Source organism: Mastigoproctus giganteus, chromosome 4 (genome assembly GCF_048544385.1).
Source record: "Mastigoproctus giganteus isolate SK-2022 chromosome 4, ASM4854438v1, whole genome shotgun sequence".
NCBI lineage: Eukaryota > Metazoa > Arthropoda > Arachnida > Uropygi > Thelyphonidae > Mastigoproctus > Mastigoproctus giganteus.
The window spans coordinates 153,176,003-154,329,435 of NC_143578.1; the positions used below are offsets into that span (position 1 = coordinate 153,176,003).

The 1,153,433-nt window shown below is 38.2% G+C and overlaps 1 protein-coding gene across 3 annotated transcripts; it reads right to left on the minus strand.

The window, feature by feature from the left end:
• Nucleotides 1-93,542: 93,542 nt before the first annotated feature.
• Nucleotides 93,543-862,648, minus strand: LOC150087125 (dual specificity calcium/calmodulin-dependent 3',5'-cyclic nucleotide phosphodiesterase 1A-like). Of its 3 annotated transcripts, none has more exons than XM_090371825.1 (17): nt 862,092-862,648; nt 369,875-369,949; nt 363,038-363,188; nt 346,165-346,293; nt 323,404-323,517; nt 316,594-316,776; nt 282,630-282,696; nt 255,740-255,856; nt 238,535-238,675; nt 232,261-232,361; nt 224,693-224,818; nt 192,010-192,114; nt 162,817-162,937; nt 146,133-146,214; nt 134,518-134,658; nt 122,726-122,950; nt 93,543-93,815 (listed from the first exon to the last, which is right to left on the minus strand). In XM_090371825.1, exons 1-17 carry the CDS (start codon nt 862,171-862,173, stop codon nt 93,694-93,696), a joined length of 2,082 nt encoding a protein of 693 aa, XP_090227951.1. In that variant the 5' UTR covers nt 862,174-862,648; the 3' UTR covers nt 93,543-93,693. The 3 variants fall into 3 exon arrangements, with proteins under 3 accessions (XP_090227951.1, XP_090227952.1, XP_090227950.1); XM_090371826.1 differs by lacking the exon at nt 862,092-862,648 and adding an exon at nt 595,064-595,135; XM_090371824.1 differs by lacking the exon at nt 862,092-862,648 and adding an exon at nt 501,483-501,967.
• Between the last annotated feature and the right edge of the window lie 290,785 nt (nt 862,649-1,153,433).

Genomic DNA, 1,153,433 nt, shown 5'->3' on the forward strand with positions numbered 1-1,153,433 from the left:
TGTGGACTAATGTTATTAGTGGAGTCCCTCAGGATTCAGTGTTGGGTCCATTGTTGTTTTCTGTATTTATAAATGATATTGATGATGGATTATCAAGCTTAATGTCCAAGTTTGCAGACGATACGAAGGTTGACAGAGTTGTTAAGGGCACTAATGACATTATGCTGCTGCAACGGGATCTGGAAAAGTTGAGCAGATGGACTGATAGGTGGCAAATGAAGTTTAACATTGACAAATGTAAAGTACTACATATGGGAAGCAGTAACCCCAGAGTGACGTATCAACTCTGTCTTACTATACTGACAGTGGTAGAAAGCGAAAAGGACCTGGGGGTAATCGTGCAGGCAGATATGAAGTTTTCTGAGCAGTGCAGACAGTCTGCAAAAGTAGCTCATAGTGTCTTGTCAATGATATACAGGAATTTTTCTAGCAGGGATATTTGGGGTTTTTTTTTTTTTTTTTAGGAGCATTAGCAACTAAGGCCATATTGCTCCGGGATATGCGGTGGTCATTCCCTTGACCTTTCCGCATCCTCCGTATTTGGTGGTGACGGGCTCGAACCCCGGTCTAATCAAGAAGCGTGTGCTACGCACTGCTGCTCCTTCCCACCCGGCTACGGAGGCGCCAGCAGGGATATGGAGGTGATTATCCCCTTGTATAAGGCAATGGTCAGGCCACACCTTGAGTACTGTATACTCATCGTTCTTAAAATGAGGTCTGGAGGCCTCATTTTAAGAACACTGTAGGGCTGTTGGAACGAGGTACAGAGAAGGACAACAAGATTAGTGAATAGAACAAAGGGTTGCTCTTACGAAGAAAGGCTTAAGTTTTGCAAATTACAGTGTCTGGAGACTAGGTACCTGCGAAGTGATCTGATTGAAGTGTATAAAGCCTTGAATGGTTTGAGCATGCTCAATGCTGATGGGACTCTTCCTCTTGCTCAGAATAATCACCTGAGAAGGCATAAATTCAAATTGAGGAAAGACAGTTGTAGGATAGATGTGCGGAAGTTTGCCTTGAGCCAGCGGGTAGTTGGTTTGTGGAACAGACTTCCATCCTTTGTTGTGGAAGTTGATAGCCTAAATAAATTTAAGGCTGAGCTGGACAGGTATTTGGAACGAATGGAGTAGTGAAATGGGAGTGTTTTTTTTTTTTTTTTCTGATGCTGCATAAGCTTGCTTTCTTGCATCATATGCCTGTGCTAATGCTAATATGGTGATATAGAATATATAAGATAGAACAGACATGAGAGTGTAAGGGATTTTTCTTTCCCCAAGGTGGTTATAATGAGCTGAGACATTTTTGATCTCTTTTAAGTGGGATCACTGATGTTAAAAAAATAAAATCTGCAAATCTGTTCAGAGAGGTAATCATGGAGACTACTTAAGTGTTTTACTCCAACTAAGAGATGATGCTCAAGATTTAGACCAAAATAAATGTCAGATGAACTGATAAGCTTAGTGATAAAGTATAAAAGTTCATGAGATGATTATAGTGTGTAATCAAGTTACTCAGGGGGTTAAACAAGCCAAGCCAAGGTAAGGTTTGCGAAGAAAATCACTTTGGTCCACTTATGCCATTCTGAAAACACATGGCATAAATGTTGATTCTCTACAGATTGCAAACAAACTGAATAAATATTCTGCATCTACATTCTCACATAAGTTTTTAGAGCTGGCATTAGCAGTAGCCTGTCTAATACTGATGAGGACTTTAATGATTTTAAAATCCCAAAACAGTAAGGCAAAGAGAAATTTCTACAGCTAAAAGTGAACAAAGCACCTGGGACTAATCTATCCAATTATCAAAAGAAGATGCTAAACAGGTAGTTAAAACCTTTAGCCATAATAATGAGGGCATCCTTAGGTTCAAGAAGAAGTTTGTGGATTGTAGATGTGCAAATGTATTGCCTATTCACAAGGATAGTTCAAAGGGTGAAGTAGGTAATAACTACAGACCTGTAAGTTTAACTTCTATAGTAGTTACATAATGGAATCAGTAGTTAAAGATGTAATGTAAGGTCATCTTTATATGATCAGGCCATAAGGAAATCACTGCATGGGGACATTAACGCTGCAGTGGTGGCACCCAGAAAGTAACCTGTCACATCAAAGGGAGGATAGGAGAAAAGTAATAGGGTATATAGTGAGATAAAGAATCTTTTTGTAGAGTACATGCTGATTCTTCAGAACTCAACGGGTGCCAGACTTTCTCTTTAATTTCTAGAAAAATGTTTTGGGTTTTTGCATTCTTCTGGAGTACTAATACTTAATCTTTTCTTAATGGGTTGCAGTACTTATTTTATGCAACTTTTTAGTTTTTAATAAAAAAATAAATGAATGTGTAGCTCTTTTCATTTATTTTATACATGAACAAAAATGATAATGGTAAAATTTGTTATGGAATGGAAGACCTGTAATTTTATAAGTGCTTAAGGCCACAGGAAAGTATGGATGAGGAGAGTTAAAGAATATTGGTTGGAAATTTTGGTTCAATGAAATGCTGCAGAAGATACCAAGAGGGGAATGGGTTATTGTGGGGGGGGGATAAATGGACATGCATGGAACGATTTAGTAGAGTACATGGTGAGCTGAAATATAGGAATTAGAATGAAGAGACAAGATGAAACAAAATGAGGAACTTTTGACCATTGTAAACACATTCTGACACAAAGAAGACAAGCATAAAATAACATTCAAATGCAGTTTAGGGTGTGTCACAAATAGACTATTTGCTATTTAGGAGGGAGGAATTAAGGGATTGCAAAAATTGTAAGGTAATATCAGAAGAGTGCTTAACTGTACAGTACAGTACAGATTGTTGATTTTGGATGCACATCAAAGGGAGGACAGGAGAAAATGAATAGGGTATATAGTGAGATAAAGTGGTGGAAATTGTATGCTGAAAGGAAGAAAGGTAACTTTTTTGGGAATGGTATTACAGAAAGCAGTTGGGAATTGCAGTGGCCAGTGTCAGTGAGATATGGGAACAAGATGACTGACGTAATAAGGCTCTGATATTACCTGTCTGAGACTTAGTAATTTGGAATCTCTTGTTTTCAGTCTTTTCTGGCTTAACTCTTACCCCCATTCTGATAAATTCATCTGTTAGCTCTATCAGTCTTCCAATTCCACTAAACACTTGATCTCTTTGACTTCTTCCCTTTGAAGGTTAACTTTCTCCAGTCAAACTTTCCCAACAGCGAGATAATTTTCCTTGACGATTTTAATGCTCATAACTCCAGCTGCTTTCCATTTTCTAGTTACACAGACTCAGCCCATCAAGATACTGAGGTTTTTGCAATTACTAATGAACTTGCACAAATTGTTCATTTACCTACCAGAATACCAGACACTCCTAACCACAGAGCCAATAGTCTTAAACTTTTTCTCACAAACAACCATTCCAACTATATAGACAAGGTGAGTAGACTGCTAGGCACCTCAGATCACAACTTGGTGATGGTCTCTTCAGCAGTAGAGATTTTTTCAGCCTTGTTGTTTGGCATTACAAGAATGCAAAATGGGATCATCTGTGAGATTTCTATTTTCCTTGGTTGGATGAATGTTTGCTCAGATCGTGTCAGTGAAATTGTTCTTGTAGTGATGTCCTTTATTCCACACTCCTTCCTAAATCATCCTTTACCTAAACTTTGATTTTCCTATAATAAGGTGGTCCAAGGTAAGAATGGTGCCTCCGTAGCCAGGTGGGAAGGAGCAGCAGTGCGTAACACACGCTTCTTGATTAGACTGGGGTTCGAGCCCGTCACCACCAAATACGGAGGATGCGGAAAGGTCATTCAGGGAATAACCACCGCATATCCCGGAGCAATATGGCCTTAGTTGCTAATGCTCCTAAAAACCAAATAACAAACATAACAAACAAGGTAAGAATGTTACATATTGCAATTGGCTTGCATCCAAATCTCTAAGTTCATTTTTTACCTATACCAAAGTTTGCTACAATTGTAAAGCAGTTATTAATCAGTCCAAACTAGATTTTGAACAGGCTAAGAGTAGAAAACATGTTCTTGTCCAAATGGTAGTTGAGCATTCTGGTGTCTTGCCATAGCTATTGGCTGACTTTTTCCTATCTGTACTCTGTTAAAAGCTGATGGCTCTGTTGCCACCTCAACAGAAGATAAAGCTTCAGTAAGGCTTGTGTAAGACAATGGTCAGGCCACGCCGTTGAGTACTGTGTACAGGTCTAGAGGCCTCATTTTAGGAATGAGTACAGAGAAGGACAACACGATTAGTGAGTGGAACAAAGGGTTGGTGTTACCAAGAAAGGCTTAAGTTCTGTAAATTGCAGCTTCTGGAGACTAGGCACCTGTGAGGTGATCTAATTGAGGCGTATAAGGCCTTGAATGGATTGAGCAAGCTCAATGCTAATGGGATTCTTCCTCTTGCTCGGATTACTCACCTGAGGGGCATAAATTCAAATCGAGGAAAGACAATTGTAGAATAGATGTGTGGAAATTTGTGTTTACACAGCGGGTGGTTGATATTTGGAACAAACTTCCATCGTAGTGGAGGTTCAGCAACTTAAATGAGTTCAAGGCAGAACTAGACAAACATTTGGAGTGAGTGGATAGGTGAAATGGGAAGGGTTTTTTTTTGGCTGATGCTATATAAGCTTGCTTTCTTGCATCATATGCCTCTACTAATGCTAAAGCTGACCTTGCATTCTACTTTTCTAATAACTCTTGTATGATGATCTTGGTAAACCACCTCTTACCATTCCCTGTACACTCCACTCAATGCCTCCTGTGCTCTTCTGTCAAAAGGATGTCATTAGAATTTTGAACAGCCTTGATGACAAGAAAGCTCCAGGTCCTGATGTTACCTTTCCACTTTTTCTCAAAACTTGTGTTCCTGAGCCTATTCTTGTTCTGCGTGTCGCCTTTTTACACTTTCTTATTGAACTGGTGTCTTTTCCTTCTGCTCTGAAATTTGCTCATATCAAGCTAGTTCCTGTTGCAGTTACTTCTACTCTTTCTAAAGTAATGTAGAAAGCCATTAACTGAAAACTCTTAAACTATCTAGAAACCTGCCATGTGATCAATTATCACCAAAATGGATCCCGTCAGTGTCGATATACTGGCTTATGTTACTTATCTATGGACAAATTCAATGGAAAAGTTTGGTGTAACTCAAGCAGATGATCTTGACATTTCAAAAGCTTTTGATCATGTTTGGCATAAAGGTCTTCTAAATAAGTGTACATCTTATGGATTGCTAACTGTTTTCTATATTTGGATATCTAGTTTCTCGAGAGTAGATAGCACTCTGTCGTCTAACTTCCAATAATAAATTGAAGTTAGATTGGGGAACACCAGAAAACTGGTGTTCCCCAAGGTTCAGTTCTTTCTCTTACTCATTTTCTCTTGTATATTAATGACCTTCTTCCATTGACTGGAAATCCTATCCATATTGAACAATTAGACTTTACACAAGCCGGTATTCAAATAAATAAATTCCAATCTTGCAACTAAAACACTTTATTTACAATAAAATAAAATAAAACTGATGTGATTTAATTTACAATAAAATACAAAAATGTAAAATATGATGATAAAAGCGATAAAAACAATTAATAAATTACCGTAACAACTGTAGCTTTCGGAGATAGCGATCTCCTTTCTCAACAGCATATTTCTGCTGTGTGGCACATCCTTAAATAGCAGATCCACGGCACTCGTCACATGGTTCCTCGGGAGTAAGGCCGGAATTTCCCATTTATGAACCGGAAATGGCTCGGGAGCGCGCTAGCTGAAACCGTTCATCTCGCCCAAGAACCACGGTTTCCAAGAGGGGATGTAAATGTACACCCTTGTCTCTATTAATGGAATTGCTAACTGCCCCAATACATAAACTCTCAAGCCATTTACGGTCCCAGAACCCCTGTGCATGATCGTATTTTATTTTATTTTATTTTATTGTAAATAAAGTTTTTTAGTTGCAGGATTGGAATTTGTTTATTAGAATACCGGCTGGTGTAAAGTCTAATTGTTCAATATGAATTGTCCCAGCCTTGTAGGCCTATTTAGAGAAATCCTATCCATAATTTTGCCAATATATTGGCTAGATCAGCAGTTTTCAAACTTTCTGAGTCCATGCCACCCTTGACCTGTAAAATTTTCCCAGCAGCACCCTTGAAGTAAAATATCTATAATTGTGCAATTTCTTATTTTTAATATGTTAATACAATAATTATTAATACATGAAATAATAATACGGTCAGGGAACACAATGCGCTCTCTTTGTCAAAAATACCCCAAATATTTTCTGTAATTATTTACATTAATAATACAGATATCTAATAGTAAAAAAATCAATCTTAATACATATTTAATATTTGCCATGAAAATCTTACATAAACTATTACAATATCCGTGATGTCCCTGGTAAATCATGGCATCTCCCCAGGGTGTTGCGATGCACAGTTTGAGAACCTCTGTGCTAGATGATAACAATTAAAATTCTACCTTCCAGTTTGAGAAACCTTGCAGTGCACAGACAGCTTAAATTTCTCGAATATCCAATGTCAGTTCCTTAACTACTGATCTCCAGGTAAAGGTCCAATGGGGCAAAGATAACTTAGTTAACTTCAATCTCTCTAAAACTTAGTCCTGTCATATTTTGAAAAAAAAGGATTATTCTGCTTCTATGCTTATCTTCGATGACACTCAGATTTCTAGACAAGATCATATATGTCTGATTGGGATTAACCTAACATGTAATCTCTCTTAGCATAAGCATATCATAAATATTGGTTCCTCTGCATCAAAAGAACTGGGTTTTTTCTTTTGTTCTCATCATTACTTTTCTTCTAAACAGCTACTCACTCTGTACAAATTTCAAATCCACCCTACCATGGAATATTGTTCCCACATCTGGGCCTGTATCCTATAACCTCTTTTAGGCTTCTAGGCTTCATTCATAAGAGGGCAGTTAGGTTAGTTAATGACCAAACAATATTCAGGCATTCTGGCTCTTGCCAAAGCTATTGGCTCCAACTATTGCCCATCTGTATTCCCACCTCTAATAAAACCTAACGGTTTTATTGCCACCTCAGCTAAAGATAAAGCTGACCTGCTAGCATTGTACTTTTCTTCTAACTCTTGTATTGATGAACTTGGTAAACAACCTCTTAACATTCCCAGTACACTCCACTTACCACCTGTTGTGTCAAAAGAATTTTGAACAATCTTGTGCCGAAAACTCCAGGTCTCCCAGTGGTATTTCTCTGCTTTTTTCTCAAAACCTGTGCTCCTGATCTTAATAATCATGTTCTGTGTTGGTTGCCTTTTTGCACTTTCTCATTCCATTGGTGTTATTTTTTTCTGTTTAGAAATTTGCTCATATCCAGTCAGTTCTTCAAAAAGGGTGACAAATCCCTCCCATCCACTTATTGTTCCATTGCACTTCTACTCTTTCTAAAATAATGGAAGAATCCATTAACTACTAACTGCAAAAATATCTTGAAATACTCCATCTGATCAGTGATCACCAGTAAGAATTCTGTCAGCGTCAATCCACTAGTGATATATTGGCTCATGTTACATTTATGAACAAATTCAATGGAAAAGTTTGGTGAAACTCAAGCAATTGCTCTTGACATTGGAATAAAGGTGTTCTAAATAACTTTTCATCTTATGGATTGCTAACTATTGTTTGTAATTGGGTATCCAGTTTTATCTCTGATAACTCATTTGGGTGATGGTAGAAGGCTTTCTGCTTCTAACTTTTCCATTAATGCAGGTGTTACCTGTCTTTTCTATAGTTACTTCCAAGAGCACTTGTTCTTCTGAAATGGCTTGATATTTCTTCCCATTCTCTTCTAAACCACTCCAAATGCATGCTGCAACCAGTCAGCATCCAACTAGAGGAAATAGAGTGGGCCAGTAAATCAGAGAGTCTTATAATGGGGATTTTAATTTCCCAGATATTGACTGGAATTTGTGGGTTGGTCACTCGCACACTAGCAAGGCTTTTGTGGATTTATTGGATGATTGTTTTCTACATCAGCATGTTCGTGAGGCAACAAGAGGGAGCAATACTCTTGATCTGATTATCAGTAGTGATTCTTCATGCATTAAGAATCTGCAGGTAAATGAACCACTAGGTGGCAGTGATCACAGTGTGTTGAAGTGGGATTTACTCAAGGAGGTAACTACCATCAGAGGTAAAGGGAAGGGTTTTTATTTTCGTAAAGGCGACTATGATGGTCTGAGACAGTATTTAAATTCTATACAGTGGGACCAACTGATGATGTTACCAACAGCAAACTTAAAATGGGAGGCATTCAAGGAACTAATCTTGGAGGCTACCAGGCTTTACATACCAACTAAGAAATATTGTTGAAGGTTTAGGCCTAAATGGTTGTCAGATGAACTAATGAGACATGTGGCAGAGAAGAAAAATGCATGGGATACATACAAATTAATGGGTGACATGGAAGCCTATGATAGATATAAGTTGGTCTGTAACCAAGTCACAAAGGAGATTAGGCAGGCAAAGGCAGACTACGAAAAATCCTTGGCAAAGGATGCAAAGAAAAACAGAAAAGAGTTCTTTACCTATATAAACTCTAGAAGGAAAGGGATGAATCAGATTGGTCCACTGGTTATTGATGGTTCAACAGTTGAGGATCCTGCTCAGGTGGCTAACAATTTAAACGAGTATTTTGCATCTACATTCACGCATGAGGAGTTATTCAGGAAGGAGAATGATGTAGGTAAAGTAAACATTGGCAGTGAGCTGGATGATTTTGTAATAACTGAGAGGAAAGTGGAGGAGAGATTGTTGAGGATAAACATAAAAAAGGCACCTGGGGTGGATGGGATCTATCCAGTTATATTAAAGGAGGCAGCAAAGGAAGTAAGCAAGCCCTAGCCATAATTATGAGAGCTTCTTTGGACTCAGGGGAGGTACCCATAGACTGGAGATGTGCAAATGTAACCCCAATTCACAAAGGAGGATCAAAGGCTGACACAAGTAATTATAGACCTGTTAGTTTAACTTCTGTTCCAGGTAAATTAATGGAGGCACTGGTTAAAGAAGCACTGCAGGATCATCTAGACAAGAATTCAGTTATAGCTCAGACGCAGCATGGTTTTGTTAAGGGCAGGTCTTGCCTGACCAATTTGATTGGATACTATGATGTAGTCACAAAAGAACTGGATGCAGGGAATAACTTTGATATTATATATTTGGATCTTAGGAAGGCTTTTGATACTGTTGCACATGGAAGACTGCTGCACAAATTGGAGCAGTGTGGCATTGGAGGCAAATTGCTGCTATGGATAAGGGGATGGTTGAGTGGCAGAAGACAGAGAGTGGTAATCAATGGACACTGCTCAACGTGGACTAATGTTATTAGTGGAGTTCCTCAGGGTTCAGTGTTGGGTCCGTTGTTGTTTTCGGTGTTTATGAATGATATTGATGATGGGATATCAAGTTTAATGTCCAAGTTTGCAGATGATACAAAGGTTGGCAGGGTTGTTAAGGACACTACTGACGCTATGCTGCTGCAACAGGATCTGGAAAGGTTGAACAGATGGGCTGAGAGGTGGCAAATGAAGTTTAACATTGACAAATGTAAAGTACTACATATGAGAAACAGTAACCCCAGAGCAACGTATCAACTCTGCGGTACTACACTGACAGTGGTGGAGAATGAAAAGGACCTGGGGATAATTGTGCAGGCAGATATGAAGTTCTCTGAGCAGTGCAGACGAGCTGCAAGAGTAGCTCATGGTGTCTTGTCAATGATAAAGAGGAATTTTTCTAGCAGGGATAAGGAGGTGATTATTCCCTTGTATAAGGCAATGGTTAGGCCACATCTTGAGTACTGTATACAGGTCTGGAGGCCTCATTTCAGGAAGGATGTGGAGCTGCTGGAACGGGTACAGAGAAGGGCAACAAGATTAGTGAATGGAACAAAGGGTTGCTGTTACGAAGAAAGGCTTAAGTTTTGCAAATTACAGAGTCTGGAGACTAGGCACCGGAGAGGTGATCTGATAGAGGTGTATAAGGCTTTGAATGGTTTGAGCATGCTCAATGCCAATGAGATTCTTCATCTTGCTCAGAATAATCAGCTCAGAGGGCATAAATTCAAATTGAGGAAGGACGGATGTCGGATAGATGTGCGGAAATTTGCCTTTGGCCAGCGGGTGGTTGGTTGGTGGAACCGACTTCCATCACTTGTTGTTGAAGTTGATAGCCTAAACAAATTTAAAGCTCAACTGGACAGGTATTTCGAACGAACGGAGGGGTGAAATGGGAGTGGTGTGTGTTTTTTTTTTTTTTTTTTTTTTTTTTTGGCTGATGCTGAATAAGCTTGCTTTCTTGCATCATATGCCTCTGCTAATGCTAATGCTAATGCTAACTCCAAACTCACAGAACTAACTTTTCTTATTCTTCATTTATCTTATGTTTTGTGGAACAATCTCCCATAACATGTGTTTCATGAAAATTACAGTCTACAGTAATTTGTATCAAAAATAATTTATATTGAGGGCATCAGTACCTTGCATTAGCATAAAAATTATTCAAGGGTTTTATTTTTTTTTGTGAAAACTCCAAACAGGAAAGGGATTAGAACCTTTAGCACACAATATCATGCCAGGTTAAGACGTGGAAGACAGAAGACACAGGATGATATTAGATTTCAATTTCTGTAAATTGCAAGTTTTGGGAAATACGTGAGAGGAAACTGTTGTTCCAGAAATTAGAAGTAGAAAGAATAAGTGAGGAAGAGGAAAACTTGGTTCCATGAGTTTGGACTTGGACGTTGACTGGTTGCAGCATGCATTTGGACTGTTTATGAAGAGGGTGGGGAGAAATAAGATGCCATTTCAAACGAATAGTACCCATGGAAGTAACTATAGAAAAGGCATGTAGCAGAACCTGATTGTCTGTGGGATGGAGTGGAGAGACTTTGTAAGAGATGGATCATTAATTTACCTGACTGTCCTTTTTGAATGGAGTTTAGAAGATTGAGAGAAGTTTTGAGGCAGCTGCCTAATGTGAAGAGCAAAAATTAAAACAGACATTTTTTTGATTCAGTGAAGTAATATTTTTGACACGCTTATGCCAAGAGATTAGAAGTCAGGATAATCGAAAATAGAGGTATAAGAACTTGTTTAGAAATCTGATTGTTGTTGAAGATGAGCATAGGAGCAGCAAATGAGGAATTAGTGGTGGATATTCTAGAAGTTCAAGCTGTTTGTGCTGGACAAGGTTTCTCAAATTGTAAAGGTAGAATGAAAGGCAATCTATAGTTTTTCTGATGATGTACTATATTCTTCCAGTCAGTGGAAGAAGTCATGAATATATAAGAAGAAAAGAATGGAAGAAAGAACTGAACCTTGGGAAACATCACATTAGTGAAAAAGTTAGCAGATAGAGAAGTATCCACCGTCACCTGCAGAGTGGTCACAGAGGAAACTGGATACCAGTTGCAAAAAATTGTTCACAATCTGTAAGATGGCATCTTATTTATGAGACCTTTATGCAAAACACAGTCAAGAGCATCTACTTGATTTTCATTAAACATTTCCATCGAATTTGCCCAAAGATGAATAACATAAGATCCAGTAGATCGACACTGTTGGAATAAATATAATCAAACATTGAATTGCATTATACAGTGGAATTATGACCTTATTTCTACAAGAATATGCAGAATTAATCATTGATAGGACACTGGGCCTTCCTGCCTGTGCTGCTTTAAGAAACTTCATACCCGCATCATAATTCCCAAATCTCTTTCATCCTCAAGTGTTTTTAGTTCAGTTGTGTCAAGCATATAAGTTATTTTGTAGTTGCTATTCCCCAAATGTAGGACTGCATTTTACTGCCTTAAAACATAGTTGACACTTTTTTGACCTTCTCTGAAATCCATCTAAGTTGTCCTGCAGAAGTTCCGCTTGGTGCTGATCATTAGCTACTCTTCTGATCTTTATGTCATCTGCAAATTTTGACATAGCTTCTATCCCTTCATCAATACCATTTAAGAAAATCAAAACAAGAGTGGTTCCAGAAATTGATCCTTGGGGAACCCCACTTCTTACCTTAGCCTAATCTGAAGAATAACTATTATTCACATCCCTCTGCCTCTTGTTCTGTAACCATCTTGTGTGCATCTAAGAATTTTCTCTTCCTGATTCTAGCAGGTTGAAGCTTGTACAGTAAACTTTTCATGAGGAGCTGAGTCAAATGCGTTTGTCAAATTCAAGTAAACAATGTTGAAATTATTTCCTGCATCATGTTCACGAGTGAATCTGTTAAAATAGCTAACCATGTTATTTAAACATGATGTTCCCTTGACAAAATTCTGTGTTTCATTTGAAATTCTATTCTGTGTTTCATTTGAAAATTCTGTTTCTATCTAAATGAACCTGTATTGCACACTAGGTCATGAGTTCAGACTGACTGGTCATTTGTTTTCCACTTCACTGGAATGAGAACCCCTTTTTTCCCTTCACCAATCTCATTGCCCCTCTCTGCATTCATTCCAGCAGCTCCACATCCTTCCTAAAATGAGGCCTCCGGACCTGTATGCTGTACTCAAGATGTGGCCTGACCATTGCCTTATACAATGGGATAATCACTTCCTTATCCCTGCTAGCAGAATTTCTGTATATCATAGACAAATGATATACCTTATGAGCTGCTTGTCTGCATTGCTCAGAGAAATTCATATGACTGTATAATTACCCCCAGGTCTTTTTCATTTAAGCCTCTTCAACGATTCATGTTGAAGGATTTGACCATATAAGCTGCCACGCTGGTCCAGTGCGGGTTGCAGATCAACCGTATTTAGCAGTCATGGGCTTGAATCCGGTCTGCTCAAAGAGCATATGCTATAGCACTCCCACTCTTGGCCACTCAGTTACAGAGGCAAGTGTTGGTACATTACGCTGGGATTACTGCTACCTATATGCAGTACTTTGAATTTATTGATGTTAAACTTCAAATACCATTTCTCAGCACATCTGCCTAACTTTTCTAGATCCTGTTGCAGTAGCATACTGCAAATACTTTCATTAACCATCCTGCCAACCATTCTATCATCTGCAAACTTGACATTAAGCCTGATACACCTTCATCAGTATCATTGATAAATATAGAAAAAAAACAAAAATGGGCAGAACACCAAAAACAACCCTGGGGGACTCCGCTAATAACATTAATCCATGTGGAGCAATGTCGACTGATCACCATTCTGTCTTCTCGTACTCAACCATCCCTTTATTGATAGTAGTAATTTAATGCCATGCTGCTCCAATTTGTACAGCAGTCTTATGTGCAACAGTATCAAAAGCTTTCCTGAAATCCAAGTATATGATATCAAAATTATTTTTTGCATCCAGTTCCTTTGTAACCATATTGTAGAAACCAATCAAATTGGTCAAACAAGACCTCCCCTTAACGAACCTATTCTGCATTTGAAGTACAATTATGGCCTTGCCTAGATGATCTTGCATTGCTTCTTTTACCAATGAATCCATTATTTTCCCTGGAACAGAAGTTAAACTAACAAGTCTATAATCACTCATGTCACCCTTTAATCTGTTGTTGTTAATTGGGGATACATTTGCACATATCCAGTCTGCTGGGAAATTCCCTGAACCCAAGGATGCTCACATAATTATGGCTATGGGGTTTGTTTATTTCCTTTACTGCCTCATTTATTATAACTGGATAGATCCCATCCATCCCAGGTGCATTTCTTAATGTTTAATTTCAACAATTTCTCTTATACTTATACTTCAGTAATTTCTCTTTTATAATAACTGTCAGTTATTATAAAATCATTTAGCTCCTGTTACAGCTTGATAAACTTCTGGCATTATATTCTACAAAGAATTCCTCATGTGTGAATGTAGATGCAGAATATTCATTCACTTTGTCAGCAACTTGATCACAGTATACTGATGTGGGATTTACTCAAAGATGTAACTACCATCAAGGGGTAAAGGGAAGGGTTTTTGCAACGTAAAGGTGACTACAGTGGTCTCAGATAGTTTTTAAATTCTATACAGTGGGACCAACATAATGTTACTGACAGCAAATTCTAAATGGGAAGTATTCAAGAAATTAATTTTGGAAGCTGTTAGGCTTTTCATACATACTAGGAAATACTGTTCAATACTGCCTAAATGAATGTCAGATGAACTAATGAGACTCGTAGCAGAGAAGAAAAATTCATGGGATGCATATAAATTATCAGGCAACACAGAAGCCTATGGTAGATATAAGCTAGTCGGTAATCAAGTCACAAAAATGGTTAAGCAAGTGATGGCATATTACAAGAAATCTTTGGCAAAGGATACAAAGAAAAACCACAAAGACTTCTTTACTTGTGTAAATTCTAGTAGGAAGGGGATGAATCAGATTGGTCTACTTGATATTGATGGTTCGACTGTTGCTGATCCTACTTAGATATTGGACAAACTGAATGAGTATTTTGCATCTACATTCACTCATGAGGAATTCTGTGGGGAAGTAGAGGCCATAAGTTTATTAAACTCTAACAGGGAGCTAAATGATTTTGTTATAACTGAGAGTAACCTGGAGAGAAATTGTTGAAGTTAAACATAAGAAACTCAACTAGTGTGGATGGGATCTATCCATTTATATTATAGGAGGCAGGAAAGGAAGTAAACAAACCATTAGCCATAATTATGAGAACATCCTTGGACTCAGGGAAGGTCCCCTTGGACTAGAGATGTGCAATGTATTCCCAATTGACAAAGGGGATCTAAGGGTGACACGAGTAATTACTGACCTGTTAGTTTAACTTCTATTCCTGGGAAAATAATGGAGTCACTGGTTAAAGAAGTATTGCAGGATCATCTAGATAGAACTGCAGTTAAAGTTCAGACACAGCATAGGTTTGTTAGGGGGAAGTCTTGTCTGACGAATTTGATTGGATACTATGATGCAGTTACAAAGGAACTGGGTGCAGAAAATAATTTTGTTATCACATACATAGATTTCAGGAAAGCTTTTGGTACTGTTGCACATGGAAGACTGCTGTAAAAATTGGAGCAGTATGGCATTAAGGGCAAGTTGCTGCTGTGGGTAAAAGGATGGTTGAGTGGGAGAAGACAGAGAGTATTAATTAATGGACACTGTTCTTCATCAACTAATGTTATTAGTGGAGTCCAACAGTGTTCGGTTGGGCCCATTGTTGTTTTCTATATTTATCAATGATATTGATGAAGATATACCATGCTTAATGTCCGAGTTTGCAGATGATAAGAAGGTTGGCAGGGTTCTTAATGACAGTACACTACTGCAACAGGATCCAGAAAAGTTGCAGTAGTGTACATTATCCATCAAGATTAAGTTTGCAAAGTACTGCATATGGGTAGCAGTAACCTCAGATTAACATACCAACCGTGCAGTACCACATTCAGAGTAGTGGAGAGTGAAAAATACCTGGAGGTAATTGTGCAGTCAGATATGAAGTTTTTTGAGCAGAACAGACAGTCTGCTAGAGTAGCTCATGATGTCTTGTCAGTGATGTACATGGATTTTGCTAGCAGGGAAAAGGAGGTGATTATTCCTTTGTGGAAGGCAATGGTCAGGCCACACCTAGGAAGGATGTAGAGCTGCTGGAAGAAGTACAGAGAAGGGCAGTGAAATTGGTGAGGGGGGGAACAAAGGGTTACCCTTACCAAGAAATGCTTATGTTCTGCAAATTGCAGCATCTGGAGACTAGGCACCTGCTAGGTGATCTTATTGAGATGTATATGTGCTAGGTGATCTTATTGAATGGTTTGTTTACTTCCTTTGCTTTAACCTTTCAGGAAGCTCAATGCTCATGGGATCCTTCTTGCTCAGATTGCACACCCGAGTGGACATAAATTCAAATTGAGACAGTTGTAGAATAGATATGCAGAAATTTGCCTATATTAGTGGGTGTTTGATTGTGGGAACAAACTTCCATTTGTCGTGGAAGTTTGATAGCTTAAGAAGCTGCTTTTCTTGCATCTTGTGCCTCTACTGATGCTAATTCTATAACCAAAAATTGCATTAATTCATACATGTCAACTCTCTGTATATTTATTCTTATATTGATCTACTGAATGTAACATGAATAGTCAAACTAATAGAACAAACTTATCTAAAAACGATCGAAGTTCCCAATAACTAATTTATTTCACAAATATGTGCGGTCTAAGTATTAATCTGAATGATGTCCATTTTTAGCTAATCACTCTGCTTGCATTTTCTGATATAGTTCCAGTTAAACTGTTCAACGAAATGAAACTTTTTTTTTCTTTGGTCATAGATGTAAATACATTTCTCCAAACCAGTTTTGTACACTGATTTCAGAATATGTTTTCATTTTATTATTATTTTTTTCACAGAAAGTTTTCATAATATCAACTCCTGATAATATCAGTATCATCACAATCATGATCTTTTGGTTCTCTCATGTCATAGGTATAGCAAATGGCATTGACTTTTTCCCTTTGTTTCACAAGTCATGTAACCCATTTGAACAAGTGGTACAAATAACATCTGGTATGTATGCCATATTCTGGTCAGCGAGAAGACTGCCAAATTATAACTGGTAAATTTTGCAAATATGCATCATAACTGCTTGTGATTTTGTTATGAAAAGAGCCCCTCCCCCATACACATACACAGTAAAATTTGTTGGGATGATTTTTACCTTCAGAGCATGATGATGAATATGTTTCAATAATTCACCAGATCTTACCTGAAACAATTTGTAATTAAATTATGAAATAACAAGTATGTAGGTATATCCAAACAGTTACATAGATATGAATATACAAACAATATGTTTATACATATTGTTTGCATATATTGTTCTACCATGTACAATTCACAGGATGGACTTGTTAAGGGGAGCACTTGTCTGTTGAACCTGATGAGCTGCTGTGAGGTAGTCAAAGGATTTGGATGCAAAAAAAACAAAAAAAACCAAAAATTTGATACTTAGATTTCAGTAATGCTTTTGTTCCTGTTTTAAATGAAGAGCTGCTGTACAAAGTAGAGAAGTGTGGCATTAGGAGTAAGATATTGCTATGGATAAAGCGATGCTTGGGTGACAGGAGACAAAGGTGATTAACAGCCATTGCTCTTCATTTACTAATATTATTATAATGGATTCCCTAAGTGTTCAGTGTTATGCATCTTATTGTTTATTTACAGGATTTATTAATGAAATTAATGGAAGAATGTCTAATTTTTCTGATGATACAGAGGTTGAATTAGTGGTTAAAGTAATCAGGCTGTGTAAATGTAACAACAACTTATATAGATTAGATAGATGGGCTGAAAAGTGGGATTTGAGTTTTAATTATTGTAAATGTTAGGTGTTACATTTGGGTGGCAGTAATCCCAGTATTATATATCAACCAGATATAACTGATATGTAATTGATAGCGCCACAGCCAAGATAGCAGAGAATGAAAAATAACTAGTGAGTAATTGTACAGTCCAATTCAAAGTTCTCTTAGCAGTGCAGACAGGTTGCTTAAACAGGTCATAGAGGAAATGTCCATGCAGAATTTTCCCAGCAGGGACAAAGGTGAATATCCTGTTGTATAAGGCAATGGTTAGGCTGCATCTTAAGTACAACCTACTGATTTGGAAGCCTTATTTTACGAAGGATGTAACCAGTTAGAATGGTTAGAGAAAGCAATGAGATTTGTCAAGGGCACAAAAGACCCAGAAAGACTTATTTTGTAATTTTTGTAAATTCCAGCATTTTAGAAATTAGGTACCTGTGAGGAGATTTGATTGAAGTGTTTAATGTCATTCATTAAGGCTCTAAATGGGTTTAATGAACTAAATGCTGATACCATTCTAATTATTTTTTGGATGACCACACCTAAGGGAACATACACAGTGTGCCAATTAAATAATGAGACTGCATGCGCTCTGCATTTAGTAGTAACATAAGAAGCCAAAATAGTACATGATTAGATCTGCTAGAGTGTGCTCTTTACAGCAAGTGCGAGTTGAAACTTGTCCAGTTAGTAGTTCATGATTTATGGTAAAAAGAGTAATAATAGTTTTGTGCATGTCGTCAGAAAATTGAAAATCTAGCAAAGAGCAGTTATCAAATTTTATTGTAAATTAGGAAAAAGTGCTACAGAAACGTTTGACAATTTAAAAAAAGTTTATGCTGATGAATGTTTGTCTCAACCAAGAGTGTTTGAATGGTTTTCTCGTATTTGTAAAGGATATGAGTCGTTAGAGGACGATCCCTGACCTGACTGACCAATATCTGATAACACCGGAGATTGTCACAAAGGTTAGAAAAATTGTGACTGAAGACAGATCAATTTCAATGAGGTTGCTTGCTGAGATGATCGGTAGCAATAAGGAATCTGTACAAGAAATTCTAAAAGAAGATCTGAGTAAGAGAAATTCTAAAAGATCTAAGTAAGAGAAAAATTTGTTCCCATTTTGTACCACATTCGTTGAGTTTCGAGCAATGAGAAAAGAGAGTAGAGCGTTGTATTGATTTAATGGCGCATGTTGACAACAACCCAACATTTTAGCGTAGAATCATTATCGGTGATGAGAGTTGGGTATTTCAATATGATCCTGAGACAAAACGTCAGAGTTCAGAATGGCATTCACCGTCCTCTCCCCGTCAGAAAAATCGTGTGTGAAAACCATGTTGATCATCTTCTTCAATATCAAAGGCATTATCCATCAAGAATTTGTGCCTCAAGGGACAACAGTCATGAAAATGTTCTATGAGGACGTGTTGAAGAGGTTGTAGGATCAAATTCATCGGGTGAGACTCGAAATGTTCAACCAAAAAATTGGTTGTTGTTGCATGACAATGCATGCACACTTTTTGCCATCAACATCAAGCAATTTTTGAAAAAAAAAATCGATTCCAGTCATCGAACACCCCCATATTCTTTGGATTTGGCTCCTACAGATTACTTTTTGTTCCCCAAAATCAAAACAGCCACAAAAGGAATGTGATGCGGGATGATAAAGGACATCCAGGCTGCAGTGACCGACTGACCAGCTGAAAGTGGTACCAGAAGTGTTTTCAAAACTTGTATAAAAGATGTAAACAGTTGTACGCATCGGAGGTGATTACTTCAAAAATATACAATCTTACTTTGCCATTAGTGTTATTCTGTTTTTTTTTTTTTTTTTTTTTTTTTTTTGTAGTAGCATTAGTCTCGTTATTTAATTGGCACACTGTGTAAATTTAAATTGAAAAAGTTTGGTGATTGTTAAAATTTGCTTTCTGGCAGAGAATAATTGATTGTTGGTATAGACTTCCATCTGGTGTTTTGGAAGTGGGTAGTTTGAATAAGTTTAAATCAGGATTGTTTTAAAATTATAATTAAAAATTATAATTAAAAATGATAATGAAAGTTAAATTACTACTACTCATATAAATTACTATACTTATATAATCATGCTAGCTCATATAAACCATCTGACCAATTTACTGGCATGGCAGCAGTCATAATTATGAGGGTGGTTCAATAAAGAATCGCCCTCACCTATTTCCACATATCGCAGAGTCATGATATTTTGTGTGTAGCATCATACATATCTCTGTACTAAAGGTGTAAAATTTCAGCCCTGTGTCTTAATTTGTTTTTAGAATCTGAGCCCATTCCAGGTCGTCCCCATTCAGCCATTGAGGACAGCATGATCAGGAAAGTGGAGTCGTTAATCATGGAAGATCGCCGGATATCTGTGTGTGAATTGTCCCAGGAGGTGAAGATTAGTGTGGGCTCTGTTGAAACAGTCCTTCATGACCAACTCCATTTATGGAAATTGAGTGAAAGATGGATTTTCCGATTATTGACTGGTTTCCAGAAGGCTGATCGACAACAGAAATCACGAGTTGTTAGCCCTCTGCCAAAAAAATGAGGAAGACTTTTTCTCTTGTCTAATCACTCAGGATGAAAGTTGGATACACCATTGCAACCCTGAAAGTAAAAAACAGTCCATGGAATGGCGACATCATGGTTCCCCACTCCCTCCAAGAAAGCAAGGGTCCAAGCATCAGCAGGAAAGTTCTTGCTGACAATGTTTTGGGATGAGAAAGGTGTAATGATGACTGATTACCTGTCGAAAGATAGAACAATTACAGGTGCCTATTATGCTAACTTACTCACAAAATTACGGAAGAAAATCAAAACATATAGGTGTGGCATGCTGTCCAAAGGTGTGAGAATGCTTCAAGACAGTGCCCCAGTTCACACTTATGAAATTGCAAAAACATAAGCGGCCACTTGTGGTTATGAAATACTGCCCCATCCAGCCTGATCTTGCACCATCGGACTTCTTCTCTCCTTTCCCCAAATCATTTCTTTGGGGGACCCACTTCCCTGATGACAAGACACTCATTTCTGCAGCAGAGTCATGGTTCAAAGACCAACCTAACCACTTCTACAAAAATGGTATCCATAGCCTCATCCATCAATGGTAAAAATGCGTAAATATGCATGGTAACTATGTAGAAAAGGATTAAGACCTGTGCCAAGAATCAACAGGCTAGCACCTCTGCAGCTAGGTCAGGGCAATTCTTTGTTGAATAACTCTCGTATTTTATTTAATTTTTAGGTTTTCACAACTCTATGTTAATGTTGGATAAATGGCAAATTTATATATTAAAGGATCATTTTGATATTAAATAATAAATTTATAAATGTTAATGAAAGTTATTTTTGATAAGATTAGGATTAAATGTATATATAAAGCCTTTCTAACCGAGTGGTCAGTAGTGAGAGTGCAACTTTTCGAGTAGACCAGGGTTCAAGCTTCTGACTGCTAAATATGGTCAACCTGCCAACCCACACCAGACTAGCATGGCAAATTATTAGCATTAGCATTAGTAGAGGCATATGATGCAAGAAAGCAAGCTTATGCAGCATCAGCCAAAAAAAAAAAAAAAAACCCACTCCCATTTCACCCCTCCGTTCATTCGAAATACCTGTCCAGCTGAGCCTTAAATTTATTTAGGCTATCAACTTCTGCAACAAGGGATGAAAGTCTGTTCCACCAACCAACTACCCGCTGGTTAAAGGCAAATTTCCGCACATCTGTCTTTCCTCAATTTGAATTTATGCCCCCTCAGGTGATTATTCTGAGCAAGAGGAAGAATCCCATCGGCATTGAGCATGCTCAAACCATTCAAGGCTTTATACATCTCAATCAGATCACCTCACAGGTGCCTAGTCTCCAGACACTGTAATTTGCAAAATTTAAGCCTTTCTTCGTAAAATCAACCTTTTGTTCCATTCATTAATCTTGTTTCCCTTCTCTGTACTTGTTCCAGTAGCTCTACATCCTTCTTGAAATGAGGCCTCCAGATTACAGTACACAAGGTGTGGCCTGACCATAGGATAAGGAGGTGATTATTCCCTTATACAAGGGAATAATCACCTCCTTATCCCTGCTAGAAAAATTCCTGTATATCATTGACAAGACACCATGAGCCAAGACTCTCTCAGCCTGTCTGCACTGCTCAGAAAACTTCATATTTGCCTGCACAATTACCCCCAGGTCCTTTTTATTCTCAACCACTGTCAGTGTAGTACCACAGAGTTGATACGTTGCTCTGGGGTCACTGTTTCCCATATGTAGTATTTTACATTTCTCAATGTTAAACTTCATTTGCCACCTCTCAACCCATCTGCTCAACCTTCCAGATCCTGTTGCAGCAGCATAGCATCAGTAGTGGCCTTAACAACCCTGCCAACCTTTGTATTGTCTGCAAACTTGAACATTAAGCTTGATATACCATCATCAGTATCATTTATAAATACAGAAAACAACAATGGACCCAATACTGAACCCTGAGGGACTCCATTATGGTCCATTTCCCTCAACATGACTTGTTGAGAAGGCCTCCAACTTGTAATGGATTGGAATAGTGGCTGCAGATTTATTTATTTTATATATATATATATATATATATATATGCTTTTTTTTTTTTTTTTGCATTTTCCATATATAGCCTCCTTTTTTGAGAATTTTAAATTCAAGAATTTCAAAATTTGAAGAATACAAAAAAAAACTTCAATAATATATTATACTTGATAAACTGTTAGAAAGATTACCCAGTGAAATAAATGTACTACGAGATATCGCTACTCCAGTATGTCAAACACATATGTGCATTACCATAATTACAGTATTCAAAACATGTGTTTAACAGAGCCGTCAGTTTATGCAGAAACCTAAGCTAAACACTGCCAGGATTTTAATTAAATTAACTGATAATTATAAATTACACACTATGCAATCCCTGGTAATATTAAATTTAAATTAGAAGACAGGCAGATGTTAAATGTCAGAATCCTCCATAGAATTTTCTGTCATCTGGAAATTAAGCAAAGTTCAGTTATACTTGTGACCAATCAGGAGTGAGCTCTTCTGAGTGTTTTCTCCAGGTTACAACTACTGTTACTACTAATCTTCCATGTGTGATTCAATTATGAAAATTAAGAATGAAGAATTTTCTAAGAAAAAAATTGTTTCTTTTATCATTTCATGCATAGTTATTTTCTTACCTTTTTTTATTTTTAGTTTTTTATGCATGGTTTTTCCAGTGTTTTAAAATTTGCTATATCCAAAATTCATTTTAAAATATGTAATGTGATTTTAGTAGTGTTTTGTTTTCTTAATCCTTTCCTATAACTGTACTTTTTTAATATATATATATATTTTTTAATTTTAATATAACTTTCTTATAACTGATTTTTTAATCCTTTCATATATAACTGTACAACTATAGAAATTAATTCCTTAATTTAAAGGAACACTGCTAGTTATTAGAAGGATGTAATCATTTTCACATTTAAGTAGTGGAGTGGAATACTCTCTCTCTCTCACACACACACACACACACACACACACACACCTTTTTTGCCAAGTTGTGTTCTGATAACTCTGGTTTAGAACTGAAAGCTAAATGTACAGGAACTATAAGTTATTATAGAATTCTGTAATTAATGTGTTTGTTTATGATTCTTATTAAATGGGATGCCATTTAAGGAGATATTATTTAAGTAGGCCTCTGTAGCCGAAGAGCATGTACATGTCCGGTCTACTTAAAGAACATGTGCAGTAGCACACGGTCTTTGAGTAGACCAGGATTCAAGCTGCTGACTGCTAAAATACAGTCGATCTGCCAAATTTTTTACTTTTTTTTTTTACTTAAGTAATGTCACTTGTAAATTTATATGTCAAAATATTAATCTTTTTGCTGTCATATAATTAATTTTATATTCTATCTAATCTTCAAAATTTTGAAGCTCTGTGGAGAAAATATCTATTAGGTCACTCAAGTTTTTTTGTATGTCTTTTTGTGATATGTATCAAGGGTTCAGAAAAGTTCAGTATTTTCATATCACCTCTACCATATAAATTTGCCTGCCATTTTATTTTTTTGTCATTTTAGCATAATCATGTTTTTGTAGCAGAAGTGAACTCAAAACAAAAATGAAATAATACAATTCACCTTTTCCCTTTTTATTTTATAAAGTTCATTTTTTTTATTATAGAATTTACTTTCATTTGGTATATAATTAATTAAATTATATTTTATATTTCTATATATTATTAATATTTTCTTTGTTTATTTATTTGTTTAGAATATAGGGATATATATATTATCTGTAATAGGTATGGTTGCCTGCTTTGGATTGGCTGGTATAAAGTACTACTTAAGTGTGAAATACTTTTGTGAGCCACTACTTCTGGATGGTATGTTTAGTTTTGCATAGTAATAATTAAATTCATCATATTGAGTTGACTGAACTAAAGTTATATTAGAGAAAAATTAGTTTAAGAATTCTATCAATAGCCACTGAAACTGTTACACTTCTTAAAGTATGTTTATTAAATTGCAGGTTTTCAAGGGGATAATTAATTCAAAAAAGTAAAGTAACACAAAATAGTAGACCCATCATATTAGAGCCTGCATTCAGGCCAAAGATGGCTCTGCAATACTCATGAACCTACTTTATACCATTTTCTGGTAGAGCTTATTAAAAAATTCACCTTCATTTCTCCAGCAAAGTAGCTGTCAGAGTTAGTTTGAAAGAAGACCGTATTGACCACAGTTTCATTAGCATTAGCAAAGGCACATGATGCAAGAAAGCAAGCTTATATAGCATCAGCCAGAAAAAAAAAAAAAAAAAAAACCCTTATTTCACCCATCCACTCGCTCCAAATGTTTGTCAAGTTTAAGCTATCAACTTCTACAACAGCAGATGGAAGTTTGTTCCAGCAATCAACTATTTGCTGGCTAAAGGCAAACTTCCGCACATCTGTCCTACCACCGTCTTTTCTCAATTTGAATTTATGCCCTCTCAGGCGATTATTCTGACCAAGAGGAAGCTTCCCATCTGCACTGAGCATGCCCAAACCATTCAAGGCTTTATACACCTCAATCAGATCACCTCGTAGGTGCCTAGTCTCCAGACACTGTAATTTGCAAAACTTAAGCCTTTCTTTGTAAGAGCAACCCTTTGTTCCATTCACTAATCTTGTTGCCCTTCTCTGTACTCGTTCCAACAGCTCTACATCCTTCTTAAAATCAGGCCTCCAGACCTGTATACAGTACTCAAGGTGTGGCCTGACCATTGCCTTATACAAGGGGATAATCACCTCCTTATCCCTGCTAGAAAAATTCCTGTATATTATTGACAAGACACCATGAGCTACTCTTGCAGTCCATCTGCACCGTTCAGAAAACTTCGTATCTGCCTGCACAATTACCCCCAAGTCCATTTCATTCTCTACCACTGTCAGAGTAATGTATCAACTCTGTGGTACCACAGAGTTGATACATTACTCTGGGATTACTGCTTCCCATATGTAGTACTTTACATTTGTCAATGTTAAACTTCATTTGCCACCTCTCAGCCCATCTGCTCAACTTTTCTAGATCCTCTTGCAGCAGTGTACCGTCATTAACAACCCTGCCAACCTTCGTATCGTCTGAAAACTTGGACATTAACCCAGACATACCATCATCAATATCATTTATAAATACAGAAAACAACAATGGACCCAACGCTGAACCCTGAGGGACTCCACAAATAACATTAGTCCATGAAGAGCAGTGTCCATTGATTACCACTCTGTCTTCTCTCACTCAACCATCCCTTTATCCATAGCAGCAATTTGTCTCCAGTGCCACACTGCTCCAATTTGTGCAGCAGTCTTCCGTGTGCAACAGTATCAAATTCTTTTCTAAGATCCAAATATATGATCTCAAAGTTATTCTTTGCATCCAGTTCCTTTGTGACTACATCGTAATATCCAATCAAATCAGTCAGACAAGACTTCCCCTTAACAAACCCATGCTGTGTCTGAGCTATAACTTAAGTCTTGTCTAGATGATCCTGCAGTGCTTCTTTAGCTGAACGGGCTAGCCGGGTGGGTAAAGTGCCTGCCTAGCAACCCAAAGGTCGCGGGTTCGAATCCCGGCTCGGGCTTGGATCAAAGTACTGCAAAAACCTTGGGAGGTGCATTATGGCCACAGAAGCCAATGCGCCAAACTACCAAAAAAAAAAAAAAAAAAAGTGCTTCTTTAACCAGTACCTCCATTAATTTCCCTGGAACAGAAGTTAAACTAACAGGTCTGTAATTGCCTGTGTCTCCCTTTGATCTTTCTTTCTGGATTGGGACCACATTTGCACATCTCCAGTCCATGGGTACCCCCTGAGTCCAGGGAAGCTCTCATAATTATGGCTAAGGGTTTGCTTACTTCCTTTGCTGCCTCCTTTAATATAACTGGATAGATTCCATCCACCCCAAGTGCCTTTCTTGTGTTTATCTTCAACAATTTCTCCTCCACTTTACTCTGAGTTATTACAGGATTATATAGCTTACTACCAGAGTTTAATATACCTGTGGCATTCCCCTCCCTGAATAACTGCTCATGTGTGAATATCGATGCAAAATATTCATTTAGTTTGTTAGCTATCTGAGTAGAATCATCAACAGTTGAACCATTGATATCAAATGGACCAATCTGATTCATCCTCTTCCTTTTAGAGTTTACATAAATAAATAACTCTTTGCTGTTTTTCTTTGCATCCTTTGCCAAAGATTTCTCGTAATCAGCCTTCGCCTGCCTAACCTCCTTTGTAGCTTGGTTACAGATCAGCTTATATCTATCATAGGCTTCTGTGTCACATGTTAATTTGTATACCATCCATTTTTCTTCTCTGACATATGTTAATTTATATGTATCCCATGCATTTTCTTCTCTGTCACATGTATAATTAGTGCATTTGACATCAATTTAGGCCTAAATCTTGAACAGTATTTCTTTGTTGGTATGAAAAGCCTAGTAGCTTCCAAGATTAATTCTTTTAATGCTTCCCATTTTGAATTTGCTGTTGGTAACACATCAGTTGGTTCCACCGAATAGAATTTAAATACTGTCTCAGACCACCATAGTCACCTTTACGAAAGCAAAAATCCTTCCCTTTTCCCCTGATGGTAGTTACTTCTTTGAGTAAATCCCACTTCAGCACACTGTGATCACTGCCACCTTTATCTGCAGATTCTTGTGGTTCCTTTATCTGCAGATTCTTCATGCATCAAGAATCACTACTGATAATCAGATCAAGAGTATTACCCCCTCTAGTTGCCATTCGAACATGCTGCTGTAGAAAACAATCAACCAATAAATCCACAAAAGCCATGCTAGTGTGTGAGTGACCAACCCACAAATTGTAGTCAATATCCAGGAAATTAAAATCCCCCATAATAAGACACTCTAATTTACTGACCCTCTCTATTTCTCTGCACAATTGCTCATTATACTCATCAGGTTCATCAGGCCTATAACACACACCTACTCTAATTTTCCTTTCCCAGTGCTTATGTCACACCAAACAGACTCAACATTGCATTGTCCACCAACATTAACTGGATGCACTTCATTAGATTTTATGTGTTTCTTAACTAACAGCGTAACCCCTCCTCTCTTCCTGTCCTGTCTATCCTTTCTGTACACATTGTACTCCCCAAATTCCAGTTCTGCACTGCTTATGTCTGTGTTACACCATATCTATGATATCCCTGATATATCTGACAGCGGCAACCCCCAAGGCAGAATGCACTGGTCCCACAGGAACTAGTAGTTGTTGATGACTCTATTGTCAGGAAAACGGGGAACATGCTTTGTAAAAAGGATAGGTGGAACAGGACCAGGGTATGTGCTCACCAGGGGCTAAGGTTGATGACGTTGTAGAGCGGATGTCATCTTTTAAGGGCAGAAAAGGTGATATAGTTGGTGACACGTTGGCACTAATGATATCAAGAGTAGGAGACCGGCAGAATTACTTAACAAGTACAGGTGTCACTGTTGAAAAAAAGCCCTGAATTATGGTTGAATTTGAAAGTGTCTGCAATTCTGCCCAGACACGATAGGAGGGAGTATATGATGAGAGCCTTGTCGATCAATTTGGCCCTGGAAAGATTGTGCAAGGCTCAAGGGGTAGAATTTTTTTTCAGCCTAGACTGTATTTGTTAACAGGAGAGACTGCTTCTACAGGGATGGGATACACTTAAATAGAAAGGGTGCAAGAATAATTGCTGATGCTATCGAGGCAGTATTAGGTGGGTCAGAACACTGCTAGCTTGGGGGGGATACAAAGACTAATAGATTAGCAGTAGCCACGCAGAGGTGAAAGTGATTCTTGCACTGCTTCTATTGGAATGAGCAGAAACCTGAAAAACAAGATGCAGGATATTTCAGAGACTGCTGGGAGTCATTGCTGTGCAAGTAAACACATGGGTTGTGTTAGGTAGCTAAGAATAGAAACAGGTGCATGTATACTTGCGTGCACACCAGTGCTAGGAGTTTAGTAAATAAATTTCATGAATTTGAAGTATTGCTCAAAACATCAAAGGCAGATATTGTTGGGATATCAGAGAAGTGGTGTCACACAGATATAAGGGATGCAGAACTTGAATTTGGGGAGTACAACGTCTACAGAAAGGATATAGAGGATAGGAAGGGAGGAGGGGTTATGCTATTAGTTAAGAAACACATAAACTCCAAGGAAGTGAAGCCAGTCGACATCGCTGGACAGTGCAGTGTCGTCAGTTTGTTGTGACGTAAGCATTGAGAGATCAAAATTGAGAGTAGGATAGTGCTATAGGCCTAATGACTCTGATGAGTTGTTGTTGTTATTTGGTTTTTTTTAGGAGCATTAGCAACTAAGGCCATATTGCTCCGGGATATGCGGTGGTCATTTCCTGACCTTTCCGCATCCTCCGTATTTGGTGGTGACGGGCTCGAACCCCGGTCTAATCAAGAAACATGTGCTACGCACTGCTGCTCCTTCCCACCTGGCTACGGAGGCACCACTCTGATGAGTATAGTAAGAAACTGTACAGGAAAATAGAGTGGGCCAGTACATCAGAGAGTCTTATAATGGGGGATTTTAATTTCCCAGATATTGACTGGAATTTGGGGGCTGGTCACTCACACACTAGCAAGGCTTTTGTGGATTTATTGGATGATTGTTTTCTACATCAGCATGTAAGGGAGGCAACTAGAGGGAGTAATACTCTAGATTTGATTATCAGTAGTGATTCTTCATGCATTTAGAATCTGCAGATAAAGGAACCACTAGGTGGCAGTGATCACAGTGTGCTGAAGGGGGATTTACTCAAAGAGGTAACTACCATTTGGGGGTAAAGGGAAGGGTTATTTCTTTCGTAAAGGCTACTATGATGGACTGAGACAGTATTTAAATTCTATACAGTGGGACCAACTGATGACGTTACCAACAGCAAATTCAAAATGGGAAGCATTCAAAGAACTTATCTTGGAAGCTACTAGGCTTTACATACCAACTAAGAAATATTGTTCAAGGTTTAGGCTTAAATGGATGTCAGATGAATTAATGAGACATATGACAGAGAAGTAAAATGCATGGAATACATACAAATTAACACGTGCCACTAAAGCCTATGATTGATACAAGTTGATCTGTACCCAAGTTACAAAGGAGGTTAGGCAGGCGAAGGCAGATTACGAGAAATCCTTGGCAAGGGATGCAAAGAAAAACAGCAAAGAGTTCTTTACTTATGTAAACTCTAGAAGGAAGGGGATGAATCAGATTGTTCCACTTGATATCGATGGGTCAACTGTTGATAATCCTGCTCAGGTAGCTAACAAACTAAATGAATATTTTGCATCGACATTCACACATGAGCAGTTATTCAGCGATGGGAATGCCAGAGGTGTATTCAACTTTGAGAGTAAAGTGGAGGAGAAATTGTTGAAGATAAACACAAGAAAGGCACCTGGAGTGGATGGGATCTATCCAGTTATATTAAAGGAGGCAGCAAAGGAAGTAAGCAAACCCTTAGCCATATGAGAGATTCCTTGAACTCAGAGGAGGTACCCACAGACTGTAGATGTGCAAGTGTGACCCCAATTCACAAAGGAGGATCAAAGGCTGACACAAGTAATTATAGACCTGTGAGTTTACCTTCTGTTCCAGAAAATTAATGGAGGCACTGGTTAAAGAAGCACTGCAGGATTATCTAGACAAGACTTCAGTTATAGCTTGGACACAGCATGGTTCTGTTAAGGGGAAGTCTTGCCTGACCAATTTGATTGGATACTATGATGCAGTCACAAAAGAATTTGATGCAGGGAATAACTTCGATATTATATACTTGGATTTTAGAAAGGCTTTTGATACTGTTGCACATGGAAGACTGCTGCACAAATTGGAGCAGTGTGGCTTTGGAGGCAAATTGCTGCTATGGATAAAGGGGTTGTTAAAGGGGAGAAGACAGAGAGTGGTAATCAGTGGACACTGCTCATCATGGACTAATGTTATTAGTGGAGTCCCTCAGGGTTCAGTGTTGGGTCCATTATTGTTTTCTGTATTTATAAATGATATTGATGATGGTATATCAAGCTTAATGTCCAAGTTTGCAGATGATTCGAAGGTTGGCAGGGTTGTCAAGGACACTACTGACACTATGCTGCTCCAACAGGATCTGGATAGGTTGAGCAGATGGACTGATAGGTGGCAAATGAAGTTTAACATTGACAAATGTAAATTACTACATATGGGAAACAGCAACCCCAGAGCAACGTATCAACTCTGTGGTACTACAGTGATATTGGTAGAGAATGAAAGGGACCTAGGGGGTGATTGTGCAGGCAGATATGCAGTTCTCTGAGCAGTTCAGATGGGCTGCAAGAGTAGCTCATGGTGTATTGTCAGTGATATCTAGGAATTTTTCTAGCAGGGATAAGGAGGTTATTATTCCCTTGTATAAGAGCTGCTGGAACGAGTACAGAGAAGGGCAACAAAATTAGTGAATGAAACAAAGGGGTGCTCTTATGAAGAAAGGCTTAAGTTTTGCTAATGACAGTGTCTGGAGACTAGGCACCAGCGACATTTCCCCCCCCCCCTAGTTATTGGTGCATTGGCTTCTGTGGCTATAATGCACCTCTCAAGGTTTTTGCAGTACTTTGGTCCAAGCCTGAGGCGGCATCCGAACCCGTGCCTTTAGGTTGCCAGGTAGGCACTTTGCCCACCCGGCTTGCCCGTTCGGCACCAGCGAGGTGATCTGGTAGAGTTGTATAAAGTTTTGAATGGTTTGAGCATGCTCAATGCTTATGGGATTCTTCCTCTTGCTCAGAATAATCACCTGAGAGGGCATAAATTCCAATTGAGGAAAGACAGATTTAGGATAGATGTGCAGAAATTTGCCTTTAGTCAGTGGGTGGTTGGTTGGTGGGACAGACTTCCATCCCTTGTCGTTCAAGTTGATAGCCTAAATAAGTTTAAGGTTCAGCTGGACAGGTATTTCGAACAAAACAGAGGGGGGAATTGGAAGTGGGGTTTTTTTTTTTTTTTTTGGCTGATGCTGCATAAGCTTGCTTTCTTGCATCAAATGGCTCTACTAATGCTAATCCTAATCCCAACAATATCTGCCTTTGATGTCTTGACTAGCACTTCAAGCTCATCGAATTTATTAACTATACTCCTAGCATTGGTGTACATGCAAGTATACATGCACCTGTTTCTACTGTTAGTTACCCTAACACAGCCCATGTATTTACTTGTTCCACTATGACTCCTACCGTCCTGGAAATTCCCATTGCCTTGCTTTCCAGGCTGCCGCTCAATTGCATTTCAATAGAAGTAGTGTAAATCCAGCACACTGATTTGTTCCACAGATGTTCAGTAGAGTTAAGGCCCATGCTCTGAGCTACCTGTCCATTTTTGTCATCATTGCTCATAAACCTGTAAACATCAGAAAGAATATGCTACTAGTAGCTATAGTAGACTCTTGCTACTAGTTTTTAGGCACATTAGCAGCTTAGGCAATATTGCCATTGTGAATTATTTCCATACAAGGGTGTGTTCATTGGCTAATTTACATATTTTGCATGAGTTAGTGCAGGTGAAAAACCTGCACTAACTCATGATTGAAAACCTATCCCTCTACCTCCAGTCATGGCTAACTACAGCCATGAATAAAGAGTTATTTTAGAAATTGCTCATTTATGACAGTACTTGACCCCAGACCTTCCTAACGAGTGACAAGTGGTGAATTCACTATACTATCACAGAGATGACTCCTATTGTGTGAGATGGAAAGTTGTTGTTGCTGCTGCTGTGATACCGACAGGGCCCATTTTTGTCACCACATAGGTGACAAAAATGTTTCAATGATGATTAGTTAGCAGAGTTGAGCATAATCAAGAGGTTTTAAATCATTTCGTTTGATTTTGAGTAGTAATTAGATTACTATGTCAACATTTTTGTTAGTAATGATTATTCTCTTGGTGTGAATATTCTGAATGAATGTTAAGTGTTTGTTACTCTTGCATAGCTGCCAACACTGTATTTATGACAGTGAATCTGTCTTTTTATTACTCAGTTTGATCGTTCTCCAGCTTGCTATTGTAATATAGTTGGTGACAAAGAGTTTCTCTTGTCTTATTTTGCAAAAACTCAGTTTTTCTACAACCTTTTTTTTCCCCACAAATTAATAATAATGCTACATTAAAATTTGAAAATACAGTCAGATTTCTATATAAAAAAATTGATCGTTCACTTGAAAAAATTCATTAAACAGAACTTTCATTATTAAGAAATATGACCTTATCAAAATTGAAAAATACTGCAATTCAACATTCAGAAATATAGTGAAAGATGGGAAATAAATCAGAAAGAAAAGTGGGAATGAATAAATTTTCTAACATTTCAAGTTAAAATAACTATTAATTAAAATAAGCATGTATTCAACTCTCATATCATGTCAAGGGAATCGGACAGAATCACGGAAAGACAGCGGCCACCAACCTCCAAAAACCAACCAACACCACAAGCCATCATGAGAATTGAAAAACAAGTTTAACTTTCGTGTGAATTAATTTATTAGTGTGATCGTTTTTAGAATTTTGCAACAATTGTTTTTCAATTCTCATGATGGCTTGTGGTGTTGGTTGGTTTTTGGAGGTTGGTGGATGCCGTCTTTCCGTGATTCTTTCCGATTCCCTTGACGTGATGTGAGAGTTGAATGCATGATTATTTTAATTAATAGTAATTTTAACTTGATTCATTTATGACAATACACGGGGGGGGGGGGGTAAATTCATATTATAATCATTCGCAATTGAGTGTTGAGAGATTAACAGTCCTACTCAAAGGTATGAGGTTTTCACCTATAATTTAAGATTATTATAATAATAATAGGACTTATTGGGCTTCATAGTCCCGTTTGATTTGAACATGGTAAGAATGTACCCAGATCCTTGGCATAATGCGGCCTCAACAATGTCCCCTGCATATACACTACTCGGACTCCCTCCAGTCACTATCTGGTAGAGTAAAGGCAGCAGAATTATACACCAGATGATCCAGAAGCCTCCTACAGAGTTACCAATAGGTTCAGTCCCATGTACCTAGCGCCCAGCCTGTGAACACCGTTTTAGAGCTGTACCCTTGAAATGTAAGGAAGGTTGGATTTCGCCATGATGTCCATCATAACCTCAAAAGACATCAATCATATTGCATGATGGAAGAGATGGGGAGGGTTTACTAGAGCTTTGCTCTGGAGACTAAACATGGGTTCCACCACTTCAAGCTGCCAATAAGCAAAGTAGTGACATTGCACTGGTTGACAAGCGTTATCTATTACCTAGTATTGCCTGGTAACACAGAGGGGCAGCATTCCTCCGTGTGGTGTGGGTGCCCCCACCTCGACCTTTGTTTACATTGGATTGCACCTGGATAGTCACCCACAGTGTGTTAGGTGCTGTGTTTCAGGACTTGCACATGGGGTTTATACTCAGGGTTACTAACAAGTCAAGCAAAGGATTTGGCTGTCACAGACCGACCGGACTTCACTGAAATTAGGTCCACTTGATTTGAATGTCACCCGAATATCAGTTCCATCAGCATTTTAGACTTCCGGGTAGCAAGCACAGCTTGGCGTATCTGAGAGAATATCTGTGACAGTCTCAAGGATGAAGTCTCTATGTTGAAGCCATCGAACTTCCCTTACACCTACCCATAGAGATTATTCCAGTAAACTATTCAGTGAAACTCAAAGGATAACTTAAATCACCTACCTTGCAATCTGTTTTTCTCTCTAAAATGGGAAAATCTTTACACAACCTACCCATCAGTCAAACCATCAACAGGGATATGCTTTCAATCTACACTTACTGGTTGGCAACTTAGACGTTCATGAGTTACAACCTTCTGTCCCTTGTACAATACATTACTGGATGTATTGTACAAGGGACAATACATTACTGGATGTACCACATTCTGCTGTGCCACTTATCACTCTTAGTGGATAAAAAATTCCCAGTCCAACATAGCATATTACAGTTGCATACATCACTGACTGCACAGTTCACTTCTGTGAACAGGTTGATACAAAACTGACAGACATGATGCAGCTACAGTCCCCCCCCCAAATCACCATAGACATTGGGGGAAACCGCAGCTGCATCACCAACAACGCTTTAAACATCACATGGTACGCTAGACTGCCACACTGCTCACTGGCATATACATAGACTCAGTTAAGGCTTTCGTGTTATACAGTAGAGGACAAAGAATGAAAATTTATTACTTACAGAGATCTGGAATATTCCAATCAAATTAAATGAAAATACGCAAAAGAATCGCCCTCTCCGGGATCCCTGGTCATAGTAGTATCCCAGGAAATGAGTGTGGAGATTTATTATTGTTTTAAATCTTCTGATATCAGTGTTTGTTCAGATCATGTCAGTGAAATTATTCTTGTAGGGATGAAATTCTTTATTCCATACTCCACTTTAAAGTTTCATCTTTATCTAAACCTTGATTTTCCAACAAATACATTAAGCTTTTCAAGATAAGAATGTTGCTTATGGCAGTTGGCTTGCATCCAAATCTCCAGTCAGTAAAGGGAAGGGTTTTTGCTTTCACAAAGGTGACTACAGAGAAAAATTCAGAAAATTTTTTATATTCTATACAGTGGGACCAACCAATTATGTTACCAACAGCAAATTCTAAATGGGAAGCATTCAAGGAATTAATCTTGGGAGCTACTAGGCTTTTCATACCAACTAAGAAATACTGTTCAAGGTTTAGGCCTAAATGGATGTCAGATAACCTAATGAGACTCATGGCAGGGAAGAAAAATGCATGGGACACATAAATTATCATGAGACACAGATGCCTATGGTAGATATAAGATAGTCTGTAATCAAGTCACAAAGGACATTAGGCAAGCAAAGGCATGTTACAAGAAATCTTTGGCAAACAATGCAAAGAAAAACAGTAAAGACTTCTTTACTTATGTAAACTCTAGAAGGGGATAAATCAGATTGGTCCACTTGATATCGATGGTTCGATTGTTGATGAACCTGCTGAGGTTCATCAACAATCTAACCTCAGCTGACAAACTGAATGAGTATTTTGCATCTACATTCACACATGAGGGACGTGGCTAGAAGCTTATCAAACTTTGGCAGGGAGCTAAGTGATTTTGTAATAACTGAGAGCAAAGTAGATAGAAAGTAGATAGATAGAAAGGGTGCAAGAATTTTTGCTGATGCTGTCGAGGCAGTGTTAGGTGGGTCGGAAAACTGCTAGTTGGGGGGGATACAAGGACTAATAGATTAACAGTAGCCACTGGCAGAGGTGGAAGTGATTCTTGCACTGCTTCTATTCAAATGAGCAGAAGTCTGAAAAACAAGATGCAGGATATTTCAGAGACTGCTGGTAGTCATTGCGTTACAAGTAAACACATGGGTTGTGTTAGGGTAGCTAAGAATAGAAACAGGTGCATGTATACCTGCGTGTACACCAATGCTAGGAGTTTGGTAAATAAATTTGATGAATTTGAGGTATTGCTCAAAACATCAAAGGCAGATATTGTTGGGATATCAGAGACGTGGTGTCACACAGATATAAGTAATGCGGAACTGGAATTTGGGGAATACAATGTATATAGAAAGGATAGACAGGACAGGAGGGGAGGAGGGGTTATGCTATTAATTAAGAAACACATAAAGTCAAAGGAAGTGAAGCCAGTTGACATCGATGGACAGGGCAGTGTCGAGTCAGTTTGGTGTGACATAAGCATAGGGAAATCAAAATTGAGAGTAGGAGTGTGCTATAGGCCTAATGACTCTGATGAGTATAATAATATATTGTACAGGGAAATAGAGTGGGCCAGTAAATCAGAGAGTCTTATAATGGGGGATTTTAATTTCCCAGATATTGACTGGAATTTGTGGGTTGGTCACTCGCACACTAGCAAGGCTTTTGTGGATTTATTGGATGATTGTTTTCTACATCAGCATGTTCGTGAGGCAACAAGAGGGAGCAATACTCTTGATCTGATTATCAGTAGTGATTCTTCATGCATTAAGAACCTGCAGATAAATGAACCACTAGGTGGCAGTGATCACAGTGTGTTGAAGTGGGATTTACTCAAGGAGGTAACTACCATCAGAGGTAAAGGGAAGGGTTTTTGTTTTCGTAAAGGCGACTATGATGGTCTGAGACAGTATTTAAATTCTATACAGTGGGACCAACTGATGATGTTACCAACAGCAAACTCAAAATGGGAAGCATTCAAGGAACTAATCTTGGTGGCTACCAGGCTTTACATACCAACTAAGAAATATTGTTCAAGGTTTAGGCCTAAATGGTTGTCAGATGGACTAATGAGACATGTGGCAGAGAAGAAAAATGCATGGGATACATACAAATCAATGGGTGACATGGAAGCCTATGATAGATATAAGTTGGTCTGTAACCAAGTCACAAAGGAGATTAGGCAGGCAAAGGCAGACTACGAAAAATCCTTGGCAAAGGATGCAAAGAAAAACAGAAAGGAGTTCTTTACATACTTGAACTCTAGAAGGAAAGGGATGAATCAGATTGGTCCACTGGATATTGATGGTTCAACAGTTGAGGATCCTGCTCAGGTGGCTAACAATCTAAACGAGTATTTTGCATCTACATTCACGCATGAGGAGTTATTCAGGAAGGAGAATGATGTAGGTAAAGTAAACATTGGCAGTGAGCTGGATGATTTTCTAATAACTGAGAGGAAAGTGGAGGAGAGATTGTTGAGGATAAACATAAAAAAGGCACCTGGGGTGGATGGGATCTATCCAGTTATATTAAAGGAGGCAGCAAAGGAAGTATGCAAACCCCTAGCCATAATTATGAGAGCTTCTTTGGACTCAGGGAAGGTACCCATAGACTGGAGATGTGCAAATGTAACCCCAATTCACAAAGGAGGATCAAAGGCTGACACAAGTAATTATAGACCTGTTAGTTTAACTTCTGTTCCAGGTAAATTAATGGAGGCACTGGTTAAAGAAGCACTGCAGGATCATCTAGACAAGAATTCAGTTATAGCTCAGACGCAGCATGGTTTTGTTAAGGGCAGGTCTTGCCTGACCAATTTGATTGGATACTATGATGTAGTCACAAAAGAACTGGATGCAGGGAATAACTTTGATATTATATATTTGGATCTTAGAAAGGCTTTTGATACTGTTGCACATGGAAGACTGCTGCACAAATTGGAGCAGTGTGGCATTGGAGGCAAATTGCTGCTATGGATAAGGGGATGGTTGAGTGGCAGAAGACAGAGAGTGGTAATCAATGGACACTGCTCAACGTGGACTAATGTTATTAGTGGAGTTCCTCAAGGTTCAGTGTTGGGTCCATTGTTGTTTTCGGTGTTTATGAATGATATTGATGATGGGATATCAAGTTTAATGTCTAAGTTTGCAGATGATACAAAGGTTGACAGGGTCGTTAAGGACACTACTGACGCTATGCTGCTGCAACAGGATCTGGAAAGGTTGAACAGATGGGCTGAGAGGTGGCAAATGAAGTTTAACATTGACAAATGTAAAGTACTACATATGGGTAACAGTAACCCCAGAGCAATGTATCAACTCTGCGGTACTACACTGACAGTGGTGGAGAATGAAAAGGACCTGGGGGTAATTGTGCAGGCAGATATGAAGTTCTCTGAGCAGTGCAGACGAGCTGCAAGAGTAGCTCATGGTGTCTTGTCAATGATATACAGGAATTTTTCTAGCAGGGATAAGGAGGTGATTATTCCCTTGTATAAGGCAATGGTTAGGCCACATCTTGAGTACTGTATACAGGTCTGGAGGCCTCATTTCAAGAGGGATGTAGAGCTGCTGGAACGGGTACAGAGAAGGGCAACAAGATTAGTAAATGGAACAAAGGGTTGCTCTTACGAAGAAAGGCTTAAGTTTTGCAAATTACAGAGTCTGGAGACTAGGCACCGGCGAGGTGATCTGATAGAGGTGTATAAGGCTTTGAATGGTTTGAGCATGCTCAATGCCAATGGGATTCTTCATCTTTCTCAGAATAATCACCTCAGAGGGCATAAATTCAAATTGAGGAAGGACGGATGTCGGATAGATGTGCGGAAATTTGCCTTTGGCCAGCGGGTGGTTGGTTGGTGGAACCGACTTCCATCACTTGTTGTTGAAGTTGATAGCCTAAACAAATTTAAAGCTCAACTGGACAGGTATTTCGAACGAACGGAGGGGTGAAATGGGAGAGGGTTTTTTTTTTTTTTTTTTTTTGGCTGATGCTGAATAAGCTTGCTTTCTTGCATCATATGCCTCTACTAATGCTAATGCTAATGCTAAAAGTGGAGGAGAAATTGTTGAAATTGAACATAAGAAAGGCACCTAGGGTGGATGGGATCTATCCATTTATATTAAAGGAATCAGTAAAGGAAGTAAGGAAACCCTTAGCCAAAATTATGACAGCTTCCATGGACTCAAGGGAGGTCCCCATGGACTGGAGATGTGCAAATGTGTCCCCAGTTCACAAAGGGGGATCAAAGGGTGACACGGATAATTTCAGACATGTTAGGCTGTAATTACCCGTGGGTAATTCCAGGGAAAATAATGGAGGCACTGGTTAAGAAAGCAATGCAGGATCATCTAGACAAGACTGCAGTTATAGTTCAGACACAGCACGGGTTTGTTAAGGTGAAGTCTTGTCTGACTAATTTGATATGATGTGGTCAAAAAGTAACTGGATGCAAAAAATAATTTTGATATCATATACTTGAATTTTAGGAAAGCTTTTGATACTGTGGCACATGGAAGACTACTGTACAAATTGGAGCAGTATGGCATTAACGGCAAGTTGCTACAATGGATAAAAGGATGGTTGAGTGGGAGAAGACAGAGAGTGGTATTCAGTGGACACCACTGTTTGTGGCCTAATCTTATTAGTGGAGTTCCCCCAGGGTTCAGTGTTGGGCCCATTGTTTTTTTCAGTATTTATCAATGATATTGATGAAGGTATATCCAGGTTAAAGTCTAAGTTTGCAAATGACAGGATTATTAATTACAGTAATGATAGTACGCTACTACAACAGGATCTGGAAAAGTTGATCTGGAGGGTTGAGAAGTCACAACTGAAGTTTAACATTGACAAATGTAAAGTACTGTATATGGGTAGCAGTAACCCCAGAGTAACGTAACACCAGAGTAACGTATCAACTGGGTCGTACTACACTCAGGGTAGTGGAGAATGAAAAGGACCCTTGGCCTAATTGTGCAGTCAGATATGAAGTTTTCTGAGCAGTGCAAAAAAGGCTGCAAGAGTAGCTCATGGTATCTTGTGAATGATATACAGGAATTTTTCTAGCAGGGATAAGGGGGTGCTTGTCTCCTTCTATAAGGCAACGGTCAGGCCACACTTTGAGTACTGTATACAGGTCTGGAGGCCTCATTTTAGGAAAGATGTAGAGCAGCTGGAATGAGTACAGAGAAGGGCAACAAGATTAGTGAGTGGAACAAAGGGTTGCTGTTACCAAGAAAGGCTTATGTTTTGCAGATTACAGCTTCTGGAGACTAGGCTCCTGTGAGGTGATCTGATTGAGGTGTATAAAGTCTTGTATGGATTGAGCAAGCTCAATGCTAATGGGATTCTTCCTCTTGCTCAGAGTACTGACTTGGGGAGGACAAATTCAAATTGAGGAAAGACAATTGTAGAATAGATGTGCCGAAATTCGCCTTTTGCGAGCAGGTGGTTGATAGTTGGAACAAACTTTCTTCTGTTATAGTGGAGGTCAGCAACTTAAATAAGTTCAAGGCAACTTATTTACTTATTTACAAGAACTAGACAAATATTTGGAGTGAATGGATGGGTGAAATCGTAAGGTTTTTTTTTTTTTTTTTGGCTTAGCTGATGCTATATAAGCTCGCTCTCTTGTATCATATGCCTCTACTAATGTTAAAACATTAAAGACATACATTGTGGAATAACTCAGCAAAAGGAGTCTTATTCCACCAGGAAAATGTGCCTGTTCACAAGTACGTCATTGCTATGGCTGTACTGCACAAGTGCAGCTTTGAAATTTTAGATCATTACCCCATATTCACAGATCTGACACTATTGGAGTCTCAGCTATTTCCTAATTTGAAAAATTATCTGGATGGAATCCATTTTATCACTGACAGTGACATCATTGCTGCAGCGGATGCATTCCTGAAGGCCAAAGAGAATACTTTCTTCACAGCTGGATTCAACACATTGCAACATTGGTGGAAAAAGAGTATTGACTCTAAAGGGGACTACATTGAAAAGTAACATGTTACCAGACTCCTGAAATAAATCCTTCATGCTGAGGCCACAAACCTTACAAATGCCCCATGTACAAGATTGCTAATTAAAAAAGAAAAGAAAAAAAGTCATTGTGAACACATTTAAAGATAGTTTGCTATTTTAATATAGTATAATTTTAAAAAGGAGGACGTTATTTATAAGATAGTAAAGTAGTTGGAAACCCTATTGTGAAGGACGATATTTTCCCTTGGAGGTACATTGATATAATAAGCAATGTGCTACCAACCTGCTTGTCCATTTATTATTATGTTAAATTATTAAAATTTAACTTGAAAATTACTAATAATTTTTACGATCAGCCTCTGATGGCCGAGAGTGGTAATACTTCCATGTGTGGGTCACACCATGGATTATACATTTTTGTGTGTTGAAATTATTCTTATGCTATATATAATAAAGATTGGCTTTTTTTTTTCTTTCTTTTAGCTGTGAATTCTCTTTTGAGTGGATTCTTTGCTGTGATTTCTGTTGTTTGCCAGCTAGTTTATACATTTAACCCAAATATTTATTACATCGATCCCATATTGAGCATTATACTCTCATTATGTTTAATAGTATATGGATTCAGGTGAGTACCAGCATGGTGCAGTACTTAGTCAATATAGAATCATCAATATTTTGATGGCACTGGAATTATTCATTAAAGTTTAATTATAAATAATTACCTTATAATTATTATTTCTTGATTTTTTTAATGTCACAATGTTGAGCATATCTAAAAGTTTTTTTTACAGTAGATTTGTGATTATCCAGTGTGGTTTGGGAAATAATTTCCTAGATAATCAAAACCCCAGTTTTGATTATCTACAACATTAAAAATGGTTTATAGACAGATCAAGAATATTGATTATGTATGGGGCAGAAAAGGTTGAGAAGCTAAAATTTAGCAGTTTTTCACATTTATTGATGAGCAAGTTTTTGTTAAATAGAAAAAAACAACCATTTTTTTCTTTTAACTTAATGAATGCATGCACAATTGAGAAGGATTACTGAAATATCAAAAGATAGAGAACAGAAGGCAAATAGGGATGAAGGTGCTGAGAAATTCAACAGCATTAGCATTAGTATAGGCATACGATGCAAGAAAGCAAGCTTATGCAGCATCAGCAAAAAAAAAAACCCTCCCATTTCACCCCTCCATTCGTTCCAAATGCCTGTCCAGTTCAGCCTTAAATTTATTTAGGCTATCAACTTCTACAACAATTAACTACCCGCTGGCTAAAGGCAAATTTCTGCACAGCTATTCTACAACTATCTTTCCTCAGTTTGAATCTGTGCCCCCTCAGGTTCTTAATCTGAGCAAGAGGAAGAATCACATCAGCATTCAGCTTGCTCAACCCATTCAAGGCTTTATACACCTAAATCAAATCACCTTGCAGGTGCCTACACTCGAGGCACTGCAATTTGCAGAACTTAAGCCTTTCTTGGTAAGAGCATCCCTTTGTTCCCCTCACCAATCTTGTTGCCCTTCTTTGCACTCGTTCTAGCAACTCTATATCCTTCCTAAAATGAGGCCTCTAAACCTCTAGGTGTGGCCTAACCATTACCTTGTATAACAGAATAATCACCTCCCTGTCCCAGCTAGCAAAATTCCTATATATATCATTGATAAGACTCCATGACCTGCCCTGGCAGCCCCTCTGCACTGCTCAGCAAACTTCATATTTGATTGCACAATTACCCCCAGGTCTTTTTCACTTTCCACTTCCCTGAGTGTAGTACCACACAGTTGGTATGTTTCTCTTCAGTTATTGCTACCCATATGCAGTACTTTGTATTTGTCACTGTTAAACTTCAGTTGCCACTTTTCAGTCCATTTGCCCAACTTATCTATATCCAGTTGGAGTAGCATACTGCCTTTACTGTTGTTAACAACCCTGCAAACCTTTGTACCATCTACAAACTTGGACATTAAATCTGATATACCTTCATCGATATCATTGATATATATATACAAAACAACAATGAACCCAGCACCGAACCCTGAGGGAACTCCACTAATAACATTAGTCCACGTCTCCCACTCAACCTTCCCTTTATCCATTGTAGCAACTTACCCCTAATGCCATATCTCTCCAATTTGTACAGCAGTCTTCCATGTGCAACAGTATAAAAAGCTTTCCTGAAATCCAAGTATATGATATCAAAATTATTTTTGGCATTCAGTTCCTTTGTGACCACATCATAGTATCCAATCAAATTGGTCAGACAAGACTTCCCTTTAACAAACCCATGCTATGTCTTAACTGTTACTGCAGACTTGTATAGATGATCCTGCAATGCTCCTTTAACCAGTGATTCCATTATTTTCCCCAGAAAACAAGTTCAACTAACAGGTCTATAGTTACCTATGTGTGTCACCTTTTGAAACCCCTTTGTGAATTGCTGATACAATCTGCACACCTCCAGTCCATGGGGACCTCCCTGGAGTCCAAGGAAGCTATCATAATTATGGCTAAGGGTTTGCTTTCTTCCTTTGCTGCCTCCTTTACTAGAACTGGAAAGATCCTGTCCATCCCAGGTGCCTTTTTTATGTTTAACTTCAACAATTTCTCCTCCACTTTGCTCTCAGTTATTACAAAAATCACTTAGCTCCCTGTTAGAGTTTGATAAACTTCTGGCACTCCCCTCATTGAATAACTCCTCATGTGTGAATGTTCATGCAAAATACTCATTCGGTTTATCAGCTACCCGAGCACGATCATCAATAGTCAACCCATGTATGTTAAGTGGTCCAATCTGATTCATCCCTTTCCTTCTAGAGTTTACATAAGTAAAGAACTCTGCTGTTTTTATTTGCATCGTTTGCGAAAGATTTCTCGTACTCTGCCTAACCTCCTTTGTGACTTGATTACAGACTAGTTCTACTCATCAGAGTCATTAGGCGTATGAAACAGTCCTACTCTCATTTTTGCTTTCCCAGTACTTATGTGACACCAAACTGATTCAACAGTGCACTGGCTACCCATGTCAACTGGATGCACTGCCTTAGATTTTATGTGCTTCTTAACTAAGAGCATAATCCCTTCCCCTTCCTATCCTGTCTGTACACATTGTACTTCCCACATTCAAATTCTGCATCCCTTATATCTGTGTGACACCATGTCTCTGATATTCCATCAGTGTCTGCATTTGATATCTTGACCAATGCTTCAAATTCATCAAATTTATTTACTATGTTCCTAGCATTGTATACATGCACTTGTTCTTACTCTTAGTTACCCTAACACAGCCTGAATATTTACATATTCCACAATCACTCCCAGCAGTCCTTGAAATCTCTGGCACCTTGCTTTCCAGGCTGCTGCTCATTCCAATAGAAGTAGTGGAAGAATCACATTCATCTCTGCCTGCAGCTATTGTTAATCTATTAGTCTGTATCTCCCCAAGCAAGCAGTTTTCTGATCCATTTAACACTGCCTCAATAGCATCAGCTAATATTCTTGCATCCTATCTATTTAAGCGTATCCCGTCCCCATAGAAGCAGTCTCTCCTGTTAACAAACACAGACACCAAGAAAAATTCTACCACATGAGCCTTGCACAATCTCTCTCTAGGGCCGAAATTAAAAAGAAGAGATTGAGTACTTAATACCAAGCAAGAATATTACAAGATTAGTAGCAAGGGTATTAGTACCCTTGCCACTCTTCTACTACAATAGCTAGATTATGGTAGGTTTTTCAAGAAATCCCATATATTTCAGATTGTTCAGAAAAGATACCAATCTTATATGATGTAAGGTCACTTTCCAGTGCTGCCAATGGGAACAAGCTGGTTTCAGTTTGCTGTTTTTTTATAAATATTACAAATGGTCATCACAATGAAATATAGCTTCTAATCACTTTGATTACTGTTATGTGGGTAGTGGGTAGTTTGTTGGTGGAACAGACTTCCATCCCTTGTCGTGGAAGTTGATAGCCTAAATAAGTTTAAGGCTCAGCTGGACAGGTATTTTGAACGAACAGAGGGGTGAAGTGGAAGTGGTTTTTTTTTTTTTTTTTTTTTTTTGGCTGATGCTGCATAAGCTTGCTTTCTTGCATCAAATGCCTCTACTAATGCTAATGCTAATGTAAAAGCATTAATGTATCTATAGCAGTAAAAATGGGCCATTTTTCAGAGCCATTACTACCCCATCTCTCCCTATCTGTGCAATTCCACTGACAGTGCCTGTTGTTTTTCTTCTTCCATAATTATATTTTTTGGTGTTATCTGTCAGGAAACATTTTTGAACAACATGCCTAAATGATCATCACAACTCAGGGGATGATTATATTTAATGGCAAAAAATGCAAATAAAACATTCAGCACACATGACATCATTGCTGCTGTAAACTGCTACATTTATTTTTGCATTTCTTTCTGTGAACTGTATGTTGTTCCTTGTGCTTACTTCTTTGAAAATGTCTGATTACACTCTGTTTCCCTCTGCTTGAAATTCAAAAATCACATCAATGTACAGATAAGGCAAATGTGTTACCTTTTTCAGATTTTATAGTAATGGAAAATCTGGCATGTATACTTCTGAAATTTTATGTTGTATTTCTTTGGTACCTTGCTGAAAAGTATTGTTAATTAATTTTGTACACAAGTATGCCAAAATGATTGCATATTACAGAGAGAAAGGCCTATTATCACATTTTTCTATTTTTCAGTGTTGACTAGGATGCCTGACAGCCAATTCATTTATGAATATAAGAATAAATTTGCAAATTTTTTAAAATACCTATTTTAATGTATTTTACTATATTTTTTTTGTGAAAATAAAGATGGAGAAAAATTGAATTGTTTCAGAAAGATGTGGGAACTTACACCACCTATATTACAATGTTGAGATGGAGAAGGATTCAAATTGAGCAAAAAAGATAGTTTGTCATAAATCCTGAGAGTTGGCAGCTATGGAGATTGAAGACTAACGTTGTGCTTACAAAAGTTGTAAGGTGTGTGTATATGTGTGCATGTGTGTGTTCAAGCTAAGTTAAATTCAGAAGGAATTAAATAAACTACATTTTAGATATTCATGAATTCAATTTTGGATATCAGAGTGATTTTAGTATTGGCAAAATGATGCATGGAGGCAAGCTTATGTAGCACCAGCCAAAATAAATAAATAAAATAAAAAGTAGTTAAATAAATAAAATTAAATTAAAAAATAAAGTATTCAATGTCAATTTCCCTCCTTTCACTCACCTCTTTCTTTCAAATATTTATCCAGTCTCTCTCCTTAACCATTTTATGACTGATTCCCCAAAATGCACACTTGTGGGTCCATGCAGGTAAGTTCCTGGAACACATGTAAGAATGTGCCAGTGAGTTTGTGAATGAATGTGGGCTACAAGTAGTGTTTTGATGGCATTAGGCTCATGGAGTGAATTTCTTTTTGGCATTTTGAGGCCTTGTAAATTTTATACATAAAATTTTTTATATGTTAATGCCTTCTTATTTTGATTTGATTGTCCAACATTAGAGTGAAATTGTCAAAAATCAAATCAAAATTATTTATTTTTTTTTAAATCACGAAAAAATCCTAAAAAACAAAATAAGCTTGTTGTTACTTTTGCTTTTCATTGCAGTAATATCCTGTGCATCTGTGTATGTATCACCTAATTCAGTTTCAACTTCAGAATTAAAAGATAAACTTTGTCTGCAGTTACTTGGAAACACATATAAGATATGGCAACATCTATTTGAAGATTGACAGTGTCTGTGTAAATGGAACATTATTTGAAATTACTTTGAAATATGTATATAAGTACATACTCCACAGAGCTCATGCATGGAAAAAAAAAGAAGTGTGTGTGTGCATGCATACTTGTGAAAGGGTTAAATTTAGAAATTCACAAGAGTAGGTGTGTTTATTTCAAGAACCAGTCACTCTGACTAAAGGAAAATTTATGGACATTTAGTCCATAAATTTTCTCCATCGAGTATTTTACATGACTAAGCATAAAAATTCCCTCAGAATTTAGTTTACTCTAACCTTTCAAAACCTTTCATGAATTATTTTGGTGAATATTAACTACGAAAGTGACTTAAATTTGAAAATAAAAATATCTAAGTGACATTAATGTGAATTTTAGTTTTCCTTCATTATTGGTTTGACTTTCAATCTTTAAAATTAATTGTTTTGTTATTGTAGAAGTTTGGGCATAAGAAAATGTTTTTTAGTCTTCGCTAAGCCTCTTTTTGTATATTATTATTATTATTATTATTAACTATATGGTGCAAAGAAGCCTGAGGCTTATGCTGCACCAGCCAAAAAAAAATTCCCAAGTTACCCTGAGAGAGAGAGAGAGAGAGAGAGAGAGAGAGAGAGAGAGAGAGAGAGAGAGAGAGAGAGAGAGAGAGAGAAACAAGGGAATCACCAAGAAAGAGAAGAATGATGATATCCAGCTCAGGACCCTGGGTGTGCCAAGCCCATAAAACCTCACCAAATTCCTTAAATGCTGATCTCCAGTGGGGCACAGATAAGTTAGTTGATTTCAATCCTAAAATTCAGTCCTGTGTTTACACCTCGCAAAAAGGATTCTTCTGTTCCTGTGCTTGTCTTCGATAACACTCTGATTTCTAAACAAGATCACATATCTCTGTTGGGAATTACCCTGAATTCTAATCTCTCTTGGCATAAGCACATCACAAATATTGCTTCCTCTGCATCTAAAAAAACTGGGTTTCCTATTTTGCCCTTGCTGTTAATTTTCTTACAAATCACAAATCCGCCCTACCGTGAAATATTGTTCCCACTTTTGTGGCAATTCCCACAGAACCTCTCTCTTAGGTTTCTAGATTCCATTCAAAAGAGAGCAGTTAGGATAATTAATGACTCGATCTGTAACAATGTCTCTCCACCATGTCTCGTAGACATTCTGTTTCTGCTGCATGCCTTTTCTATTAGATAGTATGAATCAGAGCTGTAATACTCAATATGTTCTACGTTGATAATAATATTAGTAAAATAATAAGAGGAGTTTACCTCAATATAGTGTGTAGAACACTTCCGTTCTACGGAAGTGTTCTATGCACTATATTGAGGTAAACTCCTCTTATTATTTTACTAATGCCTTTTCTATAGACACTTCCATGGGCACTGTTCTGAATTGGCTTCTATAATTCCCACTCTCTCCTCCAAACCAGTCCGAACACATGCCACAACCAGTCAGCATTCTTTTACTGTCTAACTTCAAACTCATAGGACCAACTTTTCTTTTTCTTCATTTATTCATTCAACTTCAGTTTTCTGAAACAGTCTTACTTCATATGTATTTTCTGAAATTTACAATCAACAGAAATTCAAGTCAAGTATCTTCTTTTATCTTCTTAGCCTTTAGCCTGTGCATGGTACTAAGTACTATTGGTTCTGATACCTGTCATGTTTGGGGTTTTATTTAAAAAAAAAAAAAGAAAAGAAATCCTTGTTACTGTTGTTCCTTACTCTCTTAGCCAAGTATTTCATAATCTGCCTTAACATGTAATCCCCCCAAACCAATAAACTTTTTACAAACTAATTTATATTTTTTTGTAAAATTCAAAATCTTCTAATAATTTATAAAGATCCAATACATCTTTCTTCTCTGTCATCATGGTCATCAAGTATTTTTTCATCCAGTTTGGTCTGTACTTTGAACAATATCTGGTGAGTATGGGCTTGGCACACCCAGGGTCCCGAGCTGGATATCATCATTCTTCTCTTTCTTGGTGATTCCCTTCTACTCTTCTCTCTCTCTGTCAGGGTAACTCGAGGAATTTTTTTTTTTTTTTTTTTTTTGCCTGGTGCAGCATAAGCCTTGGCTTCCTTGCACCATATAGCCAATAATAATAATATCTTTCTGGTGATATAAAAGTCTTAGAAGCTTCCAAAATAACTTCCTTAAACATTTCGTATTTGAATTTAGTCCTACTGAAAAGAACTTTATGATGTCTCAGGTAGTTTAATCACCTTTTATGAGAAACAAAACTATTCCCATTTCCCTTGAAAATAGTTCTTTAAACAGATCCCACCTCAATACACTGGGTCACTGCTTGATTTTATTTGAAGATTCATAATATATGATTCTTGCTGATAACTAAGTCAAGAATATTTCTGATATGCTTTAATGTGGTTTGTAACTTACAAATATGTTTAATAGCAATATGGGTGTTTTTCAAAATCTATTTGATACAGTTATACCTTTACGAAATGAAAAGCAAGATATACACTTTTTAGATTGGCCATATGTAGCATAAATGGATAGGAAATATAGATTGTACTTTTATGGATTTAATGAGATATGGTAGTGTATATTCCTAAGATGTTTTAATTTATAAGTTAAGTCATAGAACATTTTTAGATATTTAAAAATTTTTATACACTAGTCTCTTTTTGTGAAAGGAGGTAGTCTGTAACATCATTAGCTATAACTGTTTTATTGCAGTCAACATTTCTTAGCATACATTTATATTTTATTTGCTAACTGACCATTAGATTGATAATTGACACTGCAATTGATTTTAAAATTGCAAAAATCTATGCAGGAAATGTTTTGATTAAAATAGCCTTATCCTGCCCTTAACCATGAAGGTTAATATCTATGGTTAGTTCTTGTTTCCAGGTGTGCATTTGGTTTACATAAATAAATTCTTGGTCAACTTTTTTTTTTTTTTTTTTTTTGTTAATTTATTTTAGTCTATCAGTGTTTAATTTTTCATATTCTGAAATTTGTTTTGTTAATTAATAATCTGTATACTTAAAAGTTATTAACTCTGTTTTTGATTAAGGTCACCCACTTCTCTATTTATAAAGGATAGTTCTTAGTATTCTGGTAATAGAATTCCCAGTGATTTTAACAGTCAATTTTTTTTTACATTTTTTATGAAAACCCCAAACATGAGTGGTATTAGAACCAGTAGTACTTAGTACCATGCATGGGTTGGAGGTTGAGAAGATGAAAGAAGATATTTATTGACATTAGTCTTGAACTGTAGACTGTAATTTTCAAGAAATACGTATGAAGGAAGGTTGTTCCAGAAAACAGCAGTTGAATGAGTAAACAAGGAAGATGAAAAGTTGGTTCTGTGAGTTTTAAGTTGGACAGTAAATGGTTGTTGGCTGGTGGCAGCATGTGTTCGGACTGTTTTGAAAGAGAGAGCAGGAATTATAGACGCTAATTCAGAAGAACAGTGCCCATGGAAATATTTGTAGAAAAGGTATGCAGCAGAAACATTACATCTATGAGACAAAGAATGGAGAGATTCTATTAGAGATGAGTCATTAATTAACCTAACTGCCCTCTTTTGAATGGAATCTAGAAGCCTGAGAGAGGTTTTGGGAGCACTGCCCCAAATGTGGGAACAATATTCCATGGTAGGGCAGATTTGCGATTTATACAGAGTGAACAGCTGTTTGGAAGAAAAGTAACACTGAAAGAGAAAACCAAGTTTTTTACATGCAGAGGAAGCAATATTTGTAATGTGCTTGTGCCCAGAGAGAGATTAGAAGTCAGGGTAATCTGAAAAAGAGATATATCATCTTGCCTAGAATGTCACCAAAGATAAGCATAGGAGCAGAAGACTCCTTTTTGCGAGATATAAGACAGAACTGAGTTTTAGAAGGATTGAAATCAACTAAATTGTCTTTGCCCCACTGTAGATCAGCATTTAAGTAATTGGTAGCAGATATTCGAGAAGTGGAAGCTGATTGAGCAAGGCAAGGTTTCTCAAACAGGAAAGTGGAATGCAATGTGCTATCATCAGCAGAATTATCGATAGGATTTCTGGTCAATGGAAGGTCATTAATATACAAGGGGAAAAGAGTAGGGGAAAGAACTGAACCTTGGGGGACACCAGCATTATTGGAAAAGTTAGAAGACAGAGAGTCATCTACCATCACCCTTAATGAGCAGTCAGAGAGAAAACTGGATAACCAATTACAAAAAACAGTTGGCAGACCATAAGATGGAAGCTTGTTTAGAAGACCTGTATGCCAAACACGACTGAAAGCCTTTGAGATGTCAAAAGCAACTGCTTGTGTTTCCCCCAAACTTTTTCATTGAATTTGTCCATAAATGGGTAACATAAGCCAGAATATCACCAGTGGATCGACACCGATGGAATCCATATTGGCAATCGTTGATCAGACAGAAGTTTGCTAGATAGTTTAAGAGTTGGGCAGTTAATTGATTTCTCCATTACTTTAGAAAGAGTAGAAGTAATTGCGATGGGATGATAATTGAATGGGAGGGATTTGTCAATCTTTTTAGGAACTGGCTGGATATGAGCAAATTTCCAAGCAGAAGGAAAAACACCTTTGGAATAAGAAAGTGAAAAAAGGTGGCAAAGAACAGGAGTAAGTTCAGGAGCACAGGTTTTGAGAACAAGTGGAGAAATACTATCGGGACCTGGAGAGCTTTCTTAGCATCAAGATTCGTCAAAATCCTTCTGACATCCTTTTGATGGAAGACCACAGGAGACATTGAATGGAGCATGTTGGGAATGGTGGGAGGTATTTTACCAAGATCATTAATACATGAGTTGGAAGAAAAATGGGTGCTTGCAGGTCAGCTTTATCATCGGCTGAAGTGACAACAGAACCATCTGGTTTTGACAGAGGCGGCCATTAGCTTTGGCAAGAGACAAGAATCCTCGGCTACCGTTAGGGCAAGAAGCAAGTTTTCTACTCTTAGCCTGTTCAAAATCTAGTCTTGACTGATTAATAAATGCTTTTCAATTGTTGTGAGCTTAGGTGTAGGCAGAAAATGAAACTGAAGAATTGGAAACGAACTAATTATGATATTAGCATTAGAATTATTAGAAGCATACAATGCAAGAAAGCCAGCTTATGCAGCATCAGTCAAAAAAAAAAATGCTCTGATTTCACCCCTCCGTTTGTTCCAAATACCTGTCCAGCTCAGCCTTAAATTTATTTAGGCTATCAACTTCCACCACAAAAGATGGAAGTCTTTTCCACCAATCAACTACCCGATGGCTAAAGGCAAACTTCCACACATTCCGCATATGCAACATTCTTCTCTTGAACAGCCTTAGCACATTTATTGGAAAACCAAGTTGTGATCTGAGGTGCCTAAAGGACCACTCACTTCAACCGTGTACTTAGAAGCGTTGTTTGTGAGAAAAAAGATCAGGCGTGTTGGCTGTTTGGTTAGGATTGTCTAGTATTCTGGTAGTTAAATGAACAATTTGTGCAAGGTCATTAGTAATTTAAAAAGCCTCAGCATCTCCCGACCAGATGGGTCTGTGTGACTAGAAAACGGAAGCCAGCTGGAGTTGTGAACATTAAAATCAGAAATGTCAAATCATTAAAATTTGACAGAATGAGGTATAGAGATTTTAAGCCAGAGAAGATCGAAAAGAATAGATTGCAAATTACCAAGTCTCTGACAGGGAATATTGGAATGGACATATGCACAAGTACCACCTTTGAGGCGAAAGGAATCATACAGTGAATAATTTGGGCAACTGAGATGAACAGTGGTTGAATCAACTGATAACTGAGATTCTGTCAGAAAAAGTACAAAAGTTTCATGTTTATAGTAATTGGAGTGAAATAATCTTAATTTAAATTTTCATCTTTAGAGTAATTGCAGTAAAATAATCAAATTTTAAAATTGAAAAATCTTCATAAATTAACATTTTAATGTAGTTTTTGATTTTTAACTAAATAGAATTTTCATACTATTTTATTTCAGGGAAGTTGTTGAACATTCCAGATAATCAGAATATAGCATGATTTTTGGGATATTTTCTGACATTGCACCTGAAGATTTGGGTAAAATTAATAGCCTGTTGTACTGTCAAATTGAATATACTTTGTTTATGTAGCAAGGCAGCTAATGTTTATATTTTTATATGGTAAGGTACCTAATGTTTTTAAGGCACCTAATGTTTGTATTTCATATGAAATTTAATTTGCCATTTCTTTGGTGTTTCAACTACAATATTTTTAAAAATAAATTGTGAATACTTGTGTGATACTCTTTAAAAATCTCACGTAAGGGAACTCTGTAAACTTTAAAGGCTCTTTATTGAGGATGGGAGTAAGATGACATACAAAATTCTTGCAAAGACCTACTGAACAGGGATTGAAACCTGAAAATATCAATCGAAATAGTGTATCTCTGTTTATCCACTCAAGAGTTTGACAATAAATACAGTTTTAAGGGGCGCCTCCGTAGCCAGGTGGGAAGGAGCAGCAGTGCGCAGCACACACTTCTTGATTAGACCGGGGTTCGAGCCCGTCACCACCAAATACGGAGGATGCGGAAAGGTCAGGGAGTGACCACCGCATATCCCGGAGCAATATGGCCTTAGTTGCTAATGCTCCTAAAAACCAAATAACAAACAAACAAACAGTTTTAAGGATATATACATAAATTACTAAAGCAGTGGTTTTTGACCTTAGCATTAGCATTAGTAGAGGCATAATGATGCAAGAAAGCAAGCTTATGCAGCATCAGCCAAAAAAAAAAAAAAAACTTCCAATTCACCCCTCCGTTCGTTCAAAATACCTGTCCAGCTGAGCCTTAAATTTATTTAGGCTATCAACTTCCACAACAAGGGATGGAAGTCCGTTCCACCAACCAACTACCTGCTGGTTAAACGCAAATTTCCGCACATCTATACTACATCTGTCTTTCCTCAATTTGAATTTATGCCCTCTCAGGTGATTATTCTGAGCAAGAGGCAGAATCCCATCAGCATTGAGCATGCTCAAACCATTCAAGGCTTTGTACACCTCTATCAGATAACCTTGCTAGTGCCTAGTCTCCAGACACTGTAATTTACAAAACTTAAGCCTTTCTTCGTAAGAGCACCCCTTTGTTCCATTCACTAATCTTGTTGTCCTTCTCTGTACTCGTTCCAGCAGCTCTACATCCTTCTTGAAATGAGGCCTCCAGACCTGTATATAGTACTCAAGATGTGGCCTGACCATTGCCTTATACAAGGGAATAATCACCTCCTTATCCCTGCTAGAAAAATTCCTGTAAATCATTGATAAGACACCATGAGCTACTCTTGCAGCCCGTCTGCACTGCTCAGTGAACTTAATATCTGCCTGCACAATTACCCCCAGGTCCTTTTCATTCTCTACCACTGTCAGTGTAGTGCCACAGAGTTGATATGTTGCTCTGGGATTGCTGTTTCCCATATGTAGTACTTTACATTTGTCAATGTTAAACTTCGTTTGCCACCTCTCAGCCCATCTGCTCAACCTTTCCAGATCCTGTTGCAGCAGCATAGCGTCAGTAGCATCCTTAACAACCCTGCCAACCTTTGTATCATCTGCAAACTTGGACATTTAGCTTGATATACCATCATCAATATTATTTATAAATACAGAAAACAATAATGGACCTAACGCTGAACCCTGAGGGACTCCACTAATAACATTAGTCCACGATGAGCAGTGTCCATTGATTACCACTCTCTGTCTTCTCCCCCTCAACCACCCCCTCAACCACCTTCCCCCCTCACCTTTATTAATGATGGCACACTTAAGTAATTTATTTTATTTAGTGGTACCCCTACTCAATTTTCTGTCTGTTTTATCTGATTTTCTCTCTGTATATATGTATCTAATATAAAAAAAAGTTATATGATATTTATTATAATAATATAAGTAATAACAAAATTACAATTCAAAATACAAATTATATATACTTATATAATAATTTTATCCTTTATATAGAGGTACATAAATAAACATGGAAGGTATTTAAACACTTGGTTTACATAACTTTTCAAGGAGGTATTTGTGCCTGGTGTGATTTGCAGATCTTTTTGATATTGGGTGGAATATTGCAGAGACATACTCTCATTTCTTCCTCAATTGTTTGTAATCTTTTCCTCTTATAGTGGTAAGTATAGAAAATCCTAACTCACATAGGTAAGATAAGGATGTGCCTTTTTGTAATGAAATAAATATATAAATTTAAAAAAATAATAATAATAAGTTTAAGTAACTTAAACATGGCACTCCGATTGAAAACCACTGTACTAAAGTATAAAAAATGACTGGACAAAATTTCAGAACAAAAAAAAAAAAAAAAAAAACCTGCCCTCAAATGCCAGGGGACAGTATATTTTTCTTTTACCAGCTCAAAGCCATCACAAACTAAAATAGTGAATTTATAGAAATAATAAAAATATCCCACCTAATGACGCTGGTAAAGAAGATATATCAATATATCAACTTACTAGCACTTTTACTCCTACTGTCAATTTTGCTTTCCCAGTGCTTATGTCACACCAAACTGACTCAACATTGCACTATCCACCCATGTCAACTGGATACAGTTCCATAGATTTTATGTTTCTTAACTAACAGCATAACCCCTCCACCTTCCTATGCTGTATGTTCTTTCTGTACACATTGTACTCCCCAAATTCCAATTCTGTATTCCTTATATCTGTGTGACATTGCATCTCAGATATCCCAACAATATCTGCCTTTGATGTTTTGACCAGCACCTCAAATTCATCAAATTAATGTACTAAACTCCTAGCATTGGTGTTCCTATTCTTAGCTACCCTAACACAGCCCATGTATTTACTTGTTCCGTGCTGACTCCCAGCAGTCCCTGAAATCCACAGCATCTTGTTTTCCAGGCCACTCCTTATTCCAATAGAAGCAGCGCAAGAATTACTTTCACCTCTGACAGAAGCTACTGTTAATCTATTCGTCTGTGTATCCCCCCCCCCAAGCTAGCAGTTTTCTGACCCAAGTAACACTGCCTCAATAGCATCAGCAAATATTTTTGCACCCTTTCTATTTGTTTATCCCATTGCTGAAGAAGCAATCTCTGCTGTTAAAAATTCTACCCCACAAGCCTTGTACAATCTCTTCATGGCCGAACTGATTGACAAGGCTCCCATCATATACTCCTTCCTATCGTGTCTGGGTAGAATTGCAGACACTTTCAAATTTAATCCTAACTCGCAGCTTTATTTCAACTTTGACCTGTACTTGTTAAGTAATTCTGCCATTCTCTGACTCATTCTCTATGAATGTATAATATTGACATCCTGAGAACTCAACTAATAGCAGAAACTGGCCCCCTTCCTAGGGGACAAGAACATTTATTCATAATAGAAGAGAAAAACTATAAAGTTTTTACAAATTTTGCACAAAAAAGCATTCTATAAAACCAAGAGCAACTAAGGCTCAATATGTCCTATGTTTAAATCAGATTTTAAAAAAATTTACGTAAGAGTTACCTCAATCTTTATCATAGGATTACTTCTATTTCTCAACTCTCCAATTCTGACATTTTATTATGCACAGTTTAAAATGATTAAAAATATTAAAATTATATATTCTTCATTAAAATATAATTAAATGTGTTCAATTCTCTAAGCCCATGTATGACTAGACACCCCCGGGATTGCAGTTCAAGGCCCCAACCTGCCCCCACCTCTGCTACCACACATTGTATTTTAGTATAGTCATGATATTTTAACTGTGTTTATTTTTAAATTTTGACACAATGTATTCAATCTCTCGAGGTTATGTGGATAGATCTGGGGTCAGGTTAGGGCCGTCAGCTGTATTCCCGGGGGTGTCTGGTCATACATGGGCTTAGAGAATTGAACACATTTAATTGGATTTTAATGAAGAATATATAATTTTAATCTTTTTAGTCATTTTAAACCGTGTGTAATAAAAGGTCGGATTTGCAGAGTTTCGAAGAGAAGTAATCCTATGGATAAAGAATGAGATAACTCTTATGTAAATTTATTAAAACAAAAGAGTATTCGAAATGAGAAGAAATATCTAAAGAAGGTCAATTCAGCTCTACAGCAGCCAAACAATAATAAAAAAAAAAGCTGAAAATTCCCATGTCTCTCACCACGTCCAGAGGATGACATTTTAAACTGACAGGGCAGATGTATTCAGCACCCTGACAGAAAACTGAATGTGACTAAACCGGATTAACTGGGGTTCTCCCCACAAACATGAGTGCCAGCAGGATATTTTGCAAGGTGATGCATGCGGGAATAAATTTTTGTTCACCAAATTTTCGAATACATGAAATATTTTATGTTTCAATAAATTAATGAAAATATTAAAAATTGTGTATTACTTTGAAATCCAAAGGTGGACTTAAAAATCCCTTGCACCATGCTGCTGGTGCCCATGCCCCCAGACATACTCTGCTTTATGCAGGACCTGGACACCCACACACCTGCTATGCAAACATGTGTGGGGGGGATATACAGGCAGCCAGGGAAGCAGCTTAGCTGAAAAACACTAGTAAGCTAGTAGCAAGGGGGTGCAATGTAGAATGAAATAGTGTGAAAAACTGAGTAAATGGGCCGGGTACTGATTGATAGAGTATGAAATAGGAAATGAGTGCTAGCTTTGGTGAATGAGAGTGACCCAGTAAAAGAGAGAGAGAGAGAGAGAATGCGAGTTATGATAAATGGGACTGAGTGAAGGAATTAAAGAAACTGGCTGAATGAACAAATACTTAATAATACATTTTAGCTTGTATATGCTAACAAAAACTCTATTACAACACACACACACACACACACACACACACACACACACACACACACACACACACACACACACACACACACACACACACACACACACACATCTAAGGCCATATTGCTCCGGGGATATGCGGTGGTCATTCCCTGACCTTTCCGCATCCTCCATATTTGGTGGTCATGGGCTCGAACCCTGGTCTAATCAAAAAGTGTATGTGCTACGCACTGCTGCTCCTGCCCACCTGGCTACAGAGGCACCTGCAAAAAATGAATGTTAAACATTCAGAAATACTGCATTTCAATACAATACAGTGTACCTCCGCTCACAATATTAATCCGTTCCAGGGGCACCATCGTATTGTGAAAATATCATAATGGGAACCCAATAATACATTGTTTTTTGGTAATTCATTCCAAGACCTCGGAAGTTGAAATTTTTGCTATATAACTAAGCTATTTATCTCTCTGAAAGGTCATTTTTCTAATGTAAATTGTATTAATTATCAATTCAAATCATTAAAATGGACTACACTTTCATCGCTGTCATGTGTTCGGGTATAAGAATCAGTTTTGAATGCCTTTGTGATATTTTTTTTAAGTACATATCTGAAAGTCACGACCATGCAATTTGCACTTCCAGTTTATTGGGCTTTTCTGTTAGTGCAATCAATTATAAACGGGTAGTAAACTCGATGTTATTGCATTTGCGAAAATATTAATAGCTGGAATTGTGTGGGTTTTTACGTTAATATGGTGAAATGTGTTTCCCCTTCACTGCAATCTTCAATCATATAAAAAACATAAATACATTTTCAGAATTTTCCTCTTATTCCTTTATTCCAATATTGTGAAGTTAAAAATATTCCTTTTCGGGTGATTCTGATTTTAGATAATGCACCTGGCCACCCACCATTTCTTCAACATCAACACCCTAATGTTAAAACAAATTTTTTGCCACCAAATACGACACCACTTTTGCAGCCAATGGACCAGAGCATTATTTAAACGTTTAAAGCGCATTTATCTTTGAAAGACATTTGACATGCTAATTAATGCAACAGATAAGGAGGGAGATCCAACTGTTAAAGAATTTAACATCCAGTTCCTTTGTGGTTACAAAGGAACTGGATGCAAAAAATAATTTTGATATCATATACTTGGATTTCAGGAAAGCTTTTGACACTGTTGTGCATGGAAGACTACTGTACAAATTGGAGCAGAATGGTATTAAGGGTACGTTGCTGCAATGGATAAAAGGATGGTTGAGTGGGAGAAGACAGAGGGTGGTAATAAATGGGTGCTGCTCTTCGTGGACTAATGTTATTAGTGGAGTCCCACAGGATTTGGTGTTGGGTCCACTGTTGTTTTGTATATTTATCAATGATATTGATGAAGGTATATCAGGCTTAGTATCGAAGTTTGCAGATGATACGAAGGTTGGCAGAGTTATTAATGACAGTAATGGCAGTGTGTTACTGCAACAGGATCTAGAAAATTTGGGCAGATGTGCTGAGAAGTGGCAACTGAAGTTTAACATTGAAAAATGCAAAGTACTGCATATGGGTAAAAGTAACCCCAGAGGAACATAGCAACTGTGTGGTACTACACTTAAGGTGGTAGAAAATGAAAAAGACCTGGGAGTAATTGTGCAGTCAGATATGAAGTTTTCTTAGCAATGCAGACAAGCTGCCAGGGCAGGTCATGGGGTGTTGTCAATGATATACAGGAATTTTGCTAGCAGGGAAAAGGAGGTGATTGTCCCTCTGTATAAGGCAATGGTCAGGCCATGCCTTGAGTACTGCGTGCAAGTCTGGAGGCCTCATTTTAGGAAGGATGTAGATTTGCTTGAGCATGTATAGAGAAGGGAAAGAAGATTGGTGAGGGGAATGAAGGAATCCTCTTACCAGGAGAGGCTTAGGCTCTGCAAATTGCAGCAGCTGGAGACTAGGCACCTGCGAGGTGATCTTATTGAGGTGTATAAGGCCTTGAATGGGTTGAGCACGCTGAATTCTGATGGGATTCTTCTACTTGTTCAGATTACAAACCTAAGGGGGTTAAATAAATTGAAACTGGAATAAATTGAAATTGATGAAGGACAGATGTAGAATAGATGTGCAGAAATTTGCCTTTAGCCAGCGGGTGGTTAATTGCTGGAACAAACTTCCATCTGTCGTGGAAGTTGATAGGTTAAATAAATTTAAGGAGCGACTGGACAAATATTTAGAGGGGATTGTTTTATATATATATATATATATTTTTTTTTTTGGCTGATGCTGCATAAGCTCATACACTTGCTTTCTTGCAACCCATGCCACTACTACTAATTTTGGAAAGAATTCCATATTTTAGATGCATTTAAAATAATACAACGAAGCTGGAACAAAATTACAGAGAACTTGAAGGGTGTTTGGAATAAACTGTGTACTCAGTTTACTGATTATTTGAAGGATTTCAAAAACCAGCAGAGATCGTACAAGATGAAACAGAAGCAGATTGCTAACCAATTTCAGCTTGATGTTTCTTTAACTGATGTCACTGATCTGTTTCAACACACAATGGAGAGCTCACAAATGAAGACCGCTTTGAAACAGCAAAATGTGAATAAGCTGAAGAAGATTTAACAGCTGAAACTCCTGTTCGTTCCTTCAATCTCAAGGGGCTAGACAAAGCTTTTCAAAGCATAGAAAAAGCAATTGAGATTTTCGATTCACAACATTCAAATTTGGAGCATACTAGGAAAGTTGCTACCGATTTAAAAAATTCTTATGCATGCTATCGTGAAATTTATAAAGAAAATAGAAGACTATCTTAGAAATAAACGCCTCTTGACACATTTCTGAAGAAGACGACTCCTTGTGCCTCTAACAAATCAACGAGTGCTGAGACAACATACCAACAATGAGAGATCGAGTGTGCATTTAGTCGATGATGATGAATAAATATTCTTTAACATTTGTAAGTGAGAAATAATTTCTTTATTATTATAATTTGCTTGATTTTACAAGCTATGTTTTTATTTCTTTGGATAAATCGATCACTGTTTAAGCATAAACTAATTTGCTAGCTAATTTCATTATTGAGAATTTACTGTATAAATGAGAGCTTACATATGCACAATTTTTCCTATGTTCTATTAATATTTTAAAAATAAACAAGGAGTTACCTTTTATTCAGTCAGTAGGATTTATTCTTTATCAAATCTCCTTATGCAAATAAATTACGAAATGATACGTTGAAACAAAATTACATAGTTTAAAATAATTTAAAACTCATAATGTATTCCTCACTAGTGACACATGGACAGTCCAACACCCCTGGATCACAGCGGTAAATACCAACCCGATCCCAGAAATATTAAACCCCTCATGCAACCTCTAGTGAAAGAAGACATTTTGTCATAAATGCAAATTTGGAATACGAATAAAATACTATTAAAATGAGATAAAACAATGAAATTAAAGAATTCCTCCCTTAAGCAGACTAAATCTTTTCGACTAGCGTCATGTTCACAGGGTGGAATGAAACTAACGAAACATGTGTATGTTCAGAATCTTATAAATAGGAGATTAGTCTTTGGTACACATGCATTCGAATGAGCACGAATCAGATGATTCACGGACTGATGCTTCATGTTGCTTAAACCTCGAGTTTAAAATACATGTGGTAGATCCAATGTAAGAAGAATCACAATCCTTACAAGAAATGTGGTAGACAAGGTTGTGTTTGTTCGGAAGTTGATAGCACCATGTGAATTTTGAGTGTAGCATATAATTTACTGATCGCTTTTGCTACTATTTGCATTTCTGTACCTCTAAAAAGGTTGTTAATTTGTCTATACCAGTGTTCAACATATGGCATTGAAATAAAATATTTTTTATTAATCCTGTCATTATGTTTGTTATTGATTATTTTGTCTTTAGCTTCTAATTTAATGCTATTGATAGAGGTAATCGGGTATCCTCTATTTAGGAACCTATTTGTCAGTTCTTCTATTTCTATCTGTAGGGCAAGTTGTGTGGAAGAGTATTTGAATGCATTTAAGAACTGGTTTAGCATGATTGACCTTTTATATGAGTATGGGTGGTACCTACGATAAATACTGAAATTAATATTTTTGCCCTCCCTAGTTAAGTTTAAAGTTTAAAAAATTTATGGACTTTGTTTCTTCTTGTTCTGTCTCCAGAGTAAATTTTAACCTAATGTGCATATTATTAAAAGTTTGCAAAACTTCATTTGTAGTGTCATTATCCGTTATAATGAGGATGTCGTCGAGGTATCTTCCATAAAATGTGATTTTTGGTAAAAACTATGTTAAATGTATATTTTCTAATCTATCTAAATACAACTCCGATATTAGGCTGCTCAAGTTTAAACCCATAGGCAAACCGAAAATCTGTCTATAAATCTTACTTTCAAAAAAAATATAATTAGCCTCAACCAGTAACTTAATTAGCTCAAATATCTCTTTTTTTGGGCAACTTTGTACTGTTAATGTTAATAGTGTTATTGTTTAATAAATCCCAAATTACATCCAGCACATATATTACATTAACATTAGTGTATAATGAAACTACATCAAGGGAAAATAATTTAACTCCTCCCTAAATTTTACAGTCTTTTAAATTTGTATATAAGGCATAATTCTTTATACTATATTTTAATACCTGCTGAAAAGGTTTTATAATCCAATATAAATGTGTCTTTTATTCAGTCAGTCCTATTGACTGAATAAAAGACACATTACGAGAGCGCAAGGAACGAATTAACTTGTAAAGTCGAGAACCTACCTCTACTGAGCTCTCCCTATCTGTAGCTTTGGCTACCACAGAGTTCACCCCACCAGTGCTTTCATACTCCCTGCTGCCTGTCCCAGCCTGCCTCCTCATGGTGCTGGACTGTAAACTAAAGGTTTATGTGTGAGAACACAAGCCCCTAGGCTAAGAGGTCAGATGAGCAACACAACAGCACACTAACACTTCATGAACACTCATTAACCTACATCTGGCCTTTACAGAGTTTCATCACCTATGGAGTCGGGGAATGGTTTACCCGCACAGCCATAGTCAGAAACAGGAACAAATTAGAGACAATTCAGAGAACAATACTTCTCACTATCATCAAAGCACATTGCACTGTGAGCACACCAGCACTGCAGGTGCTGGCTAGTGCCCTCTCACTTTACTTGGAAGTAGCCAAAAATGGCTTATATTACAGACTTAAAAAGGGCATACCCACAGAATTTCTGGGGATAGCTCTTGATACAGCCAATACTATTAAGGCTGAAAGGAAGAGAATAGCCACAAATCTCTATGAGCTATGGCAAACAAATTGGGAGCAGGAAACCATAGGTCTAGTTATGAAAAGGTTTCTCCCACAGGTGGCAATGATTAGTCCAAAGCCACCAAAGTGGTATGCCCCTGGACTCTTTACTACCTTTATATTGAAAGGTCATGGCTCCCTAAAGGCAAAATTAACCTCCTTAGGGCTGATTGATGACCCAAACTGTACCTGTGGCAAAAGTGAAGGCTGGGCATTCAGAAATATGGATGTATAATTTATGCTTTCCCCAGAACTCAATTAATAGCACAGATTGGCCCCCCTTCCCAGGGGGAGAAGAACATCTATTCATAATGGAAGAAGAAGAAGAAAATTATACAGCATTCACAACTTTAAAAAAGTACTTGAAATGCACAAATCTGTCCAAAGAAGGACAAATCAGCCCCCAGCAGTTAAACAGTAATCAATAGCCAAAAATGCCCATGTCTCCCACCACACCCAGATGATGACTTTAAGAAACTGCCAGGATAGGAACCTGATACAGTAAAAAACCTGATAAGACTAAACTGGATTGAATAGGGTACCCCCAGGACTACCCAGCCATGTGTAAGGACCTGGGGGGCCCCCACACCAAATAAGTAACCATGTATGGGAGGGAGAAGTGCAGGCAGCCAGGGAAGCAGCTAAGCCAAAAAATAGTAAGCTAGTAGCAAGGGAATGCAGTGTAGAATGAATGAGTATGAAAGGCTGAGTGAAAGGGCTGGGCAATGAATGATAGAGTGAAAAAGGCATTACGGTAAAAGGGAACAAATGTTAGTTTTGGTGAAAGAGAGTAACCTAGTATAAGAGCAAGAGAGAGTGAATGAGTGTTATGGTAAATGGAATGAGTGAAGGAGTGAATGTAATAGGCCAAATGAATACATATTTAAAACAACTTGCATTAGTTTATATATACTAACAAAAAAAAAATATATATATCCTAATACATACTAACAACATAAACATACCTACTGCATTCTCCTGTGGCCTGCAAAAAAAGTTGCAGCTGGGCTTGCACCCCAACTGAAGAATAACAGTAAGTTGAGATGCCCAGAGAGTGCAGTGTAGAAAGAAAGAGTTGAATAAACAAAATGAAAACAGAAGAAAAGAATGAACGGGAGTGTAAATGTGTGAGAGAAGAACACAAACCATAAAATATTACAGTTAAGTACACACTATCCCTAGTTTTAAACTTTTACTTATCTAACTCCTAGCCGACCTGGCTAGCCGGGTGGGTAAAGTGCCTGCCTGGCAACCCAAAGGTCGCGGGTTTGAATCCCGCCTCGGGCTTGGATCAAAGTACTGCAAAAAAAAAACCTTGGGAGGTGCATTATGGCCACAGAAGCTGATGTGCCAACAACTACCAAAAAAAAAAAATAAATAAATAAAAATATCTAACTCCAATTAATATGTACTAGTATATTGAAGGAGTTTTGGACTGGTGGGTTTGGGGGATATAATCACTTCAGAATTTAGCTGCTAATGACTGCAGTGCTGCTTGTCTGTGCATGTATCATAGTCTGGTTATGTACGTGTAGTTCTTGTGTGAGCATTCTTGGAGCTCGTAAACTGTGTTCAGTTGTGTGTTATTTGGTTGTCTGTTTTCACCAAAAAGATGCTGGGTAAAGTTTGCAAATAAAGAGTATGCTGTCATCCACTTTGTTTATGGTTTTTGTAACAATAATGAAGAGCTCCTTCTAAGGAATGCCGAGTGTATTGTCTAATTGACAAGTTTTTATTGATACACATAAATATTCATGGGAAACTAGATCATTTGGTGTTGAATCTGAACATTAACCCCAGGGGCTCGCATCTGGTGAGTATGGGCTTGGCACACCCAGGGTCCTGAACTGGATATCATCATTCTTCTTTTTCTTGGTGATTCCCTTCTACTTCTTTCTCTTTCTCTCTCTCTTTCTCTCTCTCTCTCTCTCTCTCTCTCTCTCAGGGTAATTCAGAAACATTTTCTTCGGCTGGTGTAGCATAAACCTCATGCTTCCTTGCACCATATGGCTAATAATAATATTAATCACAAAGTTCAAAATTAAGTGATTCAAGCAGTACTACACAGTGGGGAACAAGTACTTGGTAAATATTTGCACACTTTGGAATTTCTAAAACAGCTATTTGGGAAGTGCTAAGAAAATTTTTTTTACATCCATACCATTTGCAATATATAATAGGATTATGAACCATGAGTGAGCTTTTCTCATTGGGTTACTTACTGATCCTGATGTGTGCAGGTATACTTTATTCACCAATTAAGCAACATTTACTCAAGATGGAGGGAATAATACCCATAATGAGAATATATGGACTGGTGACAATCTTCAAGCAAAGCAATTTCCAATGCTAGTTTCCCAGTAAATGCACGGTGAGAAGAAGTTATTGGGAACTGGCTCATTAGACCACATGTTTAATGATTGTCTCAATGGGAAATGCCTTCTTTTTCCTCCTTTAACTTTTTTTGGAAAATGAGTTGCTGGGTTTTTGTTCTACTCCATTTTTTCTGACAGATTTCCAATTATATGAACTGTCACTATCCCAACTGTTGGATTGGTCGAGAAAGTCTTTATTCTTGGGTAAGTGTCTGGGTCTAGGGTCACATGAAAGTGCTATATGTAAAAGGCTATGGCTAATAATAGAGATTAGCATTAGGAAGGGCACATGATGCAAGAAAGCAAGCTTATATAGCATCAGCCAAAAAAAAAATACCCCCCCCTTCTCATTTCACCCATCCACTTGCTCCAAATGTTTGTCTGGTTCTGCCTTGAATCTGTTTAAGCTATCAACTTCTACAATGACAGATGGAAGTTTGTTCCAGCAATCAACCACCTGCTGGCTAAAGGCAAACCACCGCACATCTATCCTACAACTGTCTTTCCTCAATTTGAATTTATGCCCTCTCAGGCGATTATTCTGAGCACTGCAGTGGGGAATTTTAGATGCGGAAGACTACATTTTAAATGGCCAATCAATGACAGAGAGAACAATGTAAGTGTTATTACAACATACCGAAATGATTCCTAGCAGAAGCAAATATTTGAGTAACTCTTATAAGAGTTTTATTGATATTAAATATTAATTTCTTAACATAATTAATTTTCCATCTTATTATTTAGTTTTAAGATGATTTTAAACCATTTCAAATTTTGTTTGAAATTAGGAAAGAATGTAACAGAAACCCTGAAATGTTAAAAACAACTCTTGGAGAAGGTGCTGTGTCATTTGAAGACTTCCGTCGCTCACAAAGTTTAAAGAGCCATTTGTCTCTTGAAGATAATCCTTGCACTTGCTTCAACTTCAAAAACCAATGATTTGATGGCTTCTGTTTGTCATCTGATCAGGAGTGATTGACAATTTAACTATCCCAGAAGTTGCTAGTGAAATTGGTATTTCTTATGGAACATGTCAATTCACTTTTAACACAAGATTTAGGGATGCGACATGTTTCAGCCTAGTTTGTGCCTTGCATCCTCATTAATGGTCAGAGTTCTTGCTTGTTAGGATATTCATCAGTGTGTTACTGACCAACACTTTGTTTCTTCCATTATTACTGATGAATTCTTAATATATGGCTGTGACTCAGAAACGAAGGCCCCATCCTCTCTACTGAGAGGATGGGGCCTTCTACTGAGAGGATGGGGCCTCCATGTTCTCCAAAACTCAAAGCAAGATAATCTCAGTCAAACATGAAGATCATGCTTATCATATTTTTTGACATACAGGTATTATTGTTCATTATAAATCTGCTCTGCATAGTCAAACAGTGAACCAGGAATATTACAAAACAGTGCTATCATATTTTTGCAATGCTCTTTGGAGAATAACCAGAAAAATGGGCTAAAAGGAACTGGCACTTGCGTTGCGACAATGTCCCTGCACACTTGGTGCTTTCCATTCAGGAATTTCTTGTGAAATGCTTTATCACTGTGGTCTTCCACCTGTATACCACTGGATTTAGCTCCCTATAATATTATTGTTTCCCAGGCTTACTGCTGACAGATTCACGGCTGACAGATTTGCAGTGACTGAAGAAATTATTCAGAATAAGAATTATTCAGAATAAAGAAATTAAAACAATTTTTTAACAAGTGGCAACTGAAGTTTAACATTGACAAATGCAAAGTACTGGATATGGGTAGCAGTAATCCAAGAGAAACGTACCAACTGTGTGGTACAACACAATTTGCCTTTAGCCAGCGGGTAGTTGGTTGGTTGGTGGAACAGACTTCTATCCCTTGTTGTGGAAGTTGATAGCCTAAATAAATTTAAGGCTCAGCTGGGCAGGTATTTCGAACGAATGGAGGGGTGAAATGGAAGTTTTTTTTGGGTTTTTTTTTTGGTTAATGCTGCATAAGCTTGCTTTCTTGCATCATATGCCTCTACTAATGCTAATGCTAACACTCAGGGAGGTGGAGAATGAAAAAGACCTGGGAGTAATTGTGCAGGCAGATATATGTAGTTCTCTGAACAGTGATGACAGGCTGCAAGAGCAGGTCATGGAGTTTTGTCAATGATATACAGGCACTCCTCGACTTATGTAAGTTGGAGAATTTCCACCATGCTTGTGCAGCACTCGCAGCTGTGCTTGCTGAATTGATTGAATCAAAAAAGGAATGTTCGACTAACATGTAAATAAAATTATTTATTCAATTTTTTATCTCATGTACAGGAAAAATTACAAAAGTGTGCAATTTAAAAAAAAATTATAAAATTACAAAAAAAGAGAGGAGACAAGCATGACATCAGTAATCTTATCTCTTGAGCATCATTGCCAGAATCGACATCTTCAGCTGATACGTACGTCACTGCAGAGGTACAGTGAATGATACAGTGAATAATTATGACAACTGAGATGAGCAGTAGTTGAATCAACTGATAATGGAAATTCAGTGAGAAAAAAAAAGTATGTGGGGTTTGGCAGACTAAGTGGAAATGGGTCATCATTGATATTGGAACTGAGGCCATGTGTGTTTGGGAGGATTAGATCTTTTTGCAGATAAGTTTGTTTTATTAGTTTGATTATTCATGATGTATTCAGTAGAAGAAAAGGTAGGGATGACGTGTTGTATGAAGTAATGAAGTGGCAATAATATACCTAGCTCCTTAACATAATGTGGCATCTACAATGCTCCCCACATTCACACTACTTGGACTCCCTCCAAAGTAGAGGCAGTGAGATTATACACTAGCTGATCCAGAAACTTCCTTGAGGGTTACCAATAGATTCAGTCTTGTGGCCAGTCTGCAAACACCGCTTTAGAGCTGTATCTTTGAAATGTAAGGAAGATTGGATCTCACCATGATATCCATCATAACTTCAAGAGACATCAATCATACTGCATTATGGAAGAGATGGGGGCAGAAATTTGCCAGAGCTTTGCCCTGGAGACTAAACATGGGTTCCACCACTTCAAAACCTCCAGTAAGCAAAGTGGTGGTATTGCATCGGTTGATGAGAGTCATCTACTACCTGGTATTTCCTGGTAACACAGACGGGCGGCATTCATCCATGTGGTGTGAATGCCACACCTCGATCCCTACTTATGTTGGTTCGCACCAGGGTGGTCACCTCCAGTGAACTGGGTGCCATATTTTCAAAACTTGCACATGGAGTTATGTCCAGGATTACTTACAGTCCCACCATCATGAAGATGCAAACAGAGTATTTTCTTGTCACAGAATGACCAGACTTTGCCAAAATTTGGTCCACTTGACTTAGGATCACCTGATGTTGTTGTTGCTTAGGTTTTATTGGCGCATTAGCGACTAAGGCTATAATGCACCACAACCAGGTGATATATAAAAATTTTTGTTTCACTGAGCTAATTACTTAGGTCACCATGTCAAAATATAAAATAACAAAGGTATAAAATGCAAAAAGATAAATCGGTAAAGAAATAACAATAACAAGTAAATATTAAATACAAGTAAAAACCTTCATTGATTTATAAAAGCTAAAAATAGCAGATTTTTTTTTTTTTTTTTTTTTTTTTTTTTGATTTGGTAGTTGTTGGCGCATCGGCGTCTGTGGCCATATTGCACCTCCCAAGGTTTTTGTAGTACTTTGATCCAAGCCCGAGGCGGGAATCGAACCCGCGACCTTTGGGTTGCCGGGCAGGTACTTTACCCACTCGGCTAGCCCGGTCGGCAAAAATAGCAGACACATGGTCATTGTCAGATAAAATCTGACTGAGTGTATACAGCTCAGTCAGATGATTAAAAGCGGTAAAACGGATATTACTAAAATCTGGACAATCAATTAAAATGTGTCTGATAGTTAAAATTGTGCCACAGGACTCACACATAGGAGGGTCATCAGCCCTCAGCATAAACGAATGAGTCAAATGACTATGTCCTATGCGGGTCCGGACAAGAACAACTTCCTCCTTACGATTCCTGCGCAGACTAGACTGCCACGGTTCAATTACAGGCTTTATACGATATAATTTATTCACAGTCTGTCTATTCCACAAATCCTGCCATTGGGAGTATATCTTCATGTGTATTATTTGCCTGTAGTCTGTATAGGGGACTAACAGGCAGCGATTATTATTGGGAATTGCTGATTTGGCTGCGGTGTCAGCCAAATCATTTCCCCTAATCCCAATGTGGCTGGGAATCCAGCAGAAGCGGATATCATATTCACGTTCATGGAGAAAGTGAATCTTCTGCTGAACACAAGACAGAACCGGATGAGGATTATATCTCACAGATATTAAAGCCTGTAACACACTGAGGGAGTCGGAATATAAAATGAACCGTTTGTATTGGCATTTACTAATTTGATCCAAGGCTATAGCGTGCAGCTCTGCAGTAAATATGCTGCATTCAGAGGGAATCTGCTCTGATGTAGTGCTGTCTGTAAAGACAGCAGCAGATCCCACATATGATTCCGACTTCGAACCGTCTGTGTAAACTGGCGTGAAGTCAGAATGTTGAGCATGGTGTGCTGAATAAAGCTGCAGGTAGATATATGATGGAGTGTCCAACTTTCCCCAATTTCTAAGGGACAAGTCACATGCCAGGACACGAGCATGCCAGGGTGGAAGGAGTTGCTTCGGTGTTTGGGCAACCTTGTCTACCTTGATATTAAGTTCTATGAGTAGCTCTTGGAGACGAATACCAAAAGGACGATTGGCAGTCGTATGGGCGTTGTACAAATTTTCCCATCGTGGCTCAAAAACGAATGGCCACGTAGGATGGTCTGGCAGGGATTTCAGTTTTAGAGCGTTCTTTAGAGACAACTGCTTACGTCGAAGCAATAATGGTGGTTCGTTTACTTTGACGTATCAACTCTGGACAGGAGATGTTCTATATGCTCCAGTAGCGATACGGAGAGCCTGATGATGGACAGGGACCAGCCATCGAAGGGCACTATCTCTGGCTGAAGAATATACCTGGGACCCATAATCTAATTTGGATCGCACAAGTGCACGGTAAAGCCGTAGAAGGGTGCATCGGTCTGCACCCCAAGATGTAGAGGAGAGCGAGCGGAGAATATTAAGGCCTCTTGAGCACTTTGTGCGGAGTTGACGGATATGATCCAGAAATGTCAGTTTTTTATCGATTATGAATCCCAGGAATTTTGTGTTCGTTGCTACTGGAATAGCATTTTGTCCGAGCCTTAATTCAGGTTCAGGATGAAGATTACGCTTACGACAAAAGTGTATGCAAACGGTCTTTTCCGGCAAGAACCTGAAGCCATTAACAAGTGCCCAGGAGTTGAGGCGATCAATGGCTTTCTGCAGTTGTCTTTCAATAACCCTCATGTTGCATGACTGACAAAATATGCTAAAGTCATCAACGTAGAGGGCACTGTTTACAGTTGGAGGAAGTTGTTCAGTGATGGAATTTATTTTGATGGCGAAAAGCGTGACACTTAATACTGATCCTTGTGGTACTCCCTCCTCTTGGCTGAAGGAACGAGAGAGTGAGGATCCCACACGAACTTGGAAAGATCGATTGGCTAAAAAGTTTTAAATAAAAAAGGGGAGATGCCCTCTAAGGCCTAGGCTATGCAAACCTTTTAAGATGCCAAATCTCCAAGTTGTGTCATACACTTTCTCCATGTCAAAGAACACTGACACCAAGTGTTCACCTTTTAGGAAAGCATCCCGGATGGATGTTTCCAGTCTAATAAGATGGTCCAAAGTGGACCGGTTCCTTCGGAAGCCACACGGGATGTTGGAGAGAAGGTCATTTGATTCTAAGTACCATATTAAACGAGAATTAACCATTCGCTCCAGGATTTTGCACACACAGCTAGTTAGAGCAATAGGACGATAATTGGTAGTGACTTTTGGATCCTTTCCTGGCTTAGTAAAGGCAAGAATGATTGCCTTGCGCCAGGAATCCAGAAACTACAATTCAATAAAGATTCTGTTATATAGAAAGAGCAGATAATCCATAGATTTTGGTGAAAGATGTTTAATCATTTCATAATGGATGCCATCTGGTCCAACGGCACTTGCTTTGGAAAGAGTGAGGGCTGTTTTCAGTTCCTGCATAGTGAATGCCCCGTTGTAGGGATAGACGCTCTGAGTCTTTAAATTAAGTGCCTGTTTTTCGAGTTTATGTTTCAGGACCAATAACTCTGGGGAATACGAAGATGTTGCAGAGATGTTAGAGACAGTTTCCCCAAGAGAATTGGATATTGCAGTTGAATCTGCAATAGCGCATCCATTATAATCTAGGATTGAAGAAGGGTGTGATGTATATTTTCCCTTCATTTTACGGATTTTATCCCAGACTACCTTAGAATTGGTAGCCTGGTTAATAGATGATGTAAAACGGATCCATGATTCCTTTTGACTCTGACGGCGAATGTAGTGGCGAATGTAGCGTGCTTTGGCTCGTGCACGTTTGAAGGCTATTAGATTAACAGTGGTAGGATATCGGCGGAATATCCCCACGCTTTGTTTTGAGCCTTTTTTGCTGCTGTACATTGTGAATTCCACCAAGGTTTGGGAAATGGTGGAAACCGAATAGATGTTTTTGGAACAGCATTCGCAGCTGCTTGGACGATAATTTCTGTGATGTACATTACTGCATCATTGATCGGCTCCTGACTGACCGTACTGAGGTCAAAATTTGCCTGATGTTGAAAGGCAGTCCAGTCAGCCTGATCAATCTTCCACTGTGGTAACCTGAAGGGAAGACATGGTCTCCCACTGTGTAACGAGGTTATCACAGGGAAGTGGTCACTTCCGTATGGATTCTCCTCCACTTTCCAAGTGAGTGAAGGGAGTAGAGCAGGGGAGCAGATAGAGAGATCAATGGCAGAAAAAGTATGGGTAGGCATGTGGAAGAAGGTATTTGTTCCAATATTTAGAAGGGAAAGGTCATTGTCATTTAGCATACGCTCTATGACTCGTCCCCTTCCCTTGATGTTAGCACTACCCCACAGGGTGTTATGTCCATTAAAATCCCCGAGAAGTAAGAAAGGGGAAGGCATCTGTGTTACAAGATCATCAAGGTCTTCCTGGGAGATGTCAGTCCCAGGTGGCAAATAAATAAGAGCACACAGTTAATAAAAATCCCACTGAAAGGTGAATTGCAACAGCCTCTACACTGGTTGTAACTAGCAATTGCTAAACTGGGGTCTGGTTGCCCACAAGGATAGCCACTCCTCCATGAGCAGGACCATCCGCAATTCTATCCTTTCGAAAAATTGTGATGTTATGCCTGGTGGGATCATTATTTGCTTTTAGATAAGTCTCCTGCAAGCAAAAACAAACTGGCTTGTGCTTTTGCAGGAGGGCCTTGATGTCATCAGTATTTCGCCGGAATCCACGACAATTCCATTGTAGGAATTTAGCCATTATTTTGGCTTGGTGAGTCTGTCAGGCGGCTTCCGAGGTGCTGAGGGCTTTATTTTGTCAGTCTTGGATTTATCTTTTTTGGGGAAGAATGGACGCTGTTCGGTGTCCATTTCTTCCTCCTCAAAGAGTTCCAAGACTGATTCATCCCGTACCTCCATGTTCTCTACATCCATTGTTTCTGGTGTCACGGATGACTCTTCTGAAGCTTTTGGCTTTTCTTTACCACTTGGTTTTTGTAGTGGTGGAGCACTAGGAGGTACGGATATAGGAGTGGCAGCTGATTGTGTTTTTTTGGTGGGCTTTTGTGAACTCAATAAATAGCGTGCAATCGAGGTGAATGACTCTCTTGGTGGTATAGTCATCTCAGTTTGTGTACCGATAGTGCACTTAGCAGAAACCTTCTGGGTATATGAAGGTTTCCCACTATTTATTGGTTGGATACGTTTTCTGGCTTCTGGGTAGGAAATATTCAGCTCTGTTTTCAGTTTTTGGATTTCTTTTTCATCCTTCCACCACTGGCATGCTCTAGAGTAGGCGGGGTGCTCTCCTTGGCAGTTGACACAGGTTGGTTTAGGAGCTGAACATTGCTTGCTCTCGTGGTCTTTAACACCACATCGAGCACAGGCAGGGTTACCACGACAAGATGTTTGTGAGTGGCCGTATTTTTGGCATCTAAAACACCGCAGTGGGTTTGGGATATAAATCCTCACTGGGCAGTTTAGATAGCCTGCCTTGATGGAACTTGGAGGCCGTGGGATGTTAAATGTTAGGATGAGAACTCGGGTAGGGACGAGATTCCCATCCTTTCTCATTGATATTCTTTTGACAGCCGTCACTCCTTGTTCTTTCAATTCAGAGCAGATCTCTTCTTCAGAAACATGAAGAAGGTCCCACTCTGAAATAACACCATGTGAAGAGTTCAAAGTTCTGTGGGAGGTTACGATGATAGGTATTCCCCCTATGGATGTAGAGTTCAAGAATTTTTCAGCTTGTTTTGTGCTGGAAGCTTCAACCAAAAGGTCGCCAGAACGCAGTCATTTAACGGATTTTGGTGAACCTGCCAACCCTTCTAATCCTTTCTGGATAAAGAAGTTTGACATCTTTCCAATTGACTGCTCTCAGGTGGAATGGAGAATGAGGAAAAGCGGTGTCATTGATGGTGGTGTTTTATCCTCAGTTCTGGCTCTTTTTGCAGAATTGCTCTCACTCTCATCTGATCGATTAGGTAGGGGCCTTGTTGGGGCCCCCAGAAGAAATTGGATTTAAATTACTCATATGAGTAAAGAGAAAGTGTCTGATGCCTAAGTACCTCACCCACCACGGAGCCCTACGAGGGGATGCCCACTCGTGAACTAGCAGGTACTGCGTACACGAATGGGACGCCGAGTTCGCTTAGGAGCACCATACCCACGTTACCAATAAGTCTTTATCCCATCCCAGGACCATAGGGAGGGAGACTTATTGGAACGCCCGCCGATTGATCCCAGTCGGGCCGGTCCGGGACCTCCCGTCTTGTCGAAGCAGGGGCCAAAGTGGTGTATTAAGGCTGGGCCCCTCAACCACCAGGATCCCCCTTTCCGAAATCCACGGGTTGCGGTGCACGGCTGCACACGCCGGATTCCAATGATGTAACCCTGGAACCAAGGTATGGGCGTTAGATCCCAGTGATGCTAATCTGGAAAACCAGCAGCATCACTGGGAGGTCCCCTCACCACATACAGGTGCCCACGTCGAGGGGAGGATCACCTGAATATCAATTCTAACTGTATTTTAGACTCCCAGGTAGTAAGTCCACCTTGATATATCTGAGAATGTCTGTTATAGCCTCAAGGACCAAATATACCTTGCATTTATCATTCTTAAACCTTATTAGTTGCCATATTTCAGCCCATCTGCCTGAATCTATCCTTGTCGAAGTGGCATACCCTGATTACTATTGTTAACCCTGCCCACCTTTGTATCACAGTAAACTTACTTATTAAAATTGATATACATAATCAATATCATTAATAAATATTAAAAATAGTTAATATTTGTTTATGAATATTGTTGGCCATTAATAATCATTCTGTCTCCTACCACTTAGCCATCCTTTTATCCACAGCAGTTTCTTGCCTGAGTGCTCAACCTATAAAACCCATTTGTGTTCCTTTCATATAATTTAATGAAAAATCTTTATAATTGTTACATGTTCTTTAGAATGTGTTGTTTGAGATGTTATTGTTAATATGTAATATAAACAATAACATCTGTATTTTAGACTCTGTATACCTATTGAAAGTTAAGTGTTTGTTTATTGATGTGAAAGGATTAAAAAAAAAAAAAAATGACAAGCAAAACCACTAGATTTTTATTTTCAAGCCATGCAAATATTTAGCATGTTTTACAGATTTTGAAGTACATTAGAAAAAACAATACACCAACAATAGAGTAACTAAGCTACTTTGAGGAACACCGTTTGTACAAAGATTGGTGGTGGTGTACTTACACAAGACTATTTACATACAGCTGTACATGGTTATTACAAGAGAATGCACATGTCTCATGGTTCTGCTTGATTTCAAAAGGAACCAAAATGGGAGGAATTATTAGTGGTTTAATGAGACATGAACATCTGTCCTTTGTTAAGGATGCTTCTTTCCTATTCAGGATTAACTTGACATGACTCTGTATATTAGGAGTATTAAGTCAAGCCTTTAGTAGTAATTACAGATTGTTCTTATTTATTTTTTTTTTTTTTTTGAGAGACCAAAAGAATATCATTTAAGCAGCTATTTTTGAAATGATTATTAGTCCCGATCAATTTTGGTAGAAATGTGTAAAAGCTATTTTAAGTATTCATTAGTAGTTACACCTCTGTCATCTAATGGCAGAAATCAAGAAAAATATTTAAAAATTCTTGCACAGATTTTATGAACTAAAGCACAGTTGTCTCAGTGAAGTTTTTAGAGAAATTTGTTTTACCAAAAAAAAATCACATACTCAAATTAAATTAAAAATGTGCATGACTGTATATTACAGATATATTCTTGAATCAAAAATTAAACAAATGACTGATTTATAACATGGAATCAAGTTTAAATTGCAACTTTAACCTGAATGCATATTTTCCATTCAGCAGTCAAAAGCTTATGCCAGAATTTTCTGCCTATTCACCACAGAAACATTTTCTGAGTTAAATCGCATCACTGTAATTGGAGTCAATAGAGAGGAACTGGTAATCACATATGATCGTCAGACCAATTGTTACATTAATGATACATAGTAATCTTATAAGCAGTTGGCTGACTTGAGAGTTGATCTTTTTCAAGGTAATAAACCAAGAGGATAAGTGCAATGAAATGGAACAGAACCAGATACTCAATATTCCTATGTATGTATACATGGTTCTGAGGCAACATAAGTAGACTTAATCTTGCAACATTAAGCCTATATTCTGTGTGCTTGTATACTTGCTGTGATAAAGCATCTACTATTAAGATATAAAGTTCATGTAGCCCACCTTGGCATATGAAAAGAATTATGCAATATTTGATTGAAACTCCAAGATTACCTGATTTTATTATATAATACAACTCAGATATATTTCTCAATGGAAATCTGATTTCATATTTGTTTGAGGTAAGCTTTTTTATACATTAAATTGGGGTTATGTGCAAATACAATATGCATTAACTGTTTACTTTGTTTTATTATTAGGAAAAAAAGAAGTTTGTAATTATCTCTAAAATATGACTGTACAGCGCACAAAATGCAATAACCATATATATAGAACATTACTGATATACTGTAAGTACATAGGTTATATCTTATAGTAAAAACAGCAGTATCACATATAATGTTTGTTACATTTTATAGACTATTATTGCATGTGCTGTAAATTCACAATAATTTATTTTCTGTGCATGTTTCTTATGATATGAAATCTGGAAATAATGGAAATATAATGTTATATAAATTTAAGCTCCACATTTTTGATGGATGTTGTAATAAGTCACCAGTCAGGGAAAAAACAATAGTATGGGTGAAAATAAAAAGATATATAAAATTTTGCCATAAATAAAATTAAGGACACAATAGCATTCTTTGTACGTGTGTGTAATTTTGCAAATTTTTTGACCACCAAAAAAGGTTGTGACTTTTTTTTTGTCAATTTTATCTACATTTGTAGATAGCAAGGTCATGAGGCATTCTTTCATCTTCTTCTTCAAGAGGAGTGTTTCTATTTACAATGGGTTTCCCTCAGCCTACAAGTTATTTCTTGTTAGGAATTTTTTCCCGCCATAAATTGCGGTTCTGGGTGTCTTGGTCAGTTAAGCCTCGGGCTGTCATGAACTCCATCCATCCATGTCCTCTAGGTCTTCCTCTTCTCCTTCTTCCAGGAGGTATCCATTCCAGGATAGCCTTTGGATATCTATTTTCTTGCATCCATTTTACATGTCCATACCATATTAGATGCTTTTCTTTGATGGTGTCAATAATAGTCTTTTTCACTTCAATTTTTTCCCTTATGTCTGCATTCCGTTTTCTGTCTCTTCTAGAAGTTCCTGCTGAGCGTCTCCAAAAATCCATTTCTGTGGAGAGCAATTTGTTTTCCACTCGCCTATTCAATGTCCAGGTTTCTGCTCCATACAATAGAAGACTTTGTACAATCGTTTGAAATATAATTTTTTTTTTTTTTTGTTTTATTTAGGATATTTTTGCTCCACAGAACAGAGTTTAACATGCCGATAGCCTTTCTGCCATCCTTTCATTGATCTCTGTTTCGGATGATCCATCACTTTGTAAGATTGATCCCAAATATTTGAATTTATAGACTTGTTTGATTTTAAAACCTGCAATATTTAGAACGTGTCCTGGTTCTGAAGACAACATTTCAGTCTTGCTAAAATTGATTTTTATACCCTATTGTTTATATTCCTCAAACAATTGACGACATGCATACTTTGCATCTTCTAAGTGGCGCCTCTGTAGCCAGGTGGGCAGGAGCAGCAGTGCGTAACACACGCTTCTTGATTAGACCGGGGTTCGAGCCCATGACCACCAAATACGGAGGATGTGGAAAGGTCAGGGAATGACCACCACATATCCCCGGAGCAATATGGCCTTAGTTGCTAATGCTCCTAAAAACCAAATAACAACAACAACATCTTCTAAGTCTTGTGCTATCACCACGTGATCGTCTGCAAAAAGTAAATTGTGAATATAGGTGTTCTTATTAATCAGCAATCCCATTTTATTGCATTTTTTTACCAGGATCTTAGGCAGATGTCAATATAAATTTTGAAAAGTGTTGGTGACATGCAACAACCTTGTAATAAGCCTTTTAGCATTAGCATTTTAGCATTAGTAGAGGCATTTGATGCAAGAAAGCAAGCTTATGCAGCATCAGCCAAAAAAAAAAAAAAAAAAAAAAAAGTAACATAAATAAATAAAAATAACCACTTCCACTTCACCCCTCTGTTCGTTCGAAATACCTGTCCAGCTGAGCCTTAAACTTATTTAGGCTATCAACTTCCACGACAAGGGATGGAAGTCTGTTCCACCCACCAACCACCCGCTGGCTAAAGGCAAACTTTGAAGTGTGGAATTCAGGTGACAAACCTGATCCCACTTTAATTCTGCATCTATTATTCCTGTAAATTCCCTTAATAATGTTAATCAGTTGTCCATCAATATTTGCCTCTTTCAGTGCTTTCCATAAGAGTTTTCTTGGGGCGCCTCTGTAGCCAGATGGGAAGGAGCAGCAGTGCGTAGCACACTCTTCTTGATTAGACCGGGGTTCGAGCCCGTCACCACCAAATACGGAGGATACAGGGCATGACCACTGCATATTCCCGGAGCAATATGGCCTTAGTTGCTAATGCTCCTAAAAAAAAAAAAAAAAAAAACCCAAACCAAAAAAGTTTTCTTGGAACGCTGTCATATGCCTTTTCAAGGTCAATGAAAATTATACAGATTTTTTTCCCTTTTGATTGGCATTTTTCAAGGATCTGTCGTGCTGTTGAGATATGGTCTATACATGACCTCCTGGCTGAAAAACCACTTTGTTCTTCTGATATCTCGATTCAGGCTTCTAAATGGTTCCTGATCCATTTTCCAAGGATCTTTAACAGCGGGTTCAGGACGCATATTTCTCTGTAATTTGAACAGCTTTTCTGATCGCCCTTCTTATAAATTCGTGTAATATATCTTGTTATCATTTCTTTCGGTATTTCTTCCCCTCTCAGTATACTATTTAACAGTTTTTGTATCAGAACAGCCACTCCTCTTCCTTCATATTTCAGAAGTTCCATGTAAACTCCTCCAGGTACATGTGATTTGCCATTCCTTCCTTCCTTTATCAGGAGTTCCATTTCCCTTACAGAAACTTTTAAGCCCAAGTCTTCTATACCAAAATCCTCCATCGTCTTGAACTCTTCCCGGTCTTCTTTTAAAAGACCTTCATAGTACTCCGTTCAGTCTTTCAAAGGTATTAATTGCAAACCAGCATTGTGTTTATTTTGTTTTTCAAGTCTTTAAGGACCTTCCATGATTCCGCTGATTGCTTGAAGCCCAATTTGCTATTAACAGTTGCGCATTTCCTTTCCCATTCTTCATTTTTCGCTTCTGCTACCAACTGATTGGCTATTTTCTTCTTTTCAACATAAATGTTCCTATATGCATCATTCCTATCACCCAGCCATTTCTGATATGCAAGTTTCTTTTCCTCTACAGCAGCTCTTACTTTCTCTGTAATCCAGGTCTTTTTTGGTCCTTGGCTCTTCTTTTTGCCTAGGATTTCATGAACTATTTTTTTAACAGTATTTTTTAAATATTCGTAGATTTATTCAGTATTACCTTTTATCTCTATGTTAATTGCAGCATCCAGTCTGGGTGAAGTTGTTTCTAATGCTGTGGTCTCGGAGTAGGCCAACATTAAATTGATCCACTTGTAGCATTTCTCCTTCCCTGCATTGTTGGTTGTCCACACATATTGTCTTAATCCAGTTCTACCTCAGTGTTGTTTTAACAAGAAAATGGTCAGATCCACATTCGGCTCCTCTATAAACTCTATAAACTGTGTGTATTTTTGTGACATTACTCCACAAGTCATTTTTTTTTTATATATATAAAACTACATCTTATGATTTTGCTGTAGCAGTCATCAAACATAGTTACTTCCATCAATGTTCATTAGAAGTAGCATGCTATTATTGAATTCTTGACATGTGATGAAACTATTGGAAACATCCATAAGTGAATACAGAAGGTGTAGGAAGAAAATGCAAGTTCACTCACATTGTGGTATAGATTTGTTGGATCTGTTTTCTGTGGATATTTATCCATTTGGCCCAATGATCACTTATGAATGTGCTCAATAGACTTTCTTATTACACACTAAGATTTCAATAACAGCATCAATGCATCAGATGGCGCCGACTGGGCTAGCCGGGTGGGTAAAGTGCCTGCCTAGCAACCCAAAGGTCATGGGTTCGATTCCCACCTCGGGCTTGGATACTGCAAAAACTTTGGGAGGTGCATTATGGCCACAGAAGCCTATGCGCCAACAACTACCAAAAAAAAAAAAAAAAAATGCATCAGATGGACACAGCCACATTTGACAACTGCTATATCACAAAATCCCAATACAATGTTTGGCATAATACAGGGAGTTGTCTGTGTGGTGTGCAAGTAACAACATATAAATGCAAATTTGTAAAAAAACTATGAAGCATTACTTTTTTGGAGTGACCTTCATATTTTTATTTTAAGTTTTTTAAATCAGTATTGATACAGTATCTTTCTTTAGCACTAGGGTTCTACTGTACATGATATACAGTAGTGGGCAGAAACAATACAACACCTAACAAAAAAATGTAAGTAAACCATAAGCAATTTCTTTACACTCGGAAGTATGATGACCAGACTAGCTTAGTTGTGATTGCTTTACCAATTTTTTTTAGGCACATTTGCAAAATGTTAGCCTGTTGTCTACACCATGTCATATGTGTAACAACTCTACTCCAAATGGATGGATGGATGTTCATGAAATATGTGGATCTTTTAGAAAGATTTGTTGAGCCTTCCCAAATTTCATTAAAATTGGACCAATAGGAATTCAGAATTTTTTTCCTGTAAGATTTCCAGTTATTTCTATAGGTAAATGGCAGTACGTTGTGGATGTCTGTGAATTACTAATAAGGAAAAGTTTTAATGACACTAAGTTTTCAACAAGAGAGGTTTTAGGTCCAATTTTGATTGAGTCCACTAGAAATACCATTATAAATTTGGAACAGGAGCTCCAATCTTTTTTAGAATTTCAGGACTTGTTTGGAATATCTCAGGAACTGTTATACCAACTTTCGTGTCAATAAGATAATCCATTTCCACCATGTCCATCCCTCTTAAAAAATGCTGTGCAAATTCCACTTGCATGGCTACCCCCCACAATGAACAGCATGCAGTGAAGTTGTGGTAAACAGTACAGTACAGAAATTTATAACTCCTGTGTTACTTTTTGTTTGATAATAGACCATGCCTGAAATGTTATGCACACATCATTTACTTGTTTGTATTTAGATTGGATTTATTGATTCTTTTGCTAGTGATGAATATTGTTGTGTGATGATTTTGCAACAGAAGGATAATTATGTTCCAGATGTCTAATTTATAGCTAATGATACATAAAGATCTCAAATTAATGGGAAGTGAAATAAAGTGACAGTTTTTCTTTATAATGAGGATTATTCCAAAAGTTTAACTGCCTCAAAAATAGTTCAAATAGTTCCATCATTAAGTAAAATCTGTCTTTAAGAGTGTTTCTCTTGAAACATAATCTCCCTCAGCTCAGAAGTGAATGGGAGTGCTAAAATGCTTGACTGTCTTAAGTACTAGTGTTATTTGCTGACAATGGGGTAGTGTGGGGAAAGCATCTTCTGGGAAAGAGGGGGAAAAATTTTCAAGTTGTGATGGGCCAGTCAATTGATCTTGCACAAAACTGATACAGTGTCATCTTCTTAGATGATGAGCTGAATATGAAGTCCATAGCAGTGATAGTCCTGCTATATATCAGATGGTGAAAATCCGAGCAATTTCATAGATTGTCTTCATGAAACAGCAAGTTGCTGTAATAATCATATGGCATGAGGAAACACTTCTAGAAAATGTGTTGAGTAATTACTGTGTGAATGCACATTGACCGTAGCTGCTTATATTTTACATTTGGAGTATTATTTAATTATTACTATAAGGATTCTCTTACATTGAGTGAATTAATTGGCATCTTATTATGAGAAAAAAAAGAAAGCTAAATTGCAAATATTCTATGTTACTTGTTTGTTCTAAGTTAAAGATTATTTAGAATAATATAATGCTTCATGGCTTGCTTATAATCCTATTCTCCATACCATCAAAAGCTGTATGAATGTTATAGAGAAGAAAGTGGTTGAACAGATAGATACATTCCAGGACAAGAAGGGGAACTTTCTAGAGACATTTCATACTTTTAATATCATTTCCAGTTAATCATTTTTTTTTCTCTCTCTAAGGTTAAAACAAGTGAAATAGTGTAAATGAATTGTGCTTTTAGAGCTAAAGGTCAGAATGGAAGTGTGAGAACAAAGAGAAACAAAAATTAGATATGTGTATATGCCTTCAAGCACACAAGCAGCTAAAGAAGAATAGGGGCTCACATCTGGTGAGTATGGGCTTGGCACACCAAGAGTCCTGAGCCAGATATCATCATTCTTCTGTTTCTTGGTGATTCCTTTCTACTTCTGACTCTCTCTCTCTCTCAGGGTAACTTGGGACTTTTTTTTGTTTTGACTGGTGCACCATATGGCTAATAATAATAATATGAGCATTAAAAAGAGATGTGAACTTAGTTAAGTGATATGTTCCATGCACAAGATGTCAGAACTAGACAAAAAATAATAATAAATAAATAAATAAAAACGGTATATAATATAAATAAAAATAATTCATAAAGAGTAGACTCAGTTCAGACCACTTTTAAATGTTCATACATACATACATACATATATAGATATATATATATGTATTAGTAAAATAATAAGAGGAGTTTACCTCAATATACTATCTAATTAAAATATATATATATATATATGTATGCATCTGTTAACTAAAGCATATTTGCATTTTATATTTTTTATATATGCAATTAGAACAAATTCAGGTTTGACTACTGGCCTTTCTTGCACAGTGCAGCAAAGATAGAGCTCGATGTATGTAGATATTCACTTGTATTTATTAATTTGGTCTAAATGTGGATACAGGCAACTGTATGGCAGTTTTGCTAGCAGGAGGCAAAATTAGGTAAGGAATTAGAAAAGAAGGAGACTTTCCTACCATCAGTAAAGTAATAACCCAGAGTGTTGAAATAAATAGTTGATGGAAAATGAAAAGTAAAAATGAAGACTAAAATTTGTACTTGGTTTTCTGCAAGCATAATTTCCCACCTGCGATAGTGATGGCCACAGGTGGGAAATTATGTTTTAAAGCCATACTCGGCTAATCACTAAAATTATATATTACTCCATACGGGCTATTTCAGTACATATTAATGAAATCGTGTGGCATTCTGAAGTGATAATATTTCCCATATATCAGCCAGTTACCTGCAGTTATGATAATCAATATATTTAAATGACATAATTATAATTTTTGCAATTAATCTTAATGGCTGAAATATAGCTTTAAAATATACAACTATTTCTTGATCACCATAATTACAATATCCAATTCTGTCGCTAGTGCAGACAGGCAATTATTTGACATCCAAATAATTTTAAATGATTTAAAGACTTATAAATAAATATTTTAAGTGTTGCAGTTTTTCTGTCAACTACTGTATGGGTCCAAACAAGGGTTGCATGGTTCCAAACAAGGGTTCCATGGTTCCCCTCCTTACCCCAGAAACTTGGCTTTTTCATTCAGCAAAACCGGCACTCTGACCACAGCATATACAAAAGTTACAGTATAATGATACATCATAGCCTTAATTGCTCTTTCACAAAAGGAAAACAATAGCAGCAGACATTTTTGACAGGCTATCTAAACAGATAAATTTTATTAATTTTATTCTTTATTATAATTTAATAATTGAAAAAGATATCCAGTCAGCCATTTCTAAACAAGATTAAAATTTCTGCTTAGAACAACTATAATGGGGTTCAAGCCCGTGACTACTAAATACAATTAACGTTTGTATTTATGATTTATTGTGAACTCCACTGACCTGGTGGTCGTGCTGGAGTATAAACAAAAACATTTAATAAAACTATAGCAAAAAATACTTAAAGCTTAATAAATTAATTTTTATGATGATGATGATTAACTGACAAACAAATTAGATTTTAGTTTTACAACTGTTTAAATTCAAAATAATTTGATTAATGGCATGTTTTGGCGGGGGGGGGGAGCTTTTATTCTAAGCTAATGCTGAACAAAGTTTGACTTGTTGTCCATATGCAAAAAGTGTAACCTGTTAAAATTTTATATATAGTTATTCTTGTTGCTAATTAACACATACTACTTGGTATTGCAATGTAAGTGACTGCTTCTACAGTCATTAGGGCACCATTCTCTTTTTGATGAGCTCATAAAAGAGTCAGTAATAAATGCCATGCTCAAGGCAAAAACTTTTTTTTTTCTTTTAAATCTGGAAGCTAATGATATGATCAAACTAAAACTTATAGAAAAAGTTTTGTTATCCATTATTTTACTGTCTGGAATGGCTCAGATAATTAGCATATGTCCAACTAGATGTGTACACACGCCATGGACTAATTAATAGAACTTAAGACACTTAAGTGCAATCTTAAGTTGTATTATTAACACATTGTTGTCATGTTAAAAGTATGATAATTTATTAATCTAGGTATACACCATGCAGTGTAACATTTAGTACTGTAATATATAAGTACTTTTGTATACTGACATCTAAAACTGCACCACTTTTTCTGTATAGTCAACTTGGAATGGATCACAACTTTTGGTAAGTGAGTTACATGTGTATATGTAATTTACTGTTATAATAAATAAGTAAAATTACAGGATATCATATAGTTAAAATGTAGGCTTAGTTTATATATTTAAGAGTGTATTATTATTTTGTGTAATCTAGACCTAGTTGTTGTTGCAAAGTATAGCTTTCAGATAACCAGCATTGCCTACTCTCCATAGTTTATGAGTAACAAAACCAGTTAGTTACACTGGATATTAAAATATATTATGCCATAGCTCACATAGTGATTTAACTAAGATATATTAGTTAAATTACTATATGCACATGCTAGCATTTAATTTTAAATGTGAATACATGAATAAATATTGTTAAATATAAGAGAAATTCTCATACCTTACTATAGGAATGCTCTTCAACCAACACTCACCCCCAACTTATCCAGTTAATCCATTACGAAAAAAGGTTAAAGTTAGTAATGCGATATTATACTAACTAACTTTAACCTTTTTTCATAATGGATTAACTGGATAAGTTGGGGGTGAGTGTTGGTTGAAGAGCATTCCTATAGTAAGGTATGAGAATTTCTCTTATATTTAACGATATTACTGAAGTAGGAAGGATTGAACTTTATTGTTCTTGCCTTTAGCAAATGAATAAATATAAATTTTTTTTAAAAACTCAGTTTTGAAATGTTATATTTTACAGTAGTGGTTTTAAAACTATATTATGCATAACTACTGGGTTCTATAACAGGAAAGAAAAAAAATAAAAATGCCGAGGCATTTGACAATTTCCAAAAATTTGTGCGGAAAAGAATATTTTCACTTAGCTAATCCATCTAATCCAACTTATCCATCTATTCACATCTGCATGCATGCATTTGCAAATGATATAAAGAAATAATCATAAGAATTTCTTATTTGAAAATTTTCTATTTAAATAGAAAAAAAATATTTTGAAATAAATTAAGGAGGGCTCAAAATTTTGCTCATTGCTGCACCAAAAGATCACCAGTCAACTGGGGACTTTATTCAATTAAATATCCATTTTTGCTTACTGGTTTTTAAGTACATGTTTTTGTTGTTGTTCAATTTCAAGAAAACAAACTTTAAATAAGGATTTTTACAACTGACTATATTTATATACATATATTTTTTAAGGAAATCAATTTCAATTAACTTAGAATGAATCCATTGCTATACATGATTTCATAACTGATATATTGAATTAATGTTTTGCTTGGTAGTGAGAATTGTTTAATGATGCTTAGCTCTGGGTATATTCCTATGATGTGTATCACATCATAACCATGGTTTATGATGGTGTCCCCCATTATAACCATTCTGCTCCCAAAATGTGAAAAGATCAGTGAGTTCTTTTTGTCACCTTTCTCCCAAAATGTGAAATGTCTCTGTTTATTTTGCATTCCTTGCCAGCCACTCATGTTGTTTTGATCATGGCCTTGAATATACCCTTATTGAAATTAAGAGTAGCAAAGCCTCCAGGGAAATAAGTTATCTGTAGTAAATTTATGAAAAACAGTTATCATGTAAATCAAATATTACAGAGAATGCAGTTCAAATATTCAAACTATATTCTCTGTAATATTTGAGTTCTCTGGTTCATCATAGCCTTATTCTCAGTGCATGTCATAAGCAGCACAGATGCACTGGGATTAAAAAACATCTGCTCTGCTTTATGGTTTTAAAAAGTATTCCAGGATTATGTATGTAGGATAACTTGGTAACGACATATAAATGAAGTACAACTACTTTGACACAGATATTTCCACACATCATGAATATCTTTAAAAAGCCTATGCACACATGGATAGTATAAGAATCCTTTGCCTATCATGGGGATGCATTCCTGAAAAGTACTATATTTGAGAAGACTAAGGTCCTGTAGAAAATAGGGTGTTAGGGAAAAAACAATAATTATGCCAATAAAATATAAGAAAAACACAGTGAATTTCACTTTCCATTTATACAACATAGAAAATGATGATGAGGTTGACAATATAATGAGAAAAATAAGAACAAGGTCATGAAACCTATATACATACACGTTCACTCTTTGCATTCATTGAATGTTTAGAGGACATAATAATTGTTAATTTATATTGTTGTGTAATAAACATGATAATTTTCAAAGCATTAAGAAAACAAGTTCAGAAAAATCTGTTAGTTAGAAACACAAAAATCTACAGAGGAAGCAATATGCCCACGTGCAACACTATATATTAGGGGTCACTGGTGATTTGCACCTAAGTGAAAAATTTGTGCAAAAGTAATTATTTTAGTTCTGCATTTTTGTAAGTTCCCTTAATTCAATGTGTAACATTTAAAGAATTAATCATACAGAATACATCTTTCTTTGTGTTCTGTAATAAAAGAAAATGAAAATATATTACCCTAACATCTACTTGTTCTATTAATTTTATGCCAAAGTAGGATCTGGACTGTGATCTTCTGATAATACACACTCAGAGAAAGTTAATTGGTGACCTGTGGTATAAATATGGTACCGATAAGTACATTATTATTTATTATTATTTGGTGTTTTTTTTTTTTTTTTTTAGGAGAATTAGCAACTAAGCCCATATTGCTCCGGGATATGCGGTGGTCATTCCCTGACCTTTCCGCATCTTCCGTATTTGGTGGTGACGGGCTCGAACCCCGGTCTAATCAAGAAGCGTGTGCTACGCACTGCTGCTCCTTCCCACCTGGCTACGGAGGCGCCTCGATAAGTGCATCATTGAGAGTGTGGAATGCAAACAAATCTGCTCCCTTTGAATTGAACACCTAGAAAGGCACATTTACCAAGAATGCAGTGGCAAAGTTGCTCTAAAGTCCCCAAATTGTGGGGGATCCTGGAACAACACAGTTAGTGTTTGTCCAGGATTCCCAAAGTCTTATTTTTAGGCCTCCAGAAATATGTATACTACCAGGGTCCTAGACAAATGATATCTGGCATTGGTCCCTAGATCTGCCCATGTAATCTACAGGAGGCAGCAGCAGTAATGATTGGATTACTTTTTTTAAGGAGACTGGGCTGAACTATGTATATAAATAGTGTGTATTGCAAAATTTTGGTATTCAAACATAAAATCACATTATCTCAAATACATGATTGATTAATTAATTTCCATTAATCAAATGAACATGAGGCCCCAAATAGCTGGCTACTCCTGGTGGTTAGCAATCAGCAAATGACAAGAGTACTTACTTTAGCAATTAAAAGGAAAACTGAAACCTTTTTGTTTTCTCATGATCCTGAACACCTCTGAAGGTAAGTATAGATGTTAAAAATTTTTCCTCTCACATATGGCATATATCATTAAGAAAGTCTGGCTTTGGATATAACCCTCACTTTTTACTCTTATTTCTTATGGGGAGAAAATGGTATTCACTTCATGCAGCATTTTTTAGGAATACATGTATTATCTTACATGAGGAATTCCTGCATTTAAGCTGTTTAATATATCAATTGTCACTAAAATATGAACGTCTACCTAACAGTGTGCTGGGCTTCTCAGGATTCATACTGTTTTACAGACTTTCATCCACCATTTTGTACCAATTATACAAGAGGAAATACTATGGCCTTTCATGATGATTGCAGTAGTGGATTTATAACTTGAACAACTCTTCTGAATTTGTTTGAGTGAGGTAAGCTGTATATCATGAAAACTATCCTGATGATAATAATTTAACTTCAGGGCTCACATCTGGTGAGTGTGGACTTGGCACACCCAGAATCCTCAGCTGGATATCATCATTCTTCTCTTCCTTGGTGATTCCCTTTTACTTTTTCTCTCTCTCTCTCTCTCAAACTAACTCATCTAACTCAGGAATTTTTTTTTTGGCCGGTGCAGCAAAAGCCTCAGGCTTTCTTGCACACCATATGACTAATATAATAATAACCTCTCATTCCGTATTTATAATAAAATGAGGACACTTTGATTCATATAGTTTTCCAATTACATATACAGGGCAGTCATGATTTATGCACGAGTTGTGTTCCTAGAACATGTGCATAAAAGATTTGCACATTATCCCATACATTAAAATTTGTATGGGGGGGGGGTTGTTATTTTGGTGACATCTGCAAACACAGTCACCAACATAACAATTTTTCAGCTTATTTTATGCTGCTAAATTAAAATTAATAGAATTTTTTTATAATTAGCATAAACAAGATAAAAATTTAAATGAAATTTGTAATAAAAATTTGCTTGTACTGATATATATAATACAGTAAAAAAAAACAGATGTAACCTGTAAATTAAGAAATAAGCATGTGAACATAAAAAATTACTGGACTTTATTTTAAAACTAATTTTAAAATATCACTAACTGCAATCTTTCGATTTCTTGAGTTATAAATCAATTTTATAAGCCTTTTTTGAAAACATAATACATTATTTTAATTTTTACACATATATTAAGATTTATTTAGTATTATTACTTATAATACTAAATAAATCTTATTTAGTATTATAAGTAATTATATGAGTGCATTATTTCAAAATCCTGCAAAATAAGACATGTAAATCATGCCCACACTGCACTTGTATCCACAATCTGTTATTCACAGTTGCTGGAATATTCTTTTTTCTCTGATGGCCAGAGAATACATTGTATTAAATATTTAAATCTATAGCATCCATTGCACATGTTACACAGAGAAAAAAAAAAGACCACGCTGTAACAACTTTCCTTGAGCCCTGTGTGCACATTTTTTAGTAATGGTGCACTGTCACTACAAAATGCTATCATTGGAAAACACAACTGTGCCAAGGTAATTCACAGCAATGTTGCATATGTATCAGGTTTCTAGTGATAGGGATTCCCAACAAATCATAACTATGGTATTTTTGGCTTATGTTGCTCTCATACCTCACAAAGTCATTGGGAATATTTTTATTCATATAGTTTTCCAAATACATATTTATACCCTATCACTTTCAGGATGCAAAAGGCTGTGTATTTCATCAGACTTTTCTAATCATCCATGCCTCCCACTAGGCACTCCTGACACCATGTGAGTTGCTTGCTATTTCTGTGTGTTGGGGAAATGGGATTTTTTGTTGGCACCTGTTTTTATTCCCCTATTCCACCAACCAGCAAGGGGTTTGATCCATTATGCCATTGGAACTAGTTCCTTTGCTATCCTGCTGACCAAAATGTTCAGTTTTTTCAACACACACTGATTATGAATGCTGTATGTTTAAAAGTTTTTTCTTTATAGATCTCTATAATGTCTGTAAGAGAAAAAGCATGTTGTTTTGTTGAATATAGCACTTGAAGTCATGCTTGGGACTCAACAAATGTGGTCATAATGGTTGGCATGGCAACTAAACTATACTCTGTTCACTCTAACAAACAAGTACACATTGTTGAGTCATTGACTGGTTGCTAAAAAAATACAGTGGTATTTTCACAACTGACCAACTTTACTCAATATCATAAATTTGTTTATGTTAGAATTAGAGTGATCAGAGTATAGTATTTTACAGGTCGGTCAGTCTGGAGTTTGAAATTGAACTAAGAATCCCTTATGAGATCTGTAATCTATATCTTGTTAAGTATTGACAAAGGTATGGTAAATGTAATTTTAATTTTAGTATTATCAGCATTCTTTTATGGAAATAATCTTACTGAGTGAAGGAATGTAATAAAAAAACAGTAGCCCAACCAAATCATATTCCAGGTTTCATTATGGATAATGTGAACACTAAAGTTAGTTGGAAGAGCATTTGGTAATTAGTTTCTTATTTAAAATCAGTGCACCAAACTTTATCCTTTTTTTATATATATATTTGTTTAGGAAAAAAATAAGTAAATAGTCAAAGATTGTTCACTTATGAAAGCATTATACTGTTTATCTTATAGAGAAGTAATTTATCTGCTCTGGGATAGATATTTTCAGCACATCATATGACTTGAGGAGGATAGTTTTTTGTACTGTTCCCACTCTCCCACACACACCTGATCACCAACTTTTCACTGCTCTACAATAGTGTTAAATTTGACACTATAAATCTCCATTAAATTACAGTACTGCACTTAACACTAGATAATGCTTAATATGTTATGTTTTGTGAAACTAACACAGTCTTTTATTCCAAGTGGCTAGGACATTCTTATTTTGGTGACAAGGGAGCATAAATTATACAAAAATATTAAATATTTTAAAGCCGTAACACCCTTTGCACATGCTGCAATTGAATTTAAATCACAAACGTATAAGGTGTATCCTTGCCTTCCTGGTAATGCATCCAACTTAACACTATTTAAAAACTAACAATTACATCTATCAAATGTAGATAAACAAAATAATCATTTTTTATTTTTGGAAAAATTTCTTGTGTGATAGTTTTTTGAAACACCATCACACATATGGAGATAGAACCAATCCCCAATTTTAAACTTATACTGCAGCCATTTTTCAATATCTTTTATTCATTTTTTTTTTTTTTTTTTTTTTTTTTCACTGATTACCAAAACTGTATGGGCCCCAAAAACAAAATATTATTTTCATATTGTTAGCAGCTTTACTTTTTTTTTTTTTTTTTAAATACAGTTCCTAAGGAATGTAGATTTTTTGGCTATTTTTACAACTCAACTTTAAGATCAAATATTGTGAAAATAAATATTTTTCATTGAATTTTTTCCTGTTAGTAAAGAATAATATAGTCTTTCAGTATATCTGATATCACATTCTTATTTACAGTAATTATTTTTAATATTTTACATATAGTGACATGGCACCATATCAACATCCATCATTCATTTTTACAAAAAAATAAAAAAAATATATAAAGATAATATTCTCATTGAATTATCTAAAATTTCAAGTTCATAAGCTACAATAGTTATTTTTGAAAATGCTTTGTAAAACTTTTATATTTTAATAAAATTAATATGGAATCTTTCAACAGGTGCTTTGTGAAGGACAAGTTGTTATTTAAACAAATGAATAAAAACAGTTTCTAAGCTGTTTACATAAACACTCACTCTGTGTGAGATCATAAAAAGAGAGTAAACAAGAAAGTGGTAAGTCACATTGATGGCTGCCTCCACCAAAGGGCAGTAGTTTAATAGCCAAGCAGTTGTATTGTTGTGCTACGGCACCTGAAAAGTTGCAGGAGTTACAAAATAATGGCTTCTTTCACAGCTACTATGACTAACTAAAAGAGTTTATTGATTATTTTTGATTGTGTTTTGCTGTATAATGACAGCAGATAAAGAGATGCTATTATTACCAAAATAATAAAAATTGAAGGTATCCTTTGGCTCTCAAGAGGCCAGGACTATTCCTTCTTTGTATTCTTTTAAAATGCTTTGAAAACCTTCAGACTTGGCTCCATTCCCACTGCACTCTATGGGGGGGGATTAATATTACCACCACTAAGTTAGATAAGTCTTACTTGTTTTTCATTTCTAATCTTAGGGATGGCTCTCATTTTACTCTAACAGAGAAGTGCACTGATTTTTTTTTTTTTTTTTTTTAATATACAGGGTGTTTCAAAAGTGATGGTCAATAATTTAAAGGTGACCTGTACAGACTACAATATGCAAAAAAAGGTCTAGTAAACATGGGTGAATCGTTTTCGAGATATTGCACATTTCTAGTTAGGATCCACCACTGACTTGTTTGTTTAGGTTAGGTTATGCTCATTCTCTCCATTTCCCCTCTCTCAATGCTCTGAGATGTAGCAAGCATACTAGTACTTGTCAAAGGATAGTCAACATGGAAGGAGGTTACAATAATGAAGAGTATGCAGACATGCACTTCATGTATGGTAAAGCCAACGGCAGTGCACTCGAGGCTGCACGTTTGTACCAAGAAGCATTTCCCCACTGAAGGCAGCCCAACAGACGCACTTCATTAGGTTACATCAACACCTTAGAGAACATGGGCACTTTTTGCATGTGGAGTACGAGCAGGTAGGCCCAGAAGCATAACACCTGATGTTGAGGAAAGGGTGTTAGAAAGAACATCTGTAAAATTCTGTGGTGTTGATACCAAAAATTAAAACTGTATTATCTTATGTTTAATAAAACCACCCTTAGCAAAGGATTCACAGCTTTTTGCTAAACTAGTGCTCCCATAGTCAGTGGCGGATCTTAACAGAAAATGAGCATTATCTCGAAAGCAGTTCATTTGGGGCCTGATGTTCACTGCAACTTTTTTGCTTATTTTAGCTTGTACTTTTCACCTTTAAATTATTGACCATCATTTTTGAAACACCCTGTATAGACATGGCAGAATTAGAAAAGCTTATATGGTATTGTTTCTTTTTGGGTGTGGAGTAGTAGTCCTAAACCAGCTGTGCATATATTAATGTTTAATCTCTCTGTTTCCTGAGAATATATTTCAGTTATAATAACACACCTTGCTACAATGCAAAACCTTTACATCTATGACTTAGTTTATTTCACAAAGTTGAGCGTACTCATTTTCTAATGTTTATTACAATTATTACATCTATCCTATTAAAATCTTTTAAAAATTATGACAATTTCTCTTTTGTATTTAATCTTCACAGTAATAAAAGTATAAATCAGTGATTATTGAAAAATATTTAACTTTTTGTTTTAGTATTCTAAACATCACATCATTATTCTAGAAACATTCAGGGCAGTTTCTGGTATACTTGGTATTTGTTCTGTTGTATTTTAATAGAGAAATATTTAAATCCATCTCTGTGTGTGTGTGTATATATATAATGAGTGCTGATTATAATTATTTGAAATTTTGTTTTTATAAAAAAAGTAATGGCTCAGCTATTAGTAAGGCAGCATTTATAAATTTTTGTTCCCACTTCTAAATATATTTGCTTTTTTAGAAAAAGTAGAGGACTTCAATAAAAGAGAATCCATAGCTAATTAAGCATTGAAATTCCTTCTTTTTACAAGTAGGGTATAAGTGACTATTTGTGTCATGTTCAAAATTAAAAAACATCACTGAATACCACATTATTTTGATATTTAAGCATATAGAAAATGTTGTTAAACAATTTCCTATAAAAGTTCAAGTTATTTTTGGGATATGGAGAGTAAAAGATTTTATCACAACAAAACTGATTAAGCCATTCTATTCTAAAATCAATTTTTCCACGTGTAAGTTGAATCTCAAGTTTTTTACTACCACAATAAAAGAACACTGATATTACAGTGTTATCATCAGAACATTTGCACAATACAGTTACAGAATATTGCTACTGTTCATTGCATTAGTAAAATGAAGTTGGTTTTGATACAATGCATATTTTTTCATTTCTGTACGTTCAGAGTCATAATACCTCGTTAAAATATATTATCTCTTTGAGATGATAATCACAAAAATACACTTCACTTAACACAGGTCATCTTTATCTCTCCTCTCTCTCTCTCTCTATATATATATATATATATATTTTTTTTTTTTTTTTTTTTTAATAATAAGCTGCAATGATATAAAATAAATGACAAGTGAACTTAACTTGAACCATGTCCTCGTAGGTATAACATTATGTTATTGAGGACAAAGTTCCAGTTGCACATATTTTCTACCATATTATCATAATTTTAAGTAGTACAACTTGACTTAGGAGTCAAATCTTGAGAAGGAATGCAACAGATTTGCTGAAACAAGTTGATATTCATGCAACTGAGAGCAACCAATGTCATTATTCATTCCAATTATGAGTTATTGTACAAGAGATATGTGTTTAGGTGTGAAACAGATGTACAATCCAAAGACATTGACATCACAAAAGATAACTGCTGCCAATAATTCAGCGGTTCTGCAACAGGAGTTACTGAAATTCATGGGTAGAATAATCAACCATCATGACAGTGTCATTCTTAATAAGTTGTCAGTTCTTGTAGCATTTATACTGATACTCCATCACTGCTGTCAAAGCTTCCTGGATTGCCATCAGCACTGTTATGAATACCATTATTGGAACTGAAGTCATCATGTGAAACTGATAACTGTGCCCTCAGTTCAGCATCTGCAAAAAATATAAATGAAAGGAAAAAGTACTCCTTGAAAATTGAAAACAGAAAGTAGTTCTACAGGAACAGTTTATGCAAAAAAGATACATGACCTAACAAGAGCTAAAGAGCTTGGTACATTAGAGGAAATACATTAGAGGAAATCTGATTGAGTTCATGCAAAAATGTGGGCTACAGAGCTTCCTAACTAGATGCCTCATGGGACTGACTGAGATCTTTATGACTTTGAGAGGGGGAAAATAAAATAAAGGTAAACTTTTCATGGTATTAAATATGCTTTTACCAGGGAAGGTAAATTAAAAGACCTGTGGTGCTGATTTTTATTTTTTGCTGGGACAGCAAGAGCCTATTACTTTGTACACTGTCAGTCCTCTAGTACTCCAAAAAATTAGCCTGCTTGGAAAAATGTGTTTACTTAATTTTCAGTTTATACGATGAAAACTTTTATTTATCATATGGAAATATTCTGTTACAAAGGTATTTTATTATTATTAAATCCTTTTTTTTATTGAGTATACTCCTGACATTCCCAACTTCCAGTATCAAGGAAGTAGCATCATATTGATAAGTATATTTTCTTATGCTACATTCATCATAAACACATCACTAGCTTACCAATAAGTAACAGAAAGATAGCATATTGCACACACATTGTGGAACAATGGAAACAAAGTCAAACTTGTATTATGTACTAAATGGTAGCGATGGACATAATCGAATGATTAACAGTCTAAATGATTGATTATATGCAAATTAGTTTATTATGAAATCAATAACAAGTGACAAAATGTAACTATATATATACTGGAAGAACGGAACTATTGCCGAAGGAGTAACAGCATTTTAACTTTAGTTTTCATTATGTCGAATCAAATCCAATTTGCATATAATTGATTATTTTATTCTTAAGGTTCTCTGTTATGGTTCTCTTATGTTCTGTTATGGTTCTATGGGTCACTTAAGGTTCTCTGTTATGTTCATCATTACTAAAAGGAGATAATGATAGCATTTCTATCATAAAACAGAGAGAAAATTGATGAAAAAGTAGCTCAACTTCATTTACCTTGGGATATCCTTTGCATTCCAGAAATTTGTGTGTGAGATTATGAAATACAGGTAGTTCTCAACTTTACGAGTTAATTTGTTCCTAGCATGTACTCGTAAAGCGGGAATTTATTTCCCATAGACATAATGTTAAAAATTGGGGTACATTATCAACAATGAAATTAGTTAGCTAATTAGTTTAGGTTTAAACAATGATTGATTTATCCAAAGAAATGAAAATGTAGCCTGTAAAATCAAGCAAATTATAATAATAGAGAAATTATTTATGGCTTACAAATGTTAAAGAATGTTTATTCTTCATCATCATCATTGACTAAATGCACACTCGTTGATCACTCATTATTGGCTCGGCACTCGTTGGTTTGTTGCACAAGGAGTCGTCTGTTTTGTTGTTTGTTTATTATTAGGTTTTTAGGAGCATTAGCAACTAAGGCCATATTGCTCCAGGGACATGTGGTGGTCATTCCCTGACATTTCCGTATTTAGTGGTCATGGGCTTGAACCCCGGTCTAATCAAGAAGCTTTGTTTGTTGTTGTTTGTTATTTGGGTTTTAGGAGCATTAGCAACTAATGCCATATTGCTCCTGGGATATGTGGTGGTCATTCCCTGACCTTTCAGCATCCTCCGTATTTGGTGGTCACGGGCTCGAACCCCGGTCTAATCAAGAAGCGTGTACTACGCACTGCTGCTCCTGCCCACCTGGCTACAGAGGCGCCAGGAGTCATCTTCTTCAGAAATGTTTCAAGAGGCATTTGTTTCCAAGATAATCTTCTCTTTTCTTTATAAATTTCAATAGCATGCATAAGCATTTTTTAACAGAATGCACAAATTGCAACTAATGCGATTTGCGTGGAGTAACAAGTTTAGGATGTTTAAAAAAATAAATGAAGAGAAGATTCTGAAAATTTATTTGTTTTTTATATGACTGAAGATTTCAGTAAAGTGCAAATACATTTCACCACAATAACGTAAAAAACCACAGATTTCCAGCTATCAGTATTTTCACAAGTGCAATGACATTGCATTTACTACCTGTTTATAATTGTTTGCAGTAACAGAAAAGCCCAATAAACTGGAAAGTGCAAATAGTTTTTATTGTTTTATGGTCGTGACCTCCAGAAATGTGCTGTAGAAAAATATCACAAAGCCATTCAGAATTGGTTCTTATAACATATGATAACAATGAAAGTGTAATGCGTTTAATGATTTGAATTGGTAACTAATACAATTTACACTATAAAAATGACCTTTTAGGGACTTTTATAGCGAAAATTTGAACTTCAGAGGTCGTGGAATGAATTACCAAAACACAACGATACGATGGTAACGGATTAATATTGTAAGGCGGAGTACACTGTATTTTATAGCTACGTGCGTGGTTTGGCAGTATTTATGAATGTTTAACATTCATTTTTTGCAATTAATGTCCATATTTTTGATTTTGTTGATACTTTAAAAAAAAAATCATAAATGCGAGAACTGCCTGTATATGCAAATATTTTAGCTCGTAAATGAAATCAACAAGTCTGATGTTGTCAGCCAGAAATTCATTTCAAGTGTGTACACCAAATGATGAGCATGTGAAAAGAGCTAATGTAGTTTCAGAGAATGATAGTGGGATATAATGTGGGGGATTGTGTCCATGTATGTGCTATTGCTCAGGAATTAACATACTCCAAGTCAACAGTTCAAAATAAGTTCACTAAATGGAAGTGCAGAGGTGACACTGAGCCCAAGAAACAACCAAGGTGTCAAATAATATTGACTGATAGGAGCTGACATGCCTTGATATCGATGGTTACATCATCTTGCTATCAACCCTAGGAAACTGAGTTTGGAGCTGCATGCTATAGTAAAACTTTTGAATCTTTCCATAACATGCAGAGAACTGCATATTTCCAAGGTGGGCTTGAACTTGGGCCTGCTGTTGTAACTACTGGGCTATCATGCCCCCATTATTATTAGTATTTATAATAATTTTCTATGTATGTAAATATTATTTTCAATATTTTCAACACATTGCATCCTTAAACAGCCCCAATCCTAAAGGATTTATTTCCTTATTTTTGGTCAACTAGAGTCACAAATTAAAACTATACACTACTGTAGTACCTAATTTAAATGGAGTTTGTACAGTTATTTATATGTGCATTGTTATAAAGAAAACAATTTTTTTTATTTACTTCAAGTAATCTGATTTACATTTGAAAGAGGCCTTCCTTTGTAGCATTTTATTTTAAGTTAAGTGAATTTTCATGGAAGGGCTGCAGCCCACAAGCTTTGATTAATAAAACAAATGCACAACTTCAAATTGGCATGATGCAAGCCTCCAAACCCTGGATTGTTGAACACTGGAAATCAGTACTGTGACGTGACGAGTCATGCCACAGGCTATTCCAGTCTGCTGGACATGTTTGTGTATGAGGATGCCTGAAAAATACTTAATTTTATATAGAATACTGTATATACTTGTGAATTGGGGATATACATTTGCTCATCTCTAGTCCATAGGGACAGTTTAGTATTTGCTACTACCACCAAGATCTGCACCAGTGGTGGCTCCAGGCGGGCTTACGCCCGTCACCTTTCACGCACGCCGCTGCGACCCTCCTACTCACTGTCACTGATAGTAAAGTTATTTGTTGTTAATTGTTATATGAGATATTGTTTCAGATACTCTAAACATTCATATTTCATCTGGGACTTTTAGAAAATTTTGTTCTAATGTGTGTTTCATTTGAATGTAATATTTAAGAGCAAAGGAGTATTCTATGATTTTCTTATGTACTTTTTTTTTTTTTTTTTTTTTTTTGGTAGTTGTTGGCGCATAGGCTTCTTTGGCCATAATGCACCTCCCAAGGTTTTTGCAGTACTTTGATCCAAGCCCGAGGCGGGAATCGAACCCGCGACCTTTGGGTTGCTAAGGTAGGCACTTTACCCACCCGGCTAGCCCGGTCGGCTTTCTTATGTACTGGGAATTCTAAAAAAGAAGTTACAGCATTAATTATTACTTGCATAAAAAAAAAGGTTTTACAGAATAAAACACCATTGCCTTTGTAAATAGGTTCGTTTCTCTTGCGACACAGTACATGTATTTCTATGGGCTGCCCTGATAGGGCACAAATGATGACATTGTTGTACATGTTGGCACTAATGACATTAAGTGCAGGAGACCTGTGGACTTACTTAACAAGTACAGGTTAAAGTTGAAAAAAAAGTCACGAATTAGGGTTTGAAAGTGTCTGCAATTCTACCCAGACACGATAGGAAGCAGTATATGATGACAACCTTGTTAATCAATTCGGCCCTGGAGAGATTGTGCAAGGCTCGTGGGGTAGAATTTTTCTCAGCATGATCTACTCTTGTTAACAGGAGAGACTGCTTCTACAGAGATGGGATGCACTTAAATAGAAAGGGTGCAAGAACATAAGAAGAAATGTTAGGTGGGTCGGAAAACTGCTAGCTTGGGGAGATTTACAGACCAATATATTAACAGTAGCCACAGCGATTCTTGCACTGCTTCTATTGGAATGAGCAGCAGCCTGGAAAGCAAGGTGCTGGGGATTTCAAGGATTGCCATGAGTCATCATGGAACAAGTAAATACACTGAATGGACAGAAATCACAGGATACCTACCTAGTAAGGGTTAGGCCCACCTTTCGCCCGGATAAGGGCAGTCAAAAGGCAAGCCACCGAGTCCACTAGTTCACGAAAGTGTTTCACAGGGATTTCCATCTATGCTTGTTGCAGCGCTGTCCATAATTTCATCGTATTCCTGGGTGGGGGATCCAAAGCTCGAACGGACCTTCCACAGCATCCCAAAGATGCTCCACAGGGTTCACGTCCGATGAACAGAGAAGCCATCCCATGGTGGTAAAATCTGCAGAATGCTCTTCGAACCATGTTCTAGTCACCACGGCTCTGTGGGGAGGCACATTGTCCTACTGGAAGAGTCCAATGATCATCAATTCCAGAAAGAGTCCATTGCCCTGTGGGTGCACAATGACCATGAAAGGATGCAGATGGTCTACAAGCATTGACACATAATCTAGACTGTTCAGAGATGCAACTAGACATACCAGAGGTCCTAACATGCACCAGCTGAACACGTCCCAGACCATTACTGACTGTCCACCTGCTTGAACAGTTTCTTGTTGACATGATGAGTGCATAGCTTCATACAGTTTCCACCAGATGTGCACCCTCCCATCCACTCGAAATAACTGTAAACGAGACTCGTCAGACCAGGAGACCCATCTCCAGTCATCCAAGGTCCAGTGCTGATGTTATTTCACCCAGTTGAGGCATAGCGTCCTGTGTCATGGTTTTAGCAATGGAACTCTGGTGGGCCGACAGCTCCCATTACCTATTGTGGCTAATAATCAAATGATGGTCTTGGTGGAGACATTTCTAGCACCTCCCTCAAAGTCAGCAGTGATTTGTGCCACTGTCATTGTTTGGTTGGCTGAAACAATGCAAGACAGACTTTGACAGCCGTGTTCATCCACCACCTTTCTTCGCCCACAGCGCTGTCCATGATGAGACATTATTCTGGAAATGGTGTATTCCTGATACACTCTTGATACTGTCAAACAGGGATAGTGCCATTTCTATACCAACTCCATGATAGTGATCCATGCCTCGGGCACCCACTATCTTTCAAAGTCGGTTAACTCATGATGTTTATCCATACTGACATCGAATTACCATCTATGTGAATGCAGTGTACCTATATACCTGTAAAGCGGTGGGTTCATCCACTAGTGAGAGGGGTGACAGCATCGCATTGCCCAGGAACTAGTTATCCCACGAATTCTGTCCTTTCAGCGCACATGGGCTGTGTTAGGGTAACTAAGAGTAACAACAGGTGCATGTATACTTACATGTACACTAATGCTAGGAGCTTAGTAAATAAATCTGATAAATTTGAGCTGCTGGTCAAGACATCAAAGGCAGATATTGTTGGAATATCAGAAACATAGTGTCACATAAATATAAGGAATGCAGAATTGGAATTTGGGGAGTACAATGTGTATAGGAAGGGAGGAGGGGTTACGCTGTTAGTTAAGAAACACAAAATCTAAGGTTTACATGGATGGACAGTGCCTGTTGAATCAATTTGGTGTGACAGAAGCACTGGGAAAACAAAATTCAGTGTAGGAGTGTGTTATAGGTCTGATGAGTACAATAACAATTGTACGAAATAAGAGTGGGCCAGTAAATCATATTGTCTTATAATGGGGGATGATTTTAACTTCCCAGATATTGACTGGAACTTGTGGGTTGGTCACTCGCACACTAGAAAGATTTTGTGAATTTATTGGATAATCATATTCTATAGCAGCATGTTCAAGAGGCAATCAGATTGAGTAATACTCATGATTTGATTATCACAGTGATTATTTATGCATTAAGAATACTCATTATTTGATTATCACAGTGATTATTTATTTGTGGCAGTCACTGCCACTAGGTGGCAGTGATTATCACAGTGATCACTGCCACCTAGTGATTACTAGGTGGCAGTGATTACAGTGTACTGATGTGGGATTTACTCAAAGATGTAACTACCATCAGGGGTAAAGGGAAGAGTTTTTGCTTTTGTAAAGGAGACTACAGTGGTCTCGGACAGTTTTTAAATTCTAAACAGTGGGAACAACTCATGTTGTTACCAACAGAAAATTCTAAATAGGATGCATTCAAGGAATTAAACTTGGTAGGTACTAGGCTTTTCATACCAACTAAGAAATACTGTTCAAGGTTTAGGCTTAAATGGATGTCACATGAACTAATCAGATTCGTGGCAGAGAAGAAAAATGCATGTTATGCATATAAATTATCAGGAGATACTGAAGCCTATGGTAGATATAAACTAGTCTGTAATCAAGTCACAAGGGAGGTTAGACAAACTAAGGCTGATTACGAGAAACCTTTGGCAAAGGATTAGCATTAGTAGAGGCATATGATGCAAGAAAGCAAGCTTATGCAGCATCAGCCAAAAAAAAAAAAAAAAACCCTTCCATTTCACCCCTCCGTTCGTTCGAAATACCTGTCCAGCTGAGCCTTAAATTTATTTAGGCTATCAACTTCCACAACAAGGGATGGAAGCCTGTTCCACCAACCAACTACCTGCTGGCTAAAGGCAAATTTCCACACATCTATCCTACATCTGTCCTTCCTCAATTTGAATTTATGCCCCCTCAGGTGATTATTCTGAGCAAGAGGCAGTATCTCATCAGCATTGAGCATGCTCAAACCATTCAAGGCTTTGTACACCTCTATCAGATCATCTCGCCGGTGCCAAGTCTCCAGACTAGGCACTGGCGAGGATGCAAAGGCTTCTTTATTTATGTAAACTCTAGAAGGAAGGGGATGAATCAGATTGGTTCATTCAATGTCGATGATCCTTCTCAGATAGCTGAAAAACTGAATGAGCATTTTTCATCTACATTCACACGAGGAATTCTCTGGGCAAGTGGAGGCCAGATGTTTATGAAACTCTAACAGGGAGCTAATTGATTTTATAACAACTGAGAGTAAAATGGAAGAGAAATTGTTTAAGTTTTTTTTTTTTTTTTTTGATTTGGTAGTTGTTGGCGCATCGGCTTCTGTGGCCATATTGCACCTCCCAAGATTTTTGCAGTACTTTGATCCAAGCCCGAGGCGGGAATCGAACCCGCGACCTTTGGGTTGCCGGGCAGGTACTTTACCCACTCGGCTAGCCCAGTCGGCTGTTTAAGTTAAACATAAGAAAGGAACCTGGGGTGGTTTGGATCTATTCACTTATATTAAAGGAGGCAGAAAAGAAGGAAGTAAACCCTTAGCCATAATTATGAGAGCATTCTTGGACTCGTGGGAGGTCCCCCACATTCTGGAGATGTGCAAATGTATCCCAGTTCACAAAGGTGGATCAAAGGGTGACACGAGTAATTACAGGCCTTTTAAACTTATTCCAGGGGAAATAATGGAGTTACTGGTTAGAGAAGCGTGGCAGGAGTATCTTAACAAGACAAGTTGGGTCTTGTGTGACAAATTTGATTGGATACCATGATGTGGTCACAAAGCAATGCAAAAAATTATTTTGATAATCATATACTTGGATTTTTGGAAGGCTTTTGATACTGTCACACATGGAAGACTACTGTACAAATTGGAGCAGTATGGCATTAAGGGCAAGTTGCTATGGATAAAGGGATGGTTGAGTGGGAAATGACAGAAAATGGTAATCAATGTACAATACTCTTTGTGGACTAATGTTATTAATGGAGTTCCCCAGGGTTCAGTGTTGGGCCCATTGTTGTTTTTTATATATTTATTAGTGATATTGTTGAAGGTACATCAAGCTTAAGGTCCAAGTTTGCAGACAACATGAAGGTTGGCAGAGTTGTTAATGACAGTAACCATGGTATGCGGTTACTGTCATTAACATTAACGGTGGCAACTGAAGTTTAACATTGAAAAATGCAAAATACTGATGGGTAGCAGTAAAACTCAGAGTAATGTACCAACTGCATTACTACACCATGGTAGTGGATAATGAAAAATACTTTTGGTAATTGTGCAGTCAGATATGAAGTTTTCTGAGAAGTGCAGACAGGCTGGAAGAGCAGCTCATGGGCTCTTGTCAATGATATACAGGAATTTTGCTAGCAGGTGTAAGGAGGTGATTATCCCCTTGTACAAGGTAATGGTCTGGCCATACCTGGAGTACTGCATACAGGTCTGGAGGCCTCATTGTAGGAAGGATGTAGAACTGCTGGAATGAGTTCAAAGGAGTGCAACGAGATTGGTAAGGGGAACAGAGGGTTGCTGTTACCAAAAAAGGCTTAAGTTCTGCAAATTGCATTATGTGACTAGGCACCTGCCAGGTGATATGATTGAGGTGTATAAGGCCATGAATGGTTTTAGCAAGCCCACTGCTGATGGGATTCTTCCTCTTGCTCAAATTATGCACTTGAGGAAGCATAAATTCAAATTGAGTTGTAGAATTAATGAGCGGAAATTTTCCTTTAGCCAGCATGTGGTTGATTGCTTAAATAAATTCGAGGCAGAACTAGACAAACTTTTGGACCGAATGGATGGGTTATTTTTATTTATTTTTGTTTTTTGGCTGATGTATAAGCTTGCTTTCTTGCATCATATGCCTCTACTAATGCTAATGGTACTACATATAAATATCACTCACAGAAATATTTATATGCTGTCTCATATAGTTATATGTAATGATACTCTGATAACTTTTTTAGTGGCTATAGAATGCCATAGCCATCTTCTGAGATTACTATGGCATTCTATAGCCCTTAAAAAGTTACCAGGGTATCATCACATACAGCTATATGAGACAGTGTTATTTCCCTGGGTTGTCATAGAGGATGCCATAGCCAGTTTCTGAGATGACTATGCCATCCTATCTGACAACCCAGTGATAGTTTCATAAGTGATAGTTTGTAAGATGAGAGATGCCAAGTGGTGATGCATATTTATAGTAAAATATTGGATAACTCATGGGAATAAAGCCTATTACTCAGTTCAATTCTGCATTGTCTCCATACTATACTTACCACAGTGTAAAGGAAAATAATTTCATTCAAGAATGCAAACTATCTCTTGGAGGGACATTGACACTGAAAACATAATGATTGGTATATTGCTTCATTTACATTACATACTTACAAAATCTAATTACATTATATAACCAATAAATACTTGGATAATATTGTGCAGAATATTGTGACAATAATCTGAAGTCCAGAAATAACAGAGTGTTTTACTGAACCGAGCTTTTGTGTTAGAAAGTCAGAAAGGATAGACTGGATAGGAAGGGAGGAGCGGTTATGCTATTAGTTAAGAAATACATAAAATCCAAGGAAGTGAAGCCAGTGGACATAGCAGGACAGTGCAGTGTCGAGTCAGTTTGGTGTGACATAAGCATTGGGAGATCAAAATTGAGAGTAGGAGTGTGCTATAGGCCTAATGACTCTGATGAGTATAATAAGAAACTGTACAGGGAAATAGAGTGGGCCAGTAAATCAGAGAGTCTTATAATGGGGGATTTTAATTTCCCAGATATTGACTGGAGTTTGGGGGCTGGTCACTCACACACTAGCAAGGCTTTTGTGGATTTATTGGATGATTGTTTTCTACATCAGCATGTTCGGGAGGCAACTAGAGGGAGGAATACTCTTGATTTGATTATCAGCAGTGACTCTTCATGCATTAAGAATCTGCAGATAAAGGAACCACTAGGAGGCAGTGATCACAGTGTGCTGAAGTGGGATTTACTCAAAAAGGTAACTACCATTAGGGGTAAAGGGAAGGGTTATTTCTTTCGTAAAGGCGACTACGATGGACTGAGACAGTATTTAAATTCTATACAGTGGGACCAACTGATGATGTTACCAACAGCAAATGCAAAATGGGAAGCATTCAAAGAACATATCTTGGAAGCTACTAGGCTTTACATACCAACTAAGAAATATTGTTCAAGGTTTAGGCCTAAATGGATGTCAGATGAACTGATGAGGCATATGGCAGAGAAGAAACATGCATGGGATACATACAAATTAACACATGACACAGAAGCGTATGATAGATACAAGTTGATCTGTAACCAAGTTACAAAGGAGGTTAGGCAGGCGAAGGCAGAGTACGAGAAATCTTTGGCAAGGGATGCAAAGAAAAACAGCAAAGAGTTCTTTACTTATATAAACTCTAGAAGGAAGGGGATGAATCAGATTGGTCCACTTGATATCAATGGGTCAACTGTTGATGATCCTGCTCAGGCAGCTAACAAACTAAATGAATATTTTGCATCGACATTCACACATGAGGAGTTATTTAGCGAGGGGAAAGCCAGGGGTGTATTCAACTCTAGCAGTAAGCTAGAGAATCTTGTAATAACTGAGAGTAAAGTGGAGGAGAAACTGTTGAAGATAAACACAAGAAAGGCACCTGGGGTGGATGGGATCTATCCAGTTATATTAAATTAGGCAGCAGAGGAAGTAAGTAAACCCTTAGCCATAATTATGAGAGCTTCCTTGGACTCAGGGGAGGTACCCGCAGACTGGAGATGTGCAAATGTGACCACAATTCACAAAGGAGGATCAAAGGCTGACACAAGCAATTATACACCTGTGAGTTTAACTTCTGTTCCAGGAAAATTAAGGGAGGCACTAGTTAAAGAGGCACTGCAGGATCATTTAGACAAGACTTCAGTTATAGCTCGGACACAGCATGGTTTTGTTAAGGGGAAATCTTGCCTGATCAATTTGATTGGATACTATGATGCAGTCACAAAGGAACTGGATGCAGGGAATAGCTTTGATATTATATACTTGGATCTTAGAAAGGCTTTTGATACTGTTGCACATGGAAGACTGCTTCGCAAATTGGAGCAGTGTGGCATTGGAGGCAAATTGCTGCTATGGATAAAGGGGTGGTTGAGGGGGAGAAGACAGAGTGGTAATCAATGGACACTGCTCATCGTGGACTAATGTTATTAGTGGAGTCCCTCAGGGCTCAGTGTTGGGTACATTATTGTTTTCTGTATTCATAAATGATATTGATGATGGTATATCAAGCTTAATGTCGAAGTTTGCAGACGATACAAATGTAGGCAGGGTTGTCAAGGACACTACTGACACTATGCTGCTGCAACAGGATCTGGAAAGGTTGAGCAGATGGGCTGAGAGGTGGCAAATGAAGTTTAACATTGACAAATGTAAAGTACTACATATGGGAAACAGCAACCCCAGAGCAACGTATCAACTCTGTGGTACTACACTGACAGTGGTAGAGAATGAAAGGGACCTGGGGGTGGTTGTGCAGGCAGATATGAAGTTCTCTGAGCAGTGCAGACGGGCTGCAAGAGTAGCTCATGGTGTATTGTCAATGATATATAGGAATTTTTCTAGCAGGGATAAGGAGGTGATTATTCCCTTGTATAAAGGCAATGGTCAGGTCGCACCTAGAGTACTGTATACAGGTCTGGAGGCCTCATTTCAAGAAGGATGTAGAGCTGCTGGAACGAGTACAGAGAAGGGCAACAAGATTAGTGAATGGAACAAAGGGGGTGATCTTACGAAGAAAGGCTTAAGTTTTGCAAATTACAGTGTCTGGAGACTAGGCACCAGCGAGGTGATCTGATAGAGGTGTATAAAGCATTGAATGGTTTGAGCATGCTCAATGCTGATGGGATTCCTCCTCTCGCTCAGAATAATCACCTGAGAGGGCATAAATTCAAATTGAGGAAAGACAGATGTAGGATAGACGTGTGGAAATTTGCCTTTAGCCAGCGAGTGGTTGGTTGGTGGAAAAGACTTCCATCCCTTGTCGTGGAAGTTGATAGCCTGAATAAGTTTAAGGCTCAGCTGGACAGGTATTTTGAACGAACAGAGGGGTGAAGTGGAAGTGGTTTTTTTTTTTTTTTTTTTGGCTGATGCTGCATAAGCTTGCTTTCTTGCATCAAATGCCTCTACTAATGCTAATGCTAGTATGAGACTATGTGATGAATTTCCTCCGTCTGATGGTGTTTACTGTCAAATACATTATTTTTGATGAGCTAGTATTTTCCTAACAATCAACTTCTAGCTTACTGAAGAGATCAGATGTCAGCAGGGATTTGTCTGGACCTAAAATGATAGTACTCGATAGCCCTTTAGGCTGAATAAGCTTTAGTTGGAATTTCAACTGCCACTATATGGCAAAATTTGAAGCACTTCTATGTCACACAACTGTTATTACAATAAAATACAGTAGCACATGCTCTTTGAGTGAACCATATTTCAAGACTATGTTGATTGCTAAATATGACTGACAGTGGTATTTATGATTTATTGTAAACATCTCGGACCTGGTGGTTGTGCTGAAGTATAAACAAGTTTTTTTTATTTCATAATCGAGCACATTTTCATAACATTCTGGCAACTTTGGTGTGTAAAAGTTATGCATGCACTTCTTTTGAGTTTAACAGACAATCAGCAATTTAGCAATGCCATACCCCTATATAGTCTATTAAATTAAGATTTTACTGTATTCAAATTAGCATTTTAGCATTAGCAAAGGCAGATGATGCAAGAAAGCAAGCTTATATAGCATCAGCCAGAAAAAAAAAAAAAAAAAAAAAAAAAAAACCCTTATTTCACTCATCCCCTGGCTCCAAATGTTTCTCAAGTTCTGCCTTGAATCTATATAAGCTATCAACGTCTGCAACGACAGATGGAAGTTTGTTCCAGCAATCAACCAACCACTGGCTAAAGGCAAATTTCTGTAAATCTATCCTACAACTGTCTTTCCTCAATTTTGAATTTATGCCCTTTCAGGTGATTATTCTGAGCAAGAGGAAGAGTCCCATCAGCATTGAGCATGCTCAAACCATTCAAGGCTTTATACACCTCAATCATATCACCTTGCAGGTGCCTAGTCTCCAGACACTGTAATTTGCAAAACTTAGGCCTTTCTTCATAAGAGCAACCCTTTGTTCTGTTCACTAATCTTGTTGCCCTTCTCTGTACTCGTTCCAACAGCTCTACATTCTTCTTAAAATGAGGCTTCCAGACCTGTATACAGTACTCAAGGTACTGTATACAGGGTCTGGAATTATCCCCTCGTATAAGGCAATGGCCTGACCATTGCCTTATACGAGGGGATAATCACCTCCTTATCCCTGCTAGAAAAATTCCTGTATATCATTGACAAGACACTGAGCTACTCTTGCAGACTATCTGCACTGCTCGGAAAACTTTATATCTGCCTGCACAATTACCTCCCAGGTCCTTTTCGTTCTCTACCACTGTCAGTGTAGTACCACACAGTTGATACTTCACTCTGGGGTTACTGCTTCCCATATGTAGTACTTTATATTTGTCAATGTTAAACTTCATTTGCCACCTCTCAGCCCATCTGCTCAACTTTTCTAGATCCTGTTGCAGCAGCATACTGTAATTAGTGCAATTAACAACCCTGCCAACCTTCGTATCGTCTGCAAACTTAGACATTAAGCTTGATATACCATCATCAGTATCATTTATAAATACAGAAAACGACAATGGACCCAACACTGAACCCTGAGGGACTCCACTAATAACATTAGTCCACGATGAGCAGTTTCCATTGATTACCACTCTCTGTCTTCTCCCACTCAACCATCCCTTTATCCATAGCAACAATTTGCCTCCAAGGCCACACTGCTCCAATTTGTGCAGCAATCTTCCATGTGCAACAGTATCAAAGGCCTTTCTAAGATCCAAATATATGATATCAAAGTTATTCATTGCATTCAGTTCCTTTGTGACTACATCATAGTACCCAATCAAATTAGCAGACAAGACTTCTCCTTAACAAACCCATGCATTGTCCGAACTATAACTGAAGTCTTGTCTAGATGATCCTGCAATGCTTCTTTAACCAGTGCCTGCATTAATTTCCCTAGAACAGAAGTTAAACTAACAGGTCTGTAATTGCCTGTTTCTCCCTTTGATCCTCCTTTGTGGATTGGGGTCACATTTGCACATCTCCAGTCCATGTGTACCTCCCTCGAGTCCAGGGAAGGTACCCATGATTATGGCTAAGGGTTTGCTTACTTCCTTTTCCGCCTCCTTTACTATAACTGGATAGATTCCATCCACCCCCAGGTGCCTTTCTTATGTTTATTTTCTCCTCCACTATCAGTTATTACAACATTATCTAGCTTACTGCCAGAGTTGAATACACCTCTGGCATTCCCCTACCTGAATAACTCCTCATGTGTGAATGTAGATGCAAAATATTCATTGTTTGTTAGCAACCGGAGCAGGATCATCAACAGTTGAGCCATTGATATGAAGTGGATTAATCTGATTCATCCCGTTCTTCCTAGAATTTACATAAGTAAAGAGCTCTTCGCTGTTTTTCTTTGCATCCTTTGCCAAAGATTTCTCATAATCTGCATTCGCCTGCCTAACCTCCTTTGTAACTTGGTTACCGATCAACTTATATCTATCATAAGCTTCTGTGTCACATGTTAATTTGTATGTATCCCATGCATTCTGTGATCTTCAGGCAAAAGGATGTCAGAAGGATTTTGATGAATCTGATGCTAAGAAAGCTCCAGGTACTGATGGTATTTCTCAACTTGTTCTCAAAACCTGTGCCACTGAACTTACTCCTGTTTCGTGTCATCTTGTTTCACTTTCTTATGCCGAAGGTGTTTTTCCTTCTACTTGGAAATTTGCTCATATCCAGCCAGTTCCCAAAAAGGAGTGACAAAATTCCTTCCATCCAATTATCGTTCTATTGCAATTACTTCTACTCTTTCCAAAGTAGTGGAGAAATAAATTAACCGCCAACTCTTGTGGAAATCATTCATCTGATCAATGATCGCCAGTATGAATTCCATCAGTGGCACTCCACTAGTGATATTCTGGCTTATATTACCCATCTATCGACAAATTCAGTGGAAAAGTTTGGTGAAACTCAAGCCATTGCTCTTGACATTTCAACAGCTTTTGATCGTGTTTGGCATAAAGGTCTTCTAAATAAAATTCCATCCTATGGCTTACCAGCTGTTCTTTGTAATTGAGTATCCAGTTTTCTCTCTGACCGCTCACTGAGGATGACGGTAGACGGCTCTCTGGCTTCTAACTTTTCCACTAATGCTGGTATTCCACAAGGTTCAGTTCTTTCCCCCACTCTTTTCGTATTGTATATTAATGACCTTCCATTGACTGTAAATCCTATCCATAGTTTTGCTGACGATAGCACATTGCATTTCACCTTTCAGTTTGAGAAACCTTGCCCTGCTCAAACAATTTCAACTTCTCGAGTATCGACTGCCAAATCCTTAAATGCTGATCTCCAGGTAATTCTCCAGTGGGGCAAAGACAACTTAATTTCAGTCCTGTCTTATATCTTGCAAAAAGGATTCTTCTGCTCCTATGCTTATTTTCGATGACAATTTCTATTCAAGGTCTTGGGCATTACCCTGACTTCTAATCTCTCTTGGCATAAAGCACATTACAAATACTGCTTCCTCTGCATCTAAAAAACTGGGTTTTCTCTTTCACTCTCGGTGTTACTTTTCTTCCAAACTGTTCGTTCACTCTGTAGAAATCACAAATCTGGCCTACCATGGAATATTGTTCCCACATCTGGGGTGTTCCCCCAAAAACCTCTCTCAGGCTTCTAGATTCTATTCAAAAGAGGGCAGTTAGGTTAATTAATATCCCATCTCTAACAGTCTCTCTACTCTCTGTCTCATAGACTTTGTTTCTGTTGCATGCCTTTTTTATAGATATTAGCACGGCCACTTCTTCTGAATTGGCTTCAATAATTCCCATTCTCGCTTTAAAAGCAGTCCAAACATGTGCCACAACCGGTCAACATCCTTTTACTGTTCAAGTTCAGACTCACAGAACTGGCTTTTCTTCTTCATTTATTTATTCAAGTTCTGTTTTCTGGAACAACCTTACTTCATACATATTTCCTGAAAATTACAATCTGCTGAAGTTCAAATCTGTTAACAAGTATCTCTTTCATCTTTTCAACCTTCACACCATGCACATTACTAAGCACTATAGGTTCTAAAAAAAAAAAGTACCTATACATAACAATGATCCTTGAGTATGAAAAATAAAATTAGTATTATTTTACCTTATTGTTTATTATTAGTTATATTTTGTAGTTTACAATCTATGTAAGTTATTATTATATTAACCTATGTAAATCTAACAGATGCCATTACAGAATTTTTAGTGCAAACCCTCTGGAACACTTTCGCGAACCACCGGTTGGGAACCGCTGCCCGAAATGAAGCACTGGATATTATGTTTGTTGCCATGTATTGGTTGGAGGAATGAATAAGCAACATGGCAAATACACAGATATGAAAGTTTCTCGGTTTACACAAAAAAGTCATTGTTTTTTGTTCTTTTTATATATATATATATATATATAACTCACTAATTATTTCTGCTTGCCTATATGTCTGAAAAGGAAGACACTGTGTATATTACAGTTGAAGCTCTTTATAGCAACCATCTTTTTAACGTCCTATGTGATTGGTCCTGGCCAATTTCTCGTTAACCTAATGCTTTTTTACATTCAGTATAATGACCATAAATTTCTATCTCTTAATCTGAATTTTTACTTTTTTATTACAATATTCGAGGTTAAAAATGAAAGAACACTTCAAAATATATTGAAATAATTGCAGCCTGACCATAAGAAATCATTTGTTAAGATGTTCCATGCTTTTTTTTCACAGTGCAGTAATGAAAGGAACATCCATTAAAAGTTCATTTCATTAGTTCGAGTGTAGGTTTATTGGTATGGCTCCAAGAAAGCAGATAACTTTGCCAATCGCAGATAAAATTAGGATTTTGCAAGCTGTAGATAATAGCATGCATTTTAAGGTTGACACCACCAAACAGTTCGCATTCCTAAGAGTACTCTATTCACTGTTCTGATTGGAAAAAGATTGAAAGTTTAGAGAAATCTGCTACACCAGGTAGGATTCGAGCACAAAAGGTGAAGTATCCACATCTGGAAAAGGGAATTTTGGAATGGCTAATGACCATGTGTACAGAAAACATTCCCGTAGATGGTAATCTTTTAAAAGCCAATGCTGAATCATCTGCGCATCAAATGGATATTGAAGAATTTAAAAGTTCAGATGGATGGTTCCATAATTTAAGACTCGTCACAGTTTGTATCCAAAAATTGTGGCAAAAATGCAGCAATGGACATTGACACTACAAACAGATGGAAGGAAAATTGTTTAAGAAAAACTACAGAAGAATGGTATGTCTTAAAAGCAAAAATAAATGCGAAATCGACATCCTGCAGGCAATGTATTTGTTTTTAAGCATAGGATGAATTTGATGAAAAAGTGATTGCCAACTGCTTCAAACATGCTGGATTTATCAGCTTGAATGATGCATTGTGTGAAGTTTTGCATGCTTCTTCCTCTATTAATCATGAATTCAATAATAGGGAAGAAATATTTGAGCATGTGCGTCATCACCTAAACATATAGGAAAACTTAAGCTTCAAAGATTAAGCAGAGATGGATGACATTGAATGTTTCAGGATATGCACGAATGAAGAGGAACTCATTGCAGACATTATGGAATCTTTTGAAATTAAATTTGTAGTAATGAAGATGAGGAACCTACTGTTGTTGAACAAGAAGTTTCAGTGAAAGCTGCTCAACAAGGATTAGAACTTGTACATCGATTTTTTTTCAAGTGCAGCCTAACTGTGAAAGTGAAATAGCTAACTGCTTTTGCACACCTTCAAATTCTCTTTGAATTTGAAAACATGCTCTACCATTGAAACAGCATGTTTTGACAGATTATTTTAAAGTATGAAACAATTCACTTGATAGGTTTTGTAGCCTATGTAGTGAAATTCACAATTTAGTTGTAACCTTACTGTGCTCTACAATCAATACAAAATTTAGAATCATAATTTTCTTGTTTAATACTGTAGTAAATATTATAAGTAAGATTAGACTATTGTATTATTAGCATTTCATTAAATTTTCAAGCTTTTACTTGGTTTTTTGCTGATTTTATGAACGATTGAAACATCATCCTTCTGACTGTTTTTCTCATTCCCCTACGGGGTCGTTATATGGAGTTTCAACTGTTTTTTTTTTTTTTTTTTTTTTGTTGTTGGTGCATCGGCTTCTGTGGCCATAATGCACCTCCCAAAGGTTTTTGCATTTACCCTGATCCAAGCCCGAGGCGGGATTTGAACCTGCGACCTTTGGGTTGCCAGGCAGACACTTTGCCTACCTGGCTAGCCCGGTCGGCGAGTTTCAACTGTACTAGCTTGTTTATAGTATACTGTCACTCTAGGTTTTTGATCTATTGCTTCCTCCCTCCATTATCCTAGCAAATTTTTTTGAAATATTCTGTAAATGGCAGTTCACACTACTGTGGTTTCCATTATATAGTACCCCTAAGCATTAGTTGTTTGGAATATTCACATAGATATCAGTTTTAATCTTTCCACAATGAGAATTAAATCATACAAATATATGTCAGAGGCATGTTACTTAAAACTTAAATTAAAGACGCTTTGCTGTCTATATTAATTACATCAGTTTTGTAAGTCAAGATGACTCACTCATATGTTACCACAGTTAGCACCAATTAAAATTCTATATGAAAACATAGCAAAAAAAAAAAATCAAAATTAGCCACCTGATGGAATTAACAAATTTCTTAAAGATGCAGCATTCAACTTGGCATAAACATAGGATAGTTTATTCCTTAATTTAATGAAGAACAAATTAAAATTATATTTTTCCCATAATAGAATATGTTACCCATATGTATTTTGTAGTGCTGAACATCAATGGGCTTTAAAATTTTGTTATCCTCTCTGGTTTTCAAAGACAAATATTATTATTTTTTTTTAACAAGTATTAACAAATTTAAGAAGCAGTAACAAAATGTGAATTTTTACAAGCTGAAAATGCTCACTACAATATAGTACACTATTAGTAATGGTGTACTATATTGTAGTGTACTGTAATTTTAAATTTATTACTCTTCTGAAATTAATAAAACAATATAAACTGTTAAATCTTTGGGACAGCCTACTGCCATATCTGGAATAAAACCTTGTCAATACTCTCTTTGATTGTAGTGTACTGTATACCATACAGTGTACTGTATACAGAAAATAAAGTGCAACTAAGTAAAGAATGTATCAACAAATAGTTTTTTTTTTTTTTGCTTTCACCTGGCTGTTGTAAAACTAACCATTACTATCATAAAGCTGCAAAAACATTTATATAAATAAATATAAATGTTTATATTTATACAAGTTATAAATGTTATAACATATAAATGTTTATATGTTATATGTATAACAATTTATACAAGAACATCACTGTATTTAGTATTCATGCAGGCTTGAACTATGGTCAGCAGTACTAATATACCCATGTGTTTGACTACTCAGGTACTGCAACTGTTCATTTTATATCTATAGTCAGATGTCAGATGAACTAATGAGACATATGGCAGAGAAGAAAAATGCATGGGATACATATAAATTAACATGTGACACAGAAGCTTATGATAGATATAAGTTGATCGGTAACCAAGTTACAAAGGAGGTTAGGCAGGCGAAGGCAGATTACGAGAAATTTTTGGCAAGGGATGCAAAGAAAAACAGCAAGGAGTTCTTTACTTATGTAAACTCTAAAAGGAAGGGGATGAATCAGATTGGTCTGCTTGATATCGATGGTTCAACTGTTCATGATCCTGCTCAGGTAGCTAACAAACTAAATCAATATTTTGCATCTACATTCACACATGAGGAGTTATTCAGGACGGGGAATGCCACAGATGAAGTAAACACTGGCAGTGAGCTAGATGATCTTGTAATAATTGAGAGTAAAGTGGAGGAGAAATTGTTGAAGATAAATACAAGAAAGGCACCTGTGGTGGATGGGATCTATCCAGTTATATTAAAGGAGGCAGCAAAGGAAGTAAGCAATCCATTAGCCATAATTATGAGAGCTTCCTTGGACTCAGGGGAGGTACCCACAGACTGGAGATGTGCAAATGTAACCCCAATTCACAAAGGAGGATCAAAGGCTGACACAAGTAATTATAGACCTGTGAGTTTAACTTCTGTTGCAGGAAAATTAATGGAAGCACTGGTTAAAGAAGCACTGCAGGATCATCTTGACAAGAATTCAGTTATAGCTCAGACGCAACATGGTTTTGTTAAGGGAAGGTCTTGCCTCACCAATTTGATTGGATACTATGATGTAGTCACAAAAGAATTGGATGCAGGGAATAACTTTGATATTATATATTTGGATCTTAGAAAGGCTTTTGATACTGTTGCACATGGAAGACTGCTGCACAAATCGGAGCAGTGTGGCATTGGTGGCAAATTGTTGCTATGGATAAAGGGATGGTTGACTGGCAGAAGACAGAGAGTAGTAATTAATGGACACTGCTCATCGTGGACTAATGTTATTAGTGGAGTCCCTCAGGGTTCAGTGTTGGGTCCATTGTTGTTTTCTGTATTTATAAATAATATTGATGATGGTATATCAAGCTTAATGTCCAAGTTTGCAGATGATACAAAGGTTGGCAGGGTTGTTAAGGATGCTACTGATGCTATACTGCTGCAACAGGATCTGGAAAGGTTGAGCAGATGGGCTGAGAGGTGGCAAATGAAGTTTAACATTGACAAATGTAAAGTACTACATATGGGAAACAGCAACTCCAGAGCAACGTATCAACTCTGTGGTACTACACTGACAGTGGTAGAGAATGAAAAGGACCTGGGGGTAATTGTGCAGGCAGATATGAAGTTCTCTGAACAGTGCAGACGGGCTGCAAGAGTAGCTCATGGTGTCTTATCAATGATATACAGGAATTTTTCTAGCAGGGATAGGGAGATGATTATTCCCTTGTATAAGGCAATGGTCAGGTCGCACCTTAAGTACTGTATACAGGTCTGGAGGCCTCATTTCAAGAAAAATTCTCATTTCAAGTAGAGCTGCTGGAACGAGTACAGAGAAGGGCAACAAGGTTAGTGAACGGAACAACGGGTTGCTCTTACGAAGAAAGGCTTAAGTTTTGCAAATTAGAGTGTCTGGAGACTAGGCACCGGCGAGGTGATCTGATAGAGGTGTACAAAGCCTTGAATGGTTTGAGCATGCTCAATGCTGATGGGATACTGCCTCTTGCTCAGAATATTCACCTGAGAGGGCATAAATTCAAATTGAGGAAAGACAGATGTAGGATAGATGTTCGGAAATTTGCCTTTAGCCAGCGGGTAGTTGGTTGGTGGAACAGACTTCCATCCCTTGTTGTGGAAGTTGATAGCCTAAATAAATTTAAGGCTGAGCTGGACAGGTATTTCGAACGAATGGGGGGGGGTGTGAAGTGGAAGGGTTTTTTTTTTTTGTGGCTGATGCTGCATAAGCTTGCTTTCTTGCATCATATGCCTCTACTAATGCTAATAGGAAGATGAATACCAGTTCACAAACTGCTTTTTGAGAATCATTATCATCCATCAGCCACCTTACTCAGAGTTTGAAGAGCACTTCAGGCTGAGTAAGCTTTATTCAGGAGTTTCTGCCACCACTATATGATACAGAAAATTCTCAAGTTCTACTCCACACAAAAAAGTGCAGTAAACTGCAGCGTTAGAACAGCTAATAGTACAGCACTCATAATAATGTTCTTTCAACTTTGGAGACAACTCTAAAGGAATACTCCTTTAGAGTTTAGTGGACAAGCTTTACCTAGGTTACAGACAAACCCTGGAACTGACTACTTGTCCCCAAAATGTGACCCACAGGAAGTGCAAATTATTCTGTGCTGGAGATTGGTATTCTGCATGTCATATCATAAGATCTTTTGAAATGGTTAACAATGACATTTTTACTTACCACTGCTCTGGCTGCATTATTGCAAACATCAGTGGCATAACTATGATGTGGGAAATGTGGTCTCTGTCATAGGTCAGGAATGAAGTTAAAGAATTTACTATGAATTTTAATATCTAAAAAAATTGGTCTATAGTTTTTATATAAAAATTAGAGCTTGGATAATAATTATTAAATAAAATAGTTAGGGCTACTAGGCCAAGGCTTCTCAATTAAATTAAGTAAAGGAGGTTAGTCAGGTGAAGGCAGATTATGAGAAATCTTTGGCAAAGGATGCAAAGAAAATTAGCAAAGAGTTCTTTACTTAATGTAAACTCTAGAAGGAAGGTGATGAATCAGATTGGTCAACTTAACATAGATGGTTTGACTATCCATGATCCTGCTCAAGTAGCTGATAAACAGAATGGGTATTTTGCATCTACATTCACACATGAAGAGTTATTCAAGGAGAGGAATGCCAGAAGTTTATCAAACTCTAACAGGGAGCTAAGTGATATCTGAGTGCAAAGTGGAGGAGAAATTGTTGAAGCTAAACATAAAAAAGGCACCTGGGGCAGATGGAATTTATCCAGTTATAATGAAGGAGGCAGCAAGGGAAGTAAGCAAACCCTTAGCCATAATTATGAAAGCATCCTTAGAGTCAGGGGAGGTTCCCATGGACTGGAGATGTGCAAATGTATCCCCAATTCACATAGGGGGTTCAAAGGCTGACACAAATAATTATAGACCTCTTAGTTTAATTTCTGTTCCAGGTAAAATAATGGAGTCACTGATTAAAGAGATGATACAGGATCACCTAGACAAGACTTCAGTTATACTCAGACACAGCATGGGTTTGTTAAGGGGAAGTCTTGTCTGACCAATTTGATTGGATACTACGATGTGGTCACAAAGGAAAAGGAACTGGATGCAAAGAATAATTTTGATATATACTTGGATTTCAGGAAAGCTTTTGATACTGTTGCACATGGAAGACTGCTGTACAATTTGGAGAGGTATGGAAGTAAGGGCAAGTTACTGCAATGGATAAAAGGATGGTTGAGTGGGAGATGGCAGAGAGTGGTAATAAATGGACATTTCTCTACATGGACTAATGTTATTAGTGGAATCCCCCAGGATTCAGTGCTGGGCCCATTGTTATTTTGTGTATTTATCGATGAAGGTATATATCAGGCTTAATGTCCAAGTTTGCAAAGTTATTTGGTTGGTTATTTGGTTGGTTGGTTTTTAGGAGCATTAGCAACTAAGGCCATATTGCTCCGGGATATGCGGTGGTCATTCCTTGACCTTTCCGCATCCTCCGTATTTGGTGGTGACGGGCTCGAACCCCGGTCTAATCAAGAAACGTGTGCTGCACACTGCTGCTCCTTCCCATCTGGCTACGGAGGCGGCGTTCAAGTTTGCATATGACACAAAGGTTGGTAGGGTTGTTAATGACAGTAAAGACAGTATGCTACTACAACAGGATCTATAAAAGTTAGGAAGATGGGCTGAGAAGTGGCAACTGAAGTTTAACATTGACAAATGCAAAGTACTCCATATTGGTAGCAGTAACCCAAGAGAAACGTACCAACTGTGTGGTACTACACTCGGAGGTGGAGAATGAAAAAGACCTGGGGTAATTGCGCAGTCAGATATGAAGTTCTCTGAGCAGTGCAGCCAGGTGGCCAGAGCAGGTCATGGAGTTTTGTCAATGATATATAACAATTTAGCTAGCAGAGACAAGGAGGTGATTATCCCTTTGTATATACCAATGGTCAGGCCACACTTTGAGTACTGTATACAGGTCTGGTTTGTTTGTTATTTGGTTTTTAGGAGCATTAGCAACTAAGGCCATGTTGCTCCGGGGATATGCGGTGGTCATTCCCTGACCTTTCCGCATCCTCTGTATTTGGTGGTCACGGGCTCGAACTCCGGTCTAATCAAGAAGCGTGTGCTACGCACTGCTGTTCCTGCCCACCTGGTTACGGAGGCGCCAGAAACAGGTCTGGAGGCCTCATTTTAGGAAGGATGTAGAGTTGCTAGAATGAGTATAGAGAAAGGCAACAAGATTCGTGAGAGGAACAAAGGGGTGTACTTATGGAGAAAGGCTTAAGTTCTGCGAGTTGCAGCATCTGGAGACTAGGCACCTGTAAGGTGATCTGATCGAGGTGTATAAGGCCTTGAATGGTTTGAGCAGGCTCAATGCTGATGGGATACTTCCTCTTGATCAGATTAAGAACCTGAGGGGTCATAGATGGAAATTGAGGAATGACAGTTGTAGAATTGATGTGCAGGAGTTTGCCTTTAGCCAGCAGGTAGTTGATTGCTGGAACAGACTTCCATCTGTTGTTGTGGAATTTTATAGTTTAAATAAATTTAAAGCTGAACTAGGCAAACATTTGGAGTGACCGGATGGGTGAAATGGGAAGGTTTTTTCTTTTTTTTGGCTGATGCTGTATAAGCTTGCTTTCTTGCATCATATGCCTCAACTAATGCTAAAGGGCAAGTAAACTTGACTGTTTGGCAGGCCAATCATCAGTCAGTGGGGAAAGTGACTCTTCTGTCATCATATCTTTGTAGTTAGGCTCATAGATTGTGCATGAGATTTGCAGGAGGTGTTTCATATTTTTATCAGTGAGTGAACTTCTGCATCTTGACTTGTTGAATGTTAATGAGCTAAAAGCACTTTCACAAATCCAGGTTGATCCATTGTTAGAATTTTTATAGCCCTTGTGATTTCAGGATATTCATAGTTGATGTACAGCTCTATTCAAAATTTTGTGTAGTGAGTAGACTTAAATAATTCAGCAACCCTTGATTTTGTTGTAAATTCACACAATTCCAATTTAAACTGTGCCTCATCTATTTCAAACCATTCTTTTATTATTGATAGAGGGTTGGCAGCAAATCATAGCACACTCTGCCTTCCAGATTTTTGAATCTGTGATCAAATTCACTTTTCAATTTGTTTAAGAATTCTGATATTATATCAGTTTCATACATACTTGTTATTTCATCTTGAAAATTTTTAACAGTAGGGAAGAAAATAAATTCATTATTTCTTACATCTTGAATGAAAAGCTCAAGTTTCGTTTTGAAACTTAAGTTAGACTCATGGAGTTCATGGTTGTTTTTATCTTTTTCCTTAGAGACAAATGTTTAGATCATTAACGTAAGAAAAAATATCATCCAAAAATGCTAGATTGGAAAGATGGTAGGTGTCCCTCAAAATGCAAGCAAAGTATTTAGTTTTATCACTGTAATCTGCTGCTAAAAGCTCAAAATTTCACTTCTTAAACCCCATATCTTTATCACATTGCTGTAAGTAAGCAACCAGGTCAGGAAAATCGGCATCAACATCTTTTAAAAACTGTTTTAGCTGCCTGTGTGACAATACTGATTTTTACTGCAGAAAATTAATCAATTTCGTCATTTCAGTCAGGAGAAAGCAAAAGTTCCCACTCAGTTTTGAACAGCATTACAGTGATAGGAAATGAGGAAATAAGACTGTTTTGTTTCTTTAAGCCTGGCAAAAAAGTCCACTGCTTTCACCTATCGTGGCTGGGGTCCCATCTCTTGTAATGGAAAGCACATCTTCAGTTCTAAGTTCTCTGGAAGTTAATTTTAAAACTCCATTACATATTATTTCTTCTGATGTCTGTCAATGTTGAGCTATTAGTCCCAACAAATACATCACCATTAAAGAAACAAAAAACTGCAAGCCAGGCTGTATCTGCACAATCCAAAGTTTCATCTATGGCTAAAGAAAAGTATTTGCATGCAGACAATTCAGCAAGTAATTGATCTGCTATATTGTTTGCGAGTTCATGAGAGTGTCATGTAGCTGTATCGTTTGATAAAGGAATCTTTTGAAACTTTAACTGTTTCTTCCCCCTCTAATACTTCTACTGTTTTTAATATGCATTGTTTCACCACCTCAGTGCGAGTGAAGTGTAGCATTTTCTTAGATAGAATCCACGATACTTTCAAAGAAGTTTCTGTACATTTTTCCTGTGATACAAACGGTCCACACAATATTATGTTGGCCTACCTGTATGGCACTTTTAGGTTATCTAACTTAATTTTTCTGGATTTCAAGTGTGGAGAAAATTTTACATGAAAATTGTATGCTTGGTCTCATAATGTCTTTTCAGATTACATACTTTAACAACTGACTGGACTTCATTACAGATTATAATTTACATGGGTAAATTATTATTAAGTAGTATGAAACAGAAGTCATTTATCCATTCTGTTTTAAACTGACGGTTTTCATTGTCAACTTTTCATCATTCGGGGAAAGACATTTTCGGCTAAAATTGAATAAAAACAGTAAAAAAGAATAAAAGAGCTATGTAATTAAATTGGGCACCATGTAAAATGCATAAATAAAAAATAAAAAAATTGATACAGTTTGCACTGAACTCAGTCACAGCTTGCTAGAACACAGTCACCATCTGACAATGATAAAAAAATAGGTGTAATTTATTTCGCTTCATTTATAGGAATAATTATTTTTGAAGCATCTACTGTGTAAATGACAGGAATTCAGGAATTCTAAAACAAATTTTCCATTTTTTTTAAGAGCTACTCTAGTGTTGAAAAATTGTTGGATTTCAAACTGAAATATAAAATGGATACTAGCTCTCAGGAAATGATTTTATTCATGACAGAGAGGTGCTACACTCTAGTGGTAATATCAATAATGAAAACAACTTAACTGTTCTCAGTTTGGCAGAAAATTCAAAAAAAAAAAAACTTCCATGAAAATGAATTGATATTTATTAAACTTGTAAAGATTTTTTCTGCAATTTCCATACTTTTCAGCTACTAACTGGCAGTCCAGTTCAAACAACCTTTTGGGCTGGAAGTGGCCTACAGGCCACCATTTGAGAAGCCCAGTACTACCAGGCTCTTATGTTTTTTTTGCAGCTAGCAGGATTTAAACTGCTTAGTTAATGCAATGGTTTTAATATTCACAGATTCACTTGGAATACTTTGTTATACTTGGACAAAGTATTCCAAATGTGGTCTTACAGTTTCCTTAGAGAGTGGGTGTAATTGGCAGATTAAATGTTTGCCAATTTAATGCTGTCTCAGTAAGTTGCACTGGTGTTGAGCTACTTTCAAATAAATGGCTTTCAAAGTACAATGCTACTTTTGTCCCTTTACATATCTCACAAATGGATTGCCCTCATCTTTAGCCCCTTTCAAGAAGTGTGATGTCTTTTTTTTTAGGTGTTGCCTCCATACTTGGACAAAGTATTCCAAGTGTGGTCTTACAGTTTCCTTACAGAGTGGGTGTAATTGGCAGATTAAATGTTTGCCTATTTAATGATATCACCAAAAGGCAGATTAACCTGTTGGCAATGTCCTTTGTTTGAAAATAGTGCAATATCAGGGCAAATCATGAATACAAAGTTTGTTCTACACTGTGAGTATTAACATTACATTAAACTAAACAGTTTAATTCTACTAGCTGCAAAAAAAAAAAAAAAAAAAAAAAAACATGAGAGCACAGGAAAGTTCTAAATGTACAATTTATTAATTATTTTATTTTATACTTATTTCTGTTCACCCTCACTTGCACAGCTTGTCCTCACTATGAATGATCTTTCATTTGTAAAGATCAATGTGTGGTACCCCAAATGGGTTATCTCTTCCACCCATTATGAAAGAGTGTAATCAGTTTTTGTCTTCTTATTTTTCTTTGTTTTCACACATACATGAAAACTCCTTGTCCCTGTTCTTTGCAGAAGTCTGACTTTTCATACTCAACCCTTGAGTCTTTGCCAGTCTAACCTTTTCTGTGGTACTATATTCATGTTGAAGCCATTTTGTCCTTAGATTTTAAGGGGGAAAATGTTAACCTTGGCTTTATTCCTGTATATTTCATTAAATTGAGGTTTCACGGTATAAATTTTCTGCTGTATAATATTGATTAATTTTGTCTCACTGGAGCAGTTGACAGAATATGCTATAAAAATATTTATTATTATGATAGTTTTAATGCAATGGTAGTTAATTTTTTTTTTTTTTTTCCCATTATGTCATGTACCTTGCAAATTTTTTTTATTATTGTGGCTTCTGGTGGAGCCAGAAACAAAACAAAACAAACAAAAGGCTATGTAAATGAATTTTTTATGCTATTTGGTTCAATTAAATAAATATTTATAAAATGAATTTTCTATAGGTCAATAAAAGTGGAATTTAAACTATGTTTATCTTTATTTCTGATTTGTCAAAACAGTTGTCTAATTTTTTATTATATTTTCTATCAGAAGGCATACTGCAGGTTAGCCACCATTGCTCCAATGACATATATATATTCCACATTTATAAACTAAGAGTTGGTTGTAATTCAGTAATTAATTGCCATCTACCATCTATGATGTTAATGCAATATATATTACTGAACTATTGGAAATGAAGAAAACAAAATTTAAAATTACCTTTATGAGCTCTCTGCTGCCAGTTGATTTTATTTTCTTCCAGTAATGGCATCCAAGGTTTTTTAATTAGTGGTTTATTTACAGATGTAGGTTGTGGTGATGGTGGTGCACTATTTGGTCCAGTTGTTTCTGTCAGTGGGACTACTGGTGTTGATTCCACTGGATCACTCCTGGTAATGGGAGATGACCGTAAAGCAGATAGTGACTTTGGTTTAGGCTTTGTTGCTGGGGTAGGGAAAAGTAACAAATCAGTTTTGCTAAGAAATTTGAAACTGAGCTGTTATAATATATATATATGACTAGTAAATGCTAGATTTCAGAGATTACCCTTTTTTACTCTGAGTCATTATGTCATAAATTTTGCAAAATTTAATAAAAAAAGTAATGCATTTAATGAATTCTGCAGTTTACCTGAAAATTCTCTGCAATAAAATTTCAATAATAAATTGAAAGAAAAAAAAAAAAGTGTAAAAATAATGACAACGGAAAAGTGATTGTTTTCAGCAGCCCATGGATAAGAACCATGGAGGAAACAGAACCAAGGAAGAACTAGACAAACATCAAGAAAAGATCATTCTAGTTAAAGAAAACATTTTTTTTTATTAACAGGAATGTTTGCCAGCATTAATAAATGGCATTTATACAGGGTGATTCACTACCAGTGCGACAAACTTGCAGGAGGTGTAGGGGGCACAAAAACGAATTGGAATCACATAGCATTGCAGGGTCGAAAATGCCTTCGTCATGTGGTAGAAGACGTTGAACGGGAGGTCGCGTGAACAGCGATCCCGCTGGAAGTCAGCATTTGCGAACCAGTTCCCAAGGCAGTAGGATGGATGAGTATTCAAACGTTGAACTGGCCGACATTCACCTCACGTATGGAGTTGCGGACTGTAACAGGCGTGCCGCTCTGCGCTTGTACCAGGAATGTTTCCCGCAGGCGTGCTCCTCATCATACGATTTTTGCACGTGTGCACAGAAGGTTACGTGTGACTGGTTGTATCACGAGAGGTACCATGAATCAAGAGCGAATGATGAAGACGCCAGTCAATGAGGAGAATGTCCTACGTCTTGCAGAAAGCAATCGGAGTATGAGTATGAGTACTCGAGCGATAGGCCAACGATTGGGTATTTCCCAATCCACTGTATGGAGGATACTGTCAACAAACCAAATGAGTTCATACCATCTGCAACGTGTCCAATCATTGGAGCCTGCGGATTATCCACTCCAGAGGACTTTTGCTACTTCGTTTCTTCAACAGAAACGGTTCGCAAATGCTGACTTCCAGCGGGATTGCTGTTCACGCGACCTCCCGTTCAACGTCCTCTACCGCATTACGAAGGCATTTCGGACCCTGCAATGCTATGTGATTCCGATTCGTCTTTGTGCCCCCTAAACCTCCTGCAAGTTTGTCGCACTGGTAGTGAATCACCCTGTATATATATATATATATGGAAGAGAATAAACTCCTTGCCGCCTCCATAGCCAGGTGGGAAGGAGCAGCAGTGCGCAGCACACGCTTCTTGATTAGACCGGGGTTCGAGCCCGTCACCACCAAATACGGAGGATGCGGAAAGGTCAAGGAATGACCACCGCATATCCCGGAGCAATGTGGCCTTAGTTGCTAATGTTCCTAAAAACAAACCAAACAAACAAAGCGAATAAACTCCAATTAATGTCAGCTATGTTTATCTTATATTATTTCTCTATAGGCTCCTGGTTATTATAATTATATATGTAGGACACTACACACATCGCTGTCCTTTGGTTGCTTTGCTCACATCAAAAAATATATGGACATCTCTGTTTTCAGACCTTTATGGATAAAAATAAAAAAAATATATAATAATACTCAGACCAGTAAATGAGGAAAGCATGTAAGAGATGAGTTAGTTGTTATTGTCATGGTGTGTAGAACCAAGCTGAGTGACTTTGACACAGGTGTTACTGCCAAATGTCACATTTCTGGCTTGTTGATAGCTTACTCCATCCAAAGTGAATTGTCACTGACATTACCATGTGACCAGAGGTTACATGGTATGATTTCAAACATCCCTGCATAATATTTTCTGAGCAATGCAGACAGACTGCCAGGATAGCTCATGCAGTTTTGTCTATGATATAAAGGAACTTTGCTAGCAGGGACAAGGAAGTGATTATCCCATTGTATAGGGCAGTAGTTAGGCTGCATCTTGAACTGCATACAGATCTGGAGGCCTCATTTTAGGAGATATAGAGAAGGGCAGTGAGATTGGTGATCTTACCAAGACAGTCAAATTGCAATGTCTGGAGATTAGGCACCTGCAAACTGATCTGATTGAGGTTTTTAAGGCTTTGAATGGATCAAGCAAGCTCAGAGCTGATGGCATAAATTCAAATTGAGGAAGGATGGTTGCAGGATAGATGTGACCAAGTTTCCCTTCAGCCAATGGGTGGTTGATTGTTGGAACAAACTTCCATCTGGCATTGTGGAGGTGGGCAGTTTGAATAAACTCAAGGAAGAACTAGACAAATTATTGGAGGGATAAGTGATAAGAGGTTTGTTTTCTTTTTTTTTTTTTTTGCTAATGCTTTATAGGCTTGCTTCCTTGCATCATATGCTACTATTAATAATAATAATAAGGGAAGGGCAAGACCATCCAGCCCGACCAACCAGAAGTGCTTCCTGTGCAACTGTGCTAGTGACCACCCAGAAAGGAAGAAAATGCCAACGCATGAAGTCGTGCATCGAAATGAATGCGAGCATACTACGAAATAACCAAGCTAGAGACTGAGATTAGCATTAGTAGAGGCATTTGATGCAAGAAAGCAAGCTTATGCAGCATCAGCCAAAAAAAAAAAAAACCCACTTCCACTTCACCCCTCTGTTCGTTCAAAATACCTGTCCAGCTGAGCCTTAAACTTATTTAGGCTATCAACCTCCACCACAAGGGATGGAAGTCTGTTCCACCAACCAACCACCCGCTGGCTAAAGAGATGACAATGTACAGGTTGAGACAACATACCACGTTGGAACAATTCCCAGATATTCAGGTTACAGAACAACAAATAGCAGACCACAGAAGGACCATTGTCATGAAGAACCTGACAGCTCCTGCAATCTTGGAAAAAAAAAATCAAGTAGGATGTGAGCAACTAACTACAGAAAACAAAGAATATGGACAACACAGAACCAGAGGAGGAAGAGCAAGAATAGATACAACCCAGAGCAACTGAAATGAAATGGAAAGACAAAGTAATGATATCTACTTGTTTTCTATTGAAGATGAGTGGAAGAAGGCCCTAACAGAATTCGAAGAAATGGACTCCACAAAGACTCACATGATACCGAAACAGAGACCCAGTATAATCCTGTGGAGAGTCAAAGACCACCTCAATCAGCAAATAGCCACATTACCTCAACAATGGTGCAACACTGAAGGCCATCCACACAGCCATATACTGTGCTGCCATAGCAGCCACTAGAATTATTGGAAAAGAAATGAGAGAAATGGAAATTAATCCAGCAGCAGAAGAACCAAAAAAAGAAGGAATGGCCATCTTGGGAAAGAAGACTTCAGAAGAATTAAGAGTCAAGATAGTCCAATTGATCAAGTCCCAACATGGTAATAGAAGTAAGAAATTGATTGGCAAAGTGAAGAGCATCCTCAAGAGAGACAGTATCCACAGCACCAAAAATCAGAGAATAGAAGAATATTTAGACACTAAAGCAGAACCTTCTCTCACATAGCAAGAGACTACAGTGATACAAAGAGAGCTCCCAGAGAAAAATAACTGAATTTTAAATTAAATTTGAAGAGCCTTCTACAGGAGTATCGCAGAAGATGGAAATGGACCACCTGAGCAGAAGACGGTCAAGGAGTTCTAGGGAAACATATGGAGCAGTGAAGTAAGACATAACAGCTGAGCTCCCTGGATAGAACTAGAACGGAAAGAAACCAAAGAAGTACAAGAGATGAGAGAGTGGGAGATTCAGGAGGAAGAAGTACAACAGTCAAATAGGAATAGATAACGTCCACAACTACTAGTACAAGAAACTTGCTTGCGCATACAAGCACCTAGCAGAGCAGTTCAACCGAATGATAAGGCTCCCAGAGTTTCTCACTTAAGGAAACACCTATCTGAAGGCTGAAGACCAAGATATAAGAAACCTGGCAAAATACAGGCCAATCACCAGTCTCCCAACGATGTACAAGATCCTGACCAGCTGCATAACCAAGAAGATATCAGACCATCTGGAGAGCCAGAACATAATGGCTGAACAGCAGAAAGGATGCAAAGAGCAATTAACCATATTTGCCACAGTTATAGAGCAAACCTACAAGAAGTGCTGAAACCTGTACATGGCCTACATCGATTACTGCAAGGCATTCGGCTCAAGGTCTCATAGCTGGCTAACAGAGATGCTGAAGATCTACAAAGTCAATCCAACAGTGACAAAATTCCTAGAAGCAACTGTGGCAAAATGGAGCCACCATCAAGGTCAAGAACATCACAACCAGACCAATCCCCATTAGGAGAGTAATCTTTCAGGGAGATGCTCTGAGCCCACTGTGGTTCTGTCTAGCACTCAACCTGCTATCCACATTGCTCAACAACAGCAAGTATGCAACAAGCAAGAACCTCAAAGAAGGAAGGAAAAACCTGTACACTCTCTCCCATCTGATATACATGGATGACAGCAACTGAGAATCAACTACTCTGGGTCACCAAAGAATTGAGCAATGATATCAGGAAGAAATTTGGTCTAGACAAATGTAAGACCCATGGATTGCATCAGGAGAAAGAAGACCACAAAAGGCATTGAATGGAGTGTACTGGGAATGGTTTGAGGTGATTTACCAAGATCATCAATAAATAATAATAATGTAATAAATTTTCTGTTTATACGCTGGGATGACCACACGGTCATAGGAGTTCATATGGTAGAGAGAATACAAGAAACAGCACTGTATTCAGCAGTCATGGGCTTGAACCTGGGTCACTCAAGGCACGTGTACTTATATGCACCTGCACACCTGACCACTCGGATACAGCAGCCTTTTTGAGTAGGAGAAAAAATAGGATGCTAGTGGGTCAGTTTTATCTTTGGCTGATGTGGCAACAGAACCATCTGGTTTTGACAGAAGTGGGAACAGAGATGGGCAAATATTGCAGCCAATACTTTTGGCAAGAGACCAGAATGGTCAGCTACCATTGGACAAAAAGCAAGTTTTCTACTCTTAGCCTGTTCGAAATCTAGTTTGGACTGATTAATAACTGCTTTACAAAGTATAAATGACACTTAATAATAATTTTTATTATTATGCTATGTCGCTTATGAACATGTAGTACTTGTAGTACTGGAAATATTTTATAATAAAAATTCAGAATTATTATATGATTTCAGAGAATATGGGCTTAGTGGTTCACTTTAAAAATACGTTGAAAGGGGTTTGCTAAAAAAATTTTTACGTTGAAAGGGGTTCACGATAAAAAAATATTATGTTGAAAAGGGTTCGCGGTCAAAAAAGGTTGGGAACTGCTGCTCTAGCCTATTATACACCATCCAACAAAAATTAATTAATTAAAAATAACTATTTTATCCCCTCCTCACATAGGTATCTGTCCAGGTGACTCTTGAATTTTCCCAAGAATATTTTTCTTGCCACTGGTAGAGTGGCCGCGCGGTCTAAGGCACCGGTTTTATGTACCAGTCTCTTCGGAAGCGTGGGTTTGAATCCTACTCCTGCCAATGATAATTTTTTATGAAAAATATTGTAGCAGAGATAAGGAGGTGATTATCCTCTTGTATAAGGCAATGGTCAGGTCACAGTACTGCATACAGATCTGGCCTCATTTTAGGAAGGATGCAGAGCTGCTGGAATGAGTACAGAGAAGGGCAACAAGATTGGTGAGGGAAACAAAAGGTTGCTCTCACCAAGAAGGGCTTAAGTTCTACAAATTGCAGTGTCTTTTTTTTTTTGTGTCTACTAAGTACTATAGGTATTAGAACCTATAGTATTTAGTATCGCACATGGGTTGGAGGAGGTTGAGAAGATGAAAGAAGATATTTGTTGACATTAAGAAGATGTGACTAAGTCTGGAGAATAGGCACCTGTGAACTGATCTGATTGAGGTGTATAAGGCCTTGAATGGTTTGAGCAAGCTGAATGCTGATGGGATTCTTCCTCTTGTTGAGATTACATACCTGAGGTGGCATAAATTCAAATTGAGAAGAGAAAGTTGTAGAATAGATGTGCAAAAATTTGTCTTTAGCCAGTGGGTGGTTGATTGCTGGAACAAATTTCCATCATTCATTGTGGAATTTGATAGTTTAAATAAATTCACTCATAAATTCAAGGACAAACTTTTGGAGCAAATGGATGGGTGAAATGGGAAGTTTTTTTTTTTTTTTTTTTTTTGGCTGATGCTGTATAACTTTGCTTTCTTGCATCATATGCCTCTACTAAGGTAACATTCCAGAGTGATTAACAACTTGCTTAAAAAAACTTCCTGCAATTCAGTTTTAATCTCTTTCCTGGTAATTTGCATTTATGGCCTCTAGTAGCGGGCACCTCCGCAGCCAGGTGGGAAGGAGCAGTAGTGCGTATCACATGCTTCTTGATTAGACCGGGGTTCGAGCCCGTCACCACCAAATACAGAAGATGCAGAAAGGTCAGGGAATGACCACTGCATATCTCGGAGCAATATGGCCTTAGTTGCTAATGCTTCTAAAAACTAAAACAACAACAAAATATGGCTCCTAGTTCTAGAATCATTTATAACAGTGCAAATTTTATCCTCACCTCTCAAAGTATTATACACCTCAATCAAGTTTCCTCTAAGGCATCTAGTTTATAAGCTCTGTAATCCCATATCCAAAGGCTTTCCTCATATAGATGCTCTTTTTTTGATCTCACCAGGTGAGTTGCCCATCTTTGGACCTTTTCAAGAAGCTTGATATCTCTTTTTAAATGCAGTCACCATACTTGAACACAGTATTCCAAAAGTGGTCTTACACCAAAAATGTATCCACCAGTGACGTTAAAATTAGGCTATCAAAGTTACTGGTAGGAATTTAAATTAACAGAACTACTTTAAAAAGCTAAGAATTAAATTTAGAAAATAGTATAGAAATTAATTTAACAAAATTACTGTAAAATTTACTTAATTATTGAAACAAAATTTAAAAATTACAGAAACAAAATTTAAAGAAATTTTAAACAATTTTTTTTTATACCAGACCCCTGATGTTAATCCCCTTCAGTTAGCATGCCAGAACCATTTAAAATGCGCCTTTACTCTCTTCGATTGCCTGCAGTAGAATCTTGTTCGTGTACGTTAGGTGGATTCTTCCTCTTATATATCTGTACTTGCTGGTATTACGCATGGTGGACAGTGGATTGAGTGCTAGACAGAACCACAGTGGGCTCCAGGCATCTCCCTGGAAGATTCCTCTCTTGATGGGGTCAGTTTGGTCATGACATTCCCAATCTTGACGGCGTTCCCTCATTTTGCCATAGTTGCTTCTAGGAAGTTTGTCCTCATCAAGTTGACTTTAGATATTCAGTGTCTGTCACCCAGCTATGGGACTCAGAGCTGAAGGCCTTGTGGTAGTCGACGTAGGACATGTGCAGGTTGCAGTACTTCTTGTAGGCTTGCTCCATAACTGCTGCATCAATGGCCAATTGCCCCTTGCATTCTTTGCTCATCTACTTGCATCCCTTTTATTTTTCAGTCACGATGTTTTGGCTGTCAAAATGGCTTGATATCTTCTTGGCTAGCACGTGGTCAGGGCTTTGTACAGTGTTCGAAGACAGATGATTGGTCTGTATTTTGCCAGAATTTTGTTATCTTTATCATTAGACTTCAGATAGGTGATGCCTTGACACATACTCTGGGATTCTTTTGAGTTGCCTCATCATCTAGGTGAACTGCTCCACCAGGTGCTTCAGTGTTACTGAACTTCTTGTACCAGTAGATGTGGATGTTATCTAATCCTAGGTTTCACCAGTTGTGGGACTTCCTGATTTCAGTTGGGAGATTTGTGAGGAAAATTCTTCCTCATGAATCTCCTATTCTGTCATCACACGAATCTGCCATCTGTTGCGTGTCCTTGCTTTTCTTCTGTTCGAAGTTCTATTCAGAGGGCCCAAGCATTATGATTAACTTCACTGATTCATAGGTTGTTCCAGAACTCCTTGAGTACCTTCAGATCGGGTGGTCCATTACCCTTATCCTCTTGTCCAATGCTCCTGTAAAAGGCTCTTTGGTTTTCATTGAAGATCCAGTTGTTTGTTTTTGAGTGCCCTCTTTGTATCAGTGTAGGCTCTTGCTGAGTGCAAGAAGGTTCTGACTTCAAGTTGTCTAGGTGTTCTTCTATTCTCTGATTCTTGGTCTCATATTTGCTGTGAGTGTTTTCTTTCTTGAAGCTGTTCTTCAACTTTCTGATCAGCTTCTTGTTTCTATTTCCCCGTTGGTACTGGATTAACTGGCCTATTTTCACTCTTAGCTTTTCTATCTACTCCAGAAACCTTCTTTCTGATGCAGGTGGTTCCATATTTTTACACTTCTTGTTCTGCTAGTCTCTGGTTTTCCTTCCATTGTTCCTAGTTGCTGCTACAGCAGTGTGGATGGTGTCCACTGTTACTTTGTTGTTTGAGTTAATGTGGTATTATTCATTGATTGAGGTGGTCTTTGACTTGCCACAGGATTCTGTTGAGACTCTACTTTGGTTTGGTCTTTGTGGGGTCCATTCTTTTGAATTCTGCCAGGGCCTTCTTCCACTCATCTGTTCTGGATATTGAAACCTCTTCTATTTCCACTTTGGTTGCTCTGGGTTTGTACTTCTTTTTATTCCTCTAGTTCTAGTTCAGTGTTTTCTGTATTATTATTATTTTTTTTTTTAGTTGGTCACTACTAGATTTTTTCCAAGATTGCATGAGCTGTCAGGTTCTTTGTGATGATAGTCCATCTCTGGTTGGCTATTTGCTGTTAGGTGACCTTAACTGTTTTGAATTATTCTGACCAGTGGTTTTTTAGTTTGTGTGTTGTACAGTGTCATATCAGTCCCCATCTTGGTTATGTCATATTATGTTTGTTTGATGAGTGTATTTATTTTGATTCTCTATTTCATACATTGGCATTTCTTTTCATTCTGGGTGGTCACTAGTGCAGTTGCACTGGAAGCACTTCCGGTTGGTTGGGCTAAATGGTTTTGCCCTTTCCTTGTGGTATCCATATGGAGGACACACCAGTTGCTTCCCTGTTTTCCCCAGGAGATTGTTGCTGACTTTTCAAACTCTCACCCCTCTGCCTAAGGCTTGAATACAAGTGATTCGATGCAGTATGTACAATGCTTCTATTCAGCATCTTCGTCTTGGCTATGGAAGTGGACTTGTTCAGTTTCGGTTTTATGTCTAGTGGTGCGTGTTAGTTATTATGAGCAGCACCAGATAGTAGCACCACTTCCAGCCTTAGCCATCACTTTGATTTTCAGATCTTCAACCTTGGGGAATAAGTCTGATGAAGTGACTTCTGCAATTCTGTTTCTTTCTGGGTGAGACTTGAACTCAGGCCCACCAGTTGGTGAGACAATGTTATAACCACTGGGCTATCATGACCCCTTATTACTATTATTATTTATAATATATGTAAAAATTTTTTCCCAGTATTTTCATCACATTGCATCCTTCAACAGCTCGAACCTTAAAGAATTTACTTCCTCATTTTCAGTCAACTAGAGTCAGAAATCAAACTGTACCTAATTTAAATGGAATTTATACAGTTATTTTGTGTTTTGTTACGAAGAAAGCAGTTTTTTTTTATTTACTTAAAGCAATCTGATTTACATTTGAAACAGGCCTTTCTTTGTCCTTTCTAAATATTCAAAACATTAACATATTGCCAACTAATTAGGAGCAACACACATTGTTAATTTTGTTAACATAACATTAACAAAAATCCAAATAATCTAGACATTATCCTTCAAGATCAGCCCTTCACTGAGTGTAGGACATATGCAATTTACAATGATTGTTACAACAATTTTAAATTATATACAGGGTGTCTCAAAAATACACCGCATAACTTCAGGAATGAGTTCCTCATATGTAGACAATAAAAATATTTTATATCAACATAGTTCCAGAAATGCTTGGTTCCTGAGTTATTAACTGGAATGTCTTATCTCCCACAGGTGATTTTCTTCATCACAAGGTACTGACAGAATCTGGCGGTTTTCCATTCCGACCATATACTCAAATCAGGAGAAAGCAGATATGCACTTTATGTATGCAGGGTAATCTACTGGTGACAAGGCGTCTACCTGTTGCAGATGGTAAGGATACAGTTGGTGTTCTCGCAACACTCTCCAAATAGTTGAATGTTGAACAGCCAGTTGCATTGCTATTCTGCGTGTGCCGATTCCAGGAGTGGCACGCACAACATCCAAAATCTCCTCCTCTACTTCAGGAGTCTTAGATCTTGGTTGTCCTCTGTCGGCAGCACGAGGTGTAAAGGTCCCATGTTCACAAAGGCGGCGATGGATACCTTCAAACGTTTTCCGCTGGACATCTTCTTTTGGGAACCTTTAGTGGTACAAATGACAAGCCTCCAGAGCAATGCTGTCCACCAAACCGTACATAAAGTGCAGGCGCTTCCATAGCCAGGTGGGCAGGAGTAACAGTGCGTAGCACGTGCTTCTTGATTAGACTGGGGTTCAAGCCCGTGAGCCACCAAATACGGAGGATGTGGAAAGGTCAGGGAATGACCACCGCATATCCCCGGAGCAATATGGCCTTAGTTGCTAATGCTCCTAAAAACCAAATAACAACAACATAAAGTGCATATCCGCTTGCTCCTGATTTGAGTACATGGTCGGAATGGAAAACCACCAGATTCTGTCAGTACTTTGTGATGAAGGAAATCACCTGCGGGAGATAAGACATTCCGGTTAATAACTCAGGAACCAAGCATTTCCGGAACTATGTTGATACAAAATATTTTTATTGTCTACATATGAGGAACTCATTCCTGAAGTTATGCCGTGTATTTTTGAGACACCCTTGTATACCTGGGAATGTTTGGTATGGATTTTCCAAGTTGCATGTTAAACAAACACTGTGATATGATTGGATAGTTTACTGATAAAACTCTGTCTCCTATTGGTTGCTCCTAATCATGACTGACAGTTATTGTCAAACTATATGCCATAAATATGAAAAGCAAGCAGGTTTTTTTTTTTTTTTAACTGAATGCAGCCATAAAATACAGTGAGTTGAGGAAGTTGCTTTGGCAACTTCATTAGGCAAGCATTAGCATATCTTAAATGTGTGCTTGACAGTTATAGCAAATGAGTTATCTGGAAAACTTTCCCCCTAGCTAGAAAGTTTTTAGAGAATTATATTCTAGGTCTTCATAATCCAAAAAAAAGGAAAAAAATCTATTTGTTTTTAAAGTTTATATTATATGTACAGTTTGAATCATAGTAGCCATCAATCATGGTTGGGAGCAACCAATATGAATGCATACATCACAAAGTTTAATTTTATAGGAACATCCAATTATGGCACTATTTCAAAATTTCTCAAAGTCGCAAGTAATTTTTCTACAGTAGTTAATGATCTGTGGACTTTATTTCCAGTAGCTCCATACAGTATGAGATTTCAAAAACCTGGAATTTTCAAACCTGACAAGAGTTTAAGTTCCAATATTGAGAATTTTTGAGGTCTTGTTTTATATATGAATGTTGAAAAGCACATAAGAAAGAGAGAAGAGTATGAAAAATAATTTTTTAATTATGTTTTACCTGGTGTTTTTATGCTGTCTACAGATTCTTCTCGGATCGATTCTCTGATTTGTGGTCGTTTCCCTTGCAAATGGAGTTGTACTTTTTCAAGCATATCCCCACATACTTCTAGACTTGGTGCTACAATAAAATCTATGAAACCTGAAAATAAGAAACCGAATATTAATGTGTTTTCAATAAAAGGTACTGAATTGGTGTAAATAAGTTAGACATACTGCATATTATTTCTAGCTAGACAAATGTAACTGGGTATCATAGTATGTCACTGATTATAGAAAGGGTGCAAGAATATTTGCTGATGCTATCGAGGCAGTGTTGGGTGGGTCGGAAAACTGATAGCTTGGGGGGGATTCAAGGACTAATAGTTTAACAGTAGCCGTAGGCAGAGGTGAAGCTGATTCTTGCACAACTTCTATTAGAATAAGTAGCGACCTGGAGCGTGGGGTGTTGGGGGTTTCAGGGATGGGTGGCGGTCATCGTGGAACGGGTAGGTATATGGGATGTGTTAGGGTAACAAAGATTAGAAGGAGCATGTATGCTTGCATGTATACCAATGCTAGAAGTATAGTAAATAAATTTGAAGTGTTGGTCAAGACATCAAAGGCGGATATTGTTGGGATATCAGAGACGTGGTGTCACACAGATATAAGGAATGCCGAACTGGAATTTGGGGAGTACAATGTGTACAGAAAGGATAGACAGGATAGAAAGGGAAGGAGGTGTTATGCTGTTAATTAAGAAAAATATAAAATCAAAAGAAGTGCATCCAGTTGATATAGATGAACAGTGCACTGTTGAGTCAGTTTGGTGTGACATAAGCACTGCGAAAGCAAAAATAAGAGTAGGAGTGTGTCATAGGCCTAATGACTCGAATGAGTACAATGAACAATTGTACAGAGAAACAGAGTGGGCTAGTAAATCGGAATGTCTTATAATGGGTGATTTCAACTTCCCAGATATTGACTGGAACTTGTGGGTTGGTCACTCACACACTAGTCAGACTTTTGTGGATTTATTGGATGATTGTTTTCTGCAGCAGCATGTTCGAGAGGCAACCAGAGAAAGTAATACTCTTGATCTGGTTATCAGCAGTGATCATTCATGTATTAGGAATTTGCAGATAAAAGAACCACTAGGTGGCAGTGATCACAGTGTACTCACGTAGGATTTACTTAAAGATTTAATTTCCATCAGAGGTAAAGGAAAAGGTTTTTTCTTCCGTAAAGGCGAGTACAGTGGTCTCCGACAGTTTTTAAATTCTGTACAGTGGGATCAACTGATGATGTTACCAACAGTAAATTCTAATTGGGAAGCATTCAAGGAATTAATCGTGGATGCTACTAAAAGTTTCATACCTATTAAGAAATATTGTTCAAGGTTTAGGCCTAAATGGTTGTCAAATGAACTAATGAGACTCGTAACAGAGAAGAAAAATGCATGAGATACATACAAATTAACACGTGACACAGAAGCCTATGATAGCTACAAGTTGATCTGTAACCAAGTTACAAAGGAGGTTAATCAGGCGAAGGCAGATTACGAGAAATCCTTGGCAAAAGATGCTAAGAAAAACAACAAGGATTTCTTTACTTATATAAACTCTAAAAGGAAGAGGATGAATCTGATTGGTCCACTTGATATTGATGGTTCGACTGTTGATGATCCTGCTCAGATAGCAAACAAACTGAATGAGTATTTTGCATCTACATTCACACATGAGGAGTAGCAGGGTGCGTAATGATTTTGTAATAACAAAATGGAGGAGAAATTGTTGAAGTTAAACATAAGAAAGGCACCTGCGGTGGATGGGATCTATCCAGTTATATTAAAGGAGGCGGCAAAGGAAGTAAGAAAACCGTTAGCCATAATTATGAGAGCTTCCTTTGACTCAGGAGAGAACCCTACGGACTGGAGATGTGCAAATGTATCCCCAATTCACAAAGGGGGATCGAAGGGTGACATGAGTAATTACAGACCAGTTAGTTTAACTTCTGTTCCGGGTAAAATAATGGAGTCACTGGTTAAAGATAAATTGCAGGATCATCTAGACAAGAATGCAGCAATAATTCTGACACAGCATGGGTTTGCTAAGGAAAAGTCTTGTCTGACAAATTTGATTGGATATTATGATGTGGTTACAAAGGAACTGGATGCAAAAAATAAATTTGATATCATATACTTGGAAAGCTTTTGACACTGTTGCGCATGAAAGACTACTGTACAAATTGGAACAGAATGGTATTAAGGGTAAGTTGCTACAATGGATTACAATGGATAAAAGGATGATTGAGTGGGAGAAGACAGAGGGTGCTAATCAATGGGCGCTGATCTTCGTGGCCTAATGTTATTAGTGCAGTCCCACAGAGTTTGGTGTTGGGTCTACTGTTGTTTTGCATATTTATCAATGATATTAATGAAGGTATATCAGGCTTAATGTTGAAGTTTGCAGATGATACAAAGGTTGGCAGGGTTGTTAATGACAGTAATGGCAGTGTGTTACTGCAACAGGATCTAGAAAATTTGGGAAGATGGGCTGAGAAGTGGCAACTGAAGTTTAACATTGACAAATGCAAAGTACTGCATATGGGTAAAAGTAACCCCAGAGGAACATAGCAACTGTGTGGTACTACACTTAAGGTGGTAGAAAATGAAAAAGACCTGGGAGTAATTGTGCAGTCAGATATGAAGTTTTCTGAACAATGCAGACAAGCTGCAAGAGCAGGTCATGGGTTTTGTCAATGATATACAGGAATTTTGCTAGCAGGGAAAAGGAGGTGATTGTTCCTTTGTATAAGGTAATGGTCAGGCCACACCTTGAGTATTGTGTACAGGTCTGGGGGCCTCATTTTAGGAAGGAAGTAGATTTGCTTGAGCATGTACAGAGAAGGGCAACAAGATTGGTGAGAGGAACGAAGGTATCCTCTTACCAAGAGAGGCTTAAGTTCTGCAAATTGCAGCAGCTAGAGACTAGGCACCTGCGAGGTGATCTGATTGAGGTGTATAAGGCTTTGAATGGGTTGAGTACGCTGAATTCTGATGAGATTCTTCCACTTGTTCAGATTATGAACCTAAGGGGGCATAAATTCAAATTGAGGAAAGACAGATGTACAATAGATGTGCGTAAATTTGCCTTTAGCCAGTGGGTGGTGAATTGCTGGAACAAACTTCCAACTGTCGTTGTGCAAGTTGATAGGTTAAATAAATTTAAGGAAGAACTGGACAAACATTTAGAGGGAATGGTTGTGTAAATTTTTTTTTTTTTTTTTTTTGGCTGATGCTGCATAAGCTCATACGATTGCTTTCTTGCATCACATGCCACTATTACTACAACTACTGATACTACTATATCATCTTTTAAGGGCACAAAAGGTGATATCGTTGTAAGCGTTGGCACTAATAATATTAAGTGTAGGAAATCTGCGGATTTACTTAACAAGTACAGTTCAATGTTGAAAAAAAGTCACAAGTTAGGGTTAACTTGTGACTTTCTTGTGACTTTACTGCAATCCTGCTCAGACATGATAGGAGGGAGTATATGATGAGAGCCTTGTCAATCAATTCGGCCTTGGAGAGATTGTGCAAGGCTCATGGGATAGAAGTTTACTCAGTGTGGTCTGTGCTTGTTAACGGGAGAAATTCCTTCTACAGGGATGGGATACACTTAAATAGAAAGAGCACAAAAATATTTGCTGATGCTATCGAGGCAATGGTAGGTGGGTCGGAAAAGTGCTTGCTTGGGGGGGGGGGTCACAGACTAATAGATTAACAGTAGCCGCAGGCAGAGGTGGAAGTGATTCTTGCATTGCTATTGGAATGAGCAGCAGCCCGGAAAGCAAGTTGCTGGGGATTTCAGGAAGAGCTGGGAAACATGAAACAAGTAAATACATGGGCTGTGTTAGACTAACTAAGATTAAGAACAGGTGCATGTATACCAATGCTAGGAGTATAGTAAATAAATTTGAAGTGCTGGTCAAGACATCAAAAGCAGATATTGTTGGGATATCAGAGATGTGGTGTCAGACATTAAGGAACAAAGAATTGGAATTTGGGGAGTACAATGTGTACAGAAAGGATACAAAGGGAGGAGGGGTTATGCTGTTAGTTGGGCAACATATACAATCTAAGTGCATCCAGTTGATATAGATGGACAGAGCAGTACTGAGCAGTGTGGTGTGACATAAGCACTGGGAAAGCAAAAATGAGTATAGGAGTTTATTATTATTATTATTGGCCATATGGTGTAAGAAGTCTGAGGCTTATGCTACACCAATCAAAGAAAATTCCTGAGTTACCCTGAGAGAGAGAGAGAGAGAGAGAGAGAGAGAGAGAGAGAGAGAGAGAGAGAGAGAGAGAGAGAGAGAGAGAGAGAGAGGAATCATCAAGAAAGAGAAGAATGATGATATCTAGCTCAGGACCCTGGGTGTGCCAAGACTTTTGTTATAGGTCTAATGACTCTGATGAGTACAATGAAAAATTATACAGAGAAATAGAGTGGACCATTAAATCAGTTTTATAATGGGAGATTTTAACTTCCAGATATTGAGTGAAACTTGTGGGTTGGTCACTTGCATACTAGCAAGGCTTTTATGGATTTACTGGATGATTGTTTTCTACAGCAGCATGTTAGAGAGGCAAGCAAGGGAGTAACACTTTTGATCTGATTATCAGCAGTGATTTTTTTTTTATGTGAACCCCAAACACGAGAGGTATTTAGAACCTATAGTACTTAGCACCATGCTTGGGTTGGAGGTTGAGAAAACGAAAGAAGATATTTGTTGACATTGGACTTGAACTTCTGTAGACTGTAATTTTCAGGAAATACGTATGAAGGAAGGTTGTTCCAGAAAACGGCAGTTGAATGAATAAATGAGGAAGATGAAAAGTTGGTTCTGTGGGTTTGAAATTGGACAGTAAATGGATGTTGGCTGGTGGCGGCACGTGTTCGGACTGTTTTGAAAGAGAGAGCAGGAATTATAGAAGCCAATTCAGAAGAACAGTGCCCATGGAAGTATCTGTAGAAGAGGCATGCAGCAGAAACAGTACGTCTATGAGAAAGTGAGTGGAGAGACTCTGTTAGGGATGAATCTTTAATTAACCTAACTGCCCTCTTCTGAATGGAATCAAGAAACCTGAGTGAGGTTTGGGGGGGGGAACCACCCCAGGGAACAATATTCCATGGCAGGGCGGATTTGCAATTTATACAGAGTGAGCAGCTGTTTGGAAGAAAAGTAACGCCGAGAGCGAAAGAGAAAACCAAGTTTTTTAGATGCAGAGGAAGCAATATTTGTAATGTGCTTGTGCCAAGAGAGATTAGAAGTCAGGGTAATCCCCAAAAGAGATATATCATTTTGCCTAGAAATCGGAGTGTCACTAAAGATAAGCATAGGAGCAGAAGAATCCTTTTTGCGAGATATAAGACAAGACTGAGTTTTAGAAGGGTTGAAATCAACTAAGTTGTCTTTTAAGGAATTTAAGCATTTAAGGAATTTAAGGAATCGGCATTTAAGGAATTGGTAGCAGATTTTCGAGAAGTTGAAGCTGATTGAGCAGGACAAGGTTTCTCAAAATGGAAAGTGGAATGCAATGTGCTATCATCGGCAAAACTATGGATAGGATTTCCAGTCAATGGAAGAAGGTCATTAATATACAAGAGGAAAAGAGTGGGAGAAAGAACTGAACCTTGGGGGACACCGGCATTAGTGGAGAAGTTAGAAGACAGAGAGCCATCTACCATCACCCTCAGTGAGTGATCACAGAAAAAACTGGATAACCAATTACTAAAAACAGTTGGCAAACCATAAGATGGAAGCTTGTTTAGAAGACCTTTATGCCAAATACGATCAAAAGCCTTTGAGATGTCAAGAGCAACTACTTGTGTTTCACCGAACCTTTCCATTGAATTAGTCCATAAATGGGTAGCATAAGCCAGAATATCACCAGTGGATCGACACTGACGGAACCCATACTGGCGATCGTTGATCAGACAGAAGGTTTCTAGGTAGTTTAAGAGTTGGCAGTTAATTGATTTCTCCATTACTCTAGAAGGAGTAGAAGAAATTGCAATGGGATGATAATTGGATGGGAGGGATTTGTCACCCTTTTTAGGAACTGGCTGGATATGAGCAAATTTCCAAGCAGAAGAAAAAACACCTTTGGAATAGGAAAGTGAAAAAAAAGGCAGCAAAGAATAGGAGTAAGTTCAGGAGCACAGGTTTTGAGAACAAGTGGAGAAATACCATCAGTACCTGGAGCTTTCTTTTTTTTTGGTTTTTTTTTTTTTTATGAAAACCCCAAACACGAAGGGTATCAAAACCTATAGTACTTAGTACCATGCATGAATGGAAGGAGAAGTATGGGGGGAGAGGGATGCCGGAAACTTTGCTCTAGAGACTAAACATTGGTTTCACCACTTCAAGCCTCCAATAAGCAAAGTGGTGGTATTTCACCAGTTGATGAAAGTCATCTACCACCTACACTTAGCATCAAGATTCATCAAAATCCTTCTGATATCCTTTTGAAGGAAGACCACAGAAAGCATTGAATGGAGCGTGTTGGGAATGGTGGGAGGTGTTTTACCAAGATCATTAATACATGAACTGGAAGAAAAATGGGATGCTAGCAGGTCAGCTTTATCCTTGGCTGAAGTCACAACAGAATCATCTGGTTTGGACAGAGGTGGGAGCAGAGATGGGCAAAAGTTGGGGCCAATAGCTTTGGCAAGAGACCAGAATGCTCGGCTACCATTAGGGCAAGAAGCAAGTTTTCTACTCTTATCCTGTTCAAACTCTGGTTTGGACTGATTAATAACTGCTTTACAATTGTTGCGATTATTCATGTATTATGAATTTACAGATAGAGGAGCCACTAGGTGGCAGTGATCACAATGTACTGATGTGGGATTTGCTTAAAGATGCAAATTAAGATTTTTCTTTCATACAGTGGTCTCAGAAGTTTTTAAAATTCTATACAATGGGACCAAAAGCAAATTCTAAATGGGAAGCATTCAAGGAAGTAAACTTGGAAGCTACTAGGCTTTTTGTTCCAAATAAGAAATACTGTTCTAGGTTTAGGTCCAAATGGATGTCAGATGAACTAATGAGACTCGTGGCAGAGAAGAAAAATGCATGAGATGCATATAAATTATCAGGTGACACAGAAGCCTATGCTAGTCTGTAATCAAGTCACAAAGGAGGTTAGGCAAGTGAAGCCAGATTATGAGAAATCTTTGGCAAAGGATGCAAAGAAAAACAGCAAAGACTTCTTTACTTATATAAACTCTAAAAGGGAATGAATCATATTGGTCCACTAGATATCAATGACTGTAGATGATCATTCTCAGATAGCTGCCAAACTAAATGAATATTTTGAATCTACATTCACACAAGTAGTTATTCAAGGAGGAGAAGGCCAGATGTTTATCAAAATCTAACAAGGAGTTAAATGATTTTGTAATAACTGAGAGCAAAGTGGAGGAGAAATTGTTGAAGTTAAACATAAGAAAGGCACCACGGATGGATGGGATCTATCCAGTTATATCAAAGGAGGTGGCAACAGAAGTAAGCAAACCCTTAGCCATCATTATGAGTGCATCCTTGGACTCGGGATCAAAGGGTGACACGAGTAATTACAGGCCTGTTAGTTTGACTTCTGTTCCATGAAAAATAATGGAGTCACTGTTAAAGAAGCATTGCAGGATCATCTAGACAAGACTGCCATAATAATTCAGACACAGCATGGGTTTGTTAAGGGGAAGCCTTGTCTAACCAATTTGATTGGATACTATGACGTGGCCACAAAGGAACTGGATGAAAAAAATAATTTTGATATCATATACTTGAATTTCAGGAAAGCTTTAGATACTGTTGCACATGGAAGACTCCTGTACAAATTGGAGCAGTATGGCATTAAGGGCAAGTTGCTACAATGGATAAAAGGATAGTTGAGTGGGGGAAGACAGAGTGGTTCTTTTCTATTATCGTATGATGTGAGCAATACACGAAGGAACCAGTTTTTTCCTGCTTCCTTCATTTATCGTGACCGTGAAATCCAACCAGATAGTGCGGCACCATCATGATAGTCAAGCACGAGGCGGGATTCGAACCCGCAACCTTTGGGTTGCCAGGCAAGCACTTTACCCGCACGGTTAGCCCGGTCAGCGACAGAGTGGTAATCAATGGACACTGCTGTTCATGGACTGACATTATTAGTGGTTTCCTCCAGGATTCAGTTTTGGGCCCATTGTTTTTTTGTATATTTATCAATGATATTGATGAAGGTATATCAAGCTTAATGTCAAAGTTTGCAGATGATAAAAGATTGGCAGGATTGTTAATAACAGTAATGCAATATGTAGCTGCAACAGGATCTGGAAAAGTTGGGCAGAGAAGTGGAAACTGTAGTTTAACGTTGAAAAATGCAAAGTACTGAATATGGGTAGCAGTAACCCCAGATAAATTATTGTTATTATTAGCCATATGGTTCAAGGAAGCCTGAGGCTTATGCTGCACCAGCCAAAAAAAAAAAAAAAAAAAAAAAAAATTTACCCAGGTTACCCCGAGAAGAGAGAGAGAGTCAGAAGTAGAAAGGAATCACAAAGAAAGAGAAGAAAGCTCAGGACCCTGGGTTTGCCAAGCCCATACTCACCAGATATGAGCCCCTGGAGTTGATTTACCAACTGGATGGTGTTATACTCAAGGTAATGGAGAATGAAAGAGATCTGGGGATATTTGTGCAGTTAGATATGAAGTTTTCTGAGCAATGCCAACAGACTGCCATAGTAGTACATGGGGTCTTGTCAAAAATATATATAGTAATTTTGGTAGCAGGGATGCGAAGGTGATTATCCCATTGTATAAGGCAATGGTCAGGCCACGCCTTGAGTACTGCGTACAGATCTGGAATGCTCATTTTAGGAAGGATGTAGAGTTGCTAGAATGAGTACAGAGAAGGGCAACAAGACTGGTGAGGGGAACAAAGGGAAGCACTTACGAAGAAAGGCTTAAGTTTTGCAAATTGCAGCATCTGGAAACTAGGCACCTGCGAGGTGATCTGATTGATTTGCATAAGGCCTTGAATGGATTGAGCAGGCTCAATGCTGATGGGATTCTTCCTCTTGCTCAGATCAGAAACTGGAGGGGGCATAAACTGAAATTTAGGAACAACAGCTACCAAATAGATATCCGGAAATTTGCCTTTAGCTGCTGGGTAGTTGATTGCTGGAACAAACTTCCATCTGTCATCACGGAAGTTGATAGCTTAAATAAATTCAAGGAAGAAGTGGACATACTTTTGGAGGGAATGCATGGGTGAAATGGGAAGTTTTTTGGTTTTTTTTGCTGATGCCGTATAAGCTTTCTTGCATCATATGCCTCTACTGATGCTAATAGTTGCCAAAGAGACATCTTTTAATAATTATCTTCTTATAATTGAGGCTTACTGCCCAAGATAAACTTAAGTTGCACAGTACTGTGAAAAAGGTTTGCATGGTTTTGTACAGCCATTCATTGCTATTTTTATGGCTTTATATGGAAGAGCATTTTTGGTTATATGGTGAAGTGGCCAAGTTTACCATTATGCAAAAACACACAAGTGCATGGGGCCCAGATGACAAGTGGGGATCATGACAGATAAATCCACAGCCTAAAATTGATGTTAGGTAATAGGTGGAGCCACATTGGGCTTCAGGCAATCAAAGTCACTCCTGTTATGTAATGGAAATATAGGAATTTACCGAGTTACATGCAAACAGTGCTGCTTAAAAATACATTTTATTTCACTATGGTCTTTGATTTTTCTTTCCTTGATCAAATGGATGAAAGTGCATAAATATTATTTACAATATAAAAACAGCAGTTAACAGTGACATCCAACAGTTCTCAGCTAGCTGCGTGAAAAGAGATAGTAGTAGTATAGGGAAATGATATAAGAAAGCAAGCTTATATAGCATCAGCCAAAAAAAAAAAAAAAAAAAAAAAACAGTTCACACTCCAAGAATTGGTCTAGTTCAACCCATCCACTTTGACAACAATCTACCCTTCAACCATCCTTTCTCAACTTGAATTTGTGCTCCCTCATATGTGTAGTCTCAGTAAGTGGAAGAATACCATTAACATTCAGCTTAGTCAATCCATTCAAGGCTTTAAATACCTCAATCAGATCTCCCTGAAGATGCCTGGTCTTGAGATGCTGCAATTTGCAGAACTGAAGCCTTTCTAGGTAAGAGCACCTTTGACCAATCTGTTTCTTCTTCTCTGCACCCATTCTGGTAGATCTACATCCTTCCTAAAGTGAGGCCTCAAGACCTGTATACAGTACTCAAGATGCATCCTAACCATGGCCTTATGCAGTGCCCACTGATAACTACTCTCTGTCTTCTTCACTTAACTATCCCTTTATCCATAGCAATAACTTGTCCTTAAAGCCACATTACTCCAGTTTGTACAGCAGTCTTTTATGTGCAGCATATCAAAAGCCTTCCTGAAATCCAAGTATATGATGTTAAAATTATATTTTGCATCCAGTTCCTTGGTCACTGCATCATAGTAACCTATCAGATTGGTTAGACAAGAGCCTGCCTCCTTGACAAATCCATGCTGTGATTGCAGGATAATTGCATACCTGTCCAAATGGTTCAGAATTACTTCTTTAACCTGTGATTCCATTATTTTCTCTGGAATCGACATTAAGCTAATAGGTCTGTAATTATTCATGTCGCCCTTTTGATCCATCTTCATGAATTGGAGATATATTTGCACATCTCCAGTGCATAGGGAACTCTCCTGAATCCAAGGATGCTCTCATAATTATGGCTGTGGGTTTGCCTACCTTCTTTGCTGCCTCCCTTAATATAACTGCAGAGATTCCATCTGCCCCACGTGCCTTATTTATGTTCGTCCTCAATAATTTCTCCTCCACTTTCCTTTCAGTTATCACAAAGTCATTTAGCTCCTCATCAGAGTTTTATAAACTTCCGGCATCACTTTTCTAAAGATTTCCTCACATGTGAATGTAGATGCAAAATACCTATTCATGTCTCCAAATTGAATAGTGAACTATGTTCTGCTAGCAATTATGCCTCAGGGTACTTCTCCTTCTGTATGAAAGGCTAAAAGCAAAACGTTCAATAATAAACTTCAAAGGCACAATGTGCTAAAAAGTTCTGAAGAAATTTTTCCAAGTTACCAAGGAAACCCACAGTATTTAAGATATGTAAGATTCTGGCAAACTATGTCAAAGGCCTTCCCTAGATCAAAGCTTACAACATTTAGATGCTCTTTCCTGATTAATGTATCATGGATGTTGTTCTCCATCTGTGTCATAAAGTTGAACTGCCTGAATAAAATCCACATTGTGATGAGTTTATTCGATTACAGGTATTTAGAAACCAAATCAGTCTGGTGTACTGATAAGTTTTTCTAAGATCTTGCTCAACCAACTTGTGAGCACTATAGGAATGGGTAAGTGGTATGGGTTTTTATGGTATAGTAAATTTCACTGGGGCCAATAGCTTCACATTTTGTACAATTATAATGCCATAAATTTGTATGTTTACAGCATTATAATTAAGAGTGTATTGAATTACTCATTCATTCTGTTACACTGAAATAATCACTCACCTATTTGAGATTCTGCTATTAGTGTGGTGTTCCTGTCACATAAAGGAGAGTAAGGAAGTCCTAATTCCTGCTCTTTATCTCCCTAAAAAAAATAAACTTCACTATAGGCAGACTTTTCAACAAATTTACTAAAACTGTGAGTTTAAAATGTTAATTTAAGTGTAATTCATCATTTTTACCAACCATATTCTTGGGTTGTTCATTGTTCAGTTACAAATATTCATCTCAATGGTTCACAAAGATTAAATAATTTTCAGTTCAAAGTTAAATAAGTAAAGTTATTATAGTAGAAAAAACTGAAAATGAATTAATCTTGCCATTAACAGTGTCAATGATAATAGTAATTGCTTCATTTTGCACTAATAAATAATTTTAAACATAATTTCTTATAAACACCAAATCTTATGGGTGAAAAATAAATTAGCATTAGCATTAGTAGAGGCATATGATGCAAGAAAGCAAGCTTATGCAGCATCAGCAAGAAAAAAAAAAAAAAAACCTTCCACTTCACCCCTCCGTTCGTTCGAAATACCTGTCCAGCTAAGCCTTAAATTTATTTAGGCTATCAGCCTCCAACAACAAGGGATGGAAGTCTGCTCCACCAACCAACTACCCACTGGCTAAAGGCAAATTTCTGCACATCTATCCTACATCTGTCTTTCCTCAATTTGAATTTATGCCCTCTCTGGTGTTTATTCTGATCAAGAGGAAGAATCCCATCAGCATTGAGCATGCTCAAACCATTCAAGGCTTTATACACCTCTATCAGATCACCTCGCTGGTGCCTAGTCTCCAGACACTGTAATTTTCAAAACTTAAGCCTTTCTTTGTACCTTTGTTCCATTCACTAATCTTGTTGCCCTTCTCTGTGCTCGTTCCAGCAGCTCCACATCCTTCTTGAAATGAGGCCTCCAGACCTGTATACAGTACTCAAGGTGTGGCCTGAACATTACCTTATACAAGGAATAATCACCTCCTTATACCTGCTAGAAAAATTCCTGTATATCATTGACAAGACACCATGCGCTACTCTTGCAGCCCGTCTGCACTGCTCAGAGAACTTCATATCTGCCTGCACAATTACCCCAGGTCCTTTTCATTCTCTACCACTGTCAGTGTAGTATTAGAGTTGATACGTTGCTCTGGGGTTGCTGTTTAAATTGCCTTTAAGGCATTAAAAAGAGAATAAATAAGTAGCAGTATTAGTAGTGGCATGTGATGCAAGAAAGCAAGTGTATGAGCTTATGCAGCATCAGCCAAAAAAAAAAAAAAAAAAAAAATCACACCATTCCCTCCAAATGCCTGTCCAGTTCCTCCTTAAATTTATTCAACCTATCAACTTCCACAACGACAGATGGAAGTTTGTTCCAGCAACTAACCACCCGCTGGCTAAAGGCAAATTTCTGCACATCTGTCTTCTTAATTTGAATTTATGCCCCTTTAGGTTCGTAATCTGAACAAGTGGAAGGATCCCATCAGAATTCAGCATGCTCAACCCATTCAAGGCCTTATACACCTCAATCAGATCACCGCACAGGTGCCTAGTCTCCAGCCACTGCAATTTGCAGAACTTAAGCCTCTCTTGGTAAGAGGATTACCTCACCAATCTTGTTGTCCTTCTCTGTACACGCTCAAGCAAGTCGACATCCTTCCTAAAATGAGGCCTCCAGACCTGTACGTAGTACTCAAGGCGTGGCCTGACCATTTCCTTATACAGAGGGACAATCACCTCCTTTTCCCTGCTAGCAAAATTCCTATATATCATTGACAAAACCCCATGTCCAGCCCTGGTAGCCTGTCTGCATTGCTCAGAAAACTTCATATCTGACTGCACAATTACTCTCAGGTCTTTTTCATTTTCTACCACCTTAAGTGTAGTACCACATTGATAATAATTACCAAACTGTATAAAAGTAATGCAGTTTCTTAGTAAATTATTTATAATAATTTATCCATAATTTCATAAGAAACTTAGATATTCACAAATAAATTAATAGTATAAAATTATGATGCTCAAATAAATTAAAGAAGATTGGACAAACAACAGAGAAACACATATCACCAACTTAATAATAAATTATAATGGAAGAATTATCAACAAGAACACAGTTTCATAAGACCTCCAAATAACAAAGCAATTAATGCATTAAGGGCTTATGCCTCAAGCTGTTTTGTCATCATTACATCACTTGGGTCTACACACCGAAGAAAGACCAAATAGCCCTGAAACGGTGCCATCTGGGTGGTGTTATCCACTGAGAATAAGTACCAACAGTCTTCTCCTTCAGGTGAAGTGTTAATTATTCAAAGTACTGCAATGTCATGGCAACTCGTCGTGAAGGTATTCACAATATGAGATGTAACTTAAACGATGCCGCTATTGCAAATTTGCTAATCTATAATTGGCTGTGTATAAATGATACAAGTGCACTAAGATATACAAAGCAATTAATTTATTAGAAATATAAAAATCCACAGAGGGAATACAGTTGACAAACTATCAGCAGTATATACAATCTGGCACAAAATTTAGCAAAATGGCTGGTCAAAACCCTGCTCTTAAAAAATAAGAAAAAAATAATAAATTTGTATAAGTTTACAAGAGTAATTTAACCAGAATGCATAACAAATTCTACTTTATTATCTGGCTTAGATATGATTAGATCTCATTAGTAGGTTAGTTCTAGAATAGGTTACTTTGAGGATAAATTTTATTTACAAAAATCAGGACTCAGTATGGGAAATCTATTATCCCCAATCCAGACATATTTAGGGAAATTTTCAAAATCACAGCTATTTTACATACTCAATTAAAACCATCTCTAGGCTAAGGTTCATGGATGATTCTCTTTTAATTTTTGGAACGTGGGGAAATAGAACTGAGGAATTTTCAACAACTACATGCATGTTTTGTTGTTAGTGATTAACAACATAAGGCCAAAATGGACCTTCCCATGATTCATCTGATAAAGGTTATATGCAATGCAAATTAAATGCAGGCATAGAGATGTATTTCTGAAGGAACAGAAAAAGTTTGCGGAGATGATACTGCCATGGGGGATGTCTTTGTATCTGCGCGATGCAAGGAGTGTGAGGAAATCAGGCGACAACTCAGAGTTGTTATGGGCCTATATGAGAGCTTGAAGGACAGGGTGGATGCCCTCGAAGGATTACAAGTGCGGGGGCCCATCAAGCTCTCAGCTGCCCACACCAATGCCAGAGCTTGCACTTGGTCATCGCGCAACACAGCGGCAACCCCCAAGGCAGAATGCGCTGGTCCCAAAGGAACTAGTAGTTGTTGGTGACTCTACTGTCAGGGAAACGGGAAACATGCTTTGTAAAAAGGATAGGAGGAACAGGACCATGGTATGTCTGCCAGGGACAAAGGTTGATGACGTTGTAGAACGGATATCATCTTTTAAGGGCACCAAAGGTGATATAGTTATACACGTTGCCACTAATGATATTAAGAGTAGGAGACCGGCGGAATTACTTAACAAGTACAGGTCACTGATGAAAAAAAGCCGTGAATTAGGGTTGAATTTGAAAGTGTCTGCAATTCTGTCCAGACACGATACGAGGGAGTATATGATGAGAGCCCTGTCGATCAATTCGGCCCTGGAAAGATTGTGCAGGGCTCAAGGGGTAGAATTTTTTTCAGCCTGGTCTGTACTTGTTAACAGGAGAGACTGTTTCTACAGGGATGGGATACACTTAAATAGAAAGGGTGCAAGAATGCTTGCTGATGCTATCGAGGCAGTGTTAGGTGGGTCGGAAAACTAATAGATTAACAGTAGCCACTGGCAGAGGAGAAAGTGATTCTTGCACTGCTTCTATTGGAATGAGCAGCAGCCTAGAAAATAAGATGCAGGATATTACAGAGACTGCTGGGAATCATGGGGATACAAGTAAACACATGGGTTGTGTTAGGGTGGCTAAGAGGAAGACCAGGTGCATGTATACTTGCGTGTACACCAATGCTAGGAGTTTAGTAAATAAATTTGATGAATTTGAGTTATTGCTCAAAACATAAAAGGCAGATATTGTTGGGATTTCAGAGACGTGGTGTCACATAGATATAAGGAATGCAGAACTGGAATTTGGGGAGTACAATGTCTACAGAAAGGATAAACAGGATAGGAAGGGAGGAGGGGATATGCTATTAGTTAAGAAACACATAAAATCCAAGGAAGTGAAGCCAGTCGACATCACTGGACAGTGCAGTGTCGAGTCAGGTTGGTGTGACATAAGCATTGGGAGATCAAAATTGAGAGTAGGAGTGTGCTATAGGCCTAATGACTCTGATGAGTATAATAAGAAAATGTACAGAGAAATAGTGGGCCAGTAAATCAGAGAGTTGTATAATGGGGGATTTTAATTTCCCAGATATTGACTGGAGTTTGGGGGCTGGTCACTCACACACTAGCAAGGCTTTTGTGGATTTATTGGATGATTGTTTTCTACATCAGCATGTTCGGGAGGCAACTAGAGGGAGGAATACTCTTGATTTGATTATCAGCAGTGACTCTTCATGCATTAAGAATCTGCAGATAAAGGAACCACTAGGTGGCAGTGATCACAGTGTTCTGAAGTGGGAGTTACTCAAAGAGGTAACTACCATTAGGGGTAAAGGGAAGGGGTATTGCTTTCGTAAAGGCGACTACGATGGACTGAGACAATATTTAAATTCTATACAGTGGGATCAACTGATGATGTTACCAACAGCAAATTCAAAATGGGAAGCATTCAAAGAACTTATCTTGCAAGCTATTAGGCTTTACATACCAACTAAGAAATATTGTTCAAGGTTTAGCCTAAATGGATGTCAGATGAACTAATGAGGCATATGGCAGAGAAGAAAAATGCATGGGATACATACAAATTAACACGTGACACAGAAGCCTGTGATAGATACAAGTTGATCTGTAACCAAGTTACAAAGGAGGTTAGGCAGGCGAAGGCAGATTACGAGAGATCCTTGGCAAGGGATGCGAAGAAAAACAGCAAAGAGTTCTTTACTTATGTAAACTCTAGAAGAAAGGGAATGAATCAGATTGGTCCACTTGATATTGATGGGTCAACTGTTGATGACCCTGCTCAGGTAGCTAACAAACTAAATGAATATTTTGCATCGACATTCACATATGAGGAGTTATTCAGTGAGGGGAATGCCAGAGGTGTATTCAACTCTAGCAGTAAGCTAGAGAATCTTGTTATAACTGAGAGTAAAGTGGAGGAGAAATTGTTGAAGATAAACACAAGAAAGGCACCTGGGGTGGATGGGATCTATCCAGTTATATTAAAGGAGGCAGCAAAGGAAGTAAGCAAACCCTTAGCCATAATTATGAGAGCTTCCGGACTCAGGGGAGGTACCCATGGACTGGAGATGTGCAAATGTGACCCCAATTCACAAGGGAGGATCAAAGGCTGACACAAGTAATTATAGACCTGTGAGTTTAACTTCTGTTGCAGGAAAATTAATGGAGGCACTGGTTAAAGAAGCACTGCAGGATCATCTAGACAAGACTTCAGTTATAGCTTGGACACAGCATGGTTTTGTTAAGGGGAAGTCTTGCCTGACCAATTTGATTGGATACTATGATGCAGTCACAAAAGAACTGGATGCAGTGAATAACTTTGATATTATGTACTTGGATCTTAAAAAGGCTTTTGATACTGTTGCACATGGAAGACTGCTTCACAAATTGGAGCAGTGTGGCATTGGAGGCAAATTGCTGCTATGGATAAAGGGGTGGTTGAGGGGGAGAAGACAGAGTGGTAATCAATGGACACTGCTCATCGTGGACTAATGTTATTAGTGGAGTCCCTCAGGGTTCAGTATTGGGTCCTTTATTGTTCTCTGTATTTATAAATGATATTGATGATGGTATATCAAGCTTAATGTCCAAGTTTGCAGACGATACGAAGGTTGGCAGGGTTGTCAAGGACACTACTGACACTATGCTGCTGCAACAGGATCTGGAAAGGTTGAGCAGATGGGCTGAGAGGTGCCAAATGAAGTTTTACATTGACAAATGTAAAGTACTACATATGGGAAACAGCAACCCCAGAGCAACGTATCAACTCTGTGGTACTACACTGACAGTGGTAGAGAATGAAAGGGACCTGGGGGTGGTTGTGCAGGCCGATATGAAGTTCTCTGAGCAGTGCAGATGGGCTGCAAGAGTAGCTCATGGTGTAGTGTCAATGATATATAGGAATTTTTCTAGCAGGGATAAGGAGGTGATTATTCCCTTGTATAAGGCAATGGTCAGGCCACACCTAGAGTACTGTATACAGGCCTGGAGGCCTCATTTCAAGAAGGATGTAGAGCTGCTGGAACGAGTACAGAGAAGAGCAACAAGATTAGTGAATGGAACAAAGGGGTGCTCTTACGAAGAAAGGCTTAAGTTTTGCGAATTACAGTGTCTGGAGACTAGGCACCAGTGAGGTGATCTGATAGAGGTGTACAAAGCCTTGAATGGTTTGAGCATGCTCAATGCTGATGGGATTCCTCCTCTTGCTCAGAATAATCACCTGAGAGGGCATAAGTTCAAATTGAGGAAAGACAGATGTAGGATAGATGTATGGAAATTGGCCTTTAGCCAGCGGGTGGTTGGTAGGTGGAACAGACTTCCATCCCTTGTCGTGGAAGTTGATAGCCTAAATAAGTTTAAGGCTCAGCTGGACAGGTATTTCGAACGAACACGGGTGAAGTGGAAGTGGCTATTTTTTATTTATTTTTTTTACTTTATTTTTTTTTTGGCTGATGCTGCATAAGCTTGCTTTCTTGCATCAAATGCCTCTGCTAATGCTAATGCTAAGTTCATCTAAATGTACTTTGTCTCTGAGAATGTATTCTGATGTTGGAGGGTTCTCTAAGTTCAAAAGAGTTCAGAAGGTGTAAGATCTAACATTTGAATAGTATAGACAATCAATTAAATTGTGCTAAACTGTGTGCTGTGTTTGACAAATAAGTTACCAACAACCATGTTAAAATAACTTCTTCCCATCATGTTCATCCATATCCACATTTGTGGCTCATTTAAATTTGGCAGAGTTTATTTATTTTTTTGCTCCATGTCTATGCCCATTTGAGCTTGCTTACTCCCTGGATTGTGTTCTTATAAAAAAAAAAAAAGGTAAACTGCGGCCATTATCAACCCACTGCAGGATGGAAGCCTCCTCAACAATTCATGTTGAGGAAAATGGACTATAATCTGCCACACTGGTCCAGTGTGGGTTGGCAGATAGACCGCATTTAGCAGTCAGGGGCTTGAACCCCAGTCTACTCAAAGAGCATGTGCTACTGCACTCCCGCTCCTGACCACTCGACTACAGAGGCCTTGTGTTCTTATAATCCATGTAATTAACTAGAGAGTGAATTAGCCTGTTTTGTTGTACTGTCTGCTTGTTCATTTCTTGAAATACCAGAGTAGCCTGGTATCCAGAAAAAAGTTATTTCCATTTTGTATTCTTCATAGTAGTGAAGTTGAGATTGGCTGGTTTTTAATATTGGATGAGAAATGTGGAGATCATTTTGTATAAATGATACTGTACTGAAAAAATGTGTATAGGTTATTGCTGACCATAAAGAGCAATTATGTATTTTAACTAGAGTTAAATAGATTTCATATAGCTCAGTTGTAAGTATGCTGCATTCAAGCGGTAATGATACAGTTTATGAAGGAAGAAAATATAGCTGCTGCATCCACATTATTCAGATTTGGCATTATCTGTGTGTATTTTACAGGTAGTTCTTGATTTTATGAGTTAATTTGTTCCTAGTGCGCACTTGTAAAGCGGGAATATATTTCCCATAGACATAATGTTAAAAATAGGGGTTACATTCTCAATAATGAAATTAGTTAGCTAATTAATTTATGTTTAAACAATGATTGATTCATTGAAATAAATGAAAATGTAGCCTGTAAAATTAAGCAAATTATAATAATAGAGAAATTATTTATGACTTACAAATTCTTCATCATCATCGACTAAATGCACACTTGTTGATCACTCATTATTGGCTCGGCACGCGGTTTGTTGCACAAGGAGTTGTCGTCTTCAGAAATGTTTCAAGAGGCATTTGTTTCCAAGATAATCTCTTTTAATTATAAAAAATTTCACGATTGCATGCATAAGCATTTTTTAACAGCACACACAAATTGCAACTAACACGATTCGCGAGGAGTAACAAGTTTACGAAGCTTAAAAAAAAAAGAATGAAGATAAGATTCTGAAAATTTATTTATGTTTTTTATACGATTGAAGATTTCAGTAAAGGGAAAACACATTCCACCACAATAACGTAAAAACCACACAATTCCAGCTATCGGTATTTTCGCAAATGCAAGAAGATCAAGTTTACTACCCGTTTATAATTGCTTGCAGTAACAGAAAAGCCCAATAAACCAGAAAGTGCAAATTGTTTTTTATTTTTTATGGTCGTGACCTCCAGAAATGTGCTTTAGAAAAATATCACAAACTCGTAATTGATTCTTATAACGGAACATATGATAACGATGAAAGTGTAGTGCACTTTATTGATTTGAATTGATAACTAATACAATTTACAAACCACGCTCACGATACTAACTAATACAATTTACAAACCACGCTCACGATACTAACTAATACAATTTACAAACCATGCTCACGATACTAACTAATACAATTTACAAACCACACTCACAATACTAATTAATACAATTTACAAACAACGCTTTTCTATGGCCTTAAGGTTAAGCTTGTGACCTTAAAAATGACATTTTAGAGAGATAAATAGCTTAGTTATACAGCAAAAATTTTAACTTCTGAGATCGTGAAACAAATAACCAAAAAAACAGTGTGTTATTGGGTTCACATTACGGTATTTTAATGATACTATGGTGTCTCTGGAACTGATTATTATCATAAAGTGGGGTACACTGTATTTTATAGCTACACACGTGGTTTGGAATGCAGTATTTATGAATGGTTAACATTCATTTTTTGCAATTAATGTTCATATTTTCGATTTTGTTGATACTTGGGGAAAAAAACAACTCGTAAAGCGAGAAATGCCTGTATATTTATCTGAGTTCTCGAAAACATGAACATCATGCAGTTGTTGAAATGTATGATGTGGTAATGTATTCCTACCCTATTGTGAGAGATACATCACAGGGAGGAGCCAGGCTCTTCTATGGTGAATCAGATGTATTTAACACAGGTCTTGATGAATTTAACACAGGTTCAAATTCCAGTTGTGTAACAGTTCTTTTAGCCAAAGAATGATCTGTTTCTCTAAGAATATTTTAAGTTCTGAGAGAAACAGGTTGTGCTTCACTAGATTTTGCTTCATAAAAAGTAAACCAATGGGGATCACAGAGATATTTCAAGCAGGAATGTGTGTGTGAAAACATTATATTTTAACTACCTATATACACAAGAGTGTTTGCCTCCTGAGAAACAGCAGAGGTTCGTTTACTTCTGTATATAAACTTTGCACTGGAAAAGTTCTAATGGGTCTAAGGGTTGTCTGAAGAATACTATGCTATATTAAGACACTAATAAAATTTGCCTGGTTGGTGAAAATACTGGGGGGATGGCTGTAATATAGCCACAATCTGATTAATACTTTATATATATATATAAGGATTCTTTGTCTGGACAGATGTAACAGGTGTAACAGATACTGAACGAAGGATGTTTAGTTTCTATGAGCAGTCAGGATTGCATTTGCCTGAAAGTTAAGAGTATTGTCCATTACGCAGTTCTGCATTTTAATCCTTTGAGTGGTGTGCAAATTTACATCTAACTGACAGGTGCACTTTGGGATCAGGCATGCTATTTTATAACTTTAAAAACAGCATGAAACATTTTTAATTGTTCACTTTTTGATTCCACCCTTTATTTTCAATCTGTTATGAACACATTTGTAATAATCTGTTTATATATATATATATATATATATATTTTTTTTTTTTTTTTAAAAGCATACACACTCATAAACCAAAACATTATGCCTACCCCCTGCATCCCACAACACCTAAGTAATATCACTCACCAGTTTAATCTATATAGTGATAACATATTAGTTTGTCAGTACAAAGCCCATGCAATGGGGAAAGGGAAGGACCCGACAGAGTTGAACGGAGAATTATTTAAGGAACTAGGAAGGTGGGGCCAGTATCTCAGCAACCAAAAGCATTGTTGGTCGTTCAAGGGCCGCCACAGTGAAGATATGGCAAGAATGGTCTGAAGAGATACACACAACCACTGGTCAACAATAAAGGTGAACATGGTTGCCACATGCTGCCTGGGACAACAGATGGTTCAAACAGATTTCTACAAATGGACAACAGATGGATTCCTACAACTAGGGCACATATAGAACCATTTCTGAGCACACCATCTAATGAACAATCTGTTCATGTGCCCATGTCGAGTGACTATCACTCAGTGGCATAGCTATGTTTTTTGGGCCCTTAGGCAAGAAATCATTTTGAGCCCCTTATCTATCTAGACATTAAAAAAGTTTTCCTCCTAGTGATATTTATTCAAGCCAATGGGAGAAGAGGGCATGCAGATGTAGGAAACCACCGGTGGTGCCTGAACCAAAATACTATGCCACTACTATGCTGTAGTAGTTTTAAGGCGAGATGTTTTTTCGGCCAGGAAGCAATTTCAAAGATATAGGTCTCGTGATATAGAAGAGGCTAACTATTATAAGGAAATATACAGGTGTAAAAGGAGGGAATATCATAGGGCTATTTATCAGCATAAGTTAAGATCATGGCAGAATTTGGTAAGAACTGCAGGAAACAACTTAGTACTTAGGAGACAACTTATACAGTAGTCCATAAGGTAACCCTTGGGGACTACTGTATAAGTTGACCATTACTAAAAAGATAGAGCAGGATGTATTTCACACAGTAATAGTAGATGGTAAGGAAACATTTAGTTGGGAGACAACTATTAAAGTTGTCATAGACAAACTGTTTCCCGAGGATTGTGTAAGTAACGATACTCTTGAACAGTGTGAGATAAGAGCAGATAATAGAGATTATGTCAACGATGAGAATATCTCTCTTTTTGCAGCAGAGGAGTTACTTGTAGTCAGTAAACAGATAAATGTTGATAAGACTCCGGGGATTTATTTAATTGAGAACAACAGTATCAGTAAATTATTAGCATTAGCATTAGTAGAGGCATTTGATGCAAGAAAGCAAGCTTATGCAGCATCAGCCAAAAAATAAAAAAAATAAAAAATAAAATAAAAATAAATAAATAAATAAAAAATAACCACTTCCACTTCACCCCTCTGTTCGTTCGAAATACCTGTCCAGCTGAGCCTTAAACTTATTTTGGCTATCAACTTCCACGACAAGGGATTGAAGTCTATTCCAGCAACCAACCAACCACCCGCTGGCAAAAGGCAAATTTCCTCACGTCTATCCTACATCTGGCTTTCCTCAATTTGAATTTATGCCCTCTCAGGTGATTATTTTGAGCAAGAGGAAGAATCCCATCAGCATTGAGCATGCTCAAACCATTCAAGGCTTTATACACCTCTATCAGATCACCTCGCCGGTGCTTAGTCTCCAGACACTGTAATTTGCAAAACATAAGCCTTTCTTCGTAAAAGCATCCCTTTGTTCCATTCACTAATCTTGTTGCCCTTCTCTGTACTCGTTCCAGCATCTCTACATCCTTCTTGAAATGAGGCCTCCAGACCTGTATACAGTACTCTAGGTGCGGTCTGACCATTGCCTTATACAAGGGAATAATCACTCCTTATCCCTGCTAGAAAAATTCCTATATATCATTGACAATACACCATGAGCTACTCTTGCAGCCCGTCTGCACTGCTCAGAAAACTTCATATCTGCCTGCACAACCACCCCCAGGTCCCTTTCATTCTCTACCACTGTCAGTGTAGTACCACAGAGTTGATACGTTGCTCTGGGGTTGCTGTTTCCCATATGTAGTACTTTACATTTGTCAATATTAAACTTCATTTGCCACCTCTCAGCCCATCTGCTCAACCTTTCCAGATCCTGTTGCAGTAGCATAGTGTCAGTAGTGTCCTTGACAACCCTGCCAACCTTCGTATCGTCTGCAAACTTGGACATTAAGCTTGATATACCATCATCAATATCATTTATAAATACAGAAAACAATAATGGACCCAATACTGAACCCTGAGGGACTCCACTAATAACATTAGTCCACGATGAGCAGTGTCCATTGATTACCACTCTCTGTCTTCTCCCCCTCAACCACCCCTTTATCCATAGCAGCAATTTGCCTCCAATGACACACTGCTCCAATTTGTGCAGCAGTCTTCCATGTGCAACAGTATCAAAAGCCTTTCTAAGATCCAAGTATATAATATCAAAGTTATTCCCTGCATCCAGTTCTTTTGTGAACTCATAGTATCATAGTGTCCAATCAAATTGGTCAGGCAAGACTTCCCCTTAACAAAACAATGCTGTGTCTGAGCTATAACTGAAGTCTTGTCTAGATGATCCTGCAGTGCTTCTTTAACCAGTGCCTCCACTGATTTTCCAGGAAAAGAAGTTAAACTAACAGGTCTATAATTACTTGTGTCGCCCTTTGATCCTCCTTTGTGAATTGGGGTCACATTTGCACATCTCCAGTCCATGGGTACTTCCCCTGAGTCCAAGGAAGCTCTCATAATTATGGCTAAGGGTTTGCTTACTTCCTTTGCTGCTTCCTTTAATATAACTGGATAGATCCCATCCACCCCAGGTGCCTTTCTTGTATTTATCTTCAACAATTTCTCCTCCACTTTACTCTCAGTTATTACAAGATTCTTTAGCTTACTGCCAGAGTTGAATACACCTCTGGCATTCCCCTCGCTGAATAACTCCTCATGTGTGAATGTCGATGCAAAATATTCATTTAGTTTGTTAGCTACCTGAGCAGGATCATCAACAGTTGACCCATCGATATCAAGTGGACCAATGTGATTCATCCCCTTCCTTCTAGAGTTTACATAAGTAAAGAACTCTTTGTTGTTTTTCTTTGCATCCCTTGCCAAAGATTTCTCGTAATCTGTCTTCACCTGCCTAACCTCCTTTGTAACTTGGTTACAGATCAACTTGTATCTATCATAGGCTTCTGTGTCACGTGTTAATTTGTATGTATCCCATGCATTTTACTTCTCTGCCATATGTCTCATTAGTTCATCTGACATCTACTTAGGCCTAAACCTTGAACTATATTTCTTAGTTGGTATGTAAAGCCTAGTAGCTTCCAAGATAAGTTCTTTGAATGCTTCCCATTTTGAATTTGCTGTTGGTAACATCATCAGTTGGTCCCACTGTATAGAATTTAAATACTGTCTCAGTCCATCGTATTCGCCTTTACGAAAGCAATAACCCTTCCCTTTACCCCTAATGGTAGTTACCTCTTTGAGTAATTCCCACTTCAGCACACTGTAATCACTGCCACCTATTGGTTCATTTACCTGCAGATTCTTAATGCATGAAGAATCACTAGTGATAATCAAATCAAGAGTATTACTCCCTCTAGTTGCCTCCTGAACATGCTGATGTAGAAAACAATCATCCAATAAATCCACAAAAGCCTTGCTAGTGTGTGAGTGACCAGCCCCCCAAATTCCAGTAAATATCTGGGAAATTAAAATCCCCCATTATAAGACTCTCTGATTTACTGGCCCACTCTGTCATAGACAAACTGTTTCCCGAGGATTGTGTAAGTAACGATACTCTTGAACAGTGTGAGATAAGAGCAGATAATAGAGATTATGTCAACAATGAGAATATCTCTCTTTTTGCAGCAGAGGAGTTACTTGTAGTCAGTAAACAGATAAATGTTTATAAGACTCCGGAGATTGATTTAATTGAGAACAACAGTATCAGTAAATTATTAGAGATATACCCTCCAGTTCTGCTTAATATGTATAACAAATGTCTATTGGAAGGCACATTTCCTGTTTTCTGGAAATGTGCTCTTCTGAAATTGTTGCCAAAACCAGGTAAAGAAAAAACAAGCGCCAGGAGCTTTCGATCAATATTGCTGTTACATAACCTAGGCAAGTTGTTTGAGAGATTGATTTTCCAGGATTAAGTGAATTTATGAATTTACACCACATTGAGTTGCCATTTCAGTATGGTTTTAGAAAATCCAAATCTACTGAGGACACGATTAATGATTTAGTGCTTTACGTTAAAAATTCTGAACCAATGGCTTAAATTGAGACAAACAGTTTGCCATAAAATAGCATTTGCAGATGATCTGCTTATGTGCGTGTCTGGTAACTCAAGAAGGGATACTGAAGAGAAGGCTGCAATGGTTCTTCAGAGTCTAACATCATGGGCTACTGTAAATAAATTAACAGTTTCAGAAGAAAAAACAGTTGTGATGTTAGTTAAAGGTCACCTTGATATCAATCGACTACCAAAAGTTTTGTTAAATTGTAAGCAAATTAAATTTGTTACCCAAACTAAGTATCTAGGTGTTTTATTAGATGCTGGGTTAACTTTAGTTCCACATCTGAATTATTTGATGAACAAAATTAAGCGTTTTAGTGCAGCAGTAATACGGATTTCTAGATCAGAGTGGGGGTTACGTAGAACAGTTTTATATCTTTATTATATGGCAGTTTTTCTGCCAGTAGTGACTTATGTATCATCAGTGTTGGTAACTTGTGTGAATAAGGTTAAGTTTAAAGCCAAGTTAAATTCTGTGCAAAGAACAATGCTGTTGGCAATTCAGAGGGCTTGCAGAACAGTGTCAACAAATGTCCTGCAGGTATTAGCGGGCCACATGCCGTTAGATCTTTTTATAATGTATAGAGCTTTCTGTTACCATATTAGGAAGCGTAATAATTTCACATGTTTAAACATTGTATGTGACCTTAACACTGATGCTAAGGTTGAAAAGAAAAGAATATATGCGAAGTTAATGGAAATCTGGCAAGCCAGATGGACGGTTAGTATTACTGGTGCGGTCACCAGACATTTTATTCCAAATGTTTCTTTTTCATGTTTTAAACTGAACAAGTGGTTTTTTCTTAGTATGGAGACTTCTTTTTTGTTAACAGGGCATGGTTCTTTGAATAGTAAATTATATTATTTTGGATTAAAATCAAACCACTACTGTGTATGTGGTGTTGAAGAAACTTGGTGCCATGTATTGTATGATTGTTTGTTGTATGAGAATTACAGAGCTCAGACTTCCTACCCAACTCCATTAAAGAATGTAATTAGTGATTTGAGATATGGAAATGAAAATAACTACTTGTCAGATTATAATAAGTTTGTTGCTTTTCAAAGGTTTGCTATTTCTGTATTTCTAAAAAGAAGACAGTTATCAGCCTGTTGTAAACTAAAAGATGTTTACTGTATAGAATTCCCCCCCCCCTCTCTCCCGCCATCCTATTATCCTGTTTTTTTTTTTTTTTTTTTTGTTTGCTGGAACTGTGGAAGTTAACATAGTGTGGGATAAATTGCCAGGGTGAGATTTAGGTGGGGAGTAGAGGGTTTTTTTTTTTTTTTTTGTTTGTTTGTTGGCACTGTGGAAATTAACATAGTCCGGGAGAAATTGCCATGGTGAGATTTGGGTGGGGGGTAGAGGTTTTTTTTTTTTTTCTTTTTTCTCTCAGGCTTGGGGGTGGGATTGGTGGCGCCCTCTGGTCTAGCACTTCCACCAGAGGGTGCGGGAATTTTGTGCAGTCAGCACAGACAGTACAGTTCACCTTTTGAAGTTGTCTTCTCCACATTCATAAGGACAAGCATCAGGTAGCAGTTATCCTAGGTGATGACTGCTCTCTGGTGGCTAGGTATCCTGTATAAGGATAATAAAATGAAGTATATTAGGTGGATTTGGACAAATGTCTAGGGGCCACCAAAGACAATAATAATAATAAAATAAATAATAATGCTGCAGTGGTACCTAAATGAATTTGGGATGATGGGTTGGTCACTGCAGTCTCATTTTCTGACAACTAAATACTAAATCATCCAGATTTTGTCCATATGACTACTGCATTTGCAGATTCACAAAAGGAAGTTTTCACACCTGTCCTAGCAAGACTTGCACAAGTTTTATTATATAGAACTGCAACTAAGCAGAATTTGGCATTAGTTGATATGACTTTGATATCTGCCATGTTATCAGAAGTTGCAATGAATACTTCTAAAAAAAAAAAAAAAAAAAAAAAAGAACTCAGGTAACTGAGGCAATTGTGTTGTCATTGTCTGTTCAGTTAAAATAAATTCTCATAGTTGTCTACAGAATTATGCTATGCCCCGTGTTGCTTTACTCCTTCTAGAAACTTGAGTAATATTGCCCCTTCAAATGTCAATGCCCCTTACAATTTGTAGTTTGGTGATTGTTTATAGACTATTTATAATTAAAAAAATATAAATATATATATCAATTATTTATGAACCAGTTACCTTGTATAATCCTCTAGTTGGTTTTGACTTTTTAAAATTAACAAGATGATGATGACAGTGCCACACAATAAGGTATCAGTTCTGAGCTAGTTGTTCTCTCTGCCTGAAACAAGCTAATTTTATCAACTTAAAGTCTGTATGACAGAATTTGTCATGGCCATCAAGGTCACAAACTTAGAATTTTAAGGGTGTAAATATCATTGCAAATCTTAACAGAAATCAGTATTAACAGCTTATAAATTACTTACTTGAAGAAAGAACTCCTCCATTAGAAGCAAAGTCCACTTTCGATGTAGAAACCATCTTTTACTAGGATGACTGATATCACAACAGTGAAGAACCAGAGACAAGGCCTTTGCTTTATCAACTCTGAAATTTTATAGAGGAAAAATAATTAGCTAAAGTCTGTCACTTTACATTTATATGAAAATTATTAATTTTATCTGCTGAATGTGTCTTCAAATATTTGTGTTCAAAATGAAAGTTTCTCATCAATTTCCTTCCTACCCAACTCCAGTAAAATGGTATAATTTGAAAAGTTGTTCAGCTAGAATTTTTTTTTCCCTAACTCCTGAAATTTCAATCTCCATCATGAATTTAAAAGTGAATATTGGAAACTTAACCAAAAATAAAAATTCTAATTTAGTTGCATATTCAAATGTAAAGGATGAATCACAAAAATTAAACACAATACAAATATCAATTTTAAGCTAACAAATTGGGATAATATCAACAAGGACTTATTAACATCAGGCTGAACAAATTATTTTTAATTAAAAAAATCTGCTGACCAGTTAAGAGCTTAATATAAAATTATAAAATATTATTGGATTCGCATTAGCATTAGTAGAGGCATATGATGCAAGAAAGCAAGCTTATGCAGCATCAGCCAAAAAAAAAAAAAAAAAAAAAAAAAACAACCCCTTCCACTTCACCCCTCCGTTCGTTCGAAATACCTGTCCAGCTGAGCCTTAAATTTATTTAGGCTATCAACTTCCACAACAAGGGATGGAAGTCTGTTCCACCAAACAACTACCTGCTGGCTAAAGGCAAATTTCCGCACATATATCCTACATCTGTCTTTCCTCAATTTGAATTTATGCCCTCTCAGGTGATTATTCTGAGCAAGAGGCAGTATCTCATCAGCATTGAGCATGCTCAAACCATTCAAGGGTTTGTATGCCTCTATCAGATCCCCTCGCCAGTGCTTAGTCTCCAGACACTGTAATTTGCAAAATTTTAGCCTTTCTTCGTAAGAGCAACTCTTCGTTCCATTCACTAACCTTGTTGCCCTTCTCTGTACTCATTCCAGCAGCTCTACATCCTTCTTGAAATGAGGCCTCCAGACCTGTATACAGTACTCAAGGTGCGGCCTGACCATTGCCTTATACAAGAGAATAATCACCTCCCTATCCCTGCTAGAAAAATTCCTGTATATCATTGATAAGACACCATGAGCTACTCTTGCAGCCCATCTGCACTGCTCAGAGAACTTCATATCTGCCTGCAAAATTACCCCCACGTCCTTTTCATTCTCTACCACTGTCAGTGCAGTACCACAGAGTTGATACGTTACTCTGGGGTTGCTGTTTCCCATATGTAGTAACTTTACATTTGTCAATGTTAAACTTCATTTGCCACCTCTCAGCCCATCTGCTCAACCTTTCCAGATCCTGTTGCAGCAGTATAGCGTCAGTAGCGTCCTTAACAACCCTGCCAACCTTTGTATCATCTGCAAACTTGGACATTAAGCTTGATATACCATCATCAATATTATTTATAAATACAGAAAACAACAATGGACCCAACACTGAACTCTGAGGGACTCCACTAATAACATTAGTCCACGATGAGCAGTGTCTATTAATTACCACTCTCTGTCTTCTGCCAGTCAACCATCCCTTTATCCATAGCAACAATTTGCCACCAATGCCACACTGCTCCAATTTGTGCAGCAGTCTTCCATGTGCAACAGTATCAAAAGCCTTTCTAAGATCCAAATATATAATATCAAAGTTATTCCCTGCATCCAATTCTTTTGTGACTACATCATAGTATCCAATCAAATTGGTGAGGCAAGACCTTCCCTTAACAAAACCATGTGTCTGAGCTATAACTGAATTCTTGTCAAGATGATCCTGCAGTGCTTCTTTAACCAGTGCTTCCATTAATTTTCCTGCAACAGAAGTTAAACTCACAGGTCTATAATTACTTGTGTCAGCCTTTGATCCTCCTTTGTGAATTGGGGTTACATTTGCACATCTCCAGTTTGTGGGTACCTCCCCTGAGTCCAAGGAAGCTCTCATAATTATGGCTAATAGATTGCTTACTTCCTTTGCTGCCTCCTTTAATATAACTGGATAGATCCCATCAACCCCAGGTGCCTTTCTTGTATTTATCTTCAACAATTTCTCCTCCACTTTACTCTCAATTATTACAAGATCATCTAGCTCACTGCCAGTGTTTACTTCATCTATGGCATTCCCCTTCCTGAATAACTCCTCATGTGTGAATGTAGATGTAAAATATTGATTTAGTTTGTTAGCTACCTAAGCAGGATCATGAACAGTTGAACCATCAATATCAAGTGGACCAATCTGATTCATTCCCTTCCTTCTAGAGTTTACATAAGTAAAGAACTCCTTGCTGTTTTTCTTTGCATCCCTTGCCAAAGATTTCACATAATCTGCCTTCGCCTGCCTAACCTCCTTTGTAACTTGGTTACAGATCAAGTTATAACTATCATAGGATTCTGTGTCACATGTTAATTTATATGTATCCCATGCATTTTTCTTCTCTGCCATATGTCTCATTAGTTCATCTGACATCCATTTAGGCTTGAACCCTGAACAATATTTCTTAGTTGGTATGTAAAGCCTAGTAGCGTCCAAGATAAGTTCTTTGAATGCTTCCCATTTTGAGTTTGCTGTTGGTAACATCATCAGTTGGTCCCACTGTATAGAATTTAAATACTGTCTCAGACCATCGTAGTCGCCTTTACGAAAGCAATAACCCTTCCCTTTACCCCTGATGGTAGTTACCTCCTTGAGTAAATCCCACTTCAGCACACTGTGATCACTGCCACCTAGTGATTCCTGTATCTGCAGATTCTTAATGCATGAAGAATCACTACTGATAATCAAATCAAGAGTATTGCTCCCTCTAGTTGCCTCCCAAACATGCTGCTGTAGAAAGCAATCATCCAATAAATCCACAAAACCCTTGCTAGTGTGTGAGTGACCAACCCACAAATTCCAGTCAATATCTGGGAAATTAAAATCCCCCATTATAAGACTCTCTGATTTACTGGCCCACTCTATTTCCCTGTACAGTTTCTTATTATACTCATCAGAGTCATTAGGCCTATAGCACACTCCTACTCTCAATTTTGATCTCCCAATGCTTATTTCACACCAAACTGGCTCGACACTGCACTGTCCAGCGATGTCGACTGGCTTCACTTCCTTGGATTTTATGTGTTTCTTGACTAACAGCATAACCCCTCCTCCCTTCCTATCCTGTCTATCCTTTCTGTAGACGTTGTACTCCCCAAATTCCAGTTCTTCATTACTGATATCTGTGTGACACCACGTCTCTGATATCCCAACAATATCCGCCTTTGGTGCTTTGAGCAATATCTCAAATTCATCAAATTTATTAACCAAACTCCTAGCATTGGTGTACACACAAGTATACATGCACCTGTTCTTTTTCTTAGCTACCCTAACACAACCCATGTGTTTACTTGTACCCCGATGACTCCCAGCAGTCTCTGAAATATCCTGCATCTTATTTTTCAGGCTGCTACTCATTCCAACAGAAGCAGTGCAAGAATCACTTTTACCTCTGCCAGTGGCTACTGTTAATCTATTAGTCCTTGTATCCCCCCAATCTAGCAGTTTTCCGATCCACCTAACACTGCCTCGATAGCATCAGCAAACCTTCTTGCACCCTTTCTATTTAAGTGTATCCCATCCCTGTAGAAGCAGTCTCTCCTGTTAACAAGTACACACCAAGCTGAAAAAATTTCTACCCCTTGAGCCTTGCACAATCTTTCGAGGGCCGAATTGATCGACAGGGCTCTCATCATATACTCCCTCCTATCGTGTCTGGGCAGAATTGCAGACACTGTCAAATTCAACCCTAATTCAGGGCTTTTTTTCAACAGTGACCTGTACTTTTTAAGTAATTCCGCTGGTAATTCCATCCTAAGAAGCAGCAAAATTTGGTATGAAATGATTAGCTGCCAAAATATTTTCTCTCAAAGTTAGTATTAGTAGTGAGAAAATGATGCAATGAAGCAAACTTATATAGCATCAGCCATTAAAACAAAAGAAAAAAAAAATATACCCACACCTCCAATAAATAATTTTTCCAATCCTTTAAATTTATTCATACTACCCACTTCACTAACACAAGGTGGAAATTTATTTTAACAATCAATTATCCTCAGGCTCAAAAAAAAATTTCCAGACTTCTAACCTACAACCATCCCTTTCCTAATTTAAATTTATGTCCACTTCTTTGTATGGTTGGAGAGTACCACTGGTGAGGTCCAAAAGTTTCTTCTTAGAATGGCACACTATAGCTGTCATAGCTGAAGCACCATTAAATTTAAACAACAACAGTTCCTTGTTGGAATCTATTACTCCACCACATTCCATGTTATGGTGATGTGCAGTGAATAGACCAGACGTGACCAAACTGTGCAGCTCTTTGGAACTTGAACTGTATCTCCCAGAGAAATGTAGACTGGAAAATATATACCTCTAAATAACACTTTAACAAATAAAAAAAAAATAAAAAAAAAAACACAAGTAGCAACCAAATATTTAATGATTTCAATACCAATCAGCATCAGTATTTTTTCAAGAAATTTATGCAGAACTAATGTAGATGACTGTATCTTGCCTTAGGAAAATACCAAAAATTCCCATAAACAATTATAATGCCTTTATTTATGGGATGTTTCGCTACTGGAAAAGGCATGTTTTCTTCCCCAGGACATCCATTCCCCTACTTTTTAACCCTGTGTTATTTATGCAAGGTCAATTTGATCTCAAAAATATTTCAGCAATTTGTGGTTCATTTACTCAGTCCACAGCTGAAATTCCTAATAGCTAATTCCTAATTAATCAGAAATTCTCTGTAGAAAATTCCAGAAATGTTTGTTAATTATTGCAAATTTAAGAAAAATTCATGTTAAACCTAATTATATGCACATGCTGATTGGCATATGTCATGATGAGTTATTGATAATAAGTTTGCTTTATTACCATGTGATTTCCTCCAATCAGTAATGCTCTCTGGTTTTGTGACATAGTTGCATTGTCTAGAATCAAGCTGTTTATTGCGCACACTTCACATTTCATGCAGTGAGTGCTCTTGTTACTGACATACTCTGGTCTATTCAAAGTGTATGTTGAAGCTTAGTTTTCAAATTTGCATTTGCTTGTTGACATGTCCAAAGGGAGTTTTAATTTTCAAAAATTAATTTAAAAATATGCTTTTAATATAGAACATGGATTTTTCACAGTTGTGTTCAGAAAAGATTGAATGTATAGGCAGAATCAAAAAAATGAACAATTTTGAATTATATTTTGCTGATTTTTCCAATTTTCATATACACACAGAATAATTTCATATTTTCTTGTGACTGCTGATGGATTAAATAGATCCCAATAGTTTAACGAGAACTATATATGAAAATAACCATAAAAATTTAACTTCTCCCTTCTTTTATGGTGGGTTATAATATGGCAGTATTTTCATAATATGCTACTTTTTAATAAAATAATATTTTAATAATATTATTTCATAAAATTCTACTAAAATAATATTTTCATAATATGAGAAGTCTAGCTTCCTGGGCTTGAAATCCAGATAAAAGGATGTAAGTGCCAAGTGGGCTACTTTTGGTAAGCAGAACTGCTGCTGTGGGATGAACCATCAGGAAAAGGTTTGTAAATGTTAAATGAAACTATTAATCATGATTACAGTCTGAAGAGTAAATTTTTTTAAATAAAATTCATGTATCTGCTTCAAAACCTTGTGGCTCTTAAGTCACTTCAAAATATCGAAGATTACCTTGTGTGACTCAAATCCTTCAAAGGCTATCTTAATAATCCTAAGAGCCATATATGGCTCTTAGGATTATTAAGTTTGGCCATCCCTAGCATAAATTGAAAAGGATCATTATTTTGTATATGTTATTTTTGTGCATTCTCAGTACATGAGTCAGTAGGACTAGTCTTAAGTCCCAGATTTTCTTTAGAGAACTCTGGAGTGCTGTTGACTACTATGATTGCATATTGGAGTTATGAGCAAAAGTAGTGTATGTGTTTCACAATTAGGCCCTTATTATGCATTACATACATCCTATTTTAGGCTCCAAAAGTTATAAAGACCTTTAGATTGCTGGTTTGGAATGTGCACCTTGTATAACTGGCAGCAGTAAAATACCACTCCCAGGAATTTATCAGATTTGGAGGAAGACAAGAACATACCCTGTGAAATACTGCAAGATTTCAGACAGTAAGATTGTGGAAGAAGTTGCACTGGAAGACAGGTAACAAGAAGACATGCCCACTTGTCAGGTATTTTGCAGTTTGAAGTAAGCAGGCTCAGTTTTCATTTAATTTTTGCCAAATTTTTGGTTGCTGTTGGTGTGTGATTCCTGTGTGGAAATTAGAAAACGCCTTTCTGAAGGATTTTTGGAAAAATATATAAAGTAAGTATATATAAGTAAAATATTATCTGAACACTTGTTGCACTCAAGTTTTGCAAGTAAGTTGGGATGAAGTCGTTAGAAAAAATATTTAGAAAAAAATATTTAGAAAAACTTTTAGAAAAAATATTTGGATTTCCACTGATGAAACAACCAACGCTATGGACAAGATAATGACATGGCTCCAGTGACATAATCACCAGAGCCATGTCATTATCTTAAATACGTTTTAAATACTTGAAAAAGCAAATGGCTCAGCACAGTTGTTGCTCACTTGTTTTAAAAAGTCCTTTCTGTGCTTTGCTTGGATGAATTAAGCATGAAAAACATTTTAACATTCCTGATCAATGCAGTTCCTTACATGAAGAAAGCAACAGAAACTTAAAATTCCTTTACCTTAATTACTTCACATGATTAGTTGCAGAGGAAGCATATAGTTTATTTCCAACATATGGAAATAAACTACATGCAGATTTATTGCAAGATGTCCAATAGCAAGACTATTTTGAAAGCTTGATCATGGTGTTCAAGAAACTTGCATTGCCTCCTCAACCTGTTCTTATTAAATAGGAGACATGGATCTCTGCTGCAGTTTACTGTGCAACAAATTTTGACAAGATGAAAGGTACTGCCAACAGTATGGATTTAGAGAATGTGTCTTTAATATGCATCATGAAACAACTGCTGCTGCTGAAGAAGTTAATCCACAATGATTTCCCATTCACTATTGCTCACTTTACAAACTTACCAAATGATGAAGACTTATAGAAAATAAATAACATTGCCAAGATTACTCAATTACATTCTGTTGTAATTGATAGGTATCACTTACTACTGTGATGACTCAGGACCCCCTGAATCAATACTGATAAAAAAAAAAGTTTCTAGGTCTTCAGGACCCAGGTATGCAGTTATGCTATTTTCCTGGAATCACACATTATTATCAAAAAAACTGAAACTGGTGTGTAAAATGTGCAGTGTAATTAATTAAGCCTGGAGACCTGTTCTGATTTAACACTGTATCTGAAATAGTCTTCTTGTGGAACTTTTCCCATGGAGCATGAAGGACTGTTTGAATTAAATGAAGAAAATGTGCATATATTTTGTTTTGTGCTGCAAAAGATATAAAAATTTTGGAAATTGTTTTGGGAAACTGATCTTTAATGCAGTTGGCAACTATGGCATATGATGAGAGCATATGGTATATGATGAGAGCCTTGTCGATCAATTCGGCCCTGGAAAGATTGTGCAAGGCTGAAGGGGTAGAATTTTTTTCAGCCTGGACTGTACTTGTTAACAGGAGAGATTGCTTCTACAGGGATGGGATACACTTAAATAGAAAGGGTGCAAGAATATTTGCTGATGCTATCGAGGCAGTGTTAGGTGGGTCGGAAAACTGCTAGCTTGGGGGGAGACAAAGACTAATGGATTAACAGTAGCCACGGGCAGAGGTGAAAGAGATTCTTGCACTGCTTCTATTGGAATGAGCAGAAGCCTGAAAAACAAGATGCAGGATATTTCAGAGACTGCTGGAAGTCATTGCGGTACAAGTAAACACATGGGTTGTGTTAGGGTAGCTAAGAATAGAAACAGGTGCATGTATACTTGCGTGTACACTAATGCTAGGAGTTTAGTAAATAAATTTGATGAATTTGAGGTATTACTCAAAACATCAAAGGCAGATATTGTTGGGATATCAGAGACGTGGTGTCACACAGATATAAGGAATGCAGAACTGGAATTTGGGGAGTACAACGTCTACAGAAAGGATAGACAGGATAGGAAGGGAGGAGGGGTTATGCTATTAGTTAAAAAACACATAAAATCCAAGGAAGTGAAGCCAGTTGACATCGCTGGACAGTGCAGTGTTGAGTCAGTTTGGTGTGACATAAGCATAGGTAAATCAAAATTGAGAGTAGGAGTGTGCTATAGGCCTAATGACTCTGATGAGTATAATAAGATACTGTACAGGGAAATAGAGTGGGCCAGTAAATCAGAGAGTCTTATAATGGGGGATTTTAATTTCCCAGATATTGACTGGAATTTGTGGGTTGGTCACTCACACACTAGCAAGACTTTTGTGGATTTATTGGATGACTGTTTTCTACACCAGCATGTTCGGGAGGCAACTAGAGGGAGTAATACTCTTGATCTGATTATCAGTAGTGATTCTTCATGCATTAGGAATCTGCAGATAAATGAACCACTGGGTGGCAGTGATCACAGTGTGCTGAAGTGGGATTTACTCAAGGAGGTAACTACCATCAGAGGTAAAGGGAAGGGTTTTTGCTTTCGTAAAGGAGACTATGCTGGTCTGAGACAGTATTTAAATTCTATACAGTGGGACCAACTGATGATGTTACCAACAGCAAATTCAAAATGGGAAGCATTCAAGGAACTAATCTTGGAAGCTACCAGGCTTTACATACCAACCAAGAAATATTGTTCAAGGTTCAGGCCTAAATGGTTGTCAGATGAACTAATGAGACATATGGCAGAGAAGAAAAATGCATGGGATACATACAAATTAATGGGTGACGTGGAAGCCTATGATAGATATAAGTTGGTCTGTAACCAAGTCACAAAGGAGATTAGGCAGGCAAAGGCAGATTATGAGAAATCCTTGGCAAAGGATGCAAAGAAAAACAGAAAAGAGTTCTTTACCTATTTAAACTCAAGAAGGAAAGGGATGAATCAGATTGGTCCACTGGATGTTGATGGTTCAACAGTTGAGGATCCAGCTCAGGTGGCTAACAATCTAAACGAGTATTTTGCATCTACATTCACACATGAGGAGTTATTCAGGAAGGGGAATGTCGTAGGTGAAGTAAACATTGGCAGTGAGCTAGATGATTTTCTAATAACTGAGAGGAAAGTGGAGGAGAAATTGTTGAGGATAAACATAAAAAAGGCACCCGGGGTGGATGGGATCTATCCAGTTATATTAAAGGAGGCAGCAAAGGAAGTAAGCAAACCCCTAGCCATAATTATGAGAGCTTCTTTGGACTCAGGGGAGGTACCCATGGACTGGAGATGTGCAAATGTAACCCCAATTCACAAAGGAGGATCAAAGGCTGACACAAGTAATTATAGACCTGTTAGTTTAACTTCGGTTCCAGGAAAATTAATGGAGGCACTGGTTAAAGAAGCACTGCAGGATCATCGGGACAAGAATTCAGTTATAGCTCAGACACAGCATGGTTTTGTTAAGGGGAAGTCTTGCCTGACCAACTTGATTGGATACTATGATGCAGTCACAAAAGAACTGGATGCAGGGAATAACTTTGATATTATATACTTGGATCTTAGAAAGGCTTTTGATACTGTTGCGCATGGAAGACTGCTGCACAAATTGGAGAAGTGTGGCATTCGAGGCAAATTGCTGCTATGGATAAAGGGATGGTTGAGTGGCAGAAGACAGAGAGTGGTAATCAATGGACACTGCTCAACGTGGACTAATGTTATTAGTGGAGTTCCTCAGGGTTCAGTGTTGGGTCCATTGTTGTTTTCTGTATTTATAAATGATATTGATGATGGTGTATCAGGCTTAATGTCCAAGTTTGCAGACGATACAAAGGTTGGCAGGGTTGTTAAGGACACTACTGATACTATGCTGCTGCAACAGGATCTGGAAAGGTTGAGCAGATGGGCTGAGAGGTGGCAAATGAAGTTTAACATTGACAAATGTAAAGTATTACATATGGGAAACAGTAACCCCAGATCAACGTATCAACTCTGTGGTACTACGCTGACAGTGGTAGAGAATGAAAAGGACCTGGGGGTAATTGTGCAGGCAGATATGAAGTTCTCTGAGCAGTGCAGACGAGCTGCAAGAGTAGCTCATGGTGTCTTGTCAATGATATACAGGAATTTTTCTAGCAGGGACAGGGATGTGATTATTCCCTTGTATAAGGCATTGGTCAGGCCACACCTTGAGTACTGTATACAGGTCTGGAGGCCTCATTTCAAGAAGGATGTAGAGCTGCTGGAACGAGTACAGAGAAGGGCAACAAGATTAGTGAATGGAACAAAGGGTTGCTCTTACGAAGAAAGGCTTAAGTTTTGCAAATTACAGAGCCTGGAGACTAGGCATCGCCGAGGTGATCTGATAGAGGTGTACAAGGCTTTGAATGGCTTGAGCATGCTCAATGCCGATGGAATTCTTCCTCTTGCTCAGAATAATCACCTGAGAGGGCATAAATTCAAATTGAGGAAGGACGGATGTCGGATAGATGTGCGGAAATTCGCCTTTAGCCAGCGGGCAGTTGGTTTGTGGAATAGACTTCCATCGCTTGTTGTTGAAGTTGATAGCCTAAACAAATTTAAGGCTCAGCTAGACAGGTATTTCGAACGAATTGAGGGGTGAAATGGGAGTAGTGGTTGTTTTTTTTTTTTTTTTTTTTCTTTTTTTTTGGCTGATGCTGAATAAGCTTGCTTTCTTGCATCATATGCCTCTACTAATGCTAATGCTAATGCTAATGGCAATTTTTGTATGTCACCTCATTACTACAGTCCTATATCATTATCACCATGTGTGTGAAGATACTTATCTTTCAAAACCTTTTTTTTTTTTCCTTCTGTGTTAAATGTTTGTTTTCCTTGCAAACTCTTGCTGACCCACCAGGAGTTTGTAAGGGAAAACAATGGTCTGGAAAACAGGGTGAGCAGTCAAAATGATTATATAAATACTGGAAGTTACTATAATATTATGATTTCCTTAAGTTTCAACACAAATATACAACACTACTTGAGATTCATAGCTGAAAATATGAAATGAAAGAAGGAAGATGCTGTTTTTCCTATTTGTAATAAAAGTGACGCCAAAATATGCTTTAGGACAATTAGAGTACCCTAGCGTCAATATTCATGTGATAAACAGAAGAATATTGAGAGTTTCCCCAAGAAATGTTTTCAGGAATTAAGCATCTGCCATGTAACAAACAGTTCATTTCCTCAAGGGAAACTGAAGTTTTAAATAACTACAGAGTTATGAAGAACTATGTCAACCTTTCTCTTCCTCTGCCCTGCACACAAACAAACACACACCTGCCATAGTTTCACAGTATCTTTTGAAAATATCTCTTTTTAGTAATATTTGATTTTTCTGTGTTGCTTTCTTATGTTTTAGATAATTTTCTCAATATTTAACAGTATCAGTATTTAAGAGTATTATTGTAGTCATTAATAAAAATACTATTAGTGTATGTAATAATTGTTCAATATTGATATTTAATTATTAAATGAAAAAAAATAACTGTAAATATAAACATTAATAACAATTAAATTCAGTTTTGAAAAATGCACAAAGTAATTTTTTAACTTAATAGATATAACGACTTAGATTTTATAAACATAACGTTATAACTTAACTTGATAGGAGATACGAAATTCATATAACCTAACTTGGTAGGAGATAAAACTCGATATTGAAAAAAAAAAAAATATATATACTGTTATAACCACATTGGGATATAAGTTGTGTTATATTTTTAAATATATTGAAATTGAATCGAAATCATTCCTCAGACAAAAGCAGCAAAGCAAAAGGCTAAAGGTAGTGGGAGAATGAGGGGTAGTGGTTGTCCTCTGAATCAATCCTTTTGAAATGTACTGCTTGTTTGATGTTTGTAGAGATATTTTATTTTATTTTTTTTTGTTTGGTAGTTATTGGTGCATCGGCTTCTGTGGCCATAATGCACCTCCCAAGGTTTTTGCAGTACTTTGATCCAAGCCCGAGGTGGGATTCGAACCCGTGACCTTTGGGTTGCCAGGCAGGCACTTTACTCACCTGGCTAGCCCGGTCGGCATTGTAGAGATATCTGGAATAGGACATGATATTGCCAAGGGTGGGTGCTCGATGTAAGGAGTGTCAGGAAATCATGTGCCGAATCAGTATTGTTATGGGCCTTTATGAGAGCTTGAAGAACAGGGTAGATGCCCTCAAAGGAATGAAAATGGGGGATCCAGCAAGCTCTCAGCTGCCCACATCAATGCCAGAGCTTGCACTTGAACATCAGTCAACACAGCGGCAATCCCAAGGCAGAATGCGCTGGTGTCACAGGAACTAGTTATTGTCAGTGATCTATCATCAGGGAAATGGGGAAATGTATACTGTGCAAAAGGATAGGTGGAACAGGACCAGTGTCTGCCAAAAGTTGATGTTGTAGGGCAGATATCATCTTTTAAGGGCACAAAAGGTGATATTGTTTTACACATTGCCACTAATGATATTAAGTGATGTGTATTACATACACATCACATAACAAGTACAGGTCAATGTTGCAAAAAAGCTGTGAGTTAGGGTTGAATTTGAAAATGTCTGCATTTCTACCCAGACATGATAGGAGGGAGTATATGATGAGAGCCTTGTCAATCAATTTGGCCCTGGGGAGATGGTACAAGGCTCATGGTTAGAATTTTTTTCAGCCTGGTTTGTACTTGTTAACAGGACAGACTGCCTCTACAGGGATGGGATACACTTAAATACAAAGGGTGCAAGAATATTTGCTGATGCTATTGAGACAGTATTAGATAGGTTGGAAAACTGCTAGCTTGGGAGGGGATACACAGACTAATAGATTAAGAGTATCTGCTGGCAGAAGTGCAAGTGATTCTTGCACTACTTCTGTTGGAATGAGCAGCAGCCTGGAAAACAAGGTGCGAGAGATTTCAGAGACTGCTGGGAGTCATCACGGAACAAGTAAATACATGGGCTGTGTTAGGGTAGCTAAGAATAAGAACAGGTACATGTATATTGTGTGTACACCAATGCTAAGAGTTTGGTAAATAAATTTGATGAATTTCAGCTGTTGGCCAAAACATCAAAAGCAGATATTGTTGGGATATCAGAGACATGGTGTCACATAGATATATAAGGAATGCAGAATTGGAATTTGCAGAGTAGAATGTGTACAGAAAAGATAGGAAGGGAGGAACGGTTATGCTATTAGTTAAGAAATACATAAAATCTAAGGTAGTGCAGCCAGTTGATATGGTTCGACAGTGCAGTGTTGAGTCAGTTTGGTGTGACATAAAAAACTGACAAAGCAAAATTGAGAGTAGGAGTGTGTTATAGGCCTAATGATTTGGATGAGTATAATGAAAAATTGTACAGAGAAATGGAGTGGGCCAGTAAATCAGATTGTCTAATAATGGGGGATTTTAATTTCCCAGATATTGACTGGAACTTGCTAGCAAGTTACAGTTAATATCTAGGAAATTAAAACACTCACACGCTAGCAAGGCTTTTGTGGATTTATTGGAAGGTTGTTTTCTACAGCAGCATGACCTGACTATCAGTAGTAATTCTTCATGCATTAAGAATCTGATAAACGTACCACAAGGTGGCAGTGATCACAGTGTGCTGATTTGGGATTTACTCAAAGAGGTAATTACCATCAGGGGTAATTGGGAAGGGTTTTTGCTTTCATCTCTGTGACAGAGAAATGCATGGGATACATACAAATTAACATGTGACACAGAAGCCTATGATAAATATAAGCTGGTCTGTAGTCAAGTCACAAAGGAGGTGAGACAGGCAAAGGCAGATTACGGAAAATCTTTGGAAAAGGATGCAAAGAAAAACAGCAAAGAGTTCTTTACTTATGTAAACACTAAAAGGAAGGGGATGAATCAGATTGGTCCACTTGATATCGATTATTCAACTGTTGATGATCCTGCTCAGGTAGCTAGAAAACTGAATGAGTATTTTGCATCTATATTTACACATGAGGGAGATCCCAGAGGTGTATTAAATTTTGGCAGTGAGTTAAATGATTTTGTAATAACTGAGAGCAAAGTGGAGCAGAAACTATTGAAGATAAACATAAGAAAGGCACCTGAGGTGGATGGAATCTATCCACTTATATTAAATGAGGCAGCAAAGGAAGTAAGCAAACCCTTAGGCATAACTATGAGAGCTTCCTTTGACTCGGGAGGTATCCAGTAGCATAGCTACTCTTTTTCGGGCCCGGAAGCAAAGAACATGTTCGGGCCCCTACTTAATTAATGAAAATTTCAAAAAGGGGAGACAGCCAAAGACGTTGGGCTCGTAAAGGGCCCGGGCCCAGAGGCAATTGCCTTGCCTGCCTACATGATAGCTACACTACTGGAGATACCCATGGACTGGAGGATCAAAGGGGGGACATTGGGAGGATCAAAGGGGGACACAAGTAATTATAGACCTGTTAGTTTAACTTCTGATCCGGGGAAATTAATGGAGGCACTGGTCAATGAAGCACTGCAGAATCATATAGACAAGATTTCAGTTATAGTTCAGACACAGCATGGGTTCGTTAAGGGGAAGTCTTGTGTGACCAATTTGATTGGATACTATGATGTGGTCACAACGAAACTGGATGCAAAGAATAATCTTGATACCATATATTTGGAACTTAGAAAGGCTTTTAATACTGTTGCACATGGAAGACTGCTGTACAAATTGGAGCAATGTGGAACTGGGGGCAAATTGCTGCTATGGGTAAAGCGATGGTTGAGTGGGAGAAGACAGAGTGGTAATTAATTGGACATTGATCTTCATGGACTAATGTTATTAGTGGACTTCTCCAGGGTTCTGTGTTGGGTCTCCATTGTTGTTTTCTGTATTAATGATATTGATGAAGGTATGTCAAGCTTAAGGTCTAAGCTTGTGGATGATATGAAGGTTGGCAGGGTTGTTAATGACAGTACGCTACTGCAACATGATCTAGAAATACTGAGCAGATGGGCAGAGAGGTGGCAACTGAAGTTTAACATTGACAAATGTAAAGTACTGCATATGGGTAGCTGTTTGTTTGTTATTTGGTTTTTAGGAGCATTAGCAACTAAGGCCATATTGCTCCGGGAATATGCGATGGTCATTCACTGACCTTTCCACATCCTCTGTATTTGGTGGTTATGAGTTCAAACCCCGGTCTAATCAAGAAGCGCGTGCTACGCACTGTGATACACACTGCTGCTCCTGCCCACTGGGCTACAGAGGTGCTATATGGGTAGCAGTAACCCAGAGTAACATATTAACTGTGTGGTAGAGAATGAAAACAACTGGGTGTAATTGTGCAGTCAGATATGAAGTTTTTTGAGCAGTGAAGATGGTCTGCAAGAGTAGCTCATGGTGTCTTGTCAATGATATACAAGAATTTTTATAGCAGGGATAAGGAAGTGAGTATCCTCTTGTATAAAGCAATGGTTAGGCCACACCTTGAGTACTGTATACACGTCTGGGGGCATCATTTTAGGAAGGATGTAGAGCTGTTGGAATGAGTACTGAGAAGGGCAACAAGATTAGTGAATGAAACAAAGGGTTGCTCTTACAAAGAAAGGCTTAAGTTTTGCAAATTACATTGTCTGGAGACTAGGCACCGGCAAGGTGATCTGATAGAGGTGTATAAAGCCTTGAATGGTTTGCGCAAGCTCAGTGCTGATGGGATTTTTCCTCTTGGCCAGATTAATTGCCTAAGGGGAAAATTCAAATAGTGGAAAGACAGTTGTAGAATAGATGTGTGGAAATTTCTCTTTAGCCAACGGGTGATTGATTTCTGGAACTGGGACTTGTGAGTTGTTCACTCGCACACTTGCAAAACTTTTTGCGGATTTATTGTATGTTTATCTTCTACAGTAGCATGTTCGAGAGGCACGCAGAGAGTAATACTCTTGATCTGATTATCAGTAGTGATTATTCACACATTAAGAATCTGCAGATAAAAGAACTACTGGAGGTCATCACAGTGTACTGATGCAGGAGATATTTAAAGATGTAACTACCATCAGTGGTAAAGGGAAGGGTTTTTGCTTTTGTAAATGTGACTACAGTGGTCCTCGACAGTTTTTAAATTCTATACAGTGGGACCAACTGATGATGTCACCAAGAGAAAATTCTAAATGGGAAGCATTTAAGGAAGTAATCTTGGAAGTTACTAAGCTTTTCATTCCAACTTTGATATATGGTTCAATGTTTAGGCCTGAATGGATGTCAGATGAACTAATGGAACTTGTAGCAGAGAAGAAAAATGCATGGGATGCATATAAATTATCATGTGACACAGAAGCCTATGGTAGATATAAGCTATCCATAATCAAGTCACAAAGGAGGTTAGGCAAGTAAAGGCAAATTACGAGAAATCTTTAGCAAAGGATGAAAAGAAAAACAGCAAAGGCTTCTTTACTTATTGTAAACACTAGAAGGAAAGGAATGAATCAGATTGGTCCACTTAATATCAATGGTTCAACTGTTGATGCTCCTGCTCAAGTAGCTAATGACTGAACAAGTATTTTGCACCTACATTCACACATGAGGAATTCTGTAGGGAACCGAAGGTTAAAAGCTTATCAAACCGTAACAGAGAGATAAATGATTTTGTAATAACTGACAGAAAAGAAGAGGAGAAATTGTGAAGTTAAACATAACAGAGGCACCTGGGGTGCATGGGATCTATCCAGTTATATTAAAGGAGGCAGCAAAGATACAATATTAGCATTAGCATTAGTAGAGGCATTTGATGCAAGAAAGCAAGCTTATGCAGCATCAGCCAAAAAAAAAAAAAAAACCCACTTCCACTTCACCCCTCTGTTCGTTCAAAATACATGTTCAGCTGAGCCTTAAACTTATTTAGGCTATCAACCTCCACTACAAGGGATGGAAGTCTGTTCCACCAACCAACCACCCGCTGGCTAAAGGCAAATTTCCGCACGTCTATCCTACATCTGTCTTTCCTCAATTTGAATTTATGCCCTCTCAGGTGATTATTCTGAGCTAGAGGAAGAATACCATCAGCATTGAGCATGCTCAAACCATTCAAGGCTTTATACACCTCTTACAAAGGTAGCCTGTCTGGTGCCTAGTCTCCAGACACTGTAATTTGCAAAACTTAAGCCTTTCTTCGTAAGAGCACCCCTTTGTTCCATTCACTAATCTTGTTGCCCTTCTCTGTACTCGTTCCAGCAGCTCTACATCCTTCTTGAAATGAGGCCTCCAGACCTGTATACAGTACTCTAGGTGTGGCCTGACCATTGCCTTATACAAGGGAATAATCACCTCCTTATCCCTGCTGGAAAAATTCCTGTATATCATTGACAATACTCCATGAGCTACTCTTGCAGCCCATCTGCACTGCTCAGAGAACTTCATATCTGCCTGCACAACCACCCCCAAGTCCCTTTCATTCTCTACCACTGTCAGTGTAGTACCACAGAGTTGATACGTTGCTCTGGGGTTGCTGTTTCCCATGTGTAGTACTTTACATTTGTCAATGTTAAACTTCATTTGCCACCTCTCAGCCCATCTGCTCAACCTTTCCAGATCCTGTTGCAGCAGCATAGTGTCAGTAGTGTCCTTGACAACCCTGCCAACCTTTGTATCGTCTGCAAACTTGGACATTAAGCTTGATATACCATCATCAATATCATTTATAAATACAGAAACAACAATGGACCCAGCCCTGAGGGACTCCACTAATAACATTAGTCCACGATGAGCAGTGTCCATTGATTACCACTCTCTGTCTTCTCCCCCTCAACCACCCCTTTATCCATAGCAGTAATTTGCCTCCAATGTCACACTGCTCCAATTTGTGTAGCAGTCTTCCATATGCAACAGTATCAAAAGCCTTTCTAAGATCCAAGTATATAATATCAAAGCTATTCCCTGCATCCAGTTCTTTTGTGACTGCATCATAGTATCCAATCAAATTGGTCAGGCAAGATTTCCCCTTAACAAAACCATGCTGTGTCCGAGCTATAACTGAAGTCTTATAGCTCGGACACAGCATGGTTTTGTTAAGGGGAAGTTAAATATTCCTTACATTTCGAGGGTACAGCTCTAAAACGGTGTTCGCAGGCCGGCCGCTAGTTAGTACACCGGACTGAACCTATTGGTAACTCTCTAGGAAGCTTCCGAATCAGCTAGTGTATAATCTTGCTACCTCTACTCTGCCAGATAGTGACTGGAGGGAGTCCGAGTAGTGTGTATGTGGGGAGCATTGTTGAGGCCACGTTATGTCAAGGATCTGGGTATATTCTTACCACATGTATGCGATATCCAAAAATTTCATTACTTCATACAGCATGTCCCACCTACTTTTTCTTACTATTGAATACACCATGAATTGTCAAACTAATAGAGCAAGCTTATCTGCGAAAAGATCTAAACCTCCCAAGGACTTCCTAATTCATTTCACAAATATACGTGGTCTCAATTCTAATCTCAATGATGTCCATTTCCACTTGCAGTCTGCCAAACCCCATGTACTTTTTCTGACAGAATCTCAGTTATCGGTTAATTCATCTACTGCTCATCTCAGATGCCCAAATTATTCGCTGTATGATTCCTTTCGCCTCAAAGGTGGTACTTGTGCATATGTCCGTTCTGATATTCCCTGTCAGAGACTTGGCAATTTGGAATCTCCTCTCTTTGATCTTCTCTGGCTTAAAATCTCTCTACCTCATTGTGTCAAATTCATCTGTTGTCTCTACCGTTCTCCCAACTCCACTAATCACTTGGAGCTCTTTGACTTCCTCTCTTTGCAACTTGACTTTCTCCAGTCCAACTTTCCTAACAGTGAAGTAATTTTCCTTGGTGATTTTAATGTTCACAACTCCAGCTGCCTTCCGTTTTCTAGTCACACCGACCCAGCAGGTCGAGATGCTGAGGCTTTTGCAATTACTAATGACCTAGCACAGATTGTTCATTTACCTACAAGAATACCGGACAATCCTAATCATACAGCCAATACGCTTGATCTTTTTCTCACAAACAACCCTTCTAAGTACACGGTCGAAGTGAGAGCTCCTTTAGGCACTTCAGATCACAACTTGGTGATTGTCCCTTCTCCAATGGAACCTTTATCTCATGGCTATTCCCAACCACGTGTTGTTTGGCATTACAAGAATGCAAAATGGGATGACCTGCGAGACTTCTTTTCTTCTTTTCCTTGGTCGGATTACTGTTTCAAAACTTCTGATGTCAACGTTTGCTCAGATCGTGTCAGTGAAATTATTCTTGCAGGAATGGAATCCCTTATCCCACACTCCACTTTAAAATCTTGTCCTTTATCTAAACCTTGGTTTTCCAATAAATGTGCTAAGGCTGTCCAAGAGAAGAATGTTGCATATTGTAATTGGCTTGTTTCTAATTCTTCAGTTTCATTTTCTGCCTACACCAAAGCTCGCAACAGTTGTAAAGCAGTTATTAATCAGTCCAAACTAGAGTTTGAACAGGCTAAGAGTAGAAAACTTGCTTCTTGCCCTAATGTTAGCCGAGCATTCTGGTCTCTTGCCAAAGCTATTGGCCGCAAATTTTGCCCATCTTTGCTCCCACCTCTATCCAAATCAGATGGTTCTGTTGCCACTTCAGCCAAGGATAAAGCTGACCTGCTAGCATCCCATTTTTCTTCCAGCTCATGTATTAATGATCTTAGTAAAACACCTCCCACCATTCCCAACACGCTCCATTCAATGCCTACTGTGGTCTTCCGTCAAAAGGATATCAGAAGGATTTTGATGAATCTTGATGCTAAGAAAGCTCCAGGTCCTGATGGTATTTCTCCACTTGTTCTCAAAACCTGTGCTCCTGAACTTACTCCTATTCTTTGTCGCCTTTTTTTCACTTTCTTATTCCAAAGGTGTTTTTCCTTCTGCTTGGAAATTTGCTCATATCCAGCCAGTTCCTAAAAAGGGTGACAAATCCCTCCCATCCAATTATCATCCCATTGCAAATTACTTCTACTCTTTCTAAAGTAATAGAGAAATCAATTAACTGCCAACTCTTAAACTACCTAGTAACCTTCTGTCTGATCAACGATCACCAGTATGGATTCCGTCAATGTCGATCCACTGGAGATATTCTGGCTTATGTTACCCATTTATGGACTAATTCAATGGAAAGGTTCGGTGAAACACAAGTAGTTGCTCTTGACATCTCAAAGGCTTTTGATCGTGTTTGGCATAAAGGTCTTCTAAACAAGCTTCCATCTTATGGTTTACCAACTGTTTTTAGTAATTGGTTATCCAGTTTTCTCTCTGATCGCTCACTGAGGGTGATGGTAGATGGCTCTCTGTCTTCTAACTTCTCCACTAATTAGCATTAGCATTAGTAGAGGCATTTGATGCAAGAAAGCAAGCAAGCTTATGCAGCATCAGCCAAAAAAAAAAAAAAAAAAAAAACCACTTCCACTTCACCCCTCTGTTCATTCAAAATACCTGTCCAGCTGAGTCTTAAACTTATTTAGGCTATCAACTTCCATGACAAGGGATGGAAGTCTGTTCCACCAACCAAACACCCGCTGGCTAAAGGCAAATTTCCGCACGTCTATCCTACATCTGTCTTTCCTCAATTTGAATTTATGCCCTCTCAGGTGATTATTCTGAGCTAGAGGAAGAATCCCATCAGCATTGAGCATGCTGAAGCCATTCAAGGCCTTATACACCTCTATCAGATCACCTCGCTGGTGCCTAGTCTCCAGACACTGTAATTTGCAAAACTTAAGCCTTTCTTCGTAAGAGCACCCCTTTGTTCCATTCACTAATCTTGTTGCCCTTTTCTGTACTCGTTCCAGCAGCTCTACATCCTTCTTGAAATGAGGCCTCCAGACCTGTATACAGTATTCTAGGTGTGGCCTGACCATTGCCTTATACAAGGGAATAATCACCTCCTTATCCCTGCTAGAAAAATTCCTATATATCATTGACAATACACCATGAGCTACTCTTACAGCCCATCTGCACTGCTCAGAGAACTTCATATCTGCCTGCACAACCACCCCCAGGTCCCTTTCATTCTCTACCACTGTCAGTGTAGTACCACAGAGTTGATACGTTGCTCTGGGGTTGGTTGCTGTTTCCCATGTGTAGTACTTTACATTTGTCAATGTTAAACTTCATTTGCCACCTCTCAGCCCATCTGCTCAACCTTTCCAGATCCTGTTGCAGCAGCATAGTGTCAGTAGTGTCCTTGACAATCCTGCCTACCTTTGTATCGTCTGCAAACTTGGACATTAAGCTTGATATACCCTTATCAATATCATTTATGAATACAGAAAACAATAATGGACCCAGCCCTGTGGGACTCCACTAATAACATTAGTCCACGACGAGCAGTGTCCATTGATTAGCACTCTCTGTCTTCTCCCCCTCAACCACCCCTTTATCCACAGCAGCAATTTGCCTCCAATGCCACACTGCTCCAATTTGTGCAGCAGGCTTCCATGTGCAATAGTATCAAAAGCCTTTCTAAGATCCAAGTATATAATATCAAAGTTATTCCCTGCATCCAGTTCCTTTGTGACTGCATCATAGTATCCAATCAAATTGGTCAGGCATGACTTCCCCTTAACAAAACCATGCTGTGTCCGAGCTATAGCTGAAGTCTTGTCTAAATGATCCTGCAGTGCTTCTTTAACCAGCGCCTCCATTAATTTTCCTGGAACAGAAGTTAAACTCACAGGTCTATAATTACTTGTGTCAGCCTTTGATCCTCCCTTGTGAATTGAGGTCACATTTGCACATCTCCAGTCCATGGGTGCCTCCCCTGAGTCCAAGGAAGCTCTCATAATTATGGCTAAGGGTTTGCTTACTTCCTTTGCTGCCTCCTTTAATATAACTGGATAGATCCCATCCACCCCGGGTGCCTTTCTTGTGTTTATCTTCAACAATTTCTCCTCCACTTTACTCTCAGTTATTACAAGATTCTCTAGCTTACTGCTAGAGTTGAATATACCTCTGGCTTTCCCCTCGCTAAATAACTCCTCATGTGTGAATGTCGATGCAAAATATTCATTTAGTTTGTTAGCTACCTGAGCAGGATCATCAACAGTTGACCCATCTATATCAAGTGGACCAATCTGATTCATCCCCTTCCTTCCTTCTAATGCTGGTATCCCCCAAGGTTCAGTTCTTTCCCCCACTCTTCTCCTCTTGTATATCAATGACCTTCTTCCATTGACTGGAAATCCTATCCATAGTTTTGCCAATGATAGCACATTGCATTCAACTTTCCATTTTGAGAAACCTTGTCCTGCTCAATCAGCTTCAACTTCTCGAAAATCTGCTACCAATTCCTTAAATGCCAATCTTCAGGTAATTCTCCAGTGGGGCAAAGAGAACTTAGTTGATTTCAACCCTTCTAAAACTCAGTCTTGTCTGATATCTCGCAAAAAGGATTCTTCTCCTATGCTTATCTTTAGTGACACTCCGATTTCTAGGCAAAATGATATATCTCTTTTGGGGATTACCCTGACTTCTAATCTCTCTTGGCACAAGCACATTACAAATATTGCTTCCTCTGCATCTAAAAAACTTGGTTTTCTCTTTCGCTCTCGGCGTTACTTTTCTTGCAAACAGCTGCTTACTCTGTATAAATTGCAAATTCGCCCTGCCATGGAATATTGTTCCCACATCTGGGGTGGTGCCCCCAAAACCTCTCTCAGGCTTCTTGATTCCATTCCATTCAGAAGGGGCCAGTTAGGTTAATTAATGATTCATCTCTAACAGAGTCTCTGAACTCGCTTTCTCATAGACGCACTGTTTCTGCTGCATGCCTCTTCTACAGATACTTCCATGGGCACTGTTCTTCTGAATTGGCTTCTATAATTCCTGCTCTCTCTTTCAAAACAGTCCGAACATCTGCCGCCACCAGCCAACATCCATTTACTGTCCAACTTCAAACCCACAGAACCAACTTTTCATCTTCCTCATTTATTCATTCAACTGCCGTTTTCTGGAACAACCTTCCTTCATACGTATTTCCTGAAAATTACAATCTACAGAAGTTCAAGTCCAATGTCAACAAATATCTTCTTTCGTCTTCTTAACCTCAAACCCAAGCACGGTACTAAGTACTATAGGTTCCAATACCTCTCGTGTTTGGGGTTCACATAAAAAAAAAAAAAAAAAAAGGAAATGAGAGTCTCTTAGCAAAAATTATGAGAGTATCCTTGAATTCAGGGGAGGTGTTCCCACGGACTAGATGTGCAAATGTATCCCCAATTCACAAAGTGGGATCAAAGGATGACATAAGTAATTACAGACCATTAGTTTAACTTCTGTTCCGGAGAAAAGAATGGAGTCACTTGTTAAAGAAGCATTGCAGGATCATCTAGACACAACTGCAGTTCAGACACAGCATGGATTTGTTAAGTGGAGGTCTTGTCTGACCAATCTGATTAGATACATTGATGAGGTCACAAATGAACTAGATGCATAAAATAATTTTGATATCATATACTTGGATTTCAGGAAAGCTATTGATACTGTTGTGCATGGAAACCTGCTGTACAAATTGGAGTAGCATGGCATTAAGGACAAGTTGCTGCTATGGGTAAAGGGATGGCTCAGTGGGAGAAGACAGAGTGGTAATCAATGGACACTGCTCTTCATGGATGAATGTTATTAGTGGAGTCCTCCACGGTTCAGTGTTGTGCCCATTGTTATTGTCTATATTTATAAATGATATTGATGATGGTATATCATGCTTAATGTCCAAGTTTGCAGATGATATGAAGGTGGGTTGGGTTGTTCATGACAGTACGCTACTGAAACAGGACCTAGAAAATTTGGGCAGATGGACTGAGAGGTGGCAACTGAAGTTTAACATTGGCAAATGCAAAGTGCTGCATGTTGGTAGTAGTAACCCCAAACTGATGTACCATCTGTGCGGTACAGTCAGTTCTGCTATAATGCAGTATGTGTTCCTAAAAATCTCCACGTTTTGGTATTTCGCTCATTAAAAACAACAGGACTTATGGGAAAAATAGGGATCGGGTTTCAAAAAAAAATGTCTGGTAAGTAAAACAGTATAACAAAAAAAAAATTTTTTTATTAAATTAATTTTTGACTTAATTTTTAATTGTGTTAAATTGAATTTTAATTGAGTTCATTTGATTTTTAATTATTGTTAATTGTTTCTTACTGTAATGTAAGATATTTGATTTTTTAATTGTTTTTGTTTTAATTTCTGGAGAGTATCATATGATACTCTCCAGAAATTGAGGTAAACTTCTCTTATTTTTTTACAAATTATTTTATTAATATAATACCTATATAATTATGAAAATAAACATGTGAAACAAAATAAACTGCCAAAATGATACATTTTGAAACTGAATTGAGGTAATCTCTTATATATTTTATAAATAAAATATTACAAGAAAAAACACAAGATATATATAAAAGGCAGAAAGTTTAAAAAAAAAAATTCTTTTTTTCATACTTGAAACTTTTCCAGGACTTTTGTATTTTAACTCTAATGATAAATCATGCTTAATATTTAAGAACTAAGAAAGATAACCTCTCTTCTCCCATTGTGCTTTGATGATAATTTTTAATCAGTTTCAATCTGCTGAAACTTCTTTTAGCTGAAGCAATTGTAACAGGGATTGTTAGAAAAATTTTATATAATATTAATAAATTATTATACACTAGATCCAAATTATTATCCAACATAATTGCAATTATGTGATTTAATTTTATTTCTTCCATTTCAGAATAATCTAAAATAAAAGACTTAAAAGATTTAAATTCGGCAAAACATCATCCGCATTTATTATGTCATTTCTGTAAAAATCAGAAAGCACTGATAGACAATTTATTTCATATCTAAAACATCTTTCAGCAGAAACAACCTGAAATCTTCAAATCTATCAGTAAAATTTTGTATTATTGTGTCCAGAATGACATTATATGTTTCAGTCTTAAATTTTTCAATGGGATCCTTTATTGACTCGTTTTTAGTTTTATCTTCAAAAAAAAAAACCTCTTTTTTGTTCTTACTCTAACTTGCTGAAACTCAAGAGTTATATTGCATGATGCTGCACGTTGTTTTGATTCCTCCAAATTATTTGTGAATTTTTCATCCATATTGATAAGATCGCTCATTGATTTTCAGTAGGAAGATATAAGAGCATCAGCAACTTTTAAATTTATTGATGGAGACTGTAAAAATTTTGATAAAGCATTGGTTGTGTTTAAAACTGATATCCACATTGATAATAATACGTAAAATTCAAATGTATCCACATGTGATAGTATTCCATGTCCCAAAGCCATTGCTTTTACTGGTAAGTCAATTTCTCCATTTACACAATGTGTAACTGTGTTGTAAATTGCCGGCAAATTTTTTTTACTGTGATCAAGCTAGATATCCTGCTAGATCATGGCATTTCTGAAAGTCTTTTCATTGTTAAATAGTGAGACGTGCTATTGCAAAGCTCTTGTTCCTCCTTCAGTATTTTCAAACGAGGCAAGCTGATGTTTATAAAAGTATAAATCGCCTCAATTGTGCCAAAAAAAATTTTTTTTTGCTTCGAAGAAACTTTGTGCAGATTCAGTAACAATTAAATTTAAGTTATGTGTACAACAATGAATATACACAGCCATCAGCTCTATGTTTTTTATCTTTTTTTGAAGATCAATGCTGTCACCTGACATTATTTTTTCTCCATCATATTCTAAGCCTAAATCATTTAATGATTTCAGTACCAAATAAAATACTCAGTATGTGAACTAGCAAGAACATCAAATTTTATAACTCACTCCATAATCAAACCTGTAGGGCCAATATATCTTAATGAAAGAGAAAATTGGACCAATATAGATATATCTACCATGGAGGTTGGCGCCTCCGTAGCCAGGTGGGCAGGAGCAGTAGTGCGTAGCACACGCTTCTTGATTAGACCGGGGTTCGAGCCCATGACCACCAAATACGGAGGATGCGGAAAGGTCAGGGAATGACCACCGCATATCCTCGGAGCAATATGGCCTTAGTTGCTAATGCTCCTTAAAACCAAATAACAACAACAACAACCATGGAGGCTACAATGAAACTGTAATACTTTGCATTTTTGACTTTGGCGATAATCATTGTTAAAGTTTCTTGTCCTAATGAGTAAATGAAATAGTTTGGATTTGGGGGCTTACATTGTTACATGTTTCATTGTGTTTACACTGTTGCAAATGATTTGTGAGATCCTTATCATAATAGCAAGCAAGAAACGTTACTAGTTCTAAGAAATGTCCTTAATTTTCCCCACTTATAGATTTTCCTCCATGTTCATAATGCTCCCGTAACTCAATATGGATATATATATAAAAAAAAAACAAAAAAAAAACACAATTTAAAAGTGAGCATACTATACACCTGTTAGTTGCAATTGGATTTCTTTTTTCCCATTGTAGTAAATTTATAACAGAACTTTGGTTTTTCAGCCTTAATTTGACTACACATTTTTTAAATGCTTCTTTGTGAATCTCTGATTTCTCAAGTTTTTTTTTTTACATCATTTTTCTCATGTTTTAGTTTATCTGTCATTTTTCTAAAATTTGTAAATCCACCATTATTTGTTTCTGACCACGTTTTATCACAGTGTTTATTATTTTTATTGGCATATAATCAGCAACAAAAGCAATAACATCTTTTTTCTCTTGCCGAATAAATTAGCAAAGATCGCATAACACATTTTTTCATAAAGTCATTGTAAAAATAACATTTTCTTGAAAATTTATCAAATTTAAAATATTGATCTTCTTTGATTGATGGCTGGGAGGGTCCATAATCCAAAATGTTCTTTATTAAATTTCAGGTCAAATTACTATTTTTGAAAAGATATGGATCAGTAGGCTACACTTAATCTTCTCTGAATGTATTATTATCAGCAAAATCTAATAAATATTCATCAGTATCAGCATGAATCCTTGCTGTTTCAATACCATCACTGTCTTTCTCTGGCTCAAATTAATTTTTTTTTTTATCGTTTTCTGCTGATTTCACTCGTGGTATAGTTTTTTTAGATCTTTGGTTATCTTTTATTGTCATTGTCTTTTTTCCTCTGTTTCGCATAAATTCTTTTAGTGTTTCCCACGCTAGTTTTCTTCATTCACTTTTGATATGCCTTTTTACAGTACTTTGGTCATCTTGATGTTCTTTGAGTTGTTTGAATTCTTCCTCTTCCTCATTTATGATATTAGATTTTGAAGTAGGTAAATTGAACATGTCCTTTATATTGTGACAGTTTTGACTAGGTTTATCAAGAGCATTTTTCTTTATTTTTTCTCGTTTCCTGACGTTTTCTTCTTTTTAGCTGAGTTCATTTTCAATATACTGTTACCTAAATGACAAAAAAAAAAAAAAAATTGCACTGTATGTATTATTTTGTTTTCATAATAAATAAATTTTTTCTAATTAAAAGAACATAGACAAAAAAAAAGTTTCAATTATTTTCCTAATTTATTTTACATTATGATCTTTTTTTGTCGTAAAATTTTGGTACAGCAGCCCTAAATAATATTGGGATGCCCCTGATTCAAAAACCTTAATCCGTCTCTGAGTCTATTACTTAAAGGAATTAAATTATATACATACTTTTGTAGCATATCCTTTACAATATTGTGACACTATACAAGACATCAAAAAATAAAACACGCCACTGAACATACATTGTGTCATACCATTCTAGTGGCACAACTAGAGCCAACTGGCCCCAATGCAAACACGGATCATGGGGCCCTTCCCTGTTAATCCAACCCCAAAAAGTGACGAGAGAAGAGAGAGAGAAAAAAAAATAATAACTCTACTATTTCTAAAAAAAATACCAGATATATTTTTGTTTTTAATTTTTCCGAACAAAAAGTAAACTACCGGAAGGATAGCAATTCTACTAACAACTAACTACTTACTTTTTGCTTTATGATTATTATTTTTATTACTGGGTATTAAAGAGTGAGAATAAAATATTGAAATATTCATAATAATATATTTAATAACGATCACAGTAATACATTAAACACAAAAGCAAATGATGTTAGTAAGTGTGTTGATGACAATGAATTGTAAAGAACAATGAATTATAGATATAAAAGTTAATATTTTTAAAAACATTGAATAAATGCTTAAATAAGTTGTACAATGTATATTGCAGTTTTACTTTTCTAAAAAAAGCACCACAATACCAGATTTTGGCATCGGGGGTACATACCTGCTGACCATACCCCAGCTACACTACCAGGGTCCTGTCAATGATATACAGGCATTTTGCTAGCAGCAAGGTGATTATCCTTTTGTATGAGGCAATGGTCAAGCCACACCTTGAGTACTGCATACAGATCTGGAGGCCTCATTTTAGGAAGGATGTAGAGCTGCTGGAATGAGTACAGAGAAGGGCAACAAGATTGGTGAGTGGAACAAGGGGTTGCTCTCACCAAGAAAGGCTTAAGTTCTGCAAATTGCAGTGTCTGGAGATTAGACATCTGTGAGGTGATCTGAATGAGGTGTATAAGGCTTTGAATGGTTTTGAGCACGGTCAGTGCTGATGGGATTCTTCCTCGTGCTCAGATTATGCACTTGAGGGGGACATAAATTCAAATTGTGGAAAGACAGTTGCAGAATAGATGTGCAGATATTTGTCTTTAGCCAGTGAGTGGTTGATTGCTGGAACAAACTTCCATCTGTAGTTCTGGAAATTGACAGCTTAAATAAATTCAAGGCAGAACTAGGCAAACTTTTGGAGGGAATGGATGGATGAAATGGAAAGGATTTTTTTTTTTTTTCTGATGCTGTATAAGCTTACTTTCTTACATTATATGCCTATGCTAATGCTCAAGTGGCAGTAAACATGTAAAATAATCTATATCCATAAAAAAAAAAAAGGTAATAATTAATATAAAACAACAGGTTTTGTTTCATGATTATCATATTTAATTCATGTGTCTTAGCCACAGAAGAGAAACATACCCAAAAGATTGATGTCCTAATAATGTCTTCATTGACTTTATTTGTTGAAAATGAGAAGACATGTCAGTTGCCAATACCATTTCAATTAGCAGAGTCCTAAACTCTCTGAAATCAAAAACCGACACAATTAAAACAGTAATCAATAACAAAATAACATGAAGAAGTGATTATTATATCATTGAAATCAATTTTGTAAAGACAAAACAAAAAATTAAAAATATCAGTTATTTAACTCTTCATATTTCAGATTTTGCTGTCAAGAGCATTTAGCTTTGATATCTGTATGAGTGCCAGTGAATACTGAGTCTACATAAAAAGCTTAACATGCTTGAAATATAGTATGCTTTTGAAATATTATGGGTTGGAGTAAGCACTGTCTTTGCTTTTCTAGTGTTGTCTTTAAGTTTTAGTTAAACTGATGTAGTGTAATTTAATTTATTCTGTACTGAGTTCCCCAAACATGTCTAGGCTCCAAAGCTGTGAGGGTCCCACTAGTAGCTGGTTCTGTGGAGCAAGTTTCTTCAAAAAATTTTTAAAATTCATAAAAGTTAAAACTTTATACATAAATACTTTTAAATATTAATTTGTACTTATTCTGACTTGATTGCCAATATTAAGAGTGAAATCAAAATTTAAGATAAAAATCATTACTACTTTTTTTGTTTTAAAACTATCTTCTACACAGAGTGGACAGAAATCATGCTATACCTACCTAGTAATCAGTGGGCCCACCTTTTGCCCAGATAAAGGCAGTCACATGGTGAGGCATTGAGTCCACTAGTTCACGAAAGTGTTCCACAGGTATTTCCATCCATGCTTGCTGCACCGCTGTCCATCCGAAAGATGCTCCATAGGATTCATGTCCAGTGAAAGGGGAGACCATTCCATGGTGGTAAAATCTGTGGAATGCTCTTCAAACCATGTTCTTGTCACCACAGCTCTGTGGGGAGGTGCATCATCCTGCTGGAATAGTCCATTGCCCTGTGGGTGCACAATGACCATGAAGGGATGCAGATGGTCTGCAAGGATGGACACGTAACCTGGACCGTTCAGAGATACTAGACATACCTGAGATCCTAAGATGTGCCAGTTGAACATGCCCCAGACCGTTACCGACTGTCTACCTGCCTGAACAGCTCCTTGTTGACATGATGGGTGCATAGCTTTGTGCGGTTTCTGCCAGATACGTACCCTCCTGTCTGCTCAAAATAACTGGAAATGGGACTCAATGGACCAGGAGACCAGTCTCCAATCATCCAAGGTCCAGTGCCGATGTCCTTTCACCCAGTTGAGGTGTAGAGTCCTGTGTTGTGGTGTTAGCAATGGGACTCTGGTGGGTCGGCGGCTCCTGTGACTAATGATTGTCTGATGGTCTTGGTGGAGACGTTTCTGGCACCTCCCTTGTTGAAGTCAGCGGTAATTTGTGCCACTGTTGCTCTTTGGTTAGCTGAAACAATGCGAGACAGAGATGTTATTCCGGAAATGGTGTATTCCTGATACACTGTTGATACTGTTGAATAGGGATAGTGCAATTTCTGTACCACCTCCGCGATACAGTGACCCATGCATCGGACACCCACTGTCATCCTTCTCTTAAAGTCTGTTAACTCACAACATTTATACATACTGACATTGAATTACTGTCTACGTGAATGCAGTGTACCTATATATCTGCTAAGTGGCAACAATGTTGCCTTGCCCAGGAACCAGGTAACCCACGAATTTTGTCCTTTTCAGTGTACATCTATTTATGGTTCAATTAATTCAATTTCTGGATCTGAATTTCAGAGAATCTTTGCTTTTGTAAGTTTTGTCTTGTATATAACTGGTGACAAACACAACCTTCTTTAATTTTAAAATCTAATTTCGTCCTGTTATCTACTATAAACTTTGTTGAAAATTACTTAGAAACACAGGTCAGATATGGCAGCACTCATTGGAAGATTGAGATAATTTGTACATAAATGGACATATTATTGGAAACCACTTTGAAGAACTTGTGTGCATGCAACACACACGGTAGTGCTCAGAGCTCATACAAGAAAAATGTATTAATGTATGTACTCCAGAAAAGGTAACCCAGCAACACACATACTACACCTCTCAGGTGCAACACAAAAAGAATATGCAAAACGTTTTGGTTCGAGGTTGACTAAAACTTTCTCTACCTTCCTAAATATAGAAAGATTCTATATCAAAAGATTCTATTATCAAAACATTCACAATTTCATTAAAATTAGACAAATAGAAATTTGGAAATTATTTTTGAAGTGAAATTTTTTGTTTTTTTGCAGATTAATTGCACGAAAATACCTGTGAGATGTGATCATTCTTGTAATCTTTCATTTTTTGGTTCATTTGCATAAATATAAACCCCAGTGTCTTCATCTTGTCCATCCAAATATGGCAACACAACTCCCAGTGGACAGATTTTCATGAAATTTTATAATCGGCTTATCAAAACATTCACAATTTCATTAAAATTAGACAAATAGAAATTTGGAAATTATTTTTTTTCCATACATATCATACAAGTTATCCCTATTGTGTAACAAAGCACTGGATATTATGTTTGTTACGCTGTTCTTACTGAACAAATGAATTAGAAATTCGTGGATGTGCAGTGAAGAAAAGTTATCAGTTTAAATTCTGTGCACACGAAACATTTTTTGTTATCAGTTTACTAGATATATATCCCCTGAATAATTGAATTCTTGCTGTTTTATTTATTAATCTTAGTAAAATATGTTATATTCCAATTGTTACTAGAATCCAGGAAGAAACAGTTATAAAGTTCATTACAAAAATGTTGACTGCATATTATAATCTGAAGAGTGTGTTGCTATTAAAATATAAAATAAATTAATAACACAACAGTCATAATCAAGTACATAAAAGTGATATGAAAGGCTAACACATAATTACAAGATTTTAACATTACTGATGCGATCATGTAGTCAATGAGTATATAATGCTGGAATTACATAGTATGTGTGGAAGGTAGGTGACTGCACAAACTTTTGACCTATAAAGTCCAGGTGAAAGGATAGGAAAGATGCAAAATGCTGGTTATTTTAGTTTGGTTGAGATTTTTCATAGAGCAATACGCTCCATTGTTTAGCTGGAGGAGAGCCTCTGCAGAGCATCTGTCTGTTTGCCAGCCAGCAGGTTTGTCTGCATATACAATTGTACATTAGGCTTGGCGATACCAAATGCAACAACGCGATTGGGCTTAGAGATTTGCAGATGAGCATTACTTAAATTCCAAAACAGTATTTACATAATTTCGTCAACAACTTATAGGGGTATAAAAGCCTTCATGAGTGCACACTTCGATATATTTGAATTTTAACATAAATTCCATAGTCATGAGAAATTCGAAATAATTAGGCGATAGGACAGAGCACATGTCAAGTATTAAAAATGAATGTTTACAAGCTTGGCAGACAGAATGGTCTGCTGCCCCTTTGAGGAGCAGACCATTCTGTCTCCTATTTTTATTATTTTATTTAGAAGGTCAATAACATAATTGCCTATTCTACCTGGTATGTTTTTGCATTGCAAATAAAGTAAATAGTGAGCTATTACTTCAAAATGTATAGGAATTCTATGACAAACAACCTGTAACGCAATGGCGGACACCGTCCAGCAATTACAAGAAGTGGCCAAAAGAAAGAATCTTTGCCCTTGCAAGAGATACTTTTTAACTGTCCCCAAGCACCTGCAGAATAGCAGATGGGGAGAAACACACATTTGTAGTATAATTTCATGGTGTTTGATTTAATGCCCCAAACAGATTTACTAATTCTAACGATCTTTTCAGTTAGAACTTTAATTTTATACAGGATATACCTTGCATGTAAAATAAAATTTAACCTGCCATCCAACATGACACCCAGCCACCTGCTTGTTAACAGGAGACACTGCTTCTACAGGGATGGGATACACTTAAAAATAAAGAGTGCAAGAATATTTGCTGATGCTATCGAGGCAGAGTTAGGTTGGTCAGAAAACTGCTTGCTTGGGAGGGGATACATGGACTAATAGATTAACAGTAGCTGATGGCAGAGGTAAAATGATTCTTGCACTGCTTCTATTGAAATACAATTGAGCAGCAGCCTAAGAAGCAAGGCAATGGGGATTTCCAGGACTGCTGGGAACAAGTCATAGTGGAACAAGTAAATACATGGGTTGTGTTAGGGTAACTAAGAGTAGAAACAGGTACATGTACACCAATGCTAGGAGTATAGTTAATAAATTTGATGAGCTTAAAGTGCTAGTTAAGACATCAAAAGCAGATATTGTTGGGATATCAGAGACGTGGTGTCACACAGACATAAGCACTGCAGAATTGGAATTTGGGGAGTACAATGTGTACAGAAAGGATAGACAGGGCAGGAAGGGAGGAGGAGTTATGCTGTTAGATAAGAAACATAAACTCTAAGGAAGTTCATCCAGTTGATGTTGGTGGATAATGCAATGTTGAGTCTGTTTGATGTGACATAAGCACTGGGAAAGGAAAAATGAGAATAGATGTGTGTTATAGGCATAATGAATCTGATGAGTATAATGAGCAATTGTTCAGAGAAATAGAGTGGGCCAATAAACCAGAGTGTCTTATAATGGGGGATTTTAAATTCCCAGAGATTGACTGAAATTTGTGGGCTACTCACACACTAGCAAGACTTGTGGATTTATTTGATGATTGTTTTCTACAGCAGCATGACTGAGAGGCAACTAGAGGGATTAATACTCTTGATCTGATTATCAGTACTGATTCTTCATGCATTAAGAATCTGCAGAAAAAGGAACACTAGGTGGCAGTGATCACAGTGTGCTGAAGTGGGATTTACTCAAAGAGGTAACTACTATCAGGGGTAAAGGGAAGGGTTTTTGCTTTCATAAAGGTGACTACAGTGGTCTGAGACAGTATTTAAATTCTATACGGTGGGACCAACTGATGATGTTACCAACAGCAAATTCAAAATGGGAAGCATTCAAAGAAATAATCTTGGAAGCTACTAGGCTTTTCATACCAACTAAGAAATATTGTTCAAGATTTAGGCCTAAATTGGATGTCAAATTAATAATTAGACATGTGGCAGATAAGAAAAATGCATGGGATACATACAAATTAACAGGTGACACAGAAGACTATGATAGATATAAACTGATCTGTAACCAAGTCACAAAGGAGGTTAGGCAGGAAAAGGCAGATCACGAGAAATCTTTGGCAAAGGATGCAAAGAAAAACAGCAAAGACTTCTTTACTTATGTAAACTCTAGAAAGAAGGGGATGAATCAGATTGGTCCATTTGATATCAATGGTTCAGCTGTTGATGACCCGGCTCAGGTAGCTAACAAACTAAATGAATATTTTGCATCTGTATTCACACATGAGGAGTTATTCAGAGAGGGGAATGCCAGAGGTGTATTAAACTCTGGCAGTAAGCTAGATAATCTTGTAATAACTGAGAGTAAAGTGGAGGAGAAATTATGGAAGTTAAATATAAGAAAGGCACCTGGGGTGAATGGAATCTATCCAGTTATATTAAAGGAGGCAGCAAAGGAAGTAAGCAAACCCTTAGTCATAATTATGAGAGCTTCCTTGGACTCTGGGGAGGTACCCATAGATTGGAAATGTGCAAATGTGACTCCAATCCACAAAGGAGGATCAAAGTCAGAAACAGGTAATTACAGACCTGTTAGTTTAATTTCTGTTCCAGGGAAATTAATGGAGGCACTGGTTGTAGATGACTTTCATCAACCGGTGAAATACCACCACTTTGCTTATTGGAGGCTTGAAGTGGTGAAACCCATGTTTAGTCTCTAGAGCAAAGGTTCCAGCACCCGCCCTCCCCCATACTTCTCCTTCAACCCATGCACGGTACTAAGTACTATAGGTTTTGATACCTTTCGTGTTTGGGGTTTTCATTAAAAATAAAAAAAAAACTAAAAAAAAAAAACTGAAAAAAAAAAAAAAAAAAAACTCGGAGAGCAGTCAGTTGGAAAGATGTCACCCTTCTTTATCCAGAGAGAATTAGAAGAGTTGACAGGATCACCAAAATCTGTTAAATAACTGCATTCTGGCGACCTTTTGGTCGAAGCTTCTAGTGCAAAACAAGCAGCAAAAATCCTGAACTCTACATCAATAGGGGAATACTTATCGGTGTAACCCCCCCCCCACAAAACTCTGAATTGTTCACGAGGTGTTTTATCAGAGTGGGACCTTCTTCATGTCTCTGAAGAAGAGATCTGCTCTGAACTGAAAGACCAAGGAGTGACAGCTGTCAAGAGAATATCGATACAAAAGGATGGAAATCTCGGCCCTACCCTCACATTCAACACCCCACGGCATCCAAGTTCTATCAAGGCTGGCTATCTAAACTGCCCAGTGAGGATTTACATTCCAAACCTACTACAGCATTTTAGATGTCAAAAATATGGCCACTCACAAACAGCTGGTCGTGGTAACCCTGCCTGTGCTCTATGTGGTGCTAAAGACCACGAGAGCAAGGAAGGTTCAGCTTCAAAACTGATCCGTGTCAATTGCCAAGGAAAGCACCCTGTCTACTCTACAGCATGCCAGCGGTGGAACGATAAAAAAAGAAATCCAAATATTAAAAACAGAGCTGAATATTTGCTGCCCAGAGGCCAGAAAATGTATCCAACCAATAAATAGCAGGAAACCTTCATATGCCCAGAAGGTTTCTGCTAAGTGCACTATTGGTACACAAACTGAGATGACCGTACCACCTTGAGAGTCATTCACTCTGATTGCATGCTGTTTATTAAGTTTAGAAAAGCCCATCCAAAAAACACAGTCAGCTGCCCCTCCTATATCCGTACCTCCTAGTGCTCTACTACCAAAACCAAGTGGTAAAGAAAAGCCAAAAAGATCGGAAGAGCCACCCATAATACCAGAAACAATGGATATAGAGAATAAGGAGATACCGGACGAATCAATCTTGGAATTATTCGCAGTTGAAGGAATGGACATGGGACAGCATCCATACTTCCCCAAAAAAGATAAATCCAAGACTGACAAAATAAAGCCCTCAGCACCTTGGAAGCCGCCTGATGGACTCACCAAGCCAAAATAATGGCTAAATTCCTACAATGGAATTGTGGATTCTGGCAAAATACTGATGACCTCCTGCAAAAGCATGAGTCAGTTTGCTTTTGCTTGCAGGAGACTTATCTAAAGGCAAATGATGACCCCACCTTGCATAACATCACAATTTTTCGTAAGGACAGAATTGCAGATGGTCCTGCTCATGGAGGAGTGGCTATCCTTGTGGGCAACCAGACCCCAGTACTTACAACCAGCATAGAGGCTGTTGCAATTTGCCTTACAGTGGGATTTTTATTAACCGTCTGCTCTATTTATTTGCCACCTAGGACTCACATCTCCCAGGAAGACCTTGATCTTGTAATGCAGTTGCCGCCCCCTTTCTTACTTCTCGGGGATTTTAATGGATATAACACCCTGTAGGGTAGTACTAGCAACAATGGAAGGCATCAAGACTCATGCTCTATGACTCATCCTCGGTCTTAGAGGACGAGTCATAGAGCATATGCTAAATGGCAATGACTCTCCCTTCTAAATGTGGGAACTAATACATTCTTCCACATGCCAACTGGTACGTTTTCTGCCATTGTTGAACTTTTTATCTGCTCCCCTTCTCTACTCCCTTCACTGACTTGGGAAGTGGAGGAGAACCCATATGGAAGTGATCACTTCTCTCTGATAACCTGCTTACACAGTGGGAGACAGTGTCTTCCTTTCAGGTTACTACGGTGGAAGACTGGTCCGGCTGACTGGAATGCCTTCCAACATTAAGCAAATTTTGACCTTAATGCAGTCAGTCGGGAGACTATCAATGATGCAGTCATGTACATCACATAAAATATCGTCCATGCAGCTGCCAAATACCATTCTGAAAACATCTGCCCAGTTTCCACCTTTTCCCAAACCATGGTGGAATTCACTATGCACAGCAACAAAAAAGCTCAAAACAAAGCTTGGGGGATATTCCGCCAATATCCTACCACTGTCAATCTAATAGCCTTCAAACATGCATGAGCCAAAGCACGCTACATTCACCGTCAGAGTCAAAAGGAATCATGGATCCATTTTACATCATCTATTACCAAGTCTACCAGCACTAAGGTAGTCTGGGATAAAATCTGAAAAAGAAGGGAAAATATACATCTCACCCTTCACCGATCCTACAATATAATGGATGCACTATTGCAGAGCTATCTGCAATAGCCAATGCTCTTGGGGAAACATTCTCAAACATATCTGGAATATCTTCCTATTCCCCAGAGTTCTTGGTCCTGAAACATAAAAGAGAAAAACAGGCACTAAATTTCACACTGAAAGGCCTTTGTCCCTGCAACGTGCCTTTCACTCTGCAGGAACTAAAAAGAGCTCTCTATCTTTCCAAGGCAAGTGCTGTTGGACCAGATGGCATTCATTATGAAATGCTTAAACATCTCCTACCAACATCTATGGATCACCTGCTAGTTCTGTTTAACAGAATCTATATAAAAGAGAAATTTACGAATTCTGATGCATGGCAATTGTGCTTGCCTTTGCAAAGCCAGGAAAGGATCCTAAATTCCCTACTAATTACCGTCCTATACCTCTGACTAGCTCTCTGTGCAAAATCCTGGTTAATTTTAGGTTAATGTGGTATTTAGAATCGAATGATCTTCTCTCCAGCATCCAGTGCGGCTTCCGAAAAAACAGATCAACTCTTGATCACTTAATTAGACTGGAAACATCCATCCAGGATGCTTTTCTAAAACGAGAACGTTTGGTGTCGGTATTCTTTGACATGGACAAAGCGTATGACACAACTTGGAGATTTGCATCTTTAAAAGATTTGCATAGCCTCGGTCTTAGAGGGCATCCCCCTATTTTTATTAAAAACTTTCTTGCCAACCGGTCTTTCCAAGTTCGTGTGGGATCTTTACTCTCTCTCACTCCTTTTGACAAGAGGAGGGAGTACCACAAGAATCAGTATTAAGTGTCACACTTTTTGCCATCAAAATAAATTCCATCACAGAACAGCTTCTTCCAACTGTAAACAGCACTCTCTTTGTTGATGACTTTAGCATCCTTAATTCCTGGGCACTTGCTAATGGATTCAGGTTCTCGCCACAGAAGACCATTTGCGTACACTTTTGTCGTAAGCGTAATCTTCATCCTGAACCTCATGTCTTAGACAAAATGCTATTCCAATAGTGTCAGACACAAAATTCTTGGAACTCGTGTTTGATAAAAAATTGACCTTTCTAGAACATATTCATCAATTCCGTACAAAGTGCATGAGAGGACTAAATATTCTTCGCTCTCTTTCCTCTATGCACTGGGGAGCAGTCAGCTGCACCTTACTACATATTTATCGCACACTTGTTATGTTATGTTGTTTGTTATTTGGTTTTTAGGAGCATTAGCAACTAAGGCCATATTGCTCCGGGATATGCGGTGGTCATTCCCTGACCTTTCCGCATCCTCCGTATTTGGTGGTGACGGGCTCGAACCTCAGTCTAATCAAGAAGCGTGTGCTACGCACTGCTGCTCCTTCCCACCTGGCTACGGAGGCGCCTCGTGCACTTGTACGATCCAAACTAGATTACGGGTCCCTGGTATACTCCTCAGCCAGAGACAGTGTCCTTTGATGGCTGTACCCTGTTCACCATCAGGCTATCTGTACTGCTACTGGAGCATTTCGAACAACATCTCCTGTCCAGAGCTTATACATTGAAGCAAATGAACCACCGTTATCGCTTCAACATAAGCAGTTGTCTTTAAACTATGCTTTAAAACTGAAATCCCTGCCAGACCATCCTACGTGGACATCTGTTTTTGAACCACGTTGGGAAAATTTGTACAACACCCATCAGAATTCCACCCGACCTTTTGGTATTCGTATCCAAGAGCTACTCAGACAGTTTAACATCACGGTAGAGAAGGTTGCACAAACACCAAAGCAAACTTCCACTGTGGTATGCTCATACCCGATCATGCAACTTTTCCTTAAGAAATGGGTAAAGTCTTAGACTCCATCATCTGTCTACCTGCAGCTCTATTCATCACACCGAGCTGAGCACTCCGACTTCCTGCCAGTTTACACTGATGGCTTGAAGTAGGAATCGTGTGTAGGATTTGCTGTTGTCTTTCCAGACACTATAATATCTCAGCAGATTCTTCCTGAATCCAGCATATACACTGCAGAGCTGCATGCTATAGATTATCCTTGGATCACATTCGAACTTGTCAATGCCAAAGGTCAATAATATATTCTGATTCTTTAAGTGTATTACAGGCTTTATTATCTTTGAGATCCAACTTCCATCCAGATCTCTGTCAGGTTCAGCAGAAGATGAATTCTCTTTATGAACACAAGTTTGATATCCACTTCTGCTGCATTCCTAGCCACATTGGGATAAGGGGAAATGGGAGCTACAGATTTGACTGACACTGGAGCCAAATCAGCAGCTTCCACTAATAATCTTTGTCTGTCAGTCCCCTATACAGACTACAGGCAAATAATACACAACAAGATATATTCCCAATGGCAAGAACTATGGCATAGAGAGAGAGAACAAATAAATTATACCAGATAAAGCCTGTAATAGAAACATAGCAGTCCAGGCTGTGCAGGAATCATAGCGAGGAAGTTGTTCTTTCTCGACTCCACATAGGACACAGTCATCTAACACATTTGTTTCTGCTGAGGGCAGATGATCCTCCTATGTGCGAGTCTTGCAACGCCATTTTATCAAAAAGCATATTTTAATAGATTGCATTAATTTTATCCATGTTTGCAATATATATTTTACCGCTTTTACTCATCCGACTGGGCCTTATACACTCGGTTAGATTTTATCAGACAACGACCACGTGTCAGCAGTTTTTAAGTTTTTACAAGCTATTAATATATACACACATATCTAAATTGGATAATTTACTTTTAAACTTATATTGCTTATATATATATATATATATATATATATATATATATATATATATATATAACAATTTGAACAGTTTGATGAGGTAATCTTTTTAAGGGTTACCAGAATTTATCTTTGTTGATATTTTAATATTTTCTTGGCGCAGTATAACCGCAGTCGTTTTTGCACCAGTAAAATCTAAATCAATCATGTTGTTGGGGATAAACGCAGTTTATGAAGCTTGGTGTTAATGCTTCCATGGCCTGTGAGTATAAAAGCTCCATTCAAGCCAGGTGAAAACCAAAGGCAATTCTTTCTTATCTCCTTGACAGCAGGCATAAAATCCCTCGTTCCCCTACCTAACTCGGATGTTGACCAGTCTTGTTGCCACTTCTCTATAAAAATTGGCGGTAATCTTCTTTTCTCAGCTGTCAAAGGAGCGGCCAAATCCAGTTAGATATCATCTAATGTTGTAGGAATAATCTGCTTAAGGTGGTACTTGAGATAGTGATATCAGATTTCATAATGGATAGGAAGTTTTCCAAGCAATACTTGTAGAGCCACAGAGGAAGTTGTTCTAAGTGTTTGGGACATAATCAGGAGGGCAGCCCTTTGCACTTGCAATAGTTGTTTGATCACTATAACTTTGTTGGCTGTACAGCCCCATGCTCCTGCTCCAGAAGCAACTATTGAAAGAAACACACAGTTATAATAAAGCTGCAAATAACGTACTCGAATCCTCAATCCTGTCTTGTAATCTGCTCCAATCTAGTTAAGAACATTTTAGATTTTTCCATCACATATTTGACGTATGGAAGAAAGCTTAGTGCATCATCTAAATAAATACCTAAGTACTTTGTCACAGGACAATATTTGACAGATAGATCTCTATACTTAATTGGTAGTGGTCTTCCTCTATCCAATCTACCTTTCAATAGCATTCACAATGTTTTAAATATGGATACTTGCAATTTGTTAGTTGAAGTTCAATTTGAGAGTACATTTACTGCATTTGCAGTTTCTTCTAGATTTTTCCTAGATGCACTTTGCACAAGGATAGTCAGATAATCGGCATATGTGACCATGCTAGTATCTGGAAACCTTTACCCTAGTCACCAATTAAACACAAGGTTCCAACACAGGGGCCCAACTATTGACTCCTGTGGACATCCCCTAGTAACTCTTCTAGAACCCTCCTGTAGACCAGATCTAACAGTAAGAGTGCATTCTGAGAAACAACTCCTTAAAAGTTCAAAGGTCTGAGTGGCCACTTCTAACAGAAAAAAATCTGGGACATTTACTGTCACGCATAGTAGAGATGGCCTCAGAAATCTCAAATTCAGTAAATGGATCCTCTTCCCATGAGGATCCATGGGAAGGATCCATAAACCTCATCAATGTATGTTCCCATGAGGATCCATAAACCTCATCAATGTCTGTTCTGTGGATTCTGGAAAGGGATGATCCTGGAGGGTAATTCCAAAATTGCATCCATGGAGTCATTCCACGTAAGAGTCTTTACATTTTCAGTTGTGATTGAGGAAAAAACTTCAGGAGGGTGAAGTCTTTCTATAACAATTTTAATTTTATAAAAGGCCATTCCCCATGGCTCTTTTTTTGCATGATTGTCTGAACCAAATGATCCCATGCCTGTTCCTTCTCATGATATATTTCATTAAAGTAAGATCTCCGAGCTGCCTTGTATAACTCAACAAGGTGAGTAATCTCCTGCCTTTAGTTATTTCTTTTGGCTCATTGCATGTCCCGTCTAGCAGTTTTCATATTATTTCTTAATTCTATTAAATGTTGAGTCTACCAAGAAAGAGAATTTAACCTTTGCTTTATCTTTTGCAAGCTTGCATTGTACATGGCTGTAATCAACCTCAATACCTCATCAGCCTGTTCAGTTGCAGGCATTTCAGCAATACACTGAAGAATTTCTGACAGAACAGCAGCCTTAAGGACTGGTCAAAAGAAACCCTGTCAGCATTAGCAGTTTTGTACTTTTTTTTTTTTTTTACCTGGGAAAGTCATAGACTGGCGCATCCGAACAGTAATGTTGGATAAATACACAACAGCAAAGACGGTTAACATTATGATCACTTGATGACCATGACGTGTATTTGCCAGTTCCTAATGCATTGACTCAGGATAGAATTTGAAAGTCTTAAGTCTATATATGCCTGACAAGTAGAGGAAACGAAAGTTGGAGGATACCCAGCATTATTCCATAATGTTAAATTTTTTGTGATGATAAATTTTCCAAAAGTTGCCCCTTTGGATCCGAAGCCAGATGATTCCAAAGGGGGAGAACACATTTGCATTGGTAATTATGATTAAGGGGAAGCCATGTCTGATCAATTTGATTGGATAATATTATGTGGTCACAAAGGAACTGCATGCAAAAATTAATTTTTAATATTGTATACTTGGATTTCAGGAAAGCTTTTGATACTGTTGCACATGGAAGACTGCTGTACGAACTGGAGCAGTGTGGCATTAGGAGCAAATTGCTGCTATGGATAAAGGGACGGTTGAGTGGGAGAAGACAGAGTGGTAATCAATTGGACACTGCTCTGCATGGTCTAATGTTATTAGTGGTTCTTCAGGGTTCAATGTTGAGTCCATTGTTGTTTTCTGTATTTATAAATGATATTGATGATGGTATATATCAGGCTTAATGTCCAAGTTTGCAGACGATACAAAGGTTGGCAGGGATGTTAATGACACTACTGCAACAGGATCTAGAAAAGTTGAGCAGATGGGTTGAGAGGTGGCAACTGAAGTTTAACATTGACAAATGCAAAGTACTGCACATGGATAGCAGTAACCCCAGAGAAATGTACCAACTGGGTGGTGTTACACTCAGGGTAGTGGTGAATGAAAGAGACCTGGGGGTAATTGTGCAGTCAGATATGAAGTTTTCTGAGCAGTGCAGACAGGCTGCCAGAGTAGGTCATGGGGCTTGTTAATGATATACAGGAATTTTGCTAGCAGGGATAAGGAAGTGTTTATCCCCTTGTATAAGGCAATGGTCAGGCCACACCTTGAGTACTGCGTACAGGCCTGGAAGCCTCATTTTAGGAAGGATGTAGAGTTGTCAGAACGAGTACAGAGAAGGGAACAAAGGGGTGCTCTTACAAAGAAAGGCTTAAGTTCCACAAATTTCAGCATCTGGACACTAGGCACCTGCAAAGGTGATCTGATTGAAGTGTATAAGGCCTTGAATGGATTGAGTAAGCTCAATGCTGATGGGATTCTTCATCTTGCTCAGATTACAAAAAACCTGAGGGGGCATAAAATAAATTGAGGAAAGACAATTGTCGAATAGATGTGCGGAAATTTGCCTTTAGCCAGCAGGTAGTTGATTGCTGGAACAAATTGCCGTCTGTCGTTCTGAAAGTTGATAGCTTAAATAAATTCAAGGAAGAAGTGGACAAACTTTTGGCTGATGCCGAAAAAAAAATGTAAGCTTGCTCTCTTGCATCATATGCCTGTACTAATGCTAATGTGTTTTTCAGATAATTTAAGGAGGACATCCTCAAGGTAGTTTAAAAATGGTTCGATTTGTTGATGTAGGTGATTGCATTCATGTATAGGGAGGGAAATAAAATATATTTGACCAAAAGGCCCTTCAAAACACACACACACACACACACACACACACACACACACACACACACACACACACACACACACACACACACACACACACACACACACACAGCATGGTACAAAGACTAGTAATCCTAGTCACTGTCATGTGTGGGTCTGTCACAACCAAAGCCACCCAAACCCTGATTCCAGGATTACCGCGAGCTCTAACAGTTCTCTGGGTTCAACTGAATTATGCGACAGCTGGAAAGCAGACTCCCTATACAAATAGAGCTCTTGTAGTCCCAAAATCTTATGATGTTATGATCTGTTATGGTTTTTGCAATATCATTTGTCACCGAAATTGATCTCTGAGAATTCAGCTGTAATATTTTGATATTTCCACTGTTCTCATAACTGTTTGTGGTGTGTACTATACATAGTCGGTGCGTAGTTTGATTGTATCCTGAGCTCTTGCCTACTCAGGACACTTTGGATCCCTGTAGGAGTGATCAGAATTTATTTTACGGGACTTGCAATTGGGACATACCATGGGAGAGTCTTTACTGGGCATCCAATTAACTAGTAGCCTAAACCTCTGCAATGACCACAGGTGTTCTCTGTCTGTCAGAAGTTTTTTAAAGAAAACTTCTAATTTAACTTCCTTACTGGTCAGAGATCAGAGTCCGAGTCCTGACTAGCACATATAATAACCACGCGTTTTGGTTCTGCACTTTTAGGTATCATATTAACCCTGTTTTGTTTACTTGCATGGGGTGCAACAACACTTTCATGGGGTGCAACAACACTTGCATAGGTTGGAGCAGAAGATTTAGTAGGCTGAACCTTGCTGTACCAATTGGTAAGGTGCCTTACCAATTTATTTGCTTGAGCATGTATAGAGAAGGGCAACAAGATTGGTGAGGGGAATGAAGGGATCCTCTTACCAAGAGAGGCTTAAGTTCTGCAAATTGCAGTGGCTGGAGACTAGGCACCTGCACGGTGATCTGATTGAGGTGTATAAGGCCTTGAATGGGTTGAGCACGCTGAATTCTGATGGGATCCTTCCACTTGTTCAGATTACAAACCTAAGGGGGCATAAATTCAAATTAAGAAAAGACAGATTTAGAATAATGTGCAGAAATTTGCTTTTAGCCAGCGGGTGGTTAACTGCTGGAACAAACTTCCATCTGTCATTGTGGAAGTTGATAGGTTAAATAAATTTAAGGAGGAACTGGCCAGGCATTTGGAAGGAATGGTGTGATTTTTTTTTTTTTTTTGGCTGATGCTGCATAAGCTCATACACTTGCTTTCTTGCATCCCATTCCACTACAATTTTATTTTAGGTCCTAGCCACTAAAATCCCAGGAAAGTAAGTGGCAGGACCTGCCAGAGTACAATTGACTCAATGGTAACACCCGGCTAGCCTCCACGTGGCGAGGTATGGGCAACGTCTGGTCCCATTAGGGGCCTGGCGGCCAATAAGCCGGATAAACAATGGGCACAACATATAACACTACTCATGACCCACACACTTCTAAATCTCTGGCTTTGACAGGGTACTGTCACCGATACATAGAACATTCGCGGAGATGGGAGAAATCCCAGGAGCCCCTAGACCCTCAATACCTCATACCTCATACCTCCACTACTACTACTACTACTACCTTGCTGTATCAATCTGTTTTTAAGAGTCTCATTCTCACAGCTTATTTTCTAAAACTAATTTTTCTAAAGAGTTGAAGCTCTTACTAACATCCATGATCATAAATGGAGTTACCTTCTCTCCATCTTTCAATACATCTAGCAAATTATTTTTCAAAGTATATACAAGATCAAGAGCACTAGTTTAAATTAACTGTCCAGAAACTCTGGACATAGGTGTAGAGGTAACTGCCCCAGTTTCATCTGTATTTAGAAGAGGGAGCATTTTCCCTAATATGTCAACTATTTTGACATAAGGATTGGATTGGATTTTGATTTTTTTGATGCAAAAGCAACTAAGGCTATGGGATGCCACGACAACATCATAAAATTACATATGAATAAAAAATATATTGTAACCTTCCAGAAAGGTTACAACTCAAAAATGGTAAATACATAAAATCGAGTAAAACACAGTGATTAAAAATAAATGCTCAATACTATATATAACAGTAAATATTAATAGTTTGTAAAAATTTAAAAACATCTGACACAGTCATTGTCTGATAAAATCTGACTGAGTGCATAAGGCTCAGTCAGATGGGTAATGGCGATAAAACGCATATCATTAAAATCTGGGCATTCTATTAAAATATGTTTCATGGATAAAACTGTCACAGGACTCACACATAGGAGGGTCACCAACCCTCAGCAAATGGGAGTGTGTCAGATGACTGTGTCGTATGCAAATCCGTACAAGAACAACTTCCTCTTTTCGATTCCTGCACAAACTAGACTTCCATAGTTCAATTACAGGTTTTATATAATGTAATTTATTTCTAGTCTGTCTATCTTATGAAACCTGCCACTGAGAGTGATTCTTTTGATGTATTATTGCCTGTAGTCTGTGTATAGGGGACTAAGAGACAACAATTATTAGTGGGAATTGCTGATTTGGCAGCAATGTCAGCCAGATCATTCCCCCTAATGCCAATGTGACTGGGAATCCAGCAGATGTAGTATTCATGTTAGCCTTAGCATTATTAGAGGCATATGATGCAAGAAAGCAAGCTTATGCAGCATCGGCCAAAAAAAAAAAAAAAAAAAAACACACTTCTATTTCACTCCTCCGTTCGTTCGAAATACCAGTCCAGCTGAGCCTTAAATTTATTTAGGCTATCAACTTCCACGACAAGGGATGGAAGTCTGTTCCACCAACCAACCAACAACCTGCTGGCTAAAGACAAATTTCCACACATCTATCCTACATCTGTCTTTCCTCAATCTGAATTTATGCCCTCTCAGGTGATTATTCTGAGCAAGAGGAAGAATCCCATCGGCATTGAGCATGCTCAAACCATTCAAGGCTTTATACACCTCTATCATATCACCTTGCCGGTGCCTGGTCTCCATACACTAATTTGCAAAACTTAAACCTTTCTTCATAACAGCAACCCTTTGTTCCATTCACTAATCTTGTTGCCCTTCTCTGTAATCGTTCCAGCAGCTCTACATCCTTCTTGAAATAAAGCCTCCAGACTTGTATACAGTACTCAAATTGTGGCCTGATCATTGCCTTATACAAGGGCATAATCACCTCCTTATCCCTGCTAGAAAATTCCTGTATATCATTGACAAGACACCATGAGCTACTCTTGCAGAATGTCTGCACTGCTCAGAGAACTTCATATCTGCCTGCACAATTACCCCCAGGTCCTTTTCATTCTCTACCATTGTCAGTGTAGTATCACAGAGATGATATGTTGCTCTGGGGTTGCTGTCTCCCATATGTAGTACTTTACATTTGTCAATGTTAAGCTTCATTTGCAACCTCTCAGCCCATCTGCTCAACCTTTCCAGATCCTGTTGCAGCAGCATAGTGTCAGTAGTGTCCTTAACAATCCTGCCAACCTTTGTATCATCTGAAAACTTAGACATTAAGCTTCATATACCATCATCAATATAATTTTTAAATACAGAGAGCAATAATGGACTCAACACTGAACCCTGAGGGACTCCACTAATAACATTAGTCCACAATGAACAGTGTCCATTCATTACAACTCTCTGTCTTCTCTCCCTCAACCTCCCTTTATCTATAGCAGCAATTTGCCTCCAATGCCACACTGCTCCAATTTGTGCAGCAGCCTTCCATGTGCAACAGCATCAAAAGAATTTCTAAGATCCAAATATATAATATCAAAGTTATTCCCTGCATCCAGTTCTTTTGTGACTGCATCATAGTATCCAATCCAATTGGTCAGGCAAGGCTTTCCCTTAACAAAACCATGCTGTGTCCGAGCTATAACTGAAGTCTTGTCTACATGATCCTGCAGTGCTTCTTTAACTAGTGCCTCCATTAATTTTCCTGGAACAGAAGTTAAGCTCATAGGCCTATAATTACTTGTGTCAGCCTTTGATTCTCCTTTGTGAATTGGGGTCACATTTGCACATCTCCAGTCTACGGGTACCTCCCGAGTCCAGAGAAGCTCTCATAATTATGGCTAAGGGTTTGCTTACTTCGTTTGCTGCCTCCTTTAATATAACTGGATAGATCCCATCTACCCCGGGTGCCTTTTTTATGTTTATCCTCAACAATTTCTCCTCTAATTTCCTCTCAGTTATTACAAGATCATCTAGCTCACTGCCAGAGTTTAACTCACCTCTGGCATTCCCCTTCCTGAATAACTCCTCATGTATGAATGTAGATGCAAAATACTCATTTAGTTTGTTAGCCACCTGAGCAGGATCCTCAACTGTTGAACCATCAATACCTAGTGGACCAATCTGATTCATCCCTTTCCTTCTAGAGTTTACATAGGTAAAGAACTCTTTTCTGTTTTTCTTTGCATCCTTTGCTAAGGATTTCTCATAATCTGCCTTTGCCTGCCTAATCTCCTTTGTGACTTGGTTACAGATCAACTTATAACTATCATAGGATTCTGTGTCACATGTTCATTTATATGTATCCCATGCATTTTTCTTCTCTGCCATATGTCTAATTAGTTCATCTGACATCCATTTAGGCCTAAACCTTGAACAATATTTCTTAGTTGGTATGTAAAGCCTAGTAGCTTCCAAGATAAGTTCTTTGAATGCTTCCCATTTTGAATTTGCTGTTGGTAACATCATCAGTTGGTCCCACTGTATAGAATTTAAATACTGTCTCAGACCATCGTAGTTGCCTTCACGAAAGCAAAAACCCTTCCCTTTACCCCTGATGGTAGTTGCCTCTTTGAGTAAATCCCACTTCAGCACACTGTCATCACTGCCACCTAGAGGTTCCTTTATCTGCAGATTCTTAATGCATGATGAATCACTACTGATAATCAGATCAAGAGTATTACTCCCTCTAGTTGCCTCCTGAACATGCTGATGCAGAAAACAATCATCCAATAAATCCACAAAAGCCTTGCTACTGTGTGAGGTGAGTGACCAACCCACAAATTCCAGTCAATATCTGGGAAATTAAAATCCCCCATTATAAGACTCTTTGATTTACTGGCCCACTCTATTTCCCTGTACAGTTTCTTATTATACTCATCAGAGTCATTAGGCCTATAGCACACTCCTACCCTCAATTTTGATCTCCCAACGCTTATGTCACACCAATCTGACTTGACACTGCACTGTCCAGTGATGTCGACTGGCTTCATTCCTTGGATTTCATGTGTTTCTTAACTAATAGCATAACCCCTCCTCCATTCCTATTTTGTCTATCCTTTCTGTAGACGTTGTACGCCCCAAATTCCAGTTCTGCATTCCTTATATCTGTGTGACACCACGTCTCTGATATCCCAACAATATCTGTCTTTGATGTTTTGAGCAATACCTCAAATTCATCAAATTTAACCGTGTGCTCTATTTATTTGCCACCTGGGACTGACATCTCCCAGGAAGACCTTGATGATCTTGTAACGCAGTTGCCTCCCCCTTTCTTACTTCTCGGGGATTTTAATGGACATAACACCCTGTGAGGTAGTGCTAACATCAATGGAAGGGGACTAGTCATAGGGCGTATGCTAAATGACAATGACCTTTCCCTTCTAAATACCTGAACAAACACCTTCTTCCAGATGCCTACCCGTATTTTTTCTGCCATTGATCTCTCTATCTGCTCCCCTTCTCTACTCCCTTCACTCACTTGGGAAGTGGAGGAGAACCCATATGGAAGTAATCACTTCCCTGTGATAATCTCGTTGCACAGTGGGAGATCATGTCTTCCTTTCAGGTTACCAAGGTGGAAGATTGATCAGGCTGACTGACTGCCTTCCAACATCAGGCAAATTTTGACCTCAGTACTGTCAGTCAGGAGCCTATCAATGATGCAGTAACGTACATCACAGAAATTATTGTCCAAGCAGCTGCGAATGCTGTTCCAAAAACATCTGCCCGGTTTCCACCATTTCCCAAACCTTGATGGAATCCACAATGCACAGCAGCAAAAAAGGCTCAAAACAAAGCGTGGGGGATATTCCGCCGATATTCTACCACAACCAACCTTATAGTCTTTAAACGCGCATGAGCCAAAGCACGCTACATCCGCCATCAGAGTCAAAAGGAATTGCGGATCCGTTTTACTTCATCAATTACTCAGTCCACTAGTACTAAGTTGGTCTGGGATAAAATCCGGAAAATGAAGGGAAAATATACATACCACCCTTCTTCAATCCTAGATTATAATGGATGCACTAATGCAGATCCAACTGCAACAGCCAATTCTCTTGGGGAAACATTCTCTAACATCTCTGCAGCATCTTCCTATTCCCCAGAGTTTCTGGTCCTGAAATATAAAATCAAAAAACAGGCACTTAATTTTAAGTCTAAGGGCGTCTATCCCTACAATGGGTCATTCACTATACAGGAACCGAAAAGAGCTCTTATTCTTTTCAAAGCAAGTGCTGTTGGACCAGATGGCATCCATTATGAAATGATTAAGCATCTTTCACTAAAATCTATGGATTATCTGCTCCTTCTATATAACATAATCTTTATTGAAGGGCAGTTTCCAGATTCCTGGCACAAGGCAATCGTTCTTGCCTTTGCTAAGCCAGGAAAGGATCCAAAAGTCCATTACTAATTATCGTCCTATTGCTCTGACTAGCTGTCTGTGCAAAATCCTGGAGAGAATGGTTAATTTTCATTTAATATGGTATTTAGAATAAAATGACATTCTCTCCAACATCCAGTGTGGCTTCCGAAGGAACCGGTCCACTGTGGACCATCTCGTTAGACTGGAAACATCCATCCGGGATGCTTTCCTAAAATGTGAACATTTGGTGTCTGTATTCTTTGACATGGAGAAAGTGTATGACACAACTTGGAGATTTGGCATCTTTAAAAGATTTGCATAGCCTTGGTCTTAGAGAGCATCTCCCCATTTTTATTAAAAACTTTTTAGGCAATAGATCTTTCCAAGTTCACATGGGATCCTCACTCTCTCGTTCCTTCAGCCAAGAGGAGCGGGTACCACAAGGATCAGTATTAAGTGTTACGCTTTTCGCCATCAAAATAAATTCCAGCACAGAACAACTTCCTCAAACTGTAAATAGTGGCGCCTCCGTAGCCAGGTGGGAAGGAGCAGCAGTGCATAGCACATGCTTCTTGATTAGACCGGGGTTCGAGCCCGTCACCACCAAATACAGAGGATGCGGAAAGGTCAGGGAATGACCACCGCATATCCCGGAGCAATATGGCCTTAGTTGCTAATGCTCCTAAAAACCAAATAACAACAACAACTGTAAACAGTGCCCTCTATGTTGATGACTTTAGCATATTTTGTCAGTCATGCAACATGAGGGTTATTGAAAGACAACTGCAAAAATCCACCGATCGCCTTACTTCCTGGGCACTTGCTAATGGATTCAGGTTCTTGCTGGAGAAGACCGTTTGCGTACACTTTTGTCATAAGCGTAATCTTCATCCTGAACCTGAATTAAGGCTCGGACAAAATTCTATTCCAGTAGCAGTGGACACAAAATTCTTGGGACTCTTATTTGATAAAAAGCTGACCTTTCTGGATCGCATCCGTCAACTCCACACAAAGTGCACAAGAGGTCTGAATATTCTGTGCTCTCTCTCTCTCCTCTACGTCTTGGGGTGCGGATTGATGCACCCTAATACGCATTTATTGTGTGCTTGTACAATCCAGACTAGATTACGGGTCAGTGGTATACAAGTTGGCTAGAGACAGTGTACTTCGTTGGCTGGATCCTGTCCATCATCAGGCTCTCCGTATCGCTATTGGAGCATATCGAACATCTCCTGTCCAGAGCTTATACGTTGAAGCAAACGAACCACTGCTATCGCTTTGACATAAGCAGTTGTCTCTAATGTACGCTTTAAAACTGCAATCCCTGCCAGACCATCCTACGTGGCCATTCGTTTTTGAGCCACGATGGGAAAATTTGTACAACACCCGTAAGACTGCCAATCGTCCTTTTGGTATTCGTGTCCAAGAGCTACTCAAAGAACTTAATATCAAGGTAGACAAGGTTGCCCAAACACCAAAGCAACCCCTTCCACCCTGTCATGCTCCTGTTCCAGCATGTGACTTGTCCCCTAGAAATTGGGGAAAGTCGGACACGACATCTGTCTACCTGCAGCTTTATTCAGCACACAGAGCTGAACATTCTGACTTCGCACCAGTTTGCACAGACGGTTAGAAGTTAGAATCATATGTGGGATCTGCTGCTGTCTTTACAGACACCACTACATCGGAGCAGATTCCCTCTGAATTCAGCATATTTACTGCAGAGCCGCATGCTATAGAGTTAGCCTTGGATCACATTAGTAAATGCCAATACCAATAGTTCATTTTATGTTCTGACTCTCTCAGCATGTTGCACGCTTTAGTAACTGTGAGATAATAATCCTCATCTGGTTCTGTCTTGATTTCAGCAGAAGATTCGCTTTCTCCATGAATGTGAATATGATATCCGCTTCTGCTGGATTCCCAGCCACATTGGGATTAGGGGAAATGATTTGGCTGACACCGCAGCCAAATCAGCAATTCCCAATAATAATCACTGCGTGTCAGTCCCCTAAACAGACTACAGGCAAATAATACACCAGAAGATACACTACGAATAAATTATATCGTATAAAGCCAGTAATTGAACAGTGGCAGTCTAGTCTGCGCAGAGCCGCATGCTATAGAGTTAGCCTTGGATCACATTAGTAAATGCCAATACCAATAGTTCATTTTATGTTCTGACTCTCTCAGCATGTTGCACGCTTTAGTAACTGTGAGATAATAATCCTCATCTGGTTCTGTCTTGATTTCAGCAGAAGATTCGCTTTCTCCATGAATGTGAATATGATATCCGCTTCTGCTGGATTCCCAGCCACATTGGGATTAGGGGAAATGATTTGGCTGACACCGCAGCCAAATCAGCAATTCCCAATAATAATCACTGCGTGTCAGTCCCCTAAACAGACTACAGGCAAATAATACACCAGAAGATACACTACGAATAAATTATATCGTATAAAGCCAGTAATTGAACAGTGGCAGTCTAGTCTGCGCAGGAATCGTAAGTTGTTCTTGCCCAGACCTGCATAGGACATAGTCATTTGACTCATTCGTTTTTGCTGAGGGCTGATGATCTTCCATGTGTGAGTCCTGTGGCACAATTTTATCAATCAGACACATTTTAATCGATTGTCCAGATTTTAGCAATATCCGTTTTACCACTTTTAATGATCTGACTGAGCCGTATACACTCAGTCAGATTTTATCCGACAATGACAATGTGTCTGCTGTTTTTAGCTTTTTTAAATTAATAAAGGTGTTTACTTGTATTTAAAATTGTCATGTTATTGTTATTTCTTTATTGATTTATCTTTTCTACATTTTATACCTTTGTTATTTTATATCTTCGCATGGTGACCTAAGTAATTAGGTCAGTCAAAGTTTAAATTTTTTATATATCACCTGATTTTGGCACATTATAGCCTTGGTTGCTAATGCACCAATAAAACCCAACAACCAACCTATCATCAAATTTATTTACCAAACTCCTAGCATCGGTGTACACGCAAGTATACATGCACCTGTTCCTATTCTTAGCTATCCTAACACAACCCAGGTGTTTACTTGTACCGCAATAACTCCCAGCAGTCTCTGAAATATCCTGCATCTTTTTTTCCAGGCTGCTGCTCATTCCAATAGAAGCAGTGCAAGAATCACTTTCACCTCTACCAGTGGCTACTGTTAATCTATTAGTCCTTGTATCCCCCCAAGCTAGCAGTTTTCCGACCCACCTAACACTGCCTTGCTAGCATCAGCAACTATCTGGCAGAGTAGAGGTAGCAAGATTATACACTAGCTGATCCAGAGGCCTCCTAAAGAGTTACCAATATGTTCGGTCCAGTGTACTAACTAGCGGCTGGCCTGCGAACACCATTTTAGAGCTGTGCCCTCAAATGTAAGGAAGATTGGATCTCTACATGATGTCAATCATAACCTCAAAAGTCATCAGGCATACTGCATGATGAAAGAGATGGGGAAGGGTTGACCGGAACTTAGTTCTGGAGACTAAACATGGGTTCCACCACTTCAAGCCTCCAATAAGCAAAGTGGTGGTATTGCACCGGTTGATGAGAGTCATCTACCACCTAGTACTGCCTGGTAATACAGAGGGGGTTGCATTCCTCCATGTGGTTGTTGTTATTTGGTTTTTAGGAGCATTAGCAACTAAGGCCATATTGCTCCGGTGATATGCGGTGGTCATTCCCTGACCTTTCTACATCCTCCGTATTTGGTGGTCACGGGCTCGAACCCCGGCCTAATCAAGAAGTGTGTGTGCTACACATTGCTGCTCCTTCTCACCTGGCTACGGAGGCACCTCCTCCATGTGGTGTGGGCACCACACCTCTACCCCTGCTTACGTTGGTTCATACCTGGATGGTCACCCACATGTGCTTGTGCATGGAGGTTATACCCAGGATTACTAACAGTCCCACCTAACAGTTGGTTCATACCTGGATGGTCACCCACATGTGCTTGTGCATGGAGGTTATACCCAGGATTACTAACAGTCCCGCCATCGTGAAGGTGCAAGTGTGGTATTATCTTCCTCTTCCCCTGGCAAGGGGTGGGAGGAGACAGTTTCTGCAGTCTCTTCCCTCCCCTGCCGCCTCCCCATTCTTCACCTGGTGAGGCATGGGCCTGCCTTACTGACAATCTGGAGATGCCCTCTTTATCCCCACACTTCTGCCTTTCACCCCCCCAGCCTTCAGTCCTCTCCCTCTCTATCTATATGCCAGTACAAGGCCCACACTGTAAAACTCTAACAAAATGTCTAAATTAAACTAAGTACGCAAACTTTTAGACTTTACTGAATCTAGTGTTTACCCCTACGATGCTTTTTTTTAATTTTTTTTATTTTTTTAGTCCCTAGCCACTGAAATCCCAGGAAACTAGGTGGCAGGGCCTGCCAAAGTAAAAAAAAAAAAAAAAATTCAAACTACTGTATACCTGGTCTACCTCCACGTGGCCAAGTGTGGGCAATGTTGGGCCCCAGCTGGGGTCTAGTGGCTAAATGGCCAGGAGAACATAACACTACACTTACAAAATCCATACACTTAAATCTCTGGCCTTTGCGGTGAACTGTTACACCAACAATGAAAGCAGTGCAGTGTGGGGGAAAGTCCTGGTGCTGTCAGACACGAATACACTTTACACTACACTGTTTATTCCGTAAGCGATCTTGGAGAATACGTGGACATCAACATTTCCGATGAAACAAAAAGAAACATGAATTTGTCACCTCGGAGATCCAAAGGACCATTTCCAAGGGATCCTGAACAGAAGTTTTAGTGACGTACTACTATTCTATTTCAGTGTATGGTCCAGTTCCTCATTTGTGGCTGTGCTACTCATGAATTTTGGATGTAGCATATTGCCAACCATGCTGGCTGTTTTCAAATATTAAAAGTCGGTGGTGTTCTGTAATACAAGATTGGAAAAATCTATCTTTTCGGATAAAAACTCAGTGTTTCTCAACATCATATCGAGGCATGTGCTATACATGAAATGTGGCAAAAGAACGCAATGATTGATAAAGATCTTGAAGATCAAGTAAGCTACAGATTCTCATTTTGGAAAATAGTACTAGAACAGTTATTTTGGATAACGCTTATGTTGGCTAAAAATTGTTTGGCATTTTGCAGTCATCAAGAAGGATTTTCAGAAGATTACAAAGGCAATTTTTTATCTCAAGCCCATTTACTTTCTTACTATGATGACATAATAAAACAAATTATTAATAAGCCATCTGGTTACACAATGAATTAGAATGTTTAGGTAACAAAAGAATTAACACTCAAAATTAATTCAGCACCATTCTATTCACTAATTTTAGATACTACTCAAGATCTCACAAAAAAAGATCAATTAAGTGTTATGTGCGACATGTTCACATAATTTGTGACAAAATGAAAAATCCAGAGATTTTGAAATTTGTGAAACATTTTTAGGATTCTATGACATAAATGATCATTCGGCAGAAATGACAACAGATAAAATAAGGAAAATATTACATAAACTAAATATTCCCATATAAAAATGTTATGGTCAGGGATATGATGAGGCTAATGCCATGAGTGGGGTTTACAATGGTGTGCGGTCAATGCATTAAAAGGAACCAATCAAATGCAGAGTACATTCATTGTGCAAGTCACAATTTAAATTTAGTTATTATGATAGCATTAATTGTTGTGATAAAGATTCATCATTTTTCGATATTCTTCAAAATTTATATAATTTTTTTGGAAATAGTACAAAAAGATTAGCATTAGCATTAGTAAAGGCACATGATACAAAAAAGCAAACTTATATAGCAACATCCAGAAAAAAAAAACAAAAAAAAACACACATTTCTCACTTTGAAATCCACTCGCTCCAAATGTTTGTCTAGTTCTGCCTTGAATCTATTTAAGCTATCAACTGCTACGACAGATGGAAGTTTCTTCCAGCTATCAACCACCCGGTGGCTAAAGGCAAATTTCCGCACATCTATCCTACAACTGTCTTTCCTTAATTTGAATTTATGCGCTCTCAGGCGAATATTCTGAGCAAGAGGAAGAATTCCATCAGCATTGAGCATGCTCAAACCATTCAAAGCTTTATACACCTCAATCAGATCACCTCGCAGGTGCCTAGTCTCCAGACAATATAATTTGCAAAACTTAAGCCTTTCTTCGTAAGACAACCCTTTGTTCCATTCACTAATCTTGTTGCCCTTCTCTGTACTTGTTCCAGCAGTTCTACATCCTTCTTAAAATGAGGCCTCCAGACCTGTATACAGTATTCAAGGTGTGGCCTGACCATTGCCTTATACAAGGGGATAATCACCTCCTTATCCCTGCTAAAAAAATTCCTGTATATCATTTACAAGACACCAAGAGCTATTCTTGCAGACCATCTGCACTGCTCAGAAAACTAAACTTCATATCTGCCTGCACAATTACCCCCAGGTCCTTTTTATTCTCTACCACTGTCACAGTACCACTGTACCACAGAGTTGATATGTTATATTGGGATTACTGCTTCCCATATATAGTACTTTACATTTGTCAATGTTAAACTTCATTTGCCACCTCTCAGCCCATCTGCTCAACTTTTCTAGATCCTGTTGCAGCAGTGTACTGTCATTAGTGTCATTAACAACCCTGCCAACCTTTGTATTGTCTGCAAACTTGGACATTAAGTCTGATATACCATCATCAATATCATTTATAAATACAGTCAGTCCTCGTATAACACGTGTTTGCACTACACGAATTCGATCATACACGATTTATAAATAGGGGAATGATATCGTATATAACACAAACCAAATTCACTTATGCACGATTCGCCTTTGTGTTTACAAGACGGCATTCGAACACAGAATCACCCCAACTGAACGCAACACGATAGGAATGAAGAGAAGATTCTGAAAATGTATTTATATTTTTTTATATCAGTAAAGGGGAAACACATTACACCATAATAAGGTAAAAACCCACACAATTCCAGCTATAGGTATTATCGCAAATGCCATTAGATCGAGTTTACTACCCGTTTATAACAGATTCCACTAGCAGAAACGCAACTGGAAATTGTTTTTGTTTTATGGTAGTAACCCCAGAAATGTGCTTTAGTAAAATGTGAGGTGTTAATAGTGTATCTCTGCCTTTACAGTGTTGTTTATTCAGTTGCTACACGCACCCAGCTTTTTTTATGTGTTGATACACATGCATGCCTCCTCATTTTGTAATTGTGCTTTATTCCCTAAAGATGAGTAAAATACTTAAAAGGTGTGAAAAGGAAGCATCCTGGTGAAAACACTGCAGATTCAGAGAGAAAAAGAAAAGCAATATCGATAAACAGAGGCAGACTGGGTCAAAAATTCTTACCCAGGAAAATTTGTAGTGGCCTCATACTATGGTTTATGGCCAAAATCACACCAGCCTCCGGCCTACCAGGGTTTCCCCAGTAAGGCTTATGGCCAGTCTGCCTCTGTCGATAGAGAAAAAATATGAAATTGTGAAACGCTTTGAGCGAAATGAAAGACCATGTGATATTGCACATGCTACAGGCCTAAATGAGGCAATGCCAAGAATTAGAAAGAATGCAGAGAAAATAAAAACAACTTTCATAGCAGCAACAACTCAAAGTGTAATTAAAATTGATTAGATCAAGACACAAAGAATTGGAAGAGATGGAATGGCTGTCATCTGTTTGGATAGAAAATCAAACAAAAAACAAGTCTGCTTACGATAGAAGCAAAAGCATTAGCAATATTTTATTACGTAATAGTTGTAATAAAATACGTAAGTAACGTTTTGGTTACAAATGTGTGTTCAATCTTGGGTGGTTGGCACCTGACCCTATTTTTCCCATAGGGCCTGTTGTTTATATTGCATGATTTTGCATTGCACAAGGGTTTCTAGGAACACAACTATCGTGCTATACAAGGACTGACTGTACAGGACTGATCCAACACTGAACCCTGAGGAATTCCACTAATAACATTAGTCCACGAAGAGCAGTGTCCATCGATTACCACTCTCTGTCTTCTCCCACTCAACCATCCCTTTATCCATAGCAGCAATTTGTCTCCAATGACACATTGCTCCAATTTGTGCAGCAGTCTTCCATGTGCAACAGTATCAAAGGCTTTTCTAATATCCAAATATATGATATCAAAGTTATTCTTTGCATCCAGTTCCTTTGTGACTACATCATAGTATCCAATCAAATTAGTCAGACTAGACTTCCCCTTAACAAACCCATGCTGTGTCCAAGCTATAACAGAAGTCTTGTCTAGAAAGCATTCGAACAATTAATTAATCTTGGAAGCTACTAGGCTTTTCATACCAACTAAGAAATATTATTCAAGGTTTAGGCTTAAATGGATGTCAGATGAACTAATGAGACATGTGGCAGAGAAGAAAAATGCATGGGATACATATAAATTAGCAGGTGACATGGAAGCCTATGATAGATATAAGCTGGTCTGTAACCAAGTCACAAAGGAGGTTAGCTGGCAAAGACAGATTACGATAAATCTTTGGCAAAGGATGCAAAGAAAAACAGCAAAGAGTTCTTTACTTATGTAAACTCTAGAAGGAAGGGGATGAATCATATTGGTCCACTTGATATCGATGGTTCAACTGTTGATGATCCTGCTCAAAGAGCTAACAAACTATGCGTTATTCAATGCTTATCAAGGGAAAACTATTCCGATTGAAATGTATCATTTACTTTTTGTTAAAATTAAAAAAAAAAACAATTTTTTATTGCACTTTGATAGCGCGCTTCTTTGTACTGATTAACTCTCCTTTTGGTGACAAAAAGGTTGTTAAATATTTAATTAATAATTCTATAAGTCATTTATAAATTTTGCGACGAGAAATATTTTTTAACAATTTTCAAAGCTGGAGTTGTCCCGGCAAGGAGATACTCAGACAGGCAGTGTTGAGGCAGTGGTGGTGGGGAGGCACCTACGCAGAGTCTTGCACGGCCCTCACCTGCTAGTCGCTTATCCCCCAAGACTTTTAATCGCTTCTCTCTCCAGGAAGAAGTCGGAGTCGCTTCTCCCATTCTTGTCATTCACAACAACTAGAAAGATTCAAATAGACAACATTTTCGTTAGTTCCTCAGTTTTAGGCCAAGCCTGGATACTAAAAACTTTTTTCAGTTACCATAAAGCTCTCTAGTTGAGATACTACACTAACGACCATTCGTGACTATGGACCCTTCATCCTGAGTGCCCGGCGCTGAGTAGTTGACCAATTTATTTGTTTATTTTACTTATTTTTTTTATATAATTGAATAATAAATTTATGCTTAATAAACTGTGTTAATATACTAAATTTGTTGTTCTTATTCCAAAAAACATTACTACTAAAGTAACAATATCAGGAAAAAAAAAATTTAGAGTACTTTTCATATCCTTTTAAGTTTCAATTTTTCCTGATAGCAAAGAATGAGTACTGGTACCTAATATTTTTTTATGAAAAAAACACTGATTATAACCATAATAATATACATGTTGTATAGCTTTGGAACATGTATAAACTATTGTATAGACAGAACAGAGTATCTGTAAAAAAGTACAGATGCTGTGCACTGTTTTCTTTTAGCTTTACGCTTCCTGTCCTAAATTATTACAGACTATAACTACCTGTACTTTTCTGACATCTCTCATAAGGTGAAAGATGCCAGAAAAGTCACAAGGTCATCAGCTCTTGCACATAGTAGTTAATCTCCTACAAGGAGACAACTATCTTTGAAAGGGTGCCATCTGGGCGATGCCATTCCACTGAGAATAAGTAATGATGTATTTCTCCTGGGGATGGGGGTGTAATTTATTTGAAGTGTAAGACTAGGGGAAACACATTGTGAAGTGACTCACAATCAGTTGTCCTACTCACTGAGATGCAATATAATGATCCTTTAATTATTATAGCATTGTATATAAATGATGCTATGCACTATATGTACAAGAGTTGTAATCAAAAAACACTCAGTTTGTATTCAGATTTTTCACTTTCTGGATATTCCACTGAGAATGCTATTGTCCTTGAAGTTTCCCTGATGATTGATACAGCAAGCATATCAGTCCTGCCACTGCTGGGCATTTCTGGAGTCCCTGTTGTGATCTCCTGGGGCACATCTTATAGTTTTTCCTAGGATTGGAAAGATAATGAAATCTCTGCTCTTTCAATGCAGAGATTTCATTATCAAATATTAGTTTTGAGAACCTGAAATCATTGGGAACAAGGGACCAGAGCCATGTTATTCTTACCAAGAAATTATGATACATTCAGGATGGTATGAGCAGGTCTGCTTAAATACCAAGAACAAGTTGTGTCTTCTGATATTGATGTGATTGCTTATCAAAAATTTGTTCCACTGACCAAAAGTGTCAACTGACATTTTAACAAAGAAGTTCTAACAATCAAATACTAGAAAATGTCTGAAGAATAGTGTGCTGGAGGTGTGCTTCTCCATCAGAAAAATGTTGCACTATTGTCAGTTTGAATGTACAACAATTTCCAAACAAAAATAACATGGCTGTACAATAGTTTCCAAACAAGAATAATGTGGAAGTGGTCCTCACCTTTTCATTTTCAAAAACTAAAACTTTTGCAATGAGACAATGGAGATTTTGCAATATTTCAGAGATCCAAGAAATGCAGGACATAGAGATCATAAGATAGGTGCTATTTAATGAGGTGAGGTCTGCATTCAATTTCCAAGACATCATTTTGAAAATTCACTATAAAGTGAATCTTAAGAATTAAGGGTTATATTTGTATGCTTTTTTGAAAGTTTAATGCAATACTCTAAAATAAAACATTTTTGGACACATTATTATATGATTACTTTTCCCTTAGCATTTTCAGACACATAGTTACTTTTTCTTATTTTGGACCCTAGAATATGACAAATTTTGCTTTCCATATCCTGTAACTTATGGACATTTTGCTTTCCACATCCTGTAAAATGTGATTTCAGTTAGACTATGATTGGCAGTGATTATAATTTTAGTGGAAATGAGATCTAAAGTAAACAAATAACTGCTGTAAAGTAATTTCAGTATTCATTTGAAACCATATTGTTTCAAGATAATATACTGAAATAAACGACTATCAGAGCACCCTAATGTTGCCATGTCACACATAACTGTGGTTTAAATCAGACTGTGAACATACAAGTTGGGGGAGATGAAATTGAAATGTTAATCCCACATACTTTTCTATTTTTGGAAAGTAAACTGAAAACATGATTGTAGGTATACAAAAAATTTGGGCGGGGTTGCCTGTAAAATAACTTTATTTCATGTCTCTATCTCTTGTAATAAAAACTGCTGTAGTTTATATTTATTGCCTTTAAAAAATCTGATTTGAATTTATCCATAAAATTAAAATGAAGTTAGTTAAAATGATAATACTCTACATAACTTGAAAAACCAACCTATATTCTTCTTTACTAAGATGGGCAAGAATGTTACAGTCATCGTCTTTCATCAACCGGAATGCTGCACTGAGGTGATAATTTTCCAGAACTGCTCGGTCATTATATAGAAGTGCTGTATCTGACCTATGTGATGGAGAGAAAGAGAGACAGTTGATGGTCATTAAAATATCAAACCTGTTCTTAGCATTACTAAATATACAACTTTAGGTGATAAATTGAAAAAATAATAATATAGGGTAGTCATAAAGTAACAATGTAAAAAATATGTAAATGTTTTAATGTAAACACATACTTGTAAACTACATACAAGAAAAGATAATAACTGAGTTTTATTGTGGGGTTTCAATTTACATGGCTGGAATTATTGCTCAAAATATTATCCCTCTGAATCAGTAATAGCAATACTGTTCATATTTGAATAATCAAAATGTTGAGCAGTGCAGGAAAGCTGATATAGGACATGGTAGATTATCATTATTCGTATTGCTCTCTCCTTAGTTGTTTAGTATCTCTTAAGCCATGTCTGTAGATGCAGTCTTTTAGATAACACCATGAGCAATGATCAGCAGGGTTCATTTCAAAAGTGCTATGACTGTTTCTTTCACCAAATAGTCTTAATTATGCAGAAACTCTCTAATTAATTATGTATGGTTCCAGGGATCAATATGGAAAATTTTATGAAACAGAACACTCATTTTAATAAAATAAATAAAATATGTGATTTTTAATAATTATTATATATATGTATATGTATATAGACAAATGTATATTATCAGTGTAATTACCATGGAAAAAATTGAGAATGCCTGCAAGGTAAAAGCAGATTACCTGAAATTAAATGAAATTAAGATTAACATAAAAATAATAATTATAACAACAATGGTACCTAAAGCAGTGGGTCCTAGGACTTTAACTACTTCATCACAGGGTCAGCAGCCAAAACCGTAGAAGCCACCACAATAAGCAGGGTCTCTGTTTCTGTTATGATGTATACGTACAACACCATAGCCAACCCAACAGAGACCAAAAGGAAGGAATAAAATTCAGACATAAATAAAAATAAAGTAGAGTTAAAAAGCTAAAATAATGCCAATTAAATCCTTTTAAAGGTAAAATGAATGAAAGTTTGAATTAAAAAAGAAAGCAAAATTCAGTATGAAATTTAAACAAAGTAACTTGGTTAGTTTTAGGCCTAAGTTAGGTTTAGGCCTAAATGGTTGTCAGATGGACTAATGAGACATGTGGCAGAGAAGAAAAATGCATGGGATACATACAAATTAATGGGAGACATGGAAGCCTATGATAGATATAAGTTGGTCTGTAACCAAGTCACAAAGGAGATTAGGCAGGCAAAGGCAGACTACGAAAAATCCTTGGCAAAGGATGCAAAGAAAAACAGAAAGGAGTTCTTTACATACTTGAACTCGAGAAGGAAAGGGATGAATCAGATTGGTCCACTGGACATTGATGGTTCAACAGTTGAGGATCCTGCTCAGGTGGCTAACAATCTAAACGAGTATTTTGCATCTACATTCACGCATGAGGAGTTATTCAGGAAGGAGAATGATGTAGGTAAAGTAAACATTGGCAGTGAGCTGGATGATTTTGTAATAACTGAGAGGAAAGTGGAGGAGAGATTGTTGAGGATAAACATAAAAAAGGCACCTGGGGTGGATGGGATCTATCCAGTTATATTAAAGGAGGCAGCAAAGGAAGTATGCAAACCCCTAGCCATAATTATGAGAGCTTCTTTGGACTCAGGGGAGGTACCCATAGACTGGAGATGTGCAAATGTAACCCCAATTCACAAAGGAGGATCAAAGGCTGACACAAGTAATTATAGACCTGTTAGTTTAACTTCTGTTCCAGGTAAATTAATGGAGGCACTGGTTAAAGAAGCACTGCAGGATCATCTAGACAAGAATTCAGTTATACCTCAGACGCAGCATGGTTTTGTTAAGGGCAGGTCTTGCCTGACCAATTTGATTGGATACTATGATGTAGTCACAAAAGAACTGGATGCAGGGAATAACTTTGATATTATATATTTGGATCTTAGAAAGGCTTTTGATACTGTTGCACATGGAAGACTGCTGCACAAATTGGAGCAGTGTGGCATTGGAGGCAAATTGCTGCTATGGATAAGGGGATGGTTGAGTGGCAGAAGACAGAGAGTGGTAATCAATGGACACTGCTCAACGTGGACTAATGTTATTAGTGGAGTTCCTCAAGGTTCAGTGTTGGGTCCATTGTTGTTTTCGGTGTTTATGAATGATATTGATGATGGGATATCAAGTTTAATGTCTAAGTTTGCAGATGATACAAAGGTTGACAGGGTCGTTAAGGACACTACTGACGCTATGCTGCTGCAACAGGATCTGGAAAGGTTGAACAGATGGGCTGAGAGGTGGCAAATGAAGTTTAACATTGACAAATGTAAAGTACTACATATGGGTAACAGTAACCCCAGAGCAATGTATCAACTCTGCGGTACTACACTGACAGTGGTGGAGAATGAAAAGGACCTGGGGGTAATTGTGCAGGCAGATATGAAGTTCTCTGAGCAGTGCAGACGAGCTGCAAGAGTAGCTCATGGTGTCTTGTCAATGATATACAGGAATTTTTCTAGCAGGGATAAGGAGGTGATTATTCCCTTGTATAAGGCAATGGATAGGCCACATCTTGAGTACTGTATACAGGTCTGGAGGCCTCATTTCAAGAAGGATGTAGAGCTGCTGGAACGGGTACAGAGAAGGGCAACAAGATTAGTAAATGGAACAAAGGGTTGCTCTTACGAAGAAAGGCTTAAGTTTTGCAAATTACAGAGTCTGGAGACTAGGCACCGGCGAGGTGATCTGATAGAGGTGTATAAGGCTTTGAATGGTTTGAGCATGCTCAATGCCAATGGGATTCTTCATCTTTCTCAGAATAATCACCTCAGAGGGCATAAATTCAAATTGAGGAAGGACGGATGTCGGATAGATATGCGGAAATTTGCCTTTGGCCAGCGGGTGGTTGGTTGGTGGAACCGACTTCCATCACTTGTTGTTGAAGTTGATAGCCTAAACAAATTTAAAGCTCAACTGGACAGGTATTTCGAACGAACGGAGGGGTGAAATGGGAGAGGGTTTTTTTTTTTTTTTTTTTTGGCTGATGCTGAATAAGCTTGCTTTCTTGCATCATATGCTTCTACTAATGCTAATGCTAATGCTAATGCTAAATGCTAACTTAAGATAAAGGAACAAAGCCAGGTTTATAACAGCTTACTGTGTGTTTAGACTGGAATCGGTGAAATTAGCTGAGTGTGGTGAATACAGAGCTAAATCGGAGACCAAAGCTGAAAGCCAATAATTAGCTTAGTTGAGGCATATGATGCAAGAAAGCAAGCTTATACAGCATCAGCCAAAAAAAAAAAAAAAAACCCTTCCCATTTCACCCATCTGGTCACTCCAGTTCTCTGTACGGTATATTTATATCACTTTAAATAACTCTGAGTGAGGGGAGGGGGAATGTGTGAAATCGTCACTGTGAACCATACCTGCGTGATGAGGAAGTAAGCAATTAAATAAATGAGGCAAACTGCCAGCAAAGGGAGAATCAATGACTAACAGGATAATGTAGAAAAGACACTAAACTTTGTTTAAGAAGAAAAAAGAAGCGATAGCAGAGGAATAGCATCTCGATATTGCTTTCGACTAGCCTAATCACACATGAGAAATAAGTTGTAGTTGTTAAGGACAGTAGAAAGCAATTGGAAGGAGAATGTAGTTGTGCTCAGGCTGTCCGGGGTTGTGAAACCCGTACCATAGTTGGTCCCTCGACAAATGCCTCATGTGTTTAAATCAGTATTGGTATTGAGGAAATGTAAAAGAAAGAAAAATTGAAATAAAAAAAATAATAATAATAACGTCGACAAAACATAAAGCAGGACATAACAAAATACAATACTAACATGGATAGCCAAGCCATGGGCACAAGCTTTCTACAACGTGAGACACAACAGAGGCTAGGGGGTATATAACTATACATTATGTATAGGCCTGAAAGTAATATGAAATCAAACAGCAAATATGTTGTTTATATCAAAGTTGTAGTTTATAATATTTATTGCTTTTCTGAAACAATGGTAGAGGAAAGCTGCAGGGAAATTAGTCCATAGCAATTTATTATGGAGTAGTTTGATGTTGTCAGAAAACAAACTGTTGCTATTGCATATTGTTACAATTCTGATGCATTGGGAGAGTGTTACGTTAGCATGTACGTTTTTAGAAACGTTTGAATGCCAATGGGTAAAACTGACTACATTAAAGCTAAATCTTTTATTATATGTTGATTGTGGTATGAGGGCTGTTGATATTGATATCTGGGTCTAAGTAATTGGCTGAAAAGCCATTATTATTATTATTATTATTATTATTAGCCAATATGGTGCAAGGAAGCCTGAGGCTTATGCTGCACCAGCCAAAAAAGAATTCCCAAGTTACCCTTGACAGAGAGAGAGAGAGAGAGAGAGAGAGAGAGAGAGAGAGAGACAAAAGTAGAAGGGAATCACCAAGAAAGAGACGAATGATGATATCCAGCTCAGGACCCTGGGTGTGCCAAGCCCATACTCACCAGATGTGAGTTCCCTGGGGGAATATTTGTTTTCTCCAGAGTAAGTTCTGAAGGGTAAATACCAGCAAAGTCCTGTATAAATGTAGGGTAGTTGAATACTAAAAAGTCATCACTATATCTGTAAAGCTTTATGTCTGAGGGTAGAGAGGTCTCAGACCAGTATAGATACAGGTTAGCTAAGACACAGCTAGCAGGACTATCCATAGGGGTACCTTTGGTTTGGTTTTGATGGCAAATCTCTATACTTGCAAACCAAAAGGTATCCCTATGGGTAGCCCACTAGCTGTTAAGTGTATTCTGATTTGGAGCCCCTTGGAAAGATCATGTTGAAGGATCACTCTGTTTCAATGACAACATTTACTAACAATATAGGCATATCTTTTACCAATCATGGGTGCAGTTGCAAAATGCAGTTTAACAAATTCTTCAAAAAACTAGAAAGTCCAGTTATGAAAATAGATGTGAAATTGCACCGTACTGTTATCTTCTCATGATTATTATTATTAGCCATATGGTGCAAGGAAGCCGGAGGCTTATGCTGCACCAGCTAAACAAAATTTCTGAATTACCTTGAGAACAAGAGTCAGAAATAGAAGAATGATGATATCCAGCTCAGGACCCTGGGTGTGTGCCAAGCCCATACTCACCAGATGTGAGCCCCTAGGGTTGGTGATGAATAGGTTGTCTTCAGCCAATACAACAGTAATGTGTATAAAAAGATTAATTGGCTTCCATGGATTGAACTGAGTGAGAACCCTTACTTTCCTTCATTATTGGTTCTTTTTTACAGGCTTTGAGAGTAGCCATACTGTTTTGATAACAGTAGACAAGGGAAATGTAATGCGCCAAAATGAGCATCGCTTTTCTCACTACAAATTTTGCTGTTTTATCTTCCATTCCTTATATGCAAATCACAACGTACAATGTTTACCTTTGGTGAAGTTAATACACATACAAGTTAATATTAACATTAGTTGCATGGTGCAAGGAAGTCACAGGCTTTTGCTGCATCAGTCAAAAATAAGAAAAATAAAAAAAAAGCATATAAAAAAATACAAATTATTCACTTCCCTCTTCATGTAAGTAACTATCCAGTTCACCTTTTAATTTCTTCAAACTGTCAGCTTCAACTACCTGCAGATAGTTGAAGCTGACAAGCCTCTTCCCCTGTAATTTGAATTTATGACTCCTAGTTCTGGAAGTCTTTATAAGAGTGAAAATTCCTCCTCCATTCATTTTGTTAACCCCCTCTCAAAGCCTCATAATCCTTAATTAGGTCCCATTTAAGGTGCCTAGTAGCCAAGCTCTGTAGTCTACAGAATCAAAGTCTTTCCTCATACAGTCACCATTTTGCTGATCTCACCATGCAAGCTGCCTATCTGTGGACCCTTTCAAGAAGAGCTCAATATCTTTTTCAGATGAAGTCTTCACATTTGGTTGGTTGACAAATTCACATTTAATGGTGCATTGGCAGATGAGGCCATAATGCACAAAGTGAAAATAAAGCCAATACAATCATTTTTGGTAGCCTACAAACAGGCTACCATGTCAAGAAAGTAAATATGATATACTTAAGCTACATAAAATGAGCTAAGTTAAATATAAAAATATAAGTTTAAATCTTCATGTGTAAATTAATCGAGTGTAGAAAGTAAAAAATGTTAGACATATTGTCTCTATCACCTAAAATTTGACTAAGTGTAAATGGTTCAGCCAGATTATTAAAAACTTTTAAAAAAATGTGTTGTGCTTCTCTAAAAATAGGACATTCTATAAAAATGTGATGAACGGTTAAAATATTATTGCATACCTCACACATTGATGGGTTATCCACCCTCAACAAAAAAGGAATGTGTTAGATGACTATGACCTGTGTGGAGCTGAGCAAGAACAACTTCCTCTCTTCAGATCTTGCATACTCTGGACTGCTATTGTGTGATTATGGGCTTAAAGTAGTTTATTTGTGAACTGTCTGTGCCAAGAATCTTGCCATTGTAGATATAGTTTGGTGCATATTAATTGCCTGTAGTCTGTACAGGGGACTGATAGGCAATGATTATCCAAGGAAATGGCTGATTTGGCAGCAGCATCAGCTAATTCATTTTTGTGGATCCCAATGTGTCTTGAGATCCAGCAGAAGCAAATGTCAAATTCTGATTCAACAAGAGAAAAAAGCATCTGCTGGATCTGGAACAGGACAGATGAGGGTTATACCTCATCAATAATAGAGTCTGCAACATGATGAGTCACTATATATGGCACCTCCATAGCCAGGTGGGCAGGAGCATCAGTGCGTAGCACGCGCTTCTTGATTAGACTGGCATTCGAGCCGTGACCACCAAATACACAGGATGCTGAAAGGTCAGGGAATGACAACCGCATATACCCAGAGCAATATGGCCTTAGTTGCTAATGCTCCTAAAAACCAACATGTCTCTTTTGTTACAATAAATTCGACCGGGAAAGGTACAGAGTGCGATGTTGGATGATTTCATTGATTTTGAAGCTATTTTACATTTAAACTGTTTTTACATTTTTCTAAAAAATGTGACACGTTAGAACCTTTTTACTGTCATATTCGTAATCAGCACATAAAAATTAACAAAAATTGCTTACTTTCACCCATGTTAGCAAAACCTAGCTGACCAGTGTAATCATTTCCTGTCATATATAATTTATGAAGAAATGATAAATAAATGAATTTTGAGATTTATGACTTCTTTTTTTTCAAGAACTAATTCCCCATTAAGTTTACTAGCATTATTTTACAAATATGCAAGACTGCAACATTATCGTTAATTTTGCAGTCTTTTAATTTTACTTTTTAATTTGCAGTCTTTTAATTTTACTTTTTAATTTGCAGACTCTAATTTTACTTTAACTGCAATTTCTAATAATATATAGATTTTATATCAACCAAGCCAGCCTAAGTAATAAGCGAATTGGCTTACCCTGACATCACATGAAAGTTATTAGTTGTTCCAGTGTGTTCGTAGTCATGGACTATGGCTGCAACAAGGGTAGCGAAGATTTCTAAATCAGATAACCAGTTCTGAAATAAAAAAGGGGAGATGGAAATGAAAGGAGGAAGAGACGGAAATGAAACACAAAATTGATTTGTCCAAAAAAAAAAATGTCTAGAAGAAATTTTTATTGCAATTATAATGTTGAAATGTCTTGCAAAAATTAATAATTTTATATGAAAAATATGAAAAACAGAAAGAAATTAGTGTATAGAAATTATTAACAGAGCATGATACATAAATCCTGCAGTGCCCTTTTTTCTTTTTTTTTTTTTTTTAAATCCAGCCAGCCTATTTTCCTTCTGCCCTTTGAAAAATATTAAAAATATCACATATTCCACATAGAGGCATATACCAACTTTTTGTTCTGGTATTGTGGGTACTGCTTTATGGCCTGAATAAGATTTTAGTATTATAAGTGGCCTCATGTTTCTTAAATTTTGGAAACAACTTTGTAAAATACAATACTTCTTCTTAGTTACTGTTATGAACTGCTAGCTTTCTTGCAGGCATGGTATACTGCTGTAAAAGATACTGAACCCTACTAGGCTCTCATCAGTGCAGTTATTTTCGTTGTAATTTCATTATTTACTATTAATAGTGGAAAATGATGCAAGAAAGTAAGCTTATACATCATTAGCCCAAAAAAAAAAAAAAGAAGAAGAAAACACTTCACATATCACTCTCCATTCCCTCTAATAGTTTTTTCAGTTCTTCCTCGAATTTATTCAAACTACCCACTCCTACAATATAGAAGTTTCATACTCAAACAACAACGCTGGCAATTTTAAGAAAAAAAACCTTTGCACCTCTATCCTTCAACCATCCTTCTTTAACTTGAATTTATGCCTCCTTATGTGTGTAGTCTGAGCAAAAGGAAGGATTCCATCAGCACTGAGCTTATTTAGTCTATTAAAAGCCCTAAGCACCTCAGTCAGATCTACTCATAGGTGCCTAGTCTCCAGACACTGCAATTCACAGAACTGAAGCCTTTCCTTGTGAAAACACTTCCTGTTCCTCTCACTAATCTCATTGCTCTTCCCTGTATTCATTCCAAGAGATCTACAGCCTGCCTAAAATGTCTTCTTCTAGACCTGTACTGATCTAGAAGCAAACAATTTATGTGGCATAATCCAACAGGATGATCACACCTCCTTATTCCTGCTGGCAAAATTCCTGTATATCACTGACAAACTTCATCAGCTATCTGCACTACTCTGAAAACCTCATATCTGACTGCACAATTACCCTCAGGTCTCTTTTTTTCTCCTCCACTATTCTGAGTGTAGTACCATACGGTACATTAATCTGGTATTACTACTATCCATGTGCATTACCTTACATTTGTCAATGTTAAATTTCAATGAATTTTTATAGTATTCATTTCATCTACTATCCACTTACATGAATTGTGCTTTATTCAAACAAATCATCCACTTTTATTAGTATTATCCTACACTTATGCAATTGTCACTAAGTCCTCCGCATTCTTCTCTGGTTGGCTTAATACCATCTCCTCACTCACTTTCCTTAAAGAAATCTATACTGAAATCCATTTTTAAGTGGCAAAATATTCAAATCAAAGTCGTTCTTTCATACTGCTTCAAACTATTAGCTGGCTAACTTCATTATGCATCAACATTTAAAACAGGCTTGGTTTTAGTTTGTTCTTCAAATTACAAAAGTGTAACTCTCACAATTTATGTAATGTAATCTGAAATTTATATGTGCATCTTTACGATTACTAACTATTAACACTTACTTCACACACTACTATTTAAAATGAACAGAGCATGCAACTGTAACACAAGAACACTGAAACTTTTAAGAATGAAATAATAATAATAATAACATGAGGATCAAATACAAAGTAGCGATGATCCCTTCCTATAATGCGCATACAATAGTCAATGTTGAAGTGGCTTCATTACATTAAGATATACAGTTACTTTCCCAGTTATTTGTACTTTTACAATCAGCAGAAAGTTGATCATTGTATGCAAAAGTGAAAATAAACATACTCTTCACCTTGACAAGTAATTTATTGCAATGAGCTATAATGCACTGTTCAAAGGTAAACTTCATGAAATGCGGCCTACTGTTAATCTCTAAGATTTTACATTTATTCCCCCCCACCAGCCTCCAGTTCTCTCACCTAGTGAGAATATAGATCCTTAGTTCATTTTACCAATTTGTACATTTAAAGAATTTCACTTTTGGAATGTACAAATTTCTTGATCCCTTTCATGGCCTTATATACATCAATCAGTCTTTCTAAGTTGTCTAGTTGTCAAGTTTTGCAGTTTTCAAACTCTAAGCCACTCTTCATATGGACATCAATTAGTACTCTCTTCACCAGTTTGGCTGTTAGTTGAACCCTCTCTAGAAAACCTTTCTTTTTTCAGGTTTGGCCTCGCCATCCTCTTATATTAGAAAGAAGGATTTCAATGAAACCTTTCTTCCTAATAGCAAAGGTCCTATAAAACAGTGGATTCACCTTTTTTTTTGTTGACATATCTATCCCTTACAATTTTTTTGATCCCTATTATATTTTTTTCTACAAAATTTAGGTCAATCAGTCTTTCTAAGTTGTCTAGTTGCCAAGATTTGGAGTTTTCACCCTCTAAGCCACTCTTCATATGGACATCAATTAGTACTTTCTTTAACTACTGCTCATCTCAGTTGGCCAAATTATTCACTGAATGATTCACCTTCTCCTCAAACGTAGTACTTGTGCATATGTCCATTCTGATATTCAATGTCAGAGAATTGGTAATTTGGAATCCCCTCTTTTCGATCTTCTCTGGCTTAAAATCTCTTTACTTCGTTGTTTCAAATTCATCTGTTGTCTCTACCATTCTCCCAAATCGACTAATCACTTGAAGCTCTTTGACTTCCTCTTTTTCCAACTTGACTTTCTCCAGTCCAACTTTCCTAACAGTGAGGTAATTTTCCTTGGTGATTTTAATGTTCACAACTCTAGCTGACTTCCATTTTCTAGTCACACTGACCCAGCTTGTCGAGATGCTGAGGCTTTTGCAATTACTAATGACCTTGCACAGATTGTTCATTTACCTACAAGAATACCAGACAATCCCAACCATAGCGCCAACATGCTTGATCTTTTTCTCACAAACAACCCTTCTAAGTACACGGTTGAAGCGAGTGGTCCTTTAGGCACCTCAGATCACAACTTGGTGATTGTCTCTTCTCAAATGGAGCTTTTATCTCATGGCTATTCCCAACCTCGTGTTGTTTGACATTACAAGAATGCAAAATGGGATGACCTGCAAAATTTCTTTTCTTTTCCTTGGTCAGACTACTGTTTCAAAACTTCTGATGTCAATGTTTACTCAGATCGTGTCAGTGAAATTATTCTTGTAGGAATGGAATCCTTTATCCCATACTCCACTTTAAAATCTTGTCCTTTATCTAAACCTTGGTTTTCCAATAAATGTGCTAAGGCCATTCAGGAGAAGAATGTTGCATATCGTGATTGACTTGTGTCCAATTCTTCAATTTCATTTTCTACCAACACCAAAGCTCGCAACAATTGTAAAGCAGTTATTAATCAGTCCAGAGTAGATTTTGAACTGGCTAAGAATACAAAACTTGCTTCTTGCCTAAAGGTAGATGAGCATTCTGGTCTCTTGCCAAAGATATTGCCCTCAACTTTTGCCCATCTCTGCTCCCACCTCTGTCAAAACCAGATGGTTCTGTTGTCACTTTGGCCAAGGATAAAGCTGACCTGCTAGCATCCCATTTTTCTTCCATCTCATGTATGAATGATCTTGGTAAAACACCTCCCACCATTCCCAACATGCTCCATTTAATGCCTCCTGGGGTCTTCCATCAGAAGGATGTCAGAAGAATTTTGATGAATCTTGATGCTAAGAAAGCACCAGGTACTGATGGTATTTCTCCACTTGTTCTCAAAACCTGTGCACCTGAACTTACTCCGGTTTTTTGCCGCCTTTTTTCACTTTCTTATTCCAAAGGTGTTTTTCTTTCTGCTTAGAAATTTGTTCATATCCAGCCAGTTCCTAAAAAGGGTGACAAATCCCTCCCATCCAATTATCATCCCATTGCAATTACTTCTACTCTTTCTAAAGTAATGGAGAAATCAATTAACCGCTAACTCTTAAACTACCTAGAAACCTTCCACCTGATCTATGATCGCCAGCATGGATTCCATCAGTGCCAATCCACTGGTGATATTCTGGCTTATGTTACCCACTTATGGACAAATTCAATGGAAAAGTTCGGTGAAACACAAGTAGTTGCTCTTGACATCTCAAAGGCTTTTTATTGTGTTTGGCATAAAGGTCTTCTAAACAAGATTCCATCTTATGGTTTGCCAAATGTTTTTTGTAATTGGTTATCCAGCTTTCTCTCTGATAGCTCACTGAGGGTGATGGTAGATGGCTCTCTGTCTTCTAACTTCTCCACTAATGCTGGTGTCCCCCAAGGTTCAGTTCTTTCCCCCCACTCTTTTCTTCTTGTACATTAATGACATTCTTCCATTGGATGGAAATCCTATCCATAGTTTTGCCGATGATAGCACATTGCATTCCACTTCCCATTTTCAGAAACCTTGCCCTGCTCAATCAGCTTCAGCTTCTCGAATATCCGTTACCAATTCCTTAAATGCCGATCTCTAGTGGGACAAATACAACTTAGTTGATTTCAATCCTTCTAAAACTCAGTCTTGTCTTATATCTTGCAAAAAGGATTCTTCTGCTCCTTTGCTTATCTTTGGTGACACTCCAATTTCTAGGCAAGTTGATATATCTCTTTTGAGGATTACTCTGACTTCTAATCTCTCTTGGCACAAGCACATTACAAATATTGCTTCCTCTGCATCTAAAAAACTTGGTTTTCTCTTTCGCTCTCAGCATTACTTTCCTTCAAAACAGCTGTTCACTCTGTACTAATCGCAAATCCGCCCTACCATGGAATATTGTTCCCACATCTGGAGCAATGCCTCTAAACCTCTCTCAGGCTTCTAGCTTCCATTCAAAAGAGAGCAGTCAGGTTAATTAATGAGTCATCTCTAACAGAGTCTCTCCACTTGCTGTCTCATAGAGGTACTGTTTCTGCTGCATGCCTTTTCTACAGATACTTCCATGGGCACTGTTCTTCTGAATTGGCTTCTATAATTCCCGTTTTCTTTTTAAAAACAGTCCAAACACGTGCCGCCATCAGCCAACATCCATTTACTGTCCAACTTCCAACTCACAGAACCAACTTTTCATCGTCCTCATTTATTCATTCAACTGCCGTTTTCTGGAACAACATTCCTTCCTTTGTCTTTCCTGAAAATTACAGTCTACTGAAGTTCAAGTCTAATGTCTACAAATATCTTCTCAACCTCCAACCCAAGCACGGTACTAAGTACTATAGGTTCTAATATCTCTTGTGTTTGGGGTTTTCATAAAAAAAAAAAAAAAAAGTTCCCTAAATACATTTGAAATAGTACCTGTTTATAATACTGATGAATTAACCTGAACACTTGATTAACAAAAATAAATTTTCCGTACAAGCATTAAAAATTTGGAGATAATTCAGAATCAAGAGGTTCTGTTTTGTACCCTTAACTACATATTTCAAAATTCAGTCTATAGTTGCTTATCACCTCTTTCATATCTCTTTTGTAAACTGGGGAGATATTAGTACTTCTTCCTCCAAGGGGATTAGTGTAAAAATGGTCTTGTTAATGTTCCGAAAGGGATAATGCACCCTACTCCCCCGAGAATGTTCTTCCTTTGGCCTCAGCAGCTTGCTTGACTCTTCTCCAATAACATTATATCACTTATTTTACAGCAATTTTACTGCTTGTCACAGTTTCTCTCACTTAATGACTAGACTAACTGGATAGATCCTATGCACCCCAAGTGCCTTTCTTATGTTTAACAATTTCTTAACTTAACTTTTCTTAACTTCAATAATTTCTCCTCCACTTTTCTCTGAGTTATTAAAACGTTATTTAGCTCCCTGTTAGTGTTTTTATTACTTAATTCTGTTCCTGCATTTTAAAATTATTTCCCATATTTTAAATTGTTAAATTTTCATTTTTTAATTTCAATTTCATAAATTTTTCATCCCTCTGAATCGTATGGTCAGAACAAACTATTCCAGCTACTTCCCAGTAATTATGCCACTGGTTACTAATATTAAAAAAAAGTTAAGAATCCATTCTTACCGCTAATCCTTCCTGGCAGAGCATATAATGGACGGTCTGTGTGACATCAGCTGCATGGATGTCATTATGGTAAGGATTTTTGTGTTTTCCATAACCTGAAACAATCTGACTCAAAAAGTTTTCAAGCACTGAATTAGATATCTGGAAAAAGAGGAAGTAAAGCAGTTTTAAGTTTTAATGTGAACTAAATATTATTGCAAATAAACAAATAGATATTTTATATAATTTTAATTCGCTACAAATATATTAGAGCCTTATAAATTCAAAATTATTGGAAATCTAGCACTCTTTGAATATTTCACAAAGACTATGTGCCTGAAATGTATATAGGTGCATCACCTTTCATGAGCATTCAATTTTTTTTCTTTATCTGTGATTAGCAGAAATAAAAAATAAATACAGTTAATCCTTGTCAAGTTTATAGAACACTTAATAAAACTAATAATTAAGAGTAATAGGAATAATATTTATTACTCTTATCCCATATACTCTACACAAGCAAGACTACAATCATGAAACAAATAACAATACACACACAATGCATGCATGAACTTTGTAAAGCCAGCAGTACTGCATTAAAATGCCATTTAATCTATTAGTTTATTTTTTTTACATACAAATTGTATGGAAAAAGAAATAATAATTGCCGGATTTCTATTTTACCATTTGCATAATTTTAAAAAAATTTTGGATAGCTCAATAAACCTTTCTAAAAGAAAACAAAATTAAAACTTTAATGAAAAATCATCCAGTGGGAGTCAAGCTGTTGAATGGAAGACCACAGTGAAAACAATAGGCGCTTATGAGCACCACCACTTTGCTAATTGGAGGCTTGAAGTGGTGAAACCCATGTTTAGTCACCAGAGCAAAGTTTCCGACATCTCCTCCCTCCCCATCTCCTTCAACCCATGGATGGTACTAAGTACTATATGTTTTGATATCTCTTGTGTTTGAGGTTTTCATAAAAAAAAAAAAAAAAAAAAACCCACAAATATATATATATATATATATATATACACAGGATGGTCTAAAAATAATTCCTTTTTTTTTTTTTTTTATACTTGAAATGTTTATTTCAAATAACTTTGGCTTTTTTGGCTTTTTTTTTTTTCTGTTCTTATTAATTTTTTTTGTTTTCTAATTTTCTGTTTCACATTTGAAATATAATTTTATTCAAGATTATCATTTACCAAAGGGACAAAGAGTGGCAGCAGTTAAACTTTATTACCAAAACAACAATAATACCAAAACAACTTTACAATTACCAAAACAACAATAAGGAGGTGATTGTTCCATTGTATAGGGCGATGGTCAGGCCACGCCTAGAGTACTGTATACAGGTCTGGAGGCCTCATTTCAAGAAGGATGTAGAGCTGCTGGAACGAGTACAGAGAAGGGCAACAAGATTAGTGAATGGAACAAAGGGGTGCTCTTACGAAGAAAGGCTTAAGTTTTGCAAATTACAGTGTCTGGAGACTAGGCACCAGCGAGGTGATCTGATAGAGGTGTATAAAGCCTTGAATGGTTTAAGCATGCTCAATGCTGATGGGATTCTTCCTCTAGCTCAGAAAAATCACCTGAGAGGGCATAAATTCAAATTGAGGAAAGACAGATGTAGGATAGATGTGCGGAAATTTGCCTTTAGCCAGCGGGTGGTTGGTTGGTGGAACAGACTTCCATCCCTTGTGGTGGAGGTTGATAGCCTAAATAAGTTTAAGGCTCAGCTGGACAGGTATTTTGAACGAACAGAGGGGTGAAGTGGAAGTGGGTTTTTTTTTTTTTGGCTGATGCTGCATAAGCTTGCTTTCTTGCATCAAATGCCTCTACTAATGCTAATGCTAATGCTAATGGATAAAGGGATGGTTGTGTGGGAGATGGCATAGAGTGGTAATCAATGGCCACTGCTCTATGTGGAGTAATATTATTAGTGGAGTACCCCAGGTTTGGTGCTGGGCCCATTGTTGTTTTGTCTATTTATTAATGATGTCGATGAAGGTATATCAGGCTTAATGTCCAAGTTTGGAAATGATACAAAGGATGGCAGGGTTGTTAATGATAGTAAAGACAGTATGCTACTGCAACAGGATCTAGAAAAGTTAGGTAGATGGGCTGAGAAGTGGCAACTGAAGTTTAATATTGACAAATGCAAAGTATTGCTAACCCAAGTAGCAGTAACCCAAGAGAAACTCTTGAGTTTCTCTTGGATTACTATGATATGAGTAGCAGTAACTCATATGCAGTTGGTATGTTTCGTACCAACTGTTGGTACTACACTCGGGGAGGTGGAGAATGAAATATGCCTGGGGTAATTACGTAGTTGGATATGAAGTTTTCTGACAGTGCAGATGGGCTGCCAGAGCAGGTCATGGAATTTTGTCAATCATATATAGGAATTTTGCTAGCAGAGACAAGGAGTTGCTTATACCTTTGTATAAGGCAATGGTCAGGCCACACCTTGAGTACTGTATACAGGTCTGGAGGGCTCATTTTAGGAAGAATGTTTAGTTGCTAGAACAAGTACAGAGAAGGGCAACAAGATTGGTGAGAGGAACAAAGGGGTTCTCTTACCAGGAGATACTTAAATTCTGTCAGTTACATCATCTGGAGACCAGGCACTTGTGAGGTGATCTGATTAAGGTTTACAAGGCCTTGAATGGTTTGAGCAGGCTCAATGCTGATGGGATAGTTCCACTTGCTGAGATTATGAACTTAAGGGGGGGCATAGATTAAAATTGAGGAAAGACTGTTGTAGAATAGATGTGCGGAAGTTTGACTTTAGCCAGCGGGTAGTTGATTGCTGGAACAGACTTCCATCTGTTGTGGAAGTATAGCTTAAATAAATTTAAAGCTGATTTTAGCTGATGTTGTATAAGGTTGCCTTCTTGCATCATATGCCTCAACTAATGCTAATGCTTATAAGGTAAAAAATTAATAAAATAAAAATATTTTTATTAAGTTTGTAGAGTTTTCTGCTAATCGTTAAAAATGAATTACTTAAAAGAATGGAATATTAAGGTCTCAGATAAATTCATGAAGAACTGTGGACTCAAGTATTATTATTATTATTATTATTACTAGCCATATAGTGCAAGGAAGCCTGAGGCTTATGCTGCACCAGCTAAAAAAAAAATTCCCAAGTTACCCAGAGTGTGTGTGAGAGAGAGAGAGAGAGAGAGAGAGAGAGAGAGAGAGAGAGAGAGAGAGAGAGAGAGAGAGATAGAAGTAGAAGGGAATCACCAAGAAGAGAAGAATGATGATATCCAGCTCAGGACCCTGGGTATGCCAAGCCCATACTCACCAGATGTGAGCCCCTGGGGATAAATTTTTGTTAGACTAGTAAACCTCCCGCAGCCTGAAGCGTTCAGCTCTAAACTGTTTTTAGTGTTTGCTGTCGCACACTGCCTGGCATCTTTTATATTGTGGAGTTATACTTCATAACTGGGTTGTCACCCACTGCACCACCAGGGCACCCACCCACCCACCGATGAGAGGCCAACAAGCTTCGAAACCGCTCCATCCGGGTGACAGCATCCGCCAAGAAAAAGCAACATGTCCTCTCCACTGGCGAAGCATTGCTTATTCAAAGTAGTGCAATATCAAGGCAACTCGTGAAGGCAGTCACAATATGAGATGTAACTAACATGATGCTATGCACTAACTTGTTTGGTTTAAAATAAGTTGAATAAACTAAATGCAATGGCATTCTATTTCTCAGACAAGGAGACAAAAATTTAAACTGGAAATGGTTGAGTGAAGGACAGATGAGCAAAAACCTGCCTGCAGCCAAAGAGTAATTGCTTGATGGAACAAACATCCAATGGTGTTGTAAAAGTGGGTAGTTTAAAGGAGTAAAATGTCAAATTATTAGATGGGATTGGCTGATAATGTATAAGCTTGCTTTGCTGCATCATTTTTCAATTACTAATGCTGAATACGCAAGCAAGGCTCAATGAATGCTTTACAGCATAATATTTTAATATTTAGATGGGATCGGCCAATAATGCATAAGCTTGCTTTTTTGCATTATTTTTCAATTACTGATGCTGAATACTCAAGCAAGGCTCAGCGAATGCTTTACAGTTTTTTACAGCATAATATTTTAATAAATATTAAAATATTTTTAATTTACAAAATTAAAATAAATCATTTTTGATAAATTTAAGAATAATAAATAAATTTTAGTGCTGGGTTAATGATTTAGCATGCCGTCAAGAAATTTTTCATTTATTGGCTACATCGCAGCGATAGAAAAAGAGGTTAACAACAGAATGAGCAATAAGATAAAGCTAACCTTAGAGTAGAAGTGGTGCACAGTTTAAATAAATATTATCTAATTTAGCATATAAAGCTAACTTAGCAGAAGAACAGAGGTGTTAAAAAAAATTTAAAACAAAATAAAAGCAGATAAAGGTAATACCACTGTCACATTAAACAGAGCAGATTATATTACTAAATAAAAAACCATATTATACAACAGGGAATATAGGAGAAACATTAAGAAAGACCTGACCAAAGCTAGAAAAGGCAAATAATTAAGAGCGCAACCCACAAGGCCCACTGAAAGTAATAAGTTTGGTCTGGTACAAAATTTTACCAAATTGCTGGCAAAATTTTCATCACCACTGGAGAACACAATAATTAATTCAGAGGAATTCATCAGCCATTAAATAGGAACAAAAAAAAATGGGGATATTTTAGCAACTTTTGATGTGAATTAGCATTAGCATTAGTAGAGACACATGATGCAAGAAAGCAAGATTATGCAGCATCAGCCAAAGGAAAAAAAAAAAAAAACTCTCCCATTTCACCCCTCCATTCTTTCCAAATACCTGTCCAGCCCAGCCTCAAATTTATTTAGGCCATCAACCTCCACAACAAAGGATGGAAGTCCGTTCCACCAACCAACCGGCCAAAGGCAAACCTCCACACATCCGCCCCTCCACAATTTGAATCTATGCCCTCTCAGGTGATCACTCCGAGCAAGAGGAAGAATCTCGTCAGCATTGAGCATTATTCAAAGCTTTATACACCTCAACCAGATCACCTCGCAGGTGCCCAATCTCCAGACACTGCAATTTGCAAAACTCAAGCCCTTCTTCATGAGAGCAACCCCTTGTTCCATTCCAATCCTGTTGCCCCTCTCCGCACTCGCTCCAACAGCTCCACATTCCTCCCAAAATGAGGCCTCCAGACCTGCACACAGCACTCAAGGCGGGGGCCCGACCATTGCCCTATACAAGGGGACAATCACCTCCCCATCCCTGCCAGAAAACCTCCTGTATACCACTGACAAGACACCATGAGGTACTCTTGCAGACCGTCTGCACAATTACCCCCAGGTCCTTCTCATTCTCCACCACTGTCAGTGCAGCACCACAGAGCCGACACGCTACTCTAGGGCCACTGCCTCCCATATGCAGCACTTTACATTTGTCAATGTTATCATTTGCCACCTCTCAGCCCATCTGCTCAACTCCTCCAGACCCTGCTGCAGCAGCACACTGTCATTAGTGTCCTTAACAACCCTGCCAACATTTGTATTATCCGAAAACTTGGACATTAAGCTTGATATACCATCATCAATATCATTCATATACACAGAAAACAACAACAACGGACCCAACACTGAACCCTGAGAGACTCCACCAATAACACCAGTCCATGATGAGCAGTGACCAGAGAGTGGTAATCAATGGTCACTGCTCAACATTAGTCCATGATGAGCAGTGACCATTGATTACCACTCTCTGTCTTCTCCCACTCAACCATCTCTTAATCCATAGCAGCAATTTGTCTCCAATGCCACACTGCTCCAATTTGTTCAGCAGTCTTCCATGTGCAACAGTATCAAAAGCCTTTCTAAGATCCAAATATACAACATCAAAGTTATTCCCTGCATCCAGTTCCTTTGTGACCACATCATAGTATCCAATCAAATTGGTCAAGCAAGACTTTCCCTTAACAAAACTATGCTGTAAACTGGGATGTTATTATGCTTAATAACATCCCAGTAGACCAAACTATCAATATTATAGAAAGAAAAACTGAAGAAACAAATAAAGATATTAACCGATAGTAACCTTGTACATCTCATCAAATTATCATTCAAACCAGATTACTTTATGGTTGAAAATAAAATATACACACAAAAGACAGGCCTTTGCATGGGAAATCCATTATCACCAATTACTGTGGTTCTGTTCATGGAGAACTTTGAGTGGGCAGCAATCTGGCAGGCAGCTTTAAGGCCTTCTCTGCGGGTTAATTTTGTGGATGACGTGTTCATAATTTGGAACACTGGCAGGACAAATCATTTAAATTCAAAAAATATCTAAGAAGCACTCATCATATATGTATATATATGTATACATACTACTAAGTTTAAGCTGGAGAGTGAGGTCAGTAACAGACTGCCTTTCTTGGACATTCCAGTAATTAACAAGAAAGACAGCCTAAGGTGAGAAGTTTACAGGAATCTGATAGAATCAAAGCAATAGACAGATACAAATAGTGTGTGTCTAATCATAGCACAAAAAGCATTAAAATACATATTAACAAAACGTTAACAATTTGGTTGTCTGAAAATTTGGGATTAAAAAAAAAAAAATCATAGATAAAATCAATATTCCAACAACAGTAACACAACGTGGAATACGGATCACAAAAGAGTGGTAGTGATTCCATACATAAAATGCATTGACAAAAAAGCTAAAAAGAATCTGCAAAAGTATGAACCTATGGTGATCTTTAAAGCAATTAAAAAAATGGGGAGTTTACTCAAAGGATCTGACACAAGTTTATAATATTCAAAAATAAGTTTAAATGTGGTAAGGTATACATAGGTGAGAAGGGATGCAATTTGGAACACACAAACAAACACATGACTAAAAGGGGAAAACCAAGAATCTGAATGAGCAGAGCATATACTGGGGGGACCCAGACATAAAGTGATAGGAATTTGTAGTAATGGTGGGGGTAGGGGGGAACAAATAAAAAATAAAAGAAGCATTTCACATCAAGAAATTCATTCAGGTTGCACTAAAGAGAAATCATTAGAAATGTAAGCTACTTTTTTTTTTTTTCGACAATAAAATTTAGTGATTAATGGAGAACTGAGGGCAGGGAACAGAGAACAATAGGCTATGAGAACACACTAGTCACTGGATTAGAGATGCCTTTTATGACAGGACATCAATAGTTTGAGAAATACAAATTTATAATCCTTGTTCTTACTTATTATGAATGTGAACAAGAAACTGGTAAATGGTTTGTGATACGATGCTCATTTACCAAAATTTAGCTTATCATAGTGCATAAACTGTTAGAATGGTTTATTTCTTGACTGCTAAGTATTATTACTTAAAAATAAATGGTTTTTGTTACCTTTTTGTTTAAAATTATAGTGCAGTTATTATTTGTGTTCATCTGATCAAGTAAGTGAAACTATTTCTTATGGCCTTAGAAATGCTAAAAAATGAGTCAGAGGAAGCAGGAGAGAAATCTGCCGCCAGTGTTCAGTGTTTACTACACTGATAAAAGAATGATATAAACACTATTTAATATTAAAATTAATAATAGAATTGTTTTTATTATCTGTAAAGGATAAATTTATAACAAAATGAAAGTGTTTTTATAATGTGATTAAATAACATAATGTAGATTTATAGTGCAGAATATACTATTGTACAACTGGGAATAATGATGTGTAGTGTAATGTTAATATTTTACTTACATAGCTTAGTTTATGGTATTTTGAATTTAAATTTACACTACAATCATACCAAAGACTAGAGTAGCAAAGCAAATAGTTCAAAGGAGTGGGAATGCTTTGGCTTGAGGGAGAACTACTGTGGGCAGTTCTCCTATGAATCAAGGTTCTATAAAGTGCACTACTTGTTGCATATTTGGAATCTAACTGTAGTGGGGCATGATGCACTCAAAGGGATGCCTATGCGTGTTTTTTGTTACAAGAGAATGATTAAGCACAAATTCAGTGTTCTGATAAGAAAATATGAGAGCCTGAAGAACAGGGCTGATGCTCTCAAAAGAATTAAATGACAGATCCATCAAACACTCAACTAACTAGCGGACACTGCTCAACGTGGACCAATGTTATTAGTGGAGCTCCTCAGGGTTCAGTGCTGGGTCCGTTGTTGCTTTCGGCGTTTATGAATGATATTGATGATGGGATATCAAGCTCAACGTCCAAGCTTGCAGATGATACAAAGGTTGGCAGGGTTGTTAAGAACACCACTGATGCTACGCTGCTGCAACAGGATCCAGAAAGGCTGAACACATGGGCTGAGAGGTGGCAAATGAAGTTTAACATTGACAAATGTAAAGCACTACATATGGGAAACAGCAACCCCAGAGCAACGCATCAACTCTGCGGCACCACACCGACAGCAGCGGAGAACGAAAAGGACCTGGGGGCAATTGTGCAGGCAGATATGAAGTTCTCTGAGCAGTGCAGACGAGCTGCAAGAGCAGCTCATGGTGTCCTGTCAACAACATACAGGAACCCTTCTAGCAGGGACAAGGAGGCGACTATTCCCTTGTACAAGGCAATGGTTAGGCCACATCTTGAGCACTGTACACAGGTCTGGAGCCTCATTTCAAGAAGGATGCAGAGCTGCTAGAATGGCACAGAGAAGGGCAACAAGATTAGTGAATGGAACAAAGGGTTGCTCCTACAAAGAAAGGCCCAAGTTTTGCAAATCACAGAGTCTGGAGACCAGGCACCGGCGAGGCGAGGCGATCCGACAGAGGTGTATAAGGCTTTGAATGGTTTGAGCACGCTCAATGCCAATGTGATTCTTCATCCTGCTCAGAACAATCAGCCCAGAGGGCACAAATTCAAATTGAGGAAGGACGGATGCCAGACAGATGTGCGGAAATTCGTCCTTGGCCAGCGGGTGGCTGGTTGGTGGAACAGACCTCCATCACCTGTTGCTGAAGTTGATAGCCCAAACAAATCCAAGGCTCAACTGGACAGGCATTTCGAGCGAACGGAGGGGTGAAATGGGTGTTTTTTTTTTTTTTTTTTTTTTTTTTTGGCTGATGCTGAATAAGCTTGCTTTCTTGCATCATATGCCTCTACTAATGCTAATGCTAATGTAAAGCCTACACTCATGCCCACAACAGATCAGCATTCCCAAAAGCAAAAAAGCACTGGTCCTGCAGAAAGTAGCCACTAGTCTTACATTCATGTTGCATATTGACATGCTTGTAAATAGAATAAACTTTTTAAGTTGGACAACCAAACAGCACCTCTTGCATGTGAAAGAAACTACAACTGCACAACATATAAGAACCAGAGTGTATTTGACTCTATTGTATGGTGCTGAGTGTCACAGCCACCCATTAGGAGAATATATGTGACTGAATTCTGGCTGTTGAAGTGGGCCAACAATAAACACTGTCTCCCCCATCAGTTAAGGCCCGTGCAGCTTGCTGAATGGCTTAAACTACAGCATTCACCAGATGTCATTGCCTGGAAACAATTGTTAACCGCAATAGAGATGATGACTAGTGTGATTTCTTCACCTTGCTTCTGGTAGCTATGTGAGTAGCACATCCCACCATCTGCCTTAAGAGGCATGAAATCCCTGAGGATGATAGGCAACAGACTGAAGATGGCTGACAGGTTCTTACCAGCCAGTGTTGCAGTCAATTCACAGCTTGTCACATATGGGAATTGACTTTGATAAGCTTGTAGAAGATCAGAAGTATAGAGGACAAACCATGGTGTGGTTTGCTGAGGCTACTGTTGCCTAGCAGTCTTGTGTATTTCTGTCAACAACTGTGTGTGCAAATGTGTGTAATTATTTGAACGAGTGTATATCTCGGAGAGGTTGTTTAAGTAGATGTCATGCTAAGCTGAACTTTTTACTACAACTGAAAGGACTCTAGACAGAAATGTAGTGAAGAGACTTTCATTTTATATTTTAGCTATTATGGACTCTTTATTTACTTTTAGCTTCAACAGTTTCTCTTTCACTTTCTTCTCCATTATCGCAAAATAATTTTAGCTATTCTTTTTATGCTAATGCTCTAGCATTTTCTGCCATGAAGGGAATTTGTCTCTTACCAATGTACTACATTTATATTTGGTAGGACAAATACAGATTTTCTTTCTTTCATTTTCAGTGACTCCTATCAGGAAAATGGGATAGTTGGAAAAGGACTGGGGCTGCCTTGTCTGTCACATTTGCATTCTAAGTGGATTGCAGAATGTTGTGTAGGTTGTTTATAAAGGTCAAAAATTAAGGTTTCAGTATAATGGTCAGTGATTAATAACGTTAATTTATTAATCAGTAAATTCCCAGTGATATGCTGTTTTATTTATCTCTCTCACACATCACTTTGTTCAATTTTTCTGACAAAAGAATCAAGTAAATCGTTACAGAAAAAAAAAAATCTGCATCTGGATTTAATCACATATGCCCAAAATAATAAATAAATGCATGAAACTCTTTCATTCATTACACTACTGGTTCCACTGTTATCAATATGCTTATAATATCGTGATTTAGAATTTCAGTTTGTCACTTGCAGAAACCCATCAATTACTTAACTTCATATTTAAAAATGAGCTCATTAGATACTGGTGAATATCATAAATTCATTTCCTGGTTGAAACCTTTTGAATAATATATGATTTGCCTTTGTAGATGCAAAACTTGAGGCTAATATTGTGAACAAATATATATTCAAGCATAGTTTTTGGTTATATTTTATAGATTACAGCTGTCAACATATAAAATGTTACGAAAACGAAAATACTCAATCTTGACAAATTTTATGCTGTTGAACATAAAAATCACATTGAAATTTGTTGAATGGCTCTTGTTTTCAAATTATAGTTGGGGTCTCATATTAGTGAGTTACTCTACATTATCAACTACAGCTCTCGGCAAAATGCATGGCAACGCTGCAGTTTTAGTACCACCATGTTCTTATCATGTTATCGGCAACTGTCGCCTCGCTTTGCATCACGTCATAAGTTGTCACCTCAAATGCATCTACAATTCTGTTGTAGTAATCCTCGAATATGGCTAGGTACTGGGTAATTTGTTCTGTTAGCCATTGTTATCTGTGAGATTCCTACTTTTTGTGAAGTATTTGTGTTGTGTAAGATTAATATGCTCCATAATTGTGTGAATAGGCTGGATGACTTCTGTTGCATATGTAGAGGTCACACTAACTTCAAGAAAGCATCCCTTAACTCGAGGCATAAAAAAGGCTTACTTCTTGTACTTGAGGTGTAAGGTAGACAATCAGAACAAGAACTGGGCTCCACACATGTGCTGCACTACCTGTTCATCAAACTCAATGTGTGGGTGAATTGAAAGGGACATTCTATGTCTTTTGCAGTACCCATGATATGGAGGGGGGGCAAAAAATCATGTCACAGACTGTTACTTCTGTATGGTACCTCATATTAGAAAAGGGATGACAATGGAAAAAAAAAAAAGTGGACAGTGATGTACCCAAATATACTATCTGCAATTAGTCCCATGTCTCACAGTGACGTACTACCTATTCCTGAACCACCCAACAGTTTTTCTGTACACCCTGATGAAGATACTGATGAACATCAACTTGTTATACACAAAGAAGTACAGCAGCCATCTACGTCAAGGAATCCACCATTTTGCCCAAACTTCTGAACCACATAAGATCACAGAAAGTGAGCTTGATGACATCATCAGGGATCTTGAACTGCCAAAGAATAAGGCAGAGCTTTTGGCCTTGAGGCTACAACTGTGGAATCCTCTAGATCATTCTGTGAAAGTGACAACATTTTGTACTCGAAATAAAGACTATGATAAATTCTATCAAACTGAAGGTGAACTCACTGTTTGTAAGGATGTTGATGGGCTAATGGCAGCAATGAACACGAGGCACATTTCTGACGAATGGCAACTATTTATAGATGCTTCTAAAGTTAGCCTTAAGGCTGTGTTATTATACAATGGAAATATGCTGCCTTCAATACCTCTTGAGTATGCCATTGACAAAAAAGAAACGTACGCAAACATCCTCTTGGGTGTACACCAGCAGAAGTATGAGAAGCAGATATGTGGTGATTTAAAGGTAATCATCATTTTATTAGGATTACAAAAGGTTTACATTAAGTATCGCTGCTTTCCCTGCTAGTGGGATTGTCGTGCCAAGGATATGTATGCACTACAAGAAGAGGAGTTGGCCTTAACGAAAATCATTAACACTTGGAATGAAGAACATAGCATATGAACCTCTGGTAGATTCCAATAAAGTTTTACTTCCACCACTCCACATCAAACTGGGGGTTCATTGAAAAATTTCATGAAAGTTTTGGAAGTGAACAGTCCTGCATTCACATACTTGCAAGTTAAATTATCAAGACTTAGTAGAGAGAAGATTAAGGCAGGTGTTTTTATTGGTCCACAAATAAAGCAACTTTTCAATGAACAGTTCGAATGCATCCTTAGTGATAGCGAGAAATCAGCGTGGAAAGCTTTTTGAAATGTTGAAGCTGGCAACTACAGGCAGCTTGTGGAAGATCTCATTACTTCTTACGAAAAACTGGGGTGCAACATGTCAATGAAGATGTATTTGGTGTACTCACACATCGATTTATTCCCGGCAAGCTGTGGTGCTGTCAGTGACGAATGTGGTAAGCACTTCTATCAAGACATCGCAGCGATGGAATAAAGATACAAAAGCAAATGAAGTGCTGCCATGTTAGCTGATTATTGTTGGATGGTTAAATTGGATGCTCCTGAAGCTGAATACAAGCAAAAGGTGAAAAGGTCCTGTGTTTGATACAAGTATGTTCGTAGCTATATCTTACTCCCACATATATGAAAAATACCTTGTATAAATATAAAAGAGTACTTTTTTCAAAAACAAAGAGCCAATCTGCCATTTTATGCAATATTTCTGTTTAGCACCCCAAAATCTATAAAGTAAACTTACTTTCATGCCCATAACAAGGTATGACCCAAAATTTGTTGTTCAGTGTTATGTTATGAATGTATTCTTGGGAAATCCAAATGCTTTGCTGACTTATTTGTCTGCAATGTAGTAAAAATGACATAACAATATAGCACCGGGGCAAAAAGATGGACTTCTCCCAAATAACTTTAGATTTGTTTGGATGCATGAAATCAGTTAAATTACAATAGATGGCATTTGCACTTCCAACTTTTCATTATTTTTAACAATTAGTTGTTAGAAATAATGTTGGGAATGAAACCCTAAAGCAGTGCTTCTCAAACCTTTTTGGATCACCGCCCCCCCTAAATAAAAGCCCTCGCCAGGGCTTTTTTTTTTTAGCCCACCAATATAAAGTGAAGCTAAATAACTGAAATGAATATTTGTCTGTTTGCCTCCAAAAACGTAAATGCTGCCCTGCATGTATGTGTGTGAATTATAAAGAAAACTATTTACTGCACTTTATTCCTTCTTCGTAAAAAATTACAACTACATAAATAAAGTCAGTTATAGTCACTTAAATTAAGTCATAAAAATTAAAGTTAATCACATAAATAAGTCAGGATATTAATGGAAATAGTTAATTATATTTTAATATTTAATGCAATGGATGAGCTTGATAGAGATTTATTAGCTTATCAATATTAGGTTTAATACCTGTAAGTAGAAGTCGTAAATCGCCACGTTTAACAACATCCAGACAATTTATTTGCTTTGTCAGCAATTGAGACACAGCACTGAAACGGGTTTCGACTAGATATGATGTTGGAAAAGAAATAAGTAATTTTTTTACAATTCCCCACAATGCAGGATAATGGTCAGGGATTTTCTTTTGTAACCAAAATTCCTGATATGAATTTTGAAATTTTGGCTTCAGTTCAACTTCATTTTGTAACTCAATCAATTCTTCTACAAAACGTTCACCATCGTCATTATTTAAAAAAGGATTTATAACCCAATCTGGAATTTTCCAATTAAGGAGATCTTCAAACCTTTCCTGCATATCTCTGTGCAACATTTCTAGATGATTACAAAAAGTCAGTAGAGTTTCATCAGCTATTTTTCTTTTTTCTCTATTTCCAACAGATTTGGAAATTGATACAATTCACGTTGTCCTACGTTGTGCATAAAAAGCTTTAATTTTGAAATAAATGCTGAAATTTGAGTTTTCGCCTTAATAAGAGTTACATTTTGTCCTTGTAAATGTAAGTTCATTGAGTTGAATCTAGTAAATAAATCTGCAAGATAAGCAATATCAGTTTTCATTTTCTTGAAGTCATTACTAAGGTTGTTGTTCCTATCTTCAAAGAACTCGACAACAGTATCAAAGAGTTCATAAAATCTGTTGAGACAGTTGCCTTTTGACAGCCACCGAACCTCGGAGTGAAGTAGCAATCATTCAAAATTTTCACTGTTTTGATCACAAAGCTTTCGAAATATATGATCATTCAAAGAATGTGCTTTAATTTTGTTTGTACAGTAATAACAGTTTGTAGAGAATTGTGCAGTTAATCACCAAGTTTTTTCACAACTAAATGCTGACAGTGAATGACACAATGAACAGTAATAATATTTGGCACAGCATTTTTTAAATAAGTCATAAAACCGTTGTAATGGCCAATCATTGATGGTGCTCCATCCGCTCCTTTTCATGACTAACACCCCCATGGATAATTCAAACACCTCCCAGGAGGTGATATTGCCCACTTTGAAAAGCACTGCCCTAAAGCAATGACTATGGTCACACCATTTTTTTTTTTTTTTTGCTACAAACCAGAAATTTCTGTTCACACCAAACTGGACGCTAATCGGGTTAAATCATTTTTACTTTGTAACTTTTTGACATTTCTGCAGAGGTGTATTGCTAAAAAAATAGTACTGGAACGCTCGTCGTAAAAAAAAAAAAAAAAAACAACAGTACCAGAATGCTCATTCTCCAGAAGACTATATGATAACGCCACATCGACTGTACAGTAACTGAATCAGACTTCAGACTCACGGTTCATAGAACAACCAGTTCTAGCATTCAGCTCATGGCAAATCAAAATGCAGAGTTCGCACACATCACAGTATATCTCATTCGTTGGATCTCTTTATCTAACACATTTTACTTTAGTAAGAAACGTTTTTTCATTGCGAAATTTATATTTATTTTTAAATAAATTTTTAAATAAATCTATTAATTTTAAAGATTACTATTAATATACATTTTTAGTAGCAATGGGTAAAATAGATATTTCTCCCTCCCATTGATTATGACATTGTTTCATAATATTAGTTGTATAAATTTAATGATTTTCTATTATGACATTTAGAAAAAAGTACTGGAACATTCCGGTCAGGTCCAAATACACCTGGCTGGCTGTGATCCTGGTGCACTACATGTAGACACTGTGACGCACATTGCGAGTTCGTGTCCATATGTTGCCATATAAAATCCACGGCCTCACTAGTTGGGGAACTCTCTGGACCTTTGGTGGAGTAGAAGTTTTTTTTTTTTTTTTTAACACAAACCAAAAGTAATACTATGGAGAAGTGAACCTAAATCCACACTTAAAAATCACCCATTTATTATAAAGAAAATATAAATGATACAGCAATTAATTTTCCGGTGTAATTTGAGCAGAAGAACAAAATTCATTTGATTTCAGAAACTTTTTTTACAATGCAATATTCTTATTTCGCTTGGTTAATCCACTGTAGCATTCTTTTTATATATTTTGTCAGATTACTATTCTTTTGTCAAAACTACTATTATTCTAAATATGATTTTAATTATTTCGCCTATATTTTTCTAATTATTCATGCCAACCGTTTATGCAATGCAATGCAATACAATACAAAACCGATTAGAAACTGAGCGTGAGCAGGACAGTGTAAACCTCCAACTTGTCGTTGGGCCTAACCATGCCACCATCCATGTATTAGGAACAGGTAAAACAGCAACTCACTAGGAGCAAGGAGACAAAAATATAGTAGATGGGTTCAGCTTCCAGTGGGAAGTTATCATATGATGCCATGATTGAACAACAAAAGGCTCTATCTAGACAGTGCCTTTTATTAACCGATTCAACTGATGTGTTAATCTCTAAATAAGTAACTTGTTCAAAATATTGAAATTAATAATTTACTATAAAAACCTTCTAATTAAGTATCTTGCAAATTCAATAAATATGTAGGGCACAAACATGCAACTAATTTTATGCTGAATTAAATGTTCAATATACTACTCCAATAAATGTATATAAGACCACGTAACCGTATGTGTACATCATATTCCTGCAGACACCCTGCTCTCTTATGGCTGCCCAAGAGTGTCAATAAACAGATTTCAATAATAATAAGTAAAAATAAAGCTGTTTGTGTTACTGCAGCAAAACGGCAATGTCTTAAGATAACTATTGTTATGTAATTGCCAAATGGAAATATAACGGTGCTGCTACAGCCAGGAAACATTCGTGTGCACTGTAGAAACTTACAGAAGGTGCTCAGTAAGGTGTTATATAGGCATGCCCAAGTCTCATCGAATACTGTTAACTAGGAGTAGGGATAACACAAGAATTGATAGTGGCATATCACTATCAATTTCACCTTGGTTCCCAGGTAAAATTCAATTTATTTATTTTTTTATTTTATTTTATTTTTTATTTTATTATTTTTTTTAATGTAACGCGCTCTTTGCCTTTTGAGTGCCTCCTGAGGACTTGGCACTAAGCAAAGCCACATCACAGCCTGATACACCATTGGGAACTGATATTTAGTATCAGAATGATATGTGGGAAAGCTATATGGCATCAAAATATGAAAGAGCTGCAGCTCACAAATCAAAAAACAACAAGCTATGTACAGCATCAACTTTCCTGGTGCACAACCCATTGTAATTTGGTCCCTGAGACATTGTAAGTTGTGTAATGGAGGGACAGCTTGCAGATTTGATTTCCCCTTTCGGATGTACTGGTAAACACATACAAAACAATGCAACTCTGGTGCAATGAAACAGCTGTTTTATACATTGAAGAAGGATAGAAAAAAAAAGAAATAAATAAAGAAAGAAAGCATTCGAGCCAATGTAACAAGTTCTGTTGAATCAGAAACAAAACCACTTGTTCTGATTGTCCTATTAATTTGTTTTTCTGTCACTCATATGTGATTACAAATGAACCAAATAACTGCATTATATTTCACTAAAACTAAGTAAGGCTTAATATTCTTGTTTTCCCTTACCTTGTATTTATGTATAAGTCCATACCGTGTAAGCAGGTCGCAACTCAGGTATCGAAGTCCATGTCCATTGGATGTCTCATTGAGTGCAAAGACATCAAATGACCAGTCATCGATGTTCTGTAAGGTAAAGGTATGTTCATATCATCATCATTATACCAACATTATCAACAATTATATGCACAGTCCTAACTCAGCATACATTTTGGATAATCAGAAATTGTTAGAATTAGAAAGCTAAGAATGCACGATTATTCTGCTATATATATTTTTTTTCATTAATTCCATGAATCTGTAATACTAATTCTTAGATTTTTAAAAGGCAATCCGTTATCCAGTAAATATTTTGCCCAGCAAGAAATCACTTGCACCACCTTGTTCAAGTATATTCCATCTCTGCAAAATATATTGCTTCTATCTACTTGGTATAGGCAGATTTAGCATGAAGCTAATGAAGCTTAAGCTTAGGGCCCCTCACTTGCATGAGCCCCTTCCAAGTCCTGGGAGGGGTCCTAGCAATGTGTTCACACTGTCATATGTTTTTATAAAATTTTCAAAAGCAAGATATTTTAACCACAATCGGTTAAGACCGCTGTCTCTTTCCACTCCGATTCCGACTCATGTCAGGTGTCATTGGAGTCATAGAGGGCATTTTTGGGATCCAACTAAGGGGAAGTTGAGTTGGGGACATATTTTTTAGTTTGGGTTTAATGGGATATATTTATGTGGTTCACAGTCACTTCCATATATAGTTAAGTTATTGCTAGCCATCCCAGTGTAGGAATGGGTTACACAAAAACTCCTGAAGCCAACTGTGCAGATCCAGCATCGTGTCATGAAGGTGCAGAGCCACAGGCAATATGAATGTGTTTTACAGTGCTTGGCACCAGAATTAATCAAAATAATGGGAAAACATATACAAAATGAAGTGGCAAATCAAATAAATAAACCAGACACCAAATACTAATCCATTATTATAGATTCTACACCGGATTTGACAAACACTAAGCAGTTGGGATTATTGTGTGCTACTCTTATAATGGAAAAACCTATAAGCGATTTTTAACATTTTCACCAGCCGAAAACTATCTATCTCTGACTTTATTCAACAAAGTGAAACGGGTTCTGGATGATTGCAACCAGCCGTTGAACAACATTTGTGGTGAGGATAAAGAGATGCAAGATCTCTTTAAAAACATTAATAAGTATGCAGAATATGTGGCGTGTGCAGCTTGTTCCTTGCATCTTGTTGGAGAAAAAGCTGCCTCGACAGTACCTGAAGTTGTTGACCACTTCGGTATTTTGCAACAGTTATAGTAACATATGATACAAGAAAGCAAGCTTATACAGCATCAGCCAAAAAAAAAAAAATAAAATAAAATAAAACCTTTCCATTTCACAAATCCATTCGCTTCAAAAGTTTGTCCACTTCTTTCTTGAATTTATTTAATTCAAGGAAGGTTTGTAATCCAAGCAAAAGGAAGAATTCCATCAATACTGAGCCTACTCAATCCATTCAAGGCCTTATACACCTCAATCAGGTCACCTTGCAGGTGCCTAATCTCCAGACCATGCAATTTGCAGAACTCAAAGCCTTTCTTCGTAAGCGCAACCCTTTGTTCCATTCACTAATCTTGTTGCACTTCTCTGTACCTCGTTCCAACAGCTCTACATCCTTCCTGAAATGAGGCTTCCAGACCTGTACTCAGTATTCAAGATATGGCCTGACCATTACCTTATACAAGGGGATAATCACCTCCTTATCCCTACTAGCAAATTTCCTGCATATCATTGACAAGACCCCAAAACCTGCTCTGGTAGCCTGTCTGCACTGTTCAGAAAACTTCATATCTGACTGCACAATTACCCCCACGTCTTTTTCATTCTCCACTATCCTGAGTGTAGTATCATGCAGTGGGTACATTTCTCTGCATTACTGCTATCCATAAGCAGTACTTTGCATTTGTGAATGTTAAAACTTCAGTTGCCACTTCTCAGATCATCTGCCCAACTTTTCTAGATCCTGTTGCAGTAGCATACTGCTGTTACTGTCATTAACAACCCTGCCAACCTTTGTATCATCTGAAAACTTGGACAATAAGCCTGATATACCTACATAAATATCATTGATAAATAAACAACACAACAATGCTCCCAACACCGAACCCTGGGGAACTCCACTAATAACATTAGTCCAGGAAGAGCAGTGTCCATTAATTACCACTCTCTGTCTTCTCCCACTCAACCACCCTTTTATCCATCGCAGCAACTTGCCCTTAATACCATACTGCTCCAATTTGCACAATAGTCTTTCATGTGCAACAGTATCAAAAGCTTTCCTCAAATTCAAGTATATGATATCAAAATTATTTTTTTGCTTGTAGTTCCCTTGTAACCACATCATAGTATCCAATGAAATTGGTCAGACAAGGCTTCCCCTTAACAAATCCATTGCATGTCTGAATTATTATTGCAGTCTTGTCTAGATGATCATGCAGTGCTTTTTTAATCAGTGACTCAATTATTTTCCCTGGTCTCTAATTACTCATGTCACCCTTTGATCCCCCCTTTGTGAATTGGAGATATATATCCAGTCTGTGGCAGATCCCCCCCTGAGTTCAACGATGCTCTCATAATTATGGCTAAGGGTTTGCTTACTTCCTCTGCCACCTCTTTTAATATAACTGGATAGATACCATCCACCACAATTGCCTTTCTCATGTTTAACTTCAACAATTTCTCCTCCACTTTGGTCTCAGTTATTTCAAAATCATTTAGCTCTCTATTAGAGTTGAATAAGCTTCTGGACTCCACTTCCCTACAGAATTCCTCATGTATGAATGTAGATGCAAAACATTCATTCCGTTTGTCAGCTACTTGAGCAGAATCATCAACAAACGGACCATTGATTTCAAGTGGACCAATCTAATTCATCCCCTTCCTTCTTGAGTTTATATAAGTAAAGGTCTTTGCCTAAGATTTCTCGTAATCTGCCTTCACTTGTCCAACCTCCTTTGTGACTTGCTTATATCTATCACAGCCGCCTGATAATTTATATACATCCCATGCATTTTTATTCTCTGCCACGAGTCTCATTAGTTCACCTGACATCCAATTGGATGTCACGTGAACAAATGAGATTAATTCCAAGATTAATTCTTTGAATACTTCCCATTTAGAATTTCCTGTTAGTAGTATCATCAGTTGGTCCCACTGTATAAAATTTAAAAAATCTCTGAGACTACTATAGTCACCTTTACAAAAGCAAAAACCCTTCACTTTACCCCTTAAAGTTACATCTTTAAGTAAATCCTACATCAGTTCACTGTGACCATTAGCATTAGCATTAGTAGAGGCATTTGATGCAAGAAAGCAAGCTTATGCAGCATCAGCCAAAAAAAAAAAAAAAAAAACTCACTTCCACTTCACCCCTCTGTTCGTTCAAAATACCTGTCCAGCTGAGCCTTAAACTTATTTAGGCTATCAACCTCCACTACAAGGGATGGAAGTCTGTTCCACCAACCAACCACCCGCTGGCTAAAGACAAATTTCCGCACGTCTATCCTATATCTGTCTTTCCTCAATTTGAATTTATGCCCTCTCAGGTGATTATTCTGAGCTAGAGGAAGAATCCCATCAGCATTGAGCATGCTCAAACCATTCAAGGCTTTATACACCTCTTACAAAGGTAGCCTGTCTGGTGCCTAGTCTCCAGACACTGTAATTTGCAAAACTTAAGCCTTTCTTCGTAAGAGCACCCTTTTGTTCCATTCACTAATCTTGTTGCCCTTCTCTGTACTCGTTCCAGCAGCTCTACATCCTTCTTGAAATGAGGCCTCCAGACCTGTATACAGTACTCTAGGTGTGGCCTGACCATTGCCTTATACAAGGGAATAATCACCTCCTTATCCCTGCTAGAAAAATTCCTATATATCATTGACAATACACCATGAGCTACTCTTGCAGCCCGTCTGCACTGCTCAGAGAACTTCATATCTGCCTGCACAACCACCCCCAGGTCCCTTTCATTCTCTACCACTGTCAGTGTAGTACCACAGAGTTGATACGTTGCTCTGGGGTTGCTGTTTCCCATGTGTAGTACTTTACATTTGTCAATGTTAAACTTCATTTGCCACCTCTCAGCCCATCTGCTCAACCTTTCCAGATCCTGTTGCAGCAGCATAGTGTCAGTAGTGTCCTTGACAACCCTGCCAACCTTTGTATCGTCTGCAAACTTGGACATTAAGCTTGATATACCATCATCAATATCATTTATAAATACAGAAAACAATAATGGACCCAACACTGAGCCCTGAGGGACTCCACTAATAACATTAGTCCAAGATGAGCAGTGTCCATTGATTACCACTCTCTGTCTTCTCCCCCTCAACCACCCCTTTATCCATAGCAGCAATTTGCCTCCAATGTCACACTGCTCCAATTTGTGTAGCAGTCTTCCATGTGCAACAGTATCAAAAGCCTTTCTAAGATCCAAGTATATAATATCAAAGCTATTCCCTGCATCCAGTTCTTTTGTGACTGCATCATAATATCCAATCAAATTGGTCAGGCAAGACTTCCCCTTAACAAAACCATGCTGTGTCCGAGCTATAACTGAAGTCTTGTCTAAATGATCCTGCAGTGCTTCTTTAACCAGTGCCTCCATTAATTTTCCTGGAACAGAAGTTAAGCTCACAGGTCTATAATTACTTGTGTCAGCCTTTGATCCTCCTTTGTGAATTGGGGTCACATTTGCACATTTCCAGTCTATGGGTACCTCCCCTGAGTCCAAGGAAGCTCTCATAATTATGGCTAAGGGTTTGCTTACTTCCTTTGCTGCCTCCTTTAATATAACTGGATAGATCCCATCCACCGCGGGTGCCTTTGTTGTGTTTATCTTCAACAGTTTCTCCTCCACTTTGCTCCCAGTTATTTCAAGATTCTGTAGCTTACTGCTAGAGTTGAATACACCTCTGGCATTCCCCTCCCTGAATAACTCCTCATGTGTGAATGTCGATGCAAAATATTCATTTAGTTTGTTAGCTACCTGAGCAGGGTCATCAACAGTTGACCCATCAATATCAAGCGGACCAATCTGATTCATCCCCTTCCTTCTAGAGTTTACATAAGTAAAGAACTCTTTGCTGGTTTTCTTTGCATCCCTTGCCAAGGATTTCTCGTAATCTGCCTTCGCCTGCCTAACCTCCTTTGTAACTTTGTTGCATATCAACTTGTATCTATCATAGGCTTCTGTATCATGTGTTAATTTGTAAGTATCCCATGCATTTTTCTTCTCTGCCATATGTCTCATTAGTTCATCTGACATCCATTTTGGCCTAAACCTTGAACAATATTTCTTAGTTGGCATGTAAAGCCTAGTAGCTTCCAAGATTAATTCTTTGAATGCTTCCCATTTTGAATTTGCTGTTGGTAACATCATCAGTTGGTCCCACCGTATAGAATTTAAATACTGTCTTAGTCCATCGTAGTCGCCTTTATGGAAGCAATAACCCTTCCCTTTACCCCTAATGGTAGTTACCTCTTTGAGTAAATCCCACTTCAGCACACTGTGATCACTGCCACCTAGTGGTTCATTTAACTGTAGATTCTTAATGCATGAAGAATCACTGCTGATAATCAAATCAAGAGTATTACTCCCTCTAGTTGCCTCCCAAACATGCTGATGTAGAAAACAATCATCCAATAAATCCACAAAAGCCCTGCTAGTGTGTGAGTGACCAGCCCCCAAATTCCAGTCAATATCTGGGAAATTAAAATCTCCCATTATAAGACTCTCTGATTTACTGTCACCACTGTCATCTAGTGCTTTCTTTATCTGTAAACTCTTAATGAATGAATAATCTCTGCTGATAATCAGATCAAGAGTATTACTCCCTCTGGTTGCCTCTCGAATATGCTGCTGTAAAAAACAATCACCCAGTAAATCCACTAAAATCTTGCTAGTGTGCGAGTGACCAACCCACAAGTTTCTACCCCATTATAAGACAATCTGATTTACTGGCCCACTCAATTTCTCTGTATTCATTATACTCATCAGAGTCATTTGTTCTGTAACACTCCTACCCTCATTTTTGGTTTCCCAGTGCTTATTTCATACCAGACTGACTCAGCATTGCACTGTCCACCAATGTCAACCTGATGCCTGTCTTAGATTTTATGTATTTTTTAACAGCCTAACTCCTTTCCCTTCCTATCTTGTCTGTCCTTTCGGTACAAATTTTACTCGTCAAATTCCAATTCTGCATTCCTTATATCTGTGTGACACTATGTCTCTGATATCCCAACAATATCCACCTTTGATGTCTTGACCAGCACTTCAAATCCATCAAATTTATTTACTATACTCCTAGCATTGGTGTATCTGCAAGTATACATGCACCTGTTCTTTCTCTTATTTACCCTAACACAGCCCGTGTATTTACTTCTTTCATGATGACTCTCAGCACTTCCTGAAATCCCCAGCAGCTTGCTTTCTGGGCTGCTGCTCATTAAAATGGAATTAGTGCAAGAATTACTTCCATCTTTACTTGCATCTAGCATTAATCCATTAGTCTGTGAATTCCCCCCCCCAAGCTAGCAGTTTTCAGATCCACCTAACATGTCTTGACAGCATCAGCAAATATTCTTGTACCCTTTCTTTTTTTTAAATATATCCCATCCCCATAGAAGCAATCTCTCCTGTTACCAAGCACAGAACATGCCTAGAAAAATTCTACTCTATGAGCCTTGCACAATCTCTTCAAGGCCAAGCTGATTGACTAGGCTCTCATTATATACTCCCTCCTATCGTATCTGGTCAGAATTTCAGACACTTTCAAATGTAACCCTAACTGGAGACTTTTTTTACTCTTGGCAGACATACCCTGGTCCTATTCCATCTATCCTTTTTGCACGACACATTTCCTATTTCCCTGACAATTGAGTTACTGACAATAACTAGCTCCTGTGGGACCAATGCAAAAAGTTGATAAAGCTCGAATATGCTGTTTTAACTGCAACATGGAAAGACGGTTTGGAACGTTTAAATAAAACAAGTCTGAAATTACATACTCTTGATTTGGATGTATAAGAAGGGTACCTTCTTTTATCAATTTTTAATTTATTTATTTAAAAACTGAGAGAAAATTCATATAAAAATTAATGGAATATGAAACAAAAGCATTAAATATGAGCGATGAAATCAAGAGAAATTATTCTGACATTGAGAAGCAAACTGTAACGAAATATTTTTCAGATCATACCAAAAGCGCTAATTCATTAAGAGGAAGAGATAAGTTTCAAATAGAAGTAATGAATGGGCTCTTGGATTGTTTGTTTATCCAATTAAAAAAGAGGTGTGAATCACATGAACACACTACAATAATATTTAAATGTCTTGCTGATTTGACACGAAATACTCATATCGACGAAAATAACATAAAACTCATAATACGCCACTACAACGAAGACCTTGATGAAAAACTGGTTAAAGAGTGTCGTCAATTCAAAGAGTATTTAAGATTAGTCACTTAACAAGAAAACTTTAAATGCCCTGAAATCTGATAGCTCATATATGAAAGAAACTTTTCTAAAGTATCAATAATAAAAAATAAAATTCTGATCAACCATGTTAGAGGAAAGACTAAATAATTTTTCTATTCTCTCTATAGAAAATGATCTTACAAAATCATTGTCATATGAAGAGTATGCAGCCAAAAAATGTAGGAAAAAAAGTATTATAGAGGTGTGTTAATTAATAAAAATATTATGTCATTTTTATGGATTTTGTGATGGTTGTGGTATTTGTTAGCTTTTTTAAATTTATAATTTGTTGTGATTTCTTTTCTCATTCTAAATAAATATTCACTTTCATACAAAATTTATTTATTTTTTCATAAAGAGGGCCCCAAGAAAAATTGTATAATCTTCAGGCCCCACAAAACTTGGATCTGCTCCTGCTACCGCTACTTAGATGGGCCATACTGATAGCAACTACACCCAAAAAAAAAAAAAAAAAAAAAGCTTGCACAGTCCCCTAAGTCTTGAGTTAATACATGAGACTTTCCATACATAGTCCTTCATATAGTGCCTTCAGCAGAATTTCAAGCACAAGTACATTCTAGCCTAATCTTCGGAATGTTTTCAAGAAGTACCTATCAAATTGGTCATCATTTCATTTGCAGTTAACATTCATTTTAGCATGAATAATAATGCTCACTTTACTTTCTTGCACATTAATAACCTGTTGTAAAGATATTAATTTTAGTTCTCAGCAGACACACCCTCGTTTTAGAAAACCGCTTCTTTTTTTTTTTTTTAAAAAAGGAAAAAATATTCCTGATATCTACTATCAGGAATTATTTTTTTATTAGGAAATATATTTTTTTGCAGGCTCTACACCTGCAAAAATTCTAAATATTTCTGGACTTGAGCTGCCTACATTTGACCATTCTCTCCTGAGGCCTGAATCAGGAGTGACCTGGCCATTCGGTAGGTAGACACGTGAATCCCTAATGACTCCCAATTTTATTTCTCTTAATTCTTAATTCTTCATTGAATTAAGTTGATTATTAAGAATTCTTAATTATCAACTTAATTCTTCGGTGACTGGATTTCATCCAGTAATGCATCAAATTCAGTTCACCTGAGACAGAAAAGGATCATAATTTTTGAACTAGGATCTTCTGCAATAATTATACTGGTCAAGCAAATGAAACTTTTTCTTACATCAAAGAGAGAAACACAGTTTACTAAACCACTTCTGCACACGGATTTCAAATATGTTCTCATTTTTTCCCCTACTACATGTTTTCGTAATATGACTGCTTATATAAGAACAAGTTAATTAAGCCAATTTCATTACAAAGCATATGCAACTGGTCTATTACATTTTTAAAGTTCAAAACTCAATACATTTTATACATACAAAGATGTGCACAATTTAAAAATTGTTTGGATGATTTCTGTTGTTTCCCTTTGTCCAGAATATCGCTGTACAACATTCTTCAACAGTAGTCTGCCAAAAGACGCCCATTCTTAGAGACCTTGGCCGCGATTTTCCATTGATGTAATGTTTTGAGAAATTGCTCCCCCCTACATGTGACTCATCAGATCAAGGTTTTTGAAAGAAGTCTAAATGCAAATGCAAGAAATGAAGTTTCAGTGACATATGACACTGAAAATATGACACCCCATTTCTTTATATGCATTGAGAGTTTCTGAACTCTATATTCTTCATACTAACTAAGAAATACTCTTCAAGAAATAGGCCTAAACGGATGTCAGATGAACTGATGCAACTCATAGCAGAGAAGAAAAATGCTCAGGATGCATGTAAATTGTCGAGTGACACAGAAGCTCATGGTAGATATAAACTAGTCTGTAATCAAGTCACAAAGCAGGTCAGACAACCGAAGGAAGAATTTGAGAAACCTTTGGCAAAGGATGCAAAAAAAAACAGCAAAGACTTCTTTACTTATGTAAATACTAGAAGGGTAGGGGATGGATGAAATTGGTCCATTCGATATCAATGGTTTGACTGTTGATGATCCTGCTCAGGTTGCAGACAAACTGAATGAGTATTTTGTATCTTCATTCACAAATGAGGATTTCTTTAGGGAAGGGGATACTGGAAATTTATCAAACTCTAACAGGGAGTTAATTGATTTTATAATAACCGAGAAGTAAGTAGAAGAGAAATGGTTGAAGTTAAATATAAGAAAGGCACTTGGGGTGGATGGGAACTATCCAATTATATTAAGGGAGGCATGAAAGGAAGTAAGCAAACCTTTAGCAATAATGATGAGAGCATCCTTGGATTCAGGGCAGGTCACCACAGACTGGAGATGTGCAAATGTATCCCCATTTCAGAAAGGGAGATCAACGGGTGACATGAGTAATTACAGGCTGATCGGGCTAGCCAGGTGGGTAAAGTGCCTGCCTGGCAACCCAAAGGTCACGGGTTCGAATCCCGCCTCAGGCTTGGATCAGAGTAAAAATGCAAAAACTTTGGGAGGTGCATTATGGCCACAGAAGGCGATGCGCCAACAACTAACAAAAAAAAAAAAAGATAATTACAGACCTGTTAGTTTAACTTCTGTTCCAGGGAAAATAATGGAGTCATCAGTTAACAAAGTAATGCAAGATCATCTAGACAAGACTACACTTATAGTTCAGACACAGCATGGGTTTGTTAAGGGGAAATCTTGTCTGACCAATTTGATTGGGTATACTACAACGTGGTCACAAAGGAACTGGATGCAAAAATTAAATTTTATATCATATACTTGGATTTCAGAAAAAGTTTGATACTGTTGCAAACTGTGCTGTAGTCAGAAATTAACAGAAGGTATATTCTCTGAATGTTATGAAAAGCAGAGAGTATATTGTGCATATCAGGTTTATTAATTGAATTTCAGAGCTGTGTGTGTGTGGGGGCACACACACACACACACACACACACACACACACACACACACACACACACACACACACACACACACACACACACACACACACACAGGGTTCAGTATTGAGCCTGTTGGTTTCCATATTTATTAATGGTATTGATGAAGGCATATCAGACTTAATGTCCAAGTTTGCAGATGATACAAAGGTTGGCAGGGTTATTAATAACAGTACACTACAGCAACAGGATCTAGAAAAGTTAGGCACATAGGCCGAGAAACGGCAATTGAAGTTTAACACTGAAAAATGCAAAATGTTACTCTGTAGTTACTGCATATGGGTAGCAGTAACCACAGAGTAACGTACCAACTGTGCAATACTACACTCTCAGGGTAGTGGAAAATGAAAAAGACCTGAGGATAACCTGGGGATAACTGTGCAGTCATATATGAAGTTCTCTGAGCAATGCAGACAGGCTGTCAGGGCAGCTTATGGGGTTTTGTCAAAGATATACAGGAATTTTTCTAGCAGGGATAAGGAGGTAATTATCCCATTGTAAAAGGCAATGGTCTGGCCACATCTTCAGTACTGTACAGGTCTGGGGGCCTCGTTTTAGGAGGAATGTGGAGCTGTTGGAACAAGTACAGAGAAGGGCAATGGTGGTTGTTATTTAAAAACTATTGGCGCAAGAGCTATAACGTGCCTAGCCTAGGTAGGGGAGTTTCATATATCAGCATTTTTAGAGCCAAAATACTGCTTTATATTTGTGTAGCTTATCTATAAATGGTATAATATTAATTTTATATGTTTTGAAAGTATCCAAATTTCTGCACACCAGTTAACTTAAGGAAGAAGAAAACTTCGGTAATATTTGGGTGGTCATTTAAGCATTAGGTTGTTTTGTGTATTCATTATTGTTTGAAAGGCTCTTTGACGTTCTCTATGAAATTTTTGACAGTTCACCATGAAGTGATGTATAGTCAGCAGAACTTGACAGTTTTGGAATTGAGTGGGGGTCTTCACCTCTGAGTAGGTAAGAGTGAGTCATATGTGTATGCTCAATTCGCAATTGAGCGAGGATCACTTCATCCTATCTATTCAATCGAAAGCTAGTAGACCACGGTCGAAGTGTTTCTTTAATTAGATGAAGTTTGTTGTTAGTCTGATCTAGCCAGTGTTGTTGCTATTGTTTAATACTGCTTTGGTGGATCAAGGACTTGTAATCTATATATGGTATTGTGTGAAAAGCATAATCAGAGGTGGCAGCTTCTTTTGCTGCTTTATCTGCTCTTTTGTTTCCAGTTATTCCTGTGTGCCCTGGGATCTAGCAGAATCTGATATTGTGATTTCTTTGTAATAGCTTTGATACTGAATATTGGATATGTTGTGGACTGTTGTAGTCTTGTGGTATCTGCATTCTGCAAAGCAATAACGGAGCTAAGTGAGTCCGTGAAAATTATGCTGTTCGCTATCTGTTTGTGTTTGATTTGGTTTACAGCCATCAAAATAGCTTGTAATTCGGCAGTTGAAATACTGCATTCTTTTGGGAATTGTTGGATGAGGGGACTATCCTCAAAATGAATCGCAGCTCCTACACAAGTCTCTGTTTTAGACCCATCTGTATATATGCTCGATGTGTGATATGGGTATTGTTCTTTGTATGCTGCATGTAACTGTTGGTAGTTTATTCTTGATAGAGTAGTTTTCCCCCAGCTTTGAAAATACATTAGCATTAGCATTAGTAGAGGCATATGATGCAAGAAAGAAAGCTTATGTAGCATCAGCCAAAAAAAAAAAAACTCACTCCCATTTTACCCCTCCATTCGTTCGAAATACTTGTCCAGCTGAGCCTTAAATTTATTTAGGCTATCAACTTCCACAACAAGGGATGGAAGTCTGTTCCACCAATCAACTACCCGCTGGCTAAAGGCAAATTTCTGCACATCAATCCTACATCTGTCTTTCCTCAATTTGAATTTATACCCTCGGTATAAATTCAAATTGAGGAAATTATTCTGATGATTATTCTGAGCAAGAGGAAGAATCCCATCAGCATTGGGCATGCTCAAACCATTCAAGGCTTTATACACCTCGATCAGATCACCTCGCCAGTGCCTAGTCTCCAAACACTGCAAAACTTAAGCCTTTCTTCGTAAGAGCAACCCTTTGTTCCATTCACTAATCTTGTTGCCCTTCTCTGTACTCGTTCCAGCAGCTCTACATCCTTCTTGAAATTAGGCCTCCAGACCTGTATACAGTACTCAATGTGTGGCCTGACCATTGCCTTATACAAGAGAATAATCACCTCCTTATCCCTGCTAGAAAAGTTCCTGTATATCATTGACAAGACACCATGAGCTACTCTTGCAGCCTGTCTGCACTGTTCAGAAAACTTCACATCTGCCTGCACAATTACCCCCAGGTCCTTTTCATTCTCTACCACTGTCAGTGTAGTACCACAGAGTTGATACGTTGCTCTGGGGTTACTGTTTTCCATATGTAGTACTTTACATTTGTCAATGATGAACTTCATTTGCCACCTCTCGAGCCCATCTGCTCAACCTTTCCAAATCCTGTTGCAGCAGCATACTGTCAGTAGTGTCCTTAACAACCCTGCCAACCTTTGTATCGTCTGCAAACTTGGACATTAAGCTTGATATGCCATCATCAATATCATTTATAAATACAGAAAACAACAATGAACCCTGATGGACTCCACTAATGTCATATATGGGTTGAACTACACACCATGGTGAAATGGTCTGTGCAATCGTAGTAGCTATGGTGTCATAATTAAGCTCTCGGCTTAGTAGTAAATATTTCAGACGTTGGCAGGTTGATTCATTCGTGGATGAGCTTGGGTATATGTTTTCCCAGTTATACAAAAACAGAACCTCTCTATTTGGATGATTGGGGATGGATTTTACCTTTATGGCATAGTGTAATATCAAGTTCTGTTGTCTATGTTGTAGTGAAGGTCCATGAGCTTCTGCATAAAGGCTTTGTATAGGTGAAGTTCGGAAAGCTCCAAGTGCTATATGCAGAGCACTGTGGTGTATGGGGTCTAACCATCTCAGTGCACTTGGTTTCGCTTAGTTGTAAACAGCTGCTCCGTAATCTAGTTTGGAACAAATTATTGCTTGATAAAGATGGAGAAGTGTATATCGATCTGCTCCCCGGGTTGTTGCGGAAAGAACTTTATGTATGTTTAATTTCTTGAGGCACGAAAGTCTGAGTTGTTTAATGTGTTCAAGGAATGTTAGTTTCTTATTTAAGAAAAGTCCTAAGAATCTTATACTTGGTACCACTGGAATAATATGTCCGTTAAGTTTCAATTCAGGATCATGGTGTAGGTTTCGTTTTCTACAGAAGTGTATACATGCTGTTTTTGTGTGGAAATCTGGAACCCATTTGTTTGAGCCCATTTGCTTATTTTCTTTATTGTTCCTTGTAGCTGCCGTTCTATACTTTGCATATTCTGAGAGTGATAGGAAATACTGAAATCATAAACATATAAAGCTGAATTAACGGTTCTGGGAATATGCTCTGTTATGGTATTTAGGAGCATTAGCAACTAAGGCCATACTGCTCCGGAATATGCAGTGGTCATTCCCTTGACCTTTCCGCATCCTCCATATTTGGTGTTGATGGGCTTGAACCCCGGTCTAATCAAGAAGCGTGTGCTGCGCACTGCTGCTCCTTCCCACCTGGCTATGGAGGTGCCGAAAAGGGTAGTGCTAAGCACCAACCCTTGAGGCATGCCTTCTTCTTGGGTGAAAACCTTTGAAAGGGTAGTCTGCAGTCTAACTTGAAATGTCCTGTGTTGCAAGAAATTTTGGATGTATTTAGGAAGATGCCCACGCAATCCAAGGAGGTATAGGTTTTGAAGGATTCTATAATTCCATTCCGTATTGTAAGCTTTTTCTATATCAAAGCAGATCATAACACGATATTCCTTTCAGATGAAGGCATTCCCGTATACTGTTTTCTAATTTTATAAGTAGGTCTAGTGTTGAGCGATTTTTCCTAAAACCATGCTGTGCCGGGTCGAGAAGATTATTACTGTTCAAATACCACATTAAATGAGCATTGATGATTTTTTCCATAACTTTGCCTAGGAAACTTGTTAAAGCAATTGGATGGTAGTTGCATGGATTAGAAAGATCCTTTCCTGGTTTTGGGAAAGCCAAAATTATTGCATGATGCCAACTATCTGGAAACTGGTTTTCTAGGAAGATTTTGTTATACAAATTTGTACAAATCAAGTAATGCCATTTGTGATTGGTCGTCAAGTTCCTTTAACATCATGTAGTGAATTTTGTCTGGTCCTACAGCACTTTGCTTTGTCTGGGATAAAGTAGTTTTCAATTCATGGAAAGATAATGGAAGGTTGTACTGTTTTTTATTTCTTGTGGAAAAATTCAGTTTGTCTTTCTATTCTTGCCTTGTATGTTTGAAAACTGGGAGTATATGAGGTGGTTGCTGATGTTTTGGCAAAGTTTTCGCCCAGTGCATTGGATATTTCTGCAGGCTGTGCGGTGACTTGTCCATTGCAGTTTAGGATTAGAAGTGGATTAATCTGGTATCTGCCATTCATTTTCCTGATTTTTTCCCCAGACATTTTGAGATGGTGTGGGACTTGTTAAAGTGGATGCAAATTTTATCCAGGATGCTTTCCTACTGGCCCTTCTAACATATCTGGCTCTCACTCATGCCTTTTTGAATGATATGAGGTTCTCCGTAGTGGGACATCTTTGAAAAATATTCCAAGTTTTATTTCTTTCTCTTTTAGCTTGTAAACATTCATCATTCCACCATGATTTTGGGTGTGTTGGGAGGTGTGATGATGTTTTTAGAATACTTTGTTCAGCAGCTTTGATTAGTTTATTTGTTACATATTGTACTGCTGCTTCTAATGGATTTTTCTTGATAATATCTGCATCCAGTTTTGCAAAAGATTTATACATTTTCCAATCTGCTTCATTTATTTTCCATCCAGGATTTCTATGTGATGGACATGTGGTTCCTGATGACATGATAATTATTATTGGATAGTGATCACTGCTGAGAGGATCTATGTGTACCGACCAATCAAGTATTGGAAATAATGTTGAGGAGCATATAGATAGGTCGATAGCTGTGCTGTTTCCTGATGGCAGATGTATGTATGTGTTCTGCCGTTCAACATGATAAAGTCATTCTGTTCTATCCACTTTTCAATTTGTCTTCCTCTCCGGTCTATGGTTGTGTTACCCCACAGAGGGTTGTGTCCATTGAGGTCTCCCAATATTTAGGCTATTATGGGGAGAGATCACTATTGGGATCCCACCAAAGGTTCTCATCTGAAGCAGTCTTTCTTCATGTTTTGCATTGGTTGTCTCAACTAAAATGTCACATGATTTCAGTCGCTTGACATTTTTTAGTGTTCCAGCCATTTTTGGATGACAAATGGCGGCAGTTTTCCCAATGGCTCTTCTAATGTTGAATGAAGGACTAGAAAAGTAGGTGCATGAAGTGATGTCGTGTCCTTTTTTTGTCTTTTGGTTACATTTGTCTCATTATCCTCATTTTTCCGACTTAAAGGAGTCGGATCTTTGGGATCTGTGGTTCTGATATTTGGATCATTCATGTTTACTCCTTTTAGCCCTGGGGGTAAGAGCTTTTTCTCCCAGGTTTCTGGCCCCACCATGGGGAGGCAGGAGCGGTATCACTTAGTGACCAAGCGGAAGTTGATTAGTAGTTAGTAGAACTAGAAAATAAATAAAAGAAAGGTGTCTTTCCTTTCTTAGGATCCTTTGTGCTGATACCTTTCAGCAACTGTATATAGAAAATACAGAATTGGATTTAAACTCTATAAATGTGTATCACTATCACTTTAGAAATCGCTTTATAATCGCGGAGAAATCGCCTGATCACTAGAAGTGCTTGGCACTCTAGGCCAAGGGCAATGGCATTGGTAAGGGGAATAAAGGGGTGCTCTTACCAATTAAGGCTTCATTTCTGCAAATTGCAGCATCTGGAGGCTAAGCATCTGCAAGGTGATCTGTGGTGAATATGAATGTAGAAACAACAGCAATAAGCAAGAATTATATTCATGTAGCAATAAGTATAGGTATGTGATAGGCATGTGAGTTTATATAAACATGGTACAAACTTGTAAGCAAAGACATTTTCAACAGTGTTTTCCTCTACACTCCTCACTCAACATACTTGACAGTCTTTGGTGATGCTTCTCAGCAAACATTTCAATGATCAATATATTGAAGATCCAACTGCAATAGCTATGTTAAGATACTACATATGGAAAACAAGTTTTTGGGGACTTTTTCCTTACTCAATTATGAAGAATACCATAAAATTCGTAATCTCTTGATATCACCATTCAGTGTCTCTACAATCAACTATGATCTGCCTTTTCTTCTACAGGATACATGGTCATATTTTAAGATATGCTAAACTCTAGGAATAATAAAAGAGCAGATCATGATCAAATGAAACTGTTTACACAATGATACACTACAGTAAAATGTGACCCCATTGTCAATATATCATCCACTAACACTCCACTCAAGATTTGTTTCCATTTAAAGTAATTGTAAATTTGAAAGTAATAGTCTCTCATTAGTAAATTTGAGAATATACCGAATAATATAAGCAGTGTCATAAACAAAACTGTAAATAAGACTCATAAATATTTCCAACAAACACACTGGAAATATTAATACACTGAAGTACCACATGTACTGCAATGTAACTCCAGGTTCATGAGGTAACTCCATCCGAGTATATACCTAGCACTTTCCTAGCCTATTGTTGTCCACAAACTAATTCTATCATTTTTTTTTGGATTACTATCAATTTATGAAAATGATGATGATTTGTAGAACTATTTGTACAAGAAGTTCGGCTGCACACACACACAGGCATGTAGTGGAGCAATTCTCCCAGATAATAGGATATCCTGACAGTCCCAGTGTCTCTGACTCAAGGAATCACCTATCTGAAACCTAAGTACAAAAACACCACAAACCCGGCGAAGTATGGACCGATCACTTGTCTCTCCAACAATGTACAAGATCCTATACATTGTACAACATACTTGACCAGCTGCTTAACTAAGAAGATATCAGACCACTTGGAGAGCCAAAACATCATGGCACAGAAGCAAAAAGGATGTAAGTAGATGACCAAGGGATGCAAGGAACATTTTACCATTGAAACTGCAGTTATGGAGCCAGCCTACAGGATGCACTGCAACCTGTACGTGGCCTACATTGACTACCATAAGACCTAAAACACTGTGCTCAATAGCTGGCTGATAGAGATACCAAAGATCTACAAAGTCAACCAGACATAGACACTTCCTAGGAGCAACCATGGCAAAATGGAGGACCACCATCAAGGTTGAGAAATATCATCCCCATCAGAAGAGGAATCTTCCAGGGAGATGTCCTGAGTAGTACACTATGGTTCAGTCTAGTAATCAACCCATTGTCCACCATGCTGACGTAGCCCAGTTGTCAGGAGCGAGAGTGCATCGCACGCGTTCCTTGAGTGGACCGGGGTTCAAGCCCGTGACTACTAAATACGATAAATATTTGTATTGACAATTTATTGTAAACTCTACTGACTTGGTTGTCGTGCCAGAGTATAAACAGAAAATTTATTTGTTTATTTATTTATGCTCAATAACAGTAAGTAGGGATATACCCTAAAAGAAGGGAAGAAGAACAGGTACACCCTCTCTCACCTGATGTACATGGATGACATCAAACTCTATACTGCAACTGACAATCAACTTGAACAGCTACTCTGGATCACTGAACAGTTAAGTACTGACATCGGGATGCAAATTGCATCTCGATGTCAGTACTTAACTGCAAGATCCACATTAGATCAAGAAAATCCAGTTGGCTGAAACTACCAACTGAAGACTGGTGAAGAGATTGAAGCCATGACAGATGGTGAGACTTACATATATCTGAGGATGATGCAGGCTCAACAGTTAGAAAACAAGGAGATCAAGGCCTTTCCTTGACTGTGAAATACCATCAGAAACTAAGGAGCCTGCTAAAATCATAGCTAAATGGTGAGAACATGGCCATAAACACTTGTGCAGTCCCAGTACTTGTGTACTCCTTCAGGATCACAGATTGGGTCAACACTGAGCTGGACAAGGATATGAGATCTACCAGGATAATGATGGCCAAGAGCTGTCAACATTATCCAAAGTTAGCCATCAAGAGACTAATCATAGCCGGATAAGAAAGACGGTGGGGATTGACTGAACTAACTGAACAAGAAAAGGGAGGAAATTAAGACCCTGAGGGATTAGCATTAGCATATTAGCATTAGCAAAGGCACATGATGCAAGAAAGCAAGCTTATGTGATGCAAGAAAGCAAGCAAGTGAGGATGAGAGAAGCCTTGTGCAGGCAAAGTTTTTTGCTGCTCCTGGAATAGAGAAGTTTTTTCTGTTTTATTAGCTTTAATTGGCATATTAACTTACTTTCTAGAGTAGCTTTATATTCCTAGTTACGATACTTAGTTTAAAGTTTAACTTAGATAGAGATTTTGTAGGTATTACTTATTATCGGTAAGGGTATCAAATCCACGTGTTACAAGTTGCAGCTCCGCTGAACAAGAAGTTTTTTAGCCATATTTAGCCGCTTTACTGACCAATTGTTATATCAAATTATTTTCTATAAGTAGCTTATAGATCTAGTCAGGATCCTTAGTTTATTCTGAATTGAGACAGCGAGATTTGGAAGTTAATTAATACTTAAGTGTCCGTAGATTTACCATTCGTAACTTGCCGCCATTGTTATACGATACAACGTTATATCCCAAACTACATAGCATTAGCATTAGCATTAGTAGAGGCATATGATGCAAGAAAGCAAGCTTATTCAGCATCAGCCAAAAAAAAAAAAAAAAAACCCTCTCCCATTTCACCCCTCCGTTCGTTCGAAATACCTGTCCAGTTGAGCTTTAAATTTGTTTAGGCTATTAACTTCAACAACAAGTGATGGAAGTCGGTTCCACCAACCAACCACCCGCTGGCCAAAGGCAAATTTCCGCACATCTATCCGACATCCGTCCTTCCTCAATTTGAATTTATGCCCTCTGAGGTGATTATTCTGAGAAAGATGAAGAATCCCATTGGCATTGAGCATGCTCAAACCATTCAAAGCCTTATACACCTCTATCAGATCACCTCGCCGGTGCCTAGTCTCCAGACTCTGTAATTTGCAAAACTTAAGCCTTTCTTCGTAAGAGCAACCCTTTGTTCCATTTACTAATCTTGTTGCCCTTCTCTGTACCCGTTCCAACAGCTCTACATCCTTCTTGAAATGAGGCCTCCAGACCTGTATACAGTACTCAAGATGTGGCCTAACATAGCGGAAGCTTAGTACAGTATAGTATATATAATATAATATTGTCAATCAACCAGTAAAATCTATTAATCTTGTTAAACTTCACTGTCAATTAAATTGTACTTTTTAACTAAATACATATAACAACTTAGATTACAAATGTAACATTAATACATAACTTGATACAGAAGTTATATAAACGGGACTCGTAGATAATACTCAATACTGAAAAATATACATAGCGTTATAACTGTGTTGGGATACAAGTTTAGGGTTATAATTTTGTACTGAAATTGAAGTTTTATTGAAATTAAATCGAAATCATGACTCACACCAGAGCAGCAAAGCAAAAGGCTCAAGCTAATGGTAGTGCAGCGGCTCAGGGGAGAACTGCGCCACAGTTGCCTTCTGAATCACAGCCTTTTAAAATGCACTGCTTGCATGATGTTTGTGGAGCAATCGGGTATGGGACATGATATTGCCATGGGGGATGTAATACTCTTGATCTGATTATCACTAGTGATTCTTCATGCATTAAAAATCTGCAGATAAAGGAACCTCTAGGTGGCAGGGATCACAGTGTGCTGAAGTGGGATTTACTCAAAGAGGTAACTACCATCAGGTGTAAAGGGAAGGGTTTTTGCTTTTGTAAAGCCGACTACGAGGGTATGAGACAGTATTTAAATTTTATACAGTGGAACCAACTGATAATGTTACCAACAGCAAATTCAAAATGGGAAGCATTCAATGAACTTATCTTGGAAGCTACTAGGCTTTACATACCAACTAAGAAATATTGTTCAAGGTTTAGGCCTAAACGGATGTCAGATGAACTAATGAGACATATGGCAGAGAAGAAAAATGTGTGGGATACATATAAATTAATGGGTGACATGGAAGCCTATGATAGATATAAGTTGGTCTGTAACCAAGTCACAAAGGAGATTAGGCAAGCAAAGGCAGATTATGAGAAATCCTTGGCAAAGGATGCAAACAAAAACAGAAAAGAGTTCTTTACCTATGTAAACTCTAGAAGGAAAGGGATGAATCAGATTGGTAAACTGGATATTGTTGGTTCAACAGTTGAGGATCCTGCTCAGGTGGCTAACAAACTAAATGAGTATTTTTGCATCTACATTCACACATGAGGAGTTATCCAGGAAGGGGAATGCCAGAGGTGAAATAAACTCTGGCAGTGAGCTAGATGATTTTGTAATAGCTGAGAGGAAAGTGGAGGAGAAATTGTTGAGAATAAACATAAAAAAGGCACCTTGGGTGGATGGGATCTATCCAGTTACATTAAAGGATGCAGCAAAGGACCCTTAGCCATAATTATGAGAGCTTCTTTGGACTCACGGACTGGAGATGTGCACAAATGTGACCCCAATTCACAAAGGAGGATCAAAGGCCGACACAAGTAATTATAGACCTATGAGTTTAACTTCTGTTCCAGGAAAATTAATGGAGGCAGTGGTTAAAGAAGCACTGCAGGATCATCTAGACAAGACTTCAGTTATAGCTCGGACACAGCATGGTTTTGTTAAGGGAAAGTCTTGCCTGACTAATTTCATTGGATACTACGATGCAGTCACAAAAGAACTGGATGTAATGAATAACTTTGATATTATATATTTGGATCTTAGAAAGGCTTTTGATACTGTTGCACATGGAAGACTGCTGCACAAATTGGAGCAGTATGGCATTGGAGGCAAATTGCTGCTATGGATAAAGGGATGGTTGAGGGGGAGAAGACAGAGAGTGGTAATCAATGGACACTGCTCATCGTGGACTAACGTTATTAGCGGAGTCCCTTAGGGTTCAGTGTTGGGTCCATTATTGTTTTCTGTATTTAAAAATGATATTGATGATGGTATATCAAGCTTAATGTCCAAGTTTGCAGACGATACAAAGGTTGGCAGGGTTGTTAAGGACACTACTGACACTATGCTGCTGCAACAGGATCTGGAAAGTTTGAACAGATGAGCTGAGAGGTGGCAAATGAAGTTCAACATTGACAAATGTAAAGTACTACATATGGGAAACAGCAACCCCAGAGCAATGTATCAACTCTGTGGTACTACACTAACAGTGCTAGAGAATGAAAAGGACCTGGGGGTAATTGTGAAGGCAGATATGAAGTTCTCTGAGCAGTGCAGATGGGCTGCAAGAGTAACTCATGGTGTCTTGTCAATGATATACAGGAATTTTTCTAGCAGGGATAAGGAGGTGATTATTCCCTTGTATAAGGCAATGGTCAGGCCACACCTTGAGTACTGTATACAGGTCTGGAGGCCTCATTTCAAGGAGTATGTAGAGCTGCTGGAATGAGTACAGAGAAGGGCAACAAGATTAGTGAATGGAAGAAAGGGTTGCTCTTACAAAGAAAGGCTTACATTTTGTAAATTACAGTGTCTGGAAACTAGTAAGGCTTTTGATACTGTTGCACATGGAAAGAAAGGCTTTTGATATGAGAGACCAAAGGATTCTTGCTTACCATCCAAAACTAGGTAATTAACACTGTAAACTATGGTATATACATTGCTAAGGAACGTGAAGATATACAACACAAGTCAATGATGTTACCTGGTTCCAGAAACAATCCAGCATATCACTGCAGGATGTAGGTTAGGCATCGGCGAGGTGTATAAAGCCTTGAATGGTTTGGGCATGCTCAATGCCGATGGGATTCTTCCTCTTTCTCAGAATAATCACCTGAGAGGGCATAAATTTAGATTGAGGAAAGACAGATATAGGATAGATGTGTGGAAATTTGCCTTTAGCCAGCAGGTAGTTGGTTGGTGGAACAGACTTCCATCCCTTGTTGTTGAAGTTGATAGCCTATATACTCCCTCTTATCGTGTCTGGGCAGAATTGCATACACTTTCAAATTCAACCCTAACTCACGGCTTTTTTTTTCAGCATTGGGTTGTACATGTTAAGTAATTCTGCCGGTCTCCTACTCTTAATATCGTTAGTGTCAACGTGTACAACAATATCACCCTTTGTGCCCTTAAAAGATGATATCTGCCCTGCAACATCATCATTCCTTTTCTGCTGGCAGACATATCCTGGTCCTGTTCCATCTAACATTTTTGCATAGTATGTTCCCCGTTTCCCTGACAATAGAGTCACCTACAACAACTAGTTCCTTTGGGACCAGCGCATTCTGCCTTGGGGGTTGCCGCTGTGTTGCGTGATGTTCAAGTGCAAGCTCTGGCATTGATGTGGGCAGCTGAGAGCTTGATGGGGGCCCCTCAATTTAAATCCTTTGAGGGCATCCACCCTGTCCTTCAAGCTTTCATATAAGCCCATAACAATGCCGAGATGGCACCTGATTTCCTTGCACTCCTTACATCGTGCACACACAAAGACATTCCCCTTAGCAATATCATGTCCCATTCCTGATTGCTCCACAAACAATATCAAACAAGCAGTGCATTTCAATAGAGTGTGTTTCAGAGGACAACCTCTCCCCTCAGTTCTCCCCTGAGCCACATCACTTCCACTAGTTTGAGCCTTTTGCTTTGCTGTTCTGGGTCAAGATTTCTATTCAAGTTCAATAAAATTCCAATGAAAAATATAACCCTAAATCTATATCACAATGCAAAATATTACCCTAAATCTATATCCCAATGCAGTTATAACACTATATATATATGTATTTTGGAATTGAATATTATCTCCGATTTATGTTATATGACTTTCTTATCCCCTGTGAACTTATATGTATTCATTTATGATGTTACATTTGTAATAATAGGTTGCTATATTTATTTAGTTAAAAAAGTGCAATTCAATTGACAATGAAATTTAATAAGATTAATAAATTTTACTGATTAATCGATACTACTATACTTGCTATCTAGTTTTCCGTTAAACCTTATGCTAGCACACGTTGTAGCTTATAACAATGGCGGCAAGTTACGTACTGTTAATCTACGGACACAATGTATTATTTACTTTCCAAATTGCACTGTCTAAATTCAAATTAAACCATGGAGCTTGACTAAGTCTATAAGCTACTTATAGAAAATAATTTCATCTAACAATTAAGTCAATAAAGCGGCTAAGTATAATTAAAAACTTTTCGTTTGCGGGAGCTGCAAAACCTGTCCACACATAGATTTGATACCCTTACCGATACTAAGTAATAACCTACAAAATCTCTGTCTAAATTCAATTTAAACTAAAGTATTGTTACTAGGAATATAAAGCAACTCTAAAAAATAAATTAATATTCCAATTTAAGTCAATAAAAAAGCAAAAACCTCTCTATTTGCTGGAGCTGTAAAAACTTCGCCAGTTCACATGTACTCTTGCACATAGTGGGTGCGAGAGTACATGTGAAGTCTTCCATTACTTCCAGGAAAACACAGCACCACTCTAACAAGCCATAAAAAAAAAAAAAAAAAACAATAAATGGGACATAACACTTAACCTTAACAAGGCGACCCCCTAACAGAGAAAAGAAACAAAGATGGAAAGATGGGTGAAGAAGGCACTCCACGGCAGAAACTACAATGATCTTCATCAAGACTACACAGATAAATGGCTAATGAATGGGAAGCTCTTCCCTGACCAAAGGATTCATGCTTACCATCCAAAACTAGGTAATTAACACTGTAAACTATGGGATATACATTGCTAAGGAACCTGAAGTGATATACGACACAAGTCAATGATGCTACCTGGCTCCAGAAACAATCCAGCATATCAGTGCAGGATGCAGGTTATCACCCAGATGGAGTACACTCACAGACACGACCTGGTCACCACGATAATACATCAGAAGCTAGTGCAAAATTACCAGTCTATCAAAGAAAGTGTACCATATTACAAGTATGAACTCCAGGTCATACTACAGACCCCCCCCATTCACAAACTATATTGGGACCATGCCATAATAATGAACAAGATGATCCTGCACAACAGACCAGACATAACCCTCATCGACAAGAAGGAAAGGGCTACATATCTGATCGACATAGTAGTGCACAACACCAGCAACCTCCAGAAAACCTGAGGAAAAGATCAGGAAGTACACAGATTTAAGCCAGGAAGTCAAATAAATGTGGCATACAGAACTAGTAATGACCATCCTGATCACCGTCAACCACTGGCATGGTGCCAAAGAGCCTCCATAAGAATCTAGCAGAATTAGGCCTCCCAAAGAATATTTACATGGAACTCCATAAAGCCACAATCCTGAACAGCTGTAGGATAGTAAGAGAGTTCCTCAACTAACAGTAACTGGACACAACTAATCACCCCATTTACTTGGCCCCAGTCACGGGGCAGAAAAAATCCCATAAGGAAGAAAAACTGGGCATTGTTTTTTTTAATAATAATAATTAGCAAATTAGGGAATTAGTTCCAAATTGGGGAATTAATAATAATAATTCCTTAATTTGGAATAACTTTGATCTGATCTGCATCAAATGTGATATTTATTGAAACTAAAAAAAAAAAAAAAATCCTACAAAAACTGCTGTTATAAAAATATTTTGCTTTGCAATGTAATGGTCCAAGTTAAACTTGAATTGCACAGGGAAACGAACAGATTTTTCTAATTGGGTTTTCCTTCTTGGTACATAAATATCTCTGGTTGTGAGGGCACAGCATGATTTAGCACTATGGCCTGGCCTCCCACAGGTCTAATTTGTGTCAGATTAAATGTGTCCATGTAATCTATCTGGTGGAGAACCGGAAGATTAAAGGGAAAAAGAATTAACCCCCAGCTGAAGCATATATCTATCAAATTTCTTCACAAATTAGAATTAGAATCTAAACCAATGCTGATTTCTTCTTGGTATTAATTACAAACAAAAACAGAGAGTAGAAACTGAGTAAATGTTTCCATATTGCACCTTAGGCAATTGGAAATAATAACAGAAGTTTTAATTCCAGTTAGTAAATGAAAATAAATAAAAGAAACATTTTATTATGGGCACTAATATGGTATGATGACAGAAATTAAAATATTTCAGCTATGTGGAAAAAACTAATGTTTAATCAGCAATAGACAGAAACGCAAAAAGTATTTTACTGTTTGATAAACAAATGTATTCATGAAGATTTTGGAGCTGTTAGCTAGAGTAGATATAACTATAGCAAACAAGATTTAAAGCAGAAATTTTGACTAGATTAGTTCAAGAAGAATAATCAACATTACCTTTTGTGAATTAACCAATTTAATATCAACAGTAATCTTTAATCCTATATAAATTTTCAAAAATTTTACTATCAGATTTATAGTAATAGTTATAACGGTACGGTAAACTCGACTTCTTTTTCACCTGAATATCTATCCATTATAATTCTTTGCATGCAATATACTTGCAATATTTTCTTAAATATTTTCTAGGAACTACTTCTTGGTAATAATTTGGAAGCCACCAAAAAAAATTAATTCTTGAATTTCTTTTTTTTCATTCTGTTTTTGCCATAGTCGATTCACTCTTGAGTGAATCGACTATGGAAAAAACAGAATGAAATTTAAGGAAAGTTTTGGATTTGGAATATAAACCTTCCATTCCAGTAGCAAGTAATAGAGCTGTTATCTCAAAACAACTAATAACAGAAATTCCAGCAGGTTCAAATATGTCTCAGTGAAAGAATTAAATATTTAATAAAATATTTAGATATGCTGTTGAAAATGAAATTCCCCTGAAAAGATAAATTGACTGCCTTATCTGGATTTTTCATGTTATTTTATTAATTTATTACCCTGGAAAGGCATGGAGTACTAATGCTCATAGGAATGTTTATCAAGATTCTTAGTGCATTTTTTTGCTTTGAAAAATGTAATTCTGCAAAAACATGGGAAAAATTACATGTAAATATTTTTTCTTATTTTCTTTTCTAAAAGTGCATGGAAATGGAAGCCATATTAAGATATTTAAATATGGAGAGACAGTCATTCTATCTTGCATGCCATCAAGACTGATACATTTGAATTTGGGACAAGTATATATCATCCAAATTCTCTGAACACAAATACTTGTGTAGGATCCTTTAAGTTTAATAAATATAATAAAACCTTCTCTTGATTTTCTCATTAATTTCATTACTGTTCTATCAGTTTACAAATGAATTGCTAAAAACATTTACCTTAAGAAACAAGACTACAGGTGTTGGAATGTAGACAGCTGTCGAACTGGACATCCTTCTGTATATCCTGAAAGAAAACACATAAATAATTCAACTGTGTTTTTCAAGATGAGTTAGGAAACTTTTTTCAACAGAAGTAAAATATAAATTTTTAACTTCGAAGTTGCTTTGGAGAGATTAGCATTGCTATGTATTGGCCACACAGCTCAAAGAAGCCAACAGCTTTTGTTGCAAAAAGGGGGAAAAAATGCATTTTTCTCTTCCTACATCTGCTTAAACTATTTGCTTGAGGCAATTTAATACCAATGATTAACAACTCGCTGGCTAAAGGAAACCTTTTTACAATCAACTGTATCATTCTTCCCCACCTTAATTTAAATTTATGCATCTCTGGTAACAGCATCACTTAATATTGTAAAAATTTCCCCTTCACTCATTTTAATTCTATTCCCCCTCCTTATACATGCCTCAATTAGATCTCTAAAGGGTAGTCCAGTTGATAGTTTGATAAGGTTCAAAGTGAATTTGGACACTTTTTTGGAAATGGAGAAGGTATGAATGACAATTTTTTTTTTTTTTTTGGCAGATGTGGAAAAACCCACTTCCTCGTATCATTTAGCAATCATTAAATATATGTTGTATACATGAAATTATGACCTCCAAATCTCTACAAACAGTTGTTCGATAAATCATTGGTAGGACACAATGGACCACTTCTTCCTGCTTGTCTGCACTTCAAAGAGAATTTTGCATCTGCCTATCTGTCTGTAATTAATCATTTTGATCCCTTAGTCATGGACACCCAAATCTCTTTCTTCTTCTAGGTTTTAATTAAATCCTACCCCTTTGTGGCTGTACTGTGGTTTTGTCACTTATCATTCGTTTCGATTTATGCAGGGTTCAATTTCCCTTCTATGACTCGATGAGTTTCTAAAGTCCTTTTTAATCAAGGCTGTAAGTTAGCAGATCTTAGGCTGTGAACACATATTTCCAAAGGCATAATAACACAAAGTGCAATATGGTCTAAATCTTGATGTGCTAAAAGCACAAATCTTCAGTCCCTCCAGGTGTATTTTATTTTAATTCATTTTAATTTAATGTTTTTAATTTGATCCTTATAAGTAATTTTGGGGTTTTTATTTCCCCAATGTAAAACCTTGCATTTTGCTGCCATTAATACATAGGTGCCACTTCTCTCACTATCAGTGATGTCTATATAAGTAATTTTAAAGGCCTCTTGACCGGACAGGCTGCTTAACATCTTGTAATTAACCACTCTCCAAATCATCATCATCGTCTTCTGCAAATTTTGTCATCATTCTGATCCTTTCATCATATTATTTAAGACACTCAGAAACAAAAGCAGTCCAAGCATTGATCCCATTTATAATCCCTAGCCAAATCTGAAGAGTAACTGTTAATTACAACACTTTTTCTTTTGCCTAATAACCATCTGTAATTCATTTAGAGATCTTACCTATATTCCCAATATGCTTAAACTTATAAAGCAAAGTTGTAGGCAGGAACAACACATTTGTTAAAGTCCAAATAAACAAGGTTTATTTGGATAAACCACCTGCACCTAATTGATGAGTGACACTGTCATATTATCCACCCCTGGCATACCTCCATACCAATATCTGCAGCTACACTGCCATGATTACCTGTTTCAGCAGGATTGACTGGGGATTGAATTGATGTAACTTAGCACTCCTATACAAGTCTATAGTCCTGCCCATCAACTTACAGCACTGAAGTGTGGTTCTCCTAGGAACTCATCTCCTGAAATCTGAAGAAGCTTGAGATCATTGAAAGACGCATCCTCCTTTTAATCACTAGGGCCTGCTGTCTCGTCAACACTCGGAAATCATTCACTGAGGTCTACACTACTACCTCTTCAGAGGAATTCCTGCCACCATATATGACCACATCATCAATATTACCAACAATGTCAAACAGAAGAAAAAGATCCTTTCTGGAAAGTTATCAGAACTCTGGCAGACCAGATGGATGGAAAGCAGTAAAGGACCCATCACTAAGAAGTTCCTTCCAGAAGTTACCCTAAAGTTCCCAAAATTTCCACCATGGTTCTCTCCTGGCCTGTATTCCATGCTATTAATAACTGCACATGGCTCCATCAGACAGAAGCTCACATTATTGGTTATCTCTGATGACTCCATCTGTGGATGTGAACAGGTTGATGACTGGGAACATCTCATCTACACTTGCCCTTCACACGAAGATCTACATCTTAATATCCACCATCCAAAAAGCCAAGAACCTGTTCACCACTAGAAAAACCCTCCTGGCTACTGCAGTCACCTCTGAATGACTTAGCTCTTCCTGACAAGACTTTCATTGACCTACCTGTATCTGCTAACCCTGGCACTGCCAGGGTGGGATTGGCTGGGTTTATAGCATTCTGCCACACACGACACTCTAAGCTGTGTGAATGTAACCCTTCCATCTTCGAGGCGCCTTCCCATCTCTTTGCCTAGTGGAAGTGGAATGGTCACCGCCCCATTTACAAAAGGTGGATGTCTTCATCCGCATCCTCCATTCTAACTTTGCTGCCCCATCTTGAACACTCTTCCCTGCTGCACATTTTTTTTTTTAGGAGCTCTCCCTGGTAAGCTCAGGCAAAGACAGGATTGGTCCAGCCAAAGAACTTAATCTCTACTTCTTGGCCTGGTTCCCTAGTTGGTTGTTGTTGTTCTTGTTATTTGGTTTTTTAGGAGCATTAGCAACTAAGGCCATATTGCTCCGGGGATATGCAGTGGTCATTCCCTGACCTTTCCGCATCCTCTGTATTTGGTGGTCACAGGCTCGAACCCCGGTCTAATCAAGAAGTGTGTGCTACGCACTGCTGCTCCTGGCTACAGAGGTGCCCCCTAGTTGGTATGGCAACTAGGGGCTGGTGATGTTCCAAAGGCTCCTAGGCTGAGGCCAGATGAACAACATGACCCTACATTATACTACACTGCACTACAAAAATCATGTATCACTAACACTATTTGGCCTTTACAGAGTACTGTATCCAACAAGAAAAAGTAACATGGAGTTGTGGGAAACCACTGGTGCTGCTTGACCCAAACCACTATGTATATACACTATGTCATAGTTTGGCCTAATGACTCTCATAATTAAGCAGTTTATGCTAGCTATGGTTAGGAAGGTACCCCAGACAGAGGGAATAATTGGATTTGTTTGTTATTTCCTTATGTTTTTGTTTCTCCAGATTGGGAACCAACTAAACAATGTTTGTTTCCTGTGACGATTGTTCACAGGAAATATGAAGGAAATGAAGCCAAACAAAGTTAATGTATTATAAACACATTAACTTTGTATTTATAAAAATTTATTTAATGATTATTAAGAATTTATAAAATGCAGTGCTGTGAAGTGTTTATGGGTAATTTTTGTTAACACTCTCTTGTCAAGAGGCTGAATAAATGTTTGAATGAATGTTTGAATAAATGTTTGTATTGATACAGATTGGTTTAACCATTACAGGAACTCCCCGACTTACGTAAGGGTTGCGTTCTGTGGAATGCTACGTAAATCGGATAATTTCACCCATTCTTGTGCAGCACTCGCAACTGTGCTTGCTGAATTGATTGAATTAAAAAAGAAATGTTTGACGAACATATAAATAGAATTATTTATTATATTTATTCAATTTTTTATCTCATGCGCAGGAAAAATTACAAAAGCATGCAATTTAAAAAAATTTCAAAATTATAAAATTACAAAAAAAGAGACGAGACAGGCATAACAACATCAATAAGTTTTACCTCTTGAGCATCATTGCCAGAATTCACGTCTTCAGCTGATAAGTACGCCGCTGCGGAGGTTGAGGGCTGTGGCGATTTTGAAGGGGTCGGCCACTCAACCTTACGAAAGAACATATTAATGGATGACAGGACGGTGGCTTTTTTCTTTTCATCATAGATTTCTTTCTAGCAAGCAAACATATCATTCATCCCTCTATTAACTTTTAAGAATCATTTGCTGTCAGGATCCACCTTCTCAAACCTTGCCATTGCCGATGCAATTTCACAAAATGTCAAATGAGCAGCCAAGACGATGAAACGTCTTGGCTGCTCATTTGGTTCATATTGAGCTTCGTCAGCATTTTGTTATTTCACTATTGCTGCCTGCAAGTTAATATGTTATTCGTTAGATAATAACTTCTCTTCTTCCTCGATTAACTCCACCACATCTTTGGCATCAACCTCCAACGGAAGTAGCTCTGCAAACTTTACAATCTTATCTGTAACCTCTTCATATGATTCGTCTTTTTCAAATCCTTCATAGCCTTTTATGTGCTGTGAACATATTTTCTTCCATGCACCATTTAAAAAACTTTTAGTAATTTCTGCCCATGCCTTATTAATGATTCAGATGGCGTGGTAAATATTGTAAGATTTCCAAAAGTTTCTCAACGTAAAATTTTTCTCACCGTCTACTGGAGACAATGCCTGAGCAAATTTTGTGAATAAATAGTATGGTTTTAAATTTGAAATAACACCCTGATCCATAGGTTGCATGAGTGAAGTAGTGTTTGGCGGTAGAAATATGACTTTCATGTTAGATTTGAAATCATCTAGATGCGTAGGATGTCCAGGAACATTATCTGATAGAAGCAAAATGAAAGGAATGTTGCTGTCTTTACAACATTTTTCAACCTTGGGAATAAAGCAGTATTAAAACCAGTCCTCAAAGAGAGATAATGTTATCCATGCTCTCTGGTTTGATCGGAAATGCATGGGTAGGGTGGCTTTATTGTTGCCTTAAATGCACAAGGATTTCCAGAATGGTACACAAGCAGTGGTTTTAATTTGTAATCTCCCGCCGCATAAGCCCCAAGCAAGAGCGTGGCCCAATCTTTTCATACCTTGAAATGTAGCATTGTATTTTCCTCTTTGGCTATGTAGGTTCAACTGGCATTTTTTACCAATACAGAGCAGACTCATCAATGTTAAAAATTTGCTGTGTTGAATCTGCTGCGTCAACGTTAAACATTTGCTGCCTTCATCAATAATTTTTTCCAACACATCACAAAATTTCTCTGCAGCTGCAGAATTGCCACTGGCGACTTCACTGCATACTTTAGAAACCAATGCAATGCTTGAACCTATTAAAACCACCCGTTGCTTGCCACGAACTTGGGTTGGGGCTCGCCGTACTGATCCTTAATATCTTTATAAATACTTGTTGCTTTTGCTTGAATGGTCATTAGACTCAGGGGTACTCTCTTCTGAATCTGATTTTCCATCCATATTATTAACAGCTGTTCCATCTTCGATATAGCACCTGAATGCTGTTTTGTGATCACTGTTGAACTTAAGTACATTGATCCTTTGACATGTTCTTTTATATGCTCACTGTGCTTTAAAATAGTATTCACTGTTGAAGCAGCGAGACCTAATTTCCTTGCAACAGATGACAAACTTTGTCTTGCTTCGTACTTCTTAATCATTTTCATCTTGATTTCTAAATGAATTTTGTTTCATTTGCTGGCACTACCACCACTTGCAGTTTTCGTTGGTTGCTTTCCCTTCGTCATTGTAATATGTAAATAGGAATGAAGAGAAGTTTCTGAAAATTTGTTTTTTATATGATTGAAGATTTCAGTGAAGGGGATCACATTTTGCCTTTATAGCGTAAAAACCCACACAATTGCACTTATCGGTATTATTGCAAATGCAATCAGATCGAGTTTACTACCCATTTATAATTAGATGCACTAACAGAAAAGTCCAATAAACTGGAAAGTGCAAATTGTTTTTCGGTCATGACCTCCAGAAACATGCTTTAGAAAAATATCACAAAGGTATTCAAAATTTATTCTTATAACGGAACATATGATAATGATGAAAGGGTAGTGCAATTTCCATTATAAAAATTACCTTTTTAGAGAGATAAATAGCTTAGTAATATAGTGAAATTTTCAACTTCCAAAGACTTGGAACACATTACAAAAAAAAAAAAAACAGTGTTATTGGGTTCACATTATGATATTTTCATGATACCTCCATTTATTCCTACAGGATGCAGAATACGTTTCCACAAATATTTTACGTTTGCACCGGCCGGCTAAAACTTACGTAAAGCCGAATTTCCGTAAGTTGGAGAGTTCCTGTATATGGTTCAGATTTTTTCATTACTCTGAAACTGTCCAATGCTACCTTTGTTTCTCTAATAAACTAACCTGTTCCTTAACTTTAAAGTTATTCTGTAATTCACACGTATTCACTCTGCTCATGCTGTCTTTCCTCACATGGAGAGTAGGCACCTGCGAGGTGATATGATTGAGCACAAGTACAAGGCCTTGAATGGGTTGAGCAAACTGAATGCTGATGGGATTCCTCCTCTTGCTCAGATTAAGAACCAACTAATAGAGGATATTGTAACAGTTAGACTCCCATAGTCATCTTTATGAAATTAAACCCCCTATCTTAACCTTTAACAATTGAGACCTCTCTCATCATTAGGCATCTTACCATTAATGCTATCAGAATCATAGATAACGATCCGGTCTAAAATATTCTTTCCCCAAATACTTTTCCTAACACAATGTAGATAGTGTTATATTAGGGCCACCTGAGAGCTAACCATCTGCACTGTGTAATATGTTCATAAATTGCGTGTGTTCTCTGGTCGATTTGCATGTTGACATAAATAGCAATAATCTCTTTATTTAAAAATTTTGAATTTCTATAATCATTAGATTGTTGTTATTGGCTTTAAGCTGCATAAGCGACTTAGGTCATACTGCAGAAGTGTGTATTATAGGCTTTTTTCCCCCCACACCATGGTTGAATTATTCAGTATCTATAGGAACGTACGTTCACCGGCCTGTTTGCTTGTTGTGCGAGCTGAAGAACCCAAAAAAAATACCAAGTGGGGGTGGGGGAGGAGATTCTACTACCTCTGTCTGGGATTGGCTAACTACAGCCTTGATTGAAGAGGAATTTAGAAATTCCTCCAGTCATAGAGGAAATCGAACACAGACATTTACAAACGAGAGACACATGGCAAAACCACTATACTGTCACAGAGGACTGAATGCAGAACATGGTTTATTCATAATGGAAACAGAGAAATCAACACAATTAAAATTGCTGAAAACATATTCAGTGACAGAGAATTTCTTCAAAACTATTTAAATTGTGCGGTAAAATATCAGTAATCACTCAGTCACTTACTTTTTACAATATTTAATTTTTCAGTCTCTGAAAAAGTTTAGTTCAGAGACTGAAAAATGTGGACTTGCTTCCAAATTTAAAGAACATGCAGCCTTTTGACTCTTTTTCATGTTGGTTAAAATTTAAACTGTCAGTTTATTTTGTACACATATATTTCACCCTGCAATTGAAATATTACATGAATTAGTTAGTAAATTAGTTTTTTTTCCAGAGTAAGAAAGAAGTTGTCCATCTAAATTCAAGTTTTTTACAGCTCGTGAACAGAAGAAAACAGGTTTAATAACATTTATTGAACTAGGACTGAATAGCTTTGATAAAACTATATTTGAATAGAGTCTTGCTCACTCCCTAACAGACTCTACAAAACTCAGGTAAAGTTGGCCACTTTGTTGTCAAGAAAAGAATTGTCACCTGACTGGTTTTAATGAAAACTGTAAACTATGAATACAACAGTAACTTTTGAGGAAATGCAATAAGGTAATTTTGATTTTTTGCTTGATTAATTTTCATTAATCAAGCAAAAGTAATTTTTCTTGATTAATGAATGAATTAATTAATGAAGATTAATGAATCTGATGAGTATAATGAGCAATTGTGCAGAGAAATAGAGTGGGCCAGTAAACCAGAATGTCTTATAATGGGGGACTTTAACTTTCCAGTTATCAAGTGGAACTTGTCGGTTGGTTACTCGCACACTAGCAAGACTTTTGTGGATTTATTGGATGACTGTTTTCTACAGCAACATGATTGAGAGGCAACCAGAGGGAGTAATACTCTTGATCTGATTATCAGCTGCAATTACTTATGTATTAAGAATTTGCAGATAAAGGAACCACTGAGTGACAGTGTTCACAGTGTACTGATGTAGGAATTACTTAAAGATGTAACTACCAACAAGGCTAAAGGGAAGTGCTATTGCTTTCGTAAAGGTGACTACAGGGGTCTCAGATAGTTTTTAATTCTATACAATGGGATCAACTGATGATGTTACCAACAGTGAATTCTAAATGGGAAGCCTTCAGGGACTTAATTTTGGAGGTTACTAGGCTTATCATTCCAACAAAGATATACTGTTCAAGTTTTAGGCCTAAATGGATGTCAGATGAACTAATGAGGCTCATGGCAGAGAAGAAAAAATGTATGGATGCATATAAAGTATCAGGTGACACAGAAGCCTATGGCAGATATAAACTAGTCTGTAATCATGTCACAAAGGAGGTTATGCAGGCAAAAGCAGATTATGAGAAATTCATGGTAAAGAATGCAAAGTAAATACAGCAAAGAGTTCTTTACTTATGTAAACTCTACAAGGAAAGGGATAAATCAGATTGGACCACTTAACATATATGGGTTGACTATTGATGATCATGCTCAGGTAGCTGATAAACTGAATGAGTATTTTGCATCTACATTCACACATGAGGAGTTATTCAATGAGAGGATTGCCAGAACTTTATCAAGGTCTAAGAGGGAGCTAAGTGATTTTATAATAACTGAGAGCAAAGTGGAGGAGAAATTATTGAAGTTAAACATAAAAAAGGCACTTGAGGTGGATGGGATCTATCCAGTTATATTAAAGGAGGCAGCAAAGGAAGTAAGAAAACCCTTAGGCATAATCATGAGAGCTTCCTTGGACTCAGCGAGGTCTCCATGGACTGGAGGTGTGCAAATATACAATTCACAAAGGAGGTTCAAAAGATGACACACACAAGTAACCATAGACTTGTTAGTTTAACTTATGTTCCAAGGAAAATATTGAAATCACTGGGTAAAAAAGCATTGCAGGATCATCTAGACAAGACTGCAGTAACACTTAACACACAGCATGGGTTTGTTAAAGGGAGGTCTTGTCTGACTAATTTGATTGGATACTATGATGTGGTCAAAAAAGAACTGAATGCCAAAAATAATTTTCATATCATATACTTGGATCATATACTGTTCCACATCGAAGCCTGCTGTACAAATTGGAGAGGTATGGCATTAAGGGTAAGCTGCTCCAATGGATGGTTGAGTGGGAGACAAGTGGGAGTATATGATGAGAGCCCTGTCGATCAATTCGGCCCTGGAAGGATTGTGCAAGGCTCGAGGGGTAGAATTTTTTTCAGCCTGGTCTGTACTTGTTAACAGGAGAGACTGCTTCTACAGGGATGGGATACACTTAAATAGAAAGGGTGCAAGAATGTTTGCTGATGCTATCGAGGCAGTGTTAGGTGGGTCGGAAAACTGCTAGATTGGGGGGATACAAGGACAAATAGATTAACAGTAGCCACTGGCAGAGGTGAAAGTAATTCTTGCACTGCTTCTATTGGAATGAGCCGCAGCTTGGGAAAATAAGATGCAGGATATTTCAGAGACTGCTGGGAATCATTGGGATACAAATAAACACAAAGGTTGTGTTAGGGTAGCTAAGAAAAAGAACAGGTGCATGTATACTTGCGTGTACACCAATGCTAGGAGTTTAGTAAATAAATTTGATGAATTTGAGGTATTGCTCAAAACATCAAAGGCAGATATTGTGGGGATTTCAGAGATGTGGTGTCACACAGATATAAGGAATGCAGAACTGGAATTTGGGGAGTACAATGTCTACAGAAAGGATAGACAGGGTAGGAAGGGAGGAGGGGTTATGCTATTAGTTAAGAAATACATAAAATCCAAGGAAGTGAAGCCAGTCGACATTGCTGGACAGTGCAGTGTCGAGTCAGTTTGGTGTGACATAAGCATTGGAAGTTGGAGTGTGCTATAGGCCTAATGACTCTGATGAGTATAATAAGAAACTGTACGGGGAAATAGAGTGGGCCAGTAAATCAGAGAGTCTTACAATGGGGGATTTTAATTTCCCAGATATTGACTGGAAATTGGGGGCTGGTCACTCACACACTAGCAAGGCTTTTGTGGATTTATTGGATGATTGTTTTCTACATCAGCATGTTCGGGAGGCAACTAGCGGGAGTAATACTCTTGATTTGATTATCAGTAGTGATTCTTCATGCATTAAGAATCTGCAGGTAAATGAACCGCTAGGTGGCAGTGATCACAGTGTGCTGAAGTGGGATTTACTCAAAGAGGTAACTACCATTAGGGGTAAAGGGAAGGGTTATTGCTTTCGTAAAGGCGACTACGATATACTGAGACAGTATTTAAATTCTATACAGTGGGACCAACTGATGATGTTACCAACAGCAAATTCAAAATGGGAAGCATTCAAAGAACTTATCTTGGAAGCTACTAGGCTTTACATACCAACTAAGAAATATTGTTCAAGGTTTAGGCCTAAGTGGATGTCAGATGAACTAATGAGACATATGGCAGAGAAGAAAAATGCATGGGATACATACAAATTAACACGTGACACAGAAGCCTATGATAGATACAAGTTGATCTGTAACCAAGTTACGAAGGAGGTTAGGCAGGCAAAGGCAGATTACGAGAAATCTTTGGCAAGGGATGCAAAGAGTTCTTTAGTTATGTAAACTCTAGAAGGAAGGGGATGAATCAGATTGGTCCACTTGATATCGATGGGTCAGCTGTTGATGATCCTGCTCAGGTAGCGAACAAACTGAATGAATATTTTGCATCGACATTCACACGAGGAGTTATTCAGTGAGGGGAATGCCAGAGGTGTATTCAACTCTGGCAGTAAGCTAGAGATTCTTGTAATAACTGAGAGTAAAGTGGAGCAGAAATCGTTGAAGATAAATACAAGAAAGGCAAATGGGGTGGATGGGATCTATCCAGTTATATTAAAGGAGGCAGCAAATTAAGTAAGCAAACCCTTAGCCATAATTATGAGAGCTTCCTTGGACTCAGGGGAAGTACCCATGGACTGGAGATGTGCAAATATGACCCCAATTCACAAAGGAGGATCAAAGGGCGACACAAGTAATTATAGACCTGTTAGTTTAACTTCTGTTCCTGGAAAATTAATGGAGGCACTGGTTAAAGAAGCACTGCAGGATCATCTAGACAAGACTTCAGTTATAGCTCAGACAGCATGGTTTTGTTAAGGGGAAGTCTTGCCTGACCAATTTGATTGGATACTATGATGCAGTCACAAAAGAACTGGATGCAGGGAATAACTTTGATATTATATACTTGGATCTTAGAAAGGCTTTTGATACTGTTGCACATGGAAGACTGCTGCACAAATTGGAGCAGTGTGGCATTGGAGGCAAATTGCTGCTATGGATAAAGGGGTGGTAGAGGGGGAGAAGAAAGATAGTGGTAATCAATGGACACTGCTCATCGTGGATTAATGTTATTAGCAGAGTCCCTCAGGGTTCAGTGTTGGGTCCATTATTGTTTTCTGTATTTATAAATGATATTGATGATGGTATATCAAGCTTAATGTCCAAGTTTGCAGACGATACAAAGGTTGGCAGGGTTTTCAAGGGCACTACTGACACTATGCTGCTGCAACAGGATATGGTACGGTTGAGCAGATGGGCTGATAGGTGGCAAATGAAGTTTAACATTGACAAATGTAAAGTACTACACATGGGAAACAGCAACCAACCCCAGAGCAACGTATCAACTCTGTGGTACTACACTGACAGTGGTAGAGAATGAAAGGGACCTGGGGGTGGTTGTGCAGGTAGATATGAAGTTCTCTGAGCAGTGCAGACGGGCTGCAAGAGTAGCTCATGGTGTATTGTCAATGATATATAGGAATTTTTCTAGCAGGGATAAGGAGGTGATTATTCCCTTGTATAAGGCAATGGTCAGGCCACACCTAGAGTACTGTATACAGGTCTGGAGGCCTCATTTCAAGAAGGATGTAGAGCTGCTGGAACGAGTACAGAGAAGGGCAACAAGATTAGTGAATGGAACAAAGTTGTGCTCTTACGAAGAAAGGCTTAAGTTTTGCAAATTACAGTGTCTGGAGACTAGGCACCAGCGAGGTGATCTGATAGAGGTGTATAAAGCCTTGAATGGTTTTAGCATGCTCAATGCTGATGGGATTCTTCCTCTTGCTCAGAATAATCACCTGAGAGGGCATAAATTCAAATTGAGGAAAGACAGATGTAGGATAGACGTGCGGAAATTTGCCTTTAGCCAGCGGGTGGTTTGTTGGTGGAACAGACTTCCATCCCTTGTCGTGGAAGTTGATAGCCTAAATAAGTTTAAGGCTGAGCTGGACAGGTATTTCGAACGAACAGAGGGGTGAAGTGGAAGTGGGTTTTTTTTTTTTTTTTTTTGGGTATATTTGGGTATATATTCGATGCAAGAAAGCAAGCTGCATAAGTTTGCTTTCTTGCATCAAATGCCTCTACTAATGCTAATGTTATTAGTGGAGTTCCCCAGGGTTCAGTGTTGGGCCCACTGTTGTTTTGTATATGTATCAATGATATTGATGAAGGTATATCAGGTTAAGTTGGGCAAATGGGCAGAGAAGTGGCAACTGAAGTTTAATATTGACAAGTGCAAAGTACTGTATATGGGTAGCAATAACAGAAGAGAAATGTACAAACTGTGCGGTATTACACTCAGGGAAGTGGAAAGTGTAAAGGACCTGGGGGTAATTGTGCAGTGAAATATGAAGTTCGCTGAACAGTGCAGGCAGGCTGCCAGGGCAGGTCATGGAGTCTTGTCAATGATATTTAGGAATTCTGCTAGCAGTGACAGGGATGTGATTATCCCATTGTACAAGATATTGGTTAGGCCACACCTAGAGTACTGTATTCAGGTCTGGAGGCCTGATTTTATTAAGGATTTAGAGATGCTAGAACGAGTACAAAGATGGGTAACACGATTGGTGAGGGAACCTAAGGAGTGATCTTACGAAGAAAGGCATAAGTTCTGCAATTTGCAGCACCTGGAGAGTAGGCACCTGCGAGGTGATCTGATTGAGCACAAGTACAAGGCCTTGAATGGGTTGAGCAAGCTGATTGCTGATGGGATTCTTCTTCTTGCTCAGATTAAGAACCTGAAGGGCCACAGATTCAAATTGAGGAAAGACAGTTGTAGAATTGATGTGCCGAAATTTGCCTTTAGCCAGTGGGGAGAACAGACTTCCATCTTTTGTTGTGGAAGTTGATAGCCTAAATAAATTTGAGGCTGAGCTCGACAGGCATTTGGAACAAATGGAGGGGTGAAATGGGAGGGGTTTTTTTTGGCTGATGCTGCATAGGCCTGCTTTCTTGCACCTTATGCCTCTACTAATGCCTCTCCTGTTTTGCTTCTTACCTATTGTTTCTCACTGTATTTGTAAGCCAAGCCTGTTTTTGCCTTGGTTGTTTACAACAGATAGATCAAACGGTTTAACAACAAGCCCCAATGAAATTACTCATAAGATCTGTCGTTACCTACTATGTGATCAAAAGCTGGTGCTGAACTGAGAATTACTTATATACGTCCTGTCAATATGTCCTGTCAAGAATGCTCTTTGAACTTAAATAACTCAAAGAAGAAACAAGCTTTTGACTCCATTCCTTTTGTAATAGATTTAATTTAGCAATAAAATTGAGACGAAAGATTTTCAGACCAATTTTCGAAATTTCCGTTATTTTATTTTTTAATTTTTAGAAAACAGAAAATGCCTAGAAAATTCTTCTCAAAGACATTGCCGATAAGCTCAAGAACAAAAGAAGTTATTATAGAGCTCAGCAGAGGGATGAAAAAGCAGCTAAAATAAGAATAAAAGTCTATATTCTATATTGAGTCGAACAAAGTGAGATACGGAGTAAGAAGCAAAAAAATAGGAAAGAAGAGAAGATTCTTACAATTTATTTATGTTTTTTTTTTTTTTATATGACTGAAGATTTCAGTGAAGAGGACACACATTTCACCATAATAACCAGTAGCGTAGCTACCCTTTCTCGGGCCCGGAAGCAAAGAACATGTTTGGGCCCATGCTTAATTAATGAAAATTTCAAAAACAGGAGACAGTCGAAGACGCCCGGTCCCTAAAGGGCCCGGAGGCAATTGCCTTGCCTACCTACATGGCAGCCACTGATAATAACGTAAAAACCCACAGAATTCAAGCTATCTGTATTTTCGCAAATGCAATAAGATCGAGTTTACCACCCGTTTACAATTAGATGCACTAACAGAAAAGCCCAATAACATGGAAAGTGCAAATTGTTTTTGCTTTATGGCAGTGACCTCCAGAAATGTGCTTTAGTAAAACGTGAGCTCGCGCGGGGTAATAGCAGTGAGTTTTCGCCTTAACCCTGTGAAGTTCTCTACAGAAAATTTCATTTTTAACTTTATCATAGTGCCGACTAAGAGAATAAGTGACAGCGGTACTAGTAAATCTACCAAGAAAAGGAAAGCGATCGATTTGGAAGTTTGTTTTATACATTCTAATAAGAATGTACGATAATGGTCAAAGATTAACAAGTATCACGCTGAATTCAGATTTGTCAATAATAATATAGTTGCAATATGTTATTAGTCATTCCCGAGTTATGTAAAACCCGACGAAGAAGGTATGTCTTACGTTTACGTATGTCAAGGACTTCTGTATTTTTGGATTAACCGGGATTTGTTTTTTACCATCTATCCCGGAAAATCGAGAGTCTACTGTATGTGTATGCAACCTAAGTTGTACAGAATAATTATATCAGGAGATAGGGGCCATTAAAATGCACAAACGTTTATCATGATCACATTAAAAAAAAAAGAATAAACATACTGTGTGGCAGTTTTTTTTCCCAAAAAAATGCATAATATTTTTTAATCATACCCATATTTAAGACGAGTTTTCATTAGTTATCTCTTGCTTTATCTGGATCTCGGAAACCGTACCAAAAATCTGTGCCATTGGCATTTGCCTGTGTGTAAATCCACTTTTAAATACACCCACCTTCAGGATAAAAGATATTAACGGGCCTGTTTTCAAATTCAAATAAACAAAACTGCTTTAATTTAATTTTTTTATTTTTAGGCGAAACTTTAACCACGCTAAAAAAAAAAAAAAAAAAAAAAGAAAAGAAAAGAAACCTAAACCAAATGGCTGGTAAACTGCAATCATAATTTTCAATTTTGTTCATTTTTATGGGGGGAGGGGAAGAAACGTAAACGTAAAACGTTACTAAACTGCAATTTTAATTTGGTGCTTTGATTACTTCATGAAGTGATTTTAACGATATATTACAATTATGATTTATAACGATTTCAAAAATTTCTATTCCCAAGCATAAACTAATTAATTAATTGAATCATATTAACATATGTTTTCCCTTGTTACATAAAAAAAAAAGTTAAACCGAAGAAAATAAGTTACGTTGAAAGAAAGCAGCGTAGTTCTTCACGCGAACACAGTAACTGTGATTAGCCAGCAACAAGAACTGAAAGCAGGCAAGTGAATTTGAGATACTACAGTTCTTCCGTATCTATAGCAAAATGGATTTCCGTTAGCCCTTATCTCTTGAATATTTCACTCGATTCTAAGCTCAAAATACTTTATTGATTCCTTTGAAATATATACGCTAAAAATAAACTGTGATCTATTTTTCTTTACATAACTTTAAAGATGTAACAGTGACGTCTCGGTCTTTTCTACGAAATCAAAAGCCACGTTTCTTCATGTGAAAAATTCTGTGTTTGATTCCAAGGGCTTGTTTAATCTGTAATGTTTTATCGAATTTATTTTCACAGAATCTGTCTGGTTATGGGATTCTCAACAATTCTAGTTTCCTTTTTCGAAACAATAATTTTTCCATCCTCTATAAATTTGTTATATGACCACAAAACGGCTTCCACTTTCCTTTCAAAAATGCACCTGATTTCATGAATTTGGACTACGTTGTAAGAAATGAACGACACTGTCACGCCTTTAACTTCAAAGTTAAAAGAAAGAGCGATAAAAATATAAAATAGTTGTTCACTCTTACCCCGATTTGAAGAACTGCAAGGTTAGCAATTAATTTCCTAATCATTTAATTGGATAAAAAAATATCAGAGGTGCAGTGTACTTCTTTAAAATAAATTAACCTGAGGGTCTCACATCTGGTGAGTGTGGGCTTGGCATACCCAGGGTCCTGAGCTGGATATCATCATTCTTCTCTTTCTTGGTGATTTCCTTTTACTTCTGACTTATTCTCTCTCTCTCTCTCTCTCTCAGGGTAACTCAGAATTTTTTTTTTTTTTTTTTTTTTTTTTGTGCAGTAAAAGCCTCAGGCTTCCTTGCACCATATGGCTAATTATAATAATAATATAATAATTAATGTTCTTGTTTATACTCTGGCACGACCAGCAGGTCAGTGGAGTTTACAATAAATCAATCAATATAAATGTTAATCGTATTTAGCAGTCACGGGCTTGAAACCCGGTACACTCAAAGAGCGTGTGCTACTGCATTTGCGCTCTTGACCACTTGGCTACGTAAATATACATTTTAATGAAAATTTTATCCGACACATACACTAGTTCTTATTACTTTTGACATTTGGATAGCACGATTAATTACGATTGCACTGAACAACAAATTTTGGGTCATATCTTGTTACGGCGTGCAAGTAAGTTTGCTTTATAGATTTTGGGGTGCTAAACACGGAAATGGTGCTTAAAATGGCAGATTGGCTCTTGTTTTCGAAAAAAGTAGTTTTTTATATTAATATAAGGTATTTTTTATTTATATGGCAGTAAGATGTAGCTACGAACATACCTGTATGTACGCGACCTTTTCGCCTTTCGCTTGTATTCAGCGATGGAAGAGCTCACCATGTTCGTCGCTGACGGCACAACAGTTTGCCGGGAAGAAATCCAGGTGTGAGTGCAAGAAATGCATCTTCAATGGCATGTTGCACCCCAGTTTTTCGTAAGAAGTAATGAAATCTTCCACAAACTGCCTGTAGTTGCCGGCTTTAACATTTCCTAGAAACATTTCGAAATGCTTTCCACGCTGATTTCTCATTATCACTAAGGGCACATTTAAACTGTTCGTCATTGAAAAGTTGCCTTATTTGTGGACCAATGAAAACACCTGCCGTAATCTTCTCTGTCTTGGGAATTCTCTTGCAAGTATGTGAATGCAGGACCGTTGACTTCCAAACCCTTCACGAAATTTTTCATGAGTCCCAGTTTGATGTGGAGTGGGGGAAGCAAAACTTTATTTGGATCTACCAGAGGTTCAAATGCACGTTCCTCATTCTTGGTGTTAATAATTTTCGTTGAGGCCAACTCCTCCTCTTCGCATATCCCACTCGCAGAGAAGCAACAATACTTAGGGTAATCCTTTTGTAACCCTAATAAAATGGCAATTATCTTTAAATCATCACATATCTGCGATTCATACTTCGGATAATGTACATCTAAATGAATGTTATCCATGTTTGTGTATGTTTCTTTTTTGTAGACGGCACGGCATACGCAAAAGGTATTGAAGGCAGCATATTTCCATTGTGTAATAACACAGCCTAAGGCTAACCTTAGAAGCATCTATAATTGGCCGCCATTCTTCGGGAAAGTGCCTCATGTTCATTGCTGCCATTAGACCATCAACATCCTTACAAAGCAGTCAGTTCACCTTCTGTTTGATAGAATTTATCATAGTCTTTATTTCGAGTAGAAGATGTTGTCACTTTCACAGAATTATCTAGATACAGGGGTCCCCAAACTTTTAGAGAATCGGGCCATATATGAATTTTTGGAATATTTGGCGGGCCGGAGAAAATTCCTAATCACCGAAAACTACATTCTCTGCATAATTTTAATGCTATGCAGAGAAACAAATTTTGTACCTTGTCTACAGAATCAAAATTGAATCGATGGATATGTAATATAAAATATATCAGTTTGTCTATATCAAATTTTAATTATTACTTATTTATTGAACTAATCACAAAAATACAGCTAGTAATACAACACAATTATAATTAATGCGATGAATGTGGTTGTAGAGCGCGATTAAGTTTCGTAATATCTGATTTTAAAGTACTAGTTCTAATTCTTAAAAAGTACTGTAAATGCGGGTCAGTTACACGTGATCGTATTTTTGATTTTACATACAGTATTTCATTTTTGAAAAGATCTGCTCACATATACATGTACTTCCGAAAATTGATGTAACCTTTCTTGCAAAATTTTAAATTTTTGGATAATCTATTAATGTTAAATAAAATTGAATTACACATAGGCGTACGTACGAAATCTTGAAGGGGACTCTCAGTAGCCTCACATGTCAAACATTTTTGTTAAATCATAAAAAAAAAAAAAAAACATATTGTTGAATTTTAAAACTAAAGAATTAAAATAAATAAAAATTTAAATAATAAAATAGATATTTTTTATTTTATTCATATTTTTATGTGCAAAAACCCCAGGGGCTCACGTCTGGTGAGTATGGGCTTGGCACACCCTGGGTCCTGTAGTCATCATTCTTTTCTTTCTTGGTGATTCCTTTCTACTTCTCCCTCTCTCTCTCTGAGGGTAACTCGGAATTTTTTTTTTTTTTTTTTTTGCCGGTGCAGCATAAGCCTCACCTTGCTTCCTTGCACCATATGGCTAATTTTAACAATAAAACATATTCCGATACTGTATTTGAATTTCCGCACTCATTTCATTTGGGATAGCCGTCCGCTATGCTATGCGACGGTAGCCTCCAGCACCTATGCAATATATCGGTACAGTTCGCAGCGCCTCCACACGCTAAACGAGTAAACAACCCTTTTCATATATACAGTACATATATATATATCTCCTCTACTTTATGCTTAATCTCCTTTTTTTTTTTTTTTTTTTTTGTGATTCGCGGAAGTTCTGCTTGGTGATCACGAAACGTACGGGTTCACAAATTATTATTAGCCATACGATGTAAGGAAGCCTGAGGCTTATGCTGCACCAGCCAAAAGAAATTCCCGAGTTACCCTGAGAGGGAGGAATCACCAAGAAAGAGAAGGATGACGATATCCAGCTCAGGACCCTGGGTTTGCCAAGCCCATACTCACCAGATGTGAGCCCCTGGAGTGAATGAGTTTATAATAATGAATAAGCCAAAATTAAGAAGTGTCATGACGCAAGAACGGTTGAACTACTTATTGCTTTCATACGTGGAACAGGATTTAACTGCTGCAGTCACTGTAGAAGAAGTAATTGACGAATTCGTCGCCTTTGTTCCTTTTGAATGTAGAATGTTATTATAATAAATAAATAAATAGACCTAAAAACAATGTAAACCTAAAAAGGTTGAATATTTATTAGTTACGAACTATTATAATGTGTATGTTTTTAAAAAAATATATTATATCTTATGCGCGTGCGCGAGTTGTGGCATACGGTGTCCGTTTATGCTCCTGATATCAATTTAGTTTTAAATAGTTATTCTTAACTTTATACAATGATTCGCCCACCAGTGAATTCCTCTTCCTCTGCTCAAGCCTGATATGGTATCATCTTCGTGATATAATGAACAGGTATTTCTAATTTTAAATATTCCTGCTCACTTTTGAATTCCTCCATTACATTGCATGCATAGCGCTTTAGCCTTCATGAACCAGGCAAACGCCCCGTTACCCTAAAGGCATAAGATGACAATGCGTCAACCTTGACCTAGTCACAAAGCATCGCATTACCCAGATCCCTAGGGAAATACTCCCTCTCCTCAATCTTTTGTTAAGTACACCTGTCTCAACCATTTAAGCTTTCTTGTGTTCTCACAGTCATCACTGTGGAACGCGAATATTGCAAGCTTCACAGTGTCAGAGTTAATAGTTAATTAAAGATTAACTCCTAAAAGTGAGCATTTGTTTACTGCTTCCAAGTGATTTTAAACCCGAAATCAGGCATGTCACAAAAACAGAATAACTTGCAACAATCAGTCTGCCTAGCCTGCCGCGACGGGAAGGAACCAACCATTCGATGTCATGTATGCAAATTTACCTTTTGTGCCCACTCGGTTAAAACAGACATCACACATCTGTTCAAACAACGTCGGAAAAAGTTCGCATGTGACAAATGCCTTGGAGATGTCTCTGAATTACCTGAACTTCATCTCTCCCGGACTGAAACTGCCCCTAGTGACCAGACAATCCCTGATCCAAATCAACACGCTCAGTCAAATACTGGTTTGCCTGAACCTTCACTCATGACCGTCGCAGGCGTTGAAGCAGTGGGCAACGCAACGTCACATGACGGCACTGCCAATCACGTTATATGCAGCACTAATTACTCCAATTTTCCATCAGATCATAATAATGATCAAAATTGTGCCTCGAACGCTAACGGATTCTCCACCTCAAGCCAGTCACTAGTCACAACAGATACTTTCCAAGTCGAAGGTCATTCCTCCAAGAATTAATGCCGAAATTACAATGTCGACGCCTTCCCTACAGCCAGACAGTGCTGATTTCGTGATCCACCTAATTTACCAATTAAGGTCCCAAATTGAAGATCTCAAGGATGAGGTTTACTCACTGAGAAACCAAAATAAGCACATCACTCATATGCTCTCGGACCTCTGTTCTTTGGCTAGCCAAAATGGCAAGCTGACATCTCAGGCACCAATAATACCCAAAAGGACAAAAACCACTCATCCAGTAAAGCCTCCTAGCCTTATAAAGCCTGGCTCCCACACCCAAATCCAATCAAGACAATCACTAGGGAGTTCTGCAGACACTCCGACTGAGCATGTTAGCACGGACCGATCATGCACTCATCAGAAAGACACACTCAGACACTCAGTGGCTGGTGAGCAACCACAGCTTCATGCTATTGAAGAAGTATCCCAGCGAGAGAACCGACCAGGAAATAAAGACTCCCTACAGGCTCAAGAACAAAACAATAATCTAACTAACGCCCATCATGTTTTGCCTACCTCATATGCTGGCGTGCTTACTAACAGCCCTTCTAGTTATACCTACGTCCCATCTGGAGATATACAAAATTCCCTCATTCCAGCAGCCAACCCCGCCCCATATTCCTCAGAATGCCGCCTAGCTGCCAATATTGACCGCCCTCCCCATCATGCTGTTATCACTAACCAGGCCTCTTTATCCCGCCAAGTAACAGCCTCCAAATCGCGTCTGACCCTGGCCGAGAAATATAATATCTCCGTCGTTCCCACCAAAGCCAAGATCTTCGCCTCCAGATTTGGACCTGGAACCTCTCCTGAATCTATTAGGAGAATGTTTATTAAGGAGCATAACATCTCAGTTCAGGTTAAACGGCTTAAAAGTCGGCAAACGTCCTATGCCTCCTTCCTTATAATGTGCTCACCCGCTGTCTACAAAAAGGTTGTAGATCCTGCCTCTTGGCCCCAAGGAATTTATATCAGACCATTTTCTGAGGAAAACAGACCCCATCAACAATCTCAACTAATTCACCCTCATCTATAGCAATCAAGGCCTCAAGGAGACAAGTATGAATGCTTCACGCTTCGGGTATCGTCTCAAAATGTGCGCAGCATAAATCGCAATTATACTAGTGGTGAACCACATCGGCATCATCAAACTGATTCCATCAGCCTGCGATCACCAGTAATAAACAGTTCGGGAATGCTCATCCCAACATGGGTCACGAATCGACGAACTCGAAAGCCTGACATCAATAAAAACAAGGCATGTGCCTTGAAAAAGATCCCCCGGAATTATGCAGTCAGAGTCTTGTACCAGAATGTTAGAAGCCTTCGCAATAAGCTGGATACCGTTGACCAAATTCTCCTAGCCAGTGATATCGATATCCTCTGTGTCACCGAGACCTGGCTGGATAAAGAGCAGGAATATTTTATATCCTGTGTTCCAGCTGGATATAAATCTGCTTTCACTTCCAGAGTTGGGCAAAGAGGAGGTGGTGTTGCAATTTTCTTTAAGAGCTCACAAACCTCACTCATTCATCAAGTCTCTAGCCAAACATCAGCGTACGAAGCACTTGCTGTTACTCTTAGCTACCATAGGGTTCTCATAGATGTAATTGTTATATACATACCCCCAGCACCTTCCTACGAAGCCATCCATGAAATATCTAACTGGATCATCAACCAGCTTCATCCTTCAGCCTTGCACTTCGTATGTGGAGATTTTAATCTTCCTCCTCAGCTAGCTAACCTTCAGCAAATGCTCCTATCAAACTTATCTTGTACAGGGTTACAAATGATCAACGATCTCCCGACAAGAGGTAACAACCAATTAGATCTCATCCTTGCTTCTTTTCCCTGCACACCTGATTACCTGCCAGAGACTTATTTCAATTCGGACCACAAGCCAATTGGTGTTCTTTTACACATACCTGCTCCAAACTTCAATATTGTGCATTCGACTAATACCAAAGTAATAGTAAGTCCCAGGTTTTTGAGTATTTCTAAATGTGTTGAGGCTGCCTCCGTCATCCCATGGACAGTCTTAGAAAATTGTGACCTAGAAATTGCAGTGAATTTGCTGACTAGCTGGCTTAAGACTATTGCGACATTTGCAGCATCAAAGAGAATTTCCATCATGCCTCGGTCCAGAGCATGGTGGACTCCCCATCTTAACATGAGCTTCAAGTTAAAGCAGCATCTGCACAAAATGTGGAAGCAGTCGCACAGTATCCAAGACAGGATAGCCTACTCCAAAGCTCGCGCAACATTTAATAAGCAGAAGTCAACAGCAATTAAGCATTATATGGATAGAACCCTTCGTAGCGGAAAATGTCCCTACTCTGAGCGGCCTTCTGATTTCCCCCTAAATCTTGAACCTGACCAGTGGCTTGACTTCATATCAAGATTTGCTTCGAACACGGAACAATGTCCTGATCTTCATACTCCAACAACCAGAATCCCGCCTGACACTCTGTCGGCAGTATCAATCTCCAGGGAACAGCTTATTGCCGCCATTAATTCTACATCAGCTTCTGCGACGGCAGGTGCTGACGGAATCCCCCAATTCATTATTAAATGTCTCAGCCCATATATTTTGGATCCTCTTCTAACTATTTTTAATGCTGTTTTGTCAACCCACTTCTTTCCCCAGCAGTGGAACATCTACCTTGTGAAGCCTGTCCCCAAAACTCAATCTCCTTCACTTCTTAAGCATTACCGGCCAATCTCCAACGCCTCAAGTCTTCTAAAGCTCCTTGAGAAGGTACTTCTCCCCGTTCTAACTAAACAACTTCTTCCACATCAGCCTCCTCAAATCCATTACTCCCTTCCTCATAGATCCACTGTGACTAACCTCTTAGCCACCACCAGCTCTATCCTCTCTGCATTTGAATCCCAAGCAGAGCTTGCTGTCACCTATGTAGACCTTGAAGCAGCTTTCGACTCTATAAACGTTCCTGCAATGCTGAAGCTACTTTCAGACCACTACCAGATCAAGGGAGACACTCTACAGTTCCTCACGTCACTCCTTCGAAACAGAATAATCCAGCTTATTGTCCATGGGCACATATATGAGCGAAGTATCTCTTCAGGCGTGCCACAGGGTGGTGTCTTATCTGGGCTCTTGTTCACAGCACTTATCTCTCCACTTGTTGAGTCCAGGTATGATATCTTATGTTATGCAGATGATATAAAGCTCCTCACACCGATTTCTCCATACGATGATCTTCTCATGATAACAGGATCAATTAATAATACACTGACGGAAATTGAAAACTACCTCAACCAGTTCGGATTAAAAATAAACCCAGAGAAATCTGAATTTATGATATTCTCTTTAAAGAAAACACCTTCTTATATTCAGCCCATTCTGTGTAATTCTCCAATTCCCATCGTCAATAAGCATACTGATCTCGGGATTGTGTTTGATCCTAAGCTCTGCTTCACTTACCACATAGACAAGCTCCTCACCCTGGCAGCTCGACTCCGATGGATTGCCAAACAGCATCTACATTATATAAATGAAGTCACAACTACTAGAACATATATAAAAACCACTGTATACTCTCCGCTTTTATACGCTGCAGAGATATGGGCATCAGCTGCAACTAGCACAATCAGGCCACTTTTTTCTGCTGAGTATTGGCTCTTAAAATGGGCCATAAACAAACACAAACTGCCTCCTCAGCTCAGGACAACTGAAATGGCCAGCTTAATTCAAATTCACAGGCTCCCCACGCTGATTAGGGTGAAACGTCTTACCACGACTATCAAAATGATGGTTGGCGAGATTTCGGCACCATCATTCTGGGACCTGTGCTCATGGAGAATCCCTCAGTCTTCCCTCAGAGCGACTCCAACTCTATGCCCACATCACAGCCGTCTCCACCTATCTGATAGGTTTCTGCCTTTTCAGCTACTTTCGTGTGCCCAGTCCTTGGATGCTGACCTTAACAAGTTCGCTTCTGACAGGGAATACAGACGTCGCACCCTTGAATTGTACTTCCCTGTCCCTGATCCTTCTCCTCGAAGCTCGTCTTAATGCTGCAAGCCATCAACACCACCTGATGTGAAGACGGTATACTAACTCTTCAGTATGACAGTTAGTAATGATGGACTAACTACTTCTGTTCAGTGCAAAGAACGTTGCCTGTTTATACTACTATATGTATATGAAATTATCCGTTTCCGCCCATATCTTCTGTATATATTGTATTGTAAATAACTGTATGATACTTGGAGTTTGGAATTGTACTTCCGCATATGCATTTCCTATGTTTTATATATCAATGTTCCCTATTTATATTGTATTATTACTGTTAACCCCTGGCCTGGTGGCCGTGAAGGGCAACATTGCAATCTATCGAATTGTATCATAATTATCATTATTATTGCAATAAAGATTTCTTATATAAATATATGTTTTAAATAAATAAAAGTTTTAATATATATACAAAATTGTATTTATAAAAATATATTTTAAAAATAAAATATTTTATTTTTTATGGGGGGCCCAAAATGTGGTTGGCCCCCTTCTTGTTTTAGGATGCGCACGCCTATGGAATTAGATTTTCATTTTTAAATATTGTATTCAGTGCATCATTACATTGAAGATCTACCAACTCTAATTTTGAATTCTCATCACTGACGGATACGTCAAACGGATTTTGAACAAGTTCAAACACCTTTGAATTATTTTTGAAATCAGAAAATTTTCCTGCAACAAACTAACATTTTGAACAAGATTTTAAGTAGAAAAAATTACAACTAGGCATATTTTTAGATAAATTATCGCAACATGGAAAATGTGAAAAATTATTCCGAAGTAGTTGTTTTAAATACCTCCAGTTTTGTATCAAATGCTTTGACATTATAATACAATTCACTGGCAAATTTGTCTGGTCGTTGTAGTTTCATATTAAGAAAATTCAGATGTTCACTTATATCTGTTAAAAAGGCAAGGTTCCACAACCATTTGAGATCTGACAGTTCCGGAACAGGTTTCAATTTTTCGTTCATAAATAAATCTATTTGGATCCTAAGTTCAAAAAATCGCTTCAACATGTTACCGCAACTCAACCATCATACTTCCGTGTAGTACAACAAATCACCATATTCAGCCTCAATAGTTTCAAGAAAATTTCTGAATTGCCAATGATTGAGACCAGTCTTGCGAATACAATGTACTGTTGATATTACAGTTGATATGACTGAATTTACACTCAAACATTTTCCACAAAAAGACTGCTGGTGAATTATACAATGAAACTGCACTGGGTTTTTAATATTTTTACTCTCGAGATATTTACGAAGCCGACCCATGCACCCAATTTTAGTACCGACCAGTGGCGGCTCGTGACTCTGATGTTTGGGGATACTGCGTCTTAAAGTTACATTAAATTGCCTTGGTTATAAGACATGTAGGCACATACACAGTAATAATAATAAGCAAGTTAAAAACACTACAAAACATTAACTAGACATTTACCATTAACAGACTTGAACTTTTATTTAAAAACAAAATCCATTCTTCGGTTTTTATTTGTTGAAAATGGATTAATAACTTTTTCATTCAAGTTTGGTGCACTGTTGACCAAGCTTTACTCTATTGAAAGCATTGCTTGAGCATTTAGCCTTTCCTGATTCATAGTGCTCCTTAAAAATGTTTTTATTCTTTTTAATGTCCAATGGCAGCGTTCGGGCTTTGAAGTAGTAATCGGAATGGTCAAAAGAACTTTTACGAGTTTTGTAAATTCACCAAGAACTTCAGCTAGATTATTTTCTGACATAAATTTATTTCAGCAAGTCAGTTAATTAGCAATAATTGTGTAGATCATGTCTGCTATAGAAAACTTGTAATTCCATAAGAATTTTTCTATTTCAATCATGGGATATGCCTCAGTAGTCTTCCGTACCTCTTCCATGGGCATCTTTCTACGAAAAATAACAAAGTTTTCCTTGTTAAACAATTTAGCAGCAAATAATTATTTTGTAAAAGAATATCTCTCACCTATGTCAACACTTATATAGTCGCATACTTCCCTCGCTTCAATCATGAGTGTTTTTGAAGGATTTTCACAGTAGTACTTTGAATTCCTGATTTTTAGAATGGCATTCTTAAAGTTTCCTATATATTCACGTATTTTAACTGCCTCAATTTTTCGAGATTGCATTTGATTATAAATAACTTCCATGTGAGGCATTATCTGATGGAAAAGTTCTAACCAGAACGTGAATTTTTCATTACTCAAGTTGTGCAAAATTTCAGTTGCTTCTGAAATTGTCTTATCTGCTTTTGCTGTCGCATGTAATTTCTTCCATGCACTTTTTTAAGGATTAAAAATTTTCATAAACGCTGTTCACGGTGCGTATATTGAAGTTACATCTTGTAGGGGAAGGTCGGGCAACACGGCTGTCCATATGCTTTCTGAGAACAGAGAGACGCTGTGGTGATCTCGAGAAAAATGTTGGTATCAATATGAGGTTCCAAAAGAATATTTAAGAATATTTTTGAATCTCGGGTACTACTTGCTGCATTTCTCATCATCGGATTCAGTCGGTGTGCATAGCACTGAATAAAATGCATTTTTGTACATTTTATTCAGGCTAAATATTTTAGCCTGAACTCCCCCTCTCTTGCCTTTCATCACATGTCTGAGCAACCAATTTTTGAGCATTTCCTTCGAAGATTATGTCTAACTGATCTAGAATGCACTTCGATGCCGTTTGCTTTTCCGGAGTTAAAAAACCCCAAAAACGCTCAAAATTGTCTCAGTTCAGTTCATATCTCAGAACAATTACCATTTGTATATGTTCTGAAACGTCTGTTGTATCATCAGCCATGACAGCTACGAATGAAGCTTCTTTAATTTCATCCCGGCATATGTGCAGCAAACTTCAAACAGTCAAGAATATTATTCTGAATAGTTTTTGAAATGCCTTTAAATGCTGCATTACTTTATAAATGGTTCTTTAAATTGGAATCTAATGTACAGGCGAAATTTGTTAAACTTCTGAATACTCCTGGATTTTTAGAATTGACAGTAACTCGCTAATATGAGACCCCCAACTGTAATTCGAAAGCAAGAGCAGTAAATCGACAAATTTTAATGTTATTTTCGTGTTCAGCAACACGAAATAAGTCAAGATTGGGTATTTTCGTTTTCGTAACGTTTTATGAATTGACCAGTGTTATGCTTGAACTGTTCGAATGATGACAAGTCAACTATGCGAATATTACCGCAGAAGCATACTGCCACTGATTAGACAGTGCTTGAAAACAGAACTATCATTATTTGGGATAGAAATCGAAGCTACGCTACATCAACTACAGCTGGAGTTCCGCACGGTAGGGTCTGTTCTGGTATACTTTTCTCAGCTGTTCTTGTTCCATTTATGATAGGCTGGAATGATATCATCATGCATTCTGGTATATAAAATTGTTCACTATCATCAGCTCTAGGGACACAGCTGAGAGCAATGGGATCTGTCGGAATTCGGATTCTGCATTAATCCAGATGAGCCGAAGCAGCTGACATATGATGCAACCTATATCGAGAGGATCCGCGATCTCGGTTGTCCAATAGCACATCCATTTTGATATTATTTTTTACCAGAAACTCTCCTTTCTTCCAAATATAAATCACTTGGAAATCTAGTTCTGATGACTATGGTGAATGTTATAGCAACACCAAGTTGCAGTGAAGATACTTCTGTACTGGTGCTTCTACTTAGGCAGCAGTGCACGATCGAGATAACTTTGATTTGTTTTTCTACATGAGACTGGTGTATTGAGAAATTCCTACAGTAATTGTTTGAGAGTGATTTCTGGTAATGAGACGGCCAAGCCACCAAGCTGTAATTTTTTCATGTGGTGTTTCACGTAATTCTAAAAATAAACAAGCAAATAAATAAAAACAATCATGAACAGAATAGATAGATAAATGTTGAAGGCACATCGCTAAAATTTTGGGTAATCTTTTATGAGAATTTTGCGACCACCGTTAAGAGTGGTATTTAATTTACCTTTCTGCGAATCTGCATCATCTAAACACAATACACGGATATAATATTTGAACGGCAAGTTACACAGGTTATCTCGATCTATATTAATACCCGAAATAAAAGCACGTCACATGTGTAAAGTTTTGAATCTACACTGGTGTTCAAAGAAAATGCACACCTAGGAATTTCACATTGCTAACCTTTTTTCGCGATGACTACCATCACAAATACAAATATAAACAAAAAAGATATTTATTAATGGTTAAGGCAAAGCTAAGTAATATTTGACAGGTACTCTCAAAATATTCCAAAATGAGCATTTGCAACCTTTATACAACAGTTTTGGTAAAAACTGTTGGTAAAATTATAGAAGCCCTCAATTTGCTTCAGTTTATCATTTTAAATGGAAAACAAAATGAAAAGTTCGCCAGGTGCAAACTAATATTTAGATGAACCGCCTCTGGTCCTGATGACAGCAGCACACCGTCGAAGCATTGACAAGATCGATTTCTGAAGATAATCAACTGATAGTTCGTTGTTCCAAACACGAATTATGAAGTTCACGAAGGGTCTTTGGTTTCTTTCTGGCAACTGCAGATTCCACACGATGCCAACAGTTCTCTATAGAATTCATGTCCGGGCTGTTTCCTAGCCGCTAACAGTAATAATGCACCGTTCTTCCAACCATTTTTTCAATTGTAACAAATGTAAACACATTACTGTCGAACCTCAAATGCAGAAATGAAGCTAAAGTAACTACAGAAGTGCCTACTTACACTTTTCCCCCGATGACACGGAGCAGAGTCCTTCTGAAAGATGCAGTTACTTGGCAGGTTGAAATGGTCTCTACTAGTTGGCAGCAATTTTGCTTTCCAATATAGCCAGTTATCCACTGACATTTACCGAACCTTTTATAAACTTCAGGTAACCTACTCCGCGATACGAAATGCACCCCCATATCATTTGGTTAGTAGGGAATTTCACTGTAGACACCATACAGTCTGGATGGTATAGTTCACCACGTCTACGGCGAATCGTTTGTCTGCCATCAGAGCTATGCAGGTTGAATTTCTTCTCATCCGAGAAAATAACTGACTTCCACTTCTGCGCGTGTAACACAGTGGTATCGTCACCATCCTCCCCACACCGGGTGAAAAGGCCCCGCTTCCAACCCCGTCGATGACGTGAGGAATTTTAATGGGCTTTTTTCACTCTGTGGCTGAGTTAGTCGGTCTCAGGCGTATTTTACTTCTGGCAACTTGGGGTTTTCGTCAAGCAAAACAGACAAATCGACCATAGAACACACGTAATTAACAGACATAAGACACACATCATGGCAGGGCGGATAAATTTAATTATTCGGGTGGCCTAAAAATAATATAAAATAAAAATTTGACATGCTCCTTACACCATCCGGACTTTCATTTCACAAAAAATGAAAAAAAAATTTTCATTTTTTGTGTGAGGAGAGGCTTCTTCTTAGGACGAGGGCTACAAGTCCATTTTTGAAGAGGCGTCTTCTGACTGTTACCGCACTTGCTACCACTCCAGTATGTTCTTCTCATTCTCTTTTCAGCTCAGACGAAGAAGCTTTACGGTTTTTACGGCATAAACTCTTCAAAACGCGGTCCTTTTTGGCGTAGAGACTTCTTTGCATCTGGTTCCTTTTTTCCTATCAGCAGAACCAGTATTCTTGAGTTTGGAAAGAAATCTACTCACTGTCCACTGATTACAAGACATATGACAATATGACTATAAGCAATATGACGGGAACATCCTTCCTCACGTAAAGGAACAATAGCACTCTTTTTTCGTGGCGTCAACTGCACGTAACTCGCCATCCTGACGGGAACATCCTTCCTCACGTAAAGGAACAATAGCACTCTTTTTTCGTGGCGTCAACTGCACGTAACTCGCCATCCTGGCACAAGCAAGGAATGACTGCAACTCTTGCAGAACCTGCTTATATAGCTGAAAGTAACAGCTGATGCAATATTACGTCATTACATACGCGTGTCAATCTTATCTGCACAATATGTAATATTGCCATATACTTACGTCATTTGAATGACAATTACAATTTTAAGAGGTGATGCATTTTCTTTGAACACCAGTATATTTATTACTAATAGAACTTAAAAATCATACGTTTCGCGGAGGTTTTCTCCTCCACTTCTTCAGTTACTTCAAAATTGGAAATAAGAGGGTTCCAAGAAAAGTAATATTAATCTAAACAAAGTTGCAAATTATCTTAATTTAATCCAAATAAACTGTTATAAAATATTTAATATACAGGAACTCCCCAACTTACAGTTATACTCGACTTACGGAAATTCGACTTTACGTAAGTTTTTGCCGGCCGGTGCAAACTTAAAAAAATCGTAGAAACGTATTCTGCATCCCGTAGGAATAAATGGAGATATTGTAAAAATATCGTAATGTAAACTATTAACACTTTTTTTTTTTTTTTTTTTTTTTTTGTAATTCGTTCCAAGTCTTTGGAAGTTGAAAATTTCGCTATATATTGCTAAGCTATTTATCTCTCTAAAAAAGGTAATTTTTATAATGCAAATGCACTACCCTTCATCATTATCATATGTTCCGTTATAAGAATCAATTTTGAACGCCTTTGTGATATTTGTCTAAAGGACGTTTCTGGAGGTCACGACCGAAAAACAATTTGCACTTTCCGGTTTATTGGACTTTTCTGTTAGTGCATTTAATTATAAACGGGTAGTAAACTCGATCTTATTGCAATTGCGATAATACCGATAACTGCAATTGTGAGTTTTTACGCTGTTATGGTGAAATGTGTTCCCCTTCACTGAAATCTTCAATCATATAAAAAAACAAATTTTCAGAAACTTCTCTTCGTTCCAAATTACGTATTACAATAATGAAAGAAAAGGGGCCAACGGAAAGTGCAAATACTAGCAGTGCCAGGAAACCAAACAAAATTGATTTAGAAATGAAGATGAAAATGATTAAGAAGTACGAATCAAAGATAAAGTTTGTCATCTATTGCAATGGAATTAGGTCTCGCTGCTTCAACAGCGAGACCTAATTCCATTGCAATAAGGTCTAGCTGCTTCAACAGTGAATACTATTTTAAAGCACAGTGAGCATATAAAAGAACGTATCAAAGGATCAACGCACTTAAGATCAACAGTGATCACAAAACAGCGTTCAGGTGCTATATCGAAGATGGAACAGCTGTTAATAATATGGATGGAAAATCAGATTCAGAAGCGAGTATCCCTGAATCTAATGACCATTCAAGCAAAAGCAACAAGTATTTATAAAGATATTAAGGATAAGTACGGCGAACCCCAACCCAAGATCGTGGCAAGCAACGGGTGGTTTAATAGGTTCAAGCATCGCGTTGTTTTCCAAATATGCAGTGAAATCCGCCAGTGCCGATTCTGCAGCTGCAGAAAAATTTTGTGATGTTTTGGAAAAAATTATTGATGAATGCGGCTATTCAGCGCAGCAAATTTTTAACGTTGACGAGACTGCTCTCGGAAAAAGTACCGGATCGAACATACATTGCCAAAGAGGAAAATACAATGCCAGGTTTCAAAGTGTCAAAAGATCGGGCCACGCTCTTGCTTCGGGCTAACGCAGCGGGAAATTACAGATTAAAACCACTGCTTTTGTACCATTCTGGAAATCCTCGTGCATTTATGGGCATCAATAAAGCCACCTACCCGTGCATTTCCGATCGAACCAGAGAGCATGGATAACAATATCTCTCTTTGAGGATATTGTTATCCTCAAAGAGAGGTTTAAATGCTGCTTCATTCCCGAGGTTGAAAAATATTGTAAAGACAACGACGTTCTTTTCACGATTTTGCTTCTATCAGATAATGTTCCTGGACATCCTACGCATCTAGATTATTTCAATTCGAACGTGACACTCATATTTCTACCGCCAAACACGACTTCAATCATCCAACCTATGGATCAGGGTGTTATTCTGAATTTAAAACCATACTATTTATGCACATTTGCTCAGGCATTGTCTGCAGTAGACGGTGAGAAAAATTTTACGTTTGGAAACCTTACAATATTTACCACGCCATCTTAAATATTAATAAGGACTGGGAGGAAATTACTAAAAGTTGCTTAAATGGCACATGGAAGAAAATATACCCACGGCACATAAAAGGCTAAGAAGAATTTGAAAAAGACGAATCATATGAAGAGGTTACAGATAAGATTGTAAAGGTTGCAGAGCTGCTCCAGTTGGAGGTTGATGCCAAAGACGTGGAGGAGTTAATAGAGGAAGAAGAGAAGGAATTATCTAACGAATAACATATTGACTTGCAGGCAGCAATAGTGAAAGAAGAAAATGCCGACGAAGCTCAAGATGAACCAAATGAGCAGCCAAGATTCTTCATTACCAGATAGATGGAAATGGCATTTCGTGAAATTGCATCGGCAATAACGAGGTTTGAGAAGATGGATCTTGACAGCAAACGATTCTTAAAAGTTAACAGAGGGGTGAATGATATGCTTGCTTGCTAGAAAGAAATCTACGATGGAAAGAAAAAAGCCCTCAACCTCCGCAGCGGCGTATTTATCAGCTGAAGGCATCGATTCTAGCAACGATGCCCGAGAGGTAAAACTTACTGATGTTATGCCCGTCTCCTCTCTTTTTTTTGTAATTTTATAATTTTAAATTTTTTTAAAATTCCACGCTTTTGTAATTTTTCCTGCGCATGAGATAAAAAATTGAATAAATAATCATATTTACATGTTCGTCGAACATTTTTTTTTTTTGATTCAATCAATTAAGCGAGCACAGTTGTGAATGCTGCACAAGCATGGGGGAATTCCCCGACTTACGTAATGTTCCGCGGAACAAAACCCTTACGTAAGTCGGGGACTTCCTGTATTATGATAATACACTTGTGAAGAGCGCTGGATCATTTTACGATCTATTCATCAACCTTTTACTTATCTGTTGCAATTCAATTTGCAATTACTGCACAATTCATTTTGTGTACAGCAAAGTGTTGGGATAGGAAGTGAAACTATAAACAATTTTGGGACCTACAGCTTTTGGCACCTGTTGGCACATCGTAAAGTTTTCTGTATACTGTAAAAGAATGGACATTCCGTTACAAATTACGAAAACCAAATACGTTAATCTTTTTTTAGTTTTATTTTTATTGTTTCTTTTCTTCTCTCATTTCTCTAGCCAACACATATCCATCTATATTGGAAATGGAAGCTCCCCATTGAAAATATCGTTATAACTGTATTAGATGTTTACCGGCCGATAAACAAAATAATGAGTTAGGCTCCAGTAGTCTTCCTGGATACCACACACCGCTAAATAAAGACATTCTGGCTAAAAAATAAACGCTCTGCTTGTAATTTTTGTAATATTAATAGCCCCCAAACGGCGAACAGATAATCGAATACATTTTGAAAAGAAAGTAATAGCAATGTTAAATATTAAGTCTTTAAGTAAATACAGCACAGAGTAGATCGTTAAAGTACTCACCTGTCAACCATTATGCCTGCTCGTATAGCATTTGCTACTGATCGGAAACGAGGTTTATCTTCGGATCGCCGTCTCTGGGTTGCGGTTTTGCGCGTAAATGTTGACGCCAGCCATTCTCTTACTTCATTTGGTACAGCATCAGGTCGAACTTCTGAAAGATCATCTTCGTCTTCCACAGTTTTCCTGAGTGACGATGGATATTTATAAATAACAAACAAAAAAATATTTTCACGTATAACTATTATATATCATTGTAAAGCTATCAATGTATAACTATTACAGAGCTATATCATTTACAAGACTCCATGACCTACTGTGACAGACAGGCTGCCAGAGTAGTTCATGGGGTCTTGTCAATGATATACAGGAATTTTACGATCAGGGATAAGGAGGTATAAGGCAATGGTCAGGCCACACGACCTTGAGTACTGCGTACTGGCCTGAAAGCCTCATTTTAGGAAGGATGTAGAGTTGCTAAAACGAGTACAGAGAAGGGCAAGACTGGTGAGGGGAACGAAAGGGTGCTCTTACGAAGAAATGCTTAAGTTCTGCAAATTGCAGCGTCTGGAGACTAGGCACGTGTGAGGTGATCTGATTGAGGTGTATAAGGCTTTGAATGGATTGAGCAGGCTCAATGCTGATGGGATTCTTCCTCTTGCTCGGATTGATCTTTATAGTAACCATATTTTTAACGTCCTATGTGGTTGGTTCCGGCCAATTTACCATTAACCTAATGCTATTTTACATTCAATATAACGGCCATAAATTCCTGCCTCTTAATGTGAATTTTTACTTATTTTTTTTTTACAATATATTCGCGTTTAAAAATGACAGAACGCTTCAAATATATTGAAGTAATTGCAGCCTGACTGTGAGAAATCATTTAAGATTTCACACGCCCTTTTCTCGCAGTGCGGGAAAACAATATGAATATCGGCTAGAAGTTAATTTCATTAGAGTATGTTTATTGTACGACTCCAAGGAAGCGAAGATAGCTTTGCCATTTGCAGATAAAATAAGAATTTTGTAAGCTGTAGAATAATGGTGTGTATTCTAAGACTGACATCGCCAAACAGTTCGGCATTCCGAAGAGTTATTCTGAGAGTTCAGAAAAAGATTGAAAGTTTAGAGAAATCTGCTTTAACCGATAATGGTGCAGTTTACTTTTTACCATTTTTGCTTTAAAAGCTTACTGTGCAGTTCAGGAACCAGGTAACTGAGCATATCACTAGTTCATTCGTTCCTCAACTATTGACCATGCAAGCAAGTTTCATGTGAACTCCATGTAAAGGAAAGCTTAAGATCCTTAAGCTTTCCTTCAACATGTTATGTGAAGTTTGATAACTGTAAATGAGCACACGAACCGTTCTAACGGAACGGTGATTGCAGAAACCTACTGCTATCTTGGAGGAATGCCTGAAACCCATTATTAGTGATCATCACACAGACGTCCAAAATTGCATTTTTCAACAGGACTCAGCACCTTGCCACAGAGAAATTAGTAAGTTTTATGCTATTTAGATTTCACGATGAGTTTGTTTTCTTATCTCACAAGGCTTAAAACATACTTACATCAATGTTTTCCTTCGTTTTTCTCCCTTAAGGTGCAGTCATATCTCAGAAATGCTGGCATTAACAGTGTTGAACTGGCCCGCAAGAACCCTACTGAAAATTTCTGGTAATGATGTCATCTAAAATTGCTCAGAGGAAGCCAACAAATAAGATTCAGCTGCAGAAGAGCATTGAAGAGCAACCATATATCCAGAAGTTGATTAACTCTATGCCAGATCGTTGCAAGGCTGTAATTGCAGCTCGAGGAGGAATAACAAAATATTGAGGACTTATTTTGCTGATTTACAGTACATAATATTATTACGTTAACTTGTCATTTCAGTTTGTACACGTAAATGCAATAATATGTATGTTTGGTTGTCATGATTGCGATTTGCATGATTTCTCATATTTCCATTAATTACGCATTTTACCCTTTGGGAAGATATTTATGGCAATTAGGTACATCAGGTGGAGTCTTTTTATTGGATTTCATTCACATAATATATATCCCATTTAACAAAGGCATTTCGAACATTTCTGAAACCCACAATGCAGTGGAAAACACATAATTTACAAAATTCACAAGTGATGAAGTTTTTTTGTCAGCCAGTTATATTGTCAAGGAGGATCGGAAGAAGTGGGCTTGTAGTGAGTTGACATCAAAATGTACTCTGCATCGCAAAGATGCTCGTTGAAAGTTTCTTCTTTTTAAAAGAGCATTTGCATTTTTTCTTCTTTTGTTATGTAATAGATTTTCCTCTTAGTTCACATAATATTATTCATAATCTCAAGCATCACTGGGTGTTAAAATCGGACAAACTTCCTCTGAACAGTGAAACTACAAACATCGCTGCTTCTTTAAAACGAGAGCTAATTAACAGAAAATACGGTATTCTACGACTTGAGTACAGTGTTCAGTGTTTTATTATTATTATTATTATTATTTTTTTTTTAATTATTAACAGTTGTTATTCGTCTAATAAGCCGAATAATAATGTTAATAAAAATGTGTTCATTTTTTTCATACAGATATAAATACTTGAGGTTTTCATTGTCAAAATGAAACACGGAAATTGTCTTTCTCTATAATATATAGGCTTTTGTTGATCAGTTACTATGATAATGTAAAATTCAATATTCTATCTCAATACGTTTCATAACACTGCTGGTGAAGGGAGCCAACTGGAAATAATTGAAGAATTATTTGGGTCTCCAAGCTTTGGCAAATCAAGAACTTGTATTTTGAATGCGATAAACTAAATAAAATTTCACATACATTAAAAAAACTCTCTCGAGTTAAGACATGCCTTCCACGAGGTAGATACGTGTCCTGTTGAAAAACAATGTTTGACTGGTATCCCTTCAGTTGGAAACATATAATTGTGCTTCCATCTGAAGGAATAATTATGTTGAAAGATTCGTAATTTTTCAAGAACATAAATAATATCCATATTCATAACTTGTGAACACTATGACTGCTGCTGAGACATGAAAAGTTCTTGCACCTGTTCAGGTAGTTATCATCGGTAAACAAAGATTGAGGGCAGCAAGCCATTCATGTGTTGATCAGTTGACAGCTATTGAACCAGCTGTTGTTTATAGGCGAATAACGGCTGGCGTTGTGCACAGTTAATTTCGGTAAGATGCACGAAAAGCACGTTGAGCTGATATTACCTGAGCTTCGGTAGAATCTTCAAAATTTCTTGCATAACTACAAGTGACATTCCTGGAAACAGTTAGAGGGGAACATCCTTTGCATGTTAAAAGTAACATGCAAAGAACTATCTCCATAGTACAGAAAGTTTTATTTTATTTAGCAAATGCTAGAAGTTTCTAGGTCCTCTAACTGAATTCAAATTTAACACGCACGCTAGATACATTTTCCAAATCTTGGAATAAGAGATTTCTGTAGTATTAACAACAAGTAGATAGGATTCTGACTAGCAGATAGCCTTTTTGTGTTTGATTTTAAATACGAGGTACCGTGACTCATCTAGTTAGAATACAATGAAGTTAGATCATCACGGATTGTCAATATTCTCTTAATTGTATATATATATAAGTGTGATTATAAAGTACCTGTCAAGAAAAAACCATAATGACCAAAAAAAAAAAAAAAAGATTAAAAGTGATCTACAGTTTCTTAAGAAATATTATCAAATTCTTAGCCAATTAAATGGAAAATTGTTGTGCAACGTGGCTGACCTCCCACTATGGGTCGTTTTCAGTTGATTCTAAGCCATCTTTAAAATAAAAGGATCTATCTACCTGATAAGTGCAATACTTACTGAGAAAAATCATTTTTGGGGCAAACCTTTTTAAATGAAACTTAATTTGTAAAGTTTCATAAACTTAAGAGATTTCAAAACCAAACAGAAAATATTATCACCTAAATTTAGGACACTATCATGTAACAATCAAAAGTTCTTATCTTTATTCAAAATTCTGGATATAATTTTGAAAAACGATTTTTACATAATAAAATTTCTTTCATACTTTTGAATGGTTACCGACAGAGAAGTTTAACACTTTACTGTAACTGTTTTATGCAGCAGACAAACCAGTGCAACAGCTAAAAATGGACTGTGGACTTCTTCTTTTTTAATTTTCGTGGAAACCTATGGGCCTGAGATATAATATGAAAGAGTAAGTTGTTTGGACACTTGTTGGAGAATATAATTCACCCATACAATATTTATGTATCTCCAGATTTCTTCCTTAGGATTTGGCGTTATTAGCTTCCTTATGTAGCATTTAAGGGCCGATTCATCACTCTTTGTCTTTTTTAAAATAATCTTTCTAAAAAAAAAGAAAAAAAAAGAAGAAATCTCCTACAAAGAGATGTGAAATTGTGCATATAATGTATTTTTATATCATGGATTCGGAATTAAAATATGGTAACCGTATTGCTGTAAAACCGACCAATTTTAAGAGAGAAAGGATTAAAGTCAAACACTAAGTTTCTAGTAAAAGGATTTCATATATTTTAAGAAAATGTTACATTCTGTACTAAATATTGAACAATGGCTCTTCAATTAACCTTATTCTATTTATAGAAATGTTTATCTGATAAAAAAAAAAACTTATATTGTCGTCAGTTTTGCCTTTTATAATCACCCATTGGTGTTATCCGTACGAGATTCCAACAGTAGTCTGCCAACATATTTGAACTCCATTTTATTTGATATCTTTTTTCCATTTGAGAAATATCTTTGTGAAACCTTTCGCCATGTACATCGCAGACAGTTCCCAAGATTTCAGGAAAAAACATCAAGGTTTTCACATAAAACACCTTTGACAAAAATGTGAAACGGAAATGACGCTAATGGGGTAACTAACGTTGATTCGGTAGAGTAAGTAGCGGGCGTGAACCCACTGCTTACCGTTGGAAGATCGATTATCGATAACCCTACTCTTTATCCTGAAGGTGATGACCAATTTATGGATAACAACGATAGAGCGGAAACGAAGTTCTTCGACTTCTTACTCCAGTTTTAGAGTAAGAAGTCGAAAGCTGGAAGGGTTAGTAGTAATAACAATTAATGACTACTATTACTACTAACTCTTTCAGCACTTACTAACACTTAACAACCAAGCCAAGCCAAACCAAACCTCTGAGTAAACTATCCCTATTCCATGTGCAGAAATGCATGGAGTCTGCTGCAGGCTCACCAAAATCAGTAAGGCGATTCCAGTCTGGGGATCTACTCGTGGAGACCACGAAAACCCAGCATTCTGTGAAGTATTAAACATGGCTATTTTTGGCGGACAACCAATGAAAATTACTCCCCGTGCCACCCTAGACTCCTCGAAGGGAGTAATTGTAGAATGGGACTTTTAACTGTGTTATCTAACTGTGGATTCTGACTGTATCAGAGGAAGAAATAGCTCAAGAGCTACATGAACAAAGAGTCATCCAAGCAAGGAGAATTATGACTCGGAAAGACGGTACTCATCCGGCAATATACTATATGGTTAGTATAACTACTAACCATATACTATAGGTCTGCACGGACCCGGCCCTCGGGCCGGGTAACACGAATGATATTCGGGTTAGGGTAGGGTACAAATAATGGAAATAACTTTTTATTTCAAACATTTAGGGCTGTTTCTTAGATATATTTATTATTATTATTAGTGTGTTTTTTTGCGGATTCTAGGGTTCCCCCAATTCGCCGCTTTGTCATCTTGTGGTGAGGTAAGCGCCATCACCGGCCATTTGTGTGTAGTGTTGGAATATGTGAAGGTGTGATGTTTTTTTTTTTTTTTTTTTTTTTGGTTGAGTGGCCGGCGTCAGGTGATTTAGCAACCAGGGGGCAACAAACACGAGTTTGATTGCCTCTGGTTGCTGAATGAATCTGAATAAAAGTTAAATTTATTACATTTTCTTTTTTATAATTAATATTGTTAATTATTTTGTATAATTATTATTGTTATATAATTATTAGTATTGAATTTTAAATCTGAAAGTTTATTTCTTTATTATAATGAAACTTCAGAAACTAATACTAGCGATTTTTTTTTTTATAAAAAGTTACAGTAGGGCTGTGATAAAAAATCAGTTCGACTGGGGTCTGGGTAATGAATATGAAAAACAAATTCGGGTCGGGTCGGGCCGTCTAGACTTCGGCCAGGTCAGGTTAACAGAAAATGTACATTATCTCGAAAACGGTTCTTTTGCGGCCCGTTGTTCACTGGGACTTTTTTGCTTATTTTAGTTTGTACTTTTCACCTTTAAATTATTGACCATCATTTTTGAAACACCCTGTATAGTTCCAACGAGAATCTGTCGAAATTATTTTAAGGAGAAAATTGACGCCGATCAGTGAATTATTCACCTCACATTGCCATGTTCAAAGCAGTTTTTTTTTTTTTTTCTCCTATAATCTTAACCGTTCAGCAGCTAAATGCACACATCTTTTTTGTGGAATTTTCCTCCAACAGCCGATATCCTTTTGTAATGTTACAACTCAGTTCTATCACTGACACATTTTAAGATCAGAGAAATGCTTATCGAAAGCATTGAAAAATATCCCATAAGAACGCTTTTATACTATATAATTAGCACGTATAAATTCGTTTGCAATGCCTGGTATATGAAAAACAAATATATTTCTGCACTAATATCAAGGAGTATACTTTGTACAAAAAAAAATAATATACAAATACCGTAAAGTAAAACACTAAATGCGAATAAAGAATTAATTTAGAAAATGATTGTACACAGATTTACAAATATCAAGAAAGACAAGGAACCTTGCTGTTTTAGAGTTGATATGTGTTAAGGGCTTCTTGTTGACCGGCTTCAAGGAAGGTGGTGGCTCCATCTGCAGGACAACTGGTGAACTGGTTGTGGTAGGCGGCCTCATCCTAGTAATGATAACATACAGCGTCTTCGAAGATAATCAAGTGAATTTGGTTATTTATTTGAATAACTTTGGGTAACTGGAGGATCATAGCGAAATGCATGGAGCATGCAAACAAAGAAATAATGTTTCCAAATGAAACTCATGCGGCAGGAAAATGAAATCAAAAACACTACTGGAACCGATGTCACACATGCATAGCTCTATTCAAAAAAGCAAACACATCCAGAAGACTATCTAAGGCACATTTTCAATCAAATTACATGCAGTCACTTCGAAGCAACATGCTGCCATATCTAAACTTGATGGAAAACTTTTTTTTTTCAAGATAAAGTAATTAAATTACATCATTATCGTAAGTGTTAGCCGTATGCTTCTAGCTATCGAAGTGATATTAGGAAATTTTCGAGACTTCTTTATAAAGAAGTCTCTTCCATTTGTTACGAATGGAAGATGTCTCTTCCATTTCACTTGAACAACTAGAAGCATACGGCAACTTACAAGAGATGAGTTATCTTTATAAAGACGTCTTTAACATTTCATATTGCATTATACAATATTACAGAAGTATATTAACACATGAGCAGAGGCGGATTTAACGGCGGGCGCACCGGGCGCGCGCCCTGGGCCCCGACTTCTGAAGGGCCCACGCAAAACCTCAACAAATATGTCTTCAACTTCTTCAACGACTTCAATGTTCAACTAATATGAACTAATATGTTCAACTAATTTTAGTTGAACATATTAGTTCAAAACTTTGCGATTATTATTATGCTATTATTAATTATATTATATTCAAATTTTATTGGAAATAAAACATTAATAGTATATAATATTTTTTATTTATTTAAAAAATTGGTTTACATGTATTTTTATTTTCCCTGTCTCTCTCTTTTTTTTTAAGGGGCCCAATATTTTCTTCTGCGCCCGAGGCCTCAACCGACCTTAATCCGCTCCTGCTCATGAGTCAGAATTTAAGTTGGCGTACTTCGCAGGAATATACAGCCTTGTCATAGAAGCATGTTTAGGAATTTTGGGTGGCGTATCAACTCGGAATGGACAGAAGGCTTATCAAAAGAGGGGAGGGAGAAAGAAATTCAACCTGTAACCGCCAGGAAGCGTACTCTTTATTCAATATAAAGGCAATTACTAATTTTAAGACGTCGCAGAATGCTACATTTTCGGTAGAAGTATTGGAAATTGTATATAAAGGAGGCCTTTTTTCACTCTTGTATTGTGCTTCGCCTTGAATTAAAACTGTTCATTCAAAATTTTCTCTTCGCTGTTCTCCTCTGCTCGAATGCATGATTTGGCATTTTTTCAATCGTATACTATATCATGGTTTGTGCATTTCTTCAATCGCATACTATTCTGTGGCCAAGAGCTTTCAGTATTCTATCAACTTCTAACCCGTGAATGAAATGTAATACAAAATGCAACAGACATAATCATCATGACGCAATTTATGAACTCAAGCAGTTAATGTTTCAGGACGCTATTACGCTCTTCAGTCGTGAAAAGAAAGTTAACTGTTACGCATATAATTAACTCAGTACCAACATTATTTGAAGTAGATGCCTTCTCCATCTCTATTTAAATTTTTTTGCAATTTTTCTGACAAAAAGTATAGGTGTGTAGCGTGGGTATGGTCTACCACATACTTTTTTTCAGCAGTCTGCTGGACAAAAAACATACGGTAGACCATGCACAGTATACCATACCCCTTTTTCAGCTTTAAAGTTATCATATTACTGTAATGCGATAAACACTACTGCAAAATTTTACAATTCTTCGTACGGAAAACTAAAATTTATCTTTTGAGAGAGAAATAATTTCAGCAGCCATTACTGTTTTTTTTTTTTTTTTTTAATTATTATTATTATTTATTTTTTTATAAGCATACGGGCGCTCGATCTCATGATATGCATAACGGTGCTCACGTATATCACTCAAGCACAAAAACCAAACCCGCATATTTACTGCTTCTGGTGGCAAAATGTTGAACTACTTTCCACAGTTAATTCTCTTACTTTGCTCTAACGAATTCTGAACATCCTGTTCATGTCATTCCTTTATATCGTTAATCACTTTTCAATATCATTCGGAATATGCCAACACTTTAAATTCTGGCTATCCTCAATATAAATAGAAATCAATTTGTTTTTAACATTATATAAAGAACGTTGAGAGTATAAAGAACGAAAAAATAGTGCATTAGATAGACTACATTATAAAATAATACGGTAACAATTCCTTTCAAACATTTACGATTTCTGCAATTTACGTGTTTCAAATCTAAATCAGAATAAAAGAAATACGAGGAACTTGTAATCCTTCAATACGAAGGTTTTCAGTTCCTTCTGTTTAGAATCATTAGAATTCTTAAGCTATAATTACAAACAATGTGGCCTTTTTCAAGTGAGTAAATATTTATTATCTACTTAATATTTAATAATTGTTATATTGATAAGAATAAACCCAAGGAACGAGAATTTTAAATTCTGTGTCGAATTTAAAAGTATACAGTGTATTTACAGTGTCGAATTTAAAAAAAATATAAGTTCAGTCTTGTTACATCATATAATGCATAAAATAATATATCAATATCGTAAGCATTATACCAGCAATAGACACAACTGCAAACGCCGTGGAGTTTTAATTATCAATGAAGGTTTGATGTTTGGAAAGTGATAACGTGCAACAACTGCTAGAAGAAACTTATTTTGCTCCTAAGCCATTTCGTTAATTCATAGATGTTTCAATCAAATGTTCGTGAGATCTCTGAGATGCAACAGATTTCTAAAATTATTTTCAAAAGTAAAAATAAGAAAACTGCTCAGCAGACAAGGACGCTGGACAGCAAATGCTAGTTCACAGCAACACTCTCCAGACATGATACATCGATAGCTTCATAACATCCATTTGCGATTAGTATAAACCAAAATATAAAATGAAATAAAATTTCTTTCTTATTTCGGGAAGGCTATATACTCGGTCAGAGGAGTTGAAAAGACAGGGAGAATAGATTGCAGTAATTAACTGCCAAGTGGGCTAAAACCACGTTTAGACTAAAAGATATTTTTGGACAGAGCCTTAGACTACGAAGGAGTTTACTGACTTAGTTTACAGATAGAAACAGACCATCGAGGCAGAAGGTACTAAGGAAGATCCCCAAATATAATCACCTGTCTGTCTTTTATCAGAATGCCCATAGCATCCGTAATAAGCTAGAATCTGTAGAAGAGCTTTTACTCTCCAACAATTTTGATGTGCAAACAGAAACTTGGCTTGACCAAATGATAATTTTCCACATGCAGTGTCGGCTGGTTATAATTTGATTCTTTGATTCCGACTGGACAAAAGGGTAAGTGGAGTGGGACTCTTCTATAAAACACCACACGTGCTTGAAACTAATTATTACAAAAGCCATTCCTCTAAGATCGAAGGGCTGATTGCGTCATGCCAATATAAATCAGCTCGCATCGATGTTACAGTTATTTACACATTCCCAGGACCCGATGCTGAAACCACCGATGAGATAACCAATTGGCTTATTCATGGGCTTCGTCCGTCGGCAAGGCATGTAATCTGTGGGGATTTCAATTTATCCCCGAAACTTCTGCATCTTCAGTCCAGATTGCTAAATAATCTTCATCCATTAGGAATCCATCTAATTAATAATCTCCCGACCAGGGACGACAACTATCTTGATCTTGTACTATCATCAAGCAACTGTAAACTTGATCAACAGCAGAAACGGCCTTTAATTCAGATAATCTGCCAGTTTTCATTAACTTATATTTTACAACTCTCAACTTCAAAGTCTCGATTCAGGTCCACACTAAAGTAATAACGAGCCCGAAATTAATCAGCATTAGTAAATGTCTTGAAGCAGCCACTGCAATTCTTTGAAATGCACTTGAACAGTGTGATAATCTACTTGCCTTAGCTCGTTAACTCGCTGGCTCGTCAGAATTTCTAATTTCGCAGCCTCAAAGAAAATAAGGATCTTTGAACGCACGAGAGGATGGACACCAAAGCTAAGCAACTGCTTTAAGCTTAAACAGCAACTCTACAAACAGTGGAAATGGAAAATGACAGGCCAGATTCCAGACCGAATTGAGTACTCCAAAGCACGAGAAAGCTTCAACCGCCTCAATCTCAAGCCAATAAAGCATCATGTTGAAATTACACTCTGTGAGGGCTCCCCATTATACTTCCAGAAACACTGAACTTTCCTCACATCTCGATCCTGAAGTCTGGATGGACTTTATTTCACGATTTCAGCAAAGTCACCACGAGTCCTGTAATATTCCAATGCTTGATGATGATGTTCCCAGAGATGCAGTTGCAACCATTTTAATTACAGGACATGACCTTATATCTGCGATTAACCAACTGCCTGCAACTGGTACTGCGGGAATTGACAAAGTTCCACAGTTTATCATTAAATGTTTGAGCCGATATCTAATTGATCATCTCTTAATGATTTTTAACACCATATTAAAAGGAGAAATTTTCCTTTCAACATGGAATGTGTATTCTGTTAGGCCACTCCCAAAAGTTTCCTAGCCAACTAAAGCCAAAAAAAAAAAACACTTTAGACCTATCTCACACTCCTCGTGTTTACTGAAGTTGCTTGAGAAAACACTGCTGAAAACACTTACCATGCAGATCCTTTCTCCTCACAAGCCTCGGCAAAGGGGCTCACATCTGGTGAGTATGGGCTTGGCACATCCAGGGTCCTGACCTGGATATAATCATTCTTCTCTTTCTTGGTGATCCCCCCCTCTCCCTCTCTCTCTCTCTCTCTCAGGGTAATTCAGATTTTTTTTTCTTGGTAAAGCATAAGCCTCAGGCTTCCTTGCACCATATGGCTAATAATAATAATAAATTCAATACGTTCTGCAGGATACATCAACCATTAGTAATCTGCTTATGATTACCAATACCATCCTTGAATCGTTTGTCAAGTATTGAAGTTTCTGACATCCCTTCTTCAAAATAGAACCATCCAAATGTCCATAGGAAAGAAAACGTATACTAGACAAATACAAGCAGGCATGCCACAAGGAGGAATCCTGTATGGCAAGGATCGCCAACCTTTTTTTGAGTGAAGAGCCATTTTTGATCTATTTAAAAAAAAAAAAAAAGAGAACCCGAACAGACACACCTCAGCTCAAACTAGGAGGAGGGAGAGGGGACCAAATTGTGTTTCACGCATTGAACACAATTTGGGCTTGCTTTTTCAACTCATATATCGCCGTCCGTTTGTGTAGAATTGTAAGGGCAGTCTTTTGCCTCTCCAAATCCTCAATTTCTGTTTTAAGGCATTTTAGCCTTGCACTCCACATGTCCTTGATTTTTAAGTCCTCTTAACTCCATTTAAAATTGTGCTTCATGTGGGCTAAAAGTTAAAGAGCCGCAGATTGCCGACCCCTGCTGTATGGCATTCTATCATTAACTCGCTAATTTACAACAGAACAGATATGATATCATATGCGGATGACTTGAAGCTCTTAACCAAAATAAAATCGGTCGATGAAGTAATAGACACTACAGTAATCATCAACAAGAATTTATCAGAAATACAGCAGTACCTCATAAAATTTGACCTGCAAGTGAACTCTGAAATCTCTGCACTCATTTAAACCCACACCAACCATAATTCAGCTTGCAATTGACGGAGTCATGATCCCCTGCGTCGAAAAGCAGAGCGATCTGAGTGTGATATTTGACAGAAAATTAAGATTCCATCATCACATAAAAGAACTCTATGTCAAATTCAACAGGAAAGGGTGGGTTGCCAAGTAGCACTTGCTACATATCTAGAACACAAATCTAATAAAAACATATATCAGGACGATGACTTTCAAAAAGTCTTCTGTATGGAGTAGAGTTGTGCGGCTCGGCTGCAAACACCACAATCAAACATTTAATGTCGCAGAATACTAGCTCCTGAAGTGAGTGTGGAATTGTCGTCTCGCACCACCACAGCAGCACAAAGCACCACTGAATGTTACCAGATTTTCAGCACTAATACATGAAAGACTACTTATCTTCACCATAAAGATGATCGCTGGGAGAATCTCAGCGCCCAACATGTGGGACACCGCGTGTTGGTGGTTCCTCCAACCAGCTCTCCGCTCCACTCCCAAGCTTCTTGCTCTTCCCTCGAGGCTGCATCTTAAAAGATCGCTTCCTCCCTTATCAAAAGCTCCACTAGCCCAATCGCCGACCGGGCTAGCTGGGTGGGTAAAGTGCCTGCCTGGCAACCCAAAGGTCGCGGGTTCGAATCCCGTCTCGGGCTTGGATCAGAGCAAAAAATGCAAAAATTTTGGGAGGTGCATTATGGCCACAGAAGCCGATGCGCCAACAACTAACAAAAAAAAAAAAAAAAACTAGCCCAATCATTGGATGCCGACCTATGTAAAATCATAGATGGCAAGAAGTATAGACGTCGCATCCTAGATCTGCACGTGTATTCAACTACCATCGACTGAAGTGAGATCGCTCCGGCTCGCCAAGAATTTGAAGGAAAACTGAACTCAAGAAAACTATCCTGTATTATTTATTTTATTATTTTTAAGTTAATATAATCTGCATTATGTTATTTATACATAGTTTTTCTTTAATTTAGTCGCATTAAAGTACGTATCCTGTATCGTATTTCCGGCGAGATTATATCTATGCCGTTTGTTAACCCCTGGCTTAGTGCCATGAAGGGTGTTGTAAAGTCAGGGTATCTGCGTCTACCTGTGCACCTTACAATAAAGATCATATTATTATTATTACTATGTGAGTTAGTGCAATCGCATCATTTTATACATAGTAAACTACCAAGGTAGATGAATTGGCATCGTTTTAATTATATCTCATATTGTGAATACCTTCACAACAAGTAGCCATGACATTGCACTATCTCCAATAAGTATTCGAGGTAGTGAACTATCAATATTCTCGGCAGATAGCACCACCCAGACGGCACCGTTTGCAAAAGGTTATGGGAAAAAAACTCTGTTATACACATCTCTGTCCCTATTAGACTTAGGAAAGCAAAAGGTAGAAGTAGGAGAGGAAGAAGAAGAAGAAAAGCCGTCGAAAGGGGAAAGGGACAGTCACTCCTCACTCATAAATCCCACGAATAGGCAACGCTTTCCCGTTAGGGATGAATGTTGTTACCTATTCTCGGTAACTCGGGCAGCATCAAGCGCCCCCCAGAAGGCACCGCTTCAAGGCTTTTTGGCCTTTCTTCGTTGGGTGAGTAGGTACTCTGGTTTTGCAAGAGTGACAACCCAGTTATGAAGTATAACTCAACAATATGAGAGATGACTCATGGTGTGCAATAGTTTAGACTAAAAGACATTTTTTGGCTAGAGATTTACATTACTAAACTAATGCACACCATCAGGCATCGCTCATGTTATAGAGTTATAGTTTATAACTGGGTTATCACTATTGCAAGTTTTATTTAGTACCATATGGGTTTAGTGACTACACACATAGGGTACTAAAACAACGTTCAACTGAAAAGCGAATGCTACTGTACCCTCGCGCTTCGTCACTCGGCTACGGCGGCCGTTCAACGTTTCATTCTTTCAGTTACGTATTATTTTAAAGTTGATTTGTTTGTGACGTTTAGCATTAGCAGAGGCATTTGATGCAAGAAAGCAAGCTTATGCAGCATCAGCCAAAAAAAAAAAAAAACCCACTTTCACTTCACCCCTCTGTTCGTTCAAAATACCTGTCCAGCTGAGCCTTAAACTTATTTAGGCTATCAACCTCCACTACAAGGGATGGAAGTCTGTTCCACCAACCAACCACCCGCTGGCTAAAGGCAAATTTCCGCATGTCTATCCTACATCTGTCTTTCCTCAATTTGAATTTATGCCCTCTCAGGTGATTATTCTGAGCTAGAGGAAGAATCCCATCAGCATTGAGCATGCTCAAACCATTCAAGGCTTTATACACCTCTATCAGATCACCTCGCTGGTGCCTAGTCTCCAGACACTGTAATTTGCAAAACTTAAGCCTTTCTTAGTAAGAGCACCCCTTTGTTCCATTCACTAATCTTGTTGCCCTTCTCTGTACTCGTTCCAGCAGCTCTACATCCTTCTTGAAATCAGGCCTCCAGACTTGTATACAGTACTCTAGGTGTGGCCTGCCCATTGCCTTATACAAGGGAATAATCACCTCTTTATCCCTTCTAGAAAAATTCCTATATATCATTGACAATACACCATGAGCTACTCTTGCAGCCCGTCTGCACTGCTCAGAGAAATTCATATCTGCCTGCACAACCACCCCCAGGTCCCTTTCATTCTCTACCACTGTCAGTGTAGTACCACAGAGTTGATACGTTGCTCTGGGGTTGCTGTTTCCCATGTGTAGTACTTTACATTTGTCAATGTTAAACTTCATTTGCCACCTCTCAGCCCATCTGCTCAACCTTTCCAGATGCTGTTGCAGCAGCATAGTGTCAGTAGTGTCCTTGACAACCCTGCCTACCTTTGTATCGTCTGCAAACTTCGACATTAAGCTTGATATACCATCATCAATATCATTTATGAATACAGAAAACAATAATGGACCCAACACTGAGCCCTGAGGGACTCCACTAATAACATTAGTCCACGACGAGCAGTGTCCATTGATTACCACTCTCTGTCTTCTCCCCCTCAGCCACCCCTTTATCCACAGCAGCAATTTGCCTCCAATGTCACACTGCTCCAATTTGTGTAGCAGTCTTCCATGTGCAACAGTATCAAAAGCCTTTCTAAGATCCAAGTATATAATATCAAAGTTATTCCCTGCATCCAGTTCCTTTGTGACTGCATCACAGTATCCAATCAAATTGGTCAGGCAAGACTTCCCCTTAACAAAACCATGTGTCCGAGCTATAACTGAAGTCTTGTCTAAATGATCCTGCAGTGCTTCTTTAACTAGTGCCTCCATTAATTTTCCTGGAACAGAAGTTAAACTCACAGGTCTATAATTACTTGTGTCAGCCTTTGATCTTCCTTTGTGAATTGGGGTCACATTTGCACATTTCCAGTCTATGGGTACCACCCCTGAGTCCAAGGAAGCTCTCATAATTATGGCCAAGGGTTTGCTTACTTTCTTTGCTGCCTCCTTTAATATAACTGGATAGATCCCATCCACCCCGGGTGCCTTTCTTGTATTTATCTTCAACAATTTCTCCTCCACTTTACTCTCAGTTATTACAAGATTCTCTAGCTTACTGCTAGAGTTGAATACACCTCTGGCTTTCCCCTCGCTAAATAACTCCTCATGTGTGAATGTCGATGCAAAATATTCATTTAGTTTTTTAGCTACCTGAGCAGGATTCAACAGTTGACCCATCTATATCAAGTGGACCAATCTGATTCATCCCCTTCCTTCTAGAGTTTACATAAGTAAAGAACTCTTTGCTGTTTTTCTTTGCATCCCTTGCCAAAGATTTCTCGTAATCTGTTTTTGCCTGTCTAACCTCCTTTGTAACTTGGTTACAGATCAACTTGTATCTATCATAGGCTTCTGTGTCGTGTGTTAATTTGTATGTATCCCATGCATGTTTCTTCTCTGCCATATGCCTCATCAGTTCATCTGACATCCATTTAGGCCTAAACCTTGAACAATATTTCTTATTTGGTATGTAAAGCCTAATAGCTTCCAAGATAAGTTCTTTGAATGCTTCCCATTTTGCATTTGCTGTTGGTAACATCATCAGTTGGTCCCACTGTATAGAATTTAAATACTGTCTCAGTCCATCGTAGTCGCCTTTACGAAAGCAATAACCCTTCCCTTTACCCCTAATGGTAGTTACCTCTTTGAGTAAATCCCACTTCAACACACTGTGATCACTGCCACCTAGTGGTTCATTTATCTGCAGATTCTTGATGCATGAAGAATCACTACTGATAATCAGATCAAGAATATTACTCGCTCTAGTAGCCTCCCGAACATGCTGATGTAGAAAACAATCATCCAATAAATCCACAAAAGCCTTGCTAGTGTGTGAGTGACCAGTCCCCAAATTCCAGTCAATATCTGGGAAATTAAAATCCCCCATTATAAGAGACTCTGATTTACTGGCCCACTCTATTTCCCTGTACAGTTTCTTATTATACTCATCAGAGTCATTAGGCCTATAGCACACTCCTTCTCTTAATTTTGATCTCCCAATGCTTATGTCACACCAAACTGACTCGACACTGCACTGTCCAGCGATGTCCACTGGCTTCACTTCCTTGGATTTTATGTCTTTCTTAACTAATAGCATAAGTCCTCCTCCCTTACTATCCTGTCTATCCTTTCTGTAGACGTTGTACTCCCCAAATTGCAGTTCTGCATCCCTTATATCTGTGTGACACCACGTCTCTGATATCCCAACAATATCCGCCTTTGATGCTTTGAGCAATACCTCAAATTCATCAAATTTATTTACTAAACTCCTAGCATTGGTGTACACGCAAGTATACCTGCACCTATTTCTATTCTTAGCTACCCTAACACAACCCATGTGTTTACTTGTACCGCAATGACTCCCGGCAGTCTCTGAAATATCCTGCATCTTGTTTTTCAGGCTTCTGCTCATTGCAATAGAAGCAGTGCAAGAATCTCTTTCACCTCTTCCAGTGGTTACTGTTAATCTATTCGTCTTTGTCTCCCTCCAAGCTAGCAGTTTTCCGACCCACCTAACACAGCCTCGATAGCATCAGCAAATAGAACGTAATAGAATTAGCATTATCTTTACTTCGGGGAAATCTTTTAAACACTGCAAACAAAGTTTGTAGTGTTTAAAAGATTTCCCCGAAGTAAAGATAGAGTTTTAATACATATTCTTGTACTCTGATTAGAATTGAACCAGTTATACTTAATAGCTATAAGTCGTTTTTTTGGGGGTATTATAGGCAAAACGAGATGCAAAACAGTGTAACAGCCTAAAAAAACAGCCTCCATCAAATGTAGCGTACTTTAACCCAAGTGACACTGCAAAAACATTAAATCTGTCTATTCAGTTTTTATTGGTTCTTCTAAAATTTGAGAAATGTAAGTAACGCCGTGTTTGAAATCACTAATTCAATTATTATCACCGCATAACAGCAACGATTTCCTTGTTATCTCAATTAAACTGAGCGGAGAACAGTAATAAAAATACCTGATTGTTAGGCAGCTCAAAAAGCAAGAAAGCTTCTGTACCACTTGTACTCGTAGTTAGTTTTTTTAATCAAGCCAACTGCCAATAACAGAACTTGGTCGGTGCCAAGAATTTAACCATTATGACTAAAACCAGAGTACAGATATTTAATTCCTTCTTTTAAAATCATGTATTTTGATTTCTTCTGGATTCAGAACAAGTTGTTTCGGGCTTGAGCAAGCGGTGTTTTTTGTCGGCTATTGGGATTAACACAAAACTAGGTGAAACTAGGTGCAGAAGTTTGTTTACAATTGATTCCGAGAGAGAAAGAGCCCTATGGGATTGCTCTGCAAAACTTCCTGATGTTAGAAGAGGGTTTGCTTTTTTTAACCACGAACACGAAAGGACGGTCAGCCAGTTAATCACTTAAGAGCGGTTGACGTTACATCTTGATCCCAATTGGTCTAGTTTAGAGAGAAGCAGGTCCTTTTAGCAAAGAAAAAGTCGAAAGCTTTCATCTGATCAAGAAGCAAAGCCATTGTACAGTAGGGTATTCGTCATTATTGGCAGTTCACAAACTGCCAATAATGACGAAGCAAGAATCCAACAACTGCTTGCTGATCGCTTTAGGTTACAGACGGTTCCGTTGATCTCCAAAAATTCTTTCTTTCTTTCCACTATTTCGAAACGCTGAAATCTGGTAACTGGATGGAAGTTATTAATATAGTTTACATGGGCCACTTCAGAACTGTGCATTTACGTGCATGTGTGTACATATAAATATGATCATTATTGTAAGGTGCACGGGTACCCTGCCTTTATAACACCCTTCACGGCAAGGGTTAATGAAAATCCGCAGCAGGAAGGAGTCGAACTTACGCGGGAATATCCCATTTAATACGTATGCGGCGCATGCGTATAAGGCATGTAACCACTCGTCCACAATGGCTAAATGCGCGTGCACATATTCGTTAAATAAATAAGATCTTTATTGTAAAGTTCACCGGTACACGCAGGTACCATAACTTTACAATTCACCATGCCAGGGGTTAACAAGAGGCAGAGATAAACTCGCCGGAAGTATAAATATTAAATTATAGGGAAATTATGTATAAAAAAATAATCATATAGCAGATAATACGAGTATTAACTTCGAAGGAGAACTAATACAAAAAAATTAATAACTAAAATAATACAAATTGCGATAACAAAAGATAGTTTCCTTGAGTTCGGTTTTCTTTGAGATTCTTGCCCAGCCGTAACGATCTGAAATCAGTTTATAATTGTGGAGACCACGTGCAGATCTAGAATGAGCCTTGTATACTTTTTATCATCTATGATTTTGCACAAGTCAGTATCCAGGGATTGAACTAGATGGAGCTTTTGATACGGGAGGAAACGATCTTTAAATTGTAGCCTCGAAGGAAAAGCAAGAAGCTTGGGAGTTGAGCGGAGACGTGGTTTGGGGATACGCCAGCACACGGTGTTCCAAATGAGAATTTTCCAGTGATCATTTTTATGGTCTTCTTTCATGCATTATTGCTGAAAACCTGGTTAAATTCAACGCTTTGGCCACTGGTGTTGTGTGCTGCTGTGGTGGGAGATGGCACTTCCAGGTCCCCCACTTCAGGAGCCAGTATTCTGCTGCGTTTAATGGTTTAATTTTGGTATTTGCAACGAAGCCCTACACATCTACTCCATACAATACACCTCCGAAAATGATCGTCCTGATATACATTTTTTATCAGTCTGCGCGGGTATTATTAGATGCTACTTCATTGGCAATATCATTCTTTTCTTCCAGGAAGTAGTTTATCCATTACAAATGAAGTAATGGATAAAGATACAATGAACAGATCTTTCGGTAGTCCGTTTTGGGACCACACTTAAAAGTAGTGAAATAACCGTTGTTTCCGGTGCGAACCCTATTACTGTTGGATACTGAATAATTAAACACCTTAGCAAAAATTAGGCACATAGGGGAAACCTTGGCGATCGCTTCAAAAAACAAGAATACCTTAAATCCCATTAACCCCAAACCACAACATAGTTCGTCGAACTGGTGCCAAGAACTTGTGACTTGGAGCCCTGACAAATGGGATACAGTTCTGTTCTCTGATGAGTTCCGTTTTAGCCTACAAATAGATTCTAGACGTTATTTCATCTTGGGACAACGAGGAATGCAGTACCATGCCTCTAACATCAGAGAAAGGGAAACTTACGGTGAAGGTGCGTTCTCCAGTGTGGGCGGAAGAAGAATTATCAACGTCTGCACCCTTCATGTTTTTTTTATAGGGGTACCGTAACTTCGCAGAGGTACCTAGAACTGATCCTCGAAGGCTACGTACCACTTTTTAGGGGGGCGCTTTTCCCAGATTTTCTTTTCATGCATGACAACGTCACTGCACATAGAGCTCAAGTGGTGGAGCAATATCTTGAAACTGAAGATCTCCAAAGACTGCCGTGGCCAGCACAATCAGCAGACTTAAATCCAATAGAATATGTGTGGGACGCCCTTGGGCGTCGCATTGCACGCCGACAGCCAACTTCTCGGTCAATTAGTGAGCTGAGGTCTGCGCTGGTGGAAGAATGGGATATGTTACCATAGGATCTTATAGACACCTTTATATTGAGCATAGTTCACCGCTGTCAGGCTGGTTTAGCAGCTGGAGGGGATTATTAGCCGTATTGATGTCATGTGACCATATTTTCGAGAATCTTGTATAGACTTCTGTAATGTGACCATTTTGGAAATTCGTACACAACACTTATACATGTCCCTTATGCTTGTCTGGTTTCTCGCTGTCTCCTCATTTCATCGTTATTCTATGGCACACTACCATACCACGTTTTGTCCCGCTTCGTCGCAAGTTGCACGAATTACTGTGTTCCACGTTTTGTCAAGCAGTGTAATTTGCCAATATAGTACTTCGATGAACAATCGAAGTTGAATTATTGTGTAATAATTTAAGCACTGTTCTTGTTTATATACCACTTGCCAGACAGTGATTCAATTTAATTATTTCATTAAATTTAAATTTTCTTATTCTTTCCGGAAGGTACCCGACTGACTTTTCTTAGTTTGCCGTTTGAAACTAATTCTCTTGTGGAAATTTGAAAACAAAGAATCCAGAAGTCGGTTCACATTTCTTTATTATTTACTACAGGGAGAGAGAGAGACCATACATCTACAGCTTAGATTTAATTGTCTTCATTATTTTGTGAGAAATAGTTTCCGTATTCGTATTATAGACAAAGTATGTTTTTTTTTTTTAATCTTTCGACTGTAGGGACAATTATGAATAATTTACTAATTAAAAAATGAACATTTTTTGCTTTCATGGCATCTGACTTTTTTCCTCAACACTGCCCTACTTTACAAATCAATATCTCCGGTTGAAGTTTCTCTGAAACCTCATCAGCATCGTAAGTGAAAATACGAGATAATTTCGTTCGCGATTCTTTAGGAGTTGTCTTGAAAAAGAAGACAGAGCCCTTCGGGCCGGTAGATGGATTGCGTGTACATAAGGTTTTTGAACTCATTCAGCGTTTCAAGAACAGCAGGGCAATTTTTTTTTTTTTAAAGAGACTTAGGCTATTGCTGAATAAAGTTCAAGAGCTTTTCCAAGAAAAGTGGTTAGGTAATTGAGTGCAGCCTACAATTTTTTTTTAAATGACGTGTCAGAATTGCACTGACTGACAATTTTGTCAGCAAAAGTAATTCTCGAAGCGGGATCGCAGTCTTTGGGATGCAATTTATTTAGTTAGCCCAACAGCTGACACAGAGTGAAGTTAGAATTTGTAGTTTACTAAACAATTTTTTTGAAACCGTCATTTGGCAGTTTGTGAAAAGATAAGGGTAAATTTTATTTTAAAATTTCCAGGTAATTAAATAAGTTACTGTTTCTAAAATATAAAAGTAATTGTTGCTACCAATATTTAGACTAAGCTTGCATAATAACCAAAATTTACTTCGTTTTAAAATGTTAGCGCATATGCATAAAAAACCGCCTATTGTCTTCACCATGTCCGTCCGTCCGCATGTAATAACTTGACTTGACTCTTAGTATTTGAATTATATTCGGCTCTTTTAGAAAGATTTGTCAAGGCCTCCTAAACTGCATTAAAATCGGAACAATAGAAATATGGAAATTATTATTTCTTTGTCGGTCCGGCAGCATAACACAACTTTCACTAGATGGATATCACGACTCTCACTGGATGGATTTTCATGAACTTTTAATCTCTCCCTCCCACCCTCTCTCATGTAGCAACTGGAATCCCAGCCGAATAATTTTTATTAAATTTTTTTTATTAAATTTTATATCTGAATCTTTCAATAAAATCTGTTCGAGCTATCCCAAATTTAACTAAAATCGGAAAACGGAAATTACGAAATTCATTATACTTTTTTTTTGATGATGAAAGCGTGCATTAGATGACAAGAAATATTTGATAAAGAAGCTTGGAGTGGACACTAAATTTTCAGCTTACGTTTTGTTGGTCTTTCGGAAGATTTCAGACCCATTTCCATCCTTCCTTTTTTGCAGAAACATCGCTATTATTTGGAACGACAGTTCTGATCAGTTTCGTATCCTAATTTAGAATATTCTACTTATTTAGAATATTCTTCTGAAACTGTGAATATTTTCCCTTAAGGATTACATACTATTATTGGCGAATTAAATTTGCTTAGGTAGGAAATTCGTCTTTGTAAACTGAATTAGATTTATATATATATATATCCCTAATTTCAGGGAATTACAGTTAGCTAACGGATACAGTATGTTAACAAAATCTTTAATAAGAATATGCACGGTGAAAAATATGTTGGTAAAGATGCGAAGGACTATGTATAGTAAACAAAATTGTGCTGAAATAATACCAGTGCAGGATATTAAAGAAAATAAACAGTGTTATTATTTGAAGAAGCGACGATACGCATGTGCTGTGAGAGCAACAGAGTAAATGTTGAAGCTTGGATTACTGTTGATAGAATATCGGTTAAGCGAGACTACTGTATAAAATTTCTTTATTCATTGAGCAACAGCCAGACCTCCCTGTTTGTAATTATAAGGAGTAAACTTCCACCCACTGTTTTTGAAGCGGGCGATTTGAACAAATTGGAGGATGTGTATTACCATAGAGTCGGGGCCGGCTTTAGGATAAGGCAGAGTAGGCACTGGCCTAGGGGTATCCCTCCTCCCAAAAACAAAGCCAGCAAGAAAAATTGCGTATTTCATGTGTTAACATGTTAAAAACAAACAAAATTAAATCCAAAATTAAAACTTTTAGTTTTACATATTTTAAGACAATATTTCAAAACAACCTATCATCTTAATGAATAGTCAATTTGGCCTAGGGGCGCCAATATCCTTGAGCTGGCTCTGCAAACAGTAACCATACCCAGTACTCTTTCACAGCAAAAGATACTTAATGGACTAAATTATTATAGCGGTTCACCTTAAAAGAGTTCCTGACAACATCGAAGTAGCGAAAAAGCAAAGATAATATAATTTAATTTTTAATGTTGTGGCAAAGGAAGCTATAAAACTAGCGTCACTTTAAACAAAAATAATAAAATTCCTCCCTATTATCTAAGGATTAAGCATAATGCTCTTCTACATTTAAAACAAGACACTTTCTCAGAATCAGAATAATGACCCGAGTTCGTATTTACAAAATTGAAAATGTTAGCATTCGTTAGTGGGTGGACGAAAGTTTTCCATAATACACATATGAACAAAACGGAAATACGAAATATCGGCTATTATATTCCTTAACAAAGTTTTAAAAGTCCCCAAACACAATTTTCACCACATGAAATCAAAATGTTCAAGTTATTTATAAAGAGTTCACTCTTTATAAATAACTTGAACATTTTGAATGAGTATCATCCAGATAACCTTTTACTACAAGAGCCTTACACCCACGCCAAAAAAGTCAGAGATTATCTATCACCTTATAAAATTGTCCAAACTGAAGAAGATACCCCCTGGGCTGCCATAGTCGTGAGCAACCCAAATATCACGGTAACAAAGATATCTTCTCTTTGCACAGTGTGGGCGGTGTGTGCTCATGTCATCGTCCCTCTCGGTGACTTCTACTTAATTTCCTTATAAGAGTAGACTTGGCCAGGACATCACTACAATTGCCTATATCCAAGCAGTTCTAGACGCACTCCCAAACAGTAAAATTATATTGGGTGTAGACGTTAACTGCCGCTCCCCAGCCGGGTATAATAACACCGCTGATCGTTCAGATATCCAAAATGGAAGACTCTTGGAAGATTTCCTGGCCACAACGTCATTTGTTATACTGAATAGACCTAATAAACTTCCTACCTACTCCAGTACACTGTGGGAATTCATCATTGACATAACAATTGCAACAAGATCTCTTCCTAATAAGATATCGGAGTGGCACGTAAATGAAGCATGGACCACGTCGAACCACAGGGTAATTACTTATAATCTATCTCCACAGATCCATCGACCAAACCTCACCACAGCATCATATCATCAACCGATATGTGCACTTACCAAGGCCAATTGAAATTTATCAGATAGTTCACCGCAGTCATCTTCCCTGGAGCGAAACCCAGCTGTTCTCTCTGATATGAGCGCGGACGAACATCAGAAGTTAATAATTACTCGTGCCTGCAACCAGACTATCCGGAGGAAGAATCCTAAGCCAACTGCCGTTCCGTGGTGGACCTCTGAGCTTGAGTGCCTCCGTCGCTCTGTCCACACCAAGAGGAAAGCATTTCAACACGCTCGCTCGTCGTGGTCTCTCAATGAAGTCAATGCTCTACGTGAAGAATACCGTCGTGCTAGAAATGACTAAAACTCACTAATAAGACAGCAGAAAAGAGCCTCCTGAGAGAGACTTTTATTCACCACTGGAAACTCCGACCCCTAGGGAGAGGTATATCACATCACTACTAACAGGTTCTCCAAAGGCGAGATAACTAATTTTACTATCACGCCCCACGGTGTTATGAGTACGTCCTGGGAAGAATCAATGGATAATATCCTCAACACCTTATTTATCAGCGATGTGGAACCCCAAACAGCTCAATAACAGGAAATCTGCCATTTTAACAGCACTTATTACAATGAGGTAACTGAAACTCCATTCACCATCGAAGAATTGCAGCAGGCCCTCGCTCACATGAAGGACAAAAAATGCCCTGAACCAGACATCATAGAACCTGAAATACTTAAGAAGGCAGCACAAATCAACCCACAGTTCCTCTTGGATCTTTTCAACAAATGCTTAAATTTTGGTTACTTCCCGGAAGAATGGAGAATTGTAAATGTTCGAATCATATTTAAAAACCCACTCGAGCAACCGAACTCTTACCAGCCCACTGCTCTTTTATCCATGATAAGCAAGCTCTTCGAAAGACTCCTCCAACCGTGGCTCCAAGCACATTATATCAACGTTGGCCTTAAATTCGGTTTTCGCCCAAGACGCTGCACAGAGGATGCACTCTGCAGCCACAACGACACATAAATATTACCTGGTAATTGCAATAGATTTCGCTGGAGCATTCGATATGCTCTGGTGGCCGAGCATTCTGCGAAGACTGCGGCAAGCACATACTCCACTCAACTTGTACAAGTGTATTTAAAACGTACCTGGATAACCGGAAGATCGCAATTTCCGCTCCATACAGAAGCCTCACACGCTCTGTACACAGGGGATGTCCTCAGGGGTAGGTTCTGGCCCATTCCTCTGGAATATTGTTTTAGATGAGCTCCTTTCTCTTGACCTGGGCCCTGTTACCATCCAGGCACTCGCCGACGACCTCACCATATCGGTCGCTGCAGACTCAAGAGCATCCCTTGAAGTCATCGGAAATCATGCCATTCAGGTTTTACAGGATTGGGCCAGACTCCATCAGCTATATATCTCCCCACAGAAAACCCAGTCCTTAAGGGATCCCTGCAGACAACAAGACCTTCCCAGATTAAAATCCAAGGTACCATAAAACTGGTCACAGAGCTTAAACACTTGGGCATCGTCTTGGACTCCAAACTCACCTTTTCTCCCGCATATTTCTCATCTCCATACAAAGGTCAGGAATTATACAGCCCTCACTGTTTGGATCAGAGGTCATCCGTCGAGGACTATTACTGCCTGTCCAGGGGTTTACTAACTTCCATTCTTGGGTATACCATCAACACCCTCAATGAGAGCAAGACAGAGAAGAGACTAATTGCAGCCAAGTTTCTACAGACCTGGCAGGCCAGATGGACAGACGCTGACAAGGGTCCAATTACAAAAAAAAAAAAAAAAAAAAATTTCCCGACGTTTCACATGTTTTCCTCAAAGCTTCTTCGTGGTTCTCTCCAGGTTTTTACACAACTTATCTGGGCATGGTCCGATCAATCAAAAATTGACCTCATGGGCATAATAGATAATCCCTATTGCTCTTGTGGAGAAATCGAGGACTGGAACCATTTACTATACCTCTGCCCACTCTAGAGGACCTTCGTAGCATCTTTTACACTAGGATCCAAGACATACCACAGGGACATGAACAGGCTCATTACAGAAGAACAGTACTATCATGCGTTCACCAAATTTGCCCAAGATCTGTTCTCAAGACGGAAGACCCTACCGCCTACTCATACTGGAAACCATGATGATGCCCAGACTTGAGCCCGCTGAATACCATATGGTTCAAAGGCTATACACTGCCGAATATATTTGCTAACTCCAATCTTATCGGGGTAGGATTTGCTAACCCTGTCTTTGGACAGAGTAGGATTGAACACCCGGCTCCCTTGTTGTGTGACTTTCTTCCCTTTCCTGGGACTTGTTCCCTTCCCCTTTCCTTTGCCTGGTGGACCTTGCTCCACTGAACTTGGGCGACTGCCTTCCCTACAGCCACTACACTTTCTCCCTTCTTGCACTATACCGCTGTACTCTGTTATAATTATTATTATTATCTTTATTTTTTAAATTTTATTTATTTATTATTATTTTTTTATTTATCTATTTTTTAAATTTTATTTATTTATTATTATTTTTTTATTTATCTATTTTTTTAATATTATTATTATTATTATTTAACTTGGTCTCCGCTCAGGCAACCCTGACGGAAACTAGCCAGAAAAAAAATGGGCAGCGTGGCTACCTCCTAGTGGTGCGTGTGCGGGAAACGTGGGGTCCTACTAGGGGCCCTGCGGCCAAATGTCAGGCCACACAACAGAACCTAACACAAAACTACACACCTTTCTGGCATTTACAGGAGTACTGTATCTCTTCACCGCGTACATATGGCGCAGATGTGGGAAATCACAGTTGGCTCCTGACCCTAACACTATGTCATCCGAATTCCCCACATTCCGAAAGTTTAGTAGGTATGTAAGAGCGACTGTGGACTGTAAACTATTGTACATATGCCAGATGATTATTATACGGTCGCTTGCTTTTCGAAACATCGTTGGCAATGACGTCATTAGTGATGCTCACAGTACTTTCGTGCCGGCGACATTTGCTTAAATTCGGTTAACAATACAACATTATAACTTGACAGCTTTGACATCATAAGGCATAAGTTGCCAAGTGATAATTCTATTGTTAACTGAACAACAAACTGCTTTTCAAGGTTCCAGTTATCTCATTATTATCTAAAATGCTTGACAGCAACGCTCTCCAACAAAGTTTGTTAATGACCTGAGTTCGTTAATGGCCAAAGCCTGAGCTCGTGGTTAAAATCTGTTGATTGCTTGTTTATAGTCATTCGGTTATAAATGCGAAATAGATAAATATGGGTGGCCTGTTGTATAACAACAATATAGATGTAAAATATCAATTAAAATATCGATCGTAAAGTAAGTTTATCAGGATTAAAACTTTTTTATTCTAAAGGGTTAATTAAAGTCATAGTGTAAATTGTTCTGCACATTACGTTCAAATATTTTATTTTTGTGTGTTGAAGCTTGTTATGGTATAGTCTCGAACCCTCAAACTGAGAAAAAATAAATAAATAAATGTGCGTTGAGCATATATAAGCAGGCTCAAGGCCATTATTATCATTATGACTCTTCTCCTTATGAATTTTTTCTATCCCCGTGACGGATTCTGATACCAAGTGCATGGGATAGTTGGTTGTGTCCAGTTACTAATATTACTATTACTGTTGGTCGAGGAACTTTGTGTCGAGGAACCTATCCTACAGGTGTTAGGGATCGCCGCTTTCTGGAGTTCTGTGTAAGTGTTCGCTGGGAGGCCTATTGCTGCTGGATCTTAGAGAGGCTCTTTGGCACCAAGCCAATGGTTGACATGGTGATCGGGATGGCCATTACTTATGGATATAACAATATATATATTTTTTTTTGATCAACGATGCGTAACTTATGTTATGCATCGTCAATGCATGTTATAAATCTTACGATTATGACAGCACACAGGTGATTAAAATATAATCACCGAACTGTTGCAAAGTCCTTTTCGTGGATTTTATCAACTTTCAAAAAGTAACATAGTTTAAGACAAACCCAAAGGGAAACATATTTGTTTAACTATGTACAAGGATGTAAAGAACCGTTTCTATGGAACTTATTATTTAAAAAGTTATATATTAATAATGCAGGACTAAACTGTACATTATAATATTACCAACCAAAGTTTCAAATATGATAAAAAGTTACAAAAAAGATTTTTTAAAAATAATTAAACTGTCATATGCAATACTTTAAGAAATGGTTGCACATTATAAATGCCAGTAATTCTGAAGTATTTCTGTATATAAGCCACTTTGATTACCATTCCGATAGCACTAATGTAGGCACCAAATCAGTGCAATTTAGAAAAACAGCTGTGATAAAAGGAGCAGTATGAACCGTTTCATAAAATATCATGAAAAGGTTCATGCTTAGGAAACTTAGTATATTATTAAAAGTAAAAATAGGCACTACTTGATGTATTACTTGCAGATTAATAGCAGTAGGCTATAAACTGTGTTAATTTGATTTAATTTTAGCATAAAACTTCGAATAATCATGATAATGAACTTCGGGCTAAGGAGGTTATACTGCAATATACTCCTCCTTAGGGAGCAGTGCTGTTAATTTGTGGTACAAAATCGAGGCATCACGTGGTGAATTGTGAGATTTTTATGCATTTCATTATGAGATTTGATGCATTTCTCCCCAGCTACGTACTTGATGTACGCAGTGCGTACATTTTCTAGACAAGGATAATGGACAAGCAAGTAACAGTCGGTACACTACAATCTAATACCATTTCTATAACTGGAAAACAATTGACTGCCTCCACTGCATGGAAGAATGAGAAATGAATGGTAATTTTTATTAGCTACTGTTTGGAACAGGCAACTTTAATAAAATTAATTACGAAAACAAAAGCCCTGAACTTCGTCATGCAGAGAGGGTAATATTTTTACCTTACTATTAGAGGTCACTGGAAAAGGATTATAAATTATTTCTGTTTCTTACGTTACCAGTAAACTCCCTCGGAAACGGTTTTCTTTACCTTTGTGCAGTGCATTTATTATTGTCAACAGTCGCAGCCTCCAGGACTCCAGCAGCGTACTGCAGCGCCTTCTGAAGAACAGAAATAGGAACATCGCCGCGTTGCAAATGATTGGCAAGTTCACGTAACCTGCAAACAAATACATAAATTATACTCGCTATTTTTTTTAATGGAATTACTTTTAAAACCAAGAAAGTAAAGGAAAATCAGAAACTTATTACAACTAATCAGCCTTTCTCTCACTATAATATAATTGATCTGCATATATGAACAGTTGGGTACTGTTCTCATGTTTCGACAAGAAAGATGCAACGCCAAATAAAAATCTTTTCTTTTTTATCCCTGTAGATATGATATTATACACGATGTATATACTAGTATATTACAATATAAATTTCTAAACAAAAAGCCTAAGCCTACAAAAGCAAAAGTTTTGTTTCAAGAGATTTTTCATCGTATTTATATTTAAACAATTGAATTCTATCCAACTGGATGGAATTCAATCGTTTAAATATAAATACCAGCGTGGCAGATGGATCGTATTTAGTAGCCAGGGGTTTGAACCCCAGTCTACTCAAAGAGCGTGTGGTATTGCACTCTCGCTCCTGACCACTCGGATACGGAGGCCGAAGTTTATATTTGCTATTATAAATTAATAGTGGTCAGTTAACATTACTTAAATTGCAGATTTCGCTTTTCCATTAAGTGTAAATGTAATATAATCGTACCAACAACTTATTATAAAATTGAGTGAGATGAACCATCAGGGATAAATACAGGTGTTCCTTCACGTCAAGTAGCGGGCCGAAAATACACTGGTGTGCAAAATTTAAGGACCAGTCAGGTTTTCACCTGTAGCTTCTCATAGAAGTGGCCTGGATATGGGAAAAGCATACCAAAGGAACCTCGTGAGGTACAGAAATGATGAAGGAAACAACAATGGAAACAAAACGGCACAGAGGGACTTTATTCAAAAATGACAACAGAACTGGCTGCCATGATACAGATGCATCACTGCCAAAGATGGAAGTGGGAAAAAAGGGAAGAGTGTTCAGTAGGAGTTATGGCCACCCCTAATGTCGATGCAGGCTTTGCACGACCTATCCATACTTAGAACAATGTTGTTGATAAGTTCTTGCGCTAACATCGTCCATTCCTCTGTCAGAGCCGTCTTCAGCTGGTAAACATTTTCTGGTGTGTGTGTGGACATGCCGCTAGGCGTCTCCCCAGAGCGTCCCATATGTGTTCGATGGGATTTAGATCAGCGGAACAGGCCAATCCATACGAACAATGTCCTCATTTTCCAAAAGCATATCAACAGCTGCAGTGTGATGGGGTGTGGCGTTATCATTCATAAGCACGAACTCGGAGCCAATGGCACCGCGGAACAGACGCACATGGGGAAGAATTACCTTAGTACAGTAGCGTGCACCGGTTACAGTACCGCCTTCTAGTATCTGGAGTTGTGTACGTCCATCCAAGATAACGCCTTCCCAGACGAGAACACCTCGACCGCCATTTGATCCCTTTCAGTGTTGTTTGTGGGGTGATACCGTGTGCCAACCTCTCGCCAGATTAGCTGACATCCAGAATCGCTGTTGAGACTGAATCTACTCTCATCAGTAAAGAGTATCTTACCCCATTGCGCTGCTTTCCAGTCCTTGTGTTCGATGCACCACTGTAAACGGTGTCTCCGATGGGCAGTTGTTAAAGGGACACAGCGTACTGCCCGTCGGGCAAACAGTCTGCCTTTGTGGAGTCGCCTGGCCACAGTAAACCGCGATATCCTGAGTCTTATGCCCCTGGTTTGCAATGGATCCCGTTGTCTGGTGTCGGTCCCTCTTGGCCTGTAGGAGTATATAGTGGTCATCACTGGGCGTTGTTTTTCGTGAACTGGTCCTTCGAACAGCTGTACCTGTCGTCGTTCTGAAGGCCGACCACGCACGCGAGACGATGTTATGGGCGATACCGAACTCTGCAGCCACACTCCTCACACTTCGACCTTTCCAATTATTCGACCCCGGGTAAAGTCATCCAGATGTTGTCTACTGCCATTTCGTTGTATCTTCTTAGACTGGGGGCTTACCTTCCACCACCACCTAAAGTATCTAGCCAACAAAATTCAAAGGTATACTGCTATGATAAGGCGGGTCAGCAGGGAAGACTGGGGGCTGAAACGCAAGGCTCTTACTCTCATATACCAAGCAGTATACGTGCCAATTGGGTTATGGTGCTTCCATCTGGTACCGAAAAGTCATCCTAGCAAGAAACAAATGTAAGCTGGATTCAATCCAGAGATTCATGCTCCTTTCAATTTGCAGGGCGTGCCGCACCGTCAGCACTCCTGCTCTGCAGGTATTAACTGGATGCCAGCCACTATACTTAGAAATGGTTAAAAGAGGGCTTTTTTATCATTTAAGAAAGGGAGTTCTAACCCAACTGCTTAATTTTCAACTTGACACCACAAACGGCCCCAGGCAGGAAAGACAACGGAAAACCCAATATCTACAAGAGATATGGCGACATGACTGAGACACCACAACAAATGGGGCCATCACAAAACGATTCCTTCCATCTATAAGTTCAACTCACCCAGAATCCCCATCCTGGTTTTCGCCTGGCCTCCATGTGACCTTTATCATCACCGGGCATGGATCCTTCCAACAAAAAACTGACGGCCATGGGAATCGAGAATGATCCACGTAGCCACTGCGGCGAAGAGGTGTCCTAGGGGTACCTCATGTATGAGTGCCTCAGCTACGACAACATTAGGCTTAAATTCCTCACCACAATACAGAGGAACCGTCGCAATCAAGCATTCACTCTGCTACTCGAGGAAGATACCTATAAGGCATTAACCACCTACGCGCGGGAAACATTTGAACTTACGCGAGCTAAGATTGCAGAACTCAGAGCCGAAGACCTACACCTTACCGGCGTGGAATAACTCTCCATCCCCCCCAGGACAATACAGATAGGACCATGCTAACCCGCATTGGGTAGGATTTATTGCAGGCACCATCCAAGGTGCGGGATGCTGGCACCCCTCAGAGTATGGGATTTAAAAGTCATTGCAAACTCGAAATAAGTAGGATATACTGCTGGCACCGATCTAGGTACGGGATTGCTGGCACTCGCCACAGTGCGGGATCTACAAGTGCTATGCCATTGGCAATTACACAGGGGCGCCTGTCCCCTGTGACTTTTAAACCCACACCATTTCCTATACTTCGCCTAAACTAGGGTAGATTAATTCTCTTCTGCCAATCCACCCAAATTCATTCCCCTTTCAATCCTCTCTTCTTCTATGCTCCTCTCTTCTAGCTCTCTTTTTTATTATTTTATTTATTTATTTTATTATTATTATATATTTTTTTTTTATTTGGTCTCCGTCAGGAAGCTCAGGCAACCCTGGCGGAGGCCAGCCAGAGTATAATGGGCAGCCTGGCTCACCTCGCAGTGGTGGTGGCGGACAACGTGGAGGTTCCCCTAGGGGCCCTGCGGCCAAGCAGCCTGAGCCAGAACATAGCACTACTCTGTCACAAAGATAGGCCGCCGTAGCCGAGTGGTCAAGGGCGCGGGTGAATAAGTACACATGCCTTGAGTGACCCGGGTTCAGCTCGTGACTGCTGAATACGGTGCTGTTTCTTGTATTCTCTCTACTTTGAGAACTCCTCTGACCGGTGTGGTCGTCCCGGAGTATAAACAGAAAATTTATTTATTTAAAGCAGACACCACACTTTTTCTGGCTTTTACAGAGATTCTGTAATTCTTTACAAAGTACCATGGCGCAGATGCGGGAAACCACCGGTGGCGCCTTCCACAATACACTATGCCCATTTCCTTGTCTGTAGCAGTGTATGAAACCAATGGAACGGATGTAACAATCGTGCTCACCATTCGGTAATTTGCACATATACTGCTGAACTGCTGCTTTTATCTGTTTATGTGAGCCCACTCATCGCGATTAAAATTTTTGCTGGCACTCACCACAGTTGGTCCTTAAGTTTTGCACACCAGTGTAGTTCCGAGGGAAATGATGTGTGAAAATGCGTAGAAATATTGGATACGCACTGCAATATTACGGAGGAGACAATTATAGTAGTAGCAGAAGTGGCTGATGAATGAACGCCAAGAACTACTACCAAAAGAAATGTCTTTAATAAATAAACCAGCTTTCCACCTTTTTGAAAAGAAGAACGTTAATTTATAAGGAGCTGCTCTAGCTCAGACGCATTTCCCGCTATTGATCGTATTTTCACAAGAGGGATGACAACTTAAATTCCTGTATGCTTTCGACATGAGTTCAAAGCAAACCCAAAATCCTCAGAGACGTATTGAAACCTGTAGAATTTTAATATTCTCCGGTTACAACAGCTAAGGAATTAATATTCGATCTCACTGATTATCTTCTAACTTCTCCAAAGAACAATAAAATGGAGCATTCCTTACGTTAAAAAGGATATTAATACATGACTAAGATCATTTATTAATATCTAAATTTCGTCGCACACTTCTTCATCAGCAGTCAGCAACTGCTGTTAGATTGAAGGTAAGAAATTATGAGCAAACTTTCTGAAATGTTAATGTCTATTAATGCAGAATTACAGGAATTAAATTCGTTATTTATCTATTGGCTATCCCATTAAGACGATGTGATATGAATTTATTCATATAATTTTCTAAATGAATTTTTAAATTTTTTGGGGACAAATGATATTAAACGTACACGATCTGACGATTTGTTGGAAAAATACAGGACCATGCTGAGGAAATGTCGCGAGCTAGGCCATAATGTCTATGTGTCTGCAATTCTGCCCAGACACGATAGGAGGGATTATATGTTAAGAGCCTTGTGGATTAACTCAAGACTTGAAGGAATCTGCAAGGCTTTAGGGGGAAAATTTCTATCAGCATGGCCCACACTTGTAGGTAGAAGGAATTTGTTTTGTAGAGACGGGATACACTTAAACAAAGGTGGTGCAAAAGTTTTTGCCAGTATTATTGAGGATACCTTAAAGGTTCAAGGAAACTGCTAGTTAGGGGGGATGTGGGTAATACTGACACGCGTTTATCTGATAATATTGGTCAAAGTAATTCTTGCACATACCTTAAGAGTTCTTATCTGTTACCCCAACTGGACGTATTATCTAGATGTTCTGGGGGCAGAAACGTTTCACGTGAGCGGGTAGCTAATATCAGGGAAGAGAGCCTAAAAAACTTCAAGGATTGTGTTAGGGTTGTTAAATATACAAGAACAGTAAATCTTAATTGTTTATACAGTAACGTTAGAAGTGTCGTCAATAAAATGAGCGAATTCGAACTGCTGGTTAAAACAAGTAACGCGGACATAATAGGGCTTACAGAGACGTGGTGCCAACCGGAAATTGGGGATGATGAGTTTCAGTACGGCTTGTATAATGTATTTAGGAAGGATAGGGTAGATAGAAGGGGGTGGTGGGGGTAATGCTTCTTATCAGAAGCAGCCTGAGTGCGACGATAGCTTTCCCGGATTCAGACATTTCACATGCTAGTATAGAGTCTGTATGGTGTGAGATAGTTGGAAACAAAGGTATAATGCGAGTAGGAGTAATCTACAGACTAGGTGATTGTGAAGATTATGACGAAAGCCTCTACATGCAAATGGAATGGGCAAGTAAGCGTCAATGCCTTATTATGGGTGATTTCAATTTGCCTCTAATTGATTGGAGTAAATGGGAAGGAAACTCGACATGGGGAACAAAATTTTTAAATCAACTAGATGACTGTTATTTGTATCAACATGTCAGGGAAAGTACTAGAGAAAAGAATATCCTAGACCTCATCATCACACATGAATCAGATGACATAACAGGGCTGACAGTAGGGGAACCAGTAACAGGAAGTGATCACGGAGTTCTACGGTGGATGATGACGAGAGAGGTAGCAGAAGTAAAAGGCAAAGGAATGGGTTTTAATTTCAGAAAAGGAAATTACGATGCCTTAAGGTGCTACATGGCCTCTATTAACTGGGTATATATCGCGCAGAGAATGAATACAATTGAACTGTGGTACGCTTTTAAAACATTAATCACAGATGCCTTGAATGCGTATATACCATTAAAAAAATACTCCACGAGGAGGGTTCCAAGTTGCATGAATAGTGAAGTTGCCACATTACTTGAGCAGAAAAAGGTGGCATGGAAAGGTTACAGAGCAATAAAAAGTACTGAAGCCTATAACAGCTACAAGGTGATGTATAATAGAGCCACAGAAAAGGTACGACAGGCAAAGGCAGTGTATGAGAAATCACTAGCAAACAGAGCAAAGAGGGGGGATAAAGAATTCTTCACATATATAAATGCCAAGAAGAACAGGACAAACCAGATCGGACCTTTACATAAGGGAAAGGGGACAGTAATAAATACACCAGCTGCCGTTGCAGATGAACTCAACAGTTATTTTGCATCGATATTTACAAATGAAAAGCCTTTTGTGGCAATGGGAAATTGTGGGAGCGAAGTTAAAAAATATGTAATTAATGATATTGAAATTTCGCAAGATTATTTAATGAAAAAACTTTCGAGCCTACAGACCAGTAAAGCTCCTGGAGTTGATGGAATATACCCTATAATCTTAAGAGAGGCGGCAAGCGAGTGCATTGAACCATTGAGGCTAATTATGCGAGCATCATTAGACTCTGGGGAGATTCCCTTGGATTGGAAAAGTGCAAATGTATCTCCCATACATAAGGGTGGCTCTAAAAGTGAAGTTGGAAATTATCGACCTGTCAGTCTGACTTCAGTAGTAGGGAAAATCATGGAGGCAATGATCAAGGGTGGAATTCAGGATCATTTGGATCGAATTGAAATTCTCAAGGATACTCAGCATGGTTTCGTAAAGGGAAAATCATGTTTAACAAATCTGGTTCGCTATTTCGAAAGGGTCACTCACGAGCTGGATTTAGGGAATAATTTCGACATTGTTTATTTAGATTTCAGCAAAGCTTTTGACTCAGTCCCACATGAGTGGTTGCTTTATAAGCTGGTACAGGTTGGAATCACTGGGAAAATCCTTAGATGGATAGAAGGATGGCTTCAGGGCAGGAGGCAGAGGGTTGTGATAAATGGCTTTTCCTCAGATTGGGTTGATGTAAGAAGTGGGGTTCCCCAAGGATCAGTATTAGGACCACTGTTGTTTTTAATTTTCATAAACGACATTGATGAAGGGACAGAGGGCGTGATGTCTAAATTTGCAGATGATGTTAAAATTGGTAGAGTAGTTAACGATCACTGTCAAGTTGAGCTTCTTCAGAGAGACCTAGATAGACTTCAGGAATGGTCAGAAAAATGGCAGCTGTGCTTTAATCCAACAAAGTGTAAGGTATTACACCTGGAAAACAGTAATCCCAAAATAACCTATTCACTTGGTGGAGTTCAACTAAACCCAGTACTGGAGGAAAGGGACTTGGGTGTTACGATACGGTCAGACATGAAATTCTCTGAGCATTGTAAACAGGTTGCAAGGAAGGCCCATGGTGTCCTATTGAACTTTTGCAAGTAGAGATAGGGACATGATAATCCCATTATATAAGGCTTATGTTAGACCACACTTAGAATACTGTGTTCAAGTATGGAGACCGCACCTAAAGAAAGACATCGAGCTTCTTGAAAGGGTGCAAAGAAGGGTAACTCGTCTAGTGAGATCGGCTAAAGGGCGTCCTTACGAAGAAAGATGCTCTGAGAGGCATCAGTAAAATGAATGAGGACAAAATTTTCAAGATTATAAATGATGCTAGAACTAGGGGACATAAATTCAAGTTACGGGGGGAAATGTTTAGATTGGACTGCAGGAAGTTTTATTTTAGCCAGTGAGTTATAAATTACCGGAATAAGTTGCCTTCATGGGTGGTAGAGGCCGACAGTTTGGAGAAATTCAAAGGTCATCTGGATAGTACTTTCGGGTAAGGGAAGCGCATGGGATGATAGGTTTAATTTCCTTTTTTTTTTTTTTTTCTATCATTGTTTTGTTCGGATTTTTTTTTTTTTTTTTGGCTGGTGCAGCATAAGCCATAGGCTTTCTTGCACCATGCGGCCGTTACTAATACTAATACTAAAGCAGAAGTTTAGCAGCAAGTTAAAACGAGCATAAAAACAAGTTAGTCGTGTTATTTCTACATAATTACCAGTGGGAATATAATTGTATTAAATATTATTCAAAATAACTGCATCACGGAGTACACTAAGCAGATGCTCGCTTAACATCCCAGTGCTGCAGACAGTGTCAAATAAAGTGTCAAATTTGAGAAGTTTCTATTGAGATAAATGAAGGGTTTTCCATTTCAGGTTTGCTTTCTTGAAGGTTATCCTACGGTTGGTGCTGAATGGTATTAAATCAGAAGAATGTTAAAGGAAGAAAAGTTTTACATTACTTCCTTTTCACTCTATTAATTTTGTTATAAACTTGGAATTGAGGTAGGTTTAGCATTCTAATAGAAATTTTAGGGTCCCTTCGTCTTCACAATTCTATATTTGTTCGTAATATTCAAGAAACAAGATGAAATTTCATAAGTTTTTCGTTACTGGTAACAATTTTGATCCTGCAATTTTTGGAAATATGAACTGATGCAAAAATTTATGCATTTTTACAATGTGTTACAAGCTTCTTGTTATTCTCTTATGTTTTTTACTACGCATAATTTATCGAAGAAATATTAGCATTTAGAAAACTACTATTGCCATTGAAAAAAAAAGAAAGAAAGCCTAAACCTCTTTACATGCATCTTAGCCTGAACATTACCTGCAATCAACAGCTACATTCCAAAGTTTGTTTTTGTTTTCTGTAGTATTTTAATAGCATTATAACAATAATCGTACATGATTTGGGCTGATCAAAAATTTTTAAATTCCATTCGCATTCGTTATTGCACTTTATTAGAAGCATGGAAATTTGGGAAACAATCTTTGCAAAAATATGTAAACGGTGACGTGTGCGGCAAAGCGATATAAAGCCGTGTGATCCAGCTGATGCTCATCTCAGTACATAGGAACTGGAGAACATGCAGGATCTTGCTGATTTTCAGAGAGGTATGAATGTCGCTGCACGATATTCATGCTTCTAAAATATAGAACAGCCAAGGAATTAAAAGAAAGAAGAACTAAACTTATCGAGTGTTCAAAGACTAGTGCCATTTTAGTCTTTAAAGAATGGAAAAAGAAAAACGTCCATAAAATATCTCTGAACAGACGGAGCGAATGCTCGACTTTATTAATAATTATTGCCAACGACGGAACAATTAACCGTTAAATTTAATACAGAAGAACACAAGACATCATGAAAGAACCTTAGAAAGAATACATTACGGGAGTAGGAAGCCACTAACTTCGGATATCAACTGGAAAATACAGCTGAGGTGGTGCCAAAACAAAGGATGGACGTATCAGGACTTATCAGGCCTGACTTTCCTCAAGTCCTGATGAGTCCTAATTTACACCAAATGAACAGTACTTTTGAGAAACTTCCACATTCCTCAGACTACTCCTTCCCACATCAGGTACGCTTGACAACGTTGCACGTTTACTCCTACGGTCAGAGGGTAAACAGATAACTACTTTCAAGATGACAATGCAAGTATCCACATCGCCAAATATCTGAAAGAGTGGTGTGAGTTACATGAAGGACTTCAAACACCTAACTTATGTAGTGCAGTGCCATTGGATAACTGGGATAAACTGGAAAGGCGGGCACATTCCTCTGCAAACGTCATTCCAGGAATTGAGGACCGCTTTGATAACTGAATGGTGAAATATTTCTGGCGTCACTTCTCAATGCCTTATTGACCCAATGATACTTTGAGCCTGAGCAGTGATTTCGGCCAATGGCGGTCCAAAACGGTATTGGTTCACCGTCCTAATAAAGTAGTCAGAGAGTGTAGTATATTCACCATAATTTCCGATGGACGCAAGTAGCCCAGAGGCAAGTCACGTTACCGTTGAGTAGATGGGAAAAACTCCTGGTGCCGTCAGACAATTAACACACTTTACCGATGAGTCCCTAAGGAAGAGTGCCTGTAGGGTCCGTTATTCTGTCGAAATCATTATTGGATAGGTTTCCACGATGTCGTTAGAATCGATATACATATTTATCAATGTATAATTGGCTGCAATTTGGATATTAAAACACTTAAAAGAAAATGATTTTCATTATATCTAGCAACATCTTTTGTTCAAAATTTCGGTCTGAATTTTTTATACTTTTAGTCCAAGCTATACCACCATATTACATTTGCTTGAGTCCAAGCTTTAGTTTTAAGGCTTTTTCATAAAATATATAACTCAGTATTGCTTAACCTATATATCAGATTTGGCACGAATGTACATTTCATTCCATAAGTTTTTTTACACCAAATGAACAGTACTTTTGAGAAACTTCCACATTCCTCAGACTACTCCTTCCCACATCAGAAATTTGAACCAAATCATGCATGATTTGGTTATATCCACAAACTGAAATTACAGCCATCATGCTTTAATGCGATTCCTCTTCACCACCTAAATCACCGATATAATATATATTTTCCTTCCTTTCCGGATTTACTTAATAATAATCGAATTTGTGTAATGCGTCAAAGAACCATATTCCGTACAAGAAGGGGCTATTCCTGCCTCTGAATATCTTCCCACTCTTCATTAAAATGAATTTTTTCAATAATCTTCAAAAATCTCTTGACAGTAAAGTTTTATTTTTTATGGCCAACCATAAAAAATAAAACTTTAATGCTTCCATCTCTACTCGGAATAATTTTAGCATATCGCATTTATAGCTTCAACAATATTTAAATACTATAATTACACTTTCTTTACCACTCCCAGTGTTAAAGAAAGCAACTCTTATCAGTAAATTATTCCATTAATTAAGTGGCTGGTGAAAGCGGGTGTTATGAGTGCTAAAAAGCATTATTGTAAGCGGCGGCCTTTTTCTTATGTAGCGTTGAGTAAATACACTAATCTTATATTGTGGAGGGGGTCGCACCTTCACCACGTGTACTTTTTAAAGCATCCACGATAAATAACGAGGAGTATCCATAATAAACAATGTGGACACTTCTCGTAACTGAGTTGCTAAGGTCTTCGCGCTCCCTACCTGCGAGACCTCAGAGTCGAAACTCGAGGCTGAGCAGGCAAACACTTTAAATAAAACAACATGCCTATCCACTGGAGCAGTGCATTTTATTTTGAGTAGTGTAATACCAAGGCAATTCGTGGTAGTTGCCTTCACGATATGAGATCAGTGCACTAAGCAGTGTGGGGGGTGGAATTTAAAAAAATGATATATATTTTATATATTTTATTTTATTTATTATTTGTTCCCTTATATGAGGTGTCCACCTTAGTTTAATTTCCCCACTTACACATCTGACTTTACTTTACAGGAGAATTCCAAATTCGAGGGAACTTCTTAATTAATTATAATTCCCTTCGGAAGGGCTGAGTGTTCAGGAATAACAAACAACACATTTTAAAAACCAACAAAGTTTATTTACATATATATATATATATATATATATATACACAACATAATATGCAATCGAATAAAAAAACATGTAATATGCATACAAAGTTAAATATAGGATACCTTGCATATATTATTCTTGTCTCATTTCCAAACAAATTATGAGAAATACAAACAGCTGCCTACCTACAACCCAGTAACTACATCCAGAGCCAAATGTGATGTTCTGCAATATATATTTTTGATCATTATAATTCATATCGTTGTTAATGTATATATAGAATATGCTATGTAATTTTATATATATATATTTGTCTCCTTTGTACTGAATTAATGCCCCTAGCCTAGTGCTGTGATGGGCTTGCTGTAGTTGCAATAAATGAAAATTTATTTATTTATTTATTTATTATATTAACAATCAATATGCTATTTTCTTCATTATACTCTGTGTTCTCACCATTCTGTTACAATAACTGAAGACCAATCTTAATTTTCCTAAAGTCTCTATTTGTTATTAGTCTTTCAGTTGGACCAACAATTCTTCATCAATACAAACCTATATGTTCAATTATTTATCCTTAAAACAATCAATTATCTAATTGAATTCAATTCAATTATAATTCAATTACCTATCTTTGAACCAACAATTCTTCATTAATACTAACCCTATATTCAATTATCTATCCTTAAAACATTATAAAACCTTCTCATATTAACTTTACTATCCTCCTAACACATTATATAATCATTTGACAACAATCTAATCTCTTACTTATCTTTCGTTTATCTTGCATTCTACAATAGCCTTTTTTAAATAATTAAACTCTGTTTGTATATATATAATTTACTTCAGAGATAATTGTTCTATCAATTTACTTTTAGTGTTACCACTCTTTTTCATTTTAATTAATCACTATACTGTTTCCTAACAGTCATTGTTAACTTACATTACTTACTATTATCTTTTTTCTTTCCTTTCCTTTCCGGGGAGGTTTCAAACTTCCATTTTTGGCTCACTGAGGTTCTCCTTCATCTGCTTTCACCTGGAACTGCTATAGATAATTATTGGAACTCCTTGCTGCATGCATCTGGAGTCCTTCCTCCACTTTATTTGGCTACCTTCCATTCACTGCTTCCTTCCTTCTCATTGAGCTACTAATTCCGAGCTCCTTCACGAGCTACTGATTCTGCGGATTTCGCTCCTCCATCGAGCTGCTAATTCTGCAGTTTCGCTCCTCCATCGAGCTACTAATTCTGCAGTTTTCGCTCTTTTTTCTCCACCTTATTAAAACCTTTCCCAAGGAGAAAGCTCATTGGGGCTACCCTCGCTTTTTCCGCTCCACCTATTAAAACTCTTTCCAGAAGAAAACTTCCCAGGGCGCTACCCTTCTCATTTTTCCAACACGACCGAACGCTCAAATGTTAACTGACACATATTTTCTACTACAACAGAACTCTCAACTGTACATGTTACTAACACATTTTTACATATATCGACGAAAAACCCAAATGTCTGTTCTAACTTATTTTTACAACTCTGACAAGAATCTCGACTTTGTCATTCTTAACTCGTTTCCCCAAACACCCATAAGAATCTCACTTTGTCTTCCCCTAACTCATTTTCGTAACCATCCACCTAATGCTCAACTGCGGGGTCTCACCTCTAACTCATTTCCATAACCATCCACCTAATGCTGAACTGCGGGGTCTCACCTCTCTCCCCCTCTTCACTCACTTTTTTCTTCATCTCAATTACGTACCGCCTCCTTATGTCGGGTCTGCCTATTTTCTCAGAATAGCCAATGTTCTCATTTTGTTCAACTTTCATTATTTCCTATTCGTCCTTTAAAATTTCTCAAGCTGTATGTATCTTCAGAGCTAATTTTAATCTTTCTCACGGTGTCCGTTTAGGGCCCTATCCCTTCTTATTTTGAGAACTTTGTAAAATTTCTCAGGCTGTCTGTACTTTTGAAGTCAGCCGCTTATAGTCATACTGTGGCAGACTAATTTCCCACGATCTAACAACTTTGCCATCACGACAGCCAGCCGCCAGCCTTAAATCCAATTCCCAGCATTTCGTTCCGTATATACTGTCTTCTCTTCTCCAGGTGTCACGATTAAAGAAATGTCCTGACAGTAGCATGTTCCACGGCGCTATTGTTTACCAGATTTGCCACCTTCTGCTAATAGTTACGCGCTTCTATTGTTTTGGTTTGTCTGTGTGAGCTGGGAATCCAGTGTACCCAGGTTGCTAATAGCTTTCCACTTACCGCTCTCCTTGTACAGACGTTGTCTAATTTAATCCCTTGGCTTGTAAGGTTCGCTCCCCCATATTGCCATTTCCTAATCTTTATTTTACATAGATGTCACTTTTTTTTTTTAAATATTAACCATGTAAGATTTTACATCTTACAGCAGCAATTCAACCTACGTAAGAAAAATGGCCTTCACCATAACTTACAATAATTAATGCATAAAATATAGTCCCAACATCTGAAATTCTATATTAACAGAGAAGTTTAGTTTTTGTTACTATGTCATAGTCCTTTGCTATTACTAAGCAAAGGACTACGACATTGTTTTGTACAATATGCAAAGTTTAAATCGCTGCTTACTTATTAAGAATCTATACGAAGCACTGTCTTTAAAATAAAAGAAGTCATAGCTATCCCTCGTCCATATTTTCTTTCAAAAATTCGCTACCCTGCCAAAAGTATTCGGACACCGTCACACCCCTCCCCAATGGAGTGAATGGTGGAACTAGATTCTGAAAAAAGTGCGCAAGCAGTAGCAAAGATATCACATAAAGCTAAATCGCCACAAGGGGGCTTATGATTTGGGAGAGGCTTAACCGTCGAATGCCATTTGCGTGTATCAGCTATATGTTTGAATTCCACAAGGTCAAGCGTAGCCAATTTAGTGGAAAAGTATAGGAACGAGGACGATGTAGGCGTTCGGTGTCCGTAGGGGGTTTGCACGGCATGGATTTTTTTACTAAGATGCAATTCCACGGTTCTCATATTGTGAAAATTCTATGGAAGTGGATCTTCCAAGTTCCGGTGCATACAATGAGAACTATAAAAACTTGGTTTAAAGAAAACGAAGTTTAACAACTGGTGTGGCCAGTCCCGAGAGTTTATTCTAGAATGAACACCTTTCAAATGAACTGGAACGCTGCCAATACACCCCTCTTCAACAGCTGAAATGGTGGCTGTAGTGAGGGAGGTGTCGTCCATGAAGTTGGGTACTGTCATTGGGAAAAGGTGAGCCTCCATCTGTTACTTTGTTCATTAAAACTCGTGTTTTTCCAAACTTAACGATGTACAAATATTCTTAAGAGGTTAGTTTATAGTTTATTTATAGTTAGTTTATAATTTATAGTTCTAAGTGACCAAAAAGGTCACTTAGAACTATAAATTATAAAATTATATAAATGGCATATATCGGGAAATTAATTTTTTTTAAAATTACGTATTAGTCAATGTATTTTTAGGTCTACGGATTATGATGCTTAAGTCAGTTGCTTAAAAATATTCAAGCTCGAAAAATAAAAAAAAAAATTTCATTCACTATAAGCTGGTTATGTAATGCTGACCTCATGTCAAACAAACATTACGTAATGTTTGTTCACACTTACTGCGCATGCGAACAAGGACTTGGCAGAGTTTGTACGTTGTGCTTAATTAAGGAAGTAACTATCGTGGTGTATAAATTTTTTGCAATTGCCTATTTCTTGATCTTATGTTTCTAATTCTTACTGGAGCTAATACTTATATCAGTGTTTATTCTTCCTAAGTCAGGCACAGCAATTTTCTGAATGGCTGGCTCTCCTAATGAGCTATAATTCGCTACGAATATTAACTTTAATTAAGACTGGGTTTAAATTTACCTTTTATAAAGCGAAATATGTTATACATTATCAAAACGGTTCTTGAACACGCACCGACTTTCAACTTTGCTGCTGACGACATATCATTCGAAAGGGCTTGAAGAGAAATCTAATTTGTGATAATTAAATAAGTTAATTCATAAGTCAATTTAATTACTCAATTACATAAATGAATAATGGCCTTGTCGTCAAGTTGTGACGCAGTAGTGAATTTAAATAAGGGTAAGTTAGTAACATATAATAGTATGGCATAGTAGGTAAGTGTTTTGCGGTCTGCTGTTATTTCAGATTAAATAAATAATTCTTAAATAGAACCACGCGCAATTCAAACGCGTGTGTACTATTGTACCCTCGTGATTGACCATTCAGTTATTTCTTGGTACGAGCGATCGAATCCAATTGCGAACATTCAGTGTGTTTCTATCCTCTTATTTTTTCATTTTTTTGACAAAAAATTAAAGGAGTCATAAATTATACTTTAGACATAAATGAGAAAGCTTAACCACAAAGAATAGAGAGTATGGATTAAATAAATTAGCCACAGGATGATATATACCAATAAAAATCACTGCTATCCTTAATTTGGTAAATAAAATATTTTTAAAACTTCGACAGTACTAAAGGTTATTGTTGAATGCATGTGTTGGTTAATAGTTTAATATTATGATTATATGTCTAGAAAGTTTTTAATACAACACGATTTGTTATTTTACTGATTTTTTATTGATCAATTTGTAATTTTACAGTTGTCTTAGTATTCTTTTTTTTGTTTTATATATTAAAAATATTGACGTATTCAATAAATATATGTTTATGTTTAATATCTAAGATCTCAAACAGATTTTTAGCATACCAAGACGCGTCTGAATAATGCTGAAACTAGTATTTTAAAAACTTTAAAATTACAGAACGTAGGTCAATTTCATACTGATTAACAATACTGTGTCAAAATGTCGCATTTATTTAATATATTAAATTTGTCGCATTTAATTAAATTTTTTGTCAATATATTCCATATAAATTTAGAACGATATTTGCTCTTCATTTGTACGGAATGTAACCTTTGGCTTTTACTCTCTGAACTTATAAGCCCGCTTATTATATTTTCTCTTTTCAAATATATATTATTATTAGTATTATAATAAATAATAATATTTATTATTATTAGTCATAAAATGATGAATGGGAACTTTTTCTTTTGTATTTCAGGTAGAAAATCCTCTAGACTTGCAGAAAAACAATCCGAAAAGAGATTTTGTTCCCCTCAAAACACATTTTAGGGGAACAAAATCTCTTTTGTTCCCCTCAAAGGTGTTTTGCATCCCAAAATAACCAACTTCGATCAGTGACGTTTAAAATTATACGCAGCAATTGCGTGCGATTAATTTATAAATTAAAAATCATTAAGTTAACGTTAGCTTCACTTCCACTCCTTAAATTCCAATCAACAGCAAAATATTTTTTCCCCTAATTTCATAACTTATCACCTCTCACCTCTCGGCAGCCTTTCCGCACGCCTCCATTGTATCTGCCGGCGGCAGACTGTCCATCCTATTGTCAGACTGGTCGATGCTTCCTTCCTGGGCTCTGGTACGGAGCAGTGCTCCACGAGGATGCATCCTCCGTACGACCACGCTGCCTTGTTCTGGAAAGAAAAGGGAGATGATTGAGACACAGCTGGAACTGAAGGGTGTACACCAACAAAGCCATGCGACTCACTTAATAGAGGTACATCCAGTGCACTTTATGGTGACTTATAAGTATTAGGGTTAACTTAAACACGATCCCAAGTAATTTTATTATCCGAGTCGTATGGGAGAAGATGTTACTTCACACATATGGAGAAGTGATTTGTTCGGCAGTTTTGTTTCATGTAAATTATAGATGCTCCAATGCTAGTCAACGGATTATAGCTTTTCGTTAAATTTTTGAGCAAAGTGTTTAAGAAATTTATCGAAAGTGAGAATATAAGGATTCGAAGAAAGTCAAAAATGAACACAGCTGGCAACATATAAAGAGTAGCCCTCATTAAAAAAAATTATATTCAGTTAATTCGTGATATTCATTTAATAACAAGTTAAGTAGTGTAAGCATTGAGTTATATCTCAGGGCGCATTCGATTATCAAATAATGTCCCTCGGTGATTAAAAACTCCTATACTCGACCAAGAACTGATCCGGTTCTTATCCAGTGATTGTTGGATAAGCAAGCCGTTTGCTTATCCAACAATTTCTTCAAACCATGCGAATTTTAAATGTATAAAAAAGTGAAGTTTTTCTTGTTCATTGGATATACACCCTTTAAGAAGCATTGAAGTCCCCTTTCTTGACAAATATTTTATAAAACGTACATATGACCAATTTCCAAATGTCCTGAATTACTTCATTAAATTTATAACCTACCAATAGATTAATGTTATTGTTTTATTTTCATTAACAGTAATTTTGAGCAGTAGAAAGCATCTTGCCATTAATAGCTTTTACTAAATATAATGACGATAATATTAGAATAATGAAAACGAAATAACTTTCACTCTAAAGAATAAAAATTACCAGACACAATTTAACATCACGATAATCACTGTGTCCATTGTTATGCAACCACCAAAAGGGTAAAAGGTATTTATTGTTGCTGAACTTCAAAATCTGGAAGCATCTAGCTTCAGCATGTCCAACCAGTCCAAGCATTGTGATCTGGATTTAGTGATCACTGTCCTCATACAAAGGCTAAACCTTATCATAAACATCGCACCACCAGCAAGATTACATCCAGTAATCGTTCTGAAGCCTGGAGGTCCCAAGCTTTTTCATATTTTATTTCAAGCAACAGCAGGACCGGCATAGAATATGGAAGAATACAGGATCCCCCAGATAACAAAAGGGCACGTGCCTGCTTCAAGGGAGACAGCTGTGATGGACCGTGGATTTTACATTTTTTTTTTTACTTATGTCACTATTATATCATTCATGTTATTAGTTTAGGCTTTTGTCACAGTTGGTCTTGGCGCATTATAGCCTTAGATGCTAATGCGCCAATAAAATCTAAACAAACAAACAAACAAACAAACTTTTGTCACAGCTAATATATTTTTCATAGTTTCATACTTTGTATGCCCAATTTTTTAATGTTGTTAAATTTCTCAGCTTGCTCGCTTCTAGATACAAAACAACTAGAAGTATCTAGATACTGATTGTATCTAGATACTTCTAGATACAATCAGTTGTACATATTTAAGCCATGTAAAACCGCTAGCTGACGGCTGTGATGGAGAAAGATTTTCTTTGTTTTAAACCAGCAAATAAATACTTATAATTTTTAGTGGCCATCATGATGTAAATTGCTTAATAAATTTGGTCTCTGACGAATGCAATCCATGAAGATAAGAGTTGCTTAAACTCTGATCATGGACGAATTTGCAATTACTTTGGACCTTAGCTATTTATTATAAAATAAATACAATTAAAAATTAAGCATTTTTCATAGGTAAAAAAAAATACGTAGAATAGATAGATCAACCTTTGAATGCTGATTACAAACTGTTTTCGGTTTTATTCTAGCGCGCCTAGTTTCGTGATGAGACTTAACAATCTGTCCATGATGAAACCAATTATAACAGTCATTATACGTATTCAGCCACCTGCATGAATATAATTATTATTTATTATTATTGTTTATATCTTCATGTTTGCAACTGTTTGAGTATATCTATAACCTTGTTATTATATAGTTTAATTATTTGTTTATCAACTGTTTCAGGTAAGACTGATTACTGAAACACATCAATGAAGGCCGACATTCGAAAAACTTTCCAGTTATCCTTCGGCTGGCCAGAATAAGGCGTGGGCATCACATGTTATTTGTACCACTTGTTTGAATGGATTACGTGATTGGTTAAACAATGAAAAAAAGTCGATGACACTTGACATACATATGGAGGAAGTAAGCGACCACGATGGCGATTGCTACTTTTGCAATATGAATGTAAGTGGATTCTTAGCGAAGTACAAGTACAAAATTATTTATCCGAACCTGGACTGAAGGATGAGACCAATCCCTTGCGAAGACAGTATGCTAATTCCGAAGAAGGTGCGATTGGTGGAGACTTGAGAACTTCAGTCAATCCTGAGTAAAAATCCGACGAAGGCACATCATATAACAAGCTGCATATCCAAGATAAGTTTTTTTTTTTTGTCTGTTTTGTTTTGTTGTAGGGTTTTAGGCGCATCAGCGACTTCGGCCTTATTGCGCTTTATATATTGTCTGTAAAAAAGTGTGTGTTCTGTGGTCAATTTGCTGTCTGGTCGACGAAAAACACGAGTTTCCGGCGGAAAAATCATGCTACCCTCGCCTGAAACCAACTAACTCATCCACATTATGAAAAAAGGTCCAGAAAACCAAAAATGAGTTGACTGATCCCATTGGAGATCTAGCTCTCCTCAAAGATAAAACTGAACTTCTTACTGCGAGACTAAAGCAGAAACATTTGGTTAAATATGTCAAAGTCTCACTGTCGAAAAAGAAACAAAGTTTATGGATACATTCTTCAAGATGTACATGATATCCACAGTAAACGATTTACTCTGCTACTGCCTGATATCAATTTAGTTTTTAGAGAATTCTCACAAGTACATATACACCTAAATTCCTCCTCTTCACTGACTCCTCAGAGAAAGTCTTAAAGCTGTGCTCTTGCATAACGGGAACTTAAAGCCATCCATCCGTTCTCATTGTCCATTCATTTAAAGGAGACATACAACTATAGCATGAAGGCACTACTCAAAGTAATTCAATAGAGCACCCAAGGAGCATTCACAAAATATTGGTGTTTCCTGTGCATGAGACAGCCGTTCTACCGCAGACCATTATATCAGACTCTCCTCAAAGAAGCACATATGAGCAGGAACGAGTAGTGTGCAGAAGGTCCCATTAGGGATCCTATGAAGATTTTCCTTCCACCTCTCCACATTAAACTTGGCTTGATGAACAGTTCTATAAAAGCAATAGGTGAGATAAATTCGAGAGGATTTCATTACTGTAGTGAGAATTTTCCAAAGATCGGTGCCGCGTAATTGAAAAAGGGAATCTTCGTGGAGCCTCAAATCAGAGAGCTTCTGCAGGATGAATGCTTTGAAAAATGCCTCAGGGTATTAAAGCGAAACTTTGTGGAAACCTTTTAGGTAACCACAGTTCTCACGCATACAAAGGTGAAGTTAAGAAACTGCTCGTGCATATAAAGAAAGAGGATATCGTAGGTCGTTTAAACTTCGTTTCTTGCATTCGCATTTAGACTTCTTTCCCGAAAATTTTAGTCCGATGAATGATGAGTGAGGGAGAGGGAACGACTCCATTAGGATATTAAATCAAAGGAAAATCGCTACCAAGGTTTCTGAGCGGAATCGAATGTTGGTCGACTACTGCTGGATGTTGTACCGCGACATTCCGGACAAAATGGAAATCATCCGCACAACATTATTAAATTTTAGATTTTTTAAAAATAATAGTGTAGTGCATTATTTTAACTATATATATATATATATATATATATATATATTAAATATATAAAGTGTATTGAGTTTAAACTGTAATAAAAATGTAATTGTAACCAGCCTCATGTGTTTTGTAATGAACTCATTAATTAACTTGTACTGATATTATCAGTAGCAATATTACAAAAACGATAAAAGTTGGATAAAAACAACCGAGAACATATTTGAAACCAGCGCGCAAAACTGGTTTAGAAAAGTGTTTACAAATTTGAATGAAAAAAAAAAAGTTTCCTTTTGTTGACCACTGTTATCTAAAATAAGCAGAGATTAATTTTAACTATCGGTAAATATTTCCAGACTGACATCAAAGTGTATCGACTTCGTTGAATACACACTGCACACCCTAGCCTTCTTTTTAACGATATAACAACATGATATGAGATCAATCATACAGTCTGTATGGGATGGTGTTTATATTACGATTATTTTCAAATGGTACTGATGTTGACCTTGACCCGATCAGCATACAACCAGATTTCATTAGAGCCATAGGTGAATAGCTCAGTTTTAATCGATATAATTAAGCACACTACATGCATTTTATAACAATATTAAATCAATTATGCATTTAATTTAAAACTGAAATATATAAATCAATAAACAATCATCGAAATGTACATCATATTTCGAAAGGTACGTCCATTACCAAGGACTAGCAATAATGTTGTTTATACCAAGTTCTACTAATTAAATTAATTGCCGATCACAATGCTTTCTCATCTTCCATCTTCCCACCTAGTAGCGTATGCCGATGACATTTCCATTCTAATCACTGATAAACACCCTAACCAGCTTCAATGCAAGATCTCTGCCCTTCTCTCTGAAATGCATAGTTGGCTACAAAAGAATCAGCTTATACTAAACCCAGAAAAATCCAAATATATGAATATATGGTGCTTAGGACGAAAAATAAACCATTAAATATTGATTTCGAAATAACATACAAAGAAAAACAACTCGAAAGAGTGAATGATACCAAGTTTCTAGGAATCTGGCTAGATGACAAGCTGAGACGGGATAAACAAATGATCACCTTACGAAAGAAGACTTCGTCACTAGCAGGAACACTCGCCCGAGCCTTTGCCTGGGTACCTCCTCCTCTTCTCAGACTAGTATTCCTTTCCTTAATACAGCCTCACTTCACATATGGAATCATCTCATGGGGTACTACCAGTCAAGATAACCTTGCGAGAATCAATTCAATTGTCAATCGATGTGTTCGTTCAATTTTGGGCCTTCCCTGGAATGCATCGGTGACTTCGAGATACTGTATAAGGAAGCGAGACTCTTAAGCATCTACCAACTGATACAAAAAAGCTGAGGCGGTCTTTGTCTACAATGCTTTGAAAACACCAAACTTTCCTCCTCTCTTCAGATCCTTTTTTATAACAATAGAAGAAGAAGGAATAACATATAATTTAAGAAATGAAGCGAACCTGAAGGTTCCGCTTTTTAGAAAAGCCACAGATCAGAAAAATATAAAATACAGAGGCGCAAAAACCTGGAATAATCTTCCTGAAAATATCAAAAATGCCATTTCACTAAACAGGTTCAAGAAGCTCCTAACTGAACACATCACCAGGGATGTCTGATCTAAGTCACCTTCCACTCAACTCCTGAACTTTCCACAATGCATACCAGTTTGGAAATTATGTAAACAAGTTGAAGGAATAGCTGTCAAAAAGCTTGTAACACTCTACGCAATTATTTCATATTTTTTTCTTTCATACTTGTTATTGTAAAAGTACTCACAATGTAATTATACATCATTAATCGGACATGTTTCTACATGTCCGATTAATGATGTATCTGTTAAATAACACATGTGTAATTTCAGATCTGGTTTTATTGTTATCTTTTTCAAAAGGAACACCCCCTAAAAAGCCTCTGGCTTATGTGTTCTCCCTCTCTTCTTGCTGTTATCTCCCAACAATTGTAACACAAAATAGGAATAAATAAATTATCGATGCGAAATGAATGCATCTTGGCGGGCACAGTTAATTTCTGACTTTTCAACACTCTGCATGTATGCGCTGTTGCCAGGGGTAATAATAATTGTCAAGGAATGTAGCATGACAACTTCTCCGTTTATGGGGAGATTACAATAGCGATACTGTCACCGGGGTTTGCTTCAACTCTTTCCATGCATCACTCAAATGCAGAAATTAATTTATATTTCACTGCCAACATCAATCCTCTTGTTATAGAGAAACATATGTTAACGATACTAATCAGCACAGGGAATGCAAAAATTACATAAATCCCGTTTAAAATATATAGCTTAATGCACAGTAATGTAAATCACTGTTTATCCTTCTAAAGAACGGGGTGTAATTTGTGAAAGTGCAAAATATGCAATATTACTCAAGAACTTTGGGTTAGAGTGAACTGCCGAGAAGACCGTGCACGTGGGAAGGAAAATTAACCACTACCGGTGGTTTTCCTGTTCAGTGAAGTGATAATAGCAGCTTCACTAGATATTTAAAATGTAATCTTAAACCTGATTGTCCTGTCTGATGCAATTATGGAAGGCTGACGTGAAAGAAAATTTTATTTAAAAAAATCCCATAGCGTTAAGAGATGGGAAAAATACACGCATTTTAGTAGCATCAAGGAGTATTTATTTTATTTATTTATTATTATTTTTTTTTCAGAGAGAGAATCTGTCTACATTTTGTGAAGCCATGAACGTCCGTCTTCATTATATAAATATTAACTTTATTGCGTAAATAAATTAGCAGTCAGACGTGATATATTACACTATTATTCGTTCAAAATTCCTTACTAGAATTCTGTGTGTCTTCATTATCTGTTGGTGATGAACTTTCAGCTTTAGTTTGGTTGTCCGGAGGGTTAGCCACTGGAAGTAAAAAAAAAAAAAGAAAAACACACAGTTATTAACAGGTCACAACAAAAATTTCAAATACATTTTATTTTGTATTTGTTAAAGGCAGAAACACGCTATACATAATGTCATTTAAATTAAAATTCATTTGTAAATTCTTATTTGATATACGTATTACTGAGTGGACATTTTGTGGAAGGGGGACAGTGCACACGCTGGTAGCAGAAACTAATTAAGTTCAACCTTAATTATGCTAATTTTTGGTCTAATAGGTTTTATTTTCGAAGAAGCGACAAATAAGTCAGAAATGAAAGTAAAGTGAGAATAAGCAGGAGCTTATAATATAACAGCTAATTAAATACAGCTATATTTTTTACAACTGCAATCTGTTCAACTTTCATCGAAATATCCTGGCTTGAGAAGAAATCATATGTTGTAGTTAAGTACTATTACAACTGGACAATAAAGTAGCAATTAATCAAGCCCAAATACGAAATACATTTGGATTCTGCAGTATTATGATGCAAAGACGCAAGCTTATACATCTATTCGCTCCGTAATTTGTCTAATCTTTCCCTAAATTTATTCAATGACCCATTCCCATCGAGGTTTGTTCCAATAAAACAACCACTCTCAGGCTGAAAGCAAATTTTCGAAATCTATCCCGCAACTGTCCTTTTCGAATTTATTTTCTCTTATAAATCGTCCGAGAAAGAGTAAAACACCACCGGCATTTAACCATTAAATACTGATATAAAACGGCTAAATAATACTCATTTAACCGTTTAAATGAATATTACTCATCTAAACGGTTAAATGAGTATTTAAACGTTTTATATCAGTTAAATGATCATTCATCACTAAATAATCGATAGCGCTATGCAGTCGGCAGATCATTTGTAACTGCTGGAGTGTTGATTTTAACAAACTTTGCAGTTTCATTATTCATACCCCAGCTAGATTCCTTTCGTCGGACTTCATTTTCGTCTCATATTTATTATGAAAAGTGGAATTTCTCGTGCCCTATTGGTTTTTGGCCAGAAGGATTTAAACTAGTCAGTAAATGCTATTTATTTATTTATTTATTTTTAATTAATCGTTAATTTTTAATTAATCGTTATTTATATTTTTATTTATACAATTAATTATTTATTAAACGTATCTCAGAGTTTACATATATGGAAGATTAAAGTTTTGCAGATTCCATTTTTTTTAAAAACGGTGTTTAAATTTCTTTATTATACAAACACCAAGGAAGTCGTGATGACGTGTGTTCGTTCTGCTGAGCATTAAGAACACTTGTCCTCTTTCTTTATTACTAGTTTTTAAATTCTGCCGGCCACAAAAACAAGAGAGGACGAGAAGGAACTTCCACCTTTCATAATAAAGAAACTTTCTTCTGTTAAATTAGTTCTTAAAAAGCATTGTCTCACAGAACCTAAATCCTCTTATTGCTATGTCTTCCACTTATTGATTATCTGGCTTTACCAACGTCGTTCATTAAATAAAAAAAAAGTTACCGGTAGTACGGAAACCTTTTGTAGCTTCCTATTGAATGCCTTTCCGGATAAGAAACCCCAAAGATAAATAAGTTCTGTCGGCTAAGTAGAAAAGCAAGGAAGTTAGCAATCAGACATATCTTAGTATCCGATTGCCCTGCTTTCTAATCTGACTGATGGACTTTGGGAATAAACTAATCTGAGATAAAAGGGGGAAAGAAACTATAACAAATAATAATGTGCAGAACATTGGCTGCTAAGAGAAGTTGTCTATACAGGCAGAGTAACACGAAGCAATCCGGGCCACAGTTCGGTTACCTGTTATTTACTGAAGTTTATACGTCAGTAAATAACAATGGGAAACGATTTCTTAACTGTAAGAAGTTAAATAAATGCAAGATTCTTAACTGTAAGAAGTTAAATAAATGCCATCAAAGCAACCAAACTGCAGTTTTTATCATTTCGAGTAAATTAAGAAAACATTTTAATAAGGGAAACTGGTAGGGAGTCAAAGGTGTCAATCGCTAACTCATTTTCTTAAGGGATTGTGCTAGTGCTACACATACGTTGTCTGTTAACCAGGAAAATAATAAATATAAAAATTTTGGTGAATATAAAAGTCTATAATATAGAAAATAAGCTAAAAAACGATACATATATAATTTTACTTTTATATTATACAAAAATTATAGAAATCCATAATCTAGAACTAGAGTTAGCAGTTATTTTTAAGCAGGGGACCCGGAAGGAAGGTTACGCAGTGACTATGAGCAGGAGAGCCTCATAAGGAATACCACAGGCTGATAATTATCCCCGAATTACGAGAAAGAACGCATTTTACAGACAAATACCTCATAAAGAAGCCATTAGCATTCTTAATAATGAATAAAACGAAATAATAAATAATAAGCTCAGATAAGAGGATTCCAAATTATCAGAGAATACGTAAATGAGTATACATAAACCGAAATTTTAATACATTTATGTCGGGAAATGGCTGTATTAATTAAATAGAAATAAACTCAACTAATAAGAAAAGGCAATACGAAATGAAAAGAGACTGAACACAAAAGTTGTGGAACATGTGCTTCAAAACTTATACCGTATTTTACACAGAGAGAGAGAGAGAACTGTTCATAATAATCGACGTAGAGGCAATGCAAGAGGATGCCAAATGAAATGATAATGTCACTTTAAGTAAAAGAAGAAGAAAAGTTTAACTTATTTTCAACAAGATGGAGCTAATAACTATTAACAATCTACGTTGGCTACTGATTTTATCAACAATTTCCTCCCAACACGTGAACTGGTTTAGATGGCTGACTGGAATGGGTTCGCTTGTTCATCTAACGCTGTTCGTTCCAATTTCTGGGCTCATCTGAAAGTGTCTTGAAACAGAGAATAAAGGAAGAGCTCCAGGTATTCAAACCTGATATATGCAGCTTGAAAAAGCCCAGAGAGAAATGAAAACAAATAACTCATAAGAATGAATACAGAATTCAGAAGAATGAACCATATTTTATACAAAATGATCCAGTTTTACGGTTCTAAATTTAATATTTCTCTATATTTTAATTTTTAATAATTCCATAAAAGAAATGTACAGTCATCTAAGAGGGACATCTTGAATATTTCTTTATTTTGCTTGTTAAATGAAATTTACGTGGGCGTTCTGTTTAGGTTGTTATGCTCATTTTAACGGTGTCCAAATAAGGATTTTGATAGATCTGAGAGCAAGCATATTTGAAGCACCAAGAAAACTGCTGAGATTTTAAAGAACTGATGGAGAGACAAGAAAGTTCCTTTAAGTCCTTCTGCATAACTTTCTAGTAACTTCAGCTATTGCTTTCCTTTATAGAATTGCAAAGAACGAAACTAAGAAGTATCAAAATTGGGGAATGATCACTCAACGTTGCTGTTTCCTGGATTGATGCAAAAGCAACTCAGGCAAAGAAATACCAGCGTGTTGCACTTATTACTCTTCTAGGTTCTATTAACCAATCTTTCCTTCAATACGTATTGGCCACATTTATCGACTTCTAGGGAGTATCTGTATATACAAAAAACTTATAATTAACGAAATTTGTGTTATGGATATTTACCTGTCAAAATATTTAAAGCTCGGAAAAATTTCCGTTCAATACTAAATGTGTGAATTCACTTTCGTTGACAACCACAGAATAAAATAATGCAATAAAGGATAATAAATACTGAGAGGATTAATATATACGAGTTATTTAAAAATGACAGCTTACGAGGAAAATTGAAATATATAGAAAACGTTTATAGATGTCCAATATGCAGAAATACCGCTCCCAGAAAAGATCATTTAAATCCTTCAAAGATAAGATGCTGGATTTAAAAAAAACCATACGAGATACGGATTTAAAATTCCGCACTTATCCAAAAATTAGTACTGGGATGCAAAGAGAACTTACTGGAGTTAAAACGTAGAGTCATAGCCTCTTCTATTTGGTTAATAATAATCATACAGCACTTGCTACGAACAATGTTTCTTTGAAAGAAATGCTTCTGAGAAACTTCTAATATTTCCATAACTACATGCGTCACGTAGTTAAAAAGAAATAAAAAAAAAAGTATAGGTACTTCGGCATTCACTAATAGAGAAGATATTAAAGGAGAAGAGTCATTATGGGGAAATAGACGGGACTTACTAAACTGTATAATATATTGAGATAATAAATACTGATTACGTCATCATATGCCTCACGCGGAATAGTTCCTTAAAGCACCCGTACCATGTATTAAACAGAGTGGAAGAACTGAGCTACCACAATAAGGTGGCGATACTGTATTATTTACGAGAAGCACTTAGCTAACTAATTTTTCTAGATACGCTGTCAGGTAAATATGGGGGCACTGCACGATAGCGCGGATATATCATTACGGTACTATTATTTGATGTCATAATTACCTAAAAGGTAAGCATGAGATATGGACATTACTTCCATAACACTCACCCGATTTCTTCAAATTAAGTGAAACTCATCAATGAAGGAAACAAACTTTCAAACAATTTAGTCTGTCGGGGAGACCCATAAATTAGTCCATTCCTGATGACAATGTTGCCACTTTACATAAATTTTTCGATAACAAAAATTCCCTTGAAGAGTCATCAGGTCCAAGGTGGTACTGTCAACACGCGTAATCATAATGCTAAGTACTGAGGCATAAAATGACAGTAATCATCGTTTTCCATCTACGTGCCAGGATCCTGGGGAATATACGCCTTGCGCCTGGCTGGTTGGGATAATGAAAGCGCTTACGGCGCTAGGAACGTTCTCCATCCGTCGTTTTCATGGAAAATGTTTGACAACATGATTAGAAAGCTTCCATGCAAATACCGATATTGTGGAAATATGAGGGCGGATACGCAATCTGCTGTAAATGTATCATCATCAGTTGATGGCGATCGAAAAATGGAGAAGTATAATCCTGTGGTTGGAAGCTAACACTATGGCAGGGTTTAAAGTCTAATGCGCAGATTAAAGTCTTTCAATGAAGAGGAAAAGCATCATACTTTTTAGATAGACTGATATGGGTGGGTGTATGTGTGTGAAGCGTGTGATATGGATAGACAATTGACCCTAAAGTTATAAAAACGCTTAACTCCACGCGATGAATTGGAGATTATTGGTTCCTAAGTAGAGTACTCTGAAATAAGTTCCGAATAACCAGATAATCTTGTCTTAATTGGAAGACGTTCTGGACCCTCTTTAGGTTCCACTATCAAGCAAAAAGAAAGCAGAAAGAGGTTCGGAAAAGAGTTTCTGGAGCTAAAATCACCCAATTAAATTATCTTGTAGTCATTTAGCAACCAACCAATTCCAATTTTGTTTGTTTATTGCATGGAGTTAAGTGATTTTATAACTTTAAATATAAGCACATGGAATAATCAAAATGGTTTCGCTATTAAATAGGACACCTATGAAAAAAAAAAAAGATTTGGGAAATAAAGCTATGTCCTAGTGAGAAATCCCAGTGTTTCATGGCCAACTTTCTTGTTCTAGGAGATGGCTGAATCATTTAATTTCGAAGGTAAACAATTTTGGCAAAGTCATGATAAATGCATAGGAAATTTGTATTAAATGAAATAATGTCTACATACAAATAACATGATTAATATGAAATACGTTGCAGTGTGGCAGAATAATATAATTAAATGCAATATAAAGATACCCAATCGGTTTATTCTAGGATGTAATAAGCCTAAATTGGACTATTTCTTAGACCAGATAACTATTATTATTAGTAGTGGCAAGAGGAAGAAAGCTGGTACAGAATCAGCCAAAAAACAAAAAAGGAAAGAAAATCCTGTCTAATTCTTCCTTAAATTTATTCCAACTTGATATAATCACCCTCCTTCAATTTAAAGTTTTGCTTTCTTATTTGTGTGCTGTCTGAGCAAGAATAAGATGCCACCAACATTTAGTTTACTCAATCCATTCAAGGCCTTATAAACGTCTATCATATCTCACCGAAGGTGCCTAGATTCCAAACGCTCTAATTTTAAGAATTGAAGTCTTTCTTGTAAGAACATCTTTTGTTCCCCTCCCTAATCTTGTTGCCCTTCTCATCATTCGTTTCAAGAAATCCACATCCTTTCTAAAACGAGGTTTCCGGACTTCACTAACTGCAAGTCTTGTATTGCATTCTTAATAACTGGTTAAATGTGAAAAAAACCGAGTATATATATATATATTTATTTTTTTTAATTGTGTAATGTTTGTAATCCAAAACCTAAGTATCCAACAGTGAAAAGTTTTATTAAATGAATTAATTTAATAAAATAAAAAAGATGGGATAATCTGCTAATATTATTAAGAAAAATGTTGAAGATTTTCTTAATTACACTGGCCAACAAAAAAATAAATAATAAATAAATAAAATAAATTCATATTATTCCTACGCAAAAGTCGTAGATTCTAAAGGAAATTTTAAAAATAACAAAATTGTGTCTCTATGGCCCCTCCATTGAAAGATATACTGAAATTTTATTAGCTTAATAAACCAATTTCAAATATAACATAATAGATCACAACAGACCAATTTCAAATATACGATAATATACATGCTGTCATAAAAAATGAATCTTATTAATTTCAAAATACTTTAATCAAACGCATAATGTACTACATACATTCTATTTCCTTGGAAATCTTTGCCAATAAGAGTTTTTCTTATAGTCCCTTTTGCTTTCACATTTAAGAAACCAGTAGTAATCTCTCGTCATCGTAGTATCCAAGCGACCTTGGTACCGCTTTTCAATTGGAGATATTTCTTGATGAGAGCGTTCCTCTTGCTCATCACTTACAACTCCCACATACGCTTCCCGAAGTTTTTACGAGGTTTAAAATTCACAAAAGATTTATATCACGTATAATTTTAAAATTTGAACTGTGGGAATTTAATAAGAAATGGAATAGCAGTTATCCATTAGCAGTATTATTAATTTTCCACTCTATAGCAAGAAAGAATTATATTATGAGAAGGGAATCAGCGATAAGGTTACTAAATGATGATACTCCACAACCAACATTCAACTATTCTTTATATCAGTATTTCCCAAGATTGCGAACCTCTAGAGGATTGGATAGAAAATTCTGAGGGTTTCGAGAGAAAAATTTGGCGATGGCGTATTTTTCACTTTCTTGGCTTTCCAACTCTTGTCACTATTTTAGTTTCCATCTAAATTAATTAAGTATTTCAGTCAATTATGAACTGAAAACTTTATTCAAGACTTAACTCTCTAATGAGCTTTTGGTTTGATTTCAAGCAAGGATAATAATCTTGCTTCACTATCATACTAAAAGGCTCACCACCGCGGGAGACAAAGAGTCAGATGGATAGCTGGTTTGGTATAGTCGTTGAAAACTGGAGTAATTGAAAAGCTTTGTTTCAACAAATTCAATAAAAATTCGAAAAGTTATTTTATTGGAAAGAAAAAAAAAACAACTTAAAAGATGGACCTGTTTCATCTGGAAATTACAAGTCACAGATATTCAACTTTCACTTCAGCAAGTTTCTTCTTCTCCAAACCGCTATTCTTCCACCATACACAAGAACTACATCAGGCTTAAGGCACCTGTGTGTGTGTGCGCCTGGTTTTACCACAAAATCATAGTTAAGGATTTATTGGAAAGCATCTTATTTCGAAAACCCATGCACTTGCACACAAAGAATCAGTAGCTAAGTGCTTCAATTACAAGGATCTTTTCCTCCACCGAATATTTAAAAGCAACTACATGCAAAAGATCACATTGGTGTGAAAGAATGTAAAATAAATATCTTAAAGTATGAAATGCTGAAAATCGGTGGATCAGAATATTTCTGATCAAAAAGTTACGAAATGGAGCGTAAGCATGCAGCCTCCCAATACATCTGATATTCGACTCTCTGAAAGTGGCTAGAATGTACTTAAATTCTTTAAGTCTAGCTGAGCAAATAGAGTATTTAAATAGCAGTAATCCCCTTTAATATTTCTGCCATCTTGTGGGAGCCTGACACTGGTATTTAAGTTCTGTTGTTTCAAAATCCTGTTGAAGTTCTGTTAAACGTCGATTACTTCTATTCGCGGAGAATTTCAAGAACATTTCTTTAAACTCTCTTAAATGTTCGACTAAATCCGTTCCGTCTCTCTTTCTTATTACGTTTCTTTCTGTCCTTTTACCTTTTCTCAAATCTTTATGCATCTGCAGCGCGGAACTGTCAAACCATTGCGTGTGACATTTGTTTGAAGAGCAGCTTGTTTCCGATTTACCGTCCGGGAAATTAAAGGAATTATTGCATTATCTAACCACAAAGTAGGAATTTACCGCGTGAACTGTAAGAGGGGATTTGTCGCTGGTATAAAAGGAAGTCTGCACTTGTCTTAGAAGATAATGAAATTCGCGCCAAAAAAGGCCTGGTATAACGAGGAAGTGTGCATCTCAAATGCGCAGCTTACTGATAAAATGAATATCTGTTCTGTTCAGGCATGTTTATTAAAGGGCCAAGGTAAAGGGAATTTGCATGCTTTGCCACAGAATGAAATAAAAGTAAGGCAGCCAGACGGAACGCAGGATCAGGGTGGGATGACTTATTGAGCTTCAGAAGATGAAAATCTTACGGTCACTTTAAATAATTCACGATACAGATGAGAAAATATGACTGAGAATGCGTCGAATCATCTGTCACGCCACTTTACCATTACATATTGAATCCTAGTTTAATCGAAGGTAGAACAATAATATTACTGCTCAAGAAACTTTAGAAGCAGAGAAAACGGCAATAACATATCACAATAGAAGCCGAGAGGACATTTCTTAATGTACTCTTAACTGCAATATATTTATGTGTCGAAATAAACTGAAATCTCACTGCAACTATGAAAGCGAGGCTTAGATAAAATCCGCAGTTTCGCAAATAAAATTCAAGATAGGGGGCGCAATTACACTTAAACAAGATGATAAGCTTGTAGTTAGAATTACACGTGATCCAAATATCGTAAAAATAAAACAAAGCACAAACCGCACACTTAAAATCAATGTACGTAGTTAAAATTCTATTAATTAATAAATTATAAATTTATAATTCGATAATTGCGAATGAAATCGCTAATATTATTAAAACTTCATTAATTAAAAGGCAGGAAAGTTCGGTTACGCATTGCTCTCGTATAAACCTACACAAACTTTAATGACTTCATTAAAAATTAAACCATTGTTTGCACATCGGGAATTAAATTTCTACCTGAGCATTCTTCAGAGAAAATTATTTTCCTTTGGAGTCGTTTTACTTCCGTTTCGTTATCGTCGCTTTTTTTGCGAACGCTGCATTCAGTAGCAGAAGTCCTACTCGACTCCTTTTCGCAGTCTTTTCAGATTTTGTAATTTTCTGTTACGAGTAAAATCGCTGTAATTTCTTTTCTTACGCTGCACATAATAAAGGAGTCGCTACATTGGCAAATACTCAACAACTGAATGTCTCGTAAGCTACCCACTATATTGAAGAGCGAGGATGCAGTGAGACCGGAGGAGAGGAGAATTGTGGGCTCGAAGGTTCAATCTACTGTGAGCGCGAGTATCAATTCGGAGGAAAAAAATAAAGAAAAAACAACGCCAAAGGTTTCAGAGAGAAGTTTCAAATTTGACTAACATGATATTTATTGAAAATAAGTAATGAGTAAATAATAATAATAAGTAATTTGCAATAAATACATCCTGACATATTTAAATAATGAGGTATGCACAGGATCCAAGATAATGAGAAGACTGGGAGCAACTGATGCTGATTCCAGTCGCATCATTTGAGGCGACTATTACGTACCATTGATGTTTTCAGGAAACCGAATGCTTTATTTGATAAGTTAACTCTGAGCCTCATACATAAAATGAAAACAAAATTTTTTTTTTTTTTTTTTAGGATTTTTACGACAGATACCCTCAACCAAAAATTTAAGACAATAAAAATAATTTTTAACTGAGTAAAAAATGAGAACGGATGTTCTCGTTTATACTCTAGCACAACCACTATGTCATAGGTGTTTATATTAATAATTTTAACAATGAATACAATCATTAACATATTTAGCAGTCACGCGAACTTGAAACACGGTCCATTCAAAACTCGTGGGCTACTGCAACTTCGGGTCTGACCACTTGGCTACATCGAAACTCAATCTAAATTTAATCAGTGAGCTAAATTTCAGGTGTTTTAGCAAATAGTAATAACTCATTATTTATAACACAAAAAGAGAAAAGAGCAAGCAACGACTTTTATGCCCATGAAAATTGTTTCATTGCATCCGCTGTATTGCTCATCCATTCCTCCAACTAGAGTATGAAAACAAACATAATACAACACGGGGATGTTCGAGCGCTTCAGCTACAATATACAGTAAATGGATAGCCGGTATGATATGTATAAACGAAAAACAAATAAATAATAATTGCCGATTTCTATTAGTCCAATTCTAATGAAATTTAGGAGGGCTCAAAAAATCTGTCTGAAAGATCTAAATATATTTTTTCTTGAAAATCCATCCACTGGGAGTCGAGTTATTACATGCAGACGGACGGACAATGAAATAATAATTGCTGAATTTCGGTAATTGCTAGATTTCTATTAGTCCGATTTTAATAAACTTTGGAAATGGCTGTAGAAATCTTTTTACAAGACCCAAATATAAAGTTTCATGCAAATCCATTCATTAAAAGCCTAATTATATTACGTGACGGAAGGTAAAAACAACAAGCGCATTATGCATATAGGATAATGTGCCTAAAAATAAATAATAATTGCTGGATTTCTATTGGTCCGATTTTAATGAAATTTGATGAGCTGCCTAAAGAAATCCTTATAAAAGGCCTAACTATAAAATTAATGAAAATTCATCCAATGGGAAATGGGTTATTACATGCGGGCGGACGGACAGACTGAGAAATAATAACTGTCGGAATTTACATTAGTCCAATTTTAATAAAATTTAAGATGGCTCTTCAAATCTTTCTGAAAGAGTCCAATATCAAATTATATGAAAATCCATTCACTAGGAGTCTAGTTATTACATGCGGACGGATATGGTGAAGGCAAAAGCCACTTATAATATTACATGCTAACGAGCCTAAGCAGAAACGGCATGTTACTGCTGGGATGAAATTCATCAGTTGCAGGTATTTTTTGGACACGCATTACACTACAAATGTTTTAGAATTCAATGAATATAAAAATGCACACATTAAAATAGCACGTTCGTTACTCGTGTATTTACGTTCGATTTTGAAAAAAAAAAAATAAAAAACAAAATGAAAATAAATAAACGAAAAGGTGATCGCTGTAAACGAAGAGCTACTTTTTTTTTTTTTTTTTTACTCATTCCCTAAAGAGTTTCTTGTTCCGATTCCGAGCAAGGAGAGAGAGAGAGAGAGAGAGAGAGAGAGAGAGAGAGAGAGAGAGAGAGAGAGAGACGGTGAAAAAAAATAAAATAAGGCACGAGCGTATTACGCCTTCCTACTGAAAGTCAAAACTGGAGTACATCAGCTATGTGAGTTGCCGTCGACGAAAAACCTCTTCCCGATGGAGACAATGTCGGTAGAATTACCAAATAGCGGCGCGCCAGTTTGGAAACCCGTGTTTGCGCTGTTTCCACACCATCAAGCAGTCCTGGCGAAACTGAAATGTATCCGTCCCATTCACAGCCACTTTTTTATGACTTGTAATTCTCGGCAACTACTTAAGAAGCAGAGGATTGCTTTCACTCCTGGGACATTACTCTTTTCTTTCTCTACTAGGCTGACTCAATTCGGTAAGAACACTTTTTTTTTTTTTTAAGCACGAGCATGTACAAGCAAGCCGATCAAGTAACGCATTTTTCAGCACCATGGGACATCGAAAGTGTACAATTAAAAGCTGAATAATTAAACGCAATTTTTTCACCAGTGTGCAATCTCGACGGTCTTTCATATATGCCCGTTTCTATCTTATTTTTTTCTCCTAACATGCAAGCTTCCCGAAATCACCCTTTTTATGTTGATGTCGAAGGCCCTTTTGCGTGGATGGTACATGGCAATAGGCATATTATTAATAGTACAGCAGTAGTCATTCTGCATCTCACACACAAAATACCTTGAATCAATCAACTTTTCTATTATTAAAAGTAATAATACAACTTTTTAGAAATGGGCAAATTGTTCTATAAAACTTCGCTTTCTTCAGTACTAGAGAAAAAACAAACTATACCAGAGGCCAGCTCTTTTACGAGATCCGGGGATACTGCATTTTCCAAGTTTGATGCATTATTTTCAGTGAGGGAATTAAGTTTCTGTTTCCATCGGAAATCTGCAGATCCATCAAACTCCATTCACTTAATCAACTAATCATGGTACTTATAATACACACAGAAGCTTCCATCCAGGGACTGCGAAGCAAACTGAGTTCAACAAGAGCATCGTTTATCAAACGCACATTACCAACGAATGCGTACGGCTTGCTAATCTTTGCCAAAGCTTTAATAGTCTAAGAAGACTATAAGCAAATTTCTACAAGCTTACTGACACAAACTGTCTTTGATTGCAGATAGGCTTGCTATCCTTCGAGTGAAAGGTCTCGCTTCTTACTTTCCCTAAACTTAACTTGTTACATTCAGTTAGGTTAGGAAAATAAGGATAAGTTAAAATTTTATATTTCTAATTTGTGGTTAAAAGAAGGCAGATTGTTTCATGGTCCAATTGCACAGAGACGTGCCATTGGACCATGAAGCTGTTAGTATTTAGGTGCATTAAAGATTCTTTAATGCATCATTGCTGCAATTAAAGATTCTATTCTATTAACCGACTTAAACCATATTGTGCCATTGTTTATTATGTCAGTAGAAATGTGTTTGTTCACGGACCGATTTGCATGTTGTGTGGACTGGAAAAAGTCAGGGGGACTCCACTCACTCCGCCCGAGATCGGCTAACTACAGTCTCCATTGAAGAGGACTTTAGAAATTCTCCAGTCTTCAACACATTTTCGACAAGTGATGAAACCACTATACTGTCACGGAGGACCAATCACAAAAACCTTACTTAGACGTAACTGGTATCGGCACAATCCAAATAATATACGGCCAGATCTCCTTAATTCGAGTATTAGAACGGTGGCACATTTGCATCAGTTACTTCTTGATCTGTGTGCACAATTCCATTCGATTTGCAAAGGATAAGTGTGAAAACTCGATAAATAACTTAATTTTTGCCCACAGTGCATATTCTCAATAAACCTTTGTCCATACCTCAACTTCTGCGATAGTTAAATATATCTGCACCAATTGACTATATCTGCAGGTGCAGATATAGTCAATTTATTGAATTGACTATATTTATAGAATAATTATGGGCTATCCAATTTGCTGTTTGTTGAATATAAACGCAAACAGGATAACGCATAATTACGTGAACATTAAAAACGTTGCCAGTAAGAAACCAGTGACAAGCAAATTATACGAGGCAATCCAGAATGGTACAAGACGCAGTTCTTTACTCAAGACTTAAGAACTTCATCGAAATGCTGTTTATTAGACAAGAATTGTAATGTTTTGAGGACTAGCGATTCCTATGGACCTAGCAGCCAAAATGCGAGAAGATTGAGAGTATTTGTCCTTAAATGCTCAGCAAAAGACTTAAATTAACATAACCACTTTATTTTATTTATTTACTTATTATTATTATTATTATTTTTTTGTAAGTAGCGATAGTTGTACTGTCGATGGTACAGTATAAGATTCGCAGCAGTATTTGATAGCGAGTTTCAACTCCTATTAAAAGATGTTCATCTTTTCAGTTTAGGTCCAGAACTCATTTGAATACTGCAAAGGACACGTGAAAAAGTTTTGGCACCTTAAAAATATGGAGATTATCACTGAATAAAGTGGAATAAAATTTTAATTTCGCTTGTATGCGACGCAACAATTTCCCTTGAGAAATACTGAAGAGAGAAAATTCTAAAGGATATCTATTCTTTCAATTTACATTTTTAAAGAACGGTAGAATTTTATTTCTAAAGGTGATGAGTCTAGAGACAGATAGACGGAAAGTATTAACTAAAAACAAACCTCTGAATGGTTAAATATTCTGTTCGGTGAATACTTAACCCAAATATAGCATCAAAGAATTAACATAATATCTGTCTTTCTACAGATAGATAAATGTAATCGCGAAATAAAATGCTCCTCGTAGAAAATGACTATCGAACATCTGTTAATTGAGTGGCAGGGCATAGGATCAGTGGTCAACAGAAGATACAAAAGTGAACTTATCAGAATAGACCAGCATATGAGACACCGACGTGCTGTCCCCTTTTAGAAGTCACCGGAACATTGAATTAAGGACAATATGCAATCAGTGTTCATTCGTGTCATCACCAACGGTGAAGGGAAAGCGAAGGTGAATTGGGTTTCATCGGCACGATGGAGAGGAGTTTCTGCTTCGGTCAAACACACGCAGTTCGCTGAATACGGTAAGTTAATAAACTTCCGCGCGTGTCAGAAGAGAGGACCGTAGACAGGAGCACCTTCCAATAATGCAGAAATGCCAAAATCAATAACGTAAGCAATTTAATAATTGGCAGGAGAAATCTATTCAGTATGGAGAGAAAGTAATTTTAAAAAAATCTATACCCAATGAGTTCTCTATATAGATATGCGGCAAAATTTCATATTTCATTTTCTTTCTGTTGTCTTCGTGAGGAAAGATTCATAATTATAGCAAGGAAATAATGATTTCGTATTACAATCGAAATAATGCGATTGTAGAAAGAAAATAATGAACTAAAGGCTCAATACTTTCTTAAAATGTTTGATTAATAACGCGCGCTAATTTACTCAAGTCCGCTTCAGCCACCAACAACCACCACAAAGAAAATTAAGTCCATAATTTTCAAAATAAAGAACTGCACTGATGAGATTACACGAGAGGACTGAAGAACCGACTTAAGTCAGAAAAGTACATACCGAATACATACGTAAAAAAACAAGTTTTAATTTCAAAAGCCGATTAGAAGAAATTTGATTTCTACCCAAACTATTTCTAAGATCCGCAAAACAATTATCAACTTCTGTCTGGAAATCAAAGAAGAAACCGCTTGTCCGGTTATGAAACAACGAGTGCTACTTTAGTACATTTAATTAGCAGGGTGGTGCAGAAAAGTAAAGTGAGTCAAGACGATGCTAATTAATTTTGTAGTGATCGAGTAGAGCGTGTGTTTACAATGCGCAGGAAAAAGAACCTTTTGAATGTTTTTAAATAAGTAAAATGGCTGAGAACAGCGAAAATTTAGCAAGCCACCTTTGATAGATAGGACCCTCTTGTTTGTGTTTAATTAAGCTGGTGAGAGAAAGGCGATTATAAATTCAAATTAAAAAGAATGTGTTCTGCATTTATTCTGGCTCAAACACAACAATACAAAAAACGCAATTTTCGAAGTCGTCCTGAAAATGAAAATGAACAACATATGGACCGTAGCATATTAATTTCCACATGCGAGGATAGACAGATCGTAAATATAAGAAACAGGTGTACAGGAAGAGAGATAATGCATTAGTCAGTATATCGTGCAACATCGTTTTTCATGAAAAAAGAAAGGTTCTAATTTTGGCGACAGTTTCGAAATACACAAATAGAAATGTATCCAGAATCGTACTCATAAATACAATTGTTAGTGGCTAGAATTCCCTATGTAATTTATGTAACTGCTTTTGAGGTCCGTTTGTCTGATTTTATGGAAGGGGGTTTCCATCATCAGCCGCATTCTGAGTTCACCCTAATTCATAGCTTACATGTAAAATTATATTATCCGCACAACGCACACAACGAAAATAAAACTTGGGGCAATTTACAAAGTCAGAATATAAGTAATTCAGTTAGAAGCCTGTTACTATTTTATTTTATAAGGAAATTTAAGGGGCTTATGCCAGATTTTTACGATGTTAATCTTATTCAACTTATTTCCATTAATGTCTGTGAATTTTAATTGGTTGGCTATTTGGGGATATTTTGGTACATCGATTGCTTTGGCCATAGTATGCCATATCATACGACATTAGCTTATGTTTGCATGTTAATAGTGCGCAGCTGAAAACCTGGAATAAATTACGAAGGACAATGAACCTAGAATTCGTTAAACAAGTGACGGGTTAAAGGGAGGGGGGGGGGTAAACCGCCTCAAGTCCCCTTTTTTAGCACAACACTAAAGGAGTATGCCCTGTTGTATGGATAATATGTATCGATGTCAGCAATGGCGGATCTTTCCCGGCCCGCACGCCAAAAACAACAATAAAAAAAAAAATAAATAAAGACAATTTTCGCGTACCATAAGAAAACAGGTCAGTTAATGTATGACCTGATTTTAATGAAATTCAGGATAGCACGATAATTGTTTTTTTAAAGAGCCAAATACAAAATTTTATAGAAATCCATCCATTAGCAGTCGAGTTATGCATACGGACTGACAGACTGACGGACACGGTGAAGATAACAAGCGTATTATGCATATATGCTAGGCACCTTAAAAAACCGACTAAAATTAATAAAGAGTTTCTGATGAGAGATTAATGAGAACTCTACTGCTGCGTACAATTACAGTTATGATTTTCATTGCTTGATGTGGCTAACAGACCACAAAACAAAATTTTCTTCAAATAACAAAAAATACTTTTTTTTTATTCCAGAACAAATTTGAGTGGCAGCGTGCCTGTAGATTTTCCTATGTTCGCTAATGGTTCACCATCGCAGTCCCCATGTAGTTCTCGTACTAGAAAGGATCTCGCTAATACTATAACGATTTTAAATCCTCTTCCCCCCCCCCCCCGCTTAATCTGGCACTACTAAAGACTTTCAACCGGAGTGACGTAAAAGAGGCAAACGAGTTAGAAATAAAAAGACGATAAGAGGAAAACGCAAACCATTATCTGTACTATTTATTGAGTAACATCGTGAAACATAAAGATAGGTGGTCGATGAGCTATTTTAGCGACGATAATTCTTTGGCAAGGTGAAATATAATGGAACTTGTATCCTTAAACCTACAGTTTCAAAGGAATTAGCAACAGGAACGTGGAAGAATCGATTCAGAATTTCTACCGTAACCGGGTTATTGCGCTATTCACAACCTCAATCGACCACGAAAGGATTAATGTTCCTTCACTCCGCAGTTTTTTCCTTTTTTATGCTCCACATCGCCATCCAGTGTGCGGGACTCGCAAGGCGTCACCCTGACCAGGATGGTGTAATTAATAGAATCTTGTACGGAATGCTGGTCTTGCAGTAATGCGACTAAGTACGTTTGCTAAGAGTGGCGCTTAACATTCTATCCGACTTACCAACCCCCTTAATCGAACAAACGCGATGACGATCCGTAAGTCTTCGAAGTGGGAAAAAAGTGCGTATTCCTCATAATGGCATTTTTTTTAGACAAATCCCATAAAATGCATTCGCACGTTAAGTACCAACATAAACAGACTCCTAAGCTTAAATGAAACAAGCCGGCACCCGATTCGAGCTGGAAGATATCAATTATGACGACTCAACTGTACAGAAAAACGAAGAATGCTTTCAACATTTTGAGGCCTTCACGCGTGATCCAATAAGCTATTTAAATATACAGTATAAATATTAAGATTTTTTACTACCTGGATTAACCTTCTGAATACTGCACATAATTTAATATCAGCAGTTCGTATTATTATATCTCATTATTTCGAAACGCTCGGTTTTTTCTTTTCGCTTCTTACGTCCGTGCCTCCTTCTCTGACAGAAAAGAAAGAGGTGCCTCAATCCATAAACCCGTATGTCGTTTTCTGTAAATTCTTAAGCCTGGCCTGTCTGTACAATGAAGAAAATTAGTACAAATTCAAGGAACAACGCCGCCTCTTTGCCTGAAGCCGGGCTGAGTAAATGACCCAGCTTGAAACGGCATAACGAAGTTCCTTGCATCACCGAAGCATTCGAATCTCTTCAAAAGTTTGCAAATTCCACTCCGATTGCTGTATCGTATTTATTCGTTTAGTTTTCAAGTTATGAAACTGCTGCACACAGGCGAAACAGTCTTCCATTCTTTCAACGATCATCAGGCTCAGCTTTATTCAGTTAATTTATCTTCACATAAAATCTTTTACCATTATTGTATCCCTGCAAAAAGTATAAGAGCACACCAGTATTCTTAATTCACTGGATAAATAAGTAATTCAGTCTAAGCCACACGAGTCAGTTGTGACGGTGGCACCATCACCATAACAGTAAATCTCAGCTGGACGTCATCTTCCTGGATTTTCATCTGCTTATGATAAGCTCTCAATTCCCGCTCTAATCTACATTCTGGAAAAGTACTTTGGCATTACTGGAAGCCTGCTAAAAACCATCAACCGCATCCTTACACCAAGACAACTCATCATCAGCTATAAATCCTTGCAACAGGAGTGCATAATAACGAGAGGAGTACCACAGGGAGGTGTGCTATCCTGTGTACTGTTCGCCGCTGCCCTTGAACCCTTCCTCGCAAGGTATACTGATTTCTCATCGTATGCAGACGACCTCAAATTATACATAACGTCTAGAGAAGCTGAACAAACTCACCTGACTAATCAGCGAGTCTCCGTCCTGATCGACAGCCTTGTAGCATATCTACTTCAAATAGGTCTGAAAATAAATGCATCAAAATCAGCTCAACTTACCTTTACAAAAAAGAGAATAAAAATGACATCACAGCCTATCACAACGGAGTGCAGATAAGGAAAGTGAAGTCTCACACCGACCTCGGCTTGACTTGGGACGAGGACCTCACTTTTCAAAACCATTTCTCGACCATGAAAACTAAGACTTTTTCGGCGATGTGGGCAATTCGACAAGAGCTGACGGGATTACTCCACGTCGATGTAGTCAGAGGATACGTCCAGCGGTGCCTACAACCAATCGCATTGTATGCATCACCAATCTGGTCTTCTGCCCCGACGTCGTATATAAATAGATTCCTCGCAGTCGAGTACTGGGTAATGCAATGGATGAATAGGGTCACGGGCAATGCTTTCACCATCTCCAGGGCTGTTTTATATACCAACTTAAATATCACACCCTGGAGAGTTCACATTGCATCCAGGAATATTCTTCTTCTTTCTCAGATGCTTACCGGTGTGATTGAAGCCCCCAGTCTTCGAGGACTTATCTCTACTCCACATGCTGGACGCAGTAATGACAGTCCCTACCTACCGTTGCATTCTATACTGTGCAACCTGTGCTGTCTGAAGAATTTCTTCCCGAACAAAGCAGTGAACCTTTTCAATTCATTGACAATAGACCCTGTGAAATTCTCCGAAAGTAAGCAGTACAGAGTGAAGAGCATCTCAAAAGCGCACAGCTTACTCCAATCTTGACAATGAGTGAATTTGTAAACAATATTGTAAATATACGCACTTGTGTAAGTATTGTAAATAATTATATTCGTGCATTTTTGTACACTCTTCTTATATTGTAAATACTGTAAATAATTGTAATTTTTGCTCTTGTACACCCTTCATATTGTATATAATTGCAATTCTTGCATTTTGTACACCCTTCTAGCCGGTCGGCTGTGTATAAGGGGTGAAAGCAAACACTTGCTATTTTTAATAAACGGATTTAATAATGATCACGCTCCTGACCACTCGGCTACGTCAGGAAGCGTGATGGTGCCGCCACCATCACGCAATGCAATGAAGTCCAGTAATGTCAAGGAAGTTCAGTAATGCAAGGAAGTCCACAGAATATCACTCTACGTGACCAGAGGGAACTCCAGTATCTTTGCAAAACCATCAACCACGAATTTAAAGAGTCAACAATGGTTAAAGCCTATACGGACATTAAGTGAACGCTTAGAGTTCCACTGCAACGGTTTTATGGTAAAACAGTGGCACAAAAGTCAAATGACATTCGCCAATCAGCGGTCTCGATTTGCATAATGCAACGATCGCCGTAACTGGCTCACAGAGCAGTGGAAATCAGTTCTATGGAGTGACGATTCCCGTTTCACCCTATTTTGATCAAATGGTAGTGTGGGTGTACTGGATGCCTGGAGAAAGTCTGCTGTAGAAGCGCATCGTTGGCACGATGATGGGGTATGGTGTGAGCTATTTCTCATAGGCGCATTTGACGATTGTGCGGGGAAACCATGAATGGACGCTGCCTCAACATTTTGGAAAATTCCATGCTCCCTACATGAGGAATGTTAAAGGCTACCGCCTTTAACATTCCTCATCATGAATTCTCTTATCATTTCATTCAAAGTTTTGTTTCCCTACTCAAATATACACCATTAAATAATAAGTACCCGCGTACTTTCACTTTTAAGGACTCTATATTTGAGTATGTCATAGCCGATCTATTTAGAAAAAGTGTGAGTTTGAACTTGAGGTTCAATCTAGACGACGTTAGAATGAACCTTTCCAAGCTGATAAGCCAGCCCCAAACGGACCAACTCAATAAGCTAGTGCTGGTTGGACTGATGTACTCATAAAAGTTCGAAGAGGATCGGTGTTAAACTCCTCATGCTGTGAAGGGGATTACAAAATTTCTAAATTAACATTGGATCTTCAAGCAGTCAAGGAAGCACTTCAAGGTACGCCGAAAGTATGATGTCAAGGAAGGTACTCCAAGGTATGATGCTCAAATATACCAAGAAATCACACAAACAGAATTTGCCATTTGGAAGAATGAGGAAATGACGCAACACTTTTGCTTCCGTCAGCCACTTCCACAGACCACTCTACATTGCTCATGGCTTTTAGTAGAAGCAGACATCAGGTTTGTGAAAGTATCTAAATATGACAACGTTGCTACATCTTTACAAAGAGCGTCCTACCTGAGAGGATTTTTTCTCCTCAAAGCGCTCGTGCACCGTTCATATACACCCATCTGAAGAATGGTATTAATCTTCCATAAAAATTCTCTAAACCTCACCTGTGTTTTGGAAATGTTTTTGCTGTCCTTCGCTCGCGCTGCTCTTTCATTAAGAGAGTGTAGACGTCATAGGTATTTAATGACATCCAAGTGTATTTCTAGCTCCGAATGGACGTCATCGGGCTCTCGCTTGTAGCCGAATCAACAGCCATTAGTGTCACCTCTCGCAGTCAGTATGTTTTCTCGTCATTCCCAAGGCGAAATCGTCCAGCATAACTCCACTGCGTTCATCTCTTCACTAACACAGACAAGAATGCAGTGACGTGGTGTTCGTACCCAGCTCATCACTTCGGTGCTGTGGAAATGAAGCAAATATCGGCAATGAAATTGCATTTTTATACCTTCGTTCGCGCTGTTCCATTTATTTCTTCTTTGCTTCTCACACACTCAAAAAAAAAAAAGCGTTCCTTGTAATATTTTCCCAACTTCCCTCTCTAAGCTTTGCTATTTATTCATTCATTTGTTCTTCGTAGCCATTAAAGAATGAATTCATAACATTTTTGACTTAGGAAGCAAATAAGAACTTTATTTTTTTTTCTGATCATTTTCAAGAAGAGCTGAGCTCAGTGATTTTTCTATGAAAAAGCACATTGGAAAATCAGATTTACTTTTCTAGAATATACACAGCCCTACCATCAATATCTGGACACCTCCATACCTATAAATAACTTTTATTTACAGGAAAACTAATAAAGCGTGCTGAAGTCTTCATTTATGTCAATCGCTGACATCCGTTGAACATTCTTCACCAGTTTTTTTTTTTTTTTTGTAAATGTCCTCCGATATTTTTCGCCATTCGGCCTTCAAAGCGGCGACCAGTTCAGGTCTCATTTTCAGATGGCCTCTCCTCACACGCCCCCCGACGATCCAAGTCATCCCCCAGAGGTTCTCTAGCAGTGAGATCAAGGCTCTGCACTGGACAGTCCAATTTTTCAACGCTCATGTCCGCAAACTAGTATGTCACAACGCAAGCAGTATGACATGGATCATTCTCCTGGCATCCCGAACGTACGTAACGTATTATTATCAAGGGACTTCCACACAGACCTCATTTTTCATTATTTTGCACAAAACAATCAACAGTCTCAGGGAAAATCATGAAAAACAACCCCCAGATCATCACACGTCCTCAACCAAACTTCATTGTCCAGACTATACATCCGCATTATTTGAATTTTATTTAGTTTTAGCTTTATTTGTCATCTTTGCTGTTCTCTCTCTCTCTGTATATTGTTTTTGCGTATTCTGTAATGAACATAGATTATAAATTTTACGAGCGGCCCTCTGCAGTCCAGGACACGCAATTTTTGATGTACAGGGTGATTAAAATTAGAGGAGATCACTTTACCATCTCTGGCTAACAAACCATGAATTATTTAGAGGTGAAATTTAGAACAGAGCAGGATTCCCATTCTAAAGGTCCCTTGAAAAGGGGACCTCTAAAGGTACACGGGAACACACTTTTTCTTACAGAGGCGAGCCCCAGTGGCTCTGACGAACTCGTTAAAGAAAAATTTGTTGTTAGTAGCGTTGTTTACAATTTTCCTGGTTCTACAGTTCTTAATCATTATTTTAGTTTCTTTATAATTTAAGGCCTGAGTTCAGATTGGAACTCAGGCCTTTTTCACACAGTGAGAAAGAACAATAATCGCAGTCGCTTTGCTATTATTATTGAGAAAGCTATCCACTTCGCTCTCTATGAATGGTTACGGTTAAAGTCACTCTCAACTGTTTGACAAAAATTGGAAGTTTTATTGGAGGAACTCTCTGTGATGATTTCTCACTGCCCATTTGGGAAAAATGGTTAGTCTAATTTCATGTTTTACTTGTCTTTGTTCCAAAATATAAAAAAAGTACCTATAAAAGGCGTATTCATTTGTTCTAAATTCTTCACAAAATAAAATAAAATTATTAGTAATACCGTGGTATATTCTAATTTTAACCTGTACGTGATTATCTGCACTGTACGCCCATCACCTGGAGAAATCTGCAAATAAGGAGTTCCGCTTCGGAGATACAGGATACTTTTTAATAGTCCAGAGATAATCTTGAGGAGATCCACAACAGATCTGATGCTACCAATTCAGCCACAAACCGCCTTCTTCAGAGAGCTTAATGCAACAGATTCCAGCGTAGGCTCATATATCTCCCCTACAGTTTCTAAACCTTGAAATACCACATCCTCCAATGATATGTAAATATCTCGGGATCTCACAAAATACCAAATTTGCTCTTCTTTCAAGAGATCCAGAACTCTTCTGGCTTAAACGTTACTACTTTGTTCTCTTTACATATTCTCCCATCAATGGCTTTCTACTACTAATTCATCTTAATTTTAATTTATTTTCATTTATACGAGTATTTTTCCAATAATAAGGAATAAAGAGTGTCTATCAAGTGACACACTGTAACTTAAGAAACTAAAGACTCATATGAGAAGCTCTTTAGAGAGCAGCTCATATGAGCCACATTCGAAACCTTTACTAAACTTGGGACAATGTACTTTGATAGACAAGCATCGCATTATTTTTTCTCTTCTCCAGTAAGACATACAATCCAGAAAGTTACCCTTGAGGGATACTTTCAAGGAAAGTTGTTAGAGAAGCTTCCAACAGAGTAATAACTCAGACTTGAAGAAGGTCCCTCACGGTTGGCATGGAGTGTCTCAGTTCACACGACATAAAATGCAATCAAACTGCTTATGAAGGCAGATCTACTTTTTAACGCGTTTTTCGAATAATTTCGTAGATCGATATTACTGCCATGATTGTGAGATAACCACGGCTGCTTCGGGATGAGCCAGGTCGGCCTCTAGGAGGCAAATATCGATCGGCATTTTATTACGGTAACAAGACCTCAACCAATATATTCTCTAACATCCACATATCTTCTTTAACGGACTCCTCAGGCAGGATGTGACATGAATAGCCGACAGCCACACAGCAGTTATTCTGGTGATTCATCGTGCACAAGCATCTTCTGCTGTCGAATGAGTCCTACAGTATATTAGGCTGCCATGCCCACAGGAATAAGATGGGTAAAAAGGCACACTAAAGCAGATTTCGTTTTTTCTCCAACATTAAGGTCTGCCATTATGCTCCTTTTGATCAAACATTTTTTCCCTTCTGATAGCTTTGACACAGAGAATTCTTTTACTGTCGGATGCAGAAGCTCGAACACGGGGTCTTTATTAAACCCAATAAACTTTTACACCGAACGTACTCATACACAATAATGCTTATCTTTACAAGTTACCACCAGATCAATTTGAAATGAATGGGTATATTCCCTTCAGCTACATAATAACGTTTGATTAAATGCAGAATTATTGTCAATATGCTATGCACTGGTATTCGGTTTATTAAATCTTCTAAATGAATGGCAGTAATATCATTAATTTAGGTTTGCTGTAGCAAATGAAGTAGGCTCCAGGGAATTACATGGAAAGAAGGAAAAACGCTTTTATTAGGGAGAAAATATATCTGCCGAATACAGTGTGCTTTGAACCAGACCTCGCGGTACCACAGTCGATAGAATCGCGGTCCTCCCCATATCGGGTAGCAAATACCAGAGTTCGAATCCCATCGATGACATAGAGAATTTTTATGAGCCTTTTTCACAACCTGGATGAGTTAGCCCCAAAATGGTGGCATGGTTTTCTCTCCCGTAAATTAGAGTTTTTCGTCCAGCAAACAGTTAAATCGACTACAGAATACATGCAATTTACAGATAGATTATATACAGTACTGCGCAATATGGTCTAAGTTGCTGATGCGCCTAAAAAGCGGACAACAACAGCTTTGAAAATAAAGTACCAACCAATCAAATTTGTGAAGTTGGAATAAATGAAGAATTAAGACGGAGGTGTAAATCGATGACGTTAAAGATCTATAAAATGCTACCCTTTTAAATTTTGGTACCTCAAAGTTGGCCATACTGCTGAAAGACTAGACAAATTTATAAAATCTATAAGCTTTCATATTGTACAGACACAAGCACAACTAGTAAGACATAAATATTTACATAAATCAGGCAGAAATGTTTCTTGCCAGACATACTGTAAATATTTACTTTCCGAAATGACGTTTATACCCTTTCATATTAGTGGGAGGGAACTAGCACAAGTAATGCAATGTGCTTTGATAAAATGTCATGGTAAATTAAGGTGTTAAAGGAAAGAGTCAATTCATTTTTAACGTTGCTGTTTTGCAGAAAGGTAACTTAGACCATGAGGTGTCAGCGAATTGTTTGTTTTGCTAGATGAAAAAAACCTAGGTTCTGTGGGGGAGAGAGAAACCGTGCAAACCACGCTCGCAACTGATTGACTCGCTCGGATGCGGTATGAACAAAAAGCTCATGAAAATTCCTCCCGTTTCGACGGAAATCAAACCTAAACCTTTTTTCAAATGTTGTAAAGACAGCGGTTGTAATAATTAGCATCGATGGGAATCACTCAGGATCCACGCTGTCACTTGTGGCCAGCGTGAAGACTGGAACCATATCGTTTATGACTGTCCCAGCTACGAGTATCTCTGATGCAACCTTTTTACAGAAATTCAAGATATCCAGCAAGGACACGAGTATATTTACAGAAATGATGCACATCGCTACTAAACATTCTTCCATTTTGCTCAAAGTCTATTTGAACGGAGAAAATCCCTGCTAGCTCGCCCAGCAAACAAAAACAACGGTGATGCATAGGCTCACTGAAAAGTTCCTTGATCTGCCTCACCTGAATGTACACTTACTAGACTATCCTCATCCCTGGACCTGACACATACTGTATAGACTAATCTTGGGACTTGACAGCTACTGGACTGACCATACGTCCGGGTGTGGCACCTACTGATCGTATCTCCGGATTTGCTTTCTTACTGCGGGAATTTACAACTACAAACCTCTGCTGACCTTGTTTCCAAGGGTGGGATGTTGCTAACCCAGTCTTTGGACTGAGTAGGATCCGTGGCTTAAATCCACACAAACACAAAAATGAAATATAAGTTTCTGGTGGAACTTATATTTCATCTTTAACTAGGGTGGCTGCCTTCATCTACACCCCCTCACTCTTACTTTCACCCCTCCCTTTTCTTACATTCTGTACTCCCTACAACTATCTCTCTCTCTCTCTCTCTCTCTCTCTTTTAAATTTGGTCTCTGTTCTGTCCAGGAACTCAAGTGATCCTGGTGGAGACAAGCCTTGGGCAGCCTGGCTTGTCTACTAGCGATGTATGGGCAACGTAGGGTCCGACTAAGGGCCCTGCGGCCAAACGCCAGAACCCAACACAACAATTTACACATACAATCTTTTCTGGCTTTTACAGGGTCACTGTATTCCTTCACAAGAGTATTTATGGCGCAGATGTGGGGAACCACTAATGGCGCCTGACACCCCTAAACACTATATAAGCAAACTACATAAAAGGGGTTCGTTTTCAAATTTAAGTACGACCGGCTATTTCTAATATTAGGACTTAGTCCGGATGTGGCACCTACTACTCCATCTACATTTTATAAAGGTATTAATTCCTTACACATAGTGCGCTTTCCTTATAGGAAATAATCACGCTGGTGTAAATTAAGTAAGTTTTCCAGAGACAAATCAGGTAAACTATTTTACATAATCAACAAAATTAAATAATAGTAAAAAAAATAATTTTTTTTTTATTTTATTCTTTATCCTAAACACGAAAGGTATTAGACCCTATTGTACTGTACAAAGTTTGACGAGACTAAAGACGCCTGTCGACATTAGACTTGAATTTCTGTATTTTCATGAATTTTCTCACATTATTTTCGATCTAAGCGAATATTCAGATAAACTGCAATAAAGTCAACTCGCACATGCTAAAGGATATCCATTCTCCAGTTCAGTCCAAACAATTTAAACTGCATTTAACACGTGTTGGACTGAATCTACTGCAAGTTCATGATTCTAAAACAACCTCAACTCAAGTTCTATTACAGTACTCCACGATCGGATCCCTTCTTTGTGTGTGTGTGTGTCTGTGTTTGTTTGTTTGTTTTACGACAACACAACCAAGGCGATGAGGCGTCGGTATATGGTTTCTGCTGCATGTATTCTGTGGTCACTATGCCTATTTGGTGGACGAAAAACTGAGTTTCCGGGAGAAAGAACCATGCAGCCCTCGCCTGAGGCAGATTAACTCAGCCACGTTTTGAAAAAAAAAAAAAAAAAAAACGTGGGATTAGTGCACAGCTAAAAGAGCTAGAAGATATAATCATCGTCCTTCCCAAACAGGTGGCTTTTTCACTTGGTTTGGGAAGGACAATGATTATATCTTCTTAGTGGACGATCTGCAGTTTGATTCATCTCAACTTTGTCTGCAGTTGAATTATGCATTTAATGCAAAACCCTTTTCATAATGTCCTTGTTCATACTGTTTCCAGCGATGCTCAAGGTATAATCACCAGCTTTACTGTATTGTATAGAAACATTCTATAGGGATGTAATCCTCTTCAGCTGATCCAAAAGTGCTTCAGGTTTTCTTCGATGCGTTTGTTCCTCATGAATCACTTGCGCACGTAGAATATGCGCGATGCCTAATTCTGAAACTGAATAAACTTTTGACCCCTTAGAACACCTGACAATTGGTACTTGCGATTGGTGGTTATCACATTGAATATAATCGCCGTGTTCACCAAGCCAGGTTGAAAAGACCTAAGTTTAAATCCCGTCAATGACAACAGGAATTTTTTGGGCTCTTTTTCACGAGATGGATGAGTCAGTCATCCATCTCGTTGGCCACGTACAGTAATGGTGTAATTGCACTAACTTGTATATTATTTAAACTCTTTACGTAATCTGAGGCTTTAGCCCTAGACTATATCGTAATTTAAATTACTCAACACCATCAGGAATCTCTCATATTGTGGATTTATACTTCGCAACTGGATTGTCCTGATTGCAGGTACCCTGCCCACCATAAGGAGCAAATAAGCTCCGAAATGGTGCCGTATGGGTGATGGTATCCGCTGAGAATAAGTAAAAATAGTCTTCTCCTATCGTGGAGCGTTGCTTATTCTAGGTAGTGCAATATCATGACAATTTGTTGTGAAGGTATTCACAATGTAAGGATTTATTATGATGTATATCATGTATAATCATGGTATACATCATAATTATAAATCATGACGTATTATACAGAAAGAAAGACAATGAAGTTATATCGCATACTGTTGGACCGATAAATAGCCATTGTAAAACTGTTTGCAGCTGAACTAAACATGTTGATCTGTTGCCACAAAAAGAAAATTCAACTACAACCTTTAGAAGTACCAGATTTATTTCGCAATTAAATTGAGAGTAACGATAACATGAAAAATTTATTTAGACAACATCTAACAATTCAATAATGCATTGGCGTTTGCATCGATCCTATTGAATCCTGTTAATTTAAGAGGATGAGGACCGTATTGCTTAAAGATCCATGGACAAATATATCATCTGGCAACAATTTCGTACCATCAGAGGGTTGTCGGCCATCGTATGCAGATCAACAAATCATGGAAAGCAAAAGTCTTTTGAAATAACACGATTTCCAAACACTGAATTAATTTCGTTGTAGCAGAGAAGGTATACTATGGGAGGTACGTTGCATTACCTTGTTGGATTGTTGATATTTTATAGCGCGTTAGTATCTAAGTCTATATTGCGCATGCTTAAAACCTTAAGCTAGATTTTTCAGAATTTAGCTTGTTTTATAAGAAAAAAAAAAGTCCGCTCATTTATGCCAGGAAAATGAACAGCAATACACAGATTAAAGAGAAGGGAGGCACCTCCCGAAATGCAGGTAGAGTTCCCCTTATTGAGTTCCTCGTGATTTTGCAGTTAATGTAACCTGGGAGATGAAACTAATCTCCCTTTTAAAATTAAATCTTCGAAATCCCGTTGTAAAGTTGCAGTTAAACCACTGGAAATACGCAAATCGATTAGTTCTGTAGAACTCAGTATAAAGTTTTCTCAACAAGTGGTCTGTAAGTGATGAGGAAGGGATAAAGTTTTAATTTATGTGCTAATTTTACGTCTTCTTTGACAATCGATGCAAGATCGGCCGAGGATTTGGTCTGAATTTCAGACGGCAACTGAATTAAGTTACGAATAATTAATCTATGATGCAGTTCAACTGGTAGGTGGTCTAATGCACTTAATTATTGACTTTCCTCACACTTATCCATCTTTCCATCATTATTCTATCGTGAACCTTGAAGTGAAAAAAAGTAATCTCATAATTGTTATCCATATTGTACTTGTACTCGAAACACCAACTATCTGGTTCATATATTGTGTACAACAGGAGTTAGACCAAAAACAACGGATGTTTGAAAAAAATATTAAAGTAGTCTTTTTTTTGTGTGTACAGAAAACCAAATAAATGCCAGAAACCAATCTGTGACAAACAGAACTGAAAACACAAAGGTTATTTTGGTTGCAATCCGAGAAAATGAAATTTACAGTACATATGATGGCGTCTATGGATAATTTGCCGGTGTAATCTTATTTAGATCGGACATCGTCACAAAATATTATTCACTGTGTTGAAATGCCTCGGCCATTTTGCGAAATAAGCCTAAAAAAGCTCCTACAGTATGTGTATATACACATACACACTGTATATATTTTAATCATGCTTCTGTAATTCCCCTCTCCCTTCTAAACCAATCCGAACACGCGCCGCAACCAGTCAACATCCATTTGCTGTCCAACAACCCACAAAATCTACTTTTCTTCTTTCTCATTTAGTCTTTCAACTTCCATTTTCTCGAAAAATCTCCCTTCACACGTATTTCCAGAAAATCACGCTACAAAAATTCAAATCTAATGCCAACAAGAATCTTCTTAACTTTCAACCTACTTAAGTACCAACACCTTTCGTGTTTGGGTTTTCATTAAAAAAATAAACATTTTCAAACATGAAAAATTTTTGAATGTATATTTTTGAATGAAAACTCAAAACACGAAAGGTATTAGAACCTACAATACTTAGTTCCCGATGTGGGTTCAAGGTTAAGAAGATGAAAGAAGATTCTTGTTGACACGAGGCTTGAATTTCTGTAGATGGTAATTTTCAGGAAATACATGTGAAGGGAGTTTGTTTCAGAAAACAGAAGTTGAAGGACTAAATGAGGAAGAAGAAAAGTTGGTTCTGTGGGTTTGAAGTTGGACAGTAATTGGATGCTGACTGGTTGCAGCACGTGTTCGGATTGGTTTAGAAGATAGAGGGGGGGTGAGTTATAGAACCCAATTCAGAAAACCAGTGGCCATAGAGAAAAAAACAAAGGCCCGCAGCGGAAACAGAACGTCTGTGAGAGAGAGAGTGGAGAGATTTTGTTAGAGACGGATCATTAACCTAAATGCCTTCCTTTGAATGGAATCCAGAGGCTTAAGAGAGATTTTTTTTGGATGTTCCATAATAGGATTTGCGATTTGTACAGAGTGAGCAGCTGTTTGGAAGAAAATTAACGCTGAGACGAAAAGAGAAAACACAGGTTTTTCAGATGCAGAAGAAGTGATGTGCTTATGCTAAGAGAGATTATAAGTGAGGTAATCCTTATTAGAGATATGTGATCTTTCTAGAAATCTGAGTGTCATCAAAGATACGCGTAAGGGCAGAATAATCCTTTTATGCAAGATAAAAGCCAGAAAGGTACAGGAATTGAAATTAACAAAGTTATATTTGCCCCACTGGAGAATTACCTGGAGATCAGCATTAAAGTAACTGGAACACCAACATTAGTGGGAATTGCAGACTATAAGCCAGAGTGCCACCTATCATCACCCGCAGTGAGCCGTCAGAGAGAAAACTTTATACCTTATTACAATAAACAGTCGCAATCCATATGGATTGCGACTGTTTCTAAATAAGCTTCAGTCTTCTAAATAAGATTGAGCTTATTTAGAAGACCTTTATGACAAACACGATCAAAAGCCTTTGATATATCAAGAGCAACTGCTTGAGTTTCATCAAACTTTACTATTGAATTTGTCCAGAGATGGTAACATAAGCCAATATATAACCATGGATCGACACTGACAGAATCTATATTTGCGATCATTGATCAGATAGAAAGTTAAGATAATTAGGAGTTGGCGGTTAATGGTTTCTCATTACTTTAGAAAGAGTAGAAGTGCAGTTTTTTTTTTTTTTTTTTTGATTTGATAGTTGTTGGCGCATCGGCTTCTGTGGCCATATTGCACCTCCCAAGGTTTTTGCAGTACCTTGATCCAAGCCCGAGGCGGGAATCGAACCCGCGACCTTTGGGTTGCCGGGCAGGTACTTTTACCCACTCGGCTAGCCCGGTCGACTTAGAAGAGCAGTGGAACGATAATTGGACCGGAGGGATTTATCCTTTTTAGGAATTTGTTGGATATTAGCCAGTTTCCAGGAAGAAAAAACATCAATGGAATAAGAAAGTGTAAAGTCACAGAAGAGGTGTAAGCTCCTCCTCACAGGTTTTGAGAACAAGTGAAGGAATACCATCAGGACTTGGAGCTTTCAATTCTTCTGAAATCTCTTTGATGTAAGACCACAGGAGGCACTGAGTAGCAGAGGCAGTTTACCAAGATCGCCAATACAATTGTAAGAAGAAAGGTAAGATGCTACTAAGTTGGTTTATCTTTAGCTGAAGAGGCAAAAGAACCATCAGCTTTTAACAGAGGTGGGACTACCGATGGGCAACAGTTGCGGCCAATATCTTTGGCAAGACACCAAATTTTTGATTACCATTTGGACAAGAAGCAACTTTTCTGCTCAGATATTACTGTGGTTCGAATCTCCAGTAACCTCTACAAAATCTAGTTTGGATTCGTTAATTACTGCTTTACAATTGTTACAAGCTTTAGTGTAGGAGGAATTTGAACCTGGATATTTGTGTGCGAGCCAGTTTTGATATTCAACATTCTTATCTTGGACAACCTTAGCACATTCATTGAAAATAAAGGACGAGATTCTTAAGGTAAGGTGGGGAATAAAGGATTTCATTCCTACAAGAATAATTTCACTGACACTATATGAGCAACACACTGCCATCAGAAGATTTAAAACAGTTATCTCCCCAAGGAAACGAACAAAAATCTTCGAGATCATTCCATTTTGCATTCTTGTAATGCCAACCAATAATGGCCAAGAGAGAAAGGCTTCATTAGAGAATAAATCATCACAAGTTGTGATCTGAAGTGCCTAGACGACCACTCAACTGGCGCCTCCGTAGCCAGGTGGGCAGGAGCAGCGGTGCGTAGCACCCGCTTCTTGATTAGACCGGGGTTCGCGCCCGTGACCACCAAATACGGAGGATGCTGAAAGATTGGGGAATGACCACCGCATATCCCCGGAGCAATATGGCCTTAGTTGCTAATGCTCCTAAAAACCAAATAACAAACAAACAAACAAACAAACAAACAGACCACTCACCTCGCCCGTGTCCTCGTGGCTAACACACAGTCTTCTCCACACCGGGTGGGAAAGGATCGGTTCGAATATCCGTCACTGACGCGAGGTTTTTTATGGGTCTTTTTCACGACGTGGCTGAGTTAGTCGGTTCCAGGTGATTAGTGGAGCTGGGATAACGATAGAGGCAGCAGATAAATTTGACAGAATGGGACAGAGAGATTTTAATCCAGAGAAGATCGAACAGAGGAGTTTCCAAATTACTAAGTCTGTGACAGAGAATATCGGAGCAGATATATGCACAAGTGATACCTTTGAAGCGAAACGAATCGTACAGCGAATAATTAGGACAACTGAGAGGAACATTGGTTGAAGTAACTGATAATTGGGATTCTATCAGAAAAAGCAAGTAGGGCCTGACAGACTGTAAGAGGAAACAGACATCAAGACATCACTGAGATTGGAACTGAAAGTATATTTTGTGAAATGAACGAGGAATGTTTGGGAGGTTTAGATTTTTTCCTATTAGTTTGACTATTCTTGAGGTATTAATTAGTCAAGAAAAGGTAGAGAAGTGACGTGTTGTATGGACTTAAATTTTTCGATATGGCGTACAAACAGTAAGAATATACTCAGCTCCTTGACATAATGTGGTCTCCACGATGTCCCCCGCATAGACATTACTCGCATTCCCCCCACTATCTGGAAGATTATAAGCAGCGAGATTATACACGAGCTGATCCAGATACCTCCTAAATTCGGATAAGGCATCTTGGATCTGACCAAGAAGCCCATCATAGCCTCAAAAGACATAAATTATGTTGCATGCTGGAAGAGATCGGTGGTTATTGGAGCTTTGCTCTAAACATGGGCTTCACTACTTCAAGCTTCCAATAAGCAAAGTGGTGGTATTGCATCGGTTGAGAGATTCATCTACCACCTAGTATTGCCTGCTAACACAGAGGAGCAGCATTCTTATGTGTAGTGTGGACGCCGCACCTCGACCCATATTTACTTTGGTTCACTCCTGGATGGTCACCTCCAGTATAATAAGTGCAGTATAATGGAGGCTAAGTGTGGACTTCCTCTGCTTGCACATTCGTGAAGGTGCAAGCAGAGGATCTAGTGGTCGCAGAATGACTTCACCGAAATCCGGTTCACTTGAATCAAGTATCACCTGAATATTATTAGTCCCACCAGTGTTTTTAGACTCCTAGGTAGCAAGCCCTAGCTTGTCATACCTGAGAGGATGTCTGTGACAAACCTCATTTTCATCAATATGGGCACTCGTATAGGATATCACAGGCAGTTACTGCAAAGACAATGTGCAACTTTCCTTTTTAATTCATAATGCGTTCAATCCTTAGATTAAACAGACACCTCAATAGTTCGCTAAGTCGATGAAAAGCATCTTATCTGAAACATTACTTTCTATCCGTTTTCAGAAGGTTATTTTTCTAAGTTTTTTTCTCTGTTCTATAATGCGTGCCCCAGGGGCTATTCTGGGATGCTTAGCAGAGCGAGTTATCCGAGAGGTATAAAATTTGATTGTGAGTTTTGAGTTAAAATTTTGCTTTCTTATTTCTTGCTTTGTTATAATTAATTGGTGCCAGAACCAGTTTAGCTAGCCCTACTTCCTCGTAGTCTTGGGTGGGCAGTCAGGGAGACTTCCCCGGCTGGCTAGACGGGCTATACTGTTTGATTCTAGGTTAGAGAGAAAATTTGTTAGGAGTATTTCCGTGCCCTTGAGTTTTGCTCCTGGGACCACAACCCATTAAACTTGGGTCGTGGACGGTTTATATTGACTGCTGATAAATTTCAGAGTCTTAGTATTTCATTCAGAAAAGCTGTGAGCCAGGCCTCTTGAGCCTTGTATATAGTGTAAATAGTTGTTGCTTCTCTAAATTGAGATTTAACTTTTAATTGTACATAATTTGGTTTTATTTTATATATGGCGAGTGCTCTTGAATCAGATTAGGCCTTAAGCGAAGAAGAATTGGTTGTTGCAACATCGGAGGTGACGGATGATGAAAGAGAGGAAATAACGGGAGAAATCTTGTCGCACGTTCAAGAGTTAACAGAGATAGAAATATTTTCTGGGCGGACCCTGACAAGGACTCCTCCTAGTCTTAGGTCCTCCTCTCTCTCTAGTCTTCAGCGTAATTCACAAGGTCCAAGTGATACAAAGAAGAGAAAAACCAGAGCAAGCAACAATGCTAAGAAGAAGGATCAAGATAGTGCAAAGAAAACAGGTTCTTATAAGAAATGGAAAACTGATGCAAGTAAAGAAAGATCTAATTATGAAGGGTTTGAGCACGCCAAAGAAATTAGAGGCAGGTTGAGAGCTTATTTATATGATGTACACAGTAAAGTTCCTAATGCTGCTATGAGAACAATTTTAGATCTATGGGATGTCCACATGGAAAACTTGTTATTAAAAGAAAAATTAGAAAGCAAGAAAAAGGAAAAGAAAAGTTATGCAAGTGCAGTTCAAAAACCATTGAAGAAAACCAAGAAGCCACCAAACGTTGTGTTGATTAAAGCTGCTAGTGAGAGATTGAAGACAAGCGAGGACGTTAAACAAGGAGTCTAGAAAGAATTAAGATCTGCTTTGAAAGAAGTAAAAGTTAAGAATATAAGAACAATCGGGGACTGAAGAATTTTGCTGGAGGAAGAGGGGGAGGATGATATAAAGAAAATTAGAGGGTGTCCACGGATTCAGGAAATTGGTTTGAAGTATGTGATTCCAAGGATTGTTCACCCTAGAATACTACTGTTTGACACTGAGAAGGATATGCAGAAGGAAGAGCTTTTAGAAAAGATTTAGATAAAGAATTGTAAAGACTGTGGGGTGTCCAGGAATGAGTTCTATAAAAATGTTGAAGTTGTTTCGATAAATAATACTAAAAATGGAAATGTGTTTAATTGGATTTTGGAAGTCAGATCGAGGCTTTGGAATATAATAAGTCGGAAAGAGAGGATATATGTCAATTGGATGGCATATAAATATAAAGAAATATTCTCTGTGGCTCAGTGCTACAAATGCCAAATTTGGTCATGCATCTAAATACTGTAGAATAGATGCAGTATGTGGACATTGTGCCCAGATGGGGCATGAATATAAGGACTGCAGTAAAAAGGCTGATAGACCGATCTGTTGTAATTGTAAGAGTAGAAGTAGGAAGTGTGATCACACTGCTATTGATAAGGATTGTCCTGAGTACAAGAGAACTTTGGAACTATATAAAAATAAAATAAGTTATGGCTGAGAATCTAATTATATTACAGCTGAATGCACAAAGAGCAAAAGAACCTGTGGCTGCACAGGTACATTTGGAAATGAAAAAGAAAAGCATTGATGTAAGTCTATTGCAGGAACCATATGAAGTAATGGGCAATGTACGTAGTTATCCAAGGAATTATAGAGTTCTGAGACGGTGATAGTCCGAAAGTTGCGATAGTGGTGAGGAGGCATGATTTGGTGATTACCAAGATTTCTAGTCTATCCAATGAAAACATAATTTGTGCTGAATTTATTGGCGCTATTGGCAGAATATACCTTGTTTCCCTCTACTGTCGGCACTCTGACAGTATAATTCCATATACTAATTACTTGGAGAAAGTACGAGATGTACTTCAAGGTTGTCATATATTAATTGCGATGGACTCCAATTCCAAATTCGTTCTGTGGGGCAGTGAACAGTCTGATGATAGAGGCTAGATCCTTGAGGACTTCTTGTCTGTCTCAGGAATGGTTTTTGTTAATATACCAGGCCATTGTCCAACATACAGCTGCTCAGTACATGGGCAGTCCTATATTGATGTTACAGTGTATACTGTGTCTATGCTGGATAAGATACATAACCGGAAGGTTGTGAATCAACTAACCACAAGTGATCATAATGGTATTTCGTTTGGGCTGAGCTGCATTGAGAGAATAAAAGAAGTAAAAGAGGCAGATAGATTCTCTGTTGGGACTGCTAATTGGGAATGCTTTGATCTGACTTTCAATTCAATAGTGAATGAATTGGGATTCACTTAGTGTTGAAGATTATGTAAATAATTTCCAGGACGCTGTCTATAGGGCTTCAAATTCTAGTATGAGAAAGAAAAAGATGAGAACAAGACCTGCAATGTGGTGGAATGGAGAGTTGGAGCAAATGAAAGTAAATTTAAGAATAATAAGGAAGAGATTTCAGCGATATAGAAGGGTTGGAGATAATCAAATCACAGAATTGTATAAATCTATATGTAAGAACTTGTGTCAAGATTATGTTAAGGCCATAAATGTAGCGAAACAGCCTTCTGGGAGGTCGTATGTATCAGAAAAAGGCTCAAGAGACCCCTGGAATTCTATTTTTAGGTTAATAACTGAAAAATATGTTTTCAATTCTATAAATTTTACTGTGAGAAATAGGAATTTTGAAACTTTAAGTTGGAGCGAGTCCATGGGTATGATCCTGGATGAATTGGTCCCTGATATAGATAATCAGGAATTGAGTCAAGAACAAAATAATATGGTGCAGGGCAATGCTGCATATTGTTCCAATATACGTGAGCAAAATTTTGCTATGGAAGAAATATATGATGCTGTTGCATGGGCGGTGGATGGCTGATCAACTGGTTCTGATCTAATCGAGGTGAAGACAATGAAGCGAGTGTTCCAGATAAGGTCTGATTTGATAATGAAAATATTTAACAAATGTTTGGAGTTTGGTTCCTTCCCTGAAGCGTGGAGAGTGGCCATTTTGAAATTAATAATGAAAAGTCCTGATAGACTTCCTAGTGAACCAGGTTCATATCGTCCCATAGCCTTACTATCTGTGATAGCTAAAAACTTATGAACGGTTGTGTATTAGTCGGTTTATGATTAAATATGATGAGAATCATATGTCCTCTTGTAAACAGTTTGGTCACAGAAAAGGAAAGTCAACAGAGGATGCTATCTATCAGATGGTAACTTATGTGTATGGCTATGAGGGGCGTTATGTCCTTGGAATATTTGTTGATTTTCACTGCGCATTTGATATGCTTTGGTAGGAGGGAATCCACCATAGGATAAGAACTACTGGCTGTTCAGATAATTTGTATTCAGTTTTTAAGAGTATTTCTCTAAGCGAAAGATTATTGTGAGAACTGGATTTACGGAAATAAGGCGAAATGTAACTCGAGGTTGTCCTCAGGGCTCTGTGATTGGCCCCCATGCCTGGGTGAGATGGATGATTTTTTTCAATATAAATCACGTTGGTGTGAACATAGTGGCATATGCCGATGACCTGTTAATACTGATGTATGTTAATGCAAGATCCCAACTAGAGATGAGTGCATCCCAAGTTATGGAAGAATTGATAGAATGGTCCAATCTATATAAAGTTACAGATCTCAAGGACAAAGACTGTACAACTGCTGCTTAAGGGACGATTAAGTATGAATAGACATCCAATTGTTAGGTCGTTTGATATGTCTATACGGTATGTTACTGTCATTAAGTAGCTTGGGGTGTGTGGCGGGAAGAGAATGAGTCTTGTTGAGCATATGAAGTATTTGAAAAACAAAATACGTGTTTTTTATTCTTAGCTAAGCTAAGAAGGATGATAAGAACTGATTGGGGGATAAAGGGAAGGACTTTGAACCTTCCCTTTTTTTGTTCCCATTATTACTTATTCCTCAGTGGCTTGGCTGCATAGAATAACGAATTCTATAATAAAGAAATACTTGCTCCAAGCGCAGAGGTTCACTCTCCTGTGCACAACCCGTGCTTGTAGAACAGTATCGACAAATGCCTTACAGATTCTGGCGGGTCGATTACCGGCTGATAATCGATCACAGACTGTTTTGTCAGCATTATTATACTGCACCAAGAATAATATTAGAAAATCAGTGTTGGACATAGTTTCTTGTCCAGATCCCGAAAGGATATATATACGAGGTCTGACGTGAAGGATGAAAACATTAGGATAAAAGGCGAGTTAATGGCCGTATGGTAACAAAGATGGGATTCGAGTAAGGAAGGCCGAGTTATCCATATGTATCTGCCACGAGTAGACATAATGAATATACAAAAAAAATCCTTGGCAGCAGTTTAGACTCTGTGCTACATTTTAATCACAGGATATGGATTAGCAAGAAGGTTGCACGAGTTGGGGCTTGCAGTAAGTGATTTATGTTCCCGTGGACAGCAAGAAACCAATGTACATATCATATTGCACTGTAATTGTTATCTTGATCTCAGGAATGAGTTGGAGATCTGCTTGGGCGGACTTGAGCAAAGAAATCAATGGATCATGTTCATGGATAGAAGCTTTTTTGGAAGTTTTAATAAATTTGTGAGTTTAGTTTTTAAACGGAGAGCAAGATTACGGATAGATAGTAGTACCCGCCACCACGTGGCTGTGGATGGTAACATAGTTCATTAGGATAAGTGGGACTGAGGTAGCCAATACTATGTTCTTCTTAGCTATGGCTAAGAGGTATAGTGTTCTCTTTAAGTTGAATTGAGTTTTGTATTTTTAATAGTTGATGTTTATAAAATAATAATGTTTTAACTACGGCAATAGAATAATACTGAAGTCGCATTATCCACATATAAGCTATGGCTTAGGAGGTGGATGTGCTGAAGGCGTTTCTGAATGAATGTTCTATATGCCATATTTCAACATTCGAAATTCATTATTTTGTATAAAAGGCACACGTTCCAAGGACCAAATACACTATGCTAAAAATTAATATATTGCTTAATTATTTCTTTAGAGGAGTTTTCAAACGCCCAAGAGATAGTCATTACTAAGTCATTGTAATATCCTCTTGATGTCGTGACCACTGAAATCTTTAAGGCTATTGCTCTGGCGCCTCCATAGCCAGGTGGGCAGGAGTAGCAGTGCATAGCACATGTTTCTTGATTAGACCAGGGTTCGAGCCCGTGACCACCAAATACGAAGAATACGGAAAGGTCAGGGAATGACCACCGCATATCCCCGGAGCAATATGGCCTTAGTTGCTAATGCTCCTAAAAACCAAAAATAACAATAGCTATTTGCTCTTACTAAGACATGACTAACTTTTGATTGGCAATCGCTATACCTTTCTGGAAGTTAATCGAACCTCTAGCAGCCATGCAGGCTACGACCATCTGTTTCGCCACAATACATCAGATAGCTTTAAAAATCTCCCAAAATTTACATCTTATCACATCTTCTGTGTGAAGAGATATAAAAAGGACGTCTCCATCTTAGAAGTCTTTTCATTGTTCATAAATCACGATTTATGAATGCTAGAAATGTTGCAGTCTCGAACTTCATTCCCACCAATGCCTATAACAGGAAAAAAATTTTCTCTCGTGACTCTGATAGCATACTACGCCACTTCCATTTTCTTCCTGAGTTGATATCATCGTAAACTTCTCGTCGCTGGACAACGACACTTCGTCCCCTCCTTTGATCTTTTGATGTATATCTTTTAGGCCACTCCATACACCTATCAGAGTTTCGCATAAAGACCTAATAACAATAATGGAACAATATCGATTTATTTCTCTTATGGAATAATAAACACAAAGGTAAATTATCAACAATTGCATTCATTGTGCTTTTGATGATGACCAAATTTCCATACTATGTATTCAAGTCACCATACCCTAGACACACTAATTCTTTTCTGAAGTTCCTTGTATATTTGCTTGATTAATCTTTCATGTCATATTCAAAAGAACATACAAGTTGTTGCAACAAAAAATTCTCATCCCACTGCCACCGTTACCAAAATGCATCAAATTCTCAAAAAATTCCGTCTCGAAACACAAATTTCATACTATGGATGATCGCACCTTTATTCAGTATTCATCATCTTTGCCAACCCTCTCCTCAGCAATCAAGAGGACGATTCTCTGTTAGTCGTTAACCCATTTGTTGTATTCTTTCAGAACAGTTAACAGTTTCGTATCTTATGAAGATAATGTACGTTCTTTTGCCATTTCTTTACTTTCAAGTTGGTGACATTGATGGGCTAAACTGAATAAAACCCATTACATAATCGTGCCACTTCTCCCCTCCAAAAAGCTGTGTTGCAGATTACTTGAAACTAGTCTGAGTTAATACCCTATTCTCAAGTCAAGTTCCTGTGGATGATACTCAAAAGTTTTTTTTTTTTTTCATTCCCATATCCTTTTTCTCAGTCTCAAACTTCTACGTGCTTTCTGGGCCTTTAAAACCGATATATGTCTGTGATTTGCTCCAAAAGCGATTATGTACTTACTGAATCTTGTTACTGCCCTACGTTCCATTCTTGTGCGCCAATCTGGCCTTTAGCTAGTAGTTCTGCCCTTAAAATCATTCTATCTGAAATGGGTTACGCCAAATCCAACTAACATTACAGTGTCAAACTCAACTGTACAATGAACCATACATTCCGGCCGATCCTCGGAAGAAAAAAAACTCTTGATACCTTTTGTTGTTTGCTAACGCGTTTATGACAACATTTAGGACACAGTATCTTGAGAATTCCTTCCCCAGAACTCCTCTCATTACAGTAAATATTTAAAAGGATTAATAAAATGAATTCCTATACTTAATCACCTAAGTAGCTGACATCTTCAATAAGAACTCCTTCGATGGAGATCAGTGATTGCTGGAACTCAAAACGGAATTATTTGTCAATTTATCTTGTTTTCATTTTACACTTTGTACTCTGTATTTTATCTATCACACATATGTTTACTGTAATCTGAATTTTGTAAACCTAACTTAGTTTCCTGTCGGTATGCCTTTTTTGGAAGTGAGTGAATTTAAATATAAAGTAACGAACTGCTTATTGTCAATAGTAAAAATTATGACAATGCACGACAACCGAATCCTTGCTGGATCTTTGGCCACAGTAAGCTGTATTCACAAGGAACTAGATGTTATCTTTTTTTATCGATAAAAAAGAAGTAGTAAATCAGTTAAACAACAGTCCATAATCATGTCGTCAAAAGAGTCGTTTCCTTAGTGGGGTATTATCTTAATTTCCACTAAGAGATAACTATCAATTGATAGCTATTAGACTGCGATTATTACCTTTATTAATCACGTTCTGGAACTTCTGCCAGGTCGCATGCACTACTCTTGGTCGCATGCACTACTCCTCCCGATGATCAGAATGTCCAGGCAAGAAAGGAATACATCACAGAAATGACGGAGTCTTCTTTTCCTCTCTTATTTCTTCATGACCAAGGGATTGACGCAAGTTCCAGAACGTGATGCTATTAATAAAGGTAATAATAATCACAGCGCAATATCTTATTCAATCAAAGTGAAAACACAATAGGGGTTTCCATTAGCCGTTTTTTAAAGACCATTCCCTGAAACGTTATATCGCTATTTCTTAGCCCTTCTCTGATTCCATAGGAACCATAATAACGCCCGACAACTGAAAAAGAATAGAGATGATGCAATTTATTTGAGTTAATCAAAAAACAGCCTTTTGGAAAACTTGTGGTGAAATAATATCTAACTAAAGCTATGGCGAAATGGTATTTACCAGATCATACTTATCAGTATCTTTCGTTTGGAAACATTATCTTTTTCCATTATCCAAAGCTGAATGACTTGACTATTTGTAAACAAGAGCGAACGTCTTAACCCTGATGCAATGAAACCAGAGCAGCTCTTAGTTCGACGAACGAGAAATATGCTTTTAACCAAACACATTAAACTGTGCTGTTTTTTTTTTTTTTTTGTGGATCGGCAAGCGTTTCATACAATGCATGAGATGTGCCTGTCTCAAAAACAATTTTTAAACAAATTTCCAAAATACCACAAATGATTCGGGCACCGTGATATTCTAAACGAGTTTCGAGAACGAGGCAGCTTGCTCGAGGAAAGTGCTTTGAGGTTATTTTGTGCAAACTTCTTGCACAAAATAACTTCAAAATTCTGCAATTTGAAAAATAATAAAAGCATCCTACACTCAGTACCTAAAAAAATACGAACCCCACTGAATAAAGCTTTAATTCAACTTCATTCTGCTGTAATGCAAGTTGCAGTTACTGTACTGTTGGATGAACAGATCATTTTGAATTTTTCTGTAACTTTTATTTTCAATTGCCATTTAAAAGAGGATGCAGTCGTTCGCTAGTCCAAAGGGAAAATGCTAACTGTTAATTTTAATCGTGCATACATTTTCTTAACTGTTTTTTTTTTTTTTTTGAAACTACTAGACTGAATCAAAAGCTTTATATTCTAAATAATTTTTTATTTTCTTCCAGGTTTACTTACGTAAGACACAGAGAATATCTTACCAAGCTTATATCTAACGATACAGATATACAGGGTGGCCATAAAGTCTCAAAGGTTAAAAGTATTTTTATTTTCACAGAATTAAACAATTTTTTATTTCATTAAATATATTTATTGTCAAGCATCATCGATATTCACTGAAAAGTGTACATTTCTTATTGTTCTAGTATACAGACGAGTTCTTTCTTTCTTTTTTTTTATCAAAACACCAAAAACAAAAGGTATCAAAAGTATATAGTACTTAGTGTTGGATTGAAGGGTATGGGGAGGGAGGGAGGGGATGCCGGAAACTTTGCTCTGGTGACTAAACACGGATTTCACCACTTGAAGTCTCCAATAAGCAAAGTGGTGGTATTGCACCGATTGATGAGCGTCATCTGGCACCTAGTGTTAGTATTAGTACTAGCAAGTATTAGTATTATATTATATGGAGTGGCCATAAAGTCTGGAAACATAGATAATATTTTTTTACAGATTGAAGATGTCCTTGAAGAAAGATGAACGCGTTGAGCTGATACCGTTGAGTGGACGCGAGGGCTGGTCATATCGACGGATAGCAGAGCACTTCAACGCATGTCATCCTGGAAGAGCTACCGTCTCCCATAGCACAGTTGGAAAGCTAGTTCAAAAATTCAAGGATACAAGCAGTGTGTTGGACGCACCCCGTTGTGGACGACCAACCGTTTCCGACGAGGTGAAGGAAACGGTCGCAATGAAGATAATAGTCAGCCTAAAGAAGTAAACTCGTCGAACATCCATGGAACTGGAGGTTCCTCGCAGTACTGTCCAAAAGATTCTCAAGGCGCATGCCTTTCACGCTTACAACATGCAAGGCCTGCAAAGCTTATCCGAGGATGATCCTGAGCATCGTTTGGAAATGTGCGCATGGTTCTCGGATCGCCTGTCTAATAATGCCCGTTAACCGAGGACTGTGCACTGTTCAGCGACGAAGCTACTTTTTATGTGAACGGGCAGGTGAACAAACAGAACACGCGGTACTGGTGGCAAGACAATCCGCACTAGATCTCTCCTGCCAAACAACAAGGAGCGGCGAAGGTGATGATGTGATGTGGCCTGTGGAAAACACATGTTTTGGGACTGTGTTTCTTTGAAGGTAACGTCACTGGCGGCGAGACATATTTGACCATGTTAAGTGACCAATTAATGTCGCACTTGAAGGGCTATTGCATGGCCACCCGGAGTGGTTCCAACACGATTGCGAGCCACCCCATTAAGCCAGAGTGGTGAGGAACTGGTTGGATGATAATTACTCAAACTGGATTGCAAAACGTGGTTGTGTGAAGTGGGCTGCACGATAGCCAGAACTGAACCCACTTGATTATTTCTTCTGGGGTGTGCTGAAGGCGCTGGTTCATTCAACGAAAATAAGAAATACACAAATCAGTTGAGGAAACGCATCACGTGCAGGGATTGATGAAAATGCTGCATTAATGCACCCGTTCATTGCAATTTTGCATAGAGCATTGAACTATGCATTGTTAACGAGGGACAACACATTGAACATATGTATTGTAATGTAATATTAATAAACCATTTATTATATATATTCGCCTATGTTATCAGACTTTATGGCCACTGTAGTTCATTGTAAAAGATATAACTTTCGGAGTTGATGATAAAGAATTAACTGTTCCTTGCAGGAAAACTGGTAAAACGTACTCAAGTTTTCTTTTGAAATTATAAAAATTTCATATAATATTATTTATATTTTTCACTGTAAGTTTTCAGGGCTTCACAGTTAATATGTATGCAGGAATGTTATCTAACTAGGCTGTTCTGAAATGTAGTCAATATCTTTATTTAATAATAATGCTTGAATGTCATCCAACTGTGCAACCAGACTGCACAGTTGGCCGGCGGTGATGGTAGCATGGCTTGGGAGATGTTTTCATGGACATCACTGGACCTCTCATCTGCACTGAACGCATCCTCACCACCAGATCCTACCTCCGCTTTGTTTCGAACCATGTTTTGCCCTACGTATGACGTGTATCGAGATGGCACTGGACGCTTTAAACAAGACAACGTATCACAAGACCCCCCATTGCGCAGGAATGGTTCTAGGATCATGTTCAAGAATTTTATTGCTCCTTTGGACGCCAAATTCCTCCAGCATCAACCCCACCGAACACCTGTGGGATGCGGTGGAACGCAGCATTCCCCACTACCTCGCTCCGTTTCCGAACTTCGAGACGTCCTTCTGTTCAGCTGGTCCAGGATAGCTGAGAACACCTTCTGCATTCTCGTGGAGTCATGCCACACCCGGTGCAAGCGGTTATCTCGCCGAAAGGTAGCCTAACACTTTTAGGCAGATAGTCATAATAATTTGGCTCATGAGTGCAAGCTTGCTTCCCTGCATCACTGCCCCCAACCAATACCACTCCGAAAAGGGAAGTAATAACAAATGTTTTTGTATTTTATACAGTATTTGAAGTCGGGTGTGCAATCTCGCAAAAATCTGTGATAGTGCAATAATTTCATATAAAAGTACTAATAAGTACATTCATGAACAATCTGTTTGTCTCATTTTGATAATCACACGCAATTCGCACAAAACTACAACTTTGGCAGCACTGTATATTTCCGCACACTGAGCAGTGGTTGCAAGGTTAAACTTAGACAAACTCAACCAAAATCGCATAAATAAAAATGCGAACATCAAACCGGAATTTCGAGCAAATATCAAAATTCACTAGAACCAAAAAAATCAACAATTTCCTGATTATTAACCCGTTTTGGTGAAACAGATTAGAGTTCGGGACACACACACACACTTAAAAAAATCATACAAAGGACATCGTCGAATGCGATGAAGATTCTGTGCATGTATTCAAGAAGTTTGACATTTTCAGTGTTTATAATAAACACTGAAAATGTTTTATAATTACATAATCTAAAAGAATTAACACATTTTAATTAATGATATTTGGTTCTCGCAATTTTAAATTGCTCGTACTGCTTTTAGCATCGCAAGATGAATGATTCGCTTACCTATAATGAACCCACCAATAAGGGGAAACCGTAAAGCATGTGTTTGTTCACCGAGTGGAAGGGCCTGGGTTCGAATCCAGCAGAAGGTATTCAGGAAGTTTTCCTGCTTTCCTCCACTCTGTGCAAAGTTAGTCGATCTCAGGCCGTGGAGTGAGGTTTCCCTCGGGCACTCCGGTATCCTTCACAGACCTCGTGACTGCACTTCGCGTTTCTTGAAATTTCAATGCTCCGTTTTTGGGGTATTGAACTTTCAAGGTTCTCTCCTACAAGAGCTACCCCCGAATGGGAGAGGGCAGTTCCTTGCTTCCCCCCGCCTCAGAAAACGTTTAATTGGTTTATTCTTGATTCAAACATTGAATCACCGAATATGATAAAAAAGATGATGGATGTTTACAACATTTATTATTACAATTACTATCATATTTGTTTTAATCACACAATCTAATAGTAAAAGAATTAACGCGCAATTAAATTACTGATATGGGTGTAATATTCGGCTATATTACTCGTATTTTAAAGTCAGTCGCTGAACAGCTCAATCGCTCGAAACATCGCCGCTTGCTACTAGTTTGAAGACGTCTGGGTTCGATTCCCGTGTGTGACTGGAGGAATTTAAGGCTTCTTCAGTCGGGGAATATTAGTTGATTTCAGGCGGAGGGAGTAGGGTTTTCCCCCAGTCAGTTGTTCTGGATTTTTCTGCCAGCATAAATTCAATCATTTCAATCAGCACAAATTTCATTTCAATGACAAACGTCGTACAGACAAGACACATGGGTTACTAAGATTAGTCAATGAATATGGGAGGAGGGGGGGGAATAGAAGACCGCTATGAAAGGAAGCAAAGCTCCACAGAGTGTTATAAAATATGGCAGAAATGCAAGTGTTCGTAATTTTCTTAAAGACAATTTTAAGACCTAATAATGATTGAGGAACTAAGATTAATTAAAAACTTGAATAATTAAAATGCTTATTAATATTACTTTAATTAATTATGTAAAATAAATTGGTAGGGTAAACCAGTTTACATGATTTATGCGTGTTTATACTATTCACAGTTTTCAAAAGTAAACAAGGCAAATTAATCTTTCTGGAAATCAATTTTATCCCAATCTTATTATCAAATAAGATTGGATTGGATAAGGGTTTAAGGCCAGGCGGGTTGCCTGCCACTAACCTAGTCGTGCTGCTGCAATATATCGATGTAGGTAACCAGGCGGATGAGACACAACCCTCCCCTCCCACAGCGTTTATACAGAAGACTGGATATTTAAAAAACTTCCAAAATGGAAATTAATAATGAAGATTACTAATTTAAATGAAGATTAGTCATTTAAAAGTATCCATATGGAAATAATACATTACAAAATACGAACGAAACATTTTCTGACATTCCCCCATCACATTATAAGTATTAAAAAAAAAAACAGTACACTTACCAATAAGATAGGAATGACCGTCCAGTCGAAGATGACACTTACGAACAGGTGTGCAACCACTGCCACTACGTAACGCTGAACTGATAAGAGGAAAGCTGTTCCCTTTCAGAAGATGATCTCGCGAATTTTTGGGTGTTCCCATTTGCTCACCTATCTTCGCAGATTTTCCCCCATCGGAATCGTTCTAATAACGATTAATGCGATGCGAAACTACCTCAGAAATGTTCCAATTAAGAACCTTTCCCTCACAGAAATTCTCCATATGTCTTCCTTTTGGCCGATTTGAAATCGCTCAGTTTCATTTAGCTGCGAGTCGTAGAGGAGCAGTCATATTCGATACTTTTCCGTAAACATTCAGCGTTTCTTGTAACACACACAAGCATTTTCAAAGTAGGATGTTATCGTCCTTACGATTCCATCGGTCGAAGACGCCTTCCTGGCAAGGCGTTCTTGCAGTTCCGCGAACCTTTCCCACATCTATCGCTGAACTGAGAGATGCGTCAAGGGCTTCGCACAATAATACATCTCTCCTGCTCTTCCACTCCGCCTGTCCTCCCCCCCCCCCCACACACACTCCTCTCTCTCTCTCTCTCTCTAGAGATAGACGGCAGGGAGAGTCAGGTGGATGAGCTGCTACTAGGATTTTCCACCAAGCCCACAGGTTCAGCATGCTAAGAATTGAATGATCATAGCTACCGGCGAAGGGCACCGGAAATGATGATTCTCTCTACAAGAGAGAGAGAGAGAGAGAGAGAGAGAGAGAGAGAGAGAGAGAGAGAGAGAGAGAGTAATCTTAGCTGAAACTACGAAAGTGTAGCGCTCATTACCATATATTTTGTTTCCGTTACTTCCCTTTATCATCTTCGAGATGTTATCTTGGTTTCTCCGAACTGAACGAGCTATCCACATTTAAAAAAACAAACTCGGAACAAACTGTTCCAACAGGAAATAACTTATTAAAGTTTTCTTCTTTATAAAAGGAGTTTTTTTTATAAGGTCGCATCTGAAATTTGCCAAGGTAGAAAAGATTTATGATTGAAGGGTGGCTTAAAAATCACTAGTTTTTCTATTTGGAGATGCGACCTTTGTACCTTGTAAAAATCAAAACACATCGTTCGCGTACCGCAGGTTTAGAAAAGCGTGTCTTTCTAATAACCTACAACACGTGACAAATCTATTATATATTTTCAAAACTTAAATATATATTTGTTAACGATAACGGCCTCAAGTTCTGCATCTACAAAGGTAAATCATATATAATTCTAATTCGAAATGTCTCAAACAGGAATATAGTTTATGATGCTAAAACAGAATTTAATTAGTTAATTTTTAAATGCAAAATTAAGTAATTCGTTCATTTGCGCAAATAACTATCTAAAACTGTAAACCAGGATATTATAAGAGAATGATTGTAACTGATCCAGTAGTGTAATAGATAAAACAATTCTAGGTGTGTTTTTATTACTTCGAGTGCACGTGATGAAATCCAGGCGCAAGCATATTTTTATTTATTTATTTTTAAAATAAATATTCATTGATTCTTTTGACATAAAATTGCACAAAGTAATATACATGAGAGGAAGGCAATTCACTCAATGATTACGAAGTGATATAAATGAGAGATATGAATTTAAAAAAAAAGTCATGGGAAGGAGCACTGATTAAATAAATTATTCACTGTACACAACCTTCATTTTTGACCTTTGGTAGTACCGTAATTTTGAAATTTTGTCTTTATTGAAAGATATTTAAGAATCAGTGCTACTAAATGTTAGGAATTAGTACTATAGTTATAAGTTTAGTATTCTTTAAATAATAATAATAATAATAATAAAATTCCATATGCAAGGCAGAATTCTTATCCAGCGGTCAGCTGGGTTAGGTTAACCTATATTTTAAAACATTTGTGAAATCAAGTTTAGCGATATACATCCTTTGTATACAGTACAAACTATAGATAATAATTATGCTCTCTCAAGAAAACAAAAATAACCCAGAACTAACATGGACTACTATTGTTGTTGGGGTTTTACGGCACAAGGCATCAAAGGCTAAGATGTATCTTTTTAGATTTCTTAATGTAACTCATGTTTTGTTAAATTTATTTATCAAAGCGGATTGGGCTACTAACAACCATGAAATAGCCTATTTCGTGTTGTTTCAAATAACTGGATATTTTCTAATTTTTCAGCGAATTATTTCATCTAGTAACGCTACAACCAAGGCTGTAGTTAGACTATCATTATAGGGAAGGGGTGGGGAAGCTGAATTATTTCAGATAAATCGTGAAAATCTAACAAATAAAATTTGTAATATAATGAAAGCAAAGATATTTATTGGAAATAATGTTAATTCCCAAAATATCATCGGATTTTTCGCATTTTTCACATCGGATTTTTTTTATTTGCCAGTGAACAAAACGCTTCTAATATTTTCCCCGCCAACTGAGTTTATCTGGACCTAACACATTCCGACTGTATTAGATTGGGGTATTGTCAATGATATACAGGAATTTTGCTAGTAGGGAAAAGGAGTTATTTATCCCTTTGCATAAAGGCAATGGTCAGGCCACGTACAGGTCTGGAGGCCTCATTTTAGGAAGGATGTGGAGTTGCTTGAAAGAGTACAGAGAAGGGCAACAAGATTGGTGAGGGGGAACGACAGGGTTCTCTTACCAAGAAAGGCTTAAGTTCTGCAAATTGCAGCGTCTGGAGACTAGGCGCCTCTGAGGTAATCTGATTGAGGTGTATAAGGCCTTGAATGGGTTGAGCAGGCTCAATGCTGATGGGATTCTTCCGCTTGCTCAGATTACGAACCTAGGGGGGCACAGTTTCAAATTGAGGAAATACAGTTGTAGGATAAGATGTGCGGGAATTTGCCTTTAGCCAGTGGGTAGTTGATTGCTGGAACAAACTTCCATCTGTCGTATGGAAGTTGATGGCATTAATAAATTCAAGGAGGAACTGGACAAACTTTTAGAGGGAATGGATGTGTGAATTTTTTTTTTTTTTTTGGTGATGCTACATAAGCTTGCTTTCTTGCATCACATGCCTCTACTACTGCTTCGTCTCAGTCGAACCTGTTGTTATTCAACTGCGACATGACATTTTGTTATACTTGTATACAGTAACAGACTGGACTCACTAAAATATGCTGGTTCCAAACAGTTAAGCTGTAACCATGACTTCTTTTTAAACTGCAAATGCGTAAATTTTAAGACTAAATAATTTGGCCTAATATACAAAATTTAATACAATAAATCGGAATATGACATCATTCCAGAAATGCTATAAAAGTGCACATTACAACAACAGCACTACTTCTTTATAATTTAACAGTGTACAGAATGCATATCTAATTTTTTGTTCCTGTTGTTCCTTTTGTCAAGAGACATGAGACGGTGGTGTTAGAGGTGACTGAAAGAAAGTTCAAGGTCGGTCAGGAGTTACATCTCAAAATGGCAGCCAGAGGCGAACATAGAGGAATTAACTGTCCAACAAATGTCCTATTAGCTATCTAAAAGTGGCACGGATTCAGCGAATAATTTAACGTTTAAAAATACAGTACATGAAATCAATCGAATTGGAAACAATTATAAAATCAAGTCATTTTGGATATAGCTGAGAAATAAAATTAAACTGGTGGACAATGTACTCCCAAAAATAAACTTAATGTTCCGTCTACCACTTCCTTCGAAATCAGAACTGTTTAACTGTGACCAATATTCTTTTTACCGTTCCCCCCAACTTCATTCGCATCCTCTCATACTCACTTGACTATATCAAACTCGATTCAATAAGTTATTTCGTTCTGGTGAAGTTGTCTCTGTGATTAATGACATTAAGGATGATAGGGCCATCGAATCTCTCTCTCTATTTTTATTATTACTAGGATTTGTATCCAGCTGAAATGAAACAGACACACAAACACACGGTGTCATATAAAAGTAGAAGAGAACGGTTTTTCCCATGACACTACAGATTAATTATTTATAAACATCCTCTCCAAAAGTTCTCAAGATGTGGTATATGGTCGAAGACTGTTTATCCCCCTTTCTTGTCGAGGTACTGATGATTTACAGCAACAGAATCAAATTAGATTTTTGGAAGTAGATTAATGCTTTATCTTTAGATTTATCCCTGCTTTTGACTAAGTGTAACTTCAAATATATTTCTAATCGAAGCAGTATCCGTGATTTTGGAGCATTCTTTCTGCAGTCACTGCGGATGTGGCTGAAACACAAATGAGAAGGAAACCTAATTACGGATAAGTAATAAAGCGGATATACCTTAAAACAAATGTGTCTTCAAATAAAAAAAAAAATACTTTTCTTTTATAATATAAACTATATATGGGTGGCCACTTTCCCGTATATTACCCTATGTGTGCCCCTGCTCGCTAATCCTGGGAATTGGCCTCGATGTACTTATTTTATTCTGACTAATGAAATTATATACTAACCGATAACCATCTCCGTCCGTCTGTCCATCCGCATGTAACAACTCGGTTCAAAGTGGAAGGATTTCGATGAAATTTTATATTTAACTCTCTTAGAAAGATTTCTCGCTCCATCCCAAGTGTCATAATTTTCGAGATTATGAATAAAATAATACACGGTTCATAAGGGATTACATTTATAAGATACTATAATATAATATAGATAACACATATACAGATAAATTATAAGATACTATATTATAAGATATAAAATAATAAAATGTTTATTACGAGAGGGAAATTTTAGAAAGCAAATTTTTATTTCCTATGGTGCCACTGATTTCTCATATGGAACACTCCGCCTTCACAATTAGATGCCTTAATATTTGCACGCTTCGATAAAATGTCACTTCTTTACATCAATATTTGAAGAAGTGCAACAAGGAAACACGCCGAGAATGAAGAGTATATCTACGCCACTAAAGAAAACGTTTTCTTTTCTAATATGGCCGAAAGGCTTCTGGGAGTTCGCACCAGAGCGTAACGAAACAAGCTAATCAAAGCCACTTCTACAAAACTCTGTTTTGCTCCTGTTCCCTATAAAATACCAGAAGTACTTCTAATGGACTGCAGGCGCTGTGAAATATTATTTCTTTGGATGATTACGCAGTTATCTGGATAAGTCAGGAAAATGAATTGGAACTTTCGGCATGCAATATAAAATATAATTTCAAAGAAAATCAACAACTCCGCATTGCGAAGTTGTTGCTTTTCTTTTAAATCCTTCGAGTTATGTAGATTAATGAAAGTTTTCCTAATTTTGAAGCTACCTCTACCAAATCAAAATAAAACTGGTTTTTCCAGATTTTTTGTGCGGCTTCTTCCAGAACCCCATGTGGAGCCGACATTGACCAGGTCCAAATAATTAGTCCTACTTTTACGTTGGAAGATTTAATACGCCACAACTCAGGCAGCCGACCGGGCTAGCCGAGTGGGTAAAGTACCTGCCCGGCAACCCAAAGGTCGCGGGTTCGATTCCCGCCTCGGGCTTGGATCACTGTACTGCAAAAACCTTTGGAGGTGCAATATGGCCACAGAAGCCGATGCGCCAACAACTACCAAATCAAAAAAAAAAAAAAAAAAACAACTCAGGCATACTGCGTCCATATACGAATTTGATTTATTTGACTCTACTTTCTCTTAAAGTCTTAGGCAGAAATTCATCCAAACAAGCTATTGAAATACAGAGAGCATCGATATTGTGGAATAGAATGAATGATTGAGACTGACCACAAGCTATAGCATTCATTCATTTACAATGGCAGGTGATAATGACAGTAAAATTGTGCTCCTTAAAATTTCATATGATTGGAATTATTAGGTTTTTAGTAGCATTAGCAACTAAGGCCATATTGCTTCGGGGATATGCGGTGGTCATTTCCTGACCTTTCCGCATCCTCCGTATTTGGTGGGCACGGGCTCGAACCCCGGTCTAATCAAGAAGCGTGTGCTACGCACTGCTGCTCCTGCCCACTTGGCTACGGAGGCGCCCATGATTGAAAACATAATTCGACAGATTAAATCTACTGATTGGCATAAAATTTGTAGGTCGTGATGCGAAGAATGATTGGTGATTGGTTCCTCCAGAAAATTCATATTTCATAGAGATCTAGAAATCAGGTTTCAGGGTGTTGAAGACTGCATTTAAAACGGAAACAAAAAGACATATAGGCGTTGTAAGAAAAATATGATAATAGCATTTACAGCTTTTCAAACTGAAAAGAGATTCATACCATCGACTGTGTTTAAGAGACTGCCAGTTAACAGAAGATACTTCAACAAAATGACTTCGCAATTAAACACGATATTTTTCCGGAAATGGCTATACAAACCGTCGGCTAAGGTGTAGCCAATAATTCCAAAGAAAAGCAACTGTGAAACCCTGAAATGTAAACAGTGAAAGATATAAATCAGATATTATATAAGTCGACGGTTGGGTTGAATAGGTTCCGTTTCTTCATTACAAAAAGATCAGGCTCGTATGTTATCGACATTTATTTTTCTATGAAAATTCCAAACACGAAAGGTATCAAAGCCTATAGTACTTAGTACTGTGAACGAGTTGAAGGAGATGGGGAGGGAAGGGATTCCAGAAACTTTGCTCTGGAGACTAAACATGGGTTTCATCACTTCAAGTGTCAATAAGCAAAGTGGTGGTATTGCACTGGTTGATGAGAGTCGTCTACCACGTAGTGATACTAGTATTATATTATTAGCTATTTTATATTAGTAAGGGGGAAAATGCTGAAAATTTTGCTCCATGGGTTGGAACAAACTTCCACTGGAAGTTGTGAAAACTTCCAGTCTCCAATAAGTAAAGTGATGGAATTGCGCCGGTTGATGAGAGTCATCTGCCACCTAGTGTATTATAGTATTGTATTATTAGTGTTATTTTATAACAGTAATAGCCACTGCATCAACTGTTCCTTGCAGGAAAACTGGTAAAACTTAATGAAGTTTTCTCTTGGAATTATAAATATTTCATTTAATATTATTTATATCTTTCATTGTTTAAATTTTCAGGGTTTTTACAGTTAATTTTTATACAGGAATGTTATCTAGCTAGGCTGTTCTGAAATGTAGTCAATATCTTTCTTTAATAATAATAATAATAATACTTGAATATCATCCAACTGTGCAACCAGACCGCACAGTTCGCCGGCGACGATGGTATCATGGCTTGGAGGATGCTTTCATGGACATCACTGAACTCAATCACCACCAGATCCTACCTTTACATTGTTTCGGACCAAGTTTTGCCCATGGAGATGTGGATCTTCCCATGATGAAAAGAACCACAGTCATTGATAACGGACTGACAATGGACCTAACCAGTTTTCATAGCTGAGGAGAACAAATCTGGATACTAAAGACTACCATGACAGAGACCGACGAAGATATAGAAACTCCAAGTTGCTGCCTTGACGGAGCCATTTTGGCTCAAGGCTCTGCACTCTCTGTGCAGTGCAACCCTTTTCTCCCACACCCGGCAGGGGGGAGGTGACGTCTCGCTGTCTCCTCTCTTCCCTGCCACACCATTCCTTCCCTCTGGTGAGGCATGGGCATGCCTCACTGAATAATTGGGGATCACCTACTCTATCGACCCTCATCTTCCTATTTCACCCCCTAGCCTTCACTCTCCCCCACCAGCACACTCTCCTCTCTCTTTCACTTCACTCTCTCCTCTCTTTCACAGCGTATAGTCCTACACGTCCAAATTTAAAATACACCAAAATAATTTTGCCCGACCTTTCAGGCACTTCAGAAACAGGCCTTCAGCGTCAAACCCTATATTAGCACTTTAATATAACTGAACTAAAATCAACCGCGCTCGTTCCAGTTTTCTTTTAGGTTTTAGCCACTAAAATCCCAAGAAAGTAAGTGGCAGGACCTGCCAGAGTACAATTGACTCACTGGTAACATACGGCTAGCCTCCACGCGGCGAAGTATTGGCAACGCGGGTCCCATTAGGGACCTGGCGGCCAATAAGCCGGATAAACAATGAGCACAACACATAACACTACTCATGACCCACACACTTCTAACTCTCTGGCTTTGACAGGGTACTGTCACCGATACATAGAACATTCGCGGAGATGGGAGAAATCCCAGGAGCCGCTAGACCCTCAATATACGTCATACCAAGTTTTGCCCTACGTGGTGACCGCGTATCGAAATAGCACTGGAAGCTTTAAACAAGACAACTTATCATAAGGCCCGCATTGTGCAGGAATGGTTCTAGGATCACGTCCAAGCATTTTGTGTGCTCCCTTGGCCGCCAAATTTCCTCAACATCAACCCCATCGAACGTTTGTGGGATTTGGTGGGAAACGCAACATTCGCCAGTGCCTCGCGCCCCGTTGCCGAACCTCGGGACGTCTTTCTGTTCAGCTGGTCCAGGATAGCTGGGAACACCTTCCGCATTCTCCAGGAGTCATGCCACGCCCGTTGCAAGTGGTTGTTACAGAGAAAGGTGGCTTAACGCTTTTAGGCAGTTAGTCAAAATATTTCGGCTCATGAGTGTAAGCGTGCTTCCCCTACTAATACCACCCCCAAAAAGGGAAGTAATACCATAAATAGTTTTGTATTTTAGAAAACGTTTCGCATTAACGATTCATCCACTTTTCCGATTTTTTAACAAGGACATATTGGGAATACATCCCCTACCCCACAAAAGGTGTGAAGATATTTTTTCAGCTTCAGAAGTAATAATATTTTATTTTCAGTCTGTGTTTTTTTAATCTCCCAATTACTTATAATCAATTTTAGAATTATTATCTCTTTCTGAAATGTAAGAAAATGTTTCAGCTCAACGGTATTTAAAGTCCGGTGTGCAATAATGCAGAAATCTGTGATAGTGCAACAATTTAATATAAAAGTACTAATAAGGAAATTCATGAACAATCTGTTTGTCTCATTTTAATAATCATTCGGAATTCGTACAAAACCACATCTTTAGCAACACTGTATATCCCCAGATGCAGAGCAGTGGTTGCAAGGTTGCACTCAGACAAACTCATCCAAAATCGCATAAACAAAAATGCGAACATCGAAGCAGAAATTTCAAGCAAATATCAAGATTCACTAGAACTAAACAAATCTACTATTTCATGATTACAGTTAATACCGATCAAAATATGAAAAATTCTGTTCGCAGTTGAGTAATTTGAAAGACATACGAGACTTAGGGAAGCAAATGAGTAACTCTCACTGCGTGCTGATTGACTGCGCAGAGAGGGATGGAACATAAATCACATTGTCCTGTGTGTTGTTCAGTATCGTTGTTGACCCTGAGTGGGACGGCTGTTATTGCTTATATCGCTTCATTTGCAAGTGTACATAAGTTAACATATTTTATATAATTATGGGTTGCAAAGAATTAAAAAGTGAAATAAAAAGAAAACATTTTACTTTAACTACCATTAATAAACTCAAAGTGATAGAACAACTTGAAAATGGTGTTCCTGGGGGGAAAAATGCTGAAGAATTTGTTATTGGCCAACAGGCTGTCAGATATTAAAAAAAAAAAAAAAAAAAAAGAATCTATAAAGACACTTCCTTTAAAATTCGATGTGGGGGAGTGATAAAATCAGCGTATCCGATAGACAGACATTTAAAAAGTCAAAAGAAGTGTTGCTGAAAGAAGCTATATTTAAATGGTATACCCAGAAACGAACTCAGCCGAAGGTATTCATGAAGTTCTGAAGTCGATTTTCTGTTTACTAAACGAAAAACTTGAGTTTCCGGGAGAAAAAAAACAGTACTACCCTCGCTTTATTTCATTGAAGTATAATTATGTATGTAATCTTGGTGAGGTGAGGTACGAGTCCCTAAGCCCGAGAACACAATGACAGAAACAGGAATTTTTCGTATTAAAAAAAAAAAAAAAAAAAATATATATATATATATATATATATATATATATATATATATATATATATATATATTATTTAGTCCAAAAAACGCACGTGAAACTCACTTGCATAGCTGAAGCTCGAAGAGTTTATCAGAGTCATTTATAGAAGAGAGAATCGATATTAGTGTGTCACATAACGGGCGTTCACTCGCGCAATACACTGCACGCTATTCCTGCAATACAATCGTCTGAAATATCCTACATCATGCATATTTTTTTCTGTTTGCGAAAAGGTTCACTGGCGTTTCTTGCTAAAACAAAGAAATCCTTGTTTTTAACGAGACATGCCACAATCCTCAGAAAAGACACCAACGATCCGAAAAAAAAAAAAAAAATATATATATATATATAGGCAAAAAAAGTACTGGAACCAAATAATAATGAATCATTCTTGCGAGAAAATACACACAGGCTTTTATTTATTTTTCATAACATTTTAGTAAGCAGGTGCCAATATATAACTCTAGCACGCGGAAATGAAGGCAAGTTTGTTGAACTGTCTGAAATCCAACCGATAACCGATCTATTTTATTATTAAACATTAGATCCACTCTCACGAGGTGATGAGCAATAAACGCGCAGCAGTAAGGCGTAAGGAAGCGGCCCTGCTCTCTATAACTACGCAAAGAGACATCAATGTTTGGCCGCTTTCCGCCTCACTCCTGTCATCCGGAATAGCCCAAGTACACTGACCTCCGAGATCTAGGATCTTTGGCGGATCCCAACTAAAACTATGAAATGTAAATCCAACCTTAATTCAACATCGCAGCCAGAGATGGTGTAAAGAGAAAGAGAAAGATGGTGTAAAGAGAAACAGCACTGCGCATACACCTCAGAGTGAAGCGGATAAAATTAACACATTTAAGTGGATATAGAAAGTAACAAGTATAAGACACTCTAAGATAATTGCATTAGACAAGAGCCTCTGGACAGTCCTTTAACAGACTATCTTCGAAGCTTTAGTATAATTACAGATTACAGAATGTAAGAAAATGCTCTTGGTTATATCAAAGTATAAAGAGAATCATTTGCGAACTACTCACGTACACAATTAAAATCAGATATTCAGTTTAAGGAACGCACAACATCTTATCCACTTGCTTGAGATCTCGATTATTGCAATTTTTATTCTAACTGGTTAGTCGTTCCAGATTCTTGCTCATTACCAATATACTCAAATGAGAAGGCCAAGCTCACATGACAAAGAGAATTGTATTTTACACCTTTGCTACAGTTATATTATACACAGATATGATGAAACAGAGTTGTTGTATTTTACTGGCAGCCCAAATTATTCATGAAAAGGAATATAGTGGTTGTAGTTTGACACCTCAACACAAAATCAAAGAGAGCAAATAAAGCGAATGGGAACTAAGACACCAGGTGCAGTATGGATACATCACGGGCCTTAGTTGTGGCCTCAGGCGATGGTCAGTTTTTGTTTGAGGGATGAAAATTCCGAGTTATATTTTATATAACAAAAAATCTGACACTGACGAGATGAAAACAATAATGACAAACTGACATGGATATCAAGGGGTATTACACAATTATTCTTAATTTTCGTGCAAATTGAATAATTCAGATAATGGCATAAACCTCAATTAATAATGGTAAATTAATCCCAAATAAAACGCGCTTCGTACGTGGATTGATGATGGTCTGCCCATATTTCGTTAAAATCTAGTTCTTCATGAAAACAACTAGCGCTCCCCCCCCCCCACACACACTTTCGTAGCGGGTTTATAAAAGTCTGCGTCAAGCGACTGTGCTGCTCTTTCAGAATTGTATGTGGGAGGAACTGCTGAGCACGTGTAATCTGTTTCTTTTAGTAGCTTGTGAAGGAATCTCCCAAAGGGGGATTCTACGGTGAGCACTTTTCCGTGGATAAAGTGTTGGAATGTTGAGCTGTATAGTCTTGGCAATTTTAGGGTTGCGCCACACAGGTTGGGGGAGTTGGGTAGGCGGAGATCGCCACCAGAACCCATGATGTTTGTAGCGTGCTATCACAGCAAAAAATTAAATACATAAAAAAAAAAAAAAAAGAAAGAAACGATAGGGCCAAAAGGTGGGGGGGGGGACCATAAGATGTAAAAGCTGTTCAATCCAGAATTATCAGAATTTTTCATGAAAAATCGTACTGCTTGCTATTTGCCAGCTGAATCGTACTTCCAGCTGAACTGCAGAAATTAAGACTAAACCAAGCTAACAACTGCGCAGGTGACTCGTGCGCATGGTGTGACATTGGTGGTCGGTCAAGTTCATGCCTACGTAAAAATGGACGTGACTCACGAGGTATGCCGCCCTGAAATTTTGTTTCCGTCTCAAGAAAACATCAGCTGAAGCGTATAAAATGTTAGAGGCGTATGGTGAATCTACGCTTCCATATGGCACAGCTCAAAAAGCGGTTTCGAATGGTCAAAGATGCATGTGATTCAATCGCTTTTGTGATACTCTGTCCTGGAACTGCAACTATTGCAGGTCACTGTAATCGTGAGAGAAGATCGACGTATAACGGCAAGGCAAACGGCAGAGATGTTGAGAATATCAGCAGGAAGATATCTCCATGACCATTTACATAAGACACGTGTTTGTGGATGCTGGGTTCCAAGGCTACTCACACCCGAGCAACAGCAAGTTCGCATGGAGGTTTTTCAGGAGCTGCAACGGATGGTTACTGAAGATGGTGAGGTTCTGCACATAGTGTGCACAGTGTTAGGGTCGGGCGCCAACTGTGATTGCCCACATCTGCGCCATATGTACACTGTGGAGAAATGCAGAACTACTCTAAATGCCATAAAAAGTGCAGTGTTCAATGTGTAGTATTGTATTGGGTTCTGTCGTGTGTCCTGGCATTTGGCCGCAGGACCCCTGATGGGACCTCACTTTACCCGCACACACCACTAGGAGGTAGTCAGGCTGCCCATTATTCTCTGGCAGGTCTCCGTCAGGGTGGCCTGAGCTTCCTGAACGGAGGCCAATTTAAAAAAATATATACAGTATATATAATGAAATAAATAAATTAATAAAAAATAAAAAATAAAATAAAAAAATAAATAAATAAAAAAAATGAAATAAATAAAAATAAAAAATAAGGTAGAGTGCGGCAGTACAGGGTGTACGGAAGAAGATGGAGGATGAAACTAAGAGTAAGGGGGATGTAGGTGAAGGCATCCCCTAAATTTACAGTGTAGCGTATGCCCCACCAAAAGAAAAGGGGAGGGGATAACTCCAGAAGGGTAAAAAAGCCACTCAGCGAGAGTGCTGAATGTGACATATTGTGCAGTGGAGTGGTCAAGACCACTTGACCAATACCTGCTAACTCACCAACCATGTGGGTGAGTTAGCAGGTAAATCATCCTACGTCATAACATCCTACCCTGGATGTTCCAGGTTTAGCAAGTCGATGCTGGTAAAACGGTCAAGTAGAGATTTTTTATTTCCGATTTGAGCAAGTCCCTAACAGGTTTGTATCCCTAGCTTGAGTTGGTTGTAGAGTCCTGTGCCTAGCAAAGAGGTTCTGTGCGTTCTCCGTTAGTAATTTGTAGTGTTGTTCGTCAGAAATGAACAGGTGCTCCTGTCCTTAAGGTATGTGTTGGAGTCTGGGGTACAGTGTTCCTCGAAGATCGTCATAAATTGGGCAGTTATAAAGAAGATAGTCCCAATCTTCAATTTCTCCACATGTACAGTAGGGGTTATTGATGATTCCCAAGGTAATCAACTTATGATTTATAGAGCGGGTTCTGCACAAGGTGATAACGGCATATGAGATATGGTTTGTTTGTTATTTGGTTTTTAGGAGTATTAGCAACTAAGGCCATATTGCTCCGGGGATACGCGGTGGCCATTCCCTGAGCTTTCTGCATCCTCTGTATTTGGTGGGCACGGGCTCGAACCCCGGTCTAATCAAGAAGCGGGTGCTACGCACTGCTGCTCCTTCCCACCTGGCTACGGAGGCGCCTATGAGACATGGCTTCATCATTTCGACTCAGGGAGTAAGCAATAAAGCTCAGTTTGGAAGTCTACTTTATTGTAAACACTGAAAAAAAGCAAAAGTAGTGGCTTCTGCAGCGGGGTTTTGATCATCTCTTTTCTGACATTCAAGGAATGGTTTACCAGCATGTTGTACTTCGTCATACGACTGTTACGAAACCTTACTACAGAACTGTGCTGTACATTTTACGCTGTCACGTTCGTCGCAAACCACCACAGCTGCAGGTATGTGGGTGGATGCTGCACTACGATAATGCGAGACCACTGTCATGTCCTTACATTGCTCATACTGTTATTGAGTACTTCGCCAGCATTAACATCAAATGTGTTCCTCATGCGCCGTACAGCCCTGACCTTGCCCTACGATTTTTTCTATTTCCAAAGTTAAAGGAGTTGCGAGGAAAACATTTCCAGTCGTTAGAAGAAGTTGTAAAGACATCGGAGACGATTCTCAAACGTATATCAAAAAATGGCTTCCACTTTTTTTTTGAAGAATGGCAGAAACGTTGGAGTAAGTGCACGTCATCAAATAGAGAATATTTTGAATAAAGACCATCAAAATAAGGATGATTAATTTGTCTACTGTGAAAAAAAAATCATTCTTTATTGAACAGCTTCGTATCTCTGTTTATTTATCCTTTTTTTGTTTTCAATAATACTGCCTATTAAGACAACCTACCAGGAGGAGGCACGTACCTATTGAGTAACCGAAACTGATTATAAATAACACATTTTGGTAGCGAACTTCGTGAATAAGGTCCTTCAATATTATTCACGAGGCGCACCCATATTTTGTCTTTTATAAAAGCCCAATATGTTTCAAGGCCGTTGTTATTACCTTGAAAAGCAACCCATTGAAGATTAGTTGTGTCGAGTGCAGAGAGTGGCTGCAATTGTATTCTTGGCTACTCCAATAAAGTAATTCACAAATCTAGAAAGCGAGCATTCTGCTGTGCAGTCTGGCGATTACTGGACACGAGATAGACTGTTCTACTACAGCAGCAATTGTTAGTTCGAAATGAAAGCTGGCGATGTTCGTGTCTTTTCCCAACACCATTAGTCACATTATGGTCTTGTTAGGCGGAAGCACTCACGAGCCCGCGATGTGAAGGCTAAAATCGGAATTTATTGTCATACATCGGTTTAGTTCATTGGAGTTCTTTATTATAAGGTAGTGGAGAAGACTGCGTGTGACATGGTTGTTGATACCATGTTACGGCTGTAACCGTAATGGAATATTTACGTAGAACAACGGGGAGTCGGTAGAGTTATTACCATTACAATTCGCTGCGGCTGCTATCTCACGTTTGCCAGGGGCAGAACAAACAGCACGAGATGGAAGGCCCAAATTAATCCCCATGTCGCTGCAACTGCATTCTTGGTATATTGGGTTCAGAACTGTATGCTGGGGAATGCGTGAGGGAATGGAAAGCAAACTGCACTCAACAAGAGGAAACGAATTGTAAAAGCAATTGACGTGAATTTGTCGCATTTGATGCATAGATCCGAATGAAACAAGACCATCGCATCTGTGCAGTGTTGGTGTTTACAGTACCGGGAGCAAGAAAGCGCATCCCATGTATGAGAGCTGCACAAACATTTACAGTCGCGTTGCATTAACAAATTTCTATAAATATATAGCAAAGATTGACATGATAACAGGTTAAACCTGGTTTGTTCATTCTGGCCATGATGCTTAAAGTTTTAATACATACAAATAGACAAAATCAAACATTTTATTAAGAACATCGTGGACACATGGGTGCCAGTATGCCTACAAAGATTTCGTTTAAACATTTGCTCTATAGACGAGTACTGATAAAACTTCGTTTTGCCCAGCTGTTTAACAAAATTTTAGATGTAGGTGTTTATCCGATATGTTTTATTCCCTTTAGGATCTTAAGAGTTCCCTCTATTTTTTTGCAAAACTTCAAAATACGATACAAAGAATGCAAACAGCCACAAAGATTTTGCAAAGTCAGTGTTACAAACTTCAGATCTGCCATCAGCTCCTAGCTAGCAAAAATCAAGCCTGGAGCAGGAACATTCACAACACAAATTAGCTCTGATTAATAGTCCAGCCCATTAAAAATGGCTATCATGAGTAGGCACTATTTGGATAGAGGAATGGAAGCACGGATGAAGCTTTTTGACAATTGACAATTTAGATCGACCAAATAGAGATGGTAGCCAACCCAACAGCCAGTCTTAATGAAAACAACATGTGGACACAGAGGATGAAAAGACCCATCCAATTATCACGTACAAAACACACCACAGAAGGGATGGACAACATTTGGTGTAAATCAGATTCCAAGGATAACATCTTGATAGACAAAGGAAACTTTAATCACAAGGCAAGAAACTGAATACAGAGAAAGGTGTAATTATAAACTTATTTTCAAACTGGTACAATATTCAGCCAATGCCAAAAAAGGTCAAACACATCATTCATAGTACGCCTCGGGAGTGAGGAGAAGTATGTCATGTTCAGGACATACATTCTCCTTAATTCCGATAATTGGACAAGGGCCACGAAATAATGAACTTTAAGGAAGACAGAGAGAGAGTAATTATAAGCGATCTGTGAGCAGGCAGGGGCAATTAACAGACCACCGAACTGACAAGGTGCAACAGAATTGTGACAGTCGCATTCAGTACGAATGTGAAGAGCTATCGAATGAACTACAGCCCCTGCAAATAACTGCTTTTCTGTGAGGATTAAGACTTCTCGTATATCTGAATCACGGATTCCAGGTGATAAACTGCCGAAGGAATATTAACAGGTATCCGATTACATAATGAATGCAAGAGAGAACAGAAGAGGATTAATGACTATACAGGGCCGAATTTATGCCTAGAGAAATTATATGTTCAGAGCCCATAAATTGGCAGGGCCCAGACTGTGTTACATTAATCAGTTCATTTCGTAAATGGGTGCGTGTGACACAACCATATATTTTTATTTAAATAAAAAAGATATAGTTTGCCCCAATTACTGTTTCGTGTACATTATTTGAAATTTCACTCTGTACGGAACCCCTGAAATGAATATTTTATTTAGGGCCTATGAATTTATGAATGCTCCCCCCCCCGCAAGTATAAGGGAAGCGAGTCGGAATACAAAAGAACATAAGAAACTCGACATCAAAAACGGCAATAAATGAAATCGATTGATCACTCCAAGAAATTGGACAAGAATTGCTTGGGATTACACCTTCTGATATTATCCTGATCTCAGATCTTATAACCAGCCCATTAACAGCAGACTGTCCCCCTCCCCACGCATTACAAATATTTTAAATATTTGTAAAGTTTGTAAATGTTTCAGTCTTGCCCTTTCGGATGCAACAATATTCCTCATGCATTGTGGAACCCAAAGCAAAAGGCCTTTTCCTAAGTGACTTATGTAAACGCAGGTAAATAATTACATAGTGATATTTATTCGACCTTGAGAATGCTGCGTGGTGTGGGGCGGGGTAGGCAATAGGAGAAGGATGCGGGTCACGTGGTACAAGTGGGAGGAGCAATTACGTCACTACGAATGCACAGGTAAATAATTACATACGTCATTTTCTGATTAGATATCGATCAGTGCGTTTCTACAAGCGTGTCTTTTCATAGAAAAGATTTGACTTACTCCGTCATACCTCTACATTTTACGTAGAAACGCGTGCGCGGGACAAAGCGAGCAGAACCCCCTAGTACAATATGAAAAAAATCTTCTCTAGAAGCTTAAAATCTGGAACTGGAGTCGAACTCAATGTCATCATATAAACAGATCGAATATTCTTGCCAGTACCAGCTTAAATTTACGGTGATGAACAATTCTATGAGAAGGAAATCTATAGACAGAATGCCGTTGAGGAAGATCTTCAGTCCAAATATGAATAAATCGCTAAAGATATATAATAATTGTCTGCCGACATTTCCTACCTGCGATGAGAAGAGATATCTGTAGTCTCCAAGATAAAGAGACCAATGAAACCCTACTGCATAGTTTAAATGTCATCAAATGAAAGTTGCCTTTCTGATTCCAAAATGTTTGATTATTCCTCATTCGAATCAAGTTGTCGCCGAATAGGACTTCTTTCCCTTGTACCAGGGCACACTAACGATGGACAATGCACTGCTCCAAAGGACGTTTAGAGTTTCTCGTTGTTATACGGTGCTTATGAGATTCTATTCTTCTATGAAAATCAAGCACGTGCTATTTGCTGTAGAAGCTGCAACTAATACTGACTATCTGGAGTTTCGCGGACGGTGTTACCACACCTTTCAGAGGCTGTCGACCTTGAATGAACAAGGCACTGGCTTTACTGGACACTTGAATGTATACTGTACATCCTTTTGTTGACAAAACTAATTCGTGTTTAGCACTGCAATGCCATATTGTAGTGAAGATGGACATTTGACAACGACTAGTTATCAAGAAGCTAACCGATTCGCAGCCGCAAGATTTGGCACATTGGAAGAGATCGACAGAAATGAACAGATCCACTGAAATGCGTTAGATTTCAGTATTCCCAGGAGTTCGGAATATAATAGTTCTCTCACAGTCTCTTCCACATGGCAAACATCACAAAATCACGAATATATACTCAGCACTGCAGCTGCTAGTTTAGGGTTTAATTCGAAGTATCGCAACGGAATAACCAGTATCAAGCGTTTCTATAGCTTGAAATAGAACGTTTACTGCATAACACTTCCGGAATTCTGTTTCAACAACACATGCGAGCAGAAACAAGTTACGCCAGCGTTTCGCGAACTTCAGCGCGTATATACCGGATAGTTAAATTAAGCCAATTTGGAATAAACATTTATAATAAGCAGAGCTCAGAATTTGGAACGGATATTACACAAAGCACATGGAACGGAAAAGGAACGGGGAAAAATGTCCCAGAAGAGTGAGGGCGAAACGGAAGGAATATTTATGGGTTTTCATCACATACCACCTCCCATATTTCTGGAAGACAAAATCGGTGTTCTAAAGTGTGGAGAAAGATGTGCAGAAAACTTTTCTTTCTGTCAAGCAAGCGTTTTAACAACTTATTTTTGGACAGCGCCATTTTTAGTTGAATATCCGATAAAAGGCCCATAAAAGTTCCTCGCGTCATTGACGGGATTCAAATCCATGCCTTTTCCACCCGATGTGGGGAGGATGGTGATAATACTAACTTTGCTACCCACGAGGGAAAGACTGAATAAACAAGTACCCATTTTAACCCTATTTGTGCGGCAAATGAGCGAGTACCATTTTGTCAAGAAATTGAAATGTTGGCAGTACAGAATTTTATGTATGTTTGTATACGATGATCCATCTGATTAGTGATTATAAGTGGAGCTCACAGACAAATAGACTTATCCGCAATTCATAGGTTAGCACCGCCACGACGGATATCATTGTATTCTTGATTTGGGTGGCCCCTAGACAGGAGTCGAACTCCACCTTGTAATTATGTATGGTATACAGATCTCTGTAAATTTAGTGTGTGTGTGTGTGTTGGATCAGACCGCTTATCCACTATGGGTGCCCGTCACAATGGATAAAAACTGTTATATTAGGGTCACTTGGGAAGATACTTCCAGCTACCCATGTGTATTGTGTCTGTAAATTGCGCGTTCTCTGGTCGATTTGCCTGCTTTTCTGGACGAAAACCTTCAGTTTTTCCGGGAAAATGATCTTGCTATCTGCATCTGAGACCGACTAACTCAGCCACGGAATTAAAAAAAAAAGCCCATAAAAGATCCTGGCGTCATCGTCGAGATTCGAACCCGGGTCTTTATATCGGTGTGGAGAGGACGGTGGCGATATCACTATACTAACCTCGCATACCGCAACGGATAGAAAGAAAGTACAGTAGGTACTACAGGATGATTCTCGGTTGTTAAGGTACAGTCCATGGCCATCTGTCACTCGTGTGGAGAGATCTGGGTTTGATTTCCATCGACGACTAGAATTTCTGCAGTTCTCTTCAATCGAAGCTGCAATTAGCCGATCACAGGCAGAATGAGTACAGTTCCCCAGCGAAATAATTCAAGGGAGGGAACCTTATAGCCCTGCGGGTGTTTTCAGCCTAGAAATATGTAAACCGACCCGTGAACATACAATTCTACAGGAAAAGAAATACAGATACCAGCGATAAGATTCAGTGACACTAAAGTAATATTTTTTTACAGAAAATACTGTAAAAGTAACTATTTTTCAAATATGTGGATTAAACAGTAATGCTTATTATTAACATAGTTAAGTCTAGGGCTATACAGAGTGATTCACTACCAGTGCGACAAACTTGTAGGAGGTGTAGGGGCCACAAAGACGAATCGGAATCACATAGCATTGCAGGGTCCGAAATGCCTTCGTCATGCAGTAGAGGACGTTGAACGGGAGGTTGCGTGAACAGCGATCCCGCTGGAAGTCAGCATTTGCGAACCAGTTCCCGAGGCAGTAGGATGGCCGAGTATTCAAACGTTGAACTGGCCGACATGCACCTCGCGTATGGAGCTGCAGACTGTAACGGGCGCGCCGCTCTGCGCTTGTACCGGGAATTTCCCGTACAGGCGTGCTCTTCATCATACGATTTTCGCACGTGTGCACAGAAGGTTACGTGAGACTGGTTGTTTCACGAGAGGTACCATGAATCGAGAGCGAACGACGAGGATGCCAGACAATGAGGAGAATGCCCTACGTCTTGCAGAAGGCAATCCGAGTACGAGTACTCGAGCGATAGGCCAACGATTGGGTATTTCCCAATCCACTGTATGGAAGATACTGTCAACAAACCAAATGAGTTCATACCATCTGCAACGCGTCCAATCATTGGAGCCTGCGGATTATCCACTCCAGAGGACTTTTGCTACTTGGTATCTTTAACAGAAACGGTTCGCAAATGCTGACTTCCAGCGGGATCGCTGTTCACGCGACCTCCCGTTCTAACGTCCTCTACCGCATGACGAAGGCATTTCGGACCCTGCAATGCTATGTGATTCCGATTCGTCTTTGTGCCCCCTACACCTCCTGCAAGTTTGTCGCACTGGTAGTGAATCACCCTGTATAAAGCTCATACTATGCAGGCACTTCTTCCCGATTTACTCTGATATTGCACTACTGTAGAGAAAAGGCACTGTTCCAATGGAGTACTATGTGGATAGTAGTGGCATACACTTTAAATAAAAATTAATATACTTCTCCCCTAGAGCAGTGAATTAATTGAAGTATATTAATTGAAAATTAATATACTTCTCCCCTATTTAGAGTAGTGAAATACCAAGGCAACTCGTGGCGAAGTGCCTCCACAATATGAGATTGATGGACTAAGTGGTAAATATAGTTTTCTTATAGCTATGTACAGAAAGAGCTATGCCCAGCATGTGATATGCCAATTACTGAATACTGCATGATCACCACTAGGTGGCGCAGAAGCTTCTGACTAGGTTCTCCACACAGCTAATAGTTTCTACTGCAATTAGGAAGGCGTAGTAGCGTTTCTGCTTGTCTGCAAGTTACGCTGTTTTAAATGGAAGCATTTTTGAAAATTAAGTTAACAGAGCGAAGTTATTAAGGCTGGAAATGAATCCTGAATTCACCAATACAATCCGGAAAACGATGCAGTCCAAGTAATTTCCCAAAAACCACATATACATGTCCAAAAAGATTCGAAGTAACAGCCGACAGAGTGAAATTGGCTTTTTGGGACTCAACGGGGATTATGTACATCGAATTTTGGGAAGAAGTGCATACAATCAACAATTCAATCTACTATTTTGAGATAACAGACAAGCTCAAAAAAGAATCAAACGAGTAAGGCCAGTCCAATACGGCAAAGTTGCCTCAATATGACCTCGCTGCAGCCATGCAACACTGACACAAATTTGGTCACTGGGATTTGAGGCTATTCGTCATATTCCTCCTTATATGCCGGATTTAGTCCGGGCGACTGTTTATATATATATATATGATAAGATTATCTACAAGTAAATTTTTTCTTTTCGAATCTATGTTTATTCCTTCAAAAGTTTTGCAATAAGTAACATTACTTTTCAAACCACCCTCGTATAATATTAATATTAATATTAAAATTAACTCTACATCAGAAACTGCGTAAAGTAAAAAGAGAGAGGATTATATTTGCGCACCTTAGTTTGGCAAGCTGCGAAAACAACCCTCTTGTAGTTCAAGGAAAATTAAAAACACTTGCCTCTCCTTTTCCATGCTTAGTTAAGTTTTCCATGACAAAAGATGTCTTTTGCTCCACTTTTATTGCTCCACTTTTACAGGCTTAAACATATTCTCTTTTTCTGTTGTACAATCGGGACATTTTTCTATTAATTTTTATGAAAATTAAATTCTAAAAAATGTTCGCGGAATTATCGCAGTCAGTTTTCTAGGCATGCGTTTTGTAATCCCTTTAATGAAACATCTGTTTGTAATACTACGATTAACCAAAAAATACTTATTAAGTTACTGACCATATTAGCAATGAGGAGTACATAAGACCACTTCGAAGCGATACAAATTCTTTAATAATACGCGTAATGTGCGATTGGGAACTGACGATTTTACAAACTACTTTAAATAAGGTCAAGTTTGTTCGTTCACCCAGTTAGTACAAACTTTAATCTGCTTCAGGCTGTAAAGAAAATGCAAAGCCTTTTATCCAGTTATTAATAAATCCAGCATTTAGGATCGATCTCAAAGAAAATCATACAAAAGTAACAAATGATTTAAATTTAAGCATATTTCTGTAATTCAGTTTTGTGATGCTGAATATGACCGAATGACTAACGACTACGGACACTGATGAAAGGTTAGCGGTGTGACATTTACAATTACAGCTGTCCTCAACTACTCAAGCTAATTATTAGTGCCTCTCTTTTTCTCTTACAGCCTACCCTTGGACACTGATCACTGTTTTGTTCTGCATATGCTACACGTGATTAATGATAATGGTTTTACACAGTTCTTGTGTTATTACCATAACTGTATGGAAATAAAACAGGTCCGGAAGAGAAGGGAAACGGACCCTCGCTGCTGAACTTTCACCGGATTATCTTCGCATAATAACAGCGGTGTATATGGTAAAAGCAGCTTAATGTTTTTTTTATTATTATTTGTAGTTTAAGCGTCTCGTGTTCTGCATATCTGTAGAACACCAGGGAAATCCAAATTACGGATACCGCATAAGCAGACAGCTAATATATCTCAACTGAGACAGCCGTTGAGTTTCAATTAAGCTAATCCTTCCACAGTCTATTCCTATTAATGTAATTATTTTGACATAATAGGTGCATCTCTCTAGACTTGCTCTGCTTAGCAAGTATTTGATCGTTATAAGATCCACCACGCCCTGCGTGATAGTAGACGTACAGTGGTTTCTCCCCAACTGTTTGAAGAGGTCTGGGTTCGAGTCCCGTCGGTGACTGGAGGAATTTCTAAAAACCTTTTCAGCAGGGCTGTAGTTAGTTGATCTAAGACAGAGGGAGTGGGTTTTTAACCATGAGTTATTCCAGGTTTCTTTAGCGAGCACAACGTGTAAATCGGTCCGTCAACACACACACACACTCGTACAAATATAATACATAATTAAAAAATATGGCTTAAGCTGCTGATGCGGCAAAAAATCAACACACACTTCCAGCACGAATATATTAACAATTTTAGAATTACCAGTCCTTAGAGCTTGCAATAAACAGTTCGGAAATGAAAGAAACGAATGAGAGCACCAGAAGAGCATATAAAGAATCCATCTAGGATCAATGCATAAGTACAAATGTTGGATATTTCAGGTAGCTGCAGTTGGCGTATTGTGAACAAAGGAATACGGCGTTGATAGTCATAAACTGGAGTGCCGTATTTAAGCGGGACCAGAATAAAGAATGATATAAGAGGATACGTGTCGATGCAGATCCAAAACAAGAACTCCGGCGCACTTGGCAGGAACTTGTCCCCCCTCTGTCAAATCCGTGGGGATGATTTCACCAAAAGCAGTACTACCAAGCTACTTCTACCTAGTGTTTCCCACCTCAACAAACAAATACTTGACTAGTTCTTCCCTAATTTACACACCACTTTTCTTCTGACAGGACATGGGTCATTCAAAAAGCGAATTCAGGACTTGGGGCTTATAAAAATGATGTCTATTGTGAATGTGAGGAACTGGAGGACTGGCGCCACATAATACATTCCTGTATTTACCTGGACCTACGTAATCAACTCTTACTAGATCTAAATTTAACCCCACTCAGTCCAGAAAGCAAACTGTTAGAATTAAAAGAAGCGTTTTTAGATGTTAGCAAGTATGCCTCTGCAGTCTTTCGGAGGCACTATTATCATCTCTCCACGTCTGATCTTACAAATGAGACATCCAGACTAGACATTCCTGAAACCATTCTGCCTCTTCTCGCACCTTCTCCTCCCTCATCACCGGTAACAACCAGAACTGAATGAACACCAAACTGGACATCCTCCTCGCAGGAATGGAGGCACTGATCTGAAAGCACCATCATACTCACTTCTTCCAGCGAACCAGAGAATACCCCGGCGGGATTTCAAGCCCCTTCTGACGGCCAACGTCTGCTCTGCTGCACCACTCGATCATTTCATCAGACAAATCTACGGCACCAGTGAACCAACTCTTCCATAGTCAAATTAAACCAATACCCCAACATCCCAGATGAATCCTCGCAGCAGGCAGAACTTCTAATCACGCTTTTGCACTTTCTCTTTCCTTCCTCACCCCATGCCCTTCTCTAGGGACATCCCCATCTTGCACTAAGTATTTTCTTATCCTCTGTTTTCCCCTTGGGGTGCCTTCTGCTCTGCTGCCTCCATATGTCTTCTCTGCCTTCATCTTTTCTGTAAAATGCTCCTTTCTGTTGACTCCCTTCACCTTCGCTACTGCAAGAGTGCAGACAGCCCGACAGACGTTCGTTTTTCTACTGTCCCTAGTCCGGCTCCCTGTGCCGTGGATAGATCCTGGGAGGTCCTTTCCTGGTGATCGTGCCTCCCAGTTACTAAGTGACAAGTCGGACAACAAAAACAATACACTACTCACATAAACCACACCAACTAGATTTTGCAAAGTTGTGCAGCATCACAGAGAACTTAAAGCAGATTTGTGGGAAACAGCAGGAACCACCTAACAAACACACTTCATGTCCACTATAAGAGGATATGTCCATCAGCAGCCCATATGGTGGCAGAGATGGCTATGAAAATATATGTGTTGTACCCTTTGTATACAAAGTTAAGCTGCTTCCTAATGCGTATAATTCCTAAAAATCTACAAATTATTGTTTAGACACAGGCTTAGATTCAGGACATTATGCTCGTCTTTTACAGAAATGAAAAGCTGTGGATTTCTGTTAAGAAAGACAACAGCCATTACGTGACATTTACAGTCACCTTTTATTGATCGAGACTCGAAGTTATTTCTCAAGGAAGGCCAGGTTTGTAAACTGGTAAGATGATCGGCGTACTTATATCTTTCTACAATATTTGTGACCTCTCGTGCGATGTTATTTACTCTTATTGCAAAGAGTGTAGCATACCGACCCTTGTGGGACGCTTTATTCCTGCTTAAATGGCAATGTAAGATACTTCTATAGGGGATCTGAAAGGATCTGTATTGGAAGAAATTCCGAATAAATTGAGGAAAGTGCCCCCGCAATTCAAAAGAAAGAAAATTTCAGAGAATGCCAAGTCGCCAAGTGGAGTAGAATGTCTATTTCAGTGTCGAAATTTACTACAATTGGAAGTTCGTTTGTGACAAATGCATTTCGGACATTCGACTCGCTTTAAGCATAAGATAAAGTGGCAATAAATTTATCCGAAATTCGATTATTCTTCTTTATCAATTTCTAAATTTCAAGGACAATAATTTTCAGTATAAATTCGTTTGTAAAGTTTAAGTAGGGAATTTTGAGCCTTTCATTTTAACAGTTTAAGGATGACCGTCTAGTTGGGCAGCATTATAGTTATTTTCTATAGAGGTCCTGTAGCTCAGTCAGAATAAAGTGCCTGTTGAAAGGTAGAGATAAGTTACTAAAGTTAGTTTTGTATTTTTCAGCTGCTGTTTTGTTTAGTTGGAGGGGGTTATCATAAAGCAGTGCCGCTGATACACTGGTATATGTTTCTTCAAGAACATACATTTGATATGTCCGCAGGGGTGGATACAGGAAATGTTTCTGTCCACTCCAAGTAAACATCGAAGATGATGTTGGAAGATATTTGCAGCAATTAGAACTTGAGTTATTTTCCAGATTAAGCTGCTAACTGTATCTTCCTTCATGGTAGGGGGAAAACTGAATTCAGTGATCCTCTTTTGCGTTCCCTCTTATTTCCTGTGCCTTAGCTGTTTTATTTTATTTTATTTTATTTTTTTATTATAGCGATATTAAGAGCAACATTCCATCAGTGACTGGTATGCGATTTTGGCATTGCTATTATATGCTCGGGAGCATAATATATGTTGCCTTTCAATAACATTAAACAAAGCAACCTGAATATACTGTAACTCAATATTCTTTGGAGAATTTCCATATTATTAAGTGTTCTAGGGTGGAACTGATGGCACTGTTTAAAGTTGGTAGATGGTTATAAAAATTGTTACTGGTGTGTGGGTAACTTAACACATGGACACATAATAACAGCTATTAGAAAACGAGAGGCAGAACAAATAGTGAAGTTCATAACAAAAGTAGATCACACAAACAATGGGAGCCAGCATTTAAAGAGTGATAACATGAGATCAAGTATATGGTGTCCTGTTTTATCCATTTTGGAGAAACCACGTAATGGATGGTGTCCATTAAACTCGTCAACAAAAGTGAAACTGGTAGCCTAATTACAAGTTCTTCAAGGTCTTTAAGAGCAAATGAATGATTTGGAGGGATGGCAGGATTTAAATGTTCTTCGGCTTTTATCAGCGATTTACTAGCGATAGTTATCGACTGGTTTTACAATAACGTAACTAATTAATTACTTTATTGTAAAACCAGCACTATTATAATATCATCACACGAATTACAAGTATCATGGTATTCGCTGACAGTATAGGGGTTTCGCCACTTGTCACTCCTTTGGATAGGCCTGGTTTAGAATCTCGTCGATGACTGGAGGAATTTCAAGAGGTCTCTTCAATCAGAGCAGTAGTCAGACGACTCCAGGACGGAGTAGGTTTTTCACCACAACATGCGAAAAAGCCTGCGAACACACGAAATATAATACACAGCTGAAAAATATGATTTACGTCGCTGATGTTCCTAAAAACTAAAACTCAATAACAACAAACAACTCATGAGTTCTGAAAGCTTAATACGCTACAGTAAAAATCTGAGAAAAATAAGTCACGTGTCGCATAATTAATAGCTAACCCTCAGAATGAGACATTTACCAGGTCTAACATCTTAATATATAGGACACTGGTAGTAACTTTCGCTCTCTGCATAGTTAGCGTATGCCGGGCTAAAGAAACATTAAATTGTCTTGTATGAAAAAATAAAAAATTCCAAATGTTCGTAAATATCCGAGGTCCTTTTTCCCACTGGCTTATGAGTAATGAATTTTTAAAGTCGTTCCAAACGATAACCGGACTATCTAGCTGAAGCACTATGCACTGTCATTACTGCTCGTTGCTAGCAGTAAACTTCTCTGGCGAGAGAAGTTTACTGCCACTTCTCTCACGTTTTCCCAAGACGTAGAGTACTCATGCTTTAACAGCTAATATTCACATCCCATATTCTTTGGCGTATAAGAGGTACTGTAAATGATCCATCATTACAACTGAGCAGCGTGGGGTCCAATGGAAGCGAGGCACTTAAGATCATATATAAAGACATTTTCTGAATTGTGATTGTGGCAGAGAAATGTTGATGGAAAACAAGTCCACTCTAGGGGAAACGGAATATAAACAAAAATGCCCAATAAATACAGTACTGCACCGAAATAACCCAAAGCCAATAATCAATTCGCAAATTAAACAGAATAATACTTTCTCATCTACTCTCCTTGACCAACTTAAAAATACTTGTCTCTACCACGTTTCATTTCTCACTGAGTTTCTTCTTTTTTTAATGGTAATTCCAAGCACGAGAAGTTTTGAACCTGAAGTTCTCTCGTACTGAACAGCTTTAGGAGAAGGACTGCTCATCGATATTATATTTGCATTTTTGAGTGTAATCTTCAGGAAAAGAGGATATTTCGAAGAACTGACGGAGAAGAAATAAATGAAGAATAAAAAGTAATTCCGCTGCTAGCTCTTCGCAGCTACAGATTGGAAATAACAATTCCCATGAAAACATTTATAGAAAGGTGTACTTATTGCTTAGTGGGAATCGACACTGCCTCATTTCTTTCTCGCTCAGCCTCAATACCTTTGAAGTTTTTTATACCCCTTTTCCCCAGTGCTCCTTTGATCTCCCTTTGTTCTTTCTTTCCAATCTGCAGAAGGAATTTTTCCTTCCCCTCTCTTGGAGAAATCGTTTTTTCAAATATAAAATTACTAGTTGGTGCAGTATCTTTTCATTCCATGTTACATTTCTTTTTCAATAGTCATTCGTTAATATCTCGCCTTAAATTACTTCATTCATTAATATTTCATATGAACAGTAAACATACAAGGTCGATTCTATATTTCGATGGAAGAAAATTCAGCGGCATGGTTTTTTCGTCTAAAAGTGCAAACAGACCTAAAGGCAAAATGTATTTTTAAGTCCCAGCAGAAATCCTAAATGTAATGAATACAAAATTTGTTTAGGCTTAAAGTATGAACGCTCCCTTGGGGTTATCTCACCTACCCCATATTGCATGTGATGAATGCAGAAAGATCAGCGCAGACAATTTTTACTAAGGGGACATAGTGAGATAATATCAGCAATTTTTTTTTCTAATCAGTTTCCAAATATGTTAAATGTTTGTGCTATTTTTATATGTAACTAGATTGCACTGATTATTTGGAAGCTAGTGCATATTTACACTAGAGAAAGGAACACGATTTTGGTGTGCGAGTAGACCAAATTGCATGAAAACATTTTCTCTTAGTCATACTATTCCCTTTTGAATGTACAAGAGAAAATTCGACTCGGGAGAAACGGCCCCTAAACATCATTCTGGGACCGATTAATGAAATCTCTAAATGGGGAGGGTTATCTCACTTTTTAACGTTTCCAGAGGAAGAGCCCTGGAACCTTTGAATAAACTGTAATTTTTATTAAATTCTAATTTATAAACACAAAGAGCATGAACGAAAAATTCGCTCAACAAAAATATTTAATATTGTTGTTTTCACATCTATAAGGATGTTTCGGCGGAAATTCTAACAGGGCAGATCAAAGTGACCATTATATAAAGATCAATCAAAAATGCGTCTATAAATTACAGAGATCACGCGAGCTCTCACATGTCTCCGATCTTCTTGAATACGGAAAAGTAATTTGGATATGAATCACTGAAATGAATCGTCTACAAAATGAGGGTGATTTCATCTGTCATCGAAGACTGCCATTTCTTAAAACCTGCTGATGCACATTTGATGAAAGAAGAATCAAACTAGACTGCCTCTGGTTTACATCCTGTTTATACAGGATTCAAATTGTTTTTCACTAACCCAGCCGTAATTGGCGAATAGACCATACACACCAGACATTAATTAATATTTACTTTATTTTTAACCATCTATATCTCTTTGACACCATAAATGGAAGGGGAAAAACACTACATCATCCCTCTTTGGGGTCTTCGAGTACAGCGGACCGTTTCCTTGTTAACAGAATCCTAAAAAGTGGTAGAAATCACTGTGCTAATTTTTTAACCGTGTAAAAAAAGTATCAAATCGAAATGGAAAATATCCCGAACTTTTCACAATATATCTCATAAAAACTCACTGATTTAGTTCGGCTTTAATTACTTTTTATATCAGAAAGTGAACTATACGAATAACCAGCAGTTTGAAATATTAATCTACAGCCACAACTACTCTGAGTTATCCAGAGATAGTTTGGCTATTTGCCCAATTCAGTTTTACGATGCTGCTTTTTGTGTTTAAATTTAGTCTTAGTGTAAACAGTTCCACACCTAACTTTTAGACAGTTTTCCATATCAGGTATAAAATCTGCCCCCCCCCCACCCCGTCCTACTCTATTCCCGGAGAACAGTTATTGGATATTAAACTCGAGTCTATTATAGTATCAACCAGCAGTTGCTGCAAAGTTAAATAAAGGTTATGAAAGTATGTGGACAAAAGCACACCCAGGCAGAGAGAGCAGTTCTTCGACGCGCTCACGTCTATACCTATGGCCGGACCCATAGTAACAGAAGGCCTTTGGCTGTGATGAACGATTTGTGTAACTCCCGCCCAACACCTGCGAGCAGTTCCTGGTACGTCTTTTCAGGAACAGCGCGCCATTTAACCTTGCCAAACAAGTACAGCTAGAAATGTTGTTAACAGTAAACCCACTTGAACATTAGGAGCAATATGGCCGGGGCGTTGTCCTAATGGCACATATAATGATCAAGTCCGTAAAGCTTTATGATGGTTGGTAGTCTTATTTGCTCTAAAATGTGTCGATAAGAATACTGTTTTAGCAGTGGGATGTTATGGACTGTGTGCAATCCACAGTAGAAGAAACAAGTGAAATCAAAACAGGATCAGCGAAGTTTTTACCTTTATTTAATGACTTCAGCACTAAAATGCTGCTGCCAGAAAGCAGTACCGTGTTTGTTAATAACAGCACAGTGATCAACAGCCCATAATTATACTACCAGCAAAAATATTAGAAACAGTCTCAGTATATATTATAGAACTTCCACTTGGCTAGTTGAATCTATGCCACGTAGATGTGGCACCGATATAACTAGTGGCCGAAAGGTGGAGGTATAATTGTAAGCCACTGCTGTAGCAGTTTCTGCAGTGGTGAGAGTAGTAGACTAAACGCCGATATACGGCATTCTATTGAGTCCCACAGATTTTCAATGAGGTTCATATCTGAAGATGAGGAATCACAGAGGGGGAGATTAAATTCATCGTTATGTTTCTCCAACTACTCAGGAACAGATCTGGGTGGGATGAGCAGCTACATTACCATCTTGAAAGTGATCAAGCTCCTTCGAAGTAAAACCGAGGGTGTACATGATCTCATAAATTTCTTAAATATGCGACAGCTTTCTGCCTTCTTTTTAGCCATATTAGTGGATCAATCCATGGCATGAGAGCATTCCGATTGCAGTAATTCGCCTCTCACAGCTCAAACAACACGGGCATACCTATTAGACAAGGATGGCTCCATGCAGTTACCTTTCCACTTTTGCCATCTGTGTAGTTAGGATTCGCCCAGCCTTAATTCCTCCATCCAGCCATCTATCCAATCAAGTCGACTAGAACGACATTCGAGTCTTTTATTCTTCATTTTTGACTAAAGTGAGCGGTTTACGCATATGATGAAACTACCACACTCCAGATTTCACGATACGAGATCGGAAATTGTACTTCGCAGTTCTATGTAAATTTCTGTGCTCCTTCTTCTGTAGCATCCTCTTTTTGTCCTTCGGGAGGTGGATATCCTGTCCTCAGACCATAAATTCTATCTACTGAAGAAATACCTTTAATTCCAGAATTTTTATCGATGTTAACGTCGAGTTTTGGTTATTGACTATGCTGACGATATTTAAAACATAAACGTTTGACGTACTACACTCACCGGCCACAAACTTAGAAACCTCTTGCAATTGGCGTCAATCGATAATTATAAATTATCACATAGTATGATCACAAGTCCCTTGGTTAAATAAATATTGTATGCTTTTCTGTGGTCAGTTCCGTAGTACAGTTGTATGTCCTCCTTACAGGGGGTAGAAAAGGCGCAGCATCGAATCCCTTTTATGGACTCTTTTTTTTCGACGCGATCTTTTATGGACTTTTTTTTTTCACACCATGGCTGAATTAGTCGGATCCAGGAGTGAATATCAAGGTTTTCTCCCCAGGAAACTTAAGCTTTTCGTCCAGCAAAACAGGCAAATTGACCAGGGAATAATTACAATTCATGGCCATCCGAAAACTAACTCATGGGCAGATGGATTAGTTCTCGGGTGGCCCTAATACCACAGGCCCCACTCCCTTTTATTTTACGCTTTTCTGCTACTTCTTTAGAGAAAAACAGTGATCTTTCTGATTTTCAAAAAAGTGTGTTATTATTGTTGGAGCAGGTTATCAGGAGCCACAATTGAGAAAAACAAAAGAAATCACTGGTGTGATGAAAACAACTTTTCAAAACTACACAATGAAAGGAAGGCGAAAAGAGAAAGTAACTCTAATATGGAATAAATACAGCAGAAAGCTAGTGCGAGACCGCAGAAACTTAAAGCGAACTATGTCTCAGAATAGAATGTCCAGTGCAGAAATGCACTGAAAAATCCAATTCAGGCAAAGGACCCATTTCCAAACAAATATGCGACCAGAGTTGAAAAATTTGGGATGTGGTAGTCGTGTGCATATATAATATGAAAGTCACTTCTTGCTGTAAAAATAAAAAAAATCGAATGATTCGACAGGAGTGGTGCTGCCAACGCCAAGACTAGACTGTGAAACAGTGGAATACGATCCTGTGTTCTCATGAGTATCGATTTACACTTTTTTGCACCAATCGCAGGGTGAAAGTGACCAAGCCATGTATTCCGACTGCCTCGTGTATACCACTCACGCGGCTGGAGGTAGGGTATGTTCTGTTGGTACAGACCAGGTCCGTTCATACCGTTAAAAGGTCATGTTATCTTCAATGAATAATATCTATCTGTCGTATCCGATCTGCAATTCTTCCTTTTCACTAAGTGTGCAATGGATTCTTTTAATACAACGCAACTGTCCACCTTGAAAAAATTGTACTTCAATGGTTCAAGGAACATTAACAAGATCTACCATCCAACTAATTTTCGAGATCTGAATTCCAGGACGAATGGTTGGTATAAGTTGAAAAGGGCTATGCGCCATCACAGTTCTCTACCGACCACAATACAGTAGCTGACAAATATCCGAATGGAGAATGGTCAAATCTGGAGTCAAACGCCAGGTGTATGACTCCCTCAGGCACCTAATGAAAATCCATGCCACGACGTGTATGCCATAATTCGGGTAAAAGGTAGCCCTACTAGATATTGAATAAAGATTTCTGGCATTTTTCCCAGTGCGGGTATGAGTTGACAAAGATGCTGAGCTTTATAAGCTGCTCTTTATATCAGTGATCTTATGAGTATTATATTGTTTTAAAATTCTTCTATATCTGAATTTTACATATATTTATTTTAATCATATTTTATAAATAAATCAATATTAATTTTGCTTTATTTGCTATCCAGTAGGTTGTAACAAGATTTTATGACAATTATGAGATCTGAAAATGGAAACTGCTACGAAGATTGCGTGGGCACCGTTTAACTTTCTAAGTGTTTTTTTTTTTTTTTTGTTATCTGATCGACAGTTTCTGAGGGGAGGGGGGGATGATTCCCTTTATCTACTTGCCGGAGCCTCGGCGGTTTCCAATGTTACGGATTTCCTTGTCACAAAACGTCTCTTTCACTGTTCATTTGAATAGAATACAATAGCTAAACACATTGCGTTAAATAAACAGCTGAATCACAGACAGTTCTCAAAAGAGAGTTTTCGCAAGAGCAGAATCAATCGTTATTTCAGGCCAATGATCCCTTCCACTGGGATTATCACATACCTACGTTTTCTTTTTCGTTTAGACAACTGAGTTCGAACTTTCTAAAAATAACAGACTCCGGTATTTTCTTTGATTATACTTCCACTAGGGAATCATTAGTGAAGCGTAAACTGCCATCCATGCTGGGCTATCGTTAATATTACTGCCATTAATGAAATGCTTTTTTTTTCATCACCTTTTAATTGGCTGGTTGGATCCTTAGATTCCTAAAAATAATCAAATAATACTTAGACAGCTTTTGGTTACACATCAACCTACTTTACACAGAAACACACTTTTAGATATTAATTTCACTATACATTGACAACACTGCCTTCCAATCTCTTGATATTTTATGGTTGTATAATTTGCAATTTTGGTATTTAAAAATTCTATTCAATCTTCTATTCAACTGCGTTACCAAGGAAGATATGTTTCAATACACGGATGTATAATAACTATACTCTTACCCCCGATTCCTTAATGTAAAAAGGAATCCTTGTTTTCTTAAGAATCAATAGTGGACTGTTTCAAGGCCCAACGCTATTCTCGTTTTTAATTATTTATAACTTTTTACTAAAACTTATCTACACGGACGTGTAGATGATTTTAAAACATGGACTGAAACATCTGATAGCGATTCCTCTCTAAATAATAATATTGCGGTGAATTCACTTTGGTTTATTTGAATAAAGTCTCATATTAGAATTTTGATTCAGATGGAGAGACGTTGCCCTATTGGCATGGCTAATGCTTAAATTCTCATATCAATTTTAGTTACTCTAATTTACTTATCATATTGCGGAGCATAATGGCGAATCTACGTTACACCAAGACGTGCATATATTTCTGTTACATCCGTCGTTTTTTCCCCACTTCATTTTATGGTAATTTCAATTTTAATTTATTGTGATCGTAAGAACATTTGATATTGCTATATGAATGCAAAATTCGGCTTCATTAACATTATATCAGGAAACTGAGGATTTTAAATCTCGAAACATTCGTTCCTAGCTGATATCAATCTCATGAAACTAAATATTTTATTAAGGCCGATCAAACGAACATATAAACTCTCAGAATATATGGAGTATCATGGGATGGGAAACTCTTTCTTTATCTTCTCTAGGAGCTCCTGGTAATAGATTAACATTAAAAATAACAGAGCTGGGATGGGGTATTTCCGCGTCTCAGGCAGCTAACCGGAAGTTCGAGGCTTCTCGAACTATTCTTCTAAGCCCGAGGCAGCTGCTCAGAATTGCACGCCATCTCCTACCTTATTATATCACAAGAACCAACACCATTAAATCACTTATCTCTTGCACTCTTTCTAACCTTGTTTCCAGGCTGAAGATTCGGTCAACATACCCTCGGCCAGGCATCGAAAAAGAACTCCACAGTTTCTTCTCGGCTTCGGCTTTTCACATCTCTTAACTTTTTGTATTATTATCTGCATTCTAATAGTTCTTAATAAATAAGTATTCTAAGGTTTTATTTAAAATGAAATTGTTAACAGAGCTAAAGCGTACCACCTCATCTTATGTATGCTTCTTCTTTCTTTCTTTGACGTGGGGGAACCTTTATAGTTGTCCCTCGCCATTTCTAGGTTTCAAAAATACTTTTAAAATGATTCTGAATTAATTTATTTTTAAATATAAGAATGATTTTACATAAGGCAATTTTATACAAGTTACTCTTGGAATCATTTTCGAGATTCTCAAATTCCAGCATTTTGTTCAGTGCAGCATTATTACTGATAAGTGAGCTTCTTTCCCATGTAATTCAGTAGACCGTCGAAAGGTCAAAAACTGTGTGCACTTTTCTGCTAAATGGCATCTGCTCATCACTGAAATCATTTCTCTTAGGTCCCATCAATTGATAATTCTATCAATACTCCGAACATCCCTCGTGTACGAACACGATAGCACTGTACTGCATAAAGGTAGTAAAAAAAAATCAAGCGTTTAAGTAGTTCCATCTGTATAAAGGAGATCGTTTTACACCCACGATGGAATTTATTTTATTTTTTTGTAAAATCGTTAACGGAATCTCTCCAATAATACTTCGCAACGAAAAACGAGACACGCCATTTCTATTCAATTTTCCAACGTAAAGTAAATCCAGTATATGCAGGAGGACGCATGTAAAACAGACCGAAGATCTGAAATAGGAAACTGAGCTTTGTTAGCGAGTTTGAAAGAACTTCGGGAAGTAGGCTGAGAAACAGAACTTCTCTTGCCTTTCTTAGAAATAATAGACAAGATGCTTACGAAAAAGAAAAGCAGGACAGACTCTAGGGTTTTCAGACCCGGTATTCGAAGAATCTTCTTTCATAAATGAATAGATTTATTTTCCCTATCGAACAAGTAGCTGAAACATTCACAAGATACTCCACGCTTCGAAGGTAAAGCATAAAAAATAAAAATAAAAACCACTGCCTTCACTATGGGCACGGGATGGCCCAAAAGCATTATATAAAAATCAGCCAACTGTCGGTGATATTAATTTAAAACTCGGAAGAGTTTTCAGTTTGAAAAATCTTCTTTTAGAGTGTTCGATGAAGTTCTATTGAAGGATACATTGATCAGTGGCACAAATGCCAATCGCAATGTTTTACTTCAGTCTTATTTGGTATGGGCTACGTTAATATTTGGATAGGTTAATTATTGATACAGGGATACGTATGCATCTCTCATGGCACTGCAAAGCCATTACGTCTAACAAAGTTATGTACCAAGAGAAACACACAATCTTCTTCTGGGGAAATTCGCCGCAATAACATATAAGAGATATATGCAGGACTGCATACGCCCATTAATGCAATATTATTAATAGCTTTTGGTAATAGTAATGCTCATCATTTTACAGTCTACAGGTGGAAAAGTCCACGGTTCTAATCCTGTTAATAATGCGAGGAACTTTTATGGGCTTTTTGTTTCTTTCCCCACTCCGCTGCTAAGTTAATTGGCCTCAGGGGAATAGCAAGGTCCACCCACTCCGAAACTGGAGTTTTCGTCTGGCAAAACAAGCAAACCGACCAGAGGACGCATGAACTTTACAGAAAATACGCACGGGTAGACTAGGTAATTGTCTGGTGGCTCTAATTTAATCTTTAATCGCGGATGCAGTTAGCTGATTCCCATCCCAGGTGGTAAAATCTTTCTTCCAGCTCTCATAACATGCAAGTTGGCCAGTATGGCGTAATATGGTATAAGTTTCTGATGCGTCTAAATGAAAGTGGAAAAATTGACATAAAAATGGCACCTCAATTGGTTGTCTCATTACAATGACCAGTGAAAAATTTCTGTCGCTTTATATTCTGTATATAAACCTCTGTAACAGAATAAGTACTAGAGAGGAAGGGAGTATACAAATCCTCTGCCACAGGTGGTAGCTACCCCGTTGCTAATTCTTGAACCATGGTAGCTACCACCTGTGGCAGAGGATTTGTATACTCCCTTCCTCTCTAATACTTATTCTAATACGTATAGCAGGATCATTTAATTATTCTACACGGCAAACCATATTAAATGATCCTGCTATACTAGCTATTGGACACAAAAGTTTCCAAGAAGAACTATTAGTGATTTTGCAAAACTTAAAAGGCAAGGAAGATGAATTTTTAAATAAGAACCAATTATAAATCAATTATAACGTTATAGATTATTAAATGACTTATTCTGATGTACCACCTTTTTTAACAGTTTAACATGCCCATGTTCTTTCAGTGTTTTCTGAACATCAACAGTGTAAATCTATTAATATACAACATCGTTTCATATGCTTTTATTAAAAAAATGTCTCTTTAAAGAATTTTATGTCATATTCATAACAAAACATAAATCCTGAAATATCAACGCTGTGCTGCGCAGTAAACTGTGAATTTTATTAATTACAGCATGATTTGGGGGGGGGGGGAAGAGTCTCAGAAAAACGTAAGAAAAATGTATCCAAAAATATAGAAAAATTTATACACAGATTTCTCAAAAGTAATCTCTGTTATAAGTTCAACAAGTCAGACAAGTGAGAATGATATCATATATCCAGAGCAAACATCGCAGTAATAAACCCAGCAACGAGGCTTATTGTTTTCTCGTTCTATTGATGTCAGTTCGGTTGAACTCTAGGTATTCACTGCGACGGCTGTCTCTTTACAATGCATCAAGATCGATGATGTGCTAAACCCATTATGCTGTACCTCCCTGGGGAGCTCCTGACTCCATCGGGATGTTCATTGACCGCACATGCATTCTCACTTTCACGAGAATAACAACAGAAACCCAAGTCCCGGATGAATGCAGAGTTACTTTCCCAGCATGGAAACAGAAAGGAGAAAATGGAACTCAATAAAAGGGCCAGCAGAAAATCAAGTATACAGGGCGAAAACAAGAAAGAGCAAACAATATCAGGATGGTCATTCAGGACAATGCAGCAGAACAGTTCGTCCGGTTATAGTTTTTATCCATGCGAATAATATGCAAGAATTCTCACATGAAAAAAAAAATAGTTGGAGGAGTATAGCAGATTGTTATGAGATGTATTAAACATGGAGATGAAGAAGGTAATTACCGTTGCCAATTTATAACTATGGTAGAATTTTCAGAAATCACCGATGTCGTTTATTTATAAAACCAAATTGAGAATAAGGCTCTAACAACTTTTCAGTTTTTTTTTTCCTGATCACACTATAGCATAACAAGCAAGATAGTAATGATCTCATGTCATATTCATACTCTTTTATTCTGTTACAGTAATTAGCAAAAAAATAATAAAATAAATAAATAATAATGATATTGAAGTTTGTCAAATGGCGTGAAATAGTAAGGTCATTTTTCGGAAAGTATTCTGAAATGAGAAAGACGGACACAGATAAGTGGAAAGTACATCCCTTTCATTAAATTATAAAGAATTTAAACAAATATATCCTCTTGAATCCTTATTAGACGCGTTAGCATATAAGCATAAAACAGCTATTGTTTTCACCTAATATCTGTCAATCCAAATTTCATGAATAGAAATCTGGATATTATTATTTTTTTCTTTGTCCGTCCGTCCGCATGTAATAACTCGAATTTGTGGATGAATTTTCATGAAATTTTATATCTGGTTCTTTTAGAAAGATTTGGCGAACCTTCTTACATTTCACGTGGGCTAATCATATACCGTATACTGTAGTTGAAGCACTGGACACCGCGCGCTGATGAAAGAAATGAATAGGCAATATGGCAGATAGAAAGGAAATGCCTCCGTTTGTGCACAAAAGTCTTTGCTTTTTGATCGTTTTTATATATATATATATATATATAAATCTTGAATTATTATTATTTGATAACTCGCTGCATACGTTAACTAACTTTTTAACTATCATAAATAGTGTAAATTGCGCAAAATGTGCAAGTCTTGTTTTCGCTAGATATTCTTTACAGCAGAGTTCTTGGAAACCGTTCTAAGTCCAGTTATATCATCAGGAAACCGATGTTTAATGTTGTCGAAAGCATATACTGAAATAAAATTTCACAGAATAAAATTCTAGTATTGCTATATTTAACTTCTTGCATTCGTTTGATTCTCTAAAGAAGCAGTTACTCTTACTCACTGAGAATTTTATTATTTTTCCTAGTGTTTTTAGAATAAGTTTCCCGCAGCAAAATGCTACAGTGTTCTTCTTTGGCTATATTTTGCTCAGCGGATTACTTTTCTCCTTTTCATCATTTTTTTTTTTTATAAACTGATTGAATGGCTTTTGTGAACTTCAATTTCACTGACTTGGTTTGATTTGTATCAAACCAAGAGTGCTAAAAATAATAAAATTAATTAATTTCTTATTTGCCATTCGAATAATTCGCTTGTAAATACTGTGAATCTGTAATTTTTCAAATTCGTAAGACTGGGGATGCATGACATGCATTTTAACTTAGGAAATGTGATGGCGATTCTTTTTTTTTCTATAAAACGCAGCCTTATTTCAGAAACGATTTCTGATTTTGGATTTCTAGGTGCACGTGGACAAGATAAATATGGCGTTTAATCTTAAATCTGTCTTTGTAGCTGTAGACCAAATTATAAAATATCTACAAACTTCTGCACTGTAATCCAAATTTAAAAACGACTTCATTGAATTTACCTTCTTTTTTTTTGTTGATGACAAAGCATACTTTTGTGTCGCCTAACGCCAGTTCCAGCTGTATTAGGACTTGACAAACCTTCTGCAGTTTCCTTTCTTCCCTTTTTTTTCGCTCACTTTAGTTGCCTCATGCAGGGTACACAATCTCCATCTTCTAGAGGCAATGTGAACCGTGAAATTTGTATAATGTGGTATTCGGTCCGGAATATTTCCACTTCTTTGTATTTTCTTTCGCGTTACTCAAGCAGAGTACAAACAGGATTATGGATAGGTCTGTAAAGAAAGCTGCAAAGTTGAAAAAGTGTATGCAGGTGGAAAGAAATATAAAAAACACGTAATTTCGTTTTCAGCGAAACTTTAACTACGAATATAGTGCATGTAAGAAATGACTGATGAACCTAAAAAGGTTCTAGACATTAACGGGACTCACGAATCAGCTAATGGTTTAACAACATTAATTTAATCTAAAATACAGCTTTCGATTTTTTCCATCTTCTGCGCATACTCCTTTCAAGTGCGGATTCATTTTCTTTGACCACTGTACAGATAAGGCAAAGTCTGACAACACTTAAAGGAAATTCGTTCCAACACCAATCTCCAAATAATTTTCTAATTCTTTGAGTCTTCTTCCCTCTTACCATGAGGTTTCAGTAAAACTTTCTGTTTGCAGAAGAGATGAAGAGAAAAGGAAAGAAATAAACGCAAAATGAAATGATGAAAGCGGTTCTTGCAATCTGGGTATTTATTTACTGGTCGTGGTGGCGCAATCTAGGTTAAGGTATGAGAAATTATTCAAAGGAGTTCTCAATGAATGGAGTAAAGTTGCCCCATACCGATTCCTGGCTTACTTTACAGTGACGTGACACAAAAATATACAAATAAAAAAGATTATAAATCTTTCAAATGCTGGAATGAAGTAATAATTAAGCATTTATTTGCTTAACTACCGCATTTCATTAGGGAACGTAATAGTATGTAACACGCCGATTCTGTAAATATCATAGGCGCCAATTTTACAGAAATCCAGAGGGTGCCCAGGTCAAGGAGAGGTATAAAAGGATAAACACTGACGAGAACACGCTTCTTGAAATAACTGCAGATAAATTCAAATTACTTTTATTTATTTCAATTCGAAATACTAACTCTATCCCAAGGAGAAAAAAATAACGGCAATAGGACAAACGACCACAACAAAAGTAGGTTTGATATGCTTTAGAATGACGTTTGTTGTGAATACACAGGATCCCCGTTATCCGAAAGAGTTGGGATGAGGGTATTTCGGATAACTGATTTTTTCGGATAATCGATTTTATAAGAAATTTATCTGCACTATGAAAGGGAAACAGGAAGAAAATTATATTAATTTGCAATCGTCGGGGAAGTCGCAGGCGGCTAGTTTGCTTAATGTGTCACGCAGTGTCATCTCGGCACTATGGAAGCAGTTTCAGGAGATAGGAACCATTAAAAGAAGAGCTGGCCAAGGTCGCCCGAGAGCTACGGCAACCAGAACAGACTGGCATCTGGCTTTAACAACAAGGCGGAATCCTACGATGTCCTGTCATCAACTGTCTCTTGAGGTTGCTGCCGTCACAGGTGAAAACATTTCCAACCCGACTGTGTTAAGAAGGCTCAGTTCAAGTGGACTCTACGCAAGGAAGCCAGTGTTTGTTGCTCAATTGAAACACCATTGGTCTTCTGGATTGGACATAAATTCTGTTCTTTAAATTATAGAAGTATTAAATTGCAGATCTTTATATTTGGAGCTGGAGACTACGTTTCTAGAAACTGTAGATTTCTAATGGGCAATAGAAATGGGTTGTATTGAATGTTCGCTAACTATTCTGTCAACTGAACGTAACTGATTTTGAATACCGGTAAATTGTTTACAGTTAAACCATGGTGTGACTGCTGTTTTGTCGTGAGTGCTGAAATGAAGTATTTGATGGATAGACTGGTTGATGGTCGTTCAGCTTGAGGACGTTTAAAAACTATATCTTAGGGAATTGTAACCTAAGACATAGTACAGTTCTTAATGAATATTTTGCTGGTTGGATAATGGTAGATAGACTAAGGTTAATAGTGTCTATTTAGACTTGTACGTAAATTTTCAATGTTTCTGTTTCATCCTGGGTGCTTGGGCTGCACCTGGATTGTTTGCGGATATTTGAATGGGTTTTATAATCGATATTGAGGTTTTGTTGGTCTATCGAGTTTTTAGACAATTGGTCATCTGTTAACTATAACTTGTTCTGATGGTAGGCAAATTACATCAAATGTATGGATGCTTTTAGTTTGTTCAACTGATCGGAAACTGTATGGATTGAATGCCCATGTGTATTGGGTTTGCTTGGATTCATACTTCTAAGTTACGTCTGTTTGTCAACCATGTTTTAAGTTTACAGCTGTTTGTGTTGTAATTCTTGTAGTCTAAAATTGAGATAAAAGAATTTCTCTGATTCTGTCTGCAGTTGGTAGAATAGAATAATTATATATATATATATATGTAAATACTATGTAAATATGTAAATTTACATATATTTTTACAAATATGTAAATATATGCAAAATTGCTAACTCTGCATTTTAAAACAGTTTAGTTTTAAGATTTATAGGTGTTTAAGGTTGTGTTAAAATTGATCCAGTATATGTATTTTTTCCTATAAATTTTTTCACACTTCTCTCTTCTTATTCAGGGGATGTCTTTTCTTTCTGTACGCTTTTCTTCCCCTCCATTTCCAATACTATTACCTCAAAATCCCACTTCCTTTCGTTGATTACCTTGGGCTCCCAGGCTTGCCTGATAGCCCCAGTAAGAGAATTTTTTGGTGGCTTGGGTTGGGAGTCAGGGTGCGGGGGACCAGGTGTCCTCTGCCGCCTGGCTGCGAAATACCTGGTGTCAGCATTCAACAGAATCCACACATATACTATATATACCTACACAAATACTTGCCGGCATTGGCGCTATGCTTTGTTAGATGCATTAGCGGCGTATATCCATTTAAAACGCCTTGAGCCAACCATTACCAGTGCAAAAGCACATCCATGGCCTCTTATTAAAATGGCATCAGAGTCTAATTTAGAATTTATTAAAAACATAAAAACAATTTAAAATTTTGAACTCAATTTTGTCAATCTGCCACTTAGCCTGTCCTTAGAAATGATACGCTTTAATTTCTTTCATTTGCGTATCTTAATGAGTACGGTTTCCGTCCCTGCCTCGAGGAGACGGGCGTCTACGATCTATAATACTTTGCCTTCTTTTAAAAACCGCGCTCACAAATTCATTAAAATATTTAAAATGAATCTTATCAGAAAACAGGTCACCAAGGCGATCCCTCTCCATTGACTCGCACACTGAGCTTTCTAAAACATATCTTAAATCACAATATTCTACACAATTTAACATTATATGCTCAGAAGTCTCCACTTCGCCACAGGAACAGAGGTCAGAATCTCTGAGCCCCAACTCAAATAATCTTTTTGGCAAGTCATGACCAGTAAGCAAAAACATAGTCCTTAAACCAAATTGTAACCATGGCTTATTTTTTAAATTGATAATCTGAACAGATGGAAAGAACAAATAAGACTGTCTGGCTTTCTCAGAATTTTACCATTTTTGTTGCCAAATACTTTCAATCTCGGAAAATATCCTCTTTTTCTCTAGCTTCAAATTAACTCTACAGTAGACATAATCTTGTATTGGACAAGAGGTTATTCCAAGTAAAGTTTTCCTAATATTGTGCTTTGTATAGTACAACATACCAGCCATCAAAACATTATATACTGCTGGAATTCTACCTGCAATCACTTGTAGGGCGTCAGTAGAGACCGTCCGACATGCCCGAGTGACACTTAGTAGCACAAATCTCTGTGCTTGAGCTAACTACTTTTGTATAAGAGAGTTTTCCACACGATGAGCCCAAGCTCCAGAGGGGTAAGTTATAATTGGGACAAAAACACAGTCGTATAACAAATTCAAGGAACGGGACTTGATTCCCCAATCACATCTCACGACTCTCCTGAGCTTGGAATATAACAATCTTACTTTCTTTCAAATATTTAATATGCTCTGTGAAAAACAATCTCTCTTCAAGCTTCAATCCTAAATACTTTGTCACCCTTACATATCGAACAGCCTCCCCTGACAGCCGTACAGTGGGAGGACGATTTGCACTAAGATTTCCTTTTAAAAGCATATGGACAGTTTTAGTCATTGAAATCTCCAATCTGCTATGATCACTCCATGCCTTCAGCGAGATCAGAGCACTTTCCGCTCTTGTCTGAAGCTGAAGGCGAGAATCACCATGTACTAATAGGACTAGGTCATCCGCATAGGCTATACTCTGAACACCATCAAAGTCTTCTTCCAGGAATTCATCCATGACCATATTCCAGGCAAAGGGGCCAATCACAGAACCCTGAGGACATCCCCGAGATACATTTTTAACTACTTCACAATATTTGTTCCTAACTTTTATTTTTCTTTCTGAAAAGTATTCTCTAAAAACATAATACAAATTTTTGGAACACTGCTTTTCTCAATCTAGCAAGGACGCTCTCCCACCAGAGCCGGTCAAAGGCCCCTCGGAAGTCAATGAAGATTGCAAGTACATATCTAGCCCCGCTCAATTCCACAGTCTGGGTCAATTCATAAGCAGCATCCTCGGCACTTTTTCCTTTCTTGAAGCCATATTGCTTCAATGAGGACATTGACTTATTTTCATATCTAATCATTAGGCGATCAATGATCAGCCTCTCATATACTTTGCCCCGAACTGACAGAAGGCCGACCGGGCTAGCCGAGTGGGTAAAGTACCTGCCCGGCAACCCAAAGGTCGCGGGTTCGATTCCCGCCTCGGGCTTGGATCAAAGTACTGCAAAAACCTTGGGAGGTGCAATATGGCCACAGAAGCCGATGCGCCAACAACTACCAAAAAAAAAAAAAAAAAAAAAAAAAAAAAACTGACAGAAGAGCGATAGGCCGATATGCACCTGTTTCATTTTGCAATCTATCGGTATTCTTTATTATCAACCTCACGTGGGCCTCCTTCCAGCTTAGGGGGAAAAGTACCATGCTTTAAACAGTTATTATATAGATTCAGGAATGTCTCAGGACTCAACGTAAACGCCTGCTTCATTACTTTTACTTCTATTTTATCAGGCCCAGGTGATTTACCATCCCTTGCCCGGTCCACAGCCAACCTGACTTCTTCCAAGGAAAATTCATCTTCAAGTACTCCAGAGTTATACAGCTCATTTTGTTCCTTCATCCGCACCTGTGACGGAATGGAAGAACTTTCATCAATCTCAGGAAACAGATCGCCTAGTATCCTGTTAACTGAATCTTCCGAATTTAGGGTTTGATTATTTTTTAAGCCGATTGTACTTTTAATATTTTGAGCTCCTTTATTATTTGTAATAATTTTAAAAATTCCCCAAGGATCTCTGGATCCTTGCTCCTTAACATAAGCCTCCCAATGAGACTTTTTACACTCATTTAAAATCATACAATATTCTCTTCTCTTACCTCTATAATTTGACAAATACCCAGTTAATAGGTCAATATCGCCAAATCTCCTGTGCCTTTGATATTGTCTTCTTAACTTATTTGTTTGCTTATGCAACATCGTCAGCTGGTCAGTCCACCAAAAGACAGGTCTGCTCTTTACATTTCTTTTCTTAAAATTCCTATCACAACATTTAATTATTATGTCACTCAGCGCACTAACATATCCTTCAATACTTAAATTTTGCCAATTTATATTACCTATAAAATTTATAAACATCTCATTGAACATTGACCAAGCTACACTTTTAATACAGTAACGCTCAATATCAAACTTATATCTAGCTTCGTTAACATTTCCTATTTTAAACAATATGGCATTGTGATCACTAGTGGCATAGCCTTCAGCAACTCTCCAGTTCTTTATTCTATTCTTTACAGCACCTGTTGCGAGAGTAAGGTCTATATAGGACTGGCCATTGACAGTGGAGAATGTTGTTGGATGCCAAGTTACATTTATAACTTCCATTCCTGAGGCAGCCACAAATTCCTCAAGTATTTGTCCTCTATCATCGGTACTTCCACTGCTCCAGAGGGGAGAATTGGCGTTAGAGTCCAAAGACATGACCAACTCACAAGAACCAATCATCTCATACACTTTTTCCAAATACTCCACTTCGGGAATAATGGATTCCGCATGCTGACAATATTGCACTATCAGGTACACTCTTCCAAAGCCGCCGATCACTTCACAACATATCGCATTTCTATTGCTTAAGGTCATTACTTTTGTTATGACCAAATCTTTTGTTCTTACTATGATCGCAGCATTTGGAGAATCCCCTTCTGATAGCACTCGATATCCTTGAGGATAACACCTAATCTGTCCTCCTGCGGAATATGGCTCTTGGAGAAGGGCAATATCGATGTCATCTTTCTCCATCCTGTTGTTAATTTGCAAAGCCACACTCTTAGCGCGTTGGGCATTTAATTGAAGTATTTTCAGACTTCTAGCCATAATTTATTTTCTTTTTATAAATATCTAGCGCTTTCCTATATTCAGGACATTCTTTATCCACTGCCACATGGCCCGCTTCCAACTTATTTCGCCTACAATTGCAACACTTTGGCTGAACATTTTTCTTTGAACAATTCCTGTAAGAGTGCCCTGGCTCACCACAGTGACCACACTGTACCTCCTTTTTGCAAGTACTTGGCCACATGTCCAAACATTAAACATTTATAGCACTGAGTAACATTAAAAATTTCTCTATATTTACAGGCAGACCAACCCACAAACAGCCTGTTGCAACCTTTTAATCTTTTCCATATCTTGGGCGATATTTGAAGAACCCAGTTCTCAACACTTGTATCTTTAGTTTTACTAACTATCAGAACTTCAATTCCTTCAAGTCCTTTCTTTTCACTTATGCCCAATTCTTTAAAATTTTTAGTCCACAATTCTCTAGACATTTCTTCCTTCTTAAAACCTTTTTCAACATCAAATAGCACGATCTTTGGATATATTGGCCTGGGTATTGAGCAATTCAAGCCGAGCTTCTTTAGCTTCGAACAAGCCTTAAGTTTATTAAGATCGTCATCGGTCGCCGCCTCCACAATAACTCCACGATCCCTAATTGGTCTGATGTTTCTAACTTTAATATCTTTCAGAATGGGGCGAATTTCCTTCAATACCCCATCTTTTATTTCTTCACTGGTTTTAAAGTTTTCTTTCATTGCCTTCAATATCATTACTTTAGAAACTTTATCTTCACCTAATTCACTACTTTTAACTATACTCGAATAGGCATCTTTCTTAATCTTTTCTTCTCTTCGTTTTAAACGATCTTTCAACAAAGTATTCTCCATATATACACTTTGAGTCTTATCTTCCAACTCGTCCCACATCTCTAATATTTTCCTTATGGAAGTTAGAGGAATCGTACTATTTTCATCCCATAAAAATGCTCTTAATCTTTCACGAACTTTCTTTATTTCCTGGAAGCCTTCATTCTCAGAATGCACAAGTTCACCTTGATCTTTCCTTTGTCTTTTCCTACTTCGAGCTTTCTTGGCACTAACATCAGACTCACCACCATCCTTTGATCTTTTCTGTTTCTTTAACACTTTTTTCTGGGTATCGCTAGTTATCTTTGAAGGACCGGGGAGCGATGACAATCCTCCCTTCACTGGCGTTCTTGCTAATGCTCGCCCAGAAAACACCTCGCCTTCTGTCGGCTCGTACTTTTACAGAGATTTCTTGGACTTCCCTTTCATCTTCAGATGTTACAGCCATAATTTCATCACAAGTGGGATCTATTTCACTAGAACTTGACATTGTAAACTTTAAAAATTTATATATTTACAATAAAAACCAAAAGTCAACTGTGACAGTTGGTAAACTATTTACACTATATACATAGCAATTCAAGGAGCCGCCCAACCAAGACTCAGTTTCAAATGGAACATTTAAAAACGACAAACAGTCGTTAAAAACACCGAAACCCAAGTTTAAAGGGTAACGGTCCCAGGGGCAACTGCCCAACCAATTAACAAAAAGGGCACTGAAATGCTCAAAAACAAGATTCCCAAAATCCCAACTATCAATTAAAGCCCGTTTAGCCGAGCAGGGAATCTCCCTGCTCGCCCACCCCAGACTACGAGGAAGTAGGGCAGCTAATCCAAGCAACACTATAACAAGAACAAAAGAAATCAAAGTTGAAAGTCAATCAATTCCAACAAGCTATTGGCTATCTCAAATGCTCAATTCACAATATCACCCCAGATAAGCCCCTGGGGACTCAGCGGCGTATAGGGAGAAACCCTGGAAACCGTCATAAAATGCACAAATACTTTAAATCCCATTAAGCCCGCGGTTATAGGGGAAACCCTGGAGGCCGCCATACAAACACAAATATCTGGAAAAAAATCCCATTAACCCCAAACCACCGCAGAGCTAATCGAAACTGGTACCATGAACATGTGAGTTGGAAACCTGCCAAATGGGGCACAGTTCTGTTCTATGCTGACTCCCGTTTTAGCCTACAAAGATTCTAGATGCTATTTCATTAGGAGACAACGAGGAATGCGGTACCATCTCTTCAACATAAGAGAAGGGGACACTTGCCGTGGAGGCAGCGTTCTCGTGTGGGGCGAAATAATGATCAACAGCCGCACCCCTCCACATTTTTGATAGGTGCGACTTTTCAGGGGTTCTGTTGGCCCAGCTTTCTTTTCATGCACAACAACACCACTGCAGATAGAGCTCAAGTGGTGGAGGAATATCTTAAAACTGAAGATATCCAACGACTGCCGTGGCCAGCAAGATCATCTGACTTAATTCCGATCGAATATGGGTGGGACCCCTTGGGCGTCGCATTGCACGCCGAGAGTAAACTCGATCCCTTGGTGAGTTAAGGTCTGCGCAGGTGGAAGAATGGGATCTGTTGCCACAGAATCTTATAGACTCCTTTATATCGAACGTAGTTCACCGCTGTCAGGCCTGATTTGCCGTTGAAGGGAGTGGGGGGGGGATCATACGCTGTGCTGATGTCACATGACCATATTTTCGAGCATCTTGTATCAATTTCTGTAATGTGACCTTTTTTGACAATTCTTATACAACCCCTATAAATGTCCCTTACACCTATCCGAAGTTCTCTCCTGTCTCATTTCATCGTTATTCTATGGTACACCACCATCACCATATCAAATTTTCTCCCGCTTCATTGCAACACTTAGATAACGAGTTACACCACGTTATCTAAGTGTTCTGTTAATTTTGTCAAGCAGTGTATAATAACTGGTATTTTATATTAATCATAACTCCCCTCTTCATTTTCAATTTACGTTTGATTTGGATTAGTATTTAACGATGAAATTCTTCCTCAGCAAACAAAAAGTGAAACTTGGGTAGCCACAAAAAACAATTATAAATAATGTGCAGTTTACATTCACTTCGTCTATAGTTCTGTGCATTGCTGTTAAAATGTCCAAAGAATTTATTACACAGTTAAAAAACTAGCTTATGGAAAGCTAAATAGAGGGAATATAACTGAAAAATAAAAATGAGGAAAAAAGAAAGCCATGCAAACTGGTTAAATTATCCATATCACTCCTTTATAATATCAAACACACGGATCTGTTGCATAAAAAGGCTACTTATTGAATATTAGATAAATTTTTATTTGCAGTAATTTGTAATCGGCAAATGTGCATTTTTTGTTATTTTTTTACAATGAAGTTTTATGACTATGGTTCGTACATATTTATAAAAGTGACATGCATGAATTTACTCTTTTTATTTCATTCATAATACTTGATATAAATGGAATCATGAATTCATTATATTCATCTAATAGTTTTGTTTCTTATAATGGATATTAAATGGAATCATAAATTTATATTATTAAATAGAATTCTAATGCATATTGTGCTTGTAAATTGCTTGTATTCTACGTTTGTATCTGTTTGCTGGACAAAAATCTGAGTTTCTAGGAGAAAAACCATGCTAACCCCAGCGGCAAAAAAAGAAAAACCAAACGAGGTGAATTCATAAAACCAGCAAGTACAAATAATATCAAACGTAACGAAGTACGAAACAGAAGAGAGCGGTATTTTCCCAAATTATAATTTAAGTGCACGCAGAATTCTGGCCATTGTATCTTATTCTCCTGAAAGTGGTAACTGTGTAAAAAAATTTGTTATGATTCTAGAATCTTCTCAACACGGAAGTGTCCATGGCTTGTATCTCTACGTGCTTCGATCCATCTCGTGTCCTATCGTTAATACCCTCTGCACACACTGGTGAGGTTCATGCATGTTTAAAACCACTGATCTGTTTACAAACAAAGAGCATTTCCAACCGTGCGTGGAAGGGGTTTCAATGCTTGGAAACTGCATTCAAAGTGCATAAGCAAACAATTCGGCAATCTCCAGTGACCTTTAAATTCCAAGTGTTAGTGTTAACCTGCCAAAACAGACTCTATATTATATTGACCGATCAGTGTGGTATATACGAAAAATATGCCGCATTTTCAGTTTAGATGCCCTCTGGCTTGAGTAGCACGATACGATGTTCACCTAAGACTTAATATGCTTTGGTTAAGTTTCAAGACTCACTAGGATATCTTCGTCAGGTCTGGTAAGCGCTGAACCGGCTAACAAGTAATGTACAACTTAATTGAAACGTTAGGTTATTATCTGCTGATAAGTGAGTTAAAATTATAAAATTCACTATATTAATTTGTTTATTCTATGAATAAACAAGCGTTAGGGATCTAGGCCATTTGTTTGGTCACATGTAACAACTTATAACTGTTAGCACTGAGGCAACTAAGGCTTTGAGGTGTTGGTAGTTTATATGTCTGTAATTACATATATTCTTCGGTCGGTTCTGTTTACTAGATGAAAAACCACAATTCCTGGTTGAGAAAACAATTCAATTCTCGCCTGAGACCGACTAACTCAGCCCATAAAACTTCACTGATGGGATTCGAGCTCAGTGATTATACTCACTATGCTGCTGGTGAGACCTGAACCTATACCTCTCCAAACGAGTAACAAGTGAACTCACTAAACGAGTAGTATTATTAAAATATATGCCCAATTTATGTCAAATGAGGATTGACATAAATTGGGATGACGACGCCTTCAAGGACCGATTGCTCCTTGAAGGCGTCGTCAATATAGAAGTTATGGATAGATGTCACCATCCTATCAACCTTGCCAGTCTCGTTGAAACATATATCGATGTGTACGGTCACTAACACTGGCTCCAACCAAAACTATTTAACTACTATTACCACCACCAAAAGTCTTCTTTCTGGAAACTAGCGCAATAAATCTGGTTCCCCTTTCCCTCCGGATGAAAGTGCATCGAGAATCCGATTGAAGACTGTATCTCAATTTATATCGAGAGCGATAAGGTCTAAAAGAGGTTCCGAAAGCAGCCTATTATTTAATTATCCTATTTACATGTTCTATCAGATTGTGCATGATTTGTTTAAGGGGTTAAGGAATTTTTTTTTTTTTTTTTTTTTTTTGTAAATGAAGAATATTTGGTCTTACCTTTATTTGTATCTCAAATTTTATTCGAATTTTTTTGTTTGTTCCTTAACTTTTAAGCACTAAGTATTAATGGGATTCGCACCAACAAGCAACTTTCCCAAACCACCACATGCCCATCGGTTCTGTATTTCTAAAAATTCTGGAGAAAGCACTACTACCGTCATCACCCACAGAATTCTTTGTAACCGTCCTCAGTAAATACACTATGGGATCTCAAGAAGATCAACTATAACCAATCTTGCAACAACCACACTGCACGCCTTAGAACATTGACAGGAGCTGTCAGTTATATATCTTGACATCCATTCTGCATTCGATGCCATCTATATACCCAAACTCCTAAATCTATATAAGAAAGTTACTTCAATTTCCGCGGCAATGTTCTCTGGTACCTAAAGTCACTCTTCTCCAAGAGGACCCTTGTGCTAAAAATCGGAACTAAACCTTCATGCGTCGTATCACTGCTGGTGTGCCTCAAGGGGGAGGGGGATCCTGTCCGGCGTTATCTTCACAAAATCATGGTACCGTTTGTGGCCAACAAGCTCAACTGTATCACATATGCTGACTATGTCAAGCTGCTCACTAGGATATCGCCATCCGATTCTGCTGCCGACACGCAGCAAATCAACGGGAAACTACTAGACATAGCTGACTACCTCAATGCATTCAACCTCCAAATTAACCCTCTGAAATCGGCGCATATCATTTTTTCACTAAAGGGCAGCCCAATGATGCTGGAGCCTGCGCTCAATGGCTCCTCAGTTCCACGTGTTCAAACGCACAAAGAGGTCGACTCCAAGCTGTCCTTCACCGAGCGCAATTAAACCTCATACATTCGAGGCTGACTTCGCTAAGCTGGGTCGCCAAGCAAAAACTGCTCCACACCAATGCCCCACACCTGATAAAAAAGGTACATCGTAATCAAACTTATACCCGACAGTGGTATACGCTTCAGAGATATGGGCCGCGGCTGCCGAATCCAACCCTAAAAGGATATTCGCTGCCGAATTATGGCTGTTAAAATGGGTCAACACAAAACACCACCTTCCTCCAGCACTCAGAGCAACAGAGTTAGCAGATGCCCTCCAAATGCGCAGGCTCCGATCTTACATCGGAGAAAGAAGGCTGATATCCACAGTCAATATGGCCACGGGTAAAAACCACAAGTCGAATTTCTAGAATCACTGCTCTTGGCGCATTCCTCCCCCTTATCTTCGGTCATCGGCACATCTACTAGCAAACCATATTGGTTAGTAATAACCGACAGATTCCTGCCATAGCAAATGTTGCCCTCACTGCAAGTGATCGACGATTATCTCCAAGAAGTGGTTAACAACAAAAAATACAGAAAATGAATCCTCGCTGAACAAAAAATTTAGAACTGTGCTTTTGCCTGCAATAATCAATCTCGATGTATATATTTCTCATATAGATCTTTATATGTGTATCTCTTATGTAGGTATCCCTTATCTGTATGATGTAAATATGTACTGCAAACCCATGGCAACTCTGTTGTCTGTATGATGTAAGTATGTACTGTAAATCCATGGCACCACCATGCCGTGACGGGAATATTGTATGTAAGTTAAAGATTCTATTCTATATTAACTGATATTCTGGCTGTAAGTCAGTTTTTATTTTATTTAACGACTTCAAAGTATTGATGCCAGTTAGGTTGTTCGCGTCCCTTTTGGAAATTTAGGCATCCATAGCTGAATGGTCAATAATCTTTATAGATTATGACGAGATTATGAGGCTGGAAATGACAAGAGGTGAAAAAGAAAGCAGACCAACTAAACTGACTAATATGAGCTCCGACGCAAACTAATCAAATTAAAGTAGATGTTGATGGTTTTAACTGAAGTTTAAAAAACCACGAATTTTTTAAAAATATTTTATTAGATATTTAAATTTAGCAGACAAAAGCCAAACAATGGAAGTCAGGCATTTTAGTAATTAGTTTATGAAAAAAAAAATAAACAAACTATGAAATCCATAGAAGAAGCAGACTGACACATTCTTTGAAGAGCAGGGGAATTTTAATCCCCTGATTTTTTCTCTCTTGATCTGTTTTTTTTTTTAAATTAAGAATACGCCAAAAGATACACATAAGTAGCTCTTCATTCCTTATCTACTCATGAGTGATAAGGAATCCATAGCTGAATTCTTTGTAAATATTCTCTCAAAACAGAAATATTCTTAGCATCTTATATGAAACGACTGCCAAGAGAAATCATTTGTTCATATTACGATATGCCTTTAATGTTGCTCAAAACATGAATCTAAAGCCTTTAACACAGAACTACAGGTGATTTCGACGTTCAGGCCCGTTAATAATGATTGGTTGGTCCCGAGTGCAATACGATAAATATTTGGGACGGGGTGGGGGTACTGCATTAAAATATTAAATCAGTCAATGAATTACGGGGAAAGAAATGACCAAATAACTGTCTAAATATCAAATTCCTAAGACTCTCTGAATTCTCATAAAAGAAAAACCTCTTAAATACTTTTCAAATATACGTTTGTTTTAAAAGGGTCCCAAACCGATTGCAATACCTTGACCAACATTAAGTTTTCTTGACGGGTTATGTCCAAGTCAACATATTTTAAATTACACAATATTAATTAATTTATGTTAACATTAATTTATTCTATGAATAATTTATATTGCAACAGAATAATAAGCATTGTCTTTTATATTTGGACCGTTCGTTTTATCACATGTAACAACTTACAAGCGGTACAAAAGGGAAAATGACGAAACATATATAATTCTCTAAGCAGGGGGTCCCCAAAATTTTAGAGAAGCGGACCACATATGAATATTTGGAAGGCCGGAGAAAATTCCTAATTACTGAAGACTACATTCCCTGCATAACTTCATTGTTATGCAGAGAAACAAATTTTATACCTACCTATATCTACAGATTTAAAAATAAATCGATGGATATTTAATATAAAATATACCAGTTTGTTTATATCGAATTTTAATTATTACTTATTTGTTGTACTAATCACAGAAGTACAGCTAATAATACAACAAAGTTATAATTAATGCGATGAATGTGGTTGTAAAGTGCGACTAAATTTCATAATATTGCGTTTTAAAATGCTAATTCGAATCCTTAATAAGTCATGTAAATGAGGGTCAGTTAGTCGTGATCGTATTTTTGATTTTACATATTTCATTTTTGAAAAGGTCTGCTCACATATATGTACTTCCGAAAACTGATGTAACCTTTCTTGCAAAATTTTTAATCTTTGGATAATCTGACCCCGATAATGTTGAATAAAATTGAATTAGATTTTAATTTTTAAATACTGTATTGAGTGCATCATTAGATTAAACATCTACCAACTCTAATTGAAAATTCTCATCAACACACTGTTGACGGGTATGTCAAACGGATTTTGAAAAAGTTCAAATACCTTTGAATTATTTTTAAAATCAGAAAATCTAGCCGCAAAATTTTCCTGCAACGAACTAACGTTTTGAACAAAATTTTCAGTGGAAAAATTACTGCTAGGCATATTTTTAGATAAATTATCGTAACATGGAAAATGTGAAAAATTATTCCGAAGTAGTTGAATTATAAATAACTCCAGTTTTGTTTCAAATGCTTTGACATTATAATACAATTCACTGACAAGTTTGTCTCGTCCTTGTAGTTTCATATTAAGAAAATTCAGGTGTTCACACATATATGTTAAAAAGGCAAGGTTCCACAACCATTTGAGATCTCACAGTTCCGGAAGAGTTTTCAATTTTTCGTTCATAAATAGATCTTCAGTTACTGCAAAATTTTGATTTATACCTCGGATATAAATTAGTAATTGAACTGTACGGTTTGTATCTTCACTCTCATCAATTGCTATTGAAAAAGGTGCGAATTCACGAAATTTTTCTAAGCGTTGATTTTGAACATCGGCTCCTAAATCTTCAATTCTTCTCGTTACAGTTGATAAAGATAAACTTACAGACGCAAAATTCTTTACTTTCTCAGGACATATTTCTTCTGCAATTGCCAAACAAATTTTCCATCCGTAAATGGTCTTCCTTCTTCGGCAATGATTTGGGAGTCTCGAAAACTATCTCTAACTGCAGATAAATTTTGATGAGGAAAAGTTCTAATCTTCTGTTGTTTAGTTTGCAAAGTTTGGGTTAGTTCTTGGGAGTTTTTTCTGCCGCAAACCTCCTTGAAATTTATCGTAATTTGAGGCATGTTTTATGGTGTAGTGAAGTTTCATATTATATTCCTTGAACACCGAAAAGACTTCATTGCAAATAAGACACGTGCAAGTATCATTGAGCGGTGCATAAAAGTAATTAATTGGCTACGCTCATTAAAAACGCGACACTCAGCATCAACTTTTACTAATTTCGACATCAACTTCGACATGATTTTTATGTGGTCACCGGAATAAAAAAAAATTACTCGTGAATATTGATGTAAGCAGTGACGTGTCTTAAAATTTTATGAAATATTTTAACATAAAGATTATTATTATATTCATATCACGTGAAATTAATAATATAGTTTATTAGGCTGTTTGCCTAATAAACTACATTATTATAACATAAAACTTATAGTTTTATATTATAATAATATAAAATATAAAAGTATTATATTAATTATAATATAAAATTTATAGTTTTTATTATAATAAAAAACTATATTATTTTGAAATATAGTTTAATAAAGTGACGTTTCGGGTATCTTACCGACACCCGTCATCAGACAATGCTGTGGGGAGAGCAGAAAGGGCTACAAATTTTAATATTTTAGGATATTACAGTTACAATTACCAATATTACAATTTGCAAATTACGATTCTAAAGTATTAAGTTTTTCTGTTACAATAGAAAACAGGAAATCTAAGGTAATGCAAAGAGATTAAATGAATACCTGCCGACAGCTTCCTCCTGCTGATGCTACCAGAAACTTTATGCGCATACAGGCTGCCAGCAGTTAATTTATAGAAGAGGGAAAAACTCCATTAACCATGTTTTTATCCTGGATGCGAGGTTCTTTTGTAAAATAGAAGCCAGGGCTTTTGCTCCCATACTCTGGATATATAAGGGTTCATGTGCAGGGTGGTTCAGCACCTTACCAATACCAATCATCAGACCATGCTTCTGGTGCCAGGTTTTATCATGGTTTCGAGGTTCTTATGTAATGGAAGCCTAGGGTGACCTTGGCTCCAACACTCTGCATATCACGGTTGGTGTGCAGGCTGGTAAGGGATTAGGAAATCCCTAATTACTTTCTCTAAAGCCTATTGCTATTTAATGACAGGGTAAAGATTAACGGATTATGTTACCGATGTTTCAAAGAATAGCTTTGTGTGGAAATAACAGAATTAATATCTAACAAGCCTAAGCTGACGACATAGAAATGGCAACACTATTAATGAACGACGAACGTTAAAATAATCTGAAAAATATGTTTTTAATAAATTTTATTGTGATTTAATAAAAACATTAATTTTTACGATATAATTGAAAATTCCGCGGGCCGTAGTTTGGGGACCCCTGTTCTAAGCGATGTCCGTGACGTCATATTTGGCAAGAGTAAATTTCATTGACAAAGGATTAGCTTATAAAGCCAGAAGAAATTTTCAGAACAAACGACGTACTTGGCCTCAAGAAGAAGTTAACAGATTACACGATGAGTACAAAACTCTTAAGAAAATATGTAAAATTGATTTATGAAAGCAAATTGCAATTCTGGCACAATTTTGTTCGTACATCTGGGAATAATAATCCTTGGTATGTGATTTATAAAATTGCTAAAAATAAAATGATCCTAGTTGACATTTTTAACTCCATTACCAACAGTATGGAAACTCTTTCATTAACAGACTCCATAAATGCCATCTTGGACCAACTGCTGCCTAACGATGATCTCACTATTGACACTTCATACCACCTATCTATTCGAGATTATAATCAAAAATACCTTCCTTTAGAAGAAAGAAGTCTATTCACTGCAGAGGAACTGATTTCAATCCTGAATAAAATTAAGCCAAACAAATGTCCTGGCGATGACCTGATTGATAATATATTTATCGAACATTTTTATGACCTCAGACCCAACGTTCTACTTAAATTATTCAACAACTGATTAAATATTGGACGTTTCCCAAACCACGGAAACACGCCATTCTAAGATTTTACATAAACCTGGTAAACCACTGGACAATGCCAGATCCTACCGCCCCAAAGCGTTTCTCTCTCTCACCTTGGAAAAGTTTCAGAGAGACTAATCGCTAATAAAATAACCACACTGCAGGGAGCTACAAGCTACACATCCTCTCTTCAATACGGTTTTAGGAAAGGGCTTGGATGCGAAGACGCCTTATTAGAACTTAACCAACTTATTGAAAGCTCCACTTCCAAGTACACTATGACGATCTTTATCGACTTTGAGGGCGCTTTTGATACCTTATTGGGGGGAGAGCGCCCTCAGTAAACTTCGTTCCAATCTTTGCTCTCTTCAGCTTTATAAACTTGTTAGAAGCAGGAAGATCTTGTTAGAATCATTAAAAGCACGAAGATTCGCAGATCTGTCTCCCGTGGTTAATTTTGGGTCCATCGATTTGGAACCTAGTTCTTCATGATTGGCTGCTTAGGACGACCGAATTTCAAAATGTGCAACAACTTGCATATGACCTTGTCATTTTGGTTAATGGAAACTTAAGATCTTGATTTAGAACTGTATGCCAATAAAGTATTCTAACTATCGTCTTGGTCCTCTAAGAACAAATTGAAATTATCCCCAATCAAATCGAAGATTATGGTTTTTAAACAGAAATTAGACTATGGCCAACCATGAGTTGTAAAACTTGACAAGAAATCACTTCCACTTGTCCGAAGCATCAAATTTATAGGAGTCATCATCGACGACCGCTTTTCCTTTACTGCACATATTCAACACATTCTATTGGAATGAGCAGCAGCCTGGAAAACAAGATGCAGGGTATTTCAGAGACTGCTGGGAGTCATTGCGGTACAAGTAAACACATGGGTTGTGTTAGGGTAGCTAAGAATAGGAACAGGTGCATGTATATTTGCGTGTACACCAATGCTAGGAGTTTGTTAAATAAATTTGATGAATTTGAGGTATTGCTCAAAACATCAAAGGCAGATATTGTTGGGATATCGGAGACGTGGCGTAACACAGATATAAGGAATGCAGAACTGGAATTTGGGGAGTACAACGTCTACAGAAACGTCGACAGGATAGGAAGGGGGGAGGGATTATGCTATTAGTTAAGAAGCACATAAAATCCAAGGAAGTGAAGCCAGTGGACATCACTGGACAGTGCAGTGTCGAGTCAGTTTGGGGTGACATAAGCATTGGGAGATCAAAATTGAGAGTAGGAGTGTGTTATAGGCCTAATGACTCTGATGAGTACAGGGAAATACAGTAGGCCAGTAAATCAGAGAGTCTTATAATGGGCGATTTTAATTTCCCAGATATTGACTGGAATTTGTGGGTTGGTCACTCACACATAGCAAGGCTTTTGTGGATTTATTGGATGATTGTTTTCTACATCAGCATGTTCGGGAGGCTACTAGAGGGAGTAATACTCTTGATCTGATTATCAGTAGTGATTCTTCATGCATCAAGAATCTGCAGATAAAGGAACCACTAGGTGGCTGTGATCAGTGTGCAGAAGTGGGATTTACTCAAAGAGGTAACTACCACCAAGGGTAAAGGGAAGGGATTTTGCTTTCGTAAAGGTGACTATGGTGGTCTGAGACAGTATTTAAATTCTATACGGTAGGACCAACTGTTGATGTTGCCAACAGCAAATTCAAAATGGGAAGCATTCAAAGAATTTATCTTGGAAGCTACTAGGCTCTACATATCAACTAAGAAATATTGTTCAAGGTTTAGGCCTAAATGGAGGTCAGATGAACTAATGAGACATATGGCAGAGAAGAAAATGCATGGGATACATATAAATTAATCGGTGACATGGAAGCCTATGATAGATATAAGCTGGTCTGTAACCAAGTCACAAAGGGGATTAGGCAGGCAAAGGCAGATTATGAGAAATCCTTGGCAAAAGATGCAAGGAAAAATAACAAAGAGTTCTTTGCCTATTTAAATTCTAGAAAGAAAGGAATGAATCAGATTGGTCCACTGGATATTGATGTTTCAACTGTTGATGATCCTGCTCAGGTGGCTAACAAACTAAATGAGGATTCTGCATCTGCATTCACCCATGAGGAGTTATTCAGGGAGAGGAATGCCAGTGGTGAGTTAAACTCTGGCAGTGAGCTGGATGATTTTGAAATAAGTGAGAGGAAAGTGGAGGAGACATTGTTGAAGATAAACATAAAACAGACACCCGGGTTGGACGGGATCTATTCAGTTATATTAAAGGAGGCAGCAAAGGAAGTAAACAAACCCTTAGCCATAATTAAGAGAGCTTCCCTGGACTGGAAATATCCAAATGTGACCCTGATTCACAAAGGAGGATCAAAGGGCAACGCAAGTAATTATAGACCTGTTAGTTTAACTTCTGTTCCAGGGAAATTAATGGGGGCACTGGTTAAAGAAGCACTGCAGGATCATCTAGACAAGACTTCAATTATAGCTTGGACACAGCATGGTCTTGTTAAGGGAAAGTCTTGCCTGACTAATTTGATTGGATACTATGACGTGTTCACAAAGAAACTGGATGCAGGGTATAACTTTGATATCATATATTTGGATCTTAGAAAGACTTCTGATACTGTTGCACATGGAAGACTGCTGCACAAATTGGAGCAGTGTGGCATTGGAGGCAAATTGCTGCTATGGATAAAGGGATGGTTGAGTGGGTGAAGACAGAGTGGTAATCAATGGACACTGCTCTTCGTGTACTAATGTTATTAGTGGAGTTCCTCAGGGTTCAGTGTTGGGTTCATTGTTGTTTTCTGTATTTATAAATGATATTGATGATGGTATATCAAGCTTAATATCCAAGTTTGCAGACGAAAGGTTGGCAGGGTTGTTAAGGACACTAATGACAGTGCAGCAAACCCAGAGTAACGTATCAACTCTGTAGTACTGCACTGGTAGAGAACGAAAAGGACCTGGGGATAATTGTGCAGGCAGATATGAAGTTTTCTGAGCAGCCGTGCAGACAGTCTGAAAGAGTAGCTCATAGTGTCTTGTCAATGATATACAGGAATTTTTCTAGCAGGGATAAGGAGGTGATTATCCCCTTATATAAAGAAACGGTCAGGCCACACCTTGAGTACTGTATACAGGTCTGGAGGTCTCATTTTAAGAAGGATGTAGAGCTGCTGGAACGAGTACAGAGAAGGGCAACAAGATTAGTGAATGGAACAAAGGGTTGCTCTTATGAAGAAAGGCTTAAATTTTGCAAATTACAGTGTCTGAAGACTAGGCACCTGAGAGTTGATATAACTGAGGTGTATAAAGCCTTGAATAGTTTGAGAATGCTCAATGCTGATGGAATTCTCCCTCTTGCTCAGAATAATCATTTTAGAGGGCATAAATTCAAATTGAGGAAAGACAGACGTAGGATGGATGTGCGGAAGTTTGCGTTTAGCCAGCGGGTGGTTGGTTGGTTGGTGGAACAGATTTCTATCCTTTGTTGTGGAAGTTGATAACCCAAATAAATTTAAGACTGAGCTGGACAGGTACTTGGAACGAACGGAGGGGTGAAATGGGAGCGTGTTTTTTTTTTTTTTTTTTTTGGCTGATGCCGCATAAGCTTGCTTTATTGCATCATATGCCTCTATTAATGCTAACACCTGTCCGTCAAAGTTAAGAGTTTTACCCAATGCTGCTCCGAATTACCAGACAAGACTGGGGTTTGAACACCAAAACCTTACATATTTTTATAATGCTGCCATAGTCCCAATTACAACTTATGCTGTCAGTCTTTGGTTTAGACATACTGCACTGAAAACTGTACAAACTAAGTTATCCGCTATTCAACGTTGTTTTCTCCTTAGCCTACTTCACGTTTGCCGAACAATATCAACTCCAGCTTTACAGACTCTTGCAGGCACTATACCACTTGACCTTCATGTTGTGTTTAGAGGGCTTTGCTTTTACATCCGCAGAGGCATTTCTACGGAATTTCAGGGAATCATTGTTAACTCTCAGGCTGATCCCAAAACTGAACGAACCCGATGCTGGAATTTGTTAGTGAGCACCTGGCAGAATAGATGGAATTCTACTGAAAAAGGAGCCATTACCAAAAAAAAAAAAAAAAAAATCGTTCCTGACGTAACTACACTACTTTCATCATCCACAAGAAAATGGTTTCACCCTCGCTGTTTACCTCCTGCATACTAACTGGACATGGTTCTCTTAACGCAAAACTCTACCAATTCAGACTTTTTAATACAATAAGTCTCTTGTCGATGTGGGCTACTGGAAGACTCTTCTCTCGTCCTTTTTTAATTCTCCATTTATGAGGACCTAAGATTGGCTCTTAAGGTAACAGTTCCAAAGTTGCCTTCTGGATGTGAGAAGATACTCATATCAATCAACAATTTCCAGGCCCTTCAAACCTTCTTCAATGCTGCTTTTAATTGAAGGAAGGCTTTCAACCTGAAGGTTAATTCAAGAAATCAAACTGAAAACAGATCATAAATCATAATACAGCCTGTTGCCTCGTCTGTCTTCCTGATGATGTCTTTTACAAAATTTTTGTGATTTTCAAAAACACGCAAAGGTTTTAACAAATGCTGCACTTTTCTGGCTCATCAAGACTCTCTGCAACTAAATCCTTCCTCTGCTCATTGATACCGTAATCAACCAGCGACTTCTGATCCCCTCTAGATTAACATCTAGAACTTGTTCCTGCCTTGCAGATCTTGTATTTGGATGACATTACTACTGCTCTTTGACTGTACACCTTTTCTCCTTGTGGACTACTTCGGGCAGCACTGGTTAAAGACGTGGACAAAGACATTTATTTTTAATTTAATTTATTTTTTATTATTATTTTTTTTTTACTTTATGCTATTTTCTTTTTCATTTCTTCGTCTTCTGCTGTCCTTCTCCTGGGAATGTGTGTGTGTGTGTGTGTGTGTGTGTGTGTGTGTGTGTGTGTGTGTGTGTGTGTGCGCGCGCGCGCGCTGTTGCCTGCTTGCTGGCACAGGGGTTCTTTTGAATGAATCCAAACTCGCTTTGGAAATTCAGTGCGCGACTGTTGAGGTTGGCCATGGTACATGCGTAGTTTGACCTACCTCCTCGTGGTTTAGACGGACACTGGTCAGGCTTTCCAGGCCTGCCTGGTGACAAAACGGCCAGAAACAACTAAACAACACACACACTGCACAAACATATTATTACACACATTTCTAGCCTCTTACAGAGCTCTGTAATCATCACATTGTACAAAGGCGGAGTTGAACCTTCGTTCAGGTGCGTCCTACATAAGATACTATACATGATTACCTCTAAGAGAGAGAGATTTTCAGAGAACACAAACATCAAATACTAATTTTCAGGAATAAAACTGCTTCCTGTTTTTATTATTACGATTATCGGCATTATTAATTAATTATCATTGATAAAAATTCATACTTCAATTAGCGACTACGCCTTCCACTGATAGCCTCTTATATCGGCCAGACTTTGTAAATACTATCACTGTTTTTATTTAAGACTCCTTTCTGAAAATCGTGAATTAATTAACCTAAATGGTGTCTTCTCTTTATTATTTATTGATTGTTTAAATAAAATTCGCCTTCGCTGGTATACCCGAAACTTAATATTCAGCCCTTTTTTCAAACACGAAACATTCCCTCGGGGATTTTCAACACAACTTATTAAATAAAATCGAGCGTTTACATTTCCTCAAGAAAAATCTCGCAGCGGCTTTTTTTTATTCACACACAACTGGAGTATATTTAGCTATTAAGGTAGATTCATGGATGGAGACTATATTTAGAATACACTTGGAGGACAAATTTGTGTATACAGGTGACTTACACCTGTTTCTCACTGTTAAATAAATAATGGTAATTTTCTGGCCCTTGGATGCCGTCAGGATTCTAAAAATGTAAACAAAGACGAGTATCTGATTAAACTTCAAATAAAGTATCGTATATTTCGGTTATTTTGTTTTTAAGTAGAAGCACCATTTATTAATTGCTATGTTTTCATAATAGCTCCCATCAGTCACGTCATTGAAAAAAAAATCTTTCTTACTGGACACCTAATTAATGATGTAGCTCGAAAATGCACATCATAATGAGAAGCAGGATTCTCTTACATTCACCATTACCGACATCATTCTTATTTTTTTATTATTATTATTTTTTTACTTTCATGGTTAACCCAAATAATCATTAAAATCTAATATTACTCACGCATGATACGAAACAATGCCTGCAGATAATTTATCTACAATAAACATCACGCAGAATTTTTACAGAAAATCCTCGATTGAAAAATGCAAAGAATAAAACAAAATACGAAAGTGTAGCAGTTGATCTAAAAACATAAACGTACTATAAAAACAGTTTATTATTGTTCTATGACACATAAAAGAATTGTATTAAAGGCTATACACATTCCGCACAAAGTAAAATATATTACAAATACTGCTGCAAAACTTTATATCAACGATGCATTATATTCGACATTCATATTGACATACAGCGCCAAAATTTCAAAGAAGCGTCTGAAAATCCAATATTATCGTGTATTCGAACTACAATACTCGGCAGGTTATCACGAAATGACCTTTTTAATTCGAGATACCGACTGCGACGGAAGTTGAAAATTGTAAATATTCCGTGGTAATATAAGGCATAAAGTCTCGAAGGATGCATAAATTTTAATAAATCACTAGATCTCAGTAGCATTTCCTACAAAAGTAAATTCCACATTGCCATATGAGTGAAGTGGTCACATTCTCAAACGCTGTTGTGAATTAAGGGCTTTATTGCACGATATTACATACACGATATTATCCCTTCGCAGCCACATGGACAGAAGTGTAACATCAGTGGGACGAAACTCGCATTTAGAAAGCAAAGTTAATAAACAAAAGCGTTTGATACTGCTGTAGAGATTAATCGTGAAGTGAACAGCCAATAGGTTGTACATCACTGAAAACAATCAAACATGTACAGTAAAAACATAACAGTAAACGTTACAAAGAATAAAAAAGGCTAATTTTATTCACGTAGTGCAATGTCATTTTACTACGACCGTTTTCAGTGAATATTACAAGAAATCACTCAAAATTCGCGCCACCTACAGATGATAAAATGAAACTAACGTTCTCATAGTGTTATATTCAAAGAGCCATGTATGTTTTGAATATAACACCTAGCGGATGGAATATAAAATATAATGATATGAATGTGTAACTGTTCATAATGGCAAAAATCCCAACATCAACTGACAAAAATCATTGGATCAGAGATGAGTTACGATCATGAAAATCGTTCTGTATTCACATTATGGTGTACAGATGAACCTCAAGAATCCAACAACCCATTATCGGGCTATGTTTAGGAAAATTAGCGAAAACAGTAGAGCCAAATCACATAATGATCGGAAGATTTATTTTTCGTAACTTGCTTCAGAGCCAAATCACATAATGATCGGAAGATTTATTTTTCGTAACTTGCTTCTCTTCCAGAGTGCTACAACCGTTTGTTTTGGCGAATTCGGTTTTGTTTTGGTTCATTTGGAGACTTAACCTCAGAATCAATAAAAATGTCTACCATACTCCTGCAACGTCAAGAAACTTGTTAGGTCCTGGAATAAAAATAGTGCCGATCTAAATAATCATGAACAAGGTCTATGATTTTTTGCCATTAAATCAGTGTTATTGAAGATCGGCTTGTGTAAAGACGATCTTCACTTAAGCCGAAGGTTTTAGAATGAAGTTAAGTTGTCTCTCTCTATCGAAGAATGATCCTGAGATCAATAATTTAAGGAACTGTTGGTTTATTATTCAAAAAAAAAAAAAAAAAATCTGACATCTGCTGCTTTCCTTAAATGAAGCTCAAAGATAACGCAGTGGTCTTCATAAATTGCTGAAATGAAAACTTCAGTATTGGCTGTTAGCTTCTGAATGGTATGTGGGCTGTTGCAGTTGACATGATTCTAAAATCCTCGCCGAAATACATTAACAGAGATTAAGGAGAGGAAAATATAGTGGCCATGACGATACTCGGATAATTCTGGAATGCAATTCGACAATGCACTATTATCAAAATTTTCCTGAATTATTTTGATCTGAAGGAACTTGTACTACGCTCTTGTTCAAAAATGATCCATCGAAATATCCAAATTCTTGAATAGTTCCTGATTGATTGAAACGTTCTACAGATTATACTGCATATATCCTGTTCTAACGGTCTCCACTGATTCTGACAATGGACAATTACATATTTGCATTTCATTTAACAAGGGTAGCAGATGTTGAAAGATCATATTTAAAGTGTCTTTACATAATAAAATCCTCTACGAAACTGTTACTTTTGCCTCCACAAGATTGTACTCCTAATATATTAAATAAATACATTTAAAGGTGTTATATAGTTTGGTGAAGACCCTGTATAATGTCCACCTGGTAAGAATAAGAAGGTTTGCAGAAAGGAGGATCCTTGAGGGATGTGGGTTGAAGGAGCAGTTAGATTCTTAGGAGTTTGCGAGAGGAAGACAAATGAGAGAAATGCTAGAGCAATTGCTTGAGTTTCTACAAAATTTCACGTAATCTGTGCAAAGATGGAATGAACAATCATCAATATGATTCCAGAATTCTGAGTAAAGATTTAGAGAGGGAGGGCGTAAGAGTTGAAGATTATGAATTATTCCATTAAATTTGGAAAGGCTGAGATGAAGTACTTGGAACAGTAGAATAAGTGGGTGGCAGTATTTTGTAACCATACTTAGGAATCAGCTAGATACGAGCGAGTTTCCATGTACGAGCACTAACACGAGATGAACAAGGATGTAAAAAAGGAGCGACAAAACATGACTTAGCTTTAGAATTAATATAAAGGTTTCAAGGAATACTGAAGAATCGCCGTCTAGGTATTCAAGTTTATTGGGGCCAGAACTGTTCTCAAAGAATAAATAAAACGATCCTTTATTTATACTGTATAAATCATAAACGATTCAGTTATATTATAATTTATTTAACAGGATAAATGACACAAATCAATTTGATTTAGAATTTCACAATTTATTTTAAAAATAATTTATGCTATAAATTAATGTGATTGTTATTGCCAAAAACATTAAAAAAATCTGTAAGATTTTTTAATGTGCACAGTACACAAATGCAAAAACGGAAGAATAGCAAAAATAATAAATTAGAATAATAATGAGCTGAAAATAATAAATAAAACAAAGTATATTCCAGACTGTTCTATTTTCTACTGAAGCAAGGAAAAAATTAAGAGGCATGATAGAACAGCAGGACCGGACTGCCCAGTACAGATTACGTTAAGAGATATACGATATAACATTTTTTTTTTAAAGTTCATCAGCTCTCTCTTGATACGAGTTTGCAATAGAACCCCATGGATGTAAAAGTGATAAAAGAAACTGAGACAAAGAGCAAGATTTTTAAGTTACCCAATTTTAAATGACTAACTCGAAAATTACAGGTCGTATTCCAAAAAAAAAAAAAAAAAAAAAAAAATGCACTGTAGTCAGCATATGTGGGATTTTTTTTAAACATAAAAAAATAGTTAGAAATTTGAGTAGGAAGGCTGGATAGGAGAATTTCAGTGTTTGCTCATCGTATTATTATTCTTCACTGCCAAGACTGAAGTAATGCAGCCTTAGAATGTGTCAAAGAGGAGGAAAATATCTCAAGGATTCCTTGTTCGAGAGGAACCGTACGAAAACTGAATGTTAAGGCGTTTCAAAGATGGCTACCTAATTTCTACAGGCAGTCAACCGTTAGTATCACAAAAATGATTCAAAGAATTGAGCAGGTGCATCAACAGCAAACCTGATCAAATTCATGAATATTATTTAGTACTCGCTGTACATCTCGTGTAACTGGGTGTTCCTGTTATAAAATCAAATACTTTCATCGCTTCGAACCTCAGACTATTAAAGACATCATGATTTCACCCAATGGATTGCTGACAAAGTTTACCAGAATCCAGAAAGGCGCACTTGCATATTGACGGATCTGCGATAAGCAAAAACCATCCAATTCGGATTAAAGAAAACTCAGGAAACTCAGGTGCACGTTCAAGAATCATTCCACCATTAAAGGCCACAGTATGGCGTGGTGTGGATTTACAGCACTTGCTATTATTGATCCCTTTATTCTTCTAGACGGAGAATGATATCGTAGCCTACTGCAGGCCAAAATTATTCCACACATTAATGAACGTGTATTAGGTGGAAGCATAATTTTTATGCAGGACGGTTCAACTCCTCTTATTGACAATGTCAAACAGGTCAAACGAGAAACCATCAGAGAAAACCGAATTATCGGTAATAATTTTTCACATTCCTGCTTGCAATATCGCTCGAAAACTTTAGCAGACGTTTGGTTGTGCAGATATCTGAAACACTGTGTTTTCAGAGATTTTTATAAACTCTTCCAGTTCTGAAGGGCGCAATTAGCGGGAGGTAATGAACACTCCATCGGATGTTTTGAAGGCAGTTGTTGAGAACACAATGCTCCGTCTTGATTGATTATTAAAAAGTAATGGCGGTGGAGATATGAAGATCTGATCATCACTAGTGAAAATTTTAATTAAATTTAATCGTGTTGTGCGCCCCTGTTGGCCAAATTTCTAATAACAAAAATTGTTAAAAAAATTTCCATATATACTTGTTACAACGCCAAAACCGTTTCTCGATACACGTATAGTTTTCGATTTTCTAAAAGTGGAAACAATTTATAATCACCCTACCGATTGGTAATGAACCCAGGAAATTTGAAGAAATCTAGGTTGCTTTGTGCTTTTTATCTTGTATACCTAGAACTCTTTGCGCACTTGTTTATATTTCCAGCAAAATTTCTTTGAAGGCATTTTTGGGATAAATATCTATCCACACATACTATATTTAAATCTTTGAGTCTGATTGATTGAGAACACTGTTAGCGGTTGCCTAGCAACAAACGAACCGTGACGTCAGGCACGTAAGCGTGATGCCTGGTTGTATCTCTATCCATACTTCTATTTTAGAAATCTAAGTCTTAAAGACAACGGATACTGCAATATGTCATTCTTACTTTTCATCATGAGAATTATTATAAAGCATAACGCAAGTTTCGATGATTGGAAATGCTTTGTTGTAGACACACAGTCGCAGGGTGGTTTCTTACTTCAGGGTTTTCACCTTTCCTCCTTTATTCGCTAGTCAATGAAGAAAAGTTAAACGCGAGAGTTAAGAGAGAGAGAGAGAGAGAGAGAGAGAGAGAGAGAGAGAGAGAGAGAGAGAGAGAGAGAGAGAGAGAGAGAGAGATTTCGACTTTTTCATACACTGCCATTCTCTTCAATAGCGTGTCGGTGTTCCTTTGGCCGCCATGACTTACTCCAGCCTGTTGTGTAGGCTACCTCCACCAAAGAACGACAAGACTGTAGCGCACACAGCCCTCCATTTCTCCTGCAGAACAGTGAGCAGTTGTCGGCCGTGTATTGTGGCCCTCACTCAACGTTACAAATCTTCCAATACGTGATCCATTTGATTCAATTAGGGACATTGCACCAGGCAGTTCCAACCTTTGTACATTCAAGTCCACGAACCCTTCTCGAAGAGCACCGAATAGCACGGAGAATTATCCTTTCGAAACAAACATGGATCTGTACCAAAGAATTGCCACATCGTTACTCTCCTTGTCCCAAATATTAAGATAAGCGTCGGAGTTCATGGCTCCCGCGTACATCCACCAAAGGTTCTAGGCTAGCGACAGAGAACCTTTTCTGTCTTGAGTGCCAAATTGCTATATTTTTGTTTCAGTTTATTATCTGAAACAAGAATATAACAATTTTCGCGTGCCACAGCGCACTTTTTAATATTATAAAAAGGCAACAATTCTTGAAAGTTTCTGGTGATTATTATAATTCTGCACACAATTCTGTTCCAGGTACATAATGTGTCCTGCTGCTAGCACATTTAACGTGTTTTACATTTAAGAGTCATCGGCAGGCGTTAAAAACGTCATATTTTTATTTTATTAATAATAATTACATATTGGTGACTGAAAGTATTGGTCTGTGATGATTAAAGTAGGATATATAAATTTTTACATTGAAGAGTTCACGACTAAATACACCATCTATAGTTGTTCCATTACGTGCAGTATTTTTCGAAAGATCTGATGACGTGTCCAAGTTGAACAATGTTTTCATAAATGTGCAGAACTCTTTTCCAGCCTCAAAGTTTATTTATTTCTAAAAATCTTAATATTTCTGTTTCTAAATCCTTAGCTTTCCAACAATATGCTATACGTCAACATTATCCCGTTTATTAAGTGAGAAAATTTGCTTGATCACATGTTCATATTTTCCACTATCCTGGAAAAACTACTGCAATTTTCAGAGGTTTGAAAAAGTTTCCTCTAGTATAGAGCTAAGATGAAGCTCAGTGCAAAATTTCATTAAATTTAGTCCAGTAGAAGATAAATTATTGTTACCATCATACAAGTAAAATTGCAACAATACAAATTACAATAATTGGCATCTGGCGGAAGCTGAAGATGACATCACTTCCGTAACGCTTTTCGCATTACGGTTTTTCGTTACAAAATTTTTGGAATAACGTAAAAACGTTTTTAACGTCGAAAATTCTTACTAACCACGCTGACTAACTCAGCCACGGAATGGAACAAGCCCATAAAAGTTCTTCGCGTCGTTGAAGGGACTCAAACTCGGACTTTTTCCATCGGTCTGAGAAGGACGGTGTTTATAACCACTGTGCTACTGCGAAGAGCATGGTCACGTTCAGTGAGCTTTCATGAACAAAATGAAAACATCACCAACGGTCAGGATGGTGTAGACTGCTAGAAATTGCACGAATTGACAAGCCAGGAATGTCACATCCGACAATAATGCGCCTATAGAAATTAGGCAGCTCGGATCTACATACGACGAGAACAACTTATGAGGCTCATGCACGTTCCATATATACCGATCTGAATTACTTGTTTATTGGGGAAGATCCAATAGATTTTGCAAACATTGGTCGAAATATTTTGGAGGGCAATGTATACAGTGGCGGACAAAAGAACTGCATCACCTTAAAAAAAAAAAGTAACATTTGTAGTGAAACGTATAAGATATCGCTTGATTACAGTCATTGTGTTTGTCGCAAAGCAAAGGTATTGCGTCAGATAGGGCTTCTATTGCATCAGCCGTTAAATACGCTCATTAGTATCCTGTTTTGCAGAGGTGTAAACATGGCTCTCCATATGTTCAGTTGACACCAAGAAAAAAAGTGTAGCTGTTGCTCTGTCCCAGGAAGGGCTTTCTACGCGTGCTATATCTGATAAAATAGGCTGCCACCAGTCAACAGTATCTCGTGTGCTGAAATTAAAGCGTGAACCCGGTGATGTGAAGAGAAGACCTGGATCAGGCCGTAAGAGAGTGACTACGCCTTCCCAAGATCGATATTTGAAACGGCTATAGCTTCGTAATCGCCATGCTAGTGCTTCTGATCTAAAAGTGGACTTTGAGATGGCCTCTGGTGTTGAAATAATTCACAAACTATCCAAAGACGGCCTTCGGAATGTGGTTTGTATGCCTGTCGGCCCAAGAAGAAGCCTTTGTTGACCCAACAAATGAGGAAGAAGCGACTTGCTTGCGATAAAACGCATGTTTCATGGACATGGCATGTTTCATCTTTTCTGGCAGATAGAAATTCAACCTGCATGGCTCGGATTGGAAGCGATATGTCAGAAGAGGAAAATCGGAGGCATACCAGCCTGACTGTAGAACACCGACTGTAAAGTTACCCGCCGGTCAGAAGGACTGGAGATGCATAACAAGCAAAGGGGTGGGGCGAATTAACGGAACGGTGAATGCAGAAACCTACACTGCTATCCTGGAGGAGTGCCTGAAACCCGTTATTAGGAATCACCACACAGACGTCCAAAACTGCATTTTTGAACGGGACTCAGCACTTTGCCTCATCAGTTTCTCTGTGTGAGAAACATATTACACCAATGTTTTCCCTCGTTTTTCTCCCTTAAGGTGCAGTCAGACCTCAGAAATGCTGGAATTACAGTGTTGGACTGGCCCGGCAACAGTCCACATTTGAACACTATTGAAAATTGCTGGTACATAATGTCGTCTAAAATTGCTCAGAAGAAGCCAACAAGTAAGATTCAGCTGCAGGACAGCGTTGTAAGGGTGTTCACGAAATTGGGCAACCAGAAGTTGATTAACTGTATGCCAGATGGTTGCAAGGCTGTAATTGCAGCTCGAGGAGGAACAACAGAATACTGAGGACTTATTTTGCTGATTTACAGTACATGATACTATTACGTTAACTTCTCATTTCAGTTTGTACAAGTAAATGCAATAAAATGTATGTTTGGTTGTGATGATTGCCATTTGCATGATTTCTCATATTTCAATTAATTTCGCGTTTTTCCCTTTGGGAGGGAAGATGTTTATGGCAATTAGGTATATCAGGTGGAGTCTTTTTATTGGATTTCATTCACAGAGATATATATCCCATCTAACAAATGCATTTCGAACATTTCTGCAACCCACAATGCAGCCCAAAACAAATTATTTGCAAAATTCACAAATAATGCAGTTTTTTTGTCCGCACTCTATAATATTTTTGTTCGGGAAATTTCCTTAGCATATCGACTACTTTAATCATATTGAGCTGGTTGCTAAAATTCTAAATAATTAAACGGAGAAAATCCCTTCTCCCAATTTCAGATCCGCAACTACAACTCCACAATTGAAGAGGCCTTCGAAAATTGCTCGAGCCTTAGACAGTATTCGAACCAAAGGAGTAACAAGTGGGCTCAACGTGCTGTCTTTGAGGATACAATACATGGAGGCTTGTGAATTACGAACACAAAGGCGCGCTTTAGGTCTAGGACTTTATAAAGTCCTAGAATTTTATAATAATGTTCTAGGCGTGCTTCCAGCCATGTCGCAGTACATTACCATAAAATACAGTACATGTATATGGACCGCATAAACGGAACTAAATTTATATGTATTTTTCATTTTATTTTTCCTTCGTAGTAAAAGTTCTCAATTCCATCCAGTCCCTAGAGTTTAAGAGCAACAACCATTTCCGTCTTGCACTTTTGGAAAAGTGCGTGACGACTTTCATCAAAGGTTAAACTGCGCAAGTCATATAGTAAGTAATTCTCTTAATTACTACTAGGAGGCGGGTCACAATACATCGCAGTAGGCCAGAGGATAATTTGAACCCGTTCCAACAGAGCAGGCGAGTGCTAGTACATACAGCATTAACATTGGTGAGGTGACCTTAATAACAAGAAGAACTGAATAGGTTGGCTATAGCTACGCGCATTAATTATTCACACTTATCATGCATTTATACACACACTATACTCCAGAATATATATCTGGAAACCAGTACTTTAAGAAAACGGACCCTTATTGAAGGAATGAATAATGTTAGAAGAAACTTTCGTCTTTAATGATAGCCTTCTGGAATATCTATTACCAATTTACGGCGGTAGGCAGCTGATATTTCCCTCTACCCCTCCTTCAAAGCAGTCATCAGCTGCCTGGTCGAAGAGGGGCGTATGGGCGGTATCCTGATCCGGTGTTCTAGCTCATCCCAAGGATGTTTCACGGGATTTGGGTCAGAATGCCATGCCGGCGAAGCAAATTCTGCAAACGCTTCGGTCTCTTAAACCAACTATGAATCGTTCGCCATTCTTAAGAATACGTTTTTTTTGGGGGGGGGGGGCGATAAATCCATTATTTTCCATAATACAGCTAAGTGTGGATGTAGTTTCTGCTGTGTGGTTTAATTATCATCATTGAATATCAGCTAATAAAACTGCCATTTTATGCTTTGTTCTAAACTGAATTTATGACTTAAATCCAGGATTTTCATGTTTAAAAGTTAAATACTTTTTAAAAGTTAAATTTTAAGAATCCCACTAGGCATAATTGAAATGCTTCGTCTCCCCAAGGCGTTTCAAGTATGTTCAAATAGTATCCAATTCTGGAGTCGTTGTACAGTTCTTCAAGATATTTGATACTCCTCCCGACGCCACAATCGGAATATCACGTTTAGGTGGGCATTCAGAATTCCAGCTGCCTCTACCTGCGGTTGCTTTATTTCTATCCTGCCGACCGCCCTCCACAACAATCATCATTCATACGGTGGATCTGTGCCACCGGACTATGGAACGTTAATAATCTTATCTCAGTATCCGTGGGCAAACGACGAACAGATAGTCCTCATTATTTAAAACAACTCATATTTGCCTGCCAGAACGATGTGCACTTGGGGCTATTTTCATCAGATACTTGATGTGCACAATTTCACTCGATTTATAAAGGATAGATGCGCAAATTGGATTTTTAACTTAATTTTTGCCACCAATATTACAATTGTCCCAATATAACAAACAGGGAAGAGAAGTGTTCCTTCCCATGCAAAATACAAAATCATGCAGGCACCAAGGAAACACTCCATTCAGAATGCTGCAACTCAGCTGTCAGAATACATCAGGAATGAACAGAACCATTTTGTTACATTCCTGGTGTAACACCTAAAATGTATGAAAAATAGGAAGAGGTACCGGTTAACTAACTCAAAACGTGAAGACACTACTCGCTCGTACAAGGTGAAGACACTACTCGCTCGTACTAAAGTATGCATGTTATCAAGGAACCCTCAATATTAAGCTAACGGGCGGTTTGCGGAGGAGCCGAGTTTCTATACCTTCGCCAATATGCAGTCAAAGAAGTCCTCAGATCTTCCTTGACAATGTAGCGAGTTTGCCACTTGTCACTCGTTGGAAGGGATTGGGTTCAAATCTCGTCGGAGACTAGATGAATTCTTAAACGCCTCTTCAAACCGGGACCGGAGTACGCCGATAAAAGGTGAAAACAGAATCTTCCCCATGGGCTCTTCTAGATTTTTTTTATCCTGCACAACACGGACATCGGCGCATCAGCATCTATAGCAATATTGATCTTGTGTATTACGTCTGTACAAGCGTGTATTCATGGATCGAGTTACATACTGTGTGCGCCGAAAAATTCTATTCTCTATGCCTGACATCGGCTGCCTAACAGCTCCGACCCAAAATACCTTAAAGAATTCATTCAATCTCCCATGGGATTCGAATCGAGATCACTCAAATCGAGCAGCCAGTGCAAAAATCACTCAACCACAGAGGACAAGTCTGGAGTCGTACAGTTCAAGATATTTGATACTCCTCCTGAAGCCTGGAACTATCACCCCAATTGGAATATCACATTTAGGTGGGCATATGCTATGACCACAGTCGACGCGCCATAGGAACTGCCATATAATAATAATATTCTTTATTAACATAAATTTTATGCAATAGTGATTCCTTACACAGAAAACTAGAGGAATCTTACAATTTGTTGTTTATGCAAGCGATTTTGTTTTATAAAAAAATATATTAATAAATAAATAAATAATAATAATAATTAATATATCAAAGCAAAGATGATAATCAAAATGTAAAAATGAAGTAGTAATTACAGCTAAAAAGGACTACAAGTTGAGCAGAACATGAAATGACATCGGCTAACTAAGATCGGCACTTACATAAATGTCCTTTACAAACAGCAAGATAGGACAAGATGCCATCGCGATATGCCTTGTCTATCGTCCACAGGTCGATGTCGATGTTGAGCGAGTTGAGAGTGCCCAAAGTCACATTAGGGAAGTGTCTCTTGAAATTCTGTAACCGCTGGAGCCTTGAGCACAAGGAGGGGGTACTACGGAGATGTCTGCCTGGCAAACGCGAACCAACCGTGTTCCAGATGTTGATGTGATCCTGCTTAGCTGAGCACAGATGAAGGAATGACTTTATTTTTAGTACATGGGCTCTGTGGACTATGGGCGTATATTGCAGGTTGCAGCAGAGAGTAGATTTAGATGTTGTGTAGATTTGGTGCCACCACAAGTTGGCCCACTTCAGCACCCAGAATTCGAGGCCCCACAGTTTCCTGAGGCTGGTGGGTGATGCCGCCGACCAAACTTCCACGGCATAGGAGAGTACACTACAGAAGTAAGTTGCGAGGTATTTCTTGATTATTTGCTTATTGTGCGTTTTGCACAGATCAATTTTCATTCCCCAGAACGCTTTCAGGGCTTTGGAATACTGAGCTTGGATTTGTTTTTTATAGGTGAGGTTGGCATCAAGGATTACTCCTAGGAATTTGACACTGTCTGTGGGAGTCAGGACATTTCCTGCCAATTCCGGAAGTAGAGAAGATGCAGTATCAGCAGAAGTCATCCGACTGGCGTAAAGATGAGATAGTTTGACTTCTCTGGATTGACTGACAGGCCAAAAAATTTAGTATACTTATAGAATGTATTTAGGTAGCTGTTTACAGATTCAGAGGAGGTTTGTCTTTCTTGTGAATGACCAACATGGCGTTTGCATGGCAAGTAGCAAACAATATCATCAGCATACGATAGGAAACCTGGAATTTGATTCATTAGTGGAACGAATATTGCTGCAAATAACAATTGTTATTTGTTATTTGGATTTTTAGAAGCATTAGCAACTAAAGCCATATTGCTCTGGGAATATGCGGTGGTCATTCCCTGACCTTTCCGCATCCTCCGTATTTGGTGGTGACGGGCTCGAACCCCGGTCTAATCAAGAAGAGTGTGCTATGCACTGCTGCTCCTTCCCACCTGGCTACGGAGGCGCCGCAAATAACAAAGCTGAGAGAGAACCACTTTGTGGGATCCCTACTTCGACGCTTTTAGTGACTGTAATGCCATCGCCTTTGAAGTGAAGCATTCTCCTAGATAGCAAATTATTGAGGATCTCGAGCATATTTCCGGATATCTCGTAGAATCTCTCAAGTAAGGCAAGAAGGGGTGTTATTTGGACTGAGTCGAAAGCAGATTTCATGTCCAGAAAAATGGTGTGAAGATCTTCGTTGTCATTCCAGGCGTGCAGTATTTTCTGTGATAATAACTGTTGGCAGGTTACGGTAGCTCTATTAGGCATGGCATAATGGGTATGTTCTGGCCTATGCGCAAAGATTGTGAGTGCTACATCATTATAGATACACTTCTCGAGGCATTTCAGGAAGGGAGAGGCAATTGATATTGGCCTGAAGTTAGCCGGTCTTTTCGCACGAGGCTTTTTCGGAACTGCCACGACTCTCTATGATAACAGATTGAAGGCACCTGTGAAAATTTGAGTACTTTGTTGTAGAGTTGAGTGAACTCTTTGCTGATGAAATAAGAAGCAAATTTTAGACTAAAAAGAGGTATTGCGTCAATTCCTATGGTGGACCTGTCAGGTAGTGAATTTATTATTTTTATTAGTTGTTCTTCGGAAATTTCTGTATTACTAGAAGGTGAAGATACATTAAACGCTTCGTTCCAAGGATATGCTTCGGACACACGGTGATCTCGCTTAAAACGCAGCACATACTCACACCTTTCCTGGACATCTAAAGATAAAGGGGTGCAAGTATGACTAGTGGACCACACAAGTTTTCCCCTGGATAGCCGGCCGTTCATGAAATTGTCAATAGAAAATTGTTTCCTCTTCTGGAAATCCATTCTTGCTTTGTAAAATTTGGCGTATGACTCTTGTGAAGGCGACTTCTTGTAAGAGGCATGGGCTGCCTGTTTTTCCCTAAAGGCCTTTGTCATGAGGTCATTCCACCATGGCTTTGAGTGGGAATATAGATAGCACCAACTGGTAGAATCACCGTCCTCCTTTTTTTTGGCTGATGCTACATAAACTCATATGCTGCTTTCTTGCGTCACGTGCCTCTACTACTAGTAGTCTCTACACCGGATGGAAAAGCTTGTGTTTGAATTCTGTCGATAACGCAAGGAATTTTGATGGGCCTTTTTGGCAATGTAACTGGGTTGATCTCACGCGAGGATAGCATGGTTTGTTTCCTCCCGGAAACTCGGGTTTCTTTGCCCCGCAAACAAATAAATCCACCACAAGTTGTAGAGTTTTAGGAGCATCAGGGACTAAGGCAATATTGCTCCGTGTATATTATCTGTAAAATTGGGGATGTTTTCTGAGGTCGATTTTCTGTTTGCTGGACGAAAAACCCGAGTTTCTGGGATAAAAAACCATGCTACCTCTCGCCTCAAAACTATTATATTTAGGCCACCCGAATAATTAAATTCATCTGCCGTGCTGCGTCTTATGTCTGTTCACTGCGTGTGGTCGGTTTGTCTGTTTGGCGGACGAAAACCCCCAGTTTCTAGGGGAAAAAACCTTGCTATCTACGCCTGAGACCGAATAACTCAGCCACGGAGTGAAACGAGCCCATTAAAGTTCCTCGCGTCATCGACGGGATTGGAACCCGGACCTTTTCCACCCGGTGTGGGGAGGACGGTGACGATATCACTGTGCTACCCGCGCAGAACCTCTCGCCTCAGACCGACTGAATTTTCCATTCGGTGTGGGAAGGAAGGCGATTTTGTCAACTGTGCTACACACGAGGGCTCCCAAACAGAACACACGCAGTTTGTTCTATATATATACGGAACATGATGGCCTAAGTTGCTGATACACCTAAAACTCAACAACAAACCCAACCTACCTATATACATCTGTAGACTCCATGTTGGGACTAAGCACTATGTCTGATTCCCGTAGGAATGGAGGTAATAATATATTATTCCTTTGGGTATAAAGTAAGGGATATTAACTAGAAAGTCGGTCTTTAAAATAACGCACTATTTGTTTAACTTGTGGATAATGGGTACTTCGTTAAGAACAAACATATTTTTTCTCTTGCCTATAGGATTTTTAAGATTTACACAAAAGTTATGGATTTTGAGCCAAACCAATTTACCGAACTGATCTGCATTATTCAATCATCTATGTTGGCTTTGTCCTGTTTAATTTAAAGATTCGCATTATAGCTAGTAAATGCTAAATCGTTTTAAAGATTTAAATTCTATTTTTAAATCCGAACCAGAAATCTGCCCTTTACTTTGAGAACTATCTAGGATTCACTTTTGACGTACCTAAATGTTATTTAAAAAGTATTACTTTGCTTGAAACACACAGCTTTAAATTTTAAGTTACATTTGGTGATATGTCTAAACCAAAAAAACAAGTGAACCATCTGAAAATTCACAGGAGAATTTTCAATTGCTATGAGAATCTTCGCCTTTTTTGCATTTGATGCATGAGCAGCAATATTCCAGTGAGAAGTTTCGAAAACAAAGTAAACGAAAGAGAAATCAATTGCAATTTTGCATAATGAAGTTAGAAACAGAATATCAGCCTTGAACTTCTCGTGCATATTATCATTAACCCATTTATGGTGACTTCCATTAGCTAAGGTTTCAACATGCCGGCAATCAAATATATAATACAGCAGCAAAGGAAGCTATACAAAATCTAGGAATTGAATAAATCGACTGACTGTTTGCATTTCTATGAAGCCTGATTGTACTAAATTTCAGTAGTTGGAGAAGTAAAAATAAAATATTTGCTGGTAAAATGAGTTTACTTCTTTATGTCCAAAAAGGATTTTTATTAGCATAAACTCTGTTAGTAACAAAAGAACTTTAATGGTTGTTATAGAAACAGCAATTGCGTATAAAACTCCATTCCTGCCTTGGCAACTATTGTCAGCATATCGCGAGCTGTATTCAAAGTTCCATCGGTTAATTTTTACTCATTTTGGGTTTTTCTATTTTTTTAACGAATGAGGGTGTTTACTTTTCTTATTACTACGTAATACTTATGTATTTTCATCGCTAAGATAAAATAGGAGTTAAAACTAGTGGAACAAAAACTGTTCGACGCGCATAATTATCTGAAAGCGATTTGGGAGTGGTGAAACAAACGACACACGGATGAGTCCATAGTATTAGGACGGCTGATAACTAAGACAATCTGCAGTATGTGAGTACAGCTAAAGCCACTCTATGGAAAGTTTTGTACGGTCTTTTAGCCAGTACACTCCAAGATACTACACAACAGTTATCGGTTTTTACATATTATTTTAAAATGCAGCAGAACAGCTTTTGAATTCACCCTACTTACTGGGATTTATCTCCGGTGATTTTTACACGAATTTGAAACAGAGTTTAATCAAGGATGCAGAATATTGTTTTTCTATGAGAGAGCATCAGGTACAGTATAAAGTGTGTTAGCTGTCTGACGGCACCAGAGTTTCCCCCATCTCGTTGGAATAGCCTGTGTATTCCACAATTCAAATTACGGCCCGCAGCGATTATATTGGGGGTAAGGCTACAATATTAACCTTATGTCCGCCACGTCGAAACGCTTTCGCTTAAATCCTTTTAAGGTCCAACTCCAAAAACCGCCGTGATACAAAACGTAGCGGTCTCCCCTACGAAACACTGAATTTGTCTAACATTTAGCTGGCGAATGTACTGGCATAGTTTTAATTATACTACCTCAGTTATAATGGGGGAGGGAAATCGATTCCACATGGCGGCGAAAAGAGCAATGATTTCCTTCCCTCCCCGCAATATAATTTAGTTTCTCTGCCACTTGAATGACGGCCGGGTCATTAATTTCTGTTATGCAGCGGGGCCATACCCCCAACAGGCAAGGTACAAGGAATGGCCAGAGACTGGAGGAATTTATTACGTGTTCATCTATCGTAGTCTCAATAAACCAAACCAGCTGCCAACTTTTTGCAACCTCCGTTGGGAGGCTACAATAGATGTTTCTCTTGCCACTCGAAACATAGCAGGAAACATCACAGACTGGATGGTCCAGATGTCTGGACCACTTCAGACCATAGGGCCCTGACATTCCAACTCAACAGGAACCTAAATCGACAACTGCCAGCAGAAAGAATGGCCCAACGCTATGCGTTGCAAACTGCAAACGGGGACCTGTTCCAGAAAACCCTCACAGACAACAAAAACAGAAAGATGCAAGAAATCAAAACGGCTGGGAACCCTGATGAACTCCAGAAGACCATCACCGAAATTATAACAGTGGCTGCAAACACCTCAATCAAACGGAAACGGCCCAAACGTTGGTGGAACCAAGAACTTCAACAACTTCGCAAGGACGTCCAGAGCAAAAGTACAAATTTCCAAAAGGCAAGAAGAACTTGGCCTGAGCGGGAGGTGGACGCGCTCAGAAACCTGTATAGAGAAGCGCGAAATGCTTATACCGCCCTCATAAGAAAAAATAAAAAGGAAACCTGGGAGAGACTAGTAACAAACTCAGGGAACACTGACCCCTGGGGTGTTGTGTACAAGGTTGTCACAAAAAAGTTCCCCAGAGGTGAAGTGCTTCCAACCACTGTCACGCCCCAAGGAGAAGAAACCTGTTCGTGGGAGGCATCAATAAAAAATATACTAGATTTCACCTTTCAATCCCACAAAGACCCACAAACGGAGGAGCAGATCCAGACCTGCAGGGAAAATGATAAGTACAGAACAGATAATGCAGAACCGCAATTCACTACGGATGAGCTCATCCTGGCGGCTTTACGTATAGCGGCGAAAAAAATGCCCAGGTCTGGACCTCCTGGAGCCGGAAATAATCAAAAAAGTCGTAGAAATAGAACCGGAACTCTTGCTCCAACTCTTTAACCTATGCCTGACAGTGGGAGCATACCCACAAGATTGGAAAATAGCCAACGTTAAACTAATAATTAAGAATCTAAACAAACTACCAGAACAGCCATCTTCCTACAGACCGATCACACTACTTACAATACTAAGTAAAGTTTTTGAGCGGCTACTGTTATGCAGAATAAATCACCACTACCAACAGGCAAACCTACTCTCACCAAACCAGTACGAATTCAAACCTGGTCGATCCACAGTTGATGAACTCCAAAGCCTCATTGTCCAAGCACAAGAATCTGAGAAAAAATACGTGCTAGTTATCTCAATTGATTTTGCCGGGGCGTTCGACACCCTATGGTGGCCGAGCATCCTGGGTCGGCTCCGGGAGGCAGGGGTTCCTGGCAACCTCTTCAATGTGCTTAAAAGCTATCTCACCGACAGAGCAATCAAGATAAAAACTCCCTACAAAGAAATAGAAAGAAAAACATACAGAGGGTGCACACAGGGGTCAGTACTTGGACCAATAATGTGGAACCTCCTGATGGACCAGTTTCTAAACAAGGATCTGGAAGGGGTCCGCTCACAAGCCTTCGCGGACGACCTCATCTTAACAATAGCAGCTAACTCCAAGGCACAACTGGAAATACTGGCAAACCGCGCTGTGCAAATTTTCCAAGACTGGGCTACACACCAATTACTACAAATCTCACTGACGAAGACCAACTCTATTCTCTTAAAGGGAACACTGAACATCCACAGACCACCCCAAATTAAAATTGGCACTAGAACCATAAGGCTCAGCACAGAGCTTAAATACCTGGGCGTCGTCTTGGATACCTGATTATCCTTCAAACCGCACCTAAACTACGTAAAAAGAAAAGTAAGAAACTGCGCTGCCTTAATAAACAGAATTGCCCGAAGAGACTGGGGATTGAAACAGAGAACGATGATGTTTTATTATAAAGCAGCCTTCTTACCAATCGCAATATACGCAGCTGGTGCCTGGTACAAAAAAGGTCAGCACAGCTGCAAACCTAAGAATACTTGATTCCATACATAGAATCATGCTACTCACTGCTACTCGCGCCTGCAGCACAGTGAGCACACACGCTCTGCAAGTCATCGCAGGAACCCTCCCCCTTAGACCTAAAGGTGGTGAGGAGAGGCATCTTCCACGAGCTCGCTAAAGGCAATGCTTGTACACACCTTGCACCTTGACTTCAAAGGAGATCCAGGAAATAACAGCATTGCGGAAAAAAGAAGCCTTCAGATCCACTTGCTGCAGGCGTGGTAGGCACGATGGGATGTCTCCATCAAAGGTCGGATAACAAAGAAATTCTTTCCAAATGTAGATAGATTCCAACCTAAATTACCAACCTGGTACGCACCTGCTCTGTTTGTGACGTACCTACTCACAGAACATGGTACCTTAAACGCCACACTAACAACTCTGGGAATAATTGAAAATCCAAACAGCACTTGTGGAGCTCCAGAAACCTGGTCGCACCTAATATATGACTGCCACTAATATGACGACATCTGCTGCCAGCTGGTGACAAGACTACAACATTCACCCAAGGACCAGGAACAATTCATCCTGGACGATAAAGAACCATATATGGCATTCACAGAATTTGCGCAGAAACTGTTTAACAGACGCCGAGCCACACTAGCCCAACAAGCAAATAACAACACAACTGGAAACTAAATGGAATGAAAAAATGCAGACAGACCCGCAGACCAAAACGGTAGGAATAAGTAACAAAAGGAAACTAAGAATGGAACAAGCAACATAACGACAATACAAAATGGGACAAGCTACTATTCCCACAACAAATTCCATACCTCCAAAGAGAATAAAAGGACATGCTCTACAACTCTGTGACTGACTGAACCCTGAATCTGCAAAAGGGCCACACGGACCTGAACCATGCAGCTTCACTGCCATCAAGCCTCGTTGGGGATCAGAATCGAGCACCTGACTCGATTCCTTTCCAACCATACCACGGCGGGGAGGAGACACCTTGTATCCTCCTGTCGAAACCCCCCCTTTCCTCTCTAGTGAGGCATGGGCATGCTTCACTGACCAACTGGCGGCATCTCTATCGCTCCCATACTTCTATCTTTACCCCCCCCCCGAGTCTTCTGTCTCCCCTCCTACTCTATCTATATACAACGCGAACACCCTACACACTAAATTTAACAACACTCAAAATAATCTTCTCCCAGTCTCAGCCTATCCATCTACGTAATATCAAGCCCCCCAGCGGTGTGTACGGCATACAACGTATGTTGTATGCAGACAAGCGAAATGAGTATATACATGTGTATATACACATACATATTATGATTTTTTTTTTTTTAGGTCCTAGCCGCCGAAATCTCAGGAAGCTAAGCGGCAGGACCTGCCGGAGTAACTAAGTCTACTGGGTTCCTGGTCTGCCTCCACGGAGCGAAGGTGGGGCAACATTGGGCTCCAGCAGGGGCCCAGCGGCTAAATGACCAGATGAACAACGGTACATGACATTACACACTTTTAAATCTCTGGCATTCCCAGCAAACTGGTACACCCACAATGAAAGCAACGCGGAGATGGGGGAAATCCCTGGTGCTGCATGACATCAATATACCTTACACCTTACCTTATGCAGCGGGGCCGATTTTCTGTACTTACACTAATATACTTATATACCTAATATTGACGTAGTTGCAAGTAACAATCTTCTGAATGCACCCCCTTATGGTAAAACCTCCAATACAGACGTGTATTTATAAACTCTGGCGGACAATTGATAATTAATTATTAATCTGGAATTCAAACTGTCATTTTATCCTAAAATAAAACGAAAAATCAAATCTATTATTCAAATATCGGAGGTGAACGGAGAAAACAGCCGCTCTTTTACAGCTACTGCTGTCCTTCGCTGGTTGGAACAAAATCAAAGTAACTTATTCATAATCACGGAATGCCATTAGTCACGTATAAACGCTACTGTATCTTTATTTAATCTTTTTTTTTTTTTTTTCAAAGGACACGCGGTGCAATTTTACAACAATGCTTCCCTTTAATTATACCACTGAAAGCAAACTTCGTTTACCACCAGCAACAACTTTTATATTAAATAATTCATTAATGATCCCTCTAATCATACAAACACACAAAGTTCAAACAAGCGGCGACCACGTGGTGTGTGGCTGGGCTTCCCGTTTATCGCATGACACAATCATCGCATATTTAGATTAGATTAGAAAATTACTGAGTAGAACTTAAACGTAAAACAAATTCGTGGCCACATTGGAAAACGATACCAACAATCGATCATTTGCAGCTTTGAAATCAGAAATTAAAGGCTTACTATAGATATTAGTAAGGCTTTAATTTCACTTATTCCTAACACATAGATTATCATTATTAATCTATTTTTAACTAGTACGTTTATAAACGAATAAACTTACCTATTAAATAAGAAACACCGTCGATATTGATCACACATTTACGAGTGCCAATGTCTTTAGCGGATTTCTCTAATTGTATTGGTACGCTGTGAGCTTTGTAAAGATCTTTGTTTCTTCGGGGCGAACCCATTTCCGACGTGATCTGAAAAAGTTCGGTGGTGGACATGGAGTTAAAGGTAACACTAGGGTGGAGCGACAAGTAAATATCCCTTAAGTCCGCTAATGGCACAACGGGTGAAAGACAAAGTGACCTGGATGACCTTTTCTATTTGTGTTGTCATCCGTCACTTTCGACACTGCATTCTCGTTGATTGCCTGTCTATATAGCGACACTTTCTTATCAGGTCTCTTCATTTGTGTGTGTGTGTATTGAGAGAGAGGGGGGAAGAGAAAGAAGGAAGAAGTTTATCCGTTGGGATAGTTATTATTGGTCAAAGGCCGGTGGAAAGTAGTAGGTTTTCCGTCGACTCGCAGCAGCCACTACGTGTCTCCTGTCCGTCGCTCGTGCTCCGCAACTCAGTGGCGGATCGTTAAGAACGCTCGGCTGTCCGTGTAGTCGTCGTTGTGCACGTGCTGAATTACGGCCGTGACGTCTTCCCGCTTGACTGTTCTGGTGGGATGCATCTACGTGTTGTAGCTTAACGCAATAAGGTGTCTTGTTCGGGGACCGGCACACGTATGACAACTTCGCCGTCTCGTGCAACGCTCTGCTTGCGAGTAATATATATCCCAAGGCGCTCGTCTTTTTTAGGTATTTTTCTTGTTTTACTAATGCGCAGCAGTTTGCCCGATACGCCAGTTATTGAATCTACAACCCTAATAAATTTCTGTGAATCGAATAGCCTCCCTCAACGGCAGTCCTTGGCGATATGAGGACTTATATCCATGTGATAACCTTTGTCGTTCGGCAGGAAAGTAACAACAGTTGCCATAAGTTCGCACAACAAATCTCGTGTCTGCTTCCCACTTAGCGAATGTACAAGAATATTATTGCTGTATTCAGTCATTGCAAAAACTCAACATCACTCACACGTTGTTGTTGTTAGCTTCGTTGTTGAATACGTTACCAATAACATAAAATTTAAAAAAAAGACACGAAACAAACTTCGTGGAATCACTATTGCTAAGAATAATTAAATAAGCGTTCTCAAACCATTTCTTCGTTGGGAAGATCTCTAAAAATGTTCTAACATCTTGCTTAATTCCAATTCCACACGAAGTAAATTAAATCAAAGTACGCAAATAAGTATTCGAAATTGAAGGGCTTTCATTGGTTTATTATTAGTAAACGCCATCTGCAATATTCATGAGAGCGTGGCATTTGAAACATTAAAAAACACTAAGCAATAAATATTTTTACAAACTTGAAAGTCTTATTTAACTGATCAATGTGAAACAAGTTTCGTGTCTTTTATCAACTTGCTTTTATTTATTTATTTGTTTGTTTGTTTGTTTTTTTAATAAAAACCTCAAACCCTAATAAACAAGGAAATACGTGTAAAGACAGGTTGGTCCAGAAAACGAAAGTTGAAGGAATAAATGAAGAAGCAAAAAAATTGGTTCTGTGGGTTTGAAATTCAACAATAAAATAATAATGACTACTTTCGGAACGTGTTCGGACTTGTTTGGAAGAGACAGAGGTGGGGGGATTATAGAAGCCAATCCAGAAGAACAGCGCCCATCGAAGTATCTATTGAAAAGGTATGCAACAGCAACAGGACGTCTTTGAGACAGAGAGTGGAGAGACTTTGTAAGAGATGGGTCATTAATTAAGCAAACTGTCCTCTTTTGAATGGAGCCTAGAAGCCTGAGAGAGGTCATGAGCGCACCATCCCAGAACAGAGAACAATATTCCATGGTAGGGTGAATGTGAGCTTTGTTTAGAGTGAGTAGCTGTTTAGAAGAAAAGTAAGGATGAGAGTGAAAGAGAAAACCCAGTTTTTTGGATAGAGAGGAATCAATATTTGTGTTAAGCTTATGCTAAGAGAGATTACATGTCAGGATAATCCCTATTAGATATGTGATCTAGCCTAGGAGCAGAAGAATACTTTCTGCGAAACATAAGATAGTACCGAGTTTTAGAGAGGTTTAAATTAACTAAGTTATCTTTGTTGTTCCACTGGAAAATTACTTGGAAATCAGTATTTAAGGAATTGATAGTGGATATTCGAGAAATTGAAGTTGTTTGTTCATTAAAGGTTAATCAAACTGGAAGGAAGAATGCAATTGCTATCATCAGAAAAATTACGGGTAGGATTTACAGTCAACAGAGGGTCAATAATACACAAGAGGAAAAGAGTGGGAGAAAGAACTAAACCTCGGGGAATACCAGCATTAGTGGAGAAGACAGAAGTCAAAGAGTTGTCTACCTGCACCCGCAGAGAGCGATCCGAGAGAAAACTGTATATCCAATTAGAGAAATTAATCAACAATTCATAGGATGGAAGCTTATTTAGAAGACTTTCATTCCAAACACGATCAAAAGCCTTTGAAATGTGAAGAACAACTGCTTGAGTTTTACCAAACTTTTCCATTGAAAATACACTGGTGATACATTGGTGGATTCCATTTACCATTATATCATATACCAGTATTTGTGATATACTGGTGGATGGAATCCACGCATAATTTCTTATATATACCCATTTATGTATTATGTCTGTAATCCTCCAGTGGATGGAATCCTCCAGTATATCACCTGTGTCGGAATCAGTATATCGACACTGACGGAATCCATTCTGGCAATTATTGATTAGATGGTAGATTTCTAGGTAGTTTAAGAGTTGGCGGTTAATGGATTTCCCCACTACTTTAGAAAGAATGGAATTAAGTGCAATAGGACCAAAAGTGGCTGGGAGGGATTTGTCACCCTTTTTAGGAACTGGCTGGATATGGGCAAATTACCAAGCAGAAGTGAAAACACCAGTGAAATGATAAAGTGTAAAAAGGCGAAACAGAATAGGGGTAGGATTAGGAGCGCAGGTTTGGAGAAAAAGTGGTAGAAATACCATCAGTACCTGAAGCTTTCTTGGCATCAAGATTGTTAAAAATTCTTCTGTCATCCTTTTGACGGAAGACCACAAGAGGCATTGAGTGGCGTGTACTAGAAATGGTAGGAGATGATTTACCAAAATCGTCAATACAAGAGTTAGGTGAATAGTAGGATGTAAGCAGGTTAACTTTTATCTTTAGAGGAGGTGGGAGTACAAAAAAAAAAGAAAAAACTCAAACTATTCTATTAGGGCCACACATAATTTCTTATATATACCCATTTATGTATTATGTCTGTAAATTGCGTGTATTCTATGGTCGATTTGCTTGTTTTGCTGGACGAAAAAACTCCAGTTTCTGGGGAAAGAAAACCTTGTCATCTACGCCTGAGACCAACTAACTCAGCCACGGAGAGAAAAAAGCCCAATTAAGTTCCTCGCGTCATCGACGGGATTCGAACCCGGGCCTTTCCCACCCGGTGTGGGGAAGACGATGACTGATACCACTGTGCTAGTGGCGCAGACGGAGGTGGGAGTACAGATGGGACAAAGCTCGACTACCATTTGGATAAGAAGTTTTCTATTCTAGCCTGTTCAAAATCTAATTAGGACTGATATTAACTGATTTACAATTGTTGCGAGTTTTGGTATAAGCAAATAATGAACTTGGAGATTTCGATGCAAGCTAATTGCGACATGTAACCTTCTTATCTTGAACAGCCTTAGAACATTTATTGGAAAACCAAGGTTTAGAAAAAGTACGAGATTTTAAGGTGGGGCTTGGAATAAAAGATTTCATCCCTAGAAGAGCAATTGTACTGACACGATCTGAGCAAGCATTGATATCAGAAGAATTAAAACAGTAATCCAACGAAAGAAAAGGACAGAAATCTTCAAGGTCATCCCATTTTGCATTCTTGTAATGCTAAACAACACGAGGCTGAGAATGGCCATGAGAGAAAGACTACATTGGAAAAGAGATCAACACTAAATTGTGATTTGAGATGCCCAAAAGGACTACTCACCTCGGTCATGTACTTCGAAGGATTTTTTTTTGTGAGAAAATGGTCAAGAATGTTGGCTGTGTGGTTAGGATTGTTTGGTAGGTAAATGAACAATATGTGCAAGGTCATTAGTAATCGCAAAAGCCTCATCATCTCGACCAGCTGGTTTCGTGTGACTAGAAAACGAAGCCAGCTGAAGTTTTGAATATTACAATATGAAAATAACCTCACTGGTAGGAAAGTTTAACTAGAGAAAGTCATGTTTCAAAGAAGGGGAGTCGCGTGATTAGTCGAGTTGACAGTACGATAGAAGGAACAAATGGTGACACAATGGGGTAAATAAACTTTAAGCCAGAGACGTTCGAAAAGAGAAGATTTGAAATTAGTCTCAGTCAGGGAATATCAGAGCGGACATATATACAAGTACTGTACCACCTTTGAAGCGAAAGAGATCGTACAGTTTTAATGCTACTAAAACCGCTTATTAATTCTCATTCTCCAAAATAAAAATAAATATTCAAGTCCAAAGAAGAAATGCTTCCTCTCCCTTTAGAAACTTGCGACACAATGATTGATTGACTGATGTGCCGGTTTATTCAGCCAATAAGTGTGCATAGCAGGAAAGCGAAGCGAACTACCAATATATTGCTCGGTGACGGATATTGCCATCTTGCCATAAGGGATGTAATATGCGTTAAGACCTAAACACGGTAAATGGGGAGAGGAGGTAGAGATGAGGAAGCATCCGCAGAGTCGGGCAAATTGGTAAGGAAAGGGAAGATTCTCTCACTTGTAAAAGGCCGATCATTGAATGTTAAATGTTCAGCTGCTGAATTGCCCCACCCACAAAGGAAATACAAGTGTACACTCCTGTAACTTAAACACATTTACGGAACTCTCAGAGACGCTCGCAGAATACAAGGTTCCGAGGAATTCCAGTTGAAAATACAGTTATAGTTCAATCGATTTTAATGTCCACACACCTCATTTAGGTGAAATAATGTGTTCACCTCATTAGTATTATTATTATTAAAGAGAAAGCAAATCAACCCTTAGACTGCATCAATATACTAGGCCTGGCATTGAAAGAATTCCCGAATGGATCCCAGCTCATTAATTCATAAATTAGTGAATTAATGTATGCAGCTAGTGTATACCTGGCAGCATACGGTGATGAGTACGTATATTTCATCTAACAGTGACATGACGTACATTTGAGTCAAATATAATTCACATGGGTAGCGAATTCCAGCATTTAAGGGGCATAAAACACTTTTAGAGAATAGTAAGTTAAGTAAACAATTTTTAAATAATTAGCGCGGGTTCTATACGTTCTACGTATTCGCCATATTTTCATAACCGTTCCACGTATAGGCTATACTTTTGTTTTCTCAGTAAAAAATTTCGTAGAAAGCCCTCCTAGGCCTTTGCCCACCTTATCCACCATTCTTTACATTCAGTCAAGTGAAGAGGTGTTTCGCTGCACTGAAACCATAACTATTGACCCTTCTGAACCCATACTTTTTAAAAATTATTTTAAAATTTATACGTAAACTAAATAAATCAGGAATCATTGCATATCACTTACTCCATTTCTTGGACCTTTGGACCAAGGCACAGAGGGACTATGAAAAGAATATGTAATGTGTTGTCATCGAATATAAAATGTAATACAAAAGTATGAATTTGGGTCATAGTAAATTATTTGAGCATATTTAATCAAATGTTTGCACGGCAGTGACCATGTGGCTTCAAATAAATAAACACCCATTTATAAGTGGAAGATACATAAGGTACTTACAATAACTCCTCTGGAGGTATGCTCTAGACAGGCTAACGCTAGTCACATAACAACATACAAACTCCTACAACGCAGATCAATCATACATTTGATTTAAACATTTAAGGAAGGTTACAATACAATTAAACTTAATAATAACACACGATAAGAAGAGACAGATTTCTTATAACTTAAGCATATTGTGGGCGTATACAATTACAATATGTCTGTAAATTGCGTGTGTTCTTTGGTCGATTTGCCTGCCGTATAAAAAAAACATTCTACTTTAGCCTGAGACCGACTGACCCCCCCAAGTTGTGAAATAGGACCATAAAAATTCCTCTCGTCGTTGACAGGATTCGAATTCTGATCTGTTCCACACGGTGTGGGGAGGACGATGATTATGCCAACTGTGCTATTCGCGAAGCCTCAAATTTCTGTTAAAATTATATACAGCATATACATTTGCTCCAACTATGGCAGCGAAATAATTCTTGCAGAAATTACATTCTATAAATCGAGAGAAGTTACACCGTTCAATATGTCAACTACTAGTTGAGGAGAACAAGGAGAAATTTGGATGCGTAATCTTCGATAATTGTGTAACTGAATCTTGATTTTACGTTTCCATATTTGAACATTTGATATTCAACAGCTTAATAATCGAGAGGGCAGTTTTGGACCACTAATTAAAACAACGTGGTCATTAGATACTTTTCTTTGTTTTTTTGTAGACGCTTGGGCCATTGACCAAGTTCTCTTTAATAAGCAACATTTATCTTAGTGAATTTCTGAGTATTTCTATTGGTAAAATGTAAACATCACATCATGAATAAAAATGCTGATCAAGAAACTATTTCAAAACTTATTTTAAAAGACTGGTATACAGTACACAGTGCAAACCTCAGTTGGCCTGACTGCCCGTAGTGCTGAAAAATGTAGGAGTGCCGAAATCGTAAACTGTAAACGAATATCCTATCTCGTTTGCTATCTACGATATCGGTCAGATGTAAGCAGGATAGCAAGTACGTAACTGGCGTAAGTATTCCATGACGCAACTTATTCATTACACTTCTAGAAGCTGGCATAGATATTAAATACGACAGAGTTTACGTGAATGAAAGAAGTCCGATATTGTTAAATTAAATTTGGCTCAGTGTTATACAAAACAGAAAAAACCAAATGAACAAGAAGTTAATTATAAAGTATGCTTTAATTATAAGCATTTGTACGCTAAGTGAATAAAGTAATTCACTTAGCATGAAATAGCGCAATATCACAGTATTCAATGTAGTTTAACAATTTAAATACCTCTTCGCTGAGACCCAAAGACGATCAAAAATAAATAAAAAATACAGATTGATGAAATAGGAATATTAAGGAGTGATTAGGGAAATTTTAAAATCAGCAGAACTTGAATACACTGCGGGTTGAGTGAGCCAACACATTAATAGGCACTCCTATATAGGTCCTCGTGGGTAGCTCAGTTGGTATAATCCCCGTCCTCCCCACACCGGGTACAAAAGATCCGAGTTCGAATCTCGTCAATGATGCAAAGGAATTTTATGGGCCTTTTCACAACGTGGCTGAATTAGTCGGTCTCAGGTGAGAGTAGCTTGTTTTTTCTCCCGGAAACTCTGGTTTTTCGTCCAGCAAACATTGACCACAGAATACATGCAATTTACAGACATTATATATGGCACAATAAATCCTAAGTTGCTGATGTTCTTAAAACCCTACAACAACTACAATCCCCTATACAGCTGTTAAACCCATTGGAGCTTCAACAGTTACCCAAACATGGAGGAGGTAAAAATAATAACAATTAATTAATAATTTTTAATAAAATAATTAATACCAGACAATACTCGAGTTTCTAAAATTCTGTATAAATTTTTGCATCTCATTAAGTGTCAAATGCCATTACCACACCAATTTAACATCGCTCACAACAAGATACATCTTATGAACTATGCATTAATAATAATCGTTATAAATTTAAGTTCGGCCTGTTTTTTGGGACGTGAAAACGTATACATAATAACTTTAAGCCAACATAATCGAAAGTTTAAACTAAATTCAAAAGTTAAAACAAAATTAATATAAAATGACCCATTCACCCTATACTCATATGTTCATCTACCTGAATATTTCAAGGAGCAGTATGGACTGATAACCAATCAAAATCTGTTTATGTTAACCATATTACAGTTACACGTTATTATAATGGCAATTATCACATTAGAATACTTTTTTTTAAACTTAAAGCATAAAAATCGTGAAGTTTTCATACTGTTAATCGCTAAGTACAACACAGAAACTTGATTCAAAAGATATGCATCAGGCAATTATAATACATTTTATCCCAAAGTTCTATCTCCTCCATCCATATAACTAGAAGAAATGAGAAATTTTGAAAATTAAAGGCACCAAGATAAGCAGAAGGAACCAAAGATAATTACTTCAAGTTGTATATAACTTGATATATTTTATATACTTTTAGAGAATGCATTAACTGTATTTAGTTTTTATATTTCTATCTCACACATACTGGTATTTGTTTCAAATCATTCCCCCAATTTTGCCCAATATATTCAATGTAATCTCCCACTTTTATAAACATATCACAGCCAGAGAACCATGGCGCATTGAGTTGTCTGTTATACACACAGTTAGAAGAACGCGTCAACGAACATTTGTGTTAAATGTCGAAGCAACTAAGGCTATGAGGTGTCACTATATTGTGTCTATAAATTGCATGTATTCTGTGGTCGAGTTACTTGTTTGTTCGGCGAAAACCTCGAATTTCCATCAGAAATATACATGCAGTTCTGCCTGAGACCAACCAACTCAACCTCAAGTTGTGAAAAAAGCCCATTAAAATTCGTCTCGTCACTGCAGACAGAATTCGAACCCGGGCCTTTTCCTTCCAGTGTGGGAAGGACGGCGATCATAAAAACCATACTACGGCTCACGTGTAAGCCTTGTTTTACACGTGCGATTTTAATGTGGTTTTTAAAATGTTAAAGGATAATATAAGAAGTTTACCGAATGCCTCAGCAGACAGTTTTGATGAAATCTCCGATCACTATGTTGAAACTGCTGCTAACAGTTTTATTTTGGATGTGTTGGAACAGTATTATCGAATTCATAGTTGAAGAAGAACTCTTTATTGCATACAAAACGCACATGCCGTACACAATACCCTTCACGGCTAAAAGCCAGGGGTTACTGATTTTATATCTCTGAATGGCGAACGTATCAATCCAATCGTTCCTTGAGCAGCTGGATTATTTCACTTGCTAATACACTTGGGGAAACGATTAAGCCAACATGGACTGTGGCAAGGTTTTGAGAAATGTAATGGGATGACTCATATAGCATGAGTCATCTGTAGGATAAAAGTGAACTTCAGAGAGATAGCCTTTACTTTGAAGCAAAAAAATTCTACTCTGCTGCATTTATCCGAATGTAATTTTTTTAAAGATCTTTTGCAATAATCCCTCTGTATACACTGAGTGGACAGAAAAAATGAGATACATACCTAGTAATGGGGAAGCCCACCTTTCGCCCGGATAAGAGCAGTCACACGGCGAGGCATTGAGTCCACTAGTTCACTAAAGCATTCCACAGGTATTTCCATCCAACCTTGCTGCACCGCTGTCCATAATTCTGTCGCATTCCAGGGTGGAGGATCCAAAACTCGAACAGACCTTTCCACGGCATCCCAAAGATGCTCCACAGGGTTCATGTCCGGTGAACGAGGAGGCCATTCCATGGTGATAAAATCTGCGGAATGCTCTTCGAACCATGTTCTAGTCACCACGGCTCTGTGGGGAGGCGCACAGTCCTGCTAGAAGGGTCCAATCCCTGTGGGTGCACGATGACCATGAAGGGATGCAATGGTCTACAAGTATGGACACGTAATCTCAACCGTTTAGAGATGCGTCTACAAGATGTACCAGAGGTCCTAAAGTGTGCCAGTTGAACACACCCCAGACCATTACCGACCGTCCACCTGCCTGAACCGTTCCTTGTTGACATGAGGGGGGGCATAACTTCGTGCGGTTTCCGCCAGATACACACCCTCCCGTCCGCTCGAAATAACTGGAAACGGGACTCATCAGACTAGGCGACCCATATCCAATCATCCAAGGTCCAGTGGCGATGTTCTTTCGCCCAGTTGAGGCGTAGAGTCCTGTTTTGCGGTGTTAGCAATGGGACTGTGGTGGGTCGGCGGCTCCTGCAACCTACAGCGGCTAATGATCGCCTGATGATCTTGATGTAGACGTTTCTGTCACCTCACTCGTTGAAGTCGGCGGTGATTTGTGTCACTGTTGCTCTCTGGTTGGTTGAAACAATGCGAGACAGAAGTCGACAGCCACGTTCATCCACCATCTTTCTCCGCCCACAGCGCTGTCCACGATGAAATGTTATTCCAGAAATGGCGTATTCCCGATACACTCTATACTGTCGAACGGGAATAGTGCAATTTCTGTACCACCTCCGCGATAGAGTGACCCATGCTTCGGGCACATACTAATCATCCCTCTTTCAAAGTCGGTTAACTTACGACGTTTATCCATACAGACATCGAATTACCTTCTACGTGAATTCAGTGTACCTATATACCTGCCAAGCGGTGGGTTCGTCCACTAGCGAGAGGGGTGACAGCGTCACGTTGCTCAGGAACCAGGTATCTCATGAATTCTGCCCTTTCAGTGTAATCTACAATAGTTAACAAAAAAAAAGTTCATCATTACTTCCAAAATCTACCAACTGTGAATGCGACTATCCATATATTTAAAGTGGGTGTTTTCATCAACCCCTTTTCATTCAGATAACCTCAATTCCCGGCAGAGCAATTTCCCGTCGCTTTTCAGCAAGTACTTTGAGAGATATAACGCCTCAAGCCCCGGAAGACAATAACCCCCCTCTCCTCCGAGGTGTAGTTATATCATTTCAGTGCGCAATGCCTTGACAAGGAAAAAGAATGACTCATTTATAAAACGGAAGTTTTCAAGTAGAGGAAAGCTCCTAAATATCCGCCCGAACTCGGTGACTAAGTCAACGACACTAAGGTGGCTGCCATCGCATAGTTGACGGATGGTGTTGCTCAGGAAACAAGAAGGTAGCTAAGGAAACTCAAAAGGAAGGAGTGCGAAATAAGTTTTTAACGGTGCTATCTCTGAATTCGGACAAAAGAGCAAAATAAGATAAGAATGCCGATAGCCTTACTTGCCAATATCCTCTGGTATTTGAAAATGATCAGCTAAGGTTAATGGGGGGTGGAACAGAAGTTTCAAGCTGCTCCTCCTTTAACTTTATTTTGATAATGTGCGCTTCTCAAAGTGCGATCAGTCGAACAGCGCAGACTAATATTATTTTATATTTTATTTATTTCAGTTATTCTACGGCAAGGGTAGACGCCGATGCGGCTGTAGGCCAGAAAGTTAGTAAACGTAAAAGTTACAGTGCAGTTTCAGCGTGAAGGAGTGGAGTGCTCGAGCTCGAGAATGTATTAACATATTTCGTTTGAGCGGACTGGAGTACACGTGACTGATAAATATGGTTAATATGATTGTATTCATTGTCGAAATGATTAACTGTAAACTCTTCTCACCTAGTGGTCGTGCTGGAGTATAAATAGAACATTAATTCGAGGGTTTAGTGTCAAACAACGTTAACTACAAAATCATTTTGTAGTAAACGTTTTTATAATTAACCAAGAAAAAGTCATTTACATTGCAGATACCAAACAGTGATCTCCAGATAAGTTTCCAATGGAGAAAAGAAAACTTAGTTAATTTCAATCCTTGTAAAGTTTAGTCCTTTTTCTTCATTTTTAGTAAAAAGATCTTCTGCTCCCATAATCGATTTCAGTGATGCTCGAATTCTTAGACAAGATCATCTCTATTAAGATTGCCCAGTGACTTCCAGTGGCACACACAGAAATAGTCTGGGGAGAGCTCATACGTTCCACGTTGGTAGCTTTTACAAGTGTTAACATCACTGAACAGGATACTTATATAATATAAAGAACAGAACAATTATATAACATAAAACAAAATGTTCTCGGATGATTTAGCTTTCTTAACCTCTCCAACTCCTGTGGATGTGGCTATGCTGACTTCTAACCTGTCTTGGCATAAGCATATCACAAATATTGCTTCCTCTACATCCAGTAGACCGGGTTTTCTTTTTCGCCCTTGACGTTAATTTTCTTATAGATAACTATTCACTCTATAAATCTGAGAATTCTTTCTATGACCGAATATTGTTCCCACATCAAGGAAATTAATATCAACAGATGCAAAATCGTTTCTTCAAGTACACTAATCAGGTAAAATATATGGTTCTCTAGAAATAAGAACATCCTCTGTAAGCTCGAAGCACCATCTTAATTTTCCATTACTTGTATATAACTACTTACACTTTACTTGACCAACTAAGAATTTGTTACTAAGGAAATAGTTCAGTGTTTATTTTCTAAGAAACTCGGACAGGTTAATCATGTAAGGTCAACAGGAAGTGAGGGAATTACGTAACCAAAACATTACAAGTTCGGAACTCTGCAAGTAGTAATCAATATCCCACTTCGTCTTTTCTGCAAGTGCTACTTAATACACGGATACCCAGAGATTAAGTGTATATTGAGAGTCATCAGTTGCACTGTTCCATTAGTTTTCACATATGTACCCGGAAGTAGCGATATACATGCAACACCTGTATCGATCGGAAATTACAGCAGCCCACCCACTCCAATACAGTTCCCTAACATCACACAGTGCTAGTAATCAAGCAAATGTAAGGAACTTCAAAGTGAAGTTTGTGCCTTACTGAGGAGGCTTACAAAAGAATTCGTGTAATAAAATCGAATGTAAATCTAATTAAAATTATATTTCACTTAAACTGAAAAGTAATAAAAAAAAAAGATTATAATGTTGTTTCTTCACTCTGTTCATTTTCATAGCACATTTTTTTGGCCTGAAGACGGATATTAGTTAGAGCCTAAAACGTAGTCAAAAATAACTTGTATTAAGTATGTATTCAGACTATTAGGTTATTACATTTCAATAAACGACTTATATAAACTCGCACGCGGTCAAAGAGCATTTTTTAAATTAATCTGAAGTTTAAACCCACATATATCCTCCCCCGCCCCACCTCATTATTAATGTGTGTGGAATTAACCACAACGGCATTTTCATGTAGTATATATAATCAAGGATGAATAATAAAAACTGAACAAATGAATCAATAAAATTAAACTAAAGGCAGTTCACCATACACAGCATGAACAACCGCCAAAGCAGAATTTCTTTTAATTTTCTGATTTGTCGATGAAGTTTGAATTTAATTTAGATGCAACGTGTAATAAATGACAAAAAACATCGATATCGATTTTGAAAACCATTTTAGTGTTGTATATCCACAGCTCGAGAACTTTCGAATGAGTTATGAATCACAGGCTGAATTTTTAAGAATATAGGAATGAATTCCACCGAAAGACACAAACGAGATTGCTACCACTTCACAGCAGTGACAAGACCGAAATGAAGAGCTGCTGGATACTAAAAAGAAACCCATAGCACGCTAAGCGATCAAAGAGATTTATTATACCACCTCCACCTTCTTATTGAGTGTAATCATCATGCAGAATAAAATAATGCAAAACCGACTGCACATTCGTAAATGTTGCATTTCCACTATTTATGTATCCATAACAAATACAAGCGGGCCTATTCATGAGCTGCTTAATTAAGGGAATGAACGGTCGGTTGATAAACCCGAAGGGCCAAAGTTTGCCGTCCTTAATTTGAGCACTTGAACCTTTCGCCAACAAGCAAGAATTTAAACGGAAACGGGCTTTGCATAATACAATGCGAACTTCACATTCTCATCAGATTAAGAGTGTTTGTACCAGAAGGCAGTTTAGTAGTGAAATCCTCCTCTGGCCATAGTTGCCGATGCGCCTAATAAGTCCCTACACCACCACCAACAAAAACAAAATCCTCCTCTTGTGAAACATCAGGCTTGGCTAGCCAGTCTTATGACCTTGCCATTAAATTCGTACCTCAGTTTATGCGGAGTAGTGAAAGTTGAAGCCGACAACAGCCTAGAAGGAACTGAATAATATATTCTTTTTAAAATCACACTTGTGCTGTCCTTCGACCGAAAGTTTAGTTTACTTTATATATCTGAATGACATTAAAACGACTGCATTTAGTTACTGAATCCTATATTTGAATAACCTTTGTTGTTTGGTTATTCAAATGTTAACAGATCAGCCGCATACTTTGATGTGTTTTTTGGCACACAACAACTTTCACGATTTTCATATACAAGTTTTAAAGTCTTGGTTGTCAGCTGTCGGTATAAACTTAGAAACAAATGGATCTACTTTGCGAAAAAAATATTTTTGGAAATTTTAAATAGGCAAAATTTCGAAAAAAGAAAATAATAAGTCGAAATGTTAATTAAAATCACAGAAACGCTATTAATTTTTGTTTGTAAATCATGAATGTGAAAGTATTGTAATTGTGTATAAGAAATAGCTTGTAAATATGTAAAATTTGTGAATATAAACTTTTATTTATTAATACGGAGTAGTTATAAAGTTCTTTCCCATTTGTAAAAATTAATAACTCGAAAACGATCAGTTCTATCGATAAGCTTTTGCTGCATTGTAATCAGTACATGTGGATTTTTTAAACAATAAAAATTAGTTCAAAATCTGACCACCAGAGGAATAAATGATTTATTCACTTCAATAAACAAATTACTTTCTGAGTTCCTTATAAAAAGGAATGAAGTTGGGATCGGAGAGCTCGAGTGTTTGCTCTTCGTGATCTTATTCTTCGTCGCCAAGAGAAAACGATTGAAGCTGTAATTATAATTTAAATAACCAATTCAGTCAAGTTCGTTTTAAAAATGTTGCTTAAAGATAAAGCACTTTAAATTAAACTTTACTACAAGGCAGTTGCAGCCCTTAGAGCATATCAAGTACAGAAAAATGTCTCCTTGTTCGAGAAGAGCTGTATTAAATATTGTAAGACGATTTGGAGAAGGCACTTAACTCATGAGCCTAGAAGTGGTTGTCCGTTGGCATCACAAGAAGTAGTTCAAAAGAAGTTGTTGAGGTGCAACAGCAGGCCCATGGAATTTGCTCAGATTATCTAGTGCTCGCCATAGATCTCGTGTGACAGGTATTCCCTGGAGTGTGGTATGTACAGCCTCCACCTGTCTCCTTATAAAATCAAATATATACATCGATTAGAACCACAAGAGTATCAAAGTCATCGTAATTTCGCCCAGTATATGATTGACAGGTTGTGCAGGATACGGAATGGCTATTTAATATCGAACGCATAAATGAAGCGTATTTTCACTTTTATGGATCTTAGGTAGTCAGAAACTGTCGAATTTGGGTTAGAAAAATCCTTCATGTGCACGTCAGGGAATCACTCCACCCATTAAAAATTTACAGCACATGCTATTATTAATACCTTTTTATTTGAAACAATTAATAATTGAGAGCATTTTGAGACGTACAATATACGCCAAACAATATCTAGCCTACTGAGTATCAGAATTACCACAGAGATTAATGAAAGTAGTTTATATGGAAGCATATATATATTTTTTAAGGCAGGGTGCTCCATGTTGGCAAAAAATGTCAAACTGCTCTTAACTTTCAGAAAAGCGAAATATCATTTGCTATATTCCACGTCCCTGGCCTACAAAATCTTGCAAGACCTTGAAGGACAGGGATGTGGAAAATGGAGACTCTTTCAAATTTGAAGGACGCAAATTTGTCGGGACGTAGTGGACATTACATCGGAAATTTTGAAGGCAGCTGTGGAGAACAAAATGCTCCGTCTTGACTGGCTATTACAAAACAATGGTGAATATGCGAAGATTTAATCGTCAATTAGGATTGCTGAAAATGTTATCTTTTGTTCTATTTTTTTTTTTATAAATTAATCACTTTGCGAGCTTGAATCACTTTCTTTTTAAAGAAAGTCCCACATATGCTTATCGCAAAGCAAAAGCCATTTTTAGATACCATCTATAGTTTTAGAGTTATTAATTTTTAAAAGTGGAAAAGGACTTCAACAACTGCAATATATTTACAAATGCATATAAATATTTTAAACGAGAATGCATTACAGAAAATCAATGTTTTTTGAACGCATATGAGTATTGAATGCAATGGTATTTCTACAATTTCATAAACTCACTCTAAGTATGAAAATGCTTGCGAATATTATTTCATTTGATTCCCTGTGCGCTTCACTTGGGTTGAAGTTGAAACTGTTTGGTGTAAATAAAATCCATCAGGTCTCAAAGAAAACACTCATTCCGAGCATAGGTGCTATCAATAAAAGAATTAACTATCACGACTGGATCATCAACAGCGCTATAACCGAAAGTGAGATAAATTTGGCAAAAATAGTTCCAACTGCCATGGGACTGAGACAAGAATCTCTTAGGAGCAATAATAAAAAAAAAAATAGCAGTGTCACAACATCAACCAGTGTCTGCTCCAAATAACCTTTGTGCAAATATGCAAATCAAGTACGATTACCAGAAAACCAATGGGCCTTTCAAACTGAACCAGTCAATAACACTAATCATTAACTTTACCGAATCAATGGAGCCCAAATAACTGTCAAAACTCTACAACACTGGCTGACCAACTAAATAATCGAAAAGAGAATCTCTCTCTTTAAATAAATATAATTTCCTAATCTAGGAAAATCCTCACAACAGAGTTATAATCCACAAAGACATATATTATATCAATTACTTACTTCCAGCAGCGTTCCCTTCCAGCAAAATCTATGGTTTGAAGTTATTAGAAACTAAATTAAAATAGAAGACACTGTTACGCAACGTGAAATTTGTTTTTAGATGTTAAATGAAATGTTACCACACAATTTGCACTTAATGCAGGTTGGCTTCGCTTGAAGGTTCTGCTGAATACCATCTCAGGATTTTAAACAGTTATAGGATAACACCTAACTCGCTCAACGGTGTGGGGGAAAATCTCATAAAAAATCCTCCCCCATCCGAACGAAGGATTTTTCCACAAGGTGTGAGAGGACAGCTGAGTGGTGATGGGCATAATATATACGAGATAGGGCAATAAAGTTCCCGAACTGGTGCAATAAGAACACAAAGCGAATGAGCTCAAAATTTCAAATAATCACCACATGACTGAATGCACTTACTATACCATTCTGAAAGATTTGAAAAGATTCAGCAAAGGCGACCAGAGAGATGATGTTCTGCAGTTACTTTTTCCCCTCAACATCCTGAAATCTCTCTTTTGAGGGCAGTTTTCACCATGGGAAAGAGGAAGAAACTTTTGGGCCTTGATTTGAGTCGTACTGAAACACCCGCGACTCATCTCTAATAGAGGAAATTGGGATTGTCTTAACAAGACTGGAAAAAGATTTGGTTCGTACTGAAACACCCGCGACTCATCTCTAATAGAGGAAATTGGGATTGTCTTAACAAGACTGGATGAAGTCTTCGTAAGGTGACATTCTTCGTTGCTTCTGCTCATCCGTGAGACTGTGCGGTACGAATTTTGCACAGATTTTCATTTTCTCCCAATCCTCATGCAGAATTCGGCGAATGTCTCCTTATTCATATCCAACTCATCGGCAATCATTGTGAAGGTCTAACGACGAACTCTTGTCACAATTTCCCGAACTTCTGCAACTCTTTCCTCATTGCGAGAAGTTGACAGACGTTCACTTATTGGGTTATTGAGAACATCGTCATATCAGTCTTTGAATCGCTTACACCATTAAAACACATTTCGTACGTTTCTGTTGCAGAATTTCCCAGTTTGAAGAAAAAATTGATATTCATTCTTTGCTCCATTGCAAATTCTTGACACGGAATGTTAACGCTACTAACAAGACTGGTTGTTACTTCGAACCTGTCAACCTACTGGACAATCTCTGTACCACCATCTGTTGGATGAAGTTTGAACTACAGCATATATATATATATATATATATATACTTATACATATATTTGAATAACGTCGTTTAAAATAGTTGGAAACTGAATCTTTCATGATAAAAATAAAATGAAAAGGTACAGCAAACATCAGAGGCAGCAAAAAGCATATTCCTCTACATGATGCTTGAAATATAACCATACAAATAAATTAGAATGAGAGTTAAAAATAAAAAATAAAATAATGCCAGCAGTAAATATCCTCCCCAATCCGAACGAACGATTTTTCCACAAGGTGTGAGAGGACAACCGAGTGGTGATGGGCATAATATATACGAGATAGGGCAATCAAGTTCCCGGACTGGTGCAATAAGAACACAAAGCGAATGAGCTCAAAATTTCAAATAACCACCACATGACTAACTGCATTTACTATACCATTCTGAAAGATTTGAAAAGATTCAGCGAAGGCGATCAGAGAGATAATGCACTGGAGTGCTCGTATCTGTTCTATTTTAATTTTCGCTGCATCAGGACCACCGCTATTCAAGTCCTCTGAATTGGCGCTTTGATCTGGAGATCGAGTGGCGGACTGATCTTTCGATCGACTCGCCTTTGCGGCGATTTGACTAGCGATCGAAATGAAGCGATTCCCTGACCATTATCGGCTCTGTGGTCCTCTGTTGAAATTGGGCGTAATAGTTGGAAACCATTGGGCGTAATAGTTGGAAACTATTACGCCCAATTTCAACAGAGGACCACAGAGGTCACTCTATTTTTGGTTTATTTTTGTTTTATTTTATTGTAGTGGTCTAGATCTCTGTTGGTGATATTTCACATAAATTTGGACCTGGTGCTCGTCAGAGGGGGCGCCGTTAAATTTCTATTTTAATTGGCTTTCAAAATTTAATGAATTATTATTTATTATTCTTATAATTAGATGTTCTAAATTATCTTAGAGATTTTCTGATGCAATATTTTTACTCTTGTTATCCCTCTCTTCCCTCCCTGTTTGGCTTGATTCTTAATTTATTTTTAACTCTCATTCTAATTTATTTGTATGGTTATATATATATATGCTATAGTTCAAACTTCATCCAACAGATGGTGGTACAGAGATTGTCCGGTAGATTGACAGGTTCAAAGTAACAACTAGTTTTGTTTTTATTATATATTAAATATATAATATAATAAATAAATAAATAAATATTCATTTATTGCAAATACAGCAAGCCCATCACAGCACATGGCTAGGGGCAGGTAAAAATACAACGGGAATGACATAAAATAATCGAGTATATGTACATAGCAGATTTTATATAGATATTAACAATGCGTAGGAATTTTAGTTATGAATTTAAAAATTGCAGAACAGTTATGAATTTAAAAAAATTGCAGACAGGACATTTGGCTTACAGTTGCAATTACTGGGTTGGATTATTTTTCTTCATTTTATCGGAGATCTGACTCCTGTAGGCTTCAGAGTTCATTAACCTGTTGCAATCAATGTTGTGATCATTTATGAGGTGGAGGGATGCATTGGGGAACATTCTGTCCATTTGTTTGAGCCTGGAGAGGTTGGATTTGAATCGCTGGTTTCTTGAATTTTCCCTGTTGGGGAAAATTGGCTAAGTTTGGTGAATCGCATGCAGAGGTGATTAACTTTGCAAGAAGCATGACTCCAGACTCGTTGATCATCTGTTGCAGAGGCTTTGTTTTTAGGTTTTTATAGAGCTGTTGCCTGGATATTGTATGGGAAAAACGAAGCTTACTATTGAGCCATCTAAGAACCCAATATTCTAGGGCAAGGAATTTCTTGACGGTTACTTGAGGAGCACCAGACCAGATTTCGGAAGCATAGGACAGAATGGGAAAGATGCATCTTTGAACATGCTTAATGACTGTTTTTCTGTCTTGAATCGCTGCTGTTTCTTGTTTGATTAACCATTTTGCTTTTTGAATTTTTTGAGCAACATATAAATAGTGGGCATTAAAGGAGAGATTTTTATCAAAAACAACTCCAATGTCTTTGTGAGCGTAAACATTTGGGATTGGGACATCTGCAATTTTTATTTCTATGTGGTTGGGTTGTTTCTGAAGGGAATAAGTAATTTGAGCAGATTTTCTTGCATTTATATTCAGATATATAATATAATATATATAATATATTATCTTATTACATATACAGGGTGATTCATTACCAGTGCGACAAACTTGCAGGAGGTGTAGGGAGCACAAAGACGAATCGGAATCACGTAGCATTGCAGGGTCCGAAATGCCTTCGTCATGCGGTAGAGGATGCTGAACGGGAGGTCGCGTGAACAGCGATCCCGTTGGAAGTCAGCATTTGCGAACCGTTTCTGTTGAAGAAACCAAATAGCAAAAGTCCTCCGGAGTGGATAATCCGCAGGCTCCAATGATTGGACGCATTGCAGATGGTATGAACTCATTTGGTTTGCTGAAAGTATCCTCCATACAGTGGATTGGGAAATACCCAATCGTTGGCCTATCGCTCGAGTACTCGTACTCCGATTGCCTTCTGCAAGACGTAGGACATTCTCCTCATTGTCTGCGGTCCTCGTCGTTTGCTCTTGATTCATGGTACCTCTCGTGAAACAACCAGTCTCACGTAACCTTCTGTGCACACGTGCGAAAATCGTATGATGAGGAGCACGCCTGTGCGGGAAACGTTCCTGGTACAAGCGCAGAGCGATGCGCCCGTTACAGTCCGCAGCTCCATACGCGAGGTGCATGTCGGCCAGTTCAACGTTGGAATACTCGTCCATCCTACTGCCTCGGGAACCGGTTCGCAAATGCTGATTTCCAGCGAGATCGCTGTTCACGCGATCTCCCGTTCAACGTCCTCTACCGCATGACGAAGGCATTTCGGACCCTGCAATGCTATGTGATTCCGATTCGTCTTTGTGCCCCCTACATCTCCTGCAAGTTTGTCGCACTGGTAGTGAATCACCCTGTATATATAATAAGGTATTATATATACATTTCTTTTTTTACATTATTGACTACTTCAATAATGTAAATAATCGATTATGGCAATCATTCGATTATTGAAATTGTCGATTATCCATCACTGCAGCATAGGCAGAGATCCTCAAAATGCACTAAGTTTACGAAATTCCAATTTCAGTAATGAATTGGGAATAGGTACTGAAAATCATGGAAATACAGAAAAATATGCAAACCAGGAACTGAAAAAACATGTCAGTTTGTAAATTCCACAGTAATCTTAGAAAAAACTGTTCCCTAATGCATCAATTGCAACATGGATGAATTTTACTACTAATAGAAATCTGTCTTTGCAATGCTTGACTAGCGTTTAATGTGACGGTAATTAATTATCTGAAAGGTTATACGAATTTGTGAATTTGGTTTCACACATTCAAGTGTTGCTGAATATTTTTATTGGGTTAGAAAGTCAAAAATACGTTTTAGGTTCTCTAAATCAAATAGCGACTTCTTAAAAAGAGCATCTCCATAGTATCCTGGTATTTAAAAAAGCACCAACTCTCCTGCCAACTGGGAGCGAATTGGATGGCAAAAAGGTTTAAGGTTCTATAGAGAACTTTCTTAAACATTCATTACAAAATATGTTTAAGCGAAATTTCGGTGCATTACACGATGAAATGGCAATTTTCACTGATTTCGGGCAGAAAATAGATAGGCACAGCATCCGGAACAGATTGCATTTTATTGGAAATCTATTTATCATTGCCAGACCATTTCACCAGTTCGACAGTGATTGATCGAAGGATTTTCTCGATCTTCCATCTATTTCTAGACAGTCCATCTTAAGAGTGTCATCATTTCCTTCTGCAGGAGTATCAGTAGCAGCCCCATCAGAGCAAAATCTCTCGCATCACTCATGACCTTTAACATTTTCTGCCAATTTAATCTGTGCTACCACTTTGACATTGACCAATGGTCATCGGTAGCTCGAAACCAATCCCAAAAAAACTCTCCTCTAGCTTTATATAGAAACGCCCGCATGCAAGGAGACATTGAACGAATCATGTGAAGATCATTTCGGATGTTTCTAGAAAGGAATCTGATGGGTATCATAGATCTTTATACCTCAAGAGGAAAAATCCTGAAAGAAATTGAAGATTGTTTCAAAGATAGTTTTTTGTTTCAGGAATTAGTAATATTCTTTTCTTTATACTTATATGAAATACAAAATATGTCAGAATTAAAATTATCTCAACAATAATAGATTTTTTGCGAAATTCTGTCCAGGAATGGAAATCATCCATCCTGGATAATTCATCTTGCCGAAAGCAAGATTCACAAAGACACTGACACAGCAGCTATAACCACAGAGGTATTTCTGCATGTATGCAAAATGAGTCAGCTGGATTTCGTTTGGAATATATATTACTCGTTCTCTATGTATTCACACCCACAGCGACACATTTCTCTCACATTTTGCGGCACTTCCTTATGCCATTTTTGTAGAAGGTCTCAAATTTGCTCTTGAAACCATGCTTCTGTCGCAGAAATTATCTCCGAATACCCCCCCCCCCCCAAAAAAAAATGCTTTCCACGCAAAAATGATTTCAGCTGCGGAAAGAGGAAGAAGTCAGAAGGTGCCAAGTCAGAAATACAAGGCGGGTGTGGCAAGTAATGAAATCCTAACTTCTAGACAAGATCAGTGGTTGTCACAGCGGTGTGGGCTGGTACATTGTCATGAAGCAGTGGCACGCCTTTTCTGAGTATTCCGCGTCGCCTTTCCTTATTTGCCGAATGTAATTGCTTCAGTAAGTTGCTGTAGTACCACCATTGATGGTGGTACCTTTCTCCAGTTAATCTACGAGAATAATGCTCATCTCACTCTCAGAAAACTGACAGCAACACCTTCCCTGCAGATGGTTTCACTCTGACCCTTTTTGGGAGTTGGTAAGGATAGATGTTTCCATTGTCTTGATGATGTATCCACGATTTATCCATAGTCACCAACTGGGGGAAAAAAAAAACACAGGTCAGGATCGTTATCACACATAGCGATCAATCCAGCAGAGCAGGCCTGTCTTTTTTCTTGCACAAGACATATGAGTAAGCGAGGAATCCATGGCATTGAGACTTTATTCATATTCAGTTCATTGTGATTTGTGTTCTTCACTAATCCATATCTTGTTCCAGTCTCAGTAACTATCTGTTTAATTGTTATATGGCGTCATTGAGGATCAGTTTTTCAATTTTCTCCCAGTCCAGTAGTGTGTGATGTGGATGGCAGTCCACTTCTTTCCTCAACATGGATACCCTCCTGCTGCCCCCACAAATGTTTTACAACGTCATACGATGGGCAGATATCCCCATACACTATAGACATCTCTTGATGAATAGCCTTGGCTGTTCCTTGCAAAGGAATTTGATAATGGATCGATTTCAACTTTATTCACGATGACATTTCGTCACACCTTCAGCTCTCTAACAAAAGAAACATAAGAGTTAAAGGTATTGAAACGTCTGGCATATATATTAATTGATAAGTAAGCAATACAGTCAATAAAAATAACGTTCATATAATATATAGAAAAAAAAAAAGACCAGGGAAAAAACTTTCTGATATCTCCTCGTATATGCGTAAAGCACCTGAAAAAGAAATAATAACGAGAAAGATGAATATATCAAGACCTAGAGCTGACTAAAATTTAAACAGTTCCACATAAAAATTCAGATGACACTCGCGCTGTTCACTATCCTCGAGACAGCCCACGAAAGGAAAGCGTTTCTTAGAATGGCAAGATATTGCTAGATTGCGAGCGAATGGTAAACTCTGCCACTTGCATCGCAATTCTGCAGAGAACTCTTCTGCCAATGGTCAACTGCACTTCTGTCTCAACAAAGGTAATTTGCAAACTTCCAAACGGGAGAAAGATACAAACAGCCAGGTGAAAAATCTGCTGTCTTTCTTCTAATATACAGACACTAAAGCGTAAGAAAACTGGGACAGGATGATTGGAACAGTAATCAACAGTAGATGTCATATAAAGCGAAACTTCTTTGGGAAATTTTTAGTGAATATCGTACCAAACACAGGAGGTGCATCTTCTCAAATATCCCTTGCAGATTCATTACTTCTAAGAGATTTCAGAGACTCCAGTGAAGTCGCATGTCAATGTCAACGCAGTAATTAAAAGAGGTTTATGTTTCCGTCTGCATGTGTACTGCAAGTGGTTCCGTATTGCGTGCAGGGTCTGCGACAATAGAATCCAGGGAGTCTCGTAAGATGGCGTGACACAGGAACAGCGGCAGGACAGAAATAGAAACCTTACAAAACAGAAGGTGTTCGCCACGTCGTACCATTAAACTATCGAGGTGTCTTCTGGTGTGACGTCGCAGCTACACGCCAGGATTGCGTTTTTTATTTGCCCGATAAAAATCAGAATTTGTGACGCCACACCGATTGTGGTGTTGTACCTGACGCTTTATCGTTCAGATAGCGGCAGCAGTGAGTAATCGGAGAGATGGATCTACTGATTTCACACGTTCCATTTCTGCTCTTAACGGAGAATTTCAAAATACCTTGGCGAACACAGATGCGCGCTCGCGTATAAAACAAGCCCTGTAACCCAGGTAATAACACATTGTCCACAGACTCGAATGCTGACGTCACGAGTTATATGGCACGATAAGTCAAGGTCAGAGATAAAAGAAAAATAAATATCTCAAAGGCTGAATTTCTTCGATTTCTTTATTTTGACTTGGCACGAGTTAGGAAGTTTGTATCTAAAACAGCTGCGCTAATAGGAGTGTATCACATAAGTACCGTACTTTATTCTTACTATCAGGAACAGCGGAAATCGAAATGGGGTCATCTTTTCAAGTAGGCTTTGTAAAAATCTGAGGAGTGTCTGAAGAATACGGTTATATATCACGAAGCTTTCTTAATCTGTGTCTTCTGGACTAGAAGATAATATCGTTTACCATAACTTAACTTTTCAAATGTTTACAATATTTAATCTAATTTTATATCTCTGAATAAGAACACGACTCTGGGTACATCTCACGTAATGTTCATGTCCAAAACAATAAAACTGAAAACTCAGTGAATACTTCAGTCTGAATCAGTATCCCATCTACCATGGTTCAGCTACATACACGCAGTAAATATTTTAAATTATTTTTTTTATAATTTTTTTCAAATTTTAATTTTGATGTGATGTACGACCAAAAAAGTAGTTGATGTACTTAAAAAACTCTGCTGCACATCTTTATTCGCCCAGACTTCAGCGTTGTAATATCTTGAAAACGACTCCTCTCGGTGAGCACAATGTTATCGTCCTCCCACACCGGATGGAAATTGCTGCTCGAGTTCGGATATCGTCAATGAGGCGAGGAATTTTTATGGGCCCTCATCACAACATGGATGAGTTATTCGGTCTGAGGTGAGAATTGTGTGGTTTTCTCTTCCAGCAACTCGGGATTCGTTCAGAAAAAAGCAAACCGGCCGAAGAGCACATGCAAATACAAACGTAATATACTGACGTCACAGAGCCTTAGTTACCTTAGGACTCACAGACTTAAACCTAAATACTTGGAATACGGAGTCCAAACAGATTCCAAAACGTTGATTACCATTTGATTGAATTAATTTAGTTTGAGGAATTTGTTTTGGTGTAACCTTTAAATTTCATTAACCTAATTAGTTAAGCGTGATTTACATAAGTTTGTATGTTTGTTTCCACATTAAATACTTAGCCAATTTTGTTTTTCATTTGCTACTGAGATGGATCAGATGAGGATGAGGATCATACCTTTGTCGACTATATATGATCTGCTTTCTTGCATAAATTTCAGTTTGCCAATCTATAAAAATAAGAGCTGCGTGTCTATGTCACGGCTCTCTTAACAGATAGAGGCTCGCAAAGACGGTCCTATATTCCACTCGGATCATTCGCCAACCATTTTTGACATCACTGTGACTTCTCATAACTTCAAATGCAGCTCCTGTTCTCCACGGTTCAATTTCAGAATGGCTGACTGGCCTCTGCTCAACCTAGCTCTCAGCAATATGGACAAGCAGCTCTTTGATACATCGATGTGCTCACCAATAACCTGATCAACTGCGTCCACTCAGTTATATCCGACATTGTCCCTCAATCCCATCTGAAGGCATGCCTACCTACTCGCACTAGTATAACAGCGAAATAATACATGAAATTAACTCTAAAGAATTCTATAATTCTATAGGAACAAGTATAAGCTATCAGGTGACAGTTGATACTATGAAACATTCAGCCAACACCTCAAAGAAGTTAAAACAAAACGCTCATATTAAAATCTTACAATATGTATACAGTCAGTTCAGGACAGTCTTCTTACTCACAGAGATTCTGGAACTTCATGAAGCATAAGAATAAAAACAGTAATAAGTTACATGTCCACAATTCGGAGGGACTTCTCGTATCTGACGAATTCAGTATTGCTCAAGAGTTTGGCAAACATTTTTCCAGAATTCAAAACAATAATACATTGAGACCTGCCTTATTTCCTGTCTGCACACCAGTTAAAGATGATATCCTCATCAACCTCTTTATTAGAGATGACGATTTAAAGTCAGAATTAAAAATGACTATACCAGAAGTCCAGATGACATACCTGCCTTATTCTGGAAAAAGATTGTCACTTTTCTAAAACCCATCATACTTCGGATCCTCAACTTGCCTCTCAAGCTGGGTAAGTACTCGAAGCAATTTAAGCAGGTCAACATTCTTCCAGGTTTCAAAATAAGGTGATAAATGTGATGTATGTGGTTACAGACCCACATCCTTGCAAAACAGCCTTGCTAAACTCTTCGACACAATAGTACACAAACATCTATTCGAATTCTTCTGGTCTTTCATTGATCAGAATCAACATGGTTTCTGCAGTGGAAAGTCAGTGGTCACAAATTTACTTCCTTTCTAGAAATTTACCTCTGAAGCTCTGGATAATCATCAGCAAGTTGATGCTGTTTACACAGCATCAACTTGCTGATGCTGATAAAGCATTTGATAAAGTCCCACATGAGCAACTTCTTGAAAAACTTAAGTTATATGGTATCCGTGACCCTTTGGTCTCCTGGCTACGGAGCTATATTATGTATCGTTCATTGAGCGTTATCATCAATCAAAGAAGTCGGACCTTTTATACCACTAAATGGAGTACCTCAAGGCTCTCCCTTAGGTCCTCTACTTTTCACTGTTTTCATAAAATATCTTCCTTCTTTCATCTGCTCCTCCAATTGTTCAAGTTGCCCTCTATGCAGATGTGCTTAAGCTCTAGTCAGCAGTGAAGGAGATATCTGATTCTCAACAGCTTCAGTGCGCCCTCAATAAATTCTCTCTGTAGCTATCTCTGAATGGCTTGTCTGCTAACCCCTCAAAATGGAAAATAATCTCTTTCTCATTCTGAATACTTCCACAACTAGTAAATACGGAGTACACTATCAACTCTGTGGTTATCGAAAGGTGAGACCAAGTCAACGACTTGGGGGTTCTCTTCTCCAGCAGTGCTAAATTTGAAGCCTTAAAATCACCAGTAAAGCATTCAAAATTCTGGGATTTTTTATCAAAAGGAATACTTACAAGCTTAAAATCTACAGATATACTCTTATCCTATATAAAACTATTGTTCTGCCAATCCTCTAATTCGGTTCACCTATCTAGAATCTTCACAACAAGACTTTAATTAACAAAATAGAAACAGTCCAAAAATTTTTTGTCTGATACCTTACGTTCCGTAACCCTCCATTTTATCACTCAGTGGGTGACTACTTTCATCTGAGGCCTCTGTGCACTAGAAGAGTTATTGCTGACATCACCCTTCTAGCCAAAGTAATCATCACTGGAACGTATGAAGCACCTGATATCCTCACTAAAATCAACTTATATGCTCCTCGTAGACAAGTCAGGAATCTTATTCTGTTTCGCTTTGACTCTGCCACTACGGACTTTATGAAGTTCAGTCCACTTAACAGAATCAGCAAATTACTCTCATTTACTTTTTTGACAAATCCCAGTCACTAATGAACTCCATCCACAAGTATCTCTGTTCCCTTGAACAGTAAAATGACTGGCATTCATTTATTTATATAGTTTATTATTATTTTTTAATTATTAAAAAAATATATTTATTAAATATTTGTTTAATTATTCAATATTTATTTAATACTTATTTAATTGTTCAGTATTTATTTAATATTTGTTTTACCGGTAACTTAACTCAATGCATACTTCTTTTGTACACATGAATTTAATTTTTGAAATTTTTGAATCTATATCAATGGTTTATCTTACTGTTGGATTTCTTATTATTGCTATCAACTCTGCTCATTATTCTGCTCACAGATACAGTGTTAATTGTGTCTTGTTATTAATAAAATAAAAATAAACTGTACAACTGTCAAACTTTACAGTCCACACCTTCTAAGCTATTAATTCTTATGTGCATTGCTTTGCACTCGTCACCAATCTGGTCACCCTTCTCCAAATCCTCTCCAGAAATTCAACGTCTTATTTTAGGTGTGGTCTGCCGACCCGAATACAATATTTCAAATGCGTCGTAACCATCGCCTTTTAAAGAGGGATAATGACGTTACATTATCCCTCTTTAAAAGGGATAATGTAACGTCAGGACAGCATATGCCTCCCTAGTCGCCTGATTACACTGCACGTAAAATTTCATGTCAGATTGAATCATGACACATAAGTTTTTTACGTCTTGAATGACTTTCAGCTCCTCTCCCCCTAACTTATACGTAACCCTAGTATTTTTGTTTCCCACATGCATAATAACAATAAAAATTTTAATCTTATATAATCTTACATTTAGAAACATTAAACTTTTGTTTCTGTATTTCGGACCATATATGCGACCGATATAAGTCTTTTTGAAACAACGTAGCTTGGATCGAATGTTAACAACCCTTCTCACCTTCATCAACAAACTCTTATAGCTTTCCATGGTATACTCTCATCAATATAATTTATGAAAACTAGAAATAGGAAAGGGTCCAATACCGATCTCTGAGGGATCCTACTTGTTACAGTGGTCCAACCTCGAGACTGCCATTTATAACAACCCTCTGTCTTTTATCTTTTAGCTACCAATGACCTCAATTTCTTGCAGTTTTGTAGCATTCCATGAGGGACAATATTAATAGCGTTACTAAAATCTAGATATATATATAATGTAGAAATTGTTACCTTCATCCATTTGTTTAATACTAAATCATAGTAATATACTAGATTGGTTAGGTATTACCTTCTCTGACCAGTCTTCTGAGATCTATTTAAGATTCTATTCTTGTCGAGAAGTTCCTGAATCGCATCCCATTCTACCACAGAAGCCAAACTTGGCCGTTAGTTTCGGTAGAATATGTAGAGAATGCCATGTTCGGGTAGGAAGAAAAGGGGCAGGAGAGTCCTTCCTCGTCAATGAGGCGCATTATGGCCTTAGCTGCCAATGCGCCATAAAAAACCAAATCAAATCAAATCAAACCTCGTCAATGACGTGATTCGAATTCAGGCCTTTTCTACACGGCGTGGGAGGACGGTGATTAATAAACATCGTGCTGCCATGGGAGGAGATAGATCTTCTTGAGATATGCACGCTGCTCGAGAGTTGCAAGGTTGTTACTGTAGTAGGATTTTAGGACCATCAGCGCTAAGGCCATATTGCTCCGTGTATATTGTCTGTAAATTGTGTATGTTCCTGAGGTCGATTTTCTGTTTGCTAGACGAAAAACCCGAGTTTCCGGAGAAAAATCCTTGCTACCCTCGCCTGAGACCGACTAATTCAGCCAAGTTGTGAAAATTCCTCACCTCATCGACGGGACTTGAACTCAGGTCTTTTCCACCCGGTGTGCAGAGGACAGCGATCCTACCAACTGTGCTACCCATGAGGGCAGAGTTGCAAGGATGGAGATTAAATTAAACAGCAGCCATTGCTATTTACAGAATGTGTTAAGGGGCTTGGGGGAGTTAAAAAAAAAAACGGTCAAAATAAATTCTGCCGTAAATCAGAACAAATTTGAGTGAGTATAGCGGACCATCCTAAGGTGTCTAAATTATCTTTTGCCTAAATTCTGCAGCTTTTGATAGCAAACACCACTGTTTAAATGGAAATACTTCTGATCTGTCCATAAACGTTGCATGGTCACCCTCTGAAAACTTCCCTTCGTACAAGAAACTGCAGCGCAAATGCCATCTGAAATGGCAGACTAGCTGGGAGAAGGTGTCGAGTATGTTTGATATTAACCTATGCTCATATTGGGCGGATGCAATGAAACGTTCCGCTGTTAATTATTTTACCCTCCAAACCATCAAAACTGCCATTGATGATCATAAGTTCAAGCATCTTTGTAATTAAGCAAGGTATTCCAATGTCAAAACCAATGACAACTGGCGTATGATTGCTATGCGCCAGTTTTCAAGTTTTAACATTTTAGTCGTTGATATTTTTCAGTTGGAGCACTAATGGTGACATATAATAGCACTGAAAAAAGAATGATGTACAAAGCCAGGCACGTTGCTGGTTCATTTTGCATTCATTAATGCACTTTTTTCTGTTGCTACTGATATTCTTTACCGTCTTCGGAAAGGCTCGGGATACGTTCAATCTATTTTCGGGACAGGTTCGAGCGCATATCTTATTCCTAGTCATTCAGCTTATTCAAAATTCATTACCATTTTCCAGACATTCTTTGAACTTAAAAGGAAATCATTACTGCAACCTACATGGCAGGTACCCAAATCTAGCTAGGAGCATACCATATTAGGAGAATATAAATAATATTAAATAGTACATAAATAGAAAAAGATGATAATTTAAATTATAAAAATAAATAAAGCATGAAATTATAAAAGACTTAAAAAGTATATAAACATTGTATAGAGCATAATTTAAGCTGAAGTACAAACATCGAACATCATGAAATACAGACATCAATCATCAGTGGGCATCAGAGAAACAGGAGTATAAATTTCGAAGGAAAACCTTTTGATGAATTTTCGTGAAATTTTATATTTGGATCTTTTAAAAAGATTTGTCGAGCCATTCCAAATTTCATTAAAATTGGACCAATACAACCCCGGCAATCTTGTCTGACCGTCCGCACGTACTAAAGTTGAGCAGAACATAAAATGACATCGCCGAACTAGGATCAGCACTTACATAACTGTCCTTTACAAACAGAAGGATAGGACAAGATGTCATCGCGATATGATTTGTCAATAGATCACAGGTCGATGTCGAGCAGGCTGTTGAGCGTCGAGAGTCACATTTGGGAAATGTCTCTTAAAATTTTGAAACCTCTGGAGCCTTGAGCACAAGGAGGGGTTACTGCGGAGGTGTCTTCCTGGCAAACGCCAATCAACCGTGTTCCAGATGTTCATATGATCATGCTAAGATGAGCACAGATGAAGAAATGCCTTTATTTTTAGTACACGGGTTCTGTGGACTGTGGGCGTGTATTGAAGGTCGGAACAAAGTTAGCGCACTTCAGCACCCAGAATTTGAGGCTCCATTGTTTCCTGAGGCTGGTGGGAGGTGGGCAGACCAAACCTCCACGGCATAGGAGAGCACACTACTGAAGTATGTTTCGAGGCATTTCCTGATTATTTGTTTATTGTGAGTTTTGCACAAATCTATTTTCATTCTCCAGAAGGCTCTCAAGGCTTTGGAATATTGAGCTTGGATTTGTTGTTTATAGGTGAGGTTCGCATTAATTTACTCCTAGGAATTTGACATTGGCTGTGGGTTCAGAACATTTCCTGCTAATTCCTAGGGAACATGAAGCAGATCATCTGACTTGGAGAAAAGATGAGATAGCTTTATACCGCTGCACGACTCATTTGTGTTATCAACTACATGCATGTCTTAGGTGGTGAATTTGCAGCTACCATCCTTGTCATTCTGGCATGCACCATTTCAATAGCGTGCTATCAAAACACAAGTTTTCAGTAAAATCTTTTTCTTTGCAGATACGTTGGAGTAGATGAACTTTAATGGTAATCAGCTTGTTTCCACTGAAATTTAAATTTATATCTCGTATCAAGTTTTGGGAGTGTTAGCATATATGCGCAAAGCTGTCGTTTCTCCTCACAATGTCCGCCCATCTGTCTATCCGTAATAACTATCTCTTAAAAAGATTTGTTGAGTCATCTAGATTTCATTAAAATTGTACAAATAGAAATCTGGCAATTGTTTTCTTTTCTTTTTTCTTTTTTTTTTTTTTTTTTGTTTACTAAACACAAATCATAAATTATTTAATATATTTGCTTATTATATTAATCACATCAAAAACGCTCAATTCGTGTCGCGATTGCTATCAAAATCCAGGAAGAAACGGTTAAACTCCATTACAACAAATATACTACAATTTTTAATTAAATTAGACGTGAAATATGTGCTACATTTCACGCGCTGTTGACTATTTCAAATATCACAAAACGTGACGTGAATAACATAACACCGTGGAAGAACGTGCAGTGAAGTGAAAACAAGTACTTTCTATATACTGTATAAGCAATTACTAATAATTGGCAACAAAATAAGAGGTTGTTTAATTTTTATATTATTTTTTTGGCTAATGCTGTATAAACTTGCTTACTTGCATCATATGCCTCTACTGTAATTAGTCTATTGTTCTTTTTCAGTAATTAGCTAATGCTAATTACTGAAAAAGAACATATCGATTTATTTAAAAATTATAAATAATTTTTATTATAAACAATATTTATAAACAATTTATAAATAATTATAAACAATATTTATTTGATGATAGGTGTAGATTTGTTACTTAAAGTAATCGGATGGGTTACTTTAATCACAACAATTAAGTTTAGCAATCGAACTCATAACAATTTTAAAGTAGACCCAAAAAATTACAAATGAACAAAAAAAAAAAAAAAAAAAATTGTTAACAATTTTTTTTTTAATAATTAAGCAAATTACATTTTTCATTAATGACTATATATTATTATAATTATTTTTTCGTAATAATTAATATTAATTAATGATATGAAACAATTTTTATCAAGAGAAAATTTGCTATCATTTTTGAAAATTAAATAATAACGAAAATATCTATTTGAGAAAAATGTTCATTTAAGTCCAGAGATGGCGCCACTACACAGTACTCTTTTTGTATCGATGTGATGCAGCGTTGAGATTTTTTAAGTATTTTTTAAGAAAACACTGCGATTAAATATCGAAAGTCACATTTAGTAATCACTCTTTGAACTTATTTTTTATATTAATCTCTTAGCACATTGAAACAAATAGACGACAAATTAGCGTCAGAGAGTTGCTGGAGTAATTCAAGCCCAAAGAACTTGGAGTTGGAAATTTCACTTTGATGATTTCCATTGTTGGAACACAGTTCCATCTGGTGTTGTGCAGATGGATAGTGGAATGAATTTAATGAAGAATTAGATAAATTACTAAAGAGTAATAAAATGAGGTGTTTAGCGTTTTTTATTTTTTAATTTCGGCTGATGCTATATAAGCTTGGCTTCTTGCATATTTTGCTACTACAAATACCAATTCTAACAAGAGTGAGTGATCTTAAGACAGAGTACGTACTACTGTATTTTAAAATAATATATGACCTTATAAATTATTAAATCAGAAAATACTTCTCATATATATATATATTACACAAAAGTAATAAAATGTAGCGCCTTTAATAATAACAAAAAAAAAAACAAAAAACAAAATGGACAAATTGAAGTATTAGTGCTCGTCTAGTTAATTTTTAAGGCTGATCAATATAGAAATGGTTCAACAAATTTTTCTGGGACAAAGAAAAAAGAAAAAAAAAGGAAATTGTTTGCTTTAGAGTTAATTAAAAACCGAACAACGATATCTCTGGTATCCGTAGTCATAATTTAGTTCTGAAATTATAAAATTAAGAGCAGAGATTATCAATAATATTTTCATTAACCGTATGAATCATTACGACGCAATGATTAATTTACCACTCATTTCGAAACTTCCGGGAATAAGACATTACTATTTTAAAAGCTAATTTTAGGCTTTGTATTTTGTATTTCTTGCTGTAGTACTAAGTTTAATCGGTTGAATAAGAAAAATGCCCACGAAATCAGTACAGTAAGAGGCCAAAGTTTTAATTAACTTTCCACCGCGATAATTTATTTTGGTGCGTGTACTCTAACCAGGTGTTTTGAATTTGTTAGAGCACACTATTTTGCAAAATAATATCGTTTTTGACTTTAAAAAGAAATGAACAGACTGGAAGCCTCACTGAGGAGAAAGTAGTCGATCTTGGGGTTATTACCAGGAATTCTCCTCGGTCCTTTACGTCACCAAAGCTATATATATATATATATATATATATATATATATATATATATATATATATATATATATATATATATATATATATATATAAAGGATGTCCATTAAGTCCACTTAATGGACTTAATAAAAGTGAAAGAAGGAAAAGGTGTTGAAAATTGTGATACGATAAGGGTAGTCAGCATTTTAGAGAAAGAGGAATACGTTTCCAGAGCAACGAGAAGCGGTAGTACAGACAGAATAGTGAACGCAACCACTGTGTTTTATTGAATCGTACAAAAATAATGTTTCAGTGTGGCCAAAGAGGCAATGCATTCGTGTGGAGGACCACTCAGTATTGTTCAAACCTGCATGGTTTCGTTGAATGAAAATTTATTATTAGCGAAATCAGAAATCTCGTTGTCATTGCCTGATAATCTACAAACATTTTGATAACACTCGCTATTTAAACTAAGCGAGTTCGAAATATTCTGAAACATTCCACTACTGAAGTTCTGCTTTTTTAACATTTACTTATGATTAAGTTATCTGTTTTCCACATGACGCATGCCTCTATGTAAAGGCTTCGACAGGCAATTTTTGTCGTACACAGTAAACATCGTAGCAGATGTTAGGGTGATGAAGGGTCGACCTCAACAACTGCGCCCAAATGAAAGTTTCCAGCAACGAAACACAGTTAACCACCCGATGCTCCGATATTGATCCTAAAACTATCTTTTCCCTGCCGCCACTTTGTTTTCGATATCCATTAGTCTTTATAATCCCAGTAGTTTTCTCTCCACATGCAGTTGTTACTCAGGAGTAGCTCCCTATGGTGCCATTATTTTCTCCTCTGTCTTATTCGTTTCTTGCAGCAGCCGATCTTACTTTATATACACAACCTTATTTCATTCGAACAGCCAAGGAAATAGTTTAGGCTTGGAACCATCGTGTGCATGTGTCATTAGGAAGTTCCCTTACGGTTGAAGTATTGTACAAAATTTGGTTTCAGTAAATACATCAGAAAGCCACACACGCAGGCAGAGAGCTCCATCCAAAGACGGCTAAGAGGCCACGCATTACGTAGGCTACTTATTATTCTAGGTTTTCACAAGTAAAATATTGAAAAGCTGGATACAACTATTACTCCGGATTTTTCCTCGAAAAGGAAGGTATTCTTATATATCAGGCAAGGGTCAATGCTATCCGGAGGTAGGTATACTCTAAATGACCAGGTACTACAATTCTATGTGATTTTTTTTCCTTTTTCTTTTTTTAATGGTGAATAAAATTAATAACTCGCTGGTGAATAAAATTCTGCGCAACAAGAAAAGTGACAACAGGTGTCGCTGATTTACTGCTTAGTAAAACCATACCAAAACGAAACGTTTGTTCACATCGAACAAAACAAGATCCGCATTTTAATGAGGCCACAAAATATCATTACGAGGTTAACTTTTGACCTTTTTTTGTCTTGGTTCACTGTTTGTATGTTTTAACCATAAAAAGGCATCCCCCAAATTTGGCGCCCAGGGAACGTGCCCCACCTGCCTCACCCTGAACATGTGCTTCCGGACCTACTTGATTAGTTGCACAAGTTTATTGCTCCTGATTTTTTCTTTTAAAATTAGTCTTAACAATGAGTTTCGTTTTAAAACTTATGTCACCGGATTCTTCGTCGTGTGGACTATCCTGGGAGTAAGTTTATTTTTTGATTTTTTGGATCTGCGCTGAGATATTTTCGTTATTTATCTGGCGCTATTGTCTATGGGTTAGGTCACCACGCTGCCATAGACATAGCATTGGAGAGCGCGGCCACTCTTTGCTTTGGTTGCCACGAATATATCTAGGCGACCTTAACTGGGTGGGGTTACCCCCTTGTATGCTGACAGTGTTTAGATTTGCTTGTGACTTGAGCGTATTTGAACATTCTGGAACTCTGCTGACCTTGAAATTCTCACCAGGTCTTCTCTCACTGACCTCCCTCGCTGACCGACAGCGAAACCAAGACATGTATTGTCTTCCTCGCCGCTTCCACTGTGCTACAACTGATTTTATAATGAATTCTGTGTCCCTCCCCCACTTCCATAAACTTTCCGTGGCTGACTTTCAACTCTTTCTTAATCATGGACGTCTGACAGTGTTTATCAACTTTAGCTTTTAAAACAAATTATCCCACGAACTTGTGGTTTGCATCAATCGGAAGAATTTTTATTTTTTTATTTTTTTTCAAAAGATACATACAGGCATCCCGTTTATCCGAACGATCACCTCGCACCGGCGAGGTGATCTGATAGAGGTGTATAAGGCTTTGAATGGTTTGAGCATGCTCAATGCCAATGGGATTCTTCATCTTGCTCAGAATTTGCTCAGAATAATCACCTCAGAGGGCATAAATTCAAATTGAGGAAGACGGATGTCGGATAGATGTGCGGAAATTTGCCTTTGGCAGCGGGTGGTTGGTTGGTGGAACCGACTTCCATCACTTGTTGTTGAAGTTGATAGCCTAAACAAATTTAAAGCTCAACTGGACAGGTATTTCGAACGAACGGAGGGGTGAAATGGGAGTGGAGTTTTTTTTTTTTTTTTTTTTTGGCTGATGCTGAATAAGCTTGCTTTCTTGCATCATATGCCTCTACTAATGCTAATGCTAATGCTAATAATCGGTAAGCTGAATTATCATGGAGAAAACATTTGTGTGCCAGGATAAGAGGAAAAATCAATCCCAAGATGCCCCTGAAGTCGAGCGAGCTGTTGGATGAGACTGAGGACCCCCAGCCTCAAAGAAAAAGTATAAGAAAAAGATTGTACTCAATTCTGATCGTGAGACACGGAGCCAATCCGAACTAAAGGACTAGCAGGGAAACAACTTGCAAATTCCTCCAGGGAACGACCAAGCAAAGCAAGCAGAAAAAAGTAATGATGGCCCAAACAAACAGCAATCATTTGTGTCCTTGGATCCTACCTTACCAGAGGGTACAGCGTTGGAACAGGTACTTGTCTTGAGGACAAAACTAGAAACTCTTATGAAAGAGCCAACCAGCCAGATTACTATTTCCCTTCGCGGCGACATTGTCGCTTTATGGAGCCAGTTAGAGACAATCCTTCTTACGGAGTATCTGGAACAGGAAAAAACTAAGGCAAAACTTGATGCCTTACTAGAAGAGAGAGATAAACAAATGCCACAGCGTTCTCTCTTCCGATGCCTTGAGGATTCCAGCACCATCAACAACAGCGGGAAAGAAACTAATCACAAAGAAACCGCTTCTACCAACTCCGAATATAGTGATATTCCGGCCAAAGGATACAGAAGAAACCTGTACCAGCGTGGACATAAAAAACAAGATAATAGCTAACGTGAAAGAGGACTTAAAGCAAACAAGAATTAAGGGAATTAGAAAGATGAAAAATGTGGGAGTGGTAATTGAAACAGAGAGTGAAAAAGAAGTGCAAAGCATCATTAAGAATCCCAAGATTGCAACCCTTGGACTCAAAGCTGAGCCACCCAAAAGAAAGAGACCGTCCATAGCCATTTTTGACGTCAGTAAAGAAATCTTACCACAACACCTAGCAGAAGAAATTTATCAGAGGAATTTGCGAAACACACTTCCTGATGCGGAATCGCGCAATCTAGTAATGCCAAGATACTCTACTAAATCCAGGGATGGCACAAGTACAAACTGGATGGTGGAACTCTCTCCGGCAGCATGGCAGGTGATAAAGGATCAAGCCAGGATCTACATAGAATGGGGAAGCCACCGCTTCCTGGAGCATGTGGCCGTGCCCAAATGCTTTAGGTGTTGCAAATACAGCTACACCTCCCACACATGCATGCAACCCATCCCCACCTCCAGTCACTGCTCTGAGAAAGGGCATGATTACAATGCTTGCCCCAACAAAGCCAAGGAGCCAGATTGCATAAACTGCAAGTCACTGAGAATAGACTACAACCATTCAATCAGGGATCCCAAGTGTCCAACCTACATAAAAGCCAGAAGTTTATACCAAGAACGAATCAATTATGGGGGACACGTATTAAAAAGTTTAACACTACTATGATTAAGTTCTTTCAAGTAAATGCGCAGAGGGCCAGAGCAGTGGCCGACCAAATCCGTGTCAAAGCGGACGAAGAAAATGCTGATATTGTCATACTCCAAGAGCCATATGTGAACTCAAAAAGTGTTACGCAATTTAGTAATGCCAAGATACTCTACTAAATATCCCCCGAACTACAAGATAATTCAGACGGATGTGGACACCCCCTGGGCGGCTATCCTAATCAGGAACCGACATATTACTGCTACCAGAATTACAGAACTTTGTACGGCTTGGGCTGCCTGTGCCCACATTATTACAGCCTTGGGCGCCTTTTACATTGCCGCACTATATTGTAGGCCCGGAGAAGAAATCACTTTTGAAAATAATTACTTACAACACCTCCTTGATGTACTACCGAATCAAAAGATAATAATTGGTGCAGACATAAACTGCCGCTCGCCAGCCTGGTTTAGCACAACACGGGACAGACGGGGTACCAGGAAAGGCCAACTTCTTGAGGAGTTCCTCATTGGCTCCCACATCTCAGTCCTTAATCAGCCACACTAGCTCCTGACCTTTTGCAACATCCTTTGGAGTCCACGATTGACGTCTATCTTGCTACAGGAAGTATTGCACCGTTCGTAACAAACTGGAGGGTGCAGGACTCATGGACATCAGATCACCGTGTAATAACCTTTCAAATTACCAGAACTCTAACAAGAACACCGCCAATCAAGCAACTCCATAACAGATTTGCCATAAGTAAAGCAGACTGGGAGCTTTTCAGGAACTCCCTGGCTGCAACGGTAGAAAATAACCAACAGATGCTGGACCAATGGAGTGATCCTGACTCATGCCAACGCAAGGTAACAGAAATTATTACAAGTGCCAGTGCAACAGCTATAAAAAGAAAAAAACCCACTGCCTGGTGCAGTTCCCTGGTGGACACCTAAGATTCAGCAACTAAGGAGAGAAGTAATTAAAAGAAGGAAAGACTTCGAAAGAGCACGGAGGACCTGGCCAGCTGCAGAAGTTGAAGTGCTTAGGCAGCACTACAGAGATGTCAGGAATCGTTATACAGAAACTATCAAGAAAAGTAAAAAGAAAAAAAAAAGAGATCATGGGAGGTCTTGATCTCCACAACAGGAAATGCTAACCCCTGGGTGGTGGTTTACAAAGTCACCATCAACAAACTCCTCACAGGCGAAGTTTTAACATCCACTCGGACACCGCAGGGTGTGCTCACCACGACTTGGGAGTAATCAATGGAAAATATTCTCGGCGTTATTTTCAAGGACCCAGCTATACCGATCCAACGAGAACAGCACCAATTGTGCCAAGAAAACTAGAATTATGACACATCACAGCATGAGCCCCCCCCCCCCTTTCGGGAGGAGCTCCTGGTAGCCGTCGCAGAGATCAAACCCAAGAAATGTCCAGGCTTAGATCTGATCGAGCCGGAAATTGTTTAAAAGGTAGCTGAACATGCACCGAAGCTTCTGCTGGATCTGTTTAACTGCTGTATGGAAGCAAGAAAATACCCAACTGAATGGAAAACAGCAAATATTAAGTTAATTTTGAAGAACCCAACCAAACAGTCAGAGAATCCAGACTCATATAGACCCATTGCACTTCTATCAGTGGTGAGTAAACTATACGAAATATTGCTGCATAAAAGAATTTCCCAGCACTATGAAGCAGCAGGACTACCAGCGGTGAACAAATATGGGTTCAAACCAGGTTCCTCCACGATAGATGCATTGAAAAACCTGCTCACTGCAGCGAGGGAATGCAGCAGAAAATACTTTCTCCTGATCTCCATCGACTTCGCCAGGGCATCTGACTCACTCTGGTGGCCGAGTGTCCTCAGTAAGCTGAGGGAGGCCAGGGTGCCAATAAATCTATTCAACACCATAAAAGATTACCTATCACAGAGAAAGGTCGAGATCAATACCCCGTACAAGAAGATAGTAAAACAGATCTACAGAGGCTGTCCGCGGAGGTCTGTGCTGGGCCCATTGCTCTGGAACATTGTCTTCGATGAGTTCTTGAGGATGGACCTGGGGGAAGTCAAATCCCAGGCTTTTGCGGACGACCTCATCCGTACAGTGGAAGCAAACTCAAGAGCTCAGCTTGAGACCCTGGCCAACCATGCCCTTCGACTGCTTCAAACCTGGGCAGCAAAGAACTTTCTCACAATATCACCTGCGAAAACCTCATCCATTCTCCTTAAAGGCTCTCTCGACCTGCATAGACCACCACAAATTAAAATTGATGAGAGCACGATAAAATTGGCGCCACAGCTCAAATATTTAGGTATTCTCCTAGACAGCAAACTATCCTTTCAGCCACACCTTAAATACATCAGAACGAAGATCAGGAACTACTCAGCCCTGGTGCCCAGGGTTTCACGTAGAGACTGGGGCCTGAACAAGAGAACGCTGGCACTCTATTATAAGACAGTTTTCATCATATGCTTCGGCCATATGGTACGATAAGACCAAGCCAGTAGTAAATAAAAGAACGCTGGATTCTAACCGCCGATCCATCCTCCGCGCCATAACCCTCGCCTGCAGTACAGTGAGTACGCCAGCCTTACAAGTAATAGCAGGAACGCTCCCACTAGACCTAGAAATCGTTAGAACTGGAATGCTCTATTACCTTTCCAAAGGAGTCCCAGTTACCTTCTTGAATTTTACAACTGATCCCACTAATAATAGGAAGGCAGAAAAAGTACGCCTACAAAACCACCTGCTACAGGAGTGACAAAACAGATGGGCCGGTACCACCAAAGGAGAGATCACCCGCAAGTTTTTTTCCACAGACAAATAAGAGTATACGCGAAATCACCATCATGGTTCTTCCCAGGACTTCACACAACGTACTTAATAACAGGGCATGGCCCCTTCAATGCAAAGCTCGCTGACATCAGACTCACAGACAACCCACATTGCACTTGTGGAGAAATAGAAGACTGGAACCATCTTATGTTTGACTGTCTCTTCTATGAAGACCTAAGATGTATTCTAATTACAAAAGTGAGATATCTTCCAAGAGGACAAGAATTTCTCCACCCACCTTGAAACCGAAGAGGATTATAAAGCATTGCCCAGTACCTCTTCGCGAGAAGAAGGGTGCAAATTGCCATACACTGAGCAAAAGAGGAAATGCCACTCAACCATGACAACGCAAAGACAAAACATATCACCAACCAGTATTTCTCCTCTTTAAACGGAAGAAGATTAAAACCGAAAAACTTGATGACAAACTGTAAGCGCAACCTCAACAACCTGAACTGCAAGTACGGGACTTGTCCCAGGAATGACCTACAACCCTAGACGTTGACATCTCTTTAGAAGAAGTAGAACTTAATAGAAGACCTACCATGGACTTGACCTCATTGCAGCTCTGCTGCCAACGCCACAGGAGATCCTATACCTGTGCTCTCTTGCACGGTACTTTCTTTCCACTTCCATGGGGAGGGAAGGAGATGGTTTCACTGTCTCTTCCTCTCCTTTTCCTCCTGGTGGGACATGGGCCTGCCCCACTGACCACAGGGGTCACCTCCTCTATCGACCCCTTACTTCCTATTTCCTGCCAGAGTGAAAACTTAAAATTAGTGGGTACCTGGTCTGCCTCCACGAGGCGTAGTGTGGACAACGTTGGGCCCCAGCAGGGGTCTAACGGCTAAATGGCCAGAAGAACAACGATACACAACACTACACTTACAAAATCCATACACTTTTAAATCTCTGGCCTTCCCAGTGAACTGGTACACCCACAATGAAAGCAATGCGGAGATGGGGAAAACCCCTGGTGCCGTTAGACACGAACACACTATACCCTATACACTGCCTCACCCTAGTTACGCCACTAGGTGTCAGTACTGTATCTGTAATATTCTATGATCTGTTTTACTACATTAAAAATCCATGTTTCCAGGACATAAAAAAATGCCATCATCGCTGTAAACTGACTAACTTGGTCAGAGTGTGAAAGGAGCCCACAAAAACTCTCCCGTTTCGATGGGAGACTGATTCGAATCCAGGCTTTTTCACACTGGCATGGAAAGATAGAGACTGTAAATACAGTGCAGGCTGCAGGTTTTTATAATCATTAAAGAAATGCTTTTTATATTTCTATCTATTTACAGGTGTACCAGCTGTGGTGAAGAGAGATGGAGCTCAGAAAAGGTTTAATTCAATTTAATAAATATTGCATTGCAATAAGACGATTTTTACGACCAACAGCCAGAGTTTTACATTGAGAAAGCTAGATGGCTCACATTGAAAACCTAGGCTTCTAGTGTAAATTTGTCAAATATTACACGATTTGGAGAGGTAGAGAATTAAAGATGAATAAATGCAGTAAATTAGAATACTATACAAGTATAAAGCAAGACAGAAATAATACTTAACTCAAAAAAAGGTAACAGCAGATGATGACTTCAACCGGTGATATCATGGTGAAATAAATCGTCTGGCCTATAATGTTATGCTGCAATGATATCTTTTCTATATTTTTTGTTAACAAATAAATTGATGGGGATCTGCATCCAGATGTTATTGAGTGAAAAGAAAAAGGAGTGATAGCATTTAACAGGTCTAAAGGACATCCTGTTAAAGAAGTAGCTGAATTTTCTGGGTTTCAGAAAGAACAGTAACAAGAGGGGAGGGTTCAAGAAAGGTTTGTATTCACCCAGAAGTAGTTGTGATGGAAAGATGAATCTATTTTTTTTTTTTTTTTGTTTCATACCTCCAAATCTCCATAGCAACCATACTTATTTTGGTTTCGATCTGCCAATTCTTTTTTTTTTTTTTTTTTTCTGCGCGCTGATTGAAGTGAAGTGTCACAAAGGATAACGTGGAATACAGATCAGTGATTCAGTTCCTCCTCCTGCAAGGGAAAACACCAAAAACAATAGCGAAGGAATGGTTGCTGTTTATGGAGAAGCGTGCCTAGGTTACAGCGTTGTTGCACATTGGTATAAACAATTCAAATGTGAAAGAACCTCGGCGCATGATGAAGAAATCCCAGGACACCCAGCAATTGCTCTACCAGAAGAGAGTATTCCAAAATTTGAGGAATTAATCCTAGAAGATTAATCGTCAAAGAACTGGCTGCAGAGTCCCAAATTAGTGTAGGGTCTGTGGGGAACATTATCCATCAACAGTTGCATATGAGTAAAGTGCCCGCTAGATGGGTTCTCAGACTTCTGACCCCCTTACCAGATGAAGGAAAGGGAACAATGTGCACATGAAATATTGTCGATATTCAAAGAAAAACTAAAATATTGCCGCATCCTACTCATTCCCCCGACCTTGCAGCCTTGGATTTCTTCCTCTTTCCTGCCCGGAAGTCCTTTCTGGGGATCTACAAGAGTGTGAAAGCACTTCTACAAAACGCCTGCGGAAGTGTATTGAGAGGTGACAGAAAAGTGTCATTCTTCTCGGTGACTATGTTGAAAAACTGCAATGCATAGTGTTTGTTTCAACAGCTTTCTACCACAACTATTTGTTGGGTGAATACAAATCTTTTTTGACTGTTTAGGAAAAGACCCAATACTGATAAAAATTACTGAAGGGTTCTATTTGAATACCTACCAGTGAAATGGTTCGTTCTAAAGTAGCAACCATGAAAAATGTAAGTCTCTTTAAAGACGCACATTTTAAGTTTTATTACCATTTAAAGAAATGTGTCACCATCACCACAACCCTGACGACAGTTTCGATACTACCGCCATCTCAGACAGAGAGCACACACCAATCAATGAAAACCTTATAAAAGATGTCATGCAACGAGAGAAATGTCAACTTTAAGGTGAAGGAAATACTCGTATTCATGTTTCTAGCCTGGGCGAGTTTAAACTGAAGTAACAGTTGGACAATCCATGTTTTGTTTTGTTTTCTTTTTCTTTTTTAACTATTCCAGGCTTACAAATCTAACTTTGTATGCAAATAGCGAAGATTTTTCTGATTTACACGATTTCGTTCTTTTTACGCATATCTTGCTTATAAATATAGAGCAATAAAAATACCTTCGAAATGAACTAGTACTGCTCCTACTTGAACAGCACAACACTGAGGTAACTCGTCATGAAAGTAGAGAAGGCCAAGTATGGCAGCTGTAAATGTCCAGAGGGGAGAGGGAAGGAGGACACGCAATGCAGTAAACTGTTTAAATTTGGTACAGTCGGAGACTGAGAGGAGGTGTTGGAATTTAGAGAGATATATCTAGTGGTTGAGGAATTTTGGAAGCGCATATTTAAATGCATATTAAGGACTTAACAACTGAACTTACATCTTCAGAGATGTATATGGACAAAGACAGTACTAGTGGATAAAATGTAAACAACGGTTAATTTGATAAATATGACCAAATGACAATAAACATAATCAGGACAAATGTGTTGTCAGAATATCAATAGATTCAGGGAGAAAAACTTACGCGATGGAGAATAAGAAAAAAATAAATATTCTTCTTGAGAAATAATTATTATAACAAGGAAATCTTTATCAGTGTACGTGACAATTTTACTTTAAATAATAATGTACTGTGGAGAAATGTGATCAATTTCTTGCACGTAATAACAACATCTCCTAGTTTCGTTTTTGCCGCACGAAGAAATTTTTGTCAGCTTACGTGACATTTTGCTTTCATGTACTGTGGAGAAATTCAATAAATTCCTCTCAAGTAATAACAAAGAAGGCAAGTTTCGTTTTTGTTGCCATTTTAACTTATGCAGAGCAAAAACAAAATGCAGTCCAAGGTCACTGGGCCTTCTCCTCCATAGCGATAGTGCAGAGCGGGAAGCAAGTGAGTGAGTGACCTTAAGCCGCCTGCAGTTTTTCTCCCTGATGTACGACTAGTTATAATGGCAACAAAAAAAACTTGGTACGCAGCAACGTCTTTGTTTGTAGAAGAGATTAACCATAGATTTAATGAAACATATATTTTCAAGCTGTACCCACATTGGGCATTTTATATCTATCTTTTCTCTCTCAGCTATTATAAAGTGATTTCAAACTAATCAGCTCACGCAAGCGATGTATGACCAGCCACATTGCTGTAATTTACTGAATAAGAGATAGCACTTCGAGAGAAATTCAAATTATAATATAGCTAAAGCTATATGTCCTCAGAGAAATTAAAAAATGTTTCAGTACCAACATGTCCTTTTATCTGCTTTTGTGGCTAGCAATTTACCACTACTCGTTACAAGAGTAACTCGTTAGAAAGGAGTTAATAATTAAGCTGGGATTTGAACCGATAGCTCAGCAGGTTAAGAAACATTTCTTAACAGCACAAATCTTCAACTTATTTTAACTCAATAAAATAGATGTCTGGCTGACTTCACTTTACCACTGAAACAGCGTCATACACAGAAATACCAGCTTCGAAAAAAACTGATATCGAAAGCAGTTTTCGGGAAACCGTAAAGCTGTCAAAATGATAAGATGATGATAAAATATCCGATATTTTCTGTTATAACACTTGTTGCTTCATAGAAAAGTAAGATAGCTGTCGCGAGATAAAGTGCTGTTAAGAAAGGTATCTGTACAAGAAAAAACAACAGCATTTTTACTACTTAATGATAAGATATTGTAATTTAAAAACAAAAACTCGTACTGCTTAAAATAAAACCTCACAACAAGAACATTTCAACTATATTAATTAAACAATTCCTAACGCAAAAACTTAACCAGGGAATTTTAGTTGATTTAACAAGTTTTATGATACATTTTACGGTTGGGGAGAAGGGGAAGAGACTCAAATGAAGTCACCACAATCCCAGAGCAGAAATGCTCGATGGTTCGACTTTTCGAATGGCTACGAAGAAAATAAAGGCAACCTTTTTTCTGTTTTCATTTCATGACAGGATGTTTACACGCTTTAGAAGATAGAGGAGTGATATATGAAGATAACGAACGAGAAGTGAAGGCCGTAACAAAGATTGAGTCCAAGATCGATACAACTGTTAAGTTGATCATGGAAATACCAGCCAGAACAGCTTCGATCGCTTCACGCGGATGGAAAAAGAAAACTAGACTTAACAAAGTGTATGTTTGTTTGTTTGTTTGTTCCATCCGCGTAAACAGACAAAAAATGCACTTAGCAACATCCGATAAGGACAGAATCAAGATCATACTAAATAATTTGAGTCAGCTCATTTATAATGGAAGAGTCTGGAGTGCATCGGAATGCCGTTCCGGATCGTCACACACTTGATTACTAAAAAATAAGATATGTAAGTTAACAAGCATTCCGTTTCGTAAAAATTTCCCAATTAACTCCTGACTAAAGTCATCTGTGAGAACAGGAAAAAAGAAAGAAAAAGAAAAAAATATCGCGTAGAAGTGACTGATACAAACAGTCATTAGAACAATGCGAAAAACCATGATTGTAACTGGATAATAATAAATCAAAAAAAAATTAAATCTGATCATTTCAATTCAAGAAAAACTCGGAATTAAGTGCATAAACTGGGAGTTAAGTGCATATATTACACCAGTTTCCGAAGCTGATTAAAAGGGAACACCTATAATTATCACAAAATGCAGTTAACCATTGGTCGCTTTTGCATTCGTTTAACTGTGTGAATCTGCACCATCCGCAGGGACAACTTTCAGCACATAACAAGATGAAACCGATTTGTGACCAGCAGTGTCCAAAATTCAATCAAAACAGAGGCCACTAGATCAATACTCAAGATCGTCCATACTATTATTTGTTATTTGATGATGATTTATTAAAATTACTGATAAGTTATTGTTTTCTTTGGTTTTTTCTTATTGTCCATTTTGTTTACAGAAAACAGCAGTAAATTTGAAGCGGGGAGTGGAGACCCATGTGCCAGTTTATTTTGGGACTTGGTGCAACAAATTACGGACTACTATTTTAGAGCTGTTTCTTTCAAATTCCAATCGCCCATGACAGAGAGTGTGTTTGTCGCTGGGCTACCATAGGAGCTAATCATGGATGGTGGCTGATTGTGTTATATCAGTGACTGATCTAAATGGTGGTTCATTATGCTGCCTAGGAGACCTTAGCGACTGATCCTGAATGGTGGCTCTTCACTGCGCTACCAAGTGACACACTCCAGATGGTGGCCCGTTGTGTTACTTCGTAATTGATCTCAGGTGGTTTAATCCAGATGGTGGCTCACTAATTGTTCTGCCCTAGTGACAGAACTAGGTGGTGGTGGTGGTGGCGGTTCTTTGTGCTGCCTTAGTAAGTAATCTCTACGATAAATGGATGGGATGCAAAGATTGGCTGGCGCTGTCTAAACACAATATCTCTATCTGAAGCTGAGGTTTCAATAATAGGTGGGGGGAGGGACTGTAAGGAAAAAAAGCTGCTTGCATCCTTAGTAGCTATGACAGGGAAACTCTTGTTCGTAAAATTTTGAGTCCAACACTTTTCCTTGCTTACTCTATATGTTATTTCTTTTTAAACTTTTTTCGATAATAGATTTATTTGCTTTTGTTTTCATTATTTTGACCCCTCCTTTTTCTGTAGTTACTCAGCCTTTTGTTGTGTTGTTGTTGTTTAGGATAGCGTTTTATCTTCTCTCCATCCCGCGTGGCGCTTAAAGATACGTGACAGATTTTCAGCTAAATTAACGAAAACTAATTAAATGTTCATTAATCCATGAGGTTCAACCAATTTATCAAGCACTAATTAATTTTAACTAATCCAGGCTCTTCCAATCCACTCACAAAGCATACTGTCAGTTTATGTAATTAAAACAGAGGCGCGCGTGGTATAACAGTACATATTTTTAGTGCGCAAGAATAATCTTCTAAATTAAAGTTCAATTAATATCTCTAGCGTTATTAAAAGTTAATTCCTGAAAATCAAAGATTATGATTGGAAATATTCCATACTTGTATAATTCCAAGTAATTCAGTTTATAGAAAATATATTTTCCCTTAATTTAAATCTATACATTAAATCCGCCTTAAGTTTTCAATATATTGTATATTCTCAAATGCTCAAACAAAACGTCATGCATTTGCATATTAATGAAAACGCAACGAAAATCACAATAAACAAATATAAGTCGGGCGCTGTATAGTAAGACACTGAGGACCAAACAAGTTGGATTCGCTCAAATTACGAATGCACGATCTGCATTTTTATCGCTGCTTTTTAATGTCTCATGAATTCGAAATATAAATTCCACCAAAGAGACACGCAGTCTGAAAAAGAAGTCTTTGCGAAAAAGCGAATTTTGAATTAAACCAGTCTCGAATTTTCGCTGCCACGATTTCTTCGAGAACAATCAATTTCGAGATTAAAGAAGAACAGGAGCGTCATCTGTTCTTGTTTTAGTTAAATCTTTTCTATATGGGGTAGATAAAAAGGGTGTTCACGAGTAAAAAAAAAATGACTACACACGATAGCAGACAGGCGGCATAGCCAGATTTGTTTTAGTTTCCGACATGTCAAGATATGGATTTTGGAAGACTGAATGACAAGGGCAGCCTTTAACCATAGCTGACAAGAAGAAATGTGGAGGTCAATCGATTGTTCTCACAGCACAAACACATCCTCATATAAAACACAAAGGCTGACATTTATCTGCAACTGCCCTTCACATAAACCTTTTTGGATCAGCCCATAAAAAAAAGGTCTTTTTGTGTTTAAAACTCTGCTCTTTCGAAAGGATTAATGATGTATTTGCAGACTACCAGTTATACAACTGTTTCCTGAAATTGAGTTGATTTCGTTTCATTCGTTATATATAAACATGACTGGTTTCTTGGAATATGTAATTTCTATCTGTCATTTCTATTTAGTCAGTGTAGTAAAATCCCATTAATTTCCTTTCAGAAATTCATTTTGTTAATCTATTTTATGCCTTTAGAGGGGCACATGTTCCATATTTGTTTTCCCGTAAGGTGTGTGATGTATGAATACGCATACCAACCTAAAACAGATGTTAAAGGCTAATTTAAAAACTGAAGTCCTAGTCAAAGATGACTCCAACACTGTAAGAAATTGCGCAATAAATTATCCATTGGAAAAGCGTAGTTCACTGAAAGGCAGGGTTTTTTCATTGATGATACTCATATTAACGAGGTTCTACAACGATTCTTCAGAGGATGTTCGAAGTGAACTACATAATTTCGATTCATCAAGACGTCTGCGTGGAGAAGAAATCTTAACGGATGCCAGTTAGATCACAATCAGATAAAATATAGTTACAGAATGTATTCTAACGTAAAGAGTCTCTACAGCCTTTTCATATCTTTGTTCCTAATCAAATTGTTTAAGGAAGGACATTTAATGGTAAACAGTGACGGTTGCTATGGAGATTCTCTTTTGTTCTATTTTTTAGGGGACAACCGTTATTGGCGAGCTCGAGCGAAAGTAATTTATTCCGATTTATTTTCGGAAATCCTATCACTGTTCCTCCTTTTGTAAAGAATTTGTGTACAGAGAGCGTTTCACTTATTTTAAAATCACTCTTTTTTGTATTACGTTCGGGGGGGGGGGGATTGCGTAGATTTATGCATTCATTAAATGAGATGTCAGACAAGGGAATACTTATTCTACGTATCTGTATTTGAATACAAATAAATGTACAGATCTTCCAAGGCGAGCTTATTTTCCATTCAACAATTTGCCTCGAGAAATACGAAACATTTCTATCAGGAATGTCCTGACATTACAGAAAACTGAAGTTCCAAGGAAAGAGGTTGTTTACAAAGGGTAGGGTAAAGCGCAATTCCCACGATCAAAATGTTGAAAATCTAAGATAATCCTTTTGTTCCCGGGTTTGTAAGCATCCCAGGTTCCCATATTGTTGAGTACGCATTTATTTTAAGGCTTATATATACAATGCTATCGTAAAGAAAAACGATTTCAAAGGAAGATGTATTTGAGGTACGCTCATCCTACGAATTCATATCCCAAAGAGCAGTACGTGAATTGACAATCCAACCAAAGTACGGATATAAAGGCATCGTGTGTTAATGGTCATACGTTTGGGCAGACACCGTTTAGGACACCATTATGCATTAAAGTTCGGACTGAAATTATCTTGACACATGTAATGGGATCGCGCGTGCCATTATAATACACAATGAAAATTCCTCTCACTACGCCGAATGATTAATTAGATGTAGCACATTATTAAAGAGGCAATTACTTTTACGCATGACTTACGATGTACTAATTAAACAAATAATTATTTCAGGTATGCATATTTATCAAATGCGTACTCCTATCGGAGTTGTGTGCCTCCAATCACACTGAAAGTGTGGGCTTCCCGAAGAGAGTTGTACATACTTTCAAAGTAAAAGTATGCATTACAGCGGGTTTTAACTTTTCTTGCGAAACCCCAAGTTCTCGATGGTGTTCAAAACTTGATTGCAGCAAATTCAATCATCTTGACGTCTTTAATGATAAAATAGTTGAAACTTTGTTTAAAATAGTTTTTAATGAATAAACCTGATGTACTGAGAGCATATTACGTGGTTGTTCATAATGAATTAATTTGAAATGTGAATAACGCTAATCATTGTGCATAAAGTATTACGTTAAGTTAAACTTCCAAACAGTTGAACTACTTAATCGTTTTTTGGATACCACGTGGAATCCTGATTAGGCTTCATGAGAGAATTTAACATTGGGAACGTTTCTATAATCCAGAAACGTCGCTAATTAAGTAATTTCATTGCGTGGTTCAACTTACTTAATGTAATACTTTGTATGTAAAACAATTCAATTGATAGCAATAATCCGTTTGATTGGTATTAATTTAATTGTGAATAAACTCAGTGTTTTAAACAAACAACGTTCTTTACTATAGTGCGTATTAAACATTTACAAATTTGGATGTAAAATATACATTCCTGATCGGGGCCGGTCTAGCAGATTTGGGCTTTGGAGTCTCTCAACAATTTTGGCCCCATCGGAATCACTCATCATGCTATGGCAGTCGATGACCTAAATTTCCTGTTAGTTCCAGCGGCCCAACCAGTCGACCCTGGTCCTACTACTTTTTTTTTTGTTTGTTTTTGGTTATTTGAATTCCATTTAAGGCTAATCTCACCAACAGCAAGGTTTACGGCAGTCTTAATACTGCTGTTGACTGGCAGTTTGCGAGATCATTGCTTTTTATGCGTATTATTAAATACGCATAAAATCAAGGCATATAAACCCTCATGAGAATAATGGTAGACATGCTGACCGTTCTCGGCGCCAATGTGGGGCCAAGTGAGTCGCCACAGCTCCATCCTCTACGTTAGCAACCCCTTAGGAACCAAACAATAGTAACGGCAACCGAAGTAAAATTTTAACCTATTTTGCTGTAATGGCTATCCAGAAATCCAAATCAAACGTGGTATTGTCAAAGCTCCCTTAGAAGCAATCTTTGATCAGTATTTTGCTGATAATTGTAGAGGACACACGCAAAAACAATCAAGTGGGAAGTCAAGTGTAAAATCCAATTTGCTGTGTAGTTGTAACTGAGTTGAATAGTTTAACAATTCAGGCGAACAATTCATTACAACGATAAGGAGTTCTTTAGTCCTTCAACTGATGATTTCCATTTCAATATACTCTTCTTAAATGATGAACAGCAAACAATAGCTCAAAAAAAAATACAATTTTTGGCAGCACATCTAATATTGTACATCAATAACTTCACAAAGCAGCCCATTTCTGGGTAACTTCTCCATTACGTTTTCTTCTTGTTTTTAATCCCATGTGTGGAATGGCAGTCTGCTCATAAAAAAAGCGAAGTTCGCAGATGACCCTTTATAAGGCCATCCCTTAAATTCCTGTGAGCATGACGAACCGAGGCGTTTATTGTGGTCATGATGCCTGCCGCTGACACGATAACACGCGGTTGACATCCTGTAAACTTTTTTGCGCCTTCTTGATGAAATTAAAGTTCGTCTAGTGCATCAACAAACAGGTTAGTCGTAAAGTCCGAGCACAGCTGCGGATGGCACACGGTTTACGTGCTAAAAAGCAGCGGAAATTCGGACTGTTTGTATTTGTCCCCGCCTTCTGAGGGTAGAAAGCAGACAGCTGCTACATTCCAACAACAGCGTTGAATCGGACTCTTGCATTAATCTTGCATCAATAAGTAAAGTTCATGGATCATCTTGGGACCCACCTTATCCTTTCTGGCCACCCGTTTTCTCCCTTTCTCTGTCGTACTCATCTTTGTTAGTCTTTCTACGTAATTTTAACTTTCGCACTCCGAGTTTTATTCATTCCCGTCTTTCATGTGATGTTTTCTTTATTTCATGTTTTTCTGCTTGAAAATATCGCTTCACTCGCTCCAGTCTCACCATGCGTTTTTTGTTATAATTTTTTATTTCCGTGCCTTTCTTCTGATCTGCTTCCTGCACAACTCCTATGTAAGATATGAAACAGCCACAACTGAGCGTGAAATATTTTGTACACGCACCAGTTATTCTGGAATGCATGTAATAATTAATTTTTATATAAGAGCTAAGTGGCTTTTTTCCCCCTTCTAATGGAGTTCTTATTTTGAAATTACTTTGTATGTCGAAAACCCAGGCTATTAATGTGACATTTCTAATATCTTTCTTTTCTCTCTCCTAGCTATTCTTGTGTGCACTCAGTAGAAATTATAAAAAAGGCCAAAAATAAAAGCAAAATAATTAAAATCAAGAGATTAATAATAATCAAGGCAGGTAATACAGAGAGCAGAAATTACCTAAGTCAAAGTGCTGGCACCCCTTCGAAAATTAACGCAAAACAAATTTATGCATCAGAACTTCCAATGGCAAATAAATAAAAAATGAATGTAATACTAAAGGAAAGTTTCTGTCAAAGGAAAAACACATTCTGATGAAAGGATGCTGTTTAAAGGAAACTGGGTCATCAAAGAGCGTCAACCAAGTGAGCAAAATAATTAAAAACAAACAGATGCATTAAGATAAATTGTGTCTTTCAGATTTTAAAGCAATATCACCATGAGAGTAAACGTAACACGCAGCTCCTATTAAAAGAACGCATGTACGAGTGGCAGCTCCATCATGCATATAAAGAAATCCTAGGAATGTGCAACTCTCTGATTTTTTAATCAAATTCCTTCTATGCGTTATTAAAATTCCTCATTTTAAATTGGCGCCATTATCGATTACAGAATTAATTAAATGTCATCATGTTATAAACGAAGGAGGGTGTGCCATAAATGAAGCTTCACCAACTCGCGAAATAAAGCTTTAAATTAATTTGCTTAGAAAATTCTAGATATCGGTTGATATCAATGTTTCAATTTAATTAAATGAAATAAAACGATAATTTGAATGATTGGCTCATTCAAATAGGCTGAGTTAGTCGGTCTCAGGAGAGAGTAGCGTGGGTTTCTCTGCCGAAAGAACTCTTGTTTTTTGTACAGCAAACAGAAAATCGGCCACACAACGCATGCAATTTACAGTCATATTATAAATGGCAATACATGGCCAGATTGCTGACGCGCCTAAATCCATACAACAATATATAAGTACCGTCCTTATCACAACAGGTGGAAAATTCCAGGGTTCGAATCCCGTCAATGATTTAAGGAAGTTTTATAAGCTTTTTCACAACGTGGCTGCGATAGTCAGTCCCAGCTGAGGGTTGCATAGTTTCTTTCCAGTACAGCAAACAGGAAAACCGACCACAGAACGCACGAAATTAATATACATAATATATACGGAAATATGGTCTAAGTCGTTGACGCAACTAAAATCGTACAATGACAACAGCAACAGGAACATTTAAGGGCAATCGGGTGGAAGTATTCCTTTAAATCTGGCAAATAAAGAAGCATCAACCTTCTGGAAAAGCAGCTCATTGCCTAGGATGAGTGCACAATTTCTCAAAAATACCCTTGAGATTTTTCATAGCACCATGCAAGAAGACCTTCGACATAATCGCAATGAAATGGGAAGAGTACCTCTGGTGTAGACTGGTGACTTTCGCCAAACACTAGCAGTCGTTTCATGAGAAACAAATCTTAAGAACTACAGGCCTGCTGTACACCTGTAAGTACATTAAGTTGCAACTCAGCCTAAACACAATGTGCAGTTTCATCTGGCAGATGATGTATTTGTTGGAAAGTTTACAGAAAGCCTGCTGAAATTGGGAAACAGAACTACCATTGCATCTGCTATTCAAGATGAAGCAATGTCGATTAAAACCATGGGAAAGCAGATGCAATACTTCATTAACTGAAAGAAGCAGTAATTCCAACCGTTGTATATCACACATCCAGCCACAAGTGGCTTTCGTAAAATGATGTAATCGTTAACAAGTCAACAACTTCTCAATATCCCTGGTATTGCAAAAAATTACACGTCTGTTAACACTTGACAAACACGAATCAGCTAATTCCCCAACAGATCAACTCTCTGGAGCTACTAAGTGTGCCACCCTAATAAACTAAAGAGCTCAAAGTTGGCACTCCCATTATGTTTCATAGTTCTATGAAACATAATGGGGATGCCAACTTGCTTATTATGACCTAAAATACAATGAAACACACGTGGTTTTATTAAAATTAATTTAATTCGTATTTTACATTAATTCTTTATGAACAACCACTAAATGTCCTTCTCACAACACAATTATTATAAACCTTTAGATAATCTTCATTATTATTATCACTGCGGGCAATTTAGCTAGTTCTTAATGATTAAAAAATTAAAATATTCTGAATGTAATCATATTCTTTATTCACCTCAAACATTTTTTTAAAATCTCAGCCAAATGGGATTTTAAAATCTCATTCATTACGCTCACTTCTTCAACTACGATATTAATGTCGTACTCTCTCATCCTTAATGCATCATCTTGCTGAGTGCATGTCAAGACGAGGCAGGTGCTCAAGTTTGTGTTTAAAGCGTATAATCCCACTGAATAACTAGGGCACATGCATTTTCGGATTTTATCATGGGCTTGCGTTCAAGTGCTTCAAGTCTGGAAATAACATCATGCATTTCCACACTTCTCGAGCCTCTGAGACCAGCTTTGTGTAGAATGAACAAAGAAATCTAAAGAGCTGGTTTAGTAATCCGTCCGTTTGTTTTCTTAAAACGCATTCTTATTCCGTGGCCGGATCAAATTTCGACAATTCAAGTTCCTAAACTTAAAAGATTTTTTGTGAAGAAAGTTAAGGCTAAACTAGTAACATATTTCTTAGTATTCAACTAACAGCACGGATAACAACAGAAACAACTATTACTCTAATAATTAACGAAGTTTATTCACTATTTATTTCTGAAATTTTCAAAACAAGATCTGTAGACTGTGTTCAGTGGAAAGATTGCAAAAAATGATGACTCAATGGCATGAGAAGTTCTTACAACCATTACCTATTAGTAAGAGAAATAAATAATTAAATAAACGACCTGTGATTTAATTGGAATCCACGTAGTTTGTATGGCCGCATACCACCGCCAAGTACGAAGTTATAGAGTACGTCTATGTTCTGAAGGATGAAATTTTTCAGTTAGATTCGATTCTCAAAAGAAAAAAATACAAAAGTTCAAAAGAAAGCGCTGAAAGAAGTTGGAAATGTGAAGTCGGTTTTATCCAAAAATCTTATGCCTTAGGAATATCTCGCCAGATTGTTCCTTCGGGCAGCGCTGTAGCTATATATTTTTGTGTCAGACAAGAAAATTGTACACGTTGTCCATCTCTCCCCAAACATCTCAAAATATCTAATACTCGCCGTACTTGGAAAACATGCTAGACAAGACACACTTTTGATCGATGGACCGTGGAGATATTTATAATTACACAAAATTATTACATTGTTTAAGCCCTTTTTTTGGTATGGAACAAGCTTTTTCTCTATTTATGCGAAGCGAACTGTTTGCGTCCTCAACTCAATCAAGTGTCACACCGAAAAAGCACTGGAGCGCCAATCTTAGAGACCAAAGGTTCCGCAGCATAGTCAGTAATGACATCAGCTTGCTCAGTGAAAGGTGTAAGTTTCGAATAGTATCGAAGAGTGCAGGAACTTTTCATTCTGTACTAGGTTAGCTAACAGAATTTTCGGCTAAGGAAATATTGTTAAACCCCAAACTACACAAACTGTTGACACAAACTTCTAGAAAGGGTTCAACGAAGGCCAGCGAGATTGGCGAGAGGTGCTAATCGATAACTATAAGAAGACTGGCTTAGAAAAGAAAAGAACCAGAGGGTTACAAATACAAAATTTGGGGATCTCATGAAGTTTGTCTTCAGTGTGCTGGATTACTGGAATGAACTCCCTGACACAGTGGTCCATGTTGACAGTTTGGTAAAGTTCAAAGCGGAATTGGATAACCACTTTTTGGCAACAGGGAGGGTATGACCGAGAAAAAGATCTGCTTCCTTTCTAATTTACCCATTATAATACTAACTCTACTTTAGATCAACCAACATTGAAACGGAATACTTTATCGGCTTTTTAAGGTGCAGTATAGTAGGTTCAATAACCTTTCGTCTTTGTGATTACCATAAAAATCATGGGGGGGGGGAGGAACTGACATTTTAAACATCAGAGCATAATAATGTCTGAGTGAAAACGAAAAACTTAATATGCAAACTTCCAAATTCTTACAAGGAATTTGCTCATTTGAAATACCCTTGAATATCAGAGAAAACAAATGACAGACAACGGATAATTGCGGTTCTAACCATTCCTATTTCATTCCCTCTGGTGTTATCTCTATATTTAGAAAAATGGCAAGAATTCATCGCTATTATTCAATGACTTGCGTTGCCGTCGATTTAACATCAGTGTGTGCGTATGTGCACGAGAACGGCATAAAAATTATTTTCTTTAATAATTCTTAAGCTCGTTTAATTACTCAAAACTAATCAAACATCTACGACTTAGGTCATTAAATCTCGGCAAAGCTTTTTTACTAACTCTGCACAAAAGGTCGACCATTACGCCACTTTCGTGGTGGGGAAGATCTCAATGTATCTTTCCATCTCTATCTTCGCCCAATCTCCCTTCCGTTTCCTTTCTTTAATTACCTCTTGAAGCACGCACTTGGAAGTCAACGTTCAGGCAATTTTATTAAGATTTTGCTCAGTAAACAGAGAATAAGTAAATATCATCGAGTAATGCAAATATAACTCAATAGTATACAATCTAACTGCAGTTCTTAATTACATCTGTTTAAATAACGGTTTGTTGGGAGGGGGCAGGGGGGGAGGGGCTTTCCAGAGAGAGAGAGAGAGAGAGTAATGTGAGTTTACATTAGTTTATTTGACTATTATTAATTTTTGATAACTATATTTGACTTAATTGCATTCAATATGTGGTATAAATGGTATAAATATAATGGTATAAATATTATGAATGTGGTTTTCACCTGATTATGAAGCTCGATTAAAATTTTATTGTAATACATATTGTAAAACAATTTGCTGAAGAATTTCTTATCATACAACCGTACTTTAGTAAACCACCATATATATGGGCACCACTGGTAGCAAGTAGTTGATGCCAATAGCCGATTTAATTCCAAGCGTATTTAAGCATCCTTGAGAAATTAAAATCATTGCCTATTCCATCTGGTCTTTAAAGAAGAAGAAGCCATGAAATGGAACCATCCCGGTCGATTCATCGGTTAGGAAATTTTTTATTGAGGAAATCGCGCACGTGCATACTCCAATATGGTTCTATCTTTCTGATAGAACGTGTGGCTGCATATTTTCCAACTCAGGTGAAGCATACTTGAGAATGTCTAGGTAATTTGCGAAGAGTTCATAGTGATTTCATGGAAGAGAAATGGTCCAATCACCTGGGTGAAGGATAGTGTGCCACGCGTTTTCCTTTGGACTATCACGCTCGTGTTCACGAACCGAGTGAGGATTTTCAAATCCCAATATACGACAATTGTGTCTCTTTACTTTATAAAAGACAGATGGCTTTCAGAAGACCCCATAGCCATTAAGTTTCAATCACTCGCGAGCCATCCTGTGCAACGTTGATAGCGGTATTTGAAATTTCAGGCTTGTCCGGTGGATAGATTTTGTAGGACTTCAGATAGACACTTTCTGAATTCCCGAAACTTTATCGGCAGGTGCACTAGGCTTTCCTGTTCCTTTTTAGTGTGCAGTACACTGCCAGTTGAAACTTTTGGAACCATTGTCCCATTGATTTACATAGGTGGATCTTTCTGGAATGCCCGTTGAAAACGTTTCTTTACCGGTTTGGTATCTCACAGCCACAACATGCACATTGCTCTCTCCTGCACTGTCACTATTTTAATACTGTATTGTCACAATTCTTGCTGGGAATCAAGGCTGCTAACAGCACAGAAAAACTCATTGAGTTGGTTTGATGACTGCAGCACACTATTTTAAGATACCTATTATAATAAAATTTTAATCAAGCTTCATAATCAGATGAATAATTTATAGACACCCTGTATATTTACATATCAACAGAAACAATAAGCGCATATCATGTATTTACATGTCAAGAAAAGCGTGGTGTAACTAAGAAAGTTGCGCCCCATCGTTTTAACGCATGTATCGAGAAAAATTGGAAAACGTTGAAAGCTCAGCTTTCATAAAAGTGCCATCTCCTGATTTCTCACGATAAATTACATCACGATAAAATAGCATAAGAAATTTAACTGAAATACCGGATGGTTATAAAATAAGTTTTCCTATTCAGGATGTTGGCTACATGCTATTTAATGCTTGCTTTCAAATCGACAAACGTCTGTTTGTCGATTTGAAAGCAAGCAATGCCTTTCTTGGAGAGCGGGAATAATGTGATCTCTTAGAATACCGTGCACTAGTTACCGTACACCTTACGGGGCCATGAGGTGTAGACTCTTCAGAGAAAAATGGACCGATTATAAACTCTTCTGTGAACCCACACCATACTGTAACGTATGGACTTTGTAGTGGTCTTTAATGCACAGCAGATGGACGAGAATATTCGGCAGTTTTGTGCATTTACAGCCCCATGAAGAGTGAAATTTTTCCTCATCAGACCACATGATCACTCGAGCCCATGTATCATCCAGTTCCATAGGAGCCAGAAATCGTAGAACAAAGTCCATTCGTTGTTGCTGATCACAAGACTTTAGTTCTTGCACGGGAACTAGCATAAAAAAGCAATTTATGTACAGTAGACCAAGGAAGGTTCAAGTCTCTTGACACACCTCTGGCACTACTGACTGGTAGTGTTTCGCATTGTGACCATTGCAACCGCTACTTCATCCACTACCTCCGTTCCAATAGGTGGTCGTCCCCTGTCTGGAATTACACCTAACTCCCCGTCGGTCGCTTTAAATTTCTTTATTAGTCTTCGAAGCCCCATTGACAATGTCAAAGGTCCTTTACGCAAACCTTTAAGTTTCTGATATTCACGTAGTGCTGCCTTAGCGTTACTATTATTCTGGTAGAACAGTTTTACTAAAAGAGCACGTTCCTTTTTTGTAAGAGCCATAATGGTTATCAACTGTGGCGTTGGCCTTTCTGCTTTTATCTAACAGGATGTCATTTGCGTAAGCAGCGTATCTTGAAGTTAATGACAACTTTTACATATGTGAACGCCGTTTTCCCGTGGTGGCGAAAATTTGAAATAAGTTTTTTTCTTCTACAAATCGCATCCCCATACCCTAAATGACATACCCACAAATTTTCACAGCGCTAACTCTAACCGTTTGACACTAGGGTCTCCTGAATACGGAAACTTATTTTATAACCACACGGTATTTACTCAACTAAATTTAAAAAAATAAAATCGATGAGTGTAACTAAACTTTTGGAGATCTGTTTAATTAGAACAGGTGCGACGTGTACCAGCTTCCAATTGCATTCAAGTGCAAGTACTAGAAAGCTTCTGTTCATTCATTTCCATTCTTTGGAACAATCTTCCTCCAAAATATTCAGTGAGAAATGAAACCGGCAATAATTAAACTTCGGCAAGGTTCTTTTATCGCAATCCTCCGTGAATGGAATAGTACAGGGGATTCGTCACTTTTTCGGTGAGAGATCTGGATCCATCGGAGACTGGAGAAACTGTTAACAGTTCCTTCAATCTCCGATGCCGCTGAACGGACATTGAAACTGCATCAAGTTTTCTGCTGTAGTCGTCTACTAGAGTACGAAGGTGAGCCGGATGATGACTCTCTCTCTCTACTTGTAAAATTCAATAAGCCATAGATAGAATACCATGTGTGCTTCTTGCCTCCTCCTTACAATGTTGAACTTCACGTCTTTTCATATCGCACTGATCAGTATTTCTCATCCTGAACATTCTTTAATTCCTCTCCCCACAGACTGTAAATCATTCTATGGTATCTCTTCCCCAAGTATACCTTGCATTTGGTAGCGTTAAACTTCAGCTGCGATTTTTAAGCGCGTTAGCATATACTGTATGTGTAAAACGCCTAATTCTCTTCGCTACATCCGTCCGCATCCATTAACATCGATTATATGAAAATCTATCCATACGTTATAATTTCTTATAACGGCCTGTTCACTCCAATCTGTCGGTAGTTAATGTGCAGCAAACTCGATGTTTATAACTGTTGAGACATTTTCTGTACCTAGATCATCCTCAATTTAAGATGGCATTTGAGTTTCTCTTTTGATTCTTTCACACGCTGTAGTTATCATAACGCAGAAAGAATTTGTATTTACGTCACTTAATGTTCCAGCTAATATGCTGTTGCACAATCTCAGTGGAACTTTAAGAAACACTGCTCCTTTCAGCTGTTCCGTCAATTTAACTCCGTAGTCTGTTCAGCGAGTCTACGAAATTACTAAGGAGAGTAATGGCTCGCTAACTTCACTGATTTCGATAAGATTTGATAACGATTTTCACCAGGAACCTGTATTTTGTTTCCCGTTTCAGTCGACATAAGTACGTATACCAGTGTGTCGTGAAGCTTATCTAGACAGTGTAACGAGACGAATGTGAGTGTCACAAGCTAGCCAAAGTTGGTTGATTGGAAAGATGTCAAACAGGAACGTTTTGCGTTTTCGCTTGCCTTTGCGTGGTATTTGAAATATTACATATTTCTCTCTACAATTAATATCAGTGAATATCGATTTTTCATCTGCTGGACAGGCTTGTAATGAACGGGAATACGATACTTATTTCAATTTGAGTTACAAAATGTCTTTCCAGGACAGCAAGAAGAGTTTCTTATGTGGACCTTAACAGCTTTTCAATTTTTTTAAACATTTTTGAACAATCCCTTAACATTTGTTTCTTGACTTGATGATAATAGAAGGAAGATAAATTTTCTACAAAGAGGAGAAGGTAGACTGGTAAAGACTGCTGAGCATTAACACTCAGAATTCTATATAAAGCGTAGGGGTGTCTTTACAAAATTCGACCAAGACAAGTAACCACCAAAGAACCCTATGCTTTTAGAAACTCTGGATTTCTTATCCGCACACAGCAGCTATGTATTAAAAAGGCAGTCCAAATGGTGATTCCCAGAAAATATTAATCCAAAGAATTGCAAATAGATCTATAACAATGTTTCCTCAATTGTATTTGGTCTCTTTTTTGTATTCAAGAATTGATTTTACACTGATAATGTTGTAAAGGTAAACTAGTTTATGCCCAAAACGATTCTTTATTATTGTCTCAATAAATAACTTCTGAAAGACTTTTAGAAGTGAGCAGAAAACAGACATTGGGTTTTTATCTCTGGAAACTGGTTTTACAAGGCATTTATTCCAAACAGATGGCAATAAAGGTGTCTTGAGAATTTCGTTAAAGATGTACGCAATCGTATCGAATGCGTAGACACTGCAATGTAGGATAGAGAGCTTCATCTACTCCTACAGTTGTTTTATTAAATTTTATCTATTTCTGTGATGAGTTTTTCGTGTACTATTAATGTTCAAAAGGTTGGATGTAGTGGGTGCGTTAAGCTACTAATTAAAAGAATGTAAATTCTCCTCAAATAGGATTTAAACTGAGCTGCTTGAACGTTTTCTCTGCCTATTCAAGAGAAATGCATTCACTCAAATCTTCTGTGTTTGCTTGTTTGTTTGTTTCTTTTATAGTGATTGAGAACGAATCTGTAATGCGTCAATCCCTTCAGCCAGAAGAAGTTTGCTCTTTCCTTTTTAAAGATTTATGGTCAGGGGAAAAGTATTTGTCTTTTTCCATTTCCTGAACGCTTTCTGTTTAATCAAAATATCCCATTTAAGGTCTTTAGAGAACCAGCAGTTCGTTCTTGTAGAAATCCGGATTACTTCTGAGCGCCTACCTGAGCAATCTTCTTTAATTCGATTGAGAGCCAGTTAGCACGACCTCAACAAAAAATGGCAAATGCTGTATCAATCACTGGCAAACTGCGTTTAGAGAATTTTTTTGTCTAAACGCAGTTTGCGAGTGATTGATTTACAGCGAATTTTTAATCGCTGTAAGGTAAGTTTCCTTGCGGAGTCTTCTGGAGATCCATAGTCTAAGAGTGATAAGCGCTCTATAGAGATATAATAGGGGGTGTTAATCAGAATCCCATTGCAAGGATGTAGCGTGGATTATTGCTGTAGATTCTTAAGGTTCTTTGTTCCAAGTATAATTATGAAGGGGTTAATTAAAGGTTTGAATGCATGGGCTGTTTTGGCCGTGGTAAGTCAATTACCTTACTCTTTCCTCCTGAGAATGTTTACCTTTAGCCCGATGAAGAGGCCCTTAAGAATTTCTAAAGTATCTGACGGGATTTTAACCTTTCCAATTGCAGATCTCTCCAAATGAGTGATTTAGTCACCAACGACGAAACAATTTCTAATGAAATGGAGGAGAGGTGGCAAGTGATCCATATAAGGATCTGCCTTATATGGATCACTTTTTCCCCTCCCCCTTTCCAGAAAACCTTGATTTGTAAGCCTAGTTACCATTACTTAGTTACCGGTTTTTAGCAAATCAAGATAACTGGCATCAAGTCAGGGAGTGGCACATAAGATAAATTCGTCATTCTGAAATGAAACGAAGATACGGTTCCAAGGTTGCCAAATCTGAAGTGTATATTTTAATTAAAAATACTTGCTGCTCATCGGGCCATAGTATTAACAAAACCGAGAACTGATCCTCCCAGACAGAAAACTAGCAAGGGCGGTTTTCTGATTGGATGATTTACCACTGTATAATACAATTTTTAATGAATTTATAATTCCAAAAATAATTAAATTCAAATTATAATATGAAAAATACGCTTTCATCATGCAATTTCATCTTTCGCATTCTTTTATAATATGTCCGGTTATCACTGGAGGGTTTAATATCCTTTAAGCACGTTTAAATGTAATATATTTATTACAGAGTAATAACATTCCAGTGATCAACAATCGGCAGTTCAAATTGTACTTGTCTTTCTGAATTCTTTAGTATAATGGATAATCAGTGATGCTTATTATGCTTACTGATTCATTTTGTAGTTCTTTTAGGAAATCGCTTTGTGTATTTCGTTTTTCATGTGTTCATGCATCACAAAGATTGCTTTAAGTACAAAGCGATACGATTTAGTTATTTCTGTTTTAAATATTGTATCAATTTTACCTCAAGTAGTTCACCTTTCATTGTGTAGTCAGTGAACAATATCTTGGATAGGCCAATTTCAAAGGTTGAAACCAAAAGCATTTTCTTTTAAATGGGATCAGTTTCCGCATCATTCCAATCCGTACTTAAATTAGAGAATGCTAACTTTTTTATATATAAAATTAGTCACATCACGAAAGTGCTAATGATCTATTCTATTGAACTTCAGGAGAGCCCCCTTAAACAGAGTACGTCTATCCCAACAAAATGTTTTGTAGCTGTACAAATGCAAGCGCTACATTCGGCATTTTCAAATTTCCGAATTAAAAAAAAGTTCATTTTCTGACTGTGTACAACAGAGGAGTTCAAATTACATTTGAAAACACAGATGTGACACACCCGCAAGGGCTCAAGATAATTTATAGAAATTAAAACAGGAAATGTTCTTTTTTTCTTTTACTGTTATTCGGAATTAAATATAAATTGATTTGCACAGAAATGCTAAGGAGTATAACATAAAAAGGCACTGCGCGTTTTAAGTAACTTTTGGGGAGCAAACGGTACGAAGTTAAACCAATTCTTCCCTTTTTACGATCCACTCCGTGGACTGTATAAAGGTGCTTTTACAAATCCCTGTGAGGCTCTTCGACATACAACATTGAATGCCTGGTCTATAACGAAGGAATGCATTCCAATTGCCGAGAGGACGCTTGTTTTCACAGTCAAAATGCTCAAAAGTATTACTTCGGAGACGACACGTGGGACCCATACTGTACTCCTACCGCCACTAAAGGTCACCGCCATATACAGTCTATTTAAGAAGTAGAGAGGTTAGTGAAGTAAGAAAAAAGGAGGTGAACGCAGATATTAAATTTCTGTTATTGATCAAGATAGAAAATGGAACAGAATCGATTACATTATACATTTGCATTATTACCTTTGATTAAAATTAATCTAAAAATCAAAATACCATAATTACCCTATCACTCCTTTACTCCTAAAGTAGACTGAGCCTGATGACGACTTTCACTTCATTCTGGTGGGGGTATAACTCCACGTTCTTGACATCAGTACAATCGCGAAATGCACAGAGCAGATTCGCATTTTCGGATGGATTCTTGCCAAAGCAGAAGCATGGTTCAATCCAAGAACTAGATTGTGACCCCACCCCCTTCTCATCTTTATTACAAATTGGGCGCGGAGGCAACTTGACTCCAATACATAATGGAGCTGTCTCACATCATTTATTTATCTGGAGATGCGAACAATAATTTTAGTACCCATCTCACGCTGGACCAATATGGCGATCATGAGTATAAGGATGTAAGTGATCTTGGTAGACTTAATAATAATTATCTCTCCCCCGGCAACTAGGTTGCTGATGCCACCACTGATCACCGTGGACATTGTTTCTGTGAAGGATGTCCTCCAGTATTGTTATCTCACTCTGCTGGAATTTTAAACAGAATATGGACAGTGTTTTATCGCCTTTGCACAATCTGCAATTTATATATTTATTTAAGTAGAATCCCTATTTATCTGGTAACGGATTACTTATTTATGTACTTATACTTTAGAATAAAATACAATTACCTACCTAATAATTCTTATTGTGCTTATTGCCAATTTCGTTCTCAACAACTGGCTTTAAGGCCGTGATGGGAATGCATACGGGTCTCCTCCAGTACAACAACAACTAAAACTAAAGGAGATGATGTGCCATGGAATCTCCAACCAACTCCCCTTATTAAACTTCCCTCAATACTTCTTTTCTACTGTAATACTAAAACAGAACCGTCTGGAGGAAGATTTTCTTAACTCAATCGGAATTAATTGAGTACTGAGGCAGTAAAATGCCTGTGTGCTTTAAATCTTACTTGATGTAACCGATCCCTTGATTTTTTTTTTTTAATTTAAACACATTAAAGCTATGCTCTTGATATAATCGATCCTCGTCACTAACAGTTCAATACGTTCATTAATACATCAAGTAATTAATACATCACCTTACAAATAGACAAAGCTTATAATTTATACAGAACTTGCCTCACTAATAACTGCACAGGACTTCATTCACTTCACATTGCTTTATACTAGTAAAAAATGTGACCTGAACAGAAATAAACGTAAAATTAAATAAATTAAAATATTCTTCAAAAACAGTTTGCCTATTTGGTATTTATCACGTGTATTTTCTTTTGAAAGATCCGTCTAGTTTCAATTAGCTAATTTGTGTTTTTCCTTTAAACACAATTCTGCATAAAAAAACCTTGTTTTTTATGCAGAATCGGTTCGTTTTTTTATATCATTTGGTTATTCTATAAATACAGAAATGAAGACGATTTAAATATTTCTATTCATTTCTACGATTTTAGTCTTTTAATATGATTTTTAAGAGTAAGAGAGTTCAAATTTGAACTGCACCTTTGTTTAAATAAATTAAAAAAAGGTGAAATTCGTTAGAGTGCGTGTATGGTATCGTATAACATAGGCTCTATGAAAGAAAAATCGTTTTGTTCCCATAGCAACTCATGTAGGAAATAAGATGACGTATGCATATGCTTAAAATAATGCAGTATTAAATTTTATCTTTCTCAGGATCTTCAGTGTTAATTAAGAAGCAAAAAATTGAAGTTGAACAATGATGTGAAAAAATGAAGACGTCAACCGAACGACTTGTTCTAAAACTGGAATCCGATAACTTCCAGAAGGCCGGAGATTAAGGAGAGAGGGTTCCTCAACAAATTACTAATTTTATTTTGCTGTTATTACAGCTATACAATTAAAAAAATAAAGTATAAGTCAAAATTAACGTTCCCCGCAGTATTTCATTAATTAATAAGAAAGGACCTTGCTTTTTATGTCGATTCTCTTAGCTTATTTAACCACTGTTTTCAATTTGGTTTTTTCGCGTAAAAATCACTGACTTACAATATTAATTTAATGGCATATTCCTTTGAAGTAGACTTTTGAATAAATTCTAAGCCTTGAATATTTTGAAATTTATTACTTCTTTCTTCCGGAAGGTTAAAGCTACTCGGCATAATATAGTGATAGCTTTAACAGCAACGCGCATCAAACATTGGCTCACGATGGGTTGAACTATTTCACGTAGTACATACGTCTTCTAATTCGAATCTTCCAAGCACTTAATGATTTTTTGAGTCAACATAAACCACAGATATAATTTCGTAATGAATTAGCTAAAAAAAAACTCCAGCATAACTTTTCATTTAAACTTATCGATCCAAATTTTGTTTCATCTTGGGAGACTTCCGTTCAGAGGACTGTCGTTTGGTCTTCGGGTCCATGTTTCATTTCCTGTCTATATTACTTTTAGCAAAACCTCGATTACGATCACAAGTTTCAACCAGTTATTTTGAAAGTTAATCTTTTTTTTTTTTATCTGATCGGGCGTAAAAATTTAAAAAAAAAATTGCAAACAAAAGATTTGTACAATTCTTCCAACCAGTTCTAGTTTGATAAATATTAACTAGGGATACAAGTTCCGAATTTTTTAACGATCAAAGTCTCGCAAACCTTGCATCATCCTCGATGACACGGCATCCACTTTGAAGTTCCTGTACCATAACATTCTACTTCTCAATGAAACGTTTTCACCGGATGCTTTAGCAATAATTTATAGTCTCTGAGATCGATTTCTTAGAGAAAGCAAAATTTTACAGAGCAGCTTTCTTCAAAAAAATCAACAGAAATCTAAAGGATATCTAGAAGAGCGGCAGAATTACTTAACAAGTACAAGACAATGCTGAAAAAAAAACCGTGAGTTAGGGTTGAATTTGAAAGTGTCTGCAATTCTGCCCAGACATGATAGGAGGGAGTATATGATGAGAGCTTTCTCGATCAATTCTGCGCTGGAGAGATTGTGCAAGGCTCAAGAGGTAGAATTTTTCTCAGACTGGTCTGTGCGTGTTAACACGAGAGACTGCTTCTACAGGGATGGGATACACTTAAATAGAAAGGGTGCAAGAATATTTGCTGATGCTATCGAGGCAGTGTTAGGTGGGTCGGAAAACTGCTAGCTTAGAGGGGGGGATACACGGACTAATAGATTAACAGTAGCCGCAAGCAGAGGTAAAAGTGATTCTTGCACTACTTCTATTGAAATGCAATTCAGCAGCAGCCTGGAAAGCAAGGCAATGAGAATTTCCAGGACTGCTGGGAGTCATAGTGGAACAAGTAAATACATGGGCTGTGTTAGGGTAACTAAGAGTAGAAACAGGTGCATGTATACTTGCATGTATACCAATGCTAGGAGTATAATTAATAAATTCGATGAGCTTGAAGCGCTAGTCAAGACATCGAAGGAAGATATTGTTGGAGTATCACAGACATGGTATCACAAAGACATAAGCAGTGCAGAACTGGAATTTGGTGAGTACAATGTCTACAGAAAGGATAGACAGGACAGAAAAGGAGGAGGGGTTATGCTGTTAGTTAAGAAACACATAAAATCTAAGGAAGTGCATCCAATTGATGGTGGTGGACAATGCAATGTTGAGTCTGTTTGGTGTGACATAAGCACTAGGAAAGGAAAAATGAGATTAGGTGTGTGTTATAGGCCAAATGAATCCGATGAGTATAATAAGCAATTGTGCAGAGAAATAGAGTGGGCCAATAAATTAGAGTGTCTTATAATGGGAGATTTTAATTTCCCAGATACTGACTGGAATATGTGGGTTGGTCACTCACACACTAGCAAGGCTTTTGTGGATTTATTAGATGATTGTTTTCTACAACAGCATGTTCGGGAGGCAACTAGAGGGAGTAATACTCTCGATCTGATTATCAGTAGTGATTCTTCATGCATCAACAATCTGCAGATAAAGGAACCAACCACTAGGTGGCAGTGATCACAGTGTGCTGAAGTGGGATTTACTCAAAGAGGTAACTACCATCAAGGGTAAATGGGAAGGGTTTTTGCTTTCGTAAAAGTGACTACGATGGTCTGAGACTGTATTTAAATTCTATACGGTGGAACCAACTGATGATGTTACCAACAGTAAATTAAAAATGAGAAGCATTCAAAGAATTAATCTTGGAAGCTACTAGGCTTTTTATACCAACAAAGAAATATTGTTCAAGATTTAGACCTAAATGGATGTCAGATGAACTAATTAGACACGTGATAGAGAAGAAAAATGTATGGAATACATATAAATTAACATGTGACACAGAAGCCTATGATAGATATAAGCAGGTCTGTAATCAAGTTACAAAGGAGGTTAGGCAGGCGAAGGCAGATTACGAGAAATGTTTGGCAAACATGCAAAGAAAAACAGCAAAGAGTTCTTTACTTACGAAAACTCTAGAAGGGGATGAATCAGATTGGTCCACTTGATATCGATGGTTCAACTGTTGATGATCCTGCTCAGGTAGCTAACAAACTAAATGAATATTTTGCACCGACATTCACACGAGGAGTTATTCAGGGAGGGGAATGCCAGAGGTTAAGTAAACTCTGGCAGTGAGCTAGATGATTTTGTAATAACTGAGAGGAAAGTTGACGAGAAATTGTTGAAGATAAACACAAGAAAGGCACCTGGGGTGGATGGAATCTATCCAGTTATATTAATTATGGCTAAGCAAACCCTTAGCCATAATTATGAGAGCTTCCCTGGACTCAGGGGAGGTACCCATGGACTGGACATATGCAAATGTGACCCCAGTCCACAAAGGAAGACACAGGTAATTACAGACTTGTTAGTTTAACTTCTGTTCCAGGGAAATTAATGGAGGCACTGGTTAAAGAAGCACTGCAGGACCACAAAGGAACTGGATGCAAAGAATAACTTTGATATCATATATTTGGATCTTAGAAAAGCCTTTGAAACTGTTGCACATGGAAGACTGCTGCACAAATTGAAGCAGTGTGGCATTGGAGGCAAATTGCTGCTATGGATAAAGGGATGGTTGAGCGGGTGAAGACAGAGTGGTAATCAATGGACACTGCTCTTCGTGTAATAATGTTATTAGTGGAGTTCTTCAGGGTTCAGTGTTGGGTCCATTGTTGTTTTCTGTATTTATAAATGATATTAATGATGGTATATATCAGGCTTAATGTCCAAATTTGCAGACGACACGAAGATTGTCAGGGTTGTTAATGACACTAATGGCTGTACACTGTTGCAACAGGATCTAGAAAAGTTGAGCAGATGGGCTGAGAGGTGACAAATTAAGTTTAACATTGACAAATGTAAAGTACTACATATGGGAAGCAGTAATCCCAGAGTAACGTATCAACTCTGAGGTACCACACTAACAGTGGAAGAGAACGAAAAGGACCTGGGGGTAATTGTGCAGGCAGATATGAAGTTTTCTGAGTAGTGTACACGGTCTGCAAGAGTAGCTCATGGTGTCTTGTCAATGATATACAGGAATTTTTCTAGCAGGGATAAGGAGGTGATTATCCCCTTGTATAAGGCAATGGTCAGACCACACCTTGAGTACTGTATACAGGTCTGGAGGCCTCATTTTAAGAAGGATGTAGAGCTGTTGAAACGAGTACAGAGAAGAGCAACAAGATTAGTGAATGGAACAAATGGTTGCTCTTACGAAGAAAGACTTAAGTTTTACAAATTACAGTGTCTGGAGACTAGGCACCTGCGAGGTGATCTGATTGAGGTGTACAGAGCCTTGAATGGTTTGAGCAAGCTCAATGCGGATAGGATTCTTCCTCTTGCTCAGAATAATCGCCTGAGAGGGCATAAATTCAAATTGAGGAAAGACGGTTGTAGGATAGATGTGCGGAAGTTTGCCTTTAGCCAGTGGGTGGTTGATTGCTGGAACAAATTTTCCTCTGTCGTTGTAGAAGTTGATAGCTTAAATAGATTCAAGACAGAACTTGACAAACATTTGGAGCGAGTGGATGGGTGAAATAAGGTTTTTTTTTTTGGCTGATGCTATATAAGCTTGTTTTCTTGCATCATGTGTCTTTGCTAATTCTAATGCCAAAAATGATGCTACAAAACTATTACCAAAAAAATATATAAAAATCAATCTTTGTACATCCGCAAACAAATTTCTCAACATTCTTATTCTTCTTCTTCTGGCGTTATAAGACAGGGTGGGTCTTCTCATCGATCTCTTAGCCTTCTCAACGATGTTCCACCAGGAAGCCCTCCCAGAAGTCAAACTTCTCCAACTTATTATTCTCACGATCTTTAAGTTCTCTTCTACGTCATCCATTCATCTTTTCCGTGGTCTTCCTCTTGCCCTCCTACCGGTAAGTTTTCATTTCATTATCCTCTTAGTTGTTCTGTTGTCATCCATTCTCATAACATGTCCCAACCAGGCAAGTCTCTGGCTCTTCACAAATCTGACGATGTCCGCACCCTGAATAAGATTGTCAAGTTCATGGTTCATTCTGATCCTCCAGGATCATCAACGTCTTGTATGGGCCCAAGACTTTTCGCAAAATTCTACGCTCGAACACTCTCAACAACTGCTCATCTTTACTCGTTAATGTCCAAGCTTCACAACCGTATGTTACAACTGGTCTAATGAGACGTTTTGTATATTCTAATTTTCGACATTCTAGATTAAAAAATAAAGGAAAATGTTTTCTTATTCGGTGTTGCGATATTTTAGTAAATTCAGTTGCGGAACTTTTTAATCCTATCTTAGTCGCCGTTATCCATGTAAGTAACACTTTGCAAATTCTTTCGTTATTAATCATACATCTCTGTTACAAAGCAGTTGGAAGTTCCTGTTCGTATACTAGTGAATGCAAGATTAACGACATTTTTAATATGCTTCGGGAGTGTCCAATTGTCTATCCAAAATTTCATTCGAAGTAGATAACTTTCACAGAATTATGTTTATTTATCCTCTTGTAATTTAGAGAAGGAAGTGCCTGATCTGGAATAGCCGCTTTTTAATCCTTCCGACATTAAACACCAATAAAATGTACAAATACAAACAAATAATAGAACACAAGGTAATATACTTTTGGAGTACTTTCAGTTAGAATAATAACCATGAAAATTTTCCGACAGTTTAATTTCTTCCATCTTATAATTTCAGATGGCCCACGAATAATAAGAAAGATTTTTAATCACGAAAGCTTCAGAAGTACTACAGTAATAACAAATACTCAGTCGCAAGCTATCACTAAAGGATGAACAGTTGGGCACATCACGAAAGCCAAATATTTAAGAATAAACATTATAGCTCACTCTTGGTTGCAGTCTATGAAAATATTGAGAAAAATGGTGCACAGAAAATGCAACAAGATGCCAACATAACAAATGGTCGTCGTATAGGAATTTGTGATGTGAACGATCCTCTCTTAGGATACCAAAACCTTAACTGCAATCTCAGGGGATTTTAGTCTTCCACTTCCAAAGCTATAAATCTCTCTACAACCAAGTTGTTACGAAATTTTCCTTTCTTGGCCTCACTAAGTGCGGTAATACTCCGATTTAGCTTTCAATCAATCTTATTACTTAGCATACGACATGGGGTGCACGGCTCGCCGAGACAGCTACAGAGGCAGGAGGGTTTATATTCAAGTGCTTTTGTAAGAACAAAATTCTTACACTTATCCTAGCGAATGTTATGTTATAAATATTATAACATAACAAGAAAAAAAAGATGTAAATAGTAAATAATATTATTTACATAGGATGATCTTCAACCAGATTTCGATCGCTCTGTACCTTACAGTCAAGTAGGGGAGGATTAACGTAACAACGGGAGGTAGCAGGACGGTACACAAGACAATGGGAGCACTGGAACACTAGTACAAAGGGGGCACCGCAAGGCCAGTTCATGGTCGCATAAACAGAAAGTGAGCAGCTCTTTGGAAGGAAAGAACAAGGGAACCGACTCCCCCTTGTGGAGAGGAAGATTTTAAGAACTAGGAGGGTGAAGAAAACCCTGGATGCGATATACACTATGTAGAAATGGCTGCCGCTATTTGAAACAGACCGACTCCTTGAGCACTTACTAATTTCAAGGAGCGGTAGAGAAGGAACAGAGTGGACTAATGGCGGTAAGTGAATCGGGAATGATCACAAGGAAATATCTAGAAATTTCTAGACGCCCTGTAGTTCATCGAAGTTGATGAAAATTTCGTAAACAGGAAGTTACCCCAGTAGAGGGAGGGCCAAGAAAAAACGGAAGAAGTGGGAGAGAGCGAATGAGAATAATGAGATGATGGAGAACGAACGACGATTGGATTAAAATAGAATGAGCGGCTGAAACAAAAGGCAGATGCAAGAGGGAAGTGAGGAGTTTTATTGGGAGAGTTAGGAGTTTGTGGGAGAGTTGTGAGTTTTGGCAGTGTGGAAGTTTGGAGAGTTCCCGTGGAGATGCCTGAGTGATGTGCGGCTGGAAAGAAATCCCGAGAAGTGCCGGGAGAATCGCCAGAGTAATGAGTTGTGGGAGATGCTGTTTAAGAGTTGTTGAAATAGGAAGGAGATAATCCTTGAAAGATGGAAACACCTATGCTGGAGCTGAGTAAAAAAGGATCGAAAAGCCTCACCATAGAACGATAAGGAAGAGCTACATAGCCAGGCTTCTTAATAAAGCAGTAAGAAGAGTCCTGATAATCCTATTATGCTTCCCAGTTTCGTCGAACTGATCAGACGCCCAAAAAGCAGGCCGGAGCAACTTATTTAATAGCCGTATGGAAAGAAGAGCGAGTTCCTGAACGTAGGAGAATCCCTGTAGAAGAGCAGCAGTTCCTTTGCCGATGAATACTTCCAGTTGGAGCCTGATGATGGCCTATGCTGTCGATGATGAGTCGCCCCTGAACTGAGAAAAGGTAGTGTAAGGAGTGATTCCCTAAGTTAATATGTAAGTACGAGATAATAATTTTAAACTAGAGTTGAAGAGAAGGACTTTAGGAAAATGGTTATTTAGTTGATAGTAGATTTGGTATTGATTAGTATAGAAGGAAGAAAAGGGTTCATAGATGTATGTACTTCATCTCAAGGATAAGTTAAAGCAAGGAAGATTTAGATACATGTACTTGAGACTGGTATGTTCTAAGTTAAGATGTAAAGGTGTTCTATGTACTTGAAACGTTACAAGATATTAAGATTGAATTATTTTGGAAGGGATAAATTAATGAAAGATTATAGCGGGGATTTATAAATCTAGGACAATATCCATAGAGGTGTTAAGCCCACTGAGGTAATTCCAGTTGGGAAGTTTAACTGTTAGAAAGTAAAAATAATGTTATGAGATGTAACCTAAACCAGAAGGAGAAAAGGCAGAAAGGCACGAAGAGACATATTATATCATTTGCTATTAATTTTACATCTTAACACACATATAATGCCAGTTATTAACATTATACCAATTGATGTTGTATGATACAATTCTTTAATGTATATACTGTGAAATAAACAAATTTGTATATGTTTATCATGTGTAGTATTGAGTCATTCTGAATACTCAGCCAGTCCAGAGGAGACATACACGAACTATTATTCCCCCAGAATCTGTGATCTTCTGTGCAGTATACAAGTCAGGTGTTAACGTGGAGGGGAGGTAAATTAAGGGGGAAATTTAATTGAGAAATACAAAGTTAAAAGAGGTGGGTCTGGAAGGATAACGTGATTTATTATTAAAGAAATTTATTAATAAATAATAAATAAATAATAAATAATAAAAAAAAAAAATATTATCCCCCCAGAATAATCAACCTCAAACAAACCATCCCCCACAATTGGCGAGCCAACCAGGATATATCCTCACGACGGAAGGCTGGTGTTCAGAACGACAGATTAAAAAGTAATTCAGTTGCTGAAACTGAGGAAAAAATTCAGCTGGCGAGCCAGAAAAAAGAATAGTAAGTATAATAGGTTGATTAATTTGAGGTAATGTGCATATAGTTGTGAATTGATTAAGATATATATAATTTTGGAATTAAAGAGGAATTAGATTGTTAGTTAAGTTAAACCCCCAAAGATAAGTCATGGCTACCAGGAGAGCGAACAGCAGTAGGGATAGAGAAATGGAAAATAATAATGGACGGGAGACATCAGTAGAAACTATTATTTCCAGTGTAGGGAACGATAGTAGGGGGACACTCAAACTAAGTAAGTTTTTAAAAACATTTAGGGGCGAGCCATCAGAAAGCATAGACTATTTTCTACGGAGACTAAAACTGATTAAAGAAAAGGAAGGCCTGTCTGAACTGGAAATAGTCATGATGGCGGAATTCAAGCTGGAGGGCAGGGCCCAGACTAAATATTTAGAGGAGACCCAAGCGATGGAGGTGGAAACCCTAGATGAATTTGAAAAGATATTAAGAAAGCTATTTTCCCGGAAAAACTCTTTTCTAGAAGGAATAGGTATATTAAATAACTACTCTCAAACAAGTCGGGAAACAGTAGAAGAGTATCATAAAAGATTTATAAATGTAAAATTAAATACAGAAGTATCGGAAAAAGAAAGTAGCGCTTTTGACAAAATCCTGATGGGGCAGTTTTTGATGGGGGTCAGGGATAAATATAAAAAAGATATTTTGAGGAGAAAACCAAATTCATTAGCAGAGGCCCTGGAACTAGCCGTAGTGGAGCAAAAATTAGATTTCCAAAGTCGGGGGGCAATTAGAAGGGACATAAATATAGTATCAACGGGAGAAGAGACAAAACCAAGCAGTACTAAAGAAAAAGGGGGCAAAAATAAGCTAGAGGGGCTAGAGAGACAGATAGCTGGGATGGAAGTTAAATTAAATAGATTATTAGGAGAATTGAACACAAAAAAGAACGCTCAAGATCAAAATAATAGACAGTGGGGCGAAAACACTCAAACGGGGCAGATCACAAGAGGTGGATACAGCAGGGGGTGTATAGGAGAAGTCAAAGAAGTTAGGCGAGAAAGATATGGAAAGAAATGCTATATATGCGGGCGAAGCAATCACTGGGCTAAAAACTGCTGGTACAGGGATAGATATCACGGGGACAGAAATAAACACTGCCAAGACAGAGGCACAAATCAAGGGCAGCATATAAGCATGAATGCTCTGCATCTTAGACGCTGGAAAAATAATTCCTGTGGAAAAGGGGGGAATAAATCAGGCAGCACAAGGACGATGCCACACACACTTAGAAGTAAGTGTATGAATAAAGAACCAATAGTTTTGGCCACCCTAGAACATAAATGGAATCATCCAAGGCAAGTGAAGTGTTATAGGTGTAGCAGATATGGGCATATAGCCAGATTCTGCTGGACTCAGATGGTGGATCAGGGAGTCAAGTATGGGAATACTGATCCCAGAAAGTCATGGAAGATCAAGACAGGTCGATTTTATCCTTGGCGCTCAAGAAACTTCATATTTGGTCCAATAGAGTGCAAGGATAGGCCAGAAATGAGAGAGATGAATTATGGAAGTCCGGTAGGTGAGAGAAACGATAAGAGATCAAGCTCGGAAATTGAAAAGAAAGAAAAGAAGTGGAAAGAGACTGAAAAAATTGATGTGAAAGGGCGAAAGAAGGGACCCAGACGGCGGAATAGAACCAAAACACTACACGTAGGAACATTAGAAGTAAAGGAGAAAGATAAAGAGAAACATGAAGATAGCGAAATGTTAAATAAAGTGGAAGAAAGTGGAGGTGAAAAGAATGACAACTTGGTAAATGAATCAACAGAGCAGAAAAGAATCGAATGGCCATGGAACCACATAACTGAAACTTCCTATGGGAAAAGGGCCCTCAAGTTGAAAGAGACAAACAGGCTACAACAAATGTGTCTAGGAGCAGCATTTAATGAGAACATGGGATGGGAATAGTTTTAGTGAAGCCCAAAATATACACTTAAGTAGTGTACATGTATATTATAGTATTTAGGATAATCTAGAAGGGCAATTAAAGGTGTTGGCATGTACTTGCTTAAAGACAGATCAAAAGGGAATATAGAGTTGTTGTTAATAAGTAGGCCATGGAAGTAGACGCACAAGCAGGGAACCTGTAAAAAATTTATAATGGGGATATAAATTTTAGAGGGAGGCGGAAGGAATGTAAGAACAAAATTCTTACACTTATCCTAGCGAATGTTATGTTATAAATATTATAACATAACAAGAAAAAAAAGATGTAAATAGTAAATAATATTATTTACATAGGATGATCTTCAACCAGATTTCGATCGCTCTGTACCTTACAGTCAAGTAGGGGAGGATTAACGTAACAACGGGAGGTAGCAGGACGGTACACAAGACAATGGGAGCACTGGAACACTAGTACAAAGGGGGCACCGCAAGGCCAGTTCATGGTCGCATAAACAGAAAGTGAGCAGCTCTTTGGAAGGAAAGAACAAGGGAACCGACTCCCCCTTGTGGAGAGGAAGATTTTAAGAACTAGGAGGGTGAAGAAAACCCTGGATGCGATATACACTATGTAGAAATGGCTGCCGCTATTTGAAACAGACCGACTCCTTGAGCACTTACTAATTTCAAGGAGCGGTAGAGAAGAAACAGAGTGGACTAATGGCGGTAAGTGAATCGGGAATGATCACAAGGAAATATCTAGAAATTTCTAGACGCCCTGTAGTTCATCGAAGTTGATGAAAATTTCGTAAACAGGAAGTTACCCCAGTAGAGGGAGGGCCAAGAAAAAACGGAAGAAGTGGGAGAGAGCGAATGAGAATAATGAGATGATGGAGAACGAACGACGATTGGATTAAAATAGAATGAGCGGCTGAAACAAAAGGCAGATGCAAGAGGGAAGTGAGGAGTTTTATTGGGAGAGTTAGGAGTTTGTGGGAGAGTTGTGAGTTTTGGCAGTGTGGAAGTTTGGAGAGTTCCCGTGGAGATGCCTGAGTGATGTGCGGCTGGAAAGAAATCCCGAGAAGTGCCGGGAGAATCGCCAGAGTAATGAGTTGTGGGAGATGCTGTTTAAGAGTTGTTGAAATAGGAAGGAGATAATCCTTGAAAGATGGAAACACCTATGCTGGAGCTGAGTAAAAAAGGATCGAAAAGCCTCACCATAGAACGATAAGGAAGAGCTACATAGCCAGGCTTCTTAATAAAGCAGTAAGAAGAGTCCTGATAATCCTATTATGCTTCCCAGTTTCGTCGAACTGATCAGACGCCCAAAAAGCAGGCCGGAGCAACTTATTTAATAGCCGTATGGAAAGAAGAGCGAGTTCCTGAACGTAGGAGAATCCCTGTAGAAGAGCAGCAGTTCCTTTGCCGATGAATACTTCCAGTTGGAGCCTGATGATGGCCTATGCTGTCGATGATGAGTCGCCCCTGAACTGAGAAAAGGTAGTGTAAGGAGTGATTCCCTAAGTTAATATGTAAGTACGAGATAATAATTTTAAACTAGAGTTGAAGAGAAGGACTTTAGGAAAATGGTTATTTAGTTGATAGTAGATTTGGTATTGATTAGTATAGAAGGAAGAAAAGGGTTCATAGATGTATGTACTTCATCTCAAGGATAAGTTAAAGCAAGGAAGATTTAGATACATGTACTTGAGACTGGTATGTTCTAAGTTAAGATGTAAAGGTGTTCTATGTACTTGAAACGTTACAAGATATTAAGATTGAATTATTTTGGAAGGGATAAATTAATGAAAGATTATAGCGGGGATTTATAAATCTAGGACAATATCCATAGAGGTGTTAAGCCCACTGAGGTAATTCCAGTTGGGAAGTTTAACTGTTAGAAAGTAAAAATAATGTTATGAGATGTAACCTAAACCAGAAGGAGAAAAGGCAGAAAGGCACGAAGAGACATATTATATCATTTGCTATTAATTTTACATCTTAACACACATATAATGCCAGTTATTAACATTATACCAATTGATGTTGTATGATACAATTCTTTAATGTATATACTGTGAAATAAACAAATTTGTATATGTTTATCATGTGTAGTATTGAGTCATTCTGAATACTCAGCCAGTCCAGAGGAGACATACACGAACTATTATTCCCCCAGAATCTGTGATCTTCTGTGCAGTATACAAGTCAGGTGTTAACGTGGAGGGGAGGTAAATTAAGGGGGAAATTTAATTGAGAAATACAAAGTTAAAAGAGGTGGGTCTGGAAGGATAACGTGATTTATTATTAAAGAAATTTATTAATAAATAATAAATAAATAATAAATAATAAAAAAAAAAAATATTATCCCCCCAGAATAATCAACCTCAAACAAACCATCCCCCACACTTTATCCTCGCGTATGAAACGATCAACGTACGGAATTGAATTATATATTCGGGTTGAGGATGAGAAATCCCCGTCTCGGGGTGAAAGAAATCCTTTGACCTATGCCAGAGGCGAACTAATTCAAACCTATTCGAAAGCTTCTTAAAAGCTAATGAATGTATTCAAACCAATGTCCTTCCAAAAGGATGAAAGCGACTTCACTATGGACATCCCTTTCTATCGGCTTGGGAAGATCATGTACTACGAACAACGTTTAGACTGAATAATCCCTGACAGCACATAAAATGTAGAATTATTGGAAATGCAACCATAAAAGCAGAGTATTCACTGCTTTCCACAAGAAATGTATTTTCTCAACATTAGTTTAATGAGAAGATTATTGGAAATCTGCATAAGTCAGGGATCTACTTCAAAACTGCCCAGATGATTTAGCTTATATATTCTTATCCGCATTGCGGAATTTACAGCTAAATTAGTGACTGACGTAGTCCTGCTTCTAATATGACACGGCATGTGATCCTTGGTACTAAAATAAATTTTATATAAAAAATAAATATCGTATTTGGAGTAGATCTGGTAAATTGATTGATCACATACTTGTAAATAGGACAGTGTTAACCGCTCATATCATAAAATTGCTATCTCAAATTGTCTCCAATCATCAACTTCCAAAAATAAAAACCATAAATATTTTGCTAATTAGAACATTTAGCATCACGATGGTAACCTTGTGTAATGACTAGATTTTATCGGTAGATTCGATGACAAGCACATTCTATTCTTGAAAGAGTCCAAAGACGGGCAACGTGCTTGGTAAAATTTTCAAAAGGGTACCCGTTGAGGAAACTTCCAGTATATGGGTGCTAAAGAGTTTGGCAATCAGGAACCTTAGAGGGCACCTTATTGAGGTCTTTATCGACTGGAAGAGGGGCTAGTAAAATGAATGAAGGCAAAAATTTCGCTGTTATGATTCCAGAACTAGAGGCCATAAATTCGAATTAAAGGCAAAGATATTTGGACGCAGGGTGTTGTTAATTATTGGAATAAGTCATCTCCTGGGTTATTGAGGCTTGCATCCTGAAGAAATTCAAAGCCTGGATAGTTACCATGAGGAGGGAAATGCATAGGTTGTTTATTTTCTTTTTATTATTTATTTTTATTATTAATTGTTATCAGTCATTTCTTTGGCTGCAAAAGCTTGTGATTTCCTTGCACTATATTTTTGCAATATATTTCTTGTGATGGTAAGCTATTAAATATACTTTACCCATCCTGCTGAATACAACAGCATGCAGAACAGTTTTTCCATATACATCCTTAGAGAGACAACGTCTTATCACTGAACTTTAGCAAAATTTTGCAATGTGTGTATATATCCCCCTAAGAATGGAGGAAACGATATTGTCCAACAAATTTCCAACGTGGTCTCTCCCGAGTTCCCAAAGCAATCTTTTCCATCCTAAAACACTTCTCTAAAAAGTTATGCTTCTTTCCTTAACGACTCATCTCCTAAAAGAGAAATTCAGCAGCACATTGCGGTCTCACGAGTCGAGTCCACAATATTTTTTTTTCGACAAGTCTTTTATTCAAAGTACTCTGAATAATAAAAACACAGAACATTGTCTTTTTTGATGTCTCGCTATGAAGTCGTACCGCAGTTTATTCATCCTCAAAATGCCATACACATTCTGGGAAAAATTTATACTCAACAAAAACAAACCTCGTTTTAAATGTAAAATCCCTCCAAAATATCAGCTTAATATCTGCCCCGATTTGGCCAATAGATCGTTTTTATAAGAACAAAGAAATCTATTTATTTCAGCAATTTTATTTTAATTATTCATATAAAGTTGTTTTATTTCACCTGTATGTTTTATTGGTTTTTTATTTATTATTTTATTTATATTTTTCATAACCGCGGTTACTTTAATGTTTGGTTAGTTCTGCTTCTTATTTCATTTAATTTCCATTTATATTTCGTATCCCATTTTTTTGACCTGATGGCAGAGCATAAAAAAAGGTCCAGAAAAGTCGATTAAGACTAATTAGTTTAACTACTTGAGTGTAAATAGATGCTGGTATATATTTGTAATTATTGCTTTTCATTCACGTTCAATAAATAAGTAAATCCACATGCTTCTTACACTTCTGACGCACTTCTATGCGCGTCAAAAGCAAATGTTTTTGATTATGTTTCTTGTTAATATAAAACCACGTATTTTTAAAGGGCATACTGATTCAAATTAATACATTAAAGCGTAGTTATTTTTAATCTATTTTTTTATAGACTATTATTATTTTTAGCAGCTATAGACTCATTATTATTATTATTTCACCAAAGAAAATCATATGAAACCTTCCAAACGAAAACTCGCATTTCCAACCTTCATCTTAATTAGTAATCGATATTTTAAAATTAATAACTCGTTATTTAAAATAAACAGTTTTTTTTTTCATAGAAATTTGTATATTGAATTTCTTTTAAACAATAAAAAATATTAGAAATTTGACCACCAGAAAGGCGTGCATAGATTAAGTCAGAAAAATAGCACAAAGGTATATTTTTCGCCAATCTTTATTGACGATCAAATTTTTGTTTCCACCTCCATTATTTTCTAATAAGCAGTTCAAGATGGGGCATTATATTCTTTACAGTTCCCTTCAAAATTTCGGAAAATTTTCATTGGGAAACAGGTGGAAGCCTACCTTGATCCCCCCCCCCCTCCCCTGGAATGTTCATACCTCCCGACGAATTGCGTCTTTCAAATTTGAAATAAATGAAGGGAAATCTCTGTAAATACGGCGTTTCTGATATCCCAAAAACCCAAAAGTCACTTAAGTTAGATTGGGCGATTTTGAAGGCCAAGGATGTGGAAAATAATGACAGATAATTTACTCTTCTGTAGTGCTAAGATATTTAAAGTAAATTGAGATTTTCCATATTAATGGAACAAATTACCATAACCAAATTACCGCGAAGGTCTCTCGTATGAGCTGTTTGACATGATTATCAATATGGAGCGTAGTCCTATCTTACAAAAAAATTACCCTTCTGCGTATACCACGTTCATTAATCTCTGGGATCACTTTGGTTTGAAATAGGCTAAAGATATCGTGTGTCGTTAACTGTGCATGTCTCTTGCTAATGGTTCCACACTATACTGTAACTCTTAACAGGTAGAGTGATTCCTCACCGAGCTCGTGAGGATTTTCTCTACACCAAAGTCCACAATCTTTGCCTATCACAGACCTATTAAGGTGAAAGTGCACTTCATACATCCATAGGCTGTTAAATGAGCATTATGGATCCTGAGCAACTTTGTTAATAATCCACTGGACGAAATCATAACTTTTATAGTCACGTGGTTCCAATCCATTTCGATGTTTTATGCCTTTAACGTACTATGCAGAGAATACCACTCACACAAGGTGCATGGCGGGCCATACAAGGTGATCAGCGTGTTGTTGTTACACTTCCTCAATTCTTTTGAATCACTTCTTGTGATGTTGAAGTCTGGGCGTAGCAGTTAAGTGGCTTTCTTCGAAACGTATCCTTCTTTAACACGTTTAAGTATTCTCGAACAAGGAAGCCTTGGGACTTTTTTTTTTTTTTGCTGTCTTTGATATGCTCTAGGAGCTGCAATAAAAAAAGTACCACCATTCTTGTCGACAAGAAAATAATCGAATTTTCTCTAATCCAAGAGTGATTCCGTTTTACAACGCACGTAAAAAGCAAATTTATTTATTGGAGTGGATAAATCGTTTAGGTTCCTGGTGATAAAATTTAGAACTGTTTTTGTTTCAAAATGCTACATATTACATTGCAGAAACCGTTTTTGTGGACAGTACTTTATATTCGCAGTGCATACTTCTTTTTCTATAGTATCCAAAAGGTTGGGAAACCATAATGAAAACCGTATAAGAACGATCCTGCTACATCGCGATGGTTTTACTGCATTATTTTTTCTAATGCAAATGAAAGAGCAAAAGGTTAGTTCAGTTTTCTGATGGTTAGTAAATGCTGGCAATATTAATAATTTAGAAATATTTACGAGTACTTATAAAACGTCACGTTTTTAAATTTATTAAAAATGTATTTTCCTGCTCTTATTATTTCTGTTATTCAAATTTTTTAAAATATTTTTATTATATATCTTTCTAGTCTAATGCCAATGGTTCCAAAAAAGGTAAAAAAAGAATGCAAAAAAACAAAACAAAGAAAGGTTTTTACTGTTTAATTTTAGAAAATGATTTATTGCGTGTTATAGATTTTCTAATTTCTTATCTCCCTTTACGATGGGCTTTTTCGTTATATTTTTATTCCTCACTATTATTTTATATTAATATTAATATTATAAGTGGCAAATTATGCAAGAAAGTAAACTTAATAGTCGGTCTCAGGCGTCAATAAGTGTCAACTCATTCCACGCGGAGTATTCAATAATGTTTTATAAAAAATAAACCTTTTTTTTTATTCAAAAATGAAAAATAGTATACTAAACAGCCCCACTTTCCTCTACCGCATAATAAATGAAACATTAATTTCTCAACCCACTCCACAGCACACGTCTCAAACTAATCAACATCGGAGAGAAATCCCACAGCACTAACGAGCTCAGATCAAATATTTTATTAAAGATAATGACGAGTTGTGCTGCGCCAATTAGGTTGGACAAAATTAGTTTCTTATTTACTAAAGTCTCTCTCTCTCTCTTGTTGTAGCACGTAAGCTTCTAATATTAAGATTCCTGTTTCGTTAAATTGTAATCAGTTGCAAATTTATTTATTTATGGATATTTAATTTGCAAAACGTTACCAAAATGAACGTAACTGCCCTTAAGTTCCCCTCAAATATGGCAACCGAACTCACTTACAAGCCGCGATAGCATTTTTTATTGATAAAAGGAACTTTATGCAGATATTTACAGCATAATCTTTATTATATAATATTTACTCTTCTTCTTATCATCATCAGCAGCTATTTTCAATCCATTGCAGGATGAAGGCCTCTCCAGCAACTTTCCAGTTCCTTGTTTTGTGCAATGGCCATCCATTTACTACCCACGAACTCGTGAATTTGATCTGTCCATCTCCGTTGTTGTCTTCCAGCTTTTCTTCTAGCTCCTCTTGGATACCATTCTAATATTTTCCTAGTTCATCTATCATCGTGTCTTCCTATTCTCTTCTTATACGCAACAATATTTCTTGATGGTAAATATTTTCGGGATGGTAGTGAATAACGAGTTCAAAGCGTTTCTCTGCACCTTCCGTTAAACTTGGGGATGAGTGGAAAACATCGAATTCGTTTCCATAGTTTGCTCTGCATTTACTCGTGCCTGTATTATTTTACTGTCTAAGCTTCCGAGGGAATTCCAACACTCATCGACACGTCACTTGAGCGTGTAACAAAACTACTGGACCATATTTTAAATTTCATTGTACGACTATTCTTATATTAAACTTTTTTGTTTTTGTCCAATTTGGACAGTACGTGTTTAGCGGTGGCCCACCTTATGGACCTGGAATCAACGGACCTTTGTAGCAAAGTGGACAGAAATAACTAAAGAACACACACACACACACACACACACACCGCACAATCATGCATTAATCTCATTCCTGGTCATATCACAGCGTTTTGTATCATCATAAAATACCACGGTGAAGTGGAACTAGAGTTTCAGGAGTCGCCCTACGCAAGATAAACCACCACTACACACAAATAGCTACACTAGTGTTCAAATACACTCGTTGTACTTTTAAAAATTAAATATTTGGGAATAAATATGATTAAAAACCATCTGGTAGAAATTGTACCTTTAGTTTATTTCTACAAAAACGCATCTTAAAATGCACGCCAAAACAAGTTGGTGGCAAAGGGATAACGGTTTCCGGCAGAATTATATACTGTGATGTAGTTGATAAAATATTATCGAACCCGAAGTCTGAATCTGTTACGAACAGCCATGCCCACCTTAGGATTTGAATCCTTTCAAATCCATGGATATTCACAAAGCCTTCTACAGAAGGAAACAATCCTAATAGATGGGCTGTACGTTTACCTGAAAAGCTATGATCAAACTAAAGATATTTTTTGGTAAATTTGACAGTTACGAATTTTTAAGGATTACAATAGGAGTTTTAGAATGGTTGAGAGCAACACACATTGTGAACTGAAACTCTCCAAATACGCCTGTCTTTTAAATTACAGTTTCATACTAAACAATGTTGCAAAATCTCAATATATCTCATGATTCCTAAATAAGGGCAGTATAAGATTTCCCCAAAGAATTAGCCGAACGCTTTGAATGATAGCTTGGGGGATTTTTATTTTTGTACTTATCGTTCGCCGTTTTTTAATAATAACTAGCTGTATCCATTGCGAAAATTTCGGAATTGATACAGCTAGTTATTATTATAAAACGGCATACTGGATAAGCCAGTATGCATCGAATGCACGCCTAGGAAGAAAGAATGGCTGTTTGAAGAAAACGGCTTCCGTATTAATATGTATTGTAGATAACTGTCCGTTTTACACATCTGCCCTTTACAGAGTCTGTAAAACACCCCCGGTGTCGGTAAGCCTTGAGGGCCTTACACCACTTCCCAACAACAGCCTATTTTTAACTATTAACGGGGGAGCGCAAAATACTCGCCTTGGTGAGCACGACTACCGCTGCTATGTAACTAATGAAATGGTGTCTTCATACAATGTAGGACATTTCTTTTTTTTTCTTTCTATTCAGCACTAATGCAATGTTTTTAATATTTAAATTATATTTAAAATCCGATCTTTAAGGAAGAATGATTAATTATTGCAAAATTATCGTATTTTATGGAAAGTTTCTGGCCCGTCCCATAAAATAAAACTATCCGGAATTTGTACATTTCCTATTTTTCTGCACACCTAGGAATAAATTTTTTCAATTTGAGACCAACTTCCAGCCCGATCGGTTAGGCCTATCGTTCACAATAGCCGCCTCAAGAAAACGGCTTCCGTATTAATATAATAATAATAATAATAATAATAATAATGGAATAAAACACATATGATCAAATTAAATTTAATTAATTTGATGCGAAATCATCAGGAAATAATGTTTATGCTTTTAAGTATCATAATTATACTCAATCCCAATCCGACTGGATGTTTGCCACAGCTGAGTGGCCAGGGCCAAGTCACGAGTCACGCATGCCTGGTGTTCGAATACCACATAATGCCACAAAATAAGTGTAATTGTATCTTGTAAACTCCTCTAATTCTATGTGGCTATTGCAGGTTATAAAGAAAAAAAGTAAATATTAAATATGTAATTTTTTTATAAATACAATATATTTTCAAATAGAACTTATTTTTGACATTTTAAAAATCTTCTCTTATAAAGCATTAAAACCAATCGGAATAGAACAAACGTGTATCGTGCATATTCATGATAGTGAGAGGCAATTTCAGTGAGTGGCTGCTTGATTAGATAATATATACCTAAAAGCGAGTAGGTCGCTCCTCTGAGCCCTCGTCGTAGTATGGATTCCAAGAAGATCCACGTGCCACAGAGATGCTGGTCCATGATGACTCAACTGTTTTCCAGAGTTTTTGCAAATTGGATGGTTGTGGATCTGTACTCAAAACAGCTCGATCTACCTCATACTACAGGTGCTAAAGCGGAATAAGATCTGATGACTGGGGAAGCCAGTACAGTAGGTCAATCCTCAAGCAGTTATGTGCAATTCTGGCAATGTAACGTGGCATTATAAAAGTGCATTATCCTGTTGGAAGAACCCACTGGTAGATGGATGTACTGTAGTCATGATGGGATGTGTTGGAAACAGTTTACAATAACTTATGATATCCAAATGTTGCTCTACTCATAGCCAGGGGCCCAATGTGCATCACTAATGCGCCGCTACCATCAAGCCTGCACTGTGACACTTGGGAATATAGGTCCAGGGATTCATGCTATTTTCACCATATTGTGGTCCTCTCTAAGTGCGAAATAGCAGAAGCCAGATTCGTCAGACCAGACAACGTTTTTTCAATCTATCCAATCCCCAGCTTTGCTGATCCAGAGCCCCAGAGCCTTCCATAACCGTGACTTCTTGTTTTTATTTTCCTGATAGGAGTGGAACTCGAGTTAGTCATCGACTGCGATACCCCCATCCATCCGTGAGAGGTTTAAGGAATTCTGCGTTCTGAAATGCCTATTTGGTTAGGGCTGTTTTAACTCGATTGTGATTTGACTGACAAGTATTATAAGCCTTGCCTTCGTTGTCCTTTCGTATCTAGGAGCAGTTTCCGACCACAGGATCGTTGCTGGCCGGATGTTATTTGGTTATTAGACTAATCTCAATTCACCAAAGACGATAAAACCCCAGAAGGTTGCAGTTTACGAGATATTCATACTGGCACCGACTACAATCCATGTTTAAAGTCATTTAAATATTTTGGCTTGTCCATTTTCGCACTGAACTGCACGTATTTAGCACCCATACGAAACTGCGCACCTGCTTTATATAGCACGGTATAAACAGATGATACTGTTAATAAAGGAACGTTCCATTTTATGAAAAAGGTACGTATACCTAATAATGTGACTACCCAGTATATACTAATTTAAGAAATAATATGATAAGGCGAATAAAGAAAAATAATATATTTTTTTAAGATCTGTTCAGTCCAGTTTCCGTTCTGTCTGCCGGTGCCCTTTTCACTGCGGTGCCTAGATTTAAATAAATAAATAAAGTCATTCAGATACATTGGCATTATTTAAGAACACTTTCCGGAAAGAAAAGGATAAGATGTTTTGATATTCACGAGATGCTTCAAAGGTCGTACAGAAGCTCTTCGGAAACTACATCCTGGGATACAAGTTGGACAGAACAATTGATAGCGCATTCAAGTCTCTCTTTCATGGAGAGCTCGCAGATCTTTTTACTCCTTTTCATGGCGCTCTCCACGGTTACTCGCTATCCCCTTGTTTCTATAGAAGTGGGCATATTGCAATTCAGATAAATACACTTTGGACAAGTTTAGAGATCAAAACCCGCTAAATCAGGGACACCAAGTAATCAGGTTATAAATCTCTAGTATCTAGTTTATCTAGTTGGAAATAGTTTTCACCCTGAGTATTTATAAGGATGAGTAAGAATGTTTGTTAATTTGATTTTTCTGTTTCGCTTATGTCCTTACTGACGAGAACCCAATAAGGTTCGAAACGGCCATATGAGAGTGGCAGCTAGTTTCAGTGTTTTTTTTAAATAGTCTGAAATTCATAACTTCGTTACTTGGTGTTTCTGATTTAGCCGGCCATGATCTCTAGGTCAGTCCAAAGTATTAGTTAAAGTTTTCGAGACAACAGCACGCTGTACGTTTTTTAATCATTGGTTTCTGAAATTCAGATTGACTACTGCTGATAAACGATGTTGAGTAAGAACAGTTGATGAATGTATGCAGAAATTGAATATTAATAACGTTTTCAACTTTATTAAGCAGATGTTTAATAAACTCTGTTGAGCAAGCCGAACCCAATAAAAGATCTTAGAATAAAATGTACGCTCAGGATACTTTTCTTCACTTTCAGAAGGGTTTACTGAAATCAATTTTCGGGCAGGAATTCTTGGTTTATATCGCTTATTGATCTGGTCACCTTCTATATAATAATTTGTAAAATAGAAGAAAATCAAAAGAACTTAATGGCACATTTAGGTTACAAGGAATGTAGGGACTGTTTCTCTATTTATTATGAAAACTGGAGCAACTTTTCTGATCTTATGCCTATTAGATTGAAAGCGGATGCCTGCGCTTTACTTTTGTCAGTAGATTGACTATGGGTAAGATTGATTCTCTTGATTTATTAGAAAGTCTCAATCTTTCTTTCTTTTCTTTTCAAACCATTACAGAAGACCACCTTTCTAGTTCCAAAGTTTTCTGAAACTAAATTCTTACGTTATCGCTTCTTTAGCAGATCTGCTCAGCGTTTCAGAGCATTAGATATTGATTTATTCTCAGAATCTTATTACTCTGCGGCACTCAAAATTAAGTTAGCCTCCCCGGTGGGCTGATTTTCATTTTTTATGATGATTTTACTTCGTTATAATGAGATTTACATCTATATTTATATTAATGATATTTTTTAAAAACGTGCACATTCCAATTGTTCAACTGCGTTTTTAGCGCCCACGTTGGAGTTTGCGCCTATTTTATGGTTTAAAATGAAAACAGAAAAACCAACCAGCTTGTAGCAATGCACGCACTTTGAGATAATTTATCAACATTCGCTAGTTCTGAAAGAAATCGTCGGTCGCTCTTGCGATATACGTTCGTACGATCCAAAGGTTATAAAATTTGCATGCAAAGTGTCCAATGGTATAAACTGAATTTTCGAAAATTCATTTTTGCCTCAAAAATTCTACGTATCTTCCATCACGAAGCCAACGTAAAAAAGGTCAGTAATAAAATTCAACGGTAAACCCACGTGATATAAACACGCTCTACAGAAGAATGGACTGCTGAAAAAATCAAGATCTACGAACAGATTTAGAAAGGAAGTCAAATAAAATACTCCACTGAGCCTCGATTGTAAAAATTAAATTAAATATAACATCTGTTGTTCTTCGTATCAAAGACAGGACCGGATCAGAATTAATTAACAGTGATCCGAGCGAGAGAGAGGACCAGAGTGGGACAGATTGCAAAAAAACACGTTCTGAAATGAGCTGTCAAATTGTTTGAGAAAGTTGGAAACTTCGCGCATTTCTCTAACATTTTAATGAATTTCTCCATATTTCATTCCTACAAAGGAATTACAAAAACCACATTGAAAATAAATTAAATTTCGTCTTATACATCCGCACTGCACAATGCTGAGCAAGGTTTCGAAGTTCCACAACAGTGTAAGAAGAAAAATAATTGAGCCTTTAAATAGAGCGACAACTACTAAAAATACGAAAACCAATTTGAAAAGCAAAAAAAAAATATTCTGAATGTCTGAAGACGTTTCGAACTTCGGACATTTTTCATTAAGACAGCACACTCCGTAACATTTGTTTGAAGTTTTACTTCAAGCAATTTGTCTCAAGAGGCTGTCCATGTTCTTACGGATCGAGAAACTGACGTCTGCAAACAGCGCACAGCCTCTAATGTTGTTGACTTAAGACTGTCTGAGCTGGGCTGCACTGAGCGTTGATTGTAGTTCAAGAATGCATGCGGGTTAAAACTGGTTGACGAGGGAAGACCGCGAAAAATATTATCACAATACTCTGCAAACAGCCAGAAATATACTGGCTACATCGTGTGGTCGAGTCTTTACAAATGCAGAGCAGCGATTTAACATTAGAAAAATAGTTTCAATACTTTGACTTGAACTCCTCAAGTTATTGTTGCGATATCACATGCTGTCTTGGTTAGCACAGTAGTTTACTGAAGGTTGGGTTGTTTAAAATTAAGCGTCGAGGCTGCTAAAATCATGAACTCTCAGAATACTCGCATATAGTCCTGTGAATTGTGTGTATTCTTCAGGCGGCTGTATTTTCGGGATGAAAAATACTCGCAAAAGGGTATTTTTCATTGCGAAGAAGAACTCCTCTGGAGATCGAATAAGTCGGTCGAGATGTACAGAGACAAAGAATATGCCGATGGTGTGAAGAAATAATGATCAGCGCCAAGAAGCGCTCCTTCTCGATGGCTTAGACAGATTTCAGGGATAGTCAGAAAAGTAGCAAATATGTTTATATATATAATGCAAAAATTCAAGGTCTAACACTTCGGGAATAGCAACCCTAATATAACTTATAAATTCAGTGCGGTTGAATTAAAACAACAAAGGAAAAAAGGGGATTTTGGGAGATACGATAGATAGGCGCAGACATGAAGTTCTAAGAGCAGTGCAGAAAGACGGCCAGAAAAGCCCATGGTGTTATCCCATCGAAGTTATATCAAAACATTTGTTTGTAGAGATAGGGAGAATATAATCCCACTGTATAGCGCATTTTAAGACCACACTTGGAATACTGCGTCTAAGTATGATGATCGCACTAAAAAGGACATTGAGCATTCTGAAAATGTTCAAAGATGGATCGCTTAGCGCGATCTGAAAAGGGGCACCCGTATTTCTAAGCTGCAGTATTTAGCAGTCAGGCACCATAGAGGGAATCTATAAGGCTCTGAAGCGGGAGAGTAAAATGAAAGAAGGGAGAATTTTCACTGTTATAAACGCCTCCAGAATAATTAGTTTTATTTTATTTATTCATTCATTTATTTTTGGCTAGCGTATCAAAAGTCTGTGTCATGCACTATACGGTTATAACTAATAATTGGAAACAAGTTGAAACAAAAGAATTGCATGTATATATATTGCTAGCTTGAAGATGACACCCGTATCTGCGGCAGAAGGAAAAATGGACTCGTCTCCTGCCCGACTGCGTGGCTTACCTTGACCTCAGGCAACAGTTCCTCCTTCAGACAAACCTTCCAGGCCTTCATTCGCTCCATTCCGATTGTAAGCAATGAAGCTTTTAGCGCCTTCCAACAATTTTGTACAGCTCTCTTGAAGCGAAGAAGACACCCTCTGGCCACTGCATCGACACCTGCCATCCCACCGGCTCTCGACTAGCCTGGACTACGCCTGAACCTAGTCTTTTCCACAATCATGCTTGAAACCGCAAGACCATTGCAAACCCTTTTGGGTAGGATTTCATCGCAGACCACTATGTTGATGTGGTATGTCTCTGTGCCTGCACTCTCCTTCTTTTGGAAAGGAGTGCCTTCTCTGTCGATCTCTTGGCGCTCACTCCTATTTCTGTTTCTATCATCAACTTGCACTCTTGCTGTCCTTACTTACTTACCCCTCCCCGTGGTTCCCACTATTTCTCAACTCTTTTTATCTCCCTTTCCTCCATCCTTACTTCATTTCTTGGCTTGTCTCTCTCTCCATCCTTGGCAGGAGGGGTAGACCCTGACAGGCGTCCCTCTACTGACCTGGTCCGGCTCCTCATGCCGTGGACGGATGCTGGTATGCCCCTCGCTGGTGAGGGGCCTTCCAGTAACTAAGTGACAAGCTGAACAACACAATAACACTATATTCACGATATCCACACTACTCACACCTTCATCTGGCATTTGCAGATTTTGCTACTTCACAGTGACTCTTACGCGGTTTTGTGGGGCCCACTGGTACCGCTGACAGTTAAACACTATGTCCACTATTACTGGCTTTAAAAAGAAACCGACAAAAGTCCTTTCAATGGCACTGATCTTTTGTACTGTGAGGCCAGCGCAAAAAATTCTCGCAGCGTGCGCTAATAAAACGAGTGTAACCCATCTGTGCGTTATCTGACAATCTAGCGTGCTGCTTACTTGTATTGCACACTGAAACAACAGGTTGCAAGAGCTCAACAACGGGAGAAATAAATCATTTCGAAAGGACCACTGTCTTTTCTTTTAAAACTGAAGTCTCTAAAAGAAAATACCAAAACTAAATAAAGTTCATAAGCTTCCGTTTATTTACTTGCATGTCAGGAAAGTCTTCCGAATTGAATTAGTTTACACAGGTTAGCCCAGAACCAGATCTGGTGGTTCCTATTCATCCTGCTATACGTTCATATCTTTCTCACGTTTCCCGTTATATATCAGTCGGTTTCTGTTAAATGCTATCTCTTGCACCTGCATTCAATATCGATATACCAATAAAGACGCTTTTCATGATATTAAAATAGGAAATATCGAGATTCCCAGTAATGCTAACTGTACGAGTGATTTATATAAACGTAAATCCAGTGATTAACACTATCGGTAGCAAAATTTGTCTTATGGTGCCTCCATTGAACTCGACAGCATTTTGCCACTACCAATTCTGCCCTTCTGCTACGGCACTGCGAAAACCCATGATGAAGCTGACTATGGACAATCAGTTGGACAATGACATACTTAATTCACGTTATCTGATTCTGTAACTACTCCTTAAATTATTGGCCTATACCTCTCAAATCCTTACAATAGTCGGCACCAAGTGAAAGAGCTCCACTAGACCATCTTTTGATGATCCGTCTCTTTTATGAATTATGTTCAGGAATTGGAGGCTCGTAACGAATTAGTCCGTCTAGCCAAATTCCAATTTTAATCTCGTTATTGCCTATTTTAAATGTAAATAGTCCGATGTTCCTGCTGAGGGTTAATAAATTGCATTATGTCTTCTTGCAATTTATCTCCATTCTGTCTTAGATGACTATAATAATATAAACCGATGTTCTGTTAACATGGAAATGCAATGCGAATGAACTCTATTATGTTCATCTTCGTTAAGCAAAGTCATTTTAAGTGGCTGCTGTTAGACAGTGACTACCTCATTATCCCTCCCTTGTGCAGCCTACTGTACTAACTCACTGAAAACCTCGATGATTACTTCCGGCGAGTTATCAACTGAAGTAATTGCCGGTATACATATTGTTCACTAAAGATCTTAAATAATACATACATGAATTCGACAGGAGAAAATACGATATACTCGCTGACCACGGAGCTCATTCATATCGATTTAAATACGATGCTTTCCAAATGCATTCTTGGAGAAAATTTTCCATTCCACTAATAATAAATATATTAAATTTAGGTGGACAATACAATTAGAATATCTGTGATAGTTAAACTTTTCGAAGTAGTCCTTTGAAACTACATCCAGATGAATTTTGCGGTTCCAACACCAACGACAAGCTTATATTCAACATGGATTAATACAACAATTATCAATCCGAACACATCACAATAAAATATGCGCTTAACAGCACTACGATAATTATTAACTGTACTTCTCTGGCAACAGAAAAACCAAACATTTCATTTTACCTGGCATCATTTGACGGCCGCCACCTTTCAATTACCGTACTCCTCCCGTAGTAAGCACTCCCCAACTACCTGTAGAAGACTGATGCTAGGGATGCCTGCGAATTTCTGCTCATCCATCGTCCGATATCGACCGCTACCAATTGTTGATGTCGCCGCTGGTATGTCTCTTCTCGCCCACTCCCAGATCTCCAATCGTGCGCGCACATGTGTGTGACTATCCCCCAATGTGTAAAATTGAAGAGTGATTATCTGATAAGACATATAAATGGATAAACGTGCCGAATCAGAAGCTTAAGCTACTTCAAGATATGTCAACCCAGATTTTCGTTCTGCCTGGGAACGATTTAAATAAATCGATGAATCAGATAAATTTGTCCAAGCAGTCGACTGAAGAAATCGATTCCAATTTCTTCATCTGTGTCCTCTGTGATATAATTTCCTGGTTTATACTAGCAGATATAAGGTACGTTTTAAGGAAATGAACGAACAGGGATCGTTACAGTATTATTCTTAGTAATCTTATTGATGTTTCTTTTTAAATATTTGTGCCAAGGCAAGAAGGACTATGAGGCTTCGGTATATTGTGACTGTAAACTGCGTGTAGTTTATAGTCGGTTTAATTTGATGGATGAAAATCCAGAATTTCCAGAAAAAAAATCGTTCCTCCCTCACCCAATAAAATCGGTCGTAATTTTAAAAATATACCATCTCAATGGATTCGAACACGGGCCTTACCCACTCGGTGTGATATGACTAAGGTTATAACCACTGCGCTGGCACCGAGGGCTACCTTAAACATCACGTATTTTGTATAATTTGAAAACTATATCGGCAAGCAGTGAAAAATTAAAATTATTAAGTATTAGAACAAATAAACAGCCAAAATAATCATATCATAATGCTTCAGAGGGACGTATAGCGCTTTTATAACAGTAGTGTTGGTATACATGGGCAGATTTCAATGTAACCTTTAATTTTCGAAACAGCAGAGTTATTTTAGATGCAAAAAATATTGGGAATTTTTGTACAGTTCTGGAGTTATAGCAAACATGTGTTCTGTTTATTTTATTTAGTGGGTAAAAAGCATACATTAGAGTACACATTACACCCTTTTAGTTTAAAGCCGCAGATAAAACGGGCATCTCCGTGTTCCTGAAATTGTCGGATGTCTTTTAAGGTACTTCGAAGTCCATTAAGCCCCCCAGGATAAACTTCAGAACTTAAAAACGAAATCTGATCATACGTGACCACTGACTATCGATCTTCCCCCCCTTCCTCCCCTAATCGGCTTGCACTTTAAAAAAGAAACAAAACTCAAAAGAATTCCTTTATTCTGAAATGAATAAAGGTTCTTTGTGGAACCACAGTTCATTTTCCTGATGTCTTGCACAGAGAGCTTTTAGTAATCCGAGAAACAACTTGACTTTCCATTTATTTTTATGATTTCTAAACTCCGGCAAGTATCGTTTGGTATTCCGATACTTTAGAGGTTGCATTTAAACATTACATCCAAACATATCCATATTCCCTCTTGTTTTTATTTCTACATTACTCAAAAGACCAAAACACACGCTTTATAAAAGATACGCTCAGATTCTAATGCAGACTTGATATTACACAGCATCATTGCCAGAGCTTAATAAATTACAGGAAAAACTACTCTGAACTGTTTTAATAATTTTTGTGGCCTACTTTTGAATCTTGTTTAATATGACGCACAGTTTCTAAATGAAGATTAATCTCTCCGAATATTGAGATCGTGCCAAATTTTCCATAATCTATCTTTAGGTATTATTATTCTTATTATTATTTAAGAAAGGCACCATTTTAATATATTTTCGACCTCTTGGAAGCATGCATTCATCGTAGATGGCCACAAAAAGTACAATTTTACTCATAATTTGAAAAATTGAGACGAACACGCAGATATTTATTACATACACCGTATTACTAAACGGTTAGAATATATGCATAATGCGCCTACTGTCTTCACCATGTCAGCCCATCCCGACAACCGACCTCCAGTGGATGGATTTTCATGAAATTTTATATTTGAGTCCTATAAAAAGATTTGTCCAACGATTCAAAATTTCATTAAAATGGAACAAATAGATAAATAGAAATCTGGCAATTATTATTTCTTCTTATGCGTCCTCATGTAATAACTCGACTCCCAGTATATGGATTTTCATGAAATTTAATATTTAGGCCCTTTAGAAAAATTTGTACAGTTATCCAGTATTTCATTAAAATCGGACCAGTTGAAAACAATAACAATGGATGGATTTTCATGAAATTTTATATTTCGCTCTGCTAGAACGATTTGTCGAACCTTGGAAAATCCCATTAAAATAGAATTCGGACCAACAGAAATCCTGTAATTATTATTTGTTTTTTTTTATACCCATCACATAGCTATCCATATACCGTATACGAGTACTGTGGCTGAAGCACCGGATATTAAGTGTGTTGCTTGCAATGTGCTGGTTTGGTTGCAAGAATGAAAGAGAAATACGGCGGATACACAAACGAAAACGTTTTGGCTCGCGCATGTCTTTGCTTATTTATTTATTTATTTATTTATTTTGCAGCGGAAAGAATGTCTCACCTTTTTTAAAAGTCATGGGCCACACAAAGACGATTTTACATTTTTCATCATGAAAATACTGCAAAATTTTGGAAAGCTTTTAAATTTTTATATATTACAAACATTTTACGCGGTAAATTTTGCACTTAGATGATTCAGTAAGATAGGAAAGCCTTACAGACTACGTAAATCTATTTGAAGCTGACAGAACCTATGTCATCTCATAGCCCACAATTACATTTCCAGTTAACGGATTTTGTGGAGAACAGAGATCTGTTTCGTCTCTTCATAAAATATATTTATTGCTCAATTTTTCTCCTTATTTTTTCCACGCTGCACAATATGAGCTAGCCATCTTAATCAATGTTCAAAACTTACAATACATCAAAATTCTACACTGAAGATCATGTCTATACCCCATAGCGTCTTTCTAAATTGTCTGGACAAGACGAAAAAATCTCCCTATAAGCGACTTTTTTTCCCTTGAGTATTCTTCTTGCTTCTTATTTACAAGTAAAACCCACTTGTCTGGTGTGATTAACGACCTGCTAATAACCACGGAGAACAAGCTGGAGTGTGGGATATGAAAAGAGAAAGAGGTTTGTTCCACAGTTCTTACAATAGTTCATTTATTTTATTACCATTTCCAAACTAAGGTGGTCATTTGTTATGATTATTGTACCAAACACTCGATCAGCAAGAGTCCTTATGACATCATAGTATAATGATTGGCACAGATCTCATTTGCACGAATGGTGCGAAAAAGTAACCGGAATAGAACAAGAAAAATATTGCAGAAACAGGCTTCAAATATTCATTGGTGAAAAATAAAGGAAAAAGCACCAAAAGTCAGAAAAAAGGGCCAGGAAAAAAAGAGAACAAATATATGAAAATTAAAAGAAAATGATAACCAGACCAAGGTCATTAAATCGTGAATACCTATAAGGTTATGTAAACAGAAGAAAGAAATTACTAAAAATTATGAATATTCCACGAATTACAGAAAATCATCTTAGAAAAGTGATAAGAACTTATGAATAAAACTTGGAGAGGTAAAATTCTATTAGACTTTTAACAAGGATTTTAATTATTAACACAATCGATTTATTAAAGAACATCTCATTAATCTCATTTTCCAAGGAACTAGTGTACATGGTAAGGCAATATCAAAAGGGAGACACCAATTCTCATAAAATTTCATTAAAAATTCTAAAGTTAGAAGAATCAATAATAAGTTGTACTTCTTTTTTAAAATTTTTTTAAATTAATTTTTTTAAAATTTGAATGCAGTTCATAAAATTTATTATTGAAGAAAACAGTTTAAGTAAGTAACAAGTTAGTCAATGTATACAGCGCATTACATTTCAGGCACGTTAGCAAATGGTAATAATTCAAGATTCATAACAAAAAATAGCAAACGACTTTTATACTTTAACAGAGAAAACTTTGTTTCTGAGCATCCATCACATTACTCATTCATTAGTGCGCTGGTTGCTTCCATATCGGAAATTGCACTTCTTGTCGGCTGCTCACGGCCCACTGTGTTAAGGTGTACAAAGAATTGTGTGGAACCGGTCAAACCACCTCCCGTCGACGTAACTTGTAATGGATTACGCAAGGTGTAGGGTTCAGCGCGTTGTACGTACTCAATGGCAGAGATTCCACAGCAGAGACCCAAGAGACACCTTCCTCTCACCGATGATCATCGTCGACGGAGGATGGTATGGTGTCAGCAACACGCTGGTTGGCCACTGGAGGACTGGAAACGAGTGTGCTGATCGTATGAGTCCAAATAACTGGTGCAGTATGCTGACTGACGCCTTCGTGTGAGGCACAAGTACCACGTGTCCAGAGACCCATCGTGCACGGCGCCCACTATCCAGCCAGATGACCACGGTTGCTTAATATGAGGCGTCGTTTGCTAGCAAGAACTAGGAGGACCTCTGGTACGTATGGACCAACGTTTCACTGATTAGGTAAGTGTAAGTGTGTGTTGTTGTCTTACGGCACCAGGGGTTCCCCCCATCTCCGCGTTGCTTTCATTGTGGTGAACCAGTTCACTGGGAAATGCCAGAGATTTAAAAGTGTGTGGGAATTGTTCATGTGTTGTGTTCTGTACCGTTGTTCATCTGGTCATTTAGCCGTTGGACCCCTATTGAGGCCCAACGTTGTCCCACTGACGCCCCGTGGAGGCCACTGATTAGGTATGCCTACAGCTCCTAGGAGACCATGGGCACCCTGACATGTATTTTTTCCTTTTCCCGGACAGAAACGGAATCTTTCAAGACGATAATGCGCCGTGCCATTGGCCCTGCACTGTATAGTTCGAGGAACTCGGAGAAGATATCACCCATCTTGATTAGCCTCCAAATTCACCTGACCTCAATCCAACTGAACACACCTGTGGAATTTTTTTGGAACGGGAAGTGAGGCGTATGGACACGAACTGTCAGCTATTCTGACATTATGGAAAGCCTTGGAAGCAGCATGGTTGCAGATTCCTATGGACGTCTCCAGGCATCTAGTGGAGTCAATGCCTAGCCGAATAGCAACTGTTATCCGTACAAACGGGGGCCCCAATACGGTATTAGGTAGGTGGTCATAATTCAGTGATCACTCAATGTATTTAATGGTTGCTTTCCTCGATAATCTATTTACTGGTATTTTTGATTTGCAGAGAATATTTATTATACTCAGCAATACTTTATTTGCATAACACTTGAAGAAAAATAATCCACTGAAGTGGTAGCAAACAGCGCCAGAAAACGGACATTCGAAATTATCAACAAAAAAAAAAAAAAAAGAAAGCAATGAGCTGAATAAAATATTAGTGACAACTAGATAAAAAAATAAGTTTCTTCTCTTCAAATTACACCTTCATTTCGGTATGCCTTCTTTATACTTTCTGTTATTTCGAAAAGAAAAAAAAAAGGGTGAGGACTTTCAGAAAACAAAAGACCAAGTGAGGACATCCTTATTGCCTAACTTGTTACGATCGCGGGAAAGAAGAATGCTGATACAGAAATGCCGAAACTGCACGAATTAGGTAACTCCGTGTCCTTCCCATTGGTCAATAGACTCTAAACTCATTTGGTGGGATTCGTATGCGTCACCAAGTTTCAAGAACACCTCACGATGTCCGCCCTAATGATCTGACGTCAGCAGATAGAACAACGGGACCGTAAGTAATTGATACGGTGTCCGTGTCTTGTAATCACCTCGTGTATCACCGTGTACATTCGATTCCACCAATATTTGCGAATAGGGATCGTCGTTCGCATTGTGCGAGCACAGTTTTCTCAAATAGAAAGTTTGAAGTTGTTCTAAATGACGAGACCGCGGAATGAGCTTAAATGAATCGTCGGATGTCCACGTAATCCGATTGTGGTGAATAAATCAGAACACAGTAAAGAGAAATGGTTCAAATGCAGACTTCATACTTTGTTTCTCTGTCCTTGTAGTTCTAAAGTTTTTTGTCACAAAGAAAGATTATAATGGAAATATCTAGTAACTGAAAAAGTTAGGCTTAACTATTTTTGACTCGGAATGATTGTTATAAGCGAAGATGCCAAACCAAAAAGACAGATCATGGTTGTAATTTTAAATGCAGAATATGCAGTTTTTAACAGTAAGATACCTGATTATTTATTTATTCGTACGGATTCAGGCATTATGATGCCAGTTTTTCTGTAGAAGTCAAATAAGGGAGAACAAATAACATTAAAAGGAAGGCGAAGACCCCCTTGCGATTTTACGACTCCGAAACCTGTAATTAATAGTATGGGGGGGAAAACCATAAAATTCCCATCCATCCAGAGAAGGTGCGTGCACAAGCCTTCTCTACACGGTGGTTTACAAATAGAAAACGGCTAAGAATGTACTAGATGAAGGTGCATGCCAATCGGATTCAAGATGACATGAAATCGCGATGAAGACTATGTCATCTAGAATCCGATTGGACTCAAGATGGCATGGAATCGTAAAGAAGACCATGATCTCTTAACGGTGGAGAGCGTGGTTATATGCAATAAACTTGCTGCTTTTGATCGAAAGTACAAATTTTTTTCGCATAATTCTGATATAAAAATACTTATTAAGAGTACTGCATTATACTTGCTGTTTTGTTTTTATATTTTTGGGGGAAAAGAACACCAAATGCCATTCGCGGGCAGAGCTGCTCATATTGGTTTTCGAAATAAGCTTAAATGCCAAAGCACTTTAAAAAGTTATCGATCGCGTAGTTCTATCCAATAAAATAGTCTTGGTAGAAGTTAAATCGCAAACAAGCGTGAAGAAAAGCGCGTTACCTTTGGCGTCAACTAGCAAGTCTTGCAGTATCTGCTAACCTCTAATGAAAGGGCAAGCAAGTGTTCAAAATATTTTTAATCAATCGCGTGAATGAATGACGCAGAATTCTCGAGCACGAAATTCCTAATATTGAATAGAGTGAACTTTAATAATCAACCGCTATGTGAAATCACCGGTTGTAAAGATATTCGCCGCAATATCCAGGATATGCCAGCTTATTTGATTAACAAATGCTTTTAAAAGAATGGAAGCACGGAATTTAGTATTACAAGCATTTGAAGAGAGCTGGACATCGATTTCAAACATTGTATTAACAATGTTAGGGCGTGGCTAGCGAGAAATATCTCGAGAGAATATAGTCCGCCCAAGAAGATAGTCCCCTCGTTGGCAACTTGCCAGAAAATATGCCATTTATAGCACAAGAGTTAAACTTACGGTAGAAATGTACTACGGTACGCAGTTTATAAAATTATACAAAGAGAAAAAGTGAATTGGCACTAACATCAAAGATATATAAAAATAATTATATTTTGAGTATGCTCTTCTGTATGCTAGTTATTTATTTATTTTTATTTCATATGCTTATTATTTCATGTAATAAAATAATAAAAATTGTTATGCACAGAGCGTCTTTATTTTTTTAAAATAACTATACAAATTTAGAACTTCAAAATTATGAAGCAGATAATCCTACTTGCAATTCTTTATTTGTAAATATGATTAGTTAATAAAAATATAAACAGCTAATTATAAGGATACAGCTTCAATGGTTGCAAAATGGACCAAAGGCCAAATTGTGGCCAAAATGTAAATGGAGGCATTATCCCCTCTCAGATTCATTCTTCCACTATTTAAATCACGTTAGCCACTAGGCCTGCAAATCAAAGAATAAGAATTGGAAAAAGGAAGTGATCCATGGGTAGCCAAGTGGACAGCGCACGGCGCACCATCCATGTGCAACCTCTGAGGGATTTAGGTCTCCAGTTGTGGGGTAAAACACAACGGGTATAAGAACGGCATGTCCAGAAAGTTGATGATACAACTAAGTATCATCAACTTTGCATTAAGAAGGCCATCTGATTATAAAAATCATTTCCAATCGACAATTAGAAAACACCAGAAATGTTTGGTACAGATTACTCAAACAAAACACAAAGAAGATACTATAAACTTAAATTTATATGCTCCATAAGCAGATAATCAAAATCCCTCAGATATTAGGGACACCTACTAATACATCGTACCGAAGCCTGACGCACTTCACTATAACTTTAAATACTTTACCAATACGATAAATATTCTGCATACCATAAAAAATTGCCTGTGCAACCGTAGACTATAAGATACAATCATTGCAGATGGTAATGTGATAAAAGTTGTAAATCCACTTAAACTTATGGACATTGATGACCTCACCAATATCGGTAATTGTAGAACTTCAGGAATATTCTTTCTAAGAGACTGACTGACAAATATTTTCGTGTCAAATCCCAATCAATTTCACGCATACTGAATATGTTAAATTTCGCTGGGAGCAGTTAATGTTCTATTCGTCAAACTTTTGCTTATTCTTGTAAGAGATGGAGGCATACTGGAAGTTCTTTAACGACTAAGAATCGAATAGGAAAGCGGAAACAAATTCCAACAGGAAAACAAATATATTAAAAATATTTTCTCATTTAAACGGTCTTTTTAAATCTATCATATTAAAGGAAATACTTCTTCTGCTCTGCTTTCACTATATGTTGTATACCCGCATCTTCTGGCAGTATCTTGGAAACTACACGTGGAATGTTTCCATATTAAATATGTACCATAGGAAGTCGGCTGATAGTTAAAGTCGGATTCCGCATTTTCATTTCCTGATCTAGTAGTCGCGTGTTGTTTATCTCTGTGATTTTGGTGAGTCAATTTGTTTTCGATAAAATTACTTTAAATCGACTATGTTACGGTTCAGTGATCCTTAAGACACAGCTCGGGATGGCAGAATTTCTTTCTCGGAGGTGAATTTCAAATAACACCGGAGAATAAAGTCAGAAATTTGATGTTTAAAGAAACTTCATTGAATTGAAAGTTCGTTCGAAATCCACATATAATAACGCACTTTTCTATTAAGCAAACGCGCCAGACTTTTATACAAAAGGTGACTCCGTTCACTTGAGGAATTCAAAGAGAGAGCCAGCTGCTATTGTTGAGAATCGTCCTCGTGCTATTTGTCACGTCTCACGAATGACACATTCGAAACGCAGCAAATTGAAGCAAGCTTTTCACAATGGAAACAACTGCAACCGGCAACCATGTTTATTGGGAGCCTTCTCTTTAATCCGATTTTCAGATGTTCGCTAAAGTAGAATACAAACTTAATGATCTGGGAAAAAGAAACACACGCATTTCTTTTGAAAGATACCACTGGACACTTAGAAGAGGATTTTGTTTTTATACCAGGATTCTAATTTAGTTTCTTTTTTTAAAGTAGTTGGTAAAACTTGGATAACTAAAGACTGGTTCTCGCCGCGTCACGTGTTACGCCCTAACACGAAGTTTATTAAAGCTGACACGACACCGATGCCATGTTCAATATTAAATTAATTAAGCAAGCCAAAAAAAGTCCTTTAAACTTGCCTAACAACATCAAAAGATATCACTTTTCAACATCACGAAATCAAAAGTAATTAATATTGCATTGACCGCTGGCATGAGGTTCTCCTTAGTCTTATTTTAGCTTTTTTTTTACACCGGGAATGACTGACGAAGATTGACGCACCATTTCTATACGTACATCTCCAGTTACTTGGCAGTTGTGTGGGAGCACACAGAGAGTGATGGAAGCTCCAGCTCTCTTTCCTAAAATTCCTCTGCTTTAACTATCGCTCAGCAAACTTTCTCTAAATCTTTAACGCCTTCTCCTGCCTGTTAGCCAAAAGAAGTGATTTTCTCATCTAATAAATAATAAACTGTAAACGAATTGACATTTTCAGAGGGAGAAATAAAACGGATTAATCAGTGATGAAGTCATTATTGCTAACAACAAAGGAAAATTAAAAATAAGTTTGTTTATACAGAAACAAGAAAATCATGCGACATTTCAAAGTGGTTATTATATTTTTCTAACAGAACTCTCTATTCATCATCACTTATGGAGGTATTGTATGTTTCGTAAGGTTTTTGTAGTAGTGATATTTGATAAGCGAATAGTGTAAAGGAATACTCAGATTGGCACTACAAACATTAAGGAGAATGAATTTGATAGTATCAAGTTTATTTTTAAAATAAATAATAGCGTAATTAGGAATCATCCATTTTTTTTGTATTGTTGTCAAGAGGATAGAAGTTTGAAAACTAATAAATACTTCTGGGAAGAAGTTTACGTTGGAAACGCATGCTAGTAGCTAGTTTGGTATGTTGTGAGTACGTCTAGACAATTTTAAGCCTTTAATAAGTCCTGGATGGTTTCAGAGTGCCGGAGAATTTCGCATGCCTGGAATGTCATGTAAAGTCTCACAGCTATAAAAATTCTTTTAAGACTTCATCGAACTTGACTTAGTGGCAAACCCCTAACAGTGCGATTATTTCTGTTGGGTGTTTTAGAAATTGACATCCGTGTACAGTAATCACAACGTACAGTTCGTCTTCGTGAAATATTCCACAAATTTTAATTTTAAAAATGCTAATATTAGATTTTGATTTTAATTTTGTTCAATTAAAATTCAAGCATGTATAGTAGATAATTTAATTTCGATGTTGACATCAATTTGAAGGGAAAAAAATGAAATTAATTTAAATGTTGGTTTGAAAAAGTAATTATAGCAAAATTATAACAATTATTATGTCCTCCCACTTATTGAAACATTTAGGTACGACGCTTTTAGCTCTTATTTTAAAATTATATATTTAGATCAATACAATCACGTGAATTAATTGATAATGTAGTTTTACATTAAAACCACTTCAAGTTCGGACTTATAGACTTGCCCGCATCACTGAGATGCCAACCACACTGTGGTTGGGACCTCAGTAAAAATATACGGAAATAAGGGAACAGATTTATAGTTTAATACCGAGGTATTTGCTTTGCAAACGCATTCGTATAAAAGCTAGATTAAATTATGATTTTTAAAATACAAACTTTGCTCTCCTATGCCTAACATTTTAGGTCAAACTATGCTGTTCTAGAAATTACGTACACGTAAAACAGGGTCCTGATTTAAAAAAGAAATTTAAGATATATACAATTTATAATCGGACTTCATTTTTCAGGTTCTGCTGTTCTCCTTTCCAGCACGAATTTTGTAGAAAACTTAAAGCAGCAGCAAAATTAAAGAAATATAACCACTTACTTGGGGCCCGACTAAAATCATTTCCAAAGGGATGTTTAAAGAGAAGTCTTTCACGCCAACATGCTACAACTGAAGAAATGTAGTTTTGAAAATTATTTCAAATAGTCCATTAAATTTTTATCATTTTTCGCTAAATAGTTTTCCGCTATCGAACTCTACAGGTCACTACACAATAGGGAAAAGAGTTTAGCATCTATTTTATGGAAGAGCTGCGCAGTTTATGTGCCATAACAGGCTTATTATGGCAGCAGAAGGGAAAATAGTGTTAAAAATTAAGCTCTACGTTCAATTTATATTCAGAAGGTATGCAATAAAATCTGTTGGGTTTGCAGTTACGTTGGGAGGAATAAAAACAATGCACGTGGCCCTTATGATCGTAAGTACGCCGCAGTTTAGACCAACGATCGTAGCCTGCAAAAAGAATAGCGCGAGCTTAATTAAACTGAATTGCATCGTGGAAGCGTACAAAAAACACTGTTATTGGAAAATTAAGAAAGGCCAATCATGCCAAATGAAGCATTTCTGGCATTGTTATTAATACGCGTAATATAAAACTCTCATAAAGAGTATGGAAGTCACTTTTAATTATTTTTGTATGAAATTAAATTCCATGCCTTACAATGAGTCTGATCTATACTGCATTTCACTGCTATCAAGGTATTGTCCAAATTCGGAAGAAGCACGCTATTTCCGAAACTATTCAGTAATAACATCTAATATGATTTTGTTTGGGTTTATCTGTAACTAGCAAGAAAAATTTCATGGTCTGATAAGCTAAAGGAGTACAATTTCAAATTTCTGTTTGTAAACAACCGAGGAAGTCATACGGGATGGAAACCGTTGGCAGCAAAATGATCGATGACGAACTAAGTGAAAGGTTAAAGCACATCGATTCACAGATGAAATATTTATTTTGTTCTATTTTTGTAAAACGTTATGAAAATTAATGACATTTTGACGTCACAGTTTCTATTCTACATTCAAAACGCACCTGTAAGGTTCCACGGGCGCACGCTATACGAAACATTCTAAGATAATTTCAAGACGTTACGGATAACAAGTCACAGAAAACTGTACGGAAACCACCGATGATATTTAAGGAAAAGGAGAAATGTAAGATACAGTTGCAATGAGATATTATTATAAGGCTGAACTGCTTTTGTAGGAAATTCGCGCAATTGCTCTATCGTGGCCCCTACAAGAAATTTTGTGTATTATTACAGGTTAACAAGAGGTAAAGAAAGAGACTGAACAATAGTTGCTTACTTTATTATTATTGATCTTTGAGTTGGAAAAATTATTTGCCTCATTGCGGAAGCTAAATAGACAAAACTTCACTCACTGAAACCTAATAAATTACAAAAAAAACAAGATCTATCTTTCAAAAGAAAGTTCTGTATCAAGAGAATTATCTTGGTCATAGTAGCTGCTTGCTCTCTAGAATGAGATAGGTTTCGTCGCATTTATTATAAAGTTGGAAGCTCTAAGATGTCGGAAAACCATGACTTCTCATGTTGCAAACTTGGTCTGCATTCAATGAGAAATCCCAACTTTCTTAATAACTGCAAAGATGGGCCAAGTAGCTATAATGGCAGTGAAACTCACGCTGAACAAAGGAAGAAACTTTTCTTTTAGGAAATGGACGTGCAGTCTTTAAAGTATTATATATAAAGGCAGATTGAAGAAAGAGAGAAGCCGAAACGGCGTGAGAAAGTTATCCAAGGAATGAAACTATGGGTTCATCAGCGATAAAGCTTTTAGGTTGATATGAAGCAAAATATTTTTATACAGGCAAGTGATATTAAATTTACCGCCGTGCTCTTCATACTCCAGACTAGCCTTTTTTAGGCTCTAAAATTCTGAAGCATTTTACTATTAAATGGAATGGAACGTCTTAGTTTCTGTACCATCACAGCTAACGCAGCCGCTATGATCGCTATACTTCTAAACTAGGTGGTAAAGGTCAGAGTTCGAATCAGTCGAAACGGGAAGAATTTATGGGCTTTGTCACAAGATGCCCGAGTAAGTTGGTCTCGGGAGAGGTTTAATGATTTTTCCCACGGCAATAATAGTTTTTCATCCAGTAAAACATCCAAAACGACCACGTATCACATACATTATACACTGATACCTCATGGACTAAGCTGCCTCGCCTCGACACCAATATCAACCAACAAACCTTGGCTTCTGTAGAGAGAAAGAGAGAGAGAGACGTTATTAAATTTTAAACGTTTAATATGATGCTGTTTGTTGTATTCTCTTTGTCTTGTGAACTCTTCTGACCATGTGGTCGTCCCGATCCAGCGAAAGAATTTGACCAATGAATTCTTTCCTATGTCATGTTGGGAAACTGCGATCCAAGGCCAGTTTGTTTATGGGGCGAACAAAATTCAGGGAGTAAATCTTGCATCTCTGACTGAGACTAGTTAACAGTCCTTGAAAAATTCAATCACTACTGTTTTCAAATGGTGGGAAATTAAAGTTAATCATATCCTCTTCCGTCCAGTGGCAGACATTTACAGCGGCCAGAAGAGAGGATGCTGTCCACTCGTGTTCAGAAAATGGCTAGATAGGTGATCCAAGTAGTAGATATCAGAACTACACTATCTAATCCTGTATCAAAATTAAAAAGTAAACAGATACAAAGAATGTTAAGACTTATAACTTATGATAGTCCTCCACGTAACGTAACACAAAAGGTTAATTAAAGTGAACTTGGCACGTATTTACATGGAGGAAGATAAACACCAAACCAGGTATAGTATTTTAAAACGGCAAACGGTGCTGCAGAGTATCAAAACCGTTCAAATCTGCGCCATCGTAACCAGAAGACCCTATAGGGAAGTGGCTACAATTGGCATTAATATTGCTAAAAATAGGAAGGAGTAAATAAGCATTCCAGCTTGCAACCAATCGGAAATTTATGGAGACAGAAATGTGCAATTATTGACTCCTCCTCTAATTAATAATAATATTTCAACTCTATGATTAATATCTTGGCAGGGTGTTAATGGGTTCTATCCATAATAGCTCGGGCCTCTTGGGAAAAGAGATCACAATATAATTAAATGGTAGCTTGGTGTGCTTGCTGGAAGAGGCCACGATTAACCATTCAATACGTAATTATAGCCTGAGAGCGAAGTTTGAAATATGGGCGCATATAATGAATACAGCAGATGGAAGGGTGTCTTTCACTACGAAATTAACTGAACTGTAGCTAATACTACCTGAAAGAGGTTTGAACAAGCGCAAGAGACTGATGAGGTGAATTCCGAGAGTGACTTTAACAGGAGGGCCTCAGAATAGCCACTGAAAAATGGGTCCCTTAAGAATGGATGCAAGCAAAATGTTTCGCATCAGGAAGCACGACAGAATCCGTATTAATAATGGGTAATTAAGAAGAGGCTAAGAATGATTCGACGTGACGCTAAAGCGTTTTATAATTATGCAGTATATTATAAAGTGAGGAAATACATGTGCCGATAACTGCGTAAGGGTATGGATTGTGTTTGGATATTTGTTCGATAGCATTTCTTCACTGGCTTCAGTTAAGAAACCATTCTCAGTTTCCCACCAATATATGATTTAGAAAAAATTGTAACCTATCTATTGCTATCTAGCTACCACTCGACTCGATGTGTTCTCCTGCTTTTGTATTTGTATTGCAAATCACACCAATTAGCAAATTAATAAAAGAGATTTGTCACATCAGTAGAAATTGTACAATTCATTACGATCAGTGAACGCGATTACAGTAAATTGTTCCAATTTACTCAGGCTCTGGTGGAAACAATCCTCATCATCCTTGTATTGCAAATCAGACGCAACACAGTGGCAACCCCCAAGGCAGAATGCGCTGGTCCCACAGGAACTAGTAGTTGTTGGTGACTCTATTGTCAGAGAAACGGGAAACATTTGATGACGTTGTAGAGCGGATATCATCTTTTAAGGGCACAAAAGGTGATATAGTTGGACACCTTGGTACTAATGATATTAAGAGTAGGAAACCAACCTGCGAAATTACTTAACAAGTACAGGTCACTGTTGAAAAAAAGCCGTGAATTAGGGTTGAATTTGAAAGTGTCTGCAATTCTGCCCAGACACGATAGGAGGGAGTATATGATGAGAGCTTTGTCGATCAATTCGGCCCTGGAAAGATTGTGCAAAGCTCAAGGGGTAGAATTTTTCTCAGTCTGGTCTGTGCTTGTTAACAGGAGAGACTGCTTCTACAGGGATGGGATACACTTAAATAGAAAGGGTGCAAGAATATTTGCTGATGCTATCGAGGCAGTGTTAGATGGGTCGGAAAACTGCTAGCTTGGGGGGGGGATTCGCAGAATAATAGATTAACAGTAGCCACTGGCAGAGGTGAAAGTAATTCTGCACTGCTTCTATTGGAATGAGCAGAAGCCTGAAAAACAAGATTCAGGATATTTCAGACACTGCTGGGAGTCATTGCGGTACAAGTAAACACATGGGTTGTGTTAAGATAGCTAAGAATAGGAACAGGTGCATGTATACTTGCGTGTACACCAATGCTAGGAGTTTGGTAAATAAATTTGATGAATTTGAGGTTTTGTTCAAAACATCAAAGGCAGATATTGATGGGATATCAGAGATGTGGTATCACGCAGATATAAGGAATGCAGAACTGGAATTTGGGGAGTACAACGTCTACAGAAAGTATAGACAGGATAGGAAGGGAGGAGGGGTTATGCTATTAGTTAAGAAACACAAAATCCAAGAAAGTGAAGCCAGTGGACATCACTGGACAGTCAGTGACGAGTCAGTTTAGTGTAACATAAGCATTGGGAGATCAAAATTGAGAGTAGGAGTGTGCTATAGGCCTAATGACTCTGATGAGTATAATAAGAAACTGTACAGGGAAATAGAGTGGACCAGTAAATCAGAGAGTCTTATAATGGGGGATTTTAATTTCCCAGATATTGACTGGAATTTGTGGGTTGGTCTTGTAGATTTATTGGATGATTGTTTTCTACATCAGCATGTTCGGGAGGCAACTAGAGGGAGTAATACTCTTGATCTGATTATCAGTAGTGATTCTTCATGCATTAAGAATCTGCAGATAAAAGAACCACTAGGTGGCAGTGATCACAGGGTGCTGAAGTGAGATTTACTCAAAGAGGTAACTATCATTAGGGGTAAAGGGAAGGGTTATTGCTTTCGTAAAGGCGACTACGATGGTCTGAGACAGTACTTAAATTCTATATAGTGGGACCAACTGATGATGTTACCAACAGCAAATTCAAAATGGGAAGCATTCAAAGAACTTATCTTGGAAGCTACTAAGCTTTACATACCAACTAAGAAATATTGTTCAAAGTTTAGGCCTAAATGGATGTCAGATGAACAAATCAAATTAGACGTGTGGCAGAGAAGAAAAATGCAAAGGATACATATAAATTAATGGGTGACATGGAAGCCTATGATAGATATAAGCTTGTCTGTAACAAAGTCAGAAAGGAGATTAGACAGGCAAAGGCAGATTATGACAAATCCTTGGCAAAGGATGCAAAGAAAAACAGAAAAGAGTTCTTATGTAAACTCTAGAAGGAAAGAGATGAATCAAATTGGTCCACTGGATATTGATGGTTCAACAGTTGAGGATCCTGCTCAGGTGGCTAACAAACTAAACAAGTATTTTGCATCTACATTCACACATGAGGAGTTATTCAGGAAGGGGAATGCCAGAGGTGAAGTAAACTCTGGCAGTGAGGTAGATGATTTTGTAATAACTGAGAGGAAAGTGTAGGAGAAATTGTTGAGGATAAACATAAAAAGGCATCCGAGGTGGATGGGATCTATCCAGTTATATTAAAGGAGGCAGCAGAGGAAGTAAGCAAACCCTTAGCCATAATTATGAGAGCTTCTTTGGACTCAGGGGAGGTACCCATAGACTGGAGATGTGCAAATGTGACCCCAATTCACAAAGGAGGATCAAAGGCTGACACAAGTAATTATAGACCCGTGAGTTTAACTTCTGTTCCAGAAATTTAACGGAGGCACTGGTTAAAAAAGCACTGCAGGATCATCTAGATAAGACTTCAGTTATATCTCGTACACAAGGCGCCTCCGTAGCCAGGTGGGAAGGAGCAGCAATGCCTAGCACACGCTTCTTGATTAGATCGGGGTTCGAGCCCGTCACCACCAAATACGGAGGATGCGGAAAGGTCAGGGAATGACCACCGCATATTCCTGGAGCAATATGGCCTTAGTTGCTAATGCTGCTAAAAAACAAAATAACAAACAAAACAAATATCTCGGACACAGCATGGTTTTGTTAAGGGAAAGTCTTGCCTGACCAATTTGATTGGATACTATGATGCAGTCACAAAAGAACTGGATGCAGGGAATAGCATTGATATTATATATTTGGATCTTAGAAAGGCTTTTGACACGGAAGACTGCTGCCCAAATTGGAGCATTATCATTAGCTTTAGAATTAGTAGAGGCATATGATGCAAGAAAGCAAGCTTATGCAGCATCAGCCAAAAAAAAAAAAAAAAAAAAAACACTCCCATTTCACCCCTCCGTTAGTTCGAAATACCTGTCTAGCTGAGCCTTAATTTTATTTAGGCTATCAGCTTCCACAACAAGGGATGGAAGTCTGTTCCCCCAACCAACTACCCGCTCGCTAAAGGCAAATTTCCGCACATCTATCCTACATCTGCCTTTCTTCCATTTGAATGTATGCCCTCTCAGGCGATTATTCTGGGCAAGAGTAGGAATATCCCATCAGCATTGAGCATGCTCAAACCATTCAAGGCTTTATACATCTCAATCAGATCACCTCGCCGGTGCCTAGTCTCCAGACACTGTAATTTGCAAAACCTAAGCCTTTCTTCGTAAGAGCAACCCTTTGTTCCATTCACTAATCTTGTTGCCCTTCTCTGTACTCGTTCCAGCAGCTCTACATCCTTATTGAAATGAGGCCTTCAGACCTGTATACAGTACTCAAGGTGTGGGCTGACCATTTCCTTATACAAGGGAATAATCACCTCCTTATCCCTGCTAGAAAAATTCCTATATATCATTGACTAGACACCATGAGCTACTCTTGCAGCCTGTCTGCACTGCTCAGAGAACTTCATATCTGCCTGCACAATCACCCCCAGTTCCTTTTCGTTTTCTACCACTGTCAGTGTAGTACCACAGAATCGATACGTTGCCCTGGGGTTACTTTTTCCCATATGTAGTACTTTACATTTGTCAACCTCTCAGCCCATCTGCTCAACCTATCCAGATCCTGTTGCAGCAGCATAGTGTCAATAGTGTCCTTGACAACCCTGCCAACATTTGTATCGTCTGCAAACTTGGACAATAAGTTTGATATACCATCATCAATATCATTTATAAACACAGAAATCAACAATGGACCCAACACTGAACCCTGAGGGACTCCAATAATAACATTAGTCCACGAAGAGCAGTGTCCATTGATTACTACTCTCTGTCTTTCCCCCCTCAACCATCCCTTTATCCATAGCGGCAATTTGCCTCCAATGACACACTGTTCCAATTTGTGCAGCAGTCTTCCATGTTCAACAGTATCAAAAGCCTTTCTAAGATCCAAATATATAATATCAAAGTTATTCCCTGCATCCAGTTCTTTTGTGACTGCACCATAGTATCCAGTCAATTTGGTCAGGCATGACTTTCCCTTAATAAAACCATGCTGTGTCCGAGCTATAACTGAAGTCTTGTCTAGATGATCCTGCAGTGCCTCTTTAACTAGTGCCTCCATTAATTTTCCTGGAACAGAAGTTAAACTCACAGGTGTATAATTACTTGTCTGCCTTTGATCCTCCTTTGTGAATTGGGGTCACATTTGCACAACTCCAGTCTATGGGTACCTCCCCTGAGTCCAAGGAAGCTCTCATAATTATGGCTAAGGGTTTGCTTACTTCCTTTGCTGCCTCCTTTAATATAACTGGATAGATCCCATCCACCCCAGGTGCCTTTTTTATGTTTATCCTCAACAATTTCACTTCCACTTTCCTCTCAGTTATTACAAAATCATCCAGCTCACTGCTAGGGTTTACTTCACCTCTGGCATTCCCCTCCTGAATAACTCCTTATGTGTGAATGTAGATGCAAAATACTCGTTTAGTTTGTTAGCCACCTGAGCAGGATCATCAACAGTGGAACCATCAATATTCAGGGGACCAATCTGGTTCATCCTCTCCTTCTAGAGTTTACATAGGTAAAGAGCTCTTTTCTGTTTTTCTTTTGCATCCTTTGCCAAAGATTTCTCATAATCTGCCTTTGCCTGCCTAATCTCCTTTGTGACTTGGTTACAGACCGGAGTACATCTATCATAGGCTTCCATGTCACCCATTAATTATATGTATTCCACGCATTTTTCTTCTCTGCCATGTCGCATTAGTTCATCTGACATCCATTTAGGCCTAAACCTTGAACAATATTTCTTAGTTGGTATGTTAAGCCTAGTAGCTTCCAAGATAAGTTCTTTGAATGCTTCCAATTTTGAATTTGCTGTTGGTAACATCAGCAGTGTGGCATTGGAGGCAAATTGCTGCTTTGGATAAAGAGGTGGTTGAGGGGGAGAAGACAGAGAGCGGTAATCAATGGACACTGCTCATCGGGGACTAATGTTATTAGTGGAGTCCCTCACGGTTCAGTGTTGGGTCCATTATTGTTTTCTGTATTTATAAATGATAATGATGATGGTATATCAAGCTTAATGTCCAATTTTGCAGACGATACATAGTTGGCAAGGTTGTTAAGGACACTACTGACGCTATGCTGCTGCAACAGAATCTGGAAAGGTTGAGCAGATGGGCTGAGAGGTGGCAAATGAAGTTTAACATTGACAAATGTAAAGTATTACATATGGGAAACAGTAACCCCAGAGCAACGTATCAATTCTGTGGTACTACACTGACAGGTGGTAGAGAATGAAAAGGACCTGGGGGTAAATGTGCAGGCAGATATGAAATTCTCTGAGCAGTGCAGACGGGCTGCAAGAGTAGCTCATGGTGTCTTGTCAATGATATACAGGAATTTTTCTAGCAGGGATAAGGAGGTGATTATTCCTTGTATAAGGAAATGGTCAGCCCACACTTTGAGTACTGTATACAGGTCTGGAGGCCTCATTTCAAGAAGGATGTAGAGCTACTGGAACGAGTACAGAGAAGGGCAACAAGATTAGTGAATGGAACAAAGGGTTGCTCTTACGAAGAAAGGCTTAAGTTTTGCAAATTACAGTGATCTAATAGAGGTGTATAAAGCCTTGAATGGTTTGAGCATGCTCAATGCTGATGGGATTCTGTCTCTTGCTCGGAATAATCACCTGAGAGGGCATAAATTCAAATTGAGGAAAGACAGCTGTAGGATAGATGTGCGGAAATTTGCCTTTAGCCAGCGGGTAGTTGGTTGGTGGAACCAATTTCCATCTGTCGTTGTAGAAGTTGATAGCCTAAATAAATATAATGCTCAGCTGGACAGGTATTTCGAACGAACGGAGGGGTGAAATGGGAGTGTTTTTTTTTTTTTTTTTTTTTGGCTGATGCTGCATAAGCTTGCTTTCTTGCATCATATGCCTCTACTAATGCTAATGCTAATGCCAATTATAAAGTGAGGAATACATGTGCCGATAACTGCGCAAGGGGATGGATTGTGTTTGGATATTTGTTCGATAGCATTTCTTCACTGGCTTCAGTTAAGAGATCATTCTCAGTTTCCCAACAATATATGATTTAGAAAAAATTGTAACCTATCTATTGCTATCCAGCTACCACTCGACTCGATTTGTTCTCCTGCTCTTGTATTTGTATTGCAAATCAGGCCAATTAGCAAATTAATAAAAGAGATTTGTCACATCAGTAGAAATTGTACAATTCATTCCTATCAGTGAACGCGATAACAGTATATTGTTCCAATTTACTCAGGTTCTCGTGGAGACAATCCTCATCATCCTGGATCTGCCATTGACGGTTTTGAAAAGGTACAACTGAATATCGTTTATACATTTGGGGCTTTCATTATCTCACAGACTAACAAAACAAAAAATATTAAATTCTCCTTTGTAATTAGATGTAACTATTTTATATAGGCCTATTCAACCGAAATATATTAATTTTATTCGATAAAATCTGTAATAGTTGTATTTAATCATATAAAATAAGCGCTCTGCAGAATAAGGCTGCGAGGGGTTACAGTTCGAATTCAAACTAACTTGCACAATAAAGATTGATTAATCTCCTCTATTCGGGAGCGGCTAATCACAAGACGAAATCTTCACTCAGATATTTCCTCATTTAGAACATAAAAACACCTTTAAAGAGATTCTTATTTATTCTGCAGTACTTGAGAAGGGCATGAGTTGGGTCTGTGATAAAATAAAAGCAGACCGACAACGCCAACGTCATCACACGAAGTTGTTTTCTTTGGCTACCCACTTCTGCAGATATCAGCAACAGCTCTATTTTCCAGTACCGTGCGCACGGTCATTGACAGAGATAACCTCTATCATCTCCCGGTAACTACAGAACTGATAGTAGTTCCCCCATTATTTTGCAGTTTGCTTATTGGACATGATTTTTTTCGCTTATAGTTTGTTTGGGTTGCTAGTCTAGTCGGACTTAACTTGGTTTTTTGTCATATGTTGCTGTGTCCTGTTTGCTCTATGGTTGTTCACACACTCCCACGTATTGAAAAACGCTTATTTTATTCTAAATACACAATGTTTCATTAATTTATAAACGACACATCTCGAGAAGATGCGCCTCCTAATACAAAGACTGAACATGCTCAGTAATAAATAAATAAACCGGTGGATTGGTTGTTGTAGAGTTTAGGTGCATCAGCAACTTAGTCCATAATGGATTGTAAATAACATATCTGTAAATTTCGTGTGTTCTGTGGTCGATTTGAACGAAAAACCCGAGTTTCCGGGAGAAAAAGCCTGCTATCTTCGTCTGAGACCAACTAATTTAGCCACGTTTGGAAAGGAAAAAAAAAAGCCACAAAAATTCCTCGCGTCATTGACAGGATTCAGGTCTTTTTTTCATCTGGATGGTGATTAAAACAACTGTGCTACCTACGATGGCTACCTTATTGGACAATACTGCATAAACTATACAATACGTAACAACGTACTACCAAAATAGCTCCTCTCAGTGAACAATATTAATTAAAGTATTATTAATATTAAGTGTTATTGTAACCAGGCAAAAACCACTTTTTTGTTAAAAGGGCTTGCTCGTTGGCACACCTTGCTGTACAGTTTTATTATGAATTTTATCTTACTGATGAGCAACTCCACTGGCATAAGTTGCCATCAGAGGAAGAAGGGTAAATTTCGATTCGATGTAAATTGAAAAAAATAAATAATAAATAACACTATAAAAAAAATACGACTAACCATCTTATAGGTACGAATTCTATGATAACGACGGATATAAAATCTAATAAAATAAGATTACAACATTTTACGGTTCATTCTGTATGACTTAAAAATATATATTAGAAAGGTAGGAATCGCACAAAGATTCGACTAATAAATATCATTATAAATAAACTTATGAACGTACAAACAAATAACACAACCAGATGAACTCTACATTTCTTCTCAGTGTGTAACTATTCTTTCCCCTACTCGCCGATGTCCCTCACCCTTTTATTTATAATGTACAATCCTTCCATCCATCTCCTGGACTTGTTATAGTTAACAAGTCCAGGAGATGGATGGAAGTCCAGGAGATGGATGGAAGTCCAGGAGATGGATGGATAACAACTACGGCTATATTGCACTGCATGTGTATTGCGCCTCTTAAAGTGTGTTTAAAAGCTGTTTGGCTTGTTATGCGGGATGAAAAACATAAATAACTCACGGAGGAAACTCTACTCCCTCTCTAAGCGAGTAGCGAAACCATTATATTGCTACGGAGGACCCCGTTCAGTATAATGGAGGTCTCTCTCTCTCTCTCTCTCCCTCTGCAAAATATCTCGCCCTTTCTTTTATCGTAAAGAAATGGAGTGGGAAGAAATATTAATCTCATACTTGTAAAGCTTTCTTCGAGAATTAAGGTGGGAGGAGTGAATTCTCAAGAACGAAATGCACTTAAAGGGTTGCGTGCAGTAAAGCTAATTTTAGGTGAAATTTTTTTTTTTTGTAATTTTTGTTTCTGAGGTAGACTTTTTACACTGTCCAACGAGTCACTCTTTCAAGTCTGCCTAAGTATAATGGATCACTCACATTAGCAAACCCTTTTCACTCTGGGAGAATAACTGGCACTATCGTTCTTTCCATTCATGATAGATAAAGGTATTCTAATTTCGGTGCACAATTAAATCGCGGTTAATTCTGTATTAAACATAAGGAGCGTCAAGCAAAGCTGTTTCCTTTCCCATGAGGCTTAACCTGAAGGATCAATTTGTGATATTGTAGCTCTTAGTACGCTTTTAATGTCTAGCACATTGGAGTCTCTATGAAGCGGATACACGATAGACATTTACCAGGTCTGTCACCTATAAAAGGCTCGATGAGATTAATATTTTGGTAATCGCTGTCACTTTTTTTTTTAAGACTTAAAAGGGGTTGATACGTTTTTCTATTGCACATAACTTATAGCTAATAATGTGAAACATTAATTTTCTGAACGATAATCCGATATCAATATTAATAAAGTGTATGGTAGACACATTACTCAAATCACGCGATACAAGTTTATACTGGCGGTGCTTTTATAAGTCTTTTATTTTCTGGGTTCTTTTGATAACAACTTCTGAATGACATTTCGATTTTTCTTCAGGCACGTGTGAGACCACACAGACCGGGATGACAAGAATCCCGAATTAAATGCAAATTTTAAAATTAATATTCGTCTTGCTTTGAAGCAAATACGGTGGCGGGGTAGCTGACAGGTTCTCATTTTATTTTTAATTTTTGGAAAATTTTAGAATTTTTTTTTAAAATTCTATTTGAACAATCTTTCGTGTTTTCTTAATGGATTCTACTTGGACAATATTTTGGCCTTTTCTTTAGGGATTCTACTTGAACAATTTTAATTCTATTTGAACAATATTTCGTCTTTTTTAATGGATTCAATAATGTGACAATTTAAGGTTTTAAAAATATAAAAAAATTTAAAATGCCTAGTGCGGCTTACACCTCGTATTTGCAAAAAAAAAAGCTAAAAATTACAAAAAAAAAAGTATTAAAAATGAAAGAGAAAAGTCAGTTTCTTCCATTTTTAAGTGAGTGAGTGATTTTTTTTTTTTTTTTGGGTAGTTGTTGGCGTATCGGCTTCTGTGGTCATATTGCACCTCCCAATGTTTTTGTAGTACTTTGATCCAAGCCCAAGGCGGTATTCGAACCCGCGACCTTTGGGTGGCGAGGCAGGCACTTTACCCACCCGGCTAGCCCGGTCGGTGGTGAGTGAGTGAGATTTTAAACTGCGCATTTCTGCTTATTATTTATAAAAATATTATAAAAAAAAACACATGCATATTCGATACTATAAGTTATTTTCATTTTCAGATTTATTTTAAAATTTATTTCAAATTTCGGGGGGACTTCATAGCACGTCAAATTTGAAACTATGTTGCTGACCAAAGGATAGCGGCCATTTTGAGAGAATTACGTTTACAGAGTTTGTACTGCAACACAGAGTACACAAACGCCGTGGAGTTTCGGGGGGGGGGGGCGATGCCGCTTGACAATCAACACTATACACTATGATCGACTACCACTCATCCTCAGCACTCCTTCCCTCTCTGAAGGTCCTGGCTGGCTTCATGCCCTACTCTCTATCTAGAAGTGCTCAGAATTAGACTCTACCGACGACTGAAGAAAGGTATACCAACTGAAACTGCTGGAATTCGACTGGACATTACCAATCAACCCAAGCTGGAGAAAAAGTGTATTGCAAACAAGCTGCATTCAATGTAGCAATAAAGCTGTGAGAATATCGCCAAGGGCGGAATAACTATGGAGTTTATACCGTCAGTTACACCGACTAGCCAAATGCCATCTCCCTGGCCTGCAGGTGACACTCTTATTAACAGCACATGGTCCCTTTCAGCAGAAATTAACAGCACTTGGTATTAGAGAATAACCCACTTAGTTTTTGTGGCGAAGCGGAGACCATGGATCACGTGATATATATCAATGTCCAGAGTACGAAGATTAACGAAGCAGACTCATCACCAAGATACAGGATAATCCCCGCAACATTGAACACCTTCTAGTCTTGAGTGAACACTTCTACACTGCATTCACTGAATTTGCACAGACAGTTTTTCAGAAGAGGCACGCAAACCTTCGTGCTAACGTGCAAAATCTAAATGCTAACTAAAATATGCAACAGCAACCAAAACCTCTCCTTTCGCTGCACGAAACGGACAAGTGCTAGTCTCCAAGCTTGCTTTAGCAAGCTTGGAGACTAGCACTTGTACTCTAAAGTCTCCAAGCACTCCAAGCACACTAGCACTCTAAAGTCTCCAAGCTTGCTTTAGCAAGCTTGGAGACTTTAGATTGCTTACCAAACGGATTAAGATTAACGAACAGCATCAGCTTTTCGTGGAGGCTCAAGGTATGACAAGTTTATCACGTCATTCAGATACACCAGAATTTCACTAAATGAATTTCACTTGATATTGGAACACTAGGGATTTGACTCGTTCTCGGATTAGTTACTTCTTTTACCTCTAACTGAACATCATCGGAGGATCCTCGTTATCCTATAGGCAAAAAAGACATCTGCTTATGGCCACGATCAGAGGGGACCACAAAGTGGGTGCAAGAACTCGTCAGGTGCAACGCACCACTGCATGCCACCTGACTTCGTTAGATAGGATGTCTGCTATTCAACAAAGGATGCTAGTGTACAGCGTTGATCTTTTGCTATCGCTCATTGAATGGCCATCATATAGGGACTCCTTCTCCCTATAGCTTTTTCTACTAGGATCCGCCAAATCCCACTTCCTTTTTTCGCTTCAACTTGCTGGGCGGGCCTTCTTCTCTAAGGCTCACTCCTTTCTACATTTATTCTAACCTCCCTTCTTCTTCGCTGTATCCCTGTATCTTCTATTAAATTTTTTTTTTCTTGGTCTCCGTCAGGAAGCTTAGCCGATCCTGGCGAAGGCTAGCCAGAGAACGATAGCCCTACTGCCTGGCTCACTTCCCCGTGGTGATGGCGGGGAACGTGTGGTCCCACTAGGGCGCCTTAAGGCCAAGTAGCCAGAAGAACAACACAGCAACTACATAAACTACACATTAGACACATTTCTGGCATAGGGTATTTTCCCACATGGCGCAGATGTGGTCAGAGAATTTAGGAAACAAGGTTTCCGTGTTTCCTAAATTCTCTGACGATTTAGTTCTTAAGGGATAAACAAATCTTTCAAAAACATATAAGACGGTAAATTTTTAACCTGGTGTGGGAGGAAGAACGAGTAACAGGAAACTTTAAACAAACACGACGTCGGTACTTGTCTGGTACCATGGCATTCTTCAAGCAAAATCCAAATAGTTGCATAAATGGTGGCGGTGCACCTGACGGGTTCTTGCAATAAGCAATACACTTCAGAATTATTTTAGTAAAAGTTTAACCATATTTTGGAAAGCAAAAGAAAATTCAAAATTTTTATCATTGATTAACTGTTAAGTGGGAACGCTGTTTTCGAGGGAAGCCTGTGAGCGTGTTGTCTGATCTGTTCTGCTAAAATCGGCGGCGGTAGCCGCCGATTTTAGCAGAACAGATCAGACAACACGCATTCTAGGGTTTCGAAGAATTCAAAAGACCAGAAGTCAATAGGTAAAAGTACCCCTTCTCCCTATAGCGTTTGCCGGGCTGTTTGCAATCAACACGATATACCTCATATTGTACATAAATCAATTTTAACTCACTTACTCTTCAGTAATTAAATTACAAATTTTCGTCGTCAGAATGAATGCAATTACCAGTTCCTACGTGATATCCAACGTGCATCGGACCGGTTTCCTTGTTTCCTAAATTCTCTGACGATTTAGTTCTTAAGGGAGTAAATCCTTTCAATTGGGAAACTGCATGAAGCATCGGCAGTTTATTTTCTTTAAAATAATAAATTATTCACTTATTTGCGCTTAACTTTCTTACTGTTAGTATTTATGGAGTGACGTTTGCGGCGACCCCCCCCCACCCCCCCCCCAACATATACTGCTACCCAGGAGGCGAAGTATGTAGCTTCAAATGAACAAATAAATACGAGAGAAACGGTGGAAGTCGGAATACCTGGGGATATCTTGACGTCACGAACCCAGGTCACATCTTGCAGGAGTCATATCATCTGCCTGTTGACATTCGTTTATCCATAAGCGTGCGTGAATTCCCTGTGGGAGAATTCTTTCTGTTAAGACCGTCACAGTCTTTTGAAAAATGAGTATATAGGTGGCTGCACTTTACTTTTAGAAATATAATACATTATTCAAGTCCAGAATATTTTTTTGTCTCTTCCGAAGTAGCGTTTTTCATTTCCGGACAATCGCACAGAAATAAAAGCAACTGTTACTTTTACAAGTATATGAACAGTCTTGGTTGCTAATTTACAACGTATAGTGAATGAAATATGAGAATATTATTTATTCGTTTATCCCAGTTTAGTCACAAGAATACAGTTAAAAATACAAGAAGTGTGAGCAGGTTGAATAGGTTACAAATTCAGTCATGGAAGATATGGCTTTCTGTTTCTGTTTTAAGCTTAATCCCCCCCCCCCAGCCAGATTGTACACATTGCCTACTAAGCTGTACTGATGATAATAAAACCTTCACTCCCTACTTGTTTAGCAATACAACCTTCACAACTGCATCTTGTCTGCCAGTTCGGGCTAAAAATCAATCCCACCAGGTCCGAATTCATGATATTCGCTGGAGCAAAATCCATCATCACCATTATCTGCAGCCGTCGGTCGGCAGTACCCTCATCCCAACTGCATCCAATCATAGAGACCTAGAGGTTGTGTTCGGCTTCGAACTCCGTTTTAATGCCAACTCAGAGATGGTACTTACAGGTGCTTCAAGACTCCGATGGACAGAGAGGCAGCATCTCCAATATACTACTGATAAAATGGAAACCGCGAGGTACAATAAAACAATCGTCTTTCAACCTGTATTCAACTGAAACCTGGGCTTCGGTTCCACCAACAATTAAACCGCTCTCTGCTGCAGAATTCTGGGTCCTGAAGTGGGCCAACAAGGAACACAACCTACTAGCCCAGATTAGCACCACCGAGTTGGCTAACAGGCTGGGATTCTACCGCTCTCCACTTTAATTAACACCCAACGCTCTCTAGCAACAGTCCGGATAACGGGCATAATCTCAACACCTTCGTTCTGGGAGTCTTGTGGTTGGAGGATCCCTCCAGATGACCAGGGCAAATTCCGAGCTCTGCCGGTCTTGAACAAGTCTCCACCTTTCACACAAGTTTCTGCCTCATCAAATGCTCAGACGAACACTTAATGCTGACCTGAACAACTTCACTGTTGATAGGATGTACAGAAAAGAAATTATAAATAACAGATCTAATAATTCAACTGTTCCTTCAAGTCTGATTCAGGATCTCTTTATCTTGATGCTGAGCCAACTCAACCAGACACCTCCGTGAAGGTTTTTTTCCTTAGTAGTCGTTAATTTTTTATTCCTGATTTTGATTTTTAAATACTTAAAGCAATACGTTATTTTTATTTTGTTTTTAGGTTTCTTATTTTGTTTACTGTGAATCCTCCGGTGTTGTAGGCTGTAAACCCCTGGTCTTATGGCCGTGAAAGGCCATAAGACCAGGGGTTCACAACAATGTTTAAAAATTGCAATTTTTAACGCTGCTGTATACTGAAATTGCAATAGAGATTAGGGGTCCTCCCTGCTATTCAACTAACATAGTAGAAATCTCAGGTTAAAGTGTTAACCGGATAGAAAAAAGAAACAAAAAATTCTATTAATTCACCTAGTTATTTGGTTAGATAAACAACCTGTCAAAACGTATATGGACACCTGTTTCCATAGCCTATTGGACCTTCCTGGATAAACCAGACTAGGAAACAAGGAAGGCATATTAGCCACACACAAGTCAACTCTCATCGTCATGGCACGTAACAGCGGAGCTGACTGAATTCGAGATGGGTGTTATTGTCGAATGTCAACACGCCTCATATTGGTAGCTCAAATGGTCACTTCTGCTGGAGAAATGGAGGACTATACCCGCTGCAGTCAATCGTACGTTGTGGAAAGCCTACCCAAGAGGGACGAGTGTGTCACAACGCCCAAAAGGGGACCGACAAGCTAATGAAGTGAGTGGCAGTGACGTCAGTGTGAAACTGACAGGTGTACGAATACGTTTTGGAGGGCAGAGTAAATTATAAGGATATTATGATCACAGTTCACACCTCACCATTTATACTTCATATTAAAAACAATGGATAATCGCAACACCCATACAGAAGTTAGGATTCGAACCCACGACCGTTATTTCTTAGCCAACCAGACCAGTCCGAAGCATGGGTTCATGTCTTGGCTTAATGCTGGCGTCTATCGTTTTGTGGAGATTATGGGATACTGTATTAACTAATAAAAATAAATGGCACTTCGGACAATATTTTAAATATGTTCAATTAGAAAAAACATTTTATTATATAAAATATGCGTTAGCCCCGAAAATGTCAGATTTATGAAGTTCTGTTGTAATTGATTATGGATGTAGAGCGAAAAGACTGAAATGGGTGCAAAGTAAATCGAGGTATACGTTTAAAATAAAATCACTTGGACACTTTTTAATTTCTCCAAGTGTTTTTTGTTAATTTTTAACAATAAAAACAGTGGGAATGGAAACCTTTCTTCGCTATACTTTTATCTATCTTCAGAATAAGATTCTCGGTTACAAATTACAAAAAAAGCTGATTTTATTTGCCAATACGAGGTGATTTCTTTCCCACCAACAGTTTTGTTTTTCGATACCTTCCGCACCTTTAGTTAACGTTGCCAATGAGGATTTTGGGATCAGAGATCTGAGGAAGTTGGTAATGAAAGACATTATTCTTCCAAACATTCGATTACTTTTTTCCCCAAAGGTTAGCGGTGCAAAGATAGATGAGATTACCACCTGCAACAGAACAAGACGGCAAACATCACAAGGAAACACTCCGATCAAAGTAGCTACCAAATGCGAACAGATTTATCACATTTCTTCATAGTTTTCACTGAAGAAACCTTATTCTTCACACTTGTGTCCTTATCAGTCAGTAAACCCTTTCTATTAAGCCTTTTCTTATTAGAACTAGGGAGAATGAAGAAAAAGTTTCTTTTCAGAAATTTCCGGAGTGAACTGCGAGTCGATAAGAATAGAACAAATGCTTAAATAGCACAGAAAAATGTAAATATAATTAAGAAACAAGAAATGAAGAAAACATATTTAGTAATTACAACAGAACAAGTTAGTTAATTCACACAGTGCGTTACATTTCACGCGTGTTAGCAAATATTAATAATTCATGGTTTATAACGGACAAAATGAGCAAAAAAAATGACTTTCATACGTGAGTCGAGAAATCGTTTCTGCGCATCCACCATATTGCTCATTCATTCCTCCAACGAGCGAATTACATGCACTAGTAGCCGAGTTATTACATGCGAACGGACGGACTTATATAAGCTAACACGTCTAAAAATGGAAGACTGAACTTAGTTTGAGTTTGTTTTATTAAATAAGTAGCAGTGTAACCCCAAATTCTGACTTTCTCCTTCTCCTCCTCCTCTGCGAGAACCTGGATCTCCCCTGTTCTTTCAAAACCATATCATATCAATAGTCGGGTCCTCTGCTTCTTCGAATAATACCTTCATTCCATAGGTCTTCGCATCAATATCGAAAAATGTGTCCCAATTAACTTCTAAAAGAAGGGGATCAAAAAAGGCATTCAAGTATACTGATGGATGGATGAAAACAAGGGCCTATATCTTATCTGAGAATAAAACTTAACCTTTGAGTCTCACTTAAGGGATCTTAAAAATATATATGAGGTGACCCAAAAAAGTTCATGTGGATTGTTAGGATATACCAGCTATATTCCACGCAGAAAATTAAAATCTATTTGAAGGTGGAAGTCCGGATGTGGGCAGCATGGGTACACAGGATAATAACAAATGATGTGGTCGTTTAGTGTTATTGGCATACGCCATTTTTAGCGGATTACCCAAGATGCCAAAATTCGTACATCAACAACCGGTCCAAAAATAGCTCATATTGGCTATGAGTTTATGTGATACACATTCAGTTTGTACACCTTTCCCGTGGTAATTACCACACAACATGATATCATATTCATTATATTTGGCTGATGAAGCATTTATCAAGTAGTGTGCACTTCTAATTTTATCATTCTTTCTCTCTCAATAATGTGACATCATTATTATAGTTTTACTTACCGATATTCTGGGGAACGTTGACGTTCCGTATTTGGTTTTACCTTCTGCATCTTTCTGAAAAAAATCCATAAAAAGTTCTCCGTGAATACGAGGATCGAACCCACAACTGTTTGAACCACTTAGCCAGGTTCAATATTGATTTTCCGGCGCAAAACTCCAATTACAACGGAGACTTTTTTGGGCTATAAACCGAATAAATTTATCGAAATATACAATGGATGAACTGCCAACCAAATGAAGACTCCCATAGCTGGGAATTTTATTCCAGAGTGACTGCTACCAATTATGACCACTAACTTCTCTTTCCAAGCGAGCCCGTTCCAGCCACTCAAATCACAGCTAGGAAATTTGGATCACTTTAGATGGTAGTAATTGATCAAGCTTCAACTGCAGTGTTATCGATCGATGGGCTAAACTGCTAACTGTAACTCTAGCTGGGCTATTTTCCTACGTCAGTACTCCCAATTTCGCTTTAGCAGAAACTTCGACAGTGGTGATTAACCAAGTTTACTAATCCTGCGTCTCGTTTTGGCAATCAGATATCTCTGTAACCGACCAAAGTGGTCACCTATTTTCCTTCAAGATCAACTAATTCTTTGTATTTTAAATACTTTTCAACTGATATCTGCAGTGTTCGAGATCTCTGTACCTAAAACAAAACAGATTTAGGCGAATAGTACATGTGCCTAAGGTGGCAGCACTCAAATAGATTTTCTTGGCACGCTGCGTACACTGCCATCTCAATTTTTTCTACCTAGTGGTTAAGTAAATTTTTTCATTCATTCATTTATTAATTACATACAATATAGTCTCAACATTATGTACATAAAAGTATATGCATGATTTATATACAAGATATATTTACATATAATTATATGCTCTGACAAACATTAAACTCTCGTGTGTGTGTGCAAGTGTGTTCTTATTCAGGGTAGCTCCCAGGCATAAGCCCAAATCTACCTTGAGAACTTGGGAATATATAGTCTTTACAAAGCAGTCCTTAAAAAGTATGTTAAATTACCTGAGTCTGATTTTACAGTAGCGCTATTCGCACTTGAAATCCCGCACCCACTGGAGGTAGTGCAATACCAGTGAGTGCCAGCAATCCCGCGCCCCGGGTTGCCCATACCAGGGAGCCAGCAGGAAAAAAAATAATAATAATAAAATATATATATGTATATAATAAAACAAAAATAATATTCAATAGTCTGGATGGCACAACTATAAACTTCAAAAATCACAGTTCAACTGAATATTTCCTCAGCTGCTGTTTCACATGCACTGGAACCACCAAAACCAATAACGGTACTATCCAGCAATCTCCAACTGTACGCCATGGATAATAGAACCTTTAGACCACCAGACCCGACGCAATGAATCTGATCCAGCACGGCAGAATCCAGAATGGAGTATTCATGATCGCAGCACAAAAGACAACCAACCAGAGCACCAGACCCAACACCATGAATCAGGTCCAGCACCCCAGCCGCCAGCCAGATGTAGAAACCAATAGTGAAACTCCATGAAGACAATTAAGACACTAGGTTTGCCTCTGAAGAAAGGCTCTGAGAACAGTTCTTCTTGCAAAAACAGCAGCTGAAAACTCCTGAAATAAATTAAAACAGTCACGATTTGCAATAAGCAAATGCACTGTATCAAATGATAAGTCAGGAATATGCGCCATCAAAATCCGCCTTTGGTCTTCATACTCCCGACATAAAAAAATTACATGCATCCAAGTCTCCTGCTCGCCACATGTACAGAAAGGATCTGTCTCCAACCCTCTCTCATATAATTTGGCCCTAAGTGAGCCGTGTCCTGTTAACAAATAAGAAGTGTACATAGAAGGCGTAAACCAAGATGCCACGGTTTTTGCCAATGCATAGTTCACCTGGGGAATATATTTCCTCGTCACAGCTCCAACATCACCACTTTCCCATCTGGTCTGCCATAAATCCATTAATTTGTTCCATATTCGTTGTTTTTCTTCTTTAATATTATTCTCCAAATCAATTGTAATATCCAAAAACGTTACTGATGTACCCTTTTTCAATTTGTACAAAAACCCTCTGTAGACAATAAATAAATCCAATGGCATGGTACCACCAATTACCTGTAGGGCGTTTGTAGATGCTGTTCTAGGTACTTTCAATAAAGTTAATAACATAGAGCGCTGAAGCGATAAAAGTTTCGATCGAATCCTAGTTTTAGTTACCACAGAAAACCAAACAACAGCCGCATATGCCACTATCTGGAGAAAAATAGTCTTATAATACAATGACAACACCCTTTTATTCAATCCCCACTCCTTACGAGAAATCCTAGCAATGGAGCCTGTAAAGTGTCTTACTTTTACATTTAGGTGTGAAACATGTGGGAAAAAGGAAAGTTTGTCATCTATGATTAATCCCAAATACTTAGTTTTAGCAACATAAGGAATTTGAACTCCACCTAAAAGAACTCTTGGAGGTCTGCCGTAATCAAATTGTTTCTTAAAAACCATAAAACAGGTCTTACTTGCAGAGATCTTCAATTTGTTCAAATTGGCCCACTCCATTAAATCATCTAAAACTGACTGTATTTTTCTTTCCAATATAAGTCTGGATCGCCCAGAAACTCCAATCACAAGGTCATCAGCATAAGCTATCTTAGCAAACTCTGTACTCTCCTTAACAAGCCACTGATCTAAAACTGCATTCCAAAAGAGAGGTCCCAAAACCGAACCTTGAGGACAGCCTCTCGAGACACTGGCACTATATGACAGATGACGTGCACGCACAGTAATAAATCTGTCCTGAAAGTATGACCTTATAGTGTTAAATATGTAACTATTACACTCTGCAAGCACTAGAGATCGAAGGGCACTTTCCCACCATACCGAATCAAATGCTCCTTCGAAGTCTATAAAGACCATAAGAACATATTTCTCAGAAGAATCCTTAATGTACTTTAAAAGAGATGTTATGGCGTCCTCTGTAGAGTGCCCCTTCTTAAATCCATGCTGATCAGCAGAACACAGATGCTTATCCTCTAACATCGCCGAAATTCTGGGAGCAAGTAACCTTTCATAAACCTTACCCATGTTCGCCAAGAGAGAAATTGGTTATGCTCTCGGATCAGTCCTGGGCTTACCAGGCTTATGCAATATCTTTAGCAGTGCCATCTTCCACGGTCTTGGAAAAGTACCTTCAGTGAAACATTTATTAAACAAAGAAACTTAGGTTAGTTAACAGTGTACGCAATGAAATTTTGAATAAACCTATCAGCAATTTTGGCCGATGCTCACAAAAACGTTCGCCAGCCCTGCCATAAGTGGATGATTAGTAATGCGAACCTAACTTACTGTCGCCAGCAGCTGCATTATTCGCTAGCAGAAAAGCCCTTTATAATGAAAGGAGACTATATTATAACTTCAACTGTAATTTACTATAAACAAAATAAATACCAGTATAACTTTTTGGGGATTTTCTTAGCGCATCGACTACTTATTCACATTGCGCCAATTCTCATGATATTATCTGGGATATTTTTTAATCCCAGACCTCCCAAAATGAGTGGCGAACCCACCATATATTCATGGAGGAAATATGAGCATAGAAACCGAAACTAAATCGCTAGATATGATGACAACACCTCCTACTGCATTTGGAGTATTGTATACTGTGATCTGGACACCGCAGCGAAAAAAGACATAACTTTTGGACACTGTTCAAAGAAGGGACAAGATCAGCGATGAGCGCAAATCGATGCACATATGAAGAATGGCTAAGAAGTTTTGGAGGGAAAAGTTTGACAGCTTGACATCTAAGAGGAGATATGAATGAGGTGTATAAGGGGCTGGCTGAAGGGGCTAAGTTAAACGAATGAGGAAGGTCTCTTCTCCCTATCAAGGGAATATGACAACTTATATCTGATTCTCCAAAGGACCAGATGGTTACTTTTCGGGAATAATATGAATCACATCTCACGCGAAATGCTAATACTCCAATTTCGTATTTGTATGCGATTTCTACCATTTTCAAACTATTTTTAGCTGCGACAATTTTATTGCGATCCATATTTTCGTATATATTTATAAAACTAGTTTAATTCGATACCTAGCAGTGCAGCGCCTGCAGTTCGTCGTGATTAAAGTTTGAAACAATTTTCCAAGGCTACGATGAAGATTCAATCTATAAAGTCAACTTCTGACTGTTTTACCGAAAGCCATTTTGGGTATAACCAATAAATTCACCTGGAATTTGTAAAACTACAACCCTAATGTCCCACTTGCACTAACCATCCCCATTCTTATATTACTGGTGGTGAGGGAAAGAAAGAAATACTATTTCTACACTCTCTGGCATTTGCCAGACTAAACTCCACCACAAAAAATCACACTTCACTATTAAAAGCCTAAAAACTGCCTAAGTGAATTAATTTGTTCAATATCTATTAGATATATGCGGATCCACGTTGATGAAAAGAATTTAACTAATTAAAAGCACTCTAATATCTTTAGAGCAAGGAATTTTTTTTGTTATCGGGTTCGCTCGCTCCAGAATTAAAAACACATGAAGGAAGAATTTAAATTGAAATTTCGAGTGAAATTTTAATTATTGAAGAATGAGACCTTAACACTGAGGTGTAGCGCGCCTAGAATTGGCCTCGGGATAGGGAAAGCTTGAAATTTTCATCATACCACTCTTCTCTCCTTGATGATTTCGTAATCGTTTCCACACCACGGGCTATGAATAATTAAAACAGTTTTTCCAAGAGCATTTTGCAGTTATATTTTATACAACTGAATTTAGGCAGTAAGTATTCCTAGAAATTTGAATTCCACGAGGCTCCGTGCTCACGTTGTACTAAGCAGTACAGCGTGACATTGTCACAAATTTTATCATCGTCTAACGATCCCACATAGAAAGAAAACCTCATTAAGCCGCAAGAGACGAGATGCAGCAGTTGTTTTCGCTAGGAACGTACCAAAATAGCATTTTGTTGTAATTGGGAACCACGAAGAAGTGTGCTCTTTAAGCAAACAAGAGTGGTCACAATATGTACATGTTCGTAATTTTCCAATCCTCTGCTATGAAATCTTGTAAAAATAACAAAAACAATTTCATAAAATAAAAAAGAAAGTGTTCGGTTTATCGATTAGAGGCGTTCATAATATACTACTCATTAGATAAGAATGTCCGTGGACATATATTATGTGTATAAGTGAGAATGTCATCTTTATTGTTGGAGATTCCCCTTAATTATCCTTTGTTTTTCAAGTTTATTTAACATCTCTTCTTTAGTTACTGCTAACAGACCCCAATTTGAGATTGCTCTTTTGGGTCTGAAGTCTTGATAAGAATTTCTCCCGATTTTAGGGTTCTTAGGAGCTCTGGCTCCTTTTTGATTCTTAGGGAAGAGGTGGGTACAGAGAAAGATTGCCAGTTGAGGTTTCGCTCTTAATGATTAAAAAAACTGGCGATGGGAAAACTTTTGGCTCTGAGAAATGGTGAAATTTTCGTTCGAGATTGGTCCCGTTTGGTGACCCAAACGAAGAAAATCGGATTAGAAAACAGCAGCTTTCTCTTCTAGTCTACAACAAATAAGACTTATTTAATTTAGATGCAAAATTAGTAGTTTAGGACCTCAGCAGGAACGTATTTGTATTTGAGTGTGCTGGATAACCACGAAAAGTCAATTGTAATCAATTTCACAGTTTAGTGTCTCTCTCTCTCTCTCTTTCGACACAGTTGGTTTTATTTCAGAAACTATACTCTTAAAGACACTTTTCTTGCTAGTCGATTTTAAAATCAACTCTGCACTTATTAACAACTTTATTTAAACTAAAGAAATATTCAGTGCAGGCAGAGAAGAAAGGTCGAGATTTTGATGCAATACTGTTATGTTTTAATGTTATTTTAATACAGACAAGCACTTCGTTTGAAAACCAAAATTTAGATAAGTCGAATAACGATTAAGATTTCACTAGTATCATAATATCTTCTTATAATTCGTATCAGAAATATTACAATATTGAAACCGGAAGAACTATTGCATGCACAAAGTTTAAGATAATCCAATTATGGAAAGGAGGAATGGAAATCATGTACAGCACGCCATTTTTGTATTACGATAATTCCAAATACAAGGCTGATAATACATGTGGCTGTAAGAATAGCACCGAAGTAGCTGTCCATGGTCAGTTCCCGTGTTTGTGGATTGTAACTCAGTGTTCGAAACCGAAGTCTTTGAAAGAATACCGGTTTAAAAGACAACCCGCATCCAAGATGGTCGAATTCAGTCATGGTGTGGAAAAGCCCATCTAGTTAATTGAACCTAGGATTCACGCAACCGTGACAGCCGCAGGGGTATTCTAGTAGATGCATGAACAATTTACATTAAATTAATGATAAAAATATCAGTGCGTCTCTACCAACTGAATAATTACAATTGGATAAAGGTAGCCAAGTAGAGTTATGCAAACCAGAAAACATATTCCCTCAATTATGCCCTCAACCAGAATGCCTCAATCTAAATCAGGGAAAAAAAGGGATTTCTGCTGCATTCTGATTGAGGGCATCATTGAGGGAATATGTTTTCTGGGCAGAAATCCATTTTTTTCTGATTTAGAGGTATCTTGACCATATTCATTCTCATTCGATGAATGATGGCTTCTTCAGAGGAACAGAATTAGCAGAAACAACCAACTAAAATTCATTATGTCCTAATCATACACAATTTATACTGAAAGTGCTGTATTTGCCATTTTTATACACAATGATGTTTACAATTTAGCATTTCAGGAGGTTCGTTGTAAACAATAAAAATTAATACAGATATGTCTCGCCACATTTAAAATGGTTATGTTCGACTCCTCTCGAGATGTGAGGCATGGAACTTACAAAGGCCCTTTCATGCCAGGCTGAGTTCGTCAACGGTATTACAGCCATTCGAAAGCAGATAAAATTAGCCTTAGAACACATGCAAATTTACAGGCACGATGCGCTGGTACCTCAAACGCATGTTTTAGCGCCAACTTAATCTCTGAAAATAATCTTACTTAAAGATCCCTTCTCATAAAGAATCCATAGGACAAAAGCACACATGAAATTGAGAGGATGCAAGAGCGTAGATCAAATCCGCCCACTCGCTGGGGAAATGTAAACAGCTCCTCATAAATCACATAGCAAATCCACCATTTTACACTCGATGTGCTGGGTTCATTTCGCTTCCTCCTATGAAATATGACAACCATCCACATAGTTCACCTCCAGAGGTCAATCTAACCGATGATGATCTGTGGACGCGTTATTCGATACGCTGTTCAAAGGACGCTATAAATTCGTCTGAGCCTGAGAACTGTAGACAAGCTGTGAATAGAAGCGCAGATATTAGCTCAACGATTCAGTCATGTATTCTACTTAAATATTTGCTCATGTACGAGTTATACGTGTGCGAATTTATAAATCCTTCCTGCAAGTTTCACAAATATCATGTCACGATTATAGCTCATTATGTTCCCAGCTGTACTTATACTTTTAAACTATATAATATTGGTGTAAATACACCATAGTTAACCCATAAATTTGAACTACGTAAGTAGTGTAGAAGGCATCGTTTTAATTGTATCTCATATTGTGGTTGCCTTCACAACGAGATAGCGGTATTGCACTCCTTCAAATAAATAACGCTTCTCTAGTAGAGAAGACTACTGTTATTTATTTTCAGAGGATACCACCACCCAGACGATCGTTTCGAAGCTAGTGGGCTTCATCATCAGTGGGCGGGCAGGTACCCTGGTAATGCAACATGCCATCACATTTTCAAAGTTATATCCACAATATGAGAGATGCCAAAGGGCATCTCTCATATTGTGGATATGTTGGTAAAAATGTAAATCTCTCATATTGTGGATATTCGATTAGCATTATAGGAAAAATGCTAATCGAATATTTTTACAACTAAGCGAAATCCAAACAAGCATGCTGCCACGCGGACGATTTCTCCAATCTTAAATCTGTGAAGTTATTCCTTAAAAAAGGAATGCTAGCCTACAGAATGATTTAATCTAACAGATTAGATTTGATTTTTTTAAGTTATTTTGTCAGCACTTGTATTTTCTTGGATTTCGTCGTCTCTCCTCTCTCTCTCTTTGCTCTCCTGGAAAGAGAATATTCAGCGGGACACACAAGGAAGACGCTATAAGTGGGTAATCACAGCTGCAGTCTCCCAAGGTGTCATGCTCTCACGATTATTATTCACTGCTGCTATAGTACCACCAGTCCTTAATAACCAATAAATTCTGTGCGATGCGGACCTTAATATTTAACTCGTGTTGGCCTCCCTCTCCAATCTCATCCTATCCTCAAAACATATCAATAAATGAAACTTGCAGTTTTCTTCAGAAGATTGGCCCGATGGTATACTCTGAGAAAACTAAGCTGATGATATGTTATCTGAAGGCTAATCCTGCAATGATTGGATCAACATATGGTAACACCAAAATTCCAGCTATTACCTTTCACTTCCATTTCGATTGTTGCGATTTAGCATCCGCCTAGATAAACCCTTAGGGGCCATGAGTCTGGACAACAAAACAAAATCTCTTACATATAAAAAATTGCGGAATCATCAAGAAATACACCAGAACCATTGTTTATCCACCATTGCGTGACTGCTAAATACGGTTTATTAAATTCCGTCTAAACACTGGTCTCCCCACGTCGGGTGGAAAACACCTCAGTACGAATCCCGTCGATGATACGCGAAATTTTTATGGGTCTTTCTCACAACGTGGCTGAGTTAGTCGGTCTCAGGCGAGAATAGCATGTTTTTATCACCTCTCTAATAAGTTCTAATTAGAAGACTTCGCTGATGCCAAGAATCGTCAAGTAGGATTAATGAATACACTTCACTGGGTTCCTTAAGTCAAAACTTAGGGCATTTATTGAAGTAATTTAGAACAAATTTAAAAGGGAATACATTAAATATAATCAAATGTTCCGAATTATTCCCTCTATGGGTCATAGTCAGACTCTTCCATAGTCAGACTAATATTCATTAACTAATTAAATATTGAAAAACAACTTACAAAGCACAGATGTTGGATACATAGTACTCTAGCCTAGCGTCCAAACTCAAAGCCAAAGAACGAAATGAAGTGTATTCATTACAAATAATAGTTACGAGTCCTGCGTTAGTACTATGCCCTATAACGACCACATCAAAGACAAGTTGGGATAAATTCAAATAATAGTGTGCGTGATTTGTAATTAGAAACTTTCCAAAAATAGCACGAAGCCATCTCAACTACAAGTTATTTAATTGTAAATCACAAAAAGAACAAAGACAAGCCGCCTGAACTTTTAAAATGCAAAGCAGCTTTGTGGTCATGAACGTGCGTTATTGGACGCAAATGTAAAAAAAATAACTTTATACAAATATACATTGCTTGTCAGTGAAATTGCTCCACCTGAAAGTAATGCATGCATTAAGTTCAAAATAAGTGGGGTGAGAGATATCCATGCAGACAAGAAATAATTAAGTTTGTGTGTCAATGCGCCATTTTCTGAATAAAATACGTTTCACATCGATATGAAATGGATGCCATGAACAGAGACATAAGCGGCCAAACTTGTGAGCCAGTGGAATTTTATCTATTTATTTATTCGTTTTTATGGAAGATGTATAAACATCTTCTATTCCTTGCATCGCGTTCTATTCTCATACCATGAATGGCGTGAGATGCAGATGAGGCAAAGGAAGGTGAGAATACAGCTCACTTCTTTCTATCCCTCTCTCGAAACCGGTGGAGAAAGAGGGACGTTTACAATGTTGGAAATCTGACGAAAGATCTGTTTCTTGTCGCAAGTTGGCGGATCCGTCGATCTCTCCATTCTGACGTTGTTCTGATGCTATGGGAGCCCTGGCAACGCGTCAGTTTGCTGTGTTGACCATCCCCTTTCTGTTAATACAATGATTCAACTCTTTTCCAAGTCTGTCAACTTATAACGTCATCTTACTCGTGTTTGAAGCATTTTATTGTAGGGTTACACGTTCTTGACGGCCGATCGCTTACCGTTTTCTTTTTCTTTTTTTTTGCCAGATAACGTTTACACACGTTTCTATAACACCTTTATATTCCTATCCTAGAGCGGTAGCACATACGTTATTGGATGTTCTACTGCCCAGTCAGCCTGGCATACTAATCGTTTTTACGTCCATATACGTCACAGTTAGATAACAACAACGACAGTTACTGCTACTTCAAACATCTGTTGTGCATCAAATTTTTAGATAAATCCGTCCATTCTTTCTATGTGAGATAATTTCGATGAAGAAATTATCCCACCTCTTCACCATAAATTGTTTGAATACAAAGCAACAAAAGCTATTAAATCATTTCCATATTCCGACACGAGTGCTAATCAAATACAAAGGTTTTCTGATAATTCTAAAACAAATAATATAAGATAAAGAGGATGACCAAGGTTTTTCACTACAACGATGAAAGAACTGATTTACATTAGAAATGAAGCGAAAAATCATTTTTGTGAGATATTTTACTCAAACTAGCGATATAAAAAGTGAATTCCTTGACTCTGAGAGTCTACAGAGCTCAACGATACGAAAGGAATCCGTTAAGGTATTGAATACTTTTTCATTGAAAAATGCAGGTTCAGTCTACTGCGATGTATGAATATTTCTACTGTGATCATTTTTCTTCTATGGCTGGACATAAAAGCTGCCTTTTCTTACAACTTAAGGTAACAACCTGGATATTAGATGACTATACTGCATCATTCGTGAAGAAGCTTTGATTTCGAAAGAAATGAGCTTATATAATACTTGACTCTTCGCCCCTATGTTAAAATATATACACAATGATTTTTATATATAGTTCGTACATAAAGTAGTCGTAGGTAGCACGATGATGATTATAATCACCGTCCAGCTCGTACTGGGTGGAAAAGGCCTGATTTCGAATCCCATTAATAACCTGAGGAACTTTTGTGGGCTTTTTTTCAATCGGTGGCTGGGATAGTCGGTCTCCGGCGAGGATTTTTACTCCACCACTCGGGTTCTGCTTCCAGCAAAACAGGAAAACTGAACAGAACACAATTTAGACATGACAGGCGGATGAGGCTGTTCTCGAGTAACCTTAAGATGACATTTTTTTTCTATTTTATTTGTCCGTAAACAATGTATTTATACAGAAAAGTTTTGCACTAAAGCATTGGGTCCTGAGATGGCCAATCACTAGCTTCTTCCTGTTGCATAATTTCCAGGCTTTACAACTTTAAAACGAGTCCTCATCAACAAATTATTAACGAGTCCCGACTCGCGATCCTTACTAAGCTGATTACTTCTGTGATTCACCAAGGCAAGACAACATAATAACCACGTCAGATGGAGACGGGGAAATTCAAGGAACCAGCAGCAATTCAACACTAACCTCACCCAATCTCAAAAAGGATATCTGACGTTATCTCAAAAATCTGCACTAGAATGACCGCTAAAAATGACCCCATATGAAGAATATAGGAATTAAATATCCAAATAAATACAGCAACCAAAACAGTAGAAATTTGTTCAACTACACTTTAGTAAGCCGAAGCAGTGTGATCGTACACAATTTAAGGATTTATAAGGTTTATAAACCAGCAAGAACAACTAAGCTGCCTTAGAAACATCTAGCGAACTCAGCACGAAATGCAGCAATACTATACTATCTATCATGTGCATCAACAGAAATGTCCTGCAAATTCGCTAACTATTTTGCCACATTTCTGTTCTCTGTAACGCTCAATCGCTTTCTTTCATGAATGTGTTAGCGTATCTGCTTCTAGCTGATAAAAGAATTACTTTAAAATGCAATAAATTATTTATTCGCGTATATCCTGTATACAATACTGCTTAAATATGCAATATATGAAACCACACGTTTTATGCATTATGGACCATCACAAATCAAAAGAATTAATTGAAAAATAATATTAAAAAAAACACAAACTAAACACATTTTATTATTTAAATTAATGGTTTTAATTATTTAAGACAAATGCATTCTTGCATAAATTCCAAATAATAATAAAACTATGAATAATAATTCTAAATCTGCATATTTCAATGGTTATTAAATGTCAGTTTGCAGTTATCCATAACGAGGCCTAATTATAGTGAATGGCACTAAATTAAACTGCATATATTTATATCAAATTGTACAATACGATTATGGATATGGAATATAAGATTATCACACTATTTTAGCGTGCTTATTTTCTTCCATATTACAGTTTGGTCTGAAAGAAATTTTGTAAAGCGAACATTTCAACTCAAGGTTATTCAAAACGTTGTCCAAACAGATGAGCTTGGCTCAACTCATAAGCACTCTGCGTTTTACATAGAAAACTTGGACGGCAATCTTGCAGAAAGATATAGAAAAGGTCGGTAGACATGAAAGAAGTCCAACCCTTTTTGAATGAATCTGATTGCGAATTGATCGTTTTGAATGTGACGATGTTTTTTCCACTTTGCACGCTTCGCCGATGTTTATTGGAAACTGAGTGAACTTAATCTACGATTCCATCAGCCATCCTATTATCCTCAAATATTTAATTTTAAAGGCAACGACTTTATCTGAAATTCTGCCTTTTGCCTTCAAATGCATTTCTGTTCAATGTGTAGTAATTTAAAACGAGTTTCGAAGTTTCGTATATAAATAAAAAATCTTCAAGCCTGCTAACAGAGCAGATTACGGAACTTCGTTTTTGATCAATTTTCTATATTAATTCTTGGTTTCTGAACCTTCCTATTCTCTTTAGACCAGATAACTGCCTCCAAATAGAGGTCGGAACATCGCCAAAGAATAGGGGGCCTTGGTTATCCGGTTAGACTGGAATCTCTGATGTATCTGTTTTTTCCAAGAATGTGGAATTTGTGAAGTTTTTATATTAAGATTTTATTGGAAGATTAAATACTACTCGTGTTATCTCAGAGAAGATTTAACAATGAATATATGCAGCAAAATCATCACGGATGGGTTACAAGAGGCGAAAGGTGAGTATGAGAAATTACTGACGAAAAGAACTAAGAACCGGTACAAGGGGCGCTACTCTTTAAGTAAACGCAAAAAATTAACAGCAAATCAAATTGCTTCCCTTACAATGTTGAAGAACTGGAATCCAGCAATTCAGCAGAAGAGGCAGATGAACTGAACAGGTGCATTGCAACGATCTTTACGATTTTAAACACGTTCAAGCCACAGGAAAAAACAGTGATAAGTCAGATTGCTGTAAAATAATAAGTGATATAATTATATAATTATATTCTGGGGGAAAAACTACAGAGGCTGTGGGGGGGAGGATAATTAATCGACATTATACGTATACAGTTACACTAAGTAAAAGTGGCGCATGGCTGCACCAAACCATTTGAAATGTTAATGAGATCATCATTAGACTCCATGATGATCCATGGACTAAGGAAGCGCTAATTTCTCCTCATTCCATAATGGAAGATACGAAGAGATGATGGGACCTATAAACCGAAGAGTTTGATTTCTGTGATGAGCAAGATCATGTAGCTAAGAATCTACTTCTGTAAGAAGTTTGTTTTGGGGTCAAAAGAATTAAGGCTGCGAGGTGTAAATGCTTGTGAAAATTCTGTCTTTTCGCTTGTTTTTCTGAATGTAAAACTTGAATTTCTGAGATAAAAAACCGAGAAAACAGAAAATTCGTTAAAAACTCATAAAATCCCTACTATATCTCCACTCTCCAATCGTTTCCCACCCGGTGTGGAAGGATCACAGTTGCTGTCAACTGTTCAATTGACAACAATTGCAAACCTTCTAAAGATGGTTCAAAGAACTGCAAGTATATTGGTATAGAGAGCTGTGTAAGGAATAAGAGTTCTCCGTATATTAGAAGGTGTGGTCTGGAAGTGTATGGTAATGTTTGTTTGCACAGCTAAAGTGAAGAGGACCTGAAAGGCTCCAAAAGAAGTGGGTAAAATTAATAAGAAGAGGATATTCTTGTTAGAAAGTGACACAATAACAAGAAATCCACGGAACCACATCTCCATTTATCTGTGAGACAAGTACCAATAATGTTGATCTTTAAAATCCAGACTACCGTAATAAATTACTTCCCAAACTAACAAAGGCAGAGTTCAAGGTGATACTGGATGGTTACTGTGCTGGAAATGCGAATAATATTTTTTCTGTTTTTGCTGAAGTAGAATAAGTCTGTTTTCTCACATCGTTTGGCTATTTTTTAAACTTAATTTTAATACACTGTTTTTAGATTGAAAAAGAATTGTCAAGTATTAATTATTTGAAATAGGATACTAATAATAAGAAAGACACTATTAAGCCACGTGCAATTGTTATGGTCACAACAGACTTAAATAACCACCAGAATACAGGTACTTAACAACCAATTGAAGTTTCGAAACACAGAAGGCTGCAACCGGAACGGAAGAGGTTGAGAGAGTGTAAAATGTCTTCGATTAGACACTCGCGCTTAATTTACACCAGTTATATAGAAAATTGATTTTTCATTCAAATTGAAAGAGGATTTGACTGAATTGATTGGGAAATACATCAAAAGCAATTTCTTTTGCCACAGAATTACTCATTTTATTTTAGTTACTAGTCAATAATTTCAACTATATTAAAAAATCGATATCACAATGCCTTACGGTCTTAGGTGCTTCGGAGCATATTCTAAATGAATAGGCTCCGAGCCAATTGTGGGAGTTAAGAGTTAATCGTTTACGATCTGCCAATAAACTCTGATAATTGCGAGTTCCACCGATGTATGGTTTATTGACAATTACGTAGTAGAAGTTTTAACAGCAAATGGGGAAAAAAAAAGAAAGTTCTACTTATATGACAGGAGGACTTCGCAACTTTTTCTTTTCGATCACACACTGTATCGAGTTAGCAATAGTACTCAATGATTAACAATTTCATGTCCGAATCTGTAAACAATAGAACATCCATAATTGCGAACACTCACGACACAACACGGCCGGTTCCTCCTATTCTGCTCTATTTTTTTCAAGTGTCTCATTGAACGATTTGAATATTGTGACAATATGCCTGATCAAGTAAAGATGTTCTTGGATAACTAAAGAACTAAAATGGTCTTGGGCAGAACACATAACTCGAAGACATGATGACAGACGGACTAAGAAAATAACAGAATGGTACCCAAGAGGAGCTAGAAGCAAACCTGGAAGACAACGACGGAGATGGACAGATGAAATTCATGAGTTTGTTGGTTGGTAGCAAATGGATGGCCATTGCACAAAACAGAAGGAACTGGAAAATTGCTGGAGAGGCCTTCATCCTGCAGTGGATTGAAAATGGCTGATGATGATGATGCCTGATCAAAGACAAGAGCCTGCCCCAGTTGAATATACGGTGGTTGGGGAGATTTAATACATTTATAAATCAAAAAAATTTAGTAGTTAATATTGAGTGCCTGTACACACTCGATTAATAAATTAATAAAATTTTAATTTTATTAAAATTAAATTAATTAATTAAATAAAATATATACCTAACTTTTAAAACTTTGTCATGTTTGGGGAGTTGAGAAGACTGCTTCTTGGGGTAGATCACACTTACTCACAGGCAATTCGCTAAAGAAAGGTAGAGTGTTCAGCGACTGTATCATGTCTTGTTTCTGAAGAATTTAAGTATCTAGTGCAAAAGATTTAAATAAAGTTTGAAACTTAAGTTCGTACTTTTATTAAAAGCAAACCCACCCATAATTAGCATCGCCTAGGTGTAAATTAATCTTATGAAAGCAAGAATAAAGAACTAATTTTAATATATTCCAGTGCACGCCGATTTATATATTAGTTCCAGTCAGGGACAGAAAAAAGTTTTTAATTAACATATTTCGGTTAATCTTCTAATCGGATTAAGATGATGAGCTCGACACGGCGTTTTATAAGGCAGAGTTATTTCTCTCACCCAACAAAAAAGAAACGAGCACAAGTTTGTGAAAAGCGACTACAAAGGCTCAGTTTCGTTACGCTTCTAAAAGTGACACCTCGCTTTCAATGTCCATATGCAAGTACGCATCTCACCGAAATGTGTACATTATGATCACTTCGTTCTGAGAACAAGTCCTTGCGAACACTTCCTTTTGCTTTAGGATTTGTTTCTGAACGATGGTGAGTATAAACAAGGAGAGAATTCTGGGATTAAAAGCCTGAAAGATGTCTCCATTTTGGAAGTGCCATATCATGAGACATAAATGGCGGGCTAGTTGAGGTAACCAACTTTATGATGCTCTCTCGGAAGGAGAAGATGAATCTTGAGCATATACATTCTGAAAAGTTCATACGTGGAAGGTTTCTCGCTCATGAATTTCTGAAACATCCGTCTTCGATACATGACAAATGGATTCATTTGACTATCATTCCCAAGAGGCCACTTGAGGATTAGCTACGTAAAAGGCCAAAGGAAGTAAGGCTATGAGGCGTCAGTATATGATATCATGAAAAACCGGAATTTCGTGGAGAAAACACCATAATACTCGCCTGAGACCGACTAGCTCAGCCACGTTGTGGAAAAAAATGTCTATAAAAATTCTTCGCTTCATTGATGCAAACAGTGATTATAACTACTGTACTATATACTATATTTTTATATACTACTGTATATAAGAACATTATATATTCTTAAATCACTAACTGAGAGGGTGAAACAGAAAAGATAAAGTGCTGATGTTGATTTTCAAGAAGACTGATTGCATTTACCATTTGATTGCAGGTGTAGTTTTTGAGTTTGTTTATCTATTCTTTACTAGGGTACTACATTACTGTATTCTTCAAACTGATTCGTCTGTTATAAAGGCTTTTCGGCTTAAATTTAACACTGGCTTCTGTAAACTATATAGTAAATTCTTATCTCGAAATGCGTCCATTTTTGCAGGTTTTTTTATGGATTTAAAGGGCTGCTTTAGGTTTCCGGTAAACGATCGTTTTTAGCATTCAACAGAAAGCATTTTCTCAGAAGTCGACTCTTTTTTAACAATATTGGAAATCCGATCAATAAAACATGAAATTACCAGCTAGTAGGAAAGTAAATGAGCGAGATATTCCTGCCATCTACGAATCATTTGTGAAAATACAATAACCATTACTATTACTTTAAATATGCCATTTACAATTCACATTAATTCCAATAATTTATCTCATAAGCAGGAATTTAAGCGGATTTTGAAAAAGCAAAAATAAAAATGGAAGAGTGGAATGTCGCCAGTAAAATGAATAATATTCAGCGTTAAAGGAATCGGTCAGTGTAGTCTCAGAATCGTTAAGCATTAAGTACAAATACAGCCGTGAAACTAATTATGAACTAAACAAAATAAAAATGTAAACAACATTATACTGAACTTATACTGTATTTAGAAGGCTCATAGTTCAATTGAGGCATACATATTTTTCTATGTACACAGCCCATGAGTCAAAAACACGAATCATTGGCTTTAACAGCATACTGATTTACTTTTCCTTTAAGCTGTTTACAACAATCCGGAGCCTTAATTTCAAACTTCCTTACCATTGATGTCTGTTATAAGGCCACTATGATTTTATTGTTTCCATAATTATACCTTTATCTTAATCCGGGGTTCTCGGTAAATAACTAATGCCCCCCGCACGAATCCTTGGTGTTCAGAATTACACAGTGTGCTCAAAATCAAATGAAAGAATTTTGACTTCTAAAAGTGCATGCATTATGTGGCCGGGGATGTTTACAGAACTCATATTAACATTTCAGACATTAGTTACAACGTTTGCCCATAAACTGCCATTCGCCTTCGCTTTTACGATGAAAGTATTTGAATATAAATCCCAATTTATGCTCTAAAACTACTTTATTACTGGTCATAAGAACAGAAATACCACTTAAGGGGCAATTTATGATATCTTTTTACGTCTGGGCACCTTCTGCCCTCAGAAGAAATTACAGACATTGTAAGAATTTTATTACACCGTTCATCTTCGTGGAAACACATAACGTAAGAAGATACCGAAGTAATAAGAAAATTCTGATCTGTTGGCAAATGTGTGGTACTTTCCTTACTCCAGGAAAGCGCCCACTGTCTCTGCAGTCTTTGCCTGGGCGAGATAATGGCCAATAAACTCTTCAAGTTACAAAACTTCAGAGTTAGACAATCATAGCACATTTTACTGTTAATTGATTATCACAGTTATACATGAATGTGCAAGAGTGACATTTTCAATTTTAATGAGATTGTGATATCACAGGTGATGAATTCCAATTGTTGATGTGTTCCATAATTTTAATTTTAATTCTTCTAATGATTCCTTTTTTTTTTTTGTACTATTTGGGATAAGCAATGATATTAAGCTTATTTGTGAGTAAAATTTCTCGTTTTGGCATGCTATATGCAAGAAGAATAACTTCACAGCAATAAAATGGTGACCATTTTATCGCTTGCTATGAATTTAGAGAGCAAGGTTAACTGCTCTCTCAGAAACAAGACATTAGCCGAGTCAACGGCTCTTCTGCGTGAAAAAAAAAGTATAAAATGGGTAACGCAAAAAAAAAAGTCAAGCGCATTTATTAGTTAGGTTCCACACATCGGCATACACGACAAACTGAAATGACCAGTACCCCTGGACCTAGAGGTACTCAAGTGCTGATTACTATATAATCTCCAAGGGCAGATCCCTTATCTGCACTGACTTCACTACCAACCCTGCAAATGGCGTCAGAGTAGAAAAAGCCCGACTTTCTCTTCACCTTCAAAGGACATGGAAACTGAGATGGGACCAAACCACAAAGGGATCCATCACCAAGAAATTCATTCCCGAAACCTCAAGAATCTACCCAGAGAATATGGTTCTCAAGGGCTCTCCACGTCACCTTCCTTTTCAAGGGGGGGGGGGGAGGCACGGGCCATTCAAAGCTAAATTGGCCGAGTTTAGGATTGTGGAGGAACTCAACTGCCCCAGACACCTGGGAGCATCTGCTCTACCACTGCATAGTGTGCATAGTATCAGGGTCAGGAGCCGCCTGTGGTTTTCCACATCTGCGCCAAATGTACACTGTGATGAAATACAGAACTACTGTAAATGCCAGAAAAGTGTTCTGTGTTGGGTTCTGTTGGGTGTCCTGGCATTTGGCCGCAGGGCCCCTGATGGGACCCCACGTTGCCCGCACACACCGCTAGGAGGTAGCTAGGCTGCCCATTATTCTCTGGCTAGTCTCTGCAGGGCCGCCTAAGCTTCCTGACAGAGACCAATGTAAAAAAAAAAAAAAGGTTAGAGTGTTTGAGGTTATGAAGAAGACACCCCCCAGGTACAATGGAATACATCCATCAGGCGAAAATAGGGGATGGAGGTGGGAGAAAAGTTGCCGTGGAAGGGAGCACAAGCGTGATCGCCATTTGGCACAATATTCTTACTGTTCTCATTCAGGTCCGGTCGTGATGTCAATTTCAGTGGTAATGTCTAGTTTGGTAGTTAAAGTCCTATCCGGTGGTCTGTAAGTCAGTAGGGATATAAACGGGAAGGCAGCTGTGGTTATCCTATACTGGATCTTCTCAGATTTGGTAGTGGTGGTGTAGTCTCATTTGCTGGTAGGCCTCTGCATTGATTCCCAAAATATAGGTGGTTGTCTTCTCTTGGTTTTGATGATGATCCAGATAGCGACTATATCCATGGTAGGGGCTCCCGTCGTGCGAATAAGTCTTGTGCATAGCGCGTAAAGGCAACATAGTCTTCTTCTCTTTCGAGGATGTGGTGTTCTTAGTTTTTAGGAAGGTAATGTATCCTAGTCAGGAGGAGGCATCTCAAATCATCATATATTTCGCACTCGCACATCAGGTGGCCCCAACTTTCGAGGGAACCACAGAGGCATTGTGGGTTTTCGGTGATCCCGAGTGCTCTTATAGATCCATGTCCAGTTAACAAAAAGGTGACGTATAGGCCAGGGGAGAACCATGTTGGAGATTTCGGGTATACTGTTGCTATTGCAGGTGTGTCCACCTAGCCTGCCAGACCTGCTGCAAGTATGCAGTGAGGCGCTTCTTCTCGGCTTTGATGTTATTTGAGGGGTCGGTAGTAAAATCCAGACAGGAGATGGCTTTAGATTTGGAAAGCATATAAAGCAAACCAAATTTGACTATTTCTAGATCTCGAGGTAGCACGCCGGCCAGCACTTGCAAGGCATGAGTGCTGATCGCGCAGCAGGTCCGGGTGATGGTGAGTAGGATGACGCGCTCAATCGAGTCAAGTTTCGTCTTGTTAACTGCTGTGCTGACAAAAATACACGCTGAAAAATACACAGACACCGGATGCATAGGTGATTATGGGGATGAACATAGTCTTATGCCCTACCACTAAACCAAACTATTAGTTTTGAGGCCACCTGAATAATTAAATTCATCTGCCGTGCTGTGTGTCCTATGTCTGTTAATTTCGTGTGTTCTATGGTCGATTTATCTGTTTTGCTGGACGCAAAACCACAGTTTCTGGGTGAAATTTACGAGGACCTTAGGAGCTCTTATGACGAGAATTCACAACATCCCCATGAATATGGACTACCACCTGCTTGACACCACTGAAAAATACACAGCTTTCACCACCTTTGCAAAGGACCTATTCCAGAGGTAAAAAACTCTACCCAGAACGTAAGAGATCTGAGAATTGGAACGTATTCGGCCACTGAAATCGACTGGCGATTGGGACCCACCACCCACTTGAAGACTGCTCTGGTCATCAACCCGTCTCGGACGGGATCTCTGTCCCATGAATGACGCCAAATTGAACCAGAAACCCAACTTGGACTCTTCACAAACAATGACAACGTGCTCTCTAGTGCCAATGCCTGATGGGGATCTGTACCGGGCTCCCTTGCCTGGTACCTTTATTCCCTTTCCCCTGGCGGGGGAAGACAGTCATGTCTCCTCCTCTCACCTGTCAATACTTATTCTTCTCCTGGTGGGGCATTGGGCTGTCTCACTGAACATCTTGGGGTCGCCTTCTCTATCGTCCACCTTACTTCTGTCTTTTCCCCCAGCTTTCAGTCTCCCCCTACTCTGCCTAATACGCCAGCATATACCTCACACAAACTGCAAAAACTTAATTTCGTCCAACTTAAACCGCACAAAACTCATTTGGCTTTTCTAATTCCAGCACTCACCCTTACCGATTTTTTTAAGGCCCTAGTCACTGAAATCTCAGGAAACTAGGTGGCATGGCCTGCCAGAGTAAAAACTTCAAACTACTGGGTACCTGGTCTGCTTCCACAGGGCCAAGTGTGGGCAACGTTGGGCCTCATCAGGGGTCCAGCGGCTATACGGCCAGATGAACAATGACACACAACACTACACGTATACAAAATCCACACACTTTTAAATCTCTGTCCTTTCCAGCGAACTGGTACACCAACAATGAAAGCAACGCAGAAATGGAAGAAGCCCCTGGTGCAGCTAGACATCAATACACTTTACATGACAACCTAGATATTAATGAAAGCATGACCTATAATTGCATCTGTTAGTCCTTAAACGTTTATCCCGCCTGTGTGTACGAGCGCTCATCTATACACACGGTCTTTTATTCCTAATGCATTTAGATAGGTTAAAATCATGTAATACTTGAATACGGACATTTTCGTTCAGAGTGTAAAAAAGACAGGGCTGGAGAGTGGCAGTTTCTCGCGAATATGGCAAAATCGTTTCTTTTTAAAAGGATCACCTGAATAACCGGCTCGAAGATGAACAAAAGCTGCCCACCACTGCAATACGAGCCAAGCACGAATTGTAATTTCCTTTTCCACATCCTGCGTTCAGATGTCCATCATGATGCACTGTGCTGACATCTAACGATTGGAAATAACACTTCTTTTTAATTCCAAATTTCTAATTCTAATGCGTTTGAACTAGCTACATCCTTCCTGAGGACAGACTCTGTCAACATATGATGAGTAAGTGTCGCGTCAGTAAATTCCAGAAGGCTGGTTTGCTTGTTGATCAAGTTTTTCCTTGACCATCTCCAAAACAGGGGAATCAAGGGGAAAACTTCCATCTGCTACTGTTGGATAATTAACGATCACCTTGAAAATGTCTATCAAAATTTTGTGCTATCGCAAGAACTTATTCAAGCCCTTACAACAAAAAACACAGACCAGTTTATGTAAGAATACCACAGGTTCGTGCGTATAAATCATAATGGATGAGCTTGGGCGGAATTAGATGTGAATTATTTATTTATTTTTCTGAAATTCAATATCTGAAGCATATATTGAAGTCTGAATCATATGATGATGAATGAATAAATAAGAATTAAAGTTCTTTTTATTTTATTTTAGGGACTGAGGATTGTTAGAGGTTTTATGTCGCAATATAATCAATCAGATAATACAGAATGTAAGAGACGTTTTTGTTGGTTTTTTTTTGCAAGAAACAAGACACCATTCAGTTTTGTTTTGAGGATATTGCGACTCCCATATAAGTTCCGTACAGATCAATATTGATGAGTACGGAACTTATATGGGAGTCGCAATATCCTCAAAACAAAACTGAATGGTGTCTTGTTTCTTTCAAAAAAGAAAAAGAAAGAAGAGAAAGGCAGATACTGTCTAAATTTTGTTTGTGCCCTGCAGTGTTTGTTAAAAGAATAAAGATGAGAGTAAAGTGCCACTATTAGCAAAACTGTAGCTTCTAGTTATTAAAAAATAATCACATAGGATGAGCAGCCACAGGAGACGGCACTGGTTAAAGGACAATCTCCAGAAACAAAATTTAAATTAAAAACATTTTAAAAGGTACAGAAAATGATATGTGTATACTACAAAATAAGTGGGCAATTTGGGAACACTCCCCCATCCTCTCCTCTATGGCTACTGAATTCATATGGTTGAAAATTTGTTCTTTCAAGAGACAGTAAGGTCTATATAGAGGAGCACTCAGCGTATTGAATAAGATATTAAATAAGATTAAATGCAACAGGGCATACTATTTTTAAGAGTTATAATTATCTATATAATATAGGTGTAAAACCACCATAGACAACTCTTAAAGGAAAAAACTACGATAGTAGTGTAAAGGGCATCATTTCAACTGTATCTCATATTGTGCTCATCCTTCACAACGAGTTACCATGCATTGCATTACCTCGAATAAGTAACGCTTCACTAATAGAGAAGACTATTGTATTCTCAGTGGGCACCTCCACCCAGACGGCACCGTTTCAAGGCTTGTTGGCCTTTCATCAGTGGAGGTTGCTTGCCCACCCATAGATGAAAGGCCAACTTCGTTTAATGTTTCCATACAGCTATCAGGAATGGGCCACCATGGGAAGAAAAAGCAGCCAGATGCCCTATGTAGGACAGCCACTGAAAGCGAAGAGGAAGGATTCAACGTGCTTTCCACCGTACGATTCGAACTGCACCATGCGGACAGACGGATGCGTCGTACTCAAAAATAAGTTCACAAACCCCACAGCAAGGAGAGCATTGCAAATTTGTTTATTGTACAGGTCAGCTAGAGCAGCGTAATGGTCCAGAGAATATTTGAATGAAGACCTCGAGTACTCTGTTCCTATTGTTCAGTGCGTCACTGGAGACTCCACTTCTGTTCATGTTCACTCATTTACGGTGACCGCGTTCATGGCACATAAAGGCACCTTTCAACAAGACAACGCTCCGTGCAACAGCGCTGCAGAAACCTTGGACTTGGTTCAGCGAGCATTCTGGAATATCCTTTATCTTCCCATGGCCGTTAGACTCGTCCGATCATATTCACAAGTGAACATGTGTGGAACTTCGAGGAATGCGCCGTTCGGCGACTGGATCCAGTGCTACAGAACTCCCGGCCCAAAAATACATTCTGTTTTTTTTTATTACATTTTCAGATGCCATTATGTAAGCTGCACATGTATCTGCACATTCACTTTATGTTTTATGCAGATAGCAATATCGTGATTTTTAAGTTAGTGTTGAAAGGCTGTTCATTAATTCTTGCTCCACTTCTCAATGGTATCAATTGACATTCTTTACTTGAGCCCAATGGTTTTTATATTGATATTTCGCGAGCATCGTTTAATTTTACAGACATTGACTCATGAAAAGAAAACGTAGTTGCAATTTCCTTGGAACACTGGATGTGGAACGAGTTCATCTTGATTGAGTTTTATCACATCCACACTTTCCATCGTTTTATGTTCCGCGACACTCATACGGTAAAAGGGATTTACATTACTTGTACAGCACGACATTCCACAAAGCGGCTCAGGTTGGTGAGCATATGAGCAGCGCACCGACCCGAGTATTAAGCTTTTCATCTGATTATCAGTTTTAGATGAGTGCAGAATAGTTGATTCTGCACATATCCAAATAACCTAAACATTCTAATATATTTAAAAGTATAACGCCTTGAGAATAGATCAGATTTTTTAAGCAAATGACCGTTTTGCAAGCGAGTAAATTGCAAATTACTAGCATTTGTCACTGGAGCAAATACGGAGGAAAATTGGGCACGCTCATCGTGGTACTCTCCGAAAAAGCTGACAAGCGCTAAGTAGGTCATAAAAGGATAAAGAAATATTCCGCTAGATAGCGGAATGTTGTGTTCTTATTTCGCTCATGCGATTTTTCTAAATTTCAGTTATTCAACAAAGACGTACTTATGCAATCAAATAAATGTTCTTAATCAAGAGAAATAATTTCATCAGTGGACTCGTCTCAAAAGATACAATATCATTACTGATGCTGCTGCCTTTGCGTTTTGTGGTTACCAACATCGCTGTTATCTTTCTTAATTCCCTAATCGTTTCTACTTATATGTCTACGTGCAATGCACTGCTGAACTTGCACCTCACTGCACTGGGGGTTAAAATACAGCAGGCGGCCAGAACTTAAGGTGCCAAAAAATATCTGGTACTACTGTTGTAGGTGCACCCCTCCATGATACTAACATTGATTCTGTGAAGAAATTCTGTGCTCTGGCTCCCCAAAATAAAGTTTGAGAAAGCCATCCGTGTGGGTCTGAAACAAATTTTAACAAGTTGCTGCCATCTTAAGACGACGCATACAAAAAGAGACCTCCTCAACCAGCAAAAACAGAATAACTCCTGATCTAACCCGTTTATGTTCCCCCAGCGTCAAATCTTTCTGATATATAAACTGCTCGACAAAATTAACAGAACACGTAGAAAATGTGGTGTAACTCGTGCAGCTTATGATAAAGCAGGACAAAATTATGGTGGTGTATCATAAAATAACGATGAAATGATGAGACAGTGAGAAACTTTGGACAGGTAAAGGGGCATTAACAGGGGTGGCATAAGAATTACCAAAAAGGTAATTTGGTAATTCTTATGCCACCATTCCAGAATCGTGACTCTCATCACGGTTTCGATACTGCGTGCGATTACCACTAAAGCAAACGATGCTAGATACGATCTTCGTCTTAGATTTGTAAGTCCATAACTCCACCAAACTACGAAGAAATTATCCGAAGCTACATCCTGAGATGTTTCTGAATGTGTGTAAAACTAAAATTATAGTGATCGGTGATAATTTCGGTTCCAGTAAAGTGAACGTTAATGGGTAAGATATCGAAGAAGTTGATGAATTTGATTACTTAGGATCAAGAATAAATAAAAACAGTGACTGCTCTAAAGTTGTAAAGAGACGACAGGCAATTGCAAAAACGTTGGTCACTAATCTGACAAAATTATGGAGAGATCAAGATCTACCCCTAAAGACGAAACTGAGAATCATTGATTCGTTAATTTTTCCAGTTGCCACTTATGTGAAGGATGGAATCTGAAAAGAGTTGACAGGAAGAAAATTGAGGCATTTGATATGTGGTGTTACAGGAGAAAACTGAATATTTCTTACTAAAATTAGTAAGGCTTAAAATTCTTCTTCATAGCATCAACAAAAGAAAACTCAAGTTTTTTGGTCATATAGTAAGAAGAAAAAAATGTCTGTTTAAAAAACATAATGGAATAAAAATCGAGGGGGAAGAGGTGCAGAGGAAGACCTGCAACTAGGTGAAAGGACGAGGTCAGTGAACTTCTGGGCATGACACTTTGCGATGCCGCTCGTAGAGCACATGATCGATGCAGTTGGAGGAATTTGTTGGTGGCCACAACAGTTCCTCAGGAAGTTACGTGACTGGAAGAAGAAGAACATCTTGAGATGACTCTTCTCTGCTATGTCCAGTAACATCTCTTATAGATAATGCTCAATTCATCCGATTATCTTTATAACCACACTGCGCCTTAAACTTATTAATTAACTTTGAAGCTACAACTACATTGCATCGAATATTGCAACACATCGATCCTTACCGTGTGTGCAGATACGTTTTGATAAATACGTATGTATCTTATCACTCTACAATAAAGATTTATTTAATTATTTATTTAAATTACGGGTACTTACTTTAAAAGTACTTCCTCTTTTGGTGCGGCTGGAAAGTTCCTGGTTACGCTGCTGCCCCAGATTCGAATCTCAGCTGATAGCTTCTTCTTTTTTGGAAACCACGAAATACGAGCATATCGAAAAAAAGCTGTCTGGTAATGGCGTTTAGAAATTCTGGCCACATCTATTATTGGACAATAGTTTCTTCAACGTCCAGAATTTTTAAAACTTTGTCTTGGCGAGCCTAATAGCTTTCGTCTGATAACTAATTGTGCCAGTCAAAATTAGGTTTTCTTTCATGCCTTCTTTTAATTAAAAGATGCCTTAAATCCAATTGTATTTAATCAAAAGTAAGATTATAATTTTAGAGAGAAATCTTTCTTACCTATGAACAAAAGCCTGGCATATCCACATTTGTTATTTTAGACTTACAAACCAAAAAGCTATTTATTTGGCCTTGGTTCACTCCAGTTCACGACTAGTTGCCTCGGCATTGCACTACTTCAGGTAGCACTTGTTATTTAAATGAAATTTTCGTTAAGAGAAGCCAAAAACGAGAAGAAGAAGGAATAAAAAAAACAGGAATACAAATCTTGGTTTGTTTACTTAAAGTAACATAATAAGGGGGCAACTCGTTGTGCACGTAGTGTTCTGAATTATAGAACAATGTCATTACATTGAAAAATGTTTTCTTTGCTAACAAACCCTAATTTCTAAATCAAAGAGAGCACATGCCGAGTAAGCTTTCTTTACGTATACTTTACTCAAGTATTAAGCTTTTCAAAATCTTATTTTCAAGTTTATCCAACATTTTCCCTTTTCTCATTCGTTTAATGAACCAAGCAATAAAGTTCCGTAGTCTGCAATTTCACAATCAACTAATGAACTCATTTTCTTTAAATTTTGTGTATATTTCACCGTGTAATTCAGTTTTAACTGCAGGTTTCTTATTTAGCGTTGCTACTACCAGAAAAAAGGACAAACTTAATTAGTGTAACGAGAATTTTCTTCTGAAGCTCAAAATTCAGTTTGAAGAAAAAAAAGTAGCTTCACCCTTCTTAAGGAATTACAAAATGCTGTTCTTTGAAAAACATTTTAAGGAATTACAAAATGCTGTTCTTTGAAAAACATTTTAATTCAAAAGTGGGTATTAACCGCATTAAAGAAATAAAATATTTTTTTAAACCTTACTTTCGTTATTCACGTAAATTTCAACAGACTTAAGCCATTAGGTATTATTTAGTTCTAATGGCAAAGTGCGCATGGCAGCTTCACAACCTCGTGTGCATATACTAGAAAAAAAATATTCCGATGGAACAAAATAAAATGAAAATATATTTGAGAATGGAAAAGTGCGGACAAAGAAGGGTATTTTGTTTTCCCTGAACATGTTAGTTCCATTGGAGTGATATATATCATCCAGCTGACCGTACTACACCACTGTAGAATTTTTTATATCTAGTTTATTACAGCCAAAATGCAATAGATATTGAAGAACTGAACGTTCAACATTCGGCTTTGAAGCCAATAGGGTAAAATAATGATCAAATGCTGTAATTAAGCTATTCAATCAGATTGAACAACCACTTGGTATCTTAATAGATTGGTATCTTTAAGATACCAATTTTGATCAGACTGTTCTACAGAAACTTCAATTTTATATTCCTATGATCACGTATTAGCCCTTTCCTTATCATATATATTTAATGATTTATACTAATTAATAACGTACAATATGTTTTGTAATATATATTTCTGCATCCAACTAGTGGCTTAGATAGTACTTGTTAAATACGTAATCAAATCCAACGATAGTTGGTGCACGATGCACACCAATTATTGACATTGAGACTGTCTGGCATCATTAGTTCACACAGCGAGACATAAACCACGATCTTCAAAACTAAAACTGAAGTTTTTAAGCCTTAAAAAACTAATAAATTAGCCTAATGAACTCAAAACTAGTTTGTAGTTAATTTTCGAATAGAATTTTGAAGATCCTTCTAGGGGGAAAAAAGATTCTTAGGTGAAAAGATTATATATGGGCAAACTACGGTAGTAAATTAATGAAACTTGATGAGGAAATATTCGGATCGTTTGTGAATGCGAAAAATTGGACCAGTTCAACCCTTGAGATTTCTACAAATATAAAAAAATGCGGTTTTTTTTTTGTTGAAATATGATCTATCAAAATAAGTTCGGTTTATTGATATCTTTAAATCACAAAAAACAACACAGTTATATTCGTAATTACATATATGTATACAAAATAATTCAAAGTTCAATCAAATAACTTTAACAAACCTGGAAAACACAATATAATTCAACAATATTATAATTTATGATTGTGGACAAAGAATTTAAAGTCTCTCTATCAAGGACAATGTTTAAAAAAGCTTACCTTTCTATTATCACGTATTTTCTGAAGAAACTAATGACAGAAGACTTACCTACAAATGCAAGAATAAGAAAAACACTGTGAATACTTTATTATGTGCAGTATTAAAATATATAAATTTTAATTATTCTCATATGATGAAAAATGTGATAAAACTAGTTGAGGCCTCTTGAGAAAATTGGTCTCTTTTATGAAAAATATTTCCTTAACCCAAAATCAAAAATATAGTAAGATAAAGGTTGCACTTTATAATTTGCAAATCTTAAAACCATCTGTTCTGCGCTTGTCCAACAAAAAACAAAACAGAAATGCACTGAGAGCTGTTCTCAGTAAAGGAACTTGCACGCGAGCAACGCAGCAAGGAAAACTAAAGTAGCAAACATGTAGAGCCGAGAAATGGCAACGAGATCGCCTTAAAGTTGTAAAATACTAGAATGTAGTGCGCATGTCAGAGAATAATTCAGTTGGAGAAGAAGAAAGAATGAAGTTTCTTTAACAACAACACCACTTAAAACTGTATCATTTCATGAAAAATTCAGATTTTCTTCTCATAAAAGCAGCGCGATAAGATTTTTACTTGTGTATTAAAATATATCCTGACGTATCACTAACATAACATTTATGTGTTCCTCTTAATGCTGGAATGGACAGTGACGCAATCATAGCGAAATGCGATTCAAAATAGATGACAATGCAAGAGCATATTCCATAGAGTAAAACTAAGAAAAAAAGTTCCTATAAACATATTAGTATTATTAGTGGAAAATGATGCAAGGAAAATGAACTTATATAAGAGATTCATCTGTCCATCCTCTCTGTCTTAAATTTATTCGAACTACCCACTTCCACAGCATCAGATGGAAGTTTGTTTCAAAATCATCTCTGGTTGAAAGCAAATTTTCACATTTTTCCTGCAACCATCCGTTTTCAGGATAGATGTGCGAAATGTTTCAGAAGTCTTTCTTTCCGATATATTAAACATTTATTACAAATTATAAAACATAAAACGAAACTGAAATAAACCTCTAAAACGGGAAAATCTAAAGCAGATATTCAAAAATACTCCATTTTGTTCAATACAACATTCAGAGCGAAGAAGTAACGAATCTTGGCGTGTCTTATCTTTCAAAACTATTCTTAATGGCTTCAGACAGCTTCCAAAATGCGATTTCTCAGTTCGGTTCGTCTTGCGTGATAATACGTGTAGAATAAACCATGGATTTCCTGTGACCCCACACAAAGTAATCTAAGGGTGTGAAGTCGGGTGACCTTAGATTACTGTATTTCGCATTTAAAAAGTCAGAAACATAACGGGATAAGTGGTCTAGTGCACCCTCATGCATAAACCACGTATTCTGCCGATTTTTAAGATGTATCGTCCAATAGTTCTGACAAACTGTTCCGCAGAAAATCTAGGTATGCCATCGATGAAAGCCTTCTTGGTAAAGAATAAGGAAGAATAAAATTATCTCCAAGAACACCACACCACACATTAAAGGAAAGTGAGTGTTGATAATGGCAATCGTATGTGGATTTTCTTTGGTCCAGGTATGAAGGCTTCGAGAGTTGAAATTTCCATTTCTTGTAAAACATGATTCATCTGTAAACAGGACATATATGAAGTAGTTCACATCACGTGCACACTGCAAAATGAGCCACTGACAATGTCTCTGCATTTCTTCCATACCTTATAGCAACAATACTGTGAAATGTTGTTGTTGTTGGGGTTTAGGAGCGTCGGCAACTAAGGCCATGTTCCTTCGTGTATAATTGTTTATAAATTCCGTGTAGTGTGGTCTGAGGTCGATTTTCTGTTTGCTGGACGAAAAACCATGCTACCCTCGCCTCAAACCGACTAACCCAGCCACGTTGTGAAAAATACCCATAAAAATTCTTCCCGTTATCGATGGTATTCGAAATCAGGTCTTTTCCACCCGGTGTGAGGAGGAATGCGATCCTACCAACTGTGCTACCCACGAGGGCACTGTGAAATTGATGACAACTGCTGTTCAAGTAGTGTTCTCCACACTCTTGCAAAATAAACATTTAGGCGACCTTGCAGTTTCCTCTGACAGTGTAATGCTAATGTTCATAATGGTTTCAGGATATCTGTTTCTCAAAGTCTTTTCTCTCTACAGAGCAACCTGTTTTTCGCCACAGCAGTAAATGTTTTATGATTTGGTATTTAGAGTTGGAATTTTTTTCGGCCTATCTCTGAATACCTGCTACGGAATTCTTTCTAAACCTCGCCAGAAATTAAAATCACATCAATTAACTCGACAAAAATAAACAGATTTGTTGTGTCTCCAATAATATGTTTAACAAATTCTGTTCTCTTAACAACGAGGCAGTCTTCATGAATCTGAAATTCAAGTAAAAGACAATTTGACACTGCAAGTATGTCGTTCACTCCTGGTTACTCACAAGCTAGTTTTATTCAGGTAGTACAATAACATTTATGTAGGTATTTAAAAGTAAGAACACCGGGCAAAAAATTTAAAAAAATAGTCACTTATAGTATTTAGAATATATAACAAATTGACCACGCGTATCTTCTACACTTGGTTGTTTGCAGCACTAAAATTAGTGTATAACGTAAACCATTTGCTCAATTTACACATATGCTCTGGCTGAATTTTCTGGTGCTTCAAAAAGGACAGGTAATAACAGTTTTTAAGAAATGATTTGAGTTGAAATCCGTCAGAAATCAGCAGAAAAATCCTGATGATCGAAAGTTTGTACTAAGTGAGCGTGATCAGCGATGTCGTGTAAACGAAAAACAATTCCAAGCAAGACAAGAACTGCTTCAAACGGTTAACAAAGGACCTGATCAGACGAATAACATGGATATTTAGAGTATGGTCTCACGAAAAAGACCAACGTTAACAGCTCCCAAAAAGAGCCCCACTAATATGGACTGTTAATAATCGGAAGCCTGCGATGTGATCTAACGAATCCAATATTGCCTATATTCTAATGATGTCAGGTGCCGATTTTACAGGAAAAGCAATAAGACATTTCATTTAAACTGTGTGCAGTACTGTTATACGTTTTTAGGCGCATCAGCGACTTGGACCATGCTGCACAGTATACAATATATTGTGTCTGTAAATTGTGTGTGTTTTGTCTGATTTGCAGTTTTCTGGAAGAAAAACCCATGATTCCGGAAGAAAAACGATTCAATCCTCGCCCGAGACAGACTAACTCAGCCATGTTGCGAAAAAAATACCATAAAAAATCCTTGCGTCATTGACAGGATTCGAACCCGGAGGGTGTCCGCCCGGTGTGTAGAGGACTGTGCTACTGCGAGGGCTCCAGACTGTGCACAAGGTGTGGCTAAGCTGGTATCGAGTTTGCGATGTTCTGGATGAGCAGGTTGTGCCTTTGCAGAACATTAGCCAAATGTTAATTTGTTAACGTGTTATATTTTTTCTGCACACCTTGCGATTTCCACAACACACCAGTGTGCTGCGACATGCCACATTCAGGTCTGCTTTAATTCATAAACAAATTTTATTCACAATAAAATTGCGATCCACACATGCAAACTTCATTTTTCAGTAAAGGATTATTTGGATATTCAGTTTGAGCATAATTTTTGACACAAAGAACACAGGAATAATAATGTTCCTACCCACGCTTCGCTACAAAAGTCAATTCGAATATCTGCTAATCGATACTCACTCAGGCTTAATGGCAATCTGGCAAAGAGCTTTAGGAAGAATTAAGGCAGTTTATCTAAGGATAGAGAAACTGCAGTAACATTGGACACGCCATCATTTCATTATTAAAGCAACTGCAGCAATAGACTACACAAACCAGGACATTAAGGAGATACAAGGGACAATTGCAAGTGAGATTAAATCGTAAGAGAATGGCTTGTTAGAAACAACCGATGCTTGAAATGCGAAAGGCATAGAAGCATCCTAACTTTAAAGCGTGCGCTATATAAATCAGATTTAACTACTTCATAAATTCAGTAAGTAAATCTAGTCATAAAGAAGATGTATAATGAACACAGTAGATTGCAAACTTGATACTTCTGCAGATGATGGTACGATTTTATGTTCCTGAAAATATTTAAACTGATAAAGAATACTGCGTGCTATTAATCCAATCATCTGTGCAGATATTTGTACTTATAATGCCACAAATTTAATCTGTCGGTGCTGTCTGTTAATTTTAAACCACAATATTTCTTAAGGACTTCCAGAGTAAGAACGTAGTATCTCTTCTTCTGCCAACGACTTATCAACGATAAGCAATTCAACATCTATTTTGATCCGAAATGCGAAAGTAAATTTGGCTCTTGCGAAAAGTAGAAAAATTCAGCCCAATAGATAGCGCGTGGGCAGTTCAGTCAAGAAAAGTCACCGGAGAAAAGATTGTTAGTTATCACCCTCCTACATCTAACAGTTCATGTAAATTCTTAAGACAGATATCAGTTGCGAATTGCAAATAAGCTTCTTCTTTTTACTTTCTTTGGCAGTTATCGGAATTTCGTGGAGCAGCAGTAAAAATGTCAAAGACAACGCATATAATCGTAAAAGTTTGATGACAAACTGCGTCCCCTGAAACCGACGAATTCAAACATTCTCAAAATAGCCGTAAGAATTTAGTGACAAGCAGGCAGTCTCCGATACAGCCTTAATTTCAGGAGAGGCGACAGCATATCATTTGAAGCGGGGATCGTGTTGACGTAATTCTACGATACCAGTGACATCTATTTATCAGCAATAAACGTCAGCCTATCCATATCACTTTCTTACCAATTTCTCCTGTCTCATTGGAAATGGGATGGAGAACTGTGACCCTTGGTGAGGAGAATCGATCATGTGTGATTCTTTTCGCCTTTCCACTATCGGGATGTGACAGAACACTACATAAGTCAAGTCATTTACGATCACATTTATAAGGTTCTTGGGGAAACATTATGCCGTTTTTGCGATCTCCATTTGTAACCAGCAGACACACAAAAACGAAAATGTGTCTGCTGGTTACAAAAGCAAAAGGAAAAATCAGTGGCAAACGATACAACTGACAATCTCGTGTCTGTATGTGAAAGAGAGAATCAATATTAACTCTCTCTCTCTCTCCTATATGAGTGTAAACTCGCGGCTGTGCGCGTGAAAGAATCTCATTCTCCGTTTTCTAAATATATTCAAGTACATTTATTTGGTTTCGGTGGAGAGGCGGTACGTACGTAGTTAGGAGAATCAAAAATTTCAAATTTTATTAACGCTAATGAGGCTGGAGGTATATAAAATATATTATAGCTAAGTCTAGGTAAATAGTTGAACCTTAAGTGCTTTCACCTTTTCATAAATCACTTTTTTACGCATGGGTCCATTAGATGGTCATCTGCTGCTGCTGTCTTCTTAGGTTACCCAACACAGAAGCACATACCAATACGAGTCAAAGGGTAAGCACGTTTGATTTCATTGGTAGAACAAAAATTAAATTGCTTTATTCGAATCATTTCTTTTGCGTAGGAATTTCCTCTTCTTTCAACTACACTCAGAGGAAAGAGTTTATATCCTCAATTTGGGATATTGAGGACATAAAAAAAAGCGTAATCGCCGAACTGAACATCATCTTTTTGGACGCCTTCATGACTCTTTTCAGACACTTTTAGAACGGTATAATAAGTAAAGTTAATCAGGTGGTGATTACTTTGAAACAAAATAAAACCATATTTTAGTTCGTTAATTTTGTGTTCTTTTTTTATTATATCAGTCCGGAAACTTTATTTCCACACCTGGTATAAGAAACATAATCACGAAATATGATCTAAGTCGGTGATGCGCCTAAAACCCAATAACTGAAAGAAAGACATTAGAAGAACACCGAACAATTTTATGCCATATTTTGATCATTCAGATTTCCAGACAAGAATCACACATCTTTACCGGGATCAAACTTAACTTCTAGCCTTTCTTGGCATAAGCATATCAAAAACATTGCTTAATCTTCATCGAAGAAACTAATTTTCTCTTTCGTACTAGTAGTTTTTTTCCCCTAAACTGTTACTGATTCTGTACAGATCATAAGCCCGCTCTATCATGAAATATTGCTTCCATATCTGGGGTGAAGCCCCAAAACCTCTTTTAAACTCCCAAATTATCCAAAAGAGGAGAGCCAAGTTAAATACATGCTTTACTCCAATTCCTATTGCACATAAGCTTTTAGTTTCTGTTGCATCCCTTTTTCTATTGGTGTTTTCATGGACACAAAATTTGTTCTTCTGAATTTGCATTTGGAATTCCAACTTCGAAACGTGCCTCCACTAATAACTCAATAAGTAACCTTTCCCGTTTCTGTTTCTACTTTTTGGAAAAACCTACCTTCACATGTAGTCCACGATTACTACAGAAACTGAAGTCCTACATTAACAAGTATCTCTGCCTTTCCAAACTTCAAGCGTACACCTCAGTACTACAAGTCCAAATACCTTTCATGTTTGGGATCACCATAAAACCGTTCCGAATAATCATAGATTTAAAGAATGTCCAGTAAGACAGTTATCCAACATCAAGAACTATACCTTACTTCGGAATAAAAATAATGCTGCGGAGAATGTGAATACAGAGACATAGCCATCACAGAGAATCTACTTATCTATTCTGTCTCTGCATCAATTCATATGAAACAGTTGTTCTGTCTGAAACAGTTGAAAGTCTGACACAAGCTGAATACCACGCTTTGATCTACAATGAGGCGAATTCTTCCTTGCAGATCGATAACTTCCTGCAGTACGCCTTCATTCTAGTAATTACGTAGCTAGACATTCACCAGGACAGCATTCAAAAATCAAAAAAGTCTATTTCTCCCTAAAAATAGCATCCTATCTGCATTCAATTCAATTTCGAGACAGAAATATATTTTAATTATTCAGACTTCCGATATTGGGACTATCACTGAGATGGTAGCTGCATAATAGATACTACGACTGCTCTAATGAATACCCCAAGCAATTAGAAGAAAGCAATTAGAACTTGCTTTCTTGCACCCCTTTTCTTTTGTGAATGTCACTTTTATCTTTCCTCCTTTAACTTTTCTTATTGTTTCTCAGGATGATGCATAAGAACTGGGTTGTTATCTTTTCGTTGACTTTACTTCAATCTTGTAAGCCTGAAAGCGCAGAAGACCGACGAATCCACTCAGTTAATTAGTGAGATGGGGCTACGGAGACATGCTAGTTCTCCAAACATAATGGAGAAAGGTGGTAATTGGCTACAGCTACACTGCTGTAAGACATGTAATTAATGCCCTCTGTTGCTCCTATGAGCAGACAAGTAAATTAAGTCAAGCCAGAGAGGAGGAAGTCATATAATAATAAGAACAGTCACACGGTGTGTGAAACAGCCTTTTGTTTCTTTTTATCTATCATGCAACAAAGATGTTTACCTTAAAGGAGACAAACTACATCCCTGTTTAAATTCTCTGGTGATTATATCATACATCTGTAACGTATCCATTATAATGCTCCCAATGTGTTTTGTAACCATGCATTTAATGTTTAAATTATAAATGAATTACTTGTTTTTTTTTTTTTTTTTTTTTTTTTTTTGCTAATTCAGCATTCGTGCATTTTTATTAACACAAAAGAAGCACAACGAATCGATATTTTACTGTTCATAGTGAAGAAATACTGCGTTTTAATTCGAAGCCATTTTTATAAATATTAATTTCAAATACGTGTTCGACCATGTGGACAAATGTCAAACATTTCCACGAGAATATTATTTAATTAGTCTGGATACAGCATCCGAAGAGATTGAAGATTTAAAAAAAAAGTTCTCTCTTTCAAACACGAAGACTCTCAGGTTTATTTGTTCGATGCAATTACAGCTGTACTTAGCATTTCAGCTCCCAAGAGGAAGTAGAAACATCGCAATGAAATTCAAATGTCAGACAAAAAATATATAATAAAATAAAAAATAAATCAGATTATTTCGCAACAGAAAATGAAGCATTCGTAGTTCGCAGTAAATGCAATGCGTAAAACTATCAAAGTATCATCAAGTGAAATTTAGTCATAGTCTTCTTTCTGATAGAAATTTACAAGGGCTGTTCAATAAAGAATGATCATAATTTTTCATGAACAACCGTACTGCTTGCTATTTCTAGTTGAGCTGTGGAATTTAAGCACGAACTAAGTTGCATCGTATAGCAATTGCGTAGTTGACTCGGGCGCACGATGTGACATTGGCCGTAGGTCCAGTTTATGCCTATTCAGTTTCGCCTACATAACAATGGACGTGACACGCGGGGAATAGTATGCTGCTCAACAATTTTGTTTCCATCTCAAGAGAGTATCATCCGAAGAGCATGAAATGTTAAAAGAAGCTTATGATAATCCTAAGGTTGCATATAGCATAGCACGCAGGTGATTTAGAATGTTTAAAGATGGATGTGATTCAAAGCCAAAAATTGGCGATCCTGGAGCTGCAAAACACTGCTTTTTCCATAGAAACCATGAACACTGCTTCTATAATCGTGAGAGAAGATTGTCGTATAACAGAAGTCTACGTTATTACCAACACCGAAAAAAGCAAAAGTCGTGGCTTCGCTGGAAAGGTTATGTAATCTCTTTTTTTGACACTTAATTCTATCTCTTCACTTCTGATTCTTCCCTTCTCTTCACTAAGCTGCCAAAGCCGGTTTACCACCATATTGAGCCAGGTCATACAACTGTTACGGAACTTTACTACAGAACTGCACTGCACACTTTCCGGGATCACATTCGTTGCGAAATACCACAACTTCACGCAGGTGGGTGAATGCTGCATCACGACAATGCGAAACCTCACACTGCTCGCATACTGTTGTCAAGTGTTTAGCTAGCATTAATATCAAATGTGTTCCTCATCCACCTGACAGCACTGACAGACGAAGAGGCTAAGAGTATAAAACATGCTTCTTGTCCAAATAGTAGGCGAGCATTCTTGTTTCTTGCCAAACCTATTGGCCGCAACATTTATCCATCCCGACTCTCACCCCTGTTAAAACGTGATGGTTCTCTTGCCACTTCAGCGAAAGATTAAGCCGACCAGCTTGCATCCTTCTCTTCTAACTCTTGTATTGGTGATCTTGGTAAACAATCTCCTACCATTCGCAGAACATTCCACTTAATGCCTCCTGTAGTCTTCCGTCAAAAGGATATCAGACGAATTCTGAATAATCTTCATGTCAAGAAAGCTCAAAGTCTCGATGATATTTCTCCTCTTGTTCTCGAAAGCTACGCTCCTCCGCTTACCCCTGTTCTGTGTCGCCTTTTTACACTTTCTTGTTCTACTGGTGCCTTACCCTCTGCTCTGAAATTTGCTCATATCCAGCTAGTTCCTAAAAGGGTGACAAATTCCCTCCCATCCAATTATCGTCCCGTTGCACTTACTTCTACTCTTTCTAAACTAATGGAGAAATCCATAAACGCAAACTCCTAAACTATCTAAAACCCTTCCATCTGATCAGTGGGCGCCAATATGGATTCTGTCATTGTCGAGACACTGGTGATATACTGGCTAACCTATGGACAAATTCAATGGAAAAGTTTGGTGAAACTCAAGCAGTTGCTCTTTATATTTTATGGCAAATACGATCAACAGCCTTATATTATAAGGCTGTTGATCGTATTTGGCATAAAACTCTTCTACATAAGCTTCCATCTCATGGGGGGTTTCCGGCTGTTTTCTTTAATTTGGTATTCAATTTTCTCTCTGACCGTTCACTGCGGGTGATGGTAGATTGTTCACTTTCTAAATTCTCAATTAATGTTAGTGTTCCTCATAGTAGGAACCGCGAGGAACACTAGCATCAGTTGAGAAGTTATGCGTTCGTCTTGTCATTTATTCTTCTATATTAATGACCTTCTTTCATTGACTGGAAATCCTATCCATAGTTTTCAGAGTTTCGCTGGTGATAGCACATTTTATTCCACCTTTCAGTTTGGGAAACCTTGACCAGAACAAACAGCTTCAACTTCTCGAATATTCTGATCTCCAGGTAATTCTCCAGTGGAACAAAGATAACATAGTTCATTCCTATCTTTCTAAAATTCAATCGTCATACATCTCGCAAATAGGATCCTTCTGCTCCTATGCTTAATTTCTACTACACTTAGATTTCAAGACAAGATCACATATCTCTATTAGGGATAACCCTGACTTCGCTCTCTTGACAATAAGCACATCACAAATACTTCTTCTGCATTGAAAAAACTGGATTTTCTCTTTAGCTCTCTGTATTACTTTTCTTCTAAACAGCTACTCATCCTGTACAAATCTCAAATTTGCCCCATCAAGGAATATTGTTCCCACATTGGGGAACATTTTCACCAATAAAATCATTTTTATGAAGAATGCAGATTAAAATACTACAATACCGCCATGGTTTCTAGATGGACAGTTCAAAATAAAAGAGGAATCATCTTCGACAAAATGTTATCAATAAAACTGCGTATCACCAGTACAGTCAGTGATGTTTACAATGCATTCTTCATTTAAAAATGGGATTAAAAGTCTTATTTCTCTGAAATATAGAATTTTTAAGCAGTTGAGGATTTCAAGACACGATTTTAAGCAGGAACATTAAAATTACACGTTAATTATTACACGTGAGCGAACAAAACGAATACCGCGAATGTCAACTTCCAGGAAACTATCAAATAAGCAGATTTCAAATGACCCAGAGTAGTTCTTCTCCCAAGTCGGTCACAAATCAAAATTATTAATTTTTGAAGTGCAGAGACTCTGGCGATCCGATGAGCGACCAGGGTCGAGTTACCCAGCAAAGTTACGCTTGCTGACAAAGCATTCTCGTAGTTGAACTATTTTATGCGTTCGTCTTTGGAGTTGTTCTGCAAGACTGGCGGAAGCTTAGGAGAAATTAAATTAAGGCAACGTTAGTATTTGGAGAACGCGATGAATATGACTTAAAGGATGTCACGCCTCACTGCTCCTCACAAGAACTAATTTAACGCGATTTGAGACTTAAGAGGATATGAAATAAAGTTTGAAATTATGTCAGAAAGGGATTTTGAGCGCATGAAGTATTCTAAAAAAAAAAGGTAATAATATCGTAAATGAAAAAACATAACATAATCGAAAAGAATGGTATATTCAGGCGATCAATAATAAAATGGTATTACAGTTCACTATCTCAATTCAGAGTTTATATTATACCAATACAAAGACAATCTCAGCATTATGTCAACCAGTAATTCTCAACCTACACGTTAGCTTTAGATTTCTTAAGAATAAAAAGGCAACGCCAAACACACATGCCCGACTTCATTTTTGTTAACCAAATCGTCATTATGACTGATTATGATCAGTTGACTTCGGTCAGCTGTAACGTGCACACACATTGATCTTGTTAATACAGTGGCGCATTGTAGATTTCATTTCGTCCATGAAATTTAAAAATAACCTCAGCCAAGAGAAGGTATGTTGACAAAAAAGTACATCAAGTACGGATTTACTTCGATAATAATTATCGGAGTAAATCCGTACTTGATGTACTTTTTGCAATAATTATTAGAGCAGGAGTGAAACTCGAAAGCATCAACCAACCGAATCGGCTGCAACAAACGTCATTAGAAGACGAACACGTTGATCTCATAAGCCCACTTTCTATTTTTGGAAAGCAGGCTAAAATGAAAATTATAACACGATTCTTAAGTACACGTTTTGCCAGTTAATCGCGGAATATCCTGTACATAAAGGCGGAGTCTTCAGATTCCGTTGGGTATGTTTAACCATGCATAGTTCAGGTGGAACAATTGACTCATAATTTCGCATTATTTTCATTTATCATTTCATGATTCCTCGCTGAACATAACCAATCCGTGACCAGTTGACATTGAGATATGATAAAAATTGACCATTCTTAGGTATTTACTTTTAAAAGAAATATTAGGTTTAACAGCCGTGCCTGAAACAGCTAGAACATAATCTTTATAAAAATATCGTTGTTTGGCCGACCTTCACCAATCCCATTCTGAAAAGCTATCCCATCAGCGGCACCTGTTAGCTTGTAAATGCTTTTTATATCCACGAACATATGAAAAAATGATCGATAACGAAATAAACTAGCGTATATATATACAATTCAGAAAGGAAATTCCTAAGTATATATCTAAGTTAATGGTTTTAATGAGAGTTGCACCTTAAAATGAGGAATCATGGAAATCACCATCTGGTAAAGAGCCATAATGGCTCATATCAACGTGCGTCACGAACGTGGCTTGTCAGCGGTACAGCAACTTCATTTATTTATTTTTCAAGGTCTCACACAGACCATGGAAACGTGGTCTAAAGAGGAATTAAGCACACCTTGTTCAAAGGGGTCAATGACAACAACTCCTCGTTACATAAAGCACATCGTCATATACAACACTCTTCATGTCACACCTTGGTAAAAAACGAAAGCACATTTTATGCATATATTTGGCCTAGAAACTTTCCAGTGCATTTCTCAAGAAGTCCATGAAAAATTCCAGCTCTCAACTTCAAGAATTTACAGAAATCTATTTGTAAATCCACTCTAGGAAGCATGGTCCGGAAGAAGGTGTCGTGGCTAAAGCACCTGACCCTTACTCATGAGACCTGGACGCAAAAGTAAGGGATATCATAGTGTAAGTTCCTATGATGTAGTTATTTGCAACAATGAGTGGGGGATAATGTCAGAGTAGCTACATCAATGGCAAATATCCTGTTCCGATTTTTCTAAATAATCGCCCAATATGTAAATATTGGAAAATCATTTCTAATTGCTTGTTTTTATGCGGACGGATCCATGGATACCCATCAGGAAGCAGTCAAACGATTCAGCTGGACTTGCTTGTGTATTTTAATAACATAAATTTCACTGATCCAAACTGCCAGATATGCATATCTGAGGGCGCTGTCACTGAGCAAGAAGGTCACATTTTCACAGCAGTCCTGATCTCTTTCGATGAATGGTGTCTCTCAACTGAATGGTGATTACTTTCGAACCTTCACGCCTGTCCATATTTCTATTGTTTTTATTTGGTTTTTGACACATCAGCGACTTAGGTCGACGTGTATTATATCGGTAGAAGTGTGTTCCCGAGCAAATCTGCATATTGTGCGGAATGAAAAACCTGAAACGTAGTTTTTACAGATTTCAAAAACCTCCAGTCTATGGCGGGACTCGAACCCATACCTCTCCAAACCAGTGACAAGTGCACTCAAGGAAGATCACATTTCTATCATGTGATCTTCTTGAATATCGTGGAGCGCTCCGACGACGGTTAATGTGCTATTATTTCCTCTACCACGTGAAGAAATTATGTATTCCATTGTGGGATTCTGTTCCCACTGGTACCTTACATTCCCGACAATCACGCTATTCTGACATGTAAGCAGACAAGCGTGGGTCAACACAACAAACTGTGCAGACCTGACTGATGAGTGAATCAGCAAATTGCAAAGAATCCCACACGGACTGCTGCTATTATTAACATGGATGATAAACTTAACGGCTATACTGGATATTACTTAACTAATTACTGTTTCCTTTTTAATTTATTTTTTTTTCCTTTTACCTAAAATCAGGCCTAAAATAAATTATGCGTACAGTCAATAGACAAATGCATGATATAGATGCATTGCATGACGCGCGCTTTACAAATACAAATAGGATTATATTTCTGCTAATAACGCTATTGTTATTAATCAGAGAAGATAATTAACCTTATTTCCTTGGCAACCGTTCCATCAGCGAAACGTTTACTCACCTATCCACTATTTCCCCTTGAACTTTCGGTTTCTGAGTGCAGTTCATATTACGGAGGATATTCGATACACTTTTCCATTAAGAGTACATCATCTGACCATCATGGAAGCCCGCGAACAGACAAGCAAATACTGCCAGCCAAGAGGTAACAGGAAAGGTGAACGTGTGTGGAATATAAATGATAGCTTCTCTCAGCAATATATTCAGTCAGATTCGTGAATACCAGATAACAGCGTACATACCACTGATTAGGTCTTAAGCTTTCTTCTGCAATCTACTCATGCATTTACCATTAGCAAGTATTAGACAGAAATCTCATCCTTGCTAATGATAAATGCCAACAGTGTATTCTGTGTTCACTGAACGAAGTTAGAAATACCACGTACGTATAAACATCTCCAATGGAGAAGCAACGCATGACAATTGTAGATCCCTCCAGGATACTGTACAGCTTCTGCAAATCGATCAAGTATTTGTACATCAAATGCAATTACATTAAACAAACCAAAATATTTAAAGGTGCAAACAGATACAATTTATGGCAATAATATTTATCAGGTGTCCCGTATTGTATGCTCAGATTACATATACAGCGCAAAGTTTATTTCGTCTCATCTCGTTTATAAATTTACGCTACATATTGGCATATTCTGTAATAAGGAAAATAAAATATTTAATTTTTTTACCATCAACCAAACAAGATTTAAATCGCTTCCATTATTCAGCTTTCTGTTCATTTTAGTACACGAGATCCAAAAAAGACCATTTTAAAATTCTTCCGGTTAATGACGGATCCCGAACCAGGAAATTCGCAAACGGGTATTAAGAGGATAAACAATTACACCAACAGATTCATGAGAGGTTTTATTACTGGATAAATATTTTATGATTAAAATATTTTATGATTAAAACGACTTGTTTCTCTAAAAATTGCAGGTCATCCAAAAAATAGTATTCTGATTTTCGCCTGTAACGGTTAATGAAATTGCTTTATGTAATCTTCAAGAGAGGAAACATATCTGTACTTTTCTGCAGTTTCTTGCCTCTATAATAGCTCTCGCGCGTAGCCCAGTGATTATAACCACCGTTCTCTCCGTCATCAGTGACGTGAGGAACTTTTATCCACTTTTGTCAAATTGTGACTGGTCTCTAGCCAGGGATGAATGATTTTTTCTTAGACACTCCAATTTTTTGTAGGATTAAAAAAGAACCAAACTACTACTGAACACATGCAATTTACAGACAGATTATACGAATTCGTAGTTGCTTAACCCACAGACACCGTCCTCTACCACCAAGATGTATTTGCACCACAAAGTCGAAAATAGTGGGCATGCAGGAGTTGCATTACAAGAAAAGATATGGCTGGGAAATCGATTGAGAAAGGAAAAAGGGGCAATATAAATCCACGCGCGTTCGTGTACAAAGAGGACGTTGTTAGTGTGCAGACAGTGAGTAGGTAAACATGTTCAAAAGAAACGTCACATCTCTTTGAATTACGACCAGATATGGCACTATTGACGGCAACAGGCAGAATACTGGATAATTACGGGATAATTGCAGATCTTCTTCATCCCTCCTTTACCATCCACAGCAAGACCATCGTAAAAATTTGATCATCTGATCCATCAACATATTTATGGCTGTTTTTGAGGCTTAACTATTAGCTTTTAATATCCCATAATAGTACTACAAGAAATCTCCTTACATTCTGAATCGCCATTTTCTATTTTCTACATGGCATGACCCACAAAACCAGTTACAAAGAAAGAATTACAAGTAAATAAGATAGTAGCTTGCAGGGGAAACTTGTTTTCTATCTAGGGAAGCAAAATAGTCACGTTCCTAGAGAAAACCACCGGAATGAAGCAACTTACATCAAGCTATGAGATTATTTGAGAATAAGGTCTACAAAACAAAAGGTTTGCTAACACTTCCATATACATCTGCGCAGGAGTAAACTAGATTTGCGGTTGTACGCTTTTCCATGTTCTGGTAAGCATCCAATCGGTTGGGGAGCACATGAAACGCTAAATATATTAAGAAACATTTGTAGTGTGATATTTATAGTTATAGTACTTTGCTTTCCCCTCTTAATGTTGCTTCCGTGGATAGCGTACATGCTTCTCTGCAATACGTTCCTTTCCCCTGCTGGTATTACCTTCCTGGATAGCATGCATGTTTCGCACTATCTCATCAATTGTCGTTCTTTCTTTATAACTAGTTTTATTAATACTTTATATTTATTGATTACATCATCTACAACTTTAATCTCTCTGTGACGAATAACGACTTAGCTAACTATCCCTGAATCCTAGACCGTAGACCGTGAAGGGTAGTCCTACTCGTGGTAAGAAGAAACATTTAAGCATATGTGCTAACACTTTTTCACTGAACTAGCAACTGCTATGCCGTCACTAGTGTAAAGAAACTGTTTGTGCTTGTCAAGGAAAACAAATCTGTCTAAATGTGTTTCGTATGTCTTACTTTTACCCACCACCTCATTCAAATCTGGAGATAATATGACCTTAAAAATGTGGACAATATTTTATTTCGTTAATTAAATACCCCTGTGCACTACACACACAAAACAGCTTAAATCCAACTGTCTGTAAAAGCGAATATATCATCATTGATCTTATGGAAAGAGCTCGTGATGTAACCATGCGGAACATCAACCTAGAAAGAGTGTAGTCTCAAGCGACGATTTTCAGGTCTATAAATCAACTTTCCATCCAGGAACATATTCTAAGAATCGGAGATATTCCGAGGTTTTGTTATTAGAAGAGTCTCTTATATCACGGCAAGATTTTATGAAGAAAATTCAGAAACATGCCACCATTTTGCGCACTCTGGAGACTTTCTGTCTCTTCTTTTTCAAATTTATCTCTGAAATTTCTGAAATTCATAGCGGAAAACGAGAAATTAAATTACGTTTCTCATTTTCCAGGTGATTCAAAATTCATACTGGATGATTCAACACTGAAAACTTGATGGAGTTGATTCTAACATCAAAATTAAATTTTTAATTATAACTATTTGATTTAAACATTTATATATAATTAATCCCTAAATAAAATAGGCTTATATACATGTTATGGTTACGATATTATTTGAAAGGTAATAATTCAAAAAGTATCATAATAATAACACGTTGGTAAAAACTGTTTTATCTCGAAATATATTCTTTGCGATTACTGGGTTCCTTTTCACCTAAAACGTTACAGATCGTAATTGCTTAATTCCATATTTCGAACGATATTAGCAATAAAGAACTCCTTTGAGTAGTGTCTCAAGTTTATTCTGCTTTTGAATTGCGACCTTCAACAGCCAATGTCGAACTGGAGGATCCCACAGCGACTTCGATTAGTTCAGTGCGAGACAATGTTTCTCTAAGAGGACGTATTTTATTTATCGTGAAAAGGCTGCTAAGATTACTTTTGGAACAGAGGTTTGTACAGGTGTTAAGTCAAGATAAGTACTCTTTCATAAACGCCTCAGTCAATAACCTTTCCTATAACAAACTTTCTTTTGCAACTGTTAGCGTCGAAAGCCTGAGAGCAGCAAATATTTGTTTTGGGCTTTTAACGAAAACTTATTGAGACGAATACAACGCAATTTCTCTACGATAAAACGTTAGTTCGTACAACCATCCAAAAAGCAAATAACAAGAATTATGAAGCTATTTTTAATTAAGCCAAGTTTGAAGACTTAATGATGCTGTTTACCAACAGAAATGATTCTCTTAACTTATGGATGCAGGTGGCTTGACGTGTTCCACCTGCTCTTACCCACCCAAATCACGTTTAACATCTTTTGCGCAATCGATTAACGAATGGAACTAAAATATTCCCAACTAATGTAATCGAGGAAGCAACTAACTGACCTAGACCATGTATAGTACGACTCTTCGTATTTCCGAATATTACTCACAAAAATGTACCCGATTTATCATGTCCAAGGACGAGATTAATGTTTCTATTACAACACTAAGAAAGGCTTTGAACGTAAATGAACCCGAAGTAGCAGACAGAGGGAAAAACCTGTGGTTAAGGCGTTTCAGACTAATTGGATTTTTTTAAAAATAAGTGGCGTAATCTATGATGACGGCACTTACTAAAAATCAAATTCAACACTGCAAATCAAAATAAAATAAACTGTGATTTAATTTTGATTAGAAAATCAAAAAACCCACAACTAAAAATAATAACTCTCAATTGAAAGGTTAAATTCATCCATGGGCAGAAATAACTATCAGCACGTGACATTTCAAAATTTAACTCATTTACTTTCAGAGAAAATCGGCTTATACAGTTAATCCTTCCCCTATATTGCTGTTGTAGGATTTCAGAAGCATCAGCGACTAAAACGTATTGGTTGGTATACATCGTCTGTAAATTGCGTGGTTTTGTGGTCGATTTTCTATTTTCCAGACGAAAAATCCTAGTTTCCAGGAGAAAAAACCATGCTATCCTATCTGAGACCGACTAAGTCGGCCACGTTGTGAAAAAGACTCATAAAAATTCCTCACGTCATCGACGGAACTCGAAGTCAGGTCTTTTCCGCCCGGTGTGGGGAGGACAGCGAGCATACCAACTGTGATACCCAAGAGGGCTACGAGTAGAGTAATAATCCTTCATTAATATATAGCAACTCCTAATCCGTACCTCTTAAGATTTATTAAATTCGACCTGAATTTAATAAATTTAGTAGTACCAGGATTCAGCAGACTTTGTACTCGTGAATTCATGCAACATGTTTTTCTTAATTCAGAGACGTTTTTAAATTAAGAAAAAATTGAAAATGCGAAAAACTTAAGTGAAAATAATATTGAGTGATAGTGGGTTAAAGGTCCAATTAGGACGACAGAACTAACGTTATGGGATGTCAATTTATTTCTATGGAATAAAGTGGCGTAGCCACTACACCATTGCGAAGGGCGATCCAATTACGCATCTCGCAATAATAAGTTTGGAACAATATTCGCTAAAATGTCATCAGAAAATACTTTACTAGTTAATCTGAATTTAAAAAGCAGAGTATAAACAATATCTAAATAAGCACGTCATAAGAAGTCTTAAGATCGCAAAATAACGAAATTATATTCAGAATAACATTGGGTATAAAAGAAGTTGCGAAAAGCACTATGTGATATATTTGAATATTTAAAGATCGTTTAATAGTTAAACAACTATTAATGAAGTAGATTAAAGAAGTATAATGGATAAGCTTTGCAATTTTTATGGAAAACAATAAAACTTCCATCATTCGAAGTATACCTTTATTAAAAGAAAATGCTACTTTTGTTTGAAAATGCATATAAATAGGGAACGAATTTGGATAGGTAATTATATTTCAATAGCTTTTTTTTTTTTGGATTTCAATAAAGAATGAGATGATGAACTACGAAAAATTTATGAAAATTCAGTGCAATAGAAATCATGAAAGATGTTACAATTTTCCTTTGATTTTATTACAAATGCAACTGAAATAAATATAAACATTTGGTTAATACAATCATAATAAAAATATGGCTATAATAAGGGCTACTAAAATATCTATATGGAATGCCTCTGTGATTTTTCCTACCATCGAAGTGGTCGGGGAAATAATGGAGTGCAACAGAGTACATTTAAGACAGAAACGAAGAAACAGAAACCGAAATCTGAAGGATCACTTTGAAGGGGTAACCATGCCTAATCATGAGCTGGATGTTGGAAGTAATTTAGACATTGTTTATTCCGATTTCAGCAGAGTATCTGACTCAGTCCATCTTAACAGGTTACTGTTATAAGGTGGAACATGATGGAATGACATGTGAGATTCTAAGGGGGATCGCAGGATGGCTGCAGGGCAGGAGGTAGAGGGTTCCGATTAACGGATATTCTTCAAACTGAGCTAACACGAGAAGTAGAGTTCCCCCCCCCCCAAGGAACGGTATTGGGACCATTGTCGTTTTCGATTTTCCTAAATGATATTGAGGAAGGGATACTGCGCAAGATATCAAAATCTGCTGCTGATTTGAATATCGATCGAGTAGTTAATGACTAGAGCCTACTTGGGTCATTAACCGGGAGAATTTAGATTTCAGGGACAGTGAGAAAAGCGGCAGCTATATTTTAATTAAAGAAAAATGGGGGATCAGTAACCCTAAAATAAGTTACACACTTGGTGGGGTTAAACTAAAATCAGCGTAGGAAGAAAGGGAATTAAGAATTACGATATGGACTGATCTGAAGTTGTCCAAGCAATGTAGACAGGCCGAAAGAAAGCTGCATGGTGTTAAAAGTGTAGTGTATCCAAGTATGGATATATCATCTAAAAATGATATAGAGCTTCTTGAAAGGGTACAAATACGAGCAACCAGCTGGGTGAGATCTGCAAAAGTGCATCGGTATGAAGAAAGACTTCAAATATGTGGGGGGCTACAGAGCAACCGGGTACTCTAGAGTGGACCTGCTTGAAGTGTACAAGGCTCTGAGAGGAGATAACAAAATGGATTAATGTGAAATTTTCACTGTTATAAATGATTCCAGAACTATAAACCATAAATTCAAATCACAGGGAAAGAGATTTAGACTGGCTTATTAGTAAGCTTTCTTTTAGCTTGCATGTTGTTAATTATCGGAACAAATTAACTCCAGGGATAGTTGAGGCTGACAGCTTGGGGAAATTCAAAGGTTAGCTGGATATTTATTTACATTAGGAGGTAAGCATATTGATTGGTAATATTTTATAGATTTAGTTATTATTCATTTTATTATTACTTTTTATTTGATTTACTATTTTTTTTTTATTTTATATATTTTTTTTCTTATTTTGTGGTCAGCGCAGTAAAACCGATATCATCCTTGTGGTTAATACTAACAGTAAAATATTTATAATTAATAACATCTAACTGAATTACGTCATATAAACTGACTAAAAATCTACGTTGTTCAGGCTATACAGAAGAAGGCGCCCTCGCTACTCCCTAGTGAAATCCGTGGGAGGAGGGTTGTTATGTTATGTCGCACCACATATGGTCGCCCATATGTAGTGCCCAAATGATGCCCAATCTCTGCATAGAATAATTGACGAGTAGTCATGGTCTACTCACATCATAACTGATCCATGGCTCGTTTCACTGCAGGAAGTTCCGCGCCAAATGGATACCTAAATCTCAGTGACGATTAGAAACAACTGCGACAGGGACCGAGTCGGCAGTAAATAAGAAAATGTGCATTCTTGAACAGCATCGTGACCATAGAAATGTCATGGTACAAACATCATGAACCGAAGGGCAAGCAACATTGTACGAAATAAAAACGCTTGTTACTCTGTTCTTCGACTTGCAGAATCCGTTGCTATACTATTTCTAGTGTTGTCAAGGTAACTGCTTCACTTTGGCACACGACAGGATGTTCCGAGTGGCAAACAAACGCTCAGACATTCTTCTAGATGACCAGCGACATGTCAAACCCGTGACTCGATGTCTGACTAAACTATTTTATAAGGAAAAGCGTGAAACAATGTACTACATAACAACCCTACTGAATTCGCAAAGAAGGTGACGACAGCATCTTGTGTATTGACTGAACTTGTTGCCTTCCGATTTCCAAGTGTTTTGAAAACTGAAAGTCAGGAAGTCAAATCCACACTAACAATGACGCGAAGGATACCGTTCTACAGCCAGCAGGCCATTTAAAAGACTTGTAACAAAGGCACAAATATTTGGTGGAAAGATGAATGACCTAAACCAACGCGTCCCAACCTGCAGGCTGCGGACCCCCCAGGGGCAGAGTTACTTCAAGCAGTCCGCTAATCAGTGAAAGGAGGGTTGCACGAAGCAATGTTATTTTTCTGTTTATTTAGCTCCAACAAAATATGCGAGGGGTTTTGTGTCCAGTGTTTTATATTGCCGATGCTTCATTTGTGACAAACAAGGACATAAACAAAAAATTCTGGCCTTTCGGAATGAAAAGAAACTTTCATCGAGCTGCTCCTCCCGCAGCGAGTTGTCTGATGTGTTGCCTCTCAGCTTTTATAAAGGTGTCAAGTTTACTGTCTGCTTTCTCACTGAGGGCACTATTCTTTCTTCTGCCCCACTCGTTATGACAACTCCTAGTTTTATCCATTATGTTTTAACTAATTCTGTACTTAGTTTATCTTAATAAAAGCTATTATAATTGACTGATTTACTTATGTTAATTGTGTTTATTATGATATGGTTTCAAGGTTAATTCGCATAATCGTTTTTGGATTATACCCAACAACTAGCAGAGTCGATTCGACGCCTAAATTTGCATTTCGTTCGTTTGCCTATTTAAACTATAAAGGGTGGTGGTCATGGCAAACGTTACAATTTTGAGTTCAGTGCGTTTATTATTTTCCATTCTGCATCCGGATTGTACAGGGATGTCCATTGGGGTTTAGCTGGCCAGCAATAAACAGAAACTGATCATTTTGGGAATCACGAGAGCAGATATTCCCTGAAGAAGTAATGCCTGTGGGTTTTCTGCCTTTTTTCATTTCATTTACTGAGAAGATGGCCAGTGGCAGATCTAACAAATAAGGCCCAGTTGACAAGCCAAAACAAAAGGCCCACGCTGTGCGATTTCTTATATAACCGATAGAAAAAATAAATAAAAAAAAATGAAGCATAGACGAATTACGAACAATCATATCCGCGTTTTAATAATCAGGAGTTGGTACTAAATGACTGACGAAGGCATTTCCCAAGTGCATATTTATACCACAGCTCAGGTGTTCTAGAAAATTAGAGCATTTTCTTTCCATCATTATTTCGGTTTATTACGTCAATAGTCAGCACCCTTCAAATTAAGCGATTGTTCTTTATAGCGATCGCTATTCTTTTTTATGTGCGTGCGCCCGTCGGCTTTATCTTACCGCAAACAGCCGCTGCACTTAATAAAATAGATGATGGCGCGTTATTACTGCGCATGAAAAAAATGTTCAAGGTTAATGCAGCTAAGGACGTTAATACGACCCCGTCCGCCACTATGTTCGGCTGTTTTAGAAAAAAAAAAAAGAAATCATAAAAATATCATAAGATATATTATACAAATACACACACTGGCCAAAAAAATACGAAGCTTTATTCAATATCGAATCGGGCAGCCTTTGTTACGAATAACAGAAAGTGTGCGGCGCGGCATGGATTCTATAAGGTGTTTTAGTTCGATTTGATCAAACTGTAACCGTTCTTTCAGCAAAATATCGTGCACCTGCGACAAACTTGAAGGAAGAGGACTTCGTTCTCCAGCATCTCCCACAAATTCTCAATAGAATTGAGATCAAGTGAAGGTCGGAGCCAGGGAAGATGGAGGAACTTCATATCATGTTCTCCGAACCATCCTTGCACGATTCTGGTACAGATGAGCTGTTGCACTGTAATCCATAAAGTGGCCATCACCTTCGGGATAAAAGTGCAACGTTGGTGTAGTAGATCTGATACAAAATTCAGGTAATCCCTGGATGGCATTCGACCTGCCACCGGTATCGAAGTACCTATTCTGTACAAACAAAACATTTCCCATACCATGATACCACCTTGGGTTGTCTTAACAAGGCAAGCAGGGTCCATCGCTTTGTGATGTTCTTTCCACTCTCTGTGCCTACCATCAGTGCAAAACAAGGTGTATTGTGATTCGTCTGACCACATGACTTTCTTCCATTGTTCCACTGTCCAATCATGATGTTGTCGGAACCAATGCAAGCGGAATTTTCTGTTCTTATGTGAAAACAAGTGGCTTCCGAATAGGCAGGCGACTGCCAATAGCCAATTTCTTCAATTCTCTGAGCATGGTACGGGTTGAAATAGGGAACTCTGGGATTGGTTGAATTCATATTTCCGCACAGTTCTCTTTAGAGTAGGACGACTTCGCTCTTGAAGTATTGTTTTTCTGCCACATTTGTGCGTTTCAGATGTGGAAGAACCGCTTGTTTTCCACTAACTCACTGCATCCACAACTAACGTTTCTTAACCCAGATATAAACCAAGAGGGATTTTAAAATTATTCATCTTTGATGAATCTATCTGTAAGTTATTTGACTGCCTGTGCGTTCTCTTCTGTTAACTCTATTTATTGCTATTTGACGCTATATACAAACTATTTCCAACCAACAAATACGAGTACACGACCTGTCTCGCGAGGATGGAGACGCACCAACTTGATGGAAATGTTTCGATTTGAATGATGTTTAGAGGAAGATTTGGATTAAGCCAAGGATTACCTTTTGAAATAGGCTGCCACATTCCATACGCACTTTACGATTCAGATGGTGCTTTCAGACAGTAGCTGTTTTCAACTCGCGTGTATACAAAGATAAATCTCTGCTGAATGACAGACAAATAATGGATTGCGAAAGTCGAATGTTTTCGCTTGTAATAATAACTGCGATGTTAATTCCGGAGGATGCTGTTGACGTTGACTGATGGAGGAGAGATTCATTATAAATAAAATTATAAATTGACTGCCTGCTTGATACTTGTAAATATAACTACAGCAAACTAAACTTCTGCATTCCTACTTTAAGAAGGAATGTAGAAATTTAAAAGTTGGCACATTCTTCAAAGGCTTGCGACCATCAAACTTTGAAGAATCTGCATAGAGCACCCTTCTTTATAGTATAACCAAGATCAGTCAGATTACGGACCCTTAGTAACAACCCACAAGGTCATGGAAGCTAGATTTCTAAGGTACGTACCGTCCAGATTTCTACACAACGTACTGCTCCAATTTTATTAGACCATGAGGTCATCTTTTTCTGTTTATTACAAAGAGGAGTGTGCTATTCGAAAGACTGTTTATGTAGAGCAGTATTAAAATTTTACTACTACAAAAATTAGTTTTTAAATAGTGCGTGCCTTAAGCAAATCTTCTAAATTCTTATAACGGTTGGAAATCATTTTATTACATAACAGTTCGCAGGAATTGTCTATTGTAGAGTTTCCTAAACTTTTTCTCTCAAAATTTCAAGCTCCCTTTTTTTCCAGTACAAGTGCAAATAAACAAATTTGACATAAACTTTAGCTAAGAGTATATATACGTTTGCCTCAAAGAATGAAATAAATTTAGCCTCAAATAATGAAATAAAATACGTTTCGTACCTGGATTAATGGCGATTTGTCCGTACTTCATTAAAAAAAGTGCTTCATAAAAACACGAGCCCCCAAAACCAACCAAGTGCGCCCCACACTTTGGGAATTTCGGGTCTAGTGTAAAATTATTTTAGACAAATAATTTAGCATACTAAATATTTTAATTAAAGTTTTAAAAGCAATCTGGAAAACAGAACAGCTTAGAGTATTTAATATTTATTACAACGGCTTCAGAAGTACATACTATTTGCTATTTGTGCAAAAAGAGATGCAACGATTTCTATAGCGCAATGCAGAAATTCTGCTCAGTTTTATAAATAATCTCAAACGTGCTACCGACTGTAAATAATATAAACATGTTGGTCAGAAATGTACGTGATTTTAAACTGTAGATATCTCTAAATTTTAATCGATTTCTTTGCAGGATATGTTTGAAAATTTCAAATAGATATGATATAAGAGGAAGTCGTACCAATTAAAGTGCTCACAAACAAGCCTCATAGCACTGCGGGCCTGAAGGAAATTATACGGGATATCGCTGCAATAAATATGGTTATGAAGCAGGCTTTGCCTGGATATTGGACAATTACGAGTTGGCTCTATTTCAAATGGCAATATGTGGAGTTTAGTGAGTTTTTACATATTTAGAAGCGTTTGTCATGAATATTAACGATTTTGTGGGTGTTTGCTTAGGGGTATACTCTGCAGTTTAATACTGTTGACCTATTACTTAATATTAAGAAACTTTAGTATTTTTCTTGGAGTTTTACGTAAAGGCAGTAATAAGAATTACAATTAATAAAATATGAGATTTTATTTCTTTTATTCAACCCGCGCCTCTCCGAGATAACTGCTCGGATCCCGGAAACGATTCCCTATGTCACTGGCGACGACGAATATCAACAAGATAAAGATGGCCCGAGAAGATGGCTATATACTACATCTAAAAAGTATGCGGGATATGCTGGGTTCACATTGATGTTGCTGCTACTCACTTCAATAGTATGTCGGTCACCTCCCTTAGGTGCTTTGATAATCCACCGTCCTGGGTAGGTTTTCACCATTGAACGATAGCTGCAGCGGATATAATCCTCCCCTCCTCCTCCTCCTACAGAACGATGAAAATTTGAATTACGATGTGGAGTATGTTGGTCTAGCCCTCACTCAATGTTTCACTTTATTCCATTCTAAAAGAACCCGGCAGTATGGCATAAGGTGTTACCATGTTAAAACAAACTTGAGTCTCTACCAAAGGACTGCCACATCTACTGAGCATGGGAGTGTCCAAAACGCTAAGGCAAGGATTGAAGTTCACTGTTCCCTCACAATCACCAAAGGACTTAGGCCATGTCATAAGAAACAGCGCCACATCGTAACTCCACCTCCTCAAAATTTCATTTGTGGCAAGATGCACTCCGGAAGCAGACGTTCCCAAGAGATCCTCCATATCCTACGCATCTAATGGGAACGTAGCGAGATTCTTCACTCCACAAAAGCAGCTGCTCTATAGAATAATTATGACGTTTAATACACCATGAAAGATGAAACCGCTAATTCTAGTTGGTGATGTTTGGCTTATGCACCACCGATTTCAAATGAAAACTGGAGGTTTTCATTTGAAAACTGGGGATTGAAGTCTGTACGAAGTGTGTTCGTATAGACCTCAATCTCCTGCTGATGCCTTAAACTCCTGTTGACGTTCCGCAGAAATGTCTGACGATATCGTGGGTCATCTTTATATACCGGCCTGAGTCACCTGTCAATCCAGAAAAATCCAATGGACCATAGAATCAGGCGGTGTTGAACACTTTGGTAGTGTACGGGTAGTGCACGTCACGAAAAATTAATCAAATAAAATAACTGAATCCCCATACATCTTAACATTTTTAAGAGGAGTATATCAAGACTATTTAGCTACGTTCTTAATGATAAAGAGACATCGAGAGTTCGGTAATCTACGAAAATACACATTCTATAATAACATATTAACAACACCCGTGTTGACAGAGCAGGAACGATTTCAGTACTTCAACATAATGAACGATATCGATACTTTAAGAAATTCAAGGATGCAGGACAAGCTAATTGCATTAACTTTTCCGTCAGCGGGAAGCCTGGAGCAGATGAAGAAAGCGTCACAGAAAATTTTTCCGGCAGGAAAAACAGAAGAGGACAGCAAGTACATAAATATGTAAAGGCGAGTACCATCAAGGTTTGTACGGTTGCTTACTCAATGCCGCGTTTAAAATGTTAATTGGTCCCAGCACCACCTCTGCAGGAGCTCGCTAGAATTTCAATTGCTTTTCCCAGTCCGGAGACACCGTACTTAGTAATCTTGTTGTCAGCGTAACTGAGGATGTAATCATTATACTTTTAAAAATTATCTTCTTCCGAGCAACTTTATAATATAATTCGGATTTCAGAATATTGATTACAGTGTTACGTTTAATGGTGGACTGTTATTAGCGTTGTCTAAAAGCTTAACTGATTTATATACGAAACAAGTTTTGAACGTTACCTGTCTCTCGAGTAAAAGCAGTTAAACAAGATACACGCCATGGGGACTCTAATATCTAAGGCAGAAGTTATTTCGGATAGATATAAACCGGTTAATAACTTTTATGGTAGCCTGAAATTTGGCCCCATTACAAGGGAGAGATTGAAGTTGCTTGCGATATACAGTATATTGGTGACCGTATTATTAAAAGATCAAAGCTGCCTTGGGATTAAGAACAGTATTACATACCATCGGGATCTCCATCGTGAGAATAATTTTTAACCCTTCGTAGCTTCTTTTTTCACAGTTATCTGCTACAGTCCATAAGCAACATCATACATATTCCATACAGAAACCCTTCAGAAAATGGGCTTGCGTAAAAATAGCTTCAATAATAGAAGCTCCCTTAATTAACCAGCAAGTACCAACCTCTAGTGCATTGTTGCCCTAATCTTGGGCCAAACAGAAGACTACTAATTGTTGAGAAAATTGAAGTAACAATGAAGTAAAACGCTTGCTTTTGAAGCCTGCGCACAGTTTTTGAAGCATGAAAGATTGAATAGTTCAGCTTCAACACAATGGAGGGGTCGTAATGAGTACCTTTTTTATACCATACCAATTACTCTTTCGAATCCCTCTATTCGCTGTGTCAGTTGCAGTTTGAATGAATTCTCGACACGTCAGTAAGTGGCCTGTACAAGAACAAAGAACTACGATAAAAAATCTAATACTTACCGTTTCTTTGTTCTCAACAAAATAAAACTACAGCTTTTATCCATATAACTAGCCGAGTTTCCTAAAATACAATTAATTGGCTTAGCGTGCAAGATCACACTGGGAAATCTTGAAAAAAAACTTTGTCTGCCTACATTAATGCTCGTCTTAGAAATCGATCAGTTGTATTACATCCAACCAAGGCATTTCTAAATTAGTGATAAGTGGCGTACCCACTGCACAACCGCGAACACTTAATAGCGACACTTGAAATACAGCCAGTTCTGTACTAATGTAATAAGAGCTCGCGTTTAAAATTTTAGAGCAGAAGAATTAAAATTGATCATGCAGCTACGATTACAGCAAGGTGTTCATCGTCTGCTAGATAATCATTGGCGGTTTGCCAATAATTAGAAGCGCATGATCACATTATATAAACAACGAAATTAATTAAATAAGGCTATAATTAGCCAGTTTCGCTACAGCTATATTTAGATTTGAATCAAGGTACAGAACATTGTCAAGTTATTAAAGTAGAGATTTTCAGAGTTCCTCCCCCCTTCTTTTTGTAATTATCCAAAGAGCTCCAAGATAATATATTTTCATCCTTTGATACGCTGTACACAGCCATGTGAGTGGAAGAAGGAAGGAGTACATTTTCATCCAAGCCAAACGCTCCAACGCTCATAGGAGTGACAATCACTATGGCTGTCCACATTAAGTAGTCAGAGAAAAAATATCCTCTTAATCGAAAGACAATTCATCCAAGAAATAAAAGCGAATGAATTCAGTTTTATTTTATTTTTTTCTGTTTTCACTTCCAAAAGGAATTTTTAAGTAAAATGAGCGCATGTTTTCTACTGTAACTAATTAAGGACCTTCTTTCCGTGTTCTTGTTCCATGGTTGGGGAGAGGTGGCAATTAAAATGTCTTGGAATGTGAAAGGCAGTTTTAAATGACAAGACGCAAAGAATTATTTCTAACGCCCTGTCCGCCAGGTTGCGCACATGAATAAATTAAAAACTTCATTAAGCCTTTATTACCGGAAGAAGATCATGCACTTTTACAAGGCGTCCGCATTAACTATGATGGATTTTCAGCAAGAATTCCACTGTCTTCGGAACCTGACAATGCCAATGTCTTGGATAGTTTCTTAGCGTTTTTTTTTCTCCTTCTGTCTTCTCTCGAACATCGGCAAATTAGTTTTTTTTTTTGTGTATTGTACTCCCCCAAAATTAATTTTAAATAAAAACTTGTCTGCATACTATCTTGGTAGAAAATTGGAAATTTTTGAAGGAACTATCACCTTTTTATCCCTCATATAAATCTCAATAAAATGCTAGCTGAAGATTCGAACCTAAACATTGACGAAATTATGACCCTCTCAGTTCATAATCGAGATGTTAAACGATGAGTGATTCTCGAGAATAATTTATTTAGGAGAATACACAACGGGCTCTGATGCTTTTGAGTTTATTGAAGCAGCATTTCTTCCAAGAAAATGGTTCTGGAGGGACGACTCAAGATTGTCTCCCCAGCGCATCGCATGTATTATCATATAACGATCTCTGTGGCCACTCCATACTGAGAATCTCTCTCTCTCTCTCTCTCTCTCTCTCTCTCTCTGTATGTGGAACCATCCAAAGATCGCGATGCACCATGAATTTTCGGTCCAATTGACATATTATGGAACCGAATAAAGAGAGCTTTATAATGAGATACTGTTCGAGGATGGAGGAGAAATCAATCCTGAAGAGCCTGCAAAATTCAAAGAGTGCTGTTGTGTCGTTATCTCCCTACTGTCGGTGGCAGTTAGGGTTAGATATGCATCATTTGCAGATAATGTTACCCTTATTTGAACTGGTACCCGGCTAATCAACAGAACCATTTCGTAAACTTATATCCTCCGTCTTTTGAACTTATTTCCATAATCAGGACATCATTGGATGGACCTTCAAAACTATTTCCACCTCGGCTTGTGATTGGCTAGCGTCCATCCTGGACAGTCACCCTTATCTACTCTGCAATGAATCACTCATGCGGCATCTCTGTGTCACTGAACTATGAAACGTTAGCTTAACACACAACAGCTGACTGTACATCCCTCACTTCGACTGCGCTCGTGCACAGTCCAAGTGAGTGACATATAGCCAGACTTATCTGTTAGGAACTCACATATTTGCATATCGGTAAGAGCACCTGAGCTCATTTGCATCAGTTACTTGATCTATATGTACACTTTCGGCTCGACTAGGAGAGGGTGAGTGTGACTGCTCGAAACTTAACTTTTGTCTACCAGTATATTTGTAGAAGTCTAAAAATAATTAAATTGCTTATACTATTTCAAAAAGCTCCAACTTACCGACTTCGATTTTTTGTTTACTGTAAAACACCAATTACATCATCATTTAGAAGCGTATGTACACAGACTATTTGGAAATATCTTACTACATTAGGTAAACTCTCTCTCTCTCACTCCTCTGGGAGAAGGATTACATGTAATTAGGGAAAAGCAGCATCTCCATTTAAGTTCGTCAACTACACGCAGGCTGTAGAATCAACAGTCCTGGAATCTACAGTATTTCAGAAGCGTGTTAGTTATATGCAACACTGACATAGCTCCAACTACAGTACAATTGTGTGAACTGCATTCTATTTGGAGGGAGGAGGAGATTGATAATACCAATACAGTGATTTTAATTAAATTTCTAATTTGTATACTTGGTTAGACAATGCAGGCTCCACAGATGGGCGTTAATCGTGCACGTTGAGTGGGCAAGCAGAAACTCAGGAATAATTTGTTTGGGAGGCGTCACAATAAACCCTTCTGACGCAGTTTCGTTTACGTATTCATTCCGAAGCAAGTGTTTGCATACCGTAGAGCGATTTATTTCAGTGCACTCAAGATTAACACTCTCCAGACATTGGTAACAAGGAATGTCCCGATTCATCCAAGCGATATTCTTAAATTGAAAAATCACGCGTTAATGAGACACCTGCTAATAGAGAGAACTTAACAATAATAAAGTTAAATTAATTTCCTTCTCTAACCATCTGAAGATAAAGTTTTCTTTATTCCCAGTAAGTAACCGAGATTCATTTTCTAATAACTTCACTTCAAAATATGCAAGAAGACATTGAAATCTTGGAATCTTTTTCTTTTCAAATCTTTCCTATTGTCTTCGCCTACGGATTTCTGACTAGCGGTTTCCAAGGAGAATCCAAGTCATCAGACGATGCGACTGATTAAGAAGGATTTTACTACCTCTTTGGGAGGAAAGTAATTTGTAAGAGTCGTCGCGTGGACGACGACGTCATCGTCCTCCGTACGCTTTTTACGTTCGTTTCTCCAATCGAATTGCAGTGTCTTGGCATATATATTACCAGCGAAGATACTCCGGGGAAGTTAATGGCTACAAGGAGCCTTCAGATGCAAACTTCCGAAAGTTTATTCCATTGAAGAATGCAATCCAGAGGTGAAATCATGGAACAAATGCATGTTTTATCGTATCTGGCTGCCGATGTATCTGATTTGGTACAGACTATAATAGACAGATTATAAGATTGGAAAATTGTTTCAGAGTTGCAGGAATAGTTCTAAATTAAGGAATGAAAAACATTTAAAACATCAAGAGACTGCATTTTAACAGCCATAGGTTCACTTTCGAGAAGTGAAGAATCCAATTAATTTTTTTAAGAATTCAGTTAATTTGTTAATCACTTTGAAGAATCGGTTTTTTTTTTGGTTTTTTTTTAAATTTCGTGAATTCTTAAGGAGGGGACAAAAATCAAATACGGTTACAGTACGAACAGAAGTAAATTTTGCGAAGCAAAGACAAGTACTTTGGATATGTAGCGTGAGCCTTGTCTGAAGAAAATGTTCATTAAACACTGTACGTTTCCTAAAGCTTTCATTATTTACTTTCACTCAAGAGCATAGCTCACAATGAATCCATTTATTGTATTAATAAATAGATTTATCTCCCAGCTACACATATTCGTTGAGGATTTAAAGAAGTTAGTTAATGAACGAAGTGCGTTACACTTCACGAGCAAAAGCAACGACTTTTATAAACGAACCGAAGACATTTCGTTTTTCCATAATTCCTCCAATTAATGCCGACCGGGCTAGCCGAGTGGGTAAAGTACCTGCCCGGCAACCCAAAGGTCGCGGGTTCGATTCCCGCCTCGGGCTTGGATCACTGTACTGCAAAAACCTTTGGAGGTGCAATATGGCCACAGAAGCCGATGCGCCAACAACTACGAAATCAAATCAAAAAAAATCAACCTCCAATTAATGCATAACAACTAACAGAATATCCACTGATTTGGCGGAAATATAAGGTATACGGATAGCTTATATGATATAGGAAAAATGCCAGATTTCTATTGGTCAGGTTTTAATGATATTTGGGAGGGCTTGGATGAATGTAAAATTTCATGCAGATCTAGCCATTGGACGACTTATTGCATGTGGACTGAGGGACGGACAGACAACGAAATGCTAATTGCCGGAGTTCTATTGGGCGGATTTTAAAGAAATTAGGAATTGCTCGACAAATGGTTCTAAAAGAGCCAAATATAAAATATTAAGAACATGCTGTTGTTATTAGACTTTAGGAGCATTGGCAACTAAGGCTATGTTGCTCCGTGTACGTATATTGTCTGCAAATTGCGTGTTCTGGGGTCAATTTTCTGTTTGCTGGACGAAAAACACGATTTTCCTGGAGAAAAACCATGCTACCTCGCCTGAGACCGACTAACTCAGCCACGTTGTAAAAAATACCTATAAAAATAATTCCTCCCGTCATCGACGGGATTCGAATTCAGGTATTTTCATCCGGTGTGGAGAAGACAGCGATCTACTAAGTGTGCTACCTGCGAGGACAAAGAAAATGCATTCATCTGCAGTTGAGTTATATGCAGATGGCAGATGAAGAAAATAGGGGCTTTAAGCATATATGATAATGCGCCTCAAAAGGACAAATCAAACACTGAAAGCCAATTACCTAATAAAAATCTTCTTAAATAGAATTATTGATCTCATGACAGGATAATTGGATGTTCTTCACTGTTTATAAGTAAATCTGACTGTAATGATAAGCATGGGTGAGCATGAAAAGTACGATTATGACGTGCATGATGCATAAAATAAGGCTGCTGAAAACTGACGTACTATTTTCTTTTGTAACACCAAACACGAAAGGATAAGAAAATCTATAATAACCTAGAACTACGTATAGATTGAGAAGGCAAAAGATGTTTGTTTACGGTGTAGATAAACAGTTTTTGATGAAGTGGAAGCAATATCTTATAACAAAAAGCTTAGAAGCCAAGACCAATCTCAGCAGAGAGGAATTTTGGATATGCCACTTTGTGCTGTACAGCAAATCATTCTTTAAGAAAACATTTAAGAAATCGACATTGCAATATATTAATTTCGACTATGGTCATAAACTTAAAGAGACTCTTTTTTTATCGTAATTTCATCCTTTTTACATTATATGAACTGAAACAATCCTGTATGTTAATATGGTCCTCCCATACAAAAGATATCCGATGGTGAGTGGTTCCATCATTTGCCATCCTTATAATAAAACCGAATACTGTTCTAGGCTGGAGGAATGAATCTTTTTTCACTAAGTAATGAAAAACAGAAGAGTCTGTCTTTTTCCCTAAATATTACAGATTAAAAACTACTAGCGTATTTGGCAAAAATGTAGAGCCATCTTGCAGAGGAAAAAAGACCGATATCTTTCAAGATGTCCGTCAGAAAACTGGCAGTTACTGAACATGCACAATGCATATTGTTTTCTCACTCTGATTTTTTGTTCTTCCTTCATAAAGTGTAATATAAAAGGAAAGCAGGAAAACACTGAGTGTACTTCAAATCAATTATCCGGAAAAATCGACTATCAGAAGATACTCTGGTCCAGTAGTTTCAGATAACCGGATTCAATTGTACGTGCAATTCAGAGGCGATTTCTTCTAATGATTACGTTAATGATCATTGTGTTTTTGTGGATTAAATTATAGGCAAGAAATGAGCGTGTAATGCATTTTCTGCTTATTAATAATGAAGTATGTTAGTCCCAGTTAATCTTTTATCCACTTAAAAGAGAAAAGGAGAAGAGAGAGATTAAGAGAAATCACACTCAATTAACATCAGTCGTTTACGAAATCGAAGACATTTTTCCTACAAAATGATTAGTTTTTTTTGCCAAGGGACATTAATACTCATCGTACACTTCTGTGTAATATTGCATTTCGTAAGTGATAGTGCAAATACATCATATTGTATGATCTGCACAATAACAGTAGGCACCATTAACATCACCACCTTTCTTAGTAGATAGACACAAGCAATAATCTTAAAGCACGAGTATTTTTCATTAGCGGGAGAGCACATTTACTCAAGAAACCAGCAGTTGTATTCAAAGGTCAACGAAATCAAAAGTTCGCAAATATTTATTTCACTACTTCATCCTTGCTATCGGACAGTTGATACTTTAATAATTATGTTTTTAAACTAAATATTCGAAATTTTGAAGCATATTATAAAGGACTTTTAAGTTTATAAAATGAAATGGTTCGCTTTTTAAACGAAATCATGTTTATCAGCTTTTCTCTATGTTTAATCTTTATACTCCTACAATATCACACTTTGCGACAATTCTTGACACCATGACAACATGCCGGAATGTTCTTTCTAAAACCAATATCTGTCTTCACAGCTATGTCTGTATCGCTTTGTACTACTCCTCTCACTGCGTTCTACACGGTTTCATTGATGCAGCTGAGCTGACCAGACGAATCACGAAGATAAAAGAAATAACTTTAAGATCTTTTTTTCCTTCCAAGAAAACCTAATATCCAAAAGGTGGAAAAATTTATGTCGCGTGAAACTAAAAGAAAGAAATTCTATGCATTTCTTCTCTTATATCCTGCTCTTCCCCGTGAATGATTAATACTTCTCATACCATTACACTCGCATGTATTTAGAACATTAGTTTGAAATTTTTTCCGAAGGTTGCATGGCTTTTTTGTATCCAGGAAAATTGGGTTTTTCATCCAGCAAAAAAGAAATCGACAACAGGTATCTAAGTATGATAAGCAGCTCATCTTTTTTAGATATAAAAAACTGTTAGTATGAAAAATTATTCTGGAAAAAAGCGCATGAAAAGAAGAAGAATGGAAACAAATTAGTTATAGTCAAACGACTTCTAAAAATGGAAAGTCCTTGTGTTGTTTTCCAAAGTCTTTTTCAACAATATATTCATGTATGTCCAGTATCTTTTAAAGTGATTATTTCTTTCTTTTCAATAATCCATTACCCAAACTAGCATTTATAACGAGCCATTTAGCAGTCATCAAGTAAGGCGTCAAATAGAAGGGCCTTCTAAAGCTCTGCAAGTATTCTTGTCACCATTTACGATGGACTATTTAAGAAAGGTTCTCAAAATGCAGAGATCCTCAAGCTCTCGCAAACCATTCTAAACGCCATCTAAAGATTCTTGAAGGCACTCTCAAAGCAGTCTACAAAGTGTAGAGATACTTAAGCTCTTACAAACCATTCTAAATATCATCTAAATATTCTTGCAGGCACACGTCCAAATCGTTCATGTGTGATGCTTAGTATGAATAATGTTCTGAATAACTGAGACGTACATCTCTCGCTATCTTCACTTAAGAAGGTGCTAAGGGTTATCGCATTCAACATCACCTTCAATATAACGTAAGCAAGATGGACTTAGTTCGAACACAAGGATCAAGTCAAAGCATCGGACAGCGCACACTCTTGGCGCTTTGCAAGCATCTGCCTACGTTTTCCGGAATTTTAATTATCTCGTTCTGGAATTTAACTCAGTAAGTTTTCTCTGAATATCTGTTACGGTAATTAGTGTGCAAGCGCTGTGCTTATTAGAAAATTTTATTATACTGATTAGTGTTGGCACAGTGAGAGAAGTGCATGAACTACACATGAATGCAATGGTAAATTATTTTGATGAAGAACAAAAGGAAGAGGCTATTATTCTTGCTCTGTGCAAAAGAAAATGGTCTTAGTAGTCTAGTGGTCATACTCATTGCAGGTAAGAAGTTTTGTAATGTCATGAATGCATCAGTAGAAGAATAATACGTCTGACATTGAGCTATAAGTGTGGCATTTGAATAATAAGGGGTTTTTTGCACTGAAACGCCCAAAAATAATTCTAGGTTTCCTTTGAATAGCTCCAGCCAAATGAAAATGAGTTATACACTTAAAAACCAATCAGAAAGTTCCATCATTAAATCGTAAAACCACTATTCTACTCGTAGCTTGTACTTCAAGTGGTTGTATGCAAGAACCAAATTAGAAGCATGTTACATGCATATTTAGATCTGTAGCTTAAAGTATTCATTATGGCGTAAAGCTTCACAAGTACACTTCTCGAAAAAATTCGCAGAACAGGTAGAAAACGTGGTGCAGCTTGAAGAGGGACTAAATTTGGTGTGGTGGTGTACTACAGAATATCAATGAAATTTAAGAGACGGCGAGAAACTTCGGACAGGTTTAAGGGACATTTATAGGGTTGTATAAGAATTACCAAAAAGGTCACATTACAAAATACAAGATGTTAATACAAAGATGCTCAAAAATATGATAACATGACATCAGCACGGCGTATGACACCCCCCCCCCCCAACGACTAAACAGGTATGGCAGCGGCGAACATGTTCGATCGGATTTAAGTCTTGTGGTCGTGCTCGCCACGGCAGTCGTTGGATATCTTCAGTTACAAGAAATTCCTCCATCACTTGAGATGTGCAGTGGCATTGTTGTGCATGCAAAGAAAATCTGGGTAAACCACACCACCAAAAATTCACAATCTGTTCTCTGTACCTCTGCACATTTACGGTACCCCTATCAAAAGCATGAACAGGGGTGCGGCTTTGATCATTATTGCGCTTCACATGAGAACAGCCTACACCGTAAGAGTTCCTTTCTCTGATGTTGGAGGGATGTTATCGCATTCCTCGTTGTCTCCAGATGAAATAACGTCTAGAATTGTTTGTAGGCTAAAACGGAACTCATCAGAGAATATAACTTTACCCCATTTGTCAGGGCTCCACGTCAGTTCATGGCACCAGTTTCGATCAGCTCTGCGGTTATTTGGGATTAATGGGATACAAACCAATGGATTCCTTAGGTCCAGTCCACTGGAATTGAGCCTTTGTAACACAGTCTGATTGGAAATTTTTTCAACTGTGGCCGCAGCAACCTCAAGAGACAGTTGACAGGACATCGTAGGGTTCCGACTTTGCCGTTAGAGACAGATGGTGGTCTGTTGTAGTTGACGCAGCCCTTGGGAGACCTTGGTCAGCTCTTCCCGTAATGGTTTCTACTTGTTTAAATTGCTTCCATAAAGTAAAGTAAAGTATATTTAGTGTCTAACGGCACCAGGGGTTACCCTCCATCTCGGCGTTCCTTTCATCGTTGGGTGTACCAATTTGCTGGGAAGGCCAAAGATTTAAGTGTATGGATTTTGCATAAGTGTAATGTTGTGTATCATTGTTCATCTGGCCATTTAGCCGCTAGATTCCTGCTGGGGTCCAATGTTGCCCACACTTGGCCCCGTGGAGGCAGAACAGGGACCCAGTAGTTCGAAATTTTTACTCTGGAAGGCCCTGCCACCTAGTTTCCTGAGATTTCCTGAAAGACAGAAGTATGGGGACGTTAAGGAAGGCGACCCCGATCAGTCAGTGAGGCAGGCCCATGGAGGCATGGACCTGCCTCACCAGAAGGAAAAGCGAGGGGGAGACAGAACTCCTCTTCTCCCCCACGCTGGGGGTGAGGGGTTACAGGTACCACGCAAAGGAGCATGATACAGATCGCCAGATGGCCCTAGCAGAAGAGCTGCAGGTTGTTAAAGTCGGTGTAGAGATCAGGTAAGTGTCGTATCCGGTGAAGACATCGTTCCTGGCACATAGTTCGCGTTCGGGTGGTACTATCAGTTTTGTTGCCACGCTTGGTTTGGTTGTGCGTGGATGTATACCTCGGTTGCTACTGAAGAGACATTCGACGTCAGAATTATGTCTTAGTTGAGCGGGAAAGTTTTTCGTGTCTCGAAGAGATCGTGGACAAATATCTTGAAGGCATTGTAATACCTTTCATCACTCAGGATGTGATGTTCCTGGACTAGCGGCAGGTAATATATTTGTTATTAGTTGGCATCTGTGATCGTATAGTTCGCATCTGTACATTAGGTGCTCCCAGCTTTCAGGGAGTCCACAGTGACATAGTGGGCTGTTAGTGATGCCTTAGATGGAGAGCTTCTCCCTAATAGGTCCATGTCCCGTTAGTAAGAAGGTAGCAAGTAGACCTGGAAAAAATCAGTGTGGCGATTTTGGGTAGATCCTTTCGACATTGGGTATAAATTTCCTAGTGATGTTTCCCTTAGTGGAATTGGTCCAGCAGTCCTGCCATATCCGCATTAGGTGAGTATCAAGTCGTCTTTTCTCCATCGTGAGGGTGTGGTTGGGTCCGTGGTATAAGCAAGGCAGGTTACTGTTCTGCCTTTTGTGAGGTTATACATTAGGCCTCCGAACAATCTCCAGGTCAAGGGAGAGGGCACTGGCCAGCAGTTGTAGGGCGTGGGTGATGACCGTGCAATACCCAATGAATATAGTCAGCAGTATGGAGCGCTGTATCGTGTCAGGTTTCTTTCTATTCGTCGCCGTTCTTACTTTGTTGTACCATATGCCGGAGGCATAGCTGATCATTGACATAAAGGCACCCTTATAGAGCAAGTACATGTGCGGCGATTAATGCCCCAGTCTCTTCGGGTGGTTCTATTAACTATGGCCATGTAATTTCGGATCTTTGTTTGGATGTATTTGAAATGGGGAGTAATGTCAGGTTCCTGTACAGGACAATCCCCAGGTGCTTCATTTGCTCTGTTAGGCGGATTGTTGTTCCCTGTATTTTTATTTGTGGGGGCCTCCTAATATTTAGGTTCCCTTTGAGCAGTAAGGAACTAGTTTTTGTTGATGAGATGTGAAGGAAGTTATGGTTTGCCCATTCCAGCAGGTAGTGAGGGCTCTGTTGGTCATTTTATTCTAGTAGTTGTCGAGAGTCCGCTGCGAGGGTGAGTACCAAATCATCTGCATATGCCTGTTGCTGTACGTTTTGAAGATCGTAGTTTAGGAATTCATCTAGGACAATATTCCACAGGAGGGGTCCCAGGACAGAGCCCTGGGGACACCGTCTGTGGACCTGCCGCAAGACCTGGCTGTAGGGAGTTCTTACTATGATTTTCCTCTGAGAAAGGTAGCTTCAGATGCAGTCATAAAGGTTCTTTAGTGCCGAGACAACATTGCCTGACACATTAAGCGAACGTGCCGCCTACGCCTGTGGCTGCCCAGCTTCAATTCGTCAAACGGTTCGCCATCTTAAAGAAGCATCTAAACGACGATGACTAAGCATCGTGAGTACTGGAGATGCGGCTATCCCATTCAGCAAGCCAAAAAATTAGAATAAAGTGAGGTGGTTGGAACCTGTGTTTTTGTAGGCATGAATAATTTACAGAATGTGCGGTTCTAAGTGGAAGATCGATTTCTATTGGATACTTGTAATTTGCATTCCATGATGCCTACTGTATCAAAAATTCGTCTTCGCAATAAAATATTTATGAAAAACAATTTATTCTGTTAATTTTGTCGAGCGGTGTATTATCTAAGACATTCCGTATATTAAAAATGTTCTTCTTTATCCTCCGGCACGACCACCAGGTCAGTGGAGTTTACAATAAATCAATCAATACAAATCGTATTTAGCAGCAACGGGCATGAACCCCGGGTCCACTCAAAGAGAGCATGTTACTGCATTCGCGCTCCTGACCACTCGGCTACGTTACTCTTGATGTTGTTATAGACAGATCATTACAGACAGATCATCTTGATGCTCATTATAGACAGAAATTGTTATAAACGTTCAAAACACATTAATACACATACAAGGACTATTTCACATAAGCGTCATACACAGTTTTAAAATCAGAAGTTTAATTTCATTGCTAAAGGAGCTTTCATTCGGCAAAAAATATAATTTTTAGTTTATTAAAATGCTGATATTTTCCTTTTAAGAAATATATTTTTTATATACATGCTGCTATCAAATATGTCAACAGAAAATTCTTCTCAAAAACTAACTTCCGAAAAATGGAAAACGGACTAATAAGATAATAATCTGCATGTTCAACGTCATCTTGATGTTCTTACTTTGGTCCAGGCATCTTGAAACAAGAGAGTAGTAGTAGTAGTCATAATTATAGTGCAAGGAAGCCAGAGGCTTTTTCTGCGCCGCCCAAAAAAAAAAAAAAATAAATAAATAAACAAACAAATTATGCAGGTCCTGCTTAATGTAGGCAACTATCCAGTTGACCTTTGAATTTCTTTAAACTGTCAGCCTGAACTACTTGCAGAAGCAACTTGTTCCAGTAAGCAACGACTCGCTCGTTAAAAAAAAAAAAAAAAAAAAAAAAACTTCCTATAACCCAGTCTAAACCTTTTTACCTGTAATTTGAATTTTTGAACCCTATATCTGTAATTCTTTATAACAGTCAAGCTTCCGCCTTAATTTAATTTTACTAACCCCTCCCAAAGCCTTATAAACCTCATTCAGGTTTCCTTTAAGGTGCCTGGTTGCGAAGCTCTGCAGCCCACATAATCGAAGTCTTTCTTCGTACGGTCCCCCTTTTGTCAATCTTATCATGTAAGCTACCCGTCTTTGGACCCTTTCAAGAAGCTCAAGAAGAGGGTCTCTATACTTGGATACAGTATTCCAAAATGCGGTCATACAACTGCTTATACAACGGGATTATAACTTCCCAGTCTCTAGAGGTTATTGTTCAATAAATCATCGATAGGACACCATGGGCTTCTCTGGTCGCCTGTTAATTCCCAGATCTCTTTCCTCCTTCACTGTTTTATACTCAGCTCCACCAAATGTATAATTTATTTTGGGATTACTATTCCCCAAGCGTAATACCTTGCATTTTGCTACATTAAAACACAGCTGCCACTTTTCTGACTATTCTTGAAGCCTGTTCAAGTCATCCTGAAGGAGTGCTGATTGGCACTGATCATTAATGTCTCTCTCAATATTTATCTCGTTTGCAAATTTTGATCTTTAACGACTCTCTCAATCTTTACGTCGTCTGCAAATTTTGGCATCATGCTCTTTATCCCTTCGTTTATGTCATTTATGAAAATCAAAAACGACGGTGTTCCAAGAACTGATCCTTGGGGGACTCAACTTCTGAAGTTACGCTAATCTGAAGAATATCCGTTGATCACAACCTTCTGCCCTGCAGCCACCCTGCAGTCCATATAAGTGAATCAACGCATGTCGAACTGTGAATAATGAACAAAAAATACATTATTCTCTAAGCTGAGCATAACCCTAGTCCTTAGAGCGGAAGACTTGGTGCTTCAGTGAGAAAAGCAGGTTCCTCCATGATCGACCACAACCACACCTGCTGGTTCTTTGTTAAAGTAGAAGCTATACGCTACTCATGTTTAAAAACATATTTATGATTTTGCAATAAGTAAGTATAGTGCCAATAGATACTACCTGAAGCATTCATCTTTAATAGACTTCTAATAAACAGCCGGTCCTTAATTTCACTACTAATTTTTGAAACAGTGCAATTTCATCGTCAGTGAGAAAAATTCATAATGTGCGCCTTGGGAAGAAGGCATAAATAGGAGGAAGGGGCTGTAGAACTCGCACAAGACAAGCGCAAAAATAATGGGGATTATAAGACGCCGATAGGAGGGACTAATCAATTCCAAAGAGAGAAGAGTTCATTTGTTTCTAGCGAGTCAGTCGAGAGCACATCGCTTTGAGAGAGAGTAAATTTAAGATCTGCTTTAATGGAAATGTTAAATTTAAAACCCAGATTGAACTGCGCAAATGCATTTGTTCTTTTAGTGATAACGGAACTAACAGCGAATTGCGAAATGATGAAAGCAATTACCCTAAATGGGGAAGCCACAGCATTTGCTTAAGAACAGGAAAATAAAAGTAAAATGAAAATAACGAAGAATTTGAGGCAGAGCGGGAAAGAGGATTAAAAATCTATCATAACAACAATTAGTGCATTGGATGACAATACTAATGTTACTTTCAAGATTACGGTGGAGTAAGAAACTTTTCCATATTTATAGGCCGAAGAAATAGAAAAAAAAAGGCAAACCTGTTTTCCAAGATGTACCACATTTACCGCTCTTGTTCCCTGAACTGCGGATTTCCGATTTCACGGTTGATGGTCAAAATAAATAACTCTGCCGTGATTGAGGATTACCTGTGAGCCACATTTCAGTTACAGTTTATGCAACAATGATAAAGACTTTGCAACAATACCTCAGATATGCATATTTTCTGGTTGTTATTATTAGTAGTATTCAATAAATTTTGTACAATGACAGCCTTCTTGTTTGGAGGGATAACAACAGATGGAAATTATTCTATTTGCAGATAATACAATAGCATAACTTGAAAAGAACGTGCTTATGTACCCCACTTACCTCGCCATCTTCCCTTTATTTTATACAGCTTCAGTCATGTCCCAGTTGTGTCCAAAGTGCGCATGTGCTGTTTTTATTTATCTAAATAAGGTATCTTGTATTTTTTTATATTTTTATTATTCTTTAATTATTCTAGGAGCTCTATTCAGAAGTAGGACACAGCTTCATTCTATATATAATAAAATGCAAATTCACTCCAGTAGTTCTATTAGCATACACGCAAATCTGTCACTTTAAAGCAATTTTAGATTGCCAACTTTCAAAGTGAACCGTGGAAATTTCCTCACGTCTTTTAATAAGGGTAAGGGGTTTGGGAGGAATTTTTATTCTTCAGACGCATTAAAGGACAGCAGACAACCCGGCATCTTAACTGATGTGCAAAATTGCTCTCCTTTTGTATTCTATTACAGCAACCGTTAAATTGTATTTACGATGAGTCTGCATGAACAACAGCGTCGGCTGGATGAGAGAGTCGGGTGAAAAACATTAATAAATTACAGCAAGAGCACTGTAAAAATCAAACAGTAGAAGTATGGAGCGTCATAAACATGTTCACACCGCGCTCGGAGACATTTATACTCTCACAAGCTGGCTACAAGTTGTCCGGTGGTTGAGGCACGCAGCCGTGTGAACGCGACAAGAAAGGTTTGCTAAGGGTAACTGGTAAACATCAGTAGCAAACTAGGAAGAAAGACTTCCTGTCCCTAGCACTTGGTGTCAGACGAGGTGATTAAGGGACGGATGCCTTTTCCTATCTAGGATATTCGCTAACGGACGAAGGTCGCTGGATGACATCAGCGGATAGCGCTAGCTTCCCTGCACATCTGATGGCAGTAAAGAATAGCTGACGTTTGGAATCACGCAAAAGTTGTGCCTTCCGGCAGTCTCAGCTTGCACCGGTAAAATGCTATCAGCATTTTTCTTTCTTCCTCCAAACTGTCAAGTAAGATCTTGAATATAAAGTAGCTTTTATAAGTATATTGTGATTTAAGTAAAAAGTGTTACTCACCTAACAACTGGGAGGTTGTCATGGATAGTATCTCGTACCCTGATATGTACTTAGCACCCTCCTGGCACTTTGCCGTCCCGGGGTGGTTTCCTTATGGAAATAAACAGATAATAATAATAATAATAATAATAATATTGACGACTTTATGGCAAGGCCAAAAAAGAAGGGTACTCTACTCATTCGATATGCCTTTAAAAATATGAAAGTTTTGCCCGGCACGTGCATCGAATTATTACGAGGGCAACTTTCTTTAAGATGTAGTTTATAAATAAATTAAAACATAACTTAGGTGTAATTGGCTAACATCAATACGTTCTCTGTTTACAAATATAAAATTATGTTACTAAAATGGAAAAAATATGGTATCATACTTGAGGAGTGTTTTAATCTTGAGTTAATTTTTCTTAAAATTAACTCAGTATTACTATACATGAAGTGAAATCTATTACTGTCGTTGCGTACCGAACAAAATTTCAAAGAGGATCTCATAAAGAGGATATGTTCTCGCATGACATGAAATCCCAACTTCAACCAGTTCTCGAATCATATTCACGTCCTCTTAGGACGTGAAAATGATTCGAGAACTAGTTGAAGTTGGGATTTCCATAACACTGATGATTCAGCAAATGGAGTTCCACCACAATACTAAAAAAACGAATAGTGTCGGATTTCATTGGTGAACAGAAGGATAGGATCTCTCTCTCTCTCTCTCTCTCCAACGTTCTTAGATATCATTTAGGGTTAAAGGGCAAGTGATCTTTTCCGCCATATTTCAGAATATGTAGGTCCACAAAGTCCATGCCATCATAACAATAAACGAAAACTGAATGATTTACCCTGAATTAAATTTGTTGTAGATGTTTGTAGGATGGCTGGACGAAACTCAAGCTCACCACCTGTAATCTTCTAAGGTTAACTTGTGTTACGATCATTTTTGTATACACTCTCATTATAATAAGCTGGATTTATATTCATTTAGGGTTCTTGATGGCTGAGTGGATTTGTGACGAGCTACCATTATAGAAAGAATGGTCGAATCCTGTTAATAAAGCGATCAGTTCATGTCAAGAAGCGTTAAATATGTCCGCATTTCTCAGGTGGGGAAGCCAAGTCCGTAGATTTCCACGGACTTGGCTTCCATCCGAGATTTCCACGGATTATGCATCCCACAACTGGAAAACCGAACTTCGATCCGAGATTTCCGCGGATTATGCATCCCACAACTGGAAAACCGAACTTCGAACACACACACAAAATTCAAAAACATACGCCTGATAGTCCAAGATGTCTCCAATATAAACAAAACGACTTAGAATAATCCGGTATTCATATATGCAGATTACTTGGCGGGAGTGTGCATCGTTCGAGTGTGCTCGAGCAATGGAAGAAAGCGGTTAAAACGAAGGGTATAACTCTATCCAATGCCTACATCACAGAATCAGCTGCTAAATGTTATACGCTTAACATAAAACAGTGACATGAATTGGCCATCTATAAATAGAACTGAATTCAAAAAGATAATGAAAATCGCTAAAGGAGAAGGGAGAACTGTATTTTAATGCTAAATATTTTCAAGAGCAATCTTTTGTGACACAAGTTCATTAGAATTAATAGAACAAAAATGCTATTTCAAAAAGTGTTACCATTAAAATAAAACTATTTATTCCCCTAAGTATTGCGACTCGCAATTTCAATTTAAATATGAGCATTATCTGATGAAATATTCCCAAAGTTTAAGGAAGGATACACACATCAAAAAAATTATTTAAATGTCTTTAACTTTTTATCACTATTTGCTTTTCTGCCATATTGCTGATTTCCAACAAGGTTGACGCTGTGATGGCACAATACCAAAGCGAAATAGCTTAAAGCGTATGAGATGCCTCCAGAGGAAATAATACCACAAAGAATTCTTTAATTAATCTAAGGCTTATTATTCTAAATTGAGATAAACAGAGGGAAGCATGCATACCTCAGGTTGGAAAAGACTACCGCAATTGAAAGAGAAGATGGGACTTTGCTAAGCAAACAGTTCTCTTTCGATTTTATAACAAGTATAAACCTTTGTACGAAACTCAAATATTAATTCGTATAGAATTAAAATCTGAGATTACTAATACAGAATATAAAAGTTGCTTGCACAAAATAGCAAGAATTTTGGCAGTATTGCACGAACGTGAAATAATATGTTGTCAGTTCAAGACGCCTTTACAATAATGTTCAAATAAATAATATGGGAAATTCCTATATTTTCATTCAAGTCTTCTTTCTCCCTTCATGACTGAGTTTAGAGTAGTAGTACTACTGTACATGCGACAAGCAATTAAGAAAATCTTTCAAATCAGAGAGCGGTCAAAACGGCTATTTTGTATAGAAATTTTATGTTATCAAAGGTGTACTCTTAGTCTAATTTCCGAGCACTAATTAAAGAAGAAAAGTACCTCACCGAGATGGAGGTATATGATTCCGAACTTTAGTAATGTCACTTAAGTTATCAGAGTTTGATTGAATTATTTTTTCTCAAAAGATAATGCGCTGATTTTCCCTATGTTTCAGAAAGGATAAAAACATTAGAATTTCTTTCGAAATAAATCTTTGTAAGGCATGTCAGTTTTGCAAAATAATTCGTTTGAAGTACGTGTGTACAGTGAAGTCAAAAGAACTGGCATTGTGTGGCGCTAGAAGCAATATGCGCATGTTAATATAACTTATGCAATAATATGTCACATTACACAGAGCAGGAAGCAAAGAACTTTCGTCAGCCAAGTACACTGACGTGCAACATGTATGATGTATGCCAAAAAAATGACTGGACTGCAGCAGACGAATACCCTCGTCGATTTCCGCAGAGTCAATATCCCGAACGGCGTCTGATTTAGTACCCACCAAAACTTCAGGAATTCCCTAACAGGGAGAAGTAACTGTGGTGAGCCTTGTTCGAAAGAACGGTCAGAATCAGAACTAACCACAATGAATGCAATTTCTACTGACTCTTCCATCAGCCATCGCAACAACGTCAGTAATGTTTGGCGCACACTGCTTCCTACACGTGTGCTACTGCACTTTCGCTCTTGACCACTCGGCACCCTTTATATATACCCGTCTCCACATGACCATTGGCAATCACCCTGCTATTGACAACTGTTTGCAGAAAACATATTCTCCGACACAGGTTCGGGTCCGCATATTGCCTTACGCTCCCCCTTCTGCATTCTATCTTTCATGCAGTCCTTCAGAACGTTGTGGCATGTGTGTCAATACTCATCGTTTTCTTCAGAACATCCGCAGTCTTAAAAACAAGATGGACGACTACTGGAATTGCCAGTTTAGAATGCAACTTAGTAATTCTGTTCGAAACCTGACTTAGAGATGACATGGACCTTTTTTCATTCATTTATTAATTACACACAATATAGTCTCAACATTATGTACATAAAAGTATATACATGATTTATATACAAGATATATTTACATATAATTATATGCTCTGACAAACATTAAACTCTCGTGTGTGTGTGCAAGTGTGTTCTTATTCAGGGTAGTTCCCAGGCATAAGCCCAAATCTACCTTGAGAACTTGGGAATATACAGTCTTTACAAAGCAGTCCTTAAAAAGTATGTTAAATTACTTGAGTCTGATTTTACTGTAGCGCTATTCGCACTTGAAATCCCGCACCCACTGGAGGTAGTGCAATACCAGTGAGTGCCAGCAATCCCGCGCCCCGGGTTGCCCATACCAGGGAGCCAGAAGGAAAAAAAAATAATAATAATAAAAAAAAAAAAATATATATATATATAATAAAACAACAATAATATTCAATAGTCTGGATGGCACAACTATAAACTTCAAAAATCACAGTTCAACTGAATATTTCCTCAGCTGCTGTTTCACATGCACTGGAACCTCCAAAACCAATAACGGTACTATCCAGCAATCTCCAACTGTACGCCATGGATAATAGACGCTTTAGACCACCAGACCCGACGCAATGAATCTGATCCAGCACGGCAGAATCCAGAATGGAGTATTCATGATTGCAGCACAAAAGACAACCAACCAGAGCACCAGACCCAACACCATGAATCAGGTCCAGCACCCCAGCCGCCAGCCAGATGTAGAAACCAATAGTGAAACTCCATGAAGACAATTAAGACACTAGGTTTGCCTCTGAAGAAAGGCTCTGAGAACAGTTCTTCTTTCAAAAACAGCAGCAGAAAACTCCTGAAATAAATTAAAACAGTCACGATTTGCAATAAGCAAATGCACTGTATCAAATGATAAGTCAGGAATATGCGCCATCAAAATCCGCCTTTGGTCTTCATACTCCCGACATAAAAAAATTACATGAATCCAAGTCTCCTGCTCGCCACATGTACAGAAAGGATCTGTCTCCAACCCTCTCTCATATAATTTGGCCCTAAGTGAGCCGTGTCCTGTTAACAAATAAGAAGTGTACATCGAAGGCGTAAACCAAGATGCCACGGTTTTTGCCAATGCATAGTTCACCTGGGGAATATATTTCCTCGTCACAGCTCCAACATCACCACTTTCCCATCTGGTCTGCCATAAATCCATTAATTTGTTCCATATTCGTTGTTTTTCTTCTTTAATATTATTCTCAAAATCAATTGTAATATCCAAAAACGTTACTGATGTACCCTTTTTCAATTTGTACAAAAACCCTCTGTAGACAATAAATAAATCCAATGGCATGGTACCAGCAATTACCTGTAGGGCGTTTGTAGACGCTGTTCTAGGTACTTTCAATAAAGTTAATAACATAGAGCGCTGAAGCGATAAAAGTTTCGATCGAATCCTAGTTTTAGTTACCACAGAAAACCAAACAACAGCCGCATATGCCACTATCTGGAGAAAAATAGTCTTATAATACAATGACAACACTCTCTTATTCAATCCCCACTCCTTACGAGAAATCCTAGCAATGGAGCCTGTAAAGTGTCTTACTTTTACATTTAGGTGTGAAACATGTGGGAAAAAGGAAAGTTTGTCATCTATGATTAATCCCAAATACTTAGTTTTAGCAACATAAGGAATTTGAACACCACCTAAAAGAACTCTTGGAGGCCTGCCGTAATCAAATTGTTTCTTAAAAACCATAAAACAGGTCTTACTTGCAGAGATCTTCAATTTGTTCAAATTGGCCCACTCCATTAAATCATCTAAAACTGACTGTATTTTTCTTTCCAATATAAGTCTGGAGCGCCCAGAAACTCCAATCACAAGGTCATCAGCATAAGCTATCTTAGCAACCTCTGTACTCTCCTTAACAAGCCACTGATCTAAAACTGCATTCCAAAAGAGAGGTCCCAAAACCGAACCTTGAGGACAGCCTCTCGAGACACTGGCACTATATGACAGATGACGTGCACGCACAGTAATAAATCTGTCCTGAAAGTATGACCTTATAGTGTTAAATATGTAACTATTACACTCTGCAAGCACTAGAGATCGAAGGGCACTTTCCCACCATACCGAATCAAATGCTCCTTCGAAGTCTATAAAGACCATAAGAACATATTTCTCAGAAGAATCCTTAATGTACTTTAAAAGAGATGTTATGGCGTCCTCTGTAGAGTGCCCCTTCTTAAATCCATGCTGATCAGCAGAACACAGATGCTTATCCTCTAACATCGCAGAAATTCTGGGAGCAAGTAACCTTTCATAAACCTTACCCATGTTCGCCAAGAGAGAAATTGGTCTGTATGCTCTCGGATCAGTCCTGGGCTTACCAGGCTTATGCAATATCTTTAGCAGTGCCATCTTCCACGGTCTTGGAAAAGTACCTTCAGTGAAACATTTATTAAACAAATTTAACATAATTTGAGGAAAGTAATCATAAAACTTAATGATTACTTGATTTTCAATTAAGTCCAAACCTGGACATTTCTTAACGTTCAATTTAGCTATTGCTGCACCCAACTCCACCAAACTGAAGAGTTCAGCTTCAGCGTCACCTGCTCCTGTAAACTCAGAGTTCATCCGGCGTATCTCCGTTTGTTCAGGTGAATCATCTTGAGGAAGATCCTGAGGAAATAGTCTTCTAACAATCGTTTCCACAGTAGAAAACCAATCCAATGTCTCATCATTATTGTTCAATACAGTGTTGTATATTTCTCCACAAAGCAACTTATTACGAGAGATTTTATACACGAGACCCCAGGGATCTCTGTTACCAACTTCATTAACCAAATTTTGCCAACAAGTTCTCTTGCTCTCAGCAATAGCCTTATGAAAGGCCTTTCTTCTCTCTTTATAGGCATTTTTAAATGATTCCACATCAACACTAGAGAGATGTCTATTTCTTTGGTATACTTTCCTAGCCTGGCATACCTGAGACTTCAGAGAAGACAAAGCAGGAGTCCACCACGGCACAGACAACTTTTTAGTCCTTTTTCTCCTCGTAGAGTGCACACAAGCCTGGAAAATATGATACTGTACATAGTTTACATATTCATAAGCTGTCATACCATTTAAACTCTCTCCAGGTATCGCACAATTATCACTATCGAAAACTGTAGTCAAATAATTTTTAAAATTGTTCCAGTTAACACGGTCCATAGAAAATCTAGACAGATCACTCGTAGCGAAGCTCTTTTCCCTTACTTCGAAACAGAGATCAAATGAAATTGCACGGTGATCACTATTTACTAAACCAGAATTGACTTCCCAATTCAAAATGGAATCGCACATACGAAGAGATGTCACAGTTACGTCAATATTAGACTCTCCATTTACAGTTGAAAAGGTGAACGGCTTATTTGGAAGGTTTTGAACAACAAGATTATGGGATAATAAGAGGTCTTCAAATTGGTTCCCTCTCACATCAGTATATCCACTGTGCCAAAAATGTGATTTTGCATTAAAATCAGCAGTCACAATGAGATTATGGGATGCATATCTTAAACAAATATTTTCCAAATTATGAAGCGCTATCTGAATATTTTCCGATGGAGGACAATACAGTGACACTAGGCAGAAAGAAGAAACTTGTGAAGACACAATAATGCTTGTCATACACGCCGAGCACAAACCCGTGATTGACGTTACAACAAGGTCTTGATTAAAAATTACTATAGCGGATTTTGGAGGAACATCCACAGCTGCTACTATTCTAGTAGAAGAAGGAAAACCCATAATCTTATGAGCTGCCCCTCCCACTTGTGAGGAATAAAATGGCTCCTGTATACAAACAATATCTATACAATGCTCCAAGGCAATCACCCTTATTTCATCAGCAACTGCCCGACAGCGCTGACCATTTATTTGCAAAATTTTTAAATCTCTATGTCCTTGCAAAGCTCCAGAGGTAAAATCAGAGGAGTTATTATCCATGATTGATGCGCATGTTTGCTAATTCCACTGCTCTCATGTACTCAGGACACTTAATGTCCCTTACGGAGTGATTACAATCTCTGTTTCTTCTCTTACAATTAATACATTGTGGAGGATCCTCCTTGTGAGGGCACTCAGCGATAAACATGACCCCCATTAGCACAGTGACCACAAGCAACAGTCTTGTGTGAACATGACTGTGCACCATGTCCAAAACCCAGACATCTAAAACACTTGTTCACCACCGTGAATTTCCGAAACCTATGTGAACCGAATCCAAGGAAAATTCTTTCATTATGAAACAAGCATTTATATAATCGAGGGCTGAAACCAATGACCCAATTAGTTGCATTAGTTCCAGATCCAGAATTAAATCTGAATGTTACTTCATCTTTTACCTCATCCTGAGTAAATTCATAATCTTTAAAATTTTTATAATATAACTCCTCCAGGATTTCATCCTTTGTAAACTCCTTGGGCACCCCGTATACAAGCACTGTTGGATCTGACATTTTAGGCCTCTCGATCGATATACCAACTTCCTTTAAAGCTGAAACGTTCCCTATCCTAGTTGCATCTTCTGAGTTTGTGGTTTCTAATAAAACCCCTTTATTCCTCAGGAGACGAATATTTTTAATTTTCATATTCTTATAATCCTTCTTAATTGCGTCTGCCACCGCATTCCTGACGTCTTGGCTTGAAGCCAAAGCAGAATTCTCTGTTGGTCTAAGTATAACAATATTTTTAGGGTCCGAAATACCACGAGGACTAACCGAGGACACATGCACAACCTTATCTGCAGCAGCAACACCCATTGCGCGCCTCTCAGTAGCCTCTCTAACAATAGTATCACCATTTAAATTCTCACAAACCAAATTCTGCCTAACAGCATCAGCAAAAAATCTATGAGGAGCTGCCCGTTTCTCCATTAGCTGATTAAAATGATTTGCTCGAATTTCTAGTTCAACTGATTTAGCTTTTAATCGCTCATTGTCAATCAATAAAGCTGTTGTGACTGCCTCCAAATCTGCCCACAAACTATGGATGCGATTTGAGGCCAACTTTGTTACTTTGCTTGAATCAGCTGACATTACCTCACCCAAAGCCTTTCGGATTTTGGCTACCGCTGAATACACAGCAGAAGCCTCTATGGACCCACCAAGGTCCAAACCCTCGGTAAATGACGAATCCCGAACCACATCATTTTCACTAGAACTATTTTGATTATCCGTATTAATCGTAGTAGTAATTAGATTAACATCCGTTTCTATTGATGGGGTAGACTCTTCCACCCACACCTGAGGATTTTTATCCTTATCCTTGCCTTTATCTTTGTCCAACCGAGGAGCAAGCACTCTGGGCGTTTTAGGTGTTTTTTTACCTCTAGACATTTTTACATTGTCTGAAGATTTCTTTCTCCTCCCCGAATCCACTAACTCCGATCCGGAAGACGAATTCTCTGCTTCAGAATGTCTAGTTAAAGTTTTTTCTAAATCCGTATCCATGTTTAAGAGTGTATGTTTCAGTGAAGAAACAAAAGCCATAAATAAATAATCTTATAGCTGGATAGATTTCTCTTCTTCAAAATATCCCGAAAATAATCACACAACTTCAAAATATGTATATTTTGAATTATATTATATTTAATATTATTCAGTACTATGTATTTACTGAGATGGCACTAGTTATTGTTTTCCATCTCCATGGATATTTTTAAACAAAATTTCTCAGGTAGCCATTTTCTCCCATGAAAAGTCTATGGGCTAATGCTAAGTCTATGGGAAATTTCAGAACGGTATATATTCCAGTGTTAACTCTATGTATTCCTATGTATAGTATTCAAATAATGAAAGAGAATACTTCACTCGATGATATCAGCACAACCCCACGATTCCGACACCCAAAATTTAACAGAACAACTCACCAACTCTTCGTCTTTAAGAAGCACATAATTTTATAGCAGGGGGAGGCTTAAAAAACTTTAAATAATCTTAAGAACAGGAGCACATTTAACGATTAATCCAACCAACAATCCCTCTAGCGGTAACCTATTGGAATTGCCAGTTTAGAATACAACTTAGTAATTCTGTTCGAAACCTGACTTAGAGATGACATGGACCTGCCAACTTTCACCATAGTTATCTTACTCTTCGAGCAAACAGAAGTGACAGAAGAGGCAGCAGTGTGCCACTTCAATTTCGTCCCGCTAATTAAATCCAGGGAAGGTTAGTGTATCTGATTTCGAAGCGCTGTACATTGACTTCCATTTCTCTGACGAAATCATGCGATTTATAGCGGTTTTCCTTCCACCACCAACCAAACTAACTGTGATGTAACCCGTAGCTTGGGTTACATCCACAATTAACTTATTAAACACAGAAAAATTGAAGTACATCATCTTCACTTGGAGCAACAACGTCGTCATCACCGCTAAGATCCTAATATCTCACCCCACACAATTTCACCGACAGAATCTAATATCACTCTCAAATTCTTGAGAGTGATATTAGACTCCAGTGTGTCACCCTCGTGGGTAGCACAGTTGGTATAATCACCGTTCTCCCCACACCGGATGTAAAAGACCTGAGTTCGAATCCCGTCAATGAGGCGAGGAATTTTTATGGGCCTCCTTCACAACATGGATGAGTTAGTCGGCCTTAGGCGAGGGCAGCATGGTTCTTTCTCCCTGAAACTCCGGTTTTTCGTCCAGCAAACAAAACAACGCCTACAGAATACACGCAACTTACAGAAAATTATATACAGCGACTAAAACTCTACAACCAACCAATTCCAATGTGCCATTCAAAGAGCATATTCAGTTCACTCATTTGAAGGTCTAACAGCATTCTGGGACATCAAAATGGGCTCTGTATGAAATACGCAATCAGACAAAGATCGTAAAGTTCATCAAGTTGTGCTTTCTCGCTATTTATTTTATCATGTGCAGCAGAAAGATGGGCATTGGCATCGGCATCATATCGTTCCCTCCAAAAACTATTGGGTTGGAATTTGGATGCTTAAGCGAGAAAATCAATGGTTGTAACTGCCAGTTTAGAAGGTTGTAACCTTCTAAACTGTGTCTGCAGTTTGGCTCTTCTGGACTCGATTTTCGCCATATATGGATCACTGTCGACTGGAAGATATCGGCTAGCCATCTATGCGATTCCTCGGCATCTATATTGAATTTTTGTTGTTGCTGGATTTATTGGCGCGTCAGTAACTAATGCTATAATGCACTTGGAACACTCTTTTTACCTAGACATAGATTTAACAATATCCCAGGTTTGCTTTTAAGTCTTATTTATATCGTAGATGTTCAAGGAATTTTCAAAAAGCGTAAACTATCGTCACCAGAGCAATGCAAAGTCATTCACCACAACTATCGCCCCCCGTTGCATCAAGGAATAAGAAATATCGGTTGTTTGTTTTTACTGCAATTTCACTTACATTTTAATTATCTGAAATAACGCTAAGAACGGACCGGGATATGTAATTCGATTCTCTTGCAAATCTAGACAAACGAAAGCGAGTTTTTTCTAAAGTAATCTGTTTTAAAAGTTCCTTCAATGCATCATAAAAATATTCTAGAAAAAAAAACAACAAATAGATTAATTTGGCAACATAACCCTAAGTTTCTACTGTTTGGCTGTACTTCAGCGTTTCCTGTGAAGATAATTTTAATTAATTGAAACGCGGATGGAAAGGAATGTACTTTTATTACTCGTTGGGTTCATCTTTAATCAAAAGGAATGAAGAAAATTATCTTCAATTATTTCCAGATGGAAAACACTCGGAGGTCAACCACGCAACGTCGTCAGCTATGAGGGGAGAGACAGAAATATTTAGAAGTCATAAAGACAACTGAAGCAAATTTTTCACATCTGCGGGGAAAATTGATGTGGTTGTATTCCAGTTGTTGTCCACCTGAAATATGATTAACAATAGCTACATTGAGTTTTATGGTCCGAAGAAACTGTTATCTCTTTGTAGTGCTGTTAATATGCATACCTGTGTTGTGCAGGCTGAAACAAACCCACGTGCAATACTGACAAACCAGTGTAGGAGGGAAACAGAATGGCGCGATTCACTTTCATAACTGAACTTTTTGAATAAATTGCTAATGGACTCTTCGTTGTTACTGTTGTTGTTCTGGGTGTTTTTTTTGCACGAGGGCTTCCTGGGCCATATTGTACCTGTTCATGATTAACTTATGGCTGAAACTTTACTGCATCAGTGAATGAATGGATGCTAGGAAATTCAAATTCGATTTGACACAGAGAGGGTGTTGGACCCGTTGATCTATCAAGAGGATTGGGTGTCGCACATACTCATTGGAGAGTTCTGTATTATTAAGAGTTTTTGGTGTAAGAAACAGTGGATCTTCTGAAACAAAGTGGACTCATTGCAGTCCAGATTTGAACCCTGCTGATTACTGGATGTGAGTTGTTTAACAGGATGTGTCTAGGACATGAGGAATTTATGAGGATTAATTTTAGTGAAAATCTTTTCACCAAAAGTTTTCTAAAATTAATCCCTCTGTGTCATCAAAATTAATTAAATGCTGATTATTACGAATATAACGTTTCGCAAGATGCATACATGTAAACGTTTACATCATCTTACAAGATGATGTAAATCTGCTATTCCTAGAGATTTCATTCATAATGAGGAATTAAGTAATAATCCAATTATTATCGCTAAACTAATTCTGGAATAGTCTGTCACTGACAGAAATATGTGCAAGCTTGGAGACCATTAACTAACAATTACATTTTCTGTCCTTTCAGCTGATTATAAGAAGTGGTATTCAGAAAGTGTTTTTGTAAGAAAAAATATATGAATAGAAACAGACTTTAGACAAGAAAAAGCCTTCCATTCTCCTAATAGTTAAAGTGGGCTTTATTTAATGGGATTGTGATATATTAGATGACCTGGACTGAAACTCATCTCCTTTAGTTCCATACTCGAATGATTTAAGAAGGGTGTAGAATGATCTGGAGGTGGTTTCGCAATAACTTTCGAATATCATTGCTGCAACAGACATTGCAAAACATACGCAAGCTGACTGTTACATTCAAATGAAACATTCGTTATTTGAGTACGTATGTAAATTTCAGTGGTATTGTACCTTTAAGGGTTTAGTTTAATTCCTGGAAACTTGTTCCGTGATGGTCGATTCTAGGTTCATGCTATTCTTTGACGTGCTGCTTTGTCAACACGCAGTATGCACAATAAAGATGGACTTTGAGATTGATTCTCTTTCCTAACAATATATGTTGCTGATAATTAGTTTATATTGTGAAACCGTGCAATGGATAGTTAAGTTTTGTAACCACTTTGAGCACACTTTCAAGCGGAAGCCGGTTATAGAAGGACCACTAATGAAAGCAGCATTCTTTAGTAGAATTACTTAAGGAAGAAAACCTAAGGAATTAGCAAATTCCTTAGGTTTTCTTCCATAATCTTAAGCATTTTGCAAATTCCTTAGGTTTTCTTCCATAATCTTAAACATTTTGCAAACACTTCGGTTTTTGTAACTTTCACATACAAGAACATTAAGTTACAGGTGTTCTGCTATATTAAAGTGGAAACTTAAGTATCGGTCTAATCTCTTATTTACTCTTTACCTTATTTACTTTGCAGAAAAGACGCGAACCAAAAAATTCAAGCAATACTGCTTCAGTTGCCCAGTTTTACTCCATTAACCATCTCTCCTCCCTTCTTTTATTTTTCCGCGTGGCGGAGGTCTAAAAACTCCCCGAATGACAACGCTGCGTTAGGTGTTAATATCACCGATGCGGCAGCAAAGGCTGTCTTTCTAAGAAAGAAAGAAGAAATGGAAAGCCAACAAGAGGGTTTCGGCACTGGCGTTCTCTGTAAAGGTTTTACATGTGAAATGCTATGCTGACGTAATCAGTTACCATAACAACGTATTACGTCAAGCATGAAACTGCACGCCTCATCCGAGAGAAGTTGCTCTGGGCTTCATCGTGCAAAACTTTGTAAACATCTGCGTTGTATGAATATAAATGCTGATAAAATAAGATAAAGCTGAAATTTGATGCGAAAATTGTTAACGCATTCATAGTAAGAGATGCTTGTAGTTTTATTTATAATCTGGAAAGAACAAAAGTTTCATATTCGCCAACACAAGCTAATTACAAGCGTTCATCTTGGTTTTGTCCAGTTAGAAGTTAATATGGCTGTTAGCTAACAAGAATTCCATGAAAGGAATTCTAGCTACACAACTACAGGAATACACAATTAAACGCACTGGGAAAGCGTGTGAAAACTCGAATAATATAAGAGGTCCTATCCTGCCTTAATTAAATTATACATGAACTCCAACAGAGCGAAATCGAAGGAAAAACTTCCGTGGTCGAGGATGAAAACGTGCATAATATTACGCGCAACTATATATATATGTATATAAAAAAATATTTTAGGGAGCACCCAGGGATGAAACACTACATACGTTTATTGTTAAGAGACTATATTCCTTTAGAGTGACTTCATAAGATGAATACAGGTCGTCAATTCCCTCAATTAGAAAATCAAACGCAGTTTTTCTATGCGATTTACTATCATATTATTTTATTTATTTTATTGTATTAGCCGGTCCCTACTAAGGTTCGGCAACACCACTGTCTAACATACAGATAATTTATATAATTCTAATGCAATCCATCCCTTGTTTTTGCCCAATTACAGGATGAAAAGTCCCTCTAAGAAGACACAAATAAAATACAAAAGAGTCCAAGTTAGCGTCCATATCCAGTTAATGACCATGGACAACCACTGATTTCATTCAGATGACCATGATCATCTGAATTGATTTGTAAAAAAAAAAGGTAAACTGCAGCCATTATCGATCCACTGCAGGATGGAAACCTCCTCAACGATTCATGTTGAATGGTAAACCTTACAAAACCACAGTAAAATGCAGAATATTTCAACGCTCGCGTGAGCTTCAATCTACACCTTTCATCCCATCAGTACAAAAAACTGCTTTCCACTAGAATACGGCATTCTTCAAGAAAGACTGAATACATCAGTCTTCAAGAAGCTCTTGCGACATCAAAAAGTCTTCAAGAAGCTAGATCTCAGACCCTGTAGGCACACTGACCACCACAGTAACGCAGTGTACTTAAGAAATTAAAATTCTCTAAAAGTACTAAAAATTTCTGATTCGCCTATTAAAAATACTCACTTTTATGGAATAAATCTAGTTAAATGCAGAGTGGTCAGGAACGGGAATGCAGTAACACAGCTCTTTGAGTAGACCGGGGTTCAAGCCCCTGACTGCTAAATACGGTCGATCTGCCAATTCGCACTGGACCAGTGTGGCAGATTATGGTCCATTTCCCTCAACATGAATTGTTGAGGAGGCTTCCATCCTGCAATGCGTTGATAATCGCTGCGTTTACCTTTTTGCTTTTATTGCGATTGGAAAGTTATTTTTAGAAAATATTTTCTTAATTTTCGGCCAAAAGTTCTATATGTATTGTACTGTGAGGGCATCGGGTGGTATTTCTTAAATAAATATTGTGAAAAAGAAGTAGGACTAGTAAACCATTAACACTGTGTGGTATTTCTTAAATATATATTGTTCAAATAAGTAGCGATAGTAAACCACGGTAGTTATAACACTAAGTAAAAGTTATTATGCTAAATATTTGGTTTCCAAAATTACAAGAGTGCGTGTTCACGCCTGGACAAACACAAAAAAAAACTTAAATTATTTCCCCTATGGAATCTAGTCATCATGACTAACAATAAGAGTGGAAAATAAAGCGTAATTATCAAAATGTTAATTTATATGCTAATTAACTGAGTTGCATAGTTCCAAGTCAAACTCCTGTTTCATACCTGGCTATTGCACATTTCTTATTAAGCTCTATTTCTGAAACAATTTAATTTGACAATTCCAGTGGAATGCGATGAAGACCTCCAGTCAACAGAAAGGGACCATCGCTTTATCTTTACAAGGCATTATAAAGCTATTAAATAAAAGATTGCTAGCTAATTAAGATGTTAATTAGTGTTCTAATAATTAGTATTTCCTTATTGTTAGGTCTTATGACAAGTTACAAAAGGGAGTATAGAAATGGTTGCAAATTATTACGCACAGCAAGAAGCCATTCCATAAAAGAAATGATATTTTCCCAAATTAACTAGACTCGTACGATTTATGAACTGTATGGTGACTTATAGACATCTTTGATTGAAGTGCGTTATAACATCGTTTAGAAGGAGCAAAAAAAAGGAGAAAATCAGGTTTCTGGAAGAGATTCGAACACATGAGTACCTTCTGTAGTTGAGCCTACATCTAGTTCAGTTTCAACTATTACACGTTTGCTGGTATCTTCACGATGGAAAGCGCGAGAATTACTCCAGAATTACAGCATCTGTTTGACAGTTTAGCACTACGCAGAGCTTTAACGACACCATATCTGAGTACTTGAATGATTTTACTCAGCTTGATTAGCGAAATAATTTCAAGAGTGAAAATCGGTGTATATTCTTACATATTGACCACCTACTTCTTCCTTTGAAACGTAACCATTAGAAAAGCGGTTTCTCAGTAGCCACTTGCCAGGTTACCGAATTTTATTAGCCACTACTCTCTAAACTTGTTTAATGTACGCCATTTAGCCGAGCTACTAAAACCTTGGACTTCGTCCCGAAAATAATTTTATTGTGGAAATCGCATCGCTGAACGCAAGGAAGTCTCTCGCGTGAAGAATAAAACCATTATTATTAATGACTCACTTTGCATAAAACCTAAATAAACCAGACACATTACGCCCAGAAATTACCACACAGCGGTTTAAAGTAATTTTACTTATTAAAAAAATGATTGAAAACACAGCGAGGGGGTTACTTTGCAGAACTGCGAGGTCATTAATTTTGCTGTCGTTTTAAGGACTCGTGAAGTGTTATGCGTATTATGTGGATGTTAATTAAAGAATTTGAAAGTGAATCCGCGAGAACATTAAACCGCAAAATATTAAAAAAACATCAAAGAGCATTTCAGAAGGAACCCTGTAAAATTTACATATCTGAATATCCCGCTTATTAATAAATTAGAAATCCACAAATCGGAAAAATGCTTCAATGGCCTTTGGGGTCACCCGCCAAATGATACAAAAACTCACGTATATAAAACTCTACTAGCATTTTTTTAAGTTCAAATATTTTGTAATTTCAGAGCATTTCCTTTAAGTGAATTATACAAATATACTTGTATTTCTCTAATTCTATTTCCCTAATATATTTTAAGGTATTCTTTCACAAAATCGCGTGACAAAATTCTCTCTTAACAGCGATCCAACGTCGCATGTCATGGCTCATCGCTACAGTGTACGAAGTTGACACTCGAAGCTGCTGGCATTGTGCTGCCCGTCATACATTTGACATCTCTCGCTACACCACTATAAAAACCTTTCTAGAAAAGTGTTGCTTCTCTACAAGAAACTTCGGGAGGTCGTTTTCACGTAAGTGACGGCTGAACTGATCGGCACAATGTGAAAGGGGGGAAGAAACCCCTGGTACTGATCGAGTTGACAAGATTTTACTCTTAAGGGCACATGTTATTCAATGAGCAGCGTGTTATAGTTCAAGGTTAACGACATATTCACACGCTATGCGACTAACTTCTTCCATCGACTGGACTGCTCAGTACCGTAACATTTCTCTAAAATAGAACTGAAATGGGCGATTTAAAAACGGGCATTTGCGATCAATGACGAATACTCTCATCATTAGGGACGTCTGAACTGAGTTTTCTTTTCTCGTTGATTTTTCATCTTAAAGCTAGTTTTATTCTGTCACTGTTTAGGTCCACAAGGCATTACAATTTCCAAAAAAAACTATAAAAATACATCATCATCATTGTAAAGGACAAGCTCTGTCACCATCCAGATCTTTTTTTCTCCACTGAGCCCGAATTTGGGCTTTTTGTTTTGTTTCGTTGTTGTTCATTCTTGAGAGTCAGAGCATGTCAAGAGTGTGATTCTTGGTTGCTTCTTTTTCCCTTCAAGTTGCCCTAGTATCTTTACTATCCAATCATTGTGTCTTCAGAGATGTCCTAGGAACGGCATCTTCCTCTATTATGGTTTTCTCAATTGTTCTTTGTTCCTCAGCTACTCGGCGCACCTCTTCATTCGTCGTTTTGTCTCTCCAATTGATTTTCATCAATGTTCTCCAGCAAAACACCTCAAATGCTTCAATTCTCCTCCAATCTGTTGCTGTTATTGACCATGTTTCACATCCATACAGCATTATACTCCACATATAGGTTCCCACGAATCTCTTCCTCTTTTCTTTGTTTATCTTGCTTGCAATAAATGATTTCTTTTTCCTAAGCGCTTCTTTGGCTACCGCAGTTCTTTTTATTTCTAAATGGTTTTTGCCATCCTCTTGTATGTTGCTTCCAAGATATACAAATGAACTTACTTTTCAATTTCCTTGTCTATTTCTATCTTGTATGTTTTTCTTCGACTTTCTTTTCCGGCAACCATTATTTTTATCTTTTTTGTGTTAATTTTGAACCCGTATTCGCGAACAGGGCTGTGAGGGTCTACCAGTAGGTGAGAGCCAAGTTAAGACTTCTGTTTCTAGACAGCGAGGTGCAATGTAAGAGATTGTGTCGAGTAGAGCGCATACAGACAAACAAATTTTTAATTTTATTTTTAAATTCGCGTACTTTTGAATAGTGGAGGGACAATTTTTAAGGTAGGTTAGAAATCTTTTGTTTGTCACTCACAACGTTTGCACGAACTGGTCTATAGCTATCTAAATCACATTCCATCATTCCTGCGCCCAGAGATCGACACTGCAAAGAAATTTGAAGAAAAGAAAAGAACATTCCAACCAAGACTCCGGATAAAATGAAAGCTGTATAACTGGAATAAAGTTCAATGACAAAGGTCTCGAAAGATGTGTGCTGGAGGCATGGAACAAACAAGATGCATTATCCCTTTCCTCTGGGGGGGAGAGAGAGAGTTGTTCAGATTCAAGATGAGTGTTTTTCAAGTAAAAAGAGTACAGTTAGCGAAAATCATCCAGTCAGGAAAGATACGACCGTAGCGCTTGGGTTATAACTCTTACATATTTAAAGATCATATCTTGGTACTGCTTCTAACAGCTCGTGCTGCTCGGCAGGTACAAGTCGTTACCAATTTAGCGACGCAAGCCATGGGAGAATGCTAGAAAAAGATGCATTCGGTATAAAAACTTTTCTTGGCAGCCTGAATGAAACATTGGCTCTGTCAGCATACGTGACTGAAAAACTAGAAGGAAGGCACCCGAGTTCTGTCAATTACGCCGAGTGACATAGTCGAAAGACAAATCACATATTAAGGTCACGTATCATCACCACATTGATTTTGTTCGCCATACTGACGATGAAATTACACTCAGATCGTATATGCAACGTTAAAATATTTTCCAGCACTTTGATGAACAATGGCCACCAAAACTAAATGGCCTGCACAAAACGGGATATCCGATTATCATTAATCATAGGCACTGTCAAAATAATAAAGACTCTTTCACGTGGAAACTGATCAATCCATCGCTGAATGTCAACGATGTGTAGCAGCAAATCATTTCCAATGTCTGATAGTGTGTATAGAGAATGGTATCTGATATCAGAGATGACTGATCTCGGAGACGCTTTTATGGGGGATACCCTGACCCTCAAACTTGAGATTTTGAATACTAGTAACCTACTAGGTCATGTTTGAGTAGGGATAAACGTAGATACTGATATAAAATATCCGTTATACATTGCTTATTGTATAATTTGTCTTTATAGATTATTATATCTTTTTTAATTTAAAAGAAAATAAATTAAAAAACTGAATCCAACAATTGGTATTAAAACTCATATTGTGTGATTATGTCATAACTTCATAATTGTATCTCAAATAAGGTTGCGACATGCATATGAGAACAGTGCATGCAATTCACAAAAGAAATCCACTTTCAAGAGGCAAGAATTAGAACCCAATATCTTTTTAGATTAGGAAGATTAGGAATTGATTTAAGGAAAAGATTGGTAAGATGACTAGTATTGGGTGTGGTACTTTATGGAACAGAGACGTGCATATTGATACTGGAAGATACTAGAAGACTGGAAAGGGAAGTTCTGTTATGTAAGTGAGAAGAAGGATGAAAAAGACAAGATGGCTGATAAAATGAGAAGTTTTTCAGAAGAGAGGGTAAGAAGGGATATTTGCTGAAATAACCAGAACGTGGAAGAGATATTGGATTGAATATGTGTTTTAAAGGCGAGGAATCAGAGAAGCATGTGATGGAGAGATACATCAGAGGGAGGGAGGGAAGAGTTGAGGAGAAAAGCAAGAAAAACTATATCAGATGAATTTAGAAAGGGTGGCGGATATGGTAAGATGAAGAAGAGGGAGGAAGTTAGGGGATATATGGAGGAGTAGTTAGAAGAATTCATGGTCTTACCCTTGGCAGAACACCGAGACTAATAAATTACCTATTAGAAAATCATACAAAAGCTCTAGTATTTATGGTTTTAAGCAATAATCAATTGTTGAAATTTTATTTATATTGTTCGTTATCTCTTACACCCACTGATTTAGGTCGTCGCTTTTAAATATGTTCTGTACAATATGCATGGGGGAACTAGTTGGCCCTGAAGTAAAGGTCACGGATCAGATGTCGTAAGTGGGAGTTCTCTGAAAATGCGAAGGTCGGTAGATTACCATCAATTCTCCAGGCAATATTCCTGATTTATGTTACATTTCAGACATAAATGTGTCCCTAAGGGTAATGAACAACCAGCTTAGCAATATTTACAGTTCGTTTCCTACTAAATCCAGAGGTAGTAAATTCCTGTGGCCTTCACGATGTCAGTACTCAGTTGTTTCCAGTGAATTTCTGACAATAGGTGGCGTTTAAATTAAACAAAGTTATCTCCAGGCAAGAAGAGATCTCCAATCTCTTCTGCTCATAATGATATAATAAGAATTCCAAAATCAAATTGCATGCAAGATTTATCTGCGACCTTTATTTTTATCAGGGTGTGACTGAAAGTTCATCGTGTAAGTCACGCTAGCCGTAGTCATTCAATAAATTTTCAACCAAAGACTATTTAGCTTCAGAGTAGATACTTGATTTTGTGACTAACAAAAATGATTAATGCAGTCCTTCAGCTTCCATTTGGAAGACGACGGTTGTGATAAATGGATATGAACACGAAGAAGATTAATTCTTCTGGCATCTGCTGGGAGATAAAATGAAGTGACGGATAACAACGATCTATTCCGCTAAGAAGCGGTGTTCATTAGAACAAGCATCACATCGACCAGCGAGCTTTTTCACAACCTCACACAAGACGGTTTTTCCCCTCCTCTTTAGCAGCAGGAAGGCTCTCGTTGAAGTGAATGGAAATTAAATTCTGTCATCCCCTCAAATATCGAGATTTATGTCTTTCTGAATATTTTAAGGGCGTTAAAAGTGCTATACGAATTGCTCCGGTCCAATGTCACGAAGAAAGGGAGCCAGGGTTCTTATAAAGAGCCGACTACATTATTAAGAGGAAAGGAATGCCAACAAAAATGTAGATTTATACCAGCAAATTGTAGTATGTATTAAAGAAGGATTTATACCGTCAAATACTGGAGATTATAAAGATTAATAATTAACTTAAAATCATAGAAGAGGCAGGGAGCACGTCAAATAACACGTCCAATGTTTTTAAAATTCTGGTACAACCATAGAAAACAGAAAGACAAGGATTATTCTTCTGATCATGACAGTGTAGGAAATAAATTGAAATTTATTTAACTACCTCTACCAATACCTGGAAAAACCTTGGTAACTATAAAAGTACAAAACTTTTCACACATTTCTTTGCATTGATCAGATGCTAAATGTAGTTCAACTAGGACTACTTCCGTTAAATCCCTTTGTTAGCGCTTAATGAACTTTGTTTTCCTTGAAACAGACTACTGTTGAGGGATTAAGAAGTACCACCTTCCCGTAGGTTGCTAATGAACGCAAATGGACATTTTTAACTATCGATAAGGGAGCACAGTGACCAAACTTTGAAATGGAAGATTTCTAATTTCCAAAATGAAATGGTTCCGAAATTTTATTTCGAAAGGAAGATAACACTTGAGGGACACTTGGATAATTCTAATAAGATGCAGTTTCCCCTCAAAGAATAGTTGTAATATTACTTAGCATCGACCTTAAGAATGAATTTTTTTTTCCCATTTTAATTTGTCATCGTTCGCTAAATTGCAGATTTTTAAGTGTGTATTCGTGTGTGTTCGCTCTCTTGACAAAAATGCCATTTTTGTCAAGAGAGCGAACTGGAAGGAAATTGTAAGGGATGTGGACAAGATTATGAGACTCAAGAGTGCCTCGAGATTTTGTTCTTTCACTTCCGTTTTGTCCTTATATACAAAATGTCTTATTTTTTTTCTTTTCACTCGATTAATTCATTTCTCAATGATTTAATCGATTGGAATGCTGATGCAATTTCCGTATAGCAATAAGAAGAAATTTTTGTTCAGTGCGACTTTACAACAGTTGCAAATTCAGCTCCAGATATGGCTCCAATGCCCTGATATGGCTTAGCAGTTCAGGGTGCTGAATATGGTGTTTGATCGGGTTCAAATCCAGTAGGCTCCAGATTCAGATGATAAGGCTCCTGGAGCCAAAGAGTATATTGAACCATTGAGGTTGATTATCAGGGCATAATTGGACTTGGAAGAGATTACTTTCGACTGGAGATGTGCCAACGTATCGCCAATACGTAAAGGCGGTTCTAAGAGTGATTAGTCTGAGTTCAGTAGTAGGAAAAATCTTAGAGAAAATGAATCAGAGTGCAGTCCAATACCATTAAGATGGAAATGTCATTATGAACAGGCAGCCAGGAAAGCCCATGGCGTCCTATCAATGATTTATCGAAGTTTATTGTGTAGAGATAGGGAGGTCATAATCCTACTGCATAAGGCAATTTGAAGACCACAGAATGCAGATCTCATCTGAAAAAAAGATATTGAGCTTCTTGAAAGGATCCAAAGACAGGCAATTCGCGTGTTGAGATCGGCGAAAGTACGACCGTAACACGAAATACTCCGATTATGTGGGCTATAGAGCGTGGCAACCAGGCACCTCACAGGTAACTCGATTGAGGTTTATAAGCCCTGAGAGGAGTTAGTAAAATGAATAAAAGCGGAATTTTCACTGTTATAAAAATTACAGAACTACGGGCTATAAATTCAAATTACAGGGGTTGAGCTTTAGATTAGATTGTAGGAAGTTTTCTTTCAGCCAGAAAATTGTTGATTACTGGAACTAGTTGCATCCACAGGTATTTAAGGCTCACAGCTTGAAGAAATCTAGAGGTCATCTGGTTAATTAGGTGAGGAGGGAATCGCACAATTTGCATTTTCTTATCTAGCGTGTTTTTTTCCAGTGCAGCAAAAGCCTGTAGCTTCCTTGCACTATACGGCTAATGGTAACACTAATTATATAAATTAATTTCTGTGGTCTTGCTAAAAAAGACCATCTTACTTAACCTTGAATCTTTGAGCTGCATCTTGAGAAAGCTGAAGTTTACTGGAACTAGTAAAGGCGACTATTAAGCATAATGCGCATTGTGTATCAGCAGTTAAGGCTGGGATTCTCTCAGACTCCGGAGACTTTAAATGCCGCCAGAACAGCTTCTCATAACGCAAAGCACAAATTGTCTGGACTGTTTGCTCAGTAACAGTCTTAAATTTTCTTCATAAACACGAATATTGTGTGTTCGTGTAAAGCGTTTTTCTTAATATCCAAAACGGAGATCCGGAAGAAGCAGCCCATAAAAGCCTTTAAGAAGATACAAGGAGCGGAAAAGGCCTAGGAGTACATACTGCAGGCCGAATATGAGAAGATTTGCAGTCAAAAAAATGTTTTTATTGGAGTCTTAAGTTTGAAGAACTTATAAACGTCTCATAAGATAAGTACAGCTAAGATTATCAAATTAATAAGGAATTCTGTTAATGAAACAACTGATAAGACAGACAAAAAAAATAATATAAAATCAATAAATAATTTAATTTATGTTTTAATTAGACTTTTAAAGATGAAATAATATTAAAAAAACATTAGTTGATTTTTAAGTAAAAGATATACGTGAACACAAACTGCAGAAGTAAAATGTACAGGAACGATCAAGAACTGTAAACCAAAAGCAGCCTTAACGCAAACTGCACTGCTTTATAACGGCCTAGTTTTACTTTGTCACTAATGTATCGATAGCAACTATTAAGAACAAAGAAGGTTGATGTATTCCATATAAATATATTACAAATCATTGTACGTAGGAAGAATTATTAATCAGAAAATTGTAATAATGTACAACGCACCCTCTTAGGCTTTAAACCTGAGTCGGAATGATTTGCAATAAACATGTAAAATAAGTTAATTCAGCCCTTGAGGCTGTCACGGATTTTCTCTTAGGTATGTCAAGCTGGGCTTACTACCTGGGAGACTAAAACGCTGATGAAACTGATATTCGGGTGACACAAGTCAAGTGGACCTAATTTCGGCGAAGTCCAGTCAATGTGTGACAGCCAAATCCTCTGCTTGCACCTTCACGATGGTGGAAACGTTAGTACCTTGGGTATAAATAAACCCCATTGTGTATGTGTGTGGTCCCCCACATGGGTTATAAACCCCATGTGCAAAGTCCTGAAATACGGCACCTAGCATACTGGAGCTGACCACACAGGTGCGAACCAACGTAAGTAGGGGTCGAGGTGTGATGCTTCTCTGTGTAGCCAGGAAATACTAGCGGGTAGATGACTCTCATCAACCGGTGCAATAACACCATTTCAATTATTGGAGTGGTGGAACCCATTTTTAGTCTCCACAGCAAACCTCCGTCATTCCAACCCCCTCATCTCTTCGACCATGCAGTATGATTTCTGTCTTCTCTGCGAAAAGGTCTAAACTTCCCAAACACATCCTCGTTCATTTCGCAAATATACGTGGTCTCGATTCCAATTATGTACTCTTTCTGACTGAATCCCATTATCAGTTAATTCAACTACTGCTCATCTCAGTTGTCCAAATTATATATTGTACGATTCCTTTGCTTCGAAGGTGGTACTTGTGCATATATCCGCTCCAATATTACATGTCAGACACTTATTAATTTGGTATATCTTCTTTTGGATCTTCTTCGGCTTAAAATCTCTCTACCACACTCTGTCAATTCATCTGTTGCCTCTATCGTTCTCCCAACTCCACTAATCAATTTGAACTCTTGGACTTCCTCCAGTCAAACTTTCCTAACAGTGAGGATATTTTCCTTTGTGATTTTAATATTCGTAACTTCAGCTGGCTTCCGTTTTCTAGTCACACATACCCAGCTGGTTGAGATGCATACGCTTTTGAAATTACTAATGACCTCACACAGATTGTTAAGTTACCCGTGGTACACCACCATACCAAATTTTGTCTCGCTTCATCGCAATTTACAAAAGTTACACCACGTTTTCTACATGTTCGCTTAATTTTGTCGAGCAGGGTACATTCCATTCAAAAGCAGACAGTTAGGTTAATTAATGACTCATCTCTAAAAAACTCTCTGCCTCATATACATTTTCTGTTTCTGCTGCATGCCTTTTATACATATACTTCCATGTGCACTTTTCTTCTGAATCGGTTCCTATAATTCCTGCTCTCTCTTCCAAACCAGTCCGAACCAGTACTGTTTAACCTTAAACTCACAGAATCAACTTTTCTTCTTCCTCATTTATTCATTCAACTTCTTGTGGAACGTGATGGATGGGAAAGCTTTAACTCCAGGAAGTATACTGAACGTTGCCGACACCGTAGTAAATACTAGATTAAACAGAGGGAAATTATCTAGCGGCAAACTGGCAAGTTTGAGCTAAAGTACTCCTTTTCTAGATGCTCGTAAAATATGAATGGCGTAAAAAGAAAGCTGTTGAAAATATTAAAACCCTTTTAAGGGTTTCGATAGCGTAGTCGATTGTTTCAAGCCTTTTCAGTCAATAGCTATTTTAGCTGTTTATTTCTAACCAAGGTCTTGTTTCTTAGCTTAATGTGACACCAGGTCAGGCTAAAGTTTTTTTAATACTCTGGATATAGCTATTCTATGATAAAAGTGGAATTTAACTTTGCTGTTTATGGCAGCCAATATAACAGCGCTCAGTTTTATGGTCCAGACATTTTTTTTTTTTATGATAGTGTGCAGCTTTGTGCGGTTTGCGTCATGCTTTGACGTCATATTAAGCCATCCATAACCACGAGAAGGTGGACCATGTAGTAGGGATCAAGCAATAAAGAACGAACCCTGGAATCGCCTAAGCTTGCCACGGAGGTCCCTGTAAAAAATTGAAGTTTTTTATTGGAAGGGAGCGCAGGAAAGACAGTTAGAGTTAGTATAAGAAATGAATGGGGAAGAAGGTGAATGATAGGAAGGCTTCCACCAAAAAATTGGATGATAAGGGTCAGAAGCGTACTGCAGTTGAGGAAATGCAACTTCCACGGGAAGGACTGTTAAAAGTAGCAAAAGTATTAGGGTGATAGGGTCCGCCAAGAGAAAATTTGGGGGTAGAAAGCAAGGACGTTAGGGCTAGGAATGCACTAAATAGAGGTTTCTGGTCAAGGTGACCTCCCATACCGATCAGACCATCGGTATCGGTGAAATCGGTGTCTGCATCCCACACCATGCTGCCAGAAAGGGAAACTGCATGGCGTCAGCAAGGGCAGGGGCAGGGGCAGGGGCAGCTTCCTTACTAGGTCACCACCACTGCAGTCAAGTCGGAGGGGAAAGGGACCCTATCAACCGACAAGTTAACAACACATTCAATCCAGTCAGTCGTACACCATGCATACTACATGTACACGAGACGCCTTTCTTTCCACATATGTTTAGGATGCAACAATAAAGAGAAGAATATCAGCTTCCACTCTCCCATTTTCCCACTTTCAGTCGTTATCTTGCTCACTGACAGAAATTCACCGTAAATATTGACTATAAAACAACAGCGCACACCATATAATTTTTTTAACAATACACATTCTGCCATTTGGCCACCGCACAGTTTGTACACCGCTTCTAAACATCTTAACCTGCAATTTCAATCTTTTATTTATTTATATACATATTCAGAGTGCACAATCAAACAATTTAGGTGGGCGTGGGGATATCTTTCACACTAGTATGGGCAGGGCAGGGCGGGGGAATATGTAACTGGGCCCGAGGGGTCAAATCAGGTAATAATTCCCGGATGTTTCATTCTGGCAGATTATTGTCAATACCGTGGTCGGATCAGCTTAACTCAGGATTACGTTTGGTGTGTTTATACTTTTTGACATAACCTCTCATGAGGGACGGAGTCAAATACTTGGTTAAAATCCAAATAAACTGTCAAAATTGTTCCCTAAATCCAGATCATCAGTAAATGTGTCAAAATAGCCTACTTAGTTAAACATGATTTTCCCTTAACAAAGCCATGCTGTGTGTGTGTGTGTGTTCTTCAGAATTCCATATCTATCTAAATGTCCCTGGATTGCACTCCTAATCATTTCCTCTAAGATTTTTCCTACTACTGAAGTCAGACTAACCGGTCTGTAGTTACCAACTTCACTCTTGAACAGGATATCTGTCACTGATGCCGAGAATTTCTATATTTTTCAAGAAAGGAATGAGAAACTTTTAAATTCCATTTCTGATGGGGAGGGGGGAGGAATCGCCCAAAAAAACAACACCCTCATATACCTAAAATATTACCAGATACGGTCTACCACCTGAAAACAGAGTGGCCAATTAATAGTACGATTCATCACCTTTTCTGACGTAATTGATCTTTAATTTGTCATTTTAAATCACACTTGAAGGATTATCGGCAAAGACTAATACGCACGTACTTGAACCCTTACGTGATCACTGTACTTCCATGCTTTTTTAACCAAAGTTGAATTCCTATTCTCATTTATGACCTTTAGACAAATTTTCTTTTGAAACCGCTTCTTCTGGGAGATTTGTGGACTCTTGCGATTCAGGTTGTTCACGGTAAACAAAATCTTAAGTACCGCTATTACTGAAAACAAATTTTCTAATTGATACACGCGTTCGGAAACAACCTTACAGCATCCTCCATTTGCATTTCGTCAAACAATTAATACGAAATATTCATACACAGCCGTATTATAAGCTTTTAAAGAATGTTTGACGAATTCATTGTATTTTAATTGTGAATATTCTTAGAGTGCTAGTAACATCAATCAAATATTAAAAGAAATTTGAAATATCCATGAATGACTGGGCTCTAAACATGGTATGAAAGCTGCACGCAACCATCGCGTTGCAGAATGAACCATAATTATCCAGGGACAGTCCCAGAGGCTAAAGGGGCCACAGCCCTCCTTATAATGTGAATTAAAATTACACGATGACTAAAATCTGACGGACACTGCTTCAATCCCCCTCCTCACTGCATTTTAGCTCTCCCTTTTTGAAAATTCTTGGACCAATCCATTAATTATCCAAGGTTAAGTCTCTTAATAAGTGATTTTCTGTTATATTGAAACCGAGACACAGGTCCGTCTTCTTCGGCGTATTAATCCTGTTTAGGAAAGCAGTTCATTTCGCTTAAAAGTAATTAATAGCTACCCACACGTCACACAGAACTTTTCTCAAGGAACGAGCAATAGAAAATGGAAATACCATTTTTCGTTCTGTGACAGTCAATCTTTTTCCAGGTTGACAACTCTTCTAGATAACCAGAGAATGACGGAATTCCTTGACACGTTGCCGTCCTTGGAAGTTCGGAAGAAATTCGAAGTATTGGATGACTGATGCTATCATGAAATTCTTTGACCTCGTACTGCCATCTCACCTCCTTTAACCGAAAGCTAGTCCCACCCCAATGCTCTTCCACCTTGGTGACCTGTATAGTAGTTTCGTAAGAATAATAAAAGCAATCGATCTTCCCGTTTTGTTGTATTGGAAAGAAAATAAAACGACAAGTGTAAAAATACTTCTAAAGAGAATAAATATATTTCTTCAAGAAGAGAGACAGAGGGTGGCTTATTTAATAACGCTGCAAAGAAGAATATAATCCACACATATTGGGGGCAGCAACCATTTCGTTGCCTTGTTTCAAATATAATAATAAACATTTAGCCAATATTTTATTTTCTGACGCCTTACCTCTTTTTTCGGGTGGGCCCCCTCGTGATTAGCACAGTGGCTACGAATACTGTTCTGCTTTTCGGTATTATAAATAACCGTATTGAATTCCCATAGCACGAGAGGAACTCTCAGTCAAGACGCATTTTTTTAACCCCACAGGCTCAGGTTTTTCATTCCAGAAACAGAAAAAATAATTTGAAAATACTTAATGTACTGATGTCTCGTTGCCGTTACACTTATATACTAAATAAAATCCCAATTGTTCAAGCCTTGCAAATTCAGACGCCATTCCACGTCATTTCTTTTCATAATCGCACACAGCTTGGATGATGACCACCAAATCAGACAAGGCGAAAGGCCCATAAATTTCAAACACATTTTAGCTCTTCTTTTTAGAAAATATGTCTCTATTCGCCAACTAGGCCACCAAACATGCGGGAAACTGCTAATATGGTCTTGTTAAAAAGTGGAAAAGCACCGATTTACTGCTCACAGTAATCTTTGCCCTGCGATGTCAACTTGTATAACAAATCAAGGTCACAAGGACTTGTGTCCAGTGATAGGAAACTCAATGTTTTCCCACGTCCTTCCATATAGCTTAGTCTACTTGATTCCTGTCATGAGCGCGTGTACAGGACAACCCTATTTCTACTACTTTTATAATAACAGAATATTTATTTTTTGGTTTTTGTCTGGACAACAAGGACATCTGTATATCGTAAATGCATGCGTATATCCTTTTTTTTCAGGTTGCCTATTTTGTGGGATGAAAAACCCGACGTTCCCAGCAGGAAAAAAAAAGGTAATCCTCGCGAAGACAAGCCCACCCATGGTTCGAACGGCAATGCAGTATTTTCTAGGTGGTGACAACAGCAACGAAAGTATCCAAAAGAGACAGCATACTATAAATAACGATATTTCTGTAATACAGTTTTTAATCCGATATTTACCACATTCTATGTTACCCTCTACCATTATGACACTACACATGCAGGTGCAATCTTCCTTGTCCCTCCATTAATAATGTTTCACTGAAAGAAATAGAGCTGGCTTGCGCAAGGTTAGGGCACCACTTATATCTCTGTGGCAGAAGAAAGTGCCTCCGGATGTAAACCACTGTTCGATAACGTTTCATGGACAGTAGCGAGCCATTCGAAAGGAAAAATGCACGGGCGTACTCGTAGGCGACGTGCATTTGGTTTTCCACTCAATATGGGTGGGCAGCGAATACCAGAACTGAGTAGAAAGCGTTGGAGGGCTTACACCTGGAAAAATAAAATTATTGAGGAGAACAGAAGATCGCAAATAGGAGAGAAAATAATTCAGGGGAAATTATCAAAAGTAATTTGAAAGGGTATTAAAAGTCCGCGTGGGAGGAGCTGTTTAGATTAGCGAAGTTATTCCTCACCAACCAAAGCTAAACTTTTCAACTGATAAGTGAAGTCATACAAAGTTACAGAGGCCATTTCCATTTAGAAGGAGTAGATGTAAGTTTGCACTGGAATATGAAAGACAGATGATGCGAAAAGTAAATGAAATCTGTTTTTTGTTGAAGGAAAATATTTCAAACAATGTCAAAGAGCCTGCACATTTTTTTCTGATAGTTGGGCCGGCCAAAATCGAAACCATATAGATTTGAGAAAATCGACCATTACTTCCCCATATTTAAACATTTATTTTTACCAAATCATAGGGATTTTGGAATTAAAAAACAAAAGAAACTCCGTCGCATTGACAAAATTTACAGCCCTAAGGAGTATAATAAACTTGTTCTTCAGGCGAGTCACTCCAAAAATTCACATCTACATTTCATTCATTTAATTTCAGCATCGATTACAAACGACGGTGGCTAAAACTTTTCAAGAATAATTCGCTCAGAGTTGACTCATGTGGGAAAAGAGAACCTAAGGCCCAAAAGGATTCCTTTCAAATTTAAAACTACTGCATGTTTCAATATGATGGCCCAATACCAGGTGTTGTAAAACACCTGGTATTGAGCCGTATTGGTATGGAGCTTTGAGTATGAGTTTCTTGGTTGCCGACAGCGACCAAGGTGGAAAATGACACTGGAAAAATTAAGGTCATTTACAAAAGAATCGCCTCATTTACATCAATAAAAATAGTACCTCAAATAAATCACCGCTACTATCTCCTTGCCGTGAACGATTTTATTATAAGAAGATTGATTTCTTGAAAACAATAAAGTGAGTTTTTTTTTTAATTTTATAACTGATTAATCGTGCTTTTCGAATAAATTAGTTGTGTAGCAAAAGGCTGTAGAGACAGACTGGAATGTCGAAAATAACTTATGTATGTGTGCATTGATTCTCGGAAGAGAGAATTACAAAGTAAAGAAAAGAGGAAGGAGGAGGGGGAATCTTTGGTTGAAGAATTTTATGCACGGCACTCCACTATAAATTCTGATTCAAAGGGAGTCAGTACGCAGAAATTCTTCGAATGGTGCAAACAGTCAATAGCATTGAAGAAATGCAGTTCTTGGTGGTATATGAACGCCTATTTGGCCCCTGGCAACTCCAACATTAACTTGATCGTAACGTATCAAGGAAATCAATACCATTTTCAATGTCCATACACTTTCAAAGTCGAAAACCACTGGATTTTGCGTATCTTTAATTCGTTTCCACTATAACAAGTAGCCTTTTATTCTCCATAGGTAGAAAGGAGAAATGGTGGTTTATTAAAAGAATGGCCAGATAGCTCCCACCTCAAAATATCTCGCCCAAAATTTAAAAAATCTCTGTTTTGCATTTTATCAACTCAGTATGTGCTTTAGCAGTTGCCTTGTGTATGAGCGAAGATTTTTAGCAACACCTTCCGGTTATTTGCCCAAAATTAAATTTATAACTGGCGAGAAAAATTCATTCCCTGGAACTACAAATAAAGGCTTCGTGCACATTCAACTGTGACTTCACTAATACCAGATCTGAGATACTTCCAGCAAACAACTTTTCCTCGAACTCGGCTAACTCAGACTCGTTTTAAAATTCCCCAAGATTATGTTTAATACGAAGAGTAACTTGCATTTTTTAAAACAGTGCAAATCTTTTGTTGATATCAAGTTTCTATATATTTTTTCCCTCTGTAGCTGTAAAAAACAAGCAATAAAACTCCGTGTGCATCTCTTTATTCTTCCACAAGAAAACCTTTTTAGTTTAAGATTTCCTGTCAGTGCGCGTTAATTTTACTTCTTTGGACTCAAAAAAAAAAAATACTAAATTTCTTTCGCCAGGTTAACTTCAGGAGATTCTTAATTAGCTTCTTTTGCTGAAGAACTTATTTATTCGCAGTTTATTTCTCTTTCTATTGCGGTGTAAAAAAAAAAGGTTTTTTCTTTGCTGTGATCGATAGGATCTCTGCAACAACTGGTAATTTAAGCTTCCCGAAGCAAATGCAATTTATAATCCTGAAATCATTACGGTGGAGCACTCATGGTGTACTTTATTATGTTTTAATATTTGCATTAGGAAAGGATTATATTTCATAGTCACGTTTTGTTTTGTTTTTTTCAGATTTGCACAAATGGACACTTCCCATGAGTTCTGAAGGTCGGCTTGCTTCTTCTAAGGAAATTAGAAACTTGTTATTTCAGTAAGACATCTAAAATCCTTACTTATGGATCGGTTAAAGAGATTAATTATTTACTCATATTTCCACACTGTGGGGGAGGGTTTCCATGTCCTATATCTCAACACCATCTCGTTCTCGAAAATAGAAAATCTTGTGTAGAAAGAATTCCATAAATTCAAGGACTTTGTTGTTAATCTGTCCAACACAATAGTACAATGTTACAGATAAGTTGTTTCCTTAATAGCTCTACCACTACTTTCTGAAGAAATCCACTTGTAAAGCGAACAGAACTCAAAGCCACAAGTTTCTAAACAGAAAATTAAAGGAATTCTGTTATGAAACAATTCTATTGCTTTCCTTTCAAAGCAAGAACAGTGCAAGAAATCGCGTTACAGGAGTGTTCTGCACGAGGAACAAAGAAACTGCGTTGAAAGGCACGCCAATAACAAGATTTAACGCGAGGATAGATAAACATGCTTAGACGACTGATGCTTCCATACAACCTTATCTAATTATATCAATTTGTCCACGTGTAATTCAATGGCAATCTTTTCCCACGTCGCTTATTTTTAAAAACCTATTGTAGCCATAAAGTGTGCGCGGTGCAATTTATCTGAGGAAAATCTTAGTACTACATCTTTCGTGCATAATTCCAACGATCTAATGAGATTATCCTTGGTGTCGAGAAATAATTTTCCAACAAGCCAACTAGCTATCACTTATTCCAGACGAGGCTACTGCTCATCTCAATATATATATATAAAACTCAAGACAAATAAGAGAAGATGGTAGGTGGATGTGTTTAAATAGGATGAAAAAATCAGAGAGAAGTCGGTTGTCATCATTCGAAACATAAATACCAAAATAATTAGTCTGATAGATGTTTGAATATCCGAATTATTTGGATTTCAGGTTTAATCTGAATATGATGGTCGAGGGTATAATTGTATAATTTTTTTAAAGATTATTAAAAGAGTTTTTAAAAGATCTAATGGATGATAATGTAAGACACAGAGGAATCGTTGGGCTCTGTAAAATTTCTTGGAATTTTTTATAATCAGATAAATTATTGCATAATGTATAATGTAAATAAAGTATTATTAAGTAAAATATAAACATTAAACTAATGCTCACTTCGACTTCCAAATTCATAATATCATTAAGCGAGCGAATATTCAAACTAACGCAGGTGTATTACCATATTTTATCAAGTATAGTAAATAAATACATAATAATAATAATAATCGAAATAAACAATTCTTTATATCATAATAATTAAATAATAATATAATTAAACACATAAAAAGAGTACCCAAAGTCTATTTCTTTACATTACGCTGAAACGGAAAACAGAGCAGCACAAAGCAGAAGGCAAAAATGGAAACACGTTAGGGAGTATCTCATCTCTCAGCACGTTTCACTTAAAACCCCCTTGTAAACAACAAATTTACAAAATAGACTAAGTACATTTCCAGAGCTACTGGACTAAAGTCTTGAGTATATTTAGGATGGCAAACAGAAGAAGAGCTACTAATGTGGAACTGGCGATTAACGTGTGTTAGATATTTTTCAGCAGTGCCTGTTATGCCCCGGCCCACTGGGATGGAATAGAGAAAACTCAAGACGGTGGTGGAAGTAGTAAGAGGTACGGCATGTTTTATTTGGGATACCAAAAGTTCGTTTAGCAGTACAAAGTAGCCAATGTACCAAGGCAAGCAACCAACATAGTCTTCTGATACCTTTGGATCCTCATCAAAATGGCAGAGGTTACTTAATTATCGCAACAGGTCACACACAATTCGTCATGTTGACTGTCCCTACCTTCCCACCCTACACGATGAGTCGACATCATGAAAGCGTGATTCCTCATTCCACGAGTTCCTCATTCCAGTGTTGAAATTCAAACAACTAATCAAATGATCGTATCGGTATCTGCTCGCTACCCAGGAATTGGTATGCTGAGCATTCTTGCATGGCACATTCTGGCACAGGAACAATTACCACAATTTCATAGAGATCATGCAAAAGCAAGCTGCTGCAATTTTGGAAGCGAATAAAGCTCTCACGCAACATCTGCGTGATGTTTCTGATACGTTTCCCAAGAGGTTCAGCTTAAACAAACAAAGATAAATAATTCAAGGTCCTAATGGCGGCTGATCGATCTAGAAAGTTTAGTTTATTTATTCCGTCTGCCTTGGAAAGAGCTTAAATAGGCAGACACATGACTTGTAAAGAAATTTCCTAACATACAGTAAAGTCTGCGGTTCATTTGATATTCTTATAAAGAAACAAGAAAACACCTTTAACACAGAAATGATTATTGACATATTAATGCTAATACCACAAAATATGCTATAAGAAAGAAGACCGCTTTTCATACTCTAAACCACGGTCTTTAAGAGATATTTCTTGGAACGGAATAAGTTATTCTAAATTGACAAAGGAAAAAAAGAAACATCCAACAGGAATTCATTGATGAAAATATGTAGAGCTCCTAGCGGGTTAAATCATCCAGATCCACCTTTGTATTTCGTAGTATGGAGTCAGCTTTTCATCTCCATTTTTTCCAATCCGAGCGTTACCTAGCATGTCAAAATAGCTCTTCTGGTTTCCAAGATTTGAAATTTAAGACCTTTTTTACTCTGAATATATTCTATTGATAAGGGTCCAAAAGATACCAGTCTTTTATCACAATATTCAGCTAATATTCTCGCCCAACAAAATGAGCAAGGTGGCGACACCTTGGGGACCAAAGCTCCTCGATTACCGGTGGTATTAATGGCTTCCATTAACTTGGATAACCAGAGTGTTGTATTTATGTATAAGGAAATTACCTTGAGCTCAAAACTAAAAAGAACAAAAAATACGATGGAATGGTGAGTGGTTCTTAAAACATTAATGTGTGGACACGCTTCCTTTCTACCGAAATGGCAGCCTAGAATGGCCGATGTGGCGACCATTAACCTAAAACACGTTTCTTGGCTTCATGCGCCTGTCAAGAATGAATATCCCTTCGAGACAGAAGCAAATCTCCCCTGAGAAGCACTTCAGGGAACAATAATCACTGAAATATAAGGAAACTAACGACACTGCTGAGAGTGGTAATAAATATCGAATGAAATCGTGTCCGAATCCTCGTCAAATGCGAGGTGGGAGCGGGGGAGTCATAGAGTTATTGCACAACGATATGAAGTTAAACGAAGTACGGTTTCATTAAAACTACCATATACATCGGAAAGCAGTTTAGTGGAATACGGGCATGCTGAAAGGGGGAAAAATTGTCATAGCATCGTGTATCTTTAATTAACTGTGAACCTGCGCTCCAAATTAATGAATTGCATTGATTAAAATAGGGCGGTGAAGTCATCTGATAGCAAACAAATAGCTCAGTGAATAGAGGAATGAACTTCAGCAGTTAATTTGAAATTTCAAACTAAGTACATTTCACATAAATCGGCGGTATCCTTTTGACATTGGCAATGTATAAGATATATACATATATGATACGAATGTGGTATTAGAGATGCAGTACACGAAAAGAAACTTAGTTAAAAGTCACTCCACTCCTATACCAGCGTCATAATTAGTTTCTTAAATTAACATCAGAAAGAGGAAGATAATTCTTCCTGTCATTACTAGAATAACAGGGAGAATTCGATAAATTTTATATTCGATGTACAATGTATACGAGGATAGGTAGTTTAAATAAATTTCGCATGTTAATTCAACAGGCAAAGCACTCATTGAAAAAAAAAAGGGGTAAGCATCTCGTAGTTAAATTAGTTTAAAATTATTTTTTTTAAATAAAATTTTTCTCCTAGGTCAGAAAAACATTCTGAACAACTATTTATCCATTTTTGTTTTTAATAAGCCACTTCACTATTCAACAGACAACTCCAAATACAACTATACCAATGAAATGACGGTGGATTTTTTAAACTCAGTGTGTTATAATGCTGGTTTCTTTGAGTGGTATGAAAATAACCAACAAAAAGACCTCGGACGTCGTTTGCTTAATCGGAAAGCAAAGAGACCCTTTACTTTTCTAATAATAAAAAGGTGCGTCCTTTATTTTTAGTATTGCTTTATCTAAAACTAATAAAGAGATAATTAATGAACGAAGAGTTCTAAGTTGATGATTCTCCCCCCCCCACACGCATTAAAAAATGCTTGTATTTAGTACAAATTTTAAGTTGACTATCAAACAGCGGAGAGTGTTACGTCCATTACATTAAAGATAGAACGAAGTGTAAATGGATCAGATGTGTGAAATGATAAGATGAAAATTATGAAAAAAAATAAAGAAATCTTTTAAAATAACATGTATTACATTCAAGGCTTCAACGTGCTTCAAGGCTTAAACGTGCAGCATGGCTTCATTCTAATAATAAAGTTAGATTATCGAAAATGAGAACAGTTTAAATCAATTTCATGTCTTAAATAATTCAAAATGTTTAATGAAAAACAAGAATCGAATAAAAATTTCAGTTAAATTTATCCAAGGTTCGGAGTTGACGCAATACTGTAAGGTCATACAGAAGAACTACATGTGCAGGGGCAACCGTAGCTGAAGTCTATTTTCAATACCGAAATTTATATTTATCAGTGTGAAATTATTCAAATGAAATGAAAATTAACCCAAACAAAAAATAATTACATATTTGAAATTATTTTTCGACAGATGACAGGCAGGCCTTGATTGATTACTTGTTTGAATGTTTTCTTAAATTTCAGAAAATAACTTAATACTTTCTAGATATTCCAGATATTTTCTTCTGAATGCACTGCTTATACTGAACTGATTTTCGATTTGCGCGCACTGAACAACTGCTACCAGTATAATTCAACTTTCAACTCTCCCTTTAAGCTCGCCTAGAGAGTGAGAGAATATAATTCATGACAGCTCATCTGTAGTAGCGTTGCTAAGGTGGCCAAAATATCTTCTGTAAATTATCTGTTCGTCCCTGAAAGAACTGTTTGTACATGAGGACTTCTTTTTTCTCCTTGCGCCGAGGTGCATAATGCTGCTGTACAGACCTTGAAACTCAATAAAATGTGCATAAAAATAAACTTTTCCTTTGATGCCAAAGTGGCCTTGCCTAGGAATTTAAGATCATCACAAATGTACAATTAGTGCAATTGCATCATTTCTGTACGTAGCCAACTACTTACTTAAGTAGTTATAAATTGGCATCGTTAAGTATATCTCATATTGTGAATACCTTCACAATGAGTTTCCATGATGTTGCACTACCTCGAATAAGTAACGCTTCACCATAGGAGAAGACTATTGTTATTTATTATCGGCAGATACCATCACCCATACGGTACCGTTTCGGAGCTTATTGGCTCCTCATTAGTGGGTGGGCAAGTACCCTGGTGTTTAAATGATGACAATCCAATTGCGAAGTATAACTCCACAATATGAGAGATGCCTGATGGTGTGGAGTAATTTAGACTGCAGAATAGTTTAGGGCTAAAGCTGCAGGTTACTTAGGGTGTTAACTGACATCAGTTAACTCCCTATGTAACCTGAGGCTTTAGCCATAAACTATTCTGCGACTATATTTCTTGTATAAAACTAATCATCTTATAAAAACAACATGGGCTGAAGCGAGTTGATATGGTAGGTTCTGTCAACTCGCTCTAGATTGTTCTCTTGATGGCCATCCAGTGTTTGCTAACCAAACGGTACGAACTAAAGATCCTGTGCGTCTACCTAGTACGTTGGCCTGACAGTTTATCTCTCCTCTCAAAAACCACGAAACTTTATGTAAATTAAATACAGCTCTGTCTTGCAGCTGAACTACTGATCCTTTGTGCTATACATCCAGGTGAATTTATTAATTCCGTTCGTTAATGCAAATATCCTCTCATTCTTTAATAATCTGCTTGCTGTGGGTATACTCCTCGTCCCCCAACCCCTAAAAACTACCTGATCCCTAGTCCGGTCTCTTACATCCAACAAGTGTCACGCAGTCTCCGCTGTTACAATTCTCTCCTTTTGAAGAAGTTGAAATGTCATAGAAGAATGTGAAAATTCTCCGAAGAAACTCTTTCGCTCTATCCACAGGTTCAAAAACTTGAGAGAAATCATGCATCAGCTTTCATATTAAGATATACTACTCCGCCTGCACCTTCGTGAACGCCTAACTGTGCCTTTACTTACAAAAGTACCGAATCGAAAGTTCCAAAAACTAAATATTCTCATCAGGAAAAACCCATGTTTTACTCAAGAGAACGAACATTAGCGTCTATTTCTTGAATAGGCTTTTCGATAATGCGGCATAAGAGACCATGTTATTGTCATGACTGATATCCCAACTTGCCCTCCCCCCCACGAATTATGGATGATGCGCAACTACCAACACATTTCGCACAAATTACGTGCATCCTTTATAGTCACTGAGAATGCTCGAAAGACGTAACTGTATGACATCGCCTTTTCTCTACGATTAAGAATATGTAAATATTTTGTACCTATCTCATTCCACAGCTTTTTTCCACCTCATTACTCAATAGAAACCTGATATAAGTACGCCCTCTATATACCTAAATGAAACCTATAATGCGTGGTTGAAGTTCTTAGTTTAAAACTAATTTCTTAATAACTTTCCAATGATTCATTTTAAGTCTAGAGCTAAAACGCTCGACTAATATTCAAGTATTTACTTACAGTAGATGGGTGTTACACGACAGGACTTCTGATGTGACGTCAGGCGGCAGCTAGACCAGGATACATAATTCATGACAACTTCCTGTGCACGAAAACATAGTGAAAGAGCAGCAGATGGAAGTGAATGGCTTGACTGAAGGCGTCAGTTAAACAAGAAGTCAGCGAAGAAGAGATGAATATTTCCGCCTAAACAGTTCCCCAGAACCTCCATGTTTATACTGATATGATTAGGAAAGTTTTGAGTGATGGGAAACGTGCCAAAATCCTCAGATATTTCAGATTCAATCTGGATGTCGCATACAGCCAGACAGCAGGATGCAAATAACATTTTTCGATGTCCTTTATGCAACTCCGCTTGTCATTCTTCTTTCTGAATTTACTCAGCATTCAAATGAGGAAAGGAAGAAAGGATAATTCTACGTAAGTCCGAAATGATTGTTTGCAAAAAGGCTACAAGTAATGTAAGGAAATCATCGGACCCACAGTTATGTTTTGCATTTGTTCAGAAACATAATTCACATATTTCATGCAACATTTTGCAATTAAAGTAAACAGATATAACTAAAAATCTCCTGCGTATTTTCTACTATCATATCGTAACATCCCTAACAGGGGGAAGCCAAGACATCAAGTTATTTCAACAGCAACCCCAAACATCACCCATAAACAACGTTAATAAAATATCACACACATACACATACTATGCTCTCACTAAAATTATATAACAAATATTGAAACAGTCTCTCGTTGTAGTATCTGCAATTCGACATGGCCAAGTACAAGACAAGACTTGTACTTAACTCCAGGTTAGGTAGGGCCACCGTACCTATGATAGCTAATAGTCTAAACCCTGTAGAAAAGACACGGATTCGATTCCTGTGTAAACGAAAGGATTCTCTGGGTTTTTCATCCAGCGAAACATGAAATATACAGATACAATATACTGACTGCTCACAACCTCAGAGCAAATTAATAACAAAAGTTTTAAAATATTAGATTCGGGTTTGTTATTTCACAGAGTTTGAAACTCCATCATCACGCGCCACTGTTCAAATTAAAAATAACATCTACATCATCAGCAAAGTGCAAAAATTCAACTCCAACGATTGGCTTCTCTATCACATCATAAACTTCTTTGTTTATATTGCCTACATAAGCTGCTTCATAAACTGCTTTCGTTATTGTGTGCATTTTGTAAATTGTAGCATGATGGAGTAAGCTGAATAAGTAACAATTTCACCAACCCCGATACGTTTACTCTATTCGGGATCCCAGATTTGCTCACTGCATTTATCTTTGTTGGTAACAAGATGGAGTGTCGCATTTCGATTTTTGTGCACAGTAAAATGATTGACCAGCAAGCACGCCAACGTTTCAATGGTGAGAATTCGAAAATACACATCCAAATGTCCTTTTGGGTTAGAGTATCCGTGAGAGTTAGAAAGGTACTCTTGATGATTTGCGCAGTAGTTGCCATGAGTGTTGTCTAGGGATGGGGGAGGGGAAAGTGATAAATTCATTGCCAGAAAAATGAATGAAGAATTATAAAATTTTCTCTTGGAACTGTTTCTATTTTCTATTCTACTTTTCTGTTTCAATTTCCCAAACAAGAATAAAATCACGATGGATGTTCTTTTTCTGACCCCAAAGGCAAAGTCCACTTCAAATTCTTACCAGGAGGTTGAAAGAAACTAAAGACCTGTAAGCTGAAGTGCTTCGTTGTCTCGGGAATGTGATCACAAGAAAAATACTCAAGAAATCGGCTCAAGAGAACTGGATTTTGCTGCATGGCATGCTTTTAAGTCTGCCAAATATGGAATATCAGAGCTACAGCATCCATTTTACTCAAATTTCTCGCAGTGCGATTTTGTTTTATTTTTCAGAAGGTAAAGTAATTGCCAAAAGGTTATTTCAATGATGCTGACGAAGTAAACACGAAGTAGGGAGAAAGAAATACAGACAGTGGTACAAAATGAAAAGTACCACCTTGAGAGAAATTACTACTAAAGAAAGTACGCACATTCACTTATTTTCGGGAAAAACTCATTCCAGGAACTTCTTAAAACGCACCATGTAGAGCATATATAATATCAACAATAACGGGTCCCATAATAATATCGTGGATTCATTATATCAATTTTATTACTCAAATAAGTTGTGGGCGCCATATTGTTTGAAGTTATATCACGATATTATCAAATTTCTTTTAGTGTTTCTCTAGTGACTGGTTGCTATAATAAATGGATTAGTGCTTCGTTGCGTTATTCTTTACATACGACTACTGGAAGATGTATCCACGTTAGTTACTGCCAGTCAAGCTAAAATGTGGAATAAACACACGCATATTGCAACCGTCAAGTTAAAGATCATAAGCCAACCAATTAGATGCAGGCGACACGCTGCTTGATTGACATTTCGCGATAGGTACCGGTAGCCATGGTCTCAAACTTTCCTGTAGCTACTACGGTAACAGACTCTTGTATTAAAAGAACCCTGTTGCAGCATCACCAATCTGGTTATCTGAAACGCTATCATCTTTCTCTCCTTGACAAGAAATTTACGAGTTACAAGTGTGATTGACAGTTCTCGCTAGTCTTCGTATCACAGGATAAGTAAACATCGCTATATTTTGTTAATTATAGAAACGTTATGATTCTCTAAACAGCTCTTCTACAGCTTTTCACCTTTCTGTCAATTAATATAAATTACAACATTGACATTACAACAGATTCCATCCCATAGTGTAAGAGTCCGTTAGTATACTTCGGCCGAATGTTTCCATATGTGAAAATATGCGTACCAGTTTGAAAAAAAAGAATCTTAAACAGGGAGAAAACAGTGGAGTGAAGATCTCGTTGGAAGAACTACATTTTTTTATTTAAAAGAAAACGTTAATTATTTGTTAAGATTTGGGAGGACAGGAAACGAGTATAAACAATCTCAGATCCAGCACGGGAAAATCCACCCATTAACCTCAGTACAACTGGCACGCGAAACCATCGTGTAGTTGTCATTGGTGAACAAAAGGAATTGGTTCATACCCATCTTAATGCTCCTACCAGGGCAATATCTCAAGTAGGGGCATTAGCGAAAAAGGGCTTCCGTCGGGAAATGCATATTAAAACAAATTCTCGTGACGACCTTGGAGACGTAAAAATATAAAACTTTATTAAAATAGAGTGAAAAATAAAGTACAATATATGGAAACGTCATAAAGAATAGAAGCTATGGCAGACAGAAATAAAATATACAAATAAATGCTAAAAGTGATAAAGGTACGAAATTTAAGAGATAAAAACAACTTTGAAGAAAAGTAGTATGACATACCATCATTTTACTTATTTGTTCATATAATTAAAACTATTAAACCGTTAAAAGTATTTGAGTAAAACTTATAACTTATAAACTTATAATACCATAGGGCAAGAGAAATCATCCTGTTGGGATGTTGTATATATATAAATAGTTATTCCACTGGGCATACGTTGACTGTTGCGCTGTAGAAAGGCAATATCAGTCCTTGCCATTGGGAAAGGGCTGGTAAATTCTTCAGAGGAACTAAACCAACCTTTGCATCCAATGTTCTAACTGAACGTTGGTCGCAAAGTATTGTAGTTCTTTGGAGGAAAATTAGTTTATTCTCGTGGTTTTATGCTTTATTAATTTTGGTTCCCAATAATCTTAAAGTGCGTATTATTTAGGTTAGAATTGTATTTATTTCAAATTGTTTTGCTGTTGCAGCAAAATTTTAAGATGACTTTGTTATACGTGTAGCAAGATTACGACAAGCTTCACTAGTGTTTGCAAGATCAGATGTTTATATTTTTAAAATGATTTAATAATTACTGGAAAAATTATTTATACTTTTATTTTTAAATTTACATATTGGTCACTAGTTTTTGAAGTTCAATCGTCATTTTATATTCTATACAGGGAGAAAACTACTCCAAATACCTCAAATAAGCATTCTCATCACCATCATGTCAGAGAACAGGAAGAGGCAACTGACATAAGCGCGAAAAGGTTAAATAACTAGGTTAACAGCTGTTATAATTTTATTTATAATTAATTTTATGAATAGATAAAAATAATTTTATAATAGCGCCCACTTATACTTCCCTATCTTCCCCTTATGCATAAATCTTCCACTAGTGATGCGGATGAAGCAAGCGAAACTTTGGAAAAAAGGATAGGGAGACAGAAGTGGGCCCATGTGAAAGTTCACTAGAAGTTGTTGAGGAAATTAGTTCACCCCCGCTCCTAATTAATACTCAGTTTTAATCTATATTAAAACTAGTATGAAGCTAACTATTATTTTTAACTTTGTAAGCTTGGAGATTAGAATAATTTATGGTTGAGCGCAGATACAAGACTTACGAGATACACAAATATCGATGCATTTATTCAGAATTATTTATATTTGCGGTCTATCAAAGAAACAGTACCAAACTACTTACTGTCAAGATCTTCGAAAAAATATACACTAAGAAAACTTGTTGCGGTGGGAGTGCGTTATCGCAAGAAGAAACCCAAGAAGAAACCTTAGAAATTCCGATGAAGTTATTCAGCTGGTTTAGCTTATCCGAACTTCCCTAAAGTTGGGTTTATGTTTGTAAGCGTTAACCACCGAAGCCTGTGTACAAAGGGGAGTTTGAGGAGTTGGATTTCCTTTCCAACAATAGGACAGCAAACAGAAAAGTGACTTTACTTGCAGAGTTACGGACATCGTAAGAGGATCGCCTGCACTACCACCTCAAGCTGCTGATGTTTCCTTTCTCGTTCGCAATGCTTGTAAGAAAGCTTTAATAACACGAATCAGCGAGTTTGTCTGCAGAAAAATAGAAACGTACGACGTACATATTGACGTCGGAGCAATGGAAAATACGTTTTGCAGCGTCTTCAGCGTTATCCCTTTGGAGCACAGCGATGGCGAATTTAAACATTTTATGAATAAAATGTTTCTCGCCTATTCTTCTTGGACAAATTTGGTTTAAGTACAAATTTGGCTGGAGAGAACTCAGAGATGTTTAGCTAAGGAAATAAGTTAAATTTGGTTTTTGTACCGTAAAAACTAAACGTACAAGCAAATCGATAATACGAACATCGTCAGGCTTCTTCAAAAACTAACTAACTATTTTATTGTGAAAATATATACGTTTCCTTGATACCAGTCAGATTTTATCACTGTGCACAATTTGACGAGTGAATGCCGGTTCCCTAGTTTCCATCTTACTTTTCTTCCTCCAAAAACAGACATGGCGCATTTGATTGGCTTTGTGCAGGGCAATTATCTGTGTATTTAAAGACTTACAAATATATATATGTGAAACAAAAGGGTTTTTTGTTTTACTTAGTCTTGAAAATAAAAGTGGTTAACCGAGTCCAAAGTCTCGAGAGCAGTGTCCATATTTTTAGGACTGTTCATTTTCGCAATTCGACTGATTCATCTCTTCTGGGTTACCACATCTGAATAGAAACAACAACACCAATTCCCCCAGTCGCGATACAAATATTATATAAGGCAATGGTCAGACCACATATTGAGTACTGCATACGGGTCTGGAGGCCTCATTTTAGGAAGGACGTAGAGCTGCTGGAACGAGTTCAGAGAAGGGCAACGCAACAAAGGGAATAAATAGGTGCTCTGACCAAGAACGGCTTAAGTTCTGCAAATTGCAGCGTCTGGAGACTAGGTACCTGCGAAGTGATCTGATTGAGGTGTTCAAGGCTTTGAATGGATTGAGCAAGCTCAATGTTGATGGGATTCTTCCTCTTGCTCAGATCACGCACATGATGGGGGATTAAATTCAAATTGAGAAAAGACAGTTGTAGAATAGATGTGCGGAAGTTTGCCTTTAATCATCGGGTGGTTGATTTCTGGAACAAACTTTCATCTGTTGCTGTGGAAGCTTATAGCTTAAATAAATTCGGAGAACTAGACAAACTATTGGAGAGAATGAATAGATGAAATGGGAGGTGTCGTTTTTTTTTTTTGGCTGATGCTGTATAACCTTGCCTTCTGGAATAATTTCTCACTGCTAATGCTAATTATTATTTACTATTCTGTTTCTATTTTCTTAAGGTTACAACTATAAAACGACATCGTATCATCCCATTTTATAGGGCGATTCAAACGGACAGTAATTCAGGGCAGTTAAAACCACAAAGCAACTGCGAATTATATCAACAACAGCGCAATATTCGAAACCATTTTTATGCGGTTCTAAGCGATAAGCCGTTCAAATAGGAACGTGATGATATTTGCAATGACTCAAGAAGTGGGAGCCCGTCAAGCTCTCAAAACGAGGAGAGAGAGAGAGAGAGAGAGAGAGAGAGAGAGAGAGAGAGAGAGAGAGAGAGAGAGAGAGAGAGAGAGAGAGTTGCAAAAGTTCGGGAAATTGTGGAAAGAGATCGTCGTTTGATACTCAGAATAATGAGTAAGGAGATGATTCGTCAAATTCTGGATGAATATTTAAGGAAAAGGAAGGCTTGTGCAAAATCTGTGCCGCATAGCCTCATGGATGAGCAGAAGCAACGAAGAGTGTCAACATGTGAAGGATTCATCCAGACTTGACAAGACAATCCTAATTTCCTCGAGTGGAGATGAGTGTTGGGTATTTCATTACGAACAAGAGACGAAGCGTCAGAGCATACCGTGGACTTCAAAATCATCACCAAGGATCAAGTGATGCCAATCATCTTTTTTCGATAAACAGGGTGTGATTCACAAGGAATTTTTGCCTAAAGGGGAGAGGGTCAATACTGAATTCTACGTATAGGTGTGCAAAGATTACTGAAGCGCATTCACCGGGTGATTACGCAATTTCGAGAAAAGGGCAGCTGGTTCTTGTTGCACAATGCCCCCGCCTAATCCGCACTTGTCGTGAAGAAATTTCTGGCGAAACATTGCATTTTACAGACTCACCATCCACCCTACTCTCTCGATCCAGCACCCGCGGACTTCGTCTTTTCCCAAGGTGAAAACTGCGCTCAAAGGAAAGAGATTTCAGGATGATGAAGACAAAGAACCACCAACCGAACTGAATATCATCTCTTTGGGTGCCTTCTCTGACTCATTTCAGAAACTTTTAGAACGGTGTAATAATTGCATTAAATCAGGTGGTGATTACTTTTAATAAAAACATGTTTGAGCTCGTTCACTTTGTGTCCTAATTGCACCAGTCTGGAAACTTTTTTGCCACCCCTGGTACATCTTCAGCTACAATAGTAAATAAACATAAGTAAACAAATAAAAGAAAGAAATAAAAAGTACCGGATTTCTACTGGTCAGATATTAGTGAAATTTGGGATTTCTCGATAACTCTTTTTACATAGCGCAGATATAAAATTTCATGAAAATCTATCCACTAAGAGCAGACGTTAATGCGCCCTAAAAGGTTTGTAAATTATCACTGCAAGAAAATGTAAACACAAATCCAATGATGAATAAATACTATTAGAACAGATTATTACAATCTGCGAACTTAGCTGGTTTTGTGCCAAGTTGATATGTACAGATTAGAATCTTCTGCTTACGTATTGGTTAGAAATGTAGAGTAAAATACCTTTTGCTAAAACAGATATTGATTTGTATTAATACGTATGATGAATAAAAGGAAATTCCCTTTTATTTCCGGAATATGGATCAGATGAAATTTAAACGAACGAGACTAAGAATACAGCGAGCTATAAACTTGTCCATTATTTTCCATTAAACTCTTGTAGTTCTGTAATATTATTTGATAGATTAGATCACTTTTCCGTGTATAAGGATTTCACTATAGCTTAAAGCGCTGAACGAACTAGCGATGATGATGTAGTTCCAGTTGTTGGACACGGCTTATATACTTCTGATTAATGTTCGCTTGCCATTATTGAATTGTTGTCTAAGGAATACATAACTGTAAGCTAGCGGTTAATGGAAGTGGCTGGTATATTTATCAGTTATGCGTTACAACTTCAGCCTTTTTTTGTACACTGTTAGCAGTTGAGTATGATCCGGTATTCTATTATATTTAATATATGTAGCGTTGTTAGAGATATGTCGCTACTAACTTGACAGTCATATTGCGCAGTCCATTAGGAGAGGAAGAGAAAGAAGTAGACATTGGCAGCAGTTTCGCAGTCTCCTGTGTATCGCTGCCGTTTTGAAAGTAAACCGTGACAGGCAAAGCACGATCCTCTAATGTTATTGCTGGTGGCGTAAGTAAGGCAGGTCGACGGGGGAGAGCTGGGGGGCAGCTGTCCCTAACTGAGAGCAGCAGATATCCATCTGATTCAGGACTAAATCTAATAATATGATTCAGGGTTTCTGAAATTTAAATACAGTTGACGTCAAAGAAATGGTGATACCTCTGACATTTTGACAAGAGAATTGAATACAGGAATCTCTCAGCTACTTCTACATTTCTGAGGTCACTTTTACTCTGAAGTTATTTAATTTCCACATTTTTATAGGCACTGTTCACTGATTTGATTTGACCTACGATTACTATCGATAAAAAAAGAAAGAATTCTCAGCTTCCGCGCGAAGCCCAGAATTGAACAGCGAAGGACAGCACAGCAGTTGGAACTATTATTAGGCAAGTTAGAATGTTCAGGCTACTGCTTTAACAATGTCCATCTGTCTGTCTGTCGGTCCGCATGTGATAACTCAACTCCTAGTAGGCGGATTTATATGAAATTTATAATTAGCTCTTTTAGAACGATTTGTCGAGTCTTTTTAAATTAAAAATTTAAAATTAGACAAATAAAAACCTAGCAATTATTATTTTTTAAAATATATGACACAGGCTATCCATATACCGTATATTGCAGGTGAAGCATCGGATATTGTGTTTGTTACCGTGCGTTTGACTGGAAGAATGAATAGGCAATATCGCCGATCTGCAGATGATTTGCTATTAAAAGCTACTATCCAAGATGATGCTTAAGGCTAAAACCATTAATGTTTAAAGAGATTTAAAAAAATAAATATAGCTATATTTAAATAAATTTATATTTAAAAATTATAAATTAAATTTTTTAAAAATATAAATTTACATTTAAAAATTTACTTTTTTTAAATATAAATTTTAATATGCCAGACTGAAAATCTCTTTGACATTAAAATAGCTATGCTCATATCCCTACGTTGAAAAACTAATAAGAGGTATAGTCAAACCAAGTGCTATTCTTATTAATTATTAGAACAGGTAATGTTTCATAGTCTGCTAATTACAAACATGTTTCAGGTTTTCGTGATTTTACAATTGTTTTACGATTCCTCGGATTCTGCTGCTTTTCTCCTATATTTCCACAAAGTTTCAGTCGATTTTTGCTCTATTTTATTGCATCACATTTTTATTTCAGATCCTTGATCCCAGCTTTCAACTTTTTTGTATACTATTTGTTATGAATTATATGAAAAGTGCCCCTGTATCCATTTTTAGGAATGGATACAGGGGCACGACTTTTACTTAAAGGACGTTTCTTTCCTTTCGTGTAACCAGTTTCTAAATGGCTACACAAGATAAGAACTCTCTTTGTTTTGTTATGAACCCTTTGGGAGAACTTCCATTACATCTTTCAACAGTCATACGAAAGAATAGAGAGGGTAATCCCCTCCACTCCCATGGGTGATAAAGACGTTTCACGCCGACTGGGCCTTAGGAATTAACAGGTTGGTGTTACTGATTTTAGGGTTGGTTAGTTCGGCCTGCCGTGGTGCAGTGGTTAATGTGCTCGCTTACAAGTAAGGAGAGTGCAGGACCGAGCTCGTACACTGCCACATAAAATGCACTGCCCACTGTAACAGCCGAGCTGAAAATTTGGCTGCCGTTAAAAATTCCAAATGAATGAAGTCACGATGAATTTTTAAACTATTCTGGCCTCGGATGTCTAGAGCAGCATTCCAAAGTGTCGCGGTATCGTGGTATGCAGAAACACTCTTCAAGCGTGCCGCGAGATTAGAAAAAAAAATGCACTGAATTAAATGCAATCACTCTTGACATTCGTGCCGCGAATGTCACACCATCAGGAGCATCTATTTCTGCAAGATGAGCAAACTCATCTTGCAGAAATGGATGCTCCTGATGGTAAGATGCTCCCTTACCGAGTTTGCTCAATCAACAGTAAGCAACAGTTCAACGGTAATAAAAAGGGAATCCCACCTAAACGCACTACAAACCCCTACGGGATAGGATAGACAAGTAGGGTAGGATTAACTTCAAACCCTGCTGACACCTTCGGGTGTGGGATAACTACACCTGCATACCTTAAGGCTAGCTAGGCGCTGCGACACCTTTGGGTGTGAGATGACTTTGCACCTGTATACTGGAAGGTGGTTCAGGTGCTATAACGCTTTCCTGTCTGAAATATCATATGGCACCCATTTGCAGGATAACTCTAATCTTTCAACCTTTGGGCTTCCCAATCACCCAGGGCCAATAGTTTTTCAACCTTCGTTCCCTCCCTACCTCTCTCTCTCATCTGGAGGACACTTTTTCCACGCCCTTCTTTCTTCCTTTTCCTTCCCACTTTAACTATCCCCTCGCTTACTTCTTTTCTGTTGTTGCTGTCGTTGTTTCTATCAGGAAGCTCAGACGACCCTAGTAGAAACTAGCCAGAAACAATGGACTGCCTGGCTACCTCAGTGGTGGCGGTGACGGGTAACCTAGAGTCCCACGAGGGGCCCTGCTGCCAAAAGCCAGAAGAACAACAGAACATAGCACTTCGCTAACGGAAAACAACATACTACACACAAATTCTGGCATTTACAGCGTTCTGTTTAGTCACATGAGTACAAACGTCGCAGTTGTGGAAAACCACCAGTGGCGCTCGTCTCTAGACACTATGCCACTATGTAGTGTCGCGAATGTCGCATATATATTAACTCCAGGTGTAGCTCGAATGACAAGAGTTTAGGAACCGCTGGTCTAGAAATAAAAGGAAATTTATTCTTTATTAATTGTTTTAGGCTCATCGAGTAACATTAGTCATAGTACACCTTTATTGTGTATTATGTTCTCTACGTGCTGTTGTTCGTGGGTCAATTTGCAATGTTGTACGGCTGAAAATTGCGGAATTAGTCACGGGAGAATCGACCCCCGTAGTTACGGCTGAAGAGGAACTTTAAGAATTCTCCTAGTAGCCGAATGATTCAAACCCGGACTTCTACAAGCGAGTGAGAAGTGGTTAATCGCCTATTCTGTCAGAGTACTGATTTAAAAAAAAAGTTTCTCTTGTTCAGATTTAATAGAAACACCGACATACGTACATCCCGCTTTCATATTCTGAAATTTTCCATTGTTCTTTTGTAGAATTACGCATACTGATTAAAAGCCAGGAATACGATCACACCATTACAAAAATCACATTCGGAGAAAGAACAATGGTGCAAAAAACCAATTATCGCCATCTTGGAACTGCTCTTTTAAAGCTTGGCGTAGTGCTAACCAATTATATTACAATATTAATTATGATTGATATTAAATACTTCTCTCTCTCTTCCTCATCACGGAAATACCTGATTTCTTAATTCCTGTACTTTGCAACAGTAAGAACACCAAGAGCAAGTTTCAGATGGATCTTAAGGCATCTTGTTAGGCACTTTCCAATCTCCACACTAAATAAGAGCAGGGGCGCATTCGTTTTCTTTTATGAATCCAAATACTTGACTAATTTCTTATTAATAGAGTCTGCGGCGAGTGAAAAACGGACAACATTAAATATACAAAATAAAAGAAGAGAGAGAGGAGAACTGATAACTTTTCAAGGAGTTCAGAAACATCGTCTGTCACTGAAGTTGCACTAAAGATATTTTGGCAGGCCATCCATCATTCCTTACTGCCTGGGACGACAGCAGTCTCCGAGATGAATGACCCCGAAGTCTGATTTATTCTAAGAAGTATTTAAGGAATCTACAGACGTAATGTCGGATTAACATCTTGGTTTAAACGATGTACAGAATAAGATCATTTTTGGAGTTACCGTTCAAAGGATCCGACACACGGCGATAAATTCAATAAATATATATATAAAAGTGCGTTTCTGTGTAAATATCATGTCTAATCTACGGTTCTATGGTAAGATCCTGTCATTATTTAAGAATAAGCGAAAGACCGAAAAAAAAATTTGCAGTTTACGCAAACTACTTTAACCCTACTAGCGCAAACATTTCTTAATACTTCAGGCGCGTTCGATTTTTATATCTTAAATTGTTTTTATATATTTCTGTGATAAATGGCAGTTATAAATAAATAATCTTGTTCCAATTAATTACTAATTTATTAAATAATAATATATAAAAGTAATTATTTTCACTTCACAACACACGAAACAAAAATGTTCACTCCACGTTTTGTAATACTTTTGTAATCACAGCGCATAAAATTCAACGCATATTTCACACTCTGGGATTTAATAAATTAAACAATCGTAGCATTTTTTCAACACTTTCGTAATGCTATTTATTTATGGATGACAATAGCAACTTAAATATGACGCGCAGTTAACGTTTCTGCTTTTAACATTTCAGACGAATGTCATCTGAAAGCTTTTGTGTGTATATTACTTTTATTTTTGTTCTAATTAGTCATTAAACGATTTTAACGCAACCAATTATATTTTATTTTATTTCCTCATTTCCCAGTGACGCAGTATTATCGTTCTAACAGTAAGTTTTTTGAACAAATTACTGTATATGATCAATACTTATCCCCCACATGTGATAAAGAGGTGCTGGGTGACTAGGCCAGTCAGCTTGGCTTCTGCGATAATGAACATTATGGGGTCTGTGGTCAAAGGTGCCATTCAGGACCATCTAGAAAAGAATGGTATCGAATCGATCCCAACATGGATTTGTTAAAGAAGCTCACGTCTGACCAAATAAGTAAATCACTATGATATAGACATTACATAGTTGGATGGAGGTAATAATTTTGACAATATATATCTAGACTTTACTAAAGCTTTTGATACCATCCTTTACAGAAGGCTAACATATAAACTTGAAGACGTTGTAGTTCTCGCTAAGATCCTACACTGAATCGCCAGTTGGCTGAAAGATAGTCAACAAAGAGTTGTAATAAATGGACAGTCTTCAGGGAGGACCAGTGTAACAACTGAGATCCTTCACTGCTCGGTGTTAGGTACACTCCTATTTCTAATTTTCATAAATCATATTGACGAGGGCATCCAAGGAAAGCTGTCAAAAATTTGCAGATAATTTGAAGGTGGGAAGGATTGTTAACAGTTCAAGCCATGCTGCTTCAAAAATACTTGAATTGGTTGCATATATGGTCAGCAAAATGTCGATTGAAATTAATACTTCTAAATTTAAGTTTATGCATTTGGGAAACGGAAATCTTGGAGCCAGGGATAAGCTAAGGGGATATGATTTAAAAGTGGTTCAAGTATATCATGTTCTGTCCTGTATATTATGGGACCTTTGCCAGTATGTAAAAGGATGTCATTATCCTTCTATACAAGATAGTTAGATCGCATTTGGCATATTATATTCAGATCTGAAGACCGCATCCAAATGAGCAGGTATGGACTGCAAAATTTACATCTAGACATCTCAGGGGAAATCTGATTGAGGTGCTGAAGGAATTAAATAAAATGAATGAGGGATGTCTATTCTATATGATCTAAGTCCTACAACAATAACCTTTCCAAACTGTGTGGAAGAGGGCTGGATTCAAAGAAAGAACTAACATTTATGGACTTTTTCCCCACCGTGGTCAAGATAGTTTGTTTCAAGTGGAGGCTGCATGTTTTTTTTTCTCCAGAAAACTTGGTCTTTGCATCTGTATAACTAGCAAACCAATCGTCAAACACATGTTGTTACAAACAACAATACAATTGGCGTCGGTGCTTCAGATTTTGAGATTGTCTTAAAAAATAGGGAAGCAGAAACCATCAGAAACTGAAACCATCAACGGAGCATAAATTGTTCCTGTGAACTATTTCGGTTACAAACAGATAGACTATGACTGTGAAAAATTCCCCTCTCAGGATTGAAGGGAACCCCATCCCTCTATCCAGTTAACAGAAAACTCCATCTGATAAACAGATTCATCCCAAAAAATATGTTTGATCTTACCTTACAAACCGACGCAGATCTCAACATATTCGCCAATGACTGGAAATATCAAAGGAAGATCCTAGCAATGCTCCACCACACAAATCATACCCTAACTATATCCAGTATAGCCCTGTATGTAATTTATTTCATTTCATTTATGTGTTGTGTATATGTTTCATTTATTAAATATTGTGTATTATACAAGAAACAGCCGCGTATTATAGCCATAAAACGAAACAAACTAACAAGAATATATTAGCAGTATGAACTGCTAATATATTCTTGATAGTTTCTCTCTTTTTATGTCCTATTTGTGCCCTTAAATTTCCCATCTTGCTCATTATGTAGACGTCAGAAGCCAGCAATTAGTTGTATATAATAAAACCATCTCTATGTAAAAGTATAACCACATGGTTGTGATGGACCAAATTTGCTTCTCCGTATTTTACCGAACCAGCAAACAGAAAGTGCAATATACGCCTCATGGCCATAGTTTCCCTGGTGCAAAATCAAGCAGCAACAACAATGTGCCGTTGTTTGTACATAATTTTATAGCCCTGTGATCAAAAGTATTTTCATAAAAAACAGCCGGTACCTTACTTTTCAAACAACCCTCGTACAAATGATTTAATGTAACCATGAAAGAACAATGTGCGACTTTCGATAAATCATCATCGATACACATCATCGATTGAATAAATCAGTGTCCATTCATCTTTGTCAATCCAGTTACTGCTGCATACTCAAAAATTAATTTATTACAGGCATTCTCTAAACAGTCTAATTACTTACAAAGAACGGGTTTAATCCGCAGATCTCTATTTACTTTAATTCTGTTTGTTTGCTCATCCATTATTTCGCTTCTTTTTTTTAACCAGTGCCATTTATACAGATTTGTCTTTTTTTTTCTCTTTGTATTGTGATCAAGATGAAGTGCGCTTCACGAAAGCATTAAAAGCTCACCGCATGTGAACCTTTTCCCGGTGTCCCCTTAAAGGTTACAAACTGCATTACCACAAACAAACAAACACAAAAAATAATGGATACTGCGTGTCTCCTACCATTTCATTTCATGGTCACTACATCCTCCAACAAAACGAATGAAAATAGTTCCGTGAAATATAGATAAGAACAAACTTTATCGAAGCACACAGAACAAGCAACTACTTCTAGCAATGAATGGATAGCCAAGACATCTCCCATTTACTGGTGATAAAAAGAAATTCCTCCGTAACATACAATTCAACCAAGAGCACAACACCAGTCGAGATTTGGAGTTAACTACGCGGCGGTGAGGTGCTTCCTTTAGGCCGAGTTAGCATTTAATTACGGATCTACTTAATGTAACAAATTATCTTGGTAACTACAGGAATATCTTACGGGCAAGCCACTGGGCATTTCTAATTGCCTATCAGTCAGCCACTGTCGAGAGACCAAAAAGTAACATGATTACGCTGAAAGCCTTCAAATAATTACCCATTTCATTTTAATGGTTTGCTTTCTTTTTGCTTGTTTATTTATTTATTTTTTAGTGAAGATGCTTCCAGTAAGACAGCTTTAACAAAACCACAAATTTTGATGTGAAATGTTAAATTGCATTTCCATAATTCAATATTACTCGAAAACAATATTATTGGATCATTGAGCTGACCTATCGATTCTAAAGTCATATTGTTAGCATCATACACATTAGGAACAAAATTTCATAGTCCATAGAATCTCTAAACCATTTCATTTTATTTCACTGGCTACCAGTGAAATAAAATGATATTATTTTGCGAAACGTATTCTAATTCTCTCTCAACAATTGGAGTGACTTATACGGAACCCCATATTACAGAATTGAGGTGGTCGATACTACGAAAATTATTTAGGCACATTGTATGCACAACATCCTCGATGATCCTGCAAGAAAGCTTCCGGCATAAGTCACTTCTTACTCCTTTCCTGCTGAGTGACCTCACATTTGCAAAACCTTCCTGTGAATAAAGAACAACTTGAAGTCATGGATGAATTCATGACTTCAAGTACGAAGAACACGCAACTACTTCTAGCCCTACACCACTGCCAGAATTTGGAGATGCTTTCTCCAAATTCTTATTATTTGCACAATTAATCCTATTGTGATTGCTTTGGAGACCATCTTGTGTCTATGCTGCAATGAGCAAAAATGAATCGAAGATTGGATGAAAATCAACCGATTTTGTGATATAAGTTTTTCTAATGTGTTGTATTCGTTGAAGAAAATGAAACAACACGTTATGAAATTTAAGTTAATGGGATCGAAACAAAACATTTGGCTCATCAAGGACACCGGCAGATCACGAATCTATCTGACTTTATTCTTAAAGCATTTCCTCATCAAGTATAGTATGGCCAAAAAATCACTATCAGTTGGACCATTACTAAATGTGCTGCACAAAACGGACAACCGCTACGGTTTAAAAGCGAATTTCTAATAATACGTTGGGGGAAAATTGGTGAAACATGAAGGAAAATTCCCCTAACATAATAAAAGCACTAAAAGAGACCAAGAAAAGTTTGCTGAAAAGAAAATTAAGAAACTAGGTATGAAATATAATTTTCAAGATTATATGGACATATTTCAAGATTAAAGATGAAGATCCGTATTTTTTATAGTTAATTACAATAGTCTACGTGGGTAGCACAGACAGAAGTTATAATCACCGTCCTCTCCAAGCCAGTGGAAAAGGCCAAGGTTCAAATCCCGTTAATGACGCGAGAAACGTTTATGGGCTTTTATCACTCCGTGGCTGAGTTAGTCCGTCTGAGGCGTGGACCGCAAGGTCCACGTGAGTTTCCTCTTCCTAGGAAACTCAGGTTTTGGTATGGTGGTGTGCAATACAATAACGATGAAGTGAGGACACAGCGAGAAACTTCGCACAGGTATAAGGGACATTGATAGGGGTTGTATAAAGAATTACCAAAAAGGTCAGGTTACGGACCTTTACAAAATGCTCGATACAAAATGCTCGAAAATTTGGTTACATGACATCAGTACGACGTAAGATTCCTCCAACGGCTAAACATGTTTGACAGCAGTGAACCATGTTAGTTATAAGGGTGTCTATAACATTTTGTGCCAACAAATCCAATTCTTCCACCAGCTCACACCTTAGCTTACGAAGTGACCGAGGAGTTGGCTGTCAGCGTGCAATGCGATGCTCAAGCGTGCCACACACATGTCCAATCGGATTTAAGTCTGGTGACAGTGCTGGGCACAGTAGTCGTTGGATATCGTCAGTTTCCTCCACCACTTGACCTTAATATGCAGTGGCATTGTCGTGCCACTGCACATTAAGGTCAAGGATTTGTTTTCGATTCCTCTGAGTAGTTGCGGTACCCCTATCAAAAACATGGAGGGGCGCGGCCGTTGATCATTATACCACCCCACACGCGACCATCGTCTTCACTGCAAGTGTCCCTTTCTCTGACGTTGAAGGGATGATGCTGTATTCCCCGTTGTCTCCAGATGAAATAACGTTTACTGGTCCCATCTTCTCTTCCTCCTTCTGGGACAACTATACATGGAGGATTCCACTGGCACATATGCGAGCAAATCCACAACTATGCCCTCTTCGAATAAGCCATCACCTTTCGGACCGATTTCTTCCTCAGCAGACGTTATCCCGCGTCCAGGATCTAGATGATCACCCCTCGTATCATAGTGGTGGCCTTGACCACTCACCATGGAGTATTCTTTTTCTATATTGTCAATCATGTAACTTGTATCTAAAACGGACTCATCGGTTATGGGAAGTTCGAGCAGTAAACATAAAATCTAGCACCAGTCAACGAATTAAAATAAATGCCACTAGAGACGCTCCCCCTGGTAGCTGCTGAGAAGACACTGTGTGCTCATGCCAATACTTGTTGAGCTAGCGTTGCGGGAAGAGAGTTTATTTTAGCCGCGTGTCACTGACGATTCTTTTGAAGCAAGTATCATGTCAGACATACGGATTGAAGAGCGATGTGTGATTCGTTATTGTATCAGATGGGCATAAATGCATCAGAAACAGTTAGAGAGATGAACGAAGCGTATGGTAATGAATGTCTTGGTATGAAGGCCATATTCCGGTGTTAAGTGGTTTCTCCATCAAGACAATGTCCGTCCCCATATGGCTAATATTGTGCAGGCAGTGGTCACTGCCATAGGTGCCGAGGTTCTGTCACATCTCCCTTATTCACCGGTATCCTTGTGTGATTTCTTCCTGTTCCCAGTCTGAATAAAGCTCTGAAAGGCAATCGTTTCGCGTCCGACACAACGATGCTCGCAGAGCCACAACGGAAGCACTTCGCAGTCTTTCTAAAAATGGCTTGCCGTGAGCATTTAATGCGTGGGTACGACTGTGGCGAAAGTGTGTAAAGTTCATGGAAGAGTATTTCCAAAAGGAGAAATCCATATAAAATTTAGATGATAACAATTAAGATAAGACCTTGCACCAGTCCGCGAATTAAACCATCACCCCCTCGGAAACTGAGTCCCGAGCAATGTATAATAAATTCTATCCAATGTATAAAATTGTGCAATTCGATGTATATTCTTATGTTATGTATTTTGTAACTGATGGTCTGTTCACTCACTCAATGTTATCTATATATTATATATATATATATATATATATATTTTTTTTTTTTTTTTTTTGGTTTATTGAGGCGACCTTGTTTTTATAGCACATTGTGAACCCCTGGACACCGTACCGTGACGGCAGTTTCAACTATGCTATTATGCGAATCATTATCTTTGTGTTCCAATAAAGATTCTTCTTTCTTTCTGTCAAGGATCTCTTTGTAGGTCTGATCAGAGAATAGAACTGTACCCCATTTGTCAGCGCTCCAAGTTAATAGGATACAAACCAATGGCTTCTTTGTGTAGAGCCAACTTGAATTGAGCCTTCTTAACACAGTCCGGTTGGAAATGTTTTCACCTGTGGCAGAAGCAACCTCAAGATACAGTTCATGACAGGACATCGCAGAGTTCTGCCTTGCTGTTTGCCAGATAGCGATCTGTTCTGGTTGATATAGCCCTCGGGCGACCTTGCCCAGCTCTTCTTGTAATGGTTCCCGTATCCTGAAACTGCTTTCATAGGGTCGAGACGACACTGCGTGACATTAATCCAACGTGCCACCTCCGCCTGCGACTGCCCGGCTTCAAGTCAACAAACGGCCGCAATCTCAAAGAATCTAAACGACAATGATTTGCCATCCTAAGTGCTGGAGATGTCGCTGTCCCACTAAGGAAGCCAAAAAAAAAAAACGGGAATGAAGTGATGCGGTCGCAACCCGTGTTTTTATATGCACGAATAATTTACATAATGTGTGGCTCTGTAAGGTAGATCGACTTCTATTGGATTCTGGGAATTTGCATGCTAGGATGCTTATTGTGTCAAATGTTCGCCTTTGGCGACACTGTTGACAATAAAAGATAAATGAAAAACATTTCGTTCTGTCAATTTTGTCGAGCAATGTGTATTGAACATCTGGAAATTAACCAAGCACTTAATCACCAAATAAGTTATCTCGGAAAAGTTCATCTCATTTGAACGTGCCTAGGTCGTCAATATGAAAGAAGGCTACAAGTATTTTAAAACGCTGGCAATGAAATAACTGAGTAAGGAGAGGACAGGGCAGGGTAGAGAAAGGTGGGATTTGCTGATAATTAGTTCTTTATCTGGGTTTTCGTAAATTTTCTGCAGCTCTCAGATGAAAGAAATCCCGTTTATAGGAATAATTTCGAAACATTCTGGCATGTGATATTTTCAAATTTATCCATCCAAATGCATCATTAGGCCATATTTCTGTTTCGAAGGCGGAATTAGTGGCAATTGCATCTGTTTTATAGCCGGTTATTCTACAGCTATCCAAATTCAAGTCCTCAAAACAACCCATAACTGTCTTTTACAATCTCTTAAAATTGCAAAGGAATTTTAATAAAAAAAAGCAAACAGATTAAAAGATCAGGAAATCCGAACACCGATATGCTCTGAGGAATCGATCGATGGTAGACATTTTCTGCTAAGAAACCGGGCAATACATTGGACATAAGTCTTGATAGGTGGCCTTTACGAGTATGTGGTATTAATGAAACGTTACAGAGGTACTTGAGAAAGATGCCAAAGAACTCTCTGAAGTGAAGATTAATGGGGAACAGTAGTCAATAACTCACTTTTGTATCAGAAGAGCACGTGTCATTAGTGCGATTTTGACCGAAGAAAAACCAAACATAATTAGTTTTCTGCGTGCATTCGCACCACTCTGCAGATATGATTCATGGACGTTGCTTGCGCAATTATCCAGAGATAAATATTCTTGCCAGAGGTTCGTCAAGGAAGTGACATGACAACGATGTAGTGATATTTTCTTTCATCTCACATCGTATTCCTTTTTCTTTAGAGCTTTCATGTTTCATATGAATAAAGAGTAAACTTAATCACAAAACTCAAACAGATAACAAGATATAAATTTATTCATAATAAATTCAAATTCCCAAGCGGAATAAATTAAATTAAAACTGCACATCAATAAGTTATTTAATCAAAATAAAAGAGTAAAAAGTAACTAATCTCAAATACAAAATTAATTAAAATTAAAAATACATGTAATGCCAAAAAATCGGAAAATAAGACAATTAAAAACACTTAAAATAGCTAATCAGATTATTTACGTCTTAATCACATTTTTTAAGCGGATTCAAATGCTCGCAGTTCGTCCTGTGTATACAAAACACACGTACTATATCGTTCAGGAATTATGGGGACGTGTAAGTTCATGTCTTTAATTAGAGCCGAACAAATGGTATCATTATTAAGTAATTTACAGATATGGCTTAACTCAACTTTGATACTCCTGTTAAAGGAATGCTGAAGTTTATATCTGAGAAGATATTCTTGAAGGGGTTCTTTGAAAATAGGATTTCCCAAACAAGTTTTTGTAACTGCAAAATATTAAATCGTTGTATTATTTCTAGGCAGACATTGCAGTCTGTATTCGGGGACCAGTTGGGATCAGCGAACTCAAGAACTGGAAATATGATATGAAGAAATCTACACAGGTAACCAAAAAAATTAAATCTTTATAAGATGTGGTGTGTGTGTAGTATGCATAGTATTAGAGTCAGGCGCCCCCTGTGGTTTCCCACATCTGCGCCATATGTACACTGTGAAGAAATACAGAACTATTGTAAATGCCAGAAAAGTGTTCTGTGTTGAATACGTAGAATTGTGTTGGGTTCTGTTGGGTGTCCTGGCATTTGGCCGCAGGGCCCCTGATGGAACCCCACGTTGCCCGCACAAATATCTAGGAGGTAGTCAGGCTGCCCACTATTCTCTGGCTAGTCTCTGCAGGGTCGCCTAAGCTTCCTGACAGAGACCAATGTAAAAAAATAAATAAATAAAAATAAAAAAAGGGGGGAGAGTTAGAACGGGTGGGATTTAGAATCAAGAAAAGGGGGGAAACAGGTAGAAATATGGGGGGTGGAGTAGAAGGCATTCCCCAGGTACAATGCAATACATCCATCAGGCGAAAGTAAGGGATGGAAGTGGGACAACAGTTGCCGTGCAAGAGAGCACAAGCGTGATCGCCATTTGCCACAATCTTCTTGCTCTTCTCATTCGGGTCCGGTCGTGATGTCAGTAGGGGATATAAATAGGAATGCAGCTGTGGTTGTCCTATACTGGATCTTCTCAGATTTGGTGGTGGTGTAGTCTGATTTGCTGGTAAGCCTCTGCATTGATTCTAAAAATATAGGTGGTTGCCTTCTCTTGGTTTTGATGATGATCCAGATAGCGACTATATTCATGGTAGGGTCTTCGGTCGTGCGAATAAGTCTTGTGCTTAGCGCGTAAAGGCGACATAGTCTTCTTCTCTTTCGAGGATGTGCTCTTCTTGGTTTTTAGGAAGGTAATTTATCCTAGTCAGGAGGAGGCATTTCAAATCTTCATATATTTCGCACTCGTACATCATGTGGTCCCAACTTTCAAGGGAACGACAGAGGCATTGTGGGTTTTCGGTGATCCCGAGTGCAGTGCGCTTTCCTCTGATAGACCCATGACCAGTTAACAAAAAAGTGACGTATAGGCCAGGGGTGAACCATGTGGGAGATTTTGGGTATACTGTTGCTATTGTAGGAATGAATTTTCTGCTGACTTTTCCTTTTGTAGCCTGTGTCCACCTAGCCGAGAAGAAGCGCCTCACTGCAAGTATGCAGTGAGGCGCTTCTTCTCGGCCTTGATGTTATTTGAAGGGTCGGTGGTAAAATCCAGACAGGAGATGGCTTTACCTTTGGAAAGCATATAAAGCAAACCACATTTGATTATTTCTATACCTAGAGGTAACACGCCGGCCAACACTTGCAAGGCATGTGTGCTGAGCGTGCAGCAGGCCCGGATGATAGTGAGCAGGACGAAGCGGTGAATCGAGTCAAGCTTCCACTTGTTAACTGCTGTGATGGCCTTTGAAAACCTGATACCGGATGCATAAGTGATTATGGGGGTGAACATAGCCTTATAGAAGAGGGTGAGCGCGCGTCGCTTCAATCCCCAGACCCGACGTGCGATTCTTGCCACTAGCGCAGTATATTTTCGAATCTTGGTATGTAAGTATTTCAGGTATGGTGTGAAAGATAGGTTCCTATCCAAGGTCCGTCTAAGATATCTCATATCATTTGTTAACCGGATGGTTCTCACTTGGATTTTGATTTGTGGTGGCCTCGCTACATTCACAGATCCTTTAAGCAGGATGGAGTTTATCTTTACTGGTGAGATTTCCAGGTGGTTGTGCCAGGCCCAGTCCTGCAAAATTCCGAGTGCTCTATTTGCTGCGGCTTCCAGTTGGGATCTAGTATCAGCGGCAAGGGTAAGGACTAAGTCGTCTGCATATGCTTGAGATTGGACATTCTGCAGGTCTATGTTCAGGAACTCACCAAGTACGATGTTCCATAGTAGGGGACCCAGGACAGAGCGCTGGTGACATCCTCTGTAAATTTGGCGCGTAACTTTGCTGTACGGTGTCCTGACGGTTATGGTCTGCTGTGATAGATAATTTTTTATGCATTGGTACAGATTGCTAGGGAGATTTGCTGTACGGAGTCTGCCGAGGACGCTTAGCCACCAGAGTGCGTCAAACGCCCCGGCTAAGAAATATTTTCTGTCCGTGCTCTTTGCGCCTCCAATCATGTTCTCCAGTGCATCAACAATGGAATGACCCTTTCTGAATCCATATTGATTTGGGGATAGTAAGTTTGCATTGTTGTAATATGTTTCTATTCTTTGTCTTAGAAGATGCTCAAACAACTTGCTTATTACTGACAGGAGAGCGATGGGTCTCTAGGAATCTGGTTGGTCATGGGGTTTGCTGGAATTTTTAAAAATTAGCCTGATGTTCGCCATTTTCCAGTCTGTTGGGAACCATCCACGCTGGAGACAATGGTTAAATAGATTAAGGAGAAGCTCTGGATTGTACTCCGCCACCCTTTTCACAATTTCCGGTTCTAGCAAGTCTAGTCCCGATGATTTTTTGTCTCTCAGTTTTGATGCTGCGATACTGAGTTCTTCGGCTGTGAATGGAGAGTCCTGCCTCTGCGTGTTGTAACTTTTGTCGTCTTCACACAGTTGTATTTGCTACGGAGTGGATGGAGCAGCTGGCTGTTTGAATATTACAACAAGTATGTTATTTATCGGTGCGTGCCAACTCGTGGTTATAGTTCCAAGAGGGGTCTTTGTGGATGGAAACACTTTATCTCTGGGGTGAAGTCCGTATGGAAGCATTCTTCTTGATGTCAACAGACTAAGATTATTCAATCAGAGTGGCAGCGTATACGGTGATTTCACAGAACGCATTTCACTCCTTCCTTCCTTTAACGCCTCAATTTTTATAAGTACAGTACCATTATAATCGCTGCTGAACACTGAATTTTATGATTATGGGTTTGTGTGAAAAAATCGTCCCAAAAGCATCGCGCTGCAATTACACGAATACAGTAATCACGCTACTTTGGATCTACTGAATGATTTTTGCAACTCACGGCGTTGAGCTGCAGAAATCATTCGTGTTGCCAAACAAACTCACGCAGTGGTGGGTTCGTTTGGCAACACAAAGGTAGCGCAGCGTACATGTGCCGGGTCCCTCAGCTAAACCGGACCTAAATATCCTTAAAATATCGCACCCATAAAATTAACAACAGGGACCAACAAGAGTTCGCTACTCCACTGTGCACGGGAATTTTTTGTAAAATTTTATTGGCACCAACTATCAAGGGTGAAATATTGTTACATCGAAAGAAAGAGACAGTCTTCTACTTCATCTAAATACTCTCCCAGCTTTCTCCTTACCTCTGAATGCTACTTTCAAAGAAGCATCAAATTTGTTGTCGGAACTGGAATTGAATCGGTCATTTCAAACATCATCTCCTTATTTATTTTTTCACCAAACTAAGATTACTGGAGTTTTGGAAGCAATGATTGTTGGTCCAAAAGGAGTGCAAAAGCCAGCATTAACTTCTGAAAATATAGTGTATGAAACAGAACTTGCAGTCCTAGAATCACTGCAAAATCAAGATGTCATTGGCTAAAATGGATTCTGGAATCTTTACAGGGAAGACAGCATTAATTCTGTCAGGCGCAAATACCACAAGCAGTTATGCAAAAAGTTATTTGGGAACTGCAACATGTTATTATCAGATTATCATTGTAATACTCAAGTGATAAATTAATGTCCGCAAGTGATTCATAATCTAACAGAGAATTGGTTTAAGGAAGTAGCAGTCAAAGATCGATAACAGCATAACACGCATTTGTCCCTCCGAAATGTACCTATTCAAGAGATATTTTATTTATTCAACAAAAGACATTGTTTTTGGTTTAAAAAATTTAAAACGAATGAATCACTTACGTTTACGTGCCAAGAAAACAATACCAGCAAGGGAGCAAAAAGTATATTACACGTGCGTCTACATGACATCAACAACAGCATTGACTAAAACATACGAGAGCTATATATTCTCCAACACTTGAACCAGAAAGAATAAAAATCACATGGTCATTAGATTTTTGTTATCTTTAACTGACATCGAAAGGCTCGATGAAATATTTTGTTATTTCCCTGAGAGAGAGAGAGAGAGAGAGTCTACTTCTTTCTATCGAAATATTGGGACTTCACCGTGTTGAAGAAGACAAAGCACGTGTGATAGGGTAAACATTCAATACGAATACTGCAATAAAGAGAAGGATTCATGCAATAAATTCACAACTGCACGATTTCTCAATCAAATTCTTCAGTTAATAAAAGCGGTTGTCCCTCGTCCCACTACTATAAGATCTGTTTATCAGCAGAATCATACTGGAAGCATGTGAAAGTAATATTTCATCTCTCCTCCTAATATTTGCCAAAAATATTTTGAGGAAATACGCAACTAGCCAAGTGAATAAGAATATGCCCACAAGCATTAAACATCAAGTAAAATTTTTCAGCAGCCCATATTTGCAGTAGATCAAAATTCCTTTGAATCAGCTTAGCCTGGTTCTGACCGTTAAGTGTAATCCCAACCTTCAAATGTTCACCAAACTTTAACAACCACCCCTATATGGCCTCGACAGTAATAGTTAGGAAGATCAGAAACAAAAGAGCATTGATCCTTGAGGAATCCTACTTGCAAGGCAAGAGGGTGGTCATAATACCCATTTATGACCACCCTCTTGCCTTCTGTCCTTAATAGGGGAACCCTAACCCATCAATGGGTTTCCCTATTATCAAGAGAACTTAAATAGTATATTATAACCGTGTCATAGTAATTTATCAGATTCCACACCGGATAGAAAAAGCCCCCCACCCCCCCTTTTTTAAAAGCGCATCACCAACTTAGGCCATTTTGCACCGTATATAATGTCTATAAATTGCGTGTGTTCTGTGATTAGTTTGCTGTTTTCTGGAGGAAAAACTGACTTCCAGGGAGGATGAATCAAGCTACCCTCGCGTGAGACATCAACTCAGACAGGATGTGAAAAACAGACCATAAAAATTCCTCCAACGACAGGATTAAAATTCAAGCCTCTTCCACCCGGTAAGAAGAGGGTGGTCAATATACAAACTGCAACTCAGGAGGTCAGTAAAAGCCATTAATAACGTGAAGAATTTTTATGGGCCTTTATCACAACATGGCTGAGTTAATTGGTCTAATGAAAGAGTAGAACTGTTCTTTGTTCTCCCGGAAACTCGTATTTTTCGTCCAGCAGCTTAGCTGTTTTGGCGCTTTACATTCTCTCAGCCTCTGCAACTTTTCAGATAGTTGCTTTTGATACAATTAAGCCACTTATTTTACAACTGTTCAACTCGACTCCTCCCCCCCGTTTATCACTGATTGGCTTTAAGAGAGTATTTAATTTTTTTATTATTCTGCAACTTACAGGATCAATGGTTCCTGTAACAGAAGTTATAAAAATAAAAACTCACCCACAAATACACTGTATTTTTCGCCTCCTCGTATAGCACAATGATGATACTGTACCAAACACAGACTGTAATGTGACACTAACAAAGGTAACAAAAGTTATATAACCGAGGTACATAAATACTTTGGAGAGGCACATATACTCAGCCAGCTCTGCCGTTTTAACTTAAATTTTCGAAATTATTTCCACCCAACGTTAAATGCTTTCACTGTGATGCAACACTTAAAATGCATAACACTTGCATAAAATTCGAATTCAACAACAGAAAATAACAATTACTTTGTTCAAAATGCATCATGGGCAGCTTGGTTGGTTTTTTGCTTGTTGTGCGCGGCTGATGACGTTTACCATTGAAAAATGCAAAGTCTTGCATCTAGATAGCAGTGATCCACGGGAAACGTAACACTTGGGTAGTACCAATCTCAAGAGACGTAAAAGAACTTTGGAGTAATTTGCAGTTTTATATTAAGTCCTCTCGACAGGGGTCCTTTCAATGATACTTTAGAAAGCCACGAGTTCTGTAAGTTACCGAATCCGAAACTTTCTTGAAACCCTCGTAGATTAGGCACCAGCGTGGGTTTCAAGGAGTGACAAATCAGGCATCTGCAAGAGTGACATTCGACGTAATTAAGGCGTTAAGGAGGTTGGGCAAATTAAACGCCAAGGGCATCTCTAAATTTAGCAAAACGAGATGCACAAAAGTACGGACATTTAAATTAAAAAAAGGAGATAACTGGAGAATAGACGTCCGAACGTTTTCCCTTTAGTCAGAGTGATTGATTGTTGGAATAAATGTCCATCTTATGAAGGTTGGGTTTATAAAATTAAAGAGGAATTAGACAATCACTTGAAAGTAATGTCGATTACCCTCATTTTGTTTCCTTTTTTGCTGATTCTTAAGCATGGTTCCTCATCATTTTTCCAATACCAATACTAACTGCCTTATGACATGCACAAGGACATTTTGCTTCTGGATGTAAAATGAGAAGAGAGCACGGAATATGGACATTCTTTATCAAGATGCTCAATTTGCCAAGTTCTTCTATTTAAAAGTAAAATCGTTATACATAGAAGAACAACTAGCATAAAATAATACAAGTTTCTCTCTCTCTCTCTCTCTCTCTCTCTCTTCAACTAAATAGAGATTTTCAAAAAAAATTCTTTTCAATTAAGCTTTTAGTTATTTACGAAAATTTCCATTGCATTTCATTTCAGCAAAACTTCTTTAAATAATTATCGTAATTAAATGCGTAAGTTTTTTTTTTCCAGCAAAGCAATCGGAATTTCTTTATAATTGAAAATAAATGCTTCTTTTTATTTCTTTATTTGGACTGCGTGAATGCAAGATGTAAAATAATGGAGTAATTTCGCACACGAACCTAATCTTCAACTTTTAATTATAGAGTCCTCAAATTACCAAAGGCAGTCTGGAAGATAACAACTGTCTTTCTCCAAGAATAGCTGAAATAAGATAATTGATAAAATTCCCCTGCCATTATCAAAATACTTAAAATGAACAACGCTGCAAGGCGCAATAAAACGCTTAAGGCATCGGCACTTTCGCTTTCAACAGTGGGCGCGAATTGCACGTAAGATGCTCGCGAATAATGGAAAATATCCACTTGGGTTGATTTAATCCCTTGCAATAACACGTATAACTGCTAATTAATAATTACATATTGTAATAACCCTGATCCATGCTAACAGAATGTACGGAGTCAGTTAATATTACGGAGAGTGAAGTGTGCTCACTTTGAAGTTTACAGCTGGAATAAAGTAAAAAGAGAGATGATTAGATAAGTAAATCAAGGGTTGGCTTCTTTTGATTTTGCGACAAGCTAAATAAGGCCACAGGGCATCAGTGTAATCTTTGCGCAAATTCCGTACGTATCCCACGGATGGTTTATCGGCCACAGTGTGCAAAGGGCCCATAAAGGTTCCTCGCATTAGAACCCAAGCCATTCTCACATAGTGTGGAAAACACGAGATAAAGAAAAACTCCAACTATAGTTTCAGTAACATCCACGCAATACCTAAACTCGCTAGCTCATTTTTTCTTTAAAAATATAGACAATATATACACTGTATAACTGGTATGTTCGTTAAGATGGACCTAAAATATTCTTTTGAATTGATGTGTTAAGCTTTATGACTAATGGTTGAAATGTTTGCCGAGACTATTCAGTCTAATAAGCAAAAATAATCGGCTTATTATTCAGCAAATAAACATAAAAATAAACATAAACGAATATCGGTTCATCATCATCATCGGTTCTCTGCCAAGCGCAGGTCCAAGCATACACTCAACAACCACATCTCCATATCTCGAAATGGAGATGTGGTTGTTGAGTGTATTACACCCAGGATCATTAAAATGATAAGTATGTTATTAACAAGGCTATGAGGTTTCAGTATACTTGTCTACAAATTTCATTTATTATGTGGTCGGATCGCTTGTTTTTCTGGATGAAAAACCGGGGTTTCTGGGAGAAGAAACCCGCGCGCAATGCTTTCTGAGACTGGCTAACTACTAGCTCATCCGTAGTGGGAAAAAGTCCATAAAAATTGACTTTTATCTCGCATGTCTCGAAGGGATTCGAACCCAAGTCTTTTACTGTGGAAGGACGTGAAAAAACAACCACGTTACCCGCGACTGTTGTCATATTCAATGCTTCGCAGCACTCCCATTTGTCTAAATTTACGAATGTCTTTTAAATATAGCAAGCGTTCTTGGATGGACTGCTAAACCGAATTAATAAACGTTAAGTAATGTGAAAAAGCAAGAGGCTGCGAATGATTAAAGTAGATAATGAAGGTAGTTATTTCTTGACGAACATGAAGATAGCTGCAATAATGTCCAATTTCAAGCTGGGAATGAAGAAACATGCTCGTTTAGAAATACAGAAGTACAAAGAAAATGATGCGGAAACTGCCTTGCAACGGATACTCGACATTAAGACTCAGCAGCGATGTTATGCAGCGAAATTAAAATTAAATGAGCATTTCTAGAGAATCATTAGTAGTAAAAATGAAGTTTCTGAACGTTGTAAGGTTGCACGGTGAATGAGATCGAAGAGAAAACCCATAATTGCTTCCATTCGTGAGAGACAGTTGTTAGAAGTGCTTCAAGTTTAGGTACCTGGTAGGGCGATCTTTGTTACATTGCTATCTCAGTCGGTATGCGAAACTTTTATTTATTATTTAATTCTTAATGGAAAGTACTGATAAATGGTTACATTTATTGCACAAAAAGATTTTATTTCTTTGAATCCCATAAAACTAGTATTCAAAAGTTGAACCTTGATGTGTCTTTTAAATCAATACAAGTAGCATGTAAATAAAAAAAAAAAACACTTGGATGTTTTAAGAAACACCTTTACGTTCGTACGAAAAAATCGCAAATAAAAATAGAGGAATTCATTTATATAAGTAGTATATTCAAAGAGTTCTCAGGAATCGCACGCTGGTAAATGTTTAAATATTTCCATTACGGTCGTAAGTTTTTGTGGGGCGTTGACGTTGACCTTGGTGTGCATGCATGCCAAGTAATGACTGTTGTTGAGATCGCTCATGAAGTTGGATGTATGTAGGTTCAGTACACAATCGTGGCGCAAGATTCAGGGATACCTCTCGTGTGGGCAAAGTTTGTTCCACGCTTTCTGTCGGACGATCAAATGAACTGAAGGAGAACCATTGCAGGTGATTTGTTCGAAGAATGTACGCAGGATCCGAGCTTTCTAAGAAAAGTGATCACGGGGACATGAAAGTTGGGTGTTCGCCTACCTCAAGACTAAAGTTGGTCATCCGAATGGCACACAAAAATGTTCCCACGGATCATGAAGCCTCGTGCAACAAACTCCAACGTCAAAGTCATGCTGACCTTTTTTTTTTTTTTTTTTCTTTTGACAATGAGGAGCAGTGCACCACGGATTTGTGACTAGGAGGAGAAGCATTATTGCTGCTTACTGCGTTGAGGTTTTGACACATTTGCGTGAGAATGTGAGGTGAAGACGATCTCAAAAATAGAATGATGTCTGCACCACGGCGATGGCATTTCAAAGTTCTTGGCTGCGAGAAACATTACAGCCATGCAGCAACCTCCCTACTCCCTTGACCTTGCATCATTTGGCTCCTGACTATTCCCTGAACTGGAAAACGGTGTTTTGCGATCGTCGTTTCGCTACAGTAGATGACATCAAAGAAAATGCCGAAGAGGCTCCACTGCGCTAAAAATTACAAAATTTTAAAAAATTTTCAAAGCTTCAGAAGACCGACGGAGCATGTGTGTGTGTGTGTGTGTGTGTGTGTGTGTGTGTGTGTGTGTGTGTGTGTGTGTGTGTGTGTGCGCGCGCGCGCGTGCAGAAGGAAGGTACTTCGAACGTGATTAGCTTTGTAATATACGAATTTTGCAATCAGTAATAAATATTGCATGATAAAAAGATAATTAGTAGGCCAACTGTTTATCCATAGCTTTACAGCTCGAAGGGCTAACATGCCACTCGGATCGCATATTCTGAATACGCGTACGTTTGAACGAGGACAACTTCCTACCTGTAAATCACCATGCTACGGTCTTACGAAATAGTTTGCATAAATATTATTTCCTGACTGTTAAACAGTCCACCGTCACTACTAGCTGTTGATTAATATCGTCAAAGCCAACCAAAAAAAACTGTAAAGGTCATGTCTATCTGACTTGTTGTCACTTGTCACGGACTCAGTTCGAAGGAATTAGAAACTGTATCAAATTTGGTGAAGAAAGGCCAAGATGTTCCTGTCTAAGTAGATCACGTATATAAGGTAACCACATGTACTGGAGTTCGTGTTGTCAAGAAGATGTAAAATGAGGTAGACGGAAAACATAAACCTATCCTTATGTTCCCCATCACTAGCTGTCACTCTTATTATAATAAATACTAGGTACATGTCAGAAGAGAGAACTTTCCAGCGATAATGTAATGTAATCATTAATATTACAACACAAAGTACGTTGTCTCTGCTGCATTATTGCTCACAGGCTGAAAGATTTTTTATTAGACCCAAACAACACACTTATAGAGTGTTTCAATCGTGATGACAGACTTGTAAGATTTCCACCAGAACTGATAACTGCATTACCATTCACCCGGATGTTATACCTAAGTAGATAAACCACAATTCAAAAGAAAAACTGGTTAAATAGCATTATACTAATTTTTATTGTATTTTATGTTTATTTGTATTGTTTATTGTATTTTATGTGTATTTTATATTGATTCATATCCTAGAAAGATTATGTTAAAAATCCTCTAGCTGGCTGTAATGATGAGGAGTTTGGCCTGTAAACTATTTTGCGATTAGTGAATTAAAGAATGTTGTTGTACTTTAGTAGCATCTTTTATCATCGTTTGATAAACGACATATACGCCAAATACTGCTAAAGTTCCACAATGATTCGTTCTTGTTATACTGAATAACTGCATTTAAATCCTATAGCTTAGCTGAAGGAAAAAAAAGGAAGAGCAATGGAATGCGAAAAAGTCCATTGAAAGAACTGAAAATAAAATAAACTTTCAAACCTAGCGAACAGTTTCTCATGCTGCTCTTCCACCCATTGTGAAAAATGCTTGATTTGATTTCCGTCTTCAACCAAATTTGAACAATACTTTCCATCTGGACGGAGAAACTTTCATACATTTTTTTTTAATTAATTTATTTTTTTATTATTTTTTTTTAACATCGTGGCTGAGTTAATTTGTTGCACACGTTATTCTCCAGAAAACTTACGTTTTTCATACACAAGAGAATGCACGCAATATCTAAACACAATGCACTGGCACCTTATAGTCTTAGTTGCCTTAGCGTGAATACTACACAAACCATCATCAGGACTTTTATCCAAATTTATTCCTTAACTCAGACCAACCAACCGCTAAAGCAGCACAAACATTTAGCTAATTTAGAAGAAACTGAACATGCTTATCTTTGATGACACTCAGATTTCTACAGACCGACTAACTCAGCCACGTTGTGGAAAACGCCAATAAAACTTTCGCCATTGAGGGGATTTAAACTCAGGTCTTTTCCATCTGGTGTGGGAAGGACGGTGATTATACAAACTGTGCTATGAGGCAGGTAATCGCGGAGAACCCTCTTTAGATACGGGTCTTTGCAGTGCTGTATCTAGAGAAAAGCCTCCCAAAATATTTAGGCTCGTTGCATCATTTGTGTTCATGAAAGCAGTGACTACGCTCTAAAGCTACAGAAAATTTTAATGTATTTATTTATCTTAACATATTCTATTCTGTCTATGATTTTATTTATTTCACATATTTAAAATTACCATATATGCAGCATTTACTAAGGCTTCCCTTCTATCGATAGGTTATGTATTATTATAATAACTAACTGACAGAACAGAAGGCTATTATATTATTATGAACTTTTCGTTTCAGCACACTGAAAAGAGCGACAATAGTTATCGATCCTTGATTCTATGCTAGCCTCAAAGGTCTTGAAAGAATGTAAAGGTATTCGGTGTTTTAGATACGTAGAATCGAGAAGCATGCTCACAAACCATTATGAGACTTCGTACATAATACCCAACTTCAAATCCAATGCCGATTATTTTCCATTAAAATCTGGTGCCAACGTTCCCCTTTCCTAATGAGATCTTTAACAGTTTTAGTCTCCTCACTTGGATTAACTCTTAATTCAGTATCACGTATGACCAACGCAGTGACCCATCACTCTAAAACGACACCTAGCGGAAGCTTAAGTAATAAACGTTGTTCTCTTATTCCACCAATCTACCTCTTCCTTAAATGTGAACGGTTAAGGAAGATAGAGCTCCTTGTGTACAAGGAGGTGAAATGTCTCGCAAAAGTTAGTAATCCTGGGTGGCTGACTTGGATTACTCCAGTTGACAAGACAACGGTGTAAGTGGTCTTCCAGAGAAATTGGCGTTCCATGTAATTGCCTTCTAAACAGGCCGGGATAATGGAAGGAAAATGGAGAAGGTCAATAATAGGAATAATTTTCTTTCTGAGAACTCACGAGATTAAAGGTTGGCTTAGTTAATATTTATCGCCAGTTTGCTATATAATGAAAAGATGCCAAAAAGAATGAAAATTAATTTACTGCACAGATTCAGACTTCATTTTTCGGGAGAAAAAAAATCCTGATTCCTAACTGGAGTGAGATTAAATTTTAATAAATTCATCTTTCGTAAAAATTATATGAAGAAAATCGCTTGTATAATGATCTGCGCGCAGTACACGCAGAATCGTAAAAAATTAACCAGAAGTTAAATGAAGTTGTAGCTATTAAAATAGGGGTTTAAAGCTGATTTACAGAACTCCGGATAGTTTGTAATTATCATAAAACAGCTTAATTTGGATCCAAGCAATAATGAAAGTTTTTCCTTCCAGGGAAAAACAGATTTATTTTCTGAATAAGATAAAAAAGTATCTGCATTTTACATTCGTTCATTATTCTTCATTTTATAGTTGAGTACAACAAAGTTTTAGAGTTTTACTGCAATAATTAAGCAATATAAGCCCGTATAGCTGAAAGGAAAAAAATAATGGCGGATCATTGTTTCACTATTCTACTTGATTGACCACCAGCAGCTGTACATTATATCTTGACAGTATCTGATATGACACTAGAACTAACTGCGCAAAAAACATTAAATACAGAGGAAAAGGTGTGAGTGATTAGCAGAATCACTCACAAGGAAAACCAACGAGGTTGGTTTTCCTTGTGAAAACTAACTAACCTGATCGGATTTGTGATAATGAAAGTGAAAGCAGAGAGCTATTACATAATAGGTAATCTTTCCGATTAATCGAGAAATATGAAAATCTAGAGATTTTCCATTTGTTTCAAGTTTTACGGAGGCAAAAAACGCTTAGAGGGGAAAAATAAAAGCCTTGCTAGATGAAAGCCAAAGGAAGAAGTTGGGACATTAATAACGCTTTACTGCATTGCAATAATAAGAATAAAGGCAAGAAGCTACACATCGAAATCCTGACTCTAAACTTCTGAAATAAATTTGTCAAATATTACATAATTTAGAGAGTTAGACAACTAAAGGTTAATAAATACAGTAAATTAGAATACTACGTAAGTGTAGGGTAATGGCAAGAGAGAGTACAGATTAAAATGACTCCTAGCAGGAGATCTAATCTTGATAAATTTCTGTAAGACTTACGTATGTTTTTTTTTTTAAATAGGATATGCAAAATGATAGAAAAGACTAAAGTCCTTCAACTGCCATTCATACCCAGGATAACGGCTTTCTGAACTCATTTCTGAAAACCTGATTTTCTTATTTTTTGGCGTCTCTCATTTTATAAGTTAAATCGTCACTTGTTCGTCAGGTATTGCAGTAATGTAATGCCTGGCCACACACTAATGAGGTGTGTCAATATGGAGAGGTAGCATCGTATTACAAATTTGTTTACTTTTTTGTTAATGCAGATAGCAGCACACAGGTCGGACACTAATAACCAACCACCAAGGAACTAATTACAGACATGCAGTTACACATAGATATATTTATAGTTAGAAGCACAAGAACATCATTGTCCTGAGCAGTGGACCAATTTAACAATGATAATAAACAATAGAGGGATTAATAAAACGCACTTAGCCCGCTGTGTAACAAAAATATTTGAAGGGGCCCATCCACGAAGAGCCAAGCTGCACGGAATTCGGTATCCACGTCATGCTAGTTAAGGGTTGTATCGTCCATAATTAGTTCAGTGGACGAAAAACGTTGGAACATTACGAGTTCCAGAGTGAGTCGCATTAAGATGTACACTTCGAGAAATGCGGGGCAATCCACCGTGGTTTTAATCATTGTAAAGAAAGTAAAAATCGTTATACGTTCTTTTCGTCATTGCATGAATAGAGCTCGAATACATCTGCATTGTCTTCGCTGTGGCACGTGAAGCTTGTTCCTGTAACAAAAAGATTTGATGAATCTTCTTAGAGTTCTCTAGATGGTGCTTCAATGACTTTCACAACGCTTGTTTTCATTTTTATACAATCAGTCTTCGAATTTTTGAGGCACAGAGTGTACGAAACAAATGTTTGGATTTTTCTGAACTTTTCTATGATATTGGTCAAAAGATGAATAATGTAAGCACGGAGGAAGAAGCAAAAAAACAGGAAAAGTTACAGATTCCATAAGAGGGATAAAACATCAATAACTAGAAGAAATGGGTCGTCTCTGTTTACATGAATGAGTTGGATATAGGCTTCGATGGTATAAAAAAAAAGAACTAAAGCAGCCAAGGACGCGCGGTGTCAGTATATTGCTGTACACTACGTTGTCAGATTAGTAGGTGGTAAGTTTTGCGCATGAAGAATTCCGATTCGAAAAAAAAAAATAAAAAAGAAAGAAATCTTCACCCAAGATCCACTAGTTTAGCCACAATATCAAAAACATTCCTACTGCTAAGGCAAGAATAAAACGCAGATGTTTTCTACAAAAATGTAAACAAACTGTGGCTAAATACTATGTTAGAGGGAGAAAAACAATGCAGTGTAAAAATGTACTGCAAAGCGGCAATTTTGCAATACATTTTAGATGCAAGCTTAAAGAATAATTACAGAATTATCACAGTAATCACTATGAGAATGCACTACGCCGGTGTGGATTCATTGATTTTTCGCTGGTAACAAGTATTCCGCCCTTCAATAAAACCAGAGAAGCTGAATTGTCGGGATTTGTGACTGCGATCGAACTAGGTTTGTTCGGCAACGCGAACTACCACAAACGGAAAAATAGAGACAGCTTCTCTTCCCCCCACCCACCAATGTTTAAATTGTGTGATCAATATCAAGCACTCATTTGTTATTGTCGTAAAATATGCCCTGATTAGATTTGTCTTTCTAGACAGTGTCTGATTAGTAAAATAACATTTATCGAAAATCTATGGTTCTGTCTGATGATTTTTTTAAACACGTGTTGCCTTGTGACGCAGAACACTTTCACAGTCAAGCACCAAGTGGTTCTCTCTAAAAGCGAAAAAATGAACCGCATTAAGCAAAAAAAGTGCTACATTTAATTTTAAACTTCTCACAACCCGTATATGATTTTAATATATCTTTACTTCGCTCTTTGCTGTAATATTCTGTATTATAATAACTACTTCGTATAACCCAAATTTAAGGTTTTGTTAAATCTATTTATTTTTAAAATAGGAAATGTTTTAAGAGAAAAAAAATTAGTCTAGGAAAATCAGTCTTAATCGGTCTCGATGAACTGTTTCATCACTTCCGATAATAATCTCTTTTAAATGATCGACTCTTGTTTTCCGTTTGAAATCGATTTTTCATCCAGCAAGATATGAAAACCCGACCATAAAATCACGCAAATGTACAGACGCGATTCAGTTCCTCATAGCCTTAGTTGCTTTGGAGCAAAAATAAATGAATAAATAAAAACAGGCAGCGACTGCCAACACTGAAAAAAGAGCAGCTGCTGTTGAAATAATTCTAAGGGTTGCCAAATTATTACTTATAAATGATAATATATAACCCCTGTCTTGTAGCCGTGAAGGGTATTGCGTACGGCATGTGCGTTTTGTATGCAATAAAGAGTTCTTCTTCTTCTTAATAACAAAAAAAGGATTAATACCGGGTGAGAAGTACAATACTAAGGAAACTTTCGATGGCGTTGCATTTATCAGATCAATGCGTATGAAAAGTAGTCCTTCCTATAACAAATCTATTACATGAGGACCTCCTGTAACAGATTTGATACGCTTCCTCACCATTACAAATGAATCTTAAGTCCTGTTTATTACGCAGTATTGGTAGTGGCAAATGATACAAAGCAAGCTCATAAAGAATCAGCCAAAAAAAAAAAAAAGAGTTCCCACATTACCTGTTCATCCCCTCCAATAACAGCATATTAATAAAATCGGCAGTATTTCCTTTAGTTTTAAAAAAAAAATTCTAAACTGATTTTCATGCTCATATCATTTCAGCTCTTTATTAGATTCACGTGATCCATGAAAGTGATATACGCGATCAAATTATTTCCGCTCTTTATTAGATTCACGTGATCCATCACGCGCACCTAATAAAGAATTACAGCTAAGCACAATTATGGTTAAAGTAGGCTAAGTTAGAGAATACATACTTGAAATGTTTTCAAATTACCAAACCATCTTTTACCTTCTAAATCATGAACTGAAGTTTTCTTAGGAAATGGGCGATTATGTGGAGAGAGTTCATTTCTTTCCTCCATTAGCCCAAGTAAAATGTAAAGCACATACAGGCGTCTTAACTTAAAAGCGCGGTTATTTTTAGCAATAAAATAAGAACATTTGGTTTAGGAGACATATTTTACAATTACTATTGACGTCACCGTATCGGCGTCTTTATTCCGGCACAGCACTGACATTTATTAATCATTTCTTTGGTTCGTTGACCCGGCTGCCCGGTAAGAGAGCACTGATCGTAATGGAAAACATTTATTTGGAGCCCTGATGTAATAACCTCCAGAGATTTATAACAGGTGACTACGGAAATTCGTTGATATAATTAGCGATCTTCACAGCGATGGCTTTTAAAATAATTTTGAAAAACACTTATTATAACTGTACACATATATTTTAAATTAATTTCATAATTAACGAACTAACCCTTCTAGTATATTTATAATTTTAAATATGTATCATCCAATTTTTTTTTGGTTTTCATACGAAAAATAAATTTGCTGTTGAATCTTTCATTGGCTTTATAGATCCTAAAATCGTAATGTGTTGTAAAATTGTAAAATACCTACATAAAATGCAGAAAATTCAGTAAAAAAAATTCCCAATACGCTTTTTATATTTTAAAAAAATTGAAACACGATGGACAGAAGCAGTTCATAACAATTACATTTTCCAATTCTCCAATTCATATTTTTAAGTTTTTCCAATTTATATTTCGGTCAATTTAAACTAGAATCTTATGGAACGAAATTAACAAACCGGAAGAAAACTTGTCTGTTAATGGATTCATGTAAATATTTTAGTGGGGAATTTTTTATCGGTTGCAACCAAGGATTGGTCACTTTTTTCTGCAAGGGGGAGCGCTGTTCAAAAGTGAAGTATAAAGTTGGCCATAGGAGATTTTAATGTTAACTGAAAGCAGCAAAAATGATAAAATATATTATGGTTCCACTTGTTCGTTTTAATTAAACATTAATTATTAAAGATCCTACAAAACTTTTATATTCCACTCTAATGAGAGGCTGAATTTTAGCAGCAAGATATCTGACATTTGTTGGAAAGTTGGCGATAGATAAGTGCAAGCAAATGCAAATAGACATCAGTCATTCTTGAGACAAAATTTGATTTTACAAATTTTATTCTGAAAATGTTTGCTCACATATGTAAGTTCCAAAACCAGTCAACAGTTTTGCTGCAACCCTTTTGATATTAGGAAATTTGAATCTGAGAAATATTTGTAAAATTGTGCTTTGAATGGAACGAAGATTTCATTTCATCATTATTCTGCATGTCAATGAGTTTAAGCTGATAAATTGCAGATGTTACGATTTCAAAGGCGAAAGTGTTCGGAAACATGCGAATAACTTCGGAATGTTCTTGAAAATTCTGAATTCGACGTGAAATTACTTTTTCAACTGTTTTTTTTTTTTTTTTTTTTAAACTGAGGAACCTGCTCCCTTTTTTGTGTCATATTCTATCGACAAGAGAAATGAAAACAGGTTTCCTTCACTCAACTTACTGGCAAAAAAAACCAGACTTTCAGCTGGAAAGATTTTATATCTCAAAACATCGCCCAAACTAAATTTTCTTCCCACTACACACTCTTATTAAGATCAGTAGTAATAGAGACAATATTATTCATTTATTAATAGCCTTCTAAATCCAGGAGGCAATCTAAACTTTATAAATACAGAAGATAAGTCACATAAGGTGACGCACAGTTAACGTCGTAAATCTAGGTTGCAAGCTGATGTTTAAAGCAGAAGTCAGAAATGTACAATTTAGTATTATTGAATTCATTTAATCACGCATTATTAACTGGAAATGGGTACTCTATTAATTCCTATGAAGCCTCTGCTAAGTTACTGTAACGTAAAGCAAAATTCCAGTTGTTTTTTAATCTTTAATGCATTTCCCCTTCACGCATTTATAAAAAGAACCTTTTTATTTGTCACAATGTATATTCTGTTTCTCGAACACTAACTATAAAAGCATAAACTGGTCGGAGTCCATCACTGTCTGAGCAAGAGACACGCGCGCATGAAAATAGTTCCATATCCATTATCTAAAAGCCCAATATACATCGGGAATCTGTCCATTATACAGGTAACATTATCTTCACTGGAGTTCTCGAAGTTCAGAAACAGATACCGTTATTTCAAAATAAATAAGAGAGACAAAATCAAATATTAACACCGGCCGCAAGCCCGTTTAATGTAACTTAAGTTGGACTGCGTCTCGAGCAACATGAAAAGGCTTTCGGAAGAAACAAGGATTACTTTTCATGCTCCATTCAGTTCAGCGGTGGAAAACTTAACAACGTGGTTTTAGCAAGATGGACTATATGTGTTTAACTAAATGCATTCAGACTCGCTAATAACCCACCGGGGGTTTTAAAAGCTAAAACGCACCATTAACTTACGTCAGGAGAGGTAGAAAATTTACTCCAATTATACAAGTATCTACCACCAGATCACAAAATCTCTTTCGGCGAATGACACTTTATTTTCAAAATTCTCGACTAAGGCTTAAATATCTAAGAAAACAACCGAGCTCAAATTACATAAGCAAAATAAAAATGTGTGATTAATCAGCAAACTTTCTAAACATCAATGCCCATACCATTCTTCATTCCCCACAGAAAAATACACAGATCAATGCTTTTGAAAATACAGTACTTAGAGAAGAGATTTCACAACTTGAAATAATCTTAAACCTCTGACATTTCTTGTAATAAACAAATGACATCTTTATACATCTTATTTGTTTATTTCGTGTTGTCTACCGAGCTACAACGAACGATTTTTCCTCCTAAAATCGAGTTAAATTCCAAAACAAAAGAGTAGCGTAAACTTAACGTATTTCAAATCTGAAAAATTACTTGAAGTTAAAATTAGCATAATCAAAGAAGGTTAATTTTATGCGAAATTGATTCCTACTTCATAATTGCATCCTGATAAAAGCTACCGAGCAACGTTAGAATATAGAGTAGGGTTAATTTACCATTAGTTTACAACAGAAAGAATGAGTGCAAAAATAAAAAAAAAACTAATGTTCGGCTTATTGAAGTCGTATGAAATTTTAAGAAATATATGACTGTTCCTGCTGGAGTACAATAATCCACTTCCAGAATTAGTAAAGCAGGAATATGAAAAAAGTTAGAGTGTAATCGAAAAATTATGCTAATCAAGACAGACTGCATTGAGATTTTTTTTATTCAAGTGAGGCGGTCTTAAAAGGGTAGTAATTTAGCAAAATCAAAGGGGAGAGTGTCGTTGTGAAACAGTCAAGGAAAATTACAGAAGGAAGGATAATAAGGAAAGATAAAAAAAAACAGAGGTAAAGAAGCTAAATATGGTAATTTTAAAATTCCAAGAAGTTTCCTTCTAGATTTATAGTTCTCTTTAGAACAAAGTTTCTCCGATAAAAGAGCAGCACTTCAGGTAACCACTCTAGAAACAAAGAAAGCGCAGTCCTCTAAGACGTTCCATTATAAGAGAACAGAACCTTATCTGTTTACTAGTTTAGAAGAGGTCTTACAGCTACAAAGAAATTCAACCAAAATGTCTGAACTTATGAATTAACGAAAGAACTCACATTGGTAACTTCTTTTGATAACGGATTGAAATACAGAAGCACAAGTAATCACTAGTTTAAAATTCAGAAATTTGTATAAAATAAATAAATAAATCTTTATTTGTCCTACTAAATATAAATATAGCTGTACATTGGTAAGTGACAAATTCTCTTCACAGCAGAAAATGCCAGGGGATTAACATAAAATGAAAAATAAAAGAATGGCTAAAATATACTGTACAAGAAAATCTGAAATATAAGCTGCATTACTCATTGCATTACATCATCGGCGGTAAAGAGGAGTTCAGATAGGACTCCACAATGTGGAAGTCCTGCATGGAGTTAGCGTTGGAGGATCTGATTGTCTGTATGGTAATAAATGGACCGACAAGTAAGTAGGGCCTGTAGGAACTTCAGCAAATTCCCTTTCATTTGGAAGGCGTGTTGGAGCAGATGAAGTAGGGCATGTACATCCAGACTATCGGAGGCCGCTTTTATATCGGCATATATTATTGCAATTGTCTTTCCGGCTTGGAAAGCATTTATTATCGTGGCTTAAACTGTGAGGAGGTTAATAATTGTTGAACTTGTAGTTATTGAATAATGAATTTGTTGATATTGCCGGCCAGTATCAGAATCAGATACTGGCCGGGCAATTTTCTCCAGTACTTTTAACAGGGGAGATGCTGTAGATATAGGCCTATAGTGCTCCACTAGGTTAGGCTTTGTAATTTTTGGCATTGGAATTACAGCATACTTATTCCAGTTCTCAGGGAAAACTCGGTGAGCAAGGATAAAACAGAGTTATACATTGCTTGGAGTGGTTCAATTAGGTAAGGGCTGAGACATTTTACCATGAAGTGGGGGACTCGATCAACTCCAGCTGTCTTAGTTGCCCCGAGGAAGTTAGTACTCTGTATTAGTGCTTCTTTAGTGATAAGCCAGACTTCAACTCACTGTCAACTAATTGATCCCACTCAAACTCCCTGACTTGTGACTCATGATGTATGCGGGAGAATCTGCTGATATGGTCCATCCACGCTTCTTTGTCAAGTACCTGATTTGTGTCACTTTTATGTGTGCAACGAGGTAGCTTTCCCCTGTCAAATGTGTCTTTCATGTAGCAGTTGATTTCTCTAGATTTTTCCTTATTAAATATTGCTCCGACCCCCTCGAGTAGTTAATTCTATTTTGACAGTTTCCATTTTCTGTGCAGAGTTTGCTTTAATTTAAACAACGCAGTTAGGCATTCCACCAGGTTTCGATCTTGATGATACCCTTACAACTTTCGAAGCCGCACATTCGGCAATAGAGTTGATTCAACTGGTTAGGAGAGTTGTTGCAAATAAGGCACCACATTTGAGTATACATTCCCACAGGATACAACTGGCAGCAAATAAGCATTTATTTGGGTCCAGAAAGGTTGGCGAAGTCCATATACAGTAGCATTATGAGCATTGCTATTGGGCTATGATCGGATGGAAAGAACATTTCGGGCGGTACATCAATTATATATTTACCAGAAGACAGAATTCGGTCAAGTCTATTTTCACCTCTTGTAGGCTGGTCGTTGATAAGAGAGATGGAACATGGCTGCAGTCTGTTTAACATGTCTGCAGTCTGTTTAACATGGTGTCCAGCAGGTTATTAAGCTACCCCACAGCTTAATAACCTGCTGGACACCATGTTTTCATTCGTTTCGGAAGGTTGAAATCTCCACATACTATATGGGTGGCTGACATGTAATTTGTTGAGAAGCCAGCCTTTTAAAGTGACAAAGTGGACTTTTAAAGGGACAAGTAATGCCTCATAAAGCTCTGAATCCGAATGAATCTGATTTGACCTGCTTTATCACGCACAAACAGGGCTACTCCACCCCTCGTTATAAATCTCGATTCGAAATTGGCCTTGTATCGAGCAGTGTCAACGGCAACTAGAGACCCTTGATGTGGCTGGAGCCAGGTCTCGGTAAGGCAGATCACATCAGCAGACCGCGACAAGAGCATTTGTTCTAGTGTCGAACTTGTTCCGTATGCTCCTAACATTCTGATAAAAAATCTTCCCCATGGATAATGGTTTTATCTGTATCCTAGTAGGTTTTCTATGGGGGTATAGTCTTGCTTTGTATCATGTGTCGGGTAGTGACTATTGTAGGAATTCGATTGACATCTGACTGGCGATCTAGTAGAGGTTCATTATCCTGTGTAACTGCGATGGCCTAGTTTCCTTCCTTTGGCATCATACTTGTGTTTGTGGTGTCTGCGCGGTAGCAGAGTGCTATCGCCACTGTCCTCCCCACACCATGTGGAAACGACCTGGGTTCGAATCCAGTCCATGACGCGAGGAATTTAATGGGCTTTTTTCACTCCGTGGCTGAGGTCAGTCTCGGGCGTAGATAGCAAGGTTTTTCACCAGAAGTTGGGTTTTTTTCGTCCAGCAAAACAGGCAAATCGACCATAGAACACGCGAAATTTACAGACAAAATACATATATGGGTATATGTAATCATTTACGGGTGATTCTAACATAATAACTTGAATATTGTGGGTTTGTGGTTGCTTACTGGGAAATACATAGCAAGGTGGTTTTAATCTCGGATGGCCGTTGTGATAAATGTCCTGATTAGAGCTCCCACTGGCCAGAAGGAGGTGGCGGCAACATTATTAATACCTTTTTCATCTCACTCAATTTTGAAGGACGCATATGTGGCTGCCCTCTTCAGTAGGGTGACTCTTACGGTTATATTCATGAGTCAATAGGTATTCAGACACAATTTGGTCTGAAGTAGTCTGAGGGTCGACTAGGGAAACAAAGTTGGCTTTAGTTTGTTGGATGGGTCTTGTAATCATGGGATTTATTCGAGAGGAGACTGATGAATCTGACAATCTACCGCAGTTGTTATTGGTAGGGTACTGTGTACCGACTGCCGAGATGGAGTTGTATCGGGTGTACTCTCTACGACTAGATGAGTAGGAAGGGATGGGAGGTCTTTGAGCAAATTTTCCTTTGGAGGCATCATTTCTGCTCCCATACGATTTGTTATTCAGTCTATGCGGTATAAGGCTGTTGAGACAGTGTATAGCATTCTGAATTGGGGGATTATCCGGCAGACTGGTATATGAAGTATTAGCTTCTTGATACGGCCATTCAGTAACGTCTTCATTAAGGCAATTTGCCACTGGATTTGTTGTGAATCTGTCAATGCGTTTTCCCATATGAGTTAAGTGGTCTCTCTGAAACCCAGTTGGTTGGTATATGTTGTGATAGCCTTAGGATGATAGCCTAAGGACCTACCTATCTGGCCTTAGGACCTACCGCGTTAGGGTTATTTAATATTGGAAAAATGATATTATTCACACAGCAGTCACTTTATGCAGGTGTGAGACTTAACTTCTCTGCTACATGACATCAATTGCTTGTGCTAAGTTTATCCTCATGAGATACTGATAGATTAGAATGCTGCCAATTCCGAGTTTCAGTTTCTAGCGAAGAAATTATACGGTTGATAACATCGTTGGTTTCTGGAACTGGTTGAATATGACTCGTCATGTGTTGATGGTTTCGAGTGCCTTCAGTATGATGACCATTACGTGACCTCATTCTTGGTGGATATGATACGTGTGAATTGACCTTGGGAATGTTCACCGTCGCACCCTGGTTGTTGTAATCTTCAGAGAGTTTTAATAATTTGGCTTTGACCAGAGACATTAGTTAACTATCTAGAGTGTTGATTATTAGATATCTTATTTCGTTTGTGATGAGATCTAGTTTTTGGTCGTCTAGGTGGAGGAACGTAGTATTACCTGCCGCTATTTTGTCATTCTCATAACCTCTGGGTGTTTTCTCCAGCATCAAGCCGTCTGTTTTTCGACCTAATAGCATGTCGCTATACATAGAATCTTCGACGCTGGGTGGCACCTCACATGCAGATTCAATTTCATTGCCAGCTACGAAATTCGCCGAGCTGTACAAGACTGCAGGACTGACAAAACTGTTTCCATCGTTGGTTACTGAGAGCGGCTTCGCTTTATCTATATTAGTGGGGTTATTAGGTTGCGTTTCATTTCCTTTCCTTTCGATTTCGTCCTTTCATTTGGTGATACCTTCTCATGTACAGGTGTTTTGCAAGCTTGGCACAAGTATGTTTTCGCTTAGAAATTGACAATGTTGAGAGATTATTTACGCAGCAAACCCCTAGGCTAAGTGAGCAGCTGACACATTGCACGATGAGCGACGCAGGCTTTTGGCAATGGCTACACGTGCTTTTTCCCGGCGCACATGGCATTCTTCGGGTTAGGGCTTGGAATATATTTGAACTCCGACAAATTTTATTGAACTGAACTTTGAATATGCTGCTTTAAAAATCTTTATTGCAATAATAATAATAATATTTTCAACTGACTTTTCAGTTAAGCTCAGAAGAGGAGTTACTTTCAAGACGATGGTGACTTTCAGCAGATTTAATTGCAGACTTCAGGCCTCTGGCGCTCAAGGAGGAGGCCATTAGGGAATTTATCGCACTTAATGATTAAGGATTTAATCAGGCCTATTGTGCGGCAACCTTAACCTGGTGAGGTTTCTACTTTCACAGTTGAGCCCTACTCAGGATTACCGTAGTTATGATTGCAATATATGCGACGGAAAAATGACAATAAAAATTTACCTGTCATGGAGAGTTGGACAATAGCTCCATCAATGGGTCGCATATACTAAACGGAGTCTTCTAGTATTGGATTCATCATGGTACACTGTAATAAACACTATATTTTTAGCACTAAACGCGGAGCATGAAAATGCGTGGCCGAACGGTAACTAACTACCATACCTCTCAGACAATATCAAGAAAAGAAAGAATAAAAAAAGAAACTAGAGGTACAATTAAACTATCTAGAAACCTTCCGTCTAATCAATGGATAGTATGGATTCCACCAGTGTCATATCTACTAGTGATACCCTGGCTTATGTTACCCATCTATGGAAAAAAATCAATGGAAAGGTTTGGTGAAACTCAACAGTTGCTCTTGATATGTCAAAGGCTTTTGATCAAGTTTGGTATAAAGGTCTTCTAAATAAGCTTCATGGAATGCCAACTGCTTTTTGTAATTATGTATCCAGTTTCCTCTCTCACCGTTCACTGCAGGTGATTTTAGTTGGCTCTCTGTCTTCTTACTTCTCCACTAAAGTAGGTGTTCCCCTAGGTTCAGTTGTTTCTCCCGCCCTTTTCCTCTTGTATATTAATGATCATCCGTTGACCGGGAAACCTATCCAAAGTTTAATTGGTGACAGTACATGTCATTCCACTTTGAAAAACCTTGCCTTGCACAAAGAGCTTCGACCCTTCGAACGGATCAAATAAAGTGATGTTCTTGTATGTGAGTGGAGTAACTAGGGTGAGGCAGGTGGGGCACGTGCCTTGGGCGCCATATTTGGGGAACGCCTTTTGATGGTTAAAAAATGCAAACATTCCAAAAGAACAGTTTTGCGGAACACCATTTTTTTTATTTGCCATGAGCACCATCAACCCTAGTTACGCCACTAGGTATGTCCAATACTCAACCCAGAACAATCATACGTTTGCAGGCGTTTTGGTTGGCCTACATCAGGGGAACACTGATTAGGTTTACCTGAAGAGCACTTTATGCTGCATGATGAGATATGTGACAGGCCACAGATCCCAGGGCAATGAAAAACATAATTGAGCCCTAGTTATCAGTCAAAAAACCCAAATAAAGTCATTGTTAACGCTGTAGTCCATAATTATGAATTATGATCAGAAGGAAGGCACCCGTTCATCATCTAATGTCATATATGAATCTTGTAGTTTCTTGAACAGTTTCTTACTACATCAGTAGTGGCGCCCGGAACTGTAAGAAAAAGGGGAGGAAATTTTCTTGCGGAACAGCGGTCTAATTAATGCTATAGTGCCAGGTTCTGCCCTGATATTAATACGTTGCGTTATGTGGGGTGATGGTAGAAGACGCCGCGCAGAACTTGCTAAGGATATTTACAAGAGTGGTAATGAAATGGAAAGAATCATTTTAAAAAACAGAGTAGATGCTTAAATTGGAAAAGAGCAGCACGTAAGAGAAAACAGCCAGCGATATCACCTTTCATTTCCAAGAGAGATTCTTTCATTTTCGTAGCACTGAACACAGAGCAGTGTGGAATTGAAATAATTCCTCAAAATAAATACAACAGTTTTATTTCGTAAGTACTTCGCCTCCTCAAATACAAGAAGAGACATTGCTATGGCAATGTTTTATCAAACGTAATCCAGCGATGAGCAGGCCTTTTCAGGTCACATCACGCTTTTTGTGCTGTATTCAAATCCCCCCCCCCCCTGTTTTTCAATTCTATCTTATCCGAAAGCTCCTTGGTTTCCGCAGTTTCTGTGCCATTTCGCATTATATTTATTATTTAGACTTTATCATATTATGTTAGACATAATTTTCATTGCGGTACTTAATTACGCACGTGATCCGGATGTTCTGGAATTTTAATTCAGAGCGGCGAAATCAAGTCTCATTTTTAAAACTAAATTAACTTGCATTTAATCTGATTTTATTCTATTTTTGTTTTTAAAACAGATGGTTTCACCTGAAAATCATATCAACTACCTAAATAAGAATTCTCATATTTAGCAAATTACTTACAGATTTTACTTCTATAACTTTATAGCTCGAAAGGGATGTTGGATGAGGTTAAGTACATCAAAATCAAATTAAATTGGATGATTTGAAATAAGATAGTGTTTCAGTTGCGACAGCTTGAAATTGGAGTGACAAACTATCTTTCACGTGACTCTATCTCGAAGAAAAATCCTTCAAATGGTGCAGCAATGTTACAACACCACTTACAACTGAAGGCAACTTTATTTTGAAATTTATCGCGCTCTATGTCAATCAATAACAGTTCTGTAAAAGCTGTTGGTCATCATCTGGCTGGGTGTGCTTCACATATCAGTTAGCATGCAGCATTATTAATATAGGCCGCACGGCATCGGTCATTCGTGTACTTCAAGGGCTAATTTTTACAAAAGTATAAAGTGACAACTAGAGCGTTCTTTATATAACCAGTTTCCCTTCCTTTTCTAAAAAAATGAAAGGCCAAGATCGAAAATAAAATAAATACGAGGTGCTACCCAAAAGTTTCCAAATTACACTACAAAAAATTGCTTCCCTTACCAACTATCCCAAATCTTCAAAATGTCATTAAATCTCCTCCAACTTGAGCTTAAATTAGATCTAAGTAGTGAAGAACGTGGAGGAAGAGGGGCATGTTGTTCAGTACATTTGGTCAAAATTTCTCAGCAATCCGTCACACGTTCAATTTTTTCGGTCAAAATGACTTAGCAAGTTTCATAAGTCCCAGCTTTCAAGTTTCAAGAGTCCCAGCTTTTCCGCCAGTTTATGGATGGTGAATTAGCTCGCTAACTTTTGCAACATTTTCAACTGATCTTGCCGTGGATGGACGTTCCATACATTCTGCATCTTCAACGAAGATCAACCCATTCTTGAATTTCGCAAGCCACTCAGAAGTCCGCGTTCTACCGATTCTTTGTTCTCCAAAGCAGCACTTGCTTTGTTTCGGAAGCAATTTTTCCAAGTTTGTAATAGATCTTGATGAGAACTCGTTGTTCTGTCATATGTGTCATCCTATTAAAACAGAGGAATCGCAAATGGTACAAACACGATTTTACTCGGGGCACCGAAAGCTCGACAAGGAGGCTGACGCTAAGCTGCTTACAAAGCCGATATCACATCTGGTAGGCAGAACTCCATACCCTCACCTGGATTGTCACGACAAGGAGAATTCGGAATCTTACAGTATCTCGTAAGTTCTGGAAAATAAATATTTTAGACCTTTAAAATATTGTTTTAAAGTTCTAACACATTTGTTATCTCGGATTTCTGAAGCCTCCCTGTGTGGGTGGTCTAAACTTTATGACTAGTTTACGATTTTATGGCGCCTAAGGTTAAGATGTTCATATTTTCTTACTCTCATTTCCTGAAATTTAGCAACTTCAAGAATGATTAGTAAGATTCTACTAATATAATGCTAATAATATTGGCAAGACTCTACCGAACATTTGGATTAATAATCTCCTTTCTACGTTCTCGTTCCGTTCAATTTCGCTTATTACGAGACGAGGAACACAAGATTTCCCATCATATTTCCTAATCTAAGGTTAATTAGGCAGGCTGGCCCCTACAGATTTGTTGCCAGCAAATACAAGCAACGTGTAAATTATGCAAAGATTTCATTAGGAATCTAACGAGGTCTCGAAGTTAGCAACGTCATCTGACGTAGCAGCAAGTAATTAAGGGCGTGCGCCCAACAGCGACTAATACCTTTAGCGGTCTGAAGGAGTAAGATACATGTGAGCTGTTTCCATCATAGACACAGTTAATTGTATGCCTGGTAAATGCTGAGAAGTCCACATCCCTCGAATCCAGGGCTTGCCCGACGAATAACCACTTATTTGTATCAACGTTCTCAAGTAATTAGCCGGTTTTTTGTTTTTTGACACTGTCCATCGTGGATAATTCTCAGTCAAGTTCTAATGTAGATTGGTCATGTGCCTGCTTATCCCCACCGTATTGTGGCCTCTAAAGGAACAGCGTTAATATTCCCGCTGTCAGGTTAAGTAATGTGCTCAAAGTGTACAACTTGTGTTACAATTAGCACGTAATTATCAAACGTCAATGAGAAAGCTCTAAATGTCTTACCAAACAACACAGCCAAACTATCGCAATTTGTAATTGTCAATGTAACACAAGTACATCACGAAATGAACAAACTTCCACTTTATTGTAATACAAGCAGAGTATAGTCTCACGAGAGATAGAGAGAATAAATTAAATTAAACATGCGCTGAATTTTATAACAAAAAAAGGAAGAAAAAAAAGCACACACAAATATTTCGAAGTTAATGTCAATAAAATAAATAACAGTGAGCGAAAGCAATGCAGCGGTAAACAAACATTGTTAAATTTTCATGACCGTGCAGTCATCATGTGAATATTTAAAAAAAAAAACGACCGACGTATTCCAGTGGTCAGGAGCGGGGGTGCAGAAGCACACGCGCTTTGAGTGGACGATGGCTCAAATACTCGTGACTACTAAATACGATTAACGATTGTATTCATAATCAATTGATGTCATCAGTTATGCCGATAACATCACATTTATGATTACTGTCAGTCCTACACATGATCGTCCAATTTGTTACCAACAGAATAAAAAAATCCTCAACTTCTCTGATTACCTGATACAAATTTCGCTGACTATCAAACCTGACAAATCTACCATCATAGTTTTCTCCTCAAAAACCAACCTTCACAGATACAACCGTCTCTCAAAACGTTGTCATTCTTCAAGTGGCTCAACTCAAGGGTCTGGGAGTAATATCTGTTCCCAATCTTAACTTTCATCCCCCCCCCCATTTCGGACATGTAAAGAAGAAAACTTACGCAGCGCTATGGACCTGCAGACAAGAACTGGTAGGTATCAGGAACTCTGATCTTGTTAAACAATATATTTTAAGATGCGTCATCCCCATCCCTCTACGCATCTCAGATTTGGTCTTCTGCCCGAGATGCTAACATAAATCATGGCTTTCCTAGGTTTAGAGTACTGGACGCTGAGATGGTTAAACAGGATCACTACGCAGCCATTTACAATCTCAAGGGCTGTTTTATATGCCAAATTGGACACGCCTTGGTCTCACATAATTGTCACCAAGAACATGCTCACGCTTGCAAAACTGCTCACCGGGAGACTCGACTGGCCGAAAACTGACTACCTGCTGACTCGGCCCCGCATGACTCAAAGATGGGCGAATAGAACACCATCTCCTCCAATCAGTAGCGCGCTCACGCAGCTGGGAAGCCTTCGGCAATTTTTTCCTTCTAACACCATTAAGATCTACAACGATCTTCAAGCAGACCCAGAAAAGCTTTGCACAGAGAAGAGGTACAGGACTGAAATGTTTCCAAATGCATTACTCCACCTATAAATGTTGAGCGAAGTCCACAGATGAAAACAAAACAGAATGCTGGAAATGAAGAATGAACTGGTTGGGACTGTTACTGCTTCGTATTGGTGATCCTGTTATGTTTACATTATACGTCTTATCTTTCTGTTATCTCGCTGTAAATAGTGCTGTAGATGTGAACATTCTCTAATTCCTTGTAAAATTGCAAATTATGCTTATGCTCTCTTTCTATCTGCCCGTCATGTAAAAATAAGGCAATGATATGTATAATATAATTAATTAGACAATGTATAATTTGTATAATTTATTAAGACGATGATATGTATAAATTATAAATGGATAATTATGTATATAACTTATATTTGTATATATGAATGTGCACCCCCCCTGGTTAATAGCCGTAAGCGGGTGTCTCTTAGGAGAAAATAAAGATGATGATAATAATAATAATGTCCAATTGCAGTCTATTCATCGAAGATTTAGCCACCTGTGATGGAATGCAAAGCAACGTCTGCTTCTGAAATGGCCGAAAGTCAAGCACCAGCGTCTACCTGAAATCCGAACCACAGAGTTGGCACAGAACCTAGAGTATAACAGGTTACACCATAAAACCTACAGAAAAAGACTGCATCACAACAAAGATGATGACAGGCCATATAGCTCCTTAAACATCTGGGATTTATGCCACTGGAAGAACTATTTGACATCCTAAGGACCCGCCATCCCTTAGGTAAAATCTGGATCGTCTCCATATCCGTATGTGTGTATTGTGTCGGTAGAAGTGTGTGTTAGCAGACCGATTTGTGAGTCTTTAGGCTGAAAAACCCGGAATAACTGACAGGAAAAACTAATTCCTCAGCATGAGATCGGCTAACTGCAGCCTCGACTAAAGAGCACTTCAGAAATTCCTCCAGTCTTCGACGGAACGGCGAAACCCAGATCTCCCCCAAAAGAAAGACAAGTAGTAAAACCATTATACTGTCACGTTCGACTTCCAAACTAGTAAGAGGAAGGAAAACGGTTTATTTTGTCTCCAAGTTTACTTTAATCTGGCAAGTATAAGCGTCGACCAGCAATATTTTCAGGGGCACTAGCAAGCAAGCAAACGTATTGCATGAGCGCCAATTCATCGTCTGGGACAACTGCACGATGTCGCATAAAGCTGCTTAAGAGGCTGCTGTCACACCACTGCAAAGCCTCTGGCGACTCTCGCCAAATACTTCCACTTATTCTACGTTTAACCAAAGCTGCTAACTACAGCCCTGTCTCAAAGCTTCAACCATTCGGTACAAATTCAGAAACACAGCCTGAGCGAGTGCATATAACATGTGTTGCATTTTCTGGAGAGTTTACCGATAGCCTGTTCAAACTAGAACGTGTATCCGTTGCATCTGCTCCTCAAAATGGAATTATTTCAATGGAAACCGTTGGAACAAAAGCAAGGCTTCACAAACCGAAAGGAGTATTTCGAAACGTTGCGGATCACTTCCAAGACACTAATTGCTTTGCCAAAAAGACATCGCCGCACTACAAATGAGGCGGGAAATACCTGAGACTCCAGCTTTCTTAATTGCCTAGTACTGTACAGTATTATACTAATACCATACCAATGAAGAAGTTAGCTACGCAACAGATTTTCTCTACTCTTTGGAGCTACCAAGTATGCCTCCTCATATTCAGAAGCTCCAATCATTTTCACTGAAATTTCGACCTGCCAACCATCTGCAGTAGAATTTGACTGGCTGTTCAGATTATCGAGATAATTATATGCCACGTGTTACTGGAGCCACCGCGATGCGTCAGGTCAAGAAACATTCAAAGTTCTTAGCCTGAGCCTGCAAAGCCAGTAATTCGAGTGCTTTTCATTGCTGAAACAAAGATATGCCGTCAATAAGAAATTTATATTACTTGCGGTATCAATTTATTACCTTCAAAGTATCAGAGAATTGACGCAACTTCTTTATTAACTGCACGCTGCCCATTGGCATCATCACATCTTGATCAAGTTATGGACTTTCATATGAAAAGAATAACCGGGTCTAGTTTCTTTTGCCAAAACTGTTATTTTCTAACATAATAAAACAAAGCTTCACATAGTTCCCGTGTAGCTTGTCTTTTATCACAAAGGTTTTTAGCTTTCAGCTATTTCAAGAAAAGTAATTTCACTGATCCTGATTCGAAATTCAACGATACTTTTTGTATAAATTTTATGTTACATTCCAGAGGGGATTTACACAGCCACCAAAAACGGTGCTCCATAGTGCGTGTTACGATTTGCTTATTCTCATATCAACTTACCAGTCGGTGGGCTAAAAAACACGAATTTACATCTAGTTGGGATACTCCTCAGAGTACGAAAATATTTTTCGTTTTCAGCCATTAGCAAGTCAAATATCAATGTAAATCTCCCAGCCTACTTGCGAGTCTGAATTCAGAAGGAAAATGAATAACTACTTTATTTGGAAGGGAAAATAATAATATTGATCTTCACTGCACAATTTACTGAAAGGTGAAGGAGGCGCCTATAAAAGTGGATCTGAATTAAAACTAGTACACGGGGGCTGAAAAGTCACCATTTATATGAGAATTTATATTGAGAATGTGAAGTCATCATTTATATTGAAAATAAAACATTCTCAATGGTCCAAGTATCGACCATTGCATTCATTTTTCACTTTCTTCAATATGTTATATTTCAAAAGTAATATTTTTTAAGTTTCTGTACACTCTAGTAAATAATAATAATGGTTTCAAGTGAAGAGGTAGAATATCTTGAAAAATAATAATTTACAATACTTTCCACTCTGTCGGCATGACAACATCATATAAGACTATAGCAGTTTTGTTCTTCCATTTTTAGCGATGCAGTTGTGCTATAATATGCCGAGTTTACCTGCTATTTACGATGGGTCATCCAGAATTACATATAATAGGTAATTGAGCAAACAATCAGTTATTTTTCTTGGGCGATGCTCATATAATTTATGAAAATGCATTCGGGGAAGCTTTTCTGCCTTGGGGAAAGAAGACGATGGAAATGTATATTTCTGTAATGGCAACAAGTATCTCGATTACGAATGGAATTTATATGAATATTCAAAGGTTAGACCATGAACTAAATCATGCGAGAAATCGGGCGGATGCTGTACATGACATACATGACACCCAAGAAAGCATCAACAGTGATTAATTATTTTAAAAATAGTAAAAATTTGGTATATATGCTACCAGCACAGCAGTAATTGCTTTGTATTTCCACAAATGTTCAAATACAAAGCAATTACCACAATCTTTTCCAACGTCTTTTCCAACATTCATTTATTTATACCCACAATTTTATATACCTTCTCAAGAATTTCACTTAAAATACAAGATTTATATACACTGACATTCTCATCATAATTATATGATGTTATTTGACATGTAATATGTGTGTATGTGTTCTTGTTTTGGGTGGCCACTAGACAAGTCCAACTCTACCTTGAGAATTCTGTGTGCAAAACAGTACTATTGTCTACAGGCCTGATAGTTTCAGGTCATTTCGCTGTCAAGAAACGAATGCCACATGGACAGTCGCTTCCCGGCGCCTGTCCCTAGGCATGTGGGCCTGGGCCTTGCTCTACTGTCTAGTGCATAGCTCACCAATAAGACGTTCATCGGAGGAAGTGCTATACCAATGGACGAACTTAACCACAGGACCGGATCAGTCCGTGTCCTCTTAAGATACAGTAGATCCTGGCTGCCTCCATGTGGCTAGGGATGGGAGTGAGGGGCTGTGACACAAACCTGCCACAGCCCCCTACTGCTAAATGCCAGGTGCCGGCTAACACACAACGCAAACACAACACTAATGCACACCTAATTACATATTTCATCTATCAGATGCATTTTTTTTTTTTTTTTTTTTTTTTTTGTTTGTTTTGTGTTAAATATATACGTGAAATTTTGATGCTCTTTTAAGTTCTTTTCTAAGCCGGCAACTTGGCAAAAAGCCTAACAAACGGCGGATATAGGGGAAACCCTGGAAGCCGCTAATAACTTACAAATACACTTTATCTGTATACATGTCGCGAATGGATATATATGTGAGAATGTATATAAATTGTATATAAATCTTGTATCATGTATATATAAATGGATGTATATAAATCTTGAGAATGTATATAGAATTGTGTGTATAAATAAATGTAAAAAATGTAAAAATACCAATGGACGAGTCTGCGTGCTAGCACAGTGGGATCGTCACAGTCCTCTCCACACCAGGTGGAAAAGGCACGGGTTCGAATCCCGTCGATGATGCGAGGAACTTTAATGGGCTTTTTTCACTCTGTGGCTGACTTAGTCGGTTTCAGGCGTAGATAGCAAGGATTTTTCCCCAGAAACTGGGGTTTTTTTCGTCCAGCAAAACAGGCAAGTCGACCATAGAACACACGCAATTTACAGACACAAATGCGGGTTAGTGTATTCAAATTACGGGCAACCCTAAAATAATAAAAATATACCAATGGACGAAAAAGATTCCTCAGCTTTAGAAGTTATAAATGGTACTTCCCTGGGTTAGGAATTACTTAAATATAGACTGAGGTACCACCACTAGTATCCTTTTTTCCAGCTCGGTTGGACAGCTTGAGGAATCTTTTTCGTCCATCGGTATTTAGAAAAAAAAAAAAGGAGAGAGAGACTAGTGGTGGTACCGCAGTCTATATTTAAGTAATTCCTAATCCAAGGAAGTACCATTTCTAACTTCTCAAGAGGCATAAGCTGCCATGTCCCAAAGCTGGCAGTCACCACAGTATATACCATGGACCAAAATAGACTTCATTAACCTGGATCAAGATAACAATCTGTTATCTTGATCAGATTGGACAGATTGGACATGGTAACAGATTGATTAACAGATTAGTTAACAGAATGGACCATGATAACAGATTGATTAACAGATTAGTTAACAGAATGGACCATGATAACAGATTATAATAAGTACAAATAAATATATAGATGTATGTGCAATCCATACAAATAATAAAATCAATTGTCTCCCAATCTTGGAAGCATTATTTACACAAGTTCCTATTGTAAATATTACATAATATAATACATGCATATGATACAAAATTCCATGAACCCTTCTAAGTTCATCGTACAATATTGCTCAAAATAACGACTCTTCTTTTGAATATCCGGTTGGAAAACCATTGAAAAGCCTTAAAGTTATTGACGTCTTGCACCAAAACGTACATTGTTCTCTTTAATGGGTTGAGTTTATTGAAATAGCTGCAGTCTTAGATCTTGGTACAAAGGGCATGAAAGCAGTACATGTTTCCAGTCCTCCCTGTCACCACAAGTGCAACAGGAATCACTTTCGAGTCCTAAACTACATAGCCTATCATCCTTCGGCGACCCATGTCCTGTTAATATAAATGAGGTTGCCATTGATGGATAAAACCATTTCTTTATTTCTTCGTTATCAGCAAATAAAGCATCCTGTATAAAACACCTAGAATCTACCATCTGTTCTTCCAAACTGTAATAAATTTTGACCATAGGTTTGCCTTCTCTTGTTTTATATCCAAAAGAGGGTTTCTTTCAGCGTTAAAGATATTAACTGGCTGACCTTTCTTTAAATACGAAATCCCTGAACGCCACTTATAGGTCTAAAGGAATGCATCCAGAAATAACTTGCAATGCATTTGTGGAATTCCATTGTCCTACAAAATTTATGGGTTGCCAGAATCATAATGCGCTGTATTGATAATAATTTAGCCTTTACTTTCACGTGAGTTACCCATGGGAATTATACGATTGCTGCATATGATATTATTAGCAAAAATACCGCCTTGTAATATAGCGCTAACGTTTTTTCAACAGTCCGCACAGACTAACAAGACAGATAATCCACAAGACATGTTCGCCTACGACTCTTAAGGTCTGGAAAAAAAAGTCCACCTTTAAATGAATGTTTGTACCAGCTAACTCGTACAAACATTAATTTAAGAAGCCTAAATAATTCTGTAATATCGCATTAGAAATCTAAACAAAATTAATTTCAAATTAGCCATCTCAATAAGGAATTTATGGAATGGGTATTTATTTATATTTGCTGAATCGTCAAAACTAGTTGTTATCAACGTTAAACAATCTAACAGCAGCCAGCACAAGATCACCCACGTCTCCCCACTTCGTACCAACGTTATGGAAGAGCTGGTGAGTGACCTTGAGCCGCCTGATGTTTTGTTTTTCTCCCAGCTACAACTACAAAAAACCAGACAGATTACTCTTCTATTTGTAGGTTTCATGGGGTCACTGAAATCGCTAGCGAAGAATGTTGCACTGATGCCCAGACGTTTCTGTACGCTAAAATTATCACGGAGGAGGAGAAGTGTCTTCATTTTGTATTGCTCATGAAGACGCCTTAGAATAGTTATTACTGAATACAGAAAAAAAATGGTTTTTATTTCTGTATGATTATGATTTATTGGGATGATCATAATTAAAAAGGGATGATTAATTATGATTTATGATTAAAAAGGGATGATTATGATTTATTGATATATATATATATATAGATAATAAAGGATTGACCCTTTGTCAACCTGTTAATCGCCCCATGGAAAAACAATTATTTACAACTTACAGCTATCTTCAAAGCAGTGATTACTGGGCATTTTTTGTCACTCATTTGGAAACTCATAAACGCTTCTGAAGCTGCAGTTAGCAGCTCTAAGGTGGAAGGAGTTAGCATCCCATCGTTAAATGAATTTAGTTTTCCAATCTAAAAAAACATGCAAACTGATTTGTAAACACACACACACATACTCCGAGAGAACAGGGTTTATAAACCTTTTTGGGCTATGGAACCCTTTTTGAAACTCTAATCTATGGAAACTTAATATCTTCAAACACAATAATACACGTGCACAAATTAGATACATTAATAAAAAAAATTAACGGAACATTTGCAGAACTTCTGGGGAGGACAGAATGAAAATTTTATCATCAGAAAAACTAAACTAACTGCTTTCGTCAGTGGAAGAAAGTCATTAATATACAAGAGGAAATGAGTGGGAACCGACCCATGGTGAACACCAGCATTAGCAGAGAAATTAGAAGACAGCGAGACATCTACCATTACCCGCAGTGAACGGTCCGAGAGAAAACAGGATATCCAATTACAAAAAAAAAAACTGTTGGCAAACCACAAGGAGGGACGCTTATTTAGACGTTTATGCCAAACACGATCGAAAAAAAGTCTTTGAAATATCAAGAGTTTCACCTTTTTGCTTGAGTTTCACCAAACTTTTCCACTGAATTTGTCCATATATAGGTAACATAAGCCAGAATATCACCAGTGGATCGACACTGACGGAATCCATAATGGCTCTCATTGATCAGATGAGAGGTTTCTTGATAGTTCAAGAGTTGGTGGTTAATTGATTTCTCCATTACTTTAGAAAGAGTAGATGTAACTGCAATGGGACATTAATTTAATTGGCGTAATTTCTCACCCATTTTAGGATCTGGCTAGATATGAAAAAATTTCCTAGTATAAGGTAAAACATATTTGAAACAAAAAAGTTAAAAGGCGACACAGAACAGGAGGCTCAGGAGCACGGATTTTGAGAACAAGCGGAGATCAGGACTTGGCAGCTTTCTTAGCATCAAGACTGTTCAAGATTCTGACATCCTTTTGACCGAAAGTCACAGAGGTATTTAATGGAGAGTAATTGGAATGGTGGGGTAGTTTAACAAGGCCATCAATGCATGAGTTAGAAAAAAAAATAGGATACAGGTCAGTTTTAACCTTGGCTGAAATGGCAACAGAACGATCAGGTTTTGACTGAGGTGGGAATAGAAATGGACAAAAGTTGAGGCCAATGGTTTTGGCAAGAGACCAGAAACTTCTATCTTGGCCAAGAAGCAAGTTTTCTACTCTTAGTTTGATCGAAATGGACTGAATAATAACTGCTTTATAATTGGTGCGAGCTTTGGTGTATGCATAAAATGAACCTGAGGATTTGGATACAAGCCAACTGCGATATTCAACATTCTTATCTTGAACAGCTTTAGCACATTCATTGGAAAACCAAGGTTTAGATAAAGCGCGACAATTTTAAGGTGAAATGCGGAATAAAGGATCTCATCCCTACAAGAATAATTTTACTGAGACGATCTAAGCAAACAGTGATAACAGAAGATCTGAAACAGTAATTCGACCAAGGAAAAGGGAAACAAAATCTCGAAGAGCACCCATTTTGCATTTTTGTAATACCACACAACACGAAGTTGAGAATGGCCACGAGAAAAAAATTCCACTGAAGAAGTGACCATCACCAAGTTTTGATCTGGGCTACTTATAAGACAACTCACCTCTACCGTGTATTTAGAAGAGTTGCTTGTGAGAAAAGATCAAGCATGTTGGCTGCGCGGTTAGGATTTTCTGGTATTCTGGTGTGTAAATGAACAATCTGTGCAAGGTCATTTGTAGTTGCAAAAGCCTCAGCATCTTGACCAGTTGGGTACGTGTGACTAGAAACGGAAGTCATCTGTATATGTGAACATTAAAATCATCAAGGAAAATTACCACACTGTTAGGAAAGTTCGATTGGAGAAATTCAAGTTTCAAAGAGAGAAAGTCAAAGAGTTCCAAGAGATTATTGGAACCCTTTGATTATAGCGGCAATAGATGAATTTGACAGAATGTAGTAGGCGCCTCCGTAGCCAGGTGGGAAGGAGCAGCAGTGCGTAGCACACGCTTCTTGATTAGACCGGGGTTCGAGCCTGTCACCACCAAATATGGAGGATGCGGAAAGGTCATTCAGGGAATCACCACCGCATATCCCGGAGCAATATGGCCTTAGTTGCTAATGCTCCTAAAAACCAAATAACAAACAAACAAACAGAATGTAGTATAGAGATTTTAAGCCAAAGAAGATCGAAAAGAGGAGATTCCAAATTACTAAGTTTTTGCAGGGAATATCAGAACGAACATATGCACGAGTAAAAACACGGCCTTTGAAGTGAGAGAAATTACACAGGGAATAATTTGGACAACTGAGATGGACAGTGGTTGAATCAACTGTTAATTGAGATTCTGTCAGGAAGATTGGGATTCTGTCAGATTCTGTCATGGGGTATGGCAGACTATAAGTGGAAATGAGCATTATTGAGATTGGAACTGAGACCATGTATATTTGTGAAATGAACGAGGAGGTTTATATAACGAGGAGGTGTCTCGGATGTTTATATATTTTCGCAAATAACTTTGTTCTTTTAGTTTGACAATTCATGATTAATTAAGTAAAAGGAAAGCTGGGGAGGGGATATGCTGTATTAAGTAATGAAATTCTTGGATATGGCAAATGAACTTAACTTGGCCTTGACAATGCTCCCCGCCAAATATTAGTGTGCATTTTGTTGTATATTTTGATTATACAACGATGATGTCCTTCTAGTATCAGAAAAGCAAGGAAAGAAAATCATTTCTTGTTAGAATTTTTGTTATTATACGAACCATAAGCACCATGCTGGTTCAATGCAGGTTGGCAGACTGACTGTATTTAACAGTCAGGGGTTTGAACCCCGGTTTACTCAAAGAGAGTGTGTTATTGCACTCCCACTCCTGACCACTCGGCTATAGAGGTCTGTTTCATTGTATATTTACCCATAAGCATAAAAGTAAATTTTTCTGCAAGTAATAGTTTCATATATGTATTATTATTACTTATTTACGTTCTTTCACCTATTTCTAAAAGATTATCTGCCAGTGTAAGGCAAGCTGAAAAAATGAGGTGATGCAATTTTTTGAGCACTACTGTAGCTACTAGATGGAGTCGAATCTCAAGAATTGAATGAGAACGAATTGATATGTTTGAATAAAATACAAAATACTGCAGAGGACAAAAAAGCCTGACATCTTTCAAGCATTAAAATATTCGCAATTATTTTAAAGTTGTGTGAGCACACAGAACACGTTTATAATGAGCAAATAATAAACACAACTTACTGTAATTTTCTCTCAAGAATTTTTTTCCTGCTTATCTTTTTATACTCTAGATAGATTGCATTTTAATATGCAAAAAAAATAGTTATCCGAACTAACCTAAGTCCCAATTTTTTTTTTGAATACCTGGGAATCTACTCTATTATGCAGGGCGTTCCGTGGGCTTTGTATAGATAAATCATCCCGTACGTTTGCTATGCATATTTCAACAGTATTGCGAAAGAAGAAATTCATCCGCATGAATCTGATTAAAAAAAAAAGCAAATTTCCAAAGTGGAGAGCACGCGCGGACTTTCAGGTGATGATTTCTTTCAACGGATCACCTCTCCAAGTTCTCGATAATCCTGTAGAAGATTATTTCTTGTTCCTCTCTTATTAAACATAATTCTAATCATGAAGTAAGACTTTCAGCCTGAATTAATAAACTAAATCTCATTAGAGATTCAGATTTATTTTATTAACTGTACCGATGAGATTGGACGAATCCTCTACCGGGTTATTTATAAATAATTCAAATTAACAAGAAATAACTGAAAGCAATCTCTCTGAGACTGCCGCGAAGTATTCATTACTAATCAGAAATACCACACAGTCAGATACTATATATACATAATGTGTTTACCTCATGTTTTCTTAATGTCCTTGTACAATTCAATATTCTTGGAGTATAACGAAACTATACTCCGAAGTTAGAACTGCTTTGCCAATTGCAAGATGAATATCGTGAACTGCATTTACAAAATAAACATTTCAAATATAAAAGTAAAGCCAATAACTTTATTTTTGAAACGTATAGAGAGCTCAGACACCGTAAGGATTTCAAAATCTTGGTGAAAAGCGTAATTCAGCCAGCTGGAAGTGAATCCGATACCGTTTGAAGAATGCAAAAAAGGTTTAGCGCTCTTCAAACAGTATTCTTAAATCTTGGGTTTACTTTCTGCATCACGAATATATCGGTATTGGACATTAAATATCGAGACGTTTCCAAATAAATTTTGAAGATCGTAATAACAGGAGTCCAAACTCGTTTGTAAATTGAATTTTCAATTTATAAAAATCTTAATTTAAACGATAAATTATCATTTAGATGACAGTTATGGATACAAGTGATATTTATAAGCACTTAAAAATTTTGCTGCAAAACTGAGAAGAAACAAAACACAATATACTCGTTTTAAAAACTAAATAAAAGTTTCTTTTCGAGCCATTGGCCCAGCAAAATGCAACACGAACGAAGCTTACTAGCAATCTCGTTTTCGATTGACAATAGCGCTAGTGATGAGAGCTTCTCGTTTGTCATGGTGGACCATGGTAGGTTGTAATTAGTTTCATTTTTGAGAAAATTCTTTCGGCACTGGGGAACGTTACTGGAAAGGTCAGCAAAATACCTAGCGTCACCCGTACAATCTCGAAGGTACCGCTCATACTTGTCATGAATGCACTGAAGTGTATTTCGTAGTAAATCGTTCTCAGGAGGAAGAACAAAACGAAGAATTTTCAGCTCGTCACAGGTTAATTCCATTTATATCACAATGATCGTTATTGGTGAGGATGGAGATCATTCTGATGTAAACGGAATGGATTTGTAAATTCGCACAAACCTTTTGGTCTGTGGTTCCATGGTTACATAAATATGTAACCATGGAAGTCTTACATGATCGTCTTCCATGGTTACCAATACACCAAACAACTCTTAAGAAGTTCAGTTGTGATATCTACTGTGGAATTTTTCATCATCTTACTCACAATATTTACATGAAATAAAATATTGTACCATACAATAATAGAATTAGAAATTTGACGTCCATTAACTGATTTGCTAGTAATGCCTAATACCAGCGTCCCCGTAAATCGACTCAAACACCTTCTTTTGTTTGTATAACATATAAAGTAGCTTTCATGCCGGTGCGACAATCTCATCGAGTATTGCTTAATAAATAACAATTTTTTTCATAAAAAATGGAGGTTCATGGCGCTCCCAATCACTTATCGGCCGAGACCCCTGTTCGCCAGCCCTAAAGCGGGCCGTGGATACAATTTATCGCTTTTATTCGTAGACTGGAATCACTGGTCCTTGTGCCGAGACCGAAACAGTACAATAATAATTTATATAATTAATTTCCACTAGTGTTACAATAAAGATGAAATAAACAGAAAATTCCAGGGCAGGATTTAACAGATAATACATGAAACTGTACTATAAATATGAATTCAGCCACTGATTACGTTAACTGAATTTCTGATTAATTAATTTATCAGTGGTTAATATTCTTAATTTCGATTATTAATTAACCAAAATGCAGCACGTGGCAGTAAAACAAGCAATAAAATCCAGTCCACAAGGTGGTTACAAATCGTACAACTTATATTAAGATTCGCTAAGAGAGGCTTAAGGAGTTGAGCCTTAAATCTTATTAACGAACGAAATTGAAATTGAAAATCAAATATTTAATTTTTATTCAGGAGTTTTCTATCTGGCGTGACTGAAATAACTTTAACATCTTGTCGGTGTTGGCTGAGTTAAGCGCATTATCTCCGAGTAGAGCATTAGGGTTACGGACAAACGACTGCTAATATTGATAATATTATCAATAATTCAGAAGGACTTCCAGGAGAAAGTATTCGGCATGTCCGCATAGCTACAGTAAAGATGAAACCTCTCAACCTAAAAGAGTCGTTTTAATGCTTCGCAGGTGATAGCATCACCCTCTGAAGTAATGTGTTTTTATTTGAGAATGTTCTTCGCTTCACTGGGTGGCATTAAACTAAACAATGCATTCTGTTAAGGATCCAAAATGGGAAACAACCCCCCAACCCCCAAACATCACAGGCATCCAAGGAAAGTTCGCATCCATATTTTATCAAAGTGAAATCTCACAAAAAATATGGAACAGTCAATCACATCATACAGTATCCATGGTTACTTTAAGGTTTTTATCTTAAGGTATGTTCATACTATAGAATGAAAAATATGAAATGTTCATATCATTTCATACACAAGAGAATGAAAACAGCAAATAATCAAGGGAGTGAAATTAACACTTGATACTGAGCTCCTGCATGAATATAATTATTATTACATTCATATATATGTAATTGTTAGAATAGATCAATGTCCTTTTTATTTCATAATTTAATAATTTTAATATAAATTGTTTCAAGTAAGATCCAGTGAATTACTAATATATATCAACAAGCCAAAGATCAATTTTTATCGGAATCAAATGAATTAGGAATGGACGTGATTTTTTTTATCGGAAACAAAGAAGAAAGGAAAGGGAGAGGAAATGATCGGAGAGTATGTCCATCTGTGGAATAGTGTTGATAGACATAGGAGAGTCAAGGGGGGAGTTTCCGTACTCAATCATAAAAAAATCAGAATATTTTTGACAAAGTATTATTAACGAACGAATTTAAACTGTGGAAGAGGAATCACGATTTTTGGAGTATATGCCTACCAATTACACTCCACAGAGGTAAAAAAGGGTTTTGGAGAGAACTGAGAGGAGTCATGGAAGAAATACCAACCTCAAGAGAAATCTTCTTGACGGGGGACCTGAACTCAAGAGTTGGACAGGCTGAAGATAGTAAAGTCGTAGAAAGATTTGAAGAAATTGAAAAGAACGGCAATGGAGAGAAACTGCTGTGTGAACAGCTCAAACTGAAGATTGGCAATACTTTTTCCAACACCAAGAGATACATAAGTATACATGGATACAAGAAACAAGGAAACTGAAATCGATGATAGACTTTGTAATTTGTAAGCAAGAAAGTACAATCCATATTAAAGATGACAGGGTACAAAGAGATGCAAACTGCGGGTCTGATCATTTTCTGGTGAAGGCTGCATTGGCGTTCCCGTGGATTTACCAAAAAAGAAAAGAAAGGAAACAACTACGAACCCAAAAATGAACAAACGATGATAACAGGTTTAATACTGAATCCTTAAAGAAGTCTTAAAGGATAACACAGTGGTACCATTATCGTCCTCCCCACACCGTGTGGAAAATGCCCCGGTTCGAATCCCGTCGATGACACGAGGAACTTTAATGGGCTTTTTTTCACTCTGTGTCTAAGTTAGTCGGTCTCAGGCGTGGACAGCAAGATATTTTTCCCAAAAAACTGGAGTTTTTTTCGTGCAGCAAAACAGGAAAATCGACCAGAGAACACAACAATTTAGAGACACAAATACGGGCAGATGTATTAAATTATGGGTGACCCTAATATAATCATTTGAATCCTTAAAGGAGGAGAGTATTACGGATCTCTACAGAAGAAGACTAAACCACGAATTAGATGTCAGTTATGGAAAGAATACAAGTGACATTTATGAGCACTTAAAAACAACAATAACGAAGATCGGAGAAGTATTGGGAAGAATGGATAAAAAGATACCAAATACCAGGATGAATTCAGAATTAATTAAGGAAAAAAGATGCATACCTCAGGTGGCTTAGTTCTAAAAGTGACGAACGTTGGAGCATCTATATGGAGAAAAATAAAGAAGTAAGGACTAAAGTTGACAAAGAAAAAAAATAAGGCATGGAATAGAAGGCATGCGGAAGTAAACAGCAAGTAAGGCGTGAGAGATCTGCTGGTTCAAAACAGCGTGTAAGGTGCTGAAGAGCTCGCGATAATCGCATAAGCAAAAGGCTAATCTGGATGTAATAAAATTAGAAGAATGGTATATGTATTATGAAGAGCAACTGAGTGAGTACAGGGAAGAATTTAGAGATAACGAAGTTGAAACTGCCTGGACAGGAGAAAAAGAAACAACCGAAAGGCACCTGGACCTGGAGGAATGAACATGGAATTACTAAAAACGGAGGAGAGAAGATCATCTCATTGTTCAGGAGACTGTTTAACAAAATTTGCAAAGGGGAAGAAATACCATCAGAGATGAGACTGAGATACATCACTTCTGTGTTGAATAAAGGGGATAGAAGAAATTCTCAAATTACAGAGGAATCTGTTTTAAGTCCAACTGAACAGGGTGGATTTACAGCTGATCGTCCTTGTATTGGCCATCTATATACGATCAGCAGATTACGGAAAATGTTTAGGATTAGTGTTTATTGACTTGGAAAAAGCTTACGATAATGTGCCAAGAAAGATGCTGTGGAATGCTATGGAAAAAAATGTCAATACGACAACCACTGATCGACATAATTAGAAAAATGTACAAAAATAACACTTGCTGCATTAAAGTTGGGTCAAAAATATCAAGGAAATTCTAAACAACAGAAGCCTTGCTACAGGTTTATCCCCCGCCTTATTCAAGTTGTACCTGGAAGTGATTCTGAAGGCTTATTTCCAAAGATGCAGATCAGTAGGATTATGTGTGAATCAAAACATTCACCTTTCAAATCTTTTGTTTGCAGATGACTATATGTGTAGAAAGCTACCGGAACAATATAAAATATGGGGTTTGACAATAAACTTCAGTAAGACGGAATACATGAATTTAACAGGGGACATTTTGAATATTAGTGGACACAGATAAAGAATATGAAGCAACTTAAATATCTAGGAGCTATTATGTAGATGGACGGCTCATCTGAAGATGAGATTGCAAGAAGAATTAATGAGGGAAGAAAGGTCTTGGGAATGTTGAACCCAGTATTGTGGAGCGATAATATTCTTCCAAAAACCAAACGATTAATATATAACGCGGTTTTTCAGAGTATCCTATAATATGGATCTGAGGTTTGGACTATAAAGGAAAGGCAAAAGAAGAAATTATTAACTCTCGAGATGGATTTTTGGAGAAGATCAGCCCGAAGATCTAAATTGGAAAGAGTCAGGAACGAAGATATAAGAAAAGCAAAGGAAGTTCAAAAAACATCATTAGAAAAAATAGAACAGAAAAGACTAGAATGGTATGAACATGTTATGGGAAGGGAAGAGTGGCTACCAAAAAAGCAATGGAATGGACACACCTAGAAGAGAAAAGCGAGGAAGGCCTAGAAGCACATGGATGAAGGGATGAGGGCGACTATGGAAAAAGGAAATTGAAGAACGGGGACTGGAAGGACAGAAACGAGTGGAGGAACAAAATTAAAATATAACAAAAAAAAATATTTCTCTAGGATGACGGTTAATTCAACGGAGAAATCCAAGAAGAAATATATCAACGTCATACTTGAAAAGAGTAAAATTCATTCCAACAATTTTTTCTATGTGTACAGCTCTTTCCTAACTGAATCATAACGGCGTACAATCACGACGGATGATCGGTAAATTTACCAGTTATACTTTGGTTTTCCTTTGGGTGAGTGCTTCCCAACCTTTTTTGCAGATACGGACCACTTTTATATTTCGGGTGGAGGGCAAGTGGAGGCCACAAATATTAAACTATACATGAAAAAATACGTATATTAATAATTATATTTTTAAATACAATTATATGTAATCAAATTTAGCATACGCAGTATACAAGGATGAACAAAATAATGGAAACAACTGATATAAAATTAGTACTTTTTGTAATGACAGTATGACGTATTTATGAACATGCAGAAATGCTTTTTTTTATTTCTTGCAGGTAGTACTGTGCTGGAAATACGATAAAAGCTGATGTTTATTTAGAAGGGATATAAAAAGGAACATGAAGAAAATGATCAACCTGTCTTTATTCCAAAGAGGTCAAATTGTTGGCGTACGTCTAGCAGGGGCAGCAGTAACTAAAACTACTGATTTGTTTAATGTATCCAGAGCAACCGAATCTCATCATGGCACTGCCACGGATTGTAGCCCAAAAATATAAAATTAGTGCATCAAAAGTAACTGCAGAATTTAATGTAAGCGTCAGCAATTCAGTTTCTAGGGAAACAGCTCGGCGAGAACTTCACAAAGCAGAACTTTATGGCAGAGTTGCTATTGCTAAACCACTCGTTACTGATGGTAGTTCCAGAAAAAGGATGCAATGGTGTAAGCACACTAATAGTGGACACTTGATGATTGGAAACATGCTGTATTTTCAGACGAATTATCATTCACACCTTTTCCAAAATCAGGCAGAGTTTATATTTCGAAAATTCGAAAGGAAGCGCATCATCCCCATTGTCCCATGGGCCAACCATTATGGAGGAGGATCAACAATGGTTTAGGCAGCAATATCTTCGTATTCTTTAGGTCCTATCATCAAGCTGATTGGGTGAGTTACTGCCACTAATTACCTTAATATTCTTAGTGTCCAGATTCATCCCATCGTGCAAACACTGTTTCCAGCAAACGATACCATGTTTCAAGATGGTACTGAACTTGGTGGTACTACTACTCCAATACACACAGCCAAATGTGTTCAATCTTTCTTTTAGGCGCATTAAACTGGAGAGAAGCATCTCCCATGGCCTGCACTATCACCAGACTTAAACGTCATAGAGTTACTGTGGACTTATTTGGAAAGGGGAGTGAGAAGCGGAATTCCTCCGCCTTCATCACTCAAGGAGATTGAAACGTTTCTCCATGAGGTATGATCCAATATTCCTCTTAAGACAGTTTAAGATTTATCTGAATTTATCTGAATCCCCGTAGAATACAAGCTGTTTTAACAGCAAAGGGCGGTCCAACACTATTAGTGCATATCTGTAATTCTATCATGCGTTTCCATTATTTTGTCCACCTTATTTTGTACTCAGGCTGTTATAGACATAGCGGTATCTTCCATCACTGTTAGTGAGATTGTTGTCTACCGCGCGAAAAAAAAAAAAAAAAACATTTCTGTTTTATTGTCAAGTTTAGCGGACCACTTTAATAAGTTACGCAGCACAATTAACCACAGGATGGAAAACAGCTCTTCTGCTCTAGTTGACCAGAAAAGGCATGAGCATCACGCGTTATTTGTATCATTTGTTCGAATGCATTATGCGCCTGGTTGAACAAAAGGAAAAAGTCCATGCCGTTTTCCATACCCATGATACAGAAGGAGAGAAAACACCACGATGTGATTGTTACTTTAGTAATGTGAATTTAACTGGATTCAGAGCGAAGAATAATCACAAGATTGCTTATATGAAACAGGATTCAGCGATGGAACAAGCCATCACGATGACAGTATAACAATCCCGGTACCTACAGAGCATGGATTAGATTCTTCGTCAGAAGAAGAAATGGAATGCGATAAAGGTGCGATTGGCCGATCCTCAGTACACAATCGAAGCAGAGACGTCGGATTCGGAGATGTTTACCAACATGAGCTGAACGATCTCATTACAGATCTAGCCCTCTCCAAAAATAAAGCTGAAATTCTCGCTTCGAGACTAAGGTATAAACACTTGGTTAAGAAGAACATTAAACTGTCTCACCATCCAAAAATAAACAAAGATTTATTTATTTTAAGGACAATTTTTATAATAAACGGTGTGGTCTATTACTGCTATGGATATCATGGAAGTAATAGGCCAGATGGAGTTTTAATGAAATAGAGTTTTAAGGTAATTTTAATAAGTATAGATTACATCTGACTGGGGCCCCTTCATCGACTCCTTACAGCTTTAATTTCCCCATTGCCCATTACAGTCATGTAAAGGAGGCATACAATAACATGAACACACTGTTCCAAGCAATTCAATACAGCACTCGCCAATGGAATATCTGCGCTGACCCAGAGGCTCTTGGTATGTTAATAGGCATATAAGGAGGGCTCAAATAACATTATTGTTTCCTAAGCCCACAGGACACGTTCTATCGCAGACTAAGTGAAAGGCCTTAAAGAAGCACATGTGACCCAGAACGAATAGTGTGCGGAACGCGTTCCATCAGTGGATCAAATGAAGTCAGATCCACTAATGGAACACTGCTCGTTGACCAGAGCATTTACCATCTATAGAGAGATCCTTTCCATCAGCCTCGAGTGGATATCATGGAAACTAATTTTAAACAAATATAATATTGTGACTCTGGCTAAACTCCTCACTCCCACACTAGACTCGCCACACATATCACCAATATTCGCATCTTCGCAGCAAAATAAGGATGCTGAGTGAGATCTGCATCCGGTCCTATAAGTCTCAATCTTCAGCAGAAAAGTCTGCAGACGATGTTTCCGGCCAACACCACTGTCTTTTTAGAGAGTCATGGAATTGAATACAAGACTTTCTGTAGCAACAAAATCTACAGGACAAGATAAACATTCTAAAAGAACTGTATTACCTGACCCAGTGTTGACGTCAATAAATTCTCAAAAGGTGAGACTGTAGTCCCAATCCAGCAGACTTATATTTCAAGATACCGCCACGTTTTTGTTAGTCAAGAAGGGTTTAAATCCCTGGAACTATGCAGTGAGGATATTGTTAGTATCACTTATACTGCAAATGCTTGCATAAAAGAGTACCAATAATAATAATAATAAACGGGGCGCGATTAACCCAGTGGTTACGACGCCGGACGCCAATGTGATGAACCCGAATTCAAATCTACCTTCTCCAAGGTCTGGCTGGAGCACACAGTGGAGCCATCTTGTGTCGCTCTCAATAATACCACTCATCACTGGATGGGTGGTATTATTGAAAAAGCCAAAGGTAAACAGGTCACCTCCATAGTTGAACGAAGATAACAAGTAGAAATACTGAACATACTGCATAGAGTGCGGCACAGGATAAAATAACTGGCGTACAGCTTCAAACACAAGTCCTTTATTGGATTGGGACTACAGTCCCACCTTCTGAGAGTTTATTGATGTCAACACTATATAAGGTGATAAGGTTCTTTTAGAAGGTTTATCCTGTATATTTTGTTGCTGCAGAGAGTCTTGTATTCAATTCAACTCTCTAAAAACCCATATAGGCATAGGGGTTAGTTCGAAAAATCACAGAGAGAGAGAGAGAGAGAGTCTCCCAAGGAAGACAGTGGAGCAAGTGTCCCTCGTATGGCTACCACAAGGGAAGGTAGAAAAAAAAACCTAAAACTATTATATTATATTAGGATCGCAGTGAAAGTAACTTTCAACAACCCATGTGTAATGTGTCTGTAAATTGCATGTGTTCTGTGGTCGATATGCCTGCTTTACTAGACAGGGCGCACAAGTGCATACATGCTGAACAGATGCACTCTGAAGAGGTAGTGATGATGAGCGCCAAGGATACTAGGACCATGATAGGTCAGTATATTATGTCAGTAAGAGTGGAGTATTCCCCGTTGGTTTGCATCTTTTCTGGAAGAAAATCCCGAGTTTCCAAAAGATAAAACCATTCAACCCTAGCCCGAGACCAGCTAACTCTGCTAGACTGTGAAGATATCAATGAAATATCTGTTGATTGGTCGAGAATAACTGAACAACTCTAAATAAACCATTAAGGCAGCCAATAGGTAAATGCAGTTTGGAAAGCAGCAGAACTGGGGCATTCAAGTTAACCAAGATATAAGACTTTGCGAAATGCTCCTCTGAGGTGTAGTAAAAAGAAATCAAATGTTTTGCATAATAGTGTAAAACGTTACTGTAAAGTTTAATGCAATTTCTAAAGCTCCCGAATTTAATGAATTGAACTTGGAGTGCTTCAACAAATAGGAGACAGAAAGTCCTTGTCAAATTAGATCACACCTACGTCTGCTGACAATGTTGAGATGGGACACTTACGCAACTCACTTCTTGGAAGCTTGCAGATCAGTCGCAGATGCGCAGGCAGATGAACGGAATTAGCTATCCGTTACATTTCTGAGGTCATTACATTGATAAATGACTTAGAGAGATGAAGTTGTCAACACTGCCTCGTAGCATAAATCCTCTGAGGGCATTTCATCTAGTCCCCAAATAGCGAATGTATAATTATGGGTGATTCTATTCGGGAATAGCCAATCTGCTGTTCAAAACTGATATAATTGTTGAATAACAAAATTTTCAAAATGGACCAGCAAACAACGACCTATGCACGAGGATATACTCTGAACAGCAGTGTGTAACATTTTGCTTCAATTTCTACTCGGAATCATGGATGTGAAGATAAGGGGGAGATAATACATTCCAACAGTAATCTTTTGAAATATGGTTTCTTTTATACATATAATTAGAAGAAATCCGTTTCGAAGTTAAAATAATTAAAAAAGAATGATGTATATTAGCAGGTACAGATAAATAACATACATCGCGCCAAACTACACCACACCAAGCAGAACGTGATACCCCTACACTTCTGTCAGTCATAATGAGTATCCCACTCCTTTCTAATTACAGGAAAAATAGATTCCGTGAACCGTTTCCTATTGAGGGAATCATCCTTTCCTCGTGCTTCGTGTAACAATGGAATGCCATGTCTGAGTGTGTTGCTAAACGTGCAAAGAGAAGAAAAGAGACAACAACGATCGATAGTGATTATTTCGGGGCTGAAAGATGAGATGTTCTCACCGCACTTTGCTTCTTTATCCAAAACAGAAGGGACTTTTAGTGGCGCGAGACGCACAATCCGCCATGTTTAAAAAAAGAGTCTCTGCAGTGGTGCAGAATATTTTCCTCGATCTTTCCAGCAATCTCTGTATATCCAATATTAAACAATGAAGTCGGATTTTATTATATTAATCCATATATAATACGGATATACCGGAGAAAGTGTATTATTCTTCTGTAATTTCACTATTATAATTCCACATTACCAAATATTATTTTAAAATTATTCATTAAGAGTCAATTATGTTGTTCATCGAAGAATTTGAACCATTAGAATTATATATGCGAACAGTAAAAGACTTTTGGAGAGTAAAAGACAATTCTCCATCAATTCTCCATCAATGAATGATGGAGAATTGACCCACTTTGTTACACGTCACGTTGATCTCAGGATCGCGCTGCGATAAAGCACACTTTTTATAGCAAAATTTAATACATAAAACGTTCGACAGACTCTGCCAAAATGCTAAAACAGTATCTTTATATATTTTCAGCAATTTAAGGGGATTCCCAGAATCGCAGTATATTATCTCAGTATATTTCTTTGATGTACGAAAAACCCGAGATACCGGGGAAGAAAAACTGCTAACCGCCCAGGAGATCATAAAACTTGAACGTTTCACTAAAGGGTTTAAACCCGGACCTTTTACACATGGTGTGGTAGGGAGATGATTATGCCAGTGTAGTACACTCAGAGAAACTTTGTATATAACAATTTATACGCGACTGACAAGAATTTAGTCATTCTCATACACACGGCGGTCCTATTTGAGGATGAAATCAGGGCCTCAGCTGCTCCTTTCAACTACGGTGTCTTAAAGCTGACGAATATTCCGCTTTTATGATGCCACATGGTCTAAGAAGCAGATAATTTAACGCGAGCCAACACCACACTACGCAGACACGTTCACGATTTCATCGATTGGCCTTAGTGGTTACCGTACGCTCACATACATAATGTGGGACGGCTATTGTCTGGATTAGGACCGACTTCATACATGAATTAAAAAAGAAAACCTGAAATGGCAAGCCCTTGTGGGTAGCACAGTTGGTAGAAAAGCATCCTCCCCACACCGGATGGAACAGACCTCAGTTCGAGTCCCGTCAATGACTGGAGGAATTTCTATGGGCATTTTTCACAACGTGTTTGGGTTAGTCGGTCTCGGGGGAAGATAGCATGGTTTTTTCTCCCGGAAACTCGGTTTTCTCGTCCAGCAAAAAGGAAAATCGACCACAGAACACATGCAATTTACAGATAATATACACGGAGCAATATGGCCTTAGTCGCTGATATTCCTAAAACCCTACAACAACAAATTGGCAATATCATACTTTAGTTTTTATAAATTCTATAATTATCGGGTGACAATTTCTGTCTTAAGCAGGACTTCATTATTACTGTCATAATGAAGTCCTGTTAAATATTTATAACAGCTAACCACTTCACTGTCCTTCGTTTAAAAAAAAAGAGGCCAAAATTGCCCTAAGGCAGAGATGTGAAAAATCTGTTCATTGAGTAGTTCAGAAATTCTAGAATTTGAAAAATATACCTCAGAACGGCTGTATTGGTAGAAAGATAATAAATTTTCAGTTCATATCAATCTTATACTACTCAGTTGATATATTCGTGTCAGACATTCACTGGTTCCAAGGAAGAAATGTTATGCAACAGCCAAAGGCTGTTAGATAACATTTCTGATAACCTAAGGTAATCAGAACAGCGTATGAAGAATACGACCCGAAACTTTCTATTCAGCTTGATTCGCGGCCTAAGAAAACTGTTTAAACATCCACTATAATCGGGTAAACAGGGATTTTAAATTTGAATCAGAAATTAACTTTCGTTAAATAGACACTGGAGAGAAGATATAAAGTGGCAATCTAAGCGAACCGCTGCCAATAAAAATGTAAAAGCACTCAAAAGAGTGTTTACGATGTAAACGAATGCACGCCAGTTAGAAACAAAGGTTTCTTTTAACTGCAACTTAATCATATGCATATTTATTGAGTTCTTCGAAAAAACTTTAAATTACTGATGGAAATTTACATAACATAATTTTTAAAATGAAATCGCATTTGCTTTAATGCAGCGCCTAAACGTAATCGCATATAAAGTGGAATATAAATCCGCTTACAGTACAGTGTACAGATGAGCCAAAACATTATGACCAGCGAGTCGTTATGAAAATCGAAGCAACTGCAGGTGAACTACGGCGTGTGCGCGGATCGGACAAGGCATAAAAAACACCCGATACTGTGCTCCGCTAATCAGTGTTTCTTTTACCCTTGTTCCACAGTTGGGAAAGGCAGCGGACTTAAGCGAGTTTGACAAAGGCCAGACAGGGTCAGAGCATCTCCGAAACGGCACGGCTGGCGGGATGCTCACGGTCAGCCGTGGTTAGTACCTACCGAAAGTGGTCCGAGGAGAGAAAACCCACGAAACGCCAGCGAGGTTTTGAACGACAGCGGCTCATCGATCCTCGAGGTGAGAGAAGGCTCTCCTGGATAGTACGTGGTAACAGAAGGGCGACTGTGGCACAACTTGCCGGCAATTGGAATGCTGGTGACGGGAGTAATGCTCCGAGTGCCCATTCTAACCACGGTTCACAGGCGACAGCGCCTACAATTGGCACGCGAGCATCCAAACTGAACCTTGAGTGATTGGAAGAAGGTAATCTGGTCCGATGAATCACGTTTCCTGTTGCACCATGAGGACGGCCGGGTACGTGTGCGTCGTTTACCTGGGGAAGTGATGGCATCTAGATGGAGGGTGAGACGAAAACAAGCCCAAGGCGGCGGTGTCATGCTTTGGGCGATGTTCTGCTCGGATACCCTGGGTTCAGTCATCCATGTGTCGGGCACTATGACATCTACTACCTACCTAAACATCAGTTTGCGTGGTATCATCACCGTCCTCCCCACACCGAGTGGATAAAGCCCGGGTTCGAATCCCGTCGATGACCCGAAGAACTTTAATGGGCTGGGCATTTTTACTCCGTAGCTGAGTTAGTCGGCCTCAGACGTAGATAGCAAGATTTTTTTCCCTAGAAACTGAGGTTTTTCGTCCAGCAAAATAGACAACTCGACCATAAAACACACGCAATTAACAGACATAAGACACAGCACGGCAGATGAATTTAATTATTAGGGTAGCGTAAAAATAATTGTTTTCTTCAATAACCTAAACATCATTGTTAACCAGGTACACCTTTCATGGCAATGGTCTTCCCCATCTGGCGGTGCCGTTTTTCAGCACGATAATGCGCCATGCCACACTGCCGTATTGTTCGAGACTGGTTCGCGGAACATGAGGAAGACTTCCAGGTCTCCAAATTCAACCGAGCATCTGTGGTTTGGGTTGGAACAGCAACTCCGATCTCTGGCGTCTCAACCGCGGACCTTGCAGAAGTTAAAGGATCTGCTGGTTACGTGTTTGTACCAATTACCACAAGAAATCTTTACAAATCTTCTAGCGTCCATGCCTCGCCGGGTACGAGCTCTTTTGGCTGCACGTGGAGGACCAACATCATATTAGGTAGGTGGTCATAATGTTTTGGCTCATCAGTGTATTTTAATAATGGTATCGCGTCCATAAATTTACTTGCTCAACAGCAAATTTGTATTGCAATTTGTTTGTATCATCATATCGCATTTTTTTCGTGTAAGTGACGCTTTGAACAGTGTCATTATGTCTAACGTTTGTCTCCAAAAGCAAAATTATGTCGGATTCATTTCTAGTATTTTTTAAGTGACCCATTTATTTTCACTGTGTGATTAACAGTATTATTGTAAAGCAATAATAGTAGAAGGGTTTTAGGAGCATCAGCGATTAGCCATATAGCTCCGTGTATTTTGTCTTTAAATTGCGTGTGTTATGTGGTCGGTTTTCTGTTTTGCTGATTGAAAAACTCGATTTTCCGGGGGAAAAAAAACTATGCTATCTTCGCTTGAGACCGACTAACTCTGCCACGTCGTGAAATGGGCCCATAAAAACCCCCGGCGTCATCGATGAGACTCAAACTGAGGTATTTTCCACACTTTGTGGGGAGGACGGCGATTCTACGAACTGATCTACCCACGATGTTGTTGTACTGTAACTTAGGATTCAGAAGCTCAGTCTGCTTGGAGAAACCCTGCAGTTCTGTTATATCCGGGGGCCACAGTAGCCTTGTGGCAACGTTGCCGGCTTGCTGAATAGTTGGTCGAGGTTCGATTCCAGCTGCAACCCTTATGGAAATTTTCCCAGGGGTTTTCCAATCGGCACTGAGTTTGGCTTTCTCCAGCCGTGGTAGTGAGGTTTTTTTGTCTGGCCGCGTAGCACAGTGGTATTGTCACTATCCTCCCTACGCCGGGTGGAAAAGGGGATTTCGATTCCTGTCGATGAAGCGAGGAACTTTTATGGCCTTTTTTTCATTCCGTGGATGATTTAGTCGGTCTTTGGCATAGATAGCAATGTCCCCCCCCCCCCCCCAGAAAATGGAATTTGTCGTCCAGCATATCAAGAAAATCGACCAGAGAACAAGCGCAAATTACAGACACAATGCACATGGGTCTATGCAATAACTTATCGGGTGACGCTAATATAATCGTTTGGTTTGGTTCTGTTATATCTGCTTATAACAATTTCTGCATATGTTAAAATGCCATATTGTATCGAAGCCCAGTGTTTATAACTACTTCGACGTCGCTTCGATTAAAGTCGTTTAATGAATTTCTCTCTTAAGCATCTTGCCAACATGGTTCCATTTCGGAAACATAAGCTGGATGTCACACAAAAAATATTCCCACCAAATGAACTAAAAAGACTCAAATATTTTCAATTCAAAATCATATGTTTCTATTTAGGGACTACAACCATATCTGTCACCGCTTTGAGCCCAATCCAATCTATGCCAAAATGAAGTACTACGGAATACGTTTTGTTTTCAAAATTTGTAAACACCCTTATAACTAATCCTTATTCCTTCTCCAAAGTAGTGTTTACTTGTCCTATTTTAAACTCCAAATTTCATATGAACTTCCATTCCACACCACACCAAGGCCCTCTTGGGTAGCACAGTTGGTAGAATCGCCATCCTCCTCACACCGGGTGAAAAAAAAAAACCCAGTTCGAGTCCTGTCGATGACGGGAGAAATGTTTATGGGCCTTTTTCACAACGTGGCTGAGTTAGTCGGTCTCAGGCGAGGGTAGTATGGCTTTTTTCCTGGAAACTCGAGTTTTTCCTCCAGCAAACAGAAAATCGACCACAGAACACATGCAATTAACAGACCGTACCAACATGGCCAGAGTTTCTGATGGCCCTAAAAGCCCCTATTACAACAACAACAACCACAACAAAATTAACCCACACGACGGAATATTCTCATGATTTTAGTTCACTTTTCCTAATCCATATCTTAATTATATTCTTAAGTGGTACCACTGACCTGCTCCTTGACAATCATTAATTTCACTTTTTCATTACCATTAGATAATATCTGTCATTGTTCGCCATTTAATTAAACATATTCCTTGGAATGCAGTTAAGTAATCAGCATAACTGTAAAGGAATTTGTAATTGTTAATTGACTGTCGTCGCCTTTTGCATTCAATACTTATTAATCATTTGTGAAGCACCTTCTGTGCATTTTTAAATTTTACGCAATTAGTGAATTATTAATGACATCAATAATTTAGGCAAAATTTTCCCAATTATTTTCTAAATTAATTGGTTATTACGTTTTTATACATCTTGTTTACTCTTGCAATCGCTACTGTTGTGTTTCATGATTAGTATTGTACTTTGTCTTTTTCGTCAATATTTTAATATCATAATCCTAATTTTAATTATTGTTTAATCAGCAGTAGGCATCCTGTCTGGGATCTTCACTTGAAAAACATTTTAAGATGTTCTTGTGACATTAGAAAATCTTAAAACCGTTATATACATGCGGTGTAGAAACTAAACTCTTGATGAATGTGTGCACATACAGTAAATGCACATACTGGTCAAAATATAGGAACCGTTATATTAAGACAATCACAGAACAGAATAAATGCAAAGAAAACCTATGATTGGTCATGACGTGTTGCGCTGGTGAGCACAGGACATGCAACTGCAATAATCTGAAGCCAAAACAGAGAAAACGCGTGATCTATTGGAAGGTCTTATCGTAGGTGCACGTTTCGCAGGAGCCGCGATTCAAGAAAAGGAAGACATAACTGGTTTCTAAACAGCATCTACCTCAAATGTTTTTAATGGCAAGAAAGCAAGCGCTTCTTCGACATCCAGTTTGCAGCAAATGTCATTGAATTCAACCAAGCCCAGAAGTGCACTATTTCAACAGGAACCATGCGCAGGAAATTCAAGAAATTGGATAATGAGAGTCGCCTGTATTCGTAAGCCACTCCATTCAGAGAAAAACAGAAAACATCCGCTGGTGGTAGGTAGGAAGTGTGGCGAGAACCTCACAAAGCGATGGAGCCTATTTGCCTTGTTAAGACAACCCAAGCATCTGAAGTTGGTATCATAATATGGGGAATGTTTTGTTGGCTTAGACAGCGCCGGTTGATACTGCTGGAGGGTCGAATATCATCCAGGGAGTACCTAAATTTTGTATCAGATCTACTGCATCCTGCAATGTTACACTCTTACCCCGTAAAAAAAAATAAGACGCTACGCAGCCATGGTTGCCAGGGTCACGCGTAAAGAATGGGGCTTGAAAAAGCGAGTCCTCAAACTGTTCTACAAAGCTATCTTCACCCCGATCGTCACCTACGCATCTGGTGCATGGTTTCAAAAAACTACAACAGCAGTAAACAGACGTATCACGGACCAAATTCACAGATCCATCCTCCTAACTATCACTCGCGCTTGCCGCACGGTGAGCACCCACGCCCTGCAAGTGCTCGCAGGCACTCTCCCGCTGGACCTAGAAATCATACAACGCGGCCTACTATACTACCTAGACAAAGGCACCCCACAGACTTTTCTGGGGTTCACTATTGACCTAGCCAGCAACAGAAATGTGGAAAAGAAGCGGATACAAACTCACCTGCAGCAGGCATGGCAGGAAAGGTGGAGCAACTCTCAAAAGGGAGAGATCACAAAGAAATTTCTACCCAATATTGAACAAAACTACCCAACCTCACCCAACTGGTTCTCCCCAGGTCTACAAGCAACGTACCTCTTAACTGGACACGGAGCTATTAATGCCAAACTGTCTCTACTTGGGATCCAGGTTGATCCAACTTGCACTTGCGGGGGGCTGGAGAGCTGGCAGCACCTAATGTATGACTGCAGGCTCTATGAAGACCTACGTGGTGTTTTACTCACCAGAATCCACTACTTACCACAGGGACAAGAACATCACCTCCTAGACACGAAGGAGGAGTATCAAGCCTTCTCGGATTATGCACAGGCACTGTTCACGAGGAGGAGGACGAGGAGAAACCAAATGGCCGCAGCCCACAACCCACTACCATTATAACCAAAGAACATCTGTTCTTCAGCTCACCGGGCTCCCTTGCCTGGTGCCTTTCCACCCCCTCCCCTGCGCCGGTGGTGGGACGGTCCCCCCGGCGCCCCCTACTTTCTCCTGGTGAGGCATGGGCATGCCTCACTGACTTCTGGGGTTGCCTACTCTATCATCCCCATATTTCTGCCTTAACTCCCCCAGCCTTCAGTCTCCCACCCACTCTATCTTTATGCTAGCGAATGTCCCACACACAAAATCTTAATTATGTCAAAATTCCCGTTCGCCCATTCTTTCGGCTTTTATTATGCAAGCATTATCCGCCCTCACCTAACGATCATCAAACCGACGATGATGGATATATGTCTCTGTCTGTACGTACGTGCATATAAAAGAGCGCGCGCGTTTTTTTTTTTTTTTTTTTTTTTTTTTTTTAGGTCCTAGCCTCTGAAATCTCAGGAAATTAGGTGGCAGGACCTGCCAGAGTGAAACTAAAACTACTGGGTTCCTGGTCTGCCTCCACGGGGCGAAGGTGGGGCAACGTTGGGCCTCAGCAGGGGTCCAGCGGCTAAACGACCAGATGAACAACGGTACACGACATCACACAGATACAAAGCCCACACACTTTTAAATCTCTGGCATTTCCCAGTGAACTGGTACACCCACAATGAAAGCAACACGGAGATGGGGGAAACCCCTGGTGCCGTCTGACACTAAATACACCTTACACCTTACACCTTACTCTTACCCCGAAGGTGAATGCCACTTTATGAATGACAGGGAAACAGCACATCGTGCAGGATCGTCCTAGAGCAGTTAGGGAAAAATGACACGAAATTCCACCATCCTCCCTAGCACCCCCATTTTCTGCTGATCTTAATCCTATTCATAAAGTGTGGAATATGCTACAGAGAGAGAGATATATATTCTAGAGAATATGCTAGAGTTCTTCCCCTTCAACTATGTCGCAGTTACGCGTTATTTTACTGGAAGAAATTATTAGAATTCGACCAAAACGCACAAAAACACCTTATGGAATCCATCCCGGCCGAGTAAGGCCATATTGCACCATGTATACTGTCTGTAAATTGCGTGTGTTCTGAGGTCAATTTTCTGTTTACTGGACGAAAAACCATGCTACCCTCGCCTGAGACCGACTAACCCAGCCACGTTGTGAAAAAAAACCCATAAAATCGCCCACGAGATTCGAACTGAAGTCTTTTTCACCCGGTATGGGAAGAACGGCGATCCTACCAACTGTGCTACTCAGGACGGCAGAACACATGCAATTTACAGACAATATACATGGAGCAATATAAGCTTAGTCTCTGATGCCCCTAAAACCCTACTTTGATGCCCCTAAAACCCTACAACAATAACTTTCACTATACTTGTATGATGAGGTGTGAACGTTCGCGTATTGTATCGTGCTGGTTGTTACCGTCTGCAACAAAAGAATGCTCAGGAATAAATACAGAAATATATAGGGTTATGAAGCTGTATAAATAGATAGAGTGCCATCAACATTAGCAAATACAAACATGGATGATAAAGGACATTGGGAAGGCCATGTACGATGAATTTTGGAAATTCTTAAAATTCCAAATTTCTGTCTGGAATATTGAACGCAAGTGGAAGGCAGAGAGATCATGCAAGGTCCAAGAAGTATATAAATTTTCTGTTTACACTCCAAGACGACCACACAAAGTTAGAGGAGTTCAAAAATACAGAGAATACGAGAACATCACCATACTTACTATTCATTGGGACTTAAACCCGTGAGGGTACACACACATGTTTGTCACTCAAACATGTGTATACCCTCATGTTCACCATTCCGCTGCGGCATCCTCAACCAGTCAGATCGCATCACGCACGTATTTTTACAACGGACCTCTGAACACGTCAAGTTCGAAAGTATGATTTTATGGGACAACATGGTGTTGTCATCACGTTGTCCGATAAAACACAGAAAACATTTTCCAAGGAATTCCTCAAAAGATCCGGGAGTATACAGGAGCAGATGGCAATGCGCATGCTACAGGCAGAGCGTTTCATAAACCGGGTGTTCTGTGGACGAGCCGTCATCCACACACTTTTCATCAACGAAATCAACATACTTTAATAGGTGCAGCGGAGACTACAGCCTTTGGAGGAATACAAAAGAATTCTTCAGAGTAAAGCATCTCAGTATACGATGCTTTCATCAGACAAAAGAACTTGGATGTGGGACTAATCCCAACGATGTTTCTTGAAAGCCTACATCGTCTCAACTGTGACTTAGCTGTAGTCTAATAGCGTGATCTGTATTTTTTCGCAGGGGCTGATGGATCTTGTGCCTAGTATCTTATAAAGGAACATGCTTCTACTAGAACAGGTAGAAGCCTGAAAAGAAAGAAAGTGTCGGGAATTATAAAGCCTGCTGGGGGTCCTCGGGAACAAGCAAGCAAATAAATGGGCTGTGTTAGAGTAACTCAAAGTAAGAACAGGTGCATGTACACCACTGCTGGGAGCAAAGTAAACAAATTCGATGAATCTGATGTGCTGGTCAAGTCGTCGAATGCAAACATTGTAGGAATATCGGAGATGTGGTGTCACTCAGACATAAGGGATACAGTTAACAATCATATTAAATATAAGGCAGTGCATCCAGTCAACATGGTGGCCAATGCAATGTTGAGTAAGCTGGTGTGACATAAGCAATGGAAAATAGGAGTGTGTTGTAGGCCTAATGACTATGATTAATACAACAACTATACAGAGAAACAGAGTGGGCCAGTAAATCAGATTATCTTATAATGATGGATTTTAATTTTTCATTTATTGACTGGAACTTGTTGGTTGGTCACCCATACACTAGCAAGTCTTTTGTAGATTTCTTGGATGACTGTTTTCAGCAGCATGTTACAGAGGCAAGAGGAAGTATTTCTCTTGATCTGATTATCAGCAGTGATTATTCATGCTTTAAGAATCTACAAGTAAAAAAAAAAAAAAACAATGGATGGCAGTGATTACAGTTTACTGATGTGGGATTTACTTGAAGATGTATTTATTGTCAAGGTCAAAGAGAAGGACATGTGTTTTCGTAAACGTGACTACAAAGGTCTCAGAGTTTTAAATTCTGTGCACTTGGTCCAACTAATGGAGATAACAACGAAAATTTCTAAATGGAAACATTCAGCGAAAATCGTAGAAGCTACTGAGCTTTTTATACCAACTAAGAAATATTGTTCAAAGTTTAGGCCTAAATAAATATAAATAAAAATTATCAGGATGAATACGCATATAAATTGTCAGGTGATACAGAAGCCTATGACAGATATAAATTAGTGTGCAATCGAGTCATAAAGGAAGGAAGGCCAGCAAAGGCAGCTTAGGTCTTTCAAAAAAAAGATGCAGAGAAAAAAAAACAAAGACTTCTTTACTTAAGATTAGAAGGAAGGGGATGCATCACATTAATCCACTTGACATCGATAGCCTTATCTTACCTTTTCTTATCCTGCTCAGGTTGCTGAGCAAACTGAACAGGTATTTTGAATCGATATTTTTGCTTGAGGTATTGTGTACAGAATGGATGCCAGGAGTTTATCCAATTCTAACAGGGAGATAAATAGTGTTGTGATAATTGAAAGGAAAGTGGATGATAAATTGTTGAAACTAAATATAAAACAGGCTCTCCAGTGGATGAATCCAGCCAATTATATTAAGTGAAGAAGAAAAGTAGGTAAAAAAACGCTTAGCTATAATCATGAGAGCATTCTTGGATTCAGTAGAGTTGAATAAATGTATCCCCAATGCACAAAAGGGAACCAAACGGGGACTGAGAAATTACTGTTCTTAATTTATATTCCAGGGAAAACAATGGAATCTCGACTTAAAAAAGCAATCTGTATATTTATCAATGATATTGATGAAGGTATATCAGGCTTAGTGTCGAGGTTTGCAGATGATACAAAGGTTGGCAGGGTTGTTAATGGCAGTGTGCTCCTGCAACAGGATCTAGATAATTTGGGCAGATGGGCTGAGAAGTGGCAACTGAAGTTTAACATTGACAAATGCAAAGTACTGCATATGGGTAGAAGTACCCCAGAGAAATGTACCAACTGTGTGGTACTACAGTTAGGCTGTTAGAATAAGAAAAAGAAAAGGGAGTAATTGTGCAGTCAGATATGAAGTTTTTTGAGAAATGCGGGGAGGCTGCCAGGGCAGGTCATGGGGTTTTGTCAATGATATATAGGAATTTTGCTAGCAAGGAAAAGGAGGTGATTGTCCCTCTGTATAAGGCAATGGTCAGGCCACCCCTTGAGTACTGTGTAGAGGTCTGGAGTCCTCATTTTAGGAACGATGTAGATTTACTTGAGCGTGTAGAGAGAAGGGCAACAAGATTGGTGAGGGGAATGAAGGGATCCTCTTACCAAGAGAGGCTTAAGTTCTGCAAATTGCAGTGGCTGGAGACTAGGCACCTGCGCGGCGATCTGATTGAGGTGTATAAGGCCTTCAATGGGTTGAGCAATCTGAATTTTGATGGGATCCTTCCACTTGTTCAGATTACGAACCTAAGGGGGCATAAATTCAAATTATGGAAAGACAGATGTAGAATAGATGTGCGGAAATTTGCCTTTAGCCAGCGGCTGGTTAATTTCTGGAACAAACTTCCATCTGTCGTTGTGGAAGTTGATAGGTTAAATAAACTTAAGGAGGAACTGGACAAACATTTAGAGGGAATGGTTGTGTGAATTTTTTTTTTGGCTGATAAGCTCATACACTTGCTTTCTTGCATCACATGCCACTACTACTACTACTACTACTACAACTACTACTACTACTACTACTACTACTACCCCCAGGGCCTACAATTGAAATTATTGAAGATTTAGGGAATTGGCTCTTAAACCATCTTCGTCCGTCTGCACAACGCCTTGTTTGTGGTGATTTTAACCTGCCTCCAAACCGACATCACCTCTTTATCAGGCTCTGCAAGTTCTTCGAATCCATCAACATGATACGGGTCAATGAGAACCCCACCAGGGGATTGAACCTACTGGATCTCGCTTTTGCTTCAACACCAAATTACAGACCAGTAATTACAGACCAGTTAGTTTAACTTCTGTTCCGGGTAAAATAATGGAGTCACTGGTTAAAGATGCATTGCAGGATCATCTAGACAAGACTGCAGCAATAATTCAGACACAGCATGGGTTTGTTAAGGGAAAGTCTTGTCTGATAAATTTGATTGGTTATTATGATGTGGTCACAAAGGAACTGGATGCAAAAAATAATTTTGATATCATATACTTGGATTTCAGGAAAGCTTTTGACACTGTTGCGCATGGAAGACTACTGTACAAATTGGAGCAGAATGGTATTAAGGGTAAGTTGCTACAATGGATAAAAGGATGGTTAAGTGGGAGAAGACAGAGGGTGGTAATCAATGGGTGCTGCTCTTCGTGGACTAATGTTATTAGTGGAGTCCCACAGGGTTCGGTGTTGGGTCCACTGTTGTTTTGTATATTTATCAATGATATTGATGAAGGTATATCAGGCTTAATGTCGAAGTTTGCAGATGACACGAAGGTTGGCAGGGTTGTTAATGACAGTAATGGCAGTGTGCTACTGCAACAGGATCTAGATAATTTGGGCAGATGGGCTAAGAAGTGGCAACTGAAGTTTAACCTTGACAAATGCAAAGTACTGCATATGGGTAGAAGTAACCCCAGAGAAACGTACCAACTGTGGGGTACTACACTTAAGGTGGTAGAAAATGAAAAAGACCTGGGAGTAATTGTGCAGTCAGATATGAAGTTTTCTGAGCAATGTAGACAGGCTGCTAGGGCAGGTCATGGGGTTTTGTCAATGATATATAGGAATTTTGCTAGCAGGGAAAAGGAGGTGATTGTCCCTCTGTATAAGGCAATGGTCAGGCCACGCCTTGAGTACTGCGTACAGGTCTGGAGGCCTCATTTTAGGAAGGATGTAGATTTGCTTGAGCGTGTACAGAGAAGAGCAACACGATTGGTGAGGGGAATGAAGGGATCCTCTTACCAAGAGAGGCTTAAGTTCTGCAAATTGCAGTGGCTGGAGACTAGGCACCTGCGCGGTGATCTGATTGAGGTCTATAAGGCCTTGAATGGGTTGAGCACGCTGAATTCTGATGGGATCCTCCCACTTGTTCAGAATACGAACCTACGGGGACATAAGTTCAAATTAAGAAAGGATAGATGTAGAATAGATGTGCGGAAATTTGCCTTTAGCCAGCGGGTGGTTAATTGCTGGAACAAACTTCCATCTGTCGTTGTGGAAGTTGATAGGTTAAATAAATTTAAGGAGGAACTGGACAGGCATTTGGAGGGTATGGTGTGATTTTTTTATTTTTTTTATTTATTTATTTATTTTTTTGGCTGATGCTGCATAAGCTCCTACACTTGCTTTCTTGCATCAAGTGCCACTACTACTACTACTACTACTACTACTACTACTACTACTACTACCATGCACAGCTGAGGATGATCCCATCGCATTCTTCCTGTCTGATCACCAGCCCATAGTTTTGACATGGTCATTGCAGGTGCCAAACTTCAACATCCCTGACAACAAAATAGTCAAATACGTTTCAGCACCTAAATTCCTTAATCCTCAACTCTGTGTAGAAGCAGCATCTTGCATTCCTTGAGATGTCCTCATTGACTGCGACCTCAGCCTTGCAGTGACACTCCTGTCTGACTGGATTAAATCCGTCACCGACTATGCTGCCACCAAACGAGTAACAGTAACTCCCCGTTCCAGATCGTGGTGGATTGCTGATCTTAACAACAGCTTCAAAATGAAACAAGTCCTACATAAGAAATGGAAGCATACGAATGACAGTAAAGACAGAATCGCCTTTTCCCATGCCAGGGCCCACTTTAATCGAAAGAAAGCTGACGCAATCCAAGTGAACCTTAACCGCACTCTGAGGAAAGGAAAGCCATTCTATGCTGCTCCACATGGTGGATTCAATCACATGCTTGATCCTCAAGAATGGCTCAAATACATCGCCAGATTTTCAAATACAACGACAGTCCCATCTACAGTTGTCCAGCCTGACTATGAAAACCCTTCGGATGTCCTAGGGACTATCCAGATCACGGAACAGGAGCTCATACGTGCCATCAATTCCCTTCCCACAACAGCCACTGTTGGGGAGGATGGAATTCCACAATTTATGATCAAATGCTTAAGCACATTCATCATAGGCCCTCTTCTCTCGATCTACAACAGATACCTCGCTGAGCATTATTTCCCACCCCAGTGGAATAAATACAGAGTGTACCCCATCCCCAAAAACCAATTTGCCACAAACGTCAGCCAGTTCAGACCCATATCAGTTGCCTCTTGTCTGTTAAAAACTCTTGAAAAGGCTTTGCTACCCACAATCACTCAACAAATCCTCCAGACGAAACCACCTGAAATCCACTATGCTATCGCAGGAAAATCATCAATCACTAACTTGGCAGCCACCACAGAACGCATTCTCTCAGCATTCGAACAAAGAGCTGAGCTAGCAACCACATACCTAGACATAAGCGCAGCCTTTGATGCCGTGTCGATTCCGGCCTTGCTCCTCCTACTTAAGGAGAATTTTCACATTCGAGGTGATATGCTGTGCTTTTTGGAATCACTTCTCAGTCACAGAATACTTATTCTCCATCGGCAGCAACATACCCTATCCTGCGACATTACTGCTGGAGTGCCGCAGGGGGGGTGTCCTGTGTGGTGTCCTGTTCACAGCCATCATCGTGCCCATTATTGCCTCAACGAATGGTCTCCTATGCTATGCCGATGACTTCAAACTGCTGACTCCAATTAATCCTGGCGACAACCCCGCCCAGCTCAGCAACAGGATCAATTCCCAACTTAAGGATCTAGAATTGTACCTGGCAAACTTCAATCTAAAAATCAACCCTCTGAAGTCTGCTCAGGTTATATTCTCCCTTAAATCCATGCCGACAGTACTCAACGTTTCACTCGCAGGGGTACGAATACCAAACGTATCCTCGCACACAGACCTTGGCGTTCTGTTCGACCAAAAGATGTCCTTTGTCAACCAGATCGACAAACTCAGTACCAGATTTTCTCATCTACGGTGGATCTCAAAGCAGCAGCTGCTACACGTCCGACATCCTGCCACTGTTAAAAGGTTCATCACCTCCACCGTCTACCCTGCCATTCTCTATGGTGCAGAAATATGGGCCTCTGCTGCACATACAAACCTTAAGCGGGTGTACACCGCTGAATACTGGTTACTGAAATGGGGGAATAACAAGCTTCGGCTACCTCCCGCTACCACAACTACCATGATGGCACAAGCACTCGACATCCCGAGGTTGAAGTTCCTGATCGTTGAAAAGAGGCTGGTCTTCACAGCCAAACTCATCTCAGGCCAAATATCATCTCCAAATATTTGGAATGCTTGCTCTTGGAGGATTCCACAGCCAAGCCTAAGGTCGGTACCAGCACTTGTGGCTCACCACAACAGGCTTGTACTCACCGAAAGATTTCTGCCCAAGCAGATGCTCGCTGCCCCCAACCGTGTGGACGCCGACATCGACACCATAATAAGTAAAAAGAAGGACAGACACAACTTTATCAAAGCTCTTGAAACCTGAATCACTGCCAAGTTGTATTTGTTTTTCTTTATTTGTGTTCAGCTCCTTGTTTTTATGATGTATTTGTATTTCTTTTTGCATTTGTAATCTGTATTTTGTAGCCTTTTGTATGTGTTCGCTATATTTTGTAGCCATTTGAATTTGTACTTATGTTATCTATATGTGAACCCCTGGCGCTCGTCGCCGTGATGGGATATTGTGCTGTAATTCTACTTCACAATAAAGATTTATTTATTTATTTATTTACTACTACTAATGCAGGGCCATCTAGACAGGAATGCAATAATATACTGGTGTGCAAAATTTAACGACCAGTCAGGTTTTCGCCTGTAGCTGATCCTAGGAGTGGCCTGGAAAAGCATGCCAAAGGAACCTCGTGAGGTACAGAAAAGGTGAAGGAAACAAAACCGATACAACAACGGAAACAAAACGGTTCAGAGGGACTTTATTCAAAAATGGCAACACAGCACTGGCTTCTATGATACAGATGGATGACTACCGAAGATGGAACAAAGGGAAGAGGTGGTCCTCAGTAGGAGATATGGCCACCCCTAAAGTCAATGCAGGCTTTGCACAGCCTGTCCATGCTAAGAACAATGTTGTTGATAAGTTCTTGGGGTAACATTGTTCATTCGTCAGCGCCACCTTCAGCTGGTGAACATTTTCTGGTGGGCGTGGACGTGCCGCTAGGCGTCTCCCCAGAGCGTCCCATATGTGTTCGATGGGATTTAGATGGAGAGAAACGGGCAGGCCAATCCATACGAATAATGTCCTCAATTTCAAAAAGCATATCAAAAGAAGTGCGATGGGGTGTGGCGTTATCATCCATAAACACGAACTCGGGGCCAATGGCACCTCGGAACAGACGCACGTGGAGAAGGATTAACTCAATACAGTAGCGTGCACCGGTTACAGTACCGCCTTCCAGTATCTGGAGTTGTGTACGTCCATCCAAGATAACGCCTCCCCCCAACGAGAATACCTCGACCGCCATATCGATCCCTTTCAGTGCTGTTTGTGGGGTGATATGTGTGCCAGCCTATCGCCAGATTAGTTGACGTCCAGAATCGCTGCTGAGACTGAATCTACCCTCATCAGTAAAGAGTACCTTAAGTAAAGATTTTGTGGTTGTAACCTTTAGAAATAATACTTGTATTTCAGGAAAGCTTTTGATACTGTTCCTTATAAAAGACTACTGTACAAATGAAAGCGGCGTGGTATTAAGGAAAAGTTACAGCTATGGATAAAGGGATGGTTGAGTGAGAGAAGACAGAGAGTGGTTATCAAATGACACTGTTTTTCGTGGACTAATGTTATCAGTGGAATCCCCCAAGGTTGTGTGCTGCGCACAGTGTTGTTTTCTGTGTTTATTAATGATATCTATGAAGGCATTTGGGCTTCATGTCTAAGTGTGCAATGATACAAAGGTTTACATGATGGTTCATGATAGTAATTAAGGTATTCTATCGCAAAAAGATATGTTGTTGTAGTGGGGTTTTAGGAGCATCAGCGACTAAGGTCATATTGCTCCGTGTATACTATCTGTAAATAGCGTGTGTTCTGTGGCCGATTTTCTGTTTGCTGGACAAAAAACCCGAGTTTTTGGGAGAAAAACCCTGGTACCTTCGCCTGAGAACAACTAACTCAGCCAACCATGTAAACAAGACCCATTGAAATACTCACGTCATCAACGGGACTTGAACTCGGGTCTTTTTCGGTGTGTGGGGAGGACGGCAATTGTACCAACTGTGGTCCCAACGAGAGTAGCAAAAAAAGATCTAGAAAAATTAGGCAGATGGGCCTATTTAAAATTCGGGAAACAGAGGATGAAGTTAACCATTGAGAAATGAAAGGTGCTGCGCATGGGTAGCAGTAATACCACGTTAACGTTTCAACTGTGCAGTACTACACTCAGGGTAGCGGAAAATGAAAGAGACCTAGGGATAACTCTGCAGTCAGGTATGTTCTCTGAGCAGTGCAGACCGGCAGCCAGGACAGCTCATGCGATTTATCAATAACATACAGGAATTTTTCTACCAGTGATAAGGAAGTGATTGTCCTATTGTTAAGGCAATGGTCAGGCTACATCGTGAATACTGCATACAGGTCTGATAATGTCATTTTAGGACGGATGTAGAACTGCTGGAAACGGTGAAGAGTATAGCAATGAGATTGGTAATGGGAATAAAGGGGCTGCTCTTACCCAGAAAGACTTCAATTCTGCAAATTACACCTCTAGAAAATAGGCACCTGCGAGGTGATCTGACTGAAGTTTTTAAGGATTGAATGGATTAAGCAAGCTCAATGCTGTTGGTATTCTTCCTCTTGCTCAGACTATGCACATGAGGGAGCATAAATTAAAATTGAGCAAGTTTGGTTACAGAATAGACGTGCGAAAGTTTGCCAAAGGGTGGTTGATTATTGCAACAAATTTCCATTTGTTGTTGTGCGAGTAGGTAGTTTGGACAAAGAACTAGACAAAGTATTGGAGGGATGAAGCAGTTGAGGTCAGCAGGTTTTTGTTTTTGGCTAATGGTGTATAATTGCTTTCTTGCATCATTTGTTACTAATATTAAAGGATGCAATACTCTGACATACGCCGATGAGCCAAAACATTATGACTACCTACCTAATATGATGTTGGTCCTCCACATGCAGACAAAACAGCTCGTACCCGGCGAGGCATGGACACTACAAGATTTCAAAATGTGTCTTGTGGTACCTGGTACCAACGCGTGCCCAGCAGATCCTTTAACTCCTGTAAGGTCCGTGGTTGAGGGAGGCGACGCAGAATGGAGTTGCTGATCGATGGGATTGATGCCCGGGGAATCTGGAGGCCATGGCAATACCGCGAAGTCTTCCTCATGCCACACTGCCCGGATTGTTCGAGACTGGTTCTGCGAACCAGTCTCGAACAATCCGGGCAGTGTGGCATGGAGCATTATCCTGCTGAAAGACGGCACCTCCAGAGGGGAAGACCGTTGCAATGAAAGGGTGTACATAGTCAGCAATGAAGTTTAGGTAATAAAAAAAAACTATTATTTTTAAGTTACCCGAATAATTAAATTCATCTGCCGTTATGTATGTCTTATGTTTGTTAATTGCCTGTGTTCTATGGCCGATTTGTCTGTTTTGCTAGACGAAAAACTCCAGTTTCTGGGGGAAAAACCTTGCTATCTACGCTTGAGACCGACTAACTCAGCCACGGAAAGAAGAAAGCACATTAAAATTCCTCACATCATCGACGGGATTCGAACCCGGCCTTTTCCACCTGGAGTGCGGAGGACAGTAACGATACCACAGTGCTACGCACGCAGACATGATGTTTAGGTAAGTGTAAAGTGTACTGATGTCAAACGGCACCAGGGGTTCCTCCTCCCATCTCCGCGTTGCATTCATTGTAGGTGTAGCATGTCGCTGCGAAGGCCAGAGATTTAAAAGTGTGTGGATTTTCTATACGTGTAGTGTAGTGTATCGTTGTTCATCTGCCCGTTTAGCCGCTGGACCCCTACTGAGGTCCAACGTTTCCCACACTTGGCCTCGTGGAGGTAGACCAGGTACACAATAGTTTCAATTTTACTCTGGCAGGCCCTGCCACCTAGTTTCCTGAGATTTCAGTCATAGGGCCTAAAATAAAAAAAATAAAATAAAAAACTCGGTAAGGGTGAGCGCTGTAATTAGAAAAGCCAAATGAAGTTTATGCGGTTTAATTTGGACGAAATTAAGTTTTTGCAGTTTGGTTTGTGTGTGGTACACGCTGGCGTACTAGGCAGAGTAGGGAGGGGGAGACTGAAGGCTGGGGGGAAAAGACGGCAGTATGGGGACGATAGAGAAGGTGACCGCAGAATGTTCAGTGAGGCAGGCCCGCTCCCCACCAGGAGAAGAATAAGGGTTGGCAGAGGAGGAGGAGACAAGACTGTCTCCTCCTCCCCGCCAGGGGAAAGGGAGTAAAGGTACCAGGCAAGGGAGCCCGGTACAGAGATGTTTCAGTAGGGGGTAGACATCAGAGTGCCCGGCACATGGATGACTAGACCCAAGGTATCCCAGCGGAACATCGCCCAAAGTATGACACCGCCGCAACCGCCTTGTTTCGTCCCACGGTGCATCCACGCGCATCACTTCCCCAAGTAAACGACGCACACATACCCGGCCGTCATCATGGTGCAACAGGAAACGTGATTCATCGGACCAGACGACCTTCTTCCAATCGCTTAAGGTCCAGTTTCGATGCTCGCGTGCCCATTGTAGGCAATGAACCGTGGTTAGCATGGGCACTCGGAGCGGCCTGCGGCTACGCAGCCCCATTTTCGGCAGGGTTCGATGTATTGTGTGTTGTGACAAATTACTCCGCTCACCAGCATTACAATTACCGGCGAGTTGAACCACAGTCGCCCTTCTGTTGCCACGTACCATCCGGGAGAGCCTTCGCTCACCTCAGGCACTGATGAGCCGTGGTTGGCCAACACCTCGCCGGCGGTTTGTGGGTTCCCCCCTCCTCGGACCACTTTCGGTAGATACTAAGTACGACTAACCGTGAGCATCCCACCAGCTGTGCCGTTTCGAATTTGCTCTGGCCCAGTCGTCTGGCCATTACAATTTGTCCTTTGTCAAACTCGCTTAAGTCCGCTGCCTTTCCCATCTGAAGAACAATAGTAACACTGATTAAGGCAACTCAGTATCAGGAGTTTTTTATACCGTGTCCCGACCCACGCACGCCCGTAGTTCACCTGCGGTTGCTTCAATTTTCATAACAACTCGCTGGTCATAATATTTTGGCTCATCGGTGTATCTTGGATAATGCCATTGTTCAGACACTGAAGCAATCAGTTTTATGAAGCATGATCTTACGCGTTTCAAAGTATGACGCCACTCTGGAATTAACCACCGTATGCGACTGCTCATTTGTTTATAAAAATGACAACGATAGCCTTTTCCGATCAAAGCTGACAGAACTACTTTGGATAAACTGCTCAGGTGTGTGGACCTGACCATAGACGAAACATCATTTGACTAATTAAAGTTGTCTGCTGGAGGAATGAAGAAATATTTACGTCGATAGGGATCGTTGACTGGTGGGAAGAGTTCCATGAAGACTGCATGGTAGTGTAGACCAAGGGTCTTACATTGTAATAACAATCGGTGCTTGCTGTTACCAAATGTTTTAGTTGAGATGAGTTGTTTAGAAAATAGAGTTAACTAGGGCAGAAACCACTATACCTTACCCGAGACTGAGACCAAGACCGAGATATTTCTCTGTGGTTGGCAAACCCAGGCTTTCCACACTGTATCAGAAAGCAGCGATGCCATAAAGTGGCCAGGGCGGCATTCCCATTAATTTTTGTAACACAGTGTTTATACATAAACAACAATAAAACATTCTTTTCACTTTTAGCTTGTCAAGAATAGGATTTTAGTCCCCTCCTATACAAATATCTTCATTTTTCTTTCGGAAGGCCTAGGAGACTTTGCGCCGTGGTCTCGATTTACCATTAGCTTGACATCTGAAGATCGATAGTTGGATTATACTGATATGTGGCCCATCATTTATCTTCTCATATCGACGAACACAAAAGACAAATTGATGTCAGAAAACTCACCTTGAACATAACAAATTTAACTAAAGTTTTCAATAGATGTTACTTATTTTTTATAATACAACATGAATCGATTTGTGATAACAGGTCTGGTGATCTGCTATCACAACGAATGGGACACAAACGTCACCAGCACCACCTAAATATTAATTAACGAACGTTCTCAGCGACAGCGGAACTCAAGACTCTGGATCAATACGTCAGAAAATTATTGCCACTCTACATGTATTATAATAGTAGTACACTAGTTCGCCGAGGGGTACCCATGTAGCTTTCCTAACAAGTAGAGTTATATCATGCGCAGACCACCAATGAGAATCTACAAAGATGCGGCTGTTTCAACAAGGGACGTGCCTTGAGCTGCTGTACCGTGCCATAAATATTATGAGTTCAATTTATTCTCGTGTAAGCATATCGAACTGGACTTTGTATGCTAAGCATGTCGATAACTTGCTTTAGACTAACGTAGTAAACTATGTCTCATTTTGTTTGGGTGTCCCCTGTTTGTCTCATTTTCTTATCGATTGTGCAACTTGAAATTGTGCATACTCGGGCAGCCAACTTCATTTAGAGCACCTGTTCCATAAGACAGAATTGATAAAATATCAGAATAACAAACTCTAAAAAGAGAATAATAAATATTTACACTAATAATTTAGTGAACTAAATGCAGTTATTCTGCTTGCTTCTCTTCATGCAGCGAACTGTAGATTTTGTAGCATTCTTTTATATCAGAAGTCTCAACGTTACCTTTTACAAGGTGATTTTATACAGATAATAATAACGCCTGACTAGATGGCATCTGATATCGTATAGATTCCACCTTACCCCAGCTGACAGCTCAGTGGTTCCGACCACTGTCCTTCTATAACGGGAAAAATCCCTTGTTCTAATCTCGTCAAGGTGTGAAAAAAAATTTCAGACCTTTTCACACTGTGGCTAAGGTAGTCAGTCTCGCGAAAGGTTGGTGATTTTGTAGTGTTTTAGGCACCTCAGAAACTTTGGCCATATTTCGCCATATATGATATGTTTATAAACTGTGCGTGTTCTGTGGTCGATTTGTTGTTTGCTGGAAGAAAAACCCGAGTTTCCGGAAGACTAAACCATGCTACCCTCGACTGAGACCGACTAACCGAGCCATGTTGTGAAAAAGACCGATCAAAATCTCTCACGTCATCGACAGGATTCAAACTCAGGTCTTTTCAACCGTGCGTGGTTCGCACGACGGTTATACCATCCCTCCTCCTCTGGAACCTCTGGTTTTTCACCAAAAACCTCCTACTGTTGGATGCACATAATTATTGACGACAAAACTGACGCCTTAGGGCCTTAGTTACTTTGGCACAAAAATAAAACAACAACAATAGACTGCGTGCTGTTAAAGCTCTTCCACCAATTTCGACCCTAGCATTAATGCGAGATGACTGACATTGAAAGTTTCCGTAGTCTTCTTTTGTTATAAAGATTGCTATTAATACTTAAAGTATAGCTTGACTATATATATATATATTTTTTAATTCACTTTACAAACTGTAATCGTGCATTTGTACATTTTAATCTTTTATAAAGTGATAACAGTTAATCCATCGGATAAACAAATTATCCAATATATTTAAAGCAAAATTAAATCTTCTCTCGATCTCTCAAACATATATTTAAACAATTTATTTTATAAATAATATTTGAATATTACAGAACCACGACTAGAACTGAGAGTACAATTCTGGTGCCTTAAATCACATTAAAAAATGTACCTCAATGTTAACTATATGCAGTTTCAGCACTTTTGCATAATTTCAAGTATGCAGTGGAACTCTGGGGAAGATAACCTGTCCTCCAACAAATATCAGTTCAGATCACAGCACATGCACTGTCCAGCAGCTTGAAATATAAAGTGGCCACTTGACGTTTTCAAAGCATGAAAGAAGAGCTTCCTTTAAAAAAAAGAAAGAAAGAAATGCGAGGAACTATAACAAAATCAAGGCATGAATGCAAAAAAATGACATAAGAGAAAGACAAAGCGAAAGTCAAAAATAGCTTTCTAAAAAGGTACTGCCGTTTTTTAATGATGAATGGAGTTCATTAAAGCTTACTGCTAATAATAATGAAGGAAGTGTGTTCAGTGCGCCAAAGGGCATAGGGAACTGAGTGATTTATTTTATTTTTTTTAGAGTTTTATTCACCTTTCATCTTATTTTCATTAAATGCCATTTACTGTACAATACGACAGCAGATTTGGTGTACAGTCTAACTGTAATACAAAAATAAAAGTCTGTATTTTGCAATTTTTAGAAATACGGATGAGGGGAGGTTTTTCCAGAAAAGGGAAGTTGATGGGATAAATGAGGATGGAAAAAAGTTGGTTCTGTAGGTCTGAAGTTGGACAGTAAAAATATGTTGATTCGTTGTGGCCGTGTTGGGACTGTTTTGAAAGAGAGAGCGGGAATTAAAGAAGCCAATTCAGAAGAATAGTGCCCATGGAAGTATCAGTAGAAAAAGGAATGCAGCAGAAACAGAACGTCGAAGAGACAGAGAGTGGAGAAACTTTGTGACAGGTGGGTCAGTAATTAACCTAACTGCCCTCTTTTGAATGGTATATAGAAGCCTGAGAGGTTTTGTGGGCAACGCCCCAGATGTGGGAATAAAATTCCATGGTAGGGCGGATTTGAGATTTGTACAGAATGAGTAGGTGTTTAGAAGAACAGTATCGCCAAGAGCGAAAGAGAAAATCGAGTTTTTTAGATGCAGAGGAAGCAATATTTGTAATGCGCATATGCCAAGAGATATTAGAAGTCAGGGTAATCCCTAACAGAGATATGCAATCTTGTCTAGAAATCTGAGCACAGGAGCAGAAAAATCCTTTTTGTGAGATATAAGACAAGACTGAGTATTAGAAGGATTAAAATTAACGAAGTTATCTTTGCCCCACTGGAGAAATACCTGTAGATCGGCATTTAAGGACTTGGTGGTGGATATTAGAGAGGTTGAAGCAGTTTGTGCAGGGTAAGGTTTCTCAAACTGGAAGGTGGAATGCAATGTGCTATCATCGGCAAACCTATGGATAGGATTTCCAGTCAACGGAAGAAGGCGATTAATACAAAATAACTGAACCTTGGAGTACACAACAGAGGGCCGTCGACCGTCACCTACAGTGAGCTGTCAGAGGGGAAAGCTGTAACAAGAAGCGCCTGTTATTCTTTGCGAATAGTGGAATTAATTTTTGTTATTGAAGCTTGTGGTCGAATTCAAATTCGCCCACACAGGTAGCCGAGGGTTCAGAGCGCGGGTGCAGTGGTAAGCACGTTTGAGTTGACTGTGATTGGAGCACAGTCAAATACCATAATGGTCGTATTCACTGTCAAAATAAAAACTTTTCTGACTTGTGTAATCGTGCTGGAGTATAAAATAACATTTTAAATAAACCATCATACTTCGGTAACCACTTCCTTAAGCAAGTTTTCCATGGGTTGGCAATAGGAGAGTTCAGAAATAAGTTCCACGAGTTGTCAATGGTATAGTGCTCAATTTTTCGACAATCAAGTTATCCTTCATGGGAGATACATCTCTATTAGATAAAAACTTACTGATATAGCATTAAAAAGCTGACAGGTCTCGGCTGGAGAAGTCCACTGTTTGATGAGTAAACAGCAAATGTTCGAGATCTTTCAGCCGTTTGTTTACAACTAAGCTTATAAGCAATCAAAACGAATGCAGATTACCAATAAGTTAGTTAATGTGTGCAGTGCGTTGCATTTCAACCGAGTTCGATTTTTTTAAATTAAATTATTATTATTTTTTTTAATTTTCTGCGAATAATTATAAACGAAAAGTACATATAGTTATTCTCCTTATAAATTAATTATTAAGATTATAACTTTATAGAACACTTAATAAACCTCTATAGATTTATTAAGTTTCTCTGAATTTAGCCATCTAATTTTATTACAACTGCGTAATATTTATTACTCTTTTTTCTTTATGCGTCTCTTTTATCTCTGTATATTTATTATTTATTTATTTAATTCAGGTAAAGTAAAAGTTACATTCACCCTTAGACAGCAATCAAATGCTAGGAGGACAAACACAACCATAAACATAGCAATACAAAATCTATACTGGGTAATATAGAAATACAAAGATAAAGATACAAGGCGAAGACAGAATATATTCGACATAATTGCTCAATATACATTCAGCGTCTGTCCAAGAAAGAGTGCGGGGATGCCGGCAGGATGCTGTAGGCTGACTGGAACAGGAGAAGGAGCATAGATCATCCTTTATTACAGAAGCACGTAGGACGATGGTGAAATGAAGATCTAAAATCGCAAGACTGCGTAGGTATCTGCAAAAACTTTTGTTCTGTAGGCCTTGTCAACACAAATTGCCTCATGGGTTGATGTTTAAGTCGTTGAGAAATCCGATCGTGTTTGCTGGAAACATATGACTGAGCGAGCTGATTTGGTTGAGGGCAGGTCGGATCAAAGATCCATTATGTAGATCTCTGCACAAACGACATCACATTCACAAGTACCGTAGAATAATACACGCGAAGCATGCACAGACTGTCTTAAGCTAACAGTACTGGTAAAAGTACACTTAATGCACAATTTTCTTTTTCCATACAAATTGTAGGTAAAAAAAGAAATAATTTCCGGATTTCTATTTGTCCGGTTTTAATGAAATTTGGGACTGCTCGACAAACCTTTCTATACGAACCAAATATAAAATTTCATGAGAATCCGCTGGCCGAAACTAAAAGGACCAAGAAAAAGACGACCTTGTGCTGTTCCAGAGTTATTTCAAAAACTGGAACATAACGAGCCATATGCTAACACGCAATATGCAAATGGCAGAGGTTCCAGATAGGAACTTGTATTATACTTGAATTTTTTATTCCTCAAAATTGGATTACATTTTTTATTAATTCAGTCACAGGGTTCAATGTAACTGGCAGCTGGCTATTAATGGAATTCTTCACTACTTAAAAAAGTAAAGAGGAACAGATGGTAATAACCGGATGGAAACGATATATTTTTATCTTTAAAAGGAGCTGGATCTATGACAAATTTCCATGCTGAAAGCAAGTTTTCTAAAGCAGACGTGTTAAATGACAACGAAGTGCAGAGGTCAACCAAGCAGTATACATTTTTAAAATAATTTAAAGAGATAACAAGTCCAGAACATTTGCCACTGTCAAGATTTGGAGAGTTAACAAAGTCCAGAACACTTGCCACTGTCAAAATAGGCAAAGGATGTTATTTTCACTTTCTGATTAAAGACAAAGAAGACTTTGGCAATTGCCAAAGTCTGTGGTAAGAAATTTCCCAAAATCGCCAGCACAATAGATGGAAGAAATGAATTTTGCTATAATATGGCAACTGTGTTTTTGGGACACGACACAACAAAAACCATCTCAATACAGAAGAAGCGAAAGGTGTAATATACTATATTCTTACGTGAAATAAACGTTTGTTGAAACCCAAGGTTTACACAAAGAACCCGATTTTAATATTTGAATGACGAAATGTTTTTCATTTCTTTATAGATGGCTTTGTGGATGTGGATATGTCATTATGACTGACAAAGAAGTCTCCTAATACGTTGCTGTTGTGTGGGATCTATATATGGACATTCTGCAACCGATTTGTTCCTAAAAACAATCGAAATCATCTCTTAAAATTCGCGTTTGCAGAAGTTTCATCAAGACAGATATCACTCATTTCGTGGTATAATGAGTGGGAAAAGAATGAAAAATTCCTTGAATCCAAACCTGGTGTACTTCAGCACATTAATAATGATCGTAGGCAGTTTAAGTAGCGGATATGCCAACTGAATAAACAGTTTTGAAATGTTATTTTAGTCCTTTAGAAAGCTTTGTTAGACAGTCCCAAATATCATTAAAATCGTTATTATCATATCATTATCATTAAACATTCAACTTTTTCTTTTTCAAGTTATTAAATTATTATGAATTTTTGAGTTATCTCAATACGTAAATGGGAGTATATTTTGGATGTCTGATCACTACTCTTTAAGGAAAAGTCTGATTAAAATCAAAATTTCAGGTTTTGTCTGTTAATCCCTAGGAACATTTCAGCAACAATTCCGATTCGATAGTCCCCTCCCACAGAACCTATATTAGTTTCGGACTTTTGAGCATTACAAAGCAAAGAATCAAATCAACACCACATTTTCAGCGTATGTTTCTTCGTAGTGCCCTTTAAGACCAATTGCTATTCCATGACCTCATCCGCAACCACAGAAATGTGTTGGTCATTATTCGAAAAGGAAAGTCGGATCGACACCAAATTTTAAGCGTATGTTTTGTTGGTCCCTCAGGAGGACAGTCCCCAGTCATCCCTTTCCAGAAACAATGCGATAAACTTGGAGCAGGAGTTTCGATCATTTTCAAAATACGAGAAATTTTTTTATAATATTCTTACGGATATTTTCTACCAAATATCATGTCAATAGGTTAACCCATATTACCTGTGCATCGCCACAAAAAATAACTGCTATACAAATCTCAAATCACGCCTACTCAACGTGTTGCGAACATAACGGGGTGAACTCACAGTAAATTCTTTTTCACTACAGTATAGAAGGTTACATGATAAATCGAACTCGCCTGAAATTTAACGCAATGCTTACCTTACCTTAACCCGTTTTTAATTCTGCAGAGTTCAATTTAATTTATTTCAAAATTGCATCACAGCATGTGCATTAAACCTTTCTGCAAAGATGGATTAAATGGATTACCTTTCTGTATAAAACGGAGAAAGGTAATCCATATACTAACAAAAAACAAAGAAAACTATTTATTAGAAACTCCATGAAAATTGCATATTCCTTCATGCATTGGGGGAATACGACTACATCTACAAATCAATACATATTTCATTTAACAACAGAAAAATGAATGGATATTTAAAAACAAGTGATATATGGATGTTATGGTATAAATGTTTGGATTTATCATGATCGCTAGCCATCAACTGGTACAGTATCATTTTCGGATGAGCTGAAACGTGTATTCACCCCTTTGTTTCCATTGATAATCTTCTTTTCTTTACTCTTCTGCGAAGGTTTTTGACAGTATCGCTGAAGTTGTTTCTTATTTTTCTCTTTTAATAAGATTAATGTTGGCAGTGGCTTCAGTAAATTGATTAATTGAATTACCGTTTCAGCTACAATATACATATATAACGCGTATAATACATATTCATCAAGAGTGCTTGTGATAAATTATTTTCTGAGGCCCTTAGCGCGAAAAATTTCTCACATTCTTCTCTGAACGTTACTTTGGTCTTATACTGAAAAACTTGAACCCGACGAATTCAATTCAAAGTTCCGAATATCTTTTAAATTAACAGTCAAAATCAGTTCACAACAAACCTGCCGTTTTTCAATTCGAGGGGTTTGCCAAATCCAATTTTTCCGAGCATTTTATATATAAAACCATTTTTTTTGTCCCAAGTTTTCCAATCCAACTTTACTTTCCTTAAATTACCACCTCATTAAAGTGAGTAATTTGGAGACAGGAACAGATCCCTTCTTCACATCTTTGCAGCATTTCCAAGATTTTCTTTTTAGAGGCATTCGCAAACGCAAAATTTGAGTTTTAATCAGTTTAATCAAACCCAAATCTATTATACCCGTCGACAGGAAGTTGTAACTATATGCTGCAGTGTGAAAAATTACACCTATACTCCGTAACTAAATGTTCTATAATCACAAGCTACTAATGTGACAAAAATCTGTCAACATACCCTTTAATTTTGAGAAGAAACTCTCCGATTAAAATAAGTCACAAACGATGACTTCGAATCCCATAATCAGACACCATCGTTTTCTAGAGCGTAATACTCAGAAATATAAATCGTGAGGAATATAACACAACGGGTCATTCCTCCATTTCACCGAAGCCGAATTTAACGGAGAACGAAATTTCATTCCTTTACTGATGACAAAAGAAGCAAAGATTGTTATCCGTTTATTGGCAATTTATTTTTTACTCTTTTTATTACTGACCAAGATTAAATCAGTTTCCATTACTCGTACAAACTAGAAACATCAACCAGATATCATCATTTCATCGCTATACGTTTTTTTTTCTAACTCCAGTGAGAGAAACCAGATACCCAGACACACACGCGCAAGATGAAATATAGTGGCAATAACTAGCCTATAATTCTGATATCTTAAACGGATTCATTTTCTACGTTATTCCTTTATTTTCATATTATTATGTCAAATTTAAAAGTACTACTAAGCCAGTATTATTTTTGTTGAATAAAGAAATATGATCACACTTTTACTCTTTGGGGTTATGTTGTTTGCGGCGACTGTTTAGCATAAATACAGAGCCATCTAAAGTCAAAAGCTGTCAGTGAATACGTCTATAGATTGGGATGAAAAATGCAAATTTCGGGAAGGCATCTCTTGTCCGTTACGATTAAATAAACTTTAATGTCAAAGAAATCCATAAACTACGGTTTAAGAAAATAAAGTATGGATTAAGTGCATAAAACAATATAAATATTGAACAACACTTTGAGAAGCTTAATGCTGTAATATAGTTATTTTAAAATATGCTTGAACAATTACTATTTAGAAAAACATATTTATCGGATATCGTTGAAGGCGAGTTTTCAGTTATTTTTACTGTATTCCATGTCATTCCACAAACTTCCCTTTTAGGTTCACTCCTGTTTTTTTGATATCTGAACCTGAAAAAGCAATTGCCACTATCCAACTCGGACATAATGACTTTCTCGAATATTTAAATGGCATTATCTCCTTTTATTAAATTTACTGTTGCGGCAGACAAGACTCTGCCATTCGTTTATGGGCTCGTGGGCAGCACAGTTGGTAAAACCGCCATTCTCACCACACCGGGTGGAACAGACCCGAGTTCAAATCCCGTCGATGACGTTAGGAATTTTTATGGACCTTTTTCAAAACGTGGCGCAGTTAGTCGGTCTCAAGCAAGAACTGCATGGCTTTTCTCTTAGAAACTCGGGCGAATTTGGAAACAGGCCGAATGGATCGGAATAATATCTTGATCAGGGGTAGGTAACTCGCCATCAAAAGTGACGAGTTCCTCTCCCCTTTCATCTGAGTCTACTGCCAGGATGTATTCTGGTGATGATCCTGATTGGACATTATTAAAAGTTGAATAATAGTGCAGTATACAAACTATAAAGTAAGCTATATATCAGCAAAACCACGGGGAGACTCAGGAACCACATTTGTGTAACATGAAGAGCTGAATTTCGACTCGGCCACATCTATGCACTATAGTAGGAACGGTCATCAAACTGACGACCCCCCCCCCTCCCTCCGTAATGCGTATAACATAAGATTATGATAGTCACCAAGAATGAGTGGCTTGCTTGAGGCTTTATCTATCCACAGAACTAGGTATAACATTAATAAGAGTTGGGGGTTAGATTCAGTAGGTGGCGCACGAGTAAAAGACTTGCTGCGTGTCTGCCAGTTCTCCTCTTGATGCTGTGTCATTATTCTATTATAGTGTGTTTTTTTTTTTTTTTTTTTTGTTTTTCTTTAGTAAACTGATCGGTAGTCATAGTTTGTTCGTAGCAAGCTGAATCTTAAGAATCGATTTGCAATTTCTTGACTGCAATACATACTGAAAACAGCATTTTCTGGTTCTCCATTGGAAGAATTTGCCTGCACTTTGTAATAGAATTTGTCAAATCTTAGAAGATTACATTGTGCTAATTCTGTAAAATGCTTTTAACCTTGACTACTGTTCACCTCTTACTTCTATCTGTCTTTGCCGTGGTTCAAGTACAACGGAAAGTTGCGAGAGTCATCAGACTGTCGGGAGATTCATTCACCGATAATTCATTTAACCTTTGAAAGTGTGTCCACACACATTAGACAAAAATGCTATTTTCCATATTAAAAATGAAGTAACAGAAGAGTCTAGTCGCCTCTAATCAAACGTAAACGAAAAATTCTTTTTTTTTTTTCACGAATTGGGAGAGCATCAATAAAGCAATTAATCTGAAAATAATACGTGGATCTTTTTTTTTATCTTTTTCAAATTTAATTATTAATTTAATTTAAAGAATTTTCCTTCAAAAATATTTTAAAGAAAGTATTTTTTAAAAAATGCAGTGTCACATTTTGCCTCAATTCACAGAGTTCTTTTAACTATTTTGGTTGGTATAACGAATGTAGATCGCTATGTTAACCTCCTTCAAGGACAGCTTTATTTCCTTTCTCCGACCTATGACAGTTAGATCTGAAGAAACTTAATTTTATCTTCAACAAAATGGAACAAGGCTGCACCCTGCATATGCAGTCGTTTTCGATTACCTCCATGAAAATTTCCATAATCATGTGCGATTTCAAATCGATATCCCAGACTTAGATGTGGATAGTCGTAGTTACTAAACATTAATCCTCGCGACGACTTCTTATACGAACGCCTAAAAGGAAAAACCCAAAGTTCAGAAACTGAAGACAGAAATTACAGATCGTGTAGTTAGTATCGATCAAGATGGAGTGGCAATGGACTTGGTAAACTTCGATGAGCATCTACAAATAATTTGGGTACTGCAAATTTGAAGTGCAGAATATCATACAGAACATTTATTCGCATACAGAAAAACTCACTGGCTTTCTCCAATCAACCCAGCTTTATTCACATTGGACGTTAGTCAAAAATATTAATCATAAAAACCTTGAAACTCTTTTTATAAAAACTCCTGGATCAACACGATCACTGGTCCGTATTTTACTAATAACATTTGAACTTGCGATTCTTGCTTTAATTAAAACAATGAAATTATAAAAACTGTAGTGATTTGAAATTATGAAAAAGTGTGTTGTATTCCAGAGTTTGTGAACCTTTCTAAAATGGCCACCGAAAATTTAAAAAACATCTAACGGTCCACGTACAAATAATAAATAATATATCCAAATACAATATGTACAGTATACTTCTGGAGGGGACGAGAACACAAAATAATAAGTAGATAAGAAAATACAAAATCCCTCCTCAAATAGGTAACCATCCACTTGACCTTTAAATTTATTCAAACTGTCAGTCTCAACTGTCTGCGAGGACAACTTGTTTAAACACTGATTAAAAGAAAACTTCCTAAAATATAATCTGAACCTCAACTCTGTAGTTTGAATTACAGCCCCAAGTTTTGGAATTCTTTATAACAGTGAAAATTCCATCTTCATTCATTTTACTAACTCGTCCCAGAGTCTTATAAACCTCAATCAGGTCACCTCTAAGGTGCCTAGTTGCCAAGCTCTGTAGCCCACACAATCGGAGCTTAGTCGAACGGTCGTCCTTCTGCCGAACTCACCATTCCAGTTGCCCGTCTTTGGATCCTTTCAAGAAGCTCAATGTGTTTTTTTCAGATGGGGTCTCCATACTTGAACACAGTATTCCAAATGTGTTTTTTTGGAATACTCTTACAAGTCTGTTCAAATTATCCTGAATGAGCGTTGCTTTGAACTGATCATTAACGACTCTACCAATCTTTACGTCATCTGCAAAACGATATCACGCCTATTATTTCTTCGTCGACGTCATTTATGAAAATGAGAAACAACAAGTGGTCTAAGAAACAATCTTCGTGGGACCCCATTCCTCCATTAATCACAATCCTCTACTTTCTGCCCTGCAGCCACATAGCAACCCACCTTAGAATCTTTCCAGTAATCCCAACCTGTTCCAGCTTATACAGTAGCCTCTCATGAGGGACCGAGTCAAATGCTTTGCCAAAATCCAAATAAACTATGTCGAAATCGTTCTCCACATCCAGCTCATGAGCGACTGTGTCAAAATAGCCTACTAATTTAGTTAAATATAATTTTCCCTTAACAAAACCATCCTGTTTGTCCTTCAGAATGCCATATCTATCTAAATGTCCCTGGATTGCATTCTTAATCATTGCCGCTAGGATTTTCCTTACCACTGAAGTCAGACTGCCCGGTCTGTAGTTGCCAACTTCTCTCTTAGAACCGCCTTTATGTATTAGCGATAAGTCGGCACTTCTCCAATCCAAAGGTATCTATTCTTCCTTGAGTCCTATAAGATGCCCTCATAATTAATCTCAGTGGTTCAATACACTCCCTGGCGGTCTCCCTCAAAATTACCAGACATATGATAAATACCTCAAGTATTCCTTCATGGACCAGGAGTTTAGAAACACCATTACATTCTAAATATGCAACGTGCACCAGTATTACGCTAGTATTAAAAGTGAAGTCCTCTGATAAATGCGAACCACTAAGATGAAAATCTTAGCACAAATAATTCAAAATATACCATCTATCTCAGCGTTTCTTTCACTGTTGTCCGCTTCCTGTGGGGGTCTGTGAAGGTACTCCGGATGTTTCGAGAATGACGGCCAATAGCTAATGAATATTTAAAAACTGAGATATTTATTACACAGAAACAATTCTGTTAAACTTGGGAGTTAGCGAAACGTTCCAAAGCTAAAAAGGGAAGGTTTCATAGGTCACTAGCCGGTGTAGTACGCATCTATGGCAACACAGTGACATATAAATCGTCACTCCATTTTGTTTGCGCTCATAGCACAGTGCTTTCGTCACCGTCCTCCCTACACCGGTGAAAAAGGCCCGGGTTCGAATCCCGTCGATGAAGCGAGGAACTTTAGTGGGCTTTTTTCACTCCGTGTGCGTATGTTAAAGCGTCAAAACAACTAGGGCTGTGGATTATCAGTATATCATGTCTGTAAATTGCATGCATTCTGTGGTCATTCTACCTGTTTGCTGGATGTAAACCCGAGTTTCCGGAGGGGCAACATGCAATCAACGTCCGAATCCAACGTTGTGAAAGAATTGAATAATTTTCACTAGTACCTTTCACGATTTCGAACCGAGGCCTTTTTCCACCCTGTGTGGGGAGACTAGTGATTGTATCTACTGTGCTTCACGTGAGGATTAATTCTTTGGACAAATGATTTTAAGATAGAAAGCAATTATAAGTGGAATCTATTTTAGAAGTATTTTGTATACATGCAAATTCTCTGGACAACGAGGAGCAATGAACGAAACTCTTACAGAGTTGCAAATAGTCAATAAGATGGCAGACTGGGTGATTCCGAAAAATAGATATTTACAAATTTGCGTTGAACATTTTCTAACTTGTTTATTCAATTGTTGAGATGGGAAAGATGGAGGCATGTGTGAAAATAAACCAAAAACTTTCCTCCCATTCGCTTGGAATTTCACCCAAGGCATTTCCACACATTGTGGTAGGAGAGTTTGCGTAGTCACTAAGCCAGCCTCGCTCGAGGATAAAAAGAGCTTAACTGCTGAGTGGCTGTTCAATAAGCCAAATTCCAATGCTGACGCACTGTTACGCGAAAGTTAAATTAAAGTACTCAAAGATTACTGCAGCGGTGCAGAAATTTGAAGAACTGTCCCATGTCCACTAAGGCGGTTCTTAACTGTTGTTCAATTATAGATCACTATACATGTTTTATTTACACTCCAGCACAACCAATAGGTCAGAGGAGTTCACAATTAATCATTTCGACAATGAATACAATCGTTAATCGTATTCAGCAGTCACGCGGGTTTGCTGATCACTCTCACCGGATATAGGTGCCCAACGCTAAAACAGAAATAATAATCAAAATGTAATAATGTAATAGTAATTAAAACGAGAAAGGACTACAAGTTGTGCATAATAAGAAATGACATCGGCGAACTAGGACCGGCACTTACAGAACTGTCCATTACAAACAGACAGATAGGCCAAGATGCCATTGCAATATGTCTTGTCAATAGATCACAGGTCGATGTCGATATTGAGCGAGTTGAATGTCCAGAGAGTCGCAATAAAAAAACAAAACTATTATATTTAGACCACCCGAATAATTAAATTCATCTGCCGTGCTGTGTCTTATGTCTGTTAATTGCGTGTGTTCTATGGTCGATTTGTCTGTTTGCTGGACGAAACCCAAGTTCTGGGGAAAAAACCTTGCTATCTACGCCTAAGACCGACTAAGTCAGCTACGGAGTGAAAAAAAAGCCCACTAAAGTTCCTCGCATCATCGACGGGATTCGAACCCGGGACTTTTCCACCCGGTGTGAGGAGGACGGTGACGATACCACTGTGCTACCCGCGCAGAATTTCCAGCGTCACATTTGGGAAATGTCTCCTGAATTTCTGTAGACTCTGGAGCCTTGAGCACAAGGAGGGAGTACTGCAGAGACGTCTGCCTGGAAACTGCCAACCAACCGTATTCCAAACGTTGATGTGATCATGCTTGGATGAGCACAGATGAAGGAATGCCTTTATTTTTGTGCTCTATGGACTGTGGTCATGTATTGCAGATTGGAGCAGAGTGCAAATTTAGATGTCGTGCAGATCTGGTGCGACCACAAGTTGGTCCATTTCAGCACCAAAATTCGAGGCCCCATAGTTTCCTGAGGGTGGTGCCGCAGATCAAACTTCCACGGCATAGGACAGCACAGTACAGAAGTAAGTTGCAAAGTTTTCCTGATTATTTGCTTATTCTGCGTTTTGCACAGATCTTTTTTCATTCCCCAGAAGGCTCTCAGGGCTTTGGAATACTGAGCTTGGATTTGTTGTTTATAGGTGAGGTGGCATCATGAATTACTTCTAGGAATTTGACACTGTCTGTGGGAGTCAGAACATTCCCTGCCAATTCCGGTCGTAGAGAAGATGTAGTATCAGCAGAAGTTATCCGACTTGGAGTAAAGATGAGATAGTTTGACTTCTCTGGATTAACTGACAGGCCAAAAATTTTGGCTTACTTACAGAATGTATTTAGGTAGCTGTTTACAGATTCAGAGGAGGTTTGTGTTTCTTGTGATTCACCAACACGGCGTTTGCATGGCAAGTAGCATACAATATTATCAGCATACGATAGTAACACTGGAATTTCATCCATTAGTGGAACGAATATTGCTGCAAATAGCAAAGCTGAGAGAGAGCCACCTTGCGGGATCCCTACCTCTACGCTTTTACAGACTGTAATGCCATTGCCTGTGAAGTGAAGCATTCTCCTAGATAGCAGATTATTGAGGATCTCGAGCATATTTCTGGATATCCCGTAGAACCTTTCAGGTAAGGCAAGAAGGGGCATGATTTGTACTGAGTCGAAAGCAGATTTCATGTCCAGAAAAATGGTGTGAAGATTCCAGGCGTGAAGTATTTTTTGTGATAAGGACTGTAGACAAGTTACAGTAGATCTATTAGGCATGGCATAATGGGTATGTTCCAGCCTATGCGCAAAGATTTCGAGTGCTACATCATTATAGATGCACTTCTCGAGGCTTTTCAGGAAGGGAGAGGCAATTGATATTGGCCTGAAGTCAGCCGGATTTTCGCATGAGGCTATTTCGGAACTGCCACGACTCTGTACGACAACCAGCTTGAAGGCACCCGTGCAAATTTGAGTACTTTGTTGTAGAGTTGAGTGAGCTCTTTGCTGATGAAATAAAAAGCAATTTTTTGCGTCAATTCCTGTGGTGGACTTGTCAGGTAGTGAATTTATTATTTTTATTAGTTGTTCTTCGGAAATTTCTGTATTACTAGTAGGTGAAGAACCGTTAAACGCTTCGTTCCAAGGATATGTTTCGGACACACGGTGATCTCGCTTAAAACGCAGCACATGCTCACACCATTCCTGGACCTCTAAAGACAGAGGGGTGCAAGTATGACTTGTGGACCACACACGTTTTTCCCTGGAGAGCCGGCCGTTCATGAAATTGTCAATAGCTGATTGTTTACTCTTCAGGAAATCCATCCTTGCTTTGGAAAATTTGGCATACGATTCTTGTGAAGGCGACTTCTTGTAGGAGGCATGGGCCGCCTGACACTCAAACTATATGACGTTTGTTCACTGTTTATAATCCCAACTGACAGCTACTATCAATCATTTTACATCATAATGTTGGTTCCCATTAATCATAACTGACTCGTGCTTGTAAATAAAAATTGGACTTCTTATATATTTTTCGTAGCTTTATAATAGTGAAAAGGTACAGCTTCTATTTTTATTTCTGTAAAAGTCGGATACTTTCTATTAACTAATCGCTTTTACAAATTTCCCTAACAGGAATTCAAGCCTTAATCATACTGTATACAAGTTAACTGCAGTCAAGTTAATGCACGCAGACTACCGGACAAAGATTTAATAATTGCCGGATTTCTATTGATCAGATTTTTATGAATTTTGGGATCGCTCGACAAATAATCCTGTGGAAGCCAAATATAAAATTTATGAAAAATCCGTTCACTGGGAGGCGAAATATTACATGCGGAATGGACAGCGAGATGGACGGACATGAACTCTTTATACATATATCACAACTCGCCTAAAAGGCATGTTACAGTTTATTTGCATCAATGTTTAGCAGCACCATGTTGTTAGCCAACACTCTGTTGTTAGCTAGGACAAGAATTCGAAGAGTAGTCATAAAAGAAAGGTGCGGTGAACTGCAGTCAGAAAAGTGTAAAGATTACTCTGAGACAGTTTGAAGAAAGTTGTCTGCAACTAAAATCTGTAAAGATTACTGTTAATTACGAAGAAGCACGAGCTGCTGACGTCTGCTAATAGACAAACAAAAAATTGCACATTCCAATAACAACAACGCCTGTTTCTTGCTGTTGTTTTACAAGGGAAAACTAGAAAACAAAAATGGGAGAAAGAGAACATGATTGTCGCTATGGTTAATTAGACCCGTAGACGACGGGCGTTCGTTGCTCACTGGAATGTAGAAATCGAAAGCAGTAATAACAAGACACCAGAATGAAAATGCAATCAAAAGAAATAGAATGGGTTCTTCTTTTTGAACTTGCTGTAAGATCGGATCCAATAACTCCATTTTAATGAAAGTTAAAAATTTCCCCAGACAAAAAAGAATATTGAGCAGTTGCTTATGTTAGTTAAAAACAAGGGATTGAGGTTAGAAAAGAGATTTTCTGGCCTAATGCAGATACTTGCAACAAGCGACAGGTTATTCAAATCTCTGACTACTTTCACCCAGAAGAATGGTTTCAAAAGAGTTGGTTGCAACATTCATTTCAAAATGAACTGGTCCAGCCAAATTAGACTATTACGGCCAAATAATATTACAACCGTTACATCAGTTGGGTCGTTGAATCGAAAGAGCGTAATGCTCTTACATGATAATTCCCAATCCGTCCAGTAAGCCCCGATATAACCAAAGCTCATTTAGAACTGTTTATTTCTTCAAAATCTGCCGAATTTTGCCGGATCGGTATCTAGAATTTGGTGAAAAGAGTGAATTTAGTGACAGAGAAGGAATTATATTCTTGAGTGGCATCATCATCAGTCCTTCGTTTCTAAGAAAAGGGTAATGTAAAACAAGGAAATGACTCTCTTCCAACAATAATTGGGGAAATTAATTCTCCAATGTCCCTTGGGAAATGCTTTAAGGGGAACGCCACCACAAAAGACTGAATAGCTGCTTTAAACATCCTATGATAACTTTGTTACTAAGCAAAAACATTTGCACGTTGCTTTAACTGTTAAGTACACTTATTTTTCTATGCCAAACAGGGCGATTAGAGCCTCACCATCCCAATAAGTAAATAAATAATATATATGAGTGTATAATACTTGTAGAAGCGTATTTTCTACGCTAGCTTGCATGTTTTGAGGAACGAAACACCCGGTTAACTTATGGGAGAAGGGCTGCCTGAGGCTGGATATCTCCAGTCTCGTGAAAAACCTTCAAAGTTCTTCCACTCTGCGATACAACTCTTTTCAGCATCAAAACAGATACTAAAACCAATCTAAGCTTGAAAATTCTGCAGAAATCGACCATGAATTATTAAAATGGTAATATACATATATGTTTAAAAATATGAGTGTATTAGGATTCAATAAATAATTTACGAACGTCAGTAAGAGCACACAGCGTATCTATCACGTGGCGCTCTTCATATCTTCATTCTACCGCGAAAAAACGCTTGAACGATTTAACATCTGTTATACGGAAAGAAGTCTGTTACCAAAGTTATTGCCCCCCCCCCATCCTCTCTTCACTGTGACGAACAGCCAACCCTATCTAGATAGCAAGGCGTCGATAATATCTAATTAATCATAAAGAAATGCACTGCTTTATTTCTAATAAATCCTTAATTAAACCAAACACAATGGTCCTTTTTAGTTAAAGGACCACTGTGTTTGGAATTGAAATTTAAATTTATTCGAAATAAACGAATAAACTTAAATTTCAATGACTTTTTCAAAACAGGCAACTCTTCGAAGGTACTAAGAAGCAGGATCAGTATCTTCTGAAGAAGCAGTACACACGTCTCAATGATTCAATGAAAAATTCAACAACAAACACTGCTAGCCCCGAAGCATATTGCCTTGTAAACTGAATTCATAAATCGCTTTGTTTAACATTTCAAATAATTTCGAAATTATTTTTAAGCTTCAATACTCTTGCAAAAATGTTTTATCGTTTTGAAATATATTTTCCTTATAGAGACCCCAACTATCCAGGAGTTAAAGGAATTGAAAACTGCTCAAAGAGAATTTTTGAATTGCTACTTAGCAATCCAAAAATGTGTCAGCCCAATGGTTCGAACCATTGGGCTGACCCATAGCGACAACTTAGGGGAAAGGGTAAGCCACATTATCAGCAGAATTGCTCGATCATTGCCTCCGTTATCGATCCAGCAATTCTTTGATCAACTTTTAATCAACCTCTGTCCAGATCATAAAAAACTTCGATTCACACATGGGCCTTCGACTTCTCGATGTTGTACTGCCGCAATCAGGACAAAGTATACTAAAGGAAATCACGCGCAGAACGTTTCTAATAGTGCATATTCTTTTTACAACGTACTGTGTATTTTAACGATGTGTATGAAGTGTACTGGGTTTTAACTATAAAAGATTTAAAAATGTAATTATAATCATCCTCATGTGTAATTGTAATTATGTCTTAATTAACTTGTATTTAAAACTACACATGCTAGAAAAATATATATATATATTCGAAATTAGAGCAGGCAAAACTGGTTTCTAAAAGTGCTTGCCAAAACCTCACCATGTGATGTTCACGGTAGCCATCAAGTGGGATTTGTTAGAAGGATAACAGCTCTTTCTAAAAGTTGGGAGGAAGCAATTCAATCGGGAAATGAATTATGGATTAACACATCGAAAAGAAGATGTCACGTCCAGAAGGATATTCTAAATACGATCTGGAATCGTAGATGCTGTTCCAGATTTATAGCAGTTTTCTGTAGGGAAAGAGGAACTGGGAGGGCTTTTGAATCGAAATGGGACCTAAAATCCGCTCAGTAAACATGCGCTGAAAATTTGATGTCGATCGGAATTTTCCTTTTCGAATAATGCTCGAACATCCGAAATACTATATACGAGTATAGACTTCTGTAGCACGTAGGGGACTGTGAACTCGGAACTGATCTACAACCTTCACAGTGAATAAGTGAATAAGATGCAAATTTGGTGCCAATTGACTCTTTCTTAGTGAAGAATGTCCAAACATTCGAAGCATACTTTCGTTTATATAGAGAGATAGCTCGAGATTTTATGGGGGCTTCCAAGATTCTACCATAAGTAGAATGGTGAATTTCCATTGATCAGATTTTAATGAATTTTGGTGGAATAGCCTCCACAAATCTTTCTAAAAGATCCAATATAAAATTTAACCAAAAATCATCCACAAAGTGTCGAATTGTTACAAGGTCGATGGACGGACAGGTGAAAACAGTAGATGGGTAAAGAATTGCAAACAAGCCTTAAAACGTGGTTAATGCAAACTGGAAATGAGCTAAACATAATGAGAAGGCTACAGAGATGAAGGATTTAACGCACAAACTAGGCGGAGCACGTAAATAGTCAAACTTTTGGTTTCAAAATAAGGTGGCCATACACTTGCTGGAAGCTTTGCCCTGCGACGGGCAGGCACCTTAAAGTAAAATTGAACCTTCCAGAGTAAACAGACGCAGAATATTAGAAAGGTAGCCAGAGGCTCTACGGTTAACCGGAACATTTACATAAGGACAATCATACCTTCCGGCAAACCATAACAAGTGTGGATAAATAAGCAGGAAGACTCAGGAAATCGAACCTGATGTCTCAGTTCTCTATTTTTCTTAAAAAATGAATGCAGTCAATTATAGCTTTCTTGTACTTACAGTAATAATCTTTATTTAACACATTAACAAATAAATAAACAATAAAATATACATACTGATTTCAATTTTATGCTGGTAAGAAGCATAGTATGGTGTTAAGGTCAGGCGCCACATGTGATTTCTCAAGTCTGCGCCATATGTACGCTGTGAAGAAATACAGAACTACTGTAAATGCCAGAAAAGTGTTGTCTGTTGTATATGACATATTGCGTTAGGTTCTGTTGGGTGTCCTGGCATTTGGCCGCAGGGCCCCCTGGGGGGACCTCACGTTGCCCGCATACACCGCTAGGAGGTAGCCAGGCTGCCCTTTATTCTCTGGCTGGTCTCCGCTAGGGTCGGCTGAGCGTCCTGGACGAAGACCAAGTTAAAAAAAAAAAAAAAAGAGAGAAGAGAAGAGAAGGCATGGGGAACAAGAGGAAGGGGGGTGTCTGAATGTGAGAAAAAAGTGGACAGATAGAGAAGGCAGTCCACCCGAATAGGGAGAAATAGGGGATGGGGAGAGGGATCAAAAGTCACAGGGGCAGGCGCCACTGTGCGAGTGCCAAAGGCCAAGCACTCTCTGGGAGTCAGCTTTTCAAGGAGTGCCAACCATGATGATGCCAGCACAGTATTTTAATCTTCAGTCTTACTCTTTTATCAGTTGGGAAAATTCTATCCGACCCGGTTTGTGTTTGCACTTGAGGGTCGTTCGTTGTTCTGAGCAGCTCTAAGTTCAGCAAACTTTGCTCGTCTGATGGCAAAGACAGCTTGCGCGTAACTCGTTAGGGCTTTGTATGTTGTTTCATTCTGAAGCAGGTATGTTTCATGGTTACGAGGGTTCTCCTGGATTTCAGTAAAAAAATTGAGCCTACAATCATTGTAAGCAGGGCACTCATACATGAGATGCCCCCATGATTCCTCTTCGCCACAGTGGCAGAATGGATTGCTTTCAATTCCCATTGCTGTCAATTTCTGTTGAAAGTGCCCATGTCCTGTGATCAGGAATGTAACTTGCACACCAGGTGAAAACCAGGAAAGAGACTTTGCGAAAGTCATGTCAATGGATGGGAGGAATCTTCTGGTAATTTCTCCTTTGGGCGTGGTTTCCCATGAATGCTGCCAAAGTCCTTGAAGGTGTTTGAAGATGCGTTTTCTTTCTTGTTTTAGGTCATTGGTAAGCTGCAGTTGAAGATTTAACAACTGTGTCGGAATTCCCTTCTTTAATCGATGGCAAAGACCCCGTTTTAATCACCTCAAGATAGAGTGGCAAGCATCCAGTAATAACCTGTAGGGGAGGGGTGTTGACAGTGGGACATGCCCTGCAGATAGACAACAGCATGAATCTTTGAATTGAGTCAAGTTTACGCTTGTTCTTTTACAGGATGGCCTTTGTACACCAAACTGAGGCTCCATAACACAATTGGGAGAAACGCCGCTTTATAGATGAGAGACAAAGCTTTCTGCTTCAAGTCCCAGTCCTTTCTGCTGACACTTCTTATCATGGCCGTATACTTTCGGATTTTTGTGGATAAGTACTTCAGATGAGAGTGAAAGGTAAGACCGGTGTCAATGTAGATTCCCAGGTATTTGACTTCTGTGTAGAGACGGATGGTGATGTTATTTAACTTCATTGTTGGAGGCCTGCGTATTTTTAGCTTTCCCTTGAGGAGAATCGATTTTTTTTTCTCATCAGAAATGGAGAGGTTGTGGAGTGCTGCCCAGTTTTGGAGCTTTTCCAGAGCTGTATTTGCTTTGCTTCTGCTTCCAGTGCCGCTCTTGTGTCAGCTTGAACCACTTGGACAAGATCATCAGCGAAGGCTAAGGGCCTGGCCCCACCCAGGAACTCGTCCAAAACAATGGACCAGAGGAATGGTCCAAGGACAGAACAATGGTCCAGACTATCACAAGATGTGTTCACCGGGCAACCCCGGTGAACGCATCTTGTGATAGTCTGGTATTTGTTTACAACTTGTAATTTTCTATTGCTGAGATAGGATTTTAGACTATTGTATAGGTTTTTGGACGTATTTGCCTGCCGAAGCCTCCGAAGGACACTGGGCCACCACAGTCGATCGAAGGCACTAGCAAAGTCCACCATGATGGCTAGAGTATACTTTGAAGTTGTGTGTGGCCTGGGTAATCAAGTGATGAATAGCGTCTTCAGTGCTGGAGCCTGTCTTGAATCCAAACTGACATAGTGAGGTAAGTTGCTTATCGGTATAGCAGTTGGAGAGGCGATACAGCAGAAGTCGTTCTAGAAGCTTCGCCAATACGGAGAGCAGAGCAATTGGTCGGTAGGAGGCAGGAATTTGGGGCGGTTTATCTCGATTTTTCAGGATCGGCTTGAGAGTAGCAGTCTTCCAGGGTACAGGGAAAGTTCCTTCAGCTAGGCACCTGTTGAGGAGGCTCAAAAGTGTGGTGAGGTAGCCTTCAGCGAATTTCTTGACTACGTCGACTTCGAGTAAGTCAGCACCTGGCGTTTTGCCATCTTTCATTTTAGCCAGAGCCATATTCATCTCTAATATAGTGAAGGGCGGTTCCGTAGCCTCCGGCTGATAAGCTTGATTACTCTCGATGAACTGTTGTTGCTCCAGTGACATCGCTGAAACTTCAATAGGGTAAATGGAATCAATAATATTGTTTATTGAGTCAGACCAGGTAAAGGTTTAAGAGCCATCCGGTTTGAGAGTTGTACTAAGAACCTCACCTCTAGGCAGCCTATTGGTGACGATGCGGAACACGATGCCCCATGGGTCTTCATTGCTAATAGTGAAGACCAGGGTGTGCCATAACTCCTTCTTGCACTTACGAATTTCCTTGGTGTACATGTTTCTAACCACCCGATATGCCTCCCGGGCAGCTTCAACCTCATGTGGGGGACGATGGGCACGCGCACGTTGGTAAGTTTTTCTAGCTTGTTGCGCCCTCTTTCTTAAGTTCCAAATGTCCGAATTCCACCAGGGGACAGCATAGCGGCATGGCCTCCTACGCGGAATGGACAGATCACAGGCACTTTTAATGATGGCAATAATATTGCGTACCCAGTAATCTGGCGAGAAGAGTGAAGCCGGTAGAGGAACATCATCTGGTAGCCTTCTGGACAGTTCCACAAGGAAGCGTTGTCAATCCGCTTTTTTGGTGTTATAACGCACAATGTCCTTTGCAATCGATGCGACGCGTTCCACAGAGCGAACAAGGGAGAATGTGATCGCTCTGTGTTCTGAAGTGGTCCAGGACTCCTAGACCGTCCAACCGGAAAGTTTGTTGGCTAAGTCAGGCGTAGCCATTGTGATATCGATTTCGCTCTCCCAGAGTGGGCCACTGTAAGTGGGTAGATGTCCTGGGCGGTTTAAGATTTGTAAGCCTGATGTGAGGATAAGGTCCTCAAGTCTTGAGCCATTTCCTAAGGCATTCCTATCTGGTGCCTGATTGTGCCAGAGTGGCGAGCGACAGTTTGAGTCCATGCCTATCAGTAGCTGCCCACCCGGGAGGAGCTGGAGTGCCATTTCAATCAGAAGGATCGCAGCAGTGATGTCTTCACCTGGATGGCTGTAGAGAGAGAGAGAGGATGAACAGTAATCCAAGAGATGTCATGATTTGGGCACAGTCACGGATGGAAGTGCATAGTGAGGTGATCTTGGTTGCTGTGATGTCAGGGTTTCTGATGATAATCGCAGCCCATGGTTGGTCATTTGTGTAGTGGACAATTTTATACGATGAGGGGTAGCCCATAACCACCCCAGAGCGAACATAGGGCTCCTGGAGCAGGATTAGATCTATTTGTTTTTCCTCAGCCTTTAACTTCAGCTGGTCTGCAACCACTCTTACTCTCTGCGCATTTAGTTGTACAATTCTTATCTCTAGTTGGTAATTGGGAGAGGGAATTCTATCCATAATTTATCCGCATTTGGTAGAGACTCTACTTTTAGATAGACAGAGCAGTTGGTATCTCGTATGGAATGTTAGTGTGGAGCCTTTGCAGCCTTGCAATTTGCGCAGCTTGGCGGTTGATCTCTGACAGGACAATCCTTATAGTCGTGTCCCTTTTGGGCACAGTGGCCACATGTGGATTCACGCTGATTGCAAGTATGTGGGGTATGGCCAAAGCGGAGACACCTGTAACATCTACGGACAGGAATATATTCTTTGAATATATGGCTGCCCCATCCAATGAATATTCTGTTTTTAGCTCCCAGAATTTGCCATGCTCTGGTTGATAGTCCGATTACCCAGTTTACGTTAGTGCATTCCTATCTGGGGAACCTAGTTTACGTTTGTGCATCCCTATCCTAGTTGGTCTTCTAGGCGCCTCCGTAGCAAGGTGGGCAGGAGCAGCAGTGCGTAGCACACGCTTCTTGATTAGACCGGGGTTCGAGCCCGTGACCACCAAATACGGCATATCCATGGAGCAATATGGCCTTAGTTGCTAATGCTCCAAATAACAACAACTTGGTCTTCTTTTTGTATGTCGGACTAATATCATCCACGCTCGCCTCGTCTTGCAGGTATATACTTAGATTTTTATTAAAGATCTTGGCTTTGAGCTCCTCTGGTGTTAGGCTCTGGTCCACATCAAAGATCACAACTGAAGGCCCTTTTTTCTTTGGGGCTTCTGCCCTAAGCCCGAAATTTGTCATGTCGGCATTATTCAGGATGGTTTGTGCCTCCTCCCTGGTGTCTGTTTCTATTAAGACTTCTGGATGCCTGGTCTTTGTAATACTCTTTATTTTTACAGTTTTCATCTGCTCCTTGAAGTTTTTTGTGAGTGCTTCCTTGACCGTTTCACTGGTATCTAAATGTGCGTCTTCCACTGGTTTAACCAAAATAACATTCAGGCTTTCTTACCGCCTTTTGGTTTTGTACTTTTCCTGGTTGGTTGGGCACGTATTGAGCTCCATTCTTCAACGCCTCTTCAAAGGAGCGGGGGCGTTGTTGCATTTGTTTTCCCCCTCCTGTGTGAAAACTTCGATTTTTGCTTTAAGCCTTTCGTGGTCAACTGAAGATCTCTATCACGTCAGTTCTAATGGCAGTAAGTCTGCTTGATTGCTTAGCCATGTATTTTTCTAGGGTTCCTCTAATGGCAATAATCTGTTCCACTGGAGTCCCAGTCAAAGGGGGAACCTGGGTAATAGGGGGTTCCTGACTCTATTTTTTTCTTCATGCTCAATTTCCTGACTCTTTTGTTCTTAATGGTCAGATTCGCTGAATGATTCATTGGCAGCCTCTTCAGAGACTTCCTTCGTTGTTGGAAAGTCTGATTACTCACTGGACATGACTTGCCATTAATGACTGAACCTGGACTTAACAAAACACTACTTCGGTAAAATCTACCGAACATGACCAATATCTAATTCCTGCTTACGGTAGGCACATGCTAATCTGGCTATCAGCCGGGTAGGATTAGGTGGCGCCTGAGCCATCTCAATTGCTAATGGCGACTTACTCACAGCTCGTTGCTGCGTGTCTTTTCCTTCCTCCTTTGGGGTATCCTATTCTCCCCTTTTCCTGATGAAGCTAACTGCTCCATTGCACTCTTGGAGGACGCCTTCGCCTATATCCTCCAAACTTCTATATGTTTCCCGCGTCCCTTTTGCGTACACCCTTTATCCCCCTCGACGCTACTTTTTTTTTCTTAAGTTGGTCTCCGTCCAGGAAGTTCAGGTCACCCTGGCGAAGACCAGCTAAAGAATAATGGCAGCCTGGCTGTCTCGTAGCGATATGTGTGGGCAACGTGGAGGTCCCATCAGAGCCCTGCATCCAAACCCAGAACACGTACTTACACATACAAGAGACAAAACATTTCTTGCTTTTACAAAGGTACTTATACAAAAGTATTTCGCCACAGAATGCATGTGGCACAGATGTCGGGAAACCACTGATGGCGCCTGACCACTATGCCTGAGATCAGCTAACTGCAGCCTCCATTAAAGAGAACATCATATTTATTTAACCAAGCTCCTCGATTTTGGAAATAGCTCAATGTTCTAATTAAAATAAAATTAGTCAGGAAAGGAAAAGGCGTTTTTGCTGTAATTCAAAAGATCCAATGCTGGGAAGAGACATCAACTGTGATTGTCAATGGATTAGTAATTTAAAATAGACCATATCCGGCAGCGTAGTTCTCTTGGCTATGGTGTGGTCGAATCCTCGAGATTAACTCATTGTCAATGACATTACAAAAAAAAAAAAAAAACACCCATTTCTCAAATGGTGTCCGGTTTTTTGGAAACAAATTCATCTGGAACCCTTTTTCCAAGTTTTCTCAGTTTTTGCAGTTGTGGAGCATTATGGCAATGTTGCTCTTGCGCTGTAAAGCCCACAAAGAAAAACCAAAGAATTTTGCAGTTGTTTCGAGTGGTGATGAATGGTGGAATGGATCGAAATGAGTTACTAAACAAATTCTGCGCTTGTTACGGCCGATGGATTGGCTTCAACTGCAGCTTTCAGATTGGTATTTATTTACGTTGCAGAAAACGTAGAGCCCTTCACTAATTAAAATTTGTTGATATAAACTGCTGATTCATTTCTATTCCAGGCAGAATGCACAAAAATACAATTAACATATTGTCGTCTTTGTGAGCACAAGAAACTCCTAGAAAACAATTTCAGAGGAAGATCTTTTTCCGGCCAATACTTTCCGGCCCATATGATACAGTTTGCCGAAAGGCAAACTGGACCTTGTCATAATTTTTTCATAAACTGCCATTACCAAAGTATGGTTCAAGTACAAACTCACTTAAATTTTCTGAAACAAATGTTCGCTACTTCAAAAAATAAATAAATAAAATATCTGTTTTAGCAATTAATAAACTCCTGTTTAAACTCCACACACTAATAATCTATTTTGAAATTTTTAAAAATCATATTAATCACATATTTTCCTATGGAAGTTGCACGGGCAGTCTGTTTATCTTCCGGGTTGCGGAGTTAAATATGAAATGGCTGGCTCGGACCGCCCGCAGGTTTCTCCTTTAGCTTTGGTTGAAGCAGTGGATCGGGAAGCTCAGAGAGGAACAGAAGAAACGCTGCTGAAAGTGAATGAAGCAATATTACTTTTTCCTTCGGTGGCAGAGAATATTCACAAAGAAATGCCAACAAAAAAGGCCGAACGAGAAAACAACCGTTCTCTGTTTGGATTATGAATGGGGAAAGGGGATGCTGAAGGTAAGAATGAAAAAAAAAAGTTATGTAGAAGTTACCGTCGATACAGTAACTACGAAAGTAGGAGAGATTTGGAAAGGGCAAGCAAATTAGGCTGAGTTGGTTGGATTGTTCAGAGCGAGTTGTTAATAGGGTTTTAGAAGCATCAACGACTAAAGCCATATTGGTCCGTGTATATTGTCTATATGTTAGGTGTGTTTTGAGGGTGTTTTTCTGTTTACTGGATGAAAAACCTCAGTTTCCGGGAGAGAAACCATGCTGCCCACGCCTGAGACCGACCACGTTGTGAAAAATACCCATAAAAATTACTTCCATCATCGACGGTACCCGAACTCAGGTCCTTACCACCCGATGTGGGGAGGACGGCGATTCTACCAACTCTCTACCAACGAGGACTTCAGAGTGAGTACTGAGAAATTCAATGTCATGAGGAGTCGATATATGATATCTGAATTGAACATTGCATCGTGAGGTACACCCAAAAAAGATCTACCGTCGAGATGTGATTCAGCCTGTGGTCTTTTCAACAATTTTCCGTATGGTACAATCGTAATTACTGTGCTGGCTCTAAGTACTGCAGGATTGAGTAGCAAAAAAGGTGGTAACAGTAGGCCTTTACCTCTAACACTTCACACCGAATATGGGTTGGTTGGATATTTCCTTCTAATGGAAAGAGTTATAGTGCGCCAGCCCTTATGGTCTGCTGATCTCTATGTTGATCAGCCGATCTGCGTTACACAGGCTGATAAATCCGAAATAACTGACGGTAAGAACCCTATTACCGACACCTTATATCGGCTAACTACATCGTGATTGAAGCGGCCTCGAAGGATCATTCTAATCATTCGCCGATGGCATTTCACTGAGAAATAGATAGATGCTTTTGCTTATATATATTCTGTGAGTAGTTTTGTCACTTGTCACTTACCTGAAGATGTCTGGTTTCGAACAAAAAACTAAATAAATAAATAAATTGTCTGTCTATACACTAGACAACAGATAAAGTCATAGCAGTTCGGAACTTAAATAGAATGCAAGAACATCGCCGTATTTAGTAGTCACGTAAGCTTGACCACGATCAATCAAGCTCGCGTACTTCTGTAACATCGTAGTTGACCACTTACAACTCGGCTACGGCGATATCTTCGGAGAATGGGTAAATTTTAATGCCTCTTCAATCGGGGCCGTACTTAGTCGATCTCAGGCAGAGGGAGCAGAGTTTACTTTATGAGTTACAGTTTTTCATCCTTCATAACATGCAATTAAGCCTGTAAACACACCTGCATAACAAACACAGTGCAATATAGCCTTAGATGCTAATGCACTTTGTAAATAATAACCAAAACGTTATTATATTTATAATTTCTCCGTGCTACTCAGTTGGGCCTCCACGTGCATCTTACTTTCTCTAAATGATTTTCTTTGCCTAAACATAAAACACATCCTTTCATTAGACAAATCAACATGTAGCTGCCTATTGCTGAAGTAACTCCAACGATTAGAAGCCTCCTCTTTTAAAGATCGCATTGTGATCAGTTAGATTTTGACGCTTTCGGAAAGATCTGTTAGATTTAAACACTAGAGGTACGTCAGGTCTTCAGATGAAATACCGGTTCATTAACAACAAAAGCTGCATCCTTCCCAGTAAGAAAATAAAATCTACAATCCATTCTTCAAAGAGCTGACGTGTTTTTCCTAAACTTTCTAAAGATCTAATATTTGCTGCTGAAAATTGAATAAATATCCTTATTCAAGTCATATATTAACCTCTACACAGATGATCATGGACAAGCGCTTGTCACTAAAGTCCGGTATTCGCAAGGTGACCGTGTCACTTACCACCAGACGGGAAAAGGTCAAGGGTGAAGTCCCAGAAGTTGATGAAGCGATGAGCATATGATCTTTTTAATCATTTTGGTTTTATCAGGCAAAGGTGTAAGATTAACCTTTTTTTGCAGTCAGCTCTACCTTGGAGCCCACTCCGTATAAAAACATAATGCGGGCAACATGAACCCCATCTTTCTCGGGATTTATTCCTCAAGAGCGAAGATAGACTCGGCTGCTGAAAGGAAAACTATTCTGTATTATAACGAATTTCAAATTATTGGTAACTGACCTGAAGGCAAAGTCAGTTGCAATATGACTCAATAAACTCAACTCATACCATAACTCAAACTTATTTCAGTTCACAGCAGAAAATGAACTCCAACATCGAAATATTTAACACAGCCAAATGAACAGACAGTTTGCGTAATCTACGAGAATCAGCGTGTATACATGAAATTTCATCTTTAATTTCTCTACCACTCTACATTACAGGCACCCTTCAAACATTGTAAAAATCATACCTGGTTGCCTATGGTGGCTTTCCATGCTGACAGCAGTACTGTGACATCTCCGCAGCTGTTCGTGAGGTTGTCGATAGGCCATACTGAAATTGTCGTAATCCAGTAATAGTTCAGAATATTTTATTCCTTGGAGACTGATACTTGAGAAGGAAGCCTTCCACAGACGGCCTCCACTTGACAGACGTTATCTTGAGAGAAAAAAATTGAAGTTTATTTATGAGATAACGATAGACGATGACCCCTTTTCGCACAATCTGTTGAACGGGGGGTTATGGAAAAGTTAAATATCTATTGGGTCAAACTTCGAGTGCACATCCACACATTTCTGGATGCCAATCAAACTCGCAGCTTCATCAGTAAGAAGAAAAGATGCGGTGAAGGGGTTACATACTGGGGGATTTCGGTCATTCAGGGGTGAAAAGTGGTACGAGAATCCTTAAGGATATTTTAAAGTCCGTCACTGCGCTATTAGATTCAAATAGCATACTGGAAACAGACTTCTGTTCTTAGGGTTCTGTGCCATCTGCACGTGGATTCTGTCCGCATTCTCCGAAGCTGCCATCTTCAGCCGGTCAAGGACACGGCAAATACTGGGAGTCGTGACGCACAACGGCTTCGCCTCCCGCTATCGACCGACGAACAACTGTTGCTGCTGCTACGTCACCAAGATCAGACGGTGATTACCTGCGCTTTGCGGCAACTCTTCGAGTCGTGCACTGCGTAGGATCCTTCGAGTATTTCATCTCTCACACGTCGTATTCCTAAAGATTGCTCTTCGAAAACACAGATCTAAGCCCTGTGAATGGAATCTGTTATCCCAGTTTCTCCTCTTTCTTCTCGCGACTTTGCATGTCGCTAACAAAAGACAGTAGCCGGTGTGAGACACTTCCCCCCCGCGTTTCGAATATCTAACTGAGGGATGGGGAAAGGGGTTAGTCCAGTGTGAATGACGTACCGAAAAAGGGAGACTTAGTTTTCTCTACCACCATAAGCCGAGTTCTGTATTCGTGATCGAGTCATTCGAGCAGAAACTCGGTTACGTATTTTGCGAACGAGAAGGTTTATTATATTGCCACTCATAAGTTTTATTAACATCTTATCAGCGAAAATACAGGATACGAATTCTGCATCTCTGTTACGCTAGGAAAGGGAAGAACGGTGAATTGCTACTGCAGTTTAGGTCTGTCAGTATTTATCTGTAAAGTTAAAACTTCTTGAAACAATATGGCGTAGCAAAGTTCTAACACCAAACGAACAGCTTCCTACTCGATGAAAAATGTGTTTATCACCATGTTAAATAAGTATTTCTTTTCGATTCATATTCGATTTAAATTAAGATTAATATTCCATTCAAATTCAGATTAATATTCCATTCAAATTCGATTCATATTCAGATTCATATTCGATTTCATATTCTTACAAATAAGAAATTAATTTGCCAAGGCGACAATTTGACCTCATATTTGTAATCCTCTCCCCTAATTCTCCTAGACGATGCTTCCATGCTATCGACAATAGCTATGACCTCTGCATCCAGCATCAGAGAGGTCTGTGACAATTTAACTCATGGAATAAGAGATGTCGGGTCACAAGTTACCGGCATGACCATCGGAGAGAATATCACACTTACGAAAGAAATGTGGCCTTACTTGCCACTTGCTCGACTGGTTTTGGACAATCAACGGTTCCAATGAGCACAGTGTTTAGTTAATGAACGGTTCCAGTTATCATCAATTAGATAATCAAGGTTCCTCCACTTTCATTTTATTAATTCTATTTATCCTCCAACATCTCGTTCACTGAAGCTGATCCGCATCACTTTATGAAGGACACCAAATGAAAAGTAAATCTTCGATGGACATTTCGATGGACGATGCTTCCATGTTGACTGTTGAAAATCTTTTTTCCAACGGGATGACTGATAAAATGTAAAACATCGGCATTAACTTACCAACTGGATTTTGATTAATCATTTTGTCACTTCTGTTTTAAGAGGACAAAGAAGAATAAACATCCATCGAAAGACATCATATTGTAGAAGATTCACTCTCTTTCTTAATCTGGTCAGAATCACTACGAACAGTCCGTCACTACCAGCACTCCTATAAGAAACTAAACTACGCTGTTGTACACTGAGTGATCAGTACTATTATAGTTTTCTTAGAGGATAAAGCCAAGACAGCGTATTTTTAAGGAGTACTTCGAGTTCGAATCAAGTCCATAGTGCACTCACAATCTGAGATATCTTAAGGAAAAACTAACAGAATTGACCTCGTATGCTCAAAAGTGACCACACTAAGTCAGTAAATATTAAAACTTAAAAAAAAATCACTCACCACATTTAGTGAATGTGGCAAACCAAAGTAATGTATCTGACTATATTTAGAAAAACTACTGGAAATCATTTTTTGAAAGTTCCTCCAGTAATGCAGTCATATTTCTCCGAATGTCTTCAAGAGATTTAACATGAGATCCTCTCGAGGAATTTTATAATTTTGGAAAGGTGCAAAAGTTGCATATTTTGAACTGTCATTACGTCAAATATTTTGCATTGCCTTTACGCTAAAATCTATTTGTCCAGCCAGCCAAAAGACTTCGGTCTTTCTCAACGAATAAGCTGCCGTATATATTACAAAAGGAAATCAGCTCGGTTTTCAAAGCAAAATAAACTAATGACATGACTGCTCGAAAATGATTTCAGAAATGTATCCAGATATGGCAGAAAAGTTGGTATGAAATGAACAGGGTGATTCAGGAGAAAAACAGTAAATATTTTGGGAGGTTATAGTATCAATTATCCTGAGTAAAAATGTTCATATAAATGCGTGTCCAATTCTCAATGGATTCGGAGATCAGCTGTTTGAAACTGGCGCGCGCAGCTCCCTAAATCAGATGTGACCAAGAAGCAGTTATAATCTGACGCTTATTGGTGTTAAAAGTGTTGTTAAGAATGCCGCACATCTTCACACATGCTGAAAATGCCAATATGGGGTTTGTCTAAAGTTTTTTGTGGTGGAAGTGCTACTGCTGCTTGTAGAGAATACCGTCGCCGGTTTCCTGCGACGGTATCTTAAATACCTTGATTGGGTCTGTTGTGTACCTTGATTGGGTCTCTTGTGTTACAAAATCGTTTACAGGGCCCAGTTACCTAGAATTTATGCAAAACGAACTTCCACTATTATTGGAAGATGTTCCCTTGGCTACAAGGATTGGTATGTACTTTGAGTATGACGCTCAAAGTACATTATGTTGCACCTTATACCCGTTTGGTGATACAATATCTAAATCGAACTTTCCCTGAACGACAGATCAGTCGCGGTGGTCCTGTTCATTGGCCACCAAGGTCTCCAGACCTCACTCCGTTAGATTTTTGTTTGTGGGGTTGGATGAAAAGCGCAGTATACAAAGAAAGGTGAATACAAGAGACGAATTGCTCGCTCGTATCTTGGATACTGCTGTCCTCATAGAGGAACGCCAAGACGACTTCAGAAGAACAACACGTCATATTACCAAAAGAGTTGCAAAGTGCTTTGAAGTTTGACGGTGGGATTTTCGAACATTTATTGTGAAATGTAAAAAAAACTTTGTCAATTATTTGTGATTTGTATCATTCAAAAGGTCAATAAATATAAACAATAAGTCATTTATTGTTCTTTAATACCTCTCGTAATGGCTTTGTGCGCGCTAGTTTCAAACAGTTGTATCTCCGTATCCATTGAGAGTTGGATACATGTTTATATGAATTTTTTACTCAGGACAGTAGATACTATAACCTCCCAAAATATTTACTATTTCTCCTGAATCACCCTGTATAATCAAAAGAAAATTACTGTGATGGTGACCGCACCAACTAATGGATTATAAGGACAAAAATGTCTTTCTTTTACAGAATTAGTGTAATCTGAATACTGAATTCTAAGTTACGCTCAGTGGAAAGGTTTCTGATATCCTCATATCTACATTGTTCAACAAAATTAACAGCACACTTAGAAAACGTGATGTAACTCATGCAGATTGCTATGAAGCGGGACAAAATTTGGTATGATGTTTTAATATAAAATAAAGATGAAATGAGGAGGCAGAGAGAAACTTCGGTCAGGTATAAGGAACATTAATAGTGGTTGCGTGAGGTTTACCAAAAGAGGTCACATTACAGAAGTCGATACAAAATGCTTGAAAATATGCTCGCATAACATAGGTACGGAGTATGATCCCCTCCAATAACTAAACAGTCCTGACAGTGGTGAACAACGCTCGATAGAAGGGTATCCATTGGTGAGGATACCCTTCTATCGGTATCCTTGGTGAGGGTATCCTTGGTGAGGTAAATCCTTGGTGAAGGGTATCCTTGGTGAGGTAAGGTCTGTGCTGGTGGAAGAGATTTGTCGGTACAGAATCTTACAGATTCTGTACCGACAAATCCCATTCTTCCACCAGCACAGACCTTACCTCACCAAGTAGCCGATGAGTTGGCTGTCAGCGTGCAATGCGACTCCTGAGGGCATCCGACACACCTTCGATCGAATTTAAGTCTGGTGATCGTGCTGGACACGGCAGTCATTGAATATCTTCAGTTTCAACATATTCTTTCACCACTTGGGCTCTATGTGCACGGCAGTCATTGAATATCTTCGGCGTTGTTGTGCATGAAAAGAAAATCTGGGCAAAACCACCGCTAAAAACTCGCACATAGGGTTCGAGGATATGTTCTCGGCAGTACTTCTGCGCAGTTATGGTATCCCTTTCAAAAACATGAAGAGGGGTGCGGTCGTTGATCCTTATTCCACCCCACACGAGAACCCCACCTCCACCATAAGTGCCCCTTTTTCTGATGTCGGAGGGATGGTACCGAATTCCTCGTTGTCTCCAGGGGAAATAATGTTTAGAATTTGTTTGTAGGCTCGGGACTCATCAAAGAACAGGACTGACCCCATTTGTCAGGGTTTCAAGTCACATGTTTGTTGCATCAGTTTCGATGAGCTCTGCGGTGGTTTGAGGTTAATGGAATAAAAACCACTGGCTTCCTTGCATAGGGTCCACTTAAAGTGAGTCTTCTTAAAACAGTCCGGTTGGAAACGTTTTCACCTGTGGCTACAGCAGCCTCTACAGACATCTTTTTGTTTGTTAAGGGGTTTTATGGCGCATCTCTCAACAGGCAGTTGATGACAGGACATCATGGGGTTCCGTCTTGCTGTTATAGCCAGTTAGCGGTCTGTTCTGGTTGACACAGCTCTCTGGCGACCTTGGCAAGCTGTTTTTTTAATGGTTTCTGCCTCCTGAAACTGCTTCCATAATGCTGACACAACACTGCGTGACACATTAAGCCAACGTGCCATGAAAAATCAGGAAAACGATGATGACTTGCCACGCTGAGTACTGGAAATGCAGCTGTTCCACTAAGCAAACCAACAAACGGGAATGATGTGATGTGGTTGCAGCTCGTGTTTTTATATGCATGAATAATTTGCGTATTGTACAGCTCAATAAGGTGGCACATCGATTTCTATTGGATACTCGGAATTTGCATGCCTGGATGCTTATTATATCAAATCTTGGGCATCGGCGATACTATTCACAATAAAATATTCATGAAAAACGTTTTGTTCTGTAAATTTTGTCGAGCAGTGTATAAAATTTAGACATTGATCGACCTCTGTTATAACCTGCTTAAGGCCACGTGTGTCTTGGTGTGTTTAAGTTATTTTCTAATTATAGCAAGGAAACGCGCAGGGCGGAACTTCATTTCAACTTTAAACTGCGTGTCATAAGATCGGTCCGAGAAAAGACGCTGCCTTAAAACGGCCTAAGTAAGCTCTTACTGAAAAGGCCTCAATTCCTAGCTTCATCGACGGGATTCGAACCAGAAACCTCCGACATAGGTCGAGGATCACATAGCCACGACTTCACATGAGATAATGGTAGGACCTAATTTTCTTTAGTAGGACTTAATCAGCATATTCGAAATGACACCAAAGAGATTGATGGAACTACGGATATCCATGAAGTCTTAACTTCGTTTGCGTTTGCTTGGAGAGATGGGAATCAAACTGCACTTGGTCACATTGTGTGCCAGTTCTCACCAACAGTCTTGTATATTAATAAACCTGAGCACATCTGTTTCATTATGAACTAATCGTCTGGATTTTTCAATTGGCAATACTTCCCTAATTGCTCTATTATCTTGTACATAACCTATCCTGCTAAATAAAAAAAATCTGTTTATGATTCTAGCCCTATCAGCAGAACATTCTCAGCTGAACTAAGTTTATGAAAGCAATTGGTAGACTATCTAAAGGAAAATGACCTGTGTTTCCATTAACAACTACGGACACGGTGCACCATACAAAGGAAACTTTTATGAGGAAACTCGAAAATCTCCACGTAGGGAACGACGATAACACAGCACTTCTCTCTTCCCTCCCTACGCTACTCGATGTTGTTCTCAAACACTTTCATTTTCGTTCATTCGAGATACAAGTTATGTAACAACTTCTGCAAATCTTCACGATTTGTCTCCGCTTGCAACAAATTGGAGGTTATCAGTCGAGACAGGCAACTCAGAAGAGGAGTAGTGGAACGTGCGTATTTGTGCAGCAGACTGTAACTACTTTGAAAGAGTTTGAACAACTGATATTTTTGAGGCATCTGCTGTCCCAAATGTTAAAGTATGTTTGCGTTTAGCCATACACTGATCGACAAAATTAACAGAACAAAATGTTTTTCATGAATATGTTATTGTGAACAGTGTCAGTCAATGAAGGCCAATATTTTATAAATTAGACATCCTGACAGGCAACTTCCAAGTATCTAACAGAAATCGATCTACCACCTTACAGAACCGCACATTATGCAAATTATTCATGCCTTTAAAAACACGGGTTGCAGCCATATCACTTCATTCCTTTTTTTTTTTTTTTTTTTGGTTTGCTCAGTAGGATAGCCACATCTCCAGTACTCCAGTACTCAGGGTATCACGTCATCGTTGTTTAGATGATTCTTTGAGATGGCGGACCGTTTTTGGACGACCTGAAGCAGGGCAGTCGCAGGCGTAGTCTACACGTTGGCTTAATGTGTCACGCAGTTTTAGCAGACAGGTACCATTACAAAAAGAGTTGGCCAAAGTCGCGCGAAGGCTATGTCTTCCAGAACGGACCGCTATCTGGCTCTAACAGCAAGACGGAACCCTATGAGGTCCTGTCATGAACTGTCCCTTGACGTTGCTGCTGCCACAGGTGAAAACATTTCCAACCGGACTGTGTTAAGATGGCTAAATTCAAATGGACTCCACGCAAGGAAGCCAGTTGCTTTTATCCCATTAACCCCAAACCACCTCAGAGCTCTTCGAAAATGGTGCCATAAAGCTGACTTGGAGCCCTAACAAATGGGGTACAGTTCTGTTCTCTGATGAGTCCTGTTTTAGTCTACAAACAGATTCTAGAGGTTATTTCATCTGGAGACAACGAGGAATGCGGTACCATCCCCCGACATCAGAGAAAGGGACACATACGGTGGAGATTTACACTTACGGTTCTTGCGTGGGGCGGAAGAAGAATCATCAACAGCTGCACCCTTCTTGATATTTTTTGATAGGGGTACAGTAACTGCGCAGAGGTACCGAGAAAAGATCTTCGAATCCTATATGATACTTTTTAGGAGTGCGGTTGGCCCATATATTCTTTTCATCCATAGCAATGTCACTGCACATAGAACTAAAGTGGGAGGAATATCTTGAAAGTCAATATATTTAACGACTGCCGTGGCCAGCACGATCTTTAGTTTTAAATCCAATCGAAAATGTGTGGAATGCCCTTGGGCGTCGTATTGCACGTCGACAGCGAACTCCTCGGTCACTTAATAACCTAATGTCTGCTGTGGCCGAAGAATGGAATTTTTTGCCACAGAATCTTATAGACACCCTTATATCGAGCATAATTCATCGCTGTCTGGCCTGTTTAGCCATTGGAGTGGATCACACGCCGTACTTATGTCATGTGACCATATTTTTGATCATCCTGTATTGACTTATGTAATACAACCTTTTTGGTAATTCTTATACAGCCCTTATAAATGTTCCCTGTACCTCTCTGAAAATTTCTCGTTGTCACCTCAATTCATCGGTATTCTGCTGTACACCACCATACTAAATTTTGTCCCGTTTCCTCGCAAACTGCACGAGCTACATCATGTTTTCTAAGTGTTCTGTTAATTTTGTTGAGCAGTGTAGAAGAATGTGAATTGAACGGTACACTCGAATGCATTAATAACCAAAATAAAACTGGTCTTCGAACGAATAATATAACCTACAACCATTTTAGAATTTTATGTGTAATCGTTTGCATAATGACAAAAATCATTTATATCCATATATACTATTTTATTTTCATTCATTCCACAATTAATATTTCCATTTGAGGAAAAACGATAATGCGGTTAGCCTCAGGTCAACCTAATTAAGTAATTAGTGAAAAGTAAATAAGTTAATGCTTTTTTACTTCTAACAATTTCATCCAAGGGTTTGAGCTACAGCAAGCAGGGTGGCTAATACTTATGGAAAAAAACATGTAAACTCTCTCGGGATAACACTCCTGCATTCGCTGTTATCCACAAAGAACTTTCAGTATTTCTGCATAGAGGTCTACCTCTGCCTGAGGCATTTACGCCAGCAGATATCTGTCAGTTTGTTGTACGTTTTAGGCGCATCAGCGACTTAGACTACACTGCGCCGTATGTAATATGTCAGTAAATTGGGTATTTTCTGTGGTAGATTTTCTGTTTCCTGGAAAAAAAATATCAAACCCTTGGGATCTGGTTCACAAACTCATAAGGAACAAAGTAGGCTCCACGGATATTATAAATTCTATCCGTTCTGAGGGCAACTCGGGGACGCTTTCCAGGAAGGAGACAATGAATAAGATTCTAGATGGAATAATTTACCAAGACAGTCCTAATATTGACCGTGAAGTAAACAGAAACGTCATCACTGAGAATCAGCGCTACTTGCCCTCTGCCACAGAAGAACCCTTCACTGAAGAGGAGGTTGCATTAGCCATAAATAAAATCAAAAATGGAAAAGCTCCAGGACTGGATCTCATCGAGGGTAGGGTCCGTCAAACACCTTTGGTGTGCAGCACATGATGTTCTAGTACAACTACTCAACACGTGTCTTAATGAAGGCTCCTTTACTACACGTTGGAAACACGCCAACCTCAGGCTTTTACCCAAAGTTCCAAATTGTCACACTACCGTCCAACTGCTCTATTATCAATATTAGGAAAAGTATTTGAGCGATTACTTCTCACCCGTCTTCATTCTGTCTATGAAACCAAAGGATTCGCCTTCCCACTCGTTTTGCTTCAAGCAGGAATGCTCAACTATTGATGCACTAATGAAAACCACCCAACTAGCAGATATTCTGATGCTGCCCGTTACGTACTGGCACTTTTTATAGATTTTAAGGGATCTCTTTTGACACTTTGGTAGACAGGGATCCTGCGGCGAGCCAGAGTATCTGGCTGCTCCTTCAACATTTTCAAATATCTTGCAGATTACTTCTCTAACAGAAAAGCTATCATCAAAACAAAATTTCACATTATATATCATCTGCCAACTTACCAGAGGTTTCCCGCTGTTTGGAATATGATTCTTGATGAATTATTCCTGCAGAACCTCCCCCATACCACACAGCTCTCATATGCAGATTACCTAGTTATCGCTGTGGAGGGCCTTACTCGTGCGGCTATTGATACCAGAACCAACACCGTCTTGAATGCCCTGTCGGTTTGGGCTGAAGAGAATAAGCTGGAAACCTCTACAGATAAAAGTAGAACTCTACTTCTTAAAGAACGTCTTGACATCAACAGACCACCAAGCGTCCGTTATATAGGAGATGAATTCAAGGATCAACGATCATTCAAATATTTAGGTGTCACAATAGATGATCCCAGAACTTTCCTGCCATATCTAAAGTCCATGAAAGAGAAAGCCAAAAATTATATCAATATGCTTGCTCATTTCACCTGCAAAGATTGGGATCGTAAGGGATTTACACTCCACCTTCTTTATTCAGCTGTGTTTGTGCCGGTCGTAACATACGGCGCTGCAGTATGGTTCCACAGTTTGTCCATCATCAGCAATAGGAACCTTATCTTCGAAATACAACAGTTGATGTTATTAAAAATGACTCGGGCCTGTAGAACATCAACAGCAGCACTACAAGTATTAACAGGCTGTATCCCCCTTTACCTCCAAGTGGCATTCACGGGGCTTTTCCATGCTTTCAGAAAGAACAAAAAAACTGACTGAATTCCTGGGGACACTCTTGTCGATGCAGATCCAAAACAAGAGCTCCGGCGTACTTGGCAGTAACTTGTCTCCCTCTAGCAAATCCGTTGGGATAATTCCACCAAAGGCAGTACTACCAAGCATTTTATACCTAGTGTCTCCTACCGCAACAAACAACCACTTCACTCGTTCCTCCCTAATGTACATCTACCTTTCTTCTGACAGGACATAGGTCATTCAAACGGCGACTTCAGGATTTTGGGCTTGTAAACGATGCCAATGGTGAATGTGGAGAACTAGAAGATTGGCAGCACGTAATGCAGTCTGTAACATCTACCTGGACCTACATAATTAACTGTTGCTGGATCTAAATTTATCCGCACTTGGTCCGGAGAGCAACCGTTAAATCAAAAGAAGAGTTTTTAGCTTTTAACATTTATGCCTTTGCAGTCTTCAAGAGGTGCTGGTATCATCTCTCAACGTCTGATCTTATAATTGAGATATCCGGACCAGACGTTTCTGAAACTGCTCTGCCTCTCCTCGTACTTGCTCTTCCCTCTTCACCGGCCACAATCAGAACTGAATGAACGCCAACTGGACATCCTCCTCGTAAGAATGACGCCACTAATCTGCAAGCAATGAAACTCAAACACTTCCCATGTACCTACCCACATTTGCAGACCTCCCTTGTTCTGCAAGCTGTCTTCCTTCCTCCGGCCTTCGGTGGCTCCCAGACCAGGGGCGATTCCTACTTCTTCCTTTCCGCTTCCTCTTTCCGCCGAAGGATGCCTTTTTTCCCCATCATCCTCCTTTTGGTTACTTTGACTTCACCACTTGTACTACTTCACCACTCTCTTCCTTTTTTTTTTTTTACTTGGCCTCCCTCCGGAAAGCTCAGTTGACCTTAGTGGAGACTAGCCAGAGACACAACAACAGAACAAACCATAAACTAGACATTACACATTTCTGGCTTTTGCAGTAGTTTTGCATTCCATCACAGAGTAAATACGGCGCAGAAACACCCTGGCGCCTTCGTAGCCAGGTGGGCAGGAGCAGCAGTGCGTAGCACACGCTTCTTGATTAGACCGGGGTTCGATCCCGTGACCACCAAATAGGGAGGATGCGGAAAGGTCAGGGAATGACCACCGCATATTCCCGGAGCAATATGGCCTTAGTTGCTAATGCTCCTAAAAACCAAATAACAAACAAACAAGCAGAAACACAGGTGGCGCCTAATCCTAAATATGCCGCCACTATGAGTTTCTGGAAACAAAAACCAAGCTACCCCAACCTGAGTCTGACTAACTCAGCCACATTGCGAAAAAGACCCATCAAAATTTCTCACGTCATTTACAGGATTCGAACTCAGGTCTTTTCTACAAGGTTTAGGCGGGACGGCAATTATACTATGTTACCCACGATGGCATATCTGTCGGCAAAATGGAGGGAAACCTAGGTTTGGAATAGCCGATGGTGAGGCCATAATTTTTGTGGAGGAAGTACATGCACGACAGTAAAAATGACAACAAATTCCAAATGTCTCTTTGTGTAGATTTTAATGATGAATCTGGTTATGGTTCTGACTTGAGAAGAGCTGGCGCTTGAAGGCGCCAACTCTTCAAGATGATCTGAGGACTGGAAATATTATATACACTTTTTTTCACTCCGTGGATGAATTAGCCGGTCTCAGGCGTAGATAGCAAGGTTTTTCTCTTCAGAAGCTGGGAGGTTTTCGTCCAGCAAAACAGGCAAATCGACCAGAGAACACGCAATTTATAGACACAAATACGGATTTATGTATTAAATTACGGGTAACCTTAATATAATAATTTGAATTTGAAAATTTGTGACTGTATTAATACAAAGTTTCGTATTTTTTGGCCAATGTATATTAATCTGTATTTGATAGTACATAACAGAACTATGGTGCTCAATACGTTCTAGGCTGATATCAATATTTGTTCATCCTTAACCACACATGTTTATAGTATTATAAAACCCTTTAGACAGGCGATACAATTTGGGATAAAAAACTACGATACATTATTTAATAACCTTAAGTATTGTAGACTAGGCGATAATGATAATTTATTCTCACTGGATGTTGCTTCCTTATATACGAATGTAAGCGTTGAATGCACATTGGATATTCTTTAGGATATGTTAAATAACAACTCTATACCGATTAATTATAGAAGCTTCCTATTAAAGAAATTTTTCACTTAATTAAACCCTTAGTTGAAGCCAACTATATCACCTTTCGACACAAAGTAATCAAACAAATTTTTGGTTCGCCAATGCGATTGAGTCGAAGCGGCTTAATGTCGGAGGTCTATCTCTCAACGATTGAGCGTATATATTTGAGGCCTCTTCTACCCCGTATCACATACTATGAAAGGTATTTAGACGATGTTCTGGTTATTATGATAGTAGGACTACTCAAGACAATTTACATTGGTTTAATAATATTCATTGTAGACTCAATTTTACATTGGAAAGGGAGAATACGGATACTAAGTCATTAAATTATCTAAATTTCATGCTTATTCGAAAAGTGAATAAAATCCAATTTAACATCTATCCTAAACCAACAAATACCGGGTGATAGCTGTTATAATCTGCATTATAACAGCTATCACCCGTTCACCTACAAAAGTGCTATTATCTTTAATCAGTTTCTCAATGCCTATAAATATTCATCGATGTAATCTGCTTTAGACTCAAAAATACAGATATTAACCACCAGATTCTTAAACAGGGGTTATCCCCTTGGTACAATAAACCGAATTGAGGTGAAGGATAGAATACAAAAAACTACACCAACCAACCATAGTAATATCAAAAAATACTACTTTATTTCTGCCCCATACGTTGAACAGTGGCACAAACAACTTGACAGATTCTTTAAATATACCGAATTTAAGATTGTGGCCAGATCAATACGGAAATCAGACGCTACACTGAACAATCGCTCAGTTCTTTCCTCTTTCCCGACACAAATGAATGACCTGGTATACAACATTTCTTGCAGTGATTGCTACTCATCTTATCAAGGATCTACGCAATTTCCGCTCATTGTTCGCGTAAAACAGCACGCGTCCTCAGTTCATGCTCTCGTTCAGCAGCGTCAGAATTGTCCTTTCATGCCGTTAACGAAAAACATACATATATTCAATTCAGTATTCAATTAGTTTTGTTGATTCAAAGCTTGTGATTAACTTTTTGGGCTGATACGAAACAGAATTATTCGATGTTATCAGCATAGCATAAATATTCCTCTCTCTCTCTCTCTCTAAGGGTCTGTAATTGTGTAAGAATGGTAGACTGGATAGAATCCAAGAGAGAGCTCCTTCAAAACTCCGGCAGTGTTAATTCGATTGAAAGAATGACATCTAGCAGAAAAACATGGAACAACCGGATGAATTCCAAGCCAACGTCTTTAATTTGATAAAATATTTCAAACGCTGCATAAAATAGCGTCAAATACCGACAGTATATCGAAAAACACGGTTGCAAAATCAGGTTTAGCTTCAAATTCCTGAAGAAATTTTGCGAATTCTTGATAGGATGACGGTGAATGTTGATACAAATGATGTGTTTATACTTGCAGGCATAATGCGGTTGGAGAAACAACTCAAGGATTTAGATAGTATTCGAAATAGTTGGGAAAATTAACCACAAGAGTTTTTTAAGAAATATAAGCACACCAGTTTCGTTTCGTTTTTTTTCTCCCATTTCGATTAAGATTAAATTTGATATTTAAATTGCATTCTTTTGAGAAAACTACTTTTTTCTAATTCCTTAACTCATTTGGTTTTTTGTCACCAAGTATTAGTCCAAAGATCATATGTGATACGTAAACTACAATTTCAGTATGATGGCTCAATAACTTGGAAGTTATGTACAGCTGAAGAGAACAGTGCAGTAAATACCAGTAATAGGAATGCGCATCTCATTATAGAAAGTAATTAAAGAGGAAACAAAAAATAATTAGATTTAAATTAGTTTTCAAACTTATACTTTCATTTGAAAACAGTATCAATAGACGTGTTAATGCAAGTGCATCATTTCTACACGCAGCCAGCTACTAAGTAACTAGGAATTGGCATCATTAAGTACATCTCATGTTGTGAATACCGTCACAACGAGTTACCATGATATTGCACTATGTTGAATAAGTAACAATCGTCTTCTCCATTGGTGAAGCGTTACCTGTTCAAGGTAGTGCAATATCATGGTAACTCGTTGTGAAAGTATTCACAATATAAGATGTACTTAATGATGCCAATTCCTAGTTACTTAGTAGCTGGCTGCGTGTAGAAATGACGCACTTGCACTAACTTACACATCAGTTAACTATTTTGCAACCTGAGGCACATAGCCCTAAAGTGCTCTATGACAGTATTAATATTAATAGCTTCTTTAAAATGATATATTACAAGAAAGCTTAATTTCTTAAGTTATTCAAAGAAATATGGTTGACTCCACCAGTTGGGTATTAAGAATACATATGATACGCAGTAAGGTTCAACATTAAAACATCACCATGGCATACATATATAAACGCAATAATGAAACATCATACAGATATTAGATGTATTATGCAGATACAGATATACGTCCCCTTCCATTAAAACAAATAATTACAAAATCATTTTCGAAACCAACCAGAGGAGTACAGTTGGTAAAATGGCCGTCCTCCCCACACCGGGCGGAAAAGACCTGAGTTCGAATCCCCTCCAGGACGTCAGGAATTTTTAAGAGTCGTTTTCATAATGTGATTGAGTTAGGTGGTCTCAGGCGAGGGTAGCATGGTTTCTCCTCCTGGAAACTCAGGTTTTTCTAGGAAACAGACAAATCGAACACAGAACACACGCAATTAATAGACAATGCAATCAGTCACAATCCACTGTGGTCACTTGTAAATTTGTATTCGTAATCCGAGTGTCATCACACAGTTCATGAATCGCAAAACTGAAGAGAGTTAAAGGAAATCATAAATATTAACAGCGCCAATGGGAAGAGTCACATCACAATCGAAACAACATATTCCTGAACATTTAAGAATATTCCAATTCGAACCTAATTTGATATTTCTCATATGTAAATTACGCTACACACTTTATTGTGACACGAACAGAATTTATTCATTTAGGTTTCTCTAAATTCTTACAATTTTTGATATTATACTTTGCATGCATAAATTTATGAATCAGCTCCGGTTTTAAATTATAAAACTCCATTCCTACCTATCATCTTAGCTAGTGCAACGCTGAAATTCCATTACTGGTATGGAACACCTGAGACCAAAACGAATTCCTTTCGCTTTCTAAAATGGAGTCACGCAACCAATTTATAGCCATAAAGTGTCATGGAGATTATATACACATGTACAAAATCGGCCCAGCTTTGTGATAAGAATTTGGACAATTTCCAATAGCAATAATCTTTGAAGATTCCAACAATGGTACAGAAAACTCATGAATATAAACTGGTTTGCATTCGTAATGCGGGTGTCAATAACGACTTTAAATAACCGCAGTAGGTTAAACATAATCGACGCGGTTACTAAATTCAAACTGAACATCCCTCCCAGTCCTTGTCCCAAAGTTTCGTGAAATTTGAAATCATATTTCACAGTTTCTCCCTGGGTAGAGCAGCTTACTACGAAGTGAAGAAACGATGTGCTTAATATACATATAAAGCGAATGTTTCAAGCATATCATGAATATTTTGAGGATAAAAGTTCAGTTATGTGAATACGAAAAATATCACATAAAGAAACGCTGATACATGAGGGTATTACGTAAACAAGCAGCTTTATACGATGATTTTTATGCACATCTGTTACCCACTTGCATAATATAGATTTAAATTCCAAAAAACTGTTAATTGATATCACTTTGGGATTATGTAAAATTTAACTACTTGATTCGTCATGATTCTGTGTTTTTTTTTCTGAAGAATCGTTATTTACAGTTGAAACCAGCAGTTCGATAACAGACTACAAAAAGAGAATGAAATTCGAATAGTTGTAGGATTTTAGGAGCAACAGCAACTTATGCCGCGTTGCGCCGTATATAATGTCTGTAAATTGCTTGTATTGCTTCTTGCTGGACGACAATCCTGAGTTTCCGGGAGAAAAAACCATACTAAAGTCGCCGAAACCGAATAACCGAGCCACGTTGCGAAAAAAACCCATAAAAATTCCTTCTGTCCTTGATGGGATTCGAACTCTTTTCCACCCGGTGTGCGGAGGACGGTGATTATACCAACTGTGCTATCCACGAGGATATATGAGTAGTAAATCACGTAAAATCATGTGAAGTGATTAAATCCTCTTTTATCAGAAAAAAAAAACCTCATTAAATTATACTAAGTTTATTAAAAAAATTAAGGATGCATCAATTTCTTATTGTAAAGCAAGCATTCAGGAGTTGCCTCTGTCTTGCACTGCAACTAAACAGTGCCATAAGGAGAAGTCGCTTTGCTATTTATTTTTAATAAGTTCTCTTGTCAAGCTGTTTACCCAGCTGTTTCGTAACTATTGTTGCTTCATCGGTGGGTAAGAAAAAGCCAGTATAGGACCTGATAACGCATGATGAAATCTTTCCAGAATATAATAACGAAAATATGGTAATTTACATTTTATTTGTAACACCACTCATTGCAAATACAGTATTAGGAAACTGCTTTTCCTTAGAAAGCAGTGATGTTTATATGAAGTTCAAAACCGAGCCAACCAGTGGTTCCTATTTTATTATTAGAGACGCACAGTTTTTAACATTAACATTAGTATTAGCCATACGGTGCAAGGTGGTCTGCGACTTCTGATGCACCAGCCAAAAAATAATTAATTAAATAATAATAATAATAATTAAAGTAAAATAAAACAACCATTTGAAGCCCACCTCATATTGGTAACTATCCGGCTGACCTCTAATTTTCCTAAGCTGTCAGCTTCAACCACACATGAGATAATCAATAACTCATTAGCTAAACGAAAATTTTCTGCAATACAATCTAAACCTCCTCCTCTGTAATTCGTATTTATGGCCCTAGGCCCGGAATCATTTATAACAGTGAAAATTTCATCCTCATTCATTTTACTTTCGCCTCTCAGAGCCTTAGGCCTGGCGTAGCCGAATGGTCTGGAGCGAGAGTGCGGTAACACATGACTGCTAAATACGATTAACGATTGTATTCATGATTTATTGCAAACTCCTCTGGCTTGGTGGTTGTGCTGGTGTATAAACAAGAATATTTATACACCTCGATCAAATCTCCTCTAAAGCGTCTACTTTCCAAGCTCGGCGGACTACACATTCGAAGTCTTTCCTCATATGGAAAGGCCCTTTTGCCGATCTCATAAGGGGCGTTACTTGTCTTTGGGCCCTTACATGCAGCTTTATGTCTTTTTTTTTTGTGCAGTCTCCGCACCCGGATACAGCATTCCAAGTGTGGTCTTACAATAGCCTTATACAGTGGAATTGACCTCCTATATATCCACAAAATGTTCGATAAATCATCAGAAAGACAACAAGGTGTCCCCATCCTGCCGACTGTGTACGCTGCTCGGAGAATTTCGTATCCACCCCAATTCTAACCCTTATGTTCCTTTCTTCATCTACTGTTTTCAATTCAACTCCAATAAGCGTACAAGTTATTTTGAGATTGTTGTTTCCTACATGTAAGACCTGCAGCATTAAAACCTTGCTACATTAAAAACTTGAGTGGGATTGCCTACTCATAAGGTTTTAAGGCTATCGCGCAAGCATCTTACATGACTTCAATGAATGGAAACAGGACGTGATGTCAAAATTTGCAGATGATGTCAAGATCGGTAGAATAGTTAATGATCAGCGCCCTGTATCACTTCGTCGACGTTATTTAAGAAAATAAAAAAAACAACAACAGTGGTCCTAGTACCGAGCCGTATGTGCCCCACTTCTTACGTTACTCCAATCTGAAGAACAACCATATACATCACAACTATCTACCTCCTGTACTCCAGCCATCCTCCGATCCATCTAAGGATTTTTTCTGATAACAACATCTTCTAGCTTATAAATAACCTCTCTTGCGGGACTGAGTCAAATGATTTGCTGAAATCCATTAAATAATGTCAAGGTTATTTCTTACATCCAGCTCATAAGTGAGTCTGCTAAAACAGCTAACCAGGTTGGTTAAATGTGATTTTCCCTTTAAAAAACCATGCTTTGTTTCCTTCACTTCAGAATTCCATTTATCTAAATGTCCCTCAACTGCAATCTTAAATCACTGCTTCCAAAAATTTCCCTACCACTGAAGTCAGACTAACCATCAAGAACCGTCTTTAAGTATTGGAGAGACTGGCACTTCTTACATCGAGAGCCATCGTGGGCATTCAGTTGGTAGAAACGTCGTCCCCCCACACCGGGTGGAAAAGACCTGGGTCGGAAAAATTCCAAAAAAGTTGATAATTGCAGGCATGTTGCAATATATTATTACTTCTTATTCGGAAATAAGGGAAGCCAATTATTTTTCACGATGTCTATACTATGAAAGGGCTATTTCTGGGGCCATCAGATTCTTCAATTTGCCTTGACCCTAAACGTTCTGGAGATCCTTTGAGTACATTTAAATTTCTTATCAGTTCGCCGAACTCACTTTGCGTAAACATCATTGGCCCAGAGTTGTGAATTTCTTCGTCACAATAGTTTATATAATCCTCTGGATAACAAATATCAGATTCGGGATCTGATGGCACACGTTCAAGAACAAGTGGAGGTGGTACCGGTACTTCAGATCCACAGTGTACTGGCACTACAGATGAAGTAATGTTGTTGGAGTACACAATGGTCCGCTTTCCTTCGAGTTTTAACCTGCTAAATTTACGAAATAAAAGCAGTCATTAATAAGATCCCAAGTTTCCCTCAACACCATGGAAATAACAAATGTCGTGGCTTCCTTTTTACCACATTTCGACAATCGCAAGCCCTCCATACACATGCGGCACATCTTCTGGAGGCCCAACTTTCACCTTAGTTATTTAATTTAATTCCAAAATATGCGACATATACATTTTTCACAAGTGATGTTATATCCTGTCTTTATTTCGTCACAACATAGTTACCACAAAATGTGAAAATATATTCTGTATCTTTGTCAATGGCACGAGTTGCCATTGTCCAACGCAGGTCTTGACATGTCTAAACAAGTCCGAACACGTCTATACCTCTCAGTCACAAAGGAAGTGGTACAGATATCGCGTGTACATGAAATGTACACGCGATATACGTTCTGTTTTTTTAAAAAAGCTGTATATGACAGGTAAAAACAGGTTGGATTTTTATAATTAGCAATAAAGTTACCCAGAACATAAGTTAAGTAATGTACGCATTTTATTACATTACTTAACTTGTTTTATACGAGTTTACATAAAAAAACACTATGTATATAAAGTGCTTAGCATCATAATACACAGCCATTTCTGACTTTATATACATAGTCTAAATTTGTTCGCAGCTTGAGGCTCTAGCCCTAAATGCGCCTTAGTCTATATAAAAAAACACATAAAACATTATAAGAACCCAACATAAGTTCCCACATCATTTCTAATATATATATTCAAGTTTCATCGATATACGAGAACATGCAATCAAACTATTCAGCATTTTACATTTAAGTTTTCTTTTAAATTATGGAGTTTTTAAATATTTTGCTGTCAAGTAGTGAAAAAAAGAAAAAGAAAAAAAAAGTTCATGAAATTGTAGACTATTTTTGTAAATACGCCAAACGCGCTTTGTCATTGGTCTAGTTTTAACTTCTCTTGCTGGAATTGGCCACTGCTCACTTCCTATGAAAATTTGAAGAATAAAAAGCGACCATTGGAGATAAACGATATGAATATTATGTAACAGCGTTTCTAAACTTCCATTTACCACGAATCAGTGTAGAGCATAAACCGCAGAAGATATTCCTCTTTCAGCTTATCTTAATTTAAAATTGACTCAGATATAAAGCGTGTAAAAATTGCCTATGTTTGTGGAAGGATATCTTTTATTTAATGGCGCATCACCGCTACTAAAACGAACGGTTTACTGTGTAAACAGTGCATAGATAAAAGAGTGTTGCTTTCGTTCCAAGAATTCCAAGAAATTAGTTACTATTCCTAGAAATCACCAGAAGCTCTGAATACAGCGGGGAGTTTACTTAGCCCTGAAGATGAAAGCAGAGGCAGAATATGAAAATATGAAAGGACAATAGACAGCTCAGAATGTCTGAGATAATTCATTTTCTCGTACATTACAACACGAATCATCCGCTCCTTAGTTTAAACATACGGTTAAGAACTCAACATAAATAATTTCGCCACAACACCATCTGGAAATGCACTGACGTCAACGGAAATTAACTCGCTTTAAATTTCGCAAGAAAAATCGAGGCAAAAACTCGAATCATGTCTTTGATGGTTCTAAAGGAGAGGGGGAATACCGCTCTGCTTTAGATCTATTTAGTGCCATTGTGGTGATTTCGCTAAGGCCTTCGAATGATAAGATAAAACAAATTAATTTCGCTTTCCAGCGAACAAATTTAAGTAAAACAAAAATTCATTACATTCGAATAAAACCACATTGAAATCCGTTTATTGAGTGGTTTGGAAACTCACACTTGCTCACGCCCCACCATCCTAGCCGTTTCATAACTGTATGGTATTGCATCAAAGAGAGGAGTGGGCAGATAAACCTTTTTATCCCTGAAAGCTCACATAAGTGCAGTCGCAAAGACGTAGACACCCGAAGCAAAATATTGCTGCAACATCTGCCCGGAGTACAAATGTATTTTAGGTAACTGTTACCCCCCTCCCCCCACTAAGTTTCTAGCATTTCCTTCTGTCTCGGCACTAGAGGAAAGTTCCTTTCTACTGAACCCATTACGATTCCACTAGCTCGAAGGATGCACGTCACACAGAACTTCCTTCTCTGTGAAAGCAAGCTCGACATCAGGAGCCAGCAACTTATGGCGCTAATGCAAAACGTGGGCACTGATACTGTCCCAAGTGGCCACAAGACAATACGAAAGTCGTCCCAAAGACAGAAAGGTGGGGCCGTGTATCAATTTAAATTCCAAGTGAAGCTCTGTAAATGCTTTTAAAAACTCTCTGCTCGCTCTGTGTGCGTACATTTTAGAAAATTGATAGGAAGTAGTTTCCCTATATAAAGATCCCCTGATCTGATCACCACTGGTACAAGGAACTCCACAGTATAGTGAACCCTGAACACAAACACCTCAATCAGAGTGAATACGGTACAATTTTCTCCTAAAGACGGCAGATCCGTGCTCTCTATGCACCTGATATGTAAGGGGACTGGAAGAGAAAATTATACGCTCTTTGGTCGCTAGTGGCTAATCAAACCACTCATTTAAAAAAAGAAGTGTTTCAGATGATGATCTAATCAACCTGAAACTGTACTGGCAGCAATGGCGAGACAAAAGAGAACGGATTTTACCAACTGTAAGGCCAATTTTATATTCATCCATTGCTAGGCTATTGTGAAGCCTTTCTAATTTAATTTGAAAAGCATTTCAAATTAAATTAAAAAGGCTTCATATAAGTTAATTAAATATATCAGTTGCACTGAATATAAAATGCACGAGAGTTCAATTTAGGAAGAATCTGTAGGAAAGGGAAAGAGAGAAGAGCAACACGAAATTTAATAGGCACACAGGGATATTCTTACCAAGAGAGATTCCAGTTCCCTAAGTTACAATGTTTTAAAACCAGGCTTCTATGTAGTGACTTTACAGGTGTTTAAAGTTTAAAAGACTGAGTAAATTAAATGCAAATGAAATCTTTGCTCTTTCTCAGGAAACTTAAATTTAAATTCATAAAATGTAATTGCAGAATAGATGCACGAACATTTGTCTGGTATGAAATCCCTCCTAGTCTTGCGGAAGTGTGAATTTATCTAAATTTAAACGGCTGGACAAATAATTAGACGACATAAGTAAATGAAGGTTACATTTGGTACGTTTTTTTGTTTTTTATCTATTGCTACATGAACTTGATTCCTTGCATCATTTTTCCAATACCCTTACATTTTTTTCACTATTAATACTATTTTTTTCATATACAATTTCTGATATTTTCTGGTATTTTTAAGTGTTTTCTTCTAATTTATGATCACTACATTTTTAATCGTTACAACACATTTTGATATTTATCCTCTTACCTCAATTGTACTGAACATATCTAGTCAAGTCTTTCACTAATTGGTTAACAAGCTGTCTACATATACCTTAATGTTACTCTTCAAATCAATAGCATTCTTCGTGTGTTTAATCCGACAAAAAATATTTGTAATCGCTCTCACTTTTAGCCCTAAGAGAAAAACAAGGGGAATTAATTCCACTAATTAATTCCACTAGATTAAAAGATGAGAAAGAATAAAAAGATAATGATTATAATTATTATCACTAAAAAACGCAGCGTCACTCTACCAGGAAATAAGGAAGAGACGCGAGCGGTATACACTACTCAATCTAAGTAAGAAGACCCATCCCGCCCAGACAAAAGAAACGAAGACAGAAAGATAGGCAAAGAAGACAGACAATACAATAACCTCAATCAATACCATAGATAAAATGGCTTTCAATGCATGGCTCGCGAGCGGGACACTCTTCACAGAGATTGGATGATTCGTGCTCGGCATCCAAGACCGACCAGGTTAATCGACACCAGGAATCCTAGAAAATACATTGCCAATAGATGACACATGTCCATGATTCCACCTGGTCCCAGTAACAGTAACAGCACATCACCGCGCAATGCCGGGTGATCACCCAAACGAAGTACACTCATAGACACGACCAGGTCTCCAGGATAATACATCAGAAGATACCGAGGAAATACCAGTTGATCAAAGAAAGTGAACCGTATTACAAGTACGAACCTTAGGCTGTACGAGAGACCTAAACCCATACGTTGTACTGGGAGGGCGCCATAATAAAGGAAAAGACGATCCCGCACAACAGACCAGACATAACCCTCACAGACAAGAAGGAAATGGCTACCTACCTCATCGACATAGCGGTGCCCAAGACCAACCTCCAGAAAACTTATTAGGAAAAGATCAGGAAATACATAGACCTAAGACAGGAAGTCAAAGAAATGTGACATATGGAAAAGTAATGACGATCCCAATCACCCTGTCAACAACCGGCATGGTACCAAATACCTTACATAAGAGACTAGCAGCAATAAGCCTCCCAGAGCACACTTACATGGAACTCCATAAAGACAATCCTGAACACCTGTAGGACAGTCAGAGAGTTCCTAGACCAACAGTAGTAATAATAATAATAATAACAACCGAAGACACAACGAACCATCCCATGCACTTGGTACCATTACCAGTCATGCGGTGGAAAAAATTCCAGAAAGGAGAAAAAGTAATAATAACAATAAACGTCCAAAGAAATCCCTACAGGTTTATTATCAAGTAATCACTTTAGCAATTAAAAAAAGCTGAAAGCAGTTCAGTATATTCAAGTAGAATACAGAAAAACTATGAAACAGTTCTGTAAATTTGTCGTAAGCCACAGAAATATTATAAAAACACGCCATTTTCATATTGCTGAACACTTTTGAGCAAGGAAAGATAGTGAAGTCTTACTGAAGCAGAGATTATGAAGATGCAAAGTAAAGCTGCGTGCACGATGTTTCTGCAGAATACTGGTTACTAAGATGAGCTACCTACGGGAATCACCTCCCAAATACTGCAGAGTGTTATGCTACTTGACAATCAGCTGGAAATGAAAGATTAGCCAATCTGGTACGTTAGAGGCACTTGCCACTACAATAAAACGGCTGCAATTACAACCTCATCATTATGTACACACGGCGCACCCACCGCCACTCATCCTAAGATTACTAACCCTTTAGTGAGAATAATAAATTAAAAGTTTGAATCCAAGGAAACCTCGTAGTACTCGGATTATTCAATCCGAGTAGTACTACGTAGTACTCGGATTATATCCGTAGTACTCGGATTATTCAATCCGAGTACTACTCAGGCCATAAATACAGAAGAACTGAAAAAGATGGCACCATAGATTACCTCATGGATGCTACAAATACAGCATCTGTGAGGTAATCTACTATCATGAGCATTACATCATGAAAGTATATTATTATCACTAGCAAGTGTCAAATTCAATACCCATTTCCAGCCATTCTTACAAGTTATCACTATGATACACTAGAATGGACTGTATTAACTGAGGAACAACACCAGAGGAGCTACCAGTACTCCACTTTATCCATCAAAAGCCCAACCGAAACACCACATGCTGAAATGGAGATTCAGCCATCTGTATCTTGCACGGTCTGTTAATCCGAACAGTTGATGCTTCATGGACGTTGACAGCTCATAGTGATGGAACAGTGCGCCCATCAAACATAGATCTTTGTGAACTATAACTCACAGTAGACTTTTGATTACGGATTTGCTGATCATTGGCAGTTCTAAAGCTAAAAGCATGATCCACTTCAGTAAGGGCATGACGATCAATATATAAATTGATGTAAACTCTGTGGTAATAATGACCCAATTCAATAGAATTTCGTGATTACTAATAATATATAATATTTTTTATCTGAATCCAAATCTAAGTTTTCTCATAGCCACGTGCAAGATGTCTTGGTGAAATGCAAGTTGATTCATGAAGCAGTAGTGATTCCAATTTTTATAGAATACTCTAATACTAGCCTGTAAAGTACTCATTTAAATATTTAACGATGATCAATAACATACTCCTACTAATGCGAATTCAGATCCATAATCTAACAAGTTCTTGTTAATCCCTTAACGTCAATTGCCGTGAAGGGAATTTGTAGTTTTTAAACTACTGCTATTCTGCTATACAGAACTGTATTTTGAAAACCAACAGTCCTTATCTGTTATCACTACAAGTGATTTTTTAATATTTAAATATCGGTTATTTAAAAAGTAATAGTAATTTAAATCCAATATTCAAATTACTTTTATAAATTTCATCACAGAAATATTATAAAAGTACGATAAAAGTACGCTGTTTTCAGTAAAATTGCGATTAATAAGGTAAGTGTATGACTCAGAGAATCTAATTCTCTATGAGGTTACATTGTACTAAAATTCTGTGATTATATTAATTTAATTTAAGAAGTATATTAATTAAGTAAACAAATTTAATTTATATAAGAATATTAATTACTTTTATGAATATATTAAATATATTATATATTTTTTAAGTACAGTATATCATTAGAAATAAGTAAACTTCTACGGACTGGGACAAAGGATATTCAGAGAAAAAAATATCAAGAAAAGTATAGATTCTGATTTGTGGGTTTATCTTGAGACTGATTTTGATAAACTGTCATCTCCTGGAGTGTCATAACGATTTATCCTGAGTACGTGGTCACCATCAATAACTAGACAGCAGATTAGATCAGCTTCGAACTGCTCCCTAACCACTTAATTGAATCCCAGCATATCTACAGATAATTCTCGGGCCGGAGCCTTTAACGTTCGTCTTTCTAATTACACAGTCACATAAAAAATTCATCTTAAGAACAAGTAAAACATCGCTTTTGTCCCAAACCGGGATTCCAGTATTCGTCTCAATTTGTGCTCACAAACCGCTGCGAACAACACCATAAATCTTTTTAATACTGAGTTTACTACTATATTAAATTCGGTATTGAATACTCTATTACACTCAGTTTAATACTCCATTAAACTAAGGTGACCAATTTATTCCCCCTTCATCACCTGCTCGCCGCCCCCGACTCGTCGAAAGTTCTGGATATCTGCAGTTGGCCCCAGCAATTTAGTGAGGCTCTTTAACGATCATCGACTAAACCCATCCTCAACTCCAAACATACCTGACAGCAAACAGCATTGTCAGCCTTGACTCATAACCTGCATCCGATAAGCCCACATTCCTCTCTCTTCAGTATCAATTTACAAAAGTGTAGGAGCGCAGTCAGCAATCTACCAATTTAAAAGCTACTGTGGAGTACGCAAACTTAGATATTTACCTTCTTATTGAAACATTGGCTGCTGAATGTATTCTTGATCCTGAAATCGCAATGTCCAACTATACTGTTCACAGATAGGACAAAAATTGTAGTGGCGGGGAGGTGGCCATTACCTTGACTGATGCTGTGTGAAATGTCTCCTCACTCACCGACCTTGAGTTCTCTACCTCCTACTCCATTTAGAAACCTAAAAAATTAATCCTCCACTTCCGTCCTCCATTACTAACATAACAGTGGATTTCAATGCACCACTTGCTGAAATCGGTTCTCGATCTCCATTCTTCACCACACGTAAATTATTTGATGTCATTCGCTGCTTGGGTCTAGAGCAAGTCTGCAATGCTTTCACTGCAAATATACCAACGTATTGTCCATATTTAAAAAGGATTTGATTCTTTCGTCATGACTGTAGACCAAACTATCTCCAGAATTGCCTTAAGAAATAGTTGGACAATATTAATCGCAAATATCTCTACAGCACTTGTGCCTCTTCATTTTTCAACATTCACATGGATTCGGTCAAGTAAAATCAGTTGTAATAATGTGATTCCCTACTGGCAGTTGATCTCAGATAAACTGCTAGTCTCTCTGAGATAAACTCTTGATCTGAATAACTTGATCAGCACAGTCAATGTCATATAGTGTTCCTGACGATCTTCTTTTCAGTACACTTCAGAACTATGACCTGCACGATTCCATTCTATCCTGGCTTCACAGATACATCACAAATCGTTCCCTGACAGTCACCGTCAATCAAGGAAAATCTAAGACGTTCGCTCCTCAATGTGGAACCCATCTAACTTTGTTTGCTGACGACCTCAAAATCTACTCCTCAATTACAAACAAAGTTCCAATATACCCTGGAGTGTATATTGGATCTTCAAAGCTCCAATATACCATCGATAAGGTCTACCACTGGTCCAGTTTGAACAGAATGACCATAAATTCTTACATATGTCAGTTTATCTCCATCTCATCAAGTATCTCATTCGCTATCAATAATACTTATAATGTGGGACAAAAAAAAACTGCATCACCTTTAAAAAAGTAACAATTGTAGTGAAACGTATACGATATTGTTTGATTACAGTCATTTTGTTTGTCGCCAAGCGAAGGTATTGCGTCAGATAGTATTGCCACCTGTCAATACTGTCCAAAGTGCTGAAATTAAAGCGTGAAACCGGTGATGTGAAGAGAAGACCTGGATCAGGCCGTGAGTGATTACGACTTCCCACGATTGATATTTGAAACTTTGCCTTCGTAATTGCCATGCTAGTGCTCCTGATATAAAACTGGACTTTGAGATGGCCTCTGGTCATGTCAACAAGAGCCATCTCAGTGCACGAACTATCCAAGCTTTCTGAATGTGGTCTGCATGCCTATCGGCCCAAGAACAACCCTTTGTTGACCCAACAAATGAGGAAGAAGCGACTTGCTTGAACTAAAACGCATGTTTCGTGGACAAAAGAGCAATGGGACGCAGTCATCTTTTCTGACGAATCCAAATTCAACCTGCAAAAATCCAAACTGCCAAACTATTGCGTGTGTTCTATGGTCGATTCGTCTGTTTTGCCGGACGAAAAACCAGTTTCTGGGGAAAAAACCTTGCTATCTACGCCTGAAACGGACTAACTCAGCCACGGAGGGAAAAAAGCCCATTAAAGTTCCTCGCGTCATCCACGAGATTCGAACCCGGGCCTTTTCCATCCGGTGTGCGGAGGACGGTGACGATACCACTGTGTTACCCGCGCAGACACATCCAATCTGCATGGCTCCAATGAGAAGCGACAGGTCAGAAGACTAAAATCAGAGGCATACCATCCTGACTGCATAACACCGACTGTAAAGTTCCCTACCGGTAAAATGGTCTGGGGATGCATAACAAGCAAAGGGATGGGGCGAATTAAGTTTGTTAACGGAAAGGTGAATGCAGACACCTATACTGCTATCGTGTAGGAGTGCCTGAAATCCGTTATTAGGGATTACCCCACAGATGACCAAAACTGCATTTTTCAATAGCACTCAGCACCTTGCCACACAGCAAAATTGGTAAGTTTTATGCTATTTAGATTTAATGATGAGTTTGTCTTCTTGTCTCACAAGGCTTAAAACATACTTGCACCAATGTTTTCCCTCGTTTTTCTCCCTTAAGGTGCAGTCATACCTCAGAAATGCTGGAATTACAGTGTTGGACTGGCCCTGCATCAGTCCACTTTTGAACCCTATTGAAAACTGCTGGTACATAATATCGTCTAAAATCGCTCAGAAGAAGCCAACGAGAAAGATTCAGCTGCATGAGAGCATTGTAATGGCATGGTACCACGAAATTGGGCAACCAGAAGTTGATTAACTGTATGCCAGATCGTTCCAAGGCTGCAATTGCAGCTCGAGGAGGAACAACGAAATATTGAGGACTTATTTTGCTTATTTAGAGTGAATAGTATTACGTTAACGTGTCATTTCAGTTTGTACAAGTAAATGCAATAAAATGTATGTTTGGTTGTCATGATTGCCATTTGCATGATTTCCCTTATTTCCATTAATTACGCATTTTACCCTTTGGGAAGATATTTATGACAATTACGTATATGAGGTGGAGGCTTTTCATTGAATTTCATTCACAGAGATATATATCCCATCTAACAAGTGCATTTAGAACATTTCTGCAACCCACAATGCAGCGCAAAACACATTATTTGCAAAATTCACAAGTGATGGAGTTTTTTTGTCCCCCAATGTACTTCATCAACTCACAATCCAACTATGAGTGTGATCATATAAAGGGCCTTGATACTTCACCTAGACATTCGTGAAATTGTCACCAAGGCTTTAAAAGCTTCTAGATTCATCAAGAGAAGGTCAGGTCGAAAAACCACCATTTGATTACGCCGTGATTTAATACAAATCCTTTGTATTACATGTACTACAATCGGGTTCTACTGTATGGATTCCCTTTAGGATTATCTCAATAACAAAACTGAAACCGTCCAGGAGAACTTTGAACACCCTATATTGTTTTTATTTTCTGTTAGACGGCCACATCTATATAACTGATTTTACTGTTGCGTACTTTATTTTCAATAAAAAATAAACTAAAAAATATATATGTCGAAATGCATCTAATAACACAACTGCAACTGGAATTGTATCTAATTACACGTGAATGTGAACCAATTATAAACCGTTCATTGGAAAAAGTCTCTTACAATCAATCACATAAATTGAAAATAATACGACTAAACTTTTACGCGCTAATTTTGCACTTTACCCCAATTAGTCTGAAGCTGCGGAATCCCAGTGGGAGAAAAGAGAAAAGAAAAAGAAAAACCCGACTTTCTCCCCAACATAAAAATGAGCTGAGTTTCTGAAATTTCAGTCTGCTCACTTAACATCAGCAAATACAACAGCTTCATTTATAACTCTTTTAAATAGTAATTAAAGCAATATTTCACTGCAACTTTCACTTAAAATAATCAACTTTGAGACAAAGTCTCTGCGATGGAAGTTTGAAATGACATGCACAGGCCGCTTAAAGATAGTTATATCATACCCTCTCTTCCCTTGATGGATATTGTTCCACTCGATCGCTCCATATTTTTCGACCATTTTGTGAACTCCTTCTGCCATTCTTTGCTTCTTAGATGCAGGAAGCAAGTACTGCTAATTGGTCTGCAGCCACGAGAAATAGCTTTCTACTGAAGTATTCGGCGCCGACGAACCATTCCTGTCTTAAGTGCCAGTTAAGAGATCGTTAGAGTAACAGGAACCATCTGCCACTATGCGAAGCGAATAACGACGATCGCACGACCTATGGAAGATATAGCGATGAAGTGGAGAATTTTTCAAGTTACTTTCCCTCCCTAGCGTAAGTTTATTCACACAAGACTACGCCCTCGCTCTTAAAACAGCTAAGTAATAGCCGGCCGACGTCCGAATCAGCACCCAGATACAAACTTAAAGAAACAAGAATATCATTGAGGAGAAAGAACATCTTAGACGAATGTACAAGAATACGGTGCTTCTCAGCCCGTCCTGTTTTTTTTTTTTTTAATTTCGAAGAACCCGAGCGTGCCTAAGATTGATTTTTTTGATTTTTAAATAAATCTATTCATTAATAAACATTAACAGTTTTCTTCTAAAAGGCACGTGTTCACTTCTTCCCAAACTTCGTATATTTTTCAGCTCTTCTGAGCGAACATTGAAAAAACAAATTATGCATCCAATAAATGCATAGACATTAAGAAGAGCATCGTTTAAAGATATAAATATAAACTTCAGGAAATGCTTGAAAACCGGATAATTTCTCAGGTCGAATATAATGCACATGAAATCAACATAATTTCAGTTCTGAAAAATATCAAAGGAAACCTACAAAAACTTTTAAAACTTATCTTGTACTTTATTCCTATATCTGTGTGGCTCCAACAAATAAAGGAATGTTTTCGCTTTACTCTAACACAATATTTGTAGAAAGTATGCAGCATTAGATCCACTGGAAAATTTTGGATGTGGTTGCTGCATAGTGGCTGTCAGAGAGGGTTGGATGTCTTAGAACTCCATTTGCAGAATGATAAACTAGCATATTATACGTTATTGCTACTGTTATTTGGTTTTACCCCAAAGCTACTGAAGATATGAGGTGTCAGTTGTTGTTGTTGTTGTAGTAATTCTGCCTTTAATTTATTTAAGATGTCAATTTCCACAACAACAGGTGAAAGTCTGTTCCAGCAATCAACTACACGCTGGCTAAAGGCAAACTTCCGCACATCTATTGTACAACTGTCTCTCCTCAATTTGAATCTGTGGCCCTTCAGGTTCTTAATCTGAGAAAGTCAAAGTATCCCTTCAGCATTCAGCCTGCTCAAACCATTCAAGGCCTTATACACCCCAATCAGATCACCTTGCAGGTGCCTAGTCTCCAGATACTGTAACGAAGAAAGGCTTAAGTTCTGCAACTTGCAGAACTTAAGCCTTTCTTCGTAAGAGCACCCCTTTTTTCCTCTCACCAATCTTGTTGCCCTTCTCTGTACTAGTTATGGCAACTCTACATCCTCCCAAAAATGAGGCCTCCAGACCTGTACACAGTACTCAAGATCTGCCTGAACATTGCCTAATACAAAGGTATAATCACCTCCTTGTCTGTGCTAGCAAAATTCCTATATATCATTGACAAAACTCCAAGACCTGCTCTGGCAGCCCGTCCGCACTGCTCAGAGAACTTCATATCTGACTGCACAATTACCCCCAGGTATTTTTCATTCTCCACATCCCTGAGTGTAGTACCACAAAGTTGGTATGTTTCTCTTGGGCTACTGCTACCGCTACACAGTACTATGCATTTGTCAGTGTTAAACTTCAGTTACCACTTCTCATCCCATCTGCCTAACTTTTTCTAGATCCTGTTGCAGTAGCATGCTGTCTTTATTATCATTAACAACCGTGCCAACCTTTGTATCATCTGCAAACTTGGACATTAAGCCTGCTACACCTTCATCGATATCATTGATAAATGCACAAAACAACAATGGGCCCAGCACCGAACGCTGGGGGACTCCACTAATAACATTACTCCAGGTAGAGAGGTGTCCATTTATTACCACTCTCTGCCGTCTCCCACTCAACCATCCCTTTATCCATTGCAGCAACTTGCCCTTAATGCCATACTGCTCCAATTTGTACAGCAGTCTACCATGTGCAAGAGTATCAAAAGATTTCCTAAAACCAAGTATATGATATCAAAATTATTTTTTGCATCCAGTTCCTTTGTGACCACATCGTAGTATCCAATCAAGTTGGTCAAACAAGACTTCCGCTTAACAAACCCATGCTGTGTCTGAACTATTACTGCAGTCTTGTTTAGGTGATTCTCAATCACCTCTTTAACCAGTGACTCTATTTTCCTCGGAAGAGAAGTTAAACTAACAGTTCTATAATTATTTGTGCCACCCTTTTCACCGCCTTTGTGAATTCGGGATGCATTTGCACAACTCCAGTCCGTGGGGACCTCCCTGACTCTAAGAATGCTCTCATAATCATAAGGGTTTGTTTACTTCCCTTGCTGCCACCGTCAATATAACTGGATAGATTCCATCTGCCCCAGGTGCCTTTTTTATGTTTAACGTCAACAATTTCTCCTCCACTTTGCTCTCAGTTATTACAAAATCACTTAGCTCCCTGTTACAGTCTGATAAACTTCTGGCATTCCCCTCCTTGAATAGCTCCTCATGTGTGAATGTAGATGCAAAATACTCATTCAGTTTATGAGCTACTTGAGGAGGGTCATCAATAGTCAAGCCATCTAGGTTAAGTGGACTAATCTGATTCATCCGCTTCCTTCTAGAGTTTACATAAGTAAAGAAATATCTGCCGTGTTTCTTTGCAGCCTTTGCCAAAGATTTCTTGTAATCTGCCTTCGTCTACCTAACCTCCTTGTGACTTGATTACAAACTAGCTTATATATGGCGTAGGCTTCTGTGTGCGTAGCCTGATAATTATATGCATCACATTCATTTTTCTTCTCAGCCACGAGCCTCATTAATTCATCTGATATCCATTTCGGCCTGAACCTTCAATAGTATTTCTTACTTGGTATGAAAAGCCTAGTAGCTTCGAAGGTTTAATCCCTGAAGGCTTCCCATTTAGAATTCACCGTTGGTAACATCATCAGTTGATCCCGCTCTATAGAATTTAAAAACTGCCTGAGACCACTGTAGTCACCATTACGAAAGCAAAAGCCCTTCCTTTTAGCCTTGATGGCAATTACATCTTTAAGTAAATCCCACATCAGTACATTATGATCACTTCCACCAGTGGTCTCTTTCTTTGCAGATTCTTAATGCATGAATAATCACTGCGGATAATCAGACCAAGAATATTACTCCCTGTGATTGCCCCTCGAGCATGTTGCTGTTGCTGTAGAAAACAATCCTCCACTAAATCCACAAAATCCTTGCTATTGCGCGAGTGACCAACCCCCAGGTTCCAGTCAATATCTGGAAACTTAAAATCCCCCATTACAAGACATTCTGATTTACTGGCCCACTCCATTTCTTTGCACAACTGTTCGTTGTACTCATCAGAGTCATTAGCCCTATAACACACTCCGACTCTCGTTTTTCCTTTCCCAGTGCTATGTCACACCAAACAAACTCAACATTGCATTGCCAACCAACATCAATTGGATGCACTTCCTTAGATTTTATGTACTTCTTAACTAACAGCATAACCTCCCATCTCTTCCTACTCTGTTTATCCTTTTTGTGCACATTGTACTCCCCAAATTCATTTCTGTATTCCTTATATCTGTGTGACACCATGTCCCTGATATCCCAACAATATTTGCCTTTATTGCCTTGATCAGCACTTCAAATTCATTAAATTTATTTACTATACTTCTAACATTGTTGTAAGAACAGGTACAGTACATGTACCTGTTCTTACTTTTAGTTACCCTAACACAGCCCATGTACACTGTGCTTCCACTTTATTAGGTACACCTACTTAGTAGCGTGCTGAGCCTCCTTTAGCCTTCAAAACAGCCTGAATTCGTCTAGACATGAATTGAACAAGATGCTTAAAACGTTCTGCAGGAATGGAGTACCATGCAGACATGAGTGTGTCACGCAGTTCCTTGAAATTCGACGGAGGTGTAGGCTTGAAACGAACAGCCCTTTCCAGCTCATCCCAAAGATTTTCAATAGGATTGAGATCCGGAGAACTGAGCGGGCCACTGCAGCGAAGAAAAGTCATTGTCATGTGTTCCTGAAACCATTCCATAGTGATTCGGGCTTTGTGCACCGGCGCATTATCTTGCTGGAAGTAACCATCTGACTGAGGATAAACTGTCAACATGAACAGATGCACTTGGTCAGCAACGATGTTTAGGTAGGATGTGGCATTCAGACGTGAACTATGGGTATCAATGGACCCAGCGTGTGCCAAGAAAACATTTCCCACACCATAACGCTGCCCCCACCACCTTGCACAGTAGTAGTCAGACATGACGAGTCCATGGATTCATGTTGTTTTTGCCAAATTCTGAGTCTTCCATCAACATGATGCACCAGGAACTTCAACTCATCAGACCAAGCAACTGTTTTCCAATCCTCGATAATCCAGTGCTGATTTTGCTGTGCTCACAGGAGGCGTGCTCTCTTGTTCTTCATTGATAACAAAGGTACGCGATGTGGCCGTCCGCGGCTGTTGTAGCCCACTCGCGACAAAGTGCGATTAGTAGTCCATTGCTTTGCTAGTCTGGGTCATGGTTCCGTTTAAGTATAATTTAATTAACAATGAAATTTAATAAGATTGATACATTTTACTGATGAATTGATAATACTATACTAAGCTAACAGATTTCTTATACAGTCTTCCGTATTTCAATATCTAGTTTTAAGTGAAACCTTACGCTATGAAGTTCGGGATTTACGTTACGCTATTCCGTATCGTATAACAATGGCTACAAGTCACAACGTAAAATCTACGGATACTAAGTATTAACTTAAAAATCGCTATCAAATTCAACATAAATCACGGAGCTAGACTAGTACTATAAAGCTACTTATATAAAATAATTTAGAAAAAAATTACGTCAATAAAATTACTAAATATAAATAAAAACGTAGCGTTCGCCAGAGCTGCAAAAATCTTGGCCAACACGGTAATAATTTCTTACCCACGTCCCTGGGTTTTAGGAGCATCAGAGACCAAGGCGATATTACCCCGTACCGCCTGTAAATTGCGTGTGTACTATGGTCGATTTTCTCCCGGAAAAACTCTAGTTTCCGGGAGAAAAAACCAAGCAGTCGCCTGAGACCGACTAACTCAGCTAAAAAAAGGCCCATAAAAATTCCCCACGTCACCAATGGAATCGAACTCAGGTCTTTACCACCCGGTGTGGGAGTACATGAGGTGTCAGTATATTGTGTGAACACATATCGAAATGTTGTGCATTCTATGATTTCTCCCTCCCGACTTTCTCGGTCACGTTGTGGAAAAAAAAAAAAAAAAAAAAAACATAAAAAAATCTTTCCGTCTCGATAAGATTCTATCCCAGATCTTTTTCAAGTGATATGGAAAGACAAGTCTTAACCACGCAAGGGAAACTATGAAAAAATCGATAAACGTTACTTCCAATCAGACGAGAGAGAATCCGAAAATGCCTTTTATACAAAACGTGAACGAACCAGCGTTGAAACCACGGTGCTAGCCTAGAGGCTTTAATTCGAGACTCTACAATGAATACCATTTATTTTATCTGCTCACACGTTAAATCTGCAGTTTTATTTTTCCTGATGTGGTGTCATCAAACTGTCAGTAGTTCTTTCATCATGAACTCTTTTGCAGAGATAAATATAAACAAAACCGCCAAACTGTCACCAAATCCCTTCTGTACCCTACTATTATGAACAACTATTAAATCCCCTCTGAATCCTGCTGTCTTTGTACTTCATTTTACCTCGTCTTCTCTCCCTTTTGTATCTCGTGCAGTTACATTTAATCAGGCACAACCCCCTCATGCTTCGCTCATATTCTAAGCTGTACATGTATCGCTGTTGCTTTGTTTTTTGTGCCAAAGGACCTAATGCCGTATAGAATATAGTGCATTTTGCCTATAAATTCTTTGTATTCTATGCTTTATTTGTCTCTATTTCGCTAGGTGAAAAAAAATGAATTTTCAGGAGTGAGGGGGAAAGAAGACGCGCAATCCTTGCCTTGATCGGGAATGGCGTGGTAAAAAAAGAAAAAACTGGTTATATCCAATGTGTTGCTGTCACAAATATGGCAATACGCTTGTATTCTTTCTATTTTGTGAACTCCTTCTGACCCTGTGTGTCTAATCCTCAGTATAAATGTATTTATTTATTATAAATAATACGCATCACTGATTGTTACAAAGTTTTGGTTTTCCACAGTTAAACTTCGATGAGGGTGTTCGAGAATAAATTTAGTTGCAGTCTCGGAAGATAATATTTCTTCTAAGGTCATCAATAGTGTCCAGCTCTGAAATAATAATAATTAAATCTAGAAACAACGGTTTCAAACTAACATAGAATCTCGCAGGAACTGCTATAGTTAGTGCAGGGAATTGTCACTCATAAATGTCAGAGAATGTTTACGATAGAATATAGCCTGTATTCGTTTAGCTGTCGGCCAATCAATACTGATATACAAGTGTCTCGGTTTATTTTGGCTGATCAGTTATAGCATTTCTGAAATGATGCATTTATGTGTAAAAGTTAGTAGGAATTAGCTCAAATAACTGTCATATTGGTAATGTACACAAAGCAAGTCAAATAGTCGGCACACAGTTTTCCAATCACCAAAGGGAAATGGGGGGAAAGAACGGGGTAGGGAAAATGCGACCTGCTAAGCAATTTAATCCATCTCTCGGGCGATGTTTAGACATTATTAATAATCCATTCATCAGTTTCTAACCGGAGCCTGTCCAACAGGAAAGTGGTGACATGTCGTACTAGGCGAAGACACATTGTTCCCCAAGATTTAATAAGCGATATTGGGATTGCTTCTCGTCCCCCATCTTCTAAAAATGGGGGACGGGAACTCTTCACTTTTGAAAATGGACTATTTTCAAATTTTGATACTTTCAACTTGATTTTAAATCAAATTGAAAGTATTTAACCTGAAATTTAATTGGAATTTCAATCTGTTGACATTGTTATAGGGTTTTAGGAATATCAGCGACTAAGGCTTGAGGTGCATGCATGCACGCTTCAAACTGATTTAAAGAAATTAGAACTGTTGAGTGGTAACACCATTTGTCGTCCATTGAATAGCTTTGGTTCGATTGTCAGGCCAAAATAGAATGATGCCGTCAGGGACAGTAGAAATAAGTCCTTTTCTTGTTTCGGTAGTAGCGTTAGAGATTTTTTTTTTCTTGAAAACGGACGAAACCGAGAGAATATATGCAATTTACGAGCATGATATACTGACAGCTCATAGCCTCGTAGTTATTTCGACGCTTATCAGAAATGTAATAACGCTAGTCAACAGTAACATTATTAAAGGAAGTTAGTCGCTTTTCACTTTAAGGGAGAACTATGGTGAGGGGGGGGGGGAACACGTTATTGCAGGATTTTTAAAATGTATCGCCTAGAGTAGTTGCAACTGCAGTTGGATCTGCAATTGGACATCCATTCTGCTCTAGGATCACCTTTTTTTGGGTTTTTCTTGCTGCTGTTTTCTGAATTCCACCATGGTTTTGAAACTCGTGGAAACCGTGCAGATGTTTTTGCAATTGCAACTGCTGAAGCGGGATAATATCTTCTGTAGAAGGTATTATCCCCGTTCGTAACCCACTCACTGATGAGCGCCTGACTGACTCTCGTGATGTCAAACTGTGTCAGGTGTTCGAAGGCGTTCCAGTCAGCTGTATCAAACTTCCAATGAAATATCCTTGATGGTTGACATCCCACAGGGATTTTTGTTTCAACCGCTCATGTGAACAAAGGGTGGAGAGAAGGGGAGCACATGAAGAAATCAATGGCATACATACGACTAGACGTGTAGAGAAAGGTGTTCATTCCCAAATTTAGGAGAGACAGAGTTATTTCCGAGCATGACCTTAGCAACTACCCCAGATGGTATTATGTCTCCATTAAATTCTCCTAATAAAAGAACAGGAGCAGGCAGTTGGACAATGAGATCATCAAGGTTTGTCTGGGATATGCTGATACAAATATACCGAAACATTTCACACATCCATTCCTTAAAATTTTTGTCCAGTTCTTCCTTGAATTTATTTAAGCTATCAACTTCTACAACGACAGATGGAGGTTTGTTCCAACAATCAACCACCCGCTGGCTAAAGGCAAATTTCCGCACAACTATTCTACAACTGTCTTTCCTCAATTTGAATTTATGCCCCTTCAGGTTAGTAATCTGAGCAAGAAGAAGAATCTCATCAGAATTGAGCTGCTCAACCCATTCAAGGCCTCATATAACTCAATAAGATCACCTCGCAGGTGCCTACTCTCCAGACGCTGCAATTTGCAGAACTTAAGCCTTTTTTTCCCCGGAGTTAATCGATCTCATGCGAGGGTAGCACAGTTTTTTTTTTCGCCCGGAAACGAGGGGTTTTCGTCCAGCAAACAGAAAATCAACCATAGAACACACGCACAGTTTACAGACAGTATACACGGAGCAATACGGCCTTAGTCGCTAATTCTTCTAAAACCTATAACAAGAACAATCACAATTAAGAGCGCACAGTGGCCATAAATCTTAAGATTATTTGCATAGGTTTGAAAATAAGAAACAAGAACAAATAAAACGCTGCATTTTACTGAACGATTCCATGGTACATTAAATTCAGCATATTTTCAATAAATTTATAACAATAATGTTAATCCAACCCAGCGCAACAAAATAAAACAGAATGAGGTGGGGCTACAGTGCAAACTATATATTTGTACAAAAATAATTGAGAACGTAAATATCTTCATATTTTAAGATAACAGCTTATAAATATTCCAAACAAGAACATATACGAAGCCTTTTAAAATAGCAGACATCCTCGTGGGTAGCACAGTTGGTAGAATAGTATTTACCACCTAATGTGAAACAAGTTTCCGATATCAGCAATTCTAAAAAACGTTTCATGAATAATCCGCTTTTGAATTATTGGTGTCGGTTTTACAGAAGAAGGGAAAATAAATAATAAAGACACGGATCCTCCAATATATCGTTATACGGATGAAAAATTGCTTCCGTTATCTGAACGGTGTCTTGAGAACGCACGCCCTCGTGGGTAGCACACTTGCTAGGATCCCCGTCCTCCCCATATCGGGAGGAAAAGATAGCAGTAGTTACTGATGCTCCTAAAATCCTACTACAATACAATGGAACAGGAGTGCTGATCTATTTCAAAATTTAAATGTTACTTAGAAAATTTGAGGAATCTTTGTAACATATTTTCATGTCAACAGATTCACTTATTTTGTTATAAATCATGAATTACTACTATTTGCTAATGCGCCTCCTGCTAAATCGTGGCTACTGCTAAAGCGTGTTACCAATGCACCCACGATAAACCCATTTTCAAAGTCTGATAGATCATGCGTTTTCTGCATTCTGGCTTCCGATTACTGCAGTCGAACACCTTGTGTAGCGTTTGTAGTCAAACGAGACATCACGCCATTATCACACGTCAGAGTTTTCTTTACATCTATTCATATTTATTTACATTTATTTGCATACAAAAATTTGTGTTTATTTACATTTATTAATACAAATATTTGCGTTCATTTACGTTTATTTGCATTTCTTAATATAAAGGTTTGCAATTTTTTTGTCAATATGTGTAGATACCGTTGGTTTCATTTATTTATGTTGTACTATTCACAAAAACGGTCTTTTCCGACCAATGTACAGACCTACAAAAGTTACTTTTTTAGGTTGTTTGGTAATTCGGCATTTCTTGTTTATATTTAGTTTTTGAAAGAAATTTTGGTGATTCTCGAAAGACACTGATCAGAAAAGTGTAGAAATCTTTTGTTTGCAGGATTTTCGTAATATTTAGAAGCCACACTGGAAAAATCCAGTTATTGACGTTAAAAACGTTTTTAATAGCGTTATTCCAAAAATTTTGTAACGAAAAACCGTCACACGTTATGAAAATTTTTTATTCCAGTTTAATTTATCTTCTACTGGACCAACTTTACTGAGATTTTAAAAGGAGCTTCATCTTAGCTCTATACTAGAGGAAAAACTTTCAAACCTCTGAAAACTGCAGTAGTTTTTCCAGGATAGTGGAAAATATGAACATGTGATCAAGGAAATTTTCTCACGTAATAAACGGGGTAATGTGGGCGTATAGCATATCGTTGGAAAGCTAAGGAATTTAGAAACAGAAATATTAAGGTTTTAAGATACAAAAATTTCAGAAACTGGAAAATGCGTTAATTCGAACACGCATCTGGTTTCAAGTCACCTGGTGTTTTCAGATTGAGCTCTCTTCAATGTAAAAATTATATATCTTACTTTAATGATCAAAGAACAATACTTTCAGTAACCGATATGTAATTATTATTAATAAAATAAAAACATTGTTATATTATTATCCTTGAATTTGATTAATATCTGAAAATTAAAGCGTTTTTAACGCCTGCCAATGACTCTTAAATGTAAAACAGGTTAAATACGATAGCGGCAGGACACATTATGTACCTGGTACAGAATTAAATATTTTTTTTTCCTGGAACAGACAAACATCTTTCGTAATGCTCACGAAAACGGAATTATCCGATCAACCTATAGAATTACAAAAGCTAGTTCTTTAGGTTGCTCGGAAATGGGCATTTTCTTATTTCATTCTAATATTTGAAAGAAATTTTGGTGTTAAGCGATGAGGAGAGTCAGGAAAACTCTTCTGTTCGCATGATTTGCGTGATATTAAAAACTGTACCGGAAAAACTCGTAAACTCGACGTTCTTCTGCCCACAAAGGACAAAAATTTTACAAATACATAAAGACAAATTTCAGGGGAACAAATAGCATTGCAAGCGATAATAACTATCGTTTGTTTCATTTATTTATCTCGCAATGTCACGAGAGTGGCATTTTCGATCAAACTTGACTTAAAAGTTATTTCTTTAGGTTGCTCGGAAATGGGCATTTTCATGTTTCTCTTTAGTTTTGAAAGAAATTTTGGTGTCGATCGATGCGGATTGAAGAGAAAAATCAGTAAACTCTTTTGTTCGCACGATTTGCGTGATATTTAGGAATTGTACCGGAAAAACTGCACCAGTTTTCCGGTACAGTTTCTGGAAAAATCCATGTGGATGACTCAACGTGCAGTTTACGCAGAGGCAGATCAACGAGAGATGCTATTGGATCGTTGAGCGTGTTGGGAGAAAAAATGTATGGGAAGAAACCTCTGTGTGTGTGTTTTGTGGATTACGAGAAGGGGTTTGATAGAGTAATCTGGAGAGAACTGTTCCCATTGCTTGAGAAAATCGGATGCAAGAAGAAGATTATTGGACTGATCTATGACTTATATAGAAGAGAAAATGCGGTGATAAGAGTGAGGGGAGAATTGACAGAAAAAGCTAAAGTTAAAAAGGGAGTAAGACAGTGATGCTTACTTTCACCTGGTTTGTTCAATGCTTTTGCCGAAGTGATAATTAAGGAGACACTTGGGAATAAGAAGTTAAAATAAGTGAAAGGTACGTACAGGCTATTAAGTTTGCAGACGATCAGGCCATACTAGCAGCCCTGGTATACTGCAAAAAAAAAGTGATCAAAAGACTAAATAAGAAAGCGCTGACGTATGCAATGAAGATAAACGTGATGAAAGCAAAGGCAATGATGATGGATAAATGGTTAATTTCTTCCGAATTGAGATCGATGGAGTACGAAAAGAACATGCAGAGTACTTTAGGTATCTGGGGAAGTTATTTGCACTGGTCATTTCAGGTCAAACTGAGATTCAATCCAGAATTGCAATAGCAAAACAAACTTTGAAGAATAAAATGTCGTTGATCACACAGAGAATATGTTGTAGGAAATTAGGAAGAAGATAATAATTACATATATCTGGTCAGTGGCACTATATGCATCAGAGACATGGATCCTAACAAAGAGAGACAAAAACAGGCTTGAGGCCTTCGAGATGTGGTGCTGGCGCAGGATGGAAAAAACTAAATGGACTGAAAAAGTGTCAAGTGTGGAAGTATTAAGACGTGTCCAAGAACAAAGGAAAATTCTAGGTAGAATAAGATCAAGTAGACTCAAATAGGTGGGCCACGTGATTCGACATGGTGGTTTGTTTCTGGATGCAATGGAGAGGACTCTGTAGGAAAAACGACCTAGGAGTAGACCAAAAAAGTCCTTAATTGGAATTGCTGGATGAGAAGGACTTCGAAACTTTGAGGAACAAAACAAACAGCACAGGAGAAACAAAGATGGCGACAGCTCATCAGAGGAACTGATCAGTCACAAGACTGAATTACTGATGATGATGAGTACAAACAATAGCATCGCAAGCGATCATAGGTCCCATTGGTTTCATTTATTTATGTCATACCGATTACGAAAATTCACTTTTCCGATCAACTTACAGAATCACAAAAAGTTAGTTGTTTAGGTGACTCGGAAATAGGCGTTTTCCTTTTCTCTTTAATTTCTTGAAGAAATTTTGGTGTTAATCGATGGCCCAAAGTTAGGATCAGCATGATATTCAGAAACTTTCCCAGAAACACTAGAAAAACTATATAAAGGAACGTTTCAAACAACAGTGTAACATTGCAATATGACCGTTCGTTTCGGTTATTTTTTATCTCGTACTGTTCGCGAAAGCTGCCTTTTCCAATCAACGTATAGACTTACAAAAGTTAGTTCTTTAGGTTACCCGGAAATTGGCATTGTCGTGTTTCTCTTTAGTTTTTGAAAATCTTTTTTGTGTTAATCGATAAAGACTGAAGATTTTAGTCAGGATAAAGCCCTTTTGTTCGCAGCATTTGCGTGTTTCTAAATAAGAAACTGTACCGGAAAAACTGGAAAAAAAATCCGGATTTTCTTGCCGCGAACTAACAAAAATCTTAAAATTATATATTCAAAGTTCTGATCAAACAATAGCATCGCTAGAGAAAATAATTATCGTTTGTTTCGTTTATTTATCTCCTAATTTTCAAGAAAACGTATTTACGATCACCCTTAAGAATTGCAAAAGTTAGTTGTTTAGATTCTAATGGCCGTTTTCCTATTTCTCTTTAATTTCTTTAGGAAATTTTGGTATTAATCGATGCGGATTTAGGAGAAAAGTCAGGAAAATCGTTTCTTCACAGGATTTGAATGATATTTAGAAACTCTTCCAAAAAAAAACTGGAAAAATTCAGGTTTTTTTCATAAATAATTAATTAAATTCGTTAAATTTACTTTCTGCAGAATTATTTGCTGGTTCCTGGTGGATATATTAGCTTAATTATAACGTTGGTAGGATGATTTCCAACTGAATAAATAAATAAGTGAAAATATAGTTTGCAGCTACATCGAATAGTGCTCGTTGGTCTATACAGCTGACCCCGTACAGAAACTATCAAGATGGACGGGCCCTGTGCAAACTGGGTTCACATTTTCCTGTAAACGAGTTTGCTGCCCCTTCGGGTTCCCTGAGTGCATTCGTGCATGTGGGGAATGCGAACTAGTTTCACGAATAATCTCCCCACCGAGTGAAACCAGGCCGAGAATCAATGGGGAAGAAGTCCCTGCAGGCTTGACTCTAGTCTTAAGCCGAAGAGACATGAGAGGTGTAGCATAAAGAAAGTTGGAGGTCGTCCTGCGGCTGCCAATGAAATACCACTACTTTCAATGTTTCTCTAAGCTGCGTTAAAGTGGAGAGGAATGCCTCGGGCCTCGGGACTGCTATCATACGTGCTGCATTTCAGCTCTATCCCGATTCCAGTTCAGATTGGGGTTAGGCAGTCAGCACACCTGTGAAAAGGTAATGCTGTGTTCTGAAGTTAGCACCGTAAGGACAGAAACCTTGCTTTGAAGGAAGAAGGCGAAAGCCAACAAAATAATCCGCGAAAGCGGGATACTGCTGGCCTCTTCGTTTTTAAGACATTTAAGCTAAGAGGTGTCAAGAAATGTCTCTGCAGGGGCATCAGACAACCGAGCATAAGTAGCCAGCTCCTCGCCATGGATATCCTGACGTTTGGCTTTAAAACAAAGCTCGAGGTGTCAAGAAGAGGTCTTGTCAGGGTACTGACTTACAGCAGCCGAGCGTAAGTAGTGACGTCGCCTTCCGGTCATTTCATGCAAGCAGGGCGAAAGTTCAGACCGTCCTGAGAGAGGCCAGTTTTGACCTACTGTTGACTACTTGGTGCAACAATAATCCTACTCAGTAAGAAAGGAAAATCAGGTGAAAATTCATGTGCTTGATGCAGGAAAGTATGACTGAACGCCTTTAGGTCGCACTCCCATCTACTGCAACCGTTGCGATAGTAAACTTGCTCAGTACGAGAGTAACGGAAGGTCTGGAGAAGTGATCCAGGGGGGTTATGACTGAACTTCCCAGACTGACAGTCTGTGTAGAAATGGACTACCACGTGACTTATGGGATTCAGATCGAGAGCATTTAGAAAACTTTCAGAGAGTCTCCGAAAATCTAGGTAGGTCTCAACACTAATAAATGCCAAGTTTCATTTCTATAATTTTTTAACTTTTTTTTATCATGTTGCTGTTGTTCGTAATGAGGTTAACAACACAAGGGCTACTGAGGCCAAATTGTGTCTGCTCATATGTATCTTTGCAAGCACCAGAAGATTATAGGTGTTGAACCAAATCCTTTCGTACAGGTCCACATGCTTCAAATATAGAAAACGTTCTTCCATTTTTGCATTATTTCCTAGGAAATGGGATAAATCCTGTGCAACGGTCAACCTGGGAAATTACTGGAAAGTGCTTGAGTCGAAGATTAAATATAGGGGACTATCAACAAGTAAATGAAGTACTGTAGTCGACTATTATAGGATGATCATTGGGGAGGGTTTCCTCCTGGTAAGAGGAAGAGATGTGTAAGACGAGTGTGCCCAATTCCTCTCTTCTGTTTCGTTGGAAGCCAGAGCTGGCAGCTTTGGAACTTGCTTTACTGGTAAAGTTTATTTCATATTAGTTTTATAGTTCTCTGACCAGTTATCTTAACAAGCTTTGCAAATGACAGGCTTATAGTCAGTGTAAGGAACAGGAATATGGGGGTGTTGTGCCAGAGTGATTTGAGGATGTTTACACAAGGTGAGCACTTTCATTTCTCGGAATGCCAGAATGGGTCCGGGATCATCAAAATGTTGTTTACTGACTTGGACTCTCTGCAAGAGAGTCCAAGTCAGTAAATGACATTTTGATAAATTCTCAAGTAACTTCTTATTTAAATAACTTCTCATTTTAAATAACTTCTCATTTCTCATTTAAATAACTTCTCATCTTCTCATTATAAAATGAGAAGATGAGTTTTTCCCTTAAAGCAGAGGCTGCATTGAGAGTCGCTGTAAATTATAGCTGGCGAGATGGAAAGATTAATAATCTTACTTAATGGTGTTTAGTTCAGCAGTGAACATACTGCTTGGTACCGGTAATGAGGGTGTAACAACAAATGGAGGAAAACCTGCCGCAGCAACTACCATACTGAGAGTTTTCGATCAGTCAGTATACACTTTACATGCCTAGGAGACCGGAGTATCGTGAGCTGCGCGCAACTATCTGATATTGCAAGGAGATATAAAAGTCTTCCCCCACTGGTGAAAGTATGTATCCTAAGAGGCAGAAACATACGTCAAAAGTAGAACAGGTAGAGTTGTGTCCTGGAAAATATTACTTAATTTGATATTCCTACTCTGAACCAGCTCTGTAATCCTGAGGGAGGGAGGTCGATTTTCATGAGGCTTACTATTATAGAAGGAATCTCACCCAGTATCATGTAGATACTCCCAAATGGGATGCGATGGAAGACTCCGTATCTTAGAAACGTAGAAAAGCAGTAATGTTTTTATATGAAGGTGTAATGGGGCATCATGCGCTTCTAAATAAAGACTTTGGATTGGAGAAGTCCTGAAAGCTCCCAGGGCAGTCCTCAGAGACTTGTGTTGGATGACATTTAGCCGTTGTAAAGTACAGCTCCTGACAGTCATATATTGAGCAACCATAATCTATCCGTGAATGGATTAAAGTGATGTAAAGATGCAATAAAGTATACTGATGAGCTTCCCATGACATGAACGAGACTAACCTAAATGCTTAAGACAAACGCTTAAGACAAATAATTCATAAATGAGTAATGTGAGCTCGATAATATAGCTTGTTGTATAATATCAGTATAAATTATCTTACAGTATTAATAAGTGGGATTGAAGTATTATTAATTTGTAGTTCAGGATCGGGATCTTTTCTGCTAGTTGATACCCACTGCCTGAAATCCAAGAGTTCTGTTTTGGTTATGGCGAGTTGGAGCTGCCATTCGATAGCGTTCATTCCCTGACTCCAACTGGAAATGGTCTACAAAATAATATTAAGACTGAGTAAAAACGCTGCTGGGACCTATTATTTCCGCGATATCAAGGTCGTTGCTCTGTAGTATCTAAGGGCGTTGTTTCCTCCAAATTAATTCCTCACTTTTTTTTCCTTTACAGCGTTCCGTGCAAAAATGGTTTTCGCTTGGTATCTATATTCTTTTTATTCTCACCAGACATGGCTCCAAGTCGGCCAAGCGTGCTTCTTTTCACCAGTCTGATACTTTACTCGGCCTCAGTGGACAATCTAAAATGTGGGAACATGTCCTGTATGACTGTCCCCACTCTCAAGACCTTCGTCATTCGCTAGCTGCCTCCTGAAATCTCCTCTCTCCTGGCAACGAAGCTGAACTTCTAACGATCCAAATATATATTCAATCAATTAGAAACCTTTGTTGACAAGGCCTTTTCTAAACGATGTGCGCTACTAATGTATTCTGCTGCTTCTGTGCCGCCTGTGACGTCCTCCAATGCATCTGAGACTCGCCACTGTTCACACTGAATATCCATTATAACATATTCTAATTCCATCCTTTTAATAATAAGACTAAGGAAATACCAAAGGCAAAATAAACAAACATAATCATTATAAAGGCTAAGCCTGACTCTACATACAAATCCAGCGAAGCAGTCAGAGATACTGTCATGACAAAATTAAAACCTCATTTGAAAGAAATAAAAGTGAATAACATGAGAAAAATAAAAGATAATGGGGTTTTAACTGAAGTAACAAATAAAGAGGATGTTTAAAAGATTGAAACCAAATCAGAGGTAGTAAAACTGGGACTGTAAACAGAAAAGTCAAGGGGCAGGAACTCCAACATTATTATATTTGACTTCCCTGAGACAACTCTGGAAAGAGATCTTATGTTGCATTTCTACAACAAAAACTTTATCAATATAATGAATGGAACTGAACGAGTTTGCCAAAGAATTTCTTCTAAAAAAAGGGCCAAAAAAACAAAAGAAATGAGCAATTCAATGTCATTGTGGAAGTGTCACCCAGAATTTGGAAAAACCTACAAGGACAGCAAAGAGTCTGCGCTGGCTGGACCAGCCATGAATTCAGGGAATTCTTTCCTGTACAGCAGTGCTTTAACTGTCATAAATATGGCTAAATATGGCCATACTGCCAGAGACTGCAGTCAGAGTTCCCCTGTCTGTGGCCACTGTGCAGTCACTGGCCACAATTACAAGAATTGCCAAAATAAAAATCGGCAGCCAAAATGTGCTGCCTGTAAAGTAGCACGGCTGACTGACTATGCACTATGTATCAGGGATGATAAATGCCCCTGTTATAAAAAAATGGTAAAACTTATACAATCTAGGACTAACTATGGGCCATATTGAAAACATAAATGTGACTAGAGCTCTAAATCTTGTCCAATTGAATGCTCAAAGAGCAAGAGCAGTTGTAGATCAGATAAAACTCAAATTGGAAGAAAATAATATAGATATCCTGGTACTTCAAGAGCCCTACGCACATATGGGGAGGGTTCAAGGATACCCAAGGGGCTATAAAATAATAGAATACACCTCAGGTGTCCCTTCTACAGCAATAGTAGTTAAAAATACTGCTATTATACAGTAACAAAGTTGGGTCACCTCTGCTCTCCAGTGGCAGTGTATGCCCATATCACAGTGCTGTAGGACAGTTTTACATTATTTCACTACATTCTAGACCAGGTGAAGATATAAATGCAGGTATTGAATACCTATAAGGAGTCATAGACTTGTTACCTACTGCAAATATCATAGTGTATGCTGATGTCAACTGCCGATCAGCTTTATGGCATAGCCGTACAGAAGAAAGAACAGGCACACACAATGGCCAGATACTTTCAGATTATATAGCCACCTCACCCTTTCAATTGCTAAACCAACCAAATAACCTCCCAACATTTAGCAGTAGTATCATGGGGGAGAGTGACATTGATGTTACTCTTGCCACCAATTCAATGGCTTATAAAATTACAGACTGGTGTGTCCAGCCGGTCTGGACCACATCGGGTCATAGAACCATCACCTTAAAACTAAACAGGAAATTACAAACACCCCAACACTCCTTGTTGGATATCAAAAGGTATAACCTCAAAAAGGCAAACTGGCAGATTTTTGCAGAACATACAGCAGCTCAGCTGCAAAAACAGAAAAATGAGTGGTCTAGATCAGGCAACTGTAGCCCGGACAAGCAAGCACTGACTATGACAAACATTTTAACAAAACCAGCAGACCTGTCTATCCCATGGAAAAACCTGAGGAGGCAGGCAGTCCCCTGATGGTGCCCTGAACTGACTATACTCAGGAGAAGGGTGCACCAGGCGAGGAGAAATTTTCAAAGAACCAGAACATCTTGGCCACAAAATGAAGATGCTCTGAGAGATTCTTAAAGAATCTCTCAGGAATCAGTATACAGCCCTCATAAGGGACAAGAAAAAGGAACACTGGAGGCACTTGGCGGGAACCACTGGAAACAATAACCCTTGGAGGAGTTGTCTACAGAATAGTGACCAACAAGCTGCCAAGAGGAGATGTCTTAGAATCTACTGTCAAGCCAAATGGAACCCCAACCCTGTGCTGGGCGGACTCTGTAAATAACATCCTAGACAATATTATTCAAACTGAACCTGGGGATCTTTCCCCCGCCCCAGCTGGACATTATAAAAGAAAACACTGAATATGACAATGCCAATATTGAACCTCTATTCACTATACAAGACTTAGAAATAGTACTATCTAAAACCAAAAACAATGAATGCCCAGGTTTTGACCTCTAAGAGGTTGAGATTACCAAATAATTAGCGGAAATAGCACCAGACAAATTAATACACTATATGATAACTGTATGACAGAAGGTATATTCCCAAATATATGGAAAAAAGCAGTGTTAAGATTAATTCTCAAAAACCCTGAAAAACTGCCTATTGATCCCAAATCATATAGACCAATAGCCCTACTCCCTGTACTAGGGAAAATATATGAAAGGCTAATGTATAGCATATTAGCCCAATATTACACAGAAGCAGGTTTACATTCCAACAATCAGTATGGTTTTAAGAAGGAGGATGCCATACACCACCTACTGACAACAGTTAAAAACACAGAGGAGAAATATATGCTGGCAATCTCCATTGACTTTGCTGGGGCATTTGACTCACTCTGGTGGCCTAGTGTCCTTAGGAGACTCCGCCCGGCAAATGCCCCACAAAACCTCTATAAGGTAATAAACAGCTACCTTAAGACAGAAGTGTCTCAGTACGCAAACGGTTCCAGGAATTGACACTCCCTGTGAATAAAGGCTGCCCGCACGGTTCAATCCTTGGCCCTTTCTTCTGGAACATTGTTCCGGGCGAATTTCTGGCCTTGGATCTGGGCCCCGTGGAAAGCCTGGCCTTTGCAGATGACATGATTTTTCTTGTAAAAGGTAACATGCGAGTGGTTGTAGAGCAATGATCGAATGCCGCTCTCTTGAAGCTGCAGGAATGGGCACAAAGGCACATGCTCAAAATATCGCCTGAAAAAACAAAACAAATATTTCTAAAAGACAATTTGGACATAAGAAGACGTCCACAAATCAAAATTAACACAACCACTATAAAAATGGTAACAGAACTAAAATATCTTGCAGTGGTCTTTGATTCAAAATTAACTTTTTACTCCCATTTGATCTATTAATTAATGGGTGACATGCAAGCCTATGATAGATATAAGTTGGTCTGTAAGCAAGTCACAAAGGAGATTAGGCAGGCAAAGGCAGACTACGAAAAATCCTTGGCAAAGGATGCAAAGAAAAACAGAAAAGAGTTCTTTACATATTTGAACTCGAGAAGGAAAGGGATGAATCAGATTGGTCCACTGGATATTGATGGTTCAACAGTTGAGGATCCTGCTCAGGTGGCTAACAATCTAAATGAGTATTTTGCATCTACATTCACGCATGAGGAGTTATTCAGGAAGGAGAATGATGTAGGTAAAGTAAACATTGGCAGTGAGCTGGATGATTTTGTAATAACTGAGAGGAAAGTGGAGGAGAGATTGTTGAGGATAAACATAAAAAAGGCACCTGGGGTGGATGGGATCTATCCAGTTATATTAAAGGAGGCAGCAAAGGAAGTATGCAAACCCCTAGCCATAATTATGAGAGCTTCTTTGGACTCAGGGGAGGTACCCATAGACTGGAGATGTGCAAATGTAACCCCAGTTCACAAAGGAGGATCAAAGGCTGACACAAGTAATTATAGACCTGTTAGTTTAACTTCTGTTTCAGGTAAATTAATGGAGGCACTGGTTAAAGAAGCACTGCAAGAACATCTAGACAATAATTCAGTTATAGCTCAGACGCAGCATGGTTTTGTTAAGGGCAGGTCTTGCCTGACCAATTTGATTGGATACTATGATGTAGTCACAAAAGAACTGGATGCAGGGAATAACTTTGATATTATATATTTGGATCTTAGAAAGGCTTTTGATACTGTTGCACATGGAAGACTGCTGCACAAATTGGAGCAGTGTGGCATTGGAGGCAAATTGCTGCTATGGATAAGGGGATGGTTGAGTGGCAGAAGACAGAGAGTGGTAATCAATGGACACTGCTCAACGTGGACTAATGTTATTAGTGGAGTTCCTCAAGGTTCAGTGTTGGGTCCGTTGTTGTTTTTGGTGTTTATGAATGATATTGATAATGGGATATCAAGTTTAATGTCCAAGTTTGCAGATAATACAAAGGTTGGCAGGGTCGTTAAGGACACTACTGACGCTATGCTGCTGCAACAGGATCTGGAAAGGTTGAACAGATGGGCTGAGAGGTGGCAAATGAAGTTTAACATTGACAAATGTAAAGTACTACATATGGGAAACAGTAACCCCAGAGCAACGTATCAACTCTGCGGTACTACACTGACAGTGGTGGAGAATGAAAAGGACCTGGGGGTAATTGTGCAGGCAGATATGAAGTTCTCTGAGCAGTGCAGACGAGCTGCAAGAGTAGCTCATGGTGTCTTGTCAATGATATACAGGAATGTTTCTAGCAGGGATAAGGAGGTGATTATTCCCTTGTATAAGGCAATGGTTAGGCCACATCTTGAGTACTGTATACAGGTCTGGAGGCCTCATTTCAACAAGGATGTAGAGCTGCTGGAACGGGTACAGAGAAGGGCAACAAGATTAGTGAATGGAACAAAGGGTTGCTCTTACGAAGAAAGGCTTAAGTTTTGCAAATTACAGAGTCTGGAGACTAGGCACCGGCGAGGTGATCTGATAGAGGTGTATAAGGCTTTGAATGGTTTGAGCATGCTCAATGCCAATGGGATTCTTCATCTTGCTCAGAATAATCACCTCAGAGGGCATAAATTCAAATTGAGGAAGGACGGATGTAGGATAGATGTGCGGAAATTTGCCTTTGGCCAGCGGGTGGTTGGTTGGTGGAACCGACTTCCATCACTTGTTGTTGAAGTTGATAGCCTAAACAAATTTAAAGCTCAACTGGACAGGTATTTCGAAGGAACGGAGGGGTGAAATGGGAGTGGAGTTTTTTTTTTTTTTTTTTTTTTTTGGCTGATGCTGAATAAGCTTGCTTTCTTGCATCATATGCCTCTACTAATGCTAATGCTAAAGTGAGAAATTATGCAGGTATGATTGCCAGGATCAGTCGAGCAGACTGGGACTCAAAAGAAAGACCCTGGCAATCATATACCGTGCAATGTTCCTACCTGTTATCACTTATGGAGCCGATGCGTGGTTCATCCGCTCGGACATAGTAAGAAATAGGAATAAATTAGAATCGATACAAAGGACAATACTACTCACTATTACCAGAGCATGTCGCAGAGTAAGCACACCTGCGCTGCAGTTGCTGGCCGGAGCTACCCCACTTTACCTGGAAGTAGCCAAAAGAGGCTTATATTATAGATTTAAAAAAGGCATACCCACAGAATTTCTGGGGATAGCCCTTGATACAACCAACACCTTCAATGTTGAAAGAAAAAGAATAGCCACAAAGCTCCAAGAGCTATGCAAACAAAGTGGGAGCAGGAAACCAGAGGTCTAGTTAACAAACGGTTTCTGCCACGGGTGTCAATGGTTAGCCCAAAGCCACCAAAGTGGTATGCCCCTGGACTTTTTACAACATTTATATTGACAGGTCACGGCTCCCTAAAGGCGAAACTAACCTCCTTAGGGCTGACTGATGACCCAAACTGCACCTGTGGCGAGAGTGAAGACTGGGCACACATTCTATATGAATGCATAACATATGACATCCCGAGAACAGAGTTAATAGCACACACTGGACCCCTTCCCAGGGTAGAAGAACATCTGTTCACCATAGAAGAGGAAAATTATAAAGATTTTACATCTTTCACACAGGAAGTATTCGAAATGCGCAGAACAATCCAAAGAATGGCAATTCAGCCCCCCAGCAATTAAACAATAATCAATTGTTAAAATTGCCCAAGTTTCCCACCACGCCCAGAAGATGACTTAAAAACTGTCAGGATAGCAGTATTCTGTGCCCTGACAGAAATCTGACATGACAAAACTCCCCAGGACTACCCTGGCATGGGTAGGAACCTGGGGCCCCACACCAAATAAGTAACTAGATAGGGGAGGGAGATGTATAGGCAGCCAGGGAAGCAGATTAGCTGAAAAATACCAGTAAGCTGGTAGCAAAGGGATGCAATATAGAATCTAATCGAATGAATGAGAATGAAAGACAGAATGAATAGGTTGGGCACTGAGTGAACTAGGAATTATGGTAAAAGGGAATAAATGGCAGTTTTGGTGAAAGAAAGAGTAACTTAGCACGAGGGAAAGAGAGAGTGAATGGGAATGAGTGGAAGAGCAAATAAAATTGGCCGAAAGAATACAAAATTAAAAATAACTTACATTACTTTATATTTGATAATAGAAAGCTATTAAGTGCTCGATAATTCCTATATTCTATTATATTATGGAACAACAGGGATTACCTTTATTTTAGATATAGGAAGCTTCTTTTCCAACCAACTCTCCTAGTCCAACGCGCTAATCCAACAGACTAATCGAATCATAAACCAAACTATCCCCTCAATATCAAAACGACATAGAGAAGCTAAAGCTTTACACACACTTAAACAAAACCGCGATATCATTATTCAAAAAGCCGACAAAGGCGATACAGCAGTTATTCTCAATAAAGGAGACTATATAAATAAATTATACACCATCATTTCAGACATGACGATATACGAAGAGGTTGCACCATCAGAGTTCAACAGCCTAGTTAACAAATATATCAAAATGCTCACCACCTATAGGAAAGATGGCCTAACTTAAACAAATTAAAGCCCGCGCATACAATATCCCAACCTTATTCGGCCAAGTAAAATTACATAAAACAGGATACCCAATACGTCCAATAGTGTCATATAAGAATTCAGCTTTTGCTTCCTTAGCCATGTTCATCTACCCAATTCTAAATCCACTTCGAGAACTCCTAACATATAACATAAAAAACTACGACGCTTTATTCATGAGCCTTAAAGATCTGCATATCAAGGAGGATATGAAGTTATATTCACTGGATGTGACTTCACTATACACTAACGTAAATGTACCTTACGCCTTAGACATAGTCTGGACCTACTTAAACGATGATAACACAAAATTTAATAACACCAGACTCCCCAGAGACAGAATCTTCGAACTAATAAAACTATTAGTAAATGCTAATTACATTCTTTTTCAAGAAAAATATACAGACAGATTTGCGGCCTCCAAATGGGCCTAAACATCAGTGGACTCATTACTGAACTATACTTAGACAAATTAGAAAAGATCAATCTTGATCCATTTATACCACAGATCACATATTACGGAAGATATCTGGATGGCATCCTAATTATCACAGATCATTTGACCATAAACAATATTCTACAGGTTTTTAATAACATCCATCAGAGATTAAAATTTGAATTAAAAATTGAAGCAGAAACCCACTCCATAAATTTCCTTAATTTTACCATACACAGATCAGACCAAAAACTAAATTTCAGCATATATAGAAAACCCACTAATAAGGGGATGCTTTTGCATTTACACAGTTATCATCCCCAACCATACAAAAAATCGGTCATGCTGAATCAATTTCTTAACGCCTTTTAAATATTTTTCCACCCAGATTTCTCTAACGACAGAAATAAATGAATTAACTAGAAGATTCTCAAATAGGGTTTCCCTATTTGAGAATCTTATAGCTAACCTATATAAACAAAGTTAAAACATTAGACCGTGAAAAAATAAATAACAACAACAACCTCGCAACAAACATTGCACAAAAACCCGACAAGACCAAAATACATTTCATCAGCATTCCATATGTCGAGTTGTACAATAAACTTAACCAAATATGCAAGGGAACCGACATGAAAATTATAGCAAAACCCATGAACAAATTATACACATTCTTCAGAAATCGACCTTCAAACACCACATTCCAATCACAGCATGACCTGGTATACAGCATCCCATGCAAAAATTGCGACGCAGTTTATGTAGGATCTACCATGGGAGTGGCACAGCTTCGAGCAAAACAACATGAAGCTTCTGTACGGGCGGGTCGTTCAAATGCATCGGAACTTTCGTTCCACGCAATAAATGAACGACATTCATTCGGCTTTGATGAAACAAAAATTATAAATATTCAACACAACTACCACAAACTACTTATTGCGGAAACCTTAGAGATGAAACTACATCAAACTTCAATCAATATCCGTAGACCATTCCTATTGTCCGACGATTGGTCACTTATACGCATGCATGAAGAACAAACATAAGACAAAAGTTTCGGATTCCTGTGAACATGACTACTTTATATATACTAACAAACATTTACTAACCACATAAACACTATCATTGCACTTCCCCCTGGCCTGCAAAAAAACTTGCAGGTAGGACTGCACCACAAATGAAGAATAACAGTAATTTGAGGTGCCCAGAGAGCAGTGCATAAAGAGTCGAATAAATGAAACAAGAGCTAGAAGAATGAATCAAAGTGTACGTGTGTGAGAAAAAGAACACAAACCATAAATGCTACAGTTAAGTACACATTAACCCTAGTTTTAATTAGTATTTAAATTTACACTACACATCATTGGATCCCCACCTAGTGTAAGTGAAAAAAAATTTATATATATATATATAAAACTTGGGAAAAAAATTATAAAATAAAAAAGTAGTAAAAAAAAGATTGCGAGTAGAGTGAGAATACAGATTATGAATGAAGCAAATGTGTGTGTCACTCCCACCCAGCCCTTCGCCTGGTGGGTTCCCGCTGCCAGCTAACATATCCCACCCCCATAGCGGGATGGGCAGCTTGACCTTCTTACCGGATTCGCCACTACATGGACATGACAACCATCACCGACAAAGACATACTGCGGCTTTGCTGCCGACACGCCATTGGCGATCTGAACTGGTACTCTAACCCCTTTAAAACCCCATCCCAAGGCAGGGGAGGGAGGAGAGAGATCTCTGTCTCCTCCCCTCCCTGCCTCCCCCCATACTTCGCCTGGTGGAGCTCGTCTCCACTGACCTCTTTGGGATGCCTACTCTATCGTCCCTATTCTTCTATCTGTTTTCCACCAGTCTTCAGTTTCCCCCCCCCCTCACTAAATCGACCGAGTACACCCTTAACAATGCCGCCAAATTCTAATCAACGTCTAAATTCTACCGGTTTCGTGTAAATCTCTAAGACAACTAACACTATTATCTATTATTGATAATAGTGTTAGTTCTGGAACATTGTTCCGTTGCCCATACCTCGCCTCCACGTGGCGAGGTATGGGCAACGTCGGACCCCACTAGGGGCCTGGCGGCCAATAAGCCGGACAAACAATGGGCACAACATATCACACTGCACAGACACGACCCACACACTTTCAAATCTCTGGCTTGACAGTGTACTGTCCTCGATACAACGAAACACAGGCGGAGATGGGAGAAATCCCAGGTGCCATCTGACACGAATTAATTCTCTTTCTTCATTTTCTACTTTCCTCTCTTCAAGCTGATTCTGAGGTGTGTTTGTTTTTGGCACTGGGGTTCATATGGTGTGTAAGGACCCGTCCTTACATTAATTAATAAAAATTGTTAAATATTATGAGAATTTGACTGTAATACGAATAGTGGTTTTCTGATAAAAACAACATGGGTTAAGAAGCTCTGGAATTCAAAAATACCTTCCAGTCACTCCCTGTTTAGTTGTAGTTTGTTTGTATGGAAATTCTTTGACGAGTCAGTAAAAGTAAATAACCGTGACAAATCCCCATTAAGACAGGCAGATGCACCATAGTAAGGGCCAAGAGCACTTAAGTTGGCTCTCTTAGAAATTTCACGGTGGAACGCTAGTAAAGGTGGGCGACGTCACCAGGTGTGCGCGCGTGAGGTCACGGGAAGAGATGTGACGTTTCTCAGTTAACCTGAACTTCCGCCTCTCGTTCTAGATGGTTCTCGTATATTCTAGGCCACGGAAGTTGGGAAGAAGACCCGCCCACGGAAGATGAGAGGAGACAAATGAGAGCACAGGAAAAGGGATGCGCAGATCTCCTATTGGCCAGGAAGAAAGTGGAGGGAATTTTGAGAGGGAGACTAGGAAGAAGTTTTCGTGGCATTCAGGGAGAAGCTTTCGTGGCATTCGGAAGAAGTTTCGTGGGATTCGGAAGACGTTTTCGGAGGATTCTGGAAAAGTTTTCGTGAGAATCGGAAGAAGTTTTCGGAGCGGTCTGGAGGATGATTTGAAGGAGTTGGAGAACGATACAAAGCAGAGCAGCAGTCTAGTTTGGGTGATAGCTGCAGCCCTGAGGTAGATGGAAGCAATGATAGAAATTCTGCGTATCCCGACAGCCCGTAGGAATGTTCACCTGTAAGCATGGAAGCCGTAGCAAAGAAGAATCACATCCTGAAAATTATGTAGGCAAAGCCAGTCGAATGAGTGGTCGAACCATTGACCTACTCGAAAACCCCTCTATCCACGGAAGAAGAAATGCTGACCGGTAAAGAATATACGACCCTGATTGATTCCAGCCACGCAGTATCCGGTAGGGAGACACCATAAATCACCGAGATCCCCAAATGAGCGCCCCCGCATTCCAGTACCTGAATGACCGATATGAAAGGAAGCCGAGCAGAGAGGAGAGTTCCAGGCCAAACATGTAAGTGCTATAGAGTTTACCGAAATAGGTGTACCTAATTTATTAAGGAGAGGACTTTAGGAGAAATAAGTATATATATAGTTAAGGAGGGAGATTTAAGCAATGAATATATGTATAAAGGTGTAATGTATTTAAAACAGACGTAGCCTAAATTTGAAATGAAGCCCCTCATATAAATGCTTGATGGAAGGAGAGGGTATAATAGATAACTGAGAATTGTTTAAAGTTGGGAAAGTTTTTTATATTATATATGAAGTTAAAGGTTGGAATTTTGAATTATTTATGAGTTGATTTGTGGAGAGTATTTCTGATTTGAGTAGGGGCTAATTAAAAGTGATATATATATAAAGGTATAGAGGATTAACGGTCCTGAAGGGTAATGTTAAATTGAATGGATTAATATTTCCTGTTAACCTGATTGCCGTAAAGGTGTCTAATTGAATAAATGAAATTTTCTTACAAATTGAGACACGAACTCTGAAGGTTTTTGTGAGCCAGTTCATTGGCTGGTAGTTGTTGGTGTATTATATAGACTGTTCAGAAGAAGAGTTGGAAGAATCTATGTGAAGTGAATACCACGACCTATCCAAGTCCCTGTAAAGAACACGAAGAGACACCATGTCATAATGAATAATAATGTGCATTAGAATAGGATATCAGATGATGAAACAATTGAGTTTGAACAAGATATTTACACATATAAAGGTTAATGAATTAACAAGTCACCAGCCAAATATAGTTTGACCAAATACTATTGCTAATTTCTGTATGATATGTTAATAAACATTGTTTTATTTTACATTCATGTGTTGGAGTCTGTCATTCCGAAACTCAGCCAATCCTGTGGAGAAATACTTAAAGTAATTAAGGTCCCCTACGAGTCAGGTAATCTTCTGAGAACAAACAAGTCAGATGCTAAGTGGGAGGATTGGACTACGGGGATATACATATATAAAGTGGGGAATATAAATAACAAATAATAACAAAATAAAAGGTAATATAAAAATATATATAAGATAGAAACCCCACCCCCACAATTGGCGACCCAGCCAGGGATAAATAGAGATAGATTGTTTCATCATTAAAACGCCACCCCCACAATTGGCGAGCGAAAGCCAGGATAATTCTGCACAATGGAAGGCTGAGTTCAGAACGACAGGAAAATATACATACATGTATATATATATGTAATCAGTTGCTGAAACTGTAAAATTTAGCTGGCGAGCCAGAAAGCGTAAGTTAGAATTATATATGTATTACTGAGTTGATTATTGTTGAATGAATTTTAGATGGAACAGGTAAATAACGGTGGATTTTAGAGACAAGTATTGATTTAGCGTTGAACTGGAAATTATTATTTATGTACAATTGAATTAATTAGTGAGACCGGACAGGGAAACCTCAAGGATAGATAGGTAAAAATTAATAAGTTTTATAATTATTGGGTGTTGAAATTTTACTAATTGATTATTGATCAAGCAGGTAAATGTTAATGGTAAATTGAATTAGATTATCTAATATAGTTAAAAAATTGTAGAAAGATTAATCGGCAGACATATTAATTAGTTAAGGTTGATAGCTAGAGATTAATAGATATAAAATAAAAATGCCAAGAAAGGGTAGGAAACGCGGCGAGGACTGCGAAAATTTTTGGGGCCACAGTGACGAACATGAAGGCCAAGAAAAACCGGAGGTGAGAATGGTAAGCGGGGTAGCAAAGGGGTCAGGACAAATCAAATACAGCAAGTATTTGAAACCATTTAAGGGGGAATCAAGTGAAAGAGTGGAAAAATTTATTAATAAATTAAAACTAATTAAGGATAAGGAAGAGTTAAGCGATATGGATGTCATAACTATAGGGGAATTTAAACTAGAAGGACAGGCATTAGAAAAATACAGGCAGGCTACAGTGGCAGAAGAAATAGTAACGCTCCACAGATTCACTGAGACATTAAGAAAAATATTTGGGAAAAAGAATGACTTGTTAACAAGCGTAGGAAAGTTGGGAGGATACACGCAAACCACTCGCGAAACAGTAAGCGAATTCCACCAGCGCCTCCTAAATTTAAAACTAAACACAGAAACATCGGAATCGGAGAAACAGGCATTCGAAAAAATACTAACTGGGCAGTTCATCACAGGGCTCAGGCACAATTTTAAAAAAGAAGTACTAAGAAAAAATCCAGAAACATTAACAGACGCGTACACCCACTCATTAGAGGAAGAAAGGCTTGAGAACTTTAGCAAAAATACGGGGGCAAAGGAGATAAACGCGATAACCGACAGAAAGCAGCCTGAAACAGAAAAGGAATCGAGGGAGTGGGGAAGCGAAATCGAAGGGTTAGCTAAACATTTAAATAGCATCGAAAGAAAGATGGAGTGGATGATGGAAAGGCTCTCCTTAAGCAATGATGCTAGAGAAATTCAGCAACAAACGGAAGTGAAACAAAGATTGGGTATAGTTTCACGAACAAACGAGGGGGGAGACAAGGACGGCGGTCGTAAATGGTGTTATAAGTGCCAGAACTCAGACCATTGGACCCGCTACTGCAAAGTGAAACAGGGTGCTAAAGAAAGCTGGGAAAGGGAAGAGTATTGGGAACGAGACAGGTACCCACACGTAAAAAACCCCAGAAACATGGACAAGCACAGGGAGGAAAGGCATTGCGCAAAACAAGGGGGGTATCGGAATGAACGAGAGCGCATTAACAATGCCGTAGTCAAGAGACATGGATCTTTTAGACATGCCCGCTGCGGGAGGCCATCATTACACTTAAACACCGCCAAAGGAAAGGCCATATCTTTAGGTGCGGTAAGTGCTAAGGGCAGTAGAAACGACCTGTTATATGTGAGAGGCAGCTTAGGAGGGGTACCAGGTAAGTTTCTGGTGGACACAGGAGCCTCGAGGTCTATTTTAATGTGGGACTACCTCACTAAATACTGCAAAAGGCCGAGTAAGGGAGATATAAGATGTTGCCGCGATTTTCTTGTGGAGGGGGTAGGTGCTGGAGAAATTCACACCGATTACATTGTCAGAGACAAGGTAAGAATACAGGGGTGTGATAACTTGGTGGCCCATTCATATTTTGTGGCAAACAGAATAAACAGTCGTCGACACGACGCAATACTAGGCACGGACCTCCTAAGGAAGTTAAGAGCCAAGATAGATGTGAGAAATGGCCGCATTACCTTCGGCAGTAATACCCAGGCGAGTCCAAAGGTAGACAGGAGGCGAAAGGCAGGCGTCAGAGCCCAGTATGAGCCAGAGAAAGGGGAAACTCCAAAGGAAGCTAGTGGGGAAGAATTAGAAGGGTGTAAGGCAAGCACAGATAATAAAGTTCTGGTTACACAAAACAAATGGAAATTAAATAAGAACACCAAAACAAATAGGAATAATGAGGGAAGGTGCCAAGAGAAGGGGAGGGTGTTACACGTAGGAATTTTGGAAACGAGAGAAAGGGTCGGTTTACATTCGGGAGAGAAAACACATGAAGGGGGAGAGAATGGCTGTGATGAGAAGGATCGCAAATTAAATGGAGCAACAGAAATTAAAGGAATCGAAGGATTAGGAAATTACAGAACTGAAGCTTCCAGTGAGGAGAAGGCACACAAACTGAAGGAAATAAACAGGATGCAGCAAATGTATCTAGGAGCAGTATTCGACGAAAATATGGGATGGGAGTAGTTAATGAAGCTTAATATAAGTTTAAGTAATGTCTGGTATATAAGTGTAATTAGAAAATATAAAAAGGCAATTAGAGGAGATTGGCTGTCGATTAAGTGGATCTGGGATAAAGGAAAATCCGTCTGAGGACAGAAAGAAAGAAAAAAATTTACATATGGAATATAAATTTTTTAGGGGAAGAGGAATGCTATGTAAGGACCCGTCCTTACATTAATTAATAAAAATTGTTAAATATTATGAGAATTTGACTGTAATACGAATAGTGGTTTTCTGATAAAAACAACATGGGTTAAGAAGCTCTGGAATTCAAAAATACCTTCCAGTCACTCCCTGTTTAGTTGTAGTTTGTTTGTATGGAAATTCTTTGACGAGTCAGTAAAAGTAAATAACCGTGACAAATCCCCATTAAGACAGGCAGATGCACCATAGTAAGGGCCAAGAGCACTTAAGTTGGCTCTCTTAGAAATTTCACGGTGGAACGCTAGTAAAGGTGGGCGACGTCACCAGGTGTGCGCGCGTGAGGTCACGGGAAGAGATGTGACGTTTCTCAGTTAACCTGAACTTCCGCCTCTCGTTCTAGATGGTTCTCGTATATTCTAGGCCACGGAAGTTGGGAAGAAGACCCGCCCACGGAAGATGAGAGGAGACAAATGAGAGCACAGGAAAAGGGATGCGCAGATCTCCTATTGGCCAGGAAGAAAGTGGAGGGAATTTTGAGAGGGAGACTAGGAAGAAGTTTTCGTGGCATTCAGGGAGAAGCTTTCGTGGCATTCGGAAGAAGTTTCGTGGGATTCGGAAGACGTTTTCGGAGGATTCTGGAAAAGTTTTCGTGAGAATCGGAAGAAGTTTTCGGAGCGGTCTGGAGGATGATTTGAAGGAGTTGGAGAACGATACAAAGCAGAGCAGCAGTCTAGTTTGGGTGATAGCTGCAGCCCTGAGGTAGATGGAAGCAATGATAGAAATTCTGCGTATCCCGACAGCCCGTAGGAATGTTCACCTGTAAGCATGGAAGCCGTAGCAAAGAAGAATCACATCCTGAAAATTATGTAGGCAAAGCCAGTCGAATGAGTGGTCGAACCATTGACCTACTCGAAAACCCCTCTATCCACGGAAGAAGAAATGCTGACCGGTAAAGAATATACGACCCTGATTGATTCCAGCCACGCAGTATCCGGTAGGGAGACACCATAAATCACCGAGATCCCCAAATGAGCGCCCCCGCATTCCAGTACCTGAATGACCGATATGAAAGGAAGCCGAGCAGAGAGGAAAGTTCCAGGCCAAACATGTAAGTGCTATAGAGTTTACCGAAATAGGTGTACCTAATTTATTAAGGAGAGGACTTTAGGAGAAATAAGTATATATATAGTTAAGGAGGGAGATTTAAGCAATGAATATATGTATAAAGGTGTAATGTATTTAAAACAGACGTAGCCTAAATTTGAAATGAAGCCCCTCATATAAATGCTTGATGGAAGGAGAGGGTATAATAGATAACTGAGAATTGTTTAAAGTTGGGAAAGTTTTTTATATTATATATGAAGTTAAAGGTTGGAATTTTGAATTATTTATGAGTTGATTTGTGGAGAGTATTTCTGATTTGAGTAGGGGCTAATTAAAAGTGATATATATATAAAGGTATAGAGGATTAACGGTCCTGAAGGGTAATGTTAAATTGAATGGATTAATATTTCCTGTTAACCTGATTGCAGTAAAGGTGTCTAATTGAATAAATGAAATTTTCTTACAAATTGAGACACGAACTCTGAAGGTTTTTGTGAGCCAGTTCATTGGCTGGTAGTTGTTGGTGTATTATATAGACTGTTCAGAAGAGGAGTTGGAAGAATCTATGTGAAGTGAATACCACGACCTATCCAAGTCCCTGTAAAGAACACGAAGAGACACCATGTCATAATGAATAATAATGTGCATTAGAATAGGATATCAGATGATGAAACAATTGAGTTTGAACAAGATATTTACACATATAAAGGTTAATGAATTAACAAGTCACCAGCCAAATATAGTTTGACCAAATACTATTGCTAATTTCTGTATGATATGTTAATAAACATTGTTTTATTTTACATTCATGTGTTGGAGTCTGTCATTCCGAAACTCAGCCAATCCTGTGGAGAAATACTTAAAGTAATTAAGGTCCCCTACGAGTCAGGTAATCTTCTGAGAACAAACAAGTCAGATGCTAAGTGGGAGGATTGGACTACGGGGATATACATATATAAAGAGGGGATATAAGTAATAAAAAATTAAAATATTAATACAAAAGGAAGATATACAAAAAAAATAACCCCATAAGTAATAAACGTTACCCCAACCCCCACAGGTGTCTGTTTTTTGCATTGCGAGTTATGCCGCTGAGATGGCTCTCAGAGCAGGATTTATATGTCTTCTTTTGTCTTTTTTCTCCTTCCTTCAAGTATTTTTAAGTTATTTTCATTTTTTTATTATTTATTTTCTGTGTTATTCCTTTTTAGGAGAGGTATTAAAACCTCCAGCTTGCTTGGAGGGGATTTTTATTTTTTTTAAATTAAATTTAATTTAATTTAATTTTAATAGTATTTAATATTATTATTTTTTTATTTATTTATACTTTTTTGCTAGAGGCAAGATTTTGCTGGCGCCTAGGTTTGGGCTTCCTGGGTACGCGATTGCCGGCGATTGGTGGTCTTTCGTTGAGGGAGGATTTTATTTTATTTATTTATTTTTTTATGAATGACCACAAACTCGCTTTGGGCATAATGTACGGGATATTTTTTTAGCATACTACCAGCTGGCTAAAAGCAAATTTCCACACATCTGCTCTAAAACTGTCTTTCCTCATTTTGAATCTATGCTGCCCTCAGGTGAGTAATCTCAACAAGAGGAAGACTCCCATCAGCATCGAGCTTGCTCAACCCGTTGAAGGCCTCATATACCTAAATCAGATCACTTCGCAGGTGCCCAGTCTCCAGGCGCTGCAATTTACAGAACTTAAACCTTTCTTGATAAGAACACCCCTTTGTTCCTCTCACCAATCTTGTTGCCCTTCTTTGTATTCGCTCTAGAAACTCTACATCCTTCTTAAAATAAGGCCTCCAGACCTGTACACAGTACCCAAGGTGTGGCCTGACCACTGCTTTGTACAACGGGATAATCACCTCCTTGTCCGTGCTAGCAAAATTCCTATATGTCATTGACAAGACTCCATGACCTGCTCTGGCAGACCGTCTGCACTGCTTAGAAAATTTAATTTCTGACTGCAATTATCCCCAGGCCTTTTTAATTCTCTACTTCCTTGAGTGTATTACCACACAGTTGGTACGTTTCTCTTGAGTTATTGCTAGACAAATACAAAGTACTGCCCACTGGCAGTACTTTGCATTTGTCAATGTTAAACTTCAGTTGCCACTTCTCAGCCCATTTGCCCAACTTATCTATACCCTGTTGCAGTAGCATACTGTCTTTACTGTCGTTAACACCCCTGCCAACCTTTGTATCATCTGAAAACTTGGACAGTAATCCTGATATATCTTCATCAATATCATTGACGAATACACAAAACAACAATGGACCCAGCACTGAACCCTTGGGAACTCCACTAATAACATTAGTCCACGAAGAGCAGAGTCCATTGATTTCCACTCTCTGTTGTCTCCCACTCAACCATCCCTTTATCCATTGTTGTAACTTGCCCTTAATGTCATACCTCTCCAATTTGTAGAGCAGTCTTCCATGCGCAACAGTGTCAAAAGCTTTAAATAAAACCAAGTACATGATATCAAAATTATTGTTTACATCCAGTTCCTTTGTGACCACATCATAGTATCCAATAAAATTGGTCAGACAAGTCTTTAACAAACCCATGCTGTGTCTTAACTATTACTGCAGTTTTGTCTAGATGATCATGAAATGCTTCTTTAACCAGTGACACCATTATTTTCTCCGGAACACAAGTTAAACTTACAGGTCTACAGTTACTTGTGTCACCTTCTGAACCCCCTTTGTGAAGTGATACATTTTCACACCTCCAGTCCATGGGTACCTCCCCTGAGTCCAATGAAGCTCTCACAATTATGGCTAACGGTTTGCTTACTCCCTTTGCTGCCTTCTTTAATATAACTTGGTAGATTCGATCTGCCCCAGATGCTTTTTTTATGTTTAACGTCAACAATTTCTCATCCACTTTGTCTAAGTTATTACAAAATCACGTAGCTTCCTGTTTGATAAACTTCTGGCATTCCCCTCCTTGAATAAATTCTCATGTGCGAATGTAGATGTAAAATACTCATTCAGTTTGTTTGCTGAGTAGGATCATCAATAGTCTAACCATCTATGTTAAATGGACCAAACTGATTCATCCCTTTCCTTCTAGAATTTACATAAGTAAAGAACTCTTTGCTGTTTTTCTTTGCATCCTTTGCCAGGGATTTCTCGCAAACTGCCTTTGCTTGCCTAACCTGCTTTGTGACTTGATTACACACTAGCTTATAGTGGACATAGTGTTTTTGTGAAGCGGTTCCTGTGGTTCCCCACAAATCCACGTTGAGTACTCTGTGATGTATACAACATTGCAAGGACAGTCAGTGTGGGTTTTGTGTGGAGTAGTGTGTTGTTTGTTTGACTGTTGGCCTCTTAGTTACTCGAAGGGACGATCACCATGGAAGAGCCTTTCAGCATCCGTCCACCGACACGAGGAGCCGGGCCAGGAAGGTAGAAAGAACGCCTGACGGGTTCACTCTCCACTTGCAAAGCTAGAGAGAAGAGAGGTCAAGTTAGAGAAACGGAGTGAGTTGGACAGGAAAGGTAAGAAAAGAAGAAGGAAGCAAGGGTAGGCAGAGCGGAAAGCTACCCCCAGCAGAGGGCCAATCAGCCAGATGATCCCACGCCTGTCAGTTGACCAGCGTCAGCAGAACCCCTTCGATGAAGATTCATCGAGGGTGGTTAAAATCCCGCCTGAGGAGTATCCCAGGCCAGCAAAAGAGCCCGAGTGCATCTAATCCGACGCCGATGGAGAGGCGGCGTCAGCAAAGGAGCTTCACGGAGAAGAGGTGTAGGGAGGAATCCCATTGGTTTATTCCCTGCAGAGAGAAATGTCGGCGTCGGCAAGAATCTATGGTGGAAGCTGTGTCAAGGGAAGTTGAGAATCACCCGGTGAAGTCTTCTAAGAGCAGCAGAGAACATGGTGAAGCATTGCAGGGGACGATGAAGTTACTGTGGATGGACAGGAAGAAAAAAAAAATGAGGCAGCTCTCGAGTGGCCACATAATAGAAACTTGGTGACGTGATTGCAATGGTGCATCCTGTGAAGTAGAGAATCATTACTGGATTTGGTATAGAAATCAGCCAATATCCTTATGGCTGACAAGTTATTTAATTTCTGGTGTGACTGGCAGTGTGAAAGCTAGTCGACAGAATGAGCTGCGGTAGTCATAGGTGTACCAGTTGGTGGTTGTGAGTGATAGCAGCGTTGGGCAGTGTGTGCCCAACGCCGCTCTCTGCACAGGTTGGGCAGTGTGTGCCCATGTAATTGGCCCCCTTAGATGCCTTCTATTTAATATCACTCTATTGTAGACCCAGTCAAAACATCGGCCCAGCTATTGACTACCTAAGAACTGTTACCACTACTCTACCTAACGCTAAAATCATCCTGGGGGCAGATGTTAACTGCCGTTCTCCTGCTTGGCATAGCCTCACAGCTGACCGACCTGGTTGCCATAATGGGCGGCTTTTGGAAGACTTTCTAGCCACCTCACCATTTAATATAATAAACAGGCCCAATAACCTCCCAACATTCTCCAGTACTATGTGGGAGTCTACAATAGACATAACAATTGCTACAAGATCAATCTCAAGTAAGGTGTCGGGGTGGCAGGTAAATGAAGCCTGGACCACCTCCGACCATAGAGCAATTACATACAGCCTCACAAGGAATATAGAATCAACTCCTACTCCGCACTATGATATCAACCGCTATGCCATTAGCAAAGCCAATTGGGAGCTGTTCACCACTTCTCTCCAGTCAACAATCATGGATCACCCTTCTGATATCCTCTCCTTGAATCCCGAGCAGCATCAAAAGCTTGTAACTAACATCATCACCCTCTCCTGCAATCAATCTATGCCCAAGAAAAAACCTCTTCCAAGTGCTGTACCATGGTGGTCTCAGGAACTCGAACGTCTACGCTGGACTGTTCATAACAAGAGGAAAGCTTTTCAGAGAGCTCGCACCTCTTGGCCAGCTACTGATGTGGAAGCCCTTCGTGAAGACTACAAGAGGACCAGGAACCAATACACTTCCATGATCAGGCAGCGAAAAAGAACTACATGGGAGCGGCTGGTTACCACCACTGGTAACTCGGACCCTTGGGGAGTGGTGTACCGAGTTACTACCAACAAATTGCCAAGAGGAGAAGTAGTCCATTCCACAATAACACCACAAGAAATCATAACAACGTCATGGGAGAAATCCATGATGAATATCTTGGATACTCTCTTTATCAGCGACACCGATCATCTCACAACACAACAGCAGCAAATTTGTCTAGATAATGACAATTACCACATTGACTCTGTGGAGGAAGAATTTAACACTGAAGAACTGCAGCAAGCCCTTGGCAAAATGAAGGATAAAAAATCCCCAAGACTAGATCGCATTGAACCAGAAATACTAAAAAAGGTCGCCCAGGTAAATCCCCAATTTCTGCTTAACCTGTTCAATAAATGCCTAACCCAGGGATCCTTCCCAGAAAGCTGGAAAATAGCTGAATTAAAGTTAATACTGAAAAATCCATCGAAGCCTCCAGAACAGCCTAACTCATACCGACCCATTGCCCTCTTGTCCACATTGAGCAAACTACTTGAACGCCTCCTCCATACCAGACTCCTAACACACTACACAGAAGCTGGCCTACAATCCAATTCACAGTATGGATTTCGCCCAGGACGCTGCACAGAGGATGCTCTCTACCAAATAACCCAAGCTGCAGCCAACACTAATTACAAGTACTTCCTCCTCATAACCATTGACTTTGCCGGGGCCTTTGACATGCTCTGGTGGCCAAGCATTCTTCGCAGGCTAAGATTGGCACGCATACCAGCCAACTTATACAGGTGTATAGAAAGTTACCTTTCCAACAGGAAGATCACCGTCTCCTCACCATACCAGAAGCTCACCAAATCTATCTACAGAGGCGGCCCACAGGGTTCGGTCCTCGGCCCGTTCCTCTGGAACATCGTCCTTGATGAGTTACTTGGTCTGGATCTGGGCCCTGTTACTATCCAAGCATTCGCTGATATTACCATCTCCATCGCAGCGGACACCAGAGCAGCTCTCGAGGCAGCTGGAAATCAGGCACTAGAGATCTTACAGGACTGGGCAACTCTACACAAGCTCCGGATTTCTCCACAGAAGACACAATCCATACTTCTCAAAGGCACCCTACAAATATCAAGGCCACCTCAGATCAAGGTACAAGGAAAAACCATCAAGCTGGTAACTTCCCTAAAACACCTGGGTATCATCCTGGATTCAAAGCTCTCCTTCTTCCCGCACCTCTCATACCTTCAAGTAAAAATCAGAAATTATGCAGCCTTAATTGTCCGAGTAAGCAGGTGTGACTGGGGTCTGAACCGGAGAACACTCAAACTCCTGTATAACGCTATATTCCTCCCTGTTATTACATACGGATCCGGGATTTGGTACCATAGAGCAATAATTGTTCGCAATAAATGCAAACTGGAAACAATTCAGCGAAGTATACTGCTTGCCATTACCAGGGCCTGTTGCACAGTAAGTTCTCCGGCCCTACAGGTTCTTGCAGGTGTCCTCCCCCTTGACTTGGAGGTTATCCGTCGAGGATTGCACTACTGCCTGTCGCGGGGAATCCCAGCTACCATCTTTGGACATACCATCGACACCCGCACTGACTGCAAGCAAGAAAAGAAAAAACTAGCTGCCATGCTACTTCAAATCTGGCAGACAAGATGGGAGGAGACGGACAAGGGCCTGATAACTAAGAAATTCATCCCGGATGTCAAACTAGTTTATCCAAAGTCGCCGCCTTGGTTCTCTCCTGGCCTCTACTGTACATATATTATAACTGGACACGGTTCTATAAATCATAAGTTGACTACCTTGGGAATCATCAATAACCCCTACTGTACATGTGGAGAAATTGAAGATTGGGACCATCTTCTTTATAACTGCCCAATTTATAACGATCTTCGAGGAACACTGTACACCAGGCTACAACACAAAAACTCAAGGACAGGAGCACCTGCTAATTTCTGAAGAACAACATTATAAATCATTAACTGAGTACGCACAGAACCTCTTTTCTAGGCGCAGGACTCTACAACCAACTCAAGCCAGGGATAGAAATCTGTAAAGGACTTACTCAAACTTGAAATAAAAAATCTACTTGACTGTTTTACCAGCATCGACTTGCTAACCCTGGAACATCCAAAGTAGGATTACCTGCTAACTTTCCATATGGTTTGGTAGGCTCCAGTGGTCTTGACCACTCCACCGTAAAATATAAGTCACACTCAGCACTCTCGCTGAGTGGTTTTTCTACCCTTCTGGAGTTATCCCCTCCCCTTTTCTCCTGGTGGGGCATATGCTCCACTGTCAATTTACGGGATGCCCTTACCTACATCCCCTTACTCTTACTTTCATCCCCCATCTTCTTCCATACACCCTGTATTGCCGCACTCTACCTTATTTTTTATTTATTTTTATTATTTATTTACTTATTTTATTTTATTTTATTTTATTATTATTTTTTAATATATTTTTATTTTTTTTATTTTATTTTATTTTTTTATTATATATATTTTTTTATTATTATTATTTTCTATTATTATTATTATCATCGGTTTTTTTTTATTATTTTTTTTAATTTAATTTAATTTTTTTTATTTATTTATTATTTTATTTTATTTTTTTATTTTATTTATTTTTTTTTTTTATTTTATTTATTTTTATTTTATTTTATTATTTTTTTTTATTATTATTATTTTTTTTAAATTGGTCTCCGTTCAGAAAGCTCAGGCGACCCTGACGGAGACCTGCCAGAGAATAATGGGCAGCCTGGCTACCTCTTAGTGGTGTGTGAGGGCAACGTGGGGTTCCACAAGGGGCCCTGCGGCCAAATGCCAGGACACACAACAGAACCCAACACAAAACTACACATTCAACACACTACACTTTTTCTGGCATTTACAGTGTTCTGTATTTCTTCACAGTGTACATATGGCGCAGATGTGGGAAACCACAGGTGGCGCCCGACCCTAACACTATGCACACTATGTCGGTTGTCGGTGTATTAAGCTCGTTGCCGCCAAAGCCAGTGTCAGTCTAGTTATTTTGTGCTCCTACATTTACTTAAAATTCAAGTATAATTAAACAACGAAGTATAAAGTATTTGGGGTATTCTGAAAGCTAAAGATGTCATCTACACAACAGAGACAACTATTGGACCCGAATCTTTGAGGTAAATTTACTTTTGATAACTTTAGATTGACATAGTTATATGCTTAGCAGTAGTGATCGGTAGCACTTGGAACATACCACTTAAAGTGAATACCAACCTAAAGCAGCTAAGTGGTAATCCCTGCCCCAAGCAACGAGGCACCAACCCTCTGCCTTTTGTTCTCTGAGAAGAGAAAGTTATTTGTTATTTGGTTTTTAGGAGCATTAGCAACTAAGGCCATATTGCTCCGGAATATGTGGTGGTCATTCCCTGACCTTTCCGCATCCTCCGTATTTGGTGGTGATGGGCTCGAACCCCAGTCTAATCAAGAAGCGTGTGCTGTGCACTGCTGCTCCTTCCCACCTGGCTATGGAGGTGCCGAAGAGAAAGTAGTTACAGTCGTTTACTGTATACTTGTTCGAGTTTCACAAGGTCAAGCTAAATGGGATTGTCCACGCATACAATATGGAAATCTATTTACAGAGCGCTTACAAATTCACCCCACTTGATCAGTGTTCATATAATTTTCGAAAACATTTAAGCCAGCCTGCAAAGTAAACAAAATCTTCTGCGATTCTCTAAAAGACTATAGTTGTGAAATCCTGAAAAATTGTATTGCCCTTTTTTCTGGAATTTTGCGCTGAACTAAAACCATGTCAGATTCCGACGTTGAATATATGAACAGAGACCGCGCAGACGCTGGCAGACGCACTAGAAATGCTAATCTCCTTCATGAGAACGATGAAGCTATGAGAGAACTAAAGAGGCAAAAAAGCACGCGGAAAGCTAGAAGGACAAGACATAGATCTGGCACAGAGTCCCCCCCCCCTGTGAGGGATATACCTGGTGACCCAGGTAAGGATACATCCAGCGGATCGGATACAGATAACACTGATGACAAGGAAGAACCACTACAGGGGAACCCAATTGACCAATTTTTAAAACTGCGCGACATCCTTGAGAAATATATTGCCAAGAAGACCAACAGAATCACTGCTGTCACTCGCACAGGCATTATTAGAATATGGTCGAAAATGGAGGGCATTGTTTACCATCTGCATACAGATAACGAGAAAATGTCGGCCAAATTAGACCTACTCACACAAGAACGGGAAAAAAAATGCTACAACGCCCCCGTTCTTTTGCCGAGGCGTTGAGGAATGGCACTTCATCGCTCAACGAAGAGGTCCCTATGCAAAAAAATACTATCAGGAAATCTGACAAAAGAACAGATAAATCGCACGTTATCCTGGTGAAACCCACACAGGATACGCAACTAACAACTAGCGACGCAGTTAAGGATGTCTTAACTAGCAATCTCAAGGAGCACATGAAAACCCTAAAGATCAAAAGCATAAGAAAAACCAGGATGCCTGGTGTTATCATTGAAACGGATACTAGGGAGGAGGCACTCACTATACTAAAGAGTTCAGAAATCTCCAACATAGGATTGAAGGCGGAAACGCCAAAACGAAAAGGACCTTCCATTATCCTCTTCGGTCTGGACAAGAGTACTACTCCTCAAGAGCTAAAGGAGGAAATATACTACAAAAACCTTAGCGCGCATACAGCAGAGGACGACGTTGATGCTGACATTATACCAAAACATATCACGAAGTCTAAGTCAGCTGCTACAGTAAACTGGGTAGTCGAACTTTCCCCCAGAGCGTGGAAGGTTATTAGCCAACACGAGAGAATCTACATCGGATGGGGGAGCCACCGATTCAAGGAGTACGTTCCAGTTCCCAAATGTTTCAGGTGTCTGCAATTTGAGCACACATCGCACACCTGCAACCAACGGGTCCCAACGTGTGGTCACTGTACCCCGCAGGGACATGAGTTCAAAGACTGCCCTAAAAGGGAGGAACCAGCAGCTTGTGCAAACTGCAAACGGTCTAAAATACCCCACCTGCACTCCGTCAGGGATGCAAACTGCCCTGTATATATAAAATTTAAGGGAATATACCAAGACAGAACCAATTATGGATAGACGGTCCACCCAACCACCAACACAGAAGAAGCTGAATTTCTTGCAGATTAATGCACAGCATGCCAGAGCAGTGGTTGAACAAATTAAATTAAAAACAGAGGAAGAAAATATTGACATAATTATGCTCCAGGAGCCTTATGCCTACAAGGGTAAGGTCACAGGTTATCCAGCTTCATACAAAATCATTCAAGGTACTACAGATGCACCACGGGCCGCAATCCTAGTCAGTAACACTGAAATCTCTGTAACTAAAGTAGCTCCACTTTGTACATCCTTTAGTGCCTGTGCTCAAGTTCTTACTGCCATGGGATCCTTACATCTGCTCTCACTCTATAGCAGATCTGGTGAAGACATCTCAATTGCGATCGCCATAATACAAACAGCACTTGACCTTCTCCCAGGGGGTAAGCTACTCATAGCCATGGACGCGAATTGTCGCTCCCCCCTGTGGCATAGTCAAACACCTGATCGTACGGTCACTCGAAATGGGGAGGAACTTGAAAACTTCATCCTTGCCTCCAGACTACAAGTACTCAACCAGCCCGGAAATCTCCCCACATACAGTAGCACCCTCTGGGAAAGTACCATCGACATCACCCTGACCACGCCGACTATTTCTGGAAAGTTCAGCAAGTGGAAGGTTAATGAAGCATGGACCACTTCTGACCACAGAGCAATCACCTATTCTCTTGGCCGCTCCGTGGATCGTATTCCCCCAATACCAAGGGATGTAGTGCGATTCTGCACAAAGAAAGCTGACTGGCCACGCTTTCAAGCCGAACTTGTAAGAAGACTTCATGAAGATTCTTCACAACTGAATCACATCACCTCTGAGGACTGTGCAGTTTCCCTCTCCAAGACCATCAAAGAGGCCTGTGCTATGGCAATCCCCAAGAGAAGGCCCTTCAAAAACGCAGTCCCTTGGTGGAATGCTGAACTACAAGATATGAGGAAGAGAGTCCACCAAGCTCGTAAAACTTTTCAGAGAGCCTGTGCTCACCTCCCACCCTTGGAGGTCGAAGCCGCAAAAGACAGTTACCGATTCTTAAGGAACAGTTACACTACCATGATTAGACGCTGCAAAAAAGCCTCATGGCAGAATTTGGTCTCGATCACAGGAAATGATAACCCCTGGGGAGTTGTCTATCGTATCGTTGTGAACAAACTCCCTAGAGGTGAAGTCCTCAGTACAACTGTAAAGCCTGATGGTTCTTCCACCTTCACGTGGGAGGACTCTGTCCATAACATGCTAAATGCCCTCTTTCCAACAGATGATGCACAGCTAACTGTAGAGCAACTACAGATTGTTACCGCTAACGATTCTTATACAACAGAAAATTAGCATTAGCATTAGCATTAGTAGAGGCATTTGATGCAATACTGAAGAACCATTTACAAATGACGATCTAAAAGCTGCACTGGACAAAACTAAAGAAAATAAAACTCCTGGCAATGACCTCCTCGAGGTGGATGTTATCAAGAAATTTGCAACCTACTTCCCTAACACCATGCTCGCCACTTTCAACAGATGCCTAATGGAAGGCCACTTTCCTGCTATCTGGAAGGAGGCATGCCTTAAACTCATCTTGAAGAACCCAGACAAACCACCTGAATCTTACAGGCCAATTGCTCTCTTGCCAGTCCTAGGCAAACTTCTAGAAGGGCTTCTCCTCAGCAGGTTGTCAAAATGCTACTCTAAAGAAAACCTCATTTCTCCACTTCAGTACGGTTTCAAAGCTGGTTGCAGCACTGAAGATGCTCTTCTTAAATTAATATCTACTGTTTCAAGCACTCAAGGCAAGTATGTGCTAGCCATCACAGTTGACTTTGCTGGAGCGTTTGATCGGCTGTGGTGGCCAAGTATTCTCAGAAGACTCCGACAAGCCAAAGCACCAGTCAACCTTTATAGCTGTGTCAAGGAGTACCTGAGACACCGCACTGTCCATGTTAGTACCAGGTACAAGTCTGTCACTAGCCAGGTCTCCCGAGGCTGTCCCCAGGGCTCGGTCCTGGGGCCTTTCTTTTGGTCCATCGTCCTGGACGAGTTCCTTGGGATGGACTTGGGGATGACTCAACCCCTTGCGTTTGCTGACGATTTGGTTTTGGTGGTGCATGGTGACACAAGAGCTGATTTAGAGGAGAGAGCAAATTGTGCACTAACTAAGCTCCAGGATTGGACAGCCATTCACCGACTAAAGATCTCGGGAGAGAAAACCAAATCTATATTGCTCAAGGGAACGCTCCAACTACGAAGACCACCGGTTATCAAAATTGACAACACCTCCATAAAATTATACCCAGAAATCAAGTATTTAGAAATCGTCTTAGATATGAAGCTAAATTTCCATCCTCACTTGAAATATATGTCACAGAAAATAAAAAAATACTCGGCCATGATCATCCGTATAAGCCGTGCAGACTGGGGCCATATTTGTGCCAATAGTTTGCTATGGAGCCTCAGTATGGTGTACTACGGCCTCCCTCGACCGAAATCGCCGTAAACTAGACTCCATACAGCGTTCTATGCTCCTTGCCGTAATAAGGGCGTGCCGTACAGTAAGCACCCCAGCTCTGCAGGTGCTAGCTGGATGTATACCCCTACACCTAGAGGTAATAAAAAGAGGATTATATCAACGATTGAAGAAGAGTATTCCCACAGAAACAGCAGGCATCACTCTTAACCTTGATAACAACCCCAAACAGGAAAGGAAGAGAATCTCTGAAATTATGTACAGGACCTGGCAAGAGACATGGGACACCACCAACAAAGGATTGATAACCAAAAAGTTCATTCCCTCTGTGAACCTCATCAGTCCAAAGCCTCCTCCCTGGTATTCACCAGGCCTCCATACTACATTTCTATTGACAGGCCACGGACCTTTTAAAGCGAAGCTAACATCCCTAGGCATAGAAAAAGATCCGCTGTGTCACTGCGGGGCTGAAGAAACGTGGGATCACGTGATGTATGATTGCCATGAATATGACGAGTTCCGGCTAAGGTTTGCCACTAAAATGCAAGAATATCCCCGGAATTGTGAGCACCTGATTATAATGGACGAGCAGCGCTATGCCGCCTGTACAGAGTTTGCGCAGTCTGTCTTCACTGCTAGACGGGTTAGGCACCCAAACACCACCCATTGAAGATCAAAGTAAGAAACTTCCTGGATATAACAGTCCTCTCAGGAGAAGGAAAAAAAAAAAAAAAAAAAAAAACACTCCTTCCTTCCTTCGTCCCAGGAGTGACAGAACCTACACCAGCACAGCTCAGCTGCTGCCTTTAGGCCTCCCTAGCCACGCTCCCTTGCGTGGTCCTTTGCCTCCACTCCCTGGCGGGAGGGGGAGTTCATCCCTGGTGTCCTCCCCCCTCGCCACCCCTCTTTTTTCACTCTGGTGGGGCATGGGCCTGCTCCACTGACTTGGGGTCATCTTCCCTATGGACCCCGTATCTTTGTCTTTTCCCCCCAGTCTTCAGTCTTCCTCCCCTTCTCTAACTTACAACTAGTGTCTGAATCAACTCCAAAATGTTTGAGCCCTACATCCAAAAACTTAACAACATCAAATCGCCCAACTAGTACTCCCTTTGTTTTTGGCTGACCCCTATCTATAGCGTGTTTTTTTTTTTTTTTTTTTTTTAAGGTCCTTGCCACTGAAATCTCAGGAAATTAGGTGGCAGGACCTGCCAGAGTAAATAACTAAGTAGTGTACCTTATCCTGAAAAAGGCCTCTGAGGTTGGGAAAATTCATATTTTAGCATTAAATCAGCTCACACACCAACCATAAGAATAAGTATTTACTGTAACTAAAATATTTACACATTAAAACAAAATAAAATAACTATTTACAAAAACTGCTATTATATTAAATTAAATTATATACATGTAAAAACATTAAAACTGTGATAAAATCCTTAAGATAAAATACACTAAAATAAACCGGATTAAAAGCGATAAAAACAATAAAAGTCTCTGGAGCTTTCGGAAGCATCGGCTTCCTTCCTCAGCAGTAACAAAACTTCCTGCAGCACGTCCATATATAACAGGCTCACGGTACCTATACACGTGGTGCAGTCGGCGCATGGTCTGAACTGGAAGCGGAAATAGCTCGGGAACGTGTTAAGCAGAACCGTTCATCCGTACTTAGGATGATAGTTTCAAACAGAGGATGCATACGCATACCTCTGTCCCTATTCATAATATTGTGGTCGGATGAACAGATTCGTAGGCTCTCGAGCCATTTACGGTTCCAGAACCCATGCGCTCGATCCACGATAACCGCATCCTCTGGGGAAATTTGATGCTGCTTCTCCCAAAAATGTTCGGCCACAGCAGACTTATTGTAATCAGCGGTTTTTATAGCATTTGCATGCTCCCCCAGATGATCCTTGAGCCGTCGTTTTGTCTCGCCCACATAACATTCCCCACAATCCGGGCATTTTATCCTGTATACTACTCCACTACTCAGGTCCTTTGCTATTGGGTCTTTTACCTGAGACAACACTGTGTGCAACCTCCGCCCGGGAAGCTGCACACAGCGTGTTTTATAACCCCGCAAAACTCTAGCGAGATGCTCAGTAACGCACGGATAGTAAGGAATGTATGCGGTAGCCACAGGAACAAACGGTTCCTGACGGTTAGACTCTATTCCTTTACTAAATCTGTCTATGATCCTCTGGGGGTATCCGCATTTTCTAAGGTCTGCTGTGACTCGTCTAATTTCACATTCTTTGTCCTCAGAGGTGGTGGTGGTGCAGTGTGACCCTGCTCTATCTAGTAGAGCTTTCACTACACTATTCTTATGCTGCCCAGCTTGTGCTGAACTATAATGGGTGTACTGGCCTCTGCACATAGGTTTTTTAAACACAGAAGTTTTGAGCCTAGGGCCTACCCTAGAGACCAGTACATCCAAGAAAGGAAGGGTACCTCCTGTTTCCACCTCTGAGGTAAATTGTATAAATTGGGAGAAGCTATTAAGCCAATGAAGTGCATCATCCTCTCTCCCCTTCTGGACCACGGTAAAGGTATCATCAACATACCTTTTCCATTTCTTTATGGGAAACGGACATCCACCAAAAACCCTGTCCTCTAACTCCTCCATGGCCAGATTGGCCACGATGGCGCTAATAGGAGATCCCATGGCTGTACCGTGAACCTGTTTGTACATAACACCTTGGTACACCATAGTGGTGCTGGCCAGACAAAGTTCCACACCCGAACAAATATCCTCTACATTTAAAAGCGATCTATTACTCAAAGAGACATCATTACTCAAAGATTTTCTAACACAATATATTCCATGTTTAATTGGAATGCATGTGAATAGTGACACCACATCAAAAGAAATCATGCTCTCGTTTTCATTTATAATCAAATCTTTCACAAAATTCACAAATTCTTTACTGTCTTTTATGACATAGTTGGACTGGCCCACTATAGGCGAAATCAATTTAGCCAAATACCCTGACAAAGCATATGTGGGGCTTCCTATAAATGATACAATAGGTCTGAGTGGGACTTCTGTCTTATGAGTTTTTGGAAGTCCATAAAACCTCGGGAGTTGACATCCAGTAGCATGTAAGAACCAAAAGGTCTCCCTGGAAATCTTCTCTGCCTTTAACCAATCCTGTACCAGTTTATTAACGCGCCGCTCTAGGCCAACCAACGGGTTTCTCTGAGTAACTTTATACGTATTATTGTTCTGTAAAAGGTCCATTGCTTTTTTGTGATAGTCTTCTTTGTTTAGGACAACCGTTTTTGACAGTGTTTCCTGGGAGCGATGGTATCTATCAGCAAGACAATGCGCCATGCCATGTCACCAGAATTGTCCGTGAGTGGTTTGAGGAGCACGACGAAGACTTCAAGCTATTCCCTTGGCCACCGAATTCTCGGATCTTAACCCAATTGAAAATCTATGGGACCACCTCGATCGACACATCAGACGAATGGATCCTCCACCAAGGAACTTACAGACACTCCGGGATGCACTGCAGTCTGCATGGTCACAGATACTCGTAGCAACCTTCCGCGGGCTTATTGAGTCCCTCCCAAGGCGGCTGGCTGCGGTGCATGCTGTGAAAGGCGCATATTCTGGATACTAGATAGGTGGTCATAATAATGTGACTGGACCCTGTATATGCATCCCAATCCCATGCATTTTTCTTCTCTTCCATGAGCCTCGTTAATTCATCTGACATTCATTTAGGCCTGAACCTTGAACAGTATTTCTTAGTACATATAAGTGAAAACAGAAAATACTGTATAATCAGTTAGAGAATATTGGTAGGCAAAGGTACACTGTAGGATTTGATATCATTTTCAAATTCAAAAGAATAACAGAAAAATTTAAAAAGTATATTAACAATGTATTTTAAAAACTATACTAAAGTATATTAAAAAGTACGTTAACACTGTATTAACAACGGAAGGTTAATATCCGACTGACTTAATCTAGTCTTCAAACTTTACTTCACAAAAAAATTCAAAAACGTGTAGCTAAATCAGCTTTTGTAAGGAAATATCAGAGATAAAAATTGTATTCAAAAATAAACTTAGTTCGCAACAAAAAATTAAGGAGAAAACGATACCTATTCCAATGCACTCTGAGGGAAAATTGCTAAGGATTTTAGTCGTATATAAAGATGGACAATACTGATTATAACTTAACTTACCGTATACTTTACATAAAGTAAGTTAGGTTAAAAGAATCCACTAAGATTGCAAATATATTCGACAATATAAAGCAGGAATGCGAAATGGAAGAACCAACTAGAAAATACATTCATTCAAAATGCAGGGAGAAGTGATGGAACGTAGCATTTATCCGTAATATTCGCAGTTATTGTCTTATATAAAGCACAGTACTAAAAATTGTATAAACTTTTCTGTATATCCACACCACTACTTTCTTCTTTCGCTTACCTGATGTCTAGATGGCGCTTGATTCTGTTTTCTCTGTAGCTGGCAGTGGTAATGAGATTACCACTAGAATAGAAATACCAAAGGCCAGTGAAACAGTGAAGTAAGCATGTACAATGGATCTTCAAATCACAGAGAGCTGCTGATTTGCCCGATCCATTGTAAGAAATGCATAGCTCCTCGCCTAATTTAATGATACCTTCAAAGGCTACTGTGCACAAGATTATCATGGGGATATATCTCTTCGAATGTACCGAGAGTCTATGTTTTATGGTAAGCGAAACAGAGAGAGATTTTCAACAACTGAAGAAGACAAATCTCCTGTGAGCAAAATCAGAGTCAGTCGTTATTCCACAACAACGACACTTAGAGCTCTTCGGAGTTTCTCCTAGAAACGAGTGCTCGGGGAAAGCAACAAACTGACACAGTGGAATATTTTCATTCTTTCCAAGCTGTTGACAGTTAGCGCAGAAGAAAGAGAATCGATAGCAAAATGCCAGAAATAACGAGGATTAAAAGCTAACAAACTGCACTTCGCATCTACTAAGCGAACAGAGTTGAACTAGTTAAACAACAAAAGCAAAAAAAGTAATATAAATGGAAAAGGTGTTTTCTAAATCACAGAATCAAAAATCTCCAAGGACAGGTCGGGTGTCAAAGTACATAAATGGCTACCATAGATGGAGTTAACTGTATAAATTTAATGCAGAAGAAAGTAGATCGCCTTATCATTGGTACCTCAACTGAATAATAAGCAAAATTATCCAACACTGCTCAACTCTTTCATAACTATTCTCTAGGTGGCACTACATCCGCTATAAGAGAACTATGGCTCCGTCCAGGGAAGAATCTTTTATGCTCTTCTCTCTGGCGAAAAAGAATTACTGCCTGTGCAGGGGAAAATACATGGCATAGACCAGCTGTTATTAGTCGCAGCTGTGACATATATTCACAAGACTTTCTCAACGAAGCCCAAGAGAAGTGAACAAAGAGAGAGAGAGAGAGAGACACACACACATAAGTGGTATACCGACCAGAAAAGAATGAAAAGAAACTATTTTTCCAGGCTAGTTCGCCCTCAGTGATATAGCTAGACAATCTTCGATCCAAATATGACCTCAAAGAAGAAATTTAACTCCACGTGGACTTCTTAAACGCATCATTAATGAGAAAAATAATTATAGAATTTAAATTAAGCTGAATATTCGCAATTATCAACTGAAAATGGAAATATTGCGAACTATATTAAAGTTTAAATATAATCTGAAGTATAAATGTGAATAACTGTTTTCCTCTTTTCCCATTAAGCATGCTTTTATTATTTCATGCATTATCAGGCTGAAGAGAGTTATTCCTTTAGTTATTTCTATTCTTCTATATTTCCTTGATCTGTTTTGATTATGCATTTATTGTCTGTATATATCTCTGATTAGCTCTGTTAATTGCTTAGGAACTTTGCGCAACTTTAAGATTTCTATTATATCTTTTAAAGTATATTAACTTTAAAATTTAATATTTAATATATTTTTGTTAAATCTACGAAATATATATAAATTGGTCTATTATACGCTAATGACTTTTCAATTATATACTTTAATATATATATATATTGATTCTGTGCCTGATGTATTTTTCCTTGCTGTTCATCACTTAATTCTAAAATTTCATTTAAGTTTTCTGATTTACCTTTGTATACAGTTTCAACGATGTATTTAATACATTTATATCCCTGTCATTTTCTGCTAATCTTTTATACTGTATATTGGTATTTCTATATTTTCTGCCAATCAATAAATCTGTTAAGTCTGTAGTTAGCCTTTCTCATCTATATTTTAATAACTCATTATTTATTTTAGCTATACCTGCACTCTTCCTATTTCTTTTAGTTTTCCTATTATTCCTTTAATTTCTTCGACTGATCTTATTTTCTTTGTTTTCTAGTTTATACTGCCCTTCGATTCTATATAATATATTTTTAAATAATTTACCAGTGTAATTTACCATCTATAGTAAATTCTTTCACTTATTCATTAAATAAAAGAAAAACAATTTATCATTTAATTCTTTTCTTTGATTTCGTATTATTCGTCAAAGTTTTCTTTATGCTCTATAGAAATCATGTTCTAATTCTTTTGAAAATCTATCCCAATACTCTTCTTTTACCCTCATGGGTAGCACAGTTGGTAAAATCGCTGTTCTCCCCACACCGGGTGTAAAAGACCTCAGTTTGAATCCCTTCAATGACGCGAGGAATTTTTATGTGCCTTTTTGACAACTTGGCTGAGTTAGTCAGTCTCAGAAGAGGGTATAATGGCTTTTTCTCCCGGAAACTAGGGTTTTCTTCCAGCGACCAGAGAACGCAAGCAATTTACAGACAATATATATCGCTGATGATCCCAAAACCCTACTACAACAACTTTTCTTTTATTTTTCATATCTTCTCATGGATTCTATTTCGAACCTGCTTATATTCTTGGTATATCTGTTTTATTTGATAAATGCTTCTGAAATGCTTTCGCTTTGATCTCAGCCTTTGATCTTAGCCTTTGATCTTTTACATCTTCTTTATACCAAAGTGTCCACCTTTTATTCCTTTATGTATTTCATTCTCCTAATGTTTCATATGCTGCTTAAGTATACATGTTTTAATCCATTTTTCTTCTAAATATTCTCTCAATCTATTCCTGTATACATTCCTACCTCCTATTTCCGAAATAATAAAAAGAATTTTATTATTTTTGTTTAGAAAAACTGTTGTTGTTGTTGTAGGGTTTTAGAAGCATCGGTGACTAAGGTCATATTTCTCCGTGTATAGTGTCTGTAAATTTCGTATAATCTGAGGTCGATTTTCTGTTTGCTGGACGAAAACCCTAGCTTCCGGGAGTAAAAATCATGATACCCTCGCCTGAGACCGAATAACCCAGCCACGTTGTGAAAAAGGCCCATAAAAATTCCTTATGTCATCGACGAGTCTCGAACTCAGATCTTTTCCACCCAGTGTGGGGGAGGACGGCGATTCTACAAACTGTACGACCCCTCAACAAAGGGTTAAAATTTCTCTATAAATTCTTATTAGTATTGGTAAAGACCAAAGTACGGAATGACGGAACCAAATAATAGTTTCGAAACAATTTAGATTTAGATCCATCATCAGGCAAATTTCGATTCGAATGTAATCGAATCGAAACGAGCTGCCAAGCAATACTTAGAAAGAAAACTTCGAAAGCCGTAACTTACCAGACTGTAGACATTAGCAGAATAGCAAAAACTATTTCTATTTTTCAATAATCTGAGTTGCAGTAGTATCTCGCTTCTTTGTTACATCGAAACGTAAACTATTTGTCTATTATTTGCTTAATAATTTATATTTATATTCCCTGTTATTATTTTATCACATTTAAATCTAAAAATTCCACTGCCATTCATTTTGCCTCCCTCCCGCAAGTAGCTTATACTTCAATGAGAGTCCTCCCGAGATGCCATGTTTCCAAGCACTATACCCGCACCTGCGTAATCTTTCCTCATATGGGCACCCCTTTGACATTCTCATCAGACCAGGCGCCCATCTTTGGACCTTTTCAAGAAGCTGAATCTCTTTCTTAAATCCGGCTTTCAAACTTGAACACAGTATTCAAAATGCAGTCTCGCTATTGACATGTATAACAGCACTATAACCACCTTCTCCCAAGATGTAAAGGTACGGTAAATGACAGATAAGACACCCTGCGCCTTTCTGGCTGCCTGCTTTTGCTGCATGCTAAACTTTAACCTTAATCTCTGATTGTAGCAAACCACACAAACCTCTTATCTCGTTTACACCCTTCGGCTGTACCAGGCCTAGTGTATGAGTTATTTTTGGATTATTACTTCTCAATTTCAGAACCTTACGTCAGACAGTAACTGGAATTTCTGCGACCACCCATGAAATCGGTCAGATTTCATCAGTGGTCGCAGAAATGCCTACTCAAACAGCTACTCCCACTGCACAAAAATCAAATCTACCCTATCATGGAATACAATTCCAATATGTGGGGTTGTGACCAAAAAACCAACTTTTCTTTTTCTTCTTCTTCCTCATTAATCTTTTCTAATTATACTTTCTGGAACAACCTTCCTTCGCATGTATTTCCTGAAAATAACAATTTACAGAAATTCAAGTCTAATCAGCAATTATCTTAAGTCCTCTCAACCTTCACTCAAGCGCGGTACTAAGTACTACAGGTTCTAATACCTTGTGGGTAATGGGGGAGGGGGGATTAGAATAATTCAAGAATTGGCATTTATGGCAGTCTTATATTGCAGAATGCTGGAAATTTATAACTGTAACTGGTAATTTATTTTTAGATATTCGTTTCCTCGGAAACCTAACAATCCACTTCAGTGTCAGAGAATTATTAGTTTCAAAACGCATGGGCATAATTGTGAAATATAATCCCGCAAACGAATTATTCAGTCAATATTACTACTGTCAGAAAAAAATTTATAATGCAACTATCAAATGGAGCGTTTCTTCTTTAGATACCCCTAATGCCTTATTTAAGGCAAAAAAGAAGAGCTAGCACAGAAAATTAAACTCAAGACAAATAACCCTAGATAAAATACATAACTGCGTTTGGAATTTCATTCCTGTACAATAGATTAGTTTACGATGTGATAGCGAGGAACTACAGGCGCCTCAGTTCTGATTAATATCAAATCATTTTTACTGCTTTCTTCGGTCTCATCTTAGTTGGGGGTGGATGAATGTGACGTTTAATTTTATAACGTTTATGCGATTTTTCCATAAAATATCATTCAGCTGCATTTCTTACAAATTATGCAAAGTCACATTCTCGCAATCGTATTAAATATTATTTAAACGAATATAAATTTCCATCAGATGGTTTTCCAAGCAGCATTTTTGTTGTTTCCATCAAGTAGCATCACGTAGTAATTCTTTTTATTATTTTATCACAACACTAACTTATTTGAGTAAATCCAGACCTCTCCACCACGTGGAGCATTTCAATTAGTTTGAATTGAATTAGTTAACATTTTCCTCTCATGCACTTTCTATCCTCAAGTTGAGGAACTCTTATAAGGTTTTCGTTTTATTACTAAATGCTAATCCTCATCAGGAGTGCAAGCTGTTTTGCACCATCGCGAACTTTCCGTTTCTCTAAAATTAATCATTAAATAACAAATATAAGAATGGCGGAATTTAATTTTTCAGATGATTAACCTCAAATTTGGATAGTCGTCATTACAAAGAGATCGATATGTTTCTTTCAAGTTGCAAGAAAACATCCATCAGCTTCTCTAACACCAAACGTTAGCCACGTTATATGATCGGCATGATCTAAAATTTAAAATAAATAAAGAAAGAAACTTGAACACGTCATTTATAGACGATCAGTGGCAAAACTACCGTACCGATAGGTTTATCACCCCTGGAAAACCCGAAGGATCAGTAGGAGGGAGGTGTTGAACGATTAGTCTGGATTGGTTTCTGTCAAGTGCAAGGGGACGTTCGTGAGGATAGGGTACAGCTCACAGAGGGTACAGCTTTTGAAGTTTCCCTATTGCACACAGAGTCACTGAAACTCCATAGCCTTAGTTTTTCGTCACTGGGCAAAAGATGAAGTTCATTACCTAATTCATAAAATTGATGAAATTAACACGTGTGCTCTATCACATTAAAAGAAAGATGAAGCAGCCATCCTGCTCAGAGAGCAGGATGGCTGCTTCGTTTATTCGGCTCTAGGATTTCAATCCTAAAATCCTAGTTCGAGTAATCATGTCTTAAACGTGCACAGAACCGTTTTATTTTGGTAATAGCTTCTAAGTTTCTGAACGCACATCATAATATCTTATAACATTATCTATAATTAAATATTTTAATTGTAATTGCTACTAATTAATTAATTGTTTATCAATTATTTTGTATAGTTATTAAATGTTCTTCTATTTCTCCCTCCCCCATAATATTTATGGTCTGATGACAGGGTTCGATAAGAATCCTGAAACGTCTCCTGCTAAATGTTTAGTGTAGAAATTGAGCTTGTATTCCATATGAGTTCAATAAAACCTATTTTGTTAATAATTTCACTTGGTATAATAGTGTCATTATTATTATTATATACAGTGTATAATTTACCGTCTAGATATAAACCACGTAACGTACTTCCCCAACTATATCACACACAGAAGCAATACACAGCGGTGTATTACTTCTTTGTATACCGCCAGTGTATCATGAATATCACAGAATCGATATACATTATGGTGAGGAATATACAAAAAATAAAAACAGGATTACCACTGATCTTTAGCATTCAGCAAATTAACAGATTAAGAGAAAAAAAACGGAACAATTCACATACACCATTAAAGAGATAAACCGGCCGCAGTATTTTGGAAATATAATACTTTACCATGCCAAGAAAGTTCTGAATTATGATACCATTCAGCTTACTCGCTTTCCACGTGTAGCTAGCAGTACCTAATGGTAATTAACACAACCATTAAATAATTCAAACCCTTTAGATTGCAAATTAATCGATTCACTCTAAACTTAGAGTAAAAATAAATGTTGTCCAAGCTTCATTCTCGTTAATAATCCTAAATGGTGTATGATAATTTACTCGCGATTCACTTTACGCACTTAACACATTCCTCTGTTAAGAAACTTACCAACTGTTGATTTAATTTGAGGCTGACAAGGATAAGAATGTAAAGTGTTTCACATATTTTCCATTAGGCTTTACGCTTCGCTGGAATCCGGCTCTAGATTACGTGATGACACAGTCTCCAATACAGAAACTAATCGGATGAGGAAAGGCGGAAGAAAGGCGGAAATTGCAGCGATACAGGATAAGAGCACAGACTGGTAATGTGATTAGAGAGAAAGATTTTCTTCGTGAGAAGATCATCAAACATAAGTATCTATTAACATTCTTCTGGAACATCCGAAGTCTCCAAGTATATCAATGTTTTCATGTAATGGCTCTCAATGTACTTTTTGGAGAGTCTTGGTAACTTCAGATGTTGCGCTTTCGTGCTTTATAAATAAAGAAAAACTGTCAGAACCTGTCGCGACGTACAAAACCCCCTGGAGAAATTGCTGAACCTTGGATGGAATTACTTATTTTAATTGCAAATAATAGTCAGCTGACAGGAATATCTCGCTGTTACTCGTCTGGACAAAGGACCCTTCTTCATAAATTCTAACCGCTTCTCTATTATTGTGTGATACTTCGTTTAATCAGCAGATGGCAATGCTCGCTTCTGTGAGATCAATAAAGGTCAGATCAAACTGTCTTGCCTGCTATATGAACTAGATAGAAAGTTGATTAATTCCGGTAGCTAAGTCTCGCACTGCAGGTAGTTTGGGAAAACATGCTGTGATAAGAAGAGTTACTTGGGCTGTATAAATGAAGCATTATTTGGATGATTTGTTATAGTCTTTTTGAAAAGACTATAACAAATCACTATAACTAACGTTGCTTTCGTGTAAGCCCATTCAGATACTGGTGACCGTAATGAATTCACTAAAGGTACGAATATTGCAAAATAATGATAATTTAACTTGCGAAATAATTCAAAAATAATTACGAATAATTCAAAAATTTGCCACTTGGTTTAAATTTTCTAGGAAAGCGTAAAGAGGTATAGCAAAATAAGTGTTTAAAGTCTTAATCATAAACTGAAATTTCATTTTTCGTTCAGTCAATGGCCAGACTGTTGGTTTGAAGGATCACTTATATAATCAAGGAAAAATTTGTAAATACACATACGCTATTCAACCAAAAATCATGGGATACCTGCAATTAGGAACAAAACGTATTTATTAAAAAAAATACGAATAACGTGTTAGCACACGTTTGGCCGGCTTTAAGGCGCCCAGGAGTACTAATTTCTAATAAAAAGCTGGTATCGTATTCCTCTCCTTTAAAGCCTTTCTGAGTTCTAGTAACGAAGATGACTGTCTCGACCTTGTCCTAATTTGATTTTCAATTCATCCTAGCTATGTGCCGATCAATTCAATATTCCGATGTTGTTTTATTCAAAGCATGCATTCACAACCTATGCTTTGTGATATGGAGTCCTTATGGGTGCCACAATGGTTAAAATCACCATTCTCCCACACCAGTTGGAAAAGGCTTCAGTTTAAATTCCCTCAATCGCGTGAGGAACCTTTGTGAGCTTTTTTTTATTCTTTACAACGTGGCTGAGTTAGTTTCAAGCGAGGGTTGCGTGTTTTTTCTTTCAGAAAAACCACCGAAGAATACAAGCAATTACAGCCATAACATATTAACTTTTCAGGGCCGTAGTCGCTTGTCTAGCGCTTAACACACACCTCTAACCTTAATGATATAGAGGATTGTCAATGAAAAGTGTACAGGTCGCTCCACAAAACTGCCACAATGTAGAACAGACAGAATTACTCAGAATATAAATGTCAGATGCAGATGGTTCATAAACTTCAATGACCATCATAAAAATAATAGAGAATACATTTACCTTAAAAAATAAATAAGCCAGTTGTTTGTGTTAATTGAATGATCTTGGGGTAAAGTTTACTTGAAATGTTAAATTCAACAACAATATTAATGGTGTTAATCAAGCTTCGAAAACCCTCGGAATGTTTAAAAAGAACAGTCAAAGAATTAAAAATATAAATTACATGATCGATGTCTATTAAATGGAAGTTATTCAATCCCCGAATAAACATCGCGCACGTTAAGTCTTAACAATATTAAAAAAATTAAATATTAAAATCTCATTAAAACTACTGAAAGAGCGCAAAAAAGTTTTGTTAGGTATTTGTGCGTTAAGAACCACCTTCAGTATCATTTTAAAAAGTATCTGGATTGGTACAAGCATTTTCCGTTAGTCACTATGAAAGGCCAAAGAAAAATGCTGGATCTTTGATTTCTTAACAAACTAATCAGTGGGGATATCGAAGTGCCAGAACTTTTAAGTACAGGGAACTTTTTTTTATATCCACCTAGACCTTTAAGAGAACAAAAACTGCTCAAGCCTTCTTCTTCAGATAGTAATAATCTTTATAGCTGTTTCTCCAACAGAGCATCGAAGCTTTTTATTAAATATGATTTTGATCGGTTTTGCCACATCACAAATTCGAGAAACATGTCAAAAATAAACCCATCAATAAATAACTCATTTGATCTTTCTAAAAGATCGCAATAATAAAATTTCATGAATATACGTCCACTCCGAGTAGAGCAGTTAGATACATTCCTCTCGGAAATGTAACCATTTACTAAAAGAGGGCCCACAGCTCGCAAGAGCATGAATAACTTATAAGACAAACATCTTGCACAGTTATAGATGACTGGAAGATGTCAGCAATAGCTCATGCTACTGTTTTTCTCCTAAGAATTCTATTTCGAGGAGTAAATCACAGTTGGTTCCCTGCAAACTGACGTATCCATATTATGATATATCCATATTGCAGAAAATGTTCGTAATAGTATCTGTTCGTTGTGATTAAGGTTTTCGTAGTTAATAGACATTATTTGCTCTTCGAGTGTACAAAATCTGTTGATTTAATTACGTCATTATTGTATTATACGTGATATCAACATAGATATCGTAGAAAAGCAGGGTGAATTGGGGAAAAGCCTCCTCGGAGAATCCCGCGATTTGCAAAGGCTCAATCACTCAACCACGGATTTCGTCTACTGTAATACTATATAAGTCGTGTAATATTAAAATATAGAAATATACGTTGTCTCAAGAACCAGTAACTTAAGCCTTTTTATGAGAATATATTTTAGAACTTTCTTCATAAACATAAGTAAACATAAATAAAGGAGATTTTTTTTTACAAGTGAGATCAGTAAAATTTTGGAAATGTTTTGCTATCAGTGTTGTTTATCAGAAGTCTTCGAAAGAACAGATGTCATAAAATGTGATATGCACTCGTATCGATGGCAGAGTAAATTTTGTTCTCGATATCTTCTCTTGAAGATGTCTGAAACTATTGTCTGCATAGTACCAAGTCCTTCAGACTGTATAGTACGCTCGCCACTAGTCACCTGTTTGTACAGGTCTGAATTCAAATACAATCGAATACTAAAGAACTCTTAAAGTTCTCTTCAATAGAATTGCTTCGGGTTTTCTTAGCACGCAAAATATGGAATCGGCTCATGAACACAACCATAATACACAAAAATCCGCATGAATTGACACAACACACAATGACCAAATAATCAATGCGCCAAAAACCTCCAAAAACAACCAACAACCCACTCTGTATAAAAATGTATTTCTCATGCTCCTAAACTGTAAAGCAAATTTCCCTAAGAGTTCCCTAATTTCCGCATGCTCCAATGCGTATCAAAATGTCAACATACAGCAATAATAGCCTTTCCATTTTATCAATTGTCTATGTTAATTTGGTCATTTAACAAAATATTCTAACCGTCTTTAAACAACAAATAAATATTTGACATCCACACACACACACACATCGTCACACGCTAATATAATAGAGCATACAAGAGGACGTACCAAACATCCGTTAAGTTGCAGCATAAAAAAATGCTCACTACTGTAGATTTTTCAAATTTTGAACACACGAAAACTGAACACAATTTGTTTTGTTAAATCAATAACCCATCAATAAAATGAATTTCAATAAATAAAAGTGAAAGATAACGAAATATTTAATCCGCAAATCCATATCTTCTTCCTTTTTTTAAACATTATATATTCCTCCGGCTGTTTGAACCTAGGCAAGTACATTGTGTATATTGCATCTCTTTTGAGGCATCCGCCATCAGGAGATTTCATCGACATAACCTAGTTCAGTGAATGATTTCTTTGCTTCTCCGCAACATTTCAGAACAACATCGGGAAAACGGTTTGTCGTCATTGAAATATTTATTCTCTTTTTTTCGGAATCTGTTGACTGAAAGAGAAATCCTAAACTGCGCATGCAGATATTTTCTTGCGTCAGCATTCCGTGGATCTTCCAGCTTGGCCCGGGGGCTGCATCTATTAGCAGTCCACTGTGTTTCTACTTCCCTCAACATCTATAAATGATGTGCACTTTTTGAGTCATGGTTTTCGAAGGCATTGCCGGCCATAAACTCTCTGTAGATTGCTTGTTTATCTAGGTTGCGAGCTTAGTGTCATTCGCATTCTATCCATATTTTATCAGTCTTACAGAAACCCTAGGACTTGGTTATTACCGTATCTACTCTCATAGCCCTCCCCCCATCTTAATAAACGACTGCATAAACCACCAAGAATGTCAGCAAAATTTACAGAAACCATGAATCAACATACAATACAATGCAGATCTCACTTACATTCCAAGATTTCCTGTTGCTGGTATCAACGACGTTTAGTGTCTCAGTAGTTTTTAATATTCAATACATGAAACGCTATAACTTTATTTAGATATGCTATGCATCGTACATTTTTCTCTGTTTGATATATTAAATAATGCGCCAAAGAAAGCAGAAAATGAATATTAATAACACGCCAAACTTTGCGCGTGGCTAGAAGCAAGGTACAATGCCAGCATACTATCGCTAATTCATTCTAGTGCCATTTTTATTATATGCAGTAGATCCGTTTAAGTTTATTACAAATTTTTCGTGCTTTTATTATAAACAAAAAGCTGACGTGTGTTTAACCTTTGGAAAGGTCACGCCCTGTTACCCTGTTTCAAGGATAGAACCATGAAAATTATCGAAATTCAAATTCCCCGCGGACATTCAACTCAACAGTTGCGAAGATAATTCTATTTTAATTTATAATCATAATAATGATTATAAATTAAAATAGAATTATCGAAATTCGTGACAAATACTGTGATAGCACAAATTAAGTACAGTGTTTAAGCACTACTTTGATTGCACAACTATTAGCAAACCTTAGCTTACGAGTTATAAAACGGGCATAGACTTCTCATAGCGTGAAGCACTCACCATAAGTTGCCTGAGTTATTACACTACAGATAAACAAGACTTCCCCATGAGAAGTATTGTTTATTTATAGAAGGAAACATTTGATGGCAGGACTATACCTCGGGATGTTCCTATAGTGAACATTTGCTATTTCCATTATGCACTGAACCAGTTAAATGATAACTAAATAATTTAAGCTGATTATTTTAATAAATTCATAAATGATCCTGTAATGGTTAGCCGCACGAAATATATTAATAGCCCCATCGGATCATTAAATGTTAACTACACTAACAGAACTCGCTAATATCAATGTAAACCCGTTGCATCAATTAGACATCTTAATTCTGGAGTTGGCCTGAGATCATTTAAGTACATAAACGTACTAAATTTAGGGATCATCTTTGTATGCCAAAATGATGTTACTTTCAGACTGTTTGCTGAGACTTGGTTTATGTCTATTATATGTGGCAGAGAGGAAAGAATAAACAAATTCCTGTATACAAATTCTCTTGTATACAGGGTGTCCAAAAAATGTATACACATTTCATAAGCACATAATTCAGTAATCTTTTTTTCTTTTTCAGTATCAAGTTGGTCGTAATAATGGAGAAGACCGGACTTACATTTGAACAGCGGAAATTTGTGTTGAAGTGGTATTGGAAGTCAGAAAATATCAACGAAATCCAGAGACAGTTTAGGACTGAATACCACACTGAACCACCAAGGCGTCTCACACTTTCGCGTGTTCGTGATAAGTTTGAAGCGGACGGCACTGTGAAAAATGACACAGGAAACGATCAGGAAGACCTCGCACATCCACAAGCCCTACGAGATCACAAGAGGTGCTGGAAGTTTTCCGACAAAAACCAAGGAAATCTGTCCGACAAGCTGCTCGTCAAACGGCAATACCCAAATCCAGGGTGCATAACATTTTAAAGCGTGCAAAATGGAAAAGGTACATTCCAAGATTAGCGCAGTTCCTGAACGAGGATGATCCTGATCGTAGGGTTGAATTTTCCCAGTGGTTTTTAAGAAAATCTGCAGAGGAAGCTCTGTTTGCCAATAAGAACCTTTTGAAGTGATGAGGCAAGATTCAAGTTGAATGGTACAATTAATGGCCACAATTGTTCGTACTGGGCAACCGAGAATCCACACTTTACTGAGAAACAACATTTGAATTTACCGGGCATTACAGTGTGGTGTGGATTACCATCCTTGGGTTTGATTGGACCATTATTTTTGGTGCAACTGTTACTGATGCTGTTTACCTCAACTTGCTTCAGGAATCAATAGTTCCACACATTCGTGAGCTATTTGAGGATGATGATGAATTTTATTTTCACCACGATGGGGCATCTCCCCATTTTCATCGCGATGTTAGAGCTTATCTGGATGAAACTTTTCCCAAACAGATGGACTGAACGAAGAAGCAGTGTTGAGTTCCCTTCGGGTTCTCCAGAATACACAAATTTTGTAATAAATTATTTACAATTTCCTAGCTAGAAGTCAGTCTGCGGATTCGTTTTAAAGCTGCACCCTCTTCAGTTTCCTTTCCTTTCCTTTTCTTTGATCAGCAATCAAATCGAATTCCTTACTGATACAGATTAATCTTAAGCCAATCTGCACTATTCTTGGTCTGTGCAGGCTAAAACATTGTATCGATTTTATCTCCAAGAAATGAAGCTAAATTAAAACCATACAACTCTTTTCTTAATCAGGTAGTAACAAACAGTAGTGATGCTGAGATGTCGTTTGTGCGCCAAGGCATCCAAAGAGGTGTCGAATCAAGGTCCATTTCACATAAACTATGGAAGGAACCAATCATAACCGTTATGCTTTTTTTCCAAACATTCAAACTTATCGCATTTTGAAAGAGTTCCTCTTTTTCTGACAGATACTTTGCTTTTTTATAAGATATTTCCACTTAGAGTACAATCGTAAAAAAAAAACAAACGACATCTTTCCTATTAAAATTTATTTATAAATGTCCATATCCAAGAAATCTATAATCATGGTATTATATAAGTGTCGTAAACAACCACAGTATTGAGGACTACCATCACTGCTTTCATCCCAGAAATGCCATTTGCTGCTCTAGAAAATGGATGTTTATCCTCCCAATCCCCTATTCTCGATGTTGCGTGGAGCTTATAGGCGTCGTGTAGGTTATCGGAACAGTTTCTTAAATTTGCTGACAAGAATGAAGATCATTTCTTGATGTGGTTTCCGAATACAAGACCTTGATTTGTAACGCAATTTTTGATACGTGAAAATAATATAAATCGAAATCCTACCTAAACTGTAATCCCATCGTCGTATACGTGTTCGCAAAAAGCTCAACGAAATGATCAGTACTGCCAACGACAGTGCCATGTTACCTGTTATCAACTGCGAAGTGCAATAAATCTTTCAGCTCGACGGTTCTACCAACTCTGGAATTTCAAGTTTTTCCCTTAGCGTTACTTGTTTACAGAAGTGATGCCATTTACGATTTCCGTGTCGTTTTGAATAGCCTTAAGGTATTGAGACACAAATGGATTGTTATTGGGGACTAACGTATCAGAAAAGAAGAAATTTATAGAATGGTATTTGAAGAAAATTCGGTGAGAATTGAGCTTTGAAGAGATTTTCCTTGTATAAAATCCCGCTAAAGGTTTTCCAGAGTTATTTGGGATACATATGTACTTTTAATAAAAACAAGTGGGTCTGCAGCTGAAAACAAACACATACAAAAATTCTTCTTATGTTTTTCAACGTCTTCAGATAATTTATGAGATAGTAAAAGTAGAAAAATCAATAAAATCAAATAAGTGCTATATTTCTTTAATTATTATTAAAGAAATGGAAAGAAATAGAAAGAACTAAAAATAAACCGAAAGAAGAGATTGAAATAGATAAAAATTATCAAGCAATATCCAACTGAGATTATTCAAGAAATATCCAAAAAAAAAAAAAAAAAAAAAAAAAAAGAGAAATAGAAATATTCAAGAAATATCTAAGAAACAGAAATATTCAAGAAATACCGAAGAAATATAAGTAGAAACATTCAAGGATAAATTATTATTTAAGGAATTATTCAAGGTTACATATAAAGTCGCATTTGAAATTCTGAAAACTTTTGTGCATTCTACTAAAATACAAAAACTGTTCACGCTATTATGCTGTTATCTACTTAGATCCTCAATTTACTTGTATCCCATTCTTTACTTACACTCATGAGCCAAAACATTATAACAACATACCGAATTGTATTCACTCGTGGAGACAGGGGTGGTCATAATGTTTTAGTTCATGAGTGCTGCATTTATGCTTTACTATGAAAAAGATGATTCCAGACAGTTCGGGAATAAAACATGATCAGTAATGCCAGCAATGAGAATACTAAGAGAAATATGTATAACAGTAAATATGAATATCAGTAAAGAGTTGGGCTGTCCACTAATAATAGCAGAGGAGGAAAAAATGTCATATTACGGCCACCCGATAATTACCCTATCTACCTGTGTGTATTATGTCCATAAATTGCGTGTGTTCTCTAGTTGGATTGCCTGTTTCGCTGGACGAAAGAACCGAGTGAGTTTCCGGAGGGGGAGGCCCTTACTGTCCTCGCCGAGACCGACTAACTCAGCCACGAAATGAAAAGCAACCCATAAAAGTTCCTCGCATCATTGAAAGGATTCGAATCTGGGCCTTTTCCATCTAGTGCGAGGAGGACAATGACTATATCCACTGTGCTACGAGCGAAGGCAGTACAGCAGACGGTAGTTAGCTATATGAAGAGCACCACAAACTCCTGGAGCTTATAGCGATGGAGATTATTTGAAACCATGTTTTCTAGAATCACTGATACGCAAAGAACAACAATAGGAACCAAAGTTCAGAAGTTTCAAACTACAAAGGAAAAGACGAGATTGTATCGTGTGTTGGGCAAAGCAGTATCGGACAGCAGTTAAAGTATAGATGACTTTCATATTTTTCCTTTAAAAATCTAACTATAATGGTGCACACAGATCAGGTAATTGATCCAAATGATCACATGCACTCACTCGTTCTGGTATGCAAATGTGCAGTTTTAAACAAAGAGAATTCTGATGCACGGATGGACTAATATCGCTTCATGGGTTAACGGCCATGAATAAATCGTATGAGTGGTTCATTCGGGTAGATAGCGATCAGCAGGACAGAAGTGGGCCTATCACAGGCGGAGGTGTCAAAGGTCCTCAACGTCCAGCCAATTGTCATAACCTGATTGTGGAAACAGTTCTAGGAGAAGTATACTGAAGAGCCTCTAAGGACCACAACTCCAATATAAAAGAAGCAACTGGCTTCCCAGTCGGAATATGGGACAGAGAGAGAGAAGTCCATATGCAAGATTTTTTTTATTTAAATCAAATCTAAAGTAAACTCCTCGTAGAAAGGGCAGTATATGCCAACTCGTGATTTATGCCCCTCCCACCTCATGGCAGAAAAAAGTCAGTTGCCACTAGTGTCATCAACATAACAACAAAGATCTAATATGATGTTTATCAATGAGTCCGGATTCAGTCTACAGTCTGATTCTCATTTGAAGGAATTTGTCAACCAGCCGCGCCCAATGTGAAATGATCTCGAGCGAGGCGCCTCTGAAAAGCTTCACGTTAGGCTCAATTATCTCATTCCTATCCGGAGACATCGTCGTGTACATCAATGCAGACAGGCTCTCCTTCTAGAGAAGAGGGGAGCATAAAACATGAAAATCTTCAATAAAGCACCTTCTGTATACAGTTTTCCATGTAACTGTTGTTACTACGTCTATTGAAGGCTCGAGGATTATTTGGTTGTCATCTCCTAGGCGTCTAGATGGTTGGACCAGATAACAATTATTCTAGGATTAATGTATAGCCTGACTTTTGACTCATCTTGTATACCCACAGAGAACTTGTTCAGAATATTACTGTAATATAATGTGCAGGACTGCCACCTCCAAACAGAAGTCATCCTCTCTCATTTCCAGTTTATTAATAGTTTTGACGCCATTTTGAAATTGCTATTCTCGGCGCGAGTAACACATTTGGCCATCTCAGTTTTGACCATTCTGCCATCATCCGAACAAATACCAATCATCTCATCGAATCATCTAAACATCTACCTTGCACTCTACAAAAAGAGAAACCTGATCAGATGTTGCGTCCTGTATAAGGTTAGATTATAAATGAGTAGTGAACATGAACATGTTCCAGGCTTTAAATCGTATCATGATGTCATATTCGGATTCACCTTGTTAAATTATTTAACAAGAGTCAGAATTTTCCCAACGCAGTTGTAATACACCATAAATCTCTCGTTTCTGAACAAAACAGTAGTGTTCTTAATGGCGAGACGGGCTGGTAAAGCAATGAAAATGTAAAGTGTGCTTCAATCAATTCAGTTTCATACTTTTTAATATTTATTAGGCAGCATAGAAAACCAAATTGGACGAACATATACAGAAAAACTTCGCCTTCGTCTCCTAAAAATAACAAAGCAACCACAACTTTTATATTTTCACTCAATCTGAGATATCTGGGAGGGGAACAAGTTCTCCTAATTCAAGATTTTCTCCGTGTCACTGCAAAATTGCGAAGTATGTGTCTTAGTTCTTTAGAATGGGAACAAAGCGATCCAAAAGCGATACATCTAGAGTGCTCTTGTAGCAGTACGTTAGGTGGTTGAGTATGATCTGTTGTTGTGGTAGAGTTTCAGGAACATCAGCAAGTACCAGAGTTTCCAGGAGAGAGAAAATGCCTTAGAACCACCTTTATGTATTGACGATTCGTTGTCACTCACCCAATCCAAAGGAATCTCTCTCCCGATTCCAAAGATGCTCTCACAATTAGCCTCAATGGGTTAATTAATAAATAGGTTTAGCATCTGTAATGTTTTGTAAGGAAATTCAAACCATGGTCAGAGCCCCTTGAGATCGAATCAGTACAGCCTAACTGAACACGTTTTAAATACTAGATAATTAAGGATTTCGAAATGTGCTTCCCCTTCTGGCAATATCTAAATATAAATAATGTTTGATTCCATAAAAAATTCCATAACTTGTAAGAATTAAAAAAATCCTCTGCAACCAACTATACTGCCGCCGTCGGCAATCAATTACGACTATTTTTTTCCAGATTATTAATTTTTGCCAGACTTTTGAAACCATATATATCAGTTCTAAAACGTTTAAATATCCACCAACGTAAAAGAAAGTTGCAGCTCAGTTGCTGAAAAACGTAATAAGGCAGCCAAATTTGCTGACTACTCTATCCCTTGAAATACACTCCAAATTTTGAGGAAATTGCCCTTTTGGACATACAGTTTCTATTTTTGAAACTGTGGATGTCAAAAAAGATTTCGATAAAGGAGTAAGTCCATAATAGTTCTTTTCAAAAATTAAATAGCGGCGGTTTATACAATACCAGAATGCAGGAGATTGCAAAATAATTCACATAAATCTATAAAATTTATTTATATGAATTATATTGATTTATATTTATGACGTTAAATTATGATGCAGTAGTATACGGAATCTGAACATACATATAAAAAATATGAAAATTAGCAGAGTACTTCAAAATTAGCAACCAACAAGAAAGGCTGTGCCCTTTAACAAGGAATGGGATATACTGAGCGCACTCTTGCAGAACAGTTGCTAACTAATGTAAGGAACTGAGGGATTCAGATGTATAACTTCAGTTGCTACTACTCTCATGAAAACTCTGAAGAAGTCTCCACAAGTTACACTATGAAGGAAAACAGTTTCGTCCTCTAGAAGGAACTGAAACCTATTTATTTCATATTATGCCTATCCAGACTATCCTTTGCACTCGCTGTCTGCGATCTTTATGGATTAGTTGGGATCCTCCCATCTCCTACGCATATGTCATAATGAAAGCGCTAACTGAATCAGGAGTCATCAGTGAATAACGCATCGACCACTGCTCTTGGCTCCGGGCGATACGTTGACAACTGAAATAGGCCGACCAGCTGAAACAGGTCCTTCTTTGTGATAAGGTAAGAGGGGAACAAATCATGGGTCATCTTTCCTCTCCCCTCCAGGTTCAGGGGGACATATTCCGTCCTGAGACGGCAGAGAATTCGGAAGCGGATTCTCAGCAAACTTAAATTAAAACGTCACATTTCAGTCTTCGTGTTTTATCTTATTAGTGTTATGATTTAAGCTATTGTTCAGTGTAAATTACTATAAAATAAATTAACTACCAAAGGCAGAATAAACTGTACATCTGATCATACCAAATACAGATAAATATTAATAACATAAAGAATGAAACCTGCCACAAAAGTAGCATTCCTCTCTATTTAATATATTTATTTGGAGCTAATCAATCTTTCTAATATAAACTGGGTTCAGTGTTGTATTAACAAAACCTACAGACGTGAAATTTATTGACTAGCACAAATTTTAAGTCAATAAAACCAACGAGCCATAAGCAAATCAATACCTTAATCCAGGAGTTGGTTCTCAGCCTTTGCGATACCGCTATCCCTCTATAATATATGAATCTGTGCGACCTCCCACTCCGATTTTATTTCTGTTTTTGTTGGGCGTGAAATAAAGGTTTAACATACAACCCACTTTTAATAATTAAATTTAATCTCTATATCAAATAAAGCAATGACAGAAACTTACAACTTTATAAAATAAAACCGCTGCACTGGAAATGAACAATAAACAATCACATTTAAAACCTAAGACAAAATTTTTAGAAATTTGAAAACCCCGCTCGTCTAAGCTGCTCGCGACACCCCCGGGGGGTCACAACCCAACCATTACCTGAAACCGAAGGAAAAAAAAAATAAATTAAATGTTCCACATACTGTATACTGTCACATCGCTCTCGATGTTCCGAGTAAAATACTGAAATTAAACATATGCCTACTCATGTATAACAAACTTGAGCTCATCGACCAATACGAAAGATATACTGAAGTTTCAACTTCGTACCAATATCGTACTCTCTCTCTCTCTCTCTCTCTCTCTCTCTGATTAGCAGCACAATGTTGGTGAACAACGTTTGCACGATATACACTGAGTGATCACTGAATTATGACCACCCTTATGAAAAGTGAATGCGACCCGTTGACCACGTGAGGTACAAGAGTGCGCAGTTAGTCGACCTACGTACATAGATAAGGTGTCGGTGGTTCAGTAGGTAGTAAAATTCCGAGCGTGATGGGCAAAAGAAAGGATATATCGACTTTGATAAAGGACAGATTGGTGGTGCTCGAAGAGCTGGTGCCCCGATTTCCCAAACGGCTGAACTGGTGGGATGTTCGAGAGTTAAAGTGTACCAGGACTGGCGTCAAAATGGTGGAACAACAACCCGACGGCAAAACTGAAAAGGTCAGCGAAAGGTTGAAAAGAAAGATGAGCGCCGGATCCAACGACTGGTACAGGCGAACAGGCGCAGCACTCTTGAAGAGTTGACTACTCGACACAACATGGGCCAACCCGGAACAATATCTGCCATGACCATGCGTCGCACGCTAGCACGTATGGGCTATACGGCACCTCTCCTAACCATGGCTCATCGGCGTAAAAGACTCGGCTGGTAAAACGAGCATGAAAGTTGGACGTTAGAAGACTGGAAGAACGTGTGCTGGTCGGATGAGTCACGTTATTTACTCCACACCGTGGATGGTTGTGTACGGATTTTGTGTCAAAGGGCCTTGATCCATCATGCATGGTATCAAAAGTGCAGGCTGGTGGAGGTGGTTGTATGGTGTGGGGCATGTTTCACTGGCTGGAACTTGGATCCCTGGTCATGTGGAACAACGTATTAGTGGTCTCCGCTATCGTCAACTGCTTGCTGACTGTGTACACCCTGCTGTGTTACACTTTTTCCCGAACGGCGATGGTGTCTTCCAAGATGACACTGCGCCGAGCCATCGGGCACTTGTTGTGCAGGAATGGTTTGAGGAACACAGTTCTGACTTCCAGCATATCGATTGGCCTCCGAACTTCCCCGATATCAATTCCATAGAGCACTTGTGGGACATTATGGAAAGGCATATCAGACGTCTGGATACACCAATCACCTCCATACCTGCATTGCTGACCGCATTACACATAGCTTGGTTGGCCATACCTCCCGAACGCTTCCGACATCTTGTTGAATCAATGCCACGTCGGATAGCTGCTGTACTGAGGGCAAAAGGAGGAACTACGAAGTATTAGGTAGGTGGTCATAATTCAGTGATCACTCAGTGTATGTTAAAAATGCAGATAAATTAACGGGGTTTTCCATACTGCATGCTGCAGTATTATTTTTATTTATTTAATTTGATTATGTGCATGGTGACCTACAAACTCATGTACGTCAACAGAACTCATCATCATCATCATCAGCCATTTTCAATCCACTGCAGGATGAAGGCCTCTCCAGCAACTTTCCAGTTCCTTCTGTTTTGAGCACTGGACATCCATTTACTACCCACAAACTCATGAATTTCATCTATCCATCTCCGCCTTTGTCTTCCAGGTTTTCTTCTAGCTCCTCTTGGATACCATTCTGTTATTTTCTTAGTCCATCTGTCATCATGTCTTCGAGCTATGTGTCCTGCCCAAGACCATTTTAGTTCTTTAGTTTTGATAAGAATGTCCTTTACTTGAGTTTGTTGCCTAATCCATGTGTTTCTCTTCTTATCTAACAGTCTTATTCCCAATATGATTCGTTCCATTCTTCGCTGTGTAGTTCTCAGCTTCTCTTCCATTCTTTTGGTGAGTGCCCAAGTTTCACTTCCATAAGTCATGATGGGGAGTATACATTGGTCCATTATTTTACGTTTCAGACAAACTGGGATATTGCTCTTCAGTATGTGACTATATTTCCTGAATGCTATCCATCCAAAATTTATTCTTCTCTTGACTTCCAGCCATTTATCATTATTACAGCTAATAACTTGTCCCAGATAAGTATATGACTCCACCTTTTCGATTACTGCTCCTTCAATCATTATTTCCCTTTCTGTGGCATACTTGTTCATCATTACTTTTGTTTTAGCCATATTCATCTTTAGTCCAAAATCCTTACTAGCTGTGCATAACTGATTAAGATTTTCCTCTAATTCTTTGGGATCATGGCTTATGACCACAATGTCATCTGCAAATCGTAAATGGTTTAGGTACTCTCCATTCACATTGACTCCTTTCTGCGACCAGTCTAATCTTCTGAAAGCTTCCTCAAGGGCAGCAGTAAACAGCTTCGGAGATATTGTGTCTCCTTGTCGAACTCCTTTCTCAATTTTAAATTTCCTACTGTCTTTGTCTAGTCTAATAAAGGAGGTAGCACTCTCGTATATTTTCTTCAAAATCATAATATATGGGGTATCAATGCCTTGTCTTTCCAGTGCCCAAAACATTGCCTTATGCTGTATGGAGTCAAATGCCTTTTCATAATCCACAAATGCCAGGCATAATGGTGTTTTATATTCATTTGCTTTCTCCATTAGCTGTGATATTACATGAAGGTGATCCATAGTTGAGAATCCTGTCCTAAAGCCAGCTTGCTCTTTCGGTTGATTCTCATCCAGTATTCTTTCTAATCTGTTAGTAATGACCCTTGTGAACAACTTGTAGATGTGGGATAGCAAGCTAATTGGTCTATAATTTCCAATTTCTGATTTATCTCCTTTCTTATGCAGCAAAACTATGATTGCATTATTCCACTGCTTAGGCGTCACACCTTTTCTAATGCACTTTGTGAAGAGCCTTGCCAGTTTTTGTGTTATGTCTCATCCTCCCAATTTTAACAACTCTACAGTAACTTCATCTTCCCCCGGGGCTTTCTGATTCTTCATTTTCTTCAATGCATGCTCTACCTCATCAGGAAGAATATTGGGTATGTCGTATGTGTTGCTACTTTGCAATCCATCTTCCCCACTGCTGGCATCATTCCCCTGCTCCTTGTATAATTCTCTATAGTAGTCTTCTGCTATTTGAATTATGCCTTCTCTGCTGTTTATAAGTACATCATCGCTATTCTTCAGTTTCAGTATCATTTGTCTTTCTGTATTACTGCTCATGGCTGCTGATTTAAATCCTTTGTTTTAAATCCTTTGTTTGTAAGTAAATAGTTCAACAGAACTATTTACTTACAAACAGATATATATATATATATATATATTTGCAGTCAAAAACGCAGATACAGAGCAATTTAGCAAAGGTATCATACTGATAAACATGTAATGTGTTTATAACAATATAACACGCGTAAAAGAAATACAGCTATCGTGAGGAACAGAATTTATAAAATATAAAAAGTCTAGACAGTTTTTAAATAATGTTTAAGTATAAAAATTATCAAATTATTAAAATGTGGAATTTAGAATATGATGAGTTTTAATGCACTGATAATAATAATAACCAATATAAAATATTTAAGCATTTATCCCACTTATGGGTTCTTTTGAAAGAGTCATCTTTGAAAAAGTCAAGCTTCTTGCAGTTCGCTTGCCACATCAAGCGCGTTAAGGGACCGTATAATCCATAATTAGTTCGCTGTATACATAAATGAAATGTTGAGGAATTGGGGGCACAAATGAAAGCATCACAACCAGAAAAATGAATAGCTTTAGCCGAATTACAACTTTGGAAACTCTAATTCGTATGCCGCATGGCAGCCTACATAGAACAACTTCTTTGCACCTGTTTTTTCTGAGCGTTGTCACTGGAGACTACTTGGTATCCAATGAGGGACCATTTAGTTCTGAAACAGGCTGCTATAAATTTCAAAATTTCTTAAATTTTGAAATTTATTTTGAAGTTTAAATTTCTCCATTGGGTGAAATTTAAATCCTGATGGATGAAATTTCACCCAATTTTGAATGGATTCTGAAAGATAAATGCGATCGTTGATAGCAGTGTCGGATTTATTTCATCTTTTCGGATGAAAAGATCTCCTAATGCATTCTGAATAATTAGTCCAAAAATAAATTAAAGGTATTACATACTTAATTCCTGAGGCCAATGGAAAAAGATGTTCTCTAAGCTACAGACAACTTCTTTTTCTCAACTCAACTGAATGGGAACAGAATAATTTGCCGAAAGATGTCTTTTTCAGAAATCAGCGCTTTGCGAAGAGCTCATTCCAACCTCCAGCTGCTTATTATGTAGTTATGTTTCTCAGGCGCACCACTTAAACGAAAACTTTTATTCAACGGTATAACCTTTCCTTCACTAAGGAACAGCAGTTTGTGGAGGATCCATTTGTGAATGTGAATTAGATTCTTCCTTGTAGAGTGCACAAACCGTCTGGTGTGTGCTATCTGTCTACTTATGTTAGGCGCTCTTTTTCCTCAGTGATTAATGTAGCAACAGCCGATGATTCCTAAGACGTTCTAGAAAGCAGGGCGTTTCAGCAAGCAGAGATACTTTTCTTTTGGGAAAGTTATCTTACTTGCATAGAGAAAACATTTCTCCTTTCGAATAGCAAGAAAGCTTATCAGATTACAGAAAGAGGGAAATACTTAGATTGAAATGGTGAAGCAACACCCATACAATCTTTATGGAACATATAATAAGCATTCGCGCTATGAAAAAAAAAATCTTCCCTCAAGTAATAAACTGCACTCTCTGAAACACCACATTGTAAAGATTCGGGTTTTCTGGCCCACACAAAGTTTAGATGGGATTAAATACACTTGTACAGACAGAATACACAATGGTGCAATACAGTACTTAGGTTACTGATGCGTCTAAAACCAAAACAACAACTGCTTCTCAACGAGTTGCCTGGTATTGCACTACTTTTAAACAAATGGCTAATCAACCATTTATTTAAAAGATGAGACACTACTATGGCAGCCTCTTTCAAGACTTTCTGATCCCTCATCGGGCAGTAGGTGGTCTCTTTGAAATAAATGGAAAAAAACAGAGGAAAAATGAAATAAAATTCGGCGATGCAATTTGTTTGCAAGTAGTGCAATAACAGGGCAATTCGTTGCACTGTTATTGAACTACTTTTTTTCTTTATCTCTATATTCATATCGCTCTTATTACTAACCATACATTTTAACTTTTATTCTATTAATTTTTTTAGTTTTACTGTATTTAATTTTATTAAAATTTTTTCGTTTTACTGTATTTTATTTTTATTAAAATTTCAATTTCAATATAATTTAATGAAGTTTCATTTCTTACTTTTTCGTAAGATTCCATGTAAAAGGGATAATGGAGAAATTCTGAAGTTATTTAACTGATTAAATTAACTTTTGTTCAAACCATTAGGAGGGGTGTTGTAGAGGATCACAGAGCAAGGAAGGAAAACAGATATCATTCCACTCTAGTCTGGCGATGATAATTGAACGCTAACCTTCCTTTCCCGTGACAAAGGCACTATAGCTTCACAGAACAAATTAATGTATATAAAATTTAAATAGGAGCCTAAATTTATTTTCACATCACCTTGGTAATCTCTTCATATTCACTGTATTGTTAAACATTAAGAGGGTGGACTGGTAATAATGTCTCAGTTTATAAGATTAGCGCAAGGTAGAGCAACAAGATCAAATTAGAGTTTCCGTGTAGCTAATAGTCTTTAGCAGTACGCACGCAGCATCGATTCTACGTGGTTGTTTGTTTACAAGTTACACTATTTCGAGTGGAAGCCGACCGTTGTTTGAAGTGCGTGTCAAAACAAGTTCCGTTATTGAGTTACTGACTGCCAAATAGTTTAGTCATGTCAAACCATGAATGAATCCTGGTTTCATCACTATGATCCCAAAAACAAGAGAGTGCAAACCAAGCAATAAGCCAATAAATAATCTCCATTTCTAAAACAATTCCAATCCAGGCATCGGCTGTAAAAAAATGTTGACCGTTTCTTGAGTATGATACATTGGAAAAACCCAAGTTTGACAAAACAGCAATGCTGCTTCAACACGACAATTCGCAACTTCACTGCAGCCGTGCAACATCAGCAAGAAACATTGCAGTCGGGAAAATTAGCCTTTCTTGATTTCAAAGCACTCTGAAAACAAGCAAATCGTTGATTTCATCCTAATAGACGTTCTTTGTTCGGCAAACTTAAAGAACACCTTTGAGGCAATAGACACGACCCTGATGAAAAAAGGTAAAATAGCGATGAAAGAATTTTAGTTGAACCGCGTACAAAATCTTGTTAAGCACTGGATGAAGTATATCGAGTTAAATGGATCTTGTATATAAAAATGACGAATAAAATTAAAGACAACTTTAGAATGCATTTTTTCTAATTAATGTTTTTATTCTTTCAGAAGTTATGCAATAATAGGCATTGCTTTTCACCCCATCCCCGTAATAACGAAACGAGGGGAGAATGAAACTTTTTCCACTTCTTTCACTAAACCAATTATACATTTGTATACGCTGTAGTGTGTACTGCATTGCTATTTATTTTTTTTTAAAAAAACATAAATTATTTTTATTTAGCATTATAAATTGCATTATAAAATGTGTTCCATTCAACTTTCCATACATTATAATAAGAGCTTATTTTCTGTACACAAATATACTTAAAAAGATCTAAATTAGCGTACTCATCAGCCCATACTGAAGTCAAGATTCATAGCGTGAGTAATTTACATTGAAAAACAGGTCTCAAGCACAAATCAAGTGTGTTCTTTGTAGATCACAGCAAACGTAATCACGATCCATTTTTGTACTAAATATCTAGCGTTAATGGGATTTACCATTGATATTTTGCCAAACTCTGAATACATTTTATCACTTAATGGAAAGCTGAGTTTGCTTTTCTTCGTGAAAAATAAGCAACGCAACTACATAGAAATACTGAGCAGCCATTGTCAGACGAGAATAAAGACAGGGTTACTCAAAATATCGTTAAGAAAGGCGGTTGCGAAAAATAGATTTCCCTCACCATTTTCAGAGAGATTCTGTATAGATCCACAGGACCTGGGAGACATTCAAGAAAATAAATAATTTCCATGAGAAGGTTTTCGACGATGGAAGCGCAAATAGGTTAATCTAAACATATGAGAAAGCGATATGTTTTTACAGAGAGTTAAAGACGGCAAGAAATTATAATCAAATACATGTATAGTGTAATTTTATCAACCGAGAGAAAACTATGCTGTACACTTAACGTGAAATTATTAGTCAAATAATTATATAATACTATATTATATACGATAATTATATAAAATACACTCGAGGTATGTTTATTCAGCAAATAAGGCTGTATAAATTTACTCGAGAAGGTAAATGCAGTTCAAAGCCCACAATGTGATTCAAATCCACTCCACCCCTGATAAGGTAGCTTCTTCGGAGATAAAAACAGCTCTACGGGAAAGCCACCTTTCAGTCTGGAGCACTATTTCCTTGTATAGTTAAAATTACTTCTCCTAATCCTTTGGAAATAGGGTAAATGAAACTGCTCACGCTGTAAAAAATGGCATATACAGTTAAACTATTATTAAGTTGATTTGATATGATAACAATAAATACTAATAAATAACTAAACGTTGTCACGATGAAACGAAATATTAATGGGATATTCTTGTTTCATAATCTTTTCTCGCAGAGAGAAAATTTCAGGTACAAATTTCGTTCTACCTGGCATCCTAAATCTAGTTTATTGGTATCGCAAGTCATCAATTAACGAGGGAGGCATCAAAAAGTTCGAGGGAGTATCATCAATTAAATACGAGGGAGTATCAAAAACTTTTTGATACTAGATAAAACATCAGTATAAAGATGCTGTTTTTAATATAAGTTGTCTACATATACAATAACTAACATTTGAAATTTCATTCCCGTAGGTGATCGTACACCAGAGGTAGAGCCCGGAAACTGAGGAAGGATGCTATGGTTGGAAAAGTGGAGTATCCAGCAGTGATCAAGTTCCTGCATTTGAAGGGCAAGAAAGCTCAGGAAATTGATGAAGAAATGAAAGCTGCGTATGGGCAGAATTGTACACCCTATAGCACTATAAAAAAAGTGGAAACGGGTATTCCAGTGCGGTCGTACAAGTGTCTTTGATGAGCCGAGAGAAGAAAGGCCATCAACATCCACGGACAGTGAGACAGTTGCAAGGTTGAGCAGCTGGTGCTGAGTAACAGGCTTGTGACAATTCATTTCACCACAAAGTAGTGGGAATTAGTTATGGGTGTGCCCACGGCATTTTACATGACCATCTGCGCATATCTAAGGTCTCCGCACGATGAGTTCCAAGATTGTTGACGCCTTTGCAGAAGCAATGTTGAATGCAGTGTTCTCGCCAACTGTTGGATTTGTGTAATGCGGATGCTGAGAACTTTTTTGATCGGTTGGTGACAAATGACGAATGATGGGCGTACCAGTATGATCCGGAGACTAAAGACATGTCAAAGCAGTGGAAACACACCTCCTTCTCACCTCCCAAAAAGGCAAAGACCACTCCATATGCGAATAGGCTGATGTTTTCCGTGTTTTGGGACAGAAAGTGGGTTATCCTGACAATTACCTATCTCGTGGTTCCACATTTAGCGGAGAATACTAACAGAAATCTTTTGAAAAAGTTACGCGATGCTTTTGTAAGATCTGAAAATCTTACAAAAATAAAATATTTTTTTTGACTTCTGAAGTTAGTTTTCCTTTTTGGATTCTTGCCTTTGGGAGAAATGTTAATAGCGTCAGTTCAATAAACAAGAATTATCCAGTAAGGATTGTAAAACTTAAAAGGTAGGAAGAACGAAAAACAGGAAAATTAGCTTTGCATCCGTCAAAACAGAAAACTGACTGAGAATACTATGACAAACCCAGCAGGGGGTCCGGCGCTGCAAAAACAACTTAAGTTTTATGAGGGGTCACGCACCGGAAACGCATACGGCAAAACGCACACTAGTTTCTAAAAATAGATGCTATAGTAGCTAGTGTCACAATTTGTGGTTTTTCTGAAGTGCTATAGAGACAAGCTGTGATGACACAGGAGGAGGTGTTTTGATGCATTCGGCCTACATGAAAGAGCTCAACGGATGTCAACAGGTAGGAAATAAAAAAGGAGAGGGGTATTGTGAATCACGTGCCACAGGGCTGGCTGACCTGCCAACAAATGAAAGGATAAAAATGAATATAGGAAGGAGGAGATTGGGTAGAACACTGCGGAGAGGCGTGACAGACTGGTAAGAAAAATTTGTGGACGGAGACGGACAAAAAAAGAGTGTCAGTGAGTTGGGCAGTAAGAGGGAGAGAGTGTCAGTGAGTTGGGCAGTAAGATGAGAGTGGGTCAGTGTCAGTGAGTGGGCAGTAAGATGAGAGTTGGAGAAGAAAGGAAAGAGATGAGTTTCTTTTAGATAGAGTAGCCGGTGGAGAAAAGTGGCTAAGTTTTAATGTGCAGTCAGTATGAGGGGTAGATAAGCTTTAAGTGAACAGTTAAGTCGTTGATCTAATAAGTTAGTGAGAGAGGCAGTCGAGTAAGTGGAAAGATGAAGTTGAGGTGCAGAAGTCGGTCAGACAGTCAGTCAAACGTAGACTGAGTTTCGAAGTGAGAGACGAACACGTGCCATAGAAAAGAGGGAAAAGTTTTCAAGATCCTTAAAGTAGATGAGAAGGAGTCAACTCCATTATGAAGGAACGAGATTGCCTGATATTCTGAGAGCAAGTACGCTGGAGCTGATGAAATCCGAAGCCGGACAAAAAGAGTACAGCCATTCTGATCAGATGAAATTAATGCGTCCATAAAGAAATACAAAGGTACCCAGGAAGGAATCCAGCATCTTATGTCGAACGCCCCCAGTGATTGTGAGATGCGACCCAGATAGAAAGGATCCCCTACTCGCTTAGAGAAGGATGTACCGTGAAGTCTGCCAAGTTATGTAAGTAAGTGATTAGTTTGTTTAAGTACTCTCAACATCACACCGACTATAGGCACTCGATAACCAATTTATCAGAACTTTTGATTGAACACATATGTATAAGTAGTACTTTATTGTAATGAATAAGTTAGTGAATGTTATGGACTGAAGGACATTACCCAGGGCAAGTCAATATACATATAGATAAATTTTGGAAGGGAATAGATATAAAATTTTTGATGTGATTGATACTTGTTAATATTTGGTTAAATAAGTGAATGACTAAGTATGAATTTTGGAAGGGGATAGACGGATGTCAGTAACCCCCAAATGTGCAAGTAGTTAATTGTAGAAATTTGATAGTAATAATTACCTAGATTAGAGAAGGTTGTAGGCTATAATCTGTTAGAAAACAGAGTAATGATTTATACTGAAATTAAGAGTATCGGAGCTTTATCAATTTGGAGTAGGAATTGTTTTGTAATGAAAGGAGAATGTTAATAGATTCTTTTGAAAGTCAATTGAACTCAGGAGTAAGGAAGTAGAAACATTTTGTTAGTTTAAAAGAGGAGATAGTTGTTTATGATTTATGTAAAGGAAATAGCCCTCCTTGAGTTTGCTCAATAGGCAAATTACTTTGCTCATTTACATTCTGTTATAAGAAGATGAAATTAAATCTAATTGGTCATGAGTTTAATAAATTTCTTTTGTTTGATGTATCTATGTAAAAGTGTCCAATAAACTGTATTTTTATTATACAACATTTGTGTGTCTCTTTGTTATTCTGAGAAAAAGCCTATCCAAAGGGAATTAAACACATCAAGGAGATTTTCCCCTAGAACTTGGAAATTTTCTGCAAAGTATAGTCAGATGCGCAAGTGGGGAGTTATTATAAAGGGGAGTTGTTAATAGGGGAATAAAATATAAATAATATATAAAATAACATTATCAAAAATAAACCCCCCCCCACAATTGGCGAGCCAGCCAGGATATAATTCCCAAACGGAAGGCAGTGTACCAGAATAGCAAGGAAATAAGTTAAGCCCAGTTGCTGAAACTGAGAAAAAAATTCAGCTGGCGAGCCAGAATACATATCATATCGATTTAGAATTGTTGTATAATATAAAATTGAATATTGGTTGAAAAATATTAAGGTAAATAATGGTGGAGATAAAAAGTTAAGCATTGAGTTGATTATTTATATGGTATTGGATTGATCATCAGATAAATTTGCTAAGATAAGAAATTTATAGATTTAAAGTGTTAAACATTGAAACACGTTTAATTATGTATTAGTGAATTGATCACAGATTGAACTTGGATTGAGTAGATAAAGGTGAATATAAAGAAAGGAATATTGAAGTATTAGGAGTAATTAAGTGTATAGGAATTCATTATTAGGCTAAGAGATAAGCATTTAGGACAGATTAAACTTAAAAAGGGCAATTATATTACTGTTAATTAATTTGTCAATTAAATTAAAGATGGCTACAAGAAGGGCACATAGCAGTAGGGACAGGGAAAGAACAGAAAATAATGGAAGGGAAGAATCAGTGGAAACAAGTTCTAGCATAGTGAGTAACAATAATGGATCCCTTAGATTAAGTAAGTTCTTAAAAGTTTTTAGGGGCGAACCATCGGAAAGTGTAGACTATTTCCTGCGTAAACTGATAATGATAAAAGAAAAGGAAGGGCTAACAGAATTAGAGGTAGTCACTATGGCCGAGTTTAAATTAGAAGGCGCAGCACAGAGAAAATATTTAGAAACTACGCAGTCCACAGAAGTTGAAACTCTCGAACAATTCGAGAAAATATTAAGAAAGCTATTCTCTGAGAAAATTACCTTCCTGGAAGGAATCAATAGGCTAAGCAACATAACACAAACCAGTCGCGAAACCGTGGAAGAATATTATAAGAAGTTTAGAACAATTAAACTAAACACCGAAGTTTCCGAAAATGAAAATGGAGCCTTCGATAAAATTCTAATGGACCAGTTTTTATCGGGAATTAGAGAAAGATATAGGCGAGAGATACTAAGGAGAAAGCCAAAATCCTTAGCAGAAGCGGCAGAACTAGCCGTCGAAGAGGAGAAACTAGATTTTCATGGTAGGGGGAACACTAGAAAGGACATTAACATATTAGTATCCGAAGGGGAAACAAAACCCGAAAACAGTAGGGATAAGAAATTAGACGGTTTAGAGAAACAGATCGCAGGGGTGGAAGCCAAATTAAACAAGTTATTAGAAGAATTTAACACCAAGAAACAAATAAAGGAAGGGAATAAGGAACAGTTAGGCGGGAATACGCGGACCTGGGGAAGACACAATTACTTAGAGGAAAACGGAGATGGAAGGGAAGGATGGAGAACTGGAGAGGCTGACAAGGGTAGAATTCGTAGGTGGTGCTATAGATGCCAAAGGACAGATCACTGGACCCGTGACTGCAAGGGAGGCGAACTAGCAGAAGGATTCGAGGGGAGGAGAGAAAAACGGGGTTATAAAAATAACTGGGGAGATTATTGGGATCGAAATAGAGACTATCGATCGAGTAGGCCAAAAAACTCAGAACAGGTAAGGGAGGAAGCGCGCACTAATTATAGAAAGGGGAGCCATTGGCAGGAATACGGTAGGGAGTGCTGGTACAGAAATAGGCATCACGAGAGCAGAAATGAATACTGTCACGACAGGGGCACAAATCAAAGGCAGCAAATAAGCATGAATGCTCTGCACCTTAAATGCTGGAAAAATAATTCATGTGAAAAAAGGAGCAATAAATCAGGCAGCACAAGGAGGAAACCACACACACATAGAAGTAAGTTTATAAATAGAGAACCTATAGTTGTGGCCACCCTAGGACATAAATGGAATCATCCAAGTCTAGTCAAGTGTTATAGGTGTAACAGATATGGGCATATAGCTAGATTTTGCCCAGCAAGAAGAGTACATCACAGAGATGAATATAAAGCTGATGACCCAAGAAATGAATGGAAACTGAAGAGGGGTCGGTTCTATCCATGGCGACCAAAAAACCTGAAATCCGGGCCAAGCGAAAACGAAAGTAGATCCCATAGGATCAAAGTTGGTTATCAGATGAGAGAAAATGATGATAAATGTAAGACACCGACTGCAGTGGTGGAAGCGAAAGGAAACATAAGGAAAGGCAATGAGAGGCAAGTGCAAAGAACGAGTCAAAAGTTACCGCAAAGAAAAAAAGATGTTGATAAAGTTCTGATTGCGCAGGAAGAATTAAGAAGATTAAGGAGAAAGAGAAGAATTAGAGAAAATGACGAAACAAGGCAACAAGCAGAAAACAAAATAGTGAATGTGGAATTAGTAGAATTAACAGAGAAGGTTAGGCAAAATTCAGGGCAAATAATATCTCAAAGGGAAGGGAGACTAGAAAATAAAAATAGGAAACCTCAAACGGGAGTAGCAGGACAGTGGAAAGAAGGACTTGCGAATCACAGTGCAGAAAGGGCAATTAAACTGAAAGAATCAAACAGACTCCAGCAATTATATTTAGTGGGAGGATTAATTGATGAGTACATGGGATGGGAATAGTTTTAGGAAAGCCCAAAATATACATTTAATTAATGTACTTGTATATAATTGTAAATATTTGGCATCAGAAGGTAGTATAAAATAAGTGGTTGTATATTAGAGAGATGTAAATAGATGTAGGCGGTTAAATTCCAGGGAAGGTGAAGGAGTATAGAAAAAAAAAAAAAATGAGAAAAAAAAATTTTACACAGGTATAATTTTTTTTTGGGAGAGGAGCGGCAATTGTAAGATCTGAAAATCTTACAAAAATAAAATATTTTTTTTGACTTCTGAAGTTAGTTTTCCTTTTTGGATTCTTGCCTTTGGGAGAAATGTTAATAGCGTCAGTTCAATAAACAAGAATTATCCAGTAAGGATTGTAAAACTTAAAAGGTAGGAAGAACGAAAAACAGGAAAATTAGCTTTGCATCCGTCAAAACAGAAAACTGACGGAGAATACTATGACAAACCCAGCAGGGGGTCCGGCGCTGCAAAAACAACTTAAGTTTTATGAGGGGTCACGCACCGGAAACGCATACGGCAAAACGCACACTAGTTTCTAAAAATAGATGCTATAGTAGCTAGTGTCACAATTTGTGGTTTTTCTGAAGTGCTATAGAGACAAGCTGTGATGACACAGGAGGAGGTGTTTTGATGCATTCGGCCTACATGAAAGAGCTCAACGGATGTCAACAGGTAGGAAATAAAAAAGGAGAGGGGTATTGTGAATCACGTGCCACAGGGCTGGCTGACCTGCCAACAAATGAAAGGATAAAAATGAATATAGGAAGGAGGAGATTGGGTAGAACACTGCGGAGAGGCGTGACAGACTGGTAAGAAAAATTTGTGGACGGAGACGGACAAAAAAAGAGTGTCAGTGAGTTGGGCAGTAAGAGGGAGGGAGTGTCAGTGAGTTGGGCAGTAAGATGAGAGTGGGTCAGTGTCAGTGAGTGGGCAGTAAGATGAGAGTTGGAGAAGAAAGGAAAGGGATGAGTTTCTTTTAGATAGAGTAGCCGGTGGAGAAAAGTGGCTAAGTTTTAATGTGTAGTCAGTATGAGGGGTAGATAAGCTTTAAGTGAACAGTTAAGTCGTTGATCTAATAAGTTAGTGAGAGAGGCAGTCGAGTAAGTGGAAAGATGAAGTTGAGGTGCAGAAGTCGGTCAGACAGTCAGTCAAAAGTAGATTGAGTTTCGAAGTGAGAGATGAACACGTGCCATAGAAAAGAGGGAAAAGTTTTCAAGGTCCTTAAAGTAGATGAGAAGGAGTCAACTCCATTATGAAGGAACGAGATTGCCTGATATTCTGAGAGCAAGTACGCTGGAGCTGATGAAATCCGAAGCCGGACAAAAAGAGTACAGCCATTCTGATCAGATGAAATTAATGCGTCCATAAAGAAATACAAAGGTACCCAGGAAGGAATCCAGCATCTTATGTCGAACGCCCCCAGTGATTGTGAGATGCGACCCAGATAGAAAGGATCCCCTACTCGCTTAGAGAAGGATGTACCGTGAAGTCTGCCAAGTTATGTAAGTAAGTGATTAGTTTGTTTAAGTACTCTCAACATCACACCGACTATAGGCACTCGATAACCAATTTATCAGAACTTTTGATTGAACACATATGTATAAGTAGTACTTTATTGTAATGAATAAGTTAGTGAATGTTATGGACTGAAGGACATTACCCAGGGCAAGTCAATATACATATAGATAAATTTTGGAAGGGAATAGATATAAAATTTTTGATGTGATTGATACTTGTTAATATTTGGTTAAATAAGTGAATGACTAAGTATGAATTTTGGAAGGGGATAGACGGATGTCAGTAACCCCCAAATGTGCAAGTAGTTAATTGTAGAAATTTGATAGTAATAATTACCTAGATTAGAGAAGGTTGTAGGCTATAATCTGTTAGAAAACAGAGTAATGATTTATACTGAAATTAAGAGTATCGGAGCTTTATCAATTTGGAGTAGGAATTGTTTTGTAATGAAAGGAGAATGTTAATAGATTCTTTTGAAAGTCAATTGAACTCAGGAGTAAGGAAGTAGAAACATTTTGTTAGTTTAAAAGAGGAGATAGTTGTTTATGATTTATGTAAAGGAAATAGCCCTCCTTGAGTTTGCTCAATAGGCAAATTACTTTGCTCATTTACATTCTGTTATAAGAAGATGAAATTAAATCTAATTGGTCATGAGTTTAATAAATTTCTTTTGTTTGATGTATCTATGTAAAAGTGTCCAATAAACTGTATTTTTATTATACAACATTTGTGTGTCTCTTTGTTATTCTGAGAAAAAGCCTATCCAAAGGGAATTAAACACATCAAGGAGATTTTCCCCTAGAACTTGGAAATTTTCTGCAAAGTATAGTCAGATGCGCAAGTGGGGAGTTATTATAAAGGGGAGTTGTTAATAGGGGAATAAAATATAAATAATATATAAAATAACATTATCAAAAATAAACCCCCCCCCCACACTTTGAAGTGAAAAGGCGTGGAATGTTAACCAAATGTGACCGTCTTCTGTCAGACAATGCACCGGCTCACACGGCCGTTGCCACGACCAACTTTGTTGCCCAGTGCAGCTTCGAAGTACTGCAGCACCCACCCTATTCTCCTGACCTAGCACCGTCACACTTCTTGTTTCGAGAAATGAAACCATTGCGTGGACTCCGCTTTTATTCGTCTCAGGAAGTCATCAATGAAGTGGAATCGTGGTTTCCCGCAAAACGTGTGGCCTTCTATGATCAAGGCATTAAATAACTGATCCATAAATGGGAGAAATTTGTTACTATACATGGAGAGTACACAGAAAAGGATTAAAGTTCCTGTGACATTTCACCTTTCTAGGGCTATTATTTCTAGGTAAGGGTAAGAACATTTTGATACTCCCCTCATACTTCACAGTTCCTTGAACAGTTTATTTTAGCAGTTTTCTTACAGTTAACTTAGCCCATTTTTAAACAGTTTAATAATTATTTACGTAGGTATTTAAAATCTGTAGTATTTTGAAAAGCGTCTGTTTGTTATTCCTGATTAAAAAATTTTCACGTTATTAAAATTATTATGCTCAACATTTACACAGAATTGTAAAACCTGTAACTAATTAAAGTGAGTACTCAAGCGTTAAACATTATTTTTACCCGAGCAACGGTCTTAAATAAGCTGAAGTTAATGATGACAGTATTTTGAAGGGGCCAACAAACTGGTAGACGACGAATTCTCTTCTAGTTATCTAGAAAACTGTTTGGAGTTTAACGCCAACACGAAGCGTCCAATTATTTTCATGGAGGGATGCCAAAGACTACGAAAAACATTAATTGAGAATCCAAACTTCCATTTAATTTGAAGATCCCTCCATTTTTCATACATTTATACATTTGATCGATACATTTATCCTTCCTTTATATGCAAACTGGCAGTATCTTGGCCATCCCTCATGTGCAAGTTTCTTTTCTATATTCAGTCTTCTAAAATTTAATACACAGAACTCATTTCATTGTTAATTAAGAAGTAAAATTTTATAATAAGTTACATATTTTACTTGCGTGCCAGAGAATTATAAAGATCCATGCATTCATAAAAAACATGCATGTGAAATGGAATTTTCTATCATTGTCTTTTAATATTTCAAATAATAAAAGACTCGCAAAGCAACGTTTAATGAGAAAATGGAAAATCTGAAGAACGAAAAAAGAAGCTAATTTGCACATAGCCAATTATTCCTAAAGAAAAATTATTCCCCTAAAAATATTAAGTGATTAAATTCTTTATTCACTGATTATATAAAAGCGGCAGAGTAGAATTGTTAATTTCAAAAGAAAGCAATGTCACGTCACGATTTTGTCAGAAAGTTTTAATTATTTCTAGCAGAACATGGTAATTACTAAATCAAAATTTATTTCTGACGTGAACACTTATAAAATTTGTGTTATTATCTTAAACTGCTGAATTAAATTATCGTATATGTTCCTATGATGAACGTGCCCAAATGCTGTCAGAAATCCCCCTTGCTGTTTATGAAGTTTCTCTCGCCACAATGAGTTCGTGATACATCATCAGATAAAGATAATTTCCCAGTTATCATCAATGTTTGCGTGAGTCAATTCTCATAGCATGCCACGCAGAAGCACTCCTGTTCTGAATGATTATTACCCTACCATCACGTTTCGGGATAATCAGTATTAGCGCTAAGGTAGCTCAGGCAAAAAAACAAAGTTACACAATACACATCGCCGTTTGTCTATAAATTGCATGTCGGGACTAAACCGATTTGTGTTTCCGGAATTAAAACAGTCAAAGAAATATTTTTTTTAGATTAAACCACGCACATCATCAGGCATCTCTTATATTGTGGAGTTATACCTCATAACTGGTTTGTCACTATTGCAAAAACAGGATACCTGCCCACCCACTGATGAGAAGCCAATAAGCTTCGAAACGGTGCCGCCTGGATGGTGGTATCCGCCGAGGATCAGTAACAATAGTCTTCTCCATAGGTGAAGCATTATTTATTCCAGGTAGTGCAATACCATAGCAACTCGTTGTGAAGGTATTCACAATATGAGATATAATTCAAACGATCCATTAAAACTACCTTGGTGGTAGAAATGATGTGTACATGGGTAACCATTCATAAATTAACTCCTTCAACTTCATAAATGTTAAGTAGTAACTTTTTACATTATTTTTACCTTAAAAATTTAGGTTAATTAGGAATTAATCTAAAATACAACACAAATTAATAAATGATCCTTCATTAACAAACTCGCTCTACTCCCCATCACATGTTCAGTTCTGCTGCATGTCCTTTGCACAGATTATACCCATGGACTCTGGTGATGTGGGAAGCGGGTTTTGTTTTCTTCTTCTTTGGCTGATGCTGTATAACCTTGCTTCCTTGCATCGATATAAGTGATCAAGTAAGTATATGATTCATTCTTTTTGTTTTCTTTTATGCATTCATATACGAGTAGAACTCGTGTCAATTCTTGTTCCATCTATAGCTTTGTTAGATGTATGCTTAGAACTTTCATAAGAATCCTGTGTCACGATAGTCTGTTACTGGCCCATGCTTTTTTTCTTTCTTTTTGCTTAATTTTCTTTTAAACCGTTAACCCCATTGCGACTTTTGTAGAATTGCTCTACTGGAATGAGTCGCCCATTAAACCACTCCTCGAATACTACAAAACCTCTTGTGCTTCCCCTTTTTAAATGAATTCCATGTTTACAAAGCAAATTCTTTCTATTAACCTAAGTAGTCCAGGATGAGGATCCACAATGTTTTCATCATATAATCTATCCTACCAAATTTTAGATACAAGAAATTCGTCAAGATCGTTTGATAAGAAAGGCTTAAGTTTTGCAAATTACAGTGTCTGGAGACTAGACACCTGCGAGGTGATCTAATTGAGGTGTTTAAAGCCTTGAAAGGTTTGAGCGTGCTCAATGCTGATGGGATTCTTCCTCTTGCTCAGAATAATCGCCTGACAGAGCATAAATTTAAATTGAGGAAAGACAGTGGTAGGATAGATGTGCGGAAGTTCGCCTTTAGCCAGCAGGTGGTTGATTTCTGGAACAAACTTCCATCTGTCGTTGTAGAAGTTGATAGCTTAAACAGATTCAAGGCAGAACTAGACAAACATTTGGAGCGAGTGGATGGGTGAAATGAGAAGGGTGTGTGTGTGTTTGGTTTTTTTTTTTTTTTTTTGGCTGATGCTATATAAGCTTCCCAGAATATATTCCCAGTTTCTCTTACGATTGAATCTCCTAATTACAATTGAACCTACCTTCTGATGAACTAGATCGGCTCTGCACTAGATGATCCAGTCCAGTGCCCTGACTTAAGAGAGCGTCTCTTAGTATAGAATTAGACACCTGAGTCTCTGCCAAACCTTTAATATTGTGCAATAACAGAGAAACAAGGTCACCAGTGGGGCGCTAACAGAGTACATCGCCCTGTACTCTGTTACCACCTCATTAGACCTCATTAGCCAATTGTCTCGGTGATGGCCTTTCATTAATCATTTTTCCACCCCCGTTGGCAGCAAAAACTACATTCTGGATATCGTGCAGAATGATATACGTATGGTATTCTGTACACTCTGGAGTGAACCAATTTCAATTATGTTTACTTTGTAAACAGTAAGAGAAGCAGTGTAAAATAGTACTTCTCTTATGAGAGATGTTGTTTATTGTGGTGCACCAACAAGAGAGACAAAGAAAGGACTTCATATTTTCTGTTTTTAATTGTTTTTAAATTCTTTTTGAAGTCACTTTTTTTGTTTAACTAAACAGTGTTATTTTTATTTTCAACGACTGTTAGTTATTAATTAAACAACAGCAAACTAAATATTAACAATAATTTAAACAGCTTCCGTGATTTCACAGAATCTTACGATAAGGATGACATTAGCGATGCATTTTTATTGTGAACTGCTTGAGCTTTTTAGCGCTGTGCGATACTTCAAGTATTCATCTTTTTTTCCCGGCATTCATGTTTTTTGCGATCGTTTTCGGTATGTTATTTTTAAATGATGGTAAGCGCTCTTTTTCCTCTGAAGATGTTTTTATTATCCAATGCGTAAGTCCTGTTTCTAGAGTGGACTTATCGGTGTTTTTCTTTCGCCATTTCATTTACGCTTCTTTGAGGAGAGATTTTTTCAAAACCTCGGTAGAGTACTCCAAGCATTTATACGTTTTTTTTTTTTTTTTTTGCTGGAACCCTTAGCGTGCGCAGTCTGCTATAAAGAAAAGTAGTTAAAAGTCATTTTTTCTGGAAACATTACCAGTTAAGTAGCGATAAAATTAAATGTGGGATGTTAAACCGATCAGCAAAAACACATCTCCATGACCCCAGAACTCTTGTTTGTAGCCTCTTGTTAAGAGCAACAGGTTCAGGATTATAAGCCACTTTTCATATTGTGGCTGAATTAACGTGAGTTTTAAAATTTGCTGTAAAGTTCAAGGGTCATTTACAAATTACTTATTTCTATTTTTATGTTTATTAACATTCATTATTTATCTGTTACATTCAAAAATGTTTCTCGGCGACCAAACCGCACTGTATATAGAAAAGAAAATCGTGTTTCTTATCTTATATTTCTAAAAATAGCAGAGAAATTTCTTTTAATATGGTTTAATGTTTTCTTTCAGTATGAACTGTGCAGAGCAGAATTTTCAAGCATCTTTTGCCCTTTCACGTAAGCGAATTTTAATAGCAACTGCGTGTAGAACGTGAAGCACAGTGACGTCATTGAAATGACATTTAACCAGTTTTTTTCCAGTTTCGTGATGACGTCATATACAGGGCGTCATCCATGATTGTGCATACGAAAATATAACTGCGTTCGTGACCCACTGAAAAATTAGCTCCGGTACGAAAATGATGGCTGTCACACACGGAATATAATAAGAATTTATACCAAATTACAGATTAATTAAAAATAAATAATTTAATCAATTAATTATTGATATACTGTTGAACTTTAATTTCGTATCTTAATTTTCTGCCCAGAAATCCAATCGCTTTTTTTAAATCAATATTGCTAATTTATAATTCTCCTCAAGCGACTTTACAACAGCATGTCCATCTATTCTTAGGAAGTGCTAAGTATGCATACATATGAAGCCTAAGGATTTCCTTAAATTCACGTATCGACTTAATTAGGTTCGTTATATACAGAGCGTTCTATAGACAAAAATATCCATCCTGCACACAAAAATACCTTTAGAAATAGATATTCATTCGTGATAACGCTTGGCTCAGCAGGTTGGCACGGTCTTATAAACGTATTGCAAGTTTTATGCCCGAAGTATTGCATGGCCTTCTACTACAACAATTTCTCTGCGTAACTGCATAGAAGAAATCGACACCAGCAATGTCTACCATCTAACTATAGAAAGCTACAGAACGGAGAACTTATGACCAGATCCACACTCATTAGTCGCCCCATTGTTACAGAACACAATCTCTTCTGGAAGAAGTAATGAAGCAGCCAGGCACCTTAACGGTGCCCACTTCAATTATCTGGAACACAGAACAGCCGTTATCTTTAACCGTTACCTCTGATATTCCTTACGCTCTGGCGATTGATTTATCTAATGGACTGGGAGAGAAAAAGCACTGTTGGAACAGTGTCTTGCGAGATAAGGGCATTATTTCATCCGCAATAATCTTCTATATCGGCAAAATTATTACTCAACCCCGTCATGAAAATAATTTTCTTATCAAGACTTGTTGCAGCCACATGATTAATAAGTCTTTCACGTTGTCTTATTAAGGCAGAAAGACTTCGTATAATGAGATTTTAAAAATTTCTAGAAAAATATGCTGGAATATACTGCGTGAAAGATAAGTGCGAAGAATACATATAATAAAGTTTTAAAAAAGTAGACACTTGACCCACGTTATTTATGCGATTTAAAATTGCATAAATAACATGGATACCTGAAGTAGAAATTAGACAAAAAGACTACCTCATTTCCTATCAAAAGGCAAGCCCAATATACTAAATAATATTGCAGTCTTGTTAACATTTCGGATACAAACTTCGAGTATCCCTTATCAAGGCAAAATTGGGCAGATAAACAGGTCTCTCCCCCACAAGGTTGTTTGCCTTTACAAGCAAACTTGGAGGAGATAAAAAAGAGGTTTAAGTATTTTTATCTAATTTCTACTTCAGAGATCAAAAAACCATTTAAAACTACATAAATAACATGCAGTCAAGTGTACACATTTAAAAAAAAAACCTGAATATACCAGTAGCCAAACTTCCTGTTGTATTTAGTTGTACGGAAAAGAACACTTTCACTCAGTTAAGAAAGTGAACGGAGAATGGATTATATCGCCAATAAAACTGAGTTCAACTACTACGACATTAAGTACCATATAATAGAACATCTACAGATACATTTATAATATTTTAACAATTCTAAAATAGATAATCACATATACTGCATAAGACAAATAAAAATTCATCTCAACAGCCAAAAATCTAGGTTTTTCGCTGTCGCGTTACTTTTATTCTCAACGACTATTAAACTTGGTAAAATTTCTAGACTGTAACAACATCACAGAATATATTTATTCAACTAGAGAAGTGCCTTCAAGACTAAAAGTCCTCTGTCATACAGACCATCTTCGCTTCACTCTCTAGTACACAGACGTTTTGTTTCTGCTGTATGATCTTTCTATAAATATTTCCTCCAAACTGGATCTATAATTCGGCACCTGGCAAAACACCTTGCAGTAGCTACCCACAATCCACTTACACTTCAACTCTATACTCAACAGCACTCACTTTTCTTTTTCTTCCTTCTTTATTTTCTGCAGACTTCTGCTACCAATCTTCAACTTATCTACATTATTAAAATGTGTTCATTATTATTAAAATAGGGAGAGTTATTGGATTGATATGCTGTATCAGTTCAACAAACTTTCCTATTTGTAATTACCATAAAAAGGGCAATTTACGTATATAGTCTGTCATCTACATCCCTCGAAAACGAAAGCAAAAAAATTGCAGAATGATATAGGTCTTCATTCTCAAATGGAGACTTATCAATTTGGGCCAAGTACAGGGTGTCATAAAATCTAGTGTAATTATGGTTTTCTTCCGTTTACAAGCCATCACGCATGTAACAAGACCTCGGCGTTCAAGACAACCTCTCATTAAACTCTATTACGAGGTTTGAAGATATAGGAAATCTCTGCGATACACGGCGAACTGAACGTCCTCAAACTCGATCGGGTGAAGTTGTCGCACAGATAGCTGAATCTATCGATAAACAGCCTGCTTACGATTCACACAGCACTTCTAGTGCATCAATGGCTTCTTGAACTGTTGCTGTTCCATTGCAACACGGTCAGGAAGGTTCTTCGTATTACATGCGCCGACATACCAATAAAATCACAAAGGTGGCTTTAAATCTTATTTGCAGATCCGCCTAAACACGTGGTCTTTGCCCATTTAGATGCTGAATAAAATGGAAGCAAAATCTTTTTGGTCAGAAAACGAATTCTGGACTGAAGAAACACAGTTTTCGTTCAATGAGGTGCTCATAATTGTCGCATTTAGTTCTAAAATCGCTGACATCAGTTTCAAGAATCTCCTCTCCATTCTCCAAAGGAAAATGATGGAGTTTACTGCTTCATTTATCCTGGTAAGTGTGGCGTATGCCCAAAAGGCTATTCTTGAAGACCCATTATGATGGAATGAAATCCACAACCTTTACAGGACAGTTCTATAAAATGCTCTTACAAGACGAATTTATACCGTATTCATGACAGCGCCAATACCTTCAAGATCCCCATACATGATAGAGGGCTTCCACGTAGTAGTAGTGGCATGTAATGCAAGAAAGCGTGTATCAGCTTATGAAGCATCAGCCAAAAAAAAAAAAAAAGAAAATCACACCATTCCCTCTAAATGCCTGTCCAGTTCCGCCTTAAATTTATTTAACCTATCAACTTCCACAACGACAGATGGAAGTTTGTTCCAGCAATTAACCACCCGCTGGCTAAAGGCAAATTTCCGCACATCAATTCTACATCTGTCTTTTCTTAATTTGAATTTATGCCCCCTTAGGTTCGTAATCTGAACAAGTGGAAGGATCCCATCAGAATTCAGCGTGCTCAACCCATTCAAGGCCTTATACACCTCAATCAGATCACCGCGCAGGTGCCTAGTCTCCAGCCACTGCAATTTGCAGAACTTAAGCCTCTCTTGGTAAGAGGATTCCTTCATTCCGCTCACCAATCTTATCGGGCGAACAGTTTCTACTCTATTATGCGAAACATTTTCTGTTGATAAAATAATCGATAGGAATTTCCCCAATTCTTGGCTTCCACGTTCACCAGACTTGACTCCTGCAGATTTTGACTATGGGGTATTTTAAAGGCAGTGTTTACAGAAATAACCCTATTTGTTTGGTCTTTAAAGATGCGACATGAGGCAAACTGGACGGCTCTAAGGAAAGTCTGCTGATGAGTGTGAACGATATTATTCCTCAACTTCTTAAAGTTATAGATCAACGAAATAAGCTTCTCGTAGCGTGCTTTGTACTAAAATAAAAGTTCGGCCATAGTGGTGAACATTTGAGTCATTTTTTCACAAACAAAAAAGCCCATTAAATTTCATGCCTGACTGCGTAAAAATTGTTTTCTCTGAGGCTCTGTTTTACAGTCTGTATTTGTTTTTATATTTTTTTTATAAATAGCTAAAGGAGTTTAGAAATAAGGCATATTGCAAGTTTCGCCAGTTTGTCATTTTAACGTTATTGGTACTTCATTCAATAGACAAAGGAAAACATTGCAGCTTAAGTCAAAGTGAAAAGTAATGAAGAAATATATACTGTTGTTGTCGTAGGGATTTAGGAGCATTACCGACTAAGGCCATATTAATCCGTGTATATTGTCTACAAATTGCGTGGGTTTTGAGGTCGATTTTCTCTCTGCTGGACGAAATACCTGAATTTCCGGGAGAAAAATACCTACTATCCTCGCTTGAGACCGATTAACTCACCCAAGTTATGAAAAAGGCCAATAAAAATTCCTGAAGTCACTGATCGAACTCGAGTCTTTTCCAGCCGTTGTTAGGAGGACAGTGATCCTACCAACGGCGCTACCCACGACAGAGCTGTTCTTCAAAGTGTATTTGAACATCTTATTCTTTGTAATTAATGAATATTTTCAGTCACATGACATATAGACAGCAGTACAAATTAAAAGTATGACATAAAGTTCATGCACCCTCAAGACAAGTAGACCAGATAAAGACTGGGACAAGTAGCAGTAGAGGCATGTGATACAAGAAAGCAAACTTAGTAGCATCAGCCAGCCCAAAAAAGAAAACAAAATTCGCACATGCATTACCACTAAACGTTTGTCCAGTTTCTACTTGAATTTATCTAAGTTGTCAACTTCTACAACAACAGATGGACGTTTGTTCCAGAAATAAACACCCGCTGGCTAAAGATAAATTTCTGCACATCTATTCTTTAACTGCCTTTCCTCAACTTGAATTAATGCCTCCTCACGTTCATAATCTAAGCAAGCGGAAAATTCGATCAGAATTCAGTGCGCTCAACCCATTCAAGGCCTTATACACCTCAATCAGATCAACTCGCAGGTCCCTAGTCTCCAGGCGCTGCAATTTGCAGCATATAAACCTTTCTTGGTAAGATCACCCGTTCGTTCCACTCATCAATCTTGTTGCTTTTCTCTGTACTCGCTCAAGCAACTCTACATCCTTCCTAAAATGACGCTTCCAGACCTGTAAGAAGTAATCAAGGCGTGGCCTGACCATTGCCTTATACAGAGGGACAATCAGCTCCTTTTCCCTGCTAGCAAAATTCCTGCATATCATTGCTAAGACACCATGACCTGCTCTGGCAGCCCGTCCGCACTGATCTGAAATTTCATATCTGACTGCACAAATTCTCCCAGATATTTTTCATTTTCTACCACCTTAAGTTTAGTACCACACATTTGGTACGTTTCTTTGGAGTTACTTCTACCCATATGCAGTACTTTGCATTTGTCAATGTTAATCTTCAGTTGCCACTTCTCGGCCCATCTGCCCAACTTTTCTAGATCCTGTTGTATAGCACACTGTCATTAACAACCCTGCTAACCTCTGTATCATCTGCAAACTTCGACATTAAGCCTGATATACCTTCATCAATATCACTGATAAATATACAAAACAACAGTGGGCCCAACACCGAACCCTGAGGGACTCCACTAATAAGATTAGTCCAAGAAGAGCAGCGTCCAATTATTACCACTCTCTGTCTTCTCCCACTCAACCATCCTTTTATCCATTGTAGCAACTTACCCTTAATACCATTCTGCTCCAATTTGTACAATAGTCTTCCATGCGCAACAGTGTCAAAAGCTTTCCTGAAATCCAAATATATGATATCAAAATTATTTTTTGCATCCAGTTCCTTTGTAACCACATCATAATACCCTATCAAATTTGTCAGACAAGAGATTTCCTTAACAAAAGCATTCTATATCTGTATTATTACCGCAGCCTTGTCTAAATGATCTTGCAATACATCTTTAACCAGTGACTCCATTATTTTCCCCGGAACAGAAGTTAAACTAACAGGTTTGTACTTACTCGTGTCACCCTTAGATTCCCCTTTGTGAACTGGGTATACATTTGGACATCTCCAGTCCGTGGGGACCTCCCCTGAGTCCAAGGATGCTCCCATAATCGTGGCTAAGGGTTTGCTTACTTCCTTTGCCGGCTCCTTTAATATAACTGGATAGATCCCATCCACCCCAGGTGCCTTTCTTATGTTTAACGTCAACAATTTCTCCTCCACTTTTCTCTCAGTTATTACAAAATCATTAAGCACCGTGTTACAGTTTGATAAACTTCTAGCATTCTCTTCCCTTAATAACTCCTCATGTGTCAATGAAGATGCAAAATACTCATTCAGTATGTTGTCACACAGTGAGCATATGCGTTTGCTAGATAACAGAAAGAGTGGGTTATCCACAATCAACTGTTGAAGGCATCGAACGTCAAAGGGAGATAAAAGATAAAGCGACAATTCATACAAAAATTGGTAAACCATCATTAATTATCACATACTGCTAACAGTTGAACTGGACAGCGAGAGGAAATCGCAATAACCTTAATGAACTGGAATAAGTGTATGGTTATCAACAATCAAAATAGAATTTCGAATGAGTTAACAACAGTCACGGCGCTGCTCGTTAGTCGAAGATGTCTCCTAGCAGTGCATGTCATAACCCATCCTAGTGCAGAGAATGAAAGCACTGGACATTGCAGCTGTGAAAGAATGTAATCTGGAGTGATGAAACGCAGTAAGCAATATAGGCATCAGACAGACATCAGCTTGATGTGGCCTATGTCCAAAAACTTTCACCCATTATTTTAATGTAGCAACAACAATGTTCGGTGGTCACAGCATGTGATGGTATACTGAGCTTATTAAATGGTTTCGACTAAGTTCTCTGGTTGCATCCATGAAACCACGAATTCAGCTGTCAACTGTGACATCTGAACCATTCAGCGTTAGCTGCATTTGGAGAATTCTTTGGAGATGGTAGATTGAATACGGAGAATAGCATTAGTAGAGGCATTTGATGCAAGAAAGCAAGCTTATGCAGCATCAGCCAAAAAAAAAAAAAAAAAACCCACTTCCACTTCACCCCTCTGTTCGTTCAAAATACCTGTCCAGCTGAGCCTTAAACTTATTTAGGCTATCAACCTCCACTACAAGGGATGGAAGTCTGTTCCACCAACCAACCACCCGCTGGCTAAAGGCAAATTTCCGCACGTCAGTCCTACATCTGTCTTTCCTCAATTTGAATTTATGCCCTCTCAGGTGATTATTCTGAGCTAGAGGAAGAATCCCATCAGCATTGAGCATGCTCAAACCATTCAAGGCTTTATACACCTCTATCAGATCACCTCGCTGGTGCCTAGTCTCCAGGCACTGTAATTTGCAAAACTTAAGCCTTTCTTCGTAAGAGCACCCCTTTGTTCCATTCGCTAATCTTGTTGCCCTTCTCTGTACTCGTTCCAGCAGCTCTACATCCTTCTTGAAATCAGGCCTCCAGACCTGTATACAGTACTCAAGGTGTGGCCTGACCATTGCCTTATACAAGAGAATAACACCTCCTTATCCTTGCTAGAAAAATTCCTGTATATCGTTGACAAGACACCATGAGCTACTCTTGCAGCCCGTCTGCACTGCTCAGAGAACTTCATATCTGCCTGCACAACCACCCCCAAGTCCCTTTCATTCTCTACCACTGTCAGTGTAGTACCACAGAGTTGATACGTTGCTCTGGGGTTGCTGTTTCCCATGTGTAGTACTTTACATTTGTCAATGTTAAACTTCATTTGCCACCTCTCAGCCCATCTGCTCAACCTTTCCAGATCCTGTTGCAGCAGCATAGTGTCAGTAGCGTCCTTGACAACCCTGCCAACCTTTGTATCATCTGCAAACTTGGACATTAAGTTTGATATACCATCATCAATTTCATTTATAAATACAGAAAACAATAATGGACCCAACACTGAGCCCTGAGGGACTCCACTAATAACATTAGTCCACGATGAGCAGTGTCCATTGATTACCACTCTCTGTCTTCTCCCCCTCAGCCACCCCTTTATCCATAGCAGCAATTTGCCTCCAATGCCACACTGCTCCAATTTGTGTAGCAGTCTTCCATGTGCAACAGTATCAAAAGCCTTTCTAAGATCCAAGTATATAATATCAAAGCTATTCCCTGCATCATAGTATCCAATCAAATTGGTCAGGCAAGACTTCCCCTTAACAAAACCATGCTGTGTCCGAGCTATAACTGAAGTCTTGTCTAAATGATCCTGCAGTGCTTCTTTAACCAGTGCCTCCATTATATAATATATAATAGTGTAACAACCATTATAAATTTTCCTTCATTTCAAGAATTAGAACTCAGCAAGACTGCTTTCTATTTTAAATGGATATTATTATACATTTGTATATAAAATAAATTTGGAGCAAAAGCTTTAATAGCTAAATCTGCAGAAAATGGCAGGCATAAAAGTTCTAAAATATTTACTATAAAATATAATTCGCAAACCCCTAATTTTTGTACGTAACCAAAAACAAACTAAGTTTTCTGCAAAATACATCAATCGATATTGTGAAAGCATGCCGCTAAGAGTTGCCTGAGCCCCGCATTTCAAATAAACAGTGAAAGCGACTCTCTATGGAGAGGTTTACTGTTTTTATTTTAAACAAAAGCTAATACTCATAGAGATTATTACACTGGTGTACAAAATTTAAGGAGCAGTCAGGTTTTCACCTGTAGTTTCTCATAGGAGTGGCCTGGATATGGGAAAAGTATATCAAAGGAACCTCGTGAGGTACAGAAATGATGAAGGAAACAACAACGGAAACAAAACGGTACAGAGAGACTTTATTCAAAAATGGCAACATAACACTGGGTGCCATGATACAAATGCTTCACAGCCAAACATGGAACAAAGGGAAGAGGTGGTCCTCAGTAGGAGTTATGGAAACCCCTAATGTGGATGCAGGCTTTGCACCGCCTGTCCTTACTTAGAACAATGTTGTTGATAAGTTCTTGCGGTAACATCTTCCATTCCTCTGTCAGCGCCATATTCAGCTGGTGAACATTTTCTCGTGGGTGTGAACGTGCCGGTAGGCGTCTCCCCAGAGCGTCCCATATGTGTTCGATGGGATTTAGATCGCGGGAACGGGCAGGCCAATCCATACGAACAATGTCCTCACTTTCCAAAAGCATATCAACAGCTGCAGTGCGATAGTGTGTGGCGTTATCATCCATAAACACGAACTCGGGGCCAATGGCACCTCGGAACAGACACACATGGGGAAGGATTACCTCAGTACAGTAGCGTGCACCGGTTACAGTACCACCTTCCAGTATTCGGAGTTGTGTATGTCCATCCAAGATAATACTTCCCCAGACGAGAACACCTCGACCGCGATCCCTTTCAGTGATATCTGCGGGGTGATACCGTGTGCCAACCTCTCACCAGAATAGCTGACCTCGAGAATCGCTGCTGAGACTGAATCTACTCTCATCAGTAAAGATTACCTTAAGTAAAGATTTTGTGGTTGTAACCTTTAGAAATAGTGTTGGTCCTTATGTTTTGCGCACCAGTGTATCTCCTCATCAGCGGGTAACTAAGAAGCACCATCAGTATAGTATGAAACATATCCACAACGTTAAATATTCCGAAAAGTGTCAATATATATCTAGACTGCATAAAGCTTCGTATAAGGTTCATCATGGAATACAGTTACATAAACTGTAAGAATTTGAAGTTGCTGGTAAGATTCTACGCTGGATTGGTTGGTTGTTTTAGGGTTTTAGGCTCGGCAACTTAGTCCATATTGCGCTGTCTTTTTTTTTTTTTTTTAATATGCTGTTAAATGCGTGTGTTCTGTGGTCGATTTGTTGGATGGAAAATCCAAGTTTCCGGGAGAAAAAATAATGATTAGTTAGTCAGTTTCAGGCTAGCATCTCCTGAAACCGACTAACTAAACTAAGTTGTGAAAAAGACTCATAAAAATTCCTTGCGTCATTAACGGGATTCAAAACACAGATCTTTTCTACCCGGTGTGAAGAGGGCGGTTATTATACCAACTGTGCTACCCACGAGGGCTAGACTGGATTGCAGGTTGACTAAAAAAAGAAAGGAGATAGAGAATTGTCATAAATGATTAGGAAGGACCAGCGCAACAAGTGGAATCGCTCAAGATCAGTGTTGCGCCATTGCCACTTCTAAGTGGGTAACTAAGAAGCACCATCAGTATACCATGATTTCATAAATGCTATTAACGAGAATATCTAAGGTATGCTGCCAAAGTTTTCTGATGATTAACAATCCGAGTCAGGCCATGTCGCTTCATAAAGTCAGGCAGAAACCCCGCTGTCACTTAAAAGCTAAGGAGACCAGAGATAAAATAGCTCAAAACGAAAAAGACTTCGGTGTTATGATTCAATCAGATCTGAACTTTTCCATGCGGTGTAAACATGCGGCTACGAAGGACCATAATATCCTGTCTACGATTTATAGGGCCTTTTCTAATATGGAGAAGGGCGTCATTAACCCTCTTTACAAGGCTAGAATGCATTTCGAATATTATATTCAGGTCTGGAGATAGCACCTAAAAACAGACATGGAACTTCTAGAGAGGGGTCAAAAAAGGGCGACCAGATTCGTGACAAGTGCAAAGCGATGCGCATATGAAGAACCGCTTAGAAGGTGTGGATATACGAACTAAGGGACACAAATATAGTCTCAGGAAATAACAGAAGATTGGATCTCATGAAGTTCACCTATGGGCAACAAGTTGTCCAATACTGGAATAAGCTAGCTCCCAAAATGTTGGAGGCAGCGAGACTAAATTTAAAGAGAGTTGGATGGATACCTCGTTGGAATGGGATTACCATGACAATTCTGTTTTGTTTTAATTATTATTTATTTATTTTTGGCTGATGTAGAAAAGTTCGCTTTCGGCCACACTAACACTAATATTACACTGCTCGACAAAATTAACAGAACACGTACGAAACGTGGTTACCTCGTGCAGCTTGCGATGAAGTAGGGAAAAGTTTTGGTATGGTGGTATCCCATAGAATAACGATGAAATGAGGAGACAGCGAGAAATTTCGGACAAGTATAAGGGACATTTATAGGGGTTGTTTAAAAAAAAAAAAAACGGTCACAGCGCAGAAGTCGATACAAGACACTAGAAAATATTGTCACATGACATCAGTACAGCGCATGATCCCTCTAAAGGTTAAACAGTCCTGACGGCGGTGAACCATGCTCGATATAAGGGTGTCTATAAGATTCTGTGGCAAAAAAATCACATTCTTCCAACAGCACAGGCCTGAGCTCACCAACTGACCGAGGAGGTGGCTTTCGGTGTACAATGCGACGCCCAAGGGCGTCCCGCACATGTTCGATCAGAGTTTAAGTCTGGGGATGGCGCTGGCCACGGCAGTCGTTGCATATTCCTCCACCACTTGAGCGATATGTGCTGTGACGTTACCGTGCATGAAAATAAAATCTGGGCCAACCACGCCCCTAAAAAAAGTCGCACATATTGTTCGAGGTAATTCTGCAGTTACGGTACCTCTATCAAAAACATGAAGAGAGGTGCGGCCGTTGATTATTTTTCCTTTATTCATCTATGATGCTACTAGAACACTGACCCAAATCGATAAAATGCCTTTATTAAACAAAAATACATATACTATATTTGGAGATACAGTTCTATATTTGGAGATACAAATCGCATTTTATCGATTTGAGTCAGTGTTTCATGAATCATAGAGTTCCTGACTGCAGAGGCCTCTTCAATGGATCATTATTCCTCCCCGCATTAGAACACCGCCTCCACCGTAAGTGTCCCTTTCTGTGATATTGGAGGGATGGTACGGCATTTCTCGTTGTCTTCCAGGTGAAATAACGTCTAGAATCTAAAACGGGACTCAGAGAACAGAATTGTACCCCCTTTGTCAGAGCTTCAAGTCACATGTTCATGGCACCAGTTTCGACGAGCTCTGCGGTGGTTTGGGGTTAAGGGGAAACAATCCACTGGCTTCTTTTCATAGCGTCCACATGAATTGAGCCTTCTTACCACAGTCCGGTTGGAATGTTTTCACCTGTGGCCGTGGCAACCTCAAGAGACTGTTGACGGCAGAACATTATATGGCTCCGTCTTGCTGTTAAGAGCCAGATAGCGATCTGTTCTGGTTGACGTAGACTTCGGCTACTTTGGCCAACTCTTTTTGTAATGGTTCCTATCCCCTGCTTCCATAGTGCTGAGACGACACTGCGTGACACATTAAGCTAACGTGCCACCTCCGCCTGCTTCAAGTCGTCCAAAATCTCATAAAATCATCTAAACGATGATAACTTGCCATCCTGAGTACTGGAGATGTGGCTATCCCACTGAGAAAACCTAAAAACGGGAATGAAGTGATGTGGTCCCAACCTGTGTTTTTATAGGCATGAATAATTTGCATAGTGTGCGGCTCTGTAAGGTGGTACATCGATTTCTGTTGGATACTCAGAATTTGCATGTCAGAATGCCTAATTTATTAAATATTCGCCTTCAGTGATGCTGTTCACAATAAAATATTCATGAAAACAATTTGTTCTGTTTATTCTGAGCAGTGTATTTCAATGCTCAAATATATTTGTAGCGAAGATTTCAGGAATACGATAGCTATAAAACATTAAACTCAACAGCGCGCATTTATTCATATTATAATCGACAGTAAAGTTTGATGTTAGAGCCACATGAAGTTTATCAGAGTGAAATTTATCAAGGTTTTTAAGTGAGTCTATCAGTTACGGAAAAGAAAGAACGAGCAAAGGAAGATAACTCTAATGCATTACTTTAAAAGCACATCTCATTTAATGAGAGAGAAACCTCCGAATGATACTCTTCTAAGGAAGAGGCAAAAGATTCATCCAGTCAAATATCATTACTTTAATGAACAGCGTTAGTTCCTTGCGCTGGTATTTTTTCGTGAACAGTCCTACGGGTAGATGTACTCTACAAGTGAGAGCGTCTTCGAGTAAATTACAATGAACACACCTCGTGTCAAAATTTTTTTTTAAAAGTGAGCAATTTTTTATGCTTATTAGACGTGGAACCCAATAAACTGCGTACTCTCTTTACTGCATGCCACTCAAGCATCTACCCCCAGAGGTTGCATTAGCAATTTCAGTAGTTTTAAAAACTACCACAACATTCTAGGATAATGATAAAGAACAATAACTTTGATTTGGCACCTTTCAGCCGTTTCCTAAAGCATGCAGCTCTTAATTTTAAATCAGCGCATCACGCTTCTACGTGCAGTAATGAGATCCCTATAGACAAATTTACTGTATCTCCACTTCCTCTCCTTTTCAGTGGGAATAGACCAATTAATTCCACTTTTTTTAATTATCTAAATTCACTTTTCATGAACTTTTGTTTTTCAGAAGCATCAATTTCGTAATAAAAGTGGTCTAATGTAATTATAAGTTTGATTACAAAAAACAGTTAAAAGTTCGAATGATATATAAAACTAGAATAAAACCATGGCTTAAACTAGTAGCTTCTTATATTATACTAAACTGAAAGATCAGATATGCAACGAGAGTACAGTAAAGTTTTTCAAATCCAGCAACATACTCTTCACGGCTAGCACAGTGGTCATAATCACCGTCGGTCTCAGGCTGAGACAGCAGGTTTTTTCCCAGTAAATTTGCCCATTTTACTGGATGAAAAATCCGAGTTTAAAATGGTTTACAAGTACAGAGCAATAGTTCAATTGTAGTGGATTGATGGCAAGAAGCAGTATACACGCCGAGCACAATATTTGTCACGTGTGTAATTTTTAAATGAATAATGTGCAAACCCTTCTTTAACACGAATCACTTCATGAATGCTCTTTGGTGGGTATTCAACTAGACCCCATAAATGTAATATTTATAACAATATTATAACAATATTCATGAATGCTATTTTTACTTTCCGTTCAAGATAGTCCCAACGCTCTCTATATGATTTAAATCTTGGTAACTTAGGTATCCAATTTAAATGCCCTACTACTATTCCTTCGTGTTCCCTGCGCCATTTTAAAATAGTACAAGTCCGGTGAACCGGACAGTTGCCATTCTGGAATAGAGAAGTATCGAAATAATGGGTGTCCTTCAAATATTCCGCAAAAGGCACAACTCGATCATCCCGAATATATATTCTGGATGATCCAGTTGTATATATTCGTGCTAATTGATATTTCAAGTAGGGGAACCACTTCATAATAGTTAAAGCATTCCAAAGCATTACGGACCAACAGCTTGTACAATATCATGCACACAGTCTGGATGAAATATTTCATTACCTCTCCTGTAAACTCGGTGCCTAGCATCATTAAAGTAGATGAAAAATTTGGATTCTTCAGGCCACATCAGCCAATCTACAACAGACCTATACGCAAAATACAAGACATAAACAAAATAACTATTGTTTTGATATAAAGGTAAGTACCAAGGCAAGGCATATCGAATGGTTTGTTCCGTTAATAACCTTTTTCACCTATTTTTAGAGATTAGCTTAGACTTCTGCTTCTAATTGGCGGATTCAACTATTGCCAAGAACATGTTAGCGCCGTCTTTTCCTATCCATCGAATAGTTCAATATGCGTTATGTGGCAGAAGATGGCTTCTACAGATATTGTCAGAGGTAAACGGTATAATCGTTAATTTACCTAACTATTGGCACTAGATCCTGGCAGGAACCTGCGATCGTGTAAACTGCAAAAAATATGAATTTTCAGGGGCACGCCCTTTCTCTGGATTTTATCAGAGTTTTCACAAAACACTTTCTCAAAGAAACCGCTAAATCATCAGTATATAAAAACATCAGTACATAAAAAGCCTTAAGATCAAAAATGGTCTAATCAAGTTGTACACTACTTTAATTATTATTTAATATATAAAAAAATCAGCCTGTATTATTAATTTTAATTCAAGATAAATGGCTCCATTACTCGAGTAAAATTTAGGCCAAAAACTTCAGTTTACGAGAGCATTAAAACATTATTATACAAGTAGGGAAATAACTTCTGTACGTATTTGTGTGCATATTCATATTGTAACGAAATGCATTAATCTCATATTGGAAAGCAAGACACCACGAGTTGCCTCGGTATTTCACTGCAAGCACACATCACTGCTCCCCTAAGGTTAAATACAATGCATTTATTTATAATAGCGCACTATTATTCATACAGCCAGTTCTGGCACTTATTGGTGCCTCATCGGTAGATAATTATTATTTATTATTATTATTATAATTATTAGCCATATGGTGCAAGGAAGCCTGGGGCTTATGCTGCACCAGCAAAAAAAAAATCCCGAGTTACGCTGAGAGAGAGAGAGAGAGAGAGAGAGAGAGAGAGAGAGAGAGAGAGAGAGAGAGAGAGAGAGAGAGAGGAATCACCAAGAAAGAGAAGAATGATGATATCCAGCTCAGGATCCTGGGTGTGCCAAGCCCATACTCACCAGATGTGAGCCCCTGGGGTTAAATTAAATACAATCGAAGCACTATTTTTAAATAAACATAGTTATCTTCTAATCAATTAATTAATAAGATTATAACAGTATAGAACACTTAATAAAAATCTATAGTTTTACGTTGTCGAAAAAACTTAGCAGTTCAGTTTTTTCTCTCTGTATATATGTAACTGTTCACAAGCGATGTCACGTTCACGAGTCTTACATAACAATACATGCGAAGCGTGCAAGGACTGTGTGAAGTTAATATAAATGGCGCATTTAATCTATTAAATTATTTTTGCCATATAAATTATATGGGAAAAAGAAATAATAATTGCTGTATTTCTATTTTCCCAATTTTAATGAAATTTGGGATGGTACAAATCTTTCTACATTAACTAAATATAAAATTTCATGAAAATCCGGCCACAGGCATACAGACGAACAGAGAGAGAGAGAGAGAGAGAGACGGAAAAGGTGAAGATAATAATAGGTTTATGCATATAGGTTAACACGCCTAAAAAATAAAAAATGTAAAACAAAAGACCTAAAAAGGACGAAAAACAGACTCTCCATGAAATATATTTACCTTAAATATTTCAGGATAAAAATTTTCGTTAATCTGTCTGGTAAAAGCATCTTTATGGCAGAAGGTCAAATCAATCTCGTTGAAGGCTCTCATAACTTAAAATGCTGGTGGTGGTAAAAGTGATTTGTATGAATATAGCCTGGTTTAGTTAGATAACTGTTTCTGGCGTGTCGAGGTGGACAGTAAATATTGTCGGTTACGGAATAATTTATGTTGTTAAAATTGAAAGTCTCTTGTTCAGTTCAACATCTAACAGAACCTAACACAGGTGTCCCATATACTGAATTGGCTTTGCATTAGCAAAGCCAATTCAGTATATGGGACACCTGTGTAGGAATGAGTTAGTCTTTAACGCTGGTGAAGCCCCAAAGTTAGGAATAGCTGATATAAAGAACGTAGTTTGCGTACGTGGCGATCAGTTTTCGAGTGTTTGCGATGAAGAATGAGTCAGCGTGGAGGTCTTTCCGACTTCTAACGTGGAATGATTGTGGGGGAAACATTGTGGGGGAAACATGTATCTCGACAACAGCCAACAAGGTGGAATTGCTGCCGAATGGTCAGGCGCGAGGGTGCAAAGTACACGTGCCTTAAGTGACCGGGGATCAAGCCCGTGACTGCTGAATACGGTGCTGTTTGTTATATTCTCTCTGTCTTGTGAACTCCTCTAACCGTGTGGTCGTCCCGGAGTATAAACAGAAAATGTATTTATTATGGTTAAGTGCACCCGTTCCGTGGTGTCACGAGTCTATCGTAACTGGCTCAACAGCTGTCGAACAACCAGCCAAAGGCCACACTTGGGACAGCCACATGTGTTCGACGCCCATGGCAAGAGTTGCGTGTCTCACAACAAACACAGCAGCGACATAGCACAGTAGCCCAGCTACCCACCCAATACAATGTAGGAACAGCAAAACCAATATCCACATGGATTATGCGCCGGACATTAGCTCGTATAGGATACGCATACGCATACGTCACGGATACGCATGCTCAGTACAGACACAAGAAACTGTGCCCTGTGCCTTGCATGAACATCAAAACCGGACTAATGGCATGTTGAAATCTATTGCCTAGTCTGATGAATCCCATTTCCAACTCTATCATGATGATGGGTGTATCTGAATTTGAATAAAGAAACATGAGGCAATGGCACCTGGATGCACTGTTAGTGTTGGGCAGGCTGGAAGCGGTGGTGGGGGACTGTGGGACTGTGTTCATGGATTTGGGGGACTGTGTTCATGGCATGACCTGAGTCCTCTAAACACCGTTAATCAAGAGTTCAATGGGAATGTATCTTTCTATCGTCGCCGAACAAGTACTCTCCTTCATGATGACAATATATCCAGACAACTAACTCCAGCGTCTATCAAAGAGACAGGGCGCTATACTACAAAGTCGGGCAGGTTGCTAGCTGGTGTCAGGAAGATAACGATGAAGATTTCAACCGAGTTGAGCATGTTTGGGACCTACATCAAAAAGACATTCGATGCTACGACCGTCCACCTGACAATGTGCCAGCAGTACTGGACACTGTGCAACGCGTGGGTAGCACTATGCACATTTTAGTAACTTAATTTCTCAAACAAATATCATCATCTGTTTCATAAAGTTTTTGCTAATAGGCTGCATGTTATCCACGGAGAGTTACTAATACCTTTCAACTTACTTACTCGGTTTTCTGGAAGTAGCTAACGTTCGCTTAAAACATTTTCCCGTGTTATTAGAGGTAGGAGTACTAAATAAAAATACTGTTAAGGGCAGTAAAATGCTGCAGTTGTCTTTTTCCCTTTTGGCTATGGAGCCGCAAGAGTCTGTACTAAGTTATGCGTTATTCTCCTGTGAATCTGTTTTCTTTCACTAGCCAAAAATAAAGGTTGCAATTTAAATTAATTTACTTCGTTCAAATAAAATGCAAAAGTATACAGATGGAGAGAAGTACCTGCCGAGGTGCCCCTCTGCATTAACACTATTTTTCCTTCTTCTGACGCCATGATGTTTCATTTCATTTAACCAGGAGTAGAATTCTTTGCTGAATGATAATTTTAGTGCAACTATTAAACATTTAATAAGGTAACGTTTCTAGCCAAAAAGTGACTCTAGACTATTTTTAAATATTCTTATGGTGATCAAAAATATTTTACATTTGCTGAATTATGCGATCTCTGAATTGCTAATTAAATCCGTCTTTGAACGCACTGCCTTTATTCAGCTTTCCTTATTTTCCTCGAAACGAATTATATCTTTGGGTATCAGGCAAGGAACAAGAAAAGTTCACCAAAAGTTTCCAAAAACACTAAACCAGATGAGTAAGTCTAATCCTTCACACAGTGCCCTATAATGCCCTTGGCAATTGCAGAGCGAACAAAAAGGGTGGAGGAGTGATTATGATATATGCAGACCACTAGTAAAACAGAGAAATTTGAGGCCATATGTACCACCTTCAAAAGCCAAAACTGCATCATCCAGTTAGGCCTAGTTTAGCTACCACCTTACCATAAAGATGCATCTAGATTCGAGCTTCAATCTTGGCTGGTCACAAATCTCAACCCATCCCTCCCAACTATTCTAGGTGGAGATTTTAACATGCCACTTCCAAGACATGCCTCAGCTCTATATGACTTAACATTAAACTCTGCTGACCTTATAAAGCATGATACGCCACCTACAAGAGATTTGCAGGCTCTAGACCTCATTTTCCACAGCTTAACTAGTGTAAAAATTCAGCCTTCTCAGTTTTATTTTAAGTCAGACGACCTGCCCCTCACACGTGCCTTCGTTGCCCCAAAGGAAGTAAGCAAAGCAATTAGCACCCATGCAGCTGCAACTCAACACAAACTAACTTACTCCCTTAAATCTCTCAAGCCGCAGGTTGTCATGGTTCACCTGGCTAATTATGATTGGACCAGCCTAAAAAGTTTGAATATAGAGGAAGCAACCATGGAACTCTCACAACAGCTCAAACTTATTGCCACAGCTGGAGCATCAAAAGAACTCAAAATATCTGGCCATACCGGAAACTGGTTCAACAAAGACGTCAAGATGACTTTCACAAGAAAGCAAAAATCATACAAAAGGTAGCTCAAATCAAGAACTTTAGTCAACCACGAAACATACAAAAGCTATCTGCTCACTGCTTGATTAAATAAAGATTAAAGAAAGCAGCCCACAACAATCTCATCTTTTCCCGCATTAAACTGTCTAGAAGAATTCTTATACGACAAGACCATAAGTTTGGCATAGACAAAGACCTCTTTACCAAATGTGCGAGACAGGCTTTCAGAGATCGACAACAACTACTAACTACCAGACTCCTACCTGATGTGGATCGTTGCCTCTCGCAGGCCATGAAAGAAATCACCATTACTAAGGAACAGTTAATTAATGTTATCAACACCTTACCAAATAAGGCTACTGTTGGGCCGAACGGCTTCTCCCTATTTGCAATCAAACTATCCTCAATCTATATTGTTGAAACCATGTTACATATTTTCCAGCGCATATAGGAAACTGGGACTGTCCCAACTCTATGGAAGACCGACTATGTCAAACCGGTTCCAAAAAACAAATGTCCAAAGTTACCGGCTGATTTCCGTTCAATATCCATTGGATGCTCCCTCCTGAAAATCTTTGAAAAATTCTTACTTCCTGCAATAAAAGACCACAGCTTCAGTGACAGGCCGTCACTGAAGCTGTGGTCTTTTATCATCTCCACACCTCACTGCACCACCGATTTTGTATAACAAACCTGCTTGACATAAATAGTTGAATGCTGTTTCGCATTCAACGTGTCATCAGTAAGAGATCTCAAATGGACATTCTTTTTTTATATAAAATCAGCTTTATAGAATGTGTCAATTCAAACACTGCTGTATATATTACAGAATTATTTCAAGGCAACCGACTCATTAATCTCATTATAACCCATAGTCACCTACCAGACTAGACAACTGTAAGAAGAGGAGTACCACAAGGTGGGATCTTGTCTACCACGCTCTTTGCACTCATCTTAGAACCATTTCTAGCGAAGTTTACAAACTTCATCTCTTATTCTGACGACTTGAAGCTGTTCATAATCTCTGATGATATTAAAAGCGTTCAAGAAATAAATCACAATACTGATACACAAATTTATCAACTTCTTGACTATTTACATAAGGCAGGGATCCAACTAAATAACAAAAAAGTCCTGTCAAATATCTATCATCAAGAAGCGGAGAAAAAATGATAATCAACCTGTAATAAATGGGAATAAAGTCATCAAGGTATCATCCCACACGGATCTTGGTCTCACCTGGAATGAAAACCTTACTTTCCAGGACCATTTCATATATACAAAAAAGAAAACCTTTGCAGCGTTTTGGGCGATCCGCCAGGAACGTATTGATTGTCAGAATACATACCTCATTTGCAAATACATTGAAAGGTACCTCTCGCCCATCGCTTTATATGCATCTGAGCTATGGTCCTCAGCCCCATAAGGCATTGCAAAGAAATTTCTGGCAATTGAATATGGGGTTCTGAGGTGGTTGAACAGCATACATGGTAACCCGTTCACCATCTCTATACTACATGCAAACATGAATATGACACCATGGAAAATCAAAATTCTGGAAAAGAACTTCGTCACTCTTGCCTTGCCAAACTACTGACGAATAGGATAGATTCCCCCAACGTCCAAGAAATCATCTCAGCATCAATTATCCATCCTAGAGAGCGACATAATCGACGTTATAGGTCGACTCTTACCAACCTTGGCTGACTTAGATACATGTTCCCAGCAAATATTATTAAACATTTAGACCAGCTGCAAATTGACCACAACAAACTATTGGATGACAAGAAATATAGGAAGAATATCCTGGAAGTTTGCACCGAAGCCATTGTCTACAGTGAATCCTGATACGATTGTGTCACTCCATCACATGCCATCTATGGACGCATACATTTAGGAACTCCTCTACTTGAAGACTTCAGTTGTATTTTTATTAACTGAATTTATATTGCAAACTTAATTTTCCTGTGTATAAATGTTTAAACCTAAGTTATCTCCCTCATGTTAATATATATATATATATACAGTAAACCCTCGATTTAACGTACCCCGATATAACGGATTTCGGATTTAATGGACTGGACAAATAATAATACAGTAAATGTACACATTAATCTCGACTATATTATTTTATTAGGTTATACAAAACTTCACTGTAATTATTAATTAAAATTAATAATAATTGCCTATTTCCATTATTGTTTTGATAATTACCTACTTTTATTTTTATAATCAAATTCAGGAAATTGTTTTTTATTATTTCTGAAAACGTGTTGAAATAGCTGTTTTCCCAGATTACAGATAACAGATAAGAGCAGGTGGTGACTTGCGAACTGAACGTGACTCGGGGAACAAAACTGCAGGTCTACCGACTCGCTTTGTTTCGGTCTGTCTGCCTCAAGCCATTGTGCGGTCAAGTTGTATACAGAGTGTTTCTGTGATTTCTGAATTGTGACTTTATTTATTAAATAATTTTGCAATCCTTACAATTTAAAATGGCATCAAGTGATAGAGGAGTTAAAAGAAAGCGTGTGAACTTAAATGTGGCACAGAAATTAGAGCTAATTGAGAAATTACAGCAAGGCGTCTCAGTAGTACGTGGGTGTGAAATTTACGGCATAAAAAAAACAAACTGCTTTTGATATCCGTAAATCAAAGGCCAAATTGCAACATTTTTCTTTTAAAATACAGTGTTGATAACTCTAAATGTGATTCTGCAGAGGGGAGCTGAAAACACACAAAAGTTGCACAAGATAAAAACTACATTAAGAACAATAAAAAATGCCCCCCCCCCATATTACATTCGATTTAACGGACTTTCGGCATTAACGGACACCCCTTCTCACCTATTAGTCCGTTAAATCGAGGGTTTACTGTATATATACTTAAACTATACCAACTTTAGCAGGCAAGTGCATTGTCAAGCACTATCAATCGTCCTTTTAATGTATATGTTTTTCTAATTATGTTTTTATAAATCTAAATATGTTTTTAAAATTCTATGTACCCTTCTAGCCAACCAGCTGTATAGGGGGTGAAAGCAAACCTAATAATAAACTGAATACTAATAATGACATCTATTGTAAAGTGCAGCTTGCCAGCAACGCTAATTCAATGACTATCCTCAATAATTCCGGGTTTTTTTTTGTTGGTTTCTTGTGTGTTAGGTATGTGCCTGGTTCATCCTGTAAACTCTAGTTTGTCGCTCTCAAAAAAAAGTCTATGCTACCCAAACATTCTTGGCCGTGATAGAGGCACTTCATAATACAAACAGCTTCCTTGAAAGCTGATTGTGTCATTAAAAGAAAAAAATAAAATAAAAACATTATCAGATTATGGTCATCCGAGAAAAATCTCATTTACCCATGCGTATTATGTCTATAAACTGCATGCGTTCTAGTCGGTTTGCCTCTTTTTCTGGGCAAAGAACTCGAGTTTCAGGAAGAAAACCCTACAATCCTTTCAGTAGTATTAGGGATGTTTAAGCGCATCAGCAACTTAGGCCATATTTACGGGATTCGAACTCAGGTCTTTTCCATCCGGTGTGGGTAGGACGGTGATTATACAAACTGTGCTACCCACGAGGGCGCTATCCTCGCCGGATAGCGAAGCCTTGAAGTGAAAAGGCCCATAAAATTTCCTTGCATCACTGATCGGATTTGAACCCGGGCCTTCTTCACCCGGTGTGGGGAGGACGATGATTATAACCGCTCTGTTACCTGACCTTGTTAAGTCTGTTTTGACATATTTCAGTTTATTTCGGCATGGGCGAAAATTTAGTGTGCACCGGATGTCTCAAGCAAGTAGATTTTCTACTTATATGCTCTTCCTGTAAGCAGGTATGTCTCTGAGGACCTTGTGGCCCATATTCAGATATAAAAAAGCTTGCAAAGAAGATTAAACTTGCTTGGAAATGCAATGCCTGCAAAACGATCAATAATGACAGCGATAAATTTGACACAGCGCATCTCAACTTTTACAGAAAACATCGTTGAAAACGAGTTAAAGAACCTCCAGGAGACCTCATCGGACGTCATTTCGAAAATGTAATCCGGCTTAAATATGATGAAAGCAGATCTGCATGATAACGTCACATTTCTGCACCAATGTAACAAGGACATCAAGCGTATTTTTCTAGTCATCTACAATAAAATCGAAATGAATAAGACCGAGGATTCTAGAGAGCTTTCCAATCTTCTCAACGCGCAGGACCTGATTAAGATTTATAAATATTATTAAAAGATCAATATCGTGTTAATTTGTACGGAGTGTAAAAGGAAATCTAATCACGTTCCTACCCCCCCCACAAATCCCAGAAGAAGCGATTCCGCTGAGGCCTCGATCGACAACGCTCATCAGGCCCAATCCACTTGTCTTCAGCAGGCAAGAAGGAACAGTGTTCTTCCTAGGGAAAAAATCATTCTCGATTACAGGAAAAGACTGAATGTCATCCCCCACTCAGGATCAATATCGAGCCTTTCAAAGAACAAACGTTGGGAGCGAATAAGAGTTTTCAACGCAATGATCAATTTTCCCCCTCTGGAGAACCAGCGTCTGAATTCCTAACCTCCTCTCACCCCTACTCGCATCAATCACAGAAGGACAGTACCACCCATTCTCTCCTGTCTCAGAAACAAAACTGTTCCGTCCAAGAATTAGAATGATGAATTAAGCCGATGTGCTACATTTGCAGATGTCCTTAAATCTAGTCATTCAACCGTCGCACGCCTCAGACCCTAGCCTATGGATCAGGCCGCAAGCACTGGAGGAAGAGGAGCAACCAATTTCTGGCATATAAAGTCTACAATTTGAGACACCAGAGGCTGTCAACCAAATTACATCCCGAAATTTTCACACTACAGCAAATCATCCCGAAATTAACGCAGTCGCGAGATGGATAATTTCGAAAGAAACAACCAAACCACGACATCCAAAATTTCCTAAGACGATCACGCCTTTCAAAGGGAAGCAGAAACGCACAAAAAACCCAGTAACGGCACCAGAAAAGCCAAACTACCACATGAAGCCCACAGCCGGGACCGCTAACTCAACGAAAATTCATGCGATTCCGCTGAAAATCTCTTCACATTAAAAATCAATTTTCGTCTCCAGGCTTTCACTACAGACAACTGTTGAACAGATGTGGTCTTATTTGAATGGAGACAGGTACGGACACAGAAGTTACCAGGCTCACCACCAAAAAAACCATACTATGCATCATTCGAAATCACTACAGCAGAATCTAACTACAAACTACTCAGCCTTGCATCATCTTGGTCTGCAGGGGCACTTGTGAAACACTTCTACACTTCAAAGCGTCCCTCTACCAAGATGCGATATCCTGAACGGACTGAAACCACGAATAATGAAAGGAAAACCTGACTCAGACCCGCCAACAAGTCTACGTTTGGGGAGGAACATTCAGGTTATACTGAACAGGACCTTCTTAAAGGTCCAAACAGTCTCACAGAAGCTTGCCAGCGATATGATCACCCGCCACAACCCCTGAGGAAGGACATATGAAGATTGAGGTGAGGACTACCTTCAGAACGAATCATAGACGATTGATGAAGGCCATCAGAGCTCCAACAAAGGCATACATCCAAACTTCTTTAATGTGTACGATTTTCTATCAAAACGCTAGAAGCCTGAGATATAAACTTCAGACAATGGAAATTCTTCTCCTGTTAAGTTGTATGACATCATTTGTATCACAGACATGACTGTCCCCCAATAAAGAAGACCTCACATTCTCTCAACCCGCTTGCTTCTCAAGCATTTTTGCCTCGAGGGAACAGACTACTGGTGGTGGTGGCGTAGGCATTGTCTTCAACACACAAAAATTCTCACTGACTAGCTCAGCCACTCTAAAAACAGAACTGTTTGAAGCTGAAAGAGTGTCACTCAGCATCCAAGGCCACAGACTTGTCGTGTGCACAGTCTACATACGCCCTCCCAGTTAAGAACACTTTACTAGAGTTCTCCAACTGTATCATTAATCAAAGCCATCCCAAAGCAACATTACTTGTGTGTGGAGACTTTAATATTAGATCAGGCCAACACAGTCTTATTAGATTGTTATCTTCTAATTTGGCTGCAGTAGGTCTGAGCCTCCAAAGGTTTGCTCAGGTCAATAATGAAAGCCTCATGTTTCCTAAAAGTCATGGAGAAGTGACTTCTTCCCATCCTAACCAACCAGGTTTTGCCATGTGAGTCACCATTCATTCACTGTGCTTTGAAACGAAGGTCTACCATTACCAACGTGCTTGCAACCACCACCACCACCATCCTGGGGGCTCTACAAGTAGGGCTGAGATGGCAATTGTTTAACTGGATATCCAGTCTGCATTCGACAGCATAGACCTTCGTCCCCTTCTTTGCCAGGAGGGATACCAGATCAAAGGCAATATACTGGAATTCTTAAAGTCGCTACTTACGACCAGGTCCTTCACCTGACTGTGAATAAAAAATCATTCACGAGGAAAGTTTGTGTAGGTGTTCCCAAGGACGGAGTTCTTTCAGGGCTCCTCTTTACAGCTGCCATCCACCCATTCCTTCGCCAGCAAACAGAATTTATCAGCTATGCAGACGACTTGAAGCTCCTCTATCGAATCGACGGGACCGTCCGACCTGATTCTCCTTCCGAAACCATCATTAACAGCCTTAAGAATCTAAATACATACTTAGCACAGTTTTCTCTTAAGTTAAATCCAAATAAATCCGCACAAATGGCGTTTTCACTTAAATCAAACCCAACGCAACTAAACCTGGAAATCCATGGAAGCCCCATCACCAAGTAACCAAGCACAGAGATCTCGACGTTATTATCGACCCTAAAATCAGGGTCGATAATAACGTCATAATAACGTCATAATAATCAGGGTCGATTTAAAACACGATGTTGCAGATATTCACAACAAGGTCTGCAGATCCAGATGGCTTGCAAAACAACACCTCCATGTCACAGAGCCCGAGTACACGCCCAATACATATACCCGTTTCTGCAGCCAGTCATCACCAACGGATCGGAAATCTGGGTGTCCGCAACGAAATCCACGCTAAAAACCATTGCATATGACGAGTACTGGCTTCTTCGGTGGGTCCTCTTCAAGCATAAACTTCCACCACTCATACACACTTCAGTTTTTACCAAACTTCTTAATTAAAGAAAAGTCACGGAACGGGTCTAAACCCTCCGCTTACTCGTCACTATTAAAATGATAGCGGAGGAAATCAATACGCCAAGTTTTTGGCAGATGTGCAATTACAGGATCCTCCCAAAACCCTTAAGAGCCCTCCCCTCTCTGCGGTCTATGGCGTGGAGGCTCAGGATAGCTAATAGATTCCTGCCCATGGAGATGTTCCACAACGTCCAGAAGATGGATATGGACTACAAAAGTTCACAGAGGACAAATCCCACAGAAGACGCATCATAAGGGAACAGCTTTCGTCTTCAGCTGAGAGATTGCCATCGTTTTTTCATCGCGCAGTGTGTAGCATGGAAAAAAAAAGAGAAAAATGTTCTTTCATTTCCCATGTTAATATATAATTCTTATATGTAATATATGTAATTATACATTTTATGTTTTAATATACAGTATATTTTATGTAATTTTTCCTGTATTGTTAATTTTATGCTAAACCCCAAGCATTGTCGCTGTTATGGGTATTGCATCAGGCGTCCATGTAGCTATTCACTGCTGGCAATAAAGATATTACAATACGGGAGTGTGTGTCCATCCATCAATCTGTAGATATCAAAAAAGGTTTATTTCATATATATTAATAAAGAATTGACATCATAAATTAAGGTCTAAATAAGCTTCCATCTTATGAATTTCCGACTGTTTTTGTAATTGGATATCCAGCTTTCTCTCTGACTGCTCACAGCGGTGATCGTAGATGATTCTAACTAACTTCTAACTTCTCCACTAATGCTGGTGTTCTCGTAGGTTCAGTTGTATCTCCTACTCTTTTCCTCTTGTATATTAATGACCTTCTTCCATTGATTGGAAATCCTATCCATAATTTTGCTGATGACAGCACATTGCATTTTCATATTCAGAAATCCTTGACCTGAACAAATAGCTTCAATTTCTCGAATATCCACTTATTTCCAGGTAATTCTCAAATTGGATAAAGATGACTTAGTTAATTTCAATCTTCTAAAACTCAGTGATATATCTTATCATATATCTCGCAAAAATAACTCTTTTACTCCTATGCTTATCTTCGTCAACACTTAGATTTCCAGACAAGTTCAAATATCTATTAGGGATTACCACGACTTTTAATTTCTGTTGGCATAAACACGTACCGCAACCCGTCAGCATCATTTTACTCTTCAACTTCGGACTCACAGAACCAACTTTTATTCTTTCTCATTTATTCCTACAACTTCCGTTTTCTAGAAAAATCTTTCTTAGCACATATTTCATGATAATTATATACTGAGTGGACAGAAATCATGGGATACCTACTTAGTAACAGATAGGCCGACCTTTCGCCTGGATAAGGGCAGTCACACGGCGAGGGATTGAGTTCACTAGTTCACGAAAGCGTTCCAAAGGTAGTTCCATCCATGCTTGCAGCACCGCTGTCCATAATTCCGTTGCATTCCCGAGGGGGGGGGGGAGAATCCAAAACTCGAACGGACCTTTCCATAGCATCCCAAAGGTGCTCCACAGGGTTCATGTCCAATGAATGGGGAGGCCATTCCATTGCATAGTGCTAAAATCTGCAGAATGCAATTCGAACCATGTTCCAGTCACCACGGCTCTGTGGGGAAGCGCATTGTCCTGCTGGAAGAGTCCATTGCCTTGTGGATGCACAGTGACCATGAAAGTGATGCAGATGGTCTGCAAGGATGGACACGTAACCTGGACCGTTCAAAGATGTGTCTAGACGTACTAGAGGTCCCAACGTGCGCCAGCGGAACATGCCCCAGACCATTACCGAACGTCACCTGCCTGAACAGTTCCTTGTTGACATGACTGATGCATAGCTTCGTGCGGGTTTCGGCCAATATGCACCCGCCTGTCCGCTCTAAATAACTGGAAACGGGACTCATTGGACCAGGAGACCTGTCTCTAATCACCCAAGGTCCAGTGCCCATGTTCTTTCGGCCAGTTGAGGCGTAGAGTCCTGTGTCGTGGTGTTAGCACTGGGACTCTGGTGGGTCGGCGACTCCCATAACCTATTACGGCTAATCATCGCCTGACGGCCTTGGTGGAGACGTTTCCGGCACCTCCCTCGTTGAAGTCGGCGGTGATTTGTGCCACTGTCGCTCTCAGGCTCTCAGGGTGCCTGAAACAATGTGAGGCAGACGTCGACAGCCATGTTCTTCGCTCACAGCGCTGTCCACGATGAGATGTCATTCCGGAAATGGAGTATTCCCGGTACACTCTTGATGCTGTCCAATGGGGACAGTGCAATTTCCGCACCACCTCCGCGATAGAGTGACCCATGCGTCGGGCACCCACTATCATCCCTCTTTCAGAGTCGGTTAACTCACGACGTTCATCCATACTGACATCGAATTACCGTCAACGGAATGCAGTGATGCAATGTACATATATATATGGCAAGCGGTGGATTCGTTCACTAGCGAGATGGGTGACAGCGTCGCGTTGCCCACGAACTAGGTATCTCATGAATTCTGTCCTTTTAGTGTAATTCACAGGAAACAGAAATTCAAGTCTAATGTCAACAAGTATCTTCTTTCATCTTCTCAACCTTCAATCCACGAAAGTACTAATTACTATAGGTTCTAATACCTCTTGTGTTTAGGAATCGTATTAAAAAAATGACACAATGCAAATTCAAATATAAATTAAATATAGGTGACAAAGATATATACAAAACCAATTGTTTAGTGTATCGTAAGTTATCTAATAAAAACAAAGGGTTCAAATATTTATCTATATGTACTGTACTGTACTGTAGGCTTTCTATACTCATTTTCTGGAGGCCTTCCCCGCGACTTATTGATTGAAACTTCATGAAATCTGCTTCAATACAAAGCACCAATTAAATTGTTGAAATTATTAGAACCAATTAAATTGTTGTTAGGGGTTTGTTTGCAGTCTTCCACGATGAGGCACATTTAACGTGATAATCTCAGTGTTCGTTCAGAAACTCTACACACACAGGTGTCCCACACATTAGAGAGATAATGGCTGATGGCATCCTAATCACAATCAACTTATGGATTTCGTTTTGCGGGATTTGTAGTTGGTGATCGAACTTTAACTTTGAATGAAACCGTTCCTAAATGAGTTTCTGCAAACAAAATAGATGAAAATGCCCTAAAGACACTGGATGAATTTTTATAGTTGATTTTTCAGGAGAAGAAAAAAAACCATTTGATCAGATTTGTGGAATCTATTCTGCTAGTTCATGAAGGGTGTTATTAACGTGATTTGATGTACAGCACTGTTGTCGTAGGATTTTAGGAGCATCAGCACTAAGGCCATATTGCTCCGTATATGCTGTCTATAAATTGCCTGTGTTCTGTGGTCGATTTTCTGTTTGCTGGACGAAAAACCTGAGTTTCCGGGAGAAAAAACCATGCTACCCTCACCTGAGACCAACTAGTACAGCCGCGTTATGAAAAAGGCCCATAAAATTCTTCACGTCATCGACGGGATTCGAAAAGAGAGAGAGAAACAAAGCGAACACTAAACCATAGTGAAGTTTTCGTAATCTACAAGTAATTTTATTGTTCACAATTAGCTTCGTTTAATTTGAAAAATTAATGCAACCAATTTAATATGCAGTTTCGTTCAGCGTAAAATATTACTCACAAGCATTAAGAAAAATACAATTAATTTCACTCGCAATTTAAATACCGAAAGTGACAGAAATTTCAACGAATTAAGTCACGCATAAAAAGTGGTCGATTGACTAGCCTGCAAGTTCAGTGACTGCGTACCAGTAAAGCTACACTCATCACAACAACAACAACAACAACAAATGATTAATTTCATTAATTACTTTCGTTGCGGCTAACCCTTCGGTGAAGTGACGGCGCCTTCTTATCGAAGATTGAGCAGAGCATTCTAAAGGCGTTCGCATATGAGGGGATTATTCTCTTGAAGAACGGAGGTGCCAAGCTTAGACAAGTTGGCAAGATGAAGGCTATACACCGCCTTATCTCGGGCTCCCCGTTATGGAAGACCCAGACATATGGACCGGCCTTCCGTGCCGAGTAGGTCATCATTATGGGGTATGCTAGCCCTGTGGACGAGTGCCGAGATTTCTTTCGCACCACGAGTTTGTTTGCGAAGCACAGGGTTGATCCTCTCCGTGAGGTCTTGATTGACTGCGTGGCAGTCGAAAACAATCTGCGGCGGTTGCACCAGTGCATTCGTGGACTATTGCGAATGCTATCTGGTTTCACAGAAGGCGGCTGTCTAGTGGAACCCAATGGGAAGAAAACCCAGTTTGGCTTGACTCTAGTCTGATAAGCGAAAGAAATACGAGAGAGTGCAGCATAAATGAGAGGTCGCACTGCGGCCACCAATAAAATACCACTACTTTCATTATTTCGGAGGCAAGGGGGTGAGTAACTTCCCTCAATGCCTTTCCGGTGGAGCCTCACAGACAGCACATCTGTGAAAAGGCAATGATGGTGTCCTGAGGATATCTCGTGAGGGAAGAAACCTCGCTTAGGTATGGAGGCCGAATATGAGCCGCGAATGCGGGATGTGTCGGCCTTTTGGTTTTTAAGAGGTGTCAGGGAAAAAAACCTGCCAGTGCTTATGGCGACCGAGTGTCATCGCTTTTTAATCCTGTTTAGTACGAGAAGAACGGCAATTTTAGATTCATGTGCTCGGTCCACGAGATTATGAGCGAACGCCTTTAGGTCACAATCTCGTTTGCTGCCATCGTTGCGACAGAAATCCTGCTCAGTACGAGAGGAACCGCAGGTCTGGATGCATGCGATTCATTCCAGGGGGGTGGGGGTTATGACTGAACGCCTTTAGGTCAGAATCCCGTCTGTAACAACGATGCCTAGCCTGCCCTGCGCACTGGAAGTCCTCCCTAAACAGAGATGCCATCATGGTACGAACTCGTTGGGAATGAGCCGCCAGAACTATGATATGGCAGTCGTTGAGACCATACGGTTGCTGATTTCATCGACGAACTACTGAGGTGTTACGTGCAGGCTGTAAATCATCTCAGGATGATGACGATCGGGGAACCTTGCCGAGAAAAGTACTGTGCGGCGAGACTTCCTCTGCGCCGGTCTATCAACGGTACAAGGATTTGTACCATTGATAGACCGGCAAATCCGTCTTTTTTTTCTTTTTTTCTTTTTAAACATTTCCGTGCCCTCTTCCAGGGCCACCTTCCGTATGCTTTGAACTGTTTATGGTTGCATTCTGTGTTTCTTTCTTGAGAAAAGTGAGCATTTCTGTGCCCTACTCCACATGGGGGACAAGTTCTGGCAGTACGTAAAATGCTGATAGGTTTTTCCCCCCCTATCAATGAGAAGAAATGAGCATACACGTGAGGGCAAAATGCATCAGTTTCTGAGATACTTTCACCCCGAAGGTAAGTGCCATCAACATGAAGTTGATGCATTTACAAGAACCTCGTGTGCTCTCAGCTTAACAAACGTGAGGCTTTTGCCCTATTACCTGTACCTGTACAACAAGGAGCATTGTGAGCCTTTTGCCTGAATATTTTATAAAGAAATTTTGTAATACTAAGGGTATAGTTTCCTACCATTTGAATTCTAAGGGAGAAGGAGGAGGATTCTCCACTCGTTATGATATTTACTCTAGTGCAAAGTAATATTAAAAACAATTCCGTTATAGAAGAAACAAGTACAGCATCTCTTACGTTGTTGTTTTGCCGATTTTTAGGTGCGGGACTCAGGATTTTCGGGTTCAGGGAGAAAAACCACACTAATATCGCCTGAGACCGACTAACTCAGCCACGTTATAAAAAAGATTTCAAAAAGTTCTTCCCGTCATTGACAGGATTCGAACTCGAGTCTTTTCCACCCGGATTCGAGGTGGAATCCGGTTCCAAAGACGTCAATGGTTTTCTATTTAGTACTTTTTATACTTCATTAGAAGTGCCTTTCGTGTTTGGGTTTTCATAAAATAAAAGAGATAAATGCAATCTTAAAGAACATCAGTGCGTTTTACGCACATATATAAAATATTTTTATGCCCTTGTAATGCCCTTGTTTCTAGGAAAAATGTGAAATTCGGTTGTGTCGCCACGCAAGACAACATAGTTTGAAGATCTTTAGTATCTGCTGGGGCGATTTGGAAAAACACAATAAATATTTATATTATAGAGCGCTTTAAGGCTATAAGCATCAGGTTACGAAATAGTTAACTGACGTGTAAGTTAGTGCATGTGCATCATTTCTACACGCAGCCAGCTACTAAGTTAACTAGGAATTATATTTATATTTATATTATATTAAATTAAATATTAAATATTTATAAATAAACAGTTCATAAACTGTAACACCTTATATATACCAAGTCACACGAAGGGTTTGCATACAGCATGATCAAAAATTATAGTAATTATCGATGCGCAACAAGCTTCTGCGCATTTTTACCATAGCGCTAGTTCTTTGAATCGCAACGTATTCAAAGTTTTCACTAAAAGCGCTAAATTATCGCAGATATAGTGAAGCAAATTATCAACAACGTCAATAATTCCACTGACTGTAAATATATTTACTTATACACGATATACATAAATAATTATATTTATATACGCCGCCGTAATTATTTCCATTTGAAAAATCCGATCAAACAGTTCTGAACAGAACCTTCGGCGAAGGTTCTGTTCAGAACTGTTCTGTTCTAGCCTTCGCCGAAAAAATACCAGGTGATTCAAAAGTCTCTATACCCATCTAAAATGCCTTCCTGAAAGGTACCCTTCTATTAGAAAACTGTCGCAAGGTTGTAATGGAATTTAACAGGAGACACGGCAACCACATCACGCACGACACTGCTGCCAAATTTATTGAGAAGTTCAGAAAGACTGGAAGTGTTACTGACCAGCCGAGAAGTGATCGTCCACGAACATCCACCAATGAAGGCACAACTGACATGGTGCGGCAATGTTTGCAGAGTCCCCAAAACAGCACACGACGGTTGTCTGCAGAAAGCAGTGTCAGCCAATCGAGTATCGTCCTCATCATGAAAAAGCACAAATGGCATTCATACAATATACAAATGTTGCAGCATCTTAGTGAAGACGACCCCCGGATAGGCGGGTGAAATTTTGTGAATGGACAGTAAACAAAATTGTCGGACCTGGTTTCCTTGACACAAATCTCAATGCTGAAATGCACATAGACATGCTCCAAGACAAGATCATGCCTTCCCTGCTAAACGAAGACGGAGAATTTCCGGCGTATTTTCAGCAAGACGGGGCACCACCCCATTACGGTATCTACGTGCGCAGATGGTTGGATCAGCAGTTTCTGGGTTTCTGGATTGGTCGCCGTGGTGGCGTGGAATGGCCTCCGAGGTCCCCAGACCTCAGTCCACTCGATTTTTACTTGTGGGGCCACTTGAAAGCCATGGTGTACCAGGAAAAGATACGAAACATGAATCACCTAAAGAAATGCATTCCAAATGCAATTACGTGCATAACACCAGATGTGTCAACACGAGTTCAACATGAGTGGGAAAGACGCATCCGTATGTTTTCAAAGGAATGGCAACCATGTAGAGCATATTTTGTGAATAAAGTGACAGTTTGTTAAAACGTGACCATTTTCCCTATGTATGGAGACTTTTGAATCATCCCGTACGTAGTTTTCTGTGCGCATTAATACATTTGGAACTAGGTAATAGGATGCTCCTATAGACTCAACATCGACTCATGATGCTGTCGCGAAGTATACATATGGAGGTTCATCGGATTCGTGGTTCCAGGAAAGTAACGAAGACAATTAAAAAGTTTTCTGTATTTTACCTTGTTTTTATTTTTACTATTTATTTTTCTTCTTTCTTTTTATTATCTTTTTCCTTTATTTTTCAATTTTTACTCTTTATTGGTATCAAAATGATGTGTCTTCTAAACTTACATAAACCTGTAGTAATACTAATATTAAGTCTACACTAAACATATTGTCCATCAAGAGATTTTATAACACAAGGCACACTAGCGAAAGATATTTACTAATAACTAAACTACACCAAAACTCAAGGCATTGTACAAAAAAGTATTGCTAATTCTTATTTTCGTAATATTAAGTAACTTTTTTATTAACAATAATTTCTCGTGTCTGGAAATAAAATATTATCTCCCACTCTTGTCCTCTTGAATATTAATGACCATTGACGGGAAATCCTATCCATAGTTTTCCTGATGATAGCACTCTGCATACCACATTCTAGTTTGAGAAACCTTGGCCTGCACAAACAGCTTCAACTTCTCGAATGTCCACTACCAATCCTTAAATGCTGATCTGCAGGTAGTTCTCGAGTGGAGCAAAGATAAGTTAGTTGATTTCAGTCCTTCTAAAGCTCAGTCCTGCCTTACCTCTCCCAAAAAAGGAATCTTCCTTTTGCTCTTATGCTTAGCTTCGATTACACTCATATTTCTAGACAAGACCACATATCAGGTGTTACCCGGACTTCTAATCTCTCTCAGCATAAGCACATAAAAAATATCGCTTCCTAACGTATCGCCGAGAGCGATATGTTTCCTCCAAACAGCTGTTCACTCTGTACAAATCGCAAATCCGCCCTACCATGGAATATTGTTCCCACATCTGGGGCGGTGCCCCCAAAACCCCTCTCAGGCTTCTAGACTCCATTGAAAAGTGGACAGTCAATTAATGACTCATCTTTAACAGTCTCTCCACCCTGTCTCATTGACGTTCTGTTTCTGCTGCATGCCTTTTGTACAGATACTTCCATGGGCACTGTTCTTTTGAATTGGCTTCTATAATTCCCGCTCTCTCTCTCTCTCTCTCTCTCTCTCTCTCTCTCTCTCTCTCTCTCTCTTCCAAAGCAATCCGAACACATGCCGCAACTAGTCAACATCAATTTACTGTCCGACTTGAAACTCACAAAACGAACGTTTCTTTTTCCTCATTTATTGCTTCATCTTCCGTTTTCTGGAACAACCTCCCTTCACATGTATTTCTGAAAATTACAATCTACAGAAATTCGAATCTAATGTCAACAAGAATCTTCGTTCATTTTCTTAACCCGCCGACCGGGCTAGCCGGGTGGGTAAAGCGCCTGCCTGGCAACCCAAAGGTCGCGGGTTCGAATCCCGCCTCGGGCTTGGATCAAAGTACTACAAAAACCTTGGGAGGTGCATTATGGCTACAGAAGCCGATGCGCCAATAACTACCAAAGGAAAAGGAAGGAAAGGTCTTCTTAACCTTCAACTCACCTACGATATGGTTGCTGTCGTAACCAGTGGCATATATTATTTTCAACAACTGCATCATCAGAGGAACATATAACAAGGGATGGGGGGTCACACAATCTGCTTGTTAAAAAATTAGTTTGATAAAATGTAAAGGACTATTTTAACCGAGGATGACCCTTAGCTGAAATTCTTCTCGAGGAAGTCCCTTGTTAACAAAAGGGCAGCACACTCCCGACTTAAAATAGAGCCTTATACGTTTTATCAGTTAACTATAAAAATATCTCTCATTTAAATGTTCTTGAGAAAAACAGTAAAAGATTTTAATTTCCAGATATAAAATATTTTTATGTAGTTCCACTAACGCTAAGAATTCAAAGGCAAAAGTAATAAATTATGAATATATTTAAACCGGCACCCAAAAAAAATCGGAATGAGAAATGATTCCTATGTCAATAAGAAATGTTTAAAAATAAATTACACTGTCCCTAAAACGCTAATGATAAAAGAGTTGTAAGTTTCATCAAAAATCACGATTTAAAAACAATACAGCATTTGCCAATTATGATAATAAGATCATTAACTTGCTTCAATTAGCAATGGCAATTAGATTTCAAATAACCACTCATCAGATAGGAAAATATCGTTGATTACATCTGAGCGAGATGTTTCAATTAACAGTGGTTTGTTAAAGAAGAAGGAAAGGCCTGATTAATCAAACGTTTCTCATCACAAGTAATTGGAGAATAATGTAATTATGATAATTACCTCTTCAACTCTACCGCATGCCTGCACCGCTGAGAGACCTTCACATCAAACTGTATCACCTTTAAATCTTTTTCATCTACGACTCTCTTCAAGTTCGTTGCTTCTTAAGCAATAAGTAACTCAAGACTCCCCAAATACAAGACTGCATTTGGGGATCGGCGGTTAACTGTTAATTAAACCGTCATTTGTTAGGCTATCTGAATAGCGTGTTGTTTAAATAGTATATCGCGGTTTTTGGTATCCTCCCCCACACTTCAAATCAGTTACAGAATTAACGAATATCAAAAATCACTAAATCACTACGAAATGAAGAAACGCATAATTAAACCAATTACGCAGAAGGCTTGAGAAACACTAAAGTTAATATGAACAGAGGACTTGAAAATCATTGACGAACTGTAACACCCCGCCTAAAACCTTGTAACAATCAACAACTGCAATCAATTTCTAGGATACAAAATAATTAATTAATACTAAACATCCGAGAAGTAGGTTGTGTGGATGGAATCCACACAACCTACGTGTGGAACAATACATAATAACAAGTGGAAATGCCTTTTCTGTAAAACCCCAAGTAAAAGTGAAATTGAGTCTAACACATTTTAAACTGTTGGTGATCACTGACCCAATAATGTCATTCTTTAAAGAACTAATTAAGGTTTCCCAAAGCTCCAATCATATTAAATGCACTATAGAGCCTATCAGTACTTTAATATAATATAAGTTATACTCATTATTAAACATAACTTCAAATCTTAAAAGTCCGCTGATTTAACCTTCAATGCATTTAAGATTGAACATTTATTTTTTATGGGCTTTTTTCACAACGTAGCTAAGTTAATCGTTCTCAAGCGACGACTGCATGAGTGTTTCGTCGGGAAAACAGGAAAATTGATCACAGAATAACAGGATATTTGCAGAAATAATATATACGGCGAAATATGGTCAAAATCGCTGATGGGCAAAACCGCTACAACATTGGATAATCGAAACTCGTGTAAAACTTTAACACTGACACCAGGTGGGAAAAAAAAACCAATTAACTTTCCGTAGTCATGCTTTTTGTCTTCGTGGATTACTTGGTCAAAAGAAAATTAATTTAATGAGCCACACACGCTCGAACCACAGTAATAAACTACTTCAAAGAAAAACAATTGCTACACAAAAACTGGAAGCTTTCGAATAACAGTCAAGATAGAATTCCCTTTTCCCGTGCCAGGGCCCACTTAAATCGGGGGGAAAAAAGCTGCAGCAATTCAAGAAAACTTAGATCGCACTCTTCGAAAAGGAAACCCATTCTATGCTGCTCCACATCGCGAAGCCAGTCAAATGCTTGACTTTCAAGAATGGCTCAAACACATCGCCAGGTTCTTAAATACAACAACAGTCCCGTCTAGCATGGCGGGACTCTCTCCAGCATACACGACTATGAAGCAGCAGCTCATACAGGCCATCAATTCCCTTCCCACAATAGCCACCGCTGGGAAGGATGGAATTCGACAATTTATGATCAAATGTCTGAGCACGTTCATCATAGACCCCCTTCTCTCGATCTACAACAGATGCCTCACTGATCATTACTACCCACCACTGCAATGGAATAAGTAGGGTGCACGCCATCCTTAAAAACCAATTTCCTACACACGCCAGCCAGTTAGGACCCATCTCCGTTGCCTCCAGTCTGTTAAAAACTCTCAAAAAGGCCTTGCTACCAACAATTACTCACCAAATCCTCCAGACAATACGTATGGCGTAGTGGATGTCACCTGACATCCACTAAGCCATCCAAAGAAAATCACCAATTACGTGTGTGCGTGCGTGCGTGCATGCGTGTGTGTATTCTTTAATCAGGGTAGCTCCCAGGCATAAACCCAACTCCACCTTGAAAACTTCTGAATGTGTAGTCTTTACAAAGCAGGCCTGGAAAGTATGTTGAATTACTTGGGTCTGGTTTTACTGTAGCGCAATTTGCGCATGAAATTCCGCACACACAGGATGTAGTACAATACCAGTGGGTGCCAGCAATCCCGCTCCACGGGTTGCCCATACCAAGGAGCCAGCAGGAAAAACAAAACAAAACAAAACTAATAATCAATAGTCTGGATAGCACAATTACAAACTTCAAAAATCACAGTTCAACTGAATATCTCCTCATTTGCTGTTCCACATGCACTGGAACCTCAAACCCAATAAAGACACTGTCCAGCAAATGTCTGATAGCCTGATAAAGAACAAGAAAGACAGATTCAACTTCATCAAGGCCTTCGTCGCCCATGATTTATGATCAAATGACCTTCTAGGAGAGGGTTACTGTGCTCTGTTTCCTATCCCTAGGCACCGTGACATAAATCAAACTGATATTTATCACTTTTCTATACTCTTTAATCCTTAATGTATTCATTATTTTGTTTTTGTATGCTGAACTTTGTTTTTTATTTGTATGCTATATTTTGTAGTCTGTTCATTCAAGCTCCTATATGTGAACCCTGGCACTGGTCGCCGTGATTGGATATTGTGTCGGATGTAATTCTGTACTTCACAATAAAGATTTATTTATTTAAAATCGATTTACTTTCGGAACGTTTTCCGATTCATTGTTCAATTGCAATGATCTCGTGTAGAAAAGAGAACAAAAACTAACAAAAAATATAATTTGGAAATAAAGCTCCATGGAGATTATCCATGTTTGCTTATTATACAAAGTGAGATTGAAAACCTGTGAATGAGCTTAAAATAAATCTTTTGAACATGCGCACACAAAGTTGTAAATTGTTACATGGTACTCAAGTGGAAAGCTGCTTTGATTGAACGCGTTTTTATCCGTTATAACGTGTTCTGAAAATGGCGAAATTTTAACATGACCGAAAAAAGATTTTTGACAAATAAAATATTCCCACTGTGCCACCCACACCTCATTCTCCTCACTTCGCACATGCGACTCGCGTCTATTCACAAAATTAAAATCGGACGTGAAAGGAAAGCGATTTGAGTCAGACAGAGATGACTGAAGAAATCCAATCAAACACGACAGACATTTTCCATTGATACAAATTAACTTTATTTTTAACACCTTATAAAACGTGAAGAACCTTCATCAGTACGTGGTTTGAAGGTTGAAAAGATTAAAGAAGATACTTGTTGACATTAGACTTGAATTTCTGTAGATTGTAATTTTCAGGAAATACGTGTAAAGGAAGATTGTTCTAGAAACGAAGTTGAAAGGATAAATGAAGAAGAAAAGTTCGTTCTGTGAGTTTGAAGTTAAACAGTAAATGGATGTTAACTGATGCGGCACGTGTTCCGCATCAGTCAACATCGGACTGGTTTGAAAGAGAGATGGGCGGGGAGGGGATTTGAAGAAAACAATTAAAAAAAACAGCACTCCTGGAAGTAGCTAGAGAAAGGGCATGCAGCAGAAACAGAACGTCTATGCCATAGACAGTGGAGAGACTCTCTGAGAGATGAAACATTAATTAACCTATACTGCACTCTTTTGGATGGAATCTAGAAGCCTGAAAGAGAAGTTTTGGGGGAATCGCCCCTAGAAGAGGGAACAATATTCCATGATAGGAAGGATTTGAGAGTAGTTATTTAGAAGAAAACTCATAGAGCGAGAGAGAAAACCCAGTTTTTTAGATGCAAAGGAAGCAATATTCGTGATGTGCTTATGGCCAGGGAAATTAAAAGTCAGGGTAATCCCAAATAGAGATAGTGATCTTATCTAGAAATCTAAGTGTTGTTGAAGATAAACATAGGAGCAAAAGTATAATTTTGCGAGATATAAGACAGGACTGAGTTTTAGAAGGACTGAAATTACCTAAGTTATCTTTATCGCATTTGAGAATTACCTAGAGATCCGTATTTAATTAAGGAATTGGTAGTCAATATTCAAAGCTTTGAAGCTGTTTGTGCAGGGCAAGGTTTCTCAAACTGGAAAGCGGAATGCAATTTGCTATCATCATCAAGACTATGGACAGGATTTCTGGTTAATGGAAGAAGGTCATAAATATACAAGAGGAAAAGAGTGGAAGAAAGAACCGAACCATAAGGAACACTAGCATTAGTAGAGAAGGTACAAGACAAAGAGCCATCTACCATCAACCGCAATGAACGGTCGGACAGAAAACTCAGATACCCAATTACAAAAAACAGATGGCAATTCATAAATCAGAAGATTATTTAGAAGACCTTTATGACAAGCACGATCTTTGAGATGTCAGGAGCAACTGCGTGAATTTCACCAAACGTTTTCATTGAATTTGTTTATGGATGGGTAACGTAAGCCAGCATATCACCAGTGGATGGACAATGAAGGAATCCATACTGGTGTTCACTGGTCAGATGGAAGGCTTCTAGATAGTTTAGTAGTTGGAGGTTAATGGATTTCTCCATTAATTGAGAATGGCCACGAGAGAAAGGCTCCACTGGAGAACAGACCATCACTAAGTTGTTACCTGAGGTGTCCAGAGGATAACTCAACTGGACCGTGTATTTGGACAGGTTGTTTGTGAGAAAAAAAATCAAAAGTGTTGGCTGTGTGGTAAGGATTATCGGGTATTCTGGTAGATAATTGGACAATCTGTGCGAGGTCATTAGTAATTTACAAAAGCCATAGCATATCGAACAGCTGGGTTGGTGTAATTAGAAAACGGAAACCAGCAAGAGTCGTTAACATTAAAATCACCAAAGAAAATTACCTCACTGTTAGGAAAGTTAGAACTCTTTGAAAGGAAGTCAAAGTCATTATTGGAAATGGGAGAACGATAGAGGAAAGAGATGCATTTGACAGAATGGGGAAGAGAATTTTTAAGCCAGAAAAGATAGAAAAAAAGAGATTCCAGATTACTGTCTCTGACAAGGAATATTAGAGCTAATATATGCATAAGTACATTGAAGTAAAAAAAGTAATCGTAAAGCAATGACAACTGAGATGAGCAGCGGTTGAATCAACCAATAATTGGGACACTTTCAGAAAAAGAAAGTTGGGCATGACAGACTGTAAATGGAAATGGACGCCATTGAGACTGGTACAGAGGCCACGTATATTTGAGAAATGAACGAAGGAGCGTTTTGAAGGTTTCGAATCTATTCGCAGATAAGTTTGTTCTATTAGTTTGACAATTCATGATGTATTCAGTAGTAAGAAAATGTCGGAAGGCCATGTTGTATAAAGTAATGATTTTTTTGGTTATGGCGTACACACAATAAGAATATACCCAGCTCCTTGACATAACGTGTCCTAGACAATCCTCCCCCCTCCTCCCTCATACTACTTGAACTCCCTTCAGTCACTATCTGTCAGAGTAGCGGGAGCGAAATTATACAATAGCTGATCCGAATGCCTCTAAGAGAGAGTTACCAATAGTTTCAGTCCGGTGGATATCTAGTGGCCGGCCTGCGAACACCGCTTTAGAACCCCAACCTCTACCTTAAAAGACAGCAATCATACTGTATGATGGAAGAGAGACGTAAGAGGGCGGTTTTTTGAGCTTTTTTCTCTGGATACTAAACGTGGGTTTCACAACTTCGAACCTTCAATAAGCGAAATGGTGGTTTTGCACCGGCTGGTGAGAATCATCTACCACTTGGTATCACTGGTAACACGGAGGGTCGCATTCCTCTATGTGGCGTGGACGCCACACCTTGATATCTGCTTACGTTGGTTCTCACTTCGGTAGTCACCTCCAGTGGTCACCTTCCGTATTTCAGGACTTGCACATGGAAGTTATATCCAGGGTTACTGACAATCTCGCCTAGTGAGTAGCATAGTTGGTAGGATTACCGTCCTCCCTACTGAGGGTGGAAAAGATCTGAGTTCGAGTCCCGTCGACGACGTGAGGAATTTTTATGGGTCTTTTTCACAACCTGGCTGAGTTAGTCGGGTCTCAGGCGAGGACGGCATGCTTTTTCTCGCGGAAACTAGGGTTCTTCGTCCAGCAAATAGAAAATCGACCACAGAACACACGCAATTTACAGACAATAAACATGGAGCAATATGGCCTTAGTCCCTGATGCACTTAAAAAAAAAAAAAACTACAACCCTAAATGATGACAGTCTCACCATAATGAAGATGCAAGCATTATGGTGAGAATGTAGTAGTCTATCTAACTCTCAGGGAGAAAGCCCTGAGAGTTAGATAGCATATCATACCTGAGAGAATGTAGCCTATTGGATTAAAGGGATGAGCTCGAACACAGCATTAACCGCACTGAAGTCATAATGCTGAATACGCCACCTATATATGGCTTCAGATCTTGAATTCCTTTTATTTATAGGTGTTGAATATAGACCAGATAAATCTGTGTTAATCCGTGTTCTACTCCTACCGCAAATGAAGACGGAACGGGATCCACAACGTACAGCTGACAGACGATTAGTACAGCTGCTAGTTTTAAGATTTGTATTTAAAGTAAAATTCCGTTTCTACTCTGTGAAGCCACAGCTACCAAGGAGTTGCGATTTTGCTCCAACTGTTTTATTGCAGCAGATAAACCAATGCGATAGTTAATCATGGGATAAGCATTTCTGCGGCAGCATATGGGCTCGATCTCGTACAGCTGCAATAAAACAGTTGGAGAACACGTTTCCCAACGAGTACAGTCAGCCCTGAAAATGCTAAGCAACACTGGGTTAATCTGTGTTCGGAATGTGCTGATGAAGGAAGGCACGCACGCACAATCCGAAACGTTTACGTATCCTGCGCAAGTTAATTTGATTTGGCTTCCAATTGGTTTCACTGCCATAGTTTTGCTCAGATATTACCCGTTTTAAGATGATTAGTATATGAATTTCCGTACATTATTATTTCCATAATCGTATATGGAAATAATATTTCATTAATATTTCCATATTAATTTTTAAAATTCCCGAGACGATCCCTAATATTAAAACATTTGTTTCAATATATTTTTAACACAGTAAAACTGTGGTAAAATTATAGTGGATCCAGCTTATATTGCATATATCAAGATCTCTCGAGAATCTTGTTGCATTCAGCATCTTTAAAATTTTAATTTATTATTTTAAAGATGCTGAATTTAAAACTTCTAACTCTCCTAAATAATAGATACTGAGTTGTCCTGAATGTAGTAGTCTATTCGTTAATCACTTTAAACTTCGCTATCCCAAACCGGTTAATTACCAATATCAAAGATTTTTATCAGTTGTGTTTTGAATTTTTTTTCTACACTTTCAGTGTTAAGTGTACAATAAGTGGCCAATTTATTAACGTACACCGAACTAACAGCAAGTTGTACCTCCGTTACCGCACAGAACAGCTTACGGTGACCAAAGCATGAATCTCACCAAGTACCAAAAGCGTTTCAGAGAGTTACTGGCCAATGGCCGGTTCCCGGCCGAGAACAGATCGAATAAATATAAGTAATTCGTAAGTTACGCAAGTTGATACAGTTTAATGCTTGTTAAGTATGTACAAGAGTGTTCAAGGGCTGACGAACGTTGTGCAGGCTGAAGCTCTCTCAAGTCTAGGGGCTGAACAAACAGGTATATCTTATGGGGTAAATTCTATTTCCTATGTTCGAAACCAACGAACTACAGCTTCGACTGAAGAGACCAACAAGAATTCCTACAGTTCCCAAAGAGATTCGAGCCGAGAACTCTCCAATTGAATGACAAATGGCGAAACCGCTATGAAGGACTTGAGTGAAGTCAATTATTGTGAAAATGAGTAATAAATATAAGAAACAAAGTTAAAACTACCGTCATGAAAACAGATATCCCAATAAACTTAGAGCTTCTCAATGTTGCCCTAGAAGCAGGAATTTAAATCTCCAAAAAAGTTGTGCTGCATTCTCAACATAAGCTTGCAAAAATCAGTGGCGAATAAATTTGCTACTAAATGAATGATTCAGTTGAAATATATTATCGATACCGTAAATATAAAATATGGAGGCAATTTTGGCACCATCGGTATACAGTGTTGCCAAAAGAGGCGTTATATGCAGTGTGTTTTAAATAATTATGATTAAAACCGTAAGCCTACAGAAACTTAACACGCTTGCTATGATTCCACATTGCACTACACCAAAACACATCAGAATGCTGTTTCACTAACGATGAATTTATTAGGGTCTTGGGCCCCATTAAACCTCCAAACAATTAGCTTACCATAGAATAATTTTCGGGGATGTGCATGTGTTTTCCCAAACCTAATTTACTCCTCCAGGTAGCTAAATAAATTACGCATGCAAATCCTTTGTTAACAAGGTGTAAGTGCTCTCATGTGCGTGCTACTCTGAACAGCAGGGATTACTGCAGCTTTTCCTTACCCTCAAATAATGTCAAAAGACACGTTTCACTATTTACCCCGCCCTCATATAACGCACCAACTAAGAAGGGTTACCAAAGAACAAGCTGCGTGCGGTATGATGGATTTAATTACCTCTCATCTCGACTTAACTCGAATACGACAGACTTCGACAAATGACAGAATAATTATGATGGAACAAAAAGCAAAAATACACACAATAAAGGCTTTGGCTATGGCGGCACAGCAGTGTTCCCCCTTTTTGTTCCTCCCTCCCCAAACCAGCGGTAGGAGCATTTGTGGACGTCTCAAAGGCATGCCAATGATGTGGCGTGATTTAAATATTGCAATGGTCTTTCAGACCTCTTTTTTCTTGCTGAGAGGATAAAAGAGAGATTTTGGAAAGAGCTCTAATACAGATGGTAACCAGATCTGAAATAAAGAATATGGAGCAGATATCAAAAACAATGGAAGGAATAAATGAGGTGGAAAGTACGCGAAACTGAAATGAAAATCTGTCTTCAGATTCAAGTGATATTTTTGAAGACAACTGCAAAGGACGAATCTATAATAACACTGTATATCTTGTACTGTTTTTTTTTTTTTTTCATTTATTTCAAAAAATAAGAGACCTTGTTGCCACTATTTAATTACTTAAATATTGACGAGAATTCTTTAATTTAAATTTTAAAAAAATAAAAATTAAAATAACTGAAATAAAAATAATAATAATTAAAATTACGTTGGCTGATCTTTGTTTGGAAGCCAAACAATAATTTTTATAAAGATTTTTTTTTAAAATCTTCATTAAAAGTTTAATAAAGAATTTTAAAAATATTACGAATATTTTTATAAATAAGGTTTTAACAAAAATAATGACAGAAATAAATTAAGTAATTTATGAATTGAAGTCTGAACCTGAAAACCATCAATACATAACACTTTTTGGTAAAAAATTAGGTTCGTAATACATTTCTACTAAAGTTTCATTGTTATGCGCGTTAGCACATAAGTATAATGCGCCTATTGCCTTCACGTCCGTCCGCATGTAACAGCTGGACTCAGTGGACAAATTTGTATGAAAGGTTACATTTGGGCCTTGTGAAAAAGATTTGTCGATCCGTCCCAATTTCATTACAATCGGACCAACAGAAATTCAACCATCATTATTTCTTTGTCCGTCCGCATGTAATAACTCCACTCCCAGTGCATGGATTTTCATGAAATTTTGCATTTCGCTCTGCTAGATCGATTTGTTGAGCTTTTCCAAATTCCATTAAAATAAGACCTCTAGAAATCGGAAATTCCTATTTTTATTTTCATACATATCACATAGGCTATCCACATACCGTACGTTGTAGCTGAAGCAAAGGATATTGTTTGTAGCAGGGTTGTGCAAAGGTACTGGGGAGCCCGGAAGAAAAGGGGTTAAGGGGCCTCGTTTATTTATGTTGAAACTTTTACGACTCCCTCGATTGGGGGGCCCCTAGATCGGAGCACTGGCGGCCCATCCAATGCTCCACCCCATTTGCACGGTCCTGGTTTGATGCCATGCACAAAAATTAAATGTTCTCGGTTCATGTATAAAAGTTGTTACTTTTTTTGTTATAAATCATGAATTATTACTATGTGCTAAGGCGCTTGAAATGCAATGCCCTGCGCACATTAACTAGCTTGCTATTCTTTACGCTATCACCATTTCGATTAAAAATGAAATTATCAAGACTTCTAAATATGGAAAGTACCTGAAAAGAATTAGCTGATGAAGCTAGAAATGATTTGATCACTCAATTCTAGTCTATTAATAATTTTGTCTTTTAATAGTCGTAGAATTCTAAATCCGAGCGTATTTGAGCTCTGTTCATTCAAAAATTGCTATTATTGACTCTTTATTACTCTTTTTTGTCTGATGACCCTAGCATTTAAAAAAAAAAAAAATGTTCTTGTTTATACTCCGGCACGACCACCAGTTCAGTGGACTTTACAATAAATCAATCAATACAAATATTAATCGTATTTAGTAGTCACGGGCCTGAACCCCCGTCAACTCAAAGAGCGTGTGCTACTGCACTCGCCCTCTTGACCACTCAGCTACGTCATCATGGAATATATTTTGTCTTCCGAGGAGAGGAGTACCACTAAGTTTGAACAGGACACGCAATTTGACTAAGATGAGAAATTCTAACCCCCCCAACGACAACACTCAAAGACTTATCAAGAAATGACTTCTGGAAGTGCAACTACGACTAGGTTCATTAATGTCGCAAGTGCATACGCTACAAAGATTATTTTGAAAAGGAGAGGACACCGGCACACCTCTACAACGATTAAAATTAAGGTAGGTCCATTCCGCGACTTCAGTGATCATCAGTGTATATATCTCTATAAGCAATACCATAGAAAATTTAAAACGCAGATTCATTATATCTGTAAAGAAGGGAGGGCCCTTAAGGGTCTCGGGGGGATTCTCCAACTACAAATCTGCCAAAAACTTGGCGTGTTGATTTCACCCGCTATCATTTTAATGGTGACGAGTAAGCAGAGGGTGAAGATCCGTTCTGAGACTTCTGTAGTTTAGAAGTTTGGTCATTTCTGAAGTATGTGTGAGGGGTGGAAGCTTGTGCTTGAAGAGCACCCATCGAAGAAGCCACTACTCATCAGATGAGATGGTTTTTAGCGTAGTTTTTGTTGCCGACGCCAGATTTCAGATCCGTAGGTAACGACTGGCTGAAGAAACCGGTAAATATATTGAAGGATGAACTGAGACTGTGTGACATGAAGGAGGTGTTGTTTGGCAAGCCATCTGGATCGGCAAACCTTGTTGTGAATATCTGCCACATGGTGTTTAAAGCGGCACTTCTGAAGTATGACCCCAAGATGACCCCAAGATCTCTGTGCTTGGTTACTGGAGGGATGGAGGTTCCATGGATTTTCAGGTTTAGTTGAGTTGGGTGTAATTTGAGGGAGAACATCATTTGTGCAGATTTATTTGGGTTAATCTGGAGAGAGAACTGTGCTAAGAACGTAACAAGAGCTTTTAGGCTGTTGTTGATGATGTCGGAAGCAGTCTCAGGTTGGTCGGTCCCATGGATCTGATTGAAGAGCTTCAAATCATCTGCACAGCTGAGAAAATCCATTTCCTGGCACAGGAATAGGTGGACGGCAGCAGTAAAGAGGAGCCAGACAGAACTCCGCCCTGGAAATGCCTACACTGACTTTCCTAGTGAAGGAATTTTTATTCACTGTCAGGTGAAGAACCCTTGTTGTAAGAAGCGACTTTAAAATCCAAGGATATTTCCTTTAATCTGGTAATCATACCCATGTCAGAATAGGCACAGATGCAGCTGCATTCATGCTGCTGGCTGGTTGGGTGCTGTAGCGTTTTAGGAGCAGCAACTTACACCATATTGCGCCGTATTTAAGACGTCTGTAAATTGCGTGTGCTTATATGGTTGATTTGCTGGATGAAAAACACAAGTTGCCAAGAGAAAAACTATGCTGTCCTCGCTTCAGACCGACTAATTAGCCTGGTTGTGAAAAACATTCACGCTACATTTAAGCAGATCAACGAAACAGAGTAAATTGGTGGAGGTATTGAGCTCATCAACTCCAAAAGAGAGTCATCATAGGATGCCATATTAGCAATCAATATATTCTTGCCACTGCAGAAAACCTGCAGCACCCTATATCAACTTTGGCTGAATTAATCACCAGGAAACGTCATGGCGCTACTACAGCCAGGAAATTCTCGAGTGGTCTACAAAAAAGACCGGAGGTCCCATCAGTCTTCGTCAAATACTGCTACACAGGAGTTCACAGAGAAAACAAGACTAATATCAGTACAGGAACAATATGTAGGAAGCTGAATGCCATTAGATTATTCGGCAGGGCTGCAGCACACAAACAAAACATCACAATACACAGTATTAGAATCGACTTTCCTGGTTCACAACGCATCGTAACTGTTTCCTGCAACATTGGAAAGCTGTGTTATGGAGAGAAGAATCATGGTACAAGATTTTCCGATCTGGCGGCCGTCTTTGGGTCTGATGGATGGCCGGAGAATATTATTTACAAGAGAGAGACTGTCTCCCAACTATGAAGCTTGGCGGAGGTGCCATCACTGTCTAGGGCTGTTTCTCGTTGTTAAGGATAAGACCATTTTGTCGTCGTTGCTGGAACAATGAATGCCATGCGATCCATTCACGTTCTGGACAATTCCGCTGTTCCTAATGTTTGGCAGCAGTATGGGTGGGCACTTTTCTGTTTCAGCATGACAATGCACCACGTAATTGATCTGTACGTGACATTTCAATTGTCTGCGCGGATACCACAGTGGTATCGTCACCGTCCTACCCACTCTGAGTGGAAAAGGCACGGGTTCGAAACTCGTCGATGACACGAGGAACTTTAGTGGGCTTTTTTCACTCCGTGGCTGAGTTAGTCGGTCTCAGGCATAGATAGCAAGGTTTTTCCCCTCAGAAACTGAGGTTTTTTCGTCCAGCAAAACAGGCAAATCGACCAGAGAACACACGCAATTTATAGACAGAAAAACACATGGGTATATGTAATCAATTACGGGAGACCCTAATAAAATAATTTGGTTTTGTACTGAAAATCCCAACGTCAATACTTGGTGATATGATCTGCAAATGGAAGCGGACTAGTGCTAAACCATTACGACAAGCCCACACAAATCCCTACGAAGCTAACAGCACATGACAGGAGAGCCCTACAAAGAATCGTCCGCTCAGAACGCCAATTGTCTCAGCACACACCGGTTCTCAGTGAGACGAGTCGGACACATGTAGGCACCAGTACAGTAAGCAGGACACTGCATGATATCGGTTACCATGATCTTGCAGCTGCCCACAAGCAGTAATCACCCCGACTGATGCCACATGCCGTCTAGCTTTGTGCGAGAACCGTCCTGACTTTTGGACCATAGACCAATGATAGCAGTACTTTGGACTAATAAGTAATTTGTCCACGGTACATTGCCTTCCAGTCTGAGAGTCGTGCCTGGGTGTGGCGGATGCCGCCACAAAGCTACCTGCAGGACTGTATTTTCCAGATACTGAAGTTTAGCACAGGCAAAGTGATGGTCTGGAGTTGTTTTTCCTGGTTTGGCATGGAACCACTGGTTTTTTTGGACAAAACCACGAATGCTGAGGTCTACCTAGAACCTACTGGACAATAATGTGCATCTATGCTATGCAGCACGTCGGGGAAGATCCATATCTGTATCAGCAGGACAACACTCACCCAGAGTCTGTATTAACAACAATAAAATACATTCAAAAGCCGTCTTACTTATTGCCATTATCAGCGAACAAAACTGGCTAACAGTTATCTGAGATTAATATTCCAGGAAACTCGACCAAGCTCTCTACAAGGTATTCAGTCTATAGCATACTTTGGAGTAGAAATAAACGAAAACTATTATTGAACTCTACCTAAATCCAGAGCTTGGCCTGCAAAACAGTTTGCTATACTATCTCATGAGCATGTTGAACAGATCAGCAAAAGGCTAATGAAATCACTGCTGGAAACAGCGCAATATATGGAATGCAAAACCAAAGCTAAGAATGAAGCTGGAATATCCAAAATCAAAATTGCATCACATCTTCATTCAGAACGTAGCGTCAAAAGTAAACTACAGATTCTTCTAGCCATGACCCTGAATGCTACAAATGAATCCCGAAACATGTATGGAATTGAACATGAAAGTCATCGTTTTCTTCTGAACCATCTGAATTATAATTCAACCTCTCCACTCGCATAGTCCAAAAAAGGTACAGAATCACCTATATTTATTTTTAGCTATATATATTTATTGGATCAACTGTCCTTAGGAAAAGCTTAGAAATTAAAAATTCATATAAGAGCACTTCTAGCCACTATTAAACCATAGCTACCATTATCATACACAACTCAGTACAAGTAGAAATTTTAACTTTCTCTATCCCCGCTAAAGAAACATTAAATAAAAGACTGGGTCAGGATCATCATCATACACAAGGCCATCAACAAAGCCATCATGGCACCTACCCCTTCCGAAATATATCTAACAACAACTCCACCTGCAAAAGGTCCTCACGGATAGTAAAGTAGATGCAATGACGTCCAACACACACCGGATGGAAAAGACCTAAGTTCATCAATTCTCGTCAATAACGAGAATTTTTATGGGCTTTTTTCACAATGTCGCCTGAGTTAGGTTGTCGCAGGCGAGAGTTGAGTGGTTTTTTTTTCCTCCTCCCAGAAACTCGGAGTTTTTCGTACAGCAAACAAGCAACTCAACCACAGAATACAAGCAATATACAGACAACTGATGCTCCATAGTATTAGTTGTTTTGGCGCTTAACACACACACACACACCTGCAAAAAGTACTATATGTAAGGCAATTTTTAAATATGAGACAGCTAATACGAGGAAATATGGTCCTAAAATTTATCGTTTCAAACATTCATTAAGATACAGTGACTTCACAAATATCACCTTCAAATCACACCACAGTCACATAGTAGTTCTAGTCATCACTGTTTTCTCAAGAACGCCGTCCCAGCCTTACAAAATAAAAACAAATCAATATCCGTTCCTCTCCAAAGTTTCTAAATAAAGAAAAAGTATTGCATCTCTTAAACCTGTCTCCGTGGGACTCCATAATCAGCTTTCTCGTCCAATATGCAGTCTACCTTTTAATTGAACGGCTAAATCAGATAACCAAAGCAGCAGCCTCTAAGTGGATTACAACACCTCCTCACGTACCAATCAATTGTTCCATTCTGACCTTTAAAAAAACAAAGAAAAACAAAAGGGGTCACAGAATCTTTAAAAAAAGTAAACTCCTCGCTTATCAAATACAAAAGAGCCAGCGCCTTCTTTAAAATGAAAAATCAGACGCCCACAAATATAACAAGAAAACTACAGGCCGAAAAAAGAATTATCTGGTACAAGACCACAAGCCAACAGAGGTTTCTTTTTCACAAAACGACAACCAAAAAAGGATTCCTTTGTTTCGATTAATTAGCAAAATTTCCATCAACTGGCAATTTATTAGAAACTTGATAAGGTTGGGAATCTCGCTGGTAGCAGAGTGGATACAATCACACCGTAACTGTGGAAAAGGCCTGGGTTAGTAACCTTCACACCAGTAATTTTTATGGGCTTCTTTTCGCAACGTGGCTGAGGCGACGGTTTCAGGCAACGGTTGCATAGTGTTTTAGAAATCTTTATTGCAATGATAATACAAATCGATACACTGCAATATTGCCCTTCATGACCACCATGGCAGAGGTTATTGGTGATAATACAATATGTAAAAGAAATAGATGAATAATAAAAATAAACAGAGAAAACTGATAAATTAAACATAAGGAAATACAAATGTGGACGCTCAAAAGGAAATGCAGCTCAAAACTCAAAAGTATATATACACCACTGTGTACAAATAAGATATATGGTAGGTGGAAAACTGACAAGCTAGAAAGCCATTCTCATATCATATGGTATTGTTGGCTTGCAGCATTAAGACGAGCATCGAGGAAAAGAATCAGGAACAGGGAAGTACAATTCAAGGATGCAGCGTCTGTATTCCCTGTCACAAGCAAACTTATTAAGGTCAGCATCCAAAGACGGGGCACATGAGAGTAGATGAAAAGGCAGAAACCTATCGGATAGGTGGAGACGGCTGAGATGTGGGCACAGAGTTGGAGTCGCTCTGAGAGAAGACTGAGAGACTCTCCTAGAGCACAAATCCCAGAATTATGGTGCCGAAATCTTGCGAACGATCATTTTGACAGTCGTAGTAAGGTGTTTCACCCTATTCAGCGCGGGGAACCTCTGAATTTGTATCAAATTGGCCATTCAGTTGTCCTTAACTGTGCAGGAAGTTTATGTTTGTTTATGGCCCTTTTAACAGCCAAAAGTCAACGTAAAAAAGTTGCCTAATCGTGCTAAGGGTAGCAGATGCCCATACCTCTTCAGCATATAAAAGCGAAGAGTATACCGTGATTTTATGTGATTTTATATATTTTCTAGCAGTTGTGACTTCATTAATATAATGCAAATGCTGTTTGGCAATCCATGCAAATCGAGCTGCAAGGGTGAGCAGCTTGTCCATGTGGTTACTGATCAAAAACAACCCCAAGATCAGAATGTTTATTGACGACGGAGATAGGATAATTACACAGTGTTGGCTAAATATAAGAAGGCGTTTTCTTCAAGGAGAATATCATAAATTCAGACTTTTCTGGGTTTATTTTTAATTCGAACTGGTTGAGGTAGTTTAGAAATTATAGGAGTGTATCATTAATTGATGCTGTTATCGCAAGATCATCGTGTGAACAAATCAATGTGAGGAGCTTCACATCAACTGCATAACGTAAAGTAGCATGCCTGGACTCAGCAAGTGGGAAGATAAGCGCTGTAAACAAGAGACCAGCTAAGACACCACCCTTTGGCACGCGTGGCGAGATACATCGCTCGTACATTTGCCCATCCCGTAAACTCGGATTTTCCGTACAGCAAGCAGGCAGGCAAATCGATAGAGTATACGCAGTTTACAGACACAATATACTTGCACTTCATACCCTTAGTTTCTTTGACGCTAAAAAAAAATAAAGCTTGTTGTTCCCTATGCATTTATCCAATATTACTTTCATGATATGTTATTCCTTTTGTTTAATAATCTGAAATAATAATAATACGTGGCACGATTAGCCCAGTGGTTAAAAGTCGAACCATCAATATCATGGATTCAAGCTGGAATCCCACAGCGAAAAAGGAAGAAAAAATCGCGAAAGGCGCTTCATCAGACCTACCTTCCCAAAGTCGGAGTGACAGTTGAGGCAGAGAGTGGCGCTATATGGTGTTACTCTCATAAATACCAGCCACCTTTGGATACAAAAGCCAAAAATAAACCAGTCCACGTTCATAGCTGGATGAATTTAAGAAGTAGAAATACTGAACATACTGCATCGATTATGGCGAAGGGTAAAGTTACTCTCGTTCAGGTTTTAGGTAGAAGAGTCGGTTGGAAAAGTCGAAGACATTTTCCCGAGCACGATAGTGGAGCGAGTGGCTTCCGTGATGGGTACATTGTATCGTATCTTTACATACATCAAGATTAATTATTCGACCACAATGTAAGGCAAGACCACTCAGCCCAACAAACTGGAAGTGCTTCCTGCACATGCTGTTTGGCAATTTTAACTGCACTAGTGACCACCCAGGAAGGAAGAAGAAGCCAAAGCATGAAATGGAATATCGAAATGAATACATTCATCATGTGATCATACTATGAAGTAACGAAGAGACAGACATGACAATGCACGGGACGAAACTACACACCAAGTGATAGGGACAGTTCATGACTGATCAGGTCACTAAATGACAAATAACAGCACAGAGACGGACCATCATCAAGAAGATCCTGATAATTTCTACAATCTTGGAAAAAATCAAGAAGGATGTGAACTAGAAAGAACAACGAATACCGACACAACGAAATCTGAATGGGGTTGGAACAGCAGATACAAGAACAAGTAGTACCCGGAGTAGTCGAAGTGGAAACAGACGAGATCACGATATCCAGAATAGAAAAAGAGCCGAAGAAAGACATATAGGGAATGGACCCCACAACGATCCACACCACACCGAAACAGAGACCCAACAGAATCATTTGGAAAGTCCGCCCCAATCGGCAAACAATAACGGATTTCCACAACAACAAAGAAGTAACACTAGGGAAAGGGAAAGCAGAAACCAAAATAACATACAAAGCAAAGACAAGGAACCACTCGCCTGGGAAAGAAAGCTACAGCAGAAAACATAAGAGATGAGGGAAGGTAGGCCAAATGACCCAGTACTAACGGGGTAACAGAAGTAAGAAGCTGATCAGAAAGGTGAAAGCCATCCTCAAGAAAGACAACATACACAACAAACACGAAACCTTTAATCAGAGGATCGAATAATACTTTGACACCCTCAAGCAGAAACTCTTGGCACTCACCAAGACACTTCGGCATTATAGGGAGAGTTCCTAGAGGAAAACAGAAAACAGGATATTTGATGAAAATTCGAGAGCCTTCTACAGGAATATCGGAAAAGAAGGAGAGGACAACGGCTCACTCCGAACAGGAGGCACTCGAGGAGTTCTGGGGCAACCTGTGCAGCAGGGAAGTTAACCGTACGGCCGTACTTCCCTGGATAGTTCTAGAAAGAAAGAAAGAAAGAAGACCAAGAACGTACAAAAGATAACAGAATGGGAGATTCGGGAGGAAGAAGTATAACAGTCGATCATGAAGACCCACAGCTGGCGAACTACAGCAAAAGATAACATCCACAACACTGATACAAGTTCAGTTGCACATATAGGCACATATTCACCTAGATAATAAGGAACTCTGAGCCAATCCCAGAGCTTCTGACTCAAGAAATCGCCTACCTGAAGGCTATGGACAAAAACAGCACAAACCCGCCAGGGTATAGACCAATCACTTGTCTCCCATCAATGTACAAGATACTCACCAGCTGCATAACTAAAAACATATTAGACCATTTGGAGATCCAGAACATCATGAGCGAGCAACAAAAACAAATAAGCAAACGATGCAAGGAGCAATTAACCACTGATGCTGCAGTTTGGGAGCAAACCTACAAGAAACACCGCAACCTCTACCCGACCAATATCGACTAAATTGAATTTGTCTGTTAAAATAAATTTAAAGGTCAACTGGATAGCTACCCTGTGTGCGGAGAGAAGCTTATAATTGGCATTTTCTTATCTACTTCGGTTTTTATCTATTTATTTATTTTTTGTCAGTGCAGCAAAAGCCTGTGGCTTCCTCGCACTATATGACAAAAAATGTTACTATTACTACCAAGGCCTTCGACTCCGTGCTGGCTGATAGAGACACCGAAGAAGTTCAAACTGAGCCCAACTCTGACACACTTCCTAGAAACAACCATGGCAAAATGGAGGATCACTATCAAGGTCGAGAATATCACGACCAGACCGATATCCATCAGAAGAGGAATCTTCCGGGAGAGAAGATGGCCAGAGCCTACTATAGTTCTGTCTAGAATTGAACCCACTGTTCACCATACTCAATAACAGCAAGTACGGATATATCTAAAAGAAGGGAGGAAGAACCTCTATATCCTCTCTCGCCTGATGCACATAGATTACATTAAACTCTATACCGCAAGCGAGAATCAAGTCCAACAGTTATTCCAGATCATCGAAGAGGCCACCACTGACATCAGGATGCAATTTAGCCTAGAAACCACCAGCTGAAGACTGGTGAGGAGATTTAAGCCATGAGACAGGGGCATACAAATATCTGGGGATGATGCAAGCCCATCCACCAGTAAAAACAAAAGGAGATCAAGCACGCCTAACTGAAAAATACCATTAGAGAGTAAGAAACCTGCTAAATTCCAAGCTGAATGGCAGCTCACAGCCTTAAACACTTTTTTTGAAGTCCCAGTACTAACCTACTCCTTCAGGATCATAGATTGGACCAACACCGAGCTGGAGGAGATTATGAGGTCGATCAGGATAACGACGACCAAGCGCCACCAACAACCCCCGAAGTCGACCATCGGGAGACTGTTCATAGCTTGGAAAGGAGGAAGGGGATTGGCTGACCACAATGAACAAGGAAAGAAGGTAATTAAGAATCTGCGGATTACTTCTAAGAAAACAAAACACCAATCTATCAAGCCATAAAAAAGGTTTGTTATTGTTATTTGGTTTTTAGGGGCATTAGCAACTAAGGCCATATTGCTCCATGAATATGCAGTGGTCATTTCCTGATCTTTCCGCATCCTCCGTATTTGGTGGTGACGGGCTCGAACCCCGGTCTAATCAAGAAGCGTGTGCTGCGCACTGCTGCTCCTTCCCACCTGGCTACGGAGGCGCCATATAAAAAAGGTAAACAAACGGCACACAACATTCAAACTCAACAAGGGGACCACATTTACACAGACAGAAAAAAACAATGAGAGAAAGATAGGTGAAGAAGACACCCCATGGCAGACACTACAATGATCTGCATCAAGACTACATAGATAAGATGGCTTCTAGCGCTTGGCTCACGAACGGAAGGCTCTTCTCTGAGACCGAAGGATAATTGCTCGCCATCGAAGACCAGGTAATCAACACCATGAACTACAGGAAATGCATCGTCACGGACCCCGGAATAACAGAAGACCCATGCCGATGATGCCACCTGGCCCCAGAAACAATCCAGCACATCAGAAACGACCAGGTGGCTTGATAATACATCATACGCTAGCGCAAAAATACAAGCTGATCAAAGAAAGTTTACCGTATTACCAGTATGAGTCTCAGGCCGTAGTAGAGACCTCTACTGAAAGGCTATACGCTGAGTGGACAGAAATCATAGGATACCTAACTAGTAATATGTAGGCCAACCTTTCGCACGAATAAGCGTAATCACACGACAAGGTCCACTAGTTCACGAAAGCGTTCCACGGGTATTTCCATCCATGCTTGTTGCACTGCTGTCCATAATTCTGTCGCATTCTTGGATGGAGGATTCAAAGCTCGAACGGACCTTTCCACAGCATCCCAAAGATGTTCCACAGGGTTCATGTCCGATGATCGGGGAGGCCATTCCATGGTGATGAAATCTGCGGAATGCTCTTCGAACCATGTTCTAGTCACCACGGCTTTGGGGAGGCGCATTGTCCTGCTAGAAGAGTCCATTGCCCTGTGCGATGCTTCTAGACGTACCAGAGGTCCCAACGTGTGCCACTTGAACACGCCTAAGACCATTATCGATTGGTCCATCTGCCTGAACAGTTCCTTGTTGATATGACGGGTGCATAGCTTCGTGCAGTTTTCGCCAGATACGCACCCTCCCGTCCGCTCGAAATAACTGAAAACGGGGCTAATTTGAGTCTTAGAGTCATGTGTCGTGCTGTTAGCAATGGGACTCTGGTGGGTCGGCGGCTCCCATAACTTATTGCGGCTAATGATTGCCTGATGTGCTTGGTGGAGACGTTTCTGGCACCTCCCTCATTGAACTTGGCGGTGATTTACGCCACTATCGCTCCCCGTTGGCTGAAACAATGCGGGACAGACGTCGACGGCTGCCGCCACGTTTATCCATCACCTTTCTCCGCCCATAGTGCTGTCCGCGATGAGATGTTATTCCGGAAATGGAGTATTCCGATAAACTCTTGATACTGTCGAACTGGGACAGTGCAATTTCTGTACCACCTCCGCGATAGAGCGATCCATGCATCAGGCACCCACTGTCATCCCTCTTTCAAAGTAGGTTAACTCACGACGTTTATCCATACTAACATCGAATTACCGTATACGTGAATGCAGTGCACCTATATACCTGCCAAGAGGTGGTTTAGTCCACTAACGAGAGAGAGAGAGAGAGAGAGAGAGAGAGAGAGAGGTGACAGAGTCGCGTTGCCCACGAACCAAGGCAACGGTAGCCGGTAGCTATTTTCTTCTTATCTCATTGATAAAAAGAAAATGGCTACCGGCTTGATTGACAAAAAACCAAACTATTCTTTTTAGGCCACCCGAATAATCAAATTCATCTGCTGTGCTGTGCGTCTTATGTCTGTTAATTGCATGTGTTCTATGGTTGATTTGTCTGTTTTGCTGGACGAAACATGCAAACCAGAAAGCCGAGATCCTGGACATCTGTAGAAAAATAAGATAGTTTTTCCACCAACAATAATAATAATAATAGTAACCGGACACAACTAACCACCACATGCACTTGGTTCGAGTACCCGTCACGGGGAAGAAAAATTCCGTGGTGAGTACTTGTATCAAAAATCCGATAAGGGAGAAAAAGTTTTTTTATAATAATAATATACAATTATAATTCTCATCAGAACTTGGTTTATATTGAAAAACCGTATTTAAAAGTTCTTGTCAACAAGTTGTAGTAACAAATTGAACCAATTCTTTAAAAATGTTATTTATTAAGAGACATTTCTTTAGATATATAATAATTTCTAAATAATTGAAACATGCATCTTTTCTGAAGCAAAAACGACAAGCCTGTTAGCTATATGTCTATAGCCTACTATAGATATATAGCTAACATTAGTATGCTCGAAGAACCATTTGCAAAACATTACAAGGATATTCAGATGATGAAAGCCTCTTCATAGAATAACCAGACAATACTTTTGGTGAGAGTTGCGTAAAGGAAGGATCTAATCGTCCCTTCTCCATCCCTTTACGTGATTTGACTCCGCTGTCTACGCTTATATCACAAAGGAAAATCTGTTGAAAGTAATACATGAGTTATCGAACAAAGCTACCGTCGGGCCTGATGGATTTCCCTTATTCATCATTAAAATATTCCGTGTCTTCATTGTGGATTTTTTTTTACATATCATTATTGAAATTTTGGGAACAACTTCGGTGCCACAAATTTGAACAACCCTACTGCATCAAACCCATTCCGAAGAATTCGTGGCCTAAAACTGCGAAGGATTTTCGTCCGATCTCAGTGGGCTCTTCGCTCCTTAGAGTTTTTCAAGAGACAATCCTAGCGCAACTTATTGAGCAATGTTTTTTCCACAATGTTGTGCCAGGAAGATCTACTACCACCAATCTCCTTCAAACTCTGTATCACATAGAGGAAGCTTTGAATTCTCGAAAGCAGCTCGACATAATTTTTCTGGACGTTAAATTTACATATGATAGGATTTCCATCACATCTTTATTAACATCCTGAAGATTTACTTCAGGATCTCCTATAAGGTCCTCACCGTACTCAAAAAAAATGTTGCAGGAAAGACGGCTCCTTGTTGAGCACAATGATCTCTCACGGTCCTTTACTTTCTTCAGAAGGGGTCCACAGGGTGGCTTTTTGTCAGCAGCGCTGTTTGCAGCGGCTTTGGAACCTCTGCTAGCAAATTTCCAAAACATGATATCGTCTTGTCAGCGACGACATCATGTTTCAACTCTCACAAGGACCTAGGTTTGGTCTGGAATTCGAACCTGTCTTTTATGAAGCACTTCAAGGAAGCTAGAAACAAATCCTTCGCAACCCTTTGGTCAGCTCGACAGGAACTTGTGGGTTACGGCAACAGCAAGCTGATAACTAGGTTTGTCCGAAGTTGGTTGGTACCGGTCCTCTACGTCCTCTACCCCTCCAACTTACCTACAGCAGTTCTTGGGGATTGAATATTGGCTTCTTGGATCCCTCAATAGGACTTCAGGACACCTTATTATCTCTAGGGGTATACTACAATCGCTGCACGTAATTACCTCTTGGAAGCAAATCGTCACCACTCGTAACATAATTACCCTCTCCAAGCTCATTTCGGGTAGACGGGATACTCTTAAAATCAATAGCCTTATCATCTTGCCCACGAAGAACAGCAGAATAACTAACCGGAAAACATCTTTGATCAGACCTGCCATAAACCAAATCAGCTCGCTCAACCATATCTTACCAGCAAACACGACTGGGCTCCTCAACGACCTAAATACCAACTCCGAGATGATCTGCGTGACAAGCCTACAGATCAAAACTTTTTGATAATACCTATACAATTTTGCAATTTTAGATCTTTCATTTCACCATCGCTTTACGTGGCTTCTATGTTAGAGGATGACATGCGCTGCTTCTCCTTTCCGCACAACAACCTGCAGCATCTTGCCAGCATCCCCGCACTCTTCTTAGACAGACGCTGAATGTATTTAGAGTATTTATTTAGGGTAATAAGTTGAACATAATCTGTTTTAATTTCTGTAATTAATTATTGACTTGATCTCTGTACATTTTATTTTACCCAATATAGATATTATATTAATTTTTATATTTGTTGTTATCCTCCTAGCATTTTATTGCTGTCTAGGGGTGAATGTAACCTTTCTTTACAGGATTAAATAAATAAATAAATAATAACATTAAACGCCCTCACAATATTATTCATCCTGGCGTCTCATTCTTGCTTAATCATCAAAAGTTTTCTTCTTTTAACTTTTCAACGAGATGCGATTCTTTTAGTCTGACATCTTTGCACAAAAGTGCAACATAACGACACACACAATATTATTCCCTCATAATATTATTCATTACGCCCTCACAATATTATTCATCCTGGCGTCTCATTCTTGCTTAATCATCAAAAGTTTTCTTCTTTTAACTTTTCAACGAGATGCGATTCTTTTAGTCTGACATTTGCACAAAAGTGCAACATAACGACACACACACACACACACACACACACACACACACACACACACACACACACACACACACACTTCGTCTTTCAGTTGACTTTTGTGCTGTGGCACAGATTTGGAAAAGAACTACACTTGTGTGCAAAACTTGAGGACCAGCACTATTTCTAAAGGTTACAACCACAAAATCTTTACTTAAGGTACTCTTTACTGATGAGAGTAGATTCAGTCTCAGCAGCGATTCTCGAGGTCAGCTATTCTGGTGAGAGGTTGACACACGGTATCACCCCGCAAACAACACAGAAAGGGATCGATATGGCGGTCGAGGTGTTCTCATCTATGGAGGCGTTAACTTGGATGGACGTACACAACGGCAGATACTGGAAGGCCGTACTGTAACCAGTGCACGCTACTGTACTGAGGTAATCCTTCCCCCATGTGCGTCTGTTCCGAGGTGCCATTGGCCCCGAGTTCGTGTTTATGGATGATAACGCCACACCTCATCGCACTGCAGCTGTTGATATGCTTTTGGAAAGTGAGGACATTGTTCTTATGGATTGGTCTGCCCGTTCCTGCGCTCTAAATCCCATCGAACACATATGGGACGCTCTGGGGAGACGCCTAGCGGCACGTCCGCATCCACCAGAAAATGTTCACCAGCTGAAGATGGCGCTGACAGAGGAATGGACGATGTTACCGCAAGAACTTATCAACAACATTGTTCTAAGTATGAACAGGCGTTCCAAAGCCTGCATCGACATTAAGGGTGGCCATATCTCCTATTGAGGACCACCTCTTCCCTTCATTCCATCTTTGGCAGTGACGCATCTGTATCATGGCAGCCAGTGCTATGTTGCCATTTTCGAATAAAGTCCCTCTGTACCGTTTTGTTTCCGTTGTTGTGTCGATGTTGTTTCCTTCATCATTTCTGTACCTCACGATGTTTGTTTTTCCCATATCCAGGCTATGAAAAGCTACAGGTGAAAGCCTGACTGGTCCTTAAATTTTGCACACCAGTGTATTTAAAGGACAACAAATTTAGTTAAAAGCAGCAGTCACGAATGTAAATAAAATAATAATAAAACTTGAATTTAATTAATAAAATGTTTCTTTCATCAGAAATTTATATATATATATATATACGCCTCTCTATCAAGATTTCTTTAATAAATCTAAAAAGTCAACGTCTCGATAGAACATCCATAGAAGAAATGTTATTTATTGCAGATCCAATAAAAAGGGCTGGCATTTTAGGGCCAAAATGAAAACTTGAAATGAGCCACTTATTTGAACACTGTTTTGTAACAAAGCATTTTAAATCCGAATCAAAAGTAGCAAGTAGAAAAGTGGATGTTTATAGAAGAGAGAATGAAAGTGGAACCAATTTATTACAGTTCGGCATTCGTTATTTGAATATGTTTAGTTTTTTTGCGCATATTCCGCGTATCCTTCATGTTTCTAGGAGGGCGCAACTCAAATTACATCCATATACGATAAGAAGGAAACGTTATCTTTCCTTGGCTTGTAGCGGATACAAGAGATTGATGCCAATAATTAATGTTCTCGAGTAATGAATATTCGATGAGGATTTACACACGTGCAACAGAACAACACTCTGATGGCGGCTTGCAATGCCACAGGGAGAAATGGCTAATTCGTTATCGATATTTGTGAAGTTATGGCTTTTCCTTGATTAAGAGAACTGAGCAGAAGAGATGACACTAAACGAACTGAATTATACAAGACATGCATGGCGTTTTATTTATTATAATTAAAATAAAGGCCTTTCAAATGCAGATAAATATATAAAATTAATAAAATTTCTGTTTATACGTACCTGTGGTTCCTCTTTTATCTAGAACTGAATTTTAACAAATACAGACTGTAAGAACCACAAGTTAGAGCCGCTTAAAAGAAGCCAATAAAACAAAATGCATTAACAATTATGTAAAATGTGAGTGTAAAGAGCCAAAGCAACTAGGGCTATGAGGTTTAGCGTATTGTGTCCGTAAACTGCAATCTACTGACGATTTTCTTGTTTGCTGAACGTAAAACCAGATCTTACGTGAGATAAAACCATGCACCCCTCGCCTGAGAACGTATAACTCAGCCACGTTGTGAAAAAGTCCATAAAAAATCCTCCTGTCACCGATGGTATTCGAAGCCATGCCTTTTCCAGCTGCTAAAGCTAATACGGTGATCATATTCCCCGAGCTAATCTCGAGGCGGATTAGGTGATGAACAAACACAAAGAACTAAGCACTGGTTGTTAATGCCACCAGCAGCACCATTAAACAACAGGAGGCCGATAAGAAACTGCTCATCATTACTGTAACCATCAACCATTGATGATGATTGACGGTTCATCAGGAGGAATTAATTCCCCTGATGGTTTATCAAGAGGAATAGTAAGTCACAAAAGAAAGAAGAAAACAAGAAAGTGATCTGTAAAAGCACAGCATCTATTTATAGCGTACCAAAAACATCTTATGCACTTTTCTTGTTGCTGTATCAAATCTGAAAACTGCGTAAAAATATGTACATCACTGGTTGCTATCGTAACCAGTGACGCACATCATTTTCAACATCCACATCTTAATCCTAAGAAGAAAAGGCTGCCACTAATCTGTTGTTAGTGTACAAAACAGAAATGGAAATGGTTGGCGGAAAAGTAAGATAAGAAGTTCCCTGCCCAAATCCTTAAGGAAACCCGCACACGAGGGGGTTTCTGTAGTCTCGTTAATGTTGCCAACTACAGTGGGACAAAACAGTTTTGATGCTGTATCTCTACCCACCAAAAACTAAAATGTTTTCTAGTTACCCAGACTCCAGATAGATTTCGATGAAGCTATAACTGCTATTGCTATAATAATTCGAATGAGGAATAAAAAGAGAATGCTCGGTTCAATCACTTTACAGCGAGAGGCCATCAGAGAGTTGCAAGATTATCCTCCCAAGTTCTATTCGTACTTCAGAACGAGCATTACCAGCTTTGACGAATTATTACATATTCTTAAACCAACCATTACATACAAAGACGCTAACTACAGACGTTCTATCCAAACTAAGGAAAGATTCGCCATATCATTAAGATAAATAACATTAAGTTGCTATTACCTTTCCCACTTACCGCACAGCCTTAAACTTCTTTGTTATGGGTGCCCCAGGATACCAGCCCTGACACAAAACACGACGTTTTATGCAACTCTGGAATATTTTTCCATCTACAGCTGGAACGTAGTCATTTGTTTAGTATTTGTTTGAAACTTGATTTCGTTCTCGTAGTCTATACTATTCTTTATCCTCAATTTTCTCACCATATTTATATTTCATATTTACTGCAACATCCATTCACTATAATGAGCCTGAAATAACCATCAAAGGTTTTCATGTTCAAATACACGAAACCTAAGTCGACAGGCAACTCGCTTTCCTCCAACATCTAAAAGTTTAATCTGTGATGTAACATTATCAGAAGCTGTATCCATAGCCTCCAGAGATTAGACCGGAGTGTTACATTATGTTTGCTTAGGAAGGATTCCACTTTTCCACTCGGCGGGACCTTTGGAATTTTATACGAATATCAGTAGTGGCTAACGTAGAAAGATGTACCGTACCTCCAGGCGGAAGATGAAAAATAATACAAAAACAAAATACAACCTGGGGCTCCCTAGAGAATTACAAAATTGCTCCACTAAGCTCCCCGACTACATTTACTTTCTTGTGGAGATAACCATTTTTCTAGCGAAACATGTAATTTCTAGGAAATCAAATGGTACCGCAGGCAATTCTTTTCAGTCCTTCCATTCAAAGTTTTTAAGTTTGGCGTATTAGTTCCATTAGCATCAATTTAACAAAAAAGATATGCAAAAAGAGTACGATAATTAGCCGAGGTATTATCATGAACATGTATCAAGAATTATACAGTGCAGCTACAATTAAAGTTAACCTGCTCTAACGCATCTGCAGAGAAAACTAATTGAAGGAAAACGTTGGCAAGCAGATGTGAAGACAAATGCAGACGGGAATTATGTACAAAAAAAATTAGTTCTCACAGTGATCACCAAAGGAGTGTGATGTTGATGCTGAGAGTAGGATAATCATAGCCACTAGGTTTAAGGAAAGAAGCTTCCTGTGTCCAAAATATACTCAGAACAGAACAGCATTTCAACAGCAGAATGTAGCATATCGGGCAGCAGGTGACACTTGCTTATAAGCCTGCCAGCCTGTCAGTGTTAACAAGATAGATGTTGATTAGAAAGTCCCAAAGTCAAAAGTCAATGAGATTCAAATCAGGTAATCAAGGTGGACACGCTGTAGGAAAACTTCGCCTAATGATGGGGAAATGCATCAAGCAGTTGCACAACTAGAGTAAAGGTGACGAGGAGAGCATCCTACATTAAAATGACAGGCTCCAGTCACTCAAGGTTTTGAAGAGAGGGAATGGCATTTTAGCTAAAAACTGGGTGATAATCGATTTACATTTCAGAATAAGTTATTAGAACTACATGGAGGTTCTTCTAAAAAAAAGAGTTATATTTCAGACAAGAAATATTATCTTTTTTGTGATTAACGGAAGTGAAAGGTAAATAGTTAATTAATTTTTAGCAATCAGTTAATAATAAATTAATAATTAACTGAACTATAAAAGGAATCATTTTCACTTTACTACACGTACCTCGTCGCGCGTTATTAACAATAGTTACAGAACTTTTAATAAAAACTGAAATCTTGAGGTGATAAAGATTCTGGTCTATTAATTCAGAAAGTGCTGTCGACTTATTTGCTGATTTGGCGACTGAATTACATTAATACCACACAATCCACGTTACTATTACACAAACCAGATAAGATTGAGTAATATTACTTGAATTTATATAAATTGATGTTCTTGTTGTTGTTGCAGAGGTTTTAGGAGCATTAGCGACTAATACTGTCTGTAAATACGTTCTGACGCCGATTGTCTGTTTGCTGGACGAAAAACTCAAGTTTTCGGGAGAGAAAAAATATTCTACCTGAGACCGACTAACTCAGCCACGTGGTGAAAAAAGGTCCATAAAAATTCCTCTCGTCATAGACAGGACTCAAACCAAGGTCTTTTCCACTCAGTGTGGAGAGAACTGCGATTCTGCCAACTGTGCTACTCAGGAGGGTTCTCGTGAGTAGCACAGTTAGTAGAATTGCAGTTCTATAATCTCACACCGGGTTGAAAAGACCTTGGTTCGAGTCCCGTCGATAACGAGAGGAATTATGGGCCTTTTCTCACAACGTGGCGGCTGAGTTAGTAGGTCTCGAGCGAGGGTAGCATTCTCCCGGGAACTCGGATTTTTCGTTCAGTTCACAGAAAATCGACCACAGAACACACGCAATTTACCAACAGTATACAACGCTGATGCTCCTAAAACGCAATAACAACAATGTGATATAGTTAGAGGAATTTATTTTAGGTTTTCTTCTGCTCACAAGCTTTAAGGTTTTGCATTCCCTTGCTCGTGAATAGTAGCCATCGTTTTTGACCGCTCGGCTACGTCGGCCTGCTCATACCTTAGTATAAAAGAAATGGGCAGTAATCAAAATAACTTATGAAAATTTTGATCGTAGCAGACCTATTATGAACACGTTGATATAGGTAACGATTACAGAAATCTCGGCAACTTTCCAGTGATCGTTTAGAACTATTAACTAGAAAACAGCTAGCTGTGGGTCTGGGGTATTTTATCAATGAAAGGACGGAACGCGCGTTCAAATCCCAAGCAAAAAATGCATGATCCGTTTAACTCCAATCAGCATCTTCAACGCATGTCTGCGAGATGGGGTCTTTCCAGCCCAGTGAACAGAGACTTTGCCATAAAGTCTTTTAAAATCTCCAGTAAATCAGAAAGATAGAGTAGAATCTTATCGCCCGATTGCTCTATTGAGTGGATTGGGGAAAGTATATGAAAGACTGTTGGCGGTGCGAATAATGAATCATGTGCGAGGTAACTATGTTTTATCTGACGATCAATACGATTTCACTCAGGCAGAGGAACAGATGATGCGTTAGAGCGGCTGATCAATTGTGTGCAGCAGTGCACAGCTAAATATAATTTGGGCATTTTCATTGATTTCGCAGGGGCGTTTGACACAATCGATTGGAACAGTGTATTATTTGTTATGCGACAAGCAAAATGTGCAAAGCAGTTATATTTCACAAACAGAACTGTAACTGTCAAGTCTTCCTGTGCGTCAATTACAAGGAGGAATGCAGTAAAAGGTTGCCTTCAAGGACCTGTCTTTGGGCCACTTCTCTGGAATCTGGTGCTCAATGAATGGTTGAAACGAAACTATAATCATGTCTCGATGATAGCTTATACATATGACCTCGTCCTATTATTGGAAAATAACAAGCGCAATTGGAAGAAGAACTTTCAAACTTGATTCGGTCGGACCTACGAGTACATCAGTGGCGCAGACTGCATAGACTGACAGTATCCACAGTAAAAAGTAAAACTGTGTTATTGAAAGGGCACCTATCAGTGATCCTATGGTTTCTTTAGGTGGAGCTCATATCCACTCTTTGAAAACGATTGATAAGCTGCTACGCTTCTTTTCCCATATTCCTTAAATAGCAGATGAGAACCAGAAGTTTGTTGAAATGATCGCACGGATAATGAGGAAGGACTGGGGAATAAAAGGAAGAACATTGAATGTGATCTATTGTTGTTGTTGGTTTTAGGAGCATTAGCAACTAAGGCCATATTGCTTCGTGTACACTGTCTTTAAATTGCGTGTGTTCTGAGACCGATCTTCTGTATGCTAGACGAAAAACCCGAGTTTCTGGGATAAAAAACCATACTACCTTCGCCTGAGACCTATTAACTCAGCCACGCTTTGAAACAGGCTCATAAAATGAATTTGTTCTACTATATGACTGCATCTTCTTGCCAATTGTTAGTTATGGTGTGCACGTATGGTTAGACTGTGGGTTGCAAAAGACAAACGTCAGGAACCTGTTTGCAATATAGCGTGCAATGTTATTGAAACTAAGTGCGGCCTGCAAAACTGTTTCGAACAATGAATTGCGGCTCGTGACGGGACGGCTGCCTCTAGACCTACATTTGGTTTTCAAGTCAATATGTTTTCACTTAAGGCGTAGAGTACCATAGAAGCGTTTATCAATTGAAATTGATTGCGCTGGTGCATAGAAAGAAGAGAAGAACCGCACCTGGGCTATATTAGTTGGTCAATGGCAGGAGAGATGGAATGATAGCACTAAGGGTCGCATTACAAATAAATTCCTTCCGCGTGTAAATATTAATGGTAAATCTTGGTCCAGAAGATTTAGTCCAAATTTAAACGCCACCTTTTCCTTGACAAGACGGATCATATTTTTGCAAAGTTACATGAATTAGGTATTGCGGATCGTTCTGCTTGCGTCTGCGGAAAAGATGAAACGTGGGGACATATATGACTGTTATGAGTACTCCGATCTTAGGGAGGAATTAATAGAAAGTCGCCGAATCTACATGGGTTGAATCCTGGATGTGAACAACATCTGGTAGGAACAGAGGTGGATTTCAAATCCTTTCAAGAGTTGCTGTCCAAGTATTTCGAATATGGTTAATCTAGTTACAAATAGAGGACAAAGGAAACTAATTGTTGCATCGTTTTAATGAATCTTGTGGCTAACTGGAAAACAACCAGGTTGGCTGATCATAAGAACAGATTTCAATATTTCAACAGAGTAGATGCAGGATGTGCGGTACCGTTCTAATTATATGTGGGAGCTTACCCTGTGTGGGCAATGACGCCCAAATCGTTTCACGGAGAAAGACATCTTGGAGGGTTCTAGAGAGAATGGACTTTGGACATTGTTGCCTACTTCGAATGGATATACAGTGCTTCATTCTCTGTATGATACTATGAATTGTACATGTAATACTGTATGTATGGTATTGCAAATATACCGTAAGGTTGCGCAGATTTGGAAGGGCTTGATATAAAAAATAAAAAATACAGCTCCAATGGGAACAGCACACTGACTTGTAAATCTGTACGAGTCTCACAGGCTGTATATCAGAACAGATCAGAATAAATTAATGTTTATTATCAGAGTAAAGGTAGGATGTAGGTACTGTTCAGATTACTGGTGAGCGCCTGCTCTGCTCTACCTTCCTCAACTTCCAATGTCCGCTATTCACCTAGTTCAGTGGTGTTCAACCTACGGCCCACGGGCCCAATCCGGCCCGCGAATAATTTTTATAAGGCCCGCGCGGAAAGTGAACTAAAACAACATCGATCTCCACTGCGTATACAGGCATGCAAGCGTCCAGCTCGACTGTATTAAACACGTACATGTGGTTCAGTGCAGTCATATGTACGCTAAATACAGTTATGTATTTTGATGTAGCTTGTTCATTGCATTGATTTAATTATTAATCTGTACTGAATTAAAAAAAATCATTCTTAAAAATGTTCCAAAAGGGGAAAATCGATTTGGAGTGTCGTGTTTTTGATCCAAGGTGGACTTAAGACTATTTCTTCATTGATTATCAAGAAAAAGCAATGTGATTGGTGTGTCAGGAGACTGTGTGTGCTTTTAAAGAATATAACATGGATTCCAATCATAAATCTTATGATCAACATAAAGGAGTGCTGCGAATAGAAAAGTGTTCAAAGTTACAAAATGAATTAAGAAAACAACAAAACGTACTGAAAACGTATCAGTCAAGAAATTTAACTGCTGTACGTGCCAGTTACCAAGTTGCACATTTGATCGCTTTTGAAAGTAAACCGTTCAATGATGGTGAATTTGTTAAGCGTTGTTTGTTAAAAGTTGTGGAAGAAATTTGTCCGGAGAAACGAACAATGGTACAAGACATTAGTTTGTCTCGACAAACAATTATGCTAAAAGTATAAGACATTGAAAAGAATTTTTTCGAACAACTTTTGGAAAACATAAAACATATGAAATATTTTAGTGTGATACTGGATGGCACAGCCCAACTCCTCATCTTCATATGTGGAATTAATGATAATTTTGTACCAGTTGAAGATTTAACTGATCTACAGAGTATGCGCGGAACAACTACAGGTGAAATATTTTGCCAATCTATCGAAAAGTTAGGATTAAATATTAAAAACCTGGTAGGATTAACAACTGGCAGTGCAAAAAATATGAATGATAAAAACATTGGGCTATGGGTAGAATAACCAAGAAAATGATAGATATCGGAGCTGAAATTCCGTTGGAATTCACTGCTTTGTGCATCAAGAAACTCTTTATGGGAAAGTATTGGATCTCCAACACGTTATGAATATGGTTATTTCAACTGTAAATTTTACAAGATCATGTGGCTGTTGAAACATCACCGAATGTTTCAACACAGAAAAAGGGAACCCAATAAAACAACTATCAAATATAAAGTGGCTGTGTGATCTTGTAATTCATACATACATTTCTAGTCATTTAAATGACTCTTAATTTAAAACTACAAAGGAAAGGAAAATTGGTCTGAATTGTTTGGTGACATCAAACCATTTCAAAATAAGTTATATAGTTTGAGGTTGACGGTTAAGTGATTTCTCCATTACTTTAGAAAGAATAGAAGTAATTGGATGGGAGGGATTTGTCGCCCTTTTTAGGAACTATCTGGATATGAGCAAATTTCCAAGCAGAAGGAAAAACACCTTTGGAATAAGAAGATGAATAGAGGTGCATAGAACAGTAGTAAGTTCAGGAGCGCAGGTTTTGAGAACAAGTCGAGAAATACCATCAGGACCTAGAGCTCCATCGAGAAATACCATCAGGACCTAGAGCTCCATCGAGAAATACCATCAGGACATAATCTTCCTTATGTATTGAAATAGGCGTCACAAATTTGCAACCAAATTTTGAACAATTATTTAAAAATATCCAGCCTCAATCATCTCATTAAATGTTAAGTTTTAATGTTAAGCGCAATACAGAATAACCTTTTGTTCAGTAAAGTTTATTCGGTATTGAGGAAGCCTCCGTAGCCAGGTGGGAAGGAGCAGCAGTGCATAGCATACGCTTCTTGATTAAACCGGAGTTCGAGCCCGTCACCACCGGATGCGGAAAGGTCAAGGGAATGACCACCGCATATTCCTGGAGCAATATGGCCTTAGTTGCTAATGCTCCTAAAAACCAAATTAACAACATATTCTGTATTGCAACTTAATGAAAGTTTCGAATATTTCAATTTTAGGTTTATCATTATATTTATTTATTCATCTTAATATTGAAAAGCAGTGATCCTTTTCAGATTGTAAATTTTCTAAAATGAGCATTTAAAAGCAAAAGTAAGTCATATTTTTATAATTTTAATAAAATCTAAAAAATAAATCACTGACATAGATTTGATGCACATAAAAGTGCTGGGAATTTGCATTTTTCTATTATATATAGCTTGAAAAGTAAAAACGGTAACATGAAAATAGAAACTTCCTTTTACGAGTAACAAGATATAGAAAATGTGACACACAATTTTTTCTCGAATCACTCTGTGGCCCCGCGAAACAAATCTAACTTTGAATACAGACCCCGTACGGGAAAAGTTTGGACACCACCACCAATGACCCAGATGCATCTTCTCTGTTGAGCTGTGTGCTGCCAAGAGTTTCAGCTTGGACTATATTCTTATTTAGTGATAATATATACTTAATGGACTGCTGATGATGGTGGACTTAATTTTGTTTTTCTGGACTTCCTGCTAACAGTGTTTACATTTTGCCAAGCTGTCCCTCCTATGGAGAGTACGTCTTTGGTGAACCCAGCACTTCTTTTGGACTTCACTGAAATTGACGGATCGACAGCGTTTTAGTGAGCTTTCTATCTAATGAGTTTGCAGTCCCTGAGCGTCTTTTACTGGACTGGATTAACTGGATCTGTGTTTTAAATATATATATTTATGCATTTATGTATATAGTACAATCATCCACTTATACAATATTTTTTTTTTTAAAAAGTCGAAAAAAATCACAATGAAGTTATAACCTCATTTTGCCAATAGGTAGCTAAATAAAATTTCCAAATACCACGATACGGTGAATTTATGAATCAAAACATAATCACGTTACTACACATTTATTCAGATGCGTTGTAATATGCCTCTAAGTAGCGTTGCTATCACGTCCAGAAAACAAATATTCGAAACAAAATGAGTTCCTTTCAGTTTTCAAGTAGTTTATCATCAATTGTAGTCTCCAGTAGATTTGTTTCTGCCAGAAAAACCAACAAATGAAATCTCCTTGGTCTTTTTTCTTGCCATGTCCACCATAGGAGTTGGGTCATAACTCCAGCACACCCGGACTAAATTGCCGTTCATTCCATTTACCGTGTGGCAACAAAGAAACTTCTTATTGGAACACTAACAGCAAGCAGCAGTTAACTTCGCTTCTACTCCAGCTTGGCACGAAAGTTTTCATTTTATCCTCTTCGTTACCTGTTTATAGCAATGCCGTAAAATCCTTGATGTCTCCGAAACAACAAGCGAAAATACTTTAAACCATTTGTTACAAGTTTGTTTCAAACTTATGATGAAAACGTTACCAAGAACATTGTGTCTGTCTCATAACCGAAGAACCAAAATTCACTGATGTGAGTAATAGAGATACCTTTCCTTACAGGAGTCGCCCCAACTTAATTAAATAATTATTTACTTCTTTAATGTGTCTCAGAAAATATATAAACACAGAATCTTAAGATAAAAGCCATTTCATTGCGAAACTTTGCTCCTAACTTGAAACAGACTATTTTCAGCAATATTTTTTAAGCAGCGAAAGACACCAGTGTTGTCGGCCTACATCTTAGGAAATTATCCCCCCTCTCCTCTGTGTTATCCCTTGAGTAAACGGATAATCAAACGGATGTACGAGATGCATCAAAAACACAAAGTTACACATAAATGTTAGCACACAGCGCTGTCCGGATAAACGTGCCGGATAGAGGATTCTGTCAGTCGTTCTTTTCTTATAAAATATTAACCACCGATCTTTTAGGAACGGCCTGCAGACAGCGATTGTATTATCCCGTTACTGTATTAAGCTCAATAATCATTCAAAACAGCGACTACACTGAAGAAATATAACCAAGAAGAGGTACATACAGCCAGTTATACGATTTTAGTGAGCTAAACCCAGACAAAAATTCATCAAGAATTTGGGTCTCTATAAAGGGAGGAGACGTACGGGAATTCTTCTATAAGTGTGAAGGCCTAATGTGTGAGGAACTGGTGTCGAATCTTTGAATATGGATGGACAAACTGTACCAAACCCAATAATCGCTTGAAACCCTAGAACTGAGTTCGTTTATTTATTTAAATCAGTTCGAGGTGTAGACTTCACCCTAAATTTAAATTATTACATGACTTGCTATCACAGTTTTACAAAAAACAATAAAATATAAAAAAAAATAATAATAACAATAATTTTAAAAACCCACAGGTTACCTGAATAGGTAGCATCCTTCTTGTGTTAATCCGAGGCGAGCTAGGCAAGAGAGTGAACACTTTGACAGCACACTACCTAGTCTCCAGACCTGAATAAAATGTATGCAGCCTAAATGCAGTCTAAACATTATTTTGTATGGAGGAATAATGACCCCTTCTCCCTGTCCTATAAATAATGAACAGGATATCACGTCCCTTCTTAACAGCCTGTTTACATTGCGTAGAAAATTTCATGTCAGACTGAATCGTAACACCTAAGCTTTTTCGTCTTGAATCACTTTTCGCTCTTCTCCCTCTAGTGACTCAGGTTTTCTGGTCCCCAAAAGACCAGACCTGGTCCCCAAAACCTTACATTTATAAGCATTAAAATTTAGTTGCTATTTTTCCGATCATATATGCAACCGATCCAAGCCTTTTTAAAGGAACATGGCCTGACTCAAATCATCAGCAAAATTCTGGCAGCTCTCCCTGAATATCCTAATCAGTATCATTTATGAAAATTAAAATTAAGTTAAGATCCACTTGAGACTCTTTATCCTGTTAATTAATTAACTCTGTAAAGTTAATACAAAGACAGAACATAGTTATTTTGCCAAGACTACTACAGGAAAAATAAACACTATTATATACCAAATTAATGAAGAATTAATTAAAGACCTGACGTAGCCAAGTGGTCAGGAGCTTTAGCGCACTAGCATACGCTCTTTGAGTGGATCGGGATTCAAGCCCGCATGACTGCCAAATATGGTTAATAAAATTTCTGATTATACTCCGGGATGACCATACGGGTTCACAAGATAGGAAGAATCATGAAACAGCACCATATTTAGCGGTCACGGGCTTGAACCCCAGTCACGCAAGGCACGTGTATTTATGCACCCTCGTGTCTAACGACTCTGCCACGGCGGTCTTCGTTTTATTCGTTGTTCAAAATTAATTAATGTAAACTCTTCCTGATGGTCGTTAAAAAATAACACAAGTGTAAATATAACGGGCGTGTTTCAGTGGTCGTGGAAAATTTTATTTATTTATTTTTTCAAATATTTCATATTAGTGCTACCCGAAAGAACAAACTCATCCACCCATCTGTATAATGTGAGTAAATTGCGTTTATAATCTGGTCGATTTGCTTGTATTGTTGGAGGAACAAAATCGGATTCCAGGAGAAAAAACCTTGCCATTCTCGCCTGAAATCGACTAACTCGGCCACAATGTGAAAAAGGCCCATGAAAGTTCCTGCGCCATTGACTGATTCGAAACCAGACCTTTTCCATACGGTCTGAGGAGGCCAGTGATTACAACCTCTGTGCTACCAGTGAGGACAGTGGTCGTGGAACACAACAGCTTCTCTGCATACTTTGGACATAAGAACCGTCCTCCTCAGACCGTATGGTCTGAGAAGGACGGTTCTTATGACCAAAGACGGTTCTCAGAGAAATAATCGCAGGTACATAAAGATATCATAACTACAGGTGCATATAAGATATTATACAGATAGAATAGGCTGCTACGAGAATTGATCAAAAATTACCTTTTACTCTTTTTTTTTATGCGAACTCCCATTACTCTATCTACATTTAGAGCTGTTGTACAGCTTTATGAACGTTCACTTCTGTATGGCTGATTCTCAAATTTAAATTTCTGGGAATTGAATGAAGTTCTGGAGTCGCCTTATGTAAGATACTATACATGTCTACATGATCAGAGATTAAGGAAAATAACCGCATTTTCAGAAATGCGTGCAATAATAATATTATAACTTCATTAATGTTCGTTACCCTGGCATAACCGCAGAGTTTATTCCCCATAGTGAGCGTGCATCGTCTTCGGTGCTAGTTTAAAATGGAAAATACGCTGGGAACTTGACTACTCAAAAATCTCTTTACAGTTATTCGATTACTGTTGACAGAACATGTTCCAGCAGGAGAAATTCATCGCCATATTGATGAGGTTTATGGTAAAGCCTCAATATCAGGTCAATGTGTAAATAAATAAGCATGGTGTAAATAGTATAGCCAGAGGCCTCAATAAATCATTGATGCAGAAAAACGCGGCAGATCAATCACATCAGCACACCCGGGGTGAATAGAGCATGAATTGATTAAGTTGTACAGAATAACAAGAGAGCGATTGTGTGTGAGATAACCAGCGAACTCGGCATGCCAATAAAGGAGTTGAGCGCATCATCGTCCACAATACTCTCGATTACTGTAAGATGTGCGCTCGATGGATCCCCAGAGTATTAACCGTAGATTTCATGGAACAAGGAACACAATCAATAGCAATGCATATTGTGTGACATTACGAAGTTACGGAAAGCGATTAGACTGAAGAGAATTTGACTGCCTAATTGGTAAGTTCGACTACTCAACGACAATGTCAGGCCTCGCGGAGAATTTCACACGGTGGAGCTTGGAAAATTTTGAATGACACATTCTGAAATAACGCTTTCCTCGCTCAATCTAATTTTCGCTTGTTTCCACAACACATGGAAAAAAAAAAAAACATTACGGCAACGATTCGAAAAAGATATCATCACGCACTGACGAAAAGTCCAGGGTTTTTTTTTGTTTTTTTTTTTTAACACTAACGTCACTCAACTTATTAAACAATGAGACAAATACTTCAATCGTATCGTTTTAGTGAATATGAACAAAGCATACAGGCATTAGTTTCATATGTATATTTACAGTACTTTAATAAAGATTTCTTTCCATGACCCGCCCGGTAATCTTGCTTCCGATTCACCTTCGAGAATGGCAATAGAAACTCTAATACAGGAAACGGAAACAAGAACACCACGATAAATCCGATTTTCGCCAAGGTCGGTGATAATTTTAAGAGGGATTACAGGAAAAAAGTATTAAATTTTCAGGGAGTTTGAATCAATATTAAAAGAGGGATTCTTTTAATACTGATGGGATACTTTCTCTTGCTCAGATTAAAAACCTGAGAGGGCATAAACTGAAACAGGAAATACAGTTGTCGAACATATGTGCGAAAATGTACCTTTAGCCAGCGATTAGTTGATTGCTGGAACAAACTTCTATCTGTCGTTGTGGAAGTTGGTAGTTTAAAAAATTCAAGGAAGAAGTGGACAAACTTTGGGAGCAGATTTTCTCTCTTTTTCTCTCTGACCGCTCACTCAGGGTGATGGTAGATGGCTCTCTGTCTTCTAACTTCTCCACTAACGCTGGTGTCCCCCAAGGTTCAATTCTTTCTCCCACTCTTTTCTTCTTGTATATTAATGACCTTCTTCCATGACCGGAAATCCTATCCATAGTTTTGCTCATGAAAGCACATTGCATTCCACTTTCCAGTTTGAGAAACTTTGCTCTGCTCAACCAGCTTCAACTTCTCGAATATCCGCTCCCAATTCTTTCCTTAAATGCCAATATCCAGGTAATTCTCCAGTGGGGCAAAGACAACTTAGTTGATTTCAATCCTTCTAAAACTCAATCATGTTTTATATCTCGCAAAAAGGACTCTTCTGCCCTTATGCTTATCTTTGGTGACACTCCGATTTCTAGGTCTAGGCAAAATGATATATATCTCTTTTGGGGATTACCCTGACTTATAATCCCTCTTGGAACAAGCACATTACAAATATTGCTTCCTCTGCATCTAAAAAACTTGGTTTTCTCTTTCGCTCTCGGCGTTACTTTTCTTCCAAACAGCTGTTCACTGTGGACAAATCGCAAATCCGCCCTACCATGGAATATTGTTCCCACATCTGGGAACAAATAGACTGCAAACACAACCTCAACAACCTGAACTGCAAAGACAGGACTTGTCCCAGGAATGACCTACAATCCTAGAAGTTGACATCTTTTTAGAAGAAGTAGAACTCAAATAGAAGACCTACCATGGACTTGACCTCATTGCAGCTCTGCTGCCAGCGCAACAGGCTATACCTGTGTGTGCTCTCTTGCACGGTACTTTCTTTCCACTTCCCTGGGGAGGGAAGGAGATGGTTTCACTGTCTCTTCCCCTCCTCGCCCTCCTTTTCCTCCTAGTGGGACATGGGCCTGCCCCACTGACCACAGGGGTCACCTCCTCTATCGACCCCTTACTTCCTATTTCCTCCCCCCTAGCCTTCAGTCTCTTCCCTACTCTGTTCACTTTCACAGCGTAACCCCACAGTCTAAATTTAAATCTCTGACCTGGGGTCACCTTCCCTATTGGCTCCATATTTCTGGCTTTCCCCCACCTGTCTTCAGTCTCCCCCCTACTCTGCCTAAACAATAGCGGATGTCAAAATTTAAAAAAAAAAAAAAAAAAAAAAAATTGTCAAAATTCCAAATGCATACGAAAACCCCTTTCAGTCTACCTTTCAGCGACTACTTCCCAATACTATTAAATGATTTTATTTATTTATTTTTATATTTTATTTTATTTATTTTTATTTTATTTTATTTTATTTTTTTTAGGTCCTTGCCACTGAAATCTCAGGAAATTAGGTGGCAGGACCTGCCAGAGTGAAAACGTAAAATTACTGGGTACCTGGTCTGCCTCCCCGAGGCATAGTGTGGACAACGTTGGGCCCCAGTAGGGGTCTAGCGGCTAAATGGCCAGAAGAACAACGAAACACAACACTACACTTACAAAATCCATACACTTTTAAATCTCTGGCCTTCCCAGTGAACTGGTACACCTACAATGAAAGCAACGCGGAGATGGGGGAAACCCCTGGTGCCGTTAGACACGAACACACTATACACTATACACTATACCTCTCTCAGGCTTCTAGATTCCATTCAGAAGAGGGCAGTTAGGTTAATTAATGATTCATCTCTAACAGAGTCTCTCCACTCGCTGTCTCATTGACGTACTGTTTCTGCTGCAAGCCTTTTCTGCAGATACTTCCATGGGCACTGTTCTTCTGAATTGGCTTCTATAATTCCCGCTCTCTCTTTCAAAACAGTCCGAACACGTGCCGCCACCAGCCAACATCCGTTTACTGTCCAACTTGAAACTCACAGAACCAACTTTTCATCTTCCTCATTTATTCATTCAACTGCTGTTTTCTGGAACAACCTTCCTTCATACGTATTTCCTAAAAATTAGTCTACAGAAGTACAAGTCTAATGTCAACAAATATCTTCTTTCGGCTTCTCAACCTCGAACCCAAGCACGGTACTAAGTACTATAGGTTCTAATACCTTCGTGTTTCGGGTTTTCATAAAAAACAAAAAATGGATGGGTGAAATGCGAAATTGTTTTTTTTTTTTTTTGGTTATGCTGTATAAGCTTGCGCTCTTGCATCATAAAAAAAAATGCTAAATGCTAAAGCTATTGCTAATAACGTTGTTCATGGACAAATACAGAGTTGAAATTACTGTTCTTTTGCATAAAAAAAATTATGAATGATTCACTATTTTTGATTAAAATTTACTGTAATTTAGAATAATGCCGAAACGAAGACAAACTGCTCCGGATAATTAACTGATGGACTTTGAGAGGGGACTGATAGTTGGCTTACGCGAGGGTGGAATTTCGTTCCGCGATATTACTGAAAGAGTTGGACAACAGTTGTCGCCAGCTCATCGCTGTTGGACACATGGGAAGAGGAAGGCAGACGTGTTCGAAAACCAGACACTGGGCCTGTCAGAAGCACAGACGAAAGACAGAACCGAGCTATCCGACATATGTCTTTAGTGAAGCCACTTCTGCCAGCTTAGTTGTGTTTATACAATTTGTCTCGGTCTTTCATCATGCTAACGATGAAAAACAGATACGAATTGCATAAACAACACAAGAATTCCCCTCAAAAACATCCCCTTATCAAAATATTATACGAAAAAAAGATCTATTCTCTTATTAAAACACAAAAATGCGTTTTATACTGAAAGGTTCGCAGATAAAAATATAACTCAGAAGAAGAGGCAAAAAATGATAACTGCACTTATAAGAGGAAATTTTGCTTTGATAAAAACCTCTCTATTTATTATTATTATTATTAGCCATATGGTGCAAGGAAGCCTGAGGCTTATGCTGCACCAGCCAAAAAAAAAAAAAAAAAAATCCCGAGTTACCCTGAGAGAGAGAGAGGAATCACCAAGAAAGAGAAGAATGATGATATCTATCTTATATATTTTTATAATGATCCTGCTCATGTTTTTGACAAAACTGAAAAGATATTGCGCATCTACGTTTGCAAGCAGGTTTTTTTAAGAATGGCGAGGATGCCAGCAACATGAAAAACAGAAATATCCATGAAGATGGAAGGATTAAGTTCTCCGCTGGAGAAAGCACATCTATTACATTAAAAATAAATACATTATCTTTATCTACCAGGTAGTTAAATGATTTCGTAATAGTTAAAAAGAAAGTAGAAGAGAAACTCTTGAAACTAAAAGTAAACAAGGCGAGTAGAATTGATGGGATCTATCCAGTTCCATTATGACAAGCAGCAAAAGCGTTAAGCAAGCCTGTAGGCTGTAGTCATAATTAGGAGAGCATCCTTAGATTCAGGGGAGCTCCCCTAGACTGGGGGCTTCCCCTGAATCCTCCCTAAATCTATCCTATTCACAAGGGGGGGGGTCAAAGGGTGACGTGAATAATTACAAACATATTAGCTGGACTTCTACACATAGAAGTATAGACGTCCAGCTAATATTGAAGAAGCATATTGACAAGTTATACCGCATAAATGCAGTATAACTGCATATCAAATATTTGCAGTCACAGCATGGATTTATTTAGGGTCAATCTTGTCTGACCAAGCCAAACAAACACTATGATGCAGTAATAAATGAAGAACTGGATATAAAAATGGTAATTTTGATGTCATATACTTAGATTTCAGAAAAGCTTTTGATACGGTACCACATAAAAGACAACTGTAAAAACTGGAGTGGTGGGGCATTAGGAACAATTTACTGCTATGGATAAAGGCTTGGTTAAGTGGGAGAAGACAGAGAGTGGTCAAAAATGAGTACTGCTCTTTGTGGACTAACGTAATCAATGGCATCCCTCAGAGTTCAGTACTACGCCCATTACTGTTTTCAATATTTATTAATGATATTGAAATACATATCAGGCTTAATGTATAAGTTTGCAGATGATACAATGGTTTTCTGGGTGGTTAATGACAGTAATCAGTGTATGCTACAACCATAAGATCTATAAAGATTAAGCAGTAGAGCTGAGAAGTGGCAATTGAAATTTAACATTAACAAATGAAGGGTACTTCATATGGGAAGCACCAATCTCAGAATAACATACCAACTCTGTGGTGTCACACAGGTTAGTGGAGAACGAAGAAGACCTAGTGGTAATTGTTCAGTCAGACATGAAGTTTTCTGAGTAGTGCAGACAGGCTGCTCATGAGGCAAAAAGGAATTTTAATTTTGCTAGCAGATATAAGGAGGCGACTGTACCATTATATAAGGCAATGGTTAGGCTACACATGAGTATTGCATACAGATCTGGAAGTCTCATTTTAGGAAGGATGTGGTTCTGCTGGAATGGGGTCAGTGAAAAACAATGAGGTTAATGAGGGGAACAAATAGTCGCTCTTAGCAGGAAAGACTTCAGTTCAGAAAACTGTAGTCTATAAACCAGGCACTTGTGAGGAGATCTGATTAAGGTGTTTAAGGTTTTGAGTAAGCTAAATTCTGATCACATCCTTCCTTTTGCTCACTAAACATACATGAGAAGGCATAAATTTAAATTAAAAAAGGCCAGTGCAGGATAGATGGTATGGAATTTGCCTTTAGCCAGTGGATAGTTGATTGTTGGAACAAACTTTCATCTTGTGTTGTGGAAGTGGATATTTTAAATAATTTTAAGGAAGAACTTAACAAATTCTTAGAGGAAATGGAAGGTGTTTTTTTTTTTTTTTTTCCACTGTTGCTGTGTAAGCTTCCAGTACTAATAATCTCAGAGCCCAAAGGTGTGAAAACGGTGGAAAACAATTTGGCTAAATTTTTTCTTGAATCTAATAGTCTCCCTGACCAGTTTTCTTGAGCAAATTATATAGTTTATTTAATTTTTTTAGTATTGTTCATACATATATGATTTATAATAGTTTGGTATGATTTTAGTTTTGGTTTTAATTTTTTTCTTTTTATACTCCGGCATGACAACAAAGTCAGTAGAGTTTACAATAAATCGTCAATACAAATATTTATCGTATTTAGTAGTCACGGACTTGAACCCCACTCCAGTCAAGGAACGCGTACTATGCACTCTCGCCCCTGACCACTCGGTTACGTCAGGCCTAAATTTTTAATAATGCATCTGCTTCTGTGGCTAGAATTTACCAATATTCAGGGGTTTATAAAATGAAATTCTTACTCGAGGAACTGTCGACATTACAGTACTTTGAAATCTAAGAAATCTAGAAGGTTGGATAAAATTTCCATTATGGAAATCAAAGATAACAAGATTATTTTTTTCCTATGTTCTTAATGAACTCATTACTACCATTTTGACAGAAGTAAGGTACATTTAAACCCAACCCTATTTAAAAGGCAAGTTTACATTTTGACTGTTCCAACGGCAAGCTTATCTCCATACAGTCTGTGGTAAGCAAAATTATTGAGAATATCATTGGAAACATTCGTAACTACTTGAAAAATTTTCTCTAATGTATTCAAATTTATGTCTATAAAATTCCTATATGTATATTATTATATATAGGCATTTTATAGGCTTATGTAAACACAGTAACAAAGGACCTGTATACAAAAAAATATTTTGATGAAGATATACTTGGATTTCAGGAAAGCTTTTGATACTGTGCACATAAAAGCAAAAGTGTGATGTACAAATTGGAGCAGTGTGGCATTAAGGGAAAGTTTGTTTTAATTAAAGGGATGGTGGAGTGGAAGAACACAAAGAGTGGTTACCAAAGAACACTGCTCTTCATACACTAAAGTTATTAATGGGATCCCACAGAGTCTGGTGCTGTGCCCATTGTTGTTTTCCATATTTATTAATGATACTGATGAAGGTATACCAGCTTTAATGTCTATGTCTGCAGATGACACAAAATTAGCAGGGTGTTTAGTGATAGTAATGAAGGCAGGGTCTTACTGCAGCAACATGATCTAGAAAAATTAGGCAGATGGGCTGAAAAATGGCAATTGAAGTTAAACATTGACAAATGTAAGGTCATGCACATGGGTAGCAGTAATCCCAGCCAATTGTGTGATACTACAATCAGGGAAGTGGAAAATTAAAAAGACCCAGGAGCAATTGTGCAGTAAGACAGGAAGTTCTCTGAGCAGCACAGACAAGCTGCCAAGACAGCTCATGGCGATTTGTCAATGATATATAGGAATTTTGCTATCAGGGATAAGGAGATGATGTTCCCCTTGTATACAGCAATAGTCAGGGCACATTTTAAGTACTGCATACAGGTCTAGAGGCCTCACTTTAGGAAGGGTGTAGAGCTGCTGGAATAGAGATGGAGAAGGGCAAAGAGACTGGTAAGGGGAACATAAGGATATTTTACCAAGAAAAGCTTCAGTTTTGCAAACTGCAGCATCTGGAGACTAGGCACCTGCAAGGTAATCTGACTGAGGTGTTTAAGGCTTTGAATGGCTTCAACAAACTCAATGGTGATGGGATTTTTCCTCTTGCCGAGACTATTAACACGAGAAGGCCTAATCTAGTTGAGGAAGGATGCTTCCAGAGTAGATGTGTAGTAGTTTGTCTCAGCCAACATGTGGTTGATTGCTGGAACAAGCTTTCATCTATTGTTGTGGAAGTGGATGAACTGAATGAATTCAAGGAAGAACTATACAAATTATTGGAGTGGGATGGATAGGTGAAATGGATTTTTTTTTTTTTTTTTTTTTGGGCGATGCTGTATAAGCTTGCTTTCTTGCATCATTTGCCACTACTAATATTAATACTGTAAGAAAGAGGATGACACATATTGGTCAAATTAATCTCAATGGTTTAACTGCTAATGATACTGCTGAGGTTTATGAAACTGAATACATATTTTCTCAACAACAGTCAAACACGAAGAACTCTTCAGGAATGGGGATGACAGAAGTTTATTAACCTCTAAGCTAAATGATTTGTAATATCTGAGAGGAAAGTGAAATTGTTGAAGTTAAACATAAAAAAAGGCACCTGGACTCGATGGGTTCTAGCTAATTATATTAAGGGAGGCATTAAAGGAGGTAAGCAAATCCTTAGCCATAATTATGAGAGCATCCTGGATTCATGGGAGGTTCCTATAAACTGGAGATGTGCAAATGTATTCCCAATTCACAAAACTCCAATCAGAGGTGGACACGAATAATTACAGACTGATTTTTTTTTTTTTTTTTTTTAGGAGCATTAGCAACTAAGGCTATACAGGGTGTTTCAGTTAAACGTTTCAGAACTTCTAAGAGGGGTAGGGTACATCCTGACAACTCTAAATCATATAGCAATGTGGGGTCAGAAATGCTTTCCTGAAGCGGTGTTGTACACAGAAGCACCATAAAGAAAAGAGACCGTAAGTGAGAAATCGTTTTAATAATACATGAAAAGAAGCAAAAGGTACATGGATTAAAGTAAGTGTTCGAAGTTTCTTCCACGGGCTACAATGCACGCCTCACATCTCCGACGCATGGACATCCGAACATTCTGGAATACTCCAGGCGAATTTCGAATTTCTTGAACAAGAACGCCAAGTTAGTAGGATGGATGATTACACGAACGCAGAGTTAGCCGATATGCATTTGGCGTACGGGGCTGCAAATTGTAGTGGGCCAGCCGCACAGCGTTTGTACGCGGAACGATATCCGACGAGGCGTATTCCCAGTCATAATTTCCTTGCAAGACTGCACCAGAGGTTACTGAGAGAGGTTCATTTGAAAGAGCTGACAGGGACAGGGTAAGAACAGCACGGACTCCAGCCGTCGAACAGAATGTGCTGCAGCATGTACAGGGGAATCCAAGAACGAGTACACGAAGTCTAGCAAACGCAGTCGGGGTTTCCCATTGCAGCGTCTGGAGGATTCTCCGAGAACAAGACATGCATCCGTTTCACGTGCAGCGTGTCCAGACACAGCAACCGGAGGATTATGCACCTCGTATTGCTTTCGCACAGTGGTGCCTTGGAAAATGTGCTACAAATCCCCTTTTTCCTGCTGAAGTGTTGTTTTCCAATGAGGCATCCTTCACAATGGAAGGAATTTTCAACACGCATAACGACCATATCTGGGCGGTCGAGAACCCGCATGCAATACGACGTTGTGCAGCACAGATTCGATTTTCGGTCAATGTATGGGCCGGTATTATGGGAGATCACCTCAACGGACCTTACCTGTTACCGTGTCGTCTAACCGGACCTATCTACTTGATCTTTCTGCAGCAAGTATTGCCACAACTTTTGAGAGATGAACAGATTTCTGCATCGACGCAACAGACAATGTGGTTCCAACACGATGGAGCCCCTGCCCATTATAGCGGAGATGTTCGTAATTACCTGGATGTCACATTTGGTCAACAGTGGATCGGACGTGGTGGTCCCGTGCGTTGGCCTGCTCGGTCACCCGACCTATCATGTCTTGATTTTTATTTCTGGGGTCATATGAAATCGCTAGTTTATGACACCCCTGTTGACAATGCTGAGGAGCTGGTTGCAAGAATCGCAGTAGCTGCCGAAGAAATTCGAAATTCGCCTGGAGTATTCCAGAATGTTCGGATGTCCATGCGTCGGAGATGTGAGGCGTGCATTGTAGCCCGTGGAAGAAACTTCCAACACTTACTTTAATCCATGTACCTTTTGCTTCTTTTCATGTATTATTAAAACGATTTCTCACTTACGGTCTCTTTTCTTTATGGTGCTTCTGTGTACAACACCGCTTCAGGAAAGCATTTCCGACCCCACATTGCTATATGATTTCGAGTTGTCAGGATGTACCCTACCCCTCTTAGAAGTTCTGAAACGTTTAACTGAAACACCCTGTATTGCTCCGGGATATGCGGTGGTCATTCCCCTGACCTTTCCGCATCCTCCGTATTTGGTGGTGACGGGCTCGAACCCCGGTCTAATCAAGAAGCGTGTGCTACGCACTGCTGCTCCTTCCCACCTGGCTACGGAGGAGCCCCATTACAGACTGAATAGGTCAGCTTAACTTGTGATCCAGGGAAAATAATGGCGTTACTGATTAAGGAAGTAATGCAGGATTATCTAGACAGGAATGCCGTTATGCTGCGCTCACAGCATGGATTTGTCAAGGGATGATCTTCTAAGACCAATCTGACTGGATAACATGCTGCAATAACAAAGGAACTGGATGCAAAAAATAATTTTGATATCGTACACTTGGATTTCAGGAAAGCTTTTGATACTGTTGCATATAAAAGACTGCTGTAATAAATTGGAGCAGTGTGGTATTAATGACAGGTTACTGCTATGGATAAAGGCTGACTGGGAGAAGCTAGTAAGTGGTTATTAATGAACAATGCACTTCATGGACTAATGTTACATTGGAGTCCCCAGGATTCAATGCTGTACCCATTGTTATGTTATATATTTATTAATGATACTGATGAAGGTACATCGGGCTTAATGTCTAAATTTTCAGATGATACAAAGATTAGCCTAGGTAGTTAATGACAGTAATCAAGGTATACCACAGCAACAAGATCTAGTAAAATTAGGCAGATGAGGCTAAGAAATGGCAGCTGAAGTTCAACATTGACAAATACAGCATAATGCATAATTATGGATAGCAGTGATTCCAAATCAATGTACAAACTATGGGGTGCTACACTGTTTGTGGTAGTGGAAAATGAAAACGGCCAGAGTAATTGTTTTTTTTTTATGTAAACCCCAAACACGAGAGGTATTAGAACCTATAGTATTTAGTACAGTGCTTGGGTTGGAGGTTGAGAAGACGAAAGAAGATATTTGTTGACATTGGACTTGAACTTCTGTAGATTGTAATTTTCAGGAAATACGTAAGAAGGAAGGTTGTTCCAGAAAACGGCAGTTGAATGAATAAACGAGGAAGATGAAAAGTTGGTTCTGTGAGTTTGGAGTTGGACAGTAAATGGATATTGGCTGGTGGCGGCACGTGTTTGGACTGTTTTGAAAGAAAGAGAGCGGGAATTATAGAAGCCAATTCAGAAGAACAGTGCCCATGGAAGTATCTGTAGAAGAGACATGCAGCAGACACAGTACGTCTATGAGACAACGAGTGGAGAGACTTTGTTAAAGATGAATCATTAATTAACTGCCCTCTTCTGAATGGAATCGAGAAGCCTGAGAGAGGTTTTGGGGGCACTACCCCAGTTGTGGGAACAATATTCCATGGCAGGGCGGATGTGCGATTTATACAGAGTGAGCAGCTCTTTGGAAGGAAAGTAACGCCGAGAGCGAAAGAGAAGACCAAGTTTTTTAGATGCAGAAGAAGCAATATTTGTAATGTGCTTGTGCCAAGAGAGATCAGAAGTCAGGGTAATCCCCAAAAGAGATATATCATTTTGCCTAGAAATCGGAGTGTCACTAAAGATAAGCATAGGAGCAGAAGAATCCTTTTTGCGAGATATAAGACAAGACTGAGTTTTAGAAGGGTTGAAATCAACTAAGTTGTCTTTGCCCCACTGGAGAATTACCTGAAGATCGCCATTTAAAGAATCGGTAGCAAAGTTTCGAGAAGTTGAAGCTGATTGATCAGAACAAGGTTTCTCAAAATGGAAAGTGGAATGCAATGTGCTATCATCGGCAAAACTATGGATAGGATTTCCAGTCAATGGAAGAAGGTCATTAATATACAAGAGGAAAAGATTGGGGGAAAGAACTGAACCTTGGGGGACACCGGCATTAGTGGAGAAGTTAGAAGACAGAGAGCCATCTACCATCACCCTCAGTGAGCGATCAGAGGTAAAACTGGATAACCAATTACTAAAAACAGTTGGCAAACCATAAGATGGAAGCTTGTTTAGAAGACCTTTATGCCAGACACGATCGAAAGCCTTTGAGATGTCAAGAGCAACTACTTGTGTTTCACCAAACCTTTCCATTGAATTAGCCCATACATGGGTAACATAAGCCAGAATATCACCAGTGGATCGACACTGACGGAATCCATACTGGTGATCGTTGATCAGACGGAAGGTTTCTAGGTAGTTTAAGAGTTGGCGGTTAATTGATTTCTCCATTACTTTAGAAAGAGTAGAAGTAATTGCAATGGGATGATAATTGGATGGGAGAGATTTGTCACCCTTTTTAGGAACTGGCTGGATATGAGCAAATTTCCAAGCAGAAGGAAAAACACCTTTGGAATAAGAAAGTGAAAAAAGGCGGCAAAGAATAGGAGTAAGTTCAGGAGCTTAGTAAGTTCAGGGTTTTGAGAACACGTGGAGAAATACCATCGAGACCTGGAGCTTTCTTAGCATCAAGATTCGTCAAAATCCTTCTGACATCCTTTTGACGGAAGACCACAGTGGGCATTGAATGGAGCGTGTTGGGAATGGTGGGAATTGTTTTAACAAGATCATTAATATATGAGTTGGAAGAAAAATGGGTGGCTAGCAGGTCAGCTTTATCCTTGGCTGAAGTGACAACAGAACCATCTGGTTTGTACACAGGTGGGAGCAGAGATGGGCAAAAGTTGCGGCCAATAGCTTTGGCAAGAGACCAGAATGCTCGGCTTCCATTAGGGCAAGAAGCAAGTTTTCTACACTTAGCCTGTTCAAACTCTAGTTTTGATTGATTAATAACTGCTTTACAATTGTTGCGAGCTTTGTTGTACGCAGAAAATGAAACTGGAGAATTAGAAACAAGCCAATTATGATATGCAACATTTTTCTCTTGAACAGCCTTAGCACATTTATTGGAAAACCAAAGTTTAGATAAAGGACGAGATTTTAAAGTGGAGTGTGGGATAAAGGATTCCATTCCTGCAAGAATAATTTCACTGACACGATCTGAGCAAACGTTGACATCAGAAGTTTTGAAACAGTAATCCGATCAAGGAAAAGAAGAAAAGAAGTCTCGCAGGTCATCCCATTTTGCATTCTTGTAATGCCAAACAACACGAGGTTGGGAATAGCCATGAGATAAAGGTTCCATTGGAGAAGAGACAATCAGAGTGCCTAAAGGACCTCTCACTTCGGCCGCGTACTTAGAAGGGTTGTTTGTGAGAAAAAGATTAAGCGTATTGGCTGTATGATTAGGATTGTCCGGTATTCTTGTATGTAAATGAAACTGGAGAGTTAGAAACAAGCCAATTATGATATGCAACATTTTTCTCTTGAACAGCCTTAGCACATTTATTGGAAAACCAAGGTTTAGATAAAGGTCGAGATTTTAAAGTGGAGTGTGGGATAAAGGATTCCATTCCTGCAAGAATAATTTCACTGACACGATCTGAGCAAACGTTGGCATCAGAAGTTTTGAAACAGTAATCCAACCAAGGAAAAGTGCAATCTATGCAATCAGATATGAAGTTCTCTGAGAAGGAGACAAACTGCCTGGCTAGCTCATGTGGTTTTGTCAATGATATACAGGAATTTTGCTAGTAGGGATAACGAGGTGAACTACCCCATTGTACAAAGCAATTGTTAGGCCACATCTTCAGTACTGCATATAATTGTGGAGTCCTCATTTTTGGAAGGATATAGGTCTGCTGGAATGGCTGTAGAGAAGAGCAACAAGATTAGTCAGGGAACAAAAGGATGCCTTTACCAGGAAAGGATCCAGTTCTGCAAATTGCACCACCTGGATATTAGGCATCTGCAAGGAGATCTGACTGAGATGTTTAAGGCTTTGAATGTATTAAGTGAACTAAATGTTGATGGCAATCTTCCTCAGCTCACACTACACACATGATAGGCATAAATTGAAATTGGAGGAGGATGGTAGCAGGTTGGATGGATGGAAATTTGCCTTCAGTCAGCGGATGATTGATTGTTTGAACAAACTTCCATGTACTGTTGTAGAAGTTGGTAGTCCAAATAAATTCAAGGAAGAACTAGACAAGCTACACTATTAGAATGGGTGAACAAGTGATGTGGGAAGTTTTTTTTTTTGGCTGATGCTGTATTAGCTTGCTTTCTTGCATTGCTTGCTACTACTAATACTGATACTAAATACTGATACTAAAGTACGGAATCCTTCAAACATTTGAACAACAATTTTATTATGATTGAATTCTTTAGATTTGACTAAGGCATATGACATTATTAATGTATTTTTACTGCTTAAAAACTATATGGTTATGGAAGCAGAGACAAACTATAAAAACTGATGCAAATAACATCACATCCAAAAAATCTGATGTCAGTATTGGTAATAAGCTTGGAAAAAAATTTAATATTTGAAGGAAGTTCCACAGGGCACTCATTTTGGACCTATCCTTTTTAATGAATTTTTATATATTTTTACAGCAGTGTGTGATGCTATCATGAAAATATAAACAAATCATATAATTTTATGCATAATTAGTAAAATCGCAAATGTTGCATATATTGCAATCTGAACGCAGTGCAAAAATGAATACTGTATAACAACTGTCTAGCCATAAGTAAAAACAAAACAAAACAAAACAAAAATGATTCTAATTAGACCATTACATCCATTATATCAGATGCCGAATGTCTGCCAGTGTTAAAACTGCACAGCAATTATTGTTTGTACAGAAAAAATGTGTTTATTCTTGATTTGACCTTTTGACATTATAAACTTAGTGAAAATAAAAAATATCTTGGAATATGGATGGATTATTTATTTTTATTAGGTAAGACATATACTTTATTTGAGTGAAAAATTAACATTTAACTAATATTTTTTCTATTAGTATTAGTATTTTTTCTATTAGTATCAGCCAAAAAAAAAAAAAATCCAATGATAAAAACAAAAAAAAAATAAATAAAATAAAATAAATAACTAAATAATAATAATTAATAAAAAAAGGGGGGGGGGGGAAGGAAAAAATTTATATTATTAACACTATTTGAAATTTTTGATTTTAACTCTGTCTGATAAAATAAGAAATAATGATTGATTTCTTGCTCTTTTCAGGTGGAATATAACTTAAGAATATTGTGCTACTCCTCCCCTGTTATTCTGTTGCTTGTTTGGCTGATATGTGTTGTGGGTGAGGAAAAAATTAACTAAAAATTTCAACCCTGTTTTATGAGACAAATGATAACTTGCAATAAGCAGTTTACCTGCATAATGTGGTCTGTAATTTTCATTAGAAAGAGACTGCATTATTATTATCATGGTATCTTCTTTCTTCTCCTTATGGGTTTCCCATCCTGTGATAGGTATTAGTACCAGATGCATGGGTTGATTGTTATATCCAGTTACTATTACTGGGAAAGAAACTCCCTGACTCCCCTACAGGTGTTCTGGCGTGGCTTTCTGGAATTCCATGCAAGTGAAGGCTCTTTGGCACTATGATGGTGGTGGACACAGAGATTGGGATGGTTATTACTTGTTCCAATACACCACATTTCTTTGCCTTTCTGTCTTAGGTTTGTGTACTTCCTGATCTTTTCCTAATAGGTTTTGCTGGTGTTGGGCACCATTATTTTGATCAGGCAGGTACTCATTTCCATCTTGTCAATGAAGGTGATGTCTGTCTGGTCTGTTGTGTGGAATCATCTTGTCCATTATTATGGTGCAGTCCCAGTACAGTTTGCGAGTAGGAGTCTCTAGTATGGCCCAAGGTTCATACTTGTAATGCAGCACACTTTCTTTGATCGGCTGGTATTTTTGCACTAGCTTCTGATGTATTATCCTGGTGATCTGGTTGTGTCTCTGAGTATACTCCATCTGGGTGATCATCCTACAGTGATGTGCTGGATTTTTTCTGGGGCCAGGTGGCATCGACAATATGTGTTGTCTGTTACTCTGGGATCCTTGACAAAGTATTTCCTGTAGTTCCTAGTGTTTATTACTTGGTCTTGGATGGCAAACATGAATCCTTCCATCTCAGGGAAGATCCTCCCACTCATGTGCCATATGTATCATGGCACATGACACACACACACACACACGGTTTGAAGGAGGTCATTGTAGTGTCTGTTATGGGGTGCCACCTTTGCCCATCTTTCTGTGTTTTTTTCTTCTGCCTGTGTGAGTGGGATTTCCTTGTTCAGGTTGAGCAGTGTGTGCTGTTTGTCTAACTTCCTTTTGACTTGGTAGATTGATGCTCTGTTTTCCTCAAGTAGTCCCTCAGATTCTTAATTGGCTTCTCTTTTCAATGGGGTCTGACACACCTCTCCCTCCTTCTTTCCAGGCTATGGTGAATTTCTCAATGGCCAACTTCGGGTGGTGGTGGTTCTCAGTCATCAATATAATTCTTGGTTATTAATATTATAATAATAATATTAGTGACCAAGAATTATAAAATAACAAAAGTTGTTATTATTATTATTTCATTAAGGAAATAAATTTGTTATAAACAACCTATGACTTAAGTTCCTTTATTGTTAATTAATGACTTACATAATAAAAACCTCTACACTCCCTAAAATAATGCTTCTTCTATGCAGTCATTTGAGCTGAGACATAAATTGTTCCTAATATTAAGATCAAGATTATATAGTGTGTTAATTAACAAGAAAAAAGTATAACCTGCTCCATATTTATTCAAACTAGGTGGAGATGATCACATAAATTTGATGATTTGTGAAATGATAATTGTAGGTCTCGGAGAAATTTCAAAGTTAAGATATTAAAATAAGATATAAGAGGTATATAAGATTTATATATTATTATAAAAATAAGATATTTTAGTTTCTAATGTAGAAGAAATCTTGTATTTAAACAGAAAGAAACTCCTTTTTGATAAATTATTCTAAATCTCATTCGAAAAATTAATTTCAACAGCCTTGTTAAAAGATTATTAGCTTCAGTTCTGAAAGATTTAATCTGCTCAAAACAACAAAGGTATAAATTATAAAATAAGACTACTGAAGAAAAACAGATATTAATTTAACTTTAGTTTGGATATTAAATATATTCCTTAAATAATAAAATAAGCTAAGGTTAACTATCACATAGTTAATATGACATAAAACCAGACTGTTACAGCATAATAATGCTCTCACACCATCTCAATATAAGTATAGAGGCAACCATTCAAATTAGATGAGTATGAACTTTGAGGTTTTTGATTCAGAATTAATATACTGTGAAATGCCCATAAATTCAAGTTTAATAAATTTTGTTAAATTAATGGTGTCATTTTTCAAAAATCTTTTCTAAATCAAAATATCATCTGCATATACATAGATAAAAATATCTCTAACAGCTTGAAAGAGAATAGTTATGAAATATTAAAAAGGGCAGAAATTGAATGGGTACCGTGGAGTAATCCATTTTTAATTGATCAAAGATGCTCAGTGCGTGATCTTCTGTTATTCAAATTACAATTCAAAAGGGACTCCTAATACTATAATGACACCTTTTAATAGTAATTCATATTTGGCATATCACATACTTTACTTATCAATGCTTCTTCTTCAGTTTATTATTATTACAAAGAACTTTTTCTCTTTTATGCATTTTTCTTATTTTTACTCCCCCGTGACGGGAACTGGTACCAAGTCCATGGGTTGGTTGTATCTGGTTACTATTATTACTGTCATTATTACTGTTGGTCAAGGAACTCTCTGGGAGGCCTATTGCTGCTAGTTTCTTATGGAGGATCTTTGGCACCATGCTAGTGGTTGACACAGTGATTGGGATGGTCATTACTTGTTCCATATGCCACATATCTTTGACTTCCTGTCTTACATCTGAGTATTTCCTGATCTTTTTCTCATATGTTTTCTGGAGGTTATTGTGTTGGGCACTGCTATATCGATCTGGTAGGTGGCCACTTCCTTCTTGTCGATGAAAGTTATAGCTGGTCTGTTGTGCAGAATCATCTTGTCCATTATTACGGTACAGTCCCAGTTTAGTCTGAGTACAGGTCTCTAGTATGGCCTGAGGCTCATACTTGTAATATGGTAAACTTTATTTGATCAATTTTGATTATTATTATACAATATAATATTTATTTCCAATAATACATTTTTACACATCAAAGAACTCGTTAAACACTAGTTAGATCCTTATCAACAAGAATAATTTAGAAATTATTCTAGTGAATTAACATAAATACTATATTAAAGAGGCCTCTGTAGCCGAGTGGTCAGGAGTAGGAGTGCAGTAGCACATGCTCTTTGAGTAGACTGGAGTTCAAGCCCCTGACTGCTAAATACAGTCGATCTGCCAACCCGCAATGGACCAGCATGGTAGATTACGGTCCACTTTCCCTTAGCATGAGTTGTTCAGGAGGCTTCCATCCTGCAGTGGGTTGATAATGACCACAGTTTACCTTTTTTTTTTTACTATATTAAATAATTCTATGACTTTAAAAGGGGAGCAGAACTGTCTAGTTCTGCCTTGAACTTATTTAACTAGTTGACCTCCACTACACTGCCCGTTTTGAACAATAAATTCAAACTGAGGAAAGACAGTTCTGCACATCTATTCTACAACTGTCTTTCCTCAGTTTGAATTTATGTCCCTCAGATGATTAATCAGAGCAAGAGGAAGAAGTTTGATTTAGACAGTGTTGATAATATAGAAAGTATTCCTAAAACCATATTTGTTCAGAGACATGGGTTTATTTAATACAGGGGTTCTATGTCTAAAAGAGTATGTTATGGGAATTGTTCTATTAACTGTAGAAAGTAACCACCTCTAATTTTAAGGATTAAAATTAATTTTGGTTTTTGAGAGGAGTACACAAGTGAGCAATACCTGATTCCTCAAATTAGGATCATTTCAGATTTCTTCCGAATTAGGTTAATTCAGAAGAAATCTGTAACATTTTAGCAATCAAATGAACAACTGTTTCTATTGAACAATTGATTGATATTCTATCAATTCCTATTAAAATTCCAGTGATTTCTTACCTTTATGGGTTCTAATACATCATACAAAGACATCATCGAAATAAAGGAGCATTAACAAATAGGAATATATGATTGTGAAATTGTAAATATTGTTTATTAATTTTTGAGAACAAAATTTATCATCTATATAGGATCTATCATTAAACATTTGAGTAATCCTATTTGCTAGTACAGAAACATCATTCTGCAGCAGAGAAGGTACTTATTTAATGAAGTGTAAGGAAGAGCAAGAAAGTTTCCTTTCTTGACTGACTCTTACCCTTTCTGTTTCTCTAATGATGATTTTTCTTGAAGCAATTTAATGTATTAAAAAATATTCCAATTTAACAATTAAAAGTTGATTTTATTTAATGGTAATTTATGCTTCGTAATAGTGAGTAGGGCCAGATTAAGGATGAAATAGGCCCCTGGCCATCTTTAAATTTGAGGCCCCTTCCCTGGCCACATTTAAATGAATTTTAAATTAAAATACTACATAGGTTTTTATATTTATATTTTGAATAATAATTCCTTTATAAAAATGTAAACTAAGAGGTCAAAACTGTTTTATGTTTTTTGACTTGAAAAATAAAGTAATAATAAAAACAATTTTAATAGAAACGTTTAACTTATTTATTATACAATAAAAAGATATAAGAATAAAATTTAAACATTTAAAAAGTTAAGATTGTTTTGATATTACACGTTTTCTTGGTTTATTATTATTATTAGAAATTTTTATCACTACTTTAGAAATTATTTACACTGAAAATGAGGCCCCTCTTCCCATGAGGCCCCCAGTCATGGCCAGATTGGCGATAGCATTAACACGGCCCTGTTAGTGAGTGTTAGTTTTGATTTCTAAATTGATATTATTATTATATATGCATAACTGGTTTATATCAATAATAATACATGGTCTAAACATGATACCTAACTTCTAACTATAGATGTATGCATCCTTGTTTACCATAAAAAAAAAAAGTTCAAATCCTTTACTATTTAATATTAAACAATACAGGATTAATAATTCTTTATTAAGTTATCAATAGAATAATTGAATAAATTTAAATTAAATCCCTCTAAAAGCAATGTTTTAGTAGTTTCTTTGCAATTATGAGCAGAAAATTTCATACTCATAATGACAACAGCCAAATTTTATGAATTAAGAGATATATAAACTGCATGAATTGTAAAAATCAAATTGAATTGTTAGCAGAACCAAATACCTTGATAGAAAGATTTTTTATCAAGGTCTATGGTACTAAATTGGGTATAAATTCTAATAGGAAAATTAACAGAAAGTCGCACTATAAGATAATTATTCCATTACCTTTCTTTACTTCTTCCAAGTTATATTCCTCACTGAAACTGGCTGAGTTATAGAAATCAATCTCCTCCACCCTAATATTAACTTTAATTAATACAATACAGTGAACAGGTTTTCTAATACAATCAAATATATATATATCCTCCACAGTGGAGTGGTCATGAGCTGGAGTGGTCATGAGCTGGAGTGTAATAACACATGCTCTTTGAGTAGACCATGGTTCCAGCCACTAACTGCTAAATACAGTTGATCTGCCACCTGTACTGGACCAGTGTGGAAGATTATGGTCCATTTCCCTCAACATGACTTGTTGATGACAAGGCCTCCATCCTGCAGTGGATTGACAATGGCTTCAGATTTTTTACTTTATATATATACAGATTTGTATTTCAAATATTTCAAAACACAGAAGGAATGTTTATAAATTAATTTAGACTTAATTATATCTATTTATACTTAATTAAAGCTAACAGTTTTTAAAAAAAATTAAACCCTGCAAACTCACCAACATGCATGATAACAAAAATATATGCATTTGAAATCCCCATCCCTCATTCTACAAAATTCATACCCTACTGACCTTATTAAGTCAGGTAAATATTAATTCTAAAAACAAAACTTGCCTCACCTTTTCTATTATATATTCTGTATCTAGTTTAAACCATACAATATTGCCATTACTTTGTTCAGAAAATTGCTCTGTCTTCTATAAAATATTGTTATAAAATGTTGCAATATTGTTGCATTGTTAAAAATGTTCATTTATATAAATAACATTATTAGATCCATTCAGACAATAATCAAATAACTGCTAGTGATTGTGACTTATTCAATAAATGACAATCACTAGCACTGTTTTAAATTATTTTGATTTGATTTATTTCTTCTACTAGCCTTATTTCAATATTTGTGTAAGATGTACCAGCAGTAGCATATTGTTTAGCTATAGAACTATTGAACATATAAAACAGAAACAAGCAATAAAAAGGTTAGTAAATGAATCTCTTTTATGCCTTCCTAACTTACCAATGTTCTCCTGAATTCAATCAAATGAGGAAAGCATTAAAGAGATTCATTTACTAACTTCTTCCATTTCTTGTTCCAGTTTTACAAACCTATCCATTACTGATCTGATATTTGGAATTTCTTCCAAGGAGTTCCCCCTCACGGACTGATTCCATTTTCTAAATGTTCTGAGCGTCATTTACTATTATGAATAGTTGTGCAGAAATAAATTCCAAAAAGTATTATCAATTTTTATACAATTACCGTTTGAAATATGTAGTACGAGATTATACAATCAACAAGCATCAACGCCATCTGGAGGAAATAAAGAATATTAAACATACATAATTATTTATTATTATTAATAAAAAAAATTAAATTTTCTGTTTATACTCCGGGACGACCAAACGATCAGAGGAGTTCACAAGATAGACAGAATACAAGACACAGTACCGTATTTAGCAGTCACGGACTTGAAACCCGGTCACTCAAGTACTTATCCACCCGCGCGCCTGACTACTAGGCTACGGCGGATTTTTTTTTCTTCTTCTTCTTCTTCTTCTTCTTCTCTTATTATTATTATTATTATTATTATTATTATTATTATTATTATTATTAGCCATATGGTGCAAGGAAGCCTGAGGCTTATGCTGCACCAGCTGAAAAAAAATTTTGAATTACCCTGAGAGAGAGTCAGAAGTAGAAAGGAATCATCAAGAAAGAGAAAAAATTATGATATCCAGCTGAGGTCCCTGGGTGCGCCAAGCCCATACTCACCAGATATGAGCCCGCTGGGGTTATATTACATATATATAATATTTAATTCATTACAGATACACAGGGTTGTCAAATGCACTGCATTTATTTTAAGCGGAAATTCCGCTTTCAGTTTTTATTGATTAATACGTTATCGGTTAATTTGATTAAATTAACCAATTAGAGAATTCCATCAATTCCATATTCGGATGCCATTAGTGAGAAAACCTGTAATTTGATGAATGAAATGAAATGAAGAAATGAATCAACTCATAATATGTTGGAAGCAAAATGAATGGGTGAAGCACGATTTTATTTACTTGTACACACTAAGAAATATCTCAGCATACCCAATGGGAAAAATTATAAAAGATCAAATGAAAGGCCAGGACTAATAAACAATAAAAAAACAGTAAATAAACGTCAGGTGTATGACAGAATTATTTATAACAATTTATTTCCGTTGTAATATTTTTTATTTGTTTTGCTTGAATCTCTCATATAATCTCTTTCTGAATATTTGTTGCTTTTGTTGATGATAATATGTATGATGTATATCGAAAATAAGTAATTATATATATTTTTCTTCTCTCATTTTTTGGAGGGGGGGGTGTGAATGGTTTACTGCTTACATGATACTCACATGAGACGTACGCGTTATGCGATGTCGCGAAGTAATTCCCAGAATTCCGCTGCACCCAGAATTCTGCTGTATGTCCAGACTCAAGAGATTAAAAATAATGGTAATCCTTCAGATACATGAGAAATAAAATAAAATTAATTAGCATTCTGGGATAGGTACATACATAGCCACAGACTCATTTGCTAATTCGCAAGAATTTTTTATTACTATTAACGAATTTTGCTAATTCGCAAACGCCAAATATCAAAGGTCAGTTGGGATTAGAAAGTATCACCAAAATATCTTTTGTCAAAATAGGTTCCCCTGAGATGAAACGATTAATTCACAAAAAATTAGGTTCGTTATTCCTGGACTAGACAAAGCCAACACTACACTATAATTTGTAAAAAAAAAAAAAAAAAACTTGCAAATTCTTGGACAAGAACAACTTAATAACGATGCATAGAAGATAATAGTTTTCCTAAAACTAAAAAATCAAAAACTATACAACATCAAGTTTCATTATACTGACTCCCTCCCCTAGATTCATAAACATCCCGCTTGGTTTCATTTAATCACTAATGGAACAACTCTTGATCAGTACACTACTAGCAAAAATTTAGAGTCCATTCGCGTTGACAATATCAGATAGTTCACAAAGACTCTAAGCATTTAGGGCATAAGCCTCAAGCTATGGGAGAGTCAGGACTATCTATAAAAATAGTGCAAACGCATCAGAAATACATAGCTATATCTGAATAAATCGAAATATTGGTAAAACGGCATAGTTTTAAGTTATATCTCATATTGTGAATACCTTCATAATATCACAAGTTGCCATGATATTATTACACTACTTCGAATAAGTAACGCTTCACCTAAGGAGAAGACTAATGTTACTTATTCTCAGATGGATACCACCACCCAGACGGCCCCGTTTCAGGGCTATTTGTGATGCAATGATGGCAAAACAGTTATCAAGTATAACTCATGGGAGAGTCAGGACTAGTCCTGACTCTCCCATAGCTTGAGGCTTATGCCCTAAATGCTTATACATGATACACCATCAGGCATCTCTCATATTGTGGAGTTATACTTCATAACTGTTTTGCCATCATTGCATCACTCGGGTACATACCCACCCACCGAAGAAGGGCCAAATAGCCCTGAAACGGTGCCGTCTGGGTGGTGGTATCCATCTGAGAATAAGTAACATTAGTCTTCTCTTTACTCTCCCAGGAAAGTAGGTGGCAGGACCCGCCAGAGTACTCTGGCGGGTCCTGAGTACTCGAGCATCAGTGGTACACCCGGTCAGCCTCCCAGTGGCACGGTGTCGTAACATCGGGTCCCACCAGGGGCTCGGCGGCTAATAGACCGGAGGAACAAAGGGCACAACACAATATACAGCACATGACCCCCCACACACACACTACAAATCTCTGGCCCTGATACAATGTACACCCGCTGAGATGAGAGAAATCCCAGGAGACGTTAGACACTAACATACCTTACACCTTACACCCTGGGTCCTGTGCTGGATATGGTCATTCTCTCTCTCTCTCTCTCTCTCTCTCTCTCTCTCTCTCTCTCTCTCTCTCTCTCTCTCTCTCTCTCTCTCTCTCTCTCTCTCTCTCTCTCTCAGGGTAACTCAATTTCTTTTTTGGCTGATGCAGCATAAGCTTCAAGCTTTCTTGCACCATATGGCTAATAATAATAATCAATAACAAAACATTTCGAAACTCTTCAGCTAACTCTGGACCCCAAAGTTCCGCTGAACACACTCTAAAAAATCACTGCACTTCCACTTAACCATGGAATTAGAGACACCTGCTCCGTTGTTGAGTGGTCAAGAGCGGGAGTGTGGTAGCCCACGCTCTTGAACGTCCCGGAGTTCAAGCCCCTTTTTTTGTCTAAATATGGTCAATCTGCCAGTCTACACTGGATCAGCTTATGGTCCAGTGCTGACTGGCAGAAAATGGACCAGATTATGGTCCATTAACGTGAATCGCTGAGGAGGCTTTCATCCTGCAGTGGATTGATAATGGCTGCATTTACTTTTTTTTTACGTTTCTCACTCTGCTTACATTTTACCTTTTTAATTTAAATTTAATTTAATGTAAATTTACCTTTTCTCTCTTTATCAGCTTGTCTTGAGAATAGAATTCCAGAGAATCAGGAATGTTGGAATAAAGTGCAATTTCATTTATTAATTGAACTTACCTTTGTGTAGGAAATCCTCTTATCCACCTCTGAGCAGCAAAAAGTAAACTATTTAATTTGCATAGGGCCTGTATTTCGTACAGTCTGTGTTTTTCACCTTCTAAAATTTTAATTAATTTCCACGTATTTCACTGAACATATATTCTATCAACTCGTTTCCTATGTTTTTGTATTTTCGGTTTGTCAAAATTCGTAGACGGGCAGCATTTAGTTAATTCATCAAAAGATTTTGCGGTCTCCACAAAAATGACCAGTGGACCATATAAAAATCGCCGGGTACTGATAAATACTTATATGGTATTTGCCTCTTCTGAAATCAATAAACACATCTTATTCCAGAAATAAATTTTAACAGCAAATAGGCCGAGAACGCGTATAAATTTAAACAAACCTGTCCAGTACTAAACTGCTTTTACACTGTTCACACTTGCTTTGCTTTTTTTTTAAAAACATCGACAAAAGTTTTCTATTTGCTATACCGTTCTCCTCAATTCAAATACAAGTATTTTAATAATTAATAAAAATATATTAATAAATAATATATTAATAAATAATAAATAATATATTAATAAATATAATGTAATAAGTATTCGCAATTAATATATACAATTTTTTAACGTATGCAGTTTAAATAAAGCAGGCTTACATAATATTTTATGTACATCAATATATAGAGAAGTGGCTTAAATATGTCTAGAGTTATCATAATTCTCGCGTGAACTGCTGGGGAATACTTTTGGGAATATTTTCACTGGGCGGAATTTTCAGAGTTCTGAATTTTCGTAATTTTAATATTCTATTAAAATTTATATAATAAAAATAAATAATAAAAACAATTGTCTGTCGATGTGAAAAAGGGAATTTCAAATATTTTATTATTTTTTTATTATTATTATTAACTGTGTAAAGTATTTTTAACGATCGAGTAATGATATAGCAAGCATTTATTTCTCTTTATGAATATTTTTCAGCAGTTTAAACAGAATTCACGTTTTATAACCATGATTAATATATGACATACCAGATCTTTACTGAATTAGCTTTTATAACTGTAAAAAAAAATTAAAGAGGTCCCATATAACATATAATAAATGAAAAACTTACCTCTTTGCTGCAGATCCTACCTTGCACTATTAAATCATGAACTTTTTTTTTTTTTTTGTCTTGAATGTTTCAAAAAGTGTCCATTTGTCTACTTGTAGTAAACATCGGCACGAAATTACTTCGCACTTCATAACGACACAGTGTCATAGAACACAGTTTTTATTGATGGACAGTTTTCTGTCTTTAAAATGCTTCATAAATAACTTCAGACACAGACGATAATCTTCATTAAATACTCACAACGCGGCACAGATTTCATTTTTACATTCCCGTTTTATTAAGCTTAAAATATGAATTTACGAACACTTCTACGAGCGAGTAGCTACACACACAAATTTGTAGAGCGAATGGCTAACAGCGTCTGCTCAAAACAAGTAACGTGAACATTACAATTACGTCTGCTTCAGCTCAAAAGAATAATAAAATGCTACAAAAAGAAATACAGCGCCATATTAGCGGATAACTTAACTAAGAGCACAATAAAGAGCCCAATTTTAACGCAGGAAAAATGTATGATTATTTTTAAATAATAATACATTTTTCGGTTATACTTTCTTGCCTGCTACTGCAGCAAATTCAGTTATCACCTTCTTTTTTCATCCGATGTGTAGTTATTTTATTCTAAACAGTTTTGGGCCAACGACATATTCCTGAGATGTCAAAAATTAAACGAATAATGCAAGCAGTCAGATTTTGTGTGCATAAATGAATATGCGGTTCGCGATGGCCAAAGGTCAGAAATATGCTTTTTTTTATCTTCCTTTGATTTTTATTAAATTATTATTTAATAATTAAATTGTAGAAATTTAATTAAATATAATCATATTAATTAATATAATTATATTATAATGTCAAGTAATGTTTTAAATCGCTAATTAATTAATTATTAATCAAATTATAATTACGATGGCAAATCCTCAATTAAGGTCTCCAATTTAATAATTTAACACTGAATGTAGTAGAGAAACTTGAATATGTGTAGAATGTTTGCAACAAATGTAGACCAAACTGATGTAAATGGCCTTCTTTCAGACTTGGCTGTGCAGTGATGTAGTAATGGTTATTATGATGTATTAGAAATAACCAGTAGAATAGGCACGCACACAAAAGTAGCACGGGGAGTCATTTGTTTCTTAAAGACTAAGGAAGGCAAGGATCAAACAAAAATCCACAACGAAATTATGGATGTGTGGGGGGGGGGGGAGCAGCATTGTCTGAAAAACATGTTTTTAAATAGTAGCGATTATTTAACGACGGGAGAAGCAACTTTCTGGATGAAAAACTACTTTCATCCTTGTCGAAAAAAGAATCACCATACACATCATTCATCGCTATTAATATTGCAGAAGCTGGAGGCATCGAAGGAATCATGCAAAGATATTAGCAGCCATTGACATTTCTTATGGTATAACTTGAGATATCATCCATCAGAACTTTTCATAAAGTAAGGAATAGACTGGATGAAGAACTTTAGAGGAACCACATGCGGGTTTAACGCCTTCAGATTTCCATCTGTTTCCTCATCTTAAGCGCCATATTGAGGGAAAACATTTCCTGAGTTTACGTCAACAGTGCGACAGTTGAGTTACAAACATCATGACACTGGTAATTCCACATCATTTCGAAATCCTGTTGCAGGAATGTGTTATGACACAAGATGATTTCGAAAATCTAGTCAAATTTTGGGATAAATGTTTGAATTTTCGTGATGATTATTGTTGAGAAATAAACTATATGTCTGCTTGTAACTGCACATGATTTCAATCTGTGTTTCTCTAACTTCTGGAAGTACAACGATGGAGACTTTACGTTCCAATTTTGAAATAGTTGAAATAGCTTTTCTTAAATTATTGGTGTTAATTTTAGCAGACAAACTTCTCCTTTTTATAATATGCTTAATTAAAGGCCATTTTCCTTAGTTTGCGCAATAATAAATATAACGCAATGCAGATTTTATTATTTATCTTTTATCACATAGAGGACAAAGTGAATCGCTTAAGGTTTGATATATCAATTTTCGATATTGTGTAGAATCGCTTAATAAAAATGATAGTGCATTGAACGTAATATAGCGGTATCGTTAATGCAGAAATAACCATTACTGGAAACGATTGCTTGGCCAAAAAGAAACCGAAAAAGTTGTGAACGGTGATTGGATCTGACGCTTAAAGATTGTTGACGTCCCACTGACCTTAGCGATTTACGTTCATAATAGAACGAGCATCCATAATAATGAAAAACGAAGACCATAACTTCAATTGGCGATTGCGCACTGTGCAATATGTGAAGTACAGTACCTAATCTGGATAGGTGGTCAGCTGTTGAAAGAGAGGTTTCTCTTATTTTTATTAAAAATCTCATTTCAATAAAAATGAAAATGCTGAATCACTTTTTACCATACCTTATCTTCAAAATTACCAATCAACTGACTGAAGTTAGTTTTGTTTACTAATTTATTCTTATTGAGTTTTAGATAGAAACTTGAGCCATTTGCTAAAATAATTATTCGTATTTTATTTATTTTATTAAAAAAATAAAGTTTTCAACTGAAGTTTAAAGCTACTTCTAATTACAGTTATCAGTTTTTTTATTTAAAATAATAAGGTTTATTAACTCTTCTGAGTTCATTCTTCTTTCAGCTCTAAAATAATAACAATTATTATAATATAATACCATAATATTAATTATTGAAGTGATTACTGTCTTCCTGAAAGCGATGATCACTTCGACCTGTTAGTGTGTTCAAGAACACACAGTTGTAAATATTTCGTTCTGGAAGCGTTAAACGTGTGTATCGACGGCGAAAGCATATTTCGCTGATAAATTCTGACGGCACTCAGAATTATATAACAAAAATGTGACGATATGAAACCAAAAACAAAAGCAAATTCTGTGACTCGTTTTTTTTTTTTTTTTTTTTTTTGATTTGGTAGTTGTTGGCGCATCGGCTTCTGTGGCCATATTGCACCTCCCAAGGTTTTTTCAGAACTTTGATCCAAGCCCGAGGCGGGAATCGAACCCGCGACCTTTGGGTTGCCGGGCAGGTACTTTACCCACTCGGCTAGCCCGGTCGGCTCTGTGACTCGTGCGTTTCCGTTACTCGGACAGAGGTTGACGAGAAAAGGAGTGGAGTCCATCAGTGATAACGGGTACGATTTTGATTACGTGCTTCAACGAGTGAGAAAGTCACCAAGAAAATCACTCAGCAGAATGGCAGGAGATTGGTCTTTCAGTGACGGCATAGCGCAGAATGTGAAGCAACCTTCATCCGTACTGCATTTTAAAGTTATTCTTGAAAAAGAAATAAGGATGGAATACAGTCCCTGGTTCAAAGGTTCATGCAAAATTAACCTGGAATTTCAGACATAACATTTTTCTCTGATTAAATATCCTCAGTAAATTGGTTGTATCAATATACAAAATTCAAGTTAAAATTTGTACAAGACAGAGACTCCCTCCGTGATTTGATAAGAACCACTTCATTAAGAGTAGATTAGCGATTGATGTGCACAATATAACCCCTGGCTTAGTGACGTGAAGGGTTTGTAAAGGTAGGGTACCTGCGTGTACCCATGAACCTTACAATAAATATGGAGGCAGCATACACCCCTCCCTCCTTTCTCAGGTAAACTGTAAACGTCAAAATTTATCAACATAAGATTCAGCAATTTACCGCCATGTTGGCGATTTGAAGAGTCTCAATTGCATTTTCAACAAGATAGCGAGATCGTACCGTAATAACAGCAACGTAAATATTCAACAAATTATTTTTGAGAACTATGTAACAAGAAACTTGGCCATTGAAATTCTCAAGATGTAGCCTCCTGATGATCTTTTTATGGGAATCCTTAAGAAAAGAATACAGTTTAAGAATCCTAAAAATATGGACATAGTGTGATTGCTATATTAAACATTGTTAATATACCTTAAACGGCTTTGTCTCAGAACTTCTTCAAACATGAGGAAATGTGTCGAAAGTGGAGGTCATTTAAAACGCTTTCTGCAACCCTTCCGTTTATAGATGTGAAGGTAATTAGTATTATTACTGTAGATGTACCATGAACTCTTTATTGCATACGAAACGCACATGCCGTACACAATACCCTTCACGGCTACAAGCCAGGGCAAAGATAATCTAGATAATATTAAATATTGTTTTGAGATTGATGGACTAATAACTGGATAATCATTACATACAAAACCGGATTCCTTAAAATTCGTGTATAAATCAGTAGACAGCTTAGATTCTTCAGATGTTCTAATCCAGAAATAAAACATACGCCTGTTCTGAGGCGAATCCATTAAAAAGTTAAGCGATTTTCAAGTATTAAAAAATTTACGAGAAATGTCCACTGATGTTATGTTAGTTTTCCATTAAGACCTTCCACACGATGGCACTGTTAGTGATAAGTTCGCCCCCCCCCATCCTTTAGAGTGATCAACGAAGCATAGGAGTACAGTCATTCATCTTTTGCTGACGTCTAGATTAAACCTGCTGTGCTCCCACATGTCAAGAGCAGCCTGATGATGTGGAAATGACCACAGAAGCTATTTCTCCCTCGGCCATCAGCCTCCAGATCGCCGTTTATCCATGACGTGTACACGTGAAATAACCCTATACCTTGAGATGCCAGAAGAGCCATCTAGTTCCTGTTATTGGTAGTGAAGTGGTGAGGTGTTTCTTACATACACCCTGTTAGGGGAAAACAAGCCTCTAGGGATTAATAATGGCAAGCTGTAACGGGATATTGCTTCGTTTCATTTTACATTCTAAAAGTAATTCCCTATCAGAAGTGAAGAAGACGGAGGGAAAATAACTCATTTTGCATGATGTTACTTCCTGGGGGGTGGGGATAGTATTAGATGAGAAAGGAAACTGTCATCAATCCTGGGATGCAGACGACTTACAAGCTTATCAAAATGAGAACCCATTTTTTGCTCATACCCATTGATCATCGTTCATGAGGAAAATGGTCACAAAAACCTAACACAAACTCATACGTTTTTGTTTATAGGTAAGACACTAAACACGATAATGCACAGATCAGAGCAAAGCGATTGATTCATGACATGGGGCGAGGCTTCTATGAGCGGTCACAGCTCGCAAATGTATAAACAGCTGTCATTTCCAGCCTTGAGTGACCTTAATTCTGAAAGTGACGCATGATAGATGAGTTATAAGACTTAACTAACACAGGCCAGGTTCCTAATAAACTTAGAAGGTTCAGAAATAGATACGAACTCATCGTTTTTATCGATTATCAGAAATCTTATTTTAGCCCAGGTAATATGGCAAAGCAAATGTCTCTCTCTCCAATATACAAATATATATATATACGATATACAAATATATATATATATATATATATATATATATATATATCTCCAATATATTTTTATATATATATATATATATATATATATATCTCCAATATATTTTTATATATATATTGGAGAGAGAGAGAGAGAGAGAAAGAGAGAGACTATCCAAAGAACTATACAAAAGGCAAATATATACAAACCTCAGATAAACTCTGAGCAAATCACATATTAAGATATAATATCTACGCTGTCTTTTTAAATTTTCATGTCTGTATGGTCGGCATCCGCAAATATTTTCCATATCATGTGATTATTATAATATGTTATGATATAAATAATTCACAATGAATTAAAATTATATTTAAATGTTTACTTTTTTTTTATTATGTTTAAAATTCATTTAAACATAAAATGGCAAAAATTCCAAACATGATGTGTGCTACTGTTTGTGAAAATTAACAATATTTATTTCTTACGAAATATAAAGATGAACTGCAGGACATGTAAAAGAGATATTGATTTATTTGTAAATCAAATAGCAGAACTCGTCAGTACTTTTATTATTTTTTATTTTTGTTCAATTTAGGCCACATTACACCATTACATTTTCTTATATGAATAATATAAGAAAGATTTCCTGTCTTAGCGTTTCTTTATCTCGATGTAGCTACACTCAGTAGCAAAACTGAAGAAAGATATTAGTATCTGTTCCTAATTTAGAAAAGCAATAATAATCTTTTATTTAGTAACGATACGAGCTTTCCAAAACTTGGAGTGGCCCTAAATTATAAAACATTCATGAAAAATGTGTAAAATGTTTATATATAGACATCCTTTTAGCTTCTGGTACTCTTGTTGGATGTCCTACAATGGTGGATTCGAAAAATATTGAAACAAAAACAGATCAAGGATTGTAACGAATAGGCCTGGAGTACTGGGGTCCACAGTTTATAATAACATACACGTAAGTTATAATCCAGTTTAATACAAATATATACTAACAAAATCAGTAGCTTTCGAGACGCGTGTCTCTTCATCAACTGACAAATTAAATACAAAAATACAACGAGCTGAGTGAGGCACGTTAATCATGCGTCATTGTTGTTGCACGGACGTGTGCTGCTTTCTACACCACTGATCATCCAGCAATAAAACGGTTGTCTCTAGGATGGGATGTAGACGTATGCCTTTCTGGCGATTTAATGCCTTTGGATTGTTTACTATATTGAGTGACTCTAGCCATAGGCGGTGGCGAAAGTGTCGTGAGTGGTCTACTATTTCAAAGTCGCGTTTGGGGTCAAGATCGTGGTTGGTGGCCCAAAAATGTTCCGCGACCGCGGACTGGTCAGTTTCGGCAAGCCGGATTGCTCTGTCGTGTTCCGTGAGGCGATCTTGGAGACGCCTTGATGTTTCTCCTATGTAGCAACTGTTACAGTCTCTACAGGTGATGCGATATACCACATTGCTGCGTAAGACAGGTGTGACAGGGGTCTTCACGCTGGATACAAGTGAACGTAGGTTCCTGCAGGGTAATTGCACACATTTGATGTTGTAACTTCTAAGGACCTGCGAGATCCGTCCTGACACGCCTGGATAATAGGGAATGTAGGCGGACAATATACCGACTTGGTTCGGTGGTCTTGGGTTGGATGTGAGTTCTTCTGCCTGTAATAGCATCTGCTTAGTACATGGGATGGATAACCGCATTTGGTAAGGTCCGCCTTCACAAGGGAGATCTCATTACACCTAATTGTGTCGGTGCTGGAATGGCTCCAAGCCCTGGAACATAGATTTGCGGTATACTGAGGTCTCTAGATGTGGGCCTACGCGATGCACTAGGATGTCCAGGAACGGGAGCGTACCGTTCACCTCTGATTCTATGGTAAACTTGATGAAATTTGATAGGGAGTTGAGGTATTCCAGCAGTACAGTTTCAGAACCACGTGGTATTACGGAAAAATATCGTCATCGTATCTACACCATGTTGTAATAGGTGTAGGTGGGTTCTGGTGTATCTGCTCCTCCAGATCCTCCATGGCGATGTTGGCTACTAGGGAACTCGTAGTAGCCAACGTGTCAGCCGTGTCAGGACGGATCTCGAAGGTCCTTAGAAGTTACAACATCAAATGTGTGCAATTATCCTGCAGGAACCTACGTTCACTTGTATCCAGCGTGAAGACCCCTGTCACACCTGTCTTACGCAGCAATGTGGTATATCTCATCACCTGTAGAGACTGTAACACTTGCTACATAGGAGAAACATCAAGGCGTCTCCAAGATCGCTTCACGGAACACGACAGAGCAATCCGGCTTGCCGAAACTGACCAGTCCGCGGTCGCGGAACATTTTTGGGCCACCAACCACGATCTTGACCCCAAACGCGACTTTGAAATAGTAGACCACTCACGACACTTTCGCCACCGTCTATGGCTAGATACGCCTACCCCGCCTATCAACATAGTAAACAATCCAAAGGCAGTAAATCGCCAGAAAGGCATACGTCTACATCCCATCCTAGAGACAACCGTTTTAATTCTGGATGATCAGTGGTGTAGAAAGCAGAGCACTTCCGTGCAACAACAATGACGCATGATTAACGTGCCTCACTCAGCTCGTTGTATTTTTGTATTTAATTTGTCAGTTGACGAAGAGACATGCGTCTCGAAAGCTACTGATTTTGTTAGTATATATTTGTATTAAACTGGATTATTACTTACGTGTATGTTATTATAAACTATGGACCCCAGTACTCCAGGCCCATTCGTTACTAATCGATCACTTTACGGCCATAATATTTACAACGATTGTGTGCAGTTACAAAAGTCCTTCCTTTCAATAGCCCGCAACAGGCAACATCTACGCTTTGCACACAGATGAAAAAGCAATCGAATCATACCTAAAGGATTCCGCTACAAAGCCCCGTTCCACAACTCTCACATGGATCGTGCCTGTTTTAACTTCAGTCTACGCACATTAAAATTGTGGATAGCCCATCTCCACCGTGAAATCAGGAGCGCTGACTACAACAAGTCCAGACTGTTACAACATCTAAAAGGTAAGGTCTCGCCTATCGTATTTACGAACCTTATACATACCATCTGTCATCGGGCTAATCAGATCTCTGATACCTACCGTTTACGCCAACAGCGCAAATTCATAAACTTAAACATAGAAGCTAACTCCTTAAAGGCGAGCACACGTTCAAGTGATACAACTTCCTTCGTCTTGAATCTAAGCAGCAAACAACTATCCATCGAACAGCTGAATGTTTTATCCAACGGCATGAAATTCGCCGTCATACCATCCAAACCTCCATTCACACAGCTCGCTATGGGTATAGAAGCCAGTATTACCAACCTTCCCGAAGAAACTGCCAACGAGATCCGTTTCAGGACTGCCGCAATCCTCCGCAGCACTCGAAAAACTTACTCAAACCTTAACTATCGTCAACATGCCGCCCTATCATCTATAAGAAAAGACAACTCCATTGTCGTACTTCCTGCGGATAAAGGGCGCCGGACCGTTGTGTTGGACCGATCAACCTACAGAGAGAAAACCCTGACCCTACTACTAGACCCAAACGTATATGAACCTCTATCTGATCCACCCATTAAGGTCTTGAAACGTCTAGAGACACATGTCAATAAACTCGTCCACACATGGTTTAAAGATAAGAAGATCTCGACCACAACTCAGCGACTTCTACGTGCTACTGGCTGCCAACTACCGCAATTCTATGGATTACCAAAGATCCACAAACCGGGCATTCCCCTCAGACCAATAGTGTCGTGCTGCAGTGCCCCAACGTATGAACTATCCAAACATATCGCGCGCCTCCTCTCACCTCTTATAGGTAATACCTCGCACACCGTTAAAAATAGCAGTGAATTCATCCAACTCATTAAGTACCTTTTAATCTCTGACAACACTGTCATGGCATCATTCGATGTGATTTCTTTATTCACTTCAATTCCCGTCCAACAGGCCGTGCACTGCGCCAGAAGGCTCCTCGAGAACGACTTAAGCCTGCAATCCAGGACCACTATCCACTGGTGACATCTGTACCGCCCTCAACCTATGCTTATCAAGCAGCATCTTCACTCTACCAGCAGGTACATGGCACTGCTATGGGTGCCCCTGTCAGTTCCGTAGTAGCCAACATCGCCATGGAAGATCTGGAGGAGCAGATACACCAGAACCCACCTACACCTATTACAACATGGTGTAGATACGTTGACGATATTTTTACCGTAATACCACGTGGTTCTGAAACTGCACTGCTGGAATACCTCAACTCCCTATTAAATTTCATCTAAGTTTACCATAGAGTCAGAGGTGAACGGTACGCTCCCGTTCCTGGACGTCCTAGTGCATCGCGTAGGCTCACATCTAGAGACCTCAGTATACCGCAAGCCTATGTGGTGCGGTCAATTCACTAACTACAGATCCGGCCACGCACCAAGCCATCTCAATAGCACTGCCCGCACCCTATTCTCCAGGGCTTGGAGCCATTCCAGCACCTACACAATTAGGCGTAATGAGATCTCCCGTGTGAAGGCAGACCTAACCAAATGTGGTTATCCATCCCATGTACTAAGCAGATGCTATTACAGGCAGAAGAACTCACATCCAACCCAAGACCACCGAACCAAGTCGGTATATCGTCCGCCTACATTCCCTATTATCCAGGCGTGTCAGGACGGATCTCGAAGGTCCTTAGAAGTTACAACATCAAATGTGTGCAATTACCCTGCAGGAACCTACGTTCACTTGTCTCCAGCGTGAAGACCCCTGTCACACCTGTCTTACGCAGCAATGTGGTATATCGCATCACCTGTAGAGACTGTAACAGTTGCTACATAGGAGAAACATCAAGGCATCTCCAAGATCGCCTCACGGAACACGACAGAGCAATCCGGCTTGCCGAAACTGACCAATCCGCGGTCGCGGAACATTTTTGGGCCACCAATCACGATCTGGACCCCCAAACGCGACTTTGAAATAGACCACTCACGACACTTTCGCCACCGCCTATGGCTAGAGTCACTCAACATAGTAAACAATCCAAAGGCAGTAAATCGCCAGAAAGGCATACGTCTACATCCCATCCTAGAGACAACCGTTTTAATGCTGGATGATCAGTGGTGTAGAAAGCAGCGCACGTCCGTGCAACAACAATGACGCAGGATTAACGTGCCTCACTCAGCTCGTTGTATTTTTGTATTTAATTTGTCAGTTGACGAAGCGACACGCGTCCCGAAAGCTACTGATTTTGTTAGTATATATTTGTATTAAGCTGGATTATAACTTACGGGTATGTTATTATAGATCAAGGATTCTTGAGATCGATTTAGTGTCGCTCAGATATTGCTGTTCTCGTTACATCTGAGTGATACCAAAACACGAGGGCTAATTTAATTAATCTGAAAAATAAAATATGAGAATCGATGATCAAAACCTGACTTAACAAAATGGGACACTGACCACACTGACTACCTGCTCACCGTCAAAATTAGTCTTGAAGGACCAGTTCCCACATTATCTCACTTCACAATTTGAAAGTTTCTTGGTGAACCGAAATCCCAGACTTATAATGCCCGATATTTTGTGGGGATACTTAAAATCAATTGTCTACTAAAAGGAAATTGCCAGTATTCCACTTGAAGCCGCAAGAAATGTGATAAAAATGGTAACAACTTACAAGTATTGTTTCAAGATCTTACAATAAATAAACTCCTGAATTCTTTATATACGAAATGGATATACGTATTCATTTAAAGGGTAAATAAACGCAACATAATAAATCTGAGATTCACATTTCCGAAATGGCATTCAAACGAGATAGAGAATATCTTAAGGACCTTAATGAGAAATATAGGACAATCATGGGCGCCGGCAGCATGGCACAAGGTACCATCTTCGGAGTTCGAAGTAATACACAATTTTTAATCACTTGACTTAATTAAGATATTGCATGTATTCGAAAATTTGGTGAACAAAAAATTTATTCCCACATGCACCACCTTGCAAAATATCATGAGGACAATCAACAAGCTAGCAGTACACCTATCAAAAACAAAGGCAACGAAAGCCAAATCGCACAAAGGTTATGATTATAGTCCCTCAACAACATTTAAGAAACACGTGTATCTGAATACTGTACCATTAAAACGAAAGGAATCTTTATTGGCTTTTTTTCACACCTTTGGCGAATTAATCGATCTCGGGAGAGGGGCGTACGGTTTTTTGCTTCTGGAAAATCAGATTTTATTACCAGAAAAACAAGCACAAACAGATTACAAACGGAATGCACTGCATCGTGTAGACTTAGTTGCTTTGGTGCAGAGATAAACAACATTTCTGCGCCAAACAAAAAGAAACAAAGAATAAACAATATGACATTAGCCAACGGCTTATTACCCAAGTTATATGCCTATTTTGTTTCCCGAGAATATTGTAGAACACAATGACACTAGCACAATACCATTGATCTATACAGCCAATGTATCCGTGTGTGTATATGGTACATAATACATAGTGCTGACGGTAAGGTGCCACCGGTGGTTTCCCACATCTGCACCATCCGTTCTCTTCTGTTGAATACAGATTCTGTAGATGCCAGAAATGTGAGTAAAGTGTGTAGTTCGTGTAGTGCAATGTAATGTTCTATTGTTGTTCTGGCACTTGGCCGCAGGGCCTTTGATGGGACCCCACGTTACCGTACACAGCCACGGGGAGGCGGCCATATCAATAGGGATTGTCTCTACCGGGATCGCCTGAGCTTTCTGACAGAGACCAAGTAAAAAAAGAAATTGTTCAATAGAGTGACTAGGTAAGGTAAGAAGAGCGGTCACAATGAGGGGAAAAATCATTGGTGGAAGATAAGGAGATTCCCACCACAACTAGGCGAAATTTGGGTTTAGGAATGGGATGACAAGTTGCAGGGGACAGGTGCTCCTGTATGATCCCCAGAGTCCAAAGCACTCTGTATCCCGCACTCGAAGGAGTGCCAGCAATCCCACACTATATGATGCCAGCAGTATCCAACCATTTGTGGGTTTTCAGCTGTATCCCACAATCAAGAGAGTGCCAGCGATACCACACCAAAACAGTGCCAGCAGTACTCTACCCTATGTGGGTTTGCAGCTGCATCCCACACTAAGAGAGTGCCAGCCATCCCGCACCAAGATGGTGCCAGAAAATCCTACCTAATATGCCTATATGAGTTAGCACGTGGACTGTAGGTAAAAACTTTTGCTCCGATCAGGGGTTGTGCTTACGGATTATTTTGTTGTCCAGCTCCGAGTTCGGCGAGTTTGTTCCTTCTGGTGGTAAACACTGCTTGCGCAAAGTTGGTTATGGCCTTGTATGCGTTCTCGTCGAGAAGAAGAAAGTACTCTTGATCCCGGGAGTTGCCTTGGATTTCTTTCATAAATTTAAGTCTGCTATCGTCGTAGGTGGGCACTCATGCATGAGATGTGCCCATGATTCTTGTTCGCCACAGTGGCAAAGATCCTCTTCGATCCCCATAGCTGTCAGCTTCTATTTGAAGGGTCCCGGGCCAGTGATTATGAAGATGGCCTGAATTCCAGGCGAATACTTGGAAGAGACTTTGGGGTCCATCATATTTACATGTGGGAAGAAGCGCCTTGTGATCTCACCGCTTGGTGTTGTTTCCCATACTTGTTGCCATTGTTCAAGAAGGAGGTTTGTAATTCATCTTCTTTCCTGTCTTGGGTTGTTTAAGTCCAGCTTAGGTCAAGCAAGAGTATTGGAATTCCTTTCTTCAGCCGGAAGAATAGCCCTCTTCTAACAACCTCCAGGTATAACGGAAGGCATCCAGTGATGGTTTGTAGCGCCGGAGTGCTGACGTTGCGGCATGCTCTGCAGATGGAGAGCAACATAACCCTCTGGATTGTGTCTAGCTTTCGCTTGTTTCTTGCCATAGTAGCCTTGGTACATCATACAGAGCCGCCGTAGCATACGATGGATACGTACACTTGTATATGAGGGTTAGGGCATTATGTTTTAGTCAGCAATCCGCTATGCTAAATCGTCTGATCATGGCGGCATATTTTTTAACTTTTGTCAATAGCTATTTCAGGTAGGGATGGAAGGTGAGACCAGTGTCTATATGGATTCCTAGGTATTTGACATCCATGTACAATCTGATTGGTATATTATTAAGCGGCATGGTTAGAGGTCTGCAGATCTGCAGCTTCCCTTTTAGGAGATAAGTAGGTTGTGCGTACCTGCCCAGTCCTGGAGTTTATCCAAGGCGGTGTTTCTTTCCTGTTCCAGGGCAGCTATAGTGTCTGCCTCCACTAGCAGGACAAGGTCGTCTGCAAAAGCCAAAGGTTTAGCCCCGCCCAGGTCCATCCCCAGGAACTCGTCCAAGACGATCGATCAGAAGAAGGGTGTGTGTGTGTCTCAAGCGTCAAAACAACTAAGGCAATGAGGCGTCGGTAAATTGCGTGTATTCTGTGGTCGATTATCCTGTTTGCTGGATGAAAAACCCGAGCTTCTGGGAGATAAAACCATGCAACTCTCGCCTGACACTAACTCAGCAACGCTGTGAAAAAAAAGCCCACTGATAGAATTTATGAATGGACTTTTTGTCTATGACTACGACAAAAAGTCCTCAAAAAAGTCATTGACAGGATTGACTCGAACCCAAGCTTTTTCAACCTGGTATGGGAAGGGTAGTGACTATACTTACTGTGCTACCAGCGAGGGTATTTCTGCTCTGCCAACACAACTTAATTCACTGCTTTCCGAATCATGGTCTGGATGCATTTTTGAAGCAAACCACACAGTCAACATCATCTTCTGCGCGTTTAGCACAGTGGTATCGTCACCGTCCTCCCCACACCGGGTGGGAAGGCCCGGGCTCGAATCCCGTCGATGACGCGAAGAACTTTAATGGGCTTTTTTCACTCCGTGGCTGAGTTAGTCGGTCTCAGGCTTAGATAGCAAGGTTTTTTCCGCAGAAACTGGGGTTTTTCGTCCAGCAAATAGACAACTAGACCATAGAACACGCAATTAACAGACATAAGACACAGCACGGGAGATGAATTTAATTATTCGGGTGGCCTAAAAAAATAGTTTTTTAGTCAGCAGCATTTTATTAAACTCTCACTTTGCTAGATTTAAAATATCTGCCTGATTGTTCTGTAGTTCGTATGTTTTTTGTACCTGGTAACGTAACTTTCCTGTTCTTGTTCGGCCTATTCAGGCCTCAAGGAATCGGCTTCTTCACTTTAAATGGAGAAAATTTTCTGAGTTAACTAATAGCATGCTGGCCATTTCTGCAAAATTCCAGAAGGGGCGTACTGACCTAGTTATCTGATTAAGAATATGAAATGAATCTTAACGGGAGGGGAAAGGGGTAAGAAACCCATATGTTCTTCCAAAAAGGGTAATTCAAAATCATTTTAAAAACCTTTAGAGCTTCTCTCCGCCAGCTTACGAGTGCGTATATTTCCAACGAAGGGCAATCAATTATAAATCAAATTCTACTTCTTCTAATCCCAACGATTAGCTTCGTCTTTATAGGACACCTCTGCTGTAAATGTCTTTAAATTGCGAGCAATGACTGACTCCCAGTTTTCTGATCAAGAACAAGGAAGCTCGAGAAAAAACTGAGGAAACAATGAATCATGGAAAAGAATGAGAAACCTTTGCTTTCTTCCAAGATAGGATAAGTTGGCAGCAAGTAAAAAAGGCGAAAGGACTTCCTACAGAGACAACGTAGGATGCGTATATTATCAACGAAGGACATAAATCATTATTTTGCAAACTGTAGTGTATTCAAGGTGCGAAAATATGATTGATTTACTAGAATATGAAAAAACTTCTGTTGCTGAAGATATTACGAAGCTAAAAATTTTAGATGTGCTGTTGATACCTGATTCCATTGAAGTAAAACTAAGAAAATGATCCATAATATAACAGAATTTGGAAACTGGTACTTTTTACTTGCTTTTATTTTGTTTAGCTCCAGCTTCGATTAACCACACTAGCTTGCTCACTGATGCTCTCAATTAAGGCATCCCATCCGCCATTTAGTGTTAGTATTAGTAGAAGTAGTATTGGAGGATAGGTTAATTCAGCCCCAAAAGTCCTTAGTCAATGAATATGTGCTTTATCGATGAAGGGAATGAGTGAATCTTTAATGTTAAAAACAAATAAAAAAAGAATCAATCTGAATTCGTAGCCTTTGTGCTTAAAATTCTGAGGAAAGTTATATTTTACAGCATGAACTAACCTAGACTGTATAACAAAGTCTGGACAGTTGGTGACCTGGTTTGTCAACTCGAAATGGTCATTTTCTGTACAAGAAAGAATGTGTGTGAGGTTTATAATTGTTGGAGGAAGACTATACTCCACTTAGCCGGCATTTACGGCGTACTGTAACACACCACAACGTAAACTACACGGAGACGGGGGAAACCCCTGGTGCCGCTTGACTCTAAACACACTTACACTTACTCCACTTAGCCTGTCCTTTCATGGGCTTGGTCTTTATGAATTTGGATATTGCATTTTCTAATAAGGTGTCTAATTTTATTGTAATGTATTCAAGAAATAATACACCTCTCTTCAAGAATTCTACCTTATATAAGTAGTTAAGATATTTGAATTTCTTCTTGGATTTGTTCCTTAAATTTAGACAACCCTTGTATACGTGCAGAATCAAATTACAAACAAATTGTGGAAAGTAAAAAAAAATAAATAAATAAAAAAGAAAATTCCTCCCACAGTGATAAATTAACCCCTTGACTGTGATGTTTATTTACATAATTTAGCACTTTACTAAACGCATGAGAAACTTTAAGAAGATGGAGCGTTCCTTCAGGACACCGATAATGACCGCCCTTGATGCATTTTCTTCGAATTAACACATCGAAGTGCTAGCTGCCTGTGAACACGTGAGATGAAGATATTTGTAACTGCTTGCCCAACCTACATTCATTAGCATTGATTAATCTGCCCATTTACATGAAACTGTCGATTAGCGCTCCTCCATGTTTGCTTCTGAATGTTTACTCCGTAGTTAAACAAATATTTCCGGAAATTTACGCATGATATCTTCTCCATCCGGTGCTACAAACCGCTAATTCACGCGGAATTTTAAATTAGCCAAAGTCAATGACACATTTCTTCGGTTTCACGATACCTTTTTACATTAAATTAATGTAAAAATGTATCGTGCATTTTTTTGCTATTTGGGCAGTAAACATTACGGTAACATTTTCAAATGTAAACATCGATGGTAGTGGCGGTTCCAGGATATTCTAAAGGAGAGTAGGTACTAAGGCAGGTTTCAGAGAATCATCACTGAGCTTCGTTCATCATGTAGCAGTTAAAAATTCGTTTTATTTTTATCATAAGTAGGGTATATAGTCTCTTTACCCCCTATTTGGGACACTGATCAAAGGAATAATTATAGGTATTAAATATGATTCACGTTTGGCAGTTTCAGACAGATAACAGTCTGAAATTTTCAAACATAAGTTAGATCGGATACTGATGAAATTCCGTAGTAGCGAGAAAACTAAAAAGAAATTGAAGTGAACTAAAGACAAGGGAAATAACGCAATGATATATAGTGGAGTAGATACAGCTGTAAGACCACAACTATTTCTAAAAATACTAACTGCTACCGATAGTGGAATGAAAGAAAACTTGGTCAGATTAAAAACAAACATTGAATATTTAGCAGTCATGGGGGTATACAACACATTAGAGGTTCTCAAACTTTAATCACATAAGGAATCCCTTTTAACTTGAAAACTTTTCGCGATCCACCACATTTAACAATATTCTTTCTGAATTAATTTTTTTCGTTTTTTAAATATTAATAGCAAATTTTCCTGATGCATCTTTACGGACCACCAGGGATCCGAAGACCACTGAGAAACGCTGTAAGTGAATGCGCTTCTAGAAAAATTGCTGTCATTTGTATTAAACAGATAAATAAATATGCACTAGAAGAAAGGGAAGAAAGAAAAAACAAAAGGAGAAAAAAGGTTATATTTTTTTATCGTATTTGTTAAAATTTCATTCAAAATTTCTTTAAGCGTAACCTGCATTGTTGTCTAAATATGTGAACGATAGGCAGTATCTGACTTCAAATTCGGATTCAGCATATCAAAATCCATAAAATGTAGTCAAAAATTAAATGCTTGAAATCTGTTGTCAAGTGCAGTCTTAGTTACTATTGCATTAACGCTAAAAGGCGGTGAATTATGAAACATAGGTTCCCATTGGCTGAAACGCGGATCATTTGGGACAATAAACGAAAAATGTAAATTGTATCTGGTTAGCTTCGTTTCTGATTTCCAAAATCGATTGCATAATTTTTTACGTTATTTATTTATTTATTTATTATTTTTTTTTTTTCCATATTGGGAAGCAAGCTGCTAACAAGAGCTTCACGTACCACAAGTGGAAAACATGCCGCAGTTTGGTCATACATTACTAAATTCCGCAGCGGATTTTATATTACATTGGCAAAAACAGTCGAACTGAAATTATATACAAGTACTATTACTCTTTTGAATTAGAATTATTTTTAAATTTCTTTGGAAATTTTAAGTTCCTCTACAAGTAGTAAGTTAGTCACAAACGTTCTATAATGTACCCAAAAAAAAAAAACTAATCTGATGAGAAACGTCATACGATCTGAATTGTCGGATTGTTCACCGTAGTCAAAGAAACGTTGTGCACAAAATATTCTAGAAGTTCTTCTGTATGCGTCACTCTGTAGAAACTAGACACTTTTAGTAAATTTTGCAATTCAGTTCCGAAGAAAGATTCTGTTGTCCAACAATACCTATCTTTGTTTACAAGAGTGATAGTCAACGGATCATAAGTGAACCTTTGAGGGCCTTCGCCGCTAGCATATTTGTTATTATGTGGTGCACCTGTCTTGGGAAGAATGGTAGCGTTATTTTCTGTTTTTCATTTTGGGTGGCCCATTCAAATCCTTATCTGTCCGTTCTGTTTCATCCACCTGCCACTGAGTGTTCTAGCCTTTAATGTCTTTCTTTTCACTGTTACTACCATCTTCCTGTCATGTAGCCTTTGGAATTAACCGTTACTTCCCAAAGATAAGTTGCCCAATATCACTAAATTGTATGCATTTCTTTATCGAATTGCATTTTTTATTTTTTTTCAGGTGAAGAACTTGAACTTTCTCGGGGGAACCATGCAGCCCTCATTGGATCCAGTTAACTTTGTCAGGTTGGAAAACATTCCGAGAAATAAACCTGTCTGGACAGGAATCTAATCCAGCCTTTTTACACATTGTATGGAATAATGCCGTGATTACCGGGACGACAATGCATGGTATTTTATTAAAACACAGCATGTATTGAACTATAAACTGCCCCATACCACAAATATTAGGACAATCTGCCGTCGATAGTTGGTCACCTCCTATCCAAGCCCACGTGTCTGACACAATTATAAATGTCTGAGGAATTTATTGTAGCTTAAACACAGAGCGTACAGATAAAGCAGAATAAAGCTGAACTTTGGATGTGGGATAACTCTCTTCTCACCTGAGACCAACTAACTCACCTGAGACCAACTAAGCCACGGTACAAAAAAAGCCCATGAAATTCCTCCGAATTCGAAGCCGTGCATTTTATCATGGGATGAGGGAGAACGGTAATTATAACCACTGTGCTATCGGCGAGTTCGTCTCTATTGTCAGATGCTTGATGTTAGTGGATAATTTTTGAAATAAGGACGACCCTTAGGGAAGATGCCTGTTGCTTTCTGTAATTATTATGCTTAGGAAAAGAAATCTCGTTAACAATACTTTCCTCAAATCACTGCTGTCTTCTACTGACTGCTGATAAAACATCTGTCGCTTTGGGGTTTTTTTATCTTGCATAACTCATTTTGTGAAAGAGCTTCTCTTCTCAGTCCGTTTAGATGGTGATAGTCTGAACCGCAGAAAAGGATTGATGCTGTTATTCAGATTATAGAATTTCACCAAAAGCATTGTCCTGATTTCACGTAGCTTGTTGACTTTCTGCACCTATGTTTAGTTCCTTTTGTAATCCAATTTCATCCTGATATCACTTGTTTGGAAATATTTTTCATGCCTTTAATATCTACATAGATTGGATGCTGTCCATATGGAATATTAGAACCTGCTCGATTTCTTTTCTAGTCTCGAAAGTGACCCTAATTATAATCACCTTGTATTTGTTCTCTTAGAAAGAAAGCCGGTAATTTAGGTTTAAAAGTAATGAAAAGATATTTATTGAAATGAAGAGTTCGGTGATCAGATTTTTAAATCTAGAGAATTATTGGTATTACTAGCTAACCATGTAGAGAGTATAGGTCTATTTTTCGATTCTATTTTTACTCAAGTCTTCAAACAGTTACTTCTCTCAGTAATACTGCTCAGTCTGTCCTTTATTTTTATTATTTGCTCTTTTACATGACAGCTTAGAAGATTTTATTACTTTCTGTCTACTCTCATTTCCTGCAACATTTATAATAATAACTCAATTTTATTAATAATACTTTCAGATAAAAAAAATGTATATAGACTGTATTGCACATTTTTTTTTTATTGGCGCCTCCGTAGCCAGGTGGGCAGGAGCAGCAATGCATAGCACACGCTTCTTGATTAGACCGGGATTCGAGCCCGTGACCACCAAATACGGAGAATGCGGAAAGGTCAGAGAATGACCACCGCATATCCACGGAGCAATATGGCCTTAGTTGCTAATGCTCCTAAAAACCCAACAACAGCATTTCTTACATTGCATTTTTATTTTTTTTTTCAGGTTAAGAACTGAACTTTCTGCGGGAAACCATGCAGCCCTCATTGGATCCAGTTAACTTTGTCAGGTAGGAAAACATTCCGAGAAATAAACCCGTCTGGACAGGAATTGAAGTTTGTGTTGTTAGTGTTTCGTCTGTCCCTTTTAGCATTCCTACATGACCGAACACACTGCATTAATTGTATCGGTATTTTCGAAAATATTTCTTGAAGTTCAGGAATGCCACGGAATACAATGAACCTAATGTGTGAATTAAATCTCGCACAGCCAAAACATATGTCATTTTGAGAAAGATGTTTGTCCTTTTCAGAAGCTGTTTAAACGTCATAATAAGAATGCATCTCGCATTTAAACTGAATTTCTTCATGCATTAAATTGTTGGTTGTGTTTTTTCCTTAATAAAAATAATTTATAAATAAGCTCTTTAAAATTAATAATTAATTCGTTTTTTTAATTATATATTTTTAAGTTTGCCTGCAGCGAATACTCTCGGCGCTCACACACACACACACACACACACACACACACACACACACACACACACACACTTCCGTGGCTTTTATTTCCAAAAAGTCTGCTTTTATATCCTACTTACAGGCGCCAAACTGATGCGATACGCATATTCTGATAACTCAAAGCTTCAGTTACCTCGAACAAATTCTAGACAGCCAACTCATTGATTAGTGAACACTGGAAAAGGCGAAAGTTTGAATTCAGGAGACGAGAGAAATTTTTATACATTTATTTTACACCGCGGCCTGGTTTATCGGTCTCGGCTCTGATACTGGAATTTTCAACCGTAAACAATGGCAAAACTACGTTAGATTGCATTGATATTCCTCACAGCTTTTGGCACAAAAAAACAAATAAAAGAACCCAATCCATGAGTACATCTGTCCTCGGACGTATTGCGAATAAACATAAATTTATTTATTATTCATTTCCTTGGTTTACTTACTTACTTAATATCATTGTACGACACTGAAAAAAAATTATAAAAAAGTTTGTTTCCACCCGTTAAAACCCAGGCCTTTTACACACATTCTAGAAGGGCAGTGATTATAACCATTGTGTGTTATTGGTAACTCTATAACGAAGAAAATATGACTAGGATGAGAGTGTTTGTTTTTTTTTCTTTGTTTTTTTGAGATAATCAACAATATTTTAATAAGAATTAAGAAGTAATTAAGATTCAGAGCCGTCTACAGAGGTTTGGGAAACCAAAGCTGTTTAGGCAGCTCTGAATCATAACATTTAACTTTTAACTTAATATTTGAGAAACTTCATGGTTCTTAGCTTTCTTAAAGGGACCCCATATGATTCACGAATATTTTGTTAAAATTTATAATGATTATTTATTTAATTTTTACACATGTATTACACTTTTTAATTTACTGTTCTTAATTACTGTTTTTAAAAAAATAGTAGTAGTAGTAGTAGTAGTAGTAGTAGTAGTAGTGGCATGTGATGCAAGAAAGCAAGTGTATGAGCTTATGCAGCATCAGCCAAAAAAAAAAAAAAAAAATCACACCATTCCCTCCAAATGCTTGTCCAGTTCCTCCTTAAATTTATTCAACCTATCAACTTCCACAACGACAGATGGAAGTTTGTTCCAGCAATTAACTACCCGCTGGCTAAAGGCAAATTTCCGTACATCTATTCTACATCTGTCTTTTCTTAATTTGAATTTATGCCCCCTTAGGTTCGTAATCTGAACTAGTGGAAGGATCCGATTAGAATTCAGCGTGCTCAACCCATTCAAGGCCTTATACACTTCAATCAGATCACCACGCACGTGCCTAGTCTCCAGCCACTGCAATTTGAGAACTTAAGCCTCTCTTGGTAAGAGGATCCCTTCATTCTCCTTACCAATCTTGTTGCCCTTCTCTGTACACGCTCAAGTAAATCTACATCCTTCCTAAAATGATTCCTCCAGACCTGTACGCAGTACTCAAGGCGTGGCCTGACCATTGCCTTATACAGAGGGATATTCACCTCCTTTTCCCTGATAGCAAAATTCCTATATATCATTGAGAAAACCCCATGACCTGCCCTGGCAGCCTGTCTGCATTGCTCAGAAAACTTCATATCTGACTGTACAATTACTCCCGTCTTTTTCATTTTCTACCACCTTAAGTGTAGTACCACATAGTTGGTACGTTTCTCTGGGGTTACTTCTATCCATATGCAGTAGTTTGCATTTGTCAAGGTTAAACTTCAGTTGCCACTTCTTAGCCCATCTGCCCAAATTATCTAGATCCTGTTGCAGTAGCACACTGCCATTACTGTCATTAACAACCCTGCCAACCTTTGTATCATCTGCAAACTTCGACATTAACCCTGATATACCTTCATCAATATCATTGATAAATAAAAAAAACAACAGTGGACCTAACACCGAACCCTGTGGGACTCCACTAATAACATTAGTCCAAGAAGAGCAGCACCCATTGATTACCACCCTCTGTCTTCTCCCACTTAACCATCCTTTTATCCATTGTAGCAACTTACCCTTAATACCGTTCTGCTCCAATTTGTACAATAGTCTTCCATGCGCAACAGTGTCAAAAGCTTTCCTGAAATCCAAATATATGATATCAAAATTATTTTTTGCATCCAGTTCCTTTGTAACCACATCATAATATCCTATTAAATTTGTCAGACAAGACTTTCCCTTAACAAACCCATGCTGTGTCTGAGTCTTGTTGCAGTCTTGCTGCAGTCTTGTCTAGATGATCCTGCAATGCATCTTTAACCAGTGACTCCATTATTTTACCCGGAACAGAAGTTAAACTAACTGGTCTGTAATTACTCGTGTCACCCTTCGATCCCCCTTTGTGAATTGGGGATACATTTGCACATCTCCAGTCTTTAGATTTGCAAATGGATTCTGCGGCCAATAAAAAGTTTAAAATCCCTGCAGTAGATATGAAAGAACAAAAAATAAAAACTTCAAAATAGAGTGTCTCAATTTTTAATAGCTTAGATTTTTATTTATTAGTTGTCATAGTGTCTAAATGCATAAAAAACATCAGACAATAGGCTCTTATTTTGTCTTGAAATTCTTGAGAAAATTATATTCGGTAAACATTTTACGATCTAATTTTAATTAATTTAATAATTATTTTTATGATAAATAAATTTGTTCGGTATCGCATTTTTGAAGAAATACGAATTTGCTCTACTACTTTACTGGCCACCAGAGGGGGACTACAGAATAGCTAAATAAATGGCAGAAAACAGTACGTCTGCTTGTGTTTTATTGCAGTGAAAAAAAAAAAGTTTTAGTATGAAAATGCTGAAGAACTGCGAAATTTGAAAACTTTTAGCCTACGGAATAGAAAGTGTTAATCTGTAAGTAAATATCTATTATAAATTTTATTTTGCTATATCAACGTTTTTATTTAGATAATGAAGTACACGAAATTTTAACCCCAAGTGTTTTTATAATAAGCGATTTAGCTTCATATTATGCTGTTGGATAAATCGGTACAAACAGCAGTCTTCGTTTAAAGTTAGTTAATAATTATTCCATGTCATAATAATATTTACTAAGCACAGATGCAATTTAAAAAATCTGAATAAAAATAATGCTAATTTAAGAAAAGAAGAAAAAGACAGGAAAGAACCCATTATTTTATATGCGTTCCCAATAATGTATAAATTTAAATGTGGCCATATAACTACATCATTCTTACTGAACTGGTTGTGAAAATTTTTTATTAATAGTATCTAATAAAAAAAAAGCGTCAGAATTATTCAGCAGTTTGATTTACTGTTACGTAGTTCACTTTTTCATTTCTTGTGTACATGATAGCGCTATCGTTATCGTGGTTATCGATATTGGAATGCAAATTAGTACATGTTTCAACCTACGTGCGAGAAATATGCCAATCAATAGACCATTCAGAATTTTATTTTATCTTATTTTATTTATTATGGTAGGGAATACATGTATATGCAACACAGTGCATGGATATAATTTTTAAGTTTTTAATTTGTTAAATAAAAGGGAACGCACAATAATGCTAAATTTTAGTCTTCTTGACAAAACGCTTATGAGAGAGAGAGACAGAGTAAATTAAAGTAATGAAATTAGAAAACTTTTAATGATTTTAATAAGTTTAAGACATTATGTTTAAATATATAGAATGAAGTTAACTAAAAGCTTTTTTTTTTGTTATAATAATTTTAAACTCATATGATAATTATTTTTGGCTGCATGTATATAGCATACTAAAGACACTTAGGTATTTATATGAATATATATGTATACTTTATATGTATATATGTACTTACATATTTAAATAACATACATATAAAAATATATAGGTGTTTATGTTTATGTTATGCATATGTTATTTTTTATTTTACCATATGATGTATTGACTTATATTGCCCATGGAGGAATATGTATTCTATAAATAATTTGGCATTATATTATTTTATTTATCGTTCGGAGAAGCAGATACGCATGCGCAGCACATGACCATAGTTGCGTTATAAGATGCAAGCAAAAGTTATTTACGTGCTTAGTCGAATAGACGTGATTCTACAAAAAATGCGATAATATTCTTGTAATCTTCTATACAACCTGTAAACACCAATGATCCATGTGAAGGTCTTGGAGTTTAAACAGAATATTTACTTCTTATTATTTTTTTTAATTCTTTATATGTAAGTGAGCTTTCAGAGCTGCCTTGTGCTCAATTGCTTTTTAAGCCTAATTTTATACATTTTGGATATAGCAGGTTATATTATAAGCCATGTTTCGATATAGATTGCTTCTAATTGGTGTTTTTCATTTTAAAAGTACGTAGGTACTAGAATATTTATTATTCTGACTGGAACTAAAAATGTTGATACTGGTGCCAGCCAGTACGACGCCACAATAGTGGCCATGTCGGTGCCGGTGATTCGCTACTGCACAGTTCTACTGCAGACCCTTCAAAATAAACACGCCTTCAAAACTGACCACATTTGAGGCAGTTTGTATGCTTTTTTTTTTTTTTTTTCCCTTTTGCAAAATGAACGTTATGAATATCCATTACGCTGGTTTCTTTGTTATTCCTGAAAAATATAATAAATAAGAAAGCATTTTTACCAGTGAAAAGGAACTCCTAATACCTATGATAAAGATAAATTTTACGAGGCATTTGAAATAATGGATACCGGACAAAATGGATATCAAAAGAATACATATATTTCATTATTTATTTCTTTACAGAAATTAAAAATATTAAATATATTTTCGGTAGCATTTTCCCCCCCCATTATATCAGCCTTGTTAGATATTGCATTGAGAAATTTTTCGCAAGTGTTGGCTAAAATTGTATTTAAGAATAATAACGGGCTTGGTGTCTATTGTCAGTTGATGTTTTTCTGCGGTTCCATAATTTGCCATCACCGAAAATATTCTTTCCGCTTCTGAATTTCTCTATGATGCTCGTCCCAGACGAGCATCATAGAGAAAACTCGAATATTTTATATTTTGAAGGCTCTTTCTCAGTATCAAGATGTTCATATATTTCAACCCGTATCACATCTGTGGGAATTATTTTTCTTGTTCCATTCTATTATTTCGTAATATGGAATGCTTTTTGCAATATGAAACTTCATCAAAAAACTCGCTTCTGTGCCATACCTTTTGGGAAATGAAAAATACTTAAGAGTTTTTTTTTTTTATTTCTGAGATAAATATTCTCAGATAAAATTTTAAAAATTAGCAATTATCAACTTTATTGCACAAAATGAAAGCAATTATCAACTTTGTTGCACAAAATGAAAGCAATTATCAACTTTGTTGCACAAAATGAAAGCAATTATCAACTTTGTTGCACATTTTCCTGGAAACTTCGCAGTGCTGGACAGGAGATGAAAATACTGGACCGTCCACCCTGATGATGTACGTACGGTCACTTTATAAATAATAGGACTAAGGTGGAGTTCTTGTATGTGGTTGTTTTAAAACATGCAGTGTTTTGAAAGAGCCATATATCTGGCCTTTATTTTTGTATCGTTGTGCTGATCCAAACATGTTAAAGAGTCACTTCAACTGCCGGACTTGGATGTTTTACGCACTCTCGGGTCATTCCCCCGATGACTTTTGGATTTAGTAAGATTTCGATTCGTGTTTTTAAGTACAAACAAAGAAATCCTGAATAAAATCAAGTGAAATCGAAGAATAAATTGCACGTGAGTTTTATTTGTTCATTTTTGCTGGTTGTTTTAGATTTACCTCATAGGTCACAGAGGCAATGAGGCGTCACTGTATCTTGTCTATAAATTGTGTTATCCTGTGATCGGTTTGTGTTATCCTGTGATCCTATTATGCGGAATGAAAACTAATTTAAGAGATTAAATTAAGTGTGGAAAACAGCGATCGTAGTCACTGTTGTCCATGCGAGATTATTTGATGAACTAAATTTGTAAAAAGTAGACGCAAAATGATATTGTTAAATAACTTACCTGATCACATTTGATTGTTCGGCTGATGGGTCGTTTTTTTTTTTTTTCAAATAATCCACAATGGAATTTTTTGCATGCCGGTCTTTGCACGACAGCTATAAACAAATGGAACTCCACTAAGGACGATTAATTACTGGTTTCTCTTTTCTTTTTTTAGACTCCTTCGCAGATTCCTAAAGTCCCTGTTGTCATTCTTTACTGTGTTCATCCATCCGTCCGCATGTAACAACTCGATTCCCAGTGGACGATTTTCCCGAAATTATATATTTGGGTTTTACAAAAGATTTCTCTAATTATCCCAAATTTGATTAAAATCGGACTAATAGAAATTGATTTTTTCCATAAAATTTCGAGTTATCTCTCTATATAAATGGAAGTATGTTTCATAATATTTATATTTGTGCATTACTCCAGAATGAAAAGTCGGATCGAGACAAAATTTTCAGCTTACGTTCGTTGGGAGCCGTGCCTTCCCCAATTCACTCCCCACAGAATGTATGAAAGTGTTTCGACAGGGAAGGTCGAAATGACACTAGATTTTAAGCATTTGTTGGTCTCTAAGGGAAGTTTCTAAGTTTCCCATACAGAAACACTGTTTTAAATTTGGAACTGATAGCAGTTTCGATATGTTTAAAAATTTCAGGACTTATTTAGAATATTCTGGACTATTTATGCTATAATTCATAGTAAATCCATTTCCACTGCCCCCACCCCCTAAAAAGAACCGTTAAACAAATCTTACCTTACACTACCCGTCACGTGCGGTGCAGTTTTGATAAATACTTTTTTTGGATGCAGTGTAGATTTTTTTAATCACTGAGGTGCGTTATTTACTAATGGAACGTCTGAAACGTAACGAAACGCGCACATTAGTGTCTTTTGATCTACCCTTGAGGCTTAGGTGCATGCTAAAGAGGGAAAGCAACTAAGGCTGTGAGGCGTCATACTGTGACTGTAGTTGCGTGAATTCTTCTATTCGTTTGCTGGGCGAAAAATCCAAGTTTCTGGCAGAAAAAAAACATGTAAGCTCTCGCCTCAAACTGACTTAACTCAACCACTTTGTGAAAAAAGCTCATAAAATTTTTGGTATTGATGGGATTCGAACACGTGCCTTTTCCACCTGATGGATGGACGTCGATCATAAACCCCCAGGCTACCGGCGAGAGAATTGAAGTTTATTCTTATATAAGTCGCTAGTAATTTAGGCTGATTGTTCAGTGTATTTGGCTCATCATGAGAGAAAAAGGACGAACTGAATTTAAGTAACATGCACAGACAGAAAACATTTTTAACCTTAGGAATCACCACCTTATTACCGATATCTTTCGTATCCGATTATGCTCTCAAGGGATTATCTCTGCCACTCGTAATCTGCTTTATGATGCCATACAAAAACATTTATTGTCTGTCGTACGTTTTAAACTCGTGCACGAAACACGATGCTTCTATTATTTCACCCAGAACCTTAAGGCACATTTTCCATCGGTCTTAGTAGATCTATTTTAGAAACATTTTTTGTTCTTATCGCTTTTTCTTCTCTAAACTTCGTGTGTTTTGTGTTATTCTCGTTGTACTTGAAATACACTTAGGTCTTTTTGGAATGTTTTCTTTACAAGATGCTTTTCTATAAAACCATTTGGGATCTTGACTTTAAATATTCCTACTGTTATAAAGTTTTCGAAGTACGACCATATCTGGTGTACGTGTGTGTGAGTGAATGAATGAGAGAGAGAGAGAGAGAGAGAGAGTTTGTCATAAATAAGTAAACATTTGTATTGCTTCAAAAGGTAGCTTCATGAGTCACGCCATCTGTTTCACTAACTTAATTTTAGAAATAAAATTCAGCAAGTATCTTTGAATACTTTATAGATTATAAATCGCTGTATATAACTTTAAATTCAACTGAAATTGCTACTTTCACCGAAAACATCTTCCGTAGCATAATAGTTGCATTTGTAATGGTTTAAAAGTGAAACGAGAAAAGCTGTGTGAATGTTTAATGCGAGAAATACAATAATAAGTGTTTGAATTGACCTTAACAGTAGCGTTTTTTGTTTTATGGTCAAAAGTAACATGATATCATCCCTATGAAATACCATTTTCGGAAGGAGAATAATCAGCAGGAAATATTCAGGATTCCTAGTTATTTATTTATTTATTTTTTTTTTGTAGGTCAGACTTAAAGACCTATTAGTAAAATCCGCACACACATTAAATAATTTTTCAAATAAAGTGATCCTAAGAATTATCTTCGTTAAACTGAATGTTTCTTATAGTAATTTATGGTTATTTATCAAGCTGTGGTGATAATTTACCAATAATATTGCGTAAATCATAATGTTTTGCAAATAAATAGGTTTGAGAATTATATAAATGGGTAGGGCGACCAGATGCTGAAATCACAGCCTGAATAAAACGGGTTTTAAAGCCAAAATTCCGATACAATAATTTAAAAAAAAAAATAGTTAATGTATGCAGTACTTAATATTTTAAGATGTGCAATGGCGGATACGTGAAAATTTCTTTTTTGCGCACCCGCCTTTGCCCAGTCACCAGATCACCATTGCTGGTGGGATAATAATAATAATAATCACAAAATAATAATAATGATTATTATTTTATGATAATAATAGTATTCGCTGTATAGTGCAAGGAAGCCACAGGCTTTTGCTGCACTGGCAGAAAAAAAAAAGGAGATAAGAAAATACAAATTATATCCTTCTCTCCTCACACAAGTAACTATCCAGTTGACCTTTGAATTTATTCAAACTGTCAGCCTCAACTACATGAGAAGGCAACCTCTTCTAGCAATCAACGACTAGCTGGATAAAAGAAAACTTCCTAACATATAATCTAAACCTCAACCCCTGAAATTTAAATTTATGGCCCCTAGTTCTGGATTTTTTTATAACAGTAAGAATTCCACCTTCATACATTTTATTAATCCCTCTCAGTGCTTTATAAACGTCAATCAGGTCACCTCTGAGGTGCCTGATTGCCAAGCTCTGTAGCCCACATAATCGAAGTCTTTACTCATTCGGTCATCCTTCTACCGATCTCACCATTCGAGTTGTCCGTCTTTGGACCCTTTCAAGAAGCTCAATGTCTTCTTCAGATGAGGTCTCTATACTTGAACACAGTATTCCAAATGTAGGCTTACAATTGTCCTATCGCTACAGGATAACATTCGATAAATCATCGATAGGACAGCATGGGCTATCCTGGCTGCCTATTTGCACTGTTCAGAAAACTTCACATCTGCCCGTATTGTAACTCCCAGATCGCTTTCCTCCTCCGCTGTTTTTAATTCAACCTCCCAAGTATATAATTTATTTGCGGATGCTATTCTCCTAGTGTAAGACTTTGCATTTAGCAGCAACAAAGCATATCTGCCACTTCTCTAACCATCTTTGAAGTCTGTCCAAGTCATCCTGAAGGAACGCTGCTTGGTACTGATCATTAACGATTCAGGCAATTTTTACGTCAACTGCAAATTTCGAAATCACGCCTTCTATACCTTCGTCGATGTCATGAAATTCGTCGATTATGAAAATGAGGAACAAACGAGCGGTCCAAGAACCGATCCCTGAAGGATCTACTCCGGACGTTACACCAATCTGAAGAATACCCATTAATCACAAACCTTTTTCCTTTTGCCCTGCAGCCACTCAGCAATCCATCTTCGAACCTTGCCAGTAATCCTAACCTATTCAAGCTTATAACCTAACCTATTCAGTCACCTAACCTAATCCTAACCTATTCAGTAACCTCTCATTGGGAACCAAGTCAAATGCTTTTGCTAAAATCCAAATAAACTGTGTCGAAAATGTTTCGTAAATCCAGCTCATTAGTAACTGTGTCAAAATAGCGTACTAAGTAATTTAAGCATGATTTATCCTTAACAAAGCCATGTTGTGTGTCGTTCATAAAGCCATATCTATCTATATGTCCCCGGATTGCACTCTTAATTAAGATTAAGAGTGCAATCCAGTTAATCGTGGTACAGCCACATTTCTAGTACTCAGGATGGCAAGTCATCATTGTTTAGATGATTCTTTGAGATGGCGGCCGTTGGACGACTTGAAACCGGGCTTTCGCAGGCGGAGGTGGCACGTTAGCTTAAAGTGTCACGCAGTGTCGCCTCTTCTCGACACTATGACAAAGTTGGCGCCTGGTCTCCATTACGGGAAACGAGAACCCTTGGGGAATCGTCTACAAACTGACCACGAATAAATTCCCCCGAGGGGAAGTTATTGCCGCCACCATATAGTATAATGGCTCACCTACCAGTGGTTGTGGCGGGCAACGTAGGATCCCGGTAGGGTCCCCACGGCCAAGCAGCCAGCCAGACACAACAGAACAAATCACAATACTACATTAACCAGACATTACACTTTTTTTCTGGCTGTACAGTAGTTCTGCATTTCATCACAGAGTACATATGGTGCAGATGTGGGAAACCACCGGGGGCGCCTGAACCTAAATACTGTGCCACTATGCTGCCACCATATTGACCCAAGGAGGCATATCCACAACCTGGGAGCAGACCATTTCCAATATCCTGGACAAAGTATTCCACCCGGCTATACAACTGGAGACAACAGAGCAGATATAACTCAGCTTAGAAAATGAAAGCTATCAAACAGCAAAGACAGAACCTCACTTCACCGTGGAGGAGCTCAACAGTGCTGCCACCCTCATTAGGGGAAATAAATGCCCTGGACCGGGCCTCTTGGAGTCCGAAATCATCAAAAAGGCAGTAGATTGTGCCCCGAACCTGTTGCTCAACCTCTTCAACCTCTGTGTTCACTGTGGCACCTCCCCCACCTCATGGAAGAAAGCAAACGTCAAACTAATTCTGAAAAATCCGACCAAACCACCACACCTCCCAGACTTGTACAGACCGATCGCATTTCTCACATTTGCAAGTAAATTACTCGAACGCCTCCTCTATGGACGAATACAGCAATATTATGACAGGGCTCGCCTGGCCTCACCCAACCAATTTGGCTCAGGTGGGGTCGCTCAGCCATGGACGCCTTAACGCACCTACAAGAACAAGTAAGAAGATGCACAAAGAAGGCTGTTTCTTGTATTCTGTCTATCTTGTGAACTCCTCTGACCGTTTGGTCGTCCCGGAGTATAAACAGAAAATTTATTTTTTTATTTAAGTATTTCCTCGTGATTGCCGTGGACTTTGCTGGGGCGTTCGACTCACTGTGGTGGCCGAGTGTCATGGCAAGGTTTTGGGTTGCTGGGATCTCAGGCAACCTCTACAGCGTCATCAAGAGCTACCTCACAAACAGATACATCAGGATTGTTGTTCCCTATGGGACCCTCTCCAAGAATACATTTCGCTGCTGTCCAATGGGCCTTTTCTGAAGACCTCTTATAACAGTGTCGCGGACTCAAGGGCACAACTGGAGACATTGGCAAATCGGCTTTGTCCACCCTTCAGGAATGGGCAAAGCAAAATCAACTTAGAATATCCTCTGCAAAGACAAACTCCATCCTGCTCAAGGGGTGCCTCAATCTCAGACGGCATCTACAAATCAAGATTGACCAGAAAACAATTAAATTCTCAATGCAGCTAAAGTACCTAGGCGTGTTTCTAGATCCGAATCTATCATTTCAGGACCACCTGAAATACTTGCGCACAAAAGTCAGACGGTACACTGCATTGGTTGCCAGAGTCACTCGCAGAGACTTGGGCCTGGACAGATGTGTGCTACGTCTTTTCTATAAAACCATCTTCACCCCAATAGTCATGTATGCATCTGGTGCCTGGTATCACAAAACCCCAACTGTTGTCAAAAAACGAATCATTGACTTGATTCACTGATAAATCCTTCTGACTTACTCGAGCTTGCAGCACAGTGAGCAAGCATGCCCTGAAAGTCCTTGCTGGTATCCTTCCACTGGACTTAGAGATCATTCAACGGGGCCTCACGCACCACCTGGACAAGAGTATCCCACAGACATGTTTGGAATTCACCACCGACATCACCAATAGCAAGACTATGGAGGAGAAAAAGCTGCATGCTCACCTGCTGCAGTGTGGCAGGATAGATGGGCCACCTCGCAAAAAGGCGAAATCACCAGAAAGTTTCTGCCCAACATTGGCCGGGTTTTTCCGAACTCTCCACCCTGGTTCTCCCCGGGCCTTGAACATAGCTATTCGGCTGATAGGTAAAAGAATAAATCACCACTACGAAACAGCTGGACTAAGCATGCCAACACAATACGGATTCAAGCAAGGAACTTCGACCATAGAAGCCCTCAGCTGCCTTTTGAAGGCGGCAACGGGGTGTGACAAAAAGTATTTCCTTGCCATCTCAGTCGATTTCGCTGGGACATTTAACGCCATTTGGTGGCTGAGCGTCCTAGTTAGACTGAGAAGGGCAAACACACCTATGAATTTGTACAAAGTTATGGAATCCTACTTAACCAACAGAGAAATCCAGGTAATAGCAACATATAATAAGTTGACCAGATCGCTCTACAGGGGTTGCCCCCAGGGTAAAATTCTAGGGACACTGCTCTGTAATATGATCCTAGACGGAATATGATCCTGGACCTGGGGGGAGTTAACTTCCAGGCCTTCGCAGACGATCTAATTCTGATAGTCGCTGCTGAAAACCGAGCACAAATGGATGTCCAAGCAAACCAAGCATTTAAACTCCTTCAAGACTGGGCCATTGTGCACTTCTTAAAAATATCAACTACAAAAACTAAACTATACTGTTGAAAGGCAGCCTAAACTTAAGAAGACCACCACAAATTAAAATTCATAGACAATCAAACTAGTCGCCGAACTAAAGCATCTAGGTATCATTCTAGACACTAACCTGTCCTTCCACCCTCATATCAAATACTTGAGAGAAAAAATAAGAAGATATGCCGGATTAATAGCCAGAATAACAAGAAACAACTGGGGACTCAAAAAACGCACGCTAACACTGTACTATAAAGCCTTCTTCACTCCGGCGATTACATACCCTTCCCCCGTGTGGTTCCATAGAGCCACAAAGGCGGTTAACAAAAAGATCTTGGACACGATACAGCGCTCAATTCTCCTGGTCATCACCCGTGCCTGCCGTACTGTTAGTACGCATGCCCTCCAAGTCCTGGTAGGGGTCCTGTCCCTTGACCTAGAAGTTATACGCTGCAGAATGCCATGCGACCTGACCAAAGGATTACCCTACACTCTGAGGGAATACACCATCAACGTAGCAGGGAATAGAAGAGAAGAAAGGACCAGACTTGAGAATCATGTACAGCAGGCATGGCAGAAAAGGTGGTCTGCTTCAACAAAAGGGGAAATTACCAGAAAGTTCCTGCCTACAGTCGGACGCATGTATCCTAGAGCCCCCTGTTGGTTCCACCCAGGTCTATTTACAATGTTTCTCCTGACGGGCCATGTTGCCTTCAACGCCAAGTTAACTTACTTTCGAATAACGGAAGACCCCCTCTGCACATGTGGAGAGACAGAAACAGTCCCACGTTATGTACAGCTGCGATCATTATGAGGACCTACGCTGTCGACTTATGACTTATGACTGAACTCACATATCTACCAGCAGGACTGGAGCATCATCTTCTAGATTCGAGGGAGGAGTTCCTGGCCTTCACGAAGTTTGCGCAAGAGGTGTTTCCTAGGCGGATGACACATATTGCTATTCATCACAACTAAAGCCAATAACTGAATGAAACAACTCAACCTAATTGAACAGAAACATTCAAATGGAAAGATTGAGCAAACCAGACTAAGGACCTTTTGCAACAGGACCAGGTAAAGTGCCTGCCTGGCAACCCAAAGGTAGCGGGTTCGAATCCTGCCTCGGGCTTGGATCAGAGTAGAAAATGCAAAAAACCTTGGGAGGTGCAATATGACCACAGAAGCCGATGCGCCAACAACTAACACAAAAAAAAAAAAAAAAAAAAAACCAGCAATCTTATTAAGAAATAACGTCAAACTCCTGGATTTTTTTTTTTAGGTCTTAGCCACTAATCCCAGGAAACTAGTTGGCAGGATTTGCCAAAGCAACTTGTCATGATTCTTGGACACACCCGGCTAGCCTCCACGTGGCGAGGTATGGGCAACGTCGGGCCCCACTAGGGGCCTGGCGGCCAATAAGCCGGACAAATAATGGGCACAACAAATCACGCTGCACAGAAATGGCACACACACTTTCAAGTTTCTGGCTTGCCAGTGTACTACCCTCGATACAGCTAACACACGCGGAGATGGGAGAAATCCCAGGTGCCGTCTGACACGGACATACCTTATACCATATGACATCGTTGGGCCTCAGCAGTTGCCAACTGCCGAGGCCCAACTAAACTTCAGTTGCCACTTCTCAGCCCATTTGCCCAACTTATCCAGATCCAGTTGTAGTAGCATACTGTCTTTACTGTCGTTAACAACCCTGCATCGTCTACAAACTTGGACATTAAACCTGATATACCTTCATCAATATCATTGATAAGAGCAGTGTCCATTGATTGTCACTCTCTCTCGTCTCCCACTCAACTATCCCTTTATCCATTGTAGCAACTTGCCCTTAATACCATACCTCTCCAATTTGTACAGTCTTCCATGTGCAACATTATCAAAAGCTTTCCTGAAATCCAAGTATAGGATATCAAAATTATTTTTTGCATTCAGTTTCTTTGTGACCACATCATAGTATCCAATCAAATTGGTCAGAAAAGACCTCCCTTTAACAGACTTATGCTGTGTCTTGAATATTACTGCAGTCTTGTCTAGATGATCCTGCAGTGCTTTTTAACCAGTGATTCCATTTTTTCCCCGGAACACAAGTTAAACTAACAGGTCTGTAGTTACTTGTGTCACCTATTGAACCCCCTTTGTGAATTGGTGATACATTTGCACACCTCCAGTCCATGGGGACGTTACTTGAGTGGAATGAAGCTGTCATAATTATGGCTAATGGTTGGCTTATTTCCTTTGCTGCCTTCTTTAATATAACTGGATAGATCCCGCCCATCCCAGGTGCCTTTTTTTTTATGTTTAACTTCAACAATTTCTCCTCCACTTTGCTCTCAGTTATTACAAAATCACTTATCTCCCTGTTAGAGTTTGATAAACTTCTGGCACTCCCCTCATTGAATAACTCTTCATGTGTGAATGTAGATGCAAAATACTCATTTAGTTTGTCAGCTACCTGAGCATGATCAGCAATAGTCAACCTATCTATGCTAAGTGGTACAATCTGATTCATCCCTTTCCTTCTAGAGTTTACATAAGTAAAGAACTCTTTGCTGTTTTTCTTTGCATCTTGCCAAAGATTTCTCATAATCTGCCTTCACCTGCCTAACCTCCTTTGTGACTTGATTACAGACTAGTTTATATCTGCCATAGGTTTCTGTGTCACCTGATACTTTATATGCATCCCATATATTTTTCTTCTATGCCACGAACCTCATTAATTCATCTGACATCCATTTAGGCCTAAACCTTGAACAGTATTTCTTAGTTGGAATGAAAAGCCTAGTAGCCTCCAAAATTAAGTCCCTGAAGGCCTCCCATTTAGAATTCAACGTTGGTAACATCATCAATTGATCCCACTTTACAGAATTTAAAAACTATCTGGGACTGATGTAGTCACATTTACGGAAAGAAAAAGCCCTTCCCTTTGGCCTTGATGGTAGTTACATCTTTAATTCCCACATCAGTACATTGCGATCACTTTCACTCAGTGGTTCCTTTATCAGCAAATTCTTAATGTATGAATAATCACTTCAGATAATCAGATCAAGTGTATTACTCCCCCTGGTTGCTTCTCGAACATATTGCTGTAGAAAACAGTCATCCAATAAATCCACAAAAGTCTTGCTAGTGTGCGAGTGACAAATCAACAAGTTCTAGTGAAGATCTCGAAAGTTAAAGTCCCCCATTATAAAACATTCTGATTTACTGGCCCTCTCTGTTTCTCTGCACAGTTGCTCATTATACTCATCAGATTCATTAGACCAATAACACACACCTACTCTCATTTTTCCTTTCCCACTGCTTATGTCACACCAAACTGACTCAACATTGCATTGTCCACCAACATCAGTTGGATACACTTCCTTAGATTTTATGTTTCTTAACTAAGAGCATAACCTCTCCTCCCTTCCTGTCCTGTTTATCCTTTCTGTACACATTGTACTCCCCAAATTCCAATTCTGCACTGCTTTTATCTGTATGACACCACACCTCTGATATCCCAACAATATCTGCCATTAATATCTTGACTAGCACTTTAAGCTCATCAAATTTATTAACTAAACTCCTAGCATTGGTGTACATGCAAGTATACATGCACACGTTTCTTTAGTTACCCTAACACAGCCCATGTATTTACTTGTTCCACTATGACTCCCATCAGTTCTAGAAATATCCATTACCTTGCTTTCAAGGCTAATTCAAATAGAAGTAGTGCAAGAATCACTTTTGCCTCTGCCTGCGGCCACTTTTAACCTTTTAGTCTGTGTATCCTCCCAAGCTAGCAATTTTCCGACCCACCTAACACTGCCTCGATAGCATCAGCAAATATTGTTGCAGCATTTCTATTTAAGTGTACCCTATCCTTGTAAAAGCAGTCTCTCCTGTCAATAAGCACAGACCAGGCTGAAAAAAATTCTACCCCTTAAGCCTTGCACAATCTCTCCAGGGCCGAATTGATCGACAAGGCTCTCATCTGGGCAGAATTGCAGACACTTTCACATTTCACATTGATCTGTACTTGTTGAGTAAATCTGCAGATCTCTTACCCTTAATGTCATTAGTTCCAACTTGTACAACAATATCACCTTTTGTGCTCTTAAAAGATTATATCTTCTCTACAACGTCATCAACGTTTGCCCCTGGCAGACATACCCTGGTCCTGTTCCACCCATCCTTGCATAATATATTCCCCGTTTCCCTGACAATAGTCACCAACAATAACTAGTTCCTTTGGGACCAGCGCGTTCTGCCTTGGAGATTTCCCCTGTGTTGCCTGATACACAGGAGCGAGCTCTGCCGTTGAGCTGGGCAGCTGAGAGCTTGATGGACCCTTCATATTAATTTCTTCGAGGGCATTTACCCTACACCTCAAGCTCCCATAGACGCCCATCAGAACGCTGAGTTGGCACCTAATTTCTTGACGCTCTAGACACCTCACACATAAAGGCATTCTCCTCGCTAGATCATGTCCTGTTTTAGAAACTCGGCCAACATTTCAAATTTCGCACATTTTTTGAGACTGTAATGCCTTGGAGAATCACCCCCTTCGTTTCTCCCCCGAGTCACAGCACTTTCGCTAGTCTGTGATCCTTGTTTCGCAGCTCTAGTCTGAGTCATGATTTCCGTTTAAATATAATTTAATTAAAAATGAAATTTAATAAGATTAATAATATTTTTGATTAACTGATAATACTATAATAACCTAACAGATTCCTAATACAGTGCTTCGTAGTACGCTATCTAGTTTTACTTTATACCTTACGCTATCAGTTCGAGATATATATACGTTAAGCTATTTCTTGTCGACTACAATATGACCCATTTTCCAGGATCTTAAAGAACCAACTTTTGTAATTCTGTAAGTTGACTGTAAAATGCCATCACAGAATTAATAAAAGAAGCCAGTGGTATCTGTTTATTGCTTGAAATCGTATTGTCTGTTCTTAATTTTGCATATACTGTTTTTAGATTTTTGTCTGTTCCCGGCAAAAAGAAACTAGATTTTCTTTTTTCAATTTTCCGGTACAGTTTCTTGATACTACGGAAATCCTGAGAACATAGGAATTTTCATTACTTTTCTACTTATTCCCAATTCACAATTTCTTTCGAAACCTAAAGTGAAACAAGAAAATGCTGATTTCCGAACAACATAAAGAAGTAACTTTTTAACTCTTAAAAAATATATGTTATATGATATCGTCGAGCTTAGTTCGATACATAATTCCTGAGGAATATGTTTGTGTTATGTCGAGTTCCCCTTGACAAGGGAACATAAAAGGTTAACCATAACGTAATATTGTATGTAATGAAACTGTTATCTTTTATAATGTGAGGTTTTTGTCATTTTTATTTTTTATTTTGGAATTGCAAATAGAATGATCAGTTGACATGTAAATACTGATCATTGTGGTTTTTGGAACACAATAATGAGGATGTATCTTTTTATAATAAAATAAATATATAAATTTAAACAAAAATAAATTTAAGTAACTTAAACCCAAATTACTTGGGACTCCTGGAATGTTGTTGCGGCATTCTAGGGTGCCTAGGTACCCTGATTGAAACCCACTGCTCTACACTCTAGAGCCGACTGAGCATGAAGAATGAGTAGTACGATTGCTCGCACAAGAAGAATGCACCAGTATTCATGCTTACTTTGATTGTGGTACTGGGGCTTTAGAATATTAGTTCTAGTGATCCGCTTGTACATTTTCCTTTCTGCATCAATCTGGATTTCTTAGACCTATTTCAGAGATGTTCTTTGCCGACTAGCGTAGAGTCACCAGTGACAGAAAGTTCAGGTTTCTTGATTCTGAACTCGAAAATTCATGCCGTACATTACTTGGAGTGAAAGATACCTTGATCACGGTGAAACTTTCCGATTAAAACTATTCATCGCCCTTAGCAACAGTCATTTCTAGCTCGTATGACGTCAAACGTAATACGCTCTGCCGGTAACATGAGTAGATATAACCCACCAAAGTAAATCTATCTCTCAGGCACATCAGCCGCCAATTACGATCAAGATTTTCATTACGAGACTCCTCTCAAGAAAACTGAAGTAGAAAGTGCACATCTCCTGGAGGAATTAAGCTCCTTTTTGTTGCTTACCTTGCGCATACTGTGTCGTACATTTCCTTCAATAATTTAAGATAACTTTGTAAAGTTTAATGCTTCAGTTCCAAGGTGTTTACGTCTTAGGGTTCGGTTCACTTGTTTTGTGTTAGTTCCTTGGATATATCAGTTTAAAGGTGATAGTAAGGTCAGCTAAACTTTTAAAGTACGGTTTGCTTAATTTGTCTTTATTTTTTTATTTTTATTTTTTCTTAGCTCTACAGAATAGTGTTTTTTGTATAAAAATAATTTTATCTAACGTTTTAGGAAAAGGAAAATAAAGGAAAATTTCATAAAGCATTGCTTTTAATTCCTTTATGAAAATTTATTTCTGCGCTACCAGTTTTTTAACTAAATTACACTAGTACCTCCAATAATGACAGATATTGACAATTTTCTTCTCGTACGTACGCCTTTTTATAATCCCTCCTTTTCGTTATCATTGTGGTTACATTCCATAGCGTGTTGTACAGGCTTGTGTTTGAATCCAGCAAAAAACGATTACTTTTTATTGACTTTTTTTGAATTTAAAAACGTTTTTACTAGCGTTATTCCAAAAATTTTGTAACGAAAAACCGTCATGCGAAAAGCGTTACGGAAATGTTAAGGTCACGTGATTGCACAAGCGACTTAGTGTGAAGGAGGCGGAAGTAAATGAGAACTACAGTGGCCGACAAAAAAACTGCATCACTTGTGAATTTTTGCAAATAATGTGTTTTGCGCTGCATTGTGGGTTGCAAAAATATTCGAAATTCATTTGTTAGATGGGATATATATCTTTGTGAATGAAATCCAATAAAAAGACTCCACCTGATATACCTAATTGCCATAAATATCTTCCCAAAAGGTAAAATGCGTAATTAATGGAAATATGAGAAATCATGCAAATGGCAATCATGATAACCAAACATACATTTTACTGCATTTACGTGTACAAACTGAAATGGCAAGTTAACGTAATACTATGCACTCTAAATAAGCAAAATAAGTCCTCACTATTTCGTTGTTCCTCTTCGAGCTGCAATTACAGCCTTGCAATGATCTGGCATAGAGTTGATCAACTTCTGGATATACGGTTGCCCAATTTCGTAGTACCACAACCTTACAATGCTCTCCTGCAGCTGAATCTTACTTGTTGGCTTCTTCTGAGCGATTTTAGACGATATTATGTACCAGCAGTTTTCAATTGGGTTCAAATATGGACTGCTGCCGGGCCAATCCAACACTGTAATGCCAGCATTTCTGAGGTATGACTGCACCTTAAGGGAGAAAGACGAGGGAAAACATTGGTGCAGGTATGTTTTAAGCCTTGTGAGGCAAGATGACAAACTCATCATTAAATCTAAATAGCATAAAACTTACCAGTTTTGCTGTGTGGTGGCAAGGTGCTGAGTGCTGTTGAAAAATGCAGTTTTGGTCATCTGTGGGGTGATCCCTAATAACGGGTTTTAGGCACTCCTACACGGTAGCAGTGTAGGTGTCTGCATTCACCTTTCCGTTAATAAACTTAACTTAATTCACCCCATCCCTTTGCTTGTTATGCATCCCCAGACCATTTTACCGGTAGGGAACTTTACAGTCGGTGTTATGCAGTCAGGATGGTATACCTCTGATTTTAGTCTTCTGACCTGTCGCTTCCCATCTGAGCCATGCAAGTTGAATTTCCATTCGTCAGAAAAGATGAAGGTGGCCCATTGCTCTTTTGTCCATGAAACATGCGTTTTAGCATGTTTCATGGACAAAAGTTTTTGCACATGTAGTGCAAAAACTGATGTCACCACTGTTATGGGCGCCAAGAAAAACCCCCAGAGAAAGTAACCCCGTTTTCCTAGGGCCACTTATATACTAGGCTGTCCCCCCCCCATACTGCCAGTGGGGGAGAGCCCAAATCTTCGCCTGCAGATCACACGGCAACAAATATACCCACGGACTAGTGGTTTATATCCTCCAACAGCTCTCAGAGCCCTCAAACAAAATAACGCGTCTAGACTTCACTAATCCGGATAACTTCGAAAATCCGAAATGGATACATGGTGGGAGAACCACACGAAAAAGACTGTGACTCTTACTGTGAACAAGTTAACCCTGAACACCAATTCCATACTCAAGAAGTTAAACCGACACCTTTGGCTAAAAGAAAAAATAAAAATCAAATAGTCTCTAATTCGGACAGAGCAACTAGAAGCCAGATCCAACCAAAGGACGCTCATGATGATCCTGGCTCCCTACAACCAGGAAAACAAGTTGAAACCAAGCCAAAGGATTCCCCCCTGAACCCTGCACTCCCAGAGGGATCCCCCTTGGATCAAGCACGCACTCTCAAGACAACCCTAGAAGACCTATTTAGGGATCAGAGCAACAGAATCTCAGCAGGCCTCAGAGGCCAAAGTGTTACTTTATGGAATAAAATGGAGTCCGTTTTATTCCAAACATACTTAGAATCTGAAATAGCCACAGCTAAACTGGAGGCTTATAAGGAAGGAGGAGCAAAAAATATGCCACAGCGCGCTCCCTCCTATGCAGATGCGCATAGGAGGGAGCCAGTCAGTGTGACCACACAGCCACCCAACCAATACAAGCCAGGGAGAAATCCACCACTCGGCGACCTAACCTTGTAGTGTTGAGACCCCTTAATAAAGTGGACAAACATTCTAGTGAAGGCATTAAGCAGGCAATAATTGATAAACTCTCCGATGACCTAAGGACCACGAAAATAAAATCGGCACGAAAGACAAGGAATCCAGGCGTGGTCATCGAAACAGAGACCACAGAGGAAATAAACGAAATAATAGCCAACCCCAAGATCGCAACCCTGGGGCTCAGAGCTGAACCTCCAAGAAGGAAGGGGCCCTCCATCCTTATATACGACCTAGATAAGGATATGAAACCCGAAGAGGTCGCAAGAGAATTGTTTGATAGAAATCTGTCCAAACATTTGCCAGATCAAAATCTAAATGATCATGTGACACCCAAGCACACCATCAAGACCAAGTCCTCGAGCACAGTCAACTGGTCTGTAGAACTGAGCCAGGTAGCTTGCCAAATACTTCTAAATCAGACTAGAGTTTATATATATTGGGGTGGCCACCGATTCCGCGAACATGTGGCTATCATCAAATGCTACAACTGCTGCAAGTTCGGACACACGTCGCACACATGCTCTCAGGCTGTGCGAACCTGCGGCCACTGCGCTGGCAAGGGCCACACTTCACCGACTGCCCAAATAAGAGCGCAGACGCCGTTTGTGCTATCTGCAGAAGTCAGAAAATGGATGCCTCCCATTCCCTCAGAAACAGCATGTGTGCCATATACCAAAAATACAAGAGCCTGACCCAATCCAGAACAGATTATGGCACCACACCATAAACAATTCAACACTAAAGTAATCAAATTCTTCCAGCTAAACGCTCATAGAACCAGGGCAGTCGCCGACCAGGTCAGGCTGAAAGCCGACGACGAAAATATAGATATCATCATACTCCAAGAACCATACGCAGCCGCCAATCAAGAAAGGGGATATCCCCTACGATACAAGATCATACAGCCTGAAAATGAAATCCCTTGGGCCGCTATTGTGGTCAGAAACCCAGATATAACAGTTAACAGGATCACTCACCTCTGCACGGCCTGGGCAGTCTGTGCACATCTTATCTCAGCACTGGGAGCCTTCTACGTCGTCGCACTTTATTGCCGCCCTGGAGAGAACATAACGATGGCTACAAGGTACCTAGAACATGTAACAAACATCCTCCCTGACCAGAAACTAATAATAGGAGCAGACGTGAACTGCAGGTCACCAGCTTGGTACAGCCATACCCCGGACAGGCAGGGGACAAGGAATGGACAGCGCCTCGAGGAATTCCTAGCAACATCAACGATAACAGTGCTAATCCAACCTAATCAACTACCGACTTACTGCAACCTATGATGGCAATCAACCATCCATGTCTCCCTAGCCACTAGGAACATTGCTGGCAATATAACAGACTGGACGGTTCAGGATGCCTGGACAACATCCGACCACAGGGTCCTGATCTTCCAACTCAACAGAGACCATCAGAGACAATATCCTCAGAGAAAAATGCTGCAGAGATATGCGCTGAACACTGCAAACTGGAACCAATTCAGAGACACTCTAATAGCAGAAAAAGATACACAGCAAGCTGCAATTCAAACAAATCAAGATCCTGACCAACTCCAAAAAACAGTCACAGCGATCATTACTAAAGCAGCGAATGCTGCCATAAAACGAAGAAAACCTGCCTCAGGCGCTGTACCATGGTGGAGTCCGGAGCTCCAGAGGCTCCGAAGAGAAGTCCAGGACAAACGGAAAGCATTCCAGAGAGCCAGACGCTCCTGGCCTGCCCCTGAAGTGGATGCACTGCGGGAAATCTACAAGGAGTCCAGAAACCAGTACACCTCGCTCATACGCAGAAGTAAACAACTCTCGTGGGAAAATCTGGTCGCAACCACTGGCAACACTGACCCCTGGGGGGTAGTCTACAAAGTAACCACTAATAAACTCCCCAGGGAGAGGTAATTTCAGCCACCATAACACCACAGGGAGATGCTACCAATTCTTGGGAGGCATCTGTTAACAATATTTTGGACACAACCTCCCACCCTCATGTAGACCCACAGACACCCCAACAAATCAAGATGTGCACAGAGAATGAAGACTACCAAACAGAAGACAGGGAACCGGATTTCACAATAGAGGAATTACAAGCGGCTGCACACCTTATTAAAAGTAAGAAATGTCCGGGTCCGGACCTCTTAGAGCCGGAAATCATCAGGAAGGTTGTGGAGATAGCTCCCTATATGCTACTGAACCTCTTCAGTCTATGTCTCCAAACTGGGACCTATCCGAAGGACTGGAAAAAAGCAAACATTAAACTCATAATTAAAAACCCGACAAAACCACCAGACCAACCAACTTCCTACAGACCAATAGCCCTACTAACAGTCTGCAGTAAATTCTTGGAACGACTCCTGTTAACCAGAATACAGGCTCACTACCTGCAGGCAAACCTAATGTCCCCAAACCAGTACGGCTTTAGACCGGGAAAGTCGACTGTAGATGCCCTGAAGAACGTCCTTACACGTGCAGCTGCCACATAAAACAAATACTTCCTGGCTATCTCTGTCGACTTTGCTGGGGCGTTCGACACTCTTTGGTGGCCGAGCGTCCTGGCCCGGCTCCGGGCGAGTGGGATGCCAGTCAACCTCTATCGAGTAATCCAAAGCTACTTCTCCAGTAGACTCATCATGGTGAATGCTCCATATAAAATACTCACCAGAAAAATCAACAGAGGCTGTCCACAAGGCTTCGTTTTAGGACCTACGTTATGGAAAATCGTCTTGGATGAATTCCTAAATACCGATATTGGAGAGGCGTCTTCACAAGCCTTTGCAGACGACCTCATCCTGATGATAGAGGCAAACAGCAGAATCCAGCTGGAAAGAAAGGCAAATCATGCCCTTAAAATCCTACAAGAGTGGACCAATATCCACTTTCTTAGGATCTCTGCAACCAAAACGGACTCCATTCTCCTCAAGGGTGCCCTAGATTACAGGAGACCCCCACAGATTAAGATTGATGGTGTCACACTACAACTGTCCAAGGAACTTAGATATCTGGGAGTAATACTGGACCCCACTCTCTTCTTCCAGGCACACTTGAAATACATCCGTAAGAAGATACGGGGGCTATACAGCCCTTGTTACCAGAGTCGCGAAAGGGACTGGGGATTGAAAAAGAAGACCCTCAAGCTGTTTTACAAAGCCGCCTTCCTGCCGATAGCTACCTATGCTTCCGGAGCATGGTACCCCAAAGTCACCGTGGCTGTAAATCGCAGAATCCTCGACTCTATCCATAGAGCCATGCTGCTCCCTATAACCCGGACCTGCAGAACAGTTAGCACCCACGCGCTGCAGGTGCTGGCGGGAACCCTACCTTTAGACCTCGAAGTAGCTAAATGTGGAGTATTATATGAACTCTCCAAGGGAAGAGCCTGCACTTTCGCCGGTTTCGACGCAGCTCCTACCACAAACCGTTTGACTGAGAAAAAGAGACTTACAAATCATCTCATGCAAACCTGGCAAACCAGATTCATTCATTCATTCATTCATTTAAAGCGCCTGAGCCCACCACTACCTGTGCAGCTGCACATCCGTGGCTTTTGTCTCATCGTAGACTGGCATCAGAAATAGAAAATTAAATTTAGTTAAATTTCAAACTGAACTCAAGTTAAAATTGAACTCAACAATATATTGGCCATTTAGCCCGCTCTTAGGAACAATATGTTTGTTCTTTTACATATCTTAATGAGAGCGGTTTCCATCCCTGCCCCTGGGAGGCAGGCCATTACTATCTAGCAGACTTTTCCTTCTCCGAAAAACTGCACTTATAAATTCGTTAAAGAAATTAAAGTTCCTTCTACAAGAAAACAGAACACTGAGACGATCCCGTTCCATCGACTCACCAATTGAACATTCTAATATATTTATAAAATCACTATATTGAACACATTCAAGCATTATGGCAAACCAGATGGGAGAATTCCCCAAAGGGAGAAGTCACCAAACGATTTTTCCCCAACGTTGGCAAACTGTATCCAATGACTCCAACATGGTTCACGCCGGGACTCCAAGCGACCTTCCTGCTAACAGGACATGGTGCCTTTAAGGCTAAACTTACAGCCCTGGGCATTACAGATGACCCTACTTGCTGCTGTGAAGAGCTGGAGAGCTGGCACCACCTCATGCATGAATGCCAGCTTTATGATGACCTCCGCTGCCAGCTCATCACCCGGATCACCTTTTTGCCCAGAGATAGAGAACAACACCTCCTGGACGGGAGGCAGGAATATATTGCCTTCTCAAAGTTCGCTGAAGCCTTGTACAGAAGAAGACGGGACCTGAATGCACACTAGCCACATAATGGCTAGAAGCCGAAATGTGCATAACACCAAAGATAACCTACTAAGCAATCATGAAGATAGACAAAAATCTGAATGAAGGACGAATAGCAGCTGCTCTGGCGGCCTGAGCCAAGCACTAGCCTGGCTCCCATTTAATACCCCTTCCTGGCAGGAGGACGAGACGACCAGTCGCCTCGCTCCCCTGCTACCCCACCTTTCCTTCTGGTGAGGCATGGGCATGCCTCACTGACCACCTGGGGGAATCTCTTCTGTGTCCCCCATACTTCTGCCTTATTCCTCCCCTCCCCCACTCTATCTATACACGACGCGAGCGCCCTACACACTAAATTTAATCTAGCCCAAAAATAATCTTTGCCCAGTCTTGGTCTAATTATCCTACGCACTGCTCTACTCCTGTCATATGAATGCATGCACACGTGCTGTATGCAAACATCCAAAGTAATTACGATTGCATGGATGCGTATATATTATGTATCACTGTTGTGTATATGAGCATATATGTGTATCTGTACATAAGGTTTTTTTTTTTTTTTCTTTTAGGTCCTAGCTGCCAAAATCTCAGGAAATTAAGCGGCAGGACCTGCCAGAGTAAATTTTAGTCTACTGGTGTTTCCTGGTCTGCCTCCATGGGGCGAAGGTGGGGCAACTTTTTTTTTTTTTTTTTTTAGTAGTTGTTGGCGCATAGGCTTCTGTGGCCATAATGCACCTCCCAAGGTTTTTGCAGTACTTTGATCCAAGCCCGAGGCGGGAATCGAACCCGCGACCTTTGGGTTGCCAGGGAGGCACTTTACCCACCTGGCTAGCCCGGTCGGCGGTGGCAACGCTGGTGTCCAGCGGCTAAATGACCAGATGAACAACGGCACACGACATTACACAGGTACAATACCCACACACTTTTAAACCTCTGGCATTCGCAGGAAACTGGTACACCCACAAAGAAAGCAACGCGGATATGGGGGAACCCCCTGGTGCCGCATGACAACAATATACCTTACACTGTACACCTTAAACAATAGGGGCGGCCGAGTATAGTCACGGACACTCTTACTCTAAACATTTGTGTGAAAATTAGAAACTGTACCGAAAAACTGGAAAAATCCAGTTGTTTGCCGAAACAGAGAAAAATCTTAAAACTATATAAATGGAAAAGTTAGTATAAACAATACCATTACAAGACACCTCTGGATTCATTTATTTTTCTCGCATTGTTCAACGAAACGGATTTTTCTCATCAAGCTATAGAATGTTTGTAGTTCTGTAGGTTGCTCAGAAATGGGCATTTTCTTATTTCTCTTTAGTTTTTTTAAAGAAATTTTTGCTATAAAAGATAGGGGCAAAAGAACTTAGTGGGGTAACACTGTTTTGTTTTCAAAATTTCCAGAAATTTTGACACTGAGCCGGAAAAACAGGAAATATCAATTTCTTTTCGCCGAAACAGAGAAAAATCTTAAAATTATATAAATGAAAAATTTAGTATAAAAAAATACGATTGCCAGCAGTACTAGATACCACTGGATTCATTTATTTTTCTCTGATTGTTGAACGAAACGCCTTTTTCTCATAAACCTATAGAATTACCCTTTGTAGTTGTGTAGCTGGCACCGAAATGGGCATTTTCTTGTTTCTCTTTACTTTTTTAAAGAAATATTTGCTTTAAACGATAGGGGCGAACGAATTTAGTCAAGAACACTCTTTTGTTCTCAAAATTACTAGAAATTTAGAAACACAGCTGTTAAAACCGGGAAAATCCTGTTGTTTTTTCGGAAACAGAGAAAAATTTTAAAACTATATAAATGGAAAAAAATAGTATGAATGGTAGGATTGCCAGGAGTAGGGTATACCACTTGGCTTCATTTATTTCTCTGGTTTTGTTCATCGAAACGGCTTTTTCTCATCAATCTATAGAATTACACTTTGCAGTTGTGTAGGTTGACCGGAAATGGGCATTTTCTTGTTTAACTTTAGTTTTTTAAAGACATTTCTGTTTTGAACGATAGGGCTGGAAGAACGTAGTCAGGGCAAACTGTTTTGTTGTCAAAATTACGAGAAATTTTTGAAATTGAGGCGTAAAAACTAGAAATATCCATTTGTTTTCCCCAAAACAGAGAAAAAACTTTAAACAATATAAATGGAAAATTTAGTATGAACAATACTATTGCCAGGAGTACTAGGTACCACTGGATTCATTTATTTATCTCGCATTGTTTCTGAAAATCTTTTGTTCTCAAAATTTTGTATCTGAAAACCTTAATATTTCTGTTTCTAAATTCCTTAGCTTTCCCCCGATATGCTATACGTCCAGATTATCTCGTTTATTACGTGAGAAAATTTCCTTGATCACATGTTCGTATTATCCTTGAAAACCTACTGCAATTTTCAGAAGTTTGAAAGTTTTTCCCCTACTCTAGAGCTAAGATGAAGCTCCGTGCAAAATTTCATTAAATTTGGTCCAGTAGAAGATAAACTGGAATAAATTTTCGTTACAAAATTTTTGGAATAACCCCCGTAAAAACGTTTAATAAAATATATAAGCTCTGTTACCCATTCTCAGCCAGCTGCAACGACCGAAAATCCAAAACTTTCCTAAAATGGGCAGCTGGGAAAACTTGGCTACCACTTGACCCCACAAGCATCCTGGCTAATTTCCTAGTACTTAATTCACCCTCTCTATCTCTCTACATAAACTCAGCCCCTGAATAACAGCCATAACTTCACAAAGTCTGCACAGACTAGGTGTAAATTTCTGAGAAAATCGACTATGACCCCTGTTCGTTTTCATACAGCCACCATCCCTGCATCACTTCTCTCAACCACATGTTGTCGACGTTGGTGCTGGTGTCTCTTCACTCTATTAACTTGATGCATTCTCCCTTGATCGCAGCTCTCTTCAGACCTGCAGCTTTCCCCTCACTTCTACTGTGACGTTATTCCCCATAATTCTGAAAAATGAAAAGCGTTTTGCTCTGCTCTTTAATATCTAGAATTCATCTCTAAAGCATAGTGATTTTTCCAAGAGGCACGGAAATGCTCACTTCACGAAAAGAATGGAATGTCACCTGAGTAGCGCATCTCTTTACTCATTGGGAATATGAAAATCGGTGGAGGGCATGGAAATGCTTACCCCCCGATTAGAATGCTCTTCACTCATTCGAATATGGCAATTTGATGAGGGCACGGAAATGCTCTGAATAAACGGGATTTGTCCGACCGAACAAATCCCTGGTCAAAGGAAGTCTCTCCAGAGTCCGTTATAGTCACCGCCCTCCTCCCGAGATTCCCAGACCCTTACCGTCCGCAGGCAATGTCTGCCTGCTCGTCACACCTGAACGGCACGATCATGAAAGCAGCAGCCGCATGGTCTCAACGGTTGCTCTGATGTCATTCTGGTGGCTCCTTCCATTTGCCTCGTACCCCGAAGGGAAGAAGTCAACGACCTGTTTTGGAAGGCTTTCCAGATCGCCAGGCAGGATTGTCACCGTTGCGATAGATGGGATTTTGACCTAAAGTCGTTCAGTCAGAACCCCTCTGGATCAATTATCCAGACCTGCCGTTCCCCTCGTACCGAGTAGAATTACTATCGCAGCGGTTGCATTAGACATGATTCTTGACCTAAAGGCGTTCAGTCATAGTCCCCTTCACCAGGCACATGAATTTAACCCTGCTTTTCCTTTCTTTATGAGCAGGATTATTTTTGCAACGAATAGTCATCAGTAGGTCAAAATTGAACTCTTAGAGCGATTTTCACCTTCAACCTGCCCCTGGTATCCGGCATGAAATGACTGGAATGCAACGCAGCTACTACGCTCGCTTGCCCTATTCAGGGATACCGGCAAGAGCTGTTCATGCCGTCTCTTGCTTTACATCATAAAGCCAAAGTTCAGAACATTCTTCGTTAGCCAACTAATTTCATGAAGGAAAGAGATGGTGACGTCGCTACTACGCTCGGCCACCGTGAGCCAGGATGCCAGCAAGACGTCTTCTTACCTCCTCTAGCTTTACGTCTTAAAGCCAAAGTTTGGATTTTCTTGGTTAATCCAAACTCATTTCCCGCATTTCATGAATGGAACAGAGGTGACGTAGCCACTACGCTCGTCCACCGCAAGCCAGCATCCCAGCAAGACGTCCTCTTTCCTCCTCTAGCTTTACGTCTTAAAGCCAAATTTTGGATGTTCTTCGTTAACCCAGCTCATTCCCCGCATTTCATGAAGGGAACAGAAGGTGACGTCGCTACTACGCTCGGTCACCGTGAGCCAGCATCCCAGCAAGACGTCTTCTTGCCGCCTCTAGCTTTACGTCTTAAAGCTAAAGGTCAGGATATCTTTAGCGGCGACCGCGCGACTCGTGCACGGCCACCTGAAGCCCCTGCAAGGACTTTTCTACACACCTCTTAGCTTAAATGTCTTAAAACCAAGAGGCCCGCATGATTCCGCTTTCGCGGCTTTTTCTGGCTAGCTTTGGCCTTCTTACTTCCGCGAGTTTTCTGTCCTCACGGTGCTAACCTCAGGACACCTGCTGTACCTTTTCACAAGTGACTGACTGCCTAACTCCCAATCTGGACTGGAATTGGGATGGCAACGGAATTCAGCACGTTTACAGCGTTCCCCAAAGGGATTGAGGAACTCAACATGGCAGCAAACTCATTATTTGGAAAATTTGAACCCAGTTAGCACAGTGCCTGCCCGTCAGGTCGGGCTTGCCACTGTACGGGTCAGCTGTGTAGACCAACAGGCACTACTTCGCGAACGGTACGGGGAGCATTATAGAAAACGCAAAACAACACATAAATGCTGTGCCGTGCATCGCACTCATTGTGCCCAGCCAGTGTCACTGCGTTACGCTTTCTCCGTTCCGAGGAACCGCTCCCCTCATATATACGAGTGCGAAAGGGTATAGATTGGTGTACTCGATGTTCGGTAAAAAGAAACCGTAACTCTCTTCGAAGGTTAGCCGCATCCTTCCGCTATGCCAGAAAATCGTCCGGTAACTTCACAAATTAGTACGGTTGAAAAAACACCAATTTCGCGTTGGTTTTGGCCTCAGATTTGTTCTTCTTATCTCTGCTATGACAGAGAGAGACAGACGAGAATTGTGCAAGACACCATAGCCGCGTTACTGAAAGAATTCGCGGCAGACATGCTTACCGACGCCGTTCAATATTATTTACATAAAAACGCACTCTACGCGATTGTGAAGGTTGCCGAACGCTCTAATGTGAAACACTGCTGCCACTGTTGTTGTAGACTACTCGTCTGAAGGCTGCAATGAAGAATGCAAAAAGAAATTGAAGAGTAGTAATATTTCTGAGCAACATAAAGAATTAACTTTTGTAATTCTAAAGGTTGATCGGAAGATGACGTTTTCTTAAACTTTATCAAATATCACGCAACCAAAGAGTTTTCTTGACTTTCCTAGTAAGTCCCAATCGACTAGCACCGAAATTACTTCCCAAAATTTAAGGGAAACAAGAAAATGCCCATTTCCGAGCAACCTACAGAACTAACTAATTTTATACGTTGATGAGAAAACGCCATTTTCTTGAAAATTGAAGATAAAAAAAATGTAGTGCTATATAGTATATACCACTTGCATTCGTGTTGTTTATTTTAAATTTTGCTTTCATATACTTTTAAGAATTTTCTCTGTTTTGACAAAAACAACTGGATTTTTCCAGGTTTTCCAGCTCATTTTCTAAATTTCTCGAAATTTTGAGAACAAAACAATGTTCCAGACTAAATTCTTCCGGCCCTATCGTTCAAAGCAAAAATATTTTTAAAAAACTAAAGAGAAACAGAAAAATGCCCATTTCCGAGCAACCTACACAATTACAAACCGCAATTCTATAGGTTGATGAGAAAAAGGCGTTTCGCTCAACAATGCAGAAAAAATAAATGAATCCAGTGGTATCCCCTACTCCTCGCAATCGTATTGTTTATACTAAATTTTCCATTTATATAGTTTTAAGATTTTTCTCTGTTCCGGCAAAAACAACAGGATTTTTCCTATTTTTACCAGCCAAGGTTCTAAATTTCCTGAAATATTCAGAACAAAAGAGTTATCCCTCACTACATTCTTCCGGCCCTATCGTTCAAAGCAAAAATTTCTTTAAAAAACTAAAGAGAAACAAGGAAATGCCCATTTCCGAGCAACCTACACAACTACAAACCGTCATTCTATAAGATGATGAGAAAAAGCCGTTTCGCTGAACAATGCGAGATAAATAAATGAATCCAGTGGTGTCTAGTATTCCTGGCAATGGTATTGTTTATACTATTTTTTCATTTATATAGTTTTAAGATTTTTCTCCGTTTCCGCAAAAACAACAGGATTTTTCCTGTTTTAACAGCTAAATTTCTAAATTTCTAGTAATTTTGTGAACAAAAGAGTGTTCATGACTAAATTTGTTCACCCCTGTCGTTTAAAGCAAAAATTTCTTTAAAAAACTAAAGAGAAACAAGAAAATGCCCATTTCCGAGCAAACTACACAACTAAAAAGTGTAATTCTATAGGTTGATGAGAAAAAGCCGTTTCGTTTAACAATGAGAGATAAATAAATGAATCCAGTGGTACCTAGTACTCCTGGCAATCGTATTGCTCATACTAAATTTTCCATTTATATTGTTTTAAGATTTTTCTCTGTTTCGACAAAAACAACAGGATTTTCCCTGTTTTAACAGCTAAGTTTCTAAATTTCTCGAAATTTTGAGAACAAAAGAGTGTTCATGACTAAACTCTTTCGTCCCTATCGTTTAACGTAAAAAATTCTTTAAAAAACTAAAGAGAAACAAGAAAATGCACATTTCTGAGCTACCTACACAACTACAATCTAATTCTATAGGTAGATGAGAAAAAAGCGGTTTCGTTGAACAATGAGAGATAAATAAACGAATCCAGGGGTATCTAGTACTCCTGGCAATGGTATTATTTATACAATATTTTCAATTTATATAATTGTAGATTTTCCTCTATTTCGGCAAAAACCACAGGATTTTTTCTGTTTTTACCAACGAAGTTTCTAAATTTCCCGAAATATTCAGAACAAAAGAGTGTTCCTGATTAAATTCTTACGGCGCTATCGTTTAAAGCAAAAATTTGTTTAAAAAACTAAAGAAAAACAAGAAAATGCCCATTCCCCAGCAATCTACAGAACTACAAACCGTAATTCTATAAGTTGATGAGAAAAAGCCGTTTCGTTGAACAATGCGAGATAAAAAAATGAATCCAGTGGTGTCTAGTACTCCTGGCAATGGTATTTTTTATACCAACTTTTCCATTTATACAGTTTTCAGATTTTTTTCTGTTTCGGTGAAAACAAATTTATGTTTCCTGTTTTTGCGGATCAGTTTTAAATTCTCCAAATTTTGAGAAAAAAAGTGCTCTCAAAACTTAGAAACTGAAACTTAGAAATTTAGGAACTGAGCCGGAAAAACAGGAAATATCCATTTCTATTCTCCGAAACAGGGAAAAATCTTAAAATTATATAAATGGAAAATTCAGTTTAAACAATACGATTGCCAGGAGTACTAGATACCACTGGATTCATTTATTTATCTCGCATTGTTCAACGAAACGACTCTTTCTCATCAAGCTATAGAATGTTTGTAGTTCTGTAGGTTGCTCAGAAAAGGGCAATTTATTGTTTCTCTTTAGTTTTATAAAGAAAGTATTGCTTTAAACCATAGGGGCGAAGGAATTTAGTCAGGAACATTCATTTCTTCTCAAAATTACTAGAAATTTAGAAAATTCGGTGTTAAAACAGGGAAAATCCTGTTGTTTTTGCCGAAACAGACAAAAATCTTAAAACAATATAAATGGCAAAAATAGTATAAGCGGTACGATTGCCAGGAGTAGTGTATACTACTGGCTTCATTTATTTTTCTGGCATTGTTCAGCGAAACTGATTTTTCTCATCAACGTATAGAATTACGCTTTGTGTAGATTGCTCGGAAAAAAACTTTAGTTTTTTAAAAACATTTTTGCTTTGAACGATAGTGCTGGAAGAATGGAGTCAGGGGAAACTGGTTTCTTCTCAAAATCACGAGAAATTTTTAAAATTGAGCCATAAAAACTAGAAATATCCATTTGTTTTCGCCGAAACAGAGAAAAGACTTTCAACAATATACATGGAAAATTTAGTATGAGCAATACTATTGCCAGGAGTACTAGGTACCACTGGATTCATTCATTTATCTGGCATTGTTCAACGAAACGGCTTTTTCTCATAAACCTATAGAATGTTTGTAGTTCTGTAGGTTGCTCAGAAATGAGCATTTTCTTGTTTCTCTTTAGTTTTTTAACGAAATTTTTGCTTTAAACGATAGAGGCAAAAGAATTTAGTCCGGCAAAACTGTTTTGTGCTCAAAATTTCCAGAAATTTTTACTGAACCGGAAAAACAGGAAATATCCATTTGTTTTCGCCGAAACAGAAAAAAATCTTAAAACTATATAAATCGAAAATTTAGTATAAACAATACGATTGCCAAGAGTACAAGACACCACTGGATTCATTTATTTATCTCCCATTGTTCAACGATACGGCTTTTTCTCATAAACCTATAGAATGTTTGTATTTCTGTAGATTGCTCAGAAATGGGCATTTTCTTCTTTGTCTTTAGTTTTTTAAACAAATTTTTGCTTTAAACGATATAGCCGGAAGTATTTAGTCAGGAACACTGTTTTGTTCTCAAAATTTTGAGAAATTTCGAAAGAGCCGGAAAAACAGGAAACATCCATTTGTTTTCGCCGAAACAGAAAAAATCTTAAAACTATATATATGGAAAAGTTAGTATAAACAATACCATTGCCAGGAGTACTAGACACCACTGGATTCATTTATTTATCTCGCATTGTTCAACGAAAGGGCTTTTTCTCATCACCTTATAGAATTACAGTTCGTAGTTGTGTAAGTTGCTCGGAAATGGGCATTTTCTTGTTTTTCTTTAGTTTTTTAAAGAAATTTTTGCTTTAAACGATAGGGGCGAAAGGGTTTAGTCAGGTACACTTTTGTTCTCAAAATTTCGAGAAATTTTGATACTGAGCCGGAAAAACAGAAAATAACCATTTCTTTTCCCCGAAACAGAGAAAAATCTTAAAAATATATAAATCGAAAATTTAGTATAAACAATACGATTGGCAGGAGTACTAGATACCACTGGATTCATTTATTTATCTCTCATTGTTAAACGAAACGGCTTTTTCGCATCAACCTGTAGAATTAGTTTGTAGTTCTATCGGTTGCTCAGAAATGGGCATTTCCTTGTTTCTCTTTAGTTTCTTAATGAAAGTTTTGTTTTAACGATAGGGGTAAAGAAATTTAGTCAGGACCACTCTTTTGTTCTCAAAATTTCGAGAAATTTAGAAACTAAACCGGAAAAACAGAAACATCCATTTGTTTTCGCCGAAACAGAAAAAAATCTTAAAATTATGTAAATGGAAAAGTTAGTATAAACAATACCATTGCTAGGAGTACTAGACACCACTGGATTCATTTATTTATCTCGCATTGTTGAACGAAACGGCTTTTTCTCATCAACTTATAGAATTACGGTTTGTAGTTGTGTAGGTTGCTCGGAAATGGGCATTTTCTTGTTTTCTTTACTTTTTTAAACAAATTTTTGCTTTAAACGAGAGGGCCGTAAGAATTTTGTCAGGAAAACTCTTTTGTTCTGAATATTTCGGGAAATTTAGAAAGTTAGCTGGTAAAAACAGGAAAAATCCTGTTGTTTTTGCCGAAACAGAGGAAAATCCACAACTATATAAATGGAAAATGTAGCATAAACAATACCTTTGCCAGGATTACTAGATACCACTGAATTCATTTATTTATCCCGCATTGTTCAACGAAACGGCTTTTTCTCATCAACCTATAGAATTACGCTTTGTAGTTGTGTAGGTTGCTCAGAAATTGGCATTTTCTTATTTCTCTTTAGTTTTTTAAAGAAATTTTTGCTTTAAACTATAGAGTCAAATGAATTTAGTCAGGAAAAACTGTATTGCTCTGAAAATTTCGAGAAATTTTGATACTGAGCCGGAAAAACAGGAAATTGAAAAAAATCTGAAAACTATATAAATGGAAAATTTAGTATAAACAATACGATTGCCAGGAGTTCTAGATACCACTGCATTCATTTATTTATCTGGCATTGTTCAACGAAACGGCTTTTTCTCATCAACCTATAGAATAACGCTTTGTAGTTGTGTAGGTTGCTCAGAAATGGGTATTTTTTTGTTTCTCTTTAGTTTTTTAAAGGAATTTTTGCTTTAAACGATAGGGGCAAAGTAATTTAGTCAAGAACACTCTTTTGTTCTCAAAATTTCGAGAAATTTAGAAACTGAGCTGGAAAAACAGGATATATACATTTGTTTTCGCCGAAACAGAGAAAAATCTTAAAATTATATAAATGGAAAATGTAATATAAGCAATACGATTGCCAGGAGTACTAGACACCACTGGATTCATTTATTTTTCTCGCATTGTTCAACGAAACGGCTTTTTCTCATCATCCTATAGAATAACGCTTTGTAGTTGTGTAGGTTGTTCAGAAATGGGTATTTTCTTGTTTCTCTTTAGTTTTTTAAAGAAATTTTTGCTTTAAACGACAGGAGCGAACGAATTTAGTCAAGACCACTCTTTTGTTCACAAAATTACTAGAAATTTAGAAACTTTGCTGTTAAAACAGGAAAAATTATGTTGTTTTTGCGGAAACGGAGAAAAATCTTAAAACTATATAAATGAAAAAAATAGTATAAACGATACGATTGCCAGGATTAGGGGATAGCACTGGCTTCATTGATTTATCTGACATTGTTCAGCGAAACGGCTTTTTCTCATCAACCTATAGAATTACGCTTTGTAGTTGTGTAGGTTGCTCGGAAATGGGCATTTCCTTGTTTCTCTTTAGTTTTTAAAGAAATTTTTGCTTTAAACGATAGGGCCGGAAGAATGTAGTCAGGGATAACTGTTTTGTTCTCAAAATTTCGTGAAATTTAGAACCTTTGGTGTTAAAACAGGAAAAATCCTGTTGTTTTTGCCGGAACAGAGAAAAATCTTAAAACTATATAAATGGAAAATGTAATATAAGGAATACGATTGCCAGGAGTACTAGACACCACTGGATTCATTTATTTTTCTGGCATTGTTCAACGAAACGGCTTTTTCTCATCATCCTATAGAATAACGCTTTGTAGTTGTGTAGGTTGCTCAGAAATCTGTATTTTTTTGTTTCTCTTTAGTTTTTTAAAGGAATTTTTGCTTTAAACGACAGGAGCGAACGAATTTAGTCAAGAACACTCTTTTGTTCACAAAATTACTAGAAATTTAGAAACTTTGCTGTTAAAACAGGAAAAATCCTGTTGTTTTTGCGGAAACGGAGAAAAATCTTAAAACTATATAAATGAAAAAAATAGTATAAACGATACGATTGCCAGGATTAGGGGATAGCACTGGCTTCATTTATTTATCTGACATTGTTCAGCGAAACGGCTTTTTCTCATCAACCTATAGAATTACGCTTTGTAGTTGTGTAGGTTGCTCGGAAATGGGCATTTCCTTGTTTCTCTTTAGTTTTTAAAGAAATTTTTGCTTTAAACGATAGGGCCGGAAGAATGTAGTCAGGGATAACTGTCTTGTTCTCAAAATTTCGTGAAATTTAGAACCTTTGGTGTTAAAACAGGAAAAATCCTGTTGTTTTTGCCGGAACAGAGAAAAATCTTAAAACTATATAAATGGAAAATTTAGTATAAACAATACGATTGTCAGGAGTTCTAGATACCACTGGATTCATTTATTTTTCTCGCATTGTTCAACGAAACGGCTTTTTCTCATCAACCTATGGAATTGGTTTGTAGTTGTGTAGGTTGCTCGGAAATGGGCATTTTCTTGTTTCTCTTTAATTTTTTAAACAAATTTTGCTTTAAACGATAGGGCCGTAAGAATTAGTCAGGAACACTCTTTTCTTCTGAATATTTCGGAAAATTTAGAAACTTAACTGGTAAAAACAGGAAAAATCCTGTTGTTTTTGCCGAAACAGAGGTAAATCTACAGCTATATAAATGGAAAATGTAGTATAAACAATACGATTGCGAGGAGTAGGGGATACCACTGGATTCATATATTTTTCCTGCATTGTTGAACGAAACGGCTTTTTCTCATCAACCTATAGAATTACACTTTTTAGTTGTGTAGGTTGCTCGGAAATGGGCATTTTCCTGTTTCTCTTTAGTTTTTTAAAGAAATTTTTTCTTTAAACGACAGGGGTGAACAAATTTAGTCATGAACACTCTTTTGTTCACAAAATTACTAGAAATTTAGAAATTTCTGTTAAAACAGGAAAAATCCTGTTGTTTTTGCGGAAACGGAGAAAAATCTTAAAACTATATAAATGAAAAAATAGTATAAACAATACCATTGCCAGGAATACTAGACACCACTGGATTCATTTATTTATCTCGCATTGTTCAGCGAAACGGCTTTTTCTGATCATCTTATAGAATGACGGTTTGTAGTTGTGTAGGTTGCTCGGAAATGGGCATTTTCTTGTTTCTCTTTAGTTTTTTAAAGAAATTTTTGCTTTGAACGATAGGGCCGGAAGAATGTAGTGAGGGATAACTCTTTTGTTCTGAATATTTCAGGAAATTTAGAACCTTGGCTGGTAAAAATAGGAAAAATCCTGTTGTTTTTGCCGGAACAGAGAAAAATCTTAAAACTATATAAATGGAAAATTTAGTATAAACAATACGATTGCGAGGAGTAGGGGATACCACTGGATTCATTTATTTTTTCTGCATTGTTGAGCGAAACGCCTTTTTCTCATCAACCTATAGAATTGCGGTTTGTAATTGTGTAGGTTGCTCGGAAATGGGCATTTTCCTGCTTCTCTTTAGTTTTTTAAAAATATTTTTGCTTTGAACGATAGGGCCGGAAGAATTTAGTCAGGAACATTGTTTTGTTCTCAAAATTTCGAGAAATTTAGAAAATGAGCTGGAAAACCTGGAAAAATCCAGTTGTTTTTGTCAAAACAGAGAAAATTCTTAAAAGTATATGAAAGCAAAATTTAAAATAAACAACACGAATGCAAGTGGTATATACTATATAGCACTACATTTTTTTTATCTTCAATTTTCAAGAAAATGGCGTTTTCTCATCAACGTATAAAATTAGTTAGTTCTGTAGGTTGCTCGGAAATGGGCATTTTCTTGTTTCCCTTAAATTTTGGGAAGTAATTTCGGTGCTAGTCGATTGGGACTTACTAGGAAAGTCAAGAAAACTCTTTGGTTGCGTGATATTTGATAAAGTTTAAGAAAACGTCATCTTCCGATCAACCTTTAGAATTACAAAAGTTAATTCTTTATGTTGCTCAGAAATATTACTACTCTTCAATTTCTTTTTGCATTCTTCATTGCAGCCTTCAGACGAGTAGTCTACAACAACAGTGGCAGCAGTGTTTCACATTAGAGCGTTCGGCAACCTTCACAATCGCGTAGCGTGCGTTTTTATGTAAATAATATTGAACGGCGTCGGTAAGCATGTCTGCCGCGAATTCTTTCAGTAACGCGGCTATGGTGTCTTGCACAATTCTCGTCTGTCTCTCTCTCTGTCATAGCAGAGATAAGAAGAACAAATCTGAGGCCAAAACCAACGCGACATTGGTGTTTTTTCAACCGTACTAATTTGTGAAGTTACCGGACGATTTTCTGGCATAGCGGAAGGATGCGGCTAACCTTCGAAGAGAGTTACGGTTTTTTTTTACCGAACATCGAGTACACCAATCTATACCCGTTCGCACTCGTATATATGAGGGGAGCGGTTCCTCGGAACGGAGAAAGCGTAACGCAGTGACACTGGCTGGGCACAATGAGTGCGATGCACGGCACAGCATTTATGTGTTGTTTTGCGTTTTCTCTAATGCTCCCCGTACCGTTCGCGAAGTAGTGCCTGTTGGTCTACACAGCTGACCCGTACAGTGGCAAGCCCGACCTGACGGGCAGGCACTGTGCTAACTGGGTTCAAATTTTCCAAATAATGAGTTTGCTGCCATGTTGAGTTCCTCAATCCCTTTGGGGAACGCTGTAAACGTGCTGAATTCCGTTGCCATCCCAATTCCAGTCCAGATTGGGAGTTAGGCAGTCAGTCACTTGTGAAAAGGTACAGCAGGTGTCCTGAGGTTAGCACCGTGAGGACAGAAAACTCGCGGAAGTAAGAAGGCCAAAGCTAGCCAGAAAAAGCCGCGAAAGCGGAATCATGCGGGCCTCTTGGTTTTAAGACATTTAAGCTAAGAGGTGTGTAGAAAAGTCCTTGCAGGGGCTTCAGGTGGCCGTGCACGAGTCGCGCGGTCGCCGCTAAAGATATCCTGACCTTTAGCTTTAAGACGTAAAGCTAGAGGCGGCAAGAAGACGTCTTGCAGGGATGCTGGCTCACGGTGACCGAGCGTAGTAGCGACGTCACCATCTCTTTCCTTCATGAAATTAGTTGGCTAACGAAGAATGTTCTGAACTTTGGCTTTATGATGTAAAGCAAGAGACGGCAAGAACAGCTCTTGCCGGTATGCTGGAATAGGGCAAGCGAGCGTAGTAGCTGCGTTGCATTCCAGTCATTTCATGCCGGATCCCAGGGGCAGGGTGAAGGTGAAAATCGCTCTAAGAGTTCAATTTTGACCTACTGATGACTATTCGTTGCAAAAATAATCCTGCTCATAAAGAAAGGAAAAGCATGGTTAAATTCATGTGCTTGGTGAAGGGGACTATGACTGAACGCCTTTAGGTCAAGAATCATGTCTAATGCAACCGCTGGGATAGTAATTCTGCTCGGTACGAGAGGAACGGCAGGTCTGGATAATTGATCCAGAGGGGTTCTGACTGAATGACTTTAGGTCAAAATCCCATCTATCGCAACGGTGACAATCCTGTCTGGCGATCTGGAAGGCCTTCCAAAACAAGTCGTTGACTTCGTCCCTTCGGGGTACGAGGCAAATGGAAGGAGCTACCAGAATGACATCAGAGCAACCGTTGAGACCATGCGGCTGCTGCTTTCAGGATCGTGCCGTTCAGGTGTGACGAGCAGGCAGACATTGCCAGAGAACGGTAATGGTCTGGGAATCTCGGGGAGGAGGGCGGTGATTATACCGCACTCTGGAGAGATTTCTTTTGATCAGGGATTTGTCCGGCCGGTCAAATCCCATTTATATAGAGCATTTCCATGCCCTCCAACGATTTTGATTTTCCCAATGAGTAAAGAGATGCGCTACTCAGGTGACATTCCATTCTTTTCGTGAAGTGAGCATTTCCGTGCCTCTTGGAAAAATCACTATGCTTTAGTGATGAATTCTAGATATTAAAGAGCAGAGCAAAACGCTTTTCATTTTTCAGAATTAGGCCGAATAACGTTACAGTAGAAGTGAGGGCAAAGCTTCAGGTCTGAAGAGAGCTGCGATCAAGGATAATGCATCAAGTTAATAGTGTGAAGAGACACCAGCACCAACGTGGACAACATGTGGTTGAGAGAAGTGGCGCAGCTATGGTCGCTGTATGAAAACGAACAGGGGTCATAGCCGATTTTCTCAGAAATTTACACCTAGTCTGTGCAGATTTTGTGAAGTTATGGCTGTTATTCAGGGGCTGAGTTTATCTAGAGAGATAGAGAGCATGAAGTAAGTACTAGGAAATTAGCCAGGATGCTTGTGGGTTCAAGTGGAAGCCAAGTTTTCCCAGCTGCCCATTTGAGGAAAGTTTTGGATTTTCGGTCGTTGCAGCTGGCTGAGAATGGGTAACAGAGCTTATATATTTTATTAACCGTTTTTACGGGCGTTATTCCAAAAATTTTGTAACGAAAATTTATTCCAGTTTAATTTATCTTCTACTGGACCAAATTTAATGAAATTTTGCACGGAGCTTCATCTTATCTCTAGAGGAGGGGAAAAACTTTCAAACCTCTGAAAATTTCAGCAGGTTTTCAAGGATAATACGAACATGTGATCAAGGAAATTTTCTCACGTAATAAACGAGATAATGTGGACGTATAGCATATCGTGGGAAAGCTAAGGAATTTAGAAACAGAAATATTAAGGTTTTCAGATACAAAAGAACTTTCGGAAATTGGGAAATGCGTTAATTCGAAAACAAATCCAACCTCTCCAGGCTTAAAGAAATGGACAAAATGTTCCCCAATGCATCCCTTCACCTCATAAATAATAAAACATCACAACATTGGTTTCAACAGGTTAATCAACTCTGAAGTCTACAGGAGTCAGATCTCCGATAAAATGAAGAAAAATAATCCAAACTAGTAATTGCAACTGAAAACCAAATGTCCTGTTCTTCAAATTCTTTTTTAACTCATAACTATAATTCCTAGTCATTGTTAATGTGTGTATGAAATCTGCTATGTACATATATTCGATTATTTTATGTCATTCCCTTTGTATTATTACCTGCCGCTAGCCATGTGCTGTGAGGGGCTTGCTGTATTTGCAATAAAATATATTTATTATTTATTTATTATAAAGCAACCAGTAATATGGAACTTTGTACTGAAATGGATCGGTTGAAAAATAATAAACTAGAATCAATACAAGATGAATTTCAAGACTTTGTTCCATAAAGAATAAAGAATTATCAATAGTCTCAATGAATGCACAGAGTCTACATGCCCATGTACGAGATATCGAATGGATCATTCACTACAGGCAAAGATACGGTTATTCAGTGAAACTTGGTTGGATAATGCTCAAAGTGTACCGTTATTGTCATATCAATGTGTGACTCAATATAAAAGACCTCATGTTAGTAGTGGTGGTGTAGCTGTATACCAACAAGAAGATTCAACTGTAATCAGCACCCCACATATATTTGCACAACCTAAAAATAGCAGTTCATCGACTGCTTTATCAGATAAAATTGGAGACATTTGTGGATTTGTCATCATCATCATCAGCCATTTTCAATCCACTGCAGGATGAAGGCCTCTCCAGCAACTTTCCAGTTCCTTCTGTTTTGAGCACTGGCCATCCATTTACTACTCAAAAACTCATGAATTTCATCTATCCATCTCCGCCTTTGTCTTCCAGGTTTTCTTCTAGCTCCTCTTGGGTACCATTCTGTTATTTTCTTAGTCCATCTGTCATCATGTCTTCGAGCTATGTGTCCTGCCCAAGACCATTTTAGTTCTTTAGTTTTGATAAGAATGTCCTTTACTTGAGTTTGCTGCCTAATCCATGTGTTTCTCTTCTTATCTAACAGTCTGATTCCCAATATAATTCGTTCCATTCTTCGCTGTGTAGTTCTTAGCTTCTCTTCCATTCTTTTGGTGAGTGCCCAAGTTTCACTTCCATAAGTCATGGTGGGGAGTATACATTGATTCATTATTTTACGTTTCAGACAAACTGGGATATTGCTCTTCAGTATGTGACTATATTTCCTGAATGTTATCCATCCAAAATTTATTCTTCTCTTGACTTCCAGCCATTTATCATTATTACAGCTAATAACTTGTCCCAGATAAGTATATGACTCCACCTTTTCAATTAGTGCTCCTTCAATCATTATTTCCCTTTCCGTGGCATACTTGTTCATCATTACTTTTGTTTTAGCCATATTCATCTTTAGTCCAAAATCCTTACTAACTGTGCATAACTGATTAAGATTTTCCTCTAATTCTTTGGGATCGTGGCTTATGACCACAATGTCATCTGCAAATCGTAAATGGTTTAGGTACTCTCCGTTCACATTGACTCCTTTCTGCGACCAGTCTAATCTTCTGAAAGCTTCCTCAAGGGCAGCAGTAAACAGCTTCGGAGATATTGTGTCTCCTTGTCGAACTCCTTTCTCGATTTTAAATTTGCTACTGTCTTTGTCTAGTCTAATAAAGGATGTAGCACTCTCATATATTTTCTTCAAAATCATAATATATGGAGTATCTATGCCTTGTCTTTCCAGTGCCCGAAACATTGCCTTATGCTGTATGGAGTCAAATGCCTTTTCATAATCCACAAATGCCAGGCATAATGGTGTTTTATATTCATTTGCTTTCTCCATTAGCTGTGATATTACGTGAAGGTGATCCATAGTTGAGAATCCTGTCCTAAAGCCAGCTTGCTCTTTCGGTTGATTCTCATCAAGTATTCTTTCTAATCTGTTAGTAATGACCCTTGTGAACAACTTGTAGATATGGGATAACAAACTAATTGGTCTATAATTTCCAATTTCTGATTTATCTCCTTTCTTATGCAGCAAAACTATGATTGCATTATTCCACTGCTTAGGCGTCACACCTTTTCTAATGCACTTTGTGAAGAGCCTTGCCAGTTTTTGTGTTATGTCTCTTCCTCCCAATTTTAACAACTCTACAGTAACTTCATCTTCCCCCGGGGCTTTCCGATTCTTCATTTTCTTCAATGCATGTTCTACCTCATCAGGAAGAATATCGGGTATGTCGTATGTATTGCTACTTTGCAATCCATCTTCCCCACTGCTGGTATCATTCCCTCGCTCCTTGTATAATTCTCTATAGTAGTCTTCTGCTTTTTGAATTATGCCTTCTCTGCTGTTTATAAGTACACCATCGCTATTCTTCAGTTTCAGTATCATTTGTCTTTCTGTATTACTGCTCATGGCTGCTGATTTAAATCCTTTGTTTTCCCTTAATGCTTGTTCTACTTTTCTTGTGTTAAATCTTCTTATGTCGTCTCTGAGTCTCTTTCTAATGGCTTTGCATAACTCAGTATACTCAATTTTCTCCCTGTCAGTGTTTTTCTTGCTCTTCATTTGTCGTCTTTGGTTCATCATGACAAGTGTTTCTTGACTAATTTTTTCTTCTTTGGATTTCTGTTTCCCTATAGGTTTCTTGGGCTTTATCACTTTCAAAAAGTTGTAATATTCCTCGTCGATATCTTGGTCCTCAGCAGTCTGCAGAAGCTCAAACTTGTTCTTAAGTTCCAGTACATACTGCTTTTTCTCCTCTTCTGTTATCTCAAAGACCGTATTATTTACTCGAGTCAGTTTTTTCCTTTCCTTTCCTACATCTATATCAAGTGTACATCTTACCATTCTGTGATCACTTCCAACATTTACCTTATTCAGGACGGTAACATAGTCACAATATATCTTCTGTTAGTGAGGATGAAGTCGATTTCATTAGTTGTTAATCCATTTGGACTCTTCCATGTCCACTTTCTGTTCACCCTTTTCTTGAAAAAAGTGTTCATTACTGACATTCCTTGAGATTCTGCAAATTCCACAAGTCTTTCACCTCTTTTATTTCTTTCACCAATTCCAAAATTTCCTATAGTTCCTCTTTCTGCACTGTTTTGCCTTTTTCCAACCTTAGCATTGAAGTCCCCCATAATAATAGTGTAGTGGGTTTTCTGCTCATCTAGAAGACTCTCAATTTCAGTGTACATTTCTTCGACCTCTTCATCATCATGGCTCGATGTTGGTGCATAAATCATTATAATCTTTAGCTTGTACCTCTTAGAAATCTTGAGTATTAGTCTTGACACCCTTGGTGATGTACTTTTGAATTCCAAAATGTTGTTTTTAAAATCTTTATGGACCAGAAACCCAACTCCACCTTCACTCCTTTCACTGTTTCCATTGGTGTACAGCAGATTTCCACTTGATAAACTTATAAGTGATTCATTTCTTCTTCTTGTTTCAGCCAAACCAATGATATTCCAATTCACATTTTCTAATTCCTTTTCCAGCTCTAGTATCCTGTCTTCACCGATGAGTGATCGTACGTTATAACAGGCCAAGTTCAATTTCCGTGCATGGCAGCCTGGTCGTACCCAGAGATTCTTAGCACCCTCTGCTTCCACTCTGATCCTCTCGCTGCCGTAAGAGGGAGAGTGAAAGCTGCTGGGGACTGAGGGCCATTTGTATTGTTGTGCTCTCATTGCTGGAGGGTTTGGTCTTTTCCTCTTCACGCTGACCAGGCGTCTTGAAGAGAACCACTCTACACGTTCGTTGCCAAATAAGTGACGTAACAGGGCTTACCATCGAGAAGGTGTGCATGAGTGGATTTTAGGGAGGCAGGCCAACCGGACTTCTCCTAAATCTTCTGTAATAGAGAGATATTGGATCCATCAGTGTTTTAGGCTGAGTGTCTGATAACACACAGGATACCTGTTCCCCTATAAGCCCCTTGTATGTAACCGTGTAACCGTATGTAACCAAATCCGTGTGTGGATTTGTATGTAACCTCAATGAGGAACCTGTATTCATCGTTGTTGTTTACATTATTCCAGGAAAATCGCTAGCCGATATTCGTAAATTTATATATAATAATCTATTGCAATATTCAATTGAGGGTGCAAAATTACTAGAAGAACCATTGGATCGTTTACTTATTGTTCTCGCTTGTGATTTCAATATACAAAGTACAATTAGACTCTGAGGCCGGAAAAGAGTTGTGCACATTTATGAAAACATTCTTCAACATGGACATGTCATCAGATCTTTCGATAAATACTACATGTAATGGAACAACTATAGATGGTGTATTTAGTCGTGAACTCTTCAATGTAAAAATCTAGTCCTACTTTAGTCATCGTAGACCAATACTTTCAGTAACCGATAAGTAATCTATCTATATATATATATTAAAAACGTTTTCCACTTAGTGATATTTATTCGAGCCAATGGGAGAAGAAGGCAAGGCAATTACGTCACTACAAATGCAATTATTATTGACAACTGCCTCCATAACGTTCACCAACCTCGTGCACGCGATTCTCTAGCATTTGATGTTCCATTGTAAAGTTTTTTGTATATTAATGAATATTGTATATTTGTAAATACTGTGGTTTCGTATTTTGTGTATATTTTAAATACTGTGGTTTCGTTTTTTGTAAATATTTTAAATACTGTATTTGTATAGTTTGTAAATATTTCAGTTAAATATTTTAGTCCTGCTCTTTCGGATGCAACAATATTCCTCATGTATTATGGAACCCGAAGTAAAAGGCCTTTTCCTAAGTGACCTATGTAAACGAAGAATAATTATTTGTAAATAATTACAAATAATTATTCTGGCAGGTCCTGCCACCTAATTTTCTGAGATTTCAGTGGCTAGGATCTAAAAAAAAAAAAAAAAAAATAATAATAATAAACAAAGAAAATAAAATGAAGGGGGAAAAAACGCTATAAGTCAGCCGAAAGGAATACTATTGATACGAATTAACGTTATTAAGTTTTTGGGTGTAGGGCTCAAGCAATTTAGAGATGATTCGGACATTAGTAGTTGTAAGTTAGAGAGAGGGTGGAGAGATTGAAGGCGGGGGGAAAAGACAGAGATAAGGGGTCGATAGAGAAGATGACCACAAATTAGTGGAGCAGGCCCATGTCCCACCAGAGGGAAAAGAGGGGCGGCGAGGGGGGAGCAGACTCGGTCACCTCCCCCCACCCGCCCGGGGAGTGGAGGCAAAGGACCACGCAAAATAGTGTGGCTAGGAAGGCCTCATGGCAGTATCTGAGATGTGCTGGTGGTTGTCACTCCTGAGACGAATCAAGGAAGGAGTTGTATGGCGCCATTCCTGCGAAGATTTACGGTTGAGGTAAAGTTCGTTGCCTGGCAAAAAGGTCTTGGGCAAACTTGGAAAAGGCGCGATAGTGTTGCTCATGTTCCAGAAGATGATTTTCTTGATCCTGCAGAAGGTAATGAGTCTGTGTAATGATAATGCGTCGAAGGTCTTCATAAAGCGGACAGTGGTACATAAGTTACACAGAGGGTTGTCCGTTATATGGAAATAAGTCAGTTTTGCACGAATGGAACCGTGCCCTGAGAGAAGGAAGGTGGTTTGTAGACCTGGGGAGAACCATGTTGGGCATTTGGGATAAACTGTTTGGACTTCTGGAAGAAATTTTCGTGTTATGGCACCCTTTGTAGACTCCGTCCACCTAGTCTGCCAGACCTGCGTTCCCTAGAAGGACAGTGGGTGGGGAAAGCAGTGGCATCTGCCAATCACTGCTTTTTTCCTGTCCATTTGTCTAAATATGAGTCACAACTTGTCAACTGCTTTCCCACTGTTTTGTTTGCAGCCATGTTGGAGGGTGTACACCATTCTGGAATTTTACCGTGATATTTATTCGACCTTGAAAATGCCGCGCACTACAAATGCACAGGTAAATAATTACATGGGTCATGTCCTGATGTTTCCAGTCATTTCCAGTGCGTTTCGTCAGGTGTGTCTTTTATAAAGAAAGATTTTACTTACTCTGTATATTTTATGTAGAAAAGGGTGCGCGGGGGTGAGCGAGCAAAGCGAGCAGGGGACGAAGCCCCTCTAGTTATTATTAATAAAATAAAAGCATTATTATATTATTATCCATGAAATTTATTAATATCTGAAAATTAAAAGGTTCTTAACGCCTGCCGATGACTCTTAAATGTTAAACACGATAAATATGCTAGCGGCAGGACACATTATGTACCTGGTACAAATTTTTTTTTTTAACACCACAGCCGAGTTATTCCGCGGAAGGGTAGCTAGCATGGCTTGTTTTTTTAAGCCAGGAGACATGTTTTTTTCTTTTTTTTTTTTTTTGTCTAGCAAAACGGGCAAACCTATTAAGCACAGAATACTCGCAATATACGTGCAGGATATACGGTGAGTGCATGAGCTTCTGTTCGGAGTGTCCGCCATAAAAATTAAAGATATACTTCAATCTCTCATGGCTGTGGCGTAGGCAAATCAATTATTTTTTTGTTGTAGGGTTTTAGACGCATCAGCGACTGAGGCCATATTGCGCCGTATGTTTATACCGCGCAATATGGCCTCAGCGCTGATGCGAATAAAACTGAGTTATCACCTACCTAATACCGTGGGTGATATCTCCACTGTGTTCCTCAAACTGTACAGTGTAGGCCCGATGCCATGGCGCATTATTGTCTTGGAAGGTCCCATTTCTGCCGGGAAGAAATGCAACATGGTAAGGTGCACATGGTTTCCTAAGAGCTGCTGGTAATCTTCGCTAGTGAAATACTGGTCCATATGCATTAGGGTTCTAGTTCTTGTCACCAAAACATGTCCCATATTAAGTAACGACCCATCTGCCTGGACAGGGAGCACCATCCACGATTGGTCATAATTCGGTGATCACTGAGTGTATATTGTCTATAAATTGTGTCTGTTCTGTGATCGAAATTTCTGTTTGCTGGACAAAAAAAAAATCTGATTTTCCTGGAGAAGAAACCATGCTACACTCGCTTGACAACGATTAACTCAGCTACTTTGTGAAAAGGGCCATAAAAATTCCTCAAGTCATCGACCGGATTCGAATTCAGATCTTTTTCACCCCGTGTGATGAGGACGGTGATTCTAACTGTGCTACTCACGAGGGTAGGCACACTGATGATTGATATTCAGCTCCTTGGCCACATTAGCAATGTCGTACACCATTTAACCCTGATGATGTTGTTTTCAAAAACAATATTTTGTTCTCTAACAGCAGAGAACGTGTATTAGTTAGAGGTACCCTGCAAAAATTTTCTTGTTTCTCGATAACGATTTGCTCATTCGTACACTCCTTGGCTTGACATTTACTACTTTGGCAATACACCTGTGAATTCCTGCTGGCGATACACCGCCACTGTACGAAACTAAACACTGCTTTGCACTGTCTTGCGTGTACCGTCTGCGCGAGTAGCATAGTGGTATCGTCACCATCCTCCCTTCACCGCGTGGAAAAGGCCCCGGTTCGAATCCTGTTGATGACGCGAGGAACCTTAATGGTTTTTTTTTCACTTCGTTGTCGAGTTAGTCGGTCTCACGCAATGCTTTTTCGTCTAGGAAAGCAGGCAAATCCACCAGAGAACACACGCAATTTACAGACACAATACACACGGGTAGTTGAAGTAACTTGCTAAGGGACCCTAATAAA

Excerpts from the sequence above, each read along its gene's own strand:
- LOC150087125 (XM_090371824.1), bottom strand. The coding sequence starts at position 501,648 with ATGTCCACCACCGAACTTTTTCAGATCACGTCGGAAATGGGTTCGCCC. Across the intron at positions 369,950-501,482 it reads CGGTGTTTCTTATTTAATAG|TGGCTAACCCTCCGGACAAC; the intron begins GTAAGTTTATTC and ends TTTTACTTCCAG. Across the intron at positions 316,777-323,403 it reads ATCAACTCTAAAACAGCAAG|GAAAACTGTGGAAGACGAAG; the intron begins GTTCCTTGTCTT and ends ATCGTCACTCAG.